General features: G+C 35.4%; 1 protein-coding gene, 2 long non-coding RNA genes, 1 other non-coding gene and 1 pseudogene across 12 annotated transcripts; 3 read left to right on the top strand and 2 right to left on the bottom strand.

Annotated features, from left to right (window-relative positions):
- Positions 1-173663: 173663 nt before the first annotated feature.
- On the bottom strand, positions 173664-174706 carry LOC135971716 (nucleophosmin-like; annotated as a pseudogene).
- Positions 174707-177868: 3162 nt separating this feature from the next.
- On the top strand, positions 177869-202312 carry LOC102125275 (uncharacterized). The gene is made up of 2 exons (XR_279255.3): positions 177869-177906; positions 199511-202312. It is a non-coding gene; the product is annotated as an uncharacterized lncRNA (long non-coding RNA).
- Positions 202313-229375: 27063 nt separating this feature from the next.
- On the top strand, positions 229376-229456 carry TRNAN-GUU (transfer RNA asparagine (anticodon GUU)). Its single transcript has one exon. It is a non-coding gene; the product is annotated as a tRNA-Asn (tRNA).
- A 74059-nt stretch (positions 229457-303515) lies between these two features.
- On the top strand, positions 303516-1145271 carry MDGA2 (MAM domain containing glycosylphosphatidylinositol anchor 2). Of its 8 annotated transcripts, none has more exons than XR_006699884.3 (18): positions 303516-305057; positions 685730-685869; positions 762093-762267; positions 836463-836659; positions 848974-849106; positions 877817-878086; positions 913725-914054; positions 941929-942222; positions 1020535-1020804; positions 1057514-1057662; positions 1091621-1091798; positions 1096297-1096317; positions 1099558-1099713; positions 1100179-1100337; positions 1116405-1116535; positions 1125252-1125357; positions 1129002-1129535; positions 1129808-1145271. XR_006699884.3 is itself a non-coding variant. In XM_073997338.1 (17 exons), exons 5-17 carry the CDS (start codon positions 849076-849078, stop codon positions 1129088-1129090), a joined length of 2184 nt encoding a protein of 727 aa, XP_073853439.1. In that variant the 5' UTR covers positions 303516-305057; positions 685730-685869; positions 762098-762267; positions 836463-836659; positions 848974-849075; the 3' UTR covers positions 1129091-1145271. The 8 variants fall into 8 exon arrangements, 5 of the variants coding, with proteins under 5 accessions (XP_073853439.1, XP_073853440.1, XP_005561242.1 ...); XR_010588464.2 differs by having other exon boundaries at positions 1129777-1145271; XM_073997338.1 differs by having other exon boundaries at positions 762098-762267; positions 1129002-1145271.
- Positions 1069803-1128980, bottom strand: LOC123574700 (uncharacterized). Of its 2 annotated transcripts, none has more exons than XR_006699886.3 (4): positions 1125867-1128980; positions 1082658-1082755; positions 1081771-1081842; positions 1069803-1074655 (listed from the first exon to the last, which is right to left on the bottom strand). It is a non-coding gene; the product is annotated as an uncharacterized lncRNA (long non-coding RNA). The 2 variants fall into 2 exon arrangements; XR_010588465.2 differs by lacking the exon at positions 1125867-1128980 and adding an exon at positions 1125081-1125242.
- Positions 1145272-1153433: the final 8162 nt, after the last annotated feature.

The raw sequence follows: 1153433 nt of genomic DNA, 5'->3' as shown, positions 1-1153433 counted from the left end.
TTCATTTATAATTTTATTTATTTGAGTCATCTCTCGTCTTGGTTAGTCTAGCTAAAAGGATATCAATTTTATTTATCTTTGCAAAAATACAACTCTATTGTGTTTCTAGTCTCTATTTGATTTCTGCTACAATCTTTATTATTTTCTTCTGTTTGCTGATTTGAGACTTTGTTTATTCTTTCCTTTCCAGTACCATGAGGTGTGAAGCTAAGTTCTATATTTGAGATTTTACCCTTTCCTTAATGTTGGCTTTTATTGCTATAAATGTTTCTCTTAGAACTACTTTTGCTGTATCCCACAAATTTGGGTTACTGAAGATTTATAAGAAGTTTCCTTTGGTGTTATGTTTGCCTCTATCTTTTTCATCTGTGTAGCCTTGTTTTGGTGTCTGTGCATTTGAAGGAACAAACACCTCTTCCAGTCTTTACAGACTGGTTTCAGTAAGTAAAGACCTTCTCCTGCTGCATTTCCAGGCTCATTGGATTGTCTTTTGGATCACGATTGAGTGGAATTGTAGCTGGATCATGTGGTGCTACTGGGTTCACATTAGGGTCTGCAGTTGGCAGGCCTGTTACTAGGGATTCAAGTGGGCATTCATCCTGTCTTTTCTCTTGGTAGATTGGAATGCCTCTAACACTTTTATCAGTAAGGCTGACATTGGGATGAGGGTACACTTCAAGGTCCACAGACAGCAAGCCTGTTATCAGGTGTGTGGACAGTGTGACTTCCTCTGTTCCTTGGGAGGGATTCCCCTGGGTCGCTGGTTAAGTCTTTAGCCCTAGACCATGGCTAAGAGGGTCTGGAACCAAGTCACAGGGCTGTCTCTGAGGGAAAACACTGGCATGTCTTCTTCTAGGTTAGTGAGCAGATGGAACTACTCTCAGACTACAGCTGTGAGGGGTGGGGGCCACGCTATAGGGTCATTTCAGAATCTGCTTTGACTGGGGTCTGCAAGCCTGTCCTGGGGACACAATGGGCACTAGTTACCTGTGTGAGCAGTGCTACTTTCCGACCGCAGCCAAGAAGGGCTGGGACTGTATTACAAGGCTGTTTCAAGGTCCACAGCTGGAACCAAGGTCAGCGGGCCTGTCATGCAAGCACAAGTGGGCATGACTTCTCTCAGATCCAGTGGTGGATGGTTCTCGGAGCAGGACCAAGGCCAAATGAGACTGTAGCTGAGTCCACAGGGTGACAGGGCATTTCTGTGTCTGGATTCAGGAGTAAAGTAGTTGAGCCTACCACCTGTGGGGAGTTCTGTCCTCTTAAAAGAGTCTTCTGAGGTCTTGGGCTTTACCGGGTTTCCTACCCAAATCCCAAAGCTCCCACAAAGGCTCTTTTGTCCATGGATGGCTGTAAAATTATTGTTGCTTTGGGGGAATATGAACAGGGAACCTCCTATGCTGCCATCTTGCTGATATCACTGCACAGGTTGTTTTGTTAAAGACTAGTAATAAAGCCCAGCATCTGGTGATATTAATCAATTATTGAAGACAAATGAACCAAGTTGGAAATAAAAAGCTTTCAAAGGTGGAAAAAATATAATATATAATACTGTCAAAATATTTGTGCCAGTAAGTTTAAAAACAGATGAAAAGGATAAAATCTTATAAAGAATATAACTAGTGAAATCTTACAAAGAATTAAAAAGCCCCTAAAATTACAGAAACATTAAAGACTTGAAAAAGTAGTTAGAATATCAACTCAGGTTGATATGAAGGTGAATTCAGATAAAGTATCAAAGAAGAGATAATTCGAGTCTTATATAAACTCTTCCAAAAAAGAAAGAATAAGAGAAACTCCGTTTCGTCTCTCTAAGATAATCTTGTTTGTCAAAGCAATCAAAATTATAAACTAATCTTGCTAATGAACACAGATGCAAAGCTTTTAACAAATACCCACCCAATCTAAGATGACTTTTAAAAGACAATGAAGCTATTTTTAAAAATATGTAACTGATTATAGAACAGGCTTAAAGGAAAATATGTTCAAATGATGCAGAAAAAGTAATATATTTCACCTTTCTTTCTTGAAACTAATAAAATCTTATAACTTAGAAAATTAGCAATATTAATAGAAGGCAGCATGCTAACTCTGATAACAAGTACCTATCAAACTTTACAATTATAACACTAGTGAAGAATATGATAATATTTTTAAGTCATCAACAAAAATCAAAATCTGACATAATTCCTATTGAACATGTATTGGTGGACTTAGCCAAGTAATGATTTCAGAAAATTATATGAAAGCTATAAGGGTTGGAAAGAAACAAAACTGTTACTATTCATTTTTCATTACAAATGATTATATCATTTGTGAAATTCCTATAATTTCCAATAAAATCTATAGTTCCACTGAGGTTTTCTGTTTACAAAATGACAGAAGATCAATATTTCTATTTCACATTTCTATACACCAACAGAGATGCTTAAAAATAATTAAGAATATGTTATTAAAATAGCAATATAAATTTTATAGTATTCTTGTATTCTTGGACATGTTACTCAGTTTAATTCTTTTCATGTTCCTTTAGAAATTATTGGTTCCAATATTTGCTCTTTTCAGACCAATATCTAGATGGAAGATGCTATTAATGTTTTGAGCATCCCTATGTGATATGTCTTCTCCCAACCAGATAATCATGTCAACCCTCTCTTCATAATCAAGTCTACCTGTGAAAGTTGCAATGTAAATTTCAACTCACCACCATGGCAATTATGATCCCTTACCCTTTGATTGTTTTTCCTAAAATGTCACATAGAATGAAAAATCTTTCTGACAACCAAACACTCTAGGCTTATAAAATTCTAAAAGGCCATTTATAGGGGACAGAGCTTCTATCACTTCTTTTTGTGAAATACTTTTTCCTGAGGATTCCATTCCAGTATTCGGCCATGCCGCTTTGGTCCATTCCAGGTAATATATAAAGTCTTATCAATCCCACCTTTAGAACTTATTGTTACTCACCCTCAAGCATACCAAGACTGTATTTTACTGTTCTCTTCTGAACCCAGATTTCATGATTCCATTTTGACAACTCTGCCTTGACAATCAAGATTCAAGGTTTGAAAAAAGAACTGAAGTGTTCCATAGGAGTGGTTCAAGTTTCATGATACCACAGATGTCAGTCCAATTTTAGGGTCAGGGAGAGCTCACATTTCACTCTTAAAGGATTTTTAAAATGTGCTACAGCCTTTCGTGGAGCACACTTAGAAGAGTTTGTAAAGGTGAGTCTTAGTGAATTTAAGCTCACCCCAACTCACTGTTTAAGCAGCTGTGCTGACCCACCCACACCTAAATCCAGTGTGTGGACACTGAATAAAAGGATGTCTTATAATATATCACAGTTGGATGAATAACTCATATTGCTCAATTGAATTCATATTTTGCTCTTGTTCCTATGCTTCTTAGATTTCCAATTCACTGACTTCACTGCTTATTCTGATATTTGCCTTCTCAGCAGACCTCAGTATATAACTCTCTTCTGATTATTAACACAACTTTCCTCTTCAATATAGCCTTGTATCTTTGTTTCAGAAATACTCTTGTAATTTCTTTTAGGAATGCTACTTCAATCTGACTTTATCTCTGGTGAACCTCCAGGTCACAGGTGATCCGGAAGCCCATTCAATTGGTCTTTTTTGTCTCAGAGACAAATCCTAAATAGTGAAGAATACTGCAGTCAACGAACAAAGTTAATAATTAGTTAAGAAAAAGGGTGGTGAGAAAGAATCAAACTTTGTCCATTTCTTGCTGTGAGAAGGAACTTAGAGCTTACCTTATAGCAATGATGATAATATAGGTTTTGGAAGATAGATAGCTACATGCAGACATTTTATAAACCACATCAATCTAGAGTTGATGTGAAAAATGGATTAGAAGGGAGAGTTGGAGAAAATGGGATCAGATAGACTAATACTTACCAAAGAAATGCTTCTGCTTATGAAGGAAATTTTAGACTGAACCATTCACTGAATGATGAACAAAGAATTAGAAAGATTATAACTTTACCAAACCATAATTTAGAGAAATGCTATGGTGAATAATGGATTTCTGTGAACTACACAGTCACTGCTTTAAAAAAATACTGAAAATGTGGCTGATCGCTCCACTAATTAAAAGCATATGGAAATAAAATAGAAATATATCTTAAGGTTTGTGATAATTATGTATGGGTGTTTAAATATAAGCATTGGGTGCTGTTTAGTATATGGTTTCCACTGGGCCACGTAATTCTTCATTAACACACTGCTTATATGAATCTTAACCAACTCACCATTGTTATGCAGAAACAAAGGATAAGTGGAGCTGCATCATTAGAGGAAAACTGAGAAACAAAAGCTCTCATACCATCTAATGGCTAAGAGAGATTTCTGTTACAGATAAGGTGATAAGTCAGCAACTACTGCCTTCACTCATTTGCCAGAATGCATTCAGGCTCTAAAATTATATTCTAAACAATTTTTCCTTTAACCAAAGGGAAGAGACAAGAGTAAGAGAATCTATTGCAAATGGCAGACAGTTCAATATTTTTTGTTCATTACAATAATATGTAAAATATATTTTCATCTGTATCTGTGTACACATATGTATTATATGTATTTATGAATATGTGTGTAGTTGTATACATTTATATATGTGCATTTCTGAGGGCTCTTGAAATTCTAAGTCTCAACCCAGCAAATCAGCACATATTTGTGAGGATACAACCAACAAGTATGTCTTAAAAAGTAGATGTTTCCCAGGACACCACCATGTATATCAGCAACTCAACCATCAGTAGTTCATTCATTTAGTCTTTCAATCATTTAAGCATATTGAATGTCTACTCTTATTTTAGGCAATATGCTAGGTATCTGAGTTACAGAAATCAATAAGAATTATCTCTTTACTTGATGACCTTAAGATTTATTATATAAAGTGGTTCTATGGAGAGTGATAATAAAGTTCAACACTGATGTCATGACTTTGAGTGAATATATTTGAAGAGAAAGTATAGCTGTTTCTTTAAATTATCGGTTTTCGAGTTAGTCTACCTAGATCTGAATCCTACCCTCATGACCAGCTATTTTTAGTATAACTTTGGAAAATTTAATTCAACTCTTTATACTTATGTTTCTTCATCAGAAAAGTCTAGATGGTAATTAACATTGTTTCATTTTTTTATAAGTATTTAATTGCATAATCTAGATAAAACCTAGATAAAAACCTAGGCATAATCTAGTTAAAAACTGTAAGATTAATACTAATAATGAATGTTTATTATGATTATTACTAAGAATTGCATTCTATTTTAGGAATATTTTCATACAAATATCTTACTACTAATGAAAAAAGGATATTATTTTACTAATGAGTATTCACATGGTAGTTAATAATTTTTTAAAATAATTTTAATAGCATGCTTATGATGAGTATTCCAAGTGGTCATAAGATATACTCAAATTCATGACTTTATAATTCATCTGCTTTTGTGTTTGTTGTTTAATATTAAGTAAAATGGGCTCAAGATCAAAGACAGAATATTACACATCTGTATCTGCTTGTTACACACACAAATGCAAAATATGTTCAATTGGCAGCATATGTTAGAGTGAACACCAATATGTTTTGATAATAATTTCATTGTTGGATGTTCTGCAGAGGCCTGATCTGTATTGTATTTTATTAAGATGAATGTGCTTTAGTTTGTTCAACCAGTCATGGTATAATATTTGGCTAATGTTTTTATTGCATGCCATCTGTGTGGGCAGTAAGGTTGTCCAATAACACACAAAATGTCACTGTTTTGAATAGACAACTAATTGAGATTTAATCAGATGGATATTTTATATCAACTAAATGCTAGTTGATTAATGAAAACATATTTTTGATACTTAATAACTGTGTAAAAATGGGACATGATTAGCTTAAAACTCCATGCATTATGCACAAAATGTAGACTTTCTCATGAATACATGCATGCCGAACAGTGTGGTAGAACTGATGCATTTAAATAGCATTAAAATAAATGTCACCCTGCAACTTAAGGAATAGCAAGCACTATTTGTTTGGAAATGATTCTAATATCTGGATCTCTCTGACCCCTCTTTGTACTGTCATAAAACAGCATATTTTTTTTCTCTGCAGCCAAAAAGAAATGTAAATGTACCCACTCCCACTGTGACAAATAATCAGCTCCATATATGCAAACCCAGAAGCAGTGCTAACTATCAAAACAATTGTAAGAATCACAGGAGAACACGCTTGGGCAGATGTTTTGAAAACAAAACAACTTGCTGAAATTTAACATCTCTCAAGAAAATTCAACGAAATGAAACAGCTTTACTCTCCATTTTTCTTTCTTTCACGTTTTCCGTGCTACCTCCTGGAGAAGCCAATTTTCATTCTGGGTACATTTCACTTTTGGTATCTATTTCAGGTTTACCCCCAAATATATGTGTATGTGCCATTCCCTTGTGGTGAATGAGAATTCCCTTTTCCCTGAAAGATTTTTTTCTTACTTGAGACTATAATAAAATTCTGTTCATAGGAGAGATTAGCTCTTACATGCCATACTCTTATCACTTATATCACACAAATGGTGATTGCTTCCCCCCAACCCTTTCTCTGCTGTTGTTTTCTCATTAGACTAAAGAGAAATCAACTATAGGATAAAGGATTGAATAACCCCTACACAGAATCAGGTCCAGGACTTTGCCTAGTGTGGATCCAGATCCTTAGTACCTCAAAGCACTCTTTATCTCCCAGAAAACACTAGGTAAATGCATCTTTGGAGCACTCACATTTGGTATCATGACTGAAGCCACAAGTAAAGAGAGAGATGTAATATTTACCTAAGTGTTGCTCTATTTAATGCCTAACTGTGACCTTCAAGAACCTGAGATGTCTCCTGCTGGTTTTCTATCTTCAGTCACCAACATACCAGATAACTTATTTAAATACTCAATGCAATCCCAAACCTTTAAGATGGATTTTCTTTCCATATATTTATAACAAAATGACAAAATTAGATATTAGACAAATATGTCTGTATGATCAGGTAAATAACTTAATGATACCCTGTGTCTAATCAATAATCTATCTAGCTCAGAAATTTTCCAAGGTTAAGAACTTTCAGGCAGGTATCCCCGATTTCATGTTAAAACCTGGCTAACTTGTGAGTTAAGTTCAGTGGCTTTGAGTCTGTATTTTCAGCTTTCAGTAGCACTTTGGATAATGATACTATTAAATTTGTCAGCTGCTGGTTTTATTTGACAAAAGTAGTGCTTATTTCAGTATGAGACTTGAGTCCTACATTATGTACATTTGTGTGTGTGTGTGTGTGTGTGTGTGTGCGTGTGTGATTAGGTAATCCTATTTGGCAATGACTTCCATACCTAAAATGTGTTGTCCAACCTTCCATAAACTCTTAAAATTGTTTTATATCTGGAATTTTACTATTTGTACTCTTTTTTCCTAATAATGTTTTAAAATATAGGTAAGCCTAAAGACAACATGGTTTACAATGAAGCATCACTATTGACATTGACATCTAGTCATATGAACTGTTTCTTAATTCTTATCACTATAGAGTACACATGATGAAAATAATCCACCTACGAAGAGAAATATTTCATAATCTTTGGAAAAAGAGCTTGTATTTTTAGTCCCATTGAATTACTAGATAAATTAATTTATGAATGAAAAGTTTAGCAAGGTATATTTGTGTTTATAGAATTGAAATTTCTTTCTCAAATACATTTTTAAAACATGTATTATATCAAAATAGGCACCAAAGAATGAAATCTCAACAATTGTGGTTGCAGAGTGTCTTCAGGGTGTCGATAACGTTGGCAGGCTTTTGTACCCTGACACTGCAGATTTTTCTCCAACAGGTAACGTACTTTGGCTAAAAACTGTACCCCTGACTTCTTTCAAAACTCTTGAGAAAAGTCTATCTGGTCCTGGAGATTTATTTACATCAAACTTCCAGCATTTTTTTCTGATTTTATTGCTTTTTATTGAATTCTTTTCTCCTCTTATTTTTTCTTTCTTTAATACCTATTAACTGGGCAGCAATACTGAAAAATAAATCATGGTGGTATCAAAATAATAATGTTAAAAAATAATTTATTCTAGAAGCATGAAACACTTCAAATTTAAGGAATGCCACTAGTATATTTTTCAGTTTTGGAATTCTTCAAATAGAAATGAAAAATGCATACATATTTCAGGAGAAAAAGACAATCCCTCCTCTCATACAGACAGGAACATACACACAGACAAATATACAAAAATTCCAGACAGTTTTCTATAGAAGATGTATAGTAGAGATTGTATGATAACCAACAGAGATTAGAAAATAAACTTGAATATCCTTAATGCCATATACCACAGTTTTTAAGCAATTTTGCAATTCTTAATTGACTCTTCTAAGCAGAGTACATATGAAGCCTCATTTATATATTAAACCTACATAATTATTCTTAAAGTTAAAATAATTTTAAATGTTGAATATTCCAGTCCCAAGGTTATTTTGATCGTATATAATTTTTATGGACACTGTTTTTTTTAAATTTCCCTTTAAGTTTTTAACTTTGAAATTATTCAAAATATGGTGAGATATGGTTTGGATATTTGTTCTCTGGAAATCTCAGGTTAAAATGTAATTCCCAGTGTTGGAAGTGGGGTCTGGTAGGAGGTGATTAGATCATGGGGGTGGATTCCCCGGGAATGGCTTATCACTATCCCCTTGGTGATCAGTTAGCTCTTGCTCAGTTAGTTCATGTGAGACCTGGTTGTTTAAAAGTGTGTGGCACCTCCACCTTTGCTCTTTTGCTCCACCTTTTGCCATGTGAGATGCCTGCTCCCCATTCACCCTCCACCATGATTGTAGGCTTCCTGAGATTCTCAACAGAAGCAGATACCAGCACCACATTTGTACAGCCTGCAGAAATGTGAGCCAATTAGACCTCTTTTCTTTATAAATCACCCAGCCTCAAGTATTTTTTATAGCAACACAAACAGCCTAACACATGGTGTTAAAGACATAATAAACTAAAAAATTTACGCTGTGTAAAAAATGTGCATTAAGCAAAAATACTTAAAGGTATTAACAGTTTGAGAACAACAAATTTCTCAAAGCATTATTTACATTGTCTTAAGTAGTATTTGTGTTAGACTTATGATTTTATAAATGTTCTAATGATACTGTCATTCTGATACCATTAAATTTAAGATATATATTTAGTTGCACTAACCCACTAATTCTCAAATGTGTTCAATATTAGTTCCAGTTTACATGAGGAGAGTAATGTTGATACATGATCATCATTACACAGTCACAAAGGTTCACAGCCTAGATATAAACCCAGATATGTCTATTGTCAAATTTCATGCTGTTTTCATTCTGATACATTTTCTTTGTATACTAATCACACACATCCTTTGCAGATATTCACTGTATTTAGATGTCCCTTATCACTTGGTTTGCATGGTACTTAAATAGCAAGATGCAGGGAGCAAGTTGGAAATTAGGTAAGAGGGAACTTTTTTTTTTATCACGAAGAGTTAGAACAACCAACATTTCTTTTGTATTGGGTATGCCAGTATAAGCATAGATTAAGGTGGACAATGTAAGTATACTGGAAGAAATATTAGGTCTCTGTCAGATGTGACTCTTTAGGAAGACAGACAGATTGATAACTACTATGCATATCTACACTCAACATTCTTTTCACTTTTCAATGTATTTTGTACATTTTATTTCATGCATCATTTTCAATCCTTTGTTTCTGGTTATCTGAGTCTTTCCACAGATTAGAGCCAAGCAAAACTGAAAGACTGACAGCTTTCCTCTAGAAAATGTATTTAGATTATAGAATTCCCTTGAAATGTCGAACAAGAGGCTGTCATACAGAGCCTGGTTAGATTATTCAAGTCATCAGCTGTGAAATTAGTGTATTTAGTTTAAACTGCTCAGTTCTCCTAAGAGCCTCTCTTTATTCATGGAGATTTCTGTAAAGCATGAATACAACATCACAAGTCCTTTACAGATCTAAATTGATTGGCTCTATCCAACAATTGAAATAAATATCAGATCGTTGGTTCAGTCTTAAAAAAAAAAGTAGAACAGAAAACTAGAACTACTAGTTTGTTAAGTAATGAAGAAAAATGTTCTATATCTCTTAGTCATTGTACTTACTCCTCTTTTATTTCCCATCTCAATGAATCATAAAATCATTCACCCTAAAAAAAGAAAAACCTGTAAATCTGATCCCATGTCTCCCACATCTTGTCTTCCTATATTTAACCATCAAGTCCAGTAGTTTAAACCTCTTCATGTTTCCTAAGTCTTCACCATTTATCTCTATGTTTCCACTACTACTGACTTATTCTGTTTGTCTTTCTGTCATAGCTTGCTTAGTATTCTGTCTTTGAGTACAATGTAAACTATCTTCGATAGCCTGCCTAGTTATTGTTTAAATTACATTAAAGATAATGTCAAGTTTAAAATATTTATTTCTCTCCTCATCACTTCTTAGATCAACAGCAAGTTTCTAAACATTTCTCATTAAAGTATGACATGATCTGGGGCTAGGATCTGGTGCCTAGACTTGGATCTCATAACTCTACTACTCCTTCCACTTCCCCTGTAACCTCCTCCACCCTGATCCCACTTAAGTTTAGGCATATAGAACTACTTGATATTTCATGACTCATGACATGTCAGGTTTATTTGTTGATTAGTGATAGGGCAAAGACTATAACACAGAAATTTACCTTTTCAATTTAGAAGTCCCTCCAGTGTGCCACAGCATTAGTTTTATCTGTATTACCCACATCATGAACTGCCTTGATAATCTGTCTAATGTTGTCAGTTGGGTGTTAAAGTCCCCCACTATTATTGTTTGCCTGTCTAAGTCATTTCATAGGTCTAGTAGTACTTGCTTTATGAATCTAGGTTGATATAAATATATATTCCAATGTTAGGTGCATGTATATTTAGGATAGTTAAGTCTTCCTGTTGAGATAAACCCTTTATCATTATCTAATGTTATTCTTTGTCCATTTTTACTGTTGTTAACTTAAAGTATGTTTTATCTGATATAAAAATAGCAACCCCTGCTCTTTTTTGTTTTCTGTTTGATTGGTAGATCTTTCTCCAACTCTTTACCTTGAGCCTGTGTGTGTGTTTATGCGTGAGATGGGTATCTTGAAGATAGAAAACAGATAGGTCTTTTTTTTCCTTCAACTTGCCTCCCTGTGCTTTAAGTAGGAGTGTTTAAATCATTTACATTCAAGTTTAATATGGCTATGTGAGGTTGTGAAGTTGTTGATTGCTTTGTAGCTTCTATTGTATTGTCACTTTATAGCATCTGAGGGCTACATAATTAATTGTATTTTTGTAGTAGCAGGTATCATTCTTTCATTTGTACATTTAGAATTGCCTTCAGGATCTCTTGGAAAGCTTTTCTAGTGGTAACAAGTTCCCCTAGTGCTTGCTTATCTGGAAAGAGTTTTTATTACTCCTTCACTTATCTAGCTTAGTTTGGCAGCATATGAAATGGGTAGTTGTGATTTCTTTTCTTTAATAATTCTGAAAATAGATCTCAATTTATCCTGGCTTGCAAGGTATCTGCTGAGAAGTCCACTGTTCACCTGATGGAGTTCCCTTTTTATGTGATCTGACCTTTTACTGTGGTTGCAGGACCCCATTGCACTGCAATCCCTGCACAGGGAGGGTGGGGCAGCTCAGACTGCTAATCCAGACATATAGATTATCCAGATACCTGGAGATATGCCTTGGAGTGGAGCAGAGAAGTCCTCATTTCACCATGGTTTCTACACAAGAAAGGTGAAGCAGCTTAGGCTGCAGATCCAGGTAAGCAGGTGCTTCAGCTGCCTGGAGAAATGCCTGGGTGTGGAGTGGAGAGGATCCCACTGCACCATGGTCTCTGCATGGGAAGGGTGGGTCAGCTCATGCTGATTTTCTGGGTGAGCAAGTGCTTTCAATTCCTTGAGATAAGCTTGGGAATAGAGTAGAGAGGGCCATCACCCACCAGGATCTCTCCACAGGAGGAGTGGTGTGACTCATGATGCTGTTCTTGGGGAGCAGGTGCTCTCAATTCCTAGAGATCTGCCTGGGACTGGGGCAGAGAGGGCCCATACTGCACCATAATCTATGCACAGGAAGGGTGGGGTGGCTCAGGCTGCTGAATTGTGTGAACACAATTATAGCATCTGAGTGGTCTGAAAGGTTGAAGATTTGCCTGGGTGTGGTGCAGAGAGGGCACCACTGAAACACAATCAAATCAACAGAATAGTGAGGTGGCTCAAGCTTCTGATCCAGGCAAGTCTGTGCTCCAAATGCCAGGATTTCTGCCAAGGGATGAAGTGAAGAGGGACCTGCTGCACCATGATCTTAGGGGAGCGACCCGGGGCACTCAGAAATGATATAAGCAGATAGGTTTCAGGTCACCAAGCAGGCCTTACCTTAAGTCTCATTGCCCAGAAGAAACCACAGCTTTAGCAGCCCCCCTCCCAGCTGAGGCCTGTGACAGGGGAAAGCACAATTCCAGGGCCTACTGATGAGTGCTTTCCACAATTCTGACTGTGGAGGCCCCTACCCTGCTCCAGGGCGAGTGCTCCAATCTCTGGCCTGAAGCTAAAGTGCCTGCACAGCCACACTGCCAGGTCACCAACAAATGGCTGACTTTGTATGGACCTGGATTCAAAATGGTGTCCTGCTCTCACTCCTGGGTCTGGGAAAATGCCTGCAGCTTTTACCATTGTTTTACCTTGCAGCATCTCCAAGCCTCTCCCAAGTTAGGTCCAGAGATTGAAGGAAACAAAATGCTCTCCCTGGACATGACTGGTTTGGATCCCCAGTGGAAAGGTGGGTCACAGAGGGAAGTTCTCTACCTCTCTCATGTACTGGTGCTTCACTCGATTTTATTAGGCAGATGCCATCATAGGGGCTGTTTGGCTATGTTCTCCTCCCCAGGATCTGCAGGATCTGAGGTATCCTTTACAATTCTGTTGTGTTCTCATTTTCCTTCTTGATTTAAAGATCACAGTTAAAAAAGCATGTTCCAACCCAATGCAAAGAAGCTGAGAACCTTTATAAAAGGTTACAGGAACTGCTAAATAGACCAGTTTAGAGAGGAACATAAATGATGTGATGGAGCTGAAAAGCATAGCACAAGAAATTCGTGAAGCATGCACAAGTATCAATAGCTGAATTGATCAAGAGGAAGAAAGGATATCAGTTTGAAGACCACCTCACCAAAATAAGGCATGCAGACAAGGTTAGACAAAAAAGAATGAAAATAAATGAACAAAGCCTCCAGGAAATATGGGACTGTGTGAAAAGACCGAACCTATGATTGATTGGAGTACCTGAAAAAGATGGGAGAATGAATCAAGTTGGAAAACACAATTCAGTATGTTATCCAGGAGAACTTGGCCAACCTAGCAAGACAGTCTAACATTCAAATTCAGGAAATACAGAGAACACCACTGAGATACCCCACCAGAAGATCAACCCCAAGATACAAAATCCTCAGATTCTCGAAGGTCGAAATGAAGGAAAAAATGTTAAGGGGAGCCATAGAAAAAGGCCAGGACACCTACAAAGGGAAGTCCATCAGACTAGCAGCAGATCTCTCAGCAGAAACCCTACAAGCCAGAAGAGAGTGGGGGCCAATATTCAATATTCTTATAGAAAAATATTTTCAACCCAGAATTTCATATCCAGCAAACCAAGCTTCATAAGTGAATGAGAAATAAAATCCTTTGCAGACAAACAAATGCTAGGGGATTTCATCAGCACAAGACCTGCCATGCAAGAGCTCCTGAAGGAAGCACTAAATATGGAAAGGAAAAATCAGTACCTGGCACTGCAGAAAACACACCGAAATATAAATAACAATGGCACTATGAAGAAAATGCATCAACCAGTGTGCAAAATAACCAGCTAGCATCATGATGACAGGATCAAATTAACACATAACAATATTAACCTTAAATGTAAACGTGCTAAATGCCCGAATTAAAAGACACAGACTGGAAAACCCATCAGTGTGCTGTATTCAGGAGACCCATCTCACATGCAATGCCACACCCAGGCTCAAAATAAAGGATTGGAGGAATATTCACCAAGCAAATGGAAAGCAAAAAAAAAATTAATAAATAAAAATAAGGGGCTGCAATCCTAGTCTCAGACAAAACAAATTTTGAACCAACAAAGATCAAAAAAGACAAAGAACTACATTTTCTAATGGTAAAGGGATCAATGCAACAAGAAGAGCTAACTATTCTAAATATATATATGCACCCAATACAGGAGCATCCAAAGTTGTACAACAGGTTCTTAGAGAACTACAAAGAGACTTAGACTCCCACACAATAATAGTGGGATACTTTGAAACTCTACTGTCAATATTAGACAGATCATTGATACAGAAAATTAAGAAAGATATTCAGGACTTGAACTCAGCTCTGGATCAAGTGGACATAAGGGACATCTACAGAACTCTCCACCCCAAATCAACAGAATATATATTTTTCTCAGGGCCACATGGCACTTATTCTAAAATCAGCCATGTAATTGGAAATAAAACACTCCTCAGCAAATGCAAAGGAACTGAAATCATAACAAATAGTCTCTCAGACCACAGCACACAAAAAAAATTAGAACTCAGGATTAAGAAACACAGTCAAAACCACATAATTTCCATGAAAATTGAGCAACCTGCTCCTGAATGATTCCTGGGAAAATAATGAAGTTAGGGCAGAAATCAAGAACTTATCTGAAACCAAGGAGAACAGGGAGACAACATACCAGAATCTCTAGGACACAGGTAAAACAGTGTTAAGAGGGAAATTTATAGCAATAAATGCCCACATTAGAAAGCTGGAAAGATCTCAAATTGACACCCTAACATCACAATTAAAAGAACTAGAGAAGCAAGATCAAACAAATCCAAAAGCTAGCAGAAGACAAGAAATAGTTAAGATCAGAGCAGAACTGAAGGAGATAGAGACATGAAAAACCCTTCAAAAAAATCAATGAATCCTGGAGCTGTTTTTTGAAAACATTAATAAAATAGATAAGGTTAGATAGACTAATAAAGAAGAAAAGATAAAAGAATCAAATATACCCAATTAAAAAATGATAAAGGGATATGACTACTGACCCCACAGAAATACAAACTATAATCAGAGAATACTATAAACACCTCTGTGCAAACAAACTAAAAAATCTAGAAGAAACGGATAAATTCCTGGACAGATACATCTTCCCAAGACAAAACCAGGAAGAAGCTGAATCCAATAATAAGTTCTGAAATAGAGGCAGTAATTAATAGCCTACCAACCCAAAAAAGCTCAGGACCAGATGGATTCACAGCCAAATTCTACCAGAGGTACAAGTTCAAGATGGTATCATTTTTTTCTGAAACTAATGCAAACAATTGAAAAGAAGGGAGTCCTCCCTAACTCATTTTATGAGAATAGCATCATCCTCATACAAAAACGTGGCTGGCAGAGACACAACAATAAAAGAAAACTTCAGGCCAATATCCCTGATGAACATTAATGCAAAAATCCTCTATAAAATACTGCAAACCAAATCCAGAAGCACATCAAAAAGCATATCCAACATGATCAAGTTGGCTTCATCCCTGGGATGCAAGGTTAGTTCAACATACACATATTAATAAATGTAATTCATCACATGAAAAGAGCCAATGACAAAAACTACATGATTATCTCAATAGATGCAGAAAAGGCCTTAGAAAAAAAATGTAACATCCCTTCATGTTAAAAATTTTCAATAAACTTGATATTGATGGAACATATATCAAAATAATAAGAGCTACTTATGACAAACCCATAGCCAATATCATATTGAATGGATAAAAGCTGGAAGCATTCCCTTTAAAAACTGGCACAAGACAGGGATGCCCTCTCTCACCACTGCTATTCAACATAGTACTGGAAGTTCTGGCCAGAGCAATCAGGCAAGAGAAAGAAATAAAGGGTATTCAAATAGGAAGAGAGGAAGTCAAATTGTCTCTGTTTGCAGATGACATGATTGTACATTTAGAAAACCCCATCATCTCAGCCCAAAACTCCTTAAGCAGATAAGCAACTTCAGCAAAGTCTCAGGATACTAAATCATTGTGCAAAAATCACAAGCATTTCTATACACTAACAATAGACAAGCAAAAAGCCAAATCATGAATGAGTTCCCATCCACAATTGCTACAAATGGAATAAAATACCTAGAAACACAGTTTACAAGGGACATGAAGGACCTCTTCAAGGAGAACTACAAACCAGCGCTCGAGGAAATGAGACAGGACGCAAACAAATGAAAAAGCATTCCATCCATGCTCATGGATAGGAAGAATCAATATCATAAAAATGGCTACAATGCCCAAAGTAATTTATAGATTCAATGCTATTCCCATCAAACTACCACTGACATTCTACACAGAATTAGAAAAAAACTAGTTTAAATTTCATATGAAACCAAAGAAGAGCCCATACAGCCAAGACAATCCTAAGCAAAAAGAACAAAGCTGGAGACATTATGCTACCTGTCTTCAAACTATACTAAAAGGCTACAGTAACCAAAACAGCATGGTACTGATTCCAAAACAGACTAGACCAATGGAACAGAACAGAGACCTCAGAAATAACACCACACATCTATAGCCATCTGATCTTTGACAAACCTGACAAAAAAAAAAGCAATGGGGAAATGAATCCCTATTGAATAAGTGGTGCTGGGAAAACTGGTTAGCCATATGCAGAAAATTGAAACGGGACCCCTTCCTTACACCTTATACAATAATTAACTCAAGATGAGTTAAAAACTTAAATGTGAAACCTAAAATCATAAAAACCCTTGGAGAAAACCTAGGCAGTACCATTCAGGACATAGGCATGGCTAAGACTTCATGACTAGAACACCAAAGCAATTGCAACAAAAACTAAAATTGACAAATGGGATCTAATTAAACTGAAGAGCTTCTGCACAACAAAAGAAACTATCATAAGAGTGAACAGGCAACTTACAGAATGGGAGAATACTTTTGCAATCTACCCATCTGACAAAGGTCTAATAGCCAGAATCAACAAGGAACTTAAATAAATGTACAAGAAAAAAATAAACAACCCAATCGAAAATGGGCAATGGATATGAACAGACACTTCTCAAAAGAAGACATGTATGTGGCGAACAAACATATAAAAAATGCTCATCATCCCTGATCATTAGAGAAATGCAAATCAAAACCATAATGAGATACCATCTCAGGCCAGTCAGAATGGCGAGGATTAAAAAGCCAAGAAACAACAGATGCTTGCAAGGCTGTGGAGAAATAGAAACACTTTTACACTATTGGTGGGAATGTAAATTAGTTCAACCATTGTAAAAGACAGTGTGGCAATTCCTCAAGGACCTAGAACCAGAAATACCATTGAACCCAGCAATCCAATTACTGGGTATATACCCAAAGGATTATAATTCATTCTACTATAAAGACATATGCACACGTATGTTTACTGCAGTACTATTTACAATAGCAAAGATGTGGAAACAACCCAAATGCCCATCAATGATAGACTGGATAAAGACAATGTGGCACATATACACCATGGAATGCTATGCAGCTATAAAAAGGAATGAAATCATATCCTTTACAAGGACATGGATGAAGCTGGAAGCCATCATTCTCAGCAAACTAACACAGAACAGAAACCCAAACACCACTTATTCTCACTCATAAATGGGAGGTGAACAATGAGAATGCATGGACACAGGGAGGGGAATAACCCACACTGGGGCCTGTCAGGGGTTGCTGGGCAAAGGCAGGGAGAGCATTAAGACAAATACCTGGCTGCGTGCGGTGGCTCACGCCTGTAATCCCAGCACTTTGGGAGGCCGAGGAGGGCGGACCACAAGGTCAGGAGATCGAGACCACGGTGAAACTCCGTCTCTACTAAAACTACAAAAAATTAGCCAGGCGTGGAGGCAGGCTCCTGTAGTCCCAGGTACTCAGGAGGCTGAGGCAGGAGAATGGCGTGAACCCGGGAGGCAGAGCTTGCAGTGAGCTGAGATCGCGCCACTGCACTCCAGCTGGGGGACAGAGCCAGACTCAGTCTCAAAAAAAAAAAAAAAGACAAATACCTAATGCATGTGGGGCTTAAAACCTAGATGATGGGTTGATAGGTGCAGCAAACCACCATGGCACATGTATACCTATGTAACCTGTACATTCTGCACATGTATCCTGGAACTTAAAGTGAAATAAAAATAAATAAAATAAAGTAAATAAAGCTCACAGAGTTGTTCTTTATATACCATTTTGCTCTTCTCAAGTGGCTGAAGCATGCTAAAAGCCTCTAATCACAATCTTGAAAATAAAAATATATGATTTATTAAAGGTAAATATATTCAGCTGATAATACCAAATATTTACATTAATTCAAGTTTAACTCAATCCTCATTCCTACATTTGATATCACCTCTAGTAAAAAGAAAACAAAAATTCTAAAATCTTTCTGAGGTTTAGAATCCAACTAACATTTCCTTTCCCTCTCCGATTGAAATGACCAATGAAGAAATGACAAGGACCATTTGAAGGATATGTTTCTAAGTCTGATCCAAAAGAGAAAAAAAGAAAGTCCCTGGTCATGGGCTACAGATTTGCATGGCACCTCATGAACTGAATCCAGCTTCTAGATTCCCTTTCTTCCCTGAACTCAAGGGTGAAGATACAGAATTCTGAATTTCAGGAAAGCTATGCAGGGAGAAGAGTACCTGAGATCCTTTCAAGTCAGTAGCAACAGAGGTCTTTTTGTGTTTTATTTATTTATTTTTTTCATACATAGCATTCCTCTTCTTTTCCAGCAAATATCTTGTTGGATTTGCAAGTAATTGGGATTATTTTTGTTGATACTGGAATATTGGAAAAGAGTTCACACAGTTGGGTGCTGAATGTGGGAGCAAGTCTAATATGAATATTGGTACCAAATTCCTAAAATCTCATGAAGAATTAGAAGAGGGCATCCTATTTTGTTTTTGAATTTTTAATATAGACTCTTCTAGAAGTTGTATTTAGTTACAACTTCTAGAAGAGTCTATATTAAACAACTAATGAAATAAAACATAAGGATCATCAATTTTAGATTGTGAAAAGTTGTCTCCATATAGCACATGGAAAAGTTTATCCCACTTCTTGACTTTTGTTCAATGTTATAGAGACTGATAGGTGGAAGAACACTGCACATAGTAATAGGAGTAGTAGGGATAAATTTAATAGACATCGTAGCAACAATGCCTGATATCAATTAATTATATGCCTACTATATGTATGTATGTATATAAAAATACACATACACACATAAATATGTGTAAGTATCTTAAATTTTTTTCGCTAAGCAGGTATAGTTGCCACACAGAGATGAGGAAACAAGTTAGAGAAGATAACAAATCTTGCCAGTCTAATAGCTATCAAACAGCCAAACAAATAAATGTCTAAACAGCTAAATATCAAAAGCATAAGGATCTAAACCCACATTTTCCTACTCAAAAGTCACTACTAATTACACCATTCAACATTTCGCCTATTTTATTTCTTACAATATTTCACAAAATTCTCTTTTCTACATATTATGTTTTTATCATTCTAGCTTTCCCTGAATTATTAATTCCCCTGGACTTTTCCTGGAACGATTTCAAACCTTTTCACTTCCTGGCTTTATTTTAGCAGTCTTTGGGCCCTGATGGCCAGACTGATCCTCATGAAAGTGGAAAGCTGCCATTTCTCATTAGCCCCTGCTGTTTGTTATCACAAGACCATCTCCAAGGTTAAGTAGTGTAACAGTGATCCCTGAGGTCTGCCTTGGCTTTTTGCATTTGATGGAACATTTGTGAGCAAGAGCCCAAGCGAGGCTTTTACTATTATCTTACTACCACAAGAGGAGTATAATTTAATACAATCAGTGATCTACGATATTTCAGGTATACATTCCACGATAATCACAATCATAAGTCATTAGTGCTTCTAATTGGAAAATAAAAGATACTCCTGTGCCTTTACAAAGAAAATTACATTTGTTATAAATGTATTTACAGCCTTGATATAATGAGCATGTTACACTTCAGCAGTTAAGCAGTCTGTTTAACCAGGTATGCCAAAATGTAGTAACCTCAGGGGATCAAGGTGATTGTCTCACAAGAAGGATGTTGATAGTGAAGAACAGGAAAAAGTAATAAAGCTGGGATCACCAATCGAAATGCACACAAGGGCCAAGCGGTTATCATAAAGCATGGTCTTTGCCAGGCACAGGGGCACATTCCAGTAATCCTAGCAATTTCGGTGAACAAGGTGAGAAGATTGCTTAAGGCTAGGAGTTGAGACCAGTGCGGGCAACGTAGCAAGACCCTGTCTCTACCGAAAAATAAAATGTTAAAAAATCAGCCTGGTGTGGTGACGCATGCCTGTAGTCTCAGTTACTCGGGAGACTGAGGCAGAAGGATCATTTGAGCTCACGAGTTTAAGGCTGCAGTGACTTATGATCGTGTCATGCACTGCAGCCTGGGTGACATGGTTCTGTCTCTCAAAAAGAAAAGCAGAAAGAAAAACAAAACAAAACAAAAAAACACTGAGTAAGATATCTTCAATAGGGAGGGATAGTAGTCAATAGGGAGTAGTGCACTGTGGTGAACTGAAGCGCCTATACCAGCTGTAATGTGGTAGTCACAGCTTATAATCCAATGTGTCTAGTATTGTTAGAACCCTAAATTTTGTGGGGAGAAATAGCAATCCAGATTTAAACATTAAATTCCCCAAATGTTTAATGTTGGAAGTAGACTCAATCTATTCCAGAAAAATAGGCCAAATCTAACATTTGTGATTTTAACACCAGAGGAGTGTTTGGTAGTCATCAAAAAGTGTAGAATAACTGATTCCTTTCCAAAAACCCACGAATATCTACAGAAGCATTAGCCAAGGCTAGTCGTATATCATGTTTATGTTTGAAATAAACCATAATGTATAGGTATTTCCCTCATTATAAAAATTTGTGTAACATGAGTTATAAGCAAATGTTTTTTGTATTCGTGGTAAAATAATATATTTTAGTAATAGAAGAAATATTATATATTTTCTTAAGAGAATTTAAGTATCCAATAGTTAGAATCCAAGCATTTATATTAAAAACAGCCACACCAACATGACCTGCAGAAAACTCAGGACAAAGAAAAAGATAAAAACTCCAATATAAGACTCTCGGCCCTCTATAGCACATGTGAAACAGATCATATATGAAACATTTTAAATAATGGACTGATGTATTTAAAGTAACGTTTTTATGGACACGATAAATAATCTAAAATGGTATATGCTACTTGTTTCTATGTAGTATTTGGTGTGTGCATTTTTAAGTTTTTTCTTATCTGTATTTTCTATTTTTTAGTCTCATTGTAAAAATCTTAAAATCTTATGTTGCTTTTTCTTTCTATTTTTATTCCCCACATTGTATATATTTTAAGAGAGATAAATGACTAAAATTATACCATGTCCTTCCAAGTTCTGAAAATAAATACTTATCAAAAGACAAAAAACAAAGCATTTGAAAGTTTCAGAGGAATTTTTATTTTAAATACAATGACTCACGCAAACTGCAAGTTATGTCATATCACTAAAGACCTCTCATAAATACTAAGGCAGAATTTTACATTCAGCATGAAAGGAAACTGAATTAAAGTCATGTACTGTATAAGCAAGACAATGTATCAGTGCTCTCACTCGCCTTGCCCAAGATCACAGTGAAGATGGTAAAAGGAATTGGATAGAAAATATCTGAAAAGCCAGACCCTCAGCCAGGGTGTGGCTGTGGGGAATTTCACAATTAAAGGCTGGCAGGAAAATATCATTGGAATGGTTATGAAACATTAGGACATCTTCCTGTTTCCTCCAGGAGCAAGAGAAGAAGCCTGGTTTCTGTTATTAGCCATTATTTTGAGATTTCTCTTATGATTTTAGGCTTGAAGGCATGGAAAAGTGGAAACGTGTTCTGCATTACTTGTAGAATTCTAATGAGCTCAGTAATTATGGGAATCATCTGGAAAGAACAGCTGTCTCACCTTTGTCTGGATTCTAAAATGCCTTATAATGAGCGGAGACCCTGAGCATAGCTTGTGCAAAATTTGGGGCCTCTATATCAGGTAGATTTCAAAGCACAGAACTACGAATAAGGATTTTGGATGGTACATGTCAAGACTCAACACTTTGGCCATTTAAGTGGACTGTATGTTGAGTGTATATGAATCTTCTGGAAAGGGCTTGAAGTAACTAGCAAGTTTTCCATAAAATCCATGGAAATATGTATTTGTTTTATTTGTTGGCTTGCAAAGGTGATTAATTGAAGGGCTCTGGACATAGAGTTTCAGAGACCAGGTAGGGAAAGTGAGCTTATTGTTAACCATCGTTAAATCAATTGCTTCTAAATCTCTGCAGGTAAGATTTGTGTAAATTTTAATAAGAAACATTATTACATTTTATATTTATATTTTTAAAGATTTATACAGAAAATAAATGCTGTAAAATAAAATTTAAAAATGAACAAGAATTAAGAGCTAAAAGTAATAACAGTACCAACAAAAAAAAAAGTATAAAACAAAAATAATTAATAAGGACTTTTAATGGAAATAATGAAAATAAAATATACCACTGAAGAACTAGAATAAAAAATAAAATGGACTAAAAGATCACAAAAAATTAAAACTAAGAAAGATTAAAAATATTTTAAAATAATGAATAACAAAGTGTAATAGTGTGATTATATTTATTTTATGTGCTTAAGTTGATTGTTAAAAATTTTCATGTAAACTCTCTAATTAATACCACTTATAAATTTTTATATACAAGAACAATGACAGTGACCCTTCAGACACTGTCTTCATGTCTTATGTTTTCATGATAGTCTTGATTTGTCTTATAGATTCATAATCTCTTCTTTGCACACCTCCTCATTTCAGTTGCACACTTTCAAATGTTTAAACAATTTTACTTTTATTAATATTTCATACCCTTTGGAAGTTGTCCTTAAACTTCTTCCACCCTAACTCTTAGATGGCCCTAAAAAGCAGGTTTCCTAATTCCTTCCCTTGTGTGTGTATATGTGTGTGTATGTGTACATTATCTTCAGTTTTATGCAAATGCACAGTGACCTGTCATGTAAATATATAAGCAAGCATTGTTTCTACTTGCTCTCTTATTGCTAAACCCTTTCAAACTATTTGGTGGAGAGAAGCAACTCTTTCTCTTCTGGGGAAGAAAAGTGTAGCATCACAGAGTATCGTTCTTATGTTCAGCTTCATAGTAAGAAATATTTGGAATGGGACTCTATTTAGTAAATTTTTATTGAATATTTGATTTTTAAACAGGTATTCTTATATTAATTATAACAGTTATATTAGAAATCTGATATGCTACTTTTCACTAGAGGTTGATTAGTTTTGGACACTATATGAATAAGCTTTATCTATGAAACCACAATAGACATGATAAAAAAATTATCATTTAGCAACAGCTCTGTAGACTTTTCATGTCCAAAGAAGCCACAAGAAAGATTTATGAAAGAGAATATCCATCAGTGTTAACATTTCTGAGCTTCTGGAAGAAAACAGTGGATCAAGGGAAACATCTTCACATTAGAGGAACAATAATACCTCATAAAGAGTCCATTGCTGAATTAAAAATTTTAAAAAAAAGGTTTTTAATGCCACCAAGTCTTTGGATTAGTCTTCTCTGCTTACCATAGAGAAACTATATTGGCTTTCACATAGATGACTAGATGTTCTTGAGCTATTTATTTTTACTAAATAATTTTAATTGATTGAATTAAAACTATTCTGTATTTTTAACGTGTTTATTAAATCACTGTAAAGACACAAAAATGACAATTCATCCTTATCCTCCTGTCCTCTTTGATATTAGGGCTGTTACATATTATTTTAATATTTTTGTTATGTGACAGAAAAAAGCAAGGTATGGGGACAAAATCACTTCTTTTTACATTGATTAGGAACTTTTCCTCTTTATTCTTTTCTCCTAGTCTCTTTTGCTTCCCTCCTGAGGCACAAATCTCTTTTGCTTCCCTCCTGTTGCACGAATCTCTTTGCTCCTCTGTTCATTAATTCATTATCTATTGAATAACACCGTGGGAAACAACACATTGCTCTCCAAGGTGCTTTCAGTAAATAACGAAACAACCAGATGACTAGGTCTCACCAACATGGGAGAGGAGAGAGGAGCTGAGAATTCGTGAAAGGCATGGGATTATTTTTTGAAAGGAAATGTTTTTTCACTTGTACAATATAGAAGCCTTGAGTCCCATTTCCCCTCATGGGGTTCCATAAGCTTTTAGCTCTAAAGTATTATTGAGAAACACAACTGGGGACTTCTCAGGAATCCACACTGATCTTGTCAACTGCCTGGGTTGTGAAATTGGTGAGACAGAAATGACAGGAGTGTTGTCAGCAGCCACAGTGTCAGCAGAAAATAAAGTGAACAGACACATGTGAATCAAAGGAGCCATGTTTGTGGCTATTAGAAACTTAGACTGACTTGCTAATGTCTTACTCATGGCACTAAAACAAGAAACAGGTAGTTATAATGGTGATAGAGGTCCATTTACAATTGGATCAGCAAGGGAGTGTCTGATTTGTTGGTGAGCATTTCGACACTGGTTCATATTCTCAAATCACGTCATTCAGCTGATTAAAAAATGAGGTCGTAATTTGTTCAGATTTAATCAGAATATATTCATATAAAATACCTGTTCACTACATTTTACATCTCTAAAATTTCACCAGACACTAAATAAGAACGAAGTAAATAAAGTGACAAAAAATTAGAGCAAAGGAAGAACTTCTGTTTTAGGAAATTCTTGTCACTATGCACAAAATCTACACACCATTTCAAGTTGTGTTTCTCATGTTTTATTCATCAAGAGATAAAAGGAAAAACAGTGGGAAATTTTGAAAATAAGAATCTTAAGGCTAAAAAGGTTGCTAATACGTACCTTTGTTTTGAAATAGGATTGCATTCAGAACTTATGGAGGGAAAACGTAGCTGCAGACTACTCTTCTGAAAAATAAGCAGTTGAAGGCACCCACGTAATTTCCTTTTGCTACTTATTGGGCATCTGACAGCTCTTAAAATCATGATTGGTTTCCTAAGACTAACAAATATAAGATGGTGAGTTAAAAAGGCACTGCATTTCTTGTCTTGGTTTGGTTGAATCAAAATAGCAGCCTATATATAGGTTCCCATATAAGATAATATTATGTAAACCCAAATAGAACCCTCTGGGAGCTACATTACCACCACCATCACCTTCTTTTCTTTACCCCACTAACTGGCACTTTTCATTTTCCTAGAAAGAGGTCTCAGTAAGGATAAAATTCATAAACCAGTAAGCTTTAGGTGTTTAGAACACCTTCTGGAAAAGCAGTGTCCAGAAATGTTGCCCTGAAAACTCTGTGCATGTTTCTGACTTAGCCCTGAAGTACTCTCGTTAGAAAGATTCGATTCATCTTGGTTTCAGCATTCCTTTTCCTGAGTTGATGTGGGTAGGGAGATTATAGGAAGAAGGTAGATAAAAGAGCAGTTATCCTGTTAAATTTCATCTAAAAGTCATCTTCTGAGATCACACAATGGTAAAAACATGAGCTTTTGACAAAGTTGACTTGAGTTTGAAATCAGCTTTGCTATGATCCTTAGATAAATTACTTACATTTACTAAATTTAAATTTCCATAATCATAAAATGGAGCTAAACATATCCATCTTAAATGATTCCTGTTAATATTAGGACTAATTCACGTCAAGCACCTAACGCAGCTCTTGGCATCTATTAAATAGTAAATGTTCGATATATTATAGCTAACATTGTTATTCTTTTCATCATCCCTTTAAAATTTGATAAATTCACCTAATTTCCTGTATCAATCTTGACTATATTCATGCCTTTCTGTTTAAATGTAAACTTTATTTTTTTATTTTATACACATATATGTTTATGTACTTTAGAAATAACTGAAACAGTTATTTTTTGTTCTTTAAATACTTGTCTCCATTACTGCTATCTTGTTAAACAGCAACTTACAAGAACAGAAATAAGTTCCTTCTGTTTTTTTCTCCAAGAATTTATTACATTTGTCCTTTTCAACATGTAGCCATAAAAGTGATTTATGTGAGATGAAAGCTAAAAGCGATAGCTTAATTTCTCAAAATTAAACAATTCCTCAATTCTATGCAAATTGAAATGTCCAAATGTGATGGGAGATGTAAAATGCTAACTGCAAGTAATATTAAAGAGACTATTCTTTTAATAAATTAAAGACGGATGCTATTAGCATTGTTAACAAAAGACTTTTAAGAACAGATCCTTCTACACTTTACTTGTGTACATAATCTAGATGAGGTGTGGAAGTGACTAGCCCAATTTACAGCCCTCACAGCATTCCTTCAAATGATAGTCACCAATGTATGAAAAGAGACCCTATAAAAAATAATAAATGCTGCAACCATACTAATCTGTATATTCTTGCCTAAAAATAGCATTTTAAAATGCACCTCCTCTGGTTCTTGTTTGTTCATTTCGTGTATGTAACATCAAGATTTTACATACCAGCACCATAACAACATTGCACTAGAGACAGTTTTATTCATTTCAGTAGCTTACACTGACACTCCTTTTAGAAAAACAGCCATTTTGATGGCTAACATAAAAAAAAACACATATTAAATATGAACATATGAGCAGCTCAGAGCAACCTCTTTGTCATATTTGTCAGGAACTGAGAATTTCATTCAGAGTTTTTGGAACTCAGGGCAGATGGAAATGTGCAGTTCGTCAGTTTGAGGAGTCATTAATATTCAAACCTGTAATGGGCATTAAGAAAAAGTACAATCTGGGATTTGGGCCATTGTACCAGAATTAGTTTAGATTCTTTGAATATTACATTATGCAAATGTAACATATTGTTTCTTTTTAGAATTTTGAAGAAATTCATAGGAAAGAAATATCAGCAAAAATAAGTTTGAATTATATACATATTAAACTAATATTTTCCTTTTACAATGTTTTTTCGATAATTAACGAGTATATATTTCAGAATTACTAATAGCCTGAGAGATACGAACTGAAGAATGTCGGCAGCTCCCCTGTGTTTGAGACAATCTGTCACACTCTGCTATATTGGAATGTTGGGGCTCAGCAAACAACACCCCAAAATGAAATCCTCAGCAGCATCCTCAAACACAAAAGTTGCTTTTTCTTTTGTTTTTCTCTGACCTTCTCCTGCCCTCTTGTCTTTCTGTCTCACTCTCCCCTGAGAATAGCCATTAAACCTAGAACCCCTCTTCCCCAAGACAGGCCGTAGAAATCAGAACACCTTTTCCTGAAAGCCAGTCATAAAATCTAAAAATGTTCTATGTAAAAACTGATCATAAAGAAATCTTACTTAACTTGTTTGACTGTGGGTCATAAGACCCCCATTCCAGAGAGGGTCCTACCCCGCACCCAGAAAGAAGGAATGCGTGTTCAGAGAGGCCAAGAAGAGTCTAGGCAGGCATTGCTGGGTTTCCACACTCAACCTATTAGCATGAGATCATATCCTTTTTGTGTAATCACATTTCTACGTAACTGTCCATACTTTGTTGAACCTAAGCGTAAAAATGGGCAAATTTCCCCTGTGTCTTTGGGTCTTCATTCTGAATCCTCCTTCTTCTAGCAATCAATCTGCCTTATGTCAGTGATTTTTCAGCAAACATTTAGTAAGCCAAGGTTCTTAGCTCCTAGAGAGACTTACTTGGTAACCAGAATGTTCTCCTTTCTTGAGTTATTTTGCATACAACTATACGGAGCTTGGCCTAATGCCAAAGTCAACCATGCTGGGAAATGAAATAATCTATGAAAATACACAAATAGATGCACACACATCATCTTGCAGTAGTTTACAAAAATTGTCTTTGTGTGTTTTTTCTTAACTCCTATTATCTATCTTAGTAAATTCACATTTAAGTAGAATCTAGGATTTTTCCATTCTACTGTAGGAAATACATAAGAGCAAAAGTATGAGAACTCTCCAGTGTATATACATAAGAAAAAACACTGAAGTTCACATGAAATTATCAAACTGATCATTGAGCTAACAGTAAAATTCTTTGTTTTAAAAAGCAGATTTTTCTTTTTTTTTGGATAGAGTTTCACTCTTGTCACCCAGGCTAGAGTATAGTGGCGAGATCTTGGCTCATTGCAACCTCTGTTTCTGGGGTTCAAGTGATTCTCCTGCTTCAGTCTCCCGAGTAGCTGGGATTACAGGCAGCACCTGCCACCATGCTGGGCTAATTTTTGTATTTTTGGTAGAGACAGGGATTCACCATATTGGCCAGGCTGGTCTCAAACTCCTGACCTCAGGCAGTTCACCTACCTGGGCCTCCCAAAGTTCTGGGAGTGAGCCACCATGCCCGGTCTAAAAAGTAGAATCTGTTAAATGGCTGAAATAATTGCAATAAAAATAGAAATGAAATTTGTATAGGTTAAGTGCTATAAAAAATTTCAAAATATAGACAGCAATTTTCATACTCACCATTACAAATTTAACCATTATTTGAAAAAATAATTACATGAAAGACACAGACTTGTGATAGTTTTCCAGCCTGTTGACAAAATAATACAATAGTCCTATATGCTTTCTTAAAGAAAGAAACAACACTTACCCACAGGAAGACATGAGCTGAAGTTGACTATTTCATGCAGAAAAGAGACAGCATTTTTAAAAGCTATAAAACAATTAAGATCTAGTGGTGAATTTCTACTCATGTTTAGATTAACTGAAAGTGCATTCCAAGTTTACATAACCATGAAATAAAATGCTATACATTATTTGAGAGACAATTGGGTAGGACTGGGAGAGGCAAAGAAGATAGCAAAGAAAGAAAAAAAATGAAAGTTATCTATTTAAGTACATGTGAATGAGAAAGAAAAACATTTTAGCTTTAGGCTTCTAGAACAATTAAAGGAGGCGTTACGCCTTAATTGTTGAACAGGTTGTTACTTTAGCCCTTTTCTATATATTAAAGAAAAATAGGAATTTAAAAAATACATTTTATTATAAATGGGAGCTAAACATTAAGTACATATGGACATAAAGAAAGGAGTAACAGACACCGTGGTCTAGGTGACGATGGAGAGAGAGAGGAGGGTTAGGATCAAAAACTGCCTATCAGGTACTATGCTTATTACCTGTGTAACTGAATAGTCTGTACAGCAATCCCCAGTGACATGCAATTTACCTACATAACAAACCTGCACATGTACCCCTGAGGCTAAAATATTTTTTTAAGTTTAAAAATAAATAAATAAATACACAAATAGAGATACCTAGTATTTGAAAATATTTGGATCCTATTCTTCAATCAAACCTGATTGTCAATAGTTAATATTATGTCAATAGTTAATATTAAAAACAGGTACTCCTTTCCTATTTCCTCATAATTATCTATTGTTTCCATGGAATAAAACTATGGCTGCACAAAAACCAGGTGTGCTGTCTGTGTAAGTAGCTCATATATTATACAACATTGAAATTGATTCTGACAAATTATTTGTTGTTGGCTTTACTCCAAGATTGGAAAATATTATAACATTGTGAGATGAGTATATTGAGAAAAGAACACTAAGGCAAAGAATAAATGAGAAAAAATAATTAGGAGTGGATTACATTTTTTAATGTAAAGGAACATGTTTTGCTAAAGTATGTACCACTCCCAATGCATGTACAACTCCCAATAGCAGAATTGTATTGAAATTAATACTTTGAGCTATTTTCCAAAAATTAAAATTTTGTGATAACATAATTTTTTATGTTGTATTCATCTTGTCATCAGTTGGATGCCATCAAATAACTATTAACATCCTTTTTTCAGTAAATAGAAAGATTTCCTATGAATTTAAATAAATAATTTGTTTCTCTTTAATTGAAATTTTAAAGTATATACCTTGTCTATTTATTTTGACCATTAACAGTGAATGATAAGTAGCATAAATTATTTTTACTAATTCTGACTCTGCTTCTCTGATCTACGCTATGGTTTTAACAGGTTAACAGAGCTAAATGTCTTTTTATGTAGCATAGTCAGTTAAGCCATCAATAAACTTAGATTCCTGTCCTAGTTGTTGTAGAACAAGATTACTATTACAAAAAAAAATCAATAAATATATCAGATTATGCACATCTTCCGTATTCTAATTTCCTTTAGTTGTAATCATGAATTCTTTTAGATTAATGTAATCATGAATTCTTTTATGCTTTTTTCCTTCAAAAATGTTAAGTTCCTGAAATTCAGCTATGGTTTAGTCTACATTGCTTATTAATTTTCTTTGCTTAAACTCTTGCATTGAATGAATATGCTAAAAAATTTGTCCATATAACTGTAAGAATGCATACAGAATATTTGCATATGTACTTAAGAGAAAAATTGTTACATGAGACAGCTTGTGGGTCTTAAAATGTGTTAAATAATGTAAAACTGTTTTCTGAGATGATTGAAGTAATTTACATTCTAATTAACAGAATATGAAGATACTAGGTGCCCACAATCTTGCCAGTAGTTACCAATCACAAGGAAATTTTGGCCATTCTGGTGGATAAAAAATAGCAACATGTTGTCTTTTCAATTTTTATTTTTTTGATTACCAATAGTATGAAAAATATTTCCATGTGTTTATTGGCCTTTTGCATTTTTTCACCTATGAAGAACTTATGCTAGTCCTAGTTACCTCCCTTTTTCTCACTGACTGGTGTGGATTCCTTATATATTGTAGCTACTATTCATCCTCTACCATATGTGTAACAATAATCTTCTTTATGTGAAGTTTCTTTTAAGATTTAACATTTTTATTTTAGTCATTTATTGGCTAAGAAGTAACTTATTTCAATGTAATGATAAAATTTGCTATTATAAATTACCTCTTAGCCAATTTTAGTTTAGTAAATAAATGTAATGATAAAATTGGCTATAATAAATAACCTCCTCTTCTAGATGTCATTCTTTGCCATAAATTATTGAAGATCATTTTCTATGTTACCTTCTAGAATAGGATCAGTTTTAGATTTCACAGTTAAGTCTTTGATCTGACTAGAATTTCCATTTTTAAAAGTGAGGTAGAGGTATAATTTAATTTTTTTCCATATGGATACCCAATTATATCAGCTTTTTTGTTAAAATGATATCCTTGTCCCACTATTCTGCAGTAGCACCTCATTGTATTTTAATTGTCTATGTATGTGTGACTCTGTTTCTGAGTTTCTATTACATCCTATCAGTCCATGTATATCCTCAAACAAAATCTATGCTGTTTTTACTACCATAGCTATATCTTTAGTGCATGTATCTGATCATGTAAATACTCTTCGTTTTTTTAAAATACTAAATTGGGATACTTTGTCCTTTGCATTTTTCTAAGAATTTTAGAAGCAGCTTGTCAATTTCACAAAAAATGTGTTGGAATTAAATCCTAATTTGAAATTAAAGAAGGGAGTAACAGACACCGTGGTCTAGTTGAGGATGGAGAGAGAGAGGAGGGTTAGGATCAAACACTACCTATCGGGTACTATGCTTATTACTTGTGTAACTGAATAGTCTGTACACCAATCCCCAGTGACATGCGATTTACCTATATAACAAACATGCACATGTACCCCTGAGGCTAAAATAATTGTTTTAAGTTTAAAAATAAATAAATAAATACACAAATAGAGATACCTGGTATTTGAAAATATTTGGATCCTATTCTTCAATCAAACCTGATTGCCAATAGTTAATATTAAATTAACTGAAATCTGAAATTAAATTCTGGAGTATCAGAGTTTTTGAAAATTACAAATTTCAATATACAGCCATGCATCATTTATTGACAGAGATACCTTCTAGGAAATACCTCCTTAGGTGATTTGGTCACTGTGTGAACATCACAGAGTATACTGATAAGACCCTAGATGTTCATATCCTTTGCTCACTTTTTGATGGGGTTGTTTGTTTTTTTCTTGTAAATTTGTTTGAGTTCTTTGTAGGTTCTGGATATTAGCCCTTTTTCAGATGAGTAGATTGCAAAAATTTTCTCCCATTCTGTAGGTTGCCTGTTCACTCTGATGGTAGTTTCTTTTGCTGTGCAGAAGCTCTATAGCTTAATTAGATCCCATTTGTCAATTTTGGCTTTTGTTGCCATTGCTTTTGGTGTTTTAGACATGAAGTCCTTGCCCATGCCTATGTCCTGAATGGTATTACCTAGGTTTTCTTCTAGGGTTTTTATGGTATTAGGTCTAACATTTAAGTCTCTAATCCATCGTGAATTAATTTTCATATAAGGAGTAAGAAAAGGATCCAGTTTCAGCTTTCTACTTGTGGCTAGAAGACATTCATACAGCCAACATGCACATGAAGAAATGCTCATCATCACTCGCCATCAGAGAAATGCAAATCAAAACCACAATGAGATACCATCTCACACCAGTTAGAATGACAATCATTGAAAAATCAGGAAACAACAGGTGCTGGAGAGGATGTGGAGAAATAGGAACATTTTTACACTGTTGGTGGGACTGTAAACTAGTTCAACCATTGTGGAAGACAGTGTGGTGATTCCTCAGGGATCTAGAACTAGAAATACCATTTGACCCAGCCATCCCATTACTGGGGATATACCCAAAGGATTATAAATTATGCTGCTATAAAGACATATGCACACTTATGTTTACTGAAGCAGTATTCACAAGAGCAAAGACTTGGAATCAACCCAAATGTCCATCAGTGACAGACTGGATTAAGAAAATGTGGCACATATTCACCATGGAATACTATGCAGCCATGAAAAAGGATGAGTTTGTGTCCTTTGTAGGGACATGGATGAAGCTGGAAACCATCATTCTCAGCAAACTATCGCAAGAACAGAAAACCAAACACCGCATGTTCTCACTCATAGGTGGGAATTGAACGATGAGATCACTTGGACACAGGAAGGGGAACATCACACACCGGGGCCTAATGTGGGGAGGGGGGTGGGGAGAAGGATAGCATTAGGAGATATACCTAATGTAAATGACGAATTAATGGGTGCAGCACACCAACATGGCACATGTATACATACTTAACAAACCTGCATGTTGTGCACATGTACCCTAGAACTTAAAGTATAATAAAAAAAAAAAAGACCCTAGATGACATGGCCTAATAAACACATAGATTATATGATAGAACCCTTTGCTCCTAGGCTACCAACATGAACTGCATGCTACTTTACTGAACACTGTAGGCAACCATAACTCAATGGTGAGTATTTGTGTATCTAAATATATAAACACAGAGAAGTTACAGTAAAAATATGATATAAAAGATAAAAATAGAGCACTTAACATAAATGGAGTATGCAGGCATGCAAGTTCCTCTTAGTGTGTCAGTGAAAGAGTGGTAAGTGAATGGAAAGGCCCAGGGCATTACTAGACACTATGTAGACTTTGAAAACATTGGACACCTAGGTTATATTAATTTTTAAAAAAATTTTTATTCAATAATGAATTAAACTTAGCTTACTGTAACTTCTTTATAAACATTTTATTTATTTTAATATTTGACTCTTTTGTAGAAACACTTAGCTTAAAGATGGAGTCTTACTATGTCGCCCAGGCTGGAGTGCAGTGGCATGATCTTGGCTCACTGTAACCTCCACCTCACGGTTTCAAGCAATTACCCTGCCTCAGCCTCCTGAGTAGCTGGGACTACAGGCATCCGCCACCACACCCGACTGATTTCTATGTTTTTAGTAGAGACGGGGTTTGGTCGGGTTGGTCTCAAACTCCTGACCTCAGGTGATCCACCCGCCTCAGCCTCCCAAAGTGCTGGACTACAGGCGTGAGCCACTGAGCCGGGCCAGCTGTTTTTTTATAGTTAAATTATTTTTATTAAGCAAAAGTACACTGTAAAATAGCAATAAAAAACATACAGCTATCAAACGAATAACATAGATTTAATATGTACATGTCCAGTTATAAGCAGATCTTTTTCAACCAAACATGGATTAAAAATACAATATTTGCAGGATGTGAAATACGCATATACAAGGAAGGCCAACTTTCCGTATACACAGGTTCTATAGGGCCAACTGCAGGACTTGAGTATGTGTGGATTTTGGTATATGCGAGAAGTCCTAGAGTCATTCCTCTGCTTATACTGAGGGATAACTATAGTATAGTAAACACTAGGAGATAAGAATTTTTCAGCTCCATCAAATCTTATGGGACTACCACAATATACACAGAATGTTATTGACTGAAATGTTATATGATGCATGATTGTATAAACATGCTATATCTCTCCATTTATTTTGATTCTTCCTTAATGTCTCTCAATAATTTGTTATTTTTATCTTTTGTATTTTCTCTAAATTCATTCTTAGTTACTTTGTATATTTGCTGCCATTAAAAAGTACATTATTAATTTAACACTAAAAATTGATATATAAAATCTAAAGTCACCAAAATTAAAGATAATATGAAGAGTGAAAATGTTCTAGAACAAATAATGGCTTCTCTCTCTCAATCTAATTATGAATTTGAACTAATCTCTTTAATAGAAAAGACATTATTATATTATTCTAATTCTTAAGCATTTCTAGTTCTCAGTGCCTAAATATTGTTTTTGGGATTTTGGGCTCAGTATGAAAAATGAACACACAGTGAACACATAAGAAATCATTATGTACTTTAAAAGTAAAAAATGGATAATTTTGATTATGATGAGGTTGATGGGTTAATTTTAATAGAGAGTCTCTGAAGCTGATGACTTATAATGATAAAAATGGTCATCTTTCATTATTAATTAAGAAACTTTCCCATATTGCGCATTTTATTGTGTAAGTACATGTATGTAACACTGATTTGCTAGAGTTGTTTGATTAATCTTGATCATCTAATTGTTTAAAATCAATTCATAATCTCAATATTTTGTTCTTGATGTAAGCTACTATTAAGCTCAATCATCTTTTTTTTTTTTTTTTTTTTTAATTTATTTATTATTATACTTTAAGTTGTAGGGTACATGTGCATAACGTGCAGTTTTGTTACATATGTATACTTGTGCCATGTTGCTGTGCTGCACCCATCAACTCGTCATTTACATCAGGTATAACTCCCAATGCAATCCCTCCCCCCTCCCCCCTCCCCATGATAGGCCCCGGTGTGTGATGTTCCCCTTCCTGAGTCCGAGTGATCTCATTGTTCAGTTCCCACCTATGAGTGAGAACATGCGGTGTTTGGTTTTCTGTTCTTGTGATAGTTTGCTAAGAATGATGGATTCCAGCTGCATCCAAGTCCCTACAAAGGACTCAAACTCATCCTTTTTTATGGCTGCATAGTATTCCATGGTGTATATGTGCCACATTTTCTTAATCCAATCTGTCACTGATGGACATTTGGGTTGATTCCAAGTCTTTGCTATTGTGAATAGTGCTGCAATAAACATACGTGTGCATGTGTCTTTATAGCAGCATAATTTATAATCCTTTGGGTATATACCCAGTAATGGGATGGCTGGGTCATATGGTACATCTAGTTCTAGATCCTTGAGGAATCGCCATACTGTTTTCCATAATGGTTGAACTAGCTTACAATCCCACCAACAGTGTAAAAGTGTTCCTATTTCTCCACATCCTCTCCAGCACCTGTTGTTTCCTGACTTTTTAATGATCGCCATTCTAACTGGTGTGAGATGGTATCTCATTGTGGTTTTGATTTGCATTTCTCTGATGGCCAGTGATGATGAGCATTTTTTCATGTGTCTGTTGGCTGTATGAATGTCTTCTTTTGAGAAATGTCTGTTCATGTCCTTTGCCCACTTTTTGATGGGGTTGTTTGTTTTTTTCTTGTAAATTTGTTTGAGTTCTTTGTAGGTTCTGGATATTAGCCCTTTGTCAGATGAGTAGATTGCAAAAATTTTCTCCCATTCTGTAGGTTGCCTGTTCACTCTGATGGTAGTTTCTTTTGCTGTGCAGAAGCTCTTTAGTTTAATGAGATCCCATTTGTCAATTTTGGCTTTTGCTGCCGTTGCTTTTGGTGTTTTAGACATGAAATCTTTGCCCATGCCTATGTCCTGAATGGTACTACCTAGGTTTTCCTCTAGGATTTTTATGGTATTAGGTCTAACATTTAAGTCTCTAATCCATCTTGAATTAATTTTCGTATAAGGAGTAAGGAAAGGATCCAGTTTCAGCTTTCTACTTATGGCTAGCCAATTTTCCCAGCACCATTTATTAAATAGGGAATCCTTTCCCCATTTCTTGTTTCTCTCAGGTTTGTCAAAGATCAGATGGCTGTAGATGTGTGGTATTATTTCTGAGGACTCTGTTCTGTTCCATTGGTCTATATCTCTGTTTTGGTACCAGTACCATGCTGTTTTGGTTACTGTAGCCTTGTAGTATAGTTTGAAGTCAGGTAGCGTGATGCCTCCAGCTTTGTTCTTTTGACTTAGGATTGTCTTGGAGATGCGGGCTCTTTTTTGGTTCCATATGAACTTTAAAGCAGTTTTTTCCAATTCTGTGAAGAAACTCATTGGTAGCTTGATGGGGATGGCATTGAATCTATAAATTACCTTGGGCAGTATGGCCATTTTCACGATATTGATTCTTCCTATCCATGAGCATGGTATGTTCTTCCATTTGTTTGTGTCCTCTTTGATTTCACTGAGCAGTGGTTTGTAGTTCTCCTTGAAGAGGTCCTTTACATCCCTTGTAAGTTGGATTCCTAGGTATTTGATTCTCTTTGAAGCAATTGTGAATGGAAGTTCATTCCTGATTTGGCTCTCTGTTTGTCTGTTACTGGTGTATAAGAATGCTTGTGATTTTTGCACATTAATTTTGTATCCTGAGACTTTGCTGAAGTTGCTTATCAGCTTAAGGAGATTTTGGGCTGAGACAATGGGGTTTTCTAAATATACAATCATGTCATCTGCAAACAGGGACAGTTTGACTTCTTCTTTTCCTAACTGAATACCCTTGATTTCTTTCTCTTGCCTGATTGCCCTAGCCAGAACTTCCAACACTATGTTGAATAGGAGTGGTGAGAGAGGGCATCCCTGTCTTGTGCCAGTTTTCAAAGGGAATTTTTCCAGTTTTTGCCCATTCAGTATGATATTGGCTGTGGGTTTGTCATAAATAGCTCTTATTATTTTGAGGTACGTTCCATCAATACCGAATTTATTGAGCGTTTTTAGCATGAAGGGCTGTTGAATTTTGTCAAAAGCCTTTTCTGCATCTATTGAGATAATCATGTGGTTCTTGTCTTTGGTTCTGTTTATATGCTGGATTATGTTTATTGATTTGCGAATGTTGAACCAGCCTTGCATCCCAGGGATGAAGCCCACTTGATCATGGTGGATAAGCTTTTTGATGTGTTGCTGAATCCGGTTTGCCAGTATTTTATTGAGGATTTTTGCATCGATGTTCATCAGAGATATTGGTCTAAAATTCTCTTTTTTTTGTTGTGTCCTTGCCAGGCTTTGGTATCAGGATGATATTGGCCTCATAAAATGAGTTAGGGAGGATTCCCTCTTTTTCTATTGATTGGAATAGTTTCAGAAGGAATGGTACCAACTCCTCCTTGTACCTCTGGTAGAATTCAGCTGTGAATCCATCTGGTCCTGGACTTTTTTTGGTTGGTAGGCTATTAATTGTTGCCTCAATTTCAGAGCCTGCTATTGGTCTATTCAGGGATTCAACTTCTTCCTGGTTTAGTCTTGGAAGAGTGTAAGTGTCCAGGAAATTATCCATTTCTTCTAGATTTTCCAGTTTATTTGCGTAGAGGTGTTTATAGTATTCTCTGATGGTAGTTTGTATTTCTGTGGGGTCGGTGGTGATATCCCCTTTATCATTTTTAATTGCATCGATTTGATTCTTCTCTCTTTTCTTCTTTATTAGTCTGGCTAGTGGTCTGTCAATTTTGTTGATCTTTTCAAAAAACCAACTCCTGGATTCATTGATTTTTTGGAGGGTTTTTTGTGTCTCTATCTCCTTCAGTTCTGCTCTGATCTTAGTTATTTCTTGCCTTCTGCTAGATTTTGAATGTGTTTGCTCTTGCTTCTCTAGTTCTTTTAATTGCGATGTTAGAGTGTCAATTTTGCATCTTTCCTGCTTTCTCTTGTGGGCATTTAGTGCTATAAATTTCCCTCTACACACTGCTTTAAATGTGTCCCAGAGATTCTGGTATGTTGTATCTTTGTTCTCATTGGTTTCAAAGAACATCTTTATTTCTGCCTTCATTTTGTTATGTACCCAGTAGTCATTCAGGAGCAGGTTGTTCAGTTTCCATGTAGTTGAGCGGTTTTGAGTGAGTTTCTTAGTCCTGAGTTCTAGTTTGATTGCACTGTGGTCTGAGAGACAGTTTGTTATAATTTCTGTTCTTGTACATTTGCTGAGGAGTGCTTTACTTCCAATTACGTGGTCAATTTTGGAGTAAGTATGATGTGGTGCTGAGAAGAATGTATATTCTGTTGATTTGGGGTGGAGAGTTCTATAGATGTCTATTAGGTCTGCTTGCTGCAGAGATGAGTTCAATTCCTGGATATCCTTGTTAACTTTCTGTCTCGTTGATCTGTCTAATGTTGACAGTGGAGTGTTGAAGTCTCCCATTATTATTGTATGGGAGTCTAAGTCTCTTTGTAAGTCTCTAAGGACTTGCTTTATGAATCTGGGTGCTCCTGTATTGGGTGCATATATATTTAGGATAGTTAGCTCTTCCTGTTGAATTGATCCCTTTACCATTATGTAATGGCCTTCTTTGTCTCTTTTGATCTTTGATGGTTTAAAGTCTGTTTTATCAGAGACTAGTATTGCAACCCCTGCTTTTTTTTGTTCTCCATTTGCTTGGTAAATCTTCCTCCATCCCTTTATTTTGAGCCTATGTATGTCTCTGCGTGTGAGATGGGTCTCCTGAATACAGCAGACTGATGGGTCTTGACTCTTTATCCAGTTTGCCAGTCTGTGTCTTTTAATTGGAGCATTTAGTCCATTTACATTTAAGGTTAATATTGTTATGTGTGAACTTGATCCTGCCATTATGATATTAACTGGTTATTTTGCTCATTAGTTGATGCAGTTTCTTCCTAGCCTCAATGGTCTTTACATTTTGGCATGTTTTTGCAATGGCTGGTACCGGTTGTTCCTTTCCATGTTTAGTGCTTCCTTCAGGGTCTCTTGTAAGGCAGGCCTAGTGGTGACAAAATCTCTAAGCATTTGCTTATCTGTAAAGGATTTTATTTCTCCTTCACTTATGAAACTTAGTTTGGCTGGATATGAAATTCTGGGTTTAAAATTCTTTTCTTTAAGAATGTTGAATATTGGCCCCCACTCTCTTCTGGCTTGTAGAGTTTCTGCTGAGAGATCTGCTGTTAGTCTGATGGGCTTCCCTTTGTGGGTAACCCGACCTTTCTCTCTGGCTGCCCTTAAGATTTTTTCCTTCATTTGAACTTTGGTGAATCTGGCAATTATGTGTCTTGGAGTTGCTCTTCTCGAGGAGTATCTTTGTGGCGTTCTCTGTATTTCCTGGATTTGAATGTTGGCCTGCCCTACTAGGTTGGGGAAGTTCTCCTGGATGATATCCTGAAGAGTGTTTTCCAACTTGGTTCCATTTTCCCCCTCACCTTCAGGCACCCCAATCAGACGTAGATTTGGTCTTTTTACATAATCCCATACTTCTTGCAGGCTTTGTTCATTTCTTTTTCTTCTTTTTTCTTTTGGTTTCTCTTCTCGCTTCATTTCATTCATTTGATCCTCAATCGCTGATACTCTTTCTTCCAGTTGATCGAGTCGGTTACTGAAGCTTGTGCATTTGTCACGTATTTCTCGTGTCATGGTTTTCATCTCTTTCATTTCGTTTAGGACCTTCTCTGCATTAATTACTCTAGCCATCAATTCTTCCACTTTTTTTTCAAGATTTTTAGTTTCTTTGCGCTGGGTACGTAATTCCTCCTTTAGCTCTGAGAAATTTGATGGACTGAAGCCTTCTTCTCTCATCTCGTCAAAGTCATTCTCCGTCCAGCTTTGATCCGTTGCTGGCGATGAGCTGCGCTCCTTTGCCGGGGGAGATGCGCTCTTATTTTTGGAATTTCCAGCTTTTCTGCCCTGCTTTTTCCCCATCTTTGTGGTTTTATCTGCCTCTGGTCTTTGATGATGGTGATGTACTGATGGGGTTTTGGTGTAGGTGTCCTTCCTGTTTGATAGTTTTCCTTCTAACAGTCAGGACCCTCAGCTGTAGGTCTGTTGGAGATTGCTTGAGGTCCACTCCAGACCCTGTTTGCCTGGGTATCAGCAGCAGAGGCTGCAGAAGATAGAATATTTCTGAACAGCGAGTGTGCCTGTCTGATTCTTGCTTTGGAAGCTTCCTCTCAAGGGTGTACTCCTCCCTGTGAGGTGTGGGGTGTCAGACTGCCCCTAGTGGGGGATGTCTCCCAGTTAGGCTACTCAGGGGTCAGGGACCCACTTGAGCAGGGAGTCTGTCCCTTCTCAGATCTCAACCTCCGTGTTGGGAGATCCACTGCTCTCTTCAAAGCTGTCAGACAGAGTCGTTTGCGTCTGTGCAGAGGTGTCTGTGTGTCTTAGTTTACTGTGCCCTGTCCCCAGAGGTGGAGTCTACAGAGACAGGCAGGTTTCCTTGAGCTGCTGTGAGCTCCACCCAGTTCGAGCTTCCCAGCAGCTTTGTTTACCTACTTAAGCCTCAGCAATGGCGGGCGCCCCTCCCCCAGCCTCGCTGCTGCCTTGCTGGTAGATCACAGACTGCTGTGCTAGCAATGAGGGAGGCTCCGTGGGTGTGGGACCCTCCCGGCCAGGTGTGGGATATGATCTCCTGGTGTGCCTGTTTCCTAAAGCGCAGTATTGGGGTGGGAGTTACCCGATTTTCCAGGTGTTGTGTGTCTCAGTTCCCCTGGCTGGGAAAAGGGACTCCCTTCCCCCTTGCGCTTCCCAGGTGAGGCAATGCCTCGCCCTGCTTCAGCTCTCACTGGTCGGGCTGCAGCAGCTGACCAGCACCGATCGTCCGGCACTCCCCAGTGAGATGAACCCAGTACCTCAGTTGAAAATGCAGAAATCACCGGTCTTCTGTGTCGCTCGCGCTGGGAGTTGGAGACTGGAGCTGCTCCTATTCGGGCATCTTGCTCCGCCCCCTCCTCAATCATCTTTTTTTAATAAAATATATATTATCTTATTGAGGAGGTAGAAATTTCAGGTAATAACCAAAAACAAAAACAAAAAAATAAAATATATGAAACAATGGTTTTCAAGATATTGGACATCAAGCAATAAAGGATAGAGTTCACTGAGAGACAAGAAAGAGCTAGGGTTAGCCCTAGGAATGCCTCCACTTACTGACATAAAATGTTTACAAGCACTGACACAGTGAAGGGAAATCAAGGCAAAGTTCAGCTCACTCCCTGAGTTAAGAAGATGGAGCTTAGGTTCTGCATAGACTAAGGTAGGCAGAATTTACCACGCAGAATACCAGAGACAAGAGAACTTCACAGAGAATCTGGTATCTGTAGAGGGTATCCCTTGACTATTCAGCAGTGATCAGAACATAAATGTGAGCAAATCATTCAAAGCAAGGGAAATAACCAACCAAAAGGATTAGAGGAAAAGGTACATCTATTTCTCCTGATCAAAGTATAAAATCTAAAAATTTACAGGACATTGAATAGAGTATCCACAAGGTTGTTGCCTCAGCAGTGGTGAAGATTTAACCTTAAATTAACTGCTTCTCTCGTTTAATGGATTTTTAAAACCTACTTTTTTATCAATGAATTCATAAAAAGATCACATTGTTTCCAAATACAAAATTGTGTCCCAGAATACAGCTCAAGAGTATTTCTAGGAATATATAAATATCCAGCACACAAGGATGTAAAATCCACAATGTCTGGATCAAATAAAAGATCTCCAAGAACGCAGAGAAACAAAAACATGCAATTGGCCCTCTGTATACATGATTTTCACATTTGTGAATATGGAAGTTCAAATAAGGAACTTGAGTACCATGAATGTCGTATCTGCAGAGATCCTGGAACCAATTCTCCATGAATGCAGAGGGCCAAATATATGCCCTAAAGTGAGGAGAAAATAAATTGATCGACTTTGACAAGAATTGAAACAAATATTACATTTAGCAGACAAGGATATTAAAGAAGTTACTACAGCTAAATTCCATATGTTCAAGAAGTTAGGTAGAGACATAGACAAATCTCAAGTCAAATCTTTAGAGTTGAAAATTACAATATCTGAAATAAAAATTCCACTGGATATGACTAATCACAATTAGACATTTCTTCCTTTTTTTTTTTTTTTTTTTTTTGACAGAGTCTTGCTCTGTCGCCCAGGCTAGAGTGCTGTGGCACAATCTCAGCACACTGCTGCAACCTCCACCTCCTGGGTTCAAGCGATTCTCATGCTTCAGCCTCCCAAGTAGCTGGGATTACAGGCTAGAAAGAGGGAAAGTGTTGAAAAACTAACTGTAGAGTACTATGCTCATTACCTGGGTGATGGGATCATTTGTATCCCAAACCTCACCATCATGCAATATATTCATGTAACAAATCTGCACATATACCCCCTGAATATAAAATAAGACCTAAAATTATTTAAAAACTAAACAAAATAAATATATTATTGAACCTATGTTGATATAAATAAATGGTCGAATAAATAAATGAGGGAGAAGAAACAATTTTTCACAGAGAAATTCCAAATAACAAATATAGAAGGAATGAGAAAAAAATCACCTTTAGAACAATAATGAAACAATTACTGAGGCAAGATGAACTCAAGAATACTAAAATTATTGGGCTAAAATTTAGGTACAAAGGATAATTGTAAGGCCTAAAATATCTTGTCCAAAATATGTGTTAAATTACTTTTGTAGTTTTACCATATGTCTACAAAATCTGTGATGCTGCTTTCTCTGGGAGAAGCTTAATCTATTTTCTTGATTTTGGGGTGGAAATGGTGACTTACTTCTAAATAATGGAGCTTGGAAGGAAAGAATAGTAACTTTAGGGTGGAGAAACCTAAGATATAGTACCTTAGCCATGTGATCAACATTACTATCACCAGCATTGTCAGGTGGACATCATGTATCGCTTGATATGATGTGATAAAGGGAACATGCCACCTTGTTTTATTTTTCTCCTAAAATCCATAACTTCAGGCTAATCATGGGAAAACACCTGGGGGAAAAACAAAACAAAACAAAACTAAGAGAAGGACATTTTGTAAAATACCTGATTACTACTCCCAGAGTGTCTAAGTCAGAAAAACAGAAAGGTGATGACATTGTCATGCATTGAAGCAGAATAATGAACCTACATAAATCACTAGTATATGCAGCTGGGTATTCTGAATAGATCCTGGAAGACTGGAGAAAGCCTGTAGTTAAGAGCATTACGCCAATAGTAATTTATTTTTTGACAAATGTACAATAGTTATATGAGATATAATATGAGGCAATGCTGCCTAAAAGATGTAAACTCTGTGCATTACTTTTGTAAATCTCATGCAAATGCAAAATTATATCAAAATAATTTTTTTTAAATTGTATGATGCTCATCATTGACTCAAAACTTACTGTAAAGACATAGTAGTTAAGACACTGTGGTACTGGAGTAGTATAGATGCAGATCAATGGAACAGAATTGAAAGTACTGAAGAGAACCACAGATACATAGTCAGTTGATTTCTGAAAAAATTCAAAGGCAATTCTATGTAGCAATGATAATATTTTCAACACATGGTAAAAGAACAATTAAGCATCCCTATAAAAAAACAGAACCTTAATCTACACTTTATTCCTTATACAAAAATGAACTCAAAATGGCTCATGACCACAAATATAAACTATGAAAATAATTCTGTAAGAAACAGGAGAAAATTGTTGCAGCCATGATTTAAGCAAATTCCATATTACTATAACATCAAACCAAAAACATATTCCATGTAAAAATAAGTAAATTGTACTTAATCAAAATTAAAGACACTGCTAAGAGAACAAAAGACATCCCATGCTACGAGAAAAATATTTGCAAGTTACTGGATAAAAGGGTTTGGATCCGGAATATATACAGTCTTTGCAAAACTCAATAAGTATGTAATCAACCCATTAAATACAGGCAAAAGATTTGAACAGATAATTCACCCAAGAAGATATACGAAGGGTAATAAACACATGAACAGATGCTCAACATCATTAGTCATCAGGGAAATGTAAATTATTACATCACTATATATTACCAGACAACTAATTGAATGATTTCACACACACACACACACACACACACACACACACACACACACACAGAATACCAAGTGCTTCACGTTTGTGAGGCTGCAGAACAACGGGAACTCACATACATTGATGCTGGAAGTATAAAAAGTACAGCTGCTTTGGAGCAGAGTGAGACAGCCAACTATAAACGGGTCCCTGAAGAATCTCCAATCAGCTGCGCACTGGGAGAACAGGGTGGAGCCACACCCATTTGCAAGTGGGAAGAGCCTGGCCCCTCCTGTTCCTGTGGTAACCTGGGATTCAATAGATGACATGGGAGTGCCTGTTAACAGTAACCCCTCTCACTTTGCTGTGCTGTTCTTCCTTTTTCCTTTGCTTCCAGTAAATTCCCTTCCCCTTTGCCCTTCAAAGTGTCTGAGAGCCTAATTTTTCCTGGTCGTGTGCTAAGAATCTGATTTTTAGCTGAACTAAGGAGAAAGTCTTGCAACAAGAGTTTGGCACATTTATATAAACATAAACATATGCTTACTATATGACACAGCATTCCAACTGCCAAGTATATATTCAAGTAAATTAAAATTTTGTTTACAAAAGCCTGTATGCAAACATGTATACTTTGTTCATATTTGTTAAACACTAGAAACAGCCCAAATATACTTCATTTATTGAATAAATAAATTGTGGTGCATCCATACAATAGTGGAATAGCAATATCATAATGCTACTCCTCAATAAAAAAATAAATTATTAATCTATGCAATAACATGAATAAATCTCAAATGGATTATGCTGAGTAAAATAAGTCAGAATTTAAAAGTTATATATTATTCCAGTTATACAGCATTCTAAAAGAGACAAAACTACAGTGACAGAAAGTGGAGTGGAGTAGAAGTTGCTTGGGACTGGGCATGAACAGAAGTGTTGACTGCAAAGAGGGATTGTGGAGTTTGGGGAATGATTTTGATAGACATGACTGCAAGCATTTGCCAAAACTTGCAGAAATCTTCACTAAAAAGAGTTGTACCAAATATAAATTATATCGTAATATAAAAAACAAAAACAAAAGGAAAAATATTGATCCCTTTTCTAGTTTTCTTTACAAAAATCTAGGATTTCAGCATTTACTTTAGCTCTAAAATGACATTTTAAGTAGAACTTTTTGATGAAAAACATTTAATTCCCATGAAATTGTACTACAAATACTTTTTTTGCCCTGCATACTTCCTGTAGTGAATAAAGATAATGAATCATTAGTTCCTGAAATAATTTGATCTTAAGGATACTCATGTATAATAAATTTATAATAAATAAATGTTAATGTAATAAGTGAACTTTAAAGAATGATTTTAGTGTAAAATTTGTCCTACAATGATGTTTGAGATTGAAACTAGAAATGGAACTTTATTAATGAGAAATGAGTATCAAACTGTATTACTCCAAAAGTTTATCAGACAAAAGTTTAAATAAGTTAGAAGTTGACATAGAAAAAATAATAAACATTGATAATGATATATTGGTTATGTCTTCTTTGCATAATGGGGAAATTACTCTACTGTTGTTAAATAATTGTAAGCATAAGATATTCCTGAAGATGTTAATGATGTAAATGCAGGTGATAAAACCACTGTTAGTGATACAGTAATAATGTATATTCTGTTAACTGCTCCCCTTGAACAGCATTTTTCAGTAAGCAAGAGATTCAAGGCCATTTATTCAATTAAAATGGGATTACTTAGACAGAAAACCGTATTAGTGGACCAGATAACAATACCATAGTGTTTTAAAAGGCTTTTAAAACAACTGTTTTAGTGTTATTTTATCCCTAAGTACCCTATTCTATCATTGTCAAGAGATGTCCAACTCCAGATTGAATACAGCTCCGTTTCCAATATCCTCAAATATTTGTAATCAATGTGTATTGCACATATGTGTATAGATACAATGTACTTTGGATCTGCATATGTGAGAAGTTTTATTAAATATATGCATTAAAAATAAGAACTTCTAGTATTTATGGTTTATATTTATCCCCACTATTTCATTTACCACTTTAGCAAAACACAGTATGTGCATAAATAATGATAAAAGAAAAACTTCAGCCAAATTAAACGTAAAAGAGTTTAATTGAGCAATGAACGATTCATGAACTGGGCAGCCCCCAGAATCACAGCAGAGTCACAGAGACTCCAGGAGTGCCTCGTGGTAAGAACATATTTATAGACAAAAAATGTAAAGTGGCGTACAGAAATCAAAAGTGAGCTACAGAAACAGCAAGATTGGTTACAGCTGGGCATGTGCCTTATTTGAATGCAGTCTGAACACTCAGCAGTCTACGAGTAGTTGACGTATGGCCGCTGGGACTGGCCAACAGTCAGGTATTGTTACAAGTTCATGCTATTAAGTTAGGTTTTTTTTTCTTTTTTTTGGTGAGACAGAGTTTTGCTTTTGTTGTCCAGGCTGGAGTGCAACAGCACAATCTGGGCTCACTGCAACATCCACCTCCCAAGTTCAAATGATTCTCCTTCCTCAGGTTCCTGAGTAGCTGGGATTACAAGTGCCCGCCACCACACCTAGCTAATTTTTGTATTTTTAATAGAGACAGGGTTTCACCATGTTGGACAGGCTGGTCTCGACCTCCTGACCCCAGGTGATCCTCATGCCTTGGCCTCTCAAAGTGCTGGGATTACAGGAATGAGCCACTGTGCCCTGCTAGGTTTTCAATTTGTCTATTAAGCTAGGTTACAGTTCACCCACAAGGACTCAAATATGAAAGTACGGAGTCCTTCTGAGGCCATATTTAGTTTGCTTTAACAATTTTCCCTTTTTGGTCATTTTCTCAATTTTGAGAGAACAACCATAACCTTTGGTATCATTATCGTAAATGTACTTAAATGGTTTTGAAACCCACTGGGAAGCAGAGCAGTTGGTTTTGCAAGGAGGGAATAAGGACTGAGTAGAGGGTACCTCCTTAGGCTGGGGCATCCTGTTTACAGGAGAAAAAAACAAAACCTGGCCTGTTCAAGGATCTGTGTGTTTTTTTGAAGCCTTAGTTTGATTATGTCACATTTAGCATGAGTGACTCCATTTTAGTTTGGTTTGGTTTGTTGGGGCCTAGTGCATAAACTCAGTTCAAAATAATGGCCTCCCATAATTTGGTTTTAAAAGATGTCCCCCTGTGTGCCAGGTTCTCACTTAGGTGAGAGTGTGACCAAAACTTAAGGTCTTACCACCACTCTCAGTTACCATCATTTTGGGTTTCCAGTCTCAGCACATCAGTCATAGGTTATGGTGTCCTCGTGGTGGCACATTTATTTCGGCTTTTCTCATTTCAGTTGAAGAAAAACCATTTGACATTCTGGAAATGGAGGCATGCAAACATTTAAAACTTTTGAGAAAATACAGCACACCAGGGAGACTATCATTATGACTGTCAGGAGGATAATATCAAGAGTTTGGAGTGTGCTTCTCACCTAGGGTCCTCATAAACCAAACCATGTAAAATTAAATAGATTAAAGAATGAGCTAGATAAAGAGTCTACTCGCTTGAGTAAGTGGTCTTTTCACTAATCCCCTACAACTGATTTTTTATAATCTACATTTGATATATTTCTCCAGAGGCCACAAGTGTCAGCAGCTGCACAGGTACTTTTCTGTTTAGCCAATTCTATTATTTAGTTTAATTTCACAAGTGAATTTAAAGTGTGTTGTGTAACGATAGCCTTTAAAGTAGAATTTGCTGTAGAGCCTATTATGAGGGAGACATTTCTAATTATTTCCTCTTTTATTCTAAACTGTGGAAAAGGACCTAACAAATGATGTCTTTCTAGAAGAGTGAAGGCTCTCTGGCAATGTTCTCTTTGATCTATGATGTGGGTTAAGAAGAGTTTTGACTGATTATAAGGCAATATATGTACCACTAAAGTTTCTCACCTACATTGGGCCTTCATCTTTCATCTATTAAAGTATAAGTTTATTCATGTATAAGGTTGGCTGCAAAAATCTTCACAAATAAAAGTATACCCTATAACTGCATTTCTCTTTTTCACTTGTATTGTTCATAGAGGCATAAACAAAGAAAAATATTCAAAGATAAGAGTCTTGTGATAGTAGACATTTTGAGCCATGATCTTGGGAAAAGCTGTTCATATCAAGGATGCCATCTTCTTCTGGGGAGAAACTTTCCTGGTTAGTTTTGCTTTAAGGGTACTAATGGGTGTACAGTTCCAGGAGCATGGAGGGACCTTTCTCAGTTGTGAGATTAGGAACCCAAGGTTCAAGGCTCCAAAGTTTCGCAGTAGTGTGGATGCCGAGGACAGTCTTTCTCTGATGTTCTCAGAAGATCCAATCTTTAGGTTCTAGATTGTGAAGGAATTGTCCTCTGTGAACCATAAAAAGCTTTCTGTACATGGTGAAAATACACTGTAGCATAATAATCTATTGTTACAATATCAGCCTCCTTGCATGGGAAAGCTTTTTACAACCAGAAAATATGCATCGAAAATAACAATTGAATGAAATCCCTTTACAGATGTTTAAATGGCCCATTGGGTAGCCAAATGTACCTGAAGCTTTGATTGTCTTTCCAGGAATATGGAACCAAACATTGGTTTTAAACTATTTCCACAATTTATAAGTCACCACATCAATATATTCCATTTGAATTATTTTATCTTTTCCATGACAAGTCATGGAATGGAGAACCTTTAATAACAAAAGCTTTTAGCACTCAGGAGGGACAAGGTGGCCGTCTTGGGTCTTTATGAGTGCATGCTTAACATTGGACTTATGTCCTCTTGAATACCAGTTGTTTCTCCAATTTAGCTGCATAGCACTGAAAACTAATGGATTATCATAGGTAATTTGACTTAGACCATGTAGTTCATTCAAATTGTATATTTAAACAATTTTAGTACTGGCTGATTTAGCATGATAATATAGAGTCTGATTTTGAACAGGTTTGTTAAATACCAAACGTTTAAAACATTGGATATTATAAAATAGAATCTTAGGTTACCAAAAGTCATTTACTTAGCCAAAATGATAATTCAAAAAATTTTTAAAGGAAAAAGTGTTATGCTGATAAGACAGGAGACTTAGCTTTCCAAACAAGACCCAATGAAGAGAGCATGAGGCCAACTGATGGTCTCCTTTCTTTCCTTTTCCCCTATTTTCTTTTGTAGTTTACTTAAAAGGTAAACAAAAACCTTTCATTAGCTTTTACTATTACATAAAAATCCTCTTTAAAAGAGAAAAACACATTTTATGTTTTCATTAGTATATTTTAAATATTAAAGCTAGTTTTTAATAACATGTTATAAATCTATTCAGTCTTAGTTTGACCATAAGGTAATATTTTTTATAAATCTTTTATAACCATTTACAATATTTTTTCAAGAAAACTCTGTTGTGCTTTTATTCCAATGTCCAATTTATGGAAAAAAAATGAATAATGTCATTTTAACTTTTTTCAATATGTTCACACATAAAATATCTTACAATTAATTTTTATAAACCTTCCACAACTTGTTCAAACCTCTAGCTTTACTTAATTTGAAACAATCCTTTAACCCTCTAACCTAGGCAAAAATTTACATTCCCATACCTTCTTATAATCTCTTACAAAAACACATTTTATTCTACTTAAACATCTTGTATGTAAACTTATTTTTTCAGTAGTCTCAATTACATATTACAATGTTAACTCTTGGAGACTTTTACTTTTGGTGAAAACCTTGGTAAGTAAGGGATTCTAATTATGTGCTAGGCATGGAGCCTAGCCTGGGACACACCAGGCAGAAATGCAGAAAAGGGCTGACTCTCCTGCACAGCTAGGGGGGATGGCTAACCAGTCCACATATCCCCAGGCCTCATCTAGAACCTAATATCTCCAAGGCAGGTAAATTGAACAATTTTCAGCAGCCTAGGAAGCAGTTTATAACCTTAAAGCATTTAGTAAACTTAGTATCTGACCTGCATAATTTAGACCAAATGTCTTTACTTCCCCAATAATTTTCAAAACTATCTTTATTTCCCCAAGATTACTTAAGTCGCATGAACTAAAAGGCATTAACACTTTATTTTGCTTTAAAAATATTTAAGCGCTTGTTTTTGTTTAAGCCAATAAATTAGAGCTCTTTTATATAAACTTTATGCACAGAAATATATAATTACACAGACAGATGGAAGATTACTACAGTAGTTGAAAGATTTTTCGTTCATCTGTTTTTAAGTTTCTCACCCAGTTATTTGCTTTATGGTGGAGTCCTTGGAAGTACAGGGCCAGGAAAGGGATTTCTGGTGCCTCCTGTTTTTCCCATGGAGTCCAGGCTGTTCAAGCCTGAATATCCACTTTTAATTAAGCTTGCTTTTAACCATAGCACAATTTAATAAAGCCCTTTTAAAATTTCTTATTACCCAATTTTAGCCAGGCCAAACGGCCGATATTTCTGGCTTTTGAATTTTACCAAAGGTAACCTCCCAGGTGCTCAGAGAAAGGAAAATTTAAAATAGTCTGTGGAGGTAAAGACAACAGGTCTGGCAGATATGAAACCAGAAAGGACTTACTTTCTAAGCAGGGAATCCCACCTCCAGACCACCATTGCGAAAGGGCAAGAACGTAGCTACTGAGCTATAGCACAGGACAGTCTCTGTCATACTTCCCTGCAGGAGTCTAGAGTAGTTAATTTTGAGCTTGTAAAGATTTTTAACTACTCAAGATAACTTTTAGAGCTAACTATGACATAAACCCTAGAATTCCTATTCCCTGGAAGGCGGAGACCAAAAGTACTGCCATGTGGTTACAAGGTCAAGCTCCCAAGAACATAAAACAAGATAGTGACCCCATCTATTTTTTTTGGTTTGTTTCAGGGACCTGCAGGAAAGTTTGTTATTGACCAGCTTGCTGGGCCATCTTGAGTGCAAGCTTATGGGGTCCTAAGCTCATGTTTTATCCTAAGGTACCCCGCGAAAGAGAAAAACAAATTCACAGCACGTCAATTTAACGACTAGCCTCACAATTCTTTTTCTCGTTAATAAGAAATTTACAGAAGAGATAAACAGTGATTTTTATCATTCATTCAACCGTTTGCACAGAGAGAGAAGCCAAAAATCTGACTGGTAAGAAAATCTTACCCTTTTGCCTGCATGCTAGGCTTCTGGGTTCCCTTTTTCTGAGCAGCCCTAGGGACTCAGCTTGTGGCACCATCGTGCTGGGGGCCAAGACGCATCATAAAGGAAAATTATCTTTTTTCATTCTGGCCAGATCAAAATACATGTGATAAAACGTAGACATTAGCCGCTCTGCTTAGCACCCAGTATCAAACTGGCAAGTCTCAAATTTGCCCTCAGATGGGCCCCATCATCTTTAATCCAACCTCCAACTAGGAGTTTCAACACGTGGTCTCTGGGCAAGATAGTCACCCTGAGTAATAGAAAAGATAAGAAAGGGAAAGGAGAAAGAAAAGCATTGCCTGTGGCAGGGTGGAGAAGGCAAAATGATCAGCGAGGCCAGAGAAGGACCCCACCCATTGTAGTGACACTGAAAAGTTCAGGTGGCTGCTTCTCGGTAGCAAAGGGATTTTTTCCAGCAGTCTCATCACCTCTAGTTTCCCCTTTTAGGGAGGAAAAAGCTTCCCATATCCCATGATCCTGCACATGCCTAATCCTGTCACCCACAGCCATCAGCAAAGAGGGCAAGGCAGATTATTCCAAAGAGAATAGCAGCTGACATCCTGTTGTGCCAAACCTGTTCTTAGCCAGAAGGGACTTTACCCAGAGCCCTCACTTTTAAACATACTTCAGTGCACTCTTGTTCATTCGGAACGTTCCACTGTTACCTTTAGTAAGATTTTGCAGTTTCGGTATGACTTTGCTGCCTCCCAGGCCTAAAGTATAAGCCAGAAGGAACTCAGTTTTCCCAAAATGAAGGATCCCATTTTGCCTAAAATACTGACTTTACTCTCAGGTTCTCTTGATTAACTTGGCCAATGATTTTTCCTACCTAAGCTTGCAAGAAAAATGAAACAAACGGGTAGAATACAAAAATCCCTGTGAATTTTCAAAAGCCAAATTTTATAACCCCTGTAATATTACTGCTTACTATCAGTTCCTTTCTGACCCAGTCAGATGTAAGAGACCTCTAGATGGATCTAATCCAGTTAATTCCCAGATCAAATCCATTCCTGGACCCAATCTAGTTTCTTTCTCGACTCCAAACCCAGTCTGGATCAGAAATTTGCTCAAGGAAACTCAGAGAGCTCAAAAAACAAATCCATGGAGCTTCAAAATCCAAGAGGGAGCTCACCCACGATCCCAGCTGCTCTGAGAGACCAATGGACACAAGTGGGTCCTGCAGGTACTTTGTGTGTTCACTCCGTGATCCTGGGGGTTGCTAGAAGCTCCACTTTGGATCCCACTTCTGACACCATCTGATAAAAGAAAATCTTCAGCTGAATTGAATTTAAAGGAGTTTAATTCAGCAATGAATGTCTCCAGGTGCCTCATGGTCAGAACAAGTTTATAGACAAAAAAGGTAAAGTGATGTACAGGAATTGGAAGTGAGGTATAGAAACAGAGATTGGTTATAGCTAGGCTTGTGCCTTATTTGAATGCAGTTTGAACACTTATAGGTCTATGAGTGGTTGAAGTATGGCTGCTGAAGTGTGGCCAACACTTAGCTATTGTTACCCATGCATCTGTGCATACTATCGTTAGGTTTTCAATTTTTTTTTTTTTTTTTTTTTTTTTTTTTGTGGTAGAGTTTTGCTTGTCACCAAGGCTGGAGTGCAATAGTGCAATCTTGGCTTACCACAACCTCCACCTCCTGGGTTCAAGCGATTCTTCTGCCTTAACCTCCTGAGCAGCTAGGATTACAGGAATCCACCACCACATCCAGCTAATTTTTGTACTTTTAGTAGAGATGGGGTTTCATCATGTTGGATAGGCTAGTCTTGAACTCCTGAACTCAGGTGATCCACCACCTTGGCCTCCCAAAGTGCTGGAATTACAGGCAATTACACTGCGTCAGCCAAGTTTTCATTTTTGTCTGACTGTTAAGGTAGGTTACAGTTCATTCACAAGGACTCAGATATAGAAGTACAGTTCTTCTCGGGTCATGTTTGGTTTGCTTTAACAATAGACATAATAGTCTTTTTCTAATTTAGTGTGAATAGTTATATACTTTGTTATAGAAATATTAATATTCATATAAACATGTTATTACTATGATAGACTGTTGCACGTTATTGAGAATATTACATAGTTTGCAAATATATAGACACTACTACTCTAAAAATAAAGCAAATGGTAAATTCTAAAACATATGTAACCCAGAATATTTTAAATATGCATTTTAGAACTATAATTTCCCATATATCACGAGTTAGATAGTCCATCCTGCAGTTGTTTTTATTTTCCTCTAATCTCTGAAAGATTATTTACAGGAAAGAGCTTTTTATTCCCCAAAGATATTGTGAAGCATTACCTGTAAACATTTTGGGGGGTTCATGTCACATTAATAATTAAATGTCATTCAATACTATAGATCTATAAATTCCCTGGTTCATTGTCTAGAAACATTTATAATAATTTATAAATACTAGTAGAAAAGTATTTATCTCATCTATTTTTTAACTTAAATACATAATGCTGTTCATATTTTCTCCTTTTTCTCTTTCTCGTGCTCTCTCCCAATTTCTCTTTCTTTACCATTCCCTCCCTTCCTTATCTCTCTCTATCTCTACAGCTATTTCTATCTCTTTTTTTTTTTTTTTTTTTTTTTTGAGACAGGATATTGCTCTGTCACCCAGGCTGGAGTACAGTGGCACTATCACAACTCACTGCAGCCTCCACCTCTCAGGCTCAAGTGATCCTCCCACCTCAGCCTCCCAAATAGTTGTGACTACAGGTGTGTGCTACCATGCTTTGCTAATTTTTGTAGTTTTTGTAGAGACAAGGTTTCGCTGTGTTGCACAGGCTAGATCTCAAATTCCTGGGCTCAAGCTATCATCCCTCGTCAGCTTCCTAAAGTGCGGGGATTACAGGCATGAGCCATGGCCTCAGGCCTCTATCTAACTTCCATTTTACCTACAGTTAAGAGAAACTCTTCTCTTGGACTTCCTGGATCAGGCTCTTCTAATCAGACGTATGTTTCCCTTTTTAATTGTCTTCCGTATATCTTCATCTTTTTTGAGTATACTCATCCTCTCATTTCACTGTTTCAGGTATTTTAAATAATTTTCCCTTAAACAATGTCTAGTATTCTGCACATTCATTTTAATGTCTACATTTTCTAACAATTCTAATTGCCATTTTTCCCAATGTATTTTTTTGTCTTAATATACAGTAGTTCCTCAAATAATGTCATTTCATTCAATGTCATTTTGTTATAACACTGCCTAGAAAGAAATCTATTTCTGGCTGGGGCCACTGACTGTGTGGAATTTGTAGTTCTCCCCATGTCTGCCTGGGTTTTCTTTAGGTACACCAATTTCCTTTGTGAAAAGAAATAAAATTTAAAAGCTGTTGGAACTCCAAAAAACATTTTAAGCCTTGAGAGAAATATCACTGTAATCTGAGCCCCATATGATTACAACTTCTGTTCTCAGATTATAGATTAACTTGCTTTCTTCTCGTACAATTACTAAAGAGAATGAAACAATGTCAGGGACAAAAACCTCCTGCCTTCTTAATTAGTGACGCTTATTATAGATTAACTACCCCTTTTTTTGTCCTGCTTTGCTTAGACCAGATGACAGAAAACCCATGATTATTACATCCTCTTTATAAAGTGCTAAATGTACCCTTCCCAAAAAGAAACACTGCCTATAACTAATCAACTGCTATAATTATGTGCCAGCCTTGTATAATACAAATAATGTAATCCTGCTGAAAACTCCTCTGTCTCTGCCTTTACATAAAATTGTAACATTCCTGCTTTGGAATGCTGACTCCATTCTTTTGGCATTGGTGTTTCCAGGTGGTCTAGCCTCATACTTTGTGCTTGAACAAATTATCTTTCAATTAGATTCTGATCCTTTTAATTATCTTAGGTTGACCCCTCTTGCTTCCCAAATATGTGCAAGTTTGATGAACCAGTGTTTAAATTTCCCAGTCTGAGAATGTGTAGGCATATGGGTGTGTTGACCCTGTGGTGGGATGATGCCATGTCCAGGGCTAGTTCCTATCTTGTTCTCTGCACTGCCAGGAGTTTCCAGCCACCCACCTCTTTTTTTCGTTGTTGTTTTGTTTTGTTTTGTTTTGTTTTGTTTTGTTTTGTTTTGAGACAGAGTCTCGCTCTGTAGCCCAGGCTGGAGTGCAGTGGCGCAATCTCGGCTCACTGCAAGCTCCACCTCCTGGGTTCACGCCTTTCTCCTGCCTCAGCCTCCCGAGTAGCTGGGACTACAGGTGCCCACCACCTCGCCCGGCTAATTTTTTTTTTTTTTTTTTTTTGTATTTTTAGTAGAGATGGGGTTTCACCATGTTAGTCAGCATGCTCTCGATCTCCTGACCTTGTGATCTGCCCACCTGGGCCTCCCAAAGTGTTGGGATTACAGGCATGAGCCACCACGCCTGGCCCACCCACCTCTCTTGACTGGAATATGTGGGTTAGAAAATAAATGAAAAATTATTGTAAAATAAAAATTTTTAATAAGTCTACAATAATCATATAAATGCATGACAATAAATGACACAATTGCATGGTGACAGGAGGAACTCCTGACAACTGTCACTCACTCACCACTGTCACTCACTGAATAACCAAAAATAAAGTAAATAATTATTTTACTTGTTTTTATTAATCTTTCTTAAATGTAAATATGGCTCACATGTATTTCAATGTTTAATATTAGAAGTGTTTTGAGTCTTTATTTAGAAGTTTGGTTATATTTTTGTGACAACAAATATACTTTAGGAACTTTTACTCTTGTTTATATCAATGAGCCTATGGTAAAATTGGTTTCATTATACATTGTTTTGCTCAAAGTCACAGTTTCCAAGAACCTACTGATGAGGTTAAGTGATGATTTACTGTACTGTTCTTTTTTTAAAATAACAGATATTATAATTGTAAATTGTTTACAAACCACTTATACAGTATTACTCTTTATGGACAGATATTGCTGTTACAAAAAATAACAATAACGTATTTCTTTCTGTCCCATGGCACAATAGAGTATTTTAATTTTCTATTTCCTAATCCATTAATAATTCTCTTAATGCTTGCAGCGTTTAGGGCATCCTTCTTTTATGGAGTAGTAAAACTGCAGAGAGCAAATGTTAAATTCACTTTGACATGCAGCTCTGCTCTCATCAAGCCCACATGACACTGATCCTTGGTGTCAGTTCAACGTGATGACATAAAAATAAATATCCTCTCAACAAAAGTATTTGAGCATGGAGCATTTAGGACTTTACTTACTAAGAACAGTAGATTTGTAGGCTTTTAGAACATAGTTAACAACCCTTAAAAGATGTTCATCCACTTTTTGGCTTGTTTTGGTGAACGAGCTGCTTACTAAGCTGGTCCTTTGCATCTATAAAGTCATTATGAGACTATCCATGTCTAAAATGTCCATCATTATTGACACATGAGATGTCATCATAAGTTTAACCCCTCTTTCTCATGGAAAATGGTTTCAAAGTACAGAGCTAATTTGAACTTGTGAAATCGAAGTTGGATCCTATGAATGTTCTCTTTTAATGAGCTCTTTGCAGTATCTTTCAGACATACCTGAACCAGTGAGCAAAGATTTAAAACTTCTTTTCTTTCCATATGCTCATTAGTCTTTGAAGGTTCTCGATTTATGAAAATTTCTTAATTTGAGCTGCATTTTGACTAGGCTTAAAGCCATATCTTATGCTTACTTTTGAGCATTTAAACTATAGTTCCCCACTATTAGATCTTATATACTAACCTTCTCCCACACAATCCTCAGTCAGTACTGCATATGCCTGTACATAAAGCACTCACATCAAATTCTCTCCTTTTTGTGCATGTAAAGATTTACTTTTTTGGGGTTTTTGTTTGTTTGTTTTCTAACTGCAGCCACATTTTCTTACACAAACTGACTAACAGATTGAGCCTCTATGTATTGTCTTTGCTTAACTCTGAAACCATGATCTATGTTTATATTTTTATAGTGTTAGCATTTCATGTCAGCCTGGAATACTATCTTGCCAAGCAGTCACCTACATAGTCTACTATATAATACATTTTCATCTGTTTTTTTGAAGAAGAAAAGATTAATGAAATAGAATCCTAGAAATTTTCTTGATATCAACTCTTGTTTTCATATTCATCTATATTCTACTGTATGTACACATGATTTGGGCTGCTTTTTCACTTGCTGCCACTTCCTATTCCATCCCTTGTAGATCATTTTTAAAGACTGAATACAAAACAGAGTTTCTACCTCACCATTTCTTTGGTAAAACTAGATATAAACATGTAATCCTTTGCATTTTAGTAGTATTTTTAGTTATTATAACAAAAAAATAGGAATAGCAAAGTAATGAACAGGAGAAAAAATGAAAAAACCTAATGTACCCCAATTTTTTTTACAATCATGATATCTGACCTCTATTTTCTCGTTTCCCTCTATGATTTCACTTTTGCATTTGCTTATTTATATTAGTAATCTCCCAATCCCCATTTATTCTATTAAGTTTCCACTCCCAAATCCTTAAGTCCATCATCTGATTTATTTATAAAAAGTGTTTATCCCTTGTCTCACATGTGTCATTTGTAGTTTTAGGAATTTGAAACTAAATGCAAAGTTTGGTCATAGATTGGACATTATTTTCTCTTGACATTTCTTTAAAAGTTTTTATGAAGGAAGACAGAAAGATGAACCAATCTACATCTACATAAAGCTTGCCTGTGCTAACAGGAACTTGAAAGGAAAAAAAAGGAAAGAAAGAAAAGAAAATTGCCAGTAAGGTGATAGGTAAGCATTTCAAAAGACATGATCACTTGTTGGACTAAGCTGAAGCCAGTAGCAGAGATTTTTAGCAAAGATAAGTAAACCTATGATAAAACCCTTCCAAACTTCTGACCCACAATATCATGATTTGAGTGGCCTGAAATTCCTGCAATTTCAGGACTTCTCAACAGTTAGTGATTACCTATGACTGGTAACAAGGTTTTGATCAATAGTGTTATTGTAGCCAAGAGACACTTAAAGAGTACTAGGTCACACTTGGGTAACGACATCAGTATATTCCTGGTCCTATTGTGACTTCATCATTACCAATTTTTTCTTTTTGCTCCTTTTGTTCATGTCCATGAGTTATATTGCATTCAAAAAGTTGTCTAGATTTCCGTTTACCTCCCCCTCTGACTTCAACATGGCCAAGTCAGGCTGAGGACCCCTAATCCCCTATCTTTTTGAGGATCATTGGTTTGCCATGCCTCATTTAGTTTCCAATTTTAATCTCCACTGTTGTTTCCTTTCTAGCTACAGCAGATTTCCTGACAAGGCTGATTGACTGACTGGGTTTCAACGTATTGTTCTTGCTTAAGTCTGAACCATGATCCCTTTATGTTTCTAAACTGGGAAGCTGTCACCTGTAACCAGACATCAAAATGATTACGTTAACCGTAATGACAATAACTAAAATATGTGTTTGATATGTACCAGTCACTGTGCCAAGTACTACACCATGCTTTATCTCATTTAGCCCTCATAAACATACAGTTTATATTATTACACTCATTTTACATGAGGAAACTGAGTTTCAGAGAGTAAGTAGTTTAAATTGGGCCACACAGCTAATAATGCTAGAAAAACATGATCTGAATCCAGCTGGATGGGACTCCAGATCTCAACCACACTTACCATACTATCTCTTTCTACCTGCTTTTAAACATTTTTTTCTGATTGAATTTTTAAGATAAGTGATTTATTTAAACCCCAAGTCATTAATCCTGACTAACTTCTTCACAACCTTATTTTCCACAGTGTGGGGGTGTAACAAATGGCTTATTTAAAGCTAGAGCTACCTTGGGTCTTTTTGTCAGTTTTAATGACTATTAGGAATCAATGAAATAACTGAATCAGAATTATTATCTTAATTTTTTAAATGTGATTCCTATTTGTCTAGCTACTGTTTCTTGGGGAAAAATCTAGCAAATCTATGATTTAGGTTCAATGCCGTATTTTTAAAATTATAAGGTATTTGTACCAAGAATAGACTCCTCAATGGTCCATGCCATTCCTAAATTATAAGCAGCTTAAATCTAAAACTATGTTCTCAATCATAGCTCCCAGTCCAGTTCCTAGTCCTTGTGATTAGTCTTCATGCACATTCTCCCATTCTCCCTTCTCTTCTTCTTTCTCCTAACTGATCCAGAACTATGCCCCCACTGTCCTGCCCTCTCAAATCAAAGTATCTTTGAGTTTCTTTCATCATATGTCAGTGGTAGCTCTGCCAATCTGCACACCCCCAGATGGCTAAGAAATACTTTTAGATCATCTAATCATGTGATTTTCAGATTCCTGATTTATAAGAAGATTATGTTTCATAAATTGATTGGGTTAGATAAGGGACTACTAAAATTTCATTATTTCTTTCAACTGTTGTTATGACTATGACTATATTTAGAATTAAGTGATTTGTTTTAATATAGGTATATATGAAGCCAGGATAAGGAAAAGAAAGGGAAAGTAATTATTTCCTTTTAAAAAGTGGAATGATGCTAATATGGCCAAAATGTGACTGACTTTGTCTGGCATCAGTTTAATTGTATTATATCCATCAGCAAGAACATAGGTGAAGCAGGTCAGTAGTCATTACTTCTTGATAAGACTTACATTCAAGGTTCCAATTTCAGATTGTATTCCTAAAGTATTCCTATGATTTAAATTTGCAAATGGAGTGGTTTTTAGCTCCTAGTTCATGTGATAGAATGACTAACTTAAGCATCAAAACTGGCATCAAAATTGAAGAACACATTTTATTTCCAAAATAGAAGATAGAAGATATTGTTTTAATATAATACATTCCAAATTTTGGTAGTAAGAGTATAGAAGGATCATAAACATTTAAAGTGATAAAAATTAGACTATTCAAGAATGTAACTCACAGAAAATCAGAGAATATTAATTTTTTTTTTTTTTGAGACAGAGTCTCGCTCTGTTGTCCAGGTTGGAGTGCAGTGGCACGATCTCGGCTCACTGAAAGCTCCACCTCCTGGGTTCATGCCATTCTCCTGCCTCAGCCTCCTGAGTAGCTGGGACTACAGGCACCCACCAGCAAGCCCGGCTAATTTTTTGTATTTTTAGTAGATACGGGGTTTCACCATGTTAGCCAGGGTGCTCTCTATTTCCTGACCTCATGATCCGCCCGTCTCAGCCTCCCAAAGTGCTGGGATTACAGGAGTGAGCCACCGCGCCCAGCTGAGAATATTAATTTTATATAATACCAATGTGCAATGCAGATCATTCAATAAGAAATCTTTGCTACAATTTGATAACTTGATTATTTAAAATTGTCAACTGTGTCTCTGACTGACCTGTAAAAATTTAAATATCTGAACATTTTTCTATAGTTTTATGTAATAACTGTAAGCCAAATTTGAAAAGAAATCACAGAATATATTTTAAAATCCAGTTCCCATCTGGTGTCTCACAGCTTGAGTTTTCTTTCAAGGTGATTTTTAAAATTGTATGTCACGTAGAGATGTCAGTAAGCAATGATGCATAACCATGTGTGGACTAATTTATGCCACAAGCACTCATTTGAAGAAGGAAGAGAGAAATGAAACTTGGTTATGTTTACTTGTTACAGAATCACAGAATCAAGTACTGTATTGACAACAAATGTTCATAGAGTTCATAAAGTCAAAAAAAAAAAACTCTTTTAACATTTAATGGGGATATAGTCACAAAACTTGTATGCTAGAAATCTTTATTTTTAGAACTTTTAGAAATGTATAATAACATGGAAAATGAAAAAAATTGCTAAATCAGCTACAAAATTCAGAAATGTTGGTTTTCTCATGATCTTTTTTAATCGCTGTTTTTCTTCATTATTTAACTCACCAACACATATATATGTATGCACATATACATGTGTATGTGTACACAATGATACATTCATTGAATCATTTCATTATCTTTATTTTCAGAAACAAATATAAGAATCATCACAGAAGCAACATGGTAGATTAGGAAGCCCTGCACCTTCCTTCCCCATCCGTCCCCCTACAAATGTATTGATTCAGCAACAATCACTGACAAATTCCCTTTGCCAAAAATCAGGAACTAATAAAAAGAGTCAGGTCTGGTGGTCAAGGAACAACCCACTTCAACCCTGTAAAGCTGCAGTAGCTGAATGCGCACTAAGTCCTGGACGTTGGGTATAACCTGAACTACCACTCCACATTCTCATTCTAGCTGTGATAAAGATTTTTACCTAACCTAAAAATGGGAAATAAGCAAGGCAAATGCCCTGACTATTGGCAAACTCCTGGTCAGATAAATCTTTTCTTTCTACAACATAGTTAAAGAAAAATAAAACCCTAATAATTCACTGTTGAAAACTTACTGAAAGGCATGGAAAATAGTTTCCTATTGTTTCAAAGAAACTCTTAACTGGGAAAAGGTTCTTTGCTAAAAACAGGACAACTGTTCAAAATCTCTTTGACATTCTTAACATGGAGGCAATACTCATATTCATGAAAGATAATCAAGGGCACAAGAAAAGGGGAGCTGATATTTAAGTATCAATGTGTATGAACACATATACCAAAGAAAAAATGGGTTGACAAAATTAAACCCTAACTACAGAACTCATCTTTTAGTGAAGCATATTACTGGCATAGAAAAAAAAGTTAAGGGATTCTACTCAAAATTCAAAATGCAGTAATGGAAATATGCAAAGGATAAGAAAGTAAAAGATATGGGGGACATAAAAGAACTTTAAAATTAAATAATTTTGTCTAAAAATAAGAGATCAGAAAAATAACAGTAGAGAAGCAAAAGTAAAATTTCTAAAATATCCAAATGTATAGACCTGAGTCTGTGTATTGCTCTACGGAAAAAAAAAGAAAAAAAAAAAAACTAATGAGAAAAAAAAGCAAGATGGCCTTCTTTTATCTATAACATTATAAATCAATATGAGAAGAAATGTGGTGCATACCAGTTGTTAACCCAAAAATGCTCCAGTTAAATTTAACCATCCAATGAAAACTATTACATTTATTTTCACATAATTAGCATGACTTGTATTTCTGGGTATGAAGGAGTTGTTTGTAGCTTACCAATGACCCTTTTAAGAATAACTCAGATGGAAAATACACAAATGTATGTTTTTATTGATTTTGCAGAGCTGAGGAATCAACCTGAGTAGAGGAAACAAGAGAACTGTGAAGAGATGACATGACAGGCTATTGCCTTCTTCCCTCTGGACACTTTCTGATTCTGGTCCCTAGGCAAGAGTTCAAGAACCTGGGTTTTGCCTGAGAAAAGCTTACTTTTAAGCAGTAGAAAAGAAATAAGAGACTTCAGTTCATTCAGAAGGCTAAACAGATTTGAGAAACAACAACAAAAAGGAATAAAAAGAGAACCCTCCAGTGAACGTCCTGCATTCAGGAAAATCAAATTGAACAACTATCTACACAAGAAAACACCTTCATTAAGAACTAAAAATTAGGTGAGCAATCACAGTACTTGGTTTTAATACCATATCAAGAAAAGAGGCACTGAAGATGGTATAAAACAGTCTTGGATTGCAGAGACTACTCCTACCCCATCCCCCAGAAGCAACTTCGTGGTGCAAAAAGAGAATCTGTATGCTTGGGGGAAAGAGAGCACAGTGATTGTTGGACTTTGCTTTGGAACTCAGTGATCCCCTGTTACAGCAGAAAGCAACACAGGGAGGAATTCAGCTGGCGCCCATGGAGGGAGCATTTAGACCACTCCTAGCCAGAGGGGACATGTCCATCCCAGCAGTGGAAACCTGAGTTCCAGTAAGCTCCACCACCATAGGATAAAGCATTCTGGGGTCGTACACTTGAAAGGTCACAGGATTGCAATTCCTGGGCAAATCCTGGTACTGTGCTGGTCTTAGAGCCAGTGGACTTGCAGTGCACAAGACCTAGTGAAGCACTAGCTAGGACAGTCATGGGAGTGCTGGCATCACCCTTCTCCAACCCCAAGTAGCACAGTTCACGGCTATGGGAGAGATTTCTTCCTTCTGCTTGAGAAGAGGAGGGGGAGAATAAATAGAGTTTTGTCTTGAAACTTGAATACCAGCTCAGCCACAGTAGAATAGGGCACCAGACAGAATTCTGTGGCCCACATTCCATGCCCTAGTTAGCATGACAATTCTAGACACACCCTAGGCCAAAAGGGAACCTGCTGCCCTGAAGGGAAAGACCTACTCCTAGCAGGATTCATGACATACTGACTCAAGATGCTGACTCAAGAATCCGTGGACCTTGAATATACACTAGGAGTACCCAGGCAGCACCCACTGTGGGTCTTGGGTAAGACCCAGGCCCATGGTGGCATCAGGTGTGACTCAGCTCATCCTCAGCTGTGGTGACCATGAAGAGAGTCTCCTTCTGCTTAAGGAAAGGAGAAAGAAGAGTAAAGGTGACTTTGTCTTGCAGCTTAGGCACCAGCTTGGCCACAGTGGAGTAGAGCACCTAGCAGTATCCTGGGGTCCCTGAAGCTGTGCTTTGGCTCCTGAATGGCATTTCTGGACCTGCTCTGAGCCAGAGGGGAGCTCACTGCCCTAATGAGGGATACCCAGGCCTGGCAGCATTTACCACAAGCTGACAGAAGAGCCTTTTAGCCTTGAGTGAATATTAGTGATAGCCGGAGAGTACTTGCCGTGGGCCTGGCACTGTGGTGGCCATGGGGAAAGACTAATTCTGCATGAGGAAAGAAGAAAGGAGAGGGAAGAGTGGGAAGAATTTTATCTAGAGGCTTAGGTGCCTCAATTCCCTTTGAATACTCAAAAAGCCTTCCCAAGAAGGATAGGTACAAACAAGCACAGACTGAGAAAACTACAATAAATACCTAACTCTTCAATACCTAAACATCAAAGAACACCTCCAAGCATCAAGGAAAATATGACCTCACCCAACAAACTAAGTAAGGTACCAGAGACCAATCCCAGAGTGACAGATATATGTGATTATTCAGACAGAGAATTCAAAATAGTTGTTTTGAGGGAGCTCAACAAATTTTAAAGATAGCACAGAGAAGAAATTCAGGATCCTATCAGACAAATTTAACAAAGAGATTAAAATAATTTTTAAAAAGCAGAAACTGTCGAGCTTAAAAATGCAACTAGTATACTGAAGATTGCATCAGAGTCTCCTAACAGCAAAACTGATCAAGCAGAAGAAAGAATGAGTGAGCTTGAAGACAAGATATTTGAAAACACAGTCAGAGAAGACAAAGGAAAAGAGAATGAAGCATGCCTCCAAGAAAATAGCATGTCTCAAAGATCAGTGATCTTTGACAAACCTGACTAAAACAAGAAATGGGGAAAAGATTCCCTATTTAATAAATGATGCTGGGAAAACTGGCTAGCCATATGTAGAAAGCTGAAACTGGATCCCTTCCTTATACCTTATACAAAAATTAATTCAAGATGGATTAAAGACTTAAATGTTAGACCTAAAACTATAAAAACCCTAGAAGAAAACCTAGGTAATATCATTCAGGACATAGGCATGGGCAAGGACTTCATGTCTGAAACATCAAAAGCAATGGCAACAAAAGCCAAAATTGACAAATGGAATCTGATTAAACTAAAGAGCTTCTGCACAGCAAAAGAAACTACCATCAGAGTGAACAGGCAACCCATAGAATGGGAGAAAATTTTTACAATCTACCCATCTGACAAAGGGCTAATATCCAAAATCTACAAAGAACTTAAACGAATTTACAAGAAAAAAATCAAACAGTCCCATCAAAAAGTGGGCAAAGGATATGAACAGACACTTCTCAAAAGAAGACATTTATGCAGCCAACAGACACATGAAAAAATGCTCATCATCACTGGCCATCAGAGAAATGCAAATCAAAACCACAATGAGATACCATCTCACACCAGTTAGAATGGTGATAACAAAAGTCAGGAAACAACAGGTGCTGGAGAGGATGTGGAGAAATAGGAACACTTTTACACTGTTGGTGGGACTGTAAACTAGTTCAACCATTGTGGAAGACAGTGTGGCGTTTCCTCAAGGATCTAGAACTAGAAATACCATTTGACCCAGCCATCCCATTACTGGGTATATACCAAAAGGATTACAAATCATGCTTCTCTAAAGACACACGCACACGTATGTTTACTGAGGCAGTATTCACAAGAGCAAAGACTTGGAACCAACTCAAATTTCCATCAATGATAGACTGGATTAAGAAAATGTGGCACATATACACCATGAAATACTATGCGGCCATAAAAAAGGATGAGTTCATGTCCTTTGTAGGGACATGGATGAAGCTGGAAACCATCATTCTGAGCAAACTATTGCAAGGACAAAAAATCAAACACCACATGTTCTCACTCGTAGGTGGGAACTGAACAATGAGAACACTTGGACACATGATGGGGAACACCACACACCAGGGCCAGTCATGGGGTAGGGGTAGGGAGTAAGGATAGCATTAGGAGACATACCTAATGTAAATGATGAGTTAACAGGTGCAGCACACCAATATGGCATATGTATACATATGTAACAAACCTGCACATTGCGTGCATGTACCCTAGAACTTAAAGTATAATAAAAAAAAAACAAAGTGAATGATCTCTATAATGAAAACTGTGAAATATTAATATAAACAATTGAAGAGGATATACAAAAAATAGAAAGATATTCCATGTTCATGGATTGGAAGAATCAATATTGTTAAAATATTCAGACTACACAAAGCAATCTATAAATTTAATGTAATCCTTATTCAAATACCAGTAATGTTGATTACAGAAATAAAACCATCAATCCTAAAATTTATTTGGAACCACAAAAAACCTGTAATAGACAAAACCATCTCAAGCAAAAAGAACAGAACTCAATGAATCAGATTAGCTGACTTCAAATTTTGCTACAGAACTATAATAATCAAAACAACATGGTACTGGCATAAAAACAGAAACACAGTCCAATGGAATGGAATACAGAACCCAGAAATAAATCCATCCATCTACAGTGAACTCATTTCTGACAAAGACCCCAAGAACATACACTGGGAAAAGAGTAATGTCTTCAATAATGGTGTTTGAAAAACTGGATATTCATATGAAGAATACAACTAGACCCCTATCTGTCATCATAACAAAAATAAAATCAAAGTAGATTAAATACTTAAGTCTAAGCCTTCAAGATATGAAACTACTAAGAGAAAACATTGGGAAAATTCTCCAGGACATTGGAGTGGGCAAAAAAAATTCTTGAGTAATACTCCAAAAGCACAGGTAACCAGAGCAAAAATGGACACATGAGATCACTTTAAGTTAAAAATTTTCTGCCCAGCCAAGGAACCAAACAACCAAAGGAAGAGACAACCCACAGAATGGAAGAAAATATTTGCAGACTATCCATCTGACAAGAGATGAATAACCAGAATATGTAAGAAACTCAAACAATTCCAGAGAAAAATAATTTAATAATCTGTTTTTTAAAAGGGCAAAAGAGCAGAATAAACATGTCTCAAAAGACAACATACAAATGGCAAACAGGCATATAAAACCATGCTCAATATCACTGATCATCAGAGAAATTCAAATAAAAACTACAATGGAATATTTCACTTCAGTTAACACAGCTTTTATCCAAAAGACAGGCAATAATGAATTCTGGTGTGGTGCAAAGGGAAGCTTCCTACAGTGTTGGTGAGAAGTAAATTAGTACAGCCACTAAGATGTTCCTCAAAAAAAACTAAATATACAACTATCATATGAACCAGAAATCCCACTGTGAGGTATATAGCCAAAATAAAGCAAATAAGTGTATTAAACAGATATCTGCATTCCCACATTTATTGCAAAACTATTCACAAAAGCCATAATTTGGAAGCAACTTAAGTGTTTGTCAATGGACAAATAGATAAAGAAAATGTGGTACATATACACAATAGAGTACTATTCAGCCATACAAAATAATGAGATACGGTCTTTTGCAACAACATGGATGGACTGAAAGAATATTATGTTAGTGAAATAAGCAAGGCACAAAAGTAAGATAAATTTTTCACACATTTGTGGAAGCTGAGAAATTAAAACAATTAAACTCACAGGGATAGAGAATAGAACGATGATTACCAGAGGCTGGGACGGATAGTGAGTGGGAGGGGAATGCTTAATGGATATAAAAGTATAGTTAGATAGAATGAAAGAACACAACAAGCTGGCTACAGTCAAAAATAATTTGCTATACATTTTTAAACAACTAAAACAATATAATTGTAATGTTTGTAACACAAAGAAATGATCAATGCTTGAGGTGATGGATACCCCATTTACCCTGATGTAATTATTACATATAGTATGCCTGTTTTAAAATACCTCCCATGCACCATAAATACATACACCTAACATAAAAATGAAAAAAAAAGTTTGCCAAATGAGAGGGGAGGAATGAGAGCTGAGCCTATAAGTAAGCCTTTTTCCCCTAAAGACATTTGCCAAAAAGTAAAGTTGCATTTACAATGAAGTAGATAACTAAATAGCCTCTCAAAGATAAGCAGATAATTTAATTGTCTCATCAGCCCAAGAAGAAAGAAATTACAGTTGAGACCCTCCATGTGAGGAGGCCCTGGTGAATAGACCAGGCTCTTAGATGAAAGTCTTGCTAGGTCTGGCCTTACGTGAAGGTAAATCAGACAAGATGATTGTGGATAACTATAATGGGCAGTAAGGTTGGGGCAGTACTCACCATTGTTGATGTTCCTTGGGTTGAAATTGATGTACATCTACTAAAATGTTATTTCAGTTGTAAGTGACAAATAAACCTTTATAGAGGTGTTTGATTCATTTTGTTTTGGTTTTCTTATCTGAGTACTTGAATCTACAAGAAGGTTACTTCCCAGACTTTTCAGAAATTACTGAAATTGGCTCTGAACTGAAATTAATTCCTTGAAACCCAAAATGCCATTTTGGTGTGCCACTGCAAGTAGGGACTAGTGGGTTTAGTTTATTAATGACGTTTTGGCTTTGGTCTGTCTCATGGTAGGTTCAGTGGGTTTCTAAATACCTTCTGTAGTTATTTACCCCAGTTCCAAATTGCACAGTTGAAACACACATATTCAACAAACAGTAGAATTTCCTTACAAGTTTCCTGACCTGTGGAGTAAGAACTACTATGGTAAGACTTGAAAGAGGAAGGACATTAGAACTGCTTCTCCCTATTAAAATAATAATTCAAAACCAATGCTACATCCCTGGAAAGATGGCAAAGTTGTGTGCTACCATCATAGACTTAAAGGAGAAAAGCGTAGTGATTTCTACTATTGTGCCCCATTTTACTTGTCTGCTTGACTGTCTGTGAAGGACACAGATGGATATTGGAGAATGACAGGGGATTACTGTACATTTAATCATATTTTAACTCAATTTTCAGCCCATTTTCCTGATTTTTTTTACTGGAGCAAATCAACAGTCTTGATACTCGATATGCAACTAATATTCAAGCTAACACACAAGCACATACACAAACACACGCACACGTTATAATCTGTTAGTAGAGATAAACAGGATAAGTTTGCCTTCTCCTGACAAAGATAACATGCAATATATGTCAGTATACATTTACTATCTTACCTCAGAGCTATATAAATTCATGTCTAACCTTATAATAATAATAATTTACTTTTCAGGAATGAATTTTGGATATCATTCTGGTTTGCTTCATTGATATCATTGTTCTGACTGAGCAAGGTAAACAAAAAGTAGTGAATAGTGATATATCTTCCTACGACATATGCTGGGGCCAGGGTGGGGACCAAAGTGAGGCAAGTCGGGGACTCACCTTAGGAGCAAAAGTTAAGGTGCACCAAAAAAAACTCTGGATCAATAATATTTTCAAGTAATATTTAAAGAAATCAATTAGATTTGTAAAATTCATGAGAAAATATTTAAATTCTAAATAATAACAATTTAAATAATATCTAAATTATTAAAATAATTTAAATAATAAAAATTTAAATAATAATTTAAGTAATAATAGGCATGAGTAATACTTACTTTTCCCATTTGACTAGGGCTCCAATATGGTACAGAGTGGCATTATTATTAATCCTGAACAGTAAAACAAAGCCAACCACAATTATTACAGATGAAGCGCTTTTATTATAGGAATCTGAGTTTGCACAGATGTGGGAGAGATTGGAGGAATAAAGATCTGGAAGGCTACAACAAGATTATAAGAAAGGTCATTACTACTTTAGTCTGATGCACTGGAGTAAGTTGAAAAGCTACTATGGGTTGGGGAAAAATGTCTAGCTACCAAACTGACATCACGAATTGGGAGCTTATAGACAGTTTTATATAGTTCGTTACTATATATGTAACTGGTGGAAAAGCCTGTGATATGTAACTGACGGAACAGCCTGTGAAGCCACCATGTCTAGATGAAGCCACTGCATCTGGCAGTCTGACAGCCATGTTCTCTTTTTAGAATTACAGCCTTTGCTTCACTTCTGTTTTCCAAATCCTGAGCTAGTTCATCTCATTGGTAAACTCTAACCTGGATCCATATAGGAAAGAATATGATAATGAAGTGTTTCCAGTCTTGCATGTGGTGGTTATGCCTAATAGACAACAGACAATTCATCCGTTTGTCATCTCAGCAGCCATACAAAGCTTTTAAAAATTATCTGAATATAGGTAAAGACTGTATAATGCTTCTGTCTAAACTGGTATAACTATCCTTTATACAACATTCTAGGGTTACATACACAAAATAAATGTTTATAGAAAACCAAAATAGGGGCCAAGATGGCCGATTCGAAGCAGCTGCAGTCAGAGAATCTCACTGAGAAGAACGAAACGGCAAGTGAATCCTGCACTGGCAACTGAGGTATACAGGTTCTTTCATTGGGACTGACTAGACAGTTGGCATAACCCACTGAGACCAAGGAAAAGCAGGATGGTGCAACAGCCCACCTGGATCGACACGGGGCAAGGGGAGTCCCCACCCCCAGCCAAGGGAGGTGGTAAGTGATCATGCTGCCCTGCCTGAGAAACCACATTTTTCCCACAGATCTGTGAAATCAATGGATCAGGTGATCCCCCTCATGAGCCCATGCCACCAGGGCTTTGGGTACCAAGCACAGAGCTGTGCAGATTCTCAGCAGCCACTCAGCTGGAAACTGCCTAAGGCTACCAACTACGTGGGGAGAGGGGCGGCTGCCATCACTGTGGCTGCCTGCTGCCTAAGTTGACTGAGCTTCCCCGGGGAGGAGCAGCAGCCATCCCTGAAGCTCCTGTCTGCCGTTTTTCCCCTGCCAGTGTTGAAGGGACTGGATAGTTTGGACCCAGGAGGAATTTCCCACAGCACAGCACAGCAGCTATGGCAGATTGTGGCCAGACTGCCTCTTTAGGCCAGACCTGCACCCATCTCTCCTCACTGGTGGGACCTCCCTGCAGGAATTTCAGCAACTATAGCTAGGGGTTTAGGGAAAGAACTCTGGTCTTTCTAAGACGGAGCCCTTGTGGGGAGGGGTGGTCATGGTCTCCATAAATCAGTAGACTTAGTCTTTCCCCCTGCTGGCTCTGAAGAATCCAGGCAATCTGGATGAGTGGGATTTCACCCTGTGTGGGGTACCCTCTCCGCCAAGAGGCAGCCGGAGTGCTTCCTTAACCAGGACCCAGATCCAGTGCTTCCTGATTGGGTGAGACCCCACAGCAGGGGTCACCAGACACGTTATACAGGATCATTCCTGCTGGCATCAGGTCGGTTCATCTCTGGGATGGAGATCCCAGGGGAAGGAGCAGGCAGCCATCTTTGCTGTTCTGTCGCCTGCACTGGTGACACCTCCAGGTACCGGAGGAACCAAGGCAAATAGGGTCTGGAGTGGACCCCCAGCAAATCACAGCAGCCTTACGGAAGAGGAGCCTGACTGTTAAAAGAAAAACAAACAAACAAAAAGCAGAAAAGTGCTTTGATAAAATTCAACATTCCTTTATGTTAAAAACATTCAATAAACTTGTTATTGATGGAACATATCTCAAAATAATAAGAGCCAAATAATGGGTTTGTTTATGACAAACCCATAATGTCGTGCTGACAAAAGCTGGAAGCATCCCCTTTGAAAGCTGGCACAAGAAAATGGTGCCCTCTCTCACCACTCCTATTCAACATAATTTTGGAAGTTCTGTCCAGGGCAATCAGGCAAGAGAAAGAAGGAAAAGGTATTCAAATAGGAAGAAAGAAAGTCAAACTGTCTCTGTTTGCATACAGCATGATCCTATATTTAGAAAACCCCATCATCTCAGCCCAAAGACTTCTTAAGCTGATAAGCAACTTCAGCAAGGTATTACTACTATTGCTTTTGAGAACACATTACTTTCTTATTTTTTGAGAATCATTATTTTTAACAGCTTTTTGAGGAACAGAATGTGGCTAATCCTGTCTAACTCTCTCTGCTTTTGTGTTTGGTTCCCTAAGTTTTTAGTGTAATGAAATTGCACTGAAAAGATGTTGGATTTTAACCCATCAATGTTCTCTTCTTACCCTGTGTCCTTGGTTTGTTATATTTATATTATCATTATAGGATACTTTTGACTGATATTTTGATTGTTCATTTGACACAGTTTAGTTATACTTTCTTACATTCTCCTAAATTCTTCACTTAAAATTATTCAATCAAATAATTTCATTTTTATATTTTTATTTTGAGGCATATAAAAATATATATACACTCACATATATATACCAAATATATATACCGTATATATAATATATATAGATATATACCAAATATATATACCATATATATAATATATATAGATATATACCAAATATATATATACCATATATATATATGGTGGGGGCTTTTAGTAGAAGTACCTCAACTGTTTCAGTTTTATCAAATAGGTTTTTATATCTGGAGATTGTCTTATATTTGCATTATACACTATGATAGCTTTATAGTTACTTTGTTTTTCATATATTTTTTCATATTTTTTTCTGAGACCATATATAAATATTTAATTTCTCTTTCAACTTGAGGATCAATTGGCTATTAATGATTTCTGAAAAAAAATGGTTCGTATTTTCCTTCCTACCATACAGCAGAATATTTACAACAATGTAAAAGACTTCCTCCAATTAAGTTTTTGTTGTCAGCTGTTCTTAAAAAGTCTAGCTTTTCATCAAAAAACAACACTCTTTTCTTCTTAAACCATTTCTGAAAATACCTGTAATCTTTTGACCATCTGTCATCACTACATAACAAATACTAGTTACTAGTCATAGACTAGCTATTTTCCTTTTGTTGTATTTATAATTAAAATTTATTTATATTATTAAAATTTCTGAACACACACAACTATTCACTCTTGTGTTTCTGTATTTGGCAATACACTAGGGTAAACTACTTCCTACTAATTTAAGAGAGTTAATCATATGAAATAATGGAATGACAAGCAATATGTATATAATATGTCTGCAGGATATATGTAATATTAAACATGGTTATGAAAACATGACAGCGTGAGTAACAACAGACATGGTCTAAAGCAAACTTGGCAAGTCATTGTTCTTTGGCAGGAACAAACATCTGAAAAAATTAATTACTTGTAGAAGGTTTGGACTGAATGGGATAACGAACTTCTTTTCCTTCTAATAAAAATCAGCTTGCCAATAACATCAATTGAATGCTTAGTACTGGGAGAACATTTCAGTGCTGACAAACTTCATAAACATTCTAGCAAGAGATGTTACTGTTTTTTCTTTGTTTGTTTTTCCATATATATTTTTTTTAATTATGCTTTAGGTTCTAGGGTACATGTACACAATGTGCAGGTTTGTTATATATGTATACATGTGCCATGTTGGTATGCCACAGCCATTAACTAGTCATTTACATTAGGTATATCTCCTAATGCTATCCCACCCCCCTCCCCTCACCCCACAACAGGCCCCGGTGTGTGATATTCCTCTTCCTGTGTCTGAGTGTTCTCATTGTTCAATTCCCACCTATGAGTGAGAACATGCTGTGTTTGGTTTTCTGTCCTATTATAGTTGTAGACAATTTGTACTCAGTCCACAAGAAAGAAATTGCCATTTATGCACAGTGGTAAATAGAATGGGGAAATGTACATTAGTAAGATGAAAGGTAAATATAAAAATGTAAGCATGAAATATAAAGGAAGTTCAAATTTTTAGCTAAAGTTTCTGCTCAGACAACACGCACACACACACACACACACACACAAAGTAGTAAACTAAAGATTAACAAAGTAGTTGTTAAGGTGTAAAGAATCTCAAAAAAATTACATTAAACAAAGCTAAAGGTTTTCTAACTCCTTTATATTTATGAAAATTTTGGAAATCAATGCTTTAAGACTGTGTTTTTTATTTCCTCAGCATCATCAAGGCCATTATTTTTTTCTTAAGGAATTGAGTTAATACATCGATGGAATTATGTTTTCACAATCATCACCACTAACTTGTCATACTTTTTTGTTCAGCTTGTTTCTTCTAGTACCTTTCCTCTAGTGCCTGTCTTCTTTATTCTGGGCATATTCATGGCCGAAAAATCACTTTCTTAGGCATGCTTTCCAGTTGAGTTGCTTTCCACTTTGGCAAATGGTTTTGAATGAACTCTTCTCACCTTTTGCAGCTCTGTTTTTAAATTACCTACCAAAATGGACCAATAGATTTACTTTTTAGTTGCAGTTACAAACTCTTACCTATTTTTCTAGATGTGTGTTCTCTCAAATTCTAGGGGACTTCCAAGGTCCCTCAAGTCTTCCCTTTTTTTTTTTCCCATAAATTTCAGCTTTCTGCTGCCCTCTCCTGGCCTTCTATGGCATGTAAACATTTAATCCTACTGCTGAAAGTATAAATCTAGAGTTTTACTTGGAGGGAAGTAAAGCAACGATTCTGAAAATTTACTGTGTATCAGAATCCTCTGGGAAGATTGTAAATAGAATTTAAGTTACAAAGCCTCTCTCTAGAGATTATGGTTCTGTATATCTGAGGCAGAGATCATGAACCTTCAGTTTTAATAGTGAGTCAGTGTTATTGTGATTCATGTGAACTATAAACCACATTACAAGAAACCCTGAAACAGGAAAATCTGACTCAAGGTATTGGCCATAAGCTCTTTGAATGAAAAAGCAAGTCTTGAAACAATGATATTAACTTAGAAAAAAAAAAAGTGTTTTGCATGCCTTTCAATGTAAATGTTTTAATTTTTACATAAACAGCAAAACAAAAAAATTTAGTATTTTGGAGTTATCTAATTGATATTTAAAATTAGAGCAAAATTTAAAGAACTATAAATACCTAGGTACAAGTAGATACAATGACCTCTAACGTTTATACATTAGCTAACTCTTCTTATTCTTAGAGTTACCGGCTCTGGCCCAATTTTGTTGTTGTTTGTTTGTCTTTCTTGTCACAATCAAATAATTCCAATAAACTCTACTGATCCTGTTTGCAAGTATCAGGTCAATAGTCTTTAAATATGGATTCTTTTAATATAAAAAATACAAAACTTGTTTAAGTGTGCAGAATTAGATACAATATTAAATTTATTTCTCACTGATGTCTACAACATTTATTTGCCAAAGTCTCTAAATGTATGATTCATAAGCTTAGCCCATATGAGGATTACCTGATAACTTTAAGAATATACCTATACTTGGGTCTCACTCCCAGAAATACTGATTTAATTGATCTGGATACATTCTGAGTATCAGGATATTTGAGAACCCCTGGCCCCAGGTGAGTTTAATGTACTCTAAAACTCTTTTTCACTTAGACTTCTGGCCAGAACACTGGTTGGTGTTCATCTGTTTTCTTATACTCTCGGGAGTCCGCTTTACCTCCTCTCCAGTTACCATCATTTTTATCCTTGAATTATTGATAGAATATGTAATTTCTAAAACACAGTAAAATTGGCTGGAGGATATTCACGGTTATGGTACATCTGCTAGGCTCAGTATTGGGGGGCAAGATCTTAAAGTAGTCTTCAATTATTTCGTCTTTAATAAGTAGAAGCATGACATTTTCCAGCGTATTGCAGGACAAAGGATCCTCGAGTCCTTAATCTTTTTTTCTCAAAAATAGTTGAAAAAATTAAAAAGCTAGGTACCATGCTTTTTTCTGTATCTATGGCTTTTGCTCATAACATATAGTTATCTTACTCTCTTAATTCCGATTCTAGGATTCAAATCCAAATGCATATTGGTCCTAAGTTGCATGGCATAGGTAATTTACATCCATTCTCTATAAAGGATTGTTAACAAATATAGCATCATCTTCTGAAAGAAATTGGAATTCTAAAAATAATTATATAGCTAAAGATTTGACAGCATTATCAATGGGATGTAAAGTGGCTTCAGATCACTTATAAACAAAGATGTTCTCTGAGTTTGGCCTCATCAGTATGAATTTGCCTAAAATATGAATTTAACATTTTACGATAAATTAGAACTCTAAATAATCATCAATCTCTAAGGCTAGAATGAAGGTATACTTAATAAATAACTGAGTACATTAAAGGTGCCCATTGTCCTTAGATAATATTAAGCTGCAATGTAAGCAGTGTGAAGGACAATGCTTGCCTAAAGCTACAACATGGAAGTATTTTAGCTACCTTAAAATGCTGCATTAATTCTTTATGTAATTCAGATTGTAAAGGAGAGAAGAAAATTAAGGCAGTCCTGCAGGTTTGCACTGAAGTCTTTAATGTGCATTTTTAATTGAAGGATAAATTTAAGTAGGAATTTGGACTGCCTTTTAAATAAGGTCAAAAATCTGGCTGAGAGAAAGGCCCTTATCGTAAATGCTGTGCTCAATTTTTTTCCGGAGAAGAGTGAACACAAATGTAATGAGATAAAGAAATTGTTATACTGTTAGTAGTTTGTGCACCTTCTCTCTTAAGGAGAAAAAGGGAAAAGTTCTCAAAAAGCATTTGTCTTGAGACAGTTGGAAAAGTGGGTATGTTCCCTCCAGAAAACAAGGGAGCACATGCAGAGGAAAGTGAAGCAGATTAAAGCTGAATAAAGAAAAGTAATGGAAAGTGGTTATTTCCAGAAAATGAATACAATAAATTACAGGTGTGTATTAGTCTGTTTTCACACTGCTGATAAAGACATACCCGAGACAGGGCAATTTACAAAAGAAAGAGGTTTAATTGGACTTACAGTTCTACATGGTTGGGGAAGCCTCAAAATCATGGTGGAAGGCAAGGAGGAGCAAGTCCGGTCTTACATGAATGGCAGCAGGCAAAGAGAGAATGAGAGTCAAGTGAAACGGGTTTCCCCTTATCAAACCATCAGATCTCTTGAGACTCATTCACAATCATGAGAACAGCAAAGGAAAGAAACGCCCCCATAATTCAATCACTTAACACTGGGTTCCTCCCACGACTCTCGGGAATTGTGGGAGTTACAATTCAAATGAGATTTGGGTGGGGACACAGTTAAACCGTATCAAGGTGCAAGGAATCTTTTGTGGAAAATGGTGAAGCACCTACAAAGGCATAGGCATGTTAACTATAAGCTAATCTTCAGCAGTTACAGGGAGCCCTCCTGATTCTCAAAGATTACGAATTAAGTTTAACTAGGTTTCTGAATCTGCAGAGGTGCCAGCTTACAACTGGTTTACTGACAAATTAACATAAAACCTCTACATTTAATAAAAATCATTCACTTTTGTTGTTTTCTTATCCAATACTGTCACTGATACAAGATATAATTACTAAAAGAAATAGTTTCCCCACTCCATGTCCTAAACAAATGTATTCCTAAAATGAACTTAACTCCCTTACAGGTGAGTAGGACTTGGAAAATAGATCTTTGTTGAGCTTTGACACTGTAATCTGCAGTTGCTGCACCAAGTCTCAAAGCCACTAGCTTAAACTAGTGAGAACAAAATGAAGTAAGGAGCTTGAAATAGGGCGCATAAACATGTGACTACATACTGACTACATACAATCTTGATGTAAATGACTATCTACTTTAGATCTACTTTGCATTTACATTGAGAAAACCCTTCTCTTTCCAGGTACATTTTATCCCTGTTCTCTTCGTGTCTAGTTTTCATAAAAGTGTTATCTGTATTTACTGTGCCCATTTACCCTCTTTCCAATCTCCTCAACCCATTGCAATCATTCACTTTTTACTATATCTTTAAAATAGATTTTAACAAGGCGATCAATGACTATTATGTGGCTAACTCCAACAGGATTTTTAAATTAAAAAAACTTTTATCTTTCTTGAGTTCTCTCTTCTATCTGCGTCTCTAACACAACTCTCAGTTGATCTTTTTCTGCCTTCTCCCACATCTTTACCAATTCATTTTCACTTATCTGATATTTAGATTCAGGATTCTAGCTCATGGGTCAGCAAACTAAGGTCCATGGGTCAAGTCCAGTTTGCTTCCTAACATCTGTTAATAAAAATTTATTGGAACACAGTAATGTTCATTCATTTATATATTGTCTGGCCAATTTTGCACTACAATGGCAAATGTGTAGTAGCAACAGAGACCATTTGGCCTACAAAGCCTAAAATATTTACTATCTGGCCCTTTATAGAAAAAAAGTTGACTCCATTTATAGTATTAAATATTAGGCCAGTTTCTCATTTTTCTAATAGTTTTTAATATAAATTTCATCAACTCTTTTGCCTTCAATTTGTGTCTATAAAGAGATGACTTTCGAATTTATTTACTAAGTCTAGATGATAATTCAGGGTTTTAAATCTATGTATCCACTTGCACTTTCACTAGTTCTAATGGGATGTCTCACACATATTTCAAAGTCTGATACAAAATTTGTAATTTTGAATTTAAATTCACACACACACACATACACACTTTCACACACAAAACTGCCCTCATTAGCTCCTTTCCTTAGTGAATGGCGCTACCATCAATCCAAGTGCTAAAATCCGAAGTCTGTCATTCACAGCTTTTCCCTTTCTCTACACTTCACCAAAGGCAAGCAGTAGCAAGTCCAATCAATTCGACACTTTAATGTATCTCATATGTGTCTAATTGTATCTGTACATATTAACCCAATCTTCGTATAAGTATCTCTTATCAGGACAAATGCAATAACCCCTTCACTGGTCTCCCTGCATTCATTTTTATTTCTATTCTATCTTCTGTTTGTTAAAAAAAAAAAAAAAAAAAAAAAAAAGAGGGGGTGAGGAGTGTCTTTTTTCAAAATGCAAAGTATTAACTCTTCTCTGTGAGAGGTGGTTGTAGTTAACATATATATGGTATGCTGACCCACATGCATTTCAATTTGCTCTCTTTCTCTGTCTCTTTATTTTTTGCTTCTACTTTAAAGGAATACATATAGTTTATAGAGCTTAGATATTTAGGCAATCTCTAAAATATTTATGCACTGATAAGCAGATCTTTTAAACTTCTACCTAGTGAAACTTACCTATATACAGAATTGTAAGGTCTATGTATAGCTTATATCTCTTTCCCTCATTCCTGGTAGAATGCTTTATTTACAAACCAGAAATACTGCTGCAAACTATACATTTCCCAAATTAAATCTTTCTGAATTAACCTTAGCATGTCTGCTCTTTTAAACCTGTATTTCTACAGTAAGCTAGTGTATATCAAATGTCAATGTAAAGGGCATAAACACCCACCCCACCCCCTGCTCACCCTCCCTTCCCCACACACACACAGCATTTTGCACAGTATTGGGCCAACCTTTTAAGTAGACTAAATCTGGTACTTAATCCAGCCACCCCCTTATCCCTGCCTGGGTCCTGGCATGTAACTTTATCTGTGTCAGCCTGATCCTGAACTCCCACATCATTATCAGAAAATGGCTGGTTTTAAGTCACACACTGAGTTCTAGGTAAATTTCCCCAGCAATGACACAAAATAATATTCCATTCTGTGTGTAGTGCAAGTAAGTAATTAATCATTCATAGAATGAATTTGAAAGTTTATTCTTTGTGACCTACTATGCAGGTCCATCAAACACTCGCTCCCTTCTGTCTCCAAATTTATCCTAGTTCCTACTAATCCCTGGGAGAGAAGTGCTGCAATATTCAAATGACATAAGCCTTTTCCTGTGCCTTCAGCAATCGGTTAATTTGCCTCTCCAATTGCCTGACTTAAAATACATGCCTGGTGTTTGGAAAATCTATAGCAGCTACAGGAAGTGGGCTGGGCTCAATTAATCCAGCCATATCAATCAGTGGCTCTAAGCGTCTATATTAGTTTAATTAATTAATTATTCATTCATTCACTTACAATTTGTATGTCGAGTTTTACCATATACCAAAATCCTTGCTAAATTTGAGGAATGCAGGAGTAAAAATGAAAGTAAAAAGAGATAAAACATCCCTAATTTCATAGAGAAAAGGTACAGATGAAAAAAACATACAAAACTGTAACATGGAGTATACCAATTGGAATGATTGTTTTGAGGAAACACAAGACAATAAGGAAGAGGGCTGAGGAGTGTGTATTCTTAAATGGTTGATTAACACATTTCTCATTAATAAGTTTATATTTGAATAGGGATATGAAGAATAAAGGGGACAAATGATGTTATTAGAGAGAAACATCCTGGTCACCAAAGTACAGGCAAGCTGTGGACATTTTAGGGTGTTCAGGAATACCAAGGAGGTTGGTGAGTCTAGAGCAGATTGAGCAAGAAGGAGAGTAATGAAAGGCATCACCATAAAGGAAATAAGGAAGGAGATATTTTATAGAGCCTTATAGGGTGTTAAAGGGACTTTAGTTTTTTTTTGAGTGAGGTGAGAAGTTATGGGGATTCTCAGCAGAAGAGTGACACAATACAACATGTTTTGAAAAGGACCACTCTAAAGTCTGTGCAGAGAAAAGAATATAGAAAGATAAGGGTGGAACCAAAAGACCAGTTAAGATGTTTTGTAAATTTCCATTGAGAGATGATAGTGACTTATACTGTGTGACAGTGGTGGAAATGATATGAAGTGTTCAGATGAACGCCGTTTGAATGCTGGCTAGATAAGATTTAAGATTTGCAACCAGAATGGGTATTAAGTGGGAAGTACAAAGGAGTGAAAGATGTTTTCGGTATGAGCAAACTGGAAAAATAAATTTCGCACTGAATTTATTGGGGGAAGTACAAGCTTTGGGAACAGGAAAGAGTTTTGTTTTGGACATGTTAATTTTGAGACAGCTACTAAATCTTCAGTAGAGATGCTGTGTGTACTTGTGGATATGAAAGTGTCGAGTTCACGTCACAGCACCTATATGGAGACATAAATCAGAGAGTCACTAGAGTACAGTTGGTATTACAAGCCATCTAACTAAGTGAAATTGCTGAGGGACTTCATATGGATAAAGATGATAAAGGTCTGAAGACTGGGCTCTAACCATGAAAATATTAAGAGTCTGGGGAAATAAGAAGGAACCAGCAAAAGAGATCGACAAAAGAGCAACCAATATAAGAGGAAAACCGGACAAACATGGAGCCTCAGAATACAAGTGAAGAACATGTATCAAAGAAAAAAGAGCAGTCCTTTCTTTTAAATCCTCTGATAGGTCAAGCAAGATAACAATACGAATCACCATTGGATTTACCAATATGGAAATGGTTAGTGATGAAGAATATTTTTCATAGAGCAGTGGGGAAAAAAGGTCTAATTTAAATAGTTTGTGGGAAAGAATGTCCAGGCATGACTTCGGAGGAGTTTTTTTCTGTACAGTGGTGGAGAATAATAGGTCAGTAGCTGGGGAATATATAGGGTATTAGGAGATTTTTTTTCCTTAAAAATACTGAATAATATGTAATTACTGATTAAAATGCTATTGTGGAGACGGAATAAATGATGATGTCGAAATTAGAATTAAAGAATTCCCTTTCAGTAGGTAAGAGGGAATTAGTAGAAATATTGTCAGAAGAAATGGCAGAGTATAAGGATATGAGAGAAGATACATGGGTGACGTGTTAATATATTAGGGGAGCCTATACAAGTTCCCTTCTCTGTGAAATAGGAAGAAAAATGGTCAGCTGAGGATAAAATAGGAAGAATGTGTAAACAACTTATGTAGAGAGCATCTGACATGAAATGGTTTTCTTATAAAACAGGAAAGTAAGATAGTAACATTATCTCATGGCACTAAAGACCTCCTGGTAATCAGTACTCGGTTTCCTCCAAGGTTGAAATTTTGCCACATGCATATGAAAAAGGAAGAAAAGGGCAAGGAAGTGGTTATTGTGCAAAGAAGTGATTATAATGATGGACCATGGAAACTGAGCTGTGCACAAGGGGAAATTTTTATTTTTTCTTATCATTTTACACCAAGAATTAAAATTAACCAATTTATTTATTTAGCAATGCCATGGTGCTTATACATTAGTAAGTTTCTAGTACACAAAGCAAATTTAACAAAGTAATCAAACAAATAATTTAAAATTACTCTCATAATAAGTATAACAAAGCATGGGTGCATGACATAATAGGGGGATTTGAACATTTTAGATGATCAGATAATTCTTAATTAGGGGATGTAGCACTCCATTTGACACCCGAAGAATAAGGAGAGGTAGTCTCTGGCATATGAAAGAGTTTATGCAAATACATTGAGTGGAGAGGGAGTGTGGCATAGATCAAGGAATGAGCAAAAAGCTGGAGCTATGAGAGTGAGAAAGACCAAGGTTCAGAATGAAGCTTAAGAGGAAGGGAGAAGGCAGATAATAAAGGGCCTTACAGTTAGGTAGAGCATAAAATTTATTGTCAAATTTTGTACCCTCATGAATGAAAGGGCTGCTACTGAAAATTATGCCACTAAGATAACAGATATAAACTGAAACTGCCTTGGCAATGTAGTATGTATAGTCATTTTATTCATAAAGCATTTTAAGGACTTAAATTTATCTACAAGTCACAGTGAATTATTGAAGATTTTTGTGCATCGAAGTGAGATAATCAGGCAAACTTTGAAATAATCACTCTGGCCACAGGGTAAAGACTAAAATGGATAAAATGCAGATTGACTCTTTAAAGAGCAATTTAAAGAGGCCATACAAAAAATAATAGAAAAATAGATAGAAATTGAGAGAAAGGATTAATTCAAAATATATTTACCAGATGACATTTACCCAACTTTGCAACATTGTGGTAATGGCAGGTGTTAGGACAGAGTTGTGTATTTGAGGCTTTAATAACTGAATAGGTGATGAAAATGTATTCTGAAATAGGGAATACTGAAAGAGAATAATATTAGAAGAAATATCATGGACCCAGTTTTGAGTATATTAAGTTTGGAATACTCTTTTTTATTTTTCTTTAACAGTTGACTATAGGCACAATGTTCTACAGCAGACCTCTACAACCTACTCATCTTACATAACTAAGAAATCATGCTTGTTAAACAGGAACCACTTACTTTACCCTACACTCACTCTCTGACAACCATCACTCTACTCTCTGTCTCCATGAGTTTCCTTATTGCTTATTTACCTCATGCTATGGTTGAATGTTTCCCCCAAAACTCATGCGTTGGAAACTTAATCCCCAATGCAACAGTGTCAAAAGGTGGAACCTGTAAGAGGTGATTAGGTCAAGAAGGCTCAATGCTCATGAATAAATTAATACTATTATTGTGGGAGTGGGTTTCTTATAAAATAATATTTGGCCCTCTCTTATCTCTCTCATCTCATCCTCTCTTTGTCCTTCAGTCATGGGATGACACAGCAAGAAGGTCCTCACAAGATGCCAGTGCCATGCTCTTAGACTTTCTAGGCTCTAGAACAGTGGGCCAATAAATTTGTATTCATTAAGAATTACCAAGCTCAGGTATTTTGTTATATAACAAGACAGGCTAAAACACAATGTATAACTGGATTTATAAAGTATTTTCCTTCTATGGCTGGCTTGTTTCACTTAGCATAATGCCTTCCAGATTTACCCATATGGCAGGGTTTTCTTCCTTTTTATAGTTGAATAATATTTATTGTGTGTTTATTCCACATTTTCTTTTTCCTCTCATCAGTTGATGGACATTTAGGTTTTTTCCAAATCTTGACTATTGTAAATAAAACTACAATGAATATGAGGTTGCAGACATATCTTAATTTTTTTAGATATATACCCAGAAGTGGAATTACTAGATCACACAGTAGTTTCCCCTTTCATTTTTTGAAGAAACTCCATATGTTTTTTACAGCAGCTGTGCCAACTTACATTCCTACCAACAGTTTCCAAGTGTTTCATTTTCTCTATATCCTTGCCAAAATTTGTTATATTTTATTTTTATGGCAATAGCCTTCCTAACAGATATGAGTTGATATTTCATTGTGATTTTGATTTGCCTTTCCCTGAGGGTTAGTGATGTTAAAAATCTTTTCATATAACTCTTGGCTGTTCTTATGTCTTCTTTGGAGAAATGATCCATTCTAAATTGGCAAATGTTATAATTAATGTATTTGTATTAACTCTTTAGTTTTTTCAAAAATATCAACTTAGATATTTACCTAAAACCTAAGATTTTTTTGTAGTTTTTTTTCTAATTAAAGCTGCACAAAATTTTGAGGGAAATTGAATTGACTAGTGACTAAACAGGAAGGAGTAACTTGTAAGTTCAAAAGGGATAAAATAGATAGTAAAGATAAAAAATGGCAAATTTGACAGTAAAAATTAAAATATAGTATGAAAATAAAGATAATTTGATAGTAAATTCAAATAACATTTATACAAATTATTATAAAAGCATTTTGTGAAATATAACCAATTCACAAAATAAGAAATAAAAAATTTGGTAAACAGTAAATTATATTGGCCATGTAACATGTAATTAAAATGAAAGTATAACAATATTGTCTATTACAAAACAAACACAAAAATAACAGTAAATAAATTTTTAAATGTTGTGATATTAGTACATTAAAAGATGCTTACAGAAATATAATTTAAATGTTTTTAATACATGATAATATATATTTCTAGTTTGAACTAGTAATTTAATTTTTGTGACCTCAATAGAACAATAGATCTAAAGTGTTAAAAGTTAAATGATAATGTTATCAGGTCTATACTTTTCAAATTACTTTGCTATTTATTCATATTAACTTTATGATACGACATGTCACTTTTTATTAAGATTCCATGTGCTTTTGAGAAAGATGTGCCTTTTTGGAGGGGAATAGAGAATTCTATATATGTTGGCCTGTCAAATGTATTGATGTGTTACTCACTTCCTCCATACATTAATTTTTTATCATTTCGATAGCTTGATTTCTGAGGAGGTATATTAAACTTTTCAACTTTTGTTTTATTTGTTTTGTTTTGTACATTTTGTTTTATACAGACAGGGCCCCATTTGCCCAGGCTGGTTTTGAACTCCTGGGCTCAAGTGATCCTCCCATGTTGGCCTCCCAAAGTGCTGAGATTATAGACATGAGCCACCACACCTGGCCTGTGCTATAATTTTGTAAAAAATTCTTACACTTTAAACAGTTTCTTCAAATGTATCTCATAGCTTTGTTGGTAAGTACTAAAATTTTATTTTTATGTCCCCCATTTCTCTCTCTAATTTTTTGCCTTGACTTCTCCTCAGTCTGCAGTATTGTTATATTTCAATTTTTGTCATTCATGTAGTTATGCTTTTTCTCCCTTGATAGTCAATATTCTATTATAATTTTGTTTTATTGGAGGCCTCATCAATTGCCTTTATTTGTTTTTCTGTTGTTGTTGTTGCAAGCTAGTTGGGTTTTACTGATATAATCATGTCTACTTTTTAATAGGTGAGTTTGAGTATTTACACATACCATGATTTGTGATGTACTTTAATACATGGAATCATTTTATTGTTTTCTATACCACAGGCTTTCTTTTCATGGGTTTTCTCATTCTTGTGTCTTCTTACACCAGTCATATTAACTTTTTGTTCTATTACTCTCCTTTCTAATATTTTAGAAGCTGTGTTTTTAATCTCTATTTCCCTAATTATCCTTAAAAATATTAACATTACTGGGTCAATGAGTGTCTGATTTTTCTATTCAGAACTAGACCAAGGCTTAATATTTCCATGATCCCTGCCTTCTGCTTCTCCATCTCCAATAATGATGCTATATAAATGTGATAATAAAACTATTATTATGCTTTATAACCACTATTTAACTTGATTTAATTGATATTAATGATTTTATCATTGTCTATTTTATACCATATTAATAGTGATTCATTTTAATATTTAATACTTTAATAAATATTTATTGGCATTTATCTTCATTTTGTAATGCTTCCAAATTAAGTATGGTAAATTTTCTGATAATTTAAATGTCTAAAAGTGTCTTTATTTTGACCTCACATTTAATAGTAGAGTGAGTACATAATTTTATTTTTAAAACTAGTTTTGTTCATAACATTGACAATATATTACAACATATATTTTCTCTTTGGAAGCATTTAAGATATTCTCATCACACCTTATATGTTCTGATATTTCTCCAGAGACTGTACTAATCTTTTTAATGTTACTTATAACTTCGGAGGATTCTTCTAGTTTGAGGATGTGACATTATTTAGTTTTGAACACTGTCCCTCGATTGTTTCTTTGAGGTTTATGTTATGTTCATTTCCTGTTTTGTCTTTCTGAAAGTTCTATTTGCTGGATGTTGTCATTTCTAGACTTATCTCTCTGGCTCTTGACTTTTCTTCCATGTTTTCTATTTACTTTTCTCATTGTTGGCACTTGGAAAGAATTTTTCCTGTTGACATAACTGCTAATTAATTTTGTCTTCACTTGTGCCAATTGTGCTAGTGAGCTCTTTATTTTGCTGCTGCTGCTGCTGCTGCTGTTGTCACTGTTTAATTAGAGAAAATGTGAATCATGAGACAGACATGATTAAGCCACTGTAAGAAATTATGAAATCCCTATAATCCAACTCAGGAGAAGGACACGGAGAATTTCCCAGGATAACAGCAGAAAATTTTCCCAGGATAATAGGTGCGCGACATACCGAAGAGAAAGTAATTCAGCTAGAAGAATTCAGAGTCCCAAAGGAAATGTTTCCAAGAGGGGAAAAAAAAAAAAATGAAGATTTATTGTTATGGATTAAATTGTTTCCCCTCCCACCTCTCAAAGAAAAATATGCTGAAGTCCTAACCCTCAGCACCTCAAAATGTGACTTTATTTAGAAATAGAGTTGTTGCATGTGTAATTAAGTTGAGGTCGTACTGAAGTAAGGCGAGCCCTTAATCCAATATGACAAGTGAGATTATACGAAGAAAAGAGACACAGACACAGGAGTGGCAGGTTTTGGGGGAGAATGCCCTGTGATGTAGGAGGTAAAGTTTGAAGTGCTGCAGCCGCAAGCTGTGGAATGAACACAAACCCCCAGAAAGTAGGAGGAGGCAAGGAAGGATTCTTCCCTGCTGTTTTTGTTTTTTTGTTTTGTTTTGTTTTGTTTTTTAAACTTTTGTTGTAAGTTCGGGGTACATGTACAGGATGTGCAGGTTTCTGCATAAACTTGTGTCATGGAAGTTTGTTGTACAGAATATTTCATCACTCAGGTATTAAGCCTAGTACATATTAGCTATTTTTCCTGATGCTCTCCCACCTTCCACCTTTCACCCCCCAATATGCCCCGGTGTGTGTTGTTACCCTCTATATGTCTATGTGTTTTCCTCATTTAGCTCTCACTTATAAGTGAGAACATGAAGTATTTGGTTTTCTGTTCCTTTGTTAGTTTGCTAAAGATAATTACCTCCAGCTCCATCCATGTCCCTGCAAAGGATATGATCTCATTTTTTATGGCTGCATAGTATTCCATGGTATACATGTACCACATTGTCTTTGTCCAGTTTATAATAAGCATTTGTGTTGATTCCATGTTTTTGCTGAGTATTTGGATTGATTCCATGTCTTTACTATTGTGAATAGTGCTGAAATGAACATACATGTACATGTGTCTTTATAATAGAACTGTTTGTATTTCTTTGGGTATATACCCACTAATGGGATTGCTGGGTCAAATGGTATTTCTGTCTTTAGGTCTTAGGAATCGCCACACTGTTTTCCACAATGGTTGAACTAATTTACACTCCCACTAACAGTGTATAAGCGTTCCTATTTCTCCACAACCTCATTAGCAACGGTTATTTTTTGACTTTTTAATAACAGCCATTCTCATTGTGTTTTTGACTTACATTTCTCTAATAATCAATGACGTTGAGTTTTTTCGATATGCTTGTTGTCCACATGTATGTCTCCTTTTGAGAAGTGTCTGTTCATGTCCTTTGTCCACTTTTTAATGGGGTTGTTTGTCTTTTAAATTTGTTTAAGTTGCTTATATTAGATCTGGGTATTGACCTTAGTTTGCAATTTTTCTCCCCATTCTGTCAGTTGTCTGCTCATTCTGTTGACAGTTTCCTTTGCAGTGCAGAAGTTCTGTAGTTTAATTAGATACCATTTGTCAATTTTTGCTTTTGTCGCAATTTCTTTTGGCATCTTCATCACAAAATTTTTGCCCATGCCTATGTCTTGAATGGTATTGCCTAGGTTGTCTTCCAGCATTTTTACAGCTTTGGGTTTTATATTTAAGTCTTTAATCCGTCTTGAGTCAGTTTTCGTATATGGTGTAAGGAAGGGTTCCAATTTCAATTTTCTGCATATGGCTAGCCAGTTTTCCTAGCATCATTTATTGAATGGTGACTCTTTTTCCCATTGCTTATTTTTGTCAGGTTTTTTGAAGATCAGATAATTGTAGGTGTGTGGCCTTATTTCTGGGCTCTCTAGTCTGTTACATTGGTCTATATGTCTGTTTTTGTACCAGTACCATGCTGTTGTTTACTGTAGCCCTCCCTACAGGTTGTAGAGAGAGTATGGCCCTGAGGAATGAATGCTTGCTTTTGAATTTCTGGCCTCCAGAACTGTGAGACAATGCATTTCTATTATTTTAAGCCACCTAGCTTGAGGTAACATTGTTATGGCTGACCTAAAAAATTAATACATCCATCAACTATCAGTAGGTGTAAAGATATTGGCTAAATTATAAAACAAGGCAATTATTAGCTAAATCAAAAAGTATTAAAGAGACATAATTGCAGCACACTAAAGCGTTCAGCTATGGGTAATATTTGAGCAAACATAATACTATAGGCATTCAATATTGACTTTACTAAAATTTAATATAACTGTAGCAGGATAATGGGAAAATAAAAGTAGAAAGAATAATATTATCAAAGATCTAAATACTTACCTACCATCACAGAAAGTCAATATTCTTTTCTAAAACTGATAAATCAAAAGATAACAGTATATGTGATTTAGATATATGGAAATATGAAAATAAAAAGCTGAGCCTATGCTGCAGATGAGAGGTGCGCCTCGGGAATAGTGACATCACTAGAACATTCTTGACTTTTTTGTTTTCAATCTTTTATTTCCATTAATTTAGAAAATGCTGTTCACATATTGCTTTGATAAAAGTAAAGCAAATATTTAAAAAATTACAGTCTATGTAATGAAAACTAAACATATAAAGAGTGTTTAGACTCTCAGAAATTTAAAAAAATGACGACACCCTTAACAGAATAAAAGATACGAGATAAAATCTCAAAACTCTCCCAAAAGTTAAAATAAGTATTTGAAAATACAAAATAAATAATTAAAAACACATATGATTATTTTTTAAAGTTCATTATGTCAATTCCAGGAAAAAAAATAAAACAGATAAAAGGCATAGAAATAAATATCTAAAGATACCATAGAAGTCAAAATACACAAAGACTCCTTTTGAATTGTTTATCATTTCAGACCAGTCTCCTGAAAGCCTTCATCCTCTCACATACAACTCTATAATCCAATCCCCTGGTTTTGTTTGTTTGTTTGTTTTTTGTTTTCATTTCTAAAACTCTCTAAGTGCTCTTTCACATCTGGGGCTTCTCTTATGCCCTTTTCTATATATAGAATTTTATCTTTGATTTTGCTTATATCTCAGTTTTGATGCCTCTTCTTTCTGGAAACTTTCACTGATGCCTTCCTACTTTTCTCCCGGGTAAGGGTTCCTCTTGGCACTCTTATAACCCTCTCTAATACCCATATTTGAGCACTCGTTAGGCTCCCAATATATATACATATGTATTTTAACATTTTCATTTTCATCATGTTAGTCCCAAACTTATAGGTTCTTTGTTTTATGCAAATAAAGAGTAAATTACATTATTAGGGAAACTTGAATGTATATGTGATTTCTGTCTAATGTTTGTTGCTTAAAGATAGACTAAATTATTACAAAGTAGCACCAGCCAGATAATAGTGTTGTTAGACATTTGTAGGTCTTTTGTACAGAACTGCCAAGGGCTATTTTTTCTATGCCATTCCTTAATTTTCAAATCAGTAGTCCAAGATCATTTGTTTGAAAATTATTTAGACGTTCTATTTTCTAAATTTAAAAGTATAATACTTATGTACAATTACTGAGAAAAAAATATTAGAAGTGATAATATCACATATAGCTGAATCACATTCAGTATTGTTCTTCAATCCATAGAATAAAATAACATTTTTAATTTTTATTATAGTCTACATCTAACGCATTTTTATTAATTATTCAAAGACTATGCCAAATAACCTAAGAAATACATTCACGAATCATCATTATTTTCCTATTGCCTGATAATGATTAATATCGTATATATATATATATGTTTGTCAATTGCTTTGAACAAAAGTAATGTAACAAAAATAATATTCTATTTCTGCATTTCTGTGAAAGCCTTTTAAGTCTGGTAAATCAGATTTAAATTCAGTGCAAATTCTTAGAATGTCTGCTTGCCAGCTGGGAATGGAATCCCTGGAGATTCTGCAGACATATTGAGGGATTGATATAATGATAAAGTGCTCTGAAGATCTCCAAAAATATTCTTGGATGAAAATAAAAAGAAAAAGATAACCAAATGATACTTGTTTTCTTTTTTTTTTTTAACTTTTTATTTTTTATTTTTATTTTTTTTTAAATTTATTTATTATTATTATACTTTAAGTTGTAGGGTACATGTGCATAACGTGCAGGTTTGTTACATATGTATACTTGTGCCATGTTGGTGTGCTGCACCCATCAACTCGTCATTTACATCAGGTATAACTCCCAATGCAATCCCTCCCCCCTCCCCACTCCTCATGACAGGCCCCGGTGTGTGATGTTCCCCTTCCTGAGTCCAAGTGATCTCATTGTTCAGTTCCCACCTATGAGTGAGAACATGCGGTGTTTGGTTTTCTGTTCTTGTGATAGCTTGCTAAGAATGATGGTTTCCAGCTGCATCCATGTCCCTACAAAGGACACAAACTCATCCTTTTTGATGGCTGCATAGTATTCCATGGTGTATATGTGCCACATTTTCTTAATCCAATCTGTCACTGATGGACATTTGGGTTGATTCCAAGTCTTTGCTATTGTGAATAGTGCTGCAATAAACATAAAAAGAAAAAGATAACCAAATGATACCTGTTTTCAAAAAAAAAAAAAAAAAAAGCATTGAAATTGCATTTACATCCAAGCACATAAAATATACCCCAATTATCTGTCATTCTTTTGCATAACTAATTCAATAGTTGAAAAACAACTCAAAAGTCTAAAGACCTAGAACTCCTTGTTTATCAGAGGTTTTTAATCATTATCATTATTTCCCTCACTAGTCCGCCAATTTTTTGCTCATGACTCAAATGTATCCTTAACATGGATAGCATTTTAAGAAAAAATACTTCAAAGAATGAATATATTTTTGATGATTTCCTTTTAACGTATATTGCTTAATTTTTAAATTTTAATTATGAATACATAATAGTTGTACATATTTATGGGGTATATGGTATTTTGATACAAGTATATAATGTGTAACAATCAAATCAGAGTATTTGGGGTATCCACTACCTTAGCATTCATCAATTGTATTGTGATAGGGACATTCCAATTCCATTCTTTTAGTTACTTTGAAATATACAATAAACTATTGTTAACTATAGTCACCTATTGCGCTACCAAACACTAAGATCTTATTCCTTCTATCTAACTGTATTTCTTTTGTAACCATTAACCATCTCTTCTTTGTCTCCCTCTCATTATTACTGTTCCAGGCTTTTGGCAACCATCGTTTTACCGTCTATCTCCATGAGTTCATTTTTTTGTTAGCTCTCACATATGAATGAGAACATGCAAAATTTGCCTTTCTGTGCCTGGCTTATTTCACTTACCATAATGTCCTTCGGTTTCATTCATGTTGTTGCAAATTACAAGATTTCATTCTTTTTTTATGGCTGAATAGTAATTAATTGTGCATATATACCACATTTTTTGTGTTTTTCTTTTCTTTTTTTTAATTATATTTTCGGTGGCACAGGTGATTTTGGTTACATGGATGAGTTTTCTAGTAGTGAATTCTGAGATTTTAGTGCACCTGTCACCTGAGTAGTGTACACTGTACCCAATATGTTGTCTTTTATACCTAACCCCTTCTCAACTTCCCCTCAACTAAATCCCCACAGTCTATTACATCAGTTTGTATGTTTTTGCATCCTCATAGCTTAGCTCCCATTTATAAGTGAGAACATGACAGTATTTGGTTTTCCATTCCTGAGTTCCTTCACTTAGAATAATGTCCTCCAGTTATGCTATGTTGTTGCACATGACAGGATTTCATTCTTTTATGGCCAAGTAATATTTCACTGTGTCCATGTACCACATTTTTCTTCAACTTTTATTTTAGATTCAGAGTTTACATTTGCAGATTTGTTACCTGGGTATACTGCATGATACTGAAGTTTGAGAATGAATGAGTACCGTCACCCAGGTACTGAGCATAGTACTCAATAGTTGATTTTTCAACCCTTGCCCCTTTTCCTTCCTCCCCCATCTAGTAGTCCCTAGTTGCTATTGTTGCTGTCTTTATATCCCTGAGTACCCAATGTTTAACTCCCACTTATAAGTGAGAACATGTGTGTACCAGATTTTTAAAAATTCATTCATCTGTTATTGGACACTTATGTTGCTTTCATATCTTGACTATTGTAAATAGTGCTGCAATACACATGGAAGTGCAGATATATATTCAATATACTGACTTTCTTTATTTTGGATATATACCCAGAAGTGGGATAACTGGATCAAATGGTAGTTCTATTTTTAGTTCACTGAGGAAGCGCCATGCTGTTCTCCATAGCGGTTATACTAATTTACATTCCCACCAACAGTGTCCGAGGGTTCCCTTTTCACCACATCCTCACCAGCATTCATTATTGCTTGTCTTTTGGATAAAAGCCATTTTAACTGGGGTGAGATGATACTTCATTGTAGTTTTTATTTGAATTTCTCTGATGACTAGTAATGTTGAGTATTTTTTACATACTTTTTAGCCATCTCTATGTCTTATTTTGAGAACTATGTATTCAGATATTTTGCCCATTTATAAAGTGAATTGTTTGGGTTTTTCTTCCTTATTGAGTCGTTTGAACTTCTTACATATTCTGGTCATTAATCTCTTGTCAGATGGGTAGTTTGCAAATATTTTCTCCCGTTCTGTAAGTTGTCTCATTCTTTCGTTGATTGGTGTGTTTACCAAAAAGCAGAAACTTTTTAACTTGATGTGATCCCATTTGACCATTTTTGCTTTGGTTCTCTGTTTTTGAGGTCCTACTTAAGAAATACTTTGCCCAGACCAATGCTCTGGAGAGTTTCCCCAATTATTTCTTTCAGTTAATTCACAGTTTAAACTTAGATTTCAGTCTTTAATCCATTTTGGTTGGATTTTTGTATATGGTGAGAGAGAGGAGTCTAGTTTCATTCTTCTGCATATGGAAATCCAGTTTTCCCAGCACTCTTTATTGAAAAGACTGTCTTTTGGCATGTTCTTGTTGCCTTTGTCAAAAATGAGTTAACTGGAGATGGATGGATTTATTTCTGAGTCCTCTATTCTGTTCTATTGGTCTAAGTGTCTGCTTTTATGCCTATACCATGTTGTTTGTTACTATAACTTTGTAATATAATTTGAAGTCAGGTAATGTGATGCCTCCGGTTTTTTTCCTCACGATTACTTTGCTATTCTGCCTCTTTTGTGGCTCCACATAAATTTTATGATTGCTTTTTCCATTTCTGTGATGACTTTCATTGTTATTTTGTTGGGATTGCATTGAATCTGTAGAATTTTTTGAATAGTGTGTGCATTTTTTCAGATAGCGTGCATATTTTAACAATATTGATTCTTTCAGTTCATGAACATAGAATGTCTTACCATTTGATCTCTTTCATTTCTTTCATGAGTATTTTAAATTTTCATTGTAGAGATCTTTCCCTCCTTTGGAAAAGTTTATTTTTAGGAATTTCATTTTATTTTCAGTTACTGCAAATGGGATTACACTCTCGGTTTTCTTTTCAGATTGTAAACTGTTGGCATGTATAAATACACCAATATTTTGTATGTTGATTTTGTGTCCTTCAACTTTACTGAATTTCTGTCAGAAGATGCAAGGGTTTATTGATACTAGTCATAAAATTAGTTTTCTATAAATTTATGGGTAAATGTTAAGGAACTAAATTTACACATTTTCTATTATTACCTTCTAAATATATTATTAGTTTGTGTTTTGAATATATTCAAGTGACACATTTGTTTCCAGGATAAGACACACATATTAAACACTTCTTAGGATATACTTTTAATTAATTGCTACTAATTTGTGGCCAAAAAATCTAAAACCTATATTCCTTCATATGCTTATAAATACTGTGGACCACAATTAATACTGTGTTGTTTCCCCAATTTAAATTGAAATGTAGCAAATAATTTTATAAGCTATCTCTCTTCAGGAAATTCTGCCTTTAAAAAGTCACATTAAATCTTAAATATTTTTAGATTACCAGGGCCTATGTATAGCTCCTGCCATCTTTTTATCTTATAGTGTTAAAAAAAAAATCACACACAAAAAATCTGGATCCTTAAATGTGCTGCTGGCCCTTGTATATTTATCTGAAAGGTAGGGGAAAGTACAAATTGACTACTTAAATGAGCCACTTGGGAAAGCAACAGGGACTAACCTCAAATAATAAGAGGTCAAATCCTGTCAAGGAAATGCATTTGCTATCCAGTGTTTTTAAAAACTCACTTTAAAAAAAAAATGCCTGTTAGATTGAAAAGCATGCTAAGTGTGAGAACTGCTATGAGAGGCACAGACAGTGGTGAACTATACTTTTAACTAAATCTATGTATGAAATAAAACTGACACTACAACCTATATCCTTTGTCCTCAGAGGTTACAACCTTTAGAAAGTGCTTGAAATGTTCAGTGCAACATTTATATCAGTAAGCAATGTTGAATTGTTGAATGACTCAATTTTCTTATTGCTGTGGGAATTTAGTTAAATGCCCATTAGTTCTCAATATTTTGCTTGTGTGTGTGTGTCTGTGTGTGTGTTGATTTTCACTCTTGTTGCCCGGGCTGGAGTGCAATGGCACAATCTCTGCTATCTGCAACCTCTCCCTCGCAGGTTCAAGCGATTCTCCTGACTCAGCCTCCTGAGTAGCTGGGATTACAGGCACGTGCCACCATGCCCAGCTAACTTTTTGTGTTTTTAGTAGAGACGGGGTTTCACCGTGTTAGCCAGGATGGTCTCCATTTCCCGACCTCAGGTGATCCGCCCACCGTGGCATCCCAAAATGCTGGCATTACAGGTGTGAGCCACCATGCCTGTATGAGTTTTTAAAAAGCCTCAAACTTAAAACTCATGTCCACTCACATTCCCTGGCTAATTAATCTACAGTTAGGATAACATTTCTCACTTTGCAAAGTCATCATTTCCACAAATTTTACTCTCTTCAAAATCTATAATGTTTTACCTTTTAAAAAAATCCTTAGTATTTGTGTACATGAGAGCAATGTAATTTTAGGACTGAGATCTCAACTGCAGCCAGTTGTGCCATTTTCTCCTCTGTGGACATTCATGTATATAACATGTCAATGGGCTGTATTTAGGATGACATACACTATCAGATAGATTTTCAATATTATTTTGTTCTTTATTCAGTTGTTTTGTTAATGTTGATATTAATTAAGTTTCCTTCAAAGCATAAATGCCTTTAGCAAAATGCAATTGGCAGATCATTGGGCTATGATTGTTTGTAGTCTCAATGATAATCCATATTTTATAAAGATTATCTATTGATCATACACATGAAGAATCAGAATGTGCTGGTTGAACCTAGTTTTCTTTTACTGTGCCGTGCAAAGTATGAGTAGGCCACGTATTCAGGCCTTACCAATCTAAATAAATATAAAGTCATGTTTTCATATTGCAGAAGCTTGTGTTCCCTCCTCATGATTGCTGCATCTCAAACTTCTCAGCAAAACAGAATGCTCCCAAGTTATTACTGAGAGTTCACAAAAGGGAGTGTCACTTGTTCTTACAATGTAGTATGCCCTCTATAGTTGCAACACAGGGTCTTCCTTCGTTGCTAATCCAGCTACTCCTGCCCAGTGTCCCTTCAATCACTTGAAAGCGATGGGCTATTTCCACCTGGCAGTGGAATTTCTTAAGAGATAAGCGATGTGCTTGCCCGGGATATTCTCCCTGATACTCCAGTATTCCCACTCTCTGTGCAGTGCCGGGTTCTGAGTGTAAACAGAGAGAATGACTGTCTTCTCAACTCCGAGCTAAAATTATTCATCTGTTCCTCAAATCAGCAGTACTTAGGGCCAAAGTTTCAAAAAGTTTCTCTTGAGTGTAGTTTTTCCCGCATCTCCCCTCAGCTGCTCAAATCCTGCAAGTAACTCTCAAAAGTAAAAATCCACAATGAAAACCACATCATGACAAAAAAAAAAAACCTCTCTTATTCAAGCACACAGAAAAACATATTTATCCTGCTTCCTCACTCCAGCCCACAAAGCAAACTTCTTCAGGCGTTAATTCCAGCACATCTTCACCAACCAAGACATGTTACCTTCTCGTATACATATTAACTTCTGGTTAACTGCTTGCCTGACAACTGACTACGTCCCAAGCCCATTAAGACGATTTGCCAAAAATGAAGAAGCATCCTGCACCAATTGAAACAGTTCCATTAGCTATGACTATGGCCTAGAGCAGAAGTCTGCCAAACACATATTTGCCCTTGAAGTAAATATAATAAAACACCAGTTCTAGTCATTTGTTGTAAATTGTTGTGTTGGAATGCAATTTACCTAATAACTTGATTATTTCCTGGAGGATTGTACTAAAGAAATAAAATAGTATTCATCAAATATTTAAGCATGTGCCAAACACCATTCTAAGGATTTCACAATATTAAGAAAAATTCTGAGCAAAATGGAAATTAGTATATGCAGAACCCTAAATTCAAAAGGTATGAGAAATTAGAAGTTTTGTCAGCATGCCCAGAAGCAAGAACACATATAGAGTAACTAGACACCAACCGAAAAACCACATGCGAGTGAACTTGTGATTGTTGCCCCTAACTCAACTGCACCATTACCAAATGTGCCATGCCTTGTATGGACTACGAACCATTCGTGATTGTTTTTTGTTTTTACTTAATAAACTTCATGCCAGACCCCTTCCTCAAAGCACTATCACTCAGAGCTTAACTATGAAACACTGTTTTCAGTTTGTTCCGAAGCACTCTCTGATGCTCTGTTCTTGCTGTGTTCTTTTTGTTTTTGCATCTGTTTCTGTTTTTTAGAAGAGATAGTAGAGTCTGGCTCCGTTTCCCAAGCTGTAGAACAGAGTGCTGTGGTGCAATCCTAGCTCACTGCAACCTGGAACTTCTAGTCTCAAGCAATCCTCGCATCTTAGCCCCATGAATACCTGGGACTACAGGGACATGCCACCACACCTTACCCAGCTAATTTTAAAAGTCCCCTTTATCCGTTTCATTTTATATTGGTTTTATTGTTTTCAATTTCATTAACGTTTACTTCTACAATGGCTAATTTACCATTTATATGTCCAACGTATACTTTACCTCTCCCATTGCAGTTTTATCTTTAAAAGTTCAGTTTGGGTTGCTTTTATTCATTTATTTATTTATTTTGTTTAGGGACAGAGTCTTGCTCTGTGGCCTAGGCTGTAGTGCCGTGGCAAACAGCTCACTACAACCACAACCTCCTGGGTTCAAGCAATCTTTCCTCCTCAGCCTCCCAAGTAGCACACCCACCAGGTCTGGCTAATTTTTAAATTATTTATAGAGATGGAGTCTCACTATGTTGTTCAGGCTGGCATTGAACTCCTGGGCTCAAGTGATCCTCGTGTCCAGTCCTCCCAAAATGCTGGGATTACAGGTGTGAGCCACTGCGCCTGGCTTGGGTTGCTTTTAAATCTCCCCTTTCTCTACTTAACAGGTTCAAATCATTTCCCAAATTTCTTAAGCCTATGGAATGCAATTATATGAACTATTTTAATGACCTATGCTACTAATTTTATCATTGTTATTGATTTTAATTGACTAAATTTTCTCCACGTAAAGGATCATAATTTTGCTTTTTTGGGGGTGGTCTGCCTGTAACATTATTGAATGCTAGACATTGTAAGTGTTGCTTTGTTAGGTAATTTTTTGTATTTCTTTAAGTATGTCTTATTCTTATCCTGAGATATTTTAAGTTAGCTGAAAACAGTATAACCTTTTGGGATCTTGGGGGTGGTCTGCCTGTAACATTATTGAATGCTAGACATTGTAAGTGTTGCTTTGTTAGGTAATTTTTTGTATTTCTTTTAGTATGTCTTATTCTTATCCTGAGATATTTTAAGTTAGCTGAAAACAGTATAACCTTTTGGGATCTTGGTCTTAAACTTTGTTGGGTGGGACCATAATAACATTTATTTGAGGCTTAATTTTGCCCCACTATTGAACATGCTACTAAATATCCTATCAATTTTGAAGTTTTCCACTATGATTTGTGAGAAAATGTACTATTTCTGGCCCAGTGTGAGCTCTGGGGATTTTCTTCCTTCTAATCCTTTCTGAAATCTATTCCGGGTTTGGTAGTTTCCTCATCCACCTCCTGATTAGGGTTCAACAGAAAACTCATGCGATATCTGCATCTTTGGAGTTCTCTCTCTGTGTAACTTTCTCATCACTGATACTCTGCCCTGCAAACTCTAGCCATCTTGGCCTTCTTAGACCCCCAGTTCTGTTTTTTGTATTCACGTAGAGTAGCAGACTCCATCTTGCTTTTTTACTCAGTGCCACAGTCTAGTATCTCTCTCTAGGTAGTAAACTGGAGATATTGTAGGGCTCATCTACCTGTTTTCCTTTTTTAGAGATCATGGTTCTTTGTTGTGATGTCCATTGTCTTGAGAAGCATTGACTCATATATTTGTATTGTTTTCGAAAATTGTTTTCGGCAGTGTTATGGACAAATTCAGTGTCTCCCCAAAATACTGAGGTTTGAAGAATTAAGGAAGATAAGGTATAAAGATGCCTAATTTATTAAACAGTCCGTTGTCGGCCCTCACTAAGGGTAAATTTCCTTCTTTCATTTACCTTTAGATCAAGAGCTCAGACAATGAAACTAGAATTGATCATGTATCAAAACTTTACACTGCCCTAAATAGGAATAATAACAATGGCATAATATGTACCTTTGAATGAAGTGTTGAATAGTTTTTTGAAAAAATTGTCCAAATGAACTAAACAAATTTTTCAAGTCTCACTTTAATAGCTAATATGCCTCTTATTTTAAAGTCATATAGTGTGAATGAAATAAAAATTCAATTTCAGATTATACTCTATTTTCCCATGTAGTTTAGTTTCTTTTTCTTTAAGGAATGGCTTCGCTTTCTTTTGAACATTAACACCCGGTAGTAATGATGACTTTATTAGTTACACAGGTAGGGGAGTTAAGTCTTGATTCATAGGAAGAGTCAACACTAAGTTGGGAGCCTGCTGTTTTCTCGGCATGATTTTTGTGTAGTGAACTCTTTGGGACAACATGCTATTTCATTAAATCATTCCTCTTCTAGCCAGTCTTTGCTACTACTTTCCGACACAGCTCTCTCTAAAAATGCTGTCATTCTCTTACTTCCTATTGTATCTACTACTAAATGTATAATGTTTTGTGTTTTATAAAAAAAGCAAATTAGGTGACACTAATTTCGTTCAGGAAAGAGCACTAGTTCTAGGACAAACATAAATTATTCTTGCTGTAAAACAAGAGATGACTGCCTGCAACTTTACTTCTTTTATCCTGGAGGCGCTATTGAGTTTGCCCAGCCTGGAAGAATCTTAAAACAGATCTGAAATTATTAATGTTTTAAAAATATAAACGTTAGCATTTACACATGTTTGAAAAACTTTAATTTCCTAAAAATGGATTAAAGGAAATAGAAAAAGATTAAAATTGACATAGAAATATATAAGGTTGTTTAATAAATATTCACTCCAATTTTACTGATCCATATCATCTGGGGATAAAAATCAGACCATAATAATAATTACTATTCTTATTAATATAAAGCATATTTCAAAGAACAGTGGTAACATGAGTGCCTTAAAATTATTTCAAATGATTCAGAACAATACCATAGGCTTTTTGGCTATGATGTGACATCTAAATTTTCTTCTTAATTATGTCAACTGTTACAATGAATTCAATGACACCTAGATTTTTGTGTCAACATATGTTTTATCATATATCTATAAAAGAACCTTATGTATCTTTATCTTTATCGTTATTGGGAGTATACTCCCAATAAACAGATTATCCATTGGACAAGTGGTACATTTAATTGTTCCTCAAAATTTAAAATAGGGCTGGGTGTGGTGGTTCACACCTGTGATCCCAGGACTTTGGGAGGCTCAGGCGGACGAATCACTTGAAGTCAAGAGTTCGGACCAGCCTGACCAACATGGTGAAAACCCTTCTCTATTAAAAATACAAAAAAATTAGCTGGGCGTGGTGGCACACACCTGCAATCCCAGCTACTCGAGAGGCTGAGGCATGAGAATCACTTGAACCTGGGAGGTGGAGGCTGCAGTAAGCTGAGATTGAGCCACTGCACTCCAGCAGTCCAGCAGCCTGGGTGACAGAGCAAAACTCCATGTAAAAAAAAAAAAAAAAATTAAATGATTCCCATTTACTTCTATCTGCACATCTAGAAGTTCATTTTAAAACAATTTAATATGAAGGGAACATTTTATCAAAGTAAAGCTCACTTGAAGAACTCGTGTCTGATTCCTTACAGTGGCTTCCTCCTTGTCTTTTCACATATCCAATAAACTTCATATTTGTTTTCCCTGTGTATGTATAATATCTAGAGAGAGTAAAATCATTTCTGGTCAGGTGTATGGGTTTACGTTAACATATCTGTTTGGTTTATATTAAAAAGAATTTAGGCCTGAGTAAGTAAGAAAAGGGAAAGACCTCATTTACTATAATTTTTTGGAGAGGCCAGCTAAGAAGTACAGTTGTATGTAGGTAATAAGAATTAACTACAGTTAGAAGTTTCTTTTGTAGCAGGAGGTTTCATGACCATAATGAAGATATCCCGCTTTGTGTGTTGGTTTTATTACTTGTTTTATTATAGGCTTACATTATTTGAGGCATTAGTTTCTTTCTGTAATTTGCGAACTGGCACTATTAGGAATCACTGTATCAGTGGTCATCATGCCTGCCCACCCACCGTCAATACATACATGCGCAATAAATTTAGTTAACTTATCTTGCAAACTAGGCCTCATTGGAAATGAAGCCTGCTGAGTCTTTAGACCTCTCACAGTATCCCTCTTGCTTCAAGTTTCAGGCTATTAGTTTCTGCTAGTAAAATTATAGCTTTGAATGTTCATATTCAAAAATTAAAAATGTCTAAAATTAAGTATCCAAGCTTCTGCCTTAAACAACTAAAAAAGAAGAGTAAAATAAGTAAGTGTAAATAAGAAAAAAATAAAGAGTAAAAATTAAATAAATAGTAAACCAAAAAAATGAGAAAAACAATGAAAACAAGCTATTTCTTTTAAAAGACTATTAACATTGTTAAATCACTAGGAATAGTAGCAAAAAAAAAAAAAAAAAAAAAAATGTAGAGAAAGGACTTGCTTTCCAGTACCAAGATTGAATGTGGATAAATTATTGTAGTTTCTATAGACATCAAGTAGTATATTGTTAATGTTATGAACAACTTTATGTCAATCAATTCAACATCTTTAATGACTTGGAGAAATTTCTTGGAAGGCACAAGTTAACCATAAAGGTTCAAAGGAATCAGTAAATGGGACTAACTGTATATCAATTAAAAATTTGAATTCATAATTTAAAACAGTTCCACAAACAAGGCAGGCACATCTGCTTACATTGCTTCTCTGCTACACTGTACTGGAGATGCTAGTCAGTGCAATAAAGCACATAAAAAATAAAAGACATACAGCATGGAAAGGAAATAGAAAAACTGTCTTATTCACAGACCACTTGATTGACTCTAAAATCCCAGGAGTCTACCCAAAAATCCTCCATGACTAGGACATGAAATTAGGAAGGTACAGTGTATAAGATCACAGTATATATTTTTATACTAGCAGAAAAATATTAAAATACAGTATAGGGGGAAAAGTGGAACTTACAGTAACATCAAAATTGAAACAAATTAATCAGAAGGCTTGTGAGCCTCAAACTGAAAACATAATTGCAAAGATAAATTAAGTAATATTTAAATGAGTGAGAAGTTATAGTATGTTCATAGGTGGGAAAATTAAATTGTAAATATATAAATTTTCTGCAAATAGTTCAATAGTATCAATACAATATCAATTAAAGTATCAAGTCATGCTTATGGACAAGCTCATTCTAAAATTTATGTGGCTATGAAAAAGACCTGAATAGATAAAAATGTCTTGGGCCAGGCACGGTGGCTCACACCTGTGATCCCAGCAATTTTGGAGGCTGAGGTGGGCAGATTACCTGAAGTCAGGAGTTCGAGACCAGCCTGGTGACATGGTGAAACCCTGCCTCTACTAAAAATACAAAAATTAGCTGGACTTGGTGGCACACACCTGTAATCCCAGCTACTTGGGAGGCTGAGGCAGGAGAATCGCTTGAGCCCAGGAGACGGAGGTTAAAGTGAGCCAAGATCATGCCACTGCACTCCAGCCTGGCCCGATAGAATGAGACTCTGTCTCAAAAAAAAAAAAAAAGTCTTAAAAAATGAAAATGTAAAATATTATTTCCACTCACTATCTGATTTCAAAATATAAATAAAGCAACAATATTCAAGACAGTATGATAGTGGCATGAGGAAAGATAAATATGTCAATGGAACAGAACATAGAGTCCTTAAATTAACCTACACATATGATGTAAATAGATTTTTGACAAAATCTCCAAGGAAATTCAGTGGAATAAAGAAACTCTTTTCAGGTTGTGTTGCTGGAGCACTTGCATAAATTCAGGAGATATATTGACCCTGATCTCACATCATAAAAGTAAAATAATTTGAAATTATTATAAGCCCAAATAAAAAAGCTAAAACTATGAAGCCTCTAAAAGAAAACATAGTAGACTATATAATTTATAGTAAACAAAGTTTTCTTAGAAAACTGAAATGTCAGAAAAAGCACTAACCACAAAACATGATACAACTGAACTCCATGAATATCATAAACTTCTGCCTATCAAAAGTAACCATTAAGGAAATAAAAAAACAGAAGCCACAGACTGGGAGAACATATTTGCAAACTCATATATGTGACAAAATACTTCTTTTATTCAACATATATGAGCAACTCTGATAAAGCATTTTTATAATTTCAACCAAATTGGGACAAAAAAATTCAGAAAATTTAAAGAAAGACATAAATTGGAAATAAATGTATGAAAAAGTGCTCCATATCTTTAGTCATCCATGAAATGACATTACAAATACAATGACATACTACTTCTCATCTACTAGAATCGTTGAAATTAAATGTCAGCATCAACATTGGAATGGATATGGAGCAACTGGAACATCCCTACATTGCTGGGGCTGTGTAAAATTGTACAGTCTTTTTGAAAATTGTGTTTTTTTAAATTAAGCTAAACATGTTTACCATATGACACCAGATTTCACTTATTAGGCTATCCCCTCAAGTAAAACTCATGTACTGTTAAATAATTCCAGATAAAATATTTGGTAGCTTTATTAGTAATTGCCAAAACACCAAATGTCAATCAACAGCAGAATGGGTTTTTAAAATTCTGATATGTTCAGAGTGGAATATTACTTAGGAAATAAAAGTGAATTGCTGACTTATTCAACAACAGGCATGAACCTCAATATAATGTTAGCATTATCTTAAGCATTATCATATATGGCAAAAGTAACATATTTTAGTATAATCAGAAGTGTGATTGTTTATGGAGATAGGGATTAATCTGAAGAGAAAAAGAAATTTTCTGAGTTGATAGAAATATTCTACATTGTAACACTTGTCAAATTTCATCAAAGGGTATACAACATATGAATTTATCACTTTATGTAAATCTTACCTCAAAAAGAAAAATGTCCAAGAAGTTCAAGTGTTGCTGAGGATACAGAATAGCTACACTTTTTATACATTGTTGATACGAGTGTAAAATGGGATAACCTCTTTGGGACACCTGTGGTCAGTATCTACTAAAACTGAAAATCCATATATCCTGACAGCTAGCATCTCTACACCTAGTTATTTATCCAAGAAATATAAATGCTTATGTCCCCAGGAAGATATTAAAAATGCTCAGACTGCATTATTTATAATTGCCATAAACAGGAAACAAGCCAAATTTCCACCGAGAGGAGAAAATAATCCAGCTTCTTTAAGAGTGGCAATATAGACATTTGGGGCCAAATAATTATTTTTGTGGGAATTATCTTGTGCATTATAGGATGTTTGATAGTATCCATGGCCTTTATCCACTAAACGTCACTAGCAATATCATACTTACGACAGTCAAAAATATCTCCAGACATTACCAAATGTACCATCAGGGCACAAAACCTACCTCTAGTTGAGACCCACTGGGATAGAGTAACATGGTATATTAATCTTCTGGTATATTACTCAACAATAAAAATTAATGAACCATTAATCAATACAACATAATGAATCTAAAACAAGGTAGTGTACTGATAAATGTTTAACAACATGCTCTGAGGTGAAGGTGATGGGGAGGCTGATATGGAGCATTTGTCATGGTTTCTATAACTATTTCAAAGTCTAGGTTTTAGATGGTAGTAGATTGATATTTTCGGGGAAAAAATCTAATATTTAGGCTATCCCAATGTATCTGGAAAGTGGTATAACTTCATTAATTAATTAGCTTATAGATGCCATTTCACAATTTATTGAAGATATTGTATAAGAGTTTGTGAGTCTATAAATTTTGAAGTCTTCCAATGCTGACATTCTATAATATTTATAAAATTGACATGTGTCCTCAGAATCTATTGCTTATTTGTGGTTTCTGAAATGAAATGGACCTAAATTTTTAGTGATTTGTATTTTCAAATTAATGTTCCTTTTGCATTTATTTGTAAATTCAAATGTGTCTTTTTATCAATCACTAAGAAGAAATTGCTTTATGTTTTCAAAATGTAATGTATTTACATACATATAAGTGTATAAAAGATCCCTTTAATGTATACAAATAAGTAAAGGTCAGACCTTGCTTAGAAGTTAATGATGACATTGGGACCACTGACATTCTTTTTATTGAGCCTGTGGTGCTGAATTGCTGATAATATGAATATTAAATGTGACACTGAATTCTATCTAAAGATGCACTTACAGGAGTAATTAAGAGGGGGTCAAGAAAGGGAGCCCGGCTTTTGATTCTAAAAGAAAACATTTAACTCAATTTGTAGATCAGATTGAAGGACCAATCAATTATGCCATTACAAATTCTGTAACGTGGCTATAATATTTAGATTTTAAGTAAGTAGCACAAGTGAATTCTTGAAATTTAACTTTCTATCTTCATCCCCATTTCACTACTCTTTTTCTCTGCAGACCCAAGTTGAAGGCTGATTACAAACTGTACTTGATCTTTAACGAATCAGTCAGCACCTTTTTCAGATTTGAAAGATTCCTGGATTGAGTCCTCAACTAATACCTCACATATTAATACAGTCACTAAAGCTACCAACATTTCTTTGCAAAGTAAGGAGTACTTTGCTATATCATTCCAAATCAATGTCATTCAGTAATTTGGGGAAAACATTATCTGTAAACTACATCTACTTCTATCACAACATGTACAAGTTCTTAGAAAGCAAAGGAGAGTAAACACTGGGCTCCATTCTTCCTCATGTTAGTTTAAAAATGTAAACTAAATTAGTATTAGTAAAACACACTTGTGAATGGCACTTGACCATCTCTTTTGCATCCTTCACTAGAGTTCGAGGATAATTTCAAAAGCATTTCACAAAAGTTATGTACACTTTCAGTAATGGCTTAGGTGCATATAATAGAAGTACGTTTGCATCACTCAGTAGCTATATCTGTTCTCATGTACATTTATCTCTAAATTTCATCAACTTCACATCAACCTTCCCAATCATAAATCGCCTCAGGGACACTAGGTAAAAATCCAAAATGATTTTTAAAGAACGAAATTGGTATGTGTCTTGAAAGCAATACTTAATATACGTCATTTGTGAATATTTAGTTACAGCAAAGTTATGTTTGTTGTGAAGAGCAAAGCAACTGCCCCTTTCAAAAATGAGAACATAAATTACACTTGCCCATAAATGTAAAAGCATGCCCTTGCTAAATAATACATGGTCAGTACCAAACTATAGTTGCACTGAGTAAACTGATTTCTTTGAGAAATTTAGCCAGTTCCAGGTGTTAAGAAATCTTATTTTGGCCGGGCGCGGTGGCTCAAGCCTGTAATCCCAGCACTTTGGGAGGCCGAGACGGGCGGATCACGAGGTCAGGAGATCGAGACCATCCTGGCTAATACAGTGAAACCCCGTCTCTACTAAAAATACAAAAAACTAGCCGGGCGAGGTGGCGGGCGCCTGTAGTCCCAGCTACTCTACTCGGGAGGCTGAGGCAGGAGAATGGCGTAAACCCGGGAGGCAGGAGAATGGCGTAAACCCAGGAGGCGGAGCTTGCAGTGAGCTGAGATCCGGCCACTGCACTCCAGCCTGGGCGACAGAGCGAGACTCCGTCTCAAACAAAAAAAAAAAAAGAAATCTTATTTCATGTAACTTACCATAAATTATAAATATAAACTTAACACTTTAGCCATTACATGTCTAATGCAATTATTTGTTGTCTCTTAAAAGTTTATAAAACTCACACTATTAAAATCATCTCCAAACATTCCCAAAGATATGAAACACATTGAACTTCCTTGTAATTAAGAACTCAATGCAGTTTGCTTTATTTAGGCTCTTTCTGCCTCAGTTCTTCAGAATATGACCATAATCTCCTATAATTAGGAAGTACTTCATACCTTAAGCAAGTTTTACAACCCACTAAAAAGCTAATTAATGTTAACTTCGAATGGGTTCTCTTGCACTGACATTGCTGTGAGTAGTTGGCTTGGCTCAAATATAAAGTGCACTTATCTTTGACCTTATGTAACTGAATGCAAGGGTAGCTTATTAGAAGAATTGTAGCATTTCTCTTGCATGGATATATTACTAATGGTTGGTTTTCAGAAGGAAAAATAAAATGAGATGGGGCTGCAAACTAGTGAAAATTCAGGCAAGGTCAAATAGCACATGCAGTTTAAGGCCTCTTTTCACTTGCTCGTGACACTCGGCTGGAAGCAAGTATCTAGAAGTCAGATAGAGTGTTTATGCCTTCTTTGCTGTGCTAATCTTTCTAATTTTGGTTTTAAATCATTCAACCTAAAGTTATTTAACTTTATTGGGTATCTTTACAAAGCAATATTCTTGCATTTTCAGAGAAATGTATGTATTTAACTATGTGCATAAGATGCCTCTTATAATCACCTTAAATCCTTCTGGCTCCACTGCTTCCTAAGCCATTGTTCTGGTCACCATGTCCTTGCAAGCTTTGACCAGCTTTGTGAAGATGCACTTGGCAATGCAGCAATGCCTTGGCTCATGCCAGTGTCCTGTATTTTTTGTCTTCTGCCCTTGGATACATGGGTTGCCAAGAAGTATGGAGAGTTAACAACTATGAAACTGCTCTCAACTAATGGAGATCAATGTTTCCCCTTCTTTCAAGTGTATAGTTTCCTAGCTAATTTACTAAAACTCCTTGGGAGGTCTTCCTCCATAAAGCTCAGGTGGCTAATAACAAATGCCAACTTGATTGTTTGCTCATTTTCCTGTTTAATTACTTAACTCCTGCTCCCTGGGATCATTTCCTAAGTAAAGTACCTGCATGCCAAACCCTCCCGTAATCTTAGCTTTCAGGAACCTCAGACAAAACAGTAAACAAGACATACAACAATGAACACATTGAGAGTCTTTTTTGAATATAATTGTCTCCTACTTTATAACATGATAAATATAAAGAGACTAATTTCTAGGCTTTTTAATTTCACCAACAGGCAAAATTAAAAAAAAAAAAAAAGGACTAATGTAGTATTGACAACTATTTTTTTTAACAAGTATGAACATTTAAAACGAAATAATCACTTTCTTATAATACTAGGTTTGAAATTTTCACCTATATCTGAATGTAAAGAATGTTACTTGTTAGGGCATTGGATAAGTTGTTAGGACTTTAGTCAGGTTATGAATATCTTGAGCCTCAGCTCCTTCATCTGTAAAATGGAGATAATAATAGCATAATAAAAAGTTCTAATAGTAGCACAGTAGATAATAGATAATAAAGTATATCAGATATTTCTTGTGGCATAACAAACCAGCCCCCATCTAAGTAGCTTAAAATATCAACCGTTTAATTTTCTCAGAATTCTAAAATGTGGGGCTGGAATCAACAGTCCTGTTTCTACTGCTTTCTCTCTCTGGTGTCATTCACGTAGTTGTCACAATCTAGAAGTTTCACAAGAGTTAGGTAGTTAGTTCCAGATGGCCTCACTCGCATATCTCATGGGTTAACTGGGTGCCTTGGATCTCCTCCAGGAGGTCTGGTCAGAGGGCTGCTGGGGTGCTGGGGTTTCTTACATTGAGGCAAGCAACATTCCAAGTAGGAGAGAGCAGAATCTGTAAAAACCCCTTGAGGGCAAGACTGATAAGTAACAAAATGTTAGTTCTTTCTGATTGGATTGCTAATAGCAAATCATAAGGATTTGAAAAGGAAAGAAATAAACTCCACATCTTAATGGGAGAAGCAGTAAATAATGTCTGGCCGTTGTAAGGTATATACTTCAGGAGTAGTACTTGTAAAGAACTAAGTACAGTGCTGGCACATAGTCTCTACCATTTAAAAATAGCTTATTTTCATTACATATGAGTGTTTTGTATTCCTGTTTTAAAAAAGAGGAGTAAAATTCAGATTTTTGGAAGTGCAGAAAATGTATTAATCTGAAGAAGAGTACTTTATATGTAATAAATCTAGCCTAATATAAACTAAACATATTTCTTCATTTTTCTCATTTCACTCAAACTATCAAATCAATATATATGTAGATAAATATCACTAGTTCCAGCACCACAGCATCAGTGTTTAGTAATTACTTGTGAAAAACACAGTATTTATTTATTTATTTATATGTATTTATTTATTATGAGGTGGACTCTTGCTCTGTCGCCCAGGATGGAGTGCAGTGGCATGATCTTGGCTCACTGCAACCTCCACCTTCCAGGTTCAAGCGATTCTCCCATCTCAGTCTCCCAAGTAGCTGGGATTACAGGCACCTGCCACCACACCCGGCTAATTTTTGTATTTTTAGTAGAGACAGGGTTTCACCAAGTTGGCCAGACTGGTCCTGAACTCCTGTCCTCAGGTGATCCACCTGCCTTGGCCTCCCAAAGTGCTGGAAATACAGGCATGAGCCACCATACCCAACCAAAACATCATTTTTCTTTTACAATGCGGTCTTATGGAATCCAGTTTGTCTCGTTTTTGCACAAAGGTTCTTACCACAATATGACCATAATAGGACTTCCATGTAATTTTCTGCCCCATCAGACCTAAAGTACTCAAATATAAGAAAATATCTATTCTGCTTGGGAACAAATTACAAGGTTAGGATTGTGTGGTTCCCTTTCTACAAATATCCCTAAACTTCATGTGTAAATTAAGGCATAAACTTAATTATAGCAACGGACATAAAACAAGTACAATCATCCCTCTATATCCATGAGGGATTTGTTCCAGTATTTGTATTGGAATTTGATATTTTCCCCCACATGTACCAAAATCAATGGATGCTTGAGTCTCTTATATTAAATGGCATAGTTTGAGTATAACCTACACATATGTTCCCATATACTTTAAATCATCTTTAGATTTCTTATAATACCTAACACAATGTAAATACAGTGTAAGTCATTTTCATACTGCCAAGACCAGCTCTGTCATGGAGACCTTAACCCAGCAGTGCTAGAGGAATTAAAGACACACACACACAGAAATATCGTGTGTGGAGTGGGAAATCAGGGGTCTTACAGCCTTGAGAGCTGAAAGCCTCAAACAGAGATTTACCCACATATTTATCGACAGCAAGCCAGTGATAAGCATTGTTTTTATAGATCATAGATTAACTAAAAGTATTCCTTATGGGAAACAAAGGAATGGGCCAAAATAAAAGGATGGGCTCTGGCTAGTTATCTTAGCAGGAGCATGTCCTTAAGGCGCAGATCACTCATGCTATTGTTTGTGGTTTAAGAATGCCTTAAGCGGTTTTCGGCCCTGGGTGGGCCAGGTGTTCCTTGTCCTCATTCTGGTAAACACAACCTTCAGCATGGGTGTCAAAGTCATCATGAACATGTCACAGTGCTGCAGAGATTTTGTTTATGGCCAGTTTTGTGGCCAGTTTATGGCCAGATTTTGGGGCCTGTTGCCAACACATACTATATTTTTAATCTGTACTTTTTCATTGTTGTATTATTATTTGGGATTTCATTCAAATATTTCTGATCTGCAATTGGTCAAATCCACAGATGTGAAACCCATAAGTAACCAGGGAAAACTGTATAAAGATTTCACCTTGGAACATATGGCCAAATGTCGACTCCATTTTTGTTACTTCAGTAACCTCCTGTTACTCTCTTCAATATAAGAGTAACATTTTCCAGAGGTGGTTTTAAGTATTAGATGAAATAATGAATGTGTATGATGCCTTAGAGCAAAAATCATTATTTATAATACACACACACAGACTCAAATATAAGCTATATTTACGATGCAACAACAATACATTTCATATCTAGTCATGAACTACTGAGTGCCAAGACTTCCACATTAGCCTTTGATTGTGCAAAAAATGTTGGTCCACTAATCACTTTCATAGGAATTGGATTTCTGCATCACTTGGTTTGCTGAATGGCACACCTCATCTCTTTATGCCTGAGTGCCTGACCACTACTCCTTGTCCTGTAGACCTCCCCCTTGGACAAAATACCTGGGTTTACCTGCTAGCCTCCCTTCAGTTAAATCAACTACACTTCCCTGGGGCCGGGCGCGGTGGCTCAAGCCTGTAATCCCAGCACTTTGGGAGGCCGAGGTGGGCGGATCACAAGGTCAGGAGATCCAGACCACAGTGAAACCCCATCTCTACTAAAAATACAAAAAATTAGCCGGGCGCGGTGGCGGGCGCCTGTAGTCCCAGCTACTCAGGAGGCTGAGGCAGGAGAATGGCGGGAACCCGGGAGGCGGAGCTTGCAGTGAGCCGAGATCGCGCCACTGCACTCCAGCCTGGGCAACAGCGTGAGACTCCGTCTCAAAAAAAAAAAAAAAAAAAAAATACCCTTCCCTGATACTTCAACTCCCACTGGATGACCTGTCCGGCATTGTAGCTGCTCAAGACCCATAGTGAAAGGATTATAAAGTGATAATCAAAGTAGCTAACCTTGCTGCTCTACTACTTGTCCATTTTATGAGAATTGGATCAGCTACACAAAGATAGTCTCTAAACAGCAATAAAATTCCACCAGACACTCTAATTCCTATCATAAGATCTCAGTACATTGTGATCTTGGTAGGATTTAACTAAAATCTTCCATAACCCAAAGAAGCTATCCTCTAATTTCCTGATTTAGAATTTTGTTTCAGGGCATCTCTACCTGCCTTCCAGAATTGATACAAGTTGACAATATATGAACAAAATACTTATACCTATTGCACCCAGGCCTTGATAAAACACCAAATCAGTTATGCTATTTTCTAAGGTACACTTAGTATGCTTTTCATTTTGATGAGCTACTTAGCAGGACTTGCTTATTCAAACAAACTTTCTGAAAACTGTTTAGAATTCCTACAGTTTTCAATGATTCTTGTTTTGCCTAGCACATATTCTCAAAATTCACAGAAATTATATGAATCGGTTTGTTCTAAGCATAATTTGTATCAAAGAGTAAATAATTAAGAAATATTTATGTTCTATCCCTAAAATAATACTTAGTCTAGCGTCTTTTCCAAGAACAAATGAGGAAAAAGGTAAAAGAGCAAGCAATTCGAATAAAACAGGTTAAGAAATCTAACGACTTAAAATTTGTACTTGGGAGAAAATATTCACAAGTTATGCATCCCACAAGGTCTAATATCCAGTATCTATAAGAAACATAAACAAATCAACAAAAAAAAACATTAAAAAGTGGGTAAAAGACATGAACCTACCCTTATCTAAAGAAAACATACAAATGACCAACAAATATATGAAAAAATGCTCAACATCACTTATCATCAGAGAAATACAAATTAAAAGCACCATATAATACTATCTCACATGGTGGACTAGATAAAGAAAATGTGGCACATACATACCATGGAATATTAGACAGCAATAAAAAAGAATGAAATCATGTCATCTACAGCAACATGGATGCAGCTGGAGAACATTACCCTAAGTGAATTAATATAGGAAATACTGCATGTTCTCACTTACAAGTGGGAGCTAAATATTGAGTACACATGGCCCTAAAGATGCAAGGCAATAGATAGCAGGGACTCTAAAAGGGGAGAGAGAGGGAGAGGACAAAGTTGAAAAACCGCCTATGGGATAATATATTCACTATTTGGGTGACAGGATCAATAGAAACCCAAACCTCAACATCACACAATATACCCATGTAACAAAACCATACATATAACCTCTAAATCTAAACTTTACAAAAATTAAAATTAAAAATAATAAAAATTATTCCTGATTTATCAATAGTAAAGTCTTAAGTGTATTTTGGTTATTGAAAACAAAATAGTATTGTTTTAGTCCATTTGTGCTGCTATAACAAAATATCTAATGCTGGGTAGCTTATAAATAACAGCAATTTATTCCTCACAGTTATGGAGACTGGGAAGTCCAAGATCAAGGCACCAGCGGGTTTGATGTCTGGTAAAGGCCTATTGCTCATAGATGGTGCTATCTAGGTGTTCTCACATGGCAGAAGGCAGAGAAAGGGCAAAAGAGGATGAATGCTATATCTTCTCATGGGAAGAGAGTCTAAGAACAAAAAGGGCCTAATTACTTCCCTCCATCCCCTTTGTAAGTCACTAATTATTTCATGAGGACACAAACCTCATGACTTAATCACTTCCCAAAAGTCCCTACCTCTTAACACCACCACGATAGGAGTTAGATTTCAACATATAAATTTTGGAGGGTACACATTTAAACTACAACAATTATTTAACAATGTTGTATTATTTTCTAAACCTAATTACCAAGATAAACCAAATAATTTATATCATGAAGAGTCATGTAGTTTAATGTAAGGTGAACACATGTAAATGTGGATGAACAGTGGAAGATTAAAAGTCAAATTTACTAATTCATCATGTTGACATTCTTTCTAACAATCTTTGAGATACTTAGGTAAATGTTCTCATGAGCAGAAGGTGGTTTAAATTTGAGGAGAAAAAGAGTCACAGTGAAGACATTTGTGATGTTTTCAAGAGTATTTGTTTTCCTCATGTGGCTTACTCAGGAGTAAGATGTTTCACTCTAAACATTGAGGTCTTTAAAGCAAAAGAAATGATCCTTTACATGACGACTGGAAACAGAAAATAAAATAGCACTACACGAAGCAAAGCAATAGCAGGAGCAAATGGTTGTAGAATGGAAAAGCAAGTAATGAAAGTGAATCATAGACTGTGTGGAGAAAATGAAAGAAATATGGAAAAAAAAGATTATTCAGAAGAAATAGAAGTCAAGAAAAAATGAGTCTGAAAGAATATGTTGCTGGTGTACGAAGTCTTAGAAATACTGGTGGTAATAGGACAGTGAGATATTTGTGGAAGCAGCATTTTAGCACTTTGAAACAAGCCAAGGGGAAAGACTAAAGAAGATAAATCAAGCCAATTCTTGAGGGAAAATTACCACATTCCCAATGAACAGCAATTAGAGGCCAAAATTTAACTCACCCCTGAGTGCTTCTGTAATTAGATTTGGAATATTTGCAGTGATAAATAGTCTAGTAAAAATATTGATTGGGAGAATGGTACAAAGTGAAAAGATCTTGGAATGTATAATATGACAAAAAAAAAACTGTGGTTTAACTTTCAGCTTGAGCTCTTAATAGCAATGTGACCCTAGGCAACTTATTTCAGTTCTATCAAGATAATTTTTTTGAGATATTTATTGAGATAAACCTCATTTTCCTTATCTGTGAAAAGACATTTTAACTGTCTTATTCTGTTGTGTGTAAAATTATTAAGTCTAATGAACTGTAATAATTAGAATTGCTTTATCTGGGCACTGCTTGGGAGAGAAATACTTATTTTTGAAAGACAATAATATTCCTTTAAATCAACACCCTGATGTCCATCGCTGTATATCTTCTCTTCCCTCTTTTTTCTTTAAATTAGGAAAGTTTAAATATAAATGATGGAAGTGGCTGGATCTAATGTCATTAATACCATTAGAGTAGTTCAATTTATAAAATTGTAACTTTATTATAGAATTTAAGAGCAGTTTTAGAAGTGCTAGGAAAGAAACTACTTAAGCATTTATTCTTTTTATAGTTTAGCCTATAACACAGCAATTTGCTCTTTTATTTTCTCTCTGTTTTATGTATTCTTAAAAGACAAGTGAGCATAAAAAATCCTATTAAATAGTTGCATAATTAATGTTTGAAGGTTATAGTCCCACTTTCTTCTGTAAAACTTTTAGAATCATAAACCTTAAAATAATTAGAAAAATATATATGTTTGTCCATATTCATAAATCAGACGTTAGCCTTATAAAGAGTTTCTTAAGAGCTTCTCTTTTCTCATCACCTATCAGCATAGGATATTCAGAGTTCAGGGATTTTCCTACAAGATAAGGTACTCTTCTTTTTATCTGTTCACCACCTCTCCCAACAACTTCCCATTGAGAAAATAAGAAACATTTAGAACAAGTTTCATGCTATTTATTCAGCCATAATGGAACTTTGGTGATTTAAGAGAGATACCTGCAAAGACGATTAGGATATGACATGATCAGATCTTTTTTTTGGACTATATTTCACTCAAATATAAAGTACCATATATCATTCAAAATGAGCACCCTTTTTCAATAGTTTGTACACATAATGTTTATGTCTACTTCTATAAATATTATTCCCATTATCCCTCCTTCTGACAATTTTTATAAAAATTAGGTGACATTCTTCTAGCATTCTTATCTCCATGATAAGTCAGACTGCTTCTAGAATGGGTAAAAGAGGGAAAGAAAAAATATGACTACAATAGTTTGGAACCCAAACAGATTAAAGTATGAAATATTTCATAGCACAAGCAGCATATTATTAATCATATTTCCTAGTACATAATACATGCTAAATAAGAAGTTATTGTATTAATTTAACTAAGAGTGAAACTGCACAGGATCTGGGAGATTTAAGAAATGGTGGGAGGCTTGCTAGCACCATCTGACACTTGATTGACCATAGAGATCCATCAAATGGGAAAGACAGCTGATACAAGGACTGAGGAACACATGACTGGGAGAATCATGTGAACTAAGAGACTAGGTTTAAAAAAAGATAAATAGGAGCACATTTGGGGATGGAAAATGAACTATTTTTATTTTTAAACATTAAAAATTAGACACCTTTATTGTGTTAAAATGTCCTTCATGGAGTTGGAAAAGTTTAAGACTGTAGAAATGTCCTTACAATGTTAATTTATCTGGAGCTGGGGACTTAAAACTCATTTAATGTGGCTCAATTCTGTTGAGCAATCTCCTTAACTGTCTTGGGATTCATTCCCCTGTTATCATGATTCGTTTCAGACTGTGAGTTCCTAACAGAGAAGTTAGAAGAAAATGGGAACTTAATCTCAAATAATATAATAGATTTATTCAAGCTATACAACTTTCTCTCCCAAGTTTTTCTTCCTGTACCAAGTCCAAAGTATGAACATGCCTTGTTTTCCTGTTTAGCACTTTTAAGTTTTCACTCAAATATAAAGTACCTTATATCATTCAAAACAAGCACCCTTTTTCAACAGTTTGCAAGTATAATATTTATGTCTATCTCTATAAATATTATTCCCATTATCACTCCTTCTGACAATTTTTATGTAAATTAACAATTTATATAAAGCCTTCTATCCCTACTCAAAATTATTTACCACTTGAAGGTTACAACCACTCTGCTCTGTTACATTTAAAGATTTTTATGAACTTGAAAACTCGCATTTCCTAAAACCAGTACTTCCTCAATTACTCCTGATCAGTTTAAATAAATTATAGCAGCAATACCTTTCTCATGGCTTTCTCTATCTTTTAAAATTACTCTTCTCAGAAAAATTGGTGTGGCTTCATTTGATTTCTGCTTTTGCTGAGCATAACCTCCAGTAAATATACACTTTGCAGCATGGTACAGTGTTTAAGACAATTGTCTCAGAGCCAGACTGTCTGGGTTCAAACCTTGAGGCTACTACTTGTTTAGTAACTGTGGCACTGATCAAATCACCTAAACTTCCTGATCCTCAGTTTCTTCATCTGTACCTGAGTAGAGCAGTAGCTCCTATTTCATAAGGCTTTGTGCTGTGTATCTTGTATTTGCCCACCAGATTCCCCTCTGAACCTAGTTCCAGTCTGCTCTGCACTCAGGGAGGTGTATTCATACAAACGGAATCATCGAGTTCTCTTGCCTGATAGCTTCCAACTGGACCAGAGATCTAGAAGGTGGAGTGTGAAGTAAGAGTATTTATTCTCCTTTCTTCTCTCCAGGTTACTGTACATTGGCTGCATTCACCAACCAAGGGCCATAGCTTCTGATTGGCAACAATTCATATAACTATAGGTTCCATTAATTCCTCCTTTCATTTGCCCCTTCAGGTCTAGGGATGGTGAAAGACTTCCACTATGCTAGCCCCATGATATCAGTGCCCTTCTTGAGGTAGATTCAACTCTCCTTACATCATTTGTTTCCAATACGCCATTATTTTCCTGTTGGCACCCAGAGAGTAATTGAAGAAATTAAAGGAGATAATATGTGTCCAGTGCATAGCAGAGTTAGTTCTACAAAAAGGGTTAGATATTATTATTATACTCTATCATTATCATTATTATTCCATTATCTCTGGATATTTGAAGTTTTTATGACATAACAACATGTATCATTTACATACAACTGGTAAGTTCAAAGTGCTTAATGTAAATCAACTCATTTAATAACACAACCCTGCTGAGTAGCATAGAGGTACTAAGTAACTTTCCAAAGATCCTACCTGTAGTAAGTACCAGAACTGGAATTTAACCTGTCAATCAGCCTTTGCATTATTTGCTCTTAGCAGTCTATATTGTTACATTCATATCTTCTCTTGAGTCAGTAACCGTATATTTTTACTCTGACCTGTCTTTAATATCACTCTGTTTCTCTCTTCCACTCTCTTTTATGGAAATTTATTTCCATAAAATTTATCTTGTTCTTGCCCTCATAGTTGTGCATGTTTGTGCTGATATAAATTTTCTCCCCAACTACTAATTTATCTTGCCTCCTAAAAATCAATTGAGGTAAATGATGTACATATGCATTCACAAAATAGAAGCAAAATGATGTACATATGCACCAAAAAAATAGAAGCAAAATGAAGAACTTAAGTGAACACGTATTGATGATGGAGCTTAAATATGAGCAAATAAAAAATCATATAATCATAAATAATGCTAATACAGAGAAAAAAATGATAAGCATGGGGTTACAGCAAGCATCATAGAGGTAATAGAAAAAAAAATCTCCAAATACAAAACACGTCTTGCCATTTCAAAATATTAAACATAATAACATAATTTTAAATTTAATTACAAAACCTAATTCTAATCCTTTACTGTTTTGAAATAAGGAGTAGCACTTAATTTTAATTGGATTTAGTTTAAATAAGATAATCATCAAGTAATAGCTTATGTTTATAGTACATATTCATCATGTTATTCATTTTAAAATAGAATTCTTTTATTTCATATGTCTTACACTATTTTTGTATTTCCTAACAATGGTACTTTTCATGTTTATCTCAGGAGGAAACAAATTTACATTTTAAATATGAAATGATACGTGCCCTTATGAAATAACACTCATAATATAAGTATTATTTATTTTTGATTTACTATTTCACACACATAAATATATATTATTATAATCTTTAATGAAAATAAATGTGTATCAAAGGCCTACTATATTCCAGATACTTTGCTAGCTACTGTGATTTGGAGAAAAAGTAAGATTCCGGATCTACTCCAGGAAGCTTAATATCCAGTAGAGAAGATTAGCTTTAAGAATAAAATATTTCAATAAAAAGAACAAAATATCCTGAGGAAATCCCCAAGTGAAGGAAAAGAATAGTGATTATAAGCTATCAGGGAATGATTACAGGAGAATTAATCATTCAAGCTAGGTGTGATTATTTTAAAAGCTTTTAGAAAGGAGAGATCACGAAGTTGAAGAAAAAATCATTTCCAGTGGAGAGAAATGCTTAAGTACAGGACAGTGACTGAAAAATTAAGCATATTTTCAGCCTAACCAAACTCATCTTCCTCTGGAGTATACTGTACACCAAGTATAATAGTAAAAAGTAAGCCATGAACAACAGCGTGGTGGCAACTCAGGTAGATTATTGAATGTTAGTTGAACAGTTTGACTTCCTTGTTGAAAAGCTGAATGTCACTCCTTCAGAAAATGTATGATGTCATCAGCCTATGGGTTAAATTTAGGGTAAGAGAAAATAATGCAAAGAGACCAATAAGAAAGCCATTGAAATAGTGAATGTAGAGTATACTATGCACTTGAATTCTTACAGTATCTTTGTGAATATAAAGCAGGGGAAATATGTAAGAAACATTTGCTGTGTCCTGTTCATGATCATTCATAGAGATTACATAGAATAGGCTCACACATTTCCTCTCAAAGGCATTTATTATTTGACTAGATGACTTTCTACATCCTTTATGAGAACCTTTATGAGTAAGTAGTTTGTATTTACTAATGTAACAGTAAAGAAAAATAGGATAAGAAAAGAGAGTAAACTGTTTTGGTTACTGTGGCTTTATCGTATAGTTTGAAGTTGAGTAGTGTTATGCCTCTGGCTTTGTTCGTTTTTAGGATTGTTTTGGCTGTTCAGGCTCTTTTTGGTTCCATATACATTTTAGAAAAGTTTTTTCTAATTCTGTGAAGAATGATGTAGTTTGATAGGAATAACATTGAATCTGTAAATTGCTTTGGGGAGTATCGCTATTTCTATGATAGCTATTTTTTAGTTCATTAGCATGGAATGTTTTTCTTTTTTCTTTTTATTTTTAGTTCTGGGGTACATGTACAATAGGTGCAGGTTTGTTGCATAGGTAAATGTGTGCCATGGTGGTTTGCTGCATCTATCAACTGATCACCTAGGTATTAAGCCCAGCATGAATTAGCTATTTTTCCCAATGCTCTCCCTCCCTCAGCCCCCCAAAAGGCCCCAGTGTGTGTTGTTCACCACCCTGTGTCCATGTGTTCTCATTGTTCAGCTCCCACTCATAAGTGAGAGCTGTTTGGTTTTCTGTTCCTGCATTAGTTTCCTGAGGATAACGGCTTCCAGCTTCATCCACAACCCTGCAAAGGACACAAACTCATTCCTTTTTATGAATGCATAGTATCCCATGCTGTATATGTACTACATTTTCTTTATCCAGTCTATTGTTGATGGGCATTTGGGTTGATTCCATCTCTTTTTTACTGTGAATAGTGCTGCAGTGAATATATGCTTGCACGTATCTTTGTCATAGAATGATTTATATTACTTTGGGTATATAACCAGAAATGGGATTGCTGGGTCAAATGGTATTTCTTTTTCTAGATTTATGAGGAACTGCCACACCATCTTCCATGATGATTGAACTAATTTAAATTCCCACCAACAGTCTAAAAGTGTTCCTATTTCTCCACAACCTCTCTAGGAACTGTTGTTTCTTAACTTTTTAATAATGGTCTTTCTGACTGGCATGAGATGGTATCTCATTGTGGTTTTCATTTGCATTTCTCTAATGATCAGTGATGTTGAGCTTTTTAAAATATGTTTGCTGGCTGCATGAATGTGTTCTTTTGAGAAGTGTCTGTTCATGTCCCTTGCCTACTTTTTAATGGGGTTGCTTGTTTTTTACTTGTAAACTTGTTTGAGCTCCTTGTAGATTCTGGATATTAGCCCTTTGTCAGATTCATAGATTGCAAAAATTTTCTCCCAGTCTGTAGATACCCTGTTGACTCTGATGATAGTTTCTTTTGCTGTGCAGAAGCTCTTCAGTTTAATTAGATCCCATTTGTCAATTTTTGCTTTTGTTGCAATTGCTTTTGGTGATTTTATCATGAAATATTTGCTCATGCCAATGTCCTGAATGGTATTACCTAGATTTTCTTCTGGGATTTTTATATTTTGGGGTTTTACATTCAAGTCTTTAATTCATCTTCAGTTAATTTTTGTATAAGTTGTGAGGAAGGGTTCCAGTTTCACTTTTCTGCATATGGATAGCCAGTTCTCCCAGCACCATTTATTAAATAGGGAATCCTTTCCCCATTGTTTGTTTTTGTCTGATTTGTTAATGATCAGATGGTTGTAGATTAGCAATCTTATTTCTGAGTTCTCTATTCTGTTCTATTGGTGTATATATCTGTTTTTCTACCAGTATCATACTGTTTTGGTTATTGTAGCCTTATAGCATAGTTTGAAGTCCCGTAGCGTGATGCCTCCAGCTATGTTCTTTTTGCTTAGGGTTGTCTTGGCTATATGAGCTGTTTTTTGGTTCCATATGAATTTTAAAATAGTTCTTTTTCTAATTCCTTGAAGAATATCAATGGTAATTTAATGGTAATAGCATTGAATCTATAAATTACTGTGGGCAATATGGCCATTTTTATGATATCTATTCTTCCTATCCATGAGCATGGAATATTTTCCATTTGTTTGTGTCCTCTCTGGTTTCCTTGAACAGTGGTTTGTAGTTTTCCTTGAAGAGGTCCTTCACTTTCCTTGTTAACTGTATTCTAGGAGTTTATTCTCTTTGTAGTAATTGTCAATGGGAGTCCATTCACTATTTGGTTCTCTGCTTCTCTGTTTTGGGGTGCAGGAATGCTTGTGACTTCTGCATGTTGATTTAGTATTCTGAGACTTTGTTGGAGTTGCTTATCTACTTAAGGAGCTTTTGGGCTGAGACAATGGAGTTTTCCAGATATAGGATCATGTCATCTACAAAAAATACAATTTTATTTCTTCCCTTCCTATTTGAATATGCTTTATTTCTTTCTCTTGCCAGATTGCCCTGGCCAGAATTTCCAATACTATGTTGAATAGGAGTGGCAAGAAAGAGTATCCTTGTATTATGCCGGATTTCAAGGGGAATGCTTCTAGCTTTTGCCCATTCAGTATGATATTGGCTATAGGTTTGTCAAAAATGGCTCTTATTATTTTGAGGTAGGTTCCTTCAATACCTAGTCTACTGAGAGTTTTTAACACAAAGAGATGTTGAATTTTCTTGAAGGCCTTTCCTGCGTCTGTTGAGATAATCATGTGGTTTTGTCATTGGTTCTGTTTATGAGATGAATTACATTTATTGATTTGCATATGGTGAACCACCTTGAATCCCGGGAATTAAGCCAACTTGATCATAGTGGATAAGCATTTTGATGTGCTACTGGTTTCAGTTTGCCAGTATTTAATTAATAATTTTTGCATTGATGTTCATCAGGGATATTGGCCTGAAGATGTCTTTATTTTGTTGTATCTCTGCCTGGTTTGGGTATCAGGATGATGCTGGCATCATAGAGTAAGTTAGGGAGGAGTCCTTCCTTTTCAGTTGATTGGAATAGTTTCAGAAGAAGTGTTATCAGCCCTTCTTTGTATTTCTGGTAGAATTCAGCTGTAAATCCATCTGGTCCTGGGCTTTGTTTGGTTGGTAGGCTGTTTATCACTGCCTCAATTTCAGAATTCATTATTGGTCTATTCAGGAATTCAAGTTCTTCCTGGTTTAGTTTTGGGAGGGTGTATGTGTTCAGGAATTTATCCATTTCTTCTGTGTCTTCTAGTTTATTTGCATAGAGTTGTTTATAGTATTTTCTAATGGCTATTTGTATTTCTGCGGGGTCAGTGGTAATATTCCTTTTATCATTTTTTATTGTGTCTATTTGATTCTTCTCTCTTTTCTTCCTTATTAGTCTAGTTAGAAGTCAATCTATTTTATTAATGTTTTTCAAATACCAGCTCCTGGATTCATTGATTTTTTTAAAGAGTCTTTCATGTTTCTATCTTCTTCAGTTCCCTTCCGATCTTGGTTATTTCATATCTTCTGCTAGCTTTGGGATTTATTTGCTCTTGGTTGTCTAGTTCTTTTAGTTGTGATGCTAGGGTGTCAACTGAGATCTTTCTAGCTTTTTGATGTGGGCATTTAGGGCTGTAAATTTCCCTCTTAACACTGCTTTAGCTGCATCCCAGAGATCCTGGTATGTTGTCTATTTTCATTTTCATTGGTTTCAAAGAACTTCTTGATTTCTGCCTCAATTTTATTATTTACTCAGGAGTCGTTCAGAAACAGGTTGTTCAACTTCCATGTAGTGGTGTGGTTTTGAGTGAGTTTCCTACTCTTGAGTTCTAATCTGACTGCACTGTTGTCTGAGATATCTTTTGTTATTATTTCAATTCTTTTGCATTTGCTGAGGAGTGATTTACTTCCAATTATGTGATCAGTTTTAGAGTAAGTGCCATGTGGCACCAGGAGGAATGTATATTCTGTTGTTTTGGGGTGGAAATATCTGTAGGTATCTATCAGGTCCACTTGATCCCGAGCTGATTTCAGTTCTTGAATATCTTTGTTAATTTTCTGTCTTGATGATCTGTCTAATATTGACAGTAGAATGTTAAACTCTTCCACTATTATTGTATGGAAGTCTAAGTCTTTTTGTAGGTTTCTAAGAACTTGTTTTATGAATCTAACTGCTCCTGTATTGGGTGCATATATATTTAAGATAGTTAGCTCTTCTTGTTGAATTGACCCTTTACCAGTATGTCTTTTATGATCTTTGTTGGTTAAAAGTCTATTTTGTCAGAAACTACGATGGCAAACCTTGTTTTTGTCTGTTTTCCATTTTCTTGATATATTTTCCTCCATCCTTTTGTTTTCAGTCTATACGTGTCTTTGCATATGTGACATAGGTATCTTGAACGGCACACTCATGGGTTTTGACTCTTTATCCATCTTGCCACTGGGTTACTGTAGTTGTAATTGGGGCAATTACAATTACTGTGTAATTGTAATTTCGGGCAAATGTAACTGGGGCATTTAGCCCATTTATATTGAATGCTAATATTGCTATGTGTGAATTTGATTCTGACATCATGATGCTAGTTGGTTATTTTGCAGACATGTTTATGTTTTTGCTTCACAATGTCATTGGTCTGTGTATTTCAGTGTTTTTTGTTTGTTTGTTTTGTTTTGTTTTGTTTTTTTGTAGTGACTAGTAACAGTTTTTTCCTTTCCATATTTAGTATTTCCTTCATGAGCTCTTACAAGGCAGGCCTGGTGGTGATGAATTCCCTCAGCATTTGCTTGTCTGAAAAAAAAATGATTTATCCTTCATCTATGAAGCTTAGTTTTGCCAGATATGAAATTCCAGGTTGGAAAGTCTTTTCTTTAAGAATGTTGAAAATTGGCTCCTAATCTCTTCCGGCCTGTAGGGTTTCTGTGGCTTCTATTATTAGTCTGATGGGCTTCCCTTTATAGGTCACCTAGTCCTTGTCTCTAGCTGCCCTTAACATTATTTTCTTCATTTCAACCTTGGAGTATCTTATGATTACGTGTCTTGGGATTTTTCTTCTCGTGGAGTATTTTACCAGAGTTCTCTGGATTTCCTGAATTTGAATATTGTCCTGTTTTTCTAGGTTGTGGAAGTTCTCCTGGATGATATCCCAAAGCATGTTTTCCAACTTGGTTCTGTTCTCCCTGTCTCTTCCAGGTATCCCTATCAGTCTTAGGTTCAGACTTTTAATATAATCCCATACTTCTCAGAGGTTTTGTTGATTCCTTTTCATTATTTTTTCTCTAATCTTGTTTGACTTATTTCAGCAACATAGTCTTCAAGTTCTGATATCTTTTCTTCTGCTTGGTCTTTTTCGCTATTGGTACTTGTGTTTGCATTTTGAAGTTCTCGTGTTGTGTTTTTCAGCTCCATCTGATCATTTAAGTTCCTCTTTAAACTGGTTATTCTGGTTAACAGCTCCTGTAACATTTTATCATGGTTCTTAACTTCTTTGTAGTGAGTTAGAACATCATCCTTTAGCTTGGCAAAGTTCGTTGTCACCCATCTTCTGAAGCTTGCTTTTGTCAGTTCTTACATCTCAGCCTCATCCCCATTCTAAGTTCAGCTGAAGACTTGTTGCGATCTTTTGGAGGAGAAGAGGTCACTCTGACTCTTTGAGTTTTCAGAATTTTTGTGTTTATTCTTTGTCATCTTCATGGGTTTATCTACCTTTGATCTTTGAGGCTGCTGACTTTTGGATGGGTTTTTGTGGTGTCTTTGATATTGTTGCTTTCTGCTGTTTTCTTTTAGCAGTCAGGACCCTCTTCTATAGCACTGCTGTGGTTTGCTTGGGGTCCACTCCAGCCCCTATTCACCTGGGTCTCTCCCATCCCTGGAGATATCACCTGTGGAGGCTGCAGACCAGCAAAAAGGGCAGCCTGCTCCTTCTTCTGGGAGCTCTTTCCCAGCAGGCCTGATGCCAGCTGGAACATTCTTGTATGAGGTGTCTGGAGACTCATGTTGGGAGATCTCACTCAGTCAGGAGGAGTGGGATCAGAAATCCACTTAAATAAGCAGTCTATCTGCCTCTTGGCAGGGTGGGTATGCTGCACTAAGGGAAATCCCCCTCTTCTGGGCTGTCCTGACTCTCCAGACCTAGCAGGCAGAAAAGACTAAGATCACTGATCCAGGATACTGCAGCCAGCCCTCCTGCCAGGGGCTCCTCTCAAGATTATCAGTGTTCTATCCATAAACCCCTGACTGGGGATGCTGAGATTCCCACAGGGAGGTCCCACCCAGTGAGGAGTGGATCAGGGTCCCACCCCATCTCACTGGCACCAGTGGCAAGGGAAAGCAGCCACTGGAGCTATGGTGATGGTGGCCATCCCTCCCCCCAGGGAACTCGGTCTTCTTAAGCAGTTTCTAGTCAGCTGTGCTGGCCTGTGGTGATACCAAACTAGTGGATTTTAGCTTGTGGAGTTCCTTGAGAGTGAGGCTGCTTGTCTCCCTGTCTTCAGCCTCCTTCCCACAAGAGTGGATGGGTCTCCTGCCTCATGGGAATTCCCAGAGCCAAAGTATGCAAATACTCTTGTGTCTCAGTGCCTGCTCAAAGTGGCCACCCATATGAGCAGTCTACCTGAGCAGCCACCATGATTCTCCACAGCTTTGTGCTTGGGAACCAAGGCTCTGGTAGCGTGGCTCAGGAGGTGACCTCCTAATCCACAGGTGGCAAGGATCTCTGGGAAAAATCTGGTTTGCAGGGAGAGGAAGCACAATTCCTCACCATCTCCCTTGGCTGGGGGAGAGAGTTCCCTATATCACCTGCAGTTCCTGGGTGGCATCTTACTCCACCCTGTTTTTGCTCACTCTCAGCGGGCCACACCAACCACCTAGTCAGTCCTAATAAGAGAGCTTTGGTACCTCAATTGAAGATGCAGAGTGCACTCACAGTTTTTTGCTTCTTAGTGGGAGCTGCAGAATGGAGCTTCCTCTATTTGAACATCTTGGCTCCACCAAATGTTTTCCATTTGTTTGTATTGTCTCTGATTTCTTTTAGCAGTGTTTTGTAATTCTCCTTGTAGAGATCTTTCACTTCCTTGGTTAGGTGAATTTCCTAGGTATTTCATTTTCTTTGTGGTTCTTTTAAGTGGGATTTTGTTCCTGATTTCACTCTCAACCTAAACGTTGATGCTGTATAGAAACACTACTGGTGTTTGTATATTGATTTTGTGTCTTGAAACTTTGTTAAAGCTGTTTAACAGTTTTAGGAGCCTTCTGGCAGAGTCTATAGGACTTTCTGAGTATAGAATCACATCGTCAGCAAAGAGTGATAGTTTGATTTCTTTTTTTCCTATTTGGATACCTTTTATTTATTTATCTTCCCTGATTGCTTTGGCTATGATTTCTAGTACTATTTTGAAAAAGAATGTGAGAATAGGCATAAAAACAGACACCTAGACCCAAAAAAAAAGAACAGAAAACTCAGAAATAAAGCTCCACAACAACAAACATCTGATTTTTGACAAGGCTGACAAAAGCAATGAGAGAAGAACTTTCTATTCAAGAAATGCTGCTGAGATAACTAGCTAGGACCCCTACTTTTCACCACATACAAAAATTATCTCAAGATGTATCCAAGATTTAAAGGGTAGGCCTCAAATTATAAAAATCCTGGAAAACAACCTAGGAAATACTCTTCTTGACACCAGCTTTGGCAAATAATTATCAACAAAGTCCACAAAATCTATTTTTAAAAAAACAGACAAGTGGAACCTAATTAAACTAAAGAGCTTCTGTACAACAAAAGAAACTATCAACAGAGCAGACAGACAAGCTACAGAATGGGAAAAGATTCTCAAACTACACATCCAACAAAGTCTAACATCCAGAATCTATAGGAAGCTTAAATAAATCAACAAACACAAAACACATAACCCCATTAAAAAATGGGCAAAGGACATGAACAAACACTTCTCAAAAGGAGACCTACATGTGGCCAACAAACATATGAAAAAATGCTCAACATCACTAATGATCAGAGAAATGTAAATCAAAACCACAAAGAGGAACCATTAAATAGTCAATAGACAACAGACACTGGTGAGGCTGCATATAAACTGCTGGTGGGAATGTAAATTAGTCCAGTCACAGTGGAAAGCATTTTGGAGATTTCTTAAAGAAATTAAAACAGAGCTACTATTGGACCCAGGGATCTCATTTTTGGGCATATACCCAAATGAAAATAAATCCCTCTACCAAAAAAACACATGCACTTGTATGTTCGTCACTGCACTATTCACAATAACAATGACATGGGATCAACCCAGGTGCCCATCAATGGTAGATTGGATAAAGAAAATGTGATACATATACACTGTGGAATACTACACAGCCACAAAAAAGGATAAAATTATGTTCTTTGTAACATTGTGGATGGATCTGGAGGCCATAATCCTAAGTGAATTAACATAGAAAACCAAATACCATATGTTCTCACTTATAAGTGAAAACTAAACATTGAGCATACATGGACATAAATATGGAAACAATAAACACCACAGACTACTTGAGGGTGGAGGAAGGGAGGGGGAATATGTTGAAAAACTACCTATCAGGTACTGTGCTCACCTTTTGGTGATAGGATCCATACCCCAAACCACAGCATCATGCAATATTCCCATGTAATAAATCTGCATGTGTGCCACCGTATCTAAAATAAAAGTGGAAATTTGAAAAAGAAAAGAAAAAAAAGAGCAAACTTTTAGGAATGAGGAGCAGGGTAAAGCAAAGGAATAATTGTTAAAAACGAGAATTATGGAATTTACCCAATAACTGAAGAGTTCCCTGCAAAAAAGGGAAAAACTGCGCTATCCAGGGGCTCTACATTAATAGAGGTTTACCCGCACCCTCTGGCATTGAAAGTAGAGCAGCCTGAAAGATGCCACAGCAGTCTGTACAATTCCATCCAGACCTTCTGTCCCTCTGTAGAACTGACACCTCACCTTTTCACAACTAGCAACCTTGAGCCCCCATACCCTACATGAGCCCCACGGCTTGTTTTGACCCTGTATGCCTGCTCTCAAAACCCATCCAAAGTTATTTTTTCCGACATCTCTTATCTTTCAGCATTTAAGTATTTGTGGTTTTCATGATACCAGTCATCATAGTGGTGAATGCTTTGTTCTTAACAAGTTTTGTTAACATACACTTAGCAAAGCAAACTTATATCCTTTAAAACACAAAAAGGATTGAAAACAGTATTTAGCATAGTTACTAACTTAGCACATTCTTGACAAACAGACACATTTATATTTCTCAGAAGGGCAGTATGTGAGAGTTTAAAACCAAGTATAGAAAAAAATTTTGAAAAGCACAGTACTATTTTTTATTTACCTATGCAAATTTGTTTACAATTTTACCTATTGTTTCAGACTTACCTATGTAAATTTTTTAAATGACCCTAAATTTTAATGTTTATGGAAAATTTGTTCTCATTTTATTATACTAATAGTAATATGATGTTTGTAACTGTTTAGTCATTAGACACTATTGGTTGATGACCAGTCTGCAAATAAATGTGAAAAACTATAGTGCTGCTTAAAGATGTCAATAACTAAGAGAATATCATATGCCGGGGTCTGTAATCCCAGCACTTTGGGAGGCTGAGGAGGGTGGATCACAAGGTCAGGAGATGGAGATCACCTTGGCTAACATGGTGAAACCCCGTCTCTACTAAAAATACAAAAAATTAACTGGGCACGGCAGATGCCTGTAGTCCCAGCTACTCAGGAGGCTGAGACAGGAGAATGGTGTGAACCCGGGAGGCGGAGCTTGCAGTGAGCCGAGATCATGCCACTGCACTCCAGCCTGGACCACAGAGCGAAACTCTGTCTCAAATAAAAAAAAAAGTAGAGAGAACAGCATACAAACTAGACTTATGATAAATGCATACTATGGTTCCTTTCAAAAATAATGTATTTTAATTACTCATTGATAATTCAAGAGTATTTAACTTCCCTTTATTATGGAAATAGACAATCAGAATATTTTCCTAATTTTGTAAACATCTAATTTATCCTTAAGTAAAAATCTTACTATCCCCAATTGCATTATTATATAATACAGTTTTAGAAAATCAAATGACACAATAAATATAACCTTATTCCTTAAAAATAGTTGCAATATATTTTATTATTGCCACAAGTATAAAATTTAATTGCAGATATTATGACAGATGAAAATAGCATGTGGCAAAAGATAATTCATTTTGGTCAAAAAGTACTTCCTCATAGGAAATGAAAGACCAATGCAGAGGTTCTATCCACCAAGAGGGATATATTTGCTCAAAGAATAGAAGTTAAAGAACAATAATTTACACACTGGTTTTCATTCATTATCAACTATAAATTTATAAGAATTGAGAAAGAATGGGAAGCAGAAGATATGAATTGTACATAACCAATATAGACAAAACAGAATAGAATAAAATAGTAATGTTTTTAAAAAGAGATTAACATACCTTAGAGCACGCTATTTTTCTCAGAATTTTACACACATAGTACAAAATAGCATACTATTTCTCTTAGAATTTTACATACACTCTACATAGTAGTTTAAGTAGAAACAAAAATAAAATGATTCTTCCAAATAGTTGTACCAAACCAATCTTTAAATTTTGTGATTCTTATTTTCCTATGATACAGTCCAGGACATTGAACTATTAGTTTGGTGCAAAAGTAAACAGGAAAAATTGCAATTGCTTTTGCTTCAACCTAATATATATAAAATAATTTGATAGATAAATTTGCTAAATTCTGTTGACAATTAAAATTACATAGAACGGAGATTTTCCGTATGAGAGCTGCAGGTAAAATAATTTAATTAATTATTTCACCTTCCAGTATTAAAATCCTGAGAAAATCTATTAATTCTATTTTTCTACCTTTTTGAGTTTATCGAATCTATGGGGTTCATATAATTTTACTCTCTAGAAATGAGCCGGAAAGGAGAAAGTAATATGTAATTTTTGAAAGTGAACTATAATTAGAAAAATTGTTTATATAATGACGTTTAAAACTAGCATAATAATAAAGATTGGTGCCAAAAGGGCTGACTAGAAGCAGCTACTGTCTGCCGCTCTCGCGGAGAGGAGATACAGTGGCCAGTAAACACCAGCTCTTCAATGGTCTCACCCTGGAGGAAACCTTAGGATTCATTAAGCCAGGATTCAATTCCTGGCTTAGGGAATGAGTTCTTTATCTTCTATCTGTCTGTGTATTTATATATGGTGTATGTGCGATATAAAAAAAGCTTTAATTGGTATAAAAATAATAAGTGCTTAAATCAAATATTTTGGCAGAAAAGTAGAAAGTGTAAAGCCTTTTGGTTCACATGATGTAAGTAATCTTTGGGAAATCGAATCAGTTTTACATGCAAGGTGTGTAAATAAAGTTAAGTCTTTTTAGTAAAAGATAGTAAGAAGTCATGGGAATGTGAAATTTTTTACCTAGTTTAGAGGATTAAGGATTGCTTTAAGTTAAATAAGGTAAAGCTGAAGGTTTAGGCTAGTTGAGGAAGGTTTGTAAAAAATTAATCTTGTTAAAAAATTTTTTGTGTTAAAATATTGGCTAAAGTCAAAGGGGCATTATTCAGTTTTTCTGTAAATTAAATATTGAAATAAAAACAGAACAGGTTTTTCTTAAAGCAAAAACCTGCTTATAATCTGCTCTTTAACAACAAATGGAAAGGGTTATAAAATGTTTATGAGAAATTTACCTTATGGTCAAACATTAAAATTGGGTAGAAATGTCTATAAGATTTAAGAATTGGGTGTGACATCAATAATGCACAAATGTAAAGGTGAAATTTGGCTTATTTGGTATAAAAATCATACAGAAAACGTTGTCAAATATAAAGCAATGTTTGGCTTTCTTTGGGCTATATTTGTATTATAAATACATTATTGGTATGTATTCCAAAATTATGAGAAACTCCTGTAATCCTGATATGACTTAGTGTATGTTATTGTTATATAAAATTATTGTATGCCACAGAGGTAAGCAATTTTTTTTTGTCAATTATGTTTTTGATTATGGCTGTCCTAAGAGATTTTGTCATCCACAAACAATTGTCTTGTTTTGGTCTACCTGATTTCTCCAGAATTTGAAACTAGTTGTATTTTTAACTTACTGCAGTGTAGTTATTTGCATACGTGAAATAAGAATCTGTTTTCTTTTGCAACAGGGCACAATTGGGGAAACTGGTTATTTTACCAAGGCTTTGATTGGAATGGTGTGCTTTCCTTTAAGGCATCAAACTTGACTTGCAAAGCCAATGAAAGCCCCTTGAGCAAGCTGGCCTCATACCTTTTCTACACAGTCTCTCTGCAGAGTTCCTGACCTCTGAAAAGTAAAGAATGTTGCCTTCTGACCGACTGAGGAACCCCAGGGACCTCAAGAGGAGAGGAATGCATCCAATTTGTGTAGGTATTTTTTGGGTACAAACCCATGGCTGGGCTCGGCTTTAAAAAAAAAAATGTCTTATCTGAGATTCCTTCTATAGAACAAAGTTACATCAAAGCCAATTTAAAAAGCCTGTGTGAAAAATAATTACTCTTGCTGCATTTTATACAGATAATTAGGCCAAGTATAACAAAGCAAATTGGTATTACCATGATTTGTCTTTGGTAAAAACGAGAAGCTGGAGAAAGAAAAATCATGTTTCAAGAACAATATGGTACACTGGTTATTAAATTCAAGTGGTCTTTAAGCTTGTTTCTGCAATTTAGATTAACCCTGCTTATTCCTATGAACCAACCAATGATCTCTGACTGCTGCTCAGAAGAAACAAGGGATGGGTAATGTAAAAATCTTGGGGTATGTACTAGAATCCACTAGCAACCCCACATCAGCTTGGTTTCAACCGTTGCCCAGTTCATGGAAACCTTCTAATTTAGTTAACTTGAGATAATTTTACTAATTTTGTTTTACTGTTTTGGAATATATAGCTGTTGTACTTTTGTGTAGGAATGCAGGATAAGTTTACTAAATGTTCTCTTAAATTAAATACTTATTAATCTTCCAGATATTACCTTTTGTTAGAACTCACAGTTATGAATGGCCCTCACCATATCGATGCTTTGTAATTAAGTTCCCCTCCACCTGAACACAGGAGACACTAATAGTTGGGCAGGAATATTACCACGCCTATTCAGCATGAAGAAGTTACAGAAGATGAATCTTCATCCCTCTGCCACTGTTAAGATTAAGGGTTCTCTTATAAAAGAGAGTAGGGAAATGTCAGAGGCATTTGAATCAGAGCATCTTCATCTTGAATAGAAGCTGAGTAAAATGAGGCTGAGACCTACTGGGCTACATTCCCAGACAGTTAAGGCATTCTAAGTCACAGGATGAGATAGAAGGTCAGCACAAGATACAGGACATAAAGACCTTGCTGATAAAACAGGTTGCAGTGAAGAAGACAGAAAATACCCACCAAAACCAAGATGATGATGTGAGTGGCCTCTGGTCACCCTCACTTCTACACTCCCACCAGTGCCATGACTGTTTACAATGCCATGGCAACATCAGGAAGTTACCCCATATGGTCTAAAAAGGGGAGGCATGAATAATTCACCCCATGTTTAGTATATAATCAAGAAATAACCATAGAAATGGGCAACCAGCAGCCCTCTGGGCTGCTCTGCCTATGGAATAGCCATTCTTTTGTTTCTTTACTTCTCTGATAAACTTGCTTTCACTTTATTCTGTGGACTCAACTCAGATCCTTTTATGTGTGAGGTCCAAGAACCCTCTCTTGGGGTCTGGACACCACAGATGCCATAGGATAAGGAACCCAGTCTCTCTTTCATGTGTGCACCCATCCCCTATTCTTCACCAGGCAGGGCCCTGACTCTGGCTGCAGTGCAGCAGCCCCATCCCTGGCTGAACATTCCCATTGGCAGCACCTCTGCCTTTCTCTAGGGTAGAGCTCTCAGAGGCAACTGAGAGTTCTGCCACTACTACTGCATTGGTACTGCCCTCACTGCCCTTGGACAGGAGGAAGAACAAAGCCTGAGTGCTTTACTCACACCTAAAGCACACCACACCTGCCTTATGGAGAAGAGGACAGTCTATCTTCCTTGTGAGCCTCCCACACCGCTTGCTCATCACCAGGCAATGCCCCCTGGCTTGGGCCCACAATGCAACCACTGTACCGTGGGTTGATTGTTGCCATTGGCAGTGGCTCTGCGTTTCTCTGGGGTGGAGCCCTAAAAGACAAGTGAAAGGCCCTCTGTCACTGCCATGGCCATGGATCCTTCCCCTCTGCCCCAAAGCTGGAGAGGAAATAAAAAGCCTCAGCTCACCCCAGGGCTGTGGTATGCAGCCCAGGAATGCCAAATCAAAATCTGTGGTGAACACTTGAGTGGGAGAGGAGCCCACACTATCAGAGCACTGAGAGGAAGCACAGCTGCAAATGCGAGGAAATGGAGGAGCTGCATGGCTGAGCAAGAGCCCACTACACTTTAGTACCCTCTATAAGAGCAAATCCCAAATTTCAAAACCAAATATACTTTGCTGATATACTCCACCCCTGTGAAGCCAAGGACAGGAGTTAGATCACAAATAAAGACCCTGCACAATCGCTTGACCCTCTGAAAACATCCAGAAACGAAGTCAACTGACTATACTTAAATTATACCACAACGGAAGGAACATCAACCCACACAGATGAGAAAGAACCAGCACAAAAATGCTGGTAACTCTAAAAGGTAGAGTGTCTTCTTATGTTCAGGCAATGACACTGGCTCTCCAGCAATGTTATTTAAACAGAAGAAAATGACTGAAATGACAGACATAGAATTCAGAATCTGAATGACAATGAAGAGCACTAAGATTCAGGGGAAAGTTGAAACCCATTCAAAGGAGTCTAAGGAATCCAGGAAAACAATCTAAGAGATGAAAGACAAAATAGCCATTTTAAGAAAGACCTAATCTGAGCCAATAGAGCTGGAAAACTCACTACAACAATTTCATAATAAGATTGGAAGTATTAACAATAGAATAGACCAAGCTGAGGAAAGAATCCTAGAATTCAAAGACAAGATTTTTAAATTAATTTAGTCAGACAAAAATAAAGAAAAAAGAATTTTAAAAAATGAATAAAACCTCCAAGATATATGGGATTACATAAAGACCAACTCAACAACCCTTTGGCATCCCTGTAAGAGACGGAAACAGAGCAAGCAACTTGGAAAACATACTTGAGGATATTGTCCAAGAAACCTCACTAGAGAGGTCAACCTACAATTCAGGAAATTCAGAGAACCCCTGTGAAATACTGTACAAGACAACCATCCCACAGACACATAATCATCATATTCTCCAAGGTCAATGCATATAAAAAAAATTAAAGGCAGCTAGTTAGAAGGGGCAGGTCACCAAAAAGGGAACCCTTCCAGCTAACTACAGATTTTTCAGCAGAAACCCTATAAGCCAGAAGATACTGAGTCCCTATATTCAACATTCTTAAGGAAAAAAAATTTCTACCAAGAATTTATATCCAGCCAAACTAAGCTTCTAGAGCAAAGGAGAAATACAATTATTTTCAGACAAGCAAATGCTAAGGGAATTCATTACCACCAGGCCTGCCTTACGAGAGGTCCTGAAGGGAATGCTTTCATGCAAATGAAAGACCATTATTGACCACCACAAAAACACAAGTACATAGATGATCAACACTATAAAGCAAATACACAATCAAGTCTACATAACAACCAGCTGATAAAAGGAAAACACACCTGAATTAAATTTAAAGGAGATTAATTGAGCAATTAATGATTCACAAATCAAGCAGCCTCCTGTGTCACAGTAGGCTCAGAGACTCCAGCTCAGCCAAATGGTGGAAGAAGATTTATGGACAAAAAAGGAAAGTGGCATGATTTTAAATGAGATACAGAAATAGCTCAATTGGTTACAGGTTGACTTTTGTCTATTTGAACATGGCTGAAACAGTTGGCTATATTTGATTGGCCAATGCTCAGTGACTGGCACAAGTGTAGGCTATGGTCTGTTTATACCATCACTTGTTATAATTCACAATAATGTACAGAAAAACCTTTAGGCTGAACTTAAAATATGTAAGGAGGCAGCTTTAGGCTAAACTTGACTTAGCAATTCCCTCCTTTTGGTCATCTTCTTTGACAAATTGACCAAAACTTTAGTCACCGATGTCATCAACACATTTATAAATGGACTTATTTGACCTTGAGGCACACTGGGAAACAGTAGAACAGTGGGTTTTGCAAGGTAGAAACAAGGACTAAGTAGAGGGTACCTCCTTATGCTGGAATATCTTGTTTACATGAGAAAGACAAAACCTGGTCTGTTCTAGGATCTATCTGTTTCCTTAACGTCTTAGTTTGATTATGTCACATTTAGCATCAGCAACTCCATTTTGTTTTTGTCTGGTCTATTGGGGCCCAGTGTGTGAGTTCAGTCCAAAACAATGGCCTCCTGCCATTTGGTTGAAAAACTGCCTTCTTTTGGTCAGATTCTCACTTAGGTGAGCGTGTGACCAATCTTGGTGCCTTAGTGCCACTCTTGGTTACTATCATTCTGAGTTTCCAGTCTCAGCATGTTCATTCATAGGTTACTGTGTCCTCATGGTCACACATTTCTTTCAGCTCTTGTCGCTCCAGTTGAAGAGAGAGCATTTGACATTCTAGAGATGGCTGCATGCAAACATTCAAAACGTTTGAGAGAATACAGTGTACCAGGGAGACTACTGTTATGACTATCAGAAGGATAATACCAAGAGTTTGGATTATGCTTCTTACCCAGGGTCCCCATGAACCAAACCACCTAAAATCAAATAAATCAAAGAATAAGCTAGATAAAGAATCTACTAACTTAATTAAACAGTTTTTCATTAATCCCCTACAACTGAATCTCTGTAATACCCGATGTGATGTATTTCTCCATAGGCAACAACTGCCAGTAGCTGTACAGATACTTTCCTGTTTAGCTAGTGAGCAATCTGGAGCAATTCTATTATTTAGCATAACTTCTTTCACAAGAGAATTTAAAGTCTGTTGTATAACCATAGCCTTTATAGTAGAATCTACCACAGAGCTTATCATAAGGGGTACATTTTTAATTATCACCTGTTTTACTCCAAACCATGGAAAAAAGGATCAAACAAATGATGCCTCTCTAGAAAAGGAAAGGCCTCCTGGCAATGTTCTCTTTAACCCATGATGTGGGTTAACAAGAGTGAACCAGTATTCAGTTTCTGACTGGTATAAGGCAACATATGTTCCAGTAAAGTTTCTCACCAACATTAGGCCTTCATCTTCGGTTAAGGTATTAGATTATCCATGTATAAGGCTGGCTGCAAAATCATTCACAAATAAAATTATACCTTATGAGTGCACACAATAGGCCCCCTTTTCAATTCTTTTGTTCATAGAGGCATTAGCAAGGGGAAAGTTTTCAAAGATAAGTCTCATGATAGTGGAGAAGCTTGTATGCATACTAAAAAATCTAAAAGAAATGGATAAATTCCTAGAAAAATACAAACAACTGATACTGAATCAGAAAGAAATTGTACCACAGATCAATAAATAGTTCCAAAATTGAATCAGTATTAAAAAACCCACCGACCAGTAAAACCTCCAGACCAAATGGATTCACAGCCAAATTCTACCAGATGAATAAAGAGGAGCTGGTACCAGTCCTACTTCAAGTATTCTAAAAACCCAAGGAGGAGGCACTCCTCCCTAACTCATTCTGAGGCCGGCATTATTCTGATACCAAAACCTGGCAAAGACATCATGAAAAAAGAAAACTTCAAACCAATAACCCTGATGAATATAGATGCAAGCATCCTAAACAAAACACTAGCAAACCAAATCCAGCAGCATATTAAAAGCTAATCAGCCACAATCAAGTAGGCTTTATTCCTGGGATGCAAGGTTGTTTCAACACACACAGATTAATCCCAATGTGATTTATTACATAAACAGAACTAAAAACAAAACCACATGATCATCTTAATAAACACAGAAAAGGCTTTTGATAAAATTCAGTATTCCTTCATATTAAAAACCCTCAACAAACTAGGCATCAAAGGCACATTCCTCAAAATAATAGGAAATATCTTCAACAAACCCACAGCCAACATCATACTTAATGGGCAAAAACTGAAAGCATTCCACTTGAGAACCAAAACAAGACAAAAATGCCCCCTCTCATCAGTCATATTCAATATTGTACTAGAAGTCCTAGCCCAGGCAAAGACTTCATGATGAAGTCTCCAAAATCAATTGCAATAAAAACAAAAATTGGCAAATGAGACCTAATTAAACTAAAGAGCTTCTGCACAGCCAAAGAAACTATCAACAGAGTAAACACATGACCTACAGAATGGGAGAAAACATTTGCAAACTATGCATCTGACAGTGGTCTGATATCTAGAATATATAAGAAACTCAAAGAAATCAACAAGGAAAAAAACAAAAACAAACAAAAAATAACCTCATTAGAAAATAGTCAAAGGACATGAATAGACACCTCTCAAAAGAAGACAAACACATGGCCAAAAAGCATATGAAAAAATTCTCAATTTCACTAATCACTAGGGAAATGCGAATTAAAACCACAATGAGATATCATCTTACACCAGAATGGCTATTATCAAAAAGCCAAAAAATAACAGATGTTGATGACGTTGCAGAGAAATGAGGATGCTTATACACTACTAGTGGGAATGTAAATTAGTTCAGTCACTATGGAAAGGAGTCTGGAGATTTCTCAAAGAGCTTAAAACAGAACTACCATTAGACCCTGCAATCCCATTACTGGGTATATGCCCAAAGAAATATAAATTGTTCTACCATAAAGACATATGCATACATATGTTCATCACTGCCCTTTTCACAAGAGCAATGACATGAAATCAACCTAGATGCTCATCAGCGGTGGACTAGATAAAGAAAACCTGGCACATATTTACAATGGAGTACTATGCAGGTATTTTTTAAAAAAATAATATCATGCCCTTTGCAACAACATGAATGGAGCTCGAAGCCACTATCTTAAATGTATTAATGCAGGAACAGAAAACTAAATACTGCATGATGGAGCTAAACATTGAGTACACAAACACACAAAGATGGGAACAATAGACACTGGTGCCTAGTTGAGAGTAGAGGATGACAGGAAGAAGATGATTTAAAAAACTACCTATTAGGTGTTATGCTGATTACCTGTGTGACAAAATTACCAGTACACCAAATTCCTACTACACACAATTTACCACACAACAAACATGCACATGTATCCCTTGAACCTAAAATAAAAGTTAAAAGAAAAAAAATAAAATTAAAATAGCAAATACTAGCCACTAATAGAATATCTTACAAATAATTAAAGAATAAAATAGAAAAAGATTTTATAAATACAGTCAAAGGGAGTAAATGCAATGAATATTAAAAAGACAAATACATTAAATAATAGAGAAAGTTCTCAGATTGGTCTAAATATTAAATCTATACACATCGTATAAGAGCAGACCTAACCATTATAGGATTATATCACTATGAAACAAAACGGAATGAGATACTTAATGCAAATAAATTCATGATGATACCTCCATAAGATATACTCATTGAAATTATGTTATTGAAGATGTAAGGTTATAGGAAAACTTGAAATAGAATAGGTAAAACAGATATTCTAAAAATTATACATTATATATGGGCCGGGTGCAGTGGCTCACGCCTGTAATCCCAGCATTTTAGGAGGCTGAGGCAGGCGAATCACCAGGTCAGGAGATCGAGACCATCCTGATCAACATGGTGAAACCCCGTCTCTACTAAAAATGCAAAAATTAACTGGGCATGGTGGTCCTCACATGTAGTCCCAGCTACATGGCACACTGACACAGGAGAATCGCTTGGGCGGAGGTTGCAGTGAACCGAGATCACGCCACTGCACTCCAGCCTGGTGACAGAGCAAGACTCTGTCTCAAAAAAAAAAAAATTATACATTATGTATATAGATATTTCATTATATAAAAATATTTACTTACATATTAGAGATGGTTAAATATAGAGACATATAGTGATATATTTATAACATCAAAACCAGCAAAGATACACACCAAAATATTAATGGTAATACTATCTGAATAGTCATAATATCTGAATTATGTGATCGGTGATAATCTTCAAATTTTTGGTAGTTTTCAAACTGTGCCTCAAAGTTTGTTTTTATAAAAGAGGAAAAGGCATGAAAAACACAAGTTTCCTTGTTTCCTTTTGTTAAAAAAAGAACAAAATGACTAATTATTTGAAGAAAGAATTATATCATTATTACCTGAACTCAAAATTCACTGACATTATTTTGTTTTGTAGAAAAACATGACCTAATATTGAAACAATTTGAAAGAAACAAAATTACATGTTGTCATTTTGCCACAAATTTTTGTTTCTGAATGTTTGGAAAATTTGGATTCCATAATATATATTGAATTAACTGAACCCTGTAACTTGATCAAGATCTCTAGAAATCATATAATCATGTTGAGATTTGAATTTTGATTTGAGGAACTGAATTTGCCTTGAAGATCTCTTCCTGCTTCAGATAGAGTTCCCATGTGAAAGATCATCAAAAAATATAGTAATAATAATCACGTTATAAAGTATAATTTAATACAGACCACCTCTTTCAGAATTGCCTATACTCAAAAGATAAGTCATGTATGAACACTAATGTTTGAGGACCATTACTTGAGAGTTTCCAAAGGTCTTGCCACTCCATTGTTTTACTGAAGAACTCTATTTTTATTTAGTTGTCCTAAAATATTTTTAGAGGGCTTTTTCAGAAAACTTGGCAGGGCCTCCAAATAGATTTGGAAATGAATCTCATTAAAAGATACAGATCACAATTATCTAAGTAGATTTTACTGCCGACACTAGTCCTTTTGTGCCTTTTGTTGATGTTTTGATGTTATTTGGAAGCTCTTCTAGGATTCAGAGCATCAATCAGCGTACAGGTGATTCTAAGTTTTTAACTATGGAAATATATCCCCCCCCCAAAAAAATATCTTCTATATGCCTTCTTATATTTGTACAAAGGAATAGTCACTGTAAATGAAGAAATTTCTGTGACAAAAATTTTAACAAAAGAGCCTCCTAATAGTTCACTATTTCTTCACTATCTCCTTAAAGCAAATTGTCGAGAGTAGATATGTGGCATGCTTGTCTATTCCAGATAAATTGGAAGGAAGTTTAATGTAGTCTTTGTACCCAAACTTCTTTGAAGTCTTCTATTTTCAGAGAATATGGAAAACTCATATGGGCATTTGGCTCCTACCTCCAAGACAATCCTAGATATACAACATAAATAAAAAGACACTGATGGATCAAAAAACAAAATGTAAAATTATGAACTTTTGGCAAAGAAGAAAGTCATTGTTTCTCCATGTGTGTGAAAATGGGCAGTTCAGATAAGTTCATTGGACATCCTAGATGGGGAATGCTTGGGGGATGTTTTCTCTTCCCTATTTACTAGGCAGGTCAGTGCCTCCTTAAAACTGGAAAGGTAGCTGTGATAGTCAATTTTATATATCAACTTGGCCAGGTCATCGTAACCAGTTATTTAATCAAACCAAACCTACTAGGTGTTGCTGGGAAAGTATTTTATACATGTAGTTAAGATCTACAATTATTTGACATTAACTGAAGGAGATTATCCTCAATAATGTGGGTGAGGATCATCCAATCAGTTGAAAGGTTTAAGAGGAAAACTTGAGGTTTCCCATAGAAGAAGAAATTTTGCCTCAAGACTACAGCATTAACTGCTGCCTATTTTCAGTATATCTGACTGCCTTAAGAATTTTGACTTGCCAGCCCATACAACCTCATAAGCCCACAACCACATGAGCCATTTCCTTATACTAAATGTCTCTCTGCTTGACCCTTTATATATAAAGTTTTTATATAGTTTTAACATTTTATATATACACAAAAGATTTAAAAATTCAAGTTTTATATAATCTTCTATATATGTATACAAGATAAAAACAATCCAGAAAGATTTATCAATATGCACACATACATCTAGGTAAATTATAAATTATAGTGAAATTCAAGCAAGAGTATCTAAAATACCATGACATTTCCCAAAGCTTCTAGAGAAAGCTTCTGCCCTAAATGAGCAAGCAACCGATTGACATGAGGAATCACTTACACTGCAGGCAAAAAAACCAGTGTTACATAGTTTTCAAGTGATTAAGGAAAAATAAATAAATAAATGCCAGAATTTTATACTGGCAAACTAGTTTTAAATAAACATATAAAATTATTTTTAATAACACAAAAAGTCTCAAAAGTTTTACAACAAAAGAACCTAAGAACCTAATTGAAATTATAAATGGAGGAAATAACCAAAAAATGATGGTGATAAATCTAAGAGGATGCTCAAACATAAATTGTGCGTAAGGGTCAGTGAATAGCTTACTGAATTATGCTATTATCTAAATGTATAATAAACAAAAAATATTCAAAAGAATACGCAACTAAATAAAACAATACCAAATGATGGTTTTGGAGGTTGGAGTACTAAGGGAACAATCAGGAAATGAATATATGCCAGGCATTTTGACAGGAAGGAAATTTTCATTATGTCAAGAAAGTAACAGAGAAAAATGTTTCAAATGACCTTTATAAATGAGATGTTAAGTGAAGTGCAAAAAGTCAAACATAAAATTTGCATATGTACAGAAGAATATCGTATCTATTCATTGATTAAAATAAATGTAAATAAGTTAAATTCACTTACCAAAAGAGAAACCCTGATAATTTGTAAAAACAAGATCCAGCGTTATGTAACAACAAAGAACACATTTTGAAAGAGGACAGTGGTAGATAAAGAAAGGTTGATAGTAAAGGAATGGAAGAAGATATGCAAAGATAACCTAAGGAAAGCAAAAGTATAACTTTTAACACTAGGTGAAACAAAATTTATTTTAATGGAATTGTTTATTATTTATAATTGCTAAAACATCATAAAGGACCAATAATGTGAGAGGCCACTAAATATAAAACTTTTATAAGTAAACATTGGAGAAAATCTTTGTGATCTTGGTGGCACAATTTTCTTTGACAGGTCATAGGAATCACTAATCACCAAATTAAAAATTTAGAGTATATTAAGAACTTCTGCAATTCAGTTAAAATAATAAACAAATACTTTCAATAAAACAAATAGGCCACATCTTAAATGGACACGTCAAAAGAAAAAAATATAAGAATGGCCAGTAAGATTAAGAAATATTGCCCAACATCATTAGTAATCAAGAAAATCAGCTAAAACTACAATAAGATGCTACATCAAATCCACTAAAATGGCTAAAATTAAAAAGATTGATAACACCAAATGTTAGCAATGATTAGCAGCAACCAGACTCTTACATTTATGTAAAATATCCTAATATTTTTTAAAACAGTAATTAAACAACTATTATATGACTGGGCAATTCCTCTCCTATATATTTACACAAGAATTATTTTTAATATATAAAAAGAAGACTTTAAAAAGATGTTCATAGTAGCTTTATTCATATTGACTCTAAATGAAAAGAGCTTAAATGTCAATCAATAAGAGAATGAATAACAAAACTGTGGTGCATTCATTTAATTAATACTATCTAGCAATAAATGGAACAATTTACTAATATATACAACAATATACATGATTCTCAAAAAAGTATATTGAACAAAAGATGTAAATATAAAAATTAGCATACTGTATAATATATCTTTGTGTGTCTACTACCTCAAGTGACATATTAACAACTTCAGACAGGAGAAGAACAATCTTATCAGATAGGGAAGGGTTGTTTCTGCTGACAAGAAAGGCTGAGTGGAACTTAGACTTCAGATACTGAGAAAGCACCACATATCAATTCTGAGAGTCCCACTCTTTTCCAACAGATATCCTAAATTTAAATAAGATATTTTCAGAAGCAATCAATTCAACTTATTTTGTAATTTGGCAACCCAAAGAATCAGACTCTTTTCCTGATTCTTCGTATAATAGCATTGTGCCTTCAAGAGACAGATTCTACTAAGAGGCAACATGGATCTCTCATCCTCTGACAATTCATTGAGGAAGAATTTTAGGCCCTACTCTAATCATTTTATTTTTTCTATAAGAGTGCTAAGTAAGTGGAAAAGAGCCTAACACACAGTCTTGTATTACATGTTACATGATAAGCACTTTATTCTAAGCAACTACTAACAACTACACATAAAAATATAAGTACCTCTTTCACAACTATGGACTATGTGCTGGGGCATTGTCTTGTTCTCTGATATTTAATTCTAGGATCTATCTAGAAAGATATTTATTACTTTCAAACCCAACCAGATCAATTTAGCAATTTAGGCCTTCTCTTTTCTTGAGATCCTCTGGCCTTCCATATCTCCGTGTAATATTTAATCTATCCATCTGTGTTCTGTACCAAAAAAAGATAATCCCTTCTAGCTGATTTAGGGATTTATTTCAAGGTAGTAAGTAGTTTAAAGGATTTCTGAAAGGGCTGATGAAACATAATAGAGTGTGAGTTGGTAGGAATGCACCAAAAGCCACCCCACAGAATTTGATCTTCAACTGTTGCTCTAACCCAGATCAGGAGGTTGCCTGACAAGTTGGGAAGCCACTTCTACGGTATTCTCTGCTACAATGAATCCTTTCATTAGATGAATTAAATTATATATGATTGCTAAATGGCATAAAAAGAACATAGTGTATAACTGCATTGGTTTATAAGAAAGTTTCTCAGTGTGTTCACAGTTTATACTAAGTAATAACATCTGAAGGCACAGTACACTAATACAGTCTATGCAGCAAACACCAATAGTTGTCACGTTCTCCCTAAACATGATATCCATTCACCATCACCTTTCTCCTGGGCCCAGTTTGCCAAGTACCGTTGGAGGTGTTTAATATGCAGTTTGAACTGTATTAGAGTTTGAATTTCCTATTTGATTATGTCAGATTGGCCAAAACATAGGGGATATGCATTTTATTTCACCTAGAGATAGGAGAGGTTTATGGAAAGCCCAAGACCTGAAGTGAGAACAAAATTATTTGCCTTTTGATTGAACCTTACTGCATACATCTCATTCAACAAACCATTTAACTTCAATGATAGGCTTTCCAACTCTTCACTTGTCTCTGATATAATTATACAACTATAGCCATAGCTTCATTATTGGCAAGGTGTACTTGCCCTCATCTTGCCACTGAACTTGAGCATGGAATTTCTCTGGCTAATGAGAAGTTAGTGTAAATTACTTAAGCAGAGTCTCAAAATGTATTTGTGGAGTTCAGTTTGCCTTCTTCAACCCTGGTGATTCACCATGAGAAGAAAATGACCCCAGCAAGCCACTGGTCTTCTACCTGGATCACAGAATAAGATGCATGGAGATGGGCACATGCACTGGATGATTGCTCAACCCAGAAGATTGAGCATCATAAGGAGCATACCTGAATCCAATCTGTAGTGTACAGTTGGAAGCCTGGAGTCTAGATGTTAGAGTACATCCTTGACCAGCCACAATGCAGTAACCCCATGGCCATGAGTATGAAAATCAATTGCTACTGTTTTATACCACTGATTTTTAGGGTGACTTGTTACACAGCATTACTGTAGCAATAGCTGACTGATACACATTAATATTTTAATTATAGCTTAGCCAAACTAACATATTTTAGACAAGACATGGTTGAAAGATGTTAAAACTATTATCGAAGAAATAATTAGAAAATGATAATTTTTATAATTGAAATAAAATATATATTAAGATTTTAGCACACATCTAACAATACATTTTTTTTAACCTTGCAAAAATCTTTCTTACTTTTGCAGAATATTTCTTTTTATTGTTAGTTTAAGGCTAGTTGAAAGCATATTCATAGAGGGGGAAAATCAAATCTAAACTAATAGAAGTAGGTCTATGGAGGAAATTCAATGTTTGCTAGAATGAATTTTATCAAAAATAGTCTAAGTAGAACTCATTAATTACATCAATTATGAAAAACATTTATGAAATACAAATATGTGTAAATTCCATGTATAAATTAAATTTCAGATATTATCTCATTTGGTCCCTATTGTAATGTTAAGAAATTCTTTTTAAATAATTATTCCTCTTTTACAGATAAGAAGACCAAAGTAAAGTTTCTTGTTGAAAATATTTATAAACAAAATTTACTTAGTAACTATTTAAATAAAATGTGCTTGTAATAAGTTAAATCAATGTAATACAAATATGTAAACATTTGGGAATTGATAATATTATGTTCCCTCACCATTTTAAACCAGCTATTTGGCTGGGCATGGTGGCTCACACCTGTAATCACAGTAGTTTGGGAGGTCGAGGTGGGCAGATCTCTTGAGGTCAGGAGTTTGAGACCAGCCTCGCCAACATCGTGAAACCCAGTCTCTACTAAAAATACAAAAATTAGCCCAGCATGGTGGTGTGTGTGTGCCTGTAAATCCTAGCTACTCCAGAGGCTGAGGCACAAGAATCACTTGAACCTGGGAGGCGGAGGTTGAAGTGAGCTGAGATTATGCCACTGCACCCCTTCCCCGGGTGACAGATTGAGACTCCATCTAAAAATAAAAATAAAAATATAAATAAACCAGCCATTTTAGCCACTTTCCTAAAATCCAATACTCTACATGTGTCAGGGTGATAATGGGTAAAATTTCCAAGGTAATTGATCAAGTTTCCCTTAAATATTTCCTAGAAAAACACTTCAAAGAATATAATGCTTCACCTTTAAAATGAAGACCAAAAAATCAACCTATTGAAATTGGTTCCCTCAAAAACATGAGTGCCCCCTAATGTACAGAAAACATATTTTAAGGAAATAAATACTGTGGAAGTCCTTACTCCTCTTTGTTGCAAGATGACATAAGTGATTTAAAGTTAAAAAATACATAAAATTAATTAAATTTTGAAATTTATGAGGCAAATGACTGAAAGGCAAATGACTGCATATAGCAAGAGCAGAGTAATAGCAAAGAAAAAAAAGAGCAAGTTGTGTAGGACTAGCATATTAGGTGTGTGTGATCTAAGAACAGTGAAGTCCTTTACCTTTGAAATGTGACTACAGCCCTGTCATGCTCTAATACTCCACAGGGCAGCAGAATGATTGGAGTGAATATTAACTCAGACAGTTCTTGGGAGTCTCTATTTAGCAACAGTTGTACGACTAGCACAAACCTAATATTGTAGAACAGGATAGAGAGCGAGACACCACATAATCTTTTGGTCATGGGGCACTGTTACATAAATGCATCTGTGTTGTTCATTTGAAGACTGCCAGCAACAGTTTATTAGATTTAAACAAAAGGGCTAAAGTCAAAACTACACAATATGCAATTGTAATAATCTTCCCTTACATTCCATGCAGGTGTGTTAGTGTGAGGCATCAATCCATCTGTTAAATTCACATTTATATTTCACAGTTTGTATTTCCTTGTAAAGAAATATATCATAATTCTTAGGATCAAAAGTTTGCAGAACTACAGATCCAGGTGAAATTCTCAACTGAGTTATTCAGTACTGATCTGAACTAAGCAAATATCAGCTTTAGAAACAACTGTACAGTCTTCCAAGAGTGTTTGGAGATATGTCAACTAATATATATTAAGCCGTTAAGCCCTTAAGATAGTAATTAAAACATGGTAAGTACTGACTATATGTCATTTTTTATTGTCAATGTTATTGATCCATTTTCTTAGGCTTTTTCTGTTTTTCTCACTTCAAATTTTAGAACACTTAGTTTGAAGACACATATGTCTAATGTGCTTAGCGAAAATATGAGATGGACAGGAATGATGACAAAAATTGGGAGACATGGAATCATGAAAGAACGTCAGTATGATAGCCAGTAAGGTTTTGCTGTGCTCAGAAAGTTAAGCTGGTGTAGCAGTTTAACCAGTCTAGAAATCAATCAGAGAACATGGCTTGTTCCTCCTGCTGCAGACATAGAAAACTATTACTGTGTTCATGTAGATCAGTGGACTTACATTCTCTAATATTTTCTAAAATTTCCTACACTGTACATCCTTACCAGTTCAGGCTGCTGTAACAAAATACCATAGCCTGGATGCGTTATACACAACAGAAATTCATTTCTCACAATTTTGGAGGCTGGAAGTCTAAGATCAGGGAGCCAGCATGGTTAGTGCCCTCTCTGGATTGCAAACTGTGTACCTATTACATCTTTCCAAGGTGGAAAGAGGGTGGAAAGAGAACTAGCCAGCTTGCTGGTCTCTTCTTATGAGGGCACTCTCCTGACCTAATTGCCTCTAAAAAGCCGTCACATTAGTAGGAGGTTTTATCATGCAAATTTTGGGGGAACACGGTCTATTGCACAGCTTAAAATCACATGTATAGGAAATATAATCTAAGGACCGGGAGCAGTGGCTCACGCCTGTAATCCCAGCACTTTGGGAAGCCGAGGCAGGCGGATCACAAGGTCAGCAAATCGAGACCATCCTGGCTAACACAGTGAAACCCCGATTGTAGTAAAAATACAAAAAATTAGCCGGGCATGGTGGTGGGTGCCTGTAGTTCCAGCTACTTGGGAGGCTGAGGCAGGAGAATGGTGTGAATCCGGGAGGCGGAGCTTGCAGTGAGCCAAGATGGCGTCATGGCACTCCAGCCTGGGTGACACAATGAGACTTCATCTCAAAATAAATAAATAAATAAATAAATAAAATATAATTTAAAACCATTCATTAGAATAGTTCAAAGTCACATATTATTGATGCAAAAATCATATATTACATTGATTCGAAATTATCAGTATAACACATAACCAAAAGGAAAGAAACATGATTTATTGCAAAATAATTAGTTGTTATAAAAGATCTTATGAAGTCATTACATTCCTGCACCTTCTTAAGGTAAGTGTGAACATAAGAGAAGGAGCTTAATATAACTAGTTCAGGAAAATAAAAAAAAGAGGTGTGTCCAGATACTAAAATAAAAACTGTATTAAGCTAATTAATAGTTGTCAGTAAGATAGCTAATAACAGTAATAAATAACAGTACAGACCAGTATTGTCTAATATGATAACCCCTAGCCTGATGTGATTATGGAACATTTAAAATGTGGTCAGTGCTACTGAAAATTGAATTTTTAATATTATTTAATTTTAGGAAAGTTAGATTTATATTAAAAACTAAGAAAATGTACAATATCTCAGTAGTGTTTACACTGATTAATTATAGGTTTGGATTACAATTAGGAGATGCACTGTGTTAAATATAGTACATAATTAAAATTATTTTTCCTACTTTATTCTACTTTTTGTAATGTGGCAACTAAAACATTTCAAATGATAAATGTGACTTATATTTGTATCTCCATAACACAGAGTTGCTCTTGTCAAAGTGAGTGCTAGACCTCTGAGCACAGTAGCAGGATAAAATTGATTAATGATAAATTATCTCTCTAATTTGTTTCAATATGTGATTTTTATAACTGAGATACATTATTTCAATATGTGATTTCTGCAACCTAGGTTTGTGCATGTTACAAAATTGCATACTTATGTGTGTGCATATACATATATATATAATTTTAAAACAATCTTTATTCATGAAATTCAGTGAGAATTCTCAATTTTATGTGTTCTATTGAAGTTGCTTAAAGTGTGTTAAAAGGAATCTCATGTTTTGTGTGCTACACAGACCCATCAGTAACTTACTTTTGCCAGAACTAAACTGTAACCCTGACAGCCTTTCAACCAAATATGTTCTTGGAAATTCCAGAGCAATTTGACTTTCTTCTTTCCAAAGAAATGTATGTAAGTCTTAATAGCATCAAACACCTTGCATAATTAGATTGATTAAAGTGTACTTTGCACCCTGAAAACATTGATTTTTAGCTCAATTAAATTTTTCAGAAAATTTTGGCTAACAGTGTTCTTCCTCTCTTTCAAATAAATTAATTACCCAGTCCAGCTTTGTAAATTAAACCAAAATTTAAAAAAAGTAATCATCATCTCATTTTAGCAGCCATTCAAAGAAAAGCAATCTACTTGGATTTATCTAACTTCTGCAAAAATAAGAGCTGTAAAAATGTCTGATGCTCAAGCTACTTTTAAATAACATATGTTTGCTTAAATATCTCATGACAATTCTGGTTACTATAAGATTGATCTTATTTTCTAGCAGCTTATAAAGGATATTATTTAACTGTACCAATATATAAAGATATCTGAAAGATATATCATATCATTTTGTAATATTTGAATTATGATACTTAATTTTTCATTTAATGAATCAAAATTTTTAAAATAATTTTATATAAAAAAATTAAATATACATTAAAAACTCATCTAAATTCCAATTTCAAATGAATGCAATTACCATTGCATAATTTATTTTTTTGTTGCTGACACTGTGATATGCTTTGGCTGTGTCCCCACCCAAATCTCATCTTGAATTGTAGTTACCATAATCCCCATGTGTTGTAGGAGGGACCCAGTGGGAAGTAATTGGATCACGGAGGTGGAGCTAGGAAGATATGGGGAAATTTGGAACTTCCTAGAGACTTGTTGAATGACTTTGATCAAAATACTGATAGTGATATGGACAATGAAGTTCCAGCTGAGGTGGTCTCACATGGAGTTGATGAACTTGTTGGGAACTAAAGCATAGGTGATTCTTGCTATGCTTTATCATAGAGACTGGCAGCATATTGCACCTGTCCTAGAGATCTGTGGAACTTTGAATTTGAGAGAGATGATTTAGGGTATCTGGTAGAAAAAATTTATAAGTTGCAAAGCATTCAAAACTAAGCAGAGCATAAAAATTTGGAAAATTTGCAGCCTGATGATGCAATAGAAAAGAAAAACCCATTTTCTGGGGAGAAATACAAGCCTACTACAGAAATTTGCATAATTAACATGGAGCTGAATGTTACCCACCAAGACAATGGCAAAAATGTCTCCAGGATATGTCAAAGACCTTTGTGGCAGCCTCTCCCATCACAGACCTGGAGGTCTAGGAGAAAAAAATGGTTTCATGGGCTGATCCCAGAGCCCCCAGTGCTGTGTGCAGCCTAGGGATTTGGTGACCTACTTCTCAGCTGCTCCATCCATGGCTAAGAGGGACCAAGATACAGTTCAGGCCATGGCTTCAGAGGGTGCAAGTCCAAAGCCTTGGCAGCTTCCAGGTGGTGTTGAGCCTGCAGGTGCACAGAAGTCAAGAATTGAGCTTTGGAAACCTCCACCTAGATTTCAGAAGATGTGTGGAAACACCTTAGTGTCCAGGCAGAAGTTTGCTGCAGGATGGAGCCCTCATGGAGAACTTTTGCTAGGGCAGTGCAGAAGGGAAATGTGGGGTTGGAACCCCCACACAGAGTCCCCACTGGGGCACTGCCTAGTGGGGCTGTGAGAAGAGGGCCACCATCCTCCAGACCCCAGAATGGTAGAACCACTGACAGCTTGCACCATGCAACTGAAAAAGCCTCAGACACTCAACACCAGCCTCTGCAAGCAGACAGAGGGGTCTGTAATCCGCAATTCCACAGGGGCGGAACTTCCCAAAACCACAGAAGCCCACATCTTGCATCAGCATGCCCTGGATATGAGACATGGAGTCAAAGTAGATCATTTTGGAAACTTAAGGTTTAATGACTGTCCTATTGGATTTTGAACTTCATGGGGCCTATAGCCCATTTGTTTTGGCCAATTTCTCCCATTTGGAATGGCTGTATTTACCCAATGCCTGTACCCGCATTGTATCTGGGAAATAAGTAACTTGCTTTTGACTTTACAGGCCCATAGGCAGAAGGGACTTGCTTGTCTCAGGTGAGACTTTGGACTTGGACTTTTGAGTTAATGCTGAAATGAGTTAAGACTTTGGGGGACTGTTGGAAGGGCATTATTGCATTTTGAAATGTGAGGATATGAGATTTGGGAAGGGCCTGGGGCAGAATAATGTGGTTTGACTGTGTCCCCACCCAAATCTTATCTTGAATTATATAATAGTTTCCATAATCCCCACATATCATGAGAAGGACCCAGTGGGAGGTAATTGAAACATGGGGGTGGTTACCTCCATGCTGTTCTCATGACAGTGAATGAGTTGTCATGAGATCTGGTGATTTTATAAGGGGCTTTTCCCTCCCTTTACTGCACACTTGTTGCTGCCACCATGTGAAGAAACGACATGTTTGCTTCCCCTTCCACCATGATTGTAAGCCCTGAAGAACTGGGAGTCAATTAAACCTCTTTCCTTTATAAATTACCCAGGCTCAAGTGTTTCTTCATAATGGCCCAAGAATGTACTAATACACCAAATGCAACATTCGTTGATTTTGAATTATTCCTTTAGCATCCCTAATGCTTACATATCGCCACTTAATAATGCAGTGAATTACTAAAGTACCTAGTGCTATTGAAGTTGACTCTAAATTCACTTTGTAGAACCATCATTGCTGATATCCAAATCTTTGAAAGTGAATATGTTTTTCCATATTTTTAAGGGATTTGAAAATTGACAATCTCTTTGTATCTATTCTCAGTAGTTTTGAAAGTAACATTTTTTTCATGTGTTTTAGTCTTTATGAACCTGATTTATAAGCAGCATTGAATTATTTTCATACAGGATACTTTCATCTGTTGTATGAAAGTGTGCTGGGATGCAGTTCATTGCACATTTTCATACAACAAGTGTCAATGATCTTTGACATTTTTCACAATTTCATCAAGCCTTCTTAACACAATATCATTGCTTAGTGAAATACAAATTTTTTATTTGAATTTCTTTCTGACATAAAATAGCAATGTTTCATACAGCTGGTAATATTAATATTCTTTAATATTTTGGCTTTATATTATAATGCATTGTGCTATTTAGTAACAAATAATGAGACTTTTATTTCTCCAATTAGGACACATTTAAAACAGCTTGGTGACAGTAACACAGTTTTCAAACTTTTCTCATAAATTTCAGAAACATTATACTATATCCTTGCTAATTTAATCAGTGTGCTCCTTAGAAAAATTTACATTCAATCTGGTAGTTTTATTGTTTCATTTAAACATCTGTTGCTCTGTGGTGGCTCATGCTTATAATCCTTGCACTGTGGGAGGCTGAGGCGGGAGGATCAGTTGAGACCAGAAGTTCAAGATCAGGCTGGTGAAACCTCCTCTCCACAAAATATAAAAAAAATCTGACTGTGATGGTGTGCAACTGTAGTGCAGCTACTCAGGAGACTGAGATGGCAGATGGCTTGAGTCCAGGAGGTGGAGGCTGCACTAAGCCATGATCATGACACTGGATTCCAGCTGGGGTGACAGAGTGAGATCCTGTCTCAAAATTAAAAGTGTTGGTAGACTAGTCATATGATAAATGGTTCAATTATTAGATAAGCTATAAAACAGTGTTAAATAACCAGCTAAATATAATTGATACATTTTCTTTGTATTCAACATTTTAAAATAAGATTTTAAAATTTATATTTAAAATTTTCTTAAATATATTATGAATGCAAACATACGGGTATGTTACATTGATAACTCAAATATCTCAAATAACTCAAATGCCTCTAATAAATTTCTAAATGACCTGAGGGGTTGTGGCTCTGTCATCAAGGAGAGCACTGACTCAGATATAAAACAGTGAATTCTGTTATCCATGGGAAAACCATTGCAGACTAATGCCACATTTGCCTCTCAACTGCTATCCAGTGTCCTTTTATATTAAATCAATAATCTTAGCTATATCATAATCTCCTTCATAAAAGCAGCTATTATTAAAAACTTAACCTTTGCAAGAGACTTTTGGGCTCATCACAGAAAGATAATATTAGGGGGCTTTTTAGCAAGTTCTCAAGAATTAACGATTTTTTTTTGTATTTCTGACGCGAAATTTCTGTTTCTGTACTGCTAGACACATAGTTTTACATTAAACATATAAGATACAGATTCATCTTAACATATTTTATATAAATACAGTCATTTAGTAAATGTTGTAGTGACCACAATATATATTTTAAATGAAAAAATAACATAGCTTTGCCCTTTGAAACACAATTGAGAGTAATCATTGACTTGCTTTTGCATACAGTATTTGTGTCTTTGTTGCAAATGAGGGAAGGACTTAGTGTACATTTAATATTATCAAAATATTAAAATACACATTTAATCCTTACAACAATCCCAAGAAGCTACTAAAGATGAAGAAATAAATCTCAGATTAAATGACATTGTCAAAGTCATAATGAAAGTCGAGTTTGGTTAAGCCTCTCTACTCTACCACCCCACCTTCCATTTCAGCTTATATGTGCATGGAGTGTTCCAAACCTTTCCTTTCAAAAGGCCCCCTTGTTAGTGATAAATATGTATTGTAATGACTTAGTGCTCCTTTCTCCCAGAATATCAAAATAATTTTGGAAATGTGTTTTAAGGCATCTAGTTTTTGTTTGTTTGTTTTGATACTTTGCTCCCTTGTTGTCGTCGTTATACTCAACTTATTCTGTTCACTTTTAAGGCTATTGAAGCATCCTGCTATTTTTAATCATGTGCTGTTCAATATATTGAGCATTTTGATTGTTGAATAAGTGTTAAATGCATATTTCTCCTAAAATATGTTTGCTATAGTTTGTAGACTAGTAACATGGATTTTGGAAATAAACAAGCCAATGCTTAGTGTTTCATATTTATACTGAAAGTATTGAATTTCCTTAAACTGGTAAATTTAAAAGTTATACTTGTATGTGAGGATTTTAAGAATATTGCTAGTTTTATAATTAGAACTGTGAGAAAATCCATTTCAGAAACCTCATCAGAACTATCAGTGTGAATAAAGCTATTTAGTTCTTTTTAGACTCTTACTCCTCAGTATTTTTATTTTTCTAAGATGCTTTCTATATTCACAATTTCTTTGGAATACCCATAAATCATCTATTCCACTAATATTAGTCTCACTGAAAAGCAGTATTCATGATGGGATGATTGGAAAGCAATTTATCATCTCCCTATGGTCACTCAGGCTTTTATCCCAGTCTTACTTGTATCTGCATTTCTTCTCACTTTTAAAGAGACAGATTCAGCCCAGCCAGGCTATTCATTAGTCTTTGATATAAACTTAGGTTTTTAAGCAATTGTTCCTGTGAAGACTTATATAGTTTCTCTTGCGGTTTTACGTTGTTAATTGGGACAGTCAGCTATTCTTCTCACAGCTTCATTTCCGATTGAATTTCCCACCATAGAGTAATTTTCCAGCGTTGGAAAATAATAAGCACATTCTCTCTCTGATTCTGCTGTCAGTTCCCTGGTACCTGAAATACTCCACATTATTTTCCTAGGCAATTTTTTTTCCTTTAAAAAACTAGACCTAGCCAGGTACAATGGTTCATGCCTGTAATCCCAGAAATTTGAGAGGTGGAGACTGGAGGATCACTTGAGTCAGGTAGTTTGAGACCAGCCTGGCAACAAGGTGAGACCCCTGTCTCTACAAAAATAAAAAATAAAAAAATAGCCAGGTGTGGAAGCACACACCTGTAGTTTCAGCCACACAGGAGGCTGATGCAGGAGGATTGCTTGAGCTCAGGAGGTCAAGACAGCAGTGAGCCAAGATTGAGCCACTGCACTCCAGCCTGCAACAGAGTGAGACCCTGTTTCAGTAAAAAAGAAAACTGGAACTAGACTCATGGGCAGTGGGGCAAGGTGAAGGAGAAAGTGAAATATTTTCTTCCTAGGCACACTGGACTAAATATCTGTTGTCTGAATGAGTTTAAGATTGTCTGCCAAGCATCTGGTTATCTTCATTATCATCCTCTCTCTTTTTGTGTTTTCTTCTTCACAAACAATACTTCCTAGTATCACAAACCCACAGTATAAATAAATGTAGAAATATTAAATGAGAAAGATGCATAAAAGTGTCCCTCTTCTTTATTCTTATTATTGATATGTTCTAAATTTCTACTTATATATGTAAACATTATAGGAACAAATCATTGCTTTTTATCGATTCTTCACATCCACAATTTCTTTCACTCATGGATGTCCCCATAAATGTTTGATCTTTATTAAGAAATTAATTTGTAGGACCACTACTGATAAAACTTGAAAACAGCTGATATTAGTTTCCACCTTAAAATAAATACTTATAAATTTAATGTTGTTAATATATTTTGTTTTACAGGATGCTGTGGTGAAAAAAGAAAAATGATAAGTAGAAATTGTAGAAAAAGGCAATCCCTATAATTGTTAGAGATGAGAGAATTAATTAATTTGGAAGTGAAATTGCACTGCCTTATTTTGACCAAAATGGAAAGAAAATAGCATAGTTGAAATGGAGAGAATAAGAAGAAAATCAGATCTCTGACTTTAGAAATGAAGTACACTATCCAGTTCTCTAAGGATATGGATTCTCATGCAATTAAGATATATAGTGGAGACCAAAAACAAATTTTGAGAATTAATATGATATTTTAAATGAAAATCTAATGTAAAGAAACTAAAGAATCTAGAAATAACAAGTTATTCATATTGTACAAAAGAAATTAATTCTTTAAAAAGATAATAAAACAACTTCAAATGTTAATTCACTTTATATTTATAAACATGTATATTGGTATACTTGTTTTCATATAATTGAACATGACCTAAAACAATTTTAAAACAGTTTATGCTGTAAACAAATAGCTGCTCATAAGAGAATCCTCATAGGAAAACAAACATTCTAGAATGGAGCCTCCTTAAAAATACATTTAATAAAATCATTTCCAATTTCTATATTCAAGTTCCCTGTAGTTTTCATTAATTTCTATGGAGCAGAAACACATTTGCTTGTAAATGTACGCCTTATTACAATGACTTATAGTGTAAGGTGCTTAAACGAGCAAACATATATGACATATTTGAAATGTTCAATCTCACTAAAAAAGTTTTAAAACTCAATTTTATTAAGAATGATTATAAAGATTTACATGTTTACTATCAGAAATAAACAAATACATGTGCATTAAAACAATGGGGCTGGAGCAGAGGAGCAAGATGGTTGAACATATGCCTCCACTGACCATTCCCTCTGCAGAAACACCAATTTTAACAACTATCTACACACAAAAAAAAACCTTTATAAGAACCCAAAATCAGGTGATCCCTCAGTATCTATTTTTAACTTTATATATTTAAAAGGAGGCACTGCAAAAGTAGGAAGACAGTCTTGAATCGCCAACACCACCCTTTCCCCCATCATGTGGTAGCAGCAGGTGGTGCAGACAGAGAATTTGTGTGTTTGGGTGAGGGAGAGCACAGCAATTGTTAAACATAACCCCACTGGCCTGAGAACCACACCTCCATCTCTCACAGCAGCTGCAAGAAGCCACACCCATGAAGAGTCTGAGCTCAGACACATCTAACCCTGCCCCCACCTGGTGGACTTTCTCTACCCATCCTGGTAGCCAATGACAAAAGACATAATCTCTTGGGGGTTCTATGGCTCTTCCCAGTGCCTGAGAAACCAAAATACCTATCCAAATGACCTTAGGGCAAGCTTGTATCTGCACTATACTACTGCAGCTGATGCTCTCTTGAAAGCACCACCTCCTGACTGGAAGCTAACCGACTCAAGCCATTACAACAATTCATAAAAGAATGACCCTGCTCCAAGAAAGGAGAAAACAATGGCTAATTCTACCACCTCTAATATCCTGACTAACCAGAGGTTCTGAGTCTGTCCACATGACTTCACTGCCTGCACAACTAGCATTTGAGAAAACCAGCATATTAAACAAAACTAAAACCAAGGACCTTCACAGAGTCCAGATCACTCCACTGCTACCTCCACTGCAGAAGGATGCTGGAGCCACAGCTGAGACACCTGAAGAAAAATCACATCACAGGACACTTTGTAGACACTCCCCAGTACCAGCCCAGAGCCTGATGGCTCCAATGGGTGTCTAGACTCAGAAGAGCAATAAAAATCACTGCAGTCTAGCTCTCAGGAAGCCCCATCTCTAGGGGAAGGAGGAGAGCACCACCTCAAGGGATCACCCTTTGGAACAAAAGAATCTGAATCCTAGATCTTTCCTCTGATATAGTCTGCTCAAATGAGAAGAAACCGAAAAACAATTCTGGTAATATAACAAACCAAGATTCTTTAACATCTACAAAAGATCACGCTAGGTAACCAGCAATAGGTCCAAACCAAAAAGAAATCTCTGATTTTCCAGAAAAAAAAAGAATTCAGAAGGTTGATTACTGAACTACTTAAGGAGGTACCAGAGAAAGGTGAAAACCAAGTTAAAGGAATTTTTAAAATAATACAGGATATAGATGAAAAAATCTCCAGAGAAATAGATATCATAAATTAAACATAATCACAACTTCTGGAAATGAAAGACACACTAAGAGACATGCAAAATATACTGGAAATTTTCAATAATAGAATCAAACAAATAAAAGAAAGAACTTCAGAGCTTGAAACAAGGTTTTAGAATTAACCCAATCCAATGAAGACAAAGAAACAAAGAATTTTAAAAAATGAGCAAAGTCTCCAATAGTTGTGATTATGTTAAATGACCAAACCTAAGAATAATTGGTGTTCCTAAAGTAAAAGAGAAATCTAAAAGTTTGGAAAACTTATTTGAGAAAATAATCAAGGAAAACTTTCCTGGCCTTGCTAGAGACCTAGACATCCAAATACAAGAAACACAAAGAACACCTGGAAAATTCATTGCAAAAAGAACACTGCCTAGGCACATAGTCATCAGCTTATCTAAAGTCAACATAAAGAATCTTAAGAGATGTGAAGCAAAAGCATCAAGTAACCTATAAAGGAAAATCTATCAGATTAAGAGCAGTTTTCTCACCAGAAACCCTACAAGCTAGAAGGAATTGGGTCCTATCTTTAGCCCTCTTAAACAAAACAATTATCAGCTAAGAATTTTGTATCTAGCTTCCTTAAACAAGGCAATTATCAGCCAAAAATTCTGTATCCAGCAAAACAATGCTTGTACATGGAGAGATAAAGTCCTTTTCAGATAAACAAACACTGAGATAATTCTCCACTACCAAGCCAGCACTAGAGGCACTTCTAAAAGGAGTTCTAAATCTTGAAACAAAACCTCTAAATACACCAGAAGAGAACCTCCTTAAAGCATAAATCTCACAGGGCCTATAAAACAATAACACTAATGAAGGAAAAAAACAAGGTCTTCCCGCAACAACTAGCAGGATGAATGAATAGTACCTCACATCTCAATACTAACATTGAATGTAAACGAGCTAAATGCTCCACTTAAAAGATACAGAATGGCAAATTGGATAAGAATTCACCAAACAAGTATCTGCTGTCTTCAAGAGACTCACTTAACACATAAGGACCCACATAAACTGAAGGTTAAAAGGTGGCAAAAGATATTCCATGCAAATGGACACCAAAAATGAGTTGTTTTAAGGCAACAACAGTTAAAAAAGACAAAGAGGAACATTATGTAATGAATGATAAAAGGACTAGTACAACAGAAAAATATCACAGTCCTAAATATATATTCTAACACTGGAGCTTCCAAATTTATAACAATTAATATTAGATATAAGAAATGAGTTAGACAGCAACACAATATTAGTGGAGAACTTCAATACCCCATTGACAGCACTAGACAATCATCAGGACAGAAAGTCAACAAAGAAACAATGGACTTAAACTACACCCTAGAAAAGAATGGGCATAACAGACATTTACAGAACATTCTACTTAACAACTGCAGAATATACATTACATTCATCAGCACATGGAACATTCTCCAAGATAGATCATATGATAGGCCACAAAACAAGTCTCAATAAGTTTAAGAAACTCAAAATTATCTTAAGTATTCTCTCAGACAACAGTGTAATAATATTGTAAATCAATTCCAAATGGAATCCTCAAAAGTATGCAAATATATAGAATTAAATAATCCACTCCTGAAAGATTGTTGGTCAATAATGAAATCAAGATGGAAATTTAAAAAATATTTGAACTGAATGACAATAGTAACACAACCTATCAAAAACTCTGGGATACAGCAAAAGCAGTGCTAAAAGGAAAGTTCATAGCATTAATTGCGTGTATCAAAAAGTCTGAAACAGCACAAATAGGCAATTAAGGTCCCATCTCAAGGAACTAGAGAAATAGAAACAAACCCAACAGAAGAAAAGAAATAACAAAGATCAGAGAAGGACTGAATTAAATGCAAACAAAAAACACAAAAGATATATGAAACAAAATGCTGATTCTTTGAAAAGATAGATAAAACTGATAAACCATTAGTGAGGTTAACCCAGAAAAGAAGACAGAAGATTCAGATAAGCTCAATTAGAAATGAAATGAAAGATACTACAACCAATACCACAGAAATACAAAAGATCATTCAAGGATACTATGAGCCCCTTTATATGCACAAACTAAAAAACCTAGAGGAGATGACTAAATTCCTGAAAATAGACAACCCTCCTAGATTAAATCAGAAAGAAATAGAAACTCTGAACAGACCAATAACAAGCAGTGAGTTTGAAGTGGTAATAAAATAATTTCCAACCAAAAAATGTCCAAGACCAGATGGATTCACAGCTGAATTATATCAGACATTCAAAGAAGAATTGGTACCAATCTTATTGAAAGTATTAGATAACATTCCATAAGATAGAGAAAGAGAAAATTTTAACTAAATTATTCTATGAAGCCAGCACCACCCTAATACCAAAACCAGGAAAGGACTTAACAAAAAAAGGAAACTACAGACCAATATCCCTGATGAATATAGATACAAAAACCTTCAACAAAATACTAGCTGAGTCCGACAACATATCCAAAAGATAAGCCACCATGATCAAGTGAGTTTCATGCTACAAATGTAAGGATAGCTTAACATATGCAAGTCAATAAATGTGATACACCACATAAACAATTTAAAATAAAAATCATGTGATTATCTCAATAAATGCAGAAAAAGCATTTGACAAAATCCAGCATCACTTTATGATTAAAATCCTCAATAAAATCTACCTAGAAGGGGCATAGTTTAAGGTAATAATAGCTATCTATGAAAAACCCACAGCCAACATTATACTCAAGGGGAAAAGTTGAAAGAATTCCCCCTGAGAACTGAAACAAGACAAGGATGCCCAATGTCACCACTTCTTTTCAACATAGTACTGGAAGCAATAACCAGACCAATAAGACAAGAGAAAAAAGAAAGGTCATACAAATCGGTAAAGAAGAAGACAAACCATTGCTGTTTACCCATGACATGAGTGTATACCTAGAGAACCCCAAATACTCATCAAAAAAGCTCCTAGACCTGGTAAATGAATTCAGTAAAGTTTCAGGATACAAAATCAGTCTACACAGATCAGTAGCACTGCTGTACACCAACAGTGAGCAAGCCAAGAATCAAATCAAGAATCTGATGACTTTTACAATAGTGGCAAAAATGAAATACAATAAGTAAAATAAAATAAAATACTTGGGAATATCCTTAACTAGGGAGGGGAATGACTTTTACAAGGAAAACTACAAAACGCTACTGAAATAAATCATAGATGACACAAGCAAATGGAAACACATTTCATGCTCATGGATGGGTAGAATCAATATTGTAAAAATGACCGTACTGCCAAAAGCAATCTACAAATTTAACTCAATTTTCTCCAAATTGTCACCATCATTCTTCACAGAACTAGAAAAAAAAATCCTAAAATTCATATGGAACCAAAAAAGAGCCTACATAGCCGAAGCAAGACTAAGCAAAAAGGACACATCTCAAGGCATCACATTTCCTGACTTCAAACTATAATATAAAGCTATAGATACCAAAATAGCATGGCACTGGTATAAAAATCGGCACATAGACCAATGGAACAGACTAGAGAACCCAGAAATAAACCCAAATACATACAGGCAAGTGATGTTCAACAAAGCAAACAAAAACATAAAATGGGGAAAGGACACCCTATTCAACAAATGGTACTGGGATAATTGGCAAGCCGCATGGGGAAGCATGAAACTGGATCCTTACCTCTCTCCTTATAGTAAAATCAACTCAATACAGATCAAACACTTAAATCTAAGACCTGATACCACAAAAATTCTGGAAAATAACATCAGAAAAATTTCTGTAGACATTGGTTTAGGCAGAAACTTCATGACCAAGAACCGAAAAGCAAATGCAACAAAAATAAAGATAAATAGATGGGACTTAATCAAACTAAAAAACTTCTTCACCACAAAATAAATAGTTAGCAGAGTAAACAGACAGCCCACAGAGTGGGAGAAAATCTTTACAAACTATGCATTCAACAAAGGGCTAATATCCAGAATCTATAAGGAACTCAAACAAATCAGCAAGACAAAAACAAATAATCCCATCAAAAACTGGACTAAGGACATAAATAGGCAATTCTCAAAAGAAGATGTATAAATGACCAACAAACACATTAAAAATGCTCAGCATCACTAATGATCAGGGAAATGCAAATCAAAACCACAAGGTGATGCCACCTTACTTCCGCAAGAATGGCCATAATCAAAAAATCATAAAACAATAGATGTTGGTGTGGATGTGGTGAAAAGGTAACAGTTTTACACTGTTGGTTGGAATGTAAAGTAGTACAACCATTATAGAAAACATTGTGGAAATTCCTTAAGCAACTAAAAGTAGATCTGCCATTTGATCCTGAAATTCCACTACTGAGTATCTACCCAGAGGAAAATAAGTTATCATACGAAAAAGACACTTGCTCACATGTTTATAGCAGCATAATTTGCAATTGCAAAAATATGAAACCAGCCCAAATGCCCATCAATCAACATATGGATAAAGAAAATGTGGTGTGTGTGTATATATATATATATATATATATACACCATGGAATGCTATTCACCCATAAAAAGGAATGAAGTAATGGCATTTGCAGGAACCTGGGTGGAGCTGGAGACCGTTATTCTAAGTGAAGTAACTCCAGAATGGAAAACCAAACATTGTATGTTCTCGCTTATAAGTGGGAGCTAAGCTATGGGATTCAAAGGCATAAGAATGATACAATGGACTTTGGGGACTCAGAGAGAAGGGTGGGAGGGGAGTGAGGGATAAAAGACTATACGTTGGGTACAGTGTACACTGCTTGGGTGATGGATGCACCAAAATTTTAGAAATCACCACTAAAGAAATTATCCGTGTAACCAAACACCACCTGTTCCTCAAAAACCTATTGAAATAAAAAAAGATTAGAGCAGAATTAAATAAATTTGGAATGATGAAAATAATGCAAAAGACCAATGAAACAAAAAGATGGGTTATGTTTAAAGATAAACACAATGAACATACCTTTAGTCAGACTATGAGTAAAGGAGAAAAGTCACAAATAAATCAGATTTGAATAGGTATACATTACAATCCATACCACAGAATTTTAAAGGATCCTTAGTGTCTACTATGAGCAACTATATGCCAATAAATTGGAACATCTAGAATAAATATATAAATTCTTAGACACATACAACCTACCAAGATTAAACTAAGAAGAAAGCCAAAGCCTGAACAGACCAATAACAAGTAACGAGAATGAAGCAGCAATAAAAAATTCTTCCAGCAACAAAAAACCCAAGACATGATGCCTTCACTGCTGAATTCTACCAAACATTTAAAGAAGAGCTAATAACAGTTGTACTCAAACTATTCCAAAAATTAGAAGAGGAATCACTTCAAAACTTACTCTATGAGGCAAGATTTACCCTAATAACAAAAGCAAACAAAGACACATCAGAGAAAGGAAACTAAAGGCTAATATCCCTGTTGAAAATTGATGCAAACATCCTCAAGAAAATACTAGCAAACCAAGTTCAACAACACAATAAAAAGATCATTAATTGTGTTTAAGTGGGATTTATTCCTGGTATTCAAAAACAATTCAACATATGCCCCTTTACTATCTAAATCCCATAAACTGGGTATAAAAAACCATGCCTCAACATAAGAAAAGTCATCTACAAGAGACCCACAGCTTGTATTGTACTGAATGGGGAAAAACTGAAAGCCTTTCCTTTAAAATCTGGAATACAACAAGAATGCCATCTTTCACCACTGTTATTCAATGTAGTACTGGAAGTCCTAGCTGGAGCAATCAGAAAGAAAAAATAAATAAAGTCAATTCAAATTGGAAAGGAAAAAGTCAAATCATCCTTTTTTACTGATGCTATGACCTCATGTTTGTACAAAACTAAATACCCCACCAAAACACTATTGAAATTGATTAACAAATTCAGTAAATTTGCAGGATTGAACATCAATCCACAAAAATCAATAGCATTTCTATGTGCCAACAGCAAACAATCTGAAAAATAAATCGAGAAAGGAATCCCATTTACAATAGCTACAAATAAAATACTTAGAAATTAACCAAAGAAGTTAAAGATATCTACAATGAAAACTACAAAACTTTGATGCAGGAAATTGAAGAGGACACAAAAATAAAAAAATATTCCATGCTCATGGATTGGAAGAATAAATAATTGCTAAAATGACCATATTACCTAAGGCAACCTATAGTTTCAGTGCAATGTCTATCAAGTTATCTATGATATTCTTCACAGAAATAGAAAAAATAATTCTTAAAATGTATATGGAACCACAAAAAACAGAATAACTAAAGCTATCCTGAACAAAAAGAACAAAACTGAAGAAATCACATTATCTAACTTCAAATTACACTGCAGAGCTATAGTGATCAAAACAGCATGGTACTAGCATAAAAACAGACACATAGATGAATGGAACAGATTAGATAACACTGAAATAAATCGATCCATCTATAGGGTGCTCATTCTCAACAAAGACACCGAGAACATACATTGGGGAAAGGACAGTCTCTTCAATAAATGGTGCTGGGATAACTGGATATTATAGCAGAAGAATAAAACTTGACTATCTCACCATGTACAAAAATGGGTTAAACACTTACATCTAGGACCTCACCCTGTGAAACTATTAAAAGAAAACATCGGGGAATCTCTCCAGAATATTGAATGGGGCTGGAATTTCTTGAGTAATACTTCACCAGCACAGATAACCAAAGCAAAAAGGGACACATTGGATGACATCAAGTTAAAAAGCTTCTACATAGCAAAGGAAACAATCAACAAAGTGAAGAGACAACCTACGGAATGACAGAAAATATTTGCAAACTACCCATCTGTCAAGGGATTAATAACCAGAATATATAAAGAGCTCAGACAGCTCTATAGAAAAAAATCTAATAATCCAATTTAAAAATGGGCAAAAGGTCTGAATAGACATTTTTCAAAAGAAGACATACAAATGATAGATATATGAAAAGGTGCTCATCATCATTGATCATCAGATAAATGCAAATGAAAACAATGGGATATTATCTCACTCCATTAAAATGATCTTTATCAAAAAGAAAAGCAATAGCAAATGCTGGCAGGAGGTGGAGAAAAGCAAACCCTGGTACATTGTTGGAGGGAATGTCAATTAGTACAATCACTATGTAGAACATTTTGGAGGTTCCTCAAAAAACTAAAATTAGAACTACTGTATGCTCCAGCAATCTCACTGCTAGATATATACCCAAAAGAAATGAAATCAGTGTATCAAAGAGATATCTGCACTCCCACATTCATTGCAGCACTATTCACAATAGCCAAGGTTTGAAAGCAACCTGGATGTTCATTAGCAGATGAATGGATAAAGAAAATGTGGTACATGTATAGAAAGGAGTACTTTTCAGCCATTAAAAAAATGAGACCCTGTAATTTGCAACAATATGGATGTAACTGGAGGTCATCATGTCAAGTGAAATAAAACAGGCACAGAAAGACAAACTTCACATGTTCTCACTTATTTGTGGGATCTAAAAAGTAAAACAATTTTACTCATGGAGATAGAGAGTAGAAGGATGGCTACAAGAGGCTGGGAAGGTAGTGGGGAGTGGGGGAGAATTGGGGTGGTTAATCGATACCAACAAATTAAATAATAAGATTTAGTATTTGAATACACAACAGGGTGACTATAGTCAATGATAATGTAATTGTATATTCAGAAATAACTTAAAAAGCATAACTGGATAATTTGTAACACAAAGGATGAATGCTTGAGATGACAGATATTCCATTTACCCTGGTGTGAAATGAGAGGTAGCTGTAGAAATCTCGAGTAATGATTTGCACATTACATGCCTGTATCCAAATGTCTCATGTACTCCACAAATATATGCACCTACTATGTATCCACAAAAGTTAAAAATTTAAAAAGAATGAGATAACAGTGAATGCTGTAAAATCAATAGAATTTAAAATATAAATTAGATTACTGAAATTATTTTAATATATGACTCTACATAATATATATTTAAAGTATTATAGCACAATATTGCCATTAACATAAAAAAAATTAAATGTCACATTTATATTATTAGAATAAAACTGAATCTACAAAATTCATGCCAATGAAAATAAACAATTTTAACATATAATCTAATTGATAACTATGAGAATATTATGGTTCTTAAATACATAAAAATACATTTTAACGTGGATAATTAAACAACTCTTTCTTGAGAGAATCTGCTTTAATACAAAACAAACTAAAAAACTTCCCAGGAAAAGACCATAACATCAAACACATTCTCTGTCTACACAAATCCTGGCACAGGGTGAAGAGAAAGTGATTTCGACAGCCTTTCAGGTACTTCTCCCTACCCCTAGTAGCAAAAATATAAAATTTACCAAATACGTCATGTGCTTGCATATGAAGAGAGAGCCATGAAACTAATTCTAGGCAATGAATCCAGAAGTGAATCGTGCCACTTCCAGGATAAGAACGGACATGAAGGTGTGCGTTCCCTCTGTACTCTTCCCTGACTCATGTGCTCTGCTGGATGGTCTCTCAATGGCTGTGAAGCAGAGCTCACATGATGATGCACATTGGACATGCATCCTCAGAGAACATTAAATGTTGTGCTGACACATTGTAATTCTGAGATTGTTGCCTATCATGACTCAGACTCCCAAAATGAGACAGGTTTGAAGTCTGCATATTCAGGCCTGCGCTATTTCACCAGCCTCACCAACAGAAATGCCTGGCCTCTCCTCTCAACATAAAACACCTTCATAGAGGAGCAAGATAACTGAGATCATTACTATTTCCAGAGGTAGAGTTAGGGATAGACACAAGTCTGGGGTTTGGTTTAAGTCTTAGGTTGAGGTTCTCATTAATTAACATGCTCTCAGGGAGTCATAGCCTAAGAGTTGTGTATTTTCTCTGAGACTGGAGATAGCTTATGATATTAAAAACATACATAACTCAGTAAACAAAATAATAAATTTTGGAGTCAGGGAAGTATGAATTCAAATACTTATCATTTACTGACCCTATGAGTATGGACTAGTTACTGAGTATCTGCAACTACGCTTTCTCTGGAAAACATGAATATCAAATCTGTTCCCATAGACTAGTTACCTGGATGGAATATAATACATTATGAAAATGCTTAGCACAGTATCTGGCATATGATAATAACTGGTAATTATCATATGCTTACTAAGTGCTCAATAAGTAAAGTTATTATTAACTTGCCTTGATGATTCTCCAACGATATCATTCTGTAACTCATAGCGTACATGCTGTGAAGAATCATTGTTCTACTCGTCTTTTTCTATTTTCTCCTCTTTAAAAGTTTTAAAGAAATTGTTCTAATATTCATTTTTACATAATTCTTATCTATGCTTTTAACCAGATTATAACATACTTATGATTTAATATTAAATTTTATCAAATGTTTGTTTGTTTGTTTGTTGCACTCTTGGCTCACTGCAACCTCTGCCTCCTGGGTTCAAGTGATTCTCCTGCCTCAGCCTCCGGAGTAGCTGAGACTACAAGTGCGTGCCACCAAGCCCAGCTAATTTTTTGTATTTTTACTAGAGACGGGGTTTCACCATGTTGGCCAGGATGGTCTCGCTCTCTTGACCTTGTGATCCGCCCGCCTTGGCCTCCCAGAGTGCTAGGATTACAGGCGTGAGCCACTGCCCCCAGCCTATCAAATATTTTTATAAAAATTAATAATTTAGATTTTGAGCTTCATACCTATGTCTAGTCCATAATAGGTTTCAAAAAATGTAGTTTTACAATTTTGTAACAAATGTTTTCATTGGCATGCAACTTTAATACATTGACTAGATAAATTGACCTAAATTCTCTTTCGTCCTTCAGCCTGAACTCAAAATCTCAAGCAAGTTAAACAATAATACTCCAGACTTCAAGGACGAGTGTTGGGGCAAGCAGGAATGATGGTGGAGAAATGAGAGGTAGCTGTAGAAATCGTGAGTAATAAATTTGATCTCTAATTGTTTGTCCTTTTCACCTAACATATTTCTCTCACTGCTTGCCATTGAGCTTACTCTTAAGTCTCGCTCCTCTTCAGAGACCTGATTTACAACAAATTGGCCCTGTCCAACTCACTTTTGTCTTCCTCCCATGCTATTTCCATTTTTGACATTAAATTTTCAGTGAAACGGGCTCTTTTTTTCCTTAAAAGCTATTTAAATTCCTGCATTATTCTAAATGTTCTTATTTCATTTCCACAGAACATTTCTCATATTTCAAATGGGGTCTTTGAAAGGGAAGGGTCACAGAAATCCTATTTTCTTCTTTCTCTTCCTTTTTTTTTTTTTTTTTTTGTTAGCTATAAAAGCACATGGGTTTGGATGACAGTGTGTCTTCTCCTGAAAATGTGTTCTATTTTGAAGAAACTTAACGTCATACAATTTTGTCAACAGAACCTCGCACCCCCCTCGGCTGTGTTGGGTGATTGTAGTGGAATACAGTTCTGACACATTTGCAATCACTTGGGCATTGTCTGGCGCAAGAAGCCTGCACTCCATTGGCTCCCCTATCTCACAGTGCTCACCTGCTGGCTGTCATTTTAAGAAGGGCCTTGATTGCAAGTGGCCTTAGCTTCAGGGTACTCTGGAGCTATATATTTTTCTGTTTTTAGTCTATTTTTTAATAATCTTCCAGTTGCTTTTGAGTCCTGAAACAGAAAAATATACCAATACATACATATATAAATGTATGCATATGTATGTCCACATTATATTGAAATTATACTCTATTAATATAATCTCTGAGAACAGTTCTACTCTTTTTTTCCAGTTTTACAAAACCAAGGTTTTATTTTGTTTGACTCACTTAAACCCGAGTTATTTCACTTCTCTTTTAGTACATTAAGAAGTCACAAAGCTTCCCAAATTTCCCTTAACATTTAGGGAAACATACTCAACTCTGTAGCATTGCAACTAGGTCAGATAGAAATTTCCTGGAGGAAGTAGAGAATATATCTATCATTTTCATATGCTTATTACTAGGAGCCCATCTGAAATCTTATTAGGGCTGAGTACAGGGATTTATTTATTTCCCTTCCCTTTGGCTAATGACTTATTTACATATTGACATGTTCCATGGGATTTGGGAGGGAAAAAAAGAACAATAAATGGGCATTCATCTAGAAAATAAAATAGTATTCAAAATTGTATTTTTATGAAAATCCTTCTTTTGTTTCATTAACAATTTGAAATGATCGTTGTGTCGTGAAATAATCACTAAATGACATATGGTCCTTAATCAGCATTGTTCACTGCTGGCAGGATCATAGAGTCATTGGACTTGCAAATTCAGGTTTTAACTTACGGTGGCTTAGTGTAATGTACGAAAATCGGAGATTGGGTATTTTAAGCCAAAAATATTCAACTCTGATTTTACATACATGGATACCACTGGCCTGCATAGCAAAATGAAGTTTGTTATCTGCTTTATTCTATTATTGTGAGGTTTGCGTAGGATATTTATGTGAGATTTTATGTTAAATGAAAGATACATGCTGCACCTTTTTAAAAAAATCCAAATTATATATATTTAAAGATAATTCTGCTAATGATATAGCTAACCTTATTACAGTGTTGATCCTAAACAACATTCCTCATACGATTTATAGAAATGTATCTCTCTTCAGCAAATCTCTGCTCACAATATTGATCTGCATAAGGACTAAGATTATCATAAATAGAAACACTATTTTTGATTGAAGACGTTATCTCCACAAAATCAAAAATTTTAACCTGGTACAGTAAGAATTAGAAGAAGTTAAAATATTATCCTTCCCTAATTACTTGGTGCCAAATACAGGATTGTTAATTTTGTAATGACAAGTATATTACAGATATCAATAGCTTTTACGGATAGATATTACTAAGATAGAATATATATTGAAGATTATTTTAATAAAATAGCATTGCATATATTTTTATTATGGGTGAACAGAAACTGCCAAGGCATAGATTTCTCTTTATTTACAGCAGAAAGTAATTTCCAAGATAAAAACCAACTTGCTCTTTTTAGCATTATATTATGTATCACTGAATTTATATATATAAATACTTCAGGTTATTAATCCACTTTGATGTTACTAAACCTTTAAGGAGAAATAGGAACAAGTACAATATTGCTTGTTTTAAAGATAGAACAAACAAGATGATAATGCATAATATCACAAAATTGCCCCAATAAAATTCTTGCCAAGAAATATTTCCATATATACTGGGTATTCTGAATATATGCTTGCTTTCATTTGCTTATCTTATCTAAATTTTAGTTATAACAATCTGAGATTGTTACTTTCTATTTGTTTAGGAAAATAAACTGTCTTATGGAGGTTAAGTGACTTTCAGAAATTCCAACAACTTGTCAACAAAAGAGTTAACATTATAATACCATTCTTCTGTCTTCTATTCTAAGGTGTATTCCATGTCTATTGCAAATTGAAAAGAATAAAATTAATTCACCATAAGAATGTATCAGCTATTTCTGTGATAAACAAAGCCTATATTTCCATTGTCTTCTCTAAGAAAAATATTTCTGTGCAGTGTGACAAATTTTATCTTTTCTGGCTACCTAATTTCCTGGATTACTTTGTTGGAATGGATCCTAAGAACACAGTTCATTGCCATGATTCAGAGTAAATATTTGGATATAGATGCTGCTCCCTGGATTTGTTTCAGGGCTACAGTTTGGCAGTCTCAGCTCTCCCTTTGACTGATAACAAATCAAGATGGCTACTACAGTAAGCTTTACTCCTAAACTCAGGGAAGAGAAAAAATAAATAAATCTGTGAACTCATAGCTTTATGTTATTATTTATATTTACTCCTAACTAATAAATACCATAGTTCAACAAGATTGATCTTATCTCCAGCAGCACTTGTGCACACAAATCATGGAGTACTGGTCATGTGCTGCTTACAAAGCCTTTCTTTTATGAGTGTCTTTTATCTTTTCAGTTAGGATCTGAGCTTTCTGATACCAGAGATATATTTTATGCCTTTTGCTATTCATAGTGCACTAAGTCAAAGCCTTTATATAGTAGATTCTGGAATAATTTTTTAATTTCCTTTTTGATTATTTAATTTATTGTGTTTGACTCCACTTAATATTTGAAAATGTTACAACTTTAGAAACATTGTTATTTTCTTTTTAATTTTGTATATCAGATAAAATTATTTAAATAATATTCCCTATTTTCCTGATAATTATCTGTATCTCATTTAATTTCAATAATTTTTATTCCTAATTTTCTTAATGTTAATAATAAATCCTCAATTTAACATTATTTTTCTTTACTAGTATTTTAGTCGTGTAACAGTTCATCAAATTCTGTTAGAAATGAATTCTGTTCATTTATAAAAAGTTTTATATGTATCTTCAGAGATCAAATTTTAATTAAATCACTACATTCTTTAAAAAAATGCATCTTAGTGCACACTTTCATATATTGTCATTATACATTTTCAAACCAGTATTTGTATTTTCTGTTATTAAATGGATTCATGTTTATTTATAAATCGTTTCTTACAATTATATTTTGGGCATGTCTTTGGAGAAATTACATCTTGTAGAATATATTGTTATAAAAGGGCCTCTCAGGGTTTCTCTTCCTTCTTCTATTTTACAAAATAATGTAGTATTTCATTTAACATACCAAAAAGTCCACTGATACTTTTTGAGTATCCACAAATAGTGTCATGAAGATATTCTGTTTTTGTCCACAGAAGGCTTTTACTTTTAGCTCTTATGTTAGGTCTATTATTCATATTCTATTAATTTTCAAAGGCGGTATAGAAGTCAAGGGTTCATATATATAAATATATATGAATATGTATGTGTGTGTGTGTGTATATATGTATATAGTTGTTTAAACACTATTTGTTGTAAATAATTTTTGTTTCCCAATTGACTTGCTTTGGCTACTGGATCAAAATCATTTGAGGCTTTTATCAGGAATTGTTTTTAACTTTTTATTCTGTGCAATACCATTTATGGTCTTTTGTTTCACCAATATCACAATATCCTGATTTTTATATATTTTATTAATAATTAATCTTGAAGTGAATTAGAGTAAGTTCTCTAAGTCTGTTCTTTTTTCACAATTATTTTGTTGTTTTTCTATATAAATTTTTAGAACAGTGAGTTAATTTATTTGTAAATTTTTGCTAGGATACTGAGATTGCATTAAATCTATATATCAATTTGGGGTTAATTAAGATATTCATAAATGAAGTACTTTAATCCACCCACGTGGTTTACCTTTTTATTTCATTACTTATTTCCCACCCAGCAGGAAGCTCTGGGCATGCCACCATCCCCAAGTGCCAGACGTCTCTTGTGGGGTCCTTGCTATGGGACTCAGTGATAGGCAGATCAAGATTTGGGAGGTGCAGATGGGGCTCCTGCTTTTGAATCTTTCCAGCCACCAAGATGTTGTGACAGATCTGAGCTTTACACCCAGTGGCAGTTTGATTTTGGTCTCTGTGTCATGCGGTAAGACTCTTCGCATCTGGGACCTGAAGAACCATGATATGGAGGTGAAGGAACTACTTGGTAATTCCAAAAATACTGTATTTGCTCCTTTCTCCACTTTACCAGTGTCATTTTTACCTTAATAAAAGGGACTTTGTTCACTTCTCTTTTATACCTAAAATACTCTTAGAGTGTAATCAACGAGCTTTTGGAGAAGTCTTACATATTTTTCATTAAATTTACCATAAAGTATTTTATGTTTTTAAATGTTAGTGTAAATTGTTCTTTTAAAAATTTTATTTTCTAATTGGTCATTGCTAATGCATAGAAATTCAAGTGATTTTTTGATATTAACTTAGTGTCTTAATTCAGTAGTGCTGCTATAACAAAACACCATAAACAGGATACCTTATAAACAAAAGAGATTTATTTCTCACAGTTCTTGTGGCTGGCCAATCCCATGATCAAGGTGCCAGCAGAGTCAATGTCTGTTTAAGGCTATTTTCTGCCTCATAGAGGACACCTTCTAGCCATGTTCTCACATGGCCAAAGGGAAAAGGCGGTGCTCAGGCTGTTCTTTCATAAGGGCACTAATGCAATTCATGAGGGCTCTGCTATAATGCGCTAATTATTTCTCAAAGGCCCTACCTCCTAAAACCATTGCACTGTTGATTAGGATTCAATATGTGAATATAAAGGGAATGCAAATGTTCAGACCTTAGCACTTAGTGACCTGAATTTTTGTGAAATTCATTTACTGCCCCTAGTAGATATTTTTATAGATTTCCTTAATTTTATTTTCCAATATTTAATTGATAGTATTAAAAGAGAGAATTAACTTTTGGGTATTAACATTGTGTTCTGCAACATTGGTATATTTACTTCTAGTTCTATATGTATTCTTTGGTAGATTCCTTAGAGTTTTCTACACACAAAAGAGGTCATAGGAGAAAGTTTATTTTTGTCTTTGTAATCTCTATATCTATTTCTTTTCCTTAACTTATTATATATACTAGCCAGTGTCTCCTCATATCTTAAATGAAAAAGTGAGAAGAAAATCATTTGCTATGTTTTTAATTTCGAGGGGAAATGCACTATTTCATATTCAGTGTGATATTAACTACAGAAATTTTAAATAACTTCATTCATTAAAGATATGTCCTCCTGTTTCTAGTTTGATGAGATACTTTTTCATCAGTGGATATTAAATTTAATCATATTTTTAATATTCTGAAGGGACCACATAAAATTTTTTCTTTTTTCTAGTAATGTGTTACACTAAATAATTTTTGTATATTTTTGTATCTTAAATGAATCTTATATTATTGGGATAAGCCATATTTTCTTGTAATACGTTCTATATGTAGCATTCCATTTGATAATATTTTTAAAAGAAAAATGTACCTCTTATTCATGAGAGGTATTTGTCTGTAATACTTCTCTGTTTGAGTATCCTTGTCTGGTTTTGGAATCAAAGATATACTTGCCTAATAAAATAAGTTTGAAATACTTATTTTTATTCTATTTTCTAATATAATTAGTATATTATCATTTTCTTAAATGCCTAGAATTCCCTAGTGAAGCAGAACAGTCCTAGAGTTATCTTTGCAAGAAGATTCCATCATTAAAATTTTAATTTTTTAAATATAAATAATACTATTGAGATTTTCTGTCTTGTGCCAATTATGTCTTTCAAAAAATTGTTCTACACCATTCACGTTGTCAAACTTATTCACACCGAGTTATTTATTGCATTTTCTTAGTAATGTAATACTGCAAAATGACATCCATAATTGCATTTCTTATTTTGGTAATTTGTAACTTCTCTCTTTCCAGAGGATTACAAATTTTGCTAGTCTTTTCAAGTATTGCCTTTTTACTTTGTTGACATTCTCTACTTTTTGTCCTTTTTATTTTTTTTTTACTTTATTAAAATACTGAGTTTTATTTCACATGTATATTTTTTTCTCCCCACCATTTCCATGTCTGACTACCACTACTACTATGTCCTATCATAACATTCCATACATACTTAAAACAAAGCAAAGGGTGGAGTTCCGTCTTTAAAAACTAAATGGGCATTTTGGACAACACATTCTTGGCAATGGAACCAGGACAACATTTATCAAACATGGTAGGGAAAGTTCTCATCTGCATTATAAAAAGTACAGCCAGATATCAACCATTACAGAAATGAAATAAGACAGAAAATTTTTAACAAATTGTTTAAACTATTTTCTTAAAGAGACTTCCTCCACTGCCAGAGATCTTGAATAGCCTCTTGGTTAATCATCCGGAAGCAATTCTTCATATAACTGATGAATTTGGCTTCCACTTTGGGAAGAGAATCGCCTTTTTCTATACTTGCTTGCATTTTTGCTTGAATATCTTCTACAGAACTAGGTCCTTTTGGTGTTTTCGGAGTTTTTTCCTGATTTTTTGAAGGACTCTTGTCCTTTTGATCTTGGTGTTGATGATAATTTTGAGTCTTGTCCATTCTGATTTGACTTTTGTGCATTTTTAACTGGAGTATCTCATATAGATTTCATTACTGGTGCTTTTTCTTCAGCTTCCTCATCATCAAAATCATGATCATCTTCTTCATCATGATCATCATCATCATCTTCTTCATCAGCAGCAAGTTTTACTTTTTTCTGTGGAACTTTGCTACCACCTCCAGGGGCAGACCACTTTTCAGATATACTTAAGAGTTTCCCATCCTCCTCCTCTTCATCTTCTGACTCTGCATATTCCTCCACAGCTGCTAAGTGTTGTCCACTAATATGCACTGGCCCTGAAGCACACTTCAACTTTGAGACCACTGGTGGTCTTATTTCAAGCCCCCAAGGGAAACCGTTGACTGTACAGACCTTTTCAAAGTTGCCAGTGTAATGACTTCCACTCTTATCTTTAGTTTCTTCTTTTTTCTAACTTCAAAAGTTTGAGGCATACATTGTAAATTGCATGTATTTTTGATTTGTAAACGTTGGTACTAAATTACCTTGTAGTATACACTTGAGCTTCATCTCACACATTTTGAAAATTCACATTGTTACTATTATTTATTTCTAAGTATATCCTAATATTGATTTCTTTTTTTTTTTTTTTTTTTTTTTTGACTCATGGTCATTTAGAGTATGCTGAGTAATTTTCACATATTTGCTGTTTGCCAAAATTATCTTTCTGTTATTGATTTATATTTTAATTTCCACATGGTCAGAGAACATACTTTGTTGATTTCTGTTCTTTAAAACTTATGTTAACATATTTTGTTGTATTTATGTCTATGTGCTTCAATTTTTGTGCCATTATAATTAGTATTTTTTAAGTTTAAAATAATTTTTTATACTCAGCAATGAAAAGAAGAAAGAACTGGAACATCCCATAATGTTAAGATGTTAATTTTTCCCAATTTCATCTATTAATTTAACAGAATCTCAATAGAAATCCCAGCAAGTGGAGAGGCTGAGGCAGGCGGATCACGAAGTCAGGAGTTCCAGACCAGCCTGGCTAACAGAGTGAAACCCAGTCTCTACTAAAAATACAAAAATCAGCTGGATGTGGTGGCAGGCGCCTGTAATCCCAGCTACTCAGGAGGCTGAGGCAGGAGAATCGCTTGAACCCAGGAGGCAGAGGTTGCAGTGAGCCGAGATCGAGCCACTGCACTCCAGTATGGGTGACAGAGCTAGACTCTATCTCAAAAAAAAAAAAATCTCAGCAAGCTTTTTCGTAGATGTTCTGTTTATAAGATGGTTCAATATTTATATGGAAAGGTAAAGCTACTACTTAAATAATCAGAACAATTTTTAAAAGAAAAAGTTCCAAGACTCCAATTACCTGATCTTAAAACATGTTATTAAGCTTCAGTAATTAAAACTGTTTACTATTAACAAAAAGATAGAAATAGTGATCAATGGAACACAATAGAGATTCCAAAAATATACTTACACAAATAGGGTCAAAACACATAAAAATTTATAACAAAAAGAGTAAAAAAGAAATTCTGCACCTAGAAGCAAACATAGGACAACAATCTACATTACCTAGGGATTGACTATGTGTTTTAAAGTATGGCATTAACAGTGTAACTCATGAAAGAACATAATGATAAATTAAACTTTAAATAAAACTTTAAAATATTTTGCTCTGTGAAGGATACAGTTGCAAGAATGAAAAGACAAGTCATAAACTGGGAGAAAACATTTGCAAATAATATATCTGATAAAGAACTTTTACTTAAAAAACAAGGCAGAAGATCTAAATAGACTCTTCACCGACAATTCCCAAACCTGGCAAGGATTCAGAGCAGCAGGAACTCTCATTCATTGCTGGTGGGGACACAAAATGGCACTTTGCAAGGTAGTTTGTCAGTATCTTACTAAATATATCTTAGATTTAAATGTAGCAAGCCTATTCCTGAATATTTACACAATTGATTTGAAAATGTATGTCTGAAAAATACATGCAGAGGAATGTTTTTAGCAGTTTTATTCTTAATCACCAAAAATTTCAAGCAACATTGAAATAATATCCTTTAGTTAGATAAATGGATAAACAAACAATGGTATGTCCATATAATGGAATATTATTTAGTGATAAAAAGAAACAAGCTATTAACTCATGGAGCTACTTAGATGAACTTTAAGTGCATGTTGCTATGCATAAGAAGTCAGTCTGAAAGTCTACATGTTGAAGTCCATTCATATGACATTTTTGAGCAGGGAAAACTGTTGGATTGAAAGACAGATCAGGGTATTCAAATGATTGTGGAAGGGAGAGTGTTTGACTAGGAGAGGCACTACGATGTTTCAGTTCAGTGGAACTAATTGGTATTATAGTGTAGTGGTGGATATAAAACTCTATGCATTTATTGAAACCCATGAAGTGGTACCACAAAAGGGCCAGGCACAGTGGCTCACACCTGTAATCCCAGCACTTTGGGATGCTGAGGCAGGTGGATCATGAGGTCAGCAGTTCGAGACCAGCGTGGCCAACATGGTGAAAGCCCATCTCTACTAAAAATACAAAAATTAGCCAGGCATGATGGCGGGTCCCTGTAATCCCAGCTAGTCTGAAGGCTGAGGCAGGAGAATCGCTTGAACTCGGGAGGTGGAGGTTGCAGTGAGCCAAGACTGTGTCATTGTACTCCAGCCTGGGTGACGAGAGAGACTCCGTCTCAAAACAAAAAAAGATGTACAACAAAAAGAGTAAATCTTAATTTATGCAAATTAAAAGAATTAACCAGAATAATGTATTGTGTGCAATGAACATGGTGACAAAAAGATTCTAGTTGTATAACAAATTTATGGAAAATCCTCACTGAAAAGGGTGGGCAGAAAACTAGCTGACAAGTAACTTTGGAAAATGGTGCTTTGATTGGAAACTGTAAGACTAGAAACAAAAGGAACTGTACGTAAACACTATACTCTAGTTGTTTTTCACAGTGGTCTGGGTTAACAATTCTGAAAAAACTATATATAGAGTAGGGTTGAACGAATACGTAAATACATGGTGGATGCTGTGAGGCAGGTTTATTCCTATTGGAAGAGCAGTTTCAGATAGGCAAGGACAGGGGAAACTAGAATGAACCACGTGGTAATGGATTAGAGTTAGAGACAGCTGTATGAACTTATGTTCAGCGTAATACAGATACAAATATGTAAGTATTGACATTGAATTTGCCAATACCTTGAACTGAAGAGTTCCAAGACTCCAGAACTGTGAGGAATAAATTTCTGTTATTTTTAAGTCACTCAATTCATGATATTTTGTTATATTAGTCCAAATAGACTAAGACACTCTTGAGTGTGGGTTGTAGCAAATAGTGACTTGCTTTCAAAAACTACAGTATGGAAGACAGGAGAATGCCTTTACAGTTGAAAAAGCTGTTCAACACTACTTTGGTCAGGTAATCAAAGTTAATATCATCAACAATAAGTCATGCTGTTAGCATACATCCTTACTAAAAGGTGATGAAAAAGATACTTTACAATCTAAAGCTCTTTTTATGCAATTTGTTTTCCTCCTCTTTCTAGTTTTACCAGTATTAATACATTGGCAATAGGAAGGCTTTCCTGCTATTCCTGATGACCCTCGCGTTTGTTATTCACAGGTGTTACCATGAGAAAATATCTTGAACTTCTACTCTGTGTGAGTAAACTTTCTAGAAGAACCAAATGACATTTACTTTTAATGTAACAATTACTATGTTTGAGTTTAAGTCTACTACAATGGTATTTGTTTTTCATCTCTAGAGTGAACTGATATCTTAGTATTCCATTTTATCTCTTCTTTTCATTTTTAGTTATGTTTCTCTGTGTTATTTATTTTGTGGTTTCTCTTATGTATGTTTAATTTATAACAATCTAGCTTCTAAAATAATGTATGACTTTGTAAGCAATAAGAATATCACAAAAATATAGTTTGAATTATTACCTTCCTGATTTTTGTACTCTCATCATATATTTAATTATACAAACGTTACAGGATATCACAGTTCTTTGTTACATTGCTTTAAACAGTCGATAGTATCTTAAAGATATTTAAAGAGATAGATATAAATATTGATATAAAGTCATGAACATAGATGTAGATATTTAGAAATTTTTGTAAATATGTTCTTTATAATTACTTACATATTTGCTCTAATTACTTACATATTTGCTCTTTCTGATGTTCTAGGTTTATGTGTATTAGATTTATAGATATTCACTTTTTATAGCCTGAAGAACTTATGTTAGTCTTTCTTGTAATGCATTGCTGCAGACAAATTCTTTGAGCTTTTGTTTACCTAAACATACCTTTATTTTTACAAGATTGTTGTCTTTGAATACAGAAATTTTTATGCATAATTTTTTTCCAACAGTATAAAGATTTCATTCTAACAGTTTTTGGCTTCAATGATTTCTGGTAAGAAATCAGCAACTCTCTTATATGTTATTCCACCTTAAAGAATATAATGTCTTTTTTTCTCCACCAGTTTTTACTATTTCCTCTTTTTCTTTGTTTTTCAGCAGTTTCGCTATGATATGTCCATGTACAGTTTCAGCATACACATTGTGCTTAACCTGTGAATTGATGTAATACCAATTTTGAAAAAACATTTGCTATTCTATCTTCAAATCATTTTTTACATGCAATTTTACTTCAGCTTCTTGAGCTTCAAATACTATGTTTCATATTATGTTTTAGTTTTATATTCAATATTTATATTTTATAGTATCCCTCAAATCATGCAAGCTCCATTCTCTTTTATTTACTCTTTGATATGGTTTGGATTTGTGTCCCCACTCAAATCTCATGTAGAATTCTGATCCCCAGTGTTGGATGAGGAGCCTGGTGGGAGGTGATTGGATTATGGGGGTGGATTTCTCCCGTGCTGTTCTCATGATAGTGAGTGAGTTCTCATGAGATCTGGTTGTTTAAAAGTGTGTATCACCTCCCACTACTCACTCTTCCTTCTGCTCCATCCATGAAGGATGTGCCAGCTTCTCCTTTGCCTTCTGCAATGATTGTAAGTTTCCTGGGGCCTCCCCAGCCATGCTTCCTGTAAAGTTTGTGGAACCTTAAGTCAATTAAACCTCTCTTCTTTATAAATTACCCAGTCTCAAGTAGTTCTTTATAGCAATGAGAGAATGGAATAATACACTCTTTTACTTTTGGTATTTCAATTTGAACAGTTTCTACTTACCTGCATGTTGGTCACTGATGCACTGATTCTTTCCTCTGCTCTGCACAGTCTTCCAATAAGCTAGCTGATCATAAGGATTATTCATTTCTGTTGCCATATTTTTAATTTCTAGCATTTTCCTTTGACCTTATTCTTTATCATATCTGTCTGTGCTGGCAGTTCCCATCTGTTCCTGCTCGTTGTCATCTGCTTTTTGCCCAAGGTCATTTAACGTATTTCACATAGTTACTTTAAAATAGCTGGCCTTTCCTTAAGACCATTCAACATTTTTATTACAGTTATTTTTAAGTCTTGTTTGATAATTCTCACATCTCTTGACTGCTTCTCTCCTGATAATGGGTCTCATTTTCTTTCCTCTTCATTTGTCTAATAAATTTTGCTTACAGTCTGGACAATTTGTGAGAAAAAAAAAAGATGCTGAAGTAAATATTTGTGCCAATAAAAGGGCATGCTCCTTCTGAGTCAACCTAGTCTATAGTTGACCTAGGTCTAAACCCTGTTGTTGCTTCAGGTAGATTTAGTTCCCTACAGGTTTCAAATTATTTAAGGATAGTTTTAGAACCTTTCTTTTAATCAACTTGGGATCTGAGTGTCTGAACCATTTATTTTCCTGTCCTCACGTCTCATGCTCATGCACTTGGGATAGTTTTATCTCATCTTTCTTTCCCAACACCCAGTTACAAATGGCTTCTGCTGCATGCTTACTGTCAGTCCCAGAATGCATATAGGGATGCCCTCTTTTTTTTTTTTTTTTTCTCTCTTGGTCCTCAGACCTCAGTAATCTCCGTACATTTGCACCTTTAGAGGTCATTCTCACCTGTTCTCTAGGCACAGAGAGGTGCTTTTCCCTATTAAGTATAAGGCACCGTGGCCTAAGGACTTTCTTGCAGTATTACTGCTCTGCCCTCACATTTTAGCAGGCTCATCACATTACCACTTGATGAGTACCTGAAGTGTCCAGAGGTTTCTCTCAGTCCTACTTCTTCTCCTCAGACTTCAGCAGCCCCCACACACCTGAACCTCCCATGGAATCTGTCTCAGCTCTCCTGTGCTGCCCACGATCTTTCTCATGAGAGCTCAATAAGGCTTGTGGGAAAGAGTTGGCAGATAGTTGCAGATATTTTTCATCTGTGACTCCTAGGGATTCTGTCATACCAGTCTGTTATTAGGCTTTAACAACTCATTGAACGTATAACTGTTTTCTTCTTGGTCATAGCTTTGGTGGCTTCTTCATTATCCAGCTGTTTGGCCACAGATTAAAGCACTTGTGGATTACTTCTGTTCTAAGCAAATCACTGTGTGGGTTATAAGTTAGTAGGTTTCTTTGCTTGCTGCCACGGTAATGAGCTTAAGAAACTATGACTTTAAGGTTCTCGTGGTTAGGGCTGAAGAGACATCCTCTTGCAACTCTACATTCTAAGTGGAAAAAGAAAATATCATTCATTAGTTTTAATGGACTAATTCTCCCATTAGTATCTTTGTAAAATGATTAAGGAAAAAAGTTTTGAATTTTTTTTAAAAATTGCAAATTTTTTTATTTCTAAAAGCTTATTTAGGAATAAAAGCTTTTATTTTTCCTAAAAATATTGAGATGCCCACCATATTGGAATCTCAGAAAAATAAACAGTTTCAGCCAGGCACAATGGCTCACACCTGTAATCTCAGCACTTTGGGAGGCCAAAGCAGGTGGATCACCTGAGGTCAGGAGTTCAAGACCAGCATGGCCAACATGGTGAAACCCTGTCTCTAATAAAACTATAGAACATTAGCTGGGCATGGTGGTGGGCACCTATAATCTTGCTACTCGGGAGGCTGAGGCAGAAGAATCGCTTGAACCCAGTAGGCAGAGGTTGCAGTGAGCCAAGATCTCGCCATTGCACTCCATCCTGGGTGACAGAGCGACGAGACTCTGTCTCAAAAAATAAATAAATAAATGCACACACACACACACACACACACACAGTTTCTTTGTCCTGAGCTTACTAAATCCCAGGCATAAATCCAATTTACAGTAGCTAAAATAACAAACACACACAGTTAACTGCTAAGAAAATATCCTGGTTTTACACCACAAGTAAAAAGCAAAATTTTCCTGCATGTAAAACTAGAACAATATTGCTATGGAATTAAGAATCCTGAAGTGTAAGTACAAAATTCCAGGTGAGATTCAGATAGTTTTGGGAACATAAAAGTCATGTTGAATACAAAGATTGATCACTTATTGATCACTTAAAAAATTGATCATTTAGACCTTATGTAAATCAATGCTTAAAGCTCAAGAGAGGCAAAACAATATTTTTTACAAAACCTGAATATAAAATATTATTTGCAATTTAACATACAATCACCTTGAATATAAGTTTGAAAACTCCAGATTAATATATTCTAAAGTACTAATGAATGGTTTAACCATAAAAATTACTTTTATTCAATAAATTCAAAAATGTGCATCCTCTTCCAAATGTAGTAACAAATTGGTATTGCTCTATTTCAACCATTTATTTCTGGTTTAAAAAATGCATAGTTGTCCAATTAATCAGAAAAGTTCTGAGTTACAAATTAGCAACCAGTTAGCTCAAGAACAAAAAGAATAAAAACAAATTATTGATTAAATCTGAGTATACATATACAATAAATGTTGACTGAAGATTATATTTATTATTAAAAAGCCCATTAGTTCTTCAATACAAAAGGACAAATTAGAACTGCAATATGAGTAAATGGGAAAGAGAGAAACTGAAGTTTATTAAGCAATTACCATGTGACTGGCACTATTACATCACAACTTTATTTTCTACAATGTGCAGTTTATGGGACTTGTGGTTAAGAGGTCAGTTTTTAGCATTAGTTAGACACTAGTGGGGCTTAGTTTCAAAATCAGGTATGACTGCCTTTTAATTCCATCTCTAAGACAAAAAAAAAAACAACTGGAAGTGATAGGATTAGAAGGATAAGAAGATGAGGTCTAACTTCAAAGATAATACGTTTTCTGTAAAACCACAGACCGTAGAAAACAGAATGAGGAGGGCCATCAAACAATAAAATTCTTTCAGGGAACATTAAGTCAGTTCTTGGCCACAGAGAAAGGAATACAAATATTCTGGCAGCTCTACACACTGGTTATCTAATAGTGAAACAACTTAGGCAAGGATTTAAAGTATTACCAAATCACCGAGGGCTATGGCTGGAAGAATCAATCAAAGGAGGCATAAAAATGCCTCATAGTTGCACCTAGGGACTCTTTCTAAAATAAAGTTTGGTTAAAACATAGCTAGAGATCAGCAAATAACTTGAATATCCTCCAGCAATGCTCAAGGCAATAGAAGAGTTGACTGTGTTCATATACACAACTCCAAGACATTCAAGTGGTAGAAAGACTGGTAATTTTAAAATATAAAATGACCCTGAAATATCAACCAGCTGGAAAAAGCAACAACTTTCTACTTTTCTGAACAATTGTCTTCTTCAAGTTACTTATTGTCCCCTGGACACTCTTTATGAAATTAACTTAGAATTAACTTTTTACATATTAATTTACTAAACTCAGTCCACTAGCCACGATCTTTATAATATGTAGTGTCTCCAAGAATGCTTTATATTTGGATGACAGCTTTTATTTAAGCCATTAAAAATGACAAAAATTAAGAGCTTTTTATCTGGGCTTTATCATATCACAAAGGGCAGATTGTGTTTTTGGAAAAATTTTGAATATTAGAATTTAAACACATAGATAAATATAGATATACATATATTAAGTCAGGTATCAAATTAAATAGAAATTATGCTATCATACTAAAAAAACTATATTATAACATAGCTATGAAATATGGAAATGGAAATGCTATCTTATAAGGGAGATTATTTTCTTTAAAAGCTCTATGAAAATCAGCAACAGAGGTAAATAGGTTCATTTTCAAATATGATGCTTCAAAATGTACTCCAGAAGTATCAATTCTGTAGGTTATTGGCAGTTCCTTTTCTTCTCACGTAGAGAACTTAATATAACAAATAAGGATAGTTATCAAATCTATGACTATATCTGGGAAGTCTTTATTTTTTATAGTGAACACTTTTCCTACAAGCAACGAAAAACCAACCATGAGGTAAGAGAATATTTCACTTAACAAGAACCTAAAGTTAAGCAGTCACACTTTTCCTTACTCATCTCAAAAAAATCAGGATTCTGAGTCAACACCAGTGTTAGTTAAGATTAGTTTTAGATTTAAGGGACAGAAAATTCAAAATAAAAATTGGCTAAAAATATGGAAATTTAATTATTTACTGTGTAAAAGTTCAGATACATGAACCATGGCTGAAAAGATGCTCCACAGAATTGGAGATCTAACATCTTCTTATCTTGTTACATCATTTTTATTTGGAATTCCATTTTCAATTCACCTTAAGGTAAAAAAAAAAAAAAAAAAAATTGCTTTAGCTAGAGCTGTATGCAACAGGATAAACCAGAAAGAGGAAAAATATCAAAAGTTGCATATCTTTGGTCAGAACTTAAAGACCTGACAGCAACTAGCATCAAGAAAAGTTGGTACATATATAGACTTTAAACTGTTTCTATTATAATTTTCTTGTTTTTCCCTGGGATACCAAAGGATTGTCACAGCTTCAGCCACCGCAAAGTTAGATTTTATTCAAGGGCGGAGGCAGAAGAAGCAGGAGCTATCTCCATCCGTTGTCCCCTTATTATCTAAGAGGATATTCTTTTTCCAGTTGCTTCCTCAGGATATCTCCAGTTACAACTCATTGGACAGAACTAGGTCACATGCTCAGCTTTAGCAGCAAGGACAGTCATGAAAGCAAGGATTTATCAAGGAGAATAAGATTGGCTTCAATGACCAAAACCAATGATAATGAATCCTCTTAGAGTGGGAACTTTGGAGTCAAAACAAAGAGTTTTGTTGGTATGCAAGACTGGAGAACACCTATTAGCTAAGCAAACCATACTGTTTGCCAGGATAACAATGTTTTGGATGCACTGTTAAAAATCCAACAACATAATAAAGCCAAACATAAAAATATTTAGCACAAATTGTTCAGTTTTGGAAAGTGGTATTGGAAAATTAAAAGGAAAAGAAAAAAAGAAAGGAGAGAAGGAAGAAATGGAATAAAGATCAAATGTTTTACATTTCCAAATATTTATTCAAATAAACAGGAAATCAAAGTATGTTATAAACTAGAATTGAACAAAACTGAGTATACAATGTATAAAAATACTACAAAATGCAGCTAAAATTTTTCCAAAAAAATTAAAACTCTGAAATGTTATGAGAAAGTAGGAAATAAAAATATATATTATTAGATTAAAAAGAAAACTCTACAAAGATATTTTAAGATATGAAAAAATAATTTGAAATCAGTGTGCGTCTTTACTTTTTAAAAAACAATTATGTGACAAACTAAGAATAGGACACAAAATATTTACCCTATTGAAGAATATCATGAATCAATAGAAAACCCCTTATTAACAGAGAACAAAGAAACGATGCCCAATTGAATAACTATTATTTATATTATTATTTTAAGAAATGTAGAAAGTTGAAGAATTTAGTCATCTTAGTAATGGAATGTTAAAAAAAATGATAGCTTTTATTATTAATAATAAATAGAAATATAGGCACATTGACTAACATGATATTCAAATTTATCAGAGAACACAGTAAGATTCAAGACAAGATATATCATACCTTATGCCATATCCCTGCTCTATACTATAGCTCTATAATATCAGAAATAACCAGATTTTTAAAAAATAATGTAAAAGTCTTGATACAGTTTGGTTGTGTCCCCACCCAAATCTCATCTTGAACTGTAACTCCCATAATTGTGGAAGGGACCCAGTGGGAGTTAATTGATTCATGGGGGCAGGTTTTTCCTGTGCTGTTCTCATGATAGTGAATAAGTCCCATGAGATGTGATGATTTTATAGAAGGGCAGCTTCCCTGCACACGTTCTCTTGCTTGCTACCATGTAAGATATATCTTGCTTCCCCTTTGCTTTCTGCCATGATTGTGAGGCTTCCTTAGCCACGTGGAACTGTGAGTCAATTAAACCTCTTTCCTTTATAAATTACCCAGTTTCAGGTTTGCCTTTATTAGCAGCATGAAAACAGACTAATACAAGTATCTTTCCCACAATACAAATAAAAGAAGGGTTAAACAACATTAATCTGCAAGACTGTTATGAAGAAAATAATAAATCTCTACTTAAAAATGTAAAACAAGACCTGAATAATTAGAAAGACACCACATTTCTTTTTAGAAAGAATGAGTTACCACGGAAAACATTTTACTTATATTCAAATCCAAATAAAGACAATACAATTATGTTTCTGTAAACCAATAAAACCTGAGTCGATGGACTTACCTAGAATATTATCTTTATAGGATTCTGAAACTCAAATTGGAGGTGCTAGAGAGACCTCCACTGATCTGAGAACCAACAAAAAATCTACTGGCCTGCTAAATTCAAAAGATATGCATTAAAATACAGTCATCAGTCAAATAATTCATGGTTTCTATCATCACCCTCACACACACAGAGCAATGGAAACCACAAGTTCCACTGATCCATACATATTACATGTAATAATTTGAAATCGTGCTCCTTTTAATGTGAATTATGATGACAGCTTTGGGTGACATATCCATAGACTAGAGGCCAGCCACGTGGGCAGTCAAACATGGAGTTCCAGTAAAATCTCTGGAAACTAAAGTCCTGAAGAGTTTCCTCAGTTGCCAATATTCTATGCATATTGTCACACATTGATGTCAGGAGGGTAATGCATCCTGAAAATAATAGAAGCCTCACATTTGAAACACCCACACCCCTACTCCATTGAACTCTGCCCTGTGCACCTCTTCCCTTGGCAGATTTTATTCTGCATTCTTTCTCTATAATAAACCAGAACCATGAATATATCACAGCTTTCAGTCAATTCTGTGGGTCTTTCTAGTGACTTGTTAAATCTGAGAGTGATCTTGGGAAACCCCAAACATATAATTGGTATTCAGAGTGAGGATGGTCTTGTGAACTGTGTCTTCCAACTTTACAGAAAATATCTCACATGTTTCCCCTTACAGATACTCGTTTAATGACACTGTACTACAGGACACTGAATGCTTGTAAAATCATGCCTAACATGAATTCTTAACATGGAGTCAAGAAAGTAATAATGAGTTGCCCAGCTACCAAGAGATCATAAGAGATAAACAGGTTTTCTCAGAGGTATTGTTCCCAGAAGTACCAGTTACTGAAGGAAAGAAGAAATTCTGGGTCATCTAGGAGACTAAAAGAAACTGCTGCCATCATCGGTGCTGCTGGTGTTTATTAACTGGGGTATCCACTGGGAGGATGTCAACGTGGAAACACACTGTGGGCTAGAGGAGCCTGGTGACCTCTACCATTCCAAGGTGTGAAACCATGAACATCCAGGGGAAAGGGGAAAGATGCTTAGTCTATGAAATATGGCATCACACAGGGAAACCTGACTCTCCAGTAAGCCTGATGAGCTCAGATGAATTGTAGACAACCATAGAGACTTGAGGTTGTAGACTGTCTCTTAGGTATCAAACAGAAGATGTGGTCTGCTAACAGAATACTGTAGTGCTATTTTCCAACTGAATTTTATATAAAATCAGAAATTCATTCATCCAGAAAATAATTTACTTCTAAGGTTTACAAATTATTTAACATCTTTTAATTAAACTAAAGTTTAAAATATATATACATATATACTACATAAATGTCAGAAAATAATTTTAATAAATTTGTAATAGTATTTATGATACACTGTGAACTGTACATTTGGCAGAGTTGCTTAAACATCTAGGTAAAACATAAGCTTAAATACAAAAGAACAAAACACTAAGTTTGTTTTAAATTACCTCATTTACATAACAGAGTGTGACCATGCAGCTCAGTCTTTGCTTGGTCATGTTTAACTGTTTCAAAAATGATTGGTTTTTAGTAAGAAGCAGCTTACCTTGAGCTTACAGGGGGAATCAGAATGTTATATTAACAGTAAAGAATAAGGTGCTAGTACTATAAAGGAGATTAAGGAAAAGTATGAGAAACACTTATTAAAAAACCTATGCATTGGCCAGGCGCATTGACTCACACCTATAATCCCAGCGCTTTGGGAGACGGAGGCAGGCAGATCACGAGGTCAAGAGGTCAAGACCATTCTGGCCAACATGGTGAAACCCCGTCTGTACTGAAAGTACAAAAAAAATTAGCTGGGCATGGTGACACACACCTGTAGTCCCAGCTACTCGGGAGGCTGAGGCAGGAGAATCGCTTGAACCTGGGAGGCAGAGGTTGCAGTGAGCCCTAGCCTGGCGACAGAGCCAGACTCCATTTCAAAAAAAAAAAAAAGCATTTTAAATATGTAAAATTAACCCAAGCAATGAGTATTTAATCAGTTCACTGCTTAAAAATCTTATGACAATGAATCCCTTATCATTGTTTCTATATAATAAAGAACACTTGTACCAGTGTTCGTGATAAATGTTTAAAGTGTGGAGACACTGTTGAAAGTCATATCAGCTTATTTTCAAAGAATCCCAGAGTATCTAGGCTGAGTGGGGGAAAACAGCCACTGAACTTGATGCTCAAGGGCATATCAGGAGGGAAAGGGCCGCAAATACATCGGTAATCAATTGATATCTGAAAATAGGCTAGGAGGCCCTGCACTAAGCGTATTCCACGTGCTGCTTCACAGGAAGCAAAAGCTGATGTCAATTATGATAACTGATCAAAATGGTAAATTATATGAAGCCCGATTTAGTAGCACAGTCTGAGTCTTTCTACCACTCTCCAGTGACAGGAAGAGGGTGTGGAGAGTTTGTATTTGCATATTTAGGAGTTGGAAGTAAAATGATCTTTGTCTTTTGATAAAATTAAGAACTGTATAGATTTCAGTGACACAAGGGATTACAGCTACCATACCCTGGCTGCTGAAAACTGGCTTATTTTAATTGTGAGATCATATCCAGACATAATACACGTTCCTGAATGAGCGTAGCTGATTTTTGCAATGTTCACATACCTAGAAATATAATGCTGTGAGTGACAGCAGAATGACAAGATTGGCTGAAGAATAGCTCACCAAACACGCTCAAGGCAACTGGTGAAGAAATGTGACCCAATATTTTAACCAGGTTCTTAAATCATTGCCGTTTGGCAGTAGACCTGAGGGAGGGAGTGGGCCGGAAAAAGAAGTTTTTTTATAAAAAGAGAAGACAAGAGACAACACAAAGACTTGCAATAATAAAGCTACAGGCATTTCAAGTGATTTAAACAACTCTCTTTCATCAAATTGCACCTGTGTATGCAAGGCAGTGTTGTTTAACATAACAGTAGAGAAGTAACTGGGAATTACTGAGAGCTGTTCAGGCTCTTTCAGAGGAAGGCAGAGCTAAGCACTTCTCCAACCTGCAGCCTTATCTCTGTGAAGCAGCAGCCATGAGACCAGAGCTCACTCCATCTGTGTTATATTCTCTGATCTTAGCAGCTGAAGAACTGCAGGTGATAGACTCCTAACCTCTAGGGAGTTGGAGCAATTAAACAGCAAAGACATACTCGACACAAATAGCTCACTGCATCACCACTGTTTACCTATACAGAGCTCTTTGGAAATTATGTGTTATGAGTTTCAAATCATACACCTTAAGTTACCTGATGTTTGAAGATGCTGTAATATTTGGCTGGTAGCCTGAATTTTAGTGGGTTATGGATTCCAAGTGTTTTATGAATATTGTGCCTTTGACGCTTGTTTCATTTCATTATAATGGACAATGCTTGTTATTTAACATATTGCATTATGCACAGTTTGTCCTGTGTCGGTGACCCTGGTGTTTTGGTGAACATTTTTGTGAACAGTAGACGGAAAAACTTTGAAAGAATTCTGTATTGCAATTTCATATTATTATTTGTTCCGTTGCTATTGTTGCTTCAACAAGCTTGGGTTTTTGTTTGTTTGTTGCCTATTGTTTGCTCTGCTTCATGGAAAACAGGAACAGGTAGTTTTACTTCACACCTAAGTAGCCTGATAAAGTTCTGATCTGCAACAGGGAAAGGATATTGAATCCCTTGGAATTGATGAGGCATCTATATAATTCTCTAAGGTACTCATTTTACTGAGGTTTACATGGCATGTAAAAATAGTCAATGTTTTTAAAGAGATACAGATTGCTATTATGTTACATAAAAGTTTTTCCTTCCAAGTAATGGAAAATTAATAAATTAAAAAATGAGAAAGGGAGAGGGAAAATAGTAGTGAACTATAAGTTGGTGAGTAAAGAATGTAGTAGCATATGTTAAGAATGTGGTATGGGCTGGGCACAGTAGCTCACACCTGAAATCTCAGAACTTTGGGAGGCCAAGGTGGGTGGATCCGATGGACTCAGTAGTTCAAGATCAGCCTAGGCAACAGCCTAGGCAACCCCGTCTCTACCAGAGATGAGATTGTGCCACCGCACTCCAATCTGGGTGACAGAGTGAGAGCCTGTCTCAAAAAAAAAAAAAAAAAAAAAAGTGATGTGCCAAGTGTTTTCTCCAGCTGAATATGTGTGTCTCACCAGCTTTTCTGCATGTGCTATCTGTGAAACCGCAGGGGAGAAAAAGCTCTTTCTTTTCCTTGCCCATCACTAGGTTCGTGACTGTGACCTCTATAACAAAAGACAGATTACAAGAGAAAACCATACAAATGTATTTAATATACATTTTCTGTAATATGGAAACTTCAGAGGTGAAGAACTAAAGAAACAGGGAAAACTGTGTATATTTTGTGCTAAGCCTGATGAAGAAGTAGACAATGTGGAGGAACATGATTGGGAAAAAGGAAAATATGATTTAATAGCTATAAACTGGGGGAAAATTTAGCAAGACCTGTTTGTTCTGACAGAAACCAGAATATTCCACCACAAAATATACTTCTTTGGCATATTTCTAAATGGCTATTCGGAAGGGTTGCAACCCACAGAAATACCTCTGAAAAAAACTGCCTTTTTGTAGGGAGATTTGCATTATAGAGAAAATCTGCATTAGTAAAAAAAATGCAGCAACACAAACAGACATTTTCTGAGGGTCCTCTTATCCGGATCTAGGAAAGATTAACTCACAGAAAAAGAGACTTAAAGTCTTATACCTTTAAAGAAGGTTTGACAGAAAAATGTTACTGCTGGACACCATGTATTCTTTCTGAGAGTTGCTACCTGTGAGATTTCATCTGCAATAACAAGAATGCTTTTGCTCACCATACCTTTCCTCTTCTCTGCCTCCCATATCCTACCTTGCCCTTATTCCTTCTGTAACCTCAGGATGGTACAAAAACTTCAGCTATCTGGCACTTCCTTTGAGTCTCATACTCTGTGCATGACTCCTATATCTATATACACGTTAGTAAAATGTGTATACCTTTTTGTTCCTGTTCATTTGTCTTTTTTGTCTTTTTTTTTTTTTTTTTTTTTTTTTTTTACACAGGTATCCTAGCAAAGACCTTGTGAAGACTCAGAAAAAATATTATATTTTCTCCCCTTCAGATTTTTCTTGGTGTTCCTCTGTGACATTCCTTTCTTCTGAGTATGTTTCAAAAATCCCCTGAAATGAGAGTCTTCTGACCTATTTTCAGGGGAAGCTCAGCTGGGTTTTATGGTCTGCTTCAGGAGACAAGGTCAAGGTGAATTCCTTCTATTAACTGTTTCTATATCCTGCTTCAGAGACAGCTTCCTGTGTCTGTGGTTTCATCAATTCCTTCAGCTTAAAATACTTATTGTGTCAAGGTGCTGTATTTTGGATAGCACGTCCTGAATTACATCCCTGTGTAAACTTGGGCAAGTTCCTTAATCTTAGAATATAACTTAGCTTTCTCATATGAAAAATATGCAAAAGGAGATTAACTAGGACTCTTGTGAAAAGTAAACAAATAAACTATGTTAGCAGCCTATTATCATGCCTGGCACATGTTAACTGCTTAGAAAATACCAATTATTGTGACTACCTAAATAAGTCACCAAGTAAAAAACCAATATTATCTAAATTATAAATTTAGTCATTCAGTCATTCTAATTCTAATTCTTGGGATTCAGTCATGGAAACCGTCCATTTTGTTCACTAAAGATTACTTGTCGTGCTATTAATAAAGTTTGCACATAATACCTATCACTTTACGTGTCTTATATTTTTCAATGTTAGTCATTCAGGTTTCAGGGAATAGGACATGGCATTCACACGGGAAATAAAATCTGTACTCAAATTGGGCAACATTCGGCAGATGAAGAGACTTTTGATGTCTTTTGTAGTGTTGGCACACATTGCCTATTTTGGATTTAATTAAGACTTCAAAAATTTAATTTTCTTGGAAGTAGTCTTTTTAATGTCCACATCCAGAGACATTGTTTTGTAAATAAAACTTTTGACCTTTTCGAAAAAGTTGTTCTGTGTTTTTGTTGTGTTGTATATTAAAACTGGTTTTTATGCATAGTTTAAGACGTAATTGTTAAAAATTTTAAAGGGCTATTGAAAGATTTCACTAGTTCACCCATGAGTTAATACTTGACATTTAGCAGCTAGTGTTTTATTTTAGCTAACGAAATTTTAATTTTGGTAAAACAGATGCTATTTCTGTGCAGTGTGTGGAGCCCACTCAGCTGATTTTAATTTTTTTTTTTTAACCTCAGAATGAGTTAATTTATTCCACAAATTTCTCAAATGTTTTGAGATGATAAAAAGGTAAAATACTATGAATGTTGATGAGTGAAAATGGGGGCATACTTTGAAAGTAAAATGATGTAAAGTTGGAAATTGAAGTACAACAGAAACACCTTTGCCTACCTCAGAATTCCCTAGGATCTTCTTTCTTTACTCAGAAGGCCTTTAATAGTCAGATTAGGGAAAAAAGACCCATGAGATTATTGTGCAGAGACAGTGCTAGGGAAGTTCAGTTCATTTAGGCCATTATCATGGAGATAGAAAGGACTAGGAAACCCCAGAGTCAGGAAGAATAAATCTCTTCCTCAGTGCCATGAAAAGTCATGTCTGAGCCTGATGCAAAAGAAGAAATGGGCTCCGCGATATACATTTATGTAAAATGTCAGTAAATTTCATTTGTTGAACCAAATGGAAAAAGGTAATAAAAGGTGATAAAAATCAAAAACCATGAGTATACATAAAGGCCTGCATTGCCTCATTTGTTTCAACGCTATCATCAACCCTTATTGGAGGATGTGACAGTTTTGTGGCCCTGACTAGAACCTAGGGCTCATTGGGAACAACTTTTTCTCTTGCACAAAACACAGGGTTACAAAACAAACAAGCAACAATAGCCTGTCTTTATTTATAAATTTCTTCACCATGGATTTTTTTTACAGTATTTTTTTAGAACAGTTTTATATTCACAGCAAAAGTGACAGGAAGGGTCACAGCACCAATGTACCTCCTGTCTCCACACACGCATAGCATTTCTCATTATCAACATCCCCCACCAGAGTGGTACATTTCTTATGATTGATGAACCTTCACAGACACATCATCATCACCCAGAGTCCAAAATTTACATTATTGTTCACTGTTAGTGTTGTACATTCCATAGGTTTGTACCAATTTATAATGACATGTATCCATCTTTATAATATCAGATAGATGATTTTTCATTGTCCTGAATTTGCTCTGTATTTCACCTATTTGTCCATCCCTCCCCTCACCCCCTAGAAAGCACTGTACTGTTTGACTGTCTCAATACTTTTGCCATTTCCAGAGTGTCATATAGTTGAAATGATACAGTATGTACCCTTTTCAAACTGGCTTTTTATTGAGTAGTATGCATTAACGTTTCTTCCATGTCTTTTTGTGGATTGATAGCTTATTTCTTTTTAGCAATAAATAACATTATATTGTCTGGATATACAACAGTTTACTTACTCATCGAACTACTGAAACACAACTTGGTTGCTTCCGTGTTTTGGCAATTATAAATGAAGCTGCTTTAAACATCCATATGCAGAATGTTGCTTGGACATGTTTATAGCTCCTTTGGGTAAATACTAAGGAGCATAACTGCTGAATTGTAGGATAAGAGAATGTTTAGTTTTGTAAGAAACAGCTAAACTGTCATTCAAAGTGGCTATACCATTTTGCATTCCCCCTAAAATTAATGAAGGTACCTGTTGCTCCACATCTTCATCAGCATTTGGTGTTGTCAATGGTCTGGATTTTGATTACTGTAATAGGTGTTTAGTGGAATTTCTTTATTTTAATTTGCATTTCCCTCATGATATAGGATGTGGAGCATATTTTTACATGGTTATTGCTATTTGTGTATCATATTTGCTAAGGTGTCAGGTCTTTTGCCCATTTTTAAAATTGTTTTCTTATCATTATATTTTAAGAGTTCTTTGTATATATTGAATAACAGTCCTTCATGAGATACGTCTTTTGCGAATATTTTCAGTCTGTGATTTGTCGTTTCATTCTTTTAACGATATCTTTTACAGAGTAGACATTTTTAATTTTCATAAAGTTCAGCTTGCCAATTCTTTCTTTCATGAATTGTGCCCTTGCTATCATATATAAAAAGTTATCGGCGAATCCAGGGTCATCTACAATGTCTCCTATGTTTCCTTTTAGTTTTATAGATTTGCATTTACACTTAGGTTTTTCCACCTTTTTGAATCAATTCTTGTGATGAGTGTAAGACTAGCATCTAGATTTAACATTTTGCATGTACATATCCAGTTATTCCAGCACCATTTGTTGAAAGGACTATCTTCTCCACAGTATGATTTTGATCCTTTGTTTAAGATTAGTCGAGTACATTCATGTAGCTTTATTTCTGGGTACTCTCTTCTGTTCCACTGATCTGTTTATCTATTCTTTTGCAAATATTAGGCTACCTCGATTACTGTAGATTTACAGTGTCTTGATGTCAATACTACCAATCCTCCAATTTTGTTCTAGTCTTTAATATTGTCTTGGCTATTCTGGTTCTTTTTCTTTTTCACATAAATTTTAGAATCAGTTTGTCAATATCTACAAAATGACTAGTGAGATTTTGATGAGGATTGCATTGAATGTACAGATCAAGTTTGGAAGAACTGACATCTTGGCAATATTGAGTTTTCCTGTCCATGGATGTGGATTATCACTCTATTTCTTGGATTCCTTTCATCATAGTTTTGTAGTATTGCTTGTACAAGTCTTGTACATATTTTGTTGGATTTACACCTAAGTTTTTGCTTTTGTAGGTTCTAATATAAATGACATTGTGTTTTTAATTTCAAATTCAAATTTTATTGCTGGTATATAGGAAAGTGATTGACTTTTGCATATTAACCTTTTGTCCCTCAACCTTGCTATAATTGCTTCTTAGCTCTAGGAGGGTTTTTGGGTAAATTCTTTAGGCTTTTCTACATAAATGATTATGTCATATGTGAACAAAGTTTTATTTTTTTCCCTTCCAATCAGTACACCTTTTATTTCCTTTTCTGTTTTATGTCATTAACTAGGACTTTCAGGACAATGGTGAAAAGCAGTAGTGACATGAAATATTCTTGCCTTCTTTCTATTTTAGTGGGACAGCTTCCAGGTCCTCATCATTAAAGATGATGTTAAACTGTGGGCTTTTCATAGCTATTCCGTTTCAATTTGAGGAAGATTTCTTCTATTCACAGTTTACTGAGAGTTTTTGTCATGTGTCACTGTTGGATTTTGTCAAATACCTTTTCTGTATCTATTGATACAATTTCATGACTTTTTTAGCCTCTTGATGCAATGGATTGCATTAATTGATTTTTGATGTTGAACTAGCATTGCATATCTGGGATAAATTCCACTTGGTTCTGATGTATAAATCTTTTTATATATTGTTGGATTAAATTTGCAAATACTTTGCTGAAGTTTATTTTTGCATCTATACTCATAAGAGATATTGGTCTGCAGTTTTCTTTTCTTATAAAGTCTGTCTGGTTTTGATATCAGGATGATGTTGACCTCCTATAGAATGAGTTGAGAAGTACTCCTTCTAATTCTATTTTCTGAAACAAATGGTAGAGAATTGGTATAATTTCTTCCTTCAATCTTTGTTAAAATTCACCAGTGAACTTCTTTGGGCCTGATGTTACCTGTTGTGGAAGGTTGTTAATTATTGACTCCATTTCTTTCATAGATGTAGGGCTCTTTGGATTTTGTATTCCTTTTTGTGTGAGTTTTGGCCGATTTTGTTACTCAAGAAATTGATGCATTTAATCTAGGTTGTCAAATTTATGGGCATGCAGTTGTTCATAGTATGCCTTTACTATCTTTTTGTTGTCAATGGAGTTGTAGTGATATTCCCTCTTCCATCTCTGATATGAAAAATTTGTGTCCTTTGTCCTTTTCTTTTAGTTGACCTGGTAGAGGTTTATCTATTTTATCTATTTTATTTACCTTGCAAAAATCAGCTTCTGGTTACATTGATTTTATTTATTGATATCTTACTTTCAAATTCATTGATTTTTGCTTTAGTTTTCATTATTTCTTTTCTTCTGCTTATTTTGAATTAAATCCTATCTTCTTTTACTAATTTCCAGTGGTAGAAGCTTAAATTATTGATTTTAGATCTTTCTTCTTCTTCTTCTTCTTCTTCTTTTTTTTTTTTTTTTTTTTTTTTTTTTATGGAGTCTTGCTCTGTCGCCCAGGCTGGAGTGCAGTGGCGTGATCTCAACTCACTGCAATCTCTGCCTCCTGGGTTCAAGCGATTCTCCTGCCTCAGCCTCCTGGGTAGCTGGGATTATAGGCACATGCCACCACGCCCAGCTAGTTTTTGTATTTTTAGGCGAGGCAAGGTTTTACCATATTGGCCAGGCTGGTCTGGAACTCCTGACCTCAAGAGATCCGCACACCTTGGCCTCCCAAAGTGCTGGCATTACATGTGTGAGCCACTGCACTTTTCTGAAATATGTATTCAATGCTATAAATTCTAGGAACTAATTTTACTATATCCCACAAATGTTACAGTGTTTTCTCTCATGTATTCCCATTTTTTTGATTTTTTTAATTTATATGTTATTTTGAAATGTGTTATTTTGAGATTTTTCCAGTTATCTTTCTGTTATTGGTTTCTAGTTTAATTACATTGTGGCTTGAGAGCAGACAATGCATCATTCTTTTTTAAAATTTTTGTTAAGGTGTGTTTTATGGCCCAGCATGTGTTCTATCTTAGTTAAGGTACCATGTGAGCTTGAGAAGAAATATATTCTGCTGTTGTTGGATAAAGTAGGTCTATAGATGTCAATTATATCCAGTTGATTGATGATGCTATTGAGTTCAACTATGGCCTTAAATTTATTTTCTGCTTGTTGGATGTGTCCATTTATGATTGAAGGATGAAATCTTTAACTAAAACAGTGGATTCATCAATTGCACCTAGCAGTTTCATCAGTTTTTGCCTTCCATACTTTGATACTTTGTTTTTAGGCACATATACATTACAGGTTGTTATGACTTCTGGAAGAATGAACCCCTTTACCATTATGCAATGCTCCTCCTTTTAAGTTAATATTATTTTTAACTGACAAATTATAATTGTACATTTATAGGGTGCAGTGTGATATTTTGATATGTGTGTACAATGTGAAATAATTAAATCAAGCTAATTAATATATGCATCACCTACTTTATCCATCATTTTTATGGTGAGACATTTGAAATGTACTCTCTTAGTTATTTTGAAATATAAAATACATTATTGACCGTAGTCACACTGCCATGCAATAAATATCAACACTTACTCTTCCTATCTGAAACATTGTACCTTTTGCCTACAAACTTCCCATTTTCTCTATCCCCCTCCCTCAACTTCTGGTATCTATCATTTTCATCTCTACTTCCATGATTTCAGCTATTTTAGATTCCAAGTATAAGTGAGATCATGCCATATTTGTCTTTCTGTGTCTGGCTTTTTTCATTTAGCATAACTTCCTTCAGTCTCATCTATGTTGTTTCATATATTTTTTCTTTTTATAAGACAGAATAGTATTCCATTGTGTATAGGTACCAGGCTTTCTTTATCCATTCATCCATTGGTGGACATTTAGGTTGAATCTATGTCTTAGCAAATAATGTTGCAATAAACATGAAAGTGCAGATAACCCTTTGACATACTGACTTCATTTCTTTTGGATATATATTCATAAGTGGGATTGCTGAATCATATGCTAGTTACATTTTTAGGTTCTTTTTTTTAAACAAAGTAGTCATACTGTTTTCCATAATGACTGTACTAATTTACCTCTGATACCTCTATTTGCTCTGAAGTCTGCTCTGTCTAAAATTAATATAGCTATTCTTGCTTTTTTATTAGTGAGATCATGGCATGTCTTTTTCTTTCCCTTTATTTTTAGTCTGATGTCTTCCACTTTTTTACTGACTTCTGTGGTTTTAACTGAACATTTTATATAATTCCATTTCTCTCCTTTCTTAGCATTAGTTATACTTCTTTTATTAGTGCTTTTTGGAGGTTGTCCTAGAATTTGAAATATATATTAAACAAGTCCACTTTGAAATAACACTATACCACTTTATGGTTAGTGCAAGTACCTTATAGTAATAATTTTTAAATATCCCAATTCCTCTCTCTCATCTCCTTTATCATCACTGTCATTCATTTCACTTATATATATATGTGCACATACATACATATACACATACATAATAAAGTATGTTATTGTTATTAATATTTTGAACTAATCACTATTTCTTAGCTCACTTAAGAATAAGAAAAATAAGTCTTTATTTCAGCCTTCACTTTTTAAAAATGCTTTTCCTTTCTGTATGTAGATCTGAGTTTCTGACCTATATTTATTTTTCATCCTCTGAAGTTGTCTATAGAATTAAAATTTTTTTTTCAATTTTAGCAGACTTCACCATAAAAGCATCAAGCCTGGTGTTTTCTTTAAATTCTTTTATGATTACGTAAAGCCATTCTTTATAAATTTTGGTAAGTTATATTTATCTATGTATTTGTAATTATTTTTCTCTTTTCAAATTTTTTAGCAAAGTTCTTCATGATTCTATTTATTCTAATGTCTGTTTTGGTAAATTTGGTAAATTTCTTCAAGAAATATGTTCTTATAAGTTGCAAATTTTATTGGGATAATATTGTTTATAATATCCTCATTATATTTTAACATCTTTACAGTCTATAGTGATATCCTCTTTTATTCTGCATATTTTAAATGTGTGCTTTCTGTGTTTATTGATTAGTCTTCCTAGGAGTTTATTACTTTGATTCATCATTTCAAAGAATTTGTTGCTTTGTTGATTTTTCACTTTTATATGTTTGTTCTCAAGTTTTTAATGTTGCAAGTTATGCTCCCTGGGAAGCAGACTTTAGGTAAAACATAGCAGAGTAGGTTGATTGGGTAGTGTTCTTAGAATTAACACCAGGAAGGAAAGGAAAGGAAGCAGAATTTAAAGACAAAGAAGTTGGACTTTGATCAAGACCACCCTCGCCAACATTGCGAAACCCTGTTTCTACTAAAAATACAAAAATTAGCTGGGCGTGGTGGCACACATCTGTAGTCCCAACTACTCAGGAGGCTCAGGCCCGAGAATCACTTGAACACGGGAGGTGAAGGTTACAGTGAGCTGAGATCATGCCACTGCACTCCAGCCTGGGCTACGAGATGAGACTCCACCTCAAAAAAAAAAAAAAAAAAAAAAAAGTTGAATTTTGATTCATTCACAACAATAGCTTATTTTAGAGTTCTGGAACTGGGATAACTTTTAGCATTTCTCTGATTTATTGCAACCGGACCAGAACTTTTTACTCATGCATCCACCAGTATTGGATGTGAGATGCTTCAGGAAAAGATAAAAAGATGAAGGACTTCCAGGAAGGCAGTTCTATTAGGCAGCAGCACTCTTAACAGTTTATATAATAAGCAGCTTAGGAAATGGGTAGTGAAGCACAGTGTCCACTTCAGTGAATCCATGCTGCTCAAATCCATGTGTACACATACGTTGGGAGCAGCTTCTCCATGATTCCGGTATGTGTGTATTTTTTTGTTTCTCTAGTGGAGACTTTTTAAATGAAGAAACCACACAGCTTCCAACTCTGCAGTAGATCTTGGAGCTGTAACTGAGATACAACATTACCATCCTTGTTGTAAACTGAATGTTGTATCCCTCAAAATTCATATGTTGAACCCCTAACTTCCCATGTGATGGCATTGAGAGGAAGAGCCTTTGGGGCATAGCTAAGTTTAGGTAAGATCATAGAGGTGGGGGGCCCCATGGTGGAATTCCTGTCCTTATAAGAAGTGAAAGACCAAAGCTCTCACTCTCTCCCCACTATGGGAGGACACGGCAAGAAGTCAGCTATCTGATAACCAGGAAGAGGGCCCTCGCCAGGAACTAACTGCCAGCACCTCCACCTTGATCTTTCCATCCTCCAGAACTGCGAGAAATAAATTTATGTTTCTAAGCCACCCACTGTATTGTTTACAGAGGCCTGAGCTAAGATACTTCTTAGTTATGCATTTTCACCCTCTTTACCCTTAAATAGCACCTCTGCTGGTCAGGTGGCCTAACTTCGGAAGACTCAGACCTTCATCTGTGACAGTCCTATAGTCACAGTCGCTGTGCCTTCTCGGATCCTGGCTGCTGTGTTATTACATTGATTCTCAAAGTTGTACAAGACAATATCAAAAGACACCAAAGTGGATTAGGATTAGTTACTGTTAAAAATATTCCTCCTGCTTTACATTCTGTCTACCTTTCTCTGAAGTTCAGATCAATCATCCTATCAGGATAGTGACTTCTCTTCAAGTCATTTGGGAAAAGTCCCCTGAAGTACACTGGAAGAAGGTATAACTTAAGTTCATTGAAATTTTTGCAGTGTCCCAGAGTCAATGTATTCTACCTTTGTCGACCAGAACTTCTGCATCATGCAGTCCAAACTTGCGGGTCTGGAAAGCTCAAACTCTGTAAATGAGAAATGGGGTGGTGTTAAGTAAGTTATTTATATTTTAAGCCCCTGATTTTAGACTCATGTATTTTATCTACTGGGAAAAAAAAATCATATTATGGTTGTTGACTTAGAATACACACCCTAAAAAATGATAGCCCATCTTTGTATGGTCTCATGTCTGAGCTAGGCATCCCATTGAAATCTTTAACTTAACATGCCATTGTTCCACTACGCGCCACCCAGCAGCTAATTGGTCTCCATGCAGAATGGTGCTATTAGGGGGATTCAGTGATTGTCTTGTATGTATGGACATCATGCAATAACAGTAGATAAATTTGTTTTGGAGATAGGGAACCCATTCTACTGAATTTATGCATACTCTTCCTTACATCACCTCGGTTATCATGTCTACATGCCCCTCGTACTCACACTTGGGTTGTGTGATGGTTAATATTGAATGTCAACTTGATTGGATTGAAGGATGCAAAGCATCGTTCCTCAGTGTGTCTGTGAGGGTATTGCCAAAGAAGATTAACATTTCAGTTAGTGGACTGAGAAAGCCAGATCCACCCTCAATCCGGGTGGGCACAATCTAATCAGCTGCCAGCATGGCCAGAATAAAAACAGACAGAAAAAAGTGGAAAGTGCAGACTGGCTAAGTCTTTTGGCCTCCATCTTTCTTCCATGCTGGATGCTTCCTGCCCTTGAGCATCAGACTGCAAGTTCTTCAGCATTTGGACCCTTGGACTCACACCAGTGATTTGCCAGGGGCTCTTGGACCTTCTGCCACAGACTGAAGGCTGCACTATCAGCTTCCCTACTTTTGAGGTTTTGAGACTCAGACTGGCTTCCTGACTCCTCAGCTTGAAGACAACCAATGGTGGGACTTCACCTTGTGATCCTGTGAGTCAATTCTCCTAATAAATTCCCCTTCACCTAGACGTTTATCCTATTAGTTCTGTCCCTCTAGAGAACCCTGACAAACATGGGTTGCTATCAGCTGGACAAATCATTCTGTCAACTAAGATTTTTAGTGCTTCAGCACTTCTACCACAGTTAGTGTACACTAATGAATGCAAACATTTGTATTACCTAATACATGGTCTGGTACAGCATCCTCAGATGTGAGCTATGCTGCCTCCTCTATCCAAAAAGGACTACCTAACGTTGTGCTTCCATCTTACTGCAGTGCAGTAAGAAATAGTTGTCCTTTATTTTGTAGATGTCCCATCATGCCCTCAACCACCAAAAGCCTGACTTTTACTGTTAGAATCGCTGTCAGTGATTGTACATTGATATTCTGTTGTTCCAGCACCATTCTTTTCCCATTAAATTACATTGGCAAATCTGATTTTAAAAAAAATCAACAGACTATATATACTTGTAAACATATCCAAATTATGTTATTCTTTTAATCTAAATATGTGTCCTTATGCCAATACCCCACTCCATCTATTATTGCAGTGTATGATAAGTCTTGAAATCTAGTAGTGTAAGTTCTTCAACATTGCTCTTAATTTTTAAAATCACTGTTGCTATTTAAAATTGTTTATATTACATGGAAATTCTACAATCAGTTTGCCAAATTCTACAAAAGTCCTGCTGAGATTTTAATTGGGATTTTGCTTATTCTGCAGCTCAATGAAAGAAAATTATCTTAATAATACTGAATTTTTCGATCTATTAACATGTTGTATATTAGTGTTTACTTAGGATTTTTTCACTTTTCCTGCCTTGTTTTGAATTGATATTGTAGTTTTAAGTATTTTTTTTTATTTCTAATATTGGCTTAGTAACTATACCCCACTTTTTATTTTTGTAGCACAGTTGACCGTTGTAACAACACAAGTTTGAATTGTGCATGTCCAATTGTCTGTGGATAATTTTCAATAAAAGTTACACCGAGTACATCAGCCTCTCTCCAGCTTCTCCTTCTACCTCCTCCAACTGTTCCACCTCTGCCACCCCAAAACAGCAAGAACAACCCCTCCCTTCCTCCTCCTCCTCAGCCTACTCAAGGTGAAGCTCATAAAGATGAAGGTTTTTATGATGAACCACTTCTGCTTAATAAATTGTAAACGTATTTGCTCTTCCTTAGGATTTTCCTAATATTTTCTTTTCTTTAGCTTAATTTATGTTAATAATGCAGAACATAATACATGTAACATACAAAACGTGTCAATTGTTTATGTTTTTGATAAGACTTCTAAAGAAGCTAATAGCAGTTAAGTTTCTTGGGAGTCAAAAGTTATACAAGGATTTTCGACTACATGGGGGTCGAGTTGTTCAAGGGTGAATTGTAGTTCTTCTCATGTTTAGAAACTTACCGTATTATATCTTTGAGTAATAGCATACCAATATCATATATTTACTTACAACATAAGAATCTTACAATTGTATACTTCTACTTCCTACCTCTTGTCCTTTTTCTGTTTTTTTCCAGCTCCGCCTCCCAGGTTCATGCCATTCTCCTGCCTCAGTCTCCCGAGTAGCTGAGACTACAGGCGCCTGCCACAACACTCAGTTAATTTTTTGTATTTTTAGTAGAGACAGAGTTTCACCATGTTAGCCAGGATGGTCTCGATCTCCTGACCTTGTGATCCACCCGCCTCAGCCTCCCAAAGTGCTGGGATTACAGGCGTGAGCCACCGCACCCGGCCCCTCTCATCCTTTTATTGTTATAATTGTTATTATTGACATTCCCTTTATTTCCACTTGTTATAATCTGTTTGCTTTTAACAATTTCTAAATATTTTTAAATGAGGAGAAACAATGTATTTACCCACATAAATATAAACCATATAGTGTCATCGTTTTCTGGATTGTAATATTTCAGATGAGAAATGTGCTAATATTCTTATTTTGGTTCCTGAGTAAGTAATGTGTAATTTTTCTTTAGCTGTTTTTAAGATGTTCTCTTTTATCACTGATTTTTCAACAATTTGATTATAATGTGCCTCGCTGTGATTTTCTTTTTCTTTATATAAAGACAAAAGTGTGTTAAGTTTTGAAAACGTAGTTGTCTATAGTTTAATTCAAAATGGGAAAAATTTGTGGTAATTATTTTTGCAAATATTTTTTCATCTTCCTTTTTATATCATCGATCACGTAATGTTTATGCCACTTGAAATTGCTTCACACATCACTGAGACTCTGTTCAGTGGCTTTTTATTATTTTTCTTTGTGTTTCGGTTTGGATAGTTTTATATCATATATCTGAGTTCGTTGGGAATTCTGGGGAATGCAATTCCAGTTTAGTTCATTTGGCATATAAGACAACTCCACCATGGTCTCTGTAGTAACCAACATTCATTATTTTCCTAGTAAGCATTGGCTCCTGGTATTCACACTCTTATCTAATCCTGTCCCACAATTAATAGGACTTACATATGTGACAAATAGAATATTGTTGAAGTGAAAGTGTGTGATGTAGGAATTAGGTCATTAAAAAGTTTACAGCCTCCTCTCTGGTCTTCCATTTTGCTCATTTTGGGAGGAGTTAGCTACCATGTTCTGAGGACACTCAAGTAGCCATGTAGAGAAGATCATATGGAGAAAAAACTGAGACTGACTGCCAACAGTAAGTGCCAATTCTCCAGCCGTGTGAAGTAACATTAGAAGCAGCTTCTCTATCCCCAATGAATTCTTTTTTTTTTTTTTTTTTTTTTTTTTTTTTGAGACAGAGTCTTGCTCTGTAGCCCCGGCTGGAGTGCAGTGGCCGGATCTCAGCTCACTGCAAGCTCCGCCTCCCGGGTTCACGCCATTCTCCTGCCTCAGCCTCCAGAGTAGCTGGGACTACAGGCGCCCGCCACCACGCCCGGCTAGTTTTTTTTTTTTTTTTTTGTATTTTTAGTAGAGACGGGGTTTCACGGTGTTAGCCAGGATGGTCTCGATCTCCTGACCTCGTGATCCGCCCGTCTCGGCCTCCCAAAGTGCTGGGATTACAGGCTTGAGCCACCGCGCCCGGCCAATTCTTTAGATAATTCAAATCAGTCAGCCGTCAAGTCTTCCAGCTGATATGTCCAGTAATGTGGAAGCGGAAAGAAAGCACCCCTCTGCACTGAGTGTGTGACCCTTAAAAACTAAGAGATAATATGATTAGTGTTCTTTAAGCCGCTAAGCAAGTTAAATACCACAATCTTTAGTGCTGGATACTGCTTTGAATGGATTATTTCTTCTCCTGGTTTGCCATTTTGTATTTTGAACTCATTTTGGAAGAGTTTATTTGGAATGACACCAGGTGGTTTGGTTTTAGAGTGTTTACCATCAGAGTGTCTTGCATTTGTTTTTGTCAGATGCATGAGGGGATCCACTGATCTAAGTATAATTTGACACCAATACTTTTAGCTCAAGGATGCCCATATCTTATAGAAAATTGAAAAAATGAAGCCCAGATTCACATGTCATGAAATGCATTGTCTTAATTTGTATTTTCCTGAAAGCATTGCTTGATACAATGACTTATGTATAGGTGCCATATTTGGGAGGGGGTTCTCAGTAAGTCAGAATGGGGCAGTGAAGAACATGATACCAATAAAGTGTATGCTAGTGAGCTGTCATCATCGCTGGAGGGAGATGGGGCTCAACAGTTCTGGGCTGTTCTCAGAAACAATGTGAAATATCCCTCAGAATCTTCCTTTGGAAAGGAGTTGAGAAACGTTTTTCCTAACTTCCATCCTCCATTGATTGAGGATTGTCCAAGAGGGGTTATGGGCTTTAGAGAAAAGCTGGGGGGTGGGGCAGTTACATGAGTTGAGGACTCCACTAAACGTATAGAAAGTCTCTACCACAGCTGTAGCAGAACTTGAAGCTGGACACAGAGCATGTGATATAGAACCTCAATATCTGATTACAAATTCTAAGGAGGATGTTTTTTACTCTTTACCCAGAGACCGAGTCACAATAAAAAAGCTTATATATGATATATATATATATATAGCTTCTCTCTATATATAGCTTATATATATATACATTATATATATATCACAACACTATTGTGCCACTGCACTTCAGCCTGGGTGACAAGGTCTTGCTCTGTCACCCAGGCTAGAGTGCAGTGGCATAATAGTGGCTCCACACCCTCACATCTTCCTCACACACCCTCAACCTATAAGGCTGAAGCCATTCTCCCACCTTAGCCTTTTGGGTAGATGAGACCACAGGCTTGCACCACCACGCCTAGCTCTGTATTGTAATTTTTGTAAAGACAGGGTCTCTACATATTGCCCAGGCTGATCTCAAATTCCTGACCTCAAGTGATCCCCCTGCCTCAGTCTTCCAAAATGTTGGGATTACAAGTGTGAGCCACCATGACTGGTGTAATTTGTCTTACAGTGCCAGAGGAAACTTGTGTTTTCTTATTCTATCATTCCAGTGAAGGTATAGCACTTTTGCAGATCTAGCACTTTCTGCTGAAAATCTCAGTTCCAGTTCACTACCAGCACTCTCTACTTCATGTTCTATTCTAATGTAAACATTGTAACCAAGCTACTAAAATTTCTTTCTTCCCTGAGAGTAAAGCTGCATCATCACCTCCTAAATTTATCACTCTAATTTTCAGTCTCATCATCAATCTGAAACATAAATATTTTATTTACTTTATTGAGAGTTTAGCTGTACATTTGTAATATTTGTTTTTCAATGTTTTATCCATAAGTTTAAGTGCTTTACAATAGAAAGATATTCAGCATATCTAGTCAAACACATTAACAAAATGGAAATCCCTGGTCTTCTTGCTTGATTACAGTGTGGAAATTGTCTGAGGAAGGAGATGCTAGCCTTTCTGTCATTAAATTCTAATCATTCTCCAGTGAATTCTCCAGAAGGGATTTTGGATACAATGATCCTTGATATGATCACTAAAATATGATTTGGGAACTAATGAGTTTTGGGTGGGTAGTTGGGAAGGGAAATACTATTGGAATGCAAGACAAAACTGTGAGCTTTGGCTGCAAAAGTAATTCCCCAATGTTTATTTAGCCTAAGATTGAAACCATTCTTAGTTTCAAGCTAAATTAAGTGGAGTATTGCAGAAATCATCTAAATAATTCATGCCAAAACAAGACATAACTATGTTTTGCAAATATTTTGTAGCTATTTCAGAATGTTATTTATTTTTAGGAAGTAATGAATGGCAAGGGGTAAAACTGTCATATCAGTCAGAATTTCTATAATTATAGTCTGAACATACTATTATATTTTATATCCTTCTATCAGGATATAAACTAAAGAAACATTTACTCTTCTCCACTTCATTTTACACTTGCCTGGGCTCCTTGGCAAGTGTCCATATTCCCCTTTTCCTTCTGTAGTTAAGGAAACAGGTCTTTTTACTTTCTTTGAGAAGTTAACTGCTCTAAATTGTTAATCACAGTTGAGTCTCTCCTTTGAAGAAATGTATACGTATTTCCTTGATCTTATAAATTGATTCAAATCCACTTATCAGAATTTTTCTACTTCTTACTGTTTCTTAGAAAGTCCTACTGTTCAGAAACATCCAGTGGTTCCCAAGACTGGCCATGCATTACATATCAACACAGGAAAGCTTTTAAGAAATAAAGATTGTCCACTCCTGATAGGATTTAGGATTTACAAAGGTGTGGATCAAGTACTGATAATATTAACAAACTTCTCCAGGTGATACATATAAATTCTGCTTAGCCCAGATTCTCAGACTCCAGTGAGAATCACTGAATTAGAATATGTCAACTATTTTCCTCTAGGATTTAGACAAGATCTTCTAGCGACTAATGTACCCTTGAATGAAAAAGGAAACTATGGTTTAGAGAAAAGGAATGAAAATTACGATTGCCAAAATGAGATCTGATTACTAATGAAAAGTAAATTGTTTAGAAGAAAACACTAATGGACATTTTTAGACAGAGGAGCTAATTTGCTGTTTTATTTATCTCTACCTCAGTAAGACTGAAAGAAATTTATTTTAAATTAGACAAGAACATAAGGAAGTATTCCCTCAGAGTAAAAACTACAGGATAATGTCCAGTTATTTTTATAAGATCAAACTGGTTTTATATGTGAGTCAAACACATGAATGCAATTTTTTAGAATTAAAAGGTTTAATGTTTTTATTTTCATTGTTAACTGAGGTATAATTGATGTATATCAATTACACATACTTAAAGTTAAAACTTGAAAAGTTTTGACAGGTCCATACACCTGAAGAACCATCATTAGAATTAGTGTAGTGAACATATTCATCACCCCCTCCAAATATTCTTCCTGCTTTTATGCAATCCCTCCCTCCTTCTATGTGATCCCACCCTCCATCTGTATAATATCTCCCTCCAACTTCATCGCAGCCCTCCACATGGAATCACTCTGATCTCCTTGCTGTCTCTATTAATTGATTTACATTTTCTCAAATTTTGGATAAATGGAATCATGCAATATATAAAGATTATTGTCTGGCTTCTTTAGTATAGTTACTTTTAGATTTATCTATGTTTTTGTTTGTGTTAGTAGTTCATTTTGTTATTGCTGAATATGATTCCATTATATGGATGTACTACTATTTGTTTATCAATTCACCTGCTAATGGAGAATTGGATCATTTACAGTTTTTGGCTATTACAATAAAGTGTTATGAACATTTATGTGTAAATCTTTGTATGACTATAGGCTGTATTTTCACTTGCATAAATACCTAAAAGTCAATAGCTGGATCAAATGGTAGGTATTTCTTTTTTTTTCCATGTATTTTTAAAAGCTGCTGAACTGTTTTTTTTTTTAAATGATTGCACCATTTTCTAATCTTATCAGCAATGAATGAGAATTTCAGATCCTCCACATTCTTACAAACAATTTGTATGGTCAGTCTTTAATTTTAGCCATCTAATAAGTATATAGTAATCTCTTATTGTGGCTCAAATTTATATTCCTGTAATGATTAATGATATTGATTATTTTTGCATGCTTATATTTTATTCATACATCTTCTTTAGCAAAGTATCTGTTCAAATTCTTTTTTATTTTATTTTTGGTTGTTTTCTTATTGAGTTTAGGGATTCCTTATATTTTCTCTGTATCTTCTAATAAGAATCGTTTACAATTTTTTTCCTACAAGTTTGTAATGTTGGGAACAGGCCCCCCAAAATTTGACCATAAACTGGCTACAAAACTGGTCATAAACAAAATCTCTGCAGCACTGTTACGTGTTCACGATGGCCATAACGCCAACGCTGGAAGGCTGTGGGCTTACTGGAATGAGAGTAAGGAACACCTGACCCACCCAGGGTGGAAAACCGCATAAAGGCATTCTTAAACCACAAATAATAGCATGAGCGATCTGTGCCTTAAGGACATGCTCCTGCTGCAGATAACTAGCCCAACCCATCCCTTTATTTTGGCCCATCCTTTGGTTTCCCATAAGGGATACTTCTAGTTAATCTAATATCTATAGAAACAATGCTAATGACTGGCTTGCTGTTAATAAATACATGGGTAAATCTCTGTTAGGGGCTCTCAGCTCTGAAGGCTGTGAGACCCCTGATTTCCCACTTCACACCTCTATATTTCTGTGCGTGTATCTTTTATTCCTCTAGCGCTGCTGGGTTAGGGTCTCCCCAACAGAGCTGGTCTCGGCATTGTAGTTTTTCTTTTTATTGTCCTAACCGTGTCCTTTGAAGCACTAAATATTTTAATGTTGATAAATTCAAAATGTACAACTTTTTATTTCATTATTTTTGCAACATATGGGACCCAAAATCACTGATATGGTTTGGCTCTGTTTCCCCACACAAATTTCATGTCTAATTGTAATTCCCAGTGTTGATGGAGGGAGCTGTTGGGAGGTGATTGAATTATGGGGGCGGACTTCCCCCTTGCTGTACTTCTGATAGAATTTCCACAAGATCTCATTAGTTGAAAGTGTGTAGCAGTTCCCCCTGTTCCCTCGCCCTCTCTCTCCTGCTGCCATGTGAAGAAGATGCTTGCTTCCTCTTCACCTTCCACCATGGTTGTAAGATTCCAGAGGCCTCCCAGTCATGTTTCTTGTTAAGCCTGCAGAGCTGTGAGTTAATTAAACCTCTTTTCTTCATAAATTACTAAGTCTCCAGTAGTTCCTTATAGCAGTGTGAGAATGGACTAATACAGTCACAAAGATTTTTTGTTTTCTTTTAGATATTTTATTTTATTATTTTATGTATTAGTATTATTTTTCTTTGAGATGGAGTCTTGCTCTGTTGCCCAGGCTGGAGTGCAGTGGCACAATCTCAGCTCACTGCAACCTCCACCTCCCAGGTTCAAGTGATTCTCCTGCCTCAGCCACTTGAGTAGCTTAGACTACAGGTGCCTGCCACCATGCCCAGCTAATTTTTGTATTTTTAGTAGAGACAGGGTTTCACCATGTTAGCCAGGCTGATCTTGAACTCGATCTTAGATGTTTCCCAGGCCTTGGTCTACCAAAGTGCTGGTATTACAGGCATGAGCCACAGGACCTGGCCTCTTTTATATATCTTATAGTTCTATGTTTTACACTTAACTATAAGATCCAATTTGTGTTAAAATTTTTGTATTTGGGTAGACATAAGTTCATTTTATAAGAAAATAGGGAGGATATTGAATTTTAATTATTCAGTCACCAGATGCTGATCCTACCTCCACACAAATACTTTTTACTTTTGCCAAAAAATTTGTTGTACATTTCTGAACTCATGTTCTGACCCACTAAACTGTTTGTTGATCTTTATGCAAATATCACACTCAATTATATTAAATACTTTAGCTTTATATTTTGAAATCAAGTAACGTTAGTGTTCCTATTTTGTTTCCCTTCAAAGTTATTTTGACCATTCTTGTTTTTTTTACATTTCCACATGCATTTTTACAATAAGTTTGCAACTTCTACAAAAAGAAAACTGATAGGATTTTTTATTGGAATTATGTGGATTCTACAGATCAATTTTGGGATAAATGTTACCTTAACAATATTAAATATTCTTACCCATGAGCAAAATATGTCCTTCCATTTACTTATGTTTTTTTAATTTCTCTCAGCAATGTTGTGTTTTTATTCAGTGTTCAAGTGTTGCATATTTTAGGTAAGATTTATCTAAGTATTTAACAGTTTGTGATGCCATTGTAAATTAATTTTTAAATTTTTATTTTTCTATTTTTATTGCCAGCAGATAGTAATACAATTGATATGTTTCAAAGCAATGTTTTACACTGAATATTTTCTAAACTCCATTACTAGTTTTAGTAGATTTGTTTTAGATTTCATCAGATTGTTCATATGGATGACTAGGTTATTTGCTAATCAATACAGTTTAACTTATTTTCCTATTTGTATGCCTTTGATTTTATTTTCTTGTCATATTACACTGGCTACAACCTTCAGTACAATATTAAGGAAAAGTGGTGAGGGTAGTCATTCTTGTCTTTTTCTTGATTGTATGGGTAAAATCAGTCAGTATTTTACAATGAAATATAACATTAGCTGTAAGTTTTTCATAGATGCTATATATAAATTTGAGAAAGTCATTTTCAGTTTCTATTTTTCTGATAGTTTTATCGGGAACAAATATTAGATTTTTGCCAAATGCTTTTTCTATATCCATTGAGATAATCATACACCTTTTCTTTTTCAGTTTGCAAATGTGATGGGTTTCAATAGCTGATTTTCAAATGTTCAAAAGAACCAGGTTGGGCACGGTGGCTCACACCTATAATCCTAGCACTTTGGGAGGCCAAGGCAGGTGGATCATGATGTCAGGAGATTGAGACTATCCTGGCTAACATGGTGAAACCCCATCTCTACTAAAAAATACAAAAAATTGGCCAGACGTGGTGTCATGCACCTGTAGTCCCAGCTACTCAGGAGGCTGAGGTAGAAGAATCCCTTGAACCTGGGAGGAGGAGGTCTCAGTGAGTTGAGATCACACCACTGCACTCCAGCCTGGGCAACAGAGCGAGATGCTGTCTCAAAAATAAGAACCATGCAAGTCTCTATAAATTCACTTGCTCATAACATATTATACTTTTAAAAATGTCATTTCATCTGACTTGCTGATTAAAATTTTTGCACCCATGTTTATAAAGTTTTTGCACCTATGTTTTGCACCTATGTTTGTGCCTAGGTTTATAAGAATATAGGTCTGTGTTTTTGTGTGGGTTTATATCTCTTGTAATGTCTTTGTCCCTTTAGTATTAGGAGAAAGCTGACCTATAGAACAAGTTGAGAACTATTTCCTTCTCTTCAATTATATGAAGGAGTTTGTGTAGAATTAGTATTATTTATTCCTTAATGTTCAATAGAATTCACTAGTGAAGGCATATAGGGTCAGAGTTTTCTTTATGGGAAGATTTAAACTCTAAATTCAATTTCTTTAGTCAATATAAGGCTATTTCAGTTATCCTTGTTCCATGACCTTTAGTAGTTTGAGGTTGTTAAATAATGTGTCTTTGTTATTGACATTGTTGAATTTATTGATATACTGTTATAGCAATGGTTTTAATATTTCCTTAATATCTATATAATTCATAGTGATGTCACTTCTTTAATTCCTTCTGCTGTTAGTTTGTATCCTCTCTCTCTCTCTCTCTCTCTCTCTCTCTCTCTCTCTCTCTTTCTGATCAGCCTGGCTATAGTTTAGTTTGGTTAATATCCAATCAATTTAATATGAACAAAGTGTTTTACACGTGAGCACAACATAAACATTACATTTCAGAATTAAAAAGTTTCAGACCTGCATCTGTGCAGCATGGCCACTGTGTCTGGTCAGGAGGTGAAGCATCTAAGGTTTGCTATGAAGTAGCTTATTAGTGCTGTTATCTCCTCTTTCTAGCCTATCCAGGTTTCAGGATTTTCTCAGAAGTGGGCTAAAGAGAATGATCCAGAAAGGGTTCATTCTAAGGTTTAATTCTTAGGAGTCAGAATTTGACTGGTTACTCATCTGGTTCACAGAATTAAAGGCAAGAATCTCTAAGTTTGTCTGGAGCCACAATTCACTTCCATGAAGGTAGCTGATCAAATATAGGAAGAGAGGGTTTAGTTTACTGATTACTTTTTGGATAGGATTTGAGATTTTTATATTATGACATTAGTCAGAGCTTTTGCGTATGTCTCAAAGCAAAGCCAAGTATTGGGAACAATGCAAGTACTGATATAAAGGAGAAGGATAGAAAAATTCCTAGAAGCCAACAAACATTTTGGAAGGTAGTGCTGAGGTATGTGAAAGGAGTGGTCATGAGAAGCAGCTCCAGAGCCTGATTGCCAGGTAAGAAAAGTCAAGGACAAAGAAGAAGCTCTAGTTGGTGGGAATTGAACCACTAGAGACTGGAAAATCTCACTTAACAACGTACCTTAATAAGTTTGCAAGGAGGATGGGAGAAGAAAGCTAATAGTATAGTCACTATTAATGCCTTGGCAGGCATTAATTTTAATAATTGAATAGGAATTTAGAAAAACCTATGTTGAAGTAAGCAGTGAGAAATCTCTGGGGAAAGCAGAGGCAGGTAAATACAGTAGGACTTGAAGAAAAATTGAAAGCACATTTTAGTATTTTGAAAAAGTTGATAGGATTACATAAGACTTCTGGTATTGTCCTTTCTTGGTAAAAGTGAAGGTTTGGATTAAGTGGTTCTCAGAAGTTCTTAATAGTTTGGTGCTAAACTACGCTGTTCATAAAACTGCAGATATGGTCAATGCCATGAATGACTTACAAAGTATTGTAACATTTCCTTACTTCACGGTTGGCATCACAAGAATATTTTGAGCAACGAATACTTAAAATTATGTATATGGCATTTATTAGAGAGTTATATTTTCTACCTGATACTATGTTTCAACTTTGCATAGACACGCTTTAGAAATAAAACATTATTTTTTATTTAAGTAGACTTTCAGTTGATCAATTCATTAAAAAAACTCTTCATCTGCTTAATTATTAGATAGCCACTACAATCATTTCCCACTAAATTTAAAGAAGGCTCTGTATTATCTATCCATTCTGTGAAAGAAAAACAAAAACTCAAGGATTCCAATTCACTACTACGCCAATAAATAAATAAATAAAGCTGAAAGTTGAGCCATGAAAGAAGCTGCCTTTCCTTTTGTTCCTAAGCAGATAGCTACAGGTAAAAGGTTAAATGTCTCCATAGGTAGCTACTCTATGCTCACTTTATCTTATGTAAAGTGCCAATTTACTGAGTGCAAGATGAATGTAATATTGAATATTCCCCTACCTGCTCCTTTTCCCTGACAACGTGTGAATTATCAGACCCTCCATATTTCTCCTTCAGCCCATTTTTTCCCTTTTACATCTTGAAGTACTCAAGGTCATCTCTGGAGGAAGACATAGACCACAGACTGTTTCTGTGATATTAGGTTTATTTCTTCCGGGCATGCCCTTAACCTTGGCAAGATAAACTTCTAAGCTGAGTGAGACCTGTTTCAGATACTGTTTTTTTTTTTTTTTTTTGAGATGGAGTCTCACTCTGTCACCCAGGTTGGAGTGCACTGGCGCGATCTTGGCTCCATGCAACCTCTGCCTCCTGGGTTCAAGCAATTCTCCTGCCTCAGCCTCCCGAGTAGCTGGAATTACAGGCACCTGTCACCACACCTGGATAAGTTTTGTATTTTAGTAGAGATGGGGTTTCACCATGTTGGTCAGGCTGGTCTAGAACTCCTGAACCCAAATGATCAGCCCACCTCAGCCTCCCAAAGTGCTGAGATTACAGGCATGATACACCGCGCCCGGTCACAATTCTAAATAAATTTTTTATTTAACAAATATTCAGTATGATTCATACTATTAAATTTAATCATTGTTTTTCATTTGTCTTTATCTCTGTATTTCATATAATCATTTCAACTATAATAATTTTTGAACATATTTTTCCAATTGAAAAACACTTACATAGAAAAATCAACAATAATGACAAATATAAAGAAGAAGGTTAAATATGTACATGTGTCTCTTGAACAACACGGAAGTTAGGGGCTCTGACATCCCAATGTAGTTGAAAGTCTGTGTATAACTTTTTACTCCCCCAAAACTTAAGTACTAAGAGCCTACCATTGACTGGAAGCCTTATGCATAACCTAAAGTCAATTAACACATATTTTGTATGTTATATTTACGTTATTCTACATTCTTACAAAAAAAGTAAGCAAGAGAAAATAAAGCGTCATTAAGAAAATCATATGGAACAGAAAATATATTTATTATTCATTAAGTGTAAGTGGATTATGGTAAAGGTCTTCATCCTCTTCATCTTCACCTAGAGTAGGCTGAGATGGAGGAGGAAGAAGGGTTGCTCTTGTTGTCTCAGAGGTGGAAGAGAGGGAGGCAGGTAAGCAGGCACACTGGGTGTGACTGTTATTGAAAAAAATCTTATGTAACTGCATCCACATAGTTCAAACCAATATTGTTCAAGAGCCAACTAGAAATATAAGAAATAGTGTTAAAACCACTCAAAATCTCACAAGACAGAAGCAAAGATTTTTAACAGTTTTTCTGTACACATGAACTCTGTCTAGAACCACACTTCTATAGATGCAAATGCAGATGTCTTCCTTTGTACTTTTATTCCTTTTTAGGGGTCTCTATTAAGTTTTCCTGTAATCAAGCACATGTTACAATAATAAATATCAAATATCACTTAAAATGTTTTAACCTCTTCTGGGGTGAAAATGAGTGTAACATTCCCAGTTTAGAAGTCTTTTGACATTCCCAGATACATATAGACAACTAAGAAGAGGTGAACCTCCAAACTTTACCTGGCAGGACCAATATTACCGAATTCCACCTATTCAGATAGCATCTCAAAACTATGCCTGGGAAATGGCAGTAAGGAGGAACTAGAACCACTATCCCCATCTCCCCTTTTCGCTTCACTACTGAGAATCTCCACCTTTAATTCTCTTGAAGTGTTTTTAATGACTGAGAGTTAAATACATTTGTAGGTTGCAAATTTGAATCTTGCATTTAACAACCATTCTTTCAAAAGACACCATATTTGAACAATCTTCATTTTCTTTGGATGTTAATTTTAAATGTTAAAAAAAAAGAAGCTTTCCATTTTGTTCTCTAATTATATCCCGAAGGTTTGGACAATTTTCCCAAAAGATGTTTATTTTCTTTGGAAAATAAATTAAAGAGGTTTTTCTCTTTAGTTATACACATAAAATCTGTTATTTAATTTATGTTGAATTTAATGAGAAATTAGCAAATGTGTTATAACACAGTCTGCACTTAATGGGGAATGGCAATTTCTGTTTAATGATTATTAAATGATTTTATTGCCAAAATGCATCATTAATACACAATATTAAATTGGCATGGAATCTGAAACACAAACTGCATTAATGGTTTTCTTTTCATCCTCTCCATATTTTCCCTCTGCACCACTGCACACAAGTGACACCCACAGAGAGCTGGTTGCAAAGTCACTAACTTCTTTAAAGCAGATGTCCACCACAGCTTGCTGGGCACAGCATCACTCAGCTTCCCTCACATATAACATTCCAGAAATTAATCACAGAAGGAGGGAAAAGAGATTATGCTTTTTTTCTTCCCTGGAAGATTTAAGTTCAAAACAAGAAAGCCAATGCCAACATTATGCATTATCCCTGCAAACTAATAACTAAATATGTGGTAGAAAGTGAGTTGTTGATTCTGCCTGCAGCATCATTGCTGCCAAGTTGCAGAAAACTACGTCCAAAACATGAGAGTCAGAACAAAATGGAGTTGAAATATTCATTTCCTTCTTTTTCCTATTGCATTATTGGTACTTTGTTAGAATTCTCAGTATTTTTCCCAGGGCTGTCATACTTCTGTAAAATGAAAGCAAATATGATTCCATCATAATAAAATAAGCAGAACCAAAGAGGGGAGCTAAAATGATATATCAGGAGTGACATAGAAATGTGATTTCAAAAAAAAAAACTAACTTGATTTTAAGCAGTCATTGCAGAATGTGTTAGCAAATGATGACAACTTTTCAATCCTTTTTGTAACTCCCATTATAAACTTTATATGAGCTCTCTAACACTCCCAGTTTTTCCATTTATTGTTATTCAGGATATTTCTCTATAATGAAAATGGTTTGACTGCATACCATTCTTTATTTTTTAAAGATGTAAAAGTACAGGCCGGGCGGTGGCTCACGCCTGTAATCCCAGCACTTTGGGAGGCCGAGACAGGCGGATCACGAGGTCAGGAGATCGAGACCATCCTGACTAACACGGTGAAACCCCGTCTCTACTAAAAATACAAAAAAAAAATTAGTCAGGCGCGGTAGCGGGCGCCTGTAGTCCCAGCTACTCGGGAGGCTGAGGCAGGAGAATGGCGGGAACCCGGGAGGCGGAGCTTGCAGTGAGCTGAGATCGCGCCACCGCACTCCAGCCTGGGTGACAGAGCGAGACTCCGTCTCAAAAAAAAAAAAAAAAAAAAAAAAGATGTAAAAGTACAAAGATAAGGTTATAATTATTTTAAAGAAAATAATATAGATAAAATTGAGAAACATTTCCTTTTAGGATTCAAGCCTGAAATCTTACACAAGACAAACACAGCAGTCAAAAATTGATTGCTGGATAATGGCAAATTTTGTGATACTTCTCAGAGTGTGTGTGTGTGTATTATACAGAGATATATATATATATAGTATATAAAATATATAATTATATATAATAACTGTATATGTGTGTGTGTATATATATAGTTTCTAACAGTGCTTTCTTTTTATTTGCATATTTCCATTAAAATGAACTAGCATTTTCCCAGAAGACTTTATAGTTTGCTAGGAGCTCATAAAATTAGAGACTAGAAAAAATGAGAAAGAAATGAACAGAATTACATTTAGCTTCTGCGTATTGCCCATAGCACCATCACGTAATAACAGTGATGAAACAGCGGCTCTTATTTTGATCTCATGAAATCCTGTATGTGTGCTCTGTCTCAGCTTTAGCAAACATGGTTGCATTTGCTAAAATTCACTGGATTCTCTCGAGTAAGTAAATACATTAAGTTTGCCCGAAATGTTATGTTACTTTTATTGAACTCTTATTGTCTTCAGTGATATTCTACGCCAAATTTGGGAAGCATTTTTTGGGGGCCATTAATGTCCAAATGGGAATACAGAAAAAAATGGGCACATTTGGACATGAGGTCCAGCTCAGTGATTGCATTTCAGATGGTAAGTATACCTTTTTGTACAAAAGATAATATAACTTATCAATGTTACGAACATTTTGATATATAATTAGCTTGATTATCATTTTAGACCAGGTATATATTTCTATCTTTAAAAGCAAAATTGGTCTCCTGAGTGATAATAATGTTCTAACATAAAGTAATGGGAAAAAATTGAAAAAGTTCCTTATTAAGATAAATAAGTGTGATTTTGTACTTACATGTATGATATGTATGTATGTGTGTGTGTGTTTCTTTTTTTTTGTTTGTTTTGTTTTTGTTTTTTTTTTTTGAGACGGAGTCTCGCTCTGTCGCCCAGGCTGGAGTGCAGTGGCCGGATCTCAGCTCACTGCAAGCTCCGCCTCCTGGGTTCACGCCATTCTCCTGCCTCAGCCTCCCGAGTAGCTGGGACTACAGGCGCCCGCCACCTCGCCCGGCTAGTTTTTTGTATTTTTTTTAGTAGAGACGAGGTTTCACCGTGTTAGCCAGGATGGTCTCGATCTCCTGACCTCGTGATCCGCCCGTCTCGGCCTCCCAAAGTGCTGGGATTACAGGCTTGAGCCACCGCGCCCGGCCGTGTGTGTGTTTCTAATCAGCTTTTAAACTTGGTCACTCTACAATTAACTGTCTACCTGGGTTTAAGTTATTGATCCACATATTGAGATGAATTGCCATCTAGTGATCAGACTTACCATTTGCCCATATCTATTTTTGACTGGTATGCTGAGAAGTAGATACTGCTTTGTCCTGGAAATTAAATACTGACTTGGAGCCCTGTATTTATGAATGGGTACCTGCTGTAAAATCTCTCTTGATTTAACCCATGTCTTTCTGTTGTCAGGGCCTGACAACAGAAATGCTTTTCTCCACCCATGTCAAGGACATCCTTGTTGCCTCCTGATTGATTTGACCAACCTAGCAGCTGAGATTCCACTTAGATCTTATGATTCTCTAATATTCAGTTGCAGATTGAACCATCCTTTAGAATGGATATTTGCAGTTTGTTTGTTGAGCTACTACTATGTTTGTTATGATAGTCTCTTATCTTACAAATATGTTTACCAGAACAGACCTAATGACAATGGGTGATTATGCTAACTCTTTTGATTTAAATTATAATTTATTTTGGACAAATGGTTTTTAAGGGTATAATCCTACTGGGGAAGTTCTTAATGTATTTGTATGCTTTATCTCCATGTTGTATTTCTGCAATTTAAATATAAATACCTTCAAAGAAGAGACCAGAGCAACAGAACACAAAAAAGCACTATATTTTTAATTGGGTTGCATGAAAAAGCAGATTTCAGCTCACACAGGAAGATACTTCTGAATTTAACCTTGAAGTACTCCAAAAGTAATTAGATAACCCAAGAACAGAGGAGTGAGTTTGAAGATATTAAAATACAGATTAGCCTATCACTAGATGATGATGTTTTATATGCCTTAAAATAACAGAACCAGAATATTTTAGAATATGATCCCTAAGAGCACTCCCAACTCTACAATTTTATAATACTGTGTAATGGTACAAGTCGAGCATAACTAGTTATAAGCCCAGCTCTTTCCACATGCCATAGGCCCTCATCCAAAGTGCTGAACCTTTCTGATCCTCATTCCTCTCATATTTAAAATGAGTATAATAATGTTTTCAGGGCTATGGTGAGGATTAAGGAGAGTTTTAAAGCTCTCTAGCACTTTGTTGACAATGCTTTAATTTCATGATAGTTATTAAAATGATGTTTGATAAGACTTTAAAGGCTAATTCAAACACTCTTTCAAATGCTTAAATGTTCTTTACAGCAATATTGCCAATGCAATTCTGTGATTGTAAAATTTTAAAACATAGATTTGTTATCTTTTCATCTTTTAAAGTCTGGATATGTAAAATACAAAAATGTGGAGTTGTTTTACTTAAGTTGAAGTAGAGGTCTCTTGTCCTACCAATTTACCTCCTTAGCCAGAACATCCTCTGAGTCTGAAAATCACGAACTATTAATACATTTTCATAGCTGCATAAACATCATTACTTTTAAGGTAGCTCTTTCCTTATCTGAATATCTACCATTATTAGAAAGTTCTTTCTTATAATAGAAAACAAAACTGCCTCTCTGGCACTTCCTCTCCATGATGGTGTTGCAACAATTTGCCGCCAAGCAGAACAAGTCACCAAAAGGCATTCTTAAACATTTGGAAACAAAAGTTAGTTTTACCGCTCTTTATTTTTCAAAGGTAAAATTTCCCATTCTAAAGGAAGACAGTTTATATACATTTTCAAATGCCTCCAAATCCATTGACACTCTTTTATTATTTTATTTTATTTTATTTTATTTTATTTTATTTTATTATCTTTATGGTGTTACCCTAACACCAAGGGTTATTCTGACTAGGGGAAAGTATAAGACTGTGACCTCCCTTACTCTCAGAATATAACCTAAATCTGTATTTTCAAGCAGTCGTATCCCACTAATGACTAACATTTAGATTTCAGCCAAATAAAAGTTCTAAGGCTTTTTATACACTCTGCTGATAAAATCAAACTGTCTCATTCCGCATAGGCAGGTTATTTTTTTTAAATTTTGAACCTAGCCCATTTGATGTTCTCTTGCTAAATCTGTAATCTAATAGATATGACAAATCATTCATCTAAATTGTTGATCTGAAGTATTGAACAAGATAGATGTAAATACAAACACTGTAGTGAAAACCTCTCTCCAGACTGGCAACAAATGATTCTTTTTTTTTTTTTGTTGAGACGGAGTCTCGCTCTATCGCCCAGGCTGGAGTGCAGTAGCCGGATCTCAGCTCACCGCAAGCTCTGCCTCCCGGGTTTACGCCATTCTCCTGCCTCAGCCTCCCGAGTAGCTGGGACTACAGGCGCCCGCCACCTCGCCCGGCTAGTTTTTTGTATTTTTTTTTAGTAGAGATGGGGTTTCACCGTGTTAGCCAGGATGGTCTCGATCTCCTGACCTCGTGATCCACCCGTCTCGGCCTCCCAAAGTGCTGGGATTACAGGTTTGAGCCACCGTGCCCGGCAAACAAATGATTCTTCAAGTGTCTTTGAACGCAGTAATTCTAGTCAATCCAAAAATACCATAAGCATTCAGTCTCTACTTCTTTGTCAAAGGTAATATAGGAGGACATATTCACAAGTTGTTTAAAAAATCATACATTGAACTGGTTGTGTTTAGCCCAAGTAAAATCTACTTGTGAAAGCTTCATATCTTAAACTAGCACAGAGTCAGCACATTTATTACACTAATAAAAAGTAAATATGAGGAATTTTTAGAATATGTAGTATTTGAGGAGATACTACTGGGTGATAGTACAAATATATACTTTGCATTACAACACCAAATTTTAAGTTTAACAATTTATTCTTATGTTAATAGCTTTGATGAGAAAGGTATGCTGTTTTTCATATGAAGGAATAATATTGCAGTTTGTACAACTGTAATAAGAACTTCAAGTGAGACAACTGACCTGTTTAAAACATGGTTAAAGGTAATTCAAGAATAAACGTTTTTATCAGCACAAAAGGATTAAAAATTATAGAAAAGATGGTCATTATGATATACAAAACAGTCATCAAGTTAACTCTAGTACTGATGAAAATATCAGAAATTTCAGATCTGAATTCTTAAGAAAATAAACTACGAGAATAAAGAAATCTGAATTTAGATCTATATGACTAGTTCTCAAACACCATGAACATGTAGAATATTTTTACAGAACACGGTGTTCCACATTTTGAGTAATAAACACTCATTCTTTATTCTGAAAGAAGTAAAGCAAAGCATTTCTACAGAAAATAGTTGTCAAGGCAAAGACATAGGTGTCTGGGCATATGCAAAAATATATGTCAAAAAGCCAAGGAGAAAAATTAAAGATGTCTGATATTCAAAAAGTTATGTGCTTTAAAGTCATAAGAAGCCAATGGGTTGATTTAGATCCTCTTTATGCATAATTTATTTCACTAGATCAAAATATCAATCAAACTTAGTATGTAGAAATTCTATATTATTTTAAAAATTCAGAATGAGAAATGTTTATAATTTTCAAATCTATATTTAACAAGAATATGTCACAGATTCTGAATATAATTTTTTTTTTGAGATAGAATCTCTCTCTGTTACCCAGCCTGGAGTGCAGTGGCACGATCTCGGCTCACTGCATCTTCCACCTCCTGAGTTCAAGCAATCCTCCTGCCTCAACCTCCCAAGTAACTGAGATTACAAGCATGTGCCACCACACCTGGCTAATTTGTGTATTTTTAGTTGATGTGGGATTTTATATATTGGCCAGGCTGGTCTTGAACTCCTGACTTCAAGTGATCTGCCCGCCTTGTTCTCTCAAAGTGCTGGGATTACAGGTGTGAGCCACTATGCCCAGCCCTAATATAATTTTAATTAAAACATTTAAACGGTAGATATATGTATTTAATTCATTCTTGTTTTCTTTTTCCAAATGAACTTTAAGGGCAGAAGCAGCATATTTCGAAGAAGTGAATCGTTTCATAATTAACTATTATCTTGACAACAGTTACTTTTTAATTATACACGTTTTGGAAAAGTTTTTTTTTTTTAATTATTGGCATTATTTTACAAAAGTCTATCAATTACTTTACAATTTTTAAAAAGCAAACACAATGGCTGGGTGTGGTGGCTCACACCTGTAATCCCAGCACTTTAGGAGGCTGAGGCCTGCAGGTCACTTGAGGTCAAGAGTTCAAGACCAGCCTGGCCAACATGGTGAAACCCCATCTCTATTAAAAATACAAAAATTAGCTGGGTGTGGTGGTGTGTGCCTGTAATCCCACCTACTCGGGAGGCTGAGGCAGGAGAATTGCTTGAACCTGGGAGGCAGAGGTTGCAGTGAGCCAAGACCACCCCACTGCACTCCAGCCTGGGCAACAGAGCAAGACTCCATCTCAAAATAAGTAAATAAATAAAATGAAAAACAAGCAGAAAACATAAACACAATAGAATTTCTAAGATTGACTTAATTGTTTCTACTATTTTTCTTCTATTAATTAATTTAGATTGAGTCAATAATTTACTTGCTCTTACATGGTTATAAAATTTGAAAAGAGTCTATGTCATTTAAAAATTATGGGGCTTTTATAACTGCTTTTTTATTATTTAAATTTTTAGGTGGAATTAAGTATATTAATAAACTTCTGTAAAGTAAGCTTTTAACAATTTATCTTTTACCTATATATAAAAATGTCAGCATAGTAATTATTCATCTGGTATTTCATTCTAAATTCCATTTTATAAGAACTGGCCATTTTATTATGATGAACTATCAATATTAGGACAGATAAATTGAGTTTTATTAATAAATGTGTATACCTTCATGAAACTAGAGTGAATAAAGGAAAAATGTTATGACATGAATATATAATATTTTTATGCAATAGTTTCCAGTAAACTATTCTATAACCAAAGTGTTTCAAATAGTTCTACTTTGTGGTCTTTTTAACTCTATAAGCAACAATGTAGCATAGTGGACATAGAAAAAATATTTGAGTATCAGAGTACACTTGTCTAAAAATGTTATATGCTTGTGATAATTGATTTCATAATCAACAAATTCATCTATTTAATTCATTAAACAAATATTATTCCTGTCTACTAAGTGCCAGACAATGTTTTAGAATCTGGATATACCCCAGTGAAGAAAACATTTTAAAATGTCTTCCATCTTGCATTGTAGTCTATATGTTTGAATAGATGGGCTGAAAATGGATGTCAACTTCTTTGTGCACAGTAAATATTTTGATGCTGTTGACAACACCAACTTCTTGACATATGCAACATATATCAAGAATATATATTTTAATTCCACTTCTTTGCCAAACTCCTTTTCTACCAACTTGATGTTAGTTTCCTTTGCTAGCTCTTATTTCAAGACTTTAAATATTAATGCTTCCAAAATTATGTTCCCTTGTTCCTTCATTTCTTTGTTGTCTAGCCATGAAAATTAACATTTACTTCTAAGACTTCATCTACCATCTTTATGTATTTAATATCCACTTCTAATCTCTGATCTCTGCCATGCCTTTGAATTCCATGTCATTATTTGGAATACGATCATTTCAAATGATTATATTTCTGATCATATTCCTGTCTATATTCAAAGTAAAGTTCAGGCACAAGCATTGTAAGAGGCAAATAGGATAATTTAATCGATTCATAATAACATTAACTGAGCATTAGGTACCAAATAACAGCTTCAAATGTAAAATGAAAGTATTATTAGTATTGAAAATATTGTTTTTTATACAAAAACAAACATAGTAGTACAGATAGCCTTTAAAACATACCTCATTGGGCTAGGTTGCAGTGATCAATACAGTTAAAACATCAGAATACATTAATTAATTGGTAGAAAGATAAAGATTTGTCTAATATTGTAATCAAATGAAATTATTTGTAAAAATCAATAACACAATTTTATTACAAAAATTTAAATATCCTTGTAAACAACATCAAAACCATGATCAGGAAACCATAATAATTAATATAGAAAATTTAATATGGAATACTATAAAATTTAACTTGACAAGAGTTTAAAATACTAACAGCATCACTAAATAAGTTTCATAATTGAAGTAAAAAAATTTATTCTGTGACAAAATGAATAATAATTGTTGATCAACATGTCTGGCACATCTCATCTCATAAAGTGATGGCTGCAGTCTCTAGGAGTTGATTTGCAAACTCACTAGCTGAAGGAGTATTTGGAACATCCAAGCCTGGGCAGGAAACATAGAGACTGAAAAACGGTGTATTGTGGAGAGTAGCCCCCTCGCCAGACCTCATTCATGCTGAAATCTCAAGGAGAGAGACCCTGAAAGCTGAATCCGAGCTCAGTCTTCAAGGGACTTTGAAATACAAGCATCGGATTAATGCTTCATGACAAAGGAAAAATGTGTGAGGAAGAGTGACAGAGTAGAATTGTTCATGTTTATGCAAAAACACACACACATATACATATATATACACACACACACATACATATATATATACACACACACATATACATATACATATGTCATGTTCTTAGCAGATTGAGAACTCTTAGTGTTTGTGCATTGTTTTAATATCTTAAGATCTTAAATTTTGCAAGCAATAGTAGACAACATTCTTGGCCAGGATGTCAATGTTGTCAAAGCAGACTTTAGACAAAATAGTAGAAGTTAGCACCTATCAACAGCTTCCAGTGAGAAAGAATCACAGAAAAGGATATAAGAAAGCTGTAAAACTTTATGCCAAAACATTTTAAAACTTAGATGAAATTTACAATTTCCTACAGAGATTCCAACTAACAAAACTGCCTCAAAAAGAAGTAAATAAACTGAATAGTCCATAACTACTAAAGAACTTAATTCAGCAAGTTTAAATTTTTCCACAAAAATACATCATGCCTAGATGGTTTTATTAGTAAGTAATAAATATTACATAATAGATGATAACATTTTTTACATAGAAAAGAGAAACTATCCTACAACTCATTTCTGGAATTATATAACATTGACACAAAAACAGATAAGGACATTATGAAAGAGAATTTTTATATATCAATTTTACTATTGAATATAGATACAAAACTCAGAAACAATATATAACTTATTGAGAATTTGAGATTAACCCAGAATTTCAGTTAGTTTCATGCCAAAGACTATTAATGTAATTTGCCACATTAAGAGAGTAAAGGTGAATGTCTACATGATCATTTTGATAAACACAGGGAGAAAATATATAAATAAAAAGTCTATAATTTTTCATGTTACACCCTTCAACACAAGACAGAAAAGTTTCAAAATATGATAAAGAATATTTACCCAAAACTCATAGTGAAACATATTAAAATCATGTATTCCTTTTAAAATAGAGATTATATTATAAATCAAAACTATGCCTACTATGAGCAATTTTATTCCATCTTTTACAGGATGCTAAAGTCAGTGTAATCAGAGAGCATAAAGAAATAAGATGTAAGATTTAAAAGGAAGAAACAAGTGTTTCATAATAAGCATGTTATAAGATACCCTAAACAGAAAACCCCCCAAATCTGTAGATACATAATTAATATATAATTCAAGGTACAGTCAGGTAAATGGAAATGATAGACAAGAATTTAATGCCAGTAATTAGGTTACAAAATTCCTAGGTGGATTAGAGAAACAAAACAAAGTGGAAATGATAAAGAGATTAGGAAAAATGTGGGAAGAAATCAGGTACTACAGGGAGATCTGGTGGTCTATCCCAGGGGCAGACCCTACTGCAGAAAACTTCAGCCCTTTGCTGGTTACCAGCCTCCAAAACCTGTGCTCTTCTCAACTTACTTCCCTCTGTCCCCAAGTATGAACTAATCACCACAGAAGGCGCCATTTGTTTCCTGTTACCAGCACCAACACCATGGTTGCCATAATCAATTGCTATAATCAGTTGCCTAAAACCACCTCTGCTACGGCCGCTGACACTGTGAAAGCCAACAGTTGCCTGTGGAAGCCACAGGCCAATGACTTGCACCTTCCTCCTCTCTAATCTCAGAGTGTTGACTTTTGGCAGAAACAATCCCAATCTAGTTCTCAAGGAATTCTAGAAATTCTCATTTTTAAGTATCTAGCTTCAGCAGTAGAGGGATAGAATTGAAGGTGAGTGTGGGCCTCAGAACCAACAGAAAATAGCAGGTGAAATTAATACAAGAAATGGGCAAAATATTTAAATGCAAAACCTAGATATAAAATCATTATAGAAAAATAAATTTTCATACAAGTTATCAATCAGAAATTAAAATAGGCCAGGCTTGGTGGCTCACGATTGTAATTCTAGCACTTTTAGAGGCTGAGGCAGCTGAGGCAGGAGGATGGCTTGAGCCTAGGAGTTTGAGACCAGTCTGGGCAACATAGCAAGACCCTGTTTCTAAAAAAAAAAAAGAAAAAAAAATTTAAAAATATTAGCCAGGCGTGGTGACATGCAGCTGTGGTCCCAGCTCCTGGGAGGCTGAGGCTTGAGGACTTGAGGATCACTTGAGCTTAGGAGGTTGAGGCTGCAGTGAATCATGATGGTGTCAATGCAATCCAGTGTGGGCAAAAAAGTGAGACCCCATCTCAAAAAATAGTAATAAATTAAAATATAATTTATAATATTCATAAAAATACTATAACTATGAAAGATTCTAAAACAACTAAAATATCTAAGACTAAAACTAAAATTACAAAACTTTATTATAAGACATTAAAGATGCTGGGTGCAGTGGCTCATGCCTGTAATCCCAGCAATGTGGGAGGCCAAGAGGGACGGATCACTTGAGCCCAGGAGTTCGAGACCAGCCTGGGAAATATGGTGAAACCCTGTCTCTATAAAAAATGCAAAAATTAGCCGGGCATGGTGGCACGCACCTATAGTCCCAGCTACTGGGGGAGATCAAGGTGAGAGGATCACCTTAGACCAAGGAGATTAAAAATAAAAAGACATTACAGAATATGAGTTGCATATCATAACCAGACTAAGAGGACTCAATATTTCCAATATCAAATCTCCCCAAATTGATATATAAAATCAGAGTCCCTCCAATCATCATCACTATATCATCTGTTTTGTTGTTTTTGTTTTTGTTTTTCTAACACCAAAATGTGTATAAAACATCTAGCTCCAATACATACCTGAAAAAAGAATGAGTATGACATTGCTCTACCACATGTAGAGCATATGCAAGGAGACAATATATATACATATAGTAATTAAGACTGAGTGATGAATGGATAAATTACAGAGACTAGAGTACCCAGGCTTACATATTAAATGCCAAATGATAAAACTATCATTGCCAATCAATAGGAAAAGTGTGGAGTATTAAAAAAAAATTGTACTAGCAAAATTAGTTGAATTTACTTTAAAAAATTCAATGAGATTTTGATTTCACATCTTATACAAATCATTTCCAGGAATACTTATTATGTAAGTAGTAAAAGCAAAATGTAGAACTTTTACTTTTTAAAAGTAGGGAATTATGACACCTGTTAATCAAAAGTCACCATACAGACAATATACAAATTCAAAAAAATTTTCAACAACATTAACTAACAAATAATTGTACCTAGAAACTACAATTTTTTAAATCATATTAAAGGCAAATAATTACTCCAATAGAAAATGAAAAAAAGAATAGATATTACACAGAAGAAAAAATTCCTCTGTCCAATAAAAACATGAAAAAACAATCAGCCTAACTAGTCATTCTAAAATACTTTTTTTTTTGGTGTTTTTTGAGACGGAGTTTTGCTCTTGTTGCACAGGCTGGAGTGCAATGGTGCAATATTGGCTCACTGCAACTTCACAGGTTCATGTGATTCTCCTGCCTCAGCCTCCGGAGTAGCTGAGATTACAGGCATGAGCCACTATGCCCGGCTAATATTGTATTTTCAGTAGAGACGGGGTTTCTCCATGTTGGTCAGGCTGGTTGTGACTCCCGACCTCAGGTAATCTGCCCACCTCGGCCTCCCAAAGCGCTGGGATTACAGGCGTGAGCCACCGCACTCAGCCATAAAGTTACTTTTTAACAGTCACAATATAATACAATTTTACACCCACCAGAGAGAAAATATTAAAAAGTCTAACAATACTAAGTGCAAGGATGTGGAACAATTGCTGGCATAATGTAATTTGATATGATAACTTTGGAAAATGATTTGACATTATCTGGTAGAAGTAAAAGATGTGTATATCTAATTATCGGGGGTACCCGCTCCCGATAACGTAGATTCTTTTCTATTTCCTAGGCTTCTCGGCTGGTTTGAGAAATAAAGGGAAAGAGCACAAGAGAGAGAAATTTAAAGCTGGGTGTCGGGGGCGGGGGGAGCGGGTGAGGGGGAGACATCACACATTGGCAGGTTCCATGATGCTCCGCGAGCCATAAAACCAGCAAGATTTTATTAGCGATTTTCAAAAGGGGAGGGAGTGCACGAATAGGGTGTGGGTCACAGAGATCACATACTTCACAAGGTAATAAAATATCACAAAGCAAATGGAGGCAGGGCAAGATCACAGGACCACAGGATGGGGCGAAATTAAAATTGCTAATGAAGTTTCAGGCACACATTGTCATTGACAACATCTTATCAGGAAACAGGGTTTGAGAGCAGACAACCTGTCTGACTAAAATTTATTAGACAGGAATTTCTTCATCCTAATAAGCCTGGGAGCGCTACAGGAGACTGGGGTTTATTTCATCCCTTTGGCTTCGACCACAAAAGGCGGTCGCCTTAAGGGGGCCATCTATAGACCCACCCTCAGGGTGCATTCTCTTTCTCAGGGATGTTCCTTGCTGAGAAAAAGAATTCAGAATATTTCTCCTATTTGCATTTGAAAGAAGAGAAATATGGCTCTATTCCATCTGGCTCACCGGCAGTCAGTTCAAGGTTACCTCCCGTGTTCTCCAAACATCGCTGTTACCCTGTTCTCTTTTCCAAGATGCCCAGATTTCATATTGTTCAAACACACATGCTCTACAATTTGTGCAGTTAACACAATCATCACGGGGTCCTGAGGCAACATATATCCTCCTCAGTTTACAAAGAAGATGATGGGATTAAGAGAGTAAAGACAAGACAGGCATAGGAAATCACAAGGGTATTGATTGGGGAAGTGATAAGTGTCCATGAAATCTTCACAATTTATGTTCACAGATTGCAGTAAAGACAGGTGTAAGAAATTATAAAAGTATTAATTTGGGGAACTAATAAATCTCCATGAAATCTTCACAATTTCTGTTCTTCTGTGGCAGCTTCAGCTGCTCCCTTCGTTCGGGGTCCCTGACTTCCTGCTCAGTCGGTAGAGCATGAGACTGTTAATCTCAAGGTCGTGGGTTCGAGCCCCACATTGGGCGACAGATATTGGGAGAACCCGCTCCTGATGGTTAACTGATGATTAATGTGATTTATGACACCATAAATCAACTCCTGGAATAAATCCTTGAGAAACTGTTGCACACATATATATGTATAAGGAGAAATTATAGTAATGTTCATCATAGCCTGATTTTTCTTAGCAACACCTGAAAACAACCAATATGTTTTCTGAATGGAGAGCAATTAACTATGTGTTTAAATATTTGTAAACCACTAGATGAACTTGTCACATTTGTTGAAACAGATGATACTGTGCTACAGTGCATTCTATTCACACATTTATTCTAATATAAGACATTACTATTCGGTTTACACAGTTTAAGGAAATAACAGAATCATCACATATTGTGCATTTTTTTAATGTATGTAAAACTCACAAAAAAAGTTCAATATTTTGCTCACAGTAGTGAAAAATATTCATACATTTGTTTGTTCTTTATAGATAAGAGAAATAAGACTTACATAAGTTATCAAGAACAGAAATGTTTGAATGGCAAGTTTAGAACAACATTTTAAACCTCTGGAAAAAGAGTAGCATTCATCTGAGAATTCTGAACGTTCTAAAGTACAAACTTCTCAAAATAATTAATAGAAAATATAATTATTTTCTAGAAAACCAGATGTTGTGTTTGCTCTGAAATTTTAAAAGGATGTTTGTGGCTATACAGGGAATTATGGACCAGTAGGACTTATATTATATCCCCTTCCCACTTAAGAGAAATCACAAGGTAATTGATGAAAGAAATAAAGCTAGCAATAAAATATGTAAATGAGTTTAATTCCTCAGGAATTAACCATTATATTTTCCATGATAGCATAATAATCTTTGGCCTCTGTAGGTGCAAACTAGTGCATTAGCAGTCTGAAAACTATAAGACATTTGAAAGAGATCAAAACAATAATTGATCAAGAAAGTTCACCTTTTAAAAATTAAAAGAAATTTTACAATTCCTTAATAAGGAGATGAAAAAATAATTAACCTTGGCATTACAGAATAGTCTTAGCTTGAATACTATGTGAGCTAAAATACAAAATTAAACAAACATATCTCAAACAAAATAAAATGCCATACTAACTTTTGTAAGAGGGGATGATCTACAGATGTCTCAACTTCTGCTCAACTCACTGATGATGAGAAAAAGAGCATAGAGAAATATCTCAGTGCTGTCTGTTTCCCCACATGGTCACTCAGATTCCACCTGTTCACTGCCAGCCCTACAGACCATGCAGTTCTTGCCACCTCCCAGGTTGACGATGCTCACCTACTCTCCCTGGGCTGATCTTATTTTATGCTTATTTCCCATTAATTGAAGAACATGACTTTCTTTTTTAATCTTCAAAGACATATTTTTCTTCCAAATACTTTTTTAATCAAAGCTTTGATATTCAGAATAGTTGTACTGATGTGGCCTTCAGAAGCTATTTTGGAGTTTTGAAACAGACTGTTCACTAGGTCTTTCTCTTCTCCAATAATGACCTTGTTCTTCCACAGATGATGTAGGTGTCTCTGACAATACAGGTAAAGAAAGCACATAAATATTTCAGTTTATCATCTTAATGCACACATATTAACTTATATGGTTTGGCTTTGTGTCTCCATCCAAATCTCATGTCAAACTGTAATCCTCAATTTTGGAGGAGGAGCCTCTGATTGTTTAAAAGTGGGTAGCATCTCCTCCTTCCCTTTCTTCCTCCTGCTCCAGCCACATAATATGTGCCTGCTTCTCCTTCGCCTTCTGCCGTAATTGTAAGTTTCCTGAGGCCTCCTCAGCCATGTTTCCTGTACAGTCTGCAGAACTGTGAGTCAATTAAACTTTTTTTCTTTATAAATTACCCAGTCTGAGGTAGTTCTTTATAGCAATGCAAGAACAGACTAATACATTAACCTAATACCTACTCTATGCCAGGGGAGTGGACACGCATTGCAGGAATGCCCTCTCAATGAGTTTGTCCTCCTTCGGGAACAACATGAACAATACTTATGTGGATCACATGAAAGGTAAAAGCAGCCAGCCTGCATTTGCCCTACAAGTCACACTTAGAATATGAATAAATGGAATACATTGAGACTATTCCTCCAAAGACAAATCTAAAGATCATTTAAGTTGCCATGAAGAGAAATAACTTTAATCACTCAGAACATTATGTTTATATTATGAGGTGGTATGCTTTATGGTTTTTTTTATATTAGCTTCATTTTAGACATCATTTCGCATTCCTGCCGGTGTTTTACATATCTTTTCCTGTATTACCAATTTCTTCTGTATGTTATTGTTTATTTTATATATTCCTATGAATTGCAAATTTTCTTTCTATCTTTTAGGAACAAGATTAGTGCGTAAATAACTATGCCTTTGACATATTCGCAGGTTGGTTTGGAGAAAGTTAAAGGTATACTCAAGCATACTAAGAGTAGAGGAACAGACGGGTGCCAAGCATAACACTAATCTAACATATATTTGGCATATATTATTCAAGTGATTATTGTCCCTAGATAATCTATTTGTTCTTTCATAAAATGTATTCTCAACCAGAAGTTCTCAGTATTCATGAAAAACAGATGTTGACAAATTCATATGTTCTGAAGCACATAAAATAGGTGAAGGAAAATGTTTCCACATTGAGAACTTGACAATATTATAGTTGTGAGTTTAACCATTAGGATGAGAGTTTAAGTCATGGAAAAAGGGAGGAAAATGTTGATACCAGAGAATTAACAACAGAAAGATTGATGCAAGGAATATACAGGAAAAATTAAATGAGATTCCTAGACTTATGGCCAGGAGAATGCATAGACTGTAGCTGTTATTTAAAAGATCAGAGTAAGTAGAGGGGGAAAAAAGTTGAAATAAGACTAAAATCTCTATTTCTGTGTATTTAATCAAGTGTGGGAGATATGACAAGCTTTAAAAGGGTAATTAGTAATAATTGAAAATATTATAAAGATTGCTGCCAGAAAATGGAAGAAGAATGCAGTCAAAGAGAGAAGAGCATGGGAGAAATGGCAAAACCAGTTAAGACACCACAGGATGCTAATAGTATGAATAGAAACAAAGGCGGGAGGACACAGTGAGGTCTTCCAATTGACAAAGAGTTCAAGACAGCAAACAGTATTTTTTAACCTAGACTTTCAGAAGGCATCAAAAAATTACTTCAGCAACAATAATTTCCCTTGAGTGATGCAAAATGTAACCAAGCTGAAAAAATATTGTAACTCTGAAAGACATTTAGAAACACAAAGCAGGAAAATGGAAGTGGAGGGAATTGCTATTTATTGAGTAACACCTATCTGTCAAGTTCTATGCTAGCTACTCTTCTTGTGTTCTCTGATTCACCACTTCAAATATTGTAGCAAGAAGATTTGCAGCCAGTGGCATAAAACAAGGACATATACAAAGCAGGCAAACAATAACAAAAAAGACATTTACAAAGTACAATACTGCAAGCCACCAATCAAGAAGGGATTTAATCATTTCACAAGAAATTTCAGACAAGCAAGGCTGAGGGTCTACAAAGCAATTGGCACAGATTGTTCAAAATGTTATGATGATAAAAGATAAAGATAGACTAGGGAACAGTGCCAGATTTAAAGGGACTAAAGAAACATGACAACTAATAGTATCGGAGTGTGATAATGGAAGTTAAATTAAAATAATGGTATTTTTCAAGATTGTATGATCATGCATCTTTCAATCTTTAAAAACTTGTAATTTGTATGACTTTTTATTTCTGAATAAATATTGACTGTCATGCTTTTTTATTTGTAATGTTATATAATGTACAGTATAATAAAATACAAAATAATGCAATTTCTTTTTTATGGGCTCCTAAAATTGTATGAATTTCAAGCCCCACAAACCCCTGAATTTTCTCCTAGAAGTAGAGAGAGAATTTATACTCAGAAACGAAAGAAAAAGGGGAAAAAATTTTTTTTATAGAGTAAGCATGTGCTACAGTAAAGAAAAGAGGTGGGAATATTTGCCTGAAATGTGCAGTCATCTTCTGGTTGAAGTGATCTCAGACCACTTTAGATGGATACATTTACATTCCAATATTTAAGATCTATACTCAAAAGGATCATTTAATGTGTACAACAGATTTATGCACACAACAAAGACCCACCTGTATTATTATGATCGGAAAGTGATTTTACAGAAAGACTGGCATTTCCATCGAAGCAGAACGAATCTGCAGAACTCTACTGGAATGTTTAAACTGTTAAAGAGAACTCATTACAAAATGCTGGAGTTAAAAATGAATAACTTTAAAGCTGGATTACCCTAGATATTTGCATTTAATTCCCTAGGCTTGTTTTTCATTCTGTTCATCTGTTATTAGCTGATTCTGTGATGTCAATGTGCACATCTATCCAAACAGGTCCCAATACAAGGGTCTGGTCACCTAATTTTAAAAAACTTAAAGTTCCCATCAGTGAGTACAATGATCAGTTTCCCCTTTTTATACAAGTGTTTGAAAGAAGCAGATCTGGCTTTCAAATCTCAGCTATTTCATTAAAATCTCTATACATGGTCTTTAACCATTATAGTTCCAATATTGCTCAGTATTTTCTGACTGTTTGGATTCTCAGCCTGGACGTTGGTGCTGTTGTCCTCAAAAACTAGAGAGTATTTATTACTCACTTCCAGAACCACGAACCACATAGTATAAAATCCATAAATGTAGGTTATATAGATGTTATTCAATTGTATATTTATGCATAGACTTCCGTGTTCCATCCAAGTAAGTAAATATTTTGAGTGTCAGTTGTCACTTCAGCATTTCAGAATGACATGTAGGACCCAAAGCAAATTCTTGCAAGATACTGTATGCTAGCCACCTACGGGAGTGTTCTTTTTTTTTTTTTTTTTTTTTTTTTTGAGATGGAGTCTGGCTCTGTCGCCCAGGCTGGAGTGCAGTGGCCGGATCTCAGCTCACTGCAAGCTCTGCCTCCCAGGTTTACGCCATTCTCCTGCCTCAGCCTCCCGAGTAGCTGGGACTACAGGCGCCCGCCACCTCGCCCAGCTCGTTTTTTGTATTTTTTACTAGAGACGGGGTTTCACCGTGTTAGCCAGGATGGTCTCGATCTCCTTCTAAAGATTAAGTACAATTTATTGGTAACAGTTACTGTCACCTTAAATACGTGGCGCTTAACTTTAAACTCATCAGCTGCTCCATGAACGTTGTCTTGTTTAAAGAGTATCTTGCCCCTGGCTTTTCCCCTGAGTTAATACGATACCAACAGGGTATTGGTTACACTTATCTATGACATCAGCCAGCAGACTCGCCAGCATACTGTGACTATGAAGCAAGAGATGAGCTTTCAGGAAAACAAAAACAAAAACAAAAACATTAAAAGCCTGTCAAAGATCTATCAACTACTGATTTCTTGTGGGAGAGTTTCCTTCTTAGCATCCATTCCCTGACATTGATTAGAAGCATGGGATCGGAAGGCAGCTCACTGTTAGACCCAAAATTATACTCTGGAAAGAAACACAGCGTCTGGCTGAATATGCTGTCAGAAATTCTTTTATAGCAGGGCCAGAAAGAGAGAGATTTTGTATCTTATTTCTGTGGCCAGCACACCGTTAATTTCTAATCTGGTACAAAGATCTGATTAGTCAATGAACATATTTTGTTGATAAAAGCTCCAGAAAACAGTTAAAATGCAAACTACTTTGTTTTGGGAGCTATTGATACTGTCCAAAAGACTTGCATCTGGCACCCTAGACATTTCAGCTTTCATCAAACTCTGCATGTCCTAGTTTTTGGCCATCCCCGTTCATGATTATTCCCAATTTTTTGGAAATAACCAAAGGACTAATTAGGTCACTTGTAGCTTGGCTTCAGTGCCAGGTCCAGGATCCCAGCTGGAAGTGAAGGCACTTAGGAGAGCAATCACCATGTCTAACACTGCTGCTTGGCTTTGGGGATAATTGACATTTCAAGAGCTGAACAAGCTTAACATTGAATGAAATGCATTGAGGCAGAGCTGACACTAGGAAATGAACACATTTGTTTTACAAATACTTTCCAGGCATTTGCTATGTGCCAGCCATTGTGCTAGATGCTGAAGACAGAAAGGTTAAAATTAAATAGCACCAGCCCAAGGAAACTATAGCCTATGGATTTAGATAAGTTGTGATTTACAATATAGTAGGATGAATGCCACAACTGAGGCAAAGTAGGAGCGTAAAATGGGTTATAAAGGAAAAAAGAGGAAGGTTTTGAGGAAGAAGAGTCACTGATAGGGACGACTAGGAAATAATAGCAGATGTAAAATAAAACATTATAAGTAGAAAACAGATTGTAAATGGAAAACATGGCACCTTCTCAGAAATCAAAATATTTAGCATACAGAGTGCACGCTCATTCCCACGGTTCTTAATACTCTGCATTATCACCTGCTTCTTACATTTTAGCTTTCTTTAAATGTTTGCTATTCTTCAGTCTCTTATGCTTTGGTTCACATCTCCAACACTCTAAGCTCTTTCCTGATTTACACTCTTTGCCCATTTGGTTCTGCCACGATTGGATCAATCTTATCCTTTTTTCTCAGCTTAGCTCTCACCTCCTCAAGGACATACTTAAGTGACCATATCTCCCTTATATTACCATCATGAAAACCTATAGAATCTCAGTATTAATAGTTGTAGCAAATTATAATCACTTACTTTCATCATTACATTAGTCCCCTCCTATCCGCAGAGGGGTATGTTCCAAGACCCCCAGTGGGTGCCTGAAACCACAGAGAGTATAAAACTCTAAAAACACTGTTTTTTCCTACACATACGTACCGAAGGTAAAATTTAAGTTGCAAATTAGGTACAGTAAGAGATTAATAACTGCATCTAATAATAAAATAGAAAAACTGTAATAATATACTGTAATAAATGTTATGTGAATGTTATGCTCACTCTCTCTTTCCAAGAGTAATATAATACTCTTAGACCACAGTTGATTGCTAGCAATTGAAACATTCGGAAGTGAAACAGCAGATAAGGGGGCACTACTGTACTTGTTTATTGCCTATATTTGAGCATTTCTATCTCTGTTTCAGGATATAATTTTTGGTGTTTGAAAGTTATTTCATCAGTATCTAGATCAGTGCCTGGCATATTATAGAGTCTCAACAAATATGTATTAAACAAGTGGATGAACACTTCCCTCCTCTTCATTCTTATATTTCAAGAGAACATGGATAGTAGGTCATATTTACCTTTGTATCCTCACAGTTTAGGTCAGTTGTTGACACACAATTGATAGTCAAAAGACAGATGTTGATTGATTAGATACATGAACCCGGGGTGGAGAGCCATAAGAAACTGGGTTGATGAGGTAAGTCAGAAGCCAAATCCTGAAGGTCTCTTTAAGCCTCATTAAGGAATTTAGATTTTTCTCTGGGGCAATATAAGCAAATGAATGGTTTCAAAATTGGGAGTGACGTAATCAGAACGTTTTAAATAATAAAGGTTTCCCAGATGCAGTGTCATGATGAATCAAAGGGATAAAACTATAGCAAGTCTGGGAAATAAGTCTATAGAAACAATCTATATTATTCAATCTCTGTCCTAGGGATTAAATATACTGGCATAAGAAAGATAATGCTGTCAAGAGATATTCTCCACATGGGCCCTTTATCTTTATTTGGCCTTACAAAGCTTATGTTATTGCTCTTACATTTGTGTCCAAATGTTCCTTTTCTTGGACATTAAACAAATGTTTTTTAAATGAAACTCATTTATTGTTAAACTATGAAGACATATTAGGAGGAGAAAACTTATTTTCTTAGAATCTTATCCATTTAACAATATCAGCATTAGCTGCCTTCTTTTTTTAGGTTTTCAGATTTTACTTGAAAATTTATAAGAGCAGAAAACCATAGCATCTTACACAATATGCTGAAAATGAGGTTGTATTTACCAACCACTGGGGGAATATTAATTTTATGAGATAGAAAAATGAATATGCTGCCTTTCAGTAGTGCACTCCAACCAATTTTTTAAATGCTTTTAACTTAGTAATATTTAGATAAATTTGGAAACTGGTTTAATGGTTTCAGATAAAAGCAATTTAATGCCTTATGAAGTCTGATAGACAAGACATTTTGGTTTCATAGTTTACTTGATACTATATGCATTTCATCATTCAGTATAAAAATAATGATAGATTTCCTGAAAGCTTATCAATTTTTGAATGTCTAGATGATCATGAATAGGAAAGTATAAAGACTGTCATTGGTAATTTCTCTTTAGGAAACAATGTATGTACTACACACATGTATTTACCTAACCATAATTACATAGCGTGTTAGCAGCAGACCTCAGATTTGAAAACACAGTACTTATGCATAAACTTTGGGTTGGTCTGAAACTAGGCTTGATTCCTCTTCATTTCTCTGTGTCTCCCAGATTTCATCAGATGAAGGATAAATAAATGTGTCTCTCAAAGTCATCTTTATTTGAAGAAGTTTCTTTTGCGCTACAGATCTAAAGTTCTTTCTGTGAACATCTTGTATGAATTGATACCTGATTAAGCTGCATCTATGTATTTGTATATGTTTCTCATTGCCTCATAAAAATCCAGAAGTCTTTAAATGTGATTCAAAACCAGCAAAAAATCAAATAAAGAAACACTTAAATAAATTAGTAAGAAAATGTGATGTAGCAAGTGAGTAATAAAGAGTAAAATGTGAACTGCCTGTGTAAAACAGGATAAAACTGAAAATGTGTTTAAGAAAATAATATTTTAACAGCTTTTAAGTGATAGAAATTTTCTGCTAACTAGAGATACGAATTATTTTATTTATTTGTACTCCTATGATCCATAAAATTGAAATCTGAATTCCTTAAGCTAAAGAGAGACAATAGGGCATTAAAATGCTATGACTGTCCACTTTTGATGTCTTATGACTTCATTAGAACATACTAATTCTTACAGGTAATTAATTTCTATTTATTTCTCTTATTTATACATCATTGATTTCACTTGTCAAAATCAAATTCATTGATAAAATATCTTTGCAGAATGGCTGCAAGATAATAAATAAATAAGAAATAAAACCCGAAGTTCATCCTATAGTTCTAACACAATGCATATAAAGGAGAGACTGTACCTAAATGTTTAAATATCTTATCCCAGGAACAAAATACCAGGAAGCAGTGTTTCTTGATCTACTGAAACAACAGACCGACTATATTATCCTTTTTTACAGAGAGTCCACATTTTATTCTGCCCAAATATCTATAGGAACAGTCCACAGGAACAATAACCTCAGTTGGGATTTATGATTTCTTTTCTTTTTTGTTTTCTTCTTTTGAGACAGGGTCTCCCTCTGTTGTCCAGGCTAGAGAGCAGTGGTGTGATCTTGGCTCACTGCTGCCTCTGCCTCCTAGGTTCAAGTGATTCTCCTGCCTCAGCCTCCTGAGTAGCTGGGATTACAGGCACACGTCACCAGCCTGACTAATTTTTGTAGAGGATGGGGGGTTTTGCCATGTTGCCCAGGTGGTCTCAAACTCCTGGACTTAAGCGATCTGTCTATTAGCCTCTGAGACTGGGATTACAGGTTCTGGGATTACAGATATGAGCCACCATGCCCAGCCAGGATGATCTATTTTCTTATTATGCTTATTTTCTACTTTTTTCATGGTACAATGTAAACTTTCAATTCCACTTAATGAATAATCACCTCCCAACTATTTTTAAGAAAAACAGTTTGCCTAAAATATTAAGCAAAAGTGCTTTTCACTGGATACATGTTTTTCCATGTGTTTAGTAATCTTCAGTTTTTTGTTATTTCATTGAGTTTTTAAAAGACACTAGGAAAATCAATTGATGATGTGGTTTATTCAGGAAGAAAAATTTTAGCATGTTCCTAAAGCCTGTATTATGAGTTAATTTATATGCTACAGTAAAATGTTGTGACTGACAGTATTTACAACTGTTGGTAGTGGAATCTAAGGAGACAGAAGGCAACAACAACTGGCCAGTCTTCCCTGTGAAGTCAAAATTCCATTCTCTTGCCAGGGAAAGAGACAGAGTCAAATAATGGAGGTGTTTAATTTCTTAGTCTCCGGGGTTACTTCATTTCTCAGCCTCCCAGCCAAGAGTGCAATGAAGTCTCTAAAAGAACAACTGATGCGGTCGGGCGCGGTGGCTCACGCCTGTTATCCCAGCACTTTGGGAGGCCAAGGCGGGTGGAGCACGAGGTCAGGAGATCAAGACCATCCTGGCTAACATGGTGAAATCCCGTCTCTACTAAAAATACAAAAAATCAGCTGGGCGTGGTGGTGGGCGCCTATAGTCCCAGCTACTCGGGAGCCTGAGGCAGGAGGATCCTTGAATCCAGGAGGCAGAGGTTGTAGTGAACCGAGATTGCACTACTGCACTCCAGCCTGGGTGACAGAGCAAGACTCCACCTCAAGAAAAAAAAAATAAGAAGAAGAACAACTGCTGCACATGCACTCTTTTCATAACTGCTGGGCTTGGATGGTGGCTTATACTGATACTCATGGAAACATTAATGTTTACTTCCATAATACAAGGATTAATAACACACAACCTTCTTTAACTGATCAAAATCATTCTTTCAGTATTGAAAAGGCCTAATGGTGAAGTACAAACAGAGCTTTTTATTTATTTTTTTTAAGCAAAGAGAGCATTTAAGATGATCACTTCCGTATTACTTAATATCAACACATTCTTAGCCGGGCGCGGTGGCTCAAGCCTGTAATCCCAGCACTTTGGGAGGCCGAGACGGGCGGATCACGAGGTCAGGAGATCGAGACCATCCTGGCTAACACAGTGAAACCCCGTCTCTACTAAAAAATGCAAAAAAACTAGCCGGGTGCGGTGGCGGGCGCCTGTAGTCCCAACTACTCGGGAGGCTGAGGCAGGAGAATGGCATGAACCCGGGAGGCGGAGCTTGTAGTGAGCTGAGATCCGGCCACTGCACTCCAGCCTGGGCAGGAGAGCGAGACTCGACTCCGTCTCAAAAAAAAAACCAAAAAAACAAAAAACAAAAAAACACATTCTCTTTCTTCCCAACCACCAGAACCTGCACAATAACAAGAAAGCATACACATATTAATACTCTGTACTATTTTGTGACTCATCTCAGATCTCATTAATCAGAATTTTAATGTGGAATCCAGGGAATCTATAATTTTTTCAAGAAAATAAAAGTTTGAAAATCTGCTCTAAACACTTGATAAACACGAAGTTATCTGCCCATAGAGATATATTTACTACCAGACACAGATAGAAGCATAATCTTAAGCTCTGAGAACATTCTCAGATGTGTATTACCAATGAAAACTGTAGCAATTTAAGCCATGACACAATCAAATTAAATGGATAATTTTAATAGTAGCACTACATACATAGTATATATGAAAGGTTTCCCCAAGTCATTATTTAATTACACGAGTTTTAAGTTATTAGAAATACAAGAGCTAAAGTCTGTCCTAGCTCCTAATGCCCATAAACCAATAAGTGCTTGTCAGTTTTTTATTTTGCACAGTTAAATGTGATCACATCGTTTCGTCTATATTTCAGTATCCACCCCCAATGCAATACACCTAAATGAGCAACCTAAAAATATTATTTGAAATATTTTACCATCACAAAGCCTGTTCTATTTGTAACTACGTTTGTTTTGGGTGGCTATAGAAATACCTGTTAGTAGAGATTCAGGATTTTGTGAAACACAGGGCAAGTAGGGGGGGAAAAAAAAACTGGCTTTATATCTACTTGATTTATTTAGACAAATAGGGTATAGTTAAAAATGTTTTAATGAGTTTTATATTTATGTGAATTGACAGAAGAGGTAAAAGTTATCTGACATGTTTATCCTCCTTTCTGAAATAGACTGAAAATATGTTGTAGTTGGAATTTAGTATCTGGCAGTTACAACAGGCTCATAAACCCAGGATGACTTGAGTGCTTCATTTAAAGACTGCAAATGGTAACGTAAATGTGAACTCTCTTCAGATTTTCAATTTAGACTATAAAAGAGATTAAGAAATGAAAAACACAAATTATATAGGAAGAGAGCAAGAAATTGCATTCAGAAAAAAAAGTCTATCTCAAAGCAAAATGGATAACCCTCCAAAAAAAGAAAGTGGAAGGGAATAGTTATTATAAATTCAGATAACAGTTATTGCAAATCAGATAACAGCACTGCATATATTACATTTGTGTAATATTGCTTTATTTTGTAGACTGCGTATTACTGAAATGATCTTTCAAGGAATTGTCACCTTACTTTATTCACCATTGTTCTTTGCTTATTTTTTGTTAGTACAAGTGAGGAAAATGAGCAAAATTAAGTTACTCAGAAATTCAGCAAAGGAACTAAAAATAGAATAGACTTTACTGTTGGAAAGTGTTTTTGTTTTTGTTTTGTTTTGTTTTGTTTTTTTGTTTGAGAAAGTGTTTCACTCTGTCACCCAGGCTGAAGTGCGTTATCTCAGCTCACTGCAAATTCCACCTCCCAAACCGAAGCCATCCTTCCACCTCAGCCTCCCAAATAGCTTGGACTACAGGTGCATGACCCCACACCTGGCTAAGGTTTGGTTTTACCATTTGCCCAGGCTGGTCTCGAACTCCTGGGCTCAAGCAATCTGCCTTCCTCTGCCTCCCAAAGTGCTGGGATTACAGGCATTAATCTTAATTCCACTGTTGGCATTTCTTTTCAACTGTTCTTAAAAAGAGTAAAAATTTGGAAATCGTCCAATTTAATTTTGGTATAAAACCATTATTTTGTTCTGAATTATAAAATCCGGCGTATAACAAAGAATAACTGTGATGCATGGACTCCCACAAAATCATATGTTAAAAAATTTTGAAGAGATTTAAATCATAGTAGAAAATGCGTAACATGAGAATTGCATTTTAGTTTCAAGTCTTATGTATAATAAACGTTTCCAATAAGGACACTCAGTAGCCAATTTGATTATCTCCCCTTGGTTTGGAGGATATGTCACAGTGCCATCAAAAATGATCCCAAAACCTGATCTGCATGTGAAAAACAAGTAAATCAGGTTAGCTATTGGTTCCACATTTTCAAACTCCACAACTGCAGAACTTCAGCCTTCTTCCAAGAAGCTCTTTCCATCTAGAATGTATACAGCCTTGGGTTATATGCCCAATGGACTTAAGACTCATCTGGACCAAGTCCAGCTTCATTCAGATTGCTCTCCATAGACTGCCTAGTCCTCTCCTCCAAGCCCTTTGTTTCCCACTTAGACAACTACCAGAATGCCATCTAGGCTTCCTCTTGTGTTGTTGCTGCATTGCCAACAGACAAAGGTGCTGTTTGAACTCTCTGAAGAAAACAGTCAAATGTCTCCTTTCTCTTTATTCTGCTTCTCAAATTAATACAGACTTTAAAAATACAACTCTTTCAGCATTTCACACAGTTCTTTATCCCCACAGCACATATCTGCTTCTAGAAAATCTGGGTCAAAGCTGTCACACAGTACTAGGAACCTCAGGCCCTGTCGTTAAAGCTGTCTCATCATGCCACACTTCACAAGTTCCTTGGTGACATTTTCTCTGATAGCTCAACCTCCTGCCAATTGTCTCCATTTTTACATGCCAATCCATATACCTAATATGTCTAAACATGTCAGTCTCCTGTGAGGCATTTCAACTTCCATGTAAATCAGAAAAGATATATATATATATTTTATTTATATTTATTTGTATATCATATAAAAATATAGTTCTTGGCTCCCACTATATATAAAAATATAGTCCTGGCCCCCTCTCTCTCTATATATGTAATGATTATATTTATATTATAAATTTATATTTATAATATATAAATAGATTTATATTTTATATATAGTTATATAATTATGTAATCATATATAAATAGATTTATATTTTATATATAGTTATATAATTATATAATCATATAAATATATAACTGTCTATCCATATACATATATGTGTATATACAGGCAGAAAGAGTAGGGTCCAGGGAATGGGGAAGAAATTAATGTTACCTACTTCTATAAGCCATTCATAACATTGAACTTCTCAGTGTAAAAGGACTTAGTTGCCACAGTGCACAGAGAATTACTAACAATTGAGGGACATCAGTTTGACAGCATCCACGTTGTTATATATACACTTTCATAATCTCTCACAAAAAAATTCTTTCACAAAAACTCACCTGGAAATTTTGATTTTCATGGTACATTATCATGATCATGATTTTCTCTCCAGCAACAACCATAAGAATCACAATATCTCAGTCTCACTTTATACTCTGTTCTTTTCATACATGGTAGTAACATTCTACAGACTTTTCATAATTTCATCCAACCGTGCATGCCAAGGTACTAGGAACATATCTGGAGTGAAGTGGAGAATTGTGGTGAATATTCATTGAATAAATACATTAATAAATTAGTCAACTTGGGCTGCCATAACAAAATACTGTATAATGAGTGACTTAAACAACAGAAATTTGTTTTCTCAAGGCTCTGGAGGCTGCAAGTCTAAAATCAATGTGTTGCCAGGGTAGGGCTCTCCCGAGGCCTGTCTCCTTGGCTTCTGATGACTCTTCCCTCACTGTGTCCTGACATGGTCTCTTATTTCTCCATGCTCATTTCTGCTGCCTTTAGGTATGTCCAGATTTCTTCTTATAAGAACACCATTCAGATTACATTAAGGCCCACCCTAAAGACTTCATTTTAATTTAATCACTTTTTCAAGGCCTTAAGCTCAAATATAGCCACATATGAAGTACTGGGGATTAGAGATTCAACAGATGAACTTTAGGGGAACACAATTCAATTCATCTCATGAACTATAAACACTTACATCATCCACTCAAAATTCAGTATTGCAATAAGACAGGCAAATGCCAATTTATGTGAAAACCTCATTGTTATCTGCTTAGTCAGCAAGCACGCATATCTTATAAAAAATTTAAAATAGTTTATTGACAGAGAAGAAACTCAGTAAAAATAATAAATTTTAATAGGAAAAAAATCAAGAAATGAGTTACAATGTGTCATGGTTAATACTGTCAACTTGATTGGACTGAAGCATGCAAACTTTTGTTCCCAGGTGTGTCTGTGAAAGTGTTGCCAAAGGAGATTAACATTTGAGTCAGTGGACTGGGAGAGGCAGACCCACTCTCAGTCTGGATGGGCACCATCTAATCAGCTGCCAGCACAGCTGGAATAAAGCAGGCAGAAGAAATTGGAAGGAGCAGACTTGCCGAGTCTTCTGGCCTTCATCTTTCTCCCATGCTGGATGCTTCCTGCCCTCGTGTCAGACTCCAAGTTCTTCAGGTTTCATACTCTTGGACTCACACCAATGGTTTGCCAGGGACTCTCAGACCTTTGGCTGCAGGCTGAAGGCTGCACTGCTGGCTTCTGTACTTCTGAGGTTTTGGGACTCCGATTGGCTTTCTGACTCCTCAGCTGGCAGACAGTCTATTATGGGACTTTGCCTTGTGATTGTGTGAGTCAATTATCCTTAATAAACTCCCTTTCATATATACATATATCCTATTAGTTCTGTCCCTCTAGAGAACCCCAACTTATACACAATGCCAATGTTTGTATAGGGAAACTAGTTAACAGGTTGCAGGGTTGCAGCTGTTCTTATACAATCCCTTCACATGTGTATTAGGTAAGTAAAGAGGACGTGTGAAGAATGAAAAGTACAAGAGAAAAGAAGAAAAATAAAAACAGAACTCTAGAGTTCTAAACCGAAGGGCAATATTTTTAGTTTAAAATTTAATTATATAGGTGGGTTTTGTTTAAAAAAGAAAAGAAAAAGAAAGAAAAGGCCGGGCGCGGTGGCTCAAGCCTGTAATCCCAGCACTTTGGGAGGCCGAGATGGGCGGATCACGAGGTCAGGAGATCGAGACCATCCTGGCTAACACGGTGAAACCCCATCTCTACTAAAAAATACAAAAAACTAGCCGGGCGAGGTGGCGGGCGCCTGTAGTCCCAGCTACTCGGGAGGCTGAGGCAGGAGAACGGCGTAAACCCGGGAGGCGGAGCTTGCAGTGAGCTGAGATCCGGCTACTGCACTCCAGCCTGGGCGACAGAGCGAGACTCCGTCTCAAAAAAAAAAAAAAAAAAAAAAAAGAAAGAAAGAAAAGAAGAAAAAAATCATAAAAGCATTGTAAAAAAGAAGCCGAATTCTACAGTGGTTAAAAACAGAAGCTGGAAGCAAAGCAGACTTATGTCTCTCCCTAACCGTGAGTTGAATGACTTATTTAACTTTCTGAATCTGTTTTTTCTTCAGCAAAACAAGTATTAATTGGGGATTAAAACAAGGCAAATAAGAGCTTTGCACAATGTCTGGAGAACAGTCAATATTCAATAAATGACAGGAAAAAGAGGAAGGATATGCACTAAACTGAGCGCTAAATAGTCAACTTACTCGCATCAATATAGGGTTATGGATATGTGATTCATGTGACCATGCTTAGTTTCCAGGTCAGAGCCAGAAATACAAGATCAAGTCATCATCTTTTTCTTCTTGTTCATTATCAACATTCTGGTAGTTCATATTTGCTGAATGCTGACTTTGCATAACAATACCCTAGACATTTTATGAGCATGGTCTTATTTAATGTTCCCTACACATACACACACACACACACAAACACACACACACACACACACACACACACACACACCCCTAGTATTATTATCCACACTTTACAAATAAACAAAGCAATTTTTCCAATGTCATGCATTTACATTTAACTTAGGTATTTATGATTCTAGAAACTAAATTTTAGCCCAGCATACTTATTGTCAAGTGTGGTTACTATTCAGATTGTTTCCAGAGAAGCCAACGGAAGTATGTTAACTAAATTATTTAATGTGTGAAAGATTAAAATATATTAAAATTGCCAATTTATTGCAAATTTCAACCAAAAATAAGGTCAAATGTTTTCTCTTGCATTCTATTTTATAAAGAAGATATGACTACCACGTAAACAAGTTAACTTGGACATACATGGAAGAAAGGGGCTCATCTGTAGTCCCTTTCATTTGTTAAATGTGGGTCATGGGAACGTTCTTCATTGTTCACTTTGCAAAGAGAACTTTTATTTTGATAAAGACATGACTACTAGAAGGTACCCCATGCCCTGTCTTCTTGCCTGCCTTGGTCACTGATGTGGAAAGACAGGATTCCTGGAGCAACATGACTGATTGTGTCATCATGACAATAAAGCTAATAGCCTCTCAGAGGTGTCAAATTCAATAGCTCTGGAACCACATTAGAGCTTTAGGGTATAATTTTTGAATTAGTTGTCCATATTGCTTAAGCCATGTTTAATTGAGTTTTCTCTTACTGAAAGCCAAAGCCTCCCTGAATGATCCAAGTTCCACTCACTGTGCAAAAACCTTGAATAATCAAATGTGAATTAACTGTGACAATTCCTTATATTGATTTATTTTCTTCTCTAGTACACATACAAGATTACTATTTTTTCCCTGAGGAAAAAATAGACAACAATTTTAGAATAGAGAATATAGAAAGCTGTTCTTACACGAAAGCTATTTTTATGTATGACTAAATTAACGAAAAGGCCCTTGGCAAAAAATGAAAAATTCTAGCAAAAATAATTTCACAGATGATATGAAAATTTTCCATGCAGCTCTAATTATGTGTATATTGCCCATAAAACAATTGCCATTTTCCATATTTAGATCAATACTGGGCCAAAAAAAACAAAAAAAAACAAAATAAGAAATACCTCTTGTCGTCATTGTAAATGTTCATTTTGCTAAAATATCATTGATTTTTGTTGTACTGTTTCATCACGAGTGATATAAGAATTCTCTCTGTCTTTATTCAAAAATTGTAACAATGTATTTTCAGTGCAGACAATTTATTAGGATTTTGGTTGGTTGTGAACTTGAAATGATGCTGTTGCCGATGCTCTCCCTGGTGCTTACTATCTCTGAAACATTTTCCAGAGTTTTCAAGTTATCATCATAGAACCAGTCCACACTAGACTTCAGTCATCTGTACCATCAATGAAATTTCTTTTAAGGGTAATAGAAAGGGCGAGAGAAAACATTCAGAAGCTGAAAAGACTCTTCTTGTCTCCTCAGAGGTTGATGCCACAAGATTCTCAAGCAGAACTGGGTATACACAGATACATAACCTCAGAAGTGCAGCACAGATTTGAAGTGTACCTGCACTCACAAGTTAAATAAAATTGCTATTTTTTAACATAAAGCAATTAATAATATAGTGTTACAGATTAGAAATGCATAAGAATTTGGACACTTTCTCACTGCGTGAAAAGGGCAGACCTTTTCTCAAAACTCTTCACAAACCATATCCATGAAATACTATAAAATCCCTGAAGACAGGTGATATCCTATAATATAAAATAAAATTTGTATTAACCTCTCTGCCATAGACATTAAAAATGTTTAGATTATATTTTTATATCAAAGTTTGACAACTCAATCAAAAATGGTTTTTCTTTTTCCTATAATTATATTTTCCTATTATATATTCAAATATAATTTCTGTTTATGTTAATAATGGCAATGCTGGATGGTAGTTTAAGGAAATTGAGACTTGCTAATAATCAGGTGAACTGATCCTCCAGCACTAGTTAAGCCTCAAGATGACCACTGGTCTGGCTAACAGCTTGACTATAACTCCATAAGAGACCCTTAGCATAAATCACTCAGCCAAGCTGCTCCAGGATAATGCATCTTCAGAAAGTATATGAGAGAGTAAATACATTAAGCTGCTAAGTTTTGGGGTAATTTGATAGAAAGCAATAGATAACTAATACAGATACAAACTAAACAGGAACTATTTATTTGGCCATAGTAGTTGATGAATAAAAAAAGGATTTGAAGACTGATCAGAATCCATTTGCAGGATCAGAATCCATTTGCACATCTGCAATTCCTGGTGTATGGGTAGTGTTAAAAAGTATTTATTTCAAAAAGTAAGTTAAATCATTATTAATAAATAATATGCTTTTTTTTTTTGCAACAAAGTCCCAAGTTAACAGGCATTTTATATATATGCTTATCCATCTAATGAGCTATCTATACATTCATCCATCTACCTTTCCATTGATATACTTATCTATCTAGAGATAGGACTAAATGAAGCCTACTTAAATATTAACAATCAAGATTATGGGGCCTAAAACCGGTACAATTTGTTTTACGCGAACAATTCTGTCTTAAAGAGTTTAATTTATTTCTTAATGTGCTATTTGTTCTATAATAATGATACTTCATGGTATTGAGTGGTAAAATCTGAAAGTACAATCTCAGGCAAAGAAAATGAAGAAAGCAGTTAAAGGCAAAAACAACACCAACACCAACAACAAAAACATGGTGACGGCACTGATGGCCCATCTGGAGGGACCACTACAAAGACGCCAGCTACAGCAGGGGAGGTGCACTGGGGATGTGCACTTAAGGAGCCAGAGGGGGATGGGAACAGGTGGAAGCCCCCCTCCGTACCGAGTTGGTAGGTGCAACTGCAGGTGCCCAGCCATAACTCTGAACTCAGGCACCCCTACACTCTTGGGGGCCCGGGAAGCCCCCCTACCTTTGCAGGCTTGAAAGTGCCTGTTCCTGCTCCCTGGTCTCTCCCTGCTCCCGGCACCTGCTCTGATTTTTAAGGAAAGTTGAAGCCAAGCCTGGGCACTGTCTTGACCTGGACAGGTGTGCACGTGCTTGGGGTGCCGCTGACATGCCAGGCTGCTTTCCCCCTCTGAAACTTTGGGCACTGATGGGGCACCTGTAGGCATGCACTGAGCCACCCTCAGTGCCCCCACCCCAAGCCTCCCTCCTTGAACTCGTTACTGCCTTGGCCCCCTCTGAAACTTTGGGCACTGACAAGTTCGGGGAGTGAGACTTGGGGAGCGGGCTGATGGTGGCTCAATGCAGGCCTGCAGGTGCCCCTCAGCACAAATGACCTGGTCACTGTGAACAGCATGTTGACAGAGGCAGGAGGAAGACAGGCTCCTGGGTGGAAACAGGTGGAAACGGGTGGGTCTCTGTTAAATCTCACCTTTAAGCCAGGGATAGCCTGAAGCCTGCCAGTTCTAGGTGGAGTCTGGTACCCATAGTGAGAATCTATAGTGCTTTTTCTGGGCCTGCCCGTGGCCACCCATGGACCAGTCAGCACATGCTTCCTCACTTCTGAGACCATAAATACCCCAGACTCAGCCAGACTAGGACAAATGTTGAGACCTGTGGAAAGGAACTACCCACTGTGGGTCTACTCTCTGCCTAGAGCTGGATACTTTTTGGATGACCTGGCTACAGAAAGGAACTGTCCACTTTGGATCTCCTGAGAGCTGTTCTGTTGCTCAATGAAGCTCTTCTCTGTCTTGCTCACCTTCGAGTTGTCCATGTACCTCATTCTTCATATAATTCAATAATTTTCCAATAAATTGATTTTCTGCCTGGGTTACTCAAGTTCAGTTTTTATAGCTTTCAATCAAGAAACCTAATAAATGCACATGCTTAATCATACTTTAACTCAATTTTATATACAGTAGTTCCCTCCTATCCAGAGAGGGATACATTTGAAGACCCCTGAAAGGATGCATGAAACCATGGCTAGTACCTACAGAGCCTTATATATACCATGTTTTTCTTATGTATGTTTAACTATGATAAAGTTCAATTATAAGTACAGTACACAAGGGATGGGGCCAAGAGGGCCAACTGGAAGTGTGGTGATCCGAGGCTCCCATTGAAAATAACCATAACAGCGTGTGAACCCTGCACTGGCAACTGAGGTATCCAGGTTCTGTCATCAGAACTAACTAGGCAGCTGGCCTGACCCACGGAGAAGAAGGAAGAGCAATGTGGTGCGGCAGCCCACCCGAGAGCCACACGGGATAGGCCTTAGCCCTTTGAGCTCCTTGTGGGACGGATGACTGCCTCGCTCCAGCCAAAAGAGGTGGTGAGTGAACATGCTACCCAGAGTGTGAAAATGTGCTTTTTCCACAGAACTGAGCAACACGCAGATCAGAAGATCCCACTCATGAGTCCACGCCACGGGGGCCTAGGGTCCCAACCACAGAGCCCTGCAGATTCTCCACAGCCCCTAAGCTAGAATCTGCTTAAGTTTGCTGAGTTCCCAAGGGGAGGGGCGACCAGCACCACAACTGCAGCTGCCCGTTGCCTTAGCCCTTTGAGCTCCTTGTGGGAGGGATGACAGCCGACACTTGGACTGATAGCCACCTAACACACTAAACTCCCAGGGCTGGGGAAGTGAGGCAGCCATCTCTGTAGCTCCAGGCTGTGCTTTTCCCCTGCTAAAGCTGGGAAGGCTCAGAGGCATAGTCCCAAGAGGTATCCCCCGCAGCCCAACACACAGGCTGTGGCAGAGTGTGGGCAGAGTGCTTCTTCAGGCCTGACCTTGACCCATCCCTCCTTACTGAGCAGGCCTCCCTGCAGGAACTCCAACAGCTCCAGACAGGGGCTCAGGGATAGAACTCTGATCTCCCTGGGCCTGAGCCCCTAGGCGGATGGGTGGCCACAGTCACTGCGGACCCACAGACTTAGACTTTCCTCCTGCTAGTTCTGAGGAATCCTGGCATCTCAGATAAGTGGATTTCCACCAAATGAAGCACACCCCCTCCACCAAGCAACAGTAAAATTCTTTGTTAAATGGGTTCTGTACCCCGTGCCACCCAACTAGGTTAGACTCTCCAACAGGGTTTGTCAGACACCCTATACAGCAGCATTCCTACTGGCATCAGGTTGGTGCCCCTTAAGATCAGAGATACCAGAGGAAGGAGCAGGCACCCATCTTTGCCGTCCTCCAGCCTTCTTGAGTGACATCTCCAGGCACAGGGGTAAACCAGATAAATAGGGTCTAAAGTGAACCAATAGCAAACTGCAGCAGCCTTACGGAAGAGGGACATGACCATTACAAGAAAAACCAAACAATAGAAAGCAACAACAACAGCATCAACAACAACAAAAAAGTCCCCACAAAAACCCCATCCAAGGGTCAGCAGCCTCAAAGACTGATATTAGACAAAGTCATGAAAATGAGAAAGAATTGGCCGGGCGCGGTGGCTCAAGCCTGTAATCCCAGCACTTTGGGAGGCCGAGACAGGCGGATCACGAGGTCAGGAGATCGAGACCATCCTGGCTGACACAGTGAAACCCCGTCTCTACTAAAAAATACAAAAAAAAAAACTAGCCGGGCGAGGTGGCGGGCGCCTGTAGTCCCAGCTACTCGGGAGGCTGAGGCAGGAGAATGGCGTGAACCCGGGAGGCGGAGCTTGCAGTGAGCCAAGATCACGCCACTGCACTCCAGCCTGGGCGGCAGAGCGAGACTCTGTCTCAAAAAAAAAAAAAAAAAAAAAAAAAAAAGAAAATGAGAAAGAATCAGCAAAAAAAGAAATGCTGAAAACCCAAAAGGTCAGAGTGCCTCTTCCCCAAATGATCACAATGCCTCCCCAGCAAGGGCACAGAACTGGACAGAGGATGAGATGGAAGAATTGACAGAAGTAGACTTCAGAAGGGGGGTAATAACAAACTCTGCTGAGCTAAAGGAACATGTTCTAACCCAATGAAAAGAAGCTAAGAACTATGACAAAAGGTTATAGGAGTTGCTAACTAGAATAACCAGTTTAGAGAGGAATATAAATGACCAGATGGAGCTGAAAAATGCAGTACAAGAACTTCATGAAGCATACACAAGTATCAACAGCTGAATCAATCAAGCAGAAGAAAGGATATCAGAGTTTGAAGATCACCTTGCTGAAATAAGGCATGCAGACAAGATTAGAGAAAAAAGAATGAAAAGAAACAAAAAAAACCCCTCCAAGTATGAGACTATGTAAAAAGACCAAACCTACGATTGATTGGAATACCTGAAAGAGACACGGAGAATGGAGCCAAGCTGGAAAACACACTTCAGGATATTATCCAGGAGAACTTCCCCAACCTAGCAAGACAGGCCTACATTTAAATTCAGGAAATACAGAGAACACCACTAAGATACTCCATGAGAAGATCAACTCCAAGACACATAATCTTCAGGTTGTTCAAGATCGAAATGAAGAAAAAAATGTTAAGGGCAGCCAGAAAGAGAGTCCAGGTCACCTACAAAGGGAAGCCCATCAGACTAAGAGCACACCTGTCAGCAGAAACACTACAAGTCAGAAGAGAGTGAAGACCAACATTCAACATTCTTAACGGGAAGAATTTTCAAATCAGAATTTCATATCAAGCCAACTAAGCTTCATTAGTGAAGGAGAAACAAAATCCTTTCCAGACAAGCAAATGATGAGGGATTTCTTCACCACCAAGTCTGCCTTACAAGAGCTCCAGAAGGAAGCACTAAACATGGAAAGGAAAAACAGGTAACAGCCAGTGAAAACAAAACACCAAAATATAAAACCAACAACACTATGAAGAGACTGCATCAACTAGTGTGCAAAATAACCATATCAGCATCAAATTCACACATAACAATATTAACCTTAAATGTGAATGTGCTAAATGCCCCAGTTAAAAGACACAAACTGGCAAATTGGATAAAGAGTCAAGAGTCATCGGTGTGCTGTATTTAAGAGACCCATCTCATATGCAAAGACACACATAGGCTCAAAATAAAAGGATGAAGGAAATTTTACCCAACAAAAGGAAAGAAAAAAAAAAGCAGGGATTGCAATCCAAGTCTCTGACAAAACAGACTTTAAAGCAATACATATCAAAAAAGACAAAAAGGGCATTACATAATGGTAAAGGGATTGATTCAACAAGAAGAGCTGACTATCCAAATATATATACCCCAGATTCATAAAACAAATTATTAGAGAACTACGAAGAGACTTAGAGTCCCAAACAATAATAGTGGGAGATTTTAACACCCCACTGGCAAGATGAGACAGATCTATGAGACAGAATTAACAAGGATATTCAGGATTTGAACTCAGCTCTGAATCAAATGGACCTAATAGACATCTACAGAAATCTCCACCCCAAATCAACAGACTATATTTTTCTCAGTGCCACATGGCACAAATTCTAAAATTGACCACATAGTTGGAAGTAAAACACTCCTCAGAAAATCCAAAAGAGCAGAAATCATAACAAACAGTCTCTCAGACCACAGTGAAATCAAATTAAAACTAAGGATTAAGAAACTCATTCAAAACCACACAACTGCATGAAAACTGAATGACCTGCTCCTGAGTGCCTCCTGGGAAATAATGAAATTAAGGCAGAAATCAAAAAGTTATTTGAAACCAATGAGAACAAAGAGACAATATATCACAATCTCTGAGACACAACTAAGGCAGTGTTAAGAGGAAAATTTATAGCACTAAAGTTCCACATCAGAAAGTTAGAATGATCTCAAATTGACACCCTAACATCACAATTAAAAGAGCTAGAGAAGCAAGAGCAAACAAATCCAAAAGCTATCAGAAGACAAGAAATAACTAAGATCAGAGCAGAACTGGAGGAAAGAGAGACACAAAAAAACGCTTCAAAAAATCAATGAATCCAGAAGTTGTTTTTTGAAAAAATTAACAAAATAGATAGACGACTAGCCAACCAATAAAGAAGAAAAGAGAGAAGAATCATATAGACCCAATAAAAAATGATAAAGGGGATATCACCACTGACCCCACAAAAATACAAACTACCATCAGAGAATACTATAAACACTTCTATGCAAATAAACTAGAAAGTCTAGAAGAAATGAATAAATTCCTGAACACGTAAACCCTCCCAAGACTAACCAGGAAGAAGTCGAATCCCTGAATAGACCAATAACAAGTTCTGAAATTGAGGCAGTAATTAATAGCCTACCAGCCATAAAAAGCCCAGGATCAGATGGATTCACAGCTGAACTCTAACAGAGGTACAGAGAAGAGGTACAAAGTTCATTCCTTCTGAACTATTGGAAACAATCAAAAAGGAGGAACTCCTTCCTAACTCATTTTATGAAGCCAGCATCATCCTGATCCCAAAACCTGGCAGAGACACAACAAAAAAAGAAAACTTCAGGCCAATATCCTTAATAAACATTGATGCAAAAGTCCTCAATAAAATACTGACAAACTGAATCCAGCAGCACGTCAAAAAACTTATCCACCACAATCAAGTTGGCTTCATCCCTGGGATGCAAGGCTGGTTCAACCTACACAAATCAATACACATAATCCATCACATAAACATAACCAAGGACAAAAACCACATGATTATCTCAATAGATGCAGAAAATGCCTTTGATAAATTTCAGTATCCCTTCATGTTAAAAGCTCTCCACAAGCTAGCTATTGATGGAACATATCTTAAAATAATAAGAGCTATTTATGACAAAATCACAGCCAATATCATATTGAATGGGCAAAACCTGGAAGCATTACATTTGAAAACCAGTACAAGACAAGGATGCCCTCTCTCACCACTCCTATTCAACACAGTATTGGAAGTTCTGACCAGAGCAATCAGGCGAGAGAAAGAAATAAAGGCTATTCAAATAGGAAGAGAGGAAGTCAAACTATCTCTTTTGGCAGACAACATGATTCCATATTTAGAAAACTCCATTATCTCAGCCCAAAAACTCGTTAAGCTGATAAGCAACTTCAGCAAAGTCTCAGGATACAAAATCAATGTGCAAAAATTGCAAATATTCCTATACAGCAACAATAGACAAGCAGAGAGCCATATCATGAATGAACTCCCATTCACAATTGCTACAAAGAAAATAAAATACCTAGGAATACAGCTAACAAGGAATGTGAAAGATCTCTCCAAGAAGAATTACCAACCACTGCTCAAAGAAATAAGAGAGGATACAAACAAATGGAAAAACATTCCATCCTCATGGATAGGAAGAATCAATATCATGAAAATGGTCATACTTCCCAAAGTAATTTATAGATTCAATGCTATTCCCATCAAATTACCATTGGCATTCTTCACAGAATTTAAAAAAAAAAACTTTAAATTTCATATGGAATCAAAGAAGACCCAGTATAACCAACACAATCCTAAGCAAAAAGAACAAAGCTGGAGGCATCATGCTTCCTGACTTCAAACTATACTACAAGGCTATAGTAACCAAAACAGCATGGTACTAGGTACAAAACAGACATATAGACCAATGGAACAGAACAGAGGCCTCATAAATAACACCACACATCTACAACTATCTGATCTTTGACAAACCTGACAAAAACAAGCAATAGGGAAAGGAAAGGATCTCCTATTCAATAAATGGTGCTGAAGAAACTAGCTAGCCATATGCAGAAAACTGAAACTAGACCCCTTCCTTATACCTTATACAAAAATTAACTCAAGATGGATTAAAGACTTAAATATAAAACCCCAAATCATAAAATCCCTAGAAGAAAACCTAGGCAATGCCATTCAGGACATAGGCATGGACAAAGGCTTCATGACAGAAACAACAAAAGCAATTGCCACCAAAGCCAAAATTGACAAATGGGATCTAATTAAACTAAAGAGCTTCTGCACAACAGAAGAAACTATCATCAGAGTGGGCAGACAACCTACAGAATGGGAGAAAATTTATGTGATCTACCCATTTGACAAAGGTCTAATATCCAGAATCTACAAGAAACTTAAACAGATTTTCAAGAATAAAACAACCCCATCAAAAGTGGGGAAAGGATGTGAAAAGACACTCTTAAAAGAAGACATTTATGCAGTCAAGAAACATGAAAAAGAAAAAACAACTCAATATCACTGGTCATTAGAGAAATGCAAATCAAAACCACAATGAGATACCATCTCATGCCAGTCAGAATTGCAATAATTAAAAGGTCAAGAAACAATAGATGTTGGTGAGGCTGTGGAGAAATAGAAACACTTTTACACTGTTGGTGAGAATGTTAATTAGTTCAGCAATTGTGGAAGACAGTGTGGCGACTCTTCAAGGATCTAGAGCCAGAAATATCATTTGATCCCGCAATCCCATTACTGGGCATGTAAACCCCCACAGAAAAAAATAATTGTACTGTAAAGGCACATGCACATGTATGTGTATTGCAGCACTATTTACAATAGCAAAGACATGGAACCAACCCAAATGCCCATCAGTGATGGACTGGATAAAGAAAATGTGGTACATATACACCATGGAATACTATGCAGCCATAAAAAGGATGAGTTCATGTCCTTTGCAAGGACATGGATGAAGCTGGAAGCCATCATCCTTAGCAAACTAACACAGGAACAGAAAACCAAACACCGCATATTCTCACCTGTAATTGGGAGTTGAACAATGAGAACACATCGACACAGGGAGGGAATAACACACACCTGGGCTAGTCAGTGGGTGGGGGGCGAGGGGAGTCAGACCATTAGGACGAATAGCTAATGCATATGTTGCTTAAAACGTAGATGACAGGCTGATAGGTGCAGCAAAGCACCATAGCACACATATACCTATGTAACAAACCTACACGTTCTGCACTTGTATCCTGGAACTTAAAGTAAAATTTAAAAAATAAAAATAAATAAATAAATAAAAATACTGTTAAAAATAAATAAATAGGGTACAATAAGAGTTTAACAGCAGTAGCTAATGATAAAATAGAGTAACAACAATAACAATTGTTACAGTAATTCCCGTTATCCAATAAAATTGAGCAATAGCAATAAGAAAACTATAACAATATAATTATGTGAATATGATGTCTCAAAATGTCTTACTGTACTAAACTGACCCTTCTTTTTCTTGTAATTTGTAGGTCTGATAACTAAAACCGCTACTAGGTGACTAAGAGGCAGGTTGCATATACATCATGGATACTCTGGACGGAGGGGTGATTCACATCCCAGGCTGGATGGAGTAAGAGAGCACAAGATTTCATCATGCTACTCAGAATGGTGCACAATTTAAAACTTACAAATTGTTTATTTGTGGAATATTTCCTTTAATATTTTCAGACCATAGTTGACCACAGGTAACCGAAAATCACCAAAGTGAAATTGTGGCTAAGGGGACTACTGTATTGATACATAACCAGAGTACACACAATATGCCTTTTTATAGCTATACATTGGTCTCCGAATATTGTTACTCTCCAATATATACTCTACTGTATCTGCAGAGCTATTGCCCAACTGTGATGAATTTTTTTACAAATCTCAATGACTTTTTTTATAGTAATCTTAGATGAAAAGACTTCTTATAAACTAGTAATCAACAACTGAATTTAAGGAGAAGCTTTATAGCAAGACATAAACTCAAAAACAACAATAAAAATCTTGATTTATCCAGATTATTTAGGAAAATAATCATTCAAGTTAGAATTTTATAGAAAGCTGAATATTCGTTCTTTCAAAACACACAAAAAGATTGTTTTCAAGTTTATTCAAAAGTATAATAAACCACAAATGTATAGGCCAGTGAATTTTCACAAAATTTTCAGATTTCTGTAACCAGTACCAAAACCAAAAGAACAAGTATTACACCTATAAAATACCCTTCTTTTCTCCTCCAAATTAATATTTATCAAAAGGAAAAGCATTATTTGACTTTTAATAGCTCAGATTAGCTTTGCCTGTTTTGTACTTTATATAAATAGAATCATTTATTATGTAACTTTTTGTTTCTGGGTTATTTTGTACATGCTTATGAGATTTGCCCATATTATTATGAGTAGTAATTACTTCATTCTTACAACTTTTATACAGTTCACTGTGTGACATTATTTTTTTTTAATTTTGGATTTTTCTAAAAAAATGTATTGCATTGCTTATCACTATAAATAATATATACTTGGAGCATTTTCTTCCTGATGCAGGTTCCTAGTTTTGAAGATCAGTTACTCTCCTGTGTAGGATATGCTTTTAAGAACACTGAGGTAGTGCGGGGATTTTGGCCCTTCATCCATGTTTTATTTTGATTTTAAGGCTTTTGAGTCATCGTCCTTATTTTCATATTCTATCTTTACTTATTTTTTCCAGTTACTTCTCTCTTTATCTGTTATGATTTGGGAAATATAAATTTTGAACTTAATGAAAGTCATGTCAACTCATTTCAAACAGAGTTAACTGAATGTTTACAATTGGCCTATAAAAACTGGCCCTGGGTTTATGAGATGGATAAGATAAGAAAGTAAACGGCTTACTTTCAAGGGCAGGGTCTCTCCAATCATGTTCAATACAGGATAGGTTTTTATTTTTCCCCAAATCCTTGTGGACTGATAGTTTTGCAAAATAAGACAAAAATAAGATACTAGAAAAAAATGAAAAAGTATATAAAACATAAGCCTGTGTATATATTATTGATTTAACAGTTATCAAATTTTACTCTGTCAAAATAGTATGGAGTTTTCTAAATATATACTATCAATTTCTGTATTTACATCCTTGTGAGCCAGCAATACACAGTTTACAAATCATAACAGTCCATGGACCACTACACCGATCAGTAAATTCTCCACAAAATATTCTAGGTGCAATCTTTGGTTACTTCTGTGTTTGTGACTTTATTCATATAGTCATTAATTAAATTTTTGTCTTCTTCCCTATTTGACCAAATATACATGAAAAAAAATGATATTTTGCTTCATTAGTGTTTTCTTTGCTGCCAAATAGAAAGCCTTCAATAACTACTTAGTAAATTAATGAAAAAATGAATAAATGGATTGATGGGTAGATGGAATTAAATTGCATGAATCATAAATTCCCTATTAACCGTTCAAAGAATATTTAGTTTCAGATTTTTACCTGGGTCCCTAATAACTAACTGATATTGTTGTGTTTTATCTGTAGGTAACCCTGTTCTATAGCCATGTTACAGTATAAGTTGTTATTTGTAGACAGGTTTATGTAGTGTATGGGGCTGTTGTCTCCTGCTCAATAGAGTCCTCTTTCTTTCCCTCTAGCCACTCCTCTAAAGCCGTGTACAGTGGAGATATATATACATCTGTTAGTGCTTTTAACCTTCCCCTAGCAAGTCAATATTTTCCTCAGATTTAAAGAAGTATCTGTTTCCTCCAAGGCCTTTTTTCTTAACCTCTAAATCTTAAGTTGTGAAGAATGGAATCTAAGTTTAGAACCATGCATCATCGGAAATACTATCATTGTACTAATGGAACACGTTATCATTGCTGTGATTATTATTATCTCGAATACCATAAAACCTCTTGATTATTTCTAACATTCATATAATAAAATATATTTTATATTGGTAACATCAGGTAAAACAATTGTTATGGATATCAAAAGTATGAGGAGTACAAGCCAGCATTTTATATTGCCCCCACCTTAAAAATTACACTGTTACACATTGATATCCCTGAAAACAAATGTGTTCATACATATCATGCCAATCATTCACAACGATATTACTCAATTAATTGTTTATTTAATTACCCTATTTGGTAATCGAAACAGGTGTACAGGAACCATATCATGCAGTGATTAAGCTGCACCCATGTTAATAAGTGTGTGTAAAGATTTTTTCACACTTTGTTATTTGACTAAGGCTGTATCTTAGAGACTTGAATACAATTCACTCAATATTTCTATAAAGCTTTTTGAAAATAAATATATTCTATACATAACAGACATTTTTGTATTTGGGAGCCTGCCTAGTATCCATGCCTTTTCCTATGTTTGGAGAAGGCTCCATTGTAAAAATCTTGACTGGAAGCAAATTTCTACCACAATTATAAAAGCTGAAAGCATAAGATTCTAACTTACCAATTTCTTCTGATAAATAGGATTCCAGAATATTAATCTAGATTTGGCCAAGCTTATGAAGCTCCTTGATGTGTGAGTCTTGAGCTAATACTCAAAGACTTGGGCATCATAGAGAATTCTTTATAGCAGAGGCAGTAAGTGTAAGGTTTTAAGGACAACATCATTTGGTGCTCAGTGCTTTTATTTTTGGCAAGATGAACTGTGGAATGGTGTTTTTACCAATGAAAGCAGTAATTCTGTTAGGAAAGGATTTAGGCTCTTTCCTAATAGAAGAAGACCGTCAGCTTCTTCTATTCTGGTATTTATGTGAGATCCTCGACATCCTTCCAATAAAGTTATTTTTTGTTGTTATTAAGTTGCCAAAGTCAGATTATGATGGTTGCACATAAGAAACTCAACTGATAACTTGGTACCTAAAGTGATGCAGCAGAATCCCAGGAAAGTGATAGCATCTTGGAATATTTATTTGGCTGGACAAAAGTAAAAATATGGCAGAAGTGGCACTGTCTTTCGGCATAGCTCTTCACTGCTTTGAGATCTCTCATTTTCTTTCCTTTGGAAAGTTTGCTCTTAAGATGATACCTCTGGCAACACACCTTCTGTACTGGAAGCCCAGAAGGTCACATGTAGATACTGTAGTTGAGAGCCCTAAATGAACTCCCACCATCAACTACCACCCCTATGAGGGCGCAATCTTGGACATTCAGCACAGTAAAGCCTTCACCTCACTGTAGCCACATGAGAAAAAGTGACACTCCAAGAGAGAATCATCCGCTGATGCTGTCAAACCATGGAATACTAATACATTGATGAGTAAAGCTATGAAGTTTGAGGGTGTTTTGCTATACAGCAATAGATATGTAGAAGTAACATATCAGCATCCAACAAGAGATAGAAACCACAACAGCAATTTGAACAGGGAAAATGTAATATAAAATCTGTTAATTAGTAAAAAGTGGTTAACCTCCAAAAAGTAAATGTAAACTTTTGTAGAAGCAACAACTACAGAAAGCTGTTTCTATTCCAAAATAGAGGAGGGGTGAATAACACAGCTCTGTATTTCCATATGACAAGATGCAGCCATACCTCACACAAGTAAAGAAGTTCTCATCCTCTCCTTAACATCAGGAGACATACAGTCTTAATCATCATTATATGAATTGTTGTTTATATTAATTAATCATCAAATTCACTTAGTCTCATTGTATTTACCTTAAAGTTTTATAAAGTTCAAACATGGAGAGGATAATCAATCTTCTGATAGTCTATTTTATTTTATTTTATTTTATTTTATTTCATTTCATTGAGATGGAGCTTTGCTCTTGTCACCCAGGCTGGAGTGTAATGGAGCTCACTGCAACCTCTGCCTCCTAGATTCAAGCGATTCTCCTGCCTCAATCTCCCAAGTAGCGGTTGTCACCAGGCTTGGCTAATTTTTGTATTTTTAATAGAGATGGGAGTTGGGGGCAGGCAGTAGTTAGACAATGAGAAGTAAAGTAACCTGTGTTTTGACCTGAAGAATATATCTTGTGCCCCAGACCATCTGACTTACAGAAACTATACTGACGTGAGAAGCCCCTGAAATTTTGTGGGGCTTATCTCTGTCTCTCTGACTCATATATGTATTACTAAGATATCTAAAAATTTACTATTTCCAGCTCATCCAGTCCAATTTCAACAATACTGTCAATTTATAGAAACAATGTGATGTTTTGTGGAATGTGGTGATCAAGACCTCTGAAGACTGTATTATGCACAGAGGGGAAGAGATGTAACCCTGAGGTATGGCTGTGAGAATGTACCGTTGATGGTGCTAGATGAGGCAAACTTCTGGTGGTCCTTGCAATTTTTGCATGGAGAAAAAGGAATTGGTTAGGTCAGTATCTGAAAACAAAGTCTCAAGCACTATATTGATTTTTATAGTAAAAATATTATATCTGGATTATTAACTGCAAACAGAGTCATCAAAATTGTTCTCTAAGATACATCCAACTTTTGTGTATGTCAAATAGTCAAGTTAAATGAAGATATGATAAGTATCACCACCTTGCATTTTTACAAGTGTATATGATGACAGTACAAATATTTTCAAAGCCTTTAAACATTGTTTCTTGTTTAATATCTGAATAGGGAGAAAAAGGCCCACTGGCTTTCATTTAGACCTTGTTGTTGTTGTGGCCCTTATGCACGGGCCACAAAGCTAGTGTGGATTTTGCCAGTTGCCAAGTGTGTTTTTTTAAATACATATTCAGAAATTGGAAAAACAGCTATGGAATTGATCTGTAGGCCAACTAGGAGCCCACTGTGACAAACTGGGGCTAAGACTTCAGCTTTCCCCAACTACCATTACCTCCTGCTTTGTCTGGTGAACAATGACAAAAAATTCTTAAGGGTTCTGGGCACAATGGAGTCGAAAAGCTGCTGTTATAATAATAGAGAAACTTGCTGGAAGGCAAGGACTCATAACCTATGAAAGTTGATGCTGTGATTGAATAATAGTAGGCTCCCTACATAACAATCCACTAACTTTTATGTGGGACAAATCATATAGGTAAAAGGAAAGTTCTTTCCTCCTGCTCTGATCTTGCAGTGACCTTCTAGTGTCCATTACAGCATCCAATCAAAGTCTAAAATCTCAAATCCAATCATCTCAATAGTCCCCCCAAATCACATCATCTGAATTCGTTAAGTAATCCATTAGGTATAGCACCTGGGAACAATTTCTCTCCATATGTGAATAAGTGACATTAAAAAGACATTTTCTCTACCCAACCACAATGGTGGGACAGGCATAGCATAACAGTTACAGACATTATGGTTCAAACAGAGAGGAAATTGAATATAAAATGGAGTAAGCATTCTAAAATAGTTTCAAAATCAAGCCCAGCAAGCTCCATTTGTTTCATGACCTGGAGTAATTCTTTGTGGCTCTGGTCTCTGCTGACCTCACAAATTATCCTTCCATTTTAATGATAGTTAGCAGGATTTGCAGGTGAATAGTTTTTTTGTTTGTTTGTTTGTTTTTTAACTCAAGGGTATAGAAATTTATTTTTTAAATTTAAGCACAGTCCTAAAATTATTTAGAAACTACATGGAAAATGAAAACGACAGAGTGTCAAAACTGCTTTGCAAGTGTTAGTTCAACTTCAAGATATAAAACATTAGGAGAATCAATCAAAATACATGATTTGAAGTTCACATTCATGTATTTCCCATGACTCCATTATGAGACTATATCAGTCAGGATAATCTAGACAAAAGATTAGCAAATAGGACTCCATGGACCAAACCTGACTTGCCAACACCAACTTTTACTTTGCTTTTAATATTTTTATTGTGATGAGAACATGTAATGTGAGATCTATTATCTTAACAAATCACTAAATATACAATATAGTATTGTTAAGCATAAGCAAAATGTTATGCAGCAGATCTCTAGGACTTATTCATCTTGTATAAATGAAATTTTACACAACTTGAATAGCAACTCCCCACTTCTCCCTATCCCCAGCCCCTGACAACTACCATTCTACTATCTGTTTCAATTAGTTTGACTATTTTAGATACTTATGTAAGTGGAATCATGCAGTATTTGCTCTTATGTGACAGGTTTATTTTATTTAACATAATGTCCTGCAGGTTCACCCATGTTGTCACACATTGCAGATTTTTATTTGTTAATGGTAAAATAATATTCCATTGAGTGCGTATACCACATTGTATTTATATATCCATCCATTGATAAACATTTAGGTTGTTTTTAAATCTCGGCTATTTTGAATACTGAGATGAAAATAAAACAGAAATAAATTTTTGAGATTCTGACTTCAATTCTTTTTTTTTTTTTTTTTTTTTTTGAGACAGAGTCTAGCTCTGTTACCCAGGCTGGAGTGCAATGGCACGATCTTGGCTCACTGCAACCTCCGCCCCCTGGGTTCAACCAATTCTTCTACCTCAGCCTCCCGAGTAGCTGGGATTACAGGCGCAGGCCACCACACCTGGCTAATTTTTGTATTTTTAGTAGAGACGTGGTTTCACCATGTTGGTCAGGCTGGTCTTGAACTCCTGACCTTGTGATCCACCTGCCTCGGCCTCCCAAAGTGCTGGGATTACAGGTGTGAGCCACTGCACCCGCCCAGCTTCAATTATTTTAATAAATACCCAGAAGTAGGATTGATGGATCATATGATAATTCTATTTTTAATATATTGAGGAGTCACTATACTGTTTCTCATAGAGACTATGTTACTGAAACATGAGAGGTTTGATCTAGGTCCTGCTGCTCCCGCACAGAAAGCCAATCAGAGACAATGATTATTGCCAAGGAAGTGGGCTTTTAATTGGGGGCACAGTGAAGGAGATGGGAGATCAGTCTCAAATCCAACTCCCTGACCAACTAAAATTAGGGATTCATATGAAAGGGAAGAAATGTAACTATGTATGGAAAAACAGGAACTCAGGAGGAGTAAGAAGGCAATCATAATGAATGAAGGGCCTGGTTCTCATTGTCTAGATGGGATGTTTCAGTTCTTTGGTAACTTTTGAGAAGTCTGGTTTCTCATTGTCAGGATCTGCTGTTTCAAGCTTAAAACCAGAAGGGTCAATTTCTATGTTTATCAAAAACAAAATAAAACAAAACAAAACAAAAAACAAAGCTGTCTGTGGGACAGTTTCAGTCCCCTCTTTGTATTGATTGATTCCTTAGTCATTGGGAATCTGGTTGTCAATGTTTCTGGCTGCTTCATGCTGATAAGGGGGTGTCCTTTGCAGCTCCATACCATGGGTGACCACGTGGCCACCCAGGAATCAAAGGTTAATCTAATACTGTAGTTATCTTCTGAAACACAATTTTTCTCTCCATAGTCCTCCACTTCTACCAAAGACTAATCACAGCAGGACCAACTTACCTACCAAATAATCTTCAGTCCCATATACTTGGCCTGATTACCCACACAAAGTGCAACAAGAATCATTGTCTACAAAGGCTCTTCTAAATTGGCTTTGCTGGAACCTCTCACAAGGTCATTTCAGTCAAAGCCATGGGAAAATAATTAGTTCCTTCAACTGTGTCCCGTTATAAAAGGAAACAGATTCTTATTAAACGTATGCAAACAAACACATTGCCATAAATTAAGAATCACAAATAGTTTACAAATTCCGGAGAAATTAGGCAAAGAGAGATAAATATGCCTCAAATTCTGTATACTCTACTCAGTATACCTAAAGTGTATTTAAAAGCTATAAATAGCTCAAAAAAAGTTCTCCAGACCCTGAAAAAACAAAACAAAAATAATCATCAACATTTCAAATTTAAAAAGCCATAAAAATTATTTCAGTTCTCCATTAGTTCAGTCTATTCAACCAACTCCTGCTCTGCTTCATATTGGGTTAGTAGTCTTCATGAACACATTAGTCTTTTAATTAGGATCCCAGAAGGTTTCTCTCTAATCCAGTGATACAATTTCCAAAGTTATGAGAAACTTGCATTCAAGAGTCCTTTCCATGAGCTCCCCCAAAGAAGCAAGCTCTGGACTGTAGTTGATTATAAGTCACTTTTGGGAAGAATCAACACAAAACAATTGTGAATGACAAAAGTCTTAGGGCAGCCATAAGTAAAGACACAGTTAGCAAGGAAATTTCGTTATTTCTGTTGTCATACAAAAATTTAAAATAATAATTGCAATCATTACTGACAACATAATCACACACATCAGAATTTCAGGAATGTTGCACAATCCTGGAACACATATTAACACATCTATATAAATACAACTCGAATGAAGCTAAATAGTACCTCACATTTGACAATGCTTCCTACGTAATTTTACATAACAAATAGCCTAATATGTTTCACTCGGACTTCAGGGGACCCAATATCCAAAAACAGTTACTTTGAGGTCAAAAAGACTGAATTTAAAACTTAAAATTTTGCCATTGGAAAATATGTCAAATATTAAAGTTTTAAGATACTTGATATGACAAAATATAATCACAAGTTACTCTAAAATAGTCATTCATTTAGCCAAGATGATAATATGAAGACATTTACCCTTTGATAGTGAGTAGACTCAATTTCCCAAACAATAAGATCTAATAAAGATAGCATGAGGCCAAATAAATCTGTGTCTCCCCTATCCTTCTTTTCTCCCCTGCATTTTACTCATAACGTAAACAAAAATCTCTTATTATCCCTTACATAAAATTTTTTTTCAGAAAAGAAAACCAAATTTTACCTTTGTATAGTATATTATTAATGTTAAAACTAATTTTAATAAAACCTTATAAACAAATTATCTAATTTTAATCAGTTTGACCATAAGGCAAGATTTCCATAAACCTTTTATAAACTTTTACAACTTGCTATTAAAGAGCAGACCAGTGCTTCAAGAAAACCCTGTTATTCTGACACATGGGCTCCAACACTGGCCTTGCATTAGTGTGCTTTTGATATTAATATTTAATTTATAGAAAAACTCTGATCTAAGTTTACCCCTCAGAATTGACCCTGACAATTTCATATGCCCACCTCTTCTGTGATAGTCCCTGAGCCTAGATGGATTGAATGGTTGTAATTTCTGGCCCTGTGTCTCACAAAAGCAGTTCATTTTTATTGTCACCTTCACCCAGGTTTGAAGACAAGACTTTGACTTGTGTCAATGCTCAAGATTTAGCTGAAGTAGGTGACTTTTTCAGGCCCAGAACTCCAAGCCTGTAACTTAACAGCACAAGAATTAGTTAATAGGATATTTATATGATAGAAAGTCCTTTAATTCCCTCTAACATGTTACAAGTTAAAACACTGTGATTCGGAGTATAGGAATTACTGCCTGCAGCACTTCAAATCACTGTATGAAAGCAATTAGGTTATTCATTGTGTATGTCTAATTGCTAGCATTCTAGTAACAGGACTGTGACGAAAAACATGAAAAATATGATAGGTCCTACACCAAAGTTAGCAAAGTAAGACAACTAGTGTTTCTACCCATCATTAAAAAATGGCAAATGCAAACATCAGCTTTGGAAATTCAATAGGAGGATAAATAATCTTTCATTTAAATACCATACAACAAAACAGGGATGAAGTAAGAACAAGCACAAGGTAATTTCTTTTCAGCTATTTTGAAAGAGCATCATCACACATTACCAAGATTAGTTTCCAGATACAGTACTGACAACTGATTAGGCAATTTCCACCATTAAAATCTTCAAACCAGTGGAACACTTGTATATATTTTGTTTTCAAGTACATACATGAAGCCACATCAGTGATAAATGTCTTGGGATAAAAAAATCACTAGAAAGTCTCACATATTTTTATTACTACTTAATCCAAGTGAACATCACTACACTTCAATATTGGCAAAGATAACAAAATTAGTTTGATATAAATCCCAATGAATATAATTTCCTTGCAGACAAGGCCAATCTTTGCTGAACACTAACACTTTGTACTTGTATCACAGATTTTTTTCATTACTTAAAGGAGGAGATTCGAAAACAACTCAAATTATTGATTAAATTGAATTACCTTGGAAATAAACACGATTTAAACATTTTTATTCTCACCTAACAAATACCAAAATAATGTACTGTTTTGGCTTAGAACTTGTAAACATAAGTCCTTTATTTTTATTTTACATTTTGCTGGGAACCTTAAAGCTCACATAGCCCTCTAGATCACCAGAAGCAAACAAAATCAATCAAATTTTAAGTGGCTGGTATCCTCTATCAATTTTTTGCAGGCTGAAAAAGGTAGCTTAGGAATTTTAGATACATAGAACCACTGAGAAGTTGCTGGAAATGCAAAGGGAACAAAATGGTTATTCATAAATAGAATCAAATAAAAGCCTTCCATTAGAACCTAAAAAATTCAATGGTTTTATATATATGTACATGTAAATAAAACCCAAAGAATTTTACCTATGCAGACAAGCAAATATAATATTAAATAATGCAATGCAGACATTTATGTGAAATTTGGCTCCATGTTAAATCTGGCTTCATGCCTAACTATGTTTAAAAAGAATTGCCAAACTGCCAATGTATTTTATTACAGTATTTCTTAATTTACCTTCATCAAGACTAAGAACTTTAGCTATGAGCAGGGTTAATTAGACACTTCTCCAATTTCCTATCAGGTTTTAAATAATATTTCACTATCTAAATTTTTTCAACTTTTATTTTCTCTGAAGGTGCACAGAGATACACATACAGAGAAATAGGAGAAAAACTGCATATGACTTACTCACACTATCTATAACATTCTTGGACTTTTTGTTTCATCCTAATTTTTTTTTCTTTACAAACTTCCATACCAAAAACACATCTTCATATCCATAACTTTTTCACATCTCTCTCCTCTTTCCTACTGTTTTAATAAATAACCTTTTCCAGTCTGTAATGTGAATTCATCTTTAGATAACTTCTGAATTAGACAAAATTATTCTTTTTCTCAATAAAACACATCTTTTTGGCACATTTCATATACAGAATTATATCTTAACTAGAATTCTTATCTTTAGTAACCTTAAATTTTAGTGAAAACCTAGAAGGGAAGAGATCCTAAACTCTCAGATGTTCTGGGGGCCTCTAAATCTGTGTATGCATCTTCTCTGGACTTGTTCATGTAAATTCTCCATTAGAGAGATTTTCCTATTTCTTTTTTCAGAAGTTTGTAATGGCTTCCTCCCTCTGGTGTGCCTCTGCTGTACTGTGGCTTCTGGAGCTGAAGCAATTCCTAGGGTCTCTTATTTCATTATTGGTAGCTTCTAGGAATCTAGATTATGCCAGGTCTTGTCCACATTCCAATACAGGTGAAAATAAAACCAGTCCTTTGGGCAGTCACCTTAAAAGTCCAAACACTGGACAGATGTTCCAATTGTTTATTTCCCTCCCCTGCAATAAGCCAGGAGCTGAAAGACTTTCCAAGCATGCTACATTAAGCTGGATTTTGTCATGTGAACATGTGCTAGAATAAGTCTCCACCTTTGTTCTCAGAAGCCCTCGGGCATCTAAATTTGCCAGGTACTATCAGTTCTCTGTGAGAGGCAGACAGATGTCAGTTTCTCAGGCAACCTCTTGAAAAGTTGGAATATTGGACTCATACTTTAACTCTTTTCCTCTCCAGGGAGAGGCTAAGTTTGGGGGGTTTCATGTGCTTTCTCTGCACTGAGCCAGGCTAGGGGCTATGGTTGTCCAACCCATGGCCCATGGGCCTTATGTTACCCAAGACAACTTTGAATGCAGCCCAACAGAAATTTGTAAACTTTTTAAAAACATTACAAGATTTCTTTGCCCTTTTTTTTTTTTTTTTTTTTTAGCTCATCCGATATTGTTAGTGTTAGTGTATTTTATATGTGGCCCAAGACAGTTCTTCTTTCAATGTGGCCCAAGGAAGCCAAAAGATTGGACACCTCTGGGCTATAATGAGTGCCTGTGTTTTAGTCCAACTTCTGTCTTTGTTCTCAGCAGTTCCCAATATGAGTCCTTTCCTGTCAGTGTTCAGATTCAGGAAAAACAGAAATCAGTCCCCCATGCAGCAGCCAAAGGAGACAACATTGGATATACAATTCAGCTCTTTCATTTTCTCTCCAGGAAGAAGCTAGGCCCTTGGGATTTCCTCTGAATTGCATTGCGCCAGTGGGATTACAGTAAAAAGGATCCTCAAATTTTACTAAAACTTTAATCTAACTAGCTTCATTCTTTTCTGGAGTACTGGAGCCACTCAACTGGTTTCTTAATTTCTCACCAAGGAAACTGGTTCATGTATTATTGTTGAATCAGTGTGTCCATGGGGAGAAAATGGGGAGAGAGCCTCTTACTCTGCCATCTTGCTCCACTCTACATATGACTACTTTAATCAGCCTAGTTTTTACCACTAGAGTTTTTGGGGTGAAACATTCTTTCATTTTTTACTCTCTGTCACTTTTAGTCCAACCAGATAGTTTTTCTCTAGACATAAAAATTTCAGGAACTTTCTGTGTATATCACAGGAATTTGCTCTAATATACAAGAGACTTATTAAGAGATCTTACATAAATAATCCCTTCTTGATTTTTGCTACTATTGAGGAACATTGACCTCAAGTTTTCTAGAGGTCCTATGGTTTAATTGAGAAGTTCTGTGAGTGACACCCTTAATCTTAAAAAAAAAAAAAAAAAAAAGGCTTTTTGTGTGACGAAATACTCATATCTTTTGATCTTTATGAGGTTTCAGGAAAGAGTTTTAAGGTCACATTCCCAGCATTTTCTATAGATCACACTTTCCTAATTGTAAATTTCTTTTATCTTACCACAGTTGCAATATGGATTGGCTGAGAATTTCCAAAAATCATCAGTCCTTGTCCTTTTAGTATAATAATTCTTCTGTCAATTTATCTCTTTTCTCAAATTTTACTATCCCCACCAAGCATAAATCAGGTCACATCTTCAAAACTTTGCTTGGAAAAGTCCTTAACTAAATATCATACCATAGTTCATTGAATCAATCCCTATTAATGTATATTTGCACTGTATTATTTTCCTCTTCTTTTAGAAATAGTACTACATTTTGTTTCCTGTACACATGTCTATTTGTATACTTTTGCCAGTATATGTTTGGGATAGGAAAGAATTCTGGATACAAGGGAAAATGTGTATGCGATATCGTCAAGTTGCCTAACTTCTTTCCATACTTGTTGCACTATCTTGTGCTAAATGAGAATGCTTATTCACCAAGTCTTACTAACATAATACTTTCAAACTTTTAAAACTTTTTCCATTACAATAGATGAAAAAAGACATATAGTGCACATTCATTTTGCATTTTTGCATTAGTCTGTTTGCATTGCTATAAAGGAATGGCAACTGGGTAATTTATAAAGAAAAGAGGTTTATTTTGGTTCATTTTCCTATAGGCTATATAAGCATGGCACTAACATCTGCACAGCTTCTGGTGGGGGCCTCAGGAAGCTAACAATCATGGCAGAAGAGGACAAGGAAGCAGGCATATCACATAATGAGAGAGCAAGAGGAAGGATGTCATACTCTTTTAAACAAGCCGATCTCACATGAACTTGTATGGTGGGAGCTCACCATTATCAAGACGACATCGCCAAGCCACTCATGAGGGATCTTCTCCCATGACCCACACACCTCCCACTGGGCTCACTATCAACTTTGGAGGTCACATTACAACATGAGATTTGGAGAGGACAAAACATCCAAACCATATCATATTGTGATTAAGAATGAGCACCTTTTCCTCTTGTTCACTCATTTGTGAAGATTATTTTCCCTGTGTATAGAATACTTAACTTTTAATATTTTGAAGATATCATTTCCCTGCCATCTGGCTTTAATTTTTTTCTGTTGAGGAATCTGACTTCAATCCTATTTTAAATTCTTTGCAGGTAACCCATCTTTTTTTCCGGGTGCCTTAATGATTTCTCTTTGTTTGTTTTGTTTAGTTTTAGTAGCACATTTATCTTATTATGTGGAAGTGCATTTTCTTCATTTGACTTCTTTCTGATAAATATAATGGCTAAATATAATTTGAACTTTTTATTTTACATTCAGGGGGTGCATGTACAAGTTTATTACATGGGTATACTGTGTGATGCTGAGGTGTGGGATACAAATAATTCTGTCCCCAGGTTGTGACCATAGTACCCAATAGTTAGTTTTTCAATGCGGAACCCCCAAGTTCCCTTCCCTCTCTAGTAGTCCCTAGTGTCTATTGTTGCCATCTTTACACTCATGAACACTCCATGTTCAGTTCTCACTTACAAGTGAGGATATGCAGTATTTGGTTTTCTGTTCCTGTATTAATTCTGTGTTCATCCTGTGCTTGGGATAATGGTTTCCATGTTGCCTCAAAGAATATAATTCCATTCTTTTTTTATGGCTATGTATTATTCCATGGTGTATATGTACTATATTTTCTTTTTCCACCATTGGTTCACACATAGGTTGATTCCTTGTCTTTGCCATTATGAATAGTGCTGCGATGAACATACAAGTGCATGTGTCTTTTGGGTAGAACAATGTATTTACTTTTGGATATATACCCAGTAATGGGGTTGCTAGGTCAAATGAGAGTTCTGTTTAAAGTTCTTTGAGAAATCTAAAAACTACTTTCCACAGTGACTGAACTAATTTATATTGTCACAAATAGTGTATAAGGATTCTTTTTTCTCCACAGCCTTGCCAGCATCTATTGTTTTTTAAGTTGTTTATAATAGTCATTCTGACTGGTGGTGAGATTGTATCTCACAGAATTTTTGATTTGTATATCTCTGATGATTACTGATGTTGAGCATTTTTTCATGTACTTGTGACTGCTTGTATGTCTTCTTTGGAGAAGTGACTGTTCATGTCTTTGCCCACTTTTTAATGGGGTTATTAGTTTTTTGTTTGTTTAATCATTTAAGTTCCTTATAAATCATTTTTAGATGCATGGTTTGTAAATGTTCTCTCCCATTATGTAGGCTGCCCATTTATTCTGATAATAGTTTCTTTTACTGTGCAGAAGTTCTTTAGTTTACTTAGGTCTCATTTGTCAATTTTTGTTTTCATTGCAATTGCTTTTGAGGACTTAGTCATAAATTCTTTCTAAATTTAATGTCTTAACATTAAAGACAATGTTAAGAATGGTGTTTCCTAGGTTTTCTTCTAGGATTCTTAAAGTTTGAAATCTTACATTTAAATCTTTAATCCATCTTGAGTTCATTTTTGGATATGGTGAAGGGTAGGAATCAAGTTGCATTCTTCCGCATATGGTTAACAAGCTATTCCAGCACCATTTATTGAAAAGGGAGTCCTTTCTCTATTGATTATTTTCATCAACTTTGTCAAATATCAGATGGTTATAAGTGTGCAGCTTTACATCTGGGTTCTCTACTCTGTCCCACTGGTCTGTGTGTCTGTTTTTTGTACAAGTACCATGTTGCTTTGGTTATTGTAGCCTTACAGTACAGTTTGAAGTTGGGTAATGTGGTGCTTCTAGCTTCATTCCTTTTGCTTAGGATTGCTTTGGCTTTCAGTTTTCTTTTTTTTTGGGGGGGGGGAGTTCTAGATGAATTTTAGAGTAGCTTTTTTTCTAGTTCTGCGGAAAATGACATTGCTAGTTGGAGAGAAATAGCATTGAATCTATAGATTGCCTTGGGCAGTATGGCCATTTTAACAATATTGATTCTTCCAATCCATGAACATGAATGTTTTTCCAATTGTTCATGGAATCTGTGAATTCTTTTAGCAGCGTTTTGTTTTGTAGTTCTTGTAGAGATCTTTCACCTGCTTGCTTAGATGTATTCCTAGGTGTGTTATGTTTTTTTGTAGCTACCGTGTTTTTGATTTGGCTCTCAGCTTGAACATTATTGGTGTATAGAAATGCTACTGAATTTTGTACATTGATTTTGTATCCTAAAGCTTTACTGAAGTTGTTTTATTAGTGTCGGACCTTTTGGCAGAGTCTTTAAGGTTTTCTAGGTATAGAATCATATCGTCAATGAAGAAAGATAGTTTTACTTCTTTTCTTATTTGGATGCCTTTTATTTCTTTCTTGGATGTGTGATTGCTCTGGCTGGGACTTCTAGTACTATTTTGATTAGAAGTAGTAAGTGTGGGGGCATACTTGTCTTGTTCTGTTCTCAAGGGGAATGTTTCCAATTTTTGCCCTTCAGTATGATGTTTGCTGAGGGTTTTTTCATAGATGGCTCTTATAGTTAGGGGTATGTCCCTTCAATGCCTTGTTTGCTGGGGGTGGGGGAGAGGGGCGTTATCATGAAGGGATGTTGGATCTTATCAAAGGCTTTTTCTGTGTCTACTGAGATAATCATGTGGTTTTTATTTTATTTCTGTTAATGTGGTGAATCACATTTATTGATTTGTGCATGTTGAAACAATTGAAACAATCTTGCAACCCAGGAATGAAGCCTACCTGATCATGAAGAATTAACTTTCTGATGTGCTGCTGGATTTGATTTGCTAGTATTGTGTTGAGGATTTTTGAACTGGCCTGTAGTTTTCTTTTTTTCATTGTGTCTTTGCCAGGTTTGCTATAAGGGGGATTCTGGTTTCTTAGAATGAATTAGGGAGGAGTCCCTTTTCCTCAGCTTTTTGGAATAGTTTCAGTAGATTTTGTCCTACCTCTTCTTTGTATGTCTGATAAAATTTGTCTCTGAATTCATCTGGTCTGGGGCTTTTTTTTTTTTTTTTTTTTGCTAGGTTTTTATTATTGATTCAATTTTGGAACTGGATATTGGTTTATTGCAGTTTTCAATTTCTTCCTAATTTAATCTTGGGAGTTGTGTGCTTCCAGGAATTTATCCATTTTTTCCAGATTTTCTAGTTTGTGTGCATAGAGGTATTCATAATAGTCTCAGAATCTTTTGTGTTTTTGTGGGATCAGTTCTAATGTCCCCTTTGTCATTTCTGATTGTGCTTATTTGGATTTTGTCTTTGTTATTCTAGCCAGAGATCTATCAATCTCAGTTACCTTTTCCAAGAACCAAATTTTGAACTTGTTGATTCTTTGTATAGGCTTTGGGATTTCAACTGCATTCAGTACTGCTCTTATTTTAGTTATTTCTTTTCTTCTGCTATGTTTGTGGTTAGTTTGTTCTTTCTTTTCTAGTTCCTCCAGGTGTGATGTTACATCATTAATTTGAGATCTTTCTAACTTCTTGATGCAGACATTTAGCCTTATAAACTTTCCTCTCAACACTGTTTTTGTTGCATCCCTGGGATTTTGGTACTTTGTGTCTCTGTTTTCATTTACGTCAAATAATTTTTTTTAAAATTTCTGTCTTAATTTTGCTGTTTACCCAAAAGTCATTCAGGAGCAAGTTGTTTCATTTCCATGTAATTGTGAGATTTGTGGAGATCTTGATATTGATTTCAAGTTTTATTCTACTGTGGTCTGAGAGTACAGTTGGTAGGATTTTGATTTTTTTGAATGTATTGAGACTTTCTTTATTACTGAGAATGTGGTCAATCCTGGAATGTGTTCTGTGTGTAGACGAGAAGAATGTATATTCTATGGTTGATGGGTGGAGTATTCTGTAGATGTTTATTAGGTCCTATTGGTCAAGTGTTGAATTTAAATCCAGAATTTATTAGTTTTCTGCCACAGCGATCCATCTAATGCCGTCAGTGGGGTTTTGAAGTCCCCCACTATTACTGTGTGACTGTGGAAGTCTTTTCTTAGATCCAAATGTAGTGGTCTTATGTATCTGGCTGCTCCTATGTTGAGTGTATATGTATTTAGGGTAGTTACGTCTTCTTGTTAAATTGAATCCTTTATCATTATGTAATGTCCTTCTTTGTCTTTTTTGCTGTTGTTGGTTTAAAGTCTACTGTACCTGATGTAAGAATAGTGATCCTTTTTTTGTTTTCCTTTTGTACGACAGGTCTTTCTCCAACCCTTTACTTTGAGTCTATGGGTGTCATTACACATTTGCTTCTTAATCTGAGGCTTTACATTATCATCTGTTTTAAAATTTTTCAGTTATCATATCTTTAAATTTTAATACTTTTTCCTCTTTGGAATCCAATAATGTATACATCGACTATTTTTATTGATCTCTTGTCTCATATGCTCTCTTCTGTATTTTCTATTCCTCTATATTTTCTTTCTATATTTGGGAAATTATCTTCTGATCTATCATTGAGTTCAATAGTCTTTCTTCATCTATATCAAAACTGTTATTAAATCACTCTTTGAGTTCTTGATTTCAGTTTCTCAATTTTCCAGTTATAGAGTTTCTCAGATTATTATCACAGTGTCCATTTCTGTGTAAATCATTTATTTTAGTTCCTGGAATATTGTAGGGATAGACTTTGTTTTCCCTATATATAGACCACAACTATCTTTCTTCCCTATAGATATTTCTATTTTATGTTTCCTTGGGCTGTTATCACTCTATTGGTATAACAGTACTGTGATGAACAAGCACCAGTTAGGTGGCTAACATAACAGAAATATATTTTCTCACAATTTTGGCTTGTAGATGGCCATCTTCATCTGATGTTTTCACATCATTTTCCCTCTGTGTCTGTTTTAGTATCCTCCTCTTATAACCACATCAGATAATATCAGATAAAACTCATCCATTGTCCTTATTTTATCTAAGTCACCACTTTACAGGCCCTATCTTCAAACAGAATCACATTCTGAGGTACTAGAAGTTAAAACTTCAATATATGAATTTGGGACAGAGGTGGCACAATTCAGACAACAGCAATCAATTTGCCTTATTTCTTCATATATTTGGATATACTGGATTGAGCCACCAGTATTGTTTACTTTAAAATGAATTGTAGAGCTTCCAGCCTCAGTAGCATGAGCCTGTAATCCTAGCTAGTCTGCAGGCTGAGGTGGGAGGATGGCTTGAGCCCAGGAGTTCAAGTTCAGCCTTGGTAACATAGCAAAACCCCATCTCTAAAATATAAAGAAACTAAAAATAATTGGAAAATAAATAAATTGTAGAACTTACTTGAGAGTTGAGGCAATATGATATTATCTGATTACCTTAATCATATAAGTGCTGGAATTGATTTAAAGCTGTGATTCAGACCCAGTGAGAGTTAGTCTATTTCAGTTCCATCTTTACTCCTAAAATGCAGATCTTTCGGGTTTCAAATTAAACTTGGTATTTTACCATGCTTTATTTTTTTAGTGGATCCTAAATCACAACTTTACCCTGCTAGACCTTTGAAATTGTTGAAATATTTTGCTTTGCTTTTCAGCCTCTTGGCCACATCTTCAGGAACATGCTAATTCTTTGTGTGAAGAGAAGGGAAAGTGACCTCAATGCTTGGGTTACTATTCTAGGTTTTCTTATCTCTTAAATCTTAGCCCCACAATTCTCACTAGCTTGTTAGTTCTCTTGTTTAGATAGACAGACAGACAGACAAACACATAGATTGATGTAGATGTAGATATGTAGCTATACAGAAATTCTCATTACAAAATAGTGATTTTTCAGTGGCAATTTTCATCCAAATTACCAGATTGTCATTACCAGGAAAAAGGCTCCACCCCACTGATACTTCTTAATGAGCTCAAATTAGCTATGATAGCAAGGATACTGGAGAAAGAAAGAACTAAAAATGAGTTTTTTTATTGATACATATTTCAAGTGCTTTTAATTATTATTTGAGAGGTAAACAATTAGTGTTAGAGACATTTACTATATTACTGCCCTCCTTCTTTTTGAAAGCATCCCTGGAAACTTATGCTTTCAAATATTTTCTTCAAAAATTGATTTAGACAGATAAAATAAACATCTTTGAGTCAAAGAATTTTAAGAAATGCATATATTTTCAATGCTTGCTGAATTAGAAAAATAAATGGCAATTATACACTCTCTGCAAAATAAACAAGATAGGTAATTTTCAATTCTGCATGCTGGAAGTCATTGTTTCTGAGTGTGAATTCTTTAGGGAGTTTAAAAATTAAGATTAAAGATAACAGTCATTATAAGCCATATGCAGTGGCTCATGCTGCTAATCACAGCACTTTGGGATGCTGAGTTGGGAGAATTGCTTGAGGCCTGGAGTTCAAGACTAGTCTGGGAAACAAAGTGAGAGCAAGTCTCTACAAAATATATACATATTAAAAATTAGCCAGAAGTGATGGTGCATCCCTATAGTCCTTTAGATAATCTGGAGGTTAAGGTGGAAGAATATCATGAGCTCAGGAGTTTGAGGCTGTGGTGAGCTAGATTACACCATGCACTCCAGCCTAGCTAACAGAAAAAAACTCTGACTTTAAAATTAATAATAATAATAACAATAATATTCACTATAAGTTACTTGAAATAATCTGTCATGAGCTTTGATTTTCTATACATAATTTTTATACTTACTAGTTTTCAACATTGTGTGATAAATCAATATTTTGTGTTTACTTGAATGTTTTATTAACTAAATGTGATATTATTTGAATAGTGATACTATTTATTTGCATCATATCATTGAAGGAGGGCAAATATAACTATTTTATTACAAACCTAGACTTTCTTAAAAGTGATAATTAACCAGGTATGTTTTCACAATTTCCTGTTTACAACTCTTTCTAACATTATTAATTCAATATGGAAAATAAACATGAGACTCACTTTATTTTGAAATGTAAAGAAGTAACTCAAAATTCACTAGCAGTTCTTTATTTCTAAGCTAACAAGAGGAAAGGTTACATTTCAGCAGAAAAGGCAGTTCACTGAGTCAGATAAGCAATAATTGTATCCTTTGGGCATTTGTTTATCAAATAAAGAAGCCTTGAATAAATATGGAATTACTCTATGTTGTGGGGAAAGACAACATTTAAAAAATATATACTGCATTATGTCATCATCAAAATTAATTATTTTGAGCATTTGCAAATTCAAAGGTGGATTTTAAATGAACAGATATGTCCCAAGAAAAAGAAAATTATTCTGAAACACTTCTAATCATCCTAAAATAAGTCTTTCAACATAGATTATGATTTATGCCCAAATAAAATAATTACTTGAAAACTTGGGTTAAAGTTAGAATGTAATGCTATAATCTAAGCATATTATTAATAAAATTACAGTTTCTTAGCAAATTAATCCAATTTGAGGTATGAAGACATAGCAAGTCTCTTAAAAGTCAGTGTGTGCCTTTCACAATCTTTGAGCCTGGGACACTATTTTTCTGACTAATTCCAAACCTGTAGAGTGAAAGCATGTATTTTACTCTGTCATTATACATTTTTGTTCAATTAACTAAATCCAGATTTTGTTCATTTCTAATTAAAACATTTTTCAACAAAATTTTTGGAAAAACCGTATGCTTGTTAGGAAGGTAAAGCATGGTGTGACTAGAGAGTGGTTTGTCCTTAGATTAGATTTAATAATAAAATGACAGGATGAGTGTTACTTGCTTTAAAAGACTCTTGAAAAATAGAATAATTAATATGTTCCTTTGTTGATGTGAGTATTAACTGAAAGGAATGTGAATGGGGGAGGAATTTGGAAGTGCTTACAATATTCTGTTTGTTTCATCTGTGTGCTAGTTACATCAGTGTGTTCAGTTTGAGAAAATTCATTTTACTGTACACTTATGATATATGCACTTTTCTGTGTATATTACAATTCCATGAAGATTTTAAAACCTAAATTGGGATAGGACACATTAAAATGTATAGCAAATGTTAATATTTACTGAAACTGAATGGCAGGATATATGGGGTCTTATGCTCTGCTTTTAGAATTTTGACATATTTTGAAATTTTAAAAATAAAAAGATTTTTAGGCTGGGCACAGTGGCTCACGCCTGTAATCCCAACACTTTGGGAGGCCGAGGCGGGCGGATCACGAGGTCAGGAGATCGAGACCATCCTGGCTAACACGGTGAAACCCCGTCTCTACCAAAAATACAAAAAATTAGCCGCGCGAGGTGGCAGGCGCCTGTAGTTCCAGCTACTCGGGAGGCTGAGGCAGGAGAATTGCGTGAACCCGGGAGGCGGAGCTTGCAGTGAGCCGAGATCGCGCCACTGCACTCCAGCCTGGGCGACAGAGCAAGACTCCATATCAAAAAAAAAATAAAAAACAAAAAATTAAAAATTAAAAGAATTTTAAAATAAAGTAAGATGATGCAAGATGGATACCTGGGTTGGCAACAATTACTGACTTCCTGGCATGAAGCTTTTACATGAGAAACTAGCACTATTATAATTATGTAAAACAATGGCTTGGAACAAACGTTTTGATGACAAGTTTAACTGAATAGAATAAATTTGTAAGAAATTACCTCTTGGACATATATGCATTGATTGACACCTCCAGTAATGATTTGGTATCATATATACAAAGCTTGGAGGTGAATCTGAGTCTAAGAATCACGTCTAAGAAAGGGAAATGCTCTCTAAGAAAGAAGGGCACTTCTTAGGTGACGTTTCTTCACAAGTAGAGCCTGATCCCAGAAAGCACAGTTAGGGAAGAGAGATCAAAAAGGGGGTAAAGTCAGTAAACCATGTGCTAATAAATGGTCATTGCTGTGAGCAACTGGAGACTCACATTTGCTGATTTCATACTGAGAGAATTTCTCCCCAGTGAGTGAGAAAGCTGAGCTTTTATCTAACAATCAATATTCCTTATTGTTTGAAAGATGCTCCTATGGGCATTACTTTTCCCACACCTCTGACCTGCTCCTTAAGCAGACCTTATGTGCTTCTACAACTACAGGCAGCCCTTGGGTTGAGGTGTCTGAGGTGGGAAGCCATTGGCTTGTATGACATTCTTTACTGAAACTGCAGGTGACCTCCAGGACCAAAAGAGTAAGGTCAGGGCATTATAAAAATGCTCCACATTCCTGAATGTATTTAACCAGTGTTTGAAATGTATTAATATTACTACTCATCTAATAACTTTTAATTCATACTTTGTGGTTTTGCTTCCTTTTGTTTCATATAAAGTTGATAATAAAAGTAATAGGAAGATGCACAATGTATTTGGTTCAGATGTTTTGTATGGGTTCAGGGTTCTAAGAATTTTCTCTGAGATTCTGAAGCAAGAGTTCTTCCACTTTCAAAACAGGTGACCTGTGCTAAATCCATTTCAATTTCATTTCTGTTGTTGTAGAATGAGATTTGTTTATAATACAATCTTATAATGATACTTTATGATTCTATCATTCTTTTTATGGATATTTTGTAAGCAATAAGGACAATTTAACAAAATTCAAAGTAACCTAACAAATACAAGCAAAGCAAAATTTATTATGGCTACCAGGTAACAATATGCAGAATGGTTGGATTGTTTACAACAATGAAAGTAAAGATGATGACTTAAACTAAAAGTTTAGAACATTTAATGTAATAATTCCCATTTAAATGATATGTGGCTATGAGACCCCTAATGTGCCTTCTCTAGATAGGAAAAAAGAAAAAGCACAGAAAAAGACAAAAACTAATAAGGAAAAGAGATCCTTAGCCTTAGGCTATAATTGGGATGCAATTGACATACTTAAAATAGACACAGAAGTAGTGGGAGGGAGAACACAAGAAAGAGGGAAGAAAGGGAGGAAAGCAGGGAAGGAAGAAGGGAAATGTGGAGAAAGAAAGGCAAAGAAAAGAAAAGAAAAGAAAGAAAGAAAAAGAAAGAAAGAAGGAAGGAAGGAAAGAAAGAAAAAGAAAGAAAGAAAGGAAAGAAAGAAAGGAAGGAAGGAGAGAAGGAGAGAAGGAGGGAGGGACAGAGGCATGCAGAGAGAGGGAAGAAGGAAGGAAGGGAAAGAAAAAAAAGAGAGAAGGGAGGGAGGGAGAGAGGGAGGGACGGAGGGAAGGATGAAAGAAAGGAGGGAAGGAGGGAAGGAAGGAAGGAGAGAGAGAGAAAGCAAGCAAGCAAGAAAGAAAGAGAAAGGAAGGGAGGAAGGAGAGAAGGAGAGAAGGAGGGAGGGACAGAGGCATGCAGAGAGAGGGAAGAAGGAAGGAAGGAGAAAGCAAAAAAAGAAAGAAAGAGAAGGGAGGGAGGGAGAGAGGGAGGGATGGAGGGAAGGAAGAAAGAAAGAAAGGAGGGAAGGAGGGAAGGAAGGAAGGAAGGAGAGAGAGAGAAAGCAAGCAAGAAAGAAAGAAAAAGGAAGGAAAGAAGGAAGGAAGAGAGAAAGAAAGAGAGATAGGAAGAAAGAACCTATCTAATTCTGGCATTAGCCTCCACTAAAGTGAAGAGATTGACTGCAAAACACATGAAAGATGTTTTTTTTTGCATTCCCTAATTCAGAATCTGTACTAACCAAATATTAGGCAAGCACTCCTCTTTACCTTTCAGGTGCAGTTGGCAAAGGAAGTGACACCATGCATACTTTCCAGAAAGTATAGTTAACTACAAAGTGAGCACTGAAGAGGTGACAGATATTTTAAAAACCCTGTTGCAGCATGCTGGAAATTATGGAATTTATCTACTATATTGGTTTAGACCAGAAAATCAGATTATGCATGTAGTAGAAAAAAAGACTGAAAATAATAAAGAATTGCATGGCTTGCTCCTTGCTAAGGCTAAAGCAACTTACCCTCAGCGATCACTCTCTCTCAGAAGGGAATTTCACCATTGCACAAATAATAAGAAAACAGGACCTAAGAAAATTCATTTGTTCTGCTAACAACAATTAAATCCTCATAGATCTAAACTCTCTGTTAAAAGAAAAGTAATTAGCATCAGGCTAATACAAAATTTTGCAGCAAAAGAGTAAGGGAGTAACACTGAAGAGAGTACATCTCAGACAATAATTTACTTCAGGATCTAGAAGAAAATTATAGTTACTTATTTAACAAGGCTTAGGACTTCCTAAGTGTCAGGGGAGGACATAAGACAAAAACAGGATGAAGAAAAGAAAGCAATAAGTAAGTTATCAAAAACCTTCAAGTAAATTATAAATCAGTGATAAAATCTCCATTTGACTCTTGAGTGGTTATTCACTGTTGTGGAAAATCACAGCAGTATATAGACCAGAATCATGAGAAGATTTTTTTTAAGTATTTGCTTTATACTAAAGCCTCTTTCACATATATATGTGTGTGCGCCTCTGTGTGTATTTATTTGTGTATATAATATATAATATGTATATATGATATACATGTGTAATATATACACATATAATATATGGGGAATATATGTATATATAATACATGAGGATATATAATACAAACATATTATATTATACATGTATATTATATATAATGTATAATATGTAATGTATAATACATGTATAATAGTAATGTATATATAATGTATAAGATAATACATTATGTATAATATACATGTATAATATTATATATCTCATACATTTGAGGAGATATATATGTATGTGCTCATTTGTATATGTAATATACATACACATGCACACACATATATATATGAAAGAGGTTTTAGCATAAAGCAAATAGCAGTTGCTCCCAAAACTGTATGACTAGAATAAACAGGGAAGACATAATTAAGAGACAACATTTCAGAGATGAGAAAGGGCTTATTACATTTAAAGTATAATTTCTTAGAAAGTATATATATATATATATCCTGATGAAATATGTAAATCACAAACAGGAAATAAAAAACACTGAAAGAATCAGGGTTTTTCAATTTAAGAGAAAAAAGCAGATACCTATAGTGGATGAAAAATAGACCTGGCTTCAGATCTCTTCTCTACAATAATGAGTGACAAAATACATTGGTGCAGAAGGCATCAAATTATATCAAGATACAATGCACATAAATAATCTAATTTTTTATATTTAAACTTATAGATAAATTTTTAATCTTACACTTAAGATTACACACTATTTATAGAGTCTAGAAAATATTTACCTAGAAGAACCCTAAAAGGCCACAATACAAATTTCAATGAACTTAAAAAAGCAAAAATAATATAGTCTTCATTTTTGTCAGTATGATATATTTAATGGGGCAGTTATCTAATCAGAAGGTAATTTTTAAAAATTCTTCCTAACATCCATAGGTAACCCAGAATTCAAAGCAAATCTGTACAGTCTACGTGGGAACTAACAAAAAAGACAACAGAATCTGTGCAAAACAGAATGAAGCAGCAAATTCTACACTCAAAATCAGAGGTATAAATCTAAACATTTCATAAGTAAATAGATAAGCATACAAATAATAAACTACTCAATTTAAGAAACTATAATTGGAATGCCAAATTTTCTCAAGGAAACTAAGAGATCGGATTAATTAGGGATGAAAACAAAAGCAAGACTTGATTAATTAGAAAACAAGAAACAGGGCCCAGCGCAGTGGCTCACCCCTGTAATCCCAACACGTTGGGAGGCCCAGGTGGGCAGATCACCTGAGGTTGGGAGTTAGAAACCAGGCTGACCAACATGGAGAAAACCCCATCTCTACTAAAAAATAAATGGTGCTGGGAAAACTGGCTAGCCATATGTAGAAAGCTGAAACAGGATCCCTTCCTTACACCTTATAGAAAAATTAATTCAAGATGGATTAAAGTCTGAAATGTTAGGCCTCAAACCATAAAAACCCTAGAAGAAAACCTAAACAATGCCACTCAGGACATAGACATCGGCAGGGACTTCATGACTAAAACACCAAAAGCAATGACAACAAAAGCCAAAATTGACAAATGGGATCTAATTAAACTAAAGAGCTTCTGCACAGCAAAAGAAACTACCATCAGAGTGAACAGGAAACCTACAGAATGGGAGAAAATTTTTACAATCTACCCATCTGACAAAGGGCTAATATCCAGAACCTACAAAGAACTTAAACAAATTTACAAGAAAAAATCAAACAGTGCCATCAAAAAGTGGGCAAAGGATGCGAACAGACACTTCTCAAAAGAAGACATTTATGCAGCCAACAGACACATGAAAAAATGCTCATCATCACTGGCCATCAGAGAAATGCAAATCAAAACCACAATGAGATACCATCTCACACCAGTTAGAATGGCAATCATTAAAAAGCCAGGAAACAACAGGTGCTGGAGAGGATGTGGAGAAATAGGAACGCTTTTACACTGTTGGTGGGATTGTAAACTAGTTCAACCATTGTGGAATTCAGTGTGGCGATTCCTCAAGGATCTAGAACTAGAAATACCATTTGACCCAGCCATCCCATTACTGGGCATATACCCAAGGGATTGCAAATCATGCTACTATGAAGACACATGCACACATATGTTTATTGTGGCACTATTCACAATAGCAAAGACTTGGACCCAACCCAAATGTCCATCAATGACAGACTGGATTAAGAAAATGTGGCACATATATACCATGGAATACTATGCAGCCATAAAAAAGGATGAGTTCATGTCCTTTGTAGGGACATGCATAAAGCTAGAAACCATCATTCTGAGCAAACTATCGCAAGGACAGAAAACCAAACACTGCATGTTCTCAGTCATAGATGGGAATTGAACAATGAAAACACTTGGACACAGGGTGGGGAACGTCACACACTGGGACCTTTCCTGGGTTGAGGCAATGGGGGAGGGATAGCATTAGGAGATATACCTAATGTAAATGACAAGTTAATGGGTGCAGCACACCAACATGGCATATGTATACATATGTAACAAACCTCCACGTTGTGCACATGTACCCTAGAACTTAAAGTATATAAATAATAAAAATAAATAAATAAAATAAATAAAAATAAAAAATAAATTAATTAATTAAAATAAATTAAAAATTTTAAAATATACAAAATTAGCCAGTGTGGTGATGCATGCTTGTAATCCCAGCTACTTGGGAGAGTGAGGCAGGAGAATCACTTGAACCCAGGAGGTGGAGGTTGTGGTGAGCCGAGACTGAGACACTGCACTCCAGCCTGGGCAACAAGAGTGAAACTCCCTCTCAAAAACAAAAACAAAAACAAAAAAACAAAACAAGAAACAGTATAATCAACAAATAAATTTGAAAGCTAGTTGATTGAATAGGCCAAAAAATACATTAAACTTGTTAACTCGCAAAATATATATATTAATATACATAAGCACAAAGAAAATAAAAGTCCTAAATTTTTAAAATGAGAAAAGTGATACAAATATATTTAGAGATATTTATTAAATTGTAAAACGATATTACTTATAAAACTTTATTTAATAAATGTAAAGAAATACATGGGTGTGATACTATAAATTGAGAGAGAATGCCCTTCAAAAACATTCAAATCCAGATAACTAAGAGGTAAGCTCTTTTGAACCTTTTTGAACAGGTAAGCTTCTTGAAATTATGTAATTATTTCTATAATATTCTGGAGCTCATAAAAATTAGAAGCTTTCTAATTAACCTAATAAATATGGCACAAAAAATTTGAGATACATTTCAAATAGAAATATGAATACAAGAAAATTCTAAATAAAATTACTAGTAAATTTAGCACTTTACCAAGGCCTAATATATTATTATGTGTGGGATTTTCTCAGAAATACAAAGATTTTTCAACATGATTAGTGTTTTGTGCCTCAGTTTCCTCATTTACAAACTGAGTAATGATAAACTCTACCTCATATGGTGATTAGGAAAATTGAATGTATTAACTTTAAATGCCCTAGAAATTTTGTTACATAACACCTTGAGTAATAGCGTCTATCCATACTAATATAATAGCAAAGAACATTGATTAATCACATTAAAATGCATCAAAGTGGTTTTGGATCAGATGGATTTGTATTTAGAATTCTATCTAACAATGATTTTAACCTCTTTAAATGTCATCTTTTTATAGATGCAAATATACAATTATATTTTTCTTCTAGATTTATTGTGATTAATACATTATAAGTTTTCATGGTAATTGTCATTACAATGAACTTATGTTTAAAATCATTGTGAAGTATTTATAATTCATACCAAAATGGCATTGGTTAAATTAATCAGCCATGCAGATTGGGTGAGCTAGGTGGGAGAACACGAAAAATGACTGCAACAAAAAACAACACAAAGAAATCTTCTTTTTTTTTTTAGATGAGATCTCACTCTGCCACCTAGTTTGGAGGGCTCACTGCCACTTCTGCCTCCTAGGCTCAAGCAATCCTCCCACCTCAGCCTCCCAACTACCTGGGACCTCAGGAATGCAACATAATGACTGGCTAATTTTTTGTATTTTTGGTAGACAGCAGGTTTCGCCATGTTGCCCAAGCTGGTCTCGAATTACTGAGCTCAAGAGATTTATGGGCCTTGCCCTTCCAAAGTGCTCGGATTACAGGTGTGAGCCACCATGCTCAGCGAGACCAATCTTTTATTAAACTAGGAATTGTACATCCATTTGAAACTAACAGTCAGTGTTGTTCTGATCTGTGAAACACCAGAAGCAATCCAATGATAATCTGAAACATGTTATCAATACCATTTTTCTACTATATGACAGAAATTTCTAACAATAAAATTTTGCAAAAACGGAAGAGTGGAGACTCATTACTACTGGAAAGAAGCAAACACAATTGTCATTATCAGGAGATTATATGATGGTCTCCCTAACTTATAAACTCAAGATAATCAATGAAAATGAAAAACAGGCTTAACAAAAAAATTTCATCTATTTAACAAATGATTATACAAAAATCAGATAACTTTGCTACCACTATGGACTGAGCTGTGTCCCTTTAATATTTCTACATTAAAGCCCTAACCTCCAATATGGTGGTATTTGGAGATGGGGCCTTTGGTATATAATAAGGTTTAGTTGAGGTTATGGGATTTGAACCTCAGGATGGCATTAGTGTCTATGTATAAGAAAAGAATCCAGAGAGGAGGTTGTCTCTCTCTCCCTCTCCCCTCTTGCCCTCAGCTCGCTCTCTCTCTCCCCCTCTCTCTCTCTGTCTCTGTTTCTCTGTCATGTGAGGACTCAGCAACAAGATGGCTTTCCACAAGCAAGGAAGAAAGCCCTCACCAGAAATTGTACTCACACGTGCTCTTCGACTTCTAGCCTCAAAACTATTATTTAAGCCACCCAGTCTATGATATTTGGTTATGGCAACCCAAGCTAGCTAATACACCTATATACCAACTATAATCAATTCAGAAATATAATTTAGAAGTTTTTTATTCATAGGACTAAGGTATAATTTTATAAAAATATACAAAACATGTAAAATTAAAAGTATAAAATATTTAAAAACTTATAAAACCTAAGTGAATTTGAAAATAATACACATTATTAGGTGTGTGTAAATTGTTTGTTTTCTATAATCTGAAACTGACTGTACCATATGCTGATTTCCCAAATCAATTCATTGATATCCATATCCAATATACCCACCGATTATAGGCTGTCTCCTCTCCTGAAGATAGTTTTTGTCTCTCCTCTTCTGGGATAGTTTCTCTGCTGTCTCTGCTCTTTATATCTTTATATCTCTCTACTTTCTATTTCTATCTCTTTGAATTATCTAGGGGCTTCTCTTTACACCAAGGATAAAGCCATTTCTGTACACTGGCCTATGGAGTCCTTCATGACTTGGTCCCTAACCACTTCTCAGAAAACCTTCTTTCTGTTCCTTTAATGCAGTAAGCTCCAAGAACTTTTGTTTTATTTCCTTTGTCTATAGATCTTACCCTACCTTTGCACGTGGTGGACATTTTATCCTTCAGGTCTATCACAGTAGTACTCTCCTGTTGATATTATCAATCTAATTCCAAACCTTTTCATACTCTATCACACCCTTTTTTTAATACTTATAAAAATCTTATATTATCCTTAATGTGAGGAGCGTTTATGATGACTGACTAGAAGCATTAAACACTTGCCTCCTCCAAAAAACAAGAATCAAAAAAGTAAATAGATAATCACACTGTTAATAGAACACTTAAGAGAGAGCACTGGAATACAGAAGAGAAAAGATGGGAAACACCTTGGACACAAAAGGAGAGGGAAGTGAGGCAGCCAGCTCCACCAAAATCAGCTGCGAGCCTTGAGAGGCTCCCCAGTACTGGGGAAGGATAAGTAAGAGAACCTCAAATATCTACATTCTCACCACACACCCCTGCAACCCAAGTTACAGGACAGTCCCTTGATCCTTGTGGGCCTTGAGGTTATTATACAGAGCTGCCTGGAGATTGCATGACAACATTGCTCTAGAGACAAAGCTCATACTGGGTGCCCAGCACCCTCTGAGACCTACAGACAAAGCACTTACAGCACAGGGCCATTTTGAGAGCTCAGCTCCCACCAGAATGCATCTTTCCCGGGATCCCTCCATCTTCACATCCCAGAGCTTCAGTGACATCCCCCTGCATCCATCCAGAGGGCTGTGGCAGTGCTACACCAGCTGGTCTCAGCAGTGCGGCAGGGTCCCCGGCACTCTAGCTCACACAGAGTCCTACGCCCCAGGCAAGAGGCAGTGCAGCTCACCAGGGAGACCACTGCCTGGGACTAAGAGAATTGAAGCACCTGCCTCCCAGAGCCTGAGAGCTGTCTTCTTGGGGTTGATGACAGCAACCCCACTCCCACCAGCAGCAGGGCCACAGAGCACTATCACACACCCTTAGGACAGGTTGTTTCTTCTACCACCATTGCCACTGCTGCCACCAGGGCCAAAGTGTGTGCTCACCAGTGCCTTAAAGCCACATATATGTCTGCCTGGAGTTGCTCCCACATAGTAACACTCCTGGCCCCGAGCAGTAGGGCTGCTGTGCACGAACATGCACCCTGAGAATAGGCTCCTTGTACACTGCTGCAGCTGCCACCAGTGGCCCAAACACACTCTCCCCAGAGACTGAAAGCCTCCCAACTACCTGGGAATTCTCCCATTGATAGAATTCCTCCAACCCCCACCAGCAGCAGGGTCACTGTACACTTGCATGTGGCCTGAGTTCATGCTCTCTCCACCCAACACCATAGGTTGCACTGCTCCATGCATCATGGTCTCTGCCCCTCTGCATCACTGTGGGACCTGATGACAGCCCTGCCCCATCTCACTGTTACCCATTGCTGCCACTGCTGGCCCTTGAACAAGCCATCTAGAGGCCAAAGAATAGACCCACCTTGACCCACTAACAATGGTGCTACCTTATGCTTCCCGGGGGCTCAAGGAAACACATGCTTGGCTAGCTGCTGCTGAGCCTGAGGACTAGGCTCAGTCCCTTGCAAAGCCTCACCAAATCCCACACTAACAACTGCACCCAAGCTACCTAGGAAATCACTGTGTCCCTACCAAAACTACATCAAAGCCTACACTAACAACTGCACCCAAGCTACCTAGGAAATCACTGACACCACTGATGCTGTTTGTAGCCAGGGAAATCATACAGAGACCATATTACTGTAGGTACCCAGAAACAAAGCTAAAGTGCCCTACCCAACCATAGATAATGTCAGAAAAATGTCTTGCTTTCTGAAAGCCAATCCACAAATTGGAAGAAGTGACTGTTACACTAGCTATCAATGTAAGGATATGAGAACGTATAAAAATCAATAAAATGTTACACCTCCAAAAGAACACAATAATTATTTAGCAACAGATTCCAATGAAAAATATTTATTAAATTCCAGAAAAAGAATTAAAAATAATGATATCAAAGGAGCTCAATGAGATATAAGAGAACACAGATAAACAATACAAAGAAGCCAGGAAACCAATTCAGGGTACAAATAAGATATTCACTAAGAGAGATATTAGAAATAATCTTCCCAGACTGAAAAATTCAATACATGAAATAAAAAATATATTTGAGGGCTTAAAAAATAGACTAGATCAAACAGAGAAAAAAATTTTATAATCTGAAGATGTTTTGAAACCCAGTCAGACAAAACACAGAAAGAATGAATGAAAAAAAGAAAGAAAAAAAGAAAGAGAAAGAAAAAGAAAGAATAAGAACAAACAAAGCAGCCTACTTGACGAATGGAACACCTTAAAGTGATGAAATATTGGAATTTTGGGTGCTCCAAACCATGAAGAGAAAGCCAAAGGCAAAAACCAACCAATCAGCCAACCAACCAACAAACAACAACAACAAAAACTGTGTAACAAAATAATAGCTAAAAACTCTCCAAGTCTAGCAAGAGATTTATACATCAGATACAGGAAGGAAGTTCATGAATCCCTAAATACATATAACCTAAAATGGTTCTCCATGGCACACTATGGTCAGCCAAAAGTCAAAGAGAAAGAAAGAATTATTAAAAAAAAAAAAAAAGAGAGAAAAACATCTACTCACATATAAGGGAAGCTTCCCATTAGATAATGGGGGATTCTTAGCAGAAGCCTTACAGGTAAAGAGAGAGTAAGATGACATATTCAAGGTACTAAAGGGAAAAAAAAACCCTGTCAGTCAAAAATGCTATATCCAACAAAGTTACCCTTCATAAATGAAGGAGAAATAAAGCTTTTCTCACACAAGCGAAAACTGAGGGAATTCATCACCACTAGACCAGACCTACAAGAAATGCTTAAGTAAATCCTAAACTTGGAAGTGAACGACACTATCTACCATCATGAGAACACATGAAAGTATAAAACTCACTGAGCAAACACAAAAATGAGGAACAGAAAAGACCCAAATATTATCACTACATAAAACCACCAAATCACAATGATAAATAATAAGACAGAAATAAAGGAACAAAAGACACACAAAATCATGAGAAAACAATTGACAGGAATGACTCCTCACATATCAATAATAACCTTGAAGGTTAACAGATTAAATTTTCCACTTAAGATATATAGATTGGCTGAATAAACAACAAAACAAAAAAATGAACCAACTATCTGTTGCCTATAGAAAACTCACTTCACTTGCAAAGACACATGTAGTCTAAAGGCAAAAAGATGGAAAAAAGATATTCCATGCAAATGGAAACCAAAGCAAGCAAAGGTAGCTATATTTATATCCAATAAAAGACTTTAAGTGGAAAATAGTTAAAGGATATAAAGAAGGACATTATATTATGACAAAGAGATAAATTAATCTAGAATATGTAACAATTCTAAACATATAGGCACCCAACACAGGAGCACCCAGATATATACAGCAAATGTTATTAGATAGAAAGGTTGAGATAGACTCCAATATAATAATAGTGGAAACTTCAACACCACATCTCAGCAGTCTAGAAAATCAACACAGAAACACTGGATTTAAACTGGACTTTAGACAAAATAATTCTAACATTTACCAAACATTTTATCCAACAGCTGCAGAATGCACATTCTTCTCATCAGCACACAGAATATTCTCTGGGATATACTACTATATGTAAGGCAACAAAAGAAATCTTAACACATTTTAAAAAATCAAAATCTGATTATCAAGTATCTTCTCAGACCATGAAGGAATAAAACTAGAAATTAATAACAAGAGGAACTTTGAAAACTGTAAAAATACATGGGAATCAAACAACATGCTTCTGAACAATCATTGGTTCAATGAAGAAGTGAAGAAGGAAATTTTAAAATTTTGGAAGAAAATGAAAATGGAAGCACAACATACCAAAACCTATGGGATACAGTAAAAGCAGTGATAAGAGAAAAATTTATAGCAATAAACACCTACATCAAAATATTAGAAAGATTTCAAAGAAACAAGTCACCTCAGGAAACTAGAAAAGGAAAAAAAACCACAAAACAAAGTTAATAGAAGGAAAGAAATAATAAAGATCAGAGCAGAACTAAACAAAATAGACCAGTAACAACAAAGGATTAATACAATGAAAAGTTGGTTTTTTTGAAAAGATAATTAAAATAAACCACTAGCTATACTAACCAAGGGAAAAAAGAGAAACTCAAGTAAATAAAATTAGAAACAAAAACTTAGACATTACAATTGATAGTACAGATATGTGAAAGATCATCAGAGATTATTATGAACAACTATACACTTAAGACTCTCTCTCTCTCGAAAACCCAGAGGAAATAAGCAAATTCCTGTACGAATATAACCTACAACATTGAATCAGAAAGAAACAGAAAATCTGAACGGACCCATAATGAGTAAAGAGATTGAATCAGTATTAAAAACTTTCCCAGCAAAGAAAAGCCCAGGACCCAAAGGTTTCACCAACAAATTCTACTAAACTTATAAAGATGAACTAACTCAAACTGTCCTCAAAGTATTCCAAAAAATTAAAGAGGAGGAAATTCTCTCTAACTCATTCTAGGAGACCAGCATTACCCTGCTAACAAAGCCAGATGATGACACAACAAACTAAGAAAAGTATTGATCAATATCCCTGCTGAATATAAATACAAATATCCTCAACAGAATACTGGCAAAATGAATCCACAGTACATCGAAAAGATAATACTCCATGTTCAAGTGAGATTTACCACAAGGATGCAAAGGTGGCTCAACATATGCAAATCAATAAACATGATACATCACATCAAGAGAATCAAGGATAAAAAGCATATGATCATCTCAGTAGACAGAGAAAAATCATTTGATAAAATTCAAAATTGCTTTATAATAAAAACCCTCAATAAACTAGGCATAGAAAGAACATACTTCAATACCATAAAGGCCTTATATGATAAATCCAGAGTTCACATCATATTGAATAGGGAAAAGCTGAAAGCCATTTTTTTAAGAACTAGAACAAGACAAAAATGCCTACTTTCACCACTCCTATTCAACACAGTACTAGAAATCTCAGCCAGACAAGAGAAAAATAAAAGGACTCTAAGTTAGAGGAAGTCAAATTGTCCCTTTTTGCAGAAAACATGATGTTATAGTTAGAAAACCCTAAAGATTCCACCAAAAATCTCTTAGAATAGATAAACATATTCAGAAATGTTAGAGGATACAAAATCAATATGTAAAAATCAGCGGTCTTCCTATACACTAATAATGAACTAACTGAGAAGGAACTCAAGAAGGCAATTCTGCTTACAATAGCTACGATAAAATACTCAGAATAAATTTAACCAAGAAAGCTAAAGACAGCTACAAAGAAAACTACAAAACACTGATAAAAGAAATTGAAGAGTGCAAGAACAGCAAAACATCTCATGCTAATGGATAAGAAGAATTAATATTATTTAAATGACCATACTACCAAAAGCAATCTACAGATTCAATACAATTCCTATCAAAATACCAATGCTATTTTTCAAAGAAATAGAAAAAAATCCTGAAATTCATACAGAACCACAAAAGACTCAGAATAGCCAAAGCAATCCTGAGGAAAAAGATCAAAGCTAGAGGCAACACATTGCTTCGAAATATATTACAAGGTTATAGTAGCCAAAGTAGCACTGTATTGGCATAAAAACAGACACACAGACCAATGAAACAGCAATGAAACAGAGAACCCAGAAATAAATCCATGTATTTATAGCCAACTGATTTTTGACAAAGGTGCTAAGAATATACATCATGGAAAGGACAACTTCTTAAATAAATGTTGCTGGGAAAATTAGATATCCATATGCAGGAGAATGAAACTAGATCCCTATCTCTTACCATATACAGAAATTAACTCAAAATAGATAAAAGACTTGAACATAAATTGTAAATTTACTTAAGTGTAAATTTATAAAACTACAAAACTATTAGCAAAAAACATAGAGGAAATACTCCAGGATGTCGATGCAGGCAAAGATTTTATGGTTATGACATCAAAAGCACAGGTGACAAAAACAAAAATAGACAGATAGGACTACATTAATCTAAAAAGCTTCTGCACAGCAAAGAAAACAATAAATACAGTGAAGAGGCAACCTGATGAATGGGAAAAATATTCACAAACTATTCATTCAACAAGGCACTAATATCCAAAATAGACAAAGAACTCAAACAACTCAACAGCAAAATAAACCCAAATAATTTCATTAAAAATTGACAAAAGACCTAAACAGACATTTCTCAAAAGAAGACATTCTAACAGCCAACAGGTACATCATCAAATGCTCAACATCACTGATGATTAGGAAAATGCAATTCAAAAACACAATTAAGTATCATCTTGTCCTTGTCTCAATTAGAATGACTATTAACAAAAAGACTAAAAATAACAAATACTGGTGAGGATGCAGAGAAAAGAGAACTTCTATGCACTGTTCATGGAAAGGTAAATTAGTAAAGCCATTATGGAAAATGATGTGGAGATTTCTCAAAAAATCTAAAAATGGAACTACCATATATTCTTACAATCCTACTACTGGTTATTTATCCAAATACTGTTGGGTATTCATCCAATCAATACTACTGATTAAGGAAATCAGTATATCAAGGGAATAACTGAATTCCTACCTTTAATGCAACATTATTCACAATAGCAAAGATATGGAATTGATCTAAGTGTTCATCAGTGAATGAATGGATTTTAAAAAGTGTCATATTTACACAATAGAATACTATACAGCAATAAAAAGGAATGAAATCCTGTCATGTACAACAGCATGGCTAAAACTGGAGGACAACATGTTAAGTGAAATAAACCAGGCACAGAAAGACAGACATTAAATGTTCTTATTAATATACAGGAATTAAAAGAATTGATTTCATAGAGATAGAGAGTAGAATAATAGTTACCAGAGGTGGAGAAAGATGTGTGTCAGCAGCAGGTAGGAGGCGGGATGGGAGAGGTTGGTTAAGGCGTACAACATACTCTTAGATAAAAAGAATAACATATATCTTTCTCTATATCGATATATATAGAACTATATATAAAAACATATATGTTATATCTCCCTATATCTTTATATATATCAATATAGAGATATATATAGATAAATGTATATACATATATACATAGGTACATATATCTCTATATAGAGATATAGATATTATATACCTATATAGATCTAGATCTATATTACATATATATAATCTATACATATAGACATACACACACACACACACAGATATATTAACAGATATATAAGTATCCCTCCTCCAAGGCCTAAAAGATTTATTACCTCAGGGCAGAGTGAGGATAAATGTTAAATGTTCTCTTCAGGCTTTTTAGATAGAGGAGTTGCTTTTTTAAAATTCATTTTTGTTTTTTTTGGACGTGCACCTCAGTATCCCAAAACCAGTTTTTTTCTTTTCTTTTCTTTTTTTTTTTTTTTTGAGACGGAATCTTGCCCTGTCACCCAGGCTGGAGTGCAGTGGTGCAATCACGGCTCACTGCAACCTCCGCCTCCTGAGTTCAAGCAATTCTCCTGCCTCAGCCTCCCGAGTAGCTGGGATTACAGGCACCCGCCACCACACCTGACTAATTATTGTATTTTTAATAGAGACAAGGTTTCACCATGTTGACCAGGCTGAACTCCTGACCTCAGGTAATCTGCCTGCCTTGGCTTCCCAAAGTGATGGGATTATAGACGTGAGTCACTGTGCCAGGACCCAAACCAGGATTTTCACTTAGCATAACACATGACATACTAAATAGTTATAGAAAATTTTTATATGTTCCAACCACACTTTTTAAATATAATGTGGAATAAAATGGAATGAATAGACAGAAACATATCAAAATACTTTGCATGTGCTAAGGGTAATTGCTTTCTAAGGGAAAAAATACATTCTGGATTGTGTGTGCCTGTGTGTGTGTGTGTGTGTGTGTGTGTGTGTGTGTGTGTGTGTGTGTGTACTGGTTCATGATATTATTTGGGGTTGAGGTTAAAAAAATGGCAAGAAAAGACAGTTTGAAAGCTTTTACTCTACATACATTTTATTGAAGGGAAACAGGAAGAAGAGGGAAATTCTCCTCTTCTGGTCAAAGGAAAGTAAGAAAAAAGAGGAGAAGGCTTGTGAGATTTCCTCACACCTTTTCTAAGTAAAGTGGTCTTCATCAGAGTCCTCAGCATTCTCCTGCACCTATCAAGAATCAAGGCACTGCTGCCTTGATTCTTCTCTAGGACATCTCGGGCTACTTCACCTCTATCTGGAAAGCAGCCTCATCGAAGTTAACTTGGGTGGAGGAGTCCTTCAAGTCTAGTTTTCCTTGTTCTTTCTGGTTCCCTGAGAGAGGGAATAATATGTCATCTATGTTTTAAAAAGCGTTATTCCACTGAGCTCTCAAGATATTTTCCTGAAGTATGTTTTACAGATGCAGAAACTCAAGTGCTACCGATTTGTCTAAGCTAGGCAAGTGCGATTCCATAATGATTTAAAAGAAAATTTCCTAAAGACAAGGAACTGGGATAAAGACCCTAGTTATTTGGTCTTAGCCAAATAACTTGTATGTAGACTCTCAACTAAGGTACAAAATGAGCTCTTATATTCTTTTCCTAGGAATGCTGTAACAAGTACCTCAAACTGGGTGGCTTAAAACAGAAATATTTTTATCTTACAGTTCTGGAGGCCGGAAGTATTCAGTCAGGATATCAGCAGGACCATGCTCTCTCTGGAGGATCTAGGGAGACTGTGTTCTATGCCTTTCTTTCAGCCTCTGGTGTTGTTGGCAATCCTTGACATTCCTGAACTTGTCAATACATCACTCCAATCTCTGACTCCATTGTCACATGGCGTCCTCCCCTGTGTGTGTGTCTTTTGCTGTGCTTTACTAGAACATGTTGATTCCCATCTGTTTCCTTGCTCTGCTAAGCAATAAACCTTGAAAATGAAAATTAAAAAAGACATCAGTCATATTGGATTAAGGACCCATGCTACTCCAATATGACCTCATCTTAACTAATTTCATCTGTTATGACCGTTTTCCAAATCAGGTCACATTCTGAGATTCTGAGAAGGATGTGAATTTTGGGGGGACAGTAAGTATACTATCTAGTACAGCTCCCTTTGCCACATTTCTTCTTCCTGTATCTATCTTGTCATGTTCTTGCTTGTTGACCTACATCAGGTACCTCAGCTGCACAGGTTTATTTGGCTGGTCTTATTTTCTTTACCCTTCCAGTTTGATGACACACACGGGGATACCTGCCTCTCCAAACTCCTAACAATCAATTTCCTGCCTACAGGTTTTTTCCCCCCCTTCCTCAAGGTACTTCTTTTCATTGATTCTTCTGAAATCCTCCTACTCTAGCCCTGAATTTCTGTGGATCTCCTCCTGACCTTACAAAAAGATGTTTTGCCTTTCTAGGTCACCCCAGATAGGCAGGTTCTGGTCCTACCACCTTACTAACTTATTTATAGAGGGTTGGGCAGTGCAGCTATAAATTAAAAATATCTTATATTCAATTTGTTTCTGATTCCCTGTAATTCTTACTGCTCTATGGTTTCACGTTTATTGAAGTCGAGCATCCCTTCAGGGAAAGGGCAAAAGCCAAGGGAAGAAAAAAATGTGTCAGAGTAGATATTTGAGAGAAAAAGGTTTTTTAGGGGAACTCCCAGACCTAAGCTTTAAATTATTACGTTCTAGCTCAGAGGATTCAGACCACGGCAGTCTATTGTAAACCAGTGAGTAGGGAGAATGCAAGATTGAAATGAGGTCTGTTTTTCCCTATACAAGGAAGGTAAAAACTCCCCTGGTGGGAGGGTTGGGGGACAATGGAGGAACAGAGAGAGAGAGAAAGAGAGACAAAAGACAGCAAAGTTGGCATAGGTATATGCATGTCCCTTACACTTTAAACATTCTGTGGCATAGAAAGTCTTTTTTCAAATCTTGCATTAACTCTGATGGAAATGCATCACAGAGTACACATTAGAAAATATACAAAGGAGTAGAAATGTCAACATGGTATATCCAGGTACAGAGAATGAAGAGTGGGGCCATTTGGTTTCCCAATATGAGTGATGTGCAAGAGCTCCAGAACTTCTTGATGGCCTCAGAGGAGAATGGGAAACGCTTCCATGGCTGGAGATCTGGGAAAAGCCTGATGTTTGGAAGAGGAGGGAGCTACGTCCTTTGTACTCAAAGCCAGTGGGCAAAGATGTGAGCTGTGGGTGTAGCAGGGTAAGTGGCAGACACTCATAGATCAAGTGGAGGCCAGCAATATTGGACAAAAAAGGACATCCTTCCCCATTGTCAGGACATGGGAAGAGGACAAGGAGAAGACTGTGTGAGAGTAACCCAGAAAAACTGGGTAATTACATAAAGGAGACTAAGTTGTAAACCCAGAAGATAGTTTCTCTGATGTCCAAACATTAGCTGATATGAGTAGCTCATTAGCAGACTGAGTTTAATTATGGAGGATGTTAAAAGTTACATTTCTATAAATATCTGTTGTGATGGCAAATTTCAAGCCTATCATCTGGTTAAGACGCAAATATTCTTTATTTCCTAGTACATGCACATCTGTAAATTGCTCCAAATACAAAATCTTGGAAAAACTTTTCAACTCTCTTCTAGTCCTTTATATCTTATCTGTGGGTTAATCAGATCATCTCTTTGTCAGAAACAATAGACGTTTTAATATTTACATCACAAAATTTCTAATCTAACTTTGACATTTATCTTTAATCTGGTCTATTGGCAATCTAAACATGTATGCATTGCTTCATACTAACATGCTTTTAAAAGACAGTAAACCAAGCATAGTGATGAACAGGAACTTCTTCACATTAATATTTAAGCTGTCGAGTTCTCCAAGGATACATCCAGGGATGTGGCACTTTCAAAAATAATCTTGAAGCAGAATTGCACTCTCAAATTTTCATGTTTCCAGAAGATATTAAGTGATGCCTAATACTAAACTGCCAAACCATTACAGCTAAACTGTGGAAAGACTTCAGAATTCGATGTGACTGGACAGAAATGGGGCACATGAAGTTTGAATGAAAGAAAGTAAAGTAATGCTTTTAGAGAAAAACATGTCATCATACTTATAAAACTAAACGTTCTAAGCTGTCAGTTCATCCCCAAATAGAAATTACTCAAGTTATTACCCCCATATATTAATGCCCTTTAACTAAAAATACTATCAATAAATATATTGAGTAAGAATAATATATTTCTTGACCACTATATGCTGGGTGATGAGTATATCTTACATGTATTATTTTATTTAAAATTCTAGGTTTTTTTGCTCTTTTCCTTTTACGGGATAAGGGGAATGTCAAGGTCATACTGACGTCAACGATCCAGCCTAGGGCAGTCTGTTGTCAAAGCTCAGACATTTACCTACTATGTCACACTGCCCTGCACTGAACATCTTCTACTCTGGAACAAATCAGCCTTGTGTCTGTTCCTGAAATAGTGTCAGAATTATAATAAGAGTTCAAGGTAGACATGCCAGAATAAGAATAAATCTAGGGCAGGGCTACTAAAATTACCCAGGATATGGTATCTAAGGGTAGTCTTTTAAAAAATAATTATAGGTTCAAGATACAAATTGTATAGAAATCATGAGTGGTACACAAAATCCTGAAAGTTGAAATTAGGGACTAGCATGTCTGGCTTGAAAAAGGGATGGCATTTACCAAACAAGTAAAAACTCACAGAAATGTGCTGCTACTTTAAGCTGAAGATAGAATATCTAGAATACCAAGACCCTTGCCTCATGCTTTCTGCCTCTCCTTCTTCTTTTCCTAGCTAGATACTCTTCACTGGCAGCCACAAAATATCTGAGACCTCAGCCCCATCATCTGGTTACAAATTATCTTGGCATCCTCTCACGGTATCCAAATATACAGCCTTTCCTGGGTACCTCCTTTTCTATTTGCACCCCGGATTTGCTATCTCCAGGGATTGTTCTTTGGGTATTTTGTTGCTTCCTCAAGTTGAATATCTCTCCTGGACCTTTCTCAGTCCATACAGTGGGGATCTGGGACTTGACCTGCCTCCTTATTTCTAATATTAGAATTAACCATTCTTATTCCTCTTTTTGTTCTCACTAAAGCCCTCTTGAGAGATAATTCTGTTTCCCTAAATGAAATCATTGTCTCATACCTAACAGCAGTATCTGGGTCCCACTGCTTAGGAGCAACTGCCCCCTATCTGCCTGAAATAACCAGCACCTGGAATCTCCAATGCTGTTCTGCGCCTCATGGCTTTACTATCATCTGAAACAGCCAGTTCTATGTGATGCTTCTTAGACTTCTAAGCTTGCATGCTGGAAGCTATTGCTAAGTAGAAAGAAACAGGTGAACAGGGATTTGGCTAGAAATAATTCACCATCACCACTGAGGATTTTCACATTCTTGTTTGGCAATAGTGTGTATGGGAGTTTGTGTGACTTAAAGGGCCGGCAGGGAAAATGGAAGTTGATGTAAACAACAAACAGGGTCTGAGATTTGTGTTCTGGGAAGAGGCTAAATTGGAAAGAAAGACAGATTTGTCCCCATTGTTCTGAATTTGCCTCACTCAACTGTATCTCTGGAGACAGCAGTTTTTCTTACTTCTGTCCCACTACCTTGGTTGGGTCTTGTGCCAACCTGTGACTCTTTCCATGACAATGCCTCCTCCAAGCTATGGAGGTTGGAACATCAAGCTCATATTGGAGAATGGAGACAGAAATTTTAAATAAAATTATAGTCAATAAAATGATAACAGGTTATGATGACAGTTTATGTGGGATGTTTATGCTCTATGCAACATCCATATTCACTGTGAAAAATCCAAGAAACTGGTGATCTCTGAAATTATTTACACTACTCCTGTAGAAAACTGTTCTAATGGGCGATATAAAGTTTGCTGGGCCAGATTTCATAGTAGTCTCTGGGCCTGCCTTCTATAGCTTTTCCCTTCTCTCTGATAAAGCATCTCTTGCCTGTCCTTAAGCTTCAGCTCAGGCTCACCACCTGGAGGCCTTCATTAGCCAGTGCTAAGGTGTGGTTATATATATTATGTCTGGCTGGTCAGTGCAGCCTGAAGAATGTTGAATTTCAAGAAGCAAAAAAATGTCATTTGATTGAATTGGCAATTATTTCCATAAGTAATCTATGAAGCATTTTCACAGGAACTGAAAACCCATATTAAATCCAGTGCATTAAAAAAAACTGTTATATAAGCCATTTAATGATTGCATGTAAAATTTGCCACTTTGTGCCCTAGGACTTTGTTTATTTGCAGCACTTACAGTATCAGTAGAAGTAATGGTGCATATGTTGACCAATGCACTCTGTTCACTAGATTGTGTGCTTCTTGAAGGAAGGAAATATGTCTTATAAAATCTTTAAGTGTACAACAGTCTAGGATAAGGCCCAGCAAAGAGTAGCTGCATCTAGCTATTTCCTCATTTTTAATTTAAACTACAACTGGAATTGTAAATTGACTGGGTTCTCTAAGTTCTCTCCAAGTTCCAAAGATTTCACTCAGGCATTGCTGAGGGCTCACTGGGTGCATGTTCCTTCCTCTGCAGAGATGAGCATTATATGGAAAAGAAAGGTCCTGGGCTCCTAAGGCTCTGTTCAAATGTTGAAGGTTAAGAAGAGTAATCTCCATACTCAGTCTGGGCTCTCCTAAAATGATACACTGACGTTTGGGGATGACAAAGTATCCCAATCTATAGTTCTTCACACACTCAAAGATCCTATGATTCCATAACTACGTGTTTAAAAGTACAGTACAAATATGGGGGTGAAGTACTACTTCAGAACATGATAAGCTGAAATCAGGAAGAGCCTCATGGACAAGATACATTATGAGCTTTGATCTGAGAAAGGAGGTGAAGTTTATTGCCCCATGAAGCTCCTGTGCTGCAAGTGTACAGGAATGATCTACCCACAAAAGGCAGATTTCTAAAATCATGAGACAATTTTTATGCCACAGGTGACCAGTAAGTGAGCATCACTCATTTTTCTTCAGAAATCGCACACACTGAGTTTATTTATAGCATGACGCTTAATACCATCGAGTGAAAGTGGAATTTCATAAATAACAGGTTCTCAACACTGTGTGAATGATCCTCTGGGGGACCCTCTCAAAATGTTTGGTTTCTCATATCTTGTAAACCCAGAGGGTAAGCACCAAATCGCACTCTATAAAAAATAACATGCACCATTCATTTAAGTGAGGAAAAGGACCTTGGGGGAAAGACTAGGGACTAAGCATTTTCTAGTGCTTAGGGTCCCCTGCCCCCAGCAGAAGTACAGCATGGGGAGAGGGACCTGCAGTGTCTTCTACTAGTCTATTATGGGAGCAGATAAATGAATACTGTGCTCCAGATTTCCCATAGCAATTACTTTTGTAACACATGTACAAATGCGCGTTTTAAACCATTCCAATCACTTCCTACCCATATGCTGTTTGAATAGTGAAGAATATTTTCAACAAAGTGGACTGCATACAGGAAACATTATTATCTTGGTTACAGAAAAAAATCAACCACTACTATATTCCCAGATGTTCCCTATTAATTTTTAGCGGAGTATTTCCACACTTGTTGCAATGTAAATTAAAGATGCTTTAGATTTTCTAATCCTTTTGTACCTATAAGTTTTTAAAACCCCTTAAACATTACAGCTACCTCTGCCCCAACAAAAGAGCCTGTCTTTCACACAAGGAAAAGATTTTCCAAGCAGTTAACTTTAGTAGGAGACACTGCATATAAAATAAACTAATCTCTGAACTCCTAGTGTGCCTTCCCCCAGAGCCTTCATCTACTGTGATGACCATACTTCCTTTAAAGAAGACAGAAATAGAGAAGAAACGTTGCCACTTCCAAATGCTGTGGCCTGTTCTGCCCTCTAGTCAAGCATAACGGATCCTGGAAGACCTTGGGCGGCGGAGAGGAGATAGCGTGTCATGTAATTACCCCGGGTGTAAGGTGGGTAGCTGGCCCTTCGGCGTGCAAACGCAGACGGCGGCATCAGAAATACATAACCGGCACTAGCCGCCGCGGAGCTCCCCAAGAGGCGAGGGAGCCCTTCGGCGGGGGAGGTTGGAGGCCTGATGCCGCCGGCCTCGCGGAGCCTTTCGGCGTTGTCCATACTGATGAGCTGGGCTGACACAGGAAGGCAGAGCAAAGGAGGGGCAGAGGAGGCGCGGAGGCAGGCGGCAGAGCCGCGCACCCGGCTTTGACGTCGCCCGGCTGCGGCTAGCAGCTCGCGCTCTCAGCACGTAGCGCACAACGTGACCACACACAGCCTTCCTCCCCGGCAGCCCAGCAGCCCGGCAGCCCGGCAGCCGGTCCGCCTGCGCTCCGCGCTAGCCGCTTCGCCCTCCTCCTCTTCCTCCTTCTCCTTTTCCTCCTCCCTCCTTTCGCCTCCGCGGCGCGCATCTCCGCGCACACCCAGGGATCCCGGCCGGCGTCTAGCCCCGGCCCCCAGCAGCCCAGCCAGGGCACCTCTGCCGCAGCAGCGGCCCGAGCGGACGCCACGCAGCCGGGTGCCCTCCGCAGGCGGCCGCTCCCGCGTTCACCTCTGGATGCCACCACTACGTTAGCTCAAGCGGGGAACCCCTTCTGCGACTCCCTCCTCTAAACTCCCGCCTGTCCCGACCGCCCCCATCCCCTCCACCTGGCGGGGGCGGCGCGGAAGCGAAGAGGACGCGCGCAGTGCCGGTGGGCACGCGTAGACGTGTGCGGATCGGGTATTTGCTTGGCATTCTCCCTCTCTTGCAAGTGGCGGTGCCTGGACTCTGCTTTCGGCTCCGGGAATTGGTGCGGCCGGCCAGAGCACCTCTACGCTGGCGGGGCGCTAAAGGCTATTTTGGAGACCAGTGGCGGTGGCGGCGGCGGCAGTGGCTGGTGTGCCCAAGCGAGCTCCAGACGCACACTCCGCTCCCTGTTGGACCCTTTCCTCCTCCTTCTTCCCTCTCCTCCCTTCCCTCTTCCCCACCCCCGTTCCCCTAGTCCCACTCCTCCTCTTCCTCCTCCTCCTCTTCCTCCTCTCCCCGTTCGGCGATGCGAGTCTGTATCGTGTAACAGGATTGGCGTTGCAATGGCAACTGATGGAATGGGGGAAGGCAAGACAGCAGGGCTGGGGGCTTCGGACTGCGGGCGGGCGGGCCGCTGTCGCCGCTTGACGCCCCTCCGGGGACCTTCGCGAGTTACTTTGTAAAGGCGAACCCAGGCAAGAGAGCCCTGCTCGGTGTCCCGGGTCAGAGGCCACTTCCTGCTCCTCGGCTGTCCAAGCCAGGCTCCCACCGCGCGGCACCCCCGGCCCCCTGCCCGCGCCCGCCGCCAGCCCAGCGCGCCGCCGCCGCCGCCGCTGCGGAGACTCGAGCCCGCTTCCCTGAAGAACACTTCGCCTCGCAGCTCCCCTTTCCATCACCGCCCCCTGCTCCTCCCCGGCGTCTGCGATTTTCCCAGGCACCCGGTGTGAGTGCGGCGTGCGTGTGAGTGTGTCAGGGTTTTGTGTTGTGGGAGAGTGTGTGAGTGTGTGTGAGTGTGTGTGTGCATGAGTGTCTGGAGTGCGGGGCTCCTGCGCTCCGCTCGCGGCCGCCGCCGGGGAAGGACAGACGGACGGCGCTTCCTCCTTCGGCGAGCGGTTCCCGGGCACCTCGGCTCGGCCCGGGCGCGAGTGGAGCGCGCCTGGCTGGCCGCCGGCCTCCGGAAGGTCCCGCTGCGTCCCCCCTGGGCTGGATATGTTCATGTTCACGTGAAGATGGATTTACTGTACGGTCTCGTGTGGCTGCTGACAGTCCTCCTGGAGGGGATCTCTGGCCAAGGAGTGTACGGTGAGTGGAATCGCGACGCTATCGTGACCTTGTGATTCTTAGGCAAGATAGGCTGGTGAGCGAAAATGCACGACTCGCGCCGTTCTGGGGCCCCTCCCGGCGTGGCATTTGATTTACACTTCATCACGTTATTGGGAGCGATAAGGAGGCAGCGAGCGCGCTGCGGATTGGGCTGCGAGCCGCTCCCCCGGCGCCTGGGCTCCGGCTCGGAGTTGGGTCTAGCCGGCAGCAACGCACTCGTGCGAACGAGTGGCTTTGCACTTGATTTATCCCCGCGGGGAATCCGAGCTCCAGCAGTCTTTGATTTAATAATGGTTTGGCTCCTTGCATGCCACGGTGTCGGTGCCGCGGTTTCCCCCCACCCCTCCAGGGAAGCTTCCAGTGTGACCCCGTGAGTCTCCCCACCCCTCTCCGCCCCACGCCGCCTCCTCCTCTCCACCTTTTCCTTTTTCTGTGAATGCCTACATGCCTTGATTTTCCGGCTCAGGAAGTGGGGTGACAGTTGAGTTGCGTTCTGCACCAGCCGTTGCCATGAGCACTGACTTGGGGAGGGGAAAATAGCAGACAAGATTCTCGGTGCCAGACACAATTAAGGGACATGTTTGTGTGAATGGATGAACAAATGCATGAATGAACGGACTGCTAAGTCCGCGCGTTTGGGTTCCAGGGCAGGACACCAGCTCGCTGCAGCGGGAACACAATCTCATCTGCCTTCTGGAAAACCCAGATTTAGGTTTAGGAACTAGAGAAGGGCAAGCTTGTTAATTAGGAGGTTTTGAAGTCCTCAAAAGCAAATTCAGGTTCTTTTGCCTGTCAGCAGTTGGCACCCTTAGCTTTCGGGATTGAAACACACACATGCACACACACACACACACACACACACACACACACACACACACACACACACACACACATATATATCCAGGTCATGTTTATAGTGGACTAAAATGTAAGTCTTTTCTTGGGACAAGCAGGTGGTGCCCAAAAAATAACTTCCGTGTTTTTGAGGTCTGGTGGGAGGTTAGAGGTGCACCCCTTGAGAGGACATCAAGCCAAGACCCACCCACAGCCAATCCCACCCCTCGCCCCTGAGTTAGTGTCCGCAGAATGTGTGCTGAAAATCCAGGCCACTTGCCCTTGGTTTCACTTAGGTGTTTGGACTCTGGTGCTGCAGGACTAAGTCAATGGCTGACCCAGAGCAAAAAGGAATGAATATTTGTGGAAGTGTCAGAGCTTTCCCTGCAGACCCTAGAACTGACTGCGAAGTGGACACAGGTGCCAGTGAATCCTGAGTCCTCAAACTCTCTGGGAACGGAGTGCACAGTGGGTGGGTGTTTGGGGATGAATGCCACAGACCCAGCCTTTACTCTGTCCACTGTGTTCTGTCCAGGGCTGAACAGTGCTGAGGTGAGCTCTGGTACCCACTGCACTCCATCTGCTCCTCCCCTTTCCTGTGTTTCTAGCTCCCTTCTTGGCTTCCAAGAAACCTTCACTTTTTCCCATCTCTAAGGATCGGATGTCCCCTCTCCCAACCCCTCCTTCCCAAATGAAAGACAACTATCTGGTGGTGGTGGTGGCTGTGGTAAGGGGGGGAAGTGTGTATGAGAGAGATGCTGAGTCTCCTGGCAGACCTCAAGGTTTGACTGAGAACAGGAGGTGGGGCCTGAAAAGAGTAGGAATTAACTTAGTGCTTTTGTGACTATCCTGGACCCCGGTGCCCTCTGAACGGCTGAGAAAAATGGGGATTCTAGCGATGGTGGAATGCTGGAGATAAAGCCTTCTCAAAGGGCTGTTCCTTAGGATGGGAGAGTCTGAATTCTTCTCATCCCATGCCCAACTCTGTGTTCCTCTCTCATTGATTCAGATCATCTTAGCTAAAAGGAATTTTTTGTTCTGGTGTGTTTTTCAGATTTGTGTATATGCATGTGTGAAGGTATGTGTGTGTGACGGGGTGATGAGAAGTGAGAAAGGTTGGGGAAATGGGGAGACAGTGGGACATGCTGAAAACTATCTAGATCGGAAGGGCATGGTTCCATTTTCCTGTCACTTTTTGTCATTCAGATTATTTGTCCTGGCAAGTCTCAGATTGGGTAGTGGAAAAGGGTAAGATCTGGTAGTGAAGACAAATAGGAAACAATAGCATTAAAATAATTCTGTGTTTATGTCTGTTAACAATAAACAAGGAGGCAGTTCCACTACTGAGCTGATGATTGTGATGAAGGTGGGGGTCTTTTTCATTTAGTTTTGTTTTTATATTGATGTGGTTATTACTCATGTAGCTAGGAATAGAATTGCTTTTGTGTGAAAAATATTAATCAGTATTCCTGGCCATTATAAATGTCACAGCTATGAGATGGGTTAAAAATTATATATTACTTTTCAGATATGTGTTACCTGTCACAGAAGTTAGGTTCTCAAAGGAGATTAGGCCCCTAGTCTTCAGCATTAGCATCGTCCTGGAACTTGTTTGAAGTGCACGTTTTCGGGCCCCTCTGAGACTTTCTAAATTAGGAACTCAGAGTGTAGGGCCCAGTGGTTTGTGTATATCACCTCAAGTGATGATTACAGTGGACACTGAAGTTGAGAAACACTGACATAGACTTACAGTTTCATTGCTTTGATTTTGTAAATAATGAACTTTCTTAACCTAAAGTAGTTTTATTTTCATTTGTGGAAGCATTTATAAGGAAGAGAACATTTTAAAAATTTATTTAAAAAAGGAATCAATTGTAAAGGACATAGACATAAGATTTAGTGTAAGGTTAAAAAGTGTGTTTTGAACATTTTATATGAATAACTTTGAGAATGATTAATTTAAAAGGCAGGGTTATTATAAACAGAAGCTTCAAAAGCCTAGATAGGAACTTTGCTAGCATAAAAATCTGTCTTCCTTTATTTGCCTATATTTGCTACATGTAAAGCCATTCATACTACACACAAACTAATATTTCTCAATAGTGTTTTCTAGTAGCGTGGTTCAAGAGGAAACACAAATGATTTTCTAGGTTACTCAAGCAAAAATCACTTCATTGTAGCCTAAAATTGTTTACATGATTTAGAACTGTGTTATTATAAACTTTATTCCCTGGAATAGCTAGGGTATCCCTTTTCTTCTCTACTTCCTCACTGAAAAACTCTGAGCATGAAATTCAGATTCTATTTTCTAGTGAATTGAGAATATTTGTTGTAACGCATGGATAATTTTCTCTCAAGTATTTTAATCTTCTTCCTGTTATGCCCAATCTGTTTGACAACCATGTGCAATACTTAAGTATAAAAGTTTCTGCTATAGACCTAGGAACTTACTGTCATTTATCTTGGAATATTGCTTAGCAAACTAACTGCACAATAGCTAAGATTTATATATGGTATCAGAGTTGGATGACGGAGATTATCTATTAACTGCCTACCTTCCACCACCAATTCCGTCCTATAAATTTTTTTGTAAGTGTCCTATAAACTTTTTTGTTTGTACTTTATATTTTTTTACATTTTTGATATCAGATATAACATTACAGTAATATGGATTATTTGAAAATATTTCTGAAGGAAAGATTGCAAGAAAACCTCTTCGTAATAGAATAGCACAAAAAAAAATCGTATGAGCTAACCATGGCAATTTTAATGGATAATACCCACTTGACATATATATATGGCAATATGAATCTGTGTATTTAAAAATTTTTACTTTGTTAAGCTATAGATTTTTGCTTAGTGGATTTTAAAAAGCTATTTATATTAAAATAATTCTCCCAATTACTCTTGGAATGTTAAAGTTTTGTTTGAATTTTCCTTTTAGCTTCATTAAACACCACTGGATAACAAAAAGTCATTAAATGAACTGGTATCTGGTTTTCATATTATTAATTTTGTTGCACTCACATTTCATTAGATTTAGGATAACTGATTGACATGGCCTTAAGAATTGGAATGTAAAACCTAGCTATCTGTATGCTTATTGAAATACCTAGAGCTAAGTGATCCAACACATTTTCTTAGTTTTGAAAGTTTTCTTTGTAAGTCGTTCTATGGTAGTAAGTCATTTGGGTTAACTGTTTTTTTAGAGATCCTACTGATAATGACATCATATCAAAAATTGTATCTCCTGTAAACTTATCAGCTGACTTGCTAAAGAAAGAAAAATTATTCTGTTGAATTCTGTAATTTTGCTTCTCGTCATCATGCCTTTAATTGCTAAGAAAGTTATTAAACATTATGAATGCATCAGCACAGACAAATCCCCACTACAAACAAAAAACAAAATACAATTCCAAGTCTGAATAGTTTTATTGGGAACCAAATCAAAAGATGATTTGGAGTCCTGAAATGGTTAATTCACTGTCCAAAAGTAGCTTTCAGAGTGCATTAAAAGTAATAAATAGAGTAAGCTTAAGAAACATGTGAGTATGACAAATTAGCAAGCTATATTAACTCAATTCAGGTAATATCAGTAAATCCCATACAATTTAAGAATGACACCCCAGGCAGTAGCTGGAGAGAAATGGCTTGGTGGAATTAAGAACAAGGGCATAAGTGATACGAGGCGGCTCTGGAAGATATTTCAGACGGTAGTTTAGTGGGTTGAATTTGGATGGATAGGAAGGAATAAAAATGACATGGACGGTCGGTTGGCCATTACATTCAGTTTCAGGATGTTGCCATTCTTATAGCAAAGTACGTGATCTCAGCGTATGTTGATTATGATTTTTGTTCAGATTGGGTTTGGAGAGGCCCTGTGATGAGATACTGCCTTTGACTAAACCATATTTAGGGTGTTAGTCTGTAGGAAAAGAGGAAGAGATTATTTTAATAAATGCTGTTTAAAAATCAATGTGAAGCTCTATTATATAGCATCAGCTCAAACCTGTTTCTCCTCTTCTCACTCCATTGTCCCTACAAACTCATGCACATTTTTATATTGTCATCACCTTGGCCACGATCACGAAAGAAAAGTGACTGGACTGTTCGTTGTATCTTGGGATCATTTTTGCCCATTCAAAAATTGTCCTTGTTGGTCATATTACTGAGATTTCACACGCAAAATGGGCAGATTATTTTATATAGTGTTACTTGCTCTTGTCCTATATTTCCCTGGGAAAGCCCCTAAGTGGATTAATAAATATTTTAGATTGAGCAGGTTGAGCCTAACTTATTTTACAATGAATAAGTCAGTTAGGGTGCCAGAGTTTAGACAATTAAGAGGCAGAGATAAAAGTTTAGAGATGAAATAATTCTGGTGAATAGATGTCACAAGAGAAATTCTAGGAAGGCATTTTTCAAGATCTTGATTTCTTTGCTTAATTTTATTATCTTTGGTTATGCTTCTTTATACTTATATTTTACCAATATTTTTATTTTTGTTTTATAGTTGTAAAACACCTTAAACCCTGCTGGAGAAGAAGGGTACAAATAAACTTTTCTGAAAGGAAGTGCTCTGTATTTTTTTAAAACTTACTATTTTAATGTAACTGCAGTAGGGCTCATGGGGATGGGATTAGAGCATAAGCCTGTGAATTCAATTATATTTTATTAAGACATTGTCAGGAACCATGGTTTGGGGTTGTATTCCAGGTATAGAGGTGATTCATCACTCATATTCTCTGACTTGGTCCCCATGCTTTGAGAAGAGTCTTGCAAGGGTTGGGCTCCAGGTTTGTAATCTGCGAAGGCAACAGCAAACAGCCAGATACAACATCCTACTCTGGGAACTGAGCTCGAGAGCTTGTGCTCTTTGGTAGCTCAGATTAACTAAGGGAATGTGCTGTCATCTCAGTTAAACAAGAGGAGGTCTTCCTTAGGCTCCCTTTTGGCTGTTTTGGAAGGATATGCAAAGTATATTGCATACATTGGAAGTATGAATAGAGTGAACATTTTTAGTTTCTTTGTAATTGACAGTAACTTAATGGTCCCACAAAATAACTTTTGTTTCTTTGCTTTAGTGACTGTGAGTGTAAACACTATATTACTTAGAGCAAACAATAAAATATTGCATTCATAGAAAACTATATCCTATCTTTATTTTCAAATCCAATTAACAGTCTTTTGGCCCTGTAAAATCATAAAGCTGGAAGTGAGAAGAGACTTTAAGATATCATTAAATCATCTCACTAATTCAAGACACAGTGATTTTTACCATTATATCAGGCAAATGGAGGTCCTACATTGTTTGTGAAACTTGTTTTCTCCAGGGTTCAGTCGTATTCATTAGATGGATTTGTTTTTCACAAACTACTAAAATCTCTTATTAAAATAATCTGTTATTAAAATAATGGGGCATGTACTTTGTTATTTCCATTTTATATCAGTGCAATTCCATTTTCTTTTCTAACTATACCACCTTGCACTGATCCCATTTCAGCTTTTCTGTATCAGTTTCTTGCTACTTTTCCAAGACACTATGCCATTTCTAATCTTACATTTTTAAACACTATTTCTTTTCCTGTTGATTTCATTGATTGACTTGAGTAAGATCTACGCTTTCTGTTTCAACATCCAAATCATATATTCTCTAGGAATTACAGAATAGGATTCCAACTATTATAAACACATTTTTGGCTATTACACATTTACTACAAAGTTATTTAAATACATACTATGGTATGATGAAAGGCATTAGAAATTATGATGTAACTTACTCTTTCTGTCTCTACAACTTTGCATAAACAGGAACCTCAGTTTCCTGCTGTTCCTGCTCAAGTCTATATTAAGGACTGTTGTGTGGCTGATATTTGGGGTCATATATATGACATGTGTCAGTATCTTCAAGCAGTATATTTTTTGTCTTGTTTTGTTGTAATGTGAATGGTGGAAATAAAAATAATCAAGTGATCCTGTAGAAGGGGAAACATGTCTTCCTGAAAGAGGAAGGGTTTGTTCACAGCTAGGCGTCTCAAAGTCTTAATGGACAGCACAAAAGGCAGCTGAGATCTGAAGGAGGTGAGTAGGAAGTAAAGGCTTTTAGAAAAATGTATCTACCCTTTAAATAATGGCCGAACAGCAAAAGCATATATTTTTATCTGAAGCCACTAGAACTTTGTTGTAGTGCATCAGAGTGAAAAGAAAAATGTCTGCTGCCTGCCCGAAGAAAGACCATCTTGAGGGAGATTTTTCTGGTGTCCTGAAAGGAAAGGGTGAAGGGATAAAGGGCTCTTAATAGGGCCTGTGGTCACTCTGAACCAGATTATTCTTCTTGCTGATGAATTGTGGGATTTGGGAACACAAGGAAAAGTTGGGTACAGATTGAGCATTGGAGCATTCTGTCTTTTACTCCTGAGTGTAAGTGAGTTGGGTGTTTGCCTCACCTCTGCTGGACTCTTTACTAGGAAGGCTAGAAAATACTAGAGGAAGATGTGCTACTTTTCAGAAGTGGTGACCAGTGAGAATTCCCCACACAAACTCCAGGCTGATTTAAGTTCATTTCTCATAACTTCAGTCAACTAATTAATGTGTAACTACTGTGGATGATGCATGTAGCTATGTAGTAAGGTCTGTAAAATCAAAGAGGTTATGCATTAATCCAGGAGATAAAAACAAATAGAAAAACAAATAAAATAAGGCTATGAGAAATACACAAATGTATGTACCTAGACCAGAGAGAGGAATTACATTTCCTATTGTGGTTGGAGAAAACTTGAAAAAGCTTGTAACAGGTAAGACTTGAAAGTGGGTTGACATAATATAGATAAAGAAGGAAGAAGGGGCATTTCTATAGCGTGGATTCTAGGTGGAGGAATAGTGGTGCAGAAAGAAAAGTAGTCCTGGAATGGGTATGTAATAAAGCCTCAGGAATTTCTTTAAAGTTTACCCCAACTAGAAAGATGTATCTGTCCTTTAACCTATGTGATCATACAATTCTATTGTATGATACTGTGGAACTTGCTCAGATATATACGTCCATCAAGATTCTGAAGTGGTGTGTGTTAAATGTGCGAAGCTAACTGACCATTTCTTCAGAAGATAGGACAGTTATCTTTAAAGTTCCTGTGGGGGCAACTCCTCTTGGAGGTAAACTCAAAGACTTTTTAAAGTCTTTTTAGAGTGTTAAAAAGAAGTGCTGTTTAGCAGCAGCAGACTATGGGTCCAGAATGACTTAAAAAATCATTTTGTTCTTTACGCATGTACAGCCACTGAGATGAAGGCATTGCCCTTGTGAAAAGAGAGGTATATGCTTTCATTATTGTTTTTTATTATTGTGCCATGCAGCGTGATGTAGTTGAAAACTGTTGGGTAACTTGGGCTTTCTTCTTGTTCAGCTGCTGCTTTACTGTGTTACCTCAGGCAAAATTCTTAATCTCTATCCCTCAGTTTCCACATCTAATAAACTCTTAGGAGAGTGTGCTGATGAATAGGAGAAATGTAGATATTAGCAAGAATAAGAAAGTACGGCTGCCTTTTTTTTTTTTTTTTTTTTTTTTTTTGAGGCAGAGTCTCGCTCTGTTGCCCAGGCTGGAGTGCAGTGGTATGATCTTGGCTCACTGCAAGCTCCACCTCCCGAGTTCACGCCATTCTCCTGCCTCAGCCTCCCGAGTTCCTGGGACTACAGGTGCCCACCACCACGCCTGGCTAATTTGTTTTGTTTTGTTTTGTTTGTATTTTTTCAGTAGAGATGGGGTTTCACCGTGTTAGCCAGGATGGTCTCGATCTCCTGACCTCGTGATCCGCCCGCCTTGGCCTCCCAAAGTGCTGGGATTACAGGCGTGAGCCACCGCGCCCGGCCTGCATTTTTATATCTGGAGTAGAAGCGGGAAGGGAGCATGGAGAGTTTCCCTTCTGTTGTTAAAAATTTGCACTTAGATGCTCTAGCAATTGAACCTCATAATAGGACTGTCATTTAGTTTTTAGAGCAGAATAAGAAGCTAGGAGGTAACAGAGACCAAGTAATTTTTTTCTGGAAAAATATGTTCTGATTGTGTCAGTCTAGTGGAAAATGACAGAAATTGAGTATTTTTAAACACTGTATTATAAATATGTGCATGAAAATGTGATTTGATGTTGTATTTCGATGCATGTGTAGTTTATATTGTTCCTTATGCTGGTCTTCCTTTCTCAATCCACATAACCCAGGAGTTTCTCCTTCTTCTCCTTAATGGTGGTGGTTAGCAAGGAGCTGGCATCCCCCACTCATTTAAGGGCTCCAGAGAACATTAGTGCATCCTGAACCTTATGGTCATGGGTAAATTCATGCTTATATAAATCTGTAAGTGTGTTCAAATACGTGTATCTATCTTGTTTTTGAATCAAGGAGCAAGAATATTCTTAATATTCTTCATTTCAATACTAATTGAAAAATAGGAGTATATAAAAGTCAGCCATCCCATTGGAAAAAAGTAACCTAGGGATATATTTATAAGAATACTTATAATTGGTAGTTAATACATAAAAACAGAAATTGAAGATAAACCATTAAATGGGGTCATCACACAATTACTGTGTAACATCTTCTAGTTTTGATCCAGAAGTAACCAGAATTGGTGTTTCCCACCCAATCACCTAATCATTTAAAACATCTTTAAATTAGAATTAACTGAAAAGGCTGAGTGGGACTTTACTCACCATTAAACTGTAACAGCCACATACCTAAGAAAGCATTTTATACATGATGCATTTTCGTTTTCTTTGGCAAACACTTTCTATTTTTGGAAGGTGGAAGGTAGTTCACCTCCATATTCTCTATTCATATAATTAACTAGATGGCTGTAATTGTTTAATTCAATTATTCTTCTCCATGTCTGAGTATTAACTCAATATTAGTCGAGTATATTGGTCGAGTATCTCTCTAACCAAATAGAAGGCAGTCTTTACTCAGGACTGTGAAAGACAACAAAAATTGTTAGTTGAGAAGATTTTTCCCATTATGTGAAATGAGCAGTATTGACTTTGCTAAACAAATCACCTTAAGCAAAGACACACAGTACTCTGTAATATGGACAGATATAACTCCCGAGTATTTCACAGTTGTCCGTCTAACTTGGTATCTTAGAATGAGTGAAGTTATTATCAAGAGTTGGCATAGTTAATGTTTTTATTTCAGTTCTGAACTTGTTCCTTGTTTTTCATGGGTTACTCTACATCGTTGTTGTGATTCTGTCTCATCCTTTGAGTAACTTACATTTTTCATTTGGTTCATGTTTCACACTGGTTTGTACCACCTGTGCAACAGAGATGCTATATTCATTTTGGAGTTTTAGGTCTTAGTCCCAATCAATCAAAGCTCAACCTTTGACTAATTTTTTTTCCTCCTTTGTTGTGCATAGATTCATCTACATATAGTTGTCTAAGGAAGTGCAACGCTTTTCCATTATGACCATTCCCTACAATATTATAAACTACATAATGACATCATTACTGTGAAAATCGGGGTTTAGAAACCTCCCAGTCTTTCCCCAAGACAAGAATAACTCCCAGTGGACTGCAGCCTGAAATAATCTGTCTTGTTTCTCAGAGACTGCTTCTTCTCTGATTATTTCCTGTGCCTCACTATCAAACATCCCTCCAATTGCAGCAGCTGGGGTGGAAAGTGTCCTTCTTCTTGCTTCCTGTGATTTTGCAGCTGAACTCTATGATCATTATGTCTTTTTGATTAATATTTCAAAAAGTATTTAAGTTTTTTATTTTCTGTCGTTTAATTTGTTAATGCCTTAACTCTCTAAGCTTACTTATGCAAAGAAGTACTTTGACACCCTTATGTTTAACCACCTCTCCTCTTCCAGAGAGAGCTAAAGAAGATACACACACACACAGGCACATGTGCATGTGCATACACACACATTCATAATACAAATATATATTTGTATATAGAGTATTGGCATGTATACTATAAAAATACATACTACATGTTCAAATAGAAATCTATTAACTATGTTAAGAGTATATAAGAGTGTGTGTGTGTATTCAACAATGCTTGGAATAGTAGCTAAATTTTATTTAGGCTAATCCCAAGAAACTGGGTGTTTTTCCCACTTCTCTTGCAAAGCTAACTCTAATTCAGTATTGGCAGCAGAGTATGCAGTCTCTCACCTAATACTCAGTTTGTATTTAAATATTTGTGATACATTCGTGTTTCTATTGTTCATGGGTTTACAAAATTACCTTTAGAAACTGCGATTACTGGCCGAGCGCGGTGGCTCACGCCTGTAATCCCAGCACTTTGAGAGGCCGAGGCAGGCAGATTGGCTGAAGTCGGGAGCTCGAGACCAGCCTGCCCAATATGGCGAAACCCCGTCTCTACTAAAAATACAAAAAAATAGCTGGGCGTGGTGGCGAGTGCCTGTGATCCCAGCTACTCAGGAGTCTGAGGCAGGAGAATTGCTTGAACCCGAGAGGCGGAGGTTGCGCCACTATACTCCATCCTGGGCGACAAGAGCGAAACCCTGTCTCAAAAAAAAAAAAAAGAAAAAAAAGAAACTCCAATGAGTTCTGTTTTTTGCAGTTGACAAAAGAGAAGTATTTCTTAGCTGCCTAACAGCAATGCGTGTGCAGTTTATTTCACCTGCATTACAATAATGTATATATTTGAAGCTTAGCATCACTTGCATATTCAGAAGACCATCCCTGCCGTTCTACTAATCAGGCCTTTAAGTTGTATTTTCTTTTTTATAAGTGAGCTTTTAGTGCACCAGCATGTCTATATTCATGTCTGGATTCTAAAATACATGCACAAACAAAACTTAAGCAACTTGGATTATCTTTCATCTTTTTTCACCTATAATTGAAAATAATTAAAGATGAGATATAGTATTTTTTCATAACATAATTGCCATTTATCAAGTGCCTACTGTATGCCACACCTTGTATTAGAAGTTTTATACACATTATGCCATACTCTAATCTTTGTATGCAATAGATACAAAATCTGAAATTTATGAAGTTTAAATAACCACCATATAGTTACTGGTGGCGGAATTTGGAATCAAATATGAAATGTATGTAAAAATAAATACTTGTATACATATTTATTTATATTATTAAAATTATATTCAGATGGGTGTGCTTATACTTTAATGAAATCATCAAAGTTAGGTAGCTCACGTTGGGCTATTCCTGAAAATTATCTCAAGCAGTATATACTTGAAATGCAGCTTGGGTAATACATTTTAGCTTGTCACATGAGAAGTATATATAGGTAGCTAATGTCAGCACTTTATACCATACAGTTTTATTTCTTAGGAAAGAAAGATGTGATTTATAATTCTTTTTTCTTTTCAGTATTGAAATGCCCATATTGAGGACTCTCTCTCATATAATTTATTTTTGGAATGATATGATATTTTAAGCTTATTCATAATTGGTAACCTCTAAAAATGAAGAAATGGTTCTACTACATATTCTGCAGAAGTAGTTATATTCCTCCATGTACAATAGTAGGTATGTGCTTATAAAAAATAACCGCTGTCAGGTGTACTACTTTATTTCTCCCTAGGCTGATTAACAATCACTGGCCTTGGAAAGACTGATAGTTAAATGTCATATTTGGCCTAATTTTGTTGAGTTGCCTCTGGGTATTGCTTGGGCATTTTTCACACAGAGTTAATTGAGGAGACTCTATCAGCGGATTTCTTTTCTTGAAAATCTTGTGTGTTCAAGAGGACAGTTGATTGCGAGCTCTGCCCTTCTCTTAGCTGACAGTGAGTTCCTCAAACCTCAAAGCTTACAAATTAGTGCAGTTTAGTGATTTGTTTTAGGCTTTTAGCTACAGTATTTGCCACTATAAAAGTCATTTTTCCTATGCTTTTTGAATGCTGTTATTGTGTCCTATAGTATAACCCTGTATCATTGTGGCTATTGTGTGATTGATACAGAAACTGCTTCAATAGGAAACCATTTCAAGAGAGAACAGGAAAGGTATTATATTCAGCTGTAGCGCCATGCATTTCTAAGCAGCTGATGTTTTCTTTAACTGATAAACATCCCCCCTCAAATTTTCAGAGGCAATTGAGTCTTTAGAACTTTAACTCTTAATTCAGCCTGGCTGCAAGAGCACTGCCCTGAAATTCATTATACATTCACATTTTACAATTGGGAATTCATTAATTCTGTAGCATAACTGTTGTTATTGTATTTCAAAGCCAGATTTCTTCTTAAAAAAAAAAAAAAAAGCATGGAGAAGCACTGATTTTGTGAATTCCTTCTTTAAATGATGACTTCCTAATATCTGACCAAATACTTGAAACTAATGGGATGTGACTTTTTGCACACTGGAAATAGTGCTAATGTTAAATGGTGGAGCCGTCATGCATTTTGTAACCAAAAATTTCAAATTAAACTGGAAGCCTTTGTAAAGGGCAGAGTAAAAGATGAGTCAAATCCAAGTTCATAAGAGTTCAATAGATTTCGTGTTTTTACAATTTACACATTTAGTTCTATATTTGGGAGTACTCATAGAATATAGTGCACCTTTTTAAAATCTTTCTCTGCTTCCAATTTTTGCATGTTGTGATATATTAGATGCATGCTCTATTTTGAGTGAGAGTGGGTAGTGACTTCATAATTGAGGTACACGCTTATACACCTAAGATTTAAGTACATCTGTATGTTGTGCTTTATCATTTAATTTTACCAACAATAATTAAATAATATTCATGAAAGGTGGAATAGAGTTTCTTAAATAAAGTAAAAGGTAAAATATCTTATGAACCTAAAAATGCCATTTAAATGTCTTTGGCTGTGACGAAAACTAACTTAGACTTTCTTAAGGTATTTCTAAGTTTGTTCTAAGAATTTTTTTAGCGGCTTAACTATTGACTGCTTCTCATTCATTTTACATAGTTGTCACCCTCTCAACAATTATTATGACATTTCAGAGGTTTTCACAGTATTAATGAAAGACTCAGCATTTCTACGGATGGAAAGTTATTTATAAAGCAAATAATGAAAATAGTAAAGCAGAATTTCAGCCTACTATTGTGCTCTGCTCTGGGGATTAGACTTGAAGTTGCATAGGTAGGAGCAGATGTGTTAGCCTGGTCATAATCTTAGCCTGGAGAAATAGGCCTAGAGAAATAGGAATAAATTTATTGACATAGCAGGGTGATAGGAGGCTTTCATGTCATGAGGATTAATAAAATAGATCAAGGCAGAATGCAGTGTGTGCAAGTCATGGATTGACTTCTCCAGGAAACCAACCCCAAGTGGAAGGTTTACACGAAGAGTAAACTTATTAGAGAGTGATGTTGGGAAGAACAACTGTAAGGGAAGCAGGGAACCTGGGTAGAGCAGAGGGAGAAGGTGAACTCTGATTCACTTGCAGCAGAGTCCTAGGCTGAGTGCATGAGATGCTGTAGAGTTGGGATGGACCTTCAGAGATGTTCCAAATAGAAAAATAATTCTGTCTACTCCCTCTTCTACCAGTCCTTGGATGTGGGTTGCCCCTGGGGCAGAACCACTATATTTGGGTTAGGCAGCTCCCTTTGGTGGAAGGGAAATTCTGGAAGGAACTCAGTTGTGAGCAACCATCGGTTAACACTCTTGGAAGTTGGGAGAGTGGATGTCTTCTTCATGCAGAAGGAGTTCTGGATGTTACATCCCATCTTAGACCACTTGTGTTGCTCATATCTGCTTGCTTATCCTATTTGAGAACTGGACCCTCAGGAGCTGGCCTTTTATCTTAAGGAAACTTACAAAAGAGGATGTTAGTGGGACAAACGTCAGCTCCTACGTCTGGTCTCAGAACCATGTCTGATACTCATCATTCCCCCTTTCTACTACTTCTTCTAGATACCTGTTACCCTCAGCTAGCAATTCTAAAGGACTAGATTGTGAACTTGGCGAAGTGACCTGAAGGACCTAAGATCCTGGTCCCCAAGATCTTCTCAGGTCACAGCTGATGCATTTATTGGTTTTTTTTACCAGAACTGGGTAGGGGAGCATCAACACATACTTATGTGGGTCACTGGGGTGCCAGAGGTCTTCTCCCCTGCTCATGTTACATAACAGCAGCCTTGCCTCCTCCAGACAATCAGGATTTATTATCCCTGCCTGAAAAGTGACTTTGTCCTTTGCCTGCTTGTCTTTTGCATAAGGAACCCAAATAAACAGGTGACAACTGTCACAAGAGTTTGAGACTCTTGCTGTTGTCCCTAAGAAAAGTGTTCCTCCTCTGGGAACCAACACATGTTAGCCATAGAGGCCCTGTAATTCTGGGGACAGGAAGTACAGATACCCTACATATGTTGTGGGAGTGAAGATGACTGAGGACACTACACCGCCTCCTGTTGGCTCTTGGACCTACGTATTCTACCTACTGCTACATATAATAGTCATTATGTGACACAGCTACATATGATATTCATTAATTTAGGACTGTGTCATATCCAGCAAATGTGGGGTCCAGTTCTTTAAGAGCATCATCTCCAAGCTGCTGTATTAATGCTGCTCCTTCAAAAGAGTGTTCTATTAGATGATGTGGCAGAACCAGTAGATTCCATGGTCATTGCAGCACCTTCTTTTCTGTTCAGTGGATCCCTTTGTTTAGTACAATGTTAGGAGAGATCCCCTTTTGGGTATATCACATATTCTGAAACCTCTTATATTGATGTGTTTTATGGGGCACTGTAGGCACAAGGTAAGTGTCAGTTCCAATCAAGATGAATTTCTGATCTTTCATTTGTAAGTGGAGTCCACTGTACTCAATTTCTACCAAATGCCTAGTTAGTTTCCTTGAGGAATGGGGTACATCAGGGTTCCTCCTGCTGGCAGGTTGGACGTTTAACTGCAACATTAGCTAGGTCAACGCTGATGAATGGGAGCTTTTGCTATTCAGTATACGGATAATGTCCATACTTTTCACTATGACTTCTTCCTTTTTGTGTCTATTGATGCAACATTGGAGTAGCAATGGCAAGCTGACTAATGTCAATAAATCAAGTTATTGTGTATTCTGATTCCAATTACTATTGCTCTGTAACAACCCACCCCAACTTTGTGGTGTAAAACACTCCCTTTATTGTATTCGTGGATTCTTTGGGCCAATAATTTATACGAGGGATATTCAGAATGGCTTATCTTTGCCCCATAATTTCTGAGCCCCTACCTGGGAAGACTTGAAGATGGAGGATGACTTGACATCTGGGGGCTGGAATCATCTGCTGGCATCTTCACTAACACATGTGATAGTTAAGACTCTGGCTGATAGCCGGGACTTCGGCTGAATTGGAAGGTGGAACACTTATATGTTACCTCTCCATATGAACTCTCGCATAGTTTGGGTTTTCTTAGAGCATGGTGTCAGGATTCTGAGAGTAAGTATCCTGAAAAGGTACAAAGGATTGCTTCGAATTTTGCCTTGGAAGTTACATGCATCAATTATGTGGCGCTCTATTATTTGAGGCAGAGACAAAAGGTCCACTCAGGTTGAAAGAAAGGGATTATAGATCCCACCTCTTTACACCTCTTTATGGGAATAGTGTTAAGTTTACATTTAATGGAGGACTTGGAGAATTGGAGAAATTGTTGTGGCCTTTTTAAAAGAATACAGTCTGCCACATGCCTCTTGTGTGGTGGATGCTCTCTGGGGGACAATTACATGGTCTACAAAGATGTCTCTACTTTGTACCCACTCCCATAGGAGGTACATTTGCATACCTGTTTTTCTGAGTTATTGTTGCTGATTTTCTGTCACTTAGCTTTGCAGGCCTCCAGCCAACAATCAGCCAAGTTATTCACTGCTGCCAATAAGACTATGTTTATTTTTACTGCAGCCACTTCTCTTCCCATACAACGTGTATGGTCCCTGAAGCTCTACCCCATTGGGAATATTTTCTCTCATTGCACTCTTTGAAGGCACCCATTAGTGGGGCTGCAGGGCAGGTGCAGTACCTTTTTGGTTTATACCACATGTGGAGCTAACTGATCTGTGAACCTGTCTTGAACTTGGTGGTTAGAAAGGACTGCCCATGCAGTCATAGGGATGAGTTGAGGGAAATGAGGCAGTGCAACAGGAAAGATGTAGGGGTTTGCCATTTCTGCATGTAGCTTACTTGGGCTTTCTCTGTCTACTTGTGCTCAGTCCCAGATGTATCAATTTTATTTAATAATGGACTCCTACAGGACCTACTTGATCTTATGACTTGGCTGACAAAACCTAGTTATAATGGACATTTTTGGCACCATGGTCTCTTAATTGCCTATTTTCAGGCATTCTGCCTAAGTAAGTTCCCAGCAGTACACCATAAACTGTTTGTCAAGTGATTTGTAATTCTTTTTTTTTTTTTTTTTTTTTTTTGAGACGGAGTCTCGCTCTGTCACCCAGGCTGGAGTGCAGTGGCCGGATCTCAGCTCACTGCAAGCTCCGCCTCCCGGGTTCACGCCATTCTCCTGCCTCAGCCTCCCGAGTAGCTGGGACTACAGGCGCCTGCCACCTCGCCCGGCTAAGTTTTTGTATTTTTAGTAGAGACGGGGTTTCACTGTGTTAGCCAGGATGGTCTCGATCTCCTGACCTCGTGATCCGCCCGTCTCGGCCTCCCAAAGTGCTGGGATTACAGGCTTGAGCCACCGCGCCCGGCCAAGTGATTTGTAATTCTATATTGCAAATGGTACAGGCTTGCTGAAAAACCTTCAGTGGCTAACATTTTGATTTTCATACAGGGACTTCCTGTAGACTTTACATGTTGCTTGTCACACCGAAGATACTTCTAATATCATGGGGTGTTTGGGGTTATATGGTCTAAGCTTGAGGAATTAATTCTTCAGTTGAACCTGTACCTCCTCCAAGGTCTTTAACTGCCCTAAGCCCCAGTCCAAGCCAGCATCCTTCTGTGGCCCGGGTAAGTAGGTCAGAACAGTATTCCCGGCATGGACTGTGTTCTCTCTTAGATCTAAAGTGTTCTGTTATGGATTGTGCTACCTTCTTATTGATAGGGAAAGTGAGCTAATTTGTTCTTTTTTTGGAAGATTGCCCTTTATTTTGGAATGTGCATCAATTTGTCTTTTTTTTTTTTTGGAAAGATTGTCTTTCCATGACTCAGGCCATAGACTCCTACAACTCACTGAGGAGGTGTCTATTTTCCATCCTCTGAGCACATGTCTTACCCAGACTTCCAAACTACTTGCCACTTTTTGCTTATTTGGTTCTCTTACAGGGTGTCGTTGATATTATATAATGGACCAGGATAATGTTCTTTCTAATATCCAATAAATTCACATTCTTTCAGACTATATTGTGGCAGAGGACAGAAAAGTTATTTTAGTCCTGGGTTAGGATGGAAGGTGCATGCTGTTTTTATGTCCATGTGAATGAGAACTGCTTCTGGTTCACTTTCTTGGTAGAGATGGATAACAGTGTTTTCGCTAGATAATTGCCAGGTACCATGACCTAAAGTTGCATTAATCTGCTGTAGCAAAGATACTGTAACTGGCCAAGCACCGGCGACTCGGGCTTCTACTTGGTTGAATTTGTGTAGTTCAATTCCAGCTTCCAGCATCTATCTGCTTGTTGTATCAACAAGAGTGGTGAATAAAATGGAGGGCACAATGAGTACTATAAAATGTGCCTCCTTTAGATCTTTAAGAGTGGTACTGATATCTTACATTGTTTTTAGAATGCAATACTGTCTTTATCCTAGCAACACTATCACACCATTTTCTGGAGTCCTCACCAGGGTGTTATTAAATCCTGTATCCTGGGAGGGTCCTCCCACATCAAAAATGCCTCCCTTACCCAGCATTATATTCCTTCCCATCTTAATCTAGCATCCTTAGAATCAATTCACCTACATACTCTTCTAGCTTCTGCCAGTACTTATTGGTTAAATCTACCTCATTCAGAGCTTTTTTCTTCTTTTCTCCCTTGGTACTCTTAGCACCTTCATTGCTGGGTTCACTTGTAACTTAACCCTGGTGATGAGTTTGGCTGCCAGTAGGGGAGTTGGGATATATTCTAAGGGGGAAATATACTGTCTTGATAGGTGGAGATCTCTTCATAACTGGCACTCTCAGTTATTCAACTTTATGTTCCATTCTCTGGTGACCCAGCATCTTCAGAATTGGTTCCAAAGTTGTTCTCCTGATTCTACTGGAACATATTGGCTAGGTGCTGTGGCTCTTTTGGACTACTGTCTCTGTGCTCCTTTTGAAGAGTTAACACTTCAGCCAGTTGTGACTTGCCCTTAGTTATTGGCCATATGGCCAGCAGAGGAGGTATTGGAAAATCCTGGGTGAGACTTATGTTCTTTTTCAGGGAAGAGTCATCTTCATTGTCTTCAAGCAGGGGGGAAGCAGGAAGCACTCGTCTCTTAACAGGGAGGAGACTTCTGTAGGCACATAATGTCCATGGGAACCTGATGATCAAGATTATTGACTGCATCAAACCAGATTTTGTTATCTCTAGGCCTCTTTATACTCCTAATTTGCACCCTTACTTTCACGTAGCTAACTTTTTAGGTGAATTCAACCATATCTAGATCTTTGCTCTTATAGTTCTCTATCTGAAGCTAAGGAATTTTTACGCTATTTATAGAGGTGAAATTCTTTTTACTCCCTGGGAAGATCTTTGGCCTTAAATTGATGGTTGTGTTAGTTTTCTTTTGTTTTTGTAACAAATTACCACAAACTTAGTGGTTTTAAGCAATATTAATTCTCTGTGTAGGTCAGAAGCCTGACATGGGTATCGCTGAGCTAAAATCAAGGGTTCAGCAGAGCTGCATTTCTTTTTGAAAGCTCTAAGGGAGAATCCATTTCTTTGCTCTTCCCAACTTCTACAGCCTGCTTATGTGTCTTGGCTCATGGCCTGTTTGTTCTGTTTCCAAAGCTAACAACATCGCATCTCTCTGTGCCTTTCTTCCATAGTCCTGTCTCCCTCTGACTCTCCTCTTCCTCCTCTGTCTTGCACTTTCTGAGACCCTCGAGTACATTGGACCCACCCCGATACTTCAGGATGTCCTCTCTATTTTAAGGACAGCTGATTGACAGTCTTACTTCCGCTTTGTCATGCAGTCTGACATATTCACAGTTTCCGGGAATTAAGATATGGACTTTTTTTGGCGAGGTTTGGTTTGTTTGTTACTGGTTTATTACTGCTTACCACAGTAATACATCAGTGTCATCTTCCCATTTTCCACTGGCTTTCTCAAATGCGTGGGTAGCCTCCAGAGATAACCATCTAATTTTGTAGTCCTTATAATTATTACTTTCCCCAACTCTTCAAGCACCAGCGTCATTGCACATACCTTCCTCTGGTATATTATCCCATTTCACCTAGAGAAGACAGAATTACAGAAAGCTCACGAGCAATCTCAGTCATAGATCTCAGCAAATCTCAAAAAAGAACTATTGCTTCCACAGTATTCCCTGGATGAATGAAATCTATTCTCTTGGAAAAATCATTGCTATTGTCTTGTTCTTATTTCCTGAGTTGTTTGTGTGTGTGTGTATGTTCCATAGAAAATTGATTTTTCTATTTTAGAAGACCTTAACTGTGGCAATTTCACATCTTCTTATGGTGAGAATTATTTCTTGTCCATCTAAGATTCTTATGGGATATTGAAGTTCTCCTGGTATGGCATTCACATCCACCAGTGGCTCCGTGCATTGGTTTTTGGAAGTTAGTGGGATAAAAATGAAGAGAAGATAGTCTGTCAGACAGTGCTTCAGCCTGAATCTGGCTCAGACTTTCAATTACTTCCCTGTGGTGTGGTAAGAATCTGGGCCACACAGGTCAGTTCTTTAGGGATTTTGAAATCCCGATTTCTGACTCTGAGTTATAGTTCTTATTCATTTTTACTTTTTTGAAAAAATTAAAAGTGATATGTTTTCTTTCCACTATTAATTATCAGTTGCTGGATAAATATTTGTGTGTGCCTGAGGGGAGGGGAGCAGCATTGAAATGATCTTTGCAATTTTAAAAATTACTAAAGAGTTATAAGATACTAATTTTTTATGCAATATCCATTTGCCTGGTTTGCTGATGTTTCACAGTACTTGTTTTAACTCAGGAAATAATTATATAATCCCGAAACTTTAATGAAATTTTAATATCATCTTTATAAGTTTGTTACTTGTGAATCAAAGCTTAATTCTGTTTCAACACATGTAACTATTATAACTTGAACAAATTAGTATTTTCAGATAAAGGAAACCTACTTTTTAGTTTTTCCATCACTGGATATAGTCTCATTATATAACATTTAAGAACATTCATTTATTTCTGATACTTTTACTGCTGTTATGTATGTATAGTAAAAGTTCAGGTTTTTCTGTGAATAATTTATAATGGCTATATAAAATTTTGTTCTCAGAAATAATAGATGAGAGGAATATGGGCTGCATATAGGTTTTGTGTAAATAACCTTCTCTATTCCAAAATAATTTCAGATGTTCTGATAGTACTTTATAGCAAAAGAAGATAATAATACCTTCTAGCAGATAAATATATTTGACAGCTAATGCTTCTGTATATCCTTTGCTAGTTCTTCCTCTTCTCCTCAATCACAGGTGATCAAGATCCTTATGTTTCTGGCCTTGTCCCTCTTTCTTTTCTCACCACGCACCCTCTTGCCTTAGGCAGTTTAAATATCATCCCTGTCTGCCAACTTTTAAACTTACATATCAGGTCTTTGTTCTGAGCTCCAGATCTGTATGTGTAACTGCCTCTTTCACATTTTTTCTCAGAGTGCTCAAAGGCATCAACATTATTATGTTAAAAGCTGGACTGTTGGTCTACCCAACTCTTTCTTCTCACCCTACTCCTTCTCATTAAGTCACCCAGGTCCACATATCATTCACCTGAAAGTCATGCTTGACCTTGACCTTTCTGTTTTTATCCCTGAAAGCAGACCATCACCTTTATTTGAGGATCAGTTCTGCCAAATAGATCTCAGATGTACCACTGCCACCACTGTTATCCCCTCCATGTTTCTATTTTGTCTCAGTATTCTCTTCATTAGTCTCCCATTTGCCCTGTGAGTGCCCCTTCCTCATGCTTCATGTACCTCCCTCCATACATCCGTGTATCAAGCCTGTGTGATGGCTAAAAACAACAAAGCAGATTACATCACTCTTCTGCTTTGAAAACCATTCAGTGGTTTCTCATTCCTCTGAAGATAAATTTGCACCTCTACTATCATTCTCACACACTCCAGATATGGCCCTGCCCACTCTGCTGCCTCATCTTGAATTACTTCCCCTTTAAGCATTGTGGTGGAGATACAGTGATTTTTATTTCATCCCACGGAAGCTCTAAGCTCTTTTCTGCCTCAGAGTCTTTGTATGTGCTTATCCATTGCTCCAAAAATGTCTGCCCTGTATTAGAGTTCTTCAGTATTTATGGGTGTACACACACACACACACACACACACACACACACACACACACACACAGAGTCTCCCTTAAGGTCATCTACATGTTCTTAAAAACTGTGACTTTAAGCAAAATGACATATAATGAAACGAATTTTACTATAGGCTAGTTAACATAAATGACAGTCAAGTTCCTGTGGTATATTTTTGGTCACAAACTCATCACCAAATTTCTAAATAAAGACCCAAAAAGCTTCTAATATTAAACATTGAAATAAATGTTAGTTATATAGACTTTTAAGAAATCATAACACCAAGTAAGATAATTATTTACCCAATTTTTGGTGAATCATTGAGTGACTGCAGTCGTAGTGGCAGTGGGTCAAATCAAGGAATCAACATTTGCAAAATGAAAACTGTCACTACCTACCACCATGCAATTCAAAACAAACAATAATAGATATGGTGGGCTTGCTGAGTGCATTCGTGTCACATTGTTTTTTCGTGCATGTGTATGGTTATCATCTGCTTTACAGATTTTTATTTTACAATCATTTGTGTTAATTCATTCATTTATGCATTTTTCCAACCTGCTTATTCCAGTTCAAGGTTGCAGGTGGCCAGACTCTATCTCAGCATCCCAGGGTGCAAGTTGGGAAGCAACCCTGGACGGGTTGCTATTCCATCACAGGGTGCACTCACACGTACCCATACTTACTCATACTGGGACAGTTTAGACACGCCAGTTTGCCTAATGTGCATGTCTTTGGAATTTGAGAGGAAACCGGAGTACCCAGAAAAAACCCATGCAGATATGGAGAACCTCCTCACTCCACACAGGCTGCTGGGAATTGATTTCTTTTTCTCATCAAAAGCATGATGAAAAGATGTTGAAAGAAACAATGTTATTCAAGGACCTGCTACATATATAAAATAAGGAATTGGCTCACATGATTATGGTGGCTGTCAGGTCCCAAGATCTGCAGTTGGCAAGGTGGAGACCCAGGAGAGCTGAGGATGTAGTTCCAGCCTAAAGCCTGGCATGCTTTAGGCCCAAAAAGAAGTGTTTAAGCATGACTCCCAGAGCATGAAAAAACATGATGTCTCAGCTTGAAGGCAGTCAGGCAGGAGGAATTCCCTTTTATTTGGGCAAGGGTCTGCCTTTTGTTCTTTTCAGGCCTTCAGTTGATTGAATGAGGCCCACTCACATTAGAGAGACCGTCCGCTTTAATCAGTCTGCTGATTTAAATGTTAAACTCATCTAAAAGCATCCTCACAGAAACACTTAAAGTTTGACCAAATATCTGGTATCCTATTACCCAGTCAAGTTAGCACATAAAATTAACCATTACATTCTCTTCCTCTCTCCCAATTTTTTTAGCCAAATTCATCCTGGTTTTTCAATATTCAGATTAAAATAGAGTCGCCTCAATAATCACCATCCCCGAAATTTAAATTTAAATCCACTGTTATATCTCCTATAGCATTAGATATTTTCTCTCTGAGTACTTATTATAATTTATTATGCTCTAGATATTTGTGGGCTTTTTTTTTTTTTTTTTTTTTCTCTGAAATGGAGCCTTGCTCTGTTGCCCAGGCTGGAAGGCAGTGGCATGATCTTGGTTTACTCTACTCTGCCTCCCAGGTTCAAGCAATTTTTGTGTCTCAACCTCCTGAGTAGCTGGAATTACAGTCACGTGCCACTATGCCCAGCTAATTTTTGTGTTTTTAGTAGAGACAGGTTTTCACCATGTTGGCCAGGCTGGTCGCCCAGGCTATACTGTATAAATTTGTGAAATGATTTGTTTAATGTGTAAAATTGGATGACCAAAAGGATAGGAACTACTGTGACTTGTTTGCCATTTATACATAAAGCACTTAGCAGTTTGCTTGACACAACACATTTATTTTACTTGGTCCACAGAATTAATGGGTAGATCCATGAACAAACTCTTTAGCTTAAAATTGTCCGTAGATAACCTTTGAAGCAGTTGCTGCGGTCTTGGAATCATAGGACAGTAAGAAAGTTTTCCAGTAGTAAGTTGCAATTTACTCCCTCAATTATTAAGAAGAACAAAATACCCAATAGGATTTTTAGCAGAAATCTAAAGTTACTCTGAATTACTATGACTATGGAAATAATGATTAAAACATTTAATGAGTATACAAATATTTTATATGATGAATTTTAGACATTTAAAAATGTATTGATATTACTAAATAATTATTTCCTCTAGGTACCAGACATGAGGTCAGAATACATATATAAACCATCATTTTTAAGTGTTAATATGATAGCTGCAGGTACAATTGATGTTAACATAATTTTAGGTAAAAATGTATTATCTCTTCTCCATTTCTGTTTGTATTCTAAAGAAGATCTGTTTAAATATGGTTTAAGATAGAAGTGTTGAACACACATGAAGAAATTCCAAAATTAAGTGATTTTATGAATACTTTATGAACTTTATTTTAAGTACACTTCAATTAGGTCAAAATACGCTTCTGAAATGTATTCTGCAGAGAACATTGGGTGATTTTATTTATCCAGTCTTATCCTACCTATGAAATGCTTTTACTTTCCATTCCTAGTTCTCTCTCTGCCATTCATCTTTCTCTGACTATACCAGCCCACTCAGATATTCTTTGCAGCTGAACTCTGCTTGTGCTTATATTTCAGTGCCTTATGGTTTAGCACTTATTGCCCTCTATTTATTTTTTATTACAATTGTTCTTTGAGCAAATCATTATTAGACATTATGTATATATAACAGGCTACTTTCTAGCCATTGAGGGAAACACTCAAAGAACTATAAAAATGGTTTTTGTCTTCAAATGGCATATACTCTTATTGGAAAGATAAGGGAATTTATAATCATGCCCATAATAATACCATTTACTGAGAACATGCTATGTAGAAGGAACTTGATTTGAAAAATTCTCAACATCTTTAATAGTATCTCAAAATTCAGAGGAAGAGGCTAAGTCTCAGACTGCATAAATTGTGAAAGGTTATGTAACCAATAAATTGAAAACCTAGATTAAAAACAGAAGTGTCTCACTCGATAATCTGTATTCATGTCTCTTAACAACGGCATAAAATGGCACAGTATGACATAGGCAAACCGTTGGAAGGTTCACAGGAAACACAGTTTGAAGTTGTGTGTATGTGAGTAGATATTTGCCCACACAATTTGAAGTGGTTTATCCCGGCCCGCGGGATAGTCAGAGCAGGCCCTGGAGGAGGGGGTGGGAATTTGGGGAACAAGAGACACGAGAAATGGAGACAAGACAGTGCTCTGATCAAGTCTCGTTTAATGGTGGTAATGCACTGCCTTATATACACTTGGAAGGGAAGGGGTTGGGCTAAGGCGGAAATGATCTCATTGCCGAGGGGATGGCCAGGTTAGTTTCGGTTTCTCTGGTCGGACGTCATGTTGCGCTTCCGCTATTAAGTAACAATTTTCCGGGGCTCGGGAAAAGTGAGTGAAGAAGAAGCAGGAAGAGCGCCATCTTTAATGAGGTATTAGTACAGGGGAAAAAAGGCAAAGATAGGGAGAAGGTGTGGGGTGGAAATGAATATAGCTCAGGCGTTTAATCCTTAATTATTATTCGCTATGGCCGGGGCGTGCAGCTCCGGACAGTGGTTGGTCATAGTTTATTGTTTTCTAGGCATTTATTTATTTATTTATTAATTATTGATGCATAATAGATATACATATTTTGGTGGTGCCTGTAATAATTTAATACATTACTATAATTTGTAAAGATCAATTCAGTGTATTGGGGATAGCCATCACCTTAAATGTTTGTCTTTTCAAAAATGGATCTATATAAGTTAAAACAATAATTTATAGAATTCAGAAAATACAATGACAAAGATACTGCAATGTATATAGTTGATTTCATGTTTTATATTTCATGTTTAACCTTCTAAAACTTTTAAAACAGTTATAAAACACAGATGTTTTGGACCTAAGGGTATTAATATTTCCATGTTATTTTGTGGTAGGTGAAAAGTGGCAAGCTACCTGCCCACCCTAATATTACTGTACTACACAGAGTAAGTTAAGTATCAACATGGGCAATGTGAAATACTTTTTTCTACAAAAGGGGATCAATATTGTATACAGCGTTTACAAAAGGTTATGGTTTATTTCTCCAGTTGGGTTTTCATCATCTGGGATGAAAAATCTTATGACATTCAGTCCCAGAGCCAAATGGAGAAGTGGAATTGTGTTTCACAGAAATTCTCATTTTTTTTTTTTTTGCCTTTTTAAAGCTTGTGTCTAATGTTAATGCCTGCTATTATAAGGAAAAGTCATCCCAAGGATGACATTACAAAGATTCATACAGTGCAATAAAATGAATAATTAATTTGAAATAGGCCATGTGTGTCACTGCTTATAATCTAATATAACATGTTGCAATTAATAGAAAACTTTCGAAGTTGATTTTTTAAGGTGAGACTTCAAAATGTTTGAACAGACCTAAAATACAATTGAATAATTAAAATATTAGAGTATTTTTAATCTTCCTGACTTAATCTGCATGACATGTATTTTGGTAAATGGATACAAACATTTATTTTTATGAACATTTGACATATTAGAATACCATATAAGACGATAGAGCAAAAGATTAATCCAAACAATATTTAGGATAGACAGTCATAATTCATAAGACATGGCAACGTGTTTCATTAATAAACTGTCTCTTGGATATTGATGTAAATTATGGTGCAGTAGAATGCTCCTAAATAGTTGAGTGAAACTTGTCCAAGGGAAGCAGAGATGTTAATCACACAAAGCACTATTTACACACACTAAAGAGTGTGGATTTAAGGAGCAAGTAAATCTGACTTTCAAATTACAGACTCACAAACAATTTCGTTTTACATAAAATGACTCTTTGATCCAAATTCAACCCTAAAATTAAATTGTCATCTAATATTTGTTCAAAATGTGCCAGATTTTACACTAAGGGTTGTAGAGCACTAAATGATGTATAAGAAAAACTTTTATTCATACAAATTACGCTCATGATTGGGCAAGTATTTCATATGCATTCTTGGCTGCACATCATAATGAAGAATGTACTATTGTTATCCCCACTTCACTGATTATTATACCAAGCTTAGAGAGGATAAATAACATGTCCAAGTTCACCCAACTAGTAGGTGGCAGACCAAGGATCCAAGGATCCAGACCCAAGAAGAAAGACTCCGAAGCATGCATTTTCAATCACTTTTCCACTGTTTTGGCTTCAGAAGTAAAATTTAAGCTAAAAATCTGGAAAGAATTATATGTATAATATATATGCATCTATATGTATTATATATATGAGTATTATATGTTATATGTGTACATATGTATATACATGCATATATGTATGTGAAAAGCTTAATGAAGTAATTGTATAGATTCTTGAAATACGCTTTAAGAAACTAGTTTGGTAATCTATCCTACACACATCATTAGTAAGTGAAAAAAACAAAACCTATTGGTATATTGTATATATTTATATCTTTGTATTTAACATTGAGTGTATTTCAAAAATGAAAGTTTCTGTGACGTAGTAAAACTGAGGAAAATTTTCTTCCTCTTTTCTTTTTTTTCTTTTTTTTTTTTTTGAGACGGAGTCTTGCTCTGTCGCCCAGGCTGGAGTGCAGTGGCCGGATCTCAGCTCACTGCAAGCTCCGCCTCCCAAGTTAACGCCATTCTCCTGCCTCAGACTACCGAGTGGCTGGGACTACAGGCACCCACCACCACACCTGGCTATTTTTTTTTTTTTTTGTATTTTTATTGAAGACGGGGTTTCATCGTGTTAGCCAGGATGGTCTCCATCTCCTGACCTCATGATCCACCCACCTCGGCCTCCCAAAGTGCTGGGATTACAGGTGTGAGCCACTGCGCCCAGCCAGTTTTCTTCCTCTTTAACGTTGGGTGGTGGTGTTAATCTGTTTTGTTAAATAGTTACATTTTAGTTAGAGCTTCTTTTGATCAGGTGTAAACATTTTTGTTAGTGCTGGTGCTAGTTTTATGAAATCTTAAAAAATTGTGTAATAATAAAACAGTCCATAATTATAATAATTGTTATTATAAAAATTATTATTTTTATAAGAATTATACGAATTATTTTTATAAGATTTATAAGAATTGTACGAATTCTGACAATTTTTGAATCATAAGAATTGAATTGGGCCAGGCGCGGTGGCTGACGCCTGTAATCCCAGCACTTTGGGAGGACGAGGCAGGCGGATCTTAAGGTCAGGAGATCGAGACCATCTTGGGTAACACGGTGAAACCCCATCTCTACTAAAAGTACAAAAAATTAGCCGGGCATGGTGGCGGGCGCCTGTAGTCCCAGGTACTCCGGAGGCTGAGGCTGGAGAATGGCGTGAACCCGGGAGGCGGAGCTTGCAGTGAGCCGAGATCGCGCCACTGCACTCCAGCGTGGGTGACAGAGCAAGACTCCGTCTCAAAAAAAAAGATTGAATTATAAGAATTATGTGAAGATGTTAGCTGCATTATTTTTAGAGAAACGGTGCCTTCGTTTCTTATTGCTGCTATAATGAATTCCTACAAATTCAGTGGATTAAAGCCATTAAAATATGTTATTTTAGGTTCTAGAAGTCAGAAATCTGAAATGAGCCTTATAGGGTTAAAATCAGTCTGTCTGTAGGACTGTGATTTTTTTCTGCAGGCTCTAGGGGAAAATCAGTTTCGTTGCCTTTTCCAGCTTCTAGTGGCTGCCTGCATTCCTTAGCTCCTGGCCCCTTCCTTCTTTTCCAAAATGAGCATAGTAACATTTTCAAATCTTTATCCTACTCTGAAACTCCCACCTAATTATTATTTTAAGATAGATACATATTTTTAAGATTTGTTTTTAGTTTTATTTGACATGTAATAATTGCATAAACTTATGGTGTAGAGTGTAATGTTTCCATACGTGTATACATGTGTGGTGATCAAATCAGGGCATTTAGCATGTCCGTCACCTCATACATTTATCATTTCTTTCTGATAAGAACATTCAAAATCCTCTTTCTAGTTTTTTTTTTTTTCAAATTTACGATACAATATTGTTAACTATCTTCACTCTGTTGTTCGATAGAGCACCAGAATTTATTTCTCCTTTCTAACTGTAATTTTATACCTATGGATCAATCTCTTCCCTTCCCCGTCTCCTTCCTACCCTCTCCAGTGTCTGGTAACTTCTCTTCTGCTCTGTACTTCTGCGGCTTTTTTAGATCCCACATACTAGTGAGATCATGTGGTATTTGTCTTTCTGTATCTGTTCTATTTCACTTAACATCCTAGAGATTCATCCTTATTCAAAAATGACAAGATTGTAATATCTTTTCTTATGATTAAGATTCCATTTTGTATACATGCCACATTTTCTTTATCCATTTTGTCCATTAATGGACACTTAGGTTGATTTTATAAGAATCTTTTTGTGTTTCCATTGAGCCCAACTGGATGATCCAGGATAATCTTTGAGTCTCAAGATCTTTAATGTAATTACATTTTCAAAGTTCTCTTTGCCACAGAAGGCAACATATTCACACATATTCACAGCTTTTAGAGATTAGAATGTGGGAATCTTTGAGGGCCATTATTCTGCCTACCACAGACAGATTCTAGTATATAGACTGAAATGACTGTTTTTGTATAAAAACATATCTTTGTATATCCTACTGTATGCATATAGATGTTCTAATAAACTAATTTCAAATTGGCTGTGGAAAAACTCACCTGGTCTACACTCTGATCCCACTGAATGACTTTTTAATGGCTTATTTCCTCCTTTTCACTATATAAATTATACTGAACAAGGAGAGTGCTCATTAATGAGCTTTTAGCTATTACTGTATTTTTAAGAACTGATTTAATCAGTAACCCTCACAAAAATTTTTCTTTTCTATTTAAATAAAGAAAAGTGGAGAATCTATGCCATTTAAAAATTCTGGCCCTGGTTGTTCCTAAATTTGTCATTGCAGGTAAAATGAGAAAGTAAAAATATTTCGTTATTCTATCAAATGAAGATTATTGTTACATAAGGAATGTGTCAGTCAAATTATGACTTCTTGTTATTTTTTATGTACACAGCAGACCTTTTAAGAAGAGATTAAGAACTGTTAGGTAGGTTAACATTTGGTGCCTCCTTGCTTTCCTACTTGTGAATGGCTGGTGATAGAAAGATGCAAGGTTTTATTTCAGGAACTAGGATGCTATTCTCTTGCATATTAAACTACTACTAGGGGATGGGTATCTAGGAATTATTGGGAAGAAATTGCCATATGCTATTTACATAGGTAATTTCCATATAGCAAATCTGATGGTGTAGAGAAATCATTAATTTACATATGTATGTTCAAAAATGGTGAATGTTAATGATTGCTGCATCATTTAAAAAATGATTGACAAGAAGCACCATAGATGCTAAAACAGGTGCTCATTAAATATGTTTTCAACTTTTTATAGACATTTTATTAAAAATGATGTAATACTTCAAAATATTTCTTTTAAAAATGTTTTGCTTATGAATAGAATTTAAAATAAATGGAGATTTATAGAACCCGTTATATATTTGGCTCTTCATTTAAGAATAGAATGTGATTTCTCGTTAGTATAAGGAAGGGATATAATCATTGTGCTTTATCCAGAATAACAACAGTAGTGATCATAGTGAATGCTTACACAGTGGTATTTGCCAGGTGATATTTTAAGTGTCATACATACATACAAACATATGTACGAAATACTCTATTGTTATCCTTATTTGACATATGAGGAAAATTAGGCAAAGACACATGAAGCCCAAGTCCCATTAGTCTTAAATAAACAGCTGGAGTTTGAACCCAATCTAGCTCCAGCTCATTAAGAAATAAATTATATTGGATTGTTTAAAATCTTATTAAGGAGTAGTCTTGATGAAATTCGAACAAACTAATCCACTTATTAATCTTCTGGAGGCTAAATTTACAAAGTTAACCTTTTTTAGTTAACGGAAGTTGAGTTATGGAATTTACAATGTTTATGCCTTAATATAGATATTATTATTTAGAGATGGATAGATGATAGATAGATAGATAGATAGATAGATAGATAGATAGATAGATAGGGCTGGTAGAATTGAGGACTCTAGTACGTCTATGTAACATGGGTTTAGGAACACAGGTAGGATACGAAGCAGTGTTTGCCAAGCAATATGTATGAGGCTGAGAAATGTAAATTTTTGATCCAAATGTATCTGATAGATAATCTGTGGGAACTAAAGCTCTCTCCAAGCCCTCTTCTGGAATGGTCAATGGATGTATGTTATTGTCTGTTTTTAATATGCTGCAAAGTCATGTTTTGAGCTTATTTTGTTATCTTAAAATGCATACATATTTGTTCGGCATACAGAGTTAGGTAGTGCTGATTTATGTGTCAGGTCCTTTTCTCAGTGCCTTGGGAATACTGATTCAATTCATTTTCATAAGAGTGCAATGAGATAAGTACCAAAATAATTCCCATTTTACTGGTGAGGGAGCTGAGTAGTAAGAAATGGGCAAATAGCTGAAGGCTACTGAGATAACAAGTGGCAGAACTGTCTCCAGAGTCCATTCCTTATTCATAAATAAAGTAGCTCACATCTGTAAGAGCAAGTTCCCCTTGGGAGAGAATCTTCTCCCCTCCTTATTTTACTCCACTTTACACCTTTTCCTGCGTTACACATTTGGAGTGAGGTAATTAAGCACTGTGACACCCTGTTCCCATTCTTCACCACTTGGGTTCTAGCTTTTCATCTGCAGATTGTGCTGATTCTCTTCCTTCCCCTTCACTCTCCTCTGCTCTCCTCTTTTCTACATTCCTATCCTTGTATCTCCTCCCTATCAAATGAGTTCAATTGATTAATGAACTAGTAAATTAATACATTTCTAAAATGGCATTTTATATGCAGTGCCTGACAACCTTAGCTAAAGCTATTACATGCAGATGAGGTATTACAGCAAAACTTTTTAATTATTTCATATCAAATTGTTACCACAAATGTTCAACTTAAAATGTATTCTAAGAGGTTGATATCCTCATTATGATAAATAGCAACTTTTTAGAAGATAGCCACTACTTATCAATCTTTCTTTTGATTTCTTATTGATTCTCATCTGAACTTTTGAACTCCTAGCCACCATTCAACTCCCTATTCAAATGCTATTTCTTTTTGGTATCTTCTCTTCCACTGAATTTTCTCTCTCCTTTCCCTTTTTCTCTAATAGTTGGATCCTCATTATAGCATTTTCATTAGTCTATTTTTTATAGTCACATTTGGACCTGGACTCAAGTAATCAGAAATGGTGAGATGTCTCTAGAGACATTCATTGAATCGGGGATTACAGTTGTCCAGAGTGGGCAGAGTTGACAATGTAAATGAAATAACTGATCATGCTTTGGAATCAGACTTGCATATACTTGACTAAGGAACCTGTTTTATCCTTTAGACCAGACGTGGTCATTTAGGAATCAAGCTAACAATCTGTATCCCTGGCAAGCCTATGGACTTCTTGGCTTGACTTCAAGTATAATAAACTGAGACATACTTAATTTGCATTGAATACATACATATGTATAGGTGTACACATGAATACTTCTGTATTTTTAATTAAATGAGTAAAACAAAACATGGAATGCCTGCAGTGTTTCGTTCACTGGGAAGGAGATGAACATTGCTTCTTGCCATTGAGGAGCTACTTGAGTAGGGAAAAGAAAAAGTAATCATTGCAAACTTGTTTATTCAGGAAATGGTTGATATGTACTTCCTTGGTGCAAGTCATACTAAGCTCTATAATACTAGCTGTGAACGAGAGACAAGTGCTCCTGCCTTTATCAGCCTTACACTGGGATCTTGTATATGAGAGAAAGAAGAAAGGGCTTGATGATAACATAAAGAAAGGAAGGCTTCTTAAAAGAAATTGTGTTTAAGTCTTTGTAAAAGCATCAGAAATATTGAGGGAGGTGAGGATATTTTGTGCAGAGGGATAAGCATGTGCAGTAAGCCACAACTTCTGACACTTGGATGACTAGAAGGGGAACAACTACTGGAGAGTAGATGGATCTTGGAAGTTGAGAGAACAGTCAAGGGTCAAGGAAGATGTACAAAGAAGAGGTTAGATTCTTAACATGCTGGGCTTTTATGATATGCTAAAAATTTGATTTATATCCATTCTAGAATGATACAGAACTCTCTCCACAAATTTTTAGAAAGTAATATGATATGATGATTTTACCATTAAAACCAACAACGACAACCATAAAGAGCAACCATAAGGAAGACTAGTAGGGTAAAATTGGAGGCAGGAAAGACAGTTCAGAAGTCATTGCAGTACATCTGGTAAGAAATAATGAGGGCATGAATTGACATAATCGTGTCAATGTTAAATGAGGGAAGACTCACTGAAGAGACATTTAGAAGAAAAAGCCTTCAGAAGTTGAAAACTGGATATGCACCATTAGGGAGGAGAAATGATTCTCAAATGCTTGACTCAAGATGTAAACTATAGAAGAAGGGGACCATTTGGCACTAAACTTGAGGGTGAGGAAAGAGGAGATGGAGAAATATGTGACTTACGTTGTGAACGTGTGCATTAAATGTACGAAGACACTCCCAGTCAAGTGAGCATATCTAGTAGTAGTTAGAAAGTGCTACGGTTCTGGAAGCAAAGGTGAGATGTTACATAGAGTTATACATTTACTTGAGAGTTCTCATTCATTCAGCAGATATTTACTTACCTTCCATGCTTTGCCAAGTACTAGGCTTAAAGCTAGTGAGGCAGTAATGAGTAGGTTAAGGCCCCTTTTCTCAAGGAGCTAAGAATGGTAAAACGAATAATGGGTATTTGAGAGTTGAAGCTATAGAGATATTTGAGATTGTTCAGGCAGTGTTTCTACTGTACAGAAAGGCACATGTGGAGTCCTATAGAGCGTTAACATTTTGATGGATTGGTGTTGGAGGAGAGGTCCTTGAATGAGACTGGGAAGCAGCAGCCTCTGGTAGGAGCTGAACTGGGAAACACATGGAAACATAGAACAGTATACAATATGAAACGCTATAAAAGTCTTAAATAGAAGAAGAATAAAAAATAGCATTTTAATTCGAAATCTAAGAGGTGATCTGTACCCATATTGTAAGGAGTCATGATATAGTTGTGAGCAGAATTCAACTTGTAGTGCTCTGAGGCAAAAATGCAAAGCGCCGTAGGCTGGAGCCCACTAGTAACCGTAAAAGCAAGGAGGGCTCATTTCTTAGAGAAAATAATTTTTTAAAAAACTACTATCTCTGTTGTATTCGAAGGGGAAGAAGGCGGAGGAAAGCAGAAGGATTTCCTCAGAGTTTGTCAGAGAGTGACGTTCACAGAAGATGAGGCATGGTCGGGCGGCAGTGGTGTCTGGTGAATATGTTTGTTCATCAAATTTTTAATGGAATGACATTTTCAAAGGATATAAATAGCTATTCACATGGAGCTTACATTCTAAGAGGGTAAAATAGACAAGTTTTTATCTATATCTATATGCATACCTTTATACTTACACAAATCAGGTGGTAATAAGTACTATAAAGAAATATAAACTGAGAAGATAAAGAAAAATGAGAGGAGGTTCCTAATTAAAGTAGCCAGGGAAGACTTTTTGTGGTGACATTTCATCAAAGACCTAAATTATGTGATGAAGTTAAGAGAGAGCATTGCAGGGTGAGGAAATGCTGACTGCCAAGACCCTAATGTATGTGTATGTCTGGTATCTTCAAACAATGCCAAGAAATTACACAGAACTAGAGAAAGTAATAGAAGGTAAGACCAGAGACATAATCAGGGGCCAGTCGTGTGAGCCTTGACCATTTTAATAATGAACGGTAGGATCTGAATGGTGATGTGAAATAATCTATCACGGATTTTAAAGGAATGGCTCTGGTGGATGGGTAAAGACTTGACTATAAAGGGTTAAACCTGGATGAGAGAGGCCTGTTAGAAGGAACTTGCCATAGTTAAGGAGAAGGATGATGCGGTTTAGACTAGGGTAGGCGATGATGCAAAGATTCATGATGGAATTTGAAAGTAGAGGCTTAACAGTTTTGAGTACTGGGTGAGGGGTATGGGAGAAAGAGAGAAGACCAGAACTACCTCAGGAATTTTAGCCGGAGTAATGGTGCAGGATTAGGCTGAATAAATACTAAGGTGAAATTGTTTGGGAGATCTGTAATTCCTACTTCTTACCTAACACTGGCAATTGCATGTTCCAAAGAGCCTGCACATGGTATACATTTAATGAATGTTGGCCTTAATTCCATCCTAAAGTAAGGATGGAGAGGCAGTTTTTGTTTGAGGTGCAAAAATCACCCTAGGCACTGTTGTTGCTAAGTTTTCTCATAGCAAAACTGGATTTCTAATTTATTATCTTCCCATGAATGCTCTCTGCCTGCTACTCCTACTGCTCAAATTAAATTTATTGATTGATTTCAACTGCAAAATGGGTTTTACATTTATATCTAAACATTTGTATGTCTGCACACACACCCATAATGCATGTGTGTATTCTGTGGACATGTACAGACTTAGCATGGACCCCTTTTCTACTGAGTATTTCTGACTCGGGATGTCAGGGGCCTCATCTAAATTATTTGCTTTAGGCATCATTAAACCAGCTTCTGTGATTCTGTTGTAGCTTCGAAGAGTGTAATCACATGTTCAAAGCCTGGCAGGATTTGATTGAGAATGATGATGACAAAGGAGACAGTAAGCAAATGGATCAGAGTTGTGTCCTATCATCTCTTTGGGTAACCGCGTTGATATTTAATCTAAGTGTGTTTTAGTTTGCCTCACCAAAGCCAATGTAGGAACAGAGCTGTGCAATTAGCATGAAAGTTCATCCAGGAAGAACAATGAAATGAGACCAGCTAAAGTTTAGTATTACGTATATCATATCTGAAATCTGACCCTTGACACTATCTAAAAACTATCTTGCAGTTACAATTTGGATAACATTTTCTATGGTCAATTCACATGGGTTTTTATTTCTTATAATATGTTTCATGAGGGCATTTTTATGCAGAGCTACATGTATTTACAATATGCAGAATTTAGATTTTTAAGAGGTAGGAGTGGTACAACCTTTTAGGGAGATATTTAAACCTCCAAACATTATTTCCTTAAAGTTTCACAAGGGTATTATTCTTGGAAAATTGTTTAAAACTAAATTTTGTACTAGTTATTTTGAGTGACCATTTGGCTATATTATCTAGGAGGAACTCAGCCATTAGGAGAGTGATTTTTCTCTCAAATTCATTTTCTTATATTTATATTTATGCTGAATTTAGTTATTTTAAATAATTTCCTGCCAAAGTTTATTCATAAAATTAAAAATTAACTGTGGGCATCTTAACAACCAACAAAACCAGCATCTCATAATGGTTAGAGTTAGAAGCTCTTTAGTTATTCTACTTGGGTTTGTATCCTGTTTGTACCCCTAGTCAACGGGGTGCTCTTGGTCAAGTCATTCAACTTTATATACATACCCATATGCATAAGTATGTTTTATGAGACTTGTGTCCTTATAAATAAAATGCAGATAAAATACCAGGTCTCATAAAGTTGTTTTATATATTGAAATGAAATGTGAAAAGGGATGTACATATTTATTATGATGTTTAAAACATTGTAAATACTTATGCACTTTTTAAACTGCTTCAAGTACATGCATACATTTATTCTTTTTTTTTAATTTTATTTTTTGAGACAGAGTCTTGCTCTGTCACCCAGGCTGGAGTACAGTGGCATGATCTCGGCTCACTGCAACCTTCGCTTCCCAGATTCAAGTGATTCTCCTGCCTCAGCCTCCTGAGTAGCTGGGATTACAGGCACGTGCCACCATGCTCAGCTAATTTTTTTTTGAGACGGAGTCTCGCTGTGTTGCCCAGGCTGGAGTGCAGTGGCGCGATCTCGGCTCACTGCAACATTCGCATCCAGGGTTCACGCCATTCTCCTGCCTCAGCCTCCTGAGTATCTGAGACTACAGGTGCCTGCCACTACGCCCGGCCAATTTTTTGTATTTTTAGTAGAGATGGGGTTTCACCATGTTGGCCAGGCTGGTCTCAAACTCCTGACGTCGGGTGATCTGCCGGCCTTGGCCTCCCAAAGTGCTGGGATTACAAGCATGAGCTACTGCACCTGGCCCACTCATGCATTTATTAATGCTGGCTTCTGGATGCTAGATATCCTCAGTTGATGTAGCTTTCTGTAGCTACAACAATTTTAGTGGATTTTGCTCTGATGATTAATTCAAACTTAGAAACCAACAAAAACTGCCTTCTTCATTTGCATGCATGAAGGCACAGTTAGACAGCTTTGTGGTTTCATACAGTTTATTTTCAGTTATACTGAGAAGTTGTTGCTTTTAATAGTAAAATTAATATTCTTTTATCATTTTTGCTTAAATTCAAGTTATACCTTACGAGGATATGTGTGTTTTAGGAGTGTTTGAGTCTGGGGGATCAAAGTGTTTGAAAGTATTATATAACCATAAAAAGATCAGATATAGTGATATGATATCCATGTTGTAAGAAATTGTTTGTCCTTTACTGGCAAGCCTTATTTATTCCTTAAGTAGCTTTTTGAAAAAAATTTCCAATTTATCCTGCTGCTTCTTAGTTGCTCAAGTATTTTAAAATAGGCAACTTTTTGAATGAAGATTTGCAAATGCCTGTGTTTTTTGTCAATAAGTTTATTGTCTGATCATCATTCTCTCAGATTATGTCTTACATAAGGTGTGTCTATTTTTATGTTTTCTAATTTAATACTTTTCCACCTGATTCTTGGATATTCAGACACTGCTTGTATTAAACCTACACTCACTGGAAGATAACAAGGCATGGATAATTTTCCTGACAGCAAATCAGCACTTAGAGGCATCATCGTTCCTGAAAGTTTGAGTTGCAAGAGTACAAAACATTAACACTTCTGATTTTAAGGACCATTGAATTTGGGGAGTTCATTGTTTTCTGTGAAGACGGATTTAAATCAGACAACAGCCACAGTCCTTTCTACCCAGAAATTGGTATTTTTCTAGTCTTGTAGAAAGGTATTTGCACTTTGGCATCAAAGTACATTTAATATGTAAGGGATGATGACAACTCATGAGATTTGGCCTGTTGAGATTATTATTTATAAATTAAATTCATGTCTACTGGAGCAACTTATTTTGCACAATTATCCCTACTTTTAAAAAGTATTATTATTTGTAAACCATCTGCTCTATGTTAGATACTATGTCAGGCCATGTAAAAATTAAGAGAGATTAAATTGATTATATTGTGTTCAATTCTGTTGTATGTCTCTTCTAATCATATCTAAATCATACTATAGGCATTTATCTGATTTTATTAATGATGAACCTGATACTCAGATAAATAAGTGACCTGCTTAAGGTCAAAACTTTGAGATACAGAATCCTTGGACTTCCTCTTAGAAAAACAACATACAATTTATTTATTGCCATGTTTTGTAGAGTAGTTTAATGTAAAACCTAGCTGTGATTAAAAATGAGTGGCGATGATACAAATAATAAATGTTTCTTTACCACCTGCCATTTACTGTTCTAAATGCTTTCTGTCTATAAACACATTTAATGTTCAGCACAACTCTATTGGGTAGGTCTTATTATTGTTACCCATGATAAAAATCAGATGAACAATCTGAAGCACAGAGATGTTAAGTCACTTTCCTGAGGTCACACAGTTTGTTAAAGGAGAGTTGAACTATGATTTTATAGCCTGCCATTGAAATTGTTTTATTTCATACTAATGGGCTCTTTTGAAAGTGATTCAGTTAATGAACCTGAACATGATAATGATGTAGATGGAAGACTCTGAGAGCAATAAGCCTTTTGCCTAGCATCGTAGAGATTTTTTATTTATCCCAAAGTAAATAAAAGTATTCTTTGTCCTATATGAACTGGGGCTCAAGAACTCATAAAGTCAGATTTATTGCTACTAAGATCAATCAGGCTAACTAAAGTTTATGGTTTAGGCATATGAAATACAAAGTTGATCATTTTATTTTTAAAATGTAGTACAAAATATAGCTTAGAAAACCTAAAAAAGAAAAAACAGTTTTGTATACTGGAGGCCAGATTTACCAGCGATTTTTTCTTTTACAACAGAAAGTATTAATAAAATTTTAAGACTGTGTTTTATCATTTGGGGAATTTTTAAAATTGATACATATTATAAAAATATGCATATTACACAGAATTTATTAAGTGAGCATACACATGGGGTATTGCAACTTAGAGAAGTTAAACAACGCTTTCAGGTTCACACTGTAAGAAATGATAGAGTCCCAGTTCAAACACAGGCAGAGTTAAAAGTATAAGCATTTACTGTTGAACAAAATCCTGAAAGATGAGTGAAGTGTTAATCAGAAGGAGAGAGAGGTTGGGAAAGGAAGGAAAGAGGCCAAAAAAAAAAAAAAAAGAAAAAAGAAAAAGAAAAAAGAAACTATGCCAAGTCTCAGAAGCCAGAAAGAGCATGACAAACTGGAGGAAATTTAAGAAGGCCATTATGGACGTTTCTTTTAATGTGAAAGACAAAATCACATGCAATAAGGCCATAAAGGAAAATTATGACCAGTTCATGAAGGATCTTTTAAGATAACAAGCTTGAACTTTATTCTGAGGGAACTGTAGGACCACTGAAGTTTTATTAAGAAAAATGACCTTTAACAATTTACTTTTTACAATGTTTCTTATGACTACCATGTGTGTATTGGAGTAGAGGGAACGAACAAAACTGGGAACAGTTAGGAATAGTAATTTAGGTACTAGATAATAGCAGCCAGGCTGGGAAAGTAAGGGTGATATCAAGAGGACATATTTAAGGATTAAAAAGACTTAATGATTGGTTTGGACTCAGTGGTTGGATGTTTGTGTAGGAGGAGAGAGGTTTCAGGAATGCAGGTATGTTTCTGGGATGGAAGTGAATTCATGGCACCGTTCATTTCTATAGGGAAAATGGATGATACAATTTTGTGGGGGAGGATGATGAGTTTGCCCTTGGACATATTAAGTGACTGCAGACATGTCTAATTTATAGTAGAACATATGAATGCACAGTTCAAGAAAGATTAAACAGGGCATCAGAATTTGTGATTTACATCCCAAAGCAGTATTCATGTGGGTTTCATGTCCATGCATTAGATCAGAGGTGTCCAATCTTTTGACACCCCTGGGACACATTGGAAGAAGAAGAACCATCTTGGGTTACACATGAAATACACTAACACTAGCAATAGCTGATGAGCTAAAAAAAAAAAAAAAAAAAAAGAAGAAAAAAAAAACATCAAAAAATCTTGTGACATTTTAAGAAACTTTACAAATTTGTGTTGGGCGGCATTCAAAGCTGTCCTGGGCCACATGTGGCCTGCGGGGTACAGGTTGGACAAGCTTGCATTAGATAGTATGAGAAACCCTTGTCTCGTGTCAATATATGCAAGGCAAGAAGCCTGCAAAGTGACTAAGAAGGACCTTACAAATCATAGGAGAAAAAGCCAGGAAAGTGCAGTGTTGCAGCTATGAAAAGAAACAATTGGGAAAGGAAGATATTAAGAGTCAACTATTGATAGGAGAGGTATTGGATGAGTAGTTTTGGTGTGAATAGATTATATTGAGAATTGAGGTAGAAATCAGGCTAACAGGGTAATGTATGAATGGCAGGAAATACTGTCATCCATTATGGATAATTTGGGGAATAAATTTGGCTTTGTTGGGATAGGATAGGCTAAAAGGGTATGTGATGACAAAGAAGGCTTTTTGTTTTTGTTTTAAAAAATAAGAGAAAATTAACCATTTTAAAATAGTAATGGATATGTATTCAGGGAGGTTCCTGGAAAGGAGTATGGGGTGGGGGAAGAAGGGATTCAAAAATGACTCTGCAGTGTAAACCAGAGGAAGGGGATATGGATAGAAAGTATCCATTTCACAGCATCTGCTCTCCTTGAGAAATGAGAAATGAGGTCATCATCTGGTTACACTGAAGGGAGTAGAAGAGAACAAGATTATTTAAATGCTCCAGAATAGTGGTTTTCAGCTCTGGTGCACATGAGAATCACCTGAGGGACTTCTACTTTCTGGCTATGAAGACCAAACATCAGACAATTTAAGTTAGAATCTCTAAGAGGTAGCATCTAGGAATTAGTACTGCAAAAGCTTTCCAGGTGATCACGTTGCGTATCCATGGCTGAGAACTATTAAGAGGATTTTTTACCTATCTTTTCAGAGGAAAAAAGGAGCTGTCTTGCTCTGTGACCAAGGACAAATTTCTTAGCATTTCTGTTTCACTTGCAAAATGGGGATAATAGGGCTTACCTCACTAGGTTGCTGTGAGGAATAGCTGACCAAAGAGATGTAAAGCACCTACCTTACTCTCTGGAATATAGGAAGTACACAATGAATATTGATTGTGGTGTTCTTTGTATCCAAATAGAAAAGAATTCTTAGAAATATTTCATTTCTAATATCTGGCTGTTCTGTGTACTCAGAACATTGGGATAGTTGTATTGACCTCATTGGAATGGAACAGATAGGGAATAGATACTCTAGATGTCCTTATTTCCTTTTGTACTATCATAATAATTCATTTTCAGACTTATAGGATACACAGCTGCATATGGCTTACTTTGATGATTGCCTTTGTTTTTAATATTTAGACAACTGAAAGTATAGGATTCTTTCCAGAAAGAAAGTGTCTGTATTGTATGGATAATTCCATAAGCACAAAAAGTAAGATTTTTTTCTTGTCTGAAGAAACAAACATGAAGCCGAAGTGTTTGGATTGATCATCAACTTGTATTATCTGTCACTGAAATGCATTCCATAACCTTTGACATACAAAATTTGAATCTGTGTATGATGCACACACACACACTTATACACATACATAGGCATATACTACATACATAAATACTCAAATTACAAGCTAAAGATTTAGTTTCCGTAGTATAAACATAACCTATTGAAACTTTATTGCTCCGTGTAACCCATACTTATAAAAATATATAAAACTTTTTGAGGTATATATTGCAGAAGTGATTGCTAACTAGACTTTTGCCTACGTGTTCATTTTATAAGTACAACAATTAAGTGCCTGTGTGACTTTTCTTAAACTTATGCTGTGTGTGTATGTATTTTTTCCTTCACAAAAATGGTATACATCCTTTTTTTAGTATGAGAATTACTGCCTTATATCTAAATCATGTTCTGTCAGCCCTTCCCACAAGTTGTGTTTTTCTTTTATACCTTGCTATTCAGAGTGTGATCCATAGACCAGCAGTATCAGTATAACTTGGGTGCTTACTGGAAATGCAGAATCTCAGGGCTCACCGCAGACCCCCAGAATTAGAATCGCATTTTAATGAGATCCTTTGGGTGATTTGTGTTCACAGTAATGTTTGAGAAGCCCAAGTGCCTCAAGGGAAGCCTTTTCTTCTCTAGTAGACATTTTCTAATGAGCTGCAGAGGAAGAGGAATGTTTATTCCTTCAGGAAGAAAGGATGTACCTAATTTTAATTGCTTAACTATAAAATATGCATAACTAATGTATAAGGGAGAAAGCAATAAGGGTTACATTTTAGCTAGTCTGCTGCAAAACAATAATTCCTTTATTTTAATAACAAAGTTGTAGCTCCTTCCTTTTGTATAAGGCATCCCTTCTTACCCTGAACTAGTTATATCTTCATTCTGCAGTACTTACTATCTGAACCAATGCCTTTATATGGAAGATCTCCCATTTTCAGGGAGGTGAGCAGAAACCGCTGTGGTATGGCACAAATAGGGCGTGCCTTCCCTCCACTATTTCCTTTTTTGGCATAAAACTATCTTCAATAATGTATTACTTAGCCTGTGTTTATCAGGCAAATGCAGACCGTAATAGTTAATAATTTTTTAAAAACCAAGACAATAATACCAATATATCTGTAAACCTCCACTCAGCTCAAATGAATCAGAATTGTATTAATATAATGCTATTGTCAGAATCATATGCTGCCCTTCTAGTAGCTTAGTTATTTAATAATAACATATACAACTCCACAACACAGATATGACACGGATTATTTATAAGCCATTTTTTTACATACAACCCTAACAATTTTTTCTTGTCACAGATAGGAAGAGGCTACAGTGCCTGTGACAGCCTCTGTGGACCCCATGGGGAGCTCTGGAGGTGGGATGGTTCTTCAGGCTTGTCTCAAGTTGGAATATGGGGCTGACCTTTATATACCTGAAGTATGAATGTCCCTGCAAGGAGGCAAGTCCTCAAACGCAGCAGTTGCCTTCCCTTGAGACTTTCTAAAGCTATGCTTAAGTGAAGCACAAAGTGACCTGTAACTCTAACACCAGCTGGGGGGAGTAAATCTTCATTCTTGAAGGGGAGTCTGGCTGGTGCGTCATAGCATGCGTCATATTTCCCCTTGAGATGTAAGTCTAAAGAAATATAAGGTCCTTCAGTATATCTAGATACTCAAAAAGAGGTTGGTACCGTTCACCATAGTTTTAATCTTAGGAGTTTCGGTTGGTCTTTGAAAGTTGCCCATTTGTTAATCTAATACTTAGTGAGAACCCTCTATGGGCAGTTCTGTATTGTACAATTCCTTAGTGTTACAAGGTTACGTAGAATCACAGTTAATCAAGAATAATGAAGCTTAGTGAAAGAGACTTTAAATAGTCATTCAACAAATATTTCTAAGCACCACATGGTGCCAGTCACTGTGCCAGGCCCTGAGTTTAGGGTGTTGAACAAAACCAATGTGTTCTCAGACCTCATGGAACTTATGAAGGATGTAGAGACAGACATGAAACAAATAGTCATGCAAATAGGCACATAATTATCCAATTTGCATAAAAATGGGTGAGGGGAATTATTGAGAAAGTGTCAAGTAAGATGAGAACTGGAGATAAGTGAGGGCAAGAATGGGGAGAAGAGAACTTGAAACAGAGGGAAGAGAATATGCTAAAGCTGGTAAAGAGTTCAGGTTTGCTCCTTTTCTACCCACCCCCCCCCAAAACCCCAAAACTATGGCAGGTGCTATAGTGCACAGGAAGAAGAATGTTGTGAGGCAGGTAAGGCTGAAGACTTGAACTGGACTATCTCAGGTAGAGCCTAAGGAGGCTGTTGTCCAGAATTTAGGAGACAAGTCTTGACTGTTTTTAATGATATGATTAGATTACCAACCCCCCAAAAAACAATAACAACAATAACAACAACAAACAAAACAAAAACACCCTATCTGCCATGTGGAAAATTGATTCAGCCCAGATTGTTGATGGATAGAATGCAAATATTCAGAGGATGCACTAAGACCACCCAAGAGGGCATCTAATCAGAGGGTCAGTGCCATGCTTGAGCAAAGACTTGAGTATGAGTGAGCCTCACTGTAGCAATGATGGGAAGCAAAGGATTCTAGGGCCAGGAAAACAGTAACTTGGAATTTACAGAGACTGGAAACTCTGTCTGCTGTCCTGAGATTCCACTCAGGATAATTAGCTGTGTAAAGATAGCAAAGGAACGTGGGGCAAAAGAGAAGTCAAAGGCTAAGTCATTGGGCTCCTGAGATTAAGGTTAAGAATTTTTCCTTTATTCTGAAAACTAAAGCACTAATGAAGGCTTTAAAGCAGAAAAATGACCATCAGCCTAATGACCGTATTAGAAAGATAACTTTGTTAGTCCTGAGAAATAAAGTTTGGAGAGTGATTGGTAAGATTCAACGTAGGGAAATGGTTAGAAAGACATTTCAGTAATCTAGATAATAAAGAAGGCTTATTTTGAGACATTGAAAATGAAGATTGAGGAACAGAATCTAAAAATGTTTCATGTGAATCTATATATGTCTATTTTTATTTGCCAATTTTATTTGATATCCAAAATTCATGGGACAATTTTGATAGTTGGAAAGCACAGTTACCCTACTTAAGACTGAAAATACAAATATAAATTTTGTGTAACATTGCTGTTAGGGTGGTATTATGAGCATCAGCACTGGTATGTGAGTAGCAGGTATAGTTTAATATAAGTTTTAATAGGAGATTAAGTAAAACATTGTTATACAAATATTTTAGTACAGTAAAGAATCTTGTACTCTGAAGTTAAATGACATACATATTTTTTGTTTTTGCATAAACATTGCTTAGGATCATCTGTGTCCTTTATCATAACTCTCACTGCAGATCTAAGAAGTTTGACCACATTTTAATAGAGGCCATTATAGTATGCTAAAGAAAAGCATTCCAAGGTAAATAAAAACTTGTCACAGAAACAACTATACTGTAATCTGTTGTGTGAAAGGAGCCATAGGTTTGTCACTTACTACCTGTACAATCTAGGGCAAACTTTAATTTTTAGGACCTATAAGTTGGTCAGGTCATATATATTGCACCATTCTACCAACATAAACTTTAAAAATGAGAGTTTCAGTGATTTTTTAAAAATTTATATGTCAAGTTAATAGTAGAACCAGGTCTAAATGATGGTTCCATTTAATTATGATAATAATAGAAATATCTATATAAGCAAAGATTAAAATCATGTATTCAAAATTCACTTATCCTATATATGCAGAGTTTTATGGGGTACCTGACATACAGTCTCTTTATTTCTATGTACTACAGTTTTTATCTGAGAAGCATTTCTTGTCATGAAGAAGATAAGCTGAAGTGTATGTTTGCCTAGGTTGAGATCAAAGGAACTAAATTGGCTTTGACTTCCACCATTTCAATGTGACCTCAATTTTAATTTAAAATTAGAAGCACATAGGGAAATTATTTACCATCTATCTTATAGCCTGGAGCTTAAAAAAACTGATTAGATATAAGAATATTCATTTATATTCAGGTTCTGGAACCAACCCTTTGGCTCTATTTATATCCTTACAGTTTGATAAAATGTATAGTTTTTTTTTTTTCTCAAGGGTAAATAGAAAAGATTTATCATTTATTTATGTATTTATTTGTTTGCTTATTTATTTATTTGAGATGGAGTCTCATTCTGTTGCCCAGGCTGGAGTGCAGTGTTGTAATCTCAGCTCACTGCAACCTCCACCTCCTGGGTTCAAGCAATTCTCCTGCCTCAGCCTCCTGAGTAGCTGGGATTACAGGTGCCAGTCACCACGCCTGGCTAATTTTTGTGTTTTGAGTAGAGACAGGGTTTCACTGTGTTGGCCATGCTGGTCTTGAACTCCTGACCTCAGGTGATCCACCTGCCTCGGCCTTTCAAAGTGCTGGGATTACAGCACCCGGCCTAGAAAAATATTTATCAAACAAAAGCAATGAGGACCTTTAACCTTACTACGTTGTGAACACATCATTTACAAATTACAATGATTAAATTAAAACAATACTTATATGGGTAGACATTAAAGGAAAATCAGTGCCTCACAAAAGGGGATGGTAAGGCTAACATAGATTAATAACTTTCTGAGAATACAATGTAGCTGAACATTTTTCTCACTGAAATTACCAGAAGAAGTAGGCCTTGTTCTTTGGTTTTGGAATCAAACAAAAGAATTTGTTTGGAATGATAGATAATTTCAGTATATACTTGGGTTTTGCCATATAGATAACCAGCTAATGCTTCTGACTTTTCTGCATAGATTAAGTGGCACAGACCAAAGGGGTAATAGTTTGGATTTTAGTTATAAACTCACATTGAGATTTTAGGCAAGTGTTAAAATTTGCTCAAGCCTCAATATTTATTTTTTCAGTTATAAAATGAGGATATTAATACTGGTTTTCTGTAATTCACAAAATTGTAATGGCAATTAAATGAGGTGTTTATGATGAATTGGAAAGCATTTGAAAAAAAGGGAGGTGCTATGCAAATAAAGTAGTAATAGCCCCTTAGATCACTTGAGACATGCCTGCCTTTGCTAGTTCACAGAGAGAAGTATTTAATATATCCTGATGACATAGGCCGACAGTACTGCATTTGATATTGTATGTGACCTAATTTTTAAAAAAATCTATATATTAGTTTCATTGAGACCATCAGTCCCTTGAAACTTCAGCTTTTATAGTATCTTGTCAATAGAAACATCCTGTCTTAGTTCAGTTTTTGTTGCTACAATGGAGTATCACAGACTCGTTCATTTATGTAGAAAAGAAATTTATGTCTCACAGTTTGGGAGGATGAGAAGTCCAATATCAAGGTGCTGGTATCTAGTGAGAGCCTTCTTGTTGCATCATCCCATGGTGGAAGGGTGGACGGGCAAAAAAGCGTGTGTGAGAGAGGGTGGAAAGGGACTGAATTCATTGTTTTATCACGAACCCACTCCTGCAATAACAAACTCATGCCTGAGATATTGGCATTAATCCATTCATGAAGGCAGCGCTCTCTTGATCTAATTACCTCCGAATAGTCCCATCTCTCAACACTGTTGCATCGGGGATTTCTTTTTCCAATACATGAACGTTAGGGACACATTCAAACCCTACCACACCCTCACCACCATCCTTTAGTTTTCCTGACTTAGATAGCATAGTCCGCAATGACAGCTACACCCTGGTCAGCATCCACAATTCATTTTCTTATTAGCTCCCTTATTAGGAACTATGGAACAAGCCACCTATCTATTTCCCTATGACTATGACCAATTCTAGTGTTGCCATAGAAAATCGCCCAACTCTGAAGATTCTTGCCATTCTGATGATGTTTTACAACAGGCTAACAACAACAGCTAGAAGATTTCTGCATCCATGGGTCAGTTTCCTTACGTATTTTGTGTAATGACTGCATCAGACCTCATGCAACTGCCTAAAGCTCAGCTTTGGTCCCCCATCACTTTTAATTGACAACAGATGGTGTTACTTGTTTTCACTGGGAAATAATCATCGGCTGTCTGCTCTACCTGAAACATTCTTTCCATATCAACTTTGTCTACTTCATCTACATACCTCCCATTTATTCTTGAGGTTACAACCTCTGGAAAATGTCCTTGACCCCTTTTGTGTGTTTCCAAGTCACTGTTTTTTCACACTGGAGGACACATGTGCTTATAATTGCTGCTTCCTTTTTGTGATTTCTCTGACTCAATGAAGGCAGAATTGCCTCCCTCACAGTTGTCTCCTTAATGCCTATCACTGTGTCTGACTCATAGTTAAGTGTTCAATAAATATTTATTGAGTAAAAAATAGTGATGTCATTCATTCTCCCATCCCCCTCCAAATCTTCTTCTTCTCTCTTTTGTGGCTCTCTTCAGGTTACCTTTTTGTTACCTTTAACTTTGACTTAATGTAATATGTATTTATTAAGTACCTGTCACTCTTCTAGCCATATCAGGAATTTATAAAACACGTAGTTTTGTTCTTTGAAGGATGTTAGAAAATGAAACAGATACCTGTGGAATACTTTATAACAGCTCATATGAATTGACTACTTACTATATTACAAGTACAGTGCCTATCACCATGCCCATTATCTCATTTAATCCTCACTATGTTTAACCATCATTACCTGTTAATTCCTGTGTAATAATGTATTAGTTTTCTCTAGATTATGCTCTGGTGGCATAATCTCAGAATTTCAGTTGTTAAGAACAATAAAAACTTATTTTTCACTTGCAACATATGTTGGCTGTGCTTCAGCTGTAATTCTGCTCTGTGTCCTCTTCACTTTGGGAACTAAACAGAGTGAACAGCCCCTATTCAAGATGTGTCTTAGTCCTTCTTGGGGGTTAGCAACATTGAGACCACAGTAGGACTTAACATTTTTGTGTCAGAAGGAAAATAAAGAAGTGGCAGAAACAGTTAACATCATTCCTGCTCACATTTTCTGGCCAGAGGAAATCATATAGCCGCTCCTGATGCCCATGTTTTGATGTGTTATACTTATGAAGAGATGCTGTTTGCTCTGGGGGCATGATCAAGAGAATTACATGGAAAGAGGCAAGAATGTATTATTAAGCAGTGGGAAGCCAGCCACAGTGGTGAACTCCTATAGTCTTAGCTACTTAGAAGGCTGGCGTGGGAGGATCATTTGAACCCAGGAGCTCCAGTCCAGCCTGGGCGATGGAGTAAGTCCCTGTCTCTAAAGAAATAATTTTTAAAAAAGAAATAATAAAAAAAGATGAGGGAGGTTGGGCAGGATCTCCCATGCATGTTTAAGTATTAAGAAAAGTGATATGGAAAGAAGAAGGGAGAATAATAATTCCTAAGGACCAGATCCTAACTGTATTTAATATAGGGTTTAAGAATTTGGGAAGGGACTTGGAATTGTAAATAAAAGGAAAGTGAAGTTCTAATAGGCAAGAATATGAGTGGTGGTAGTTAACGAGAGTGCTCAGTAATGCCAAATGCATGTATTCAGGCATAAAGATCATTCATTTGGCCAGCAGAAGGAGGGTGACCAAAATTTCAAAGGATTTGCTCTGTTTAAGTAATCTTCAAATATTTGTTATGTTAAAGTATATTACAGGTAAATGTCTGGATCTAATTTTCAGCATTGGAGATGCTCAGTGATTACAGTTGTAATTGGGCTTCAGGTGACAAATAGTGGGCAATTTTGCCAACTCATGCTTTACCTTGTCTTAATTAAAGTGATGTTGTGCCTCAGCCAGCCTGACCCAGTCACGGTGAACACAGATACCCAGTCATTTACTGCTGGGGAAAGTTCAGGTTTGCTATTCCAAAAGACTGAAAGCCCATACTTTCAGTTTCTCCATTCTTCCCTCAAAGCTTTATCCTGTATTTGAGCCATACAATGGCAACCAGATTCTTAATCTTATTTAAAATTTTTTGATACTCTGAAGGGTGGTGTATAAGCTAATCTTATAATTTAGAAATTGGAATAGACAAAATTTGGGGGCCATGTTTATGGTCTAATTAGGAAAACAATTAGGTTCTCCTGCCCTCTCATCATTATTTGAAGAAGTATATTTCTATCATTAGATGGAAAGTATTCACATGTAATCAGATCTTTATGATTTAAGAATTTGGAATTCAAATTGAAGAAAGTTTTAACTTGCATTTGCCAAAGATTTCTTCTAAACAACACTTTTCTTAGAGTATCTTTATATATGTTAACAATATCACTGTGGTGTCCACTATATGTCATTTTGTTCCATGTGTCCTGGCACAGGCCACAGTATCATAACTGATAGTTATTTACTGTCATCCAAAAACTCTGTTATTAATGTCTTCTTGAATCAGAAACAGTGATTCATAGTTAGATAAAATATTCTGTTGCCATTAGCTGCTTGATGATTCCTTTATTTCTAAAATGTAGCATCAATTCGGTGCCTTGGTTTTCATATTACATGCATGGTTAGGTCCTCATATCCATCCTTTGATATTTAACTTCAGATTTCATGTATGCCAGCATTAAGCGAAGGATTATGTGTGCTCCTAGCCAAGAGCTTCCTGTGAACCTTTCATTGGAGCCTCTTTGGTGGCCAAGATGTGAAGGAAGGTTTGGGCCATCGGAATCAAGTGGATGACTGTATGCTCAGACGAGGACAACAACAGATCAATCTGTGGGTCAGTCAGGCTCCACTGTCAAGAGGAGAGCAGCCCTGGATATCTAAGTAATAAGTTAAATTTCAATCGCATTTAGAATCAGTGTTAAAAACCGATTCAGATATTGTCTGTGGTGAAAAGTGTCCAACTGGATGACTGAGTTTGTCAAAGGAAACAAAACATAAAATTCACAGCCTTTTAAAACATCAGTACCAGGATCAAAAAGGGCAATGTAGCTCCTTATGCTTGACCTGTGAGTACAGGGAATTACCTACTCATCTGTGAGTTGCTCTACGTGCTCTCTTGAAAGCCCTTAAAGCCTTGGTCGTTGTGAGATTCCATGTTTGCCATCCGAAAGCTGGAGAGATGTGTCGCTGTGCCCTTTATCTGCCTCCTCAGATGCTTTCTGACTGAACACACAGTTCTGAGTCATGGCTACTTCCACCCTTCGCTTGATGTGTGAAGACTTTGACTTACCTATGAAATTATTAGTATTAGTTTTCATGTACTTTAGGCTGCTTGCTAATTCATTCAAAAAAGTAAGCCATCCGTTTCTTTCTTAGCAGCCCACCTCATTGTGATGATGATGCAGCTAATCACTATACCATAAAGAGTACAATTTTTATTCATGTGGCTTATATTTGGAATATTATTATTAGGCACTAAAATTATTAGGTACTGTTTATGATTGTCTAGTTAGTAGTATCTAACACAATGCTAGGTGCTGTATAGACACTGTTTCCAGTCATATTAGCAGTTTTGTAGATAATGTATTTCTCTCCCTCCCTCCCTCCCTCTCTCTCTCTCTCTCTCTCTCTCTCTCTCTCTCTGTGTGTGTGTGTATAATTAAACTGAGGCTCGGAGATGCTATAATATCATTGTATCAAAATCGTTATAACCTAGACATTTGTACTTCAGGGCTGTGTACCAAAACCTTGATTCTTCCATCCTTTCAACCTATTAAAAAAAAGAAGCCTGCGGAAGCTGGAGTCCCTGGAGTCATGTCTGACCACTGTGAAAGACTTTTATTCCCTCCAGTGTGCCCTGTATGTGTGGTCCTTTTCTATGATTGCCTTGAAGAGGAAATTTGGAAAACTCTAAAGCCTACTAAGATTTTTTTGTTTTTGTTTCTAAACTAAATCTAATTTCGTTCATGCGTTCCAAGCTTATGGACATTTGTAATTTTGTGGCTGGTTAAAAGTACTAGAATAGCCATTGTTGCAAAGTGAATGCAAAGAAGAAATGCAAGATAGGTAAAATAAAATATTAGATGCAGCATTCAGAAAGCAACATAAAATATTAGATATTGCAAAAATGAGCAACATACAGTGCCTGCTTGTAACACATTTAGAGAACTTAACATGTATTGCAGTAAGAAAAATAGAAAGTTTTAGAAAGTCTTGAGAAAGGACGGGTCACATTCAGGGAGTAGGGGATAATTGAAACATCCAGGAAGACATCCACACGGACTTGATGGACAGGTAGGCTTTTGATAATGAGGAACATGCAGATGGACACTTGGCAAAAGGAACAGATCAACAGAAATGGAGGTACAATGCCTACTAACTTTCATAGAATTCACTTACCTTTCATTCTGAATTTTGCATTTGCAAAAAGTGCACCAGAGTAGCTCCTCACTACTTTATAGGCATCCAAATGATATTTAAGACTGACTGTGATACAATTTACGAGTGGAGCATTTTGCTTGATTAGAAGCAGTAACTCAAGCTAGTACGGTTATTTGTATTTATGCATATGTTTATCCTTGTCTCCCTTTTGACCATAATGATAATAATTATGTTTCTCAAAATTGCTCTGAGTTTTGCCATTTTCATCCCTATTGAACACTGATAGGATGTAGCTAAGAGATGCAAAACCAGTGAATTCTTAGCTGAATTCAGACTCTCAGATTCGGCTTATATTGAAAACTTTTTAATTAAAAAGTTATATATTAAGAAGCCCTTTGGGTTTTTTCTAAGTACTGGCATTTTTTAATATAAATCTGTTATTAATCCACTCATTTGTGTACAATGAACATGAATTTACCCACCATCCCCCAATTACATTGTTCCTGAAGTTGTCTCTATATCCATCTTGGTCTATGTATAGTATTTAGTTTGCACATAATATGCTATATGCAAATATATAAATAATATGCATGCAACCTAAGGAAAAAAAACCAATAAATATAAATTAGTTTACCAAGCAACTCAGTTATGGTTTTGTAAGACATCCATAAAGAAATTGTGTTAGGAGACAGTTAATAAAGAAACTCTGTATGAGACCTAAGAACCGTAGCAAGCTAGTAGGTTTAGTGAGAAATTGTTTTTTAAAACTGTACTGACTTGATAGCAGCATGCAAAGCTCACCAGTTCCTCATTTAAAAAGGACTAATAGGCCTGGTGTGGTGACTCACACCTGTAATCCCAGCACTTTGGGAGGCCGAGGCAGGTGGATCACCTGGGGTCAGGAGTTCAAGAGCAGCCTGTCCAAGATGGTGAACCCCGTCTCTACTAAAAATACAAAAATTAGCCAGGCGTGGTCGTGGGTACCTGTAATCCCAGCTACTCGAGAGGCTGAGGCAGAGAATTGCTTGAACCCGGGAGGTGGAGGTTGCAGTGAGCTGAAATCGGGCCACTGCACTCTAGCCTAGGCGACAGAGCAAGACTCTGCCTCAAAAAAAAAAAAAAAAATTAATAAAATGTAAATAATCTTAGAAATACTTTATTATTCACCCAGTTTAGCAGAATATTCTAGTCTTCACTATATATGAGACTGTTAGATCTTTTGTAGGCATATGAGTTGAATCCCTTAAAGTTCTTTATTTAATAACAAGATCATTCCAACAGTGGTGCTCTAAAATCATTGCTATCAAGTAGAACATACTTGAATGATGGAGATGTTTTGTATTTGTGCTGTCCAATAGGACAGTTTCTAACCACATTTGGTTTTTGAGCACTTGATGTGAGACTAGAAAGAATGAGGAAGTAAATTATTACTTTTGTTTAATTTTAACTAATTTTAATTTAAATAGTCACATATGATTAGTGACTACCTAGTATGTAGCTCAGTTTTAACTGATTCATGTCATATTTCTAATGTTTTTGGACAAATGTGTCTTGTGAACATTTTATATATGAGCTCATACAAATATGGAAAATGCATTTACAGTCCATTATCTAAAAAATTGTTCTATTTTTATGTTATGCTTTCTTAGGTGCAAACTTTAGAACTTAGTGGGATTTCAGTTGTCCCTTTTGTGTGTGACAGCCTCTAAAAGTAGCCTTAAGGAACCATTTGGCCCATTATTTTGTGCTTAAAGTAGACCCAGTAATTCACAGGAGAAGAATATAGAAGAGCGTTTGGAAACTCAAGACAGGCCTCAAGCAAAAGGTTTCTGAGATAAAGAAGTACGTGCTCCAAAACTGTACTGGCAGGTAAGTAATGAGGAAGGAGAAGTTAACAGCATTATAAAATTTAGGTCTTCTTCTTTTTTTGGCATTTTAACCTAATACCTAGAACAATAATAAAACAACCATTGTCTTACAAATTGTGTGAGTAGCATAAATGCATAAACAGACACTGTTAATATATCTCTTCTGACTGGCTAATTCAGAGTTTACTGCCAGGAACAAAGTAGTCTGGAAATTTTAGCAGTGTATCAGAGGAGGAGCAGACAATGTGCAGACATTTACTTTGGTTCTCCTGTCAAATTTGACAGTAATGGCCCTTCATATTTTACCATCTGCTTCACAATTCAGAGTCAAATATATTTTAGTTATAGCACTGAAACTCTCAGTGCTTATTGGTCTTGTGCTGAGATTTTGTGGTCCTGATCACTCTTCCTCACTTTCTCTTGCTCCTACACATTCCTCCCAGGAGAAGTGGAGTAACTTTTGTGCTTGAAGAGATTGGAAGGAGGAACAAGGCCTCCCCCTTTAGTATTTCCAGCCCCACCTATGCTTGTACCACAGACCCTACTGATGGGCGCAGTCTCAGATTGTTCCAGTGTGTCAGTGCTGAATGGACATGGTCAGTCCCACTCAGTTCTGGGGTCAGTATCAGGAATCTCATTTGCTCACAGATTTCAGTCATACTTTACAATTTCCGCTTTATTAATAATCAAGGTGAGGTTCTGGTTTTATTTTCTTAGTTCAGAATTCAGGTGGGGAAGAGGTTTGTTATTTATTAGACCCCTTTGAAACCTAATAGTTCTTTTTTTTTTTTTTAATTTATTTATTATTATTATACTTTAAGTTGTAGGGTACATGTGCATAACGTGCAGGTTTGTTACATATGTATACTTGTGCCATGTTGGTGTGCTGCACCCATCAACTCGTCATTTACATCAGGTATAACTCCCAATGCAATCCCTCCCCCCTCCCCCCTCCCCATGATAGGCCCCGGTGTGTGATGTCCCCCTTCCTGAGTCCAGGTGATCTCATTGTTCAGTTCCCACCTATGAGTGAGAACATGCGGTGTTTGGTTTTCTGTTCTTGTGATAGTTTGCTAAGAATGATGGCTTCCAGCTGCATCCATGTCCCTACAAAGGACACAAACTCATCCTTTTTTATGGCTGCATAGTATTCCATGGTGTATATGTGCCACACCTAAGCTGGTGAGAAGTGAGATTGAGGCTTTAGGATTGTCCATTAGAATATCTGGGGGACCATTTCAATGTGCATTTGTTCTCTTCCTTCTATCCTCTGTCTAACTGACCTAATTCAACTGCAATCCCGTAAATATCTCCACTGAGAACTAACTTAGGATATTGGAAAGGCCCAGCTACTATTCTACTTAGTGTAGACTTGCAAATTCCACATTTCAGACTTTAACTACACCAGGCTACTATACTGTGAAACATTGTTCTGTATGTGGGCTTGGGCTAGAATCATACACTTTACATTTATCTTGGTCAGTCCCTCAATGCTTAACATACCCACTGGTCTGTATAACTGGAATTACTCTTAAAATGTTCATGAATTTCAAATTTTACATTAATTTTTAGTAAATATATGTTATTATAGAATGGTTAAAATCATTATTTTGGTAGAAATTAAAAGCACCACTAAAACAAATGTTATTTTTAAATTTTCTGAATTTTTTAAATTAATTCAACATCTGTTGCTCAGGAGGGTAAGACAAATAAAATAAATGTGTTTGTCTTTTTTATGGCCATACATCTATGAGAAAGAATATAAAGGCAATTAATAATAATAATAGCACATCAGGAATATGAATCAAAATTGCTATAGGATTTTTAAAATTAAATAATGAACTCTTTCCAAGAAAAAAAGCAATTAGGTGCTTAATAATCCCACGAATTATAGAATCTACTTTGTGACTGCCAAATACTACTAATAAAGTTAAACTTATGGAACATTTACTATGTACCAGATATAGGGCTAAATCCTTAATAGATACAATATTCTAAAAATCCAAACACCACCTGAAGTGGGTACTATTATTGGCAGCATATTATAGAAGAGAAAAGTAAGAGATAGAGAAGTTGTATAATTACTAGGCCCTGGAAACATGTACCTTAACATGTTAGAATGTGGAATTGGTTTAAATCTGGGATGCATACAAATTGCTACACTTCTCATTTTGCCTTTTCTTCAGTAGAGGTTTTATCTGATCAGATAGCAATTTAGATCCTTGTCCCACTGGAGGGTTTTAAATTAGGAAACTTGGTTTTTTTGAAATCTATAGCCATCTTTAAGAATCACTTATTGGTGAACACTTCTAATTTATATGACTGCATGAAAGGATGTTGTATTAAAATTAATCTATAATTTCTCTGTGAGTTAGCATAATGAGTATGAAAATTACATTAATACAAGGCCAGTATTGGGTGTAAGAGAGGTAGGCTTCTGCTCTATAAAACTGAGTGAAATGCATCTGAGAGAAATCATTGATTTAAAAGGTGAAAACGTGGCTGGCTGCCATGGTTCATGCCTGTAATCCCAGCATTTTGGGAGCCCAAGGTGGGTGGATCACTTGAGGTCAGGAGTTCGAGACTAGCCTGACCAACACGGTGAAACCCAGTCTCTACTAAAAATACAAAAAATTTCCGGGCGTGGTGGCAGGCGCCTGTAATCCCAACTACTCATGAGGCTGAGGCAAGAGAACCACCTGAACCCGAGAGGCAGAGGTTGCAGTGATCTGAGATCGCACCACTGCACCGCTTTTTTTTTTTTTTTGAGACACTCAAAAAAAAAAAAAAATTCAGAAACAAGCAGAAATCCAAGAAAACAGGAATAACCAATCTCTGGGCAAATTTAAACAACATCTTTTATGGGGAAAATTGATTTTTATCTGGGAAAACTTTATCATAACTTCTAAATAATCTATGTAAATTTCTCCTAGAATGGCACAAATTCTGTTGTCAACCCCTCCAATAGAGCAACATAGTAGCTATATTTAACACAACTCCAAATATTACAAAGATGTTTTAAATGTGTTCATAACTGATGAAAGAAATTTAAAATATTTCATATAAAAGTATAGGTAAAATGTTTAATAAGTGCATGGGGGTTTGTTTTTAGTGTGATATGAAAAGTTAACCTCATGAGATCTTTTACCAGCAAAGAAAATTACATTGTCATCACGTGTGATGAATGTTGATAGGACAGATGTGTATCATTCACAAAGGAAATCAGGATAGCTATATATAAATGTATGTGCAGATAACATATTAAATTCATATCCTAGATTGTTTGGGTGTTTTTAGCCCTCACAATATGAAATGAATCTCTCTTTCACAATAAATAATAGTTCTGCAAGTTCAGGATTTGTTTATTTCTGGTATGGTTGGGGTGTGTGTGTGCGCGCGCGTGTGCATGTGCGTGTGTGTGTGTGTGTGTGTAATAAATGAAGTAAATTTGCCTGCAAAGAGTAGATTCAGAGCCTCCTGCCCAAAATATACATTCCCATCTTCTGGTGAATGTCTGAAATCCACCTTGCAGCTTGTTTTATTTCTTCGGTTTACAACTTTGCTAATGTGTTCAGATGCAGAATTCATTTGAATAGGATATGCTTTCAGCAGTTTGCAGTCTAATGAAAAACAGGGCTTTTGGGGTCAGACAGAGCTGGAGTTGACCCTTGCCAGTAGCTGGCTGAGTGGCCATAGGCAAGTTATTTATACCCTAAGGTCTCCTCAATTATCTCTACAGGAAAATAAGGTAATGGTAGTTATTTCAGAGTGGGTATGAAAAAGAAATGAGAAAGCTGTAACAATGATCACAATAGCTGGAGGATGGAAAGTGCTTAAAACTCAATGTAAACGGCTTTCTGAGATTCTTCCCTAACTTCAGTTTTCAATACCCGCAATAAGGGAAAGAAAATATGGTATCAGTAGGTCTCCAGAGGATGCTAAATTGTTGGAGAGGTGAGGAAGGGGAAATATTAGGTCCTGCCAGTAAACTTGATCAGGTTTTAAGTATTGTAAGGTTTAGATGACTGGAGCACATTTTCCTAATCAATAAGTACCATATTTTAAAATAGATATGAGTTTTATTCTGTGTATTTTTACCTGGTGGAATATGTATAAAGTACACTTAATTTCTTGTATGTAACACATTTCCTATAGAAATGCTATTTTACACCTCATGTGGGGAAAAAAACAAAGTACAGATAGCTTTTAAAGAGTACCAACAGTGGCAAATTGCTTGGAGAAGGTATAGAAGCATACCCAAATAGTTTTGCATAACCAGTAATTTAAAAAATTACATTATAAACACTGTTTAAGAAGGTTAAGGACAAATCACCTTAAAATACTCATAAAATTTAAAATTGAGATGCCAGAGGTTATAACCTTTGGCATCCAGAACTTTGAGCAGCTTAAGAAAGTTATGTTACTCGTTTTTGTTATTGGTCTTAAAGCTTGTATTTGAAAAAAATATTTTGGAGTATTAGAAACATAACAACTTATTATTTTAGATCTGTAGTTTTTCCATGAGTGTGTGTAACGTCCTAAATTACATGAATTCTATCGAATAAGCTTTTATCCTATGACTGTGGGATGTCACACTTTATGCCAGATGCTAGTAATTAATAAAACATGGAAGATAAATCTATCTATCTATCTATCTATCTATCTATCTATCTATCTATCTATCACATTTGAAATATGAAATATAATTTGGTGAATGCAGTGATAAAGTAGAATTTGGGTACAGAATAGGGAAATCGTATCTCTTGGATTCAGCATTCATTTGGAAACTTGAGAAGTATTGCCAAATAAGATAGCCAGAGTTTCTTCCCTCTAAACATTTTGTTTGAGTCCCAAATAATTGTTTATACTGGTGATTCTGTGGTATCTCTGCCTTGCTAAACACAACTTTCCACTTTTGGGAAGTAATAGGTTTTAGTGTTTCTCTGTTTACTGAGCAAGTGCTTCACATAGGTGAGTTACTCTGCTGTTGCTCCCCATAATTGCTTTTTGATGTGCTGTGTTATGCTTTTGGCCAACAAAATGCTTGATCAATAGGCACTGCATCCCAGATAATCCTGTTATTTTCATTGGCTCTACTATGCTTTGTTTGGCACGTGGCTTTCCAAGCACCTAAGATTGGGAACATCTCAAACGTAAAATCAGAACTGAATGCCTACTGTTTTTTGATTTTTTGATTATGGCCATTTTGGCAGGAGTAAAGTGGTATCACACTGTGGTTTTGATTTACATTTTCCTGATCATTAGTGATGTTGAGCATTTTTTCATGTTTGTTGGCCATTTGTATATCTTCCTTTGAGAATTGTCTCTTCATGTTCTTAGCCAACTTTTTGATAGGATTTTTTGTTTTTTTGCTGATTTGTTTGAGTTTGTTGTCGATTCTGGATATTAGTCCCTTGTCAAATATATATATTGTGAAGATTTTCTCCCACTCTGTGGGTTATCTGTTTACTCTGCTGACCCTTTTGCCATGCAAAAGCTCTTTAGTTTAATTAAGTCCCAGCTATTTATATTTGTTTTTATTGCATTTGCTTTTGGGTTCTTGGTCATGAAATCTTTACCTAAGCCAATGTTTAGAAGGGGTTTTCCAATGTTATTTTCTAGAATTTTTATAGTTTCAGGTCTTAGGTTTAAGTCCTTAATCCATCTTGAGTTGGTTTTTGTGTAAGGTGAGAGTTGAGGATCTAGTTTCATTCTCCTACATGTTACTTGCCAGTTATCCCAGCCCCATTTTTGAATAGGGTGTCCTTTTTCCACTTAATGTTTTTGTTTGCTTTGTCAAAGATCAGTTGACTGTAAGTATTTGGGTTTATTTCTGGGTTGTCTATTCTTTTGCTTTGGTCTGTGTGCCTATTTTTATACCAGTACGATGCTGTTGTGGTGACTGTGGCCTTATAATATAGTTTGAAATCAGGTAGTGTGATGCCCCCAGATTTGTCCTTTTTGCTTTGTCTTGCTTTGGCTCCGCGGGCTCTTTTTTAGTTCCATATGAATTTTAGAATTGTTTTTTCTAATTCTGTGAAGAGTGATGGTAGTATCTTGATGGGGATTGCGTTGAATTTGTAGATTGGTTTTGGCAGTATGGTTATTTTCACAATATTGATTCTCCCTATCCTTCACAATATTGATTGTCCCCATCCATGAGCATGGGATGTGTTTCCATTTGTTTGTGTCATCTGTGATTTCTTTTAGCAGTGTTTTATAGTTTTCCTTGTAGAGGTCTTACACCTCTTGGTTAGGTATATTCCTACGTTTTTGTTGTTGTTGTTTGTTTGTTTGTTTTTAGCTATTGTAAAAGGGGTTGAGCTCTTGATTTGATTCTCTGCTTGGTCACTGTTGGTGTATAGGAGAGCTACTGATTTTTGTACCTTAGTCTTGTATCTGGAAACTTTGCTCAATTCTTTTATCAGTTCTAGGTGCTTTCTGGAAGAGTCATTAGGGTTTTCAAGATAAACAATCACATCGTCAGCAAACTGTGACACTTTGACTTCCTCTTTACCAATTTGGATGCCCTTACTTTGTCTGATTACTCTGGCTAGGACTTCCAGTACTATGTTGAAGAGGAATGGTGGAAGAGAACTTACTCATCTTGTCTTGTTCCAGTTCTCAGAGGGAATGTTTTCAGCTTTTCCCCATTCAGTATTATTTTGGTAGGGGGTTTGTCATAGACAATTTTTTTACACTGAGGTATGTCCCTTTTATGCTGATTTTGCTGAGAGTTTTAATCATAAAAGGATGCTGGATTTTGTTGAATGCTTTTTCTGCATCTATTGAGATGACCGTGTGATTTTTGTTTTTAATTCTGTTTATGTAGTGCATCACATTTATTGACTTCCCTGGTATGAAACCCACTTGATCATGGTGGATTCCGTTAGCTAGTATTGTGTTAAGGATTTTAGCATCTATGTTTATTAGGGATATCAGTCTGTAGTTTTCTTTTTTGGTTACATTCTTTCCTGGTTTTAGTATCAGGGTGATGCTGGCTTCATAGAATGAGTTAGGGAGGGCTCCCTCTGTCTCTATCTTGTGGAATAGTGTCAATGGATTGGTACCAATTCTTCTTTGAATATCTGGTAGAATTCTGCTGTGAATCCATCTGATCCTAGATGTTGGTGTGGATGCAGTGATCGGTGAACACTTCTACACTGTTGGTGGGAATGTAAACTACTACAGCCACTATGGAAAACAGTGTGGAGATTCCTTAAAGAGCTAAAAGTAGAACTACCATTTGATCCAGCAATCCCACTACTGGGTATCTACCCAGAGGGAAAGAAGTCATTAGACAAAAAAGATACTAGCACACACATTTTTATAGCAGCACAGTTCACAATTGCAAAATCATGGAACCAACCCAAATGCCCATCAATCAACAAGTAAAGAAACATATATGTATGATGAAATACTACTCAGCCATAGAAAGGAATGAATTAACAGCATTTACAGTGACCTGGATAAGATTTGAGACCATTGTTCCATGTGAAGTAACTCAGGAATGGAAAACCAAACATCGTATGTTCTCACAGATATGTGGTAGCTAAGCTAGGAGGACACAAAAGCATAAGAATGATACAGTGAACTTTGGGGACTTGAGAAGAAGGGTAGGAGGGAGGTGAGGGATAGAAGACAACAAATATTGTGCAGCATATACTGCTCGGGTGATGGGTACACCAAAACCTCACCAATCACCACTAAAGTACTTACTCATGTAACCAAATACCACCTGTACCCCAATAATCGATGAAAAAATTTTAAAAAGAGAACTGAATGCCTGATTTTCCCTCACTGGACCTGCTCTTCTAGACTTTTTTTTTTCTCTCTCAGTAAGTGGTACATTCATTCTTCTAGTTGCTCAGGGCAAAAATCTTGACTCCCGTTTTTCTCTCCAGACCAAATTCTAACCTGTCAGCATAGTTCTGCTTCCGCAAATATCCAGAATCCAGCCAGTTTCCCTACTACTACCCTCATCAAAAGTCATGTCATCACCTGTCAACTGAATCACAGACAAGTCTCCTGCTTCTTTCCTTGTGCCCCTCCAGTGTGTTTTCAGTACAGCAGCCAGAGTGATTCTTTTAAAACTTACTTTTGATGTCTTTCGCTTTCCAGTGACTTCCTGTCTCATTCAGAGAAAAGCCAAAGATCTTTACAGTGGCATAGCAGTTCCACATGATCAGGCCCTTGTTGCCTCTTTGAATTTCCTTCTTACAATGCCTATCCCCTACTACTCTAGCCACATGGACTTTCTGCTCAGTGTTCTTCATATACGAGCATGCATTCACCCATTTCACAGCCTTTTTATTTGTCTTTGTTATTTCCTTTGTTTGAATGTTCTTCCCTACGAGCCTCAGGTCTTACTCTTCTCTTCAAGTCTGCATGCCAAAGTCTTTCCTGACCACTCTGCTTAAAAGGGCAATTTCCGTTACTCTCACCAATGTAACATTTCCTATTACCTCTTGGCTTGTTTTACTGATCATCATCTGATATGTTATGTATTAGCCTGTATGCTCTCTCCATTCCCGACTCATCTAAGCTCCACGAGAAAAGATATTTTTGTATGTTCTGTTCACTGTCTGCAGCACTTAGAATTTTCTCTTGAACATCATATGCTCTCAAATATTTTTGCAAGAATGTATGGCTTTAGTGGGATCTACACAAAAGTTGACATGTAAGTTGCCTTACTGATGTCTGTCTGAGGATCATGTTATATAATTAGGATTATTTGTTTCTCACAGTTCTGTCCAGATAAAAGTGGAAAAGTCATAATAAAAGACCCCCATTTCACTAGGAACTACTTGTGCTTATTCCTAAGCCAGTGTCTATGAACAGTGATACATGCTATGCACCATTCAGTGATGCCTTTCCCACCATGAATTAATGATATTACTCAATGGAGATTAAACTGTTATTTTATTGGGCTTACATTAAGTCTCTGAAACCATTACCAGTGACATTGTGGTTATGGAAATGTAAAAGAAAAGCATAGTAATTTAAATAATGACAAGTCTTTTAGAGCTTTGTGTTTTTTTATTAGGAAAAAAACAATCAATAAATGTAAGTTTATCAGAAAAAAAATGGCTGTGATGCAATTGAAAGTATTACCACAATACTTGCTTTTGTCATATTATGAACAATTTTCCTATGGGGCCGGATTAGGCCATTTCTAATATATACAAGAGTATTAACCTGTTTTAAGTATTCAGATAGCTATTGACTACTTATTTGAACATATTGAATTAAGTTTGCTTAAGAAACAGTTTTATAAAATACAAATCCCATATCCCCTCTGGCCTACATGATGCAGTCAAAACCACTTACTCTGGATGCAATGGACTTCGTGCTTTGTCCATTGATCTGATGACCTCACTACCCTATTGCTTGCAAGGACCCTCTAACCCCCTGCCCTCTATGCCCTCAAAATTCAGCTCATTGACTTAGATGTTATGAACCAAAACTGCTTCCATTGATCTTTGCTGTCTAACCATACAATTTGAACCATTTCCTAGTTTAAAATGTTTGTTTTAAAACCAAAGGCACAGAAGATTGTATTTAAATTTTCTTTTGCCTAAGGAATAGTTCTGTTGATATATCGCAACTAAAATAACCTTATATTTTCCCTCTTAGCTGCAGTAAAATTCGTGAAAGGTAAAAAATAAGTGGATGAACAAGGTTCATATATCACTAGTTGTAATGTCCTCTTAAACTATAAATGAAATTGAAATGCCTATCTTTATAAATATGCACTTTATTTTCTTCTTTTCCCCACGCTGATCTCTTTCATAGGAGAGTAAAGAAGTTACACGAAAAGCAGCACATAGCTGGAGATGAATGTCAGGCAATTTGTATTCTGCTAAAGTATGCAATATAATAGAGAAGTATAGGTTTGTTTCCTTGGGTATTTATATCTTATAACAAATCTTAACTTTGAAAGTAATTTGACTCTTGCTAGTCATTGACAAAATAATCTTTAGCAAACAATAATGCAATTTTTAAAATTAAGGTGATGAAAAATTTTCTTCTACCATTTAAAATTTAGAAAAAATTAGTTAACTGCAGTGCATGTGTTTTTCTTTATTCAAGCATCTTAATGTTATAACTTTTACCTATACAGGACATTTTTTGTATTACTCACTAAGCTGCTAATAAAATGCCGAAGTTTAAGCATTAGGGAAAACTGGTGAATTATTTTACAAAATTCTCTGTGTTTCATGGAGCGAGGCATTTCAGTTTTGCACAAGATGCATGCTTCTGACTCACTCACAACAGCTCTTTTTGTCCTACAAACCATTTCTTCCCAGTGGGAAACAAATCATATCATATATCTTTGTAAGTATAGTATGCACTGTAGGGAAGGGTGGTGCATTTTCAAAGTGATGTGGTGGAACTGCTGACACAAGGCAAACAGTACCTTTAGTATTTAGCCTCAGATGTAAGTTTTTAGCTGGAGGCCATGATTCTAAGATTGCTATACACAGCCAGGTCTCAATTACCTCTACTGATGGAGAAGTGCAGGTATCTCATGCTCTGACATGTGATTAATATAATAAAATACATTTAAACATAGAGAATATATATTTAGCTTTTGAATTAAATTGTGTTCCCCACAATATATACAATTTTAAAAGTTTCATTAGGCCCATATCAAAATTTAGCTTTCTTTTTGGAGTACTGGTGTTGATAGAAAAGCAAGAGATTCCAAATTATGTGGCAGGAAGAAATTACGTGGGATTAAATACTTTAGCCTGGCTGGTAGATTAACTTGCACTTTCTGTATCTAGTTCATTTGTCCAACTCATCCAACAAACACATATGTTCTAGATACTAAGGATGTAATATGGAAAGGAATGTCCTTGATCTCATAAACTATTTATTTAGTTGGAGGGCAATTAATAATAAATGTCAACAAATTAAAATATAAGGTAATTTCAGCTAATGATATGTGCTATGTAAAGTAGTATATCAGATTAATATTTAAAACACTAACTTGGGCAGCAGGCACCATTAGATATGGTGTTTGAAGATGGCCTCTTTGATTCAGCACTGTGAAGGAAGAGACTTGGATGATGACTAGGAGATGGCCCTTTGTGTGGACTGAGCATATTTGAGATGAAACAAGGACACATTAAAGAGTGGGAAAGGAGATAAGGAGAGATGGGGAGGGAACTGGATTACTGAGGGCATTACATTATGAAATATGTGTATACCATATGACCAAATGGCAATAGAGATTTTGAAAACCTACTGTAAAATCAAATTTGCCTTTTGTGAGGGATTATCAGTCCTCAATTTTTAGAAAAGTATTCCACAATGTCCTTCAGAACTTATATTAAAGTGATTTTGAGGAATTCTGATTAATCTTTTTTTTTTTTTTTCATTGTAAAGCTTACCTATGGCACTATGGGAACATTGGGCATAGCCTTAGTTTTCCTGCCTTGAATATTTGCTGGACTGATTTGATGTGATTTTCTCCATTCTGGCAAGTGATGTTATTCTATCTGTAATGTTTATAGAAAAATGTGAAAGATATAGCAGTTTCTGATTTTCTGTTTACCAGCTGAGTCATCCATTTCCATGTGTCCGTACATCTCTCTTGTCGTTAGGACTTCTACATTTTAGTACATAAAGTCCTTGAGGCTATAATAAAAAGTGTGTGCACATGCATCCATATGCACACATATACAAACACACATATATTGCCACTTAACTATTTTTCTTCTTATCTATAAGTGAAAAAGAATGATTGCCTTCATCTATCTCATTGAAAATTTAAATAAATTCATGGAGTCATGGTCAAGTGCTGTGTTACTCATTGAAAAAAAATGATTTACCGCTGTGTTACTCATTTAAAAAAAATGATTTACCAAAATAAATAAACCTAAGGAAACTCTTACGACTAGACAAATGACTGTAGCATTGGTAGTACAGGGCATTTTAAACTATGGGGAAAAAAGGAGAGGAAGAGTGAAAGAAATTGAGACACTGAAAATGGAGTCTATCAGGCATGTATGCCTTCACAGCATATATCCGCCAGCCAAGTTTAGTGGTTAAAAAAAACAAAAAACAAAAAACAAAAAAACGTGATTTTGTGAATTGTGTGGTGATTCTTCTGCTGATCTTGCTTGTACTCTGTAATGAGCAATCCTGTTCAGGTAGGTCAGCTGGGATGGCTGGGCTTTTCTGTATGTGGCATTTCAGCCTCAAACAGAAAGCCAGAGTAGGCTTTCTGAGAGCAGGTAATCTCAAAGTACCAAAAGATTGAGAATGAGGTCTTTTTGGAAATTGCAAGATCATTTCCACTGAAAGTCATAGAACCAGCCCAGACTAAAGGGGTGTGGAAATAAATTCCCATTCTTGACAAAAGGGGCTGCAAAGACTATGTGGTCCTTTTACATGTGAGAGAGAGTAAGATCAAGATTAAAGACTAGGTTGGGTGTGGTGGCTCACACCTGTAATCCCAGCATTTTTGGGAGGCTGAGACTAGAGGATCACTTGAAGACAGGAGTTCAAGACCAACTATGGCAACAAAGAAAGACCTTGTCTTTATGGGTGGGTAGCAGGGGCGGCAGGGAAGTTGTGAATGGTGGAACACACCTATAGTTCCAGCTACTTGGTAGGCTGAGGTGAGAGGATAGCTTGAGTCCAAGAGTTTAATCATAGCAGTGAGCTATGATTGTGCCACTGAACTCCAGCCCGGGTGACAGAGCAAGACCCCCATCTCTTAAAAAAATAAAAACAAAACTAAATAAAAATAATAAACATGGGATGAGAGTGGTAGAGGGGAGAGAAAGGGATGGAGGTGGGAAGGAAAGGAGAAAGTGACATTTGAAATGCCACTTACAAATATTCCTTCCAAGTTTTATTCTGTTTTGGTTTAGGTACTGTCAATCAGCCATATGTAAGTTAAGAGAAGTCTTCCAAGGGCTTGGAGGCTGTGTTTGGCTGTTCTCATATTGCTATAAAGTAACACCTGTGACCAGGGAAATCATAAAGAAAGAAAAGACATTTATTTGACTCATGTTCTGCAGGCTGTGTACAAGCATGGCACCGGCACCTGCTCAGCTTCTAGGGAAACCTCAAGGAAGCTTGTACCCAAGGTGAAAGGTGAAAAGGGAGCAGTCACTTCACGTGGCAAGAGCAGGAGCAAGAAAGAGCGCAGGAAAGGTACCACACACTTTTAAACAACCGGGTCTTGCGTGAACTCACAAATAGAAAGCACTAATAACCAAGGGGATGGTGCTAAGCCGTCCACTGGATCTGCCCCTATGAGCCAATCACCCCTCACCCGGCCCTGCCTCCAAAATTGGAGATTACATTTCAACATGATATTTAGAGGGGACACATCTAAATCATATCAGAGACTATGGGTGCTGGGTAGAAGGAAACAAGGAAGGGAAGAGGACAGAAAGAGAGAACAAGAGAAACAGAGAGAGAGACAATGAAGAATGAGTGGGGGAACTGGAAACAAATCTTCATTCTAATTTTAGCTCAATCACTGGACAAAATAAGGGCATTTGCTAATGAGTATTATGCAGAATATAGGTATCTTGTTAGTTCGGTGGAAGGATCTGGCATAGCACTTTGCAGTGTGACATCAAATATGACCCCCTTTGAAGAAGCTAGTATTTTAACAGTGATGATTTTATATCTATGGCACACAATTTGAGGATGTACTCTGATGGTTTGGACTGATACATCATTATGTGGAAATAGTGCAGACTGATGTATTCGTGTAATAAAGCATTCAAATGAAATCTGATAGTTTCATTAATGACTGAGAAAGGATTATAAAAACAAAGTCAATTAGTAGTGAGACAGGAAAAGTTAGGATTCCTTTAAATCTTTGAAGGTAGAAAAAGTAAAAATATTGCATGTCTCTGCATCTTGGCAGACAGACTATGTTGTTACTTAGAGAGCTGTGGTCCCAATTCTTATTGGGGTAGATTATATATAGACTCATCAATTTAAAACCCTAAATTGACTAGATGAATTGTAAGGAGAAGCAGGCTCCCATGGCTTTGTGTGGGTAATAACTGAAAGTACTGCATAGGACTGATGGTCCATCTTGTTTCCTTCTTATTGATAACTTCAGCCATTCAGACTTACCAAGTACTTCACTTGGACTCCAGTGATATATTCAATCAGAACAAAGCTCAGAAGTATGATGCAGGACTAATCCTAACCTTCCGCACTGTGGAGCTATTTCTATATATAGTACAACGTATTTCACAGTCCTTGAGCCCTGAATAAGGGAAACATAGATATTGGGTTACTTTTCACCAGGCTCTCTCTTTTATCTGGTTTGCATGCTACAGAAAAACTGGTGGTAAGTTTTCCTGCCATTGGAAAAAGTCTAACAATTTTCTCTCTGTCACTTTTATCCTCCAAGGTGGCGAAAAGAAATTCCTGTGCAAACTCTTCCTTACTGTAAATAGTTTTTGATAGAGACAGTGTAGGAAACTAAAAATATGCACATTTCAACCTAAAAAGAGAAGAAACATAGGTGGTCTCTTTTTTCTTGCTGCTTTTAGAAAAATTGTGATTTTTTTTTTAAATAAAGAGCTTCAGAACTCTGTAAACACCCTGTAAAATGAAGTTGAATTATTCTACTGTTTTAATGAGTGATCATCTGATCAAAGTTAATGCTGTTCTTTTGTCTTGGCTCACCATGATCTCGAAGCAGGCATTAATTAGTGCTTATAGTGCACTCACTCCGTGCTGGGACTCTAGGTCTTACCCGTGTTTTTGGATTTTAGAATGACTAGCACTCATAGGGCACTTTTGTGATTGGGTCTGTTGGTTGGTTATTTAACATGGTCATGTCATAGAAACATTACATTGCTGGTACAAGATTGAAGCATAATATGTGTCACTTATTTAAAAAAAAATAGTTTGTTAGCATTCAAAATAGTCACACGTTTTCAGTCCTGAGAGGAGCTTTGTTAGGTTAATAACGTAGCATAGATTGTATCATTTATTCTGCATCATAAATGTATCATTCTTTCCCTTTCTGAATAAATTTCCTATAGTAGCCATACATAAAACAGTGCATAGCGACTCCAGGAAAGTAAGCCTAAATCAAAACTCCGAAGCTGGGGGAGAGAATATAATTTTTGTACTTTTATGGATTCAATAGATTTCCTTGTAGTTAAATCAAGTTCAACTTTCATTAAAGAATGTCTTTTAGCATGGGCCCATACATACACAGACTCGCTTTCATATGCACTGGGCTAACAGATCTAAACACTATTCACTGATGCTGCTAAAACATGACACTTTGACCTTATCTCAGATGCCACTGAAATGGAAATGAAAAAACCTTTTACCCACATTTTGTAGGAACAAAATTTCAGTTTTGTCTCAACTTTGTGTGTAACTCTTACATGCTATTGTCTTTCTTGTTTAAAATAAGAACTGTTTTAAATAAAACCATTTCATTTCACTGTTGAATAATGGAAAAGAAAATGAATAGAGCTGTTTTATCCTACACTAGTAATAGAAAATAGCTTTGTATGTAAGCATCCTTTATAGTTTAAGGGTCATACCTTAAACTATTTTTTTAATCCTTTGTCATCTTCCAGAAACATAACTGCCTTTGATCAATACAGATTTTTTTGAAAATTTTGCTTCTAAACCTGTGATGCAGAGACTAGTGAAGAAAGTCACAAAAATATTGACTTCATGGCCTGTCACCTCAAAGGAGTCCTTGATCTTGCCCTATAACCACAGCTGTTCCAAACAGCCTCTCTTCATTATTCTCTGTAAGTATTAGAGACCGTCACTACTTTCTTCATGCCTCTTATCTCACTCCTCATCTCTATTTAGCTGATGACATTGACGAGTATTTATTCGACAGAGCAAAAGGAGGTTGCCAATATACAACGTAGTCAGTGCTCAAAGATATTTGTTAAATTAAGATGCTTAGGATTTCTTTTTGACTTCATATAACATATTTTGTCATCCTGTACTCTAAAAACCTTCTGAAAACATACTTATACTGTTACTCTAGATAGCTATACACTCTTATAAACAGTAGATATTTTGTACCACATATCTCTATGTTGTAAGAAAGTGCTATATTAAGGGCATATAATTTTGGTATCACTAAATTTAAAATTCTTGTTAAAGTTGCTCATTAAGTCATGGGAAACCTACTGGCTAACATTACTTTTTCATTACTTGGAAATGACTTATGAGCGATCAGATAGATAATTGAAAGCTGCCTTTTGTCAGTAGGGATGGACTGATAATTGAAGTGCTCTCCTCCCTGCCCTTTTTTTTTTTTTTTTTTTAATGATCCGATGAGAAAAGACACAACTCGCGTAGTTTACCAGGACAAGGATGACTGAGGTTGAGTTGTGACACATAAGCATCCTCACCTATGGGTTTAGATGCATTTCTTTTATCTCAACAGCCTAGAACTCCAATAAATGAAGACTATGGAGAGTCCTGGAAAAAGTTTGGACACAATTCTTACTACCTTTAAAAGGAACCGTGTAGACATTAATTCAATAAGAATTAGGTTAAGTATTAAACTATTTTCCTAGAACAATCATATACAGTATGTTTTTAAAAAATATTTTGAGATAATATCTTGCTCTGTCATCCAAGCTGGAGTGTGGTGGCATGATTGCGGCTCACTGCAAACTCTGTCTCCCTGATTCAAGTGTTTCTCATGCCTCAGCCTCTCTAGTAGCTGGGATTGCAAGTGGATGCCACCATGCACAGCTACTTTTTTGTATTTTCAGTACAGACAGGGTTCCACCTTGTTGGCCAGGCTCGTCTCAAACTTCTGAGCTCAAGCAATCCACCTACCTCTGCCTCCCAAAGTGCTGGGATTAGAAGCATGAGCCACCGTGCCTAGCCCATATACAATATTATAGAAGAGAAAATTCAATGTAGCCATGTCGTCCAAATGGCTATAAGTCACATATACCACATTTCCTTGAAAATTTGAATTACAGTTCTGTATTCTGTATAGTGTAAATCAACAACCAAATAAGCTCTTATTTTGTCTCTGTGGAGTGACATTATTGAGGATATACGAAATATGCAGTAGGTTGTCTACATAAATATATTAAATCTTTACTTTCATTTGTATATATTTTATACATTCCAAAAAAACCTTTTCTTCATTTTAAAACACGATGAGTTGAGGGGATGGTGACACACAATAATCCATCTGTAGACTTGATGCTGAGCCCTGGCTCTAGCACTGACCCACTGACCAGGAGAGCAGCGTTGAGAATGTAATTTACATGTTCTTGTCCTTGTTTATCTGTGAAAGGAAGAGATGGGGACACGCTTAATTTTAAAAATCCATTCTAGTTCTACATTAGTATAATTTTAGATCAGAAACTCGCAAAATGTATGGAGGAAATGTTGTGATTTCCAAATGGGGAAATGGAAGCAAACAAAGTCAGTAACTTATTTAAGGCCTATTGTTTGGTATGGGATCAAATTAATTGGTGGAGTTAAAATGAAAATCTCATGACTCCTTATTCCAAGCACATGCTAATTTCTACTACTTCTTGGAAGAAATAAAATATTAAATGCAGTAAATAGCTGTGTGTAAGTGTTCCGAGTTCCATATATTGCCTTTTCTTTTTGTGCCTAAGTATACATCAGTAATTATCTTAATTTGATTTGCTGCCATTTGAATACAATGCAAAAAACAAGAAACAACAGCATTTGTCTTAGTTTCCAACTGCCTTCATTATTTCCTACTAGCAGATTTTCTGTCTAGTTATGTTTCAGATGGAATGGCTTGACAGATTCGTTTTAAGTTAAAATCATTGACTCAATTATGGAATATCTTCTTTGTGCATAATGATATTTTGAGGCATACTAGAGGAGGACAGGCATAATGTCTTCCCAAATGGTCTTATTATCTAGTTTAGGAGATGAAGTAAACTGATGGGAAACAAATAGAGGATGACATATGGTTGGTGTAGCACACGAGATTCGTGATTTGAACTCAGATACTTTCTACTAAACTAAGTATATATTCACTAGGTGTTGTGTCTAGATTTTTAAAATAACACTTCCTTACAATGTATCTCATAGCAGTTAGTTTTCCTAATTATTGTTTCTGTGGAGAAAGTCTTTGAGCCTTATTTAGATGGGAAGAGTGTAGAGATAGTTGTAGCTTGAAATACATAGAACATATTGTTTATCATTTTAATTCTTTGTAAGTATACAGATTCAGTGGCATTAAATACACTCACAGTGTTGCGCAACCATCACCACTATCTGTACCCAAATCTTTTCAGAAATAATCTCTAACATAAACTCTGTACCCGTTAAACAATAACTTCCCCTTCCCTTTTTCCTCCTAGCCTTTGGTTATCTCTATTCTACTTTCTGTCTCTGTGAATTTGCCTATTCCAGATACCTCATGTGAGTGAAATCACACAATATTTGTACTTTTGTGTCTGATTTATTCACTAAACATGTTTTCAGCATCTATCCATGTTGTCACATGTATCAAAATTTCATTCTTTTTTATGGCTGAGCAATACTTGATTGTATATGTATATATACATATCACTTTCTATTTATCCATTTATCTGTGGATGGATACTTGAGCTGTTTTCACCATTTGACTATTGTGAATAATACAGCTACAAACACCAGTGTACAAATATTTGTTCAAATTCCTGCTTTCAGTTATTTTGAATATATACCTAGGAGTAGAATTGACAGGCTATGTAGTAGTTCTATGTTTAACCTTTTGAGGAAGCACCAGACAGGTTTCCACAGCAGCTGTAATATTTTGTGTTTTCACCAACAGTGCATAAGGATTGCAATTTTTCAATATCCTTACCAACAATTGTTATTTTCTATTCTTTTAAAAATTATAACCGTCATAACAGGTGTGAATTTGTGAAGTCCTAGCTTTGTGGCTTTGGTTTGCATTGCCTTCATGAATAATGATGTTGAATGCCTTTTTGCATGCTTATGGCAGCTTGTTTTTCCCACATGTATACTAAAGCACACTTTAGGAATATGTCTTATAGATACTTTACTTGTAAAGGTTTATACACATGCTCAATGTCTTAATCAATATTTTTTTCTTGGAGAATTATATCTAGAAGTGACAAGTCCAGACTCTGTGTTGTGTGTGTGTGTGTGTGTGTCTGTGTGTGTGTTTAAGGAATCTTCCATACATTTAACTCTCTCTAAAATAAACTCTAATTGACTATATTTTTTAAAGGAAGCCATTGTAGCAGCTATTAAACCCAAACAAAGATGTGTGAAAGTGTTTTAAAGTTGTTGTAATAATTATGATTAGGAGAAGGGTGTTTAGCAAAGGTCTATTGTGATTCAAATGACTATAAACTTGTCATATTTATATTCATAAGCAATGAATATAAAAGAAAGGGAGATACTATAAATTTCTTTTTTATGTTTTCCAATTTTTGAGATATAAAAATACAAAGTTAAAAGACTTAATATATTCCATGACACTGCAAGGGCTAGTCATATTATAGTTGGAATATTTTACCAACATTATTAACTTATGTTCATCATTGAAAAAGAATTTTGGTGAATTTGCTGGAAAGAAAAAAAGAATACTGGAAAATGTCACCTATAATATTTTTCCCAATTGACTTCGATTTCATTGAAGAAAAAAATAATTTCTTTAATTCAAATATTCATTTTGTTTAAAAGATGGATAGATTACTTCATAGATATCATTTATTGATTACCCAAACAGACAATCGTGATAAATCTGTGATAAATAATCTTGAATTTATTTTAATGATTCTCTTAGATTTTTTAAACTGATTACCCAGAAAATTTAACCTTTGAGGGGAAATTTTCATGACCATAGTTTTGTAATGAAAGTGTCTCATAACTGCTTGAACATACCCCTCTATCATAGAAACTCTCAGTCATCTATAGTAAGAAGGTTTTGATGGGATTTTGAATGTATGCTCTTAGTGTAATAACACAGTGAGTCACTAACATCTTAGCATGAATCCTTTATTTTATTTAGCTACTGATTAAGGCAGACCAGGGCTCTTACAGAATGGGCTTATCTCCCAGGACATACTAGTTACGGATACAGGCTCTTGATTTGGACTTGAATCAAGACTCCATGACTTATTAATTTTTAGGCGTTAAGAAAGCTTCCTAACCTCCACAGGACTAGTTTCTTCATCTGCAAAAAGAGAATAACAAAATACTAACCTCAGAGGGATATTTTAAAAATTAAATGAACTACTCCACTTAGCAGAATGCTTGGGAGATGTTGTATGTTTAGGTAGTATCAGCTGTTAATGATATTGGTAGTAATTTTTGGTAGGGGTATGAGGATAGGAGGAAAACAGAAAAGTGCAATTTCTAGACACTTGCTGTTTACGTCACAAGGAGCCCTTTGGGACAGCCAAGGACAAAATGGGCTTTCTGGGAGGAGACACAGTGGGGAAGGTGATGCTGAAAGTGAAGCTGGATAATGGTCAAAAGCAAACGTCATCTGCATAATAATTTTACTGTAGTCCCTGAATATATGAAACATCAAAGAAAAACATAAATATGGAAATAAGCCGCTAAAATGGACTTCCAGAATGAGTCAGAAATGCTGTCTGAAGATGATGAAGAGCTAAATCCTTATCTGTTTTCAGGTTTCAGTTCTTAGGGTGAGTCAAATGCTTAAAGTTAGTTAATTCTCATGAAAGTCCTACTTCTTGCCTCTAGAATTACTAGAACAAAACTGTATGTGTTTTGCCTTCCTTTTTATTTAACTTTTAAATAAATTTCATTTAGATATAATTAGCATGCAATAAAATACACTTATTTTAAGTTTGTAGGCCCATAAGTTTTGACAAACATGTACACCTGTGTAACTACCTTCACAATGAAAATATAGAATACTTCCATTGTGCCTCCAAACTATCTAGCTTTCCTTTCTGCCAGGTTCCCCACCCTGGCCCCAGGAAGCAACTTATCTACTTTCCAGAATTATAGATTAGTTTCATGTGTTCTATAATTTTATAAAAATGTAACTAAATAGAATATAACCTTTCATATTTGGCTTGTTTCATTCCCTATGGGGATCTTTTTAAAGTCAGATTTGTTCCCATAGAAAAAGCAGTATACCTTATGCAGATGTCTGTTTCTTTACTTGGGGCTATGAAAACTACCTAATCATATAAGAACACTGAGTTATGGGGCAGAGATCACTCTATGTCACTATATGCCTATATGCTTTTGCCTAGAGTGAGCACTGTCCCAGTGACTCATTCCAGGTAATAAACATTTAAGATGTGTGGCTGAGGGTGGCTACATCAAAGAATATAATTCATGCCTCTCACTTCATTATGCTGTCGTGTCCTTGAGTGAATCCTTCACTTGGATTCAACTGAAAACATAGTAGGATGAGTTTTTATGAGTTGCTTTTTTTTTTTTTTTTTTTTTTAAGGAGTTCCACACGTCGCCTAGGCTGGAGTGCCATGGCATGATCTTGGCTCACTGCACCTTCCACTTCCCAGGTTCGAGCGATTCTCCTGCCTCAGCCTCCCGAGTAGCTGGGATTACAGGCACCCACCACCACGCCCAGCTATTTTGTATTTTTAGTAGTGAAGGGGTTTCACCAAGTTGGCCAGGCTGTTCTCAAACTCCTGATCTCAGGTGATTCACCTGCCTCGGCCTCCCAAAGTGCTGGGATTACTAATTTCTTAAAGTATATTAGTTTTTCTTTTTTTTCTCTTTAATGCTATAGGTCCGCAAGAAAAATGGCTCGAAAATCTCTCCCCAATTATTAGTCCCTTGCCATGTCCAAATGAGAGCTTTATAGCATGCAAACTTGTTGTTAGTCACTTTCAGAGATAAGAGAGGAACTTGTTACAGGCTTTGTTCTAGATAAGCAGGTGTATATCAGTCTGGGATTTGTGGGAAAAAAAATGTTTACCTATACCTTGAAAGTGGGGAAGGTTTTAATTATGAGGAGTGGGGAAGTATTCTCCGGTGAGGAGAATAAGTACTAATGAAGGCCAGAAGGTTTGAGGAACATGGAGGAAATTACGGAGATGATAGATAATTTGTGATCTACAACATACAATCTTTCTTACCCATTGTTCTGCAAGCAACTTGAGAACAAAGATGCTTTTTGGCTCCATTTGATCATCAGCATCTAGCACAGTTCTGGTTACACAGTCGGCACTCAATACATATTGGTTTAAAAATGAAAGGGTGCATGGAACCTTACAGTGGCAACTAGGCCTAGTGGGAATGGCTCTGGATCTATAGTACCTATGTGGTTAAGAATCATGGTTAAAGAGTCTTTAAGTAAGTAGCATGATTATGTCTGACTTCTGAGAATACCAGCAACATCTAGGGGGCAGTATTTCCTCCTCTAAGTTTTGAGGAGCACTAGACCTAGAGTGTTTCATAAAATGAAAGAGTCCTCTTTTGCTCAAACTGAAACTTAATGTGTCTATTAATTTATTATACCTTTCCAATGAAAACAACTCTGTGGGACCTTCAGAGAAATCTGTACATGAAGCTTTGCTTTCATGGGACTGTTGAATTTATGCACATGCTCTCAAGACATTATGCTAACACTTCATGATGGAAATCAGAATAGGATTAGTTATCACCAGCAGTAGCTATTATAAATGTATAGGAGAAAATATGTTAAGATAGAGGAAAATACTCATCTCCATCTCCTCACCATGTTCTAACTGGGTCTTTAACAGTATGACCACCTACTCTAATGTTTGTCCTACACAAAATCATAAATTCTTTGAAGGGAGCAAGCCTTAATTTAGGAATTAATTATATTTTGTACGAGCACTATTGCTTCACTCCATGCTGAATCTAAATTCTTTTCTGAGGGAGAAAAGTGCACTGATTGATTTATTTTGAAAAATTTGTAAATTTTATCCTGAAAAGTCGTAGCACTTCTACAGTTTTGCTGGTCATTCAATTATATTTTAAATATTTAAAATGTGAAAGTCACTGACAAAAATCTCTCTGCAAGAAATATTTGCAGCAACTAAGCTCACAAATAGGCAGGCAAAGTCTTGTTTTTACAAGTATTTTATTTTATTTTATTTTAAATTACGGGATACATGTGCAGGACGTGCAGGTTTGTTACATAGATAAATGTGTGCCAGGGTGGTTTGCTGCACAGATCATCCCATCACTTAGGTATTAAGGCTTGCATCCATTAGCTATTTATCCTGATGCTCTCCCTTCCCCATCCCCCAACAAGCCCTAGTGTGTGTTGTTCCCCTCCCTGTGTCACGTGTTCTCATTGTTCAGTTCGCACTTACGAGTGAGAACATGTGGTGTTTGATTTTCTGTTCCTGTGTTAGTTGACTGAGAATAATGGCTTCCAGCTCCATCCATGTCCCTGCAAAGGACGTGACCTCGTTCCTTTTATGGCTGCATAGTATTCCATGGTATCTATGTACCACATTTTCTTTTTCTGGTCTATCATTGATGGACATTTAGGTTCATTCCATGTCTTTCTTAATGTGAATAGTGTGGCAGTGAACAAATGCATGCGTGTATCTTTGTAATAGAATGATATATTCCTTTGGGTATATACCCAGTAATGGGATTGATGGGTCAAATGGTATTTCTGGTCCTAGGTCTTTGAGGAATTGCCACGCTGTCTTCTACAACGTTTGAACTAATTTATATTCCCATCAACCGTGTAAAAGCATTCCTATTTCTCCATAGCCTTGCCAGTATCTGTTGTTTCTTGACTTTTTATTAATTGCCATTCAGACTGGCGTGAAATGGTGTCTCATTGAGATTCTGATTTGCATTTCTCTAATGATAGTAACGTTGAGCTTTTATTTATATGTTTGTTGGCTGTGTAAATGTCTTCTTTTGAGAAATGTCTGTTCATGTCATTTGCCCACTTTTAATGTTTTCTTTTTTTTTTTTTTCCTTGTAAATTTGTTTGAGTTCCTTGTACATTCAGGATACGAGCCCTTTGTCAGATGGATAGATGGCAAGAATTTTCTCCCATTCTATAGATTATCTGTTCACTCCAGTAACAGTTTCTTTTGCTGTGTGGAAGTTCTTTAGTTTAATTAGATATCATTTGCCAGTTTTTGCTTTTGTTGCAATTACTTTTGACATTTTCATCATGAAATCTTTGTCCATGCCTATGTCCCAAATGGTATTGCCTAGATTATTTTTCTATGGTTTTTATAGTTTTTGGTTTTACATTTAAGTTTTTAATCCATCTTGAGTTAATTTTTATATAAGGTGTAAGGAAAGGGTTCAGCTTCAATTTTCTACATATGGCTAGCCAGTTTTCCCAGCACCATTTATTAAATAGGGAATCCTTTCCCCATTGCTTGTTTTTGTCAGGTTTTTTGAAGATAAGATTCTTGTAGATGTATAGTCTTATTTCTGAGATCTCTATTCCATTCCATTAATGTGTCTGTTTTCATACCAATACGATGTTTTTTTGGTTACTGTAGCCTTGAAATATAGCTTGCAGTCAGGCAACAGGATGCCTCCAGCTTTGTTCTTTTTGCTTAGGATTGTCTTGGCTATACAGGCTCTTTTTTGGTTCTGTATGAATTCTAAAGTTTTTTTTTTCTTCTAATTCTGTGAAGAATGGCAATGGTAGTTTAATGGGAATAGCATTGAATGTATAAATTGCTTTGGGAAATATGGCCATTTTCATGATATTGATTCTTCCTATCCATGAGCATGGAATGTTTTTCCATTTGTTTGTGTGCTCTTTGATTTCCTTGAGCAGTGGTTTGTAGTTCTCCTTGAAGAGGTTCTTCACTTCCCTTTTTTACTGTATTCCTAGGTATTTTATTCTCTTGGTAGCAATAATGAATGGGAGTTCATTCATGATTTGGCTCTCTGCTTGTCTGTTGTTTGTTTATAGGAACACTTGTGATTTTTGCACATCGATTTTTTATCCTGAGAGTTTGTTGAAGTTGCTTATCAGGTTAAGAAGCTTTTGGACTAGGATTATGGGGTTTTCTAGATATAGGATCATGCTATCTACAAACAGAGGCATTTCACCTTTCTCTCTTTCTATTTGAATACATTTTATTTCTTTCTCTTGCCTGATTTCCCTGGCCAGAATTTCCAATACTATGTGGAATAAGAGTGAGAGAGGGCATCTTTGTCTTGTGCCGGTTTTCAAAAGAAATGCTTCCAGCTTTTTCCCGTTCAATATGATATTGGCTGAGGGTTTGTCATATATGACTCTTATTATTTTGACATATATTACATCAATGCCTAGTTTATTGAGAATTTTTAACATGAAGGGATGTTGAATTTTATCGAAGGCTTTTTCTGAGTCTATTGAGATATTGTTTTTAGTTTTGTTTATATGATGAATTATGTTTATCTATTTGCATATTTTGAACCAGCGTTGCATCCTGGAGATGAAGCCGACTTGATCGTGGTAGAAGCTTTTTGATGTGCTTCTGGATTCAGTTTGCCAGTATTTTATTGGGGATTTTCATATCGATGCTTATCAGGGATATTGGCTTGAAGTTTTCTTTTTTTGTTGTATCTCTGCCAGGTTTGGGTATCAGTATGTTGCTGTTTTCATAAAATGAGTTAGGAAGAAGTCACTCCATCTAAATTGTTTGGAATGGTTTCAGAAGAAATGGTACCAGGTCTTCTTTGTACCTCTGGTAGAATTCAGCTATAAATGTCATGTCGTCTTAACTAAACTGCTGCCTTTGCATTGCACTGAGCTTTTCAGCTTGTTTGAATTTCTGCCAAACTTTAACAAATAAGTGTGAGAGCATGAATGGCAGATGTACAATCCCAGAATTTAAACCTGGGAACTTTCACATCAGACATTAGCGGTTTTCTTTTGCCATAAGGATAAGCAGAGAGAGAAATTTTCCTTTGTAAAGCTGGTACTAAAATTTGATAAGATTCCATAGAATAGAGTCATTTCTTTTGACTTATCAAAGTTCTATTCATTGCCAATTTAAAGGTGAAATGTCCTGTCCTGTTCCAGAGTTAGGCTGTAATTGGGTTAAATTGACATTTTTTTTTTCTAACAGTTCATCATCATTTGTTGATTAGTCATCAGATTTTGAAAATATTACTTTGTGAAGGCAATGGAAAATTATCCTTCTCCTGACTGTGATTGGTCAGCGAACATACTGGAAAATATTGTTTAATGCAATGCTAATATAATTGTACTGAAACACTGCTTATGAAATTTTCTTTATTTTATTCTATTCAGAAAAATTTTTGTGGTTACATAGTAGGTATATATATTTATGGGGTACATGAGATATTTCAATACAGGCATACAATGTATAATAGTCACATCAGCCATCATTTCAAGCATTTATCCTTTGTTTTTGTTACAGACAATCCAATTGTAGTCTTTTAGTTATTTTAAAATGTACGATAAATTATTGTTGACTGTAGTTATCCTGTAGTGCTATCAAATATGTTGATTTAACCAATCTATATTATATTCTTGGTATTTTAAAATTAAATTTAATAAAATGAAGACAGACCTCCAATTTTTCTAATCTGTAAAAATTGCACCTAATATTCATAGTCATGCCCTATCTTTTCTTTCTAAATGTATTTTTTTATACCTTTCCCTCTGCCCAGAATGCATCTTACTTTGTCAGACTCCAACTCATCCTTAAGGATCTAGGCCATGGTCTTTTATTTCTACTAATAAGTGATAACTACATCTCCTAAAATGTCTATTTGCATCTTTCTTTTGGCATTTTTTATCTTTTGCTTTTTAGAATTAAAATAAAAAGTGATGTCTGCTCCCACCACTTCTAGTTAACATTATACTGTAGGGTCTGGCTAGAGCAGTTAAGCAAAGAAAAGAAAGAAGGAAATGGTATATAGAATGGAAAGGAAGAAGTAGAGCTATCTCTGTAGACAGACAACATGTTTTTCTTTATAGAAAACCATAAGGAATACACACAGACACACATACACGCACACACAATTAGAACTAATAAACTAGTTCGTTAACTTTGTAGGGTACAAGATCAATACACAAAAGTCACTCATGTTTTTATACACTGGCAAATGGACAGTCCAAAAACATTATTGAGAAAGCAATTGCATTTATAATACCATGAAAAAAAAATAAACTTAAGAGTAAATCTCACAAAAGTGCAAGATTTGTACACTGAAAACTACAAAACATTATTGAAAGAAATTAAAGAATACCTAAGTAAATAGAAAAATATCTCATATTCATGGATTGGAAGACTTACTCTTATTAAAATGACAATAATTCTCAAATTAATCTGCAGCTGCAATACAATCTACATCAAAACCCCCTCTGCTTTTTTTGCAGAAATTAACAAGCTAATTCAAAAACTCAAATGAAAATTTGAAGGACCCAGAATAGCTAAAACAGTCTTGAAAAAGACTATCAAATTTGGAGAATTCACATGACCTGATATAAAAACTTACTACAAAGCTGCAGTAATCAAGACAATGTGATATGATATATAGCATAGAACAGTGGATTAGAGTCTGGCAATAAACTCATATATTTTTGTTAAGTTGATTTTTCATAAGGGTGCTAAGACAATTCTATGAGAAAAGGAGTGCTCTGAACTAATAATGTTACTGGGACAAATGGATACGCACATGCAAAAGAATGACATTGGACTTGTCCTTTACACCATATACAGAAATTAATGCCAAATGAATTATAGACCTAAATGTAAGAACTAAAACTATACAACTTTTAGAAGAAAATGTAGGCCTAAACCTTCATGATTTTGGGTTAGGCAATGATTTCTTAGAAATGACATTAAAAGCATAAGTGACAAAAGAAAAAAATAGAGTGTGTTTGTTAAAATAACTGCCCCACAAAGATGTCCACATTTGAATCTTCAAAGCCTGTAATTATCTTACATGGTAAAAGGGACTTTGTGGATGTAATTAAGTTAAGGATCTCAACATGGGGAGATAATTCTTGATTATCTAGATGAGCCCAATATAATCTCAAGAGTCCTTACAAGAGAAAAAACAAGGCAGGAGAGTTGTAATCAGAGGAGGAAATGTAAAGGTGGAACCAGAGGGTGGAATGATGCAGAGCCAAAAGCTAATACATGCAGCCTCTAGAGTTGAATGGACAAGGAAACAGATACTTTCCTAGAGCCTCCAGAAGTCATGTAGTCCTGCCAAAATCCAGTGAGATCCATTTTGCCTAGAACTGTAACATAATAATTCTGTATTAGTTTCAGCCATTAGGTTTGTGGTAATTTTTTACAGCAACAATAGAAGCCTAATATATAGATAAATTGGACTTCGTTAGAATTGAACCATTTGTGCTTCAAAGGACAACATCAAGCCAGTGAAAGGACAACTTCAAAAATGGGAGGAAATATTTGAAAATCATGTATCTGATGAGGGACTCACATGTAGAAAATATAAAGAACTTTAAAACTCAACAAGAAAAAGATACATTAGCCAATTAAAAAATGGCCAAAGAATTTGAATGTCTTCAAAGAAGATACACAGATTGTTAATAAGCATATGGAAAGATGTCCAACATTATTGTTCATCAAGGAAATGCAATTCACACACTAGGATGACTGTAATGAAAATGATGAACAATAGCAATGTTGACAAGGATGTTAGAAATTGATACCCTCATACATTGTTGGTAGAAATATAAAATGTTTCAGCCATTTTGGAAAACAGTTAGTGATTTTTCAAAATGTTAATCATAAAAGTACTTATGAGCCACCAATTTGGGGGTGTGTGTGTGTGTGTGTATATATATGTATGTGTGTGTATATATATATTGTGTATATATATACACACACATATATACCTCCAAGATTTGAAAATATAGTTTTACACAAAAATTTGTGTATGACTGTTCATGACAGCATTATTCATAATACTTCAAATTAGAAACATAATACTTCAAAAATAGAAACAACAAAATGTTCATCTACTTATGAATAGATAAACTACGGGCCATTTATACAACTGAATATTATTCAGTAATAAAAAGAAATAAAGTAATAATATATGTCACAATATGGATGAACCTTGAAAACATGTTAAGTAAAAGAAACCAGACATAAACAGCATTTCTTTCTTTCTTTTTTTTTTTTTTTTGAGACGGAATCTGGCTCTGTCGCCCAGGCTGGAGTGCAGTGGCCGGATCTCAGCTCACTGCAAGCTCCGCCTCCCGGGTTCGTGCCATTCTCCTGCCTCAGCCCCCCGAGTAGCTGGGACTACAGGCACCTGCCACCACGCCTGGCTAATTTTTTTTTTTTTTTTTTGTATTTTTTAGTAGAGACGGGGTTTCACCGTGTTAGCCAGGATGGTCTCGGTCTCCTGACCTCGAGATCCACCCCTCTCAGCCTCCCAAAGTGCTGGGATTACAGGCTTGAGCCGCCGCGCCCGGCTGGCATTTCCTATATGACCTCATTTATATGAAATGTTTGGAATAGGCAAATTCATAGGAAAAGACAATAGATTAAGAGGTGCAAGGAGTGTCTAATGGGTGGCAAGGGAATGCAAAGAGATTGTTATTGAGTATGGAGTTTCTTTTGGGATGATGAAAACATTCTGGAATTAGATTGTGGCAATGGATGCAGAATTCTGTGAATATACTCACCAAAGACACAAAATTGTGAAGTTTATGGCTTGCAGATTGTATCTGAGTAGAGTTGTTATTAAAAATTGAAAAAAAAAAAAAAACAAAATTCAGGGCAGTGAATACTTTGAATAGAAATATGCAAGTATTTCCATAACTTAGGAGTGCTACCTCAACATGACTCAGGTTGTTATGAAAGACTTCTTTATAGAAGAGATATCTAAGTAGGACCATAAAATAATTTGTTTACTCATATTCTCTTGCAGCCAGTGACTTCCCTAACAGAAGAAGTGCATTTCTGGGAGACACAGTATCAGATAAAATAGACAGTTCAAGGGTGTATAAATGGCACAGTGAAGCCAACAGGAATAGCTAGAAGCCCTCATTATATTTATTTTTTCAGTTTTAACATGAATAGGGTTTTTTTTTAGGAAAAAAACCCAAAAATCTAATAAATATATATTCCAAAAATATCTCAGGTTTTTATTTCAAGTTTTATTTAAGTTCCGGGGTACACCTGCAGGTTGTTTTGTAGGTAAACTTGTGTAATGGTTGGTTCTTGTACAGATTATTTCCTCACCCAGGTATTATGCCTAGTACCCATTTGTTATTTTTCCTCTTTCCCTCCAACATCTAATAGGCCTCAGTGTATTTTGTTACCTTCTATGTGTCCGTGTGTTCTCATCATTTAGCTTCCATTTGTAAGTGAGAACAGGCAGTGTTTGATTTTCTGGTCCTGATGCCTTCATTATTGTAGGAGCACATAGCATAAATTCAGCTGCATGGCCAAAACTAAAAAAGTCCAAGATTTAATAGCTTTTTGTAGTTTAGACTAAGGTACTGACCTCTGAAAGAAAGGCCATGCAATGGACAATGACTACTAAGGAAGTTTGAACATGACTGGAAACAGGGACTGATGTTCATGATGAAAGAGTGCTTGGACAGAGCAAAGCATGTGGAGACCACTTATAGATGATTTTGTGTGGTTCAGCCCATGTCCGCTAGGTACTCAATTTCCTTATGTTGCTGTCCTCCTGCAAGCTTCTGTGACTTTGGCTTGGAGGTCTTTCTTTCAACGCTCATGGAACGTGGATATGAGGAAATGCTTGGGGATAGACATACCCTAGAACTGCCCTCAACCACTGCCAAATGAATGCTGGAGGATAAATATTCCCTGATTTTCTATTCTTTGGAAACAACAACTCTGGGAAGAGTGGTAGACCATTTCCCAGATGTGCCTAGTGGACTTGAGTCCCTGATGGCTGCAGATATAACCTGTTCTTTGATGCCTATCATGTTGGCTTACTTGCATTCATTGTCTTGCTTTCCTATTTTATTCTAAGCTTTCTAAGATCATACTAGCAAAGACTCAGCTATACTCAAATCTTGGCATTTTGGGTCTGCATCTAAAAAAATTAAAATTTTAGATACCACTGAAACAGGAACTATGAGTGAAGACATTACAGAACAATAGGTGGTCAGGTAGAGTGTGAAGACATTGTGTTGTTGGTCAGGATTGTGGTGGTAGTAGTATTAAGTGCAGTCTCATGCTAATGGTTAATGCTGTACACCAGTTCTTTATGGAGTAGTCAGTTAAAATGAATCATTGAAACAAGCTTAATTCAACTAAGACCAAGTGGGAAATGGAGATATTATTAAGAAGAATAAAATAATAACTACTGTTTACATCTGTCCAATATACCCCCTTTCCTGTTCTGGTAACAGACACCACCCTACAGAACTCAGGAGTAAACATGTGACCTAGGTTGAACAAGTTGTAGTTACTACTTCTCCCAACTGCAAAAATTTCTTCAGAGTTGACCAGTCAGAGGCCTTCCCAGAGACTGTATATACTGAGTGAGATGAAAGAAGGAAATGTTTCTTGCCTCTTGTTTTGCTTAGTGGTTTGCTAAGATTGAATGATGTGTAAATTGGGAGCTCCTGGACTGAGGAAAGTGATACACAGTGGAAGACAATTGGAAAAAATGTACATAGGAATATTATGAAAAATAGATTTTATATATAAGGAAAGGATGAAAGGGGAGTAGGTGGAGAGATTGGTAGATCGAGTCCGAAAGTGAAAGAGAATTAAGAAATTATGGCAGCCTATTAGATGCCTTACACTTCCTAGTTAAGGGAGCCAGTGAATCACTCTTCTTTTGGCTTCTGTTGGCTTTCATTGGGTAATCAGTTGCACCTGAGAGACTACTAACTGTCAATATCTCTCTTTCCTGCGCATTACTGTATGCCATACTTTCTTATACGCCCTGTGTTTGTATTCTCATTTAATCCTTATAGCACCTTCTGAGATGTATATTGTTATTATCTCAATTTTATAGATAAGAAAACTGGGTTTAGATATCAGTAATTTGCTCAAGTTTTTGTTGTCAACAGTAGAAGCAGGATCTTAAACATAAAGTACAAGTTCTGTGGTGACCCATCATTATTCTGGAAGCTGAGTGTTGCTAATACTGCAGAGAGGCTATTGGGTGAACCGACATCTGGAGAGTTGGGGGAAAGGCAGCCATCCTATTTTGCGCATGTTTTTGTTTCCTACAGGACTTCTATACTGTCTTTAAAATAGTCACTGAATGTATTTTCATTTAGTGCCAAATTTCCTATTTGGAATAAAAAGTAAAGATTGTAAACCTCAGCAGATTGTATTCAACCAGGAATAGATACTCCTATATGCATATGTGTTTCTAAAAGTATGTTAGAGTCTGGGCATTACAAGTTAAGTTGATATTAACTGTTATAAGGAGCATTAAGTAGGAAATAAAGTTTTGCTTGAATGGGGAAGTGGGATTTAGAAAAAGCTTTATTGAGTGTCATCTTGATATGAATAAATGCTTGCCGTTCAGGTTGAAGAGGAAGGCATTCTAAGGACAGGGAGCAAGTGGGAAGGGGATGAAGCCATGAAACAGAATGATTGTTATGGAAACGGTAACAGCTTGGCTGAGTTGTGGGGTATTAATGGGATGTAGGCAATGATTAATTCATGGAGGAACTTCTATGGGATTATAAGAAGTTTGAATTTTATTAGTAGGAAAAAAGAAATCACTGAAGATTGGGTATTCACAAAGATGGCATAAGAAGATAAACCTTTAAAAATGGAAGATGATTTTGATTTATGCAATAGGGGAGATTTAGGAGATTTTGTGATAATCCAGGCAGGAGGCTTTAAATTTCTGAACCAGTGCCATAGCAGAAGGAATGGAAAGGATTGGTGTGAGAGTTTTTAAGATGTTTAAGAAATAGGAAATTTGGTTATCTGTACTACAATAACAGAACAGTGCTTTTCTCTACATAAAACCTGTAAGCAAAGCTCTGTCTTATTTATGGTTCTGCTACTTAAATTATATTTACATAACAAAATATTATCAGTCACCAAGTATTGATTGAACAGCCATCATGTTCTCAGATTAAAGGTTAATCTGTAGCAAACAGATATTCACAAGTGTGATCATGTTTTACATTGTATAACATATTACATTAAAAAAAAAATCAGTGACTTGATTGCCAGAAGAGAACACATTTGATTCACATTTGTATCCTCAGTACCTAGCACAATGTGCAGGTAATAGAAGGTATGTAGCAAATGCTTGTTCAGTGGGTGAGTGAAATATTAACAAATTTCATGTAATCACTGGATTAAAAATTAAAGGGTTTTATAAAATATGGATGATTTTATTATTTAAATGAACATCTATATGTTTCTCAAATATATTGGCATCAGAGGGATAACTGGGGAAGGTGCTTACTTTTTTTTTTTTTTTTTTGGGACGGAGTCTCGCTCTGTCGCCCAGGCTGGAGTGCAGTGGCGCGATCTTGGCTCACTGCAAGCTCCGCCTCCCGGGTTCACGCCATTCTCCTGCCTCAGCCTCCCGAGTAGCTGGGACTACAAGGGTGCTTACTTTTTACCAGACACTTTGTGACCGTGAAAATGCAGGTGATAATCAGAAATAAGTAACTTAATTGCCTAGTGCCTCAGTTTACTCATTAGCACAGTAGGGATAAGACCGTCTTTCCTTTACATCACTAAAATGTGTTCAGGATTATGCGGATTTAAAGGAATTAAAAATAAAACACTAAAGGGACAACTAAACTCTTCAGAGAAAATGCCGTTTACACATAAGGTAATAATTTCAAATTCTAAAGACAGCTAATAAAGAAATTGTCTTTAAAAATAATCACGTATCATCTGGGGACCATATTCCAGCCTGAAGACAGATGCAGTTTTAGATTATTTTAATCCAAGATCCAAATACAGAGATTTAAATAAAGAACAGGTAGTAGTTATTAATAAACAGACATAATGTAAAATTTATCATTTTCTCCATCCTCCTGAAAGTTAAAGGCAGATAGTTGGTTTTATTGCTGGGCCTTCAGATATTTATCAATTTTTCAGGTTGAAAGGACTCATACATATTTGAAATATATTTATATTTCGAGAAAATCGTGATTATTCAACATCCCAAAGTCTGACAGCTGAAAGTCTCTGAAAATAAATGAGAAATCAGTTAAATGCTTTCAATGATAATTGTCAAGGTGATTCAAAGGCTCATATTGCTATTTAAATCAGGAGTTGCCAAGCTCTCTTTTCTCACTGGCTAGCTGCTTTGTGTCATTCAGAGCTCAGCTTTAATCTCATCTCCTGATAGACACGTCCTTCCTGACCATACAATCTAATCTAGCCATTCTCCCTCACATAATTCTATCTTAAGTCTCTGCATTACACTACACTTACTCTTTTATTTACTTGTACTTTGCCTGTTTCACCCCAAGCTCTGTGAGAGTAGAGACCTTGTCTGTCTTGCTTACTTCTCTCTCTCCAGTGTCAAAAACCATACATTGTGTGTTCTCAGTAAAATTTGATTGAATTAACGAGTTATGAATAAAAATCATAATTTGGATTGTCTCCAGAAGAAACAATCTTAAGTTTTTACAAGATGGTGTTATTTACCCATCAAAGAGAGTGCTGTGGTATTCACGATAAGATGTACATCTGCTCACTTGCCATAATTAGAAGTTTATGCAGTGAGAGACTGAGTTGAACCTGACAAAGAGGTTGAAGTTGTTACTAATTCTGGATTAAGAGAAGATGTTTTGAATAATGCTATGTCATCAAAGAGTACTGATGAATAAAGTACAGTTTTATTGAGAATAAAACAAACCCCAAGGAAAACTGCTGCTTCCTTTGATTAATTTATCTGGGTAGAATAATGGTCATGTAGCACAAGCTTAGCATTGATACATCCTACTCTGATATTTAAGCTAAACAATCAAAAAGATTGTGTATGATTCGATTGAGAAATAGAAGCCATAATGTTTGCTCTAGAATCAGTACTGATACTCCATATTGAAAATACAAAATATTATAATTACTAAAAATTAATAAGAAGCTAAGACATGGAGTCATCAAAGATGAATAGGTTTCCAGAAAGTCCATACACTGAACAAGCAAGGTTTAGCATATAAATTAGAAACATTTCCATCAAAAGGACTGAAAATAATTTCAGTGTAAACATCAGATTCAGTCACATGTAAAAGTCATTGTCATCCCATTTTAAAAACATGAATTGAATTGATTATGATTCCATCTTTGCATGTTTTATGAAAAATCTTGAATGAAGTATAGAGGTTCATTTTCATGACACTATTATGGAGGACTGGCCATTGGAAGAGCATTCCTTTCTTCCTCCCACTTTTATGTCTCTTATCCTACTTAGGCCTTTAACAACAGTGTGTGCCATAATGCTGTGTCAGGAATTAAGACATAAGTAATGGAAAAACAACAATACCACAGCTAACGTTTAGTGAATATTTACTGTATATCAAACACTGTACTAAGAATTTTAAGTCTGTTATCTTACTTAGCACTAACAATAACAACATGAGATAGATAATATTATGTCAGTTTTACAATTGAATAAGCTTGCAGAAATTAATTTACTGAAGGTCCATTTTATTTGAGAACTTGCATGCTTAATTGCTATTGCTTTACCTCCAATCATGAATGCAGCACTGGGCAGAATGAGGGAAACAGGTATGTAAAAATAATTTTTGAAACCCAGTGTGTATTGGCCAGGTTTATATACTAGAAAGCACTAACAACAACATTTCAGAGACTTGTAATGGTAAACATTTACTTTCCTGCATAAATTCAGCTTGTTTCACCTGTGTTTTCATTTTGGGACCATTGGCCACTGGGGCATGTTCGTCTCACGAAGAAGCAAAAGAGAAAGAGAGTTTTATGCCTGCTAAAGAAGGCTTTACTCTGAATAGGCAAACGGTCACTTCTTCTCAGATCCTGGTGATCAACACAAGTCATGTGACTTGAGTCCAAAATCAATGGGACAACAAAATATAAGGATTTAGAGTGGGAATATGCATTGTATGTATTTCATACAGTAGAGCTTTCTATGTTCTTTCCATGTTACTCAGCCAAGTTTATTCTAAAGTGTATCCCCTGGATTATTTGATTCTTTTTAAAAGACTATATTTGAACGTATTTCCATAAAAACTTGATTATTCACAATTCCCAATTTTTATATCCTCAAATAATCAAAATAGTCATCCTTAACCAGAGCTTGGATTATTGAAAATGAGGATTGAGTGAAGTTAGCAGGCAGAGGTAATGTGGAAATGATGCTTTTGTATCTCACTGTTATTCTCAAATCCTGTTGAGAACTACTTTCTAAAAATACTGCTTTTCTCCAGTCAGTAAGTGAGCTCAAATGCAGAATGTAATATAGGAGAGGTTGGAGAGGGAATTCTCTTTCCAAATGTTCATGAAAACACATGCTTAAGGCTTTCATGAGCTTGAAAGCTGAATGAAGGGATAAAAGCTTTTAAAGCAAATTATTGAAGAAATTTAAGGCATTTTGATAAGTTGTAAGTGCTTTCCTGATTTCACATGATTAAAATTTTGCTTTACCCAGTGTGGTGGAGCTATTCAAACTTATTAGCAATCATTTTTCTTTTCTAAAATGACTCAAGTTAGAGAAGTCTGGTTAAGCCAGCCAACTACTGTTGATATATGCTCCTATAATGTGTAACCTGTGGAGAGGGCCATTGCCACCAAGTTGGCTAAGAGGAAACAGGCAGCATGTTATGTACTGGAAGCATTATTTCCCGTAATTGCAAACCATGGGGTAAGACAGCCAGTACCTTGTTCTGCTGTAAAGCCTCAGGAAATTGTAAATACACATTGTTTCGAAGAAAAAAAAAATGACTTCCAAGAGACATACTGACTTTTTTTCTTTGTGCTTTCAAATATATAGAGACTCCATATAGTCTCCTCTTTTCAGAGATTACTGGCAGGTGGAATATTTTCCCTTTAAATTTCTGTTTCCACAATCTCAGATCTTCTGTTGATAGAGCTTAAAATAGTGGCTTGAATGGAATCTTGTTTATATGGTGACATTTCGTAAAGACTCACTGCTGTGGTCTAGATATTTGTGTACCCTCAAAGTTGATATGTTGAAACCTACTACCAAATGCAAGAGGATTAAGAGATGGAGCCATTAGGAGGAGATTAGATCATAAGGGCAATGCCCTCATGAACGGGATTAACACCCTTATAAAAGAGGTGTGAGGGAGCTTCTTTGCTCCTTCACCACATGAGGACACACAAGACACTGAATCTGTTGGGTCTTGATCTTGTACTTCCTTGCCTCAGAAATGTGAGCAATAAATTTCTGTTGTGTATGAATTACCCAGTCTAAAATATTTTATTATAGTAGTTGGAACAAACTAAGACATTAATTTACACGTAAAAACTTGAGCTTTGGAGGGTATTCAATAGATCTGGGTTCAAGTTTTTGCTCCACCATTTAATTGGGGTGAGAATTTGACAGAGAAAAACAGTCTCTTTGGATCTGCTTTCACATCTGTAATATAAGAATAATAATTCCTCCCTCTTTGAACCTACTATGTAAATTAGATGTAAATATATATATTCACATAGCATAATAAACTGTAATAATACTAATAATAGGTAGCCAATAGTTTTAGTGATTGCTATCTCTTTTTTAAAAAATGTTTTCACCTGGAAAATGGATATGTAGCAAGGACTGTCTTCCTTCTGTATAGCGTAAGAGTCTATTGGATTCAATTTTAGATTTTAGCGTCTTTTGAGAGCAATCCTAACTTTCTGTAAAGATTGATGTATCATGATTTTTATTATTTTTAGATGTCTTCCAAAGCACAAAGAGAACACATATTTCATTTTAAAACTGAGAATAAAACTTACTCTATCTTTTTAAATTATCATATCGGTCCATTGGCCCTTATTATAAATTTAAGATATATTACGGGATTTGAGTGGTATCATTTTTCCTGTGTCTTGAAACACATTGCTGTTTCATCATTCCCAGGGATTACTTCTTTATTCATCATTAATGTTCAACTATCATAAAAATACTAAAAAATACAATTAAAAAGGGAAGAAAATCTGCAATTATCAAGTGAGTGAAAAGAAACAGCAGCACTATAGACTTTGATAATGTTGCTGAAATTTCTAAGCAAAATCTCAAACCATGAGTCTTCAGATTACCGTATCCTAGATGAATTTTCTCAAAATCAAGAATAAGTGGATGAATAATATCTTCTTAAGGACAAAAATAAATATGGCATTCTCACTTCATTAGTCATTCAACTGGAAGGACATTATCATGTCATACTTTACTACAAAAACTTGATCCATTCTATTTTGATAAAAGGTTATCTTTTGTAATATTTTTATCCAAGAATTCATTTGGAAAAGAGGTTAATATGTTTAACAATTCTTACATATTACAATATATATGCATTGTCTTTCTGTTCTGCAAATTATTCGTGAAACTTAAAAATATATTTAAAATATTTATATTAAAAATTTGGACCCAAATAGCAAATGGTGATGATTACTTTTCCTGGAATGCTAAGGGTAAAATATTCATATACTTTGACCTAACATTGTACTCCCAGAAGTGCGCCTTAAGAAAATCTTTCAACTCAAGCAAGAATAAATTCATTGCAGTACAAAATGTAAACAAGCCAACTGGATAACATATGGAATGCTTTGATAAATTATGATGTATCAACAGCGTAGCATATCATGTAGCCTCTAACAATGATAATTATGAAGATCATGCAAACTTAGAAAAATACTTCTGATGTTGACAAAAACAACGTTTAAAGATTCCAAAAGAACTTAATAAGTCAGTACTTTTTGTAGGTATTATGGTAGTGAATGAATTAATAATTATTCAAGAAGAAAGAAAATTAGTAAAATTAGCAAAGCTTAATTTTGTCCTATTTTGGTGATGTCTCACTATCATCATTGCTTGGCTGGGGAACTGAATTTAGATTTTGATAATTTCCATAGAGTAAGATGGAAATTCACCATACTTTTGGGACATTGTGTATTGGGACATCATTTTGACCAAGCAGCGTATTTCTTTTTTTAAATTTTTTATTTTACTTTAAGTTCCAAGATACAAGTGCAGAATGTGTAGGTTTGTTACATAGGTATATGTGTGCAGTGGTGTGCTGCATCTATCAAACTGTTTTAAGCCCCACATGCATTAGCGATTTGTCCTAATGCTCTCCTTCCCCTCAACCCCACCCCCTGACTGGCTTTGATGTGTGTTGTTCCCCTCTCTGTGTCCATGTGTTCTCATTGTTCAACTCGCACTTACGAGTGAGAACATGTGATGTTTGGTTTTCTTCCTGTGTTAGTTTGCCAAGGATGATGACTTCCAGCTTCATCCATGTCCCTGAAAAGGACATGATCTCATTCCTTTTTATGGTTACCTACTATTCCATGGTGTATATATACTGCTTTTTCTTTATCCAGTCTATCATTGATAGACATTTGGGTGGGTTCCATGTCTTTGCTTTGGTAAATAGTGCTGCAGTAAACATAAGTGTGCATGTGTCTTTACCGTAGAATGATTTATATTCCTTAGGGTATATACCCAGTAATGGGATTGCTCCATCAAATGGTTCTGGATCTTTCAGGAATCACCACACTGCCTTCTGCAATGGTTGAACTAATTTACATTCCCACCAACAGAGTTAAAGCATTCCGATTTCTAAACAGCCTTGCCAGTATCTATTGTATCTTGAATTTTTAATAATCGCTATTCTGACTGGCGTGCGGTTTTGATTTGCATTTGTCTAATGATCAGTGATGTTTAGCTTTTCTCCAAATGTTTGTTGGCTGCATAAATGTCTGCTTTTGAGAAGTATCTGTTCATATCCTTTGCCCACTTTTTGATAGGGTTGTATTTTCTGGTAAATTTGTTTAAGTTCCTTGTAGATTCTGGATATTAGCCCTTTGTCACATGGGTAGATTGCACAAATTTTCTCCCATTCTGTAGGTTGCCTCTTCACCCTATGGTAGTTTATTTTGCTGCGCAGGAGCTTTTTAATTTAATTAGATCCTAGTTGTCAATTTTGGCTTTTATTGCAATTGCTTTTGGCGTTTTCATCATGAAGTCTTTGCCCATGCCTATGTCCTGAATGGTATTGCCTAGGTTTTCTTCTAGGGTTTTTATGGTTTGGGGTTTTACATTCAAGTCTTCATCCTGAGTTAATTTTTGTATAAGTTGTATAAAGTGTAAGGAAGGGATTCAGCTTCAATTTTCTGCATACGGCTAGCCAGCTTTCCCAGCACCATTTATTAAATAGGGAATCCTTTCCCCATTGTCAAGCTTACTTTACTTTTGTCTCCTGTCTCATTGATCTTTCTCGTTTTCAGAAATATGCACAATAACATGATTAACTTTACCATCTTTCTTTAAGAATACTCTAGACTGGGCATGGTGGCTCATACTATGAGCCTAGCACTTTAAGAGGCAGAGGCAAGAGGGTTGCTTGAACATAGGCATTTGAGACTAGCCTGGGCAATATAGTGAGATCCCATCCCTATAAAAAATAAACAAAATTAGCTGGGTATAGTGGCACATGCACATGCCCAGCTACTTAGGAGGCTGAGGCAGGAGGATTTCTTGGGCCTGGGAGGTCGAGGCTGCAGTGACCTGAAATCACAGCCTGGGTGACACACTGAGAATCTAGTATATTTTTGCAAGGTTCTCTTCTCGTGTATGTACCTCATGGGCTCCTTTTAATTTGTACTCTTCCAATATTGCCAGATTGACTTTGGAGATTGAACACTGGGGAAATATGGCTCTTTGTTTTTATAATGATTGATTTGACATTTGCACCATCATGCATAACTTCATTTTGAGATATGACAAAAGCAGGGACATGAAGAGCCAAATTCATATGGAAGGAATCTCTCTATTCTTAGTTGTTCTTAAAATCACACCAATAATTAATATTAAAACTCCATTATGGAAGCAGTTTTAACAATACTGGTCTATACTATAGAAATATATATTCAATTCTGTTTAGAGTAAGCTGATTTTTATGTTTTTTGTTTTTGTTTACAGCTTAACCATTTCATAAAATCTTTAATACTGGCTTAAAAGTAGTATCTGTAATGAAATGGGTAAATAGAAATGAAGTTAGAAAATCTGTTTCAAATATATAGAAGCCAAGTTATAAGCATACATATAGTCTCTGTGATTGACATTCAGATTTGTTCCTCAGCTTCTAGGAAACTGGAGTTGGGGTTAAGGAAAAAGCAAACATTATGTAATTATGTAATTTATAACACTGATAAAGGAATAGATATAATACTTTTTATTTATTTATTTATTTATTTATTTATTTATTTATTTATTATTATTATTATACTTTAAGTTCTAGGGTACATGTGCATAACGTGCAGGTTTGTTACATATGTCTACTTGTGCCATGTTGGTGTGCTGCACCCATCAACTCGTCAGCACCCATCAACTCGTCATTTACATCAGGTATAACTCCCAATGCAATCCCTCCCCCCTCCCCCCTCCCCATGATAGGCCCCGGTGTGTGATGTCCCCCTTCCTGAGTCCAAGTGATCTCATTGTTCAGTTCCCACCTATGAGTGAGAACATGCGGTGTTTGGTTTTCTGTTCTTGTGATAGTTTGCTAAGAATGATGGTTTCCAGCTGCATCCATGTCCCTACAAAGGACACAAACTCATCCTTTTTTATGGCTGCATAGTATTCCATGGTGTATATGTGCCACATTTTCTTAATCCAGTCTGTCACTGATGTACATTTGGGTTGATTCCAAGTCTTTGCTTTTGTTCATTTCTTTTTCTTCTTTTTTCTTTTGGTTTCTCTTCTTGCTTCATTTCATTCATTTGATCCTCAATCACTGATACTCTTTCTTCCAGTTGATCGAGTCGGTTACTGAGGCTTGTGCATTTGTCACGTATTTCTCGTGTCATGGTTTTCATCTCTTTCATTTCGTTTATGACCTTCTCTGCATTAATTACTCTAGCTATCAATTCTTCCACCTTTTTTTCAAGATTTTTAGTTTCTTTGTGCTGGGTACGTAATTCCTCCTTTAACTCTGAGAAGTTTGATGGACTGAAGCCTTCTTCTCTCATCTCGTCAAAGCCATTCTCCGTCCAGCTTTGATCCGTTGCTGGCGATGAGCTGCGCTCCTTTGCCGGGGGAGATGCGCTCTTATTTTTTGAATTTCCAGCTTTTCTGCCCTGCTTTTTCCCCATCTTTGTGGTTTTATCTGCCTCTGGTCTTTGATGACGGTGATGTACTGATGGGGTTTTGGTGTAGGTGTCCTTCCTGTTTGATAGTTTTCCTTCTAACAGTCAGGACCCTCAGCTGTAGGTCTGTTGGAGATTGCTTGAGGTCCACTCCAGACCCTGTTTGCCTGGGTGTCAGCAGCAGAGGCTGCAGAAGATAGAATATTGCTGAACAGCGAGTGTACCTGTCTGATTCTTGCTTTGGAAGCTTCCTCTCAGGGGTGTACTCCACCCTGTGAGGTGTGGGGTGTCAGACTGCCCCTAGTGGGGGATGTCTCCCAGTTAGGCTACTCAGGGGTCAGGGACCCACTTGAGCAGGCAGTCTGTCCATTCTCAGATCTCAACCTCCGTGTTGGGAGATCCACTGCTCTCTTCAAAGCTGTCAGACAGAGTCGTTTGTGTCTGCAGAGGTTTCTGCTGCTTTCGTTGTTGTTTACTGTGCCCTGTCCCCAGAGGCGGAGTCTACAGAGACAGGCAGGTTTCCTTGAGCTGCTGTGAGCTCCACCCAGTTCGAGCTTCCCAGCAGTTTTGTTTACCTACTTAAGCCTCAGCAATGGCGGGCGCCCCTCCCCCAGCCTCGTTGCTGCCTTGCGGTTAGATCACAGACTGCTGTGCTAGCAATGAGGGAGGCTCCGTGGGTGTGGGACCCTCCCGGCCAGGTGTGGGATATAATCTCCTGGTGTGCCCGTTTGCTTAAAGCACAGTATTGGGATGGGAGTTACCTGATTTTCCAGGTGTTGTGTGTCTCAGTTCCCCTGGCTAGGAAAAGGGATTCCCTTCCCCCTTGCGCTTCCCAGGTGAGGCGATGCCTCGCCCTGCTTCAGCTCTAGCTGGTCGGGCTGCAGCAGCTGACCAGCACCAATTGTCCGGCACTCCCCAGTGAGATGAACCCAGTACCTCAGTTGAAAATGCAGAAATCACCGGTCTTCTGTGTCACTCGCGCTGGGAGTTGGAGACTGGAGCTGTTCCTATTTGGCCATCTTGCTCCGCCCCCCAGGAATAGATATAATACTTCTTCAGGTGAAGCCCAGATTTCTTTAGACTGAATTCCAAAATGCATCATGTGGGTTTTTATGTGCTCGATATAAATTGATAGAAAATGTCCTAAATTATATTTTTACATAATATCAATATTAAATTTTATGTATATTTTATGTGACCTTCAAAATTAGGGGCACAATATTAAATTGTCTTTTAGTAAAGTTGATTCTGTGAGGGACAAAACTTATGTAATTGAAATTCAAATCCTTACAATAGCTCATCTTGATCTCTGATAAAATTTAAAGAACCAAGGGAAAGGGTGGTTCACACACATTTTTCCTAAACATTACTCCTTGTCCTTAATGGTAAGTAGATGGCAAAACATCCTAAGTTTTATTTTCTAATGAATACCTATGAGGTTGACATGACAAAAGTAATTTTTGCCTGGAAATACTTTAAAACTTGTATTAATCGTCACCATGTTCAGCCAGTCAATCAGTGGTTCCAAGGGACATGGTGGAATTTCTCTCTGAGTTTACACAGTTTTAAACATAGAACAGATGATTTTGGTTATTTGCCAGAAAGGATGCTTATGCTTTTGATGGAATTAATGTGTGACTCATTTCTTCAAATATTTAGATAATGGGACCAGATTTTTTTACTTGCTATTTTATATGAAAGCTATTCATTAAAATGATGAAAATCATATCATCAGTATTTAAAAGGAAATTACTCTTCACTGTAGTACTGGGATTTGATTTTTTTTCTGTTTTTCAATTATCTAATAAAACATCCTCTCCATCATTTCGTGTACTACAGTGGTTCATCTGCAAAGTTAATATATTGATTGCGTTTTGTAAAATGGACACAATGATTAGAAATTATCTACTTATTCAGAAAAGTAATCTGGAATAGTAAACTTGGAAGTCACTCACACTAAAATAAGCCATGGATGTTCCAAAAATAGAAGACACCTACCTATATACACTTTATACACACAGACCCGTATACACTTTATACACACAGACCCACATATACTCATGCACTTATGCCAGATAATGATAGAAGATAGAGGGTGTGGGTAACCCAGGGCCACATAGCAGCTGGAATAGAGCAGAGAGGAGCACAGACTCTGGGGCCAGACTTGCTGGCTTCAAATTCCAGCTCTAGTGACCAGCTCCATAACTTTGTGGGCAGATTATTTACTCTTCAGTGCCTCAGTTTTGTCATCTGTAAACAGCGATAACAGTAACAACTACCTTAGAGAGTTGGTGTTCAGGTTAAATAACTAGTATATGTAAAGTATTAAGAAGTTTTTCTCATTCATAATAAGCACTGAATAAAATTTTATCTATTATTTTTATTATTAGTAATAATAGTAGTGGTACCAGACGTGAAGGCAAAGAACATTATTCATTTTAAAGCCAGAAATCAGATATTACAATTGACCCGTTACGACTGGATTAACTAGAATTAGGGTACAATTCGTAATTAAGAATATGAAAGCAAAATAATATTTGAAAATTGTATTTAGTTCATCAAACTGGACTAAGAAATAGAGAGCTGGAATATAAGGGTGGCTGAGCTAGGCTTAGAGGTCAGGGACAAAGCAGATGAAAGTTGTGTTGCTGGGCCAAGCCCAGGAACCCAGGAGAGGAAAGATGCACTTGCAAAGCTGGCTGATGTGTAGGATTCTGGCATGGGGACCTTAGCAAGAAGCCCAGGAAGTAAGACCTTAAAGGAGTGGTGAAGTACCTTTACCTAGGCTCATGATATGGATAGGGCCACAGTTGCTGATGTTGAGTAAGGCTAATAGTGTTTGAATCGCGTAATACCGATTTGGATTTCATCTGCTTTCTTCCTTGGTCTGACTCTAGCATGTAAAAAAAGCCACAATCCACAGAACCCATTTTCTTCTCCATAAGAACTTGCCATGCATAACTTAATGTTTTTGCTTGTACTTATATACATGATGTGAAGTTTATTATCAGCATAACAAAGAGAAAAGAGAATAGCGAATAAAGACAAAAAATGTTCATTTTGATTCAAAGCACTTTTGACGCAGTCCATAGAATTGAAAGTATTTTTATTTTTTTCTATTAACTTCAAAGTTTTACTCTCTACTCTTTCACCTTTCTGGAATTCCTGAAAACAGCAGCATTCTACAATGAAATCACTTCTTAATTTTAAAAATAAGGTTAGCAAATTCATGAGTTGTAAAACACTCCTTCCATGTCATTTCTTCCAGTCAGTTCTTCATACGCTTTTAGCTGATTTTCTCCTACTTATTAAGAGCAGCTGTGTTTGAGCAGCTGGAGCACGAGTTGGCCAGTAAATGCATGCTATATAGACATTTAATACCACTTAGTGCTTTATCAGGCTTTACAACCTCTAATTAGTTAAACCACAGAACACCCGAGCACATTAGGTAATTATTACTTTTCCCCCATTTCACAGATAAGGAAACTGAGCATGAGAAAGATTTGTTTTCTGTTAGACTCTAATGGTTAAAGACGTGTGTAAGATGAACATTGGGTTGTGAAAAAAATGTGCTGTCTAGTGATATGGCAAGTCCTCAGGGCCCGGGAAATGAGAAATGTAATAACATTGCTGCCAGTGTTATCCAAAAGATTATAATGTGGCTGATAGCAAGCTACTTTTTCAGAGCTAGAAATAGTCTATGTATATTATGCTGGATTCTCTAACCAACAGTTCATGCTCAACTGCTTCGAAAACACTCCCCAAAAGAATAATGCTGATTTCTTCAGTGTTGTTATCTTAATCAAGTCTCATCTTTTCATTGATATTTTGATGGAACTTATGTCTATTAATGTTTCCAGAGGTGTAAAATGAGTCAGAGAAGCAAATTCCTTAATGGATATATTTGGTTACAGAATTATGCATTAAATTAGAGAAATAATCAGTTGCAGAGGAGTTGGTCATTGGTATTGTTTCATAGGGATCTGCTCATAAAAAAACAGAAGAACGTGGTAAATGAATTAGATTGTTTGGTTCTTAGCATAATATCTGCTTTTAATCATTGCTTTGCACTGAACTAGAAAGAAAATATTAAAATAACCAAAAAACAGCATTTATATTAAACTCTAATCAATGTTGGCTAAATTTGTTTCACATATACAGTTCAAATGAGTCTGCAGGTCTGATTGATTTACCCTATTGGATTGTGCTGCTGAGGCCGGAATTTCTGGTTCCATTTATATATGGGCCAGTTAATTTTCCACTGTGAAAAAAATACATTTCTGTTTCTGAGGTCTGTATTTGTAAGTCCAGCTAGCTGCCTTCCCAGAAACTGGGCTGCCTCTCTTGAGCAGTACCAAGGGAGGTGGAGAGATCCTCCCAGAGGACCTAGAGAAGACATGTTGCCTATTGTCGGATTTGGTGGAATTTCTACCTGAAAGATTTGGTCCTTTGTAAGCCAACTCTGCAAAAACTTGAGTATTGACCTAGGGGATACCACCAATTCATCCCTTAAACATTTTTGATGATTGATTCTTATGTTTGAATGAGGTCAGAATTTGTTTAAAATTATGCAATCAAAGTTTCATAGCCTTAATCATATTCAAGCGATTGCTGTAATTAATAACATGATCCCACATGTTTCTGATTTAAGCAAGATGTACAGCTAGCAGTTATTCTAATATATAAAATATGGCCCATGATTTATAGAAAGTGTGTGTGGGGACATTAAAAATATACAAGCGACTTTTATAAAGTATTAAGAGAGCACACAGAAGTCAAAATTGCTGTTCATAGTCACTGTATACACACATACCTTGTATTTTGTAGAGAAGAAAAATCAGCAATGTAATAAATCATAAATGCCACAAGCAGTGCAAGAATTTGGAACAGCAAGGGATGGGATTGGATAGCCTCAAATTCTATTTGGAACTTCTTTCCACAGTAAAACAGACATGGAAGACAATGCTATGTGAAAGGAGTAATGAGAATAAATGGTGGAGACCAAAAACCAGATCCTGTGTTCAGACTGCATATACTTTTACTTAACAAATGAGCAAAGTATGTATGTGTGTGCGTAAGAATGTGCTGTTCAGGGGTGTGTGTGTGTGTGTGTGTGTGTGTGTGTGAATGTATGCTGTATTTATTATTATTATTATTATACTTTAAGTTCTGGGATATGTGTGCAGAACCTGCAAGTTTGTTACATAGGTATACACGTGCCATGGTGGTTTGCGGCACCCATCAACCTGTCATCTATATTAGGTATTTCTCCTAATGCTATCTCTCCCCTAGCCCCCCACCCCTCGACAGGCCCCGCTGTGTGATGTTCCCCTCCCTGTGTCCATGTGTTCTCATTGATCACCTCCCACTTACGAATGAGAACATGCGGAGTTTGGTTTTCTGTTCTTGTGTTAGTTTGCTGAGAATGATGGTTTCCAGCTCTATCCATATCCCTGCAAAGGACAGGAACTCATCCTTTTTTATGGCTGCATAGTATTCCATGGTGTATATGTGCCACATTTTCTTAATCCACTCTATCATTAATGGGCATTTGGTTTGGTTCCAAGTCTTTGCTATTGTGAATAGTGCCGCAATAAACATATGTGTGCATGTGTCTTTATAGTAGAATGATTTGTAATCCTTTGGGTATATGCCCAACAATGGGATTTCTGGGTCAAATGGTATTTCTACTTCTAGATCCTTGAGGAATCGCCACACTGTCTTCCACAATGGTTGAGCTAATTTACACTCCCACCAACAGTGTGAAAGCATTCCTATTTCTCCACATCCTCTCCAGCATCTGTTGTTTCCTGACTTTTTAATGATAGCCATTCTAACTGGCATGAGATGGTATCTCATTGTGGTTTTGATTTGCATTTCTCTAATGACCAGTGATGATGAGGTTTTTTTCATATGTTTGTTGGCTGCATAAATGTCTTCTTTTGAGAAGTGTCTGTTTATATCCTTTGCCCACTTTTTGATGGGGTTGTTTTTTTCTTGTAAATTTGTTTAAGTTCTTTGTAGATTCTGGATATTAGCCCTTTGGATGGATTGCAAAAATTATCTTCCATTCTGTAGGTGGCCTGTTCACTCTGATGGTAGCTTCTTTTGCTATGCAAAAGCTCTTTAGTTTAATCAGATCCCATTTGTCAATTTTGGTTTTTGTTGCCATTGCTTTTGGTGTTTTAGTCATGAAGTCTTTGCCTATGCCTATGTCCTGAATGGTATTGCCTAGGTTTTCTTCTAGGGTTTTTATGGTTTTAGGTCTTATGTTTAAGTCTTTAATCCATCTTGAATTAATTTTTATTTAAGGTGTAAGGAAGGGATTCAGTTTCAGCTTTCTGCATATGGCTAGCCAGTTTTCCCAAAACCATTTATTAAATAGGGAATCCTTTCCCCATTGCTTATTTCTGTCAGGTTTGTTAAAGATCAGATGGTTGTAGATGTGTGGTGTTATTTCTGGGGCTGTATATTTTTAAGAGAAAATATACCTTTGGTTGAAAATATGAAATGGAAATACAGAAAAATGTATCATTTACAAAGTAATATATCATTTAATTTTCTAACAACTCCATGAAAGGAAAATTATTATCCTCATTTTGCACATGAGCATACTGACTTAAAGAGGTTAAAGCACTTGTCTAAGTTGAACATGTATCTCTAACTCCAAAATCTGTGCTGATTTGAATATGATAGTAGCAGCTTTGGTTTAGAGAATGTTCGTGTTAGGTTGGTTTTGCCATTGAAAGTAATGGCAAAAACCGCAATTATGTTTGCACCAAGAATATAATATATTGAGGATTCTAAGTGGGTCCTATGTCTGTTATTTTCTTAAGTAGAAAAGCATTCTTTCTTTTAATTTTAGTTTTTGTAATTAATTCTGTGGCATATTTGAGAAAGAAGATAACATTTTTAAGGTTAATATTTTATGGCATCTTATCTCGACACATTCTAATATTAAATATTGATTTTTAAAAAACCTTTTCCTTTATTCGTTAAATTTGATCAATGCATGAGGTTACCCTTGATTCCAGTTTAAATATTTTCGTATCTTCAACAATGTAAGATTTATTTTGCCTAAACATTTTATTCCACACTTCATTAAAGTTTTTGCTTTGTGAATGTAACCATAGATCTTTAAAAGCACATTTACAGTTCCTCATGCTTATGATGAACCTTTCTTTAAAAGTGATCTTTTTGAAATTAAAACATTAGAAGTTATTAATTGTACATAAGTAGAATACAAAACAACAAGAGAATAATCTGTACCTGAAATATACTGAAGTTTGATTTATCAATTGGATTATTCTTTTAGCAAACTGAATGAATTAAGACACTCTGAGCTGTAGTAATGGAAATTCTGACAGAACTGGCCTAAATAAGAAGAGAAATTTTTATCTCCAGAATTTCTCAGTGCTGGATAATTGATTGTTGACTGAACCATAACATCAGGACCTCTCTACTCACTGCCCTACTGTTTTTGGTGTACTAGTTTCTTCCTTTGGCTGGTTTCCATTGTGCTTGCAAGATGGCTGAGAACATGACCTGGGACTGTGTTGGGTTTTTCTTCATAGTCAATGAGAGACAGAGAATCTGTTCCCTAATCACGAACTGTAAATCATTTTTTTAACCTGACTGGACCAGATTAACTGCCGTTGCCATGTTAATGCCATACACTGGTAAGCCGGCAGTACTCAAGATCCATCCCCTGGAGGCAGTTGTGAGGAAGATGCATGAACAAAATTATGGATTAAAATGAGGAGAATGATTATTAGATTTTGACTCTCAGCACTAAAAACACATATTGTTTCATAATCCAGCATTCATGTTAGTTTCAACCTTAGTTTTTGGATAAGATCTCCGATTATCAGAGAGTGTTATTTTTGTTTTGTTTTGTTTTTTCTCACCCTGTCTTATGGTGCTGACAGAGAGTGTTATATTGAAAAGCAATTAAGGTATTAAAAACAAAAATCTCTGCAAGGTTAGATATATTATTTATTTCAGTCATCAGCCAATTTTAGATCAAAAATGACAATAAGTGTGATAGTAAGTTCAAAACCAGCCTGGGCAACATACTGAGATCCTGTTAAAAAAAAAAAAAAGACAGTAATTTTATGTTTTAGTTAGATGTGAGGGAAGAAATTACCCTACCAAAAGAAAGTTAAAAACTCTCCAAATAGAAGCTTAGTTCATAAACATCAGTGCAAAGTTAAAGAGAAATTGGAAGTACATATTTAATAGCTAGCAAAGTAAATGTCATCAAAAATTGATCATGAGAAAAATTCTGCATTAAAAAATATTCTGACCTCAGCAACAATTTACAATATAGCAGGATTATTTTTATATACTGTAACCATTGGCAGAAAGATAATTTTACCAATCTACAAATATTTCTTAACAGCAATTATTTAAACCCTCTTTAACTTTATTCTCCTTAGAGAATATAAGCTTAATAGTGTTTGGGGCATTATCTGTGAAATTTAAACTGGAATAAATGATCAATTAAATAGACTTTAAGTGGTGTAAATCGTCCATACCACCTTCTCTAAAGTCATATTTGAAGTTTCTCTGAACTGTGAAGAAAATGCTCTTTTTTCTTGGTGATGTATTTTTGCTAAAAATTGGTTATTAATCCATAGTCCATGCAGTCATATTCAGTATTTAGATGTACTTGTCAAAAAACGAATTCCAAAATAACTGCATTTTGTTATATTTGTCTGATTCATTAAGTTTTGTATTATATATGTGTTTTTTGGGTTTTTTTTTTTTTTTTTTTTTTTTGAGACAGAGTCTTGCTCTGTCACCCAGGCTGGAGTGCAGTGGCATGATCTTGGCTCACTGCAAGCTCCACCTCCCGGGTTCACGCCATTCTCCTGCCTCAGCCTCCCCAGTAGCTGGAACTACAGGCACCCGCCACCACACCTGGCTAATTTTTTGTCTTTTTAGTAGAGAAGGGGTTTCACTGTGTTAGCCAGGATGGTCTCGATCTCCTGACCTCGTGATCCACCCTCCTCAGCCTCCCAAAGTGCTGGAATTACAGGCATGGGTCAGAGTGCCCGGGCAAGTTTTATATGTTATATTTAAAAAATGACTGCTGATGAATGCTTTAAGTGGACAGGAATAAGGGATGCTGAAAAACTTTAACATTCTTATTTGTGGTACTGGAGTAAAATCCCCCAGAACAGCAGTTGGTTGATGACTTTAGTCTATATAGACAGCATGAATTCCATAAAATCCACATGTGACTTTAAAACTTTTAACTTTAATAACCTCGCTGTGTCATAATTCAGGCAAGCTGGAACATAATTCATACTATTAGGGCCCCAGCAGTACTGACTAATGAAGAAAAGAAGGAAAATGGGATTTGGTGGACACATGAGAGTGAGCTCAGGAAACCTATAGGGCTAGATGCTTATTGGGAGCTAGCATGGGAATAGCCCAGAAAGTCCAAAACCATACCCAGGTGTTTGGAACATGCCAGCAAGAACATATGTCACAGAGGAATATGAGGTTTTAGATAATCTGACAATTCATAGTGAAATTCGGTCATGCCTGGAAGTACAACAAATAAAATTTTGTACTTTTTGTTGATGAGGTATATGTTAAAAAACAAAATAAACAAAAACTATACATAGAGTTAAGGCCGTAGTTTAGTGGAACACTCTTAGATCAGGTTCCCTGGCCCAATAAGAAAAGAGTGTTAGTGAAGTGGAATTGGAAGTCTAGGCATTTTCTGGGTCAAGCAAATGCAGATGATAGCAGCTACCTCAGAGGAGCAGGCATTCTCTGTCATAGTTGGAATGAGCTCAGAAAGACGAAATTTAGTTTCTAGACAAACAGTATTGCTGCTTGTTTGGGCAAGCAAATGTTAAATGGTTGCTACAGTGTGTCATTCAACATGTGGCATTTCTAGGATAATGTATGATAAGTGTTTTTCCTTCAGTTGTTATGTTCCTCATTTTAGCTAGTCATAAGTAAAGCTTACCATCTTATTCTGTTACAGATGCTTTTTGTCACAGGTTCTATAATAAACATGAATTGCAAATAATTATATAAGATAAATGTTTGGATGGATATCTTCTAAAATATTTTAAAATAATACTTTATTGGGCTGGGCATGGTGACACAGGCCTATAGTCCCAGCACTTTGAGAGGCTGATGTGGGAAGATTACTTGAGCCCAGGAGTTCCAACCTGGACAACATAGTGAGACCCCATCTCTACAAAAATTAAAAAAAAAATAGCTGGGCATAGTGGCACATGCCTATAGTTCGATTTACTCAGGATGCTGGGACAGGAAGATCACTTGATTCCAGGAGTTTGTGGCTGCAATGTGCTGTGATCCCACCACTGCATTTCAATCTGGGCAACAGAGTAAGACCTTCTCTCAAAAAAAAATAGAAAAAAAAAAAAATTAAGATGGATGACTAGATGCAACAAGGAGGAGAGTGTACCACCAAGGGACTGGGACACCAGGAAGACTGGCATACCCCAAGCAGATCTGCAGAGGGAAGGCATTGAGAGTGGACAGAGGGAGGACACAGATGCTGGGCTGAAGAGGGAGGAACCAGGGAACGCTGCAAGGGGCTACCGCCTACTAGGACTTGTTCCTGGCCTCCAATGACTCCTGGGGAATGAGTGTGTTAAGCAGGCATGGTGCAACCTGCTCATGCCACAGACCTCTGGAACCCTGGCAGCAGAAGTTCCCCCAGCCCCCATGGAAACTTGAAGGAAACTAGCAGGAAGAGCTGCTTAGAGAAGTGATAGGTACAAGACTCCAGCCTGTGTGCAGCCCAGAGAGTTTGATGTGGGAACATGTGCTCTGGAGCACAGCCAGGGACATTCATCCACTAGGATTGCCTTCTCCCATAGGATACTCTAGCTTTAGGTGAACTGTCAGCCTTGAAGAGACCAGGGTGATCTTGCCCGTGAGACAGGGTCAGTCTGACCTGAGCATGCTTCTGTCTGCTGACCTCTCCTGGGATCCCAGCCTGGATGTCCCTGCTTGCTGTACAGCCTTGGATGCCCAATTGAGGTGCCTTTCAAGGGCACACATCATAGCTCTTGTACTAGCAGACCACACCTGACGATCAGAGAGCTCTAGTAGAGCAGCCCCTGCTGACACACAACAGCCTGCACATGTCCTTCTTTAACCACAGCCTCTCCTGTGCCACTTCACTGGCACACACTTATCCACAGTGACCACCCATCACTTTGCTGGTGTGCATACGTGCAGGCAGAACTTGCTTCTCCTTCCCTGCTGGCATGTGGATACGTGTGCACCCACCATGCCATTGTTCCTGTTGTGAGTGCAGCACCTGCCCTGCATCATGATGCTGCCATTGCTGGCACAAACACATGCACAGACACCAGCAACACCATCCCCACTCCAAACTGCCATTGCTGCCAGAGTGAATGCACTCAAGGACATCCCCTGCCCCATTCCCTGCCCCACATTGTCACTGCTGCTGGCATGAACACATGGACAGAAATTGCCAGCCCTATACCTGCCAGTACCCGGTCCCCATGCCAACGCAGCCATGAGTACAAATGTGTGCACATGGACTTCAGTGGCTTTAGCCCCCAGGGCCACCTGTGCCACCGCTGCCAACACCCTTATGGAGACTGGCACCCAGGGCCCACCAGCATCTCACCCCATCCAACAAGCGTACACCCTGTCATATGGCCACAACTACTGGCACAGTCAAGGAAGCGAGGTCTGCTGCCACTACTCAACAAAGAACTTTGCCTGGCATCACCCTCAGAGAATTGTGACCAACGGTTTGGGAATGCCTTGGCCCCTCCAGCTCAGCAGGTTTCCAACCTCCAGCCAGAGAACAAAGTTGGGGGCCTGATAACAGCCCCCCAAAGTTAAAGTACACACCCCAGTAATACTGAGCTGAACCTTGGCCCTTCAAAAATCTACAAGAAACAAAGCCAGTCAGCTGGACCCACCTTATGCCACAATCAAACTGCCAAGGACATCAAAGAAGATAGAAAAGCAAACAAAACAGAACAAAGCAAAATAACGACAACAATCCAAAAGACAGCAGCTTGAAAGACTGAAGGAACATCAGCCCACACAAATGAGAAAGAACCAGCACAAGAACTCTGGCAACTCAAAAAGCAAGAGAGTCTTCTCACCTCCAGATGATTGCACTAGTTCCCCAGCAGTGGTTCTTACTTAGGCTGAAATGGCTGAAATGACCACAACAGAATTCAGAATATGGATAGGAGCAAAGATAATCAACATCCAGGAAAGAGTCGGAACCCAATCCAAGGATTCTGCAGAATGCATTAAAACTATACAGGAGATGAGGAAAAAAAAAAAATGGCCATTTTAAGAAAGAACAAAACTGAGCTGATGGAGTTGAAAAACTCAACAAGAATTTCAAAATACAATCACAGGTATTAACAGCAGAATCCACCAAGCTGAGGAAAGAATCTCACAGCTTGAAGACAAGTTCTCCTCAATAACTCAGTAAGACAAAAAATAAAGAAAAAAGAATAAAGAAGAATGAACAAAACCTCTGAGAAATATTGGATGATGTAAAGAGACCAAATCTGTGACTCATTGACATCCCTGAAAGACAGGGAGCGAAAACAAGCAATGTAGACAACATATTTCAGTATATTGTTCATGAAAATTTCCCCAACCTCACTACAGAGGCCAGCTGATATGGTTTGGCTCTGTGTCCCCACCCAAATCTGATCTTAAATTGAACTTCCATAATTCTCATGTGTGGGAGGGATCTGGTGGGATATAATTAAATCATGGGAGCAGTCTCTCCCATACTGCTGTCATGGTAGTGAATAATTCTCCTGAGATTTGAGGGTTTTATAAGGAGAAACCCCTTTTGCTTGGCTCTCTTTGCCTGCTTCCATCTGTGAAAGATGTGACCTGCTCTTCCTTGCCTTCCACCATGATTGTGAGGCTTCCCCAGCCTTGTGGAACCATAAGCCGATGAAGCCTCTTTCTTTTGTAAATTGTCCAGTCTTAGGTATGCCTTTGTCAACAGGGTGGAAACAGACTAATACACCAACATTCAAATACGGAAAATGCAGAGAACCCATATGAAATACTACAAAAGACCATCCCTAAGACATATAGTCATCAGATTCTCCAAGGTTGAAATGAAAAAAAAAAAAAATTATTAAAAACCACTAGAGAGAAGGGGCAGGCCACCTACAAAGGGAACCCCATCAGGCTAACAGTGGACCTTTTAGTAGAAACCCTACCATCCAGAAGAGAATGAGGGCCTATATTCATCATTCTTAAAGAAAATAGTTTCCAACCAAGAATTTCATAAACAGCCAAACTAAGCTTTGTAAGTGGGAGAAATAAGATTCTTTTCAGACAAGCAAGTGCTAAAGGATTTCAATACCGCTAGAATTGTCTTGCAAGAGATCCTGAGGGGAGTGCTAAACATGGAAAGGAAAGACCATTGCTCACCGCTACAAAAACACACATAAACCAGTGACACCATAAAGCAGCCACACAAACAAGTCTGCATAATAACCAGCTAACATCATGATGACAGGAACAAATCTGTATATATCAATATTAATGAAATCATACCAACCATGCTTTCAGACCACAATGCAATGAAAATAGAAATTGATACTAAAAAAATGACTCAAATCATAACATTATATGGAAATTCAACAGCCTGCTCCTGAATGACTTTTGGGTAAGTAATGAAATTAGGGCAGAAGTCAAGAAATTCTTTAAAATTAATGAAAACAACGATAAGATAGAACATACCAGAATTACTGGGACATAGCTAAGGCAGTGTTAAGAGGGACATTTATAGCACTAAACTCCCACGAAAAAAAGATAGCAAAATCTCAAATTAACAACCTAACATCACAATTGGAAGAATTGAAGAAACAAGAGCAAACCAACCCCAAAACTAGCAGAAGACAAGAAACAACCTAAATCAAAGCTGAACTGAAGGAAATTGAAATGCAAAAAAACCCACACCAAAGACCAACAAATGCAGGACTTTGCTTTTTGAGAAAATTAAGATAAACAGAGCACTAGCTAGACTAATAAAGGAAAAAATATTCAACTAAACATAATCAGAAATGAAAAATGGGACGTTACCACCAATCCTCAGAAATACAAAAACCCTCAGAGGCTATGATGAACACCTCAATGCACAAAAGCTAGAAAACCTAGAAGAAATTGATGAATTCCTGGACACATACAACCTTCCAAGACTGAACCTGGAAGAAATAGAATCCCTGAATACCAATAATGAATTCTGATATTGAATCAGTAATAAAAAACCTGCCAACCAAGAAAAAAAAAAAAAATCCATGACCAGATGGATTTACAGCCAAATTCTGTCAGCTGTATAAAGAAGATCTAGTACCATCCCCACTGAAACTATTCAAAAATATTGAGAAGGAGGGAATCCTCCCTCACTCACTCTATGAGGCCAGCACCGTGCAGATACCAAAATCTGGCAGACACAACAGCAAAAAAATACAACTTCAGGCTGATATCCTTGAAGAACTTAGATGCTAAAACCCTCAACAAAATACCAGCAAGTTGAATCCAGCAACACATGAAGAAGATAATCTACTATGATCAAGTAGGCTTTATCCCTGGGATGCAAAGTTGGTTCAATATTTGCAAATCAGTAAATGTGATTTATCCTGTAGACAGAACTAAAAACAAAAAACACATGATCATCTTAGTAGATGTAGAAAAGGTTTTTGGCAAATTTCAACATCTCCTCATGTTAAAAACCCTCAACAAACTAGGCATTGAAGGAACATACTTCAAAATAATAAGAGCCTTCTATGACAAATTCACAGCTAACATCATACTAAATGGGCAAAAGCTGGAAGTATTCCCCTTGAAAATTAGAACAAGACAAGGATGTCCTCTCTCACCACTCCTATTCAACATAGTACTGGAAGTCCTGGACAGTACAATAGAGCAAGATAAAGAAACAAAAGGCATCAAAATAGGAAGAGAGGAAGTCAAACTATTCCTGTTTGCAGCCTATATGATTTGACACCTAGAAAGCCCCATAGTCTCTGCCCAAAAGCTCCTTGACCGGATAAACAAGTTCAGCAAAGTTTCAGGACAAAATCAATGTACATAAATCAGTAGCATTCCTATACACCAACAACATGCAAAGTGAGAGCCAAATCGAGAATGTAATCCCACTCATGAAACTTAGAAAAAGAACAAAATAGCTAAGAATATAGCTAACCAGGGAGGTGAGGGATCTCTGTAATGACAATTACAAAATACTGCTGAAAGGAGTCAGCGACGTGAACAAATAGGAAAACATTCCATGCTCATGGATGGGAAGACTCATCGTTAAAATGGCTATGCTGCCCAAAGTAATTTACAGATTCAATGCTATTTCTCTAAAACTACCATTGACATTCTTCACAAAACTAGAAAAAACTATTTTAAAATTGATATGGAAACAAAAAGGAGCCAGATTAGCCAAGGCAATCCTAAGAAAAACAAAACAAAACAAAACAAAAAAACAAAGATGGAGGTATCACGTTAGCATACTTCAAACTATACTATAGGGCTGAAGTAACCAAAACAGCATGGAACAATACAGAATCAGACCTGCAGACCAATGGAACAGAATAGAAGGCCCAGAAATAATGCTGCACACCTATAACCATCAAATCTTCAACAAAATTGACAAAAACAAGCAATGGAGAAAAGATTCTGTATTCAATAAATGATGCTGGGATAATTGACTAACCAAATGCAGAAGATTGAAACTGGACCCCTTCCTTACCCCATATGTAAAAAATCAATTCACAATGTACTAAAAACTTAAATGTAAAACCTAAAACTATAAAAACCTTGGAAGATTACCTAGGATATAGGACCTGGCAAAGATTTCATGATGAAGATGCCAAAAGCAATTTCAACAGAAACAAAAATTGACAAATAGGATCTAATTAAACTAAAGAGCTTCTACACAGCAAAATAAACTATCAACAGAGTAAACAGACAACCTACAGAATAAGAGATAATATTTGCAAACTGTGCACCTGACAAAGCTATAATATCCAGAATCTATAAGCAACTTTACAAAGCAAATTTACAAGGAAAAAACAAACAACCACATTAAAAAGCAGGTCAAGGACATGAACAGACACTTTTCAAAAGAAGACATAAACATGGCCAAGAAACATATGAAAAATGCTCAATGTCACTAATTATAAGAGAAATGCAAATCAAAACCACAATGAGATACCACCTCACAGCAGTCAGAAAGGCTATTGCTAAAAAATCCTAAGATAACCGATGCCAGTGAGGTTGCAGAGAAAAGGGAGCACTTATTCACTGTTGGCAGAAATGTTAGTTCAGCCATTGTGGAAAACAATGTTGCGATTTTTCAAAGAACTTAAAACAGACCTGTCATTTGACCCAGCAATCCCATTACTTCATGTATTCCCGAAGGAATATAAATCATTCTACCATAAAAATACTTGGCTGGGCACGGTGGCTCACGCCTGTAATCCCAGCACTTTGGGAGGCCTAGGCGGGTGGATCACCTGAGGTCAGGAGTTTGAGACCAGCCTGAGCAACATGGTGAAACCTCGTCTCTACTAAAAATACAAAAATTAGCTGGGCGTGGTGGTGGGCACCTGTAATCTTAGCTACTCAGGAGGCTGAGGCAGGAGAATTGCTTGAACCCAGGAGGTGGGGTTACAGTGACCCGAGATCATGCCACTGCACTCCAGCCTGGGTGACAGAGTGAGACTTTGTCTAAAAAAAAAAAAAAAAAAATTAGATTCATGTTCATCACAGCACCATTCACAATAGCAAAGACATGAGATTAACCCAAATGCTCATGAATAATAGACTGGATAAAGAAAATGTGATGCATATACACCATAGAATGACTAGCCATAAAAAAGAACAAGATCATGTCCTTTGCACTTTGCAGGAGGAGCATGGATGGAGCTGGAAGCCATTATCCTAAGTGAACTAACACAGCAACAGAAAACCGAATACCACATGCTCTTACTTATAAATGGCAGCTAAACATCAAGTATGTATGGACATAAAGAGGGGAACAAAAGACACTGGGACCTACTTGACAGTAGAGGGAGGGAGGAGGGTGGAGATTGAAAAACTGCCTGTCGGGTACTATGCTTATTTTATTACCTGGATGAAAAAATAATCTGTACAACAAACCCTTGCAACACGTAGTTTACCTATGTAATAAATCTGCACGTGTACCCTTGAACCTAAAACTAAAAGTTAAAAAAAAAAAATAAAAACTTCATCTAAACTTTTCATCTATGGTCTTATTGATTAAGTTCTAAAGTGCTTTATTATTTGAGATTCCTGTATAAAATCTTGAACAATTTAATATAAAGGTCTTTTGAAAAATCATATGTGTATCATATGTATATATTCAAATTTTTGAGAAAATGTAATAAAATTTACAGAGTATAACTGCCTATTTTACTTCTTTTTAAAAAATCAAGCAGGAATGATAAAAAATTATCTAATCAGCATTCTGTGAGAAGCTCTATTGTTAAAAATAATCATTTCTCATAAATACACCCGCAAGGTTTTATTATAATTGTCATTATTTAATATACATATTCTCTCTGCCCTTGGTGAAAGAGTTAAATTTATATGCACTTATAAAAAGGATAAGCATATTATCATTGACTGGCAGGAAACAGTTATTTCAGTAAAGGCAGATAACTTGTCAAAATGGGCAGAGGATCTGCACACGTGTGTTCTCCTTGAAAACAGAGGCTAATGATGAAATCCACTACTTAAGAGCCTGTTTTATTTTGTCAATTTACATCACTTATTATTTTCTGAAATCCAGAGATGTTTACTTATTATTTTTGGAAACTTGACAGTTGTTCTTCATTTGTTAAGGTACAAATCATGTACTCCCCCAGAAAACTGCATAGTCAGTCAGTCATTTTCAGTAAACATTGCTTTTATATTGAAAATATAACTTCCTCCAGATGCTAGGTTAAAATCAAAGCTAGCATTATATTAGCCTAAACCTAAAATTTCTCCAGGATATCAATGTGGACTAATTTTTTTCTTACCGCTGCCTAACCCTATCAAAGATTATTTTAAACCAGGATTAGATACACTTTGAAGAGTAATGTTATTTTTAGAAAACATTACATTTGTATCCATAGGCATAGATGGGAATAGAGTCTTCACCCAAGTATAGTCTTTTTTTCTAGGGGCTCTGGCATTATGGTGTCAGTCATACCTTCTTCCTGCCACACTCCCCACTTGCCTTCATTTTCACTGTCGATTATTCCACAGGATTCTACTTTTTAAAGTCATGATGATTCATATTTATTAGAAAATAGACTATTCACACTGATGTCTCAACTATGTAAGATAAGTGAAATATTTATAATGACAAATGTGGATAATCCAAAAATCTGTTTACCCATCTTATGGATCTGTTTAAAACTTTTATATAACAATGTGGAGAGCTGAGTTTTGAATATACAAATTAATAAAGGGAGGCCAAATCAAACGTTTGTTAAAGATGACTCATAAGTCAATCATATACAGTTATAACACGAGTTATAGACATAGGGCTAAGGATACTATTCCTAACAAACAAATCTTTTATTCACATTGTATCTATAGTGCCTGATATAGAGCACAATGCCTTGTAGTAGGTACTTAGTGAAAGGTTTTGGAATTAGGAAATGGATTTAGTTTGATGCAATGTAACATTTGTGAAAAATTTTCTCTATTTTGAACTGTTGAATGTTGACTCAAGCTTTTTAATAACGTATCTGCCTCTCCTCCCTTTCCTACCAGGTGTTGGACATCTCTCACTTTCTCTGCTTCTTAAAGACCTGTCGTGAAAGAGTCTTTTCTCACAATTGATTTATCAGCCTAGACTATTGGGATGTTCTATAGACCTAAGGAACTGCAGAACCGAACCTATTTATTTTATAATTGCATATTACATCCTTAAATTTTCCCAGAGATAAAATGACACCCCAGTTTCTGAAATGTTCCTGATTTTATCATGATCTTTATAATCATTTAAATACTAAAATGTGCCCATCCTCAAAGTTCTGTAAATTTTACTTCTATTAGATTTGTAAATCTTGCCTCCCTTATAGTGCCATTTTTTCTTCCTTGGTTAAATTAGTCGAGGTAACAGTCTTTCTGGGGAAAGTTCAATTTTACTCCTGAATAATAATTTGTGAAATGTGTGTTATGTACCTACTTTGTACAAACATAAAATGAACTATGCGCCCTGGGGAATGGAAAGATTCCAAACACATGGTTGTTCCCGCCCAAAGAAGCTGTGCCATTGTGGAGCTTGCTGAGGCTAGTGTCAGAGAGTGTGGCATTCACTAGGTTGATGTGTCTTTGGATCAGTCACTTTGTCTCTCAGTCTTACTTTTCTTTATTGGTGAACTGGGGAGAAATCATCGATTACAGAGTTATTGTGTGCATTCAATTTTTTTAATGCAGAAATTTTAGCAAATAATCAAACAGCACGTAAAGAGACCGGAAAAGCTTACAAAAGGAGAGAGGTACTGCACCAATTAAATGTCTTAGTTTTATTTTAGTAAAAGTACCATAGAACTATATTATAATAGCAACTATTTACTGAGCATGTATTACATGCCAGGCACTTTGCATTTTAAACTCAGATAATTCTCCAATAACTGTATGAAGTTGCAACTATTATTTTCTCCATTCTGCAGACTGGGATGCAGAGGTTAAAGAAACTTAACTTGACCAGGCTGTTCCAGCTGGTGTATTAAAGATCCAAACCTAGATAATCTAGGTTCTCTGTAGTTCTGCTCGAGGTGATGAAACTTTGGACACTGAGTTTATTTCTGGCTATAATCTGGAAAAATTGTCTTTAAAATGCTACCTTGGAAAATGCATAGAATTCTAACAAGTGCAAATGGAATTCTGAGAAGATCCTTCCTGACACGGGGGACTGTGTGAAGAAAGGATCAGGGGTGGGAATGTATTGGCCAGGATTTGGAATGACTTTTGCAGATGTCTGGAGAGAAGTGAAGAGGCAGTGAATTATTGGTTCTGATAGTTGGTTTAGATCAGATTGTGGAGTCTTAAATGTCACTTTATGGAGTTCTTGTTTGACTAAGTGGGCAAGAGGGTGCTGTAACCTGTGCTATGTGTCACTTGCAATGACAGAACCAACTTAGAAGCCAGGCACAACCTGAGATCTGATGCCGGGAAATGTGAGCGAAGCTACCTACTCGAATGCAGCCTGGAAATCTCTGAGCAAAAGAACTGGGAGTCAGGTGTCTGGAAGGGAGTCACTCAGTAAGAGTGATTGTAAGAACCTAGCTCAAGATAGGCCCTAAATTTAGAAATGTCAAAACTTTTAAGCAAAAGAAACTTTTAAGTCCAAACAACAATTTTGTTTGGTTGAAGCCTGTTTGAAGAACCAGTTTGCCCTCACTGATGGCTAGGGAGATGGAGGAGCTTTCTCAGGGTTCACAGACAGGGCTTACATGGAAAGGAAGGTAAATGATAGAATTGTGTTTGTGGAAAAAATAATAACCAAAGGGTTGAGATGGATAGAAGAGACTGAAGGTAGAAGGAGCTGTTTAAATGAAATCTAGTGGAGTTTTTGTCAACTTAATTATTTCATTGTGGGAGGTGGAGAAGATCTAGTGACTCTAATTTTCACTGACTCACTATTGCTCTATTATCTTATTCCTCATTTTTCTGGGAAAATGTCTCTTGCAATGTAAATATTCTTAACTTTTAAAAATATGATTGTGGTGGATTGTTACTTCCATTCCTGCCTCTTGAGTCTTCCTCCTGATGATATGGGATGCTTATGACTTTAACTTGAACATACACGGCAACTTAATGACAACATTGATTATGATATCATCAAATATCCCCAACACACATATTGGTCAGAATAAAATGCTGTGTCTTTCCCAGGCTCAGGAGTATATAGTCTTCCTTCCATTCTATGTCCAATTTCATTGATCTCTCTTATACACAACTTACAAACTCTCCACAGCCACACACTCCCAGTTCTTATAAGAAATGAGACTTCAGTGACTGAGAAAGTTGCAGCATTGTTGAATATAAAGCAATGAAAAGTCAAAGTTTCTGAGTTCTAATTCTACTGCTACTGCTAGATAGTTGTACGACTTTGGTTAAAAATATTGGAGAGATACTTACTTTCAACTTGGCGAAGAAAGCCAGAGAAAGCATCATTGGTAATGCCTTTGTTTTTCCTTTTGATCAGTGAGAACACACACAATAGTAATCGTATCTCTTGTTGCCAGCTTGTACTTTGACAAAGGTAGCCATTCTGTTCTAATAATCTCCTTTCCCATAACATTTATAGGCCCAACTCAGGATTCAGAATGTCATTTTGGCTTAGTTGAACTTATTTGCTTGTCTGGGGTTTGCCTTATTCTTTAACTCCACTGGGGAAAATTAGAAAAGAGAAATATGGGAATAAGGAAAAGAGAGGTCAAATAGGTCCATAACAGCTTGTGGTGAATAACTTTTGGTCTCCGTTTCCACATTGATAAAAGAAAGCATCTGAAGGAGGTGATTACCAAAGCCAAAGTGTAAAGACTTTGTATTCTAAGTCTTCTAAGTCTCTGTATTTGAATGTAACCAAAGTGTAGAGGTAGTGGATTAGAAGAGAAAGAGTCCAGTCTCAACCAGAGACTCTTAAGTGAAATGGAAAATTATTTTTTTGTCATTAAAATTAGGAAATTGGATCAACTCATTATTCAAACAAAACACCTAACATTAAAAATTATCATGAAAACAATTAGGGAAACAGATTTATTTAAAATGTACTAGTAATAAAATTACCCTGTTCCTTGGAAACTTTCCCAATAATTATTACCAACTTCTAAGCTGTTCAGTATTACTATTCACGCAGATATTCATCCATCTAGAATAATTTAGTTCTTATGTTGCCAGGATAGTCTCTGAAGACAGGATAATTTTTCAAGGTTTTGCCATTATTTGAGTGCATCACAGACAAACATGAGAAAAAACAAACATGCATTTCAAAAAAAAATCTTCAAAGTTATTTTTCCTAGCAACAAAATTCCTATCCATATATTTGCTTTTCTGGGAAATAAAATAGAGACAAACTACTAGGTATGTGATAAACTCATCATCAGAGACAGTCAGATGGCAAATGCAGACTGCAGCTCAGAGAAAGGAACACAGCCCAAATCAATATCACCTGTAATGGAACTCCCACGCCAAAACCTAGGACATAGGCATCCGGAGAATCAAATGCTCTTCCATAATGGAGAGCGATTTCAGCAACTGAACGTTCATTGAAAGAAAATGGATTTCTTAAATGATAACAGGGATGGAGGGGGAAAGGGGGAAGGGTTAAAACAACAAAACCCAGATGAAAATACGTAAAACTGCTATTTTCCCACCTCAAAAATAAACAGAATGCGTGATGTTATTTCACCTGTAACTTAGCTATTAGGAAAGTATAGGTAGTTACATATTACCTTCATTATTGATAAATATTTATTAAACCACTAACGTGCAAAAAATTGGCAAGTTTCAGAGATGCAATAAAATGTAAGACAACATATATCCTTTTATGCCATATTTTTTCTTATATTATGAACTATATCCTATAGTATTGTTTTTATAAGTGTATCTACACATATATACATATATAAATACATTACACTGACACACATATGTATACACATACTTGTATGTATGCAGTGTATATGTAGGAAAATATCAAGAATAAATATTTCAAAATATCAGTAACATTAAAATAGAGGTGACATTTTCTTTTACCTTTTAGTGTTTTCCAAAAGCTTTCAGTTGTCCACACTATTATTTGAAAAAAGAAAGTATTTAAACATTAAATAAATAATAAAGATATAATTCATTTCAGATATTACTTAATAAGGTAATTATCTATTCATGTTACATAATAATAGAAATTATTGAATGCCTAGCAGAGGTTCCAAGGAACTGACCATAATATACTAGTTGATTTCTAGACACCACATGTCATAGCCATAGTTATAATGTTTTTTAGACATCTACTCTGTGCCAAACACTTTTCTTGTTGCTAGAAGCAGTGAAAAAGTACACAAAATTCTTTGCCATCAGAAAGCTCACATTAGTGGGGAGAGTTAGGTAATGATAATAGGAGCCACCAATAAATATGCAGTACATCAGATTATGATCAATGTGTAGATAAAATAAATCAATGAAGTGACAGAGTGCCAAAGCAGAGGTTAGGGCTGCCTTTTAAAATAGGTTGATTAGTGAAAGTCTTCCTGAGAGGGTAATATTTGAGTAAATACCTGAACGAGGTCAGAGAACCAGCCAGCAGATAGCTGAGGGAAAAGCAATCCATGGGGAAGGAACGCTAAGTACAAAGATGATGTAGCAAGAACTTGCTTAGTGTGTTTGAGGCATACAAAGGAGTCACATGGAGACTGAAAAAAGGCAAGAGTTGGGGTAGTAAGAGATGTTATAGTGCTTCTAGTAAGAAATAAAGAATTTGACTATTACTTTGAATTTAAAATTTTAAGAAAAGCCATTGGTGGGCTTTTACCAAAGGAGTGACATGATCTGACTTTTTCTCTTACATTCTTTTTAACAGAGGGAAAGAAAAAGACCAGTTAGGAGGCTATTCTAGTTCAAGGGTGAAAAGATGATGATGATTTGGACTATTATAAAAGTGGTGGAAATTATGAGGTGTGATCGATTCTAAGTGTATTTTGACATTATAATAAATAGGATTTGCTGAAAGATTGGCTACTGTGGTATAAGAGAAGGAATTCAGGAATTTCCTCAATATTTTTGGCCTGAACAATGGAAAGGACATAGTTGCAATTTCCTAAGGAGGGTTAAACTGTGGAAGAGCTTTAGCTCGAAGCCAGTTTTAGACATACTAGTTTGGAAATGCCCATTTAATATCCAGATGGAGTCATTGAGCAGACAGTTGGATAGTCAGGTCTGGAATTCAGAAGAAAGTTTGAGGCTGGAGGGATATATATGACAGTAGACAGTCAAAGGTGATATTTAAGTCTATGGACCTAGATAAGGTCTCTGGCAGAGTGAGTGCTTATACAGTAAAAATGAAGGTTAAGGGCTAATCCTGGGAGAACTACAATATACAGGGTCACTGAATTGAGATAAAATCAGGCTAATATGAAATGGCAAGGGAGGAGGAAAGACAACTAGGAAAGTTGATGTCTTGAAATATTATTTTTAGTCTGGTTTAAAATAAGCCCCATATGATCATAAATCTTTCAGAAATAAAGTATCCTTTCTTATTGAAAAACAGAAAAACAACTGGAGTCCTTTTGTAAATATTATTGTTGATGTTATTTCTCCTACTGTTTTTCACTTTCCTCTTTCACATACATAATTTCCTTTTACCGCTCCAAAAATAATAAAGCTAAGATCTACTGGGAAAGGACAAATGGGAATTGATTTTTACCTCGTAAGTATTACATGAAAAAAAATTTTTAATATGGCTACAAATTCTTTTGAACTTGTTTGTTTTGTGTTCCAATATGTCAAGGAATGGATATCGACATGTAATACTAAGGTCTTGGGAAACCTGGCTTTGAGTTTATTAATATTTCTATTGCTTTTAATTTTGTGAGAATTCTTGGGAGATGCAAGATTGATATATAAAATGTCTGATAATGCAGAGATGTCTATCAGTGATTAATAAGAGATCAAATTGGGGGAAAGGTTGAAATTATTAATGTAGGATGGCATGGATATCCTTTATTTAAATAAAATGGGTGTTTCATGGAAACCCAGAGGAACAATATGTACATATTTAGGTGTGGTGTGAAGAAGTGAGAACATCATGATATTTAGCCTGAAGTGCAGCTGCATGCAGTAGAGATGTTTTGTTAGAACAGAAAAGCATAGAAAGAAAAAGTGTTTATCCCCAGGCAAAGGACAGGCTTCAGTTATTTCTGAGCTGGTCATCAGAAATCACTCTAATAAGTTAAAGGCTGGTCTGTGATAAAAGGCAAAAGGAAAACCACCTACTTAAGCAGTCTGGAGGCAGAATTTAGAGCTATGCATTTCGAAACGTTTTTAATCAAAAACAATATCCTCTTAATTATATTAAACAATTATTAAAGTTGATTTGTATTTTAACTTAATATTTACATATATGCTAATACATTAATATGACACATATCTTTCTCATTTTAATAAGTACTTTTGCCTTTATGAATACCCTTCAAAAGTATAAATTAATGAGACTCTATTCGTGCTTTAAAAAGGCTAGGTTGGTTTGCCTCCTAAATGTTCTATAGAGATCAATTCATCCTGGTGATCACAGCTTGGCTTGGGCAGGGTAGATTCTGAGAGAGACTGCCACTCTCTCAGTGTGAATGCTGGGCCAACCTCTGCTCTTTAAATTCAACAAGGGAGTGTTTTCCTGTGTGTTACCTGGTTATCAAAAATAAGATTCCCCTAAACAGAACTGATTATGACTTGTAACAGAGGCAAACCGTTGTCCCATGTGGCAACACTCATATAATTTCAGGAATTCTGCTTTATTATTAAATGCAGGGGCAGTGTTTACAAAGACGCAGTCTCATATAGTGACACAAGAATTTGGTCTTTTCTTTTTTTTGGAATAGTGAATTTAAAAGTGAATAAGAAAAAACAGTGAATGAATCATATATTAACTTACATAACATCTAAGAATTGCTGTGATTTTCTTCACCAAATCATCTACTCTACTGATAGGTTGTTCAGCAGTACTGTACACTCATTTAGTATCACATATACATTCTCTGCAATGTGAGTGTCTGCGATAGTGATTTTATATTTCTAGAGCATGGCTTTTATATGCTTGATACTGTTGATTCTGAAATCAGTGAAGGAATGTTAACATATTGAAGTGGTTTGCCAAACATATTGTACTGCATCCTATAGCCACAGCCACAATAGGATTATAATCATTTTATTCACAAAGAAGTCACTAGTGAAGAAAAGAAAATGCTATTTAGCCTTAAATGTCTAGTTTAGAAATTGTCACTAAATAGCTTTGAAAGACATTTTATAAAATTAACTTTACTAGAGTATATGAACCTGAGTATCTGGGAGTGTGAATTATTAGCTCAAATTAGGAAAGACGGGGTGTCGGGGTACTGATTTAGTTACAAGTTCTTTTTGGAACTTGTTGAAATTATGAGGACAAAAGAACATCAAGGAAGTAATACCCAGCAGGAAGTTTTTTTAAAGTATGCTAACAATTCACAAGTGAGCTTGGGAGTTGAGAAGGAGATTTGGGGATAGTAGCTGTATTTGTGAGCTTGGGCTGCCGTAACAAAATACCACAGATTAAATGGCTTAAACAACAGCAAAATTATTGTCTCACAGTTCTGGAGGCTGGAAGTCACAGATCAGGGTGCAGCACGGTCACTTTCTGGTGAGGGCTCTCTTCTTGGCTTATAGACTGCCACCTTCTTGCTGTGTGCTCATATGGCCTCTCCTTAATGCATGCGTATGGTGAGGGTTGGCAGTATGAGAGCAAAAAAGTACTATTTGGTGTCTCTGCTTATAAGGACAATCAGTCCTGTCAGATCAGGGCTCTTCACCCTTATTACTTCGTTTTACCTCAATTACATTCCTATAGGCCATAGCTCCAAATATAGTCACATTGAGTATTAGGGACTCAACATGTGAATTTTGGAAGGAACTTAATTTTGTTCATAGTAGTCAGCAAAGCCAAGGAATAGGTAGAATTACTGATGCTTTGCATTTTGAAAATATAAGAGTGTAAAAGCCAAAGGAAAAGTCTGATAGTAAAGAATGATGAAGACTAAGGGAAACCATTGACTCTGAATAATAAAGTGCCATCATGAGAGAATCATACTGGAATGGTGGAAAAAGGACGTCCAAAAACCTGTTCTTCAGAGAGACAGAGAGAGAGAGAGAGAGAGAGAGAGAGAGAGAGAAAGAGAGAGAGAGAATGCTGGTGAAACCTATCAACACAAACTTGTTTAGAATTCTAGAAGTAACTCAAAAAAGCTGCAACAGTCCAGAGTACTTATTTGAGAAAAATCATTGAATTTCAATAAGAGCAAAAAACTTTGTGGCATTTTTTGCTTTCTCTGTGTTCATCCCGCTCTCCCTAACCAACCAGGGGCTTCCTGAAAGCAGTAGCTACGGAAACCAGCAGGGTATCATCCATTGGTGAGAGACAACAGATTTGAAACCCCTCAAAAAACTCCATCCTCACTGATGTGTCACTATTTGACCCGTCTGGCAGAACCCTGGAAAAGCCCCATTCACAAGTTATATCTTTTCTTACCTCACGTAGAGCTCACTCAGTGAGGAAAGGCGTATCACTTAGGAGTTTGTTGAAATAAATAAATAAATAACCTCAGCTGCAGTTGTGAACATTGTTGCTCTCTGAAGTAGTGATACCATTTGGGCCAAATAATAGACTGAACACAACTTTAAAGGAAAATTTAAGGAATGAGAAGACCATAAGAGATATGAAATTCTCTGCCATACTCCTGGAGACCTAGAAGGCCACAGGCATGTGCACCCTGGCCACATTCAGGGTTGTGTGCATGCCCAGAAAGGAATTCAGAAGACCTTAATTTCTCAATCCTGACTGATCTCGAGGCTTTGCACAAACAAGAAGTGAAGTATAAGACAGTTTTTAAATGCTAGAATTTTGAACACACACCTCCAATACTCACAGGGAGCTCCTATTCAAAAGCTAAGAAACTTACTGGTACAATGCATTTAAGAAATCTCTGCCTAAATCATTTGCTGCTTATATGCTAACTAAGCAGAGACTTCTATGGATGCATGTAACAAAGTATACAGACTTTCTGAGTTAGTCCTTAAGCAAAAAAATTAGTCACTAAGCACACAGCAGCAACAACAAATTTTGGGGATGGGGGAATCTGTTTCTTAAATTGTCCCGTTTTCAACCAAAAGAAAAAACAAACAAAAAACCCCCACAAGAAACAGGAAAGCATGGCTCATACAGAGGTTTTTTTTTAAAAAAAGCACACCAACATGGCACATGTATACATATGTAACAAACCTGCACGTTGTGCACATGTTCCCTAGAACTTTAAGTATAATTTTTAAAAAGTCAAACTATTCTTGAGGAAGTTCAGATGATGGGTTCAATTGAGAAAGACTTCAAGTTAGTTATTTTGAAATAAATAAATATGAAATAAATAAATAAAATGAAAATAAATAAAGAGTAAGGAGAAAAATCAATTAAAAATTAACCGTTTGAAAAGATTAACAAGATTGACAGAGCTTTAGCTCAAATGACTAATTAAAAAAAAAGGAGACTAAAATTACTAAAACGAAGAATGGAAAAGGAAGCATCACTATAACTTTATAGAAATGAAATGGATTAGCCGGGCGCGGTGGCTCATGCTTGTAATCCCAGCACTTTGGGAGGCCGAGGCAGGTGGATCACCTGAGGTCGGGAGTTCAAGACCAGCCTGACCAACATGGAGAAACCCCGTCTCTACTAAAAATACAAAATTAGCTGGGGTGGTGGCACATGCCTGTAATCCCAGCTACTCGGGAGGCTGAGGCAGGAGAATCGCTTGAACCCGGGAGGCGGAGGTTGCGGTGAGCCGAGATGGCGCCATTGCAGTCCAGCCTGGGCAAAAAGAGAGAAACTCTGTCTCAAAAAAAAAAACCAAAATAAATGGATTATAAAGGAATACTATTATATTAGATATCTTTGGCTACTGTAGGAAACAACTACAAATTTAGAGGCTAAAAATACCAACTGGGTGCAGTGGGTTTTGCTTGAAATCCCAGCACTTTGGGAGGCTGAGGAGGGAAGATCACTTGAGCCCAGGAGTTTGAGACTAGTCAGGGAAATATAGGGAGATTTCATCTCTACAAAAAATATAAAAATTGACCTGGGCATGGTGGCACATGCCTGTGGTCCCAGTTACTCAGGAGGCTGAGGGTGGAGGATCATTTGAGTCCAGGAGGCTGAGGCTGCAGTGAGCTGTGATTATGCTACTGCACTTCCAACTGGGCGACAAAGAAAGACCTGGTTTTTTGTTGTTGTTGTTGTTGTTGTTTTAAGTCCAAACCTATAAAAAATAAAAAAGAAAACAACACAATTTTATGATCTTAAGAGTTTTAGTTCAGAAGTCTAAAATGGGACCCACTGAGTTAAAATCAAGGTATCATCTGGGCTGCATTTCTCTCTTAGGCTCTAGAGTGTATCAGTTTCCTTGCTCTTTCCAGCTTCTAGAAGTGTCCATATTCCGTTGCTTGTGACTTTCTTCCTCCATCTTCAAAGCCAGCAACAGCTGGTGGAGTTCTCATATAGCATTAGACTAACCTCTTTTTCTGTCTCTGTCTTCCATAGTTAAGGACCCTTCTGATTATAGGGGGCCAACCTGGATAATAAAAGATACTCTCCCTATTTTAAGCTCAGCCGATTAGCAGCCTTAATGGGGTTCTCACATCACATTTAAGGGCCCTCCATAATCCAGGATGATCTCTCTTTTAAGGTCAGCTGAGTAGCAAACTTAACTCCATCTGCTTTAGTTCTCTTTTGCCATAAAGTAAGATATTTATAAATTCCATGAATTAGGATACTGACATCTTTGGAAGACCATTCTTCTGCCTACCAAAACCATGAACACTATACGTCAACAAATTGGATAAATTAGATGAAACAGAAAAATCCCTAGAAAGACACAAACTACTGAGATCAACTCAAGAAGAAACAGAAAAAGTCTGAATAGATGTATAATAAGTCAACAATTTTTTTTTTACTTGTGAGAGAATTTTTAAATTTCTCATAGAGAAAAACTCAAGGCATATATTGCTTCACTGGTGAATTCTACCAAACTTTTAAATAAGAACTAATAATATCTGTTTACAAATTCTCCTATTTCTCCTGAAAAAAAGAGTTGGGAATACTTTCCAACTCATATTTTGAAGTCAACACTATCTTTAATACCACGGATATACCAAGAAATCCAAAAGAGCATGACCAAGTGGGATTTATTAGTGTTCAAGATTGATTCAACCTCCAAAAAGTCAACAATGAAATCACATGATCATTTTAATAGATGCAGAAGAGCATTTGATAAATTATAATAAATTCTAGCAATCTAGAATTAGAAGTGAGCTTCCTCAGCCTTACAAAGAGCATCTTAAAAAAAGCCAAAAAATCAAAACAAAATACCCCACCAGAGTTAACATTATACTTAGTTATCAAAGACTAATACTTTTCCCCTATGATCAGGCACAAGACAAGAATGTCTGCTTTCACCACTTCTATTCAACTTTATACTAGACGTTGTAGATATTGAAATACGGCAAGAAAAAGAAATACAATTCATTAGTATTGGAAAAAGCAAGTGAAAACCGTTTTTATTTGCAGAAAAATTGATTTTGTTTATGGAAAATCCAAAGGAACCCTTAAAATATTAGGACTAATAGAAAAATTTAGTGAGATTTCAGGATACAAAATTACTTTACAAAAATCAGTTATATCTCTGTATACTACCAATGAAAAAAACCCAAAATAAATTTAAGAAAATATTTCTACATATAGCATAAAATAAAATACTAATAAATTTAAAAGAAGTACGAAATCTGTACACTCAAAACAATAAAATATATATGAAAGTACTTTGGAACTTAAATAAACAGAAAGATATTCCATATTCATCGATAAAAACACTCTTAAGATGGCAGTATTCTCCAAATTGATCTACAAATTAATGCAATCTCTCAAAATTTCAGGAGCTTAGTTTCTTTAGAAAATGGCAAGCTAATTCTAAAATTCGTGTGGAAATACAAGTGATTCAGTGTTGAGAAAGCAATATAAAGAAATAAAGCTGGAGAACTCACATTTTATTATTTTTAAACTTAACTACTAGGCTACATTAGTCACTAATCACTATGTGTTACTGGAATAAGGATAGGCATATATATCAGTGAAATAGTATTGAGAGTTCAGAAATTAACCCCTACCTTTATGGTCAATTAATTTTGAACAAAGATGCCCAACACAATTCAATAGGGAAAAGAATAGACTTTTCAAGAAATGATGCTGGAACATCCAAATATCCATATGCAAAAAAATGACCCTTACTTCATACTACATAAAAAAACTATCTCAAGATGGATCATTGGCTTAAATTTAAGAGTTAAAACCATAAAACTCTTAAAAAAGAAGTAAACCTTCCTGACCATTTCTTGTATGTGATGCCAGTAGCACAAACAATAAAAGAACAATTAGATATATTTAACTGTACATTAAATATAAACACTTTTTTGCTAAAAAGGATACTGTTGAAAAAATTGAAAACAAGGTGGGCACAGTGGTTCACGCTTGTAATTACAGCACTTTGGGAGGCCGAGGCGAGCAGATCACTTGAGGTCAGGAGTTCGAGGCCAGCCTGGCCAACATGGTGAAACCCCATCTCTACCAAAAATACAAAAATTAGCTGGGCATGGTGGCGCACACCTGTAGTCCCAGCTACTCAGGAGGCTGAGGCATGATAACCGCTTGAACCCAGGAAGCAGAGGTTGCAGTGAGCTGAGATCGTGCCTCTGCACTCAAGTCTGGGTGACAGAATGAGACCTTGTCTCAAAACAAATAACAGCAAGAAAACCAACAAACTAACTTTCTTATTTGAAACTAAAGACATTGTTATTCAAGGAAATGAGGACAGATTGTTGGTACTATATTATTTTCCCATTTTAAGGACTATGAAGTGTATATGTGCCCATAAATGATATGGTTAGGCTTTGTGTCCCTACCCAAATCTGATCTTGAATTGTAATCCCCACAATCCCCACTGTCAAGGGAGAGACCAACTGGAGGCAGTTGAATCATGGGGGTGGTTTACCCCATGCTGTTCTCATGATAGTGAGTGAGTTCTCACAAGATCTGATGGTTTCATTAGGGGCTCTTCCCCCTTGCCTTAGCACTTCTCCTTCCTGCCACCTTGTGAAGAAGGTGTCTTGCTTCCCCTTTATTTTCTGCTGTGATTGTAAGTTTCCTGAACCTGCCAAGCCATACTAAACTGTGAGTCAATTAAACCTCTTTCCTTTATGAATTACCTTGTCTAAAGCAGTTTTTTTGTTTTGTTTTGTTTTTGTTTTTGTTTTTGAGACAGAGTCTCACTCTGTCGCGCAGGCTGGAGTGCAGTGGCTCGTTCTCAGCTCACTGCAAGCTCTGCCTCTTGGATTCACACCATTCTCCTGCCTCAGCCTCCCGAGTAGCTAGGACTACAGGCACCTGCCACCACACCCGGCTAATTTTTTTGTATTTTTAGTAAAGTCGGAGTTTCAACATGTTAGCCAGGATGGTCTCGATCTCCTGACCTCGTGATCCTCCCGCCTCGGCCTCCCAAAGTGCTGGGATTAGAGGTGTGAACCACCGCACCTGGCCATCTAAAGCAGTTCTTTATAGCAGTATGAAAACAGACTAATTCAATTTATATAGCATAACCTTTATTTAGCAATTAAATGTTGTTATTAATAACATATAAATTGTTTTACTGCTATCATTATGAATATGAAATGTAACTTTAGAAAATGCATACCACTATTAACAATTTTTATTCTATATATTCTATATATCCAGATGGGAATTAAGCAGAATTTTCAAAAAATATAACCATTCCTTTAGACCTTGGAGCTTTAGAGCTATTGATATCACTCACACATATAAGATAAGTAAAGCAAGTGAATGTTTTGTTTCTTTTAAACTCAGTTCATTTGTTTTGATTATACTTGCTCTATGACAAAATTTTTTGAACTTGGAACTAAGGATGTGATTTGTAACCAACAATTAGAACAAAGATTATTGCTCCATCTAATTATTTCACCAGTTTTTAAACCATTATTTTTAGTGAATATATAAATATATTTTGATTCTGTCATACATCAGATATTATAAAATACAAGGTTCAACTTTCATTCTCAGACGTGAGTGTTCATCTATAAAGCATTAAGTTAATGTGATTTCTCATTTTAAAACACAGAATGATTACATATTTGTATTAATGGACAATAATAGCCACAATATGTAATACTCAGTGTGGTTAAAACCATCTTCTCCTTAGTGCTAAGTATTTTAGAATAATCGTATTTAATAATAACCACATCTAAACCGAGGGATATAATTTTTATCCATTTACAAATGCTCAATTGATGCTTTAAGAATTTACAGTTTTAGAATTTAACTAACTTGTTCATGGTTATACCAAGAGTAAGCACGGAGTCAGATTTTAAATCCAAGACTTCTCAATTGAGAATCTCTGTGTTTAACATATTTTAGGCTTTGAAAGAATTTTATAAAGCAGTAAGCAACTTTTATGCTTTTACCTGGATAAACCTGGGAACGTCAAGTACCTGTGAAAAATGCTATTTCTCTTTCAGCTGCAGCCAGTTTCTCTGACTGTCACCCTTACTTGGCATGACTGATTCCCAACTACTGGCCTCCCCACTTTGTATTCTGTTCAGATGAAACCCTGGATGGAAACACATAAAACCTAGGAAAGGAAAACAGGAAGATGAGGAAGTTGGAGAAATCATGTTCTTAGAGTCTTCTTCCTTCAGTGTTTGATTCTGTTGAGCACCAACAGTGATACAAAATAGAGGTGCAAGGATGAAAAACCAAAAACCAAGGGGCTGGGTTTCAAAGATTTCACAGCCTGTAATGAACGCATGTAGCAACTGATGACTGCAATTCTGCCCATTACCTTCTGCCTTTTATTGTTGCCCTGGCCCTCTTCTGTATATATTGGATGCAGTCTTTCTTTCATGTATAGAAGAATCTTAATTCAATCTGTCACTGTCTTGTCAATAATGAAAAAAATTAGGTTAGGACTAAAACAGAGCTGTTTTAGTCTAGATTTCCTTTTAGTAATTCGTATGAGACACCCTCATTAAAAACTGAATGGGCCTACATAACATGCTTCAGGAAAATATACATTGGGGATAATTTAAAAAAAAAAACACAACACAACTTGTTTTGTTCCTTTGTGAATCATGGAGGATAAAGTTGGTTAAAATAAGTTATTGACAGCTTTAACATTAATTCGTTCAATTTACTGTGTGCCTAAAATGAATCAGGTACTGTTCTAGGCATCAGGCTCTAAAGTGAACAGGATTCAACTCCCTGACTTTTTGGAGATCCACTGAAGGTAAAAAAGGGAATAACCCAGGAGCTAGAGAGATCAAGAAACATTCTCAAGGTTTTAAATTAATATGAAAACTCAGACATTCAGCCCCCGTTTCTGGAGCTCCCATACCCTTCTTTGATGGCCAGATCCCTGGTGAAAACCAAACGGGTTTTCCTGTGTGGCTTATTTTGGAGCCTTTCCATTTCTCATGCTCTTTGGATAGAGTTAGTGGCAAAGCAAAACTTCTGCATTTGTATGGAATTACTTCCTGATGGTCCAAATACAGTCCTTGAATTTGTTTTCCCATAGAAATATGATGGTTCTCTTCATATTCAATATTCAGTAAGTATTGTAGCCTGCTTCAGAAATACTATGATGAGTAGATTCTGTAGGTAAACATATACCTGTGTGTATGTGGATATTACACAAAATTAGTCCACACTATTAGTTGATTAGTAACTGTGTCTTCTAATCTTTCCCCAAAGCAACCACCTGACCCCCTTGAGTGTTTTCCAGCAGGACTCCTTTCTTCCCAGCATACCTAGTTACATGCTGCTCTCAGACTGTATCTTATTAGTCTCCATTTCCTATCTTTACTGGATTCTCATGCCTGTTAAGCTATATCATTCTGCTTAAATCATGCTTTCCAAGTTCATGTTAAAATGAAGCTTCTATATAAAGTATTTTTCTCTCCATCTGTAACTTCTCTTCTTCTGAATTATCATAAAATTATGTTTGTATTTATTTTAGCATACCAATATACTACTTGGTGTAATAGTTTTGTTTTTCTCCTAAATACAGTACTTTCTTCTCCATTCCACCATTAAACCAGTCATTTAAAAGGCAGAAATTCTGCTTGAAGCATCTAAATATTTCCCAAAAGTGCTTAGCACAGCACTGCATACTGAGATGAACACTTAAAATACAGCCTGTTCATAAAGTGGGCTACATTAATTCCAGCCAGGCATCTCAATAAACACTATTTTTAAATTGATCAGATGCACTTGATGGGCGTTGCTCTCAAGCCCCAACACTATCTCCTTCTTGATTTATTTTTGTAGTCCACTGCTGTACATGAGACTGCTGCTGTTTTTTCTCTTGTTATAATTATTAAATACTCGATGTTAGAATCCAAGTACAATCTCTTTTCCTTTGACCATGACGACTTCTTAAATGTCATTGATTGAAACCACAGAGTTGAAATGTGTTTTAGGAAATAAAGCTTTGTTGGAAGAAAGTCACCTGTGTAAATAAAACATTATAAGTAGAACCTTGCATAGTTTTCCTTTGCTTTTGGTATGTGCAGACCTTTAATCTCTAGCTTTCATTCTTCTTTACAATGTATATCAAATCATGAACATACTCTTTTTTGAGAAATAAAGTGTATTCTGCACCTCTCACATGATCCCTGCCCCCTTTCTAATCTTTTCTGATCTATAGAAACATGAGATGTTTTCAAACCAAATATTGAGTCTATCTGACCACAAAATGGAGATTTACTCTTTAACGAAAGGGTGTGTTGATGGATTTTATGGTGTGCCATTTAAACTGCTTCTCAACCATTAAATATGGACACTTAAATGCATTTAGGGTTTAGCCATCAGCTTTTAGTGGCATCAGCCTTCGTATTTTGTTCTCTTTTTTGCACAAATATTAAACACAGCCAGCAATGACTTAGAATTAATTCATGGATATGAAACTCATTTGTCACAGAACCTGACAGATTTTTACAATACCAATAGAAGGCCAGGATTTTTCATTTAAATATTGAACTTGGTGTTGCATAGTTGCATAATGAAAATGATTCTTCTTTCTTACAAAATTAAAATCAATTTTTGTTGGCACAGAATTTAGATAATAATTTTATACTCACTTCTCTTGGTATCATTCTGTTAGTAAATTAGATGAAATTTAGAAAAGGTTGTTTTACTTTTAAAAATAAATCCAGTCTGAAACTGCAGCCATCCTTGGTGATCTAAAGTGGTTCTGGGAATAAGCTCTTTCATATTGGCCCTGTAATATTACTGTCATGGTATTTACAGGTTTGATCCCGTTAGACAGTCTTCTTTGTATTATCTAGTACAGAGTGGATGGGAGAAATTATGTGATTGGCTTTGCTAATTAACCTCACCTCTGGTGGGAAGACAGAGTCCTTACAACCCAGCACTTCCGAGGTCATTAACCAATTGACCTGGTATTCAGTGTACTCCTCTGGACCCATCAGTGACTACCCTCTGTACAAAAAAATAAACCAACCAATAGCATTAACAACAAAGCAAACACACACGCGCACACACACACACACACAGCATAGCACTGTCTTACAAAGAAGCATCTTTGCTGGAGAGAGGAATATTAGGCTTGGCAGACACATGATTGACATATCCCATCCACCCATTCATTCAGAATTGGATTTGAAGAGGCAATGATTACCTCACATTGAGCTTTCCTGGCAATTAAAAAATTATGCAACTTAGGAAGCATATATTTTATTATAGTTGTTAGCCCATAACTACAAATTTTAAATAAGAAAATTGTACATTTTACCTTAGGAAAGCAAGTTAGTAAAGTATACTTTAACCTGCTAATGTTTTTTTTGTTTTTTTTTTTTGTTTGTTTTTTTTTTTTAATCAGAGGAGCTTACACACGTTAATAATGGTTATTTTCTCACTGGTGATATTAATCTTAGCATTTAGTCCCTGACATACTTTCTATAGTCTTTATATTTCAAATGTGTGGACATTATCTTTAATTCTTTTGACTATATTTAGTATTAGAACTTTATAAGACCCATTCTCAAAGCTTCGAGATATGCCTGAGGAGGACCTAAAAAGTTTGGCTAAATGTTTCCTGGTAAATATAATGGAAAAACACTGGATTAAACAAAGTTCATCATGTTTCTTGCAATACATTTTCTCAAAGCCTTTCTATGTTACATATTTTGCGACTCTGGATTCTGGCAGAGAAGGCTAAGAAACTGACCCATGCTCTTTTTTATACTTAGAAAGCTCACTGGACTAATGCTCTGTGGTATTCACTTTGCCAAATGATATTTTAGTGCTTAATCTCTTAGATAGCATCTTTCAAAACATCTCCCTTGGTAATTTATAGACTTTTATGAAGTCTGGTGACTAGATTAGATGATTTATGACTATACCTCTAGCAGGGTGCATGAGTGAACACAAGATATTTTTGAATTATCTGAGTGTATTCATTTGAAGTGGCAAGAATAAGGGTCATTAACTTATTAACCGTGGGGAAAAACTAGAAAATTGATGGTGTCACCTGCTCAGAAGTTATACTCAGTTCATTGCTTTGGATCATGCTTATGTCCTAAACTCTTTTATATTGAAGTGTCAACAGTTTAACCAGCTATCTCCTTACTTCAAGGTTAGTGTTTTCTTTCTACTTGTACATCTTAAGACAATAAGGCAAATTATAATAATCCATGAGACAGTGAACTCTGTGCCTGATGTGGTTTGTCACACTTTCATAATTGCAATTATTATTTTTTGCCTCCTTTTTATATTTTTCTACTTCCCATGCTGCTTGTTTTTTTTTTTTTTTTTTTTTTGAGTGCATGCATTACTCTATAACCTAAAAGATAAAATACTTCTATAGATTTATTTTCTTTGTTGTTGTTGTTGGGACAGGGTTTTGCTGTGTCACCCAGGCTGGAGTGCAGTGGTGCAATCATGGCTTACTGCAGCCTCGACCTCCCAGGCTCAAGTGATTGCCCCACCTCAGCTCCCAATTGGCTGCGACTACAGGTGTGCACCACCATGCCCGGCTAATTTTTCTATTTATTGTAAAGACAGGTTTTTGCCATGTTTCCCAGGATGGTCTCAAACTCTTGGGCTCCAGCAATTTGCCCAGCTTGGCCTCCTAAAGTGTTGGAACTGCAGGTGTGAGCCAGTGCACCCAGCCTATAGATCTATTTTCTAATTCAACACAATGCCTGACACATATTTGTATTATCCAATTGTCAATATCCACTAATTAGTTAATACCAAATAAAAGAAATAATTATTGCTTGTTAATTAAAATAATACTAAAATGTATATAAAGATAAAGTAGCATTTTTACAATAGCATCTTAGAATTGTTTTCTCAAAATTCTTTTTAAATCTGATTTAACTGGTTTATTTTTGCTCCAGTTGACTTGTATGTACATAGCATTTTTTCTTAAACCTTTTTTTGTGAACACAAATGCATTGTTATTAAGCAAAACCTAAATGATATTATTATGTCTTCAGCCTACTAATGGTTTTAAATACTGTCTCTCTTTAAACTATACTAGAGTGTAAAGGATATAGAAACAGTCTTGACTCTGAATTTACCAGTAAGAGTATAAATATCACTAAAATTAAAGAAAAACTGAAAGAGCATCAACTACACTAATCATAATCAACCTCTGACTTCTATTGTGTACCAGCTGATTCACTGAATGTGCTTCTCGGGGATTTTTACAAAACTCATAGAAGTTGTCTAAGTACAAATCTTTTCAGAAATAAAGATGAGTTTTTAAATGTCTGTTAAAGGCATAATAATAGAAGGTATTGTGAGTAGAATATCCTAAGGAGAAACAGGTGCTTTTCAAAAAATAAATATTTTGGCTCTTTATAAAATACAATCTTAATTATTTATTAGTCGCAGAATCATGGAACACAGTGGTGCTTTAAGATTATGTTTTAAGGCTACATCATCCATTCTTTTGCCTTGAATGAGGGATACTTTGTAACAAAATTATTATTGTTTCTTATTCCTTATCCTCCTCCTTCATGGTTTTCCTATCTTTGTGTCTTTCTCTTTTCCTAACTCTCTCTCTCTCTATCTCTATATTTGTCAGTTTCTCCTTTCCCTTTTGTGTTAGATGAAGTAAGGAAAGTAGATGATAATGCATTGAGAGAGCAGTTCAGTAGTCCAGAATAGTATATGGTAAAATGAGTGACAGCACCAGCTTTTTACTTTCTTAAGAAGACAAAGGAGCCTTGTGTGATTCTCCCTATCATGCAGAGACAGATTCAGGCTGCTCAGGGGAGGAGCAGCCAGATCCCTGGAGGACAACCTAAGAATGGTATTGGGAAGTTATTGCAAGGCTTAAGAAGAGGATAAAATGGAGTGGTTTCCAGGGGAACTCAAACACTGTAAAAAAATTAGAGATTATAGATGAAGAAATTGCTCCAAGCTCTCAGAGCGATTAAGACCTAAAATATGATTCAACTCTCCCCTCCCCCCTTTTTTTCTCATTCCGAAGCAGATGTTCCTTCTGAAAATTTACTATGTGTGGGCTACCGGCAGAAAAGACTGAAAGAATAGAGAATAGAAAGAGGGAAAAGGGAAGAGACAGTGATGTCTTTGTGGGGACAAGAGCTTATTGGTAAGAGAGAGAACTGCAACATTAAGAGTTTGAGCATCAGTACAGAAAGGGTAAATTTAGAAACCAAACAAGGAATTTCCCTACTATACCCCAAGTGTGAGAAAATTATGTGGCCTCCTACCTGCTGTGACTGCTTTCTGCCTCTAGACACTTTGTTTGCCTTGAAAAGTGTTTTGGTTTTATTTTTGGATACTTCTTGTTCTTAAATTGAATTAGTGCCAACATTTACAGACTAGATTATACCCCAAAGTCCTTATTTTCTTCTACTTTTGAAAAGTCTGAAAATGACAATGCATGATTCTTATTCCTGTATGGCCACACTTTTCAATAGAGATCATAAATAGTTACTCTTTTCAGACACACATTCATCACTTCACTCAGGGATTCACCCCAGACTGCTTCAGTCATTTCTATGACTGCCTTGGTATCTAGGTGGATTTGAATTTGTTGAAATCTGAAGTAAAGAGCAAGCAATAATCTAATCTTAGATTGTAGGATGAGTCATTTGACATATATTTATTGGTCAGGCAGTAATCTAGGACCTAAAATACAACATAGTGAAGAAACCAGAAAAAAATTCCTTCATGGTGATTCTGTTTTAATGTGCATGGCAGATAATTACCAAATAATCAAATAAAATATATAGTGGTTGGGTGTAGTAGCTCATGCCTGTAATCCTCGCACTTTGGGAGATCAAGCTGGGAGGATTATTTGAGGTCAGGAGTTCAGGACCAACCTGCACTACATAGCAAGACCCCGTATCTAAAAAAAATACATTTTTTAAATTAGCCCGGCATGGGGGTGCGTACCTGTGGTCCTAGCTTGGAAGTCTGAGGCAGGAGGATTGCTTGGCCTCAGGAGTTTGAGGTTACAGTGGGCTATGAGCACACACTGCACTCCAGCCTGAGTGAAGAGCTAGATCTTGTCTCTCTATATATACATATACATACATACACACACACACACATACACACACACAGAGAAAGAGAGAAAAGGTAGGGGGAGGGAGGGAGTGTGTGTGTTGGTGATAAATGCTTAGCAGAAAAAGCAGGAAAGGGGACAGGAAGTATCAGTGGGTTGCTATTTTAAATAGGATAGTTAGGAAAAGTCTTATTGTAGAAGTACCACTTGAGTCATTTGAAAATGAGTGAATGATCCCTGTGGCTTTTTTAAGGAAAAGTGTTCTGAGCAGAGGGAAAAACCAAGGCCAGATTCCCTGAATGGATTTGCTAATGTGTTCTAAGAACCTTGATGAGGCCAGTGTGGTGAGCATGGAGTGAACCAGTGGGAGCAGTAACAAGGGTCCAGATTTGGAATGCCTTATAGGTGATTGCTACTGCCTCAGCTTTCACAGAATATGGTATGAACCATACATAACTATAAATATTAGGCTGTAAAGGAAATGAATTTATGCCAAATCTACTCTAAGCTACACCATGAAGCTGGATATGATTTACCTTATATAACTATTCCCAGTTCTCTCAGATACAAGTAAGGGTAAACTGTGCTCTTTAAACAATCTCTATACTTCACTGCGATCGATCGTTTGGAAGAAACGATGCAGGTAGGTCCCAAAGATAACAGAATAGAAATGATCAGGTCTTAAAATGGGTCCTTGCTGAGCACAGATTTCACTTTTGATTGCTGAGTGATGTTCTGGTTATCTATTCATTGCCTCTCGGCTCCATAGCCACCCTTCATTATCTGCTCCGCTGTAATGGGGTTAGACCCTCCAAGCGTTTCTCCTTTGTACATCTTAAAATTAAACTTTGTCAGTAGAGGGCACTAAAGCAACACTGCAGAAGGAAAAGGGTTTCTCTTCCTGGTTCTGGTATGATTTGGTTTTGCTTTTTGCTTCTATTGCAAGAATGCCTGCATGGGAACATCCAGTGGCACTCTGCTTTAGCCACACACCCAGTGCATGCAGTCCAGGGCACCAGGTCCTTGCCATGACTGTCCCTGGGTTATACGCGGTCGCCAATGTACAGTTGGTCTCCTGCAGCTCTGCTGGTGAGCAGGCTCCAATACTCTGACTCCATTTGTGTGTGCACCAACCAGCCCTCACCAGCCTGTACCCTGAGGGAAGTTTCCTGCTAGTTTAGACAAATGTGGATCAATTCTGGTCTGGACAATTCAGCAGACTTCTCCACTATCTACTGCGCATCATATGGTAAGACCTGTGATGGAAGTGACAGAGTAAATGTAATAGGAAGGTCACGTACATCTGTCAGGGAGAGTTAGAGATGTTTTGAGTGTGAGAAAACCCTCCCTTTAAGGCCCACCCAGTCAAGAGTTGTTGTGTTGTTATCTTTGTATATAACACTAAATCTCAATACAAAAGATAATTTCTAAGGATGGTTAGTCTTGTTACAGACTGAGATACTTTGACTTACCCATTTTGGTTCCAGAACTATAGTTTACTGGGAATCACTTGGTATTTGAATAATGAAGTCAACTTTTTAGATGCTTACTTAACACTCATGAAATTGTTCACTGACCAGATTCTGTTAATTGTAGGAAAAAAAAATAATTCACAAATTTGAAAGCGCATGTCAATTATTTAGTCATACTTTAATAAAATATTGGGGCAGGGAAAGCTCTCAATTTTATTTTATCACTAAGCCATATCTCTCCAGGGCACATATTTGCATATGGTTACAGTGTGCTAGCACAGATTCAAAACACCATACATTTGTTTAACTACTGCTTCTTTTAAATAATTAGTACTTAAAAGAGTCTAGCAATTATAGTTTAAATTGCAAATGGAAAAACATAGAGGTTCTATTTATCTGAATCTGTATTGTCTTAAACATCAGTGCTGGTAGAATTACTTTGCATTTAGCAGTCTTTTTTCTTATCATATAAATAATATATTAAGATATAAAACTGCCCACCTATACTGTACATGGTTATTATTCATTATGTTGTCCTTGGGAAGTCTGGTTCCTAAATATTTATTACTATGAACTCATCCAGTTGCTTTAATTCATGGGGAATATGTGGAAATCTTAATCTTGTTCTTTTGAAATGTGGCGAACCCTGGAATTAATGTGGTAGCTGAAGTAGGGGGAAGTTTAAACCACAATTCTTTTGCACAGGATCAATGGATCAGTTCCAGTGTAAACAAAGGTTGGTTTAGTCAAATTAGCCATCTGCCTCTGATGAATTTAAACAGTAATGTGACACATTTAGTACTGTAACAAGCTTTTGCTTATTTTTAAGTTTTTTTTTTTTTTTTTTTTTTTTAAAGAGAGAAGGTAACAGTGGATAATAGCAGCCCCAGGTTTCCTCTTTAGATTAATTCTTGAACTGCATAGTAGCATCTTTATTTCATGTACAACAGTTGGCAGAATTTGTAACGGTTGCACGTTTGAAGGAACTTCCATTTCTAGATGTTGCAGTTCTCAAATTTTTCCACAGTCACTTGACATCTTTTCAAAGTCTTTTTTTCTTCATGGATTAACCAGTTAAGTCTGCCATTCGTCCATGAAGTGGTCTGTAAGCTTTAGTTACATGCATGAATTTAGCGTCATATTTTGCTTTTGAGTAGACAGAAAGATGTCTACTTCTTTTGTTATGTGGCTAAATTTAGGGCAAGATTATGTATTTAGGGAAATTGGACTTCTGAAATCTCTGGATGGCAAGGCTGTATGGAATATATGTGCTTAGTTATTAAAACTATTGGTGATTTAACCCATTTCCTGTTTAGAAAAAAACAGTGCAGCCTCCTGCCAGTGCTCATTTCTCAGAGCAAAGGGGAAATGGGTTAAGTAAAATCCTTTTACTACTTACACAGAAGTTAGTAGTAGTGCAACAGAGTGAGACTCTGTCTCAAAAAAAAAAGAAAAAGAAAAAGAAGTTAGGAGTAGTTCTGGAGTTCTGGATTGTCTTGCTGGGTAATTTCCACTTCATTACAAACTCCCAATTATTTCTTACAATGGTATAAATATATTCTAGCACTTATTCTTCTCCATTGTTCCAACTGGTATGATGGTTGACTAGTGTGATTAACAAGTCAACAGAGAACTTATAAACTCTTAACTCTTAAGTGACAAAATGCTTGGAAACTCCCATCTGCTGCAGCAATGTAAGACTCACAATTACCTCCATGCTTCAGAATAGTCAGAACATAGGACAATTATTACTTACTCATTTCTTTTGCTAATACTTATGTCACCTTTGTACATACAATCCCCAAGATCACAGATGCGTGATATAAATACACAACCACCATCTGAAGAAAAAATATAACTTTAAGTTTGTTTTTAATGATTCATTTGTACATATTTCATTTGGTAATTTGTATTTGCTTGACAGTGTCTTTGTGATAGATTAAATTATCCGCTCTAATTATTCACCCTGCCCTACATCCACACCCATCGTTTTGGGTCTTTGTGGTTTCTCCACCTAGAGGGAGGGATCCATTTCTTGATTTGAGTTCAGCCATGTTACTTAGTTGGATCAATGAGATGTTAACAGATGTGGACACACTTAATGGCTTTCAAGGTATGCCTGGGCTTGCCCTCCTGGGTTCTGCTATTGCCGTGAGGGCTCAGTTAACCTGTTCCTCCAAGAAGTAGAAGAGACATGTGAAGCCCGCTTGGAAGGCAAGACTAGCTAAGACCAGCCTAGACCAGCCAATCCCCAGCCAACTGGCCGACATGGGAGCGAGAATAAGCAATTGTTATTTTAAACCACTGAGTTTGTGGGTGGTTTGTTATGTATCACATTTGTGTCTAAAATTTTGATTGATTCAGTGGCTTTTATTATGAAGAACATTGCCTTTAGAACTATTGTACTGAAAGTTAAAGAAGATGAAAAATTTCAGTCTGCACCTATTTCATGTTTATTTGTATCCTCTTTTTTGTCTAAATTTATTTATATAAAACATCACCACTTCTAAGATCCATTATCTGCTTCTACTTTTAGCCTGTCACTTTATTATTGAAATGTATTCCTTCCCAACTCAGAGTCACTTCTTCCACGTCCTTTCTAACACAGAGCTGACTAAACCCTGGCCTGTAGTCTCAGGGAAAAATGGCAAACTCCTCACAATGACTGCCAGTTCCCTCTAAAGGTCTTTCACAAAAGTGACCCCTGCCTGACTGCTAATGTAAGACATGACATTACTTCCATTCCATTTAAACTGTTTGCATTTGACTTAATTTCCCAAAGTTAGGTGTTAACCTAAATAAACTAGTACCTGGCTTACATCTGCATGCCCAAGAGAGGAAAACAAAATGGCTCCTTCCAGAACAATGAATTTGCCCTAAAAAGGAAATTCTGTTTCTGCTCTTAGAACCATCAAAAGCAAGTAATTGTCCTGTTATATGGAAGAAATTGTGTAAGTAATATAAATGGAATGTATATAGCTGCTTTTTATTTTATTTTTTTCATTTTGTTAGACAGGAATTAAAATATAGACTGAATACCCAACACATGGAAGCCCTAATGATAACAAATAGATTCTGAAGAAATAGAAGTAAAAAACATGTTGACATATTAAAATAAAACTTCACAATTCAGTTTCTAATTTTGAGACACAGTCTGGGTTTTCCTAGGATTTCGCTGAGTGGCATTCACAAACGACTGCTACAGGAGCAGCAATATTGTGTTCCCTCAGCTGTTTCCAAATGGATCTGTGAGACATTTAGGTGCTTCAGTTTCTCTCCAGATAGACTGGGAGTTATTGGGGAGGTTTCCATTATATGTTTCACTGTAGTTCTAAAATTTGTCACGTGTTATCTGATACTGTCTACCTTTTCTGCTTTTGGTGCCCCAATATATTCTCCAAAAGTTCCCACACTTGGTTCAGAGAGCCAGGACAACCTGTGCTTTTGAAGCTACTGATATGGTTAGGCTCTGTGTCCCCACCCAAATCTCATCTCAAATTGTAACCTCCACATGTGAAGTGGGGGGGACCTGGTGGGAGGTGATTGGAGCATAAGGGTGGTTCCCCCATGCTGTTCTTGGGATAATGAGTGAGTTCTCATGAGATCTGATGGTTTCCTAAGTGGCGATTTCCCCTGGCTATCTCTCACTTGCTGCTATGTAAGACATGCCTGCTTCCCCTTCCACCAGGATTTTAGGCTTTCTGAGGCCTCCTCAGCCGTCCAGAACTGTGAGTCAATTAAATCTCTTTTCTTTATAAATTACCCAGTCTCAGGTAGTATCTTTATAGCAGTGTGAGAATGGACTAATACAGCTGCTGTTGTTGTTGGTATCAAAGCTATTGAATCTAAAGTCAGCCCTTTTCATTGTTACTTGATCTTTTATTGAAGCTATCAGCTTCTCCCTCAATCACACCTCTGCTCTGGGGTTTAAGTATTATGAGTTCATGAAGACGGGGCTATAAATCAACCCAAGTAACAGATGTTTCCCCTATTGTAAAGCACTCTTACCTAACCAAAATTAGCTCACTGTCTTTGAACTTCTATTGAGCCCCATGTCTCACCCATTGGATACTTGTTTTTCCAGTAGTTTTCTAAGTTATGTGAGGCTCCCTACACATATCCAGACCCATTTAATTACTATAGTGGAAAAGGTTTAGGCTGCTTAAACTAGGACCTCCTGTAAATTATAAAGAATATTTTATGGTAATGAATTTGACCTTTTAAGCTGCATTTATCATGATAAGGGAATGCCATATTTGTACTTTTTGCTTACTGTCTTTACTAATCAAATAACAGTATAATAATTACTGCTATTTAACAAATAGATATTTGGGACCTACTGTGTACGTATCTTTTACTCAACTCTGGAGCTAATAAAATGATCAGTAAGAAGTTATTTATTTTTTCTAAATAAGTATCCAGTCTACTAAAGACACACATATCCATTAAAAATACACAGGAATGATAGGAGGATGTCATGACACAGTCAGTAATGAGGTCACTATTCTCAAAATTCCAAATTATGACATAGGCATGATAGCATATGCTGATTTCAAATTATGTTCTCATATGTGGTGGTGTTTTGAGCCTTCTCCATATGTGTGTGGAGGCAGACAATACATGTGAAAAGAGGCATCGTCTATTTCTGTATCTTCCAAGCCTCTTAGTCCTAGATGAATTTATGTAAAACGTTTGATCCAATATGTGTCTTTCAGATTGGAATTTTATTTATTGATCAATCAATAAATCCCAACATGTATACTAAGAATCAGCTGGTGGGTCTTCCACAGTGCTGGATATTATGGGAATGGAAGGGGAGACGAGAGGAAGGAAGACTAGAATGTATACAATGTGATCTGTACTCAGAGTTTGTAATCTGATTGGCACATGTCTCAGACATACGTTGCTTTCTTTCCGAGTGCTTATTTCTCCTTCTTCCAGCACCCTGACATTCCTTTGAAGGATTCATCCTGCCCCCATTCTAAGCTATGTGTAGTGGGAAGATTCGAGGATGCCACTGACTCACTAGAACCATCTCTGGTCTCAGTGATTGACTTAATGATGGATGTATGACCTAAATCAGGACAAGAAACCATCTCTGGTCTCAGTGATTGACTTAATGATGGATATATGACCTAAATCAGGACAAGAAATAAATAATCCCGGGACTAAGTGGAAGCTGTCAGAAAAGATGCTGACTTCAATGCAGGTGTCATATGGCAATTGGAGAACCAGGGCTGATGCAGCCATGTTGCTACCATGAGGGAAGGCATGATATTTTGGAGGCCATAGTATGGAGCCTAAGATGTAGCCTATTCCAAGGAAGGAAGAACAGGAAAGCATAGCAAAATCAGATCACTGATAACATTGTTTGAGGCACTAGATAAAGCCTCGAATTGAACCTAGTCAATACTACATCTGGATTTTAATTTGCTTGAGCTAATTATTCCCTTAAAAATGATTTTGAATTGGTTCTACTGTTACTGACCACAAAAGAAGTTTTAACTGATAAAAAGAAAAAAATATTCAGTGGTGTGACTTGTGGAAAAGAGCTCAGTAGCAAGAAAATAGAAGGAAGTAGTATCACTGAAAATCACAGATTAATTTTAATACAATAGTGCAAGGAGGTGAATATAATGTAGTGGAAATACACTAAAGTAGATTTGCTCTATCGGTCCCTGGAATTATTGGACTGGAATAGAAGTAAGGGCAGGGCTAGAGGTATGGACCTATGGGTAACTATTAAGATAACAGTTAAATTCATTAGAAATGAACTCATAAATAATAAACAGTAAACTGCAGTGGACTTAGAGAGGAAACTTTATTGTTAGGGCAAAATTGGTGGGTGAAAAGATAAGGAAGGCAATAATAAAGAAGGAAAGACCAAGTAAGGAACTGTCAAGGTTATAAAAACCAAAGACAGAGAAACATTTATAATGCCAATTAAAATGGATAGATCTAATGCATTTCTTTAATGCTAATGACTGTAATCGTAATTGACTTGGAAGATGAAAACTGGAAATTTTTCTCTGCCTTTAAAGGGCTTGGTAATTAATCATAAATATGTAGAGACGAAGACTGCTGTTTGATGCATTTATAAGAGTCTGTAGCTCATCTCCCCTCACTTTGCACTGTTAACCTCAAATTATATGAAAGGCTTAGCACCCTTGTAAGGAGCTCCTCAGGTGGACTAGAGACTCCGGATATGGTGGTTTCTGTCGAATAATCCTTATGGTGGTCTATTTTCTACAACATTTGCTTTGATCATACTAATATGTTTGTTGGTCTTTTCCTCATTAAATTATTTTCAGAATCTTTTTCCCTTGATGTTACAGACTTCTAAATATAAATGCACACAATTCCCTGAACCAAATAGAATGTTTTCAAATTTATATGATTTTTACTTATATAGAAATAAGTGCTACAAATAAGAAACCATTATTTCCTTAATTTCAAAGGGCAAATGCCTTCAGTGTTGCAGTCAACATTTGACAAGTCTTTACCAACATGTCTTAAGTTTAAGGAAGAGTCTCCCCGACTAAGATGAAAGAATACTGCTTAGCTTAATGCTGTAGAATGACAACAGTGAACATGCCATGCTCCTAGAGATTAATTATTTAATTCTCATAACAATTCTATGTGCTGATTTATTATTATCTACATTTTACAAGCAAGGGGTTGAAGTTCAGATACGTTAAGTCACACATATAATAATATTACATTTTCTAATGGCTGCCTAAAATAGGTCAAATACTTCCTTTCTGTTTTAATATGAGTCATTGCTAGTATTGTCTTTTGAAGGACCATAAAACACATACAAATTTTATGTTATTATACATCTTATATACTCATTTTGAGAGTGATTATATTTGAAGTCTTTCTAAAAGAGAGATCCAAAATATTGTATCCTCTGCCAGAATGTAATGTTAATTTCCGAGGTGTTTTTAAATCTTATATGGAAAATTAACTTTTGTTTAAAAACTTAAAGGTATGCAGATTACATGAACTTAATTTACTTATAATTTAGGTAAGGTGAACACTAGAAAAAATATTTGTTTTATTTTACCTATCAGTTTGATGTTGCTCATTCATGTTTCTAAGTAGCAAAAAATTCAAGTGAAAATGAGATTCGTCTAATGACTATGGCAAACAGGAATGGTGAAAAATGCTTGGAATTGTATACATGTCATACTCATACATATCCTGCAACTTCTAAAGAGTTTTCAGGAAAGTTTCTGACTGTGACATGCATAACAGCATTTAGTTAAACATGTAACTTACCCCTACCCATCAAAACAACTGTTTCTCCAGGTGTAGTTCTAGCTGACCATTCTCAGTATCTTTCATGAAATAAAATAATTTAGCAATTTAAATCAAGGGTTCAGAATGCTGGAGAAGAGTTATTTGTTAATGGTCACTAAGAATATTTTTAAAAATTTAAAAGGCAGATTTTTATCTTTCATTATCTTTACAAAGAATACATGTTTTTTCTTTATTAATATTTAATTAAATCTCTTAAAATAAAATAACTAAAAGTGTATAATTGGACTGTTTGTAACACAAAGATAAATACCTAAGAGCATGGATACTTCATTACTCTGATGCGATTATTATGCATTGCATTACTATATCAAAGTATCTCATGTACCCCCAGGTAAATATATATACCTGTTATGTACTCATAAAATTAAAAACAAATTTAAAAAGTGATCATTGCTCATGATAGAATTTCTAAGAAAGGATGGAGTTGGTATCTGTCTGTGATTTATAGAAGTTTTTCTGGGATGGTTATCCGAAAATAAACTCACTAAAGTTATGCAGCAATGAGCTTTACTGTAGATGTAGTTTATAAAAAAGTTTGTAAAATCTCCCTTGACACTATAGGAGGTAATGATATATGGCTCTTTCCTAGAGAGTTTTCTGAAATTATTTTTTGGAATACATATAGTTTGTACTTGAGAGTAGATGTTTAGATTATTTTCTTGGTGTAGTAGATAGATTGTTTTACAAGGTAAAATATATTGATGATCTTATTCATGATTTTCACAACCAGATGCAAAAAGAGAATTCACTTAAGGATATGTAAAGTTAGAAGAGGATTATTTGATTTGATCAATTTGGTCTTAAAAAACTAATGCACTCCAAAGCAAGTAAATATTAATCTAATCAACACTTTCTGTTGTATAGATCATTTAAAAATCTGGTTAAATGTAACTTTAAAAACATTTGTTTTACTTAATTTTGTTTCCATAATATGTCTATAGTTTTTTGTGGATGATTGTTTTCTAGTCTGCAATTCTATTTGCAAATCTGCTGAAAATCTATTCTCAGGCAATGACAGAAGAGACTATGATCTTCTTTTATTCAAAGGTGGAAAGTTGCCATAAGTTTCCACAGCCACTGACCAAAGAACTTCCATATTTTGGATTCTTATCAATATGTATGATGACTGTTTGATGGGAGAATATATCATGCTGTAAACACCTGGAAGATAAGCTCTCAGAGGGCAGGAACAGCGTTTGTTTCATACTGCTTTATTCTGCATGCTAACATCATGCTCTGCCTATGACAAGTACTGATTAAATATTGATTGAATGAGAGCATGGTGGGTCAGAGGTGTGACTGTGTTAGCAGTGCTGTGTTTAGGTACAGGAGAAAAGCTTCTAGTGGACTTAGGCATTGAGAAGAACAGTCCTGACCTGGCCGCAGTTGTTGTGCAAAGGATGTGGTGGCTTTATTTGGCCTAAAGTTTTATGTGTGCTTGCTCTGAAATGTGGATACGAAAAAGGTCCAGGGTAATAGTATTCTGTATTATAACATCTAAGAAAGGAATCTTACTTTGTTAGCTTCGTGCTCTTGCCAGCATTTTCTGTTTCTGCCTTCTGTTTACTCCTTGCCCTTACTGTGTAAACATGTTCAAGTTTCTCCAGCATTAAAACTAAGTAACTTATTTGACTTTTACCCACTACTTTTCTCTCTTTCCTCTCTCTCATGTCCACATTATTAAGGAGGATAATTGGTAGTGGATGTCTTCAATTTCTCCTTTCTCATTTCCACTTAACCTCTTTGCAGTCTGGCATTGCCACCACTGCTGCACTCAAAATAGTTCCATTGAAGCCTCTAAGGCTGATATTATGAGGGTCAAATGCAGAAGGTATTTCTAAGAAATTCTTGCTGCATTTGAGGCTTCTCCTCACATCTACTTCTCGAAACTCTATTCTCTTGCTCCAGAGACTCCAGAGTTTCCTCTTTTCTAACTACCCAACCTCATACACATCACTCCTACTTTATACTTTAGCTCTCCCCAAGGTTCTGCCCTCAGTTTTGAGCTCACTTCTGTTTTCGTGCACACATGCCTCACAGATAATCCTTTCCACGGCAAGCATTTTTAACACAACCTCTATAATAACTGTCTTTTCCTTTCTTTCCTACCTCCTACCCTTCCTTTTTCTATTCCTTCCATCCTCCTTTCTTTTGTTCCTTCCAAGAATCCATCTATAAAATTCTTGACAGATACACAACAAAACAATGGCTGTTTCCTAGTGGGAACCAAGAGATTGTGTCTAGTTTCTTTTTATAGTTTTATTTATTTTCTGATTTATTTTACAATGAATGTGAATTAGCTTTAAATTCAGAAGTAAAAAGCAAAATTATTTCCAACTAGGAACAACCAGAAATAGTGATTATTCTCAAGAATAAATACCCTCTTGTATAAATAAATAAATACACTCTCCTGTAACCATCTCACACACTTGACCTTACCCTCTGTGTTAAGTGAAGTGAAGGGCAGGAACCATGTCTTAATCACCTTTGTAGGTTGTTCAGTATGGTGCTTGGGACTTAGTAAATATTCATTAAGCATACTGATACCGTGATAAGCTCACTACACTCTACAATTAAAATGACATTCTAAAATCTTGGGAGACGTGGGTGAAAACTCAAAGCAGATGGGGCTTGGGCCAACATTCTGGAGAGGAGAGTGCACCATGGTGATCTCAACAATTGTTCTACTTTTTTCTCACAAAAATCTGTCTATTTTCAGCAAAGAGAAGAGAGCCTGAGGAGGAAGTATAAAGTCAGACGCTTACAACAGACTTGCTGGATTGGAGAGAGAGAGACTTTCACAGCCAGAGCTGCCAAGTAGATCAGGACTTGGGGGTGAGGAAGAAATCTCAGAGAATAAACCAGAAATGATATACAGTAGGTGATTTCCTCTGAAGGCATTTTGCCAGTTCTTACACTACACAGCTGTAGGGTGAAACTCCTTGAAATCAAGCAGAAACCTGTTCCCAGGAGACCAAATAGCTGAGCAAAGGTATCACCAGTCCAGTCATCCTGGAGAGAGAGAATTTAGTTTATTGCCTAGGAAAGTGGAGTGGCCCTTTTAAATTCCACTAGCTTATGGTTTTGATCCCAAAAGTACCATGATCCAAGAATAAGAGCAAACTGGAAGAAAACACCATCTCTAACAAATCTCAAAACTCACACTTAACTGAAGATATCAGTACCTTACCTGTCTTCTAGAATAAAATAATATTCTATTTGGAGAAAAATCAGACCAACCAGAGGTTTTGTGCAATATCTTGTGTACCATATATAATATTCATTTAAAATTATCTGGCATGCTGATAAACAGGTTTAGATGACCACAAATGGAAAAAACATAGATATTTAATAGATTATTTAGATTTTGGAGTTATCAGGAACCCCTAAGTAACTATGATTAATATTTTCAAGAAATAGAGAAAAAGATGGAGAATTTTCTTAAAGAACTGGAATCTGAAAAATGCAGTGATTGAAAATTAAACATTCAATATATGGATTCATAACAGATTGGGCAAGTCAAAGGAGAGGGTCAGTGAGCTGAAAGATCAGTGCCTAGAAATATGCAGATTAAAGCTCAAAGAGGGAAGAGCCTGGAAAATGAAGAAGAATGTTTAAAAACTGGTGACATGTGCCTACATGTATATAATTTAGAGTTCTAGAAAGTGAAGAGCAAGAGAATGGGGCAGAATCAATAAAAAATTTAAACTGATGATTAAGCTACAGATACATTCTAGTCTGTACATTCCAGGAGGGTAAATATAAAGAAAAAACAAAACAAAACACACATCTGGACATACCATAATCAAACTGCTGCAAAAAAAGAGAGAGAAAAAACTTAAAATCAATTAAGCTATGTTTTATTTATTTATTATTTCATTTTATTTTTTAAGGCGGTGTCTCACGGTCACCCGGAGTGAATGCAGTGGTGCAGTCTCAGTTCACTGCAACCTCTGCCTCCCGGGTTCAAGTGATAATTGTGTCTTCTTAGCCTCCTGAGTAGCTGGGACCACAGCTGTGTGTCATGACGCCCTGATAATTTTTGTATTTTTAGTTGAGGCAGGGTTTTACCATGTTGACCAGGCTAGTCTCAAACTCCTGACCTCAGGTGATCCACCTGCCTTGGCCTCCCAGAGTGCTGGGATTACAGACTGAGCCACCGTGCCTGGCCAGCCAGGCTCTTTTAATTTTGTTCATTTTGAGTTCCACATTTATAGAAGGTGATTGAAAAAGTAGAGAATATCCATTGGCAAGTGTCCAGAGATCATAAAAGACCAAGGGACTGGACCTGGAAACCAGAAAACCATAAAAAGGTGAGAGATATGGGAACATTAAACCAGAAACGAGTAAGTGAGACAATTACGGTAGTCTTAAAAAATTTCGAGTGTTGTCAGGATGAAAAGGCAATTTTCTTGTTCTGTGGTATCCAAAGGACAGAGTTAGGATGCAAGCTGCAAGGAAGCAATTTGTGACTCAACATAGGCAAGTTTAACAGATGAAGCTGAATGAAAATGGAACAGTGAACTTCCAATCATTGAGATTTTTAAACTGAGATTTGGAGGACGAAGCTTCACAAATGTAGAAGGTATTCTTAAATTGAATGTGAGTTTAATGACTCTCCTGTAAGATTCCTTGTAACTCCAAGGTTAAATAACTCTGTAATGTGCATTCTAGTGACTGATGGTTGTATTTTCATGACCACAACTCACTTAAGAAATCATTCATTTAGTCATTAACTTAGCAAGTGTTGCTGAAGACCCACTTCATGGAAGGCCCCCTCACAGGCAGTGGAGCTACCAAGAGGCATAAGACACAGTCCCTGACATTATCTTGATTGTGCACATGAGAAAGCCTATTCTGGAGAGTTTATAACTTATTCAGGTCACTATAATGTAACTTAGTATAAGAGAAGACAGGACATATATTATTAAAATGGAGCTGAATAGTGTAAAAGAATAATTCATTGCCACTAAATGGGTATTTTATTCCTTTTTACAGAGGAGATTACGTGCTGTTTGTCATGTATTGAACAAAACTGCTATAAATATAACCCTTTTCAGGACACTCAGATGATCTTAGCATACTGTAGCTTAATTCTCTAGAAGCCATACTTGGGGCCTCAATGTTCTTATCTTAAATTATCTTTCATTTCTTCAATGATCTCTACTTTCTGTTTTCAGTTGTCAATGTAATTATTCCAATTTTCTGGCATGAAGTGATCAAGTAAGCCTTTATGTAATGGCAGAAGAAAGATGTTATTAATAGTAATTTTTAAATGTATTTTCTGTGCCATTAAAGTAAAATCCTCTGCACTTATTTCCTGCCCCAAACATTTTCTCCTACTCAGTCTAATAGGTTTAACACTCCTTGATCCCATCATTTTAATAATCTAGGCTGAAGGGTTGGCTTACATTGTAGTTTGAAATGATAAGGATACAAATCTTCAAAAATATACTTTCATACTAAGTCTATTTTAAAAACTATCGTCTAGTAGAAAAGATGCTTTACATTTAAAAGCACCTTTAAACTGGAGGAGGAAATAAAAGAAATACCACATACCTCAGTTCTGTTCTGTCCTTGATTTGCCCTCAAGCATTACTGAAAAGTATTGTCAGTTCCACTGCCTGAAGATCATTTTTGGAGGAAAATAAATGTTTCAACTGTTACGTTGTGTTCCCATTTGATACACCTTTCAAGTTGCAAGCTGCTGAAGTAAGAAATAGGGACATTTTGTTTCAGTGACAAACTAAGGCAAAAGCAGCTTGTAATATGATGGATAGCAAAATAAAAACAGATATCTCTGTTGTGATCGTGTGCTGAAGGCTTAATGAACCCACCCCTAGTCTAGCTATAAGCTCACATATAGGCAGGCAGACAGACCTGGAGTCACCTGGAGACTGAGCCCACCTGGGGATTAGAGCAAAGTGCAGGTGCCTTTGCTTCGTCTGTTTCCCTGAATGGTCCTTCCCTGTTGTCATCCCTCACAGTTTCATTTGAATTTATATCGAGACAACCTGAAGATTCCCTGCACCGATTACAGATATAACCTCTGAGTATTCTGAATTCCAGTCTCTTTGTCATCACTTTTTCCACTTCAAATAGCTTTTGCTAAAAGCATACTAATAGATTGAAGTAAGGGCATTCTCTAAATCACTTTAAAATTTTAAAAAATTATAATTAAAATAATAGATAATAATTCAGGATCAATATCAATTAAATTATATTTAACCTCTACTTTTTGTGTTGAAATTCTACTGTATCCCCAGAACTATTTTGGTGATTCTAATTAAGGTAGGTTCTGCCATAATAACTTTGTGTACTTACTGGGTGTTTTGTCATGTGAAACCGGAATAAGCAAGAAATACGGACTTGATTATATTTTCATTATTTTTCTTTCGTCCTTCCTGGCCTTTGCTTATTTGGCATGCCTAGATGGGGAGGACAGGCTGTTTCCTATTTCAGGAGCATGTTGTTAATGTTTGATAACTATATAAATGTACACAACAATACTGATGAGCCAAAGAAATTAAGCTTTGCAAAGGGCAGCTTTAATTTGTTGATTTGGAGCTTGGAAATGTGGGTTATTTTGTGATTGAATAACGTTCTTGAATGTTTAATGCATGGCCCCATTTACCTTGATTAGCTCAGCAATTCGCGACACATTATTTCCAAAGATGCTAATCAATTTTAAATCAAAATAGATTGAATTGCCTCTAAAATTGTGGAGATTACCCGAAAGTGTCAATCTCTTTGGGAAATTGAAATTCTGGCATCTTAATGAATGCAGCCTAGTTATGGAAGTACTGTATAAGAATAATGGGTTTTTGAAATACTACAAAGTAGGGATAAACTTCTGAATGTAATAGTTACTTTTTAAATTAATTTAGCACTAGAATTATTTTATCTAACTATTACATTTGAAGGAAATACCTCTGCTATTATTGCTGATTCTATTCCTTCTTGTTGTTTCAAATTATTAATATCTGAAACTTAGAAATATCACCTCACTAGTTATTAGCTACCTCATTCACTTCTTCTGGATTGTTGTAATTTTACAGTTTTAGACATTCTCCCTGGTCAGATGGTAGTGAAACTACTCAGAACTACATGTATAAAATTATTTAAAGCAGAAAGAGAAGGCAGTTTCTTTAGTGAACACTTCTAACTGAACATAGCATTTCTACTGACATTTAATAGTGTGTGTGTATATATACACATGTATGTATACACACACATATAAATATATTCTATATATTTAAATAAAACACAACATTATGTTGTTTTGATTAATCTATTTCACATGTTAACCTGCATTTCTATTGCAAGAGAAAATCATTGGCATGCCTGTATAAAAAAACTGAAATGCAAAGGGTTCTGACCATTGGTTTATATTAGTTAATGTCTTTAATTTTAGTTCAGCGGAGTATTTAAAATAAGGAGAAATAGAAAAGGAAAGGGTTTTCCTATTAGCATCATTCAGGGGCTTAATATATTAAGAACTAGAAGGACAGTTTTGACCGGGCACGGTGGCTCACGCCTGTAATCCCAACACTTTGGGAGGCCGAGGAGGGCGGATCACGAGGTCAGAAGATGGAGACCATTCTGGCTAACACGGTGAAACCCTGTCTCTACTAAAAAATACAAAAATTAGCCAGACCTGGTGGCATGCACCTGTGGTCCCAGCTACTTGGGAGACTGAGGCAGGAGAATGGCGTGAACCAAGAAGGCGGAACTTGCAGTGAGCCAAGATGGCACCACTGCACTCCAGCCTGGGTGACAGAATGAGACTCTGTCTCAAAAAAAAAAAAAAAAAAAAAAAAAAACCGACTAGAAGGATAGTTTGTTGTTTTGTTTTGTTGTTTTGTTTTGTCCAAAAAGTAAGTATAAACGTGCCCATGGACTGGGTGTGGTGGTTCACGGTTGTAATCCCAGCACTTTGGGAGACTGAGGTGGGCGGATCACCTGAGGTCAGGAGTTCGAGACCAGCCTGGCCAACATGGTGAAACCCCTTCTCTACTAAAAACATGAAAATTAGCCAGTTGTGGTGGTGAGCACGTGTTATCCCAGCTACTCAGGAGGCTGAGGCAGGAGAATCGATTGAACCCAGGAGGCAGAGGTTGTGGTGAGCTGAGATCGTGCCATTGCACTCCAGCCTGGGTGACATAGTAAGACTCTGTCTCAAAAACAAAAATAAAAAATAAATGTGCCTATGGAGATAAAAATCACAATTTTTAATAACATAAAGGTATTTTGAAGAGCATTTTGGAATTTGTATAATCCCATCTCATATTGAGCTCCTACCATTACTACCTTTGGTGCTTTGGATAAATTATTACACTCTTTGAGCCTCAATTTTTTTTTTCTTTCATAAAGTGAGCCTAATTACTACTGCTCTATAGGATTTTTTGTTTATTTGTTTGTTTGTTTTTTGGAGAGGGCAATGGCAAGGTCAGAATTTAATAAGATATATGTAAATAACTTAGCAGTGCATCACTGCACCTGGTAAATGTTCTTGTTAAAACTGCTCTTAATGCATGAGTGATGAGTCAGGGAACTTTGCAAGGTACCCTGAGGAAGACTGAAAGGAGTACATGTGATATCATCTAAAAAATAATCACCCACATCCAGATCTACTTCCTTATGCAATAATTGAATATAAAAAAATGACAGTCGTTGAACCAATGAGTAAAATGCTCTAGAAGGAGGAAGCAAGTCTTTCCTTGAAAAGACTGGGGTCAGGCAATGTGGGAAATCAATTTTAATTTCTATATATGTGTGTGCCTTCAAAGTGGAAGGTATTTTCACTAATTATTTTATCCATGACAGGTTTTGCTATCCTTGAATTTAAATCAATGACAAAATATCAATGTCTTCAATAAGCATTAGAAAAGAAATAAAATTCTCAGGTAAGTTGAAATTCATCCTGTACTGATATTGTTTGACAAGTTATTGTTCCTTAATTCTGAATGACACCATTCCTATACTTTGAGGAAGGTCAATATTAGTTTAAATCTGAATTTATCTTTAGCTCAAGGGAAATTTATTTAAGCTTTTCATGTAATGAATCTAATAGATTGGAATCATATTTCAAGGAATGGTCACTGGTTCCTTCAGTGTTCTAAAGTGTACATTCATTTCCAACATGTCAAGTGCTTAATTTAAAACACTTATTGATTCTTGATTTTTGCTTGGATGTGAGCTCATTTATTTTAATGGAATTGTTAATAAAATGTCAACTTTCTCCTGTTCTGTGTTCTGTATCTATTTTCTGACTACACTTACTTGTGATGTGTCATAGAAAAAAAATGACTAATACAATTTCTCAGGTCTTGAAAAGTACTTATACTTTAATGTCCATATTATAGATTTTTACATTAGAAAGTTCACATGGGTTCATAATATGCAGTTTTACTTATCATTGACATCAGCCTCTTCTGGGAAATTAATCTCATGAGTTGCTTGTAGTGGTATAATAGTAGCAACTGTGCTTTTGGATGATCATTTTCAGTGTTTTATGATTTTAGGCAGCATTTTTGTTGCAGATATCTGAGTGCATTGCATTTAGCTTGATTTCTGAAAGTGTGTATTTGTTGAGTCAGAAGGATAGAGTAACTTTTAAAAAGAGAGGAAAACATCATTAAAGAGAGACTAGTACATTGTGAATGCAAATCCTTAGAGAGCTCATAGTTGCTACTGAGAATAAGTGAAGTAGGTGATTTAATGATGTGATGCTTCCTAAGGAATATGGCTCAGAGGTCTGCACTTCATAATATCTGAGGTCTGGAATTAGTCTGTCTCCTAAGTCAGGTAAATAGACATGGCATTTGGCAAATAAGAAATGACTTTAAAAATACGACATTGTTCCAACGTAGTTCCCCTTGTTCTCAAGCAATGGGCTCTACTGATTTATGACCTGGCTTCATGGAGAGGAGAGAGTTTATTATCAAGAAGCATAATGACCTTCTAGTTCAGTGCACCTTATTTACCTGAAGTATTACTGAGATGGGGAAAACAGTCTTTGGACTCTTGGTTTATCACTTATTTCCAAAGAAGAGGAGAAAATAGTCCTTACTCATATGGAAATGATTATCTCACAAATTATAGCTTATTAAGGTAAGAATGCCCATATATGGTATAAACTCATATTTTTTTTTCCAAATGAAAGGATGACTCCAGAAGATTAAAACAATGTGACTTGGAAAGTAATTAGGGAGAGTAAGGAGGGATAAAATCTTTCCACTTCCCTCTGACAAATAATCAAATAAAAACTTGGGAGAATTTAACCTTTGCCATTTTTATACCTGCATTTACTCATCATTTGTAAAAGAAAACCATCGACTATTTCCACTAAGCATTACGTGTAAATTCAAACTCTCTAAGATAGAGTAGCAGTGTAATTGACCACATGAGTTATATTTTTAAGTCATATGCTGTATACAAAATTGCAATTTAAAATAATTCCATGGAGGGGAAAACAAAACAGGTGGCCTAAGACATGTGGACCTTCCATCCTATGAAGAGAACTATGGAGAAACAAAAATCAGCTGCTTAAATTAGAATGTAGGTATGCATGAAATATAAAATAGATTAAGAACTAAAAACAAAATAAAAATATTTAATTGGTAAGGTTTTCTATTTGTTTGTTTTTGTTTTGTTTTTGAGACGGAATCTTGCTCTGTCGCCCAAGCTGGAGTGCAATGGTGCGATCTCGGCTCACTGCAACCTCCGCCTCCCAGGTTTAAGCGATTCTCCCTGTCTCAGCCTCCCAAGTAGCTGGGATTACAGGCACCCACCACTACTCCTGGCTGATTTTTTTATTTTTAGTAGAGACAGAGTTTCACCATGTTGGCCAGGTTGATCTCGAACTCCTGACCTCAGGTGATCCGCCCGCCTCAGCCTCCCGAAGTGCTGGGATTTCAGGCATGAGCCACTGCGCCCAGCCTATAACTTGGTTTTTAACAACCAAGGGCATATGGCCTCCAAAAGAGGCAAAAGTTAGAAGATGAAAATAGTAAAAATTATGATAGTCTAGCACTTAGCTAATTATCTATGTCTCCTGAATGTGTGTTTGACAGCTTCTAGTGTCATCAGACTTTATATAAAGCACACTGATGCTATAGATGGCTTATGGCTCCTAAGTAGCTTTATTGTCAGATTCCTGTAAGAGGCTTAAACATGTTAGTCATCCAACTCTCTTTTTAAAAGGTTTCCCTATAAAGATATCTAATGTTACGGAATATTAGATAAGAAGAAAAAGCATAAAAGTAGGCATAAGATAACAGCATGTTTTTTGGCAAATGCTTTTTGTATATTGTTGCAAATTATGAACATATTCCTATCTGTTTCTGTGTGTGATGTGCTATGTAGATCAATAATGAAAAGGTTAATGTTTTGTTTTATTCTAAACAATTAATTAGTATCTTATAACGGTTTATACCAAGTTTTATATATTTATCAACACACATATGCATATGTAACATTAGCATACGTTTTCTTCAGAATTTATTTATCTCTATATAGGTATTTTTAAAATTGCATTTTTGTTTTCTTCTTATTAAAAAGAAATGTAGCAAATTTATTCTCCTGCAGTATCTGTGAAGCCTGGTGAACTCACTATCACCTGCCTATCCTCCACCCCCACAAATTTAGTAAGATTTTCTGGTTACAATATTCTGCTTCTAGAAATCTAGAGTACCATCAGTCAGTTGCTGTGAAAGAATTATTTCTTTGCCTGCCTTAGTAATATACATATACATGCCCAGTTAGCACACCCATACGTCTTCACTCTTCACTGCTCCAGTCACCTACAACATAAAATCTCTTTATTTCTACTACATAAACACCCCCATGACCACACACAATAAAGCATATACATTTTCCTCTCCTCATCATGGGCACTCATCACTTTAATTTTCTACACTACTGATATTTTTAAAAGAAAGAAGAATTACAAAGTGAGGAGATTTAAGACACAACATTTAAGCCACACTTTTTCTTTACATTAAAATTTTCAGCTTTCTAGTTGAAAAAATAGTTTCACAAATAGGGACAAATGAACTCACGTAATTAGGTTATTAAGCATTTTTGTCAGTTTCATGTATTTAAGTATAATCTATTCTTCATGATGTTTGAGTAATGTCAGTTCACTCAGTAGCCTTATGCACAAATATGTGGGTAACTGAAGGACAGAGGTGTCTATGCACTGCCCAAGTTCACTGAGCTAATTGCATGGGAGAATCTAAGAGTACATTGCCTCTATCTTTCTGGAACAGACTAATGTTATACTGAGTCATTTAACATCATGTTTTGCATTTAATATAAATTTACATATATGTGATTTTTTTCAAATCTTATCTGAGTTGCGTATTACTTTTTTTAAATGAAGATTAAAGATAGTATTTTTGAAAGTTATAACTTTCTAAATATTTTGCTCTAAATATCCTGTTTTCTTCTGCCATTTTGCACTTTTGTGACGAGTGTTCACATGATGGCATGCTAATATCTCTGCATTAACTTTTACTGAAGGATATATTTTAACATCATAATTTTCTTCCGGAGCTCTGGGATGTTTTAAGCTTGACTTCTCTTTATTTTAGTCATCAAAAGACTCCCACATTGAGAGTTAAACTATAAAAGTCAGCTGAAAGCATTTTTTGCAGGCATGATATTTTCCTTGCACTAATTTTAAAAATTCAATCGAAGATTCATTTTATCTGACTGGTATTTTCAGTCTAAAAGGAGGACAAATAATCATATGTGAAAATATTTATTGACATATATAAACTATTTGTTAATAATACAACTATCCTGAATCTCAATCTGTGATTCCTTCCAATTGTTTCTTCTGATTGTTTCTCTAATGAATGTATCTATAGTGCATGGGGCAATTTTTTTATTATTAAGAAGTGTCCACTTTTTTTGTTCTTATGGGCAACAGTATATTTTCTAATCATTTTCTAGTTTACTCTTGAATTCGAAATCTTTCAGTTACGTGTGGTAGAAAACTTAACCAAAATGGGCTTTAAAAAATTAAAAGATCGTAATTTTGCTTGTGTATCTGCAAAATAAGATTTCTCTAACTTGATATACAGTTTGATCTAAAGGTTCCTGATGTCATCTTTGAAGTTTGGCTTTGCTTATGTGCACTGCTTCAGCTATGCACGACCCTATGAACAGGAACCGTGTCCAGGTCAGCTTCCCACATGGCAGCTGAAGATCACAGGAAGATTTCTTCTGGTATTTCCCCTTAAAAAGATGGTGAGATTACTCTCCAACAAAACCCAACAAATACCTTCTTATGGCTCGTTGGCTTCATCTGAGATATTCATCCCTGAATGAAACTCTGTACTCAAGAATATATTCAAGTCTATTGCTCAGGAGTAATTTAGTTCCTGGTTTAAACATGTGTCCCTTTGAATCTAAGGCTCCACAGGCTAAGAATGAGTTCAAAGGAATTTGGCAGAGGAATATCTGGGTGCTACTGGTGAATTAAATGGGAATTAGATGCTGAGAAGGTGACTAAATGTCTGCTACAGGTCATTTGTAAAAGACCATTTTACAACACTTCCTATGAAAAATGATCACTGATTTGTTTTTAATTTCCTGTAAACTCACGGTTTTACTTGGTAAAATTTAATGCAGATGAAGGATATGGTTCCAGGATAGGTACTATAAAGGACTGATGAATATGCAAAGAAGGGACATAAGCATCACCTACAAGTCAGGTCTTATTTCCAGAAAACTATGCATAAACGGACTTTGTGCCTAAGAAAATGTACTAAGTCTTTGAACTGGAGCTAATGATTGAACTATGGTTACTTTCCACTGGCTCTAGAAATAAAGAGTCTCATTCTCTTTGATTTAATTTCCTGACAATGGAATGCAGGCAGTCTTCAACTTAATAACTGATTATGATTCAAAAATGTATTTGGTGTTTCAGAATTTGAAATACACATGTAGATGTTGGTTCTGTCCTATTTGCAGATGAGAAAACTGAGGTGCAGAAAACTCAGTAAATTTGACCAGGGCCACACAGATAGTAAGTGACAGAAATGGCATTTATACCTGTACAGTCTGTGTTCTTAATCGCTGCATATAGTGTCCTTCAAAGTTGGGCCTTTTTTTATTCCTAAAACTATCTTGTGGTACCTGCTAACTTAGGTTTCTAGACTTGCACAACATGGCTTATTTATCTTTTTGTACTGCTGAGCATATTATTCTGAGAGTTAAAACTAACTCCTTCAGTTTTAACTAGGGTGTTAGATTCGGTTTCCCTCTCGTCTGTGTCTTAAGTACTTGTTGATGTTTGTCACCCAGCCACTGGATATTCATTCATTCTGTTTTCAGTGTGTGAAGATTCCGGAAGAATCAGGAGACAATGCCCCATTGACCGCTATACAAAGATAGCAGACGCTCTGCTCACTGACTGCAGTCGTGTCAATGTGTGACACAAGCTTGGCCTATCAGATGTGAACTTTACATCTTGATATGTGCAGGATACTCACAGGTTATTCACAGTAGTGGTAACCAGATGGAGATTCCAGCACCACTGCTGAAAATTACTATGATGATGCCAGGGGAAGCATCTTAAATATTCATTGCTGTGACATCACCTTTATAATCAACTAGTCAGCCCCTCCTGCAGGTCTAATTCTCTAGTCTGCTGTGCAAGTCTAGGAGTCACTCTAAATGATGAAATAAATTCCTTTTCTGCAAAAGCTATTTACCATTATTCTAACTATGACTGGCAGAGCCACTTTTCTACTCTGTTCTTCAACTAATTTGTCTATTCAGTAAACTTTATAATACAAAGTGAGTGTACGAACAAAGGTAGAACTTTGTATAGATGAAGAGACAAAATATAGTTAATCTGTATTTTTAGAGATGACTCGGCTTAAATTACATCTCAGAGCTTCTTATCACAGGAGATGGGACAGGGCCACTGGTCTCCTGCTGGCATAAGACTATCTAGAGAGGGCTGGGACGCAGTGGCTCATGCCTGTAATCCCAGCACTTTGGGAGGCTGAGGAGGGCGGATCACGAGGTCAGGAGATCGAGACCATCCTGGCTAACACGGTGAAACCCCGTCTCTATTAAAAATACAAAAAGGTAGCCGGGCGCGGTGGTGGATGCCTGTATTCGCAGCTACTCAGGAGACTGAGGCAGGAGAATAGCGTGAACCCGGGAGGTGGAGCTTGCAGTGAGCTGAGATTACAGCCACTCCACTCCAGCCTGGGCGACGGAACGAGACTCCGTCTCAAAAAAAAAAAAAAAGATAAAAGAAAAAAAAAAGAAAATAATATCTAGAGAGGTGGGAAAGAAGAAAGCACTTAGCATTGTCATGATGTGACCCCTTCGTAATCAAATGTTTTGGCTGACAAGCGGTATCTAAGAGTATCAAAGAAATAAATGAGTGGTCTTTTGCTAATCATTGGAGAGGAGAGATAAAATAAGAGGAGGGATAAGAAGAGCCCTTAGTTAGAACTATTATTCCTATGTGATCTTTCAAGTATAAAGGACAATTTACTTTACACGTGTATAAATTAAGACCCATCTGTATAAAATGCACTACAAGGCATGAGATATAATGGAAGTATACTGATGGTAGAATTACCAGATGCCATTCTAGACCCAGGGCTGGTGTCAATAGGTTTGTGATTTATCGAAAAATATCTCAAGAGTTTCTAGTGTTCTTGTTTGTAAAGCAAGGATTAGAGACATCTAAATATCCCTCCTTCTCCAATAATTACCGCAGAAAACTCAGAAGGGCAGAATTCCAGGAGTTAATTTTAGTCTAGAGTTGCTTTCTGATCTAATTTTACTTGCTTCTTAAGTCCAATTAGGAGCTCACAAATGAAAGATGGCTCGTCAGTGTAACATTTCTCAGGAACTTGGGGGCATTGCCCGTCTCTCTTTTAGACTTAAAAAATGAGGCCTGTTGTTGAAGGAGGAAAACACAATGTACCAAGTAGAGTTTTCTCTTCAACTGCAGCTAGTAATTGTAGCAAGTCTTCCCTTCACCTTTCTCAAAAACAAAACAAAAGATTTGAAAACAGTAAAAGGCTGTCAAGGTGGTCACCTTGTTAAAACCAGAACTCCTTGTTGTTAGGTCTGCTGTTGGTGGCTTTGTTGTCAGTTTCTGAGTTTCAACTCCCCACTCCAGTGTCACTACATTCTACATAGTGTTTTAGCCTACTAGACTCTTCTGAGAAATCAACAAGATTTGTTGAGCTTTTACATTATTTCAGATGTTACACATTCATCTTAGACTATTCCAATAGTATGTGAGTTCTTACAAAAGGAGGGAAGGTACATAATAAATGTTGTTGAATTGGTTCATATGTGAGTTACTGACTGAATTTGGAGAAACCATTTAATATTAATTTTTACAGCATTAGAAACAGAGGTCAATTAATTTTTGACTCAGAACATATGATAGGGAATGCCAACTTAATGTACTTTTAGTTTCTTAAATGTCACTCTCCAGCTATCATTTATTTATGGTTCTTAGCCTTAGGAACAATATGTATCAGAATTTACACCCTAAGAAATGTTTACATTGTGATTGATTCTGCTGTTACTGGTGAAATGCTTATTTACACGTTCATTTTTCTAGAATGGGTAAGTAAAAATATCTATTTTACTATGTGGGTAGAAAAAAATCACTAAAAATTACTGGTGAAATGTTCATTTACCCATTCATTCTTCCAGAATGGGTAAATAAAACTATCAGTCTGTTTTTCTCTGTGGGTAGGAAAAGTCACTAAAAATACTAGTGGGAAAGAATTAAATGATTCAACATTTTCCACATCAGGAGATCTTGCACAAAATATTAAGTTGTCCCATGTATATATTAAAGTGATTGTTTTAGAATATTTCTTTCATTGTAAGCTCCATTAGTACATAAACTATTACTGTTTTGTTCACTGCCATATCAGCCATATATAAAAAAAGAAAGTCTTCCATAAACATTTGAGGAATGTGAGTGAATACTTCTCTTATATAATTTGTTAATAGTTCCTATTTTATTAAGGTGATGCTTTCTTTCATCATGAGCTTTACTTCAGTAACACTGCTGTATAAGAAACATTGTTTCTGTAAACATCATCAGTGTTTTAGATTTGTTAGAAAAAAAGCATAAGCTATTGACATGGAATGAGTATATATAATAGGAAACGGTGGAACAGTTCTTTTCTTGATGATGAGGTACATGAAATGTACACCAAATAAATGATACAATAACTAACTTTGAGAATATAAGGATGTTATTAAAAGTTTCCTTGAATGCTATTTAGTCATTTTTTTATGGCATTGTGTATAAACCCAGCAGAGTTTTGAAGTTCACCTCTGAATGGTGGTTGAGAGCTAGAAAAGAACGTGTGTTAAATGAGGATGATAAAACATGGGACCTATTTTCTTCCCATTCTTTCATCTAGCTCAGAGATGGCTGACACCCTCACAGTGAGAAAAAGCTATGGATTTTGAGTGGCTCTCTAGGGAATCTACTTTATAAGAGACTGACATCAATAATTTTCAACATTATGCTCTCATCTCCTGAGAAAATCATTGAACTGTGGATTTAAATTAGTATTTCACAGTTGAAATACTATTAAGTATGGACCTTGGCGTAGACTACGATAGATTTATGATGTCGATAGAACAAAGCATCTCTTAATAAGTCATTCAAATCTTTGGCACTTGAAAGGTGATACCATTTCAGTAAGTAAAATGTAGAATTTGATTTATGATTTTATAGTCCCCCAACTCTGGGGTCTATTGGACTCTTTATGAGTGATTTTGAACTATAGTTTAATTGAGATCACATTAAATGTTTATAATGAGGAAATTATCATATATACCAAAAATTTTTACTGAAAATTTCCTAATGCAGAAGAATGAGAAGAAAAAGCTACAATGGGTAGTTTCAAGGTTACTTTTTAAAAAATTCTGACAATTATTTAATTTTAGTTCATTGTTGAACATCAAAATCAGATATAAACAGCAAACATTTCACACTCTAATATGTTTATATGTCCACGTATGCCACCTGAACTTAGAAAGAAAATAATATACTAAGTCAGTTGATATGCACGGTGTTCAATGGGCAGTTTTCAGTAATTCTCATGGTGCCCCATGAGACAGTAGCACATGCCAGCTCTATTTGTGCTTATGTATGCAAAATGACTAGAGCAATTTGGAATATGTAGGCCTGCAAGTGTTTATCATACACACACACACACACACACACACACACACACACACACACACACACCTGTTTCTTTGAGGGATAGACCTGACTCTGTGTTGCCATAAGTTGTTCACCTTCACCATTCCATTTTCACTATCTTCCTGCTCTTCCCTTCTACTCAGTTAAATGAAGATAGACTTCCTGCCTGAACTGGCTGCTTCACCAGTTGCACTATTTATAGTTTAAAAATGTGTTTGTCTGTGTATCTGTCTTCATTTACTACCTTTCCTTTCTCCGGTGAATGCAATGTACAAAACTTTTACAATAACTTGCATGAAACAATCTTTATACTCAGGAAAATATAAGTCCTGTTTTAAGTCCATTAGAATTGAGACAATAGAAAAAGGGCAAAAAACAAACAAAGCAACCCTCTTACACATTCACTGTTTCCACAAAAAGAACTTTTAAAATAGTGTAGTTATTTAGTAGATACTTTCTGTGTTATAAACAAAACAATCTCTTCCATGTATACTATTTAATTATAAAATAATTTTTAAATGTCTAACTATTTAATAGATATGTTCTATATTAGAAGTGTTTTTTTTTTTTCTATAAAAATACTTAATGCTGAACTTATGACACAGTCTTTCAAAATTCAATTTCATTTCCACCAGTAATGAGGTTTCTTTTGGGTCAAAGTGTAAGTTGTCTTCCTCCATTCATGAATTCATTATAGTAAGGTTTGTTTAATGAAGGTCTTTTTCCTGATAGGTCCTGTTCCAGGATCTGAAGGAACACTAATGAATGAAACATAGTTTTTGCCTTCATAGAGTTAACATGTGTAGGTTGGTAGGTAGACACAACACAAACCAATAAAAATAGGAAAACTGTGGATTACAAGATCTGCCATAATAAAGTTGAGACAGGGCAACAGAATAGAGAACAACTTGTAGGGGTAAGGCTGTTTTTGCCAAGATACTTAATGAGGTCTGTGCCGAAGAAAAATCATTTGAGCTGAGATCCAAACTATGGGAGCAAAGCACTCCCATTCTGGGCTAAGTAATTGACAAATGCGAAGTCTGTCAGGCAGGGTTATGTTGGATCAGGACAGAAAGAATCACTACTGATGGGAGGTTAACTGTGATGAGATCAGAGAGACAGGAGCCAGCTCCTGTAAGGACTTATTGACAACCACAAGAAGTTTGGATTTTATTGTAATCACAATGGAAAATCACTGGAAGGCTTCCCATTTATCCCTATATCACCTAGGTGATATCAGTCTTCCATTTCAGGAAGAAAAGGGAGGGGAGGAATAACTAAAAAGAGCAACATGACTATTCAAGGATGTTCTGATTACCTCAGATTTTCTTAAGACATTGAGTTAAACAATCAAAATAAATAAAATTAGGCAGAACTCTCAAGCTAATATCCAAAGGCTAAAGGCCAAAATAAGTTAAGGTTTGTAAAACTGCTTAAAAGGGCTTTTCGTGTCTTATTTAGAAAATGTTAAACCAGGAGAACTCTATCTCTTCTTTACTTCTCACTATATAATTCTGTCTTAGTTCGGGTTGCTATAATAAAGTGCTATAGACTGGGTAGCTTATAAACAACAGAAATTTATTTCTCACAGTTCTGGAGGCTGCAGGCTTGAAATCAAGGTATTAATACGGTTTCTGGTGAGGGCTCTCTTCTAGGTTGCAGACTGCTGTCCTCATGCTTCATCCTTATGTGGTGGAAAGGGTGAGGGAGCTCTCTGGGGCCCCTTTTATGAGAACGCTAATCCCACTGAGAAGGGCTCTGCCTGCATGGCCTGATCACCTCCCAAAGGTCCCACTTCCTGATACCATCACAATTGAGAGTTAGGAATTCGACATATGAATTTTCATGAGTCAAAAAAAATCAGTCTATAGCATTACACACCTGGCCCCCCAAAATTCATATTCTTCACACGTTCAAAATAAATTAACATCCCCACAGCCCTAAAAGTTTTAACTCTTTCCAGCATCAACACTAAAGTCTAATCTAAACATCATTTGATCAGATATGGATGTAACTCAAGGTACAATTCATCCCAAAGCAAATTGCTATCAGGCTGTCAATCTGTGAAATTAAACATGTTAGGTTTCCAAAATACAAGCATAGGAGGCATTCATAAGATAGATACTTCCTGTCCAAAAGGGAGACGTAGAAAAGAAGGTATAAAGGATCCTAACTCCAAACTGCAAGACAAATTTCATAAGATCTTAATCCTCAGGAAGAATCCTCTTGATTTGATACTCTGCTTTCCAGGCCCAGTGGGATGAAAATACCATCCACATGACTCGGAAGGAAGGCCCCCAACCCCAGCGGCTCTCTGCCTAGGTCCCACAGCTATCCTGGGCTGCAGTCCCGTACTTGTGGCTGTGCCAGGTCATCATATCCTTTGAAAGCTAGGTAGAGGCAGTCATGCCCCCAATGCTCTGCTGTCCGGACACAGCTCATTTTGCCTACATACTTCAAATAAAAGAGCTCCCCATACTTCCCCCTTCTGTGCTTTCATACCAGTTTCCTTCATTGATCTGATCCACTTTCATGGGTAACCACTTATGATCTCCAGACTAATTTTTTAACTCATTGTCCTTCGTTTCAGAATAAATATTTCAAGAGTTTTACAAAATATACCCATGAACAATATTATCCCATCCCATCCCAGCAAAGCTGCTTCTAGCATTCTATCTTTTCTGTATTATAGTTTACCTGATTACTTAATGTAGACTAAATTCTGCCATCTAGACATGTCTGTTTTTCACAGCATTCTGGTATAGATGGCAACTACTTTCTCATGTTCTCTTGTGTGTGTAAAGTGTGTGAAGGTTGAGTAACCCAACTTTCTTCATAGAAACCTATCTACATCTGCAACCATCTTAACTCTTTGCCTATATTCTCATAAGAAGTTGTGTTCCTTGGCCGGGCGTGGTGGCTCAGGCCTGTAATCCTAGCCCTTTGGGAGGCCGAGGAGGGCGAATCACGAGGTCAGGAGATCAAGACCATCCTGGCTAACATGGTGAAACCCTGTCTCTACTAAAAATACAAAAAATTAGCCAGGCGTGGCAGGCACCTGTAGTCGCAGCTACTCGGGAGGCTGAGGCAGGAGAATGGCATGAACTTGGGAGGCAGAGCTTGCAGTAGCTGAGACTGCGCCACTGCACTCCAGCCTGGGTCACAGTATGAGACTCCGTCTCAAAAAACAAACAAACAAAAAAGTTGTATTCTTTTATGCACAAGACTTATTTTTATGTCTGTGTTTATCTTATTGCTTCCTATAGTGTTCTAGTCAGGGTATCTAAGCTACCCACTAGATTTCATATCCATATGGAAATATCCACCAACAACAAACAATGCAACAGCAACAAATAACCTTTCTTACTTATACGTGGAGACTTTGTTTTCATAACAACAATGAGAGTAAGTGTTATTCTTTTTTCCCTTCTGTTTCTCATTCATATTTTTAAAAAATCAGAAAAACTACTGGTAGCAAATATATATTTAATATATTATATGTAATATATTTATATATAAATATTATATATATATACTGGTAGCAAATATATATATATAGAGAGAGAGTCAATCAACAAATTAGGAAATACGTGGCTGCCACTAATTAACTCTACATTACTCAGATATTTTTACAGGAAGCATGCTCCTTAATAAATGACCAGTATAGTAAAAATAGAGCAAACAGCTATATAAGAAATAGTGGAAGGAATGGGAAATATTTAGTCTGGAAGTAAGATTTATAGGAGACATAACTTTCTTCGAATATTTGAATTGTAGCCTTGTTGAAAAGTAGCTATCCTTATGTTGGAAGTCTTCCATAGAGAATGGAAATGATTACACTACTATATCAGGAAGACTTCCTAACAAATAGAGCCATTCAAAAATAGAATTCTTTTTCACTGATGTCAGGAAGTACCCAGTGATATTTAGATAGAGGCAAGACTTGTCAAGAGAGGCGTAGTGGGATTCATGTATGAGGATGAGCTGGACTGCATTAAAGTTGCGGTTTTTTTTTCAATTCCTGCTTCAGTTCTCAGATTCTGTGTTGCAACAGGAGTATAAAGAGTAACCCAAGTAATCAACTGAAAGATCTTAAGCCCAAATTTAATTTTCTTCAGTTATTGACATAATCTCAGCAGAAACAAAATTTTGTATGAATTATTTAGGCAGTTCTGACACTGAAGATGAGATCCATGGAAGTTTTATCTGGGAGGAATTCTTTTAAGTATAAAGAAAAATACTAAGAGAATAATGCATTACTTATATCACTAGGGACAAGTTGAAATCACTATTCAAAACCTTTCTTTTTCTAGTGTCTGATAATTTATAGCCAACATGTTAGAACTACTTGAAAGGGACTAAAAGTGAGGTTTATTAGCTCTTTTTTGGTTAGGATCAAAGATGGCTGTGTGAAATCCTGTTCTCTCTCCTTTTCAGATCTGGTCTGTTTTGTACACTCTTTACAATTGATATTACACGGAGCTTATTTTCTCAATTTATTTTTATGCAAATGGCTTTCTAAACTGATGTGTCAGTCCTGCTCTCCTGGTAGTTCCTCTTTTGAATATTTAAATCACCATTGAATGTATTTTTTTTTCACAAACCATATTCACAATTCTGTCTTCTAAATGCTCTTCCTTATTCCATTACCTAATTTGAAAGTAACCAGTCTCCATTATCTCCTACGTTACTATGGCAGCTGGATAGTCCTTTGTTATAACCATGATTCTACATTCTCTACAGTTTATCTCTCTGTTCTCTCTTTCATATTTTCATTTATGATATTAAGTAGATTTGATATTATCATGTATCCTCATTTCAATCCATTATATGCTCAACTGCCAACAAGTGCTTCTTATCAAATTCTAGTGAAATAACTTGGAAGAGCACAATGATGGTACACAGTAAGTGTGCCAAAGGAAAAAAAAAATAGCAGCCCTTTTGTCTCTTCTTCCTCCACCTCCTAGTGACCATAAAAACGGAAAAAAGTCTAAACTCACGCTGGCATCCAGGGCCATAAAATAAACTCTGGATGTTAGAGATCTAGGCTGGCTCTGCTGCAGGAAACCATCCAGGGACCTCAGTTCCATCCTTTGACTTCACACCTTCTGACCTCAAACAATCCTCCCGCCTCAGCTTCCCAAAGTGCTGGGATTACAGGCGTGAGCCGCCCTGCCCGGCCTGCACTCTTTTTTTCATACTAAGTGTTGGAAATTCCTGTGTATATTTTATATTTGCAACACATCTCAATGAGGACTTGTCTTCAATAGCCACCTGTTTGACTAGTGGCTACCATACTGGACAGCACAGAACAGGCCAGGAATGGTGGCCACTGTTGCAGAGACAGTGACCTTAAAGCATTGTTCTCACATATACAGTGTAGCCTAGTCAAGTGTCAGAAACTTCCAGCCTATAAGGGAAAAGAGAGAGAAACATATGAAGTCCAGGGCAAGCAATTTAATTTAAAACACTGAGAAGAAATTTGCACACGACAGTTGCATTTGCGTACTATGACAAGAAGTCGTTCATGTGACCGTATCTGACTGTAAGCAAGGTTGGGAAATAAAGCTTGTAAATGGGTGTTTGTAGGAAAAATAGATTTTTTAGAGGAAAATTAGCTGTTGTTTTAATCATTTCTATTTTTCATATTTATTTTATTTTATCTTAGGCGTCAGTCAGCCTTAGTTATGTGCCTTTGCTCAAACTGGTTAGCCCATTTGGATGTCTTCTCTGACATCCAAACTCCATTTGCCCAAACACTTGTGCTCAAAAATTGCTTTCCTTATAGAGAAGATGCTGATCCTATCAGACAATAGGAACCTACTGAGCTCTCATAGCTCTTTATTTATACTCCTCTCCTCGCTAATAACTCTGCATTTTAGTAGTTATTTATGTGCATGTCTTATCTCTCCTACAAACTTTTTGTCCACAGAGAACAGGATCTGTGTCCTATTCATAGTTTTCTCCTACTTCACTGTGAAGAATGAGAAGAATGCTTTGAGCATCATTTCTTCTCAGTACTCATTCAGTGAATTCATGAGTAAATTGATTATTATTTTTTGAGATTTAGGTCCAATCAAGTAAAAAATTAATAGGCAAGATTCATAATGGATATATGCAGAATACACGAAGGTCTTACCACAGATTAGGAATTATTCCATAGATAAATTAACTCTTGATTTCAATTCAAATTATATTTTTTATGATTTTGTATTAATGTTGCAAGAAATGTCAATGTAAATTGAAATTTGGGGGTAAATTGAAAACTAAGGGAGAATTAGTACACATTTTGCAAATAATTACATAAAAATAGTACATTTTTTACTAGAATGGATTATTAAAAACTTGATTATACATCAATTGCTTCATTATTTGACAAACACTTGAGTTTTTAGTGATTCAACAGGCATTTTTAAAAAAAATTATTTTGACACATCTTAATTGTACTTATTTATGAGTATAATTTAATGTTTTCATACAGATCTATGTTGTGTAATGAGTCAATCAGGGTAGTTAGTGCATACATGACCTCATACAGTTATCATTTTTTTGTGGTGAGAACATTCAAAAGCCCCTTTTCTAGCTGTTTTGTAATATACAACATCTTACTGCTAATCTCAGTCATATCACTGTTCAATAAAACACCAGAATTTGTTCTTCCTAATTGTAAGTTCGCACTTGTTGACCAACCTTTCTCCGTTTTTCCCTTCCCTCTCCCCTGTCTGACAACCACTATTCTATTCTGTGTTTCTGTGATATCCACTTTTTTTTTTTTTTTTTTTTTTAAGATTCCACATATGAGTGAGATTATGTGGTATTTGCCTTTCTGTGTCTGGCTTATTTTACTATTTTGCTTAACATGGTGTCCTACAGGTTCATCCATGTTATTGCAAATGACAGTATTTCACTCCTTTTCATGGCTGAATAGTAAGTCCATTGTGTATACAGTATGTTTTTTTTTTTTTTATCCATTCATCTGTTGGTGGACAGCTAGGTTGATTCCATGTCTTGGCTCTTACAAATAATACTGAATGAACCATGGGAGTGTGGTTTTCTCTTTGGCATATCAATTTCGTTTACTTTGTATGTGTAGCCACTACTAAGATTGCTGGATCATATGATAGTTCAATTTTTAGTTTTGTGTGGAACTTCCATACTGTTTTCCATAATGGTTGTGCTAGTTTACTATCCCAACAACAGCATAAATAGTTTGTTAGTGTTTCCTTTCCACACATCCTCACCTGCACTTGTTTTCTTTTTTCATAATAGCCCTTCTAAATGGAAGGAAGCCGTATCTCGTTGTGGCTTTGATTTGCATTTTCCTGAGGATTAGTAATGGGCATTTTTGAATGTACCTGTTAGTCATTTGTATGTCTTCTTTTGGAAAATGTCCATTAAGATCTTTCTGCAACAGGCATTCTTGAGACTTCAGATATAGCATGAAGAAGCCAGACATCATTTTTGTACTCTCCCTTTTGTAATATTACAATATAATTCAATATAATGTGATGGAGAAGAAGAGCATTGAAAAAAAAAATATATATATATAGTGTGTGTGTGTATATATATATATGTATGTAAAATTACCCAACTGTTGTAAATGTTATCAAAACTGGTCACCTATAGCAGGTTCCTAGTCCATAGCTCAGTATTCAAAATTAACATCTGCATCCAAAGAATAATTATGGAGAAAATTAACAACTGCATCCAAAGAATAATTATGGTTTAGAAAACCATATTTAGAATGGAAATATGACAAAATGAATTACTGAGCAATTAAAACACCAAAGTTTTGAAAGAGTTCATTTAGATTTTTTAGAGAATTTGCTCCTTGGTCTCCCTTCACTTTTAATCCCCGATGTATTCGTTTTATTACAATGTAACCAGTAAGTATTATGTCACCTAGCTGTATGAAAAGCATCATAAAATTGCTGTGTATTCTAGGTTATTAAGAAGATCTTAGGGTTACACATTTTATACGTCTATTTTTGGTACTAGGCTCTATAAAAGATGAGAACCCTTATTTAGAGAGGGAAGCTAGGACTAAGCATTCACGAACTAGATACAGGTTAACCACGTTTTAAAAGAATATCACAGGTACATAGTGAAAAAGGAGAAGGTAAATATCATCTTGAACATCGGTACCACTCAACCATATTCCAGAGAATATGCATTGGTATTGGCAACCAGGAAAATTGTATTGGTATTGACAACAAAATAAAGGAATAAGAAGCAATGATAGAGTTAAGATAGTGGAGGAGGCCGGGCGTGGTGGCTCACGCCTGTAATCCTAGCACTTTGGGAGGCCAAGGTGGGACGATCACGAGGTCAGGAGATCGAGACCATCCTGGATAACATGGTGAAACCCCATCTCTACTAAAAATGCAAAAAATTAGCCGGGCGTGGTGGCAGGCGCCTGTAGTTCCTGCTACTCAGGAGGCTGAGGCATGAGAATGGCGTGAACCTGGGAGGCAGAGCTTGCAGTGAGCCGAGATCGCGCCACTGTGCTCTAGCCTGGGTGACAGAGCAAGACCCCATCTTAAATAATAATAATAATCATAAAATAAAAAATAATATAAAAAAATAAAAAAAGTGTCTTTTAGCTGGATACAGTGGCTCAAGCCTGTAATTCCAGCACTTCTGGAGGCAGGAGGAGGATCACTTAAAGTCAGGAGTTTGAGACCAGTCTGGGCAGCAGAGTCAGATCCCTTCTCTACAAAATAATAATTAAAATAAATGATCCAGGCGTGGTGACAAGCGTCTGCAGTCCCAGCTGCTTGGGAGGCTGAGGCAGAAGGATTGCTTGAGTCCAGGAGTTTGGAAGCGGCAGTGATCTATGATCACGACACTGCACTTCAACTACAGACTGGGTGACACAGTGAGACACTGTCCCCCAAGAAAAAATACAAATAAAAAATCAAAAAAATCCAAAGGATTATCTTTTATATTTAAAATTTTATACTGGATTCACAAACTATTTCAGTTCTTTGTATAGTATTTAATAAAAACCTTCTCAGAAAGCTAGTTATTAGAGTGGGCTTATCAACATCCTAAAAGGTACAGATTGAGATACAAATCTTCATGATAAAACTGATGAGTGGCATTTCTCTGGCTAGGTTCTTTGGTTTGTGCTTTGGTGTTGTACACATAAGACAGAATTTAGGGAGCCTTAATTTCATCAGTGTGAACCTTAATTTCTTTCTTTCTCTCTCTTTCTTTTCCTTCCTTCCTTCCTTCCTTCCTTCCTTCCTTCCTTCCTTCCTTCCTTCCTTCCTTCCTTCCTTCCGTCCTTCCTTCCTTCCTTCCGTCCTTCCTTCCTTCCTTCCGTCCTTCCTTCCTTCCTTCCTGCTTATTTTTAGAAAAGGGGGTCTCACTCTGTCACCCAGTCTGGAATGCAGTGACATGATCATAGCTCACTGTAGCCTCACACTCCTAGCTTAAGGGATCCTTCTAAAAGTAAGGGATACTTTTTAATGTACATTATGTAATTAAAAGCATTCCTAGATGCTTCAGAAAAAGTTCCTCAGCCTCCTGAGTAGCAGAGGCTACAGGCCCAGCTATTTTGTCTGCTTTTTAAACCTTTTAAATGGACATTTTAAGTCAATTGCAAATTAATATAGCATTAATTCTATGTATCCGTAACTCCAGTAATTATGAAGCCTCTCATCTTATTTCTTCTCTTTCACTGTTTTGTTAGATAATTGTACTGAAAATCTTGCACATCTTGTTTCATGTATAAATACTTATATAATGTATGTCCAACTAATAAAGATAATTGAATGGTGTATTAGTTTGCTAGGGCTGCCATCAAAAGGTGCTATAAACAAGATGGCTTAACAGCAGAAAAGTATTGCCTCACAGTACTGGAGTTTACAAATTTGAAATTAAGGTTTCAGCAAGGCCATGCACTTTTGAAAGTTCTGGGGAAAGAGCTGTTCCTTGGCTTGTAGATAGCTGTCTTCTGTTGCCTCTCCACATCATATTACTTTTACTTGTGTCAATCTTTGTATCCAGATCTTTCCCTTTATGACATCAGTCCTACTGGATAAAGGCCTACTCTAATGACCTAATTTTAACTTGAGGTTAATTGACCTCATTTAACTTTATCTCTGTAAAGACTTTCTATCTAAATAAGACCACATTCTGAAGTATTAGGAGTTAGGACTCAAATATATCATTTTGGGCTGACACTATTCAACTCATAATAAACTTTATCTAACACCATTATTTACAAAATCCTTAACACTAACACCAGTTCTTATTCAGGTTTCCTTGATTTGTTCTAAAATATCTTAGTAGGTATCTGAAATATTGGAGCCAAGGAGTATCTGCTCGTTATATTTCTTTGTGATGTCTTTTTCATTCTGTAAAGGACCCTATCCCATCCTCTTTTTTAGAAATGCCATTGAGTTGTCAAGAAACTGATTTACTTGTCCTATAGAATGTTCTGCATTTTGAATTTGACTGAATCATTTCTTATGAAGTCATGTAACTAATTCTGCTATCATCTCTTACCTGTAAACTGGTAGTAATATTCAGAGGTTTAATCATATTTAAGTTCAGATTTTTTAATGTTATACCATATCATGAAGCATGTAATATCTGACCATTCCATTTCCAGTAAGGATAAAATTCATCAGTGGTTTCAGGGATGGTTACCCTTATTTTTGCATTATAAAATATACATTAATATTTAATCTAACAAAATTCACTGATGATCATTACCTAGATCTATTATGATTTCATTGGGGTTGCAAAATAGTAATTTTTATTACCCTGTTTGTATTTTTAGCTATAATCTTTAATAGAGAAGAACTCTCCCAAATTATTCAGAAAAAGCAGGGTGAATGTTTGATATATTTTCTTTTTCTAACCAACCTTGAATATAAGTTGTTTCTAACTAACTACAGTTGTAATGAATTGGTTCTATTAACTTTCATTAGTCTCCTTATGAATATACAGACTTTAAAATATCTGATGTGTTTTGATCAGTTGTAATCATGATTATTTTTAGTACTAAAATTGTTGCATTCTGGACCCATTGGAACCCCTTCTGCTTGGTTCTGGCAACTTCCAAGCCTGTCAGCACATGCCCCAGGTTCATCTTTTATGTATCCTCCCAAGAGCCCAAAAGTCAGCTATTTCTCTGGGAAGCACTGGATCCTTTAAGTGAGAATTAGTATTTGGATACCACAAACTTGGTGCTAGTTGTTAAATTTTGAATTCTAATGAAATTTCATTTCAGATTTTCTGGCTCAGCTATCTAAATCAGTATATATTTTTCATGACCAGTTTTTTTTTAATATTCCTTTGTAGTCTTGATTTTCTTATTACCAATGAATAGAGAAGACCCCTGGTTACAACTGTAATAATATACAAAATAACCTAAATAGGGAAAGAATTCCTGCTACTGGTTGAGGCCTCTAAATGGTCAATTGTTCAGTCACAGGATTAATTTACCTTTTGAAAGACTTTTAAAATATCCAAGGAGTTCAGTCAACAGAAGCAGATGAGGAAATGTGTTCAACATAGTTTTGACTTAATTGAAGGGGTATGAGCCACACAGATTTATGTGTGGGGGTTATACATGTCTTCAAGTATATTTTATCATACTGTTTTGTGAAAATATGCAAATGATTTTTCAGGGGAAGTAGACGTGCAGATTTTTTAAAAATTGCTTTAAAAACTTAGTGTTGGTGTATTTTCTAACAATGTCTACTACTAAATTTCATATTTTCTTTCATCTTCAAATTAAATATAGACACATATATCCCTGTGGTTATCTGGACAAAGATAAATGCCTGGACACAAAATGAGAGAATGCACAGTTGTAGTAAAATAAATTAGATCTGTTTGAAAATGAAAACATGTTTGTAAATTCTCACGCAGAGTTTCAGTGCCTATGAACTGCCCCTTCTCGGGAGACAGAGCCTGGATGTCATGATTTAGTAAGTACAAAAACTCATCAAAAGATAAGTGCTGTTTCTGTTGTGCCTCTTATTCCTCTTATTATCTTTGGAATAGCCAATCTTTGCTCATCTCTATTGCTGGAAGCTATAGGTATATAAGCTGGTAGTGGTAGGAAGCTATAGGACAACTGCACTGTTCAGATTCTAGCAATGGACATAAAAATAAATTAATTGCCTATTTACAATTTATAAAATACTTTCTTGGTCTAGAAGAATAGGGAATAACAGTGTTTATGTATATTGTGACTATTGGTAGAAGGGCATTAACCTGGTTAAATTTTAATTCTGTATAAGTAGGGGAAGAAATAACTATATTTGCATATTGAAACAGACATATAAACTAGTTTTCAATGATTTTCCAATGTTAACAAATATACATGCAAAATCCACAATAAAGGATAAAGCTCACCTTTATAGCAAATCCTGGAGTATTGATATCTCCAATATGCTAGAATTTGCTAGAGATTTAAGATATCTCAGTCTAACAAAGACCAGTCAGTGGGAAGACAGCCAGGTACATTTTATGCAACTTTGTTCCATTATATTATATTATGGACTAATTCCAGCTGAAATAATTATGAAGAAATATGCCTAAAATTGAACACACACCTTTGGTTTCAAATAGGGACTAAGATTAGCTGATGAGCTATCCTGGAGTGATATGAACATATTGGCATATAATACAAGGAAAATAAATACTGAAGAATAAAAAAGTGCCAGAATAGCTAAGCATTAAGATATTGAGTGACTACTTCCCTGCTACATGATTTATAAACTGTAGTTTCATAAATTATAAGTGGTGATGTCAGAGCAATAAATAAGGAAACTGCTTTTTAAAAAAGTTTTCTGACTAAAATACATAATAATACACAGAGTATATATATATATGCCAAAAATTGCTATGTCAAAATCCTTCCCGTTAGAACTGTATGCTTTTCCTTTTCAATTCAAGAGTTGAAATATTTTTTCCTAATATTTTTATTGTGAAGCATTGGGTCCCCTTTATTTCATATACATTGCTAATGTGGAAATACTTGTTCCAGTGCATTTGATAACAATTTAAGTAATGCCATTATTTTTTTCCTGACTTAAGAATGTGTTAGAAATATAACCTTTGTTGGTGAATTCCTGAAGGAAAGTTTTCTTGTGTTCACTCAAAGTACCATTTCTCTTGTACCTATAATGATGGGAAAGACATTGTGAGCCCATGTATATACTAACAGTAGGTTAGGATGAGGATGCCTTCACACTAATAGCACAGTCTAACAGCAAAAATCAAGGTCTTCTATGCCTGCTTGTTGCAGTAACAGCTTCATGAAAAAAAAAAAGAAAGTATCCTTTGCTCAGCGTTTTGTTGTAGGAATATTAGTTCAGTGAACAAGTTGCAATACATATAATTAGAGTTGATAAGAGAGGGTAACTGCCTCGGAATAGTCTACGGCAATGAAAAGAATTATATTACAGCAAAGAAAGGTACATGAGGAAGATTCTGGTATCTGTATATTGATAAGAAAGTCGGAGATTTATAACCAACATGCCAGGTTTCCTGTCCGGTGGACCTATTTATTTTCATCTCTGCTCCTTCTACTGTTTGCTTTCTGCTTCCCATGTGGAGCCTGTTAGATGATTACTTAACTTTCAGAAAAAGTGCCCAAAATAGATTATTATACCTAATCCTTACTTAAAGGAATATTTATCAGAAAGTAACATACAAAGTGAATTATTGTGAATTACATTGTATTTTTACATTGACTTATGTTAACAGTTCAGACACAGTGTTTGTGATTTATTTTTAAATTTCACTAGCCTCTGACAGTGCAAATTTTATTACCTCCTAAATTTGTATACGTCAGAAGTTACTGATTGGGTAACAGAAATTTCTTAGATTATAGATAATCACAATTTAAAGGAAATGTTCTGATAAAGTAGTTATAAAGGGAAAAGTACCCCAACAACACTAGTCATTACACACTAATATGTTTATTTTAAATTTTAATATTATGTTGCTTTAACTAGAGCATAGTCTATTCATGTAATGTTCAATTTTTAAACCCTTTATTAAATTGACATACAAGCAGATTCAGTAAATTATCCAGGATATTTCACCAAACCAATCAGTGGTAATGTATAACTACTCTATTAATTGAATTTGTGTATTAAAAGACTCAATATTGGCCAGGTGTGGTGGCTTACTCCTGTAATTCCAAAACTTTAGAAAGTTGAGGTGGGCAGATCACTGGAGGTCAGGAGTTCGAGACCAGCCTGGCCAACATGGTGAGACCCCTTCTCTACTAAAAAATACAAAAATTAACTGGGCGTGGTGGTACATGCTTGTAATCTCAGTTACTCAAGAGAATGAGGCAGGAGAATTGATTGAGCCAGAGAGATGGTGGTTGCAGTGAGCAGCGATTGGGCCACTGCCTTCCAGCCTGGGCGAGACAGTGAATCTGTCTCAAAAATTTTAAAAAGACTCAATATTGAAAATCCTAAGAGTAGTTAAATCTCGTTCTCAATGAACATTTTTAATGGTTTCTAAATTTATGAACATAAATGACCTGTGGAAAAAATAACTGATGTGAACTTAAATCCTTTTTCGGGGGTCTCCAAACCGCAGGGTATGGGAAGAACCCGCTCCCGATGTTTAACGTGGGTTCTTTTCTATTTCCTAAGTGTCCCGGCTGGGTTGAGAAATAAAGGGAAAGAGCACAAGAGAGAGAAATTTAAAGCTGGGTGTTGGGGGGAGACATCACATGTCAGCAGGATCCGTGATGTTCCCTAAACCATAAAACCAGCAAGTTTTTATTAGCAATTTTCAAAAGTGGAGGGAGTGCACAAATAGGGTGTGGGTCACAGAGATCACATACTTCACAAGGTAATAAAATATCACAAAGCAAATGGAGGCAGGGCGAGATCACAGGACCATCCAATGAGGCGAAATTAAAATTGCTAATGAAGTTTCCGGCATGCATTGTCATTGATAACATCTTATCAGGAAACAGGGTTTGAGAACAGACCATCTGTCTGACCACAATTTATTAGGTGGGAATTTTCTTTGTCCTAATAAGCCTGGGAGCGCTACAGGAGACCAGGGCTTATTTCATCCCTTCAGCTTCGACCATAAAAGACAGCACGCTTTGAGAGGGTCTTTAATAGGCCTACCCTCAGGGCGCATTCTCTTTCTCAGGAATGTTCCTTGCTGAGAAAAAGAATTCAGCAATATTTCTCCTATTTACTTATGAAAGAGGAGAAATACAGCTCTGTTCCGTCCTGCTCACCGGCGGCCAGTTCAAAGTTACCTCTCTTGTTCCCTGAACATCGCTGTTATCCTGTTCTTTTTTTTAAGATGCCCAGATTTCATATTGTTCAAACACACATGCACTACAAACAATTTGTGAGTTGATACAATCACATGGTCCTGAGGCAACATTCATCCTCAGTTTACAAAGAAGATGACGGGATTAAGAGATTAAAGTAAAGACAGGCATAGGCACTCACAAGGATATTCGTTGGGGAAGTGATAAGTGTCCATGAAATCTTCACAATTTGTGTTCAAAGATTACAGTAAAGACAGGCATAAGAAATTATAAAAGTATTAATTTTGGAAACTAATAAATGTCCATGAAATCCTCACAATTTATGTTCTTCTGCTGCGGCTTCAGCTGGTCCCTCCGTTCGGGGTCCCTGACTTCCCACAACAGCAGGGTCATGTACTGGCACCAGTTCATGGCCTGTTAGGAACTGGGCCCCACACAGCAAGAGGTGAGCAGCATGTGAGTGAGCATTACCACCTGAGCTCTACCTGCTGTCAGATCAGCACAAACCCTATTTTAAGCTGCATGTGCATGAGAGGGATCTAATTTGCCTGCTCCTTATGAGAATCTAATGCCTGAAGATCTGAGGTGGAACAGTTTCATCCCCAAACCATCCCCCTGCCAACACCAGTCCATGGAAAACTTGTCTTCCAGAAAACCAGTCCCTGGCACCAGAAAGGTTGGGGACCACTGTTTTATTTTACTGTGCATATATGTATAATATATTATATATATTATAGTGAAATATTATGTATAGATTATTGAACATATTATATATTATAGTAGCATATATATGCTCAGTAATGTATATATTATAATTAAACAGTATATCAGCATACTTAATCTCTAATTCCAACACTAATCAGATATCTTTCTTTTAAAATTTCTTAGGTAAATTCTCCATGTTCATTTTTCCACACCTGAAAGTTAAAATTTTGTATAAAAAAAGGTGAGGGTTCAGGGGGCTGGGCAAGGTGGCTTATGCCTGTAATCACAGCATTTTGGGAGGCCAAGCCAAGGGAACTGCTTAAGACCAGGAGTTTGAGACCAGCCTGGGCAACATAGCCTGACCTCATCTCTACAAAATTATTAAAAATTAGCCAGGCTTGGTGGTGAGTGCTTGTAGACCCACCTACTTGGGAGGCTGAGGTGGGAGGGTTGTTTGACACTAGGAGTTAGACATTACAGTGAACCATGATTGCACCACTGCACTCCAGCGTAGACAATAGCATGAAACCCTGTCTGTAAAAATAAATAAAATTTTGTAAAAATATGGATAGGTACAAAAGATATTATTTTTCCTTCTTCCACCTGCTTGCAGAAAATTTATCGCAGCATTAGCTCATTCATTCATTTGGTTCAAAAATTTTTTGTCCAATTATAAAAATATGACAAGCAAATTATTAATATATTGAAAAAATCTATTTTAATTATTAAATGTACTAAGTATATGAAGAGACAATTTACCCAAAAATGCAAATATCTAATAGCTTTGAAAAAAATTCAGTCTCACTAATTTTCAAAGAAATTAAAATTAAAATTAGGGTGAAATAATTTTTCAAACATCAAATTAAGAAATGTTTTTAAATAAGAGAGAACCAGTGATTTTGAAAGAACAATAAAATGTGTATTTATGTACACTGCCACTGAGAATGAAAATTTGTTCTTCTTTGAAAAGCAACTTGGAAATATCTGTGTGAAGCAATGATAATTTCTGTCCTTCTATTGAATGATCACCGTTCTCAATTCACATGCACTGTGAGAAATACTTGAATAGTTATTCAACAGCATTAGACATACAATAGCATTTAATCACCACAAATAACATTCCTTGAAGGTAGATCTATCGCATTTTGCAGATAGAAAATTGAGGCTACAAGGAGTAAATAAAATTGCTCAAAACCATGAAGATGGCAAATAGGGGATATATAATTTGAAAATAGAGTTGTCTGAGGCCAAACCTGGTTGATTTGATTTATTAGACTATTACTGGTGGAGGAATTATAAATAAAGTAAAAGCAGCATGGTTTCCAATTTTCCATAGCAATATTGCCAAATTTCTTTCTTTTATTTTTATTTGTTTTCTGGATTTAGGAATACAAGTAGAGTTATTACATGGATGTATTGTATAGTGGTAAAATCTGATCTTCACACAGTGTACATTGTACCAAATAAGTAGTATTTTTTCTCTCATCCCACCCAACCACCCACCTTTTGAAGTTGCCAGTGTCTATTATTACACTCTGTATGTCCATGTGTATGCATTATTTACTCCCACTTATAAGTGAGAACAGGTGGTTTTTGACTTTCTGCTTCTGAGTCATTTCGCCAAGGATAATTGCTTCCGGTTCCATCCATGTTGCTGCAAAAGAGACAATTTTATTTTTATGGCTGAGTAGCATTCTATGATGTATGTATGTGTATATATACACATACAAATATCCAATCTATTATCTAACGTATATACACACATACATACACTATAGAATACTAATGAATAAATGTGAAAATGTGACCTCTGTGTGTGTGTGTATATATATGTATATATATATAATCACATTTTAAAATCCAGTCAACTGTTGATGGATGACTCATACCTACAGCCAACTGATCTTTGGCAAAGTCAAAAAATACACACTGGAGAAATGACACCCTATTCAATAAATGGTGCTTGGAAAATTGGATAACCATATGCAGACAAATGAACCTGGACCCCTCTCTCTCACCATATACAAACATCATCTCAAGTTGGATTAAATAACTAAATGTAAGACCTGAAACTATAAAAATTCTAGAAGAAAACCTAGGAAAAACTTTTCTGGGCATTGGTCTAGACAAATAATTTATGGCTAAGTCCTCAAAAGAAAATGCAACAAAAACAAACGGGATTTAATTAAAGTAAAATGCTTCTGCACAGAAAAAGAAATAATCATCGGAGTAAACAGACAACCTACAGAATGGGAGAAAATATTTGCAAACAATGCAAATATGTTTCTAAAGGCTTTGTTCTGCATGCTTTGAGGGAATGTAGCTTTGGCTGTTAGCCTTAATTTTAAAATAGTAGGATAGCAGCCAAACTATGGTGATTATAGAATGAGTTTCAGGAAGACTAAGTTTATATACCAATCCCTGCACAAATATTTCTATAAAACTCAATTTCATGTTACACAATGTATTAGTTTGATTCCATGCTGCTATAAAGAACTTTCCAAGACTGGGCAATTTATAAAGCAAAGAGGTTTAATTGATTCACAGTTCAGTATGGCTGGGGAAGCCTCAGGAAACTTACAGTCATGGTGGAAGGGAAAGCAAACATGTCTTTCTTCACATGGAGGCAGGAAGGAGAAGTGCAGAGTAAAGAGGCGGAAAGCCCCTTATAAAACCATCAGATCGCATGAGAACTCACTATCACCAGAAAAGCATGGGGTAACCAAGCCTATGATTTAATCACGTTCCACGAGGTCCCTCCCACAACACGTGGGGATTACAATTCGGGTTATAATTAAAGATGAAATTACGGGTGGGGACACAGCCAAACCATATCACACTGCAATCGATATCTATATCTATCTTTTTTTTATTTTTATTTTTATTTTTTGAGATGGAGTCTCGCTCTGTTGCCCAGGCTGGAGTGCAGTGGCCGGATCTCAGCTCACTGCAAGCTCCGCCTCCCAGGTTTATGCCATTCTCCTGCCTCAGCCTCCCGAGTACCTGGGATTACAGGCGCCCGCCACCTCGCCCGGCTAGTTTTTTGTATTTTTTTTAGTAGACACGGGGTTTCACCATGTGTGCCAGGATGGTCTCGATCTCCTGGCCTCGTGATACACCCATCTCGGCCTCCCAAAGTGCTGGAATTACAGGCTTGAGCCACCGCGCCTGGCCTATATCTATCTCTTGAATGACAGCTAGAATGACTTTCTAGAATTTATATTTAAAAATTATAAATCAAAAGTTCCATTTGTTATGTGCATTGATAATGACAAAAATAAGCCAAATGTTTAAATAATATACTTAATTATCTATGGGAGAGAAAAATATTCCAAAGTGGAATTTTAAAAATATTTGATAGTTACTTTTTGGGAAATAATATTATTCAAACAGATACTTAAAAACTATTTTAGATGATTTAGGCCAGGTGCAGTGGCTCACACCTGTAATCCCAGCACTTTGGGAGGCCGAGGTGGCCTCATTTGAGGTCAGGAGTTCAAGAAGACCAGCCATAGCCAATATGGTGAAACTTCGTCTCTACTAAAAATACAAAACTCAGCCCAGGCAGTAGTGGTGCGCATCTGTAATCCCAGCTAGTCAGGAGACTGATGCAGGAGAATCACTTGAGCCTGGGAGGCGGAGGTTGCAGTGAGCCGAGATCACATCATTGGATTCCCATCTGGGCCACAGAGTGAGAACTTGTCTCAAAATGTGTATATATATTTTATATAATATAAAATATATGTATAATTTTATATAATATATATAATTTTTATATTACATAAAATTATGTAAATATATATTTTAGGTGATTTTGTTATAACAGTCCCAGAAATATTTTAAATTTATAGTGTTGTACATGTCCGTTCGATTCTTTCAGAGATGGGGAATAACTGGATGGCTTAAGTACTTAAGCTTAAAGATTGCAAAGATAGTTTAAGATGTAGAGTTAACAAATGTTAGGGAGCCACGTTTATGATACCTATGCACTCTATTATTTTGATTCTGGTAATAAGTATTATTAGAATGATTTTTAAAATTTTCTTCAAGAATACAAACAATAATTGAAAGATAGATGTAGTATTAGAGAAAATAATAAAATGAAACAAAATTTCCCTAGATGCATATAAAGTAAGTAATTCTGGTTTTTGGCTTGATACTTTTAAGATAGAACTGTCTCACCTTGAATTATGAACTAAAAGACTGTATATATTGCATAAGTCTGTCATGGAAATAATACTTTTATTGTTGCTCATATAATTTAGCAAGGTCATGGGTGAGGTTTGGGACAGTAAAAAAAATTCTTACATGTTCTTGATAATATTATTATAGACAGAACTATATTTAATGCAGTGCTTTAAAATACTTAACTGTCCTGTCAAAGTAAAAATAAGCACAGACAATGTGATCTGAAATTGATCGTATTTTAACTTGTCTATGGTGATGAAAATTAACTTATAAGATTTATGATCTTTTCCTCTGCTAAAGTACAAAACAATTGCTCTGAATTTCTTTTGTCATTTTTCTCGTTTTCTGTCCTGAATCATAATTTTAGATATATATGTATATCTATATATATATATCCACACATATATACATGTATATGTGTGTGTGTATATATATAAAATGAGCACTCATTGTAAGCTCATTGAGAGTGTTATCTGTCTGATTAATATTTGCATTGTCTGCAGAACCAAGATTGAACATTGTACTTAAATAGAGACTTAATAAATCTTTGTCGAATAGATGATTGAGTGAATATATCATCTCCACCTTCTGTTTATGTCCATTGTATTAGTTGTTAACACCAAAAACCATGGCAAATTTGATAGGCACTTTGGGTTCATTCTGCATCGAAATCAACGTTAACATATTAATAACGGAAAATTTAAGATTAATGAAAATTGTAAGCAAAGGCACAATTGGATTCATTTGAGGGTTCTTGGAATGAGGAATCTTTGAAAGAAAAGAAGAATTTATATTTGTGATACATGATTCAAAGAGAATAAATATTCTCAAATGGTCACAGATTGCTGGAGACTGTGAAGACAAATATATTTGCTGGTTAAACTCAGATTCTAAACAATGTCATTGCCGTAAATAGAATAATAATTTATTTAATTATTGAATGAAAAGTGTGTATTACCAGGATGTATGAAAATACTACGCCAATACTGTGGTCAAATGTGATAACTTTATGTTAGAATTTTTTTTAGGAATAACTATTGGAGACTTTGAAAATTAATAATAGCTTTAATGTCTTTTTTTTTTTTTTTCAATCGGATTTGTTACATAACTACCGTGGCGCACACATAAAATAACAATTGTCCAAAGTTAGTATTTACTGTTGACAGGTATTTATCATCCTGGTGGTATTCTTGGGGAGAAAAAAGATAATTATTTCTTAATCATGACTGTATATCTGCAATACCAGTTCAGCTTAAAAAAGCAAAAACAAAACAACTACACCTTCTCAGGCCTCCATTTTGGATCTCCATGGTTTTTATTATGAGTTCTGCTTACTTCCGCTAATGAGTAAGTCTTTTGCTTAAGCAGAGATTTTGGGAGATAAAGTACTATCTAGTGTCTCCTTCCTATAGGCATTCTTAATCTTTATTGTTGATATCTTGGTGCCTCTTTCATATGGCTTCAAATAGGATACAATTCACCAGTCCCTTATTCTCATAGAGGAAAGGAAATCTTAAAAATGTTTGTGATTTTGCAGCAAAATCTGTACTCCTAAGACCGTCAGAGAAACTCTCAGGAGGGGTTGTTTTATTGGTGTTCAGTGGTTTGAGGGCCAGTTGTGCCCTACTTAATCGATTCTGTAGCAGGCAATTGGTCACAGCTTGAGGGACTTGAATATTGCTTTAGGATGTAGACTTATTAATGAATTTCATGTTTAGCTATAAGCCTTAGTGACAATTCTAGGAAGACAAATAAAATTCTACTTAACATTTCATTATAATATTTCCTAAAAATTCATTTGCCCTTGGAATGTGATTAGATTTGTTTATCTATCTAACACTATCTGTTCGTCTACCCACTGTCAGAGTATCAAAGGCCAATTCTTCCAGTTCTTCAACAGACAAAAAAGAGGACTGTTGGCAGCAGTCTTGTCACAGGTTCTGTGAAATGTTCTTCTCTCTTATTGCATATACACAGCTCATCACTGAAAGAGTTATCTATACCAGGCCTAGCCAACTGATTCCTGTAAGGAGGTGAATTCATTCTATTAGAGGATCAGGGAATCATACCACCCTTGGAGGGGATTCTGCAGAGTTCCCTGTAACTAGGTGACGTTTCCCTTATCACAGCTAATATAATATTTTTTATTATCACTTATGTTTTTAGATTTTCAAAGTTCTTCCTTTGAAAATTCTTACATCATATTCTTGTTCTCTTAAAACTCTACAATGTAACACCTTTAATATAACTTCTATTATAGCTTTTTAGCACCTCCTTTTATGCTCATCAATATGTGTAAGATTGTGAAAGTGAGACTTGGCAATTACTGAGTTAATGTGATGTGTGTAGAGGAGACAGACTACACTACCTGATTTTATTTCAAAATGAATCTTCATTTAGTCCTCAAAGAGTTATTAAATGATGCTGTCAGTCACTAGTTATTGAACAGCGGCTTATTTTCTTGAAATGTATTAAGAGTAAGATTCTTTTCTCAAATATTTCATTTCATTAGGTTCTTTGATAGTATTTGCTTTAAATAAAATGTTTTCAAATTACTGAAGATGATTTCTCTATATATGCATACTAGTGTTGGGGTAGTCAGTAGAGTTCAACTTTTCTGCAAGTAAGAAAGTGATTTTGAATAAATAACTAACAAGCACAGAAAACTAGAATGCAAAAATATTTTATATGAGCTAATCCCAAGAGTTGGAATCTTTACATAGTTTATTAGCAAAAAGGCTGACTAATCTCACTGTTGTAGGCATTCACTTGGGGAATAATTTTTATCCTACTCCTGACACAGTATATCTCATTAAGACAGCAATCACTGTCTCATTTTTGTTGTTCAAATTCAAAGTAGGTGCATATAGTCATTCTTTATTCTTTGTTAGAATCCTGTAGAAAACAGGCTTCCCACGAAAGTATATATATGAAGACTACCAAGTAACTTCTGATCTTGAAAGTAACATTGTTTTTGGAAAGTGATTCACTAGGATGCAAAGGAATGCTGATGACTAATTTGAGCTATGTAAGAAAAAAAAAAAAAACTCATGGGGAAAAACTGAAATGAAGATCTATTGAAATGTAATAAACTGTGAAGAGAATCAAGTGCTACCCAGTTCTTTCACTGAGTACTTGCATGACATTGGCAGCATTCCATTTGTTGCCTCAATTTTCCCTTTATAAGATGGTGATGGCAACAGTTCTGAATGCTTACAGGGTTTCTATCAGATAAACAGCGTTTTAAAAACCTTGAACAATTTAAAATTTTATCATGCAAATTTTATATAGTCCATATACTGTTTGGATTATCAGTGCCATTTGCTTCTCTTCTTTTGACTACCTGGTTTATGCGTTTCACAGACCACTATGATCTCCCCCAAATAAATGGGGAGCAGAAAGTAAAACGGGCCACCAAAAAAAAGTAGCATTTCGGAAATATCTTGTTTATTCCTGTCAATTAGTTTAATTAGCTGTGAATTCTTTGAGTACGATGTTCAGGGATAAAACATAAACTAAAAAGCCTATTTCATTTTGTAATAAATGAGTGCCACAAAAAAGTTATCATAAATTCAGTATAAACCATAACTTTAATGAATTTCATTTATAAATTTGGAAAGAAAAACATTTAAAATGTGTTTAAGAGTGCTAGTTGTCATTAAGATTTTAGTTCAAATTTTTTAGTGTAAGGGAAGCACTAATTTCTCTTCATCCATTTATATTTTTATTAAATCTTGTCAGTCCTCAAAATTATTATAAACTAACAAGGAACTTAAATTGGCCACATATTTTTTTTTTGGAAAAACCTACATCATAATAAATACCAGGACTGATATGCATAACTGAGAGAGTCCTCAGAATGGTATACAAGATTAATTTTTTAATTATGTTGTTTAATTTTAATTATGTTGATTTAATTATGTTGATTAATTTTTTAATTATGTTGTTTTGCGAATTATCAGATCGTAACTTTGTCTTACCTGTTTTATGAGGAAAACTTCCTCTTACCTAAGAGGAAAACTGTAGTAATTTGTCTCTTTCTCCTGGTTATGACAAACATATTTCCCATAGCACATTTTTCTTTACTCTTCTAGTGAACCTCTGTTGTGCAGAGTGTTATGAATTATCATCTTTGACTCCTTGATTTATTACATACTCTCAATAGTTCCATACATGGCCTGCTTTTATTTATTTATTGTTTTCTAACTTTTGGCTTTACTTATAAATCTCTAATAAACAATTGCTAATGACATTTAAAATGAAAACTAAGACCTTACTTGCATTTATGTAGTGTTTCTTCATCCATTCCTTGCTTAAGCTCATTTTTCAATTGTTCTTTTTATATAGTTTTAATTCATCAACATATATGCCTTAAAATCTGTTATGCTAATCATTGTTAACTTTATAAAAGAAGTGGCATTCATTTCACTGGTACATTGTTAAGACTAAATCAGTCACAAAGCACACAAAGTAGTAGAAATATAGGAAGTGGGATGACAAAGAGTATAATGATTTCCCTGATTCTGGTGCATGAAGAAAATGCACAGACCATTTGCTTCTTTGGGAGAAGTAACTAGTCAGCTTATGTCTCTTGCTTTGCAAAAATTGGCTTTATAAAGAGATTTTACTTTCTGTCATTTGGATATTTAAGAGGTTCTATTCCTTCTCTAGCCTAAGTACATCACCTTAGTTTGAAATCTCATATGTCGACTCATACATCTAACTGACAATACTCCTTATAGGGTGACCTACTCAATTCAATAAAATGTTCATTTAAACTTAAAATGCCCAATGATCTAACCATGGTAGAAAACAAGTGGCTTGGAGCATTGAGATAGCCCAGAGAGCCCCAGGGCTGTGCAGCATTAAATAGTTCCTACAAGACAGCCTGCACTCAAAAAAACCATTCCTAACCCACCAATAGTTTTACTTTCCTACTGTAGTGATGCTTCATAGGCAAGAACATTCTGGTATGATATATAAAAATAAATGATAATTTAAAATCTAAATCATTTCCCATAAAGCAGCATAAATAGAGACTTGTTGTAATGGACATTTTGGGGATTATTGCCAAAACTAAGCAAAGGAATAATTCTTGGAAAATCTAAAAAGAAAAGTTAATTTTCAGTAAATTAAGATTTATTAAACAACAAAGAGGTATTAAGCATTTTCTATGTATGCGACTGCTTCCAAATTTAGAAATAAGCAACCAATAAACTTAAAAAGTAACATTAAGAGATGTCAGGCTCAAATAATTACCTGATATTCTTTTCCATTCTTCCATTCTGTAAAGAAGTCATTTAGATGACATAATAATAAAGCCAAAGTGCTAGGAATATTGAATATTAATAATTAGGAATAGTCAGTGAAGATAGTGATCATAAAAGTTTTCATTTTCTGTGAGTCTTCTCTGTGCCATACTCTTTCACTTTATTTCATTCAGCTCTTACAACTCTGTTACTTATGGTTGATGATTTTTATTTTACAAATAAGTTGTAGAAGTATTTGGTAATCTGCCCAAGGTGTGAGTTTTATTAATGTGTGGCTCATATTCCTTGTTATGGAAAGATACTAAATCTTCTTTAAATCAGACCCAGATGGATTCTAGTTTTTCATCTGATTGAATGTGGTCTACTAACTCTCCACTGGGATTATCAACAGTAATGTTGATATAGCTTAACATACATCAGGAAGATATGAATAAAGCAGAGTTTCATAAAATACCTGTGTCCCTTGTTTTGAACGGGGCCTGTGATACTGCTTGTTTACTCAAGGTTTGGCTAAGGAAAGGTGATTGTGATGAAATTAGAAATCATTGAAAATTAGCAGTTATTCTTCATAGCTAAGGGAAGAGATTTTTATGTTTCTGATATTGTGAATTGATAATAAATGTATAAACTTTCCGAAACTTATTTACACATAAGAATGATAAAGGAGAAAAACAACCCACAGTATTAATTTGCCGTGCCCTTGTGTATTAGTCTTTTTTTACGCTGCTGCTAAAGACATATCTGAGACTGGACAATGTACAAAATAAAGAGATTTAATTGGACTTACAGTTCCACATGGCTGAGAAAGCCTCACAATCATGGCACAAGGCAAGGAGGAGGAGGAACAAGTTACGTCTTACATGGAAGGTGGCAAGCAAAGGAAGAGAGCTTTTGAAGATAAACTCCCATTTTTTTTTAAACCATTAGATCTCGTGAGGCCCATTCACTATTATGAGAACAGCATGGGAAAGACATGCCCTGATGATTCAGTCTCCCACTGGGTCCCTCCCACAACATGTGGAATTTATGGGAGCTGTAAGATGAGACTTGGGTGGAGACATAGAGCCAAACCCATAATTCTGCCCTTGGCCCCTCCCAAATCTCATATCTTTACATTTCAAAACCAATCATGCCTTCCCCACAGTCCCCTAAAGTCTCAACTCATTTCAGCATTAATTCAAAAGTCCAGAGTCCAAAGTCTCATCCAAGAGAAGACAAGTCCCTTCCATCTATGACCCTGTAAAATCAAAAGCAAGTTAGTTACTTCCTAGATACAATGGAGGTACAGGCATTGGGTAAATACAGTGATTCCAAATGGGAGAAATTGGCCAAAACAAAGGAACTGCAGGCTCCATGCGATTCTGAAATCCAGCTGGGCAGTCAGATCTTAAAGTTGCAAAATGATCTCCTTTCCTTCCATGTCTTACATCCAGGTCATACTGGTTCAAGAGGTGGATTCCCGTAGTCTTGGTCAGCTCCATCCCTGTGGCTTTGCGGGGTATAGCCTCCCTCCTGGCTGCTTTCACAGACTGCCATTGAGTGTCTGCAGCTTTTCCAGGAGCATGGTGCAAGCTGTCAGTGGATCTACCATTCTGGTGTCTGGAGGACAGTGGCCCTCTTCTCACAGCTCCACTAGGCAGTGTCCCACCAGGGACTCTGTGTAGGGGCTCCAACTTTACATTTCCCTTCTGCACTGCCCTAGCAGAGGTTCTCCATGAGAGCGCTCCCTGCTCCTGCAGCAAACTTCTGCCTGGACATCCAGGGGCTTCCGTACATATTCTGAAATCTAGGCAGAGGTTTCCAAACCCCAATTTTTGACTTCTGTTTACTGGCAGGCTCAACACTAAGTGGAAGCTGCCAAGGCTTGAGGCTTGCATCCTCTAAGCCATGGCCCAACCTCTGCATTGTCCCCTTTCAGTCACAGCTGGAACAGCTGGGACACAGGGCACCATGTCCCTAGGCTGCACACAGGGACCCTGAGCCCAGCCCAAGAAACCACTTTTTCCTCTTAGGCCTCTGAGCCTGTGATGGGAGGGGCTGCTGTGAAGACCTGTGACATGCCCTGGAGACATGTCCTCCATTGTCTTGGGGATTAACATTTGGCTGCTCATTTATGCAAATTTCTGCAGCTGATTTGAATTTCCTCAGAAAATGGGATTTTCTTTTCTATCACATTATTAGGCTGCAAAATTTCCAAACTTTTGTGCTCTGCTTCCCTTATAAAACTGAATGCCTTTAACAGTAGTCAAGTTACGTCTTGACTGCTTTGGTGCTTAGAAATTCCTTCCATTATATACCCTAAATCACTCTCTCAAGTTCAAAGTTCCACAAATTTCTAGGGCGGGGGCAAAATGCAACCAGTCTCTTTGCCAAAACATAACAAGAGTCAGCTTTGCTCTAGTTCCCAAGAAGTTTCTCATCTCCAGCTGAGACCACCTCAGCCTGGACCTTATTGTTTATATCACTATCAGCATTATTCTCAAAGCCATTCAACAAGTCTCTAGGAAGTTCCAAACTTAGTGCATTTTCCTGTCTTCTGAGCCCTCCAAACTGTTTCAACCTCTGCCTGTTACCCAGTTCCAAAGTGGCTTTCACATTTTTGGATATCTTTTCAGCAGTTCCCCACTCTACTGGCACCAATTTTACTGTATTAATCTGTTTTCATGCTGTTGATAAAGACATACCTGAGGCTGGGCAATTTACAAAAATAAAAAATAATAAGAGGTTTAACTGGACTGAGGTTCCACATGGCTGGGGAGATCTCACAATCATGATGGAAGGCAAGGAGGAGCAGTTCACATCCTACATGGATGGTGGCAGGCAAAGAAAGAGAGCTTATGCAGAGAAACTCCCATTTTTAAAACCATCAGCTCTCGTGAGATCCGTTCACTATTACGAGAACAGCATGGGAAAGGCTTGCCCCCATGATTCAGTCATCTCCCACGGGGTCCCTCCCATAACATGTGGGAGGTATGGGAGCTACAAGATGAGATTTGGGTGGGGACACAGAGCCAAACCATATCACCATGTGAAATTTAAATAGCTGTTTTGGACTGCAGAAATCTCCATGAATTTTGCACCAAGCAGGAGAGCAAAATTAACAGATCATATTGAATCCATTAGCAATTTTAAGAAAATCTTTAGTTAGTGAATCCTCCCTAAAATTAACAAACATCTCTGCACTTTTGATGACTCTTTCCCCTGCTTTTAAAGCACTAATTTAGCAATTTTTCATTTTGATTATCCCACTGTTATCAAGGGCTGCTCTATTGGATGAACTCGACTTTATTTTGCAATCTTGTAAAATATCCCTCTATAATTGTGTGAAAACTGAAGACCAAATGTATTTCACATCTGGTTGTGTTCATGAAAGTAAATCCTGTGGAAATATATATATATTTCCTGGCTTATAATTTTTTGTAATTCTGATATGACTTTATAGTATAAAGCCAAAGCTTTGTAAAAAATAGCTATCTCAAAAAATATCAAAAAGTGATAAATCTGTGAAGGAAATAGAAATATGCATGTAGCCATATACCTACTATTAATTTTGAGGTTTCTCCAACTCATTTACCCTTGAATATGTTTTACTAAATTAATTAGAAAAAACATTTTTAAAACTATGAAAATGAGGATGAAACAGTTTCTGATTAGAGAAAATTTGTATCTCAAGAGTTTTTACACCAACAGATAGCAGGTACACTTTTTACCAATACTGGTCAGACAAAGTTAAAATTGCTGAGGAGTGGGAATATTCCAGCACTTCTTGGGGGTTAGAATATGTCCTCAGCTCTTGTCTTTATAATATCATGCTGTTTAGAAAATGGAGAAACAAGAACTACTACAAGATGAAAATAGATGCCAACCACTCACTGCCTGCTGAGATTTGCCAGTGTGAGTGGAAAGTAGAGAGGAGTACTTGTGGGAAAATGAGGTAAATATGAATATGTTAACAGATGGAAAGCCACTGTTATTTTGACTTCTGTGATGTACTCATGAGCTTTCAGCTTTGTCTGTCACCATCTGTACTTCTCTGTACATACATGGTGGACCTTGATGCTGTGCGAGACAGGATTTAGAACAGTTTTCTGTTGCAACTGTTGGAAATGTAAGGTCTCAAATAATTAGAATGAGTCTTAAAATTGAAGTTCTCAAAGTTGGAAGTCACCTTTGAACATGAGAATGATGGGACAGGAGGAATGAAAAAAAAATAAAAAGGCAGGTCCAGTGATCATGATTATGGTCATTGTATGTGTCTCTTTGAAGCAGGCTCTTGCTCGTCAAGGTTTCTGATTGAAAGCTTGACAAAGACAGGGAAGTTAGTAGAAAAGAAAGAGGAAGAACAATATGGAATGTCTGCAATGTATGATCATTTAAAGTGAAAGTAATGTAGAAGAGCAGTAAATACAAGTTACCAAGTTTAAAACATAGATATTAAATGTTTTGGAATTGTGTAGAAGAAGAGATAGGGTCAATAAAGGCACTCCAACTGATGTTTCTGAGTGCCATGATCTGAAAATATATAAATGAAAAACTTTTTTTAAAAAAAGATTACTTATTTTTTTAAACTTGAAGTATGTCATAAAATGTCAGTTCAGTATTGTGAAATGTTTTCACTGTAGTATTTTAAACTTGAAAAGGAAAAATAAATGCATTAGAAGGGGAAGGTATGAGGATGTAGAAACAAAAAATGCAGAATGTCTCTTTACTTCTTTTTCTCTCTCTTTTTTTTTCATTACTCCACCATCCGATCCTTCAGAAAATCCTCTTGCCTATATTTTTAGAATATATCTAGAATCTGACCTCAAGAATACATCTAGAAATTTTATCACCTCTGCTAGTAACATCTTGGTACAAGCCAAAAATCCTAATAAGTCTCTCTGATCTTACCTTACTTACCATAGCTTATCAACATAGGAGTTAGAATGATAGCTAGAAGGTGGTCAATAATATTAAGTGATAAATGAATGAATGAAGAAGGAAGACAGGTTTTGTGTCTTTGACACAGGTTTCCTTGTAGTACAATCTAGAAATTTAGATTTGATTAACTTTTGTAAAATAAATCATAGATTTTAAAATTAGATACATCTGCATTTTTCAGAGTCAGAATGAACTCTAATCCATTGCTCTCTGTGCTGAATGAGGCAGCTGAAGCCCGGTGAAAGATGGAGGTAATATGTTCTATGTCATAGTTTTACTTAGACCTGGAACTAATTTCCAGTTTGGTGTTTCCTCCAGTATGAAGATAAAAACTGTTGAGAAGAAATTGAGTGATGTCCAGAGTCACGCGAAATGCTGCTTTGTGAATGGCCCTGTAGCAGAAACTCTGTAATTAATTCTTTGCAACCTTTTTTATATTAGGGAAACTTCCCTCCATTCCTCTTTTCCTAAATTTCTGTCATTCCTGGGACCACACAATTTTCTTCCATACTTGGGAATCTAAGAATCGAGAGCTAAAGCCTCCTTTTTTTGTTTTCTTTTCACATGGAAATTATAATGTCTTTAAGAACTAACTCTGGAGCTACATTTCACCCACTGTTGTCAACCTATGATAAATCCTAACTGGAAAATCTAGCTTCAAATTTCAGACTGCTGATTATTTACAGTATCTTACTAATATGTCAAATAAGACTTCTATATCACAGTGCCTGTGTACCTGTAACATTACTGAATCGAGGGTAACAATATCCTCCTCTTTTTAACTGTTTCTTTACTTCTGACTACTTAAATAGTAACTCATATATAGGATACTTTGGATAGTTGGGATTTTTTATTTTTCAAAAATAATCTATGGTACTTCTAGTGAAAATTGCATTTTTTGTAGTATTTTAATTTTCACCAATGGAGAAATAAGCCTGATACGATATTTTTACTGCCAAATTTCCAAGTCAAATATAAATCATTTCTGGCCCATAAATGTTTTTGTCTTTGAATGCCTTCTACCTAGGATGGAGAAACTAAGCAAAACATCATTTCTCTTATGTGATTTAATTTAGTGGATAATAAAAAGTACTCGAGCCATTTGGTCACTGATAAGTGATTATATGACTATGGTATAATTTGATTACTTTTGTCTCTAGGCAAAGATTGGATATTTTTGAAGCAGAGCTATTTTAAATCTGTATCAAGACACAGAGAAACATTACATTAGCAGTTCAGGATATTAGTGTCTGTAAGAACTCATTCCTCTTGGCTATTAATATGTTGGACAAAATACCTTGCATCTATAAAACTTATTTTCCATTACAAGCAGACCATATCATTTGCAAATTTCATTTCCTGTAAACCAGTGCATCATGTAAATGTTGTCAAACAAAACTCTGATAGTCTACTCAGTTAGATGTTGGTTTAAAAGTTTCTAAGTTGAAATTATTTTTTTCCTCTCTGGAAATAGTACTGATTCTTTGCCAAGTCAGATTTCCTCCTACGCTTATCACTTTATATGTGGAAAATGGAGTAAAAGAGTAGGAGGAATAAAGCTAGTATCTTTTCTTAGCATCACACTAACTTAGGCAGAATTGGATCTGGTTAACTCATATTTTCAATGGCAATGTCATTATTTATGTACTGTTTAGCGATATTACTTGTTCTTAAGTGTTAGGGTGTTCTTATATAAAGACATAATTTCTCAGCGTTTTTTGCCCCTTCTTTCTCCATTTCTACTCTCATATAAGATGAAGATTTCCATTATAATAGCAAGGTAATTACTACTATCAGAACAATTCTCTAGGGTGCTTCTCCCTATCAGTGTAAACATGAATCATATAATCATTCTATAATTTGAGAATTTTTACAATAGTACTTTGTCATAACTATTACAGAAGAATTTACAATATCTCATTCTTCTTAGAGATTCATATTAGGGCACACACACAAAAATATTTTGCTTAATCTTCAATGTTAGGTTTCAGAAGCTACTAGAGGTATTTGAGGACCACTTCCTGTGGACTAAGTTTATTCTTCCTTCTTCTGTGAACAATAATTAGAAAATGAAGGGCATCTTCATCACTTTTGAAAAACAAGGCAAAAATGCAAGAAAATAGTATTTTTAAAAATAATATTAATGTCTACTAAACAATATTTTAATAGGAAAATATGGAATTATTGATATTTTTGCTTAAAGTCTTAATTCTTGTAATTATTTTTGCCAAATCATAAAAGCAATTGGGAACTAAATATTATTGTTATTGGTGAAAATCACTTTATTGTAGATAAATCATATTACTTTTATAGTATTATTACTGCTTAGGCTTAGAAGACATGCTAGAAACAATTTCTTTGACATTTTAAAATAGTGATCCAATGCTTATGTAAAATACCACTAGAAACTATGTTAACATTATGCAGTTCTTAGCTTAACAGTAAGCTGAGAATTTGTAAACCTTGATATGTTTAGCTCTTCCCTCTGAAAATGTTTGATTTTTTGTGATTATGAATTAATTTTACACATACCAAAGTTTGAGCTATACATTAGAAGTTTTTAAATAAATGTTAAGGAAAAACTTAGGTGTAAAATATTTCTAACTAATCAAAACATTGAATTTTTTTGTAAAGGAACCACATTATTTATGATATTTTGTGCCCAGTTTAGCATATGAAATTTGAAAGGGATGAACCTGGAGGAAGAGAGAACAGAAAGGATATTATTGCATAACTTTTGGAAGGTGAGATGTGAACCTGTACAGTGGCAAGGAAAGTAGAAATGGAACAGACATGATTGACTTATTAGCTGTAAATTGTTTGTGTAAGTATGACTGAGGTTTTGGGTGGTTAGCAGAGAGGTTGATGCCATCACTAAGGGAATGAATATAGGAGATGTTATAAATAATTACTATGTGGAAAAACTCGGTTTGTTTTCCTTACTCATCAGATATTGAATGATTACCAATGGTTATTTAGAAAAACATTTCACCAAAAGTAATGAATAAATGTGTAGGTCAGTAAGTGCCTCTATGAAATATCCCTGTAATTAAGGCTAGATGCCAAGAAGCAGCAGGAGATCCTTCATTACATTGTACAGTTTGCACCTTTGGGTTTATGGACTATAACATTAAAAGTATGTAAGTAGTCTTCACTGTAAGTCCTTGCTTTTGAAGTGATTTAAGCCTTATTTGAAAATTAAGCAGTTATGTTCAGATTGAATATTATTATTTAAATCATCATCATTTCACCCTACATCTCGAAAGAGAAGATGTTATCTATTTCAAATTATTTCTGACTTTATATCAGGAATTAGTAATTATTATATGCAGATCACCTTGCAAATTAAGTTCGAGAAAAAGTTTAACATGTTTATAAGATTGTTACCACAAAGAGTCTGCTACTGTTACTCTCAGAACTAATTGTTTTAAAACAGGCATCGTGGATATTTCCTTTCGATAGAGCAGACGACAGGGAACTATTGCAAAATCTGACTTGCCCATAAAAAGCCAAGAGTGAGGCTCCTCATAAACTGGTTACCATTTCAAAGGCTTCAAGATTTTAAAAGATTTCTAATTCTTCAAAGCCATGTCTTTCACTCATCTATTTAGCGTGATCTGTCATCCGTTGGTGAAACATTCTCCACTTAACCTCTAACTCACAGGAGATTTTCTCAACGTGTTCTCCCTCATCAGAGAAGGATCACTAGGAGTGATACTGCTCTTGTATGTTAAAACATATATAAAATAATATTTGCAGCCAGATGCAGTAGCTCATGTCTATAGTCCAAGCACTTTGGGAGGCTGAGGCGGGTGGATAGTTTGAGCCCAGGAGTTTGAGACCAGCCTGGCTAACATGGTGAAGCCCCATCTCTACAAAAAATACATACAAAAATTAGCCAGTCATGGTATTGGGCACCTGTAGTCCCAGCTCTCAGGAGGCTGAGGTGGGAGGATCACTTGAGCCAGGAGGTGAAGGCTGCCGTGACCTGTGATAGCACCACAGCACTCCAGCCTGGGTGACAGAGAGAGATCCTGTCTCTAAATAATAATATTTGCAAATACAATTGAATTTTTAATAAAAGTATCATGGAATACAACATTTGATATTGAATAACTTTTTGTTTTGGCTATCAATGTGTTCATTTAGAATATATGCGATATGTCTGCATGTTGAAAATATGTCTCCTTCAAGAAACACAAGAAAGCTCTGGACTGAAGTTTGGCTAATAAATCGTATTGAAGACTAAATTTCTACTAGTCACCTGAAACTTTTTAAGGTTAAACTTTTCTTTAGAAAAAGTATGTAAGGTTGAGTTTTGCCTTTGGCAGTGCGAACTAGAATACAAGAAGTCTTGTCCATTTTAAGAACAAAAATAATATGTTTCAGCAGCACTGATTCTATTTTTAAGTACCTTAAAAGCAACAAGATATGGTGGGAAGGGCAGCAGTCTGGGAATAAGAAGGTCTGAACTGAGTTCTTTTACTAATTAGCTGTTTTGCCATGGACAGGTGCCTTAAACTTCAGGGGCAAAGTTTTCTTCTTTATAAAAGAAAGAGGTTTGCTTGATGATCTGACAGGGTTCATGACACTACATGTAAGTAGGAATCTCTGGAATGTCACAAATTTTTTTCTTGATTAAAGCGAGGCAATATCCTTCTCACAATTTTATTCTATTAGAATTTCTCTCTTATGAATGAATGAATATCATTCTTATGTCTCAGAGGGTTAGCATAAAGAAACTGAAATTGTCATGCTGGGGAGCCTTTGGTCAAATATTACATATAATTTGGCATTCAAGAATAACTTAAGTCCAAGGTAGAAATCAAAGTTGAGAACCAGCAATTACTTAAATCAGGTAAAGACAAAAACTCCATGAAGCAAAAGTCAGAGTTAGAATCATAAATGAAAACGTGGGTAAGGACTTAGCAAAATCAGAAGAATCAGCGTATGGACTCTGGTTGAGACATTAATGGAGTGGGAGCTTGCTTTCCATATCGTGTGTTCAGTCTTCCTTCCATTTTGCAATGAATTACTTTCTACTTGATGTTACTTTGGGTTCCAAAGATATTAAAATTGAAATACATGTTTTCTAACATCTTGAATCTTAAAGCTCTTACAAATAAAATGACTAAAAACTGGAAAAAAATGTATTTATTGAATACTGATTAAATGTCAATCCTTGTCTCAAGCACTTTACATGAATTATTTCATTTAATATAATAATTTTGAAATGTGGATGTTATTTTTATTTATGTATTTTGAGATGGAATCTCGCTCTGTCACCCAGGATGGAGTACAGTGGCACGATCTCCGCTCACTGCAACATTCGCCTCCTGGGTTCAAGCGATTCTCCTGCCTCACCCTCCCCAGTAGCTGGGATTACAGGCCTGCACCACCACGCCCGGCCAATTTTTGCAGTTTTAGTAGAGACGGGGTTTCACCATGTTGGTCAGGCTGGTCTCAAACTCCTGACCTCAGGTGATCTGCCTAGGCCTCCCAAAGTGCTGGGATTATAGGCGTGAGCCACCACGCCCGGTGAAATGTGGATGTTATTATTAGATAAAAATATTGAATGTTAAAGAGATTTATAAGATCACTGATGGCAGAACTGGCCCTCAGTGCTAGATTTGACTGTGTACAAAAGTCATATTTTTATATTTTCAATTATATTTTCTCTGTTACATACCCATACACATATGTCCATATTTGTTACTGAAAATTTACGAAACGTTGCCGGGCGCGGTGGCTCAAGCCTGTAATCCCAGCACTTTGGGAGGCTGAGGCGGGTGGATCACGAGGTCAGGAGATCGAGACTATCCTGGCTAACATGGTGAAACCCCGTCTCTACTAAAAATACAAAAAACTAGCCGGGCGTGGTGGCGGGCGCCTGTAGTCTCAGCTACTTGGGAGGCTGAGGCGGGAGAATGGCGTGAACCCGGGAGGCGGAGCTTGCAGTGAGCCGAGATCAGGCCACTGCACTCCAGCCTGGGAGCACAGCGAGACTCCTCAAAAAAAAAAAAAAAAATTTACAAAACGTGAATTAGGGAAAATAAGACTAATTTAAATATATATAATCTCATGCTAAGTAATAAACTCTGTGTCCTTCAGATTTTTTCTAGGCACACACTTATATAAAATGTATCCATAAAAAAATAAATTTCACTGTGTATGTTTTCTATTTTTTTCTCCGCTCAGGAATATATTTATAGGCCAGTAAATATTTTTTAGATCAAATTCAATGACATCATATGATATTCAATTAACAAATATATGCATTTCCTTAGCAAATTTCTTATCAGTAAGCACTTATTTTGTCTCAATCTTTATTTTACAAAAAAAAAAAAAAAATCTAAGTTGTTTACGTGTGTCTCTAAAACTTATTTAACATTATTTTATTGTTTAGGATATTCTAGATTAAATTTATAAACATTTGTGAGAGTTTTGTTATGTTTTGTTGAATTGTGCACCCAAATGACATTTTATAATCCTAGCAAGTTTGACTGCCCTTTTCTTCATGTCCAACAGCAGATTTCACATATATATTTGCATATTGTTGTACTTTTGATAATTTGGCAAGTTGTTTATATTCATGAATCTTTGCCTAATACTCAGCTTGAACATTTTTATATATGCTTTTTTAGCCATTAAAATTTGTTGAATTGATTTTTTACTTTAAGCTTATTCTTTTATTTTACTTTATTCTTAAACTTTTAAGTTCCAGGGTACATGTGCAGGATGCACAGGTTTGTTACATAGGTGTAAACATGTGTCATGGTGGTTTGCTGCACAGATCAACCCATCACCTAGGTATTAAGCCCAGCATGTCTTTCGGTTCTTTCTGATCCTCGCCGATCCCTAACAGGCCCCAGTGTGTTTTGTTCCCTCTACTACTCTACTACTACTATCAATTACTGTTCATGTGTTCTCATAGTTCAGCTCCCACTTATAAGTGAGAACGTGCAGTGTTTGATTTTCTTTTCCTGCGTTAGTTTGCTGAGGGTAATGGCTTCGAGCTCCATCTATGTCCCTGCAAAGGATATAACCTCATTCCTTTTTATGACTGCATAGAGTTCCATGATTGTCTATGTACCACAATTTCTTTATCCAGTCTATCATTGATGGGCTTTTGGGTTGATTCCATGTCTTTTCATTGTGAGTAATGCTGCAATGAACATACATGTGCGTGTATCCTTATAATAGAATGATTTATATTCTTTTGGGTATATAGCCAGTAATGAGATTGCTAGGTCAAATGGTATTTCTGCTATCTACATCCCTGAGGAATCGCCACACTGTCTTCTATAATGGTTGAACTAATTTATATTCTCACCAATAGTGTTAAAAGCATTCCTTTTTCTCCACAACCTCACCAGTATCTGTTGTTTCTTGACTTTTTAATAATTGCCATTCTGACTGGCACAAGATGGTATCTCATTGTGGTACTGATTTGCATTTTTCTAATGATCAGTGAAGTTGACCTTCATTATGCTTCTTGGCCACAGGAATATCTTCTTTTAAGAAATGTCTGTGCGTGTACTTTGCCCACTTTTTAACAGGGTTGTTTTTTTCTTTAAATTTGTTTATGTTCCTTATAGACTGTGGATATTAAACCTTTGTCAGATGGATAGATTGCAAAAAATTTCTTCCATTCTGTAGGTCATCTGTTTACTCTGTTGATAGTTTCTTTTTGATGTGCAGGAGCTCTTTAGTTTAATTAGCTCCCATTTGTCAATTTTTGCTTTTTTTTTTTTTTTTTTTTTTTTTGAGATGGAGTCTCGCAATGTCATCCAGGCTGGAGTACAGTGGCGCAGTCTCGGCTCACTGCAAGCTCTGTCTTCTGGGTTCACACCATTCTCCGGCCTCAGCCTCCGGAGTAGCTGGGACTATAGGCACCCGCCACCACGCCCGCCTAATTTTTTTGTATTTTTAGTAGAGACGGGGTTTCACTGCATTAGCCAGGATGGTCTCAATCTCCTGACCTCGTGATCCACCCGTCTCGGCCTCCCAAAGTGCTGGGATTACAGGCATGAGCCACCACGCCCGGCCAATTTTTGCTTTTGTTGCAATCGCTTTTGGCATTTTCGTCATGAAATCTTTGCCCATACCTATGTACTAATGGTACTGCCTAGATTTTCTTCTAGAGTTTTTATAGTTTTGGGTTTTACTTTGAAGTCTTTAATCCATCTTGAGTTAATTTTTGTATAAGGTGTAAGGAAGGGGTCCAGTTTCAGTTTTCTGCATACGGCTAGCCAGTTTTCCCACCACCATATATTAAGTAGGGAATCCTTTCCCCATTGCTTGTTTTTGTCAGGGTTGTCGAAGATCAGATTGTTGTAGGTGTGTGGTCTTATTTCTTAGTACTCTATTCTGTTCCATTGGTCTATGTGAATGTTTTTGGACCAGTACCATGATGTTTTGGTTACTACAACCTTGTAGTATAGTTTGAAGTCAGGTAGCATGACGCCTCCACCATTGTTCTTTTTGCTTAGGATTGTCTTGGCTATGCTGGCTCATTTTTGGTTCCATATATTTTTAAATTCGCTTTCTTTTTCTAATTCTGTGAAGAATGTCAATGGTAATTTAATGAGAATAGCATTGAATCTATAAATTGCTTGGGGAAATATGGCCATTTTCATATTGATTGTTCCTGTCCATGAACATGGAATGTTTTCCATTTGTTTGTGTCCTCTCTGATTTCCTTGAGAAGCGGTTTGAGTTCTTGGAGAGGTCCTTCAGTTCCCCTGTTAGCTGTATTCCTAAGCTGTATTTTATTATCTTTGTATCAGTTGTGAATGGGAGTTCATTCATGATTTGGCTCTCATCTTGCCTTTTGTTGGTATATAGGAATGCTAGTGATTTTTGCACATTGCTTTTTGTATCCTGAGAGTTTGCTGAAGTTGTTTATCAGCTTAAGAAGCTTTTGAGCTGAGACAGTGGTGTTTTCTAGATATAGGATCATGTCATCTGCAAACAAAGAGAATTTGACTTCCTCTCTTCCTATTTAAATACCTTTATTTATTTCTCTTGCCTAACTGCCCTGACCAGAACTTCCAATACTATGTTGAATAGGAGTGATGAGACAGGGCATCCTTGTCTTGTGCAAGTTTTCAAGGGTAAGGCTTCCAAATTTTACCCATTCAGTATGACATTGGCATATGGTTTGTCATATATGTCATATATGGCTCTTAATATTTTGAGGTATGTTCCTTCAATACCTAGTTTACTGAGAGTTTTTAACATGAAAAGATGTTTAATTTTATTGAAGGTCTTTTTTTTTTTTTGATTATTGAGATAATTACGTGTTTTCTGTCTTTAGTTCTGTTTATATGATAAGCTTATTCATTTTTTATTGGAGTATTCATTTTGGGAATTTTCTTTGTAAGGCTTTTTACATACCATAATATTAACCTCTTCACTCTCTATTTTGCAATCCCTCTCTTTTGCTCTTCAATTTTCTTCATAGTGTTTTTTTTGTTTGTTTGTTTGTTTTTGAGACGGAGTCTCCCTCTGTCTCCCAGGCTGGAGTGCAGTGGCGCGGTCTCGGCTTACTGCAAGCTCCGCCACCTCCCGGGTTCAGGCCATTCTCCTGCCTCAGCCTCCTGAGAAGCTGGGACTACAGGCGCCCGCCACTACGCCCCGCTAATTTTTTTTTTGTATTTTTAGTAGAGACGGGGTTTCACTGTGTTTACCAGGATGGCCTCGATCTCCTGACCTCGTGATCTGCCCACCTCGGCCTCCCAGAGTGCTGGGATTACAGGCGTGAGCCACTGCGCCCGGCCCGTAGTGTTTTTTACATTGAAAATAGGTTAACATTAATTTATTGAAGTTTACTGATGCTTCCCTTTTTTACTTCTGCCTTTGGTTTTTAAAAATTTCATTTTAAAACATGAAAGGGCTTGCTCTCTCAAAAACTGTTGCAGAGCACAATATATTCTCTTAGGCACTGCTAAGGCTAGGATAAATCCAAGTTGTTTATTAGTATTGTAATTGTTAATGTAACAAGTGAGAGTTGTTACATCCATGGCATATTGTTGGAACCTGTCATACTCTGTGACTTGGAAGGGGACCCCTTGCTCTAACAACTCAAAATGAGTGGAATTAGAACCACAGAGCAGGGCTGCCAGTGGACAGAGCCAGTGGGGCCTGTGCCCCTGTGACTTCACACTTGCTCTGATTGGTGACTCTTCCTATTGTAGCTCCTTCTTCATATCCTTCTATTTATCCTGATAAACTCATAGCACACCTTGCTCCCAGGTATCCTCTATTGTGAATAAACTGCATCATGCAGGTCTTTCCTCCCATTGGGCATCATGTGCTTCTCCTCGCATTTCCCCAAATCAACTTCCTGGGTTCTAACCCTCAGTTACACAACTGTAGAATTGTCTTTTTAATTGGTTGAAGAATACTATCAACAACAAATAACATTTTTGAGTTTTTTTAAAAAATGCCAGAGACTCCTGTAACCACCCTTCATGTATAAACTCATTAAGTCATACAACCATTCCATGAAGTAGACATCATTATAATTTTCTCCATTCAACATCTGAGGAATTGGAGGCTTGGGCTTTTAAAGTTATCCAGCTGGTAAGAGAAGAAGCCCTCTCCCCAGCTTCTTGCATTGAACATTCACCCCTTCCCTCTGTACTTCATGATAGTCAAGTTCCCCCACCTTATTTTCCCCTTTCTTTGTTGCCACCATGTCTGATACATGGCTGGCTAATATACTAAATCCACTCCAACCATCTCATCCTAACCTCCACTGGCATTAACTAAACCTACATTACCTTGTCATGGAAGCAGACAAGGTCTGCTTGTGGTCTCACAAGACAGTGACCTCATAAGATTAAAATACAGCATTTTAGTATACCTTTTCTATGTTTAGATATGTTCAGATACACTAATGCCATTGTGTTACAGCTGCCTAAAGTATTCAGTACAGTAACTTGCTGCACAGGTTTGTAGCCTAGATGTGATAGGCTATTCCATATAGCCTAGGTGTGTAGTAGGCCAGACCATCTAGGTTTGTGTAAGTAGAGTCCATGATGTTTGCACAATGACAGAATTGCCTAGTGATGCATTTCTCAGAATGTGTCCCTGTCATTAATCAACACATGACTGTATATACTGTGAATATGGCCATTTATTTCATAGCTAAAATATGTATATAGGAATAACTCAAAATGTAGTAATTAATAACGAATTAATTGTGCTGGGATAGTGGATTGTGCATACTTTTTCTCCCTTTTTCTGGATTATCATTAGTTTTGATATGTTACTTTTACAATTAAAAGGAAGAAAAAGAATCACATAGTTCACATTGTTATTTTCTATTTACTTCCTGTTCCCCACTGTATTACATTGCCTTGAATGAAAAGCATTTTGTCTAGTATTCGCTGAAAATATAATAACACCATAAACATTCTATTTGTACAAGCCTGGTGTTGTAACAAGCTTAAAGTTATTTGGAAAGTGATATAAATGATTTTTCAGCTATTAACTTCGAATTTAGTTAATTATTATTATTATTACATAAAATTGGAACTCTTAAAGAACACAGAATTATTTTACTTTCCAAGCTTTCCATGTTTTTTTGCTTTCACAGAGTTTATTACTAAATTAATTCCCAATGAGTAAATATGCCACTAAGAGGATTGAGGCAATGTGGAAATTTATAACTATTTGCACACTAACCAAATAACAACATCTAATATCAATTATTTTATTTGAATTGAGTAAATCCATGTAAGCAAAACTAGATGTTTTTGAATTTTAAAATAGAAAGCATTTTGCCAGAGAAGACTAGTTCTAAAAATGGGGGAAAAGGCTGTCATGATAAAATTGTTCCTTGAATAAACAAACATTTTGCTAAAATTGTATTTCTTAGATTGGTTCATATAATAATTTTTCTTCCCCGTTTTGATTTACTTGATTTTAAAACATGTCTAACTAATTTAATCTAGAGTAGAAATAAAGTGCTATTTTTTAAATGTCAAGACAATTTTACAGCTTTCTCACTACTAAGTGATTTAGCATAGACTGTGTAAAAATGGTAAGGTGACAACATCCAGAGTCTGTCGGTGAAAAAAAAAAAAAAAACAAAAAAAACTGCATTAATACCATTAATCACAAGAACAGAAGGATGCTCAAGAATACCTCCTCTTCATCTTTAATTTTTATTCTGATAGCCATCTACCACTTACCTGGCAAGATACAAAAGAAACACACACACTTGTTTCTTGCACTATCAACTCACAATATTTGGGGATACTGAAACAGTGGTGAGTATAATTTACAACCTCACCTCCAACACTACCCAAGTAAAGAAGTCAGTAATCTTCCCTCATTTCTGCCCATTGCCACCAACCTTGAGATAACACTTATCAGTAAATCCACTGTTTCTGGTAAATCATAATATGTAAATTCACTCCCTGAAAATTTCCTATAAACTTTAAGGAAAAACTAGTTTCATTACTAAGTATAAAATCAACCTCACTTCCATGCTTTCATTAATTGATGACAATTTGGCCACCGGAAATAGCTACTCCTGGGAGAATTTTTCATTCTTAATTTTGATAGAAATGGTGGGTAACCCTCTAGTGGAAGTCCCATTAAACCTATCCCACAAGGAGTGTAAATTAGTTCAACCATTGTGGAAGATAGTGTTGCTATTCCTCAAGGATCTAGAACTAGAAATACCATTCGACCCAGCAATTCCGCTGCTGAGCGTGTATCCAAAGGATTATAAATCATTCTACAATAAAGACCCATGCACACATATGTTTATTGGAGCACTGTTCACAATAGCAAAGATTTGGAACCAACCCAAATGTCCATCAATGATAGAGTGGATTAAGAAAATGTGGCACATACACACCATGGAATACTTTGCAGCCATAAAAATGAGTGAATTCATGTCCTCTGCAGGGACGTGTATGAAGCTGGAAACCATCATTCTCAGCAAACTGTCACAAGATCAGAAAACCAAATACCGCATGTTCTCATCCATACGTGGGAGTTGAACAATGAGAACACATGGACATAAGGAGGGGAATATCATACAACGGGGCCTGTCACAGGGTGTGGGGGTGGGGGAGGGATAGCATTAGGAGAAATACCTAATGTAGGTGATGCGTTGGTGGGTGCAGCAAACCACCATGGCACGTGTATTCCTATGTAGTAAAACTGCACGTTCTGCACATATAACCCAGAATTGAAAGTATAAAAAATAATAATAAATAAAAATAAATTAATAAAAAGATAGAAAAAAAAACCAAAAGAAAACCTATCCCAGAGGAAGCCTCACAAAATCTCCTAGTTGCCACTGTGATAGAGCTGACCTTAGAGTGAGCCGGCCTGTGATGTTACTGACTGTTTTAACTTCTTGGACATTTTGCCTTTCTTTTATACAGAGAAGAGATGTGGGGAAGGGGATAGGAGATACCCAGTTTCTGTATCCTTATAGATTTTCGCTTTCAGGCTGCCCTTCTAATATAACATGAAAGTGCTGATTTCTTTCCAAATCTAATCCAAAATAATGTTAAATAAGCCTGTTTACCTAGCAGTTATTGAATATTTATATTATGCTATTATGTAGGTCACCATATATAATTTTCATATTCCTTTGGATATATCATGTATATAGCAATCAGATTGAATAGAATCATACTTATTTCTAGAATTTTCCCATTCATGTAAAACCTGAAAAAAAATATTTTTTTTTCAAATTTTCAGCCCTCAGTATGGAGCAGATTTGACATTTTAAAGGCAATTTAAATGATTATTATTTGCCTAGTAAATTCCCAAGATTCCTTGTATGCTCACACACTTTGCAATGAGATGAAATCGTGTGAAAAGCAGTGCACCTGGCATTTATATCCAAAAGAGGTGTCGAGTTTAACTAAAATATACTTTAAAAAATTTCCTCACTGGTTTAAGCTTGATTTTAATACTATTTAACTCCTTAGTTAAACAAAAAATAACCATAAGAAATTCAATTTATGAGGTCTGAAGAAGTTTTGCTGGGCACAGCTAACAATTCCAGCCTATCTTTGTGTTCGCTGACTTATTAAGTGTCGTTTAGAATTGGATTAATTTTGGTCTCAACTCTCAGTCCTCATCACAATCAAAGTTGCTATTCACATAAGTCTTTCTTTGAATAGGCTTCAGAAACAAAGACTACTTATTCTACTCAGCTCTGATTAAGAATTTTATAGCACAGAGGGACAAATAATTGGGGTCAGACTTTTCAACTGCAGTACAGGATGAAGGGCAACAAAATCAACATGTGTCCGTCTGCTTTGAAGCTGCCATAATTATATTCAGTTTTTAACTCCCATAAAGAACAAATCTATTCATTACTCTTTTCTTTCTTTGAGACATTTTTTTTTTTATGATTACAGATAGGCAGGACCTTAGATAACTGGAAAAGAGCTCACAAAGTTGGTTTGAGGCTATCCTAAGACTGTCTTTGTCACTGTTACCCACCTAGAAATACTTGTATTGTTAGAGGATTGCAGCACTCTACTGATTGCCTTCCACTCCTCAGCTGTCTGTCTCCTGTACTTACCTTGTAGAAATGCAAAACCCACATCGCTGTCAATGTGCCATTTCTGTAAACTACTACTTTCCATAACTACCCATTATTATAGGACAAAGTCTGGTTTCTTTAACTTCTTAACCAGTGTTTCCCATTTTCTGCCCCTTCTTTATACATACACTTCATTAAGTAATGACACTATGTTAATTGAGTTTTCATTTTACTGTTGTTTTAAGTACAGAGTTAAAATTTGTGGGTCATTTTGTATAAGGCCAATCAACAAGGTTAAAATATTAAATAATACAAAATGATATATTGGCATCAAAAATGCACTAGACTCTGTTTTAAACACACACACATACTTACTGAATCATCAGAACAACTTCATTTGTCCCTCATTTTACAGAGAAGGAAACTGAGGCACAGAAAACTAAATGATTTTCCCAAGGTCAAAGAGCTGGTAGGTAGAAGAGTGAGGATTCATACCCAAGCAACATGGCTCTCAGAGACTTTCAGTTTACCCACTGCATTCTGCTGCCTCTTTAGCTACTTCTGGGTGTTGATAATTATGACAAGCTATCAAAACCTTTAAAGAATGTCCTCATTCATGCAATTGTAGTGCATATTAATGAAAGGAGGAGGGGGAAAGGTGACATTCTCTTCCCCCAGAGACCTTATCAAGAACTTGTATTGGATATCAGGCTACAAGATTTGTGTCTCTCTACTTTCAGATTTCCTTTTGCTTGAAACTATTATTGTTACTTTTTCATTCCTGCAGCACATGCCGTTTGCATTCTAGCATTTCAATCTCAGCTACCCATAGTCAGCCATTGGTACATAATAATGCTTAGTCTTTGATGAGGGTAAAGGAAACCTTTCTCACATACTAAGAGGCTCTATTTTTCCTCCTCTAACTGCCAGCCTTATTTTGGCTTCTTTTTAGTGTTTTGGCAAGCATTTGTCATAAATCTTTGTGACTTTTGTTGAGAAAGTAGTAATTTATGATTCTGGTTCCATTTTAAAGAATAGAGTTACTTCCTTAGTGGCACCTTCACTATCTTCCTTAGTTACAATTACTTCAGTTCACTGCCTCTGAGTTGGTGGTGTGTCTCAAACACTTGGCCTTGTTTTTTCTAGAAGTAATTCAACTACCCTTCTTGTTCTCTCTTCAACTCCTTCTATTACTTACATTGTGCCCAGTAAAGTGCAAGGGTCAGAAAGTGAAATTGAAGGTACCTACAGAATGAAGGAATGTTTATATAATTTTGTATTATAACATGTTATTAACATGATAGTAATATATTGTGAATATATTAATATCTAATATATCACATGTATGTGTATGTGTAGAAAGCCTCACCCACCCCACTGCTCTAAACATCTGTTTCAGAGGAGGATTTTGTAGACTTCGCTTTGAAATAATAGTCCTCTTGAAATGTATCTCTGTAATTCAAAGAACGAGAACCCATTCATTACAATGTGAGTTGAAAAGTGGCATCAAGTTATCCCATGGACATCCCTGTATTGTAAATGAGGCACAGCTTTGTCACAGAGAGGCTGGAATTGAAATTGGAAAATTGGAAAAGAAGTTTCTTCTCTGTTTCTTGAGGATAAACCTGGTGCGTATTCTCTCTCTGTATCTCTCAACTACTTAGCTCTATTTTATCTCTCTCCATCTGTCAATTCTGTTTTCACATAGACCCGAATAAGGATGTAAATCCTAGCCTCAGTTATATAACAAGAATCATTTAATTGTTCCTAATTCAAAGTTTTTTACTTTTATTTTAGGTGTGGGGGTACTGCAAAGCTTTGTTAGATAGATAAACTCATGTCACAGGGTTTTGTTGTACAGATTATTTTACCATCCAGGAATTAAGCCCAGTACCCAATAATTATATTTTCTGCTCCTCTCCCTCCTAACCACTCTCCATCCTCACATACACCCCAGTGTCTGTTGTTCCCTTTTTGTGTTTATAAGGTCTCATAATTTAGCTCCCACTTATAGGTAAGAACATGCAGTATTTGGTTTTCTGTTCTTGTGTTAGTTTGCTGAGCATAATAGCCTCCATCTCCATTCATGTTCCCACAAAAGACATGATCTTGTTCTTTTTTATGACTACATAGTATTTCATGGTGTATATGTACCTTATCCAATCTGTCACTGATAAGCATTTAAGTTGATCCCGTGTCTTTGGTATTGTGAAGAGTGCTGCAATGAACATTCACCTGCATGTGTCTTTATGGTAGAACGATTTTTACTCCTCTGGGTATATAATTCTGCTTTTAGCTCTTTGAGAAATCGCCATACTGCTTTACACAATGGTTGAACTATTTTCACTCCTAGTAACAGTGGATAAGTGTCCCCTTTTCTCTGCCACCTTGCCATCATCTGTTATTTTTTGACTTTTTAATAATAGCCATTCTGACTGGTGTGAGATGATATCTCATTGTGGTTTTGACTTGCATTTCTCTAATGATCAGTAATAATGAGCTTTTTTTTCCATATGCTTCTTGGCCACATGTATGTCTTTTGAGACGTATGTGTTCATGACCTTTGCTTACTTTTTAATGGAGTTGTTTGTTTTTTTCCTGTAAATTTAAGTTCCTTGTAGACTCTGGATATTAGACCTTTGTCAGATGGATAGATTGCAAAAAATTTATTTCATTCTGTAGGTTGTTTGTTTACTCTGTTAATAGTGTCTTTTACTGTGCAGAAGCTCTTAAGTTCAATTAGATCCCACTAGTCAATTTTTTCCTTTCATTGTAATTGCTTTTGGTATCTTTATCATGAAATCTTTGCCTGTTTCTATCTCTAGGAAGGTATTGCCTAGGTTATCTGCCGAGGTTTTTATAAGTTTAGGGTTTTACACTTAAGTCTTTAATCCCTCTTGATTTAATTTTCCTGTATTGTGTAAGGATGGGGTCCAGCTTCAGCCAGTTATCCCAGCACCATTTATTGAATAGGGAGTCATTTCTCCATTTTTCTCTGTCAGCTTTGTCGAAGATCAGGTGGTTCTAAGTTTGTGCACTTATTTCTGGGCTCTCTATTCTGTTCCATTGGTCTAGGTGCCTGTTTTTGTACCAGTATGATGCTGTTTTTGTTACTGTGGCCCTTTAGTATAGTTTGAAGTTTGGTAATGTGATGACTCTGGCTCTCTGGCTTTTATTTTTAATTTATTTTATTTTTTGCTTCGGATTCCTTTAGCTTTTTTGGTTCCATATGAGTTTTTTTTTTTTTTTCAGACGGAGTCTCGCTCTGTCGCCCAGGCTGGAGTGCAGTGGCGCGATCTTGGCTCACTGCAAGCTCCGCCTCCCGGGTTCACGCCATTCTCCTGCCTCAGCCTCCTGAGTAGCTGGGACTACAGGCGCCCGCCACCTCGCCCGGCTAATTTTTTGTATTTTTAGTAGAGACGGGGTTTCACCGTGGTCTCGATCTCCTGACCTTGTGATCCGCCCGCCTCGGCCTCCCAAAGTGCTGGGATTACAGGCGTGAGCCACCGCGCCCGGCCCATATGAGTTTTAAAATAGTTCTTTCTAGTTCTGTGAAGAATGTCTTTGGTATTTTGATAGGACTAGCACTGAGTCTGTAAATTTCTTTGGGCAGTATAGCCATTTTAATTATGTTGATTTTTCCTATCAATGAGCATGAAATGTTTTTCTATTTATTTGTGTCATCTCTGATTTCTTTGAGCAGTGTTTGGTAATTCTCATTGTAGAGATCTTTCACCTCCCTGGTTAGCTGTGTTCTTGACTACTTCATTCTTCTTCTGGCAATTATGAATGGGATTGCCTTTATGATTTGGCTCTCAGTTGGCTGTTGTTGATGCATAGGCAGACTGATGATTTTTATACATTGATTTTGTATTCTGAAACTTTGACGTTTTCCAGCTGAAGGAGCTTTTGGGCCGAGATTATGAGGTTTTCTAGATACAGAATCATGTCGTTTGCCAAGAGAGTTTGCCTCCCTCTCTTCCTATTTGGATATCCTTTATTTCTTTCTCTTGTCTGATTGCTTTAGTTAGGATTTCTTTTAATTCAAATATTACTTAATTTATATATTTAATTCAAATACTTGTGAGAAAGAGAATTTGATTAACTTTTCCTACCCCTTGTGTTATTTTATCCTGGATCTCACATCCACCTTTGGTCCATCTCAGGTCCAGTCAGCTCTGATTCATGTCTGCTGATACCAATAAAGCAACAGAGGCTCTGTATGTGTGTGTGTGTATGTGTGTGTGTGTGTGTGTGTACATAGTAAATGAGAAATGAATTTTAAAACTAAACTATCCAGTTTTTCTTTCATTAATTGTTCTAGAGAGGTTTGTGAGTATTGTTACAACATTCTTAGATTATACTCATTGGTAATCTGTCCTAATCAGTCCTCTCAATGAGTATTTAGCCATTAAATTGTAGTGTGATTAAGTAAAATACTATATTTTAAGTTATATCCATTACAAACTAAAGTAATGCCATTACATAAGGAGTAATCAGAAGAACTTTTGAGCCTCTACATTATTATAGGAAAGGAATCAAAACTACAACAAAAAACAAAAATATGACAATTAAATGAGATGAAAGGTGCCTGCCACAATGTTTGACATATAACTGGTGATTTAAAAAATTAGCTATTATTTTAATAATACTAAGTATATGACCCTGTTCCCAGAAGTTTGCTTGGAAATTAAGAACTCTTACTTCCAGATAATCCCCTACCCCTTTCTTTACATATCTGAATTTTCTCATTTTTCAAAGTTAACCTCAATCACTACTTCCTATGTGAAGGTATAGCTTATCAATCAAGGCTCACATATGAAACCCAATTGACTTTATTTTTCATCAGGTACTTCATTTGGATGATACACAATATTTATATGTTGTACAATGTACAGCTATTTGTAATCTTGCATATTATTTACTTTTATTATTTATTTTATTTTTATTATTTATTGTATTTATTATTATTTGTATTTTTATTTTTTGTATGTCTGTGAGCCCTCATTCTATACCTAAATTGTGAATATCCTGAAAACAAAGTCTAACACACAATATCCATCATTGCACCATATGTTTGGAGGCAAGCATTCATATGATTTGTAGCAGGAATTTGTAAATAATTGATTTTAAAAGGAATTTTTTTTCAGTGGAATGGGACAAGGAAATGAAGTAGTTTTAATAAAATTTTAATTTGAGATTTAAATTTGTTAAAAACTATTTTCTATGACATAATGTTTGTTGTCCTCAGTTATATAGCTAGGTTTTTAGGAATTATAGGACTACTGAATAACTGAATACTCTTGTTCCTTTCCATGTCTTAGATTTTAGTTTATTTCTGCACACACATGCACACACACACACACACACACAGAGATTTCTTTTCTAAAATGATCATTAACTCCTCCAGAATTTTTGTGGCAAGCCACAATTATAAATAAATGTCTCAATTTTGCTAGTAAAGTTCAATTTTGAAACTTTATATGCTTTTTTGATCATCTGACGTTTATATATTGCTAACGTGTTCAATCACTTCCACATGAGAGATGGATGAAGAAAAAGTCCAAATAATTATTTAGTTTTAAAACTTTCTAGGCAAAAATATCACTTATTTTAGTCATTTGATTTTTTTATGCTCCATTTTTAAAAAAAATGCTTCATTGTTTGCATCACATCAGTGTTTCCAAAACTTCTACATTGATAGTAATCATTTGGAACACGAAGCTTCCTGTCTTTCCCTGGGAGATTCTGAGTCAGCGACTCTTAGGTGGAAGTTGTAATTTTAACAACAGTTTGTATTTTTAAATGTAACTTATATTCTGGCAGAATTTTATATTTTTAAAAAGTACCTCAGGCAATTCCTAACATCCAGGAAGTTTGGAGAAACATCTGTATGAAGCAGTTATTCTTCTTGTCTGTTTCCATCATTCCTAGTTACAAATCTTTGTGGCATCACCTAACATAATCACTAGTCTTACTGAGAACACCTCTTGCAAGTTGGATTTAAAGGAAGCAAAGCAATTAGAGTTTATTAAGCTTATTTTAATGGCAAAGAAAATCACTCACCTAAAAGTATTGCTAGCTGTTGAATTGTCTTCATTGCTTATAAGATATTTCTAAATAGAACAATTTACTGTCCTCAATCAATTATGTAGGGATCTTACAGATTTTATTTCAGGAACTATCCTGAAAGCACATTACTCATCTATAGGTTTCTTTTGTTATTGTTGTTATTTCAATCCTTTCAAAGTGCTCTTTGAAATAATTTTAAATGGGTTTCTGGGAAAAGTGGATAGCTTTGAACTTCAGTAGTACGGTTCATGTCACATGAAAATAAGAAAATGGGGATCATTTGTTGTTCAGTTCTTTTCAATACATACCTACCTCTGGTCTTCTTTTATTTTTATTTTTTTCATTTTTGCTGCCTACTTGTAGTTCAATCTGTAATCCACAATCATTACAGGTATTCTTGGGGCTTGAATATATTTGAACTGCTGGGCACAGAGCCTGTAAAGGAGAGGATGCTCACAGTGGGAAACCATTTTCCTGATAAATAAATGTACCACAGAAAATTTAAATTGCTTCCATTTTTTCACAGTGCTATTCTGTTAGTAAAACTAAGACATGTTCTTCGTTGTTATTTCTAGGTTTGAATCCCCTCTGTTCTAAGAGCTGTACAATTCTCTTTCTTATTTCTATTTTGAGTAAGAAGTTTGACCAAATGTTCTTCCTGGTGCAGCTGCCTGGACCCTGCTGTTTTGGTTTTGTGCTTCCATCTCATGGTAGATACACACACACACACACACACACACACACACACACACACTTTTTTTTAACTTGGACTACATGGAATGATGAAAGTATTTAATTTTGACTTTTTCATTGAAGTAATTAGGAAACTCTAGGGTTATTCTGATTTGACTCCGTATCTAGCATCCCTGGTCCTATCCTCTTAGCTGTTAATGATTGCCATTTGTGTAAGGTGAGTTCTTAAAACAGAGTTTTTACTGATAAGCAATTTTATACTTGTACAAAATTTATTCCTTCAGATTTCAAAAAACAATATTTGAAGATATTATTTTTAAAAAATCAAACTGAAAGGAATTCCTTTATAGGATGTAAAACTGTGAAATAAATAGCATTCTATACATTTCTTATTTAAAGGTTTATAATTAATGTGTTTAGACAACAGTGCGTAAAATTCATATATGCTCTCAGTCTTGGGTTGTCTGCATTTCTGATGATGGGACTTGTTGGCCTGTATGGTTTTAGAGTCATTCCAAGGTGAAAAATGGATCAGGAATACTCATATTATTGTTTGTCATAGTCTATTTGATAATCACCACCTAGAACCAGGGACCTCCTGGGTTCTGTTTTCAGTCCACCATGGCATGCTATTATGTAATATCCCATCTTCTAAAGAGGGCACATCTTTGGATGAACTTCATGGTGAGACCTGAGTTGTGAAAATATTACTGTATAAAATTGTATATATTATCTCCCAACACTTAGTAAAACTTTCTTGTTCATCTTTTGTTAGGAATTTTGCAAAAATTTGTATATCTTTTTCCCGTTTTTATAGTAATTTTTTCCCCTCTCTTCTCTTTGTGTCTCATCTAAATGAGTAAGTCTAATGTTTTCCTAAAAATAGAAAGGCAAAAATACACCAAATTGTAAACGTTGTAATACAGTACTTATATTTTACATTTCTTCTCTCAGTTATAACCTTTCTTTTGTTTCTACTTAATCCTCAGACTATTTTGAAATCATTTCAAACCTTCTTTACTCTTTTTTTCCTTCATGAACCCATGTTTACAGGCAGAGCAGGAAAAGCATTTACTTATGACTTATGATCATTTAAAGAATCAAAGTTTGTAATGCCTAAAACAGGAACAAGATGTCCTCAGAGTATTTCCTGTATTAGGCGTATCTACAAAGAGAATTAAATCTTTTAGGAGTCAATTCTAATAATAATGATGAGTGAGAATGAAGAAAATGGTATCACCTTTCATCATAAAATATTAGAATCAGATCAAATGAACATATTTTGAAAATTTGAAGTTAAAAATAACAGATACAAATTAAGGTAGACAGCCACTACTATATTGAGAAATCTACTCTTGATCATTCAAAAATAAATTGCCTGGTTTGAAAAATTTAAATCTGTTCTTCTTTTCCTACTTCTGGTCACTACTCTGAAAATAATTCTACTTCATAGCATTTTTATAGAACTTGGGATAAGCAGCTACCATAACACATAAATCAGTACATCTTGGTATTAATTCCATAACAATTTTGATAAGAATAATAGTGTTTGAGACAGAGAATAATGAATGAAAATGCAGTTAATTTGAAGTTTTCCTTTCAATATGTAATTTCACTTTAAGAGTTTTATATATCCTGCTATAATTGTCTCCTACTGATAAAACACACACACACACACACACACACACACACACACACACCCCTACACAAAGGAGAAAGCAGGAAAAAAGAAAGAGAGAGAGAGAGAGAGAAAGAAAGAAAGAAAGAAAGAAGGAAGGAAAGAAAGAAGGAAAGAAAGAAAGAAGAAAAAGAGAGAGAAAGAAAGAAAGGAGGGAGGGAGAGAGGAACAGAGGGAGGGAAGGAAAGAAGGAAGGAAGGTAGGAAGGAGAAGATGGAAGGAAGATGACTGATTGAAAAATCTCACAATTCTGAAAAAAAAAAAAAAAGATGAAGCTAATGGTTAAACACTAACCACAATATAAGAGGAATTCTTCATGCTCTAAACTAGTACAACCCAGACTCCTATATTCTTGGGGATGTAGGACCTGTACTACGGAGAAAACCAGGCCACTGTCTTATACCCCCAACCTCCAGAAACTATGCCAGCCTTCGGAGGTAATCCTTCTTGAGAAAGTAAGAGTCGTTTTCCTTTCACCCATCATCAGTAAGTCAACAATTCAAAGACATCAAGAATAATGGAGGGGAAATTGATGGCATCACATTTCCTTCTGGAGGTGTATTTCCAGCATAAAGTGTTCTGCAGAACAGTAGAAATAGGCTGAGCCATAGGGATTTAGAGATTTTTCTGGTCAAAGAATTATAGACTGACTCAATTTCACTAGGACATAAATACTTCTCTCCCTAGTTAAAGAATTATTGAAGGGCAGAAGAAAATATACCTTCATCCCACAGAATTATACTAGATAAATTTCTGGTCATTGCTGGAAATTGAACTGGAAGTACTGCATCTCAGCCCTGCCAAAAAGTGGTATATTCTTTCAGTCCCAGAGGACAACAAGAGTACAAAGATTAATTCACACATTCCTTTCTTCAGTTGGAAAACTTTTTCTTGTTTGTTTATTGTATATAGTAAGGGTGCACCTTGATGATTTGATATGTTAATGTTGTGAAATAATCACCACAACCTAGCTGATTAACAGATCCATAACCTCTCATAGTTACGTCTCAGTGTGTGCTGACAATACTTAGGATCTATCCTCTCAGCACATTTGAAGTATACAGCAGAGAGTTGTTACCTATGGTCACAATGCTACACATTAGCTCTCCAGAACTTACTCATACAGCATAACTGAAACTTTGTACCCCTTCACCAACATCTCTCCATTTGCCCCTCCCTCCAGTCCTTCCCAACCACCAGTTTACCCTTTGCTCTCACCATACACAAAAATCAACTCAGAATGGATTGAAGATTTAAATGTAAGACCTGAAACAATAAAACTTCTAGAAGGAAACATGAGGGGAAAGCTGCTTGATATTGGTCTTGGCAATGCTTTTTTGCATATGATGCCAAAAACAGGCAACAAAAGCAAAAACGTAAGTGGAACAACATCAAACTAAAAAGCTTCTGTCCAGCAAGGGATACAACCAACAAAGTGAAAAAGGCAACTGAATAGGAGAAAATATTTACAAACCATATGATTGGTAAAGAATTCATAGCCAATATATATATAAGAAACACATATAACTCAGTAGCAAGAAAACAACCTGATTTAAAAATGGACAAAGTGCCTGAATAGACATTTTCCCAAAGAAGACTTACAAATGGCCAACAGGTGTACTCTCAATATGTCATTAACCAGGATATCATGACAAGATAAAAAAAAAAAATATATATATATATATGGGGGAGACATCTTATGAAAAAGATAAAAAATTAAATTAATTGCATAAAAATGAACAATATCCTCTTAACCACTTGGAAGAAGAATGAACTTGTGAAAATAATTTAATAACAGTAGATGATTTTACAAAATATCTGCTCTCGTCATTAGAAAAAATAAAAATTCAAACAAATGAACAAACAAAAACAAAAAAATATGACCCTGTGGCCTGAGAGGGAAAATCATTAATAAAAGGTTAAAATTATGTTTAAAGCACATAGACGGACTCAGACTAAGATTTTTTTTAAAAAAGGAAATAAACTAAATTTTTTTAAGTAGCTGAAAAAGAAAACAAAAGTGACATAATTAACTCCAAATTCGAGGCAAAGAACAGTCAAGTTAACATTGTACAGTATAAGTCATATTGAGGAACACTGTTAGAAGTTATCTCAGAGTGTCTTCTTTGGAAACAGTATATTATCTCCTCTCTCTCTAAACATTTTTGTTTTCTAATTTATTGTTTATACCATTCCAGAATGGCTTACCACATAGCATCTTGAATTCAAATTTCTTCATGTCTTAATTCTCAATTGTATTTTAATTTATGAGGGTAATGAGTTTGTTCTAGTGTGTTTCTCATTGCATTTATTAAATATTTGCAGAAAGCGTGCCTTTTAAAATGCATGCTCTCAAGCAATATACCTGTCTAACAAACCTGCACGTATATTCCAGAATCTAAAATAGGAATTGAAATTTTTTTTTTTAATGCATGCTGTTTGATAATATATGACTAATATTTCCTTTTATGGGAGAACACATTCCAAGAAGAAACACTAAATTTTCTCATTCAAAGTTGGTAGTATAATATATATATATATATTAAAATATTTACCATCAGTACAATTATCTAACTCCATTAACTAATTCAGAACTTTTGACTGTGTGTTGGCTCATATGTGCTTTATCAGAATATTCCCTCATTAATCTCTCTAACACCAAGTTCAGCCAGTTGTTGTAGTATGTCAGCTTTGGTTCTAAAGATCTTATTATACTGACTAATCTAGAATATCTGAGGTGCTGACTAGAGTCTACATATAGCATGAGGGTTTTGTTTTGTTTCTGTTTTTGTTTCTGTTTTTGTTTTTTTGAGTATGTTTTGAGTGTTTCTCTTAAGTAAATTTATTCAGTAAGACCTAGTGCTACTTGTAACCAGAACATACTCACAGAGTCACTATATTTCTATTGCTCCTATATCAGCAACTTTGAGAAAAGAAGCCCTTTAATTTCAGACATATTTCTTTCTTCAAAGAGTTTATTCCATTTAATCATGTGCATTTATTTATCTCTCACATAAGGGCATTCTAACATCCCACTTGTCTTCTGATTTGTCCACTATCTTATCGTTTGACACCTATATAACTCTTTTAAAAGGTAAACAATTGGCCGGGCATGGTGGCTCATGCCTGTAATCCCAGCACTTTGGGAGGCTGAGGTGGGCAAATAACCTGAAGTCGGGAGTTTGATACCACCGTGACCAATATGGAGAAACCACGTCTCTACTAAAAAAAAAAAAAAAAAAAAAAATTAGCCAGGCGTGGTGGTGCATGCCTGTAATCCCAGCTACTCGGGAGGCTGAGGCAGGAGAATTACTTGAACCTGGGAGGCGGAGGTTGCAGTGAGCCGAGATCATGCCATTGCACTCCAGCATGGGCAATAAGAGTGAAACTACTTCTCAAAAAAAAAAAAAAAAAAGTAAACAATTCAATTTTCTTGTTCACGTTGACTCAACTGTCTATTTTAGGATAAGCATTATAATTCTTTCTTGACAACCTTTCCATTATCTCTTAATAATCTAAAATATTATATCCCCTAAAGCCACATAAAAGGCAATAGAAATAGAGGGCTTGTCCTTCCCTCCTCTCCTTCTTTGGCTTGCAACACTTGTTACAAACTCATTCAAGAAATCTCAGTTTTTTTTCACAGTCCATTCTCACTCACTCATATTCTTTTTTTTTTTTTTTTTTTTTGAGACAGAGGCTTGCTGAGTCACCCAGGCTGGAGTGAAGTGACATGATCTCGGCTCACTGAAACCTCTGCCTCCTGGGTTCAAGCAATTCTCGTGCTTCAGCCTTCCGAGTAGCTGGGATTACAGGCGTGTGCCACCACAGCCAGCTAATTTTTGTATTTTTAGTAGAGATGGGTTTCACCATGTTGGCCAGGCTGGTCTCGAACTCCTCACCTCAGGTGATCCTCCCACGTCAGCCTCCCAAACTGCTGAGATTACAGGCATGAACCACCGCACCCGACCCCAATGCATTTTTTTTTTTTTTTTTTTTCTTTTTTTGAGATGGAGTCTTGCTCTGTCGCCCAGGCTGGAGTGCAGTGGCCGGATCTCAGCTCACTGCAAGCTCCGCCTCCCGGGTTCACGCCATTCTCCTGCCTCAGCCTCCCGAGTAGCTGGGACTACAGGCGCCCGCCATCTCTCCCGGCTAGTTTTTTGTATTTTTTTAGTAGAGACGGGGTTTCAACGTGTTAGGCAGGGTGGTCTCTATCTCCTGACCTCGTGATCCGCCCGTGTCTGCCTCCCAAAGTGCTGGGATTACAGGCTTGAGCCACCGCACCCAGCCCCCAATGCATTCTTAAAAGCTAAATAATATATATTCGTACACACCTTCATGCTCATTTTGGCTTATTATTTTATACAACAGAAATGTTACAAGTTGCTTCATTATTCTCGTCTGTATAATGTCCATGCTTTATCATCTACTGTTCATATTTTTAAAAGGTGTTGCATGATATTGTTTTCTCATCTTTCTAGACTATTTAACAAAGCTGAATGAAGCGATTATATACTTATAAATGCCTTTCAATCACACTGTTATATCCACTTCTCCACTGTGGTTATTAGTGTTCATTTGTGAGTGCTAGCTTCCCAACAGTCCCCATTTCCAGGAGTGAATGTCTCCTGGTTATTCATATTTAATCTTTTCTCAAAGTCATCTTTGCTTGGAAGAATGTGCAATTATCTCACTCAGAAGAATGGATTCCAGACCTGCAGACATCCTGAAAAAAATTTTTTTATCATTCATTACTTCAGGTAATCATTCAACACACTTTCAGATCTTTAATTCCAGCCGTTTTAATAGGTGCCCATAAGCTAACATCTCAAACAGAATCTTTTTATCAAGACACCACCACTATTGAACTTGAGAAATTATTATAAGCTCAGAGAATCAGGTACATGTGTAAAAGCTTATTCTTACAGAATGTGAAAACTGTATACACAGTTTTAAAAACAAAACAGAGAATGAATACTAATATTGTATTGATACCTTAAGGACATTAAATAGTACTATTGAATTAGCTTGTAGGTGATTTTGGTCCTACGTTTTATATATTTAAATTACTAAAGAAATACTGAGGTTATAAATGTACAATGGCCCAGTCATTCCTCATCCTATAAGGCAGAATGTAAAACATCATGATTTATGATAAACGATACTGCCTGTTTTTCACCCAGCTTCCCCTTCATCGTAAATAAATGTTGATGCACTTCAGAGGGAAAGGAAAGTCTGTCACATGAATGCCATTTGCTCTGTCAGACATCAAAAATTAAGAGTCGGCTGCCTATGACACTCTCCCACCTCCCTGGATGAAATGCAAGTGTCAATCAATCACACGGATCAGCAACCTAAAGAACAAAGAGGCTACATTTATTAAGCTAAACCTCCCTACTGGGGGCCGTTTTCACAATTCTAGTAGCAGAGGGAGTACATATAATATGACAAATCGAAGATTTCAAAGAAATGTCTGCTATAATTTTAGCATGACATTTAACATCTGCTACCTCATCTTTTAACATGTTCATCTACATGGCTTAATATTCCACGAGATTAGAAGACTCACAGGAGCAAAGTTATCCCTTCCCATTTCATCAGCTAACTCCAGTTCATGGAACTCACTGCACCTGATAGGTGTCAGTGCTCACCCAAAATCAGATCTCATCAGACGTTTCCAACTGCTTTAACCTTTTTAGCTCCTTTTATGAACTGGCTGTAGACTAGCCAATTATTCAGAGCTTGACAAAGGATTTCAGATAATTCTATAATTAAAACAACTCTTATCAGAATGACCGCTCTAAAATTTAGTTAACTAATATTCATAAGATCTTTGTTTTTTTTGGCTTGAAATCGTGAGATTTCAAATCTTGTACTTTTCAATTTGGCTCGTAGATGATGATTAGAGTTAGACAGTCATCTGATCAGGAGGGAAGAAATTACCAAGAAGAGTGAGAAATGAGTAAAACAGTCTTCTAGACAGTTAAAGATTTACTCAGAATTTACTATGTGAGGGAGATGATTATGACACTTATTTGGGTTATCTTTCACTGAGTAACAAATCACTCCCAGATTTAGTGTCTTAGAATGACACAAATTTATTATTTTTCACAAGTCTGCAATTAGAGTTTTGAATTTGTCAAAGACAAAAGACTTTAATATGCTTTGAAACTCTACAGCACTCCTTTGTAAGGAAAATTTTTATATTTAAATATGAGAAGGCAAAGGAATTTAAGAAATATGACAAAGCCGGAATAATCAAAAGTAAAACTCAGGCCTCATCATCAGTTGATCATACTTGAAAAGGTAGCCTTTACTTAAAGTTACTCTTTTGACATTTCTTCCATTTCTATAAATGTATATATTAATAGAGCATGTAATAAATTATAATATTATTACAGAGCCAGACCATATGAAATACTTTAAACTTTATTAGAAAATGAGAAATTATTATAATTTTTTTTTTTTTTTTTGAGACGGAGTCTCCCTCTGTACCCCAGGCTAGAGTGCAGTGGTGTGATCTCGGCTCACTGCAAGCTCTGCCTCCTGGGTTCACGCCATTCTCCTGCCTCAGCCTCCCGAGTAGCTGGGACTACAGGTGCCCGCCACCGCGCCTGGCTAATTTTATGTATTTTTAGTAGAGACAGGGTTTCACCGTGGTCTCGATCTCCTGACCTTGTGATCCGCCTGCCTCGGCCTCCCAAAGTGCTGGGATTACAGGCGTGAGCCAGAAATTATTATAATTTTGATAACTTAAGATAGATTGTTATAATTAACCCCAAATTATTAGTGACATAATATAATAAAACTATATATTTCCCAGCAATACAACAGTTACTCTAATGTGCACGTAAAGTTGGTGGCCTTCCACAATGTGACTCATGGTCTCACATGCCTTCAGTCTATGTCTCTACCTTCCCCTAGAACAATGTAATTTTTGCCTTTTAACCAAAGCACAAAAAATGAGAGCATGGTAAAGATATAAGAATTTCTTAGCTATTTTGTCTTAGAACTAATAAATATCCCTTCTGTTAACATTATATTAGACAATTAGTTAAATGACCCCATCTAGAATGCAATGGGACTGGGAAATATATCCTTGGCTAGACTAGTGCTAAGGAGCAACAATTCTGTTTTTAAAGAAGAGCACAAATCTTTGGTAGACCGCTGGTCATTTCAGTTGCAGTATGGTAAAAATCTGTGGTTTGGAAGAATTCCTAAAGGTCATCTGATATAACTATATGTCTGATGGTTGAGTCCTTTTTATGAAATCCAATAATTTTAAGAGTAATTAAAATGTCTTAAAGTTTTCATAGGATTTACTTTTGTCATGAAATAGTTGATTTCATTCATTGTTACCTTTATTCACATTCAAGTTTCTTCTGCATTCAAGTAATATGGCAAAATACTATATAATCTACAGGTCATCAAATCTATTTATTGGATCCCTTCAGCCAAATATGGGGAATCTTGTGAGCATGTTTTGAATGTGTACATCATGCATTAATGTGTGTAAGTTTGTGTGTGAGGGGAGGCATTGAGAAACTTTTGACCTGCTTCTACATGTGTGATAGCCTGCTTATTACCACTCAACACTGCTTTTTCCATCTTTAAAGAATTGTGTTCAAAATATTTGTTTTTAGCTATTAAAAACAAGTCTTTTTGAAGATTTTGCCCTTGAAATTGTACACCATATTGAGCAAATCTAGTGCCTCTCCATAATGGCATCCCTCAAAATGTACCCAAAGAAGTTATCTATCTCCAATTCCTTCAAACCAGTACAAGATATACGTTCTGACTATTCTCATCATTCTCCTCCGAACATTACTGAGTCTTTCCAAGGACTTCTCTTCTTTGTCTGGATATATTTCCATTTGCTTAATTTGTGTCAGTGTGGGGAAATGGCGAACATTTTATTGTAGCATATATTACTGCATTTTCATTTACATAGAGGAGGATAAAAAAAATCCACTGGGCAGGACCAAAATCTCATTATATTGAACAGCTAGCTGCCTAATGTATTCACTGTTATCCCTATGTAGTTAACAAAGATGCACAGTGACTAAAACTATCTTTATTACTACGTAGGTTTTTGGCCCATTAAATGCATCTATTTTCTCATCTTGGTAGACTGTCACATATACGTTAGCCTCAAAGATTCCTTTAGTTTATGTTAAGATTAGAAGGAAGCTTTAGCAGTCAGTTCCACATTCTCTTTTCCCAGAACCATATCCTGTTATCTGTGCAGCTTCCAAAGACAGGAAAATCTGGGTTTCTCAGAGTCCATTTTAATATACCAGGTATATATGTTGGAAGTGAGCAAAGTGATCAGGAAAAAAATCAAAACAATCTTTTCCTTTCAAATCTATTTATGATCACTTCATTCCTTCCACAGATTCACTAAAGTTTTTCCCTTACCCCACTGTCCTCCTTTGAGTATTCTTAAAGAACCCTTGATATACTTGATTCAAATTAGAGATCATCTTCCCTGAGTAGGAGAGAATGACCTCCAGCTACTTCCTAAGGTTATAATATATGATGTTTAGCAAATCTTTAAAATCTGCAGGTAGTAAGCCTTATTTCAGTGATTAGGAAGGAGGATTCGGAGGGTTGTAGTAGTGGAGACAGACAGGGAAGAGTCCACTGAAGTGCCTTTTCTAGGGAGTAGCTGCCATTTTAGAGTCCCTTTTGTGGTGAGTCATGGTCACTGGCATATGTCATCTCTCTCAGATGAGTTAGAGAATAGAAGTTGAGAGCACCTGCCCTACAGAAATGTTAATTTAATGGTGCCTCAGCTAAGTAAGAATTTTTAATTTGAATCCTTAAGGTTATTTGAAAAGCAAGTCCTTCAGTTCTCTATTCCATTAACCTTTATTATACATTCCAATCACAATCACTTGAAAAAATTAAACTATTCACCATTTTTTTGCAACAATTGCAGTTCCCTTCAGCTTGAAAATAAGCAGTCCTTATTCATATTAACTAATACATTTTTTCCCATTATTATAAAGGCTATATGTAACTGTCCTGAAGATCCTAATGCATCACATTGTAGTCAGTTCTCAAAAATGTCTTCATAAATTCTCATAGATGCAATAAGAATAATTCAGAATGACAGCTGATGAAAAACAGATGTTATCATTTGACACTGAGATTTTTAAATTTTATCCTTACATTTCGTTTGGAGAGTCTCTTCAGTATCTTTAATAATGTTAATGATGTCAGTGTCAATACAGCAGTGCTTGGAAATTATTTCCCAATTTCTGACTAGCAGCTCCTCTGCAACTTATTTGAGGCTGGAAATAGATGATGCTCATTTAAATCTGATCTGTGAGATCTACCTTTCTTCTGATTGTTTTGCCTTGGGGGATGCTATTTTACGTGTTTCAAAAGATTTTGCTTAGAGAAAATAAAGGGAGAAAAATGACAGCTCTACAAAGTGTAATATTTAAATGCATTGAGGGTCTAATATTTGTTACCACATGATAAGTCCCATTTTTAAGAAAGGAGTAAACCTCAAATCCATTTACCATATAAAAAGCTATCTGTACAAAAAAAAACCTTCAAATGAAGATAGATATTAAGAAAAAAGAATCTGTGTGGTAATGCATGTGTTAATTATATGGAAACATTGCACTATATATATATAGAGAGAACATTGTGCACAATAATTGCATCAATTTTATGTCAATTTTTAAAAAGTAGTAACTAAATTGGAGCAAAAGAACATAATAGGTTATCTATGTGTCAATGATGACTGCAAAAAAATGAAAGATTTTGAATTTATGGAGTCTTGTTTAGGCTATGACAAATTTTTTTTCACATTTTTAGGTAGCAACTGTTTTTAAATCATGGTTTTTTGTTTGTTTGTTTGTTTTATAAGAAAGCACATTCTGACCAAGATTCTGGAATATTTTCACAAAGCATAAAAAAGTTGGTCAATGTCAGCCTAGGTAGCTTTGCTTTTGCTCTGCATGATTATGTATATTTAGAAAACCTGAAACTATTTTTTTTTTCTATCTTTCATGTTACTTTTTGGCTATGTAGTTAGCTACAAAATCAGATACTAGTATTATATGACTGTCTCTAGCTATAGTTTTAATGTTATTAACCTCTTAAGTGTGTTTAACTGTCTCTGTTAAATCTATGTAATTTAAGAAGGTAAACTAAATGATTTCTAAGTTTACTTTTATTTACAAACAAAAATTTATGCTCCTTTGAAATAAAACAGTCACTGTGGCCAATTCTCATCAGTCCCTACTTATGAAAAGACTGTAATAGGCACAAAAAATAGTTAAGAATATGTTCTAAGTTGATTTATAGTAGAGGTGAGTCTAATAGTCTACTTTGCTCCTTCTGTAGCAAAGTCTTCATTTATTTCTGCTTGAGACCCATATGAAAGTCGAATGTAAAATATGAAATCTGCTTTTGTGGGTATAATAGTGTTTAAATGAAAGTATACTCTTTCAGACACAAATAGGGTTGAAAAGTTTCCAAAAGTAAAGAACAAAACAAGTGCCACATGCCTTCACATTTTTAGGAATGGTACTGGACTACTGTTGCAGGACAGGCAAAGACAAAATGCTAGTTTAATGAGTCCCTTGCTGTTAATCTAATTTTAAGGTTGAAGAATCTAATGTAATTAAGATTCCTCTGGAAATAATTGGAGAAATGCTTTCTTTTCACCTATTATCATCTGTTTCTAACAACACGATACTTGTGGCACCAAATGTGTAGGATTTTTCCTCGTATCAGCAACCAGTTCTCCAACTCTCTGGACAGCAACTGGGCAACCTACAATTTAATGAGATTCTGACACTAACGATCTGGAGTTAGTATCAGATCCTGCAAGTTAAGGACTCTGCTCCACATGACTGCCTCCACTTCAGATGCCAGTTGCAAGTCCTGGACCACTGAAATTTTTGGCCAACTGGCAATAAATTCAGGGGTTTCCCGCAATCTCTTTCTTATGCTTGATAATTTGCAGCATAAGGAACTCAGGAAGACACTTTATTTACTATTTCTGGTTTATAAAGCATACAAATGAACAGCCAGTGAAGAGGGTCATAAAGAGAAGTCCAAAAGTGTCCCCAGTGCAGGAGCGTCTGTCCTGCTAACTTAGGGTATACTACCCTTTCAACACGTGGAAGCGTCACCTGTCTGGAAAGTCTCCAAACCTCATTACTAAATCTCAGCTCCTCTTCTCTTCCAAGAAGTTGTGGGCAGTGGTATTGAAAGGTTGTTGGTGGGGGTGGGGGGATTGGAAGGAGACTTCAGGCTGGGCACAGTGTCTCACGCCTGTAATCCCAGCACTTTGGGAGGCTGAGGCAGTCAGGTCACTTGAGGTTAGGAGTTCGAGACCAGCCTGGCCAACATGATGAAAACCCCATCTCTACTAAAAATACAAAAATTAGTTGAACATGACGGCACATGCTTGTAATCCCAGCTGAAGCATGAGAATTGCTTGAACCCGGGAGGTGGAGGTTGCAGTGAGCCAAGATCTTGCCACTACCCTCCAGCCTGGGTGACAGAGTGACTCTGTCAGGAAAAAAAAAAAAAAAAATTAATTACTTTTAAAAAAAAAGTATGCATCAAATAAAGCTTCGTTTTTCTGGAAACCAAAAGCTATCTAGGTTCTCAGCCAAGAGTTATCTACTAGAATAAAAGGGATTGCTGTTACCCAGAAAATTCCAAGGGATCCAGGAGCTCTTTGTCCCTCTGAAAGACACTCTTATCACCCCAATCACTCAGGAAAATACAGGGGTTTTAGGAGCCTTCTGTCAGAAACAAGGGACCAAAAACAATTTCTTATTTCTTATTTTACCACACCTCCTCAAGTCAAATGAGAGAATTTTGGAAGTGCCTAACACCCTGATATTTTGTTTCTGCCTGAGAAATTTAGAGACAATAAGCTTTGACTGGAGCTGTGTCCTCATCTATGAGACAGCTCACTGCATTAGGAATGAAATCATTCCTACTGATGGTAAGAACAAAAGTCTACATTTCCCATGGACTGTAATGGATCACAGGACTGGGAACCATCTACAGTGAAGTTAGCGAGAATTTTGCTAGGAGTGCTGTCTGGAGGCACCAAATCTCTGAAGAGTTTACGTAGACCATATGCCCCCATAGAATGTTAAGAATTGCCATCATAAATGACCAGCTAGAGAAGTTTATTGTTGTGTCTCATGTCACTGTGGAGATTTTACATATAACCCACATCAGCATCCAACAAAGGAAAACACAGCATTAGTACTGAAAAACTACCATACAAGCCAGCCCAATAACCCACTGGCACCTGAGGCAACGAAGGAGGCCTTCTCCTTTTTCTTTCTTTGTCCCATTTCTTCCCTGCACTAATCCCCTAAATGGATTCAGAAACTGTGGCCAGGAAGTAGAGGGAGGCATTGGGGTAGGCACGAGATAAGAGCCTCACCTTTCTCTTGTCTTCAGCAAGAAATTTTCCAGGCTTGCAGTACCAAGCCAAGCCACAGTAGGGTATGCGGGAAAGCATTACCTTCTGTGAAGTCAGTAGCTTCCTAAATAGTTTCATTACGAAAATGGTAATGTTTAGCACGTGAGAGTATGTGAGAGCAGCATGAAGCTATTTTACTATCTAGAAGTAATAGGAAAATATTTCATCCATGGGTTAAGGAAGAATGAGTCCATGGGTTAGGTTTAAGAGAATAGTGTGGGAAAAAAATAAATTGTTTTTTGATGCTATACCATTGTGTTCAGCACATTCAATATAATGATTAGAGTCGCTACAAGAATGCATGAGATTCATTCATAGTATGTGAATAGAATTCTGTTGTGCCACACTTAAGTCTGCAATAGAGGGGGGCTAAAATAAATATCATGGATATTAATATCACCAGTTTAAATTTGACTTTAGAAAGTGGGTGCTCTCCGATCTCCCCCACCCTGTCTTTTACTTTTTTTTATTTTCTACACCCACATACCCTGGCTTAGGCTTTTTTTAATTTTACTTACTTCTGGGATCTAGCTAAAGAGATGCAGAATAGGAGAGTGGATGATCTCACTGACAAGTGGGAGAACTATCTTTTTGAACGTTATGTAAACTTCAGTCTTGCAAGTCTTCATCATGCAAGAATTTTTTTTTCTCTTTTTACCCTGAGACCCCAACAACACTCCCTACTTTCGTTTTTACAAAGAATTTTCTTTTAAAACAAACCACCCACCAAAATATTTCTAGTATTTTCATTTATTTCACAATGAAGGAAGAGGAAACTTATGACTGTTTAAGCTGTAGCTCTGTTTAGGCCTTTATAAGCTGTAATGAAACCAGGATAAATTCTGGGTCACAGTCATTGTTGTTTATAATGACTGATTCTGTATTCTTCCACTCAGATTTCTTGTATAATCTTCTCACACATAATTCCCAATGTATGAATATAACATTTTCCCCTGCTTCTTTGTGAGTAGGTAAGAAGACAAAATTCCCAAGATGTTTTTGCTTTGTTACCTCCAACCAAGTACTCATACACATCTTCATGTAAAATTTCCTCTTTAATAATTACACACAGGGATGACTCTCTGATAGTTCTTTACTTTTTTAAGGAAGTGAGTAAAAAGTTGTACATAAGCGTGGATTTGTTAGAATCACTTGAAAAAATAATAGCTACATGATTTTGCAGGCTAAGACTACAAAGCTATGTGCTTGTCATGTAAAGTATTGACTCAAACTGACTGCCTTGTGTGTCCCTACAAGAGTTATGGAAATAAATTATATTTTGTTCCATTGTTTCTATTTTTCAGCTATCCTACCTCTACTATTGTGCTATCAAGAAATTGAATTCCATTTCTGACTCATTGCTTTGCTTTTTCTGTTTGTGCTTATCTTGTTCCAGACAATTTACAAAGGGACCACATGACATCCAATGAAGTTGGTGTGCAGTAATTTTTCTCTTTGTTCCCTCCCCTCTGCTTATCCCTCAAAGTATTCTTCATTTTCTTATTGTCACTATTTCTTATTGCTATCCCTCTCTGGATTTTATTTTGTCTTATGAGTAAGAGTGGATAAGAATACAAATTAAGAAATTAGTTACACTTGGGTTTTTTCAATAATTTTTTTCATGAAGTTTTTCCTTATCACTTCATAATAAAGAAAGTTGACAAACATGAAGTCACAAATTAAAAAGAAAAAATAAAACTCTCTTGTTACAATTTAAATAGAGTATGCAAGGCATGGTTTGCAACTTAAAAGTTGTACTGTTGTTTTGAATTCTGGGGATATATGAGGGAAAACATTTACTTTCAGAAGCTGTAGATGCTTATTCTCTGAACAATGTGTGTAAACAGAAAAGGTAACTACACCCAGGTGACGAAGGTGGCCAAAAGCAGACATTTTTCCATGACCTTGCTGCTGTTCCAAGTGTGTTTTATCTCTTCCTTCCTTCCTTCCTTCCTTCTTTCCTTCTTCTTCCTCCTCATAGTCAACATTGATATTCAGTGTGGGAATCAAATGCCCCACCGCTGAACTTCACTTATCTTCAAAAATGGAGAGAGCATACCAGGAGACTTGAGGTGACATCCAGGATCGATGTTTTCTGTTCTTACTTTTGTTCACCCATACCCCAGGTTTAGCACTTACCTTTACACTAACCATCTTTTCCACTTTCTCTCTCCATGCATACCTAAAGAGTCTCACCTCAGAGCAGATACTGTGATAAAGACTTAATCTCTGACTAATTAACTTTCTCGAATGCATCATTGTACATTTTATAATACTTTGAGTATATAGTCCTTAAAAGTAGGTATTATGTCACTATTCAATTAGGTTATGGTATATAAAGATTTCAATGTATAACTCCTCCCTTTAAACTTGAGAAAAGTAAGGTTGAGCTGGTAAATCCAGTCTTAGTGACCTCTCATGGAGTGCATGATTCACTACTATTACAAGCTAAGACTATGAGGCTTAGTGACCATTACATCTAATTACCTACCGTCATCAAGTTAGCCCTTCCATTTTTTTAAAGGTCTGATGAATAATCAAGGTTTTAATACAAGATGACCCTTTTGAAAACCCAGATGTCTTACATGCGTGCTTTATGAATATAAGATAGAAAGTTTTACTCTTTAGCAGGTGGCCTACAGGCAGTCAAATTGCCATTCATTTAGAATCAAGATGATCTCTCATTTAAACACGTGCTTCTGTCCTTTTTCCACCATCTTTCCATGCCACCATAATGGTGCTCATGATTGTCCTGGCTGATGCTCTCAAGAGCAATAACAATGTTAAAAAGAGAGGCAAGTGTCAGGTTCTCATGGGGCCATGCTCCAGAGCCATCATCTGGTTTCTCATTGTGATGATGAAGCATGGTTACATTGGCAAATTTGAAATCATTGATAATCACACATCTGGGAAAAGAGCTGCAAACCTCTCAGGCAGGTTAAACAGGTGTGGCATGATTAACTTCAACTTTGATGTACAACTCAAAGAGCTAGAAAAATGGCAAAATAACTGCTCTTCTCCAGTCAGTTTTAGTTGTGTTGACAACCTCAGCTGGCATCACGGACCACAAAGGAGCAAGCTGAAAGTGCACAGTAGGGAAAACCTTGGGGATTATTTTTTCTAGGGATGTAATGCTTACAAATAAAATGCTCAACAGACAACAAACAAAAATAAAAGTAAAATAAACATGTACTTCTTTAGTGTTTCTTATGTGCAAGAACCCATGCCATGGAAAAGATATATATCTTCAATAACATTATAATCGAGTGATTGTGTTGCAGCAAAAAGGGTATCCCCAGAACCTATATAGGAAGAAAAAGTACAACTTTCAGGGACAAGCTTAGGATTGAAGAACATCCTTGGGAGTTTCTAGGCAGAAGGCATTGGACTTTCTCCCTTATGGATGCCTAAATTCCAACACTCACCTGAGACCTCCCTCTTTAGGGACATCCCTAGTCATATACAGGTGAAAGGTGTCCTTCTTTGCAAGGGGCAGCTTATTGATATCTCAATTTTTATTCTGGATTTGTCATTCTTTGAAATATTACAGGCATTTGAGGATGAACTTGGGTAATTAGTACCATATTTGATATTATTTTATTATAAAAACAAAATATAACATAAATGCATAATTTATGGACTGAATTATGCAATGGTGAAATGCAAAACAATGAATTTTATATAGTAAATATGCAGACAGAAATACATATATAGAAAAGTCTAATTCTTTTAATTTTGTGAGTCAGTCCACACAATTACCATTTTCTCATCTGTTTTGAAGCTAGAGCTCTCCTAGTGTCATATAGTAGTTCTCTATATACAAGGGGGATACATTCCATCATCAGTGAATACCTGAAACCTTGGATAGTACTGAACACAATTGCCACCAGTTGGAACACATTTCTGTTCATGTCTTCTACCCACAAATTTAATGCCTTTTATATCTTAACTGAGCATTTATCATGCACTCTGGACATAACTTTGGCAGTTTGAGGTGCAACAGCAAAACTGGAATGAATTTCTTTTTGCCTCTTTACAATTTCATGATCTCTGGAGTTGTTCTCACCGTAGATCTTAGCAAGTTCAGCATACAATTTTTTTCTTTACTTAAGTTGAGAACGTGCACCGTTTCATTTAAAGGAAGCACTTTATGGCTTCTCTTGGATGTATCTTAATTGCTAGTATCACTATTTTTGCACATTGGGGCCATGATTAAGTAAAATCAGGGTACTTGAACCCAAAAACTGCAATTCAGTGACAGTCCATAACTGAGACGGTTAAGTGATAACTTAAGATAACTGATAACTTATCTTATAACTGAGATGATAACTGAGATGGTTAAGTGACTAAAGGGTGGGTAGCATAGACAAGATGGGTATGCCAGAAGGATGATTTGTCTTCCAGTGGGACAGAACAGGACAGTGCAAGATTTTATCACGTTACTCAAAACAGCATGTGATTTAGAACTTAGGAATTATTTCTGGGAGTTTCCTTTTAATATTTTCAGATCACAGTCGACCAAGAGTAAATGAAATTGCAAAAAGCAAAACTTTGGATGAAACAGGGACTTGAATACGCAGATGTGGTATCCGCAGGAAGGTGATGGATATAGGGATTAGAGTACATGCTCAGCTTCATGGTGCCTGCATTCCATTTGCTGTGCCTCACTTTTTTAATGCCTTTAAACTTTTGTTTGCCCATGTAGGAAATGAGGGGTATGATAATACCTATAAGGTAGAATCATTGTGAGGATAAATTTGTTAATACTCTGCTCCTGCCTTCACTACTGACCTCATCTCCGGTGAGATTTCCTGCTTACATCACCTCAGTGCACCAGCTTCCTCCAACTAAGTCCCAAACCAGGTCATGTGCACCCCTGACTCCTGGCTGTCTCCCTGTGCTGGAAACACTGAGCCTAAAGACAGCTGCCTGCCTTACTCTCTCATGGAGGTCTCTCTTCAGATGATCAGAGAAGCCTTTCTTGCTGTTTATTCACCATTAGGTCTGTACCAACTGGGACAGTACCTGACACAAAACAGGCACTCAATAAATGTAAGTTCAATGAAGAAATAAGTAAATGTGTATACATACCTTAACCAACTACTTATCACAAAGCAAGAACTCAAAGTATCCTCTCTGTTGCCTCTAGTATCGATTATATTGTTAAAAATTGATCCCAACCTATGATAAATCACACGACACGTAGTGATTGTTTGAGCCCCCACATTTTCTACAACCACAAGCCTGTTGACCTTTTCACTGGACTGCAATGAAGGGTTTTTTTTCTTTTCCTAAATAGAACCTTAAATCAATATATTTGACTGGGTTATCTATTTTCTGAAATCAAATAGGAAAATATTTGTTCTGTTGCACAAAAATATTTGTCCATTGTGCATTTGACACTGATTCTATCCCAAGAGACATTGTGGCAGCTGTTTCTAATCGTTCTCAGCTTTGTACTCATGATATCGGGTCTCATTAATAAGTTTCACTAAAACTTCAAGTACTGATTTGTATTTCTGTTAACAGTATTCTACCAGTTGGCATAATACCGTATTTAATTCTATAGTTTATCTACCAAGTATATATTCTGGTACTCTGTTGGTTGTCATATGCTCTTTGTACCCATTATAAATCTGATTTTCAAAAAATTGTAAATTCCATGAGGAAAGGGAGTCTATACAGCTCAATAATATAACCTTAGTACTTATTGATGCTTAATATAAGTTTGTTGAGAACATATTTATTTATATACTTATTTTGGTAATTAGAGTTAGATTATCTCTTAATTTTCCTACTTTGTACTTCACAATGTCTTTAAAAAATGCTTTACTTCCGTCACTTATTTGACTTTTTAAACATTTGCACTTTTGCGCAAATGTGCATTTTGAACAACCTCAATTGGTCTGTGGAATTTCAATCAATGAAATCCAGTCGGGGGTATTCATTGTGTTCCTGAAGCCTCACCAGTCTACCTGCTCCCTGTCCGGCTCAGTGCTACCTGCATTGTGAGCCCATTCTGTTTCTGCTCTCCACACTTGCTTTCCGTGACCAGCTGCCCTAGTCTACACATCACAACCTGTTCCCTTGTTACGTTGTTCTCAGTTTGGAATTCCTTGACTCTGCCTGATCAAATCTTGCCTATTAAAGGATCTCAAGAGCTTTCTTAGCTCTGCTACTTTGCCTGATCACTCAGTTCAGAGTTCATCGGTCTCACCTTTTGGCTCCCATAAACTTGTATTTATCATTCTCTTTGTGGCATGTATTTCCTTCCTTGCTTTATAGTTGCTTTGCACAGATCTGTCACTCTTACTGTATTATAATACAGCTGAAGGTAAGGAATGTTTGTTTGACTGTCTATTTGCAGTCCCCAAATGAAATCAGTACTTACCATGTATTCAGTTATTAGCTGTACCCTTGAATTTAATTCTACCTCTGGAAAGAGTAAAGGGCATAGATAAGAGAAGTAAAATTTTTTTACATAATGATACCTTGGATTCCAGGGGAAATAATCACATCTTTCCCTATGAAAGCATAACTGTGAGGACAAAGGGCACCCCTAGAGTGACAGGAAGATCTCATTGTTTTTGATATTTTGACAATTCCGTTTCCAGGGAATTTCTAGAAGCCTACAGAAAGGGTAGAATCACGCTGAGTAAGACCCTGGGGTTTATTTTAGCTTTTCTTTATTACTTTATGGTATCTACCAGAGATACCAACTAGAAGAATTTCTTTTCACTCTTCTCTGGAAAAGCAGTTATATAAAATTGCCCAGTGATTCTGAGTTTTGCCAATTCTAGGTTTAACAATTACCTGTGACTTAAGTTGCCCTCACTCTCCCAATAAGCAGACCCTAAGACAAGGTTTCATGAGACAGTGATGTACTAGAAAGCATTCCCATGAGTGAGGAAATGGCACAGGAAAGGGGAGGACAGCAAGTAAGGATGTGAGATAAACAAAGTCCCACGGACATAGTCCCTTAGGGGAGCTCTGGTAATAGTGGAGATCACACTTCAGAGATGTCAGATCAGGGGCCAGATATTTATACGTCCTCATTAAGGTCTGCCCCAAATGTGCATTTTTTTCTGTGGGCAGGCAAGGCAGGCTGCAGCAGCTGAATGGCTGCTTTCCTCCAGGGATCCTCAGGGATATGCTGTTGGGAGTGAGACACTGGAGTCAGTACATGTGATGGGGAAACAATCCTAGAGGTATGGATGGAGCAGTGACATTGTCTGCACTGTGCTACCTATACTGCTGCAGGTATCTGCTGAGAATCTTGGCACTAGCAAGAAAGGTGGAAAGAACAGTGCACCCCAGGTGCAGGCAATAAGAAGGTACATTTTCTTTAAAGAATTTACAAACCAAAAAAAGAAAAAAGGCTAAAAGTCATTCTACTTTTTTTTTTTTTTTTTTTTTTTTTTTTTTGAGACGGAGTCTCGCTCTGTCGCCCGGGCTGGAGTGCAGTGGCCGGATCTCAGCTCACTGCAAGCTCCGCCTCCGGGGTTTACGCCATTCTCCTGCCTCAGCCTCCCAAGTAACTGGGATTACAGGCGCCCGCCATCTCGCCCGGCTAGTTTTTTGTATTTTTTGGTAGAGACGGGGTTTCACCGTGTTCGCCAGGATGGTCTCGATCTCCCGACCTCGTGATCCACCCGTCTCGGCCTCCCAAAGTGCTGGGATTACAGGCTTGAGCCACCGCGCCCGGCCATTCTACTTTTTATTATCTTCATGCACCAACAATGGTGGAAACTGACTAATAAAATACTTCTAGCCCTGATATGCATACACACTCATACACACACACACTCCCTTAGTGCATAACTGTCCTGGCCCATTCTTAGGTACTTGAGTACATACAACCATAATCCCTGCCATGACTAGACAATAATATTTAGACTATACATACATACATACACACACACACATATGTAAAAAAATTTAGTCGGTCATTATCCGTGTAGGTACAAATAATTTGGCATTCTTTTTAAACCACATGAAATCAACCACAAAAAAAGAAAGTGCTTTTCTACAGCTATGAAGTATAGATGGGTCTTTCTGCAACTGAATCACCACAAGCATACAGGGAGTAGGGACAGCTGAAAGGGAGCACCACTGACAATGGAGAATGTTAACCTAACATTGTAATTCATCCATTTTACAAATGTTTCTTGAATGACTACTAGCTGTTGGATACTGATTGCTATGCACATTTTGTGATAAATGATTATGTAACTATAAATTATTCCATTAACATATTTAGGAGATAAACATACACATACATACACTCACAAACAGAGACACAAAACATACTTACATATACAAACATCAACTGTGCCTATATCTATTTATATCATGGTTCATTTCCTTATTTGACTTAAGTCATTGCCGTATCCCTCAATATAACCTCCTATATATATCTCTATCATAACTAACTATTCTAAAGAAAGACTCCTCATCTGTTTGGAATAACTTCTCTTCCTTGCCTTTCTTTTTTTTATTATTAACCAGAGCACTACTGCAGTTTATTACAGCATCCTGAGCAAGACAAAAGGACCTAATTCACTACAGAAGCCTAATGCATAAATTCTGCAGATTATTTGCTAGTGAGTCAGCCTATTTACCAAGATAATTCAACTTGCAAATTAGTCATGTAGAAAGATTTAGTTGGCGAAGATAGAGTAGGCACATTTGCCCTAAAAATAGACACACTATGCTTGTTCCTAAGGCAGTACAGTAGCACCACACATAAGAGACACAGTGAAGCAGCGAGAGACTTTTTTTTTTTTTCTTATCCAAATGATCAATTCCTTTCCCTGATAGAGCTTGGAGCACATTGCCAAGCATTTGTGCCAGTTTTTTCTACACTGGAAAATAAACCGTGGCCCATGCTAATGAATCAGGCCCTAACAGCACCAATTGGTCTGGTTCTTCTTTTGCTTTTTGCATTGCTGACATTTCCTCCTTCCAGCTTGGGAGTTGCAGCTGCAGGGATAGAGCTGCAGCATATTTCTGGCTCCTGTCTCTTGAAAATGTCATAATGGAGCTAGAGAGGGAAGTAGCTATACTGGTTTACACATATGAGAAACGGGAGCCGTTTAGAGCCTGATCAGGAATATTTGAAATTATGTGAAAAATGACTGGGGCTCTAAATAGTTCCCATTTCTCACATATGTAAACCGGTGCTAGGCTGCAAGGTCAGAACACAGTGTTTACGTATCAAGTTATATCCATATTTCTTTGAGGGTTGTGGGATGATTAGATATATGTGCCACTCCTTTCTAGAGAGGACAGTAATTTTCGGTATGCTGTTGAGTAGCCTCCCATTGCAAAATTGCAAAATCTAACCTTACTCTTACATTGAAGGTGAGCTAAAATCTTTACCTTTAGATTATTCTATTTTTAGACCTCAAGTTTGCAAATGTAATAGGAAGCTAAATCAATGCACAGACGGTTAATAAGAGTCCAGTTCAGTAATGGATAGGTTGTACCTAATCCTTCCACTGGTGTTTCTGAATCATACCTTAATGTAGAATGGATTATAACAATTAAGTCTAAAGGTACTTCAGAATGAGGTCTTGAGAAATACATGGCTCCATGTATATTTGACAAGCTACCTATAATGGGAGGAATTCTTGACTAGAAAGACTGGTACTGTGCTTTATGAGGAAAGATGCCACACATAAGACTTGACCTTATGTAGTGCTCAGAAAAATGTTGCCTTTATTAGAGTGTAGCATGACTACTCAGAAAAAACTGGTGCTAGAGCTCATTAATGAGGCTTATTCAGCAAATTACCCCTACAGTGGATATGCTTGCATATTGCTGGACTGAAATACCAACATTTGCATGTGTTTTTCCAGCTGTGCTTGTTTGTTTAATTTAAATGATCAGCTGCAGATGAAATTCTGATCATATTCTTAAATTAGGAGATGGCCCCAGTTCCTTGATCACATTTGAAGGCTGATTTGTTTCACACAGTAACTTCCTATCATTTGTTGCCTCCACTCTACTCTGTACTTCATTTGAAATTTGGCAACCCATTCCATTTACAAACTGTGGGTGGATTTGAGTACAAGACATGAGGAAATACTATAGCCACTAAAGAAATGGAGGCACAGACATTGTCTTCTAGCAATTTGCAATCTTTCCAGAGTTGCAACATATAAGCAACATGGAACTGGAAATATATCGAAGATATGAAATGGAATACAAATACTAGCTGTTATTTACTGAGATTTACCATATACCCTTGACTAGGCCACGGTTAGGTGCATTATCACATTTAATTAAACCTCTCAAACCTATAGTAGGCAGCCTTATCATACTTATTCTCCAGTTGAAATATCTGAGGCACAAGATAGTTGAATATTTTGCTTTAAAATCTGAATGCTAGTATAGTTAGCCATTATTTCATACAGTTATATGCTTATTTAATTGCTTTGGGATGGAGAGGAGTTCATCTGACTTCATTTCTTACAGAGGTGAGTTTAGAGGAATTGCCCCTTACCAAAAAAAAAAAAAGATACTATTCTAGGCTAAAAAGAATGAAGTAGTGTGCCTGCTCTTTAAGTAGCTTTTTGCTTGGTGTTAGAGAGAGACAAATCAACCAAAAACTACACTGCAGAATGGGAAGTACTGTGGTAGGTATACATGCATACAACTATGATGAACACACAGAGGAGAACTCAAGGGCGGCTAGATCTCGTTATTTTTTCTGCAAGGTACAGGTGCAGCGAGCATGTATCAAGAACTTGGATCCTGAGCTAATGCTTTCCTCAAGAAATGAACTGGCTAGACTGCAAGCTTGTGCAACCCGCGGCCAATGGGCTGCCTGTGGCCCAGGATGGCTTTGAATGAAGCCCAACATGAATTCATAAACTTTCTTAAAAATTTTTTTTTGCAATTTTTTTTAGCTCATCAGCTATCTCTAGTGTTAGTGTATTTTATATGTGACTCAAGACAATTCTTATTCTAATGTGGCCCAGGAAACCCAAAAGATTGGACACCCCTTTGCTAGAGGATAGTTTCTATGGTTTCCCTAAAACCCTGGGTATTATAAAGAAATACGTTGTGTTCACCCAGAGAGTATGGTACACTCCATCAGGTGAAGTTCTTTTCCCTGCCATTCTCCTAGTTTATCTATGAAGTCCAGTTGGGGTCCCCTCTTTATACAACTTAAAAAGAAAATGCCATTTGTTCTGCTTATCTATACTAGTAGAGACTGACTGCATGTAACATTATGAAACTCAGTTTATACTTAAAGATGATTCTGTATAACTTAACATGAAACCTATTTCTAACCCTTGCTACACTAGACTGCTTGAACTATTATATAAACTTTAGACATTTAAAAAAGCTTGAATTTCTTATCAGCTTTCATTTATCCCTGTTAGAAAGACAACATCTCAAATTTAGAAATGAAAACACTGGGAATATCAGCGATATATTTATGGATGAGTTTTCCCTGAGATGTCCCAGTTTGTAGACAACTATAATCTATGGACTTTACTATTGAGGTTTTGGGTGCACAGAATGTAGGAGTCAAGCTTGAGAAGCCATTTTGGTCATAAGGATGGCCTCTCTGACTAGAAGCGACCAGCTTGAAAGAGAAACAAAAAAAGGAAAAGAGTCCCCAGAAAAAAAGCCTATGATTTTAGGGCAGTTGGAAACACTAGATTTTCTAGAAAGAAATTGAATGATGCAAACTGTTTGATGGCCATGTTCTGCCAGATTCATAGGGAATGGATCTGAGAGAGCTGAGCCCAGAAGCATAAAGTCCAGGGGGCACTTTTTCAGTAACCTGGCCATGAGGGAGTGGAATCATCCATCACAGTGTTGTTGGCAGGAACAAAAAGCCATGTGCTTCTCAGTACAAGAGAGGTTTGGCAGGACTCGCATTTTTCAATAAGCCTTTAATACTTGTGAGTTGTTACCATGAATGCAAATGGCCATTCATGATGACTCTAGAAAGTTTGAGAAAACAAATTAAACATTATTGTGAAGGCCACAGTAGTCACATGGCCTAGGTCCTAGATAATGCTAAGCCAGGTTGTTAAAATGTGGGTTGAGGGTTTTGTGAGTGAAATCTACTGATGCTCAAGAATGCCAATTTCTAGGTTATACTCAGACATGCTGCTGTGGTCCACACTTCAGAGCCCAAACCCTCACTAATGTATGGGTCCAGGTGAAAATGTGCACAGTCCCTATTTAGGAAATGATGGGTAATTTTGGAAAAAGTATACAACAGCCAAAAATATTTGCATTACAGAAATGTATTTAAATGTCTGGCAGAACACAAAATCTTGGTTTAGTTAAAAATTAAGAGAATTGGGTATATTTAGAAGGGTACAATGCAGCAGCTCTTTCTCATGAGTGATACGTTCACTAGAGCTAAGCGTGGTAAATAAGTGTATTTGCCTACATAAAGTGCAGTTGTATATTGCAATGTTGGTTTGTTTTGCTTTGTCTTGTTTTTGAGATGGAGTCTTGCGCAGTCTCCCAGGATGTAGTGCAGTGGCGTGATCTCGACTCACTGCAACCTCCACCTCCTGGGTTCAAGTGATTCTCCTGCCTCAGCTTCCTGAGTAGCTGGGATTACAGGTATGCACCACCACACCTGGCTAACTTTTGTATTTTTAGTAGAGACGGGTTTTCGCCATGTTGGCCAGGATGGTCTCTAACTCCTGATGTCAAGTGATACACCCGCCTCGACCTCCCAAAGTGTTGGGATTACAGGCTTGAGCCACTGTGCCTGGCCTCAACATTGGTTTTAATTAAAGCATTATAAACCACCATCTTGAAATAGTGGGGTTCAGAGTAACCAGATCAAAATTTATGCACCCCACACTTAAATGTTGCTTCTAACTATAACTAAATAAAACTAGAAAGTAACTACAAGGTGGAAATGACATTAGCCCATTCAACACAAGCTATATTTACCACTTCCCCTATATCTTTGTGATGTACTTAACATCTCAGCCATCTTTCGGCTATCTTATCATGCATGATCTGTTAAATACTTTATTTTAGGCAATAAATACAAAAGTCCACATTGCTTTTACATATACACTGAGAATGATATTATACCTTCTTGGACCTCAGAGAAATAGTCTAGAATTAGTGAGAATCACTTGATCAAAGTGTAAACCATGTTAGCTTTCCAACTGAAAAGTCACTCAATAAGCTATGAACTCAATAGACAAAGTTTCACAATGCTACAAATTATCCTAGTTCTATGAGATATGACATCTGTTATCTGTTTTTCATAAAAATTAAAGGGTAACATTAATATACTCAGTAGCACAAAACCCCTATAAGTAACAAATTACTGGATAGATTTTAAGTAAACTCTGTATCTGAGTATTATTGAAACAGTTGAATTTTTGTCAAAATTGAAATTATCACAGAAAAACATTCATATGGCAAGATTAAAAAGGGCACCTGGCCGGGCGCGGTGGCTCAAGCCTGTAATCCCAGCACTTTGGGAGGCCGAGACGGGCGGATCACTAGGTCAGGAAATCGAGACCATCCTGGCTAACAGGGTGAAACCCCGTCTCTACTAAAAAATACAAAAAGCTAGCCGGGCGACGTGGCGGGCGCCTGTAGTCCCAGCTACTCGGGAGGCTGAGGCAGGAGAATGGCGTGAACCCGGGAGGCGGAGCTTGCAGTGAGCTGAGATCCGGCCACTGCACTCCAGCCCGGGGACAGAGCGAGACTCTGTCTCAAAAAAAAAAAAAAAAAAAAAGGGCACCTATTCAATAATTGATAAGCTATTCTTAAATGATGATTTCCTAAACTGGAGAATCTTAATGTATATTTTTGTCACCAAAAGTCTTATTTTTTGCTATCAAGATGACTTTTTTCAGATATGAAAAGCTTTTATCATTTAAGAGATATATTCTCTTATTATTTAGCAATGATTTAAAATTAATTTGAGAATGATAATTATGGATACATATGCTAATATCAAATATGTCCACCACATGATTAAATTTTCAAACAGATGCAAAACTTTACAATGCCTGATAATTGTTTCACTGACCATATCTCAAACTATTCTCTGTGAAGCTTCAACACATTCCTGAATTAGCACATGTATTAGTTTCCTGCATAGCTAGATGAGATATTTAAATAGCACATAATGCTTTGTCTGCTTTGAATAACAAAGAGATGATTTCATTTTTCTCAGTGTGCTTACAATTGAAGTCTACAGCTTTATTCCATTTTCATGGAATAACAATGTAAATGGCAGCATCACCCCCACAACATTTCATTTCCCTGATGTCCTGAATCCAGAATTTCTAATTTCCCTTAGTGAATAGTTTTTCAAATGTCTCCTTAGTTCTGAATTAGATTTTATAAAGCTTTAGGGAATATCTTCATTAAGATATCAGGCTACTTGCTTCAAAACTGGCAATAGTCATCTTGATTATTTTATAGGGTAAAAATATTTTTCACAGTGATTTTAAATTATTTCAGTTCTCTTGTCTTCTCTATTTTTCTATGTGTTTAGCTTTGATAATTGAAGAGTAGTTTCTCCAAAAATTCAGGTGGATGGAGGAATCTCACCTTTTTTCTTAATCAATACTTAGTGTTTCCAGAAGACAATCCTAGTCAAGAAACCAAGTAGAAGGAAGAGAGGCCTCTGTTTCCCAGAAGGACAACTCTGCTGGTTTTAAGGTTTCTATGTCTAATAGTATTAAAATGCTTTTAATAATAAAAAAAAAGATTGACTGTGGTTGTGACCATCTTATAACTAACCAAATTAGTATTTCCCCTCGAACACTTTTTTCTAAAACTTCCCTATGCTCTGTGTATACCCTATCCTTTCTCTTTTAAAAAGGCAGTTATATCTCTCATTACCTACTCAGTACATGCCTTCCTCATGTGATCACATGGACAGCTCCTGGAGAGTCATTCTTCATCATCTGTGTGTCCCAATATTTGACACAATTCCAGGCACATGGTAGGTATTCGATAAATAGGAAAGGAATTAATAAATTATATTAATACCTGGGTTCTGATATGCAACCAACTTCTAAAATAATTATTATTCTTCAAAACTCTAATCTTCATCTACCTGCATCATCCAACAAAATAAAATAGAGATGATTGTTTCAAACTAGAGTTTCCAAAATGTCATTCCTCAAAAATTCATTGCTTAGCATATATTGAGACTATATTGCACAAATTAGTAATATCAAGATTGGAAGATCAATTTTTGTAGCACTCATATTTAAATTTTTTTTTCAAATTTTATATTCAAGACAAGCATTATTTTTTTTCAGAAGGACACAGAAAGTATAAGGTAGTTAATAAGGCCTTAGTTCATATAAGTGAAAATATGAATATACTGGTGGACTGAGATCTTATCCTGTTTTCAATTAAACATACTATGGAGAAATTTCAGCTAAATATTCCATGGAGAAATTTCTTCTACATGTGATGCAGATAAAATAGGAGCCAGAAAGTGCATATAAGTTATTAACTTTAATATACAGATTGTTATCCCAAGGACTTATAAATCTAATTTAGCAGATATATATGAGATAACACAGTATGACACATTTCAACTGCTGGACAAGAGCTGTGGCCCCACATATAAGTGTGAGAGTCCCTTTATCATCAGAAGTGGACATTAATTCAGTATTATCTTTTAACTCTGGACATTAAGTAGACTTTTATCTTGTGCCATAGATTTTTAATATTTTTTAACCACAAAACTAAGAGCAAAAAAATCCCCATATGAATCTTAGTTACTTATTCTACAAAGTCTTTAAAAAAACAATCAGAGCTTGACATGTGCATAGCACCCATAGGTTAGCACAATCGTTTAGATTATTTTGATCTAATAGACATAGTCTTTCTTTTTTTTTTTTTTTTTTTTTTTTTTTTTTTTGAGACGGAGTCTCACTCTGTTGCCCAGGCTGGAGTGCAGTGGCCGGATCTCAGCTCACTGCAAGCTCTGCCTCTGGGTTCACGCCATTCTCCTGCCTCAGCCTCCCGAGTAGCTGGGACTACAGGCGCCCGCCACCTCGCCTGGCTAGTTTTTTGTATTTTTTAGTAGAGACGGGGTTTCACCATGTTAGCCAGGATGGTCTCGATCTCCTGACCTCGTGATCCGCCCGTCTCTGCCTCCCAAAGTGCTGGGATTACAGGCTTGAGCCACCGCGCCCGGCGACACAGTCTTTCAAGAGTTAGTCATTTATGTTCATCTCCATTGGATAAAAACCAAGTTGATGTAAATAATATGCTATCTATATTTGTGTCTCTCAGACTTCGTTCCTTCAAGTAATAATGCTTCAGGTTGTTCATAAGGGTCTTTGAAATAAAGAGTGCTTATAGTCAAATATGTTGTGGAAAGCTATGTTAGGCAAATTTAAAGGTTCCCTTACTGTGGCACTTTTTAGATTCTTTACTGAAATATAGCATGAATTGCCATTTAAAAAAATGTAGACAAATCTCAATGTTTGTAGTTACTAATTCTCTATTTTAGATGGTCTTCATCTATTTTTCACTATGAAGTTTCAAAAATGTGTGCAGTTAAGTGTAACTTATTTTTGTAATAATATAATACTGTTAACTCCCCAAATCCTCATTTGTGCAAAGAAAAACCAGCACTCTGGGGAGAATTTTAAACATGATCAAATTTCTTCAAAGCACAGTTAGTAGTAAAGCCAAGACGTGGATTTACCTCTTGTAAGTGTTCTGCTTTTTCCATCATAACAATAACAAAGGTGTAACATTTAACAAATTCTAGGCATTAGGATTAATATTTTATGTATCTTTCACATATGATTCCCATAACATTCCAATGACATGGCTATCATAATTCTATTTTTACTCAGGACTTTTGAATGAAAAGATAAATATAAATGACTTTTAAGCATTTTTTTTCACTAAATTTCGAAAATTTTGTATTTTTCCCTTCCCTAAACTAGATGATTAAAACTTACACTGTGAGTTTTAAAGCTGAGCTAGTTGCCATTGCCTATGGTGATACTTGTAACCTCTGATTAATTGTTTAATAATTATTCATTCTCTCTAAGGATTCATACAGGAATATGAATATATACTTATATATATTCTCGTATAATCATATGTACATGAAAATAAAAAGTGGAACGAACCTATCCAATCACACATTATGACATGGTCAGGGCTAACCAATATTGCCTATGTCTGTGGACAATCCCCAATCAAAACAGATAATGACATAAAAACTATAAGGGTTGCAAATGCCTGATGAGTTCTTCAAGTATGCACAATTTTAAGCCTTTCACATGGGTGAGTGTGCACTCAGTCTTCAAAATAACCATATGAGATTGATAGCATTTTACAGCTGATGAAAGTGAAACTATTCGAATTAATTAACTTACCCCCAGTCAAACAGCTAGACTGGTGGCACCAGGATTTGAATTTAGATAATATTATAGTTGATTATTTTGTGTACTGTCAATATTTAAATGAATCAGATGCCATCATTTGAATGAATAAGACTCAACTGCCATGAAAATATTATTCCAAGTGCTTACTTAATATAGGATCTTATATGTTTAAACAGAAACACCTTAAGCTGCTCTATTATTGGTATTATTGATAGGTTGGAGCAGTATTTGTAATTGTGACTGAGTAAAGTAATATAATGGTACCCCTTTTTTTCTTTTCCACAGAGAATAAATTTTATGTAGGTATTTAAAATTTCTTACACCCCCAAAAAAGTGTCTTCCCACTCAAATTGATTAAGCCTGCACTTTCTTCAATGAAGTATAAGAAACACAGATCATGACAAAGGGATCACGTGTAAGATAATCATAGAAAACTAACTGGCTAAGAACACAGACATAATCTTAATATTCTCTGTCTTGGCACCACTATCCACTCAGTTGCTTAGGAAAACAAACAAACAAACAAACAAAAATAATCGTCTCCTTCTTTTAGTTTATCATTGCTGATCAACTCATCAGCATGTTTTAGTGGCTTTACTTCCATTATCTCCTGCAACAGTTCCCTAAGTGCTTCTCTCTGGGAAAGGGTCTTTCACAAATATATCTCAGATCACAACATTGCCTTGCTTCAGACTATTATCAGTGTTGTTATAATCAAATCCAAAGGGTGCAGAGGAGTCAACAAGGCACTGTAGGAGCTGTACCTGTAGTGCAGATCTGTACCTTTCTGACTTCAACTCCATTCTCCCATGTATTCATTACCTTCCAGAGACACTGTCCTCCTCTCTTTCCCACCTCAGGCACTTTTCACTTGCTTTTCCCTCTAGAATGCTGTTCTTGTTATTATCATCCAGACCTTCTTTTCAGTCAGTTTTTAGATTATGTAATGTTATGGTCCCCCCACTCCTTGTTTCTCTCTTAGCTACTGATTCTATTGCTTTATTTTACCATCTTCTGAGGATTCCTCATTACATGAAATTACTTGGTATTACTCCATCTTTCCCACTAAAATACAGATCGTATTTCTCTTTTTCACCGATTTATCCTCAGTACTGAGAATGGTGCCTCGGACTTCGAGGAACTCAATAAAATGTCTTACAATGAATAAATATACATCACATCATGATTAATAAATGAAGCTGGCGTTAAGCATTTGCATGAAAAAGCAAGTCTACCAAAACTGATTTATAAAGTTTATACCTAATGTGAATTTTCAGCATTTGATAAGTCACAATGCAGAGATGCAGATAATGATGGATACTTTGTAAAAAGAATAAGACTTTCCCAGAACAGAATGCTATGTGAGAAGAATGCCATGGAAAAGACAGAAAGTCTGCAGACCATGAGTAAAGTAAAAGAGAAAGCCAGAAGATACAAAACCATTACATGTGTTATATTTGCTAAGCATTGTTATAATTTTCTAGGTGAGAAAGAAGTGGAACTAAATATCAAAACTGTCTTTCTCCTTTGACATATATGCACATATAAAAATATATGTGTGTGTGTATATATATACATATATATATATATCTCTTCATATTTGGTAATTATGTTAATTTCTGAGGGTTTTTTTTTTTTTTTTTGGTCTTTTGTCTTTGAGACAGTCTCACTCTGTTGCCCAGGCTGGAGTGCAGTGATGCAATCTCGGCTCACTGCAACCTCTGCCCCCCAGGTTCAAGTGATTCTCATGTCTCAGCTTCCCAAGTAGCTGGGATTACAAGCACCCACCACCACGCCTGGCTACTTTTAGTATTTTTAGTAGAGACGGGGTTTTACCATGTTGGCCAGGCTTGTCTCGAACTTCTGAACTCAAGCGATCCACCTGCCTTGGCCTCCCCTTAGTTTTTTTATAGAATAACTTAGGGATGAACCTATTACCAGCTTGTGATTTGATTCTGTTCAACAAAGCTTTTATTATTTTGTATAAATAACTATTCCATGTAGCATTTTACAAAAATGTGGTTCTTAAGGTCAAGAATTTTGTATGTGTGTGTGTGTTTATATATATGTATGTATTTTACATATATACATATATATTTATGTATGTGTGGGTATGTATACATAAATATATGTGTAACATGTATGTATATGTGTGCTTATATAAATAAATATGTATGTATGTATGGAGAGTGAGTGAGAGACAGAAATGATAGGGAAAAGCTCTACTTAGAAAAGGCTGTCCCGCCAGGGTTTACTATTTGGGTTTGATACGATAATGAGATAGTAGAATACAAAACATATGTGTAGAGAGAATTCTGAACTCAGATGCTTGAAAATTAATCTTTTAAGGGGTCATTTTTATTGTGAAACAGCAGCACATTCCAAATATTGAAAATCAAATCTATACCTGATTTTGAAAATTAATCTTTATGTAGACTAATCAACATTTCCCTAGTTTATGGTGAGACTGAATAACTCACTATAAAAACATCTGTACTACTGTAATGTAAAGATAAAGTGCCTAATTAAAATCTTGAAAGCAAGCCACAGCAACAACTGCAGTAAAACACAGTTGTACTTTAGAACTACACATTAATCTTTTCAAATATGAGAATGACTGAATGATACTAATATGGTATTCTTCAGAGTAATTATCCTTATTCATTAATAATACATAGAAAAAAGTGAGTAAAGAGTTTATTTAATTTTTTCCTGTTTTCTAATTCTATATCAGGTTTGAAGTGGGATACAGAATATAATTATATATTTTTAATGCAGTGCATCCCTAGGAAAGTTTCCTTGTGAACAGATCATGAAATTAAAATAGCTACTCAAAAAAAGAAACGAAAAATCTGGCAAGATCAATAAATATGCTTTAGTGAAATCAAGGAATAATTTATCTTTCCTAGGAATTTAGCACCAGTTTCTTTCTTTCTCAGGTTGCAGCTAATCCATAGATCTAGACTAATTGCATGATACATTTTAATCCTAGCATGTTCAAACGATAGATCTCTTAATAATGAGAAGCACATCTCTCACACCATCTGCACTGAATCAAATGTTTAGCAGAGCCATGTGAGGCTTCCCCTAACTCACTGCTCATTGGCATTTTCTAAGAGAGAAAGATTTGCTACATAATTGAAACAAATTCACCACTTGAGGAAGTATCTGGCATTACATGACATCCCAGGAAAGAGAAAAGTGGTTCTCCTTTTTTGACCCTGTCTCTTTATGACCACATAACCTAGTGACAAATACTCAATTGCAATTAATTCTTGCTTCTACTGAGAATGTTGCAGAAAGATAGTAGGGCTACAGAGAATGAGGAGATTGTGTCTGTAATTGTATTTGAATGAATAATTACAAAATGACATAGAGAACCTGGTCCAAAGACTTTTTTCTTGTTACTATTGATCAAATTGGTGAGTACTCTGAATATTTAGTGTTGAAAACACAGTATCTGCAAACCATGGCATTTGAAGATAATAGCCATCTATCCCTCTGTTTTACCTGACACCTCTCAGTTCTCTTTTGCTATTCGGTAGCGTAAAAGTGTTTATCATTTTCCTTAAATCCTTCTCTGTGTTTTCAGGCTTTGGAGGTGAATGTGGGGGGAAGGGAGGAAGAGGGTGGTGTTTTGCCTCAGACAACACATTAAAGCCATTTTTAAAATACTAAAGTAATGGCTTTGTGTACCATTTTATTTTATTGACAATAATGGCACGATGGCATTTTACGGGAAGTTTATACCTGTTTAGACTGAGATTTAGTTAAATACTGTTAATTTAGAAACAATCTAGTAACTAGTAACATTTTTTTAAATTATCACACAGTTGTAAAAATCACCTGAAATTAATTAGCCCTTACTAACAATAATTACTTTGGTGTGTTACTTTCCAGACATTTTTCCTATGATTTAAGAAAGTAACTCAAATGTATATGCTCTAATATACATTCATAATATGTAGGGAATTTCAAAACTTGCTTTTCTTCATCAAGCAGTATATTATAAATGTCCTTCCTCCTCTGAAAATATGAATTTATATCATATGTTAAAGTCTTTATATCAAATACTACAATTTAGTTAATCCCCTATTGTTGGATAACTATGTTATTCACTACATGAGATATATATATATATGATATATATATATATAATGTGTTATATATTTATATATCACACACAGAGATGCTTTTTCAAAAAATATGTTTTTATAAAATATTAATCTGCTTATTTTCTAAAAAATAATTTTAGGTGCTTTTTAAAAATTGTATTATCTATTTAGTAATATTAATAACTTCCATATTTTGCATATTTCATAGTTAAAATGGTTGCTATCTTTCTGTTAAACGAACAGTTATACCCAGATCATCTTGTGGTGTCAAAAAAGTAAGAACGTGCTTAAAAGAAAAGAAAGGGCTCAAAAAAAGTGGGGGCATACTGAAAACATATAGGATCCTTCTGAAAGAGATCCCAATGACCAAATTTGGAATAACTTGATCAACAAGATAAATAAGAATAGAAGTTAAAAAATCACAATTAGATCACCACTGTAATAACTGCCATAGGCTAGATCCTCCGATGGAAGTCAAATTAGCAAAAATTCAGGAGGCAGAATGAGTGGGCAGAAACAGGATATCCTCTAGCAAATACTTTGTGAAGTATACAGAAGAACGTATCCCCGCCAAAATGTCCATGTTCTTGTCTGCCAAAACTCTTATGTTATTTTATATACTCTACAAAATAAACAACCAGTACTCTTTGAAAACATCCGGCCTATGTAAGTCAGACAACCCTCCTAGACTGGAGGACAGAAAGAAGACATGAAAACGAAGTTCAATATGGGATCCTGGGATGGATCCTGGAACAGTAAAAGGGCATTCATTAAAAAATCCGATGACATCTAAAAAAAAAAAAATCTTTGCATTTGTGAATTTAATATTGTACAATAGTTAATTTCTTTTTTTTTCTTTTTCTTTGCTTTCTTTCTATTTTTTTTTTTTTTTTTTTTTTTTTTTGGAGACGGAGTCTCGCTCTGCAGCCCAGGCTGGAGTGCAGTGGCTTGATCGTGGCTCACTGCAAGCTCCATCTCCCAGGTTCACGCCATTCTCCTGTCTCAGCCTCCCAAGTAGCTAGGAATACAGGCGCCCACCACCAAGCCCAGCTAATTTTTTGTATTTTAGTAGAGACGGGGTTTCACCGTGTTAGCCAGGATGGTCTCGATCTCCTGACCTCAAGTGATCTGCCCGCCTGGGCCTCCCATAGTGCTGGGATTACAGGCGTGAGCCACCGCGCCCGGCCAATAGTTAATTTCTTAGCTTTGATAAATATTCTGTGACTATGTAAGATTTTTACATAAAGGAAAGCTGGGTAGAGGGCATACGGGCACTCTCTCTACTCTTTTCCAAGTCTTTTAAAAGTCTAACATTATGTCAAAATATACACACACATATATACACACAGATACAAAATGTCTCAGGAATAGTATATCAAAATTGAGCTAAAATGAACATTACGTTCTGAAACTCTCTGGAGAAAGTAGACTTTAAATTATACTTCAGTGAAAAATATCCTAACACTCCTTGACATTCCTGAACAGAAAACAATTTACTTCCTGTTCCTAGAAGATTGTAGCCTCAGTGGCTTTTCTTTGTGTGCGTGTGTGTGTGTGCTTAATATTTCCTTTACTCCTAGACATTTAACTGACATCATATTCACTAGTTCCCAAAGGTCTTCTGTTAGAAAGTGTTCTTAGGATTTGATGGTAATGGATGCTCTTGTTTTGTGCTTTTAGGTAACTCTTTGTACATGTATCTCCTACTGAAATTAAATGAGGGTGTATTTATCTGATTTCATTTTATTGTCTGGATCGACGTGTGCACTAATATTTAAAACCTCTTTTACCAGATAGTGCTAAAAATGAATATCCCCAAATCTGAAGTTTGTAATGTGAATATCAGACTTGGTGCAACCTCTCCCAATAAGGCATTAACATTGAACCACATTTTTCAAGGACAAGGATTTCACAAATTTATAGAAATACACTAGGGATTATGGAGACTTATCAGATAAGCTAAATTTAAATTGCCTGATAACTTTAAATGAGAAATTCTGTTTGAAGGTCTACCTTGGGAGCTGCTCCAATTCCCATCCCACTTGGGCTACTTCTTTACTGGATTCCCCCATTCACCTTCCTTTTTATCGAGCCCCATCTTTCTCTCCACACTTCAGATTGCCTTCTACTACAGCCTACCAACACAAGATGCCTTTTCCACATCTCTTTCCTTTAGAGTTACCAAAATAAAAACTATAAGATTATAGAAGGTTGTTTGCTTTGGATTATCCATAGCTAGGCAATGAGAGGGTACGTGGAGAATGAGAACTTCTATCTTAGTCTGTGAAATCAGAATTTTTCTTATGGAAAACAGAAACATGAAGAGACCAGTTACCTATGTCACATAGATATGTATTGCTCCTGTGTAAGACTCTCTAGCTCCACTCTGAATTAACTAAATAATATACAGTCCATGTCACATCTAGAATATCACTATTCACTGTTTGCTTAAATAATAATCAGAATCACAAATAATAATCAGAATCACTACTTTCATAATTGTATGTGCTGAGGAATGATGCCCTTCTAATATACAAATGAGTATAAGGGATAAAGTTCTGACACACATGAGAAGATGTTGGTGGAGTATTACAAAGAGTGCTGAATTCCTATATCCACCTATGTCATTCAGTTGTTGGGTGAATTATGGAAACGTGGATAGTCACTCTGAACCTCAATTAAATTTGTTCTTAAAACTTTTTTTTTTTTTTTTTTTTTTTTGAGACAGAATCTCACTCAGGTTGAGTGCAGTGGTGTGATCATGGTTCACTGCAGCCTGCATCTCCCAGGCTCAAATCATCCTCCCACCTCAGCTTCCCAAATGGCTGGAACCACAGGCACAAGCCACCACACCGGCTAATTTTTAAAATTTTTTGTAGAGACAACGGTTTCTCCATGTTACCCAGACTGGTCTCAAACTCCTATGCTCAAGCAATCCACATGCCTGGGCATCCCAAAGTGCTGAGATTATAGGTGTGAGCTACTGTGCCCAGCTGCTCTTAAAGATTTAATAAGGATTAAGGCTGATAAGGTATGGTGGCTCATGCCTATAATCCTAGCACTTTGGGAGGCTGAGGCGGGTGGATCACCTGAGGTCAGAAGTTCGAGACCAGCCTGGCCAACATGGTAAAACCCTGTTTCCACTAAAAATACAAAAGTTAGCCAGGTGTGGTGGCTCACGCCTGTAATCCCAGCTACTTGGGAGGCTGAGGCAGGGGAATCACTTGAACCTGGGAGGTGGATGTTGCAGTGAGCCGAGATTATGTCACTGAACCCCAGCCTGTGTGACAGAGCGAGACTTAGTCTCAAAAATAAACTAAAATAAATGAAGATTAAATAGAATAAACAGTGTATTAGTTCTCAGAACACTGACATATCTTTTGACTTTAACAATGTTAGTCACTAGAAAAATTCAGTAGGAAATAATATATTAAGTTCTATCACAATTCTTAAAAAGCTACATAAGTAAGAAAATAAAACATCCTAATGCATGACGAATATACAGAAAATTTCAGTTTCCTTCTAATTACCATATTGAAGTTACAGAATACATACACACACACACACACACACACACAGGTGGGGGGGTAGGGGAAACTGAGATCAAATAAAGGCTGACAATTAGTAGCTGTGTCACCTTGGGCAAGTTAACACTTCTGAACTTCACTTTCCTCATTTGTCAAATGAGTTGCTCTGATGATTAAATTAGGTGAACAGTGCACGTAAAGCACCTAGTATCTGGTAGACGGATATCAGCATTAATAAAGGTTAGTTTCCCAGCTTTTACTAGTAAGTGTTGGGTAGAATTACTTAGTATGGAAGAGGAAGAAAGTTAACTCACAGAAGTAAATTACTTAGAAATTTAAAACATTTTGCAAATGCTTTTGACTTTTTCATTATTTTTATGACCAATAAGAAGAGTGATGAATTTCAAATTTAGCTCATGATACTATCAGTGGGGATAAAATTTAATATATAATTATAAAGATGTGACATGTTTAGAGTCATTAGAATGAGAACAAGAAGAGAAAGCAAGGATTGTACATCTAAACACTGCAAAATAATTTGCCTAAACATAAAAATATCTTCCACATACATAAAAGAGAAAACAATTGGTTATTTAATTACGGGTAGGAAAAAGGAGATACAATAATCGTCTGAGATTAACAAGTAAACTCTATCATCTGAATATCTACCTATCTATCTATTTATCATCTATCTATTTAAAATCCACCTGTTTATCTATCATATCTTGCTAGGGTTTTGAGTGTATAGAATTCAAATGTTAACTCTATACTTAGTCTTTATAAGTGAGCTGACACAGAAGAGACGTGTATTGTGGCTTTCATGTTGATGACATTTGAAAAACGGAACAAACATATTCTTCATGAAAAATTTCAGCTGATTATTTTTCACTTTATTTTTGCACTGTCACCAGCTCAGTCAATACCTACAAATAGGAAAGGAGTTAGAGAAAGAGGGATGGCAAAAATAGATATCATGAAAATTACAATGTAAAAAGTTAGAAAACTTCAGACCTAATATTTGAATGATGGAAACAAAACTTTATTCAATGTAAATATACCTTTAATTTAAGCTTTTTCACTCGAGCCTCGCTTTTAAATGGTTCTTAGCTTGAATTTCGGGAATATCCTGGCAGTTCTCTCATCCTTTGGAAGACATGTTTGGTTAACTCATTTTCCTTTTGTTAACCTGGAAGCTGGAGGAGGCAAGAGGGAGTCAAGGGAGGTCAAGAGAGGTCTGCCACTCCTCTTTGGAGACAAGGGAGGTCACCCCTCTTATTCACATTTGCTTTCCTAATTAAAACCTAAAGAAAAGCTCAGGACTTACTAGGAAAAAAAGTAATTGGGAAGTGAACATTAGCACTCATAGTTCTTTTTTAGTCTATGGAGAGTTTGCTCATGAATAAACTCAAATATTTAATTTATTGCTATTACAAACTACTGAGAATGCTTAACCAAGGAAGAGAGTAGAAAATTTATGAGTTTGGAAATAGAAACCAGAAAATGCTGGCCTGGCAATTATTAAACAAAAGAGAACATAAATATCTATGCCATAGCACACTTCTGTGTTTTATAAAGTGTCTTTTTAGTGGCAGTTAAACTTCAAAGGATATTGCTAACTTTGTACCATACTTTATTACAGTCGCCAAAAGTTCAAAATTGTCAAGCATATGATTTTTTTTAACTTGGGAAAAATGGATTTAAAAGTTAATGCAATTAGCAGATGATCTAACACCAAAACAAACTAAACGAACTCAAAAAGAATGCATTCTTGTAAGTATTCTTTTTAAATTAAGAACATTTAGGAAATATAATCTAGTTTTTGCAATGCGAGAGTTCTCTAATTCCATTACTATTATCCTGTTAATAATGAACAGCTTTAGTCTTCATGAGAAGTTTCTTTTAAATTTGATTTTGTTTCCTCACATGCATCGGTTGTATATTGGTGTTCACTAGTAGCTCAGTGATCTACCAGTGATAATTATAGCTCTATTTATGCACCATTATACAAAATAAATATTTTCCCTGAGTATCAACACAATATGGTTGTACTTTTTTGTCCTTAAATAACAGACTGGAAGCATTTGCAGCAGTTTTGCTTTTGTTTTTGATTCTGCTTTGCTTTTCAGCTGGTCCACATATTAAAGTATGGAAGTTAGAGAAATGTGTCCCACTGTCCATTTTATCTGAAAACATGAATCATAGTGTTCAAACTTTGTTTTGTTTGACTATCTATGATGCCAGTCAGAGAATGCAGGATTCTTCCCCACAATTTGCAATTTGGTTTGTTCTGTTTTGGTTTTTCTTGGCTTATTGACTTACCTAATTTAAATGACTCATGAAATGAACTTTTAATCTTTTACTCCCTTTGAATAACATAATTTGAAAATGTAAACATTTCAGATAGACATAAGTAGAGACCCCAGAGTGAAATTCTCCAGATAACGTTACATCAAACTGACCCAGAAGGTAGGTGCCTAGATTTATATTAGGGGTTATTGATTGACCAGGTAAAATGTAACATTTTGACCTCATGTGTGTGTTCTACTCTCTGGAAAGAACAGCAGCGCTCTTCCTATCTTATTCTCAGCTCTGAAGTCTATTTGCTCTAGTATATTTCTCAGTTAGGTTTTATGCTTGAAATAGGCATGTTTTCTTTGCATATGTAAAAAAGAATGAAAATGGTCCTCTGAAAGGGTGCACCATTTGTGCTTGCTCTTCCTGATAGAGGAAATACAGTTTGTGCTACGACGTTTTATTATTATGATTAATTTACTCTTTCTCTCTCTCTCTTTCTTTCTTGCTTTTAGATATTGCTTTTGAATCTAAGGAAAATGGGAGTCCTTATAAAAATTAGTGTCTGATTTTAACAACAGTAAGGGCCTTTTTCACCAGCCAAGGCCTGTAATACCTATGGCTTCATGAGAAAAGGATTATAGTGAGAAAAGGAGTCCTACAGTGCTCAGAACTTTGCACGCAATTGAGCCCATCTGGCCACACGTGTCCATTTTCATCAGCTCCAAATTTTAGAATTTGTGTTTTATAGCACCAAGAAGAAAATATCAACATATATTTAGATAACTCCTTTCTTCTCCTCTACTTCCTTCTTCTCTTTTCTTTTCTTTTGCTTTTGCTATCTTCGAGTTAATTAAAAGACCTTTTATACTAACTCGGTATGTAAATTTTTCCCAAGTAAAGAATTTATTGGAATTACAACAGATACTGTGGTTTCTAAAACAGAAGACCAGGAACTATCTTAGACCTAGTCTGTCTCATTCCTTCCACATTTGAATTCTTTATCATTCATCTTTATCTTGTTACATGAGCATGTTACTATGTCAGAATTATTTCTGAAGAGATTGATGTCAATTGGTGTCTTCTCAGTTATTACAGTTAAATTGAGTAACTTTCAATTTACAATCATTATTCTAAAGTATTTTTTTAAATTGGCTATAAATATTAAGCTATCATATGCATTATATGTGTGTATATGTGTATGCATGCATGCATGTATTATGCATATTCCTTCCTTCCAAACCCCACACTTGCATAATTTACCCAGTAATTCTTACTATAAAGTTGACGATCTTTTTAATTACTTGGATCATTTTTATTACTAGTTTTTATTCACACTACAAGGCTTATATCTTGTTACCTTTTAATTTTTTTATTCCTCTTCTTTGTATTTGTATATACGTTGTATTTCCTTGAAGAAATTTCAGCCTTTGATAAGTATGCCTACCTCCATAAAAAGACCTCTCCAATTAGCTCACAAGAAAAATGGTCTGCTTAGAAAAATATTTTATCCCCTATTGAATTATCAAATCAGTTCCACAGTTATCAACTTAAATATGAATATGCAGTATATTTATAACAATAATAATATATTGTATATATTCCAAGATATAGTATATTTTCTTTACATGATTTCAATACAAATTAGTTAAACAAATTTAGCTAATGCTAGAACTATAGCTGGCATATGTAAATAAGCAGCAAATCTGTGTAAGAAATGTGTAAGGAAAGGTCATTAGTAGTGTAGTTAAAAATATAAGAGTACTAAATATAATAAATCAATTTTATTATGTGCTAAGATGTGTTCTGTAAAGGAAGGCTACTGTAAGAAACATTTTATACATTTTTCTCATGATTACTTGACACATATTTAAGGATTTCGAGCATCTTACTTTCTTTGAGTCATGGCCTGTGACTTCTTTTGGGTCAATCAGCCTACAGTAAATATCATTTGGTATTTCAATAACTAAATCTCTGACAGAACCAAAAAAAAAAAGGCCCATTTTGCTAAATTCTTTCTTTTTTTTCCTTCTTCTTTTTTTTTTTTTTTTTTTTTTTTTGAGACAGAGTCTCACTCTGTTGCCCAGGCTGGAATGCAGTGGTGACGTCCTGGCTCATTGCAAGCTCCACCTCCTGGGTTCACAACATTCTCCTGCCTCAGCCTCCCGAGTAGCTGGGACTACAGGTGCCCGCCACCATGTCTGTCTAATTTTTTGTATTTTTAGTAGAGACAGGGTTTCACTGTGTTAGCCAGGATGGTCTCGATCTCCTGACCTCGTAGTTCGCCCTCCACGGCCTCCCAAAGTGCTGGAATTACAGGCGTGAGCCACCGTGACTGGCCTCGCTGAATTCTTCTCTCAAGTGTGCAGTATTGATAAAATGAGGACAGTCTGATTATGTGTCTGTGCCTCTGCATTTAGTATCACTTCAGTCTATAATCCTTGTTTCTTCTTGATAGCCTTTGCCATTAACTTTGCAAATATTCATTTATACCATGTAAGTATCAACTTAAAATCTAGTTCAACCACTGGCAGATGGATAACTGATATATCGGTATAAAGTGAATGACTTGCTCAGAGTTGCCCTTCTTAAAAATAAATAAAAATTATTTAGTTTTGTGTCTGAATACTTTTTAAATTTAACCTCCATTTAATCTCTCTTTAATCCTTTTCTAATCTACAATCTCTCTATATGGCAAGAACTGAATAGTATTCCGCTTTTTGTCACCAAAATTCATAGAGTGCTTGTAGTGGTATCAACAGTGTTCACTGAACAAATAAACCCTTTCCAATGAGCTGACCTTCTTAATAGAATTCCTGACCTAATGTTCTTCTTATTCCCTTAGACCTGGGTTCTATTTATCTCATACCAGTTAGATATAATGCTTGGAAAATGAAGTAAGGAAGTAAATTGCAGTAAGATGCTAACAAGTGATGTCTGAATATGTTATTTTCATTAAAACCATGTGCTACGGTCTGGATGTTTGAGTCCCCCCAAAATTCATATGTCAAAATCCTAACTCTCAGTTTGATAAGTGGTGGGGCCTTTGTGAGGTGATTAGGTCATTAGGGTGGATGCCTCATAAATGGAATTAGGACCCTCATAAAATAGGCTCAAGGTAGCTTGCTTGCTACTTCCACTAAGTGAGGACATAGTAAGAAGCCATCATCTAGGAATCAGAAAGTGGGTACTCAGCACAGCCTGAACTTTCAACACCTTGATCTTGGACTTCACAGCCTCCAGAACTTTAACAAATAAATTTAGGCTGGGAGCAGTGGCTCACACCTGTAATCCAGCATTTTGGGAGGCCGAGGCAGGCAGATCATTTGAGGTCAGGAGTTCGAGACCAGCCTGGCCACTATAGTGAAACTCCATGTGTACTAAAAATATAAAAATTAGCTGGACGTGGTAGCACACACCTGTAATCCCAGTGTAATCCTCAACCAGGGAGGTTGAGGCAGGAGAATTTTTTCAACCCTGGAGGCAGAAATTGCAGTGAACCGAGATCATGCCACTGTACTCCATCCTGGGCAACAGAGCAAGACCCTGTCTCAAAAAAGTAAAAAATTTAAAAGTACCCTAATTTTTATAGCAGCCCAAACAAGCTAAAATAGAAAATTTGTACTTGTCCCGGTACACTGGCTCACACATATAATCGCAGCAGTTTGGGAGGTCCAGCTGGAGGACTTCATGAGCCCAGGAGTTTGAGGCCAGTCTGGGCAATATAGCAAGACCCCATCTGTAAAAAATTTAGAAATTAACCTGGCATGGTGGTGTGCACCTGTAGTCCCATCTACTTAGGAGGCAGAGATGAGAAGATTGCTTGAGCTCCAAGGAGGTCAAAGCTGCAGTGAGTAATGGTGCCACTGCAGTCCATCCTGGGTGATAAAGAAAGATCCTCTCTCAAAAATATAAAGAAGCAAAATCGGTACCAAGAATGAGGTGATATTGTAACAAGTAACTAAAAATGTGGAAGCAGCTTCAGAATTGGGTAAAGGGTAGAGGCTAAAAAAGTTTTGAGGTGAATGCTACAAAAAGCCTGCATTGCGTGAAAGGACCATTCAGGGTGATTCTGGTTAGAGCTCAGAAAGAAAAGAGGAGAGCTATAGTAGATAAAGAGACCATTATCTCAAAGAACATATGAGTGATCCTGGAGAGAATGTTGGTCGAAGTATAGATGGTAAAAGCTACTGTGATGAGGTCTCAGGTGGAAATGAAGAACATGTTACTGGAAACATGAGGAAAGGTGAACCTTGTCATAAAGTGGCAAATAATTTGGCTGAATTGTGTTTCTGTCCTAGTGTTTTATGGAAGGTAGAATTTGTGAGTGACAAAGTAGAATGTTTGAAGAAATTTCCAGCAAAATGTTGAGTGTGAGGTTTGGCTTCGCTTGAATGCTAGCAAAATGTAAAAAAAGAAATTATTTAAAGACAAAATTTTTAATCAAAATGGAAACAAGTTTAAAATTACGAAAATTCTCAACTTATTTATATAGAAAAGAATGAGAAAGCACAGATAAGATTAATATGAAGGTGCCATCTCAACAGAAGCCAAGAATTACTCATCAAGACAATGAGACCTCATCACAATAACTTTACCAGCATTCTCTTCAGGATTACCTATATGTTCTCTGAGATGATGGCGGCTTTCTCTACAGCTCTCCTCTTTTCTTTTTTTTTTTTTTTTTTTTTTTTTTTTTTTTTTTTTTTGAGACGGAGTCTCGCTCTGTCGCCCAGGTTGGAGTGCAGTGACCGGATCTCAGCTCACTGCAAGCTCCACCTCCCGGGTTTACGCCATTCTCCTGCCCCAGCCTTCCGAGTAGCTGGGACTATAGGCGCCCGCTACCTCGCCCGGCTAGTTTTTTGTATTTTTAGTAGAGACGGGGTTTCACTGTGTTAGCCAGGATGGTCTCGATCTTCTGACCTTGTGATTCACCCGTCTTGGCCTCCCAAAGTGCTGGGATTACAGGCTTGAGCCCCCGCGCCCGGCCCTCCTCTTTTCTTTCTGACCTCCAAAGGACATTTCGGAGATTATGCCTCTTCCATTACAAACCCAGAGTGCAAGTGACTGGGGAGGGTGGGGGCAGAATGATTTCATGGTTTTGTTCACTGTATTCTGGCATAGTGCTCTTTAGTCACCTTAGGTTTTGCTTCAGTAGACCCAGGTGGAGCACCGGATGCAGAAGCTCTCTCCAGAGGGCACAGGTGGTGAACCTTGCACAGGGCCATCTCTGCTGGTGCACATCATGCATGAGCTGTGGGAGTATACCCACCTCCACCTAGATGTCAAAGAATGGAGTCACTTGGAGCCACACTCAGAAGGCCATCCCAAGGGAAGGGCCACTTCAGAGATTCTCCACTAGGGCAGTGCCTAGTGGAGTCATGGGGCTGTGGGCACTTTTGTGACTCTGGACCAGCAGAGCAGCCTTCATGTGATTCTAACCTGGAAGAGTGACGTGTCCCTAACTACAACCCAGCAGAACTTCAGAATGGGCTGTGGGTGCAGGACTATTCAATGTTGGAGGTTCTCCTTGCTTTAGTGTGTCTGGGAGGCTGGATATCAAGTCAAAGATTATTCTTGAAAATTAAGGTTTTGGACTCACTCAGAACCTATAATCCGTTACATCTTTCCTGTTTCTTTTTCTTTTTTGGAAGAGGAATATCTATGCTATTCCTGTTTCACTATTGTATTATGGAAATGCATAACATGTTTAATTTCACACATTCACAGCTACAGAGCAATTTCCCTTAGGATGAAGTATACCTTTAGTCTCATCCATATCTGATTTATATGATACTTAGATGAGACTCTAAACTTAGGTGTGTGAGTTGACGCTTGATAAAAATGAAGACTTTGGGAGCTACTAAGATGGAATTACTGTATTTTACATGTGAAAAAATCACAAATTTGGGCAGGTGGGAGATGGAATAGTATGATCTGAATATTTGTGTAAACCTCAAAATTCATACCTTGAATTCCTAAACATGAAAGTGATAGTATTTACAGATTGGCCCTTTAACAGATGACTATGTCATGCAAGAGGAGTCTTCATGATTGGGATTAGCATCCTTATAAAAGAGGCCTCAGAGAGTTCCCTCAATCCTCTCGCCATGTGAGCATGCTGCAAGAAGACGGCAGTCTGCAGCCTGGGGGAGGGCCCTCACCAGAAGCCATGCTAGCACCTTCATCTCAAACTTCTAGCCTTCAGAAGTGTGACAAATAAACTGTTGTTGTTTACAAATAGCCCAATCTGTGGATATTTGGTTATATACCTCGAGTGTGTTCTGTTCAGGTTTATACAAAAATTCTCTTGGGGTTAGCAGGACTGCAGATAGTAATATACTATGTTTTTTTTTTTCCTGTATACACATACCTATGATAAAGTTTAATTTATGCATCAGGCACAGTAAGAGATTAACAATAATAGTTAATAATAAAATAGAACAATTATAAGTATATACTGAAATAAAACTTACATGATTGTGATCTCTCCCTCTCGCAATATTTTATTGTACTGTGCCACGGGTTTCTGATGCCATAGAAAGTGAAACAGCGTATAAGGGGGGTTACTAGTGAGTATGTGTAGATACCCAAATTATATATAAAACGTATTTTAAACAAGGTAGGATGACTAAAGTTGGTTAAATTATAGAATATTGCTAATGTTTGTTATCTGAGATTATGAGGCAAAGATAGATTGCTGAGTTTGTCATTCATGAAACATCTCTATTGATTAATCCATGTTTCTTCTTTATATGTTAGCAACCAAAATTATATCTGGTACAAAAGGATTATTGATATAGAAATTACTCTGCATCTGGATCCGGTTTTGTTTCTCCAATTAAGATTTTCCCAAAGAGTCTTCATCATGTCAGAATAGTAATATTAGTTTATTGGTGTTAAAGGAAATGGGTGAACTAAACAACCTGATGATGGAAGATACTCAAATTTATATTAAATATATATAATGATTTATATTTTCACCATTAAGATTATTTGAACAGAATTTAATCTTTTCCTTGTGTTTTTTATTTGCAATAGAATTATATCTAAATCTTTGCAATGTTAGTAAAAAATGATGGTTACATTAATTTTAAGGATTTTTTGCTTGCTATTATCTTTCTTTAAATATCTGTTTTATTCCATCTAAATTTTTGTTGGGTTCTTGGCTACATGGTATAAATTTAAATCAGGAGAAAACATCACAAATCTTAATAATGATCAAATGTTCAACATAGTAGTAATATATACAGTAAAATATGAATCAAGGAAAGTAACTTCAAATACCTCAACCTTGACAGGTTTCAGATCCACAAGTACAATGTATGTTAGCATTTTTGTAGAGCTCTGGAAACTCAACATTAATTTTTAGTTTTTACTTTAATTAATGAATCAGCAAGTGCTTAATCTCATATTAGTTCCCTTTTCTTATCTATCTATATCACAAGAAATTTATTTTTAGATACTCATTTGTAATTTAGCAAAGGTTATTATTCTTTCCATTAATAGTCAACATTTACTGAGCGCTTTGGCATATACTAGCTATATTTTATGAATTATATAGTTCATTTTTCATAGCTAGTTGATGAAGTGGTCATTTGTTATTCTCATACTGTAATAAAATACTCAGTCTTAGAAAGATTAAGTTATTAGGCCAAAGCCATACAACTGGTAAGCATGGATCTTGGGTTACAACAAGGTGCTGCTCGTTTCTAGTCAGTGGACTTATCTGCAATATTCATGGACGTGGAAATGATACAGCTTTATTCGGGATATGTAGCTAGATAATAGTCTAGGACTATAACTCAATTTCACAGCAGAGTTTTTTCACTGTATCCCAGTAGGACTTCATATGTCCCTTAGTTCCTGAGTGACATTATATCTCTTTCATTCTCTTTACTCTTAAGAAAAGCTGGTTATCATTTTATAAATGTGATCTTCTGAATAGACTCGCACGTCCTAGAAAGCCTGCATCTGGTACTCTTCTTTACTTGGAACTTGAAAGAGCCTGAGACATAGGCACTGTGTAGTTTTAATGATGTTCATAACAGAACTGAAGCTTGATTTCTGCTACTCTAATTCTAAAAAATTTCTAACCATGCTGTTGTCATGGCTGATTAGCTAACTCACTCTATTCCCTTGTTTTCATAACGTTCTTCTGTAATTTATGTTTCATTGTATAGAGAACATGTCACTTGGTGTTTAGTTCAGTCCCAAAAAGCTGAAAAGTGTCTTTGTTTTCTCAAAGTAAAAGCAAACAAACAAACAAACAAAAAACTATTACTTATAATAAATACAGCATCAAGAGGGACGGCCAGTCTTTTTGTTGTATAGATACTTACCTTGAAAATGTCCATTTCAGATGTTTTAACCAGCATAGTAATCTGTGTTTGACTCTTTCCAATTATTTAGCAAAAAAAGATTTGAAATTATTCCCTTACAGGATTCTTGAAGACCCAGGCAATGCCTTTAGTTACTTTTTTATTCCCCTTTTTCATGTTACTTCTTTCTTTCCCACTGCCCTTCCCCTTGAAAACAGAGATCCATTTTTAGAAACTCAAACACCTAATGCAATGCATGAGACATAGTAGAGACTTAGTAATTTTCTTGGCTTCATTTTATTAAAGGACATGCTCTTAACTTCAGCAATTAACCAAGCACAGGTTCCAGCCTATATACCAGTAATTAAAGCATGTGCTTTTCTTGGTGTCTAATGTTTACTTCCAGTCAAATATTTTGCAGCCTGGTAAAAACTTTTGTCCTTTTATAGATATTCAATAGTGATAGGCCAGGTTTAATATCAGTTTGAAATACTGAAATATGGCTCAAATGTTAATTGGCCTGATGGAATGATTTTATTCACATGGAATTAAAAGGTTTAGCATCATACACTTTTCTAGACTAAAGCAAAAAGGGTTCTGAAAAAACAAATTTTGATGAGATATTGATAGTTTTCAAAAGCACATTAATAAATCTCTGAGCTACATCCGTTTGCTTTATTTATAATATGTTCAGCCTTCAGTTAAAGTGTGGATTAAAATCTTTGACCTCTGATTAAGGATGAATGCAAAGCTATTTAGCTCAAAGGCCCTTTTCTCAGAATCTCACCTTGAAACTGCATGGGCGTCATGTGGTTTGTGTGTGTACATCAATAGCATCTGAAAACCTTGAGGCTCTTTCCCGAGGAAATGAGGCTGATGTTGGTGATAGCCTGGAGCATTTCTTTCATTCCAGTCTCTCCCTCCTTCTGTAAATCTACTGTCAAAATAATTTGTCACAGAATTTATGCATTATCTGTAATCTACATCATTTCAAAAGTATTTTTGCAACTTGAAATATTTTCAGCAGGACACAGTAGCTTCTGCCTGTAATCCCAACACTGTGGAAGTCCAAGGCTACAAGATTGCTTGAAGCCAGAATTTCGAGACCCACCTCGACAAAACAGTGAGACTTCATCTCTACAAAAATTAAAAACATTAGTTGGGTGTTGTGGCATGCACCTGTATTCCCGTCTACTAGGGAGGCTGAGGAGGGAGGATTGCTGGGCCCAGCAGAAGCTGGAGGCTGCAGTGAGCTGTGATCACAACTGCACTCTAGCTTGGGTGACTGAATGAGACTGTATCTCTTGAAAAAAAAAAAAGGAAATAATTTTTTTTATTTCTATTTTGTTTTTCTTCTAAATAATTGTCTTTAGAGTTTCCTGTCTTAAGGTTTTTTGTTTGTTTGTTTGTTTGTTTGTTTTTGCCTCACATTATTCATTCTTCTCCTTTCCCATGAAGATTGACAGACATTTTATATTAGGAAAACTGAAGACAGTTGTGAGTGTTTTGATGACTACACTTTCCTTCTTCTTTCCAAAAAATATTACCAAACTAAATGGGTGCTAGACTGTGAGACTTTAGACAGGCTTCTTAACTTAACCGTGATTTTGATTCCCAATTTGTAAGATGGTAATACTCCTAGTAAGAGTGCCTACTTTTCAACGTCTTTGTGAATAGTTAGCATTTGCAACAGTATCTGGCACATAGCACTCCACAGGAAATCTTACGGGTCTTTGGGATTATATGAAATGATCTAATATGGCCAGGGCCCTTGTTCCAATATAGGAAAGGATGCCTGATGATCCTTTCTAGAATATGCATTGATAAGCAGAATTTGTGAATTTGACAGACCAGTAGAGCAGATGGCTCTGATCCGCCTGCTTTACACATAGGTTAATGCTAACATTTTCCTTATGTGCTCCTTCATGCGCCTACTGCCAGTTAACATTCTTCATTTCCATATGCTTTATTTTCCTATCTTCTGGTCCTATATAACTTTTTCCGCTTATAGTTGTAGTTTTTTTTTTGTTTGTTTCCCAAGGCCAATTGTTATGGTCCTAGTGATGTAGTAAAATTTAAATAATTGAGAGCAAAAGTATGGGTAAGCTTATATGTAATTATTTAAGGGAATGCAAAGTTTGGCTACAATCTCCCTATCTGGACAGTGACATAAATGGCCTTAGTTCTAGTCATGATAATTTGTCCAGAGTTTGAGGACATTCTGGAATGTTCCAACCCCACCACATTAGTCACTTATATACATGCTTTAGTTTTCTTTTCCCTTTTTAATATTATACTCTGTAGTGTACTCTGAAAGCTTGGGAGTTTTTTTTATTGCTGTCTAACCACTAACCTCTTCACACTGGATGGAAAAAAAAAAAGGACATTTACGGCATTCTTATTATAATTATAGGGGGATCAATTCATATTATCTTGCCTTTCTTTTTGCAACCTACAAATCATCCTTTTCTGATTACTTCCATTTGCAGAAGAGATATACTTTTCCTCCCTCATAAACTGTGATGTACCTGTCTGTAGGTAATTCTATATATATCAGATTAATTATCCTACACTAAGCCAGTGGCCTGCCAACACATTATGGTGAACTTTCAAGCCCTAGAAGATACAGATTTAATCCAGGATTGAAAGCCTATTCAACAGACTAAAGTTGTATTAGAAAAGTATTTGAGACTCTCAAAAAAGTATTTTTTTGAGAGTATTCTCAAAAAAGTATTTGAGAGTCTCAAATGTCTGTGTCTTAGACATCTTTTATTTTTTAATAAAAATCTTAGACATCTTCTATTTTTAATAACTAGCAGAGTGGTTGATGAATAGTAGATACTTTATAAATACTTGTTAATTCAATTAGTAAAAAAGTAAATTTGATATTAGACCAATTTTGTTGAGCATAAAATACTTATCAAGTTTACTTTAGAGAGAACTTATGGTAAAAGCAACAGGCTGATTTACAAAGAAAAATTAGGAATGTGGACATTTTGCAGTTATTTTAGAATCATAAGTTTTCAAAAGCTGTTGTTCTGTGAAATGGTGTATTTTCTCTCTCTCTCTTCAGCCATGCATTTGATTCATTTACATGTTCAAAACTAGAAGTGTATCTCAAATATCTCTTTTATGTAAGTGATTATGGTCGCTACGTCATTTATTGTCCGAAATCACTGGTTATAAGTTTGTTACAAAGACTAAGAAGAGTGAGGAGGTAAACCACAAGTATCTAAAAACAACAAGAAAACTGGCACATACCAGGATCCAATTAGTACTATAAAAATGAAAGGAAAGGATATAAATGATTTCCTGGTTTCCTTAAATGACCTTAAACATGCTTGTTAAAATTTTCCAAGCTAGGAAAACGAAGTTATCACTACTTAATTTTTCTCTCACTCACACTCCCATATTTGATCATCCTCTTAAGTAAACTACAAGATACAAGCTTCACTCCAGGTTAAGTATGCTTCTCTTGGTACTAAATGGTTAAAGCCTTTAGTGCCAAAGATTAACTTATAGGCATGTCTTCTAACCAGTGATTAGAATGCAAAATGGTCTTTGCTCTGATCCTGACAAGCTTCCTGTCTGAAGACAACAAATGTTAGTTGACTATTGTTAGTATGCGGACCAATTTTAAAAAGTTTTTAAAACAAAATGAATCTCATAGCCTGTAATGATTGTGGTGCTTATTATGGAGCAGAAATCAGTTATCACACATCCTTCACAGACTTTGAAGTTTTTGCACTTTACTCCTCAGTGATATGTGAACATGGTGTCACTGCTCACGTTTTTTTCTTATTGGATTAGTCCACGTTGTTTCTTTAGAATGCTCCAACCCACAAAGAGGGGAACGTAAATTAAAACCCAAGAAGCAATATTCCAAATTGACTGTCTTTCTACTGATGATTATAGTATATTCGTGAGGTTTTCTTTCTTAAAAAAATCAAAATAATATCAACGTGACTTTCACCTCTATGTGTCATCTGGGTGGTTTGAAGTGATACAGCTTCTGAGGGAAGTGGCCTGAAGGACCTCTGCTGTGTCATAAAAGATAACTCTTCTTAGAAAACTGAACTGTACCTACAGTACTGATTAGAAATAGGGATGGCAGCATGTAGCTTTTTATTAGGCTCACCTTAAAATACACAGTTGCTTTTCTTAGAGTTCAATTTGCAGTCTAGAAGGAGAGAAAGAGTAAACATGTGATTTCAGATCTGTATGATGAATGTTTGATAATAGCGTGATACATTTATGATAATTAAGTGACGCCATCTAGGAATGCCATGGTGGCTACCTGGAAAAAGAATCTTTTAAATTTTCCATGTACATTTTTAAATTATTTAGAGAGCAGAGTCCCTTCCCATCACCTCCATCTTTAAAACCTTAGTTAAATTCCCATTATCTTTTATGTGGTTTAGCGAAGTAACCTCAGAACAAATCTCTTGGCATCTTCCCGAAATAGGCTATGTTCAATACAGCAAGCCACCTTGGCTCTTGAAACTTTTCAATCATATAATATTATTTGTTTTCTCTAAATCTGTCACTGCTTTCCCATTTCACCCATAGTAAAAGTTACAGTTTCTAAGTCCCTCCACCTTTCTGGTTTTATCACCACATGCCCTCTTCCACCAATCCACTCCAGACACACAAGGCTTCTTGCTGTTCTTCAGAGATGCCAGTCTGCTTTGGAGTCTTTCGTCTCTCAGGTCACTTTGCCTGAAAAGACTTCTTTCATGTGTCCACCTGGCCAACATTCTTACCTCCATCATGTCTTTTCTCAAATATTACCTTCTTGATAAGAGTCCCAATCTGTCCATCCGATTTAATCCTCCATCTGCCCGGTCTCCTCAAGCAGGCATTCCTGACCCCTCTAACCTTACACTAATTTTACTTTTTTAAAAAGAGCACTTAATAATATCTCCTAATATTATCTGATTTAATTATTTTGCATTTTGAGTTAGGTTTCTACTGATTTGAGGACAAATTACACAAATATAGAGGCAGCTCAGAGAAGAATAGACTTCCAAGCATAATCAGAGTGTTGATAAAACTTTGTAGAGGTTTCATTGTCCTTGCTGATTTCCGGCTGGTGGCCCTCCTTAGCGCTTACAGTCCTTTCGCAAGTTATTGCATCTGGATCCCTACATCTCAGAGCCAGCAATTGCTCATTAAATCCTTCTTAGGCATAAGCTATCTCTGATTTCTCCCTCTGCCTCACCTCCTTTACAATTCCAGCGAGAGACAGTTGTCTACTTTTAAAAGATCATATGATTAGATTGAGTCTACCATGCATATAAGAATAATCTCGGCTGGGCGCAGTGGCTCACGCCTGTAATCCCAACACTTTGGGAGGCTGAGGCGGGTGGATCACAAGGTCAAGAAATCGAGACCATCCTGGCCAACATGGTGAAACCCCGTCTGTACTAAAAGTACAAAAATTAGTTGGGCGTGGTGGTGCACCGCTGTAGTCCCAGCTACTCAGGAGGCTGAGGCAGGAGAATCACTTGAACTCGGGAGGTGGAGGTTGCAGTGAGCCGAGATTGTGCCACTACACTCCAGTCTGGTAACAGAGCAAGACGCCGTCCAAAAAAAAAAAAAAAAAAAAAAAGAATAATCTCCCTAAGGCTCACAACATTAATTATATCTACAAATTCCCTTGTGCCATGGGACTATAAGACAATAGTCACAGGTTTTAGGGATTAGGGTAGGGACATCTTTGGGGAATCATTATTCTGCCTACTACATGTGTTATTTGTTGTCTATCTCTCCTTATTAGAATGTAAGAAAGATTCCTGCAGTGAAGAATCTGCACCTCTTTTGTGTAACTGATGTATCTGGTGTCTGAAGGGAGGCCTTTTTAGCCAAGGACTGCTCAATATACAGTATTAAAGACAGGAATGAATAAACAAATAACTCTCATTTTCACTATAATATTAAGGTATTGCACTGTTGATTAAGTATGCATCAGAAAAAAAATAATTAACATGTGGAAATTCTAACCTTACTTTGAATGTATATCTTAGGTCAAATCTAATTACATAAATGCATTCCCATATCCTTCTTTAAGAACACACAATATGAGAAAATATACTAAAAGCCAAAGGACAAATTAAGAACTATATTTTCATGGATATAAATTGCTACTTTTGGTGACATTTGAAGATATCATGGAATTCTATAAAGAACTCACCAAGATTCCAGTTGAATAAAGGCAAAATATATGAATAAGCAAGCAGAATACAAAGTAAGATATCTAATAAAAATAATGATTATTACATTATTAATAAAATGATTGAAAATAAAACAAAAGAGTCCATTTTAAGCTTGAAAAGTAGTAAATAATTTGTATATGATTATACTGAATGTTGATTAGGGTGCAATGAAATGGACATACATTTCATTGTACAAATGAAAGTGGGAGTATAAACTGCTGCATTTTGGAAAGTGAAACAAAACAAAAAACAAAACCAAATACACCAGAATCTTAAATGAGCTCTTAGGTTTTAGCCTATAATGCACAATGGAGAAATCGTGCCTAACAAAACAGAAACTTGGGCCCAAATTAATATACACATCTCTTCATTGCAACCTTAGAAGAAACTGGAAACAACCTACATAATGCTTTGATAAGGGAATGGATCGTATTTTACAAGTAATACAATAACTTTTAAGAAATGAGAAAATGATCACAATATATTAAATGAAAAAATGAATAAAAGTTCATACTGTACATAACATGGTACATATTTCTATATTCGTACATCATATAATTAAGAAAAAACATCAAGTTGTCAAACAGTGAGTGGCAGTCCCTAGTGAGTGAGGTTTTTACGTTCTTTCTAACTTTGCAAAACTTTATAATTCTCTTCAGTAAGGTTGCAGTGCTTTAATATTGAAGAGGAAATTATTTAAATCATTACAGAAGACTAAATATTATGTTCAACGTAGGATGAAAGGCTGACTCATTGAACCATACCTATTTCTATTGGTAGCCATTAAGTCCAAAGAATAGAGAAATGAAGAGGAAATAAGGCAATTACTACTTTAAATATTTCATGTCTCTTTCTGTCTATTCTTTCTGATTTATCCCTGGAAGAAGAGAAAATTAATAGGATGTGAATACTAGGATATGTCATGTTTTCTCTCTTTATCCCAACCCTTCCCTCGTAAATTCTGCTCCTCAGACTTTTATTTTGTTTCCAAATCTGCTATTTTAGTGCCTGCTTAATAAAGCATGCTAAATTTGTACGATAATTAAGTAAATAGTTACCATCTTGTCAATCACTCATACTATATTTAATAAACACTTGTCATAATTTCATAAATTTTTATTGTTTTTATAATTTTGTCATTTTAAAGGATGCTGGAATGAACTACTTAATTACATAGAAAGTTTGTGATTATCTCCCTGGTACAGATTTCTGACTTAACTGGTACATTTTATTAGTTTTATTGAAAATTATTTCCAAATTTTTTTCCAAAATGAAATCTTATTTGCACTTCTACCAGCAGTATGAGAGTATAAACTTTTACATATGTTAATTCTTACAACTAGGAACAACTCCTTTCTTGAATTAAACCACTTGTTTAGTATTTCCACATAAAGAGATCAATTAATTTTCGTTTCTCTGGACCATTACCTAGGTTTAGACATTTATACTTTATAGGAATATTTTAGTTATACTGAAAACGATTGAAAAGCTTAAACTCAAATAATCCTTAAGGTTTTCAATTGCTTCTCTTTTATTCAAATATTAACCATACAGGTGCTGCTTACACTGTTGAGTCATGCATGAACATAAATAATGTTTTAGAAATGTTCTTTGTAGAGGTAAATCTTTTGATTAAATTTATATGATTGCTTCATATGTCATTTATACTGTAGCAATTCAAGCACTTTAAATCTCCCTCTTATTGCCTTCATGCCCCAAGTGCTTGGAAGATTATGCAAAATTATATGACAAAGGCACAGATTCTAAAAATAGAAGCTGTATCTGTCAAAGTGATTTTGCATTTCATAATTCAAAAAAGGTATTTGGGAAAGACTGAAATTTGAGAAAGTATTGCACCTTCAAAGTCAAGTGCGTAGCTTTGTTTGGTGACTGATAGTTTCGTTTTTTTCCACCAGTAAGGAATAGTAATGTTGCTTAACATTATTACTCCCCTTATCTTCGAGAAACAGGCAAAACATAAAAGATATGTCAAGAAAGAGAAATGAATGATTAATTCTCAGACATTTTAAAAAGCACCATGTAACCATCTTTTTCATGGCTGAAGACTTTGTAGAATTTATATATATGACAGAATGGTACACTCTAGCAGTAATACATCAGAGTTTATATTCATCAGGAGAGAGCCAAGTGAAAAACATAAAACGAGAGTATGGCTTAAATTTTATTTAGAAATTCAATTAAGAACTGTAAGATGAAGGGCACATTATAGTTTCTTGATTTAAAAAGGATTTTAATTAATTACTTTGTACTTTTGATAAAGCCGCATTGAGTCATTCTTGTTATTAATCATTTTTACATAAGCATAATACATGTATTTATTAGACAAGAAATACATAGAAGAAAATGCTTTTTGAGATATTGCTTAGAAAGCAACGATTAATTATTGCTGTAAACATCATTCATTATTTCAGACTCCAAAACTTATAAACTACTTTTAATATTTATTGAAACTGAGCTGCAGTTTTTCATCATTGTTTTCATGGGTAAAGTCTTTATGACACAAACAGACAATCTAATATTCATTTAAGGGTAAGATGAGAAATTGTCTTCACATACTTAAAAGATATCTGTCATAATCAATCCCTCAAAATAAGGCAAATAAACCAACAATCCTATTATAGCTTAAAAATGATAGGTAGGCTGGGCATGGTAACTCACACCTGTAATCCCAGCAGTTTGGGAGGCCAAGGCAGGAGGATTGCTTGAGCTCAGGAGTTTGAGACCAACCTGGGCAACATAGCGAGACCCCCCATCTCCACAAAAAATAAAAACTTAGCCATATGTGGTGGTGCACACCTATAGACTCAACTTCTTAGAAGACTGAGGTAAGAGAATCACTGGAGCCCAGAAGTTTGAGGTTCCTGTGAGCCATGATCCCATCACTGCCCTCCAGCATGGGCAACAGAGTGAGACCCTGTCTCAATTTTTTTTTTTTTTTTTTTTTTTTGAGACGGAGTCTCGCTCTGTCGCCCAGGCTGGAGTGCAGTGGCCGGATCTCAGCTCACTGCAAGCTCCGCCTCCCAGGTTTATGCCATTCTCCCGCCTCAGCCTCCCGAATAGCTGGGACTACAGGCGCCTGCCACCTCGCCCGGCTAATTTTTTGTATTTTTTTAGTAGAGACGGGTTTTCACTGTGTTAGCCAGGATGGTCTTGATCTCCTGACCTCGTGATCCGCCCGTCTCGGCCTCCCAAAGTGCTGGGATTACAGGCGTGAGCCACCGCGCCCGGCCTCAATTTTTTTTTTTTAAGCTTGGTATTGGCCCGTTGCTGTGGCTCATGCCTATAATCCCAACACTTTGGGAGCCCAAGGCAGGCAGATCACTTGAGGTCAGAAGTTTGAGACCAGCCTGGCCAACATGGTGAAACCCCATCTCTACTAAAAATACAAAAATTAGCTGGACATAGTGGTGCACTCCTGTAATCCCCGCTACTCGGGAGGCTGAGGCTCGAGAATCACTTGACCCCAGGAGTTGGAGGTTGCAGTGAGATGAGATTGCACTACTGTACTCCAACCTGGGTGACAGAGCAAGATCCTGTCTTAAAAAAAAAAAAAAAAAAAAAAAAAAAAAAGGTTGGTATTATAGAAGAAATTTCTTTTCTCACCCATTGCTATGTTCATGGCTGACAACTCTCTATAACAAAATAAAGATTTAACAGGAGAAAAACATGCAAATTTATTTAATATAAATTTTATGTGATACAGGAGCCTTCAGAAATGAAGACCCAAAGAAAGAGGGAAACAGGTATTTTTATGCTGAGTGTGATGAAGACTGGACAATTGTGCAGCTGTATGGTGAGACAAGGAAGCTATGTTCTATCAGGGAGGCCTTAGGAAAGTCCACTTTTTAGATACATCTCTGAGTCCTTGTGTCTTCAGAGATAAGGACATCCCTTTTCTCTGGGTAGAGAGTGGGCTTCAGAGGAAAATCAGATAATATTTTATGGCCTGTTTCAGGGGAGAACAGAGGAAAATTCAGGAGACCTTCCTTTTTTTTGCTGTTTTCTCAAATGCTAAGGTGCTGTATTTTGGCATAGCATGTCCTGAACACCATCATTATGGAAAGCTAAAGGACGCATATTCAAACTCAATTTGAACTGGTGATGGTGATGGTCATGGAAATGGTGAGAAACAGCAGGAAGAACTGTTAGCAAACTAAGAGTCATTCAAGTAATAGAGGGAGAGGATACAAGTTGAGACAATGGCAGTGGAGATGCAGAGAGGAGATTGGCATTTGCATGTGATGTGTCATTTGAATGCACAGTACCTGGTGATCAGTTCATTGCAGGGGGAAAAAAGAGAGGGAAAAATACAAGAAGACTGCAATATTGACCATGAATGTGATAATCCAACATTCATCTAGACAGCATAAAAGGGGAGTTTACAAAGAAGACTGATAAGGAATGGACAAGAGGAAAAAATCTGATTTCCAGATTCCAGAATGGCAAATAAGAAGATTTTTAAGGAGGATGACAGTGTCAAATGCAGCAGAGATGTTAATTTGGTTCAGAAAAGGAAATGCCCAGTTGAATGAGCAGGTAGGACATCTGGGACTTTACAAGAGTGCTTTTATAGGATTGGGGAAAATGAGACTAAGTTGATAGGTTGCTAGTGAATGCTGCTGGAAATGGAAAGTGGTGACTAGGAATAAGAGGAAAAGAATGCCACTCAGCATGGACGCTAGAGAGAGACAGTGTGGAGAGAGACTGCTGTTTTTAACATGGGCGAGATCTTAATGCTTTTGTGTTGAGGGAAACAAGAAAAGTCAAGAGGGAGAAATTAAATACCAGAGTTAAGTGATGGTGCCAAATGCCTAAGGAGATGAAAAGGTGGAGAATTTACAGCATAGGTGAGGAGGGAATAGTCCTTCACAGGACTACAGACTCTTTGTGAATGGAACAGAAGAGAAGAATTTTGAAAAATTAACTATAATACTGAATGGGTACATTTTTAATGTTAATATTTTGTGTATGTGTGTGTGTGTGTGTGTGTGTGTGTTCCAGTCTCCTCAGTTGTAATTTCCCTATTCCATGCAAATTTTAGGGCAAAGATGAAACATACATGCATATGGTATTTTGTGAACTACATAATGCTATACAAATGCAAAAATTTTTAAAAACACATTTTTAAAGGAGAACAGTTTATGTTCTGCCTTCTCTTTTCTTCTTTTACATTCTCCTCTTCCACTACCTTTTCTACATCGTTCCAGCAACATTACAAAACACACATGCTTTGTAGGCTAGAAATGGAACTTCTGTATCATTTATAGCATTTCATTGGAAGGATAATGTATTCCTTAGTGAGCTGTAAATGTGGCACCTGAGGACAAGTTTAGCCTCTGATTGTAGCAAATAAGACTCTGTTAGAGAATCACGGCTTTTCTTTTCTCCTTTTCTCTCTCTCTCTGTTTTTTTTTTTTTGTCTCTGGGGTTTCTACCCTAGCATACACCAGTCATTAGTTTTTGAGTTTCCTAAATAAGGTTTGTGGAAACACAGTAGTAACAGTACCACTTAGTTTGCCAATGTATCATTCTCCTGTCTTCCCAAAGCTCCTCGAGGTCTGAAATTCCACTTTTAATGCCTTTTAAAGATGTGCTAATACTGTCTACAGAGAGCTGCAAATATAGGCATTGAGCAAAATTTAATTTGGTGAATGAGAAACGAATCATGAAGATCTTAAGTATTTCTCCTAGCCCGCGTAAGATAGACACTGATAAACTACATGCTTGTGTTGACTTTTGACCACAAAATGGAATTGGATTTTTGTACTTTTAGGCCCCATGTCCTAAAGCCAGAGCATTACTTGTTACGAGACATTTGAATATTGATTATTTACTGTCTCTCATCTGTCAACCCTTCGAGAATGACTGTATTAATTCTACTTCACAATAAAGCAATCTTACCACTCAATGGACATCATAATTTATCACTTAATTTAATCAGCGAAACTGTGCAATGACATTGGCTGGCATGAGGTTTGCTTAAGAGAGCTTTCAGATGATTGTGCGGGAAACATGGCCCCAGAAGATGCAGCTTAGAATTCTGGAGACATGGCCCCAGAAGATGCAGCTTAGACTTCTGGGAGAATTGATCTGATTGAGTGGATAGAATCACACAACAGCTGTAGGCTATGGGTTGGTCAGTAATTTGCGGCCCGGTAGCCTAGTACTAAACAGATCATCACCCAAACCCACAGTTTTATTTCATTTAATCATTCAGTGTTGATGTGCAAACATAACCAAACTATAACAGAATTTGTTGGTAAAAAATTTAAGCATTTTGGTGAGTACCTCATTCTAAAGTTGATTATGCTGGTTGTGCATAATTAAGCTACATTATCGCCCTTTTCTGGCAAGCAGAACAAAACATGGTTTGCTATCCCCCTCCCCTTATTTCCCATGTAATAGCTCGGAATCTTAATCTTAAGGCATTCTAAGCTTTCAATGTCTGTTTTAATTATACGTGTTCCTGTCATCTTCCCTAAGGAGACTTTTACTGTTTTCAAGGCTGGAATTCCATTCTATTTTTTATCCCTATAATGCCTGTTGAAATAAATGGAGGTAAGAATTAATGATAAACTAAATAGATGAACAAAAATAATAATGAGCAATCGTGTGATTATTGCTTTTGGTTGTTAATTTATCTATTTTATGTATTTTTATTGAGATTCTACTGTTAATTAGACAAATGAAGCACCCGGAACAGTACTGGGGACATACAGAAAAAAAAAAATGCCTTACCACTAAGGGTTTTTTTGTTTGTTTGTTTTTTTGTTTCGAGATGGAGTCTTGCTTTGTTGTGCAGGCTGGAGTGCAGTGGCACGATCTCGGCTCACTGCAACCTACACCTCCTGGGTTCAAGCGATTCTCCTGCCTCAGCCTCCTACCACTAAGGGTTTTAAAGCTTATGTGTTGTTTTTCTTCCAGTGTTTTGTTCGTTGTTGGTGTCACTGATACCAGTCCTACAAAGTATATTTTAATATTAGCTAAACAAATATAACTGGTAGATTTTAATTCAGAGCCAGATACAAATGTGTAAGTATAAGGGAATAGAGAGAACAGTCAAAACGTTTATTCTGTATAAATAGTAAGTAAAGGAAGATAAGTTGCAGAAAACAATAAAGAAAAAATAATAGTCATAAAAAGAAGGGAATTAAACATTGAATGTACAGTTGTATGAGTTTGAGAGAGAATTCAAATTAAATGTCACCTTTGACAGCTTGGGACCATGAGTATACACATTGAAGAACAAAGATTTTGACATTAAATTGTGAAGGAAACAGGAAAAATCATACTACAGGAATATGAGTGCTGCAGTATATTTTCTCATAATAAATATATACTTTTAAATGTTCTGCATTTTTTTTCTGTTTATGATTGCTCTGTCAACAAGGTTATTTTTACCAGAACATTATGCATTCAAACTGGAAGAACATTGTCAGGGGAAAAAGGGAAGTAAATTGGAGGTAAGTGCTATTCTTATGCCATATGTAAGCCTTTTAGGTGTCACTGCTTAATTATATATTCTCAGTGCCACACTCTCAGTGTGTACTTGGATCCTCTTTACGGATACCTTCTCTGACCACATCAGCTGACCCATGGTGACTTTTCTTTCCTCTAAAATCCTAGAGCTTGTTATTTTTATATCCCAAATTTGATAATTACCATGCATTGTTATACAGCATTTTTTTTTTTTTTTTTTAAAACAGACCCGATTTGTTTCCTGATTTTTTGTAAACTCTTTATAAAATCTTTAAAGAATCAATTATTGAGCATTCAGTGTTTGCTGGGCACTTCACTTTATTCTTATACGCATTTGTTCAGTCTGCTCTAGCACCTATAAATGTGTTATGTGTGCTCCTTAGAGTTAAAACACAATGCCATGCCATGCTGTGCAGGGTGTTTTAGAATCTAATTCAATCATATTGGAGGTCTTCTGAGGTTTCTGAAGAGATTGAAATAAATCTTCTTCTAGGATAATGAAGCAGCAGTAGCTAGTTATTTTGAGAATACAGAAGCAGATGTTGGACAATTATTCCTCATTCTCTCTTCCAACTATGCAAATAGATATTTCCTATTTCCAGTTTCTGTACCTGCTTTTCCCATTTTGCAATATCTGTGGGTCCTTTATCTTCTTATATTCAAGTGATTGGGCACAATGAATTTCAGTGTCAAACCCATTCCTCTTCCTGTTCCTGCTCCTTTTTTCTTTTGTTGTGGTGTTGTGGTATGCTTCTTTTTTTTTTTTTTTTTTTTTTTTTTGAGACTGAGTCTCGCTGTGTCACCCAGGCTGGAGTGCAGTGGCGCGATCTCGGCTCACTGCAAGCTCCGCCTCCCGGGTTTACGCCATTCTCCTGCCTCAGCCTACCGAGTAGCTGGGACTACAGGCGCCCGCCACCTCGCCCGGCTAGTTTTTTGTATTTTTAGTAGAGACGGGGTTTCACCATGTTAGCCAGGATGGTCTCGATCTCCTGACTTCGTGATCCACCCGCCTCGGCCTCCCAAAGTACTGGGATTACAGGCTTGAGCCACCGCGCCCGGCCTTGCGGTATGCTTCTTTAAGATGGATGCTTCCTTCTTTCTTCTGTCTTATCTTTGACATTTCTCTTCTGTACATTCCCTTATTTATTGCCTATGACATTTGCAAATATCTTTCAATACCAAAATTTCTACCAAAAATGTGGTTTTCTTTCTTGGTTGGAGAGGAAATAATCTAGAGAGGCAGAGGGCTCATCAAATGAATACAATTAGACCTTAAGTATTTGTTGAAAGAGTAAGGTTTGTTCTATAATGAAATCAAGTAAAGTTACTTAGTGAGTACACAGGTACAGGTAGATACAGTTGTGTATATATCAATTAGTCTGTCCTCAGGCAATTTGAAATGTTTTTGAAGAAGCAACAATTGCAATGCTAGAAATAGCTAAATACTAAATTGTATCTTACAAACTTTGTACTACATAGAAATTTAAAATCAAGAAAAGGTGATATGAACTTAAAGAACTAAGGGAAATAACTGAAAAGATGAAGTTTGTGCTACATATTAGGGAATTTTAAAAGCAGGGTGGTGCCCTGAAATACACTAAATTGCATGAAATACAGCACCATAGAACCTGAGTTGAAGTCACACCTCTACTACTTAAACGTTGTGTACCCGTAGAAAAATCCTTTACACTCTCTCATCGTTGATTTTCTCATATGTGGCTGGAAATAATAATGATAGTTTAATAATAGCTATCATTTATAAAGTCCTCATCAAATACCAGAAAATGTATATATAGTTTCTATAATCCCCATAACAACCTCTCCAAAAACTAGTTTTTTCTTTATACCGTAAAGTATAAAATGAGATGGAAGATGAATTAAACACTTGCCTAAACTCTGACAGGCAAAAGTTATAGAGTTGCACTAGGACCCAGGTCTGCCTGGCTCAGTACTACTTCCTACAAGACTCTTGAGAGAATCAATGCAGATGAAATTGTAACTCTCAAAATAGTATTGATTTCTTTACTTGAGTACTTTTTGAGTTATAAGTAACCTGGGCATACTATATTTAAGCTATAGTTCTATATCATGGAAAATGTGGGCTCATGCAGTTAATTGAAGAGCCTATATATAGTGTCTTGGTAGACTCTGAAGCCCAACCACCGTGGGTTTGATACCTGGACCAGACACCAATCATGTGACCTCAGCAGTGTCATTTCATTTTATGGTGCCTCAATTTATCTTCTGTAAAATTAGGTCAATAATGGTTCCATTCTCAAAGGGATGTTGCGAGGATAAAATGAAAATATACGAAAGTGCTGAAGACAGTGCCTGGTACATAGTAAGTGCTATATAATTGTTAGTCACCAGCTCTTTCTAATTCTTGAGTTATCTAAAAAGGTGAGGCAAATGCACTTGATAATGAGAACTTTACGTTCTCTGTGTTTACCTCTCTTAATCTGGATCTCTTCAACCAGCCCCTAAAGTGACCTCCTTGTATCCAGAATACAATTATATAGCATTTCTTTTTGAAATATCTCTGTGTGTTTACATGTATTTATATATAAATATCTCTGTGTTTGCATGTATTTATATATGTGCTCATGTAATTTATATTTATAGAGATGATCTATTTATAAAGATACTTATCTATTGATCTATAAAGAAAAGAAAACGTCCAGATTTGCTTATACTTCTTTCTTTTATTTTGGCTTTTGAAAATTTCCTAGGTAATTCTTCCATCATAATTCAATGTTAGATCTTAGTTTTTTCGGTTTTTCTTTTTTTTGGTCATCCTTTTTTTTATATTATAATTTAAGTTCTGGGATATATGTGCAGAACATGCAGGTTTGTTATGTAGGTATACACGTGCCATGGCGGTTTGCTTCGCCCATCAACCCGTCATCTACATTAGGTATTTCTCCTAATGCTATCCCTTCCCTAGCTCCCACCCCCAACAGGCTCCAGTGTGTGATGTTCCCCTCCCTGTGTCCATGTGTTCTCGTTGTTCAACTCCCACTTATGAGTGAGAACATGTGGTGTTTGGTTTTCTGTTTCTGTGTTATTTTGCTTAGAATGATGGTTTCCAGCTTCATTCATGTCCCTGCAAAGGACATGAAGTCATCATTTTTTATGGCTGCGTAGTATTCCATGGTGAATATGTGCCACATTTTCTTTATCCAGTCTGTCATTGATGGGCATTTCCGTTGGTTCCAAGTCTTTGCTATTGTGAACAGTGCTGCAGTAAACATACGTGTGCATGTGTCTTTATAGAAGAATGATTTATAATCATTTGGGATATACCCAGCAATGGGATTGCTGGGTCCAGTGGTATTTCTGGTTCTAAATCCTTGAGGAATCGCCACACCATCTTCCACAATGGTTGAACTAATTAACACTCCCACCAACAGTGTAAAAGCATTCCTATTTCTCCACATCCTTTCCAGCATCTGCTGTTTCCTGACTTTTTACTGATTGCCATTCTAACTGGCGTGAGATGGTATCTCTTTGTGGTTTTGATTTGCATTTTTCTATTTGGGCAGTGATGATGAGCTTTTTTTTTTTTTTGTATTTGTAGTAGAGATGGGGTTTCACCATGTTAGCCAGGATGGTCTCGATCTCCTAACCTCATGATCTGCCCTCCTTAGCCTCCTAAAGTGCTGGGATTACAGGTGTGAGCCACCGCGCCCAGCCGAGCTTTTTTTCATATATTTGTTGGCCACATAAATATCTTCTTTTAAGAAGTGTCTTCATATCCTTCACCCACATTTTGATGGGGTTGTTTTTTTTCTTGTAAATTTATATAAGTTCTTTGTAGATTCTGAATATTAACCCTTTGTCAGATAGATAGATTGCAAAAATTTTCTCCCATTCTGTAGGTTGCCTGTTCACTCTGATGACAGTTTTTTTTTTGTTGTGCAGAAGCTCTTTAGTTTAATTAGATCCCATTTGGCAATTTTGACTTTTGTTGCCATTGCTTTTGGTGTTTTAGTCATGAAATCTTTGCCCATGTCTATGTCCTGAATGGTATTGCCTAGGTTTTCTTCTAGGGTTTTTATGGTTTTAGGTCTTACGTTTAAGCCTTTAATCCATCTTGAGTTAATTGTTTTATCAGAGAATACATATAAGAGTTTAGAAGTACAAATGTGACTATAATAATGAAAGCCTTCTGTATTACATAAAGTAGAACAGAAAAAAAATAAAATTCCTCAACTTTGAAAATAGGTTTATTAGGAAAAGTCTGTTTGTTCACTTTAAGTTTCAGGCTAAGTTTGTTATTGGAAATTGATTTGTGCACTCGCCTCATGACTATTAGTGCACAGTCTACTATTTCTCCTCACTTTTACCCATTCCAACATTTATGAAACACATAGATTCTCTTACTATCAGAAAATATCCAGACTTTGGGTTTACTTTTTGTTTTTCATGCTTACTACACATGAAAGTAAATATGAGAACCTGTGGCATAAATTGCTAGTTAAAAGAAAAATGGTCCTTTACTTATTTTCTTTTTTTTTTTTTTTGAGACGGAGTCTCGCTTTGTCACCCAGGCTAGAGTGTAGTGGCAGGATCTCGGCTCACTGCAAGCTCCGCCTCCCGGGTTTACGCCATTCTCCTGCCTCAGCCTCCCGAGTAGCCGGGACTACAGGCACCCGCCACCTCGCCCGGCTAGTTTTTTGTATTTTTTTTAGTAGAGACGCGGGGTTTCACTGTGTTAGCCAGGATGGTCTCGATCTCCTGACCTCGTGATCCGCCCGTCTCGGCCTCCCAAAGTGCTGGGATTACAGGCTTGAGCCACCGCACCCGGCCCCTTTACTTATTTTCTAACTTAACACGTATTTAAACATTCTGAGTACTGTAACAAAGTTAAACAAAATGGTGACTATACTGTTTTTATATATGAACATGATTTAAAAGTTATAATTGTGTGTGAATTCATTCTCAACTCATATTTTATTAAGGAAAACCTACTAAATGAATATTTTTGTCTGATAATATATAATAATTATTAATATGGTCATTGTCTGTGATTCAGTCATGTTTTTTTCTGGGGATCATCATGTACATTTTTAATTGTCTTATAGTTTTCATTGTAACTCTCAAAAATCAAGTTCATATTGAATAACATCATTTTCCAATCACTAGGTATTTACTTTAGGCTAATATTTTTTAAATTATTGCTTTCCAATACGTTTAATGTTATGTATGGCACTTGCCATAAAGTCAAAATTTAAGTATATTAAAGACCAAATATTATATATGGATATATATTATAATACGACTCATCATATTTTTTATTCTGAGAAGAATACTATGGGGAAGTTGATAAACACCAGTACTCTGGGTTATGACTACATATTGTGAACTTATTTTCAAAACTGGTATAAACTGTTGAAGTGTTCTTTTTATTCTGCATCAAACTTTTTTCTTTTTTAAATTAGGATTCTAATTTGTTTAGGTGTGATATTTATGTTGCAATATATGAAAGTCTAAGCATATCAGAAATAGTTTTTTTGTTTCTGTTTTTTGAGCTGGGTTTTCACTCTTTGTCACCCAGGCTGGAATGAAGTGACACCATTATAGCTCACTGCAGCCTCGAATTCCTGGGCTCAAACTATCCTCCTGCCTCAGCCTCCTGAGTAACTGGGACCACAGGCATGAGGCCCCACTCCCTGATAATTTTTTAAATTTTTTTGCAGAGACGGGATCTCACTATGTTGACCAAGTTGGTCTTGAACTTCTGCCCTCAAGTAATCTTCCCACCTCAGCCTCCCCGATTGCTGGGATTACAGGGATGAGTCGCCACGCTTGGCTGGTCATAGTTTTAAATCTTTAATACGTAACTTTATATTTGTTGTCAAAAATTATTCATTTTAAAACTTTCTGATAATTGTGGTTTTGAGTAAAATTCATGATCATAATATATTTTTGTTCTAATTTGACACTTTACATTTAATCATGTGAATAAATCCACACATTTTAATAGTTATATAGTTATGAAATTCTCAAATTAAACTGTTACAATTTTAAAGAGACCCAGTAACTAAAAATAGAAAGGCATGCATACTAGCGTATATAAAGAGAAACATTAAGTCTTCTTTGTATTCTGTTTTAGTATTCAAAACAGTTTTTAGTATTCATAATCTAATACTAAATTTAGTATTTAGTATTCAGTATACTGTATTCAAAAAGCCATACAGTAGCCTCTCTGGCTTGTTTAAACTTAAGACCACTTTTTTTTTGCAGATAAAATCAAATAGCCACTCTTATATGATACTGTTTCTGATATGGTTAAATTGCTATCACAGTTGAGGTTAACTTTAAGATGGTTTCTTGCTGGTAAATATTTGGAGTCTAGGATCTTCTACACTAGGTTACATATGCCTTCTTACTGATTTATTGTGTTCTAAATCAAGAAGCTTTGGTCTGGTCCAGGCTTAAAAAGCTACGTCTCCTTAAGTTGTTTATGAAAAACCTCAGTGGCTTAGTTCTTTTATTAAGTGAAAATATTATTCTTTTGTGGATAGTTTAAAAGTTCAAATGAATGCATAGATAAAAAAGCAATTAGAGGAATGCCACATGCTAACAAATGCATAGCATTTTTATTATAAAAATATTTTTTATTGTGATGTTATTTATATTCATGACGGTGGAAGTGATGAACTTGCATTTTCATTTCATAGGGATAGAAAAGGGGGACAGAAAATGCAGGTTCACAAGCAATTTTGTATTTTGAGAACATGACTAAACAATCTTAATTGTCCTCCTTCTTCTGACGAAGCCACTGTCCAACCCAAACTTCCAGTGACCAGTTGTCCTCGTTTTGGTACCAAATGTTCGTTTATATTTGTAGTCAAAATACAAGGTTTTCCAAGAAAATCTTCGGTTCCTGGTAAGCCAGTATGATTAGTCAAGTCACAAATACATTTCCTCATTTCCTGTACAGGCACAAGTCACAAGATTTTCTTACTATTGAAAGATGGAAAAATAGCTGGTGATCATATCGATGTAGAATGTTACCTGATTATCAATATCACATTCAGATTTCATTGGCCTTTGAAGCTTTTAAATATTGAAGGAAGGCGGAAGGGCTTCTAAATGAATAGAATATGAAATAACAAATCAAAAACCAGAGGTAGGTCCTTGGAAACAGACTGTGCAAATAAGGGGCCTTAAGCTTAAGATGATGGGAAATTAGCTTCTGCTGATTATAAATCCACTTTTCTCTTCCCCCATATACCCACAATTTAAAAGAAATAGCTGTTATCTGTGGTATTTTAATTTTGACATGGCAAATATATTCATGCATTAAATGTGTAATTATATTTTTATATTTTAAAATAATTGCAATTTAAACACTTTAAACTTTTCCCAAAATTGAAGAAAAGTTTGAAAAAAAAAAACAAAAAAAACCCCTGAAATAAATAGGGATTCTGGTTTTAATATAAAGCAGTATATTTCAAAGTAAGTTATTTTGCCACAGTAAGTACACAGATTCTCATGGATGTGAAATAAATGAATGCTTTGGATTCCTCAATTAAAGCAACTATAAAGTTGTTTAATTTCTCAAGCCTGTCAGTCTCCAGATAACAAAGATTTTTGACACAGCAAGCTATTTGTATCCCTTCTTGCAATTATCATTATTTTTTTAATTATCTGGTTTCTTTGGTTACCAGCAATTCAAGGTTCATCTAACAAACACTTTAGTTTTTAAGATTTTTAGTTTAGAAGATTACTTTCTTTTTTAGCTGCAAAAGCTTCTGAAAAAAATACTGGTCTGATCTAATATTTCCCTCCAGAATGTCCTTGGCTCATGAAGAAATGAAAGTAATGAGATGCTCAAACTTACATTATTCCCATGCTTCTGAGCTTTTTCTTTACTCTGAATGTGGTCCTTATTTCCATTTAGGCAATAACAGACTTACGTGTTTTATGTTTAAATTAAGAAATTTCATTCAACAGATATTTTTCTTATTTATTTATTTTTGTTTAAAAATATGTCTACCTCTGGACAGTAAGTATAAGTGGGAATGTAGGCTGAGCCACATTGCCATGTAAAGCAGCTCCTCATCTGTTCCTAGCAGATGTTAGCAAAGCCTTGCTTCCTGACAAGGTTGCGGAAACATCACAGGATATGTGCAGCTCAGTAAGGTCTCTCTGGACTTTACCCTAAAAGTTCTCCTGCTTGTTGAAGGCAGAGTCTATATTTATTTTGTTTGTCATTGTATCATCCACTCAAAGATATGTGTGGAATAAACATAGATTTTCTTGAAATCTGGCTAGGACTCAAAGGCCTACTTGCATGAGTCTGTATTATAATAAACATTTTATGTGGGTCAAAATTTTTTCGTGGGACATTTTGATGTGGGTCATGAGACATCAGCAAAACTAGATCTTTTATTTCAATATGCCATGGCGACAGTTTCCCATCACTTTAAATGCTGGATCATTTGCTTCATGAAATGATAAAAGTTAATGATTTCGAAGCTTCATTTTTGTCTTTGCCCCTTTGACTTCAATAATTAACTATGCCTTTCTCCTTTCCTCAACCTCACCTTAAATGATGTATTTATCTATTTATTTACTTACTTATGCATTCATTATTCACTCAGTTATTTACATAGACCCTCTATTTGATGCACTTTTCAGGAGATCTAAGTGTTAAAAATTTGTGTAAAGGTAAACTGAGGCTGCAGCCAAACCGGGAATGAAGACACAAGGCAAATGGCAGTGAGAATAGCCTTTTATTAGGGCTTGTGAGCGAGGTTCCTCGGTCCAAAGGCTTGGGCTGAGGAAGTCGCACTGAGGGAGGAGGGTAGGGGCTTCTTATAGCCTGAGAGGTAGGGAAGCTGGTTGTGCAAACAGGGCCTGGGGGGTCTTGAAACTACTAGGGCAGGAGTTGAGTAAGGGTCACGAGGAAGGGGTCTTTGGAAACTGTTAACCGAAACTGCTGTTTACGAACTTGTGGAATGCAGGTGAACTGCAGGTCATGGGGGAGTGTGGTTGCCCAGCCAGAACTCTGACGCATGTAAGTCTGCGGGTGTGTACAAGGGTGAAGGGAGTCTTTAACAAAAGGCCTGCTATGCCGGGTAACACCGCCATGTTGGGTCTAGATTCCTGCCTAATAGTTTGAAATTCTGAAAATTTGATAAGATAAAAGGGAACTTAATTTAAGGTCACCCTCTTACAGACAGAATTACAGGGATGTGCACAGCTTTGCCTCACAGCATGCCAAAAGTGGTCTCCTTTAGCCCTCTCTTTGTTTGAGTGATGCATATGAAAATAATTAACATAAAGAGATTTCAGTTTAAAGTAACTTTTAATTAAGGCTTCTAAATTGCTTAGATCAAATCTTTGAGATACTTATATTGAAGGGGGTTTATAGACAACAAAGCTCACCAAAGAGAAAACAAAATGTCTCACACTAATCAGATATAGCTGTGTGTTTCTCATAGTTGCTGGTGTTGACATTGAAAATTAGAAAAGCATTTTCAAATTCATGTATTTTACTGTGAGAATGACTTTTAGAGATGATAAAAATCAAACCTGACATTTAATAATTGACAAAGCCAAGATGAGATACATGAGTTATCTTAATTAGTGTGTTACATTTATATGCATACCTGTGACAAGAAAAAATACAATTTAAACAGATGTTCAAAATGAGATGGGGTTGACATATAACCAGGGAAGGCCGACTAGCTGGCATCCACAGAGTGCTAATGGCTGCCATTATATTGAGTCTGACTTTCACTGTCTCAAACCTCAGAAATAACTCTGAATGGATCATCCCATTTCTTAGAGGCAGTTTCACACTTGTCTGTTCACAGAAACAGATTCCTAAAAGCCATGGGAAAACAATGCCACCCTATTTATAATGAGAAATCACTGCCACATGAGCAGGAATTCTGGAGCAGATTTGTGCATTTTCTCCCTTTGGCAAATCTACAGTATAGGCAGTCACAATCAAAAAGCTGCTAGGACAGCATGAAATCACAGCAGAGTTTGCACTAAAAGGAAGGAAGAAGTGTTACCAGAGTTTGGTCCAGAAAAGCTTCACAGAGGATATCATACCGGCATACCGGAGGAGGGGTATTATGTGTCTGCCAAGGAGAATGGAGAATATGATTCCAGCACCTTAAAAGTATAGAATCAAAAGTAACATGCGGGGCGCGGTGGCTCAAGCCTGTAATCCCAGTACTTTGGGAGGCCGAGGCGGGTGGATCACGAGGTCAGGAGATCGAGACTATCCTGGCTAACATGGTGAAACCCCGTCTCTACTAAAAATACAAAAAACTAGCCGGGCGTGGTGGCGGGCGCCTGTAGTCCCAGCTACTTGGGAGGCTGAGGCCGGAGAATGGCGTGAACCCGGGAGGCGGAGCTTGCAGTGAGCCGAGATCCGGCCACTGCACTCCAGCCTGGGCGACACAGCGAGACTCCGTCTCAAAAAAAAAAAAAAAAAAAAAAAAAAAAAAAAAACAGTAACATGCTATGTCTCTAGTCTAGTGTGTTACATTGTAAAGTATGCAAGGGCTGGCTAGACAGGAGATGGTAGGAGTGGAAACAGCCAGGATAAGGATTGGAAAAATAGAAAGAAGACCAGACCTTGAAAAATGTGGTCCATTCTGTGGTAGGAAAAGAATTCAGCCAAGGAGATCAAGAAGAAACAGATAGCGAAATAGGAAAAAATCCAGGAGAAACTGGTGTCCCGGAAACCAGGAGCAGATGTTAGGGAAATAAAATTAGAAACAAAATCTCCCAAACTGGAAAGCCTCTCCCACGAAAGTAAAGGAGAAAGAAACCAGTTTAATTATTGAATAAGCATTAAACTGGAATGTAACGTGCATCACAGAAATCCACCAAAAAGATTGCAAAGATAGAAAGAAATCACCCTTTTATGTGTCCGAGCAGGTACAACTCATTGCCTACATGTTCCCAAGATAAACAGTAGCTATTTCTCAAGTAAGAGAACTTGACAGCGTCATTTGTTACCTATAATTCATCCTAACTTCATTTGGTAATTGGGGTGACCATGCATATTGTCTTATTAGCTAGCTGGCTTTATCCAAAGAAAAAACAAATGTATCTTTATGCCTGAAGGTTGTTTTGGAGAGAGGCACAAGCCAAAGTTAGGCTCCTACTATTCCTTAGAAACTGGGAGACAGAGACACTATCTATCTTCCTTGATGATTCCATTTTAAAAAGTTACTTCCCTAGTCTTTGAGAAAGACATTCCAGCGTTGTAGAGCTGGCTTATTATCTTTGAAAAAGAGTTACATATATTTCAAAGAGAAGAGGAAGAACTGAAAACTTTTCTAAAGAAAATACTTCAAGAAAAGGACAGACAAAATTTATTTCCTTATTTTCAACAGGGAGAATTAAGCCTCTCATATTTAATCTGTATTTGCCTTTAGGGACAGTTTTAAATTGAGAGTGATCAACATCTCAAATGCTGAAGTTCTTCGGATTACGGAGGGGGCACCACTAAGAGTCTAAGGAAGGTTTTATTTGCAGCTCCAAGAGGCGTGTCCTCTACTTCCATAGGTAGCCTCTCTACTCCTATGAGCATATTCAAGGAGCCAGCCTACATTGTTTCTGTCTGAGAGTCAAGACATTCACCCCTAAATAGTTAAATGGCTTCTCTCTTGCTATCCTTTTCAAGTCCTTTGGCTCTATGCTTAAAATGTTGTTTGTATGTATTTTAGGGAATTATGTTAGAATCCTCTACCCTTAGGCATTTTAAAGTACTTGACTCTGGCAACAGTTTTTATTCACAGCTCTCTGGGAAATCCCTCCCCACTTTTTTTACCCTGAGGCCCAAGGACTGCAAAGTAGGGCAGTGTTTTGCCTTCTCACTTCTGCAGCTGCAGGGGGTGAGGCTGCTTTGCTTTGTGAAGTGTGTGTGTGTGTGTGTGTGTGTGTGTGTGTGTTTTCCTACAAAAGGGAAATTGACAAGTGCTCTGTAATTGTTCAAATAGCTTTGTATTTTCCATTTATTTATCATCTAAAGACATTCCTAGAAAGCAGTTTTTAAAAAAGGACCCCATAGATTAAAAATAAGTATTTCTATGTGTATGCCATTTAAAATGGCAAAAATTAGTAAGGCGAGTCTAAGAAACATGCACAACGTATTATTACATACATTGCTTAGTCATTATATGTCAGTTTGGGAACTTTTTGTTATTTAATTTCATGATACATCATCTATTTTAGAAGTCAACATGTTTATATGCTCACACCTATATTTTGACCATACAGTATTTGTATAACATTAATTTTTCATTTCATAGATTCAAAGTATACACTGTGTTAATCAAAGCTATAATGAAGCACCAGTTATTTGCTAGTACTGTGCTTGATGTATTTGAACATTTTTTACAAAGTAAAGACTTGATGCTGATCAAGGAGTTTACAGTCTTGGTGGTGAAATGTGACTAACATATAGATAATGCATAACTTTGTATAATTGGCACAGAATTTTATGGCACAAAACCTCTATTGCAATGGAATTCTTAAAGTTTAGACATCAATAAGAAATAACCAGGGGCCGGGCGCGGTGGCTCAAGCCTGTAATCCCAGCACTTTGGAAGGCCGAGACGGGCGGATCACGAGGTCAGGAGATCGAGACCATCCCGGCTAACAAGGTGAAACCCCATCTCTACTAAAAAAATACAAAAAAAAAAAAAAAAAAAAAAAAAAAAAGAAATAACCAGGAAAGATGTAATACAGAAGGTAAAATATGACCTTGAGTTTGAATGATAGTCAGTGTTTCCATCAGGACGTGTGGTGTAACTGAGAGGTAGAAAGCACTTTATACTGCAAGGAGGCTGAGTAGGTTATCCTCGGTTGAGAGTTTGACTCAGACTTCAAGAGCTGTTAAGAACCAAAGTGGCTTTGCTTTGTCTTTCTCTTTTCCTTGGGTCGCTTATCGTCCTACCTAGGCTTCTCTATGTGCACCTGCCTTGCTTTCCCCCTTTTTCCCTGAGATCAGCTTTATGTACATTTCTAAGCATGATAGAAGAATACAACTCACACTCCAAACCCCTAATTTTCTACATCCGTTCAAGATGCTACTTGGCATCTCAGAGTCCTGATTTCAATATCCTGAGAAAAAGGGAATCTTACTTGGTCAAGTCAAGTCAGAAATCTTCAGTCAAAAGCGCAACCAGTTAAGATAGATGAACTGATAATAGGTTCCTAGAAAAAGAGTAAGGTAGGCAGAAGATACAGCATTTAGATGGAGGTAGAACAGATTATGGAAATGCACAAAAGCAGAAAGAAGCCTTGGTTTGTAAAGGGGAAAAATAGCACTGTATTGGGGATAACAGAGTCTGAAACAGTTGATTTAGTGCCAGGCAGGAACTATCTGAGGATTTAGTTTACTTTAATATACTATTCTTAACACGGATAATGGTGGACAGTATTTAATTTCAAACTAGATTTTAGAAAAGGAACTCAAACTAAGAAATCACTTATGCCGTTGTTTCTTACTATTTATGTCTCCATATCCAGAATAATTTCAACAAGGATTCTGGCAATACCTAACAGAAGAAAGGAAGCAAAATACAAATAATCAACAACAATAAAGACAAAAACAAACTCCTCAAAGCATCCAGGAATGAGTTTTCGGATTAGATAGAAAGGAAAATATGGAAATAGTGTTTGTCATCATTTTAGTCTGTGATTTCTCAGTAACCATACATTAAGATCAGAGGAAACAATGAAAATAAATGTAGTGAATATTCAAAAGTGAGATTTACTGACCAAAAGGGATTTCCTATCCACATGTTATCATTTTCCCTTATATGGACGGCTGTGCTTGTCTGACCCATACCTTAAATACAGATAGGTTTGGAAATAGAGAGGGTCTTTCTTACACTTAAACGTATCCTTAGTCCAGAGAGATGGTGAGATCTATGGCTTTCAAAGTTGTCATATCCATTCTATGCAGGGCCTAGAGTATGTCAGTTAAGTATATTTACCCTGACACATGGATATTCAAAGTATAAATACGTTAAAAATAATTATGCCCACATGCTGAATTTGACAAAGAAGTGTTTTCCGCCTCAGATGTTTCAAAAACAATTGAATATCTTGGTTGATTTACTAAGCAGCATAATTTAGAACAACTTCTGCAACTTCTAATTTTTATCTTTTTTACTTTATTTAGCTGAAATTGCTTACATCAAAAGAGTACAAGGGAGAGTAATAGAGGAGGGGTCGTGTGGGCATAAGAGGTACCTGGTAGACAGTGAGGACAGAGAGAAAAACACCCAGCTGTTTTGGTGTCTTCACCACAAAGATCGAAATGCATGATAGGGTCGTAACAACTTTAGTCTCCACCTCCAACTTCCATCCTTTCCCTCTAAAAGATAGAGGGTTGGGCTTGCAGGTGGGGAGAGAATAACCCAACCCTGGTACCAAAGGAACCCACTTTACTCTGTTTGTCTTGGTCTCAAACAACCTGTTCATGAACTGAAGAAAGGATGCCAATTGTAGAACCAATTTGGTCTATGAAATTTTGAAATAATGTTAGAGGAATCCTTAATGTTTCCTGAGATTGTACAGCAACTAGTTCCTAGTAAAGTATTCTAAAAACAGTAGCAGAAACACGAATCATACCCTCTAAAGATAACCTTGAAGAAGAACGGTCATGGGGCTGTACAGTCTGATCATATTTGCTTTGGTGCCATTTTAAATTCATTATGTATCAAGAGCTGTCGTTTGTTGAATAAGTACCATGTGCCATATATACTATTTTAAATCCTTCATGTTCTCCTCATAAAAACTCAGTGAAGTAGTATACTCTCATTTTGCAGATGAGGAAAATAAGACACTTTCTAAGATCACACAACTAGTAAATGCAGAGCAGAATCTGAAGCCAGGCGGTCTGCCTTATGAGTTTATGCTCACGAATACTCTGTCACACTGAGTCACGCTGCAGCCCGTATATAATCCCTGAACGATATAAATACCATAGTTGTGGAAGTGGACTCTTTTTATTATTATTATTATTATTATTATTATTATTATTATTATTATTAGTTTGACAAATTCACAGAGGCTAACTTCAACAGGTATAAATAGTCTTGGTACCCATCTCTCCATTTTTCCTTTTTCTCTTCATCTGTTTTCACTCTTCTTCTTAGGTAATCAGTACTTTTCAGCAGGCCTCACATTTTATATTACCATTTCCTGAGAACACTTTTACCTTGTAATTGTCACTTGTTAACATTTCTTCTGAAATGATTACCATGTTCACATCTTTGAGGAGTGGTGGCCATTTTATTGTGAAACTGATGATGATTATGTCTTTGTTAACTATGTGTTATCAGTCAATGGTTTAATGGTTTTTTCTCTGATAAAATTCACCATAATCAGTTTCTATGAAATCAAAATCATTGAAAAGATTATAAATGAAATCTATACTTTCGTCTTTTCTTTCTTTCTTTTTTGGACGGAGTTTCACTCTTGTTGCCCATTCTGGAGTGCAGTGGTGCGATCTCGGCTCACTGCAACCTATGCCTCCCTGTTCAAACAATTATCTTGCCTCAGCTGGGATTACAGGTGCTCCCCACCATGCCTGGCTAATTTTTGCATTTTTAGTAAAGACAAGATTTCACCATGTTGGCCAGGCTGGTCTCGAACTCCTGACCTCAGGTTATCCACCCGTCTTGGCCCCCCAAAGTGCTGGGATTACAGGTGTGAGCCACCGTGTCCGGCCTAAATCTATACTTTCATAAATTAGAAAACTACTCCAATGGATATGATATAAGTTTCCTTAATTCATTATACCATTCTGAATTACAACTTGCATTTATTATTTTTTCCCTCGGTCATGTATGTTAGTGATTACAGTTCTGGGATTTATCAACATTATAAAATATGTAAGCAACTGCCTCAGTTGCTATCATCACCGACTTTCTTTAGAATATCTTAGAGATAATTTGTTCATTTTGGTCACACAAAAGCTATCCATTTCCTTCTTTCCTCCAAAGAGAGCAAATGTATGACTTCTTTGCTCCTGGCATTTAGGAAGAAATTAGACAGCATTGCTAATGGCTGGGGAGGAAGGAAGATGGAAAGAGGAATCATTGATGCTCACTCACCTTTCTTTTGAACTATATTAAACTTTGAGAGAAAAAAATAGCTTTTTTAATTATCAGTGTCCAATTATCAGTGTTCTTCTCTTGAGTAATATTATTATTCCATATTTAAAACAATGTCCTATGTGCCATTATTGAAAATATTTATGATTGTGCTTGAATTTGTATTTTGATAGGTAATTTCATATGCAAAATGTATGCTAGCTAACATGGCTCTTAATAAATTATATTTATCACTTATTTCAATTTTTTTCAATTTTTACTAAGAGAATTTTGCTGTACCTAAGGGAATGAATGTCAGTTTCTAATCTTGGTAAATGTGAGCCTTCATAATATTTTGTTTGGATCCAGAAACTATCAGTGTCATAGTAGATATTTATATCTATATAGTTATAATTATTAGACTTAATTTACTTGAAACATACATACAAACTTTTTAGGAATAGCATAATTTTATAAATCTAATTGGTATTATTATTAGATACACATCATATATGTAAAATTAGTCAGTATTATCTTCAACTAGGGCTCTATAGACTGTTTGGCTGCTTCGCCTAGGATTATATAAGCAGGTAATAACAGTGTGAACTTGAAATCATGTCTGCTCACATCAAGAAAAATGTTTGCTCCCTTTTACGAAACCCTGGCAAGACAAATTTGAAATAGCTGAAGACATCAGAAGTATTCATTGTATGCTTCCTCCATTGTTATAGGCTCAGCTATCTTTATATTCTCTGGTTGCATGGTTTCCTGATTAGCTCTGCAGTGTTCTGTTCATCTGGGCCACCCTACTGGGCTTAACACCCTCATTTGTTCAGTGACTTTCAATTTGTTTTTGCAATATTTTGTTCTCCACTGGAGAGTCTCTAATTGGGTATATCAGGTGGGATGGAGCCACTGGGAGCTGTATGGAAGTACTGTGGCACCCACCCAAGCAATCAGGAGCCGTGATTTGGATGGCAGTATGTGGCAAAGTTACCCTCTCAAGCCATACTGCAAAACATAAAAGTATGAAATATACTGGATTGGAAAGGAGGGAATGCAAATAATGGTAAATCTCTGTAGTTCCAAGTGCAGCCCATGCAATACCAAGAAGAAAATAGAAGAAATTGAGAAGGAAAGGAAGAATAATACAAGATAACAATTCTATGAGGAATGATCCTGGAAAATTGCTGCTTGAGGAAAAATAAAAGAATCTGTACATTTCACTTTGTTCTAGACTTTAAGATTATTATGGGGTTGGGGAAAAATAAAATAGAATCTGTACATTTGCTTTTGTTCTAGATTTTAAGATTATTTTGAGGTTTAGTATCAAAATGAGGTTGTATATTATGCAGAACATTGGAGTCACCTGGATACTAGAGCCCCTCATGTGGCTCAGCAGCAACTCGCCTAATGGTCCATTCTCTGACCCAGTCCCTTTGCCTCTATCAGTGCTGCCAAGTATTGACTCTCCGCCTTCCTTACTGCCTCCTGGACTTTTTAATGTTATGTGTATATGATTATCAGGTTCTATTTTACAATACTTTGTAAGCCTCTGTATATATTTTTCATATTCAAGTATAGGAGAGAGTATTTGATGGTATTCATTAGTTACTAACCAATATGGAATATCATTATGTTCTATTTATCTCTCTATCTAATCTCTCTCTCTCTGTCTCCCTTTCTCTCTCTCTCTCTCTACATAGATACTTTATGCAAGGCTGCCTTAAGCACCATGCAGTCCATAGATGACAATTTTTTTTTGTCTCAGGCATGATCAAAATCATCATACTATATATTCACAATTAGAGTGTTTTGTGCATTGGCAATTCTAATGAATCGGCCGGGAGCAGTGCCTCACACCTGTAATCCCAGCACTTTGGGAGGCCAAGTCATGTGGATCACCTGAGGTCAGGAGTCCAAGACCAGCTTGGCCAACATTGTGAAACCCTGTCTCTGATAAAAATACAAAAATTAGCTGAGCATGGTGGCAGGTGCCTGTAATCCTAGCTACTCGGGAAGCTGGGGCAGGAGAATCCCTTGAACCTGGGAAGTGGAGGTTGCAGTGAGCTGAAATAGCGCCAGTGCACTCCAGCCTGGGTAAGATAGTGAGACCCTGTCTCAAAAAAAAAAAAAAAAAAAGAAAAAAAGAAAGAAAAAGAAATTCGAATGAGTCTCCATTCAGAAGAATGGTGCGATATGTGTCATTTACTTTCCACACAGAATTTTATTAATATTTCTTCAATGAATCAAATATTATATACAGTAGTGATTTAATACATGGACCTTATTAGGCAAGCATTTGATATGCACTACCAAGTAATCCAGTATATTTTTCTTTTCTTTTTTTTTTTTTTTAATTATACTTTAAGTCCTAGGGTACATGAGCACAACGTGCAGGTTTGTTACATATGTATACATGTGCCATGTTGGTGTGCTGCACCCATTAACTTGTCATTTATGTTAGGTATATCTCCTAATGCTATCCTTCCCCCAATCCCACGACAGGCCCCAGTGTGTGATGTTCCCTACCCTGTGTGCAAGTGTTCTCATTGTTCAATTCCCAACTATGAATGAGAACAGACAGTGTTTGGTTTTCTGTCCTTGCGATAGTTTGCTCACAATGATGGTTTACAGCTTCATCCATGTCCCTATAAAGGACATGAACTCATCTTTTTTATGGCTGCATAGTATTTCATGGTGAATATGTGCCACATTTTCTTAATCCAGTCTATCATTGATGGAAATTTGGGTTGGTTCCAAGTCTTTGCTATTGTGAATAGTGCTGCAATAAACATAACGTGTCCATGTGTCTTTAGAGAAGCATGATTTGTAATCCTTTCGGTATATACCCAGTAATGGGATGACTGGGTCAAATGGTATTTCTAGTTCTAGATCCTTGAGGAAAGGCCACACTGTCTTCCACAATGGTTGAACTAGTTTACAATCCCACCAACAGTGTAAAAGTGTTCCTATTTCTCCACATCCTCTCCAGCACCTGTTGTTTCCTGACTTTTGTTATCGCCATTCTAACTGTTGTGAGATGGTATCTCATTGTGGTTTTGATTTGCATTTCTCTGATGGCCAGTGATGATGAGCATTTTTTCATGTGTCTGTTGGCTGCATAAATGTCTTCCTTTGAGAAATGTCTGTTCATATCCCTCACCCACTTTTTGATGGGGTGGTTTGATTTTTTTTTTTTTTTTTTTTTGTAAATTTGTTTAAGTTCTTTGTAGATTCTGGATATTAGCCCTTTTCAGTTGGATAGATTGTAAAACTTTTCTCTCATTCTGTAGGTTGCCTGTTCATTCTGATCGTAGTTTCTTTTGCTGTGCAGAAGCTCTTTAGTTTAATGAGATCCCATTTGTCTATTTTGGCTTTTGTTTTCATGGCTTTTGGTGTTCTAGTCTTGAAGTCCTTGCCCATGCCTATGAGCTGAATGGTATTGCCTAGGTTTTCTTCTAGGGATTTTATGGTTTTAGGTCTAACATTTAAGTCCTTAATCTATCTTAAATTAATTTTTGTATAAGGTATAAGGAAGGGGTCCAGTTTCAGCTTTCTACTATGGCTAGCCAGTTTTTCCAGCAACATTTATTAAATAGGGAATCCTTTCCCCATTTCTTGTTCTTGTCAGGTTTGTCAAAGATCAGATGGTTGTAGATGTGTGGTATTATTTCTGAGGGCTCTGTTCTGTTCCATCGGTCTTTATCTCTGTTTTGGTACCAGTACCATGCTGTTTTGGTTACTGTAGCCTTGTAGTATAGTTTGAAGTCAGGTAGCGTGATGCCTCCAGCTTTGTTCTTTTGGCTTAGGATTGTCTTGGCAATGTGGGCTCTTTTTTGGTTTCATATGAACTTTAAAATAGTTTTTTTCCAATTCTGTGAAATGGTAGCTTGATGGGGATGGCACTGAATCTATAAATTACATTGGGCAATATGGCCATTTTCACGATATTGATTCTTCCTAACCATGAGCATGGAATGTTCTTCCATTTGTTTGTGTCCTCTTTTATTTTGTTGAGCAGTGGTTTGTAGTTCTCCTTGAAGAGGTCCTTCACATCCCTTGTAAGTTGGATACCTAGATATTTTATTCTCTTTGAAGCAATTGTGAATGGGAGTTCACTCATGATTTGGCTCTCTGTTTGTCTGTTACTGGTGTATAGGAATGCTTTATTTGTTTTACCAAAGACTAGGATTGCAACCCCTGCTTTTTTTTTTTTTTTTTTTTCCATTTGCTTGGTAGAGCTTCCTGCATCCCTTTATTTTGAGCCTATGTGTGTCTCTGCATGTGAGATGGGTCTCCTGAATACAGCACATTGATGGGTCTTGACTCTTTATCCAATTTGCCAGTCTGTGCCTTTTAATTGGAGCATTTAGCTCATTTATAATTAAGGTTAATGTTGTTATGTGTGAATTTGATCCTGTCATTATGATGTTAGCTGGTTATTTTGCTCATTAGTTGATGCAGTTTCTTCCCAGCATCAATGGTCTTTGCAATGGCTAGTACCGGTTGTTCCTTTCCATGTTTAGTGCTTTCTTTAGGAGCTCTTGTAAGGCAGGCCTGGTGGTGACAAAATCTCTCACCATTTCCTTGTCTGTAAAGGATTTTATTTCTCCTTCACTTATGAAGCTTAGTTTGGCGTGATATGAAATTCTGGATTGGAAATTCTTTTCTTTAAGAATGTTGAATATTGGCCCCCACTGTATTCTAGCTTGTAGAGTTTCTGCCAAGAGATCCGCTGTTAGTGTAATGGGCTTCCCTTTGTGAATAATCTGACCTTTCTCTCTGGCTACCCTTAACATTTTTTCCTTCATTTCAACTTTGGTGAATCTGACAATTATGTTTCTTGGAGTTGGTGTTTTCAAGGAATATCTTTGTGGCATTCTCTGTATTTCCTGAATTTGAATGTTGGCCTGCCTTGCTAGGTTGGGGAAGTTCTTCTGGATAATATCCTGAAGAGTGTTTTCCAACTTGGCTCCATTCTCTCTGCCACTTTCAGGTACACCAATTAGACGTAGAGTTGGTCTTTTCACATAGTCCCATATTTCTTGGAGGCTTTGTTCATTTCTTTTTACTCTATTTTTTCTAAACTTCTCTTCTTGCTTCATTTCATTCATTTGATCTTCAGTCACTGATACCCTTTCCTCCACTTGATTGAATCGGCTACTGAAGCTTGTGCATACATCACGTAGTTCTCCTGCCATGGTTTTCAGCTCCATCAGGTCACTTAAGCTCTTCTCTGTTCTGTTTATTCTAGTTAACCATTCATCTATTTTTTTTTTCAAGGTTTTTAGCTTCTTTGCGATGGGTTCAAACATCCTCCTTTAGCATGGAGAAGTTTGTTATTACCGATTGTCTGAAACCTTCTTCTCTCAACATGTCAAAGTCATTCTCCATCCAACTTTGTTCCATTGCTGGTGAGGAGCTGCATTCCTTTGGAGGAGAAGAGGTGCTCTGATTTGCAGAATTTTCATCTTTTCTGCTCGGTTTCTCCCCATCTTTGTGGTTTACCTACCTTTGGTCTTTGATGATGGTGACATAGAGATGGAATTTTGGTGTGGATGTCATTTCTGTTTGTTAGTTTTCTTTCTAACAGTCAGGACCCTCAGCTGCAGGTCTGTTGGAATTTGCTGGAGGTCCACTCCAGACCCTGTTTGCCTAGTATCACCAGGGAAGGCTGCAGAACAGCAAATATTGCAGAACGGCAAATGTTGCTGCCAGATCCTTCCTCTGGAAGCTTCGTCTCAGAGGGGCACCCAGCTCTATGGGGTGTCAGTCGGCCCCTACTGGGAGGTTTCTCCCAGTTAGGTTACTTGGGGGTCAGGGACCCACTTTAGGAGGCAGTCTGTCCTTTCTCAGATCTCAAACTCCATGCTGCGAGAACCACTACTCTCTTCAAAGCTGTCAGACAGGGACATTTAAGCCTGCAGAAGTTTCTGCTGCCTTTTGTTCAGCCATGGCTCGCCCCAAGTAGTGGAGTCTACAGAGGCACGTAGGCCTCCTTGAGCTGCGTTGGGCTCCACCCATTCAAGGTTCCCAGGTGCTTTCTTTACCTACTCAAGCATCAGCAATGGCAGACGCCCCTTCCCCAGCCTCACTGCCGCCTTGCAGTTCAGTCTCAGACTGTTGTGCTAGCAGTAAGCAAGGCTCCGTGGGTGTGGAACCCTCTGAGCCAGGTGCAGGATATAATCTCCTGATGTACCGTTTGCTGAGACCGTTGGAAAAGCACAGTATTAGGGTGGGAGTGCCCCTATTTTCCAGTTACCGTCTGTCACGGCTTCCCTTGGCTAGGAAAGGGAATTCCCCAACCCCTTTCACTTCCCGGGTGAGGAGATGCCCTGCTTTGGCTCACACTCAATGGGCTGCACCCACTGTCCAACAAGCACCAGTGAGATGAACCCGGTACTTCAGTTGGAAATGCAGAAATCACCCGTCTTCTGCATTGCTCATGCTGGGAGCTGTAGACTGGAGCTGTTCCTGCTCTGCCATCTTGGAACGACCATAATCCAGTATATTTTTCTTCAGCTTTATCATATTTAATCTTATGAATCCTCTGCTTCAACTACATCAATGGATTATACTCTAAATTTTAATTTTTCATTATCTACCTCTTTGCCACTTTATATATCATCTCCTTCTAAATACCCGTCTCTCCTCTCCACAGGAAAACACAGCTTTTTTGTTATGTTAGTTTCATTTTATTACATCCAAGGCTCACTACTCTAAAACTTGCCTACTTCAAATCCAAAGAATTTAAAACTTTTCTTTAACAAGTTCTTTATTTTTTCTGTATTCTGCCAGAACTCTTATTGTTACTTTATATGTTGAGTAGATGGCATGTCGATGTTTTCAATTGATTGTAATTAATCTTTTGGAACTTTTGTGTCCCTCTTTTTCCTACCTCCAGCAGATTTCAAAACCCCTCAAGGCTATGCAGTTTTTCCTGCATTTGTTTCTGCAGTGTCTTAGTTCCCTGCACAAAATGACTGCTCAGTAAACTTTCGCAATGTAACTAATTACATTGTTTTGCTGAAATAGCATGACACCTATGAGGCGTGAGGCTGTATGGCAGTTTTTAGATATACAATTTTAGACAGGAAAACGGAGAGCAAGAACAATAACTATAAAACAAAGGATTTGAAGGAAATCAGCAAGTATTTATCAGATTTTAATCCTCTACTGAGGTGAGAAGAACTAAAGGCACAGAAGATAAAGTTTAAAGTTAGCATTAAATGAAAATTGTTCTAAAAATAAAGTTATGCTTGTAGAAATTTATATTGTTTATATTTTTTTACAACTTGAATAAGAGAACAAACCTAGGTCTGAGATTGACCAATATTAGTTGGATTATACAATTTAATTTTTCTTTTTATTAGACATATTGGCCTATATGTATACTGGGCATGTAAATACAGATACTAATGATATTTTCCAGAAAAAACAAGTATAGAATAAATGTGTATAAAATATTTGGCTCCTTTACAAAAGATGAGCTTCAGCATCAGGCACACGTTTTTGCAGTCACTCTTAGAACTATTCACACAGGTTTTCAAAATTAAATGATCGAAAATCCCAAGCTGATTAAAATGTAATAGATATAAAATAAAGACTAATGAACATGCTTTGGGAGAAGTCACTGAAGTAAATTGTGTTTTCTGTTTAAAGGAAAATGCTGCAAAATATTGTTTATAGTTTTGAAGAGATTTGACAAAAATCTCTTCTAAAGTAAATACAGTGGGAGTTAATGTTCTTGATGTTTCAGAAACATGCATTACATTGAATAATCTTGTAAATATAGGTAAGTAGAGTATCATTGGTTGACTGAGTGGAAACTAACTAAATAAGAGCAAATCAAGTTTTCCACACGGTAGTAGGTAATAAATTACCCATTGTGGGCCAGGTTCTTTTGGGAGGGGCAGCTGTGGGTAAAACATAACTTTGCTTATGTTGTACATATCAATCACACATAAATGATAAGTCACAGCAAATAATTCCTGAACATTTCATAGAAACACAAAATTAATCACATTGTGAACTCTAAATCCATTGTTCTAGAGGTTAGAAAATGGTAGATGTGAATTCTAATTAGAATAATCAGGAAAAGTTTTATGAGGTAAATAAAAATTGAGATCTGGATAGTTGTGAGAATTGGACAAGTAAGATGTTATTAGATGATTTAATGGAAAATGAAACTTTAAAATGTAGTTATAGAATCAGAAAAATGAGTTAAAAGTTAATATTCTCTTTTTTAAGGACTGACATTAGAAAATGGCAGATTTAGGGAGAGCAAGTTATTTAAAATATCATGAGTACATCAGTTCGGAATAGAAGAAAGATGGGGCCAGATTAAGGAGGATTTTATAGGTCAAGCTAAAGCATTTTGAGTTTATTTGGCAGGTTAGTCCCATCACCTGCCATTGAAGATTTTTGAAGAGTGAAGACGTGAAGTGGATTTCAGGAAGATAAAGCTGGCAGCTATAATCTGTATAAAGATCAAACAAAGAGATAAGGGCTTTGATTAAGACGGAAGTTGTAGGCTAAGCAGTTAAGAAAAAGAAAATTAACTGTTACTGGTGTGTTTTTCTTTTCCTAAGGGCACTGTATATGAAAGACTTTTTATTAATGATGACTAGTTAAACACTCTGAAGAACTAGGAAGTAGATATTATTATTTTAATTTTATAAAAAATGAAAAATAAATAAGTTTGGAAAGGTTAAGTAAGCAACCAAGTAAATGCTTAGAAATAAATTAAGGCAGAATTTAAGATAAGCCCTATATTTGACTTCAAAATTAAAGCTCTTACCACTATAACATACTGAAAAAAAAATCTTTGAAATATAGGTAAATGATTAGTTGTAAGGGTAAGGTCAAGTTTAAAGAAAATCAAGTCAAAGCTCACACTTGGATAAGTAATGAGTTTTATATTTAATCTCTCTTAACATCTAATAATTTAGTTTGGTTATAAATTTTAGAAGGCATACCATTACAAATACAAGATTGGAACAGAAAGGATCACATATTTCTAATTCTAAATAATGACATTCATCTGTTTGAGAAAGAAATGTACAGAAAACCACAGAAGCAAATCCAGTCTGTTTTCTTGCTCTTGTATAATACTCCTAAATTGATCTGTCACAGAATTTGAAACCATTTTGATGTTTCATTTCAAAATGTTAGTGGCTGCCTTCATTGATGACAACTGCATTTGGCAAACTCTATACTGAAAAAAAGATACTCATGCTGTGATTTAAATCACCAACAGGATAAAAATAGATATGAAAATCTTAATAATTTGAGCATCCAAGAATATCAGGAGCCCTGCCCAGAATGAAAATTGAGATATTAATATCACATGTGTCTTAGGGTCTGGCAATCTTGCTTATAAAAAAGAGAGTGAATAACCAAAAATCGAGGGAAACGATCTGAACAGCCAAAATCAATCTCACAATATGTAAGCATTTAAGGTCAGGTATATTATTCATGGGAACTCAGGCCTTCTCTTAAATGAGATTTATTCTTTCACTCTTATTTAGATGTATATTTAATGATCTTTACCATCAAAGATAATTAGTGGGAAATCCTGGGGGAACTATTGGTGTATTATATTTAAACTACATAGTCATAACATTAAAGATGATGTTCCTATTGACACCTGTTTTCAAGAAAAATATGGCATATTGTTATTAGACACTGCTTAAAAAGTCAAGTAGGTTTATAACAAAGATATTTTCCCATCCCAAATATGTAAAATTAAGAGAAAGTGTTGACATTTTAAGTGGGAATTTTTCACTAACAGGAAATTTTATTTGTGTGGAATACCTTATTCTCCTTTGATGGCTTATGATAAGGTTTTTAGTTTAATGAGTATAATATGTAAAAATGAATTTGTTAAGAAACAATTTACATGTTCAAAAAATTGGTCATAGGTTTTCTTTCAGCTACATTGAGGTATTATTCTAATGCCATACAATTCACTCATTTCAGGCCCACATTGAAGGTTTTTTAGTAGATTCACAAAGTTGTGCAGCTATGACCAAAATCTAATTTTAGAACATTTTCACCTCCTGTCCCCTCTGAAAAGAAACCCCCTACCCATTAGCAGTCACTCACCATCTTCCTCTCAACAGCCCCACAGCCCAGCCCTAGCCAACCCTTGACTTTCTGTCTCTATAGGCCTCTTTTTTCTGGAGTTCTATATAAATGTAATCATATACTATGTGGTCTTTCGTGACTTGCTTCTTTCACTTAGCTTAATACTTTCAAGGTTCACTGATGCTGTATCATGTATTAGTAGTTCATTCCTTTTGTTACCAAAAATATTTCGTTGTATTTATGTGCCACATTTTAAAAATTTATTTATAAGTTAATAGATACTTGTTTTTTTCACCTTTTAGGTGGTATAAATAGTGACGATATGAATGTTTGTTAATGAGTTTATATATGCATATATGCTTTCATTTTTCTTGGATATATACCTAGGATCACAGATATTTTTAAAGTGACATTGGGATTTATATACTTTATCCTGTACTAGTCTTAATTGTCACAGTTTTTCCCAAAGCGAATTGAATGAATTAGTGTTGCTATATTTAAATAAAACAATTAAAAATATCTCCCACCCTTTCTTCTTTTCATAACTCTCCAAATAACCAAAGATAATAGCCTAGTTTATGTCATTCCATATTCTATACTGTTCTTGTATGCTTATAAACATATAAAACACAAATACAAACTTATGCAAGTGCAAAATGTAATGTATACACATATGAGGTTTGTTATATAATTTTTAAAAATGGGATAATACTGGTATTTTCATTATTCTACAATACATTTTTTTTTCTCATTTAAAAGCATACCATGAGTTTTCCTCTAGGCCAAAAGAGATAGCTCTGACTCATTTTTCCCAGTGACAGAGCATTCCATAAAATTAGTATAATAAAATGTATATAAACATTTCCCTATTATTGGATAGTCAAATTTAATTATTTTCCCTCCAGCTTTTTGCAGCTACAAAGCTACAATAATCATTTTTTAAATATGTTTTTATAAGTAATACAATAATTTCTATTGGCTAGATTCCCCAAATTAGGTTGACTGAATCAATAGTAATCGTTAATTTTACTATATATTGCTAAATTCATTTTCAAGATGGTGGGTAGTAATTCATACACTAACCAATAATGCATGAGAGTAACTGTTTCAGTTTCTCCACCAGCACTGGATATAGTAAATCTTTTTAAGTCTGTCAATTTTATGTGTATTTCATTGTTGCTTTAATTTGCATTTATCTGACTACAAGTGAGAGGGAACATCTTTTCATATGTTGATTAGCAATTTAAATTTACTCTTCTGTGAATTGCTAATTCTTTCCTTTACCATTTTTCTATCAAGTTTGTTTGTTTTCTTGTTACAATTTATTGGAGCTCTTTACATATTAGGGATATTAACATTTGCTTATCATTTGTGTCTCAAATATTTTATCACTTGATTTTTGACTTTTTTTTTGGTCTTTTGCCATTATTGTTTGTAATGTACTCAAATATATCTATTCTTTTCCCCCCAGTCATTTCGGTTTGCTCAGGAGCACTTTTTCTGCCTGCTGGTGATAGAATATTTTCATATGATTTTTAAAGCATTTCTTAAGTGCATTTCGACTAATACTATGTTTAAACAAAGGACATAATATTTCTAAGGTATTTAGTAATACTCCTGATGTTAGTGCAATATCCAGCATTTTTGCTTAGTTCCTTTTCTAAATATCAGATGCTTTATATAATTTGAGAGTATTTTATAAAATGAAATTATATACATTTTATTTTTGTAAATATATTTCAAAATAATCATTGAAAGATTACAGTATATATTGTAAATGTTTAATTCCAAAAAGGTTACTTATAATGTTATCAGATATGAAATGAAAAATAATGCTAATAGATATTTTTATCAAAAAGGTAAGAATACTAATTTATATGATGCTATAACATAAATCATCTCAATTTATAAACCTAGAAACCTAGAATGTATAAATCAATATAGAAACTATTTTGGTGTTTATTATTTTCTGGTTCCCTTTCAGTAACAATGAGAATCTATTATTCTTACAGTTGGAATATCATTATGACTATGGAAAATTTTAAATTCATATAATACCTCTTAATTGGTACATTTTGGGGATGAGAGAATTTCAGAAATATTACCATACAGGAAACTACTTTTTGCCTTACCATCCTGAAACTATTCAACCGGTTCTGTGCTTCCCTTATGCTTATTCGGAATATAAAAATGTGCCTGGGGTAAGGAGATTAATTACTATAATGTTAATATTTTGTGAGAAAATATATTAAATATTGTCTTGAATATAATCCATGACTGGAGAGAGTCAGTACATTAATTTAGATGACTAAAAGAGATTGATACTTCTAAATAACTTGGGTCTGTATTTGAGACTTTAAGTAGTACCTTAGGTTTTAAAATTTTACACTAAAACTTAAAAATTCTTTCAGTGCATTAGAAAGATCAGCATTTGAAAATTGCTTATGTTTATTTTTAAAAATATCATAATTGTTGCTTAATAATAAACTATCTTCAACAAAACTTGCTATAATACAATCCCATGCCCTAGCAGGGAATCCTGGCTTGCAATTTTAAAGTTTGAGAGAAAAATAATACTATCGTTCATTTTTCAAGTGTATTTCAAATTGTAAAATTATTATTATTTTATAGAACTCTTTTTTCACCCCGTTTATTAGTGCGTTTTTCTAGAAGTTTTTCAAGTCAAAGGATATTTTAAAATTCCTTTTGTCCTGTCAGCTAGGTATAGAATATATCCCCTACTTATGATGAATTTGTAATAAGGTTCAAGATATAAAATGTACCTTCAGTACAGTATTAATCAGAAAAATATAAGACAAAATTTAATAAGCGGTTAGGTAGTGCAGTGTCAACTAAGCAAAATGGGAATATAGAAGAGGATGTATTATTTGAAGTTTGGAAGTCATTGTAAACCTAAAGCAAGGGTGTGATTTGTATTATTTGTTTGTCTACATAAAGGGTGGTTTACAGAGAGGGTATTGACAGAGCAGAAGGAGAAAAGAAGAGATAAATATAAGCTGTGCTAGAAGGACGTTTAATCAGTTTGAATTATATATAATATAAACAAAACTATTTCAGTAAGCAACACATTCTTATATGTGGATACTGTTTAAAACAGAAAAGTCTAACTTTCTAAATTTCTCTTTGAATATGTGGACACTGTTTGAAATAGAAAAGTCTAACTTTCTAAATTTCTCTTTGAATGCCCAAACATAAAAATCTTACACACACACACATACACACACACAAACAATAAGTAGACCTAGAAAATACTAATTCAGATACAGGTCTCTGATGAACTTTCTTTTCATGTTAAAAATGTCCCTCCATTCACAAATATTTAGTCCTCTCTTTCTCTTAATCTGCCTTTTTTTTTTTTTAAATTCAAAGCATTGTTTTTCTGTAGTACACAATATGTTATGTAATTATTTGTTACTTTCTCTTCTCCTGGAATGCAAACTCTCTAAGAGTAAAGTCTTTGTTTCACTACTGGCTTATATCACTTATAATAGTATTAAGCTCATGGCAAGAATGAGTAACTGTTGAATGCATTATTGAATGATTGAATTCGTTATTTATTGAATGATGTTGAAAAAGTAAGGTTATCATTTGAGAAAAAAATGAAAAAAAGAATTTGTCTTTTACCTTCATATTTTAAAATAAATGTCAGAATTATTAAAGAGTTATTTTTTTAAAAGATGGCTGCATAAGGAATAACATTTTAGGCATTAAATGATATAAAATATCACAAAGAAAGTTCTGTTGAAATGATTACCTACATGTCTAAAAGCCTGTATATACAAAAATATTATAAACCTATTAAAAAGTAAGTGCCTAGCTGGTAGAAATATATGCTATAAATATATAAATGGGATAATGTTCTTAATATAGAATTAGCTCTTACAAATCATGATGAAAATATTCAACTTATCTAAATGATTAATCTAAAAACTGGGCAAAAAGTTATTAAACTTCCTAAAAGGAAAGCAGATGACCAGTATATTGATGGAAAAAAATCATATTTTATTTGTAATCAAATAAAATGCAAAATAAAATGGTAGTGAGCATCATTTTTATCTATCACTATGACACTGTGACATCTTTTTGTTGGCTGGTGGTGTCGGGGCCAGGGGAGTTAGGGGACTGCAGGGTAGAGGGTGGTGGTAAGACGATGAAAACCCTGAGTTCTCATACATTGCTGTGAGAAGGCATGATAATGATTACTACATTTTTGGAAAGCAATTAGGAAATAGTGTCAATCTTAAAAAAATATTCTTTTTCTTTAAGTATTTCCATTTCCAGAATTTTTTAAAGGCAATTTTCAGCTAAGTGGACAAAATTGTATGTACAAAGATCTTCATCTCTGTATTATTTTTTGTTCCTAAGGTTCCAAAAATTGTTTAAAGTTAGGAGAGGAATCAAACAAATTATATCATCATAATATGGATATATGTCATTATGTAAATTGAAGTTATCAGAGGATTTTTACTGTCATTGGAAATAGTTCATGATATATCACTAAGGGGGAAAAATTGTATTGCAAAACTATATATCCAGCATGTTTTCTATCTACCTGTGTAAATAGATACATATCTAGGCATAAAACTCCAGATTGTACAGTAGTGTTTTTCTCTAATAATGTTATTATTCATTAATTTTTACATTTATTTTTAAAATTTTTGTAGTGTCACAATTGTTCTGCATTTTGTATTATTATGCTTATAATCTAGAAAAGAAGTAATAAGTATTATTTAAAATTCATACAATGTATTTAGGAATGCATGTATGGCATACAAATGGTGGAAGTCACTTCCTAATTTTTTGAGGTATAAATTTAGGTTAAATTTTTTAAAGTCAGAGCGCAAGTTCGCGTGACTTTTCTCCAAGCATGTGTTATTATTATATGAACTCTCTAATTATGCACTTTCTAGTAAAACTCTTTAATTCTGAACTCAAAGCTTTACACTAATGACAATGTAAAACCTGAATAAATATAAAATGTGATGGTATTCTTTAGAATAGATGGTGTCATTTAGATACTATTTATGAAAATGAGATACAATAAATGGAGTTATATATCTTATATCCTAATAACGAGTGACATGAAATTGCCATCGACTAGCAGTATTTCATGTTCTTGCCCCCTGAAAGTATAACCTTGCAAGCACAAGACTAAGGCAGAATTTTAACTCTCTCTTGCTTTCAACTACCAAAAGTGATCCAGGCTTCCAAAAGTGATCAGGCTTCCAAAAGTGATCCAATTTTATTACACTGTATGATTATTCAATTCTATTCCCTGTCTAATCTAGATGGTAGTTAGAAATATTTAATTTGTAAATGTATTTTGTTAAAGTTAGTGTTTACTGGGTCTATACAACCATTTATTTATTTCAGTTCCAGATTAATGTAGCACAACTTCCTTCCTTCCTTCCTTTTCTTTCTTTCTTTTTTTTTTTTTTTTTTGACAGAGTTTGGTTCTTTTTGCCCAGGCCGGAGTGCAATGATGTGGTCTCAGCTCACTGGAACCTCCGCCTCCCAGGTTCAAGCGATTCTCCTGCCTCAGCCTCCTGGGTAGCTGGGATTACAGGCATGAGCCACCACTCCCGGCTAATTTTTTTGTATTTTTAGTACAGACGGGGTTTCACCATGTTGGCCAGGCTGGTCTCAAACTCCTGACCTCAGGTGATCCACTCTCCTTGGCCTCCCAAGGTGTTGGGTTTATAGGTGTGAGCCACCGCACCTGGCCATATCTTTTTTTCTGGAAAGTGTGTGGCTAACATAGGGTACTTTACTTTGATATTTTTAGAGAAAAATAATAAAATTTGGCCGGGCGCGGTGGCTCAAGCCTGTAATCCCAGCACTTTGGGAGGCCGAGACGGGCGGATCACAAGGTCAGGAGATCGAGACCAGCCTGGCTAATACGGTGAAACCCCGTCTCTACTAAAAAAATACAAAAAACTAGCCGGGTGAGGTGGCGGGCGCCTGTAGTCCCAGCTACTCGGGAGGCTGAGGCAGGAGAATGGCGTAGACCCGGGAGGCGGAGCTTGCAGTGAGCTGAGATGCGGCCACTGCACTCCAGCCTGGGCGACAGAGCGAGACTCTGTCTCAAAAAAAAAAAAAAAAAAAGAGAAAAATAATAAAATTTATACTTCAAGAACACTTTGCCTTTGGAAAGATATATTTTTACTTCCCCAGATAGACACAGAGAACATTGCTTTAGTAATAAACAATCTTATTCAGAGTCACCTGAAGTAAGGTTTGGAGAAAGGCCAAAAGAGGTGTTAGTCAAGTAAGGGAATTAACTAAAGCAGAGAAAACTGAATTTCAGAAGGGAGGTAAGAGGTCAAGAAACATATGTTGGTAATTGTTGCTCTTGCATAGCTGAGATTTGTTTTGATTTTAGCAAATTGTGGAAGAAAAAGAGTAGCACAGTTTTTAGAATGGCTCGCCCATAGAAATCTCTTGTAGTTTATGGCCTATCATTCTGTAGTTTTATTTTGTGATGGTGTTACTCCAAACTAGAAAATTGGCATTTGGTTACCTGCGAAACAGTACTTTTGGTAGTTCTAACATCAAATTTATTATTATTTTATATGTAAATAGAGACAAATTATGACTTTAAAGATATTTCCTGGATGCTATTGAAGGGTTGGTTATACATTAGTCTTTTTTGAGCATTTTGGTTACGTGAACTCTTAATTGGTTTCATACTCTTTTTTGGTACAGCCAAAGACAAACATTTTTAGATATAGCAATCTATACGAAAGATTTAAATTGTTTTGAAAATTCCAGAAAATTATCATACCCTGAAACAAGATGGATGGTTGCTCTTGCAAAGACAAAGAATATACTTTCTGTGAAATTACCCATAAGAGTTAATGGATTACTTAATCCCTGTGTATTTTAACTGTTTACTATAAAATAATGAACAATTGGCCGGGCGCGGTGGCTCAAGCCTGTAATCCCAGCACTTTGGGAGGCCGAGACAGGCGGATCACGAGGTCAGGAGATCGAGACCATCCTGGCTAACACGGTAAAACCCCGCCTCTACTAAAAAATACAAAAAAAACTAGCCGGGCGAGGTGGCGGGCGCCTGTAGTCCCAGCTACTCGGGAGGCTGAGGCAGGAGAATGGCGTGAATCCGGGAGGTGGAACTTGCAGTGAGCTAAGATCGTGCCACTGCACTCCAGCCCGGGCGACAGAGTGAGACTCCGTCTCAAAAAAAATAAATAAATAAATAAAATAAAATAAAATAAAATAAAGAACAATTAAGGTAGCTCAATTATATTTGCATTACTCTGCCAATGTTAACAGTAGTTGGCTAATAAAGTCAGATTTTATTCACTACTGTCAGTCTTTTACTTGATGACAGATGATTAGTCTATGGACACATTTATTTGTAACAGTTCTAACAATGTAGATTAAGGTTTCTGCTCATTACTTTTTATTTTCACATACAAATTCTATTTTTTTGTTGTATGCAAAACTAGTAGGCCAAAGTCAAACTAAAAGTAATTGCATTATATCTAACTTTTAGTAAAACAGAGTATCAAACATAATCTTTAAGGAATTTAAATCTGCTTGGAGATAAGTACTGTTATATGACTTGAAGTACATGTAATAAGTGCTTCTAGTGAAATAATATATTCACTTGAAAAAAGGCAAATAATAATAACAATAATGAACAAAAACTGTACTCAGTCTGTACTGATTAATAATAAAGAGCCAGAAGACGAAATGTAAATAGTATATACTTTAAAAATATAGTACATTATTTTTTGTAACAGATGAAGAGGTTGTATTGTCCATTTTATTGAGTGGTAAGTAGAGCACTTACTAAACTATACCGCCTGGTAAAAGTAGCCAGGTGAAGAAAGTAATTAGGTAGGAATCCTTATTTGGCTTTTATTCTGGCTCTTGCTAATAGAGATCATAGAAAAGAGACGCAGTTCACCCTGGCTCATCCCAAAAGGACTAGAAAGAATCATCAACTCTCTAAGGAAATTCTAGAACAACCCTCTTTTCCTTGGATATTTTTATTTATTTATTTTTTTCGGACTAATACATCAGAGCCAGATGTCCTTAGGGGATTTGCATTTTAAAATTCTTCCTACCCTGGCCGGGCGCGGTGGCTCAAGCCTGTAATCCCAGCACTTTGGGAGGCGGAGATGGGCGGATCACGAGGTCAGGAGATCGAGACCATCCTGGCTAACATGGTGAAACCCCGTCTCTACTAAGAAATACAAAAAATAGCCGGACGAGGTGGCAGCGCCTGTAGTCCCAGCTACTCGGGAGGCTGAGGCAGGAGAATGGCGTGAACCCGGGAGGCGGAGCTTGCAGTGAGCTGAGATCCGGCCACTGCACTCCAGCCTGGGCTACAGAGCGAGACTCCATCTCAAAAAAAAAAAAAAAAAAAAAAAAAAAAAAAAAAAATTCTTCCTACCCTTTCTGCAGAAAAGACACTATTATGTAAGAGGGGATTGGCATTTGGGACTCTCTAATTCAGCACTCTTCCAGTAGTCTTCCTGACCTCCCTCCAACACCAAAAGTCCAAAGCCCTCAATCTGGAGAAGTTTGAACTACGCGAAAGAACCGTTGAATTCTCTTTGCCCTGTGGGAAGAATAGACCCTGTAGTCAGAACTGCAGTTACTGGTAGTATGACTTGTAAAAGTGCTTTGGAGCTAAGATTTTCCGCCTTTTCTTTTTCCCTTCATGCATGATTATTGAGATTGTCTTTGTGATTGAGTTCTTGGCACCTTAGCTCTAAAAAAGATTTAGATAAATTAAAAGAGCTTCTGAGAAAAGCCACAAAAATGATGAAAGAGTTAGAAGTATTGATTTATTAGGAAAGATGAAAAGAATGAATATGCCTTGGCATGGCATCAAATGAGGATGTGTTGCCATACTATAGCTATAAATATTTGTAAACAGAAGGAGGAGGAAAAATTATTTAAATAGTCCAATGAAGCAGTATGTTATGCAAGAAAGAGAAGGTTAAGACTGCGTATTAATGTCCTTTCTTCTGGATTTTCTCCCTAAATATTCTGGCCACACCTTTACTTGGAAACAGAATTAGTTACCATTTACTATCTAGAACACCTGAATGCCTCATACTGCTCAATGTGGGGGGATAAAAGGAGAGTAAAATGAGAATATTATTTCCTTCTCAGTTTGAGAAATATTGTGCAATGTTTCTGAGCTGTCTAGGCCTTTCCTAGGTTTCTGTCCACCAGTACTGCTCGTGGGCACTGAGCAGCTTACGAATGGCAATGGGTTGAGCTGCCAGCAGTGTAGCTGCAGTAATTCTGCCCATCCCAGTACAATCAACTCTTTGTGTTCTATGCAGTGAAGAGCTCCCTTCATTTATTATGGACAGAGTTATCTCCGCCTTAGCAGCTGTGCATACAGCAAGCTTCAGCTTCCACGGGTGAACCTTAACAGAAGGGAAAGGCAGGGGTGGGCCACCAAGATGCACATTTTCCAGCTGTGCTCAGAAAGGCATGTCTTCCTTCTAATCCATAAGGGGAAGAAAAACAAACCCCATCTTAAGTCTTTAAGAAATAATATACTATTGAGAGGCGGATGGAGATGAAAGTGTTGAGTTTTATTTGATTTATATGATAATAGGCTTGGGCAACTGTTTAGTTCCCCAATCCCACTGAAGGGTGTAGAAAACAACTACAAATTTCCCCAAAGGAACTTTATTTTGTACAGATGGGTTTTGTTCAAATTGACTTAAATTGTTTCTTGGAATTCATACATACTATATCATGAAGGCAATGTTATATTGGGTAATTCAATTTTAGATGAGACCATGAAATTCTATTTTACCTATAAACTGCTAATAATTCCATTTTGGCTTTACTAGGCAACTCTCCCCATGTTGTTTATGGGAGAAAATGAACTCTAAGCTTCAACTTAAAATATCAAGAGGACATACTCTTGGGGGACAAATTCCCTCAATGGAAATTTGTACATCACTCACTTTTAACTATCTGTATTTGCTTTTGTTTTTTAGTTTATTTTTACACATATACAATTTTTATTTAAAATAGCAACAACAAAACAAAGTGAGTATATCTGCATTTGCTTTAAAGAAAGGACTTTATTTGGTCCTTATTTGGCTATCATTCAACAGGAGAGCTGTGTTCTATCATTTAATATAATTCTGGATTAACAAATTAGCATATTCACTATTGAGTCCTTACATACATACTTACCCTTTAGATATGACTCACACATAGCATTAAAAGTAGAAACAATAAACTCAGAGGAAATCACTGCAATGATTACCTGAAATAAAGACGGTGAAGCCACGCTTGAGACTGTCCAGAGTCTATTTGTGGTTCATCTATAATCATGTAATTTGGTGTATTTTTTTTCCTTTAACATGTAACTTTTAATAAACTCATTTTTACTTAAACAGTTACTATCTATACATTTATGAACACTTTAAGGTATATAGTTCAAACTTTTTAAAAATTCAAAGTAAAAGCATACATGTTAGACATGCAATATGTATTTAAATAGATACATTCTAGACTAAATTAGATGCTATCTAGAAATACTCTTTGCGCTCATCTATTTTGGCTTTCTCTTTCTCTCTCTCTCTCTCTCTCCCCCTTTGTCCCTCCTTCCCTTCCTTCTTCCTGCCTTCTCTTCCCTTCCTTATTTGCTTTCTCTTCCTCCTGTTCCTTCCTCTCCCTCTTTGTCTCTTTCTTCTAGCCCTTGTTTATAAAAGAACGTAAATGATTACCAATCCATTTACCATGCTGTGTGACTTTTTATTATAATTCAATGAGCAGAAGCTGTTTGAAATTTGTGTCAGTATTTGGTGTGTATGTAAATTTGATTGATACAGGCCGGGCGTGGTGGCTCACTCCTGTAATCTCAGTACTTTGGGACGCTGAGGTGCGGAATCACTTGAGGTCCGGAGTTCATGAGCAGTCTGGCCAACATGGTGAAACCCCATCTCTACTAAAAATACAAAAATTAGCCGGCTATGTTGGCGTGCGTCTGTAATCCCAGCTAGTCAGGAGGCTGAAGCAGGAGAATTGCTTGAACCCGGGAGGCAGAGGTTGCAGTGAGCTGAGATCATGCCACTGCACTTCAGCCTGGATGACAGAGCGAGACTCCATCTCAGAAAATAAAAATAAAAATAAATAAATTAAATAAATAAACAAATAAATAAATACATAATTTGATACAACCCAGATAGTCAAGCATTTTTTAATAAGTTAGGAAATCTGATAGTATATATAAAATATATTAAAATAAGGTATGTAAAAGTGAAGGAAAACATCCTCACTAGATTTTTATATCATTACCAAGATGATAAACAGAGACATGAATATCTTCAGCTATCCATAAGGGAAAGAAAAGAGGCTGCTTTTGCAAGGATAGAAAATTGTGTTACTATGATCAAATTATTGACGATTTTCAAAAGCTTTACTAATTGCTTTTGCATCAAGGATGCAGATATTCTATTCAAAATAAAAACTATCAAGCATTTCTAGTTCTAAGTGCTCCTACAGAATGAGATTTTACTGACAGTGTTCAATACACTAATATGATAGTTTTTGATGCATTTATTTTGAAGTAATTCAGGATAAGTACAATAAAATAATACCTATTGTCAAAACTGGTGAGAAAGCTTCCATCTTGAGTATAGTAATAGAAAGCAAAATATCAGACTAATAAAAACATAGCCAAATTTGAAATGTTGTGTTAAATATGATGAAGTATTTCTTCAAAACAATTGGGAAAACATAGAAACTGATGACTTTTAACTTTTACCTAATAATTTTATAATTTTACATATTCAGAGTAATCTTTTTAGAAAAAAATGCAATGTAGTGAAAATATATATAAGGCATAAAAGAAAGAAAAGTAAATGCAACCAAAGCAGCAAATAGCTGGATAATATTAAGCACATTAAAAAATATCAATATCTCAAATTTTCATTTATTTGGCAGAATACTTACAGCAAATACATGCATTTTAAAGCCAATAAACATTAAATAAGTGATAACCCAGTTAATTGAAAATTGAGTAAATTGATGTGTTACTGTAGATATACACACTCAATACCTTCAAAATTATTTGATTTTTATTATTTTTAGAGTCTAAGTATTCACAACTTCATTTTAATATATATGTGGAAAGGAGTCCTCTTTGAAACAAAGGGAAAATAAAGGTACTTCAGAATCCATGAAGATGTCTATATTTCCTTATGAGATTCAATCAGTAATGCAAATTCATTTGAGTGAGAAAGAATGAAATCCAAGGCCACTTGGGATAGAAACCCAAGCCAGGCTTCTAGTTCAAGATTTGGGACTGCTAAATCAAATGGAAGAGTGATATATATGCAAATAGATGTATGCTGTCTCATCGGAGGTTACAAACTTTCTATTTTGCAAAGTATAATGTTAAAACAAAATCCACTATCATTTCCATTTAAAGAAAGGACATATTTTACTACCCAAAAATCAAAATACAAGTGAAGGATGGTAACGCAGATTGAAGAAGAGTGCTTCGAATTAGGTAATTCCAGCTTTCTGAAAATCATACTCTGATATCCTTATATTATTCTAATGTTCCTATATTCTGGTGAAAACTTTCTCATAAACTGCCCAGGTATGCAGATCAATGATCAACCAAACAACTGAGTCCTCAGTTCAAAACCAAAGGATTCAAGAATGGAATCCTATGTAAGCAGTCCAAGAACTCATCTGGTCCAATCTCTTATTTTTAAGGTTAAGGAAACCCACATTCTGAAGCCCATTAGAAAGCACTGGATAATAATCATACTTTAAATCTGAAGGCATAGGGGAGAAGCAGAATTAGTTATTTGGGAGTGAAAGCAACATACTTCAAAACAAAACAAAACAAAACAAAAAACCTGAAATCAGAGACAGTGCTAAGAGTTTTAAATAACCCTAGAGTTTTCTCTGCATTTAGGCATGGTATAGTAGTTTGCTAGAACTGCCACAATAAAATACCACAGACTGGATGGCTTAAACAACAGAAATTTATTTTCTCAACATTCTAGGGCTAGAAGTCCAAGAGCAAGGTGCTGGCAGGGTTAGTTTCTTCTGAGGCCTTTCTCCTTGGATTGCAGATGGTCAGCCTCCTGATGACTCTTCACATGGTTGTGCCTCTGCACACTCAAGCACCCTGATATTTTGTGTGTGTTGTAGTTACTACTGCCATATATATATATATATATATATATATACACACACACACACATACATACACACACACACACACACACATATTTAAGGTGTACAACATGACTTTTTGAAATACATATACATAGTGAACTGATTACTACTGGCAAGCTAATTAACATATTAATTCACATAGTTATTATACAATTTTTTGTGTGTGGTGAGAGCACCTAAAATCTACTCTCCTAGCAAATTTTTATTATGCAATGATTGACTATAGATTTTATGTTGTACATTAGATCACTAGACTTATTAGTCCCACATAACTACAACTTTGCACCCTTTGACCTACATCTTCCCATTTCCCCCATCATCCCTGGTAACCACTTGTTACTTTGTTTTTATGTATTCAACCTTTTCCTTTCTGTATCTGATTTATTTTACTTAGCCTCATGTCTTTCAGGTTCATCCACCTGACACGTAAGTTGTTTTCATTTCTGTGCTATTGTGAGTAATGCTGCAGTGAATATGGGAGCACAGATATCTCTACAAGGTTCTGATTTCATTTCCTTTGGGTATATATACAGACAGAGAGATTGCTGGGTCAAATGAAAACTTTGTTTTTAAAGTTTGAAATATCTCCACACTGTTTTCCATAATGAATGCACTAATTTTCATTCCCACCAACAGTATACAAAGGTTTCTTTTTCTCCAAACCCTTTCCAACACTTGTTATATCTTGTCTTTTGATAGTATTCCTAACAGATGTAAAGTGAAATTTCATTGTTGTTTTAATTTGCATTTCCCTGATTGGGAAAGCACCTTTTCATATACCTGTTGTCCATTTTTATGTCATCCTTGGAGAAATGTCTATTCAGATTCTTTGCAAAACTTCTGTTTTTTTATTTTATTTTATTGATTGATTGATTGATTGAGTCAGAGTCTCGCTCCTGTTGCCCAGGCTGGAGTGCAATGGCACAATCTTGGCTCACTGCAAACTCTGCCTCCCAGGTTCAAGCAATTCTGCTGCCTCAACCTCCCGAGTAGCTGGGACTACAGGCATGCACCACCATGTCCGGCTAATTTTATATTTTTAGTAGAGACGGGATTTCTCCATGTTGGTCGGGCTGGTCTTGAACTCCCAACCTCAGGTGATCCACCCACCTCAGCCTCCCAAAGTGCTGGGATTATAGGCATGAGCCACTGTGCCCGACCCTTTGCACATCTTTTAATCATGTTATTTGTGTTTTATTTTTTCTACTGAGTTGTGTGAGTTTCTTATGTTTTGGTTATTAATCCTTTATCAGCTGTATGGCTCACAAATTTTTTTTCTTAATCTATAAGTTCAGTTTTTATTTTGTTGTCTCCTTTGCTGTGCAGAAGCTTTTTAGTTTGATGTAGCCCTACATGTTTATTTTTGCTTTTGTTGTATGAACTTTTGGTGTGATACCCAAAGAACCATTGCTAAGGACAGTATCAAGAGACTTTTTTTCCATTTTTTCTTTTTCTTTTTTTCTTTTTTTTTTTTTTTTGAGACAGGGTTTTGCTCTGTGGCCCAGGCTGGAGTGCAGTGGCACAATCTCAGCTCACTGCAACCTACACCTCCTGGGTTCAAGTGATTCTCCTGCCTCAGCCTCCAGAGTAGCTTTTTTTAATGTATGGTGAAAGATAAAGGTCTTAGATCCATTCTTTTGCTTGTGGATATCCAGTTTTCCCAATAGCACTGGAGAAACTATCTTTTCCTCATTGTGCATTGTTGGTGCCCTTGTTGAAAATTAGTTAACCATATATGCTTGAGAGTTTGTTTCTGGGCCCTTTATTCAGTTGCATTAGTCTATGTGTTGGTTTTTAGTGCTTTGGTTCCTATATCTTTGTAATATAATGTTTTTCATTTGTTTGTTTGCTTGTTTGTTTGTTTTTGAGACAGAGTCTTGCTCTGTCTCCAGGTTGGAGTGCAATGGTGTGATCTCGGTTCACTGCAACCTTCACCTCCTGGGTTCAAGCGATTATCCTACCTCAGCCTCCTGAGTAGCTAAGACTACAGGTGTGTGCCACCACGCCCAGCTAACTTTTGTATTTTTAGTAGAGACAGGGTTTCACCATGTTGGCTAGGATAGTCTCAATCTCCTGATCTCGTGATCTGCCTGCCTCGACCTCCCAAAGTGCTGGGATTACAGGCATGAGCTACCGTGCCTGGCCCGTAATATAATTTAACATTAGGACATATGATGTCTCCAACTTTGTTTTTCTTTATCAATATTGCTTTGGCTACTTGAGGTCTTTTGTGGTTCCCTACAAATTTTAGAGGTTTTCATACGTTTGTTTAAGTGAAACATGCCATTGGAATTTTTTAGCGATTGCATTGAACCTGTATACCACTTTGGATAGTATGGACATTTTAACAATATTAGTTTTCCTAATCCATGGACATGGAGTATCTTCCCATGTATTTGTGTCTTCTCCAGTTTCTTTCACCAATATTTTACAGTTTTCAGTGTACAGATTCTTCAACTCCTTAATTAAATTTATTCCTAAGTATTTTATTGTTTCTAATGCTGTCATAAATGGGATTGTTTTCTTGACTTATTTTTTTGCATAAGTCTTTATTGACGTAAAGACATGCAGCTGATTTTTGTATGTTGATTTTGCATCCTGCAACTTGACTGAACCCATTAATTCATTCTTAAGGTTTTGGTGCTATCTTTAGGGTTTTCTATGTATAGGATCATGTCTTCTGCAAATAGAGATAATTTTACTTATTTTCCGATTTGAATACCCTTTATTTCTTTTACCGTCTGATCACTCTTGCTAGTACTTTCAGTACTATATTTGATAGCCACACAACAGGTGGGTTTGATTGCTTGGCAGGTGACAGTCTAATGACCACAACCAAGAAAGGTTTAACAAGGGGATTTTATTATTTTTAACAAGTACAGAGAACACTAGGGAAGTTCTCAAAGCAGTGACTCTCCAAAGAAAGATGAAAACAGGGCTTTTATTAGGCTTTTATTAGACTCAGCTATTATTAGCTGAGTCATTACATATAGAGGTGGAGTAAAGGCAGCACAGGAGCAGTTGCTGATCACACTTCCACATCTACTCATAGAAAATGGTGAATAGACACCTCTCTGGGTGAGGTTTTTAGTATACTAATGAGAAGAGGTCACCAAAGTTCATCTCCAATTCAGGCATGTATGCGTCCAGCTGGTTTTCTGGGGCAGAGCTTCTTCCTGGAACTTTTTGAAACAAGAACTCAAGGTGCAACAGTTACAAGTAGGCACTTTTTTCACAGTGTGTACCAGAAAACCTAGGGACTATGGGTTACAAATCCCCCTTGAGAGACATTCTACTCCTCGTTCTTAGAACTGGAGGTCATTGCTCTGTAACTACTTCATGTAGACCAGGGGCATTGAGTCCTCCTAAAGTTAGAAGAGTGAAACTCTTGGGCTACTGAGTTCAAATAAGTGTTGGGGTCCCCTGGAGTTGTTCAAAGGGGCTGATATTTTTGCTGTAATACAAGCTAGAGATGAAGCTGTTGAAGTCTGTAAGACACAGAGTTTACTATCACTTTAAATATATGAAGACCAAAAAGTAACAGGGGAACAATGGTCACTAGAATCCCCAACAGAGGAAGAACCCAGGTGAGGTGAGGTATAGTGGACTTGACTGTCTTGCAAACCTTGTTGCTTGAACTACCCTTCTGGTTGAAGGAATGCAGCCATTCTGTGTGTCTGAATATTTATTTTATGTTAACCTCTGTTTTCCCAGAGGTGCAACAGAAGGTATTGATGACTGCACATACCCCTCCCTGTTCTTTTAGTAAATAGTTTAAGGCCAATTGATTGTCCAACCCTAAACTGACTAGTGAATTTGGAGAAATATGCACATTTTGGAGAGCTTCCCTCTGTTAGCTACCAAAGTGTTGGATGATAGGGTGACATTTTTTTAGGGTGATCTCCTGGCATGCAAACCCCCCAAAGGGGCAGCCAGCCCTACAGCAAGTCTGGTGCTTGACAAGATTAGTCCAATAGTCCTTTTGGGTCTATTATGGTGGTTGGTTTCATTATGGACTGTTATCCAGATGAGCCCCTGTAGGCTCACAGTGCACTGTCCTGAGTATGTTACATTATCTACAATAGAGTAATCCACTGCAAATTGTGGCGAGGAGGAAACGGTTTAACCAACCAAGTAATCAGGGACCCCAAAGGGGAGAGGTAGTCTCATAACATTGAGAAGATAAGGGTTCTCCATAAATCTCCGCTAAGTAAAAGTAAAATCTCCACTAAGATTCACTTTTCCAATGGAGCACTTCCCGCAGCTGGAGGAGTGCTATATGATAGTCTCCAATATTCAGAGAGTTGTTTATCTCTTACCAAATTTTACATTGATTGTGACATTTGGTGTTAGGGTCTATCGAGTACCCATAGCTGTCTGTGAGGGCACACCAATGGGTGGTGTTTAGAATGCAAGGTTTAGTGAGGTTAAAGGCAAGGGAGGTAGATGTCAGACTTGCCTCCACTACCTTCTTGTTCTGAATGCATTTGGTGTTTTTCTCCTTTTTCTGAACAATTTAAATAAATGAGGTCTATTTTCATGGTGACATTGCCCTTAGGGGTGAGGTCCACACAACCCACAGATGGGGAAGGGCCCCTTTATGCTGAGATAGGTTCAGGCGGGATTTTGGATCCCCTTCTTTCCACCGTGATGTTAATGTTCCCCTACAAAGGGTAAGCAACAGGCCACCCCGTCTGAGTCTGGGGATATGCATGGCATATTCAACATTCAGACAGATTATCTCTACCAGCTATAACATGGGAGAAGTTTACTATTACACTGGCCTCCCAGAGACCACTGGCCATGGGAACTAAGAGGTCCAAGAAGCATAAGGAAAAGATGGGGTTCATTTTAAGGTGTCGTATGGAGGGCTTTACCACTAATTGAGGACCTAAGAGAGTGAAAAAGGGTGGTAAGTATAGGGGTTCCTACAAGGATGAGAAAGATGCCTAGTATGTCGAGAGAATGGCAAGGGAACATTTTAGTTATATGAGCCTTTTCTTCTGAAAACCAATTTGATATCCCTGACAGGTTCACAAGTATATGCTGGGGAGGGGTCCTCTAGGGGCTCCTGGGCTTTCTTCTCTCTTGAGTGATGAATCCAAGGTATTACCCTCTGGAGTTTAAGGGAAGAATGAATACCTAGAAGCATTTGGCCAGGTCTTGTCATGCAGGCTGAGCTGGTCCAGGGTGGGGCCAGTCATTCAGTTCTTGATGTATACCCAGTCTCTTGGCTTGTACAGGTCAGTTTCACCTTAGAGAGGACTGGGAGACTGAGGTTGCCTTAATGGTTAAGAGCAGAAAAGACTTATGCACTCAGATTAAATGTCCATCCCCATTCAGAAACGTCGAAAGAGAAGCATCTGCCTCCTAGCTTCTAAGAGTTTCCACTCAGGGTTGCACTAACTGGGAGAGGAGGATTGATGCTGGGAGTGGGAATAGGAAGTCCCCGACACTTTGACTGGGGAAGTGACTTCTCTTGTAGAGGTAGAGAAGGCCCAGGTGTTTGGGATGATAGCCTTCCTCTCTCTGTCCTCTTGGTTCCTGAGCTTTGTGGAGCCGAGGAAGTCCTCCTCATCTAGGGGGCTCTCTAGGATTGGGAGCACTTTCTCTGGCAGTTTAGTGGGAGATTTGGGTGGTCCCACCTAGAGAGTGCAAAGCCTGCACTACATCTGTAGGATCCCTTCTGGTACAGGGCCATAAAACACTGGGCATAGGGTATCACATCCCATTTCTCTTATCCCTTACAGAAAAGATCTAGCTGTAGAATGGTATGGTAATCAAATGACCTGATCTTCTACCATGGTTCCTGGCTAGGGCACACTGCAGCCAGGCTATTTTGCAGAAGAAAATCATCTGCTTTCCAGTCATTGGGGAATACCCAAAGACCTTCCAGCGTTAGCGAATGCACCCTAATGGGATTTTCTCCAGGAGAGAGGTTGGCTTCCTGATATCTTTGTGTCCTCGTTCAGGGCTGATCATAGGTCCCAAGGTGTTCAAGTAATGAGGTGTTGGCTATGCTGATATGCGATCATTACTTCTCTGATGTGTAAAAGAAAAATAAGCAGATGCGTGAGGGCTGGTGGGGCCCTAAGGCAGCCCACAAACTGTGTGCTCCCCACAAACTCCAACTGTGCTGCCCAACTACCTACTCAGGCATCGGGCACAATAGCTGCCCTTTCTTTTAAAAACATATCTGAAAATATACCCAGAATGTACCCAGGTAGTAAGAGCCTATTCTCCTAAGTTAAAATTGTCCCAGCCTGTCAAGGTTGAGGGTTTCTGGGCATACTTGGGTCCCCTCTAGTTTTGGGAAATGTCTCGCCCACCACACACACCTATAGACCTTAAACCCATCTTTTTGGAAAAAAAAATTAATCTTCACAGTTAATTTCACTGTTAGCCAGATCTGGATTACCATTGACCACAAGAGATATGTCTCTCAGTCCCCCAGGGCACCAACCAGCCAAAGACAAGATTTGTTTGATCGCTTGGGTGAGAGTCTAATGACCACAACCAGGGTGGATTTAACAAGGGGTTTCATTATTTGCAACAAGTAAAGGAAACGTTGCGGATAGTTCTCAAAGCAGTGCCTCCCAGAAGAGAGGTGAAAAGAGCCTTTCATGAGGCTGGTTATCAGAGTCATTGCATGTAGAGGTGGAGCAGCGGCAGCACAGGCACAGTTGCTGATCTTGCTTTTTCATATGTCATGTGTATAAAAATGGACAATAAATTCCTCCCGGGGTGGGGTTTTTAGCATGGTTGGTGGTGAGAATTTGCCAAAGTTCATCTCCAAATCAGGCATCTCTGGTTCTGACTGTTTTTTGTTGTTCTGGGGCTGAGCTTCTTCCTGGAACTTTTTGAAACAACACGAACTCAATGTGCAATGGTTGCAGGTAGGTAATTTTTCACAGTGTGTACCCCAAAACCCACAGACCACATGAGTTATATGTTGAATAGAAGAGGTGAGAATGGGCATCCTTGTCTTGCACTGAATCTTAGAAGAAAAATTTTCAAATATTCACTATTGATTATGATGTTAGCTGTGGGCTTTTCATAAATGGTCTGTGAGGAAATTTTCCTTCTATTCCTAATTTGTTGAGAAATTTTCTCATGATAGGATGTTGAATTTTGTCAAATGCATTTTCTGTATCTATTGAGATGATCATATAGTTTTTGTCCTTTATTCCATTAATGTAGTAAATCACAGTTATTGATTTGGGTAAGTTGAACCATCCTTGTATCCCAGGGATAAATCCCACTTAATTGTGGTGAAAGATCTTTTAAATTTACCGTTGAAAATAATTTGCTAATATTCTGTTGAGGAGTTTTGCACCTTTATTCATTAGTAATATTGGCCTGTAGTTTTCTTTTCTTGTAGTGTTTTTGTCTGTCTTTGGTATCATGGTAATGATGGGCTTGTAAAATGAGTTTGGAAGTAGTATTCCCACCTCTTCAGTTCTTTGGAAGAGTTTGAGAAGGATTGATTCTAGTTCTTTAAATGTTTGGTAGAATTCAGTCATGCAGCTTTCTGGTTCTGGATTTTTCTTTGTTGCAAGCTGTTTACTTCTACAGTTTCTTTTTTTGTTGTTGTTATTGGTCTACTCAGGCTTTCTGTTTCTTCTTATAAGGACACCAGGCAGATTGGATTAAGACTCCTTCTTACAATCTCATTTTAACTTAATCACCTCCTAAAAGATATTTTCTCGAAATAGGATTATATTTTGAGGAAATAGGGATTAGGACTTCAACATACAAATTTTGAGAGAACACAATCTAGCTTGTAACACATGACTTACTGAGGCAGGAGAGGTAGTCAAAGAAATGATCGTGTTTTCTGGTGGCAGCAACTGTAGTGACCATACATCATACATAATAAACCTTAGCATTCTCATTGTAATTGAGCTCATTCAAGCGAAGCTATCTTCAGTAGGGACTTTCCCTTCTAGAAAGCATATGCCTTTTCATTTCACCTTTCCTCAAACCGACCTTTTGCTCATTGTAATAGTAAAAGACACACCCCTGGGTAGAGATTTAAGATGCTAATGAAACATGCCACGTATGAGCAAGCATGTATAGCTACTGCACGTGTGCACCCAGAAGACCACCCAGAACATGCTCACTAGTAACACCTCTTGCCACCTCCTCTTGAATAATCATGTAAAACTCCCATAAAGGGAGTTTCTCCAGCAATAATTAATGTTGCCTCACCTTACAGGCAGCTCAGCCTGAATCCTCTGCTTCAGGGTGTACTGTCTATTCTGCACCTAACTTTCAAAATATTCTTTTTCTTTTGCAGTGAATTATTCTATGCTGCATCTCCTTTGCTGTGTGTCTCATTTAAATTCTTTTAAGCCAAAAACATAAGAAGTGAGGTATCATAACGGCCATCAACATTTCCAGACTATTCACTAAGCATTAAGCATTGTAAAGTAAAGCATGTGCCCCCAACAATGCTCTTGAAATAATCAACACAAAAAAAGATTAATGACAAATTGGGAGATATTGAAATGTAGGGAATAGTAGTGTAGTAACTTTACTGAAAATACTCATTGATATCTGTTTAGTAACTTATGATTTACAAAAAACTTTTGCAAATATTATGCCATGTTTTTTCTCAGAATAATCTTGTCAGGAAAAAATGAGATTAGGTGAGAAAGTCATAGTAAATGTAAGAACTGTCAGGCATGTCCATGTGAAGAGACCACCAAACAGGCTTTGTGTGAGCAATAAAGCTTTTTAATCACATGGGTGCAGGTGGACTGAGTCCAAAAAGAGAGTCAGCTAGGTTTGCTTTTGTGTGTTTATATCATGGTTTAGTCAGGATGGTAAAACTAGGTATCCAAAGACGGAAGTACCTAACCATGCCTAGGAAAGAAAGGAGTTGTTTTGTAGAAGGGGTTGGGGTTTGGGAGATTAGCCAGAAACGATCAGCAGAGAGAGCAAGTGTGTTTTCATGAAGAATTATGCCAAGATAGGTAATGGATGAGGAAGAAATTTGGGCTTGACTGAAGTAACGGGGGCTGTCTGTGAAGCCTTGTGGGGGAGCGGAGGCTGAGGAAGAATTGGGACCTGGCTTGGCCTGGTGAGGAGCAGCCTGGGGAGGAGGGGAGAGTTAGATAGGTCTGTAGAAAAGGAGGATTCACAGGACTCAGATCTGGGGTGGAGACTGAAGGAACAGACAGGAAAAAAAGAAGAAAGATTTGGGACGAGTCACATTGGGAGCAGAGATTAAGAAGGGACGGATGTGTAAAAGAATACCTGGACGTCAGGCACCTCAGACTATTTGCCCATGTTACGACAAGAATTATCTAGATCTTGTAGGGTGGAGAAATCGAAAGTGCTCTTTTCTGGCTATTTAGAACCATTATTAAGTTTGTATTGGGGTCAAGCAGTATTGCAGAAGAAAATAAGGCATTTAGGTTTTAGGTCATGTGTGAGTTGAAGAGGTTTTAAGTTCTTGAGAACACAGGCCAAGGGAGAAGAAGGAGGTATGGAGGGTGGAAGGTTGCCCATAGTGAAGGAGGCAAGCTCAGAGAAAAGAGAGGGTAGAGAAGAGAAAGGGGGTGGTGAGCAGCCCTGAGCTGCAATGTGGGTGAGCAGCCAAAGCAGGCATCCCCACAATTGACTTGCCACCAAGAGAATGTGGGTGAATGACCAAGGCAGGCGTCCCTGCAGTGATCAGACACCAAGGGAATATGGGTGAATAATCAGGCAGGTGTCCCTGTGATCAAACACCAAGTGATCAAACACCAAGTGAAGACTGTCTTCCTGAGTCCGTGACCGGTGCCAAAGAGTTTTGGGTCCACGGATAAAATGTGTCTCCTTTGTCTCTACTAGACAGTTGAAAAAGAACTGAAATTGGAACGACAGGGAGATTGAAGGGTAGCGAGAGAGGCTGGAGAAGAGAGTGAAAAGACTGCTTACCCAATTCGAAATTGGTGAGATGTTCCTTGGGCTGGTTGGTCTGAGGACCTGAGGTCATAGTGCATCTCCTCAGGGAGTGAGAGTGAGGACAGCGATCAGTCTCCTGAAGGAGTCCTCCTGTCTGGGTCTTCAGCACCAAATGTCATGCGCATCCACGTGAAGAGACCACCAAATAGGCTTTGTGTGAGCAATAAAGCTGTTTATTTCATCTGGGTTCAGGTGGGCTGAGTCCAAAAAGAGAGTTAGCTAAGTTTGCTTTTGTGAGTTTATTTAATGGTTTAGTCAGGATGGTAAAACTAGGTATCCAAAGGTGAAAGTACCTAACCATGCCTAGGAAGGAAAGGAGTTGTTGTTTTGTAGAAGGGGTTGGGGTTTGGGAGGTTAGCCAGACACGATCAGCTGGGAGAGCACGTGTGTTTTCATGAGGAATTATGCTGAAATACGTAATTTTTCAGCATAGGTCTGTAGAAAAGGAGGATTCACAGGACTCAGATCTTGAGGAAGAAATTTGGGCTTGACTGAAGTAATAGGGACTGTCTGTGAAGGCTTGTGGCAGTACAGCCCAGGTAAGTTGCTGAGGCAGATGGGTGTCATGGTCAAGAACAAATTGCATTTTTATTTTTTTTGAAATAATCATGTGTCAGGTATTTTATAAATGTTATTTCAATGAATCCTGATAACTCCTTTTGCCTACTTTACATAAGAGGAAACCAAAACTCAGGATAGAATAGGAAACTAATTTCTTTCTTATTTAAAAGGTCCTTTCATGATAAGTCTCATGGAATTATATATGCATATGTATGTGTATATTTTTGTGTGTGTGTGTGTGTGTGTGTATCTTTTTTAATTTAGAGAGCATATAACATCTATAAGTCCTAGAATGAAATTCTGCTGAAGATATGATGAGGCTTTCCTAATTATGATTTGTAACTTCAAGTATTTGAGGTACTTTTTCTGGTTTCCCTGAAATCATCTGTGAAACCATTTCTTCTCTATGTCTATTAGCAATTCACAATAACTAAAATGATGATTGGCTTATTTTCTTAGGTATTACCATGAAACTTATGATGAGATACATAATTGATGCAGATCTTTTCAGTAAATAAGATGGAATAATGGATATACAAGAAACTCATTAAAGGCTGAGTCCAGGTAGATGATTTTCAGACTCTATATCTCATTTAGCAAGTGTTTATTGAGCCTTAACCAAGAATAGTTATAATCTTAAAGATGCTGAATCCTGGCCCTTGAGTTTACACTTTGCTAAGGGGTAAAGGATAAAAATATAGTTATAATGATTGATATTTTTTGTAGCTCTCAGTTTGGTGTCCATGCAGTGGCTCATGCCTGTAATCCCAGCACTTTGGGAGGCTCAGGCGGGCAGATCACTTGAGGTCAGGAGTCCAAGACCAGCCTGGCCAACATGATGAAACCCCATCTCTACTAAAAATACCAAAATTAGCCGGGCCTGGTGGCACTGGCCTGTAGTCCCAGCTACTTGAGAGGCTGAGGCAGGAGAATCGTTTGAATCTAGGAAGCCGAGGTTGCAGTGAGCCGAGATTGTGCCATTGCACTCCAGCCTGGGCGTTGCAGCGAGACTCCATCTCAAAATAAATAAATAAATAAATAACAAAAATACTTGATCATGTAATAGAAATCCACCTGCACAGGAAACCACTTTTCTTCCTTTGACTGTCCTTTTCCCACTACACTCAGAATTCCCTTGTCTTTTATTTAAACTTTCTATTGAAATCTCTTCATGCTCCCTGGATCCAGCTACCAAAACCGCTTAGGTACTTGAGAGCTATTGAAATGGAAATTTATTAAAATGCTAGGATTATGTGTCTCTACCTCTAAGACATATTCTCCCAGTGGGATTCCAGATTTTAGAAATTCTTTCAAAAGTTTTTTGAATGAAGGCTTCAATTATTTATATTGTCTTATGTGCCCACACACGCGCGCGCGCGCACGCACACACACACACGTGATGTCTGTTACAAAAATGACTAATCTATTTTGAACATGCTGTATTTTGTATATTTAGAATTTAATATACAACATTTATGTTTAACTATGTAACAGTATAATTCAGATATTCCCCCAATGTTTTGGATCCCACTTAGAGTCCTAATCTTTCTACCTGCTATTTCTATATCCCTGTCTATACTTTAGCCTAACTGGACAGTTCTCCCCCCTTGAAAATGCCCTGTATTATTTTACTTTAATATTACTCCATTCAGAAAATGAGAGCAGCATGTAGAACTCTTACACTGGGCCAGGAAATGCACTAGCGCCCTTGGGTGAACTTACACACAATACAGTTGCAGATCATGGTATAAATATGGGCTAGTTACAGGTGATTGTTTAAAAGAAGGCAGATTCTGTCCTGGGGGAGTAGTAAAGTTAACAAAAAGATTTCCAGAACATTGTCGGAGCATAATAGGGAATCTAATTCCAAACAATAAACAGAGCTCTAAATGGACACAGTCAGCCATGTGCTGTCTTCAGGGTTATAAGGTCCCTGTCCTATTTCCTGAAATGAAGCTTAAGCCAGGGCAGGTCCTGCCTTCGAGAAATGGATGTATCTGATGTGATAGCTCTTGCTCTCTCATCTCCTGCCAGTCCCTCTCACTGGTGGGAGCCAAGTGGAAGGCAGCAGGCAAAGGAGGGCCAGGTTAATGCATGACCCTAAGGATCAACCTTCTGGGGGTACAAGAATGAGAAGAAGAGAGAATGGACATGGAAAAGTCAGCAGTTAATTTGCAGCTTAGGGAAGAACACAAATGACTGACTCTAGTATCGATTGCTTTTTATCTAGTATCGATTGCTTTTTTATTTCAGAATCTATTATTAGAAAGTAAGATACTTTGTTTTTGAAAACATAATTCATGTTATCTTTTAAAAAATAAATATTTTCAAAGAAAATTTAAAACGAAAATGAAAATACTAACATAGTCCTAAAAAACCTTTTGTGCCAAAGCAGGAAAAGTTCATTGTTTTAAGGAGATCGTACAGTTGCTTTGAAAAGTCACATATAAGTTTGTAGGTAGGGAAGCTTATATCAACCAGATATTAATTATGTGGTTTCTATTAAACATTCTATCTTAACTATAAAAATTTGACTTTGTCAATAGGAATAATGATGGTTATCATTTGTTGAGTATTTATTATATGACAAGCACATAACTGTTACCTGAAGAGGCTAAACCCGTTTAATCTCTTTAAATGGATTCATCCTAGGTTAAACATTTAAGAAACGAAAAGGCCTTTGGACTCACGTCTAGGGCAATCCAGTGTCGGTAAACTTTACTGCCCTCTGACAGCCCTTTTCTATTAGCACTTGTCTGCCTATCATGTTATATTTCTTCGTTCATCACTTCAAGTAGGCTCTAGGGAATACTTTCAATTCCAGTTCCCTTTTGTCTCTCTGTTACAGTTGCTTGTCAATATTTGTATCAATTCAACTGTTTATTTTCTTTACTCCTACACCACAAATTCTGTACACTGCCAAAGAAGGCCAAATAAGCAAAAAGATTGATTTCACTATAAGTTTGTTTTCTCCATCCTTTCAATGTCCACTGGATTCTCAGTACATAGGAAATATTTCATGTTTCTCAGTAATTCTCTCTCCATTTATTATTGGGAGATCTTTTAAAATTCAAATTTTCTCCACTTGCAAACTAGCTCCCTCTTCTACTCAAAAATTCAGCAGTCACTTTTAGATTAACAGAAGTCATCCAAATAAAATTTTAAGTTCTTGCCACCATTTCTACAAAGATTTTTGCTTCTGCACTCATTTTTTTCCACTCTGCCTTTGTCTCTCTGTCTCCATCTCTGTCTCTGGCTCTTTCTGCTACAGTTAAGGGGGTGCTCTGTTCCTTTCTAAGTAAAATCCCTCCAATGTGCAAAAGATTTCATCCCTTTTTGCTTTCTTAAGAAACTGCCCCTCTCTCAAGCAATTATATTTAATTTCTAATTCTCATTAATTAACAGTGAGCATTTAAATATGTTAAGGGCCCGATGCAGTAGCTCACGCCTATAATCCCAGCATTTTGGGAGGCTGAGGTGGGTAGATCACCTGAAGTCAGGAGTTCTAGACCAGCCTGACCAACATGGCAAAACCCCATCTCTACTAGAAATACAAAAATTAGCTTGGCATGGTGTCGCACACCTGTAATCCCAGCTACTCTGAAGCCTGAGGCACGAGAATCACTTGAACCTGGGAAGCAGGGGTTGCAGTGAGATCACACCAGTGCACTACAGCCTTGGCTACAGAGTGAGACTGTATCTTTAAAAAAAAAAAAAAGTTAAGGATTTTCCTCTTTTAAGTGCGTGCACACACACACACACACACACAGAGCGAGAGAGAGCACAATGCAATTATTTAATTATTTTCTTCAATTCTAAGTATTCCTCCAGCTACTGCAGCTAAATTTTTCTTTTTATAGACAGGCTTCTTATGAAAAAGTTTGTACTCCTAACTTTATTTTCTCATCTCTGAATTCAGTCGGCCTTCTCCACCTAATACTTCACTCTTGTCTTCTTCCTAGGTACCTTTCTCAATTCTGATTTTACTTGACCTTTTCCTAGCATTTGATGTTATTGAACATTTCCTTAAATTTTGGCTCTTATAACATTGCACTTTTCCCATTATATACCAATATGTCAGGTCATTTCATGTCAGTCATTTTTGTGGAATCTGTCCATTTTTACGTATTGGACATCATAATGATGTCCTTCACACTTTCTTCTGCTGCTTCCTACACTTTCGTTGAATTGTCAAAATCCCCATGACTAATTTCCACTGCATGCTGCTGATTCCCAAATCTTTGTCTCCATTCCATATCTCTATCCTGTGTTTCACGTTGCAGTGCTACAAACATTTCAAACTTAACAAGTTGAAATCCGAACACACATTTTCCAAAACCCGTATTTCCTCTTGTCTTCTCTAGCACAGCGAATGACAATAGCAACCACCTGGAAGTTCGAGACAGATGCCTTAGAGTCATCTTGTCTATTAGACTACTTACCGATTCTTTCCATTCCTTTATGCCCGTTATTACTCACAAGCAAATAAAATGCCACGTTTTTTAAATTCTACCATCAAAACATATGTTACATTTATCACCTTTATCCATTCTTATTGCCATGTTTTCTACCTTTTTCTTGAGTATGTACCACTCTCAAATACTGGCATTATTGCCTCAGTCTCGTCAAGGTGCCCATTCTTAGTTCATTCTTAACACGTTCTTCCCTATTGAACCCATTATGTGTGATTGCTTTTAGAATGACTTTTAAAAATGAAAATCTGGCCATGTCACTTACCTGCTTAAAATTCAGTGTTCATAAAACAAAGTTCAGACTTTGTAATGTGGCTGCAGAGCTCTGTTTAGTGGGTCCCCTACTTACGTCTGATCATTTCTCAATCCTTTTTTTATATATTTTAGAACCAGCCATGCAAGAGTTTCACTTCCTTAAACACAGTGGTTGTGTTTGTGGTGCACTCCCCCATCCCAGTTTTCCTTCCATTAGTCTCATCTTTCCGTTTTCAGATAGGTACCAAGTTTTTCTCAGCCTTTCTTAAAAAGGCCTACTGAACTGCTCCTACTCTGTATACTTCACCATCTAAACTCTTACTGCTTTGTAATTGCCTGCTTTTCTGTCCTTATCTGCCATGAATTATATTGTTCATGGATTATATGCTTTGCAAGGGCAGAAATCATATCAGTGTTGTCTATCATTATATTCCCAGTACTTGGAATAGTGGCAGGCACAATAAATGCTAAATAAATGTTTCTTGAGTGAATTAATACAAATAGGATGTGTGCCATAAGAAAACTATAATTAAGAATATTTACTCCAGTTGGAGGGAATTTTAATACCTAATATGTAAAGTATTTTCACAAACATGTTATGCAATACTAAAACAACTCTCTGAGTAGGAAGGACTATTGTTTTATGCATGAAAGAACTGAAATAGAAAGTTTGGGATTTGTCCAAGGTCAGAAAGAAAAGGATTTTTAAAAATGCAATTAGGATAACCTCTAACCTTGGTTCAGTTTTGCTTTTTCTGTCCCTCACTGGCTAAAATTTTAAAGTGCTAAAATATAAAATTTGCATATGTTTTTTCATCAGACACAAGATTATATGATGCCTTGCAGATTACAACTAACAATAAAACAAGAATAGTAGTTACTGCTTATTGGATGTTTGCTAAGTTAATTAAAGCCGTCCTTTAATTTATGTTAGCATGACAATTTTTTTGTTTTTACATTTTTAATTTTTAGTTTTTAAATTGACATAATAATTGTACGTATTTATGGGGCACATAGTGGTCTGAGTACACATAACAGTGATCAGATCAGGATAATTAGCATATTCGTCATCTCATACATTCATCATTTCTTTGTGTTGGAAACATTCAATATCATCCTTCTAGCTATTTGAAAATATATAGTATATTTTTGACTATAATCATATTACAGTTGAATAGACCACTAGAATGCATTCCTCCTATCTGTAATTTTTGCATCCTTTAAGAAATCTCTCCCCATTCCTCCCTTCCCTCTCCCCTTCCCAACCTTTAGTATCCTCTGTTCTACTTTTTACTTCTATGAGATCAACTTTTTTAGCTGAAAAAGCTTGACTGTTTGAAAAGAGCTACTTTTGATTCAACTCACTTAGATACTATCCACAAATGTATTTGTGTTTATAATGAAAACAGTAAACACACACTACACTTCTATGAATATGAAATGTCTAGTATTTGGGTTAGCTAATTTATGACCATTCTTTAACTTCATTGTGATTCATCTTCAGTCTTACAGTGGAGAAATCCTCATGCTGTGGAAATTGTCAGTTTTCTGTGGTTTTATTGTTTAACCAAGCAGCTTTTTTTGAGAGTTGGAAGTATGGGTGGGGGTATGGATATACATTTTCAAATTGTACAAGCACTAGATAGTTGAAAGTTGTCACCCAGAAATTGCTAAAAGTGGGAATTTAAAAACATCTTTGAGTTTAGTTTTTTTTTTTTTTTTTTTTTTTTTTGCATCTTTTATTCTCTTGATACTTCACTTGCAAATGGATATGAAAACTTGTTTGGGGAGATATTTATTTGCATAAAGAATATTGGTACAGTCCTTTAACTTTCATTATTTTATAGAACCAGATTGTAATTCTTACCTTCCTATTTATAGCATGTGTGGGAAGTATATTTTATTATAAAGGGGGACAGGCTGAAGACCATCTTTGTTTCCTGTTGGGGCATTTCCAGATTGGATAAAATCGAAGGAGAGCCATCTGTTGAACATTTAGTATTCAGAATTGTAGAACTACTCCTGGCATCTGGTTTTGCCAAGTCCTAGCTAAAAATAAATATTAAATGGGGTTTGCTTCCTTGTTTTGTTGGTTTTGAACTCTCCTGGAAGAGGTAGTATATTCCCTAAGGAGAGAAGTGTGAGAAAAAAAAATGTAGACATTTATTTTTCATTTTCATTCACAAAACATTTGGTTTGAATATTAAGATCAAATATGCCCAAACATTTCTACTTTCATTTCTATGTCTCTCCTGTAAGATTTTTTAGAACTTGTTATTAAATAATGATTACCAATTCATTGATTTTGTGTATATCATAAACACACAGACACACAGACACACACACACACACACACACATTCTCTCACTCACATACAGACACCCGTCTGTAGTCTCATATTAAGTCGCAATTTTATGATAATATGATAAAAATGTTAAATTATACTATTTCGCCAGCTCTTGGGAAAGTATTTTTTTTTGCATGTAACTCATCATCATTTACATGCGAAAAAAGAAACAAAATTAAAACAGTTTTATATAGGTTAATAAATATTAATATTCTATCCACAGATATTAATTAATGAATATCTTCTTTCATGGAGCCAAGGGAGCAGTATACCAAAACCAAAACAAACAAGCAAACAAACAAACAAAAAAACAAAACCAAGAAAATAACAACAGAGATTTGTTATATTTCTCTTTATTTAGAACCTACCCAAATGCCAAACTCTATTTATGACTTATTGTTATTGGCCATCATACATCTTGTAAAAAATTTGAGAAGCTCACATTCTTTAATAATAATCTTTCTGGGACAGCAAACTAGTGTTTAAGGGAAGAATCAACTATTTTAATAATTGGCTGTGGTTTGCCTGGCAAAATATTACCCCAAAACTGTTTGTTTGTGAATTCTGGAAGGGAGGTTTTAATACAAAGGAATGTCAATAGGCCCCACCCTGGCCAATCTTTAACAACAGGATGAGAGGCAAAACATTTGTCCTGACAACATGGCATTGTGAAAAATACCTGACTTACGCACATGCCAAAACTAAAGATTCTTTCCTCTTTAGGAAATAAATAAATCTCTTCACCCTCAAAAGAAATGTTTTTGATAAATGCCAAGGATAAAGAAGGCAGAAGGAAATTGTAAAGAAAATGAGGGAAACAATTGAGTAGTTGAGAGGGATTGTGTGGTTAAACAGTGATCAGCTGTTTTCACTCAGAGGGGCAAGAATGACAGTTCAGTTATTTCTAGATGTGCAGAGGTACACACTCTTTTCCAAGAGGCAAGATAAATCAGCTAGCCTTAAAGCAGTCGATTCCATTGTTGAATTGAATAGTGAATAGCTTTGTGGGTTTTCAGGGACATATGGCTATTTTATTCTGAATTAATGCATATTACCTTAACTGTTTTCTTTTTTAATGCATTTTAAAATGATAGAGCTCATATAATTGTGTATGTTTGAATACACTAGGGAAAAAAACACCTAGAGCACTAGGGAGAGCTTTAAGAAATCAATTAACAGAGCAATATGAAATTATAACTAACTAAATGAAAACTTTTTAAGGAGATAAATAACTTTCCTTTGTATCTTCATGCCATTTCATTTAGATAATTAATGAAAATGGCATCTTTGTTCCTTTGGGTCTTCCTTTTTGTTAGAGAAACTATTTTTACTCTGTGGCAGTTAATTATGCTATATCAACTGAAGATAAAGCTAAAAAGAAGCCATCGTGAAAACCATTAAGGGAAAAATGACAAAAATAATGGAAAAATGGAATGGCTGCCTATACATGAGACTGGTAAGTGAAATGTCGTGACATGATACAAAGAACACAGACATATATTTATGTTTGGTTCAAAGTTAGGCTTTTCACACTGCTTTCTGTCTTCCTTTGAGCTATGGGAGTATTCAGTTCATAACAGACTCACAGCATCTCATTACTACTTAGAACTTAGTTCACATTGCCTTCCTGATGTAATGCAATACCCAGAATTCGATAATCGTTCCTGAAAAAAAAAAAAAAAAAAAAGAAAGAGAGATCACCATTCCTTTTAATAGCTTGAAACTGTACCAAAAGGATACGTAGAAATGAGTCCTCAAAGTACTCTCAGCTGTTTCATTAATTATTGTGTGCCTCCAGCATCTGCTTATTCAGGTGAGGCTTCCATGTTTAGGTGTGAAACCCTTGGGATCTGCCGCAGGACTCGAGGTAGTGCTGCCTGCTTCTCCCACTCTGTGGCCGACTCCCCTGACGTAGCATTCTGCCAGGCAAAGCTGCCTTTCCTTTCTCCCACTACTGTGACTTCAGAAGGTATGGTTTTCCCTAATTTATCCCAGGTACGAAATGAGTTCTTTTCCTCTTCCCCCCCCGCCCGCCACAGAACCTATCCTTTAAGTGTTTAAGGAAGCTTTCTTTGTTTAATAGAAGTACAACATGGAGAAGAATTTGCTGCTACTTTTTGAAGTGACTTGTCAGCCTAAATCTAGGAAAATTTATCTCCTCTAAGAATACCCTCAATTGAGCATTCATTCTCCAGACTGTAGGCCTACCTGAAAAACATTTCTCCATTTTCCTTGGTCAGTATCTTCACAAGACTACACATTTTTTCTATGCTGTGCTGGAATTCTTCTTAGTAAAATATATAGCTGCATTTTCTACTCCTATCAGAGAAAACTATCTACTGCTTCCACAGATACAAGAAAACAATATTCTGAAAGGAGGACATTTTCCTAGGTCTAGGTTTTTAAGTGGAAGGTAGTAAAGAATATAAGAACGTGGGTTGTGAAATAAGAGATCCTAAGGTTTGAAGCTCAGCTCCACCATTCACTAGCTATGAACCTCTGTTTTCTCATCTGTAGAATGGGAATAATTATTGTTCATTTCATATAGAAATTGAAGAAGATATATATACACACATATTGTATATATATTATATAAACATATATGTTTACACACACACACACACATTTTGTCTGTGCTGGGCATAAATTTTCAGTAACTATTAGCAAGTTTAAATAAATAAAATCCCGATGTAGGAACTCACAGGCCTAGCTTATGAATTGAAATAAGCCAAGCTGGGCACAGTGGCTCATGCCTGTAATCCCAACAATTTGGGAAGTTGAGGCAGGCGGATCACTTGAGGTCAGGAATTTGAGACCAGCCTGGCCAATGTGGTACACCTGTCTCTACTAAAAATACAAAAATTAGCCAGGCCTGGTGGCGCTGGCCTGTAATCTCAGCTACTTGGGAGGCTGAGGCAGGAGAATTGCTTGAACCTGGGAGGCCAGAGGTTGCAGTGAGCTAAAATCAGACCACTGCACTCCAGCCTAGGCCACAGAGCGGGACTCTGTCTTGAAATAAAAGAAGAAGAAAGAAGCCAGGTTCCGGTTCTAGTCACACCCTTTCCCACAGAACCATGCTGCTGTTTTCTCCACTTTAGCCCTCTGTCTTTTGCAAATAGCTGCCCCCAAAATAACACAGATAACTGCACAAAAATATCTCAATTACTTCTAGGGAAAGGAAAGCATATAACACTTTTCTTCCAAGAAATATTAGAACTTACAGAGATCATTTTAAACTTTAAGATGGATTTGTCTTCGTCAAATACGTATTATCAAAGAAAATATTATTTGCATTGAAGTAACTTCCTATTTTCAGATTTTCTTGAATAACTGAGTGTATTTGTTTTATTTTTGCATTAAAGAACAAAACCTGGACTTAGAATTTACTCCAAATTAAGAAATTACGTACTAAAGAGCAGATATTTCTTACACTCTAGTTTTCATTTTAACACTTTATTGTCATCAGTGTTGAAAAGAGTGATCTAGGTTTAGTCACTTCACTCTATGACATATGTAAAATCGGCTTATTTGGCCACATACCATTGCATCAAGAATTCCAGAATCCTTGGATTTTGTTATGGCAAATACTATTTCACTTGCATTTTCTTAAGAAATAGTTTCCCAACCAACACTATTATGTGAAATTCAACTGTTCCTTTGCATGTTACTAACTGCAATGTTCCTTGAAAGGACTGTTTAGAGTAAGATCAATGTGGAGGGAAATGTAAGTTAGCTTATGGAAATGTAAGTTAGCCACATTACAAGATAGCAGATGAAACTGAATGCAGTTTCTTATGTAGAAAGCAACAACAAGCTGCCATTAAAATGTGAAGATAAGGCCTCCATTGAGAATGAAATTATAGGAAATTAAATATAGAGGGTGGGATCAATCATCAGTACAAGCAACCCACCTGAATCAATATTCTCTAAATGTTGGGTCTAAAATCACAGAAACAGCATAACAAAGCAGGATGAATTTTATGACATTGGATCTTGAGTGTTTGAATATATAATATGACTGAAACTTAATTCTAACTCTGAGATAAACAAATTTCATTTAAAATGTCAATTATAATAAACGTGTAGTGATTACCTGGTCGGAGAATGAGTTGAAAACTGAGTCCAGATTTATGAGAAAAGAGGACCTTAATTGACATCTGCCATGCTATTGCATTAAGAAATGGCAGCAAACTCTTTGCTGATGCTCCTGTTACTCTGTCTCACAAAAGGCTACATTCACAAACCCTAAGAGGTCAGTAAGAATTTTTATAAGACAATTTTGAAATGAATTGTTGGTTGGGTTTTGGCACTAACAAGTGACAGTGCCACCAGTATAAGAGACCCATCTGGAAATTATATCTCTGTGATTGAGATAGAGTCTCTGGAGTAGGATAACTAGATGGCACTCGTTATTGATGCCTTCTATATAATTACCCTGGATCCTGAAATTATGAGTAAAAATTAGTATTTTGGCGATTTGTTTATTTTTCATTTTAGTTTACTGACTGGGAAAGACCACAGTGATAAAGGATGTTTGGTCTATTTGGCACTTCTATTTCTCATTATAAATTGACAAGTAGGAATTCTATTTATAAGTTGGTTTATGCATTGATGTCTTGAGAGTTTAGCTAGCCAGAATCATTCCAATTGAGTATATCCTGCTGTGATCTCTGGTTGTGCTGACAAAGTTAAATGATTACCTGTGAAACTGAGGACCCCTAAATTATGATTATCAAGATTGTCTCTGGAAGGCCTCTCCGAGTAGCCAGCCAACAGCACCGCAATGCTATTTTTCCTTTTTTCTTCTAATTCTAATGTGAGTCTAAGATCAAAAGCAATTTCTTACTCATATATCTATCTTTAGAGCATACATATTTGATAAATTTTATTATTTTTTTTGAGACTATGTAAGTCTCAATTTGTTGAAAATTCAGAATAGGACTGGCATTACTAGGGAAAACACCTGTGTGGATACAAACTCGTGATTATATAATGTATATATACATATGCTTATGTAAATGTAAGCCACAGAAATCATGCTTTCTGTTATGAAATTTGTAAGGTGTATGTCTTAGTCTGTTTGTGTTGCTATAAAGGAATCCCTAAGGCTCTGTAATTCAGAAAGTAAAGAGGTTTATTTGGCTCATTGTTCTGCAAGCTGTACAAGAAACATGGTGCCAGCAATTGCATCTGGTGAGGGCTTCAGGCTGTTTCCACTCATGGTGAAAGAAGAAGGGGAGCCAGCATGTTCAGTGATCACATGGTGAGAGAGGAAGCAAGAGAAAGTTGGAGGTGATGCCTGGTTCTCTTTATTATAACAGCCGGATTTCACAAGCACACAGAGCAAGAACTCACTTATTACCTCCAGGGAGACACCAAGTCATTCATGAGGGAATCTGCCCCCATGACCCAAACACGTCCCACTAGATTTCACTGACCAATACCACCACACTGGGGATTAAATTCCAACTTGAGATTTGGAGGGGTCAAACCAACCATATCCAAACTATAGCAGTATAATTTACAGAATACTATTTTTAAACTTTTATTAATTATATTCTCTTTTCTTGAGAAACATAAAATCTCTTTTTTGTATTATTTGTAATTGCAAACAAAAAATTAATATTAAACTAAGCTATGCAAAAAATAGTGTTTCATTTTCTAAATACTAATGCCAGTTCCCTCATTCTTTTATACACCTAAATATGACACACACACCCTTGTACTTTGAAGAGTAAATGATTATAAATGAACACATGATAGTCCATTTTAAATAGACTCCCTGTAAAAGATACAAATTTATTATTAGTGATTCATTTCAATCAGTATAACATAGACAGATTTTTTTCTTTCTAAATACTCAACAGGCCCATAGAAAATTTCAAAATGAGCATCTCCTAATGAAGGTAATGGCTAATTGTACTGTGATAAATTAGAATTTTGTGAGCCAGTTAGAAAGGACCGTACATCATATGAACAACAATATGTATCCTTAATGTTGCTTAACGCCAAGTTTCAGGAGTGAAAATATTCACTACTGGGTTTTACATACTTGCAAATATTTCAGAGTTGAAGAGATGAATCATAATATCTTATAACTCAAAAACATGCCTTTTGAATTACAGTACTTCTGTGAAATAGCCTTATTTGAATCTACAGATAACTTTTATTTCCAAAGAAAGCAATTGTTGTGTTGTGAGTAGAATGTTGAAGTGTGCATGGACCTACGACTACATCTTCACAGAATTCTTAACTTGATGGATTGACTAAAATGGCTACCACTGTTCACCAACCTACTTGAATAACTATTTTCCTAGAAGTGCTTATTTATGTATTATGTGAACTCTGCCTTTGGTTATAAATCCGAACGTACAGCTGGGTTGATAATATGCTTTTTAAAAGAGACTAATATTCACATCTCTCAAAAATAAACATCTCTCTATATATTTCATATGTATATATGAGGACATTATAGCCCATGATACTAGCAAGATATGTAGTCTATCCAGATAGACCTCTTGTGTTTTTAGCATCATGTTTCTTCTCTCCCATGGCATAATAGAGTTCCCCAGAAGCTACATATTTAATATATCCTATCTAGACAGTAAAATGATTTCCATAAACATGACAAGCTGTTTAAAGCAGACCATATCAAATACAATGAAATCTCATTCGCTGTAATCCTCATGATCTAGTTTGATGGCATGCTAATTAAAGAGAACAAATACACAATTAGGGTATAACAGCTATTGAAAACCAGGCTTGTCTCACCTAGATTAGTTGAAAGAATAAAGTAAACATACAGCTTATTTTTAGATACTTTCAGAACAAAATCACTCTCTTGCACCGTACAATTATTTAAAAACTCTCAAAGGAAAAATCAGACTAGGTAGTAGAAACTACAGTGCGGTGTTCTGGTGTGCGTGTAATTCAAAACAACATATCATGGGAAACAAGATATTTTCAAAATCAGGGGTATTTATAGACTAGCTTACACTAAACCAAGTGGGCAATGCAGGTGTGACATGTTTTTTTTCTTGATGTTCCCTCTAATATAAACATACATTAATGTACACAGTCTGATCATGTGATATTGAATATTGTATAATTCTAAATGCTTAATATCATATCATACATTATGAAACTAAGGGTAAAAATTATTAATAGCCATCATTTGAGCAACTTGTTCCCCTGTTTTCTTTTTATTGTCTCTTTCTCCTGCTTTATCAAATGTCTGATTTCTTTTGATTTTATTTTTACAGCTCTATTTCTAAAAAACATCGCTGTGCTGTCAGTCTCTAGTAGTATTTATATCTGAGAAATTTTAAAGTGCCTCTCCTCTTTCTCATTCTTTACTTTATATCTACATTTTTCTATTTTTTTCTCTTTTAATACAATTGACACAAAAGCCTTGTTGTTCTTGCCAAATTAGTCAGATAGATGGGAGCTCTAATTTATAAACAGATTTGTATCAACATTTCTCAGAAAGAAGAATAGCCAATAAGGCAAGTTGGTGCCCACTTTTCTCTTAATCCTAGGCCTTTGATCTGTCAGTGGCACCCACATCACCTCTTGCAGCTATGCTGTTACTGAAACTGTCATTGTCTACAAACAATTTTGAACATAGAGAATTTTTAACATACTTACAGATTTTACCTTCCTTGAATTTATTACTTTATGTCATTGGTAATTTCTATGAGAAACTGAGTAAAGAATACAATTTATATAAAAACAGTATCACTATAATTTAATGTAAATTATATTTATAGTTAGTATTAGGGTTGAAATGTAAGTGGAATCAGATTTGAAAAGATAACTAATGAATATTTGTAGTTTTGTTGTTGGCAAGATATAACAATGTCCAAGAAGGCAGGTACAGATACATATTTATGTGTTGCACATTGGCATGAATGAGAAAAGGAGAAATGGAAGAATGGTAGTCATTCATTCAACAGATATTTATCAAGCATACATTGAACACATACTACAACGAGCACTGTGTTGGGTACTGTGGAAAAAATGGTGAACAAGTCAAAAAAGATCCCTGAACTCATTTACACTCGAGAAACTAAATAAGTAAATAAAAAAATAAATAAATGTAATAACTACATTTTTTTGAGCACTATTAAAGAAGCATACTATGTGATATGTTGGAGATCTTGAGGGGGCCTACTTTTGTTTGAGGGAGGTGAAATTTAAGCTGAGATCTTACTGCATTATTAATGTAAAAGCTCTTTCCTCAAACACTAAGATTCTAAGACTCTAAATAATTAATCTAATGTAGTGACTCAAAGTGGGTACTTTAACCAAAATAATTTGTGGTTACATACTAATGCAACTTACTAGTTCTGTGATCTAGGGCAAGTTACTTATACTTCATAAAATAAGAAAAATAATGCCAACTTCAAATAATTATTAGGGGGATGCAATTATTTCTTCCTCTTAAACATATCTTCTTTATTCTATTTTTTCCTTAATGCCAATCTCCATTTCTTTCTTTCTTTCTCAGCTAAATTCTTGAGATGGCTGTGTACTTGCTGAGGCTAATCTCATTCCATTCTTCCTCAAAATTACTAGAGGCTCCCCCGTGCCCTGCCTCCTATCACTCTGTCCGCCAAAGTTTTCTGTTGAGGTCGGTAATGACTGGTGTGTTGTTAAAGGTAAAGATACATGAAGTCTAGAAGACATATCCTAAATGTTGATATTTACAATTCCTGACCTTTTCCTGAGCCTCAAACCTTCCACTCCTACACTTTTTCTTATATGAATTAGTGGCAGCTCCGTCACTCCATTCAGGTAAAAAACTTAAAGTCATTGTCAAATTCTTTCCAGGGCTTCACACTCAGAAAAGTTCTGTGCTTGGTTTATCGCTCCACTATCACTGTATTGAAATTTGAACAAGGGATCCTACATCATTTTTATTTTTTCACTAGGACCCACAAATGTAGCTCTCCTGCTCATCTCTCTCTTATACCCTACATTTCAGTCCTGAAATCCACTATCTTTCGCCTGAGTTAAACTGAAAGCATCCTAACTGGCCTTCCTGCTTCAAATTTTCTCTCTCTTTAGTGTATTTTCAACACAACAGCCAGAGTGATCCTGTATGTATGTATATATAATATATCTGTGTGCATGTGTATGTATAACATATACATGTAATCTGACACAAATACATGCATATATACACACCTATATGTATTTATGTAGGATTGCATTATTTCATTGTTTAAAATCATCTGATGATTTCAAACATGATGACTTCCTACCTTACTCAGTGTAAACACAGAGATCAAAAGCCCTACACAATCTGATCTCCTGTAGCTGTTGACCTTATTTGCCGTGACTGTCCCCTCAGTCTGCATGATTCTACGAGCTCCATCTCAGGATCCCTCCCTCTCAGGATCTTAGCATTATTGCTTCCGCCACTTGGAAGGCTTTTCGCCCACATATCCATATGGCTCATTCCCTCGTCTACATCAAGGCTTTGCTCCAATATCTTCTTTTCAGGAAAGTATTCCCTGACCCAATCTATTTAAAATTGCAATCCCTCAACCTCCGGAAATCTTTTTTTTTTTTTTAACCATATACATTTTTTTTTCTATGAAGTACTGATCACCAAATAATGTTGCTCACGTTTTATTTAAGTTATATCTGTCTTGGCTACTACAATATAGGAATTACGAAGGCAGGAATTTTGTTTGCTTTTTCACTGCTGAACCTCATCATTCTAAAGAGTAAGAGGCTAGCACTTAGTAGGTTTCATTAATAGCTTTAAATTAATGAAATTAAATAAGGAAATATACATAAAGTGCATGCTGTTTGGTTCATGGAAAGTCTGCAACAAATAATAATTTTACTACTATCTTACAAACCACCCAATTTCAAAGCTACACCAGATTATCTCAGCAGTTATATAATTCACATTCCCATTGTTTTATCTGGAAAGCCAAAGCTCAAAGATTTCAAGTGCTAATTCAATAGATACTGCCCGTTCAGTGTAAAGACAGATCTGGTCTGGACCTCCACCTCAGGGATCCTTCCACCACATTAGTAGTCACAGTTCCTTCCACCACATTTCTGAGTAGTCTCAGTTCCTTGTATTTTATTCTATTTGAATTATCAGTCATGCCACAGCCTGCATCTTCACAATATTGAAAATCTGGCCAGACAGATATCAATAACATCTTTACTTTGCTTACAGAATTGTCCAGAAAAGATTAACAACTCACATAACCTAATTTTCATTTGTGTATATAACTTGAAATAATTAAAGATATTAAGAGCAATGTATTTCAATAAAAATTTAGATATAAACAATATTCATTCACTGCATGTGGTTTAAAGAAATTATCCCACTAATGGTCTGAACAATCCTGTGGATGTATTATAAACCCCTGTTAAAACTGAGAAAACTGATGCTTCCGGAGGTTCAGTGACTTGCCTGTGATTGTGCAAGTAGTAAATAAAGTATCAACTAAAAGCTGTGCTAACTCACTCCAGAAACTTACTTTTAAAGAAATAACACCACACAAAATAGACTTGATCCACTGAAAATGCAAATTTCCTACAAAAAGTATTTTTAAAAATGAATGTATAATTGTATTTCATTATGGTGAGTCAAAATCACAAGACGTAAGGTTTGAAAACAGGTCTGATATATCTCAACTCTAGATATATATTTTTTAAATTTTTGCTTTTTCTGTACTAAGTCTGTGCTGTAGAGCACCACAAAAAAGCCAAGAAGGTTTTTTGCTTTGTTTTTATATGTCATTTCAAGATTTCAAATAGTTCTAGATATCACCTTTTGAGTGTGATGAGTCATAATTCTATTATAGACTTATTTTTAGTTTGTCGTTATCATCTCTGTTGAGAGCTGTACTTCCTCCAAATTCTGAATGCCAACATTTTCCTAGAGGAAATATCTGAACCATATTTATAATATATAGGGATCCAGAAATATTATTATTTATCACTTGAAACTGAGAAATCATTTTAAATAAAAACTACACTACAAATATATATTTTAAAATGTAGGCTCAGAGTAATTTTGTTTCTCATCTGTCAAGTCAAAATGTAATTTAATATTAACACATATTACTTTTTAAAATAGATTTGGAATCATTTTTATCTGTGAAATTATCTTCCTAGTTTGTTAAATGATGACATTAAATTTGTGTGAGTATGAAGGTTGAGGGTGGAAATTGGGAGAAATGAAGGAGAAAGACTTATTTATGTTGTGTGGCGTATTATTGATAGTGGAACTGTGATTAAATTTATAACTTTAAAAATTATTTCTGTATTATATTACTAATAACAAATTATATTTTGAAACAAATAAAAATTGTCTGATCATTTGGATTATAGTGATTAAGACTTCATAGCCGAAATAAAGATTTTTGATATTTTTGGTAATTTGAGATAAAATATTAATCTTACACTGTTAATCTACTGTGACTACATATTAGAATGTAACTGTATTCAAAATAATTTGAAACATTGATTTTCTACTAGTGTGACAGTTTGTGGAAAAATCTTCATACACCAGTAAGGTTGGCTATTATTAAAAAGACAAAAAATGACAGAGATCGTTGAGGCTGTAAAGAAAAGGAAACACTTTTACATTGTTGATGGGAAATGTAAATTAGTACAGCCTCTATGAAAAACAGTATGGAGATTTCTCAAATAACTAAAAATAGAGCTACCATTTAGCCCAGCAATCCCACTAGCGGTTATATATGCAAAGGAAATCATTATATCAAAAAGTTACCTGCATTTGGTATGTTTATCGGAGCACTATTCACAGTGGCAAAGATGGGATCAACCTAAATGCCCATCAACAGATGACTGGATAAAGAAAATGTGGCATGGAGATACAATAGAATACTATTCACCTTTCAAAATAATCAAATCATGTCTTTTGCAGCAACATGGATGGAACTAGAGGCTATTATCTTTTTTTTTTTAAATTTATTTATTATTATTGTACTTTAAGTTGTAGGGTACATGTGCATAACGTGCAGGTTTGTTACATATGTATACTTGTGCCATGTTGGTGTGCTGCACCCATCAACTCGTCATTTACATCAGGTATAACTCCCAATGCAATCCCTCCCCCCTCCCTCCTCCCCATGATAGGCCCCGGTGTGTGATGTTCCCCTTCCTGAGTCCAAGTGATCTCATTGTTCAGTTCCCACCTATGAGTGAGAACATGCGGTGTTTGGTTTTCTGTTCTTGTGATAGTTTGCTAAGAATGATGGTTTCCAGCTGCATCCATGTCCCTACAAAGGACGCAAACTCATCCTTTTTGATGGCTGCATAGTATTCCATGGTGTATATGTGCCACATTTTCTTAATCCAATCTGTCACTGATGGACATTTGGGTTGATTCCAAGTCTTTGCTATTGTGAATAGTGCTGCAATAAACATATTATCTTAAGCGAAACAGCTCAGAAACAGTACCACATGTTCTCACTTATTAGTGGGAGCCAAATAATGTGTACACATGGACATAGAGCTTAAAATAATAGTTATTGGAAACTCAATGGGAGGAGGTTGGGAGGGGGCGAGGGCTTAGGAATCACTTAATGAGTACAATGTGCATGATTTTGGTGATGGTTACATTAAAAGCCCAGACTTCACCGTTGGCAATATACTCATGTAACAAAACTGCACTTGTACCCTTTATATTTTACAAATTTAAAAAATTGTTATTTAATTTTTATTTTAAAATATAAAACTAGAATTATTTTCTGAAAGATGTTTTACATTAACAGTGAGCTAACTTAGTGTTTAGTTTTGAATTTTTTTTAAGGACTTTACATCTTTTTCTTTCAATAAGACTTGATGATAACCAAAGTTCCCTCTCAGCTGCATAGGCAGATATGCACTGTTCTTTTTTTCTGATAGGGTTATAGTTTTGTGTATTAACTCCAATTGGCTGTTTAATTTTTTCTGGTTGCCATTGTTTTAATGTTGTTTGGATTCAACAGCATGTCTGAATTCTGCCAATGTTGTGCTGACATGCTGTTGCCAAAAGTGACTGGAGTAAGGCCAGTGTGGTCACTTGGCCAGTTTCTAAATGCAAACCAGTCGCTGGTTAACAGAATTTGAGAGCTTGAGGGAAACCTCAAAAATGACTGTCTTTCAGCTTTCCAGCTGAGAAAGCTGAGACAATGAATACGATCACCTTTTATTGAATTACACAGAGAGTTAAAGAAGTTTAGATTTGATCCAGAACTTAATGGGATAAAAGTAACAGGTCATGTAGTAAAACTCCATATTATTATTTTGTGTGCATAGACATATCCTAAATAACTTTGCAAGTTTTTGTTATGACTGGACATGAGAATAACTGGATATAATTTTCTATTCTTCCATTTTTCTGTATCCTTGGTTAAATTGTTTGACTTCTTTATGCCAAAATGTTCGTACGTGCTAAGTGAGAGTTGTTTTATTTGATTTCCTTTTAGAAAAACATGCAAGTGGTCAATTATTAAAAAGGACTATTTTTGAAATGTTTGAGATTTAGAAATGAAAATTCACTAATACTTAAATTTAATCACTGACAGCAAAGGTGTCCCCGATCTAGTTAAACTAATAAGTGAGTGCAAAATAAGGCAATTGGTCTTTATTAATCCTATTATATAATCTAATAAGCTTCTCTTTCCTTTAGTCCTGATAGGCTAATTTGGAAGCAAAAACCAAGCAATGCTAAGTAGCTTTCCAGACAAGTATTAAAATAACCAGGAAGAATATCAAGTTATTTGAGAAAAAGAGAGGAAATATGTCTGCATGAAATATGATATGAAACAGTGGGAGAGTCAGTAAAGAATCTGTGCCAACAGAAGCATTGTGAAAGGAACTTTTTCAGATGTCTATGTTTATAAGCGAAACTAACTACACATAGATTAAAATACTAGTTTCTATAGCATAAATTTTATTTGAGTACCTTCCTATTGGCATAATGACATGTATAGTAATTTTTCTGTTGGTTTTTCTTTCTTACTTCACATCAAAGTGCTCAAGGCTAAATACAGGAAATTATATTTTTCTTTCTAATCTCAGCATTTGATTGAAGAATTATATTACCTACCATTTTATAAAGAATATATTTTGTCATAAAAGTATGTTTTCCCCTAATGTTGGAAGTAGTGTTGGTTTTCAGTATTTTATGGGGAGTTTATGTATGTTTACGTAGATATATGTATTTATCTTTAAACTTAACTTTTCATTGATCTCTAATAAAATTCTTAATGGAATGATACAGCAATTTACAAAACTTTCATTATAAAATTTTTCTGGTTTAGTAAACCTAAGAAGAATTGGATTTTTAAATACTGATAAAACAGTCAACTCAGTCTGAATTTCATTAATAGTGTCCAGGTTCTACAGCTCTAGACATCACAGAAACACAGAGATAACACAGTCTTATTAATGTCTAATTTTTTTCATAGAAACTACCTTTTGACTTTATTGAAACACACAAATTTAGATAAACAAAGGATCTGAAAAATATTATGGAATGTAACTGTTTAAATTGATTCTTCATTTTACTCATATGTATTTCAATTGTCGAAAAGGAAATGGCCTCTGTGGTTCTTTGAGAAACCATTTGCATAGGTTTTTGAGCCTAAGTATCTCATGTCTTTGATTTCTTTTTTTTGGTGACTGCAGAAAGATGAGAATCATTATGATATAGCTTTACTGTAATATTTACTGTAGTATACTACCTAATGTCATGATTGAAATTGACTTGGGAATACAAGTTACACTGGTTAGGCTCATCAGAGATAAAGAAATATCCTCTGTACATTTAAACCTCTCTTTTTGAAGACACAGTTTAATTTCACTATCAGAGTTCTGCTTTCCTGGCTTAAAATTTACCAAATGTTTGTAGATTATTTCCTCTAATGGTGCATTGAATTATGAGCCATGTCATATAAATACTGTTTGAAATATATATCCTTCTTTCTCTGCATTTCTTTGTATATCCCAGTTATTCAAAGCATAGACACATGGCACAAACTATGGCATTTGATATCTCAAGTAGAAATTTTGATATAGATTAATATATCTAAAATATATAAAGGAATAATAATTCTTGAAATGTGTGTCAGCTTTAGATCTAGGTATGTACAAATAAATAAAATTGACATATGAAATACCTGATATAAATTAAAATTTATATGAAGTAACCTGTAGTTCACTCATAAAAATTAGAGAAATGTAACCTTTAAAATTGACATTTGTGAAATATACATATAGGTGTAGACACAAGTGATTCTGCAGTTCTTCCTTTTAAATTGTTATGCCTTAATATTTCCAGCCCAAGTGGTTTCCCTGCAGCTATTTCAAGAAAATAAACAACAGTTTGAATATTATTAAAACACCTGATTGGTTCATTGAAATTATTTGCTTTCTTTCTCTCTTTCTAAATATACAGGATTTTCCCCCCACTTTCTACTTTATGATTTGGGCTAAATTTTAAAGTTGAAGTCTAAAGGTGTGGCTTTGCGTAAACCACTTAATTTTTCTTTAGTTTTCTCATTATAAAATGATTGCTAGATTACCTGGAGTTCTGTGATTATTGATTTTTATATGTATTTTTTCACTATCCCTTCATGTCCAATTGTATATATTAACTAGCAATAATTAGTTCACTATAGTTAACACCTGGCATTTTTATTATAAAAATTTGAGACTTTCCAAGTATTCATGATATATAGTTTAAAAAAATTTCTGGCCAGGCGCGGTGGCTCAAGCCTGTAATCCCAGCACTTTGGGAGGCCGAGACGGGCGGATCACGAGGTCAGGAGATCGAGACCATCCTGGCTAACCCGGTGAAACCCCGTCTCTACTTAAAAAAAATACAAAAAAACTAGCTGGGCGAGGTGGCAGGCGCCTGTAGTCCCAGCTACTCGGGAGGCTGAGGCAGGAGAATGGCGTAAACCCGGGAGGCGGAGCTTGCAGTGAGCTGAGATCTGGCCACTGCACTCCAGCCTGGGCGACAGAGCGAGACTCCGTCTCAAAAAAAAAAAAAAAAAAAATTTCTTAGAGAGCAGAAGATAAAGAAAAAAAGAATGTATTAAATGATCATAGACAGCTTTACTTTTGTTTCTGGAAGAAAATAAACCGAACTTGAATCTTACAGAAAAGTTGTGTGCTCATTAGTGGGAAGTGAGAAGCTTTTGAAGAGTATCAACTTCGAGAAACTCAGGCAGAAGCACCTATTTTTCTATGCTAGGAACTACTGAGGTTCACTTGGGCCCTCCCTATTAGAGTGATACCCTCTCATATTCTTTTCTTTTCTTTCTTTTATTTTCTTCACTTCTCTTTCTTCCTTTTTTCTTGTTTTCTTTCTTTTTACAAATAAGACATGTTTAAGAAATAAATGTCTCGTCTAACAAACTAAGCTACATTGTTTGTCTTTAGATAGTTCTTCAACATAATAGAGACTACAGGCTGAGCATGGTGGCTGACACGTGTAATCCCAACACTTTGAGGGGCCAAGGCAGGAAGATCACTTGAGTCCAGGAGTTCAAGACCAACCTGGGCAACATGGTGAAACCCCATCTCTAATTATATATATATATATTTGTTCAAATATATATATATATTTGAATTTTCCCCCTAGTTTATAACAAATGCATTGTTTTAAAATATGAATTAGCTTTATGTGCTTTCACATATATGGCATTTATTAATCAATTAAGATTAAAAGCAAGAACTAGTTAAAAATTTTGTGACTCCTGCTCTATTTACTGTATCCACAATGTGAGAGTAGCCAAATGTTGCTATGATTCTCATCTTTTTTATTTGGGGATGCAGTGCCTTCCAAAATGCTTATATTCTCCACAATCTTAATTGGCTTATTGGGCAGCAGGTCCTAAAAAGAATCCACAACTTATATTTTAAAATCACTCAGTTTGCTTGCTTGTCTTCGTTGTCTCATATTTATAATGTGAATTTCCTTCAGTGAAAGGCTTTTTCTCTAAAGGTTGTTGGTTAGCTCTCACATTAGATACCTGGAAAAGTAAAAACAAATAAATTTTTAAAAATCAAAACAGTTGGATACGTACACAGGGACACAGTTCTTTCAGACAGACTTACGAATTCACACTTGCCAATTAGTTCCAAGAGTACAGGCTGTGAGCATGTACAGTGTGAATGAAGTTTCTTCCAAGAATGCATAAAATGTGCAAATTGTAAAAATAGGCTTGTATTACTTAGGATCTTTAAAATGCAGCATGATATTAGCTTAAATTTTTGTTGTATGCCCTGAAAGAAGAACAATAGATTCTTCAATATGTAGTTTTCTTCTCCTGAACACTTCTTTTCTGTACTTGCCCCAACTGTTCCTTAAAGTTTCCCTGAGTTAGTGGAAATACAGGATTTCATAGCAGTTGACAAATACTGTGTGGAGAAAATCTTTCCCTTTCTGTTTCTTCAGGAATTTGTGTCTAAATCCACATTTGTCTTCCAGTGATTTAGTTTATCCCCCTCTGCCCAATATGGAGTATTCAGACCATAAAATTACGTGATGTCAAGTGATGGTTAAAAAATCACCCCAATCTTTTGATCATGAAGGAGCTTCAGAAAGAGAGTAACTTTGTTAAGATTATCATGGGAAGAATAATTTTTCACAAACACAATGTGTAATGGTACATTACTCGACATTACACAAACAAAATGTGTAAGAGTACATTCCTCTATGTAATTCAGCGATTGTAGGCAGGAAAACTTTGTCATTAAGAGTGAGACACTTTCAGATTCCTGTAATTTGCGTTCTAGCTTCCAACTTTTCCTTAATATGTGAACTCTTGGTATTCACTTACTTTCTCTAAGCTTTAGGATTCTTCTATGTAAATGATGATGAGACACAGTATCCCAGCTTGTTGAACTTTAAATGAGTAACTCTATGCGAAACACATAACAAAGAGCCCAGTATATTTAAAATTATGGAAATACACACATATAAATGTTTATACTGTATATGCATAACATGTGTGTATGTGAAATTTATAATTTGTGTAGTAATTTATATTATACATTGTGAATAAATCATGATGAGAAACAATTCTAAGAGCCAGAAAGAGGAAATAAACTGTTATTTCTGGAAAACAAGTGCAATAATCTGGTCTTGCTTTCCATTAGGATTTATCAGTCGGCAATAAGGATTTATTCATGTCTCCACGTGCCAAAATCCTTGCAATAAGGCAGTGGGAAATGGAAGCCCAGCAAGCATTCTTGTTGTGGAGAATCAGATGATATCCTTGTTTCTTACACTCATATAATCCTGGATTCATACAATTTAATGTCAAAGACAAGACTGTTATATATAAAGGCACACAGACGAGCTGGGTATTTCCCATTGGTGCTTCCATACTCACTCTTTAACCCCGTTTACCTGGCTTTCTTCCCTGACAGACTGACTCAGCTGAGCTCTCATTGGATTAGGCCAATGGAACAAAGGGGAAAGAGATTGATTTCTAGGAGGAGAAGAGGTTAAGGGGTATATTCCTGTAACTTTTTCTTTTAGGGAGCCACAGTTTGTCAATGGGTGTGTTCCTCTGTCCAAGTAATGGCTCCTGCCTGGAGACCCTCATCAGGTAAAGGCCTGGCCAGGTCCAGACTTCTTATCTGTTCAGGCCCAGGTGGGGAAGTGGCTTCTAGCCTTCACTAGTTCCAGAGTCTTTCACACTCCTCGCTGTTTCTCTTAACTCCATCCTCTCCTTGGTAAGCCTCTTCGTTAATATCTCTTCAATCACGATTTTGAGTGTGCTATCTGATACCTGACAGGACTTTGACTGATGAAAAAAGCTTCAACGAAATAAAATTAATGATTTCTCTGTAGAGAGGAAGGAACAATAGATTATGTAACTCCAGGGATCAATAGCAATTAATGTCTCTATTTCTAAAGCCAAGACAAGCCGTAACCAATTTGCCTGAATTTCTCTCTGTGTGTGATTAAGAGTTTATAAAAATGATACAATTTTGTGTGTGTGTGTGTGTACTATCTTACTGGTTTAAGGGTAAAGTGATGACGTGACTTGCATTTTAGAATGACTGGGGCAACAGCATAAAGAAGAGTGACTTGAGAAGGAATAAAACTGAAGGCAGAAACATTCAAAATTACAAAGGAGACCTTTGTAAGTGGTGAAAATAACTTTAACTAGATCAGTAGGAGGAAAGTCGTACTAGAAAGGAATAATTAGAAAGCTATTTGAGGGGTACTATAGTAAAATGCTTAAGAATCCTCAGATTCTTACTCCCTTTGTGACTCCGGACAAGTTATTTAACCTTTCTGAGTCTCATTCTCCACCTCTTCGAAGTCGGGAGAATAGTACCTATCTCATAGAGTGTTTGTTTGGATTAAATTAGTATGAGTAAAGCGCATAGAATAGTTCTTGGCACATTTTAAACATAATACATATTTTAAATCCTATTAGCAGTATATTTATGGATGTGGAAAGATGTGGGCAGAGAGAACATGTCTAGGATGACTTGCAGATATAGGATGTGACAGTGTGTGATTTTTTTGGTACCATTTACTGAAGTAGATAATTTAGTAGGAAGTTTAGATCTTCACATGTTTCTCTTAATTCCATGCACATTTTTCCCTCAAATTCACACTGCTGTCATCTTAGATTAATGTCTAATATTGTCATCCTCAATATGCTCAAATAAACCCCCTTGCTTGGAATCTCAAGTGAATTCTGGGCATCTTCCACTATAACTGTCTTAATTTGGTCCCATTATCCCTAGTAGAGTCCTCCATAATGATCCAATGCATCTTTCTTTCAGTTCATCCTACCCAAAGTGGCCTCTCTATAACGTTATCTAAAACCATCTGTGGCTCTCTGGTATTTCCAGAATAATCTACAATTCAGAGTTATTGCTCATTTGGCCCACCTATTATATATTGCTTTATTTCTTCACTGTACTCCATTATCAGATATTTCTGAGCCTTGTTAAAGCTTATTCCCTATACCTGACATATATACTTGTCTCCTGCACATGCCTAGTAAGCTTCTAATCATCTTGCAAAGCTCAGGTCACGTTCAATTTTTGACTCCTTCATGCTATCTTAATTGTGTTCTATCAATCCCTCATGTCCTTATGTCATGTTAAGTGATGATCTATTATAGTACTTTTCAAAGTATTTTTGTATTAAAAAAGAGATCCTCAGATTATATTGTGAATGTCATTAATGCAGCTCCTTAGGTACCCTAACCCAAGAGATTCTGATCCATTAGGTGTGCAGGTTTTAATGCAGAAGCTTATTTTCTGACAATCAATAGTCAAAGAGAAAAGGATTGACACTACTTGTCTACATGCCTATGGCATCTCATCTTGTTATGAAGTTACTATTCCCTCACAATTGTGATATCTCCCATGGGATAAGTGGATGGATGCAATCATGCCCATTACATTTGATGCATGACTTCAGTGTTGCTGAATTTTCTATTTCAGTTTCATAGTTTAGTTGAGAGATCAGTCAGATACTGAATATCTAACCAAAACTATCAGAATATGCCACCTTTCATACCCATATCTTCGATGCTATTTCCCACTTCTCTATTACTAGTTTTTTTCTTTCTCCTACGCTTATCAACTTTTACTCCTAAAGTTGTGTTACAAAACAATAATCATGCCCTGTTTTTTACTTTTATTATAGCACCATTCTTCTACTTTTTTTTTTTTTTTTTTTTGAGATGGAGTCTCGCTCTGTCGCCCAGGCTGGAGTGCTGTGGTCGGATCTCACCTCACTGCAAGCTCCGCCTCCCGGGTTTACGCCATTCTCCTGCCTCAGCCTCCCGAGTAGTTGGGACTACAGGCGCCCGCCACCTCGCCCGGCTAGTTTTTTGTATTTTTTAGTAGAGACGGGGTTTCACCGTGTTAGCCAGGCTGGTCTCGATCTCCTGACCTCGTGATCCGCCCGTATCGGCCTCCCAAAGTGCTGGGATTACAGGCTTGAGCCACCGCGCCCGGTCCATTCTTCTACTTTTTATTCAGATATATGGGCCTATTTTCCCTTGATCAATCTTTCCCCATTTTGCTATGTCATGTATGGAGCCTACAGCTTTTTGATTTAATTATTCTGAAAACTGCCTCATCTCTCTCTCTCTCTCTCTTTCTCTCTCTCTCTCTCTGTGTATACAATACTGAATCACAACATTTACAACACTCTTTTCTGTTTTAACGAGGGTGAGATAATCACTAATAGAAATCAAGAAAACCTCTTGCATGTTTAAATTTTAAAACCATTTATAAAAGATAAAACAACTGATGTTAGAACCTGAACTATTAATACATAGACAAAGGTTCATAGTCAAAAAGAAAACATGCATGAATTTGTGATCTTTGCATTTTCGTCACATTTTTCAAGGAAACTAAGATGGGAAATACATACGAAAAGAACACTCTTGTGATAATATTGATAAAACAATGAGTTGGCTCAATGGTTCTGTGACTAGAAAGATACACAGAGAACTCCAGAGTCTGGGTGAATTTTTACCAAAGAAAAAAAAGTTCTGAGTTTCTCTAAATAGAAGGTAACTTTGATATTTTCAGCCTAATTAATCAAATGTGCATTTTTGACATCTATATTTCCAGTGATTCTGGTGCAGTTGGCTTATGGGTAACACCAATGTATCTGACTCTCCTAATTATATTTTGTACTTTAGGAAGAAATAAAAAAAAGTTTTTTATACTTTTGCATTACTCAAAGATCTTTTTTTCTTTTTCTTTTACTTTCTTTTTCTTTTGAGATTGAGTCTGACTCTGTCACCCAGGCTGGAATGCAGTGGCCTGATCTCCACTCACTGCCAGCTCCGCCTCTCGGGTTCACGCCATTCTCCAGCCTCAGCCTCCCAAGTAGCTGGGACGACAGGCACTCGCTACCATGCCCAACTAATTTTTTACATTTTTAGTGGAGACGGGGTTTCACTGTGTTAGCCAGGATGGTCTCGACCTCCTGACCTCATGATTCACCCGCCTCGGCCTCCCAAAGTGCTGGTATTACAGGCCTGAGCCCCCGCGCCCGGCCCACTCTAAGATCTCTATCTTAATACAACATTTTGTATAGAGTAGCTGTCCAATTAAATATTCATCAAATTGAATTGAATTGAGTTACTGAGGATTTGTTTTTTCTCATACCGATTTCTTCCATGCTATTTCATGCTTTCATAATTATCAAATTCCTTTCTAGTTTAAGTTATTTTCCCTCTTGTGCTTTTGCCAGCTTCCAGTTTCAAAGTTCTATTGTAAACTAATTCTAACTGAAGATGTCATTCCAGTTGAAAACGTTTAGTAACTGTTCTATAAAGACAGTTTTATTTTCTCTGTCTTGTTGCTTTTTGTGTATATATATATAAAATATTATTTTATATATATACACAAAATTATATATATACACTAATATTAAAATAATAATAAAGCACAAAATGAAATAAATAATATATATATATATATATATTCATTCATGACTCTTTTTTCTCTGGGGCTTATTCAACACGTAACAAAGTTCATTCCAGGAAAACGGGTGGTTAGTCTTTAAAATGGGGAGAAGAGTTCTCCCACTTCAGAATTCGTGCCTCTGCTTCTCTGAAAGAGCCTTAGGCACCATCTCTCCTTCATTATGTATGGCAACTACAGAATTTCTATTAGTACCATGCAGCTGTCCAAAGGAGGAGGATGAATGTGTGTGTGAGATAATATGGTAGTGGCAATTCCAGTTATGGTGGGAAGGCAGAGGGAGGTTTACATTAGCAGATGCAATACAATGCTGATAAAATACTTCCTGTATTTGCATCTTGGCTTTATGATTTTGAAAAAATATTCAGACTTCAGGTAAATAAACTTCAAAGAATATTAATAACAACAGGCTACTCTTCACAGAAGGTAGAATTATTACACTGTCTCAACCCGAACTGAGAATCTGAATATCCACACATGATAAATAGAATCTGAGAGGTGGATATACCACAGAAGTTAACTTACTTACATGCAGGTTGTATTTTCTGGGTCCTGTGATATTAAAAGTCCCGCCTGCTCTATCTAGCACTGCTCCTGAAGGATAAAATCTGATTGAGCTCTGTTCCTCCAGGATCTGTATCTCCTCGTCAGATTGTTTGAGTTCAAAAAACTTAGCAGTAATTTTTATTTTTCAGGCTTCCTTATTTTCTTGCTAGAAAGCACTAATATTAAAATAATAATAATAAAGCACAAAATGAAATACAGCACAAAACTACTTCCCAAGACTGTTGTCAGAGGATAACCTAATTTTCACACTTTAAAGCTTGTCAGTAGAATACCTATTAAAGAAGAGAAAATGTTATTTTACATGTAGAAATCTTTAGCTTCCCTGCTTTACAACTGTTTACTCTGCCTTTCAAGTTATTTCTGCTAAGGTTTAAAAATGTATGCCCTGTGACATATGGCCCCTGTCTGTCAGTCTGTTTTTCCACTGATAGGAAATCAAATCCAAATATAACACTGTTAACGGGAAGTACTTTTTCTATGGAATATCTGGGAGTCTCTCTGTCTCTCTCTCTCTCTCTCTCCCCACTCAGTTTCCTCTTACATTTGAAGTTGAATATTTTTAAAGAAGAGCCATTCTTAGCATTTTAATGACAAATAAACTAGCTATTTATTTCTAAGTGGAATGTTTCATACAGTTGTAAAATAGTAAGTTCTAGAACTGAAAGGGACTTTCTTAATATACATTATTAAAAATGAATTATTAAAGAAACATTATTTTTTTGAATGTTACCGATCAATAGTTATTAGGGAGAGAGAAGATGGAAATAAAGACGTAGCAATTTTCCAGACAAGAAGTTTATGGAAATTTAGTAATGCAATGTGACTACACTCTTATTACGGTCATTTCATTGCTCTTGGTTTGTAAGCATCTTTAACTCGTGTAACTAAACAATCACTTAAGAACAGTATTGTAGTTCTTCTTTTTTCTCTAGCTCAGATAAAAATGTAGTAAGTTGAGCATCACAGGGTAGTCTATGACTGTTAATTAGCTTTAATAGTTCCTACTAAATCTGTTTGTAGCACAGAAGAAACCACAGAATAGCAGATGGTAATCTCATTCTCTGGTGGGAGACAACTGGCATTAAATGTTGACAAGCTGAGCAGGTAGAGGGTGGGTTTCAATTACCAGCCTTTAGGGCAATCGATGTTTGATAGCAAGAAATAGAATGCATCTTTTAGTCAAGACATTTCATTTGATAAAGAGAATCTGCAGGAACTATTTTTGTGATGTGATGTTCATAATGCTCTGTTAAATACTAGCTGTGTCAAAAAGCTATTAATTGAAAGGCAAGGAAAAATACCAACCAAGCTCTTTTCTTACTGCATTGACCAAGGTCAGATCTGTCACATAAGATAATCACAAGAGCAAATGCATAGGGTTACCCAGAACTGAGTACAGAGTCACTTGTGTGTGTGTGTGTGTGTGTGTGTGTGTGTGTGTGTGTGTGTTTCCACTCTCAAGCTAAGACAGAGAAGACAGCTAATCACTCAGGAACCACAATCTACTCTGTCTGCCTTCATTCACCTTCAAATATGTCCTGTATAGTCGCCTATATGCTTTACATGTGTTTCCTAGAAAGGTCACATCCTTGCCATAATATACCATAGGGTGTCCTTGAAACTCCTCTGCTGATGAAGCGCTTGCTCATGTCTTCTTTGCCCATAATCTCTTATAAAGTTTGGTTCAGTTTAATCTGGGGTACAATGTTTCCTGTGTAAATGGCAGAGACCGATAGATTTCCCCTAACTTTAGGGCAAACACAAGTACTCAAAGCATTCTTAAATCTCTGTAACCCAGGCTCTTCTCCTCCAGGAAAAAATAGAGGAGGTTATTGATATAAGTTCAGATTTTATAACCATCCCTCACTTAATTTTACTATATCTAAGTTTAAGATATAGTAAGATATAGTTAAGATACAGTTTCTCTTTATTAGTATTTGGAAGGTTGAGACCATCATTATTCATCATGCTATTCAAAGGAAGAGAGGAAGGGAGGAGAGAAGGGATGGAGGGATGAAGGAAAAGAGGAGAGAAAAATATCGAAGGAAGAGAAAGTGGTAGAGAGAGGGGAAGATGGAAGGGAGCATGAAGAAAGGAAGGATAGGTAGATGTATCTGATGCTCTCATTCCTACTCACATACAGGTTTGATAACTATATTCTCATATAATCAGGGAGAAATGCCAAACTGTAAGCATCCCGTCTTTCTCACAGACTTTTTTGTTTTTGAGACAGTATCTCTGTCACCCAGGCTAGAGTTGCAGTGGCATGATCATAGCTCACTGCAGCCTTGAACTCCTAGGCTCAACTGATCCTCCTGCCTTGCCTTCCTAATGGGTTAAGATTACAGGCATAAGTCACCGCACCCAGCCACAAATTGTTTAATAGTGTATTTATTTGCTAGGGCAGCTGCAACAAAGTACTGAAAACTGGATGGCTTTAACAAATTTATTGTCTCACAGTTCTAGAGACTCTAAGTCCAAGATCAAGGTGTCCACAGAGTTGGTTTCTTCTGAGGGCTGTAAGGAAGAATCTGTCAAACCTCTCCCCTAGCTTTTGGTGTTCCTTGACTTGGCCAGATGCAACCCATCAGTCTCTGTTTTGATACTTATATGGCATTCTCCTTGTGTGCTTGTCTGTGTCCAAATTTCCCCTTTATACAAGAACATCTGTATAGTATTAGGGCCTACTCTAAAGACTTCAATTCAACTTGATTACCCTTGTCAAGATCCTAACTCAAAATAAAGTCACATTCTGAATTAACAGAGGTTGGGACTACAACATTTCTCTTTTGGGGGAACACATCCCATCTATAGCAAATGACATGTCCTTTTTTTGGTAATATTACAGAAAAAAGTTAAAGTCTTTAGAGTGTGTTTCTCCTATTGCTGCCATAAGACAAGCAAACTAAAGATTCAAGGTAGTAGAGCATAGTGTACTTTTTTTTCCATAAAAAATAGTAGGTGAAATATCTATTAGGAAGTATATCATGGAAAATAAAGCTTTGATAATTTTGATCAGGTCTATAGAAAATATGGAGATGAGCCTGAAGAGATGAAGTATCCTTAGCACCTTCTTTCTATAGGTTGGAGTTTAGTAGCATGTGTTAGCTGAAAATGGGGTATGCTTTTAATCTTTTAGTTTACAAGGTGTTGATGTAATAGGAGGAACATATATTTAATACTTTAAGGTAGATGAAGGTCTAGAAATGGGTAAAAACAATTTCATTATTTGAAAAACAAATAGAATTTTGCAGATTATAATAGATGTTTTACAACTTGCCTGCAAGTCAGAAATGTACACTCACAGAAGAGAAGATTTGTTTGAATTTGTTCAAACTCAAGGATGTTAATTACAAATGTCAATATCTGTGACTTGCCTACATAAAGCAGATAGTCTCTTGTTCCAGTCCAGAATAATAGGAGGTAATTGATGATCCACCAACCAGTAAGAATATTATACTATGACACCTCGGGAAAATATTGTAACACAATCATAATATGCATTTTCAGCAGCACACTTTCAGACATTTTTATATGTAGAAGTTACCACATAATAAATAGACCATAGGAAAGGCAATTAGTCTTTACTCCTCAGTTTAAAGGAAAGTGTGATATAACTTATCTTACCATAGGAGATATTGACCTGAATTAGTTTCATTTGCTCAATTGACAATCAACTAGGAAAAGATAGAATTTAGAAATAGAACTGCAAGTAATTTGTAAAATTAGAGTTCTAGTGTTTGCACATATTCAAGAATTATGTTTAGCTTCTCTTTTCTATGTCCTTCCTTTCTTCCTTCCTTTCTTCCTTCCTTCCTTCCTGCCTTCCTCCCTTCCTCCCTTCCTTTCCTCCCTTCCTTCCTTTCTCCATTCCTCCCTCCTTTTCATTCTACTATAGATCTAGATAGGCCATTTTTTTTTTCTGCTGCATTAATTAATTCATTCAGTGAGCACTGAATGAACAACACAATGTGCTGGTCACAGTGCTTGGTCCTTGGGATAAAATGCCAATAAAATCAGGTACAGTTCTTGCTTGTAAGGAGTTTATTTTTAACAGAAGGTGATTTACTTTAACCATCACAGATGTGTGTGTAAAACTGTATCTGCATTAAGTAGTATGAAGAGCTGGTTAATGGAGCTCTGAGTACCCATCAATGAATGACTGGATTTATTCATGGGGGTCAAGGAATGTGTCCATGAGGAGGGGACACTGGAGCTGAGTTTTGAGTAAGCAATTGGATTAGTGGAAAGGACTTTGAAACTGGGGAGAACAACATGCATGCAAAGGCCTTGGGCCAGGATTAAACAGAGCAAGTTAGAAAGACTGAGAAGAGAGAGAAAGGAGTTTGAATACCCTGAGGAAGCAGAGGAAGAGTTTCTGGGATTTTTAAGGTCATGTTAATGACAGTTTTACTTTTAAAGTGTTAGAGAAGCATTGAAGATTCTTGAGTAAGGGATTAATATGGTCATTTTGAAAAGATCACTAGTGTGTTCCCTGGAGATTCAATGGGATAGGGACCATCAGACTGCTTTTGCAGTAGTTAGAGTGAGAGATGATACTGGTTTGCATTGGCATGAGAATGGCAAAGATGGAGGAAATGGACAGATTAAAAGGGTGAGTTCTTATGTTTGTGGTATATGAAACATTTTCGATGATATTGCCATTCAATGATGTAGGAAAGGCTGAAAAAAGACACCTTTTTTGAGAGAACAGAGGTGTTGAACATGAATTCAGTTTGGATATATTGGGATATATTTAAGACATCAAGAGAAACTGTCAAGTAGACAGCTAGGCATGGGGGCCTAGAAGACAGAGCAAGGCCTATGTGGAAAATATAAATTTGTGGACCATATAGATGGTAACTGGGCCGTTCTAAACATAATGTGTGTGTTCTCTAGGTAAGAATGGATGAGAAAAAGCTAGAGTAGCATAGGGACAGTCTTTTGGTTTTTGATTCTTTTCCCTATACAACCAAATTGGGATGAGCCCTAGGTCCTCTCCCCATATAAATCACTAATGGGAGAACATGATCTTTCTAGGGGAGGCTTATTTAGTGTTGACTAACATTGCAGGAAGTTTTTCTTGAAAAGATATAATCAGAGCTTTAGGTGAACTCTTCCAAAAAAAAAAAAAAAAAGGTATAAATGCACTTATCTTCACAGCACATTGTCAGCAGTCTCCATCTCAAGAATGATACAAAATAATTCAAAACAAATATCATGACATAAAGAAATATTTTTGACTTGAGGTTTTCATAAATATACATACATATATCATGAGCAAGACAGTCCTTAGGTTTCTCAAAATTAATGATTACTTCTCTGTTTATTTAAAGAGGAAGTCTATTTCCAGAATTGAATTATGCAATCTTTGCATTAAATCCTAAGTAAAAAAAAAAGACTTTTGAGTACCGGTACAGCTACTTATTATTCTATTTATCTTTTCTTTAGAGTCTCTCATCAAATGAGTAATGTAGAAGCAGAAATATTTGTATTTCATTGTTATCGAGGTGCTCTTCTAAATGTTTGGCTAGAGACTGTAATCTGAATTAGGATTATGTGTAACCATTAATTTGCTGTCACAGTTTGATATACTAATGTAGGTCAGTGACAAAATACCACTTTAAGGTACTGGTAGCTAATAGGAACTTATCGACATGAGAACTTGTCAAAAAGGTCTTTCAGTGTAAATTAAGGAACGTTTGATATATGTCAAAATAGCTCTGGAATTAGACCCTCAGGTCTCTCATTCTCAACCATTAATTAAAATCGAGGTTTAATCTGCATAATAACGTTTCTGGTTTATGTCACTTTTTGACTATTCATTTTAGGTATTGAAATTTCAGTATGGAAAATGCCATTTTATAATAGCTTTTTTGGATATTTCTTTTAATTTTCTACAAGTATTTGGCTCCTTTTGAGGTTATAATAGGGAATCAAATACATACTTTGCATTCTAAGTATTAAAATGTTATTTCTAAGAATGCTGATTCTAGTGATTGATTAGACAGAAGCTTATCAGAATTGCTTCTCTGTTGATAAGTCTGCTAGTTAGTTATTAGATATTTCTTATTTTTATACATTTAAGTTGTTTGTGATATTAAGTAAATGAAATAGTACTTAATTAAACAGTTATTTTCCATGTTTATTATTGAAAAGCCCAGTTTCAGTTGAAATTTTCAGCAATAATTTTCCTTCATTTATTTGATGAACTGACCTCAAAAAGAGAGCTTGAGATTTGTTGACAATTTTGATCATTTCTTTACGTGGGCAATATACATAAAGTTGGGGTTTATTTTTACAAATGTACCTTATTTTTGGTTTTTTGGGGTTTTATAGAAATTGTTGAGAAGAAAATGTAATGTTTTTTAGTAATGAGCAATAATATTACATTTCACATGTTTGCTCCATACATGGAGATTTCAGACTAAAAATCTAAAAATTTGAATGATTAATGCCATGAGCCAGAAAATATGGTAACTCCTACATATGAATTATATAATGTGAGTGCTACAACAGTATGAGGTAGAAAGCCATATCGTCCCCATTATACAAATGAAGAAAAGGCAATTACCTTAGATTATGCTAGCATTTCCAACTCAGCAAATCCAACTTCGCACACGTCACAATAAATTAGCAACACTGAGAAGATTTAAGTCTTTTATCACTGGAGACTTTATAACTAGAGGAAGGTATATACAGAATCTATACTTATATATGAATATATATGTATTCATTTGAACAAATATAAATAAATTTTTTGCCAATACCATTAAGCAGATGTGAAAAAAAAAAACCTTGTGGCAGAACATTATTATTGAAGGAATGACATGGCTTTTTTTCTTTGCTTTAAATTTTGACTATTTTAGTTACTGCTCTAAATTGTGTTGATATTGTAAAATTGTAATATTTGTATTTGGGAGATAAATCCTTAGGACACTGAGCCACTGAAAGTGACCTTGCCAAGTTGACAGAGATGGTGACCTAAACCTTAATGAGCTTGGTCATTCCTTGGATTTTTATGTATTGTCTTATTTGCTATACAAATGAATTGTAGAGAATTCAAATGAGATTGGAAGAGTGCAAGAAGGCATTGAGTTTCATTAAGGAAAAGCAAAAATTTACATTGGCATCTTGGAAAATGACAAATACTTGTTATGCTCCAATGATGACCCAAGATTTATACCACGGGATGCCTACTGAGACCCTGCCACGAAAGTCACTTACAGCAACACAATAAGTGAAAAAGGCAAACTTTTTAGAAGTTATAAATAGAGGTATTGGTTTTGCTTCAGGCAAATTTGGTAGGGCAAAGAAGAGGGTGAGCTTCTGAAGGCCAGAAACAAAATTTAAGACAAGTCAGAAGATTCTAAGTCCATAAAAAATGACCAGAAGTTCACAGAGAAAAATACAGTGGATCCAGATAGATAAGTGTTTCCTTTATCCATCTGGATTAAGAGAATCGGGGTAACTGTAAAGTAGAAGCAGAAAAAGTATTATAGTCAGGGAGATAGAACTTAGCTCCAAAACTTAGAAATAAACTACAGAATCATTATATTAGTTCTGGGGGAAAAAATGTGTTCATTGTACAAAACAAAATTGAAAAATACAGAACCATATTAAGCAAAAAGCAAAGATATCAGAAAATTAACTGCTCCAAGACATCATCATTGTTAACATTCAAGTTAACATCCCTCTAGACAAGTCTCTAGGTACACAGTATGCAATAGTACATCCCTGGGGTCATACCATTCACATTATTCTTAGCAATATATTATGGATTTCTTGTCATGTCAATAAACTATACCATTTTTGTATTGGTCATATGGTAATCTATTTATGGATTTTTCACATTTTATTAATCGAATGCTTTATTGCTTGATATTTATAATTTTATCAATCATTTAAAAAATAAAACCACTTTAATGATTATACTTGTTCGTATCTTTTCCCTCTTGTATGATTATCTCTGTTATCACTTTTTTTTGAGACAGAATCTTGCTGTCACCCAAGTTAGAGTGCAATGTGCAATTATAGCTCGCTGCTGCCTCGACTTCCTAGGCTCAAGGGACCCTCCCACCTAAGCCTCCCAAGTAGCTAGAGCTACAGGCTTATGCCACCAAGCCCAGCTATTTTTTTTTTTTTCTTTTGTCGAGATGAGGTCCTGCTATGTTGTGCAGGATGGCCTTATCCTCCTTCTTCAGCTTCCAAAAGTACGAGATTACAGGCATGAGCCACTGTGCCTGAACAATTACATTTTAAGAAAAAAAATTGAGAACATCTTTTTAGAGAACTCCTATGTGTACATACTATCTGTATGTGTACTAAGTTTACACATAAATTAGAAAATATTAATGGTGTACACCTGCTGCCAGCACACTATGGGTGGGACATGGTTCCATTAAGCATTAATGATCACATCCTCATAAAATCTTTTGTGGAAGGTTAAATTATTAATCAACTTTACAGATACAGAAACAGAGGCACAGAAAGGTCAAACCATTTTGCCCAGTGTGACACAGTTAATGTCAGAGTGAGGATTTGAACCTGGACATCTGAGTTTAGAGCGCTTGATGAAAACCACAGTGATGACTCAATCTCTATACGCTCCACACTCTTCTCAAACTGTGTTTTTAAAAATCAAATGATGTCAATATTTTTTCCATTTGTAAAATGGAAATATTACAAATATTCCGTTTTTAATATTTGGAGTTACAAATGTATGTTTTTCCATATATGCTGTTATTGACAGTTTTTCCCAATATAAATATTACAGTGGGCATACTTATATATGTATCTTTTGGCAATTTGTCTTCTTACAGTAATTTTTTAGAGATGGGCCAAAAGTTAAGTATATTTCATATTTGGATCAACACTGACAAACTGCTTCCCCCTACAACTGTACTGACTTCATCCAGTAAGTAAGGAGGCATATATTTCCTCACACTTACTCCAGCATTAGGAGTAACCAATTAATTATTTTACTTATTACATTTACTAATATCTCAGGCAAAAATAAATTACTGAATTATGTAAATTGCTTTAAAAATGCTTTAGATAGAACAACATTGAACATGTATAGACCACTTGTTTTTGAAAGTACATTTTGAGTTGGGCATGGTGGCTCATGCCTGTAATCCCGGTATGTGGGGAGGCAGAGCCAGGAGAGTTTCTTGAGCCCAAGTGTTTGAGACCATCCTGGGTAATAACAATGAGACCCTATCTCTACAAAAAGAAAAAAGCAAAAAAAAAAGGAGAGGAAGAAGACATTAGCCAGTCATGGCAGCTTGTGCCTGTGTTCTCAGCTACTTGGGAGGCTGAGGCAGGAGGATTGCTTGAGCCTGGGAGGTTAAGTCTGCAGTGAGCCAAGATAGTGCCACTCCATTCCAGCCTGGATGACAGAGCCAGACCCTATCTTATTTTAAAAAGTAAAATAAAAAGAAAGTATATTTTGAAAGGCACCGATCCGTGCATTTTACAACTTAGATCAGTTAAAGTCTAAATAGCTTATTTGGTTTGACATCTAACAAAAACATGATCTCATCACTTCTCTGGTGTTAAAATAGAATAATTTCCAAGATAACATTTAAAATTAAAGTTGTGCAAATTTTGTTGTGAGAATCTAGGCAAAATAATTTTACATTTAGCAATGAGGGTGTATGGCTACAAGTAATGCTTAGTTACTTTTTTTTTTTTTTTTTTTTTGAGACGGAGTCTCGCTCTGTCTCCCGGGCTGGAGTTGCAGTGGCTGGATCTCAGCTCACTGCAAGCTCCGCCTCCCGGGTTCACGCCATTCTCCTGCCTCAGCCTCCCGAGTAGCTGGGACTACAGGCGCCCGCCACCTTGCCCGGCTAGTTTTTTTGTATTTTTTAGTAGAGACGGGGTTTCACCATGTGAGCCAGGATGGTCTCGATCTCCTGACCTCGTGATCCACCCGTCTCGGCCTCCCAAAGTGCTGGGATTACAGGCTTGAGCCACCGCGCCCGGCCAATTAGTTACTTTTTATGTATTAATATTTCTTCATTAGTTTAAAAACTGCAGGGAAATATTAATTAGCAGTTTGTATTAGAGAAAATAGGTGAGTATATATATATATTTTTATATATATATGTAATTAAAGTAAAAAGTCTTGTACATTTAAGTGTTGTGAGTCACCCATTTGATTTTCTACTATTATTAAGATTCTAAGGTTCTGTGATAGGCCAGGCATGGTGGCTCATGCCTGGAATTCCAGCACTTCAGGAGGCAGAGGTGGGAGGATCTTGTGAGACTAGGAGTTCAAGACCAGTGTGGGCAACATAGAAATACCCTATCTCTACAAAAAAAAAAAAAAAACCAAACAAACAAACAAACAAAAAAACCTTTACAAATTAGCTGGGCATGGTGACGTGACCTTGTAGTCCTAGCTACTTAGGAGGCTGGGATGGGAAGATCCTTTGAGCTCAGAAGGTTAGAGTTTACAGTGATTTGTGATGGTGCCACTGCCTTATAAAACAAAAAGGACTGTCATGACAATGCAAATTTCCTATATTGTTTATTTTATTAACAAACTCTAACATTATTAAGGACAATTATGACAATTCTTATAAGAGTGGTTATGAATTTACTCAGGAGAATGAAGTATATTCTCTTTACTACCGAGAGTAGAGTCTTGCTCTGTTGCAAGCTAAAATGGTACAAGTGCTTGTGAAGAGGCCAGAGTGTGAGGCTCAGCCCTGGGAGCGTAAGGTTACAGGTAATCTGGAAGATGGCAGGTATAAGAAGGTTCCTGGGAAGTACCATGCCACATTGCCACATATGTGAATCACTGAGATACATACTTACAGAGCCAATTTTGGAACTCCATCCTCAAATAAATGAAAATTGAATTGTTTGAGCAGAAATTTTGGATAATTCAGCTCCTATATATAAATCTACGAGATTGTCAAAGCCTAATATTTTAAAAATTAGGAGCTGAATTATAATATGTACTAATAATTGCTTATGTTTCACACTGTGTGGTTTAGACAAATGTTTTTACTTCAGATTCTCGTGGCACCAATTAACTTAATAAGAGTATCTTTTTAATTGGAGTATAAATGATTTATAATTCTTTTTCTGTATTCTATTCTTTCTCCCCAAAGACACAAAGGAATGTCTAGACTTTTAAAAATGGAAATGCAGCAGGGTAAAATGAAATTATAATATATATATTAAAAAATCACAAAATGTATTTCTAGCATAAAGCAGAATTGGCATCAAAACTAAGCTTTGGCAATTCACAAACCTTCACTGGGGATATTAATTTTGTTCAAATGGAAATAAAAAACACATGATTTTCAGGGTTTTAGAGAGGACTACAGATCATCAAAATAACATGAATTACACAGGTGCTTGGTATTTACTAAGTTTGCAGTCAATGAGGGTATTGCCCCAGTGGAGTCTGAATCATTTCTACCTTGTGGTAACTGTTCTTCTGCCTTTTGTAGAAGGAGAAAAGAGCCAGACTTGGGGTATGTGCCATTATCTCACTGATCCCTCTCTCCTGGGATCCAAGATGTTTTTCTGACAGGCTAAGAAACTTGTCCTTGGGGCTAGTCACAGGCAGTGGCAGTGATTTCTCAGTGGAGAGAAACAGTGGGGACATTGGCAGGCCAGATCCTGACAATTCTCTGCCTACTGTTGCTACTCTTGGAAAAGCAATTTGAAGTTTTCATTTTTGTCATATTTCATAGTAAATTTCATTTGTTTTCCTGATGAGTTAGGCTGGAAGAAATAACGGCTCTCTCTAAATACCCAATTTATGCTTAAGGTTGGATCACAATGCTAAGACTAATTTCATTTTGGTTAGTATTTTCTGGGGCTTTATGGATGTTTCCAAGAAAACTGAAGAGCCCTTAATTTTAGAGAAGGATTTAAGTATACATATCAGTCCAGAGAGATTAAAAAATGATGTCATTAGTACCTCTGCCTTTAGGAATCCTGATCTCTTCAGGTGCTGTGATAATTTATAAGAGGCAAGGAAGATTTGGTTCAAAGAACCTTTATGAGTTCATTGACCACATGATATATGGCTTCTGATACTATTAACAGGATGCCATTTCACAAGTTTGATTTAGAGGGAAAGACCTGATCAAAGATTTTAAGGATTAAATGCCATCCTTTCCTGCAGTGTTATAATAGCTTCTCTCCCTCCTTTGCTATGTTCTTGTACAAATTTCAAAACCTTTAAAAAATGGTACCATAAAAGCAAGAGGTAAGTTCCCTTGTTTTTATCTCGGCTTTTTTGTTTGTTTGTTTGTTTGTTTGTTTGTTTTATAGTCTATGACCTAGTTGCCAAGATTTCTGGAATAGTTATGGGGTTTTTGGTCTAAAATTTACTGATTTGTTAAATATCTAATTTAACCTTTAGTTAGAGACAATTCAGGATGTAGCATAGGATCCAATATTAAAGAACATATATATACACACATATATATTATATATATTATATTATATATACATATATATTATATACACACATTTATGTTGTATATATATAATATTACATTCATACCAAAGAAGAGGAAAGGTTAGTTCCCTACAATATTTACCTTCAAGTTGGAATATTCCACTTAGTTTATACAAGTCTTTTGAGCAACATATGAGATTAGTTAAATATTTGATGGACTTTCAAATATCTTCCAGGTTGAGGTCAAATCTACTGGGAAGAACATAGTGAGGGACTTAGGGCGGGAATAGCCAGGTAGAGACAGGGAACATGGATGACCGATGGCTATGTGTGACTGCCTAGACTTGATGGCCCATGGTTCTTCTCTGGCACACTTGTCAGAAGTTGTCAAATGCTGTATTTGAAAAGAATGTTATGAACCTTAGATTCAGTGAACCTTCTTTTTTTTTTTCCATCTCTAAAACATGCAAGGGTTTTTGAAGTTTTAGGCTTAGATGCTAATAGGCAACTCTTCTAGATGAAAACAAATAAAGGTAATCCTGATGAAATCTGAAGCTGTAAATGTGAAAATCTTCATGAAATAACATTTTTAGAATTGATAGTGCTTTATTTTAAAAAATTAGGACACATGTTGTTTTGTGGAAGATAATTCAGAATAATATTTTGCAATTTTGTATTCAATTTTTATGAAGTTAATACTTGTCAAACAAGATAGTTTTTACACAGAAAATATGATTGTTTTTTATCATTGTTTTACCATTAGAATTTGAATTACATAATTGCTTTTTTGTTTATCATTAAAATTTAGTGTATATTTACTGTAAGTTTAAAATTAAACTGTTATTGAATGTCATTGCTCTCTTTTGATGACAAACTTTCATCTCTCTTTCAAAATAGTGTACAATATACTGCACATAAACAAGTAATTTGACTTTAAATTTACAAATAAAATTAAAATTTAACTTAAATTAAAAGTTTAAAGTTTTTTCTTTAAATTCTTGGTTAACATCAACCTAAAAGATCATGTCAACTTTTATTATTTAGCAAACATTAATAATTGCCATCTAAAGCCAGAGGCTTCTGGATTTAATTTAATTGCCTTACTCTGGGCTTCGTACAGTCTCTTAGAGTGGTTCAGTTACTTTGTAACAATGCTACCCAACATGTACTAAGGAAATAATACAAAATATTAAAACCCTTTCATAATCAAGGCCTTTCAACTAAAGTCATATGAGAAACATATGATCTTCTCTTTATTAAATCCAATATATCAATAGGATCTTATTACTTTCACTTTACAACTCATCAAATTAAGGACAAAAAAATATTTACCTCTAGTGGACAGGAATACAATGTTAACCAAACATGGCGGTAGGAGGTTGGTAGAGGGAGTGGAGAAATAATTTCACACTGATGTGGACATTGTAGTTAGTTTAAAATAACCAATGGAATCAAACAAATAAAATGATCTGCAGGCTGACTTAAAATAATCTATATGTTGTTTATGTATCAGAATATATTTCTATTTGGGATTACATAAATGACAGTTACAGAAAGATTTTAATTATTTTTTGAAGAATTTATTGAATAAATATACAAGTTGAACATTAGCTTATGTGCATATTTGGATATGTGTTTATGTTCATGGGTGCAGGATATATGGCAGTGGGATAAAACAAAAGTCTTTATTGTGTTGTAGTGTAGGGCAAGTATGTAATTTCAAAGATCTTTGTATCAAAGTAAAAGAAAGTAAGCTAAGGCTGAAGGAGAGGCAAATGATCACAATAATGACCAAAAAAAGAAATAGCGATTTACCAAAGTGGTCTTCTATTTTCCTGCCCTTTTCTTTTAGAAATACAAATGATAGGGCAGAGCCAGACTGCAGTGGACTGAGGAGGGCAAAGCACATGCCGAGGATGGCTGTAAACATATATCATTATTTCTAATCACTAGACAGTAAAGGAAAGACAAGAGGGGTCCTGTTGATAGGATGATAGGAGGATAAATGTTACTGTTTTGTCTCTCTCTCTTTTTTTTTAATGGAACATGTTAAGCTTATTTATATGCTGTAGCATATTTAAATGCTGTTGAGGATTAGCCTTGATTGTTTTACAGAAGAGATTAAACAGCTTTGAGAGATTCCTTCATATGTGGTCCTGAAGTTGTCAGAGTTGAATTTGTAAAAAAATAAACTACCAGAAAGGGAGGGAAAAAAGAAAAGAAAGAAAGTGGGCTTTTAGAGCGATTTATTTTTGAAGAATGTGGAAGGATACTAGAAAATAATATTGTAGTGGCAAAAAGTTGCAATTGTGCTAGAAGTATAAACATGATGAGTTGTTGTTTCTTATGATGAAAGTAATGATTCTTTGCAATCCTAAAATGCTGGTACAATAGTGTTGAAATACTCAGTTTTTCACTTATCACTCCTTTTTACATATGAGTAAGCCTAAATAGCAGTTTAACTATTTGCTTCAAGCTTGATTTGACCTACTAAGATCTTTTTCCTCAGTCAAACCATACATCATTCATCCTTTGACTCCAATTCTCTGCAGCCATAGCTCAGTCAAAATTCACTAATGCTGCCTTAATTCCCAAAGGCAATGACCTTTTGTCTGTGCTGCTCTTAACTGACAACTCCATGGTAAGTAATATTTTTGGACAGTCCACTGTGCTCGGCTGTCTACTCATGTAACTTAAAAAGCACCTCATTTTCTTTGTTCTCCTTCTACCTCTCTGACTTTATAATCACACCAAGTCCTTTCTTTAGCTTCTCTAGTTAAGAATACATATTTATCATGGTTCTATCATGACTTATTCTCACTCTACATGCTCTCCTGTAGAACTCTCCTGTATTCTATGTAGCCATCAACTACCATTGAAAGCTGTCAAACTTAATGTCCAGCAGCAACTTGTCAACTATTGGTGAATTCACCACAGCATCCAAAACTGAATTATTCACCGTCTTCTTCAAATCTTTGTATTTTTTTTCCTGTCTTTTTTTTTTTTTTTTTTTTTTTTGAGACAGAGTCTCTCTCTGTCACCTAGGCTGGAGTGCAGTCACACGATCTCAGATCTCGTCTCACTGCAACCTCTGCCTCCTGGGTTCAAGTGATTCTCCTGCCTCTGCCTCCAAAGTAGCTAGGACTACAGGCGCCCACCACCATGCCTGGCTAATTTTTGTATTTCCAGTAGAGACTGGGTTTCACCGTGTTGGCCAGTCTGGTCTCAAACTCCTGACCGCAGGTGATCTGCCTGCCCTAGCCTCCCAAAGTCCTGGGATTACAGGCATGAGCCACCACAGCTGGCCCTGTCAAATTTTTTGATGATAAAACATGTAACTAGGCTAATGAGGAAGATGTTAGGCAATGGAGTTGTCAGCAACAGGAGTAATTATGGACTAGGACTGTATGCACAAAAAATATATAAAAATCAGTTTAGAATACCATTTGAAAAAGGGAGGTGGGGGAGATCTCATGTACTATCTTAAACCAGAAACTCAGGTAGGAAAGAAAAGAAGAATGGAAGCCACCATATCCTAGAAGTACTATACATGTGCTACATTGAATATTTTGAAATTAACAGAAGAAACCAACCATTGACAATGCTGATTAGCTAAATGTAACATGTTGTATAAAACTGAGAAGTGTTTTATGAAAGCATATGATCACTTAAACCAATAGAAAGCTGGGAGAAAAGTTTGATTATTGTTATGTTTTCTTTACAAGCAAAACTGAATGCTTATTAAGAGAATGGTGTAAGTAATACATAGTGACTCTTTGGCCATGTGACAACAGTAAGGTATAGGCTGTCTCTCTGTCTCTGTCTATCTGCCTCTCTCTCTCTCCCTCTTTCTCTTTCTCTGTCTCTGTCTCTCTCTCTGTCTGTCTTCAGAACATTTATAGTACATGAGTAATGCTGGCACAGCATGGTTTACTGAGCTGTTCACTAGAGCTTCTAGGAGAGGACCAGTGAACATCCTTCCCTCCACACTGCTTAACTAAACAGGTCTGTGACCTTAACCAAGAACATACGTTACATTGATCTAGTGTAGAAGGTAGCAACATGCTGGTGGCAACTTGAATTCCCACAGAATAGCTGTATGAGGGATTTGAGGGATTTAACTAAAGAACCAGGCTGTTACTTGAAGCTCTTAGAGGAGAGAAAGCTCCTAGTACCAAAACCATAAATGTCTGATAGCAGCACGTTTTTCAGGAACCATCCCCATTACTGAAAAAAGTTTCTTCATCAAAAATGTTTCTCATCTAAGCCCTCATGCCAACAACCCTCCACCCCCCATGAATTGGGCTCAGAGCCCCTCATGTCAAGCTTCCCCGAACTGTAGGTAATGTGAGTTCCATGGCAATCAAAATAAAAATAAAAATAAAAATATTAAATAAATAATAAAATTTATTTTATTAAATACCCTATTTAATATCTTATTAAAATAAAAAAAAATTGTCATCTTTCACGTAGTCAGGGTATAAACTTCTTCCCTCACCCTCAGATTCAGTTAATTGTCATGTCCTATCTAGCAAGACCTCTAAAATGTGTCTCTCCTCCGATATCCATTCCCAGGCCTCTCCAGTGTCTCTCCTGTGTCTGAGACATAATGGCAAGCTGATAAGGCTGTACAGTGGCAAGGCATGAAGTAAATGATAAACTACAGGGGACACATTTTTTACATGGTTATTTCAGAAACACAATAGACACTGGCATATTACAAAGGCATATTTCAGATTTGCCTTTGAACACAGTTTTCTGTCTCTGAAATCTCCTTCCTCTTTTGCTCCCAAGAGCATCTCTCCAAACTTAGGTTAAATGTCACTGACTTTGCGAAACTTGTTAGACTTCCCTAGGCAGATTTAGCTATCCTCTGCTTTGTCTTTGTTTAGCACTTTGCATTTTCTTCTGTTAAAGTATCTATCCTGTTCAACTATCATATAATTTTAAATAATTTAGACAAACCCAGTAGGCTGTAAGCCCTTAGTAGGGGCAGCTCATGGCATTAATCATCATATCCCCAGCACATAGTCTCATGCCTACCATCGCAGTTGCTCAATAAATATGTGCTTGAAAGTCTGTATCTGAGATGAAAAGATTAAAATGCCCCTGGTTGTTGTCATTGTAGAATAATTTATTTGTACTCTTTCTCCAGAGTGAATTTGGTTTAACTTTCAAAAGTATATTCTAACAAGATAAAAGAATGTCTCTCTTTTGCCCTTTTAGGCGACCTCTTCAACCCAAAGCCAAAATATCCTCAGATTAAGACAATTGATATGATTAGTGTTAGGAAAGATTTTACATAATGAGATTTGGTTTACTTCAAGAAAATTTGGATGAATATGAGTCTCGTGCAATATTTTAACATTGTAATTCATTGCTGACTCTACAGGGCAAAGGAGATCATAACCTTTAGTCCAATTTAAGGATGATGAATTGAGGTTTTTTACCAACAAGGCAGAGGATCAGAGATGTCTTGCTTCAGGTATAAAACTGCAAATTGCATCTATATTTAAAGTAAGCAAATGCACTGCCATAAGAGTTGATATTTTGCTAAAGTAAGAAGTTGAGTCATTATAGTGATAGTTGCTAAAATAGAAACTAAAACTCAATTAGTTAATAAATACCTCCTCTGTGCTGTGAATTACATGATATGGGGATGATGCCAAAAATGATGCTCAGTCTGGCACTGAGATGCTTACTATCGTGTTTGAATGTTAAGAGAAAGGAAAATCACAAAGCAATAAACACATACCTCCTGGAATAAAAGAGAAGATAATCATTGATAAGTAATCCAAGAAGATATCAGGAACATGGGTCCAATTATTGGTGTGGGAATCTTAGATGGGAGAACATTATAAGCAAAGACTCTTAAAATCTCAGGGTTCTTTGCATTCTCCCTGAGGATAGCCTGATATTACAGAGAAATGGGGCTTCTAGTTGGATAGTAAGCATGAGGACCCTTGCCAGAGGGCCTAAATGCACTCATGTGCAGCGATTAGGACTCTATGAAATGTCATAGGGAGATATTGTAGGTTTTTAAGCAGAGAAACAACATAATGTAAATAGAAATTTCAAAATACTACTTTGATCATTGTGAGATGTCATGGATTTGGCAGGTACTGGAGGTAGGATGATGAACTGGGGCAACAGTCTATTGTTAAGTTTGGTTAAGTTTGGAGCAATTCTGCTACTTACATTCTTAATCTAGTTTATGGTGCTCTAACTGCTTTATTAATAGTTTCTCAGTCGTTTTTTATACCCCTAGCCTGGTCTAGGTCTGGGTCTAGTTTGGGAGTTATTTAGAACACAAATTTAACTATGACAGACATAGTTTAAATAGAGAGCATCAAGTAGTGAAAAGAACAATAGGCCAGTGGCTCTGGTCTCATTTAGCCACAACTAGCCACAGGATTGTGACATCATTTGATGTCCTCAGACTTTTCTTTCCTAATCGGGAAATGAGAGCACTGACCTATATGAACTCTAAGGTCCTTTCAAGTGAGCTTTGTGCAAACAAAAGAATTAAGGGAAGCTTCTAAAATACTCTCCTTATCATTGAGCAGCTAAAATATTGAGCACATATTTTAATGAATACTAAGAGGAAGACAACTTCCACACTTAAAATTTGGTGGAATATTCCACCCTCCTACGGGAGAGGTGGTAGGTTCATGATGACTGCAGTATGCAGGCAATTACCTTTTCCAAGAATGTGTTATAATATAGAAGAAAATAGCAGAAAATTAACCCTTGTAAATGTCACAGTGTGCTTACTGTATAATTTAAGTGGTTTAAATAAAGCTACTTATTTGCATAATGATGTTTTTGAAAGATATACCTTAAAAATAACAATACTAAGCATTGATTTGAAATTAAAACAAAAATAACAAGTGTAAATTAGTCTGGAAAAGATGTCATGTCACTACATAATTAGATATATTAATAAACATGTGGGCTATCACGTATGAAGCTAAATTTAGCATGAAAATATATTTTAAGAAAATGGTTCTGTATTTTCTATTGAAAATTTATTTTGTTTTGCAAACATTTATAGATTTTCATCAGTTTGTTAACCTCTACAATATGGATATGACTATATTAGACAGATGTCTAAATATAACTACCTCACTAGTATTACTTATCTAAATTGAAGTCCAAATTTGATCACTGCCTGAAATGATTTGTGGGAAATGTGGTGTGAAACATATCAGAGCACTAAGAGAAACACCAAAGATAAGGATTTCTAATGTCATAAAATCAAACAAATTATTACAATGTCTAGACAGAGTCCAGAGACATGATGGAAAATTTTTAATAAATTGGTTTCATAGACCAAACTGGACATTTGACTTAAGCATCGTTTAATTTTTCAAATCAGTGAAATGATGCATAGCAGAAAGTTTAGTTACTTTAAAAAGACAGAGGAAAAGGATATTTTATTCCTTGGAGTATTTTTCTTTAGCTAACAAATATAATACCCAGAACCTAGTCTATGTAGCTCTGTCATTGTAGCTATCTGAGTGTTCGGTAAAAATGCAGATTCCTGGGGTTTCTTGCAGATATATCAGGTCTCTGAACACCTTTGAAATTTGTATTTTTAACAAGTTCTTGAGGGGCGTTTATTATGCATATTTAGTGTCAAGGCCACTTTTCTAGAAGTACTCTTTTGTTCTTATCCTATTATTGGAATTGGAAACTTTTACTTGTCATTTTGATTATGCATATTGGAATCAGGGTTCTGAGTTTCAAGGTTGAGTAACAGGATTATGCATTGGTACCTAGAAAGAGCTGGACATAGCCAGTTGTTTTATTAATCATAAGTGGGCTTTTCCATCTTCCAGTTTCTGCCTGAAATTGAGAAAGATAATGAAATACGCCCTGATGTCAGTTATTAAGCTCTGTGGGTAGACTGTGCAATTACGTTATATAAAACAAAATAGTAGATATTGAAAACTATTCTATTTTACTTTCAGAACACAGATTTTCCCAGAATGAATTTTTTCATGAGTTGGCCTTATAATCTTTTTTTCTTCCATAGAATCACCAAATTTATTTTAAAATTCTGTAAGATTTATCGTCTTAAATGTTAGACAAAACATTCCTAATATGCTGGTACTGGCATTAATTTTTAAGCAATCACAACCTCTGCTAGTAATACTACTGTTTAGGTCGAAATATCTATCAGGAAATTCTTGAGATCACTGTCATTTATATGTAGATATAATCTTTCCACTTGCCTTTAACTGAAATAACCATTCTGTTTCACTCCAAAATGTATTACAAACAAAAATGCTGAGTTCACAAAAGGAGATGATCTCCAATTTGAAGCTAGTAGCTGTCAATAATTTACATGATGGCAAGCACCATATCTTATTAGCTAAGCACTTCTCATGACCCACAGAAAGTTTCCATGTAGTTGTTCCCAATGATATGTAAGTCAAGGAGTGTTAGTTAAATTTTATTGGCCCCTTGGCACTGAAGTAGGAGAAAATTATATTTAGAAATTTGGGCAGCTTTATGCTAATGAAGTTTCTTTTGAATCAGAATTTTAGACTCAGGCAACAATAGTATATTGTCTTCTTCCATGGCTTAATCAAGAATCATACTTTGTTTACATCAATACAGATGTCTATAAGTATGGTAAATTAAGTTGGTTTTCACTTCCTGAAAACCAAATCATCTTATTTGTGAGCTTCTTATCTTGTGTGCTACATGGCTTAAATAATTAATAGACAAATGTCAATGTCTTCAATTCAAATTCCCTTTTCTCTTCCAATTGTCTTCTTTCTTTTGCACTACATATTTTTGGTGCAATATTCCTTATTATATTAAAGTTTGATTGAACTCAGAAAGGAAGAGACCTTCTCACATTTTAACAATCAAGTTTTATCATGTGGTCTTGTATTGATGGTGATTTCTTGAGGCACCAATGTTCCACTACCTTGTTCCCCTGGAAATGTGTTGGTCACTGTTAGATAAATTTGAAGATTTCTTCCAGTAAAATCTTTAATGCCTTGGGGAGGTGTTAAGACTGATGAATCTGACTAATCTGACTATGGTGAAGTCTAATAAGAATTGCTTTTATAGTCAAGATGGTTCATGAGCAGATCACTTACTTACGTTTTCATGTATCTTGTCTCTCTTCTTCCTGACTCGACAGCTCCTCCTACGGTTCGTATTGTGCACTCAGGCTTGGCCTGTAACATTGAAGAGGAGCGCTACTCTGAAAGGGTCTACACTATCCGGGAAGGAGAAACCCTAGAGTTGACTTGTCTAGTCACAGGACATCCACGTCCACAGGTGAGTCCCGAACTGTGACACTGGAGAAAACACTCTCTGACTTTTCTTGGAAGTCAAAAAGTGTATATTTTAGAATATTTAGCTAAAACTGTGTATGTGGGGGTGTGTGTTTGTAACTCAAGTGCAAGTATATGTGCAATGCAGGACAAGAGTGTGGATTTCAGAACATTCAAACTTGAGCTATTTTTGTGTATAAGATGAAAAAAGAAATTTTTGTTTTGGTATTATGGGAAATGTAGAAGACACTTCTAAGGAAGCTGTTAAACAGACAACTACAAAAATATCTCAGTAGGATAACAATTCATATGGCAATGAGTTTATTTTAAAACGTGGGACATGATTTCATGATGACATAATTGCAACCGAGAGGTATTTGTTCTGAAGAATGTGAAGCATGAGGTCACATGTACTTTTCTTACTCCTAGTCATTTTATTCATAGAAAACCTTGAAAAACAAACAGTTGCAGATACTGTATGCACTCAGGCCTTCAGAATCATCAGCTACACCTTTCTTAAGCTAATTTTATAGAAGCAATAAAAACGGAGACTTTTAAAGGGCACTAAAATTACAACAATATGTAAAGGCAAAGCTCACGCGTGGTGGCTCATGCTTACAACCTCAGCACCTTGTGAGGCTGAGGCAAGAGGATCACTTGAGGTCAGAAGCTGGTGACCAGCTTTTTGTCTCTACAAAAAAAAAATAAATAAATAAAAATTAGCTGGGCCTGGTGGTGCACACCCGTAGTCTCAGCTACTCTGGAGGCTGACGTGGAAGGATCACTTAAGCCCAGGAGATCAAGGCTGTAGGTTGTCATGACAGTACCACCACACTCCTGTCTGGGCAACAGAGAGAAACACTGTCTCAAACAACAATCAAAACAAAAAAAAAAAAAAAGAAAGAAAACAAAATATTTGTAAGAACAAAATAGTTAGATAGAAGATAATATGTTTAGGTTATATATATATATGATGCAGCAATCTAATTTAGATGCAGAATATTGTGGATATTTTACTCAAAAATTGATAATTCTTATTGTCAATAACCTTACTAGCTCAAAATTCACATTTGTAATCAACACAAGCACTATGGTAGGAAAAGTAGTCTCATTTAGTAGATAAAGTTACATATTTTAAGTATTTGTGTTACAGGAAAAAAAAAAAAATCCAGCTAACAAACCTACAGAGGGAAAAGTGAAGAGTAATGTGGAAATTTTATGAATTCACCATTTTAACCCTGTTTTTAACTTCTGCCATTCTTGACTCTTACTGACAGATCCTTAACTCAAGGATCTTTTTATTTACCATTTTGACTCTGAAATGATAAAAATACGCATATAAAGCATCACAGAATGAAGCATTAAATAGACAAGACCATGGCTAAAACAGAAATGGTAAAATATGCTTAATAAAACTCATGCTGTTGGTAAAATGAAAAAGAACAAAAGTAATCTAGAAAGAATAATTATTAAAAATGTTAAAAAAGGAAAACTCATGATAACTATAATTTCAAATTATAACATTTGCTATTAAATGAAAATGGATTAAAGAATACAATTGTCTTAATGAAATTTAGATAAACACAATTTGAGCCAGGATAATTACGCTTGATAGAAAAAAAATGATTCCAAAAGACAACATACAAGGACAGACTGATGACTGATAATTGTTAAAATTTGAAACAAGGAAATGGGTATGTGGAGCATTTTCATTTTAAAATTTATACAGAAAACAATGTCCAGTTAAAATAATGTTACCAAAAATTTAAACAATGATAGACTTAACTCAAGATAATATTAACTCAAAGAAAATACAGTGTTGTTATAATTTGATTATATGTTTTGTTTTGTAGACATGGAATAGAAATTTCAGAGTCAAAAGTTGGGATCTAAACAGGAGGGTCCAAACATATTTAAAAGAAGCTGTGAAGAGCTTTATGAGAGGCAATTTATGGCAAGAGAAGATTCACTGAGGCTCCCATTAGTCCTTCACTGAGTGTACTAAATTTACACCTTCTGAACTCCAAATTATATTTAAAAAATCAACTTCTTATCTCTGTTTCTAACACACCCCAGGTGTTGCTCTGCTGCTTCTCTCTCCATCCTCCTGTCCCTTTAATATTGGAAATTTCCCATTTTCTCCATACATTTTCCCTTTTTATCATTCACAATCAGGAGTACAATCTTTGACCTCAAGACAAACCAGATTAAGTTCTGTAACGAAGAAGTAGATCATTCATTTTTTTTTTTTTTTTCCCCTAAGCAGTTCCATTTTTGGGAAACATTTCAATGTGTTTTGATCCTAAGAAAAATGTATTGTTTTGGTATCAGTATCTTTTTATTCCTAGAATTAATTAAGGTGTTTGCAGGTGAATCAGTTTCAGCTTATATTGCCAGTTGAAAAATTAACTGGGCCTCTTCATTGTCAACAAACTGTATAAGGAAGGCTGACAGAACAGCTGGGGCTTGGCATTCTGGCCAAAGTCTAAAGGGCATGCTATTGGCAGCTGGTCCTGAGGATGATTTTTGTTGGCTGATATCAGAAAGCTGGAATTACTTTCTTGCTTGTCTAATCTGAGTATGATAGTTGGAAATGCAGTGGAAGAGAGACGTTCCTCATTCACTCATCAGCAGATTTCTTAATCTGCTACCTATTCTTCTAGCAGTAAGAGTCATAAAGATTGTTTATTTCCAAAAGTATTGTAGAGAGCATTTTTTCTAGCCTCTTTAATTTTTTATGGTGTATTGTTTAGTGATAGGTAGTGGCCTGAAGGTATTGATGTATCCAAAGAAAATAAAACAAGTGAAGGAGAGGTCAGTACGATGCAATACTTGAGAGCATGATGCTGGAACCAGACTGTCTGGATGTAACTCTGGCTCCACCAGGACTAACAGTGTGACCTTGGAAAAGTTCTGTAATCTCCCAGCTTTCTTTGCCTCAGTTTTCTTTTTTATATTTCCGGGATGATAATAACTATCTTGTATCATAGAATCCTTTCGAGAGTTAAATTTATATTATGGACATATATACACACATATATCCTGTGTGTGTATATATACACATATACATATATATATACACACACACATACATACAAATACAACTATACTTTCTTGGTACATAAGCATTGTGTCAGCATGTAATAGAAACATGTTGGCTTTATTATTTTTCAGTAATTTAGGAGCATCAACTCTAAGATCTATATTTGGATATGTAGGTATGAAAATAAGTAGGTTTTAAAACTGGTTTTAGTATTCCTATATCCTGCTTTAAATTAGATGCATTTAAATAAATTTCAGTATTTTTTTTGTGTGTTATTGCTCTGCACAGCCTATACATCTCTGTTAATTAGCCTTTTTAGCTTGCAAGGAATAGAACTATGTTCAGACTACCTCGTTTAATGAGAGTTTATTACAAAGATACATGAAGAAGTAAGAAAGAAAGAGTTTGCCAGTAAATCTAATAATCTAGTACAAACTCTAGATGTCTACAGCTTCAGAATTCAGCTACCCTCTTTCTTCCCCTCTCTGCATCCCTTCCCTTCCCTTCCCTTCCCTTCCCTTGTCTGCCCTGCCCTGCCCTCCCCTCCCCTCCTTTCCCTTCCTCTTTCTCCTTTCTCAAAATTATCACATCAATAATTTAAATACATTATAAATATAGTCTTGTAAATGACTTAAACAGTAGGATATTTAACATAAATGTTTCTCTTCTCCTTCCGACCTGCCCTGCTTCCCAGAAGTAATAGTTCGGCATATCACCTTTCAGTTCTTGTTCGATGCATTTCCTTTATATAATTATTTATGTTCATGTTCCATTTTCAATTTTTAATAAATGAGATAATGAAAAGTATTATTCTATGACTAGAATTTTTCACTTGGCCATGTGTCCAAAACACCAAGTATGGGTCTAGCCCGGTAGTTCTTAATGTGTGGTTTCTGGAGATAATTGATTAAAAATGAAAATTCCAGATCACTTCACATTAGAAATCCCTGCATTGGGGCCAGCAATTCATGTTTTAGCAAGCCCTCCAAGTGAATCTGATGTACGCTAAAGTTTGAACCAGTGGCTTGGATCATTGTCTTCGCTCAGGCTGAATAGTTCTTTGTATGGGTGCACTGAATTTTGCTGTGAGTACTCTCAAATGTGTATAATTGCTGCTGTGTTGTTCATCATGGAATTACTTACAGATGGTCACTGTTATAAACAATCCAATGAATACTTGTAGGGTATATGTTTGTGTTGCCTGTATGTATATCTTTGTGAAATGTATGGTAGCATTGCTGTATCTTAGATTCCCTCCTCAAAATGGAATTATTTAGCCAAAGTTGAAAGGGACCTTTACTTGCTTTCTCAATGGGAGTGTTTTTTTATTTTTTTATTTTTGTCAATTTGATGGAAGAAAGTAAATTACACTCAATTGCAATTTAAATTTGCATTTTAAATCACTAGCCAATTTGAACATTTTCCTGCATGTTTATCAGTCATTTGTACATCTCTATTTACTGGTCCTCTCTTTTCTTGCTAGTTTGCTCCTTCTTGTAGACTTGTGAAGACAAATATACTACATAAATAAATTCAATTGCTGATAAACATGTTGCCAATTGCACCTCCCAGGGTGTTACTTGTGTTTTAAGATTGTTTATGATACTTTTGTTCTTAGGTTTTTGTTTTGAAAAGAGGAATCATTTTTGGCTTATGACTTTTGTAGCTACTTTAGCAAGATCTCCTTATATCCATTTAAGATTTGTTTTTCTAACAGCTTATACTCATTTATGTATTTGACAATTTAATCATCAGGAAATCATTTTGTCCTTAGTATGAAGTGTTAGTTTAGTGTGCTTTCTGTCTCCTTCTTCTCTCTTTTTCCCTCTTGCCCTTATATAAATAGGATGGTCAATATTCCACTGGACAGCTTCAAAATGCTCTTTTTAGCATTAACAAAATTACATTAGTCTGCACCTTTCTGTTATTCTTTTCTGTACCAATTCCATTCCATTTTACCTTCTACAGCTTTACTATTTATGTAAAAAATATAAATAATATATAAATATAAATATATAATATATAGTATTATATATAAAATATATTATTTAATATATAATATATTAAATGATATATAAAATATAACATATAATATTCAATGTATATTATATAATATATAAAATATAACATAATATTTAATATATTATATAATATATATTATATAATAAATATTATTTTATATATACTATGTGATAAAATAGATATAATTTATATAATAAAATTAATATAATTAATAAAATATATACATATATACCTATGTGTGTGTGTGTGTGTGTGTGTGTGTGTATATGTTTAGACAGCGGCTCACTCTGTCACTCAGGCTGGAGTGCAGTGGCACAATTTCGGCTAACTGCAACCTCTGCCTCTCGGGTTCAAGCGGTTCTCCTGTCTCAGTGTACTGAGTAGTTGGGATTACAGGCACACACCACTACCCCTGACTAATTTTTGTATTTTTAATAGAGACGGGGTTTCCCCATGTTGGCCAGGTTGGTCTCAAAACTCCTGATCTCAGGTGATCCACGCCTCAGCCTCCCAAAGTGCTAGGATTACAGTTGTGAGCTACTGCGCCTGGCCTATAATATATTTTGATATATAAACAAGCAGGTCATTCCTTTATAGTTGTTTTAAAATATTTCCTCCGTTGACCTCAAACATTTTTTATCTACCCTATAAATTAGAAAATATGATTTTCATGTTCTCCACCCAAATAAATGTTGAGATTTTAGTTACATTGCATTATTCTTGCAATGAGGTCGTATGTAGAAAGCATGACTGGCTTTTAAAAGGAAGTTCTCAGTAGGAATACTGAACATTTGAACTTTTAAATTTCAGACTTCTCAGATAGCAATACAGTTTAATTGTAACCAGTATAATGTGTGGGTCTTTGAATTTCTTTTAATAATAAACATAGGTATACCTGTTTGCAAGGTTGGAAGATACTGACCTTCTCCTTTCAAAACAAAACAAAGAAAAAAAAGTGCATCAATCAAAGCAGCTCTGCTTTTCTTCATTTTATATGCTGACTTGCTGGGTAGGATTTCATTTGAATAATATTTTTCATCACTAAAATATTTTTGAAAGCCACTCTTTAAAAATAATTATGTAAATCCAAAACACTAGGAAGCATTAAAATTGTCTACTAGTTTATTACACCTTAACCTTAGTGAGCATTTGCTTTTTGCATAAAAAAACTAGGCTGGGCCATTTTTCAATTTTAGAATAGAATTGTATTCAGTCATTTGATTGTTGTAAAAATGTATTTTTAACTACCAAGGCTGTTGCAGAGTTATTGATGCTTTTGTCCTTGTTAATCTTCTCTGCAGATTCTCAAATGGTAATCTTATCATGATAAAAATCTTACAAATGTTAGTAGCCAGTTCTTCAGTTCGAAACCATTAGTGCTATGTGTATTGTTCTTTGCAGATATTTTATATATCTTGATTCATATTCCTCTACTTTTTTTCTAATTTAGTCTGTTAATTTTTTTTACAAAATGAGAGTGCATGCACTTGAATAAGAAACATACTAGATATTTGGATTTATCTCCAATTAATGTGGGCAGGTTTAGGTTCTGCTATAATCAATTATTATATTAATTCTTTTTTGTGTTTTATAAAATTAATGTAATTTGCTTTTTTTCATCTGTGATAAACATATCTAGACTGAACTGTCTGCTACATCATGTTAGAGAACTCTCCAACTAAAATAACTAATATTTTTTCAAATAATCTTTGGATAAGATGTGGAAAATGTTTAGAATAAGAATCCAAATATTTATTTTTAAAAAAATTTCACATCAGCTGGGTGTGGTGGCTCACTCATGTAATCCCAGGACCTTGGGAGGCCGAGATAGGCAGATTGCTTGAGCTCAGGAGTTCGAGACCAGCCTGGGCAACATGGCAAAACCTCGTCTTTACAAAGAAATAAAAAAAAAAATTAGCCAGATGTGGTGACATTTGCCTGTAGTTCCAGCTACTTGGGATGCTGAGGTGGGAGGATTGCTTGAGCCTGGGGAAGTGTAAGCTTCATTGAGCCCTGATCTTGCCTAGGCGAAAGAGCAAAAGCCTGTCTCAAAAAAAAAAAAAAAAAGATTGCCATATCAATGGCTGCTTTCACAATCCCTGTCCCTGCCTCATATACCTAGTCCCATCTCCAGGTGATGTACATCTTTATTAAGTACATGGTTACATGAGTAAATGTATTTAGCATAACTTGTTTAGGATGAAACACTTAGAGTCTTCCTTATAGTCTTCAAATAGTTTTGTTTCCATTTATTTTTATATAGAATAAGAAAGGCTTTTTGGGGTCAACACTTTAACATACTCCTAAATTGCTAATACTTTTTATTCTCAGTGTATCAGCATCAACCAAATATTTTTAGAAATTTTATTAAAATTCTCAGGAAAAGTTATTTTTGTTCATCAGAAGATTTACCTATCTACTATTCTCTCTGAATTCATCTTTTGTTTAATTTTATGAACAATCTAAAACATCTCATTCATTCCAGATACTATCTCAAGAAAAAAAATTTGTCAATGTAATTAATGAGACAATACGTGTAGATCATTTGACAGAGTGCCTAGCACAACATAAATGCTTAGTAAATGATAATCGTATTTGTGATTGAGTCATTGATACCACATAATAATTTATTTACAAACTTAATAATTATAAGCTCTTACTGTTATTACTATATACTTACATTTAACTCAATAAAGTAGGTGGATATTCTTTCCTGTCCCATTGAAATTTGTCTCTCTCTATGCCTGGATTTGGCCACTGGACTTTGAGGTAGCGGTAATGTGGGTCTAGAGTGTGATGATACTGGGCTAGGAAGAATTTAAGGATAAAGTACTCTTCCATGACTTGGGTTAATTATAAGTAAGAATACCTGGAGCTAGTCCTAATATGCTGTTAGTTCTTTGAAATTTAAACATCATGAGGACTCATGGTAAGTGAGCTAGAGATACAGAGCTGCCTTCACAGAATATTAAAACTTAGAAGACTCAGGGAGGTGGGAATGTTAGCACATATTTATTATATGAGGCTTGTTTTTAGAGAATTCCCAAGGCATTCACTGTGAGAAATGCAGTAGTCAGATGGACACTGGCATCTATGAAAAGCTCAGGGTGACTGTCCTCTGTAGCCCAGGGTGTAGTAGGAGATGCTACCATAGTACAAGGATCTCTAAACTCAATGGTCTGATTCTGCCATTTTCAGAAATGGCAGAAGTTTAGTAGTAACACTTTACCAGCAAACTCAATATTGATATCGATAGTGTGAAGAGCAACAAGGTCAGAATAGCAACCGGCATTCTTTTATCAACAAGGGTTTATGACACAAGGATAGCTGACTAGAGTAGTACTTGATGTATCTAAAAAGACAAAAATGACACCTTGAGGAAGTAGACATTTTCCACTATAATAGAAGATCACAATCATTCATCCAATTTCCAAATTTAAACTAGTTCATGGAGCCAACTCTTACTGGTTGAAAGGGAAACCAGGTTTTCTTAAAGAAAGACCTAGCAATATCACTGAAAGTTACACAAAAAAATGCTGTCTCAATCCTTCCTTAAAAGGATTTATGGCCATTTTACATAGCAATTTACACTGGAAAAAGTGAACTAGCAAAGCCATTTTACATAGCAATTTACACTGGAAAAAGTGAACTAGCAAATTTACACTGGAAAAAGTGAACTAGCAAAGCCTCTGTACCTCTGAAAGGTACAGAGCCTGAGCTAGCACTGACATCAGTAGTCTTGTAATGCTAATAGAGTTAGAATGGGGATTTGAGGAAGACAAGAGATAAATGGAGTCCTAGCCTAGGTAAATGGATTGATCTATGGTTATTTCCCCAGACTCCCAAGTACATAATCGGGACCAACATACTTAGCAACAAGCAGGATCCTCACACTGGTTATATGACCCTTGGAATAAGTCAGAATCATTTTAGTAGAAAAGACCTAGTGGAATCCTATAAAACTGTTCTTCCCAAACCAACGTATGAAATCATCAGTAACACTCCTTCCCAGGAGAAACTTCAGAGATTATATGCTACCATCAAAGATTTAACAGTGAAGGAGTCATAGTCGCCATCATGCACCTGTTCACTTCACATGTAAAGTAACTAAAAAGTCAGGCGGATTATGATATATGATAGCTTATGGTTAACAACCAAACCAAAGCAGCTGCTGGATCAGATGTGGTGTCTTCACTGGAACACCACCACACCCCTGGCACTAGCTGGTATGCAGCTAGTAATCTAACAAATGCATGCTTTTTAATTCTTATCATGAAAGAGAATTTAGAAGTTTGTTCTTATGTGGGATAGACAGCAATCCACATGTACATGTCTGCCTTAGATCAGGGCTAACACTCACTCTCTGTAACATTACAGTGCATAAGGAACTTGATTGTCTTGGTAACCTATAGACGATTACACAGATGGTCTCCTAACATGATTGTTCAACTTTACAATGGTGCAAAAGTCATAAGCATTCAGCAGAAATCTTACTTTGAATTTTGAATTTTGCCTTTTTCCAGGCTAGTGATATGCAGTACGATACTCTCTTGTGATGAGGGGCAGTGGCAGCGAGCTTCAGCTCTCAGACAACCATGTAATACTGATAATCTACAGTATATTGTGTAGCCAAATGATTTTGCCTAACTGTGGGCTAATGTAAGTGTTCTAAACATGTTTAAGATAGGCTAGGCTACACTATGACATTTGGTAGGTTCGATGTATTAAGTGCATTTTCAACTCACGATATTTTCAAGTTGCAATGAGGCTATCAGGAGACAACCCCATTACAAGTTGAGAAGCATCTGTACCGGTCCATTGTATTGATTACATCATGGCATTTTTTACCTTTGTGAACAGGAAGCAGTGAGTAGTCTGGGTACCATAGTAAGCTGTGTGCATAACAGAAGGTGGTAAAAGTTGTTGCTCTTCACAAGTCCTATCACTAAGAATGGGGTGCACAATAAGGTAGACCTTTGGATTCTATGGGTTGCATATACTACATTTAAAATATATCTCCAAGTCATTGTATCAGTTAATTTTGAAGGCTGTCAGTTTCAAGTAGGGCTCAGAGCAAGAAAGTGTTCTGCAGCAAGTCCAGCTTTGAGTGAAAATCGCCCTACTGCTCAGGCAATACAATCTAGCTGCTTTGATGTTGGATAAAGATGCTGTGTAGATTCTTCAGTAAGTCTGAGAAGAGAATCACAGAACAGAACTTTAGATTTTGGAGCAAGACTAAACTTTCTGCAGCCAAATACTAATTACCGTTTGAAAAGCATCTGTTTGTTTAATTAAAAGTAGGCAATCATTAAAAAGTCAGGAAAAAACAGGTGCTGGAGAGGATGTGGTGAAATAGGAACACTTTTACACTGTTGGTGGGATTGTAAACTAGTTCAACCATTATGGAAAACAGTATGGCGATTCCTCAAGGATCTAGAACTAGATGTACCATATGACCCAGCCATCCCATTACTGGGTATATACCCAAAGGATTATAAATCATGCTGCTATAAAGACACATGCACACGTATGTTCATTGCGGCACTATTCACAATAGCAAAGACTTGGAATCAACCCAAATGTCCATCAGTGACAGATTGGATTAAGAAAATGTGGCACATATACACCATGGAATACTATGCAGCCATAAAAAAGGATGAGTTTGTGTCCTTTGTAGGGACATGGATGCAGCTGGAAACCATCATTCTTAGCAAACTATCACAAGAACAGAAAACCAAACACCGCATGTTCTCACTCATAGGTGGGAACTAAACAATGAGATCACTTGGACTCGAGAAGGGGGACATCACACACCGGGGCCTATCAAGGGGGGGGGGAGGGGGGAGGGATTGCATTGGGAGTTATACCTGATGTAAATGACGAGTTGTTGGGTGCTGACGAGTTGATGGGTGCAGCACAGCAACATGGCACAGGTATACATATGTAACAAACCTGCACGTTATGCACATGTACCCTAGAACTTAAAGTATAATAATAATAATAATAAAAGAAAAAAAAAGTAGGTTTTAGTTGATACATGCTCCCTTTGTTGTCCCTTGGTCAGGGAGTTCTGGGGCACATTCTGCATGCCTTGTCAGTTTCACAGTAGAATAGAGCCTGTTACTCTCAGCAATGACCAAAGGAATCACACTTTCTTATATTGGCTTTTCTTCATTCTTTGTATCACTGTTCAAAATCCCCTACTTGGTTTCCCTGGGATTATTTCCCAAAATAAACTACCTTTTTATAGAATTTTATCCCACATTTCCTTTTCCAAGCCAAAAGAATAAGACACTACAAATCTTCTGGACCCAAGCTCAATGAGGAGTGTATCCATACATGTGACCCTAGTATCTTCTTCCTTGCTGCTGACCTGTGTTGCTTAACTGTGATTCAGAATTATTGTACTTTTATTTTTCTTAAAGACTTGTAAAGAAAAGTCATAAGTCATTAGCCAGGGTATAATGCTTAGTGAAATTTTGTTTTTATTTCTTAAGACCTTTATGTAACAGAATTACCATGAACATATTTCTACGTCTGTCTGGACTGCTATAACAAAATAACATAAACTGGGTAGCTTATAAACAATAGAAATTTATTTTTCACAGTCTTAGGGGCTGAGCAATCCAAGATTAAGGTACCTGCAGATCCCATGTATGATGAGGATTTGCTCATACTTGTTCTCCTTTTTATTCTAATCTCATATGGCAGAAAGGGTGCACAAGCTCTTTGGGGTCTCCTTTATAAGGGGACTAATCCCATTCATGAGGCCTCTACCCTCATGACCTAATCACTTCCTAAAGGCCTCATCTACTAATACCATCCTACTGGGGATTAGGATTCCAAAATATGAATGAATTCTGGGGAGGGACACAGATATTCAGAGCATAGCAGTATAGGCTATATTTTCCTTGTTTGTTCTTCTCATCTCTTAAAAAAATGTCTTTTACTTGAACTAAATCTAAGCAATTTAAGTTTGCAAGTTCATGCCCAAAGAATTTTGTGTGATAGAGATTTATGATATAAACACAGAGCAAGCATTTGTTTGATCCTAACAACTTTGCCACTCACATTGTCTGATGGTCAAAATTGGATCATGTGGGAGCTCTGAAAATGGATCTCAAACCTCAGAATCAAAATAATTAGGTATACAACTTAGTTGAAAATTTGAAATTAGATGTCTCCTTGTGAGATCTATATATTTTAATGAAAAATATTATATAGGTAGAAGGATAAGATAAGGACCATTGTTTTACTACAAGAGTTGATACGAAATAAGTATGTGAAGATTTTCGGGCATTTCAAGAAGAAAGAAATACTGTCTGTCAACATAGAATTGAGAATCTATTGATTGCGTTGTTTATAGTTATAAATACATCATTTTAAGGAAAACAGTTGCAGTTTCTTTAATGTGGAAATTCTGAACAGTTACATGAACATTAATGAATTGAATTTTGTGTTTTTATTATTAGAAGACTCTTATTGACATTCAGAAATGTATTATTTAAGTGGGAAGATCACTAAATGGCAAATATTTCACAATATGTTTTTTCCTCAGATTAACCAACTTTACCATAGCCTGAAGAGAGTTTTTAAATCATAAAATGATAATCAAATTAATTGATCCAGTTTATGAGTCTATATTATGTATACATCTTAAGTATGAGAGAGAGAGAGAGAGTGTGAGTGTGTGTGTTTATATGTGAAAGTCCAGAAAGTATGAGGTTTTTTTTTTTTTTTTTTTTTGGAGACGGAATCTTGCTCTGTCGCCCAGGCTGGAGTGCGGTGGCCGGATCTCAGCTCACTGCAAGCTCCATCACCCGGGTTCATGCCATTCTCCTGCCTCAGCCTCCCGAGTAGCTGGGACTACAGGCGCCCGCCACCTCGCCCGGCTAGTTTTTTGTATTTTTTAGTAGAGACGGGGTTTCACCGTGTTAGCCAGGATGGTCTCGATTTCCTGACCTCGTGATCCGCCCATCTCGGCCTCCCAAAGTGCTGGCATTACAGGCTTGAGCCACTGCGCCCGGCCGCAGTATGAGTTATCTGTTATATCCGCCCCTACTATTTTAAAAAGGTAGCATGAAATAAATATTGTAGCAATCTATTTGTGGTCCTATTGGACACAATTTATCCTTTTCACTTTTGGTTATCACATTAAAGATGCCAATTAAGACAATTAATTTACTTGTGTTTTCATATCTGTAATCTAATGAAACACTCATTAAAATGACTTTAAAGGAGGTTTCAGACTTAAGTTTAATAATTTAACCTACAAATATAGAAAATACTGCCTATCTGCTTCTATGCAAAGGAATATGCCATCAGTGGTAATTAATAATCTATACAACTGCTGGTTGTAAACATGATACATTTATTCTAAATTAGGTTCATCCCAGCCATTTTCTGAAAAGCTGCAAGATACTTCAAACAAAATCAATAAGGAATAACAATCTTTCTGTGATCTGAAAAAGTTAACTTATACTACACAAGGAAAGTGCATATAAAATGTATTTCCAGAACTGAAAAATAAGAAAACAGTTATTAAGAATGATTCTATCAATTCTTTTTTAAGGAATTGTTAATCTTTTATTTTAACTTCCTTTTAATGCCAAGGTCTTAACAAAAAACTAAAAATAACATTTATTTTCCTGGCAGTTTTATCCTCTTCCATCAGCAAACATTGATTTCTTCCCTTTTTCTGCTTCTTGTGGTACATGAGAAAACATTATCCTCTACAACTTGGCCTCTTCTTGTTTACTTACTCGCCTTTGGCAGAAATCATTAAATGATGTTGGATAAGCTTGAGCAGAACACAACCCTTAGTTAATTAGTGCCTTCTCTGGTGTATTTCATAGAAATTCTGTATTTTTAAAAATTAACTTTTGTGCATCTGGGTCTGCAATATGATATCAAATTTATGTAATTTGTTGTGTGTTGATATGATACGTAATCAGAACAACTCTCCATTTTGAATAACTCTTTGTGGTGTCTTCAGGAAGATGTACGGTAGTCAGTCAAACTTACAGGTCATTTTGAAAAGAATTTTCTGAAATAGCACAAAAGAATGATATCTGTTACTGTACAGAATGAATGTAAACACATTTCGTGATGTATCTAAATTTTACATCAGCTAACATCCAGTATGAGTCTAAATGGTTCTCCAATTTCAAAATTGGGCAAGTGCCTGAATTCCATGATAGTGCCTTGTATTGCTTCCCTTGGGCTGCCATAAGAAAGTATCACAAAGAAAGTTCTTAAAACAGGAATGTATTCCCTCACTGTTTGGAGGCTAGAATTCTGAAATTAGGGTGTCAGGAGGGCTTTCGTCCCTCTGAGATTCTGGGTGGAATCCTTCCTTGCCTCTTCCTAGCTTCTGGAGGTAACTGGCAATCCTAGGTGTCCTATGGTTTTCAGCTGCATCACTCCAATATCTGCCTCTGTTATCACATGCCTGTCTTCACGTGGGGTTTTCCTCTTCTTGTAATGACACCAGTGGATTGGATTAAGGGCTCACACCCTATTCCAGTACCCTCATCTCAACTAGTTATACCTGCAACACGCTACTTCCAAATAACATCATATTCTGAGGTACTAGGAATTAGAACTTCAGTGTATGTTTTAGGGGCCCATAATCAACCTGTAACATATCTTACTTATTCATTGAAATTAGATAATCCATACTCTTACTGAACAAATCCTGGGGCTACCTTTACAGGGTCTATTGTACAGCATTGTAACTATACTTAATAATAATATGTTGTATACTTGAAAATTGCTAAGGAGGTAGATCTTATATGAAAACTATGTGAAACAATGGATATATTAATTAACTTGATTTAACCACTTCACAATGTATACATATATCAAAACATCACATTGTACACTATAAATATATAATTCATATTTCTCAACTATTTGTTGATAAAATATTAATAAATAGAACGTGATCAATATGACTAGTGTGCATCATTACTATTGAAGGAAGTGACAGTGCTTTTCCTACTGACTGTATTTGTGGTCCCTTCTACTTGTTCCCACCCCTTCATCTTGGCTAACTAAGTAAACACCTTATTTGTCACCTCTTCCCAAAAGCTTTGGTTTGTTTAAGAGGCTTGACTAAGTGCTTCTTCCATGTGCAGAGAATACCTGGCCACTTCCCTACTATCATGTATCACAGGACGCTGTTTTGGGGAGTGAGTGAGATTATAGGCTTTGGAGTTAAACAGCATGGTTTTAAATTCTACTGTCTCCACTTTCTAGCTCTGTGAATTTGGTTAATTTATTTAACCTCTCTTTTACTTGTCTTCCTCTTGTGTAACATGAGAATAGTTATAGTACTTATATAATAGAGTTCTTTAATGATCAAATAAAGTCATACTTGGAAAGACTTAAAACTCTGGATAATAATGATTATGGTAGAATTATAAAAGAGAATAATCAAATTATTTTCAAATTTTCTGTCTTTCAGTGAACTATAAATTCCTAGAGAACAGGGACTTCATGTTGCATTCTCGTTTTCTATGATAGCAAAGTGTGTGTGTGTGTGTGTGTGTGTGTGTGTATAATGATATGCCTGAGATGGTCCTGGTTTGTGGCTGTTGTTCCACTATACTTTTCAAAAGCATTCTCTCTCTAGTTCAAAAAGTATCCTGCTCTGGGGGACAAAATATATGGGACCTATTGCATCTCCATTCACAATAGCCAAGATACAGAATCAACCAAAATGTCCTCCAGCGGATATGTCCTCCAGCGAATGAATGGATAATGGACATGTGGTGTATAAACACACAATGGAATGTTATGCCACCCACTCAAAAAAAGAATGAAATCACATCATTTGCTACACAATGGATGGAACTGGAGGTCATTATGTTAAGTGAAATAAACCAGGCACAGAAAGACAGATGTCACATGTTCTCATTAACATGTGGGAGCTAAAAATAAACTAATCTCATAGAAGCAGTGAATAGAATGGAGATTACCAGAGGCCAGGGAGGGTAATAGGGAAGGCAGGATAAAGAGGGTTCGGTTAGTGTGTAAAACACACAGTTTGATAAAAGGAATAAGATCTAATGTTTGGTAGCATAATAGGGTGACTGTGGTTCACAATAATTTTTTGTACATTTCAAAACAATACAAACAGTAGATCGGGAGTGTTCCTAACTTAAATAAATGATAAATGAGGTGATTGGTACTTCCAGTTACCCAGATTTGATTATTACACACTGTATACTTGTATCAAAATATCACAAAAACTCCACAAATATGTAAAAGTATTAGGTATCCATAAAAATTAAAAAGAATTAAAAGTCATATATATATATCACAAACACACACATACACACGCAAACACACACACACACACAGGACCCTAAACATAAAAGCTTCACACGTAGAAGGTCTCAAATATTTATTTAATGAGTGAGTATGACAGGCATTATTACTTTGGAGTCAAATGGCATGGTTTTAAATTCTAATGTCTCCACTTTCTAGGCCTGTGAATTTGGTTAATTTAGTATTGTAATGAATTATGCTGCTTTTGGAAAATACTAAATTGTATTTGCCTGTGCTTCTGCCATTTACCTCTAAGAATTAGCATTTAATAAGGAAATCTTCCGATTCACTTATGTCCATGAGGTACTGTTGGAAGCCATATACCTCAATGTCTGTAGGGATGTATTAAATGCTCCCTTGATGGCTTAGAACACTTAATTTGTCTTCTTATTTTGCTACCCAGCTTGGACTTAAAGACACTTGGGAAATGGGACTCAATAATATGAAGCTATTAAAGCTCTTCAGTCAGAGAAAATTGTAGCTTTAAACCCTCTACGTCACTTTTGACAACAGAACACAGTTTTAAGTACAGATGTAATGGTGAAACATTGGGATCTCAAGTCACTGGAACATATTCACAAAGTACTAGATTTTTAGACAAATATCTCTAAATTTACTGCTTATAATTTATTGCTTACACTAAACTAAAAAGTTATAATCGTATGTCTTAATAATACAGAGATGATGAAAGCTTGGTTTTTGTCAGAAAAGGAAAAAAAAATCAAGTTAGTAGAAAATAAAACAGAGTTATAAAAGGTGTATGCTAAAGCATTCAGCTTCATACTGACAACTAGCCATAGTTAATTTTGCTAGAAGGCTTTGAGGGGACATTGTCTCTGTTTGGCACAAAACAGAAAACCCAAGGGTAAATTTAATTCCTCTATAGGCAGAGAGAATTTGGATGCATGAAATAGGATGCATGAGTGATCCATAAGTTGTATATTCTAAGAAGTATAAACTTCTCTAACATATCTTCGGATACCCTCTCTGGAGAGCAACATAGTGACTTGGCCAATATGTTGGTTAACAGAATTGGTAAATGTTCCAATATTGTGATGACACTCTGTAGCATTATGTTTAGTAGTTTGAACATTGCTAAGCATTTAGTCCACCTCTGTAGTGATTTGGTATGTTCATGAATTAAACTAAAAACTACATTTAATATACTATTAGACATACAGATAAGCTAAGTCGGTAGCTGCCTAGGTACAGGCAGACAGTCAAAGAGATAACATCTGGGTAATGCCGGCTTGCTTCTTAGGCAGTTATACACAGGAGAGCATTAACCTTGGCAAAATAAGACCGCTCCAGGTTCTAATATTCATTTTACAAGTTCATAAATATGGTTTTGTTAGTATCATGGCAGTAGATTAGAGATGGGTTTGCATTTTCCAGACTCATAAAGGCTGACACATGTACAAACGATCCAAAAATCAGGTTGGGTACATTTCTCACTATGTATGAGAAATAATGAGAATGCATGCAAGTCAACCAAAGAACCAAATAGTAATCAGGTTGACAAGCAAAAACTTTCGACTGGGGTACCTGAAGGCTATCTTACCTATTGTGGAGTAGGAAACCATGGGCTTGAGTCCAATAGCAAAGAGTTTCTTTCTCAGACAGTTCTCAAATAGGTACTACTTGCCAAGCTGTCCTCCCACAAGCTTGTTTTTTCATTCTCAGGGCTGACCAATTACTGCTTTGACTGACACATTCTTTCTTTAGCCATATTAATATTAATACATTCAGTCACATTACACTCAAGTCACAGAGATGTGTTAACAATTTGGCTTCATTAAGCTGACTTTGCATGTCTCTATTCCAGATTGTACTTAATTAATCATAACTGCCCTCTCTGAGGATAGTCTCTTTTAAGTTCTTTAGGATGGGTGCTTCTTATTATATTTTATTAGAAAAACAAAATTTTGATGAAACTTTGATTTTATCTTATTTGTTCCTCTGCATTTCATGAATATGCAGACTAAGGCTAGAAAAATTAAGTGACAAGACCAAGGTCACGTAGTTTGTTGGAGACAGAGGCTAGATTACCAGGTAGCTACCAAAGTGCTGACTTCACGTTGCTTCCACTCTACTGCTCTATGTCTTCACACGTTTATACACTTTCTGTCCCCTTTTTAGGACTTGTATACTTTTCAGCTTTGTAGACTGAAATGATCTTACTTGACTTGTTTAGATTTTATTATCATCACCCATCAAAAGCACAGCCAATGTAACTAACTCCAGGACTTTTCCACTGCCCTGCTATTTATTTATTAAAACAACTATAGAAAGGAAAGCTGGTGGTTAATTTTTGTTATTTTTTTTCTAAATAGCACTACAGGATTATCATCATTTCTTAAAAGACAAAGCAAAAACAAAAGTATATTCACCTGAAAATGGGGTTTGAGAACTTGACAATGACAAGCACCTAGCATCAAAAATATTTACATTTATGGCACAATGCATAATAGTTTCTCTCTTTGGAATTTTATTTACGGTCTACCCGGTGGCTTTTGTAAGTTGCATCGAATGTAACAAAATGGTATTCATGTAATGTTTATTCCTAACTTCACTTCAGATGCATGAAGAATATATATGTATAAGGTTATGTTCTAGGTGACATGCAAAACACACACAAAGTGAACCCTATCACAAAATATTAAAATTTTAAATTTTATCGCATTAAATAGCAGAAAATAGAGTTGAGTGAAGCATCTTCTCAGAAGAGCATGCCAGTATTCATGCTATCCCTTTCCAAATCTCATTTTAATTCACTTTTCTTGAAAATAGAGGACTGATTGAAATTCCATTCATTCTTTGTGAACTTTTGCCCTCATCTACCAACTTACTGCCCTTCCCCTCAATATATCTTCCTTTCTTTTGCTTTCTGTTTCTTTCCCTAACCCTCGCTTCTCCTCCCTTTCTCTGTTACCACAATCTATACATTTAAAAGAAGCATTCAGTATTTGCCCAAAATTAATAGCCGTAAGCATAAAAATGGAACAAAGACCTTTGATATGTGATACTTCATCACTAAAGAGATTTTTGGAGTGTACATTTGAACAATAGACATTTTCACTGCCTTTCCATTTTAAAAACGTATATTTATTTATTTATTTATTTATTTATTTATTTATTTATTAAAGCCAGGATCTTTTATCTGTCGCTCAGGCTGGAGTGCAGTGGCATGATCATAGCTCATTGCAGCCTCAACTCCTGGGCTCAAGCAATCTTCCTACCTTAGCCTCCTGAGTAGCTGGGATTACAGGCACAAGCCGCCACACCCAGCTAGTCCATTCTTAATATTCACGTGTATTTTACATTTTTTAAAAGATGACGGGTTGTATAGAACAGAATATCCGTTTCCTTTTTTTTTTTTTTTTTTTGAGATGGAGTCTCGCTCTCTCACCCAGGTTGGAGTTCAGCGGCCTGATCTCGGCTCACTGCAAGCTCCGCCTCCCAGGTTCACTCCATTCTCCTGGGTTAGCCTCCCCAGTAGCTGGGACTGCCGGCGCCTGCCACCACACCCGACTAATTTTGTTTTTGTATTTTTAGTAGAGACGGGTTTCACCGTGTTAGCCAAGATGGTCTTGATCTCCTGACCTTGTGATCCGCCCTCCTCGGCCTCCCAAAGTGCTGGGATTACAGGCGTGAGTCACCGCACCCTGCCCAGTTTGAATTTCTGTAAACATCCGTCCAAGAACATTTAACTGGGAATTTCTAGCTCTTCAAGTCAACTATTTATTTAGTATCATTCCGTGGAAAGTTGCATGAACCTCAAGTGACTGCATTAACGTCAAATATATCAGTATCTATTAGTATATAATGATACCAGCCCATGAAAACAACAACAACGACATAACGAATGAATGGCCACATGTAGAATTTGCTTATGCATATATTCGTTTTTCGGAAAAATGATAATAAAGAGTCAAGCATTTTCCTGGCTTTTCTATACAAACATCATTTCAAGGTATCCAAATAATTGTTGAAAGTGTCTTTTTTTTTTTTTTTTTTAACTCCCCCCCCCGCCCCCCGCCACACACACACACACAGAGTTTCGCTCTGTAGCCCAGACTGGAGTTCAGTGGTGCGATCTCAGCTCTGCAACCTCCAACTCCTGGGTTCAAGCGATTCTTGTGCCTCAGCCTCCTGAGTAGCTGGGACAACAGGGGGGCCACCACACCCGGCTAATTTTTGTATTTTTAGTAGAGATGGAGTTTCACTGTGTTGGCCAGGCTGGTCTCGAGCTTCTGACCTCAGGTGATTTGTTCGCCTAGGTCTCCCAAAGTGCTGGGATTACAGGCATAAGTCGCTGTGCCCAGCCGCAAGTGTCTTCTTTAGAGATGAAATTCAATTAATACATACTGAAGAAATTATAGAATTCAAAAATCAACATTTTACAACAACTAAAAAATAATGGATTTATGCAGTGATCATCAATGACTGCTAAAATCATTAATTGAGATATGTTGAGGAAATTAAAGATGGATAGATCAGTATGACAATACTTAGATCCTCTGGTAAGTCCTAACCTAAGAATGGTACAACCGGTTAGTATGTGCCTCTACGTGCCTCTTGATAAGCACTGAGCAATACAGTGCTATCCATGATTTATTCATGCTCTGTTATCAAATACATTTTAAAAATGGAAATAAATACAATTAAGCCTCTAGAATGAATTACAAATTCTGGAAAATATCTGGATGGAGAAATGTATTAATTGGCATCAGAATACAATCACTAAAATACATAATGTAGGAAAATCTATAGGACAAATCACCTAGTAGCTGACATGGGATGGTGGGAGGGAGTGAATTTTATAGATTAATTAAGATACTTAATGATCATGCCATCCTTATGCAATGAATAGACCTTTTCCAGATTCTAATTGAAAAAAAAAAAAAACTTAAAAAGACATTTTGAGACAATAGAGGAACACAGCTTGGTTATATTAAATTATATTGGTTATTTTATCTTACATTAAATTATTAATATTTCATAGTATATTTAATTATATTTTATTTTCTATTATATTATTTGAACACAACTTGGTAATTTTATATTATATTAATTGCATATTTTATTATATCATATATTATATACTTTATATAATATCATATTAATTTTGTTTTATTATATCATATATACCTTTTATATTATTTTTATATTTATATTATATTTATATTTATAGTATATTATATTATTTTTGTTTATATTACAAGGTTTAAAATGGTATGGTGGTTTTAAAAAATGTGTTTATTTGTTAGAGATTCATACTGAAGTATTTACAGAGAATATGATATGATGTCTGGAATTTAAGACACTTCAATAAAACAAAAATAAATTATTTAAAGGTGAGAGGGAGGATAGAGGAACTATGAATGGCAAATTATCATTTGTTGAGGCTGTGTGATAAGTATATATGGCTTTACTAAACCATTCTCTTTACTTTTGAGTCGATTTACAATTTTTCAGGATAATATGATGAACATGAAAAAGTAGCATTGGATTGGCACGCAGATGAACAGGTGATAGAGCCTCCAGAATCCTGTCCCATAGAGCTGTCCACAAATCTCTGCAGTTGGAGATTTAGTCTGAAAAACATTTTAAAACATTGCAAGCTAAATATCTAGAAAATGCTATTTTAACCATAGTAAAACACCTATAAAAAGTTTAACCTTTGCCGGACGCGGTGGCTCACGCCTGTAATCCCAGCACTTTGGGAGGCTGAGGTGGGCGGATCACAAGGTCAGGAGATCGAGACCATCCTGTCTAACATGGTGAAACCGCCGTCTCTACTAAAAAAAAAAAAAAAAAATACAAAAAATTATCCGGGCGTGGTGGCGGGCGCCTGTAGTCCCAGCTACTCGGGAGAATGAGGCAGGAGAATGGCGTGAACCCGGGAGGCGTAACTTGCAGTGAGCCGAGATCGCGCCTCAGGACTCCAGCCTGGGAGACAGAGCAAGACTCCGTCTAAAAAAAAAAAAAAAAAAAAAAAAAAAAAAAACAACAGTTTACTCTTGAACATAGTAACTTCCTGCTACAGCCACTATAACATGGATTATACAATACGTAATGAATTGTACACAAGAATTAACTTGCTTTTTTGTGTGGGTAATGAGATAGATCGATGTCTGACAATATCTTTTTCTTTTTTTTTTTTTTTTTTTGAGATGGAGTTTCACTCTTATTGCCCGGGCTGAAGTGCAATTGGTGCGATCTCGGTGCACTGCAACCTCTGCCTCCCAGATGCAAGCGATTCTCCTGCCTCAGCCTCCGACTAGCTGGGATTACAGGCATGTGCCACCACACCCAGCTAATTTTGTATTTTTAGTAGAGACTGGATTTCTCCATGTTGGTCAGGCTGGTCTCAAACTCTCTACCTCAGAGAAGGTGATCCGCCCACCTTGGCCTCCCAAAAGTGCTCGGATGGGATTACAGGCCTGAGCCATGTGCCCGGCCTAACAATATCTTATTTAAAAAAAAAAAAAAAAAAAAAAAAAAACAAGAAACAACAACTAGGAGGCTGAGGCACGATCTCCTGAGTCCAGGAATTCGAGGTGGTAGAGAGCTATGCTTTTGCTGCTGCACTCCAGCCTGGAGCCTGGAAAATAAAATGAGATCCCACCTCTAGTCCTTTTAATTGTGAGCAGTTACATACCAGGATCCGTTGTCTAATAAAGCCATTTTTAGGGGTGGGGGAAGGAACATGTCATTTGAATTTTTTAAAAAAAGAAAAAGTGTGTGTGTAGGGGAATGGGTGTGTGTGTGGGTGTGTTTGTCTATTTGGAAGAGATCTAGAGTCAAACATAGAAAAGGAATGAAAATACTAGAGGAAAACATGATTTTAAAAAAAATCACAGGGGAGGGAAAGCTTTTTAAGGATGACAGGAAACTCTGAAGCCATAAATAACTAGTATGTTTGCATACATTAAGTAACAATAATAATAATAATAATAATAATAATGATGATGCAAAATAAGTCTAGGGAAAATCCTGAATTACATTAAAGGCAAATATCAAACTGGAAAATAATATATAAAATATTTACAGCTTATATCCAAGAAAAAGAGATAATGTTTTCAACAAAAGAAAAGCACAACATATTATAAGAAAAAGTACAGTACAAGAGAAACATGGTCTAAGAATGTGAATAGGCAGAAATACACACACTCAAATGTCTCTTATACCCAAACTAGCTTAATCTAACACTTATCAATACGCCTCATAAAAATGGAAAATAGAGACTTAAAAAATGTTACATTGCAGAGAAAAAAGTAATGGATAATGTACTGTATCAGTATGCATAACCTCAAAATTTGCTGATGGAAGCACACATTTTTAATCAGTTTGAAAATATCGATTAAAACTAATGCACCTAGATTTTGACCACAATTTCATTTCAGTGTATTCATACTTGCATATGTATATATGCGTATACTGTCATTTATACTACGTGCATGTATAACAAGGGTTTTCACTGCAACATTATATACTAGCAACCTAATTGTCAGACTTTAGGGAATTAGATACATAAATCAATCAAAAAACTGAATACTATGCAGTTATTAAAAATAATAAGGCCTTTCTGATGTCATATTCTGATGTCAAACTTTCCCCGAGACGTATTATTAAATTAGAAGGGAAAAATGACAAGGCAAGTGGAAACACAGTACTGGCATGTCTATGAAAAATTCATGTAATATTCCTGAAAGAACACACAAAAAGCTAATAATAATGTAGGGGACAGGGTATTGGGAGGAAAGATACTCACTTTTTATTATATACATTTCTTGTTTCTTTTGAATTGTGTGTCATATGCATATATTCTCTATTCCATACCTTAAATTTAAAAACTGAATAGTACTACTGAGAGGTTGGTGAGGACTAGAAAAAGAAAAATAATCTCATTCTATTCTGACATTCTTCACTAAGCCCTGATACTTAACATAGGTCTTTAGATGACTGCACCATAATTTTGGACCTGGTTTGAGATCTCTGCCTGGGAATCCCGGGTGCCTGAGTCTGTGGCTTTTGGCTCCTGAGTTTGCGATGAAAGCTGGTCTCTCTGAAAACACAGAGGACCTCTAGGGGGCAGTGTTTCCTAGAGCTATGGCCAGCTTTACAGTTTCAGTTCTGGCTTCATTACCCTGATCTGATCACTGTACATTATATGTATCAGAATATCATTGTGTACCCCCTGACTATGTAAAATTATTATTTGTCAATTTAAAAATAAAATTGAAAAAAATGAAAAATACTCTCCAAGAGTAACCTTTCTACTACTATTACTTTATGTATTGAATTTGATCCCTGTTTTTACAGTAACTTTTCTGATTTTTTTGTGTTCATTCACTTATTTTTATTTAATTAATTAATTAATCTTGACTCTTCATCATTCAATTTGAATTTTGTGTCCATTCTTGCAGCCACGGAAGTTTTAAACCTCAGAGGTTTTAATTTCTCTTTTCCATCCTTTACTCCCCTTTATAGCTAGTTGGACTTTCCCTCCCTCCCTCTTTTTCCCCTCTGCTGCCTGATGCCTGTAATCCCTTGCCTGTTTTTTGCTTCCTCTTCATCTCTGGGCTCACTTTGTCATAGAGCAGAATGATGGTAAATAAACTCTTACTTAGGGTGAGGTTCCTAGCCATCAACATTTCCAGGAAACTGGCGGGGTGGGGCAATTGTCAGTAAGTATGCTCAAGACTCAGTCCTGTTACCAAGACATTCAAGAGAAGTGCATGAACAATTTAGCCTTCCTGAGATTTTAATTCATCTCAGTCCAACTCCCACTGTGTTTCTTAGCCCTATCATTTTGGTTGGAGAAACATTTCATAGTTTTGGTAGATTAGGTCCAAGTGACCTATATACTTTTCCCCAGTTGATGCTTTCAGTTTCTCCTAGTTAATATTATTCCTGTTTTACTTTTCATCTTGAATTAAATAAATTTCTTTTCTAAAGTCCTTATCTGGTCAATATTGTCCAATCAAATGCATAGGAATTAGACAATGAATATATGTATTTTATGTTTGTTGGTTAACTTAATTATTTATAATTTTTCACTCAACATATATTTAGCGAATATCTGCTAGAGCATTGCTAGTTAAATCAAGGTGATAAAAATGATCTAAATATGCAATTAATTATTTAAGCCTGACTCCTTTGTAAAATAGAAGTATGTCTTGTTCATTGTTTATCCATATTGCTTTTTTTTTTTTTTTTTTTTGAGACGGAGTCTCGCTCTGTAGCCCAGGCTGGAGTGCAGTGGCCGTATCTCAGCTCACTGAAAGCTCCGCCTCCCAGGTTCACGCCATTCTCCTGCCTCAGCCTCCCGAGTAGCTGGGACTACAGGCACCCGCCGCCTCGCCCAGCTAGTTTTTATTTTTTAGTAGAGACGGGGTTTCACCGGGTTAGCCAGGATGGTCTCGATCTCCTGACCTCGTGATCCGCCCGTCTCGGCCTCCCAAAGTGCTGGGATTACAGGCTTGAGCCACCGCGCCCGGCCCATATTGCATATTTTTTTAAACTGTTTATCTTCTATAAGTGTGTCTTAGGTCAGGTTTCCTAGAAACAGTTCATGAGATGAGGAATGACATGCAAGAGATTTGTTAAGGGAAGTGCTCATAGGAGACTGGCAGGGACTAAGGGAAGCAGGACGGAGCAGGGAAGGAAGCAAAACAAGGGTGTGAGCTCAGGCAAAGGCACTGAGAGGGTGGCTTCAGCCTGATCCTTCATAAGAGCTTTATGCCTCAGAGCTTCCCTATCCCTTGTAGCTTTGAGTCCACTGCACTGTCAGACATGGTCAAGCCCTGTCCCTAGAAAAGATAATTCCCAGACTGGTAGTGGCGTGGTATGGTATTTTAGTCTTGGATTTCTGACCTTGTACTCCATACAGTGACCTAGGACTGCTAAATATATATTTGTAAGAGAAATGAATGGAAAGTAAGTTAGTAGGGAATGTCAAGGAGCTTAGACTCTAGTCAGAAGAAGATAATGAGGAGTGTGATGAAAGCGGAAAAAATAAATTGCTGCTGTAATTCAGAGGAAGAACTAAAGATGTGTAGTTCAGACCAAGTTGACCAAACTCATTGACCACTCCAAATAACACATTGCTGGGGCACAGAATAGTCATCACATATTAATTGGCAGAGACATTGGCAACTGCAGAATTACAATTTGTCTTTTTGCTGGTGTCTTTTTTAAAGGGATTTTTTAAAATCAGAGATACTTCTATTGGAGACGAAATGGAATTATAGTTGACCCATTATCTCTTTTTACTTAGAATAAATACAAATGACCCATTTTTATAAAGGTAGTTTACTCCATTAACCAAAACACCTCCATCAACATTTGGTGGTTTATCTGACTACCTTAAGATATTAATCTATATTGCCTGATACACATTTTTCTGGATTTTTAGATTTAAGAACAAGGTGACTGTACAAGTATTTATTTCCTTTCTGATAAGTAATCTGGAGAGATACCAGGGCCTGCGACTAAATAGTAGCATGTTTTTTAATCAATTTATCATTTCCAGGACTTAGTTTCCTCATTCATCTAAGGTGATTCCCTTTTACCTCACAGACTGGATTAGAACTTATAATTTGGACTCCGGTAGTGTTACACATTTTTAAACCAATGCCTGATCATGTTTAATTAAGAGATGAATAGATGGAAGATACTTCTGACAGACTGAGCAGACACTCTCAAATGAAATCATGGAGGTGATACCACTGCATGCCTACACCGCCTTGATAGAGGTATCTATCACTGGCTTCACCAGTAGTTTCTGTTTGGCCACTTCATCCAAGAAAGTCATAGTTGGAAAGATTGTCTAGTCAGACCCTTGAATTTTTTGCTTGAGACAATGGGAATATAGAGATGACAAGTTATGTGTCAGAGGACACAAAGTTAATGCAGGGAAGAACAGGAATTGTGTGTCAACTCTTAGACCTTGGCTCATTACCTTACGCAGGCTGCTCTCATGCAGAAGTGAAATATTTCTCTCCTGTAAGGTAAGATGGTCAGGAGCTTGTCTGCTTCAGTTCAATGTACTAAACTTTAACAAAACTAGCAAAATACTGCATGTTTAAAAAATGAGACTAGAAATACAGATTTGTCTAAAGCAAAAATATTAATGAGTGCTACAGTTAGCAATATTATTAAATGTTTCCCCCTTTCTTCATTGAATTGTAGTATTATAGCCCTTTAGGTATATTTGACAGTTATCTAGATCTAGTTTAAATCTAGGATAGTAACTAAAATATATAAACTGGACTTTGCCTTAGGGCCTCCACATAAGAGGACATAAATATTTTAAATGTGTAATTGTTATTTTAATTATTTAAAGGAATATATACATTTTTGAAATGTTTACATTATATTGGCCTTCTTTCAGCACATACACTCTTCCAACTGAGCTTAACCTGTAACTAGCAATAGCATAGTGTGAATAATATCCATCTGGGAACCACATCGTACATTAGAAAATCTATATAATGGTATGCCAAAGTTGTTAGGTGTGGCTCTGTGGGACTTCTAAGCAAACAAAAGAGGAATTCACAGTGTATCATGGTTGCATGACATTGCTTGTTCGCTAACCTCTGTCTGCAATAAGGTTCCACTATTCTAAATTTGTTCCTTCTTACTCATCATTCAAACCTCAGCTGAGGTGATTTTTTAATATGGCACCAAAAGTACAAACAATAATCACAACAGAAGTAGATAAATTGTACTAAATCAAAATTAAAAATGTTTGTGCTGCAAATGGGACCATCAAGAAAGTGAAGCAACACCTCAAGAATAGGAGAAAATATTTGCAAATCGTATATCTGATCAGCAACTTGTATACAGAGTTCATAAAGAACTCTTACAACTCAATAGTAGAAAAGTAATGCAATTTAAGAATGGGCAAAGGATCTGAATAGACATTTCCCCAAAGAAAACATGCAAATATTCAATAAGTGTGTAAAATACATGTTCGACATCTTTAGTCATTGGGGAAATGCAAATTAAAACTCCAAGGAGATACCACTTTATATTCACTAAGATGCCTATGAACAAAAATAAGGTCAATAACAAGTGTTGAGGAATTGGAACCCTTATACATTGCCGGTAGTAATATAAAATGATGCAGCCACCTTGAAAAACTGTTTGAGAATTCCTCAAAAAGCTAAATATAGAGTTACAATATGACCCAGCAGTTTTACTCCTTAGTGTACACTTGAGAAATAAAAACATACCTTCACACAAAAACTTGTACACATAAATGTTCATACAACAGTGCTCATAATACCAAAAAGTGGAAACAACCCAAATATCCATCAGTTGATGAATAGATAAATAAAATGTGGCCCATCTATACAATGAAATGTTATCAGCAATAAAAATAAATTAACTAATAATGCATGCTGCAAGAAGGATGAACCTTGAAAACATTAATCTATGTAAAGAAAGTAGTCATAAAAGAAAACATTGTGCTTACTTCTGTTTATATAGAATGTCCAGAATCGGCGAATCCATGCATACATAAAGTAAATAGTGGTTGTTTAGGGGCTGGTGGCGTTGGGGAAAGAGTCAATGGCAAGAGATGGTGAGTGAAAACTAATGTCTGCAGGGTTTCTTTTAGAGGGTAACAAAATGTTCTAAAATCTGATTTTGGTGATGGTTGCACAACCATGTGAATATATTGAACACTGAATTGTAAAACTCTAGATGGGTAGGTTGGATGGTATGAATGAAATCTCAATAGTGATTGCAGTGAAGCCATTAAAAAAATAAAAACCTGGCCGGGTACGGTGACTCACGCCTGTAATCCTGCCACTTTGGGAGGCTGAGGCGGGTGGATCACAAGGTCAGGAGTTCAAGACCAGCCTGGCCAAGATGGTGAAACCCCGTCTCTACTAAAAATACCAAAAAAAATTAGCTGGGCATGGTGGCGGGTGCCTGTAATCCCAGCTACTCGGGAGGCTGAGGCAGAGAATCGCTTGAACCTGGGAGGTGGAGGTTGCAGTGAGCTGAGATCGCGCCACTGCACTTTAACCTGGGTGACAGAGTGAGACTCCATTTCAAAAAATAAAATAAAATAAAATAAAATAAAATAAAATAAAAGCCTTACTCTTAGTATAGCCTCTAGAATAGTTTCTCTGAAACTCAATTTGAGCTCATTTTCCTTTCTTTTGGTTGCTTGTGCTTATATTTATGTTGGCATATAAATTCCTCATATGTCAATCTTTTCAACTAAACTCATAAAGTTCCTCATGATCAGAGACAAATTCTTCTTTATTATTACTATTGTTGTTTAAAAATCTTTGCCAGGGTCTGGCGTAGGTAGAATACAATGAACTTCACCGTATTATCCTTTACATTCAAACAGGCTTTTGGTATTATTTCAAAAAATATTTAATATTAAAAGTGGCTATGGACAGGAAAAATCTCTCCCTAAATGTTTGAAAATAAATATAAATTTTAATAAGGCAAAGGTTCCACCTTGAAAGTGTGAATGATAATAAATTATAAGAGAAGACAATCAATATTTACATACAGAAAGGGACAAAATGTACCAGGCCATTAATATGATTTTATGAAGCAAAAATCAGATCAGCCTCATTTTACTTTCTTCTTATAAGGATCTTATAATTCCAAAAAAAAAAAAAAACCCTTATGACTATTTTATCTTTCGTTAAAGCACCATTAAGCTTTTCAAACACTGTGAGTTTGCTCTGACTTTTCCTTGCCTCAGTATACTTGAGCAAAAGAGCTGGATTGAACCACTAAAATCTTGTTATTCAAATATTATCATATGGTTGTACTGAAATATTCCACTGTCATCCTGGTTTCATTAATAATATCAGAATATAATTTGACATGAATTTTGAAGATGGCTTTAAGTAACAATTATGAGTTGATTTTGTGTTCAAAATTATGCTTGAGAAAAATAGAAAGTCCCTTACCTCAGTGATTTGCAAGATTTTTTTAAACTGAACTCTTTCTTCAACCAAAATCTTATTAAAAATCTAGCGTATAAGTCAGAAGAACAGAGATGTTCTGCTTATCAGGGAATAAAAAGGGGGTCAAGAGACCCAACCCATGGCCACCATCATCTCCTGGGATACCTCCAAAGATTGCTTCAGGCTCCTTAGAGTAAAAAATCACTGCCTTAGTTGAGTAGAAAGTAGGCCTATGCATTTGCCTGCATCTGAGGAGTTGAATTTTTTTATAGTAACCAATTACTTTCAGCTAAGCTAATTTAATGGCATTTCGCTAACTGATTAGCAAACACCTACATCATATGTATATTGTTCTATAGATTTTTTAAAAATAGAAAGGTGTTAATAGGTTAACCGCGTGAAAACACACTGGTGTGATGAAAATAGCTATGGAATGAGTTGCATGAAATTTGTTACCAGTAATATTTAAAGTGTCAATTTTTGCAAATAGTTTCCTTGAAATAAAAACCTGAAGATATTTCTATAGTCGAATTATTTGTATTCCCTTTTCTTCTTCATTAAAAGCCCAATTGGAGTACGGGAAAAGAGTGGAGTAATAGCTGATATGGGGATTGCTTCTAACCCTGGATGTGAGTTTCAGAGTGGGTGAAGGGAGTGAACAGATCCATCCTGGAAGGGCAGAGGATAGATGAGAACCTTTCCTTCCCTTCCTCTTTCAACTCCCCCTCCCATCTCCTTCTTCTTCTCTTGACCATGATTTTAATCTCTATTTCTATCTTGTTCTCTCTCCTTTCTTCTGGTGTGACATACCTGATATCAGAGATAGCTTGGCCATTCACCCACAATGAAACCTTCAGTAAGACCTTTAGCTTTGACTTCAGTTTCTTCATTTGTGCAATAGGGATAATCATGATGCCTCCCTCATGGAGTTGTGTGATGATAAGTGAGGCAGCTCGTCGAAAGCACCTGGCAAAGTACCTTGCATGTAGTTAGGTCCCAGTGAAATTAACAATTACTCTTTCATTAGTTGTTTCCTTTCCCTCTGTCTTCCCTTAAATTTCATTTTAATACTTAATGTGTTGTATTTCTTATTTATACTTAACTAAAGAAAAAAAATGCTAAGCATTTTCATTTGACTTTTTCAAGGTTTTGGTTTGAGGATACTTTCATGAAATAGCATGTAAAGGAAAAGCAAAACATTGTTTATGCATATCTAGAGTGTCAAAACTGGGGTGTACACAATAGTAAACTATCTACTAAAAAGTGATTTTCAGCATACTGTGACTTACCAAGAGTGAAGTCCTAGATTAAAACAGTTTTTCTGGAAGTTGGTCACCACAATTGAGAAAGAAAATTATTTTAGAAATCCAGAAGAAACTAAGGAATGAATATTTGACATTTGAGAAATTGTTTATAAACAAAATTTTACTGATAAAATCGTTTATACAATTTTAAAGTGTTTTATCTATTTTCTAACATTATTGATGTTGTATGTCTAAAGGGAGAAAAGAATAGTCTCTGTAACTTAAGTGACTTGTTATAGATCAGGAGGTGCAGAGCCAGCCACAGGAATGGGACTGGAACTCTGACTTTTATCATTCCTACTGCTGTTTGATGACTCCTTTCCAGGGCAATGAGTGCTCCCAGCATCTTTCAATTCAGTCTGCTTTTCCCCAGGGTTCTACTTATATGCATTTCTCATTCTCTGCTACAGAGTGAACATTTGCAAAAGAGCCTGGAACCACATTTTAGACTTTTACATTTCAACTTTATTTTTATCCTTTTCAAAAAGAAAAAACACACACAAACTTTTAGTTGGCCAACAGACTTGCTCGCACTGTACTTTTGTAGGTTTTTTCTGTTCAAAATTAGTTGTGGGGAAATAGGACACAATTGCATTAGAGATTTTCAACTAATTGTGTTTAAAATATTAAAAATAAAGAGAAAGAATTCGAAGGTGAAGCTGTTGCTAGTATTGGAGTAGCACTACTGCAAAGGCAGGCAGAGCTAAGACTTTGGGGGCAGGAAAGGATTGGGGTGCAGATACGGAGGTTTGGGAGAGTTTTTAAGTTCCTCTCTCTGATAATAAGACACTAAAACCTTGCATTGGCTACTGTCAGAGCATATGCATTCAAGACTAAAGTTAGTAATCCCACACAGGAAAGAAAATGGCAAACAGACAGAAGAGGAGGAGTAACTTCCTTTTAACTTTCCCTGGAAAGCTTCTAGGGACAGCTTCAATCCTGCTAAGTATAGATTTTCCCTGCAGGATTGCGGTTAGAGGAAATCACGTGAGTAAACAAGCCTCTTTTGTTTTGAAAGTCAAATCAAGACATATATTTCTAGGTCTTTCTATTATTTTGAGAGCATATTCACACGTGTGCTCACGTGCCCACACACACGCATAACAGTGCACGCTTACATGCAGCCTATTCCAAGCATAAATTAAAATGTATTCGTAGTTTTCTTGCAGTGATTATCACTCTCCTATAAAATATTTAAGAAGTTTTTGTATTTTTCCGTCACTATATTTTGTCCTACAAACACTGTAAAAGAGCTTCTTCCCATCACCCTCCTCATCTCATGCCACCTTGTCAATTGAGCCACACATAAACCAAGAAGAGATGTAAAGTGGTATTACCATTCCTTTTCCCCATTAACATTAATCTATATGTTTTAAATATATTTGGGTCTTTTTATTGTATGTTCTTCTGTTAAATCATAGCAACTGAAACTACTTTCTGAGTTCTCACATGGCAGATACAAATATTACCCACATGAATATTAATGCTTCTCTTCTCAGTTATGCCACTTCAAGATGACTGGCAGTCTCTAGTTTATGGAACCACTTGATCCTGTCCTATTAGGCACAATCAGGATTGCACATACATGCAGTAGAAAATTCTGGTACTCTGGAAAGTAAGTAGAAAAAAAAAATCACTACCTTTTTTGGAGCACAAATAACAGTGTTTAAGTGTCTGATATTGTTTAATGGAAAAATCCATGGTACAGTTCAAACTAAATGAAATAATGATGTAAGTTAGGGTGCTCCTTCAAACAGCATCTTAAGTAGATATTATGTACTTCTGAGTTCAACCCCACAGCAGCCATGCAGCCTCAGAGCTTGTTATGGAATTTCATATTCTTTTAATGGAAATGGCTCCACGCTGTGATTTCACTTTTCCAACTGTGGCAGTAATAGTTAGTAATCAAGTCATAATGTAATAATCACAACTACAGGGAAATGCTGGCTGATGTAATGGGCTGCAAGGGGAAAAAATATTGGTGTTTTTCCAGACTTTATTTCATCAGTCTTTTTTGTCACATGTTGAAAGAATCTAAGTGTATAGATGAAAACAGCCCCTCAAAGGTGCCTTACACAGAGGATGCTATATCACTTGCTTATTTCTACTGAATTTTTCTCATCTCAGTACTCACAAAGATGTCATAAACTTGAAATTTTTATGTTAAAAATCTGAAAAAAAAACATTATGCTCTGAGTAAGAGCCTAGAACTTTCCTAATTCTAGAGTCTGTCATATACTTTACTGATACTTTAATGAAGCAAGGATCAACAAAGCATATTTATGTTGTATAGCTTGCAATTACTTGAATTTTTTCAAAATCTGATTATTTTTGATGTTTCAGGAAATTTCATAAACAATGCTACTTGCTGGTTAGAATGAGTTATTACTGCTGCTGCTTTGATTAATGATGGTCTCCTAAATTTTCAATGAAGACACAAAGTCCTCTGATTTAGAAATACAAATTATACACTTATTCTATGAAAACTATCTTGTCTAGTATTTTTACTTTTGGATAAGGAAACCGGTACCTGAGAAAGTAACTGACTTTATGTTCTTCACATACAGAATGGTATGAATGAATATAGTTAATGATGATAATGGATCATTTCGAAGGGCCTATAGCTTCCCTTTTATAAGAACACATATATGACATAGCTTCACCAAAGAAAATGTTTAGGGAAGGGCCCATGAAGTCCTACTACATATAGTACTAGGCGATGATCTTAAGGATGACAGAATATTTTCCTAAACTATATCCCTCAACTAACCTTAACTATTGTACTTAATTGCCAAGTCCTACCATTGGAGGCTTCCTCAATCTACAGAGATTTTTTTTCTCCTCCTCAGTTTTACCCAGGTATTAACAAGTAGGACTTAGCTCACAGTTAGCCATACTTCACCGTACTCTGTGAAAACTTTATAATCCCAAAAGTGTTAATATGTTTACAGAAAAATTAAAGCGTATTTATTTAATTCATATTTTGGTATGACTCTATTGCATATGGCAGCATGTATCCTTTAACACTGATTTCCATTAACATTGCCAATAATTTATCTACTCCTAGAACTCATGCTTCATTAATGCCAAGAAAACAGTTTATCTGCTCATAGAGTTCATGCTTCATGAGTGCCAAGAGTGTTTTGGACATAGTTTGGAGTTGAGTTATCATAGCATCATCAGATCATCACAGGGTAGACATAACTGTGCAACCCAAGGTGCATCTGTGTTTCTAAAGGATACATAATTATAAGGTTTTGGCACCAAAGAGGTCAAAATTACATCTAGACATACGACAGTAAAACACTTCAAGTTTTCAGAAATGGAGGGTTTAGAAGCATTTGCCACCTTGCTTTCTCATTATTATAGGATTTCAAGATGGAATGTGTCTGAATTCTAGTCCTGACTATTGTTTGTATTTCTGCCTTTTCTGTTTTTTAAATATTTGATAGAATCCAGCCATTTGTTCTTTTAGTATCATTCTTTTTAAAATAAATTTTTGAAAATTATTTTTATAATGAAGTTGCCTGTATATAAAAAGGAAATAAGGGCCGGGTGCAGTGGCTCACACCTGTAATACTAGCATTTTGGGAGGCTGAGGCGGGTGGATCACCTGAGGTCAGGAGTTCAAGATCATCCTGGCCAACATGGTGAAACCCCATCTCTACTAAAAATAGAAAAAAATTAGCCAGGCGAAGGGGCGCACGCCTGTAATCCCAGCTACTCAGGAGACTGAGGCAGGAGAATCGCTTGAACCCGGGAGGCGGAGGTTGCAGTGAGCCAAGATGGCGCCATTACACCCCAGCCTGGGCAACAAAAGCGAAACTCCGTCTCAAAAAAAAAAAAGAAGAAGAAAACGAAGTTAGATGTTTTGAGGTTGCATAAGTAGGTTGTAGCCTACTTAGGCCTACTTAGGCAGGAGAATGGCGTAAACTCAGGAGGCGGAGCTTGCAGTGAGCTGAGACCCGGCCACTGCACTCCAGCCTGGGCGACAGAGCAAGACTCCGTCTCAAAAAAAAAAAAAAGAGAAAAACAATTGAGAGAAGATTGTGTTTTCTATGGGATTTTCAAAATGGCATGTGTGTGTTCATTAGAAGTAACCTATAAAAACAGATATTATTCAGATATGCATACACTTAAAACATTATTTCCAGAAAATAATTGAAAAATTATTGTGACAAATTTTCTATTTGCCATTTGTGACATGAGAAATTAGAAATCAATAGTCGCAGTGACCAGAAAAGAAAAGAAAAAAAAGACATAAGTAACAATTAAAAATTGGATATGGACAAAATTAAATCAATGAGTCAAATTTTTTATATCATTAACATTAGTTATGATGGATACAAATGAAAATATTCAACAAAATGAATTTTAATGGAATTTAAAATCATTTCATTTCCTTCCCAAGTGATTAAATTGGCTTTGTGATCTTAATTTTAAAGACTTTTTTTTCACTTAAAATATTTCCACATTCATATAATTATGATTAAAAACTGTGTATTTACCAAAAAAAGATCATATTTTGAGATCACAGTGGATAGGTCAAAATAGCTTTTACTGTGTCATTTCCCTACCCCACGTTTGTGTCTATAGAGATGGTTAGATTCTTAACAAGGACAGTGTTACCAGGTACTTCATGTAATCATCCCTTTTTAATCCTCAGAATAAACTCATCAATTCATTCAACAAATGTTTAGTGATTACCATTACTATGTAAGCCACTATATCCAAAGTTAGATATATAGAGAAAAATAAGACAGACATGGTTTCTGACTTCAGAGAACAGGAAAATTAGGAGTTAGTGTTCTAAGTGTTCTCAATGGGGTTGTTCTGGATAACATGAAGGCAGAGCATCTCTCCTAGACTTTGAGATTCCAAAAAGGCTATCCATAGAGAGTGAAGTTGAAAGGTGAATAATTAATCAAATTAGAGTGGAAGTGTTAGAGAAGAGTAGGAGCAGAAGATTAGCACCTCAGGCAGAGAAAATTACTTGTTCAGAAGCTAGATGGTAAGAGCTTGACACCTTCAGAGAACCAGAAATTGGTCACTATAAGAGGGGAAAATGTAATTCCAGAGACTGAAGCGATTACAGGGAACAGATCCTGAAGAGCTGAGGAAAATCTACATAAGGACTTTGGAGTTGAGTCCTCTCTGAAATACTTTAATTATGATATTGACAGAATCAGATTTTAATTTCAGAAAGATTATTCTAGCTACATACTAAAGAATGGATGAGCATGAGGAGGCAGGGAATAGTGGCAAGATGAAAGGGAAGGAGACCAAGTAGAAGACTCATAGTTACTTTGGTCAGATATAATGGTGGCCTGACCAGGGTAGCGGCAGTGGAGATGAACTTGTCTGAGACTTATTTTAGAAGTATAGCCTATGGGATTTAGTGATTGAGTATATGTAGGGAGTGAAGGACTAGACCAAATTAAGTAAATCTGGGGTTTCTAGTTTGAACACTGGGTAGATGGAGGACAGGTGAGTAGAGATAATATGACAATAAATGTTCTGGAGTAAAGAATGGGCTTGGGAGTTAGGCAGACCTGGGTTTGGGTTCCAGTTTTATCCCTGCAATAATCTGGGCTACTTAGTCTATTTAAACTACATCTGTTTGTCCACCTATACATTGAAGATAAGAGGTACCTCCCTATTTGGCTGTGAGGATTAAATGAGGTAACATATAAAGATTATATGACATATAAAGATTATATGACCTCATTTAATCCTAGACCCATGCCTTGCTCATAGTGTTTGCAATTAATAGCATTAGTTGTAATAACAGTTGTAAAGATTTGTGGAGGCTAGAGATTATGATTTCCGTATATCTTACATTGTAGGCATTGTGATTTGTGATTTGGTTTTTAAAGGTCTGAAGAGTGCTTGATTGGAAAATTTTAAACTTCTGTGTTATTGGAACTTGGGCACATTAGTTTAGTTGGTATTAACATGGAAGACCTCTAACGTGAGATAAGATTATAGTAATGTCACCACCCCTCACGGTGTAGTTGTGATTTCTCTAGGAGTTTTCAGATTTGGCTGGTCAGTTTTTAAATAAAATAATTTTATCCTATGATAAGCTAATCAGTTAAAAAAAAATGCAACTCCCAAAACAAAGTTAAACACTGGCTTCCACAATAATGTCAGGTTTATGACATTACATTTAGGGTCTTCTCCATGAGCTTAAAAGCAAATAATATAGTAGAATACTCAAACTACCATCAATAGAAAATAGACCAACCAATGAAAACTCTCTAGAATGTTTTTTATATGGATATTTAAAATATGAACTTTGCTATCATGGAGAGACATATGATATTAAATCGTGATTAACTGTATAACACAGGGAGTGATGTGCTAGAGCCATCTCTTAATGGCCTGTGAAAGATTATTCTTAAACACAATGACTATTACAAATTAAATTACATGGTGTTACAATTAAATATATTAAAACCAAATGTAATACATATTCAAAACTAATCACTTCATAATTCTTTTACTCTATTACCAATGCTCTTGAAATTATTTATGTCTACTGAATCCATACGATGGAAATGCTCTGTAATGATGTACTGTGCATCTCTTCCTAACTCTGCATTCAATGCCATTATAGTGGTAATTTGAAAACTGTCCTGTTGAGAATATTTCATCATAGAAATTGGCAAATGCTACAAATCAAAGCTTTTTGTTTTGCTTGGTGTGATTTGTTTACAGAGCTAGTTGTTAAACATTTACCAGCATAACACTGAACATAGGTACCTTCTTACAGCAACATTAAAAAATAAAATCATGTTCTCACTCATAAGTGGGAGTGGAACGATGAAAACACATCGACACAGGGAGGGGAACATCACATGCCGGGGCCTGTCTGGGGGATGGGAGGCTAGGGGTAGAATAGCATTAGAAGAAATATCTAATGTAGATGACAAGTTGATGGGTGCAGCAAGTGACTATGGCACATGTATACCTGTGTAGCAAACCTGCACATTCTGCATATGTATTCCACAATAAAAATAAAATAAAATAAAAATAAAATCATAAAATTTTTAGAGAAAAAAATCACAAATATTTTTCAAAGTTAAAGTGAAAGATATTGACTAGAGTCAATGCAATGAAAAGCCCTAATTACTAAGAAAGTATTTTAAATTATTTGACACTTCCTTAGAAGGTAAGACTTGGACGTAGAAAACTTAGTTCAGCCCTAGACTGTAGATAAGGCTTAGAGTACATTGGATGTCGAAAGTCTTCTTTAAAAGTATCCTCTTTGGGTAATGTCATAGAAGACCAAATTTACTGTGTTGCAAAAATATGCTTTAAGAAATGGTTGAAAAATTAAAGTCAACCCAATATTTTTAGCCTACCTGGAGGAAATACTTATGAATTTTAGTAGTTTTGCTCTTTTATAATTTTTTGTTTCTTATCTTTTACTGATGATGTCTATAGTGATATGATCCATTTGCCAAAGATTTTAGAGCAGAAAAACTCATGAAGAAATTTTCAGCAGTATGTGATTTATTAGTGAGTTCATTATAGATGGGTTTCAGAAGTACAAATACAGGACAGATTTCAAAACTAATGCCTCTCTGCTTCTTGAAAACAATTGCAGTTATTAAATTATTACACAAGGACACGCTGACTTAAATAGCCTTAATTTTCTTCATGGGTTTGAGAAATGGTAATGGGGTAAATTCTGTGATAAAAAAAGTGGTTTGAATATCATCATTTTAGTGAAACCTGTTACATAACGGAACATGACTTTGAAAGCTTGTACTGCTCCACAGATGGAAGCGTGGTCACAGGTTGGTGCTTGTTGGGGTTTTTGAACTTAGAGTTGAATTGTTATTTTTGGTAAAAATTGTAAATGACAAATGGTAAAAATTAGGGTAAAATTAATAAATTAATTTTTCATCTTGATATAAAGAATAGCAAAAAATGTTGACTTACAAGTGAGTATTTGTCAAGGCAAATCATCTTCTGACAACTGCAAGGCAAATGTGATGCTTTTGCTATTCAGATGTGATCACCACCATGAAATGAAGCCTGAGAGTTGGCCTAAGAAAATCCAATGCAGATTAATCTATTGGAACTTTCTAGCTCTTTGCATGTATGACAATCACAGTAATGGTCATAAAATAAAGAATATCATCAGTTGTCCTACCCTATAATAGGGATATAAATATAATAAAATTAAATATAATAAAAATGTCCTACCCTCATTTTTTAATGAGGACTCCACTGAAACACTAAAAAACTAGTAGTAGATCAAAGACTTTTCTGATTCAAAAGATAATCCTTCAGCCAGAAAATATAAATCACACATTTTCTAAGAGAAGCTTGAAAAATATTGCTTCATATTACTCTATAGTTGTGTCCTGAATACTTTTCTTAGGTGATGAGATCATAAGGCTTTTGGGGATGGGGGATGGGTGGCGGTGGTGGGGGCGGTGGAAACAAAGTAACAATTTATAATTTGAATCCACATACCTAAGTAAATCTAGGTTCTTAAGATTGTGAGACATGAAACATAAAGGAGGAATTTCCAATTTATTGACCCAACTATGCAGTGCCAGATTGAACTTAGAAAACTTAAAGTCATAGCATCTTAGAAACTGGATGTCACCAGGACAATACAGCCAGACTGGCAGGCAGGCAAAGGCAAGAATTACCCTGCTAAATTTGCCTTTGTCCAGGATCTACCCCACAGCCTGATAGGCCCTAAAACTCAAACTTTGCAATGAACTAGGGAGGCTGACTCATGCTGAAAAAACTCACGATAATTTTGAGTTTATAAGCAGAATGATGATTAATTTATGTATTATGATCCATTTACCTGCCGAAGAGGTAGTATCATTCTTTGGCTATGACTTTTTTTCCTTGCTAGAAAGCTGTAAGGAAAGCCAAATTTTAATAAAGAGAGATAGATATAGGATTCGCATATAATGATATTAAGCTTTGAAATCTATTCTCTTCATCTCCATGAAAGTGAAGTCCAAGACACCAGGGCCTGTCAGGCCAAATATTATGAACTTTTGGTCTTAACTTTCCTGTTCTGTATTTGAATAAGGTCTGCCATCTTTGTCTTTTGACTGTACTTTGCTCAAAACTTTCCCTATTGAACTTCTGTTCTTCAGTTTGATGGCCTAGGTGGTGTTGCCCAAGCAAATTCATGGAGCAAGAGAGAAAAACATCAGAATTTCCATTGGTGCCTATTTGCATCATTTTTCTATTTTATATATATTTTACAATGCACATACTATTTTATAGTAACATCAAACAGTGTATAATGTAAATTTTGTGTCAGTCACTGATCTAAGGGCTTTAAACACATTCGATATTTGGGATAGCCTTGTGAGAAAAATACAAATAAAGCCAAGATTAAGTCATGTTAACTCATCGAGAGTGGAGGAGCTGAAAATTCAAAACCAGGTTGTCTGACTTGAAATTCCATGCTTTTAACCACTACACCATTCCCACAATGGTCTCTAAGTATAATCCATAGATGAATGAATACACACATATTAGTGAACAATATGTATTGATAGGGTTATATAGGTGAATCCATTTGTCAGCCTTAGCCTGTTTTCTGATTTGAAAAACTCTTTTGCATGTCTGAGTGTCAGCTCTCTGATCTGCTTGTCGTAGCCTGCTTTTGTAGTTGAAATGTCTGTGGGTAATCACAGCTCTCTGTTTACAGCCACTACTGTGTGTCTGGATTCTGGAAGTGACCACCTGGCATCACCTTTATAATCTTAAGATCACTCCAGCAACATTTAGTGTCACTACAGACTTAATGAGTGTTGCTTTCTTTATAACTAATTCAAAGACCATTGAGTTCCCCACTCTCCCTGTTTACTGTGCAAAAAATTATCTGCAGATTATACAGTATAGTGCACTATTTCCTAGGTTGCTGGTTTAGTTTACTCTCATTTATCTCCATCACACAGGTGGGCTCATAAGACAAGGAGGCCCTCATTTAAGGAAAGGGGTTAGTTTCTTTCATCTGGGCACGGTGAGCACCCAGACGCTTAAACATATGCAACAGACCAAGAGTAATTCAGAAAATAGCATCAAGTGTAAAGAGGAAAAACCTTTTTTGAAGTGAGATTTCTTCCTAAAGGTATTTTTACTGCTGTACTTGGCATCTTGTTAATAAAAATATTACTTAGGCTATTTCAGTTCTAGTCTTCATACTTGTGTAATGTAGCACTGTGACTTAGGCCATCTGCTTTAACATCTTATGATATACCATTCTTTGCTGCTTTTAGCAGATGAATCTTTCAAACAACAGCTTATAAAATTTGATCCTTACTTATTGCATCACCTTTTTCCTTGTTAAAATCTTCTGGATATCCAAGATCTAATTGCACATTTCACTCTTGACCATGTGCTTGAGATGGAAACGGGATAATTAGTAAACGGAGATCATGCAGTCGTAAGATTCTAGCTAAATGCCAATTTATGTTCCAATTTGACTTTTTGTTTTGTTTTGTTTTAAATCTGAAGCCAAAGGTACCCTGAAAATGTAGGTTTGCTTGGGGAGTCAATTCAGTGACATCCAGTATCAGCTCTCAGTTTACAATGTGTTCAGACCCAGTCCATTCCCGTCAAATGTATGTTCAGAGAACTCTAAGAAGAAAGATGCTGATCTAAATGTTACAAGTACTATATAGACAAAAATTGTATTTTTTCAGTGTGGGTGTTGTCTATGCTGTTCAGTTTTTTCCTTTGCTTATCTTTGTAATTTTTTCTATAATGTTTCTAAACCTTTAAAATTATACTCTGGGTACTGAGAGGAGAACAGGTACATTATAGAAACATTTTAAACAGCCTGAAGAACATGATATTGAGGAGACATCAAAAATGTACTGCTAGTTATAAATAAGACTATTTATTGTTTTTGATGGATTTGTCCTTCCTAACGATGTTTTTCCAAACCCTCTGAACCCTCTTAAGCCTACACAGCTTTCATTGTCATTGCTATGTGATATGACATTGAGGTAATTTGCTTTTGCTCAACTTTTATGCCATTCTTGTCCATATTATTAACTCAGTGGGCTAGAATGCTAACAACTTTAAATAGCCCATTTGTTGTCATAGTAACTGATATTAAAGCCAAATAAAATCTGTCTCTTGGATTCCACATTTAAATCTTTGCTGGTAGTTGCATTCTTTAGTAATGCTATGGACTGACCATAGTACAAGGTACTATGTACAAAGGGGATACATATTACAAAGCCACCCTGAAAATGTAGGTTTGCTTGAGGAGTCAATGCAGTGACATCCAGTATCAGCTCTCAGTTTACAGTGTGTTCAGATCCAGTCCATTCCTGTCAAATATATGTTCAGAGAACTCTAAGAAGGATGCTGATCTAAATGTTACAGGTAATATATAGACAAAAATTGTATTTTTTCACTATGGGTGCTGTCTATGCTATTCAGTTTTTCTCCTTTACTTATCTTTGTAATTTTTTCTGTAATGTTTCTAAACCTTTAAAAATTACACTCTGGGTACTGAGAGGAGAACAGGTACATTATAGAAAGTCTTTCAAGAGAGACACCTTCTGGGCACATCTTATTATCAGCGCTGTGTCTTAGGTGACTTCTGTGTCCTTTAGAGGCTCAGTAAAGATTCCACCTCCTGCTTAAAGCTTGACTGTCGTCTTTTACTTCTCTTATGTCACTTTTTTCCCCCAAAATATATGCACTGCATTGAGCACACAAAATTTGATTATAGTGCTAGGGAATCTCAGAGAGAAAGCTGTCTATATACAAAAAACAAAACAAGTTAAATTTCCCACATCTCACATATTAATTCATCTTGCATCAATTTAAAGATTCATTGCTCTCATCTGGACTTTGTACTCATTTTCTCCAGGCAGGTCAGTTTTTCACATATTCTTATATTTTGGGCCATGCTATCCTTTTTCTCCTCCTCTAAATTACCATTTTTCCATCTAGCACCATTTGAGACTGAATGAATTTTCTTAACTCCCTTGATCTCTGGAGATGCAGAGTTATTTTTTGTCTAGGCTCCCCATCCGCCCCCAGCTTCAAAATGAAAGAATATTCTCAGCAGCAGCTTATCTGTTGAATATGTATGAAATATCCTAGATGTTAGATCGTCTTGTCAAAGTCTCTTATATAATAGCTTGGTGGCAATATTGAGTCTTCTCCCTTCCCCCATATTTCTTCAACTAGACCTCTTTCTGTTCTAAATATGCAACATCCTGCTCAGCCCCTGGGTCCCGCTCTACTCTCTCAGTTTCCATAGTTATCAACATTCACTTTCCTATGACTTCAGCAACCAGTGTCATTGAGCCCTTATTTTCTAAAGCCACTTTTCTTCTGAGTTCCTATTTTATATATAGCCATTCTTTTCAGCCACATCTAGTATAGTGCAAAATGTGTACCAATGGAATATTAGTACTATGGGTTGTCAAATAATATCACAAGAGAAAAGTGTCCTGTGTTCAAATTTGATTTAGAAAGCCTGTGTTAAACAAGCCAAACAGGTTTCTTTACCAAAGAACACCCATATGTTCATTATATGCCAACAATGAACATTGTGAGTTTTTTAAGGGGAAAAGCAAAAGTAGCATTTCTCAAACATATCTTTTTGGTACACATTTTAGGACACTTATTTATAGGATTGGTTATTTTGATTTGCTTGTTTTAAAGTACAAGCTTCAAACAAGGGTATGCAAGTAGAAGTATATTTTTAAGGAATCAACCTAAATATCTACAACCTGTATGTGTATAGTTTCCTAAAATTGATCTGCTTCAGAAAGAGTTGATGAGATTTAAGTTCTCCTCCCCCACCCATTATAATCACTCTTATCTCTTTATAAAAGAGAAAAAAATCCACATACTGAGCAACCTTAATCATATTATTGGTACATTAGTCCATGGAAAACAACAACAACAATAACAACAACAACAACAAAACGCTCCAGGGCACTAAACAAATGGAATTTGGTCTTGGTGCAGAAAACAGTAAATAGCTTTTAGGTTTGAGTAACAGATTCTTCTGCAACTAAGGTGGTTTTCAATTCTTTCTGTTTTCAACATAATTGAAGATATGCCTAATAGAGTTTCAGCTGACAGGTTACGGGAAACAATTTTTGATTATTTAGTATGGCGCTGTATATTCTTTTTGTAGCTTGGAAGAATTTCCAGGAATTAAAATTTCCGTATTCTTATTATGTGAGCAAATTTCTCAGTTCTTAATTAGAAAAATGAAAAAAAAAAAAAAAAAAAAAAAAAAAAAAGCAGCCTAGTGAACCCTCTGTTCCATTCCAGCAACAAGTGATGATCTTCCAAGTACATGAATTAATTGGAAAAAAAATAGCCTCATCCATCTGATTAACTGATGCATTTCCAATAAATACTTTTCACATTATATAATACATTTATACTGTGTAAATCAAGTCTGTACTAATATAGTTTTAGTGATAAGATTCTCAGTCTCAAAAAACCTACATTTTCCCACTTCCCATGTGACTATGGTTTGGATTTGTGTCCCCATCCAAATCTCATGTCGAATTATAATCCCCAGTGTTGGAAGAGGGGCCTGGTGGGAAGTGATTGGATCGTGGGGTGAGTTTCTTCCTTGCTGTTCTTGTGATAGTGAGTGAGTTCTCAGATCTGGTTGTTTAAAAGTGTGTAGCATCTCCCCCTTCACTCTCTTCCTCTTGCTCTATGTAAAATATGCCTCCTTCCTCTCTGCCTTCCACCATGATTGTAAGTTTCCTGAGCCTCTGCAGCCGTGCTTCTTATACAGCCTGCAGAACCGTTAGCCAAATAAACCTCTTTTCTTTATAAATTACCCAATCTCAGGTAGTTCTTTATAGCAATGTGAGGACAGACTAATACACCATGTAATATGAAATCATAATTAGTAAATGATTTTCTAGCATATGAACATATTACACGAAGATAAAATTCTGTGGAGAAAAGTGCCATGGAAAATGATCCAAGGAGAAAAAGAAATAACATAACATTTCTATTAAAGAAGGCATGTTTTCCAGTGAAAGATATTGAGTATCAGATTGTATATTCCATGGACCTATTTAAAGTGGTGATGTAACCATTTTACTTTCAAATCTCAGTAGCTAAAATGCATCTTTGCAACTAGTTAAACTTAGGAAAATAATATTAGATATCAATAAAAATATATGAGAAGTATCTGTTTTTTCAAAAGTCATCTAGGAGAGATATGAACAAAAAGTATGTGGAGACCAGTGCTACCAAACACTCTGGAAAGAACTGACATAAGGCTTCAGGTTCTCTTTCTGATGCCCAGACTCCTCTGTTTTTCCTGTCTTTTCAGACAAAAATTGTGTTAAAGTAACTCTATAGGCCAGGCACTGTTCTAGGCAAACCACTCATGAACAAAATGATGCCAATTCCTGTCCTCATGAACATTCTAATGTTCATGAGACAATAAACATATTTAATAAAATATAAGAACAGTAGGTGGGGAGAGCTGTAAGAGGTTGTCAAGGGGTAAATAAGATCCAATTAAATGTTTAGGAAAACCTTTGTAAGAAGCTGATATTTGAGCAAAAATCTAAAGGAGGCAAAGGAGTGATGCTGGAAGAGAAAACAGCAAGGGAAAGGTCTCTGAGGTGAGATCACACAAGTATTACTGAGTAAAGTGTCATTGTGAGGGGACTGGTGTGGGCTATGAGAGTGTAAGAGATAAGATCTGAGAAGCAAAGGGCCCATAAACACAGAGCCATGTTGTCTATTGAAATGACATTGGGTTTTATTCTAAGCCAGGAAGCTATTTGGAGTGCTTTGAACAGAGGAGTATACACACTGCAAGCCGCAATCAAGTAGTGTTGTTACTCACAACTAAGCTAACTCCATCATCTTGTCCCCCCTTTTCTCTTTTTTTCTTCTTTTTCTTCCTTCCTTCCTTCCTTCAAAACTCAGACAATATAGTTTGCATGATGCCAGTCATCTGCCAATTTTAAGACTTATTTTATTACTATAAAACTGTATAACTTCAATTAGATATTAATTTGTCATATAACTTTTTAAAAGTATAACTTTATATTTAGCTTTGCTCTGTCTAAATTATTACCTTGTGGCTACTATCTAGCTATGATTTTCTGCAAATTCACATAAAAAAAAAATCTTCTTTCATTAATCTATTTTCCAAAACTTTCTAACATGATATTCTCTGTTCTGTGAGGCTTATATAAGATGTGGAAAGAGGCATGCTTTTTACATTATAATTTTCCATTCCTATTATTCCACCTGATGTTTCTCATTTTTTGTAAGATAAATTCTTCGTTTTTCTCTCCTACTCCTTGTATAATATATGTTATATTTATTTTCTGTCTTTATTTTTTCACTTATTTAACAATACCATTTGACCCAGCAATCCCATTACTGGGTATATACCCAAAGGATTATAAATCATTCTACTATAAAAACATATGCACACGTATGTTTATTGCAGCTCTGTTCACAATAGCAAAGACTTAGAACCAATCCAAATGCCCATCAATGATAGAATGGTAAAGAAAATGTGGCACATATACACCATGGAATACTATGCAGCCATACAAATGGATGAGTTCATGTACTTTGCAGGGACATGGATGAAGCTGGAAACCATCATTCTCAGCAAACTAACACAGGAACAGAAAACCAAATACCACATGTTCTCACTCATAAGTGAGAGTTGAACAATGAGAACACATGGACACAGGGAGGAGAACATCACACACCAGGGCCTATCAGGTAGTAGGGGGTTAGGGGAGGGATAGCATTAGGAGAAATACCTAATGTAGATGACGAGTTGATGGGTGTACCACATGGCACGTGTATACCTATGTAACAAACCTGCACATTCTGCACATGTGTCCCAGAACTTAAAGTAATAATAATAATAATAATAATATGTACTGATATTTAAAAAATGAAACTAGTCTGGACATGGTGGCTTATGCCTGTAATCCCAACACTTTGGGAGGCCAAGGTGGGCAGATCGTTTGAGGTCAGGAGTTCGAGACCAGCCTGGCCAACATGGTGAAACTCCACCTCTACTAAAATTACAAAATTAGCGGGCATGGTGGCAGGTGCCTGTACTTCCAGCTACTGAAGAGGCTGAGGCCGGAGAATTGCTTGAACCTGAGAGGCAGAGGTTACAGTGAGCTGAGACCATACCACTGCACTCCAGCCTGGGTGACACAGTGAGACCCTGTCTCAAAAAAAAGACACTGGTTAAGATACAGCCTGAAGTAGAACCTTAACATTACATGGTAGAAAGTAATTTTTATTCACAGAAAAACACACCAACAACAGAAAAATGTGTGCAATGCCCATCTGGTAACTGAGGATTGCACAATATAGCAGTAACTTCTTGCTTTGGCTATAGGCATCGGGTAGATTATGGAGAATCTTCCTATTCTCCAAACCCAGGACTGCAGTCTCACCCTGTGCTACCTATTATACTCCTAGGGATCATCTGGCTTTTTGTTGATACGTCCTTGTGTGTGTATGTATGTGTGTTTGTGTTTCATTACCTGCTTCAGAATTAAAGGGTTTTTATTCTTTCCTGTTAACCTTTCTTCTTCTTTCCTTTGGAAACCTTAATACATCTTTAAATACACCTTTTATTTAAAAAATGAAGGGAGGAGTCATTTGGTTTTTGCAGTTTGTTGACCTTATTACTAGTCTTCATTCCCAGGGAAAGTGCTATTCTTTCCATGGCAAGAGATAGTAAGTAACTGGCTCTTCCCACACTTATCTGGACGAACCTCAGGAGTCATCTAGCTCAACCTCCTATACCTGTCAGTAGTTTCTTCTAACAATTCACTGTAGGTATGCATACAGTACCTGTTCTAATACGTGGGTATTTTGAGTTGCAAGAAATGAGTTTGGGAAATTGCAGCCTTCTGGAGGGTAATGAAGTAGGTGCCCTTATATCTCTACTAGCAGCCTACAAATGCCTCTTATTTTCTACCAATATTGATGTTAGAAATGGTTGTGAAATGACGAGATCAGGATCCTGAGAAGGACTGATAAATTTTGGGCTAGCTATTAATGGGAACAAACCTGAAAAGCTGGACTCATCAATTACTGGAGATAAAGCTGTGTTTTGCACATAATTGGTGTTCAAAGCATATTTGTAAAATAAATGGATAGAAAGTAAATATAAAATCAAATTGTTGATTAGCATAAATATCAGGTTACTGTTTGGAGTGGGCTGTTGAGTGAAGAGCATAGGGCAGCATAGTGTAGGAAGTGGACTTGGAGAAAACTGGCCTCTGAGCCAAAGAATCTCTCTGTGAAGCTCATCTCCACTAATCATTAGCTCTATGTGGCTTTGAGCAAGAAACTTGCTTTTCTTACCTCAATTTCTTCATCTGCAAAAAGAGGTGATAATGACAATCACTTTGTAGGGTTGTTGTGAATATTAAATGAGTTAATGTTCATAAAACTATTTTTTAAAATGCTTGAATGGAGACCTCTGTAAGTGATTACCATTATTTTCTCAAGCAAATGGTCGCCATTACAAATAGGATGTTGCCATATTTGAGTGAATTTCCAACTAGGTAATGAACGATTTTAACTTTTTTTTTTTTTTTAAATGTTAGAAATAAGAATAAATTTAAAATCCTATATATTTACAAAAAATACTACCACTGTGTACCTACAGTTTTATAACTTACTTTTATTCACTTAAAATATGTCTTGAACAATTTTCTGTGTCAGGACATAAAAAATTTTCTTATTTCATAGTTGTTTAGAGTTAGGAAGGAACTTTGAAGTCCTTTATTCTATCCTTCTCCCTCTATATCATGAATTAATTGTGCAGTTGACCCGTGAAGAACCCAGTGGGTAGGGGCCATGGACCCTACACAGTCGAGAACCCATGTATAATTTCTGACTTCACCAAAGCTTAACTACTAATAACTTACTGTTGACCAGAAGCCTTACCAGCAACATAAATTGTCACATATTCTGTATGTTGTATGTATTATACCCAATAAAGGAAGATAAAAAAAAGAAACTGTTATGAAGAAATTCATAAGGCCAAGGGGGTAGGATCCCTTGAACTCAGGAGTTCGAGACCAGCCTGGGCTCATCACAGGGACACCTCATCTCTACAAAAGAAAATTTAAAAATTAGCGAGGCATGATGACATGTGCCTGTAGTCCCAGCTACTCAGGAGACTTGAATTGGGAGGATTGCTTAAGCCTGGGAGGTCGAGGCTGTGGTGAGCCATGTTTGCACCACTGCACCCCAGCCTGGGTGACAGAATGAGACTTTTGTCTCAAAAACAAATCAAAAAAGAAATGAAAAGAAAGCCATGTGGAAGAGAAAATATGTTTACTATTTATTAAGTGGAAGTGAATCATCATAATGGTCTTTATCTTTGTCTTCTCATTGAATAGGCTGAGGAGGAAGAGAAGAGGAGGACTTAGTCTTGCTGTCTTAGGGATGGAAGAGGTGGAAGAAAATTCACATATAAATGGTCTTGTTCTAAGAGAACATGGGAACAAAATACTGTTTTGGGATGTGTATATAAAAATATACAGACACAGAACCCACATTTTCAAAACCTTTTCACAGGATAGCATCTTCTACACCTTTAATCATGATGACATGTCATTGAAAAATACCAGCTGGTCTGTGTGCTATAACCTAGACAACAATATGTTTGCCATAAAGGCTGACTCTATTTTCTGAAGCTTTGGAAATCAGTATTGACACAGATACAAGAGTCAAATGAAAAGGATATTGTTAGGCAGAAATCTAGACCCAACATGGCGGCGTTACCCGGCGTAGCAGGCCTTTTGTTAAAGACTCCCTTCACCATTGTACACACCCGCAGACTTACATGCGTCAGAGTTCCGACTGGGCAACCACACTCCTCCATGACCTGTAGCTCACCTGCATTCCACAAGTTGGTAAACAGCAGTTTCCGTTAACAGTTTCCAAAGACCCCTTCCTCGTGACCCTTACTTAACTCCTGCCCTAGTAGTTTCAAGACACCCCAGGCCCTATTTGCACAACCAACTTCCCTACCTCAGGCTATAAGAAGCCCCTACCCTCCTCCCTCAGCGCAACTTCCTCGGCCCACGCCTTTGGACCGAAGAACCTCGCTCGCAAGCCCTAATAAAAGGCTATTCTCACTGCCATTTGCCTTGTGTCTTCTTTCCCGGTTCGGCTCCAGCCTCAGTTTACCTTTACAGATATAAGCAAAATTAATTTTAAATAATTAAGACAATTATATTTGTAAGTATGTAAATGAGATTCTTTCAATGGAAAATTATAGAGTATTCTAGTATATGTGGCCAAAAATGTATGTTAGACACCAGAGGCCAGAGATAAGCCTTCAAATAGCTAAGACGTTCTAGTAGAAAAGACAGATATATACATAAAAATTGCAAGAACGTAAAATTGGATACATAAAGGCTTATTCACTTAATTCCAGAGGGTGCATAACTTATACAGAAAATACATTGCTTTAGGGTAAATAGAATTTTACTTAAATACATTAAAATTAATTGACTTGTATTATCTTCTCTATAATAATACATTGGGCATTATTCATTTGTTAAGCCAGTACATTATAGTTCTGCAGGTAGTTTCTGCCTACTGCTACGGGGTTGGGGGGGGCGGTGTCCTTGCTTCCAGAGCTCCCAAGATGGTGGCGGGCTGCTTCCAAGATGGTGGCAAGCCTTGTGTTCTCTGACCTAAGATTCTTGGCCTCACGGATTCCCAGGAATGGAATCTTGGGCCATGCGGTGAGTATTATAGCTCTGTTAGAGGCTGTGGGTCATGGAAGAGAACCGTGGAACCCAGTGACTAGTGTTCAGCTCGATTAGGATGAACCCGGGCACTTAGCTCTGCAAGAACAATGGCAAGCCTTTAACCTGATTGGGAGCGGCAATGGGTGCCTCGCTGGATCAGAAGCACAGTGGGCACCCTGCCAGATCCGGAGGGATGGAAGTCAGCAGCGGGTCCGTGACGGTGGCAAACAGCAGTGGTGGACAGCGAGCCAAAGCTCAGCTTGAGCCATAACAAACACGGACCAAAAGAGAGTGCAGTTGCAAGATTTAACAGAGTGAAGACAGAGCTCCCATGCAAAGGGAGGAGATACAAAGAGGGTAGCAGTTGCCAGCTGGAATGCCTGAGTTTATATCCCAATCATAGCCCCTCCCACTGTGCTCTCAGGCCATAGATGATTGACTATTTCTTTACCTCTTGTTTTCGCCTAATTAGCATTTTAGTGAGCTCTCTGATTGGTCGGGTGTGAGCTAAGTTGCAAGCCCCATGTTTAAAGGTGGATGTGGTCACCTTCCCAGCTAGACTTAGAGATTCTTAGTTGGCCTAGGAAATCCAGTTAGTCCTGTCTCTCACTACTATGTGTCAGGCGCTGCGCTAACTGTTGGAGATAAAATAATTAACAAAACAGGTAAGTTTGTCCCCTCAAAAGCAGAATCTCTCACAAGAGAGAGCTAAATAAAGAAACTATTATCAAGCCTGCTAAATGCCATCAAGGGAAAATCATCAGGGGTAGGAATAGATTATTTATAGATCATAAATTTTAGAATTATTAAGCTAGAAAGAATTGCAGTGGTCATCTAATTTTTTACAGAGCCATAAAGTAAGACTCAGAGCATAATGGTATAGCTATAGGCAGAGATGAAATAATCACATGTATGTCCTATTACCATTGGTCTCCAGTCGCCACTTGAAATTGTTGGAGTGTTTGGTTTCATGAGTTTAATATCCTCCATGCAAGGCAATGTTTTATCAAACCATTGAATAATTATATAATTATTGAAAAGCAGAACTGCAAACCTATATGTGTGGGGGAAGGTGTTACAATCTGTATGAACAATTATTCGAAATGAAATAGTAGCAATCTTAATAGGTTATTAGGATAAGACACTTAGTAGGTTTTATGAAGTGCCAGGGAAGCAGAAAAGAGACTACGGAAAATAAAAACAAAACTTATTCTCATTTTCTATGCACCATCTCATTTTTTCTTCACAATGGCCTTCTATGTTGGATGTAATTGTCTCTATTTTACTGATGTGGAAATGAAGTTCTAGAAAAAAGAGTACCTTCTTCATGATCACAAAGCGATTTCATGGTAAAAAAGGGATTTCAATTTAACTATTTTGTTTTTGTTCCCCTACGTAAAAATGTTCTTGGTAGGTAAACATCACTTTCTCAATTCAATATTAAACATTATTTTTACCTCAGTGGAAAAATCCTAAAATATGTGCTAGGGTTTTATGATACAATGAAACATTCTGGAATGCAGGACAGTCAGTCAGGGGAAAAGAGTAGGAAGATGAAAGTGTTTGGGGCAACATTTCTACTCTTTTCACATAATTATTCATACAAATAATTTGGGCCACAAATAATTCACTGATGACTTAACCTTTTGGTTCAAGGAGTGACCTTTAAGTAAAGAAAACACCTTTGCTAAAGCAAACAACTAAAACCTTTCTAACATTAACAAGTTTTGACAATGGAAAGAAACACACACAAAAAGACAATAATTTTTACATTTCTTCTATCCTGTGAAGGAATTGACATTTTAATGCAATATATAGGATTTTTCTAAGTCCCAGGGAGTTGGCCCTGTGAAAATAGCCTGAGGCAGTATGAGATGTTTGGATGTTTATCTAAAAGTAAATGGAGGCTGCAGGAGAGCAATGGTTTCACCATTTTACCTGAATGTGCCTCCAACCTTAAAGCACAGACTTAGCTTTTGTTATGATTACTTAAGGTATTTCCCTTCCCCCAGGCCATCTTAAGGTTTCTAAGAGTTGAATTAATTATACCTACTTTAAGGAAGCATTAAAGTAACCTTTTAAATGATCAACTTTGCAACATCAGGTAACTCTGAAAGCCCATCTCCTGGGTTGGTCATCCTCTCCTAAAGGTTAAGTTTTCAAGTAGAACTTGAAAATCCTCAGTTATTTCAACAAACATATCTGAAGCAAGTTTCCTTCAAATAACCCATTTTCTAAAATTACACATGTGCCTCTTTATACTGTTGGATGGTAGGCATAACATTTCCAAATTTAGCTGATTCAGCCAAATGTTATGAAGAAACCATATGATTAAAGTAATTGGCAATAAAATATGAATAATTAAGTGACACCACCCTCCTTAGAGGTATTTGCTTTCAAGAGAGTTGGCTAAGAGCTCACTAATTGGGAGATCAGGAGACAGCAACAGCAATTTAGCACACTGCTTCCTCTTTACATTTTCCTTTCTGGGAATGTATTTTTTTCTAAAACCTCTCAGTTATGGCTGCAATACTCTAAAACACAGACTACTTCCATAGTCATAATCATTAATTGTTTTCTATCCATGATTTCTGAGACTTCTTTTCAAATACTTCTTTTTCTCTCCACTCCCATACCACGTTCCTTTTCATTTCCAATTTGTACCTTTTCCTAAGTGGAGCATCCACAGAGAAAGGCACATTGGGTGCTATTTTCCCAGACACTGACAAAATACAATGCTTCTTGAACTTTTTAATTATCTAGTTACTCTTTATTATTATTTATTATTACGATAACCCGGTTTAAGAAACTGAACATGACAAGCACGATATTCTTCTTAATAAATGTTTCTGGCCTGGTGTGGTGGCTCATGCCTGTGATCCCAGCACTTTGGGAGGCTGAGGTGAGTGGAGCAGGTGGTCAGGTGTTCAAGACCAGTCTGACAAACATGGTGAAACCTCCATCTCTACTAAAAATACAAAAATTAGCTGGGAGTGGTAATGCATGCCTGTAATCCCAGCTACTGAGGAGGCTGAGGCAGAAGAATTGCTTGAACATGGGAGGTAGAGGTTGCAGTGAGCCAAGATCGCACCACTGCACACCAGCCTGGGTGACAGAGAGAGACTCTGTCCCAAAAAATACAACAAAAACTGTTTCTAACCAAGAATAGTGTCTATCCTTCCATTATTTTTGGTGAAATCACTTTGTGTTGTATCAGATATTTGAGTGACAAGTTTATAACACTGAATGTGCACAATATGTTTCAAGGACTGAAATATATGGAGAAAAAGATTGCTACTAAACTCTGGAAAAAAAAAGTATGCCTTAAAAAATGATATACAATTTTGATATAAAGCCTGTTGTTTCAAAAAGCAAGGATGCAATAACATTTGTGTATATGGAGGAAAAAAGCTTATATTCAATCAAATATTTAATAAAATAGTGTCTATTCGGGCAGATAATTTAATTTAGAATGATCTCATTTGTTAAGCATTGAAGACTGTTTTTTCCCCAAAGGAAAATTCATTATCTTATTGCAAGGTAATAGTAAAATAGCCAAAAGTAATAATAAAATAACTGACTTACAACTCCTTTTGGTATGTGTTCCCTTGAAATATTAAGAAGTAACAAAAATTCTCTTCAATTAAAATTGTATGCCTGGTATCTGTTTTATACGAAAGACACTTTTTATGTTTCACATCAAATTGATCAAAGCATATTACTTGCCTTTTGTTTGCAATGCAAACACATCTTTTTGAGAAGGCTGATTTTCTCATCCCTTAGAAAGTTTATAAATTATTTTACACAATGTACAGTAATTTATATTAGACATGTTACAGTAGAAGCCTATAGTGAAATATTTATGATTAAAATAATGTGTTTCAACTCAGTGATACTAGTCCAGGAAACTAATGCAATGTGACAGAATTTGTCCGTAATTTAATTTAGCACTTATCGAGCCATTTTTTTTTTTTAATAAATTTTGACTTTCGTAAAGGTTACGGTCATCAGGGTCACATAATATGTTTTGTTTCCCCCAAGCTGGCATGAGGTTCATATTAGGCCCTCAATAAAACTTTATGGTGGCAATAGTAGCACTCAAATTTGTGGAATATAATTTATGTTTGATAATTGTTCAAGAATAACTAAACCTAGCCACATAAATACCAATAATGGAGTTTGTGGTAAAGAATAAACAGATCCTTGCAGAGCCGATCACAATTTATTTATGACAAAAATTGAGATATTTCTTCCCATATTAAAGTTTCCACCTCTTAGCTCATTCTTTCTATAAATTTAAAAAATATTATTATAAATTATTTTGTATTATTTGGGGTCCTCTGCATTAGTCATAGTTTTACTAAAAACAGTATCTTTTGGGTTGTTTTATTTTGTTTTTACATAATTATATGTGGAGAAGTTAATGAATATATCTCCTTTTTGTTCCTGAACTTTTACTTTCTATTCTTCCTAACACGCTAAACTTTAAAGTCTTCATAAATCCTCTTCTCTGAATAAATACCTGTCTGGGAACACAGCATTTCCACATTTTTTTGGAGAAGTCCATAGGGTAATTTATAACACAAACATTTTAATTAATAGTGTTGATGTTTTTACTATTCCTAAATGGGTAATTTTTTGTTGTTGTTGTTTTGTTTTTGTTTTTGTTTTGTAAGCACATAAGACCTTGAAATTCTTAGAGTACAGATTCCAGTTAGAATTACATGGGGGCATTACTGAGATAATTCCTGCTTGTCAGTACTTACCCAGAATATTCTAAAGAAAGACAGCATCATGTCATAGAAGGGAGGTGAGTATTAAGCACCTACTAAGTGTGAGGCACTGTGCTGGGATAAAGCAATCAACAAGACCTACACAATCTCAGCCCACATGAAGGTTATATTTTTTAGGGAAAAACAGGTAATACACTAATTCATGTATGTTCTGATTTCTGGTATTGGTAAGGGTGCTGAAGAAAATTAGAGTAGATGTGGTGATTGGGAATAATAGGAACTGCTATTTTTAATAGAGTGTTCAGGGAAGCCTACTCTGATGAAATGACATTTAGGCAGAGGCTTGCATGAAGTTAAAAGAGGGACAGCAAAAGGGTACAGGCTCTGAAGCACGAGGACTCTTGGTGTCTTTCGGGAAAGTAGGTTTGCCTTGAGTTCAGCGACTGGGGGTGGGTGACAAGATGTGAAGAAGGATACAGGGCCTGGTGAACAGGAGTGAGTTCCATTTTCTGGGCAATGGGAAGCCAAAAGAGGATTTAAGCAGTTAGAATGTGACTTGTGTTTTAATAGGATCACTCTGGATGCAATGTGGGACATAGATTAGAGGGGTCAGGATTGGAAGCTGGACCTTGTGTCCAGGGAGAGATGATGGTGACATGGGCAAGCAGATGAATATTTAGAATAGTAGAAAAAAGTAGATCAAATATATTTTCAGTGGATAATTTTGTTGAGGGGCTGCATATGGAGGTGATTCAAGAATTTTGATATGAGCAACTGGGTGAATGGTGCATGCCATATACATGGATATGGAGTTTTAATTTGCTACTTTTTGACAGTACACTTCGACTTCCATTACGAACAGATATATTTGTATAACAAAGATTTTATTTATAATATTTTTGTGCAGCTAAGTGATAATCTGTGATCATTCCAAAAAGAATATCTTGATTCTTATTTCCATTTTGCCCCATTTCAGTGACTGAGAAGAAATATGCCATCATTTTTACCTGTAAAACTATGTTTACAAGTCCTACTCATTATTTAGAATCATTTCTACTACATTGTCTCAGGTGAATTCAGAGGTATAAAGGAAAGCCTGCATTAAGGGCAAGGCCTGGGAGACCTGGGTGTGAAATGTTTCTCATAAGTGTTACAAATCATGTGATTATATTAGAAGTTAGAGTTCTCCAATTTGCTTAATGTGATTTTATTTTATTTTTTTTTAATCCGGGAACTAAGGTGTTTTAGATTTTAGGACCTTATCTTCTTGGTTCATGCCCAATAAATGAATGGCTTTTCCTTTGCAAGGCTTTCTTTTTTAATGCACTAGATTCTCTGGCATTCTGAATTAATAATAAGTCTGTCTAAATTAGATTTAGGTTGTGGGAAAGGGAAGACTTGCTCTACTTTAGGGGAGGCAATAGCTATTTTTATAGGAACCTGAATATTATAAGCACTCCACATTCAGGGTATTTGCACTAGTAAGTTATATTAATAGGTAACTTGATAACAAATTTCTAAGAACTGGGTCAGAGGGAGATATTAAATTGGTGCCTTACAAGGTTTCTAACAGGTTGGCTTATTTTGCAAGCAAAGTTAGAGTGCATTTTCATGGAAACTTTTCTTTATATTTTATGTCCCAGTTCAGGAAAAACCTTTTTGAAAATAAACTTTTCCAAAATCCAAAAGCTGGTATTTTGTGTTAACTTATTTGGGACATTTTCAAACTAGTTGATTATTGGGCATTTTAATACTTTGTTAATGTATAAAGACACAATATCCTTTTATCTGCTTCCAGAAGGCACTGAAATGGCTCTTTATTCATTTAGCAATCACTTATGGGGTGTTATCATTGCTTCATCTATCTTTGCCCAGAAACTAGGGAGGCATTTGAGAAGACATCACTAGCAAAATCAGGGTTTTTGTTTTCGTTTTGTTTTGTTTTAAAAGGCCATTGGAGGAAAGCATACTGCCTATTTAGCATTTCTCTATCCCAGAAATAGCATGTGAATCTCAGTCTCCTTCATCACTGTTGTCTCTCATGACTTTCCTCAAACACCAACTGCTCCTACACATTTCCTACTAGGCTTAAGTGTATCCTTCAGCTTTGGTCTTGGAAAAGTGTCTTGTAATAACACTCTTGCCTCCCCACAGTTTTTTGCTTGTAACCCATTTTCTCTAACCATAACTTTGACTCTCCACTTCTTGACCCTTGGACCCAGGCACTCATTGGCATTGGTAAAGTGTTTAATTCCCAAGGCCAATTTTAGCCTTCAGGTATGGCTTCCTGAGCAGCCACTGGGGTCAGCTAATGGAGCTCAGCCATGTGGAAAAGTTAGTTCCTCTTGGCATGAGTCTAGACGTATGGGAAACAGGAAGGGGTAAGACAGATAATTTTTTATTATTATTTCTCCCCTCAGGGAATGGCAATGGAAGTATGTTTTTCCTTTGCAAACCTTCCAGATAATCTGTTATGCAGAAGAAAGGCATATCACAAACAACACACTCATTGCATTTCCTCACATTTTTCCTTGCCACAAGATTGTGCATCCCCTTTTCTTCCCACATCTTCATTTCCCGAGCTTGCACCTCTCAAAGAAAATGTCAATACTCTAATCCTTGCTTCAGTCTCTGGTCTTTTTAAAGGATTCAGACTAAGATAACTGTTATTAATCTACTCATTTAGCAAACACCGTGAGGAACAGAAAGGTTTATAAGACCCCTCTGCCTACACTGTCTGAATTGCTATTAGTTTGTTCACATTATTCTTTCAAGGATGAGTTTCTAAAAAAGCAAAAACAATGAAACCTCCTCCTTCAAAAGACACTGAAACTTTTTTGTATCATAATTCCAGGACTAAGAAAAATTTCTTCCCAGTCAAAACTTTTAAGTAATGAGTATATTATAAATTAATAAATTGAATGATTGATCCGAAGAAACATGAGCTATTACTAATAGGAATTTTGATATGTCATAGGATGTGATAAGCAAAAATTGTTTTATGACCTAGTAGGATACATGACTTCTGTCATTAGCTTCTCTTTAATTGTCTTTCAAGTCTTGTTAACTTTGGAAAGTAAGCAATTTGGAAGACAATATTGTAAGTGATGCTTGAGATGCTTAATAAATATCTTGTACTCTTAAAATCAGTAAGATAATGAAGATTTTGATCATTTCAACATACTCTAATTATATATTTAGGTATCATAATTACATGTTCAAATTGTTACACATATGAACACTAATTTCTTAATTAAAGACAATTAAGCCAACTTTGTAAATATACCGTAATTGACTGAAATGACAAAATTAAGTAAATACTTCCATCAAAGAATATTAGGGAAGGATAAAAATACATTTCTATGATACAATGCCTTTCTATGAACTCTAGCATTTGCTATTTGTTAGAAGTCTTATGTGCATTGTATTCATTTTGCAATGAGAGTTGCAGTGAGACTCTTACCTAAAATAATGAATGTATAAATGTATGAGGTGAGGCAAAAATCCTTATCATGAAATGCCACAGTAGCATCTTGGAATGTGTGTCATTTCCTGTGGCCTGATAAGTTCAATATACATTTATTTCCTCTTGGCGTTGTATCTTTAACATGTACTCTTGCCAGAGGAATTGATATTTGAACATATTTAATATCCCGGGGCTTCTTGGGAATGAGGTATAGAAGTTGCAGTGGTAGATGTGCATTGGAATACTGAGATCCTAGGTTTTTATCGTTTCCTTTACTTAAGGAATACAATATGTGAAAATTGCTATGATAAACCAAAATTTAAGGTATGTCCAAACCTTAATTGATAATTGATAAACGGTGTCTATAATTTACCTCATGGTATTTTGTATACTAGCGGGTTTGTTATTATACTAGATGACTCATGATTATAGTTTCACATGTATCTACATATATGCATTTATATGCTATATAATATGAATATTTATATTTAATATTTATAATTTAATGATATAAGTATATCATATGCACACACATATATTATTGAGACAATATTAAGTTACTGTGTCTGGTTATTTTATTTTTATTGCTATGTGATTTTGGGTTTTATTATCTGAATGTAAAAAGTAAGTTCAGTGACAAGAAAAAGAAATATTTAAAAAAGATATTTTGCTGGTTTTAATTTGAGCTAGCCAGGTAGACGAAAACCTTTTAAGGGTTGCCCTCAATAGTTCAGGAAGCAACAAACAGACTGAATAGTTTCCATTGTATCACCCATTTTCTTAGAGGATCTGAGTGCAAGTTGTGGGGCTAATAGAGAGATCTATTAGTAGGGGTTCTAATTCATAAGTTTTAAAGGTTTGAGTTCTCTCTCCCCAATCCTTGTGGTGGGAGTGAAATGTTCCCAGAAAGTGTCTAAATGTAGGTTTGAATTAAAACAGTCTAATATGCTATTAGGTCAATACTCTTCCTTCTGGTTAACCACATAGCATAGTTTCTTTTATAAACTGTAACAAAATGTTGTTTTCCCACCCTTTGCATAACATTTTCTACAGTAACATCTTTTTCTTTGAATTTTAGGACCTGTAATTCCTCATTTTTTTTCTCCTTCTGCCATCTTGCTATTTCTCACCCACCTTACTCATATTGCATATCACATGAAGAGTATTCAAAACAATGAGATATCCTTAAGAAAGTGACAACCAAGTCTAAAGTACAAAGTTGGACTTTTTAAGAAATTAAGGACAATACACTGATGCAAATTGAATATATATTCACATAATTTCTAGCTTGAAAACTAAGTGTGTAAGGAGAGATGAACAAATCTTTATCATACACATTGTAATTTTGACGTAGATTTTAATATATCAGTTTTGTAATAAGAATTTTATTTATATTTTACCTAACATATAGTTTAATGTTTTAGATGCAGTTCTCTCACAGTTATAAGGTCTAATGGATTGTAAGTATTGTGAAATATAGCTTCATTTATGTCAGGATGAAACTAAGTATTCATGGGTTTTTGCAGATTTTGATTTTATCTTTACGTGGATAGATGAACTTGTAACATAATTTACTGTCAAACAGCAAACTTTTAGGTTTCTTTTGTTTGTTTGTTTGTTTTTGAGACGGAGTCTCGCCCTTTTGCCCAGGCGAGACTGCAGTGGCGCTATCTCTGCTCACTGTAAGAGCCCTGCCTCCTGGATTCATGACATTCTCCTGCCTCAGCCTCCTAAGTAGCTGGGACTACAGGCGCCCGCCACGACGCCCGGCTAATTTTTTGTATTTTTAGTAGAGACGGGGTTTCACTGTGTTCACCAGGATGGTCTCGATCTCCTGACCTCGTGATCCACCTGCCTTGGCCTCCCAAAGTGCTGGGATTACAGGCGTGAGCCACCATGCCCGGCCAACTTTTAGTTTTAAACTTTATAAAGTTATTTATTAAAATGTAAGCACATTGATAATTTAAATACTGAGTATGAAACTCTTTTATAATAGCAGTTACTTTCAGTACTTTCAGTTACTTTCATAAAGATACATTAAAGTCTTTATGAATTATTCAGAGTAGCTTCTGCATGTTTCAAGTAGTACCAAGTAATGTTTTTATTCAGCAGAATGTAACTTCTGATTGTTCACACTCTGTTGATGGTGCCACTTCTCTCTTCAGTTACCAATGCCCTCCTATTTTCCATCATTCCTCTTTCTCTCATTAAAATTATAGAATTGAAAACCATTATTTAAACTCATGGATTTACAGATAATACTTAGGCAGCTAAGAGTATCTGTCAATATATAAATTTCGCTGGGCAGTTAGATTCTTGGTGTTGATTTATAATTTTGGAACAAAGCTGCAGTTTTCATCTATAGGTGCCACAGGTAATTCCCTGGAGGGAGCATAGTGTTGGAGAGTGGGGGCTGTAGAGGTGGCATAGTAGTCCTGACTTTACACTTCACTTTCCTTGGCCTGGCTTTAAAGGTGAACCTCACTGAGGGCAGTGGAGAGTGAAGGGAGAAAAGGTTTAGCAGTCAGGGTTCAACTACAGATAATAGAATTCATTTAGCTTGTTTAAACACAAGTGGATTACTCTAGGTAATTAATTCCTTACAAAACATAAAGTAAAGTCTGCAGAGAAACGTCCTAAGGCTATGCCTGCAAGAATAACATACAGAATAATATCACAGCACTTGCCCACCAAGACAACTGCTTCTTCTATTAGAAAAACAAAGTAACCCTCCCTACCAAGGTCCAAGAAAAATATACGTTAGTTATAATCGAAGGATGAAGAAGCCTGCCCTAAAACTGTTGGATCTGTTTCTTAACCATGTATACTGTGATTTGCACCAACAAAAACTGATTCTCTACAAAGCACATCTCTTCCCACTTAATCTGGTTCTGAATTCTTAATACAAGCACATCTCTTCCCACTTAATCTGGTTCTGAATTCTTGATGGTATACCCAAACTCTGTCTGCAAGCTTAGAGCAAGGGAGTCTGGTAAATGTAGATTTTGGCTTTCTGGCCCCTGAATTGCAAGAAGGCCTTCTAGTCAAAAATTGAAAGAGACAATGAGTGTCCAATAAACTGTATCCTTTGGTCATATGGGGCAATCATGTTGAGAACTTTCCTATCCATCTACTCCCATAACCCATTTGTTCTTACCGTCTTTGAACAAAAGTCAAAATATCTAACTTGCTACCCAAGACATATGTCTGGAAGCTGCCAATATGTTGATGATTATGTCCTGTCATTTCCCTGCTATTTGTGGAAAAGAACACTCTGTTTTACGAAGGTTCTCAGATAGACCTTTTTCATTTTAACTTTTGAATTCTCCATCTTCTCTCTTTTTTTCAAACATGCAGGTTCAATTTTTTTTCTTCTTGTTTTTTCGTCCCAGGAACATTCAGTTCCAAGAAACCCAGGTATTGTTATTATAGGATAACTTTGTGTTTTATTCTTCATTTCCATTTCAATTAGAAAAAAAAATCTGGTAGATATGTAAATATGTATAGGAAACTTTACAATGGTGAATAAAATTTAATAATGTGTGCTCAGTTTACCAAGAGTTACAACAACCTTCTATTTTCACTTGTTCTTGAAGAAAGGTTTTCTGGTCTACCTAAATTAAAGCTACTGGAGTCAATGTCTCTTAATATCAAAGTGAGATTGAGCATAGGCTCTGGACTCAGATGGCATGGGACTTCCATCCTAGCTTGCTCATATACTACTTTGAAATCTGGGAAAATCATTTTCCTGTCTGCAGCATCAGTTTCCTCATCTGTAAAGTGAGGATATAGTACTTAGTTGATGTGATTCTTAGGAGGATTAAATGAGATACATTAATAAATAATTTGCACACGTAAGTCCTTAGTAAATATCTGTGACTTTCAGTAAAACAACAGTCATACAGATACTTTTTGGAATCCTGGAACCACTATTTACTAATTTTGCGGTACTAGGAAACTTAGTTAATATTTCTGAATCTCAATTTAGTCATTACAAATTGAAGACTACAATATATTTACTAGTGGAGTTTACATGACAACAATTATTGCAAAGTTCCCAATAGAAAATCCAGCGACAAATTAGTTCACATTTCTTATCTTTTTAAGCTGTATTCAAAATCCAAAGAGGTTAAATATAAATTGTTACAATATTTAACCCTGACATTAATCTAGTGGGTTGAAATATTTCAAATGTGTGTAGGAATAGTGTACTGTTAATGCTCTCTGATTCATTGGTCCTAAAATTGGGCTATTTACATGAACATTTAACATGGTCCTCTAATGTATATTATTTCTTATGCCTCCGTTTAGTTTTGCACATCTTATTGATATTTTTCAATCATCTGGATGTTGAATGGAGTTTAAATTGTAAACTGACAGTTAGATGTAAAGGTCATCGACATCTCCAAATGTTGCAAGGTACCCATAAAATATGTTGTTTTTCTTGTTCTTAGTTTTCTAAAAGTAGTTCAGATATTATAGTGGCAAAATGTGAGGTAAAAATGTGTCCATAAGATTGAAAATGTACCCATAGGAATTGGAGATGTTAATTTTCTCTTCCCAGTTCTAGGTGCCTGGAAAAATGCAGAGGGGCAGATGATTCACTCTGTAATATTCCTTAAGCCATTTTAATGTAACTTGTTTTGGGGGGGATTTTAGATTAATTATTAGAAAACACTGTTAGAATTGCACTATATTATGTATTTGGTGTAGTCTGGCTAAATTTACCTACCAGGAGAATACTTGAATGGTGTAATTACAAACATCTATGTCAAACCTATATGCCTTGGAAGCATCCCATTTTTCTATAATTATGCTGTTGTATAATAGTGCTGGTGTTTTATCCCTTAAATAGCAGGAGTTTATTTGGTTGCCTTATGAATAGATATAAATATGACTGTAGTAGAGCACAGTGGAACAGAGCAATTTATTTTTTATTACATTTCTAATACTCGTCAGTGTTTGTAATATTGTTAATTTAGATTATATTCTATTATAAAAAATCATTAAAGGAATTTCTGCTTCATTTTCAACAAGATTGAGAGTAATGGTGAAAAAAAATTCCCGTAAGAAACTCACAAGGAAAAGATGGAAATGCTGTTCCATAGCAACACGTAAAAAATATCCTCCATTTGTAAAATGTGTGATAAATCAATATTGATTATTAAGTATAAAAGTGCCAAATTTAGATCAGGAAAATCTTTTGAAGTTATGGGAGAAACATTACAGCCAACTGGAATATCATCCTGTGTTTATTAACTCTCATTACAAAAAAGGGCTTGGAATATGCTGTATGTCATTACAGCATCTTTACCTACATAAAAATGACATATTGATAATTAAGCTGTGATTTCCTGTTTTAGGCTATTAAAGGCCCAGTTTAATTTTTTTAAATGAATAGTGTATTCTTTCCCTCATGAGCTACTACTCAATATTTTTTTTTTTTTTAGATTTTTAAAATATAGCATTTCTAATGAATGCAGTTTCATTTATTTCTTTAGTTACTTTTAGTTGTTTCTTCAAGGGCATTACTTTTATTATTTTGCATTTGATTAACAGAGAAGATCTTTTATTTACAGGGCCTTCACATTTTAAAAATGTATTTGTTAATTTTTATTAATTAATTTTTTATTATAAATTGGCTGCTAATTCTGAATTTAGAAATAATAGTTAAAACAAGATAGACATCAATTCTGCTCACAGAAAAGAAAGTTTAGTGATAGAGATTATTGAGATGGTATAGTGGCTTCATGGTGTCACCAGGGACCCATTCTTAGCAGGTGACTTCTATCTTGAGGTATGCTCACAATTTAAATTGGATCCTGAATTCCCAGCTATCACATTTGAATTTCAGGAATAAGGAAGAAAAGCTAGAAAGATAAGCTCCTTTAAGGGGCTTCTTCAGAATTCCCACATGACACTTCTGCTTACACAGTATAGTATATGTGTGTAAAAAAATAAAATAATCTAGCAAGCTTGAAAATGCCATGCTTGCTTGCAAGGTTGGCCTTTGGCTGGCATCTGTGAATCTGGATTTCAAGAGAGGTCCCACCATTCTCCAGCTGATAAGAATGGCTCACTATGTCTATTTTTTTCTTCCTCCTCCTCCTCCTCCTCCTCCTCCTCCTCCTTCTTCTTCTTCTTCTTCTTCTTCTATTCTTGCAAACAATACAGCTTATGCTAGAAATTTGCTTTAGTTTTGGGAGACTGGAATTTTGATATACTGGGCAGAGGGCGCGTAAGTGGCCAGCCCCCAGCAAAAATATTGGGCACTGAGTTTCTGATGAACTTCCCTGGTAGATAGCATTTCCCAAGAGCTGTCATAATTCAACATTAAACATGTCCTATGTGACTCCATAGGGAGAGGACTCAGGACCTTGTATCCTTTTTTCACCAAACTTTGCCCAAAACGCCTTTTCCTTTTATTAATTGTGCTTTGTCTTCTTTCACTATAATATATCATAGTCATGAATATAACTATACATATGCTTCTTGACTTACAATGAGGTTACATTCCAATAAACCCACTATAAGTAGAAAAAAATGCTTTAATTTACCTAAGCTACTGAACATCATAGCTTTGCTTAGCCTACCTTAACATGATAGTTAAACATGCTCAGAACAGTTACATTATCATACAACTGGGCAAAATCATCTAACAAAAAGCCTATTTTGTAATAAAGTGTTGAATACCTCCTGTAATTTATTGAAAAGATCAAAATTTGAAGTATGGTTTCTACTGAATGTGTATTTTTTCACACCATCATAAAGTCAAAAGTCAAGTAGAAAAATCACTAAGTCAAAAAAATTGTAAGTGAAACCATCAGTCAGAGACTGTATAATGAGTTCCACAAAGTCCTCTGTGAATCATTGAACCTTGATGGGGTCTTGGGGATCCCTGACAAACAAGAAAATTTAGTAAATGACTATTTTACTACTTTTCAAGTTATAAAACACGTTTTAAAGTCTATCACAGATGCAGTATAGTTTTTTTATAACTAAGATAAATACTAGTATTTTGTGTTTTTATTAGCATTCTCTTTTCATCAATGTGGACTGTAAAGTTTTGGTTTGAATAACTGGAAGGATGGAGTTACTACTAATCGAGATGGGAAAGACTGGGAGAGTTGGTTTGGAGGGGAGATCAAGAGTTCATTTTGGATATGTTATGTTGGCAATGGAGAGCAGGCACTTGGTGGCTAAAAGTCTGGGATTCAAAGGAGAGGCCTGAACTACAAATACTAATTTAGGAACCATCATTACATAAATGGTATTTAAAGTACTCCATAAAGTGACTGAGGAAGTGAATGTACAAAGAAAATGATGAGGCTTTAAGGCAGTCGATTGTTCAGAAGTCAGGGAGATAAGTAAACACCACCAAAATAGACTAAACTCATTCTATTTTGGATGCATCGTGGAGTGGAATTTTGTCTAATTCATAATTGTATTCTGAGCAGAATTATAGTGCCAGGAATCAATTCAAGCAACAATGATATATATATTTTTTTAATCATTACTATGTCTCAGGCTCAGTTATTTGGGCTGGAGATACCAAGTTTAAGAATAGTCCTTGCCTTAATGAACTTACCATTGGTTAAGGCAAAGTCATTGTTTTTGGTCTGATTCTTTAGAAATGGAGCTTGAGATGAAGATTCATGTGCAACTGATTTATTAAGGAAATGCCCTTAGGAGAAACTGATAATGGAGCAAGAAAGCAGGAGAGGAAAGGGAGGAAGCGGGGCCAGGATGTGGTTTCACGAGGTTGGCGTCAGCCTGACACTGCAAAGAAATTGGGGTGTAAATTATGCTGCAGAATTTATCCCATCTAGAGGCACGGGAGCAGGGCTTTCATATTCCACAATAATCATTCATCGGCTAAGAGTCACAGGGGTAGGGAATAAACTCCCAAGATTTCCCAGGATTTCCCTCTGACTGCAGGTAACTCTGAATCCCTAGTGTTTTCATTTCATGAAAAACAAAATGTCCTAGTAAGGTAACATATAGGAAAGGTAAAGGGTTCTAAGGGAATCAGACAGAACACCAGTTGTCTCCTACAACATCTAAACAGCTGATTTCTAAAGCATGTGATAAGCACTCTCACAGAGGGAATCTCAGAGTGCCATGGCAACAAAGGGGGCAGGACATAATAGAGCTCTATGAGAGATGGAAAGCTTTCTAATAAAATGATATCTGGAGGACCAGAGGGTGTTAACTAGATACTAAATGAAGGAAAAAGGGAGAACTTTCAAGTCAGAAAGGATCCCAGTATATAATAGCACATAGTCTCATGGCCGTGGAAGGACTGGAGCTGTAAAATGGGAGAAAAAGTTTTCTTACCTTCTAAGCATGTCATGGCATTAAAATCAGAGGATGGATCAATAACATTTTGTAAACTTTTAAAGAAATCGAATTCTGATAATGGTGGTTTGGGGACCAGGAGTAATGTCTTGGCCATGCTACAAAATCAAACCTTTCTATGATGATTGCATTAATTTCCAGCATTTTATATTTATAAGCATTTGCACCAAGATGTACCCTTCTCTGTCACCTCTGGTGTGAAATAGTGCCAGCAGGCCCTATCGTAGTGCTTCAGATGCATATAGGAAGTCTGATGCTGTTTAAGAAAAGTACTAAGTTTATCTGTTTTCTCCGATTGTTTATTCACACAAGAGGTGAATACATTCCTCAAAGGTTAAATTCAAAGAAAAGACAAATGCAAAAAAGGATCAGAAAACCTATTGCTGTCTGCTTTAAGGCCCGTCTAGTGTTCAGAAATATCATGTCCTCGCCCCGGTATTTTACCTCTGTTTCTTGTCTACCGTGATGGCTCCCTCTTCATCATTCTGTTTTCTGCATAGTGAGTAGACCTTCTTTGTGAATCCCTTGTTCTTCAGACTCCTCCTATTTGTTTATTTATGGTGAGACAGTGTCTCACTTTGCTGCCTGGGCTGGAGTGCCATCATAACTCACTGCAGCCAGGAAATTTTTTTATTTTTAGTTTTTGTAGAGAGAGGGATCTCTCTATGTTGCCCAGACTGGTCTCAAACTCCTGGCTTCAATCCATCCTTCTGCCTTGGCCTCCCCAAGAGCTGGCCAGTCTCCCTTTTTCTGTTACTGTCATGAGCTTCTTATCTGCATATATCTTGTAGAAATATTTCAAATTGCATCTTAGTAGTAGTAGTGGTGGTGGTAATAGTAATAGTAATCATGGTCCCTAATATTCTGGATATACTAGAAAAATGGTTTTTTATGCATAGAGTAGACAATTGTTAAGGTTAATTTTTTTTTTTTTTGCTTTGTTAGAAAATTGTGGTTCTTTTTTTATAAAAACAGATTTAGAAATAAGTGAGACATATTGCTCTAATTATTGTAGACTGATACAATTTATTAAAAATTGTACCTGTATGCTCTAGAGTCCTGTGCCATTCAGAATTCCACTTATTCTATTAAGTAATTCAAAGAGAACCTATTTCTTCTGTAATTTTCCCTGATATCAGTGCAGGAGAAAGGAATAACTTTTATTTTGAAAACTCTAATAAACACTACCTATTAGTAATTACATACCATTGATAGTTCTTAATACTCTTGCAAGCTGGCACTCTGTACCTTTTTAGGTTTAGTTCCCAAGGCTCTGGTGGCAGATCATCCCAATAATTATAGCAGGTCAGGTGATGTTTATCTGATTTTCTCTCAAGGATTCTCTTACTGCTAAAGGATCTTCCTTCAGAGTATAAATAATGCTGGGACAATGCTCACATTGATATGAGTACATCTGGCTGAACTCCTTGGCAAACAATAGAAAGGAGCTTCAGTGTACAAATCCTCATTCACTAGACATTAATTAAATGGGGCAACCTAGAAGTCTCGGGTCAAAGTTTTTATTGAGTTTGTTGCATCTACACAATATACTTTTTGGATTCAGCCAAGTCTATCTATGCTTCAGGTTTTTAATATTTTCCTAAGACTATCTCAATCAATACTGATTTTATTTAAGGCTATGTAAAAGCAATGATGTTTCAGGAAATATCTATATCTGTATCTGTATCTATATCTATATCTTTATCTATATCTGTAATACTATTGGGAATTGAATAGGCCTAAAATAAGAGAATCTCCATGTTGTTTCTTCAGATTAGGAAGAGTTACCAAGAAAAGTATTTCCTAAACTCTCGCATCATTCTTTTTCTGTTAATGTTATTTTTACAGAAATGAGTTTAATGTTATATTGTAAGAGGATTTAAACACAATTGTAATAATATAGCCCATGTGGTTTGGCTGTGTCCCCACTCAAATCTCATCTTGAATTATAGTTCCCACAACCCCCATGTGTGGTAGAAGGGATCCAGTGAGAGATAATTGAATCATGGGGGTGGTTCCCCCCATGCTGTTCTCGTGATAGTGATTGAGTCCTCATAAGATCTCATGGGTTTTTAAGGGCCTTTTCCAACTTTGCTCAGCACTTCTCTCTCCTGCCGCCATGTGAAAAAGGATGTTTTTGCTTCCCCTTCCCCCATGATTGTAAGTTTCTTGAGGCTTCCCCAGTCATGTAGAACTGTGAGTCAATTAAACCTGTTTCCTTTATAAATTACCTAGTCTTGGGTATTTCTTCATAGCAGCATGAGAATGGACTAATGCAATAGCATATCTGAAATTTGGATGTATTTTATTCACATTGTGAAACTAGGGGTTGTCCCAAACATCCACTCTTCTGTTTTTCCAGAATTAAGGAACTATCAAATTTTAGCTGGGGGAGAGGAAGAAGATGCTATTCAGAGTAAAGAGTATATTTCCCAGCATTTCTTGTAACTAAGGAAGAATAACTATATCATATAAGCAGTGTCATGAGGCAGCTTCTAGAACCTTCTGTAAAAAACAACTAGCAGATGCTTTTTGCCTGTTCCTCTCTCCTAAACAATCTCAAGCAGTAGTTTAGGATACAGCTCAAGCCAAAATTAAATTAAAATAAATTCCGATGAGTACTGAATTAAGTTAAAATAAATTCAGATGAGTTATTTATTCATTCATTCATTCTTTAATATGTAGAGAGTACTTAAGGTTTATATTTTCCTATATGTATTCTTTTCACTGTTGATATGGTTTGGTTGTGTCCCCACCCAAATCTCAACTTGAATTTTATCTACCGGAATTTCCACATGTTCTGGGAGGTAACTTAATCATGGGAGCCGATCTTTCCCGTGCTATTCTTTTTTTTTTTTTTTTTTTTTTTTGAGACGGAGTCTCGCTCTGTGGCCCAGGCTGGAGTGCAGTGGCCTGATCTCAGCTCACTGCAAGCTCCGCCTCCCGGGTTCACGCCATTCTCCTGCCTCAGCCTCCCGAGTAGCTGGGACTACAGGCGCCCGCCACCTCGCCTGGCTAGTTGTTTTTTTTTTTTTGTATTTTTTAGTAGAGACGGGGTTTCACTGTGTTCACCAGGATGGTCTCGATCTCCTGACCTCGTGATCCACCCGTCTCGGCCTCCCAAAGTGCTGGGATTACAGGCTTGAGCCACTGCGCCCGGCCTCCCGTGCTATTCTTGTGATAGTGAATAAGTCTCACAAGATCTGACGGGTTTATCAGGGGTTTCCGCTTTTGCTTCTTTCTCATTTTCTCTTGCCACCACCATGTAAGAAGTGCCTTTTGCCTCTTGCCATGATTCTGAGGCCTTGCCAGCCATTTGGAACTGTAAGTCCAATTAAAACTCTTTTTCTTCTCAGTCTCAGGTATGTCTTTATGGGCAGTGTGAAAACAGACCAGTACAACTGTATTGATAGATTTTAGTATGAAATGGTTTTCTATTCATTGGCTTCTGGATACTTAGCAATTTTCTTTTTAATTTTCTCTTTGAACAATAACAATGTGAATAAAGGTTTCCGTGTATTAGTCAACTTTTGATAAGTTATTTATAACGTATTGAACTAAGTTTCGATAGCATGCCTGTCCTACCTCTAATTTTTTATTAGTGAAGTTTTACTTTGCTATCAACTACATGATCAATTTTTGTAAATATTTAATGCACATAAGAAAAAAATTACTAATCCTGTGGATAGACGACTTTCTGTATATTTATTAGTCTTATATGTTGATTGTAGTTTTTTAGTTTATCCTGTCTTTCCTCTTAACTAAAAAAGTTGCACTATCAAGAACTGCCTGAATCTCAGAGAGCTGTATTGGAACTTTCTACTGCAATTGCATGTTTGTCAAATTCTTCCCTTTTTAATTTTGTTTGCTTTTTGTCTTTAGTGGCTCTGTACTTTACTGAATACCAATTACAAGTAATATATTTATGCTTTTGACTTTTAATATTACAAAAAGTGATGCCTTTCTCTTCCTGTTAGTTTTTAACTGCAAATTTATTGTTAATTTAATCTTAATATATGTATTAAGATTACACATATGTGTATATATAATCTTGTAATGTGATATATATATACACATATATATCACATAATATTATATATATATCACTCCTAATTGGTTGATTGATTTTAGTTTACATAATTCCATTACAACTTTATCCATGCCTTCTTTTCCCATCTTGGCTTCCAGTTTTCTATTGTTCCAATCATTTATTGTTATTAGATGTTAACTGCATGCAAGCTTGTTTTAACTTTTAAATTCAGTCTAGTAGGCTCTTTCAGTGGGCAAATTCAGTCTATTCACATCTAGTCTATGACTGATATAAATGTTGTATCTTACTCGATAGTGGTCTATTGCATAGAATGGTGACTCTAGTTAATAATAATATACTGTTAACCGGTTTCAAAATTAATAAAAGAGTAGATTTCAAATGTTTCACCACAAAAAAGTATTCGAAGAGATGAATTTGTCAATGTGCTTGATTTATCATTCTACAATGTAAACTTATATTAAAACATCACATCATACCCCAAGTATATATACACACGTATATTTTTGGCAATTAAAAATAAAATGAAAATTAAATATGTATTCATTTTAAATTATACATTTTTCTTTTACCTTTGCCCTATTTTTTTTCTGCCCGTTTTATCAAGTTTATATTTTTTCCACTCTCTTCCCTTTATCTCTTCTTTTTTTTTTTTTTTTTTTTTTGAGACTAAGTCTCGCTTTATCGCCCAGGCTAGAGTGCAGTGGTGTGATCTCTGCTCACTGCAAGCTCCGCCTCCTGGGTTCATGCCATTCTCCTGCCTCAGCCTCCTGAGTAGCTGGGACTACAGGTGCTCGCCACCACTCCCGGCTAATTTTTTGTATTTTTAGTAGAGATGGGGTTTCACCGTGTTAGCCAGGATGGTCTCGATCTCCTGACCTCGTGATCCACCTGCCTCAGCCTCCCAAAGTGCTGGGATTACAGGTGTAAGCCACCGCGCCTGGCCAACTTTATCTCATGTTTCCTTCCATTAATGAAACTGATTTTTTGCCTGTTACTTTAATTGACATTTATGCTTTTTAAAATGTATATACAAGATACCTAACTGTTTCTCCCACAGGGATACATTTTCCCCTTTCAATTATCCCAAAGTTTAAGATTCCAGAGTAACTTTTTTCTCTCCTTTCCTTTCCTTCCATCCCTACAATGTTACCTCTGCTTTGCATTACATTTCCACCCCAAACTTCTAGGTTTTGCTAGGTTATTACAGATCTTCTTATTCTATGTCCTTTTGGTTTTAAGAAACTTTACTTAGTATTTAAATTGTATACTAACCCAAGGAAATCCTCCTTATTCATTAAATGAGTATCTATTAACTGCCCACTGTGATGTGCTTTTCTATATCTTCTCAAAATCCCAGACCTCAGATACAATTCATTTGTTGGGAGTTAGAGTATTTCAAAGATTTTCATCATGCGGGGCTATTTGAACCCTGAGGTTAACATGTTTGCATAGCACTGAATAGTTTTATTTCACCCTAGAACAAATGAGCTCTTGAATGGGTATGGGCTATTGGGAGATATCCCTTTCCCTCACCTTTTTCAGTAAATGTGGATGTTATTCCGCTGTTTTTGAGCTTTCGGTGCTGGAAATGAGAATCCTGAAGACAAACTAACCTCCATACCACTCCAGGAAAATCAGTTAGAATTGAGTTTGGCTATCAGTCACAGAAAAACCTGAAGAAGAAGTAAACAAGAATTTTATTTTTCCCCATATAGAACTCCAGGGCTATCAATAGTTTAGGTTAGGTAGGTATAACTCCATGGTGTCAGGATTTCAGGTTTCTTCTATTGTACTACTTCTCTGTGCTTGATTTTCGTTTCAAATCGGCTCACTGTTCAAATGGAAGCTACCAAAAAATGTGCAAAACATGAAGGGCTGCTTCCCTATAAGGACATTTCTGCTTGAAACAACAAGAATGTGGCTAAATGGATGACTGGGAAATGTTTTTATCCCGGGCAGTCATGTGGCGATTAATAATTTGCGGTGTAAGAAGAAGGAAATACTTAACATTAGGGAGTGACCAGGCCCTATGACATTACAAGTTAGTCCCTTTTTCCTGGAAGGCTGAACAGTTTTCTTTACAGACTTAGAGGTCACAGTTTTTATCAGAGTATATATGGAGGTTTCTTTTCTCATCAGTTAGGCATATGACTTGGTAAACTCTCCCAATGTGTAAATTTATATCTTTCTACTACTCAGGAATATTTTATTTCAGTATTTATTTCTTAAAAGTAGAGAATAAAAAGGGAGGAAAAATTTTCTAAGTGATTATTTGCATTCCTTTCTACTTCTATTGTTTACTTTTCTCTTTCCTATGTTTCATTTGAGAATTGTTTCACTTTTTAAAACTTCTTTATAATAAACACAATATTTGCTTCTGGTAAAGTAAATTAAGTATAAATAAGAATTTAAAGTACAACTTAAGAAAAGAACACATTTCACTATCCTCTTTTTACTCCCAGTCTCATTTACAGAGCTTTGTATGTTTCCTTGTGTAATTTTAATAAACATTTAGTAATATGTACACACACAAATATACACATATGCTATTTTTACACAGATGAGAATATTCTCTGTTTCTTGCTTTTTGTCTTTTTTAACTTAATAATACATTTCGTATTTTATTTTTTCTAATGACTGTATTCAGTTCAATTTTAGAGTCAGTTTATAACCACCTCTCTATCATTTAGCATTTATATCATTTCCAGTGTTACAGTTTTACACATACAGTAGGCTAATTTCTATACATTATTTTGCAAATATGTTAGTAAGGTAAATTTTAACCAGATAATTGCTAAGTGAAAGTGTGAGTATGCTTCCATTTTTGACATAATTTACACAATTCTCCTTTTCTTCTTATGGGTATATTAGTAATACATTTATAAACTACTTGAAATCAGAAATTATGCCATTTTCATCTTTGTGTATTCCAGATATATAGAAGATTTTGAATAAATATTTGGTATTTCTTTTTGTGATTTACAGATTTTTAAAAAATTCATCTCTTAATAACATTTTTATTCCATTCACAATTAAGGGCAAACATGGTTATATTTATACAGATATTTTAATTATGTGGATAACTTTTTAAAGATACTTTTTATGCCATTAGATCATACATTTTAATTAACTTCATATGAAAATAGGTATATATAATGGCAATAGTATAGGATTTGTGTTTTGATGATTCAGTATTTAGTTTCATTTTCCATGTCACAGCATATGTGTTTGAACAGAGGATTTCTATCAGCTGTTTCTCAACCTTAAAATAAAAACAAACTAAAATATACAGCGGTGCACGAAGGGAAATAAAATCAAATTATTTTTACTTTCTATTTTGTATCACTTTACAGTATGAGCGTGTGGCTTTTATTCAGGTTTTATACACTAAAATACACAAAAGTTGAGTTGAATACCAGTCATTATTTCTAGCAAGAACGAAGTCTGTTGTACACAGCTGTGTTTAAAAGAATGGTATTGTTTATAATGAAATGTTTTAGATATTCAAAATGTTTTGGCAGTTTACTAGAAATGTTCTCCTTGAAAAGTTTACATATTTTTTTAAAAATAATTATTGATGTAAAGTGAATACTAATGATCAAAATAGACAAATCATTTGTGAGCTTATTACAGCAAAGCCATCAAAGAAAAAAACTCTTAAACAACCAGGTGTTTAAAATTATACATAATTTCAATACGCCGTTATGGTATTATGTCTAAACTATTCAAATCAAATAGGAAATTTCAAATAAAAGAATGAGGCAAGTCCAAAAATAAAATGAGAACCTACTTGAACTAAATAAGTAAAATAATCTTATAAGGTTTGGAAAATATGAAAAACAAATTTAAATGTCCAACAAAAAGAAAAGTTAATCTGTATTTTCAATGTACTACTGATATTTAACTCCCTTTATGTTATAATTTATATTGCCCTCCACACTGATTAGGCAGTTGATGAATTCTATGCAATTGAATTCAAATTACACACACTGTACAATGATGACATTACATTAAAATTTTTTAAATTCAATCGTGTCTGTAAACTTTAATTTTTTTTTCAATAATTTGATGGGAGAGGCAATGTAGCAGCTCTAAATGCAAACTCTTCAAATGAGTGATTGCTATTTGATTTATCTGTGGGGAAACCAACCTAAAGTAACAATCTTTGTTGATGCTTGCTCAGATCAGGTGGACCAAAACAGCAGGAAGTGCCTCTGACAGATTCCAAGACTCAAGTGTCTTCAATGAGACTTTGAGGATTACAAATATTCAGCGACACCAAGGAGGCCGGTATTACTGTAAAGCAGAGAATGGCTTGGGGTCCCCAGCGATAAAGTCAATCAGAGTGGATGTATACTGTAAGTAAATTTTCCAGAAAACTATAATTAAGCCTAGTACGGATTTCCTTTGTCCTACACGTCTATGGTTTTCTCAAAAAACGTAGAGTTCTGTTTAGTTGAGAATGAAAACTGTGTAAAATAATGATAGCTCCCTTAAAACATCCCTGAAGAAAGGAATCTTCACTAGAAACTTTCATAACTTCTATGATATAATACATATTCATTGTAGAACACTTAGGAACAACATTAACAAGAAGACAATAACCATGGGTAATCCCACCAATAACTAGTGTTTTAATGTATAAGTTTTTTATCTTTATATATACATATATACATGCATTTTTATATTTTTATTAAAATAAGATCATGCTGTATATTCTTTAACTTATGTTTGTGAATTTTACCTACATGTGAATACAGCTATTCTTTCTTTTTTTTTTTTTTATGTACATCATACAAACAGAGCATTATGAATTGGCCTGTAAATGACCAAAAATCTCTACGTATAGTCTGCGTTTGGTCCAACTCTGTTAAAAGTAATCAGCACCAACCCTGGACAGTGCTGTGCCACCTGAAAAGTGTTTGTTGATTTATTTTTGTTCTTAGTCTCATTTTCCTACATTTTGCTCTTGATGATAATATTTTAAATCTTTTTGGTCTCCTTACTTATTTCCCCACCAAAACAAAGCAAAGGCCTACATTTAATTTGGTCTTTTGCCCAGGTTTTTCTATCATTTCATTATGTTTTTACAATAATTTGCATTTTAATTTTTAAGTCTGTAGTGTAAGGTAATTATTTTTCTTTTCTTAAAGTAATTTAGACATAAGTAACAAGTGAGGATGTTGTTTTTCTGCCTATCTTCCTTTCTTTTCCCTTTCCTTTTTTTCAGTGCAGGATAGGATGTTACATAGTTAGGAAGGGGCTTGAAATTATACATGGTCTATTTGTGAGATGCTCTGCTGAATCTCATTTAGTTATTCAGATGACTGAGAAGTGTGTGATAAAGCAGCACTTGGAATTTGCTTTCCACTTTCAGATACCTGCTTTCCTTCTGGAAAGGATGGGCGAGAGATCCTTGTTTCATCCTCTCTATATCTTCTATTTCCTAAGGCACCTTCCCCCTTATCCCTCAGCATAATTTGGAAACCTTCATCCCCTGTACTACCCTTTCCTTATTGTGGTGCACAGGTTGACCATACCTGTATACTACCCAAAATAATACAGCCCCTGGCTTCCATTTTCCTGACCAAATATTTTCAGTGTTTTTGTTCATATGCAATTTTAAATTAGATTAAGTTTAATTTACAGAATTGAATACTTTTTGTAATATAAGTCTAGAGTACATACTTCTGCTCTTTTAGTTATTGTAGTTTAAGTCATTAAATTTTAAAATACACTTCTTCAATACCTTAAACACAATTCTAAAATCTAAAAAATTCTGAAAACCAGTGGGCATGTTTTATTTGTAACTTTTGTAAGCAAAACCTGATGTTAGCTAGTGTAGTGTCAAAATTTGACCTCAAATGACTTGAATAGAAAAGTAGAAAAAAGCTTTACACTCCTTATTTACCAGACTTTGAATAATCACGTTTTGCCCAGGAAATGTGTTTGATTACAAAATATAGCCAAAGATCCAGCTGAGTGTGTTATATAATAGATGGCATGTATACTATATTACCTTTCTAAAATCTGAAAATTTCTGAAACACATACTCCAAAGGTTTTGAATATGGGGTTTTTGGCTTGCATTTCTACAACAATAGGTCTGATAATTTAAAATTTGTATTGCTGGGTTAACAAGTTAAATATAAAGGGGAAAATTCACATTTTTAGAGACTTAAAAAAGTTTTTCTCTTTTTTCCTTTTACTAGAAAGCCTTTTTCATTGCTAGTCTCCATTATCCCTTCTCCTTTCTACCTGCTCATATCTCTTGCTCTGCAGACTGGGTTGTGCCTGAGTGCCTTATTCATATCGCACACCTTACTGGAAATAATAGCACCGTTCTCTCCAGGTTTCCCAAACCCTGCTAGCCTTTTAAAGTTTGACTCCTCTTCCATTCAACCACGCCTGAAGACATTTGTTTTGTTAACCTTCCTTTTCTTTGACTTCCTTTGGGGTTTTCTCATGCAACCTCAACTTGACAAGCATCTCGTTCTATGTTATTTCAGTGAAATATCACTGTGATGCATACCATGTTGAAGTTCTATTTTCAGTACATGTTTGGTGGCTAGGATTTATTAACAACTGTCTAAAATTGTACCATTTGAGAAAATAACATGATGTTAAGTTCCACACTCTATGAATAAACATGACATCTCTCTAATATGAATTTCCCAGAGAATGCCTTACCTTTAGCGCCAGAGATCTTTCTACTCTGTGGATGTAAACATACATTTAAAGTAGTTATGCCTATTTTTGAGGGCTTGAATAAATGAATTCCTTCAGATAGTAAATTTTCAAACATGCTTTGAGTGATAAGAACACTTAACAACAGAGATCACTAGACCTATCTAAGGAGTTCATGTGCTCCAAATACAACCTTGATTGAAGCCCAGAGTTTTTCGGTTCAAGTACATTTTCTCTACCTGAATTTCTATAATTTAAAACATGCTTTATCGTTGCTGATAAAGACATGACTACTGTATTCATGTTATGTTTAAATTTGGCAATGTTGGTGTCTAAATTTGAATTATAATCCTTAAGATTTATTTGTGCTCTAATTTTGGTTGGATGTTGGACAGCTTAGTTGAATAGATACTCATTTATATAAACTACAAGCAGGTGAATGACTTAATTTATTTCAGGTACTTTTGCTTTAATTATTTTAGGAAATACTAAAAAAAAAAATAGGACTTTTTTTTCTGTTTGGAATCATGCCTTTAAAATCATCCACTGCATTGTAGGTTTCTGTTTCTTTTTCTAAACTGATTTCACATGTGGTACTTTCATCACCATCGGTAGAACTTGGAAAGAGGATATGCATAAAAACAAAATACACTCATGCAAAATCGGCAGTAAAAAATATTTTTACAACACCAAGCTGAGGCAGACTATGACTTGGATTTACCAAAAATAATAACTAATAATGTTAGAATTTATTCTTGAATCCCTTGTAAAATATTATCTCTAAAATCTGCCCCATAATCTATTGATGTATAACAACACATAATGTAGATATTAATGTAATGCATCAGTAGTCTTAGAGAGTTTTTATAATAGTGAAAATGGGTATCTCTCATCAAATCCCACGTTCTGATACAGCTTTCTACCTTTAGAGCAAAAACCTTCCTAAAATAAAATTACGTGCTAACCAGTCATTATTTTGATGAGGAAATGTAGTTTCAGGAAAGGAATTTAACACAATGGTGAATAATATAAAATGAAATGACTTTCTTTAGATCGATATTTTGAAATCTTTGTAATAGCTATATTAACATTTTTATCACTTTGAGAAAGTTTATGTATCTTTATTGGCGACTTTTTCCCACATAATTTTCTAAAATTTCATTTAGGAGAAAATATTAAGCTATATAGATTTTATAAAGGAACTACAATATGCATTTTTTTATTGTGTTAATCAAGAATACAGTTTGAAAAATTAGTATAATCATGTTCCTCAATTTATAGGACCTATAATTTTATCATTTAAGAATTGTAAAAGCATTCCAAGAGTTTTAGGAAATATAATTTATTGATAAAATATATTTATAGGCTGGTAGATTTTATAACCAGTGACTTAAAATTCTTTCCCAAATCTGATTTGGTTATTTATGCAAATATTTCTGATCAAAAGCTAACCAATTACAATTGTTTTTGGTTGGGGGAAATTGCTTCTGAGTGTCTTCTGAATGTCTGAACATAGTTTCCCCCATGCCCACACAAATCTCATCTTGAATTGTAATCCCCATAATCTCCACGTGTCAAGGGAGAGACCAGGTGGAGGTAATTGACTCATGCGGGTGTCTCACAATAGTGAATGAGTTCTCATGAGATCTGATGGTTTTATGAAGGATTCTTCCCCACTTCGCTCGGCACTTTTCCTTGTGAAGAAGGTGACTACTAGCTAAAGAGGGGCTCTTTCCTTTCTGTGCTCAGCACTACCGCCTTGCGAAGAAAGTGCCTTGCTTCCACTTTGCCTTCCGCCATGATTGTAAGTTTACTGAAGTCTCCTCAATCATGCTGAACTGTGAATCAATTAAACTTCTTTCTTTCATGAATTACCCAGTCTTGGGCAGTTTTTTATAGCGGTATGAAAACGGACTAATACAATTAGTATTGTCAAAAAAAAAAAAAAAAGGAAAATACTGCATTCATGTAACAAGAACAGGAAAACACAAACAAGGGACTTTCAGAGGATATAAAATAGCTCTTACAATATTAAAAGTGATAACATAAAACAGGGGAAGGGCTGGGAAATAAAACAGTAAAACAAAATTTTACAATCAAGTGGATACTACATAAGAAAGAAGATAAGAAAATTCGTGTTAATCTAGCAGATCTAACATTAGAATAATAAGAGTTCCAAACGGAGTCAAAGTGAAGTTTTTTTTTTTTTTTAATTAAGAATTTCCTATCATAGTTGAACATGTGTTTTTAATGATAAAGCTATCGCTGGATCCTCAACACAATGGAATAAATAAAATCTTCACCAATGCACTTATCAGCATACAACTTCAAAACATTAAGAAAAAACCGAAGATCTTAAAAATGTCCAAAGAGTTTTTATTTTTTCCAAACTGCTCACATATAAAAAATTAGGAATCAAAATGGCACAGGTCTGCACAATGGAAATCTGGGGCCAGAAGGCAACTGAGTAAAGCTTTTGAAATTCTGAAGAAAAATTATTTCAACTAGAATCTTCTGTACAGCCAGGCTATTTTTTTTTTCAAATATCAAAGAAGAAGAAAGACATTTTTAGACCTATAAGATTTCATTTTTTTTGGCTAATGCACCCTTGCTGAGGATACTACTTTTATCTATTTTCCTCCAAAACTAAGAAGTAAACAAAAAAGAAAGAAATATCATCCCCAAAATAGGAGGCTATGTATAGGAAAATACTGAAGTTAATCTAAAAATGATAAGGAAGCAGGATGGCATGACAATAGCAGCTTGTCATACTTTGAGCTTCAGAAGCAACCAGGACAGATTGAAGCTGGAATAACGATGCTTACCTGATATTTTAGAGATGAATTATCATGGAAAGCTTAATAATATGGTAATGACAATTGGATACAAAATTGAGTATACAAAATGTGAGTTATTAAGGGAATGTAAGAAACTTTATTAAATGAAATGTAATCTAAATATACTACAAGGTTCAGCTGTAAAGATTGCTTGCAGAGTCGTAATACCAACACTTGATTTAACCACAAGCATGCTATAAATATATAGCGGATGAGGGAAGGTTAGTATAAGAGTTAAATGCTTCCTTTCTATAAGAAGAAATCAGCAAGACAATATGAAAATGAAAAGTAAGTCTATAAATAGTTCAACACTTAAAAATATGAAGGCAAAACCATTCATAAATAGTTAAGAGATGCATTAGAAAAGGTTGCCTCTGGGTATTGGAAATGCCTAAGGTTGTTTGATGTATCATTATTTGGCTTTTAAAACTGCACTTGCATAGTTTGATTTTTAAAAAATTAATAAAATATAGATTTGAAGATTTTTACCTTGGAGGTTCTTGTTATTAAGCTCCCTGAAGTCAAAACCGATTTCATTCCAAATTTTTAGCAGATCATTATTAATTCAAAAACTTAAAACTAGATTTATACTCACACTTTATTTATTCATAAGAATTGGTATTCCTTGATATTTGACACCAAATAAAGTTGACTAAAAACATATTATCTCCTATATAAAAGATAGGCAAATAGCACAGGGAATGTTGGTGCTACATTCTGATAACTAATTTTTCTTCTAAACTTTTTGGAATAAAACTCTTTAGGTTAATTTCCACTACAGTTTTCTTACATGTTGTTTAGAATAAAATATTTTAAAAAATAACTTTGACTTTTACATCATTCATTGAGTAGTATTCAAAATATAGCTCCACTGAATTTTGTGGGGCTAAAAAGGAACTTATTAAATAATTTGTACCTTCAGTGAGTCTAAAGTACTTAAGAAGACAAAGTGAAAATTTAATTCATTTAAATGGTTTACAAATGTGAAGCAATAAGGTTAGTAACATAAATTATGCCACACAACAGTGAATGATATGCTAATGACCCTGAAAATATAGTGCTGGAAGTAAAAGGTTACTGTGGCCTCTTATGAAAGAAGTAGGATTTACATTGCAGTTTTAAGGATGGGTTTTGAAAGAATTCTCCCTGACATTTCTACACATCTTTTGACAGCTTGTGCCAGGTACTCTCTTTTTCAAGAGTGCTTGTGTAACAAACAGCCTTGGGCAATAGAGATAGTGCCTGCCTTTAGGGAAGAGGGCAGATTTGTTTCCTGACCAGGATAGTAAAGATAATATCTTTATTATCAGGCTTTCTTGCAGGACCTTTATAAGATGGGGAGCTTCCTGAGCTCAGGTTCCCTTAGCTGTGTCAAAAACCAGTGGTGTGCATGGCATTCACCTGGGCTGCCCAATACATTGTCCCTATGAAAATTAAGGCGGGAAAACCTGTGAAAACAGGAAACTTTTGAGGCTTCAGTAATGAGGTCGTTTCTCTCAGACCCAGGAGTCTTGTGTTTTCAGTTAGCATCCATGAAACTGTGGCAGGCTAACATATTAGCCAGCAAATAGGGAAAATGTCAGACCCCTCACCATTCTTAACAGAGTAGTGGGGAAGGCCAAAGATATCTTTTAATGGGTGAGAAATTTGATTAAAGGCACAAAATAAGGGAGAATAATCCCACAGAGTTTAGGGACTAGTGGTTAAGATGGTGGGTTTGGAGGAGAAATGAGAGCTTAAATTGAAAGATAGACTGTTAATTATGTCATAGTTATGTTGAACTTTTATTGCCAATGTTTTTACCATATGAATGATGATCTGCCATTTATGTAAGATGCAAAATAAATAAACTGTAACTTTTTATTTTTATTTCTTTTTAGAGACAGGGTATGCTCTGTTACCTAGGCTCCAGTGCAGCAGTGCAATCATAGCTCACTGTAACCTTGGACTCCTGGGCTCAAGGGATCCTCCTGCCTCAGGCTCCTGAGTAGCTAGGACTACAGGCATGCATGGTGGGGTCTTGCTGTGTTGCTCACGCTGGTCTCAAATGCCTGGCCTCAAGCAGTCCAAAGTGTTGGGATTACAGGCATGAGCCACTTGTGCCCAGCCCCTGCAACTGTAATTTTATAACTGTAGAACTACTGATGAGAGTCAGCATTATCCTAATACTGATACTGCTTCATTTGTCCTCTCTAAGAAGCAATGGCCACTTATTGAGAACCCTAAAATCTGTCTTTGGAGGAAGAAAGAGTATATCCTAGGTAGAAAAAAAAATTGGTGACATAGAATTTAATGTGCTTATTCCCAAATATATTTGTTACCTTTAGATTTTTGAGTACATTTAAATAATTTTCTAGGAGTGTGTTCATCTAATCTTTTCACTTATTCTTAGCCATGACTGTGTGGTTCATAGGGTAATAGAGGTCATATGACTTTAAAAGTTAGGGTTTGATTACAACTTATTTTTAATTCAAAAAGGAATTAGACTGAGAGCCATTAGCTTAATAAGTTTTTATGTGTGCAGACACTGTTCACACATGAGACAAATCTTTTCCAATATCCATTAAACATGTTGTAAGCATTCTTATTTCTGAAGCATATCCCCTACTTTAATGTCACTTAGGTAGATTGCTGCATTTCATTATGTTCAGAACAAGCAGTGATATTTTTGGTCCTTGTCTGATAGATTTATTACGTTTTCACCTGGGAGATTAGTATAACATTATCAGTTTATTCTACAAGTACAATTTACCTGTGTTAAAATTATAAACCAAGCAGCAAAATATTATTGACAATGAGTTTATTTTTAGTGGAACCATCATGATTTTTGGACAGAAAAGTTTAGGAAAAGTGCTAGAATGACTAATGGGAATTCTGGAAACATGAGAAACCCTGGAAAAAAAAAATCCTTTATGTAAATCCTATTAAGTATAATTTTCTCACCTACCACCCATTCTCCCAAAACATCAGTCTTGGGTTTGGAAGGTCTTAATGTTTGATGTGGCAATTAAAATGCTTATTGAAATGAGTTGCTGTCATGCAAATTGCCCTATTAATAACATTTGAGACAGGATTTCACAATTTTCTGAATTATACCGATGGAGTGCTTGCTTATCAGTGTTATTTACAAGTGGGACATACAACCAGTCTAATTTCCAAATAGTGTTAGAGTTCCTAACAAAAGAGCTTTGTCAAAAATCCTATTACATACCTGTTTACTGATTCTTATTCAGGAGACATTAGAGAAGAATTACTTTTAAATCAGTTTAGTCCTATCTCAATTATTATCCATTCAGTACTGGTCAAATGCACCCTCTTAAGATGCATTCAAAGAGCACCTACTGGAATCTTCCTGAATCTCACAAATACACAATCAGAATGGCAACTGGTAGCTTTCCCTCAGTTGCTCTGCACCTGTTCCTACTGCCTTTAGGTCCCTCATTCAACCTGATTCTGAAAATCTCAGGCATTCTATCAGCCCTCTGAGCTGGAGAGCTGGGAAGGCCGCTTCAATTAGTCTCAGTTTGCAATATTAACGGATGACCTACAATATGAAAAACCCTCTACTCGTACTACTGGTGAGAGATAAAACAAAAATACAAGGCTTTTGCCCTGTAAACCTTGTAATCAGTTGGAGACATGAAAAATAGACGTAAAAGTATTTTGGTTAAAAATTAGGTAAGTCTAAAAAATTTATTTACATATCAAAAGTACTAAGGGAGAAGTGATGCGTGACATTCCTTAGAAAGCCCTCTCACTAAATATGTTAAGGAATTCAAAAAAATGGATATAATCATTATATCAGTCTGCATTTAATTTCTAGGTTGTTACTCTGGTAAAAACTATCCATTCCTGAGCAAACATATTCTCAGGAATACGTTTGTAGTGAAAGCTCGTAGTGTTTTTCATAAAGATAGAAGGCTATTAGAATGTGTGACTGTGTTTATACTTTTGCTCTTATTGTTACCAAGATATCTTTTAAATGTTCACATCTAAATTTCGTAAAGGTTCTCTTTCATCTAAAAATTATTTATACATTTTGTCATTTAAAAGGAGGTAAATCTGTGGTTAAATTGAATAAAAGGCCCGTAAGAACACAGACCATGGTCTGGGTGGGATTCTCTAGCCAAAGGTTAAGCGGCAGGCAGATGCTCCTGCTGAGTCAGCCAGAGAATGGAGATTGGCATCCAGTGTTCTGATTTCCAGGCAGTCCATGGAGCCCTCTGAATCTAGCTTTCTTCCTAAGGGCGAAGTCTGCTATCATCAACTCTGTATTGCATACACATTTCATTAAAAAAAAAAAAAATGTTTGGAGAAGGTATATAATTTGTACAAGTAAAGTGAGCTAATAAAATGGTTTGAATATAAAAAAGAGAGGATGTTTAATGTGCTTTTTTTTCCCCATGTATTTTAAAGTCCACATTCTGAGTCACACAGAAGATAAAGTAAAAGTTTGAAAGGTAAATTATTGCCTACTTAATTATTTAGCACTTGAGGCCATACTTTCTCTGAATGTATTCAGAATACACTGTACTATCAAATTTAAATTTATAACAGTTTCAGGAAAACCTGGCCACCTTTGATTTTGCTATTTGGTCTATACCAAGTCAGGTCAAGAAATTTGAAATACCCATTGTTGACTGGTGTTACAGGATAAGGTGGAAGGATTCTCCTAAAGAGTAAAAAAGCCATGAGATTCATACAAAATAAGAAGCTCTTTAAACTTAAAATTATTTCTACCTCCAACTTTAAGGCAAGAGTTTATTTTATTTTTTCCCTTCGACAATTGAAGGAAATGATTCTTGAGAAGGGTATCGGAGAATAAATCTGACCTTGCTTCGATACTTGATGTTTTCAAAAACTTAGCTCTGTTCTCTCTTGATAGAGGGAAAAATTTAATATGTCTTAGCTTCTGAAACATACTGGTGTGATTGATCCATGAAATACTGAAATATCTGAAAAGCAGCCTACTTTCAATCTCTTAAACTGAAAGTGAAGTGCAAATTTCTGCACCCTACTAGAGGGCACTGCAGTGTTTTTATTCATGATCTCTTGAGTTTGTCACCAGGCTTAGAATATAAAAATCCCTTTTTCATGAGGTAACGCTGAGGCAGATATGCAATCAAGACATCCAGATGGCTGTGAATGAAATAAATGAAAGGGTTTGTTTCAAACATTTTCAGGTGTCCATCCCTAAGCGCTGTATTCTAAATGTAGAAGGGAACATGTGAAAAAAAGCTTTTAGAAATATTTTCCAGTTTTCAGAATGAGCTAAAATAGAGAAAGGGGAACAAATTTCATTTTCTATTCCCACTTCCACTATCTTATTCCAGTCTCTCATCACTTCACACCTGGTTCCTACAAAAGACCTCCCAGCAGACCTCTCCCTCAATAATAGTTCACTCCTTAAATTTATTCTACATATTATTGCCAGATCAATCTTCCTTAAATTCAATGCTCATCACAGTACTTGCTGCTAGAAATTTACGTTCTTTCTATGTTTTTGATTAAAAAAAATCCAAGCCCCTCTGCTTATTTTTTCTCCTGTTGTGTTGAAATTTAATTCCTCATCCTCCTAAAGCAACATCCTTCGGCCTCACCTCCCTGCTCCCTATCCTCTATCATGCTTCTTGACCCCCATATTCATAGCTATACATTCTGTTCTCCCAAAGGTCTTGTAAACTCCTACAGAACAGAGGTCACCTTATGTCATTATTTACCCTAACTATGTCCAAAGGAACAACTCAGTGACAAACTTATAATAGGGTATGAGAAACACGTGTTGCTTAATTACTAAAGGGCATTGTAGATAAAATCAAACTGTTAGATGTTACCTCTTTTAAAATGTGCATTTGAATTTTTATCTTCATCCTTCCTTAGACTTGTGGGCTTTTTTTTATGATCTCTGAATTCTAAGAAATAGTCTATCAGTCATCTATCTATCCATCCATCTATCTATCCTCTCTCCATTTTTTAGTACAAGATCTCACTCTGTTGCCGAGGCTGAAGTGTGGTGGTGCGGTTAACAGCTCACTGCATCCTCGAACTTCTGGGCTCAAGTGATCCTCTCGCCTCAGCCTCCTGAGTAGCTAGGACTCCAGGTGCACACTGCCATGGATGGCTAATTTACTAGTTTTTTGTAGAGACTGATTCTAGCCATATTGCCCAGTTTGGTCTTGAACTCCTGGCCTCAAGCAATCCTCCCGCCTCAATCTCCTAAAGTGCTGGGATTACAGGTGTGAGCCACTGCACCCAGCCCTATATACTTATTTTATTTTATTTTATTTTATATTTATTTTTGAGACAGAGGCAAATTGCAGTGGAGTGATCCTAGCTTACTGCAACCTTTAACTCCTGGGCTCAAGCAATCTTTCCACCACAGCCTCTTGAGTAGCTGGGACTACAGGCAAGTGCCAACATGCCTGGCTATTTTTTTGTTTGTTTGTTTTTGTACAGACGAGGTCTCACTCTGTTAACTAGGCTAATCTCAAACTCCTGGTCTCGAGAGATTCTGCTGCCTCTGCCTCCCAAAGTGCTGGGATTACAGGCATGAGCCACCAGGCCTGGCCTCTCTATATATTTTAAATTAAAGTCTGTGATCACTCATTCCCAGTGATTACAATAACTTACTGCTTAAAAACTGTGTTCTTATAAATTTCCTCAAAACAAGCATCCAGGCAAAGACATGATGGCATGTGTCCATATGTATATTATGAAAAAGAGAGCAAGTGACTAATAATCTTAATGGCAGTTCTCTGAGGGGGCAGTATGTTTTGGTTGGAAAACCCAGAGTTAGAATTTAACCATGTCCTTTCTTTTTTCTGTGAACAGCAGTATTTTCAAAGTGAGACTGAGATCCACAAAACAATGCTTTTGAATAGTGCCTTTTATGGGAGTAAAATTCTACTTCATATGGTAGAGTATATAGTGAAGCATTCAGTATTCATTCAACAAACAATTATCAAATGACTTCTGTGTGGCAGATTTTGTGTGACTCAGTGCTGGGAACACAGTGGTAAACAGAACCAGCATAGTTATATCATCAGAGAGTAGAATCCAGCATAGAAGAGTTAAGATACTTCTTGTAGTAGCCGAAATGCTAAGCTAAGATTAAAAGATCATGGTTCCATTTCTTCTTGTGTTAGCTCTCAGACTTGCAAAATTGTGAATTTAACAAAGAGACTTACTTAACCTTTCTAGGTCTAAACTTGTTTTTTTCCTTTCTAAATGAAAAAATTGGATGAAACATCCTTAATCATTTGCAAAAGTTTTAGATGCTTTATGAACTTTTTTTTTCTGTTGAAAGGATATTTCACATTAAGCAGAAATCATCTAGAATGAAGATTTTTGAGGGTGTTTTGTAGTATGGAAGGAAAAATATACCTCTAATAAACATATTTACTTTCTTTTTCTAAGAACAGTTCTGAATAATTTTAATATACCAATAAATATTTTCTGAATACTCATTAGGCTTGGAGATATTAAAATGTATAAAGCATATTATCTACCGAATAATAAATTGTAGACACTCTGAGAAGTAAGAATAGACATAGGATCATAAGCACAAGGAAGAGGTATTACAGAAGTTGAGGGGAATAAATAGTCACTAAAGACCATCATGATCAAAGGAAGTGTTGAAGTTGTCAAGAAAGAGTTGACTTAGCAAGTCTAGATGAGAGGGAGGTATTTTTCCAACAGGGAGAATGGGGATACATATATATGCATACATATGCACATATACACACACACACATATGCACAAATACACACACACACATATGCACATATATGTACACACACACAAACACAAGTATACACTTACAGACAGAAACAAACTATATATGTATGTTATGTATCTATATATATCAATTGTCATTTGAAAAAGATTTGCTAGTATATGTGTGAATGACGAAGCAGCTGAGAGAGAGAAAGCAATCAATAGAAGCCCTGTTTTCTACATTTGTGACTTAGGCCACTCCAATTTTAAATCTTCACAGCATGTTGTTGGCAAAAACTAAGAATTAGAAATTAAGTCTTGTAACTATGTACCCACAATTGGTATATAGTAAAATTGTCTTGAAATATATAATGTTGGTAGTAGAAGAACTCAACATTAGAAATAGAAAACTAGCACATTTTCCTTTTCAGCATATTATTTAGCAAATGACATGTTTTATTAATAACATAATGAATAACAAGTTCGCTATGAGTCTGAACTGTTCTAAACTGTTGTCAACAAGCTAATTCATTCAGTGAGCACAACTGTTTGAAGTTCTACTGTTAATAGAATAATACTAGGTATGAAGAAGGTGTTGCAACCAATGGGAATTAGAGGAATGAGATAATATTTTTTAAAAACCCATGAATATAGTTTCTGTACTCTAGTTTAGAAGAGAATGCAAAATATACCTAAAATGAAGTAACTGATTATTATATACTTTTTCAGTAAGTTCGTTAACCTTTTGACAGAGAAGATTTCAGTTTTCACTTCTATTTCAGGGTTTCCTTTCCCATTGAATTTGTGTTTTATTTTACTTGAAAGACATATATACATAAATTACACATTTTCTGCATAACTTTATAATAAAATAATTTTACTAAATTGTTGCTGCTTTATTTTCTCTCCACAATAAGTTCATTTCCATTCAGCTTTGTCTACATATATCTTCTCTTGTAAGTTAAACATGTAGTGTTGTTCTAAGACAACAATGGTAATACTGGTAATATTGACTGTAACTGCTGGATAAAACAAGGTGGAATGACTCCGGTGTTAGTACGCATAAAAAATTAATTAACAAGCCTTTCAATTAAGATTGTATAGTCCTTTCAAAATGTCCACTGTGTATGTGCTCATTTCTAATTCTGTTTGAATTTTTCATCTTTGTACTTTTCTAAATATTATTGTGTGCCAACTCTAATTTTTCTTATTGACAACTGTCAGATCTCACCACCTCTCTTAACTTGCCTAAAGGCCCCAAAGGCATTTATCTGCTCTGTTGCAATTAGAGTGTATCCTCAGGAAGTATTTTCGGAGAAGTTTCCTTCTCCTAGCTCTGAAACTACATTGTGGGTTTTAACTCTGGTTGTGTATCCTAATCTCTTGGGATTTAAAACATTTGGAGACTTTTGGTCTAAGCCCAAATCTCTTGAATCAAAACTAGGTGTGTCATTTTAACACTGTCAAAAGTCTTCCCCCAGGGTTTCTGAAAATTACCCTGGTTCACAAAGCCCTCTGCCTCCTGGACTTCTATTTCTCTTTCTCTGTCACTGTGCAATCTTGCTTGGGCCAACCATAAAGCATGCTGCCATTTGTTTTCACACCAAAACTCCACTACCACCAAGCTTCCATGAGCCCAGCAGACTTAACTGAAAATTGTCCACATATAATTGAGGCTCCTAGCCATACCAAAAGCTTTACCTGGACCTGATGGAATCATTGATCCTAGTTTCTTGTGTTCCCTCAGTGTATTCAAACATTCTCTGTCTTCCTGGCACCATTCATCCCTGCATGCTTCTCCTTCCTTCTTCCTTTCAACAAATCTCTTTCACCATCTGTCATCAACTCCCATGTCATGATAAATAGCATTCCCCTTCTTTAAGCCCTGATAGGCCTTCCCTCCCGACCTCCCAGCTCTACCTTCACCCTGAACACCTATAAATGTATTTTTAAAAGAGTGATCTCTTTGGGGAAACTAGGGCCAAATATTAGATTAATGAAATGCCTCTACCTTGTTATATCCACATAAGAAATACCTAGATTCCTGTAACTGCAGAGTGCCCAGGTGGTGTTCGTGATAGGATCTGTAATTGCTTTTACCCTTCTCCTTTTTTAATGTCTCGGTATATGTTAAGACTGTGGACACAAATCCTTTAGCTTCAAATTGAACGTGAGGATTGGAAGCTCTTTTTAGGCATTTAAAGCACCAAAACTGGAGAGAAAAGTTATTTTCCAATATTTCAAAGAGCTTCCTTAACATTGTATTTAGCTATGTGTTATATTAATTCTATAGCATAAACATTTGTTCCACAACCATGTATTCAGTATTATGTGCTACTAACTTGGCACTAAGGTCATTAGAGCACCATTGTGAGTACAAACATGAGCCAAGTTGCTGACTTCTCATCCTGGATTTACACTTTGTCACTTGTATACATTTTATCACCATATGATCCAGATATTTTCACTGTTGGAAGCTCATGCAACTAAATGCTGCTCATTTGTAAAATGGAGACAATAATAACAATTTGTCTCTTATAGAATTGCTGTAAGGATAAAATTAGTCAGGGCCTGTATAGTTATTGGTTCAATGGCTGACACAAAGTCAGAACTCAGGAAGGTCAGCTCTTAATTCCTATTGACAAATGGCATGCTAGGGTTATAGGAGACAAAAGCTCCAAGAAGAATTGTTGTTATTGACAGCATTGTGACCTTCACATGGGTTGGTGCCTGATAAGAGGCTCTTTTTTAAAAAAATAAATCAGGAAGTTAGTGGAAATATTCCAAGGGTAGGGATTGTTAAGCCAATGTGTCAATGAGTTAATCTAATTGGAAGCATACATCTCCACCTTTAGCCTTGGGCAGTTTCCTTAGCTCCTTATCAAAGGACAATGATGATATCTAATCTATACAGTTGTTTTTATTATCTAATCATCACAACTACTTTTACTAACATTAATCAAGTACTTGCTATTTGCCCCCAAAAGTGTTAAGACCATTATAAGGATTTTAAGTTTTACAACTATAGAAAGGTTTAAAATGGTGAATGACATGGTGAGAACTCAATGAAAGGATGCTAAGAAGAAAAAGAGTAGGAGTGAAAGGAAGAGGGAGTGGGATATGTCATATTTAATTTGTTTATATGTAGGTGTAAAAGACTTCATGTATGTTAAAATTATATCACTACTGGTACTCTACTAACAATAAAAGATAACATTTCATAGCGTTTAATATGTACTGTACATGTGTCAAGTGCTTTACATATATCACATAATTCATTAAATATATACAAGTCCCATTTTACAGATGATGAGTGGGAAGAAAGATAAATGATGTAAAGCAAAGAGGATATTTGATGGAATTGAGAATCCGGAGGGACTGGAATAAAAACTCAGATAACTTTAGGAAAAATTATCTTACTTTGTAATACAAAGGTAGATAAGAAGGAAATAGAAAAACAGATAAAGTAGGCTGGTAGTGGCTAGGAAGTTGAAGGAGTTCATATCTGTTGTCCATTTTGAGACACCAAAATAGAAAGTAAGTTATTTTGGTGAGAATGTGAGCAACAGCTGGGTTAGAGGTCTGAAGAGAATTCTACATAATTGAAACAATTATTATGAAACATAGGACATGCCATTTATTTGGAGGAAAGAGGTTTGTGAAACAGCACTAAGGCTTCAGTCAGGTTGATGAGTAGGTGCACCAGGCAAGACAGAGAAAGAACAGGAGATTGTAGGCCAAGGTAGAAGGGAGAACCATCTGGATTTATAATTTCAGAGCTAGGATGTCTTTGTGTTATCCTAAGGTCTAGGTAATAATTTTGTGAGAGTGTTGCCAAGGTGAAATGGAAGTGACTGTCCTTTCAGTAGAGGGTATTAGGGAATATGGAGCTAGTGAGGATGGATATAGTATTGATGCGGATATTGAAATCACAGCATTTCGTAGCAGGAATCATGTAAGAGAGAGGGGTTATAACCAGGTGAAAAGTGTTCCTCAAGAAGTTGATGGAGTAGGTAAACTAGCAGATAATGCAATAAAAATAGAAAAAGGGAAGTGGTTGCATATATGAGTAATTAAAAACTAGTGTGATATATTGATTATGGCATTAAACTCTTGATTGCCTCCAGTGAAACAGATTTATTCTATACAAAGAGAATAGTTTTAGAAATATGATATTCTTTTAAATTGTTTTGTTCATTCTGTTCTGTCTTCAATAAATATTTCTAATTATTTTAGCTCTATTGTATTTGATTACATTTTACTTTAGCAAAAAATAAATAAAAATGCTATATATGGTGGTAACAATTGATTTTTTGTGTGCTAAGGCTTCTCTACTATTATGTTCATTCTTCCTTTTTCATTCTTTGGTCATCCTTATTACTATATAGAATAAACATATATAAACATATATAAAACATATAAGTAAATATATATAAATATATATATATATATAAAGCATGTATTCTGTTTTCTTTTTCCATTTCTTCTCTATTATCAGCTGTCTTTTTGTTTCAGTCTCCTAATTTTTTCTTTCATTTACCCTTATTCATTGTGTTTGGTTTATGTATTATTTCTGGGTTCTTATAAATATTATCTGTGTTTTATATTATGAGATTCATATTATTGTTTTATATTTTTAAATTTACTTAAGGATGCTTTTTACCACTGGTCAGCCATTTAAACCAAAACTTGCAATGAAGTGGAAATGTCATACATTATGTTGTTCTAAAACTTCTGAGAATCAAGTTCATATTTACATTCTTTACAAATTGATCTGAATTACTATTCTGTAAGCTGGAAAAAAAGGGGAGGAAGAAACTGTCCTTATCTTTTGTCAATTATGTAATAAATACCTGTCTGCTTATTGTTAATATTTATTCCACATAATGTATGATTGTTTTTCTTTGAGTATGATATCAATGTAGTACCTTATTGGTAGACTTCAACCTGTTATGTTATTTGTATGACCTCAGAGCAACAATCACTTTGAAATGAGGGAGTTGGAAGACGTTTTTCTCAGGTCCACTCTAGCACTGACATTTTACTACAATCTTCATTTCTGATAAGTTTATGGTTTCAAAGCAACAAATTAGTGAAACCAAAAATTAGTAGAAAGTGAATATTTTAAAAACTCATTTTATTATTATTCTTTCCAAGATGCTCACTTTAACTTTGTTATAATGATTTGTTGAATTAAAGAAACAGTGTTCCTAGGATAAATAGCTAAAATTGTTGGAATGTTGAATTGGAAGATGGGAAGTTACCTAGACATCAAGTTTTATGTGTCTTTATTTAAAAAATCAGATGTGAAAATACTATTTCAAATTATATATATGACATATACATGTATAGAGAGAGAGAGGGAGAGAGGAGATTTATTTTAAGAAATTGGCTCCCACAATTGTGGGAGCTGACAAGTCTGAAATTTGTAAGGCAGGTCAGTAGGATAGAAATTTAGGTAAGAATTAATGTTTCAGTCTTGAATCCTAATTTCACAAAGCAGCAGGATGGAAACTTAGGCAGAGTTTTTATATTGCAGTCTTGGAGAGAATTTCTTCTTTTCTGGAAACCTCAGTCTCTGTTCTTAAAGTTTTCAACTTGAAGCTTGTTCACATTGTTAAGAATAATATGTTTTATTCAACATTTATTGATTAAGATATAGTCACATCTAAACAATAACTTCCAAGTATTAATGTTTGACCAGGCAAATGGGCACCATAACCTAGGCAAATTGACACATAAAATTACTCATCACATCTCTTTCAATCATTTTGAGAGTTTGTTCTTCATCCAAATGTCTAATTAATTCTCTTTAAAAATAAAAGACATATAAAATAAAAATTTAAAAACATTGCTAAATAAAATAAATGAATCTGGTTGAAAGCTTTAACAGAATATTCATAGCATCATTGCAATCTTTTCATCATAATTTTATTCATTTATAGCTAGTACTCATCCTATCATTTTATCAATCTTTTTTTTTTGAGACGGAGTCTCGTTCTGTCACCCAGGCTGGAGTGCAGTGGCACGATTTCGGCTCACTGCAAACTCTGCCTCCCGGGTTCACACCATTCTCCTTCCTCAGCATCCTGAGTAGCTGGGAGTACAGGTGCCTGCCACCACGCCCAGTGAATTTTTTGTATTTTTAGTAGAGACGAGGTTTCACTGTGTTAGCCAGGATGGTCTCGATCTCCTGACCCCGTGATCCACCCGCTTTGGCCTCCCAAAGTGCTGGGATTACAGGCGTGGGCCACTGCGTCCAGCCCTCAATCATTTTTTAAGCAAGTTAAAGTGGATATCACTAGCTGAAGTTTAAAAAGTAAAAACTAACCATTTAATCTATTTTAAACGAATTGTTGTTTTGACCAGTTTGTTTTGGACTAGGTCACATAAAAGTAATTCAATGCATATATATGAAGACAATAATATGCACATATCTGTAGCTAGAGATATAATTATATGGCTATGAATAGATTTTTTTTTTTTTTTTTTTTTGAGGTGAAGTCTAGCTCTGTCGCCCAGGCTGGAGTGCAGTGGCACAGTCTTGGCTCACTGTAACCTCTGCCTCCCAGGTCCACGCGATTCTCCTGCCTCGGCCTCCTGAGAAGCTGGGATTGCAGGCACGCGCCACCACGCCGGCTAATTTTTGTATTTTTAGCAGAGACGGGGTTTCACCATGTTTGTCAAGCTGGTCTCGAACCCCTGACCTCGTGATCCGCCCGCCTCAGCCTCCCAAAGTTCTGGGATTACAGGTGTGAGCCACGGCGCCCAGCCTATGGTACCTTTTTCTAATCTTGTTTCAAATTCATCAACAAGAACATTTCTGACAAACATGTCTGAGTTAAAAAACATAATTCTTGTTGCTTTAAAGCATATCATTGACAACACATTAATATATGATTGTTTTTATTTTAGGCTAAAAATAATCTCAAGTGATTAGTATATTTCGCTATATGATATCAACCTCTCAACATATATATTATAATATTTATACTATTCTAATTAATAATTATTGTAATTATTAATTATAAAATAATAATTATAATTAATAATATATATTATTTATTTTATATATATTTTACTGGGTGTGTCTAGCTTGGCCAGTATGGCAGAATTGATTCTAAACAGGAATTCTTCTTACTAGTACTTTTCACAGTTATTTTCTTGCCTACACAGTTCTTTTTCCTATTTGTAAATGCAGAACAATAGTTTCCCAATATTTTTTTTTTTTAAATCATTATCTCACCACTTCACCTCACTGAAATTTCTTGGCTGACTCCACTATATCTCACGTATTATTTAAAAAGAATTCTAGAAATCATTCATTATTAAGTCATGGCAATTGTTGTGCTAAATATTGCTTGAGGCTGCAAATACTAAAAAGTACTTAAATTCAAAGGACTTATGTCTACTTTAAAAATAAAGACCCTGATAATAATATTCTTTATTCGAGAATCAGGTAGTATAGAATATATGATAATTCTTGAAGGGCTGTTGTCTTAGTCAATCAAGCTACTATTACAATACCATAGATGACTGGGCGGCATAAATATCAAACATTTATTTCTTGCAGTTCTGGAGCCTAGGAAGTCCAAGATCAAGGTGCTGGAAGATATGGTATCTGGTGAGCCATGGAGCACTTTCTGCTTTGCAGATGGCTGTCTTCTTGCTTTATCTTCACATGGTGGAGAACAGAGAGTGACAGCAAGGATCTATCTCTTAAAAGGATACTAATCCCATTCGTAAGGCTTCCACCCTCATTACCTAATTGTTGACCAAGGGCTCCACCTCCAGATACCATATCATTTGGGGTCAAGATTTCAACATATAAATTTTGAGGGAAGATAAACATTCAGTCAATAGCAGCAATTAACCCTTAGAAATATGTTTTATGTATTATAAAAATAGACACATGCACTCTTGTATTCATCACAGAACTATTCACAATATCAAAGACATGGAATCAACCTAGATGCCCATCAATGGTAGACTGGATAAGGAAAATGTGCTACATATACAGCATGGAATACTATGCAGTCATACAAAATAATGAAATCATGTCTTCTGCCTCAACTTGAATGCAGCGGGAGGCCATTATCTGAAGTGAACTAACACAGGAACAGAAAACCAAATACTGCATATTTTCACTTATAAGTGGCAGCTAAACACTGAATATACATGGACACAAAGAAGGGAACAATAGACTGGGGACTGCTTGAGGGTAGAGAGTGGGGAGGAGGGTGTGCATTGGAAGGCTATCCATTGGGTATTAGGCTCACTACCTTGGTGATAGGCTCATTTGTATACCAAACCTCAGCAACACACAGTTTACCTGTATAACAAACCTACACATACTCTTTGAACCTAAAATGAAGAAAAATAATGCCTATGTTGTAAATGATGCTACATGAACCCTAAATTGAGAAGATACTTTTAAATAGTGAAATAATTTTTAACTTCTTAAAATGTGAAGCTCTTATAAATCAACTTTTTAGGGTTATGCCACTCTTCATCTGTTTATATTATAATGTAGCTTGTGGGACCTGATGTTATATGAAGTTAGTGGGTGGTGTTAAATCACTGCAAAAAGTATAAGCTTAGGAAGCAGCTAGTACTTAAAATTCTGGCTCCAATGCTTAGAAGTTGTTTAATCTTAAAGTATTTAAAACCTCTTCATCATTCTCTTAAATAATAAATGGAAATAATGATTTCTTCATCCCAGGGTTCTTGTCACTGAGAACCTGTAGACTATTACTACTACAGCTACTTATGCTCTCCTATAATATGTTTAATGAGTACCAGTTGTTTCATACAATGTGTTTGGTGCTTTACATAAATTTTACAACTCAAGGGAAAATTATTTAGCTTATTTTAAGGTATTCTAGTTCCATTTTCCCTGAAAATAAGTAACTAAAAGCAGAAAACACTTTTTAAAAATGACTGCAATATTCTTAGAAATTAAGTAGATTACCAAGTCATTATATAAATGTCTCTTTGTTTTGAAAATTCTTCCTTATAAGCTTACTATTTAACTAGTGATATATATGTATATAGGACTAAATGCCTGGAGTAAGTGCCAAAATAGGATATATTTAAAATGTAAATGAAATTAAAATTAGTTGATACTAGAATGCTCAAAAATCATAATTTGCTGCATTTTCTCTTTGTGTCACTTTTAACTTTATTTCAAACGTGGCTTTTAATTATTTTTATTAGGCATGGTTTTTGGATGACTTTCTCTAAATGCACTTCTCAGGCACTTAAGATGTTATCCACAGATTGAAGGGAATATGTAATCTATAAATTCCTTGGCTGCCTTCCTGACTTTCAATTGTCAGTTACAGACTTAAGCAAATTTTAAATCTCAGCTGCAATAGCATTTTGAATTTCTATTTAAGATACACAACAAAAGTCAATGAACTGTTTGAACTTACCTCTTTTTATATGTTTTTTTTTTTTTCAAATCACCAGGTTATTTCTTGATTTGAATATCAAAAGAAACCTTAATAGGAAGATGATTAAACTTTGTAGATGTAAGCCCATATTAATTCTGTATCATTTTCCCATGGCCCAATAAAACCAGTTCATCAAACACATCCAACACTCCCTGCATTGAGATGTAGTAGCTGATGGGCCTTAATGTCTTCACATTTTAATAAAAGGTATTTGCAAATTTTAAATAATTTAAGGGCTTAAGAGTGCTCCTTGGAGTTTTAAGAATATTTTCTCTATTTTCTAGTAGAATAGCAATATTATTAATAATTTTGTTGAAAGAGGATGCTTTTCATGGTAGTTAAATAAATCTAAAAAGTATTGCCAACCTTGATGGAAACTAAAATAACAAAATGCAATCATTGAAACTTGAAATATAAGTAAAGTGTGCATGAAAAGAATATAATTTGAAGTTGAATGAAGAAAAATTTTTATGCCACTGGTTTTAAATAGAATGTGTACCATCATTATTTAACAGATACACTGAATTTTAGCCTAAATATGACAATTGTACCTTAATGCACAGGAGAGAAAAAGTGAGAACTTGCGTTTATGTCAAACACATTAATATTACAATTATTCCAGAATATATAAAATTAGTAAGAAAATGATACATTGTAACAGAGAACACAAACAATGCATTTGGTCCTGTCTCTACATTTTTTGGCTACATGGCTGTGAGAAAGGCATGAAGTATCCTTAAAATCAAATTTCCTATTTTTAAAAACAAGTATAATAGTAATAATCCTGCAAAGTTGTGACAAGGAAAGAGAGCGTGAGAGAGAAAGAGAGAGAGAGAGATTGAGATTCACCTCACTTCCTAATTGTAATTCTAGGATAACTTAAAGCATCATATCTCTGTGGCATTCCTTTATCTGAATCTTCAGTTCAATACTATAGTTTTATTATTGTTTCCTGGTTTATTGTTAGCTGATTGCTTTATTTTGTCAGATTCAAGTGCTTATCTTGAAACTGTGCTTCCTAGAGAGGGCCCAAGGGTCCAGTTAACCTAGTTGAATGAGAATTTACTATTCCTCTTATGCAAAGGGATAATACCTATTTTTAAAAGGCTCAACAACTTTCAAGTATAGATACTGTAAAAAAAAAAAAAAAAAAGTATGTATATATGTGTGTGTGTGTGTGTGTGTGTGCGCATATATATATATATACACACACACACACCTGTCTCTCTCAAATTGGGTGAGTTAACAGCAATTCTTCATTGAAAACCTACTGATGATTAAAGGTGTCTATGTTATATATACATCTAAAATGAAGCTGCTTTGAAAGTACTTTTTGATAAAAGCCTTTATTATTGGTGAGTCAGCAGAAGAAAAATGGAAAAAGAATGACCCACATTCTTCTGGATGAACTTAAGCCTGAACCTTCTGAATCTGTTGTTATTTAATTAAATCAGTCTTGTCTCTCAAAATATTGAAGAGCATTGTTGCTGTGTCTAGAAAATCCCTTTCAGTTAAATTTCAACACTATTACCAGCATGTCATTTTGCTATTTAGGATACATTGTAGTAAAATAGAAATATAATTATGGGAAATATGTGAAAATATTTCTTATACACCTCTTTGAGATATAATGCCGGAGAACTGATTTTTGAGTTACTTGTGCTAAAGAGACTTCAGAAAATTTATTCTGCTTTTGATCTTAGTGGCTAAAGAGGTAAGTCTGACCATTTAATAACTATACCATAAGACTAAATTAATTGAAGACCACTATAGGAAATCTTTTTCCTACTGTCTTTTATAGTTATAGCATGTTTAATGTAATTTTATAACAAGCAAGAAGTGACAAGTGGCATTTTCAGTAGCTGTCTGAAGGAAGCCACTGAAAAGCACCCTAAGAAAGGAGTACAATTTTATCATTCTCTGAGCTCTAGGTAGGCTGTGAATCCAGGCTAGGACACCTAAAATAATGCCATAATTCACTGACTTTGCAGACACTAATTAGTAGCTTTCTGTCGGCTAATATGAGAACGCTAGTGTACTAAGCCCTTTATGTGCATTTTTCTATTTAAAGCATTCCCCCATGATAGGTATCGTGAAAACCACCACTTCCCCATCTTATACATTGAGAGATCAAAGATAAACAGGATGACATAGTCAACATCTTCAGAAAGTTCATAGGCTACTGCAAAAAAATTTGGAATAATGAGGAAGTATTATATAGTCACATGGTTAAGATCCCAGACTCTGGGACAGATGGGTCTGATTCCTAATCTACTCCATCTATGAGACAATAGGTAAGGTTCCAGATATTAAAGTAGTTAATAGTGGTATGGTAGCTACCATACAATGTAATGACAGGTATTAAACAATATAATATGGTAAAATGCTACATTCAGTGCCAAACAATATTAGTTGCTGTTTCTGCTGTTGCTGTTGCTATTATGACAGATCCTGCCTGGAATCTAGTTATTACAGAGGATAAATAAGGTTGCATTCGATTACTGAAATCTTACTCTTTTGAAGAGGACTGAGAAAGTTTTCCAAGAAAGATAATACTTAAATCTTAAAGTATGCTTAGGAATTTTACCAAATAACTTAAGAATAAAAAGGTTTCCTGAACTTGGGATTTTTAAACAATACAATGATAGGCTTCCAATGGGATTCAGATAGCTCTCACGGGAGGTTTACATGAAAACTGTATTGATAGCACCTGCCTTTGAACACAGGCCTGCACCACTGGTAAGTTTTTGGGGAGGAGGTCTATAACAGTGAATATCAATCTGTTTTTACACATGACTGGTTAGAAGACACCCTTGCTGAAGTTAACAAGCATACATTGTTGGCCTATTTAACTAACACATTTAATAACTCTGAGAATGATTGAACACATTCTATAAAATAATAATTTTGTATAATTTGTTTTATAGCTAAATTCAAGAGAGTTTTGTACAATAAAGTCTAAATATATTCTGAAGATATACTATTGTTCCCATATCTTGTTTATTTTTATTTATTTATTTTATTTTTGAGACAGGGTCTCCCTCTGTCACCCAGGATGGAATGCAATGGGGTGATCTCAGTTCACTGCAGCCTCTGCCCCCAGGTTCAAGCAACTTCCATACCTCAGCCTCCCAAGTAGCTGGGACCACAACTGTGTGCCACCAGACCAGGCTAATTTTTGTATATTTTGTAGAGATGGGGTTTTGCCATGTTGCCCAGGCTGGTCTCCAACTCCTGAGCTCAAGCAATCCATACACCTCAGCCTCCCAAAGTTCTGGGCTTACAGGCATGAGTTACCTCTTTCGGCCCCATACCTCTTTTCAAAGAATTAGAAAAGCAATTTTTTTTCTTTCTGTCTGTCCCAAATTTCTCTTAGTCCATCTCATACTTTCTGGGCTTACAGGTATGAGCCACCTCGTTCGGCCCCACACATCTTTTCAAAGAATTAGAAAAGCAATTGTTGCTCTTCTTCTCTGTCACAAATTTCTCTCAGTCCATCTCACACTTATCTCCGCTGCAATTGTCATTTTCTTGCCCTTATTATCAAGTACTAATTGCAGAAAGTTCTTAATGTCTGTACTTGAGCACAGTTCAGATTTTAAATGTAGAGGCTTCATTAATTGCCTGGCTAGGGTGGTTGTTTTCTCCAATATGCTCACTAAGGTGCAAGCAGTCAGTTACTCATTATCTGGGTTGGTTTTTCTCATTTACATGAGCTGTAGTATTCTGCACTTGATTAGCATCCAGTTTTTTCTGCCTTGATATTCCCTCCCTATGTGCTCACCATGGGTGGGTTCATTTACTCTGTTCTGACTCTGAGAAGAAAAGCTAAAAAACAGATATGCAGTAGTACTCTTTTCAGACTATGGTACATCAGGAGATTTATTATTTAACTATGATATGTCCATTAATTGCAAAGATTGGCCAGTCGATGAAAAAATGGGTAGAAAAGTAGCAAGTCATTATTAGTGGGAAAATTTATATTATTCTTATTTTGGTAATCTTGTTGTTTTCATGGACTTAGTGTCATTTTTCTAGTAAATAAGTTCATTTAAAAAAGTTGTTAATCAACACCTAATCAAATCAAGATGTTAAAACAACAGATGTGATAACTGAAACTTTTTGAGAATATAAAGATAGCCCTAAGATAGTGTTTTCTAATAATGGATACTATAAGAATTGGTGATAATACTTCTAGAATTTTCATATATATATGTGTGTGTATGTGTGTGTGTGTGAATATATATGAGATATATATCCTAAATGCATATATTCAGAAGTTAATGTATTTTGTAGGAAGAAATTTTTGCTTTCTTAAAATGAAATAAATGATACTAGTTAATTTTATTGAGTCTAAAAATATAGATGTATAAAAGCAGCATATTTAAGAACATTGTGGTGGGTTTCTAGGGTTTCCACATTGTTTTCAAATTTTTGAAGTGCTAGTATGCATGAGATTGTAGTCCTAAGGGGGAAAAATAGACACATACTTGAGCGTGCTCTCTCTCTCTCTCTCTCTCTCTCTCTCTCTCTCTCTCTCTCACACACACACACACACACACACACACAGAGAGAGAGAGAGATGTATATATATGTATGTTGGAGTGGCTAAATTCATGATGCAACAAGTATTTTTTGAACTTAAAAAAATTTAACATTCAGTTGAAAAACTATCCTTCCTTAAATCTAATATAACAACCATAGGGCAAGTCTCAACTTGATGCATTTTCAAACAGTTGAATGAATGACTGTCTCCTGACAAACTGAGCTTATGCAGAGAAAAAAACTGCACTAGCTGACCTGTAACTGTATTGTTTCAAACAAGGTAGTGTAATAAGATTGAAAATCCAGTGCACATACAAGTCTCCATATTGGTTTTTCCACTATATTACCCCTGCCAGTTATAGTTGTATTCAACTATGGATGTGAAATGAAAATTTATTTAGTTAGTTCCACAGTGAGCTACTTTCTCTTTTGTACCCCCACCCCTGGAAATATTTCTGTTGATAAAACTTATTTTATTAAGAGAGGAAAGAAAAATACCCAATAGTTTATATGGGATCATGATTTTCTGAACATTATGAAACTAAATGTTACATAATGTTGTACAGGTATGGCAACCTTGTAGAGATGCACTTTTGCTTTTATTTTCTTGTTTTTGTTGTTATTTTTACATAGCCAAAGATAATGTTTTAAGGTCTATATCTGGGAACTTTGACCATTCAAGACAATCTGTGAAGTAACTTAATTGAATTTGCTGTTTTTATATTTCCTCTGGAGATTATAAGAAAAATTCCAAAGGACATATACCTTGAAGGTCGATGTGTTTATATAATACAGCATGTCCTGACTTTCTAATATTTCAGCCCAAAGGACAAGAAGGCCCTTCGACCCAAGTCATTGATTTTAATCTGGCTTTCTGTCCTGGGAGGCTGTGTATATTGCTGTCACTGAGACTGGTTACACATTCATGCTATTTTACCACTGCAGCGTTGCAAAGGGTAATTAGGTTCCAACTTCTAGATCAGCAAAGTGGCCATGTCCAGGAACTATATGGAAACAAAAGGAAGATCTGGCATGTTTCAATTTACACAAGTAAATTAACTCTAGCTTCATTTTGGGTGTAGTGACAGATTTGATTTGAATTTATCATGGACTGTTTAGTAAATAGCCAGGAACCTGAGCACTTCTGTAAGATGCTACCACTACCCTACAGCTAAAGTGACAGATAAATGAGAGAAATGATGGGATTTGGCAGACAAATTCTGGAGAAGTAATCAAAAGAGTGACATTTTCCTAGGGCATTGTAACACAGCCTCATTATTTATTTTTATTGCTACATGAAGGTATCTTTTAGGTGTTAATTATCACCACCTCAGTGAGAAAGACCACCAAAAATGATTTTAGATATATTAAGTCCATCTCCTACCTGGCAAAGTGATTAAATACCTCTTTAAGTCTGTACTCTTCAAAAATCATGTATCTAAGTTCTGTCTGTCACATTAATAATTTAAATATACATTGAAATTTAAGATTTGTTTTTATGATTTAGGAAACAATTATGGGATTAAACTTTTAAATGATGACTGTTTGTCTAACAGCAAAAGCGTGCTTTCAGTCATCATGAAACCTGCAAATCAATGACAGCATTTTTTGTTTAAAAGGTGATGGAGAGGAGGAAAAGTAAATGGATTCAGAATATCTCAATTTTTTTAATGAGGAATATAAATGACAGCTGACTCGGTATCAGCAGCTGTGGTTGCCATAAGTAGTATTTTTCACCTTTATCTTATGATTCTTAAGCAGAGGTACTTAAACCTACTATATTCCATGGCTGTGGGGCAGTAATCTCTATGGTTTCTTGTCAAGTCACTCTGGGAGGAATCTTTTCACAAAAGAGCAACATGATAGCTCTGAATTGTCCGTGAAGCATGAAGGATTGCAGTGGCAGCACTGATAAAATTGTTCATATACTTTAGTGTGTGTTTGTGGCTAAGCATGTATGGGTATTTCTATATAAGCCAGAGGAGGGGTTTGGGAGGGGACGCTGGGGTGAAAAAGGGGAAGGGGGAAGAGAGAGAATATGTGCCACAGGATAGAGTGAGATTGGAGTTGCAATCTCAGGATACCAAAGCTGTTGGCTCTCCTGTCTGCTTGTTGTTAACTGAAAAATATCTCAAATTAAGTAAGCTGTCTCCAACAACAACAGCAAAGCTTCTTGTTTCTAAGGACTGCTTAGACTACTATACAGACAAAACCTGATTGGGGTAGAGGAGTAGCCACAAGCATAAACATCACACATTTTTTTCTGCTTTTACTTGAAGTTCAGTAAATTTTGTGAATAAATGTTCACACAACAGCTTGTTGTATGTTTACGGTCCTTCTCCAGGATATTGGAATGTTGGTTTTCTTTTGGGGAGAGTATTTGAGAATTTTTTTTTTTTTATCTCCTTGCTCTGACATGCTAGAAATGAATCTCCTGTAATCATCTTTTTGAATATTTCAAGACTATTTCATTTTTGTTCTTTGTAATTTTACTGCTAGAAACATTTTTTACATTTCATAGCCCAGTTTATAGTATTTTCCTAAGAAGAGAATCTTATTTATTACTGTGGAATAAATTACTCCAAAGTTTTATGACTTCAAATAACCAACATTTATTATCTCACAGCTTATGTGTGTCCAGGATCCCTTCATGGCTTAGCTAGGTCTCCTGTTTAGAGTCTCAGGTAAGGCTGTCATAAATCTGTCATCTAGGAGAAGTTTGACTCGGGGCAGATTCACTTTCAGGCTTACTCACATGATTGTTGGTGGGCTTCAAGTGCTGTTCCCTCACAGTCTGTTTGCCAGAAATATCCGTTCCTTGCCATGTGGCAGCGCACAACATAGTAAGCACCTTCTCTTAGAGCAAGCAAGAGAGCAATAGTGGACACCCAAGAAGGAAGCCACACTGCCTTTGTAACATAATTTTTGAGATGAAATTCTATCATTTCTGCTGTATTCTGTTTGTTAGAAGTGAGTCAGTAGGTCCAGCCCACATTCAAAGGGAAAAGCTTATACCAAGACATGACTATCAGATAGAGGCAATCATTGGGTTTTTGTTTTAGGAGCTATTTATCACAAATAGTGACATGCAACCAACGATGTTACCAAATAATCTAACAGAAAAAGACAGTTTCCTGAGTCATTTTTACAGAATCTCTAATGGGAAAATATTTTTTTCCTTTAGACTGTTGTTACATTCATGTTTTTACTACACTTTTTGTAATTTGACGGAGTATTTGAAACATAAAAAATGTACAGCAATAAGACACACACACACACACACAAAATCTACTTTAATAATAAAACATGAACAATGTAGTTAAAATCCCTGATGTACCCTTCCTTTCCTAGGGATGACTGACATCCTGACTTTGATGATTTTCCTCCCAATATATTTACTTGTAATTTTGCTAGATATATGCACTATTAACAATGTGTTATTATTTTGTTGTGTTAAAACTTTAATGGTATCTTTATGTGTTCCCATGAATAAATGTTAAAGATTGTTGGAAAGTGCATTGTTCATAACAACCAAAAAATCTAAAACTTTTAAAGAGGAAACAATCAACATATCTATTAATAACAGAATGGATACATAAATTTTGGTGTATTCATAAAGTTGAATATTATGCACAGTGAAAATGAATGAACTAGAGTCACATATTAACATGGATTCATCTCACAAGCATTAAATTGAAGAAAATATGTTTAATACATATTTTTACTCACCTAATTTTTAAGTGGTTCAAAGTTACTTGCTAAAAATGCATATAAGTCACCTTTCCTGAAACTGAAGAAATTATATCTTACACTTTGTTTCTTCAGTTTGCCAACTGTTTATATGGGGAAATTAAACAGAATATTTCTGAAAACTCTTATGAAAGTGTAAACTTTTAAATTACTAATTCCAAGCCTATCTTATGACTATGCTTATTGTATATATTAAGTGTAGCTGGGATTTACGTAGGCTTATTCAATTCAAAGTTTAGTGCCCTGGAAGCAAATTATTATTTCTTATTTTTTTTTCTTTCATATTTTATTCTGAATGCCTAGAGAATTGATAGATGTAGTTGTGCCCCCATTTCCCCACCTCATTTCGCTTTCTTACAATTGGGAAAATTGCAGCAGCTGTGGCTAACTATTTACATTTTAAATAATAACATGTGTAAATAGCATCTTTCTAACTCTTCATTATTGGCAGCAGAAATAAATGGGAATATTGGCCCGGCTCATTGTAGAAACAGAGCCATATTCAGAATGAGATAAAACAAATGATTATAAACTCATAGCAAAACAAGAGAACAGATTGTCAAAAGAAGGGTGGTAATAACGATAATCAACAATACATAATAATCCTAGAAAATCGAAGAAATCTAGCAGATATATTTCTTCAGAGAGGATTAGATTCCATCTGTTGATTTACAAATGTCGAATAATTTGAAAAGGATTAAATTACTAGAGGTTTCAATGACAGTTAAGTCAACTGATATTTAAGGCACATTGGTTCATACCATGAGCTAGACTGTCTGGATTTGAAAATCAACTCAATTACTTAATAGCTATGGAATCTTGACAGTTTCCTAAATACTCCAGTTCTGTTTCCTTGCTTGTAATCCTCCTATGCTTCATAGGATTTCTCTGAATATTGAGTTAATTTTCACAAAGCATGAAGAAAAGTAACGAGGCTATGGTAAGCACCCTATAAATGTTAGCTCTTACAAGTGATTCGTGTATGTGTGGATTTCCGATTATTTGAAAATAATTTAGTATTATAGGTTTATAAGAAATTCGATATTTAATAGGGCAAGTCCTTCCACTCCTCTTTTTTCAAGTTTGTCTTATTATTTTGGCAATTTATTCTTTTATGTGAATTATAAAATTAAAAAATTATAAATTAATGAATTATAAAATTAATAAATTAAAAGCTGAATTCCATAACATAATCTTTATGTAATCATTGCATTACATTTATGAATTGATATGGGGTGGGAGTTTCTGCTTTACAATAATGAATATTTTTATCTGTGACCACGGAAATTGTTTCAATTATTTAGGTATTTTTCTTAATGACTTCAATAAAATAGTTCTATTTTTTTCTAATAGTTTTGAATTTATTTTATTTAATTTGGCCCTGAATTTTTTATGGAATCTTGTTTTATGAATGAATTTTTTCTTCTTTTTTGTCTAAATGAGTATTGATGGTATGAACATATGTACACATATTACTGATTTTGATGTATTAAGCTTGCATATAGCAAGACTTCCATCCTAATTATAAATAGGTATTGAAATGTTTGAATGTTATTTTCTGTCTGCATTGATTTGTCATCTATATTTGTGGTTTTTTGTATCTTTTATATTAATGTGGCTAAATATAGTACTCGACTTCCAAACATCAAATTTTACCGATATTTCTGTGATTAATACAATTAAGAATGATCTTGCTAATATTTAAGATTTTTGAATATGTTTATAAATAAGATTTGTAATCATAAATGAGATTAGCTAAATGTCCTTTCTCCTATGGTATTAACCAGTTTTACGGTTAGGATTATGTTAGCCACATGAAACAGATTTTTTCTTTCCTAGGTAATTTGGTAAACATTCTCTGTAAACTGTCTACATGTTTCTTTTTACAGTTTTGACTCTCATTTAATTTTATTGAATTATAATTCTATTCATGTCTTCTATTTACTCTTGAGCCAATTTTGATACTGTGTACGAATGCTTATAGTATATATATAGCCATCATATAATAATGTGTGGTAATAGGCAAATTGCTTAAACTTTCTGACCTTTAGCTTCATTAACTAGAAAATGGGAATATTAATAGTACCTAAAGCGTAGGGGTGCTTTTAGGATTAATTAAGATAATACATGTTAAGTGATTAAAGAACACCACCTGGCATATAGTTTTTCATTTTTTCCAGAATAATTATTCTGTATTATAAAGTAATGACACACTTTATCACTATTGCCTTATTTTCTACATTAATAGTGCTGCCATAATATTATTCTGGTTAATATTTTCTTTTTCCTATTCATATTTTTTATTCAAAAACTTTATAAAATTATGTTAACATTATATTTTATGTATGTCTCCTGTAAAAGATCATTAGACTTTTTGAAAAGCAAATTATTATTTTTTTCTTTTATTATCAAGTTAAACATATATTTGATATATTTCTAGCATATTACTCATTAATTTCTACTTTGTATGGTTTATTTGCTTCATTTTTTTCTTTCATACCTTTTTTTTTTTTTAGTTTTATTTATTCTTTTAATGGGTTTTAAATTCACACATTCTATTTTTACATTTTAACAACTAAAATTTTAGCATGCATATTCAACCTTCTGTGTTAAACACTAAGCAGTGTCTCAGTTCCCTTCATGATATATATGCTTTAGATATATTTATTCAACTCAATCTTCTATGTGCTACAAGTCTGTTAGTATAATCAAAATTTTTTAATATAGTATTGTTACTACTGAAAATTAAAGAGAGAATATTATGCTCTGCTTTTATAAAACAATTATTTCACCTTAAGTGTCATCTAATTAGTGGTATTTTTAAAGAAGTGTCATAGAATATTTGTTGTATATAGCCATATTGGTATCAAAGAGCCAAACTTCCTTTGAAAAATGCAAATGATGCTAGTCTTATAGGTTATGAAACAGTGTAAGAACTTGGGAAGAGAAAGAGAGAATATAGAAATGAATCTGGGCTACATGGGCATTTAATAAAATAACCCAAAGTTATACCAGTATCAATTTATAAAATTTGTCATTATCTGGGTTGATTTCCAATTGACTACATGGACAAAAAAATGTTCTAAAATATCCCAATGGAGTTCTAATTTGCAGCTGGTTGATTGTTTTACCCTACTATTATCTACAAAGCAATTATTCATGAATAAATACATCTTAGACTAGCTTTCAAGGAAATATTGACCACTAATACATTTTAATTAAGGAATATGGAAGCAAAAGAGTTTAAATCAATAAGACAATATTAAAACAGGGTGAAGTTTAAACAGTAAACAATTATAAAACATATTAAAATAAATATTTTTGTTCCACATTCATACATACACACATACACATAGATTTTAAAATTTATTTATTATATATAGTGAATGTATAATAGAGGAAATAAAGTCTTTCATCTAAATTGCATGGAAAGAGGATTTAAGTCAGTATTTGTAAACAGGAGGAATTATGGAAGGCATATTCCTGGAATTGATGTCTAAGTTGAGACCTTAAGAACTATGTAAGAGTTAAGGATGTAAAAAGAGAGGTGGAGATTTCTATACAGAGGAAAGTATAATATATAAGGCACAGAGGCAAAAGTACCCAGGGGATTTTCGTGTCAGGTAGACCTGGATTTGAATTCTGGTGCTCAACTATTTTGTAAAAGTCATTTTATTTCAAATACTTGTATAATATCTAATAATAATATCTATCTCGAATTTGTTTTAGAGATTTGCTATGCATATATATGTGTGTGTGTGTATGTTTTGTGCAATTCCTAGCCCAAAGTAAGTGACCAATAAATATGCTATTATAATTATTGTTGCAGTGTTTGCTGTCATTATTACTGTTGCTTATTTAAGATACTAGAATTATTTCTACATAATTTGAGCACACCTAAAATGAAAGAGTAGTAAGAATTAAAGTAGGAGAAAAAGACAAACTAGGGAAGATCATGAACCATCTTATCAATCTCATTAAAACATATGAACATTACTTTGTGGCAGTAGGGATGTATTGAAATGTCAAAATTGGAATATAGAAAGCTCTTTCTTGCTATACTGTGATGAATGAATGTAGGGGCAGGTGGAATGAAACAGAAAGGAAAAATGCTTGTAACATAAGAGATGATGGGCCTAAATTGTGGTAGATGCAGTAGAGAGTGATAAAATTGGAGAGATACTTATGGGTTCAACTGCGCTGGGCTTAGTTATTAGATCCAGCAGTTGAACCAGAATAAATCAAGGCTGATGAAGATGTCTCAAACATAGTAAATTAGATAGATGATAATATAGTTCCCTGGAAAAACAAACAGAGGGATGAGCCCATATGCAGAGGAAGATAATGAGTCTAATTTTGAACATGTACACATATAAATGTTCAGAAAACAACCAAATGTATGCGTCTAAGCAAGCAGTTTTTTGAGCTGGATTTCAGTTTAGGAGATATGTCAACTAACAATAAAGAATTAGACATTATCAACATGTAGATTAAAGCTAAAATCATGAAGTGAATTAAATTGAATTGAGGTTCTGTGAAGAGTGAGAACACACCTGAGAAACACCCACCCATATTTAAATATCAAATGGAATAAAAAGAGCTCACAAAAAAATCCAAAAAAGCAGTTTAATTTGAGAGCAGATTTGTATGTGAATTTCATTAGGAAAGCAGAAAATATAAAACTGTATGAGTTATAGCTCTTGTAATATGTTGGTGTTATTTTCAACTAATTCAAAATGTCAACTACAAAGACCAATTTTGCGTTAAAGTATACATCTTTGGTTACTGTCTTAGTCTGCTCAGTCTGATATACAATACTGCAGACTGGCTGTAAACAATAGAAATTTGTTATCTCCCAGTTCTAGAGATGGAAAGTTCAAGATTAAAATGTCTGCCCTGTGGGTTTCCAGTGAACCTCTCTTCCTGGCTTGCAGATGGCTGACTTCTTTCTCTGTCTTCTTCTGCTGGCCTTTCCACTGTTTGCATGCACTCCTAGTGTCTCTTCCTCTTCTTATGAGGACTCCAGTCCTATTGGATTAAGACCCCACCTTTATGAACTTATTTAACTTTAATTACATCACTAAAGGCCCTATTTCCAAATAAAGCCACATTGGGGGTGAGGGCTTCAACATCTTAATTTGGGAGTGGGTATATAACTTAGTCTATAACAGTTACAATATCAAAACTAGTTGAAAATCCTAATCTGCTGGAGGATTAAAACTACCTCAATGAAATAATTATTACAAGCAAAAAACCTAGCCCTTAAGAGTATTTTATATGAAGAGATAAGAGTAATTATCCTGATATCATAGATAAACAGAAGAATCAAATATTAAGGAGGGTGCCTGCTCCCACACATATTTGGAACAGTTCCTAGCATAAATTAACGTGTTAAACTATTAAGTTTTGAATGAACACTAAGTGAAAAATTACTATTTGATTAGTTTATCAGCAAATGTAGACAATTAGATGTTTATATACAGGAACTAAGAAATAATTCAGTTTCACCTTTTTAATATAAATACGAATAAAATTAAAGATCAGTCGAAATGCTTTTCAAATGTCACACAGTTATTTAATGGAAAAATTGTGTTTAGGACATAGTATTTTTAATTTTTGTTTCATCCACACTAGTTCATGATGTATATTGCTTTACAGGAACAGCAGTATAATGTGACTTGCAAAGCAAAGTATGAAAATAGAAATCAGGAGAGAAAAAAGATCAAGAGAAGTGACGTTCACTTATTTAATAGGAAAAAATTAAATAATTGAAAAGATAAAACTAAATTTCAACTAAAATGGACTGTCATCTATGAATCTGAAGTGAGAAGTAGTAAACCCTGGTTTCTAAAATATCACAAGCTAAGATTGTATTAATCTATTTATGATTAAGTAAAAGCATAGTGATATAAATGAAAGGATTCAATAATAGAATAATTTGCTGAGGATGATGGCTTCCAGCCTCATCCATGTCCCTGCAAAAGACATGATCTCATTTCTTTTTATGGCTGCATAGTATTCCATGGTGTATATGTACCACATTTTCTTTATCCAATCTGTCATTGATGGGCCTTTAGGTTGCTTCTATGGCTTTGCTATTGTAAACAATGCTGCAACAAAACACAACAGAAAACCAAACACCACATGTTCTCATTCATAAATGGGAGTTGAACAATAAGAAAACATGGACACAGGGAGGGAAACTTCACACACCAGGGCCTATCAGGGGTGGGGGACAAGGAGAGGGAGAGCATTAGGACAAATACCTAATGCATGCAGGGCTTAAAACCTGTATAACTAGGTGCAGTGAACCACCATGATTCATGTTTACCTATGTAACAAAAATGCACATTCTGCACATGCATCCTGGAATTTAAAGTAAAAAAAGATTTTAAAGAAATAGAATAAGAGGAATCACTACATTGTCTTCCACAGTGGTTGAACTAATTTACACTACTACCAAGTATATAAACGATCCTTTTCCTCTGCAACCTCACCAGCATCTGTGTGTGTGTGTGTGTGTGTGTGTGTGTGTGTGTGTGTGTGTTTGTGTGTGTGTGTTTTGAGAGGAAGTCTTGCTCTGTCGCCCAAGCTGGAGTGCAGTGGCATGATCTCAGCTCACTGCAACCTTAGTATCCTGGGTTCAAGCAATTCTCCTACCTCATCCTCCCTAGTTTCTGGGACTACAGGTGCGTGCCATCATGTCCGGCTAATTTTTGTATTTTTAGTAGAGACGGGGTTTCACTATGTTGGCCAGGCTGGTCTCGAATTCCTGACCTCATGATCCACCACCCACCTCAGTCTCCCAAAGGGCTGGATTACAGGTATGAGTTTAGTAATAGCCATTCTGACTGCTATGAGATGGTATTTCATTGTAATTTTGATTTGCATTTCTCTAGTGATCAGTGATGTTCAGCTTTATTTCGTGTGCTTTTTGGCTGCATGTATGTCTTCTTTTGAAAATTTTCTGTTCATGTCCTTTGCCTACTTTTTATGGGGTTTTCTCTTGTAAATTTGTTTAGGTTCCTTATAGATGCTAGATAGTACACCTTTGTCAGATGCATAGTTTGCAAAAAATTTCTCTCATTTTGTAGGTTGATTCCTCTGTTGATAGTTCCTTTTGCTGTTCAGAAGCTCCTAAGTTTAATGAAATCCCATTTGTCAATTTTTACTTTTGTTGCAATTGCTTTTGGTGTCTCTGTCATGAAATCTTTGCCTGTGCCTATGTCCTTTTCCTTATAAGTGGGAGCTAAATGATGAGAACACACTGGATGCATAGAGGGGAACAATATACACTGGGGCCTGTCAGAGGCCAGAGGGTGGGTGGAAGGAGAAGATCAGGAAAAATAACTAATGGGTTCTGGGCTCAATATACCTAGGTGATGCAATAATCTGTACAACAAACCCCCATGACACAATTTTGCCTGTATAACAAACCTGCACCTGTACTCCTGAACTCAAAATAAAAGTTTAAAATAAAAGTTAAAAAAAGAATAGAATAAGAATAAAATAATGAAGAAGTCAAGTTTATTAGAACACCTTAAAATATATTAACATAACTAATAAAAGTATGTCTAACAATCCCAAAGTAGTCGCTAAGAAGATATTGACAAATTAAGGAAATATTCAAGTTTAGTTCTACAAAAGATAATCTGGTTAAGACAGAATACAAAATAGAATAACTTTGTGTCATGAATCTGTGAGTAACTACTCCAATATAATATTTTAGTGAGAAGAAATATTTGAGTTTGAAATATTTCAATTTGATAATAAAATTTTTACAATTGTTAGTTTAACATTCTTTACCTACCTCTGTGAACCACAGAACCTTATAATTCTGTGTTTTAAATACTTTTATGTGATGTGTATATAATTAAATCTCCAATATCACAGTAGCCTATTAAAATATATAACAAAAAATGATTTTACAAAGAAAACCCCAAACTTTAATTATGTATAAATAGGATTTTAATTAATACAGGGATGTGTTGTGAACATGATTTTAGGAGTTGAATAGTATGGATATGTCAGGTCTTCACAAATATGTAATGGTTTACTTGCAATAATACAAATATTTAAAAGTCAAAGAGTTATGAAAAAAGTGAGGATATTTGACCTCAAATATTATTAAGCTACAGTAGAAAGAATTATGTAGTGTAGATATAAATAGAAGAAAAATAGTAAAAGTTTCAAGTAATGATTCTATCAAAATTAGAGAACATAAATATAAATATTTTTATTACATATGAAAACTTTATGAGTCCTGTTGATTCGGTTCAGCATATAATATTGTACACATGTAATTATTATTTAATCATTATTATTTGTTGAATATTTGTCTTCCCCATGAGGACAATCTCTGTGTTTTGGTCACAATCAATTGTTTGTCTTCTAACAAAAGGCTGTGCACAGTAGGTTGTCAACTAAAATTGTTTACCAAACAAATTAACATTCTAATAATATATAGACCTGTTATCTACCAAAGTCCCTGGTGGATCTTCATTGCTTTTAAGACCAATGCTCCCATATGTCGCTCTAATAGATAGCTCTTTGCAGTTTCCTGAATATACCTTGTTCTCTTACACCTACAAGTATTTGCTGTTCCCTCTACCTGGAACAGTACTCACTTTCTAAACTCAGGTAAAGTAGCCTTCTCTACATTCCTTCAGGTAGAATTTATTGCTATTTCTGACTGAGTCTTTCTATATATTTGGACAGGTTGTGTAGTTAATCACATTTCTATAACATAATTTTTTCTGATAGTTTCCATAGCACCACAACACAAGATGATGATGGTTTATATTTGTTTCTTTCTGCCTCATTGAATTGTGACTTCTTCCAAAGTAGAAATGTTCTTTTATTTATTTATTTATTATACCTAGGTCAGTGCCTGGTACATAAATGGTAAACATGAAACCTTTTTGTATAATAAGTGAATTAACTGAACAATGCATTTTGTAAAGCTCTGAAAGAAAATAGACTGGGAAAAAGGTATTTTGTATCTCCAAGAGCCCAAAGTTAGAAACCAATAAAAGGCAATATAGTCAAAGGTTTCCAGGCATAGTCCCAGCTTTAAATATCTATTATGAATAGTGAAAAAAGATTGATGTCAGCCTCATGGCTCTCGACCAAGTAGAGATGCTTTTGAATGCTTTTTAGGTATGGAAAGAAGCAATGGCCCTAGAAAAGACCTGGGAATTTAATGAGTTGCCAAATGTGAATTTCTTGTTTTAAAACGGAAAATGACAGTGCTATGTCAGTTACTTTAAAACACCATGGTACTTTTCAAATGAATTTTAATATTACTTAATGCCTTTAACATTTTTTTCCAATCAAAATGGAGCTGTCCTTGACTATATTTTTGGATTATGAATCTAAAACACCCAACCCCTTCAATGTGTATATTAAGTAATATATCCCTGGGATGCACTCCAAGGGGAATCTTCTTTTGTGACACTATTCCAAGGGGAATCTACTTTGACACTAATAGCCATGGAACAGAATTGATTATGATGAAATATTACTATATATATTTGCAGTTAATCTGCTAAGCAGTTCTATTAACCTTTGTTCCTCAACAATTCATCTGTCAATCAGATATAATTGTACCTATAACTTTTCAAAATATATAATGTTGCCTTCACTTATCTATAAATACTACTAAAAAGATTCATATTTATTGGTAATGAGTAATTTTGCTAAGAATTTCCAAAAATTGTCAACATGGAAATAAACTACTACTTACATATGAAAAAAAATTTTAATACTAAGGCATAAATTTATGGATCTAATTAGAACAAAAGTAAGCCTAGTATTAACTTAAAAACTGAGATTTTTATATTTGCTAATAATACATAATCAGTTTTTCTACTTGACAGTTATGATAAAATAACAATGGTATAATAGACAAACTTTTCTATAGTTTACTAAAACTGAAAATTTCTGTAGTTTCTCAGCTTATTAACTAGATACTACTTGATTAAAAGTTTTTAAATGATAATTTACTCTAAAATATGATTATAAATCAAATATATTTAAATGAGAAAACTCATCCAGAAATTTAAAAAAATTACATATACTGTTAAAAAATCACTCCACTCTCCTTCCACATTCACAACATTCCCAGTCAGGCCAAGACAATACAATGAATTACTAAGTAAATACAGAATGTTAAATATAATATTGCAACAATCCTGAGTTAATCTGCCTATACTGTCAATCACCAGAATAAATCCTAGAGTTCATACATGAACACAGAGCTCTTCTGATTAGAAAAAAACCAGTTCGTGCCCTTTAATCGCAGGGATTGACACACTAAATATTGGCTTCATGCATACAACTTAATTCAAATATATATATATATATATATATATATATGAAAAAGTAACATCATATAAGCCATTGGCTCACAATTCCTTGTATAATTAATTAATTATAGAAATATCTATGAATATTTTAAGAACAAGAAATGGAAGAAAATATTCTGAAAGGAAATTAGTTGTTAAAATTGTCAAATGTTATATTTGGTCGTATCGAACTCATAAGTAAGCTGAGATTCAATATACTCAGCATGCCTGTGTTGAAGGATGTATGTAAATAAAGCAAAATGGCTTTTGTTTCCTGTCACCTTACCATGCCCATTGGGAAGGGGAATTTAGGTAAGTTCACATGGAACTCCTTAATGCCTAAGAAAGACCAACTAAGTAAATAAAACTAATTAATTAAATTTCTAACTATATAGATATCTGAATTAGCCACTTAATTTTATCAATAATGCGACAACAAAAGAGTACTATTTAAAGTCTCATGTTATTTTAGTTATATCCAGAAATATCAGGTCTAAATGTTGCTAAGGTTTAACAGATTGAAATACTTCAGGTGATTCAGTTTTCAGTCAAAAGGAAAATCGTTGAATTAGTGTCTTGAAGGCAAAATTTCTTCCATTAGCCTTATTAGCATTTTATTACTTTGCTGTGAAATTTCATCTTCTTTAATTTAACATATAAATGTAATTTAAGGTGAATTAATTTGAGTTTGAGGCAGTTTCTTAAAATGAACTTAGTTGATAGCTCAATATCAGAATATAAAACTTAGCACACATTTATTCAAGTTATCTTTGTTTCTAGAACTCAGTACATGCCATTTAACTGCTCTACATCTAAATTATGTAATGTATTATTAGTTTTAACACTCTCTTTAGTAATAACTTTTCATCAATTGTCCAATGAGAAACAGGTAATTAGGGGAAAAGAACTTGAGCAAAAGAAATACAATAGCTTATATCAGTTAAGAATACCCAACTTAAAATAATCTGAAGAGTTGTGTATTACTTTAGCAGTATTTTACTCAAATTATGGTAATGAAATTATATGATGAAATTATGATGAAAAATTATATAGAGTATAAACATTACTGAAAACAAAATTGAACTGGCATTTAATTGAGGTCAAGATGTTAAGCTGGAGTGCAATGGCACGATCTTGGCTCACTGCAATCTCTGCCCCTGGCTTCAAGCGATTCTCCTGCCTCAGCCCCCGGAGTAGCTGGGATTACAGGTGCACGCCTCCACGCCCAGCTAATTTTTGTATTTTTAGTAGAGACGGGGTTTCACCATGTTGGCCAGGCTGGTCTCGAACTCCTGACCTCGTGATCCACCTGCCTCGTCCTCCCAAAGTGCTGGGATTACAGGCGTGAGCCACCATGCCCAGCCCGATGTTAAGCTTTTATGGTGAGACTTTTTGCTAACGTAATATAATGGGTGGACTACAAGACCTCCTTCACAAACCTGCACATGGGCAAGCTTGACAATTTCATCTGACAATTTAAGCATGTCTAGCTTGCCTTTTTAAGCACAATCATGGAATCATGACTCTGGTTTCTAATCTGAAGGAATTCTGTAAAATGTCTCTAAAAAAGATTTTTTTTTTTTTTTTTTGGAACTTAAGGCCTTACCTTCTATGTCTGCTTTTGATGATGCCACTCAGTGTTGAAAGTGAAGGTACTGAATTTCAAATATCTCATCGTTACCTGAAGTCTAGCCAATAGCTGACCTTATTATTGCTCCCATGCTAGAAATTTATTTACAAACTAGTGTGGAGGAATCCTAGCACATTTTGACAATCATGAATAAGTAGCCATTGATCATTTTGATTGAGAGCCCCTAGTTCTGCAGAAACGATAAATCTGACCCAAATAAATTATGTGGGTTCTTAACCTTAGAATGTTTTAGCATTCTCAACAGCAGGAAACCAGTTCCTGACTCCCTTTTTTTTGCTTTTTGGTGGTGGTGGTATGGGGGAGGTTTGAATGCTGGATTCAAAGACAATCACACAGCAGATGATAATGTCATAAAGCAGGATATCGACGTGAGGTCACCCCAAGCCGGTTATACTTTTCTCTTGTGTATGGTATTCTTGCTGAAATTCCCATTATTTTGATTGAGATTTTTTTTTGTCTGTGTGTGTGTGTGTATATATACAAACTGTATATATATACACACACAAACTGTATATATATATAAACTGTATATATATATAAACCATATATAAATAACAGCATTTTACTCAAATTATGATAATGAAATTATGGTAAAGTTATGATGAAAAATTATATAGAGTATAGATGTTATTGAAAATAAACTGGCATTTAATTGTGGTCAAGATGTTAAGCCTTTTTTTTCTTTGGTGATGGAGTCTCGCCCTGTTGCGCTATATATATATATTCATATATGTATATATGTATATATATGTGTATATATATTTGTATATGTATATACGTGTGTGTGTGTGTGTGTGTGTGTGTGTGTGTGTGTGTAGAGAGAGAGAGAGAGAGAGAGAGAGAGAAACAGCAAATAGTTGCTTTTAGGCTTCTTTTTCTTTTTAAAAAAATATTCTTAGAAACTCCATGAGAAGAAAAGCAAACTCGCTCGTGGCAGAGAAGGGAAGGCAGTTGTCAAATAAAGAGATGTAGACCTACTCCCATTGCATCCAAGCCAGTTACAGATACACAGGTTTTCTGTAACACATGTCTAATATGTTGACAATCCAATCCTGTTAGTTTAAAATGGGGAAATAGAGATATTTTTCCATAAACAATGCATAAATGGCCAAATGCAATGGAGTTGTACATTTTATCAAATGGAAATATGCAATAAAAGAGATGCAGCTGTGGTTGAAATGCAATTAAGTTATATACTTGGGACATTACACAGGCAGCAGTCACTCATTATTGCAAGGCTGGTCTACCAAGATTTTCAAGTTTTACCTGATTGAGACTATAAATGAAATAATTATACTTAGAGTAAAATATCATTTTGTTCATATAACCACTCACTTGTCAAATAAGAAATTGAAATATTTTTCTAGGATTGACCTTCCTGAATTATTTCCATAACTCCGTGAGATGTTTTCCATGTGTATCTGGAATGTGCTTTAACTCTTGTAATCTAATATGCGTGAGAGGAGTGTCAATCAGAACGCTCCCTGATGCTTGGAAGTCCTTCACTTTTGCTATTCTTGCCTCCCTTCTGCTCCTTTTGGCCTCTGTAACTTTGTCTCTTGTGAGAAGAACACTTACTGCTGCTGATTTTTTCTTCCTAGAAAATCTATATTGCCTTTCTCCCTATGCACTCACTCAGAACGTGCTTTATGTTTTTCATAATCAACTGGCTTGGAGGTGCTTCCCACAGCAGAGCCTTTATAAAGAGAAGACATGAACACACAGAGAGGTTAAGTATCTTGCCTTAAATTGCAATATTAGTTTTATAAGAAGAGCAAAGATCTTGGTGATTACTTAGTTCACCTTGTAACCAGTATGATAAACTAATTCTTTTAATTATTATTATTATTATTATTATTATTATTATTATTTTTGAGACAGAGTCTCGCTCTGTCACCCAGGCTGGAGTGCAGTGGCCAGATCTCAGCTCACTGAAAGTTCCGCCTCCCGGGTTTACACCATTCTCCTGCCTCAGCCTCCCGAGTAGCTGGGACTACAGGCGCCCGCCACCTTGCCTGGCTAGTTTATTGTATTTTTTTAGTAGAGACGGGATTTCACCGTGTTAGCTAGGATGGTCTCAATCTCCTGACCTCGTGATCTGCCCGTCTCGGCCTCCCAAAGTGCTAAGATTACAGGCTTGAGCCACGGCGCCCAGCCATATAAACTAATTCTTATTCAACTTAAATGAGAATTTGTTTTATCCAGTTATTTTTAAAAAAATATGTATCAACTTCAGCAATAATAGTCTGGACAAAGAAAAAAAAAAGATGAATGATCACATCTGCATTTGGAAAGCTTATCCTAGAACAGCATTGAAAGTATATACAGAGAGAGTCGGTGGATTTTCCTAAGTTAGGCATACCGGTGGTGACTGGTCAGAGTTTACATTTGAGAATATTGTTAATTTTCCCCAATTTTCTGAGAGCTAAGCCCAGACCAGAGATGGCAACTGAGAGCAGAATCCTATGTGCTGGGTACTTGGCTGGATTGTCTGATTATTCTAGCTGACACAAACTGTCTTGTCAGCCTGGAGGCCCTGTTTATCAGTTTTAAAAGTAATAATTAGAATGAGGAGCATTTGGTAATCAGTGGAAGGTACAAAGTTGGTTATGCTCTTAGTAGCATCAGACTACAACTGGAGTCATGTGTATAATATGCTCTTATGTCAGGTGAAGTTTTTGTTGTGGTGGTTCATATTTTTGTTTTGGCTTTTGTTTTTCATTTTGATAATCATTTGTTTCAAGTTTTATTCCTCCTATTCCTTCAAGCTTTGTAGACTAGAAGTCTAGAACTGGAGATAAAGTTCTCTCTTGGTTGTATCTCTTTTGAGGACAATTCTAAAGACCTATTCTTAGAAGAGGTGCTAATAAAGCTATCTTGCCTAAGACCAGACAATGCTGATGACTGCATTGTGGATGACAGAGCCAGTGTTGTTAAAATAAAGAAATGCAGTTATGTTTCCTTTGAGTAGATAGAAAATATAGGAAATTATATATCTATAACTATTTTTTGAACTGATGAAATAAATTCTATATATGTTATTATTGGTATTAAATCTTTTGAAAGTTTTTAAGAGTGAATTAAAGGTTAAAATAGTAAACAGTGGTGGGACGCCGTGGCTCACACCTGTAATCCCAGCACTTTGGGAGGCTGAGGCAGGCAGATCAAAAGGTCAAGAGATCAATACCATCCTGACTAACACAGTAAAACCCTATCTCTACTAAAAATACAAAAATTAGCCGGGCGTGGTGGCATGCACCGGTAGTCCTAGCTACTCGGGAAGCTGAGGCAGGAGAATCATTTGAACCCAGAAGATGGAGGTTGCAGTGAGTTGAGATCGCCCCATTACAGTCCAGCCTGGGTAACAGAGCGAGACTCTGTCTGGGGGAAAAAAAAAAAAAAAAAAGTTAACAGTGCCGCTCATAAAATGGGATAAATCAAAACAGAGAAAAAGGTGTATACGGGTCTTCAAAAAATGGAATTATCTCATATTTAGCCACCAATTCTTTTTTTATTTATGCAAATCAAGGTAGAACACAAATGTGTGTTTTTATTCTGCCTATCAGTATGTAGAGATTAGTTTGGGACAAGGGTTTGTTACAAGAGCCAAAAATATCTATGTATGAGGGCTTATAGTTCCATTATTACTACTAATTTGTTCTGAAAATATTATTTTTAACCGAGCCTCTTTGTATATCAGTTTTGGCAAAGGCCTAAAAGGTGAAATCTTTTTTTTGTTTGTTTGTTTTTTTGTTTTTTTTTTTTTTGAGACGGAGTCTCGCTCTGTGGCCCAGGCTGGAGTACAGTGGCTGGATCTCAGCTCACTGCAAGCTCCGCCTCCCGGGTTCCCGCCATTCTCCTGCCTCAGCCTCCCGAGTAGCTGGGACTACAGGCGCCCACCGCCTCGCCTGGCTAGTTTTTTGTATTTTTTAGTAGAGACGGGGTTTCACCGTGTTAGCCAGGATGGTCTCGGTCTCCTGACCTTGTGTTCTGCCCGTCTCGGCCTCCCAAAGTGCTGGGATTACAGGCTTGAGCCACCACGCCCGGCCTAAAGGTGAAATCATTTTAAAAGACCATCCATACCAGCATGGGAGACCCTTCCACTTTGGTATATATAAGCAGCTGAGAGTGGAACCTAGAAATGGAAGCAATTGAGGGATCCTTCAAGAGTTCCACCCTAAGATCTGTAGACTGTTTCCTCTACAAAGGATGGGATACCTCTATCCCTTACCTCCCCTCCTTCCATCATCACCTCTACAACCCTGAAAGAGTTATACCCTATGGCTAGTGAAAATGGAAGGGTCAAAGAACAAAGTAGGTAAAGAGGGAAGAAAGGATAAGTAACACCACTTCCACTCTTTCCCCCTCAAACTTTCAGGATATCAAGCCTGAACTAGAAGACAGCTGGGAGGAATAGAGAAATTTTAAAGCAGAAACTTCACAGGTCTTTTTCAAAATTATTGAACTGGACATTTTAATTACAGAAATGAGACTGTTCTTGTGATTGACTCAGGGGACTGGGAAAGCTGTGGAATGTGCCTAAAATTTCATCCAATAGTGGGATAAGAAATAGCCTATCACATAGGCTTTCTGGGCCAGTGGGAGGGGGAATGGAGTTAATCTATAGCTCTATTTATTGATTAATACTCATTTAATAAACTGTTCCATACAAGCAGCAGATTACAAAATTGGCTGATTTAAATTAATCAACTAACTTAGTGACTCACCTCCTAACTAAACAAATAAATAAGTAAAAGTGAACTTTATAGAATTGCTTTATGGTCATAGAATGAAATTTGGAAAACAGTCTGTGAGCTGGATGACATGGAGAAGCACAGCCCTCGATCCCTCCACAAGCCAGTGACGACATGGCTGCCTCTTTTGCAGCCAGTGTGTGCTGAATTTCTTAATGTGTGCTGTTGTTGCTCATATTAAATTCAGGGTGCTGTAATTAGCACAGTTGCTTCTGCTTCCCAGGAAACAACATTGTTGTCACTACTATGACCATATGCCACTGGAATGGGTCCTTCCAGTTCTTCACCAACAGAATATTAGGGGACTAGATTTGTCTGAGTGCAAGGTTGGCTAAATGTGTTTTCCTCCTCAGCTGAAAAACAAAAGTGCATTGTATTAGTTCATTTTCATGTTGTTGATAAAGACATACCCGAGACAGGGCAATTTACAAAAGAAGGAGGTTTATTGGACTTACGGTTCCATATGGTTTGGGAGACCTCACAATCATGGTAGAAGGCAAGGAGGAGCATGTCATATCTTACACAGATGGCAGCAGGCAAAAAGAGAGGCTGTGCAAAGAAACTCCCAGTTTTAAAACCACCAGATCTCACCAGACCCATTCACTATCACCAGAACAGCATGGGAAAGGCCCCCCACCCCAACAACCCGCCACCATGATTCAGTCATGATTCCCACCAGGTCCCTCCCATAACAAGTGGGAATTATGTGAGTTACAAGATGAAATTTGGGTGGGGACGCAGAGCCAAACCATATCATGCACATAGAAGAGATAGGCTGGGAAAGTGTTCTCTGTCCTGAGGCTGAAAGAAGCGACAAAGAAGGCAGGGAGATTGTCTCCGGTGCTTCAGAAGAGGCTAGCCTGCCTCTTCACCACCACCCAGATTAGAGCCCCAAAGATCTGACAAAGAAGAGTAACCTATCAACAGTGTCCTGTGTCAGAAGCAAAGGTTAGTAAAAATTAAATGGAATATATACCCAGTGAAACACAGAACAGCTTAAGTGTTAATAAATACAAATAAATAAAAAGAAGGCTAATATTTAAAGAGATTTATTTGCCAGGTACATACCTTTGAGTGCATGTGCACATATATACACATATGCATGCTAGATTTGGTGATACTGAAAATCATAATTTCTTAACTAAATAGTTCAGTAAATAAACTCAAAATGGGAATCAAATTAGTGGCCTAGGAAAGGAAGTGCTAGAAATATCTCAAAATACAGAGCACGAAGTATGAAGATATATAAATGATGTGGAGGGGGAAGAGGGAGAAAGACTTGGAGGATATAGCCTATGGAAGTAATATACAAATACCAGAAATTTTAGAAAATAATTACATTAACTTGAAAAGGCTTGAATTTGTAGCTGTGATTACTGAAAATCCTGAACCCATACTGAATGGGGAGAAAAGATAACCGCCTGAGCTAATACAAAAAAATATGAACTCCTAGGAGAAAGAGGAAATCACGAAGCAAAAAAGGACAAATTTTAAAAAAGGATTTATATCAGAGTTCTTATATTTGATTTCAAAAGATAAAAGGCAGCAGAATACTATCTATAGGTTATTAAAGAAGAAGACTGCAACTCAGGAATCCTATAGCCAGTGACCATATCATTGACCATAAGGAGAAAATATTATTGTACAGGAATCCAGTGAGAATTCCTTTACATTATACAGTCTAAGGTATATATTCTAGAAAAGATTGAAAGAAAAAAATAGTGACCTCAAATGGGGCAAGAATGTGGGTTGGCCGGGCACGGTGGCTCATGCCTGTAATCCCAGCACTTCAGGAGGCCCAGGCCTGCAGATCACGAGGTCAGGAGATCCAGACCAGCCTGGCTAACACAGTGAAACCCTGTCTCTACTAAAAATGCAAAAAAATAGCTGGGCGTGGTGGCACGCACCTGTAGTCCCAGCTACTCGGGAGGCTAAAGCAGGAGAATCACTTGAACCTGGGAGGCGGAGGTTGCAGTGAGTTGAGATTGTGCCATTGCACTCCAGCCTGGATAACAGAGCGAGACTCCATCTCAAAAAAAAAAAAAAAAAAAAAAAGGAATGTGGGGAGTGGGGTGTTTAAATCTAATGGATATGAATAAACAATCTGCAGTATGCGGAATAAGAACTCAACTAGATTCTTAAAATTGAAAGCTATGAGTTTAAGGGAAATCTAAAGCTACAAAAACAAAATGTAGGAGTTGAGGTTGGCAGCAGAGAAAGGAAGAAATAAAAAGTGTTCTAAGGTTCCTTATCAGGGGCAAGGATGTGGGCAGCAGAGGATGGGGTAAGAGTGTGCCCTGAAGGGCATCTAAAATTTTTGCTTTATTGAAATGAGGGGAAGAGGGAGAAATTGATCACCTTGGAAATGAAAAAAATTACCTCTTCTTGGGTATTCTCTCAAAAATTATTGTATTTGACTAAATATATATATATATAAAACCTCAAATTCCAATATGTAAATATTTGGATGGCATAAGTTCTAACCATAATAGAAATAAGTAATAAAAAGATGATTGTTAAATTATTTCTTCTTGGACATTTTTTTTTTTTTTTTTTTTTTTTTTTTTTTTTTTGAGACGGAATCTCACTCTGTCGCCCGGGCTGGAGTGCAGTGGCCGGATCTCAGCTCACTGCAAGCTCCGCCTCCCGGGTTTACGCCATTCTCCTGCCTCAGCCTCCCGAATAGCCGGGACTACAGGCGCCCGCCACCTCGCCCGGCTAGGTTTTTTTTTGGTATTTTTTTTAGTAGAGACGGGGTTTCACCGTGTTAGCCAGGATGGTCTCGATCTCCTGACCTCGTGATCCGCCCGCCTCGGCCTCCCAGAGTGCTGGGATTACAGGCTTGAGCCACCGCGCCCGGCCTCTTCTTGGACATTTTAAACATACCTTGATAATCTCTGTACCAAAGGAAAATCAATAGGCAAATTATATACCATTTAGGAGGCACTTAAAGAGATAATTGATAGTAAAAACTATGAACAAAACAAATGCTAAATTCAATGGAAAATCAGCTCAAAATGCCGTAGTTATTAAAAAGAAAGTAATGGAACACTGAAAATTCTCATCCTAATGAATCATAAAGGTGTAATTAAATTAAGTAAATTAATACAGCATTAGTAAAGTAAAAGCTGAAAGTAGCATAACAGCAAGGAAATACAGCTAGAAATTTTTTAAAACGCAAATCTGGTTATTTTAAAAGGAAAATAAAAATGACAAACTTGTCATTCTAATAAAAGAGGGAAGAAAGGAAGTAAAAATATTCCTGATTCAGAATGAGGAAAGAGACATAACCTTAGATAAAGGAGAGATCACAAAATTAAGAGATGCTTCATGCAGTTCTTAAGGAAATTGATTATTTTCTAGCAAAATTTAAATTGTTAAATATTGTCCAAAGAGCAGTGCCAAGTAAAAAAATATGCTTTTAAAGTTAGTGTTAGAAATGTGATTAAATATCTGTATTTGGTGATGGTACCATGTCAGATGGATATCTGAGTTTTCACTTACCTAAAATTAAAATTTATATGTGAATTTAATTGATTCCCAATGAACAATCCCAGCATAGTTTTGTTTCTCCCTGTGTGTGTTTATTTATTTATTCATTTATTTTAGAGACAGGGTCTCGCTGTGTGGTCCAGAATGGAGTGGAGTGGCATGCAATTATGACTCACAACTGCAGCCTCGACCTCCTGGGCTTAAGCGATTCTCTTACCTCAACCTCAGCAAGGATTACAGGATGCACCATGCCCAACTAATTTTTAGTTTTTATAGAGGCAGGATTTCGCTATGTTGCTCAGGCTGGTGTTGAAATTGTAGCCAAAGTGCTGGGATTACAGGCATGAACCACTTCTCAGCTGCTTTTTTGTTTGTTTGTAAAAGAAAATAATGTGAGCATTAACTGCAAGATAGATGCCTGAGAATAACCAAAAAAGCACAAAATAGAATAGCAGCAAGGGACTGGGACAGGGTGAAGTTTTATTAGTAGAGTTCAGAAGCTAAAAACTTCTATGTCACACTAATATGGTTTTGCACAAGAAAAGAAAAATAAATTCTTGTAACAGAGAAGATAAGCCAGAAGTAGATCCCAACATGTGAAACTTTAATGCATGGTAAATTTTGGGTTCAACTCATTGTGGTAGAATGAGTATTCAATGGTGGTGTGGCTACTATATCTCCATTAAAAGAAAATAAAATTAGACCTCAAAGTGACACAACATTCAAAATTCGGTTCTGGATGGAGTAAAGACTTCATCTGCAATCTAGAGGAAAACTAGTCATACTTTATTATACTTTGCCATCCAAAGCTATGCAAGAAAAGACAGTCATATCTTACCATATAAAAATTAAGTTATATATCTATGAAATGAGATTTGCTGAACAGAATTAATAGAAAAATAATAACCAAAAGATTATCCATAATATACCACTATATTTTTTTTAATTTTTAAATAAAAAGATAACTAATCCAAGATAAAAATAGACAAAGGATCTAAGTAGACAGTTCAAGGAAGCAAAAGTCTAGAAAATCATCAAATGAAAGCCAAATCAAGTTCACCAGTCATCAGGGAAATGCAAATATAAAGTAACAATGAGCTATCACTTCACACAATCAGAATGCACAAAAATTTAGAAGAGCAAAAAAGCCTGTTATGGCTGAAATTCAGGAAGAAGAATACTCATATGCTTGTGGTGAAATGTACATTCATTTTGGAAAGCTATCAGACAAAATTCGATACAATTAGTTACAAACCAGGTTCCTTACAAGAATTTCTCCTAACAAAATAAAGCCACCAGTTTGAAGGTATGAGTTCAGAGTCAATTAATGGGAATGATTGACTAAATTAGAAAACATTCATGACCAGGAATATTATACAACTATTTTTAAAAGGTTGAGGAGGATTAGAGCTCTACCTTGGAGGAATTTCAATGAAGTAGTTTGTGTGAGAAAAGTAAGTTGTTGTTGTTGTTTTTTTTTTTTTTTAAATGTTATTTTAAAATTCCCATGTACTTCCTCCTCCATGCATGCACAACCCCTCCCACTGTCTACTTCCAGTACCAGAGTGACTGATTATAGTTGATGAAACTGCATTGACATATCATTATCACCCAAGTCCATAGTTTACATTAGGCTTCACTCTTACTGTTGTAAATTCTATAGGTTTGAACAATGTATCATGACACATATCCACCATTTTAGTATCACACAGAGTAGTTCCATTGCCCTAAAAATCTTCTGTGCTCTGCCTATTTATCCCTCCATCCCTACAAACTTTTGACAGCCACTGGCCTTTTTACTGTCTCCATTGCTTGCCTTTTCCAGAATGTCATATATTTGGAATCATATCATGTTGCCTTTATAGATTGGCTTCTTTCACCTACTGATAATGCTTTTAAGATTCCTCCAAGTGTATTCATGGCTTGAGAGCTCACTTCTTTTCAGTACTGAATAATATTCCACCGTCTGTATGTACTACCTTTTATTTATCAGTTCACCCACTGAAGGACATCTTAGTTGCCTCCAAGTTTTGACAATTAGAAATAAAGCTGCTGGCTCGGCATTGTGGCTCACGCCTGTAATCCCAGCACTTTGAGAGGCCAAGGCAGGTTGATCACCTGAGGTTAGTAGTTTGAGGCAGGCCCGGCCAACATGGTGAAACCCTGTCTCTACTGAAAATACAAAAATTAGCCGGGCAGCTGCTCGGGAGGTTGAGGCAGGAGAATCGCTTGAACCCAGGAGGTGGAGATTGCAGTGAGCCGAGATCGTGCCACTGCTCTCCAGCCTGAGTGTCAGAGTGAGACTCTGTCTCAAAAAAAAGAAAGAAAGCTTCTATAAATATCAAAAAAGTGTTATATGATTTAATTTTTACAAAAAGACAAAAATCTGTATACATTATATGTGTGCATGCACACACACACACACACATACATACACACACCAGGGATATGTTCTGAGAAATATGTCCTTAAATGATTTCATCATTGTATGAACATTGTAGAGCATACTTATGCAAACCTAGATAGTATAGCCTAATACACACCTAGGTGATATGGTATAGCCTATTGCCCCTAGACCACAAACCTCTACAGCATGTTACTATACTGCATACTGTAGGCGATCGTAACACAGTGATATATATTTGTGTATCTAAACATAGAAAAACAACAATAAAAATATATATTGTGTATCTAAACATAGAAAAACAACAAAAACAACAGCAACAAAAAAAAACAACAAAAAAACAACAATATATATTTGTGTATCTAAACATAGAAAAACAACAATAAAACAACAATACTTTGTGGAACCACCATTTTATATGCAGTCTGTTGTTGACAAAAACACGGTTATGCAGCACATGATTGTATACCGTATGTGTGTGTGTTTGTATGTGAGTATAGATACTGTATTAGTCTGTTTCACACTGCTGTGAAGAAATAGCAGAGACAATAATTTACGAAAAAAGATGTTTAATTGACTCACAGTTCTGCATGGGTAGGGAGGCCTCCAGAAATTTAAAATCATGGTTAAAAGCACTTCTTCACAGCGCAGTAGGAGAGAGAAAAATGAGAACTGAGTGAGGTGGGGAGCTCTTATAAAACCATGAGATCTTGTGAGAACTTACTATCAGAGAATAGCATGGGGGACACTGTCCCCATGGTTCCATTACATCCCACCGGGTCCCTCCCACCACACGTGGGGATTATGGGAACTATGATTCAGGATGAGATTTGGTGGGGACACAACCAAACCATATCAGATACACACACACACACACACATATATATATATATACATAGTTTAAAAATTTATATCCTTTGTTATTTTCATTTTTCAGGAGTTTGATAGAAAATGAGTGAGGAAGAGGTAAAAGAAAAATCCTCGAGAGTTTTTCCAGGACATATCAAGGTTCAAAAACTATTTCTCTAGAATGATACATAAAACCATCAGGATAATATTAACAAAGATATGTGAAAAAGGTAGTTGCATATATTTTTAAAAACTTATTGAAGGTGCAATGGATTCTAATTTGTGTGAGTAAATGAGTAAAAACAAAATTTCACATTAGAATGAATGAATCTAAGTTTTATACATAGCCTCATTCTTAGAAATATCCAATTTGGGGAAGTTGGCTGTAAGTATTCATTTTGTCTTTTATTATGGATGATCAAATAAGATTACCCATTGTTCAAAAATTGCTATGTAGGAAAGATATGAAACATTTCCTGTCATCAATATTTGCACAAAATTTCCCATTGATTTATCAAAGAAAACAGTGCTTTTGAATTGATATCTGCAGAACTACAAATCATTTATATTGATGCTTTGTTCTTAATTATTAATGTCTAACAATGATTTAATTTCTCTTTTGTATAGCTTCACAGTAACCATTTCATTCAGGTTGTGGTCATTGACAGTCATATGCATGTAATTAGCATTATCTATTATTATGAGCTGTCACTCATATAGTGCATTCATACTATAGTTATATTAGTAATATAAATTCTTGTTCATAAAGTGAAAAAATAATACACTTTTCTAGCTTTAGTGCTTCCAAGTATATTGAGCAGTTATTTTCCTTAAGGAACCACATTTACATATCTTCTGTATAGGTTTTTAAGATTTCTGGAACTTTCCAGAGAAAAAAGATGACATCCAATATAGTTTTTAGTGTGTCTTTCCATCTGGGTTTTCAGATTAATTTGGTTTAATTCAAAGATTAAAGACAGAAAAATTGGACCAAATGGTGGAATAAACCCCTGTGGAAAACATGCTTCTGCTGTGATTATTTTTGCGATTAACTGATTTTTTAATTTGTAACTGCACCCTGTGACTTCAGTTGCAGTTAATAACTGATTAATCATAAGCTTATGGATTAATTGTGCCAGTGCATGTTGGGAGGTGAGTGAGCTTGTTTATGTCACTAGAGAAACTTGAGTGGTAGTGGAGAGTGGACTAAACAAATGCTTCCATAATTTAATAACTAACTTTGGAATTTTTAAAGTTAAGAAAGCGTATGCCTTGATGTAAGTATAGGGAGGGGTCAAAAATAATTTTAAGTTTTCTAGCCTAGAATCCTAGAATCTGAAATGAAAACCTTCTGAAAAATAGGGACACACAACTGATAAAATAAATCTTGGTCAGGTGCAATGGCTCATGCCTATAATCCCACACTTTGGGAGGCTGAGGTGGGCAGATCACTTGAGGTTAGATGTTTGTGACCAGCCTGGCCAGCATGGTGAAACCCCGCCTCTACTAAAAATACAAAAATTAGCCCGGGGCGCACCTGTAATCCCAGCTACACCGGCGGCTGAGGCATGAAAATCTCTTAACCTGGGAGGCGGAGGTTGCAGTGAGCTGAGATGGCGCCATCGCACTCCAGCCTGGGTGACAGAACGAGACTCAAGAAAGAGAGAGAGAGAGAGAGATCTTACTAATGTCGAGCGTGGAGTTGTAAAAAATTCATATAAAAAGTGTCACAAGGCCCTTGGGTGGCACCTTTGCCCAAGTTTTGCTCAGGTCCATTGGGTTTGTTTTGCCCACTCGGCCTGTTAGGCTGCGCTCAGCTTGCGCTACTGGCCTGGATCTCACACCTGTCAAGAGTGAGCCAGGCACGGAATGGTGAAGGCTGTGTGAGCAACCACAGGGTCTGGCCACTGTGTACAGCCAGGCACGCCAGGTGTGGCGGGGTGGGCAGCTACCGGCACTGGCATGGGCATTTGCTCCCTGCTAGGTCGCAGCTGGACCAGGCGTACTGCAAGTGGCTTTCACTGCAGACACTGGGGAATGTGGTGGTGCCCTGAATCTTGGAGATGCAAGAAACTGCAGAGCTCCAAAGAGAGTGTCATGGCTCTGGCTTGGGGAGCTCCCAGGTCTGGCTTTCCCGAAGGACCATGGCTCTTCTCTGTTTCTGTCTTCTCTTCTTCTCATCACCCGCAATGTGGTGAGCAGGGGTGCATGTTTCATTCCTGTTTGTGTTACAACTCTTTCAGTCCTGCCATTCAGAAGGTCCCAAGTTCTTGTCCCGCATCCAGAAAGCATGAGGTACAAGGACAACTACAGGCGTGAGCAAGGCAAAGAGGAGCTTTATTGAGCAATAGTACAGGTCTCAGGAGACCTGAAGTGGGTAGCTCCTTTCGCAGGCAGGTCATGGAAGCATCTGTGCGGCCCTCGGCAGAGAGGAGACTCAGAGCGGGTAGCTCCTATCTGCAGGCAGGTTGTCATGATGAGTGTGCAGCTCTCAGTGGAGAGGAGACCCACAGTGTGTAGCTCTTTTCCCTAGGCAGGTCATTCCATTGTCTATCCCAGTCTGGCTGAGTCTGGGAATTTAATGGGCTTAAGAGGGGATGAAGTGCGTGCTGATTGGTCCATGGGCAGCCACGGGCAAGCCTGGAAAAAGCACCATAAGTTCTCACTTTAGTAGAGGGAACTGGCAGCCTGGGCACCATGCTACAGAGTCCATGGTTTGAAGGTGGGATTTCACAGGGGTCCTGCCCTTTTCTGTCTAGGTGCCTATCTGCCTTCTGCCCTCTTCATGGCGCCCTGGCTATTCATGCTAGGGGGTACCTGCAGGCCGGTGCCAAGTGGCCCTCAGCCCCATCTGGGCCTCTGTACTGTATTTGTCAGCACCTAAAGTCCAGAGGTGGGTGAGACAGTAGGAGGCTGGTGTGTCAGTGTCAACCCTAGCACAAACACACCAGGCCTGGTCATGACAGCGCCCGGGCTGGACCACAACTTTGCTCCAAAATTGGAGCAGGTGCTGGGAGCCGGGAGAGGCCAGGCAGTGGGAGCCGGCACTTCCAAGTATGCAAGGGCCGGGGGGCGTCGCGGGTCAAGAGCACAGGGATGTCCGGGTCTGCTGCTGCGGCTGGGCGGCTGCAGCTGCACCTGGGATCACAGGGCTCCCACCCTACCAACTTGGAAGGGGGCAGGGCTCTTGCCTGTTCCCGGCTCCTGCAGCGTCCATGGAGTGCACAGCCCTAGCTACATCTCCTCCACTGCAGTCATCGCCTTTCCAGCTGCCACTCCAAATGGTGCCACTGCTGCCATCAAATTGTACCACTAAAATAATAATTATTTACTACAAAAATAGCTATTTCAAACATTGGGTATTTTCCTAAAGCTCCTTATGTTTTATTTTATCCTAGGAATTTAAATGCACTCAGCTTAAGGAAAAACAAACTCTCCGCTTAACAAAAAACAAAACAAAACAAGACTCTCTTGATCACGTGTCCTCTAGCCCCCTAACTCCTTTATTTTTATTTATTTATTTATTTATTTATTTATTTATTTATTTATTTTCTGTTAGAGCCAAGTTTCTTGAAAGGATTATACCCATTAATCTCTCCATGTTTTTACTTGACTTTCACTCTATAAAGTACAGGAAAATGCTAGACCCATCACTCCACTGACACAACTCTGGCAAAGGTCACCAGTGATCTATTACTTGCCAAATTTAAAGCCACTTTCCAGTTCTGTTGTCTTTTCACCACTTATTCTGCTCTCCAACCTCTCCATGGCTGTGGAAGTGCTATTTTATTTACTATTGATTTGTTTTGACTCTACCTCTCTTCCTCTTTATCACTTTTTCCTTAGTCTTTTACAAACTTCTCCCACCCAACTTTTTTTTTTTTTTTTTTTCCCTGTACTTAGTGCTACCCAGACCTCTGTCACTGGGTCCTTCCCTTTTTCCATTCTACATACTCCTCGAGTGGTCCATTGCCCTCCACAGCATACTGATGACTCTCAAATCCGTATCTGTAGCCCAGACTTATTCTGGCTCTAGGTCATGTACATTGCAACTGGAGGAGCTGCGTGAGCCAAACACCTAAAGTATTGAGCAATAGTACAGGTCTTAGGAGACCTGTACTTTCTTACTTTTTACAACTTTTTCTTACCTTTTACACCTCCCATCCCACCTCACCCACAGCCAGGTAAAGTTCTCTCTTTACATTTCATGTTTCAGTTAGTGCACTGTCTACCTAACTGCCAAATCCAGGTCCTTAGAGACCTTCTTTAACTCTCACCTTTTGCCCACCCCGGTTTCTAATCACTCACCCAGTTCAGTTCATTTAAGCCTCCTCTCCATGCCCATTGTCACCCTTATTTCAAAGCCCCCGTCATTGTTCATCTCAGTTGTTACCACCACCTTCTTACTAATCTCCTTACCACTCTTTTTGCCACCTCCAAATCTATTCTCCAGAAAGAGCCAGGATAATCTTTCTAAAGTGAAAGCCTGGCTAAAATAGTAACATAATGGAATGGATTTTCTTTAGTATAGACGGTGCTACTAGTGATTTGGCCCATTTTTGTCTCTCAAACATCATACCAAATTATTATTCCCCAATACTCAGAAGTCTTTTCTAGTTTTGCTGGTATCTGATATTGGCTCTGATATCTCAGAACTTTGTATGTGCTACTTCCTACTCTTCACATGTATACAATACTGTATACTTGTGAAGAATTTTGGCCCCTGTTGAATAATAAAAATCATATGCTCTTAAAAGAACATTTTACAATTTATTTTAATATATTATCTGGCATACTCTCTTCACAATTTAGGATTTATTTCAGGTATCATCTTTTCAGGAAGTCTTTACTATTCTTTCTGGAAAGAAATAGTTGTCTGTATTTGGCTTAGATCTCTATAGGATCATTTATTTTAACTGCGTTGTTTTTTTTCTTCTTACTCATATATTTTCCTTTTTTGACTCATGAACTGTAGGCTACTTGTAAACCGAGTGATTTATATAATGCTCAGCATATTGTTGACATGTAAAATGTGCATGAAAATAATGAACATAAACATTTTAGATTAAGACGTATTTGGTAATACTCATCATGTTACATATATACTGGCAAATTACTTCATCTCTCTGAAACTCGACTTCCCAGGACATTAAAAGAGATGAAGTTGCTATAAAAATGAAATTAGTTGGCATATGTAAAGTTTCTTCTAAAACATCGTAGCCCCAAATAGGTTTTCAATAAATATTAGGTATATCACTCATTAGTTGATTATTTGTACGCCATGTCCTGAACACCTACATGTTGAGATTAATAGAAGCTCAAAAAAAATATTGCAAAGTAAAACTGGGGAAGTAGATGATTCTTTTGTTTTCTATTTGATAGAATGTTTATTTGTTCATTAATTCACTCACATATTTGTATGATGACTATTTACATCATACTATTTAAAATTAATTTATTTATTTTTTATTATAGTTTAAGTTCTAGGGTACATGTGCACAATGTGCAGGTTTGTTACATATGTATACATGTGCCATGTTGGTGTGCTGCACCCATTAACTGGTCATTTACATTAGGTATATCTCCTAATGCTATCCCTCCCCCATCCCCCCACCCCACGACAGGCGCACAGGCTAGAATGGCGATCATTAAAAAGTCAGGAAACAACAGGTGCTGGAGAGGATGTGGAGAAATAGGAACACTTTTACACTGTTGGTGGGACTGTAAACTAGTTCAACCATTGTGGAAGACTTAGAGTATAATAAAGTATAATAAGTATAACTTAAAGCATAATAAAAATTAATTAATTTTAAAAGTATGATGTAGTCATCATACAAATATGTGAGTAAATTAATGAAAAAATAAACATTCTATCAAATAGAAAAAAAAATCATCTACTTCCCCAGTTTTACTTTGCAATATTTTTTTGAGCTTCTATTAATCTCAACATGTAGGTGTTCAGGACATGGTGTACAAATAATCAACTAATGAGTGATATACCTAATATTTATTGAAAACCTATTTGGGGCTACGATGTTTTGGAAGAAACTTTACATATGCCAACTAATTTCATTTTTATAGCAACTTCATCTCTTTTAATGTCCTGGGAAGTCGAGTTTCAGAGAGATGAAGTAATTTGCCAGTATATATGTGACATGATGAGTATTATCAAATATGTCTTAATCTAAAATGTTTATGTTGGGAGGCCGAGACGGGCGGATCACGAGGTCAGGAGATCGAGACCATCCTGGCTAACACGGTGAAACCCCGTCTCTACTAAAAATACAAGAAAATTAGCCGGGCGAGGTGGCGGGCGCCTGTAGTCCCAGCTACTCGGGAGGCTGAGGCAGGAGAATGGCGTGAACCCAGGAGGCGGAGCTTGCAGTGAGCCGAGATCGCGCCACTGCACTCCAGTCTGGGGCACAGAGCAAGACTCCGTCTCAAAAAAAAAAAAAAAAGTTTATGTTTATTATTTTCATGCACATTTTACATGTCTACAGTATGCTGAGCATTATATAAATCACTCAGTTTACAAGTAGCCTACAGTTCATGAGTCAAAAAAGGAAAATATATGAGTGGTTTTGATTTGCATTTCTCTAATGGCGAGTGATGATGAGCATTTTTTCATGTGTCTGTTGGCTGCATAAATGCTTTCTTCTGAGAAGTGTCTGATCATATCCTTCACCCACTTTTTGATGGGGTTGTTCGTTTTTTCCTTATAAATTCATTTAAGTTCTTTGTAGGTTCTGGATATTAGCACTTTGTCACATAAGTAGATTGCAAAAATTTTCTCCCATTCTGTAGGTTGCCTGTTCACTCTGATAGTAGTTTATTTTGCTGTGCAGAAGCTCTTTAATTAGATACCACTTGTCAACTCTGGCTTCTGTTGCCATTGCTTTTGGTGTTTTAGATATGAAGTCCTTGCCCATGCCTATGTCCTGAATGGTATTACCTAGGTTTTCTTCTAGGGTTTTTATGGTTTTAGGTCTAACATTTAAGTCTCTAATCCATCTTGTATTTTTTTTTTTTTTTTTTTTTTTTGTATGAGGTGTAAGGAAGGGATCCAGTTTCAACTTTCTACATATGGCTAGCCAGTTTTCCCAGAACCATTTATTAAATAGGGAATCCTTTCCCCATTTCTTGTTTTTGTCAGGTTTGTCAAAGATCAGGTAGTTGTAGATGTGTGGTATTATTTCTGAGGTCTCTGTTCTGTTCCATTGGTCTATATCTCTGTTTTGGTACCAGTACCATGCTGTTTTGGTTATTATAGCCTTGTAGTATAGTTTGAAGTCAGGTAGCGTGATGCCTCCAGCTTTCTTCTTTTGGCTTAGGATTGTCTTGGCAATGTGGGCTCTTTTTTGGTTCCATATGAACTTTAAAGTAGTTTTTTCCAATTCTGTGAAGAAAGTCATTGGTAGCTTAATGGGGATGGCATTGAATCTGTAAATTACCTTGGGCAGCATGGCCATTTTCACGTTATTGAACTTCCTATCTATGAGCATGGGATGTTCTTCCATTTGTTTGTGTCCTCTTTTATTTTGTTGAGCAGTGGTTTGTAGTTCTCCTTGAAGAGGTCCTTTGCATCCCTTGTAAGTTGGATTCCTAGGTATTTTATTCTCTTTGAAGCAATTGTGAATGGGAGTTCACTCATGATTTGGCTCTCTGTTTGTCTGTTTTTGGTGTGTAGGAATGCTTGTGATTTTTGTACATTGATTTTGTATCCAGAGACTTTGCTGAAGTTGCTTATCAGCTTAAGGAGATTTTGGACTGAGACAAGGGGGTTTTCTAAATATACAATCATGTCATCTGCAAACAGGGACAATTTGACTTCCTGTTTTCCTAATTGAATACCCTTTATTTCTTTCTCCTGCCTGATTGCACTGGCCAGCACTTCCAACACTGTGTTGAATAGGAGTGGTGAGAGAGGGCATCCTTGTTTTGTGCCAGTTTTCAAAGGGAATGCTTCCAGTTTTTGTCCATTCACTATGATATTGGCTGTGGGTTTGTCATAAATAGCTCTTATTATTTTGAGATACATTCCATCAATACCGAATTTATTGAGAGTTTTTTAGCATGAAAGGCTGTTGAATTTTGTCAAAGGCCTTTTCTGTATTTATCGAGATTAATCATGTGGTTTTTGTCTTTGGTTCTGTGTACATGCTGGATTATGTTTATTGATTTGTGTATGTTGAACCAGTCTTGCATCCCAGGGATGAAGCTCACTTGATCATGGCAGATAGGCTTTTCGATATGCTGCTGGATTTGGTTTGCCGGTATTTTATTTAGGATTTTTGCGTCGATGTTCATCAGGGATATTGGTCTAAAATTCTCTTTTTTTGTTGTGTCTCTGCCAGGCTTTTGTATCAGGATGACGTTGGCCTCATAAAATGAGTTAGGGAGGATTCCCTCTTTTTCTATTGATTGGAATAGTTTCAGAAGGAATGATACCAGCTCCTCCTTGTACCTCTGGTAGAATTCGGCTATGAATCCGTCTGATCCTGGACTTTTTTTGGTTGGTAGGCTATTAATTATTGCCTCAGTTTCAGAGCCTGTTATTGGTCTCTTCAGGGATTCAACATCTTCTGGGTTTAGTCTTGGGAGTATGTATGTGTCCAGGAATTTATCTGTTTCTTCTAGGTTTTCTAGTTTATTTGCATAGAAGTGTTTATAGTATTCTCTGATGGCAGTTTGTATTTCTGTGGGGTCGGTGGTGATATCCCCTTTCTCATTTTTTTATTACATCTATTTGAGTCTTTTCTCTTTTCTTCTTTATTAGTCTTGCTAGTGGTCTATCAATTTCGTTGATCTTTTCAAAAAACCAGCTCCTGGATTCATTGATTTTTTGAAGGGTTTTTTTGTGTCTCTATCTCCTTCAGTTCTGCTCTGATCTTAGTTATTTCTTGCCTTCTGCTAGCTTTTGAATGTGTTTGCTCTTGCTTCTCTAGTTCCTTCAATTGTGATGTTAGGGTGTCAATTTTAGATCCTTCCTGCTTTCTCTTGTGGGCATTTAGTACTATAAATTTCCCTCTACACACTGCTTTAAATGTGTCCCAGAGATTCTGGTATGTTGTATCTTTGTTCTCATTGGTTTCAAAGAGCATCTTTATTTCTGCTTTCATTTTGTTATGTACCCAGTAGTCATTCAGGAGCAGGTTGTTCAGTTTCCATGTAGTTGAGTGGTTTTGAGTGAGTTTCTGAATCCTTGGTTCTAGTTTGATTACACTGTGGTCTGAGAGACAGTTTGTTAACATTTCTGTTCTTTTACATTTGCTGAGGAGTGCTTTACTTCCAACTGTGTGGTCAGTTTTGGAATAAATATGATGTGGTGCTGAGAAGTATTCTGTTGATTTGTGGTGGAGAGTTCTGTAGATGTCTATTAGGTCTGCTTGGTGCAGAGATGAGTTCAATTCCTAGATATCCTTGTTAACTTTCTGTCTCGTTCTGTCTAATGTTAACAGTGGAGTGTTAAAGTCTCTCATTATTATTGTGTGGGAGTCTAAGTCTTTTTGTAAGTCTCTAAGGACTTGCTATATGAATCTGGGTGCTCCTGCATTGGGCGCATATATATTTAGGATAGTTAGCTCTTCTTGTTGAATTGATCCCTTTACCATTATGTAATGACCTTCTTTGTCTCTTTTGATCCTTGTTGGTTTAAAGTCTGTTTTATCAGAAAGTAGGATTGCAACCTCTGCCTTTTATTGTTTTCCATTTTCTTAGTAGATCTTCCTCCATCCCTTTATTTTGAGCCTATGTGTGTCTCTGCATATCAGATGGGTCTCCTGACTACAGCACACTAATGGGTTTTGACTCTTTATAAAATTTGCCAGTCTGTGTCTTTTAATTGGAGCATTTAGCCCATTTACATTTACGGTTAATATTTTTATGTGTGAATTTGATCCTGTCATTATTATGTTAGCTGGTTATTTTGCTCATTAGTAGATGCAGTTTCTTCCTAGCATCGATGATCTTTACATTTTGGCATGTTTTTACAGTGGCTGGTACTGGTTGTTCCTTTCCATGTTTAGTGCTTCCTTCAGGAGCTCTTGTAAGGCAGGCCTGGTGGTGACAAAATCTCTCAGCATTTGCTTATCTGTAAAGGATTTTATTTCTCCTTCACTTATGAAACTTACTTTGGCTGGATATGAAATTCCGGGTTGAAAATTCTTTTCCTTAAGAATGTTGAATATTGGCTGCCACTCTCTTCTGGCCTTGTAGAGTTTCTGCCGAGAGATCCACTGTTAGTCTGATGGGCTTCCCTTTGTGGGTAACTCGACGTTTCTCTCTGGCTACCCTTAACATTTTTTCCTTCATTTCAACTTCTTGAATCTGATGATTATGTGTCTTGGAGTTGCTCTTCTCGAGGATTATCTTTGTGGCGTGGTCTGTATTTCCTGACTTTGAATGTTGGCCTGCCTTGCTAGGTTGGGAAGTTCTCCTGGATAATATCCTGCAGAGTGTTTTCCAACTTGGTTCCATTATCCCCATCACTTTCAGGTACACCAATCAGACGTAGATTTTGTCTTTTCACATAGTCCCATATTTCTTGGAGGCTTTGTTCATTTCTTTTTACTCTTTTTTCTCTAAACTTCTCTTCTTGCTTCATTTCATTCATTTGATCTTCAATCACTGATACCCTTTCTTCCAGTTGATCAAATCAGTCACTGAAACTTGTTCATTAATCATGTAGTTCTCATACCATGGTTTTCAACTCCATCAGGTCATTTAAGGATTTCTCTACATTGGTTATTCTAGGTAGCCATTCGTCTAATCTTTTTTCAAGGTTTTTGGCTTCTTTGTGATGAGTTCAAACTTCCTCCTTTAACTCATAGAAAGTTGATCGTCTGAAGCCTTCTTCTCTCAACTTGTCAAAGTCATTCTCCATCCAGCTTTGTTCCATTGCTGGTGAGCAGCTGCGATCCTTTGGAGGGGGAGAGGCACTCTGATTGTTAGAATTTTCAGCTTTTCTGCTCTGTTTTTTCCCCATCTTTGTGGTTTTATCTACCTTTGGTCTTTGGTGATGGTGACGTAGAGATGGGGTTTTGGTTTGGATGTCCTTTCTGTTTGTTAGTTTTCCTTCTAACTGTCAGGACCCTCAGCTGCAGGTCTGTTGGAGTTTGCTGGAGATCCACTCCAGACCCTGTTTGCCTAGGTATCAGCAGCGGAGGCTGCAGAACAGCGAATATTGCTGAACAGCAAATGTTGCTGCCTGATTGTTCCTCTGGAAGCTTCCTCTCGGAGGGTACCTGGCTGTGTGAGGTGTCAGTCTGCTGGGGGGTGCCTCCCAGTTAGGCTACTCGGAGGTCAGGGACCTACTTGAGGAGGCAGTCTGTCCATTCTCAGATCTCAAACTCCTTGCTGGGAGAACCACTACTCTCTTCAAAGCTTTCAGACAGGGACATTTAAATCTGCAGAGGTTTCTGCAGCCTTTTGTTTAGCTATGCCCTGTCCCCAGAGGCAGAGTCTACAGAGGTAGCCAGGCCTCCTTGAGCTACAGTGGGCTCCACCCAATTCGAGCTTCCTGGCCACTTTGTTTACCTACTCAAGCCTCAATGGCGGGTCTCCCTCCCCCAGCCTCCCTGGCGCCTTGCAGTTTGATCTCAGACTGCTGTGCTGGCAATGAGGGAGGCTCCGTGGGCTTAGGACCCTCTGAGCCAGGCACAGTATATAATCTCTTGGTGTGCTATTTGCTAAGACCCTCGGAAAAGTGCAGTATTAGGGTGAGAGTGACCCGATTTTCCAGGTGCTGTGTGTCATGGTTTCCCTTGGCTAGGAAAGGGAATTCCCTTACCCCTTGCATTTCCTGGGTGAGGCGATGCCTCGCCCTGCTTTGGCTCTTGCTCGGTGGGCTGCACCCACTGTCCTGACACACTATCTGACACGCCCCACTGAGATGAACTCGGTACCTCAATTGGAAATGCAGAAATCACCCATCTTCTATGTCGCTCACCCTGGGAGCTGTAGCCTGGAGCTGTTCCTATTCGGCCATCTTAAAAAGATAATTCTTACAGGTATACAGAGAAAAACTGTGGAAATGTTCAGATTGTCTTGGAACATTTCTCTTACCATTACATCAAAACCTTTGTCAAATTTTTTCATACCACAAATTCTTTTGGGAGACAATTGGGAGATAGTTATTTCTAGAGTTAAGGAAAACAGCATACATTACATTAATTTTCTTAAACTGACTTTAATCTACTAGTGTTTGGCACATTTAATCAGCCAAAAAAAGTTTCAAGAAAAGTAGTTTAGTTATAAAGGGGTAGCTACTGCATTTAAATGAAAAAACAAATTTTTCTTAGATTATCATTATGATATATATCAGTTTCTTTGCTGAAAACTGACATTGACTATATTCATGACAGATTAATCTTCCTTTATATTAATTTATTAGATTATTATTGAGTATTTATGCCCATTATATTGGTTTTTAAGAATATAAATATAACTATGGTATGAGTCCTATACACATAGAAATATATTTTATAGGAAACCATATTATGTTATCAAAATATATTTAAAATAAATATTCGTATATCAAATAAGATACTCAATTATGTACATTACTATATACATGTGAAGAATTTTGGCCCCAGTTTAATAATAAAAATCATATGCTCTTAAAATTACATTATTTAATATTTATATATTTGAATTTAACACATTTAGCCTATAAAATTAAATTTATTTTAAAGAGAATAGATAAATACAAATAAAATAACAATAACAGAAAATAGTTCAGTGTGGTTATGTAATGTTGTCAGGGTCATAGAGTATGAAAATTGACTGTTGAATAAATATGGAGACATTTTATGCTCTCTGAACTACATTCAAAAGCTAGAGAAAATTATGAATAGTAACTTCAAGTTCTTATGATAAAAGTGTGTAGCAGGTGCTTTTTCTTCCTGGAAGCATTGGAAGATGTTGGCTCTGAAGTCAGTCCTTCTAATGGAATTGTCCTCAGCTGGCAAAAGCCACCTCACTATGGGAAGTGCTAATGCAGTGAAGCATCAATATCCTTTGTAGGAAAACTCTGCAGGGTGACTCTGAAAGGCCTTCTCAACTCAACAGCTCCATCTGACCTATTTGGAAGTAATACATCACAGTTGAACTCATTCCACTGCCTAATCCTTCTTTTTTTAAAACACTACCACATGAGTTGATTCTGAGGGCACTCTCCAACATCTTCCAAAATGCATGTCTTCATCAAAGAATAAGATTTCCAAAGAACCCATTCTAGATGATCTGAGGAAGATAACTTTAAAATGGAACTTTAGAGATGGATCACTCACCAGCCAACTAGCTGGCTGTAATGAGGGCCCCATTGCTGTTGGAGGGCAGCCACTGATAGCTCTTTTTTTTTTTTTTTTTTTTTTTTTTGAGACAGAATCTTGCTCTGTCACCCAGGCTGGAGTAAAGTGGCATGATCTCAGCTCACTACAACCTCTACCTCCCGGGTTCAAGCGATTCTTGTGCCTCAGCCTTCTGAATAGCTGGGATTACAGGCGTGTGCCACCATGTCCAGCTAATTTTTATATTTTTAGAAGAGACTAATTCACCATGTTGCCCAGGCTGGTCTTTTAATTCCCTATCTCAGATGATCTGCCTGCCTTGGCCTTCCAAAGTGCTGGAATTACAGGCATGAGCCACCACGCCTGGCCAACCACTCTTGATTGCTATAGTGGGAAGTTTTTAAAATCTTCACCTGTGATAAGGATAGGTACTGATGAAAGGTAATGCCTTGTGAATTCAATATTTCAGGCTTCTAAGGAATTCAGAGGAAAGTAATAATTATAAGGACAATGGAATCAATTAGGTTCTGCTGGGTTCCTGTTATGCAGTGGAGGAAAAAAAATGAAAGGCTAAGTGTAATTAATCATCACTTGACCATGGTATGTGAGCATAAGACCTCTTTGGAAAAATACAAAGATATTCTTATCTTCTGCAGTCAAAGGTCATACCAGCAGATAATAAGGCTTAGGGCTTATTTAAAAGTATAACAGAATTTCAAGAGGCCTGCATCCTCAGCTATGCCAGAGTCTGAACCCTGGTTGGGAACAAGGCGAGTCTTATAGGGGGTGGTTACAACTGGGTTTATGGACTCCATAACCTTGAAGTCTCAAATTTTCCTAAACCATCTGGACCTACAGAACTTGCCTATTCCTTCCAATTAGAGGCAGTCATTTCCATCTTGCTTGAAGATGACACAGAAACTTCTTCCCTTGGAGGTAACTCACACCCTTCTTAGGAAATAACCCCACCTCCATTCTGGCCACCAGATCCATATAGGGCCATTAGATAACATTACTTGGCTCTGGAATTGTTGGGCTTCTAAGAGAGGAAAAATATTATGCTTTAAATTAGCTGTAGACCCCAGCCGGGAGTTAGGGAAGTATGTATGGAGCTAGATCCTGAGGCTGCTGGATGAGATGGGATGGAGAATAAGAGACTGAATAACAATGAGGGTGGAAAATAGGATCAAGTGAGGATAGTGACATAGATTCTTGATATGGGAACATTCTACCATGATACAAGATTTAACACTTAGACAAAGACAGCAGGAAATAGTGTCATACACTGCTAGGATGGCTCTTGGAAACTTGGGGAAAGCAATGGTCTCCACTAAATAAAGTATAAATGCCCAAACAGCTGTGCAGACAGTGAAAAAAGGACCAAATGACTCAGAGAAGTGCGAATGCTAAAGTGAATATGTCATATAAGTTCCAGAAATATCATCAGCTCACTTTTTCTTTGTAAAGGCTTGGACAACACCTCATTGACTAAAGCAGTAAGAATATGCTGATGACTGAGACACAAGCATCATTAAGAAGCTCAGTGGTGACTGGACTGTTCTCTATAGGCAAATGTTGATAGCAGTAGATGCTATTATAGAATTGGCCTCTCTCATAACAGTGGGGATGACAGATTTTCAAAATAATAGAGGCTAGGAGGTAGTTCTTAGTTGTCACAAGAAAAGTAAGCACACTTATTTTTTGTTTTTTGTTTTTGTTTTTGAGACAGAGTCTCACTCTGGTTGGAATGCAGTGGTGCGATCTTGACCCATTGCAACCTCCACCTCCCGGGTTCAAGCAGTTCTCCACTCAACCTCCCGTCTAGCTGGTACTACAAGTGCCTGCCACCATGCCTGGCTAATTTTTGTATATTTGGTAGATATGGGTTTCACCATGTTGGCCAGGCTTGTCTCAAACCCCTGACCTCAAATGATCCACCCAACCTGGGCCTCCCAAAGCACTGGGATTATAGGCATGATCCACTGTGCCCAGCCAGGCGCACTTATCTTAATGAATGGCTTGTTCAAATATATCTAAGACTCCAGAATTACAGAGAGCTATGGAGATGGTTAACAGAACACAGCATCTCTAGGGGAAAATAAGTGGACAGCCAACAAACTATTGCACAATCTACACAATTTAAATAAATTAAAAATCGGTGAATAAGAGTCTGCATATGGCTGCCTAATAAAAAGCCACCATCCTTGTCCAATTACTGTACCTGAGACAGTTTTCAGACTTTGAGCTTGTTAACTGAAGACTTCAACTGAATCACCAGAAAGAACCCTGAAACACCATAGCTAATGTATATGGTAATTATTCTCTCAGTTCTTTCTACAGAAAACCTACATCGATTTACTTGAATAATCGTACACTAGGGAAAATGGACTCCTGAGATACTTTGAGAGATGTCATACACAGGATCCAAATTGACTTGGATATCAGGATTCCGGAGTGGGCACATTGCCATGGATTATCTGGTCATATCACGTACTACGTCAACTAAAATTGCCAACTTAATAGAGAGATGGAATGGCCTTTTAGAGAGGGCAATTGAGTTTTACAGAGAAAATATCCAGTAAGGGGTGGGTTCTACCCTCCAGGATGCAGTTAAATTCTAAATCAATGACCATTATTATATGCTGCTTTTTCTCCTTATAGAATACACAGGTCCAAGAACCAAGAAGTGACCTCACTATCATCACATCCAATGACCCACTGGGGGAATGCTTTCCTTCCTGCAACTCTGGGCTCTGCCAGTTTAGAGGTCCCAGTTCCCAGAAAGGGAAAAACCTTCTATTAAGTGACATAGCAAGATTCCCATTAATCTTTAAGCCATGGCATCAGCTCAGCTACTTTAGGCTTCTGTGTCAGGAAGCAGCAGATAAGAGGAATCACTATCCTATTGGGAGTGACCAGCCTATATGAGGCTGTGTTGGTAGGACTGTTGTTACATAGTGAGGCAGGGAGCAATATGTTTGATAACCAGTTAATGCAATGAGTCATTTCTTGGTATTCTCTTGTTCAATTTTGGTCATAAACAGACAAGTACATCAACCTTGGTTTGAGAAGGATATGATGATCAAGGGCTCAAATTTGACAAAATTCTAGTAATGCAACAAGGTAAGCTACCTACACCAAAAAATGTACTAGCTCAGGGTGAGAGGAATCTGGAATGGCAATAGTAGAAGGAGATGATGGATATAGTCCTACTATAGTTCCTTTTGAAAGTTTTCCTAGGAAGAGACTAACCAGAGTCTTGGAGTAGCTTTTCCCAGATAGATTTATCACACCTAGCAAGTAGATCTGCCTGGATACTGCAGTGCAGCAGTCACATCCCTTCCTCGGGACTGAAGCACTCATTCCTCCCACTGCTGAGAGTATTAGCAGATGATTGCTGTCAGCTAGAACTGCCCTCTCTAGAAATAAGCCGAACAGAGCAGGCCCTCCTAAGGTTATGTCTCCTAGTGAGGAGTAGCATAAATTGAATGACCTGTTGATAGGGGAGGGGGTGGGTGTATAAAGGCTTAGCACCTTTGCCTCAGGGCAGGGCAGCTTTGAGGGGCTATCACAGCTCAGAAAGTTCTTCAAGGCTACTGAGACCTTTTGTAGTTCAACCCTCCCCTTGATCAATCCTACTTCTTTCACTCTCTCACATGTGTTGATCTATAAGGTACTTACCAGAACCATTTCTGCACACACATCTCTTCATCTGTTTTCTCAGAAACCTGTCCTAACTCAAATACAAATATTCGATATATATTTAGTAATCTAAAGAATATATATTAAAATAGATTTAAGTGATATGTGTGTATAAATTACTTACATTATATATTATTATATATAATTATGTGTATCTACACATGTGCATAGATGTAGGCACACACAAACATACATATATAATCTCCCTTAAAATTATATATTTTTATCTGTGCTCCCATTTCACTTGTCTTACACAAATCTTGTTCTGGCATGTTATTTTTAAATCTGAAATGTAAAAAACACTTAGAAATTTCTAAGCATGAGTGAATTCAACAGATAACCTAGCCAGTACAATAAGCCATTGTCACAAAATTAGAATCTTGAAGACCAATGACCCACAAGTCATCCAGACCAGGGAAGAACAGGTTTGGTCTATTCCTGACTGAGTCTGTTGACACTACCACCTAACAAGAAAACAGCTGGGGATACATCAATAAATGGGTGTTGGAAAGTACAACCCTATTAACTGTTCGGAAGTCATCATTGTTACACTGTTTACCATCCAATTCTGTTTTATTCCTGAGCTTTCTGAATTCAGAATTTAATCTTTACAAAATATACAGCTCATAACTTCTAAAAATGAGCCTGTGACTAAAGAAATTATGTTTTGAACAAGAAAAATAAATAAATTTTTTACAATTGAATCAGAGTATCTTTTTTCAAGTCACTAAGGCTAAATTCAGTTAATCAATATATATGATATATATGAAAGGCTAACCACCAAATTAATAAATATTTGATAGATTTTTAAAATCTCAAAACATTTTATGATAATGATGCTGGTATCCCTAAATATCCCAACTTAATAAAACCTGACAGCATATATCACTGCACAGCTAATAGAGTGAATTTAAATGGAAAGTTCCTTTAAGCTTTACCAAAAAGCAGCAGTTGTTCTGTAAATTTACACTACTAAAATTAGAGGCCTTTGAGGTAGCTGTGAAAATATTCTGATGTTGGAAGAAAAAAAAAAACCCTCAGAATGTTGCAAAACTAGAAATCAAAGTAGGACTGTCAAGCAAATCACATTTGAAAAAAAATTAAAAACTTTTTAAAGAATGGGGAAATTTTGGATTCTGTTCTTTACTTTGATTCTCTAGGGTAGCTATTACTTCACTACTTTGGTTGCCTTTTTATTATGTTAACACATCAGACAGAATCTTTTCTAAGGACCAATGTCTTTTAAATATTCAGGGTAGCATATGCTCACACACTTCACTATTCTTATGTCCACATAAATACTGTAGGTTATTTCCAGGCCTTTGTAAAAGTTTTTGTCATGTAGAAGCGTTTGATAGTCTGGACAATGGACAAGTGGCATTTTACTTATTTATAATAAGAGTTGAATGTATTATGAATTGGTGAAATAAAAACAAGAAAACAGCATAGAATCAATAGGAGTTTAAATGAGACTCCAATAATGATAGTAATAATATTATTAATAATAGTAATAGCTAACTTTTATTAAGCATTCATTAAAAGTAATGACAAAAACTGAAATTACTTTTGCACCAATTTAAAACTCTGTGTCCAGGGCTTTGTGGACTATCTAATTCAATCCTTCAACAGCCTAAATAATATGGTATCATTATTATTCTGATTTGCTGACAAGGAAATTGAAGACTCCAAAGTTAAGTAACCTTTCTTGGTTATAATTCAAAGGGGTACAGCTGGGTGAAGGTGGTAATGAACACAGCAGGTTTTGTATCATACTTAAAGTATATACTAAGTTTATACTAGCACATGGAACTAAGAACTTGCTGCTTTAATGCAAGTACACTTTTAAAATTTATTTTACTCTTAAGAAAAGAACCTGGAATATGCCATGTCAGGGTTGGCAAATTATGGCCCAGTAGCCAAAGCTGGTTGAGGAGTGTCTGTATTTATAAATAAAGCTTCATTGGAACTCAGCAACATTCATTATTAATTTACCTATTGTGTTAGGCTGCTTTCACACTGCAATGGTAGAGATAAGTAGTTGAAACAATCATTTGACCTCCAAAGCCCAAGGTATTTATGAATCAACCTTTTTCAGAAAATGCTGAGCCTCTGCTGTACAGTCTTTCTTTACGATACATGCAAAATGACACATAATTGGTTCCAATATCCAGTAATAGAAATAGGAGTGCCTTTTAATAATACCTTTGAGCACCTTTCAAATTAACAAATATAATCTGGAATATAAAATTTGAGATAACATTTAGTCCTGTGCAAGATCATATTTTGGTACAAAACATAGACTAATAATTTCTAAAGTTTTTTTATTATTTTTAATATATCAGTTATAAATAATTGGAAAAAGAAGTATATTAAGACAAAGAGGTCTAGTATAGTAGTTCACGCCTGTAATCTAGCACTTTGGGAAACCGAGGTGGTAGGATCACTTGAAGCTAGGAGTTTAAGAACAACCAGTCTCTGTCTGTACCAAAAACATAGCCAGTCCCTGTATGTACAAAAAAAAAAAAAAAAAAAATTAGCCGGGCATGGTGGTACATGCCTGTAGTCTCAGCTACTCAGGAGACTGAAGCAGGGGGATTGCTTGGGTTCAGGAGGTTGAGGCTGCAGTAAGCTCTGAGTTGTGCCACAGGACTTCAGCCTGGTTGACAGAGCAAGACCCTGTTTTAAAAAAAGAAAAAAGAGAAAGAGTAAGTCAGGCAGCTTGATATTAAATTTTTTGGTCACTGAGGTTCATTGTTTTGGCTAAGCTCTTGAATTTGAGTGTTTTAATTTTTTATCTCTCTCATGGAACCCTGTTTTATGTGGCTATAGACAAAAAGTTAGAAATATACAAGATTATTTGTACTATATCAACAAATAGAGATACTAATATGCTTTACTTCTTATCATTGGAAATGTCTTTGCAAATGAATTCAATAAGCTGAGTGAAAAAAAAGTACCTAGTGATAAGTAATACAGTCAGTGAGGAATGTGCATTTTTGGTTGGGTCGTATATGCACAATTCTTTAAAAGTCATCTATCTCATAACATTGCCATTTGGTTGTTTTTATTTCTTCTAGATTTGGATGATCCAGTAGTAACTGTTCATCAAAGTATAGGTGAAGCTAAAGAACAATTTTACTATGAGAGAACAGTGTTCCTCCGGTGTGTTGCCAATTCCAATCCTCCTGTTCGGTATAGCTGGAGACGTGGCCAGGAGGTCTTGCTGCAAGGATCTGATAAAGGAGTTGAGATTTATGAACCATTCTTTACCCAGGTATGAATTAAGGTACAGTATTTCCACCCTACTCTGCTAGGATACTTTCCTAATTCAGGCAGCATGAATTCATAGCTATTTGAAAACATAGTTTCTCTATTCTGGCCTTTCAAAAACCAATATGTGCTTGCCTTAAAGATTAGAGAACTTAAATATAAAGGACAACTTATTTTTATGTGGTTAAATTTAAAATGTTAACTCTTGAAAACATTTTTTAACTTAATATGTCCTAACATATTTTTTTAATATGTAAGTTTTCCTATGTTTCACTATAACATACACAGTTATACATTTTGCTGGCTGATTTGGGTTTTGTGGAAAGTATTTCTCAAAAGGAGAGATTTTGATTTCCCCATTTGCAAATGGTGAATAGCTATTAAACACATGAAGAAACCTGTTTGAAATTTATTTGGCTTTGGTTTTAGGAGAGATATATCTTTAATTTCCTTTAGTCATGTTCGCTTTTGACTTGGTTTAGAAATAGAGCTTTAATTGTGCTAAAAATGAAAATATTTAAGGAGTCATTACATATGTATTTAATAAAAGTTGAATTAATTTTACATAGAATGAATGTAATATGAAATATTATTGTGTAATACACGAAGAGTAAGGAATTAATAAGTCTTCAGGAAGATACTGAAATTTGTGGGAATATTTGCATGCTGTTATTATAAAGGTTTTTTGATGACTAGAAAGAAGCACAAACCTAAATTAACAAGGAAAAAGTTTTAAATAAAAAAAATGTGGACCAATGTTCAAAAGTATTGTGACAAAGAAAAATAATTTTTAAAATTATATAAATTGGCTGGGCGTGGTGGCTCATGCCTGTAATCTCAGCGCTTTGGGAGGCTGAGGCTGAGACGAGGTCAAGAGATAGAGATAATCCTGGACAACATGGTGAAACCCCATCTCTACTAAAAATACAAAAATTAGCTGGGCATGGTGGCATGTGCCTGTAGTCCCAGCTACTCAGGAGGCTGAGGCAGGAAAATCGCCTGAACCCGGGAGGCAGAGGTTGCAGTGAGCCGAGATCTCGCACCACTGTGCTCCAGCCTGGCAACAGAGTGAGAGTCTGTCAAAAAAAAAAAAAAAAAAAAAAAAAAAAGGATATTATATAGATCACAAGATAGGCAGGAATTTGACACATTGTACATACATTTGAGATATCTATATATCCCTAACTAGGAAAATGTATAATTAATCTTTAATTATTATAAATATTTTACTCCACAGTTTTAAAGATTAATACAGCTTTCATATCTAAACTCTAATAACATAAGGTTACTTTGACTTTGTAAATATCCCAGCATCCCATTTTTCACCATTGAATATATTTCCTTATATGGTAAACTAAGGCCTGACCTCTTTCAGATTAATATAATTGCCAATATTTAGACATTAACTGTGGAATAATGCAGTGATTATATAACATCTGCACATGTCATATATATTCCTGTTTTGCAAATAGATTGTAAATAAAAATATGTATTCTTTATTTTTTAAAAGGTATAGAACAGTTTTAACTTGCCAAAATATAAATCTCTGAAAATCAGCATCGCACATGGCATTGCTAGTCAGTTCACCATAACATAGTACTGAGGCCTGTTCTAATCTGATTGTCTCTTGATTTAGGCCACTGTGACACTAAGTGTTCTCTGCCAACGGGTAGGACTGAATTTTCCCCCATACTTTCTGTAATGCTTTAATTCATTCTTCAATTGTTACTAAAATGATTTTTTGGTTTAAAATATTATCCAGATAAATGATCATCTATTACGTATTTTATTTTTCTATTGTCAATTTATTTTTAAAATATGCACATTATTAAGATTTAGAAAACATCTTTTCCTCTAGAATCTTTTCAAACATGGTAACATTTATAGAAAATAAGGTAATTCTAAACATCTTTTCACTATATGGTTATTTCTTTTTGTTTGCTTGTTTTTGAGATGGAGCCTCGCTCTGTCACCTGGGCTGGAGTGCAGTGACATGATCTCTGCTTACTGCAATCTCTGCCTCCGGGTTTAAGCGTTTCTCATGCCTCAGCCTCCTGAGTAGCTGGGATTAAAGGTGTCCACCACCACACTAGGCTAATGTTTGTAAATTTAGTAGAAATGGGATTTACCATGTTGGCTAGGCTGATCTCAAACTCCTGACCTCAAGCAATCCACCCGCCTTGGCCTTGCAATGTGCCGGGATTACAGGTGTGAGCCACCGTGCCTAGCTATATGGCTATTTCTAACCTGCAAATGGGCCCAATCACTTGGAATTGAACACATGGGTCTTGTCCAGATTTTGGAAAATCTTTCATACTATCAAAATATTTAAGGATTTATTTTAAATTTACTAAACAAGCACAGTCAAACTTTTAAAAAATTGATACATTATAACTGTCCATATGTATCTGGTATGGTGTGATGTTTTGATACATGTCTGCACATTGTATCATAATCAAATCAGGGTATTTAGCATATCCATTACCTGATACATTTATCATTTCTTCATGATGATAATGATCAAAATATTCTCTTCTAGCTGTATTGAAATATACAATACAATATTGTTAAATGGTCAACTTATTCTGCAATGGAACACTAGAATCTGTTCCTCCAAAGTGTAACTTTGCACCTATTGACCGATCTCTTTCTATTCTCCCTTCTACCTCCCTTTCTCTAGCCACTGCTAACGATTATTGTGCTCTCTAATTCTAGGAGGTCAACTTTTTTAGATTCCACACATGAGTAAATAATATAGTATTTGTCTTTCTGTACCTTGATTATTTTACTTAACATAATGTCCTTCAGATCCATCCATGTTGCTGGCTCTGGGACAGACCCATCATTTGCAGCAATGTGGACGGATCTGGAGGACATTATATTAGGTAAAATAAACATTCATTATTTTATAGCTGCATTCGTTATTTCATAGCTGAATAGTATTCCATTATGTACATATTCCACATTTTCTTTATCCATTCATCTGTTGATGAACACTTAGGTTTATTACCTATTTTGTCTATTGTGAATGGTCCTGTAATAAATATGGAAGTGCAAGTATCTCCTCAACATACTGTTTTAATTTCTTTTGGATTTATCCAACAGTAGGATTGCTGGATCATATTATAGCTCTATTTTTAATTTTTTGAGGAACCCCTATACTGTTTTCCATAATGGCTGTACTAATTTGCATTCCCGCCAACAGTGTATAAGTGTTCCTCTTACTCTGCATCCACACCAGAATTTGTTATTTTTTGTCTTTTTGATAATAGCCATTCGAATGGGAGGGGGGGTGATAGCTCACTGTGGTTTTGTTTTGCATGTCCTTAGTAATTAGTGATTTTGAGCATTTTTTCACATAACTGTTGGTCATTTGTATATATTCTTTTGAGTAATGTCTATTTACATCTTTTGCCCATTTTAAAATAAGATTTTTTTTTTTTTTTTGCTGTTAAGTTCTGTGTATTTTCTAGATATTAACCTCTATCACTTTGAATGCATAGTCTGCAAATATTTTCTCCCATTCTGTAGGTTGTTTCTTCACTGTGTTGATTGTTTCCATTCATATGCCCAAGCTTTTTGGTTCAATATAATTCTATTTTTCTATTTCTGTTTCAGTTGCCTGTCCCTAGACCAATGTCATGAAGCATTTCCCCTATGTTTTCTTCTAGTAGTTGTGTTATCTCCGGTCTTACATTTAAGGGTTGAATTCATTTTGAGTTGTTGTTTGTATATGAGGAGAAATAGAAGTGTAGCTTTACCTTTCTGCATGTGAATATTCAAGCTTCCCAGCACTATCTACTGAAGACACATTTTCCTTTCCCTAATGTGAGATTTTGGCACTTTTGTTGAAAATTCATTGGCTGTAAGTGTGTTGATTTGGTTATGTGCTGTCTATTCCATTCCATTGGCCTATATGTCTATTTTTATGTCAGTACTATGCTGTTTTGGATACTATAGTATTGTAGAATATTTTGAAGTCAGATAGTATGATGCCAACTTTGTTGTTTTTGCTCAAAATTGCTTTGGCTGTTTGGGATTTTTTGTGGTTTCATACACATTTTGGATTGTGTTTTCTTATATCTGTGAAGAATTTCATTGGTATTTTAACAGGATTGGATTGAATCTGTGGATCACTTTGGATAGTACAGACATTTTAACAATGTTAATTCTTCCAATCTGTTAACCTGTGATATCTTCCAATTTAATTGTATCCTCTTCAATTTTTCTCATCAATGTTTGATGGTTTGCATTGTATCAATCTTTCCCCTCCTTGGTTAAATTTATTTCTAGGTATTCTTTAGTTAGATAATATGGCAGAGGCCTTCTTAACACTGAAGACTCATCATCTCAGGGAAGCTGTCTCTGAAAAGCTGATACAACGTCTCATTCCTTCCTTCTTTATACCTCCATATTGGGTTACTCTTTCTCTGTTTACTTTATCTTTTGCTTATTGTGCTAATGTTTTTATGTCTCTCTCTCTATATATATATGTATATATATGTATACATATATATATGTAGGGAAGGACAAAACATACATGTGTGTATATATATGTATATATAACTTTACACAAACATATACATATATACTTCTTAGATGTTATTGATTTCTTGAACTACTGTTTCCCATACTGCCATGTGTACTTTATAATGAAAAAAACTTTTATGTTAGCATTGTTCATATTGGGGCACTTCAATAATATTTTAATTTTTAAATTTATCTCATTAGGTTGATAGCCATTGGCCTTTGTGGCTTCATGACGTAAATAAGATTCAGTTAAAATAACTAAGATCTACTATATTCAAGATATGGGCATACCTTTGCCAGAAATACAGAGGTACTAGGCAAGGCTCCTCCTCTGATGTTTGTTGATATATAAAGGAAAACTTAAGATGATCAATAATTATGATATAAAATAAAAATCATTGTCAAAATAGAGATACACAACACTGCTATGGAGGGAGCATTCAAGGTGGAGACATTAGCACCTGCAAGAAATGCAGAAGAAAGACAATGTCTCCAAAGAGTATCCATGTCTCTCGTTCGTTAGAACAATACTTAGTATGTGTGGATGACAGGGAACTGTGAAGCTGGGGAGGCATATTGGGAATATATGGTGGAAGGGTTCAGATGTCTGCTGAAGTTTTAATGTTAGAAAATGAAACTTCTTTTCAAGATATGTTTTCAATAATAATGTTATTTACTAACGTCTTGTTTTTAATAAATAGAATTTCTAAGATAATGAGATATATCTATTTTGTATGCTGATTAATAATATGCTAATAACTATAGTAATTTGAATTGAATATTTATTCCTAAATTCTGTTGAGTGACAAAAATCTTGTTTATACCTTTTTATAGACAATGTTTCCAGAAAAAAATTGGTCTGTGTTCCTAAAGCTGGTATGAATTCATAAGTACATAATGCAATATTTCTAGGAGGAATAAGTATATTTTTTGTACTTCCACTCACTTACTACTAAAAGACATAGGCTAGCATATATAATTTTCTATTTATAAGTTTGTAATAAATTAGTCATTAGAGCTTCATAAAATGAATCTAACTTGACAGGCTTTAGTTTTTACTGATATCTAAGTATCAAAATGAATGAATATAATTTTTTTAAAGTTCTGCTTTATTTTATAAGTAATATGGAAATACCGCTTGAGGCTGTGTGTATTCCTTCACTAGAGCAATGTCAGCATTGGTAAGGGCCACTAACTAATATACATTGTATGTCTTCCTTTTATTTCTTTTGTTAAAAAGTAATGTCAAAAGTTAAATATATATATTGCAGATAATTTTGTAATTGTTTAAGAAATGTTAAACAATTACTTAAATCTTACAAATTGAAAATTCACTTTCCATTTGTCTAGAACTTTGTAAAGATGTTCATGACATCATCTTGTGTATTGTAATTACACCATCTAATTACAAGACTGAACATGTTTACATCAATTACATAATTAGTTGTAATTAGTCTAATTAGACTAATTATACAATTAGACAATAATCAACTCAAAATTCCTTTTTACAAATCATGAAAATTCACATACAAAAAGCCTCCCAACACCCAAAATATCAAACTCAAATGATAACAAAATGAAATTAATGTTATGTGATAAAGTAGTTATAAATAGTAAAGTCTAAATGATACTCATTACCACATGTACACATATATGCCATTTGATAACATTAATCTGTGTGTGCATATATTCTCTGCTTTCTTATACATTCTGCCGTGTTGTTTTAAAATATTTTTATTATATCCTGACTGTCATGAATTAAGAAGGTAAGCCTCAAAGTTTTCCATAATTCTGTTATTTTAAAAAATATTCCATTAACAGGCTTCATCTGAATTACCCACTCTACCCATTGACATGGTATATACATTAATCTTATATATTGACTTACAGACCATGTTACCTGGCTCCTCTAGTTTCACATATCTTGGTATCTTGTTTTCTGACTGCAAGAAGTAATCATTTTAGCTGACCCAGAACAACTCTCCAATCCCATGATAGCTGAACCACTGGGAAATCATGCATCTAGAGGCTTTTCTTTCTTTTTTTGTCTATTCTTCTCAGTCCGTTTTGTGTTGCCATAAAGGAACGCCTGAGATTAGATAATGTATAAAGAAAATATATTTATTTGGTTCTCAGTTTTGCAGACTGTACAGGAAGCATGATATGGCATCTGCATCTGGTGAGGGCTTCATGCTGCTTTCACTCATGGCAAAAGGCAAAGGGGAGCTGGTATGTGCAGAGATCACATGATGAGAGAGGAAGCAAGAGAGAGAGGGGGGATGTTCCAGATTTATTTTTAACAACCAGCTCTCAAGGAAACTAATAGAGTTAGAACTCATTCACAGCCCCCCTCAGTAGATTAATCTATTCATGAGGCATCTACCCCCATGACCCAGATATCTTTCATTAGGCGCTACTTCCAACATTGGGATTAAATTTCAACATGAGGATTAAGGACAAACATCTAAACTACAGCACCTTCTCATGTGTCCATTTTGCTGCTGTGTTCTGAATAAGAATTAACTAGGATATACATATGCATACCGTTGTATTTATAGGGCTATACTTGTAGGTCTTTAAAGAATAGAAATCATCTCAAACAGTAGCACAAATTCTCTTTTGTAATCTCAATATTACCACCAAATTCATATTTTTTACCTTTAGATAACATAAATACTAGCAGTGTCCCTGATCACAAAAATTCAGGTATACAAAATATTTTAAGAATGCATCCTTTACAAAAACCACCTCTGCATTTTAATGGCCAGAGCTGCATTGATATTGGTTCTCTGTACTTGATTATTGTATATATTTCCTTGGGGCTTACCTTTCTTTTACATTCTCTTTTCCATAATTGACTGTTCAGCTCTCCTATGGATGGCCCCAAATGCAGCTTCATAAATCTATCTTGCAGGCTACCCTAATGTAAAGATTTTTTAAATTTCCATTACTACCATTAGAGTCAACATGGTTCAGGAAACTTACTAAAAACTTACTATGTGCAATATGATGAGCTGGCTCTATTCCTTTCTAGTCAGCAATCTTTTCTGAGTTGACAACATGCAAAACACTGCCCAAATGGTAGGGAAGAGAATTTGAAGTGATCTCATTAAATGAAAAGGCAGAATCAATACATAGACATAATATAAACAATAAAAACATATATAAATATATACTCAAATGTGATTGATATAAATAGACAAAAAGCATTAACTCAAAAAGTAAAGGAGAATACCCATAGGAAGAATACACTTTTAGAGGATGGATCAGAAGTAAGAACTTTTAGGTTGAAATCTCTTCATATTGAGGCTGGTGCAGCGGCTTATGCCTGTAATCCCAACACTTTGGGAGGCCAAGGCAGGCAGATCACTTGAGGCCAGGAGTTACAGACCAGCCTGGTCAATATGGTGAAACCCCATCTCTACTAAAAATATAAAAATTAGCCCAGTGTGATGTCACGCGCCTATAATCCCAGTTACTTGTGATGCTGAAGCATGAGAATTGCTTGAACGTGGAGGCGGAGTTTCAGCGAGCCGAGGTCACACCACTGCACTCCTGGGTGACAGAGCTAAACTATGTCAAAAAAGAAAGAAAGAAAGAAAGAGAGAAAGAGAGAAAGAGAGAAAGAGAGAAAGAGAGAAAGAGAGAGAGAGAGAGAGAGAGAAAGAGAGAAAGAGAGAAAGAGAGAAAGAACGAAAGAGAAAACTCTTTCTTGAAATAATGGCTGTCAGATAATTTTCAAAAGGACTGGAGAGTAGAGTTGCTTGGTGAAATGGAGAATTAGGGATGGTGGAAATCAAGTTTAAAGTATTTTCCAAGAGGAGAAAGCAATCCTTGGTGAAAAAAATTAGAAGGAAGAGACTAGTAGCATTAAACACAGAATAAGTAACTTTAGAATAAATACAAATCTGCAATCATAGCCCATCTAATATGACCTTTTCCAAGCTTTGAAATCTTACCTCATTTTATGTTCTTTATTGTGCTGCACTCCAGTCACATTAATTTTCTTTCTAGCTTTCCAACATGCCAACGTTACTGCTGTGTCAGGGTCTCCACGGTTGTGGGTCCCAGTGTCATTCTGTATCACTCATCTCTCCAGTGTATTTCTAGCCCTTCAACTTTCAACTCAAGTAAGACCTAATGAGAGCTGCTTTCCAGTCTGTTCCATCTAAAGTAGCTTACTACATCTTCATTTCTATCTATTCTCTTGTTTGATTTATTTGGTAGTATTTAATACTCTTTTAAATCATCCTCTGTATTTGTGTAGACATTTATTGTTTCACACATATGCTCCATGTTCTTTCCGCTGTGTTCCCAGCGTTCAAAAGGTAATTGGCACAGAGTATACACTAAATGATTGTCTGTTTGTTGAAATAAGGCTATAGTTAATTTTACATAAACTTTTATCGAAATGTATGTGTAGAAAAGCACATGAAACATAAGTGTACAGCTTGATGAGTTTTTAGAGAGATCACACCCCTTGTAGTAGCTTGAAGATCAAGAAACAGAACATTAGAGGAGTTCATCCCCTCCTTGTTTTTAGTTAATTTAAAGTAAACAACTGACTATTTCTTAAACTGTGAGATAGGACATGCCATGGCAAGATAACATTTAAAATCATTGAGTTTCCTTGATATGATTTTTATGTTTTACAGGGAACATGGAGACAGTTTGGCCATGTACAGGTTTTAGTAGTTCAAGTAAAAATATTTAAATATAGAAACATTACAGTGAAAAAATCAGACAGTTTCCAGCTGATTATTAGTATGACAACATTTGTAAAAGGGGCAAAAAATTATAAAGTAATGAGGATAATATAAGAAGTACAGCAGACATAAGCTAAGGGCAGAGTTGTTTAATGAGGAAGAATGAAGATGTCTAATTTGTATAGATAGATTTTATGTTTTCTATCTTTTATTATTATAAAATCATTGTGGGCCGGATACAGAGGCTCATGCCTGTAATCCCAGCACTTTGGGAGGCCGAGGCAGACGGGTCACTTGAGGTCAGGAGTTCAAGACCAGCCTGGCCAACATGGTGAAACCCCGTCTCTACTAAAAATACAAAAATTAGCCGGGCATGATGGCGCACGCCTGTAATCCCAGCTACTTGGGAGGTAAACGTGTTCATAGGGGTTTGTTGTACAGGTTATTTCATCACCCAGGTATTAAGCCTAGTATCTATTAGTTATTTTTCCTGATCCTTTCCCTGCTTCTAGCATCTACCCTCCACTAGGCCCCAGTGTGTATGATTTCCCCCTTATGTGTCTGTGTGTTCTCATCATTTAGCTCCCACTTATAAGTGAGAACATGTGGTATTTGGTTTTCTTTAACTGCATTAGTTTGCTAAGGATAATGTTCTCCAGCTCCGTCCATGTTCCTGCAAAGGACATGATTTCATTTTTGTGTGTTTGTGGCTGCATAGTATTCCATGGTGTATGTGTACCACATTTTCTTTATCCAGTGTCTAACATGATGGACATTTAGGTTGATTCCACGTCTTTGCTATTGTGAATAGTGTTGCAATAAACATGTGTGTGCATGTATCTGTGTAATAGAATGATTTATATTCCTTTAGGTATATACCCAGTAATAATAGTATGGCTGGGTTAAATGGTCTTCCTGTCAGAAAGACCAAAATTTAAGTTTGTCTTGTTAATCCAAATATTTATTAAGCTATGGATAGGAAATGCTTTCTTTTAGCTGTTGTGGGACATACAGGATACCTCTGCCCCTAGGGGGCTTACGATTCAGTTAAAGAGCACAACTCAACACATCAAATGATAACTCATAAGCAAACACTAAATAGTGAGTTACAAATATATGTCATAGTATAAGATGCAGTGGATATTCCAAAGAAAGGTAAAGTACTTATAACTGATAAGGTCTAAACTGCTGAGGTGTAAATTACAATTTTTACAGAAATAGGAGTAGGTTTAAAGGAACAGATTTGAAGTTCAATTTAGGATATGTTGAGTTTAGATGTGTCTGAAGCATCAGAATGGACATATTGACAAACATTTGTTATGTGTATCTGAAACTTCAGGGAGAATTCTGGAATGGGGGCTCAGACTTTGGAGTGGGGCAAGAAATAGAGCTTGTAGTAGAAATTCATCAGCAAGGATAATGCCACCTAATGAAATATTATAAAGTGAGGTTAACTATGGAACAAGTAGAATTCCAAGGAATAACACTAGTCATATAGAGAGGAGAAATAAAAGCAAGGAAATCTGAGCAATAAGTATGACAAAGGTAGGAGAGGTAAGATGTATCACTTTATTCAAAAATTATCTGAGTTGACTAATTCTAGCATATCATTTTCTTTCAACTATTCTTTCTAGCTAAGCACATTATCTAGGCATTTTATATCATGTATGGGAATTCTGTAACGCAAGATAATAGTTTTTTATATAAACTCTAGAAACGCATAGACTTCTGTGTATATTTGTACGGGATACATTTATTTTTATCGTATGTTAAAAATTCAGTGTTTCCTCTAAACAAAAATTGAAAGGTATTTTTTTTTTTTTATACCACTGAGGGAAATGCTAAAGGAGTGACTGATTTAAGACTGAATTTGAACAGTGAATGAAAATACTTATGACCATAATTCCATGCACACTAGAATAGAGATTCATTTGACACATTTGCAAAACTGTGTGCCTATGTCTGGGTAAGCTTTCTTGCAAATGAACAGCAGTGTTTTTATGTAGTAAGTCACTAAGTATTCCGGTCCTCCTCAGTAACATATGAAAGTATTACAAGTTTTAGAACTCGACACATGTTACCCAGGTAAAGTGATGAAACACATTGTTCCATACACACATTATCCGGAAAAAAATTAACATTTTGAATTTTTATAGTATCCCTAATACTATAAAATCACTGGGACACTATTTTGCCATCAAAATAAGTAAGTTATTTACAAGAAGAACTGTTTTGAGATAATGCATTAATAACTTTAGAAGGCAAAGAAAGTCCAGGGGACCTAATTTGAATTGGGCAGGAGACTAAATTTTGTTGTATGTTCTTTTTTTCCCTTCAGCAATTTCAATCCAATGTTTTTACAAAGTTTTTCTTGGCTCATCAAGAGTTTGTTAGATACTTCTGGCCACTTGCTTGATTTGCATCTATCTACAGTTGTGCAGATTTACCTGGAGGGTTAGCCCTTAAACTCTTGAACATGAAATAACAAGAACAATAATAATATAGAAACACTCATGAATGCTTCTTTCCTTCAGTTTTAGATCTGTCACCTGTCATTGCTTCATATACAAAATATGTATGTTTATAAATTTAATTATCTATCATTAGATTTACTTAATTAACTTTGTTCTAACAACTGTGTTTCATTTGTTGGCTCTTCTTCAGATTCTTTTCTTTGTCTTCTCACGTCAATGTCTGAATAGCTTGCAGTGTTTGTTGAATGCACTCCATTATTAAGTACACTGTTCTGATCCTTGTATAATAATTTGTGTAACTACCACCAGAAATAGACTTTTCCCCTGGGGAAACTAGTTTGCAAAGAAAATGTTATGAATTTTCATTGTAGTCTGTTAGTTTTTATCTCCAGGCATACTTAATATTACAGTATTATTTTAAAATGCAGTGTTATTTTAAAGTTAGTTCATTTATAACTTATTTTAAAGTTAGGGCATGCCCCTTAAAAAAAGACAGCTTGTCATATTCTCATAATAATATGATTTAATACAATGTAATGTGATGTTTCATTCATTCTGGTTGTGTTGGCTTTTTCTAATGCTTTTTTTTTTTTTTTTTACATTTTCAGGGTGAAACAAAGATCTTAAAACTAAAGAATCTTCGACCTCAGGACTATGCTAATTATAGCTGCATTGCTTCAGTGAGGAACGTATGTAATATTCCTGATAAGATGGTGTCATTTAGACTGTCCAATAAAACAGGTATGGAATTATCTCCATATGTTACATGTATCTTATCTACAACTAATGTTTAAAAACTCTCTTTAACTTTTTAAAGACCAAATTATTTCTATGGTGTATGTAGGAATAAGCACCTTTATTCCCAGAAAATCCTGGGATATCTGAAAAGCTTCATACATGGACACAGTAAAATGTCATTGTAATATACTCCATGTAATATGTTTACATGTAAACATACAATATTATAGCTCTTTAAAGTATTGCATTCTAAAATGTCACTAATGAGCGTATATCCTGTTCAAAAATATTCTTGAGAAATACTAGATGCTTCATATAAAAATTCATGATTGAAGTTGCTAAATGAGTTTTGTGCTTTCAGAGTTAAGTAAAATAATCTTTCTTTTGCTTTGTGTCAAATCAAGAAAACTAATAGGTAATTTCAGATAGATGTTTTTAAAACAGTATTTTTGTAGAAAATGACTGGGCACGGTAGCTCACTCCTGTAATCCCCAGCACTTTGGGAGGCCGAGGCGGGTGGATCACCCGAGGTCAGGAGTTCAAGACCAGCCTGGCCAACATGGCGAGACCCTGTCTCTACTAAAAATACAAAAATTAGCTGGGCGTGGTGGTGGGTGCCTATAATCCCAGCTACTCATGAGGTTGAGCCAGGAGAATCGCTTGAACCAGGGAGGCGGAGGTTGCGGTGAGCCAAGATCGCATCATTGCACTCCAGCCTGGGCAACACCAGCAAAACTCCGTCTCAAAAAAAATAAAATAAAAGTTAAAGCCTTAATAGGATTGAAACTTAAGTTAGCCTTTGTTCAATAATATAGACCCCAGAATAATGGTAAACATCTTAAAAATAAATTGATGAATGAAAGAGCAAAGAGAGAGTATATGAGTAAAACATATTTTGTATGATTGTGCTTAAACAATCACCTTAATAAATTAAAATTTGAACTGGTCTTGAGAAACTCCAACTTTTTGTGTCAATTAATATAAATTTTTACTTTTAAGTAACTGTATTAAACTAAAGATTTTTAAAGACCCTTTTCCCATTAACAAAAATCTCTAAAAGTATGGGCTTTTTTGTGTCTGGGTCTAGACTCTGCTTGTGCCACTTACTAGCTTTTGCACCTTGTCGAGCAAGTCACCTAACTCTTCTTTGCCTGATTTCCTCATAAATTCATGAAGTTGTAGAAAGAATTAGAGTGGATACATATAAAGCATGTGGAACACACTTTACTAGTTCTTCTAACAAAGAGCTGTTCAGCAAATCCAACCAACTTAGTTGGTAAAAAGATGAAACTTAGGACTTTATTGTAAAATATATTTTAAAAAGTCAGCTACGGCATTGGTTCATCAACATATGTTCCATCGAGCTGCCAAGATTTTGAAATGTTCATTCATTTATACATTAATTTTTCTATTCATCAAACGTATTGGGACCCTCCTATGGTTCAGCAATGATAGGAACACTGATTTTGGCTAAGATTTAAATTGTCTTAAACTAGAGAATGCTCTATTTCATATCAGTTAAAAGTCATTAAAGTACAAGAACAATGAGAGAAAATTAAACTTTGTCAATAATCGTAGGAAATTGTTGACGGAGGCAGGGCGTGGTGGCTCACACCTGTAATCCCAGCACTTTGGGAGGCCGAGGTGGGCAGATCACGAGGTCAGGAGATCGAGACTACCCTAGCTAACACGGTGAAACTCCGTCTCTACTAAAAATACAAAAAAATTAGCTGGGCGTGGTGGCGGGCGCCTGTAGTCCCAGCTACTCAGGAGGCTGAGGCAGGAGAATGGCATGAACCTGGGAGGTGGAGGTTGCAGTGAGCCAAGATAGTGCCACTGCACTCCAGCCTGGGCAACAGAGCGAGAGTCTGTTTCCCCCCCAAAAAAAAGTTGATGGAAATTATGTTGCAGAAAAAAAATAGAAATATAAAATCTTAGTGGACTTGGGACTTACAAAAGTTAATATCATCTGACTTAAAAAAGGGGAAATTGGATATTGAGAAACAAGAATAAACAGGTTAACATGTAAGAACTGGTTGTAATTATGTTATTCTTCTTGGCATGAAATGCATTGTGCCTTATAACTAATTTTGTTTTTCTTAGCTTCTTTGATATTTTTCTTGAAATATATATGATCCACAGAGGAAAAAATAAAATGAAAGTATGACCTATGGGATGAATAAAAGCATTACTCTGGAATGAGGAAGAAAAAAACACTGAGATATATTATTACTTAAGTTACCACCTTGCACTTTAGCAGTGCCTTATAATTTTTAAAGTCTTTAGTGTTTTTTATCTCAGTTTATTTTTATAACTATAGGAACATAAACAGATTTTTCTTGTCATGTCTTTTTCTATCATCTGACACATAATGAACTGTCCTGCAGTAATGAAACATCCTCATTGGATTGTTTTGAGAATGAACTAAATTGACATACACAAAAATTCTTTAAAGACAAAGATAACCAATAAAATTATATTTAATATATTTATCTTGTAGATGTGATTTTTATCATTTTCCAAGGTCCCACAGCTCATAAGGAATGGGGACTAGATTGACTCCAATGTTTGAAAAGTTATTCTAAATAGGAGACTGACAGCTCTTCTTAGTTTTCGTAGAGATGGAGAAAATGAACTTAAATCTCAGCCAGAGTGTTTTGTTAGGAATAAATAAGGACTTCATACCTTAAAGCCAAAAGGGGAAGATTACCGGGAAAAGTGGTAGAATTTCTGAAATCTTTTAAAGTAATTGGATGACTTTATTTCTGTGATTATTAAAAAAAAAAAAGGCTCAGAAAACAGTCGTTGAATACCTGTTCTATGGAGGGCACAGTAGTGCTATAACTAGAGATATTTTATTTAACCTTTCAGCTTTATGTTGCATTTTTTATTTTTCAGCTAATATGTATCTAGACTGGGCAAACATAAAAACCTATTATTCACCTTTATAAATTATCTCACAAAAATGTTGATTGATGTTCACTACAAAATAAGTATTAGAATTATGGTAAGTAATTGAGTTTAAAAATATAAGCTAGTATCCGTTCAACTCTTCAGTAACTGTAATCAGACATGTCATATGCCTCATACTTTACACGTTCAAACTGGGTTATTTCAGAAATTTTTCCATCTGGTGGTGCTCATAGTTGGAAGAGTTTATGAATTTCAGATAGGTGAAATTATTGAGGTAGCTTTCAAAGTACACAGGGCATAAATTAAGCTTAGAACATCCTCATGCAAATAGGTCTGTAAACTACAAATAATTACATGCCAGATATTTCAGTGCTCTTTTAATAGTGAAAGAGGAATATTAGTTACCATTGCTATAATCAATGTGAAAGTCAGTTGCTCCTAGTGATTCTTACTGTTTTGAATCTCTAAGTGATGTATGTAAAATTACCGTATTTTAAACTGTTGGTTTGCAAAATGTCAAGGAAAATGTGTACCTTATTGACAGGAGAAAATTATAAATATTGTAATATGTTTGGTTAATCTTCTCTGTAAGGCAATATGTTTATAAAAGTCTTACTTTAGTTTAGAAATTATTCTTACAATTAATGTCAAATAATTGGCTAATAAATGTACTTTTGGTAGAGACAAAATGCCATTGGAACATCTCCACAATCACATCAACTTTTTAATTGCAATTAGTCTATGGACCTGATTTGCACAATGTCCAAATGAAACAGGATGTAAAGATGGAAATAATGTATAATAGAAGTAAAAATTTCTAAAATGTTCTTACAGTGGAACAGTTACACCATGGAGTAAGTTTTCTGGCTCCCTCCCATGCGTGCTGAATTAGACTTTCTGGCAGATGACCTGGCAATATATACACTTTAAACAAGTTAAATAATTACTTTGGATGATAGCAATATGTAGTCTTTGTTATCCTACTCTTTCCATGAGCCCATTCCATTTTGTGAATAGAAATTAATTTTCTAGAATTGCTCCGAAAGGCAATGTCTGGGTGTCATGGTAAAGTCAATGTCATCTGTAGAATTACCAATAACGTGGTTTCTTAACTTTCCTACTATGAAATAGTGTCGTGATGGAACTCATAATTGTCTATCAGCCATAGAAAGTGTTAATTAATTTGTTGGCTCCCATTTCTTGTTTGGCATGCTATGAAAATGTCTCCTGCCACAGAAGTGTCATTATGTATCACACCTAATCTAGGTGTCTTAAAATTTATTGAGACAGTGCATAGAATTTTATAAAAGATAAAGTGACTTATTTATTTATTTATTGTCATGCACCCTGATCAATTGACACAGTGCTTGGGAGGGTCTAGAAGTTGTTTTGGTTGTTTCCCTACTCATATTTGGATGAAAAGGGGTATCACCTCTTGACTGGTAAATTATCTTTAAAACATGTGTATATATATATATGTATATATTTAACCTGGGAGCATAAATTCAAATTGTCGTGAATATATACTCCCTTGATCCTTGATTGGTAAATTCTTAATGTAGCTATATTTCTCATAGTTTATTAAAATAAGCCTGTTAAAATTTATAAGTTTAGATGGTAATATAGGTGTATTTTGAAATTATCATAATTAGGATAACTGAGTATAAATTATTTTAAGTTTCTCATATTATGTGTGTTACCAACACTAGGACACATAGAAATTATGATAAAACAAATTTTATTTATTTTAATGAATTTCAAGCACTTAATGACTTGATGTCTCACAATTTCAAAGGCAAATAAGAATTAAGTACGTTACCTATATTAGGATGAAAAACATATTTTTTACCTGCTTGAGAGGTTATGATGAAGTGTATAAAAAAGGGATAGGTGTGGCTCATTTGGCCTAATTATATAAGTCCCTTGATTTAGTCTGCTCTACCTTAGCATTTATAAACGTTATCTAATTAAGATATCATCTTTAAATGGGATTTAATTCAAGGAACCAAGCCATAAAAGTATTACTGGCTATAGAAATAGGGGGAAAATATATATCTTTCCCCTCCTTCCCTCTCTCATTTATTCTTCAATTTTTTGTCCTTTCTCTTCTACTCTGTTTTTGTTTTTTCTTTTTGTCTCAATAAATTATCATGGAAGAAGATAGAGGTCAAGAAACGTCTTTGTTAGGCTGCTTTGTTAGGCTGCCTATGTTAGGCAGCTATTATCTCTTTTTATTATTTTATGTAGCTCTTAGGGAAGTTGTAATATAAATGCCCAGCAATTGTTGTGAATTTCAGTATAAAACATTTTGTAGGGCCGGGCGCGGTGGCTCAAGCCTGTAATCCCAGCACTTTGGGAGGCCGAGTCGGGCAGATCACGAGGTCAGGAGATCGAGACCATCCTGGCTAACACAGTGAAACCCAGTCTCTACTAAAAAATACAAAAAAAACTAGCCGGGCGAGGTGGCGGGTGCCTGTAGTCCCAGCTACTCCGGAGGCTGAGGCAGGAGAATGGCGTAAACCCAGGAGGCGGAGCTTGCAGTGAGCTGAGATCCGGCCACTGCACTCCAGCCTGGGTGACAGAGCGAGACTCCATCTCAAAAAATGAAAAAATAAAATAAAATAAAATAAAACAAAAAAACCCCCCACATTTTGTATACTGTTATCTATTCATGATAGTTCCCTTCATGTTTAGAGGAATTTAAGTAACTTACTTAAGCCTTATGAAAAAGAAAATATTTTAGTTATAGAATTTTTATAACTGTGAGCATGAAACAAAATACAAAAACAATTTGTCTTGTGATATGCTACACCTATGGTCATAGACAGCCAATGTAAGTGCAAGAGGAAGTAACAGTAAAAATTTTGCCCTAACCTGCACCTTAATACTAACATCAGCCATTTTCCTTAGTCATATGAATTTTTCTAGCCTCTTGGGTTTAGATGATCTTCATAGCATCTAGATGATCAAGAGAATCATTTATTTAGAATCTAGATATGCTAGTTAACCATCAATATCAGTTTTTAAGGACTATTTAGATTTGTGAAAATAGATGGTATACATATGATGATGTTCTATGTTAGTCAGCTTGGGCTGCCATAGCAGAGCACCACAGACTGAGAGACTGAAACAGTAGAAATTTAAATTCTCATAGGTCTAGAGGCCACAAGTTTAAGATCAAAGTGCCATCAGGGTTGGTTTCTCATGAAGGCTATCTTCTTGACTTGAAGGTGACAGCTTTCTTGCTGTGTCTTCACATAACCTTTCCTCTGTGCTTTCATGGAGGGAAAGAGAGAAAGCTCTAGTGTCCCTTCCTCTAGTGTCCCAAATATGGACACTAGCCGTATTTGATTAGAGTCCCATCCTTAGGACCTAATTTACCCTTGGTTACCTCTCTGTAAAAGCCCTGTCTTCAAATACAGTCACACTGGAAGACAGGATTCGGGATATGAATTTGGAGGGAAGGACACAATTCAGTCTATAATACTCACAAATTACTGAATGTGAACTTCGCATTTAGGATTGCTTTTCCTTAAAATTTCAGACATAAGTTTATAATATATGCTAAATCAAAGCAAGAAAATGAGTCAGATGTGTTAAAGAGCCTATTCCTCACTGGGAACTCAAATTAAAGAAGTGACTCCATTGATAGCATTTATGGCCCTGTATTCTTAGCTTTCAGGAAATATGAAGAATGCAACTCTAAAGGAAGAAAGTAAGATGAAATTTTAGGGAGAGACAGATATCACTCCTGTAATACATCATGAATTTTTAAAAGCATGGTCAAAAGATTGCAGCAGGGACATAAATGATAAGTCAGTGAACTTGTGCATTATTCTTGGATTTTTTTTCCCCTGAGTCTCTTTTTCAGTGAGGGCAAAGCTAATATGTGAAATGGAAGAAAAAACATTGGACTTTTCACGTTTCACGTGCTAAAATATTGGAAATATGGGTGCTTTAATAATTTTTTGTCATAGATAACAATCCAGGTTATCTGAACAACAGTGTTTACTGCTACAGCCAATAATGGAACACAACAAATATTATTAGAATATTGTAGATATAGAGAATAAGATGTTCCCTATAGCTCTTTTGCATACGTTTTAGCATTCAAAAGTCTAAGGTTTAAATTTTGGTTCCTAAATCTTTTAGGAAGTTACTAATAGTTAGCTTCTCTTAACTTATTTTTCACCTTCTTAAAAATGAAGAAAACATTTTTGTTTTCAAAAATAATAACACATGGGCATCTTTTGGGGAGAGCATTATTCTGCCTACAGTGTATAGCTTCAATCATTGATGATTAATCTTGAAATAAGTTCACAATCATTTTATGGATGACTTTTGTCACTGCATATGTTAGATACTAGTATTTCCCACTAAAATCTATAGAAATGATTCATATTGTAAGTATATTTATATCTAACCTATTAAGAGAACAAATGTTTAACATAAATACAAAATATTATTTATGAAATTGATAGTGGTTTGTTAGGAAATGAAGAAACTTCAAGGTTGTTGATATTCAACAGATTCTTCATTTCAGTGCTCTGTCATTTCCTGAGGTAATCAAGCATATATATGACCTATTTTCACTAATGTAACTTCAGAGAGGAAAAATATAGATGATGATAAGTCAGCACATCTTAAATAGAAGCAATGGTCATTGTGAGGTTTCAACTTTGGTTTTACTAAGGCAGTATATAGAGCAATAAGATGATCCAGATTTTTCAAAATTCTATTGCTGTCGTAAAAGGAAGTTTACATGTTGCTGGGATCTCCCTACACCTGTGCATTTTATTGTCCTAGCAATGAAATTTTTGTATTTCTTTATTCAAATGTATCTTGAAACTATGGGTTCGTACATAAATATACCCCAAAAACTAGTAACTCTCCCAGAAGATATCATAATCCAGATACAATAAACAACCTTAGTCAAATGAAAGGCAACACTAAAAGCCATCTCACAATAGAAATACTTTGGACCATATCCAATAATCTGTGTTTTAGCAAACATCTAGGATAGTCATTGATTATATTTTTCTAACTTTAAGTATTTATTATTTTTAATATGCTCTTAGATTATAATTCAAAATTTAAAATAGTTATTCATGAGAAAATCTTGCAAAAGCTCAGACCATGTATTTTATATTTGTTTCAGTAGATTGGGTCGAGGATATGCTAAAATAAAGTAATAGGATTTTTATACTACTAAAAACAATTAATTTTTAATTTTCAAACTGTTCCTAGATTATGGATTTGTAGACCAACCTTTTCAGAGTTTTACTAGTCTAGTGAAATACTAAGAATTGCATTATCATAGGCAATAATTCATTTGGTAGAAATGCATTTTACAATTTCTTCATGATTTTGGAGCTAGCCATATATAACTTGTGGCTTAGAATAGCTCCATGATCATTTACTGACAATTTGCTTTTATAGGTTACTGGCTCTAACAAAGGAGATCCAATAAAATACAAAATATTATTTTCTTAAGTGCATGTAGCCAGTCATATTGCTTATTCACTCCGAATACTAGGATAGATTATGTCAAAATGTCATCTTTAGGCAGAGCAACCATCCCAATTTGCCTTGGACTTAGTGGAAGTCCCACATCCTGGGAAACCCAATAGTTCTCCCAAAACAAAACAATTGGTCACTCAATGAACTAATCAACTATCCAGCCTACCTCCATACAAGATTCAAGTCTTAATGTCAATTGTTAATGTGGGTGCATATGGAGCCTTAAACAACTCTACCTAAAGAAGCATTATTGAACAAGAGCTGGGTGTGGATTCTGGTTCTCTTATGATCAATTCCTTCAACTCTTTGAATTTGCTTTCTGCTAAATCATGTTTATGAGATGCTCTCGGGTAGGTAACATAATGTTGGGAAGAGAACGCTCACAATAAAATTTTACATTTATTTAGCAAAATAATGACAATAACAACAATAACAAAACACAGAAGAAATGAGATTGCTACAAAAGAGTAGATGCAGCCCATAAGTACACAGCTGCCCTTGAGCCCCAAGGTACATGCAAGCAAAGTTCAGTCGTATGGAATTTGAGAAGATTATTACCTGATTGTGCTGTTATCCTTTTATACATGGGGCTTACATGATTATTTCTTAAAAATTAACTGGCAAGTTATTTCTTGACCTAATGCACATATTTGAGTGAATCTTTGCAAATATTTGTGCTATCAATATTTCTGATAGAAAAAGTCACTGTCAGGAATATTTTATCCTAACTTAAGAGAAGATGCACACCTAGCCACTGTTCTTCTTCAAGCTCTAAGTCATTTAGAGTACCAGTTTCTCCAGATTTGTACCTCACTACAGATATTGTGAAGATAAAATTAAATCATATGTTTATAGTGCCTGGCAAATAGTAGGCTCTTAGTTATGGTGGTGGTAGTGGGTGTACTGAAAATATCCTTTGTGAAAAAAGCAAAGAGGCTTTCTAAAATATCATCTAGCTCATCAATTTTCCTTTTTCCTTCCTATTTAGTGAAAAGTATTAATGATAGAATCTATCTACTAATATGTATGTTTCAGAACTAATATCAAATCATAGCTAAATTCCAAAATTTTGTCAATAGTTGGCAAAATAAGTAAATATAAAAATTGTATATCCATTAAAAGTAAATTATATTATTATTACGCATGTTAGAGTATGTTTATTACATTAGTTCTGCTGAATTTTCTAAAGCCTTTTTGGAATATTCTATGTTTACTTAATGAAGAAACCTAAACATGTTCTTGTTGTGTCTGAAGACCAAGTGTACTAATCAGTGCCAGGTAAATACAATTTTAAAAAATGTTTTAGTAGGAAAATAGAAACTGGTTTTTATCTCTCCAAAGAACACTTATAGGATACATTTCCACGTTAGAGACAAGGCAAAATGCAAACAGCTTTCCTTTGGCTCAGTCATAAATGAGTGGGTTTTTCCCCTCTGATATTCTGATATGATGAAACACGTTTTTGTTAAATTTTCATGCTAAAATATTTGTGCTTTCAAAACATTTTCTGACGTTAGCTACACTCATAGGATTTAATAATGCGGTATAGCTAAACGTAGCCTTGGGGCCACTGTTAATATTACAGAGGCATGTGTACCACAACTAGGCATGATTTAAAACATCCACGTTGGTTTACATGGAGCTTTTAATTAGATCAGAAAAAAATGACTCTATGTGGTAGTCCATATTGCCGGGATAGTGTATACAGTCCATTGTTATAGGGACTAAAAGGAAAGAAGATTGGTACGCTGGGCAATAGTGAACAGGCAGAGTATCAGAGATGTATTAGCATCAACCTTTGACTGTACATCTGGATGCAGTGTGTACTTTTGGTCTATAGTTGTGGCAACTATTTCCAAAGCATCACAGTAGTTTCAGGGGTTCCCTCAATTTCCAGCTTCTGCAAAGTCTCTTCTAAGAGCCACCTTTATATTTATTTTTTTCTTGATAACAACATACTCTTCTTGCTACTGTTCTGTTGCTGAAGAAAATAGGTATGTCCAGTTGTTTAGTAATATGCTTTTGTTTACATTTTTCAAAGGTATTTCTTTCTTCTACGTCCTTAGTCATTCTGCTTTAGTTGCTCTATTCTACTGTTTAATCATTTATGGACTGCATTTTCAATCATATTCTATCCAATAAATCTGCAGTTAGCAGTATTGATTTTTGATAGGCACCGTGTGTCATAGGAATTTTTTTTATTGGAACCTTGCCCTCATGTTCTGGGTACCTATTGCCTTGGTTTCATAAGCATGGAAATTATCAAGAAACAAGGTATTAGATTTTGGGCACAAATAGGTGTGACAATTGAAGCTCCTCTTTACGTTTTTACTTTAAGAAGCTACTCTTAAAGTTTTTTACTTTGATTTGGCATTATGACATTGTACTCAACTGAGGAAAAGGTAGGATTTGTAGTTCCCAATGAAGCATCACTGGGTAGTGTTGTATCTTTTTAGAAAATTCATCAAAACCCATTTTCACTGTTTTGCTGGCAAATGTTTATAGTTCTGAAATGACCAAATAGAGGTCATTTTATATAGCTTGATTTAACAGGTAACAGTAGATGAGAGTCCTTCAAAATGATTGTCACATATTAAGTGCAAATTAAAATACCTATGTCCAAAGTGAAAAGAGAAAATATTAGGCACCACAGAAAAGACAAACAAAACTATTGGAAAAGCAAGCAGGTGATATGGGTTATTTATTTATCTGGGATTTAATCTACAAAGACAATTGTCTTGAAGCAGAAAAAAGGAGGAACAGAGACTAAATTCCTTATATTCTTAATACATCTTTCTAATTCCCTTGATCAGGAATACTTAATAAAGTCCTGCCTTACTGCATATTGTCTTTCAAATTTAAATTAGTTCAATGTGAAGAAAGCTGTAATGTTTGTGGCTTTGTTTGTTCATTCTGGAATCATCAGTAAAAAGCAATCTGATGTGATAGCCATATAAAATTATGATACTGTGAACTGTACAAAGATACTACATTTTAAGGAACTCAAATATTCAGTGAATATGCATGGTCTGCACACTAAACATTGTGTGTTTAAGCAAAATGTTAGATATGAATACACATTTAAGAAAGCATTATTGTATGCATACAGATCCACAGTTAAAGAATATGTAGGGCTGGACCCAGTGACTCACGTCTGTAATCCTAGCACTTTGGGAGGCCCAGGTGGGCAGATCATGAGACCAGGCGATCAAGACCATCCTGGCTAACACGGTGAAACCCCGTCTCTACTAAAAATACAAAAAACTAGCCAGGAGTGGTGGTGGGTGCCTGTAGGCCCAGCTGCTGGAGAGGCAGAGGCAGGAGAATGGCGTGAATCCGGGAGGCGGAGCTTTCAGTGAGCCGAAATTGCACCACTGCACTCCAGCCTGGGCAACAGAGCAAGACTCCGTCTCAAAAAACAAACAAACAAACAAAAGATAGTATGTAGGCTGGACGTGGTGGCTCACACCTGTAATCCCAATCTCTGCTTTGGGAGGCAGAAGCGGGAGGATTGCTTAAGGCCAGGAGTTTGAGACCAGTCTGGCAATATAGTGAGACTCATTTCTGTGAAAAATATTTGAAAAAATTATCCAGGTATGGTGGTGCGTGCCTGTTATCCCAGCTACTTGGGAGGCTGAGGCAAGAGAATCACTTGAGCCTGCCAGGTCGAGGCTGCAGTGAGCTCTGATCACGCCACTGCACTCCAGACTGAACAACAGAGTGAGATACCTTTTTTGTTTGTTTGTTTGTTTTTTCAAAAAAAGCATATATAATATGGGTCTAACTTTCAAGTCATTGGAGAGTTAAATAGGCAAATCAACACAAACAGACATTAAGAACTTGAAAACCGTAAATTAAAATAATTCTATATTGAAAACAAATGGTATTTTTGTTTTTGCTCTACAAGGATATTTTAGTAGCTCATTAATCATATAAAAAAAGAGAAATGTGATGGTACCAAAATCTATATTGAAAATACCAGAACTAGAATTTGAAAGCTGTATTTTCAGTAGCTTCAAGAAGTAAAATATTGACAGAGAGGAAGTGAATTCAGAGGTGAGCCAATGTTTTATCTTTCATTTAAAAATAGTATTAAAAAGATTTTATTGCTTTTTAATATTTCCTTAAACAATATTCCAAAAATAAAAAACAATATTCCATTTTGTGTAGTAATCTATTTAGTTCTTCTATATGTATTTCATTACAGTATTATCTTATTCAAAAAATAAATACCTCCTTTATCACATAGCAGCATTGTCCTAGAACATGGCAACAATCTGCTCTGACTGTCTGAAATCCCTGATAAGAAATGTAGCTAGTTGAATAGTTAGGCTTGAATTGGCTCTTGTTGAAATTAGATCTGTAATAACAGTACTAAGCAGCATTAAGTATTTATGGTAAGTCAATAAGTAATGACACCTACTACAAGTTCTGTAGTTTAAAATTGTCATTTTATTCAGATAAAACACTTTTTTATGGCTTTGTAATTCAGTTCATTAAATTGACTTCTAACTGCATGCAAAACTTGGAACTAAATCCATCTCCTTGGCACATTTATTTTTTAAAATATGGTTTTTAAAATTTATTTTATTACAGTAAGAACTCAACATGAAATATATGCTTCTAAAGTTTTAAGTGCACAGCACATTATTGTTGACTATAATTACAATGTTGTACCACAGATCTCTAGAGCTTATGCTTCTTGCTTGACTTAAACTTTATACCTGTTGATTAGTAACTCCCCATTTCCCTCCTCACCCAACCCCTGATAGCCACATTTCCATCCTTTGATTCTATGAGTCTATGAATTTGACCACTTTAGGTACCTTATATAAATGCAATCATGCAGTATTTGTCTTTCTGGCTCCTTTCACTTAGAATAATGTTCTGAAGGCTCATCTATTTTGTCACATGCTACAGACTTTGCTTATTTTTTTAACACCGAATAATATTCCATTATATGTACATACCACATTTTCTATATTCATTCATCAGTTGATGCACATTTAGGTTGTGTGCACCTCTTGACTATAGTGAACAGAGCTGCAGTGAATATAGGAATCCTAATATATCTTTGAGATCCTGATTTCATTTATTTTGGAAAAATAAGCAGTCCTGGAAGTAGGATTACTGGGTCATATGGTAGACACAGTTTTAATATTTTGAGGAACCTCTATATTGTTTTCCATTGCAGCTGGACTATTTTGCATTGCACAACACTTCCAATTTCTTCACATCCTTGCTGACACTTACTGTCTCTCTTTAAAAGTAGTAGTTATCCTGACAGGTGTGGGTTGGTATCTTATTATGATTTTGATTTGCATTTCCTTAATGATTTGTAACACTGAGCATTTGTTCATATATTTATCCATTTGTGTGTCTTCTTTGGAGGCTGTCTGTTCAAATCTTTATCCCATTTTTGAATCAGGTTATTTGTTTTTTGTTTGTTTGTTTTTTGCTATGGAGTTTTGGGATTTCTTTAAATATTTTAAGATTAATCTCAATTGGATATATGGTTTGCAGGTTTTTTTCTCCCACTTAATAGACTGTCTTTTCATTCTCTCTTTTTTTTTTCTATGCAGAAGCTTTTTTTTTTTTTTTTTGATGTGGTCCCACTTGTTTATTTTTGTTGTTATTGTCTATACTTATTGTGTTATATCTATGAAATAATTCCCAAGATCAATGGAATGAATCATTTCCCCTGTGTTTTGTTATAATAGTTTTGTAATTTCAGGTCTTATATTTAAATCTTTAGTCCATTTTGAGTTGCTTTTGGTGTATGGTGTAAATTAGGAATCTGATTTAATTTTTTTTTTTTTTTTTTTTTTTTTTTGCATATGAAAATCCAGTATTTCCAATACCTCTTGACTTTGTCTAGGAGACTGTCTTTTCCCTGTTGTGTTTTCTTGACCCACTTGTCAAACGTATATTTGTGGATTGGTTTCTGAGCTCCCTATTCTGCTCCATTTGTCTATTTGTCTGTCTTTATGCCAGTGCTCTACTGTTTTGATTACTATAGCTTTGTAATACAATTTGAAATCAACTAGTGTGCTACCTCCTGCTTTGTTCTCCTTTCTCAAGATTGATTTGGCTATTTGTGGTTTCTGTGGTTCCATATGAATTTTAGAATTTTTTTTCTATTTCTGTAAAAAATACCACTGGAATAATAAATGAGATTGCATTGAATCTGTAGATCACTTTGGGCAGTGTGGACATTTTAACAATATTAAGTCTTCCAATCCATAAAATGGTATGTCTTTTCATTTGTTTGGGTCTTGGTTTACCTCCTTCACCAATGTTTTGTAGTTTTTAGTATACAAACCTTTTGCTTCCATAGTTAAGCTTATTCCCATGTATTTTATTTTTTTGGTGTTATTGTAAATGTGACTGTTTTTCAAATTTTCTTTTTAGACAGTTTGTTGCTAATAGTACAAACAGAACTGGTTTTTGTACATTTATTTTGTATCCTGCAATTTTCCTGACGTATTTTTTCATAGGGTTTTTAGGGCTTGCTATTAATAAGATCATATGTTCTGCCAACCGGGACAGTTTCACTCCTTCCTTTCCAGTTTTAATGCCTCCTATTCTTTTTTCTTGCTGAATTACTCTGACTGGTACAAACAGTACTGTGTTGAAAAGAAGTGGTGAAAGCAGGCATCCTAAGACCTTATAGGAAAACCTTTTTGATTTTCACACTGAATATGATATTATCTGTGGGAATTACATATAGGATTGTATTAATTTAAGGTAATTTCCTACCATTCTTAGTTTGTTGAGAATGTTATAATGAAAGGGTGCTGAACTGTTACAAATGCTTTTTCTACATCTCTTAAGATAATCATGTGTTTTTTATCCTTTATTCTATTAATGTAGTGTATCATATTAATTGATTTTCTTATGTTGAATGATACCTTTAACAAATGATGCTCTGAATCTTTTTCTTTCTCTTCCCCCCGCTTTTTTTTATTTAATTAGTCATGTGGAAGGCATATCAATATAAACATAAAAATTAAAAAACTTGATATATCTGTGCCTGAAAAGCAAATATCTCACACAAACATATAAAACAAAATCTATATATTTCTTGGGTTTCTTAGGGAAGGCCTCAATTTATTGAGGCATTTCTGCCTTCTAGAATTAGACTCCTCATCTGGACATCTTCAATGCACACATATCCATTAGAAGGTAGAGCAGCAATCCCAGACATGAACTAGTAATGAGTATTTGGTGAGATTTAAGGGATACGTGACACTGTACTTGTCTGAGTTGTGACCCAACTCAAGAAATCAAGGTATGATATTCTTATTATATTTTATAAAATTACTTCTAAAATTAAAAGTAATTGACAATTGTAATGCTTGAATGTGTTAAGTATGAATTTATATGTAATTTGAATACTTTTTATTTATTTTATCTGCCCTTTAGTCTAGAGTGTATTCAGCAAAATGTTGATCACTTTTGTCCTTTTGTCCACTTCTTATATTTTATAGCACACCCTAAAAGCATAAGCAAAAATTTTCTTCCATTTTGTAGGCTGTCTCAGATGATAGGTATTTCTTTTTTCTTTTTCTTTTTCTTTTCTTTTTTTTTTTTTTTTTTTTTCTTTTTTGCTGTGCAGAAGCTGTTTAGATTAATTAGGTCCCATTTGTCAATTTTCACTTTTGTTGCAATTACTTTTGATGTTTTTGTCATGAAATCTTTGCCCATGCCTATGTTCTGAATGGTATTGTCTAGATTTTCTTCTACAGTTTTTATAGTTTGGTGTTTTACATATAAGTCTTTAGTCCACCTTGAGTTAATTTTTGTATAAGGTGTAAGGAAGGGGTCTAGTTTCAATTTTCTGCATGTGGCTAGCCCATTCTCCTAGCACTATATATTAAATAGGGAATCCTTTCCCCATTGCTTGTTTTTGTCAGGTTTGTCAAAGATCAGATGGTTGTAGATGTGCAGTTTTATTTCTGAGAACTCTATTCTGTTCCATTGGTCTGTGTGTCTGTTTTGTACCAGTACCCTGCTGTTTTGATTACTGTAACCTTGTAGTATAGTTTGAAGTTGGTAGTGTGATGCCTCCAGCTTTGTTCTTTTTTCCTTAGGATTGTCTTGGCTATATGGGATCTTTTTGGGTTCCATATGAATTTAGTAGTTTTTAAACTAATTCTGTGAAGAATATCAATGGTAGTTTAATGAGAATAGCATTGAGTATATAAATTATATTGTGCAGGATGACCATTTTCACAATACTGATTCTTCATATCCATGAACATGGAATGTTCTTCCATTTGTTAGTGTCCTCTCTGATTTCCTTGAATAGTGGTTTGTAGTTCTCCTCAAAGAGGTTGTTAACTTCCCTTGTTAGCTGTATTCCTTTGCTATTTTATTCTCTGGTATTTTATTATCTTTGTAGCAATTGTGAATGGGAGTTCACTCATGATTTGGCTCTCCGCTTGTCTTCTGTGTCTGTATAGGAATGCTTGTGATTTTTACACATTGATTTTGTATCCTGAGACTTTGCTGAAGCTGCTTATCAGCTTAAGAAGCTTTAGGGGTGAGACAATGGGGTTTTCTAGATATAGGATCATGTCATCTCCAAAGAGATACAATTTGACTTCCTCTCTTTCTATTTGAATACCCTTTATTTCTTTCTCTTGCCTGATTGCCCTGGCCAGAAGTTCCAGTACTATTTTGATTAGGATTCGTGAGAGATGGCATTCTTGTCTTGTGCTGATTTTCAAGGGGAATGCTTCCAGCTTTTGCCCATTCGGTATGATATTGGCTGTGAGTTTTTCATAAATGGCTCTTATTATTTTCAGGTATGTTCCATCAATACGTAGTTTATTGAGAGTTTTTAACATGAAGGGATGTTGAATTTTATCAAAGGCCTTTTCAGTGTCTATTGAGATAATCAAGTGGTTTTTGTCTGTAGTTCTGTTTATGTGATGAATTACATTTATTTTATTTTTTTTTTTTTGAGACGGAGTCTCGCTCTGTCGCCCAGGCTGGAGTGCAGTGGCGCGATCTCGGCTCACTGCAAGCTCCGCCTCCCAGGTTCACGCCATTCTCCTGCCTCAGCCTCCCCAGTAGCTGGGACTACAGGCGCCCACAACCGCGCCCGGCTAATTTTTTGTATTTTTAGTAGAGACGGGGTTTCACCGTGGTCTCGATCTCCTGACCTTGTGATCCGCCCGCCTCGGCCTCCCAAAGTGCTGGGATTACAGGCGTGAGCCACCGCGCCCGGCCACATTTATTGATTTATGTATGTTGAACCAACCTTGCAAGTTGAAGCCAACTTGATCGTGGTGGAAAAGTTTTTTGATGCACTGCTGAATTCAGTTTGCCAGTATTTTATGGAGGATATTCGCATGGATGTTCATCAGAGATATTGGCCTGCAATTTCCTTTTTTTGTTGTATCTCTGCCAGGTTTTGGTACTAGGATCTTGCTGGCCTCATAAACTGAGTTAGGGAGGAATCCCTCCTTTTCAATAGTTTGGAATAGTTTCAGTAAATCCGTCTGGTCGTTGGCTTTTTTTATTGTTGTTGGTAGGCTATTTATTACTGCCTCAATTTCAGAACTTGTTATTGGTCTATTCAGGGATTCAACTTGGAAGGGTGTATGTGTCTAGGAATTTATTAATTTCTTCTAGATTTTCTAGTTTATTTTAATGGAGGTGTTTATAGTATTCTCTGATTTTTTTTATATTTCTGTGGGGTCAGTGGATATCCAGAATCTATAAGGAATTTAAGCAAATTTACAAGAGAAAAATATCCCCATTAAAAAGTTAGCAAAGGACATGAACAGACACTTCTCAAAAGATACTTATGCAGCCAACAAACATATGAAAAAAAACTCAACATCACTGATTACTAGAGAAATGCAAATCAAAACCCCAATGAGATACCACCTCATGCCAGTCAGAATGATGATTATTAAAAAGTCAAGAAACAACTGATGCTGGTGAGGCTGTGGAGAAATAGGAACGTTTTTACACTGTTGGTGGGAATGTAAATTAGTTCAACTATTGTGGCAAGACAGTGTTGGCATTCCTCAAAGGCGTAGAAACAGAGATATCACTTGACCCAACAATCCCATTACTGGGTATATACCCAAACTAATATAAATCATTCTTTTATAAAGATATATGCATGCATATGTTCATCGCAGCACTGTTTACAATAGCAAAGACATGGAATCAACCCAAATGCCCATCAGTGATAGACAGGATAAAGCAAATGTGGTACATATATACCACGGAATACTATGCAGCCATAAAAAGGAACAAGATGTTCTTTGCAGGTACATGGATGGAGTTTAAAGCCACTATCTTTAGCAAACTAATGAGGAACAGAAAATCAAACACGGCATGCTCTTGCTTATAAGTGAGAGCTGAACAATAAGGACCCATGGACACAGGGAGGAGAAAAACACACACTAGAGCCTGTCTTGAGGCATAGGGGAGGGAGAGCATCATGATAAATAGCTAATGAATGCCAGGCTTAATACCTGGGTGATGGGTTTATAGCTGCAGAAAACCACCATGGCACACGTTTACCTATGTAACAAAACCGCATGTCCTGCACATGTATCCAAGAGCTTAAAATAAAATAAAATTTTTTTTTAAAGCATAAGCAAAAAATTTTCTCATTCGGTCTTTCTTTTTCTGCTCACTCTTTCTCTTCTCTCCCCATTTCTGTCTTTTTCTTTCCTTCCTCCCTTTTCTTAGTGTTGAATAAACTTTGCCATTGTTCTGCATTCCAGGTTCCTCATCTCTGTCCTTTCAACTTAGCCCATTCATTGTTCATATTATACATCCATGATACAGAGTTAGCCTGAGCAGAGAGTAAGAGCATGAGCTCTGCAGTCAGACAATCTACATCCTTGTCAGGCTCTTCTATGGAAAACTATGAAATTTTTGTATCTCAAAATCTTCATATTATTACCAACATCTAGCTGCTCAAGTGTATTACCTCTTATCTTTTTTAATCTGGCATTTTGGGATGATGGTTGAAACATATGGAAGCTAGGTTAATATTGTTCTTTGTGACCCCATTTACTATTCTATATTAGATAGTTGTTTCTTTTACCCTTTTCTTGCTGGTGGATTACCAACTGCAACTGTTGCTCTCCATTTTCCTGCCTCAAGAAGTCTTTCTATTTTAAATTTCTCCTCATTACCTCTTAGATTCTGAGAATTTAAAGCACTGAGCCAATTAAAAAGTTTTTTATGTGTGAGACATGAACACATCCACAGCAATGGCTTAAGAACCTCTTCCACAGACATTTCAGAATTTAGGCTTTGTAATTATGACTTATGTGGTTCACAAACCTTTTCAACTTCTATTTTGGAGGGTGAATATTTCTGGAATTCTGACTAGCAAATCAAGTTTGTTTTTACTCTATCCAATTTTTTCATAATATACTAGAGGTCATCAATGTTATTCCTTCTTTCTGTTAGAGAGGCAGCACTAATTCTTCTCCTGGCCAAAATATCGTCAAATATTCAATCAAACTTGGAAATTATGAACTTTGTTTATTTTGCATTAGAGTTTACAGCCCTTTACATTCATCTTAAGCCAGCCTCCCTAGAATAGAATCCTGGCTTCACCTTTCACTAGCTGTGTGACTTAGGGGTTATCAAAAGTGTTTCTAAATGGTTTCTCAAGTTTGGTAAAAAGTAAAATAAAGTAATAATAGTACCTATCTCCTATAATTAAGTGAGTTAATATATGCAAAGCTTTTGGAGAATGTCTAGGACATTTTAAGGGCTGTAATTGTTTCCATCTAATTACAGACTGCACAAGGGCAGGATTTTGGCCTGTTTTTTTTTCTAACATCCTAAATGCCTGGTATGCAATTGGTACTTAATAAATATATGTTGAAATAACATTTTTTCTTAAAATAGAACATATGTACATCTCTAAATTTACAATGAGTTTATTTGGTAGTAATCGTTGGCCTACCTAATTAAGCTCCTGATGTGATTTTTAATCTTTGCCATATTATGGAACCAATGTAGACATTTGAGTAGCCAAACATAGATATATCATAGATATAGAGGCTATATGCCCAGGTGTTTTCCTAATCATGATAAAAACTTACTCTAAGCAATCCTTTAGAAATTATTTAACAGAATTTTCTTATTTTTTAGAAGAGCAAACAGAGGCCCAGCAGAGTTAAATTTATTCAACATTATTCAAGATTGGCTATAAATAAATGTTAGTCGAAATTTCTATAAAATAAAATTACAGAGTCATAAAGGTGCTCAAAATATTACACTGCGATAAAGTGTCCCCAGAATGGATTATGAGAAAGAAAACTAATCTTTTTCAGACAAAATCTTTTTCCCAATAGGAGAGTACCTTTCCATATGGTACAAAATGAAAAAGTAAAAACTATAGCTATGAGATCAACACCAGTTGGTCTTAGAGGTGATGTCTTTATCTCTTCTGCTGTTGCTATTTCATACTCAGAAAAGAGCTTTAAATCTTGACTAATTTGCTAAATCCCTATTAAAGTATGTACATAGTAGCCCTCTTGTGAAAAAGGCCATGTAGCCTTTATTTTGGTTTCAGAGTCAGCATTTGGCTGAGTTACATGGTTTATTAAACATAATGTTCGATGGTATAACTGAACAAATAAGTACAAAGGAGTGCAAACAATATGCTGTATTTACTTTTTTGTGAGTGGTGCATTACATTTTGATAGATAAATGCTTTGTCATCTCCTTGTTAATAATATAAAACATAGGTAAGTTTAAATGGGTAGAACAATGAAAGAATTTGCAAGTTGTCATAACTAGAATTTGTCAATAAATGGCTCATGAAATTCTTATCATCTGTCACATTATTTCACAGTTGGTAGGTTTTTTTTTATTATTTTATTTTATTTAGTTTTTGAAACAAAGTCTCACTGTCTCCCTAGGCTTGAGTGCAGTGGCCCAATCTCAGTTCATTGCAGCCTCCATCTCCCGGGTCCTAACAATTCTTGTGCCTCTGGCTCCCAAGTAGCTGGGACTACAGGTCTGTGCCACCATACCTGGCTAATCTTCGTATTTTTAGTAGAGGCATATTTTTGCCATGTTGGCCAGGATGGTCTTGAACTCCTGACCTCAAGTGTTACTCCCGCCTCGGCCTCCCAAAGTGTGGGATTACAAGTGTGAGTCATCATGCCTGACCTTTTCATCATTTTAAATTAAGTTTGATGAATATTCAGAGCTTAGGTGGAGTTTCAGTTTACTAATTTTTAAATTCAACTTTCTTTTATTCAGTAAAACTTTATTGAGCACCTATTCTTTGTCAGATATTCTTCTGGGTGCTGGTGGTACAAAGATGAAAAACACTACCCTTTTTACTCTGGTGTCCTATTTCTAAATATCTCACAGTGAAAGCATAGGGGCAAATGTTCTAATGAGGGGGTATCATAAACAACTATTCTCACACAAAGAAAGAAGCAACTCAGTTGGTCTGGACAAAAGCTGGAAATTTTAGGGAAGAATTGTTGTTGTTATTTGAACATGATAAATTTCCTGATGACTGGTTTAATGAGTGGACAAGCACTGGAAGAGAATTCCAGGCAGAAGAAATAGAAAGTTCATTCTTTGCTGATCTTGTGATGAAAGTGTCTTTACAATCTAGTACTGTCCTTAAAATTCTGGTGTTTTCCATTAATAATAAGAAAATTTTATGGACAACAAATACTTCAGTTGGAAATGCTTAGCTTGGATTTTTCTCTCTATAAGAGATTACCCTCTGGGATTCTGCAGCAAATGAATGCTCAGCTTCCTGTCAACTTGAATGAGACCAAGTTTGCCGGGGGCTCACCTGTTGGAAAGAACAGTAAAGGACTGTTGATCAAGGGAAGGAGATATGTGCAGTGCTAATTTTTTTCTTCACCATACCTTGACAATGTTTATAAAGACCTTTCAAGCTGCTAGGTATTAGTACCCCAACTATTGGTATAGCTTATACACGGGGATCATCTTTTTTGCTTCATTGACTTTTGCTCACCTTAGAACACAAGTTCTATTTCTCTAGATTTTCTACTTGTATCGTTCAGTGATTAGATTCCAGCGTAAGTGTCACTTACTGTATTTCGTAAAGTCTTAGTTTACTGAAGCATGTACCTTTTGGCAGTTTTCTTTGCTCACTGTGCTCTGATGACATAAACATCCCAGTCAAGCATGATAAATGCATATGACTTTAGAGAACAGGCAGGTGAAGTAAACATACAAAGTCAGTTAAGACAAGGAGAGTCATGCGGAGTGTGCTCTTTCTCTTCTTGTTAAGTTGTAAGCTTCTGACTGCAGGGATTCTTTGACTCTTTTGTTCGCTGATACCTCACAGCTTACTATCACAGGGCGGGACACATAGTAGATGCTGTAGAAATACTTCTGAATGAATGGATAGGGAACGTATTGTACTCGGGAGAACAAGCAATGCCTAAAGGCATTCATTCACTCATGATAACAACAACAATAGATACTGTGCCAGGCAAACAAAACCCATCTAGGGTATCTCTCATTTAGGACCCATGGTCATATGAATCACATCTCTTCCTAAAAGTTATACAATTGTCAAAAAAGAAACAGTTACTCTGCCTTCGCAATCATTTCCATAAATGTCTGTCCTGTGAATATTAAAGTAATGAGAAATGCATGTTGGCTTCAATATTTGTAGTAAAAGTTTACTCCTACATTAAAAACTGTTTATGAATACAATTTCAAATGTTGTTATTTCCTAGAGCATCATTTTAAATAGAATTTCCCAGCATGATACCAATCTTGGGCTTAATGAGAATCAATCAATATGTGAATGATAGTATTTGAATAATAACTCCACATAAATGGGTAGATTATTTTGAGTTTTCATATCAACTTCTAATATATTATCTCATCTTTATTTTGTGAAATATTCATTGCTACTTCTATTCAATGAAATACATGTTGAAAATGAATTTCAATGAAATATATGAAAATACAGTGATATCTTCATCGCAGTGAAATGACTAGTTCTTCCAAGAGAAATATTTTTCTGTTCCTTGAATCTGTAAGCACAGTTTAAGCATGTTTCTCTACATACAAGCTGGATTTAATTTGTTTAGCATCTGTGTATGTTCTATGATTTAAATAATGTAGAGTCATGGAACAGAAGCAAAAAGTTAATTGTGTATTTTTACCTCGTCTCTCTTAAATTCATACTGTGCTCTCATTATTTCATTTTTCAACTATATCTTGATTGATAAGGGTGCTTTCACTTACCACCTACCCCTTCCGTGTTCTTTCTTTACCCTTTACACATTGTCTCCATGTAGCCACTCGCTGATCACTGGATTTACATGGAAAAAAAGTCATAGCAGACACTGTGTGTGTCTTGCCTTTCCTCCTGTCCTGACCTGGAGGTTACTGCAGTTTCTTTGGACAGATTGCATGTTTATTATTCGATCTGGCAACTTTCATTGAATGCAGGAATGTGTTCAGCCAGAGCATGAGATGGGAAAGTTAAGGCCCAATTAATGAGGAGCAGGAGTTGACGGATAAACACCTGAGTCAGGCTCCTTGTTCTTTAGATAGAGAGCTTTGAGGTGCCCTCAACTTGGTCTCTCAGAGGGTTCCTAGCAGCAGGGAGCCAAGTTTCCCACAGTGATAACCTGCTCATTAGTGCCCCTTTACTGGCGTTTCTTCTATCCTTGGTTTGCCCTTTTCTGCTTCTTCAATGTTTCCTGTGATCTCAGCCCAAATGAACTGCTGTGCCAGGACCTGCTTTTAAGGGGATTCAAACTAAGCAGTTATTTCCTACCTGAGCATTTTAAAATTGGAGTTTTTTTCTGTTTTTTTTTTTAAATTATTATTTATTTATTTGTGTGTGTGTGTGTGTGTGTGTGTGTGTGTGTGTGTGTGTACGTGTGTTTCTCCTTCCTCACAATGTTCTCTGTGAATTAGGTTACTCTATAATACTTAGATTATTTCCATTCAAAAAAAAGAAAGTCTTGAGCTTAAGTTAGAATATCTCTAATTCAAGGCAACTGGAAGGTTTATACAGTTGTTAACTGCTTTCTAATTTGCTTGGAGTCTGGATGGAAAGCTGGGTTCCTTTTTCATAATTAAGTGCTCCAGATCTACAGAGAGTCAAAGTCTGTAAGAATGTAAAGATGATTAACACTGTATCCTGCTTTCAGATTTTAAAAAAGATGCTTATCTTCATGTTTACCTATTATGTTAGGTAGCGACAAAAACAAAGCACCTAAGAAGTCAATGACTTCTGCTAAAATAGTATTTTCTTTCTATATAATGTATTCTTAGTTAATCCCCAAATTAAATATTTGCATCACACACCCAGCATACGTCATGAGGAACTGAATCACTACAATTTTTAGTGGGCGTGAACCCCAGTATACAAACTTGGGTTTGAAAAATATGTATCTGTCTCTACTATTTCATAATTCAATATTATTTTTTCTTTCAACTCCCTATTCTGCCATAACCTCAGAAAACTTTATCAATTTGGAATTCCCACTTAATTTAAATTCTAGGAGATGCTGTTGTACCAAGGCCTGGAGCATGAGATCTGAATCCTTTGACAGGCATATATTTCCTGAGACTTCTCTCATCCCTATTGTTTTGGCACTTTTTAGTGCTAGCTGGTCTCTCTGCTCCCTCCATTCCACCACTGTGGACTGGGAGCTGTTTCCCTGGAACATGGGAGTCTTTTCCATGAGATGACTATGTCCTTGTCTACATAGGCAGCCACACTCAGTGAGCTCAAATAGGAAGGGACAAATTGATCTCCTATGATCTTGAATATCCAAATGTTTGGGATTTGGTGTGGGTCAAGAGGCCAGTTATTCCTCTCTTGGACCCACTGAAATGTCTGTTGCTCAGTCCAAGAAAACTTTGTTTGCCAGGAGAAGAGGTGCTTATGGGGACATAGGAAGAATTCCTTTTTCTCAAAGGTATTTTCTAAAATATACTTTCTATGTTGCAGTTATTGAAATTCTATTAAGATTTTATGATTTTGGAAAATAGAAACCACAGACTTTTTGCTCCCCTTTCCCTTCCTTTCTTTCGCTTTCTTTCTCTCTTATTTTCTTGTCATTCAACTTCGCCATGCCTCTCCAGGACCAATTATTTCTTTCTATCTATCTATCTATCTATCTATCTATCTATCTATCTATCTATCTATCTATCACTTTGTGCATCCTTTGTACTAGCTATTATTGAAAGGGCTTTAGATTATGCATGTTAAATTATCTAAATGCTGCAAGATAGTTACAATTATTTTCCCCATTTCAACAATGGAAAATTGAGACCCTCAACTGAAGACAAAGAACTTACTCAAGTTCACATAGGTATTAAATGGCAGAGTCAAGACTTGAACCAGGTACCTTGCTCTGGAATTTGTACTCTTACCACTTAGCTATCACATTATATAATACTTCACAGAATGCAATCATGACACTTTTCATCTGGCTGAAGAGTCATAGTGGTAGCCTGGCTAACATACAAGGTAATATGAAGAAAAAATTGACAGGGGTAGCTATGGAAACCTATAAAAAGAGAATGACTAACCTAGAATGTTTTATGTTACTCTTTGTATACCCCCAAATTAGCAAATGATTCATCCAATATGAGATATTTTCCTTCAAATATTTTAATAGACAAAAATATGTTTATGTTTTTCCTATATCAGTTTTTACTCAAGGACATGATTTACACTGAAGCTTGATAAATCCTAATGTCTCTGGTTCTTAAGCAAAGGCTTACAGTTTTAAAAAGCTGATATTTATGAAAGAAAAAGTAAAATAGGCCGGGCGCGGTGGCTCAAGCCTGTAATCCCAGCACTTTGGGAGGCCGAGACGGGCGGATCACAAGGTCAGGAGATCGAGACCATCCTGGCTAACACGGCGAAACCCCGTCTCTACTAAAAACACAAAAAATTAGCCGGGCGAGGTGGCGGCGCCTGTGGTCCCAGCTACTCGGGAGGCTGAGGCAGGAGAATGGCGTCAACCCGGGAGGCGGAGCTTGCAGTGAGCTGAGATCTGGCCACTGCACTCCAGCCTGGGCGACAGAGCGAGACTCCGTCTCAAAAAAAAAAAAAAAAAAAAAAAAAAAAGAAAGAAAAAGTAAAATACTAGAACAAAATGACAATGATTTCAACTTTTTTTTTTCTTTTTTTGAAATTTAAAGCTAGCAAATTTTGGTATTAAAATATATATACATGTTTTAAAAGTCTTGAAATTGTTATGTGTTTTGTGGTCTACCTGGGCTATTTTTAGTTTCAGGTATAATCAGATAAAATAAGTGCCACCATCAATAAAAGTAACTTGAGCAATACTGTGTTTTCAAGTCAAATTTGGAAGAAAACATTTTTAATAATGTTGTGAAGGTAGTTCTAAAATGTATTATAGTTAGAACAGTGATCTTGTTATATATGCATTATTTTTAAACTTTGAAATTATCTTAAGCTTTTGTTCATTAAATAATATCTAATAGAAAACAACTCATCTGATACAAATCAATTTCAGGGGCAAATATTCCTTGACTTAATGTCACCATTGTGTGTGTCCATAGTCCAAATATAAGCTGTTTATGACCTTTAGGCCTTGGGTCTTTTAATTAGACTAAAATGTGATGTAAAAGAAATAAATTTTTGTTAATATGATATAAATGTTGAGATCTCTATAGTTATATTTTAATCAAATAATTTTCTATGATTATGCTATTTACTTTAAGTCAGGCTATAGAGATTTTCTTTACCTCTTCATGACGATATGTTAATAATTAAGTATAATGTCTATTTTCAGAATATTTAATTAGTAATGTCCTCCATCAATTTAACATTAAATAACTCTTTGAGATTTTTGTCACTAAAATATGGCAACTTTTGCATACTTTTTCATGATGTGCATTTCCCAACAGATTTTCAATCATAAATATTTATAATTTCATATTAACTCTTCAGAAGGGCTAATAGTATGACATTTTAAAAATTCCCATATTATTTAAAGTGATGTTGGAAGAGTCAACATGAAACATTGATGTTTAAAAAGGTCATACAGGCACTTCATGCCTTTCCCATAGAACTATAATGTGGAATTATTTTCTTGCCTCTTCTGGCGTGTTTTTTTTTTTTTTTTTTTTTCAAATAAGGCAGACAATTTTGAACTTCACAAGTAGTCTAACTTTTATTCTGAGTAAAACACTCAACTCTAAGCTGAAGTTAATATATTTTAAAAAATCACACAGTACAATTGAATAGTTTAAATATTTCTAATATAGATTGATTTCATACAATACAGCTCTAACATTGACAAAATATTTCTGAATGTGTGACTTGAAATGTCATTATAATGTATTTCCCCTGTTTTTATTTAGGGATGCATTATTTAGGCTAGCACGGCAGTGGAAGCAGAAAAAAAAAAGTGCTATATGTGAATAAAGTTTTTGTACAGTTTCTATTTGGAGTGTTTGATGAAAAGGCTGCACACAGCTTTTTCTATTGAATGAATGTTTATCTTTGTATTTTTTAACCTAAAAGATTACAAAAGACTTGTTTTTAGTAAGGGATTATTATAACCCAAACAGTAGTGGCAAGCATGGTTTAGTGGCTGTTTGAGCTCTCAAATGTTTGTTTATAAGTTTTAAAGCAGTGTTTATAGGAGCTCACTGCCTTGACCTTTGTAAGTGAAGAGGTTAGAGATGAAGTATGGACACTGCATTAGAATTAGATGATTTTACGTTTTCTTTTGAGAACAAAAATCAGGCTCACTGAATGGTAAAAGCCTGGGTGATCCATGACTTTATCTGTCACTTGGTTGTATTCAGATTGCAAAAAATTATCATTTCATCTCAGAATGATCCAAAAAATAAATGATTAACCATCTTCACCATGAAAATACAAGGACTGAATATCTGCAGTATCTGTACTGGGAATGATAAAAACAGAAGACGATTGTCAGCATTAAAAAAGAAAGGGATATTTTGTTTTAAAACCTTAATCATGCTTATTATTCCAATTTCAGAACAATAATCCAGGAAATACAAATTTTATTTCCCCTTTCTATGTGTAAGATTCTTAATACAGTTCTACATGTTTATACCACTTAATTAAAATAAGAAACCATTAAATCTTGTTTAAATTTGAGTAAGAGAGTATAATACAGTATGATTTTGGCAACAGAGGACTGTATTTCATTTTAATTTCTTGAATGAACCAATATAATGCATGCTGTTGAATTCTAGTTGTGGCATATCTAAATAGGTGCATGTTCTTTTGTTTATGTCTTTTAGCATCACCGTCAATTAAACTCTTGGTGGATGATCCTATAGTTGTAAATCCTGGAGAGGCCATAACATTAGTATGTGTTACAACAGGAGGAGAGCCTGCACCTTCTCTCACCTGGGTCAGGTCCTTTGGGACTCTGCCTGAAAAGACTGTTTTGAATGGAGGAACTTTGACCATACCTGCTATCACCTCAGATGATGCTGGTACTTACAGCTGCATTGCCAATAATAATGTGGGAAACCCTGCAAAAAAGTCCACCAACATCATTGTGAGAGGTAAGTTTGCTGAGAGGATGTTACAACATAGATTCCTAGGTTAGGCTCTCAAAAAGCGAATAATGCTTGATACAAAATTACCTCTTCAAATATTGCATATATCTTTACGGAGAAAATCATGTATAAATCATAATGGTGGGTAATTATAAGTGGAACTTAAACAGGTTAAAGATTAATAACAGTGCTTTATATTTGCATTGAATAGCTTTCATAACACATTCTTAGTGATACCATCAAATGCTTTTTATATGTTGTTAAAAAAATTGAAACAAAAAATGTGGCATACAGCTTAAAACATTCACTGTGTAAAATATATGGATTGTAACATAGTTTAGGAATTCAGTAAATTTATCAATTTAATAAACTTTCATTCAGCCCCTATTACAATCATGGTTTTAAATTGTGAGGTTATATAGAGATCTATCAAACATTATTACCCTGTACTCAGGATTTCACTGTCAGATAGTGAAAATAATATTTATCAATAGTCATGTGATAAGGTGTTTGAAAAGAACAAACAAAAGATATAGAAATTAAAGAGAAATGTATAGCCACTTCAGGCTGAGGTTATTAGGGAATATCTAATGACATTTGTACTAGATCTTATAAGTTGAGTAGTGTTTTGACAGATTGAAATTGAGAAAAGACAGAAAATTCAGAGATAGAACATGCAATGCTTATTTGAGGAACTGAAGCAAAATGTAAGTCAGTAAGTCAAAGTAGCAATGCTGTTCTAATGTGGCCATTACCAGCTAGTATGCTGGCACCACGCAGGCATGTTTTCCCTCCATTTTGGAAGATGGAAAGAAGTTCTGAGGCAGATGTACAAAGAGACCATATGCTTCTTCATGTCTCACTTCACCTGGTATGGTCCTGGGTTGGAAGTGGAGGGTGGACACTGATGCCTCTGAAGTTAAAATAGACATCCATATGCTGAAGATGACCTTTTGAACATGCAAATGAAAATTACTTATGATGGAAGCAAAACATAATCAAGTGTATAGAGATAAACATGTGAATATAGACTGTGGTGGTTTTAGTTATCTGTTATGCAAATTATTAGAAATATGCAATTTGACAAAAGTATACTCTATTCAAAACATTTCAAGTTACAGTGTAAATCAAAACACTGTGAATAGCATACCATCTGCCACAAAATTGTATACCATACAATATTTAGTAATTATAACATGTACAATTATTTTACATATCAATACAAAATAAAACATACTGCCAGTTAAACTACCATAATGTGTTATGAGATAGAAGATTATTGAAAAAGCTCTTCTAAATTTGTTTATACTTAGATTTTCTTTTAAAACATGCTTTTAAAATGTTTCTTTTAAAACATTTATTAGCCTACATAAAGAGGCCAATAAAAGCAAACTAAATTGATTAAATTATTCATAACACTTCACACTCAGAACTCGACTTCTAAATTAGTTTTTATTACAAGGTCATTGATGATGATGCTTTGCTATACGATATTGTTCTTGTGTCATTAAGAGCATTAATAATTCCAAATTATAGAGAAATACTGTCTCTGAGATTTTCTTTTAAGTCAGGTCATGATTACTAATAGCAACCATGACAGACTATTGAATGTAAGAGGCATTCTGATCTCAGAATTGTTAAAATATAAAAATAAAGATGGATTTTAGAATCAATGAAATGTGCTCTTTGTTTCAATTGTTTAACAAACTTCTACTGCACAACTACCATATGCTAAGGATGCAGCAAATGTAAGGAATGCATGAGTGTGACTGCAAAGATCAGTGACTAAACGTCTGCCCTCAAAGGAGTTTACAGTCCGTTATGGAATATAGAAATACAAAGGAATTGTATATGGAAATATATAGAAAACAAATAATTCACAATGGAAGTATCCAACTTTTATTTTTAAAAATATTAGTATTGAGAAATGGGGCACATTTTAAGCCTTGTGTCAGTGAGCAACCAGATTCTGTTCTCTTTCTACCCCATTTTTTTAAAAAGAAATAGAAAAATTGTATTGTCCTCGGTGTTTATTTCTATTTTTTGTTTGTTTGCTTTAAAATACTTGTTTTTCTAAGTAGGCATAAAATAATCTACCAAATCTTACTGTAATTATGAAAGTATTGAAGTATGATGATTAAAGCATTGAAGTATTGAAGTATAATGATGAAAGTGTAATATCAAAGTACCACAACATCTGTCCTTAAGTGCCGCCGATACAATGCAGAATCTTTTATTCCATTATTTTATCAAGAACAGTAACTTGTTAGAGAAAAATGATGAATTGAATTTAATTTTCATAATGGAATCATTTGCAACTATATGGAACCCACATACAACTGGCAAAATGTCCAGTATAAAATATCTATGTGGCTTATACACCCTTTATAAGGGACTAACCCAGTGAACAGCAAATATGTGCCTAGAGAATGATTTTCTCCTCTCTACCCCACCTAACAAGTTTCACCTGTATTCTTACAAAAGAAAGTTTCCAACTTTGACATGAAATACCTGAAATCAACAAAGCCTTAAAAATGTATTTCTTCGGCCGGGCGCGGTGGCTCAAGCCTGTAATCCCAGCACTTTGGGAGGCCGAGACGGGCGGATCACGAGGTCAGGAGATCGAGACCATCCTGGCTAACACGGTGAAACCCCCGTCTCTACTAAAAATACAAAAAACTAGCCGGGCGAGGTGGCGGGCGCCTGTAGTCCCAGCTACTCAGGAGGCTGAGGCAGGAGAATGGCGTAAACCTGGGAGGTGGAGCTTGCAGTGAGCTGAGATCCGGCCACTGCACTCCAACCTGGGCGACAGAGCGAGACTGCGTCTCAAAAAAAAAAAAAAAAAAAAAAAAAATGTATTTCTTCAATCTTATGATTTCTTTTTATGCCTTTAATTTGTCTGATGTGTACATTTGCATAATCGTATTATATTGCTAGTGGGACTTCTCAGCAGTGGCATTCACATAATTCATAAAATCAAGTTTGTATATAATCTTAGTGAATATAGAAGTAGCCTTGGTTTTAAAGGATCCTAGATTAAACTGTGGGGAGAAAAACCACTGCAATAATATGAGGCATCTGATTTCTGGTCCACAGATGTCAAGAAATTCAGTTAAGGAAAACAGTTTTCTTTTTATTACACAAAGAAATTATTTTCAAGCCTTCTGAATGTATAGACCTCTGTGAGTCTTAGATGAACTGTGTCATGGATACAGTAGATATAGAAACCTAGGTTTATCTCCTCTCATTCTTCTCTGTAATTAAATCAGGATCCATGGACCAGGTTTCTGAGTAAGCACAAAGATATTTTGTGCATGGAATTCCCATCCTCATTTAAGAAGGTCCATGCACAGAATAAGAGTGTAGAGTGCTGATAGAAATAAAATTCAAGAAACATTTCTGAATTCTTTATTCTACTTTTATAAAAATAGAGAACAGTGTAAAGTAAATAATGGAGATAACACTCCATGTAGATAAGAAGTAGAAAACTGAATACAAATCTCATATGGTTTACTACTTTGGGAGAACATTTATTAACGTAGCACCAATGCCTTTTCTTATCATTTTTTTTTTTTAAATGCAGTGACTGAGCTACATTTCTCCTAAGTTAGGAGAGAAGCAGTTGCCTAAAAGGCATGTTGCATTGATTTCCTATCCACATGTTCCATGCCCTGAGCTCAATGCTTTCCAAACTTCTGTTAGATATGACACTTCCATGTAAAGGTCTCTGTTTTCATGCTTCATTCTACTTAGAAATGCCTACATTTCTCTTGTGTCATGAATTAAACCACTGTGTTGAACATGTATGGTTCAAAATATCAAGACATTACTGTATTTTAGTGTACAGTGGCCTCTTTGAATGTTCTGTAGTATATTCAAATCACAAACACATTTAGTTCAGTGTTTTGGATTCATGGTCCAAAATAGTAATAACTCTAAACCTGATTTAATGCAAAATTCTCTCCCCTCCCCAACTTGTGTCCACTTTGGGCTGGAGACCTGAAGTAAGAAAAGGAGATGGAGCACAGTTGGCTTTTTTGTCTATTATCTCTCCACCTACCTCTCCACTTAGCCCAACCCCAGCCTGATAGCTAGGTTCTGACCACCCTAGCTCAGAGTGAGCTATGAAGATCTGTATACAAAGCTTTCCCAATTCCTTGGTGACATGTTAATGGACCCTTAGAAAGTTTCTCTACCCAGACAATATATGCATCTATGTAGATCAAAGCGAGGTATCCAGTGATTGGGCATTTCCCTGAGTCCATGGATATGCCACATTTCCTGAGCATCTTGTGCTGTGCCCCTACCCCCTCTCTGCTGATGGCTTCCTTTTTCCTCTAAGCAGCCAACTAAACAGAGCCCAAGACATGGTCATGTCCCTTCCTTGTGAGACTCACATCTGTCTGGTGGAAATGCTTACCAATAGACTATGAGAGCACATAAATTTCAGTGTACTACCTCTGTTCTCTTGCCACACCGGTTTTAGTTTCCTCAGATATGAGTCAGGCAACATTGGAGGGAAAATATTTCAAAGCTGACAGGTCCCATGGAAAGCTCCTCAGTAGGACTGAAATGAAACAGACAGAGTCTCCTTTCTCCACCTTGGATTTGGAAGAAGTTGCATCTCACAGTTTTCTCTAAAGATATCCTTCTAATTAAATTTGGTTTCTTACTCTTCTTTTACCTTTAATTGTCTGTAAAGTCTAAGAATCATGGCTTGAGATTTATTCCACTTTCTCCAAAAATTCTACGTAAGAGGGAGGTCTGTTTTGCACTTACTATGGAATTCTGTGTGTTCTATTTTCAGGTAAAAGTGAGCTGGTAAAAGTCTATTCTATCATCTAGCTTTACAAAAATGTAGGAGGATTAGAGGAATTTTCAGATTTTCTAACTGGCATTCTTGAAGGTGATTTATCAGCAAGTCCTTCTGGTTCTGTCTTCAAAATATACTTTTAATCTGATCCTACCTTTCCATGTTCACTGCTACCACACATGTCCAAATCATTGATGTATCTCTCCTGGTTGATTAAAATAGCTTTCTATTGTTATTCTTTCCACTGTACCCCTTTTTTAGAAATTCACCTGCTATATTAGATAAAGTAGCCTGCGCTAAGTTAATAAATATACCCATACACGTAATTTCTCAAAAGAAAAGAACTTCAGATTTTGTTCATGAAAGCGTACAGAGTGTTTACTAGTTCATATTGCTGCTGAGTGTACTTGGGGTTGCTCCATGTGGTCATTCAGGTATCAAGGCTCATCATGTCTCTGCCATCTTCAGTCAGTGGCTGCTAAGGTTATTATGGGTATTACCTCCATCCCTGTCGTCGGGAATGGGATGGAGCTTGAATGAGCACACATGGGAGATTTTTATGGGAAGTACACATCAGTTCCAGTCAAGTCTATTGACTGGAACTCAGACACATGCTCATACCCAATGACTTGAAGGCTGGAAAATTCGTGCTATGCACTCAAATAATTTTAAAAATCTCATTATCCTGATCAAATTCCTCCCATAGCTTTTCATCTCACCCAAAATGGAATTAAAATTCCTCATCATCATTTCATATGCCTCCCATTTTTAGTTGCTCTACTTTAGACACATTGGTCTTTCTGCTTTGAATGTTGTTTTTCAAATACTACCCTCTGGTAAACACCTTCTCTGACTCCCCTATCTTAACATAGCATATCTCTAATTTCCATACCATGATTTATTGCTTCTTATCACATCACTACCTAATAATTCACTACCTGGAATTATTTTATCCATATTTCTTCACTTATTATCTGTCTTTTTAATAGGACTATAGGGGTACAGAATTTGTCTGTTTGTTGTCTTATTTAGTGATGTAGTCTTGGAGCCTAGAATATTACCCAGCATATAGTAGATGCTCAATAAACATGTGGTTAGTGAGAGAATCTCTTTTTTAAGTTCATCGGCTCATATTAGATTTCTTTTCTGGGTATGACTCTTTGATAGCCTAAGTATGTATTAAATGATGTTAAGTAAAACTAGAAAATTCCATGTACATACTCAATCATTAAATAATTTGTGTGATGTGACCAACTTGTTTGAAAGGCCACATTGTTCTAATTATTTATTGCTATGTAACAAACCATCCCAAAAGAGTAGCTTATAACAATAGTAATCATTTGTTTTGTTCATAAATCTGGGAGTTGAGAGGCTCAGCTAAAAAATTCAGGGTATCCCATATAATTGCAGCTAGAGGGTGGTTAGGTCTGCAGTAATCTTCAATTTTTTTTATTCAAATATCTAGTGCCTGTACTAAGAAGCTCCTACAGCTGGGCTCCTCAGGGCAGTCTGTCTCTTCTCTTTGTCTCTCTCTCATTCTTTTCTCTTTACATGATTTCTTCACATGGCAGCTTCAAGGTAGCCAGACTTCTATAAGACTACCAGACCTAGTGTTCCAAGAACTGCATGGGTTTTTGTAATGTAGCTTCTGAAGAAATGCAGTATCATTATTGTATTCCATTCTTCAGTGCAGTGACAAAGTCTGACCCAGTCCCTGGAAGGGTCAAATATCTCTACCCTGTTATGGAACAGACACGTTTTAAAGCCACTGTAGTATGCAGTATACTTCATAAACTATATTCTTCACATCATGCTCCCATGATGCCTTGATACTCATTTAGACCTTTACTTTTTCCATTTTTGAACCCATAGCCTCTGCAAAATGACACTGTAAATGATTTTAGAATCAATGAAATGTGCTCTTTATTAATTTTAGAATTATTTCAGCATTTTTTTTTTGGCTAGGATCTAAGAGTCCTAATATAAAGAAGTAAAGAAGTATGTCAATATTGAAATAGAGTTAACCTTTGTGGAAGAAGTCAATATGTATTCAGTGAGGCATGAATTTATACTTTCCTAACTGCACAGAAATATCCTGTAACCTACAGGAACATCATAACTCTGTTCCAAAAAGTCATGATTTAACTAATTCTAGTTTATCGACGTGAAAGGACTGTATTTTTTAAAATATCAATTTTAATATTAAGTAATTTATTCTGAATATATTTGACTAAAACATGTAAAATATTAGCACTGCTAATATTTCTAAATTATCTTTATGCTTATTACAGAAAGACTTGTAATTCCAAAGTTTTATGATTAAAAGTTTTTGACATTTGAGTGTACCAGTATGTTTAGAGAATAGTAATAAATAACATTGATTGAGCACTTATTGTGTACCAGGCTACCAGTAACACTATATGCATAAGCTTTTTAATCATCTCAACACAGTTATGAGGTAAAAAATTATTATTCCCATTTTTTTTCAAAAGTAAAACAGAAGGCCGGGTGCGGTGGCTCATGCCTGTAATCCCAGCACTTTGGGAGGCTGAGCAGGTGGATCACAAGATCAGGAGATTAAGACCATCCTGTTTCATCCATGTCCCTACAAAGGACATGAACTCATCCTTTTTTATGGCTGCATAGTATTCCATGGTGTATATGTGCTATACATATGTAACAAACCTGCATGTTGCTCATATGTACCCTAGAACTTAAAATATAATAATAAAAAAAATACAAAAAAAAGACTATCCTGGCCAACACGGGGAAACCCCCGTCTCTACTAAAAATTACAAAAATTAGCCCAGCGTGGCAGCATGTACCTGTAATCCCAACTACTTGGGAAGCTGAGTCAGGGGAATTGCTTGAACACAGGAGGCGGAGGCTGCAGTGAGCTGAGATTGCCCCACTGCACTCCAGCCTGGGAGACAGCCTTTGAGACTCCATCTCCAAAAAAAAAAAAAAAAAAAAGAAAAAGAAAGAAAGAAAAAAAAAAGAGCATTAGGTAACTTCCCCAAAGCAAGCTTTGTTTAAATAATAGAGCTGGGATTCAAAGATCACACAATAAGTTTCCAGGGCCATTTTCTTAGCCAAGGAGCCATTCAAATTTTAGCCAAGTTTTTACAGATATTTAATTTTCTCCCAAATATTTGAACTGATAATGGTCCTTTTTTATTTCCTCTATTCTTGCATTGCCAAAGATGTACTAGGGATTCTTTCTAGATTGTGAATCCCTTCTTTTTATATTCATGAAAAAAATCTCAACAATACTGAGTCTTCAGACATTTTTCTTAGTAACATTGTTTTCTTTCCCATATATACAGACTCTTTGAATTGAAGGAAATTCTGTTTTTGTTAATCAGTATTTTTCCTCCAGTAATGGTGGACATAATCTTACTTAATGTCAAGTTCTAACTATCATAGTGTTTACAGTTTATGATTTTCTGAATATCATTATATTTTGAAGAACTTGATATGACTGACTTTCACTGGCTTTCTTATAAATGACTGTACAAAGTTTTTAAAGAATTTGTAGTTACTGGAAGAGATCAATGGGATCACTAAAGACAAATATTTACGTAACAAAATATTTGCATAACTAAAACATTTAGCATAAGCAAGAAAATACAACGTATACTTACAAATGTGTGTTCACTGTTTTTGTTGAAAGGTATGTATCTTAAGCTATTAATCGGAGTGTCAATCAGAGTTAATTGGCAATTTCCTAGAATGATTTGATAAAATTTAGCCCATATGCCCATATCCATTTCTGAATATAAATTAGTGGTGAAATTCCAGTTACTGGGCCAGTGTAGTTCTTCCCAAGCATTTAGATTCATCAAATTTAATTTTTAGTCAATAGCTTTGTTACATAATCTTTCATTATTAAAACTATAATGATGATGGCTAAAATTGTAGAAAACCAATGCCTTCACATTCCCCAAAAGCAGAACTGTCTGCTCTGTGCAGGTGTCCCAATTATTCATGCAGATTAAGTGCTTATTTCTCTTTTCCCAATTTAATATTCTGTAGTAATTACACCTCCCCAAAACACCAGAGCGAATTTTATTGTATTATTGTGTAGCTCAAAAATGATTTCATTATTATCTTTTAAAAATTAATCAAGGCCATATAAAATCTAAAAATTATCATTCAGTAGTTCTCATCTGAATTTAGGTAGCTCAGTTTCCTTTTGTAAATAAAATAAATATAACTTATCCTTGTTAATTAAAATAATTTATGAAAATTATCATAAATACAATTTCAAATAAAAAATTTTGTCTAGATATTGAAAAATCTTATAATTACTTTTATGTAGTGATATTCAGGCAGCTTAGTTATACATGATTATTTTATTAAAACATTTAAATTTTCCTACTTAGTAAATGGAGTCTCCTTTGTCATATTTACTCTAGCCAAGAGAAAATCTTTCAGTTTTCTTTTAAAAATGATAATAGTGCTCTAAAAGTCAGCACTGGTTAGTGTCCAGAAAAGGGGGATTTTATTCAAATAATAACATTTCTAAATTTTTTTAATTAGTTTCTGTGAGACCCTTGGTAGTTTTTTTTGTTTTTTTTTTTTTTTTTGATACCCTACAGTTGTAAAACAGTGCCAAGACAATGAATACTAATATGAAAACACATAATTCAGCATTTTTACCATTGTTATGGCACGAACTTAATTCCCAGATTCACTGGCTTACCAGATTTAGTTTGGACTAAATGATCTATAGGCAGGAAGATATCGGGCAAGGTATCTGTGATCTGGTTGTGGTTTTGCCTTAAATTAGCTTTCACATCATGGATATGTAAATAGGCCTTTGGTTACTTCTCTGTGATACTAAGAAACTGCAGTACATAAGCTTTAAGATAGATTTGCTCTATCTATAATTATTATTATTATTATTTTTGAAATGGACTCTGCCTCTCAAGTTCAAGTGATTCTCATGCCTCAACCTTCTGAGTAGCTGGGATTACAGGCACCTGCCACCACACCTGGCTAATTTTTTGTGGTTTTTTTGTAGAGATGGGGTTTCACCCTGTTAGCCAGGCTGGTCTCAAACATCTGATCTCAGGTGATCCACCCCCCTAGGCCTCCCAAAGTGCTGGGATTACAGGTGTGAGCCACCTCACCCAGCCAACCGTCTATAATTTTATAAGAGCAAAATGCTCCGTGATCCATACTCATTACAAATGGAAGAGGACATGCGTCTTTATGGATTTACATGTATTAACATATAATTATTGAAGAACACTAATTTCCTAATGAAGTTATACTCTAAAAAACTATGTATAGATTATTTATGTCAGGATATTAAACCAGGAAAATAAATGCAAGTGATGCTATAATAGGTATTTTAATAATTTCTCCTCTTTGCTATATCTGTGTTAGTTGCCACAAGGGAAAAGTCCTTGAGGCCATAGAGTTCATATGCTTATGTGACAAAGATATCAGGGCAATTCTCTCCATATAGCATGCAAAAGAATAAACTAACATCACAATTGATGCATAGGCAATGTGCTGTTCAAATCTCAGATGAAGAAACAATTCTGATTAGGGAGATAGAGAAAATTCCTCAGAGGATGGTTCCAATTAGCTGGGCTTTGACAAATGAGAGTCTCTACATATTCAGAAATAAAATATCTCTTTCATTTGCTGCCCAGAATGGTGACATTAACTAGTTTTTTTGAACTTACTTCATTTTCTTATTTATGAAGTATTAGAAACTGTTGATAATTATTTAAAGTAAAAATATCTATGTTTAACTTCTATCTTTAATAATAGAATCTTTTCAAAAAGTAAGTATACATTCTATTCTCTGATTTCAAAATAATGCTTAAAACTTATTTTTGCAATTTTGAATTGCATGAGATTTTACATACAATTTTTAATTGAAATAACAACCTGACAAATTTTCCATTTGCCGTGTTTTTGTTTCTCTTTGAATTCTGTCCAAATTCTTCCAATATCAGTGCTCATTCTAAATGCTTCCAATTATTTCTAAATATATTTAATCAAATATAATTCTTTAATTGTTTATTTTCTAGATTCCATAGGAAAATTTCTTAATTTTAGTTTTCAAAGAATCTTCTCATCTTCTTTTTACTTTGTTGGCTCAACAAATATACTTATCTGAAAACTGTATGAAAATGGAAATCATCAACCCAGTAATTCAAATGCATCTTAGCCAAACAATCTGTTAAGATGAACTAAGAATTAGTGACTGCTTAAAACAAAACAAAACAAAACAAAAAAACTTACACATTCAAAGTCCATAATCACAGTAGTTAAAACTGATTAAACTATACATTTAAGACAAGAACATTTCAATGTATGTAAATTATATTTCAGTATTCAAAATAAGATAATTAATTTAAAAGCATTGGGATATATTCTTTTCTGCTATCTTGAAGTTTATGTAAAATCAGTGTTACTTTCTCTTTAATTGTTTGAAATAATTCTGAGGAGAAGCCGTCTGGGCTTACAGATTGCTTTGTACAAAGATTGGCAATTTTAGATTTACTTTTTATAATAAGTATAAGACTAGCCAAATGTTCAGGAATAAACATTTTTACATCTTAGTTTTGTTTTTATAGGAATCTGAATATGCCAGTTCAGTTGTCAAGTTTATTAATATAAAGTTGTTGTAATTCCTGTAATTATGTTTTTTAATTTGGGGGGAAGAGGGTCCAGGGTGTACTGGTAAACCAGCTCTCTGGAAAAAAAAAAAAGACTTGATTTACAGTATTTACCAATTTTCATGGCATATATAATCAGATCATGGCCAATATCCAAGTTTTGTAGTTGGAAAGAGATGCATATAATCTGCTGTCTTCCAATTCAATGCTCATTCTAAATGCTTCCAATTATTTCTAAATATATTTAATCAAACATAATTCTTTGTTTCTGTCACAAGCAAGACTGAAGTGGTTCCAACAAACCACTGTTGTAATCTGTAGTGAGACCAGACTGTGATATTGATCATCTGTGTCAATATCATTCAATTTTTCTCTATTAGTTTTGCTAGAGGTTATTCAAATTCCTTAGTTATTTTGAAGAACCAACATTTGAATTCTAGGTTTTCTTGATTGTTGTACATGTGTTTTCTATTATAATGATTTCTATCCTTGATTATTCCTTCCTTCCATATCATTATATTTCAAATGCTAATTATTTTTCTAATTTTTAAAGCAATGATTTGAGTATTGATTTTATCTTTTCTATTTTTCCTCATGTAGCCTCTTAAGACTGTAAATGTTCCTTTAGAGGTACTATTAACTGTATCCCAAGAGTTCTGATATGTAATAAGTTTATTATTATTCAGTTTGAAAGACTTTCTTATTTTCACTGTGATTTTTTTTTTCTTTGACCCAAGGATTACTTAGAATTTTATTTCTGAAGTTTCAAACATGTGGGTTTTCTAATTATATTTTTGTTATTGTTTAATTTCATTTTGATCAGAATTTAGATTCTGGATATCTTAGCATGTGTTCCTATAACAAAAATACCATAGACTGGGTGTTTCTAAACAACAAAAAGTGATGTCTCACAGTTCTAGATCCTGGAAGTCCAAGATCAGTGCATCGGCATGGTTGGATTCTAGTGAGGACACACTTCTGGGCTGCACACTGCAAACGTTTCATATCCTCACATGGAATACAGCAGAGAGGGAAAGCCAGCTCTCTCTGTAACTCTTATATGGGTACTAATCCCACTCATGAGATCTCCACTCTGATTACTTTGTCTAATCCTAATTCCTTCTGAAAAGCCCCACGTCCTGATACTATTACAAATGGGTTAGGGTGGGGAAGTAGGGTTACAACAAAAGAAATGTTGGAAAAACACATGCGTTCAGTCCATAACACTGAATTACTTTTATTTTTACTTTATGACTCAGCATGTCAGCTTTATTTTTTTTAATTTTTGCTGTTTTTTTAGCTTCTTGAAGTGAGAATTAGATAATTTACTCGAGACTTTTCCTCTTTTCTACTGTATGCATTTAGCAGTGAAAATTTCCCTGTCAACACTTCTTTAGCTGTCTTACAAATTTTGGTATCTTCTGTTTTCATTCAGTTCAGTGTATTTGTTTTTTAATTTCCCTTGGTACTTCTTCTTTGACCCATAGATTATTTAGACGAGTGTTGTTCAGTTTCCAAGAATTTGGAGATTTCCTATAATCTTTCTGTCACTTATTTCTCTTTTAATTCTATTGTGGTTAGAGAACTCACTCCGTACAATTTGTTTTTTAAAAAATATGTTGAGGTTTGTTTTTAAGCAGCATATGGTCTATCCTATGTTCCATGGGAACCTGAGAAGAGTAAGCATTCTTCTGTTGTTGGGAATAATGCTCTATAAATGTTGATTTGATACTATTAGTTGAGTTCTATGGAATCTTTGTTGATTGGTTATCTAGTTTTCCCATCTATTTAAAGGGGGGATGTCAAAGTCTCCAAGTATAATTGTGGATTTGTCTATTTTTCCTTTCAGTTCTATTTGTTTTTGCTTCACATATTTTCTGCTTGTTTTGGATGGGGAAAGGTATATACAGATATACAATTGCTGTGACTTTTTAGTGGTTGGACCTTTTGTCATTACATATGTCCCTCTCTGAATCTGGCAATTTTCTTTGCCCTAAAGTCTACATTATCTAGCCACCCTGCTTACTTTTGATGGTTGTTTGCATGATATATATTTTTTGTCCTTTTACTTTTAATCTACCTATATCATTATATTTGAAATGAATTTCTTATAGATAATATATAGGTGAGTCAAGTTTTTAAAATCCACTCTGCCAATCCTTGTTTCAATCGGTGTATTTAGATAATGTACACCTGAGTATAATTATTGAAATATTAGAGCTTGTCTGCAACTTACCTTTCGTTTCTAATTCTCTATTTCTTATTTCTGTTTTCTTTGTCTTGACCTCCTATGGGTTTCTTGAACATGAAGAACTTCCTAGAATATGGAGTAGTGTACTTTTCCCTGTTCCTTTCACTAAGTAATCATTTTAAAGCAATGATTTGAGTATTGATTTTATCTTTTCTATTTTTCCTCATGTAGCCTCTTAAGACTGTAAATGTTCCTTTAGAGGTACTATTAACTGTATCCCAAGAGTTCTGTTTTACATTTTGATGTAGAATATTTTTAAGAGTATGTTTTTATATAGCTTTCCGCCCTCTACCCCACCCACCTAGGCCCTAGCTATATTTCTAAGAGTTTCTCTGTATCTTTAGACATTTTATAGTAAGTGCTTAAATGTGGATTTTTTTGTGTGTTTATTGTGCTTGGATTTTTATGAGCTTCTTGAATATGTGGATTGCAGTTGTGTAAGTTTTAGAAAATCTTGGACCAGCATTTCTGCAGATATTTATTTTTTCTCATTCTTTTTCTTGTTTCCTTCATTAATTCAATTTTTACTTATGTTAGACCTTTCACTGAGTGTTACATATTTTATGCTGTTTCCTAATTTTTCCTCCTTGTTCTTCTCCATCTGTGCTTCAGTCTACGTATTGCTTATTGCCCCATCTTCTTGTTCACCAGTCTTGTATTCTCCTGTTTCTAATCTACTACTAGACATATTTATTGAATTCTTCATTTCACTTATTTAATTTTTTTCATTGTAAACTTTACATTTGATTTAGTTTTATAGGTTCCAATTATCTGGCAAAATTTTTCATCTTTTCATTTAGCTTTTCCCAGCTTTGTATCCTATGTTCTTAAGCACTGCTATCATAGCTATTTTACTATTTTTATCTGAGAACACCTGTTTTGATCATCTGTGGTCTGTTGACTTTGCTCTATTTTTCTTTGTCTTCTCTCTTGACACGTCTTATTTTTTACTGACTGCCATTTATTTTGTATGAAAAACTGGCTCAGGATTAGGTTATCTTTCTTCAGAAATATTTTTCTTTTCTTTTTTATATTACTTCATCTTATGTTAGGCAGATAAAGTAGTCTTATTGTTTCATTCCAATCAGGGGCTGAGCATATTGAAGATTGGCTTGGTAATGCTATATTTGTCTGCTATTTGCCCTATTCCTAGGACATAACCTTTCAGTGTTTCCAGTCGAATACTCTGGGTCATTCACTGCAGATTTTTGCTTGCATTTTCAGCCTACAGCTATATACCTGAAATAGACAATGACTTGAAAGAAAAGTAGCTATAGTATGCGAAGCTCATTTTTTGTTTTGTTTTGTTTTGTTTTCCTTCTCTGGAATTAGATCTCTCAAGTTGAGGTTGCCTGAACTGATATCTGATACTTTCAAAAAGGACTTAAAAAATCTCATTGGATTTTCTTTTTTCTCTATGGGAGTGTTGATCAGCTGCCAGTGACCCCAGAAAAGTCAGAAATGGAAATGCAATTCAGTGTACTTTGAACAGAATGTATTTGTAGTGAGATAGACTAAGTTTGTATGAGTATTTGAAGAACAATGATGATAGAACACAGAAAACTCAAATTTTATAAGTGAGTAAAATAAAACATAACTGAGTAGCTTAAGTTGGTTCATTTTTCCAGCATAAATCTGATACTGCCTTAAACTCCTATAGTTAAAGGAGCTTTTGCTATCTCTTAAATTTGAGTAGCAAAAAATGTAACAAAATCTGAAAAGACTTATAATCTGATGTATTTACATAGTAAAGGTGATAACAGTAGCATAATTTTACAACGTAATGATCAACAGCCCTGAAACAATAATTGGCAAATGGTTCCATCAGAAAATGATGACAACATTTAAATTGAGCAATAAATTCAGAATTCTTTCTTCCCTAATTGGTTATGTCTGAATTGCAGTCACTGCATACTAAAAATAATATGGTAATGGATATGTGTTTTTCCAGTGATAATTTAGGAATCATTCATAATTACCAGTTAACATATGATATATGGTTGTGGGTAATACAGCAATTTTATTTACATGTCATTTCCAAAAATAAGCTCATAATAGTATTTTCTAGATGAATAAACTCTAGTGTTTTTGTTTTGTTTTTCTAAAAGCACATGTGTCCAAATTCTCTGCCTAGTTTTCCTGACCTTGGAGAAAAAAACTAAAGGCACAGATGTTATATGTTTAGAAGTTGCATTATAAGTGGGTAGTATATTGTTTTACAAAAATACTTTTGTGAAATTATATTTAAAATATTAGTTGGAAAATATTTGATTTTTATAAGCTTGATACTTTCGATACTTAGAAACATCTTATCACTAAGTTTTTCGTGTTTCTGTTTCACCATCTATAGACTAAAGATAATATGGTATAAATGACCTGGATATGAACTTTTGAAAAATGTATACAATTAATAGCTAATTTTTTTTTTAATGAGAAAGAGTTGTTTATGAGGTAAAATGAGAACCAGAAAGTAATACTATTTTAAATATTTTTAAAGGAAGTTTTAAAAATGAAGGTGTCAACAATGTAAAATGCCAGAATGAGTTAAGGTAGATGAAGACTGAAACATGAAAATAAAGCCGCTGGTATACTGTAACATAGAGACGCGAGTAAGAAAGCACATTTTGGCAGAGCGTGGAAGTAACTAGTATTTCAGAAATAAAGACTGAAGTTGGATGATTTGCAGAAGTTGACTGTAAATAAAAGTAAAAGTAGGATTTGTGAAAGAATGGTTTTTAATATTACAGAGACTTGAGCACTTGCAAAATCTTGAGTTAAGTAATTAGCACAAGATGGAGACTGACAATTGAAAAGAAGTGAGCTGAGCGCTGGAGCATGATAGATCCAGGCCCAGGTACAATAGCAATAGGACAAAGAATGAATCATTATGAGACACAATGGAAAAGGCTAGAAAGAGGTGGAACTATAAATGAGCTTTGACGTGGTATGCAATTCACTTTGGGCATTTATACTTAATGCCATTTTAGTGAAGTAAGAGGCCATAGTTTTTGCTGACTGTGACCATTAGGCTCAGGTATGGATTTGAGGATAATACGAACAGATTCTGGAAGCAAAGATAAGGGCATGTGAGGGAGGATGCACAAAACATCACTGAGTAACAGAGAGATTGTTGCATATTAAGTGGCCATGTTCTTAATATTTATTAATAACAAATAAAATAACTTAAAACTAACTCATATATATCTCAAGATTTGTTTTATGGAAAAATATTTTTAATTGACGGTCAGAAATTATATTTTCTCATTGAATAAAACCTTTCCAAAATCTCGGTGGAAGAAAATTAGCTTGATCTTGTGTTATAAATTGAATAGACATCTCCTCCAGAAATAATTGAATTAAACGTAAGTGAAATGTAAACTTATTTTTACTACTCTTAGTCTCTAGCATGTCCAGCTTGATTTTACAATCATTTCTTCTACCCTATCTGTAATGATAGGACTATATCCCACTAATGCCTGAATTATGTAATTGACATTTAGTATGTGTTAAATTGAATTAGACAAAGTGTTAACTTTCACCTTCCTATACTTTACTCATTCTATTTTACTGAATTTCAGGTGTACGACAAATAGAATTTAGGAGAAAATCAGCTGAATCAAATAACACAGTATTTGGCAACATTCATATTTTGTCAACACAGCCTAAAACTACTTATTACCACATAACTACTGACATTTGGATGCAATAAATGTCTTTCTAAAGTAAAACTGAGTGCAAAGGGATAATTTGGCTGTTCTTATCACTAAAATGTATTGCCAAATTTTAAATAATGCTATCAGAAATTATCTGTATTTTTCATATTTGATTTGCCTGCATTCCAATATTATTTCATTCTAGCTTGTACCCCAAGTAGTGTTAAGAATAAGGGAATACTTAATAAAAATATAATTCCATGCTGAATTTTTCTGATGTCTAAAGGTTGAAGTTATGACATTTCATCAATGCTTGGGTTTTGCTCAGTTTTGCAAACAGAAATGTTAGAATCAAGGACAAAATTAAATGTTTGGCTCCATTGTTTTGAGCAGTGAGTAGTTGTGAATCTCTCAATCTATTAATGAGAACTTATCCACATAATAACTTGTCCTAATTTATGCCTTCTTTAAATGACTAAAAATATCACCCAAGCAATCTGTAAATTACAAAGGGTATTTTATTAAGGAATGTTTATGTCAAGTGAAGATTAAGTAACTGTTGATGTTCAGAAAGTTTTCTTCCCTTTGTCCCTCTCTTCCTTTCTTCCTTCCATCCTAGTTTTCCTTTTTTTTTTTTTTTTTTTTTTTCCGTCTCACTTACATGTGGAATCTAAAAAAGTTGTACTCACAAAAGTAGAAAGTAGAATGGTGGTTACGAGAGACTGGGGCCATAGAGAGTACTGGGGAGATGTTGGTCAAAGGATACAAAATTTCAGGTAGGAGGAATAAGCCCAGAGAGGTCTTTTTGGCAAGGCAAGTGCTGGTCAAATATTAGTAGCTTCCTAGAGAACTATGTCCTAAATAAATTCTAGGTGTTATCTGGCCTGGATTGGAAGGACTGTTAGGATCATTTTTCAGCAATTGTTATAGATAGAGAAAGTAGAGATGGAAATATATATTTGCTGTGCTTAGTAGTCAACAACATTTTCTTTCCAGGAGTTTATTTTTGAAAGATTATTTTACTTCTCTAGTGAAAAATGTGTGAATGAAGTTATCTCAGTTTTTTCTTAATAATTTCCCCCCAAATTTTAGAAGGAAAAAACAGGCACATAGGTTGATGGGTTGTGCTGTCCTAATGTTTAAATTGGATTTATATTTCAAAAATTTGATATGGATGTTTTCTTTGATATATTGACATTCTAATGAGTTTGTGAGAGATTTTAGCTCCTTGGTTTTTATGGGAGGCTGTCTCAGCTTGACTGACTGTTGAAGCACATGATTCTGTACTTAACTGTCATTTCAGATTACTTGCCCTGTAGTTATTTGTCGGGGAGTATAAACTCAGTTATTGCTACAAATATCTTTCAAAGCCTTAATTCAGGATATCAATATATATGGAGGAGAAGCATGTACTATATGTTTTCAATTATTCTTCTAGGTCAGTAGATCTCATTCTGAAGGATGAATCAGAATCTTTAGTAGACCTTAAAAATCTAGATCCAGTCTCTACTCTAAAATAACATACTTGGAATCAGTAAGGGATGTAATTCAGACATTGTGGTCTGATGTTTACCTTTTGTTAAGAACAACTGGCCTCAATGAACTGAAATCTGTCCCTGGATTGACATATCCTATCATATTATATCATATTTCCTCATCCCTCACGTATTATAATTCCTTTTGCTTATTTCTCTTCACCTGATGTTTTAAGCCCACACTAAGCAATTTTTAAATAAATAGTCCTCCAAAATTGTTTCTTGTTTGTTGTAAGAAAGTTTTCAAAGATATTATTAATCACTGTATCTTATACCATTTTTCTGAGAAGCATAAAAGAGAAATTGTACTTCTCTTGTACAACTATTTTTTTAATCTGCAAAAACTGTCCGTTTTATAATTGACCATGGTTTCCTTATTATTTTGGTTGCTGTAATGTTTATTATGTAATATATGACTTACCACTGTAAAATATATAGAATTTATTGTACTTTTTTTTATCAATGTCAGTTCTGGCTTTGTCTTATTTTCTTAACTGGATATTGTCATTGCTTCTTTGTGTGTGTGTGTGTTTTTGTTTTTCTGCAGGATGCACTATGTTAACAATAAATATGAACGCCTGGCAAAATGTTCTTAGAACATGGCTAGGTATCAGTAAATTAATTTCAGCTTCTAACTTGGGTTAAGTCCCATTATGTAGAAATACAAAATAACATCACACATATACAGCAATCATACTGAGCCCAGAAGAACACGACTAAGAATTGGAAAACAACAAAAGGAAACAAAAAAAAAATAACAGTAATATAACTATGAAAAGGTAGAGAACAACTGCATATGATAAAGTTCACATACATCTTTCACAAAAGAGGCTGTATAGGAAATTAGGAAAGGAATAAAGCTTTTGCACTAACCCTATGATGATTGTAAGGAATAAGAGCTGATAGTTACTAGCAAAGAAAGTGACCAAAACCAAAAGCAACTGACACAAAGTAAAAAATGCATGCCTGCCTGTAGCCATTTAGTGAAGGGGGAAAAAAAATAATCAAAAGGAATCCAGTGCCTAACTGTGCTGTTCAGTAGTGTAAATTCATGATGCTGGTGCCTCAAAATGCTTAATGTTTAAAGTTGTGGTTTTAGAGTGGTGTTTTCAATGATACTAAAAACAAACAAACAAAAACTTGTTACAAGTTCATGATGAGTTGCCAACCAGGCAAGTTTTAACTTTGCTGCAAAGCCCTATTAAATGAGAAATCATTATCTTATAAAAAATGGATGAGTAGAAATGTGCAGGATGTTCACGTAAGGAAGTGTTTTCCAGGTCAGATAAATTTCAATTACGACTCTGTTTTGTTTCCATGAATAATAACGATGAAATAAAACATATGAAGCTAATGTATTGCACTATCGCCTTGGTCAAGGGAGTGGATTCAAGGGAATTAATTCTGATATAATCTTCAGAATAATAGCTTTATAAAATTCTCATTGGTTTGTTCCCAAGTTTCATGTGGACTTCCAAATAAAGGTATATGGTTCATATAGTATGATTTCAAATATGTAGATAAAATATGAAGTGAAAAAGGAGAGTCAGAGTAATTAAAGATGTTTTTAAAAAATAATGCTCATTGGGTAATACACACACACACACACACGTACATACACACACTCATACACATATGTTGAAATATGTCATACCCTGATAAAATGTGATGGAACATGGCATTGTACTTTCAGCAGCCCCATTTATACATCTTCATTTGGCCTAACTGAGCTTTCACAGAGTCATATGTGGCTGCATAGGTGTGGGAAACATTAAGAAAAATGTATCCTTTTGACTTAATCTTAAGAAATTATGAATATTAATGAAAAATATTACACATGGTATATATTGGATGGCTCCATATTTTATATTTTTGTTGATTTTTTTTCAAAATATCTAGAAGTATTAACAGTTTTTTTTCTCTGCATGTTTTTCAGAATGACAGTTCATTTGTTTTAATTAAACTAAAAAAATGTTGTATAAGTTTCTATGAGATATTGAGTAGTAGTTTACAAAAAGTATATAGTATTTATCAGGCAACATCACTAATTGTACCCATTTGTATAAGAAGGATTAATTTATTTGCTTGACAAATATTTTATTGAGTAAAAGTCAGTTTTCTTCACTAGTTTTATTTGTTATTCTTTCGGTTTTTTGTCAGTATTCGATACTAATTTTTTATGTTGGTGATAATTTTCAAAGGGTCATAAATGTTAAGCTTAATTTGAGGAGAATAGTTTAATAGGAGGAGGATAATCTAGAAATGTAACATACTCCACTGTTATCACTGGAGGGTACAGATTTTGTATCTGTAGATATAAATAACAACAACAAACCAGTTGATTTTTTAATATTAATTTCTCAACTTCTTAAGAAAACTGTTTTTAAATATCAAGAATAGTACAAAAAACTCTCATATACAGCCTTTACCCAGCTTCACTGTTAGTTAAGAGTTTTTCTATTAACATTATCATTCTTTTTATAAATACATGTATAAATGTTTTGTGAGTCCTTTGAGAGTAGCTTGGAGATATAGTGCCCCTTTACACAAGACACTTTAGTGAGCATTTCCTGTATAACCACAGTATAGTTATTAAAATGTGGAAATTTTACCTTGACAAAATACTACTTCATCGATAGCCCATTATTCAAATTTTGTCAGTTGTGTGATAATTTACAAAATTGAACAAATTTGTTCAGGTTAATTATTAGGTGTCAACAATCAATCTGATGACTACTTGGTAATAGCTTCAGATACGTCCCTTGTGGATGAAAAGCTTTACATGTGTTTTATCTTCCACATCACCAACCTAAGTGCTGTGACAGTTTTTTCTGTGGAAGAGAAGGTGCTCAGGAAGACAGTAATATGAAGTACTTCCGTTTTCACAAAGCTTGCGAGTCCATAGAATATAAAATATCTGGAAGAGGGTTTTCTTATAGACAAAGAATAGTGGCAGTTCTTCAGACTCATTACATGAATTGCGGAAAGCATTATAAAAAAGATGACATTAGATCTGGGCTTCAGTGACTGGATCCAATGTGGACAGAGAGCATGGACAAGATGTCATACAAGGTGAATGCAACAGTAAGGGCAGATTCTGGGAGACTGAAAACAGTAAAGGAAAAGGCGGGGAAAGGTTTAATTATGTGGAGAATGTGTCATAAATGAAAGAGTGAGAAGGAAAAAAAGATCAGACATACCTTAGTGATACAAGACATTTAATTGAGGAACATTGACTGAAGTGCTGCATCACATAAAAATCGAACAGGCATTGGGAAATAAGCAACTGTATCTCAGAGAGTTGAGACCAGAGGGTTTTACTTAAGTAGCACCTGTGCTGAGATAGAAACTATGGATGTAAAAGCAAGCTGTGAAGAAGTGATAGTGTAGACGGAGAGGAGACAAGAGGTGCCCAGATTCAGGACAAAGGAAATGGCAGTCTAATTAGTCTGGGAGCTATAAACAAAAAGTCAGAATAGGTTGTATACAGCAAATGCAGCAGGAGTTTGGACTGAGCTGTCGCTCCTTAGAACATACTCTCCCTGGCAATTGTTAAAAGTTCTGTTACTAGGCCAGGCGCTGTGGTTTACGCCTGTAATCCCAGCACTTTGGGAGGCCGAGATGGGTGGATCACGAGGTCAGGAGATGGAGACCTTCCTAGCTAACACGGTGAAACCCCGTCTCTACTAAAAATACAAAAAAATTAGCTGGGTGTGGTGGCTGGCGCCTGTAGTCCCAGCTACTCGGGAGGTTGAGGCAGGAGAATGACGGGAACCCGGGAGGCGGAGCCTGCAGTGAGCCGAGATCGCGCCACTGCACTCCAGCCTGGGCGACAGAGCGAGACACTGTTTCAAAAAAAAAAAAAACAAACTTCTTTTACTGGTGGGAATCAAAACTATGGAAAGAAGTTAAAAGTGAGTAGTTTATATATTACTATATTACTATTTTGAGAGTGAGAGATAAGGAGAGTAAATAAGAAGTCGCTTCAGAAGATAAAGAAGTTGAGGAAAGGCTTTCTGTATTATGTAGTTGTCTCTTTGTTTTAATTAATGAAGAGGTTCTGATCATGTTCATAAATACATGGGAAAGAATTTTCGTATAAAAAAGAATTTTTTCCTGTGAGGAAAAAATTTAAGAGAAAATTGATGATGTGTGAATGATGTTCAATGCAAAGCTGGATCTGAGTTCAGACGCACAATTTAAAAGGTCAGCTTTAGCAAGATTAACCCCACATCCTCAGAGATGGGAGGGAAATGAAAGTGAATGTTTGAAATCATAGAGAAACACATTTTGAAGGAATATGAGAGGATTGTCTAGAGTTATTGAAAGCTGAGCTGAAACCAATGGTTGGTACTGTAAGAATTCCTGTTCTAATACCCATGAAGCTGCCACGGTCTGGAATGGCCTTTCGGCATCTTTAACTGTCCGTCTTCCTTTTTACCTGAATTCTCGGGCGCCACCAAATACATGAAGTCTTCCCTTACCATTTCACAATAATGAGTTGTCTTATAATAAAGTACTGTCACTCCTTGTCTTTATAAGATTTTTGGTTTCTATACTTTTCCCCACCACTAAGCTCTTCATCTATGCACCCTTGGCAGCAAGTATAGGGATAGACATGTTGTGAGTGCTCAGAAATACAGAATAAAAAGCAGCTCACATCTAGTGTTTGGTTATTCTGTGTTGGGACTAGCATACTAGAGCTTCATGGATCAATTGTATGCTTCATAATTACTACTATTTTACAGATTTGGGAGATTGAGTCTCTGTAGAGCTAACCGTATGTTACACTGCCAATAAATGATGAAATCATATTAGAACCAGACAGTCTGACCCCAGAATACTTGCTCTTCACTGTTTTCTGTGTTGACTCTCCCAGAAACCATTGCCACTCACAAAAACTTAATAAACTATTAATCGCTTACCCCTAAATTATGACCATATCAGGTATTTAGATATTCCCTAACGAGGATTGGTTACCTTCTTAATACTCAGTGTTAGAAATTCGTTGGTAAAGAAGATTGACTTTAAGGTGCTTAATATTGAGCACTCTACATTTTTATCATTTTCTGAAGAAATCTGGAAATAATAAGTGTTTTTGTGAAATTTTTCTCAAGCTTTGGCCATGTGGAAAGGAAGTAGTTCCATGTCAATCTATGTGAGACAATGTTAGACTCTTTTGTTAGATATTATGGGAGCTTTTTTAAAATAATATTTCAAATGTTATAATTAGGATTAACAGGCTTTTGAAGACCCTGTAAAGTAAAAAGATACTCTATGGCACTTTTTAGTTTGTGCTTTAATATCTCAATAATCCTTCTGGATAAGCTGATGACCTGCCTTCTCTCTGTATTTCTAAAGAATGGTAGCATAAATGTTTTCAATAACAGAGGTTCTCAAACCTGAGAGTACATCAGAATCACTCAGAGAGATTGTCCAAATGCAGATGGCTGAACTCTATCCCCAAAACTGAGGATTGGGTCCAGGGTGTCATCCAAGAACTTGCCTTTCTAACAAATTCTCAGGTGATGCTGCTGCTATTGGACTAGGGTCCATACTTGGAGAACCAATATTTCAAACTATCGCCATCATAGTTTTACTTTCAAAAAGTAGAGATAACTTTAGTGGATTACTGGTCTTACCATCAACTCATTTTTCTTTGAGAATGAGTTTAGATCAACTGCTCCAACATAATAGTCATTGTTTCTGTTAAACGTGTCTTAACATTAGACGGGCTTATGTCCAACAAGTCTCTAAGAAATGCAAACAATTGAATGCAAAATATTTTCTTGAGGTGCTCACAGTTTTTGCACTGAAAAAATTGTATTTTTACTGTGTATAGGTACAATATAAGCTTTCTATAATGTCTCCCTCCACATATATTCTTCTATCTACCTCACTACAGCATCTAGGTCCTAGTTTGTCTTTTCTCCTTTCTAAGATTATGTGACTCTTATTTCTTATCAGTTAACTATTAATAAATATATTTTCATGTATCTGTAACATTTAATATCTGCAAAACCCCCTCCCAAACAACAACCAACAACCTTCCTAGGTCATTTTCATAGAACATAAACTTGTATTCACTCTTGTTTAATACTTACCCAGACAATGTCTTTGGAGTTTTCCTTAAATTGAGCCTGAACAACTATACGGTGATAACATACTCATTTGGTTCCTGTATAAAGTTACAGTAGTTAGCTCACCTTGAGGTATAGATTGACAACTAGGATTGTGAAGTTCATTGTTATGATTACTCTAAAGAAGTGAGTAAAAATGCTACTTGTTGCATGTCTCCTTTATGCAGGTGCAGAAAATCAATTCAATTCAGATCTCTGAAACAGGAATAGTAATTTTTGTTTGTTGTTTATTTGAGGAATTAGAGTATTTTTAAGTCCCAGATACTGTGAATTGTGAAATTAGTATTTCCCTCTTTGCCTTTCTTACTGCAAAGAGTAAAGCCAATTTGTGGCTCAACTAACAATTGTACAGAATGGAAAAGTATGTCTATACCACCATCATTTTGACCTATCTTATTTGCTTATTTGATAGAATTTTCTCATTAAAAAGAGAAAAAAAAATCCACACACACTATAGTATGTATTTTAAAAATATACTTTAAACACATCTAAAGAAAGGTAGGGTATACTTCTTCAAAAAGGAAAGGTTATACGTTTCTATTTATAATACATATAACATATTAAATTTATTTAATTTTGAGTCTCTTCGTGCCTCTGCAGTCCTGCCATCTTTTAATTAACCAACACATTCAGATCTTTGTTTTGTGGTTTATTATCAGAAACTCTATACCTGCAGGGCATTAAAGATTAAATAGAGCTTACCACATTGGAGAAGATAGCTTTATAAAGGGATTAAATTAACGTCTTTAACTCTCTAATACTCTTGTACTTATATGACATTCCATCTTTGAGCAACATACTGTGGTGTGTGTGTGTGTATGTGTGTATGTGTGTGTCTGTGTGTGTATGTGTTGTAACCATAAGTATTTCTTTGACATTTGAAATTTTGTAGCAACGAATTTCCTAGACTGATCCTATTTTCATCTATTTTAAAAATGCACATGATTAAATTTAATGTTGTGAAAGAAAAATTACATTGGACGCTTGTTAAAAATAACAAGGAATATTTAAAACCATTACAGTGGGGAGAGATATTTAACTCAACTCAGGTGAAATAAAAGCAGGAGGATTTTTAAATCCTGGGTGAACTAATAGAAAGTACTGGAATAGGCTGGGTGTGGTGGTTCACACCTGTAATCCCAGCACTTTGGGAGGCCAAGGCAGGTGGATCACTTGAGGTCAGGAGTTTGAGATTAGCCTGGCCAACATGGTGAAACCCAGTCTCTACCAAAAAAATACAAAAATTAGCTAGGCTTGGTGGCATACGCCTGTAGTCTCAGCTACTCAGGACGCTGAGGCAGGAGAATCACTTGAACCCAGGAGGCAGAGGTTGCAGTGAGCTGAGATCACACCACTGCACTCCAGCGTGGGTGACAGAACGAGACTATGTAAAAACAAACAAAACAAAACAAAACAAAAAGTACTGAAAGACTTTATGGGAGAGGTTGGTCAATGTGATTAAGACATCTGTCTTTGCTATTTGTCTCTTTTCACATTTCAAAGTTAAGCTCTTACCCTCCTCAGAGAATGGGAGATAGCGACGATGTCTCAGAGACTTCAAAGATGATGATTGTATTTCAAAGGAGTGGCTCCCAGATACTTGAGAAAAAACATTTTTGAGTTTCAGATTATTTACAACTCGATGGAGCAGAGGAAGAATTTACAATTTCTCTAAATTTTCAAGTTTTCTAGCATAAATGCTCTGTGAAAATGAGGACCAGGGGCCTATAGTAAAAAATAAATCTATGTAACAGAAGAGAAGGATGATTACTGGAGCCTGGGAAGGAGAGTGGTGGTGGCGGGGGTTGGGGGGAGGAAGATGAGCATGGTTAATGGGTATAAAAAAATAGTTAGAAAGAATGAGTATGACCTTGTATTTGATAGCACAACAGGAGGACTACAGTCAATTATAATTATTTAATTGTACCTTTAAAAATAACAAAGTGTAATTGAATTGTAACACAAAGGATAAGTACTTGAAGAGATGGATAACCCCACCCCACCCCTCCCAAAAAAAAGAAAAAGAAATAAATCTGTCTAAAGTTTAGTTAAAATAAGGGGAATGTTTAGATGGACCAGGTCAATAGTATTCACTTTTCATCTTCTTATCAGATAAGGTAATTAAGATAATTTATATAAATTCTTAGTAATTAAAGATATTTCTCATTTAGTCATTCAATATATCTAAGTTATTTTATTTGCTTTGTAGTGTTAAAATGAAAACATATATTAAAATGATTTTAACACATTTTTCTTTTAAATTGAAATATGCACAAATATGATTGCAATATTCTACAGCTCAAGAAACAAAACAAACAAACAACTATCTCATGTTCTAACATGGGCAGCAAAAGGAAAGAGAGAACATCAAGAAAAAACTCCATGGCTTCCAATTATGGCAAAATAATTTAGAAAAATCCTACCTTTCTCAACAAGCCTGACTTTACAACTGCTGTTCAAATGATAGAACTGGGAGAATGTCGTGACAATTGTGATGTGAATGAGAACAGTTCACTAATTTATTTTCTAATGTTAGAACTGTTCAAGTGATAAAACTGAAATGAACTGTTCGAATGACAGAACTCAAATGAACAAGGGAGACTCTCCTGACAATTGTGATGTGAATTAGAACATTCCATTAATTTGTTTTCTTAAATGTTATATCCTACCAGTTATAGAGGCCAGTATAAAAGAGGTGTTCAAGAAAGAAGAGCCAATAATGTAAAGTGACAAGAAGTGGAAAGTGTGAATAATACAAACATGAATGGGAGCTAGAAAATATTGGATTAATTGATTAGGAGATCATTGCTAATCTTTGAGCCCTCACTGCCAGAGTAGCGCCAGTGAAACCCAGCACATAAGATATCCTAGTGAGTGAGTGCAACTGGTATGTCACCATTTTATCAAGCAATATGCCACAAATGGTTTGAGGGATTATTGGGGTTAAGAGAAGGGTTTTAAGTTTAGATGTGACCTAAACAAGTTTCCAGTCTGAGGGAATAAAGTATGGAAAAGGAAATATTGATATTTCAAAAGAAGTGGCCAACTGAATGTAGGGCCTCAGGGTCCCATGAGAGAGGCTGGCAGAGGGGCAGAATCACTTTAGAAAGGGAAAGAGCACTGCTTATGAGACAGAAAATAAAAAAGCTCAATAAAGGTAATGAAAGATTTTAGATTAAATTAGTCTCATTATCTCATCTAATTTTCACTACTACATGATCAGTTTCATAAATATTAAGGATGTACTATTTTCAAAAGGATTTCAAATGAATTATATTTTGTACCAATCTTTCTCAGCTGCCATTCATCTGATGGCTGCTTCCAGTCCTAGGTCTTTAGCAACTAATAAAAAATATAATATACCTGAACACATTCTCATTTCTCATAGTGAAAAAGTATTATTAAATTTCATAGAAAAGGTGAGCTCAAAATACCCACTAATTTTTAACATTATAGGACCAGCAAAGTGATAATCTTCTATTCAAGTAACTGGTGCTAAGGTATCATGCTAATTCAAATACCATATACATGGTAGCCACATGTAAAAGATTTTTATTTATGACACTAGTATAGACATTTTGGTAATTTATCAGCAATATATATATTTTTTCCTACTTAAAATAGGCCTAAAATGGCAAAATAGGGCTAGGAATGGCAAAATAATAATGATAATAATGTTATTATTATTTTAGTTCACTTTTTCCCCCTTCTTAAGAATTTACCCCAAAAAGCATAATTTGTGCCTGCCTAAAATGTCCTTTCTTTCTTTAATTCTTACCCAAAATGCTTACCTGCTGATGTTCTTTTGAGAAAGGACATTCAAAAGACACTTTCAATTCAACCATACTATGCTTAAACAATTTAAATGATTAACTGTACTAATTAGCTTTGAGTAAATTCACAAAATAAATAAAGCCTTGATACTTTATAATTAAATAGAACCCCAACTTCATTTCATCATCTGATTCTACATTTTGATGATCGGGGTGCTATGTTAAACCACTTTTAGGAAAGGGTGTAATGTATTTTTGTTCTTGCATTATTAATGAACTTCCATTCAGACTAGATTGGCAATTGGAGTTGTTAGATACAGAAAAGTGAATATAAGAACACTTAATAGCTTATCAGAGAAAAAAAATTTAAAAGACCTTCCTGCTCATATCCATTTTCTAGAGGCTTTAATACTTTTAAGACTAACACTGCATATACTTTTAATAATAACATAAGATATAAATAAATTAACTCAAATTATTATTTCTTCAAACAAATGAGAAAGATTAAGTCTTGTTGACACCAGTGCTTGGAGTTGTACAAAAGCTGATGCATTTATCTTCTTTTTAATGCTGTTTGCATATTGCAAAATGTACATTTCAGAGACAGGAACAAATTGATAAGTTAATTTTGTTTTCTAAATTGTTGGTTGGAAAGAAAGAGGCATGCGGCCCTTAGTGTAGGTGAGTTTATTAGATGACTCTGAAATATATTTTTGTAACTTCAATGTACCATTACTTATTAACTTAAAAAATTAAGATCATTGCCAAGCCCTTTAGCTTTTTAAATAATAAATATTATTTTCACTAGAGAGTCACACCTTGTTGAGTATTTCGTGATGTTCATAAGGGAAATGCCTACAATATTAAGAATGGAATCTAATTTTAGTGTCTTTTCACTGACTCTCTTTGACTGATAGATTTTCTTAGGTCATTGTTTCCCAAACTTCATTTTCTGGGATGCTAGTCGTCAAAGAGATGTTCCATAAATAAAGGGTCCCTTGGTAGATGCAATCGCCTCTCTAGTAATGTGACAATGTGCATGTTAGCATGTTCAAAGTGCTGAAAAGTTTGGGGAAAATGCAAACTTTTATTCATATAGTCAATCTCCAAACTTTGTTACACTTTGGTTTTTTGTTTGTTTGTTTGTGTGAAATGGAGTTTTGCTCTTGTCACCCAGGCTGGAGTACAGTGGTGTGATCGCGGCTCACTGCAACCTCCAGCTCCTGGGTTCAAGAGATTCTCCTGCCTCAGCCTCCCAAGTAGCTGGGATTACAGGTGCCCGTCACCATGCCGGGCTAATTTTTTGTATTTTTTAGTAGAGACGGGGTTTCACTGTGTTGGACAGACTGGTCTTGAACTCCTGACCTCAGGTGCTCTGCCCACCTCGGCCTCCCAAATTGCAGGCATGAGCCACCACACCTGGCCTACACTTTGTTTTAATGTAACCTCTATTAACCTTTTTCTGAAACAGATTTTGGCAAATACTATTTCAGACAATATAAATCTGCTTAGATGTCAGTTTTTTTCCTTCTTCCATCTTTCCTCAGATTATCAACTGATTATCAGTTGAGTAATTATCCATATTTGCTCAGAAATGATTATTATCTGAAGCATATAAACAAGCCCTTTTGGATGAAATCCTCCTTTATAAAGAGAGTTGTTTGATAGTTGATGTCCCATACACATAGCTAACTAGTCAGTGGATGTGCTAGAATGAGGTTTCTTGTGTTGTGTACAGAATTCTCTTCCTCACATATATTCCCATGTTGATGCTGTTTGTTCATCAAGTGTTATTCTGTTCCCACAACAAAATCACTGAATCCTTGAGGACATCAGATCTGTTCTTTTTCCTATTCTATTTCCCCAGATGCATCTCAGAAGACACGACTGCAACACAAAATCAAAATTAACAGGAACTTATCATACTGTTGGCATCTATAAAGTTAATGCTTTGAAATGTCAATTATAATTAAATTCAATAAAGTGTATTGAGTACCAACTGTAACAAAGCACCATATTCAGGATTTGGGGGCAATGAAGAAGAGTAAGGTGTACCCACTCCAACCCCAGGTGTTCACAGTCCTATTGAGGAGAAAGATAGATTGCTAGGTATAGTAGGACAGATTATACATACTATCATTTACTATCTTTTAAGTTGCTTTGCTGATGTAACCTATTTCCAACTGCTTATTTAATTGGCATTCGGTGGGTCAGGAAAATACTTCATCTTTCACACATAGATATTTTTATTTTCTTCAACAAAGAATAAATAAATAGGAAATTGATTTTTATTTATCTGATTACACTATTAATGGTTTCTATATCCAGATCTCAACAAGGTTTTGTCAGTTCTTCAGGTTGTCCAGAATCCTACAACCTGATTATAAAACATAATCAATTAAGACACTCTGTTCAGCAATTTATCAACCTGAAATGGTGATCAATGGTCACTCTGTATCTTATCATTCTTCTGAAATAGATACTTAACAGAAACTTAAAAGCTGACACCTCATATTTATTATCTCCAAAGTGATGTTTTTCACATTAAAGTATAAGACTGTTGTCTTTTTTTGTTCTGTCAATAAATTTTAGTTTATTATTGAATTACTATGTATTGCATACTTCATGGAACATTTGACCAACAAAACAGTGTATGTTATAATTTTAAATCTATAACTACAGTCAAGATACAATCTCTCAGCCTCCTCTTTGTGGAAGCCACAAGCCTAGACTTCTCTGAAGGCAGTGTTCCCTCTTTCAAGCATAAGTTCAAGATGTAATCTAGTTTTACATAACTGAAGTCTTCCATTGAACCATTGGCATTCACATTCACAGGCATGGACTCTTATTTCTAGGGAAGGTCAGCAACAAACCCTACCCAAATTTTTGCAGTGAGTGGCCTCCGTTTCAGTACATGGGTTTCACTCCATTTACAGAGCACATCTGTATAGCCTGAAGAAGAAGGATTTCAGTAAGTGCAATTAGAATGTCCTTGCAAGTAAACTGCTAAAAAATGAATGTAGAGCCAAGCCTGCATTCAATTCACAATATTAAAAAAAGGGAAGCTATAGTTACATTGCAGTGTTTCCAAAATGATTATCCAGAACAGAGGTTCAACTTGATGCCAATCTTTTACATGCACTGCCAGACTAAACAAGTACTTTTTAAGGTTCATCCATCACGATTTATGATACATTAAGCCAAATCTAATGTTCTCTAAGGCTGGTGTTAGGGGATTTTCAATATTCAGACTGAGAAATTGCATCTGGGGAAAGGGATTTCTCTGATCCTTTTTCCATAGAATTTCTTTAGTTCTATAGAGTCTCGTTAAGTCTATTGGACCTCTGTTATACTCCAGTACTAATCACAGATTGATTTTAAAAGTTTGAAATCTTAACTGGTAGCAGGAAACGGCTTTAAATTAACATTACGTGAACTACTATAAATTGTTCACTGAAAAAGAGAGTGTTTAATTATAAACGAAGGAACCTGCTGCCCAGTTGATTAACTATATTAAACACTCTATATTTTCAAAACTCAGGCACAATTGTTAATAAGCTATTTCTCACAATGTGTCTCTAAGGGAGCCTAACTCTATCACCTTCTATTTTTATAAATGATGTGCTTGATCCATAAAAATGAGATTGCCTGGCCGGGCGCGGTGGCTCAAGCCTGTAATCCCAGCACTTTGGGAGGCCGAGACGGGTGGATCACGAGGTCAGGAGATCGAGACCATCCTGGTGAACACAGTGAAACCCCGTCTCTACTAAAACTACAAAAAACTAGCTGGGCGAGGTGGCGGGCGCCTGTAGTCCCAGCTACTCGGGAGGCTGAGGCAGGAGAATGGCGTGAACCCGGGAGGCGGAGCTTGCAGTGAGCTGAGATCAGGCCACTGCACTCCAGCCTGGGCGACAGAGCGAGACTCCGTCTCAAAAAAAAAAAAAAAAAAAAAAATGAGATTGCCCATCTTGGACTACATAGACATGAAAAACTGGAATTAGGTTGCAAGTTCTCAATGTACCCAGACCTAGTTTACAAAGCTATGCTCTTAGTTTTCTGAGCTTAATAAGAAAACAGAATTTCTCTGTCCTCTGTTACTATATATAAGTACACACACACATCTTTTATCTGAACATTTCTTTTTTGTATGCAAAATCAGTTACGTTATTTTGTTAGAGGGACAACATAAACAGAGAAATGACTCTCTATTAAATAATCTATGTTAGTTATTCTGATATTTCTTAACTTGAACTCACTTAGCAGACTTGTTTCTCTTTTTCACTTTAGATTCTGTGTCATTTGGAAGACTAGTACAATTGACTTAGGCCAAATCATAGAATTATCTGATACTAAGATTAACCAATGTTTTTTGCTGCGAGTTCATTCTTAAAAGCATGCTTGATTATATTGCTTTTTATTAATTTGTATAATTGCATATTATATATGATCTTAGGTATTAATTGATTATGGGTTTATAATCTCTAATATTTTTACTTTGGGTTTTAAAGTTGTTATATTCTATAACACATAATACAGATATTGATTTCATATTTTTAATCAGTGTTTTTTGAGTTGTTTAGTACATTAAATCTAATTTGATAAGTTTGCAGTTCTCTCAATGTCACTTTAATATGTCACTATGCAGAGCACAGAACTAGAAAACAATAGCTGCATGGTAAATAAATGACAACCACTTAAACATCTCCGTTTTGTGTGTGTTTACATACGCAACCAACATGTATCTTTGTAGTGAAAACTATTCTAAAAGGTATCCCATATGAACCCTGATATTAATCATATGGTTATTAATAAATTAATATATGCAATAGTAAAACTTTCAAAATTATGACTAAAATTTCTCTTTAAAAATAGGATAAAGAAAATTCTTAGCAAATGAAAGGAAACTCTCCTTTAAGTGTTACGGTGTTAATAAAAGTAAATGCTCCTGACATATTAAATTTTACATCTGTTTTTAAAAGAAAATATGTTTTTACTCATATAATTTGCTTTGTACTGTAAAACTTCCATTACATTGGCATTGTATGAGCACGATTATTATATACCAAATATAGCAGCCAGATATGGACGTTTTCATCACATTTCCCTTCCCTAATACAATGCAAAGTCATACTTCAGTGCCTGTGAAAATATAAATATATGATTCTAGGTAACAGAATACCAAAATGTATCCTAATTTCACCCTAGAGCAACTTACTGATAAAGATATGGCTCGGGGTAAATAAGATTCATAAGTTGCATTTTATTATGAAAAAATGTAACAAATGACAGTATGAGAATGTGATTTAAGTATTTGTCTTCTCATGTTTTCATTAAGATTAAAGCTTAGTGCATTTTCTAAACAATAATTTAGAGACACTGTGCTCTGAGATTGAAACTTCTTCAGGCATATAAAACATTTCATCGCTATATATGTCTGTGGTTTCTCTAGACATAAGTATCATAAGTGTTGTGTGAATAAGTTGGCCTCTAATCTATGAATCTGCAAGCTGCAGTACATGAGGGCCATGGTTATGTCTATTTCGTTCATGTCCTGTAGTCAGAACCCAGCCTAGTGGCTAGTCTTGAGGAGGAGCCCTTCAAATAAATGAAAAAGAAAGATACAAACATTGTTTTTGATATCTAATTATATCTTATTAAGATGTCAACAAAAAAGCACATGAAAATATTTGAGGCTAAAGAGTTTTAAAACCTAGAAAAGTTTTTCACATTTAAAAGTATATTCATCTCTAGTTCATTCTGCATGATTTTATAGATTTTCATAGTTCTCACTGGTTTTTATTGGACTAACTGACAAAAATGTGGTTAAACTAAAGAGGGGCTATCCAGAATGCTGTTAGCAGCCTTCTAGTGTCTGCAGGTCCACTAAATTCATGGCATTTTTGACAATATCATTACATATTTGGGCTTCATGGTAAAAGTGAATGACCAATATTTTATCCTGATAATTGTGTTTCACTGTTTATGCTACATTTTGTCATGTGGGGACAGTCATGTTAAAGGAGAGGGAAATGGGGAAGATGATGAAAAAAAAGAAAAATGTGTGCATAAGAGAATCACTATCACAATAGAGAGAAAATGCTTTTCCATATTGAGTACTGTAGTATCATTCAACGTTCAGGCCCTTACTAGAAAGCCTATAGATGCTCCCTTGGCAGCCTTCTGGTAGTCATTACTACTGATCTCTTGTGAAAACAGCACTGCATTTAGACCTAGAAAACACTTCTGTTAGCATACAAACCTGTTTTCTAAGCTATCTGTGGAGAGGTTCTTTTGGTCATCTGCATTAGAGAGCCAACAAACAGTTTTAACTGGAAATGGACTCAAATGTTACCAAACTAGTGTTGGTCAACATGTAGATACAACTTAGGAGAATGTTCATATGTCCTTTGTGTAATTTTTGAGTTGTTTGGAAAATTATACGATAATTAAGTAATGACATAGGGAAATAATTAGATTAAATGAGACCCATATTCTTACTTTTAATTTTAATACCCTATGACTACATAGAATCTGTTATTTGTTCAAAATTAAATGTCAATATTTAAGTATAATTGCACATAGACCTAAGGCATTACTTTTAATATCACTGGAAAATATTACCAAATTTATAAAAATAAGTGTTCACAGTCTTTAATTGACTTAGATTTTTTAAGATTATTTCTGGATTACCTAAATGAGGTTTACTGATATGCACACTACTTGGCTATAACCAAGTTTGGTTTTACTTTATTTCAACTCAGAGATGATTATCTAGAGTGAATGAATCCTTAAAATTATGAAAGTAACACTAACCCCTTATGGAATTTTTATGTTGTAGCATTAAAAAAAGGACGATTTTGGATCACACCAGATCCTTATCACAAAGATGACAACATCCAGATTGGCCGTGAGGTGAAAATATCTTGCCAAGTAGAAGCTGTTCCTTCTGAGGAGCTAACATTTAGTTGGTTTAAAAATGGTCGTCCATTAAGAAGTTCTGAGCGGATGGTCATTACACAGACTGATCCTGATGTCTCTCCAGGAACAACAAACTTGGACATCATTGATTTAAAATTCACGGATTTTGGAACGTACACATGTGTAGCATCTCTGAAGGGAGGAGGAATATCTGATATCAGTATCGATGTTAATATATCCAGCAGCACAGGTAAGAGGCATATATTTATGGTGTAAAAGATGTTCACATTTAGAATAATTGAAGTTTAGCAGATCAAGTAGTTTTTAGTTAAAAATATTTTTTCCCTTTTACATTTCCTAAAAACAAAATTATAATGTTCTGAATGCTCAATGAATATTAGGTTCTGAAATACCGTTTTCATCTGTTTTGATTTGGATTTACATGAGATTTTACAGAAATTATCCAAATAAAATTAATAGCATTGACTAAGATAGATATAGGCTTCTAATAATACTAGTATTTCATCAAAATACTCTGCAGAATCTAAAATTATATTAATAAAGTTAAACAGCAAATGTCTAGAGTTAAGACAATTTTCAGACATTTTAAAGAAAGCATAAATGCATAGTGCTAAGAAGAAAATACTGAGATAATTTAAGACTGTTCAGATGCAAAATACGTAAGAAATGTACCGTACACTAACAAAAATTGATATGTTAAAGTTGTAATCAGATGTGATTTTTTTTTTTTTGCAGAATCATATGGTGAAATCTGTTCATAATGAAAATAGTTAAGTACGAAAATATATTGGAGTGAAATTCTTTCTTTTAAAGTTAAAAACGAAAACATGTTATTAGTTTTTTCTTGATTAAATGTACATCTGTTCACAAGGAAAATTACAGGGATTTGTTGGAGGAGGGTTCATTCAGATGCTTTAAAGCCCTGTGATTCTGTGAGGCACAATCAGCACACATCCAGAGTTCCAAAGTAGCTGTATTTGTTTTGCCAACTTGTTACCAAATTGAATTTTAATGGAAGATTTTTACATCATTCAAGATAAATAATATGTGTTGAAAACATAGAGACAAATGTAGTAGACACATGATCAGGCAGCATTTTGTATCTTGTACATTGAGGTATTCACCTATAATTTTGTGCCTTCTCATGGTTCCAAATTGCAGTGAACACTGGATTGATTTTACTTCTTAAGAATAGAAGCTTATGATTCAGGCTGACAAAAGTGTGGTAACTTTGTACAATTGTGCTTTGTTCCTAAAAGATATTTAATTTTTTTCATCTATAACTAAAACAAAAGGAAATTAGGGTGATGAAAATTACTTGTGTTTGGACATTATTTCTTTTCTAGCTTAAAAAAAAGCTAGAGACAAAAAAAAAACTTTTTTTTTTTTTTTTTAATCTAACTGACATTTAAACATTGGTGCTAGCACTAAGAGAGGGATTCTTTTAGGATCTCTGAGGGAAAACTGTTGATACACAGTCAGTTATTACTTGTTTATGTATTCATTCAATCAACAAATATCCATTGATTCTTCACCTCAGTGTGCTAGGTGATACTGTAAACTGTACTATATGACATTCCAATATGATATTTCCTTAAGAGAGTAAGAACAATTTTGTAGATCCAGGATAATTTGTCCTCATTTTCTGAGGGATAGTTTCCAGAAATGTTCTAGACTTAATCAAAACCATTGCTTTGTTTGGTTGGGTTTTGCTGTTTGTTTGGTTTTTTTTTCTTGTTTCCTTTGCAGAACCAGTGACACAAAGCTCAGATCCAAAGAATCAATGCTTTTATCTAAAAGAACTCCTTTGATGGGAGCACAGTTTATATACCATTAAACTTAGACAAAAGATGGAGCACAGAATGGAGAGAAGAAAGCAGCATTATATATAGGGCTCACAAAACGAGCCCTAACATTTATTTTTAAATATACTAGTTATATGGCCTGTTTGAAACTATGTGTTATATGGGACAAAATAGTAAAGATGACCAACATTGATTTGTGAAATGTCCAACAATCCTTTAAAGAAAATTCAAGATTAGTAATAAGAGATTGGTTGTAATCATTAAATTTTCTTAACTATCATTAATTTTCCTGGCTACCAAAGGTAGCACTATTGGAGATAAAAGAAATATATTGTCTTCTTCCAAAACACTGCCCCTGGAAAGCCCCCACTTACTATAGATAGATGTGGTTTCTCCATAGAGTGGAAGCTCCACGAAGTCTGAGATTTTGTCTGCATCAATCATTGCTATAATCTCAATAGTCGAAACAATACGTGGCACATAGAAGGTACTAAATAGATAATTATTAACTAAGAAAATGACTAATTTGTACATACGCCTTTCATTTTAGGTTTTCCTTCCTCCCATTGTCTCTGTAATATAGACATTTACTGTTCTGCTTACTACCCTTGTTTTAATTCCTTACTGACTTAAAGTTATTTGATAGATAAATTTATAGTGACTTAATGTTTTATCACTCCCAAAGAGAGGAGCAGCTTCTCAATCAGTGGTGTCCAGTGAAAATAAAAATGCCTGCCCCTTTTTCAAAAATTAATAAATTCACTATGGCAACATTAGAGCATTAAGGCAAAGTTGGGGCTCTTCTTAGTGTGGCTACACAGATGGCAGACTCTCGAGTCTAGATGGACCAGGAGATTGTATTGTGATAGAAGGCCTAGAAAAGATGATGCCTAACCTAAAGAATGAGTTACTGAAGACAATTACATATTCTGTCTTCAAGCCAAAACTGTCTTTTGATATTCCAATTTGCTTACAATAGAGTGGAATACTAGAATGCAGTATAAAGTTCTATAAATCTGAGATTGTATGATTCAACTGACATCATTAAAATGATTTTTATCCCAATACTATTGAGGACTGAAGTGCTTTAATATGAAAATAGATGTATTCTAGGATATAGTTTGAACAGTGAAAATGAATAAGCTATAGCATGAAAGGAAATCTTGGATTATATCAATTTTATGAACCCTGGAGGATACTGAGGAAATTCGCACAAATGGGGTGAGTGAGTCAAAGAAAAGGAAACAATGATGTAAGACATAAATATATATGTGGTGATGTGTTAGATTCTTGGTTTTGCTAGTATTTCTATTATAGGAAATCGAGCATTGACCAAATGGTCAGTAGCTTACCTGTGTGCTAAGCATTTCTTTATGTTAAATATAAGGCATTTTGGGGTGACATTTTAAAACATTTTGAACATTTCTGAGCTTTTTGTTTTTCATATAAAATCTTACATCGAATTTCAATTGTTACTGTGTTGTTTCTTTTTCCTCTCTCTTTAATTCTTCATCATTCAATTTGAGTGTTACTATGTTTTGAGAGACATATAATGATATTTTTAAAGTAGAGGCTGAGGTACCACAAGGCATTTTTACCTAAGACAGAAAATCATTTTTCTTAAATGACAGAGCCACATTTCAACATGTTTTTGATGACTTTTAAAATTGAAATACAAAATATTTCAGGGAAGTAAATCCTAATTTACAGAATTATTCATATTCTTAAAACACAGTGATTTGATTTTCAAAGACAGTTTAGGGCCAGGCATGGTGGCTCACACCTGTAATCCCAGCACTGTGGGAGGCTGACTCAGCAGGACTTCTTGAGGCCAGAAGTTTGAGGCTGCAGTGGGCTACCATGGTACCACTTCACTTCAGCCTGGTTGACAGACCAACACTCTGTCTCTGTCTCATAAAAGCAAAGCAAGGCAGGGCAGGGCAGGGCAGGGCAGGGCAAGGTATGGCAGGGCAAGGCAAGGCAAGGCAGACTGGAGAGGAGAGAAGAAGGGAGGGGAGAGAAAGAAAAGGAAAGAAGAGAGAAGAGAGGCCTCATGTATTTTGGAGTTTGAATTTGATTGAGTGATGAAAACTATGATATATATGATTATAGGTTGTCTTTCACATTAATTGAATATTAGATACCTTTTTCCTCCTGATTCTTTAAACACGCAAATTGTTTCATTGGGAGTATTTTTTTTTATTTAAAATGAGTGTTTCCCTTAGATTTCTTTCCTGTATTACTGCTGCATACACACTCTGTGTTATATGGTGAGAGTACAAATGGGCCTTGCCCTTAAGGAGCTTAAAATCTAAATCGTCAAGACAGATTACATAGAAACTAGGCAATATGTAGTGGTTGCATACTGTGCTTAAAGCTTGTTTGGACTTCTGTAGAAATTGTGAATTTTTTGTTCATGTGAATATAAGAAACTTTCACAGAGAAATGACATTTGAGATAAATGTTGACAAAAGTAGCATTGTGCTAGTGACAGTGGAAGGAGGATATATTTGGCAGAATATATAGGATGAAGAAAGTCTCAAGAATATTAAAGTGATAATTATTGTTTTTACTGTAGGACTGATATTCACTGATAGTAATATAAGCAAATTATATTGGTTTATCACAACTTTATAGTTTTTTTATTATTGAAACTATGTTTTATCTGGCTAGACTGTAGGTAACTTAAAATTGTTATAAATGTTTCAATTAAAATTTAAATATACTGAAACTTTAATGGCTATAATTCGATTTTACAAAATAAAAAAAACTTCACATATTTGCTGAAAAATGCATGTGAATTTTAGCCTAAAATTTTGATGAAAGTTAAATTCTTAATTATTGTCACTTGATTGTCACACATTTGCAAAAAAGTAATTGTTATACAGCAGTAGACTTAATTTTCAGAGGCATTGTTGCAAAATATCTCATTGCTTCTTACAGTATTATTCCGTGGTAGAGTCCTTGGATGCTCATTTGCTTGCATTTATTTCTTCGTATGACTTGACAAACTTGTAGGTTTATAGTAAACTCAGAAGCATCTGCATCATGCCTTGAAAACCTAAACAGTAAAACTGCTGATCTGTGGAATTCCCATGATGAGACATCTGGTGGACAAATATAGCAGAACAGTCAATACACATTCTGATGATTTTTTTTTCTACCTTGTTAGAGCACATGGACATTTTATAGGCAGAAAGTGGATCAAAATTTAGAGGTTTAAACAAGAAGCTGAAGCATAGGCATAGGTGCATAGTGGTGACCAACTGAGAAAATCTGTTCAAATTTTTAGTTTGCTGCCACCCATCTAGTTACTATAATTATTTTATTTAACCAGTGTCTGTACAAGTATTCACATCTGCAAAATGACAGTTGTTGATAACACAGGACAGGACTACAGTACACAAGAAAGAAGAATAGTTAGTAAACAGGAGGGCAAACAGAAAAAAATTACTAAGTCCGCTTAATTGGATTTGCTTCCTTGTCCTTTTCCCAGTTAAGGAGAAATAGAAACTCATGAAATTCTGCTGATTAAAACTGAAGTTCTATAGAATGGCTATAGTAAGGAATAGGTTATTTTATGTAAGTAGAAGTCCTAAGATTATCACATAAAATACCCTGGCAAACCTTTGATCAGAGGAAGCTACCCTGAAATCAAAAGTTATGTAATTAGCATCTGAGTTACTGAACAGATAAACAATTTCTTTCCTTGAATCCAAAATTGTGAAGTACAATCCATGACCTCTGAATTAATGATGGACATCAGAGGCTGGCAAACATTTTGTAAAGGGCTGGATAGTAAATATTTTCAGCTTTTCAGGCCATATGGTTTCCATCACAACTATTCCACTCTGCTATGATAATGGGCAAGCTGCCATAGGCAATAAATGAATGGGCACAGCTGTGTTCTAATAATACTTTATTTACAAAAACAGGTGGTAGCCATATTTTGCCCACAGGCTATAATGCATTGACCTCAAACCTACACTTTTGATACCTATTAATTCAGAAAGAAAATAATTACAAAGCTGAACCTCATGGGCTTAGTAAAAAAATTAAACTCACACATAACTGTTACTTTTCTATACAAACATTAATAAATTTTGTAAGATTGAGGCAAAATCTTATTAACAGATATAATCTAGCACTTGCTTTAATAAACTATAGAAATTATACGGGAGCATACAGAATAATGTTATTGAATCTGGTCAGCAAGAGTTCCATAGAGCAGGTAGCATCTGAGCTGGATTAAGAATAAGGCACTAGATCTTAGAAGGAAATGAATCTCATTAGATCTTACTAGCTCACATTCACACAATCAAGAATGACCAAAGTATTTATCAGGGCAGCAGTATGATCTGATTTGTGCTTTGGGGGCCTATTCAGTTGGTGAATCTTCAGAGTTCAGAAAAGAGACAATTAGAGAAATGATGGTGGAGAAATAAAAGAGAGTTTCAAAAGACATTCTTAAGGCTTAACAATCAATCTGACAAAGACAGCTTTTCCTGTTTCCCAAACAGTGAGACTACCTTTACGTCGTGACAGAGTATTCAGTGAATTATTTGGAGATAATGTAAAAGAGAAAGGCAAAACACTCTTACTAGAAAAATTGCCTGGGTGACAGAGTGACAGCTGTTGAGAAAAAAAAAGAAAAGAAAAAAACAATTGGACAATGGGGACAAGCAATATTTTATGAATAGTGGCTAGGTAAGAAAAAAAGATACAGAAAGCTTAGCTAACAAAAAAAGCTTTGAGACTCAGGAACAACATCTGAGAAGTCAGTTAACCTCTTTGCATGTTAGATTTCTTATCTCTCCACCACGGGTTTGGAATATTTACAAGGCAGAGCTTGAGGAAACAGAATGAATGAAAGGGAGCATAAGAAAAAATTCTGCAGATTGTGTGTGAAGGGTACCACTTATTCAGCTGGATGGATAGATAGGAATCAGATAAGGTGCTGAGTAGTCCTCATAACCTCTCATAAAGGGACAGTTAAGTCAATGACCAATGTTCTTAAGTCAATTTAAGAAAGAGCCTGATTGACATCAGGCAGACTAATGCAGTGCAGAGTCCAGGCCCAAATTTACCTCCTAGTAGCTTTATGACTTTGGTCTGGCTGGGCCTCAAAACTTTTCATCTATAGAACAATGGGATCAGCTGGAGAACTGATTTCCAAATAGTGTTTTAATGGCAATTTGGAATATTTGCAAGTGCTACTAAACTGCAGAGAGAAAGGAAATAACCAGCAGAGAATTTTACTCATTTCTTCCCTTTCCAACTTCAATCAGAGTGAAATATGTTTCTCTTGTATACATAGAACTTCTATGTAAGATTATATTTGGACAAAGGATTCTGATTCTCAGTGTGTGTGTGTGTGTGTGTGTGTGTGTGTGTGTATACACACACAAACACATATATATACACATACATACACACTAGTAGTATTTACTACTCATAGTTGAAAGCCATCGGCTTAGATGAATTCTTCCATTCCTTTTAAGTGCGTTGTTTTGCTACTATGATCCCAAAATGTTATGCCTCGGTCATTTAGAATACAGTAATGTCACATAAAGGATTTATGTCTGTGAGAAGGTTTGAGAGAACAAAGTGGTTTGAGATTAGTTGTAGCTGAAGGGATGGTGAAACATCTTCATGCTTCTGGTGAGCAATTAGAAAATCAGTTCTGATGATTAGGAAAAGGTCAGAACTAAGACTTCACAAGTGATTGTATTAATTTGAAACAGATGGTCCCACCCAAGAAGAGAATAAGAAGCAAAGCTATTACTGTCCACGGAGATGACAGCAAAAAGAAGAAACCATGAAGCAAATGAGAAGACTGATCAATGGAAATCAAGGAAAATCAGCTCTCTAATTTGAGTAAAAAAAAGAATATCGGCCGGGTGCGGTGGCTCACGCCTGTAATCCCAGCACTTTGGGAGGCCGAGGCGGGTGGATCACGAGGTCAGGAGATCGAGACCATCCTGGCTAACTCGGTGAAACCTCGTCTCTACTAAAAATACAAAAAATCAGCCGGGCGTGGTGGTGGGCGCCTGTAGTCCCAGATACTCAGGAGGCTGAGGCAGGAGAAGGGCGTGAACCTGGGAGGCAGAGCTTGCAGTCAGCCGAGATTGTGCCCCTGCACTCCACTCTGGATGACAGAGCGAGACTCCATCTAAAAAAAAAAAAAAAAAATTCATGCAGTGGAAAGCTTTTTGTATTTAGAGCATCTTCATAGCCTTCAATACTTCTTCATCTGCATGAAAATAAATGTGAATGATTGTATTTGTCCTAGAAACCGTAATATTGATGCATAGATTTTGATAATGGAAGTGAGCCCTTATTTTCATTTAAGTGAAAGGATTGAATATGGAAAGAGTGAGGGAGTATGAAAGAGACAGTATGAGACAGAGGAATAAGAGGAAAAGAGGAGAAGGGAAAATGGGAAGGTCAAGATAAGAGGTCATCAGAGTCTAAATAGAGTATTTTGGTATGAAGAACATACATCCTCAGATTATGTGGCATCTTCTTTAAAAAGCCACAGGTAGCATTATAGACACTTGTAGAAGGTGACAATTATATGAATCCTCTTTTCAAGAAGACCATTTAAAGGAGTGAAAGGGATTATTTAAAACATCATTAGTTGCAAGTTGTTTTGAGAAGCATAAGTTATATCAATATTTTATTATTGATATTTTGAGGGACATAAATATAAAAATGGGCCTATAATCATTCAGTAAACATTAAACATGTTTTTCTATTGGAATTTTTCACATAAAATTGAATCTGTATTACTATGGAAAGAACATTGGATTTATAATTTCCCACGATTATCATCTGAAAATACTCCAATATTTTCCCCAAATATCAGAACAAAGGTTTGACTTTACAACTTGTTTAACAGTGGTTAATTTGCTTTTGTCTAATTACTGTCCCAGGTGTTGGGGACTTTCTTCATTTGATAAAATTAAATACTTTTTCAAATTCTCAGGTGATATGAAAATAAGAGCAGATCAATGAGAAATAAGAAAGTATACCCAATATATGCTTCCTCTGCCCTTCATTATTTTCTAATGCAAGCAATGGGAACATAGAAACTATCTGAATTTTGAATGACTGGATATAAAATTCTCCAATGAGGACTGAAAATAATATTTTAGCTTCAAAATTTGCATTTAAAATGATAACAGTGAGTAATGTATTAGAGTTAAAGAAACACTCGTGACAAATATCTCCATTCACTGATAAAGAATAAATGCCTCCACCAGATTTATAGTTAACAATGGAATGTACATTACAGCATATTATTTTAAGGCTGTAATACAAAGACCTACCCTGAAGTCTTTTATTAGAGGAGAAGATAGAGGTATATAGGAAATGGTATATTCACTACTAATGTAGTTATGATCACACTTCAGATTTTTATGGTCACCCATGACACTACTAACCTACCATTCACAACTGGCAAAAAGAAAATTAAATAGAAATATTTATGATGATTGGATCCATAGGCTAACAGTTTCATCACCATTTTCTTCTATGTGGTAGTGAAAGCTCTAGAACTCTAGACCTCCTAGCAACAGAGAGAACAGTTACTAAAGTGATTTAATTTGTATGTGATGTGTTTAAGTTTCATTTTACAGTTTGGAATGTCTTAAAGCTCTTTCTTTCAAGGGTTCCAAATAGAAACTAGAACTATGATTAGTGCAAAGAACTTCTCCCCTCAAATCTGCTTGCCAATAAATATCTTTTCAGTTTTAAAAGAACCTAATTAATTTTCATAATCTTTTGATTATTTTTCATTCAACATTGTTAGATATCAGTGAGGTTTGGGAAAGGGACTAGAAAAATGTAGAAAATCTTGAATTTGGGTTTTGGTGGTGCCTTTATGGAATATGTGGTGTATTCTAAATATCTATTCTTAATTTAAAAAGAAAATAAAGCATTATTGGTGCAGGTCCCCACATATTTGTTTCACAAAACGATTTTAAAAGATCCCTACATGTCTTAATTATTAGCACAGACTTAAAATACTGAGGGCTTATTGATGACCTAATGCCTTTCATTTTATAGAGAAGGAAATAGAGCCCAGAAGTATAGGTACTATGTTCACTTCCTAAAGCTTTATCCTGACTTGAGCTTGAAATCTCAGATTTCAAATCCAGTATGAAAGCTTGCAGTATGCATTAGAATCTTAGATTAAATGAATATTTCCCTTTATTATCTCAGGCAATTCAAATACTCAGTCATACCCCTTTGATAAAGGCCTTGCAAGAAATGGTCGTTGTAGACAGGTGTTGCAATATTCTAGAGGTGATTCAGGTAACGTTCTAGTTGGATCATGTGATGACATATTCTGTTGATCATGGGGCACAAGATTATCAGAGCCGTATTCCAAGGATGCGACTCCAAAGAGTGTTAGGATGTTAGGCTCTGCTTGCTAGCCCCATATCCCGCTCGCAAAAGTTGGGAGAGATCTTACTTATTCTAACCAATGCAAATATCTTTAATAGTATTTATTTCACCACAGAAGAACATATTCAACATCATGCTACATTAAAATTTCTCTGGTTCAGCTCAGGATGATACTTGGCTTCTCCTAGCTGCCTAAAAATAGTGGACCCATGGTTTGGGTTTCTAAATTGCTATCTAACTGCAACTGGAGTGTATACACATGAGTAGTATAATATTAACAGCATCGCTAGAATATGCAATAAAATTTACAGCACACAAACGAAGATCACATTGTTTATGGTGAATTATTTTTTCAACCCTTATTGCAGTATATAACAGAAACAGAAAAATGCATAAATTGTAAGCATGCAGTTTTGTGAAACACACGTGTCAAAACCAAATTTAAGATACAAAGTGTTGCCATATGCTGAAATATTTCAAAGTAAGTTACAAATAGACAGAAAAACTAAGGTGTTTGGAGTGCTTATTACATTCTGGTTGCTAGGTTAAACACTTTACAGTTGGTATTTCATTGACTCCTCAGGACACCATTTAAGCAGATTTTGTGATTATATTCATTTTACATATGAGAAGCTTAAGCTGTAGAAAGCATAGGCCTGACTTTTATCGACATCACAGTTATTAAGTAGTGACATAAAGTGTTGAACATAGGTCAATTCTGGCTGAAGAACCTGGGTTCTTTACACAGAACACACAAGAAATGGTCGTTGTAGACAGGTGTTGCAGTATTCTAGAGATGATTCAGGTAACGTTCTAGTTGGATCATGTGATGACATATTCTGTTGATCATGGGGCACGAGATTATCAGGTAATGAGATTTTAGGCTCTGGAGATACACTGTGAGAAATGTATTTTTGATGAGGGAATCCATTTTAGAAACTTCAAATCACATTGTGTCTGCCTTCTGACCTATTTGATTAAGGAATTGGAGCCTGGCAAATCCTGTTGGGTGTAATTTAGCCCAAGAGGATGCTGAGGATCAGGACCAAAAGCTTTAGAAAAGGTTGCAGAGCAATGATTTGCAGGGGAGGGAAAGAGTTGAGAACAGTGGACTCCTCTCCAAGTATATGATGGGTAAAGAAGTCAGAATTTCCCAAATTTTATAGATGGCCTGTCAGCAATAATCACTAGACCAAAAATGTGTGAAATGAGAAGACTGTCACTGCACTTTTGAAAAGATTCTATGCAGAATATGAAATGAAATACAGTCGGCTGTCCATATATAGTGCTTCTACATCCATCAATTCAATCAATCTTGAACTGTGCTCCACTGTGTGGTGGGATCATTCCTACCCCAAAGGTCAGCGTCATGCAATATACTCATGTAACAAAACTGTATGTGTACCCCTTGAGTCTAAAATAAAAGTTAAAGTTATTAAAAAGTATTCAGAAGAAAAACAATTAAAAATACAACAATAAAAATTATACAAATAACTAATATAGTACAGCTATTAAATAGCATTTACATTGTATTAGTATGACTACTCTAGAGATTATTTAACATGTGTGGGAAGATGAGATAGGTTATATGCAAATACTGTACCATTTTACATAAGGGGCTTGAAAATCTACAGATTTTGGTATCTGATGTGGTCTGAAACCAATACCTCCCCCCACCTCCATCTCCATGTCCTGTGAATATCAAGGAAGAATTGTATCTGTATGCTGGTAATTTAAATATGTGAAGTAGAAATAATAAAATGAAAAGCAGTTGAAATGTCTATGTCTAAAATGCGTTTAGCATGAATGACAGTCCACTGCAAATGAAACATAAGTAGTCCACTTTTACCAAGGCTATCTAAATAATACTTGCAAACAAAATAGATACAGTTGACATTTAAAAAGAAATGTCCTTTCTTGGGAATAAAATGCAGCATAAAACCATATTTAAAAATTGTTTTAAACTCTTCACACTCACATATTAGCGCAGAATGAGTTGTCTGTCATTCCAATCAACCACATTATATAAGTTTTTATGTGGTTTTAAAATCAGGTCCATAAGTTTATTGTAGACTTCTATATACTTCTACAGACTAGCAGAATGGTTTGGAAAATGCAATCATGCTTCAGTAGAATATTTGTTAATAAGGCCTTCATGCAGCTATAAGAAGACACTCCTTTTTTAATTAACCAGTTATCTATTATCGGATCTGTTAATTAAACCTCATTTGCTCTAAAGAACATGTGACCCTGATCCGTTGATAGAACATTGTGTTCACTGGTTGTTTCATTTTGCTCTTGACAAAGGACGAGACAGCCAGCTTCGTTTTATGTCAAAATGTTTATTAAGGTGGCAGTAGTGTCTATTTCCACAGGATAAGGCATATTCAGTGGTATACAATCAGTGGTGTAATTAGGGAATTTGTAAAACAGGCATTGTCCAGAGTGATCATTTATAAGAGAGCTAACAATGTCACGTGGGTTCTACAAGGAGACAAATGGCCTTTTTATTGCAAAAGTAATAAAAAATTGATTTTTTCTGGCCATTCTGCGTTGAAGAGTTTACCACTGTGAGCAACAGTTGCTCCAGAAAGTAAAATAAATTGTGGATTACTTTAAAGCATCTTTCTTTTTCAATGCTTTTATAAAATGCCTTTAATGTATAATTTATAGCTTATCTTCCTTTTAATTTAGAATTCCTTTATCCACCAGAAAGCAATACCATAATTAACATGATCAGACAGCTCCTGATACGTTACTAGTCCCTGGTTTTCATGGCAACACCTTGACCTTTGTAAAAATGGACAGCACTGACATTTTGTTATCCTTGTAAAGGAGGTGTAGATGTATATAGAGATGTCCAAAACTCATTATTTCAGAGAAATAGAATGAGAGCTGAGATATCTGTATTATGTGCCATTTTGTTATATTAACCAAACATATGGATCAAATTATTATGTCTAATGGGAGACAAATGCAATCTTCTTTCCTTGGATGGCTTTGGGCGAATGCGTCTGACTATTCAGATTAGAAAAGGTGTATTCCTGTCTTTTCTAAAATGTCATTTTCTTCAAATAGTATCCTCATCTAAAATGCGTATGTGTCTCCTGGACAACAGACAATAGCAATAAAATGTATTTATATAGGTATAAATATATTATATATTTGAATTATATAAACCTTTGTTTGACCATGTAAGTACCTATGCTCAGTACTTGAGACATCATAAGTATGAATAAAACAAAATCTATGCCCTCTATATAGAAATGTATGCATAATAATGAAGTATGGTTATTGATACTACACAAAGTACAGTGATAAGAAAACATCATAATAACTAACATATTAATATATTGAGTGTTTACTATATGCCATACCTTGGCTTAAGAGGTTATGAGTGGTAAAAAATGTGAAGTAGGTACGATTATGCTCACTTTAGGTAAACTGAAAGGTGCAGACTAGCCAACTTTCCCAAGGTCACCCAGCTAGTAGGTGATAGAGCTAGGAACTGAATCTAGGCAGCCAGACCTAAGTCTTGCTCTTTACAAATATATTACAAAATTCAAAGTGTTTAGAGGACACTTTCTTGAGCATTGTGCCATTTTATCATTACTCATTAAATTCTTCTTTTCATCAGCTTAATCTGCAGACAAGAAAACTAAAATTAAGACATCCCTTTGCCAAGGTTACACAGCCAGTATGTGGATTACAACCTGAGCCCAAGTCAAATTTCTAATCTTGTAAATTTACAAGCCTTCCAAACTCTCCATGTTTATTAAAAAGAATCTTTTAATTTGGAAATAATCATTAGCAACTATCAGCTACAAGAAGTCTTACTTCTTGTGAAGTGTAGTTCTTGTGAAATACAAATATATGTTTTCATAATACATAGTGTAATTGAAGATAATGAATAACCAAATTTATCAGTCTTGCCCCTAGTCTTAGGCATATTTGTTGATTCAAGGGAATCAAAAATGTATATTAAAATAAATTGGTATTATCTCTAACATTGGGTACAAATTGTAACATATGTGACTCTGCTTTTGTTACTCCCAGAGTGCTTGCTATTAATTTAAAGGATAATACATTTATATAAATGTATAAAAGTGTATTTGGATAAATCATGGCACCATTTCTAAGAGCAAGTAGGCAAGGATGCAAATATGTTATGGAATATAAGAACTGTAGGAATTTACGAATCTTAGTTGGCTTTTTAGCTATAGGATCCTCCTGCCTATTATTTGTGGTTTGTATAATAAACTGTTTGGAGTGCAGTATCCAACTTTTAAGGCTAAATTTCTTTATTGCCTGCTTATATATAAATAATTATAGTTTTTCAGATTTACTCTGCATTATTTGAAAAAATAATAAACATGACTAAAACTTGATTAAGAAGGTTAATTTGAGGAATTGGTTTCTAGTTCTCAGAAATGGTTATAGGTTACTAGTTCTTCATGGAATGACCTAGTCATTTCTTAGTAAATAAGTATCTCATCGCTTTACTTGATGTTTTGCATTCTATCATACCCCCTTTCTTTTATTTACCTTTTTTTTTTTGAGATTAAGTCTCACTCTGTTGCCCAGGCTGGAGTGCAATGGCGCAATCTCGGGTCGTTGCAACATCCACCTCCCAGGTTCAAGTCATTCTCCTGCCTCAGCCTTCCAAGTAGCTGTGATTACAGGCGCCCACCACCACGCCCAGCTAATTTTTGTATTTTTAGTAGAGACAGGGTTTCTCCATGTTGGCCAGACTGGTCTCAAACTCCTGAGTTCAGGTGATCCACCCACCTTGGCCTCCCAAAGTGCTGGGATTACAGGTGTGAACCACTGTGCCTGGCCCCCCTTTCTTATTATAGCAAAAAAAATCCAGTGTTTCTTTTATAGAGTCCCCTCCAACATTCTCAATCTAATATATATTTGTTGCTTACTACAATTTTGACATAATTCTTTAACAAGTTGAAATATCTTGCTCCTGTTTACATGTTTCAGAAAAAAAATAGTTTTCCACATGTGAGACTTTATATACTTAATTAGTGATGATTATTTATTTATGTATTTTAGTATATGAGAAACATACAAGTCAGGGAGGTTAAAAAAAGAAAGAAATATTTGCTTTTATGTTTCTTTTTTTTTTTTTTTTTCCCAAAGAGGTTAGGACATTCTCTTAAGAGATTTATTTTAATTATTCTAAAAATGTTTTATTATAAGCTCAAGTTAGAAAACCAAATTATATGAAAATCATAACAATTCGAGATACTTGAAATCTTAGCCGAATAGTACCGTAGCAACCTTAGCTGAAGTTCCATTCACTTATCTGTTCATGAGGCAGCAAGAATAGAACCTGTGTTTATTTGCAACTGGTCTTGTAGCTTGAGTAGCAGGGAAAATATGAATGCCACGCAGAGAATGATTTTCTATTTTGTTCTTTCATCTTACACTTTGTGTTCTACTGAATCCCTCAGAGACTATTCTTATGCCATAGCAACACCTGCTGGGTGAGGGAAGTTGGAACAGCCACAACTGTTGCCTGCCAAACCTGTTTTCCTGATTGAATGGCACTGCATGCTCCCCATGTCCAATACCAAACCTTTTAGAGTTGCTACCCTCTAGGAACCTATTTCTCCCCATATGTTTCAAGTAATGAACAATGCCATTCTAATAAGATTTCCCCATTTCTTTCAAATATAGGCATTGTGTATGTGTGTATATGCACGGACATTTCCCCTTAAAACTTCCAAATGCACATGCTGTGATATTTTAACCTCATGTTTGTTTTTAATGTAGGTTTTCATCCTGTTCAATTGCTAGATTTGTAAACATTGTCAATCCTGGTTTGTTAGCATCTTCTGATTTATTATGGGTGAGGTACTTGAAAGTGTCTGTCAGTGTAAAAAAAGGCAGTTTTTATTTAGAGTGTGATAAGAGTTGTATTATGCTTATTCATATTATGGACAAAAACACTAGGCATACCATCTGGTGTGAAGATGTATTTATAAATAACTGCTTGTTTCATATATGAAACATTTACACACAGGACTGCAAGTAATACAAGTCTTAGAATATAGATCCACATGGACATTCTATCATAAGGCCAACTAGCCTTTCCTTTACTGCTGATTGAGGAAAGTCATGGAATGGACAGATTGCTCAGTATTACCAAGTGCTGCCAATATTTTAGCGTATTATTTCTACCTCCTTGTATCGTTACTGTCTCCAAATCAAAGTCTAGTAGAAGTACTAACACTACAAAAATATATTGTTTCTTGGTGGATATTTAAAATTTAAAAAGAAAATAGTTCATATATGAAAAATGATCTTGAAATTTATATGCTTTAAAATTAAGCCTTGGATAATCAAGAGCTGATTATTAATCAATGATTTTCTTACTTTGGTTGCTTAATAACCTTGATTGGTGCTCCATCAATCAATCCACTTATTAAGCACCTCAAAAAAAAAAAAAAAAACCTTTAAAATATTACATGATGTGGGAGCTACTGAAGAAATAATAAAACCCTGATGCTTACATCAGGACACTTTAGTTACATATGTAAGTGTACATTTCGTCATGACATATACAGAATAAATTGGACATGCTCTAATTCAGAGACATGGAAGATGAATAAAAATGCAGAAATCAGGAAAGACTAAATACAACATGAAATTTAAATTGGACCTTAAAGAACGTAACAATCATTGGATGTGCGGTCAAACTCATTCCTGAAGAGAAGGAAGGAAGGTTTGGGGTTTTGAGTAAGTCAATTATGTTAAGCAGATGAAAAGACCAGCCTCAACTGAATAGAGAGCTTTCCACAGAAGCACTATGGCTTATTAAGGTTTGACAAATAAGATGGAAAACAAGCAGTGGGATTTAGACCTTCTGTTCTGGTAAATGGGAAACTACTGTAGCTATTTAAATAATATAGTGACATGATTTTTAAGAAAGATTTAATTGAGAAATGGTAAATAATTTTTTTAGATGAAGAAGAGACATTAGTCAATCAGATCTTAGTAATTCATTTAAAAGGGGAAAGACAATCCAGAAGGACGTGTAACAAGATAATATTATTATATTAACCTATGGCTCAGGCAAGTTCTGCATATTTTCAAACAACCATCACACACAAAAAAATTAGGTGCTGCATACTATATTACTCACCATGTTAACTTCACATTTTTATATACTAAGAATTTTTTCCAGTAAGTATCCAATAGCAACCTTTATTCCTTTAATAAAAAATGAGTTGTAGTTTAGCCATCTTCCATCAAACCGTTTGTTGCCAATCATGATCTCTAAAAGGAAGCAAATATCAGCAGGTCCATTAATAAATGAGGAATGTCTAGCATGTTGGATTTTTTTGGTCACCCTGAACATCTCTCAAACGCACATTATTGTGTTTTAAAAATTGACACGCAGTTATAATCATACTGGAAATGGGTCAACATACTAGTTTAAAAGGTATTATTCAGACTTGGAATGGATTTTTAATTTGAATGAAATTCTCAAATTTGCCTTGTATCATTATATGAATATTTTCCAGTGGCCACTGTGTTCTTATAAATTTTGTATTTTAAGGCAATTCTTCCAAATCTCAGTGGTGTGTTCATATCAGCTGTGAGGTATATGGTAATTATAATATTTCAAATATTAATGTATGGAGGTTTTAAAATACGTATTACAGTCATGACATTATTCTCACTTACACTGAATGTACTTTCTTGAATGGAAGAGAAATGAGTGGAGTTACAACAAGCATACTGACAATTTCACTTAACCAGAGGCTTATCTTACTTATCCTATTGTGAGCTATCATTACTGATGTGCCATTGACAGTTGTTGCAAACGCATATTATTTAGTTCTTTGCTTCTATGTAAAACTACTTTGTGACTTCTCAAAACTTCAAAATCTGAGTATATTCATGTGCATGTCTCATGCTTATGAAGCCAATCTGTAAATGTGCTAGCAAAGAAGAGATGGAGGACTGCTGACACAAACACTGAAACAGCACTCAAGTGTGACAGAATATCTTTCCTTTAAAACTGTGCTCTGAAATAAAGATGTTGCTTACCTTGGAGTCTCAATCAGATCACCAAAGATGAAACTCATCAAGTCTACAGCAATTTTTTAACCCATCTCTTGTTTTGAAGAAACGCACCTGTGTGCACACGCATACATACACACACACACACACACAACACAGATTTGGTTCATTTGGATTATTTGCATTGACACATTTACTACTTACTTTAGTTGTACTTTTTTACATTTGTTTATATCTGGTCAGGATGAGAATTATTGAATTCTGTTCTCTAAGGGTAACTTTCATAAACACAGTATCTCTGAAGTTTTATTTATTTATATGTTAAATGTAGACTATACATTCTACTTGAGAACATACATATCTTTTATAAAGTACTTCCCTCCAAAATTCAGGTATAATTGAATTAGTGCCATGCTTATTTTAGGATTCTTGGAAATATGAGTCTGATTGTCTTTCGGAGGAAAATTCTATTTATTACTGAGCTTCTTATGATTCTTATATTGAAAGAAATATAGCTTTTGTTTCAATATTTACTATTAAAGTACACTACAGTCATCTATTTAAACCAATAATTCCATAAAAAGCACATTCAGATGTCTTTGTTTCAGACAGCATGATATTTTTCCGCATAGTTCAAATGAACTAAACTTCTGCATTCTTTTTAAGCCATTTTCTAAGTAAAGAATAAAGATTAAATTTTCTCAGCTGCCTTCCCAATGAAGAAATGAAAATATTTTCTTTTTCTATATTTGCTTTATTTTACAGTCTGTGATCAGTGGAAAAGTTGACAGAAAAGCAATTTGTTCTAGTCGTTTGTCTATTTATTTACATTTGGAATGAGAAACTTTGGTGTCATATCATGTTTTTCCAGTTTCTCTGATTACATCTCCTACAGTAGCATTTCAGACAAAAAAATATCAAGGGCTGTGTATAGACTGTATGTTAGAGAATGTATCTGCATTTTTTAGGAGTGAATTTTTCTTTTTTCTTGTGTGTGTGTGTGTGTGTGTGAGAGCAACATGGCTGTTTATTTCACCTGGGTACAGGCGGGCTGAGTCCGAAAAGAGAGTCAGCGAAGGGAGATAAGGGTGGGGCCGTTTTATAGGATTTGGGTAGGTAAAGGAAAATTACAGTCAAAGGGGGGTTGTTCTCTGGTGGGCAGGAGTGGGGGTCACAAGGTGCTCAGTGGGGGAGCTTTTTGAGCCAGGATGAGCCAGAAAAAGGAATTTCACAAGATATCATCGCTTAAGGCAAGGACCGGCCATTTTCACTTCTTTTGTGGTGGAATGTCATCAGTTAAGGCGGGGCAGGGCATTTGCACTTCTTTTGTGATTCTTCAGTTACTTCAGGCCATCTGGGCATATATACGTGCAAGTCACAGGGGATGCGATGGCTTGGCTTGGGCTCAGAGGCCTGACATTACTGCCTCCTTATATTAATAAGAAAAATAAAACAAAATAGTGTTGAAGTGTTGGGGTGGCGAAAATTTTTGGGGGGTGGTGTGGAGAGAGAATGGGCGATGTTTCTCAGGGCTGCTTCAGGCGGGATTAGGGGCGGCGTGGGAACCTAGAGTGGGAGAGACTAAGCTGAAGGAAGATTTTGTAGTAAGGGGTGATATTGTGGGGTCATTAGAAAAAACATTTGTCGTATTGAATGATTGGTGATGGCCTGGATGCAGTTTTGTATGAATTGAAAAACTAAATTGAAGACACAAGGTAAGAGAAGGAGAAAAAACAGGTATGGAAGGACTAAGAATTGGGAGGACCTAGGACATCTAATTAGAGAGTGCCCAAGGAGGTTCAGCATAGCCTTGCCAGCAAACATTATTTATTTACTTTAAAAGGGAATTTAGAGTGGCGGTTTCGGATAGCACTAGGAGATATCAGCTGTGATGGCTTGGAGAAACAGTGTAAACCGGCAGTGTACACACGAGCAGGGCATTTATGAGTAGTTGAGAACGGTGAATAGGAGTATGACTAGACAGAAGACAGTAGGGATGAAAGTTTTTTGGGGTGCAGTCTAAGTTGATCTGGTGTCTGGAATGAGACTGGGACCTAATAAAAAGGAGTGTCCACACAGGAGCTCAAATGGGCTGTAACCTGTAGCATTCCGAGGACAGGCCTGAATTCTGAGAAAGGAAAGTGGTAAAAGTATTGTCTAGTCCTTTTTAAGTTGGTGACTGAGCTTGGTGAGGTGTGTTTTTAAAAGACTATTAGTCTGTTCTACCTTTCCTGAAGATTGAGGACGGTAAAGGATATAAAGGTTTCACTGAATTCTAAGAGCCTGAGAAACTGCTTGGGTGATTTGACTATTAAAGGCTGGTCCATTATCAGACTGTATAGAGGCAGGAAGGCCAAACCAAGGAATTATGTCTGAAATGACCGCGGTGGCCTCCTCAGACTCTGTGGGAAAGGCCTCTACCCATCCAGTGAAAGTGTCTACCCAGACTAAGAGATATTTTAGTTTTCTGACTCGGAGCATGTGAGTAAAGTCAATTTGGCAGTCCTGGGCAGGGGCAAATCCTCGAGCTTGATGTGTAGGGAAGGGAGGGGGCCTGCACAATCCCTGAGGGGTAGTAGAATAGCAGATGGAACACTGAGACGTGATCTCCTTGAGGATAGATTTCTAGGATGGAAAGGAAATGAGAGGTTCTAAGAGACGGGCTACTGGCTTGTAACCTACATGGAAGAGGTTCTGAAATGACGACAGAATAGAATGGGCCTGTGAGGATGGAAGGAGATATTTTCCTTGGTCTAAGAACCATTTGCCTTGTGTGGGAAGAGATTGATAGGTGGAAGTTTCAGCGGGGGAGTAGGTGGGAGTGGCCGAAGTGAAGAAGGAAAACTGCCTTGAGGGATAGAAGTTGGAAGCTAGCTGCTTTTTTAGCTAACTTATCAGCATAAGCATTGTCCTGAGTGACGGCATCTGATGCCTTTTGATGGCTACTGTTTTAGCTACATTATCAGCATAAGTGTTGTCTTGAGCGATGGTTGGGGGAAGAAAATAGATTTTGGAAGTTATGAGAACTCTAGAGAGTTGAGCATAGTTTGTGATTTTTAGGGCCTCTAACAGTATTAAAGCAGTGGCAGCCGCTGCGCGCAGACATGAGGGCTAGGCTAAAACAGTAAGGTCATTTGGACAGAAAGGTTACAGGACACGGTCCCGGCTCTTGTATAAGAATTCTGACTGCACTAACCATGTCTAGGAAGGAAAGGTGTTGTTGTTTTGTGAAGGGGTTGGGATTTGGGAGATCAATCGGACACGATCGGCAGGGAGAGCACGTGTGTTTTTATGAAGAATTATGCCGAGGTAGGTAACGGATGGTGAAGAAATTTGAGCTTTGGAGGGGGATACCCAATATCCTTTGGAGAATAAATGCTGAAGGAGCAGAAGTGTGTCTTGTTGAGAAGATTCAAAGGAGGGGCTACAAAGAAGAAGGTCATCAATATATTTAATAAGGTGAGAAGCAGAGAGGTGGAAAGAAAGTAAATCATGGGAAAGAGCTTGACTGAAGTAATGAGGGCTGTCCCTGAAACCTTGTGGCAGCACAGCCCAGGTAAGCTGCTGGGACTGATGGGTGTCAGGGTCAGTCCAGGTGAAAGCAAAGAGAGGCTGGGACTAGGGGTGTAAAGGAATAGTAAAGAAAGTATGTTTGAGATCCAGAACAGAATAATGGGTTGTGGAGGAAGGTATTGAGGATAGGAGAGTATATGGGTTTGGCACTACAGGGTGGATAGGCAAGACAATTTGGTTGATAAGGTGCAGATCTTGAACTAACCTGTAAGCCTTGTCTGGTTTTAGGACAGGCAAAATAGGGGAATTGTAAGGGGAGTTTACAGGCTTTAAAAGGCCATGCTGTAGTAGGCAAGTGATAACAGGCTTTAATCCTTTTAAAGCATGTGGCAGGATGGGATATTGGCGTTGAGTGGGGTAAGGGTGATTAGGTTTTAATGAGATGGTAAGGGGTGCATGATCAGTCGCCAAGGAGGGAGTAGAGGAGGAGTTAATTTTTCTAGCAAGTACATTGCATAAATGTGGATCTTACATGGTATAGACATTTCAAATATTTATGCTAAATTTGATATGTTTTCATTATGAGACAATTTTTTAAAAAAATAATTTGATTTAAGACCTAAAAACCAAATGATAAAATTAAATTTCATGTCTTCAAATTGCCTCTTTCCTCTGTGTTATTTTAAAATAATTCATAACTTATCTATTCAAATATTTAAATGAAAGAAAAAAGAAAACTGGAAGAATCTTTTCTTGACTTCTTTAACTTTTTCACACACCCACACATCTCCAGATCTGCATCAGAAATATATTCTAACAATGTATTTTGCATAAGATTATGCTACTTGTATGAGCTACTAATTGTAGAATTACTATATTTCATTATTATTTATCACATTTCTTCCAAAATACACGATTCATATCGATTATGTTTATCTCTATTATCTATTATTTGATAGCTTTTTATTTTCCTATGTTCCTACCATCTTCTGCTCTGCCTTTCTTTCTTTCTCAGTTATTTCACAACTTTCTTATCTGTGCCAAGCAGGAAAGCAAGACCCTAGACTTTAGAGACAGCTTAAGGCTCTGTGCCTTTAAGGAGCTGCCTAGTCAGGGATATAAACATAGAAGAAAATACAGGACAAAGTCACAAGGACAAGTTAAATGGGTAAAACATACAATGTAGTATGTAGTCAGGAAGAATAAGTAACCAGGTCAGCCTGGGGTTACAAAAGGAATAAGATTTGAACTGAGTTTCAACACATGGGGCAGACAGAGGGTGCTAGAAGACAGCAAGAGCCAGACGCTCTGACCATGGAAAAGAACTCCTCGTTCAAGGGCTCAGAGGTGAACTAGTCGGTGAAACTTCAGTAAAGGAGTGTTAACAGGAGTTAGTGATTTTAGAAAAGCATTTCTCAGTCTATGTTTTCAGAGTATCATTTCCAGAGTGAAACATTTGTGTTACTAAAATGTGAAGTTTTCATTGAATAAGTTTTGGGAAATAGATTGAATTAACATTTTTAAATTTTCTGGGCTTCTTGGGCCCTGTAATATGTTAATATGTACTATATATATTGTTTAAACAGTAAAAAAAAAGAAGGAAATAAAGAAAATAAAATTTATCAGTAATCCCACACTCAGAGAGAACCACTCTTAGTGTTTTGGTATAGTTCTTTCTAGGATTTCTTTTCCTCTAGACTTTTCCCTATGTAAGTCTCCTCTTCCCTGAATTGGTGCCCAATTACCTTGCTACTTAATGTACATATTCTGTGTAAAATTTTGTACTCTATTTCTGTTTGTGAGAGATGGTGTGCTAGATGATAACAATATAAAGACAGAGCATGTATGTACAGCCTACCCTTCAAGAAGCTTCCTGTTAACACTCATTGAAATTTTTTTTTTAAAAAATTTATTGTATATATTTGAGGATTGCAACATATTATGGGATACATATGGATAGTAAAATGGTTACTATAGTGAAGTAAGTTAACATATTCATCATCTCGCATAGTTACTTCTGTGTGTGTGTGTGTGTGTGTGTGAGCCAAGAGCAGCTAATACCTAGTTATTTAATATATAAAAATTAGATATAACTGTTTATACTGCACAGTGACATGTTTTACACACTGAATAGTAGTGGTTATAGCTATTTATACTACTTGCTAACATGCTTTTCCCACTTAATGTAAATGCCTTATCAATATATAGGTCTATTGCATCATCATTTAAAAAGACTGTGTCATATTCTATTTTTCAACTATTTTATGATTTATTTAACAACTCCATTAAGCTGTTTTCAGGTTGTTTTTTAAACTAAACCAGTGTTGTGACAAGCACTCTCATCTAGGATTGTAGTCTTCATAGTGACATGAACAAAACTGTTTATGATGATAAAGCTTAGACAGGGCAGCAGGAAGCCTGGAAGATGAGGCTAGTGACAGAGAGACCACTTAGGATGCTGTCACAAGAGGATAAAATGATGACTTCTACTGAGAAAACTGCCTATGGCCATGAAAAGAAACAGGCAGATATGAGACATAGTTTTAAATAAAGAAACAACAAGATTTGATGGCTGTTTTGAAGTGGTGAACAAGAGGAAATGGTGAAACATAATATTGTATGGTTTTCAATTAACAGATGGAATCTGTTGAAATTAAGTATTAACCAAGTCAAGAAATAAAATAGTGTTTAGGTTTGAAAGACTTTTGGAATATAAAGACAGGCTGCAATTATGAGCCATTGGAATAAAGTTATAATTTGTTATTATCAACACATAGAGAGAAATCTATGAGAACAAATGAGATCTCTCAACAGAAAAAATTATAGTTGAGTAATTCTAAGGGATAGAAAATTTAGTGGGGACAGAGAGATAGAGAAGCATATAACAGCTTTGAGAATTATAGTTTTTTGGCCAGGAGAGTTGTAGGGAAAGGTTAACCCTGACTTCTAGATTTAAAATTTATTTATTTATTTATTTTTGATATGGAGTTTCCCTCTGTCACACAGGCTGGAGTGCAGCGGTGCGATCTTGGTTCACTGCAGCCTCCACCTCCCGAGTTCAAACGATTCTCCTGCCTGAGCCCCTGAGCCTCCAGAGTAGCTGGGACTCCAGGTGCACACTGCCATAACCGGCTAATTTTTTTTTTTTTTTTTTTTTTGTATTTTTAGTAGAGACGGGGTTTACCGTGTTGGCCAAGATGGTCTTGATCTCCTGACAGTGTGATCTCCTGCCGCCCTCCTCGGCCGCCCAAAGTACTGGAATTATAGGCGTGAGCCACCACATCTGGCCTAGGAAGAGATAGATATTAAATAATCTTTTAGCTAGATTTTGCTATTTTGTAAAACCTGGGCTAATTTATCTAAAAATCAATTTTTGTGTTATTGAGATTAAAATTGAGGTTTATATTTCTGTAACTTTAATTCGGCAGGGAGGAAAGTTTATCTAAATACATGAAAAACATAAACAAATTTTAAAAGGGATATTTGAACTATTTAGCATGATAACATTTTAAAAAATTATAGCTAGTCAAGAATCTATTGTGATTTGAATGGTCTAATGTAATAAGTTGTTTAAATATCCATTTTATTAAGTTAGGAAGTAAGCACTATCTTTTGACACCACTTCTCTTTTTAACTTTTTACTATTCATGTAATCAGAACATCATTAACGTTGAGGCTAATAAAGTACAAATTCTTAGTTTCAAAAATGGTAAGGTCAAGCACAGTGGTTCACGCCTGTAATCCCAGCACTTTGGGAGACTGAGGAAGGTGATCACCTAAGATCAGGAGTTTGAGACCAGCCTGGTCAACATGATGAAACCCTGTCTCTACTAAACATACGAAAAAATTAGCTGGGTGTGGTGGTGCACACCTGTAATCCCAGCTACTCAGGAGGCTGAGGCAGAACAATCACTTGAACCTGGGACATGGAGGTTGCACTGAGTGGAGATTGCGCCACTGCACCCCAGCCTGGAAAACAGAGCAAGACTATCTCAAAACAACCACCACCACCAAAGGTAAAATTAATACAGACAGTGTTTTTGGTTGGCCAAGATCATGTAGCTTGTTTTTGGAACAGATATGGATTGTATATTTCAAGTAATAACACTCCATTAGTCTTTAAAGTTATACATTTTTTCATTTATTTTTCACAGATTTATCTAAATTTGGATATTTATTTTGGGGTTGGTATATCTTATAAGCAGTTTTGACATATGAAAAATATTCAGATATAGATAATTGATCAACGTAGTTATTTAAGAAATATAGACATTGGCCTTATCCACTGTGATAGCAGTAATAAATGACTAAATAAATAAGATGATAAAAGATAGATAAGATAATTTGCAAAATACTTACTGTATATTCCCTCACATTCATCTTGACTCTTTCATATTTGAAACAGTGACCAAACGACAGGCAGGGATTTTGTCCAATTTGTCACGAGCATGAAGAGAGAAGTCTATTGCGAACACTCAAAAGTTATTAATTCCAGATACCATTGTTTATTGAGCCTGCTTCAGTATTCATATTTATACATTAGCTACCTACTATAAATTAGTTTTTGTTTGTATTCTGTTCAAATTGAAGTATTTATTGTCTCTTATTCTCAATGTTCTTAATTGTTTATTTTAATATTAAATATTTGGTCCTTAATATTATCAAGGGGGTTTAAATGAAAACATAAAATACTTAATTGCGCCTGTCACATAGTAGGGGGATAATAAATGTTAAATGCTGAGGTTATTCTGCACCCTTTCTCATGGAGGGTAAGTATCATAGTTCCATTCCAGTCCCATTGTTACAGTATGCTGCTTAGATTTTAATTACATCATTCACTTTGAAAAGAACAAATACTTTGCCAAAATTATTTAATTGTTTCTATATACCAGAACAAATTATTTAGCCATTTGGGTTTATAAAATGAAGCCATTTTAAACATGTATTTTGTTAATGTCAATTTCTAGGATGTATATATCTACTTCAAAATGATGGTGGTTAATATTTCATATTGTTTAAATTCTAAGATGTTATGCATTATGTAATTTGTTTTTTAAACAATAAGTAAGTGAAGGAATTAAATTAAAAAGTGAATTGAAGATATTTGAATAGGAAGATAGTTGTCATATCACTTTGAACTTGAATTTATTTGTCTCTATAATAAGGGCAACAACATTTCAAAATTAGTTGAAAAATAATTTTAAACGTAACTATGTTTGGTTTTGTACCTGGACACTGGGGCATAATCAAACTAAAAGGAAGAATAAAACCTTTCACTTTTCATTCATGTGCAGTACTACTTCCAAAGGGAACAGATAACATTTATCAGAAGGATAGAATTATTCATGTTTCTGGTTATTTGTATTTATAGCATTCTATTTAGCTTGCCCTTTTTTGATAGATGTTCTACTGCACAAATGCATTTGAAATCATATACAATTATAAAAGAAATAAGAATCTTCCAGTGGAACTAGTGATAATGTTTGTAAGAAAGATCATTGTATAGTACTTCCCTCATATCACTTAATGCTTTTCACTGAATTCTAACCTAAATATATTTCAGCACAATAAAGTAAGTTACAGTAAAATCAATCTAACTTTTCATAAATATCTGCTGTAAATCAGAAACTAGCTTTACTTGAGAAAAATTATAATTCTTATATTCATTGAAATATATTTTGAAGATTTAATTAAAATTAACTTTGTAGAAATATTGGCAACATTATGGCAAACTATTTACAATGACATCAAAATATTATGAAGTGAAATAATAAGAAATTCAAATATCACAAAAAATTAAAAGTCCAAAAATGGAGAATAGAATGGATTGTCAAATTGCTTGATTTTACTCCCACTAGGGAAAAAAAACAAATCTTAAATCTTAGCAATTTGGCAAGTTTTAAACCAGTCAAATCTTATGATTTTAGATCAGAGGTTTCTCTTTTTCCCTTTCTGACTACTTGCACTTACTGTGACTGCTAAGTCTACACAGCTGAATGCTACTCTCCTATGAAATGCAAATGTTAAAGCCCCAGTTAATGACTAATTATTACAGGTCATTGAGAAGATTATTTTTATGTTGACCATTCATTTTTCAATTGAATGCCTTATTTATTTTGCTAATGTTTGAAGTCCTCATTTTAAAATATACAGTGAAAACAATTAAGAATGATTTTAAGTGAGAGTATATTCCATTTATTCCCAAGGTTTTTGAGCATCCGAATTGTCACATTTCTTCCAACAGCAGAAATTGTTTCCTTATGATTTTCTGTATCTGAATATGCTTTACCAGTTTATACTAACCTTGAAAAATTTTCTTTTTCCCATTTCAAGTTCCACCCAATCTGACTGTTCCACAGGAAAAATCACCATTGGTCACCAGAGAAGGAGACACAATAGAACTGCAATGTCAAGTAACTGGCAAACCTAAACCAATCATCCTTTGGTCTAGAGCGGATAAAGAAGTTGCAATGCCTGATGGATCAATGCAAATGGAGAGTTATGATGGAACACTGAGGATTGTGAATGTGTCTAGGGAAATGTCAGGAATGTACAGATGTCAGACCAGCCAATACAATGGATTTAACGTGAAACCAAGGGAAGCCTTGGTGCAGCTCATCGTTCAGTGTAAGTAAATTCCCTTTTATGCATTTCCATGTGGGGACAAGGGAAGAATTGTTACCATTATTCTACTAGTAATATGAGGTGATTTTTGTAATGGGATTGAATGAACTATTTCTACATTAATGATACCCAATTTAAACTGTAATCTACCCTAAATCTGCTTTTTGCATGAGTTTATACACACTAATAGTGTTGTGTGTGTGTGTGTGTGTGTGTGTGTGTGTGTGTATGATAATTATGATGATGTTATCTGGTTAGTTAATGCCAAATAATCAACAAATCTAATGGTGAGAAACTGTCCATGTGCAATAAGCAAAGTGGAAACTGGAAGTAATTGCTAATTCAGGTTGTAATACATGTTTGTTTTCACAGTCCATGTTTTTACTTCAGGCAATTGCATGTCCTTTTCCCAAATTATCTACCTATTTCAAGCATCTCTTTGCTTAAATTTTGGAGATCTAGTCATTGAAATGTTATATTTGCATACCTGAAGTTGTAACAGTGAATTACATAATTATCTAGTAATATAGTGATAATTCAGGAAAGTCTTAGATGCTGAATTTTTGCCTGATTTAATCTTAGCAGGTAATTGTTTTACTCTGAGAACTGAATAAGATACATTTTTAACTATTTTTCTATTTTTACTGAAATCACAGTTATAGTTCTAATTAAAAATATAGATATTATGGACTTTACATTTGCTTTTAGCATTCAAACCACCTAAATCTACACACTTAAGGGTCAAGAAAATGCACCAGTGTTACTATTGTTTGGTTTTTACAGAATGCCCTGGTAACTGGGCTGCCCAATGGTAAAGACACTGCTGAAAGAGAAGAAAACGAAACACAGTCTACTCAGTTTCTAATAGTTCTACTGCAAATTTTAGTTGATATACTATTTGTTAAATATATGGCATAAAGTTTTCATTAAACAGATGAATTAGGTTAAAACCATGCACATCAGTAAACAATGTCATTTTTATCTAACTCTTTTGTAACTCAGGAACTTGAAAATAGAATTTAGTCCAAGAATGTCTATTTTTATATTAGACTTAAAGTTGTTGGCAGAATGAATTAACTATTTTATATTTTAGAGAATAATGAAAGTATGAAAATATGCGTGGAACTGCTTAGCTACAAATGTATTTGTGTATGAGATATGAGTGTGGGGTGAGAGACAAGGTTCTGGGTGCTGCGTAACCATTCCCTGCCCCTCTCCTATAGAACCTCAGATTCCAGTTATGCTATTTGTCCTATAAACATGCAAACTGATATTTGCAAACAAATGACAAATAACTTGGCTTGATTTCTAATTGATTATGAGTTTTTTTCTCCAAATAAGGTAGGTTTTCAATGTCAGGTTCCATTCGGCAATGGAATATTGCCTTTTTCTCACTGGTCTCTATACTCATGACAGTCTGTTAATGGGTATGAGGATCATGTGAAAACAGGTTTCTGAAAAAAAGAAAAGAGAGAGAAACTGCTTCCCATTTTCTAAAAAAAAAAAAAAAAAAAAAAAAAGATACCTTAAGTGACCACAAAGGAATTTGATATACTTTGGAACACTTCAATCTTGTTGGTAAGCACAGAATTCTGAGCTGCTTCGAGTTATGCACAAAGCTTCAGTGTTCTTGCAGCTATTAGTGCAATTAGTTTTCACTCTGCTCACTCCTTTCTGCAGAGGCTCTGATGCTAATAAAAGCTACAGAACCCAGATGGCTCTAGAGAACTTCAAATTAAAGTTTCAAGAAATCAGAATCTCCGTTCTCCATAGAATATACTTAAATCCAGAATTTTATTGATTAACTAAATTTCCTGTTTTTTCCTTTTTCCTGCCTCTTAATTAGTCCCCTAGAAAATAAATTCAGCATAAGATTTTAAAATTCAACTTTATAATAGGAATGACAATTAACAGTGGCACAGTTGTCTAGTGTGACAGGGATGAACATAATTGAATAAAAAATACCGATAGACACAGGCAAAGTTTAGTTATTTTAACATGGGTAAGATGATACAATTTATCTGCATCCCAAGGTGACTTCCTGGAGCAGGGGGTATAATCCAACAGCATTTCCTCTCAGAGGCAAACTTCCCTGGCCTGCCCAGGAAGGTAACCGAATGCAGGCAATCTTGCCAGCTCTAGGTGAGGATCATGTTATCATGGCTTTCAAGGACCTCGCTTCCATATATTTCCAACTCTTCTGAAGAACCTGGTACAACATGGTAATTTTCCAGGTACAAATAACTGGTAACAACTCCAGAATATTCCTGAGTACATCAAAGGTTCATTTTCCAGACATATATTCTCTGCCAGCAGATCTTGCCTACATGCCTATCTAAGGCTTATTCTTGCAAAACTAATAGTATAGGAATTCAGATAATGTTTTTAAATTGATAAACAGTCTAACTTTTATAGTCATTTTTTTAAGAGACAGGGTTTCACTCTGTTGCCCAGGCTGAACTACAGTGGCATGATTATAGCTTACTGCAGCTTTGCTCAGTAAAATCGGGCTCAACCAATGCTTTCACCTCAGCTTTCCGAGTAGCTGAGACTACAGGTGTGCACCTCCATACCTGGCTAATTTTTAAATTTTGTGTAGAGACGGGGTCTTGCTATGTTGCTCAGGCTTGTCTCTAACACCTGACTTCAAGTGATCTTCCTGCCTCGGCCTCCCAAAATGTTGAGACTACAGGTATGAGTCACCATGTTCATCCTGATTTTTTTTTTAATTTGAAAATAATTTATCATTTGCTTAACTTGGATACCTGTGCTACATGTAAGAAATATTAATATGTAATATTAAAACTAAGTTATATCATACATATGTGAACATACATATGTATACATATATATATATATTTTGTATCATCCTTAGCAATTAAGTCTATCAATGCAGATAACAAGCTATGCTTTATATATTTTGTATTCCCAGCATAATATATTTTACATTATAGCTGTTCAGTAAATTTGTTGAGTAAATATAAGTTTACTCAACAGTAAATTTATTGTGTAAACACAACACACAAAAAGTTCATGCCTGGTTTGTTAGTCTATTGTTGCATTGCTATAAAGAAATACCTAAGACTGGGTACTTTATAAAGAAAAGAGGTTTAATTGGCTTACAGTTTTGCAGGCTGTATAGGAAGCATGATGCTGATATCTGCTTCTGGGTAGGCTTCTGGAAGCTTACAATCATGGCAGAAGGTGAAGTGGGAGCTTGCACCAGAACAGGGGCAAGAGAGTAACCTGGGATTCGCTACACATTTTTAAATGAATACATCTCACGAGAATTCACACTATCCTATTGCAATGACAGTACCAAGGGGGAATGGTGTTTAACCCATTCATGAGAAATCTCACACCAAGATCCAATCACTTATCACCAGGCCTCACTTCCAACACTGAGGATTACATTTCAGTATGACATTTGGGCAGGGACACAGATCCAAACCATATCACCTGTTTCTTTATTACTTAAGTTTCAGGGGTAGCTGAGGATTTGCTGCATACAGATTTCTTCCTTAAGATGTTTATTACATTGGTTAATTCTGGAACTGCCTATTTTACACATGAGCACACACACGTTTATGTATAATTTTATCTTTTAAGACATAAAATAATGTAAAAGAGGTGGCAATAATAAATAAGATAGAAAAAATCTAGTATTTTCAAGACATTTTTTACTTGCTTAGTTTTACTTGCATCCAACTAAACAATAACCACTCAAAAAAACTAAAGGAGCACAGAATGAATTGTATATAGGACATCAATGAGTGAAGGGCATCCATCCCTAAAAGGAAATAGTACATATATATATTTCTAAATAATATAAATAATGGAACCATCCACTTATGGGTCTAAATATCCAAATGAGGTTTATTCTTAGCTAATGTTATGCTTAAAAGGAAGCAATATAATTTACAAAATTATAAAGTTTATACAAATTTTTCAAATTATTTACTCTCACTAATTAATTTGCCTCTTGTTAAAATTTGTACAAAATGAAGGACAGAAGCCTAGAGATATTTTAGACCCTTCTATATCCTGTTAAGAGTAACATAGTCACAACAACGAAACAGTTTGATTAATTCTTGTTCACATTGCTAATTTGTAGAAAGCAAAAGGTTTTTTCTTTATGACTTTTAACTTCTACAATTGTCAGTTACCACACAGTTTATCGACCAGAGTATGAAGTTGAAAATATAAGTTTTTTGAAACAAAAATATTTTAAAATTAAACTTAAAAGGTTTTTCTGGGTAAAACTTTTAATAACATTAAAAAATTTTATCCATTGTTTAATTTATTCCCATTTTTTGGAATGGTAATATGATTTTTTTTTAAGTATTTGACTCATTTTTATTTGAAGCAGCATTAGAATAGCATAATTGAAAATAAAGGTATTACATATATTAATTTATTCATAGTATTTAAAAATCACAGTATGTATAGAGCTTACCAAACACAACTGAAACAACTTTCTTTTTTTTCCTCTTTTTTTTTTCTTTTTGAGACGGAGTTTCATTCTTGTTGCCCAGGCTGGGGTGCAGTGGCATGATCTCGGCTCACCACAACCTCCGCCTCCCTGGTTCAAGCAATTCTCCTACTTCAGCCTCCCGAGTAGCTTGGATTACATGCATGTGCCACCATGATCAGCTACTTTTGTATTTTTAGTAGACATGGGGTTTTTCCATTTTGGTCAGGCTGGTCTCCAACTCCTGACCTCAGGTGATCCACCCGCCTCGGCCTCCCAAAGTGTTGGGATTTGACAGGTGTGAGTCACTGCGCCCAGTCAAGTAAAATAACTTTCTAAACAAAGTACCTGATTGTTTGAATATTAATTAAACAAAAGTTCCATTGAATTTTCAAATATATATGTTAAATGAGAAACCAGGATATGCGGGCAAGCAGGTGGCTCATACTTGTAATCCCAGCACTTTGGGAGACTGAGGTGGGTGGATCACGAGGTCAAGAGATTAAGACCATCCTGGTCAACATGGTGAAACCCCATCTCTATTAAAAATACAAAAATTAGCTGGACGTGGTGGTGTGCGCCTGTAGTCCCAGCTACTCGGGAGGCTTAGGAGAATCGCTTGAACCCAGGAGGTGGAGGTTGCAGTGAGTGGAGATCTCGCCACTGCACTCAAGCATGAGTGACAGGGCGAGACTCGTCTCAAACAAAACAAAACAAAACAAAATAAAGCAAAAACAAGATACAGGATATGCTTATTGTCTTCCTAAAAGAAAGTATTGTTTTTCATATCTGTATTATATAACTATATTTACACTTATAAAATTATATGCTACAATTTTAATTTGATAAACTATACATTTTATTTTTAATATAAGCTGTCCTTTAGTTTCATCTCAAAGCACTATTCAAGTCTTTTAGTAACGTGAGTATATTTCAAAGTATAATTCCTTGAAAATTAACTGGAGAATATATTGCATTGAATGTTACTTTTGCTGTTAAGTCTCCACCATGGATATGCACATTTGTTGTACCTTCAACTAATGACATGATATTTCTGTTAAGAGGTATAAAATATATACTGAAAACCAAAGACAGATGTTAGTGTTAGATTGTGTTAAATAACTGCCTTTTACCTAATTCCAAATCTAATTAATACACCCCTTATAATTTGTATTTTCCAAACAAAGAAAAATTATGAAAGAAAATAATCAGGACTGTTGATAAACCGATGTTCCTCACCTGTTTCAGTTTCCAAAGCAAGACCAAATTAGGTGAAGGAGAGAAAGCCAGAGATCAAGGTTTTATTTTTGAGGCTTTTTCTCAAGAAATCTAATGAAGAGAGTATGACAGTTACTTTTAATCAAAATGAATATTCAACAAAAGCAAAATCTCATGAACCTTGCAAAGAAAAAGAAAATTAAAGATAGATTGGAAAGTGCTCTAACACATATGCTCACTATTGTTAGACAACTTACTGAGTAATGTTCTGTAGTGTTGACATAGATAGAATTAGTTTACTGAGGTAATATAACAATTTTGTGATTTTTTAAAAGCAAAATTATTCTGGAAATATCAGTGTGACTAGGGATTAATCTAAAACTAATATCAAAGACAAGGTAATTACTGATAAAAGAGGAAATACAAGACGATCTAGGCCAGGCAAAGAGGCTATCCAAAAATTTTACAAATGAATAAATGAATTTTTAATTTATTAAGAGGGTAATAATGACCTTCAGCTCAGTAGCCTGAACAAGTTTTACTTGTCCAGGTCTGTTTCTTATTTTCTGTAATAATTCAGTCCATCTCTTCTCAGTCTCATAAGCATGGTAATTGAATGTTGCCTCTCTGGCTAGGCTTTTATGCTCCTCTTCTGTTTATAACAATTCTTCCAATCTTTTTGCCATTTAAGTCCTAGCTAAGTCGCACCCCTCTATACTGCCTCTTGATGATGATGAAAGATCTTTATTGATAGCTCCATGGACACTAGCCTTAGTATGTAGAAGACAATTTAGAGCTTCAAAGTAAAACTTCATTTTGAAGATACACATTAGATGATATGTTTCTTTCAAAATCACTAGGTTTTATTTCAGTATTGCCTTTCTCAGAACTATCCTGTAATATTGGCTATACAGATAGTTGAGAAATAATTCTAATGGTTGTGTATGTTTACACTGAACTGTTATCTAATTGTATTTATTTCTTAATACCAAAGTGACTTGGTTCTAACAGCCTTTAGTTTCCTTCCATAATATAAATTTATACTCAAAATTTGAAGACTTACCTTTGAGATTATTCCAAAGACTCTAGTAGAAACATTAAGGTAAGTTCAAAGTTATTTTCCAAATGTACTTAAAGATGGAGTACATTGCATATATATATATATAAAATATCTTCAGATACAGCAATTGACTACACATTATCTGAAAAGAAGATCAGTTTATCAAGTATGTGGCTCATGTAAGGAAAATAAGTGCCTAGTTTATTTTTCTGGTTTCTTCTCTGCTGCTGTCTTAATGTAAGTACAACCAAAATTTAACGTTTAGAAAAGTGTATGGATTAAAATTTTTATTTTTCAGAATCTATGCAAAGAAGTGTGAGAGTGACCAGGTAGTTTTAACAGAATGATTAAAGGTACAAATTAAGCCAGGCAAGACTTATTTTTATTGGTATTGTCAGCTAGGTACTTCTGTCCACGCCAACTATGCAAAATGAATTCAACTGGATAATATCATTATATCATTTCCATAATACCTTAAGGCCTGGGATATTTTCTTCCATTGAAACCCTTCAGATATGTGATTAAGTTAAATTTATTTTATAGGTTCCCCCCCCCCCCCCGCCATTTTTTGAGACAGGGTTTCTCTCTTACCCAAGCTGGATTGCAGTAGCACAATCATAGCTTACTATAGCCTCAACTCCTTGGCCCAGGCAATCCTCAGTCTTCTGAGTAACTGGGATTACAGGTGTGAGCCACCATGCTGGGCTAATTTTTACATTTTTTTAGAGACAGAGTCTTGCTGTGTTGCCCAGCCTGGATTCAAACTCCTGGCCTCAAGCGCTCCTCCCATCTCAGCTTTCCAAAAGTGCTGGCATCGAAGGTGTGAACCACTATGCCCCACTGAGTTAAGTTTTCAATAAAAAGTTTACATGCCTCTGTTCCTGCGGGCTTTTTTCTTTCTCCCTTTTTTGCTTTATGGAAATATAGTTTCTTCTAAGAAAAATGAATATAAACACATATATAAATATATATGTATAACTATAAAAATTCTGTGCCTTCATAATCTTTCTTAGTTAAAAAGGAATTTATCTTTATTCCAAAAACTAAATTCATTCTTCCCAAATATAGAATTTGAGCATTTCATTCATACTGTGATCATCTCCCCTGTAACACAAAGGTAATAATAATAAATAATTATAATAAATCACACATAAAGGTGAACAATAATATATCATATGAACATTCCTGTGGTATTATCAATTTATTTTAAATATACCAACAATAATATGCTTAGTGCAGAGGGAAATATAAAGTGCTATCAAATTAACTTACAAGGGTATAAGTTAATTTTTTCTAATCAAAGACCCATGTATTTTGGTCTTTGATTAGAAAAAAATAAATTCAAAGAACTTCAGATGTTAAGTAAAATATAAGAAATTGATTGTCAAAAAAGTACTTTAATTAATGCATGATAAAGCCAATCTGAAAGTGAGAAATCAAAGGCGGTATTTGAGAGAAAGACATGACTTCCTCTCCCTCCAGCAATGGGAGTGTTTAATTTACTGGAGTGTTTAATCCCCTCCAGGCAGTATTCATGTAGATTTTTAGCTTATATGTTGTTAGCAATTGTATCTTTATTATCAATTTTTGATGTAATATCATATTTTAATATTCAGTACCAGCCACACATTTTTTGGTTTTGCGTATATCATATTATGTTGGGTTATATTACATGACACTAATAACTTTACTTTGTAGTAAATTCCTGTATTGAATAATCTACCAAGGGTCTTAGATTCCACTGCTTTTAAACTTGCGGGACTACTAGAGGCATATTTGGTATCAAAATTCACATACAAGGGTATAAGACAGAAACAATAGCTTGCCAACATGCCCTTCCACTCCCATTCCCTGCAGATTTTTGAAAATGTCTAAAAACATGTTTTAATTGAGTCAGTGGAGGAAAAGGAATGCTCCTGGCATCTAGAGAGTAGAGACCAGGGCTACTGCTAATTGTCCCAAACGCATATGGCAGTCTTCCAACACAGAGTTTTCTTGCCCAGAATATATATATATATTTGTGGTGGAGGAGGCTCTAGCTTGTTTATTGTATGGTGTTTAGAGGCTACATAGGCTTGTGATCTTTAGATTCCAGTAATATGTCCTTCTTCCCTATGTCATGATGATACAAACTGTCTCCAGACATTGCCAAATATCCCCGACTGGCAAAATCACCCCCGGTTAAGAACCACTGCCTAGATGATGACTCATAGACAAGGAGACAAGGTCTACATAATTTGGGGATGGGAACTCTGGGAGAATCCTCTGCCCCACAGGAGCCAATGTCTCTTGTAACAAATCTATAGGCAGAATTTCCAGGGTCCTTGAAGAGACATGCCAGTTACAAGAACCGCTGCACTAAGCTCAAAGCCATGGCTTCCTATTAAGTATTAACATTCCTCTCAAATCCAGAAGCAACTTAATGTAGAAATGCCACCTAAGATTATAGTTGACATTCTTCCCTTGTCAGGTTATCAGGGGATCAGAGATAGAATTTTAAAAGAAGGTCAAATTCTCATACAGAAGGGAAAAGGTTTATTCCTTTAATTGCACCTACTCTTTTCATCTGCCATACTAAACTCTTAGCAATTCTTTTACTCTTATTTTTTTCTGCACTTGATAATAATAATTATAGTTTTATATATTAAGAAAGTATGTTTCCAATATATCTTTTTGTTTTTTAACTTGGCTTTTGATTCATCTTCTAAGAACTGCTGTGCCTGTATTCTTCCTTCATAAGCCTTTTGGCTTTGTGTCTGGGTTTGGCAGGGAGTAGCTGTATTTCATGCTGTTCCATCAAATCATTTCAGTCTACCTTGTGAGTTCCTTTCTTCTGGCAAATGAATATTTCCTTGAAGCCTTAAAAATTATAATAAGCAAAAATAAAGATTCTTCAAAAGGACACCTCAGGACTTAAACTGACCATGCATTATAACATTAAAATAAAATCTCCTTGATTATATACCATTAAGACTTATTTTAAATGTGGAAATTACTCTTTCTTCTTAATTCAAACTATTTTCATAAAGAAATAAGTCAAATACTTTTCTTGAAATTTAATATGTGTATTGTTTTCTTTGATACTGTTTTTCATTCAATGAAATAAAAGTTTTAAAATATTTTTCTAGAAAAAGATTATTTAACTTGAGTAAGATTTCTTTTTAAGAAGATAATTGCACTCAATTAAGCAAGGGAGGAAACTATTAAAAGCTAAGCAGGAAACTGAAATGTATTTAAGAAAAATAGGAAGTATTAATTCTTATAATTTAAATTATTTGCATTGAAATACATGGATGAAATGACAGAAGCGATCAGATGTTTCTTGAGTATTTTGTTTCTTTGTGCCCATCAGTTTCAACAGTTTATCCAGTGTTTGAAGCCATATGTTCATAAACACAACATAACTGCCTTGTGTACAACATAAAATGATGAATAGTGCTTTATAGCTCAGTTAAAAGATGTAATTCGAGTACACAAAGTTTTCACTTTAAGTGCTCACTTGAAGCTCTAAGTCACAATCATTCAATCACAGATATACATAGATATAGAGGCAGATGATGCAGATATTTAGAGAGATATGTATGAATGCAGTGATGTATCCCTATTTACTTATTTATCCATCCACCTGTCTGTCTGTCTATGTCTGTGTTGTCTCCATGCAGAGGAGGCATTTATTGAGTGAACACTCATTCCTGTTAATGCATTTTTCTTCTTTGTCTTTTATGATATTGTAAATGCTAGTTCTGTTTTTACTTTTCAGTCTTGTTTTGGCTGCTATTTATTCTTCCTATCTTTAAATCAGATTTTGATCCTATTGTTTCCTTACTCTACACTTTCTTGCTTGGCAGTATAATGACTTAAACTGTCATTGCTAAGCAGATCTTCCCCAAATTTGTATCTGAGATATTTAGCTACTGCAAAATGTCAACTTAGTTTCTGCATGAATTCTAAAATCTAATGTGACTAAAATTAAAAGTATAGTAATTCCTTTTCATTATTTTTTTCCTCTTGAATTCCCTGTTCCTCCAAAAAGATCCCTTTCCTCTCTATTATCCAGAGCAAAGTCATTCTGTCTTTCCTTTCTCTACCATACATTTCAAATTAGGATATTGCATTCTGAATTAAAGACCTGGTTTGAATTCCAGCTTTGCTCTTTATTCATAACTTCTCTAAATATTCACTTTCTTATTTTCCATGATGAAAAGAAATCTTGTTATGATGGATTTCTCTGAGGATTAAATTAGATGATGCCTACAAAGCATTTAGACCAGTGTTTGACAATGTCAGTAGTACTCCTTAAGGTACCTCTTCTTTCCAAAATCCTCTGAATTCATCCCTGCTTTTCCATTCCAACTTTTTTTCAAAGGTCAGACCCTTTTACCTCCTGCAAGAAATTCCTACTATTTTTACAACCTTTGATCTCTTTACCTTGGCAACATTGCTGCATTGCTGTCAGATGAACTTTTTTTTTTTCTTTTTTTTCTTTTTTTATGAGTGAGAATACTTTCAGTTGCAACTGGTGGAAAATTCTTATCTAACTGTTATAGGCAGGAAAGTGTAGTGGGTTCCAGGAATGTAAACATTACCATCTTCTCAACTATCCACTCAGTTCTTTCTGTATTTGCTTCACTCAGTGGTTCTCATTTCAGTCCACCTGAAAAAGCTTGCCCCTTTGTCTCTCACCCGGAGATTAACTACAAAGAGACGTGATTGGTTTGGCTTGGGTAACCACACTCCACAGCAGAGGCATAAATGCAAGCATTGTTCTATTTGGAAATTCTCTATGACTACTCATTATCTGTGATTCAAAGTTTGGTATCCTAAACTGGCAAATAGCATTCCCTACCCTTTGTGAGATCACATTTCATGTTCCAGTCAAGGTGAACAGTTCATTCTCTTATGCACATTTGAACTCATTACTTTTTGTCATTTCATTCCCCATGTCATGAATATCCTTAAAATAATCTTTATGAGCCCACTCTTTACAATCTTCAAGACATTACTCAAATGTCATTTCTCTAGTGCTCTCCCCTGAAGTCTCCAGCTATGTGTAATTTTTTAAAATTCTGAATCTGTACCTTTTTAAAAATTTTCTGAACTTAGCAATTTCAGTCTTCAACTCCTAAGTAATATACAGAGACATTTTCTGTGTTTCTTTTTTTCTCTCTGTCTCTCTCATAAGAGATTATAAACTCCTTTCTTCGTGACATAATTGTGTACTCTAAAAATGCCTAGATCAGTAAGTGTGTAAATTGGTGAATTATTTGAAATATGGTTATGTTTTTCATTTATTTCATTTTCAATGTTTATTTATTTAGGCTGGGCGTGGTGGCTCATACCTGTAATCCCAGCTCTTTGGGAAGCTAAGGTGGGCAGATTGCTTGAGTCCAGGAGTTCAAGACAAGCCTGGGAAACACCCCATCTCTACAAAAAACTACAAAAATTAGCCAAGTAGCTAGAACTATGCACACCTATAGTTCTAGCTACTTGGGAGGCTGAGGTGGAAGACTTACCTGAGCCTGGGGAGGTCAGGGGTGCAGTGAGCCATTGTTGTGTCACTGCACTCTAGTCTGGGAGACAGAGTGAGACCCTGTCTCAAAAAAATTTTTTTTTTAGATTCAATTGTTTTATTTTCAGATAATTCAGATTGTATTTTTCAGCTACAGTGTTGTCAGAGAAGATATAACTCTATACACAAAGTTTTTTGATACTGCAATTCAACCCAGGTGACATAGTACAATAATAATAAATAATAAAATACGAAACAGTTTTAACCATAACTATGAATATGGTTACAGTCTGGAATAGGGGCATAATAAAGAACTATAAATATGGAGGATTGATTCTAAGTCTGGCTCTGGATTCAAATTCTAGCAGTGCCAATTTTAATTGTGTGACTTGTGTCGGTTTCTACCACCAAATTTTCTATGCAAATAAAGGGCTTAGTATGATGGTCTCTAAGTAATCTTTGAGTATGGAAGTTATTACCAACAAAATTTTCTGATTTATATAATAATGCATATGTAACAGAAACCGCATATTCTATTAATTGTTTCAGAAATCTCCTAGAAACTACATGCTTGAATTAAAGGATGCATGGATGACAAAATTTCATTGCAACAAGTTATCTGTGTTAAAATAATTCAGTTATCTGTTATAATGAAAGACAAGAATAAAAAATAAGAGATTGAAGGCTAGAGGCATACATAATTATATATACTTAACTTTGTTTCCACTAGAGAAAATGCAGTGCATTTGCAATCTTATTAAAAAAGAATTCTTGCTATATATAATGACAAAATTTCAGTGCCCGGTGAAATAAAATTTTCAAAGTTTATAAAGGATGATGTCTTGTGAATTTTACCTTAATCTTTCTCTTTCGTTGTTTTGTGGTTAGCTTCTGTTTAGAATAAGGATGGTTGCTAGGTACACTACTGGATCCACATATCGTGCCTCTAAACGTATGTTATTTTACAATTCCTTAGTTTTAAAGACTGTGGATGTGCTAACTTATGAAGGATACTATTATTTTGTTTCTTCTTGATGTAGCCAAACATTTACATAAATACAAAGAAAAACATCATAATGCTTGATAAATCGACTTAAATTGTTTTATTTTTGTCTGCATGTCTGTTTCTTTGTAGATATTCTTTGCAGCTTATCTGTAAAGAAGATAAATTTTACAAAGCGATGGAAAAATATAGTAGTCTGGAAATTCATATTTCTCTCTCAAAGGCCATTTTATGTCAAATGCCTAATTTAAAAATTATTTTCTTTTTCTTTTAGTGTCTTTTTTAAAAAGCTTCTTCTTTTTTTTTTTTTCTCTGAAAGTACACTGTCATAAAGGTTTGCTTCCAGTGTTTTACATGTATTAGTTCATTCGGGTAAGAAAAACTAATTTGTTCAGCACACAAAAATTCCTTTGTCTGGAGTTGAAAAACATTTGAATTGAAATGACCATTTTGATCTTTGGCAGCACACAAAGTAACTTTTAATAAGTCATGTGACAATGGCACAGTAGGTGTGTTAGGTTTCCTTCAATAGTCTTGGGAAAATGTGATTATTTTCTTAGGCTGCTTTTGAATATTCTTAGCTTTCTTAGCTTCACACAGTTTTTCTCTGTCTTTCCTCTTTTCCTCTCTCTTTCTATACACACATGTAGGTTCATACATACTTTTAGGGGATTGTAATTTGAGTCTATTGCTCCTTGTGTGAAGATGGAACATATCTGTCACTTACTAGTTTTAAACAATCAGATCGGTTTTCTCTAGAATTCTACATAAGACATTCTTGATCTTTTTTTCATTTTTGTACATAAGATGGGTACCATCCTATGAAATACGCTTGGCCCCAAGTTGTAGCTTGACCATAATTCTAGAGTTTTGACATTGATGACTAAATAAATGTATTCTAGTATTTATTAAGAATCCCATCTGATGCTGATCTTACAACTCTCAAATATAGGCTCCAGTAATTTCATATTTTTATATTTTAATTAGCTCATCCATAGAATTCCTTAACACTGATGCATTTTCATTGTTAGATAAAGAGGTTCCCATAGGTGGAAAAAGATTGAAGATCTGCATTTATATTCTCTTTGTTGACAATTGATCCTAAAATATCTGTGCCTTGAATTCTCAGCTTTAGTTTTAAAAGTTGTGCACAATATGTCTATAAAATGTATGTATGACCCTACTGAAAGTGAAGTTTCTGCATTCATCCAATCACACTAAAACCAATAGAAATATAAATGCATACTATTTTCCTTTTAGCAATAGTAATGCTGCACAAATCCGTTTAAATATGATGCTGAGGTTTTAAAGTGTTTTATCTCTTTTACCAGGTAGATTTTTTTTTTTTTTTTTTGAGACGGAATGTCACTCTGTCGCCTAGGCTGGAGTGCAGTGGTGCAATCTCGACTCACTGCAAGCTCCACCTCCTGGGTCAGGTCATTTTCCTGCCTCAGCGTCCTGAGTAGCTGGGACTACAGGTGCCCACCACCACGCCCGGCTAATTCTTTGTATTTTTAGTAGAGATGCGGTTTCACCGCGTTAGCCATGATGGTCTCGATCTCCTGATATTGTGATCCGACCGCCTCGGGGCCTCCCAAAGTGCTGGGATTACAGGCATGAGCTACCGCACCTGGCCTACAAGAAGTAGATGATGTTTTGACTTGAAATGTTGATTGTTCCAAATCCCTTTACATGTTGTTATTAGGTTGGTGAGAAAGTAATTGAGGTTTTGGCCATTACTTTTAATGTCAAAAATCACAATTACTTTGCACCAACCTAATAAAACAACAGCAACAATAAAGATAACAACAATGAACTGACTTTTAAAAAAGCCAGATTATAAAAGAACATCTACTTATAGTGTATCCTCTATATCTCATTATTATTGTTTTGTGTACTTACATATTCCTATAATTTTGTCAAAATTATGATGATTCTTCCTGCATTATACTCAAGACATCGGCATTGTTTTCATTCTTGGCTTAGTGATGTTTATTTTGTAATGCTTCATTATTTTCAAGGTAATGAAACTATTTTTCATGTATTTCAACTTTAACCAGTATTCAAATTTGAAAGCTTTAAGGAATTCAGTCCATAAATATTTACTTCAATTAACTCATCAATAAATATTAATTCAGTCAATAAAATTTTACCAATTTCTCTGATAGATTAAGGGAAATTCAGTAAGAATTAAAGGTAATCTGTATACCAGGAAGTTTATAATCCAATGTAGAATCAGACAAAGACTTTTAAGGTAGGTTTCAGAGGTGCCATGTGAACACAGAGGAGGGGTGGTGGAAGCTAATTATGCTTTGTCCTGACAGCCATACGTGTCTGGTGTGTATTTTTACATTTGAGTTTACCAGTATCAATAGGTATAGATGTGAATGTGTAAAAAGATTTCCCCCATTTTCTCATTTTGTTTTGATTCTCTCAATAGAAACTTTTTTTTTTTTTTTGTAAAATGGCTTGAGCCTTACAGTTTGGGAAGTTGCTTGGCCTGCCTTCCTAATATTTCTGAGAATTTCTGGAGACTCCAAGTCCTCTGCGAATCTCTTGCTTTGAATTCTTCCTGTGTTCTCAGTATCTACTTTGCTATCATCCCTTAGCAATTATAATTTTCCTCTCACATTACTTCATTTGTTAGACATAATCTCTTTTTATAATTTTTTCAGAGCAGTTTTAATCTAAGGACAAGAGGCAGAACAGATTATTGAAGATTTCTAGAAGCCAAGAGGAGGGGAAATGAAAGAGATATTCCGAATGAATTATCAGTGTTCCCAGATAGCCATCATTAGCATTTTTCTGCATAAGCAACTTTTCCTTTGTAAGCCTTTTGTTAATTCCCATCTGAGTGAGATCTTTACTTCTCTTTATCCTTAGTGCTAAAGTCACTAGCAGAAGGCACAACTCATAAACATCCTACTTCTCATGTACAGCAATTTAGTTTTTTCATGGTAATGTTCTCCTATTTAGACTCCTGTCACAATCTAACAGACTACTAAAGTCGTTTCTTTAAAAAAAAGAACAGGGGGAAAAAAAGTCAATTACCCCAGGGGAAAAAAAATTATATTTCCACAACATAGGGTCAATTTGGACTTTAAAACAGTACATTTTTTTACTTCTGTCTATAGTGTGTGAATATATATGTTTCTGCATGTACTAGTGCTCTTGTGTCTGTAGGAAGGAATATCAAAGATAAAGCAGGCAGAATGCACTGGGGAAAAGAACAGAGAGCAACAAATACCAGAAATATTGAGTCTAAAATTCGGCATAGTGATAAAATAAAAATATCTAAGCAAACAGACATTTTGCATGGAGTCCTCTTGAGGGTTTGACATCATGTTAGTTTCATTTCTTGCAATGTGTTTTAGATCATTAGAAGCAATATTTAAAATACAAGATGGTAGTGTAGATTTACATGGGATCTCTGGAATTTGAGAACATATATTTTTCACTCACTAGAGCAGGAAGATAGGGCCTATATCTCTAATAAATGAGGGCAATTATTTTTATTCTGTATTTTTCAGCTTTATGTGGAATTTTAAAACAATTTTCTTAAGAAATTATGTGAATATTGTATTGTATTTTTCCCCCTGAATGTTGAAGATTGCATACATTTATATAAATGTTCCTGCTCTGATTTCAGGGTTGGTTAAACCCTGAGACTGTGTCATGCTTTGTTTCTCTGCTCTTCTCGTTTCCCTTTTTATGGCTCTGTATCTTTGTAGTTGGACATAATATAGAATTGGAATGTATTTTATTTCTTATTATGTGTATTTCCTACTCAGTTTAAATATCAATCAGTGGAATATTTTATATCTCTCACTAAAGACAATGCAAAAATAAAACTAGATTTAAATTTTCTTCTTCTTCTTCTTCTTTTTTTTAATGTGGGCCTTGATGAATTCTTTTTGACCCTCTGGGTCAGAGGCCCTTATGGAGCAATGCTTCCCTTTCTAGATCTAAACTAAAACCTATGGACAGCAAAAGAGCATGAAGTCAGGAAAATGTTTACCTTTGATAAGCTTGAAAAGTCAACTTCAAGGATAAAGCACCTTGATAAAAGTCAATCAGACTAGATAAACACAAATGGAAACCAAGAGAAATAGAGACATAAATAGATATGCAATATCATATACTTTTCCTAAATAGGAAAGGAGGTTACACATAAAATGCAAGTATTTTGCAAGCTGGAAACACAACAAAACAGAAAATGGGATAGAATGTGGAAGAAAACAGTAAAAATGACTATGAATAAGACATATAAAAATATTTTGAGCAAATGTTTTAGAGGCTTTTGCAGGTGAGTTGCGTAAACGCTCCATAATTTCCTATTAACTTGGATCTATATGATGTGGATTAACAAAACAGAGTTTAGACTATTAATTTTATTTCTTTAATTTTTTGATTATGAATATATATTTACAATAAATAATAAACCTTGCTTTAAAACATACTCATGTTAGTTATATTCACTATGAATTTGTTTCGTAAAACATTTTCACAGTTCCAAAAGCTGTGTCCAAGTTGCGTCATCATAGGTTTCAAATTAGTAGAGTAATAATGATGGTTTTGAGCTCTTTCCTCATACGTAGATATTCAGAGTGAGTCATGGAAATTCATACGATCATAGCCTTTTCAGTGCATTTATTTTTTAACTATATATTTAGAAATACTTTTCATATAAAGTTATAACTTTATGTTGACTATACAAAGTGAAATATAAAGAACAATTTTTTTTTTTTTTTTTTTGTAAATCTTTGTTTGTAAATCTTAAAAAATTAGCAGGCTTAAGGATGTAACATAATAACAAATACTACATTATTTGGGAAAATACTTGAAGTGCTATTAATGATTTAATATAATTTGGACCTCATGTTATGAAGGACTTACTGTTACTCTTCAGAGCAATCCTATGAAGAACACATACCTACTCAACAATTTTTAAATGACTAAGCCATTAAAAACCATGCAAATATTGTAAGTGAGTTGGCAATTGAAGCAACTAAAAGACATGGAATCCACAGGGCAGCTTGCAGACTCTGTCCACCTAGATAGTTGTAAAAAAATACAATTAAAGAAATAAGTTTAAAAATTTTTAAATGTGTTTTTGCCTGTATTCTAATAACAATGTTATGTCTCTACCAAATAAACAGACAAGCAGGATCACTTAATGCTTTACTAGTACCACCTTAGTGGTTAGTCTGGGATACTACTTCCAAATGGTTTACCTTTTTCTTGGTCATTATACCTCTCCAAATTCTTACTTCATGTTTTGTTTTTGTTTTTTATGTCTGGGCTCCTTAGATTTCTGTAATTCTGCATTTTGGGGGTTTATTTTTTTTCTCCTCTCTAATTTTATCAGTATGTTTCTCAGACTCCTTATTTGGAAGCATATGTTACATTCTTGTTTTCACTTCCAAAGTCCTAGTTCAGACACTCCTTGGCTCTTGCCTACCCTTTCTTGAGTCCTGGCTTCATTTTTTGATATTCTCTTTTCTTGGAATTCTGTTATTCTCATCCTTTAGCCTTGGATTATTGGCACAACTTAATTGGTCTCCAGCCTTCCCAGCCATGACTTTTCCACATGTGCTCTCCATTGCAGCCATAGATAGCTCAGTTTTCACTTCCCCACGTTTTCATATTGCCACTTTTTGTTCATGTCGACTTGATTTACATTTCTCCTTTGCTTTTTTTACCTGAGGATAGTGAGGCATACTTCGTTTTGTTGTCCTTTACTTCTTTGACTTTTCACATACTATGTTTTTTATAAATTGAAGCTTTGTTTCCAGCAAATCTATGGTACCATTTTTTTTTTTTTTTTAACAGCATATGCTCACTTTATGTCTCCATGTCACATTTTGGTAATTTGCAATATTTCAAACTTTTGTATTATTATTATATCTGTGATGGTGATCTGTGAGCAGTGATCCTTGATGTTATTATTTTAATTGTTTAGAGGTGCCATGAACCACACCCATAAAAGACAGTAAACTTAACTGTTAAATACTGTGTTCTGACTATATTACTGACCGGCTGTTCTCATGTCTTTCTTCCTCTGTTCCTTGGGTCTCCCTATTCTCTGAGACACAACAATATTACAATTAGGCCAATTAGTAACCCTACAATGGCTTCTAAGTGTTCAAGTGAAAGGAAGAGTCTTGCATCTCTCATGTTAAATAAAAAACTAGAAATGATTAAGCTTAGTGTGGAAGGCATGTCAAAAGCTGAGAGGGTGAAAAGCTAGGCCTCTTGCACCAGGTAGCCAAGTTGTGGATGCAAAGGAAAATTCTTGAGGGAAACTAAAAGTGCTACTCCAGTGAACACATGGATGATAAGAAAGCAAAACAGCTTTATTTCTGATACGGAGAAGGTTTTAGTGGTCTGGATAGAAGATCAAACCTGGCACAAAATTCCGTTAAACCAAAGCTTAACTGAGAACAAGAAGCTAAATTATCTTCAATTCTATGAAGGCTGAGAGACATGAAGAAACTGCAGAAGAAAAGTTTGAAGCTAACAAATGTCAGTTCATGAGGTTTAAGGTAAGAAGCCATCTCCATAACATAAAAAGTGCAAGGTGAAGCAGCGAGTCCTGATGTAGAAGCTGCAGCAAGCTATCTGGAAGATTTAGCTAAAATCATTAATGAAGGTGACTAGCCCTAAACAACAGATTTTCAATGTAGAAAAAACAGCCTTCTATTGAAAGAAAATGTCAGTAGGATTTTCATAGCGGGACAGAAATCAATGCCTGGCTTCAAAACTTCAAAGGATAGGTTGAATCTCTTGTTAGGGGCTAATGTAGCTGGTGCATTTAAGTTGAAGCCAATGCTCTTTTGCCATTTCAAAAATCCAAGGGCTTTTAAGAATCATGCTAAGTCTACTCTGCCTGTGCTTTATAAATGGAATAACAAAGCTTGGATGGCAGCACATCTCTTTACAGCATAGTTTATGGAATATTTTAAGCCCACTGATGAGACTTACTGTTCAGAAAAAGATTCCTTTCAAAATATTACTGCTCACTGACAATGCACCTGGTCACTCAATAACTCTGATAAAGATATACAAGAAGGGCCAGGGGTGGTGGCTCAAGCCTGTAATCTCAACACTTTGGGAGACCAACGTGGGCAGATCACCTGAGGTCAGGAGTTCAAGATCAGTCTGGCCAACATGGTGAAACCCCGTCTGTACTCAAAACACAAAATCAGCTAGGCGTGGTGGTGCAGGCCTGTAATCCCAGCTACTTGGGTGACTGAGGCAGGAGAATGACTTGAACCCAGGAGGCGGGGGTGCAGTGAGCTGAGATCACACCATTGCACTCCAGCCTGGGCAAAAAGTGCAAAACTCTGTCCAAAAAAAAAAAAAAAAAGGAGAGAGATACAAGGAAATTAATGTGTTCATACACCTAATAACACAATATCCATTCTGCAGCCCATGAATCCAGGAGTCATTTTGACTTTCAAGTCTTTAAGTAATACATTTTATGAGGTTATAACTGCCATAGGTAGCAGATCTTCTGATGAATCTGGGCAAAATAAATTAAAAACCTTCTGGAAAGAATGCACCATTCTAGATGTCATTAAGAACATTCATAATTCATAAGATGAGGTCAAAATATAAACATTAATACGTGTTTGGAAGAAGTTGATTTCAACCCTTATGGATGAGGGATTCAAGATTTCAATGGAGAAAGTAACTGCAGAAGTGCTGGAAATAGCAAGAGAGCTAGAATTAGAAAGTAGAGCCTGAGGATGTGACTGAATTGCTGCAATCTCACAAAAGAACTTCAGTGGATGAAGAGTTGCTTCTTGTGGATAAGCAAAGAAAGTCATTTCTTGAAGTGGAATCTACTCCTAATGAAGATGCTATGAACATCGTTGAAATGACAACAAAAGATTTACAATATTACAAACTTCGTTGATTAAGTAGTGGTAGGGTTTGAAAGGATTGACTCCAATTTGAAGGAAGTCCTACTATGGGTAAAACGCTATCAAACATCATGACATGCTTCAGAGAATCCTTAATGAAAAGATGAGTTCATTGATGCAGCAAACTTCATTGTTTTCTTATTTTAAGAAATCACCACAGGCCGGTGGTGGTTAACAACCACCACCCTGATCAGTCAGCAACCATCAACATCGAGGCAAGACACTTCAGCAAAAAGAGTACAACTCGGTGAAGGCTTGGATGATCATTAGCATTTTTTTTGCCTTAGGGGATTTTTAAATTAAGGCAAGTACATTGTTTTTTTTTTTGGTTTTTTTTTTTTTTTTTTTTTTTTAGATCAATGCTATTGCATGCTGTATAGATTGCAGTATAGTGTAAATGTAATTTTTATGTGCACAGGGAAACCAAAAAATGTGGTGGCTTGCTCTTCTGCAATATTTGCTTATTGCAGTTGTCTGGAAGTGAACTGCAATATCTCAGAGGTATGCTTGTACATGCCAACTCCATCAAGATGTCTGTACTGAACCTTCCCACTGAAATATGACCTCCTGCCTCTACACCCAGGTTAATCAACATAACATCAGTAACAATGAGAACGATATTTGTCGAATACTCACTTTATGCTAAACACTATAGTAAGTGCTTTATATGCACTATTTGGTTTAAACTTTAAGTCACTCTCCAAATGTACATGTATTTTTATTTGGTTTTGTGTTTAAGTCTTCTGTGTTCCTTTCCTAACCTAGGAGCTAAGCTTATTAAGTTTGTTAAAGCTAAAGTTGTGATTGATTTATCTTTGTATTTTCTGTTATAGACAGTTTAGTAGTTGACATTAAATTGGTATTTGAAAATGAAATATTCATAAAAAATTACTAAATGATGTAATAAATCAGTGGAAAATGTTACTCTAAGAATGCAGCACCTGAAGTGTATGTTTTAACTGATTTACCTTTTGCATCATGGAGGTTGATTCAACTGACTATTTTATGGACAAGTCAAATCATTTTATGCAAACGAGTATATTCAGTTTATAGAGAAGAGATTTTTCAGGAGACATTTGAGTGAATCTCTATCCTTTATACCAATCTTTGATTTTTAAATTAATTCACTTTTGCATTTTTTTCTCTGATCTTGTCATCGTACACTATTTTAATTAGTATAGTCCTGGCATACATGGAGACTGAGGAAATCATCAAAATCTTAAAGTTAAAAAAAAAAAAGTAAATGCCTAAAAGCTAATGATGACAACACAATTCAGGAAAGTGCTGATGACAATAGCACATATTCAAATGAACACGTTGACATTACATTTCTTCTTTGCTGGTGAAGATTGAAATTGAGAAAAATAGCAAAGAGAGAATCTGAGAAAAACTGTATACAATTTCATGATTTCTACTTTTACATGACTTACAAAGTATGTTACTGTTTTCCATAGTGGATATCAGAGCTATCCACATGCTGATATTCTCTACTCTCCTTTGGATCTCTTAATGTAGATTGTCCTAATTGTTATACAGTATCAGAAATAAAGTGTAAAAAATAAACCATATATATAAGCATCCTATTACAAATATGCATTTAACACAGTGTCATTTTTTGTCCACATGTCATTAAATAAATTAAAATATATATACTACAGTGTGAAACTAGTAGACTGTACATACACAGTCAGTGGAATTTATGAAAAATTTATTTCTAGAACTCCCAATATACTACTTTGAAACATGTTTTGATGAAACACTCTATGGGTAGAATGTATAGGTTCAACAGAAACACCCAACTGAACTTGTTACTTTTGTTTCTCAACATATGAGCAGAAAACAGATTCATTAGATTATCTTATAAAAGTTCACTTATAAGGCAGTTATTTAAATTTTAAATTTTAGAACATGCATTCACATAGAAAATAATGTGATGAATGGTGTGTACATTCCTATGGCCAACCACAGATTTAGGTAATGCTCATGAATTATGGCAAGAACAATGTTATTCCAAGTTCATAGTTCTAATTTCATGCTATGTAGGAAGTCATTTTTTTTCTCCGAGCTCTAATTCCACAGTAGAGTAAGTTTTTGTGTGTTTGTTTGCATGTTTGTTTGCAATTGTTCTGCTTTTCTTCAGATTATCTTTGCCCAGTTCCAAATTCACTTTTCCCTATAATGCTAAAAAGTTACCTACTTTCTTTATTTTCCAAAGTATACTTCTAATCATTAACCTCAAATACTCTCTCTACATAAACATAATGTGAAGTATGAGTTAACAAAATAAAACTCCATTATCTTACTGCAAATGGATATTAATGGAAAATAAATCTGACCTAATTAATTCATGTCCATCTGTCCATGACTTACATTTATTTAATTATAATGAGGTACCAAGTTTAATTAATACAGTATTTAGTTGGTTAACAAAAGGAAACTAGACATTCAAAAGCATTGAATAAGTTAGATGAAGATATTTCTATGCAATTGTTTATATTCAATGACTAGAAAAACTTAAATTTCACATTGTATTAATTACTTAGGTAGGGACACTTACCTATGTCATTAATGCAATGCCAAAAACTTCATGACATTTTGTGGGGACACAGGGGAGTCAACAATACAATGCAAAATTTATGTGTTTTGCATTGTGTTAATGACTCCCTTAAATGTTCCCACCAAATATTTAAAGTGGGGTAGGAGACAAAACTGGGAAATGTATAGTTATGAATTTAAATAATCAGTTTTATAATAGGCATAATAAAAGAAAAAATGATTAGTTTATTGGAATATGTCAGAAAGGTAAATAAAGTACCCATATTTTAACCAGGTAAGTCCCCCAATATTTTACCTCAGAGTGTATACATTCCGCTTTAGTAAACTAGAATTTTATGTTATTTTTTCATATCTAATTTAATTTTTCCTAAGATCTTAAATCCTTATCTGATTACCTTTAAGCTAGCACTTCGATTATCTCTAAGATTTCTTTGTATCAGTTCAAAAAGCATATATTGACTATTTGCATGCCAGCAATTGGACTAAGTGCTGAGGATCCAAAGATTATTATGATCTAATTTCTATCCTTACACAATTTCCAACTGGCCAGGAAGTCAGTAATATCCATGGATCATTTCCATGCCAGTCAGTAAAGGCAAAGACGCCACAGGGACTTGATGTTACAAGATCATTAATGGAGGAAGATTCAATCCTACATAGTAGAAGGAGTAATCAGAACTCTTCTTTAAGGTGGTGTCTAAACTGAGTTTTAAAAGATGATCAGACTTAATAGGTTGGGAAAGGTGGGTAAGGGGCAGAGAAACCAGCATGCATGAAGATTCAGAGGGCTAGAAATAGCATGATGTATATGGATGACAAAGATAGGCTCAGCATTTCTAGAGTGAAAATTAAAGATAGAAAAGGCACAGCTTGGACGGAAAAGGTGTGGTAGGGATCAAGTCATGGAATGCTAAAGTGTTGTCTGTCTCTTCCTACTGCTGCCCTCTTTCCCTGAGAAACTAAAAGTTCAAAATTCTTACCGACATCTAATCTGATTCAGTAAGTATGTCCAATTGAGGAAATTAAATGCACTGCCTCACTGGGAGAAGATAGAATGACAATTTAATGTTGTATACATAGTGTTCATTCATTGTATCACATTGACCATAAAAAAGTAATTCTTACATCCTAGTTGCTATAGGTCTGCCTTTTTTCCTTTTGAGTTTGTATTGCTGATAGAACTTAAAATGTGCTTGGTTAGAGAAAAGTGGATATTGATTAGATTTTAGTAATTGGGAACAAGAGGGATAGAGAGGCCAGATAGCATGTCAGGATTCCATAATTAGGTAAAGTGGTAAAAAAGTTTCAGGTAGTCTGATTCGTAAAGAGTAGTCAGATTGAAATCAGCAGCATTTATGTTTTATTCTCATAGTAGTTATCTTAGGAGAAACTATAGCATATTAAATTGGCTAACTTTTTTAGAACATCTCATCTCTTTGAGTATTTCTATAATGTATTATTGCTTTAATGTTCATTCCAGACAATAGAATAAATTTGTATATAAGCGAAAACTTATTGTAGTACTAACTTGATTTATGTGGAAAATGTAAACTAAACTATAGGACTATTTGGAGTGCTATACTGTACCATTTTATTTATCTATCAAATGAGTGCTACATTAAATTACATTGCTTAATTAAATATTGTAAACCTGTTGATATTCACTAGGAACAAATGCACATTATTTTATTTATGAGTTGGACAATGGGAATATTTTCTTGTCCTTCCAAGCCCCTTTTTTAAAAATAGAAAGAAAGATAATCACAATTTGCTGAGTAAGATTTAATGATTGAACAGCTAAGATGTGCTCAGGGAGAAATAAACATTTGAATTAATATTTAATAAAGATCTTTCCTAGTTTTAAATATCATAAATATTATTGCAGAAAAATACTGGAGAGTGAGATCTGATAGAATGATTGTTAATTATATTTTTAAAGCATTTTAATTTTTAAAAACCCCTCCAAGCACATTATTTTAACTGTACTTCCAGAGCAGATATTTTATAGACAATGACATTATAGCTTAAGAGGTTAAGTGACTGAACTAAATCACACACCTTATTAGCGACAGAACTGGGGCCAAAATTTCTAGACCTGTGCCATTTTTCACCCATGCTGTCAAATCCCGTAAAGTATTTAAATATTTAAGTCTGTCTAAAATAGCTTTGCTGGGCAGAAATGTAAAATACATCATGCTTCTTAACTGTAGAAACCAAGGGATATCAGTCTTAGAAACTACAGCTTGTTTAGCAAGGCGGTCGAGGGAATATTTGGTTTCAAAGACTTACTTCCATATGCCAGATATATTGTTTAGCTGCTTGTTTGAGCCAGCTAGGAGAACAATAACATTAGGTATGGTCTTGTTCTGCCAACACTACCTGTTAGGAATCTTTTTATCCACCTTTAGCTTTGAAATTGTATTTACCCTTTATGTTTTTGTTTTTCTCATAGTATCTTTGCCCTTCTTCATATTTGTTCGGAGGACCTCTGAAATGTTTTTGTTTCTCTAACATACACATTTCTAAAACATAGGTCCCCTGGTCCACATAATTTATATATAGAATGAGACTCAGTACATACTTATCCATTATGGAATATTTAAAGACACGGTTATCCAGTAGTTGACTACTAGTTGCTATTTAATGCTTAGTAAACTTAAAATTGGAATTGTAGAAACAAATAGAGGTCACAAATAAAACAAATGCATTTGGAAATTGCATGCTTTCAAAAATTTTTATCATTACAATACACTCTGTGCTGATTTTATTTTCTTAGATCATAATTGGAAATGAATATATTTGAGTACTTTTAGAATTTGTTCCACTCAAATTTAATATAATTCTAGCAAATGAAACAACTTATGACATTAAAATGAGTATCACTTACATGAGAGGCAAAATAATCTGATACACATTTATGTCGGTAAACAGATAATTGAGGAACAAGAGGAATGATTGGGTGATCTTTGAAAAGTATCAGTGCTTTTGCACTGTGTTTAATTTCCCTACCTATCTTCTTTAATTTTCTAATCTTAGAGGAAACGCAAATTGACCCTCTGTAATGATTGTTACATTCTAAACAGGCTACGTAAAGTTTTATTCCTTCTCAAAGTAGCAAGCTCATGTTCAAGGTGTCTTCATTAAGTTATCTGTGTGCCTCTCACACCTAAGAAGATACCATACAATTTTAGTGTATACTAAAATAGCCTTTATGAGTAGGTGTATGGTGAGCACTTACCCAACATGAAATCTCAAACTTCAGTTCATTAAGTAGAATCAATGTGAAAAATTGTAGGGCAGCAATTTATGACTGGATGTTTGGATTTTTTTCCTTAAGCATTTGTATTTGATATTTATTACTCTGCTTGTTCAATACATAATATTACTCACCATCAGGTATCTCTGTTCATTAGTCCATCCTTTCTCTAAAAATCTTGACCCAGAAGTGGGGATTAAACCACAAGACCAGATTATCACTCTTTTATGATGCAAATTCCATATGAAGTCCTCGATGTATCCTCCATGGATGTTATCACAGTTTATCAGTTACCCGGAACTTGGAACTTTTAAAAGGAAATATTCTTTCCTTAAAGTTTCTTGGTATATACATAAATTTGTGTAGGCAATGAGTTGCAATGAGAAAGAACATTGCTTAAATTAGCCTTCAAAGAGTTCATCTAAGTCTCCAGCCTGCTCCGGGACAATAATAGTCTGTTAATACTATTCTCCCAGAATAATGCATACTTTTCTATTTTACATCTACCTAGCTAAAATTGGAGACCTAGGGGGTCATTTTCTGACACAAGAACTCTGTTTAAAGATCAGTTTGCATCTTGCCTTTTAAAGGAAAAAAGTTAGCAAATTTTAAATGGAATTCTTATAGCTTAAAAAATAATAGAAAATAAAAGTTCTATGTCCATTTCCTCATCAGGTGATACTCCAAGCAAGTCAATTCTGAGAAAGAACTAAATAATAGACATCATCAGCTTCCCTAAAAATGGGGGATTAAAGACATTTTCCTTTTCTTATTGTACACTTGATTTATATTATTTAAGTTATCTGATATGATAGAATAGTTGACTGGTGCTCATAAATACACATTTTATCACATTCACAAACTGGAATTCTGTTCACTCTTTATGTTATTAATGATATTTTATATATTTTAAAATTATATTTATAATTAAAATATAATTATATAAATATATAAATTTTATTTATATATTTATAATTATATAAATGTATTTTATATAATTATATAAATATATTTATAATTAAATATATAATTATAATAATTGTCATTTTATTTTTAGTTTATGTTGTAGTGAACCATTTTTGCATCTTTTTTTGTGAAATGGAGACTGAACATTATTTCAAATTTAGCTACTATAAGCACTAATACCACAAGATTCTGAAAATAACATGAGACGAAATGAATTGCATCTTGACAGCTGAAAGATACCTGAGATTAACTGACCCTAATAGTCCTTGCAATGTATGCTCAACACTTGAAAAAAGTAATTATTTTTAACAAAATTTTTTTGAAAATAGTTCCTATTCATAAATTTCAAATTGGTAAACAGAGGTGAAATAGTTGAACGTACTGTTATTTTCCACAACCATGTTTACTGATGACCACATCATAGGACTCCAGATAAACTAGTGATTCTCAGAAAACATTTTGAAAAGTATAGTCCTCTGACAATCAGCTTAAAGTGCTGACAGCATCCATTTATAATTGCAGAATATTATGATATAGTTTTTAATTTTTTAAAAAAATTTAACACATAGATTTGCATAGTTTTAAAAATACTATACATGGCTTATAAACATACAATCAATGTTTAAGTATACAAATAAAAATATAGACAAAGCACTATAATTCTTACCACTCAGCAGTTAGTATCAATAATATTAGATTGGTATCAATATGCATATAGAGAGATGAAAAATAGAAAAATAACTGTATAAAATTTTAATATCAAAATTAGGTTCGTATTATACACATTTTTTCAGAAAACCGAAGTGTAGCCAATACTTCCCAAGTCATTCTATTATGCCAACATTATTCAGATATATAAAAAAGGAAATAACCATACAAAAATATAAAAAAATCCCTACCAACGAAAATCCTTCATGAACATGGACATGAAAATTCTAAACAAAACTTTAGTTGCTGAATCAAGCAATATCTAAAAATAATAATATGATGATGTGGAGTTTATCCTGAGAATATGAAGTTGCTTTAACACTCAACAGTTAAGCAATATAATTCATGTTAATAAACTGAAGAAAAAAATCCATGTGCTTCTTTCAATAAGTGCCAAAAAAATTTGTTGAAATCCAACAACAGTTCCTAGAGAACCCCAAAAAAACCTCTTAGATAACTAGACATAGAAGGGAACTTACTAAGTCTGATAAAACTAGATACCAAAATCCTAGTTAACATCATATTCTATGATAAAAGACTGAATGCTTTCACCTAAGTTAGGAAAAGGCCGAGGATGTCATCGCTTATTATTTCTGTTCATTAACCTACTAGAGGTTCTAGCTACTACAATAAGACAAGGAAAAGACATAAATCGCATCAATATTTCAAAGAAAGAAATAAAACTGTCTTTATTCACAGATGATCTTATCTATGTAAATAATCTGATGGAATCTACAAAAGATACTAGAACTAATGAGTTCAACAAGGTTGCAGAATAAGATTTCAATATACAAAAATTAATTGTAATTCACCACATATCTTCTGTTTATGTTCTATGTATGACCAAATAATAAACAGAAGTTAGAATTAGGAAAGAATACCATTTTAAAAACATTTAAAATGTGATGCCATATGATTGTCAGGGAAAAAAATCTGTGAAAAGATATGAAAGACCTGCACACTAAAAGCTATAAAATACTGCTGAGAGAAAAAAATTAACAAAGTCCTAAATAAATGGAGAGATATGTGGTATTCATAAATTGTGATATTCAATATTGTTTTCAATTCTCCTCAATTGAATCTATATTTTCAAAACAAGCTCATTTGAAATTCTTGAAGTTTTCTTTGTGTTTTTGGATTTTGGTGTGGCAAACATTGACAAGTTGATTCTAAAATTTAGATGGAAATACAAAGGAACAACTATGGCCAGAGTAACTTTGGAAAGGAACAACAAAGTTGGGTGACTAACACTATCTGATGGCTTATTACAAAAATAGAATGTGGTCCTGGAATAGATGGACTTAGATTAATGGAACAGAATAGAGATCCATAAATAAACCCACATATATGTGGACAACTGGTTATTACAAAAAATGCTAAGGCAATTTAGCTGGGAAAGGATAGTGTTTTAAACAAATTATATCATCACAATTCAATTTCTATACACCAAAAAGTGAACTTTGATCCACCTGTTGATCGACATACAAAAATTAACACAAAATTTATCATTAATTTTTATTTATCTGATGACTAACAAGGTTGAGTATCTTCTCATGTAATTATTAGCTATTCATATATCTTTATTGGTGAAGTGTCAGTTCAAATTTTATCTATTTTTAAGCCATTGTCTCATTGTGTAGTTCTGAAACACCTTTACATATTCTGAATATGTATCTTTCATTAAATGTATACTTTGCCAATGTTTTCTCACAGTCTGTAGCTTGTATTTTCATTCTTTTAAGTGTCTTTCAACAGAAGTTGTTTTATTTTTTTATTTCGATACAGTCTAACTTATCGTTTCTTTCTTTTATAAATTCTGTTTTGGTATTGTATCTAAGAAATCTTTGCTTAATCTGAGGTCACAAATATTTTCTTCTACAAGTTTTATGGTTTCATGATGTCTTAAATTTAACACCCAAAATGCAATCCACAAAAGAAATAAATAATAAAATAGACACTACAGAATAAACTCCATAAACTTCTGCTGTTTGAAAGATACTGATAAAAGAATGAAAAGACAAGCCATAGTTTGGAAGAAAATATTTGCAAATTTAGAATATGTAAAGAATTTTAAAAACTCACTGATGAGAAAATTATTTTAAAAAGTAGTAGTATAGACACTTTACCAGAGAAGATATATGGATGGCAAATGATCACCAGAATGAGTACTCAACATTATTACTCATCGGAGAAATGCAATTCAAACTACAGTGAGATTGCACTACTCACTTATTAGGATGGCTCATATTAAAAAGACTAGCCATGCTAAGTGCTGGAGGGTATGAGTAGGCAATGGAACTTAACATACTCTGCTGTTGAAGAATGTAAAAGGGTACAAACCACTGTGGCAAACAGTGTGGTAGTTTTTTTTTTTTTTTTTTTGGATTAAACATTCACTTATTATAATCCACATCTAGGTATTTACCAGTGAAACATGAAGCCATAAGTCTACTTAACAACTTGTACACAAATGTACATAGCATCTTGGGTTGTGATAGTCAAAAGCTGGCAACAACTCAAGTGTCCACAAATAGGTGAAGGAAACAAACTTCAATCATGGACACACGCAACAACATATATGAATCTCAAAATAGTTATTCTTCATGGAAGAAGCCAGATTGTTTCTAAAAAGTACATATTGTCTGATTTGAGTTGCATTAATTCTAGAAAATGCAAACTAATGTACAGTGAGAGAGAGTAGATCATTTCTTGTTTGTGGACAAAGTGAGGAGGAAGGATTGAAAGGAATGATTTACCAAGGAGCATGAAGAAAGTTGGGGTTGATGGACATGTTCTCTAACTTAATTGTGGTGATGACTTCACAGGTTTGTCAAAGTATATGTCGTTAATTATCAAATTTTATACTTACATATGTGTAGTTTATTTTTTGACAATCATACCTCAACAAAGCTAAGACAGGCTTACACAAAATGCATATATTTATCTAAAAATATCATATTAATTATACTTTATCAAATATGTTAAGTTCAAGTATAAATAAATTTAAATTTTTTTTAGATGGAGTCTCGCTCTGTTGCCCAGCCTGGAGTGCAGTGGTGCAATCTCGGCTCACTGCAACCTCAGCCACCTGGGTTCAAGCAATTCTCCTGCTTCAGCCCCCCAAGTAGCAGGGATTACAGACATGCACCACCATGCCTGGCTAATTTTTTTTCTACTTATTAGAGACAGAGTTTCGCCATATTGGTCAGGCTGGTCTTGAACTCCTGACCTCAGGTGATCCACCCACCTTGGCCTCCCAAAGTGCTGGAATTACAGGTGTGAGCCACTGTGCCTGGCCTCAAAATTTTTAATGTAAGAAATAAGTTATTGAATTGCTTAATCCGTCAGGAATATTTATTCACCACAACAGATATTTTGTTCTAAAACATTTCTCTAAACTTACAAAAAGAAATTATAAGAAAAATTAAGACACATAAACCATTATATATTGTTTAACAATATATAGAACTTCAGACCATATTCATGAATTTAAGCCTTCTTATTCCTTATTCAAGCTGATTTTCTAGCCTTGTTTTTGTAAGTTTTGTCATTAGTTTTACATTGGGAAGGTTTATCCAATTTACTTTGTTTTATAATTATTATTTTTTAAATTTAGTGTTAGTCTAATAGTTGCATTACATTAGTTTAGTGCCCACCACCAGTTCCGTTTACTCAGCACTTCTCCATTCCCAGCATCTTCAATTGAATTGCCCCCACTCCACCACCTGAAGATAATAGATACAATATATTTTGCCTTTAAAAATGTGTAGTTGAGAATCTTAATTCTTGCTTTCATAGCTTAGCAACATTTTGGCTGGAGATCTCTCTTGCCTGTGCACTCCCTCTCTCTCCCCACTCCAATGATTACTACTGTGAAAATGTCTAGAATGTATATACCACCACTGCTGCCACCAATACTTCTCCCAGGCAGTTTATTCTGTCCATGTGAATTGCTGAAGAACTATGTCTTATATCCTTGCAGTTCAGTAACCTAACCAGGATATGTACCAGTGTTGAGTATTATACATCGTTTTGTTTTTCTCTTGGGATAACGTGCATTATTTATTTTAAGGAAAAAAGAATAACATTTTGTGTAGTTTGCAGTTTCATTTGTTGAGGTCACTACCTCAGGAATACTTTATTTTTGTATTGAATAGTGTTTGATTTCTCCATATATTAGTTCCTTTCTTATTTGAAAAGTCTCTTTCTTTTCCTATACGCATGTATCCTGGTAGAAAGACACCAAGTCTTTCTACCATGTTAGTAACAACTTTCAGCCACATAAGTTTTGTTCCCTTTTGTTTCTAATTTATCTTCTTGGTTGTTTTGGTCCTCAGATTGTTTTCATAGTGCCTAGTATTTCTTTTCATCCTGTTTTGTTGCTTTAACTCCTCGTTTATGAACACCTATTTTATAGAACTCAATTTCTTATTAAGATATCCTATTTCATAGAGCACTTATATAAAATTTTCTTCTATTCCTGCAATTGTGATTTTTTTTTTTTTTTTTTTTTTGAGACGGAGTCTGGCTCTGTCGCCCAGGCTGGAGTGCAGTGGCTGGATCTCAGCTCACTGCAAGCTCCGCCTCCCGGGTTTGCGCCATTCTCCTGCCTCAGCCTCCCGAGTAGCTGGGACTACAGGCGCCCGCCACCTCGCCCGGCTAGTTTTTTGTATTTTTTAGTAGAGACGCGGTTTCACCGTGTTAGCCAGGATGGTCTCGATCTCCTGACCTCGTGTTCCGCCCGTCTCGGCCTCCCAAAGTGCTGGGATTACAGGCTTGAGCCACCGCGCCCGGCGGATTTTTTTTTTTTTTTTTACTCAGTTGGATTTCTTGTCCACATTTGTACATCATATTCCTTTCCTTTTTAAATTTTTGCTTATATTTTGTATTCCTAACCTGGCTGCATCAATGACTTGAAACTTTTTCTATCTTGTTCCTGATTTCACAGGTTAAAAGAGAAAATTTACTTGCTGTGATATGATGCAGTTGACTTCCTGACTGTAGTTCCACTGTTTCCTCCCCTAGTTCAGTGTTGAAAGTCTGAGTATTTTATGTTCTGTACACATCATGGGCTGATGATGTAGTACTTTTTTCTCACCTAAAATACTTTGATAAGCTAACCTATTTTCTTTATGTGTCATATTGAAATAATATGTAGTTTTCTTAGTTTTAGGATCAAACTATGGTTACTTTAATAATCAAAGAATTACTTAGGTTTCAAGGCCGGGCGCGGTGGCTCAAGCCTGTAATCCCAGCACTTTGGGAGGCCGAGACGGGCGGATCATGAGGTCAGGAGATCGAGACCATCCTGGCTAACACGGTGAAACCGCGTCTCTACTAAAAAATACAAAAAACTAGCCGGGCGAGGTGGCGGGCGCCTGTAGTCCCAGCTACTCGGGAGGCTGAGGCAGGAGAATGGCGTAAACCCGGGAGGCGGAGCTTGCAGTGAGCTGAGATCCGGCCACTGCACTCCAGCCTGGGTGACAGAGCGAGACTCCGTCTCAAAAAAAAAAAAAAAAAAAAGAATTACTTAGGTTTCAAATGTTATATTATTTTCTTCTATATGTTGATACTGAAAGGAACATCATCTGTGAAAAGTCAAATATTCAAAGCGTAGCCTCCTTTGGATGCTAAAACATCATGATTATGAATCTAAGCTATTCAGTTCTCTTCCCAGGTCTGCTGCAACCTCATTGCATGACCTTAGGCAATTTACTTGACTGCCCTATATCTAATATTTGAACTTATGGATTACAAAGGCCTAAAAGATCTCGAAAGCTTTTGTTTTATATTGAATGTTAAAACTTTATAATCATTCTATACCATTTTCTTATGAATTTGGGAGTTAAACCTCCTCTTATATTTAAAAATCATGATATAATAGCCAACAATGCAGAGTTAGCAATTTAACTTACAAAGATCTTGCACATAGTTTTTTATATATATATATATACACACACACACACATATATATAGATATATACTCACAGCTGTCTGGAACCTAAACAAGAAAGCTATTATTATCCTTAGAGCAGTTACATGCTTTGAAGTCAGGCTTTCTACCCTTTAACTTCCTTGTGTATTAAATAGATATAATTATGTCTAACTCACAGTGTTGTGAGAATTAAATATGTCTAGCATATAGTAAGTATCAGATAAATGGCAACCACTAATATTAGTGTATTTTTTAGCTATAATAGTTTTGTTATTTTTATACATATAATTGCAGGTTTTTTTAGGCAAGATAACTAAAAGTTGTAAAGGGTAAATGACTTGTAAAATGTGTGCAGCTATCAAAGGACAATGCTGGTATTTCAATCCAGGTGATTCACTTCAAACTTCACCATAATTAAATACTATGTGTTAAATCTAATGAGCATGTATCACCACTTAGACATGTGTGAAGGTAGACAGAGCAGATGATCTTACATGTCCTAATTTGTTTGGTATGTGTGCCCTTCCAGGCTGTTTCTTCACCAATGGAAATATTAGTCAGGATGATTCAAAATTTCAGAAGAGGGATTTGATACCCACAAAGATAATCCAGAGAAAAGGGGGTGGAGGAAAGCCTTCTTTTTGGTTTCCCAGCTGTCAGAAGAGGGAAGATACAGTGGCCCTTGTTTCCTTGACAGCCCCCTTCTTTCTTAGTCAATACTTTAAATATTTAAATAATGATGGATTCATGTTTATTCAGTTATACTTATGAGAATAAGTCTACCTCACTGCAAATACATCTATCAATAAATTGCAAAGAGAAATATCAGGGGAAAATTTGTTCTACTCTTCAATTACAATGCAATAAAATACATTTTCTTTTTGAGATATTACACCGCATTTAGAATCAAGTAATTTTGTGCCTATTTGGGCTAGTAATGACGAATCTAGTTTTGCAAAACCTTTCCAAACACTTGACCTTAATTTAAAAACCAATCAATAGTATCTGCAAATACTGCTTTTTCACTAGTGCTTATGATCTCAATAATTGGGGAAAAAAGGTTTTTTAATTTATTACCTTAATTACCTTTATTAGCATTATATTGTAAAATAGGTGGACTGCATTGCTTTGCAGATTTTTTTTTTTACCTGCTGTGACAACAGTAGAACTTTTGCCTTCTGATTCCACAATGTATACTTAAATCATATTTTAAGATGCTGTATTTTAAATTTGACTAAAAAAACAACACTACTGATTGGTGAATAAAAATAATAATAACCAGCGTATGCCAGAGATAGTATTTTTCATCTACTATATTCCATTCTGCATTTCTATTTCACGTTATCATTTTATTGACAGATTATTTAGTAAACAGTGGATTGTTTCCTACTGGGAAGGGTAGGTTCCTGAGATTTCTTATGATAGAACAATTTGTAGTTGAATAACTTAACATTATATAGGTAAAACAGAGCAAGGGAAATCAAGGTTAGAAATGAAGGCATCAAGTTCCTTGTCCAATTTGTAAGTACCTTGAATAAGATAAAAGTTGATCCACTAATTAAGATTATATAAATAATATCATACACATATTTAGTTAATATTGATGGGTAGTGGATAATTAGTGTTCATTTATTATTCACAATTGGCAACATAAACTTTAAAATTCTTTTAAATTCTTTAAATTTCTTTAAAATTCTCTGAGTGGTTTGAAAAATGATTTTAATTATTTTTATTTTGCAAAGAATAGCTATACTAAAAAGTATTTTGTACCAGTATCAGACTTTCCACGAGCTTTTCTCATTTTGTGACTCATACTTATTGGCTTTCAACTTCTGGGTCTCACACTGGATTCAGAAATGCGGAAGAGCTTGATATTGAAGTTTTAAGATTAAATAGAGAAGTTTATGTAACCTTTATTTAGACAACTTAGCTTTATTAAATATGTCCAGATAATATATTTCTAAAGTTTCCTCTAATACATATGTTTATATAACCCTAGGTTTTTCAAGATAGCTTCATTAGCTCCACCCTTCTTACAATTGACTTGGTTTCCTCACTCCTCATAGACAGATAAATTATTTTTTTCTTTTCATCAGTTTTTATAGAGACTGGATCGCACCGTGTTGCCCAGGACAGTCTCGAACTCCTGGGCTCAAGCAATTCTCCTGCCTCGGCCTCCCAAAGTTCTGGAATTTTAGGTGTGGGCCACCATTCCTGGTCTAGATAAATTATTTTCTAAGCCCTATGATATTTGACTTCATTTCCCTTTTCTTCTTCAGGGGTCTTCAAAAATAACACTTTTTTCCTTCTCTTCCATCTATTTGTTTGTCTAAATTTCTGACTCTTGGTTCTTATTTTTTTCTGATGATATTCAGTAAGGATTATTCAAAAATCTTCAAATAACAAAACCGCCATTTTCCTGATAAAGCACAATCTACATAAAATCCTGTATTCACGGGCCTTTAAACTTAAAGTATCCACAGAAGGTTTGATTGTTTATGATTTTGAAATCAGCCACACACAAAACTTGTTCACCCTACTTCCTTCCCATTATAATAGAATTTCATTAGTAATACTCATAAATATAAGAAGCATTTTATATTCTCTTTTGCATTTTTTTTTTTTACAATACAACAGTTTTATTAAGCATGGGGAAGCATTTATTCGGTACAAAATGTAGTCACAATTCTTTCTCTCCTCTGCCCCTTGAGGCCACCACTCCAGAACCTTATGCTCCTATAAACTCATTTTTGGCAGCAGTAACAACAAAAAAGTGAAAGAAAATGCAATTCTGACAGTAATGCTAAATCATCAAAGTGAGAAACACAAATAGGCAGGGGTTAGTGGGTTTCTTAGCTAGTTCTTTAACCATGGGCCTTAGTTCTGCTCATTTTCTCTCAACAGGAAACATTTTAAGAATACAAACCCCCAAATGTTATTTAAGTAATACTGCCTACCTCTGTTGGTGGCACTTTTCTTCCTTCTAGCCTGATGTTATAACAAGCTTACTTGTAATTTCTTCGGGAAATTCTTGCCTAGAATATGCATCTCTATCAGTTCCCTTTGAGCTTAAAAAAATCAACAACAAAGCAGAAACAGAAGACTAGGAGGTTTCATAAGGATGCCACTGAAACTATTATGAGACCTACTTCTTAGAAGTCAACTGGCCAAACATAGACACAGCTGTAGCCAATGGATTCTGAAAACAGGTCCTGCTGGAAAATATCTCCAATACCCAATTAAATCCAGTTATTGGTGTCCATAGATTTGAAATGATCATCATTCACAGTGGAATAAATGTATCCCTGTATTCTAAGAAAATTCACTGCTTCCTTGATTGAGGCTACAGACATATTGGAGTTGTTTCTTAAGATCCTGAAAGCTCAATCTTTCAAATCTTGGGCAAACCTTAATCAAATCCAGCACCTAGTTTTTGGCCACTATAAAGCCATTTCCTGGCATGAAGCTATTCCCACCAAAGTTCCCTACTTCACCCATTCCTGGTTTGCTGCTAGGTGCTCTCCCTTGCTGTTAGATTTGCTGAGCATCATATCCGTTGGCTACTTCCAGAATATGTGTGGAAAACTCATTCATATCCTTGAGGGGCATGATGTTAAAAGCTACTAGGCTCTTTTTGTTCTGAAAAGATCTCAGATGGCCGTCACTTTCCCATATGTTTTTGAAGGAACCACAGTGTGGTTACCACTGACACCCTCTGCATCAAATCACTGGTGAGCACCCATTGATGCAACCGTTGTGTCATCCATTTCATCAACAATATTGACTGGAGTCCTCTCTGCAATATCTCATTATCTCCACAGTAATGATCTGAGAAATCTCAACATTCCAAATTTTGAATATTTCACCAACAAGAATAGCAAAAAGCAGCTGAGATACAGTACAGAGCACAATGTTCTGGGCTTAGGCTCTTGATATTTTTTTCTGAGACGACATCAGTGTTCCAAATCCCCAGGGAACTCTGCACAACCACTGGCTCTTCCATAGCTGGAGTATGGATTTCAAATGCACTATTCCACATCTTGGTTGTGGTTCCCTCAGGAAGGAGGCCCAGAAGGCTTGGGTATGGTAGGTTCCCAAGACACCTCAAAACCCTGTTGCTCCTGCAGCAGTCTACCTTTCACTGGTTTTCCTTGGCATTTTGGATACAAACAATGTTGAGTAAACAGAGATTTAGAAAGATAATTCAAGTATGTAAGAATTTAATTTCCTATCAGCAGAAATTTGGTGCTCTTTGAAAGTAATGGTAAAACTTAGACAATAAGAAACTTTTCCTAAAACCTGTGAAAATAATGATGCTTATATCATATCTCCCAAGATGCTACTTAAGGATTTTACAGAACTCTTAACACAAACTTACGATTTTCCTCCTTTTATGACCACAGGCTTAGAAGTGAGTAGACACTGGATGGATATAGACCACTGGATATAGACCAGTGCTTTTTTTTTAATATAAAAAATAAATTGGGGTCTTCATTTTTTCAACCAACTGAGTTAAACATCTCACCTTTACACAAAATATATAATATACAGAATTTAAGAAATTTTTTGTTTAACTTGCTTTAATTCTAAATATTTTTATCCTGTTAGGTGAATAATAAAATAAATAATTTTATATTAAAGAAATGAATGTAAATGTTTATTATTGCATTAAAAACATTTGATAATTTTCTTATACTAATCTTTTCCTTATTTTAAATGTGTGAAGAACGATTTTTCATATTTATAAAGGTATATTGAAGAAGTTTCTGCTGAAAAAACTTTGATATAAATATTATCAAATGAAACATTAAAACATTCAGAACAACTGGCAAGACTTATTTTTATATAAGGGATCAGCAAAATGTGTAGTCAAAAAAAAGCAATGGTTATGAAATAGTTTAAACACATTGATTACCTGTCAAAAATCACAAATTAATTTAAAAATGTTAATTCATTAACTTCCTAAAATGTAATTAATTTAAATTTTGCCATATTTATTTAACACAAAGCAGTGTTCTAGGTCCAGTCCTTAAGCTTTTAAATTATATTATCAGTAGTTCTTAAACTTTGGTCTGCAACAGTACTATCTAGGAGCTTGTTAAAATGCAGAAACTCAGGATTCTGCCCAGTCTGTCAATTTGGGATATCATGAATTAGGATCTGAAAATCAAAAAACTCCCTAGTTGGTTCTAATGGACATTGATTTGACAGCCAGTAATAGTACTTTAGTAGAACAAAATGGAATTAAGGTAAACAGAATAATTTTTTGTTTTACTTAAATTGTCTTTTGATGCCTCAAATCCTTTTCATAAAATATTTGTTGCCATCTCTGTTTGATCAGAGAAATGCTATTTTACTCTTATTAAATTTTAGATATATGATTTTACTCTGTACTAAACAAGATAAACTTAGAATTCGGAATTCCAAATTTTTTATTTTAATGTTGGTATTGACCAATATGGGTGTATCCACAAGAATGATACCTGTGGACAAAGTAATGAGGCAAGATCTGAAAATGATGTCTTCAGAAAACTGATTAAAGGAGCTATCCTTTGTGTTTTAAAGAAGGAACACATTATAGGGAATTATATTTAATTGCATTTCCACCATCCTATGTTATTACCTTTTCATCAAGACAAACAATTAATGATTTAATATTTTCAATTTTAGAAGCTTTATACTTAAGGGTGTTTTGCTCTTATATTTAAGGCTGTTTTGCATCAACACTTGAATTGACTATTAAAATCCATTTATAGTGCAAGAGGCATGAGAGGAAGTAACGTGGCACTGACAGTAAGTTATTAAAATATATTTATTAATCTACAGTTTGGTCTGTTGATGTTCCTTTTTATGTGTGGACTGAATTTCTGTGTTAATGTATTTGAGTGTTTTGGGTGTGCGAGTGTGTGTGTGTGTGTTTGTATGTGTGCGTGTTTGCCTTTTAGTTAATTTGTCATCCAAGCACTTCTGCCCATGAGTTAGTCCAACTGCAAAGCTTGAGGACACAATCCTTTGCAGACTGCCCTAACTCCTGACACCAATTGCAAGTCCTGAAGGTCACTGTTAGGTTTCATAACTAGAAGGACTCAAAACTCATTGGGAGCGACTGTATTTAAAGTTACAGATTATTATAGGGAAAAATACAGACTAAAATCAGCCAAAGGAAGAGTCATGTAGGGCAGAGCTTGGTAGGGTTCTGAGTGTTAGGCTTCCATCCTTTTTCCAATGGAAGCAGGATGGGCATTACCTTCCCAGCACTGATTTGTGACAGTATGCACAGAGTATTGCCAACAAGAGAAACTTACTCAAACCTCTGTGTTCAGATATTTTTTTGAAGGTCCATTATATAGGCATGACTGATTGATCGATTACCTCGTGGTTGAACTCAGGTCAACTGAGATGGTCTGACCCAAAGTCTCCCCTCTAAATCACGTGGTTGGTCCTTCTGGCATGTCTATACTACAACCTAAGATTGTTGGGTGTGGCCAGTTCCCAACCTAAGCAAAGACACTTGTATCAAGTATAACATAGATACCTCCCAGAAGCTGAATACAAAGGCAGTACCTCTCTTTGGGCAAGACGAAATCTTATACTACATAGTTTTTTAAAGCAGAAAGATTAAATTAAAAGTCAGTATGGATCCTAGTATATAAGAACAACATAGGGGCCAGGTGCAGTGGCTCATGCCTGTAATCCCAACACTTTGGGAGGCCGAGGTGGGCGAATCGGTTGAGACCAGGAGTTCAAGACCAGCCTGGCCAACATGGCGAAACCCGTCTCTAGTGAAAATACAAAAATTAGCTGGGCGTGGTGGCATGCACCAGTAATCTCAGATACTCGGGAGGCTGATGCAAAAGAATGGCTTGAACTCGGGAGGCAGAAGTTGTAGTGAACTGAGATTGCACCACTGCACTACAGCCTGGGCCACAGAGCAACACTCTGTGTCAGAAAAAAAAAAGTCTCAAAAAAAAAAATAGAAAAAAAGTGACAATTGTGTAAAATGTACAATAAGTATTATTTATCATCAGTGGTGTAAATGTTCAGTATTTATAAATAGTTATTAATTATGAAGTATTGAGAACCAAACTAAATTTGAAACCAAACTAGGAAGTAAATAACCTTGCTGGAAGTAAAATGTTGATAGGGAAGGTAAATTGCTTCCAGGTGTTTTCAAGCAATCTCTATTCAATTATGAATAACTGGGACAAAATATGCTTAATAAACAATGCTATTTTATTAAAAGCATGCCTCACATCATCATAATGCTAGAATAATAAAATGTATTTATTTATTTCTAATAATCTGTTAACATTTTTTATCAGAGGTTACTTTCCTAGTGTATGAGAAGAATCTTTTTTTTAAGGATAACTATTTACGACGAATAACTAAAGAGCCAAGTAAAGCTTAAGATTGAATAAGTTATAGTTATTGGGGAACGAAGTATACAATTTCAGTGCTTTTGGTTGAAAATGTTTTCACATCACTCATTTTCGCTTGTCAATATTAAATTATATGTAAGTGATTAGGTTTAGTCAAGGCATATTGCTATGCTATTAATCAACTTCATGCATGGCTCAGGAATCATCAGGACAGACATGGATGCTATTTTTGCTCACAATTCATTTTGCAGCACTGAACTCAAAATTTAATTTCTCTACATATCAAAGTGAAACAATTTCCACAGCTATGCTCATCTTATAGGAGCTTTTGGCAAAGTACAAATAAGTATATGATTGCTGGAGAACTCCGGTTTCTATCAAATTACTATGAAATAGTACCAACAAATGATCCGAATGATGTGATAGAATATTCTATTCTTGAGTGAAAAACATTATACAAATAAAAGTCACTGCACTGTACTATTCTAATGCATAATAAATTTAAGCATAAATGATTTCTACCAACTGTTATAGTATATAAATTACTAGGAAATTGTTCTGAAGCATTTCATTGTAACAAACATGGAGTTGCCAATAATTGTCCCCTTATGGGAAGAAGAAAACTGTGAGATTTAAAAAAAAAATAACTTCAAAACTTAACTAATCACTTAAATGGTAAATAGTCCTTAACTTCTTCTGGTAACATTGGTAGATTTTAATCTACATTTTATTTTTTCTTTTGAATAAAAATACAGATTTAATTTTACTGTGGACATTTTAACAATTTTAGCCACCTCCAAATTTAAAATTCCAAATTAGATTTGCTATAGTTATTACCACTCTTTTCTTTCTTTTGCTTATGTTCATATTGTGGATAGATTTTAATTGAGAATTTCTTAAACTTTGTCAGTGGAAGCAGTTTTATTGTCGTGTTGTGTACCTCAACTATTGAAAGTATCTGCTAGTTTTGATCTTTTGACAGAAAGAATATATTGTTAGGAGTAGCTTTTATTACTAAATCATGAAATTATGAGTTGGAAGCAATTATTCTCCTCCTAGTGAGATCATACAACTGTGCAAGTTTGTGAGTCCATGACAAAATGCTAACCTATAAACAAGTCTCTTTTTGTATTTCGACCTTTGGATGGGATCCAAGAGAGTCTTATCCTGAATTCTATGTTATTACAGGTAGTGATTTAGCTGAGTTCTAGCCAAGTGATCTAGCTAGTGTATTGACGGAACAAAAATATTTGAACATTAACTTTTAATTTTAGGAGTTTATTATAAAACACAGTTGTCTTAACTATTTTGTTTCTCTTGCAAACATTAGGGAAAATGACTAAGTTTTAGTTTCAGTGAATGAAGGAATTTCATATTTTCCCCTTAGAAACATTCCAGTCTGAGGGGAGAAAAACTGATTAACTATTGTTGTAAGTTTGAAAATGTTCTCACAGACATCATTAACTTTTTTCCATAAAATGTATTGTTTTCATATGTACCATTTAGTGAATATAAAATTTCCAAATAATTTAAATGTCCAGGCCATAGATGACTAAACTTTACTGCTTTGACTCTTAAGACACAAATGAAAAAGGGATGGTGCTAGGGACTATCAAGGCAAATGATTGAGTGACAGCTGGTATTGCTGTTTAATAAGTGTTCTCTTTGATAAATAGAATGGACAAGTCAGTACTTAAAAATAAAAGTTGTTTTCTAAGTCCCAAGATGAGCATAATATTTCTTTTCTTTCTGAAAACTATAAGATCTCCTTTACATTCTATAAAAGATTTAAATAATCCTCAGGAAATGACCTTTCTAAGGCAGAGGATGTCTTTCCTTTTATTATTCTGTATCTTGATGCTCCTGTCGAACTATGTGACATTTCCACAGAACTTTAAATAGAAATATGAAAGGACAGAACAGGAAGTACATTCATAATAATAAAAAAATGTCTGGCTATATGACCCCAATAAGACAAGTTAAATATATTACCACTACTTATTTCAAATTGAAGGACCAGTTGGTAGCCAGACAAAATCATTGAGATAAAGCCTAATTCAGAGTGTGTGCTCTGATACTTGCACTGTAATCCCATAATCCTTTAAAGAAGCAATCAATGATCTCTTGCTTCTGTATTTTCCAGCTCTGTCTTATGCAGTGTGTGTCTGTGTGTCTGTGTGTGTGTGTGTGTGTGTGCGTTTGAATCCATATATGATTATTCGAAGCTTGATGTTTATACCTCTTTGCACTTAATCAGATTAGTAATCATCTTTCTATAACCAACAAAGTAAAGTTTGACATACTATCCAAGCAAAATTTGTATTTTATTATCTATCTGAATCTAGGAGCCTTACTATAAATTATTTTTAATCTTTGACCTTGCTTTATAATAAATTACACAATGTTTCAAAGACTCCTATTTTCTAATGTGTAATTAGACATTAGCAGAACCTCAAAAATAAAAGGAGTGGTGACCAGTTTTTTGAAAATGTGTAACAAATGTCAACATGTTTCTTTACCTGTTTCCTGTATATGTTTACAATACTTCTCAGAACATTTTTTTTGTTAAAGAATATCATGGATTTTTCAAGAGGAGAATAGAAACTGTAGCAGAATTTCTAAACAAATTTTACTCTAAAGGTTTTAGTTTTCATGAAATGTTCATGATTTATATCTAGTAATTTATTTAAGAAATATTAAATGAGTACTTGAATTACTATAGTAAACAAAGCATTACAAGTCCTAATCTCACAGTAAACTAGTCTATTATGACTAATATTCCACAGAAACTTTCTAATTGCTGAGAGGGAGTAAGGGACTATAATTAAGTGCTTCATATATGATATCTCATTTGATTTTCAAGACAAACCTAAGAGTTAAGCACTGTTATCTTCATTTTTAAAATGTGGAAACTGAAACCTAAGGGAAATGAAGTTAACACATTTCAAGGTCACATGTCTAACAAGTGATAAAGTCTGGATTTCAACCTATGAACTCTTAGGAACACTGTATTATATAGAAGAGTATTCTTTAATAACAGCCTGTCCTATAAAAGACAAAAGCAAATATTCTGTCATATACATAAAAATTGGGGCTGTTATTTTAATTTCATAATATGGATAAATTGAATGCTGGGATACTGGTACCAGAAATTTCAGTTCAACTAAATGGGCTGTTGACATGCTAGCCTCTGTTGTTCTTTCAAATTCTGAGAATTCTTTTTGATTTTATGAAATATTAATGATTTACTTGGTGGTCCCTGCCAGCTGTCTCCTCTGCCATCTGGTGTGGTCCTGCCTAGGTAGCTAATTGTGTAGAATATATGTAAGTCCCTGTATATAGCTCTATCTGAAAAAAACACAATCTATATGGAAGTAGAAGCAAGTAGAAGCAATCCATTATCTCATATTGTCTACATATTTTTCTTTCCCACTGGCAAGTTACTCAGTAGTTTACTGGATCTTTATTGAGTAGCTATTGCCAACAGAAGTTTCAAGGTGATGTAATCTTTAGTCTTTCCTGTGATAGTACTAGCATTATGTAATCTAGCCATGAAGAAAAAGATGGATTAGTCACATATTGTCACCTGCCAAGATGAAAAATTATGAGCTTTCCACTTTGTGTTTAAATGTACCTGGAGTTCACTCTGGTAAGAAATCATGTTCCCCAAGGCAAGTCTTTTTTATTGTCTTCACAAGGGTACCTTTTTTTTTTTCCTCCAGTGCAGCTATCCTTTTCTGATATGTGTGGGGGAAGTTCCATTTTCCCTCCACTATCCTACAAGTATTCCTAGCCCATATAAATGGAGCAAACCACTAACAGCTGCTAGTGGAATTGGGGAAAACTACATAGACACAGAAAGTGGAAGTTCGAAATGGCATTAGAACTCAGAGTTGTGTGGACAGATACAAAGAAAAGTGATAGCCGAGCAAAGAATTATAGGTGCATGTAATGACTAATTTTTTATTCATGTAAAGTACTAAAGTCTGTGACTTGGTTTTTTATGTAAGTATAAATGATAAGAGATTATTACAAATTTGAGCTTATGCCATGGATATGCTTTCTTTAAAATGAAGGATGGAGTTTAGCAGTCCAGAAACTGTACTTTGCACATAGCCTTTTAAAATCCTTACCTCTAATCTGAGAACACATAGGATTCTGTTGTGCATAGGACTATTTTCCAAGCATTATGGTGGAGAAACAGTTGAAAATTACTCTCCTAAAGAATCTATTCTGAAATACGTCTCATTCCTGCTGGTAGAATCATTATAGAACACAAATTTCACTTCTACCTGAGAAGAGATAGATAAATGACATCTCCCTAAAATTCCTTAAAGCTCTACTCCATCCATCCCTCTTTCCAGCTCACACAGGGCATCCTCACTGATGCATATGGAAGCTGCACTTATTTATTATCTTCATTAAGATTTGGTTTTCTATGAGTCTTTCTGCCACTCATTAGCTTCTTCCTCACCATAATATGCCTACCCCGGTGTCAAACTGCTACACTAAATCTTTTGAAAACTGAAACATAACTGTCACCATACACCACGTCAGCAGCTTCCTATCAGCAAACATGTCAGAATCTAACCTTTGCTTCCCTGGTGTTTCAGTTTTTATTAAGTTGCTTATGTTCAAATTAAACTTTATGGCAACAGCTGTCTCAATCGTCGAATCAAAATTATGCTACTGTTACCTGATTTTTTTTTCCCATCAACCCTTCTTGTTTCTATTCATTCTGTAAGGTAAATATAAATTCTTAGTAACTCTGCTTCTTTTTATTTGACCCTAGTTTTCTATTTCATTCTTTATGATTTATGGAATAATCAGCATGATTCTCCAATTATGAATCTGAGGACACAATAATAGACCACAGAGAGCAAAAAAAATACAACCCTTCTCATACATTCATATATGGCACTGACAGCTAGCACCATCCTAAGAAGCCATGTTCTCCACTCTTTATTACTATTTTACTTTAATAATATTAATTTCAGTATTATATTACTCATTTTTCCTTTCACCGTCACACACTATACTCTGTACTTTACATAATAGTAACATACTTCCACAGCAAATTACAACATACACACACGCGCACACACCCCTACCCCAGAATATTCAGTCCCAACACTTTTTGGCATATATAGTTCCCTTACTTTACTAGATATAGCAGTTTATTAATAAGGAAGATGTTCTCTTCTGAGGCCCTTAACAGTTTTATATTACCGTATTTTGAATTAACTTAATCCAGGTTAAATTGTTTTGCACATAGAAGCAACATAGTAGTTGCCTTTCACATAGTTGTAAGTTTCACTGTCATTTCTTTCCCTTCAAGATCAGCGAGGCATTGTTCTTTTTGTTAGTCTTATGCATACTTAGGAGCTTAATTAAACAAAAACGATCAGATACACGAGTGTTGCTCCTTAAAATGATTTTCTATTTTCGTATCACCAAGGTAAATTCCTTCTCAATTTTTCCTTTTTTTTTTTGAGACGGAGTCTCGCTCTGTCACCCAGGCTGGAGTGCAGTGGCCGGATCTCGGCTCACTGCAAGCTCCGCCTCCTGGGTTTACGCCATTCTCCTGCCTCAGCCTCCCGAGTAGCTGGGACTACAGGCGCCCGCCACCTCGCCCGGCTAGGTTTTTCGTATTTTTTAGTAGAGACGGGGTTTAACCGTGTTAGCCAGGATGATTTCGATACCCTGACCTCGTGATCCGCCCGTCTCGGCCTCCCAAAGTGCTGGGATTACAGGCTTGAGCCACCGCGCCCGGCCCCTTCTCAATTTTTCAATGTGCTAAGTGACACGTGGCTGCATCTGACTTCGGGAACACTCAGAACACAGGCCTTCTGCCCTCTGCATAAAGGAGAGAATATCTATTAAGCTGCTCTGTGATTTCTGATAAAGAGTAGCTCTTGTGGATATCATGAGTAAATAGTGAATAACAACATTTTGTAAGTTAGACATTTTTGTGTCAAATTCTCAGTTACGCCTTGGCAGGGCAAATCACAAAAATATTTTGTGACAGTGCTTCAGTAGTAATCAAGAGGACTCACTCATCACATGGACTAACAAACCAGTGATGAAAATACCAGCCCTGTTTGCTTGACCAGTCTTATCCCAAAGAGTCACCATGGGCATATTAGTGTTCACCATTTACTTGAGAGAACTGTCATTTGAAAATAAGCTTTCTGTCAATAAATTTATTAAAATAAGTTGAGGTGAATGTACATTCTATGTTAGGTGTTTAGTGTCACTATCATGAACTATTATTACTACTAATATGCAGACACATACATACACACATGCATACCTACATGTCTACTTACATAAAACTGGGACAGAGTTGTGTCACTGTAATGACATGAAATTGAGCTAGGGCCACTTTGAGCAAATGTGAAAAGTTGCCTTCATGAATTGTAAAGTACATCTCTCAGAATGGTCGTGAAAATCAATAAGCATTCTTAACCAAGCTTTCTAAGTAATTTCTGATAGAAAATCAGACACACTTGGCAGATTATGCTAAAAAGTGTAGAATAAGTTACTCAGTTCTACTGACTTCAATAATTAAATCAGTCCTAGGCAATAAAATATAGCTTACTCTTGATGCTTTGGGACAAACAATTTGCCAGTACGTTTATAAGACAACTAAGACAGCATGCTAAGCAGCTAGTTGTGTCTTTTGGGTAGATGATTTCTGTTGAAACTAATTTCCTTGAGACATTTATCTTTTGGAAATTTCATCAATAGCCTGTTTGAGGCTATCTGGAATCCAGCAAAGTTAATTATGAATTTACTCAACCTGTACATGATAATCAGAAAGAAGATCTAACATCAGTATTTTGGGGGAATATGATTGGGATATTCTGGCATCAGGGTTGGCAGACGCCCAGGTTGTCAGCCTTCAATATTGTTTTCCCATTTTATGCAGTCATTAGTGTTGAGCAAAGCACCCTGGTGCTTTATAATTAAAGGGAGTAGCTTTATCTCAGAAAGAATTCCTGAAGAGGTTTTGTTGGTATAAATAATAAAGGCACAGATGTAGAGGTAGCTGATAAAACTTCTTGTACAAAGGACTTGTGTATCCATATGTGCATAATTGAGTTCTGTGTGTGACACTGCTCTTGAATTGAGAACAATCGATATATTTGTGCCATCTGTTATGTTGTGTCTGTGCCAAGTGCCCACACTATAAGCAAAAAACAGTGGTCTGTGAGCACTATAGTGTACTAGCTACAAGCTTCACTTGGAACTTGATATTTTAGCAAGATTCCTCAGGCTGTCATGGCTAACAAACTACAATGGCACTTTTTTGGTAGGCAAAGATAACACTCCTAATGTTTGCCTCTTGCTGAATCATATTCTTGCAGAAACTTTTGAAACCTTAGAAGTCTTGGAGTTTTGTGTCTTTTTCCTAGAAAAAATGACTCACTTGTAAATAACTAATGGTGACTCTCAATAAGGTGAATAAGAGCATTATTAATGAAATAAGATAAGTGGAAGAGGTCTGTGATTCTTAACACTCTTTTCACTTGATTAACCTGTTCATTGAAATTATGTAAGGTCCATGAAGGTGTTCTTTGACTTTGCTTTGTGTTATTTTCATGATCAATATATGTTACCATGCCAAATGTGCAGCTCACTGATGCTCGACTTCATCAGCTCCACAGTAAACCATTCAAGCAAAGGTTTGCTGAGTTGTCAGGATAAGTGCCGTATTCCATTGCTTAATTTTGAGAGCAGATTTTTCTACTATTGTTTGAATTCTTTTTAAGTATACAATATCTTTTTGACAGAACAGTATTTGGGGTAGCAGTAACTCAGGTAAGAAACAAGTATGCCCCACAAAATTTACTCTTCTCCAAAAAATTGATAAAGCAATTCAGCATCCCATGGTACATAAAAACTTAAATGTATGATTACATATAAATGCCTAATCCTCTAGGTTCAGTTCAGCTCTTTTCAACAGATTCCTACTTATACTTAAGTACTTGCACTGGATTCCTTAAACACAGATCAAACAAATTAGTAGCAGAAAACAAAATTGATGCTACTAGATTATCCCTTGCCAAGGTATTATGTTATATTTGTATTACTTCTTTCTAGCCATTTTCACGTTATTTCATTTAATCTTTATAAGAACTCATTTATAAAGACAGGAGAAATCTATATCTAAGTTTCACAAAATGCAAACTAGGAAATTGAATCCCAGAAAGGTCAGTAGCTTGGTCCTAGTAACTCAAGCTATCAGCTTGAGCAATGGGAGGAGAGTTCTCTTTCCATGTCTGTAGCTCTACTCTATTCTTCTCTTACTGCAGTCTAATTCTCTTCTGAAGATTTAAGGGAGAAAATGAATATGAAAAAAAATGTACACTACTGATATTTAAAGAACAATTACTAGTTAAAAGTACTTTAAGGGAAATTCAGCAAGTGCCTACTTAGAAATTTCAGAATTAAGTATAATTTAGAATGACTGTTATTAGGCCTAAGCTTAAGTTTTGCCAGTGTTAGCAAAACTGGGTGTTAAATATGAAAGCGCAAAGTGGAAACTTGAGTTAAGTGTAAATTTTGTATTTTTCTTAACAGAAAATTACAACATGGAAGTAATTGTTAATTCTTTTGCAAATTGGCAATTGCAACTAACTATTCATCTATCAGTACTTTGATATCGTTGCCAGAACACATCTAGTTAAATAGTTGAAGACAAACTGTAGTACTATAAATCCACTGTGTAAGATTATAACTGGGGAATTGATGGACAAGGTAAATATTCTTGAGAAATGTAGTGGGGACAGCTGGATACAAGAATCCATTGGAAACCACTATCATGATTTTGATATAATTGCATTGATTTTCTAGTTAGAGATGTGTGAGCAGAAAGCATCTATTTTCTAATTGGCAATATTATGGGTGCTTTGATTATATAAAATATAATCAAAAATAGAATTATATAAAATATATGAAATGTAATTGAAGCACTCATAATATTTCCAATTAGAAAATACTTTCTGCCCACACACAAGTAAAAATAAAATAAATGCTTCCATATTTGTATGACAAATAGGAACACTTTTACTGAACATTATTAAGGAAGAGGAAGTGGAACGGTTTAAGGACATAGAAATTTACACCCGATACTCATTTGGAATACCAGGAAAATGAAATACTGAGTATATGATTTTCTGTGTTTGATAACATAAGTAAAGAAGCAAGACTGAGGATGCAGATGTAGAGACCGGTACATATGCCCTGGGGGTTGAAATCTAGAGTTCTAAGATATCCAGTGGAATCATGTAAAATATTTGACATATTTTTATTCAAGTAATATAACTATGTTTTATTACTAATATACTTACAGCACTGTATTTGCACTTATAATATTAATCATATTAGTTATAATATAATTAACATAATATACAAATATAATTGTAATATTCTATAAATATTAATTATAATATTAATTCTATACACTTAAATATTCAAACTAATTTTATTGAGCGTCCCAGTATTATGTGGTTAGCAGTTTGTTGGATGGAGAAGAGAATTAATCAAAATTCTTACTGTCTCTCATCTGTTTTGAAGGGCAAAGACAAGAAATATGTCAGTGAAAATTTACCATACAGCTGAAACTATTCTCTCTTAATGTGTGGAGTGCCAAAAAATTTAAATTTTGACACTTTCAGCACCTTGATATTACTGAAAATCGGGTCTGCAACCGGCAAGATATTGAAATTCATCCTACAGAGCAAGTAGACTAAACAAATTAAACAAGTTCTCAAATGTATGACATTTAATTTTTAATTCTCCAGTGGCACTTAGGATATCTCAACTTGTGGTAGGAATTTTTTGATGATGCTTTGCTGGAAGCACACTTAAAGGCATTATTTTATTAATAGAACATTTCAGTTGACAGAGAAAAACCAATTCAAGATTCTGTTAATTTCAAATTTATAAGTCATAAAATATAACTGTGAAGAAAATTTCAGAAAATTTTATGTAAAAATTAAAAATAATATGAGACATTAGAAAATATATTCATCAGAAAAATATTAATGAGAATATTAGAGGGATTCAGCTAAGCAACTGAATAAGGTACATGATTATTTGCCAAAAACAATTTTGTTTATTTTATTTATAATGCTCCTTTAACCAATACAATGTAATTAAAATATTTCTTTAGGAGTGTGCATAGATATAGGCTATATTTTACTTTTTAAAAATATTTTTGCATTAGTTTATTTTTTTATTATTATTATTTTTTTTGATGGAGTCTCCCTGTGTCGCCAGGCTGCAGTGCAGTGGCGCGATCTTGGCTCACTGCAACCTCCACCTCCTGGGTTCAATGATTCTCCTGTCTCAGCAGCCCAAGTAGCTGGGATTACAAGCATGTGCCACCACACCCAGCTAATTTTTCTATTTTTAGTAGATAAAGGGTTTCACCATGTTGGCCAGGATGGTCTCTATCTCCTGACCTCGTGATCTGCCTGCCTCGGCCCCCCAAAGTGCTGGGATTACAGGCGTAAGCCACCATGCCCAGCCTGCATTAGTTTTTTAAAGGAACTAATTTTTGGTTATACCAATATATTAAAACTAATTTGTCCATCTGTAAATAAATATTTTTATTTTAATAATTATATACCATTTTAATAGTACTAGTTTTACACCATTTTAATCATAGCATAATACTATTTTAATAATTTATGGACCTCCTTTACACAGTTTGGAAGATAAATTATATGGTTACCCTACTAGTCTTTTCATGTTAGTACTCGTATCATATGGTGTCTTTTATTGTAGTCACTTGTGTATATAGCTGAAACACTGAGGAAAATTGAAAAGTTCTTGTTACAACACTTGTGTCAGACATCACTCAGAAATACTATGTCTGAAAGACTAGTTAATATTTAGGTGATGCTCAAATACTTTTGAATGGATGCATGGACTCATAAATCCGATTATATGCATATCACATATTGCTCAACCTCTGAAGCTCTAAGTTGAACTGATAGTATCCTGCTATCCATCACTTTTGTCAATATGCTTTTGGTGTGTCACCTCTGTGATTTTGTTTAAAGAATCATTCATCTTTGTGGCTAGTCCGTATCTTTTAGTTGACCAAGACCCAAATATATTAAAAATGCAGACTCAGAAGGTGTACAATGCTCTGATTTTTAGTCTCAGCCCCTCTCTACTGTGAATGCTACCTTCTCACAATTTTCTCGACTTCTTTCTCTCTGTCTGATCAAAAGATTATTTACAAAACAGGTCATGATAACCTAGATCACTTCATCCCACAATGATGTGCTCTTCTTATGAAAACTTACAGCATTGGTACTCTATATCACTCTTTTGACACCTACCACTTGACATTTTTAAACTATTAAACTTATCTATTGTATTATTTAAATGTGTATATATTTATGCCTTATCTTCTTTATCTTAGCCATAAACCCTATAAAAAGAGGGCCTGAAATGCATATTTCCATACAGTAGTATTAAAAACATAAATTTATATTTTAATTTATTATATTCTAGTACAGACTTTCTTTTTTTTTTTCTTGGAGACAGAGTCTCGCTCTGTCACCCAGGCTGGAGTGCAGGGGCACGATCTCTGCTCACTGCAACCTCCGCCTTCCGGGTTCAAGCGATTCTCCTGCCTCAGCCTCTTAAGTAGCTGGGATTACAGGTGCATACCACCACAGCCGGCTAGTTTTTGTAGTTTTAGTAGAGACAGGGTTTCACCGTGTTGGTCAGGCTGATCTCAGACTCCTGACCTTATGGTCTGCCCGCCTCGGCCTCCCAAAGTGCTGGGATTACAGGCATGAGCTACCACGCCTGGCCCAGACTCTTAAAAAGTATTTTGAAGGGTAAAAAAATGTCTTAGATGGTAGTCTTCAATCTCAATAGATATTTATTTATTATCATAAATATATGCTGTTATCCAGAGACAAATAATAAAAGGCTTTTTAAAGTCTAAGATGATCAAAAGTCAGAATTTGAAACACAGGCATTCCTCAAAGATATTGGGAGTTCAGTTCCAGACTACTGCAATAAAGCAAATTCTGAAATGAGACAAGTCACACAATTTTCTGGTTTCCTAGTGAATATTAAATTTATAGCTACATTATACTGTTGTCTATTAAGTGTGCAATAGCATTATATCTAAAAAGTGTACATAGCTGAACTAAACATACTTTATTGTTAATAAATGTTCACAATCATCTGAACCTTTATTGAGTCATTGAGTCATACTATTTTTGCTGGTGGAGGGTCTTGCCTTGATGTTTATGGCTGCTGACTCAATGTGGTGGTGGTTACTGAAGGCTGTGGCAATTTCTTAAAATAAAACAACAGTGAAGTTTGCCACATTAACTCATCATTTCATTTCATGAGAGATTTATCTTTAGCATGTCATGATGTTTGATAGCATTTTATCCACAGTAAAACTTCTTTCAAAATTGGAGTCAATCCTCTCAAACCCTGCCACTGCTTTATCAATGAATGTTATGTAATATTCTAAATCCTTTGTGGTAATTTCAGCAATGTTCACAGCATCTTCACTAGAATTAGATTCCATCTCAAGAAAGCACTTTCTTTGCTTATTCATAAAAAACAACTCTTCATTCACTGAAATTATTTTGTGAGATTGCAGCAGTTCAGTCACATCTTCAGGCTCCACTTCTAATTTTAGTTATCTTGCTATTTCCGGCACATCTGAGGTGATTTCCTCAACTGAAGTCTTGATCCTCTCAAAGTTTTCCATGAGTGTTGGAATCAACTTTTTCCAAACTCCTGTTAGTGTTGATATTTTGACCTCCTCCCATTAATCACAAATGTAGATTGTAGCATAATTCATAATGTTGATTTAGCATAATTCTTAAGGGCACAAGGATTTTGGAATGGCCATTGAGCATTGACTTACACTTACACTAATGCACTTACCCCAGCTACATTAGCCCCAAACAGTATAATCAATCTGTAATATGAAGGTTTGAAGCCATGCAATGACTTCTCTTTAGCTATGAAAGGTTTAAATGGCATCTTCTCCAAAGAAGGCTGTTTCATCTACATTGAAAATCTGTTGTTTGGTGTAGCCACCTTTGTCAATAACCTTACCTAGATCTTCCAGATAACTTGCTATAGCTTATACATCAGCACTTGCAGCTTCATCTTGTACTTTTCAGTTATCATGATGGCTTCTTACCTTTAACCCCATGAATCAACCTTTGATAGCTTCAAACTATTCTTCTGCAGCTTCCTCACATCTTTCAGCCTTGATACCATTAAAGAGAGTTAGAACCCTGCTGTAAATTAGGGTTTGGGGTAAGGGCATATTGTGGCTGGTTTGATCTTCTATTCAGACCGCTAAACTTTCTCCATATCAGCAATAAAGTTGTTTTGCTTTTTTTTTTTTAATCATTTTCTGTGTTCACTGGAGTAGCACTTTTAATTTTCATCATGAACCTTTTATTTGCTTTCACTAAGCAAAAGGCTTAGCTATTGGCTTATCTCAGTTTTCAATATGAGATATGAAATATCTTTCATATATGCTTTCCTTAGTAAGTTTAATTATTTTAAGCTTTGATTTAAAGTGAGAGATGTGCAACTGTTCCTTTCATGTGAACACTTAATGACCATTGTAGTGTTGTTAATTGGCCTAATTTCAACATTGTTGTGTCTCAGAGAAGAGGAAAGCTTAAGGAGAAGGAGAAGGTGAGAGACAGGGAAACGGCTGGTTGGTGGAGCAGTCAGAACACACACGACACATATTAAGTTTGTCATATATGTGCAGTTCCCAGCATTCCAAAACAATAATAGCAGTAACAATAGTAAGATCACTGAAAAAAAGGTTACCATTTTGCATATAATAATAGTGAAAAAGTTGGAAATATTTTAATAATTACCAAAATGTCACACAGAGACAGAAAGTCTCTTTTTTTGTTTCTTGCATTAATACTTGTCAATCTTTGTGACAGGGAAAAAAAATTAGAAACGTAACTTCTTATATGCTATAGGAAAAGTGACACTAATAAATTTGCTCAATGCAGGATTGGCACAGATCTGCAATTTGTAAAAAATGCGTTGTCTGTGAAGCACAATAAAGTGTAATGCAATAAAACAAGGTATGTTTTTAAATAGTTACAATGTTGAATAGCAACCTCTGTTTACATGAGCAGTCAATTCACATATATATTGAAAGTCTATGAAATGACCTGTTTTGCAAACTCAGTATTTAAGAAAAATGTAGTTACCATAATACTGAATGTGAATGGAGATATAAATATTAGCTTGCCTCTCTGAGTCATTCAGGAAGGATTTAGCATTTTTTATAATAGGGATTCTGTAGTATTTTCTCAATGTTTCTAAATGCAGCAACTATGACTTGGGAGAGGCAATGATAACAGCTTTTCTCCTGTTACCAACAATAATCTCCAAAAGCTGAAACTTCATATTTATAGCTACTTGATATAAAGGAATTTATGGCACATTAAAAAGTGCATTGCTTCTTCTGTCAGTACCTGTATGTGAAATATAGTGAAAAAATATATTTTTATAGTCACTATTTTGAAGTATATCATGAGAGCATCCACTATAATGCTTGGTAATTAATATCAGCAGCAAAACTCATTGCTGTCTAAATTATTGCCCATATTCTTCATTTCATTTCTTCATTTAATGCAGCACTTCAATATTAGCACATATGTTAAATATCTTCCTTAAATTACAATAAATGAAGAAGCCAATTTTGAAACCTAATAACAGTGGTATATTAAAACATTTTCTAAATATGAGTGGTTCCTAACATTTTTCATCAGAATGTTTATCTTTGTTAAAATAGACAAAAGAGTAAAGTAAGACAATGTGATCACTATGCTTGATATGACACAATTTTACAGCTACTGGAATTATAATCATTTTAGTTTTATTTTCTTGCTTTATTTTGTTTTGTTGAAACTATTATATCTAGAACATAATGAATGTCTTTAATCCTCAAGAAAAATAAAATGACAAACATACTTCTTCAATATAAAGATACTCTGAAAAAAACTGTTAAGCCATAAGCAAAAACTGGAAAGAAAACAATCTCTACTCACTCACATTTTTGGTGATGAAATTTATTTTTATAGTCCCTTACTACTGAGACTAAAGCAACACATTATCTACTTTTTTGGCCTAAGACGAGTCTTCACAATTTCTCCAGCAAGATTTTCAAGGATATTTCTTTTGCTGGGTCCCCCTACATTATCGCCCCAATTTCTGTTGTTGTGAAAAAATTATTTCTGAAAAGTTTTATACCTACTAAGTTTACTACCATGTTATTGATCAATAGTATATCTGTAACTGGTTTGTAAAAGATGATCAATTTATACTGCATTTGTCAAACTAAGCATCTGTCTTCTTAAGTAAAATTCTGACTTAATTAGAACTATCAGCATATAAAATGGTTAGTTATAATAGACTTCCTGGTGTAAAAGGCTGCATTTTAACTACATTTCTGGGAGGCCAATATTTGCCTAATTGTGGCTATTATCAAATGGCCATTTCGTATTTGGATGTAAAAATGTGGACAATGATAAAATAGATGGTCTAATTATGATTACTTACTAATATAGTTAGGGTTACTTATTCTAGGAAATGAAATCTCTGTTTTCATCTTTTTTTGTTTCTTGCATTAATGCTTGTCAATCTTTGTGACAGGGAAAAAAAATTAGAAACGTAACTTCTTATTTCAACCCCTCCCATTCATATTATCCTTTAAGAAAAAAAGGAGGGCCTTGAATTCTAGAGTGACTAGTGAAAGTGTTAAAAAAAAAAAAATGAGAAGAAATTTGAAAATTGGCTTTTTTTCTGATATGAAATTCTATTGCTGTGTAGAAGCTCTTTAGTTTAATTAGATCCCATTTGTCAATTTCGGCTTGTGTTGTCATTGCTTTTGATGTTTTAGACATGAAGTCCTTGCCCATGCCTATGTCCTGAATGGCATTGCCTAGGTTTACCTCTAGGGTTTTTAGGGTTTTCGGTATAACATTTAAGTCTCTAATCCATCTTGAATTAATTTTTGTATAAGGTGTAAGGAAGGGATCCAGTTTCAGCTTTCTACTTATGGCTAGCCAGTTTTCCCAGCACCATTTATTAAATAGGGAATCCTTTCCCCATTTCTTGTTTTTGTCAGGTTTGTCAAAGATCAGATGGTTGTAGATGTGTGGTATTATTTCTGAGGGCTCTGTTCCGTTGGTCTATAGCTCTGTTTTGGTACCAGTACCATGCTGTTTTGGTTACTGTAGCCTTGTAGTATAGTTTGAAGTCAGGTAGCATGATGCCTCCAGCTTTGTTCTTTTGGCTTAGGATTGAAAGAGCTTCTGCACAGCAAAAGAAACTACCATCAGAGTGAACAGGCAACCTACAGAATGGGAGAAAATTTTTGCAATCTACTCACCTGACAAAGGGCTAATATCCAGAACGTACAAAGAACTCAAATTTACAAGAAAAAAAAAACCCTTCAAAAAGTGGGCAAAGGTTATGAACAGACATTTCTCAAGAGAAGACATTTATGCAGCCAACAGTCACATTAAAAAATGCTCATCATCACTAGCCGTCAGAGAAATGTAAATCAAAAGCACAATGAGATACTATCTCACACCAGTTAGAATGGTGATTATTAAAAAGTCAGGAAACAACAGGTACTGGAGAGGATGTGGAGAAATAGGAACACTTTTACACTATTGCTGGGACTGTAAACTAGTTCAACCATTGTGGAAGACAGTGTGGTGATTCCGCAAGGATCTAAAACTAGAAATACCATTTGACCCAGCCATCCCATTACTGGGTATATACCCAAAGGGTTATAAATCATGCTGCTATGAAGACACGTGCACATATATGTTTATTGTGGCACTATTCACAATAGCAAAGACTTGGAACCAACCCAAATGTCCATCAATGACAGATTGCATTAAGAAAATGTGGCACATAAGGCCAGGCTCGGTGGCTCACGCCTGTAATCCCTGCACTTTGGGAAGCAAGGCCGGCGGATCACGAGGTCAGGAGATCGAGACCATCCTGGCTAACACGGTGAAACCCCATCTCTACTAAAATACAAAAAAATTAGCCGGGTGCGGTGGCAGGCGCCTATAGTCCCAGGTACTCGGGAGGCTGAGGCCGGAGAATGGCGCGAACCCGGGAGGCGGAGCTTGCAGTGAGCCGGGATGGTGCCACTGCACTCCAGCCCAGGCGACAGAGTGAAGACTCCGCCTCAAAAAAAAAAAAAGAAAGAAAGAAAATGTGGCACATATACACCATGGAATACTATGCAGCCATAAAAACAGATGAGTTCATGTCCTTTGTAGGGACATGGATACAGCTGGAAACCATCATTCTCAGCAAACTATCTCAAGAACGGAAAACCAAACACCGCATGTTCTCACTCATAGGTGGGAATTGAACAATGAGAACACTTGGACACAGGAAGGGGAACATCACACACCAGGGTCTGTTGTGGGGTGGGGGGAGGGGGGAGGGATAGCTTAGGAGATATACCTAATGTAAATGATGAGTTAATGGGTGCAACACGCCAGCGTGGCGCATGTATACATATGTAACAAACCTGCACGTTATGTACATGTACCCTAGAACTTAAAGTATAATAAAAAAGAAAAAAAATAAAAAGAAATTTCTAGAGTTAATTTTTACTCTTGGAGCTTGATGATACATATGTCATATAGTCATGCATACTCTAATGTGCTATATCTATTTTATAAAACAAAACTGTAAATAATAAAGAATTGAGAATTTGGTCGCCATGTCATTAGTAACATAATTTGGATAGACAATCTTTTTTGACTTCTGTCTTAATTTCCATGAGAATGATGAAGTTTGAATAATATAAAATGGTATGTTTACATTCCAAGGCACAAACTTGTTAAAATTACAATTAATCTGCAATTATCTACTCATTAGTTTCAATAATGGTGCATGTAATTTGAGAGCAGATGAGTAAGAAAAGCACAGTTCCTTTCTACCTGTGAAATTATATTCCTGAAAACTCAATTCTAGAAGAATTGCTTTTAGAAAAATATGAGAAAAAAGTATGTTAAATAACTGAAGAAATGTGTGAATGAATGAAAAATCTTGACAGTCATTAAATAAAACAATGAAGACAGCACACTCAATTCAATATCAAATTAATAACATTATATGCACCAATAATGGATATGATAGCTTTGTTTTGGGATCAACCTTTTTGTATTTTCAAAGAATTATTCACAGATTGGTTTTTATGCATGCTAGATCATGTAAAATAAAAGCAAATTACTGCCTGAATGTCTAACCAACTGTTAGAGAAAACAACTCTAACAAAGCTGTTTTCTTACTTCCTGATTCACAACTATGAAGTCACATCAAATAGTATCATTTGTTCTAGAGGTAAAGAATGATGTCACTGTCCTTTTTCAGTTCTATTTTTTAAAATTTACAGTAATCTTCTGTAACAGTGGTTTATTGATCAATAAATAAACAATTTCTGTAACAATTGATTATTGATCAATTTCTGTAACAGTGGTTTATTGATGTTCTGTTTTGTTCTTTTTTGTTTTGTTTTAAGCCACTGTGTTTTTGTTTTTGTTTGTTTTAAGCCTCTGAGTTCATTTTTGTGACTGTGGTAAAATACACATAATTTACCATCTCAAATATTTTTAAGCATATAGTTTAGTGGTATTAATACATTCATAATGATGTGTATCCAACACTATCATCCATCTTCATAACACTTTTCATCTTGTAAAACTGAAACTCTCAATATATTAAACAATAACTCCTCATTTTCTCTGAAAATTATTGTGTTGATACCTATTCACCAATGTTGTTAGGTATTAGAAGGTTGATCCTTTTGGGAGGTGGTTAGGTCATGAGGGCAGAGCTCTGAAGAATGGTATTAGTGCCTGTATAAAAGAGGTTCACGATTGTTGTCTTGTTCCTTCCACGTATCAGGACATAGCAAGAATCCTTATGTCTGAACCAGGAAACTGGCCCCCCTCAGACACTGAATCTGCAGGTTTCCTGATCTTGAACTTCCCTGCTTTTAGAACTGTGAGAAATAAATGTTCATAAGCCATTCAGTTTATGGTATTTTTTTTTATAGTAACTCAAATGGACTAAGAAATCTCCAACAGCCTCTGGCAACCACTATTTCATTTTGTTTTTAAAAGTTTAACTTATCTAAGTACTCTATATGAGTGAAATCATAAAGTACTTCTCTTTTTGTGACTAGTTTATGTCACCTAGCATAATGTCCTCAAACTTCATCCATGTTGTAGCATATGTCAGAATTTCATTCCCCTTAAAAGCTGATTGATATTCTATTGTACGTGTAGACCTCATTTTGTTTATCCATTCATCTGTTGATGAAAACTTGCTTTGATCCTATATTTTAGGTGTTGTGAATAATGCTGATATGAACCTGGATGTACAAATATATCTTTGAGACTCTGCTTGCAATTAAGTGTCCACTTAGAAGTAGAATCCCTGGATCATGTAGTAATCCTTTTTTATAAATTGTGAGAAACAACTATACTGTTTTCACAGTGGCTGTACCATTTTGCATTCCCTCCAACAGTGCTTAAGGGTTCTAATTTCCCTACATTCTCACCAACATTTGTTATTTTCATTTTTTTAAGTAGAAGCTCTTCTAATAGCTCTTCTAATGTTAAATGGCATCTCATTGTAGTTTTAATTAGCATTTTTCTAATGACTACTGATGTTCAGCATCTTTATGTGCTTACTGGCCATTTGAATATCATTGGAGAAATATCTGTTCAAGTTATTTGCCCATTTTTGAATTGAGCTATTGCTTTTTTATTGAGTTTTAGGAGTTTTTATCCATTCTGTATACTAATTGCTTACCATAAATGAGAGTTGCAAATATTTTCTTTCATTCTGTGGGTTACATTTTTACTCTGTTGCTATTTTAATGCACAACTTGAAAAAAAATTATGAATTCCATTTGTTTTCTGTTGTCATCCGTGCCTTTAGTGTCATACCCAAAAAATTACCAACAAATTCAATGTCATGAAGTTTTGTCCCATGTTTTCTTCTAAGAGTTTTATATTTTTAAATCTTACATTCAGGCCTTTGACTCATTTTAAATTAATTTCCGTATATAGTGATCTAACTTTATTCTTTTGCATGTGAATATCCAGTTTTCACAACACCGTTTGTTGAGAAGACTATCTATTCCCCGTTGAATGACCTCGCCTCCTTTTTACAAAATAACTTCACCATATATGCAAGGGGTACTTCTGGGTTCTCCATTCTGTTTGATTGATCCATATGTCTATTTTTATGCCAATACCATGCTGTTTTGATTGCTGGAGCTTTGTGGTGACTTTTGAAATCAAGAAGTGCAAGTTTTCCAGCTTTGTTTTCTTTTTCAAGATTTGTTGTGGCTATTCAGGGACCCTTGAGATTAATAAGAATTTTAGAATGGGTTTTTCTATTTCTGCAAAAAACAAATGGCATTGGGATTTTGATAGAGATTACGTTAAATCTGCATATGTCTTTGGGTAGTTTTGATGTATTAACAATACTAGGTCTTCCAATTAATGAACATGTGATATATTTTCATTTATTTATGTCTTGTTTCTTTCAGAAATGGTCTGTAGTTTCTATTGCACAAGTCCTTTAATTCCTTGTTTAAATTAACTCCTAAGTATTTAAATGAATTCTTACATGTTTTATTACTTTTGACACTATTATAAATGGATTTTTTTTTGTAATTTCTCTTTCAAAATGTTTATTGTTAGTGTATAGAAATGCAACTGATTAGCTGGGTGTGGTGGCTTATACCTGCCATTCCAGCATTTTGGGAGGGTGAGTTGGGAGGATCACTTAAATCCAGCAGTCCGAGGATGCAGTGGCTATGATTGTGAATAAAACTGTATCTCCAATAATAGTAGTAATAGTAATAATAATAATAAAGAAAGAAATGAAACTGATTTAGTATGTTGACTTTTTTGCTTGCTTACTTTTTTGATTTATTTGTTATAACAACTATTTAACATGGAATCTTTAGGGTTTTCACATAGTTTTCTATCATCTGCAAACAGAGGTAATTTTAGTTTTTTCTTTACAATTTGGATACCGTTAGTTTGGAGTTTGTTTCATTTTACCTGAAACATCTTTAGCTGAAACAATCTTTTGCCTTTTAGAAAAAACTGCCCACATGTTACTGATAGCTATATTTTTGAATGCATATATTCTAAATCTCCATTCATTTTTTAATTTCACAGCAGGCTGAGTCCTGTCATGACAGTTTTGCCTTCCGTACAGAGCTTCCTGCATTGTCTGTTAAACATTGACCAATTATTTCATTAAGACATGGAGTCCAGGTCAGTGTTTCTCAAAGGGGCTTTTTGTACAAGCTGCACAATAGGATTACATTGTTTGTATTAAAATGTAAGTTGATGCACTACTTCCTTTATTGAACAAGTCTTCTTCAAAAAAATTACTAGCTGAATTTAACTGCACTGTGATATTGGTTGTTTTTTTGTTTGTTTGTTTGTAAACATAAATTTTCAAATCCTTTGAGTAAATACTAAGGTCTATGATTGCTGGATCACACGGTAAGAATATGTATACTTTTGTAAGAAACTGCCAAAATATTTTCCAAAGTGGCTGTGCCATGTTGCATTTCTACCAGCAATGAATGAAAATTCACATTGCTCTACATCCTTACCAGCATTTGGTGATGTCATTCTTCTGGATTTTGGGCATTCTAATAACCATATCAGAGTATTTTATTGTTTTAATTTGCATTTCCTTGATGACATGATGCACAGCATCTCCTCATAATTTCCATCTGTTTTTCTTCTTTGGTGAGGTGTCTGTTAAGGTCTTTGACCCATTTTTAAAATAAGGTCATTTATTTTCTTATTGTTGAGTTTTTAGAGTTTCTGTATGTTTTCAATAACAATCATTTATTAGATATGTCTTGGCAAATATTTTCTCCCAGTCTGTAGTTTTTCTTTTCATGTTCTTGACCATGTGTTTGCAGAACAACGAAATAATAATTTCAATTAGAGTTCAGCTTAAAAGCTACTTCTTTCAGTAATTATTCCGTTGTTGTTGTATCTAAAAAGCTATCACCAAGCCCAAGGTCATCTAGCTTTTTTTCTATGTTATTTTGTAGGAGTGGTGTAGCTTTGGACTTTGATGTCATGTGATTTGGATTTGGATCTAAACCTGTTATCTGGAATGCGTGGGTTGCTTGAAAATGTAACTTCTCATATTTAATTTCCTTATCTATAAAATGTAGCTAGTGATAATAGTTTACAAATTTGTTATAAATATTAAATGAAGTAATAAGTATGTGAAATGTGCTAGCATAATCATACTGAGTTAATCTAAAAACTGTTGGCCATCTCAATCCTTTTTTCTTCTATATACATTCAGACAGATCCTACAAACGTCTCAGTATCTTTTCTCAAGTAGATGATTTTCATATAGTTCTCTACTGAATAAATTGGATTTATTTTAAAACTTAATTGGCAGTTCTTTTGTTCTTTCTGACACCAAATACCTGGTGTGTTTTCCACATCAATTCTCCAATTCTCCGGCACTAACTGGGTATTCAACAATTCAGTTCAATTCTCACAGTAAATATCCTGAGGTAGCACACATCCTATAAGTTAAAGGACTCAGCCCCACTAGATTGGCCCCATTTCAAATGCCAGTCACAAATCCCAGTTTGCCACCCATATTTCTAACCTACCAGCTATAGATTCTGAGGTTCCTATGACAACCCCTGCCACCTCAGGTTAGATAGTTGACTCGATGAACTCATGGAACACAAGAAAACATCTTAATTACATTTATAGGTTTATTATACAGTAGGTTTTACTTTCCATTATTTCAACAACCCAAAGTCAACAGTGGTCCAAAAAATACTACAGAATTTTAAAAATTGTATTGATAACAATGTATTTTACATATTTATGAGGTACATGTGAGGATGTGTTACATGTATAGAAGGTGTAATGATCAAGTCAGCGTATCTGGGCTATCCATTACCCTGAGTATTTATCATTTGTATGTGTAGGTAACACATGGCTCTTTTAGCTTTTTTTTTTTTTTTTTAACTGTTTACCTCTTTATTTACCTCTCCTTTAACTATTTTTATTATATAATACATTGTTGCTACCTATGGTCTCCCTAATCCGCTATCGAGTTTTGGGGTTTATGTCTTCTATCTAACTGCATATTTGTACCCAGTAATCAACATATCTTTATCCCCTCCTCCCATCCATATACCTTCCAAGCCTCTAGTATCTATCTATACTCTATCTCCATAAGATCTAATTTTGTATCTCTCACATGTGAAAGAGAATATGTGGTATTTGTCTTTCAGTGACTGTCTTACCTCACTTACGATAATGTCCCCCAGTTTCATCCATGTTACTGCATGACATGATTTCATTTATTTTAATTGCTGAATAGTACTCCATTGTGTACATATGCTACTTTATCCATTCATCCATTGGTGGACGTAGGTTGATTCTATATCTTTGCTATTGTGAATCATGCTGTGATAAATGTGCAAATTCAGGTACATATCCCTTTGATATATACATTTCTTTTCCTTTGGATAAATAGCCAGTGGGATTGGTGGATTGTGATAGTTCTATTTTTAGTTTTTTTGAGTAATTGCCATAATGATTTCTATAGTGGGTGTACTAATTTACATGCCCACTAGTAGTGTATGAATTGTCTTTTCTCTGCATCCTCACCAGTATCTGTTTTTTGTTTTTGTTTTTGTTTTTTGTGTTTTGTGTTTTTTTTGGTCTTTTTAATAGCCATTCTAACTGGGGTAAAGTGATTGGTAAGGTAATTGTGGTTTTGATTTGCTTTCCATAATGATTAGTGATGTTGAGCAGTTTTTCAGATACCTGTTGGCCATTTTTATGTCTTCTTTTGAGAAATATCTATTTATGGCTTTAGGCCACTTTTAATGAGAGTTTTAAAAAATTATTGAGTTATTGGGTTCTTTGTATATTCTAGACATTATCATTTGTCAGATAAATAGTTTGAAGATATTTTCTCCCATTCAGCAGGTTGTCAGTTCATTCTGTTTTTTCTCTTGCTGTGCAGATGCTTTTAAATTTAATATAGTCCCATTTGTCTATTTTTGTTATAGTTGTCAGTGATTGCAATGTCTTAGCCATGAAATCTTTGCCTAGACTGATGTCTTAAAGTGTTTCCCCTATGTTGTTTTCTAGTTGGCTTTATAATTTTAAATTTTACATTTAAGTCTTTAATCCATCTTGGGTTTGTACATGGGTAAAGATGGACATCCAGTTTTCTTCTTCTGCATGTGGATATTCAGTTTTCCAGCACCATTTATTAAAAATAGTATCTTTTCCCCAGTGTATGTTCTTGGCACCTATACAGAATGTCAGTTGGCTGAAAATATGTGGATTTATTTCTGGACTCATTATTCCATTCCATTGGTCTATGCCTGTTTTTATATGAATACTATACTGTTATTGTTACCATGGCCTTGTATTATATTATATTTCGAAGTTGGGTAATATGATGCCTCTAACTTTCTTCTTTTTGCTTAGGATTGCTTTGGCTATTCTGACTCTTTTTTGGTTTCATACAAATTCTATGATTATTTTCTTTTTCTAATTCTGTGAAAAATTACATTGACATTTTTATGGGGATTGCTTTCAATCTATAGATTGCTTTGTCCAGTAGAATCATTTTAATGACATCAATTCTTCTTACTTATGAACATGGAATGTCTTTCCAGTTGTTTGTGTCCTCTTTAATTTATTTCATCAGTTCTGTAGTTGCCCTTGCAGAGATCTTTTACCTCCTTTGTTAAATTTATTCCTATTTATTTTTTGTAGCTATTGTAAGTGGGATTGTTTTCTTGATTTTTTTCTCAGCTAGTTCATTATTGGTATATAGAAACACTACTGATTTTTATGTGCTGATTTTGTATCCTGCAACATTCCTCAATTTATTTATCAAATCTAGGATATTTATTTATTTATTTTTATTTTTATTTTTATTTTTTTGAGACAGAGTCTTGCTCTGTTGACTAGGCTGCAGTGCAGTAGCATGATCTCAGCTCACTACAACCTCTGCCTCCCAGGTTCAAGCAATTCTCCTGCCTCAGCTTCCCAAGTAGCTGGGACTACAGGCATACACCACCACACCCAGCTAATTTTTTTTGTTGTTGTTGTATTTTTAGTAGAGACGGGGTTTCACCATGTTGGCCAAGCTGGTGTTGATCCACCCACCTTGGCTTCCCAAAGTGCTGCGATTACAGGTGTGAGCCACTGCGCCCAGCCCAAATCTAGGAATTTTTAAATGAAGTCTTTATATTTTTCTAGACCTAAGATCATGTCATCAGCAAAGAGGTCACTTTGACTTCATCTTTTTCAATATAGATGCCTTTTATTTCTTTTTCTTGGCTAATTGCTCTGACTAGGACGTCCAGTACTATGTTGATGTGCTGCTGGATTCTATTTGGTAATATTTTGTTGGGAATTTTTACACCTACCTTCAGAGATTTTGGCCTGCTGTGCTGTGAGCCTGTCTCTGGAGAAGGTGGAACCACTGTCTGTGGGAGCAGCTCAGGCAGGCACCTGTGGGGCAGGTGATCTCCCCTTGTCTTGGTCCCATAACAGCCTGCAGCAGCAGCATCAGGGCGATTTGTCCTCAGGGTGTGTGAAAGTGCCCAGCCTCCCGCCTTCTACCTTGGCCAGCTGCGCCAGAGGTAGTGTTAGCCCCAGGGCAGTTCGCAGGTCTTTGAGGACTGAGCTCTCAGAATGGCACCATGTTGCACCTGCTCAGGTCTCAGAAACATGTGGGACCCAGAATGAGTTCCTTCTCGGAGCAATTCCTCTAAATAATATCTAGGCAGCTTTCTGTGTTCGCCTTGAGGCCCCCAGAGAGTCAAGGGGTTTTCTCATGCTTAGGATTATTGAAGTTATTGGTGAGGTTGTGAAGTCCTGGGGGTCAGTCACTCACTCCCTGAATCTGCAGCTTCTTTCCTTTTTATAGTATTTTGAGAGAGAAGAGGAGGGATTATATTTACATTTTTTTATTACTGTATATTATAATTGTTCTATTTTATTATTAGTTATTGTTGTCCATCTCTTACTGTGCCTAATTAATAAATGAAAATTTGTCATAGGTATGTATGTTTGTATAAGGAAAAAAAACAGTAAATATAGTGTTCAATACTATCTGCAAGTTCTGTCATCTGCTGGGGGTCTTGGAATGTATCCTGCATGGATAAGGGGGGACAACTGTAGTGAATACAACTCAGGGACAGCCAAATAGAAAAGATGTAGTAGGTAAGGACTGATGAAGGTGAAGTACAGATCTTCCATGCTCTCTTCAGGGACACCACCCCGCCAACACTTCTATATGTTCATGGAGACAGAGGTTGTCATACGTTAATTGTAGCAATTTAACTCTTTTTAATGGGCAATGGAAGAATTTAATTCACTGACCTAATACTCTAACTCCTAGATTTTCTTTTATATTGCTTTTGTAAATAATTAAGAGCACAAGTTTCCTTAAATGACTTTAATCCCAACAAAGAACCAGACAACAAGTATTTGGTTGGGCATGCTTTTGACTTGGGAAGATGTGGCTTGAGAGGAAATCACTCTAATGAGTACATATTTCTCAGTGCTCCTCTAATGGTTAAATAATTAAGACTGTACTTACATGAAGTCCTCCAAATAGACAGGACTGTTTCAACTCCTCTTTCAACTGTAAGTGATTGAAGACAGCCCTATGCATATTTAACATCCATTGTCTCACACTCCCTTAAATATTTAAAAACAGGTTATATTAATATTTTTAATATTAATTTGAAGGTTTTATTTATTTCAACATCTTTTATTGTTTTTAAAATTATTGCTTTGCCTACACTTCTGGTACTCATTGAAACTGGCAATTGTTTTTCAAGAAATAAAGGCAAAATTTTATTCATATTGTGAAAAAAATGCATGAACTACTCTCTCATCCCCTTATTAAGAAATATACACAAATAAACATTTTCCTATAATCTGATATTTTCATGCGTTATTCTTCCCAAATAAGGTAGATATCTCTATATGGATTTGAACATTAGAACTGAGTATTTGGAAACCTTGCCGGACATCTTGAGCCAGTAGATACAAAATGAAAATGCTAAAATCATTAATTTTGGGCACGTGTTACTTAATGACTTTATTACAACTAAAATCCTTAGTTACTTTGAAAGGTCACACTTTTACCTTCAGACATTTCATATTCTACAAACACTTGTATATATTATAATATATGGGTACTACCAAAATTAATTTACATGAATTACATTGCCATATAAACTGCAATTTGAATTTGATTTAAAATTCTGTAATATTTTTCTTTAAATTAGTAGTTTTATTGTAATACTTTGATGCTTTCCACAAAGCGTGACTTTTCTTTTAATGCCTTTGCAAGTTTGTGAATTCTAAATGATGGTGTGAGTAGGTCAACCTCTGTTTTAATTGACAACTTTATATAACCAGTAAGGCAAGATTTTCAAAGTCCTCTTTTAGGCAGAGAGCTAATTCATGAACCACTGGTAGTATTTGCAATTGGAAATAATGTGACATAGGCTGTGGAATCAGATTGCCTTGTTTGATTCCTTATTCTGCTACTTTTTAGCTGGGTGATTTTGCTTAATTTTTCTGTTCCTCTTCTCTTTTTCTTCTATAAATGGGTTATTGTTATAAAAAGATAATCTGTGTGAAGATCTTTTTTTTTTTTTTTTTTTTTTTTTGAGACAGTCTCGCTCTGTCGCCCAGGCTGGAGTGCAGTGCCTCGATCTCAGCTCACTGTAAGCTCCACCTCCCGGGTTCACGCCATTCTCCTGCCTCAGCCTCCCGAGTAGTGGGGACTACAGGCGGCCGCCACCACGCCTGGCTAATTTTTTTGTATTTTTAATAGAGACGGGGTTTCACTGTGTTAGCCAGGATGGTCTCCATCTCCTGACCTTGTGATCCGCCCGCCTCGGCCTCCCAAAGTGCTGGGATTACTGGCGTGAGCCACTGCGCCCGGCCGTGAATATCTTAATACAGTATCTAGCATTTAGTAAATATTCAGTATCAAGAAATATAATCTTTATTTTTGTTTTTATAATCATCATCCTTTAGTATACATGTAGTGTGGTAGTTTCATAGACTTTTTAATCAGATATTTCAGTATAAGTGAAAAACTTGTATAATATAATTGAACAAAACACAGGCACCTACTTTTCTTAAGAAATCCTACTTTTTAAGCATTTCAGAATATGCTAAGTAGATTTTCTTATAATGTTCCTATATATTTCATTTCCTTCATGTTAAATATTTCATAATAACATTCTGAATAAATTTTATGCCATAAAAAAACTGATTCTATCAGAATAGTGAGCTCTAACTTTCTTTTTTTTAACACCTGAAGCTTTCTTTCATCATGTTCAAATTTTTCACACTGTACATTTAATCATAACTGCAAAGGCCTATCCTTCTCACTGGATATTCCAAAGAATGAAATGTCAAACTATTAATAGCTAGTATGCTTAAAATGAACCTTCTATCAGGAGAAAATTTCCATTGGCAGACTTGAGTGCACTATAATGAGTGTGCTTGGTTTCGTATTATTTAGCTTTTTTGAGGTGAAGAAACTACCCTGGAATCAAAGTAGTGTGGGCAGTCTTTTAAATAAAAGACCTTTTAAGTAGCCTTTAATTTAGGGATGCTTTCCAACTCAGACTCTATTAAACTGTATGAAAATAGACTATGTTTGAAGAATTTTAAGCCAACATTATCATTCTTCCTTACTGGCCATTGAAAATTGAATGGGCTGAATCTTTCAGATGTGGACAAATGACATAGAGAGAGAGAGTCTAGAAAAACCCCCATTGCTGGTAATAATTCATTAAGTCAGATACTTTCAAAGAATTCTCACAAAAATAATCTATAAAAAAGTAAATATGCATTTGGGGATATTTTCCCATTAGGTATAATTAATTACACTGATAACTACTTCCACTTAAAAGGAAATTTCTCCTTTTATAAGAAGAAACAAAATAGCTGCAAACACATTTAGCTTTGTTAGGCAAATACAAATATAACTGGAGAGCGAAGACTGTATTCACTTAACTTATTAGCATTTGATTCTAGTATCATTAATCTTCACTCCACTTCAGTATTACATTCCAATGATCATATCTTTGATTTTGTAATCATTCCAAACTTCTCTACCTGTGAACTATTAAATTGCAACAATATCCTGTGTATTGACTGCAACATTCTGGCTCTCAGACACCTTTGTTCTCAATATATTTGCTTTTCAAGTTTTTTAGTTGTTCTAGCAAATCAATCTGTTGGTTGTCTTCCCCCATGAGTTTCCTTCTGAATTATTTCCTTCCTGAACCAACTTAGACTGTCCCTTAAACTGTGCCTTAATGTTTTGCCTCCTTGTTCTTTTGACTCCACTCATAGTGTCAGACTCGACTTTTGAAGGAGAGAAGGCATCTGTTTCAGTTATTTCTTGCTGTATAACAAACTACTCCAATACTTCAGAGCTTAAAAGAACCACATTTTATTATATCTAATCATAGTAATTCTAACCAGTGGATAGCTGATTTGGTCTCTAATGTCCAAGATGATTTCATATGTCTGGAACCTTGGTGGGGACAACTGGAAGTCTTAGCTATACTGTGCCCTCTGCTTCTCCATATTGTCTCTGGGCCTCTTCATATGGTTTCTGCAGAGGAGAGGTTGAAGTTTTACATGGGGTTCAGAACTTCCAGAGTGGGTACTTCAAAAGATAGGAAGTGGAACTGCCAGACACTTGTGTCCTGGTCCCAGCAATTGGCACAGCATCACTTCTGCTCTGTGTTCCAATAGTGAAAATAATCACAGAGCCCATCCAGACTTAATGAAATAAACGTAAACTCCAGGTCTTGATGGGAGGAATTTTGAAGAAAATGTATACATCTTTAGTCTTTTAACACCACTCATGTATTCGTTTATTCAATGAATAATGATATATCACCAACTATAATGACAGATACTGTGATGGACACATGGGATGCAACAATGATTGGAGAATTTTAGGTCCCTTTGTAATGGAGCTTACATAAACAAGATATGAACAAATAGTGAAGATATGCAGAAAATACATGGAATAATAAATAAAAATTAACCATGGGAGAAGTTACTTTACCAACTTGTCATCAAAGATGGGCTTTCTGAAGGGGTAAAATCTGAATGATGAGAATGAGCGAGCTATTGAAAAACCAAAGGAAAGAACATCTCAGTCAGAAAGAACAAATTAGAGGTCTAAAGTCTACAAAAGTCTTGTCATGTAGAAACAAGAAGAAAACTTACATGTTTGGGACATAGTCATCAAGACAAGAATGGTTGAGAACATGGGCAGAGCCAGAACTTGCAGGACCTTGAAGTCCTGAATAGCAAGCAGGGGTGAGTCCATAAAGTTTTTTGAACAGGAAAGTAACATGAGCTTATTTTTCTGTTAAACGCACATTTGAAAAATCTCAGAAGAATGAGAGAACAAAAGGAGTACATTGACCTATTACAAGTCCACTGCAGGGAATTTGTAGTAGTCCATGTGAGAAACAATGGTAGTGGTAGTGGATAAAGTGACAAATTTATAAGCTCCTAAAATATTTTAAGGTAGAATCAACATAAATAATTATCTTTTAAAATCATGGACAGTGTTCTTGAACAGTTATCACTCATTATTTCCACAGTTTAACCATCAATTCACATACCCCAAACCCAAATTACGTATAATACACAGTAAAACTGCTTTTACTGTATTCCTTAATGGTACTAAACTTGTCAAAGAAAAAATATATATTCTACATATCATCAGTCTTAACTTGGTTTTTGATAGCATTTGGTACTTTTGACCGCTCATATTCTCTAAAACATGCAGCTCCTTTAATTTTTGTAACACAACACTCTGGATCCCCACATCTCATTGATTGTTTATGATTATTCTCCTTTAAAAGCTTTTATTTTTCTCTAACCCCATAAGTGATTATATTCAAGAATAAAGTCCATATTTGGCATTTTACTTATTTTTTATCTGTATTCACTCTGAGCTATCTTAATAACTGTAACCTTTGGTCAGTCCTTTCTTCTGAGTTTTAGATCCATATTTTCTCTTGACAATTAGATACATGCTTCTAGGCATGTAATAGACAAAATATTATGTAAAACCTCTCCAATGTAAACAACTAAAAATTCTGGACAATATTGTAAAATTAATTTTAAAAACATTTAAAATGTTTATTTGAAAAATTACTTTGTCGAATTTAATGAAAGAAGTAAAATGAAGTTACATTTGCCTTGAGGATATTTGTTGAACATGGACAAATCTAAGCTTCAATTCTGATGGCATCTTTGGGCAAGAGGTGCAGAACTTCAAACCCAGAGTATTCACTAGGGGAGGGATCTGTTGGTGGAACTTTCTGCCAAGAAGTTGGAACTCAAAGGATTATATCTGTAGGGTAGGAGTAAAGCAGAGGTAAACCCAATCTACACATTCCCACTCCTAAGGGAGTGCAAGAAATGTGTGACTTTGAAATGAACAGGATGGGATGATGTGGTAATGCATTCTTGAAATTATAGTTGATAGTTGACCTTTATATGTATTTTTAACTCAAATTCAAGTCACTTGATAAATCAAATTAGCCTGAGGTCATGCACTTAAATGTGATCCTAGACAGTGATGTCTATAGTTGCCTGCGGACACAAATTTTCTCTGGAGAAAGAAACCATCATTTTAGTCATTGAAATATCCTATAAATATTTTTAAAGGTCAATGAATAGCATAGAATCAAATTTATCGAAAGTAATCAAGAACACACAGGACGACAGTACTTCGAAAGAAAACCAACAGAAAAACTTCCTCAAAACTTCAATTGAAATTATCAGGCAGTGGCCCGGTGCGGTGTCTCACGCCTGTAATCCCAGCATTTTGGGAGGCTGAGGTGAGTGGATCACAAGGTCAGGAGATCGAGACCATCCTGGCTAACACGATGAAACCCCATCTCTACTAAAAATAAAAAAATTAGCCGGGCATGGTGGCGGGTGCCTGTAGTACCAGCTACTCGGGAGGCTGAGGCAGGAGAATGGCATGAACCTAGGAGGAGGAGCTTGCAGTGAGCCGAGATCGTGCCACTGCACCCCAGCCTGGGTGACAGAGTGAGACTCCATCTCAAAAAAAAAAAAAAAAAAAATTATCAGGCAGTATAAAACAATTACTTTGTTCACAAAAGTGTAAGATAAGCTTAACTACTTTTTCAGGTAGTGGAAACATACAAAAAAGTTGTATGGCAGGTGTACAAAATAACTACACAGAAAAGGAATAAATGAAGTATACATTATTGGAATTAAAAACACAATATATATTTTGCAGATTAAGTAGGATTGGAGAAAGAATTAATGAACTGAATTAGTTCAGATGAATTTATTCATAATGCAGTTCAGAAAAATCAACAAGTGGAAAATTTGAAAAGGGGTTAAAAGACATCAAAAACAGAATGAACAGGATCATCTAACGAGGATATAAAGAAGGAAATAGAGGTGTTATTTAAACAACTAATCATGAGAATTTTCCAAAATTACTTCAAATGAAAGACACCAAACTTAACAGATTTAAGAAGCCCAACAAATTTCAAACCCGTAAGTGAAAAAGAAACCCATCCCTAGGAACCGTATATTGAAACTGCAGAACAGCAATGACACAGATATTTTGAAAGTGGCTGGAGGAAAAAAAAGACATTCATTTCAAAGTGTAAGACTTTGAGTTGACCTCTTTACACCAACAAGAGCCATCTGAAGACAGTGGAATTATATAATGGTGCACTGAAAGAACAAAGCCTGACAACCTACAAAGAAAATACCTTTTAATGTTTAATGTGTGTGTGTGTATATATATGCATACACATATATGTATATATAAAACATTAAAAATATATACACATACATGTATGTATATATAAAACATATTTATATGTATATATAAAATATTAAAATATATATGTATTTTAACTTATATGTACATATATATGTTATACATAATATGTATAATTCTAGATATGTATATGTACACACAAATTCTACATATGTGTATATGTGCATATACACATATACATATGAAAAATGAAAATTATATTTCATGTACACATATATGTATATATACATATATGTATGTATATGTGTGTATGTATATAACATATACATGTATACACACACACACGTAAATACATATATACATACACTTTGGGACCTTTGTTTACTTCTCCACATCACTAGTCATGGATTATTGCATGCTTATGAGTGGCTAAGTCTTGGATTTCCTCAGGAAAACATAACACTATTGCATGTGTATGGTTTCCTATAGAGAACTTCAGTCTTTGGGCATAGCATTAAGAGCTCTTGGTTTCCCAGCCCCACAAACTAAAATATATTTTTTAGAAAATCATGATCGAAGAGTTCACTAAAGATATGATAGATCTAAATGATAACTTCAGACACAAGGAGAGTGGTCACAGATGGAAAGTCTACAATGAAAGAAGGAATGAAGGGCAAATAAGCTAGCAAATATCTGGACTTTTAAAAAATACTATAGGTATACAATATTATACTATAATGTACAATATAATTTTTTTTTTTTTTTGAGACAGAGTCTAGCTCTGTTTCCCAGGCTGGAGTGCAGTGGCGCAATCTCAGCTCACCACAACCTCTGCTTCCTGGGTTCAAGCGATTCGACTGCCTCAGCCTCCTGAGTAGCTGGGGCTACAGCCACACGCCACATGCCCGGCTAATTTTTGTATTTTTAGTAAAGACGGAGTTTCACTATGTTGGCCAGGCTGGTCTCAAAGTCCTGATCTCATGATCCGCCCTCCTTAGCCTCCCAAAGTGCTGGGAGGCTCACAGGCGTGAGCCACCACGCCCGACTATGTACAATAGACTTTTTATTAAAAAAAAGAGAATTGAAATTCATGACTCACTAACACATGTTAGAATGAGAATAAAAGGAATAAATTATCCTTAGATTATTGTTTTCTTCAGTAGTATAATAAGGGTATTGATTGATGTTTTTGGATAACTTAAGTATGCATGTTGCAAGCTTTGAGATAATCGGAATAATAGAAACAGAGTAAATAAATCTTCAAGTAGTAGCAGCAAAAAGATCAGAATGATAATGTAATCCATCCATCTAAAAGAAGGCAATAAAAAGTAGCAGAAAACAAACAGTACACAATAATAAGTTACAGTAAATTTAATACAAAAATGCAATAAAATAAAAGTATAAAATAAGTAGTTACAGTAAATGTCAATGAATAAAGTGCTAATAAGTGCTCCGGGTTAAAAAACGATTGACAGACTTTAAAAATATCCTAAAAAATAAAACATAAGCTCATGATGTTTAAAAGAGATGCTTGTAAAATTTAAAGATACTGAAAGTATAAGAATAAGAATACTTATAAAGATATTGAAAGTATAAGATTAAAAGGATGGAAAAAATCACATGCAAATACTAACAAAATAAATGCCAATGTAACTATAATAATGTTAGACTATATATGTGTATATATATATATACACACACATACACACACACACACACACACACACATATATAGATATCGCATTGCTGGAGACAAAAGAGACCATAGTGATAAAATATTCAATATTCAACTCATGGACAACATAAACCAGTTCTAAATTCATATCTACCTAATAGCATAGCCTCAAAACAGGTCAAGCAAAACGGAGGCAGAACTACAAGGAGAATTTTTAAATTAGGTATCTAAAACTTATAACTTTTTTTAGGGGAGTTTAACATACTCTTCTGAATTAATTCAACTGGAATAAGTGGGCAAAAAATAAATAAATAAACAACTATATGGATGATTTGGACAACTCCTCGATATTAGACTCGGCCCAATAGATACATATCACACTTCAAAAGTGCAGACTATTCCTTCTTAGCGAGCACACCAAGAACAGAAATCTTCTGTATATTGTGTCATACAGCAAGTGTTAACAAATTCAGAGGATTGAAAACGTGGACTATTTTATCTGACTACAGTTCAGTTAAGCAAAAAATCAAAAGCAAAGAGAAAATAAAATGTTACGCATATATTTGGAAATGAAGAAACACTGCTTCTGGATGTGTGATTGACAGATGCATAAAATTGACACATTATACATACATCGATCTACCTCTCCTTTTCCTCGCTGTCTTCATGACTGGCGCTATTATCCCCTTCATTGCCTAAGGCATCATTTTTGGTCCCACTGACCTCACCTTGGTTCAGACTTTCACCAGTGATTTAATTTTTTTGCAACTCGTCTCTTCCCTCTGTGGTTTCTGCTTTTCCTATCTACCACAATATTTTTCCTAAAAAAAAAAAAAAATTAATTTGATCATATAAATCCTTTATTTAAAAATTTTAGAAGATCTCCTCAATACCAAGAAAATGCATTCCTTGAATAGAGTCTCTTTCTTTTCATCTTTATTTCCCACCAAGCGCTTATGGTCTTCTTTTGTGCATCAGCTATGCTAATCCATCTGCATTTCTCTGAACATCCCTTCCTCTTCAGATTTTGTACCTTTGAATATACACATCTCTCTACCTGGAATACTTTCTCTTACTGCTTACTCACCTGACCATTCCCTGTACATTCTTGAAGACACAACTGAGTATCATTTTTGTAACATATTTGCCTGGTCAACTCTCATACTGTCATTCAATTCTTATTTACTTAGCACTGTAGAATAATTTTTCATACAGTTTTGTAAATTAGCTTTTTAAATAGCTGCCTTCGGTATCAGACCATGAAGTGAATGAAGGGAGGAATCTTTTCATTTTACATTAAAAAAGGAATTCTTACCACTTTTAAACAAAGGGCCCCAAACAAAAAAGAAAAGAGGAGAATATTGATAATATTAGAATTAATAGGTAAGTTTAAAAATATTTGCTGAAAGAGGTAAGAAGGATCAGTCAGCTCTAGTAGTTTCACCTGCAAATGCATTTGTAAAGCAAGGAGACTCATTTACTTCCTACCCTCAGGAAATCACATTTCCCAACCCAAGCTAAAATTTCTGGGCTTAAATGTGTTCTTCATTCACTTCTCACACTCCTCCTCTATTGCTGCATGTGTTATTAAAAATGGCTTCTTCTAATAAGAGTAGCTTTTGGCTTATTGCAAGTCACATCTTTCATCTGTTTTTACATATCTTTTCTACAGATCCCCCTGCAGTGGAACCAGCATTCTTGGAAATCCGGCAAGGACAGGATCGAAGTGTCACTATGAGCTGCAGAGTACTGAGAGCCTATCCAATACGGGTGCTGACCTACGAGTGGCGCTTGGGCAATAAATTATTAAGGACGGGTCAATTTGACTCTCAGGAATACACAGAGTACCCTGTGAAGAGTCTTTCCAATGAAAACTATGGAGTTTATAACTGTAGCATCATAAATGAAGCTGGAGCTGGGAGATGCAGCTTTCTTGTAACAGGTAGGATTCCAGATATTTTCTTTTTATATGTTTTGTTTTTTTAGACCAAGAGAGTTTAGAGCTATGCCAATATAAGAATGAAAACACTTTGTAAATCAACGGAGCATAGAACAGCTTGACTACTCAAGTTAGAGCTTCTACACATTTATTTTTAAGTCAAATTTATTTTAATAGTATAAAGGGTGCACGGGTCTACAAAATTACATAGAAGTTTATCTGAATTCTAGTAGAGTTAGTGAGGAGGAGGTAGGTTATTGTATTAGTCGATTCTCACACTGCTATAAAGAACTACCTGAGACTGGGTAATTTATGGAGAAAAGAGGTTTAACTGACTCACAGTTCTGCCAGCTGAACGGGAAGCATGACTTGGAAGCCTCAGGAAACTTACAATCATGGCAGAAGGCAAAGGCGAAGCAAGGACCTACTTCACATGGTGGCAGGAAAGAGAGAGAGAGAGTGAAGGGGGAAGTGTCACACACTTTTAAACCATCAGACCTCATGGGAACTCACTTACCATCACGAGAACAGCAAGGAGGAAATCCACCCCCATGATCCAATCACCTCCCACCAGGGCCCTCCCCTGACATGTGGGGATTGCAATGCCACATGAGATTTAGGTGGGGACACAGAGCTAAACCATATCAGTTATTTAGAGTATTTCAGTAATAATGAGACATACTGTGGTGTTGGCTGGCTTTAATTAGATCAAGTTGCAAATTTTTTTTTTTTCTTTTCAAATCTCATGTGAATAGATAATTGCTCTGGTTTTCTTATTACCAGAATTTTTTTTCTTTTGTTTATTTGCTTATTTATGTATGTATTTATTTACTACCTCTCAATATATGGTAACTTTCAATTTTGTCTTTGACTGGCCATATGTTTACAAATATTCCAAGAAAAAGCAGTAGAGTTGTATCTGACAGATAGTAAATTAGGGAGAAGTATTGACTTTTGATGTCATTGTCTTTTAAACATTCCCTCTGTATTATGACTTATGTAATTATTTACATTGTTTTTATAATCTATATACTGCACATTATTTTTGAGTGACAAATTAGGAATGCATTAAAAGAAAATACTCCTCATTTTTTTTGTCATAGGTAGTTAGTTGTAATAGTTGAAATGTTCATGGTAGTAAAAAAAGAAACTGGACATTGTGTATTATCTAAAAAGAAGTCATAAAAGTGATTAAAATGTTCCAAACTTAAAACTTATTAATAGCATAAATTATAAATGATAATTTCTAACTTGTGAGGGAACTTTCTAATTATGAACTGCCTTTAGCCATTTTTGCTTTCTGAAATGTAATATTAGCTAGTCTAATCTAGGAAAGCATATCAGATGTCTGGATGAAACTTTGAAACACCAATTAGTTCATCTACTAAAACATATCAGGATTAGTATTCCTTATGGATTTCTCATAACTCAAAATTTTGAATCTAACATAAGAGAGCCATGGAATAGAAGTATACAAAGATCCATATATTTTTAATGCACAAAACAAATCTTTCAAGATAATGCTGTTTACTTCTGAGACTCAAATTAACTAAAAACATTTTAAATTTTATTTTTTACAATTATTTTACTCTTCCACTTACCATGAATTTTGTATAGTCATCCCAAAGTAGACTTGATCTAACTATACACCAAAATGTATAGAATCAAACTAAAAGGCAATGACATCTATACCTGTATTAACTCACAGGAAATCTTAAAAGAGTATTCCTCTTTTCTTTCTTCTTTTAAAATTCTATGTTTATGATGTATGTTAAAGTAAGGGGCTAAAAGAATAGAGTTGTGTTCACTTAGATGTCAGAAGAGGTGTGAGAATATTTTCCTGCTAGGAAAAAGAAGAAAGTAAGCCAAGGTATTTTGGAAACTGTGATGAGCCTAGCTTGTAGTATGCTATCTATATTAAAGATAATTAACTATAATACTAAAAAATACTTTGCATTTGTATACATTTTATGTATTCATATTTTAATGGTGAAGTCACAGCAGTTTTATGTGGTTTAAGTGAGCTTCATGAGCTTTAGTAGAAACCCAGATGCCATTTTTCATCTTCTACGATGGGCTATGTTTTACAAGTTCTAAAGGTTAATGTAGCATATTGATTTATTAGAATAAGCCCATTTGTAAATTTGAAATTCCAAGTATTACCTATATTACTTATATATTAATATGTAGACATAAATATTTCCATTTTAATAGTTCTGTAATATTACAGCACAGGATTTAACTGGAGTATGCATTTCAGTTTATCAAAGATTCAAAATGTCTCAATATTTAACTCTGGAAAAACATATTCTTCAATACTTCAAAATATCTGGGCTTATTTTTTCATGGCATGACTGAATATCATTCTATGTTATACCCCATTATGTCCCATCACATTGCTTGATCTAGAAAAGAAAACCAGTAACTCTAGAGTGATTAAATAGATGAAGGATGAACAAAAGAATTAATGATTCAATGAAAGAAAATTTCTGAAAATAATTTTTAAATGAGAAAGAAAGTGAATACAGAGAGAGTAAAAGGATGGCTTAAGTTGAAAATAAATCATATATATTTTAGAAAGCTAGCTAGTGCCCTCCGAAAAAGGTAAGTCTATGTCCTAATCCCTGGGAACTGTGGATATTAACTTACAAGGCAACATATGTAATTAAGTTAAGGATTTTGAGAGGAGGAGCTTATCTTGAATTATCTGGGTGGGTCTCAAATGCAATAACATGTATTCTTATAAGAGAGAGGCAGGGGGAGTTTTAAGAGAGAAGAGGAGGCAATGTGAGTATGCATTAATGCAACCACAATCTGAAGAACCCCTGGAGCCACCAGAAGCTGTAAGAGGCAAGGAATATATTCTCCCCTAGAGTCTCTACAGAAGTAGGAAGTAGGGTCCTGCCAGGACCTTGGTTTCAGACTTCTGGCCTTCAGAATTGGGAGAAGATAGTTTTTGTTTGTTTGTTTGTTTAAGCCGTCCAGTTTGTGGCTGTTTGTTATGGCAGTCTTAGATAACAAATACACATTACAACTCACTATTTCAAAGAACCCCTCTCTTAAAAATTTTACGTGATGAATAGAACAGTTTTGTCAACTGTCCTCAGCTTTATCACACTAAGCAGGCTAGACCCTGGAGACATGGGTGCACGTGTCTTACATCTCAGCAAAGTTGTAAGAAGGGGTTGCTTTTGCCACCTAAAAGGCCAGCTGGAACAAGCGTACAACTGCAAGAGGCAGTCAGTGCGGAAAATCAACCTGGGAGGTCTCAGGTCATCTACATCAGTAGATTGTGTAGGTTTAAGCTACACATTGGCTTAAACCAACCACAAGGGATGCTTCAACATTGAAATGTTATGCCCATTACATAATATAGCAGAGAAAAGATGTTTCCAGCAGCTTGATTATGTAAGAAACCAGATGACAGAATCTACTGGTAGATTCTGTTGACAACACCACAGATTAATGAAGATGCACTTTTATTCTTTTTTTGAACATGAAGACCCAGGTAATCTGCAGCCAAATGCAGTGTTTATTTGTAAAGTTTTAAATTATCTGTGCCTTTCAAATTGTTCTAATTGATATTCCTAAATATTTAGCAATCAAGATGTTTGCTCTAAGCTATTCTAATTATGTTCCCACTAACTACACTTTCTTCATATTTCTTCACTTTAACAGACTTGCTTCTGACATTATGTTTTTATTGAAATGTTTATGGGTGTCAGGAGACTAAGATTTCTTGACAAGTCAGGCAAGGCAATAAATAATATGAAAAAAGTATAATTTTTATATTAGCTTTTTTGTCTAGTTGCTTAAATGCAATAGTCTAAACATATGCATTTATTACATGGTTTTTTTTGTTTTTTTTTTTTTTTGAGACGGAGTCTCGCTCTGTCGCCCAGGCTGGAGTGCAGTGGCCGGATCTCAGCTCACTGCAAGCTCCGCCTCCCGGGTTTACGGCCATTCTCCTGCCTCAGCCTCCCGAGCAGCTGGGACTACAGGCGCCCGCCACCTTGCCCAGCTAGTTTTTTGTATTTTTTAGTAGAGACGGGGTTTCACTGTGTTAGCCAGGATGGTCTCGATCTCCTGACCTCGTGATCCGCCTGTCTCGGCCTCCCAAAGTGCTGGAATTACAGGCTTGAGCCACCGCGCCCGGCCTATTACATGGTTTTAGATAAAAGAAAATAAGAGCAAAATAAAATGGTAATCGATGTTCCCTATATAATCCAGGAGATAAAAGTAGAATGCCCTTCTAACTTCCAGAAAGTGCATGTATACAGTTATATATACTTAAACTTGTAAAACATTTAGGAATTTTATCAATGGAGACATTTTAAGATTCTTTTAAATGAAAGATACTAAAGGAGTGTTTTTTTTTTAAAGGTAACAGTGTATATATATAATAGATTTTTTATTGCATAGCCATAAATTATAATTGAATATAAAACCACCAGTATGTACTCTCAACTGAGTTGTTTTTTACAATCAGGAATGTATTTAACAAGTATTTCCTGTCTACTTACTAAGTGTGAGGTACAAGATTAAACATCAAAAAGAGAACAATAAAAACTTTCTCTGAAAAACTTTGCCAGTTTTACATGTGCATAGCATCTTGAAGTAATTTTGTTTTTGTATCTATTGCACTTCTTAAGCCTTATATTCTCTTCTGGGACATTGCAGTTTCCTTTTATCTGATCTCTGAAATTTTCATATTGTTGGGCTTTATTTTCCTTGAAAACCTAGCTTATCTTAAGTGAGAAAGGTTGATTCTGTTCATTGCCTATAGGATGATATGCAAATTCTTCACTGTCATAATTCTTCAAAGCACTCATTAATATCTCAAATAAAATATGTAGCATAATCTCTACTTCAGTTCTACCAGTTATTCCAAATTCAATTCAAATGTGACTATGCTGCTTCTCCCAAATCATCACACATTTGTAGGACTCTGTCTTTCTTCACATATTTCTTTATTCTGAAATACTAGCCTTTTGTGTATCTCTATGCTACAGTTATAGTGACTTTTGCATATGACTTTGCCAGGGTTATGTCGATCATTGTTCTTCAACCAAATACACAGGTGCAGGCTGTGATAAAATTTTATGATTCACAAATTCATGATTACTGCTGTAACTGCTTCTCTCTGAACGTGTAAATAAACTCCAAATAACCAGGATTTAAACATGGCTTAACCATTATTTAAACAGTCTAGAAAATTATTTCACTCAGGTTGTGATGTATCATTTCAGAAAGTAACACGATGATTCTGCTCCACAAAGTCCTTGGGAATTCAGGCTTCTTCCATCTTAATCCTCAACCACCGTCAATAAATGGTACATCTTATAACTCTGACTACTTAAATTGCAGCTATTAATTCCACATTTCCTCCAAAAGTGAAGCATGCTTCTTCTTTTTGAGGACACTTCCCAATAATTTTACACATTTTTTTCTGGTTGGATATTGAAAATAATCATATTTCTTCACTGTCAATTAATGTTGTGGGCATATATTTTATTTTAAGAAGATTAAATTGCATTATATATATACACATATATGTGTGTATATATATGTGCATATATATATGTGTATATATATGTGCATATATGTGTGTATATATACATATATATACTATATGTGTGTGTGTGTGTATATATATGTTGCCTTTATTGAAAATAGTACAATGAAATTAAAATGAGATTGCCAAGGAGAATCCTTGAACTATAGTTTTATTTGTGTAAACCTTGCACCAACACTATTATACCCCTTTTTCAGAGCCATGAACATTTAGAGTCTCAGAATAATTTCAAAAGATAGATGATAAGAGGTTTGATTAGTGACTCAAGATATTTTAATGCTAAACATAATAAAATTGATGGTGCTGTGTTGGTTATTATTTCTGCATAAAGAATTACTACAGAGTCAAAAGCTTTAAATAACATATTTATTGTCTCACGGTTTCTATATGTCAGGATTCCAAGCATGGCTTAGGTAGGTCCTCTGTTCTGGGTCTCACAAGGCTGCAATCAGACTGTTGGTTGGGCTGTGTTCTTGTATAGAGGCTCAGCTGGGGAAAAATACCTTCCAAGCTTATTCACATTACAGAAAGAATTAATTTCCTTGTGTTGTATGATAGAGGCCCTGGCATTTGCTGGCTATTTGCTGGACCTACCCTGAGACCCTAGAATATGCCTGCAGGTCCTAGAAGCTGCCCTCAATAGTTTGTCCCATGGGCTTCTCAAAAATGGCTGCTTATTTCAAACCCACAAGAAGAATCTCTAGCTCCAGTCTGCTAAACTGGAATCTTATGTACATAATACAATCACAGAAGTGACATTCTGTCACAGTTTTTAGATTCTATTAATCAGAAAGAAGTCACGGTTTTTCCCTGACACTGAAGGAATTATGCAAAGATATGAAAAACAGGAGACAGGAATCACTGGGAGTCATCTTAGGGTCTTTCTGCCACAAGTACCAGCATTTCCTGCCACTGGGAGTCCTTTTTGAACATAGCCTACATAGGAATGAAACTGCTATATCTATTGAAATATTAACTAAAGAAATCCTTCAGAGTTTAATCCCTTTCCTTAATCCTGCCAAATAGGGTTTTACAAAGCAAAATTTTGCCTGTAACTGCTACTCTAACCTTTAGTTTGGAAATATTTGAGCTAGGATTTCACATCCTGTGTTTTCCTTTTGGCATATGACAATATTCATATTGACATATTGAAACTACCAATTTCTCCATGTTCAGTATATGAAGAATTTCAAAATGACTGAGGATTTTAATATCACCTAAAACAAGATGTTGGAGGAATCTAGCATGTCTTATTCCTGAAGAATAAGTGAGAAGAAACAGCTACTAAAGGAGATTTGACTACACATAAAAACTAAAGTGTTTTATCTTTTTCCTTTCTAATTTTGGATTGAATTAATAGTGACCAGATAGAAAATATATTTTAGTCTCTGGCAGTGTTTGTATTTATTTATTTATTTATTTATTTATTTATTTATTTATTTATTCATTGCTATTCAGCTAGATATTTCTTTCTTAATAATGTCTAAAAATGAGCAAAATAATATTGTTGAAAAATCATTAATAACTATCAGAAGTAGTCTAAATATACTTTGAAAATGAAAAATAATTGCCAGTAAAATTGCCTGTGATAACTCTAAAAGACAAGAAATTTCAGTGTCAAATCAAAGTTTCTCAAGGCCAGAATTTTGCTAAATGTATTAGAATTTTATTTATGATGATAACAGGTGGACTAGTGGATCCCAATATTTTAGCCAGCTTATGAGTTGCAGTTGTATTGCAAAATAACCTGAAGTAGAAAATTATAATATATCCTAACCATTCCATGTACAGCCTTCTGTAGTTTACTGAGTGATTCCACACATACCCTTATCATCTCCAACAACCCTACTACATATGCAGAAGAGATGGTATCACCCTCCTTTGACAGATAAACTAACAGAGGTCCAGGAAGCCAAGAATAGCATAGTTCAAACTCTTTTTGACACATGTCAGTGACTCTTTTATTAGTGATGATAAAGGAATATTTGAATAATCAAGCCAGATAAAATATAAGAGAGTCCATGCAAAACTGGAAAATTAGGGATAAAAATGTAAGTATCACTTAACGAAGTTAATGCTGTCACTTATTACTAAAATATATACCTTAATATTTGACTTAAATTCATATAATGTTTTTAAAAATTTATTTTCTCCAGTAAACGTATGACGAGGTATTTATATTTCATATTATACTTAAATAAAAACTTCAATTAAAATTTTTGTTATTTGTACAGCAGTTTGATGGCTCCTTAATTTATTTGCATTACTCATTTTCTTCATTATAAAATCATGTAATTTCTTCAATAAAAGATTCAGAGCAATATTACTATCAAAAATCTACTATTGGACCCTCTTAAAACTAAAGCATTGCAATGCTAAAGATCAATTTAAAGCGCAACTACCATTCAACCCCGCAGTCCCACTGCTGAGTATCAACCCAAAGGAAAAGAAATCATTATATAAAAAAGATACCTCAACTTGTATGTTTATCACAGCACTATTTACAATAGCAAAGTCATGGAATCCAACTAAGTATCAATTAATAGGTGACTTGATTAAAAAATGTGTTATATATATATGAGGAATACTATATAGCCATAAAAATTAATGAAATCATGTCCTTTGCAGCAACATGGATGAAGCTGGAGGCCATTATTCTAAGTGAAATAACTGAGAAACAGAAAATCAAATACCAATGTTCTCATCTATAAATGGGACCTAAACGATGGATACACATGGACATAAAGATGGAAATAATAGACTTTGGGGATTCCAAAATGAGAGAAGAGAAAGGGAGGTGAGGGTTAAACAATTACACATTGGGAAACATTTCAATGCTCACTATTTGAATGATGGGTACACTAGAAGGCAATTTTACATGGGTGTATTATGCAATATACCCATGTAAAAAGCTACACATATGCCCCAAAAATCTTAAAAAAAAAAAAAGAAATCACAGTATCAAATTACAACATGGAGAAAATTACGTGAACTCCTCTAGTCCACATGGAACTCTTGTGGATAATCTGTTGTGGGTACAGCTGTCTTTTATTCTTGGTCAGTATGTAAAGAAAGTTCTCCCATAAATGAAAGATTTTAACATCTTCTAACAGATTAGCTCTGTACAAGCGATGTAATTCTTTGTGGTCTTGCTTCCTCTATCTGTCGAATGGGAGATGATAAATCTGCTTCCCATGACTCACATAATTTTAGGATTATCTGATAAGCTAATCAATGTGAGTGTTTTAAAAACAAAGCAATATGATCATATAAACGTAAGATGAGAAGATTTCCAGATTTAGCCATAGGTAAGCTACTTTCTCTCTGAATAACACAACAATTAAAAATGCCCCTCCAAAAAGGCAGAGATGGGGAGGATGACTGATTTCAGAGATAAAGTAAGTAATCAATGCACAACTGAGCTTTGGTTGGAAGAGAAGTGTGGTAAGATTATTAGGCTGGAGCCAATGAGGCCAGTGACAATATTTTGTGGCTAGTCTGAGAGAGAACTTTGCATTTTAGGTGTGCTTTTTCTGCTCTGTGTATTATTCTGGATGGCTTATTGCCTGACATTACCAAGGAGCAGAAAAGCAGCAATTCTAACTTCAAATATTAGGAGAAAAATTGAGAGAGAACAAGAGCTGGAATGGACAGTGTCTAGAAATGAGGGCAGCCAGAGTGGTTGGCTCTCAGAGTTTCTACTGTTCTTCCTCTCCTCACATCTCCATTCACACTGCCTCAAGCTAGACCACACCCAAGAGGCAGGCCAACCTAAGATAACAGCAGGGCCTGGACCTAGAGTATTTTAAACTGGGAGAACTGGAGGGAGAAAACTGAAGAGTAGAGGGAAGAGAAGATAGAAATGGTAAAAATGATACTGCAACCAGATCTCTCCATCCTGAAGCACTCCTTCTCTTTACCTAAGGAACACAAGCAAGAGCCTAGGTCATCCTTAACTCTCATAGATGGTACAAGGCAATTAGGGCTCTCACAGGAATAAAATCTGCAAAATCCGGAGCAAAACAATTATGAAAGAAAGAAGACAAATGGAATAATCTATTCCACATTAGGTAGCAGTATTAAGAAACAGAAAGTAAGAGTTTTAAATACATAAAATTTCATCCTCAAAGAAAGCAGGAAGGATATAAAAAACATGAAGAAGAAAAAAGAGCATTGCAGAAAAGAAATTGATGACAATGGGTATACAAATATAACAGTTGATAGAAATAACTACATTACTAGACTAAATTGCAGAATAGGGACAAGGCAGGAATAAGTAGTTTGAAAGATATCATAGAGGAACTCTCCCAGCAGGGGACACAAAGATAAGTCAAGTGTTAAGAGATGTGAAGGAAAAAGAATAAATATCTGCTTAGCAGGAAACCCATAAGGAAGTAAAAGACCAAATGCAGAAATAAAATTAAATTAAAAAAAAATAACAGATATTTTTTAATTTAGAAAGTACAAAGCACTAGTGTATTAGTCCGTTTTCACACTCCTGATAAAGACATACCCGAGACTGAGACATTTACAAAAGAAAGAGGTTTCATTGGACTTACAGCTCTATGTAGCTGGGGAAGCCTCACAATCATGGTGGAAGGCAAGGAGGAGCAAGTCATGTCTTACTTAGATGGATGGCAGCAGGCAAAGAGAGAGAGGGAGCTTGTGCAGGGGAACTCCTCTTTTTTAAAACCATCAGATCTCATGAGACTTATTCACTATCAGGAAAACAGCATGGGAAAGACTTGCCCCATGTTTCAGTTACCTCCCACCTGGTGCCTCCCACAACATGTGGGAATTCAAAATTAGATTTGGGTGGGGACACAGCCAAACCATGTTGGCTAGACCTCTGAGTGATGTGGCTCATGGAATGACAGTAGCAATAGATTGGGAGAAAAATTTACATGCTCTGATAAATTTAAATGAATTTTTAAATATCAAGTACAAAAATGTTTAAAAAGCTATTTATAGAGATAAAGTAGATCATTTATACAGGATTTAGAATTATATAGACATTAAACTTCATGCAACTTGACATGCAGAGAGATAATGAAGTTATGTTTTCAAAATATTAAAGATAAAATACATTGAAAAAGAATTTTGCATGCAAATAAGTGTACATTTAATTGTGAGGACATGATAAAAATACTCCTAAAAGTTGATCTTACAAAGATTATTTTTAAAAAAATTCTTGATTGTTGGAATTAAGCAAGAAAGAGATGAATCTGGGGGAAAAGAATGGAATATGAGAAAGAAGAAAGGATGAGTAAAGACCTAATCAAGTCCGTTTTTTGTAAATAAGTAATGCTTAAAATATTTTATTCATAATAATTCAGTATTAAGACTGGAGTCAATGCCAATATAACGTAAGGGGACAGGTCTTATGAGGACATAAGGGGAAGGACCTGGCATCCTTCTTCTGACCTGTCAGTCATGGTAGGGAGTTATTGACACTAAAAAATCAGTGTTTCACTCTATTGTCAGTTTTCTCTGGGCCTATGGTGTAAGTGAGGTGACTGGAGGAACTTCGGGATAAAAGAGAAAATTCTAGTTTTGGAATCCTCTTCTCTGGCCTTGGTATGACTAGCCTTTTCTTGTTCTACAAGTCTTAATATATGTCATCTCTGAGATTGTCTTCAGAATATTGTCAAACCCAGAAATTATGTAACTGTTTGTTGACTACATCCACATCATAATGTATGTTCCATAGGAGCAAACATCAGTCCATTTATTGAATGAATATTTCAGGCCATTAAGATTTCTCTTAACAAGCACTTATTCCTGCTTGTTAGCCTTTCATTTACTGCTATATTGGCAACACAACTCCAGTGCAATATTAGTTCACAAGCAAATGCATTAATTCGTTTCGAAGTACAGAAACCTTTGAAAATGTCTTTTTTTTTTTTTTTGCAGGCACGTTAATAGATTGTTTTGTGAGTAAACAAGGGAGAATATACCAAGTTTCAATAATTATCATATAAATTGGCAATATAGCTGTAAAATCAAACAATAAGGTTATATCATATTGAGCTCACTGCCTACAATCTCCCCTCCAATATCTGTAGGAATTCCTTATACATAGAGCACTACCAGTGAATACTTGTTCAATGAGTGAAGCTATAGGAAGAGAAGGAAAATTTAGAAGTTTAGATCTCATACCTGAATTTTTATTTAGATTAAATTAAAACATCATTTATAGTTTTAAAGATTTTTGTCCACTTTTTGACTTAGTTTATCTGTGTTATAGCATATTTTTTTCTTTATTCTAATTTTCTTTGACTTCTAATTTAAGCAACATTATCTACTTAACCATATGTGTTAAGCATGTCTTTAAAATACATGCATTATACAACTCATGTCTCCGTTAAAAGCTTTTGAATACTGTGTTGTAGCTTTACTAAAATCTTGAAAGTTATCTGGAAAATACTAATGGAGCCAGCCTTTCTACTACAAACAACCATAACATCGGGCAAACTACATGAGGTTACAATTTTAAGGAATAAAAACAGACAGTGCAAGACTGCATTTCCTGTGAGAGGGAAACCAATGAATTGAGCCCCATGATTATTCTAGCTCTCCATTTTGGGGAATTTGCTATATATAAACATAGCAAGGTAGAGTCCGAGCAGAGCATGAATTTCTGGCTAAGCTAAAGAAACATGTATTAAAACTCAAAGCAGCAAAAGCATCTATCCGCAGGACAAAATATATAGTTAAAAAACTCTGTAGAAGAAGGGTCATAGGGGTTAGTGTGGATCCTTACCACAGGGCTAGACTCTACAAGGATGAGGTGATTTACCATTTTCTTCTCTATGGGATTTTTGCAAGCAGAAAATTGATAATAGAGTTCTAGCAATGCTAAAGGAAGCCGGAATTTCAGCTCATCAGGATAGATTATACCTCCTTAAATTCTAAACAACTCCAAAAGGATTAAGTCAGAGCAATAAAAACCATGTCAGAGTAAAGACTTACTCTAGGTACTCCATAACAAAAATGAATACCAAGCTCTGCTAAAATTTAGAGGGAGGTAGAATTTCACAGTGAGTCCCACCAAGTTAGAAGAGCTTAGGAACATCCTTGGATTTCCACAGATTTCATCACTTTTTACATTTAATGAAATGTAAAAAAGCTGGCAAACAAAGGTTCAAAAGGGACAGCAGGTAATTGAACTGTCTACTAAACTAAAACTTGACACTCTTTACAGGGTGAAAGAGAGCACAGACCAGTTATTTATAATATATTATTCATGATGTTCATTAAACAATAAAAATTACCTGACATGCAAAGAAAAGAGGAAAATGTTACTTATGGTCCAGAATAATAGTAGTTTATTAAAAACTAACCTTAAGGTAGATCAGATGTTGGATGTAGCAAACAGCTTCAGGTAGCTATTATAAATATTTTCAAAGTATTATGGGAAAATATGTTCAAATAATTAAAGAAAAATGCAGATTTTATGAGCAAATGAATAAGAAATTTTAGCATACAGAAAACCCTAAAAAAGAACTAGATGCAAATTGAACAACTAAAACTCAAAATAATTGAAATGAAAAATTCTATGGGTGGGCTTAATAGTATATTGGAAAAGGCAAGAGGACTGGTGAAATTGAAAACAAATTGAAAGAGCTGATCCAACCTGGTAGATTAAAAAAAAAAAAAAATAGAGGGATTGAAGAATAAAGAGAAGAGACCTAAAAACATGGGGCACAATGTAAAACAGTTGAAAACAAGTGCACTTGAAGTTCTAAAATAGAGTGAGAATGGGGCAGAAAAAATGGCTGAAGTTTTCTACAAATTTTTGAATCGAACCCTCAGATCCAAGCATATCATGGTGCACAAAGCAAGAAAAATACAAGAAAACCACACGTAAGAATACCATAGTCCAACTGTGGAAAACTAATAATAAAGAGAAAATTTTCAAAGCAGCCAGAAAAAAAAAAAAAAAATGATATTCTGATGATATGCATGACAATTACTTTCTCATTAGAAACAATACAGCCTAGAAAAAATGGGACATCTTTAAATCTTTAAATATCTTTTGAAAATACTGTCAATTTATATTTTATGTCTAGTGAAAATATACTTTAAAAATTAGAGTCAAATAAACATACATATTCTGAAAAATAAAAGCTAGAGAATTGGTAGTTTGCAAAACTGCAGTACAAAAAATGCTAAACGGTGATCTTTATACTTAAGGGAAAGGCTATCAGTGAAAACCAGTTTCTATAAAAATAAATGAAGAGGATTAGATATAGTAAATAAGTGGATAAAGATAAAAGGTTATGTTTCTTTTATCTTTCAATTTTCCTGATAAACATCTGTATAAATGGTGGTCAACAAATAGCAGCCTGAGGTCAGCAAACTGTTTTTGTAAATAAAGTTTAATTGGAACACACCTTCCCTGATTTGTTTATGTATCGTCTATACCTGCTTTCACGCTACAACCGCAGAGGTGAGTAGTTGCAACAATGACCATATGGCTCAAGCCAAGAATATTTACTGTCTGGCCCTTTACAAATAAGTCTGCCAATCAATCTTCGGTTTGAAGAAAAAATAATAACATTGTAAGTTATGGTTCACAGCATGTTTAGAACTAAAACATGCCAATAGCACAAGCGATGGAATTAATTTGAATTATACTGTTGTAAATTTATTACATTTGTGATGTGGGAAGTGAAAAGTAAACAGAGACCTCAGAGAAGCACGAAGTATGGAATGTGATATGTTAACTGGTACAATATTGACTCTAAGTAGAATCGGTAAGTGAATGTTGAATACTTTAAGCCATATAAAAATCTTTAAAAAGTTTTTTTGAATTAGTCAAAATATCCCCAGGAAATGTGTAACAGAAGAATGAAATATTGAAGAGACAAAACAAAGAGAAAGATGGCAGACTTTAACTCAGTCCTGTTAACAATTACGTTAAATGTAAATGAATTTAAGATTCCAATTAGCTGTCAGAAATGGTAGAACTGGATTGAGAAAAAAAATGCAAACTATCTATAAGATACACACTGTTTTCTATGTGAAATGCACTTCAAATAGAAAGACACAAAAAGACTGAAAGGAAATGGGGGAATACATAGCTTTCAAACAGCAGACATAAAAATGCTGGCATGGCTGTACTATTATCAGAAAAAGTAGACTTCAAGATAGAATAATTACAAGAGTTAAAGAGGAACACAATAATACTACAACAGGAATTTATAGGGAAGACAAAACGGTTCAAATTATGTGAACATCTATTAATACAGCCTCAAAATTCCTAAATAAAAAATACTACCAGGAGTAACACCCTATTCCACAATTATAGTTCACGATTTTAATACCCATTTATTCGTGATTGATAGAATATGGAGATAAAAAAATCACGAATGTCTTAGAAGATTTTAAGCATACTATTAAGTAAATTAAATTAATTTACCCAATAGATATGAAACCATATGTATACACAAAGACTTAGGCACAAACTTTAATATCAGCTTCATTTGTAATAGCCTCAAACTAGAAACAATCCAAATATCCATCAACAGGTGAACAACTTGCGATCTATTCATGAAACGGAATTTTACTCAGTGTTAAAAATGGAAAGAACTACTGATACATGCAAGTGGATGGATTTCAAAAACAATGTCGAGTGAAAAGAACCAAACACAGAAAGTGCTTATTTTATTATTTCATTTGTATGAATTTGCTGAATAGGAAAAACTAATCTTTATTAATGAAAAGTGGATTTTTGTTTGCCTGGGCCAAGGGTGGAGGTGACTAATTACGAAGGGGCCGGAGGTAACTCTCTGCAGAGATGGGAATCTGTGTCTTGATTATTGTGGTGATTACATACCAATATATATTTTTCCAAACTCATCAATAATCACACTTAAAATGTATGAATTTTATTATATGTAAATTATATCTTAATAAGGTACTATGGTGTTGTAAATGGATAAAAAATCTGCCAGCTAAGGTAGGCTTGAGAATAGGAAGTGTTTCATATTGTGAATGGCATTTGTTTCATGTAATGTTAGAATGTATATAATTTTTCTAATGCATATTGTAGTAACATATGCAAAGTAATTTAGCAAAATTAATTTTTCCTCAAGAATGATTTGTTCCTTTTTCTTCTCCACTAGCCTTCAAAATTCTTTTAGTTGGGGGAGCGAAAATAGTTATTCTTCACAGTATTTCGCCTCTCCATATCATTGTTTCTCTATTATGTTTCTTGCATGAAGAGACAGCAAATGTTACATCAAAAATATGGAATGACCCAATTTGTTGGTAGCAAATTGGTAGCAAAAGTCATATATAAAAGTTGAATCAGAAAGATATCAATTAGGTTTTAGACTATTACCATTTTGTAAGCAGAGACGGTCACTGCTGTATAAAATAATGGAAAGATGGAGATATCAGTCTCGAACAAGGTAAGGTGTAGGGTTGCAAACCGTGTCTTACAGCTTGCTCACATTATTTTTTAGTCTGCATTAGATCTAATTTGTAGATAACAAGAAACGGTCTAAAATTTCAAACAGTTTCCTCTGAGAGAAAAGAAACTTTCTAATATTTACTGACATCAGAGAAGAATGAAACAAAGAAAACTGAATGTAGAAAAGCACATCTATGTATATTAATATCCTATGTTTAGTACTGCTCTTCTTAAGGGCCTATTTAGCTCTTAGCACATTTGGATTTTTCAGTAGATATTGAGTGGTAATAAAACCAATCTGTGAAGGAATCACAGAACTTTTTAGTTCAGTGGAATCAAAGCCATCTCTCAAACCTCCCGGTGTCTGTTTAAGCACCTGGCCTCTGTCTTTCACCCTGAAGGAATGATTAATGGATAAGAACAGTTCAGAGTGTGTTCCAAGGGCATACCTGAAGCCAGACTTAAAGTGGTCAGGAGAGAGATTCCACAGATGATAGCCCACAGCCTGATCTGGCATCATTTCTCAAGAGAGATTTTGTGACAGGTCTCTAAGTTGAGAAAGTCAATAGAGGTTTTCTTGTTAAAAATTCTGTCAAGGATTCAGACCAGAGGATATAACCAAAGTCTTATAATTTCACATTACTTAAGTGAGCATTACTTGAGAAATCTCCTTCTTTTATCATTCTAATGACTATTTTAAAAGAATGTATCACAATGACAGTTACTAGGAGCCTTGGGATCCAACTGCCAGCAGATAGATACCTGCTTTGCAGTCAGATCCAGTCCAGTGATTCCTTGCAAGGTGATAAGAGCAGTTATTTGTGTTGTATTCTTTTTCTTGTTCTAGGATTCATATTCAAGACTTTCAGTTATTCCTGGAGAGTCACAGTGATGCAGGTTCAATAACCAGTTTCCTTTATTCACATCTATATCTACTTTATTAACTCAAGTTATATATTTTGGAGAAAATAAATGTTCCTAGAAGATAAACAGCATACCTTCTGGGCTTCTCTCCAACTCACTTGAACACCTCTTGCTCCCTGCCCAAATGATATTCAGCACATTCATATTCAGCAATGGACCACCCACATGTGCAGCAGCAGCACTTGCCAAGAAGTTAATGTGGTCTATAAGTACACCACTGAACATTCAGTTCTTTCAGCCTGAGAGTCGCTGGATCAGTTCATCCATCTGTTCCCCTGCACGCACACACTCAACCAATGGTCCTTTAAATGAGCACAAGGCTTTTAGATATTTTGGAACTATTAAGTTTTTTTTTTTTTTTTTTGAGACAGAGTCGCGCTCTGGCACCCAGGCTGGAGTGCAGTGGCGTGATCTCAGCTCACTGCAACCTCCACCTCCCGTGTTCAAGCGATTCTTCCACTTCAGCCTCTCTAGTAGCTGGGATTACAGGCTCCTGCCATCATGCCTGGCCAGTTTTTGCATTTCTGTAGAGACGGTGTTTCACCACGTTGGCCAGGCTGGTCTTGGATTCCTGACCTCAGGTGATCCGCCCGCCTCGGCCTCCCAACGTGCTGGGATTATGGGGATGAGCCACCGCGCCCGGCCAATACTATTAAGTTTTAAGGAAATGTATAGCTTTAGTGAAGACTAAATACATTTACTTGCAGCTTATAGTATACTTATTATTCCTGAGTTAAATATTTAACAAAGTACTTGTAGTTCTTATTCTAGAGATTTAGTCAATCCTTATCTTTATAAATTTCTGAGTCGACAGTACTTTCAAATAATGATATACTATAGCAAATATGGTTGAGTGCTAGGGATAAACTTGTAGTTTAAGTTTCCATACTCAGAGAGGCAAAGTGGATATCCTTTTGCAGTAAGTCCTCCATCCTATCAGGAAGTCCACTAACCTATACAGTAACTCTGTACATTAGGAGGGGAGAAAAGCTCCTTTCTTGAAGTAGATGTAGTTCCTATACCAGGGCACAAGTGGTAGCAATAGTAATAGAGCCTGGATTTCAGCCTCAGTCATGCCTTCAGCCAGGCATGCGCTTGGTTGTGAGAAATCATACCCAAAGGTATTGGAAATTAGTGTAAAATGGACTTTGGACAGCCTGAGTTCACAATGTAGCTTCGTGACTTGATGGTTGCTTACTATAGGGCAAGTGGTTTAAGATCTCTAATCTGCACTTTAGTCTTGTGAAAGGACAAAATGATAATCATATTGCCATCTTGCATGAGACTGTAAATATTTAAAAAAATATATGTATACAACTCGATTAGCATGGTGCCTGACAAATACAGCAACTAACAACAAAAGTGCCTTAAAACATCTTGTTCTGTCTGGGAGAGATTAAGAACCAATTCTTCCTTAGGCCTAGAAATAATTGTTTTATCCAAGATTAAGCTTCCAAATAATGCTTTAGAAACTGCAATTTGTAGTATTTACTGTGAACAATGTTCTGTGGTAGAACACTGGAAGCAGGTTTACAAGGTTATGAATAGAAAGATCTCAGTGGAAAGCATTTCATGAGAACCTTGTTAAAAATTTTTTAAGTGACATATAACAATTTTACATATTTATGGAGTCCAAAGCAATGTTTTGATATATACAATATGTAGTGATCAAATCATAGTAATTAGCATATCTACTATCTCAAACATTTATTATTTCATTGTGTCGGGAACATTCAATATCCCCTCTACTAGCTATTAGAAAATATATAATATATTGTAAACTGTAGTCATCCTATAGTGCTATAGATAGTACAATTTATCCCTCCTATCTGTAATTTTGTATTCTCTTACAAATCTCACCCTATTCTCTCCCTCTCAACTACCCCTCCCAGGCTCTAGTAACCTCTTCTACCCTTTACATCTATGAGATCAACCTTTTTAGCTTCCATAAATGCATGAGATCATGAAATGTTCAACTTCCTGTTCTTTGCTTATTTCACTTAACATAATGCCCTCCAGGCTTATCCATGCTGTTGCAAATGACAGAATTTCATACTTTTTTATGGCCAAATAGTGTTTCATTGTGTATATATACTACATTTTATCTTTCAATTCATCCCTTAATGGATACTAAGGTTGATTTCATATTCTGACTATTGTGAATAGTGCTACAATAAATATGGGAGCGTAAATATCTCTGTACTGTACTGATTTCCTTCCCTTTGGATAAATGTCAGTAGAGGGATTGTTAAATCATATGGTACTTTCATTTGCAGTTTTTTGAGGAACTGCCATACTGTTCCCTGTAGTGGCTATACTAATTTACATTCCCACCAACAATGTTTGCATTCCCCTTCCCGTCTTCACCAGCATTTGTCATTTTTTGGTTTTTTCATAATAGCTGTTCTAATTGGGGTCAGATGATGTCCTTTTTTTTTTGAGATGGAGTTTCACTCTTGTTGCCCAAACTGGAGTGCAATGGCACGATCTCGGCTCACTGCAACCTCCACCTCCAGGGTTTAGGCAATTCCTCTGCCTCAGCCCTCCCAAGTAGCTGGGAATACAGGCTCCCGCCAGCACACCCAGCTAATTTTTGTATTTTTAGTAGAGAAGGGGTTTCACCATGTTGGTCTCGAACTCCTGACCTCAGGTGATCCACCCGCCTTGACCTCCCAAAGTGCTGGGATTACAAGCCTGAGCCACCATGCTCGGCAGGATGATATCTTACTGTGGTTCTGATTTGCATTTCCCTGATAATTAGTGATGTTGAGCACTTTTTCAAATATTTTTTGGCCATTTATATGTCTTCTTTTGATAAATATCTTTTCAGATTGTTAGTCCATTTAAAACAGATTGTTTATTTCTGTGCTAGAGATGTTTGAGATCATTGTATTTTCTGGATAGTAAGTCCCTGTAATATGAATAGTTTGCAAATATTTTCTGCCATTCTGCATTGTCTTTTCGGTCTCTCGATTTCTTCTTTTGATGTTCACAATCTTTTAAATGTAATCCCATTTGTTTATTATTGCTTTTGTTGCTTGTGTTTTTGAAGTCTTATTCATAAAATCTTTTCTCAGCCCAATGTTCTGAAGCATTTCCCCTATGTTTTCTTCCAGTGGTTTTATAATTCCAGATCTTACATTTAAGCCTTTAATCTGTTTGGAATTAATTTTTACATAGAGTAAGAGATAGAGGTCTAGTTTCATTCTTCTGCATATGGATATCTAGTTTGCATAGCACCATTATTGAACAGACTGTCCTTTCCCAAAGAAATGTTCTTGGCACCTTTGTCAAAAATCAGTTGGCTGTAGAAATGTCAATTAATTTCAGGGTTCTCTATTCTATTCCATTTGTCTATGTGCCAGCACCATACTGTTTTGGTTATTATAACTTTGTAGTATATTTTGAAATTGGTAGTATAACGCCTTCAGCTTTGTTTCTTTTGCTTGAGATTGTTTTGGCTATTTAGAATCTTTTGTGGTTCCATACAAATTTTAGGATTTTTTTTTTCTATTTCTGTGAAGAATGTCATTGGTACTTTGATTAGTAATTGATAGTGACTGCATTGAATCTATATATTACTTTTGTGTGTGGTCATTGTAACAGTATTCTTCCAGACCATTAACATGGGATGTTTTTCCGCTTTTTGGTGTCTTCCTCAATTTTTTTAACCAGTATTTTATAGTTTTACTTATAAAGATCTTTTACTTCCTTTGTTAAATTTGCTTCAGGTATTCGTGTGTTGGGGGGTGTGGTATGCCTGTTGTAAATGGCATAGCTTGCTTTATTTCTTTTTCAGACTGTTCACTCCTGGCATATGTAAATGCTACTGATTTGTGTATGCTGATATTGTATCCTGCAACTTTTAAAAATTTATTTATCAGTTCTAAGAGTTTTTTGGTAGAGTCTTTAGGTTTTTCTGCATATAAAAGTATGCCATCTGCAAAAAGGGACAATTTGACTTCTTCTTTTCCAATTTGGATGCCTTTTATTTCTTTCTCTTGACTAATTGCTCTGACTAGGACATCTAGTACTGCGTTGAACAAGAGTGGGCATCCTTGTCTTATTCCAGTTCTTCGAAAAAAACATGTTTAGCTTTTCTTCATTCAGTATGATGTTAGCTGTGGGTTTGTCCTATATAGACATTATTGTGTTGAGGTTCCTTGTATTGTGGGCCTTCTATGCCTAATTTATTGAGAGCTTTTGTTTTTTTCATGAAGGAATGTTCAATTTTATCAAATGCTTGTTCTGTGTCTATTGAGATGATCATATGGTTTTTGTCCTTTATCCTGTTGATGTGATATATGAGAAGCTATCCATACCACAGTATATGAAGGGAAGAGAAAAGTCCTTCAATATCTGATATTACAGAGATGAACAAAAATAAATTAAATTTCTAATACATTATCAGTGAGATTTTTTCCTTGTTTGGATATACACTCTATTTCAAATTTTGTATGTTGGCATTTTTTCACATATTATTTTACTTATACAATTCAAATTCTTATAACATCTCCCTACATGTACCAATATACATGGACCTCCATTCCCATAAATAAAGATATTTTATTTAATAATGGGGGGCGAAAAGTAGCAGTCCCTCATGGGAGAAGAGAAGGCCCAGCAGAAGAGCAAAGATGATGTAAGGGAAAGGTGTATATCTGTTCTCTGATTGTCTGGTTGCTTGTGGTTTGCCCCTATCTTATGGGCTGGTGTCAGAAGTTGACAGAACTTTTCAAGAATGAAATTGTAGACATGAACATGAGCTCAAGTGATTGACTGGCAGAGACAAATTATGACTTTTAACCATAGGCACCTTTGTCTTTGTGGACCACTTCCTTCATTAAAAAATAAAATAAGTAATACATCAAAATTTAAAATTATATATTTATGACTGCATTTATATAAATAGGATCTACATCCCAAAATTATTATTATTATTATTATTATTATTTAGTATTATGTTAATTTTTTCCAATTTTAAAATGAATTAAATTTAAAACATTTTCTTGGACCTCTAAATTACCATAGGTCCTAGGTGCTGTGACTCCTGTGTCTAATGAATAAATCAGTTCTGTCAAGTAAAATGGAAGTGTCACAACTTCCCCCAACTCTCCATGTCAACCCAGGCACTTTCTGCCAAACCCCTCCTTGCGTTCCACACTCATGGAAGTGTTGGAAGCCTCTAGATAGAATATCTGGTAGTGGCGATGGTGAAGGTGAAGGCAGTGGTTAGCTTTGTCTAGCTAGCTTTGTGGGCATTTACCGTGGACTGGTGGAAGATGGAGCAAGAAAGGAAGGGCAGGAAAACCTGATGTAAGTGGCTTTGTGATCACATGTGAGAAATCTCTTGGGGATTCTCAGAAAGAGCCAGGAAAAGGTTTTAGGGCTTGTAAGAATGTGGGTTCTACTAAATAAACTGAGTTTGGGGTTATTTTATATATTGGCTTATAAATGCTTTTGTATATCTTGTGTATTTAGGAGGAGTACAGATAACATTTATGTTTCTTTTATGGCCCACATGCAAACAAACAATTGAGTTTCTATATGGTTGGCTAGATACTTTAGAGATTGAGCCTCAGCAGAGAATCAAGTAGTATTTCTTAGGTGTGGGATATATAGGGTGAGCTGGATTGGTAAGAGAACTAAAGTGTGCTCACGGTGCCTATAATGTGGGAGATTTATAACAAAGGTGCACTCACTGCAAAATGGGTGATTTGTGCTGATCTCAGAAATTGGGCATAATGTACATTAATCATTTTCTGCTTCCATCTCATTAAATAACATCCGTGGAATTTCTTCTGAACTCCTGATAATGTCTGTGCTCTCCATGCCACCAATTCACATTCTCTATGGTTGGTTCAGTAAAACATATGGTGGTGAAATGTGAAATAAGTGGCATAACTCTTTTTTTTTTTTTAATTCTGACACTATCCACCTGGAGATGAAGTGGCATAACTCTTGAAGCAGTAGTTTGCAGAACATTCTGTACAAGCAAAAGAGAATCACAAAATTGACCCAGAACCGTAACTGTGACGAAAGCCAAATGCAGCATGTCATGGCTATTCTGACCTGTGCTTTCCTCACCCACTGATAAAAAAAGTAGTAATGACAATTGACATACACCGTGTATTAATGAAATGATTTTTTAAAATATAAAATGAAGCAAAAGTAGGTTTGTGTTCTTTCTGCATTCTTACAGCATTTGCTGTAATATTTCCATAAGGAGGGATTTCTGAGCATTTCATTTTACCATAACATTCCTGATATAACATACCTTAAGGAAGGTAGTACTCAGAACCTCTCAGTTTGAATGCCAGCTTTCTTTGTAGATTTAGGTGAATTATGCAACTTCTCTTCCTTCAAAATATCCATTTAGATCTTTTTGAGGTATGATCTGCAGACCAGACAAGGACAGTAGTATGTGTCAGTTCAGTAATTATGATTATCTTATAAACTTTTAAGATTTGCAATTCAAGCCAAGAAATATGCCTCTGTGTATTTGATCTCCCTCAGCTCTGTGAAGAGTGAACTAAGTTAATATTTGTGAAAGTTCTTTGTGAGCTGTAAATTCCTATATAAAACTGAGATACCATTTTCATTTATCAGGGTTTTTCTTGCTTCATAAGTCCATGTTTTTAGTGGTAAATTATAAAAGAATAATTTATAAACAGCAGTGCAGGTCCATAATTCTGGTATGTGTCTTAAATACTTGCTACAGTAGTGATGAATGAAGGCCCCTTGGAAATCTCTATAATAGACAAACAAGAGGATAATAAGAGTAGAGAATTTGAAGATTCCAAGTACAACATAAATGAAAATATAGTTTTTATTTCCCAACATTTTTTAAGTCCTAGACAATTTCCTACTTGCATGCCAAGTGTAAACACTATCATTTCATCAAATTTAAATAATCTTTTTGAATTTTTGGACAAAATTCTTAACTAAACTTATTTTGAGGAAAAAAAATTGACACGTATTACTCATATTTTTCATCATTTTTTGCAAAGTATATCCAGGATTTCAGAGTCAAGGAGTTATTCATTTAAGTTGAAACACTATTTATCTGTTAAATCATGAATTTATTTTATATTGCCCAAGAAAAGCATATATATATATATGTTATATATATATTTGTTGCATAAGCCAATAGAACTTTGTATAGTTCTGTAGGGCAATGCCAAAAAGAAGCCATGGGTGACACAATTGCGTTGAAATAATGCCTCACTAAAGTTTCAAGAAAATAAATGCAAACTCATTTAAAATTGTCTAGTTAATTTTAAAATTCCTTCAAATTCCTTTGAGGAATTTGATAACAATCAAATTTGATTGTTAACAATAATCAAATTAACTTATGGAAATCTTCCTAAAGAATGTTATTTGATTTGATTTTCTTTTGTTGTTGGAGTGGCAAGGGAAGTGTAGTGGGAGATCAATATTTTTTAAACACTTATATTTTGCCAAGTGTTATGATAGGTATTTTATATAGACTAATCCAGGTACTTTTAAAAATAATTTGTGTATTATGATCCTTTTGGATCTTCAGATATGTCTTTTTATTCTAGCCAAATTCATAAAGTAATTGTCCTTTTGAGAACCAAAATATTTTTTGAAGACTTCTTGCTAGTAATGAAATCAATCTATTACTAATATTATTTTGCTAATTAACTATATTTATTAATTAATTTTATGAGTAAGAACTCTTGATTTTCCATGACAGAGCTCTACTCAAATGACATGAATTCTTCTGGAATGTGTCTTAAACTAGGGGAGAAATTTTACAATGGGAAATATATCAGGTTAGCATTCAACTGATGTGGAGTATGTGTGTAGTGAACATTTGGTGGTTTGGTAAAACAGACATGATTTTGTAAGGATGAAGTAATTACTAAACCATGTTATTTCTACCCTTCCCAAGTAGGTTGCCTACCTATTTCAGTCTGAGTGACTTGTTTCCTAATAACCAATGGCAGGATTCTTGGTGAATTACACAGTCTTGGGACCTGATCATCATTTTTCTAGTTTCTAATTCTTAGCAGTAAGCCTGGAGGGCATCATCGTGGGCCTTATTTTAATGATCTTTGCCTTCCCAATGGTTATAAAGTATTAATACAGGAAGATGATTTTAGGAAAGGTTATAAAACTAGATTTGTGTTCATCCTGTATTTAAAATATTGAAGAAAAATGATTTTTAAATTTAGATCATTTTAACTCATTATACTTAAATAACTTTTCAAGTATATATTTTTATAAACATACATTCTGTGAATATCTAAACATTTTAAAAGTATCTGTAAAGGAAATTAGATTATATAACGTAATATTATATTCGTGTGAACTTAAATTATTAAAGCAAATTATAAAAAGACTAAGTTACAAGTTTTCATACAAGTCTAAAGATCTTCCTTTCCATTTTTTTAATTAGGAAAAGAAAATTGAAGTTGCCATAATTTTAATTACTTCATAGCTATCATTCCTTATGCTTATACATATTAATAAAGGAAATGATCTGCATATCATGAGAATCCTGCTATATGGCATTTTCTTTAAATGCGTCTCTGAAGATTGGAGTATTGTAAAAAACTTAAAGCTTAAATAATTGGAATTTGTCAAATTATGGGTTATGTACACACACATTATTCCATTTTACTCTATATTAGTTACTGTTATTCCATGGATATTTTTGATATTCTATGGATTACTCCAGTCATTTTTATGTACTTAAAAATATAATGAAAAATTTAAAAATGTTTTTATTCATATGACTACAATTAAATTGATTACATTTCTCAATTATACTAACGAAAGTAGGCTGGGCGCGGTGGCTCATGCCTGTAATCTCAGCACTTTGGGAGGCTGAGGCAAGTGAATCACCTGAGGTCATGAGTTCGAGACCAGCCTGGCCAACACGGTGAAACCCTGTCTCTACTAAAAATATAAAAATTAGCTGAGCGTGGTTGCTCATGCGTCTAGTGCCTGCTACTCAGGAGGCTGAGGCAGGAGAATCACTGGAACCCAGAAGGCAGAGGTTGCACTGAGTTGAGATGGCACCACTGCACTCCAGCCTGGGTGCCAGAGCTAGACTCCATCTCAAAAAAAAAAAAAAAAGAAGTAAAAATAAACACAGAAATTGGAATGAAACACATTTTTTTTCTAAATTATAATTGAAAATTATAAAAGAAATTGTCCTCCAAGGTTCTACTGAAAAACGTGGTACACATTTGAGTGCTTTATTCAGAGGAGATATTTTCCCTAATATTAACAAATTTTAAAATATTATTTCAATTGACAAAATGTAAATTAACACATTTCTGATGATAACTCTGTAAGAAGTGCCTAAATTCCTGCTTCTTCCCTACCAGCTGCAAATGACTATCTCAATAAAAAGATTTTGAGGTTTTTTTTTTGTTTTGTTTTGAGACGTAGTCTCACTCTGTCACTCATGTTGGAGTGTAGTGGCATGATCTTGGCTCACTGTAACTTCTCCTCCCTGGTTCAAGTGATTCTCCTGCCTCAGCCTGCTGAGTAGCTGGGATTACAGGTGTGTGCCATCATGCCCTGCTAATTTTTGTATTTTTAGTAGAGACGGTGTTTCACCATGTTAGTCAGGCTGGTCTTGAACTCCTGGCCTCATGATCCGCCCGCCTCGGCCTCCCAAAGTGTTGGGATTACAGGCGTGAACTACCGTGCCCAGCCCAGATTTTGAGATTTTTAAAAAGAGTTTTATTTTAAGTACAATTGATTTCCTTTTAGATCCTCAACCGATGGGACAATATATGAAAAAGAGATATTTGCTATCTGCAGCTTACAATTTATTTAAAAAACAGGAAGATAAATTACGACAATTAACTATTGAAAAGGTGTTAAAATATAATGTGGTCATTGCATGGAGGTATTTTCGTTAGTAACAGCAGTCATTTTATCAAAATGAAGGTAGTTATAAGGATAGGGATTTTATGAATAATCCTAAGGAAAGAAAAGATATGCCAGAGTGATTAACTCTTTCTCATTTCAAGTACATGTGACAAATAGAATCTTCTTAGTCATTATTTGTCATTAAACAGGTCTTATATAAGATTAGTTAAGCAAGGAAAATAAGCGCTTATTTTAGCTGAAGTTTTCTTCTAAGGGTTTTTAAGTTTGTGATTTTTAAAAAGTCCATTAAATATTCTAAATATTACTGTTTTTATTTACCAAAGTTTGTTTTTTTCACTGGTGTTGGTATATGAAAGAATAATGCATAGAACACCAAAAAGGATATGACAGTAATTTGGCTTAAAAAAATACTCTGATGACATCTTAAATCTCTTTTAATTTGTTCTAGAGAACTTTTGAAAAGTATTGTTTGTACTGCATCTACAAAGTGCAGTGGGGACTAAGTTTTAATTATCTATCTGTGGGAGACAAATTCTGTTAAACTTTATTGAAGCCATTTGCCAACATTTGGGTATTACATGTTAGAAATATTGAACTTCTCAATCTTTTCAGTTTTATTTCTTTCCTTCTTTGGGTGTTGCATATTCATGAAATAAATAGTTTTCAGTTGTAAATGAATACTTAGAATTGGAATGACATGGTCAATTCTGAAAATAATAAAAATAGGAGCACAAATAACCTGTCAACTCATTGCATGATTAGGTGAATTCTGCATTTGTCACCCTCTCAAATTATATAATCATGGGCCGGGAGCGGTGGCTCATGTTTGTAATCCCAACACTTTGGCTGGCTGAGGAGGGCGGATCACCTGAGGTCAGGAGTTCGAGACCAGCTGGCCAACATGGCAAAACCCTGTCTCTACTAAAAATACAAAAATTAGCTGGATGTGTAATCCCAGCTACTCGGGAGGCTGAAGTAGGAGAATCACTTGAACCCGGAAGGCAGATGTTGCAGTGAGCCAAGATGGCGCCATTGTACTCCAGCCTGGGAGACAGAGTGAGAGTCCATCTCAAAAAAAATAGATGTGTGTGTGTGTGTGTGTGTGTGTGTATGTATATGTATATCTCTATATATGTGTATACGAATATATATACACATATATATATATATATGTTTAGCAATCATGGGTCATAGATGTGACCCCAGAGCCAAATTCGGCTGGCCAACTGTGTATATATGGCCCATGAGCTAAGAATGTTTTTTACATTTTAAATGGCATGGTTGCTTTGTATTGCTCAGTACCCTCTACTGGCCTCAACTATATTATGTCTAATCCTGGGAAAGGGCCTCAACAAGAAATAAAAATGATTTTATAGAATGCATTTTCAGAAATTATTTTGTATTGGAATAAAATTATGACATTTTTGTAATTAAATGCTAAGTACTATGATGTAAATAATTATCATAGAACAAAGAGTTACTAAAGGAAGGAAGGATAGTCGTGATTTTGGTGTTAAAAGATAGATAACAATTGAAAAGCAGAGAGGAACTGCAGGAGGAAAGTATTTTAGTTTATGGGATCAAGGTGTGTGAAGATAAAACTGGGGCTTTAGAAACATTCAGTCATTGGCATGCTGAGTCACTAGAAAGTGAATAGGAGAAGTGAAATCATGTGGAAAATTCATTGATTGATTTATTCAATAAATACTGAGTTGCAAAGCTTTTGTTGGTGTGAAGTGATAAGAGTGAGATCCAATGTTATTAGAATAAACTCTAATAGTTACAAAGAAGAGGCATTCTAAAAGATGAATCTGTAAATGCAAGAGAGGAATCAGAAAAAGATGAGTGGGCAAGACTTCCTTTTATAAGTGAATTTAGCCATAAGTTCCATAAAGCTTGTTCCCAGTTTCTCCTGGTATATGTTCATCATAAAAATGCTTTAGACATATTATTATGACTTTATCAGTTCATAAATTCATATATTGGCTGAATGTATTGTTTTTGTGACTGAAATTTTAAAAAATAATGCTAAAATTGATTTTTGTAAACAAGTTTTCCAGATTAATAATAAGAATACTAACTTGACACAGAATGTTTTAAATAAAATCATTTCTGGGAAATGAGACATTTATTTCTTCAGCAGATTTATTTTGAAGAGGCATAACCTACAAGAGAAATCATAATATTGTAACCAAAGCAATTGTACCTTATGCCTGAGCAGATTTAAAGGCTTTCTATAAAGATCCCAGAGATTTGTAAAGACTGACAATATAATCAATAGTTTTATTATTTAACTAATCAGTAAACCTACTTTCCAAGGCTATAAATTCTTAGGAAGTTCTTGAGTGCTGAAATGTAGTCCCAGGGTAGTCTGCCTTAATGTGATGTGTACAGCTCTGCCTCCAGCAGAAGAAAATGAATTCAAGTAACGGATGAATAAACCAGCTATATTGCAATTTAAAACTAATGTCGTGATAATGACTGGTCATTGAAGAATATATTCGCTGTTACTAAATGGGAAGACACAGTTTTGATAAACACTTCTCTGTCTCAAGTACAAAGGCACTTGACCTAAATGATTTAGTTGGATTATAAATTGTTGCACACATCTTGCACTCATTTTAAAAATGAATCTTTAACTGACAGATGTTGTCATTGACTTCACAGTTGTATTAATTTGTTGTTATGTTTTTATTTCCTGCATACATATTGACAAGTTATCACTGTTGAACAAACTATTAATGACATTGAGTTTTATTGCTGCTGTGACATTCATCTTAATTCCAATATATTGTTTTAAAGTCAGATACAATTGTTTATTTTGTTAAGTACTGCCTGCATGTTTAACATTTTTAATTCCTTCTTCATATTAATTTAGCATCTTTCAAGCCACTGAACTAGGTAGAACTCATCAAATTGGTAATAATTCCTGTATTACTTACTTTTAATATGATAAGACCTAATATTAAATACCATACAAATAAATGCCAAATAAAGATAACTGAGATGAGTATATTGCTATTTTTAAAATTTTTCTTTTGACTTGACAGAATTAAATCTTATTTTCCTCAAAGTACTCTTTATGCTCCTAATTTCATGACACATATTTTTATATGGCTTTGAATCTAAACAATAAGCCTTCAGATGGACAGAATCTCAAGAGGTGATGAAATTTTTCACTCCTTTTCCAGGATGAGATGCTCACAGTCATTTTCCCTCTCAGAGATGCTAGTGACCATTCAGTCTCTCAAGACTGAAAATTTAGTAGTCTACGCTCAGGATCCAGTCAGAAGACACATGCTGATCAGGAGTTTATGCACAATCACTTTTGAATTCATCAGCTTTTCTTCTTTTCTCAAATAATATATCTTTTGTTTTTTATAGGCAGTATTTTTTTACTAGTTTCCTGCCTAAGGTTTCTCACTCATTCAATCCATTAGCTTCTTTCCCAGCAGTTATTGTTGTAAAACATAAAATAAATTTATATCATTTCCCTGATTAAATATTTAGAAAAATGCCTTTTTTTTTTGTAGAAACATTTTTTTCTCTCTTCTAATTAATATGACTCAAGATTCATTAATTTGAAGAGAATGTAATTTTGGTTCCAATAGTTGCATGTTAACATCTGTGATTTGCCCTATGGAGGAATGACAGAGAGCTGCATATATTTTTATTGTATATTTAATCTAATATTTTAACACATAACCCACCGCCTTAGCCAGTCTATGTATGTAAACACAATATGACTTTGATTCTCAAATAGTTTCACTATATTGATTAGCTTCTAGAGCTGTGATTTCTGATTTTTAGAAGGCTTTTTTTTTCTTTTTTCTTTTTTTTTTCAAATCAGTGTATCATCAGTGTTTAAGTTCACCTTGGATTTCAGTATACATTTGAGAAGTTTTGAATTAGGTTTAATTATTTTTGATACTTTGCAAATGTGTTTTTTGTGAAATTCTTTCCTTACCATCATTTAAATTATTTGGTTCCTATCCAATTATTTGCCATCACTCAATTCTTTTCACACTAAAAAAATGAAAATCAGTGGATTCACTATAAAATCTTTTCTCCCATTTACATGAGAACTGGTTAAAATCATTTCAGAATAATTGGACTTTAGAGTAAATATTCAACATCTTATATCACTAAGATGCTTCACCAGTTAGCACTGACATATTTTTCCTGTATTCTGCAAGCACATGGATTATGTCAGCCATTGTGGTAAGAGCTGATGATATCATCCCTGTTCTTGAGAAGTGCACAGTTTGGTAGGAAAGGTGAGCACTGAATGTTACAACAGTACCGTGTCCTAAAGTAGTTTCAAAAGTATCTATAACATATTCATTTTTCTCCACATACAGTCACACTTTATTTCTTCTCCTTTTTATCCCTTCATGAACCAACCTTGTCTGTCTGAGAGATTTTATTTTTTCTTCTTCGAGATCAGTTAAAATGCCAGACATTTCTCTTGTGAAGGCTTTCTATGGTCCCAGTAGAGAGTATCAATTATTCTTTCATAGAATGTTCCATGGTGTTCGTTTATATTTTTCTATTGTATGACTTCAGTCTTATTAAGTATACTTATGTATACTTACAAATTCTATTTTCGTTTCTTTTCTTTTTTTCTTTTTTGTTTTTTCGTTTGTTTGTTTTTGAGGTAGAGTCTTGCTTTGTCTTCCAGGCTGGAGTGCAGTTGGGCGATCTCGGATCACTGCAACCTTTGCCTCCTGTATTCAAGCAATTCCCCTGCCTCAGCCTCCCAAGTAGCTGGGATTATGGGTGCCTGCCACCACTCCCAGTTGATTTTTGTATTTTTAGTGGAGATGGAGTTTCAACATGTTTGCCAGGCTGGTCTTGAACTCCTGACCTCAAATGATCCTCCAACCTTGGGCTTCCAAAGTGCTGGAATTACAGGCGTGAGCCACTGTGCCCAGCCTAAATTCTATTTTATTTTTCTCTTATCTGATATCTAATCTTGCTATTTATTTACCTTGTTAATCTCTCACAGTGGAATGTTTTCTTGTGTATTTGTGTATTCAAAATGTTTGTGAATTTATAATCATTGGGATTTAGAGGAATTATCTGCACCTTAAATTGACAACATGTCTTTCAAGATCATTTTGGCATTAGCTCTTTTCAAGCACTCCAGCAGTATCACTAGTCAAAAAAAATTTTATGGTAACATAAATATTTTTGTCATCTTCCTATACTGGTGAGAGTCAAATGTTTTCTAGTATATCCTATGTCTGAAACCATAACTTTTCTAGATTTTGTTCATAGGTGGTGGCCTCATTACCAACGTCTCTTCTTGCAATAGTCTGTTAACCTTATCTCCCATGGGCCTGAAAATCCATCTCCCAATGGTAAAAAAGACCAACAGCACTCTATTTATCTCCCCTAACTCTCATTAAATGTCTTGTTTTCAGTGGTGTTTTGTGATCCCTAGAGACTTCTTCTTCTTGCTTGCAAACATACATCTAAAAAGATGTTTGGCATAATTTCTAGATGAGAGATATAAATTTGTTCTTGTTTTGAGTCAATTATGCCAACAACTGTATCAGAATTTGTTGTATGAGTTTTCTTTTCTTTTTTTTTTTTCTGAGATTGTGCAATTTGATGATAAAGTGGGCTCATTTTATTTATCTAGATTTTCTCAGCACCTCGTAGGAAAGCAATATATATTAGCTACATATTGTCTCTTTTACAAAGTGAAAAATTAATAGATATCCCTAAATTTGCACACATGTCCTATAAACCTGTGTAGTTCTTTTATCTTCCTACAGTCTGTTTTCCAAAATGTGAATTATTTTCAAAAGCAAGATATGTTTGGTCTTGATCACTATTATATATTTTTTTGTTTTTATTTCAAAAACTCTATTGACTTTACTAAAATCAGTTCCTTTATCCAAGCACATTTTAAGTGTTCATAGTGGGAATAATAATTGTTTTTAATTTATGTTTGAACTTTATGCATAAAATTATATTTTGTAATCTCAATGTAATTATTTTTCAAAACCATTTTGCAAAATACCAATATTTCTATATAAATCTATAGAATATTTTCAAAAACAAATTTTTCTATATAGATATTTTAGGGATATTTTTTAAATCCAAGATTTATATATAATCATACATGATGATTCCAAAAATTACCTCCCAGTTCAGTTAATGAATATAGTTCTAGGTCAGTTAATCTGAAAATATTTAGATTGGAACAACATTGTATAAGAATAAAACTGGAATGTGAAAGAGTAAGAAAATGTTCTTGGTATGCTTACTGGAAGAATTAAAATGCCTGAGGTATAAAATGGAAAAAAATATTTACAAATTCTTTCCCTTTTCAACCAGTAGATGTCATGTTTGGATGTCAAAGCCCAAGATTATTATAAGGCTATTTCCTTAGTTTTACTGTGTCTTTTTTACAAATCAGTATATAAGCATAAAGTATAATTGGCTCTGAAATTAGAGGAGAAAATTAAGTGTGTCCCATTTCAAAAAATTTAAGATGCCCTTTTCCAATAAAATCAAGAAGCATTTTTCCTTTTTAAAGCTTTTCCTTGGTAGGTTCAGTAGAAAGTATGCCGTGAGGCGTAAGTAAGCACGTCTATATTTAATAAGTAAGCACGTCTATATTTAATCGTGATAACTGAAAATTATTTCTGATTAGCAATTACTTATTACTAAACATTACTATTTATGCACCATCTAAAAATGTTTTTTACCTTTAATTCCAAGTAATATGATTATTCAACTAAAAAAAACTTTCACTAATTTGTTTTTTAATCTCATGATTCTAAGTAAAAAAAGTAATAGATCTTATTGTATTTGATTATTTATTTGTATAACCTTTCATATGTTATCCCCATCTCCATTCTGCACCTTTATTTATTTATATATAATATGAGATATTGAAATAGTCTCTAAAGTATTTTCTAATCTAATGATCCATGAAAAAATATTACCTGTGGTTTAGCCAATGCGGATAAAGCATTTTTAAAAATACATTGGAAAACCTTTGTAATAGCCTGCAATTAAATATAAAGATAACATTTTATAGTGAAATTGGATCTATTTGTAATATTTTAATGGGTTAGATTGGAGCTTAATTTTTTACTACCTTGAAAATGGATCTTGATAAACAAATTCATATTACTCACAAGATCATGAGGATCTGTTTTTTAACTTCAGGGTAAAACTATTTCAGTAACCTCAAAAGTGTTCATTTAGATAAATAATGTTCCTAGAACAATGGCAATTTGTATTCAGGGCATGCAGCCAGTTATCCTCGTGGTAGTCAACAAAAGTCAACTATACTAGGATAGCTACTTCCTGAAATGCTTCGAATATTTCCGGTTATTATTCTATCCTACTTCGCCCCATCCCCATTATCTGATGTCTCTCAGTCTTGCCCCAGAGAGATCCTGGCTGTCGGATCAGGCATCCAGTCTCAGAGGAGGAAGAAGACCAAAGAGATGTTTCTTATGACTTTAGGATAAGTTTTTACATCTTTTATTATATAGACTTGGAGGTAATTTCAGAGAGAAATTTCAGCCTGTTTAAAGCATTCCAAATTGTAAGACCTGTATTTCCTTGCATCAGAATAACCCAGGGTATTTGAGAATGTCTGAATTCCTGGTCACCACCTTAGAGGTGAATTCATCCTTATGAATACTATATTTGGAAAGATAGTTTTCTTTACAATAAATACGTAGCCTTTCAAGAGAACTTTTTTTTTAATGTTATGAGATAATTTTGAAGTGCCAGTTCCTCTGTATTTAAACCATATTTAGTCTAAAATTAGTTAACATATCAAATCCAGTTTGACAGGCAATGTTTTATAGCAGCCTACAGTTCAGTTTCAGGACTGAAAGTTATTTTAAATGACCATCTTGTGGGCAGCTACCCACCTCAGCCCTGCTAAATGGCTGTTTAAGTGTTGACTAAATACCTCAAGTAAAGGGAAATTTATAGTCTACTGAGGTAGGCCATTCCATATTCAAAAGTCATTGGTAGAATATTTCTAAGTCAAAGTATGTACCCATTTTAATAGGAAATCACTGGTGTTCATCTTATTTCATATATCTGTTAACGTTTATTCTGATTTTATCTGTGATCTATTTCAACTCCTAGAAAACTCTATTCTCCCACCCCCCACCGCCGCTTTTTTCCCATGCTAAATAATCCCTAGTTGTGCCAGTATTCTCTTCTTGATTCTCTTTGAATGAATTGTTTACTTTATTAAGAATGGGCTACCTAGAACTGAATCAGTCACCCTTAGGCTTCTTCCTTGATTAAATAACAAAAGCAACCCCTCAGTCTTCATAGAAAAGAAACACTAGACTTTTACCTCCCCAATTCAATCTAGATACCAGTCTGTAATGAAAACACTCTAGGTTTATGTTACTCATCTAAGCAGCTCATTACTTCTTTAGTAAATTTGTAGGTATTGAATGTGTATTTTTAATTAAAACCTCTAGCTATATGACTCAGCTACTACTAAATTCACCACCTTTATTTCATTTTGAAAAATTTTGTTTCAAATACAAATTACCAAGAATGTTTTGTTAATTGATTCCTTCACTCAGTATGTTGTTTTCCTCTCATTTGGGACTTTGCTTTTTTTTTTTTTTCTTCTGGTAGAGGCATGATTTCGCTTCGTTGCTCAGATTGGTGGGTCTTTAACAACCGGGCTCAACAGATCCGAGCACCTCTGCTGCCCAAAGTGTTGGGATTACAGGCATGAGCCCTACAGCTGGCCTAATCTAATTAAAAGAAAAAAAAAAAGAAAGAAAGAAAAAAAGAAAAGATGTTAAATGAGTGATGACAGAAATGCAGCTTTTCCACTTATTAAGAATTGCAAAGCTACATGAAAAGTCTGGAAAAAATGTAATTAATTTCCATGAATGAGGAGGCCACACCTCCTCATTCATTGTGTTCTTAATATCTAGGACAATATTTTTCATTGAATAGATTGTCATTAAATATTGTTGTATTATTAAATAAATATGTTATTTGTAATAGAAAAAATTATACTTCAGAATATTGGGAAGTTGGATCTATAATTCCAAATGGTGTGTAAACTTTTCATTTTGGCAATTAAGAAAAACAGATGTTTTTTATGTGCTATATACGCTATATGTAATTCATATTTCTTTAAAAATCTAAATATAAGCTAAATATTGACTAGATCTTTTATTAAGTAATTATTTTAAGTTGTATTAAGTTCACTTTATTGATGAAAGCCGCAGGTAATACAAACACAAATTTTCATTTCTGCTAATTGTTTTCTACACATTGAATCACTCACTTCCCAAAATACCTCTTTTGACCTCTAGGATACCACATTTTTAGTTTTCCCCAAATTTATGGTTGTTCCCTCTTGGGCTTCTGTGTGATTTTTATCTCCTCCCATAACTCTCAACCTTGGATTACCCCAGTGTCAGACTTTCACCTTCTCTATCTACTCACACTCCTTCGGTATCATGGCTTTAAATTTAAATTCTATCTGCATACCTACGGTTAGCAAGATTATATCTCCAGTTCTGATCTCTCTTATATTCCAGACTAGTTATATCCTACTGCATACTTGATGTATCCGTTTAGATCACTCAAATTATTTAAAAATGACTTTGATCTTCTTTCTCCAGATTTCATCCTCCCATAGATTTCCATTTTGGTTGATGAAAATCCCATTCCTCCAATCACTTAGACCAAACACTTTGTGTTCATCCTTCTCTTCTCACCCTGCTCATCCAGTCAACCAGGAAATCTCACATGGTTCTCAAAATGTATCCAGAGAATTGACTGGATTTTTACTAGTGGAAGGTAGAGTAGAAATGGTAAAAGGGCCAAAGGGAATAAGTGTGCTTACACTACAATATGTCATCATTCAAATTTAAACACACTTCTGTTTTCAGGAAAGGCCTATGCTCCAGAATTCTATTATGATACCTACAATCCAGTATGGCAGAACAGACACCGTGTTTATTCTTACAGTCTACAGTGGACACAGATGAATCCTGATGCAGTGGATCGGATTGTTGCATACCGGTTGGGTATCAGACAGGTGAGAAATCTAATCGATGTCCTTTTTACTTTGCGGTCCTCTGTGAAGACCTTGTTGTTACCATTTTTCTAATAGTTTTGCATGGATTCCAAAATATATTTTATGTGTATGTGTTTGTGTGTGTGTGTGTATCTATACACACATATATATATGTTTTCACCATATGTATATTACTCTACACAAATTGTTCCAAATTACTTAAAAATCTTTGAAATTACACATTTTTCACTATGACAGCAGACATATTAAAGTGACAGCCTTTGAGCCTTCTAAAATCCTTCATCACTAGATATGTGAGATAAATTACATGGTATAACTTCATAAAAGGAACTTACTTCAGATGTGCTCACACTCATCTGTACTGCATAAGCATTTGTCTTGTTTCCTAAGAAGCCAGAAGTCGTACATATTTTTACTTTAGGAGTTCAAGATATATACAGAATGTTGCATAAGCTAATTTAATATGTCTGAGAAATAGAAATATTTTTGTAAAATGAACAGAAATTAAAGTATGATAGTTTCTTAAGGGAGCTGAAAATCAAGGGTTATGTGGAAAAAATTGTATCTTTTTCAAAGGGTTAAAATGTTAAATTCACGTATCCTTCGTATAAATGATATTTTTGAAATTTAAATGTAGGTCTTTACATTGTTTCTTGTTAGCATATTATCTGGATGAATTTCAGCATAACAAAACATTTTTGAAGATTTATTTGATCATCACGTAATCTATTAGCTCTCTCCCAAAATCTTGTATTATCCCTGGATTGGCAAAGTATATGTTCCACTTCCTTAACTAAATCACAGAATAATCTTTTGAGTTGGGATGGTAGAAAGGATAAAATTGTCATAGAGTAAGATTGATTAACCGCCAATGATTCATTCAGCTATTCTATCATAAAACCATTGTTTTTTTAATCTTGCTCACAAGGTTACAATAAAATCACTTGTATAATACATTACTCACATTAAGATACATTGTGAATTGCATATTCTTATTCAGCCTGTTTAAGATTCTCAAAAAAGTGAAAGAGCTTTTCCTATCCTGGCCTTTGATAATTACTGGAATCTTCTCTAAGTGCTCACAGGCTACCGATATAGCAGACCATAGTGGATCATTCTTGATGTTTCCCTGGTTATCCCTCATTGAAAAAGGTCTGTAGGTAAATCTGAGCAAAACCAAAATCTATATGAACATTGTTCTACTCATTCTAATTTGCTAATTTTCTTTAACAGAGAAGATACAAACAATAGCAGCAACAAAACAAATTAGCAGTTCTTTCTCCCTCAGTTTGTGGGCTTCTTTTTTTCTTAACACAGCTAGTATTTTATAACCTTTCATATTTGTAGTATCTATAAGGATTCTTGACTTTACACCCTAATACACTTTTTAAAACTCTTTACTACATTGTTTAATCATTCACATTCACTTTTTTGTTATACATTCTTTGTAAAAATGTAAGAACCTATGACTAAATTTTCATTTGTAAAATTGTTTTCTTTAGGTAATTATTGTGCTATTTTCTGGTTATGGGTTTATTTGCAAAGATAAAGTCATAATTGTATATTTAGTTTCTTACTTTCTTCCTCAGTTGTGTTTTCTTGGAGTCTCTGGGTAACTTCCCATTACTAGCTGTGTGTTTTAAATTCATAGAATTTACCCAACCCTTCTCATCATCCTCTTCCTTTACTCGTATGCACCTCAAAAACTTTGTTTCCACACAGTATCTGTGTTGTGGATGCAAATCAAATCCTTACCTATAAGCCAAATTTTAGTAAGTTAGAATTCCTCCCAAAAGAGATCCCATTATTTAAGCCTTCTCTTTCTCATCCATATCTTGTACTTATTCGCAAACTATCCTCTGTAATATTTTTGTTAGGATTGCTGCACCATTTTCCTGTGACAAATTCTTCTTTTATTTTCCTTTCCTGACATGAATATCTCCAAATTCAATTTTTAATATTTTTATCATAAAACTGGTGTTATAACTCCCTGATATGCAGTGACACACATTTCTCAGTCATTGTATTGTTCCTTTTGAAAAATTAGTGAATTTTCTCCTACTCCTCTCCTTTAGAATAAATTATATATGTTTCCATATGTATATATAAATTTCCCTTTTCTATGTTTTTTAAAAATAATGAATTCCAGACACACTTGGCTTCCAATTCTAGCCAAAATAGCCTCATATTTTTATAGCTACATAACCTTGAGCATGTTTCTGAACATATCTAAGCCTGGGTTTTTATCCTGTAAATTGAAGATTATACCTGTCAGGCAATTGGAGTATGAAGTGGATTATGTCCCCCACTTGTTCCACAGGCCAGGTACTCTTGTGCAGGGCACTCCTTGCACAAACAGTTATGGCAATTCTTATACTCAGCTGTCGGTGTTGTATACAGATTTTTTAAAAGAGTACATTTCATGAGCTGAGCATGTCTAATATTTTTATTATTTGAGTTTTATTTAGTATACTCTATATTCTAAGCCTATGCATTATTTCAAGTCATGGTTTTTACAAAACAATTTCTAGACCTTTTTTTTATTATTATTATGTCTCATTTTCATTTCAAACCTATTGTCTTCTGTAAGGTCTGTGTTATTGATTCACATTTTTCTCTTCCACTTCAAGTGTTCATTTCAAGCCTTCTTGATTGGATCAGTAAGTCTGATACTAATACTCTTCTTTCCAGGTTTTGTAAGAGGCATGCTATCCACTAGAGAAAGAAAACATATTTCTGGTGTAATAAATCATGGTGCAGAAAACAGATACTTCCCTTACTCAATTTTTGAAACTAACTCTTTACCTGCCACTATGTACATTCTTTTCTGGACTCCTTTGTTCTTAGGATTGTCTTTTATATTTAGAAATAAGTATTTTTTTCTAGGGTGCTTTTCATGATGCCATATTCTAATTGGTAATTTTACTCTTTCCATGGGAGAGAAAACTTTGATGTACCTTTCAGGGATGTCTCAATAAAGAGTAATGACTTTGCGCTATTCTGCCAATGTGAATAAGATGGTGCTGTTTGTAGATGGAGTGTAAGAAGAGAAGGAGCACGTAGACACACACCTCTTTTTTTTTCACAACTATAACCCCTGCACTGAACTCTTGCATAAAACATCTCTACATGCAAAATGGTCCCAGCAAGCAACATTGCTTTTGAAGATTCACTTACAAACAAAAGTTTAGGATGATAAGGCAAAAGTATTCTAGATACAATACAATCGATGTAGTTCTTTTTAAAAAATTCTTTTGTAATAACAGGAAACAAAGACATTAATGGAAATAGGTGTATTTTTATATTATCTCAGAAAATTTGAATTTCTCCTTTACCAGGCATTGACATTTAAATATCGATATTATCTTAGGACACAATCAGATACTAACTTTTAAAAATCACCTTTGGGGAAAGAAATTGAAATCACTCTTGAATACTGAACTGTTTATTATTTTAATGAATATTTTATATTACATGCATGTAGACTTTTTCTTCTGCCAAACTATTTCAGAATCCTAAATCAACGAGCTTTTGAACATAGTAAACATAACTTAGATGGTTTAAATAAACTGAGTTAGGCATTGGCCTAAGCAATATACATTTTTAAATACATGGATTTCTGTCCTAATAACTGTAGTTCATGTCTTTTACTAGAAGGCCAAATTTTATTCAAAGGATTATTAATTTATGTTAAATATTTTGTGATTTTAAAGTCTTATTATTTTAGGCAATATTTCTATTTTTAGCCTATACATGTAAATGATTTCTTCTATCTATAAAATACCTAGGTTATCTAGTACAAAATATCTCACCTCTTAATATCAAACATTGCCTTGATTACACAATGCATTTGTGTATGAGATGAAATCTGAAAACAAATTAGATTCTTTAAGACTAATAGCAAATTAAGTTCCTAAGACTTTACCTTGTTTTTAATCCAGAAACCTTTAGAAACCTTATTAGTGATTCTTAAATAAAATAAGACTGTAAAAACCATTGCTGTGTTATTAAACTCATAGATGTATGGGGTTGATAAATTGAACCCAGCATTCCCTGTTGGTTAAACTGTATGGTCTGTATTTAAATCTGATTAGGAAGATTGTCTCAGATTTCAGTATTGACTTATACAATTTTCTTATAAAATAATGCATTATATCTAGAAAAAAAGTACAGAAATCACTACTTTAAGAAACTTAAAAAGAGAACCAATATATAATGAGAAGCTAAAACATTAATTTGTGGAAAAAGTTTTCTCAGAATCTTTATGTCCTAACAAAGTTGTACTTTTTAGGCTTAGCTAAGCAATTGTTTAATCTCCTTAGACAGCTACTAACCTCCAATTATTTGCTTCATTTGTTGCTTAACAGGAAAGAGAAAAAGGTTATTTGAATGTCTACTTTCCTTGGTATCTAAGGAATTTAAAAAACAGAGAAAATGTTTCTAAGTTATCTAAATATACCAAGCAACGTAAACATCATTTGACTTCATTTGAAATGTACACAATTACAGTTTTAAATAATAAACAATTTTATACAGCTTCCTTTTTTATATTCAGCCATAGAAATACACAATGATGTGACTTTTTGACTATACCTTTGGAAAGTAGGATATTTTATTTAAAAAAAAAAAAAAAAACCTTAATTGACCCATTCCTGTCTTTTTAAGTCATGTTGTATTTAAAAATTTAGAATTATCATACTTATTTGCTCTCCCATTCAGTCAATAAAATTTTGATTAGATTAGTTATATGGTAATTTCCAGGAATTTAAAAATGAAGAAGTATTGTCCTCAGCATCTTATAAAAGTAAGTGGTATGATACAAATAAACAAAGAGTACTATAGAAATCCATGGGGGCAGTTAGTACTGCCAGGTAGTGGGGCAAGAGACAAGATCACTAAGGTGCAAACTTCATTTGTTTGTTAGTTTTATAAGTTTATTCCTCAACTTTCTTCTTAAATGGCGACCACTAGTAATCACTAATTACTAATAAAAAATTACTAAGCCAATACATGTGTTTGATACAATTGATTGTTGGATAACTTTATTACAAATTTAATTTTGGTCTTCAGTTGATGTGACTGTAACGGTTGAGCTGTTGCTTATTTCTCCTTTCAGCTAAAACATTTTTAAAAGTTATTGTAGTGAATAATTGTTTGCTTATTGTTGCTTGTTGAAGGCTTAATAGTGTTGTACAGTCTACAGGTGCTGAAAGAGAACGGTAGGATAAGACAAATGAAATTGGGATAACCTGTGTGCTTGACTTAACCCATTTAGACAGATTTTATTGCAAGAACTGTTTGGAGGAACATTTCATGCCAGTTCAGGAAAATCTGTGGAGATCTGATAATCTGGATTCTTTGTATAATCTTATATCATGAATAAAATGACATCTTCCAATAGATTAATCTTATAATACCATACTGAGCATACTGAATGTTTTTACAATAGAGACAGGTACAATAGTTAGGCACATATTTGGGGTACGTACTGATGATTTAGATTAGAATAGTGAAAGGGGAGAAGAAAAATTGAATTAAGAAAATGTTAAAATAGGCAGAACTTGAATTTTGACTTTGTTTTGAGGAACTATTTTGAAAAAGATAGTGACCTTATTTCTCTGATATTCACTTCAATTTCTTCAGTGAATGCTCTGGAAAGCACTAAACATATAGAAATGAGAAAGAATGAAGGACTGAGAGAAATGTAGAGAAACCATTTTGTAAATGGTCTCTGTGGCTCTGGAAAAGAAATAAGCCATATGTCAGTTGTAAAAAGTAAAGTTTATCTTCATGTTCCAAATGAAGGACATTGGACATACTATTTCATTCCTGCCAACTAATTTTACAATGTGTTTATTAGAAGGGATATATAAATGGTAAATTTGAGAGACCTGGCTGAGGGATTGACCCTTGATTGATGTAGAAGTTTCTGTAAAATAAGGGTACCTTGTGTTGGAAAACTCCAAGTACTTCCTGAGGATTTTCTCTGTTGCCTTTGTATAGATTTAATTCTGTTTAGAAATACGGTTTGAGAAAACTAATTAGGAATGTGGAGGAAACAAGCAACCTCAAAGACACTTAAAAGAGTGAAAGAAGGTTAAATTATTGACATAAATGAGATTTTTAATCAATGTTTACAAGTATTCCCATATTTCCAGATGTGGACTTGTTAGGCTGAAGTGACAGGGGAGCATAAAACAGTTATCCAGATTAGAAACGTGCTACTAGAATTTGGGTGAATACTTTTTCTTCAATATACTAATTTATAAGTCGAAGCATTAGATATGAAACTGAAGGTAGCAAAAATTTAGGCGTAAATTTTCCATCTGAAGACAGTAGTCATCGAATTTCCGGCAAAAACGAACTGAAAGGTAGAAAAATCTTATATTTGTATGGAAACTAAGAAGACAGTGTGTGAATGTGCATTTGTGTGTATGTTTGTATTACAAACAAAATTTTAAAATATGAAAATGCAAATTTGCTTATGAGCAAAGTACAGCAGATCCTTGAATAATATCATTTGTTTAAGGTCATATGGCTATAATGTTGATGATAAAAAAATTCAGTTCCTGGCTGGGACCACTGTCTGTATGGAGATTCCATGTTCTCTCTTGTCTGTGGATTTCTCTGGTTTCCTTTTACATCCCAAAGATGTGCACATGAGGTGAATTGGCATGTCTAAATGAATCACTCCCAGTCTGAGTGAGAGTGGGGTGTGTCTGAGTGTGCCCTGCAATGGGACAGAGCCCTGTTCAGTGTTGGTTCCTGTCTTGTGCCCTGGCTGCTGGAATAAGCCCTGCCCCCACACCAGGAACCTCAACTGGAATAACTGGGAAATAATTATCTTCCTTGTTTTTATGAATATTTCTTAAATGTATGTATAGCTCACATTTATTTTATGTTTAATATTAGAAGTGTTTAGGGCTTTATTTAGAAGTTTGGTGATGTTTTTATTACCAGAACTATGCCATGGGATCTTAACACTTGTTTAGATATCAATTAACTTAAGGTAAAATTGGTTTCCTTATATGTCATTTCACTTAAACTTGCAGTTGATTTTGAATCTATCATCAGTTTAAATTGCTCCTTTTAAGTTTAATGATAAATGACTATTAGTTTAGCTTTATCATTTTCAGTTGCAGTTCAAGTTTCTTAAGTTATCTTGAAGTGTGGAGTCATCCACATTTTCCCATTACTTTTATACTTTTATACCAAAAATCTGACGGTTTTTTAACATTTAAAAGTTTAACTAAAATAGCTGAAACAATATCTATCTTTGAATAATAAGTGTTTGACATGACAGATGTCAATAAAACTACATAACTAGTGCTGTACAACTACTCAATAATGGACTGCCATGTTTTCTCAGCTTCTGTTTTCTGTTTTAAAATGTTCAAGAAAGAAATGCAAAATATCACTGAGTGTTTAAGTTGCTTTATCAGACTTCAAGTTTTGGAAACCATTTGTAAAAAGATGAAAGCAATAATGTAAGTAGAAATTTGAAGGTAATGGTTTAGATATCATAGGCATCACTTATCTTTTTTATTTAACTTTTATTTTAAGTTTAGGTGTACATGCGCAAGTTTGTTATATGGGTAAACTTGTGTCATGGGTGTTTGTTGTGAAGATTATTTCATCACCCAGGTATTAATCCTAGTACCCACTAGTTATTTTTCCTGATTCTCTTCCTCCGCCCAACCTACACCCTTCAATAGGCCCCAGTATGTGTTGTTCCCCTCTATGTGTCCATGTGTTCACATCATTTAGCTACCACTTATAACTGAGAACATACTGTATTTGGTTTTCTATTCCTGCATTTATTTGCTAAGGATAATACCCTCCAGCTCCATCCATGTCCCTGCAAAGGATATAATTGCATTCGTTTTTATGGCTGCATAGTATTCCTTGTGCATATGTACCATGTTTTGTTTATCCAGTCTACCACTGATGAACACTGATGGCCGGGACTATGGGTTTACTAGATACAGGATCATGTCATTAAGTCTGATAGTTTGACTTCTTTCCTACCTATTTGAATGTCCTCTATTTCTTTTTCTTGCCTGATTGCTCTGGCCAGAACTCCCATTATTATGTTGAATAAGATTGGTGAGAGAGGGCATCCTTGCCTTGTGCTGGTTTTCAAGGGGAATGTGTCCAGCTTTTGCCCATTCAGTATGATGTTAGCTGCAGTATTGTCATAGATGGCTCTTATTATTTTGAGGCATGAAGGGCCATAGGAACAGTTCCAAAGAAGTTAAACTTTACCTTGAAAAGTGGGGAGACACTGAAAGAGTCAAAAGAGAAAAGTCAAATACTCATTAATATGGTACTAAATTAATAGGCAACAAGCACGAAGTAAAAGCTGTTCTTTTTTTCAAATGAAATATAATGACCTGAATCTGATGCTGCACTGGAAATTCGAGAGAAATATATGTGGCAAAATCTGGAGGATTTGATGATTGAATGGAGGCTGGGGGAAGGGAGAGAGTAAAAAGGCACGAATGAAAACAGTGTTCACTATTTACATGCTTATTGTCTTTTGACAACCTTGTGTCAATTCATATAAATATTTTTCTCATTTCTATATATTGAGAACATATCCTTGAACATGATTGTTATATTAAAAATGAAAATTAACTGTCATTGAGATGGATGTTAGGCACAGGTTTCATGAAATGTTTTCAAGGAAATGTAAAATTATAACATTTATAAACAAAATCTGTGGAAAGCTTCAAGTTAAAATGTAAAAATATCTGCAATGTACTAATATATCCATGAGGTTCATTTGCTTTGTGTTCTAAAGATCTTAAGCTAAAATTTTTCCTTTAGAGTTCCATATCTTAGCAAAATGACACAATACAAAATTCATAGTTTTCTTATATTTAATAAGCAGTTTATCTGCTTAGATAAGCTAATTTTGAAGATATATGTGTTCATGCTATAATATAAGGTACTGCAATGATAGGTCATAATTTTTAAAAAGGAAGAATTTTTTAAAATAATTTCTATTTAGATGTATTTTTTTCCTTTACAGTATCTCCTCTATAATTTTTAATTATTCTTTCCTCATATTAGAATCTATCTTAGCCGGGCGCGGTGGCTCACGCCTGTAATCCCAGCACTTTGGGAGGCCAAGGCAGGCGTATCACGCGGTCAGGAGATAGAGACCATCCTGGCTAACACAGTGAAACCCTGTCTCTACTAAAAATACAAAAAATTAGCCAAGGCGGAGCTTTCAGTGAGCTGAGATCGCGCCACTGCACTCCAGCCTAGCGCTGGGGTGAGACTCTGTCTCAAAAAAAAAAAAAAAGGAAGGTGTGTTAGTATCCCACTAATCTTAGTGAACTAGGTTAAGTGTTTCTATGTATTGATACAAAATTATCTTTGGAATGTCAACTGTATTTTGGAGGGAGCATGTTGATGCATGTACCAGGTCTCAATTTCTCCTTTTGGAAAGCACATACAGTGCTTCTGCTCACACTTTCTTCACCAAAGCAACCCCTTGACTTGATCTGAGGAAAACACAGGGAATATAAGATGTTCTTTGAACTTGCAAGAAATCAAAGAACCAAATACTTGAGAAGAGCTCAAATTACTACAAAGTTCTGCCTTTCTGAATAGCAGTATTTGATTGAATATATTAATAGTACGTTTGATTTCCTAAAAATATAACCTCAAAAAGATCTACTTTTAAAGTTTATTTGTAGAATACTAAAGGAATAAGAATAAAGATTTGATTCCTCTTTTGCAATTAAATGTATTATATTCTACTATGGGTAAATGGGATAAGAAGTGCACCAGAAAGAAAATATCCATGATATCATGAAGCTTATAGTTTGGTAGAGTAGAAAGCAGACAAAAAATTAATGGATAAAAAGCAATTAATGCTATGCAACAAATAAAACAGACATAGAGGGAAAACTGGCATCGTTAACATTCATTCTGTGTGCCAAATGATTGAAAATTTGAGAAGGTGGCAGAAGCTGATCTTTACATTTCCCACATGTTCATTATTTTGGGACAATTTTCAAACCACCTGGGTGGAAAGTGGACTTATACTTCAATCTGGGGAAAGAAGGAATCTAATTTTGGATAATCAAGCACAATAATTAAAATGAAGCAATAACTTCTCTCATGTTCACTTGACATTTTACTTATTCTTAAAAACTATATGAGATAAGGTAAATTACCTAAAAATTTAGTGGCTACATTTAGAACCATAAATTATGTTCAGGAGGCCGGGCGCGGTGGCTCAAGCCTGTAATCCCAGCACTTTGGGAGGCCGAGACAGGCGGATCACGAGGTCGGGAGATCGAGACCATCCTGGCTAACATGGTGAAACCCCGTCTCTACTAAAAAATACAAAAAACTAGCCGGACGAGGTGGCGGGCGCCTGTAGTCCCAGCTACTCGGGAGGCTGAGGCAGGAGAATGGCGTAAACCCGGGAGGCGGAGCTTGCAGTGAGCTGAGATCCGGCCACTGCACTCCAGCCTGGGCGGCAGAGCGAGACTCCGTCTCAAAAAAAAAAATAAATAAATAAATAAAAAAATTATGTTCAGGAATAAGAAATTAAAAATCTAAAAATCTTCGGAGCTGGAATACGGTTTAAATCTATGTATTTTGAGGATGTGTTATGTCTGGGGGATATGTAAAAACCTGTGGACAATTTACAAGACAGATCACTTGGCACAGCAAACTCTTAACGAACAAGAACTTATGAGGACCTAGGAGGCATTGTCATGGAGGCAATTAGCCCTGCTTTATAAGTGGTTAAGACTCCTAAATGTTTCAATCAATACTGCATTTTCATGCTTGCTTAAATAATTATTGTGAATTTTCTATTTCAATAATCACAATTTTTAAATAGGATAGAATAATCCTAAATAGTTCCAAAGAATTGATCAGGGTTAGAGTGTCACAAAAGCTAAGAGAGAAGTGGCAGAAGATAAAATTTTCAAGGGAAGAGTTGTTCCAGTCAGCATATAAAGTACTAGGAAATCAAGAGCTAGAGTTTTAGCTCTTTCCATCCCCTTTCAGTCAGCCTACTCTAGCAAATAGCTTTTGTTTTACATTTTAAGCCTCTGAAATTTTGAAAGAGGTTTACACCACTCCAAATTGTTAGTTCATATTTTATAATAAGCACCAGAAATTGTAATTTTAAGGATCATTTTTGTTTTATTTCTGATGTGTGATGATATGTGTGACAGTTATTGTCTCTTTGTGGGGACTTATATCAATGTAACACAATGGTGCCTAAAACTCTTTTTGTTGCCTTTAAATTGGTATATAATATTCTAATTCCCAGGACAAAGATGTGCCTCTCATTCTGCACTAATGAGAAGACAGAAACAACCTTAACTATGTACTCAGGAAAAATTCCTACTTTGTGAAACTTTCCTTTTTATTTAGGAGAAATACAAATACTGTACACAAATAAACAGCTACTGTGATATCAGGTACTAATAATTTTTTTTTGAGGGGTAGAAGACAATCAGATAATGGAAAAAGAGTGGCATTGCTATTGTATAAGATAGTGTGGTCACGGAATGCCTCTCTAAGGAGTTGGCATTTGAATAGAGACATAAATGATATGAAAAAAGGTGTCACAAAATAATTCAGCTAAGAAATGAGAGCAGCACATAAGTACGTCATAGGAAAATAAAAGCCTCAGTAAATTATACATATGTAAATCAAATACATATATATAATATCTATTTCTGTAGGCACTATATCATCAAAAGTCTCTTGGACAAAATTTACAGTGGTATATTATGAGAATAATAGAGGTCTAAATTAAAAAATGTAGTGTGAATCTAATCATTAGAATAATATAGAGGTCAAGAGGAGAGGATTGACATTTTGCAGATTAGAAGAGTGATCAGCAGATATTCTCAAATTGTTGGAATGAGAGGACCAATAGAACACTTGTTAGTGGGAGATGAAAATGCAAAATCCACAAATGATTTGCCAGAAAGCAAGACAAGCAGGCCGGGTGCAGTGGCTCACGCCTGTAACCCCAGCACTTTGGGAGGCCGAGGCAGGAGGATCACCTGGGGTCAGGAGTTCAAGACCAGCCTGGCCAACATGGTAAAACCCCAGTCTCTACCAAAAATACAAAAATTAGCCAGGCATGGTGGCATGGGCCTGTAATCCCAGCTGCTTGGGAGGGTGAGGCAGGAGAATTGCTTGAATCTGTGAGGCAGAGGTTGCAGTGAGCTGAGTTCATGCCACTGCACTCCACTCTGGGTGACAGAGCAAGACTCCGTCTCAAAAAAAAAAAAAAAAAAAAGTAAGCGAAGAATGCAATGTTGTAATTGAGATTGCTTAATGGGAGTCCATTGGTAATTAATCTGTGTATTGGCACATTTTGTCAGGGTGGGCAAAATGATTTCCTTCTGATCCAGAAAGACACATCTCTCTGTTGAGTAATTGACTCTACTATGGTTATACATCGTTTTAATAAATACTAGTCTAGACTGTGGGAATATTACAGTGATCCAAACAAAGAAAATTATCTCCCTTCATAGAGTTGTTGTATTATAAAAGATACATTAACCTATTGTTTGTTATAAAGTACAAAGTTCTAGCTAACAGATGGCAAGTAAATATATGCTCCAATTTGTATCAGCAATAGAACTGTGAAGTCTTACCAAATTTTAAACAGAACATGTGTGTAATCATATTTTTTAATTAATGGTTTTACTAGAAAGTGCCATGATAGGTTTTATTTTATAAAACAAGGAAATGACAAGGCTCAGTGTTTCTATCAATATCCAGGTTTATTTAGCATGTCCTAGGCACCTATTTACTCGCAAAAATAAAGTACGATAATTCTGGTCCCAACTATTACTTCATATTTTAAATATTTTAGGACTATGAATTTAGTAGCACACAGTAAACTCTCAGTAAAATTATCATTATTATTATTATTTTAAGGACACATCTCATTTTAAGCAAAGTAAGCTTATGCACTCATTTTGGGGGTATATATTGTACAGATAAATGAATGAAATCATTTCAAAAGCAAGAAAAATGTCATTCCTTTCTGAAGTACATCTCCCTCTCTCCCTGCTTATTCTGTAGTACAGTATCTAGCACAGAGTGGCTTAATATGCAATATCAATACTAACTGTATAATATTAATACTAATTATATACTATGCATAAATTATTGATGACTCTTTTATAGAATGACAACATGCCATTGTAAGTTTTGAAAATTTTATAAATTCTATTAATATAACACAATATTTCTATTTCAATTTTCAACAACTTTATCTATACAACTATGCATATTTTCAGTGCCCACTATATGCCTGTTGACCCTCAGGGATTTATGTTTAATTTGGTAACTTTTACTACTTCCAACAAAGATTAACTATGGCTGCTCACCAAAGAGGAGATTTGTGGGGTTTTTTGTTTGTTTTAGTTATCTAATTTTCAAAGAATTCAACGAACATGATTTTTTTTCTTTTTGTCATCATGAATTGAACTTTATGCCTATGAATATTTCATTTTTTCAGTCATGTAGATCATCAGTCATATTGATGCTCAAAGCATCTAGCAATATAGTAACTCTTTTACAATATTTTAGTAACATATTGGATACCCAGATAATAACTTGATAAATTTTAAGATTTAAGAAACATTACATAGTCTTTTTCAATCTGCTTGCATTCGCATGTATTTCAATATGTGCATTGTTTACTGTGCATATGCATAATACCACAAATTGGTATCAACAGTTATGTATGGGATAGTTTGCATGCAATCTCAAAATGACTTAAATAAAATTGTAAAATGGAATTTGGAAGCATAATGAATACACTTGCCAAGAGAAAAAAAAAAAAAAAGAAAGAAATTGTTTTACTTGTGCTCCTGCAGTGGTTAGTACTTATTTTGTCATAGGTTTCAATAAGTCTCAACTACTTGAAAATAGCCTTTTCTGACCTTAAAATTGCACCATTACAAATTTCATTGACTATCTGAAATACTTTCTGTCCACATCTCCTCTTGTATGAAACGAGTTTTCCAGGACTCACTTTAAAGACTTAAGTTATCTTCTGGGAACTTAATAATGATATTGTGAGAATGAAATGAAATAAAAGATAATCATCTAGGTACAGAGAAGAGTCTTGTGCAACATTAAAAATTTGCCTGGTTGTCTGGTTTGAATAGGGCTGTCCCTGCATGTTCCATTACTTTTGTTTTGATAGAATGTGACTTCCATATCCTTTCTCATAGTTACAGAGATTCCCATTTATTTCCATTGGTTCCACATAGACTATCCTGATAATACAACTTCAGAAACTGGAGGTAGCTTTCTAATGGAACAAGTGTGAATTTTCTAAGAAACAAGGATGTTGAGAGCCTGAAGTTGGATATGTCAAAAGAGAACTCACCTGAGTTCGGAGTTTCTAGTGAAGGTTCATCTTAGGAATTTAAGGATTAAGAACTATATAAGTTTTCATTATTTATGGGCCTCTACTCTTTAAATGTAAACATGTGGCTATGAACACTGAAACACATTAGCTTGTGTGGTACAGACATAAAAATGTTTGATAAAAATAAATGACTTTGGTATGAATTTTCTCAAACATTCTTAGTACATTTGAACAATCACAAGTAATGAGCAACCCTTTTTGGGTTGCTCACAGGTGGAGTGTATTAGGCACATAAAAGTACTTAGCCTCTTCAAAGCTCTGAATAGCTACATATTCTTTTGTAGATTAGATCCAATTTTGACCCAATTTTCCTAATTAGCACTTCTGCTATTAATGCCAGTATCGATAATAATGGCCATACGAATTGTAATTTCTTAATAATGACCATACAAATTGTAATTTCTTTTTATTATTATTATACTTTAAGTTCTAGAGTACATGAGCACAATGTGCAGGTTTGTTACATATGTGCCAAGTTGGTGTGCTGCACCCATTAACTCGTCATTTACATTAGGTATATCTCCTAATGCTATCCCTCCCCCCCTGCCCCTCCCCACAATAGGACCCAGTGTGTGATATTCCCCTTCCCATGTCCAAGTGATCGCATTGTTCAATTCCCACCTATGAGTGAGAACATGTGGTATTTGGTTTTCTGTTCTGCGATAGTTTGCTGAGAATGATGGTTTCCAGCTGCTTCCATGTCCCTACAAAGGACACGAACTCATCCTTTTTTATGGCTGCATAGTATTCTGTGGTGTATATGTGCCACATTTTCTTAATCCAGTCTGTCACTGATGGACATTTGGGTTGATTCCAAGTCTTTGCTATTGTGAATAGTGCCGCAATAAACATACATGTGCATGTGTCTTTATAGCAGCATGACTTATAATCCTTTGGGTATATCCCCAGTAATGGGATGGCTGGGTCAAATGGTATTTCTAGTTCTAGCTCCTTGAGGAATCGCCACACTGTTTTCCACAATGGTTGAACTAGTTTACAGACCCACCGACAGTGTAAAAGTGTTCCTATTTCTCCACATCCTCTCCAGCACCTGTTGTTTACAAATTGTAATTTCTTAATCAAATATTTAAAATAAAATTGGCTTTTTTTTTCCTTTTTGAGATGGAGTCTCCCTCTCTCTTGCAGGCAGATCTTGGTTCACTGCAACCTCTGCATTCTGAGTTCCTGCGATTCTCCTGCCTCAACCTCCTGAGTAGCTGAGATTACAGGCACATGCCACCAGGCCCAGCTAATTTTTAATTTTTTATATTTATAGTAGAGATGGGTTTTCACCATGTTGGCCAGGCTAGTCTTGAACTCCTAACCTCAAGTGATCCACCTGCCTCGGCCTCCCAAAGTGCTGAGATTACAGGTGTGAGCCACCATGCCTGGCCCAAAATTGGCCATTTTTATATGTCTTCCTTTCAGTAACAAATGGATACATTGAAAACACCCTTGTTTATAAAGCAATTCTAATTGATTCAACATGGTTTAAAAATCTTCTTCCTTTTTAGATGATAATTTCATAGTATGATCTGGATTTGACAGTTCAAATTTGATGAACACACAGAAAGCATGAATACATTGTTATATATTAAGGTATTAGATTTTATTTCAACTTGAAAAAACTGTTGCTTGGAAACCAGGCTATCATAATAAATCACACAGTCATGTTCAGTAAATGGGCAAAGCCACAAACCAAGATAAAGTAGGAACTTTTTGCCATAGAGTAAAACAGGCATTCCAGTATGCCACATATTACAAATAATGTAACCAGCATATGTATTAGACTAATATTAACTTCAACTGGAATTTTTGGAGAAAAATTAAATTATATTGATGATCAATAATAAATAGAAATATAATAATTAATTATAGAGCAATGGCTCTGTAATAAAGATGAAAAGGGGAAATGCTTTCATCTATTTGAAATAGAATGACATTCTCTGAAGTCAAGTATAGGATTAGATATTTTGATTAAGATTCTAACATAAGACTTCTAAATCATCCAAATAAAATTTATTGTTTTGAGGTAAGAAAAAGTCAAGGTATATAAGTAACTGTCATTCTTACATTCTTACCTATACAGGTTACACTAGACTAATTCTGCCCTAACAATAAAATTAAAAGAATGTGTTTCTTGACATGACATGACTCCATAACCCTTTCTGTTAACATATATTCTAAAAGGGAGATTATTGTTGCAGAATTTCTGTTCCTTAGTTCAGCTAAATCTGGGTTCTTGTGTCACAACCAGGAAAAGTTAGGCATGCAGACACATTGAAAGGTGACGGGAACGGAATTTATTGGACGAAAAGGAAAAAACAAAACAACAACAACAGAAAACTCTTAGCAAAATGAGAGGGGTTCCTGCCAGCGCTCCCATCTCACAGATGGAATAACAGGCCACAGCACAGGAACTGAAGAGGCGAGGCTCCTCCCTGCTGCACATGGCTCAAACTTCCCGTGGCTCCAACCCATTCTTGCAGTGTGTAGGGTGGTGGGAGATTCTCTGGGGCCCTCCCCCTTGTTTGCCTTCTGCATCTATCACTAGGTTATAAAATAAAGAAAAGAAACACTGATTAATCTGTATATTTAACTAGGTCTGTGTATTCCTGGTGCCTTAGAAATTATAGCAAATGAAGCATTGTCACATTAAGTAGTGTAAATCTTCAGAAAATGCTTATATTCTCTACCATAAAATTCTAGATGGCATTACCTTGAACATAAAGCAGATTCTTAGACATTATTAATTGAGAGTGTGAAAATATCATGGCCATATATGAAGCAATAAAAGTAGACAAATAGTGGGAAGGACCTCATTGTAGTCCTTGTATTATATACATTCAGCGTCAATACAATGCTATGCTTACCTTATTTCAGTTGCTTAAAAAACAAAACAAAACCTTAGTTATAGAAAATTTCTCTTAGCATAGAAAAGAAAGCAAATATTTTGGAAGGAAATAAGATTTTTATTCTTCAAAGAGTATAATTTCTGTGTATTCAAATATATGCTGGAAAGGTATATAACCATATTTGGGAAAAGAAAAAAGGTACCTACTGTATATAGTTCTTCCCTGTAGTAAGGGAGGGAGGAGACAGGTTTAAGAAAAGATAGAATGTGGGTTCCATACATATGCAAAGTTTTATTTATTTTGAAAAGAGCTCTGAGGCAAATATCCAGTTCCACTAATTACCACTTATGTTAACATTGGGAAGTAAACAAAAATAGTAATAACAATTTAAATGCAAACACTTTCAAAATTGAGGTCATGGTGCTACTATTGAAAAAAAAACCAACTAAACTAAAAATAGACGTATTTATATAAAGACATTTACACTTATTCTACAGCGGCATATGGTTTGCATAAAACTCTTTCTTGTAAAACAAGGAGAAAATGAGGGCAAATAATCAGTCATGCTTTTATATCCCTAAAAGGGAGGGAACAAGAAAGAGGGGTTCATCGGTGACAACTGCATTTAAACCTAGTGGCATCTGGATATACCTTATGAAGTAATTGCTTAAAAGTCATCCTTATTCCCAAGCAATATTCTTCATGGTGATGAATAATTAAGATCTCCACACAAGCCACAGTTCTCCTTTCTGAGTCTCCTTTCAGACTTGGCCATAGCTTTTCTTTTCTTCTTCTTCTTCTTTTTTTTTTTTTTTTTTTTTTTTTTTTGTGAGACGAGTCTCGCTCTGTCGCCCAGGTTGGAGGGCAGTGGCAGGGTCCCCGCTCACTGCAAGCTCCGCCTCCCGGGTTCACGCCATTCTCGTGCCTCAGCCTCCGGAGTAGCTGGGACTACAGGCGACCGCTACCACACCCAGATAATTTTTTGTATTTTTGGTGGAGACGGGGTTTCACCGGGTTAGCCAGGAGGGTCTTGATCTCCTGACCTTGTGATCTGTCCGCCTTGGCCTCCCAAAGTGCTGGGATTACAGGCGTGAGCCACCGCGCCCGGCGGCCATAGCTTTTCAATTAAGATTGCCATGGCAATATGGTTCAGAGAATGCTCAGTTTTGGTCACAGGCTCAGCTCACCATCCTTAAGCCTTAGCAGTGAGCATCGGTTATTAAGGGAAAGGAAAAGGTTTGAACAAGGCTTTCCAGAGTGGTTGAGAAATGTGGAGAGCATTATAGGTTAATTAAATTGCTTTTACAATTGCATAAAAACATGGAATAAGATATTTTTCTCATTTTATTTTCTGCATTATCCTCAGTGCCTGGTACTATTTGGCACATAGTGGTTGTACAGTAAGTATTTACTGAATAAATGAATAAATACATGTGGGATAGTTTCGCTGAATATTTATTCTAGGTTTGATTTTCTTCTCCTTTAATATTGCTCCATTGTCTCTTGTATGCAAGATGCTAGGAAGAAGCATGCGAATCCGATTTTCCATCCTTTGTGCTTGAATACTCATGCTTATTAGATTTTCCAATATTTTCTATTTCTTTGATATTCTTAAAATTTACTATAACAAGCTTGTGTGTAAGTATTCATGTGTGTCATTTGTGTATCTTTTTCTCACCTTTACATATCCCCTTCAGTACTTTAAAAGCCTTTTCAATAAGCAGTGTATTTTTTTTCTTTGTAAAAAACATTTATTCTGAAATAATTACATATTCACAGGAAGTTACATAGAAATGTACAGGAAAGTTCCATGAAACCCTCCCACACTATGCCCACTTCAAGCCAGAATCCTACACAAACATAAGTACGTTATGAAAACCAAGAAACTGGCATTGGTACAATCCATGAAATTTAATCAGAGTTCATCCATTGTACATGCATGTACTCATTTGTTTGTGTATGTGTGTTTGCATGTGTGTAGCTTTGTGTAACCATAACGCAAACAAGATACTCAACTGTATCATCACCATAAGACTCCCTCATCTTACTCTTTTAATAAATCTACGCTTATCCCTGGAAACCACTAATATCCTCCTCATCTCTATAATTGTATTATTTCACAGTTGTTACATAAATGGAATTATGCAATACTTATTTGTTTGAAATTAACTTTTCTATTTAGTGTAATTTCCTTGAGATTTATCCAACTTGTTGATGTATCAGTAGTTCACTCTTTCCATGGTTGAGTAGTATTCTAATGGTATGGATGTCCTACAGTTTGTTTAATAATTCTTTCTTTAAAATACATTTGGGTGGTTCAAGTTTTTAGCTATTAACAATAAAGGTACTACAAGCATTCATGTACAAGTTCCTCTGTGAAAATAAATACTTGTTTTACTGGGATAAATGCCCAACAATGCAGTTGCTGAGTGGTGTAGTAAGTCCATTTTTAGTTTTAAAGAAACTGCCAAACTATTTTATGAAGTGGTTTTATTCTTTACATTCCCACCAGAAATACATGAGTGAGTCACTTTCTGTATATGCTTATCAGGATTTGTTGTTTTCACTATTTTCATCTCAGCCATCCTGATAGGTGTGTAGTCATATAATATTTAGTCTTAATTTGTATTTCTCTAATGGCCAATGATATTTCAGATGTTTATTTTCCATCTGTATATCTTCTTCAGAGAAATGTCTGTGCATGTCTTTTGCCCACTTTTAAAAAATATGAGGTAATATCCTAGAAAATTGTACCATTGTATTTTCAAGTAGTGACTACTTTAAGTTTATTTTTTTCTTTTCTAAGTATATATGGATATTGACACATTTCTTTCCTACATATTTCTTGACTTCTTTTATAATTTTTAAACCATACTGATACTCTCTTGATGCCTTCTGAGAGCATTGTTTGACATAATCTGGTTCAAAACCTTCTCTTAAGTTAGATCTATTTTGCAATTCAGCCTATCTGTTGGGTTCTTTATTGCAATTAGTATTGCAGTACCCAGTATTTCTCAAAGGTGTTAAAGCTATATTTTTGCCAAGTAACAACTTACAATATCACTTCTGTTTCCTTGAGAATAGTTTTGTTAATTTAAAATTTTTATCTTACATTTGGGTTTAAAAATTAACATTAATTGCATCCTCAGCTGGTCTAGGTTTTTTTTTTTTTCTATCATTATTTATCGTGGTTGAGCTTTTCTGTGAGCCCCATATTCTTGGTGAGTGCATATTCTTTTGGTGAGCATAGAGTCTTTTGCCCATGTCAATTGTCTTGGGCAGTAATATATTTCTGTGAGATAAGCTAAAACTCAAATCGTAACTTCTTTCTAACCACCTGAGTTCGAGAATCAAACAGAAAGTGAATGGTACAAATGATTCATCTCAGAGCATAGCCTTTGGCATTGCAGACTGGACTTGACTCCTCTCCATACATTATTATAGCTCTCAGGGAAATTTCTTGTACTTCTGCTTTGAAAAGGCTCCTTCACATGTAATCATTTTGGGGAAAAAAGGGTGGGGAGGAGAGAAAATACTGAGGTTGCCAGTTTGGTACAAATTTTATCTACTCCTGACCTATTACCTGGAATGATTAATTTTTGTTTTCTCAGAGGAAAAATCTTCAGTAATGACAGACTTATAAAAATGATGTGGTGTGGGACAAAAGAAATAAAATATAATATGCCACCCTATTTCCTGTTTGTGACATAATCCCCTTTCCATTAGGGGCTGCAATTTTCCCCTTAGGTTCAGAAATCTCCCTCTAATTTTATGGTGTCTCCAAGGTTGAGTTTGGGGAGAGGCACAGATTCTGTTAGTTTTTTGTTTGTTTGTTTATTTTTTAATTGAGAACTGCAGTGTGGACAATTAAATAATTTATTTGCTTATCCTAAGCTAATATTTTATACTGTTTCATTATTTTTGTTGATGCCATCTATATGATTGAAAAGATTGACACCCTTTGTTCTTAGTCAGTTGTCTGACCTTAATGAAATATTTCATTTTCCTGCAAACCTCACGTCCTATCTAGTCTTGTAGTCTTGTCCTGGAGTAAATAAATCTCTTTTTTCCCTAACTTCCTTTCTTTGGTTGTTTTCTTTAAAGGAGCCAATACACAATATGTGATTGCCATAATACTTCAAATTATTTGTCAAGTACCAAAGAACATGTTGATGAATGAAGTTGTCAGAGTTTTAATGTTACCTCCCTAGACCTCTTTATTTGAAAAACCTGTACTTGCATACCTCAGTGGCCTCTCAAACTTAATGCTTCTATATTCTAACCTATTCTGTCTCAAACCTTGTCCTCCTTTTGTGATCTCCATTAGACTGAATGGCCATTATCTGTCCCATTGCTCAAGCCAGCAAGAAAATGTACCTTGACACCTTTCTCTATTTTATTCTCTATATCCAATTCATCAATAATTTCTACCAATTTTATTTTTCAATAGTCTTCAAATCCTTCAACCCTTATTCGTATCTACCACCATCACTAACTTCAATTTCTTACCAGAGAAATTACCAGATTATCTTCCAAAATAAACTCTTGACCTCCAAATTGTTTTCCATTTATATTTTATATTTTTAATTGCTAATATTTTCTTATTGATTATACAGACCCTGTATATATTAAGAAAGATTATGTGATATGTTTTGGAAATAGTCCTCCATGCATTTATCTTTTCATTTATTTATTTTTATTTTTCATATTTTTACATTTTTACGCAATATTTCCATTGTGTGGTCTCTGAATTTCAGATCCTCTTAGAAAACATAGTGCACTCAAAGATCTAAAAACATTCTCAAATATTTACTTGTAACACTTTATAGTTTCATTGTTTACTTTTAAATTAGGATCTATCTATCATTTATATTGGTGAATTTTCCAATTTCCAAAAATAGATAAAGATTATTACTATTCCTAAGCAAGGTCATATCTCCATGTTTTTCATATTATATGCTCCCAGATTATTATTATATATTTTGAGTGATAATTAAATTAATTGCTCACTGCATTCTTTCTGCACACGTACCAATTGCAACCAAGTAATTTTAATCATAATGGTAGTAAGAATAGAAGATGTTGTTTCATTAGCTAACACTTATATAATGCTTACTTTCTGTTAAACATTTTTAAGGGCTTTATATATATTAATTCTTCTAATCCTCAGAATAACTCAATGAGGCAAGTATAGGTTACACTTTAACATATAAGGAGAACAAAGACTGTCTAATTTGTTTAATAGGCTCTCAACAGATGGCTTTCAGTGACTGAATCAATCTATGATATTGTGCAACATTTTCCATTAAAATAGAATGTTGTAGTTATTTGCCATTCAAAATATCAAATGACCTTAATGTACATCTTCGTATAAGACATTGAGTGTCTCTCCGACTGTTAATTTCCTAAAGCAATGCATTAAGAAATCTTTGATGATTAAAAAGCATTTTTCTAGAAACTGACAGGAATATACAGTACAAATATGAAGATGATATTAAGTTAAAATAATATTTAAACAGGCATATTTCAGTGGAGAGTGATACTAGATTAGATGCTTAGTAAATGTAAGTATGTTAGTAAGAACAATAATCTAAATATGGATTTCATATAGGAATAAATATGGATATCACATTAGGGCTTTCTGAAAAACATTTAAAATATGTATTCTAAATTGTCATTGGTTGGTTCAATTATCAATTTACTTTGTGCCATTTGGGAGGCATGTTTAAGAACCCTACTGGATATATCACTATTTCAATAGTTACTACTGAAAAGATGTAGAGGCCTCACACAGCACCTCCACTTACATGTCATTGGCCAGGACTAGGTCATATGACCACACCTAATTTAGAGGAATGCTCAGAAATACAGCACTGCTAAAAATTGTTAATGAGTAAGTGGACTGGGAAAAGATTAGCAAGTAGCATTTCTTGTCATAATGTCCTATATATTCATTAAGAAAAAGTTATTATGTTTCATTGGCCATAAAATCACTAAAAACAATATTTCATTTCAGGTAATTTTAAATTTTGAATTTTCTAAGACTCAGGTAAAATGTATAGAGAGCTTAAAATTATATTAAATTATGTTTGAATATGCTTTAGATAACATCCTCATGCTCATGTCTGTTCTACCTTACACTCCCAATTTTAATGCTCATATTAAAATTGGGATTACAAATATCAAATATATAATATATAATATAAAAAGAGCTTACTCTGCTTGGTCCTTCATTACTTTTATCATGCCAACATAAGTTAGATGATTTTAAATGAATGAATAAATGTATCAGTTAATGTTGTACAATTTCTATGAGAAGAAACTATTACTGACATTTTAAATCCAAAGCGTAGTAAGTGATGCTAATCTCTATTTATACATTTGTATGAGTATTCACAACAAGAAGCATTGCCTGTTTTTCTTACTTTTGTTCTATGTCTATAATTTTAGGACACTTTGAGAATTAAATTGTTTTATCATTGTCAATAATTGAATTAAAGCTACAGTACATCAGTATGTTTAAATATATGTATCAATATGCTCTACTGTGTAAAGTCTATGAAAATATTTTAACCAAAATGACTGCCCAAATGGATATTTAAGTGATATCAAGCTAAAATAGCCTAACAAAACTTAGAAAATATCCATGATGACACTATACATTTTAACCCAGTTAAAGTGAATCAAAGTGGTATAATACCTATTACTATAAATAATTTTACAAAAGAGCAATTACTCAAATAGTTTAAGCAGGGGAGTAAGATTGAACTTTAGTTGCAATACGTACTATGGACAGTAATCGGTACTCACCAGAAGCCAAGAACTTCACTTGAAAGACTATTAAAGGAAGTTATCAACGACACACAGAAGGGACAAGCGGCACTGCAGAATCAAAATATAAGACTATTAGTAATAAATCCAGAACACAGCAGTACTAAAATATCCTGTAAGTTTATTGAAATATACCTATTCTTTTTTTTTTTTTTTGAGATGGGGTCTCGCTCTGTCGGCCAGGCTGGAGTGCAGTGGCGCAATCTCGGCTCACTGCAACCTCCGCCTCCCGGGTTCAAGCTAATTCTCCTGCATCAGCCTCCCGAGTAGCTGGGATTGCAGGCACCCGTCACCATGCCAGGCTAATTTTTGTATTTTAATAGAGACGGGGTTTCACCATATTGGCCTGGGTGATCTTGAACTCCTGACCTCAGGTGACGCACCCGCCTCGGCCTCCCAAAGTGCTGGGATTACAGGCATGAGCCACCTTGCCTGGCCAACCTAGTTATTCTTAAAAATAATTGAAGGAAGTGATTATGATTCCCCTTATAGAAAATAGATACTGTGTTAGTCCATTCACATGCTTCTATGAGGAAATACCTGAGACTGGGTAATTTATAAAGGAGAAAAGTGCCTTGCAAAGGGGTAAAAGCCTTTTATAAAACCATCAGATCTTGTCAGAACTCACTCACTATCAGGAGAACAGCAGTATGGGGGTAACTGCCCCCCGATTCAATTACCTCCCACTGGGTTCCTCCCACACCACGTGAAGATTATGAGAACTACAATTCAAGATGAAATTTGGGTGGGGACACAACCAAACCATATCTGATACCAAGATGAATAAAAACTTAAAAAATTAATCCCTAATTATTAATTTATTCCTACCTCCTAGAAATTTTTTTAGTAGTCCTTAGAAAACATACCTGATGAAGAAAGATGCTGACTGAGCTGCTTAATTCCAATTTATCAGGGTTGAAATCTATAACAAATGAATTTTTAGGTTGAGGTGTCCTTTCACCTGCTGATCCAAGCATGACAAGAAAATAATTAGAATGTGTTTTTTTCCAAACTTGATAGGAAGCAAGTTTTTCTTTCATAATAATTTATCGGAACCTGCTAAAGAATGATTATTTTTACTGTTACAGATGGTCTCTTGGGTGGTTTTCAATGTTGTTTTGCTTTAACAGATGGAAGTAATAAATACATGGTAGGGGGATATGTCAGTAATACATATAAATTCTTTCCTGAGGCAGTATGAAATACCCTGTCATTTGATGATTTATGTAACAGTTCGGAGTACAAACTCAGCACAACCAAAGCACACATTCACTGGAGTCTCTAAATAAAATGGAAAGCGGAATCCGAATTCACTTTAACTGTCATGTCTCACAAAATCAAAAGCTTTTTGTATGACTAACCTTTGTCCTAAAGATAAAAGCTAGATTTATTATCTTCCTCTGTCGCCCCTTGCTATGTAATTGAGTTCAACATAATTAGGCATTTCCAATGGTGAAAAAAAAATTTATAAATTTCTAAGGGAATGTAAATACAGCGCATATTTGTCAGGAAAACCTGTGAAAGCAACACATTTGATATAAGAAGAAGAAATGGAGAATAGTGATTAAGAGAGTAGCCTTGAAATTGGATAATATTGGGTAATAATTCTATATTATCTTCTGCTTCTTAGCAACTGTATGACCTGGGAAAGTTTATTGGTTTAATCCACTTCTTCAACTGAGGAAATAAAGATAATAATACTAACCTCAATAGATTTTTATAAGATTTAAATTAAAATAATGTGTAAAATATTTAGCAAAATATCTGGCAATAGTGAGTCCTCAAAAATATTATAGTTACTACTTTTTTGTTTTTCTTAGTAAACAAAAATACTTTAGTTGAGTAGTCTCAACTGTCACCCCAAACTGCAATTCTGAAAATTGTGGAAAATGAATCAAATGTGCCATTAAAGGGGCCAGCCTTTCTGATGTCTGGTGGTGGAATTAAGGGACATATATATATAGAAGTCTAAAAAAATGTATAAAATATCCATGGTGACATTATAAATTTCATATTTAGGCACCCTACTGACGGAAATCACAGTGAATTTAAGGGAGACTGACAGTACAATTTGTACTAAAAACACAGAAGATAATGTTTAAAATAGCTCAATCTCTTTGATTACATTTTTTAATTCCTATGTAAAGAATAATGTAGTTGTCAAAGTTGTTTTTAGAAATTTGTAGTATTAAAATGTGAATGTACTGTCAATAATTTTTAAATTTCTATTTTTTAACTGTACATTTTTAAGGTATACAACATGATGTTTTGACATAAATATACATAATAAAATGATTACTACAGTCTTGCAAATCAACATATTCATTATCTTACATAGTTCTCTTTTGTTTGTCCATATGTGGGTGTATGTGGTACGAGTACCTAAAATTGACTCTCTTAGCAAATTTATACTATGTAATACTATTAACTGTGGTCCTTATGTTCTGTGATAAATCTCTATCCTTATTTATCCTACATAACTGAACGTTGTACCCTTTGGCCTTCATCTCTCAATTTTCCTCACACTTACACCCCTGGTAGCCACTTTTCCATGTTCTATTTTTGTGTATGTGAGTTTTTGTTTTGTTTTGTTTTGTTTTAGATTCCACATATAAGTGATATTGTGCACTCTATTTCTTTCTGGGTCTGCTTTATTTTACTTAGCTTAATTCTTCTAGGTCCGTCCTGCTGTTGCAAATAGCGGTACCTTGTTTTTTTTTAAGCTGAGTAATATTCAATTGTGTAATCTGCAATTTCTTTATCCATTCATTCATTCATGGACATTGATGTTGTTTCCATATCTTGGCTATTGTGCATAATGCTGCAATAAACCTGGGTGTGCAGTTGTCTTTGTAAGTTGGTGATTCCTTCTGGGTAGGTATCTAGAAAAGAGATTTCTGGGTCATATGGTAGTTCGATTTTTAACTTTTTAAGGACGCTTCATACTGTTTTTCACAATGGCTGAACCAGTCTACGTACCCATTAATAGTGTAGAAGTTTCCTTTATCTCCAAACCCTTGCCAATACTTCTTATCTCATCTTTGTTATAATAGTTATGCCAACAGATGTAAGATGATATTTCATTTTGGTTTTGATTTCCATTTTTATGATGATTAGTAATATTGAGCACCTTTTCATCTACCTGTTGACCATTTTACTTCTTTAAAGAAATATCTTTTGTCTTTTGCTTATTTTTGCAGGGTCAGATTATTTGTTTTTTTGCTGTCGATCTGCATGAGTTAATTACATAGTTTGGACATTAAACCTTTATCTGATAATGCGGTTCACACATGATTTTTACAGTTCATTGCTAGCTTTGCATTTTGTTAATTGTTCCCTTTGTTGTACTGAAGCTTTTTAGTTTGATGTAGTCCCAATTGTTTATTTTTTATTTTGCTGCTTATGCCTTTGGTTGAATATCCAAAAAATTCTTGTCAGAGCCAATATCAAGGAGCTTCCACCCCTTTTTCTTCTAGGATCATATAGCTTCAGGTCTTATGCAAAGATCTTTAATCCATTTTGAGTTAATCCGTGTATGCTGTAAGATAAGAGCCAGTTTCATTCTTTTGCATTGGATATTCATTTTCCCACACTATTTACTGAAGAGGCTATTCTCTCTTCATTGGGTCTTCCTGGTGGACTTGTCAAAAATTTGTTGACTGTATATGCTTGAGTTTATTTCTAGGCTCTCTGTTCCATTTGTCTGTATGTCTGTTTTTATGCTAGTCCAATATTGTTTTGATTACTATTGCTTTGTGAATACATTTTTATATTATTTTCTTTAAATAAGCTTATTTTAAAAACATTTTTAATAAAGTCACTTGTATCTTAAGGATTGATGTTTTCTATATTTTCTATGGCTCATTTCCCCACAGATGAGGGTATGTTAATCTGACTGTGACCAAAGTGGCTATTATGAGCCAGAATGTCTCATATTAACTTCTACTACATAACACATTTACTTCTGTAAGTTTAGATAGGAAACTTGCAAAAGTTCAAATATCATTTCATTTTTAAGTGTTAAAATATTTGTTATGATATTTATTATAAGTATTATAAAGCAAGTCTCATCATTTTAAAAAAATCCAATAATAAGGAAATGCTTTGGTGATTAAACTGTAGTTACTAGAATCCTATATATGTGCTAGATTTTAAATAATAATAACCTATTCTTTTAGAAACTAAAATAAAAAATTATTTAATTTATCTAAATTTCACCTTCTTATGTCCTATTCATTAAATGTCAAATCTTTTAAACTCTACCAAATCATGAATATAAACAGTATTAGTCAATATAATTTACTTAATCATGATTATAATTCATTATTAAACGTACTGCTAACTATATAACACAGGAAATAAATTATATTAATATAACATGATAAATATGCTCTGCAAGTTAAAAACATTCATCATTCCCTAAGGTAAGTGTTAGCAATTACCTTTCAAATATTACAAAGGGGCAAGAATAAGAAAGGCTAACAAGATTCATTTGAACATTATTTATTCTGTATGTTTTCTGATACCTTATTTACTCTTTTCTCTTCATTTTTATTTTATTTTTTCTAGAATTATATTTAGAAACAATAATTCTACACATTTTAATAGAAAGGGTTAAAATATAAAAATATAGAAACAATTTAAAGTTAATTATCTCATTGATTTGCTTGGGATTAAATTAACTAAAAGAACATAGCAATCACTCAATAAGTATTGGCTATGTTTTAAATATTCTCACATATCTCTTTAATATACTTTAAACTGACACATTAGGAACATAAAGTCACATAAAATATGTACTAAATATTAAAGACTATGTAAAATGCCAATCTTTGTTTTCATCTTCACTTCAATTTTGGCTACTGTGAAAGCATAATAAAGAACTTACTTTTTTCAAAAGTTCTGTTTTATTGTATGTGTCATAGTTTTTTTGGAACTACATATTTAACTTTGTCATAACACCCTTCATATATGTAGGAAGTTTTAGGTTTGATGTTTTTTCAACGTCAATTTCTACTTTTTCTATTACTTCTATTTATGTGATCACTGAGCAAGAATATTTCCCTTGGTTGTCACTAAAGACCTTGTTCTCTGTGCTTAATGCTTAGTTTTCTTTAAAAAAATCCTTGAAGTATATTTGCAAGGCCTTTCATTTATTTACTGGTGAGCTTTACCAGAGACTCTGCTTGCATAGCCAGTTCAAATCTCTTCAGACAGCAGTGACTCACTAAGATAGGTGAAGGAAGAAAACTTGCTAAACTGCATGGAAGACTGAGAGACCCACTGATGCTGTGGACACATTCAATGCTGTCTTTGCCTGAGAGCTGCTGTGTTTGTTTTGTTTTATAATCAGTAACTGATGCTAAAAGAAATATAAATAATACTATAGGGAATTATTTTCAAGATACTCAAAGTTAAATGCAAGTTCAAAGTAGTTTGCTATATAAGTTAAAAACTTTTTGAAAAGGTCAGTTGAGAACTTGACAAATTAACAAATGCATTTTTCTATTCTTGTAATTTTCTTTATTTCTCTCATTACTTAAAATTACAACAGAGAAGGCTAAGGTTTATGGCACAAGAATGGGAAGACTAACCCACACCTGCACAAAACAAGAAAGGTGACAAATGAACTTTTAATAGATTGTATAAAGTCCAAGCAAAAACAGTAGCCTTGAAAACCTAGTATTTAAATCTAATAGAGGTCATGGTGGCAGAAGTGAGCAGAAGGTGGCTAAGGGAGAAAAAGCGTTGAGTTCTGAAATGCTTTATGTCAGGAATAAAAATATCAGGAGCAATTCCCAATGAAAATACAGAGTTCCAGGCATGGGAAAGAGGATTATTTTAGTGTAAGTGAGAGAAGAGCAATAGAGTGGGTCCCATATTCCCTGATAAAGAAGGGCAATAGAGTGGGTGCCTATATTCCCTGAAAAAAGGCATCTACAACCCACCACAGTAGGAAAGAACGATGCCTGCTCACTTCCCGACATGTAGTTAGGGAAGATAGCAAGACTTGCCTAGAAGATCTGAGATCTAGGTCCCACTTGGGGGAGCACTCAAGTAGCATAGTAGGGCAAACTGAGTCAAATTTTCAAGGAATGGGGCCTGGCTAGTTCTTTGCCTTACTGTATTTCTGGGGAAGCTGTCAGGATTCACCAATTCCACACCCCTTCAAAAGAAAAGGCAAAGATAATGATGTTAGACTCAAAGAACTTGTGATTTGCCTAAGAAAAATGCAGACTGAATAGAACTAGTGACTAAAGGCCAAGACAGTTCCAAGGACATAAAAAGTAAATGCTATAGATGCTAGACACTAGAACACAACTAGAAAGACCAGTTGAAATTGACTGAGTTCAAACAAGAAGTATTTGCCCCACTACCACGCCAGGATGCTTTCAATTTAGACGTAATTCAATTAAGAAGAATAATACAAGATTCCAAAGACCAAAGGCAGACAAAAACTTATAAATATCTGGATATCTAAAAAATACACTGTCACTTCTAAAGGTGTTAATAGCATGAGCAAAGTATGATAAGAAAAATATTTATATGATGTGAAAAGTGCCTACCTACTCAGAAGAATTCTTGCTGAATGTAAAGAAGTTGATACTCAAATTTGTGGTAATGAAAGAAGAAAAGTTATGTAGTTAGTTGAATAAATGTTTGCTATTATTAGTAGAAAATAAAAATAAGATTCATTTAATGCCATGTTACTTATTATCTCCTTTCCCCTAAAAGGGGTTATTAAAACACTAGTGCATCTTAAAAATCAGTGTTACATTTTATTTGGGATTATAGACAATTTGATTTTAATCCATGAAAATGTCATCTTCATGATTTCTTATTCTGTTGAATAATCATTAGTGTGCATGATTTAGGGTCTGTAATACCTGGATTTTTAACATCAGCTATTATTTTTACTATCACTGTGGTTGCTAAACATGAACAGAAGTTTCCTATAAAATGGATATATCAATCTGTCTCTTACAGAGTTACATAAAAATAATTGAAATAAACACACATATATGCCTTGTATTCAGTTGTTGCATTTCCCCTCCTGTTTTAGTTTTCACTTACCTGGTACTTTTCAGTGGAGCTCATTATAGTGGTTAAAAAGATTTATAGTCCAAGAAAAAAAAAAAAAGAAAACATGGCCACTTCTATTCCCTTCACATTTCAGAATCTGTTGCAGCCTTCTGCTTTTAAATTAGCTAATTTTGTTTCTTATAAAATTAAGAGAAAAAATTAACATGATTTTTCCTCCTGAGACCTTTTCAGCAATAGCTTTTTATTTATCCTCTGTGGTAAAAATAACAAATTACAGTTTTTAATAAAAAGTCTCATTTTAGGGGACTTGGGGGTTTTTAGGCTAACCTCTAAATCATCTGAATGGAATATACCTCCTAGGGATAAAAGAAAAATTCAATGGATTTTTAAAATTGATATGAAGAAAATAGTTTAACACTTACTTACATATCATCATGCTTATAAGTATGATCTGGGATTGTCATCTGCAGTATTGTTTAGAACCCATCTTCTTCAGAGTTTTCTGGTATTACTTTCAATCAGTGGAATAATATTGCATCTCCTTTTGTGTGTGTGCAAACATTGCATTTAGTTTTCCATTTTTACATTTTGCACAGCTCACTGAGATACAATATGAAGTATTTAATTGCTTATTCTGCCAACTGCTGAAGTATATACTTTCATTACAGCTTACATTAAAGACTTGGAATCAAAGTTATTGCTTTTTTAATACACATATGAAGTTATGGACACTGGAGTTTGTAATAAGTAAGAACATTAATGTATTTCCCGACTAAAATTACTTGAGTAGAACACTCATTATAATAAGAGGAGACCAGCAGTGTCTCCTTTGTGATGTACTACAGATTTTCAGTGGTATTAAACTCTTATTTAAACTTAGTGTTAACATCCAGAAAAGTACACCTTGATTAAACTTGTGTCTTTAGGTAACAGTAAAATGTCAAATTATTCTGTATATATTTTTGTGTGTTTAAATTGATTTTATCTATCTTTAAAAATCATAGCACTTTGCCTATTGTTCATATATATATATAAATCTAAAATTAAGAGACAGTAAAAGTGTCATCATTTATATTATGTTATAGAATTTGAACCTACTGAACTAATAGAAGCTTCATAATACTTAGTATTAACTATGCGTTCTTATCTGAAAGATAAGTACTTTCTGTGGAATTAGGTTTTTTATCCTTCACCACTGTATGTAAATTCAGTGACTGTAGGCAGTTTTCACTGAAATAACTTTGATTTTCTGCCCTACTCCTTGGAGGCCAGTTAAATATACATTGTATGCTGGCATTTAATTTCATCATATTTCTATCAAGTTAATGACCAGACATAGTGTATTGTAACTAAATATATAACAGATCTGGTAAAAACAATTAAAGGAGCAATATATTCAGGGAAAACAAAGGAGGAAGTGATACCCAAAAGAGCCATTTTTGGTCTAACCACATTCTGAAGCTGCCACTTAAAGAGTTACCTTAACCTCTCTCTGCCTCAGTTTTTTCATTCATGAAATAGGGCTAAATATAGTTACTACCTACTAGGGTTTGTGGGATAAAGTACATATAATGATAGGTATAAGACAGTTAAAATGGTGGCACATGGTAAAGACTAATAGATACATTTTTTTCTTAATTTTCTGAGCTGAAAATACAAGTTAAGAAGTTATCAATGTAGAGATATTAGAAGAAGCTACTAATAGTAATGAGGTGGTTTAGCAGGACTAATCTGTGCCTCACCAAATGTAGCCTCTGGATTATTTGTATCCAGATTACTATGTGGGAGAGGGGATGCTTTTCAAAGATTGTATTTCTAGATCTCATTGAACCATACTTACTGATGGTTGAGACTTACAATTTTGGTTAACAGTGTCGTCCGGTGATTCTCATGCATGCGGAAATATGAGAACCACTAATACAGAGTACCAAAAACACCATATACAAAATTCTGGAGAACATCAACATTTAGAACACAGGAAAAGAAAATAAGGAGGGAAAATAAGGAGAAAATTAGTGAGGGAAGCATTGGGAAATTCATTCTTCTTTTAACATACTACAATCATCCTTTCATCGTCATTACTCTGACACCATTTATTTCAAGGTGACCATCGCTTCCATCTTGCCAAATCCCACGGTAAATTCCTAGCCTTCATCTTAACTTCCCAACATTCTTCTTATGGAGATGTCCTGGTTAACTAGATAAAAGAGTGCCCCTCTCCAGCCTTTCCACTATGACTCTTAATCCCCTTGTGATTTTTTATTTTTCTTTATTGTACATATGACTAATTGAAATTTTATATTATACATTTGTTTATTGTGCCTCTTTTTAATAGACTTGAAAAGTTACGGATTTGTCTTTGTTTTATACTTCTACTGCCCAGAATATATGGGAACTGTTATATATGCAATGCATATGTTTGCTAATGTGATAAAGAGTTGTAAGGATTCAAGAATCTCATATGCCATTAATATGTTAAGCAAGGAGTAGCTAAACTTAGATCTCTCCCGACTTCCAGATCACAGACACTTTGGAATTTTCTCTTACTAAACATTAGTTGATATATTAAATATATTAAATACCTTTGATCATTTGGCAATTACCTGCAAACATATGCATGCAAACATCTCAAAATTTGTGTCTCATTATAGAAACTTGAACTTTAATGATATGTGTTCATTAATGTACATTTTAATTTAATAAAATTTCAGAATGTGCTTTCAATTTTCTTAGTACCTCTGAAGAACATACTGGGAACATTATTCTACTATTGTTTTGATTTCAGGCTGGGCAGCAGCGTTGGTGGGAGCAGGAGATTAAAATAAATGGGAATATTCAAAAGGGAGAATTAATTACATATAACTTGACAGAGCTAATTAAACCAGAAGCTTATGAAGTCCGACTGACTCCTCTCACCAAATTTGGTGAAGGAGATTCAACAATTCGTGTGATCAAATACAGTGGTAAGTAGCCTTTTATTTAAAATTATTTATATATCAAACCGTATGGAAAATTTTGGTGCTGCTCTCTACCAAATGTAGACACAAAGTAAAACTTAGCCCATAGACTTTCTGGATCATTAGCCAGTTAACTAAACAAACCAAAACCAAAACCTTAATCACCACAAATGTGACATTTGATTACAAATATAGAGATACAGGATAATTTACTTGTGAACCTATGTGATATAAGCAATGTTTCTTTATTTTTGATCCCACAAGTTATAGTACAATATTTGTCTGCATTTTATCTTTTCAAATTATTAATGACTTTAAAACTTATTAAGAAGTAAAAAAGGATCAAAATGTCATTTTCTGTTTTTTAAATAAAATTAATAGATTTCAGTTTTAGAGCAGTTTAAGGTGTACAGAAAATTGGCAGGAAGTATAGAGAGCCCTGTTTCCCTGACACAGTATCCCCATTATTAACATCTTACATTATTGTAGTACACTGGTAAAAACTGATTAACAAATACTGAGAAATTATTATTAAAATCAGTATTTTACATTACAGTTACTTGTGTTGTACAGTTATATGGATTTTGACAAGTGTATATAATTTCTCCACCATTACAGTATCACACAGAATAGTTTCACTGCCTGAAAAATCCCCATGCTCTATCCATTTCTCTCTCCTTTCTCCAGTTCAGACAACCAGTGATATGTTTACTCTGTCTATAGTTTCTCCTTTTCGGGAATGTTGTAAATTTGGAATCATACAGCATGTAATGCTTTTTAGACTGCCTTATTTCACTCAGAAATACATAAGGTTTCTGTATGCCTTTTTGGGCTTTCATAGCACATTTCTTTTTATCATTGAATAATCTCCCTTGCATAAATGTACTACAGTTTATTTGTATACATATCAAAAGACATCTTAGTTGCTGGATTTTGGTTTTGGTTGTTGGTGGCCATTCATTTTTCGTATTGCTAATGTTAAAAAATGCTAAATGTTTGTGTGTGTGTTAGTCATAGTTTTCTTTTTATTAACTATATGCATAAAATATTTCTTCACTACTTAAATGTCCTATTTGGAGAAAAATAGAAATTAGCGCAGAACTTTGAAAAAGTTAAAAGTAGATCTAAAACTTTTGTCTAGAATTAATACCTCAAAGAGAAACAACGGCAATTAGATATATATTTTTTCTTTTTTTCTTTTTCTTTTTTTTTTTTTTTTTGGAGACAGGGTTTTGCTTTTGTTGCCCAGATGGGAGTGCAATAGCACGATCTCGGCTCACCGCAACCTCTGCCTCCCGGGTTCAAGCAATTATCCTGCCTCCGCCTCCCGAGTAGCTGGGATTACAGGCATGTGCCACCATGCTCTCCTAATTTTGTATTTTTAGTAGAGACGGGGTTTTTCCATGTTGGTCAGGCTGGTCTGGAACTCCCAACCTCAGGTGATCCACCAGCCTGGGCCTCCCAAAGTGCTGGATTACAGGCATGAGCCACCGCGCTCAGCCTAGATATGTTATTTTACTGTATACTAAAGAGTGAAATATTTTAAAAATTGAAATTTGTGTGCATTTTAGAATTTTAATATTCAGTGTTAGTTGTAGAATTTTCAATGTATTTCAGGTTTGAATGAATCATTATTTAAAGTCGTATTTATTGTATTGTTTCAGTAGAATATTATTATTATTATATATATTTTCTTGAGATGGAATCTCACTCTGTCTCCCAGGCTGGAGTGCGGTGGTGTGATCTCGGCTCACTGCAACCTCCGCCTCTTGAGTTCAAGTGAATCTCCTGGTTCAGCCTCCCCAGTAGCTGGGATTACAGGCACCTGCCACCACGCCCAGCTAATGTTTGTATTTTTAGTAAAGAGGGGGTTTCTCCATGGGCAGCCTGGCCTCAAACTTCTGACCTCAGGTGATCCACCTGCCTCGGCCTCCCAAAGTATTAGGATTACAGGCATGAGCCACAGCACCCGGCAGGAACATGATTCTTTTTATCATTGATTATCAGAGCTTGACTTAAAAAGATAATAGAATGCTTTGTTTGTAGCTGAAGTTCTCCATTGTGTTTACCCTTAAGTATACGTTTCCTGCTTAAGGGGGAAGTAGTGCATACTGTCAAATGTGAAAAATGAAGTAAAACTATTAAAAACTCATTAAAGTTGTTTGTACTTACAATTTTTACAAAAAAAATAAGATGTATAATGTAGAGTGCATTAATATCAATATTTTTAAAAGATGAAGATATTAGGACCCAGAAAGTTTCAGTGTCCTGCAAAGTTAAATGACTGTGAAATGACAAACCTGACTAGAATTAGGGTTCACCACTCCATTAGAGAAGATCTTGACTTCTTTGCTAAAGTTAATTGATCATTATGACTTTCCTTAAGAGATTTTAAAAAGTTAATTAGCTCAGTAGTTGTTATTGAAAACTCTGAGGCAACAAACTAAAATGAAAAATAGATGTGGAAAATAGATATTACTTTTAATAAGTTTTCAAAATTGTTTTTACATACTTAGGCATACATGTTAAAATCTCCAACATTGTTATTAAAATTATTTTTATGTAATACAGGTTTGGGCAATGCATACTTTAATGGTTTAGAGGCAATGTACTAGTCTGTTTGAGCTTTCATAACAAAATATCATAGTGCGAGGCTTAAACAACACAGATTTATTTCTCACACTTTTAGAGACTGAGAAGTCCAAGATCAAAGCACTGGCACAGTTAGCTTCTGGTGAGAGGTCTCTTCCTAATTTCTAGATGGTCACCTTTTCACCGTGTTTTCTTCACATGTCAGAGACAGCTCTCTGTGTCTCCTCCTCCTCTTATAAGGACACCAATCCAATTGGATTAGGACCAAGATTAATTTAATCTTAATTACCTCCCTAAAGGCTTTATCCCCAAATACAATCACATTGGGGATTAAGCATTGACATATGAATTTTTGTGGGGACACAATAGTCTATAATATGCATTTATAAAAAATTATACATGCAAGTTCAAATGAAAAAAGAAAAAAATGGACTCGCCACAATATTTAGAAGTTAGATTTGCAAATTTTCACAAAGTTAGCTGCATTTTGTATAGTGAATTTGGTGACTAAAATGTTGGAGGAGAAGTCTCAATTAAAATTCAATCTGGTAAGAGCTTTACATGTACATATGACATACTTAGAACTAAATTATAATTCAAGGATGCTTACATCTTTGAAAGATAGCACATAATTTTAAAAAATTTTCATATTAACTGTGAAATAATTTTAATTTTTATTAATTTTAAAATTAAAATACATTGATATCTTGCCATAAAATTCAGTTGTTATTTTTAGTTCACTTTCAGCTCCTTTTCTATGTTATTCTTTTCATAATTTGCAATGTGGAATGTAGAATCAAAAACAACTACAGTAATGGGAATTGTCTTCTGTATGTAGGGATAGTGAAAATCATTGAAAAACTTACTCTGTTAAAATTTATCATTTGTATATTAATGTTACAATTATATATTAATATTTTTGCCCATCAGACTTTATTAGTATTGCACAAATTTAATAAAGGTGGTTAATGACAACCACTAAAAAAATGACAAGTTCTTCTGCACTGTAGATTAACTGCCCATTGTAATCCTGGGAAACTAAATTCTGCCCATTGTCATCTTGGGGAATTACATCAATGCTCTCTATCATCCAGATTGGAATATTTTCTCAGAATGATAAGTGGTTAATATATGCATACAGATACTTTGGCCCTTAGATGAGAGATACTTTTGTTGATGTGTTAGTTATATTTAAAGTATTTGTTTCTCTGGGTGGAAATTCATTGGCACTTGTATTGCAAATATAATTAGTTTTCTAGGAAAAACAATTCTTTTGGTACCCCAGAACACAAAATTTGTTGCTCATCATTTTAAAACTCTGTGTGCATGCACTCCTGTGTATGTATGTGTATATTTTAATGTAATTAGACAAAAAGGCATTGATGTAGCTATTCATGTTAGTACACATATTACAACATATCAGGATTGCTTTATTTTCATATGTGCCTTTAACTTTCTGCTTTATTCTCAGTAGAAGTAGAAATCAGCAAAAAACAGAAGTGGAAATTCTGCTAGATAATTGTTTTCATTGTTAAATCATCTAGATTATAGATTGGCCTAGTGTCAGCCTCAGTTTTGATATCTGAATATTTTTGTTTAGTATTAGTTCAGATATTTAAGAGGTCAGAAACTCTATACCTTGAAAAAGGAACATTTCCTGTACTGTTTAGCATTGGTCTTTTTGGTAATTTGAGGCTGTTATGGCTGAGCTCCAAAGCAGATTCTATTCAATCCTCTAAAACAAAATGGATTGCAGATGTAAATCTCAATGGCCACAGTGGGAAAGATCATTAAGTTTTGGTAAGGAACTATGAGACACTGATTAGACTTTTATTTATAAAAGACATTCGAGCCATGCTAACATTGTTTTTTTTGTTTGTTTGTTTGTTTGTTTCTTTTGCTTTTCTTGTAGCTCCTGTAAATCCTCATTTGAGTAAGTATATTTTAACTTACAAAATGGTACTATATTTAATAAATACAAAAATAGAATGTTTATAAATATACAAAGATTGTTTAGTAACTTGGTTTAAAACACAATGGTTCAGAATCAGTAAAATTGGCATTAAATGTAGATTTTAAATTTCAAAAGATAGGGGTATAAAGACAAATTTTTTAATACTGATAATTGAGGTTTATAGATTTTCCTAAATATTGAAATATGGAGCCATTTACCAACCTGCTTAATACTTGCTATTTCTGCAACTGTGGGATTATTTTTTTCTTTTGTGGGATTGCATATCATTTTTATTGTTGTTACATGTTTCTTTGATTTTCCTTCTTTGAATTTCTATATTCCACTTATAAGAGTATGGTTACTTAGAAAGTTGGTGTTTGATGGGTTTAATTGAGACTTTCTTTTATAGAACACTAGCTTACACCCCAATGTATTTGGTTTAATTTAGGTTATGAATTCTGTAAAATTGTTAAATTTGGGGACTTCTGGAAAGTTATTTTTATTTTGTTTTATATTAAATGTTATAAGATGATATGTATCTACCTGAAAAATATTCCCATATATTAAAACTTATCTCTCCCTGGAAAATAATTTTTAATCAACAGAGGATTTACTATGAAGACATATTCTAAAATCCGAGCTATTTATTTGTAATTTAAGGTTAGATTTTTTACAAATTTAAGGACTAAAGAGCATTGCGTCGTCTCTGGGTGCAAAAGGACCACTGGGTATCAGGCTTCTTATTCCTGAGTTTTTATTTTTATTTTTTCATCATATTAGGAAGGATTCAGGGAAAATTCTGCAGACCAAATAAAGCAAAATTTTGAAGACCATGTAATGGAGAATATTTAAAATATCTTTAGTTATTTCTATGTAGCCCCAGAAACTCTGCCAAAATCATGCTGAAATTAGAAAACCAGTGGAAAATTCAAGATCCACTCAATTCTCAGTTCTACATCTTTGTGAAAATCCTGGACTTTATTACTTTCCTACTTATAAATTCTTTTCGTATTTTATATTACATTGGCTTTTGAAAAGTTTGTACAACTCATTGCATGATCATTATCTATCAGGTATTCTTTATTCAAATAAACTTTTTAAATGATTAAATGTATTTGCACATATTTATAATTGTCTCTTTTTAAAGTGACAGGACAATCATAAAATTCTTGGGTTTTAACTAGTGAGTTTCATTTTCATTTTACCTGCCAACTTTTTATGAATTTTCTTCAGTAATAGGTTTATTTATTGTAAAGATATATGTCCTTAGAAGGAATCAAGAGCTATTGATGTTGCTTAAGTATCTTTATTTGATTTGACTTATTACACTAGTTATAATATTATAAACAACTTACACCATATAAAATAACCTAAACTATGAAAATTTTTAAGCACAACTGACATTTTTTGTAGTTTTCATAATCTGCATTATTGCTTAATTTTACTATGAAAGATTTAAATATTTAAGTCTCAAAAAGTATTGTATGGTTTTTAAAGACAAGATATTTTCTCTTTTTAACCAAGTTCAAATTACAAAAAAAAATGGTTCAACAGTGTTATAAAAATTCATTATACATAATTTTAATAACATATAAAAAGGAAGACTTGGCAGTAGATATATAAACTGAAATCCTTAATCTTTACATTTGTTCTGTAACTCTTTTTTGTGCATATGTAATATGTAATTAAATAACTGAAAACATTCAAAATCAAACGTTGCCTTTATAGAATTCAAAACTCCAGAGTAGCAACTAATGGAATTTCATGTCATGACTAAAATATCGTTAAAGAAATACATGCATGTATATAAATGCATACACTGCTACACTGCTGTTACCAACATTATTTTTCCAACTGATAGCATCAAAAGGTTATGTCTTGTTTGGTACAAGGTCTGTGACATAAATATGTGTCTAATCAATATTTTATGTATAATATTATTTATTCAGAAATTTATTGATTTATTTATTTATACTCCCTTAAATATGTATATTTCCTGTAACCTGACCTACCCAGAATATAGAATATAAATAAATACAAAGAGATAAAGCAAGTATTTAGTCTAAAAAACAAAAACAAAACATAAACTCATTTCCTAAATTTAAAGGGAAAGCCTTCTGTTTTATTTTTATTTGTAAGTACCAATAATTTTCAATTAATTGGTACATGATCTCAACCAGGGCTCCATTTCCAAGGATATCTGATAAATCTAACCCCTTGTGGTAGGTTGGAGAGAGACTAAAATGGAAGTATCTGTTCTTTAAGTGTTTATATCTCTATGAATTCCAGGGAATTTGGATTCCATTTGACTTTATCATTTAATAGCTGACCTTTGCCAGCGTTTTCTCCTCTGTGAAGCCTCATGAGTAAGGATTATTGTGATTTCATAGAGTTGTTATGAGGCTGAGTGAAATAATATACATTACATTTATTTTTTCTCAAGGATACACACTCTTTAATAATGTATCTAGTGGACCTTATCAACTTCTTTATTTACACCTGTTTTTTCAAGCAGTAAGAAAATCTTTGATACCTAGAAACATTACTACTACCCACATTTCAGGGATAACTGAAAGAGTCTTTCTCTCAACTTGTGTTGGCCCTGAACTCAACATACGTTAGGCATCCAAGAAATCACACTCCTTCTTCAAAGTCTTTAAAAGCTCTTTTAAACTTCATTTCCATACTGAATTTCAAGTATCTGGGAAACCCACATTCAGATAAAGTAGGAAGGATAAATACTTTTCAAAATAATTTGCTATTAGCTTGCCCTAAACACACTTCCATTTATGCAAATGGATATTTGAAAGCATCTCCAGACATGCATGAAAAATTATAAACTTAAAGTATACCTATTTAAAACTACCCTCAGGTAAATTAATAAAGGTAATTTTCCTATTGACAGTTTTGTTTTGGTTGGTTCTGTACTGACAAAATGAAAGTTGGGAAAATTCTTCAGCAATAATTCAAGCATAAATTGTATTCTTTAATTTGAGTTATCTGGATATTTTAGAGAAAAATTGTTTGGTTATTCAATGAGATATTAAATTATTCAATGAGATGTTAAATATCGGTTTTATGTTTAGTTGTAATCTTATTCACTATTATGGCTCTCATGCCATTATCACAATCTTGCATTATTATTGCTATGTAATATTTTATTTTTTCTTATGAAAATATTGCAGTATGTATATTAATTTAATTAAAATTTATCAACAGGAGAATTTCATTGTGGATTTGAAGATGGTAATATTTGTTTGTTCACTCAAGATGATACAGATAATTTTGACTGGACAAAACAAAGTACTGCAACAAGAAATACAAAATATACTCCTAATACAGGACCTAATGCTGACCGTAGTGGCTCCAAAGAAGGTATGAGGGTATGACCTGTTGTGTTCATAGCAATCAGAGACTTTTAAAAATTGCTATAAATATGAAATACTATTATTTAGCCATATACTTGAAGATTATGGAATAAAATATTAAATTTTCCATGCATTATCAATTTAGATATTTATAAAACTTTGTAGATATTAATTTTTTCTCAGAACTCACTGATAGGTATAGTAGAGAGAAGAGGAATTTTTTGATAATTCAAGTCTAAATTTCTAATTTGTCCTCAACTTTTTATACATTTTATCTTTAAATTGGTAGATCATTTACTCTTTGTGTTAAAGCCACTATTAGTTACATATACACATACAGATTTTATAAATGAGATGCAAATCTTCCTATCCATCTTTATTTTGTATGAAAACTATAAGACTTCTCAGTGATTTGAAATTTCATTATGCCTAAGAATAATGTGTTTAAACAGTTTATTTTGTCTGTTTTAAGGTTTTTATATGTACATTGAGACATCACGACCCAGATTGGAAGGCGAAAAGGCTCGACTTCTCAGCCCTGTTTTCAGCATAGCTCCCAAAAACCCTTATGGACCCACAAACACTGCATATTGTTTCAGCTTCTTTTATCACATGTATGGACAACATATAGGTGAGATAGCAATAATTACTGATTCTTATAAAATTAATGATAACTAAGAAGAAAAAAGTTCATAAACACACAGCATTAAAACGATTTTTGGTCAAAGAATGCTACAATTTACTTTTTAAATGATTTATCTGCAAATTGCAAAATAAGATACTAAGAAGTTTTTCCCATCATCTAATTTAGATTAGAATTTGACATTTTAGAGCATCACCTACCTCCCTTTGGAATTCTAAATCAGGTAGACCATCAATTAGTTAAACTCTTTACCAGATCTCATAGAATTGACACAGCATAATTTAGGCTGCTTCTTTCCAAAGAAACTTGCTTCGATAGTGATTGAATGCATATTAATCATGATGAAAAGTAACATTATCATGTTGCCATATTGACAGTTATTTTTAGCACCATCCACCTTTTTGAAATATTGGTGTGATTTTTTTCATGTTTTTAAAGTATGCCAAACACACACCTAGAATGTTCTAGGTCCTTCACAGCATACAAAGATAAAGACACATTTCCTTCCTTTAGAGACCTTGTACAGTAATAGAGGATAAGATTAGATGCACAACTGTGCCAGATAGAGCATGACATTACACTGAGAGTAGACCTAGTAAACTCTGCAGGGAAAAAGATCATGCAGGTCTACCATTCTTTATCTGCAATTCTAAAATCCTGAGAATTGAATATCAATTTTTAAAATTTAATTATTTGACATTACATGTTAGCCTGATATATAAGCTGAACTGATATGAACCTATTTATATTCTCTATCCAAATCAATGTGAACATTTATACCATTTGCAGCAAAAATGTTACCCTTCTTAATAATAGGATTCTACTCCACATCATTCCAGGACATATCACATAATATAAATGATATAATCTCTCACCTTTCTAACATACGACAAAATTCTGAATAATGAAGCATAGAGCTTGAACCAGGGATTGTGGATCTATATCTAGTTAAGGAATGAGTCAGTGCATCAATACAAACGAGAGCATTTCTCTGGGTATGCAAAAGGAGTATGTTTTCAATAAGCAGAGATTAGCACAGGGAAGGTTAAGGCACTGGTAATAAGGAAGTAAAATTTGAGAAGTTAGGATTACATTAGTGTCTTTATATAAATTAATAAAATAATAGTATAAATATATATGATATAAACTAATACAATTGGACACATAATATATATCAGCCACCATATTATTTAAGCTAAGTAATACTCTCAATTAAGTCTGCAAAAGTGAACGTCACTGTCCATCTTTTACCATGGAGAAAACTGAACCTCAAGAAGTTTGTGTGAACTTCCAAGTAAATGGTTGTGCTGGGATTCAAACTCATACCCAACAGTATTAACTAGTATTCTTCATAGTATACTGACAAGCCTAAATGGATAGCACTCGAGTTTTTTTTTGTTTTGTTTTATAATTTATTTTCATTTTTATTTATGAGACAGGCTCTTGCTATGTTGCCCAGGCTGGTCTCAAACAACCTTCCCACCTCCGCATCTCAAAATGCTGGGATTACAGGCATGAGTCATTGTGCCTAGCCAGAAAGCTCTTGAGAAGTTAAACTACTATATACTTGAAATCAGGAGACCTGGGCAGGAACTTGGCTGTAGCACTTAATCACTATAATACTTTAGAGAAATCACTTAAAATGTCTGAACCTTAGTTTCCCTTATCTGTAAAATGAGACTAATAACTCTTATTTCAGAAAGCTGTAGTTTAAGTTAAATTAGGCAACATACATAGTATCTTCAACCAGATGGCAGACACTCATAATCTTAGGTTACTTTGAATCTGAAAAAGCAATAATAATAGCAATAATAAAGTAATAGTCGACATTTATGAAGTATTCATCGTGGGCTAGGATACTTTGTGGATTATTTCTCTTAATTTTCATGATCAACATTTGTGCTTATTAAAATCATTATCCTGTTTCATAGATAACAAAATTGAAATACAAAGAACTTTACTTACCATGCCCATCATATGGCTAAGTAGTGAAGCCATAATACAAACATGGGAAGGTGGACAGAGTCTGCCTGTTTTCTTACTGCGCAGGAACACTTGCTGGAAGATTTTTGCAAGCCTAGCTAAGTATGTGACATTTATTTAGTAGTGGCATGAGTTATTAGATTTTTCCTCAAAAAGCATAATGAGATATTTGATTTAGGAAAAAAAAACATAAAAATAGGTAAAAATCATTCAGAAACAAAATCTAAACTGGGAAAACTGGGAATCACTTAAACAACCAATGAAAGGAAACAAATCGCATAATTGCCAAACCATTTTATTTATTGCGGGATTACTATATTATTACTAATGTAGGATTAGCTCAACTCTAGTTCTTCCTTTTTGTCAATAATGTATACTCTATTTCCTCTTTATTTTGAATATATTTCATGTACGTTCCTTCTCCTCTTCTGATTTACATTGGATCACATATTTTAATTGATTTTTAAATAAATATTTCCAAGACCAATATTTAGAATTACTTTAAGTCATAAAATATGTTCACCTTATTTATAAGACTAGATTTTAGGGCTTTATTTTAAAATAATTTTTAAAATACTTTAAAAATACTTTTAATACATCATTGTAATATACTTTTAACTTAACAGTTGTTAGTTAGTCTTATCTTCTTTATTGTCAATGGATGTCCAGTTGACGTTCTGCTAGTTTTATTCTGATTATTTTGGGATAAGGGCAAATTAGGAGGACAGTTCTCCATGTCTTGGCAAACATTTATATTTTGACCCCTGTGTCATTTCTTTGCTTCATCAGACTGAAGGTTGCAGTCTGGGAATCAGGTCTATTACTTGGGTTCCTCTCAGCAAGCTGCAGGCATGGCATGCTGCTTAGTAAAATCTAGGCAAAAATACCTGTTCCAGACATTGAGTAATCAGTTAAAACTAGATGAGATAGTTCATTAGAGAGATCTGCTGGTAGTTAAAACATTCCCTCTTTGCATATATTATTCTCAGACTTTCATTCATCTGTAAACTCAAGAGGCATTTATAGTCACTGGTTTTACAAATTGTATTTTCAGTTTTAGTCATTCTTTTGGAAATCCAGGTTCAAAGATGCCTTGTCTTGAATTTCTAATAGCCTAATTAAATTTATAACTTCTTGAGTAATTGTAAATAAATCTTGCACTTTTAACTGTGACTAAAAGGACGGTATACCATTGAGAAGGTTCAGAATTATCTAATACAGAAATGAGAAATACCCTACTAAGAAGAGAGTTTCCTCTTTGAACCAAAGTCAAATATGTTGCATTACTTATTCGCAGTATAACAAGTTTCCCCAAACTTTTGTGACTTAAAACAATAAATATTTATTATCTCACAATTGCTGTGGGTCAATACAAGTATAGCTCAGCTGAGTGCCTTTGGCTCAAGGTCCCTTCTAAGGTTGTAGTCAAGTTTTCAGACAAGGGCCCTGCTATAATTTGAAGACTCAGTTTGGGGAGGATACACTTCCAAGCCCACTTGCTTGATTTTTGGCAGGCTTTGCTCTCACAAGAGATTGGACTATAGATACTGATTTCTTGCTGCCTGTTGATTGGAGGCCTCCCTCAATTCCTCACCATTTGGACATCTCTACGGGGCTGTCGCATGACATGGCAGCAGGCTTTCTTCAAAGCAAGTAATCCATTAATAAGAGAGAGAGAATGCATGCCCAGGATTTTTCATAACCTAACTCCTGAAGTGATATCCCATAATATGTGTCTTGTTCCATTTAATGTGACTGTGTTGATAATCCAAGCCCCTACCCAAGGGAAGAGAAATGCACAAGAGTGTTCATGCTAGGACCTAGGTTGAGTTGAGCTCTGCCAAACTGGTACAATTTCTTTTTAGTTAAATGTTTCATCAAAATTGATTGAAGAAAAAAAACATGTTTCCAAAGGAAAACTATAATGTTATCCTTAAAGTACCTGCTGATTTATATGTAAGTGATATAATATCTGGCCATTGATAATACTAAAATATTTTTTCAGCATTCCTGTGACTACTAATGGACATTTCAATTCTCAATGAATCTACTGAATTTCTAATGTTCTTGCAAAAAAAAAGGGGGGGATCTCATATGATATCACTAGATATGACAAAAGCTTATAAAAATAAGTTAAATATATTATTCATTTCTTTAAAAAAAGAATGTGCAATGTAAGGGTCATATCATACCAGGAAATTAAGGCACTTATAAATACATTCACTATACTTGATACGAATGGTTCAATAAAGTTGTGTCTCTACAAAGCTAATTCTACTATGGAGTAAAGCATAGTAGAATTAGGAGGAAAGCAAAGGAGTTCATTAATGAAGAAGCAGGAGAGTGTAAAAGAACCGATAAGTAGAGAGATGTGGGATTGTAGAGGGGCTTATTTTAAGAGGAAAAAGAGGTAATAAAAAGGGTAAGCTTAGATGAGAATTTAGAGCTCTGGTTGGGAAATGAGACTTGAAGAGAGAAACTGATGCCATTTCCACTAAAGTGGGAAAAAAAGAATTAAGTATTAATAGTAACATAGCTTCTGATAGATTTCTAGCTGCAATAACAGCAAGCTAACATGAAAGTTGCCTTCCTAACAGTCTCTATTTTCTCTACAAAACAGATACAGATGTACATGTTCCAAGAGGAGATAGCTTTAGGAGAGTGGTAAATGGGAACACAAAGTAACTGACAATATAGACACAGTTGGAGAGGTTGGAGATGAGGACATCAGTCTTTAGGTTTCTGAAATGCATTTTGGAATATAATGGCCAGTTTGAGTCTCCATCTGTGCATAGTACTACATTTCGCTTGTTAACTGATTTTCTTGCTGTCTTTTTAGTCCATAGCTTCCAGGGTAAAGATCTTTCTCTAAAAGCAGTAACAGGACCCTAAGGATATATGCCCCTCTGGCTTCTCCTTGGGCTAACTTCATAGTCTATTCCAGTCATACTTGAAGTTTTCCTGGACAAGCTCTCTTGTGCCTGGAGCCTCTTCACAGGCTGTCTCCCTTGTCCTGATGAACTGTAGGCTTGATGGGAGTAGAAATAATGTCTCTTCTGATAACACCCTGCCCTGCATGTAAATATTCAAGTACCCCCCAAAAAATTAATAAACAGATATTTGTTTAATTGTCTAATTGTATAAGTACTTTTTCTCCTATTTAATCTTCTAAGTCATGCATAACCTTCCTTAAAAAGGCAATTCAGGCACTATGGGAGGCTGAGACGGGCGGATCACGAGGTCAGGAGATGGAGACCGTCCTGGCTTACACGGTGAAACCCCGTCTCTACTAAAAATACAAAAAAATTAGCTGGGCGTGGTGGCGGGCGCCTGTAGTCCAGCTACTCGGAAGGCTGAGGCAGGAGAATGGTGTGAACCCGAGAGTCGGAGCTTGCAGTGAGCTGAGATGCGCAAATGCACTCCAGCCTGGGGGACAGAGCGAGACTTCCTCTCAAAAACAAAACAAAACAAACAAACAAACAGAAAAGGCAATTCAGGGACATCTGCTGAAATTCTTTCCTATCTTCTCTGCTCCTTTTATTCCCAAAACTCCTGATATGCATACCTATCATAATGTTTGTCACACTGACCCCTGTAAAATTGTAAACTTCTTGAGAGCAATAACCATGATTTATTTATATGGGATTCTCTGAAACAACATTTACACAATAGATTTAAAGAATGATCCAAACTAGATTCTTTTGCTTCTGAATATACTAGAATAACAAAACAAGGGAACTGAAAGTATGCAGTTTAGTTTGGAAACAGAAGGTAGTTTCATGAAGACATTATAGATTGTAAAAAAAAAAAAAAAAAAAAAAAAGAGAGAGAGAGAAGAAGTTGTTTATTAGTAACTTAAATGACTTAACTTGAATTTTCATCTACATGCTCTGGCAACTAAAGCAAAAAGAAAAGCAGAAGTGTCACATATTCTTAACAATTAATGCAAACAGAAATGCATATTATAAAACTACACTTGAGTAATGTAATCAGTAATATCTTTACTTAGTAAGATATTCATATAAAGAATAAACATATAAAACTTGTTCAAATAAAAATTTAATATATTGATAAACCATAATACAGGGATAAAACAAAATTTTTGTTTTGAGCTGAAATATTAAGGACCAGGTATGTCACCTTATGATGATCTAACTTAATGTAGAGTTCAAATGTAAAGAATCTGAAATTACTCATTAAGTTTCTCTTAATAAGATTTATTAGATTAAGCAAGAGTTTGGCAAGAATGGATTAATGCTTTCAACAGATATGCTGGCATTCAAGGATTTTAAACTAGGAACTTAAATATTTTTATACAAGATATTGAGAAAGCAAAGATAATGTTTTGCAAGATTTTAAGAGTTTGATTTTTATTCTCGTCTTGGTCAAAGACTGTATTTCTTCTGATTAGAATTTAAAATGTCAAGATTCTTGCTTACATATCAAATACATTCTCAAATAGGGAATCAGCTCACATACTGGGATTTTTTTTCCGTGGAGTTAAATGCCATATGAGAAAGAATCTTAAGACAAGGAACTATTATTTTAGAGCCTTGATTACACTGACTCTGGGAGAATCTCAGTGGAATAAACATAAAATATTAAGGTACTTGTATTCTGATAAATTTTCAGAATTAAGTTCCTTGCAGGAGACAACTCTTAGGTGGCCAAGGGCATAGATAAGGCTACTTAGTGTTCTCCATTTAGATATTAGGGAATAACTACCAAACCATGAGCTGTTTGATAATAGTTAATATTAATTCACGCTTTCTGTTAAGAATTAGTCAATGCTGTCAGTGAAGTCCTGTTTATATTTAATACTGATGATGCCAATGCTGTCAATGTGAAAATAATGCTATGGGTGGAAGACATTCATTCAGTAAACTGCTTTGCTAAGTGAGATATATTTTAAAATTGAGGAGGTGGATAGAATCTAGCCATGACTTATTACAATAAGTCTCTTTTTACAATAAAAACTTAAAATAAAAAAGTTTACAATAAAACTCTTTTTACAGATACTTGTTACAGACCTGCTAGTAAAACTATATGTAATCTCTAATACATTTATCTTTTTAGAATCCAGGTTTGAACCACTAACTACTTCTAAACTAATCTTTTTTCTATTTAATTCTTCATTGATGATGGTCCCTTAGACAGTGTATATAATAAAATCTAGTGTGTTTAGGCAAAATTAATGTATGAACTGAGTAAGGCTGAGAACTCAGTAGCTGAGAAAGACTGTTACTTCAAACCATATGAGTCTCATTTTCAGCATAATTAACAGACAATATTAATTCATCAATTGACTTGATGGTAAGCAATTGAATTAACTGCTTCTGTTTCTCATCCAGTGTACCAAACTTTTAAAACTAATTTCACTGACATTAAGGTTTTTTTTACCCTTAGGTTTTGAATTCATTCATTTCTCTACAATAAGATGAATTGCACAGGCTGTGTGCCTAATAGTGTTTAGGGTTTAGGTTTTGAATTCATTCATTTCTCTACAATAAGATGAATTGCACAGGCTGTGTGCCTAATAGTGTTTAGGGTTCTATAGAGAATAAAATACAAATATGATGAAATTTTTTTATTCATAAAATAGTTCATCATCTTTTTTAGGTAATAAATTTCTGAATAAAATAAAAATTGAAAGTAATATGTATCAAAATGTAGGACAAGCCCATGGCATGGGTGAACAAGGGAGAGAACACTGAGGAGTACATTAAAATAAAAGTGTCTATGGAAGAGAAGAAATATAAGGCGTCCTCCAAAAGAGGTAATTATATAGGAGGAGGAGAACAAAGGTCAAAGAATATGAGAAATGGACAGAGCCAGTGTATGACAAGGGAGAATACTGTGCTTATGGGAGAGTAGAGAAAGTGATAGAACCCAAGACGGAAAAGGTTAGCATAAGGGATCTGACTTACATCAGAGAAATAGAAAGGAAAGCTATAATTTAAAAACATTTTGGACTCTAATGTACAAATTCACCTGTGCACCAGAAGGAATGGTAATAACTGTAGAAAATAAACTGACATTTTTCATTTAGGATAACACTGCAATTATATGTTGAAAAAATAATATCAATGGGTGTGTGCAGCTGTTTTTATTCAAGCAGAAAATAATGATTTTATAATTTCTCATTTTGTATGTATGTATAAAACAAATGATGCTAGCAATTACCTATCAGTATACATAGATCTTGCCTAGAGCTGGATGATTTTGGCACATCCTTATTTTTCATGAAACGTGAAACTCAAATTAGTAAGTGTGTTACTGATTATAACAACAATGTGATTCATATGCAAGTGATCTCCACACCTCAGAATAAACCACATTATAAATTAATTCATGTGAACTTGGCAATTTCAAGACTCTATTGGGAATATGTATGCACATTTTAGAATATATACTTAAATTATGTATCAAAAATATATACAATACATATTTATAGAAAAATAATTAAAAGTAAAATTATGTTAAGAACTTAAGAGAACTAGGTAACATTAGTGAGAAATATTATTTTTGCAAATTATAGTTTATATTATAAGATATAGTAAATAATATTAAAATAATAATCGGACTATTACATAATGCCATGAATAACCTCAAAGTTTTGGCCATTATTCATGAGATAAGACAGCACTTACATCATTTAGCATTTTTGCCTGAAGTCTTTTTTTTTTTTTTTTTTTGAGATAGGAGTTTCACTCTTGTTGCCCAAGCTGGAGTGCAGTGGCATGATCTCAGCTCACTGCAACCTCTGCCCCCCAGGTTCAAGTAATCCTCCTGCCTCAACCTCCCAAGTAGCTGGGATTACAGGCACTCGCCACTACGCCCAGCTAATTTTTTGTATTTTTAGTAGAGACGGGGTTTCACCATGTTGGCCAGGATGGTCTCGAACTCCTGACCCCAGGAGATCCACCTGCCTCGGCCTCCCAACATGCTGGGATTACAAGTGTTAGCCACCGTGCCCAGCCTTGCCTGCAGTCTTTAAACATAAGAGCTGACTAAAGTCCTCTAAGCTCTAGCACCTGATTTTTGGAGAGTTGTGATCAAAAGATGAGAATGAAGAAACAAAGGAAAAGAAAAAGTTGAGTTTTGCTTAGCTTCTTCAAACTCGTATTCTAGAACTGCAGAATTTGAAAACTCCTATAAAATTGAAAATCCTTGGGGATGATTAAATTTATACGTTTTGGTATCTGATGTCTACTAAAGCATGAACACAGTGTCTCTGGGGATTTAAACTTACTTTTAAGGAGTATTAACACAATCCATCATATTCACTTCAGAGTTTTTTGTTTTTTTTTTTTTTTTTTACTATAAATCTATAATGTGCTGAATCAGCTTTGCTGAACCTAACTTCTCCCGAATAGCTTTATTCTATTTCAGAAGTTCTAATTTTGTTGACCAAGATGACTTGACATAAGTTTAAATATCTTTTGGCATGAATTTCTCTTTTATAAACTTAAGAACTGGAAACTTACTGAGAGAAAAGTTCCAAAATCATTTGTTGATTAACACTGCTTTTCTCATCACTTCTAAAATATACCAGTAATAAGTAGTTTGCATTCACTGACTGGGATAATAATATAATTATTACTATATATGTAAGACATTGAAATTATATTTGAAAGATTTATTTCAATGTTGTAGTTCTTTTGTCTTTTTCTTATCAAACAAGTAAAATTTGCCTTTTTAAATATAATCTAGCCACAAATGAATATACCTTATTTAGTCTATTCTCAAACCTAACAAGAGCTCGAATAATTCAGACCTGACTTCTTTAAACCTAGGCAAAACATTTTTTTACATATTATGTATTCAACAAACAGAAATAACTCAAGTTTGAATGTATATTACATATGTAAAAAGAAAATGTTAAGAAATAAACATAATCACAGGCAAACAGAATTCCCTTAGTGAGAAACAATATTCATTACTGACACAATGCCCTATCATTATTGATATAAGAAAGATAAGTCATACATATTAATATGTTTTACTAAATCATGTATGTATTAAAACGCATGAATTCTGAAAGACATGTAGTATGCACTATTTTGTTAGCGAACTATAATAGGTCTTAAAATATTCTTTTAATATTTTTTAAAAAGTCCATTTCTTGATTGGATGGATATATTTCCTGTCAATTAAATCAAAATAAAAGGTCATGCAACCCAAGAGAAATAAAACTCTATATGAAAGGGTATAAGAGAAGCCTCAAAAATTGTCTGGTGAAAAATGCCAAAGGATTACTTCTTATTATTCAAGAATGAATAAAGATGAAGAAAATAGAGAAAAACATGAGGTTCTAATGAAAATTTCATAGAATAAAAACTGGCTCACATGGCATGTAGTAGAAGAAACACATACTGGTGAAAAAGACTTACTGAATTACTTCCAGTGAAAGTAAAATGTGTACAGCATATGCTTTATATGTTTAATAAAGCATATAAGAATATGAACTTTATGAAAGAATATAAGAGAACAGTGGACCAAGAAAAAGATGGAATTGGATAAAGTCTAGATATAAAGGAGAATTCTGAGGTCACAAAAGAGTAATACACTTTAAATAGTATAATAGCAGAATAAAGATGACATTACAAACAAAACAACAGAAACAAAAATATGCTATGGAAATTAACGTCAGTTCTGTGGAAGACAAGTCTGAGATTCTTTCTGACCCTAAAGGGGAAAAATGATAGAAGGTAATTTTGAAGCAAAAAGTGAAAATGCGACACTGAAAGATAAAATCAAAAAAGAAAACTGGAGAACCATATGGATAAATATACACGGATTATTCCAAAATAAAATACTAGCAAATTGACTCAACCTTATAATAAAAAGTCAATGGTCTATTATAAAGTACATTTTATTCCTGCAATATAATATTTAGTTCAATATTATAAAGTGCATTAATATAACCTAACACGTCAATAGAGTAATAGAGAAACCTTAGTTGAATATCTTCATGTAATAAGAAATGTAGTGCTGATTATATAAGAAATAATATATGGTTTACATACTTTAATTCTCACTAAAGCTTATGCTAGTTATCATCATTTAGTTATCATTTGCCTAATGAGGAAGTTGAGGGAATTAGAGATTTAGATATGAAGACAGTCATCCAGCTGTGATATAAAGAATGCAGTTTTTGCTTAAAAAGTGGATACCCATATTTATATACTTCTATTATATGCATACATATAGTCTTACGTGTAAAGAATTAAAGAAAATTTCTCTAAAAATTGGAAGAATAAACTATATCATATAACGATACATATAACGATACATTGCTTTAAAAGCTAAAGCAACATACAACAAAATGTTAAGAAGGCTACCCTCTGAGTGATTTCATTTAATGATAATGTTATATTGTCTTTTCTGTTCATTAGAATTTATGTACAATATTCATATAAATAAGTCTATATACTACATTATGTGGAAATTTTATATGTCTATTGTGAAGTGTATATATTAACATATTACTAATAATTTATATAATTATCTGTTATCAAAATGAGATCGTCTTAAAGCCAAGGAGTAGTAAATGATATCAGATAAGTCCTATTGCCCTAAACAAGCATAAAAATGGGCAAAATATGTTAGAAACCATTTTTTAGAGAATAGACCAAAAAACAGGGTAAGACTGCAATGGATGAGAAAAGAGAAACTAATGGAGTGATCTCCATGACAGTCAAGCTCTCTGCCTAAGGACAATTTCCTGAACTTGCCACACATCCCAGAAATTCAAGCAGAATGTGAAGATCCCACTCAGTCAGGGAACAAAGATTAGCGTACTGTACAATTGATGTCATTGGAATCTGTGGGTCAGGACAACAGAAAGAAAAGAGATGTGCAGGGTTGAATCCAGAAGTCTGTACGGGGTTCCCTCAGGAGTATTTGCTGAAGGCTAGACTGTACATGTAGAAGACTAGAAAACTCAAGACTTATAGCAACCTTTGTGAGACTGGCAGCACAACAAAGATGGGGAGTGCAAAGAGACCTGAGAGGAGAGCAGCATGCAATATTGAAGTCTCAGCCATGAAACTTGATGAGAGTGTAGAGATCTCATAAAATCCCTGGCAGCACGATGAAACCAGAAAGGCTAGAATCATACCTGGGAGAAAGGCCTTCTCTAGACATTCTCTAAAAAAGCCTAAATGCAAGCCCCAATAAGATTCATAGGTAAGACAGATTTGGAGATTGAGTCCCATAAAGTTAGAGAATTTAGGGCAACAATTTTGGGTTTTCACAGATCTGCATTAGTAGTGGAAAACCAAGCCTATACAAGTTCAGCATGGTCAATTTATAACTGAACTGCTATAACAAGAGCCAATAGCCTTCTGAGAAACATTACAGCTGAAGAGTCTCTATAATGGTCTATCTACAATGCCCATAACTCACTGAAAGTCACTAGATATACAAATAAATAGAAAATATGATTCATAGCCATAAAAAGTTAACATCAGTTCGTAGAAACCAAAGTTAAGGAAGTAAAACTTTGGACTTAGCAGATAGAGGCTTTAAAGAAGGTATTATAGGCCGGGCGCGGGGGCTCACGCCTGTAATCCCAGCACTTTGGGAGGCCGAGGCAGGTGGATCACGAGGTCAGGAGATGGAGACCATTCTGGCTAACACGGTGAAACCCCATCTCTACTAAATATACAAAAAATTAGCCGGGTGTGGTAGCTGGCACCTGTAGTCCCAGCTACTTGGGAAGCTGAGGCAGGAGAATGGCGTGAACCCGGGAGGCAGAGCTTGCAGTGAGCCAAGATCGAGATCGCGCCACTGCACTCCAGCCTGGGCGACAGAGAGAGAATCCGTCTCAAAAAAAAAAAAAAAAAAAAAAAAGATATTATAAATGTGTTCAATGAAATAAGAGAATGTGCTGAAAGAATCAAAGGAAATAAAATGAGTGAATGGATAAAGAAGTTCAGCAGAGAAAGAAACTATACAAAAGGACTAAATAAGAATTATACTACAAAGTACAATAAACAAAAAATATACTGGACGGGCTTAACAGAAGACTGGAGATGACAGAAAAAAAAGTCAATGAACTTGAAGACAAGAAAAATTTTCTAATCTGAGAAAATACGGGAAAATATTGAAGAAAAATAAACAGAGCCATAATGACCTATACAAGAATATCAAGTTACATTACATATATAAGTACTTAAATATATATAATATATATATAATTGACTTATATATAAGTCAATTGTGCAAAAGAGAGGAAAGAGACACGTGGCAGAAAATATTGTTAGAAATAATGGGGCCGGGCATGGTAACTCACATCTGTAATCCCAAACACTTTGGGAAGCCAAGGCAAAAGGATTGGTTGAACTCAGTTGGAGATCTACCTGAGTAAGATGGAGAGACTCCATTCATTTAAAAAAAAAAAAAAAAGCTAGGCATGTTGGGGTGCCCCTGCAGTATGAGCTACTTTGGAAGCTGAGGTGGGAAGACCCCTTGAGCCCAGGAGTTTGAGGCTGCAGTGAGGTGCGATGGCACCACTGCACACCAGTCTGGGTGACAGAGCAAGACCCCATCTCTTAAAAAAAGAGTAAGATTAAATAAAACAAATTTGTAAAAGAATTAATGGAAAAGACTTAGAAGAAACTCAGCATAACCCTGAGCAAGATGAATCTAAAGAAAACCATATTTACATTCATCACAATCAACTACTGCAAACCAAAGACAAAGGGAAATTCTCCAAAGTGGCCTGAGAGAGAAAGAAAAGCATACTATGTACAAGACAGACAAAAATGAATGATGGTTTATTTCACATTAGAAATAGCATGCAGAAGATAATGGTACACCTTTAATATGCTGGAAAAAAAAAAAAAACCCTGCCATCTATACCTCACGAGCAATATGAGAGAAATGAGAATATTTTTACCTAAAGGAATCAGAGAAATGTTGTCCCTAGAAGCTCATCACTGCAAAAAACTGCTAAGGGATGCCTTTTGGGCCGTGGGTGCCAGATTGCAACTCAGATCTACAGGTAGAAATGTAAACCACCAGAAATGGGAATAAGTGGAAACTGAAATGCCATATTTCCTTTCTTCTTATAATTTATAGAAAATATATTCATATCTGGCTCTTAAAAACAGTACTGTAAGGTGAGGTTTACAATGTAAACAAAAGTAAAATATATTTGAGTAAAGAAATGAGGCAGATAAATGAATTATATGTTGTGTAAGGTTGTTACATTTGTGGAGATATAGAATCTGAAGTGAATAGGATAAGGTAATAGGGGAACATGTGAAGGGAGTTTGAATTACGATTTGTAAGTATGAAGAAGTAAAATATTGACTCTAATTAGACTCTGAAAAGTTATATCTTGTTAACTCTAAAATAATCACTAATGCATAGTAAAAGGAGATATAGTTAAGAAGTCAGTAGACTACATAAATTGAAATCTTTTATTTTTTTATAAATCCTGAAAAAAATCTGTTCCTGGAAAAAAGGAATGGAAGGGGATAGGGAGAAGGAAAAACAGAAGAAAGAAATGCAAACCAACAAGATGGTGTATTTAAGTATAAACACATCAATAAAGTACATTAAAGATAAGTAAACTAAGCATTGAATTTAAAATGACTAATAAAACAATGACATAAATATCATCAGTATTACACTGAGGGAAAGTCACCAAACACACAAAAATTATATACTGCCTAATTCCATTAATATGACACTCTATAAAAGAAATCATTAATTAGAGATAGAAGCCTGATCACTAGTTATCTAGCAAAGGTAGGGTGGCTGGCAAGATAAACTGCAGAGGAAAGTGAGAGAATTGTTTGAGGAAGTGGAAATGTTCTGTATCTTGAACATTGATCAAGATACATTGATTGTATCTTGATCAAGTACTTACATTGTAGTAGACATTAGTCTAAGATTATTGGCGTATACACATAGTAATGAATGAATTTTATTGCATGTAAATTTTACCTCAATAAAGTTGATTTTTAAAATTATCTATTAAAATATTGATTGCCTAGTGATTAAGATGTAAGACTCTGAAACTCCCTGAGTTCAAATCCTGCTTGTGCTATGTTCTTACTGTATGACATAGAGCAAATTGTTTAACCCCTCTAAGTTTTCTCATCTATAATGTGGGGATAATAATAATAAATACTTCATAGGATTGTTGAGAGGATTAATTCCTCATCTGGAGTAAGTGTTTGAAATATATTTATTGTATTAATATCATTATCATCATTAATATCATTACTGTGTACAGCACATTAAACTGTTGAAAGAGATATCAAATGATGAGATAAAAGCTATCTTCATTTTATATTCCAATAACTATTTTAGAAGAAAAATGAGACGGGTAAAAATCAAACTGAAAAAATAAGATTCTAAATGATAATATAAGACGACAGAATTAGAGTCCAACTCTGAGCAAGTTAGTCAGTACATGATTACATGCTATATTCATTTCCTCTTGCTACTGTAACAAATAACAAATGGTCACCAACTTCATGACCTAAAACAACACAAATTTATTATCTTATTCTTGAGCATAGAAATCTACAGAAAGCATTCTGGGCCTAAAATCAAGATGTCATCAGAGCTGGCTTCTTCTGAAGCTCCAGGAGAGAAGCCCTTTCCTCTGTCTTTACTAGCTTCAAGAAGCTGCCAGTAGTCCTTGTGGCCCCTTCCTCCATCTTCGAAACCAGCCATGTAACATCTCTTTCTCTCTCATGGCCTTCCTTCCTGTATCAAATCTCCCTCGGCCTCTGTTTTATAAAGCTATATGTAATTGCATTTAGGACTCACCCTAATAATCTAGAATAATCTCCCCATTGCAAAATCCTTAAATCCCTTTTGCAGTATCCGGCAACATTCACATGTTCTAGGGAATTAGGACATGGTTACTTTTGGATCAAATGTCAAATGTCATAAGAGCAAAATAGGAAATGAGAGGAGAAGAGAGGACAAGACACTAGAGTGTTCTGTAAAATTTCAGTTTAAAAAGTTTACGAGTATTTGGTCAAGGAAAAACAAATTTGAGTTGAAAATGACTATGCAAAATAAAATTTTATTGTCATTTTTAGGCGTCTTAAATGTTTATCTACGTTTGAAAGGGCAAACAACAATAGAGAATCCACTGTGGTCTTCAAGTGGGAATAAAGGACAAAGATGGAATGAGGCTCATGTTAATATATATCCAATTACTTCATTTCAGGTAAGAATAGTAATTTTGGCTAATTAGTTGCTGTAAATGAGCATAACATTAAAGGTAGATCTTGAGGAAATATTAAAATATGAATATTCAGAAATCCCATGATATAAGCATCACAAAAATTATGATTAAGTTTTGCTTTAGTTCTAAAAGCTGCTTTATAAAGATAAATGCGCTTTTCCTTTATTCATTAATACTCATCAAGTAATTGGTTTGAATAATAGTTTATCAAAATTTAAATGATTTGCCTGGAAAAAATGTAATCCATTTCTATAAAACCACATGCTTATATTTTACTCCCTGAAAAAAAAAAAAAAAAATATATATATATATATATAAGTTTCTATAATAATGGAACTTGGTAATCAATTATCAATCTGTTTGAATTCTTCTTGATGAAGTTTTATGTACTCATAGCAAAAAGTTCCTTTTGATTTAATGCCATATCAGTAATTGATCACTGATTATTAAAATTAAGATGACTTTATTTTTCTTTGTTTCTATATAGAAAAGAAGTAAAACTTAGAGAGTTAGCTAAGAGAGTTACCAGTAAAAATACAGAAATTGTAAAGACTGCAACACTGGCCATTATACTTAGAGACAACAGATGATTAAGCTATTTCAATGGAGTTAATACAGTTTTTAATAATTTTAATGTGTATAAACATATATACATATATAAATATATATCTACATATCCAAATATTTTTATATTTTAAAAATATGGTAAAATATCTTCAAAGTCTATGACATATATCTTCTGCAGCTCTATGCCTTATTTCAAAAGAATTCAAATCTATTTCATGACACTGTATTTATAGCATTGAATGTTTCCTCTACTAGTGTTTTTTTTGGATGCATTTCATGGCATATGTTGTAAGGGTATAGAAAATCGTGCCAATTTTTAATTGGTGGAATGACCTTTTCTTGTAATCTAATCTATAAATTCTAATTGCTTTGGAGATTGCACTTCTAAATCAAACCAGGATGATAAAAATACATAGTCATTCACAATGATAAAGAATCAGAGAGTAAGACTAGCCAATTATCTACAGATATATAAAAGATTTATTCCCATATGATTCTGAAAAATAAAAGAATCATTTTGTTTCTATGAAGAACAATACAGTCGAATGAATGACAACATATCATCAGACTAAATTAAACTGTGAAGATAGGATTCCAAAGTATTACTGACAGAAGTAACTTTAATATTAAAATGTATATACTGATATTGTCATTAAAAAGCAAAATTTTTTCTAAAAAGTTGATATTATTCTAGATATACTTTCACTTCCCACATGACTGCCTCTCCAACACGAAATTCCAGCAAAGTTCACAATAAACAAAATACCAAGATCATAATATACCACACATTTTTTGAAAGTTTCCTCTGATTAAGCATCCTTGTTTTTTGTTGTTGTTATTGTTGTTGTTGTTGTTGTTTTTAAGAACTTTTCAGATATTGTACCATATTCTTCTTGTTTGCATTGTTTCCAGGAATAAATCTGTGGATAGCCTTAAATTTATTCTTCTGTATGTAATGTGACTTTTTTCTCAGGTTGCTTTTAAGATTTTCCTTATCATTCATTTTTATAAATTGTATTGTGATGTGCTTTGATATATTTTTCTTCCTTCTATATGTGCTTCGTGTTCATTAAATTTCTTGGATCTGTGGATTTATAGTTTTCATAAAATTTGAGGTTTTTCTCACTAATGTTTCTTCAGATACTTCTGCTAGTCCTCCTCTCCTTTGAAGATTTCAATCACACATAGATAAAATCGCTTGAAAGTGTCACACAAATCCTTAAGGCATTTTCATTTTTTTCTATTAATGTTTAATTTGTGATAGTTTTTATTCTGTCTTCACATTCAACAATAGTTTCTTCCACAATGTCTAATTTACTTTTAGTTTTATTTGGTGTATTTTTCATCTAAGTCATTGGATTTTTCATCTCTGTAAGTTCAATTTGAATCTTTTTAGCAAATATATGTATGTCTTTAGTTAATATTTTAAATGTATGAAATCCAGTTATCATAACCATTTTAAATTATCTGCTATTGTCAACATCTATATAAGTTCTTGGTTGGTTTCAGTTGATTGATTTTTCTTCTCATAATGGATCATTGTTTTCGTTATTTTTTTACAAGTCTGGTAATTTGACTGGGTACCAGACATTGTGACTGTTACCTTGATAGGTGCTGCATATTTTTGTATTCTTATAAATATTCTTGAGCTTTTTCAGGGAAGATAGTTAAGTCACTTCAAAACAGTTTCATTATTTTAGGTGTTGCTGTTAAGATTTGTCAGGTGAGACTAGAGTAATGTTTGATATAGGGCTAATTATTTCTCATGATGGAGGCAAGACTATTCTGAATCCTCCATCAAATGTCCCATGTATTACGAAATTTTTCCATGTGGTGGATGGGAGCAGTCACCATTCCCAGTCCTGTGAAGGCTGGGCACTGTTAACTCAAATTGATCCCTCTGGTTCTTTCCCAAGTATTGGGTAGATTTCTCATTTCATGTCCTGATCAGTACTCTGCTGAATACTCAAGGGGGACTCTCTGCAGTGCTCTGTTTCTCTCTCTCTTTTTCTCTGCCACTGTTTTTCTCTGGTATTCTGCCCTGAACATTCCAGCTTCCTTTGTTTTTTTGAACTCTCATCTCCTCAACTCAGATTTTCTACCAGGTTTCACCTTCTTTTCCCCTACTTGCACCATGGCCTATAAACTTTGTATTGGTCAAAAGAATTCACCTTATTTGACTCCCATTTCCCAGGGAACACACGTCTTCATTATCTGATATCTAGTATCCTTAACACTGTGGTTTCATATACTTGGCCCAGTTATTTGGTTGTTTAAAGTAGAAAGATAGCTCTTGTTCCTGTTACTCTATTTTTCTTGGAAACAAATGGAAAAATTTGTATTTGTAAATTGTTTGAATTGATGCATGTTTAAGCTATTTAAATTACCAATGGAAAATAAAGATAGATAAAATCATCTTTTTATTTTGATCTATGCTCTTTCATTTCCCAACATATTTCTAGGTCTATTGGCTAAGGACTCTATTTCATTAATCTTGATTGTTTAAGGAAACATGAAACACAACTAAATAATCCCGTGCCGCTTTTGTTGTTTTTGTCTTATTTCATTTTAGAGAAGATATGTTTTGAATTTTTTATACAAAGTATTTTTTTTACCCAAAAATCTTTTATAACTTGTCAAGCTTCTCAAAAATACTTTTTTTGGTGTGTAACATCTTCTAGGAACTCCTGATAACAACAATGATACCAATATATTACCATATAAATTAAGTTGTGAGAAGCTTTAATATTACTCAAATGTAACTTTCTGGCATTTGAGGATGTATTTACTTCAAGTGGAAGGCAAAACTTTTACCTCTTGAAATTTTAAATGGAATATAAGTGACTTTGAGTCTCTTTCACTAACATTTATGCTGTTTTATTTGTTTTGAGTTGCATGACTTTAAATTAATTTGATCCATAAATCCTTTACAAAATTACTTGGACAGTCCTTTGTTTGAGTGGGTCCAATTAGTTTGCTTAGTTGAAAATACAATTATTGTTTAGTACTTTTCAAGACAAGTAGAAGTTTTATTCTACTGAAATTTATGTTGGGTTCATTTACTAGAATTAACTTAGCATGATCAGTGCTTGGGATGAAAATATATTTTGCTACATTTGGAAAAATTAGGGCAACAATTCCAAAGAAACAAAATGGATATATTCTTATAATGTCAATTAATTTTGCATCCCATACCAAGGAAAATATTTAACCATCCCCTTTTAATGTTTTACTTCTTTCGTAGTATATTCCAAATATTTTCCAGGGGTAAAGTATATAAATAGATTATAAGACACAAAATGCTCCTTACATTTTCTTAGTTTAAGTGAAAGGAATTCTGGAAATCTCCTGCTCTTACTTATTCATTTTAAGACTTAGAAATAGGTTTTGACATAATTTTTGAGAAAATAAAGGTAGAAATGCTTAACACTGTAACAGGGACTGGAAAAGAGACTATACTGCTCTCCTTACATCATTCTGCCCTATGTTCCAACTAAGAATAATAATAAGCTAGAAAATATTGTCCTCATTAGCAGACATTACATGCTCATGTAGCATATCTGGCATTCTAAGCCACATTCCAGGGCAATTATATGGACACAATGGTGACTCCTGACTTAACCATTAAAAACATTTACCAATTGCAGCTCACAACTTGATGAATTTCTTTGTCTTTCCCAACAGTCGACTTTCATGTTATTATTTAACATTAGAAATTCTGACAGCTAATTGACATTTGTCTCACAAGTTGAACTGGCAGAGCACTGTGAAGTTAAACTCACCGTTCTGATTTGAGATGGTTTCCCCAGGGAAAAAGCCAAGGCTACCCACTAGGTCTATTATGTTGTCTCTCTTCAAATTTGTTTTGTAATGGTTGAGGATAGTTCAATTATTTGCTAAACCAGTAATAAAATAAAGATAATATTATTAATGCTAATGGTTATTTTAAAATATATTTATATCCTGAAGTTTTTCAAAGTGATATGTACTGTTGGTTTTCAAACTGCAGTCTTAGGGTTTTGCATTTGCCTTAGCAGTAATGATTAGAAGTGATTTGCCTTTTGTCAGGAAGAAGCTATGTTGTAAATATTTGCAAAAGTCACCATTAAAATGCATTTCAGAAATACTGAAGAGGAAACGAAAATGGTTTTATCTCTGTAATGTAATAGTAGTCAAAATAATGATGGAAAGTCATAAAAATATGACAATTTAACTTTTTAAACTAGAGTCTTAATTCTCAAAATAAATATAATTAATGTTTTTTGTTGTTGTGTAAAGATCACATCTTCTATGGCTAAACACATCATATTTTAATGGACTTATAATTTCTCATCTTTATATTCTAGAAAATGCCAAGCAAAGATTTATTTTTAAAAATGCTTAAAAGTTTGTCTAAGGCACATCATTTAAATTTAATATCTACACTTTATATTTGTCTAATCTAACTCACACAAAAACAATGTCAAGTCAAACATGCTCTTTCTAGATCTTAGTCTAGGAGTCATTTATGAATCTGTTCGAATCTGTAAAATTTAATTACAATAATTCAGAAATATAATCGTGGTCAAGAGCTCAGAGCATAAATAAAACAATGCAATAAATATTTCTTTGTGAAATTCAACCAGTTAAAAACTAATCTATATTTTCCTAATAGCAAAACTGTGGAAATCAAAAGGAAACAAACATGCTACACAGGACCTTTTTCTTTCTGTTCAAAAAGGACCCTGTGGAAGACTGCAAGTATTTCTCTGGCCTATTAAAATAGATTCATCATCACAAGATTACAAATAAATATTAAAAATATAAATTATGACTGTACTAAGAGTTTTATTCCTAGAAATTATTTTTATCATTCCAATAAATAACCACTAATTAGATTTATTTACACACAATGTCTAAAATTCCTGCTATACTTAAAGAAATTACCTTGCTTTATCAATGACAAAATGTAGTATCAACAACTGTAAATGTAACTGTAAATAATATATTTGCAAATCAGCCTACTTTTTTTTTTACTGTACCACTTCATTCATTCGGTATCACCAAGGGATGAAATATTCACATAAGGTAATGTTGTAGGTATAGGAAGCCCTGTGGACACATGACGCTTTGATTTTTGTTGATTTCTACTTTTGCTCTTCAGCAGAACACAAACTTACAGTCAACATATTGCCAGTAGGTAGGTGGCACACATATTAAATTACATTAGTCAATCTGCTTCCTGATGTTTACTACAGATGGTTTCCGACACATTCTCTCAATCTGACTACAAAAGGGTCTGTCTTTCACAATTTCACTGCTCTTGGACTTTTTTTTTTTTAGCACAAGCCTAGGTCCAACCTTTTGATTTTGATCAAGCTGCACAGGGAGGCAGGAAGGCAGGATGAAAAAGAAAAGTAACAGAAAAAGGAGAATTGTTTAATCCTTTAAAGGCAGTAGCAGAAGAAGTGTTGAAATGCTTTGAGTAATGGCACAATCATTGTAATTAAACTATGACTTTCCCAGGACAGCAGCTTTGAAAAACTCAGAAATGACTTTGATGACATGTATGTTTTAGTTCTGATTTTTAAAGAAATCTCACCATTTTATATGACTCCTACCTGGAATTAACAAGAACTTACTAAGTAAAAGCAATTGTGTACTTTGAGTAAGAAAAAGCGTAGGTATTTTCTTCAAACTTTTTACCCTTACATAGCTAAGATGGGAAATCCATGTACTGCCATTTTGTTTTGGCTTCAGTGATACAGAACACAGGGATGTTTTTCAAACATCCTTCCTAATAAATGGATTTTGACTTCAGCTTCATCTGTGTAAATTTCAAGTGCGAGCAGGTGCAGAGCATTTTAACCCACCTTTATTAGACTCTTCACCACATTTCACTTGCCCACATAAAGCACATGGGAATGCAAACCCCTTATCTTTGCTATGGCTGCGTTGTAAAACCTGTATTGCACTCTACAAACAGTATTTAATAGTAACTGTTGATTTACTCTAACATTGACTCTCTATCATGTAAGGACACATATCAAAGAGGGAAAATATACCCCAAGACTTAAAAATCTACCTTTTGGAAAAATGGAAATATTTTCTTACAGGTAGTTTGCTCATAGGGACACTTTATAGACCTTAAACAACATTGTGCTTGAAATGTAGTCACCTCAGCCTTGTTCATAATAGGAGATAATAGTTTTAATGTCTAACAATGACTATAGGGTACTGGTTAAATAAATTATATCCATAATGTGGAATATCCTGCACCTTAAAATGACTTCCCTTTCTCCATATTCAATTCTCTCAAATGTTTATACTTTTCATTTTTTTTCTAAATTCATTAAAAGTTTTCTGAGACTTTTTAAAGGCACTTCCCAGTTACCTTTCCAGACACCATCCTATCTCAAATGGAAGTCATCAATTCCAAGCAGCCACAATAATACTTCTATCTGAGGACTGAGAATTTGCTAAACTGCTAACTTGGTTATAGTGTTTTATGTAATACACTTGTGCTGAAGTTTTCTGATGAGCCATGGTAGCTACAAAACCTTTTATCATTCAAAGGAACAAGCGTAATACATAAAACAGGAGAACCAAGCTAGCAGCTGCCATTTTGTTTTGGCTTCAGTGAAACAGACCATTTTAAATGTTTTTCAAAGAGATGGCTTTGGAGAATCTTTAAGAACATGCTTATCTTAACATAGATAAGCAGGAAACTCCATATTTATCATATTTATATATCAGTAAGAACTCACATTTTTCTCTGCTATCAAATCATGAAAATTATTCTTTGTTTATGAACTACATTTAAGTGAAGGACGGGGTCTCAATACAAAAGTTGGTAACTGATTCCCTCTGCTTACTACCTGGAAATTCCCTTTGATAAAATTATGAGAGCATATCAAAGACCATTGGATCAATTTTCAAAAATAGCCTAAGTTCTCTCAAAATCATCGTAATTAAGCTACGGCTCTCCCAGGACAGCAGCTTTGAAAAGTTCAGAAATGACTCTGATTTGCCTTTGAGGAGATGTTTTCAAATAAAAACAAAAACAAAAACTTTGGCATTGATAAAAATAAACATTGTCAAATCTGTTGTGATGACATAAGTCTAGAAATGTTATTAATAATGTACATTACCAGATTGATGTTAGAAACAGCTTTTTATAAAACTATTCTTTGGAATGACCAAAGTAGATATTTTCTTTTAACATGTAAATATTTTTCTAGAACTATACACCCACCACTAAATGCAAGAATTGCCTTACAGCATCAAAAAGATTAAAAAGTTTTCCTGAAAGCAAGGAATAATTTGGGAGTCATAAAGAAAATTCTAAGAGTCTTGTTTCTGTAAAAATAAAATATATATATAAATTTGCTAATTGTGCTTCTATTGTCATTGTATTGAGTATTTAATAATAAAGGATTCTGATTGTACTCATTTATTCTTTCAATATTCATGCACTGAGCCTCAGTGACCACCATTGTTATAGCCACCATAAATTCAAAGGTATACCATGAGATATTCAACATAAATAGACTGATAAATATCTTCAAGTTTAAAAAATGGAATATCAGCAGTGAAACCATGGAGGTAAATTATAAAGTCAACATGGGAATATGACGAACATATTCAATCTGTTTGTGAGAAATCAATGTCAGAGATAGAAAAACTTTGGTCTGGGCTTCAATATACATATTACTGTTGTAAAGAATCCAGAATTGATTCATTCTTTAAAGTATTTCTAGAAAACTAACGTTACGAGTTATGTTCAGATAAAACCAGAAAATATCTATGTCAGAGAAAGACTTTTCAAATAAAACATTGTTTTCTTATCCTTAAAAATTAAAAGAGGATGTGTAGTCATTGTTTTTTTATTGTATTATTTGATTAAATTTAGTTTTGCTTTAAAATTGACACAGAGCTTTTGATGAGAAAAACTAATATAATGCAAGGAAGACTGAATTACCGGTTTTGGGATGAAAGTTTATGTTTTCTGCATGTTTTAATTCTGAAAGTCATCAAATCTAAAAGATGCCAGGATTACTGACAAGTTTACTTTTGTCTCCTTGATTTCTCAAAAGAAATTGATCTGCAAATCAAAGCTCCATATTTAGGTTTGTTTCATTCATATTTGTAGCTCATTTTTGAAGGTATCCGAGGTCCTGGAATAGAAGGTGACATTGCTATTGATGATGTATCAATTGCAGAAGGAGAATGTGCAAAACAAGACCTAGCAACTAAGAGTAAGTATCTTTGCTTGAGATTGGTTTGTTGTAACGTTAAAGTAATATTACTATTAGATTAACATTTAATTTAATTAATTTTAAAAAGTTATTTTTAGTTGGTTTATTTAAAAATTCTTATATCTAATACCCTAAAGTTTCTTCAGTTATTTTTAAAGTATTAAATTCAATTGCAGACATATTTGGCCTAAGATAAAATAGAAGTGAGATTTTTATTTAGATTTGTGTAAGGCAAGTACACTTTTATTTTTAAGATTTTAAAACTTTATTTCACATTACTTGTTTTAGACGATCTTAAAACTTTTATTAAAATATTTGATGAACCTGTATACGTAGCACATATTTATAATGTAAATTGTATTAGTCAATCTTCATACTGGTATAAAGAACTGCCCAAGACTGGGCAATTTATAAAGGAAAGAGATTTAATTGACTCACAGTTCAGCAAGGCTGGTCAACGCCTAAGGAAACTCACAATCATGGCAGAAGGTGAAGGGGAAGCAAAGTACCTTCTTCACAAGGCGGTAAGGAGAATTGCTGAGAGAAGGGGGAAGTGCCCCTTATAAAATCATCAGATTGGCCGGGCGCGGCGGCTCACCCCTGTAATCCCAGCACTTTGGGAGGCCGAGGTGGGCGGATCACGAGGTCAGGAGATGGAGACCATCCTGGCTAACACGGTGAAACCCCGTCTCTATTAAAAAATACAAAGAAAAAAATTAGCCAGGCGTGGTGCCGGGCCCTATAGTCCCAGCTACTCGGGAGTCTGAGGCATGAGAATGGCGTGAACCCGGGAGGCGGAGCTTGCAGTCAGCTGAGATCACGTAACTGCACTGTAGCCTGAGCGACAGAGCAAGATTCCGTCTCAAAATACATAAATAAATAAATAATAATAATAATAAAGTCATCAGATCTAGTGAAAACTCACTTTCATGAGAACAGTATGGGGGAACCGCCCCCATCATTCAATTACCTCCACCTGGTCTCTCCCTTGAAACGTGGGGATTATGGGGATTATATTTCAAGATGAGATTTGTGTGAGGACACAAGCCTTACCATGTCAGCATAGATGTTTTTATGCCTCCAGTTTGTGAATATAGTGAATATATGTCCTGACTTAGCCAATTTTTTTTTTTTTTTTTTTTGAGACAGAGTTTTGCTCTCACTGCCCAGGCTGGAGTGCAACTGTGCAATCTCTGCTCACTCTGCAATCTCCGCCTCTCGGGTTCAAGTTATTTTTCTTCCCTCAGCCTCCTGAGTAACTGGGATTACAGGCACGCGGCACCACGCCCTGCTAATTTTTTGTATTTTTAGTAGAGACGGGATTTCACCATGTTGGCCAGGCTGGTCTTGAACTCCCAACCTCAGGTGATCCACCTGCCTCGGCCTCCCAAACTGCTGGGATTACAGGCGTGAGCCACCGCTCCTGGCCTTTTGCCAGCCATTTTAACAGATTCAGCATTGTAAAGAGCCTAAACACATATATTAAGTAATGAAGTAGCCCTAATATGGTCTAATCTCCTATCTGCACCAAAAGCTTGTTTAGTAATTTGATTTTCACTTTATACCCTCTTCTGAATATGACAGTTTAATGATATCTTTAATTTTATTTTTTCATCACAGGTCCATTTTATAATAGAAGAGATATAAATAAAACATGATAAATAATGCACAAAGATTTAGAAGTATGTGTTTAGCTGCTTCTTAAAATCCTCATCTTTGTATTTCACATTTGAAGCTATGAAATCTATAAAATCATTCCTGTTAAAAATGACTGCAATTGAAGGATTATCTTAGACTCATTTGGAATCTTTTATTTTGTGGTCATATATAGAGAAAGTAATCAAACTAAATTTACGCAAATTGCTCATCAATTATTTAGCACATACAAAAGCATGAAAATCTATCTTGTGTAAGTCTAGAGCAAATCAGAGTCTTTGTTAATTTTCTATATTTGGTGAGAAACTATATCAGTCTAGATGTTCAAAGTTAAATGTGTACAATTGTCCACTGATTACTCATATGAACTGAATTGACTCAATTCTTAAGTATTGTCAAAAGACAAAAACTAAAATTTTTATATAACAACGAGCCATTTTGCTCATAGTATCTTGTCATAAACTTAGTATTTCAAATAACATATTTAGTAAAAATTTATCTTTGTGTCTGTCTAGTTCTGCTTTAGAAAACCAGTATCTATACTCAAAAGAACAGTTTTTCTAATGCACAGGAAAACATGTATTCTCCTCAAAGGATAATAGTATTTCTTTTGAATTTCATAGTATGACTGAGTGGCAGTAACATTTTATTAAAGGCAGTTACAACTATATACAGAAATTTTACATTTTCATAATGTAAGCACAAATCTTATAAATAAATTCAATAAATTGAATTAAACTTTTCAAAGGAGGAAAGCAAAGGAAATTATTTATTCCCTAGTGCAGAAAGAAAGCATAACTGATAAAAGTAGCCTGTGAAAGCCCATAGGGACTTCATTACTGTACAAGTTCTATTACAATAGAACATTTTTATAATTAGTTTTTTTCCTCTTAAACTAGCAAGTCCAAGAAATGTGCGGCAGTTTTAAATATGAAAATACCCCCTATATGTATTGGGGATATTTTTATTTAAACTCTATAAATTAGGGGAAATAAATAATCTTAATTGAACAAAAATAATCTATTTGGTATCAGAAAGTTTACTGTTACATTTGTGTCATTTAATTACCATTTATTAAGTTCATTTTGATGACTAGGATTTGATTGATTGATGATTATTAAATGAATATTATATTCTAAGTACAGACCAACCTGAAGGCTGAAAGCCTCTTCCTGATTCCTCAGGCTCCCAATTATTTCCACGCGATAAATGGAACTATGGTCCACAGCATCCAGATATAAGATTGTATGTCTCCATTGTCAAACTCAACTCTACCCTAGATACAAGTCATTTTGTAACTTTAGCTAGGTTAATGAATTATACCTGTGTTATCCCTCCTCAGTGAGGCATGCACTCTAAGAGGTATCACCTGGACACCAGGTTTTAACAGAAATCCCAATTAAGTAGAACTTTCCAGGCTGATTGGTGGAAGGGATTTTTTAGTTAGAATGGACTTCATCATGCCTCTAAAAGTTAAAGAGAAAATGATTTGTATAATTTATAGATAATGGACTGATCTAAACATGGATAATCTACTAGTTGCAATAGTTAATTTCGGTACACATAATCATCCCTTTCTAGTTTTCATTAAGATATTCTTTCAGTCTTCAAACTTATCCACTTCTGGAAGCTTGAAAAACAAAAATCTTACTTTGTGATTTCTGATAATTTTCTCCATGTTCCTGCTTTCCTAGGGCTAGCAGAACTCTCTAAGATTGAGCTCAACCACAAACCTCTGTGAATAGCTCACGAACAAGTTTTCATAGCATATTATATCAATATAAAATCTGTAAATCTTTTTATCAAGTGCCTTACCATATATTCATTTTCCTTTTCACTTCCCTTAGCAATGAAGCTGATAAACAAAACAAAATAAAAATAAATATCTTCCATATACTTGTTTTATTATTCACCCAGGTTGTGTTAGTAGCTACGTGAAATGCTTATTCTTCTTTTTTTTTGTTTGCATTTATTTTCCTTATCTTTAGATTCCGTTGATGGTGCTGTTGGGATTTTGGTTCATATATGGCTTTTTCCCATTATCGTCCTCATCTCTATCTTAAGTCCTCGAAGGTGACCTTATCCTGGCAGAGGCTATAAAAGATTCACCAGGCACTGGCATGAAGAAAGAGTCTTTGTAAATGGACATTGAACAAACAAACTACCAAAGATTCCTCCACTGACTACTGACTCAAAAACAAAATAATAAAAACAAATTTTTTTAAGCACTGGGGATAAAAAGACATCATGGAAGTATAACTTATTCCAAACTAAACATAAAAGATATTCTTGACCTGAGTAGAGAAGAGACCTTCAGGTGCTTTTGTGGCTAAAAAAGATTACAGCGTCATCTGGTTGAACTCTGGAAAAAAAAAAAAAAAAACGAAAAAAAGAAAAAAAAAAAGAGCTATAGAAATCCTTGTCAAAGCACAAAGTCATGGCTGGTTTTGTTTCAAATGAATAGTTTGCTTGTTACCATGGAAACCTAATGGCCTGCCAACAAAAACCTCACTGTAAACAGGGTACGTGAAGAGCTGGCATTTATTTTCCTTTCGAGAAGGTTTTCATAGAGAATTAAATAAATGTAGGCCCTTTTACCTTTGGCTGTTACCCTTCCTTGAAAATAACCCGAACTCAGAATTATTTAAAGCATTCATGTTTCTCCCCACCTTACCCCCATCCCACATTTATTATTATTATTTTTCTCCCATGGCTAAGCTAGATAACTGTATGCTGTCTCTTTTTGCATGCACTACTATCCAGGATGGTAAACCTGGGCTTACATATTACACAGGCTTATCGGAGTTTGCTTGCGGCCACTTGAACACCCAAACTACGTCATCTGTTCCAATGAAGAAACCAAACCACCATCTTTTATAAATTGCCATGGAAACCAAGTGCCTTCAATGAAACAAGCCTGAATAATTTTCAACTCAGAAGCTTGCACTGCTAAGAGTGGTTTGTGTAAAACTATTTTATAAACAAACTACAGAGCCTAAATGTGCAAATTACAGGCAAGACAACAAAGCCGCTTCTGAAGAAGAAAGGACCGAAGCTGCTGCGTAAGCCCATGCAGACAAGATATTTGTTGTTTAACCTCCTAGACAGCCATGGCCTTTCGGCTTATTGTCCATTAGAAAATTACTTCCATTGAGACCAGACATGGAGCAACACTGTTTTTCTTCCAGGTTATTAAATGGGTCAACCAGAGCAAAAGGTTATTAAGAATACTTAGTGCAGAAAGTGGTAGAACACAAAAGTGATTTTTTTTTACTCTAACCTCCATTTGAAATGAAATTGGCCCTAGCTTTAGAGGGAACAAGAAAATGTTTGGGATTGCAGTGCATACTAACTCTACAGTGGAACTGGGCCTGAAAAATCTGGCTTTATTCTAAACTCTGAGGGTAATATGCCTCTGCCCTTTAGTCAGACTCTGTGCAAATTGTGAAATATTATTTTATTATTTTACCAAGATTAAAAAACACTTTTACAAAAAAACAAAAACCTGTAAAAATGATTTTGAGCTACCTGAGGACAAATCATATCTTTAACCAGCCAGTTTTCCAATGCATTGTAAATTTCACTTAAACCTGTTGGTTATGAAAATTTGAAGATCCTTTTCCTTAAATTATCTCAGCTTTTAACTTCATTTAAAAAGACTTTTGTCTAAGAAGAATATTATTATTATATGTTCTCTCAACACCCCAGGATTTAAAAAAACCTGCTTATGCAAGTAATTGGAATATAAGTATTAAATTATAACATTTGCGAGTATTAATATAAAAAGCACAACAAAATGTAGTGGAAAACGACAAAGCTTGATTTTTTAAAACAATTCTGTAGAAATGTTTGTGCAAATTCAGTAATTCAACTTAAAATATAATTTTACAGCTTATGTTCAATAAAGCCTCTTTCCAGGTAAGGTATGACAAGCAGTATGTGTGTTTGTTGAGAAATATTCACTTATCACTAAAATGAAATTAGTTATACAATTTATTGGTTACCATGGGATAAATCTTCAGTGTTCCACATACCTTAATGTCTGCAGAAAGAAATTTTAATAGGAACTCCCTGATGCACTCTCCTATATTTGTAATACATGCAAAAAGCAGTTAAACCTTTGAAAGTTAAATATGAAATATATATGAACCTGGAATTTAATGTCTATTTTCAGTCAGTTCAAAAGGGGACCAGTTTGAATATTTAGGTAATGATGGAATTGATCTGAACCAAGCCCTTTAAATTAAACATAATAAACAAATGAGTTTCATAACTTATTTGAATGAATTAGGCATATTAAAATTTTTTCAGAGTTTCACAGTAACCTAAACACTTTATCAGACCAAAGAGATTCAAGTACACGATATCTGGGGCATTTCTTTTACTTTTTACAAAATTTCTCTTCATCTTGACTTCCATTTTGTGGCAACTAGCCCCTTTTCTCCACTATCTCTTATCAGTAGATCACCCTTTTTAATTGATTTTCTGTACTCTCATTCATGATAGTAGCAATGAAAATGTTTGAGATCTAAAAGGAGACTCAACTCATTGCCTCTCCCTCCCTTGATCTTTAAATTGATTTGAGTGAGGCTTTTGCAAAAAAATAAGAATTAAATAAAAAAAGACTATTTTCAGAATATTTGAATATACATGTGTCCTTTTCCAGTAAACAATCAAATGTCCTATTATCCTAAGTAATCCTGCACAAAGAAACTACTGTAAGAAAAAGTTTCAATCCTCCTACTAAGCATTTATAAAATACTAAAATCTTTCCTACCATCTCAAACAGTAAGAATACACAATGCTTCAGAAGTTGATGAGAACTGGCTGGTACTTCACAAATTAATTTTGATTAAATTTTTTAAAAATTGCAGATGAATGTGAAGAACAAAGGGGCAATCAGAAGAAGTGCAAAGCAATCAGGCTTATTGAGATGGTAATAAAATGTATATCTCAAATGGGTTCTGGATCATTCACGTAAACCAACAAACAATTTGAATCAACATTTTTCACTACAGATCATATGTTCAGTTGCTTTAATTGAAAGTACATGGATAAAATGCAGAATTTTTAAAAGACTGGAACAAGTGAAATGTAAATTTTGTTAAGTAACCTCTTCTTTAATGTTAGTAAAAATAATGAAACTTTTAAAACACCCATTTAGCAACTGCCTTCCTTTTCCTAATACTTTTTGTATTTATTATGAACTGGACTCACCAACATATTTTTCCTTTTCCATTTTGATAACATATTTAAAGTGTAATTGATGCCAATATTTTTTGTTCTTTTATAGAGAGGCACCAGGCAATGGAGTTTTTAATGTTCTGGAAGAAAGAATATACCATGTAATCTCTTATTGCCAGTAATTGATCCCAATTTTAATTTGGAGTATTATTCTATTTCATGGGTTCAAGAATGCTTGTCTCTCTCCATATTAACATCTCTGCAATTGGGCCCATTTTAACTGCAATTGGCAGCATTTCTTTGTAGTGATATGTGAAATGCATCATAGATATAATGAAATTCACTGAAGTCACTAACATTGCCAGAAGTGCCAAACAATGCCTAATGTTACTACTTTTCAACAAACCCTAAAGTGAAAAAAAAAAACACCCAACCATATTTGTAAGGTTTACATCAAATGCTCACTGACTATGCAGTATTTAAAAATAATGTAATTTTTATTTTGACCATTTAAAAAATCTGAGTCCTCTCTTTAAGTACATTATATATATACCTAGGTTCACTCTTTTTTTTTTCTTTTTCCTGCTACGTGTTTTTTAATTCCACCACAAATCATAATATACCCCTGTTTAAAATGTTTCTTCCTTCAATGTTATTCACAGTACTTTGTCACAAGTTTGGCCTGTCATTAATTTTTCTTAAAGAGATTTGAAAGATGCATGGTGCACCACAATGTCATGCAATAGGCTAAACTAAAGAGGAATTTCATTTCACACATAACGCAGAATTGACTTCGGCATGGCAATGAATTATGATAATTATAACATTGAGAATTACAACCCAGCTAGTCAGTTACATCATGTAATAGAGTAAAAACAATTCCATTCTTTTGTATTTTAAAATATGATGAAATACAAATTACAACTGTATTAACTTTTCACCAAACATGCATTTTTATTTTAAAAACTTTATAATAAACATATGTCAATAAAATGTGTAACTCGAAGAACAATTAATTCATTTAGTTATAAAGACTGTATGAACCTGACTGTGTTGTTTTTCATGATCGATTTTTCTTTGCTCTGATTAGTGATTTGAAAGATGGTGATGGAATAATCTGATTTTTATAGACTGATTTCCAAGTATTCTTGTGAATGCATATTATTTACCACAATACTTTTTTTTTTTTTTTAATGTGCCTTTCAAAGATCAGGGCCAATCAACAGACATTTAAACTGGAAAAATTTTACCCCAAATTAATTTGCTTCTTGGTTGATGACTACTTTTTACTAATTGCTTCATCTGTGTCTCACCAAAGCAGAAGGTACACTCTTCTTGCAACTGGGTAGTTGATGTCAATGAGGAGTTATTGCATTTTCTGTGAAAACAATAAAATCATAGGGTTCACTCCCAAGCTATTTCCTTTCCTATAATGTTCCCTTTGTGACTAATCAGTTTATCAGTTTTCTTAGTGCTTATTTTTAAAAAGCAATGTCTGGCATTTTCTACTTCTATGTAGGAGAAAAGCTACCACAGAATGATTGGAATTTTTTTCAAATCTAATATAAAACGTTCTTTGCCGAATATGCATAATATTTATCAGTAAACATGTATGTTGTTATTACACAGAAAAAGAAAGACTAAAGACTTGAAATCTTTATGTGAACTATGTCAGTTCTGAATCAATCCATATGTTCATGTCTGCTTAGAAAAATAAGCGAGGCTTAGAGAGGGAGAAATATTCCATATATTTGTATATGGATGACTTTATTAACATATTAATTTAAAGCTTAATAAATTAAGAGTGCTGATATCACTACCCTGAACGTACATTGAACATACTGAAATTAGGGAACTGGAATTCAAAATGTTGAGTAGGGCAGAGGTTAAACACTGGGTAGAAACTGAAATAGTTTTCTCGAGGAAATATTTACAACTGATTGAATTTAGTTTCAATTGTACTAATTTTCCATGAGTTGAGCTAAAATGTATTCTTATTTTTCAATAAAACAATGGGAAATTCTATAAAATAGGGATTAGCTTGTTAGTTTCAGTTTGTTTTTGTATGGCTCTTAATTGTTGTCCTGGGTTTCCAGGATGTCATTTTTATTTCTTGAGTTTCATCAATATATTTAAATGTGTAAGTTTAATCAAATATACATTGTATTAAATTTATATTGAATATTAGTTTCATTTCAAATCTCAAAGTTTAGATTTAATTTCATTTTCGTTTTGATATTTTCCTCCTGCTAAATAGTTTCAGATAGCTGTATGTTATTTTCCCTTGGATTTTTTTTTCAATAAATGAAATTATGTTAAATACTCTATTAGTGTTTTGGGGAAATTTCTACTGTCAATAGCACTTAAGTTAGAAACAAAAAGATATTTAGAAGAGCAATTATGTTTGCAATTTAAGATAAAAATGCCATCATTTCTCTCACTTTTGAAAAGCTTTTATAGACTCAACACTGCAGTGAGCATAATTAGCCCATTAAGATATGTGTGGATTTTTACATCCTTTCTAAGGGATCATTTATAAGATTGTGTTAAACAAGCAGGCACTAAAATCTTCCTGAATTAATGTGATTTAAGAATTATAACTCAGTTTAGTAACTCTGGGCTTCTGTATGATAGGTGAAATAATTGTGGTTTAATGGTGCTAATGTTATTCAGGAAGATAGTTTTAATCACATATTTCATGGGGACACTAGGCTAAATGTGAGTTTTCTGGGAGAAACAAATAATGTTGCTTGACAATGATTGAATGAACCAAAGCATAAAGAGAATTCTAAAAATTAACTTGCGTATCATTGTTTCCCTACTAACATTTTAGCTTAATTTTATCTTTATTTTTGGTATTACATATCTAAATAAATCTAACAAATTTTGGAAATGCAGGTACAATTAACATTAACAGACTCATTGACAGTGTTCAAAAGTCAACCCCCCAACTGCTTTCTAACTGTGCGTTAATTACTGTTTATTTTTCATATGCTTTTTTAGTTGAATTAAGGATCTTACCTATATTTGTATTCCTGGTAGTCTTTAGTTGTCTACATACTTGCTTCCCCAATGAAACTGTAACCTCTTCCATCGCAAGGATGTGTCATTCACATCTTCAGTAGTCTCTATTGAACCTAGGTAAATTGTAAGTCAGGGTTCTATGGAGACTACTGAATTAATGATTATTGAAATAATTTATGATTTAGAGTCATATTTAGACCAGAATTTTTTCATTTAACTTAAAAATAAGCAGCAACTTCATCTTTCACTAATGAGATCAATGTAATTTCATAGACAGAAGAGATCTCCTGTATATTGAGAAAAAATTAGAAGCCAGCTGAAGAAACAGTTTAACCATTTGCAACATAATTTACTAGCACTTCTTACTTTTACAGAAAACAATCGTATTTCTTAATAAAAGAGCAAATGTCAATGTTTCTGCAAAGAAAATCATTGTATATTTAAACTAAGGAAAATTAGATGAATTCTGTATATTTTGTGTTAGATATCATAATTATACATGAAAATAATACTTTAGGGAATCTCTATAACTAAAATGTATTAATTATAGAATATTATGCTTCATTTTACATGAGTAGGATCATATAAGCTCCAACTAAATTCAAAGTCTTAGCTCCTTTCTAGTGTTCGTTGCAGTATATATTTCTTGGGATCTAAACTTGAAGTGTAGTATACTCAGACATGCAAATATTTTTCAGAGTTGTATGATAATTTGAATTGTAAAACAAAATTTTTAAATTAAGACTATTTTGGGATAATAGTTCATGCAGCAGAAACTAGATCTTATGAATGGAACAAAATAATAAGAAACAAATTATTTTTCAAAATTGGAAACAGCCTTGAATAGAGAGGACTATTAATTTTTATTATTTTAACTTGTTTCTGCCTTGAATTACATTTTTTTTTTTTTTTTTTTTTGAGACAGAGTCTCGCTCTGTTGCCCAGGCTGGAGTGCAGTGGCCGGATCTCAGCTCACTGCAAGCTCCGCCTCCCGGGTTTACGCCATTCTCCTGCCTCAGCCTCCCGAGTAGCTGGGACTACAGGCGCCCGCCACCTCGCCCGGCTAGTTTTTTGTATTTTTTAGTAGAGACGGGGTTTCACCGTGTTAGCCAGGATGGTCTCGATCTCCTGGCCTCGTGATCCACCCGTCTCGGCCTCCCAAAGTGCTGGGATTACAGGCTTGAGCCACCGCACCCGGCCTTGAATTACATTTTTAAATTTTCAAAACTAACACAATTTAACAGGTTGATGAGTCCAAAATATAAGGATTGTATGGTGCTAATATATGGCAGCCAAATAATAATTATTAAGTAAATGAAAAATAAGTAATACAATGTCTGTTTGGAATTTTTAATGAAAGAAACATACATCTTTCTTTTTTCAGATTTTGATAGTATCTTGTACAAGACTGAGATTTCGAATGTATCCAAAAGGCTTTTCCAATACAGTCGTATCTGGGCATGCTAGAAGGGTACCCATTCTGAATCAATCCCCCCACTACAGAATATGATGCAATTATTCTGCAATTTCTCACTCAGTTATCCATTCCTTCATCCTTAGCGTTACTTTTTTCCATTTAGTCTTCTTTTAAACTACAAATACTTTCATAAGACAAAGATATTAGTTCCTAATAATATGGGGCACATTTTATCAGATCAAAATCTTCCAATAACTAGAATAATAGACTGAGAAAACTTACCAGGAAGGACTAGGAAAAAGAAGGAGAAGCATGCTAAAAGAAGATGTATAGGACTTGAAAGACTACATTCATTTCATAATTTTCCTGAGAGTAGGTTCAGATCGCATACCCAATGCAGAAAATGTAGACAGAATGAGAAGAATGTCCACCTGTCAGATATATGCAGCGGATCAAAGAACAGAGTTGTAGAGTTTATAGAACAGAATCACAGACAATGAAGTCACAGAGATGGGAAAATATGAATAGGTATGGATAATGTAGTTTAAAATGAAGTTAGTTAAATGAGTGCTCACATCAGTACAAGAGAGACAAAAGGAAAATTTTGTAATCAAATACATTTGGTAGAGACAGAATCTAGAAAGTGAAAATAAAGTATTCAAGTAAGTTTGAAAAGGAGTTGCAATAAACACATTTGCAAATATTTTACCGCATGATCTTCTTGCTTTCTCTTCTTTCCTTTTCAGTGACTATTTAAAACTTGACTTCTCTGTCCACTTTCTCCTTACTGTATTATGTGAAGTCGCATTATGTAGGTTAGTTTAGAGTAAATTTTACTTTAAGACGTATTTCAACAAGCAAGTTCCTGTCTCAGAGTGCTTCTGCTCACACTTTTACTTTAGCGCTTTCTCATTAAGTAATTTTAATCAACTTATTTAATGTTCCTACAACTCAGCTTTTTTCTCCTGTAAAATAGGGATAATAGCAAGAGTAATAATATGGTATCTCACAGGATTCATGGGAGGCTCAAATAAGATAATCTGTGAAAAGCACTTAAATAATTTCCTAGAGCATAGCAAGCAATAAAGAGCACTCTTTATTGATATGCTTCCTATTATTAGAGAAAGAAAAAGAAGAATATTGAAAATCATGATGTCTGTTACAATGCGCATGTGCCAAGTTTGGAAATGAGCATCATCAAGTTATTTCTACTTTCTCTAATAATCTGACTTCAAGCCCATGCTTACACTTACACTCATACACACACAGCATTTACATAACGATTTATCATTTTCAAAGTGTTCTGAAACTCATTGTTTTATCTGTTCATGGGTTAGTAACTTACACACAGTATATGTGATTCTACATATGATGGAAGACTTAAGATTTTTTTTTTTCCAGAACTCTGACTCTTACGGCATGTAGAAGGGCACCCTTTCATGTGTGACCCCGGAGCGAAAAACAAACAAACAAACAAACAAAAACAGTGCTTAATAAGCAATGTCTCTTGTATTTTAATATCCAGTGAACCTGCATACATTAACACATCTAAAGCAACATTATTTTACGTAGCATGAAGAAGAAAAAAAAATCTGTTTTTATTGTGATTACGGGAACCACCAGTTTTACCAGTTAGTCCTATTTCAGAGATGTTAAAGTGTTCTTAAAAATTAAACATTAACTGGCCGGGCGCGGCAGCTCACGCCTGTAATCCTAGATCTTTGGGAGGTCGAGATGGGTGGATCACCTGAGGTCAGGAGTTCAAGACCAACCTGGCCAATATGGTGAAACCCCGTCTCTACTAAAAATACAAAAATTGGCTGGATGTAGTGGCAGGCACCTGTAGTCCCAGCTACTTAGAAGGCTGAGGCAGGAGAATCGCTTGAACCCAGGAGGTGGAGGTTGCAGTAAGCTGAGATTGTACCATTGCACTCCAGCCTGGGCAACAGAGCAAAAACTCCTTCTCAAATAAATAAATAAATAAATAACATTAAAATTGATAAAATATGGTATCATTTATAATTATTCCAGATACTTCATTCGAGCCTCATAGAAAACCTGCTTTGTGTATTAGAATGCAGCCAGATTGGGACTTTAATGTTAATCAAAACCTCCTAGGATGGTTGTTGACAATTCAGATTCCAAGGTTTTGGCACTAGAAGTTTAGAGTCAATAGAGATGCAGGAAGGGAGAGGGCCTAGGTTTTAAACAAGCTGCTTAAATAATTCTGATGTATATGATCAAAAAATCAGAATTTGGTAAACATTGGTGTAGTGGAAAGAACATACATTCAAATCCAGATTTCACCATTAGTAGCTGTGTGACTTTATGTAGATGGTTTAAATTATCTGTTACTTAGTGTCTTTGGACACATCGTAGAACAGTCTGGAGCCAGACTGCCTGTATTCTTCCTTATACAATTTCCCTCCATTCCTTCAGGTGTAAAAGGGGGTAGTATGTTGTCTAATTTATGAGCTAATATATGTAAAACACTTAGAACATTACTGGTAAATAAGAAGTGCTACATAAGTGTTTACTCACATGTAAAAAAAGGCACAGCAATAATAATACCCATCTCATAATGCCATGATGATTAAATGAGGTAATGCATATCAGGTGTAATATTTAGCAAAGAAACCATTTTGGATTTTTTTCCCAAAATAATGGCTTAATGCAGTAATCTATCTTCTAAATAGTTTTAAATTTTTGTTCATGAATAACCCTTTTTTTAACCTTGTTTTATCTTGAGGATAGACAAGGAAGAATTTTCCACGACATTTTAATGATGCAAATGTTTTCATATTGTTATGTAACTGACATAAATTATATTAGCCCTCAAATGAAGTAAGTTCTCTGGTATTACTTTCTAATATAAATGACTTTTGAATAATCATGCTTATTTTAGAATGTAAAAGTTAGAAAAATTAGACACGTATTAGTGAATAAGCACAAGTTTGGCATTCTTCAAAAGTTAATCATTAATATTTATATATGTACATATATTATAGACAGAAATGTTGCTAATTTGTAAAAATTTAACCTTTTATTTTGACATAGATTTACATGCAGTTGTAAGAGATAACACAGAGGTTTCATATACACTTTACCCATTTTCCCCCAATGATAACTTTTAAAACTGTAGTACAATATCACAAACACATTGACATTGATACAATCCACTAATCTTGTTCCCCAGGTTTATTTGTGCTTGCGTGTAAGTGTGTATTTAATTCTGTGTATTTTAAACACATCCGTAGGTTCATTATCCATCACCACAGTCAATACACAACAGTTCAACCACCACAAGGATTGCTTTAGTGTTGCCTTTTGACAATACATCTCCCTTCAGCCAGCCAATTCTATACCACTGGCAACAATTAATCTGTTCTCCATTTCTACAGTTTTGTCAATTCAAGAATGTTACATAAATGTATCATACACTACGTAAATATTGGGGAGTTGCTTTTTTCAGCCTAATTTCCTGGAGATTTATCCAAGTTGTGGTATGTATCAATAGATTGTGCCTTTTTATTGCTGAGTAATATTGTGTAGTATGCACGTACTACATTTTGTGTAACCATTTACCCATTGAAGGACATCTGGATTGTTTCCAGTGCAGGGCTATTATAAATAAAGCTGCTATGAACATTCATGTACACATTTTTGTGTGAACTTAGATTTCCATTACTCTGAGATAAATGTCCAGGACTATAATGGCATGCAACATAGTAGTTGCATGTTTAGTTGTATAAGAAACTGCCAAATTGCTTTCCAGAGTAAGTATATCATTTTGCATTTCTGCCAACGATGTATGAGTGATCAAATTTCTGTACATTCTCACCAACATATGTTATTGTCACTGTTTTGTTTTTGTTTTAACTATTCTGATAGGTGTATAGTAATATCTCATTGCAATTTTAGTTTGCATTTTCCTAAAGGCTAATAAAGTTGAACATCTTTTCATTTGCCATCTGAATATCCTCTTCTGTGAAATGTCTAACCATGTCCTTTGTTTGTTTTATAATTGCATTTTTAAATTGTTTAGTTTTGAGAGCTCTTTTTATATTCAACATCAAAGTCATTTGCCAGAAATGTGTTGTTCAGATATTTTCTCCCTGCCTGCACCTTGTCTTATCCTTTTCACATGGTATTTTGCAGAGAGAAAGTTTTTAGTTTTGATAAGGTCCAAATTATTTATTTTTCCTTTATGGATTGCGTTTTTTTGATGTAAAGTCTAAGGATGCTTTGTCTAGGCTTAACTACTAAATATTTTCTTCCCGTTGTAATTTTCAAATCAATGTTGCCCTTATCTTAAAATAGAAAATAAAACAAATTTTTAGACTTGTATTATGTTAGGTACATTTATTTTAGCTCAAAGTACTGGCTTTTTTCATAGCAATGATGAAATATGTAAAATTATCAAATGTGGTCAAAAGTTAGATATTTTAAGTATTAAATCTAAATTTAGAAGGTAACATTTAAAGTTAATTATATATTATCTGACATTCCATAGAAACATTCGTTTAAGAAGAAGAAAGTTGCCTCTCTTTATCCCAAAACATACCCACAGATTATAACCTTGAATTTTTTGAAGTACCCTTTAATATCACTATAGGAATTATATCATGTAAAAAATCAGAGTCATACAAATAATTATGTACAAGGATATTGTGGTAGTTTATAATGTTGAAAGAAATGGAAACGATCTAATTGCCCATCAGAAAGGGAGCATGACATAAAGCATGTGTGCTCTTATATCTACTCCAGCTTTAATAGCACAGTGCATCCTGAGGACAGCTGACTGCATGAGAGATTTTTTCAGGAACCAGGACCTATCCATGATTGTGATTCAAAAGTGTCAGACATTTACCACCACCACAACCAGACACTCTCCTGTTTCCCCACCCTGCACCACAGCCTTGGATCAACTCCTCAGATTTCCATCCCTGAGAGAGAATAGCTCTGAGGAGCCTGTTTTATAGACACCCAGAGTTCTCCAGTAAGACCAAGTTTATTACTCACCATGGTCCCTGGATCAAGAGCAATCCTTTATTGGTTGTCTTAACTCCCTTTCTCGTTTCCTCCCATCTCAAAATTTACTGGCATCACCATCCAGATAAAATACTGCATTGAAAGAACAATGATTTATTTGTAGAATAGAGAAGCAAGAATCTGTTTAAGAAAATGGGCTCAAACTTAACATCGGATATATGTATTAACATATAAATATGTCCACTATATATTGTTTAGCTAAAAAATACATAAAGTTATATGTCATCTGATACATTTATAAAAACATGTATACCCTAAACTGCTAGGATTCTTCCTGCCTGGTAGATATAGTGAAGCAGTTTCATTTTTTATTCATTTTCTATTCTGGGTTCCTTTTTTTTTTTCCCCCTACATTGAACATATGTTAGTTTTGTTGTCTTAAAAAAGGAAGGAAAACACCTGATGAGAGAAAAGGAAGAAAATTGTTCAGTGCAAGGAAAGGTTTTCTTTGGAGTTTTTATTTTTCAAAAGTGAATCTTTTCTAGATTTGGCCTAGGAAATAAAGCTTTAGGCATTCTACAAGGGAAGTATAATACAGTAAGGAGAACCACATCTGCCTAGTGAAGTCCTAGGGATGTGCTGGGATACAGAAAACAGGATAATTATCAAAGGCAAATATCACTTAATGGTGCACATTGGCAGAGGAAATCAAGTAGGTTGAAAAGCCAAATTATGCTCTACTTGGTGAAGCATACTTAATTCAAAGTTTAGGCTGGGAATATTAGTTGGAAGAAAAGAAAAAATCTTGATTGTGAGTTCATGAAAACTATAATATGTGTATTAATGATTGGTAACAATGACGAGTTTAAATGCCAGAAGAAACATGTAGAATTTCTGTGTTAGAATATAATGGACATGTGCTTAAGACTGCTTTCCCACTTTTATCCCTTCTTTCCCGTACACTAATTATTTGTTGATCTCAGTTATAGTCTCTCAATTGTATTTATTTGTTCTGGAAAATAGTACACTGCATATGAAAGTAATCGCCATCACAGTGAATGCATTTCTTTTCATCTCACTGGCCTGGCTAGCTTTGTTGATTTGGGCATGTGGTAATGAGGCCAGTGCTGTAGATTCAAACCCCATCCTAATTAGCTATACATGGAGAGATGAACTCCATGGAAAAACCTGCTACTCTTGGCCAAACATCGGACCAATGCTTATTCTCAGTCAGAAATGGGACTAAGATTGTGCAGCTAAATTGATGGTTTTCATTACCGTTATTGAATAAAAATATCAAAACTTTGTTTTTCACTGGTGTATTAATACCCTATGCTTCTCCAGTATTCCCCTTGTCTGGAATGGCAGCAACAGTCACTAAAATTTAAGGCAGAAAACTGGGAATCAACCTTGATACCTCCACATTCTTCATTCCCTCTATTCAATCAACCATCACATCTATTTGTTTTGCCTCCTGAATATATTTCAAATCTATCTTGTCATGTCTAATGTCACTACCCCAGACTAGGTTACCATGTACTCTTGCTAGAATATTGCAATAACTTCTTCTTGTAGACCTTTACAACCAATCCTGCCATCTCTAGTCATTCTCTGTTATACCTTATGTGATTGTCTTAAAATGCAAATACTATACACATTCTCCTTCTTAAAGCCTTTTAAAATCTTCCCATTGCTCACCAAATAAAGATGAATTCCTTAAAGTAGGACATAAAGCCTGTATGACCTGGTTTCTTCTCACCAATCCAGCCTTATATCTCCCGTTTGGTGGGCACTTGGTACTCCCCAGGACATATCATATTTCATAATCTATCATCAGATTTAAATAAAGAAATGAATGATTATCCTACCACCTTCACTCACGTTGCTTCAGAAATTTTTTTTTTTTTTTTTTTAGTTTCCCTAGTGCCACCTCCATACTTAGGGTTGTGTCTGCTTTTGTTTTGTCTCCTAATGCTCTAAACCCCTCTTCCTTTGTCCAGTTCATTCCTGGTCTCAGCTTATACATGCAAACCTCTGAAAATCCTTTCTTTATTATTTAGGCCAAATAGGTTTTTTTCTATTATATTTACCCTTTCCCTTAGAACATTCCTCAAAAGTTTAATGAATATTTGTGTGTTTTATTATTGTCAGTTAATTATCAGCTTATTACACTGTAAGCTCTAGGAAGCCAGAGGAAATATGCTTGTTTTGCTTACCTTAAAAAAATTCATAGGAGGGTTTCGAATATTTGTTAAAAGACAATGAATGACTATATTTCCCCTCTATTGATCCCTTAGAAGCCAAGTCCAAAGATTTCCCCAAAGATTCATTCTCTTCAATTATTTTAGACTGTTCATCACACTTTTTAATTTTGAAATTAGAACATGTTGGTGTTACTATGTTTGCTGGTTTTTCTTAATTGTTTTGAGTAGTATCTATTGCTTCACATACCACCTATTTCTTCTTTTATCTTCAACTGTGGTTATTTTCCATAGATCTATGTTCATCCCACCCATTATAAGAACTATATCTCAATAGATAATATCCAAACTGACTTCAATCTCCCAGACTACATTTGTTATATAGATTCAAAATTTATGATGAATCATATATGCTACAGTCCAAATCAGAAACCAGTTTCCTCTTCATCACTAAAAAACGTTTTTTTCTCCTAAATTGTGATATTCTTCTGAATTCTCTATCTTGGTTAATTTGGTCACTATTATGCTCCCATTTTTCCAGTCAACTATGTTCAAGTATATTCAAAACCCATAGAATCATCTTTGCCTCCATATGTTGTATCCAAAACTTAATCAATATTGCTTCCTTATTCTGTCATCTCTAACCCTTTTAAAATTTCATTCTGCTTTCAGAGAAATTCAGACAGAACCTGTCTTGACATTGTAACAGCATACTAACTCATGTCATTACCCTTGTACCCAAGATTCATCATCACAACCGTGTGAAATCTGTCCTCCTAAAGATAGTTTTACTCCTTTACAAGAATGTGGAGCCTCAAATATTTTGGTCCCCTGCTCAGGGATCCTTAGTATCTACCTATTGTATGCTGACTAAGGTACAAACTCCTAAGTGAGTACCCACAATTTTTCTTAAATGTTTATAATATATCTTGCCAGATTACTATGCATTGAAATTTTCCTGAAAAGCATACTCTCCACTGAACATATTCACACTTTCTAAATTCTTTAAGCTTTATCTTACTATTCCACTTGAGTTAAGTGACTTCTAGCTTATGATCTTGAGGTAGGAGTCCTACTCATTCTTGAACATTCGTGTCAAATGCTACTTTTTATTCTGATAATCTTCTTGAACTCCATAACACATTTTGGCAGCTCTTTTATGAATACTTTGCTTTATATCATAACTATTAGGTCCTTGTCTTATTTCCTTAATGGAGACTGTAAGCTCCTTGAGAGCAGGTATTATTTCTTATTAGTTTTATGTTCCCAGTCATGCAATTTCAAAGATTGGCATATACCAGGTGCTCAATTAATATTTGTTGAATTAAACTAAATATATAGGAAACCAGACTAATAAAAATGTACATATATAGAAAAGATTCAATAAATCATTAAAATTTGTACATCAGAATGTATAGAATAAAGACTTTATTGTTCCTGCTGTATCATTTGTTTTATTATAAGATTTAATATTATTGCTTATAGGATTTGTCTTCAAATTATCTAATAAAACCTTAATGTGATATTCCCAAATGTTCTGTGAAATAGTCAGAATAAATAATAGAATATTCATTCTAAAGATCAGCAAACCGGAGTAAGAGATTTTATAACAGACCTACTAAGGCCCCAAAACGTGATGCGCATAGAACTAAAACCAGGGTCTTTTAACATTCATCACCATTTTACACTGTCTCATAATCCCAGTAATATTTATTTGCAAATATAAAATGAATTAATGTATCAATGGTGTTTGATTGTTTAATTTTTTTATCTAAAGGCATAATATATGTAAACATATTCTGAATATTCTTAAAGATGAAGGGAAGACTGACAAAACTAATGCAAAAACAAGAAATGGCAATAATTAGAATTTATTAGTTATTTATAATTATATAGGCACACATGCATAAAATTAGGAATACATGTTTATGCATATACATATATGTATGTGTATATGAATATATATGCACACACAATTTGTTGTAAATGTATGTAGATAGATCAGCACATATACATATATAGCTTATGACTGAAAATTCTAGGTACATAATTATTTCTCCCAAACATCTTATAATTTAGAATAAATGTTGTGAGAATTATCTCTCAGAAGCTAAACTAATTTCTTGACAAGGGATCATGAATCTGTATATAATATAGAAGTTCAAAGGGGAAAAAATTGGAAAATATTTACATTCTTCTCAAAATTTGACCATGTTCATTCTAGTTTGAAATTATCTGTAATGTATCAGCATAAACTAAGGTTCATATAACTGCAGCCACTTCAATTATTTTAGTGTTATTTGTACACAGCAGTCTTCACATGAATAAGTCAGATTCAAATCCCCTTGTGACACTTTGCATTTTGGATTCAGAGTCATGTTGAAAATTGTACAAGGAAGACATGGTGTTTAAACTTCAATAGTCTTCTTCATTCATCCTTAGCATTGAATACAGGCTCAAGGGAAGAACTGGAATTTCCATGGTAATAATATGAAATGTTTTCATGTCAAAAACATATAAAAGACTTTTCTGACACACTAAGTACTTGGTGTGACTAAGAGATTTAAGTGCAAGTGCACTGATATTGCTAAAGAAATGACATGACTTAGTTGTAAGGAAAATCTATTTGTAATTTCCCTTCACCCCGTTTGTCAAGAAGTACTATGACTGTTTCCAATTGGCTACAAATATTAAGAAGGAATTTCTAGACTGTTAATTCTATGCTGAAACTGAGTAGAGATAAACTTCATAAAGGCAGAATTCAAGTAAGGAAGTCAAATAAACAGGATTAATGTTTTTATTTATAATGAATACGCAAAGGAGAAGGTCATGCCTCTTCTGAAAAGATTTCCCAGTATTGCTACTGCTAATTTCTTTGAATAAATTTATTTTCTGTCCCAAAGAATAAGCCTAGAAAAATAACAATTTTGCAACTTGATAGTATAAGAGCAATGTCCTACATGAAACATAATTTCTGTTAGAAAGGAAAAGTTTGTTCTAAGAAATATTTGCTGACAAAAGGAACATTTAAGTCTTTTAAAAGTAGTTTAAATGATATTATTTGTTTTGTTGAATTTCTCTGAGTTTTTTTGTGGGTTTTTTTCCTACATTTGGATTTATATTCTTTTTAATTGTGAGTTGATTGGGTGCTTAGTATTGAGGGAAAGGCAGATGGGTTGCATGTACTAACTAGAGTATAGGCCTTACAACTCAGTCATGCTGGAGTTAGACTATTCTGCTTTCTTTTTACTTCTGAATTCATTTCTTCAAGCATGCATGAATTTCACAGAACTATAGAGTATGCTATTACAAGTTAGGCATGCTGCTTAGAACTTGGAATGCAATGTGAACAAGATGTACGACACTGCCCATTCTCAAGTTAATATCATCAATTTAAGTGAGCTTTTGTTTTTTTATATTTAAGGCAATCTAGTCTCAGTCTTCTTGGTGGGAAACAGTAATAAATCTTGAATGAAATATTTACGTGCATACTTGCAGTAGCTCTATTCAATTCTCAGTAAAATGTTTCTTAAATATACCCCACCCACCCAGTATTTGTGAATGTTGGATCTACTCTTGGTTTTGCATTGCAACATTAAGGAGAATCACATTGAAAATAAGATAAAACTCTGCCTCCACAAACTACTCTTAGCCCATGAACCCAGTATCCCTTTATTTGGTGAAACTGCTATAGTGACAAAATATGGTGGTCGTGAATGGAGGGAATGCAGACACTCTGGAGAAAGGATGCTGTGAGGCTCTGTCAAAGTCAGTTGCTCAGAGCCCTCACTTCTCTCAGATCTGATATTTTGCAAAATCATTAGTTAGAGCTATAAGGCAAGTGTATTAAAAATTCTGGGGGTATAACATAAGCAAACTATCTTTTTGTGAGGTTAGCTCTGACCCAAAACCTAAATTTAATTTCAAAAAAGAAATATACTTACCAGGAGCTTAACAAAATCTGTGATGCTGTGCAGTCAATTGAGAAAGAAGTTATATTTAAAGAGTCTTTGGGTAAATATGCCCATTTCTAAAGAAGCTATTACAAGCCTGACTTTCTTTATCCTTAAGTAAATTAATACTTATCTGATTAGCTATTGCAAGCAAACCTTCCAGGGTTGTGTTGCAAGTATAAAGGAAAAATAACCTAGAAATAACATCATTGGATTTAGAGGACTACCTGTATTTTGTTTCAACCACATTGTGTCCCCAATCTATAGAAATTTCCACAGATTGAATGATTCTGTAAAGTGACAATTTTCAGTGATATTATAGTTAAAGTTGTTTCATTTTTGTTTAATCAATTTCTAAGTTGTAATAAAATGGTTCTATTCACAAATGTAATGGGCTTTTTTTAAAATGATGGGTTCAAGAATGTATCTGTCTTCCTATTCATTTGATAATAAGAACAACAACAAATCAGTGGCATCTATGAGCCAGGCATTGTTCTATGTGTTAAGAACACAACAGGATAAATGACAAAAATACCTACACTTATGTAGCTTACGTTCTAATAGAAGTATAAACCACCACCTGTGCCACCACAAACAAAACAAAATATACTGCTTTACACGTTGAATTGTGACAAGTGCTATGAATAAAAAATAATAATAAAGCCGGGGAGAAGGAAAGCATTGGAATTTTAAGATGTTGTAAGATGATTTGCTCTTCATAGGTTTAAGAACAGTTTAGGAAATTAATTGAAATGATGTATGACAAAGAAATAAAGAGAAAAAAAGCATTCATTTGTATCAAATGAAATGAATGAAAATTACCTAAAAATAAATCTTTTTTCTTTCTTTCTCCCCTAATAGGAGGAACAGAAAAAATAAAAATCAAGAATTGCACATGTATAGAAATAATTCAAAATCAGATATCTCTCAAAAAACTATGCTAGGATTGAAAACAATAACTGATTTTTAATAGAATTTTAAAATATAAAAATTGTGATATTAAAATTCATATGAGGTGTGTTGATTATTGTACATATCTCACTTCTCTTATGCACCATATTTTTAGAAGATGGATAAAAGGGGCTATTTGCAGGTAAGCTCTCACACTTTCGCTATAAAAAAATTAGAGATGTATTTACCGTCATTTACAACTTCTGATGTGTTAAATACCTTTAGAAAGAAGAAAATTATTACATCAAAAATTGAATTGCTGTCTATAGTAAGTAGCGTGAACATTATAGTTAGTATCCAAGCAATTACCTTACATTTAGAACACTTAAATCTTTATAGTTCTGTGTGAGTTACTTGCAAATTAACTCAGTTTTTGTTATATATTGTTTACCAATTCAAAGCTGGGTGTTCAGATTATTTACTTAATCTGACCAATGTTTTCTGATTTTGACTCCTTGTCTCTCTCTCCAAAAGGCACATACATATGAAAAATAAGTTTCATAATTTTAACTCTAATTGATTTCTAAATAGAGAGAAGTCAATTGCCTTTATCTTTAAACTTTTCTCCAATCTGTATTTCCAGAGAAAACATCCAAAATTTTAGAGTCCAACTCCTATCTTTCTTTGCTTGATTATCTGTCTTGAATCTGATCAGTAAGCAAATTCTACCAATAAGTTCTTCTTCCCATGTCTTTGCATTACTGATTTTATTAATATATCCTTTGCTCTCTTGACTATAAACTTCGCTCATGATATCTTCCTTTCCAAGGTATCTTCTTTTCTTTCTGCACAAAATGGCCTTATGCGTACATATTCGTTTTCTTAAATTCTAGGTTTTCAATACGCTGTCTTTTGCTGTTTTCCACTAAAATATCTTTATTATTTTATGTTCATGTGGGCTTGTTCCCTCATCACTTATTAGCATGGCTTATATTATTTTGTCTTGCTCTAATTTAATATTATGTTTTATCGATTTGAATCTTGGCAAATGCTGAGCATTTTAGGAAAATAAAGCCCTAGAATTCTTCCTGTCCTCTGAGATGAGTGGACATTGGGGGAGACAGCTATTACTGAAGGGATCAAAGTTCAGTCTAGCAACTCAAAATTTAATCACCCTATCAGACCCAATTTATGTGTTCCCTCTTCCATGATGCACTTCTTAGCTGAGTTAGTTTTGGCTTCCTCAATTTTCCCAAAATATACTCTAACTACCTAATTTGTGTATAAGTACTCTTTAGACATCTGTCTTCTCTCTCACACTGTGAACTCCTTATTTAAATTTATCCCTAGAACAAACAGTGTCAAGCACAAAGCATTTACTAATTAATTGGTTATTAAATTAAATTCCATTGAATTACAGCACAAACAAAGATCCAAATGGCAAGAATGTTAACTTGGGGCTAAGCCCCAACATTTTGAGTCAGGGTTCCTTAAATCTTTCTGTCTAATATTAGCTTCGTGTGGGGCTGAGTTTAGAGTTAGTTGTTTTCGGTTGTAGAAAAAGGAACACTCTAGAGCAGGTATTCTAAGAAATATGAGAAGCTACAAAGTTGGGAAAAATATTGATAATAAAGAAAGAGAAAAAGTAGTTTATAATGTCTGAGAGGAGAGAAGATGTGGAGAGACATGCTATGCATATAGATGATAGAACCCCACAGATTTCTGCTGAGCTACCTTGTAATCACAACCAGAACTACGAGGTCTGCTTTGAGGCAGTCTGTATTCTCAAGTCTTTTGTTTTTCACTGTATGTTTTTCCAAGTGAGGCCCATATTTTTAAATTGTCCTTAACTCAGTACATATTCTTAAAATAAACCATCATCCACATTTTTTAAAGCTCGCCAAATGAAACATGAACATCGTAGTTTGAGAACCATGACCTGAAGGTATTGTCCACAGCTCTTATTGATGAATAAATAGGGCCAGGTACGTGGCTTATACCTGTAATTCAGCAGTTAGGGAGTCTGAGTTGGGAGGATTGCTTGAGCCCAGGAGTTTGAGGCTGCAGTGAGCCACTATTGGACCATTGCACTCCAGCCACGGGGACAGAGCAAGACTCTGTCTCTTAAAAAACAAACAAAAACAAACAAACACACGAACCAAAAGAGTTAATAGTTAAAAAGTTCAGAAGCATCCAGTCAACCCAGAGAAGCACACACCTGAGGTCTGTGAGGTGCCATTTCAGCCAAGATGACTTAGTAATACTGTGTGACTGACTGACTGAAGACTATTTCTGCAGTGTAGGTTCCTGAAAGGTAGTGAAGATAGATCTCTGGGATTTGTAGCTCCCCAGATCTGGGACATAAGAAGTAGGTGAAGTTTGTAGAGCAAGTTCGCCTCACTTACTGCAACATAGAGCAAGAGGATCCATACAGTGGAATGCAATGTAAAGCCCCCGAGCTGGGGAGGCAAGTGAAAGATGTAGCCCAAGCCAAAATAAATTCCCCATGCCTAGAGAGACTGTTTAAAATTAAGTGTCTTCTCAAGGAAGTTTTTGCCTTTCTTCTCATTGATCCTATAAACTACACAAGAGATTGTTGTAGGACGACTTTCTCCTTGCTTCAGCTAAAAGCTGGGTTCTTATCACACAACCAGGAAAGATTAGGCTCACAGACACATAGAAGGGTGGGAGAAACGGAATTTATTGGGTGAAAAGGTAAAAGGAAAAAACAACACAGCAAAGCCAGAGAGGGGTTCCTGTTAACAGGCCCTCATCTCGCAGACTGAATCCCAGGTTCTCATCCTGGAAAAGGAGAGGCCACGCTCCTCCCTACTGCAAAAGGTGCAAACTTACTGTAGCTCCACCCGTTTCTCCCAGTGCACAGGCCGGTGGGGAGTTCCCCAGGGACCCCTTTATACTTGACTGTCTCAAGATAATGACCACCGTAGAAAGGACCACAACTTTATCATCTCCAGTGTATGGCTGCTTGTGTTACGTATGATTGATCATAAGAATTAGATAAATTGCCACAGACATTGAAAAACAGTCATCTTTCCCTCTTCCTTTTTGTCTCACCCCCGAGAGCAAGGACAGTGGAAAGGCCACTTTGAGAGAAGCACACCAAGTTTACCCACCCTACAATGCATGCTACTGGGGCTTTACTTACCCTGGTAGCAGGGAAGGGGAAGAACATTCAGTAAATACGAATCTACATTTTAAATCTGTAGGATAGAATCGCAGTAACTGAATCACATTGTTGTGATAACCCAAGGTGAATAACAAGTCATGGAATCGGACTAAAATATTCAAAAGTGATCTTGATGCTCAGCAAAAATAATGGTAACAGAACAGAGTGGGTAAGAGTTACAGGTAAAATAAAGCCATTTTATGTTTATACTTGACAGAGACGAAACTCTTCACAGAGTGCAGCAGAAAATTTACAGAAGCAAAGCATAAACAAAGTGGTTTCATTATCTAGCTTATAAGCTGACTCTTGATCTATATCAGTTCATTAAATGACACCAACATGATGGAAGGACACCATATATTTAAGGATAACAGCAATTTCTGAGTGATTTTAAACCTCCAATTAAACACTGCCCTTACATCAATTCCTCTCAGGATTACAGAGCTTGGTTTACCTCTCACCAACTAATTAAGAAGTGAAATGCCAAGAAATTAGGATTCCTGAAAACACATGGTGAATTCTGCTGAACTTTTAGAATTGAAACACGGAGGGTGAATTAGATCGTCTGTAACATGTGCTTATGCTTTGGAAAGCGCATCATGTTAAAGATGCTGCTTCTCTGATTGTTACGTTGACAAAGGTGAGCCACACGGCAGTGAGAGATAATGGGTGGCTTTAAATGAGCCATAAAGGAAGTCTATTGACTAAAACTAATTACTTGTTACCCATGGTTGCCTTTGATAACTGAGTAGTCATTTCGTGCAACATAGAAAATTAGAAATATGTGATTATGCCTTCAATTTGGATAAAAACTAACCATTGTTTTCTTAGTAAAAAATTTTGATGCTTAAAGAAAAAAAAATCCTGTAGAGTTTTAAATGTGGCATTCTGCATTGTGGTTGGGAAGGTATAGTATTTCAGCTATTGGAAGGATCTGCCCAATTCCTTCTCATTCTGTGATATCATTTCCTACTAACCTTTAATAAGGTATAACTGACAAATGAAAATTGTATATATTTAAGGTGAACACTATGACTTTTTTATATACATATATTGTAAAACAATTGCCACTATCAATCTAATTAACATATTTGTCACCTTTTGTGTGTGTGTTGAAAAGATTTAAGATCTACTCTCTTAGCAACTTTCAGGCATACATAGTATTATTAACTATAGTCATCATGCCGTCAATTAGGTCTCCAGAACTCTTTCATCCTACATAATTGAAACATTGTACCCTGACACTTCCGTTTCCCTCCATAACATAGAATATATTACTTTTACATGAGGTTTTTCACAGTGGATGCAGTTAAATGTAAAGACAACATGAAAATGTAGCACTGACTTATTTACTAGAGTATAGGTATGTGGCTTCTTTTATTGCATAGAGGAACAAATTTTGCATTTTGAGAAGAAAGAAAATCTTTGGCAGCATCTTCTGAAGTATCCATTATTTAGTATTAGATGGCAAAGGGGTTTATTATAAATTTTAAAGAGGCTATATAATTCTAATGGCCAACCATGTAATTCTTTGGGCACAAATTCTTTTTTCATAATCATTACTAAGAGAA

This window comes from Macaca fascicularis, chromosome 7 (genome assembly GCF_037993035.2).
Source record: "Macaca fascicularis isolate 582-1 chromosome 7, T2T-MFA8v1.1".
NCBI lineage: Eukaryota > Metazoa > Chordata > Mammalia > Primates > Cercopithecidae > Macaca > Macaca fascicularis.
The sequence above is the reverse complement of the archived record's forward strand: the minus strand, read 5'-3'. Positions and strand labels throughout refer to the sequence as shown.

What these genes read in the sequence shown, in the direction of transcription:
- MDGA2 (XM_005561185.5), top strand. Translation starts at nt 304,778, where the DNA reads ATGAGTGTCTGGAGTGCGGGGCTCCTGCGCTCCGCTCGCGGCCGCCGC. An exon ending in TCGTGTGATCAAATACAGTG is followed by an intron (nt 1,091,799 to 1,096,296) that starts GTAAGTAGCCTT and finishes CTTTTCTTGTAG; the next exon opens with CTCCTGTAAATCCTCATTTG. An exon ending in ACAAGACCTAGCAACTAAGA is followed by an intron (nt 1,125,358 to 1,129,001) that starts GTAAGTATCTTT and finishes CCTTATCTTTAG; the next exon opens with ATTCCGTTGATGGTGCTGTT.